This window comes from Culex pipiens, chromosome 1, assembly GCF_016801865.2.
Source record: "Culex pipiens pallens isolate TS chromosome 1, TS_CPP_V2, whole genome shotgun sequence".
In the NCBI taxonomy this organism is placed as follows: domain Eukaryota; kingdom Metazoa; phylum Arthropoda; class Insecta; order Diptera; family Culicidae; genus Culex; species Culex pipiens.
Genome location: NC_068937.1, coordinates 116,148,813 through 117,210,557, shown reverse-complemented (window position 1 = coordinate 117,210,557; position 1,061,745 = coordinate 116,148,813). Strand labels below are relative to the sequence as shown.

Genomic DNA, 1,061,745 nt, shown 5'->3' with positions numbered 1-1,061,745 from the left:
GTGTGTTCTGTTCAGAAGTACAGCCCGTTTGATGAGCACGATTAGCGCAGTGAGCTTCGTCGATTAACTCCCCTCCAACCGCCCTAGGGTACAAGTGGATCACCTTCGCTCGCTCGCGCAGTACTTCCTCCTTTCCCGCCAACGGCGACGAGTTGCTTTTCTTTGACTGCGCTCGATGACGCGCGATGGAAGACGCGCGACCGGGTTGCGGGAGCGAACCTGTTCGATGAGGGGAAGATATAGAAAATGGGACGAACGTATTAGAATTCAGGCTGCGCTGCGGTATTGGAATGGAATAGGTGCTGAATAGAGGAGAAATTTATGCAACTAGATCAGCAGGTGCGAACTGTGTGTGTGCTGTACAAGATAAAGTATAAGAAGAATCGAATCTCATGCTAATTATGTTCAACTATTTTACCACACTGCTGTAGATTGTAAGTTCTCTTGTAATTGATTTTGTTTTGTTATACGCAAAACTTGACCAACCAGTTTTTAAATCCAGATATTTTTAGCATCTGAGCAGTTCTCTCCGATTTCGGTCATTCGATTTTTTTTGTATTTTTAATTCGACTGAGACTTTTTTGGTGCCTTCGGTATGCCCTAAGAAGCCATTTTGCATCATTAGTTTGTCCATATAATTTTCCATATAAATTTGGCAGCTGGCCATACAAAAATGATATATGGAAATTCAAAAATCTGTATCTTTCGAAGGAATTTTTTGATCGACCCTTAGTTGCTGCGGTATTACCATGCAAAGGTTTGAAAACAGGAAAATTGATGTTTTCTAAATCTCACCCAAACAACCCACCATTTTCTAATGTCAATATCTCAGCAACGAATGGTCTGATTATCATTGTTATAATATGAAACATTCGTGAAATTTTCTGAGCTTTTCGAAAAAAATACTTTCAAAATTTTTAAACCAAGATTAACATTTCAAGAGGGCCAAACATTCAATATCATAACTCTGTTAAAGATGTTTTGCACAACCTGGAAATTTCTGAAAAGTTTGCATTAAAAACTTAATAAAAAATCACCAATTTTTTTTACTGTGCATCGTTTTTTTCCAGTGTGGTCCGTATCCATACCTACAACTTTGCCGAAGACACCAAAACGATCAAAAAATTCCTTCAAAAGATACAGATTTTTGAATTTTCACATATCATTTTTGTATGGACAGCTGCCAAATTTGTATGGAAAATTAAATGAACGAACTAATGATGCAAAATGGCTTCTTTGGGCATACCGAAGGCACCAAAAAAGTTTCAGTCGGATTAAAAAATAAAAAAATTAAAATTTATGAAAAAAGACCGATTTGGTAGAGAATTGCTCATCTTTTAAATTTAATAGCTTCCAATTTTTACAGATATTTACATAAACACAACAGCGTATCTGGATAACTAAAACACAAAACATTTAAAAAAAGACATATCGAAAGGGACTAATTTTAAAACGATTTTCAAATGATTGTTTAAATATTTGTAAAAAAATATCCAATTACCAGTAGAATAATTCTTTAAGGCTCGCAATTCTTTGATTTTTCTATATTTGAATAAAACTTTGTCCATGCATTCCTTTTATCAAAAGAAGCCAAATTCATACTAGGCCTTTTAAAATTTTGCGGATAAAACAGCTTGCAAAATTTTATAGTAACGAGGATGATAATATTTGAAAATTTGTATCCTGAGAAGGATTTGCATCGGTTTGTCAAGGATTTTATGTCAAGGCGGAACCATCTTTCTATTCACCAGAAAATGCAAGTATTGTAATCGATTATTCCACAAATGGTAAAAACAATATTTTATTTTTAGCCGTTTTTTTTTCAAGGATGCAAAAAAAAAGTTTTTTTTCTGAACAGAATATTTTACCTTAAAATGTGAATACCAAATCTTAAAGCTTTCGATCACACGCTGTTTTTAACCGACATCGCAGAATTCGACGCAGTTCTTCGTCACCCGTAAAAAAGAAAACCCTCTTTTACCTTTCGAAAGTTGCAAAACACATAATTATGGTTATAACACAGTTTATTTACCCATAAGGAAAAAGTCAGGCTTGTGCTTGGACATCCTCCTACTTTGTAGACGCAAACAAAATGGGATCATTTGAAAATCAAGTTGCGCATACTCACTTTTCATCGCCCAGTTTATGTTTAAAACTTTTAGAAAAAAAGGTATTATTTATGTTTAAAGGCATCTTTTAAGCAAGAGTTTAGGATGGTGCATGATCTGGTACTGAAAAAAAATTTTTTTTTCAAAAAAAAGATCATTGGAAAAACAACTTTACCTAATCTAAATCTAAAAATGTTTTATGAGTTTGAAAAAGTTGGAAGATCTTCAACCTTTTAAACTCGTTGGAAAGATCTTTTTCGATTACACATTCAACAATGGGTCGCTTGCTGTTATTTCATTTCAAAATATCTAAGATACTGTGATACTGCTTCAAAAAAGTGTGCTATCCACTGAGATTGGATTGTTGAGGATTAAATAGATGTTAGGCATTTTTTTGATTTAAACTTCATGATATTTAAAAAGATTTACTTAAAAAGATTTCGATGGAAAAGCACTCCCGCAAAAAAGTATGTTTGAAATGCTGAAAAAGTTTTCTATGCTTTTCTTGTTTGACTTTGTCAGCTTTGCAAACATATTTTTTGGATGTTTTCCTTCATAGAGCTTTTAAAATATGCAAAAAAACGAATACAATTACCTTAATATGCCTATAACTTGAAACCGTTAAACTTAAAAAAAAGGTTATGTTCGATTAAAACTTTTGCATTTAAAATAATTAGATAAGATTTTCAATTTTTTCCAACAATCACCACTAAACAATATTGTTTTTAGTTAAATGAACCTCTAAAACAACAAAAAAAAGAACCTCTAATTCAATTGAAATTATGAGGCTGCTTTAAACAAAATCTAAAATTGTCTGCAATTAACTAGCGCTGCAAAAAAAGACATACAATATTTTTTCAATCATAATCTTTCGATTGCCCACATTTTTTTTACCTATTTTTATTTTATTTTTTGAGTCTGATTGAGAAAATATAATTAAAAAAATGATTATTTAGAAAAGCCAGTCGACTTCCTGGCTGTCGATCTTCTCGATATCAATATTGTTCCATCTGTCAATTTAGTTTACCTTCCCTTCAAAAGCATGCTCTGATTTTTACGTTCAATAATGTTATACTTCCCGTTCTCGATGGTCCCTTCAATCTTCAATATCGACACAGAGAGAGTCCACTGTGATTGCATCGTGAAAACCGATTAAATTTTCAATTTTTAAATTTGGGTATTAACCTCTCAAGTTTGACTCACATTTGTCATGTCATGAAATTTCTTTATGGAGCACCGGATAATCTGTACTGTATTACATATCAAAAATGGTATAATATTCTAAATTCTATTCATGTACAAATCTTGCTAATCGCTCCTACAGCAAGTTACTATCGACCCATGTGATTACTCAATTATTAGTAGTAATTCGTCATCGAAGCCCCATCGCCATATTTCACATTTTCACACATGTAAGCCCAACAACAAACGCTACAACGATTACCTCACAAAACACAACAAAAATTTAGCGCCTCATGTGTATGTGCTATACATATGTGTGCAACTTCACACGATACGGCTCCCCGCCATTATCAACCTCGTCAAAACTCACTCAAAAAGCCATGAAAAAAGAAGCCATGGCATCGAAGAAGAAAAACGACAAAAAACGTACTGCCGCTCCTCCAACAGCATGTGTGTGTGTTTGTTTGTGTGTCATAATTCACCATTTTTCCAGGCCAAGCGCTAATCAGCTGCCAAATGTGCATTCATATGTTGTGGCCAGCAGGACTGGAACCTGGCCAGACGGCGAGAAGTATAACGAACCCCGAAGCGGATCAAATGGCAAGTTTCGCAACCACCCCCCGAATAAGTAGATTTTTTTTCGGGGCGGCTTAGGGTATAACCTGTGCAAAGCTGCGGCCATGTGGCGTGGCGTGGTGTTTCGCTGGTCGCTGGAGATGAATCGAGGCTCGACTAAGCCACCGACCGCAAGAAGGTGTCGACGGTCATAAGTCGTTAATTTCGGGCGACCTCGTGCGCATAACCCACGACCTCCGGATATTGGAGGAATCCGTACAGCGTTTTTTTTTTGCATTAGAGCGTTACGAGACGGTTGCAAGACACGGTTTTGTTTTTTTCACAAGCTTCCGTACAACAACTTTGCGAGCATGAGTTGTCCTATATTATCTTCAAAATTATTACTGAATAACGTTTGCACTGTACCGTCGACATGCCTTCCGAGCTGCGGTACTGTGTGAAGAGAAAATTTATTGGGTTGGCGTCGAGCGATTCAGGAAGAAATATTAACTTATCAACAAAAATGCTAACGACATCTTCCGTATAAAGTTTTTAGGGTACTTCGTCAAAACAGTCGAAATTCAACTACCTCAACCTACATGTTAAACTTTTACCAAGTACTCCAAACGGGTTCCCAAACAATTCCCACTCTGATGACGACGACATCAAACTAGGTCATCTTCGGAAGGCAGATCTCTTAATCCTCATCAGTCTCATCTGGTACCGCGTATACGACCTCTAGCGATCTTGACACTCTGTCACGACCCGCGGTGGTCATTTATCAAAGAAGGCTTTGTTCTCTCCTCCCCCTTGTACCTCTCTTGCAAGGAATGCAAATACGAAGATGGCCAGCTTCATGCTTTCGTTGAACATTATGTTAGGGTATATAGCGTGAATTACTTCTGTTTTGATACATATTGCGACGAACAGACCCAAAAAACATAACCATACCTTAAAAACACGTGGAAAGCAAAGTTCGACAAAAACAACAACAAATCATAACAACACGACAGCCGGCTTAAAGGTAACACGACCAACACACAATAACGCATACAAAAAAAGTAAGTTATGCGTATTTGAATAACTGTGCCTGACCCTCTCCAAGCTATCCCTACCTACACCAAGGTGGCGTTCGGTGCGGGCAGGTGAAGAAACATAAATATTTTTGCTTTTGCCATCCCTCCACCTCCACAAACAAAGCCAACCCGGGGGTCTCCGAGGTCAATCCGTACCCATAATCCTTAATCAATCAACGGATCATCTTGCACTCTTCAACAAATTCTCGCATCTTTTTTTTTGGGTTACGTCCTTTTTACCTCACATCGCCCCTTTGCCGAAGCCGCACCACCCAATCCGCCATCAGGACCAGGCCTGCGGACGCCAAGTTTGTGTCCACAAGCCGACACAACACTTTCTAATTTCTATGAAGCTGGTTGGCTGCCGGTTGTGGGTACTTCGGAGCCGGCGAGCGATTTTTTTATTAATTTTATTTTTAGGACCACTTTTCTGGTTTTGCCCCTCAACCGAGTACTGAGTACACCCCGTTTCGTTGTCTGGCGTATACATCGCGAGTGCGAGTGTGGTTGTTCGAAAACGTGTTTTGCATTAAGCACATTTTACGCCATTACCGCACTGTTTTCTGGGTTGAGGTTGGCGGCAGGGCTGCCAGATGATGGACGCGCAGCGAAGACGATTCCAACTTTGTTTCATTTTCAGGACGACATAACCTCAAACTCAATTCAACTTCTGATTTTTTTTATGTGATTGTGTAATAACCACGCACTATCAAGTGGTTGGCAACACTTAAGTTATATCCTCATTTGAGTGAGTGGTGCCGAAGTCTCAATCACACCTGATGGGATGAGATGTTATTTCTAGCAATTGAATCTCGGAAGTAGGTGCTGGGCTGTCTAATTTAGTGTTTTCGTCTTCCTTTTATAGCACTATCGGCTTAATTCATGCTCAATAGATTGATCCACGGGTGTATGAAGAAAAAGCAATACTGATTTCAAACTGAATTGCACTGTTCTTAAAACCCAGAAGCTTATCTGGAAGTTTGAATTTATTTGGTAAAAATGGAACTTGTTAGGGAAAAATCACAAAATCTTCTCAAGCGCACTTATTACACGTTCCGAGAAAAACGAGTTTTAATGTTTGACCTTGAATAAACAAAAACTACAGCACGCAATGTAACAAAAAACAAAACGTTTTGTTTGGCTGACCATTCTGTAGATTGTCTCGAAGTCCGGTTAAATTTGGTCGCACGGAGTTTTTACGGTTTTTGTTGAATATCAGATGAGATGAGATACTCATGATTGAAATCGAATTTTGGGAATCTGTCAAGGTCAAAAATTGAGGCATTCAAAGCTGCACAAAATCGTTTTCTCAACTCAATTTGACCCAAAATCGAAGTGCGACAAGATAGCATAATCACGACAAATTCTAATAGAGCTACCACAAATTTTTTCCTCCGATCAAAATCTGGTGAGAACCTTAAGCGTGAGGTCATTTGGTAATGTTTCGTTTTTTTTTCGTCCCATGCTAAATATTTCAACCAGGGACGCAACCAATTCAGAGATAGGATCATCCTTACACTATAAAATATCCCAACTTGCTCTGGAAAGATGAGCAATCTGATTATTGCAAAAAGAGAAGACATTGCCAAATTGTCTATCTCGTTGCCAGCGATCATGCTCGTGCAGAACGTGCTGTCCTGCGTTGTCGCTCTGCTTTGGGTACCCGTCAGGGATGGAATAATCACAAAAAAGGTTCTTTTTCGCTTCCAAACTTTCTCCAAAGAAAATCAATCGTTTGATGATTATTTGTGAATCATATTGTTAGCGCCACTTGAACTGATTCATTTTGTTTTGTTTACAAACATAGTTCATCTACGAAAAGTGACAGGTCATGTGTACCTAGTAGTAAAATTGGTGTTCCGCAGAATAGACCAGATCGACGTCGTCGTGCTATCGTTGTCGTAGTCCCGAGTTATAATTACAAATGTTTACGGTAGTCTAACTTGTACGTGCGCCAAACGCGCTCTGACCTGAAATCCCTTTGGCTAGTTGTCACACTTGCATCCATTTTTTAGGGAGTGACAAGATAGCACGACAAGACTGAAGCTACTTCCATATGTAAAGTGGCAAAAATTTCGTTGGATATCTCAGAATTGAAATCGAATTTTGGGGATCTGTGAAGTTCAAAAGGTGAGGCATTGCGAGCTGCACAAAATCTTGATTCAATTTGGCCCAAAATGCACGTGCGACAAGTTAGCATCTCGTGATCTACACTCACACTAAATCTATCATCTGACAAACTTGGTAGACAGGAGTTTTAATATCGAGTTAAGCAATTATTTGTACAGTATTTTAGGTTCTTTTCAATGTTCGAATTTTGGGGTCTCATGCCCTATTAGGATCTTCCTACAACGAAACAATTTGTATCGGGCAACTCCAAACGTCCCATTAAAGTTGCTTCGAGAAATATTTCAACACCGATTTCGGCGTCGAAATCAGTGCCATTACCCTTCACGCCAGATGATGCAAATCGGCAACAATTATCCGACATGGCCGATTATGGTTCCAGCACCGGAGAGTTCACGCCAAAATCCCTTCAACGGCCCAACATCCGTCTAATTGCTCTTCCATAGAGTAGCGAGCACAACGCAGCTTTTTAAGAACGACCAATTTGTAGGCCGGCGCACGCAAATGAGGCATAAACGGTCGTCTCCTCGGCCAAGACCCTAATTGGCCTCTACCTGCACCGGTCGCTTTGTTGTGTAGAAATCCTAGTTTTTCTTTGTCAGAACTTGCCGCCCGCTTTCAAAATCGGTCGTTCAAACTCGATGAAATTGCTGCACTTTTTACGCATAATGTCATGTGCTCTGGCATTACTTTTGATGTCACTGTGTGTATGCGTGCGAATGTGGAAATGTAAGTGTATTAATGGCATGTACGCTAATTTTATGATCGTTTAACGATGGCTGTCGTTCATCATTCATCGACTGCTACCTGGGTTAGCGGCTGAATGTTGCCGCAACAGGTAGCTGGTCAACGCTGAACAGTGGGAAAATGTCTTCAAACACTAGTCAAAATCCAATGTGATCAACTCGATCAGAGCGTTTTCCTCTGTCATTCCATGTCAAATGTACTGACAATCTTATCAGTAAAGCCAAACATCCCACCCTACCCCCTCGGTCGTAGGGGTGTTCCAATTCCTCGTCTAATTTGGTACCACTTAAACTACACCATCGTCGTTAAACGCCTACCCGAAGGGGCCTTCATACTCTAAACAAACAAGTTCGGGGGCCCGCTATGCCGTGCATCATGCAATGCTGCAAACACTGCCGGACCCGGAGGGGACGACCAGGGAATTCCACGTCACGCAAACCGGAAGTATGCAAAGCATGTTGCGCAATGAACACCCCGGCCGGACGACGCCATGCCAATTGCATGGACCGGTGGCCAAAAAAGCTCGATCGTCGTTGAACTCTCGCATGTGTGTTCAAAAAAAGCACACTTTTTTTACACATACAAATGTGAGCAAGTGTGCTGCTCTGAAAACGCATGTTCATTCGATCGAGGCTAAATTTAATTGCATCTCGGTGAACCACGTATTTTGTCTACACCAACAGTAAAACTTATTTGATTGGATTATTTTTAATTTGCGCTTTAAAACAAATCAACGCAAATATACTAAAATTCTGAGCACAAAATAGTTACTAAAAAAAAGTGACCACCTTCGATTGGCTTCCACCGTTGTCAAACCATCGACCTCCTACCGTACTGCAGTTACCGCCGTCGTGCAAGTCAGCAGTTCAGCACGCGGACAGCATCGGAGATCACCTGTGGCGAGGTTTTGGCACAGGAGGGTGAAACGCGTTGTGCGAGAAAAAAAAGATATATAAACGAGATCATCGACGGAAGAAGGCTGCGCGTTGGCCTGTGAATGAATCTGCAACAAAACTTTGTTGTCCAGAATGGGTGGAATTTTATTGTGGTCATAGCTATTAAACGGTGTGCCCTTCAGCTATTCTTTTGAGAGCAGCAATGAGTATAAAAATACTTTGTCAATGTGTTGAACATTCCGTTACTCGACTGTAAATTTTTTTGGAACATGTCATTTTATGGGAAATTTAATGTTCTTTTCGAATCTACATTGACTCAGAAGGGTCTTGTTTTCATTTAGAACAAAAATTTTCATTTTAAAATTTCAGGGTTATTTTTCAGAGTGTAACAATTTCTACAAAGTTGTAGAGCAAACAATTACAAAAATTTAGATATATAGACATAAGGGGTTTGCTTATAAACATCACGAGTTATCGCGATTTTACGAAAAAGTTTTGAAAAAGTTGGTCGTCATCGATCATGGCCGTTCATGGTCACCCGCGACAGACACGGACGACGAAACAAAGAGAAACGCAAAAAGTAACTTTTTCAAAACTTTTTTTTCGTAAAATCGCTATAACTCGTGATGTTTATAAGCAAACCCCTTATGTCTATATACCGTCAGTGAGGGTGACATTGGGTCTGGGGGGTGAGATTGGGTCAAAGTGATTTTTTACGGATTTTACCATTTCTCAGATTCTTCTCAATGAAACTGAATTCTGTTAAAAGGATTGTGTAGGGGACATCTTAAGATGACTTCGCTGAAAAAAAATCGTTCCTAGAACATATCCTGTTATTTTGGCAGATGTCTAAAGTTGGGGTACGTTTTTGGCCAAAAATGACCTCTCGAAAAATCATTTTTCTAATATTATTGTTAGAATTGCTCGAAAACTACCCAAATATTTGAAAATCTCCACTTCAAACATTGTAGCGTGTCAATACGATTCCCTCGAACAAGAAACGCTGTTGGATGACTTGTTTTTACCATATCTTTGTATTTCAGCATCATTTTAGTTTCATTTGACCCAATGTCACCCCCTCTAAGGGGTGAGATTGGGTCAATTTTCAAACAATTGGCATTTGAGGTAGTGTTCATCAAAATCGACCATATTTTGGGAAAATGTTAGTAAACTATCTAAGAACAAATCTACGTTAAAAGATTTTCGATGTTATTTAAACTGTTTTTGTTATTAAGAAATTTCGAGAGGTGTTTCGTTTTTTGACCCATAGTCACCCCCACTGACGGTATTAATTTTTTTTTGTAATTGCCTGCTCTACAACTTTGTAGAACATTGCTACACTCTAAAAAATAACCCTGCAAAGTTAAAAAAAACACAAAATTTTAAATGAAAAATTTTGTTCTAAATGAAAAAATGACCCTTCTAGGTCAATGTAGATTCGAAAAGTACATTAAATTTCCCATAAAATGACATGTTCCAAAAAAATTTACAGTCGAGTAACGGAAAATGGGAGATTTTTTAAAACTTTTTTAGTGTTTTTTCGATGAAAAATACGTTTTTTTGGAATTTTGAGTACGCCATCAAATCGGGCGTCTAATTTTACATAAAAGTCCCTTTAACACCAAATTTCTATCTCATCACCGTTTCAGGCTGCAAATTATTGAAAAACACCTCTTTTTTCGCATGTTCAAACATTTAAGGGGTCGTACCGCCCATCCGTCACGAGATATCAAAAAACGGACCTCGGATTCGTGATCAGAGACCAAAGTTACCCCTTAGGACAAAGTTTCACGCAAATCGAAGAGGGGTCGGGGCAACTTTTCCCGATTTCGTGTGAGTTGGTAGTGAATTACCCTAATAAAAAAGGTAATGGCAATATAAATAGGAGGTTGTAGGCCAAAAACTATCAAAAACAAACATAAACTAAACAAGACAAATGCCAATTTAAATAAAAAAATGAAACAAAAAACATAAATCTAGCGATATAAATGGTGCGTCCATCCCGGGAATTCCCGGGACAAAATTCCCGAGATTTTTCCAAAACCGAGAATTCCAGAATCCCGGAATTTTTTATTTTGTCCCGGGAATTTGGTATGCAAATTCAGATTTAGTTGTGGAAATAGATGACAAAGTAAACATTTAGTACTCTATAAGAGTATAAGATTTTTTAAAGCATTAAAATTTGTATCGACTTATATCTGGATTTTTTTTTAAAGTTCATATAAACGAAATTTTCAATTTTAGATTTTTGAGTGTTTTTGAATATCCATGACTTGAAACGGTTTTAAAAAAAACAAAAAAGCAAAAAATAAAATTTTGTTTATACGGCCTTTAAAAAAAATCAGATCCTCAAAATGCTAAGTGCTTTCAATATTTTCCATTTGATTTTTATTTTTAAAAGACTAGGGAGTTATATTTACGAATATTTCTGATTTTACATTCCAAAAAATATATCATATACTCATTTTATTTTCTATCAAACGCCGAAATCTGGAACAAATCAGGACACATGAAATGAATTTAGACAGCTATTTTAGATTTTTTAGAATAATGTTTTGAACGACTTCGGTTAAAACAGAACATAACAAAACAATTAGTAAACCGATTTCCAAATTTATTGCTCTAAAAACTCCTGTACCTATTCAGTCTGTAGTCCCGATTTTTCCAGCTGGCAATAGTTACTTATAGATAATTTGTAAAATATGTTTTATTTAAAACATAAATTCAAAAAATATTTTAGTAAATATTTTTACTAATATTATTTTGTTGGATTTTGACATTTTCGAGGAAATTTTTCAAGCTTTTAATCCATGTCATTTTAAAAAATATATAAAAGAGCTATATTTTTATACAGCAATTCCATTTGAAAAGAGCCTAAACCGAAAAAAAGTTCTCCGATCGGGCTCAAAAATTTTCTGGGCCCGGCTTTTTTTCAAAAAATCATATCGCCGCGTCATTTCATCCGATTTCAGCTGTCTTAGACGCAAAAGAAAGGTGATTAGTTTGGCTATTGGAGAAAAATAGTAAGAAGTTTCAAAAATCTAGCTTAACATTTGAAAAAATCGTATGAAAACTTAAAATGGCGTTTTGGCCGTGTCTGGACCAAAAAACCTACGTCTGAAAATATTTTTACCGGATTCCTAGGAAAATTTCACATAATATATCAAAAAATTGGCGATGTCGAACCGTACGTTTCCGAGATATGACCCAAACTAATCACCTTTCTTTCGCGTCTAAGACAGCGTGAGTTTTTATCAGGTAACTCGTGCTCGCTCACGCTCACCGGAGCGTTTTGCGCTCACGTGAGCTGGTGAGCCAAAGTAGGTAGTTGTTTTTCCCTGTTGAAGCATCTGCCTGTTTGAAACGAAGTTTCTAGAACTATCTCAGCACAGGCAGCAAAAACAAACAAGAAAGTGGTCAAACAAACAAAAGTAAGCAATGAAATGGACAAACCGAAATATACGTTCTATTTTAAATTCAGAATTATCCAAGGGACAGAATGATTCACTCTTGAGTGAGCTAACAAAGAGCTAACTCATTCTTAATGTGAAAATTCATTGATGCGAAGCACTGATATGTACAAATAATTAATTTACAAATTGTGTTTATTTCAAGTTTTTAGAATCCGGATTCAAAGCGGTTTAAAAAAACACAAAAAAGGAAAAAGCGGAAAGGTAGTCAACAAACAGGTACATAAAACAGTTTAATGTTATATTTTAATCAACCAATCACATAACATTGAATCGAACTTACCACAGCATAAATCTTCTTGAATTTATACATTGTTTTGTAAGTTTTTATAAGGTTTTCAGTCATTTTTGTTTACGCGCTCATACCCTTCCCCCACCAATTGTCTCTGCATACCTTAACTATTGTTGAGGTAAGGCCGATTAATTCGAAAATATTTATATTTTTAACTCTGACTGTAGGTCTCCAATATGAGTTGACCCTTGCAAATCCAAATTTATTATTCAAAAACATAGTTAATGAAAATAATCTATTCCAATTAATATATAAAAAATGTTCCTAAGTGATGTTTTCACTGACATGCTGCGCCTTAAGTAAAAAATCTAACTAGGGTTGAAAAACAAAAACTTTCTCAAAAATGAAAAAAATCGCGATTCGTTTCGCGATACTTCCAAAGTGAGCGCTCCGTGAGCGAAAAATGAGCGCGAGCGCGAGCTTGGGGCAAACGCGAGCTGAAAAAATCGGAGCAAACGTGAGCGCGGGCAAACGTGAGCTAGCTCGCGCAGCGCTCCTCCTCACGAATGAGTGAAAAATGAGCGCTCACGAGCGCGTGAGGATCGCAACACTGCTTCTATGCCCGTTTTACCCCACTTCCCTTTGTCGTAAAGGGCTCATATTTATCTTTACTTAACTTCATGTAAAGACAACCAAATATTGAAAGCTTATTATCTTCTAATACTGCCCCTTCAGTAAACAATTGTGAGTTTCAATAAATAAATCATTCGCAAAATATATTTGAACATTTTTTAAGGCACTCACTAAACAGTAGCAAGACTACCAACTCCAACCCCAATCAGAGTCTGTCCGTCCGGATGTTGCGAAAGAGCCTCGAAATACCTCCTCTATAGCTGTCAACGCTGCGCGTTGCGCACCACCGCCACACCATAAATAGCCAGTACAACATTGCACACACGGGTCGAAGGTTCCTTCAACTTTTAATGTCATCGACGACAACGCGGCGTCAACAAAATATCGACATTACACTACCGATCATTACCGCAGCAATGACTTCTTTTTTTTGCGATCGCCTAATTGATCGGTCTTACCTGTGGGTCTAAAGATTCGGTTTTTGCAGTAGCACTTCCTTCCTATGACCCGTAATAGCTGACGACATCGGCAGCTACGGAGTCACAAAGCCTGATGACTGACACATGAGTCCGCGCAAAGTTTTTCGACAAAATCTAGCAAAAAACGTTCGTATCCTTCACAGCGGGTTTGGCATTGACATTATATAGAAAATTCACATGTTATAGGTCTCTCTAGAAGATCCGCCGCGGCACGGTTCACACGGACTCCTCGCGTTGACGGCCTAGCTGGTTGAGCCGTTCAAGCTGTTATCTCACCAATTTGTGTTCGAGCCGCAACTCCACGCAGCAATCGGTTGTCGATTGTATGTATGTCTATAATCTAATCACGTTCCTCTGCGAGCCTCTCGAAGGCAATAACTTGCATACACTTGTAAATGTACACCAATCCAGCCGCTCGAGTATGATCTCTTTCACTAGTTTGGCACTAGCTTAGCTTCACGTCACTTCGGTGCATCCAACACACCAGCACTGAACTGCACAAACACACAAATAGCTGGTTAAACTGCCCACAAACACAGTCGTGTAAAAGCTATGCGTTTATGTTGTTGTTGTTTATTTCAATTATTTTCCTTTATTTCAAATCTGTTTACACATTGCATTAGTTGCTGGACGTCGGTTGCACTTGCTACTGTTATGGACGCTGCCGTACGGCCGTTGATGAGCCACTCCACACTTTGTGTTATCATCGCCATCAAATTAGACCAAATCGGCCTCCGTGGTGCGATGATAGCGATGAGTTTGCTCAACATGGTCAACGTTTACTGACCAATTCGGACCGACTACTGTCACCGTCGTACAGCGGCGGCTACAGCTATAGCAGGTTCTCGCGGTGGAGCGACGGACGTGATTGAATTTGAATAACAACAATTAGAGCAAGAAGCGGTAATGAGCGGTGCATCGGGGAGCTACACCCCGACCTCTCGTGCAGAAGAACTGTATGCATAGGGGGTTGTACAATGACCGCGGGATTACCCCGGCTTCAACCTACTCCACCACAGTTCTGGCGAAACGTTTGACGCACGGTTTAGAACATGTGCCCGTTGGGTTAGGTTAGGGTAGATCATAACAAAAGGTAGCGGATATTTTGATTCTGTTTGAAAGTGTATTATATTAAAAAATATATTATCTACACCCACAGTAGACGCTTAGAAGTTACAGTATGTAAAAAAAGTATTTACACCCTTGGGCACTTTGCACATTTTGTGATGAAACATGTAAATAATTTTAAGTTTGTCAGAAACCTAGTACTTCTTTTTGTTCAGGAACTCATGCCGAACATTTTGCTACAAAAAAGCTCATGAAAGGATGATTTCTATAAATAGTTCTAAAACGAATACTATTACAGAAATCAAAAAAGGTGCAAAAAAAGTTTGGACACGTTTCGAAAAATTAACATAAATAAAGTTATTTTTTGACAAATCACCATAAATCCAGGCTCCGAACTCCAAATAGGCATCCTTTACTAATTAAAAAAATAATTTGGATTGAATATAAAGTTTACTAAATACTTAGTATAAATGTTTATATAACTCTGGAAATTCTAAATAAAACTTATCCAAACTTAATTTTGCAAACTTTTAATTTAACTAAATGTCAATATATTACCATAGTCCACGATTCACAAGTCAACCTAAGTGGCATCGGAAAGGGCATAACATTTCCGATCTTTTGACACCCAGACATCTAGGTTTTCTATAAAACCCACGTTTTTAAATACCTGAGCAATAAGTAAGTTTGATCCACGAGAACAAAAATTACGAGAGTACGTACATTTTTGGCAGGTTGCACAAATGAACCCATAACAACCTTTTTACCTAGGTAAACGTGGGTTTTATAGAAAACCTAGATGTCTGGGTATCAAAAGCTCGGAAATTTTATGCCCTTTCCGAAGCACTTAGGTTGACTTGTGACTTCAAAATCTATGGCAATTATTCAAAACAAACAGTGGCAAATTGACTGCTCACTTTGTTCACACAAGAATATAATGTTATTTGGTATGAAAACAAATTAACGTAATTAAAACAATTTTTAGAATAACTTATGATAATTAAAGTTTCAAGTTGGCAAAAATGCTCCTACATGTCCACAAAAGTTCGCATATAATGGAACAACACAAAAACAAGACGTTTTTCCAGAAGAGTACAGATTTTAGTTGAGTGTATCATTAGTTCCCATCTGTTTCATTGTTTCTGCCAGGTGTGTTTACAATGAAATTTTGAATAACTCTAGACGAAGAGGTTGGATCGATCTCATATTTTAGTCCTTGCTAGAAAAATTTAAAAAAAAATGTAACAAAAAGCTCGCTACAAAATGCTGACAAAAAATCATTGAAAGTTTAAAACCAGAAGTATCTCATTGATAAATACTCCATCCCTACTAACAGAAGCTCGAAGTATTGAAATAAACTTTGTAAATATTGCTAGTAAGTATTTACAAAACATACGGAGACAAAGCAAAAGGAAAATTAGAATCTAAAAATTTGATTATTTAGATTCTTTATTCCTCTAAACTTTCAAACATCAACAAACCTTTATATATGTTTTGACTTTCCTCGACCAAACCCACTGCTAATTCATTGAAATTGTTTACGAGAAAAGGCTGCAGGCGAAACACGCAGAAGAAAATCACTCCCGAACCGGAGAAAACCAATCAGTTGAAGATTTTTTTGTGAATCTCATATGTTAGCACAACTTATATAAATGAACTACCGAACTAGGAATACAATGTAGAAAAAAGCAAAAACTGCTCGAATTGAAGTGTTCCATTGATTTCGCTTTGTTTACATACATTGGTCATCTACGAAAATTTCAAGATCATTTCTTGACGTGTGCCGTTACACCTGTAAGTGTGTTCCACAGAATAATCCAGATGATGATTTTTTGAGTTTCATTTTACCGATCTTTCGTGCGCGAGAGAAGAGAGTTATTTTTTGTGGTCGTCAAAAAAATTTCTTTTGGTGATTTTTTTTCCATCGCAAATGACCCCCAAATGATCATCATTTGACAGACGCTTCTGATATACTCTCAGTCGCGCTGAGTAATCAAGTATTCGTGAATGGATAAACCTGGACAATCTTGTAGGATCTCACAAACTCTACAAATGCTTGACAAATGCTTCGAATAATAATTACTGAAAAATATAACTGGAGTTTACTACAATGATTTGAATATCAGTAAACTTTCCATAAATTAAAAATTAAAATACTATAAATTATTTATTATTATTTTTTTGTAGTAATTTGGGGGTGAAATTGACAAATTGTTGATTTCGATTTCGTAAAATGAAAAATACGAATTAAATACGAACGGAATGATATGGAATCATACTGAGCTTGTTAGAGAAGAGTTCATAGAACCTCTAGAAGGAGTATTCATTACATTTTAAAACATTCTAATAGTTAGTAATGAAATAATTATGAAAACACTACGAAATTGTCATATTTTTCGATAATTTGATACCTCCCACATTCGACGGTCCTTTCAATATCGACACAGATAGAGTCAACTGTTAATAATAAATATTTCAAAAATTTATAAAGTTATAAAATTACTTGAACAGATTATTTTTGAAAATGTGTTTGCCATAATATACTGAGTGGTTTTTGGTCAATTAATAATTATTCATTAAAATAACCGAACTGTAAAGTTATTCTTTTTTATAAAAAGAAAATATTACCAGAAAAATGTTTTTTTTTATGAACAAATAAAATTCTTGGACTACATTTTAAAATAGAAAACATGAATTTATTCGGTTTTCATCATTGTGTTTGTTATATTAAAAAATATATACAACAAAAATCATATGGTTGTGTAAATTTGATTCTACGCAAAATTCATTTTTACTTTCTTGTCCTGATTTTATGAAACCTAACAAAACAACTTTCAAGGAATAGCCACGTCACAAGTCGCTTAAGTCTTCAATAAGTATCTGCTTCAAGTGTGCTTTTCAAAGTGCTTTGTCAACATTAAAAGTGAATAGCATTATTGAAAAACCGAGTGAATAGATTGGGTAAGCATTTTATAGCTGAAAGTATTTTGAAAATTGCCATATAATTTTTGAGCTGGGGAAGCCCAATTGTTGTTTATACTCAAAATTTTATTAAAAAGTTATATATAGCCTAGGAAGTTTTGAAAACAGTTCCAACAGCTTCCAACTTCAAAAACCGCGCCTGTCCAATGTCCAACCACAAACAACTTTTTCATCCGATCATCTTCCAGATAGTTCCTCAACTTTGTACCCCTTACACCAGCGTTGGGCGAGTGTGTCTTTCTTGCAGAAGTTAGCCGTCATCACCACCCGTCGTATGATTAACCAGGTGATGCAAGTCATTCATCTAGTTCGGTTCAACGACGGTGGCCACTTTCAACGTCCGTTCCAGCGTGTGTGTCGTCGTACGTATCACTGCTACGCGGCTGACAACTTTCAAATTGTGTTCCACCACCTGTTTCGCCCGCATATCAACAGGTCGCCACACCAGCAAACACTTCGGGTGATCCCAATTTCGCCAGTCAGTACGAAAAACCAAAACAAAACCTCGTCCATTCATGCGCTCTTTTTACGCATACCACTTCAACAGGTATTCGTGTTGGTCCAAGGCAGGGTATGTTTGCATGCGAAATCCCTGGGGGTTCGATTCTTCCTACGAGAGTGATAGTCACTCGATGCAGACTGGACGACTGGACACGTTTTAATCTATTCCGTTACGCCGCCAAACAGTCAGCGTGTCCGCGTGACAGTGTAACACTAAAGCAAACACAACACACACACACACTCGGCAGCACACCTGTGTGTACGAGGAAGAAAACACTTACACCAACACAGGGAACCGCGCACGCACCGAAAAATTGCGCCCAAGAACGACGACTACATGCGCGAAGGCTCCTTCAACGACCACACGATCGAACCGCGATCGAATCACTTGGTGGGGCACCAAACAAAACCAAAAATACGAAAAACTCAACCGAGCCGAACTCAAAAAACCGGGTCTCGCGAAAATGTTAATCCATTGAAGGCTTGTCAAACACTGAAGCAGGCTCAAAAGCAAAATTATGTTTAAAGCGAAGCGAGCAACAACTCTCGGCAGCCGGGTCTGAGTCAAGCCAGCCAAGCAGTCGCAGTCTCTCCTCCTCGTCGTCGTCGTCTCCGTTGACGAAGTCGTCGAGTTCGATTGGACGCGGCAGAGGCTATAAAAGCCAGTGGTACTCATCCGAGATGAACCTCCGTCACCTGTGTGCGTCAGCTGATGAGGCCACTTGAAGAAATTGTGGTACTGATAGAAGATAATCTTAAAGACTAGCAGAACACAAGATCCTCTGTAATTATTAAGTCAAATGTAATTACAAAAGCCGACTCGGTCCTAACCAGGTCCCAGTACCGAAAAGGACCTAATAAAAATAATTTTATGAAAAAAAGACTAGCAGAAAATACCGCAACAGTCACCCCCACATAAATCCTCTGACACGACTGATTGCAAAAATTGTGTTTTCATTTCATAGAAAACATAAATTCTTAACGGAGACTTACGCACCACGAAAGCCTACATATTTGAGCAAAAAAAAAATGAACTTAAATTCTACCCTCTTTTTATTTCATCATCATCCCTAATTACTCTGTATCCGTCGTTACTCAATGCACTTAGTCTCTGGGATCGCATTGAGCACAGGAAATTCAAAATCCAAAAGTTCACCCGTTTATCATAAGTTTTCGGAGATGGGATTCGATCCGAAGATCTTTGATTCACCGATACAGTGCCTTAACAGTATCAGTCATCACACTAAGACAGGCCTGCCCAACGTCCGGCCCGTGAAGCCATTTCATCCGGCCCGCGACGGCTTTTTAAAATATTTCTATGACCAGCCCTTAAGGCTGTTCATGAAGTATTAAATAAATAAAATTATTGTCTGAATTAAAGCTTGAGCTAAAAAATAAGCTTGAGATCAAATTTTAAGATATTATAAGAACATTCTTCATGATTGAATTTAGTTCTTATAATTTTTTTAATGCTATTTTTTAACAGAAAAATTGTGCAGGAAAACAAAATAATCCATTTCGTAAAATTGTGAAATTTATGAAAAATCTTGGATTGTTGTCTTAAAATTTACTAAAGGAGACTAAATGTTATTTCTTAAGCTTTTTTTTAAAAAAAAAAAGCTTAAAAATCAAATTATTCATAATGAAAATAGATCGCTGGAAATATTTTTAAAACTTCAAAAAATTACAACGATCATTGAAATTTGGTATTTAAATGCAATCGTCAAAAACAATATCATTACAATTTTAAACATGCAAAAATTAAAATAAGTCAAATAAACACATTTTTTAATGTAATCTTTATTTTTCATTTTTAAAATCAAGAAATATGAATCATATTTGCAACACTATTTGCAACACGTTTACTTTTTCAGCTTTTATCAAATATTAATTCCAGTCCGCCACTGCTTCAGAAAAATCAGATCTGGCCCGCAGGGCCAAAAGGTTGGGCACCCCTGCACTAAGAACTAAGATAAATCTGGGATCTTTCAAGGCAAGTCTAATTGCTTTTTTTTTTTCAAAAAACAGGGCCATTTGAAAATATTGTCCCAAGCATGAACATAATCGCCAAAATGTCCCAATGCAACCAACTAACCCTCAAATGTCCAATTCTGTCCAATTCGAACATTTTAATTTTCCCCGTGTTCAGGAGGTCATTTTGAGCTACTGCAGTTCTGGAGTTTTTTTAAAGGTCCAATAAACCAAATTATCAGTTTTTGCTATTTGAGTGTTTTTGAAACCGCCTTGAGTCAGGGGTATAAAAAACACCCAAAAAGCAAAAACTGAAAATTTGGTTTATTGGACCTTTTAAAAAAAAAACTCCAGAGTTGTTCTGCGAAAAACTTTACTTCTCTTGTAAAAAAATTTTGTTGTTTCATTGTTAGTATTTCTATTGACATGTATCTCGTTCTACCACCTGTAATCATTCTGCTTTTAAGTTGTTTCATATTTTACAGTAAATTTTTCATTCATGCTTGTTTTTCACATGTTCTGCTGCTGGAGAAAAAAAGTACAGTCTGGGACATTAGCAAAATGACTGCATACTTGGGTTACATTGAAAAAAAATCGACATCTGGGATACCATCTGACTCGATTCCTTAGGCAAAAAAAAGTGATTGGGCCAATTTTAAGCCAAATCTGTAAAGATTTAATAATTGCTATAGATTGTAAAATCGCTGAAATCTGTTCATACAAAAACGCCTTCTACAAATCGCCCATAACTCGTCAGGGTTACCTCGGATCGTTTTGCGGTCTTCGACAAAGTTGAATAAGAATATCACACTTGACACATCACATCCGACTCATATAACGCCCTCTTTTGAGGGAATTAGGGGTTATGTATGGAAACAATGCTACTATACGAATAAAAACCCCAAATATATTTTTTTCAGTTGCATAAAAATCTATGATGAGGATAATTAACTCTTCATCGTTTTGGAATAATTGTAATCTATATATATAAAAAATTTCGACGGTTTTGTTCGAACGCGAATCAATTCAACACGGAATGTCGGATCGAGGTGCTTTTTGTTGCGTTGGGTTCGTAAAAGTCTAAGGAAGGTTCTTACGCCAAAAATGACAACTTTGGCCACTCTGAAACCAATTCCGGAAAATCTGCAGATTGTATGGGAAAAGCTGCGTGAAATCAAATTTTGATCACAGGAGGCTGAATTAGCAAAAAAAGCAAGAAACGTCAGGAACCAAAAAAGGGCAGGACGAAGTTAGCCGGGAAGAGCTTGTTTATTACATATAATCAATTTCGTCAAATTTTATGTCATCAAGAGTCGAAAATCATTAGCCGATGTTAATAAATGATTATATCAGTTATAGAATTCATTCACAACCCGAATGAGCACCTCTGGCCTGCCATAGGCCAAACCAAACCTAGCACGATCGTCACACAAGCTGATGATGGAGGTGCGGTGCAAGTGATGGCCAAAACACACAAACACACGTGCTCGAAGCCAAACATCATGCGCCCCGCTCAAAAGTTCCCAAGAGAGAAAACCAACTTCAGCAAAAGAAATGAAAGGAGCGCTTCCAAACAACAAACCATGCAGCAGCAAAAGAGCCCCAAAAGAGAAATTGAGTAAAAACACTGCCAACCTCTCTCTGCCTCCCCACCATGCGCTGCTTTACGATCGCGATCGCCGGCGATCGGTCCGGGTCTCAAAGAGCAAGAGCATCTCACTGCACGAAAGCTAGTCGGGCCGAACTTTGGTGAGAGCGCACGTGAGAGAGAGGGTGGAAAACCAGAGAAAAAGCCGAACTTTCGTTGGATGCTGCGCTGCCGCGTCACATGCGGATGTTTCGCTCTCTTGGCGAAATTTGCAACGAAAAAGACTAGGATCATTGTTGATAAACTTGAGCGAGTAATTTTTGACAAAACAGACTTACAATCAAGCATTTTGTAAAGCCTTATAAAAAAAGCTAATAAAGTCAGAAGACGGGAGCATTAGGTGTAATGTTTTAAAATTGCTTTAATTTAAACTTAAAAATGTAATATTTATTAAATGAATTACCCAAAATAAAAATAAATTAAAAAAATGCTTTGGGAGTTTTCCCATACGTTTAACAACGTCGTTTGATTACTTGAAAAAAAATATCTGAATTTCAAATATCATTTTGCTTCAATTTAAAAAAAAAAAAGTTCTTTGATCAAAGTCTAGTTATGGCCACCTTTTCAAGTTTTGAGAGTAAACTATATCAAACATATAAAATTTGTCAATGTAATCGAACTCCAATGCCATGCCAATATGGTTCCTAACATTTATGTCGACAGAACCGGCTGTTAAGCTGTCCAAAGAATTATTTCAAGCCGAAAAATTAATGCGAACCAAAGGCCACCGACATTTCCAATCTTCGCCAGCCGAAATCGCCGGACATCTTTGAAGGCTGCAGGCAGTCTACTGAAAGTAACCGCGCCATCAGGGATGCTGATAGCCACGCGGTCCAAAAAGTGAAAGGCTCAAATTCCATAATTGCACTCCTATACCGAACCCAGCCAGCCAGATTCCGAGAACCATTCGAGACTCTTCTGCGTCTAGGTCAGCAGCCACCTAATGAAGGGCTATCAATTCATTCGGAAATTCGAAACCACCACAATAATTGACCTCGAAGGTTTCAATATTTGGAAGTTTGGAAAAGCAAAGCTTAATTCCGCGACCCTTGTAGTCTCGCGCACGCAGAGGGCACGCATCACTTGCCTCCAATTAGGCAACATTTTCCATGCGACAGGCTTCGGTAGTTAAGTTATTGTTCACTTTTTGCCACATACGCCGGTTTCAAGGTCGTCCGAAACTAGATCTGCGCGGAGAAGGCACTAAACGGTTGGTCGCTACGAAAAATGAATTAAACAATTAAGACTTAACAAATTACGAAGAAACATTTTTGTATTTATTTTTTATTATGTGGTTAATATGATACAAAACATTCAAAAAAAAGAAAAATTGATTAGAACTGAAGCAAAAGATTACGATTATCAACTTTTAAAACATTCAAAACTAGATTTTGGTGTAGTTAAACATCAAAATCTTGAATGACAATAAATCAAACTGAAATGACTTCAATACAAAACATAACATAAAACCTTTTAAAAAAAAGTCCAATTTTTAACAAGCTTCTATAAACCAAGTAAACTCCACAGCAAGCGCAATCAACCAGAGTCACGACACGCGGTAGGTAGCCAAATGTAACCCTCTATAACACAGTATTTTTTATTCTTTTAAATTATCGAGTGTTTTGTTTTACGTTCTACATTGATCAGTTTTACAACGCGTTAACTTGTTTATTTTCAATTTTTTTTTCAGAACTATTTTTTAACTTTTTTCTTTCAGTTTAAACTCTATCGATTGTGAAGTGTCTATAAAACATGTTTTGAAAAGGATTTTAGAATATTTGAGATAACAATTCATTTATCTAAATGCCTTAAGTAGTCTGAAAAATATTTCAACCCTAAAACTGAAGAGCGTGAGGGTTAAGAATCAATTCGAGCACGACAGACATAAAGTCGTAAACGCCGCCTGATCCAGAAGAAGGAAGTTCATTTTTCAGCGAATCACTCCCCTTGTGTGTATAAAGGAACCACCCGAACAGCTTATTACTCTTATGAGCAGTAATTATGGCACTAAAATCTGCCTGGTTGTAAATCGATACCAACGCCACCGGAATAGTTGCATTATTAACGGACGTTGCCCGGACGACATCGCGATCGGTACAGATTCCACGCCCGGAAAAGGTCAATGAATTACACCGGACAGCGGCGGCGTCGGCAATCGCCAAAGGACGCAGCTTGAACGTCGTTTAAAGTCAACCCCAACGACATTATTACCGGACCAGTTCATATTTCTCCAGGTTGGAAGCAATAACATCTCAATGAAGCACATTCAACATTCATATAGTTCACAGCAGTCTTGTCACCACAGCCATGCCGCTGTTGTGCGACAAGTTAATTGTAAAGTTATTCAACTTTTGCTAAAAAAAAAACTTGGTGACGTACATTAACGCTCAGCACCGCAGTTCCTGTCAGCTTATTTCAGATGTCCTCAATCCCTAACCACCGCTGACTGATCTAACGAAGAAAAGTATTGTTTCAATCTGATTTTGTATACTTTAAATATAAAAAAAAAATATTTTGAGGCGTATTTTTGTTCAAAACTTAATGTTACAACTTTAACAATCAACACCTGCTTTATAATCGTTTTTTTTATATTTTGATCAACTCAACCTTACTATTTACTAATAATTCCACAACACTTAACAAAAGTCAACAATATTATTATAACTGATGGAACTCATCAACGACTCTTGGAAGTATAAAGTTTTCATAAAGCTCACTGCCTACTAGACAAGCTCAATCCTGCGACGCGACAACTCAATTACAAAGTTATTCAATTCGTTAAAATACCTAGTGACGTAAATTGCAGTTCCGACGCCCCTCAGCCAACGCTGGTTTGTTTCCACCTGCACCCAAACCGGAGCGAGTGAAAATAACATGAATGTTCCAAATTATGGTCCTACCTCGCCAGGCTTAACCCAAGTGCAAGGGCATAATATGCCCTTGTAAAGGGACCTGTGTGGGCCCGTATAGCGCCCCCTGTCTATGGTTCGCAATATGCGTGCACGGGCATCAACCCCCTGTCTCCGCCCGTCTACACACACAGCTGTCAGCGCACGGCAGCACGGCCTCAGTCCCTGTTCAGCAGTCATCCAGTCTGGTGGCATCTCGGCCACGCTCGGAGTCCTGACCCGTGGGAGCTAGGGTTTACACAATGGCGAATCCTGCCAGGAAAACGTTTTTTTTTTTTTGTTTTCGCTTAGCTCTAGTGTTTTGTTTTTCGTTATCGGTGCACGCCAAGCGCGTTAAGTTGAGTGAAGTAAAAAAAAGGAAATCGGTGAGTTGATTTTCGGTTGTGGAGGAGGATCGGCCGGATGCTGCTCAAAATCGAAATTTGGTTTCCTGTCGCGCCGAGAGCGGGACTTTTGGCTGAAAATTTTTGAATTTCTGCACCATTAGCAAGTTGTTTTGCGTGTGTGAGAACAAGACGGAGACTGAAAAAAAAGTGAACTGCGAGAAAGTGAAAGAAAATTTATGTTTGACACTTTGAATGATGCCAGATTGTTCAATATCTGTACAATATCTGTGACTTTTGTCTGCAGGTCCCAATTTAGTAATTTCCTTACGTTTGCTCATAATTGTGAAAAAGTTTGTCGTAGCGTATCCATAATTTAAAGTTAAGGAAAAATCAAGAACAAGATGTTCCTTCTGCTTAGTAATTTAAGCTCTCGCTAACTAAATACCGTTAAATACAGAAGATGGGAATGTGGGCTGTGTAAACAGCGGTCGAAGTTTTTTTTTATCTTTTTCGGGGAAAAGAAGGAAATGGCCTTGGTAAAATGTCACACAGTCCAGAGGTTAAGATTGCCTCACTGGAAGCCCATGAAGAGAGAGGTTTGTGAAGTTCTATCATGTCTGGCGTAGACTGGCTTGTAATACTTCATAAGACCTGTGGGGGAAGGATTTTGTAAGTGCATGTCTAGAGAACGAGTTTGGTGAAGAAAGCAACGCTTGTGGAGCTCTCACTGAAAGGCCCTTCCGCTTGTGAAAAACTCACAGAAATAGCCCAACGAACTTCAACAACGGCTTTGTGACTCTCACTGAAAGGCCCTTCCGGCTTGTGAACTCACTGAATAGGCCGCAACGATTCAGCAACGCTTGTGAGCTCTCACTGAAAGGCCCTTCGCTGTGAACTCCACTATAGGCCGCAACGATTCTACAACGCTTGTGACTCTCACTGAAAGGCCCTCCGGCTTTAACTCACTGATAGGCCGCAACGATTCTACAACGGCTTGTGAGCTCTCACTGAAGGCCCTTCCGGCTTGTGCACTCACTGCCTAGGCCGCAATCGATTCAGCAACAGGCTTGGTGAGCTCTCACTGAAAGGCCCTTCCTGCTTGTGAACTCACTGAATAGGCCGCAACGATTCCAGCAGACGGCTTGAGCTCACCCTGAAAGGCCCTTCCGCTTGTGAACTCACTGAATAGGCCGCAACCGATTCAGCAACGCTTGGTGAGCTCTCACTGTAAGGCCCATCCGCTTGTGAATCTCACTGCACTGAATAGGCCGCAAACGCATTCAACAACGGCTTGTGAGCTCTCACTGAAAGGCCCTTCCGGCTTTGAACTCACTGAAAGGCCCGCAACATTCTACAACGGCTTGTGATCTCTCACTGAGAGGCCCTTCCGGCTGTGAACACTGAATCGGCCCCAACGATTCAGCAACGGCTTTGACTCTCACTGAAAAGGGCCCTTCCCGGCTTGTAACTCACTGAATAGGCCGCAATCGATTTCAGCTACGTCTTGTGAGCCTCTCACTGAAAGGCCCTTCCGGCGTGTGAACTCACTGAATAGGCCACAACGACTGGTGAAAACCACTGAAAGGCCTGTCGCTTTGTGACTCAACGGAACACCATCAACGGCTTGTGGATCTCTCACTGAAAGGCCTTTCTGCTTGTGATTCCTCCACTGAAAAGGCCGCAACGCTGGTGAACACTCGCTGGCTCATGCCTGGGTAAAAGTAAGGAAAGAAGTTAAAGTAGAAAAAGTGGGGAAGGTACAAATAAGGATGGTCCAATAGCAACAAAGTGAAAAAAAAGAGAGAAGAAAGAAATGGTTTTGTAAAAATATGTTGGGAAATACATCAAAAGAAAGGATAATCGATAATAATCGAAATAAAAAAACAATTCGCGAGCAGCTTCTTCCTCTTTCATCGGACGGTCGTCGTCGAGGCGTGTTCATCGTGGTGGCTGCAAGGGTGTCGGCAACAATTTAGCGTCTCCACAATGATTTGAATATTATATCCTTGTCCCGAATCTAAAGCTTAGAGGAAGGTGCATGTCAGTTTTCAACAGGAAGGTGCCCTCAAATGAGAAACACCAGCGTTGCTATATTTTTTTCTAGAGAAGGGGGGAGATGTGTGGGCCCGTATAGCGCCCCCTGTCTATGGTTCGCAATATGCGTTGCACGGGCATACAACCCCCTTCTCCGGCCCTCCTACAACACACACTGTCACGCACGGCACCGGCCTCAGTCCCCTGTCTCAGCGTACATCCAGTCTGGTGGCATCTCGGCCACGCTCGGAGTCCTGACCCGTGGGAGCTAGGGTCTACACAGGACCATCCATAAAGCACGTGGACACCTTTGGGGAGGAGGGCTCAGCGATTGTTCAAGCTCCATACAAAATAAGTATTGACAACGAGGGGCAGGGAGTCTCCGGAGGAGGGTCTGAAATTTAAAAAAAGTATCCACGTAGTTTATGGATGGTCCCAAAGCAAGGGAAAAGATTTAATATATACAATGACATGAAAATTATCAAACTAATGGATTAAATTTATGAAATTATATATGTATTTTATTTTGATATAATTTTAAAATTTTTAAAAATAAAAATAGAAACCTTTAGTGATTCCTTTTAAGAGCATCTATTTAATCGTTATTTAAATTAAAAAAATGTTATTTTACTGAGCTAATAAAATTGTTGTTTTTTTTATCACAAACCTGTGATTTTTTCTGCAAACCCTTATAGTATCGGTGTGCCTAACAACTAATTTCCCAAATAGTGAAAAAAAAATGTGGTATTGTTCACTATACCAAATTTAACTTTTACTATATGGGGAATTAGTTGTTAAGCACAATGATTTATTCGAGAAGCCATAAGTACCATTTAACAGTAAATTGAGTGACGATTTCTAAACGTAGTACATTACACATTAGAGTGTAACAAAATAGACTTTTTGGTGGGCATTCAGGGGTTTGTTCCGGTGGACATACTGAGCCCAAATCCCAAATATGAGCTTGATTGGACGTAACAGAAGCTGGCGCTCCGCCCTTCAATTTTAAATGGGATTCAACCCGTAAAAATACTTTTTTTTCAAAAATGACTGTTTTTGAGGCACTTTGGCCACGAATGCGTTTACCAAAAATATCAATATAGGCCAGATCCTTGCGCATCTTTTGGTATATATAACATTGAAGTTTGGAGCATCCTGGAGCTCGGTGCAGACCTTCAAAGTTTTGCATTTTTTTTCGAAAAATCGGCCCCGGCAAAAAAGATATAGGAGAAATATACCCATTTTAATCACACTAAACCGTTCGACCAATTCTCATCACTTTTGCCGTTTCCGCTATTAAATCAAAATTTTCAGATGAATCAACAATGATAAGTTGCTTACTCACTTTCATTTGAGCTATTTATTACTTTGGAACAGTCAAAAACACTTTATTTAAGCTGTAATTCATGATCAAAGTGCTGATAGGCCGATAATAGAAATAGGCTGAGAAAGGGTATAGTTCCCCTACGTCTCACCTCACGACGCCCGAGACGTCATTTGATTTTACCTTTTTGAAAAAAAAAGTATTTTTACAGGTTAAATCCCATTTAAAATTGAAGGGCGGAGCGCCAGCTCCTGTTACGTCCAATCAAGCTCATATTTGGGATTTGGGCTCAAAATGCCCACCGGAACAAACCCCTGAATGCCCGCCAAAAAGTCATTTTTGTTACATCCTAGTACATATTCATCTCGGCTCAAGAGTTCCTGTCCAATGCTTGAAAGACCAGCATAAGTGTTGTATACCAACATATTTTTTGTACGTACTAAACAAATATTTTAAAAAATATTTCTTTTCACTGAATAAAAAACAAACAATTTGTAAAAAAAAGATACGATTTTTACCTGTCAAAATTTAATTTATGTTTGCATATACTCAAAAACGACAAATTCTGTAAACAATATTAAATATGTAATAATGTTTGATTTTCCTATTATTATTTTTTGTGAAATTACACATACACATAAAAATAAATAAAAATTTACGTTTAAATTCTGATACTGTTCAATATATCGAAAGAACCTAAGAAAAAAATGGCGTTTAGCCATAGAATGTTTAAATATTTGTTTGAAATGAAAAAATAATTTTTGAATCTTTGAGGCAATTATAAATATTGTTTAAAACAGTCTTGCTTTTGAACGGGTTCTCCGTTCGTTCAAGTTCACACAGCAACACGGAAAATAACAGCTCTGAGAACGCACGCTCGTCTCTAAGAAAAGTTCGTTCAGTAGGCTTTTTTGAAACGAACGGAGAACCCAGTTCAGAACTCGAGCTTTTTCCTTTGATGGGGCCTCAGTAGACTAGGTAAACTTCATTCAATTTTAATCACCCCTTGACATATTAGCCCAGCTAGCTCAGTGGTAACATATACGTTTAGTAATCAAAGGTAGTGAGTTAGAAAATTCGAATGATTTGTTTTTGTTTTTTGTGTAGTTCGAATCATTTTTTTTTTCCTAAACCGGTGGTCATAAGGTTTCGTTTATTTCTTATTTGAAAGCCTCAGATGAATTGTTGAATGTAAATCGTTTAGGTTTAGTTTTCCTAGCCTCTCCACCTGGATTTTCCTTTAAAATGTATGTCCCTTGAATCAGACCAATAATGAGGAGGAGAGCTGAGTGGTTATAAAATTTTTGATTTTTTTTTTTTAAGAGATAAAATAATTGCAAAAAAGCTTCATTAGGTGACAAAAAATTATACAAATTATGTATTATTATTCTGTTGAAAGTAAAAAAACAAATCTTCTTTCAAAGTTCTGTTCTTAATAAATGATTACTGCCATTGCCTAGGACAGTTGAAAACGCGATTGTTGCGCAAACCCAAACCCAATTACATGTTATTCTACCCGTAGTGACGTAAATTTAAACAAATTGCTACATCCTTCGGAAGTATCAACTTTCAACTTTAAAATTCGGTCAACACAAAACTGCTTGTTGCTTCTGAACCTTGAAATTTACGAATGTCTCGCTACGCCGAAGGTTGAGGTACGCGCGAGTTATTTAATACCGCACCGAAAAAGGGATTTGCTAAGTACGCCAAAGTTCGTGTTATGAATATCTGTTGCTGTTCCGCTTTCCCTATGTCATTGTTCCACTTCCTCTGAGCGATTCATATTAGCGGGATCATTGGCAGGTGATGGACAACGACGCGGAGGAGGTGTCAAGTGTCCCGGCGGCAAAATTCACGGCAGCACACTGGCAAAGAGGATTATCACTGCGTTAATAATTATCCTACCGCAATGTGTAACCCATCCAAGCGAGACCTAGAAACGCGTTTGTTCGGAGAAATTCTAATCGAATTAGGCGAAGGAACGCCATAAATATGGACGACTCCGTTCGTTGTTGAGCAAGTTCCAGCCAGGACCTGCCAGAACCAACAGTTAGTGACTAAGGGTGTTTGTCCGGAGTACCACAAGAGTGTAATAGTTGTGTGGTGCTAGCGTTCAGAAAACAACAGTCAGAATGTCGTACTACGGTCCACCACCCAGCATCTGGGGCCATCCGATCAGCAACATGACCGTTGTTGATAAGGTTCCCCCGGAGATCCTGCATTTGGTGGACCCTCACTGGTATCAGTTCCCGCCGATGAACCCGTTGTGGCACTCGATCATTGGATTCGCGATCTTCGTGCTTGGTATCATATCGGTCATCGGCAACGGAATGGTCATCTACATCTTCTCGACGGCCAAGGGCCTACGAACACCGTCCAATCTGTTCGTGGTGAACCTTGCCATGTCTGACTTCCTGATGATGATGACCAACGCGTTCACCATGGTATACAACTGTTGGTACGAGACCTGGCAGCTGGGAGTGCTTATGTGCGATCTTTACGCCTTTACTGGATCCTTATTCGGATGTTGCTCGATCTGGACTATGACGATGATCGCCCTGGACCGATACAACGTCATCGTAAAAGGTTTGGCCGGTAAACCGCTGACCAACGCCGGAGCAGTTCTACGCATCCTCGTCTGCTGGATGATCGGAGTAGTCTGGGGAATTCTGCCGATGCTGGGCTGGAATCGATACGTCCCAGAAGGAAACATGACCGCGTGTGGAACAGATTACCTAACCGAAGATTGGTTCCACAAGTCCTACATCCTTGCCTACTCCTTCTTCGTCTACTACGTTCCCCTGTTCACGATCATCTACTCCTACGTCTACATCGTTAAGGTAAGTCCCAACAACCCCCAAACCGACAACCCTGACTAAAACCAAATATTAATCCACAAACAGGCCGTTTCCGAGCACGAGAAGAGCATGCGCGATCAGGCCAAACGGATGAACATGCAATCGCTGAGACAGGGAGATGACGGCAAGGCCGCCGAAATGAAGCTGGCCAAGATCGCCCTCGTTACGATCTCGCTTTGGTTCATGGCCTGGACACCGTACACCATCATCAACTACACCGGTGTGTTCAAGACGGCCAACATCTCACCCCTGGCCACGATTTGGGGTTCGGTCTTTGCCAAAGCAAACGCCGTCTACAACCCGATCGTGTACGGCATCAGTCATCCCAAGTATCGGGCGGCGTTGTACAAGCGGTTCCCGTCACTGTCCTGCCAGGATGTGGTCGCCGCCGACGACAAGTCTCTCGCCTCGGAAGCATCAGCCGTTACTACGTCAAATTCCGGCGATACGGCGAGTGCTTAGAATGATAAAAGGAGCCTAAACCCGTTGACCTGTTACATCCTGACGAAGTAGAGTGTATAAAGTTGTAAAGCATTACCACTTCATTGTTTAAATTATGTTGGAAAGAAACTCCACGAAAAAGAGAATCCTCGTTGCTAACCTTTTGAACCATTTATTGACCTGCTATTAGAGGGTGACGATTCTCGAGATTTTCAATTTCGCGGGATTCGAGAGTTGAATAATAACGACTAGTTGATAAATAACGACTCAAAACAACAATTTAAACTTGTTTTTTTCTCCTTAAGAGCGAGTTTTTCACCAATGAGTAACAGGTCGTATCAAGGTGCTCCGATTTGGATGAAACTTTCAGCGTTTGTTTGTCTATACATGAGATGAACTAATGCCAAATATGAGACCTCTAAAACAAAGGGAAGTGGGGTAAAACGGGCATTGAAATTTGAGGTCCAAAAAACAGGAAAAATCATAACATTGTTCGCAATTTCGTAAAACTTCATCAATTCCAACTCTCTTAGATGCATTCGAAAGGTCTTTTTAAGCCAGGGGTGACCAAAACATGGCCCGCGGGCCAAACGTGGCCAAGAAGTGATTTTTTGTGGCCCGCGGACCCATTTTTGATTCTGGGTTCGATTCCCAGCAACCTTCCATCGGATGAGGAAGTAAAATGTCGGTCCCGGCCTTGGTTGTTAGGCCGTTAAGTCATTCCAGGTATAGGAGTTGTCTCCATGCCATAAGTACAAACAACACACTAAACCAAACCTACTCCGGTGGTATCGCTGGCGGCGGTTGGACTCGCAATCCAAAGGTCGTCAGTTCAAACACTGGGGTGGAAGGTTCTTTGGAGTAGAAAGAGGTTTGGGTGCTCTCCCCATTCAAGCCTTCGGACTCCTAGGTTCGAGCAGAAACTTGCAATAGAGACCACAAAAGACCCGGGGGTCGTTAATGTGGATGGTTTTTTTTTTTAATTTTGAATGATCATGTAAAATGGCCCGTTGACCACAGGTTAAGTGATTTATGCTGTTCAAAGTTTATCTATTTTTTAGTTAGTAAAAATTAATGATGTACTAATATTTGGATCCCCATTTTACGACATCAATATTTTGTTCAATAATATTAATAATCAAAACAATTTCAAACGTTTCAATGTGAGTAAAACTTTAAAATATCGTCAAAACCTTCATCAACAATTTTTGCCTTCCTCACTTTACTAAGGAAAGGCTATAAAATCACTCGAAAAATGAACTTCTCAATTAGACCTCCTAGACCCACCTTCATGTATACCTATCGACTCAGAATCAAATTCTGAGCAAATGTCTGTGTGTGTGGTGGGATGTTGATAAAAAAAAATTTGCACTGGATTATCTCGGCACTGGCTGAACCGATTTTGTCCGTTTTGGCGTCATTCGATCCGTCTTGGGGTCCCATAAGTCGCTATTAAAAATTATGCAGTTTAGTTAAGTACTTCAAAAGTTATGCTGAAAAAACGCTTTTAACAAAAGTCCGGAAGATTGTAAAAAGGGTGGTTTTTGTAAGAAAACCCGTCATACTATACATTTTCAGAAAGGTATTTAAAAGACCTTTCCAACGCGTCCAAGACATTGCAGATCTGACAAATCTATCAAAAGTTATAAGCACTTAAGTGTAGTTTATACGCTTTTTGGAGGCCGGATCACAGATATGTTGATGAAAACGTTGTCTGGATCTATCATGCGACCTAAACATTGAAGATCTGACAACCCTATCAATCAAAAAATATAAGCACAGTGTTATTTACGCACTTTTTGCATTTTGGATAGTACCCTTTAAATGTGAGGAAGGCACTAACCACCTAAGGGTGGATTAAGTAACGTTTTTTTATAAAACGTTCAAGTTTGACTTAGGTAGAAATCTGTGACAATTTTTTTTCAAAAACTTCAAAATGTCATTGGAAATTTTAGTGCAATTAGTTGAAATCGATTAAAAATGCATGCCTCAGCTTTAATAATAATTTTGAGCATATTCGGGTGTATTAAAATATAATGTGGTTTTAGTGAATATTCGATAAATACGTGTTTATCGCTAAGTTTTTTTTCCATCGAATCTTATTTTTATTGGAAATAATGATTACAATATTAGAATAATATATTACATATATTGTTCACATTACATGCCACCATTTTCAAAATATACAAAATATGATAATGAAATTAAAAATATATTCAACTATTTTTTTTTTTCCTTAAGGCCGTTGCAAATATTTTTCACAGTTCAAAGTTGGCCTGAAAAATCAGGAGGCAAAAAAAAATATTTTTTCGAAAAACTTCAAAATTTTAATGAAAATTAAAGTTTAACCAACTGAAAACCAGTTAAAATGCATTTCCCGCGTTTATAATCATATTAAGCATGTTTGAACTCCTTTGAAAACATTTTAAATTTTCATAAAATACCAATGTACAGTCCAACAAAAAAATTTTTTTTGGGGAAGTCAAAAGATAGGTAATTACATGGACTATAATAATAAGCCTACGGAATTAACTTTTTGGCCAAACGCTGTTTTTCTCATAGGTTTACAATTTTTCAAAATACATAAAAATAGTTACGTTAAAAATTCGTAGTTCAAATTCCGGGGTGACTTTGAGAGTTATAACTTTTCTTTTAAAAATCAGATTTAAGGTGTTCAAATTACATTTTTACGGCAAATTTACCATCACTAAGGTGGCTGATATAGTAAAAATGTGGACCTCAAACATTTTTTTCGCTTCTCTCAATTATAGGTTTTTCGAGGCTGATTGTTGTAAATTTGGCGTTGGAAAGGTGTTAAGGCTCTGGAAGGCATCATTCCAGAGCAACCATTTTACGATAAAAAGTTCATAGCAAGGCGAAGAAACTAAAATTAAAATTTCTTGGATCTCGATAGAGTCATGTAATAAGGTTTTGTATGCATCTTTGTTTAGCTCACTGTACAAGTCACATGTATCGAAAGAGCAACACAACTCGTCTAGATAATTTTATAATAACATCTGAATAATATACACTTAATACAAGCTTAGAATAAGCAAAACAAAACTAATACATCCAGAAGACCCATTCTGTATGCGTGTCAAACGTCAAAAACAAAAATAAAAACTACCCGTCAGGCAGACGTACCCGTACTCCACACCGCAGACAGACAGCCAGCCAGCGCAGGCAACCGGAGTGTGAAGGAATTATGATAAATACGCAATAATTTTGTTCCCTTTCTGCTACCAACGTCACCGCATTCGAGTGTAATTCAATCCGAAATACCAGATCTCGCCTCGGTTCCGCTAGGATGAGACGTTCCCAGCGATAGGAGAACGGAAAAAGGCAACCTCATCAGTTCAGATTTGAACGTCGTGTCGTCTCAGTCGCCGTAGATTTTCCAGACTGCAGAGCCGTAGAAATGGCGGCGCTGCCACCGCGTAAAAATCTTACGCCAACGAAAATCTCCAAGCAGCACCTGACGCCGCTGCAGATCCTGCTGCAGATGGGATTCCCGAAGCACCGGGCGTAAGTCTAAAGGGCGTGTGGGATCGGTTCATGTTCCGGGTGGACGAATCCTTAGGAAATGCATCAACCAATGCAATCACTTATAAACCGTAGAAGTATTAATAACGATATCTCCAGATATCCAAGTGACTCCGTTGAATGTGTTATACATAGATGACTTCATAACGATACTGATTTTTGCAGCGAGAAGGCGCTGGCCGCCACCGGAAACCGTGGCGTGCAGTTGGCCTCCGACTGGTTGCTGGCGCACGTCAACGATCCGTCGCTGGACGAGTGCTCGCCCCGGGAGTACATCCTGTATGCGTGTCCGACGGGATCGTTCCTCCAGCAGCTGGAGAGCTTCTGGGCTGAATCGCGGGAGGTGTGCGGCTGGAACGGAGCCCACAACTTTACGCCCCACATTACGCTGGTGTCGTTCTTCAAAGCGCCGGACGAGTGCGCTCCCCAGCTATCGAAAGCCTTGAAGGAGCTGATGAATCTGCCGGGAGCGCACATCGACCGGCCCATCGCTCTCGAACTGTACACCAGTCCCAACTTTATGGGGTTCTTCGTGGCCGAAGACGATGCCAACTACTTGAAACGGATAGCTCTGCAGTACGTTAAGGAAGTGTCCCATTCCAGTAAGTGCGCCGTATTCCAATAAGAACTAATCCTTGCATTCATACGGTAGTTAGACTAATCATTAGTACGGATATATCTAAGGATGGGATTCTATTATCTTTTTCTATTTCCCTATTTCCATGTATTTTTTTATCTGTCTATCTCACACAAACCATTCAGTAATCAGCGACACCTACGAGCAGTTAGACGCGCTAGTTACCTGTTTTCCATGGTGCGGGGGAGTAACATCAGCTCGTTGCATACCACGTAGCAGCCGATGTAAGCATACACGCTCGACATCCATCCCTACTACGGGTCATCCAGCTGGTGATGGAATCCGGGGTTTATGATTTCGCCGTTAACCGTATTGCGTAGAAAATCCATAGTTGAGTTCTGTTAGTATGATTTATTTTCTTTTACATTTCTCAAAAACAATCACACGTATTAGAACATTACGTAGTTTTGTTCAGTTTCACTTACTAAGTATTCCCCCCTAACAAGCTTCCCGACTAATACCGAGCTATTGTATTTTGTCCTGTCTGCGTAACCACCTTAGCGATTTCCCTAGAACCGCACGTCAAGTCGTTGCACCTGACGCTGGCCTACCAGTTTCCGTCGAGCCAGTTCAACGCGCTTAAGCAGCTCGTGGAAGGACTGGACACGTCCCACACCGGCGCCAACTGGGAGCTGCGGCTGTACTCGCGCGATTCCCGGTTGGCCACCAAGCAGGTCCACAAAGTGCTGTACCCGCACACGCCTCGCGAGCCGGACGAGCTGGAGCTGCGCATCGGCGACTATATCTACCTCAGCCCGGAAGCGATCCAAAACTCGTCCGACGGCTGGGTCGAGGGCATCTCCTGGCTGACCGGTACCAACGGGTACCTGCCGGAGAACTACACCGAGCGCACGGCCGAGTCCGACGCGTGGACCATGCACCGAACCGTTCCCCTGTGCGACGTCGTATCGCCCGACCTGGACCCGCCGTCGGACACGGTGGACGGTGCCGCTGGACTGCGGTTCGATCTGCCGGTGGCCAACAGCGAGCACGATATCGATTCGCAGGAAACTTGTAAGGATGACTCTTATATTTTTGCAGAATGCTTGGTCACCCTCGACGGTGATAAGATAACGTCGCTGTCGAAAGAGCCGCCATAAGAGTGAGACACGTTTTTGCTCTCGTTTCAGTATCGATAGGTCACGCCGAGGGACAACATCAGCAGTTGGTAGAAGACATGCAGCAGCAACCACAAGTGGACGGAAAGATGAAGGACGAAAACGTGCCGGCGGATAAGCTGTACGAGTTGATGAAGAAACGGACTGCCATGTCGGTAATCGGCGATCAGAGTGAGCAGGGTGTTCGGATGACGCAGGAACCGGACGGGGTTATTCCGAAGAGGCGGATCTACGTGCTGCGTCACGGCGAGCGGATTGACTTCACCTTCGGAACGTGGATTCCATACTGTTTCGACGAGGCAGGCAACTACATCCGGAAGGACTTGAACATGCCAAAGTGTTTACCTCACAGGTAAGAGTTTGATGTTCAGTGAGTTTCAAGAAGTGTGCAATGCTTCGGTTCCTTCTAGGAAAAGTACTCTCTGGCAGCGGGATTCTCCACTGACCAACATGGGTCGCTACCAGGCTCGGCTGACCGGGGAAGCAATGAAGGATGCAGGCGTTAAGATCGACCACGTGTACAGTTCGCCATCGTTTCGCTGTATTCAGACTACCACGTCGATTCTGGAAGGACTTGGACTCAAAGAGAGCCGCCCAATCAACGTTGAACCAGGGCTGTTCGAGTGGATGGCCTGGTACCAGGATGGCCTTCCGGAATGGATGTCCAAAGAAGAACTCACGGCAGCGGATTACAACATAACCATGGAGTACGAACCGTTATCCAAAGCGGAAGATCTGAAGGGAAAACAGCAGGAGGGACTCGAGGAGTTCTACCAGCGAAACTCGGACGTAACAGAGCATCTTATCAAGAGCACAAGTGAGTATCGACGAAGTAAAGACAAGTTACACCAAACTAATCAACAAACTCCACTTTCAGCTGGTAACATCCTCATCGTTGGCCACGCGACAACCCTGGATACCTGCACGAGGCACATCGTAGGCGAGAAGCTACGCTCGACGAACGACATGAGCAGGATCATGCAGAAAGTTCCTTACTGTAGCATGGCTGTGATCGAGTCGGCGGACGGTCTCACCGGGTGGCGACTGGTGGAACCCCCGTGCGATCCCATTACCCACACCAATAATAACCGGTTTGATTGGAAGATTCTGACCTGAGACGCTCCCGAGCGATTAAATTAATACGTATTCGATGCAATTGGAAAGCTCTGCAAAACAACTCTTGTTTTTAACTGCAAAATTCCCATCGCTAAACTAAAGGAACTTCATTAAAATAAATGCGCATGTGACAGTTTATATAGTTATATACACAACTATTTATATTATGGCGTAAACAAATACTCAAATATATATATATTACTTATTAAAACTATTTAGGCAAGCTTTAAAAGTGTACTTTACTCTTGTATTTGCATATTTTGCAACGTATATATGTTGATATCGCTTACAAGTTTGGACGCTTACACTGGCAATACAAGAACAATAACAAACAAACAAACAACAAAAAGATTTACACTAAACACGCATGAAATAACACTTGTTACATCATCCAAATTAGCTCGCGACAGAAAAAAAATATATGTCGAACGTCTATGTAATCGTTGTTCGATTTTAATTCTAACATTTTAACTATGTGTAACATTTTGCTTAAACAATTTTTTTTTCGCAGGATATCAAAACAGTTCATGAAAATTATTCAATCAGTTAAAAAATGATGTTATTCTCAAAACAAATACAAACAATTTGTTCGACGTTATTAAACGTAGAAAGCAAAAGTAACTAGCTGTCCAATATAGCATAAAATTACTCAAAAGCTCTTCCCACGCAACCGGTTGCGGCTATTACCCGCAAGATGTCTCCACTGACCATTTTTGTACTCACATCTCTAATCCGTATTGTTACCAAAGCCCAATAGTGACTCAACCCACAATATATTCAATAGATTACTACTCCGTAAACCTCCTTATAATTATAAAATAAAAAAGTTTCAGTAATTGTTATAATTGAATGTGTTTACAGGACGTATAATAAGTAACCAAGTTCGAAACTGTCTCTCTCTCTCTCACACACTATGTTCCACATAACGAAGATTTGTTTAGTTTTACGTAGCCAAATCAGGAAGCTCATCATCAAATTACAAATATTTGACCATTTGGAAACACACACACACAAAACAACTAAAAGGCAAAATAAAGCATTCCCCCTCACACCTCGAATTGATTTTGTTCAGTGGTTTCTCTTTGTCCCAGCCATCGACCTGATAAGATAATGATTGACACCTACTACTAGTCAGTCGGTCGAGCCGGCCACATGGAAACTACCATGACTATCTCGGAACGTGCACGTATGTGCGAAAAAAAAATGGTTAGAATTGCCCTTGAACTCGATTCTACAGATTGTGCTTGTTGGAAATTGAACAAGTTAAAAAGTTGGTTTTTGACGGATTTCGGTTGACACCTGGCACTACGTTTGGTTAACCTCAAAATTTCAAATAATTTTTTTTGAGAAAAAATACCTTTCAGCATTCGTCAACAAATGCCCATCAGAATGCCAGACACTATTTTCATCAAATTGAAGAATACTAGCCAGGCCTATTGTGTAGAGTTAACCGGGAAACTGATTCGTTGAAGTGGCATGAAACTTAAGCAGTAGAGCACAAACAACAACAAAAAGCCTAGAAAAAAAGTTTTTTTATTTGTTAAAAATAATTCAGTAACTTTTCCAAATTATTTTAATCACAGCATCAGATTCATGTTAAATCAATGTCCAACTTGTTAAAATATCAATTTTAAGAGGCACTCACGAGCTCATTCTGGTAGTGGTTACTAGTAATGCCAACACTTTGTTCCCGCTTACAACTCTCTCTTTCTATTAGTATATGTCTGTCGAAGATGGCTTATCACGAACCAGCAACAAACGGTTCCAGACTTGTACCACGATAAAACCATGAAATCATTCCACTCTGCCATGTCGCAATTTGTCGCAGAAATAATGGTTGTCTGATAGCGTATCGCAACCATTTGCGACGTGGTAATAATGATAACACCATCCATCAACCAGCCCAGCCAGTCAACAAAGAGCTTGGTCATGTTTGCCCGGAGAATGACCACTTTTTCCGCCATTTTTTTTTTTTTTTTTTTAATGTGCTAAGTGAATGACTTTTATCCGCCGGCGGATGGTTTTTTGTGGTTGACAAATATTCGATTCTCCCAAAACTAACAGGATTTATCCAACTGGTTCAATGATCTCATATTTGATTCAGACAAATCTATTAGAAAAATTGACGTAAATTTACTCAGGTGGTAAACACTCGATGAAAGTGGTTCTTTTCCATGCAGTATTCAAATGTCAAACACGTGTAAAAACTAGAGAGTTGATTGTGCGCTAAAATATGATAATTTAGCAGAAAGAGGATTTTGTTAATATCGGCCGCCTCAAATTATTATTTTGAAACCATTTTTGAACTGGTGGAGTAAACAATCAATGATGCCCTAGTGATTGAGCTTTTAGCACCTTCATATTATATGACACGTTTTGTAACCCATATGATAAAAAATAATAATTGAATATATTGACACAAGCTCTTCCCGACAACCTTCGTCATGCCCTTTTTTGGTTTTCTGACGTTTCTTGCTTGTTTGATAATTCAGCCTCCTGTGATCAAAATTTGATTTAACGCAGCTTTTCCCATACAATCTGCAGATTTTCCGGAATCGGTTTCAGAGTGACCAAAGTTGTCACTGTTTGGCGTAAGAACCTTCCTTGGACTTTTACGAACCCAACGCAACAAAAAGCACCTCGACACGACGCTCCGTATTGAACTGATTCGCGTTCGAACAAAACCGTCGAAATCTATATATAAAAAAATTTCGACGGTTTTGTTCGAACGCGAATCAGTTCAACTTTTACTCGCGAAGAATTGAAGATCCCCGGTCCTAACCTGGTCTAAGCACCTAATAGGTCCTGATAAAAATAAGTTTACTCGCTAAAGAAATTGTTGTTGTTATTGAAAAATGTTTATCTGTCCAAAAACAAAATCCTCTATTTTGTAGAATACGGCTAGAACCAGCGCTGTGGATACAGAAAAAAATAACTGAGCAACTCTCTACGAAATCGGCAGATTTCGACCATTTTAATTTTGTGTATTTTTTTATTTGGCTCAAACTTTGTGGGGGCCTTCCCTATGACCAAAGAAATTTAATTTTCAATCGAAAAGTACTTTACACATTTTTTGATAAAGGGCTCCGTTTTCAAGATATAGTAACCGAAAATTTAATTTAAGCGAAATATTTGCAGTTTTCTGATTTAAAAAAAAAGTGATCATGAGTGACCATTTCTAAAAATATTTTTTTTTTTGAAAAGTTTAGATCTTTTTAAAAAAAAACATTATGAAATTTTTTAAGTCAAAACTAACATTTTAAATGGCATAATATTCAATGTTTGGCCCTTTTAAAATGTTAATCTTGATAATTTCAAAATATTTACTTCAAAGAGATCGAAATTTTACGAATGATTCATGTTTTAACATTGAAAATCGGACAATTAGTTGCTGAGAAATCGACATTAGAAAATGGTGAGCTGTTAGGGTGAGACTTCGAAAACTTCAATTTTCCTGTTCCTATTTCTTTAAGCCGCTGTATCTCAGCAACCAGAGGTCCAATCTTCAATTACTCTTAGACAATTTTATAGCAAATTTTCTGAACTTGAAAAAAAATATTTTTAGAAATGGTCACTCATGGTCACTATTTTTAAATATCGAAAAACTGCAAATATTTCGATAAAATCAAACCTTTGGTGGCTATATCTTGAAAACAGTACTTTTCGATTGAAAATTAAAATTTACAAAAAAAATGAAATTTATTTTTTTTCCAAAAATTACTATTTTTTAAAAATTTAGAACTCTGCGGCAGATTTTTTGACAATGTTTCTCTATAGCTCAAAAGTTGCGGATTTTTGTCCCCTAAAACATAGCAAAAAATCTCGAAATTCAAAAAATACGTATTTTGGAAAATTGAGTTCCTGTAAAAAAAAAGTTGATAAAAAAATCTGCAAATTTTTTTCCGTGTGCCTATTTTTTTCTCAATAGTCCTCAACAATACCTACAACTTTGCCGAAGACACCAAATCGATCAGAAAATTCACTCAAAAGTTACAGCTGTTTGAATATTTACGTACCATTTTTGTATGGACAGCAACCAAAATTGTATGGAGACTTGTATGGGTGAACCAATGACACAAAATAGCTTCTTTGGTCATAGGGAAGGGGCCCACAAAGTTTGGACCAAATAAAAAAAATACGAATAAAATCCATTTCCGATTTTGATAGAGAATTGCTCAACTTTCTTTTATGGAAACATACCAATACCATATCAATTTGAGTTATAAAGCTGTTTATTTAAGTCCATGAATAAAGGGGAGGGGGGCTTTTAGGTTAAAACTGCAGCAAAAAATGTGTAAACAGCAACGGTCAAAAAGAGAGATGTGCATAACAATCACTTGTAATAGAATATCTGAATGATTTTTTATCATGCATTAAGGCCGATGCAAATGTGTTTTTCAATGTTCATATCGTTATTTTTTTTATTTTTTTTTAAGTTAAACGGTAAATTCTATTTCACATGTTTTTCCTTAGCCTTTCGGAAGTCACGTGTTTTGGCGTTTCATACAAGAGCCCTTACAAAGTGTGTATAAAGTAAACGTATGTGACTGCGGTGGGTTAAAACGCAAACGAGTTAACAATCACGTTTCTTGGCGAGTCATGTTAGTTAATAATTTCTATAAATTTCATCATATACAAATATGCAAAAAAAATATCGTTATCCAATTATTCGCATAATTTAACGAATATTCAAATCTGAACGAAACCATTAATTTCCAAACAATTTAGCCAGGTACGATGTAGAAAGAAGAGGCATGGTATTCAAAAATTGAAGTCATAAAACATTCATGGGTAATTCTCCGCCAACTCACACAGCAGTTGCCCCGACCCCTCTTCGATTTGCGTGAAACTTTGTCCTAAGGGGTAACTTTTGTCCCTGATCACGAATCCGAGGTCCGTTTTTTGATATCTCGTGACGGAGGGGCGGTACGACCCCTTCCATTTTTGAACATGCGAAAAAAGAGGTGTTTTTCAATAATTTGCAGCCTGAAACGGTGATGAGATAGAAATTTGGTGTCAAAGGGACTTTTATGTAAAATTAGACGCCCGATTTGATGGCGTATTCAGAATTCCGAAAAAACGTATTTTTCATCGAAAAAAACACTAAAAAAGTTTTAAAAAATCTCCCATTTTCCGTTACTCGACTGTAAAAATTTTTGGAACATGTCATTTTATGGGAAATTTAATGTACTTTTCGAATCTACATTGACCCAGAAGGGTCATTTTTTCATTTAGAACAAAAATTTTCATTTTAAAATTTCGTGTTTTTTCTAACTATGCAGGGTTATTTTTTAGAGTGTAACAGTGTTCTGCAAAGTTGTAGAGCAGACAATTACAAAAATTTTGATATATAGACATAAGGGGTTTGCTTATAAACATCACGAGTTATCGCGATTTTACGAAAAAAAGTTTTGAAAAAGTTGGTCGTCATCGATCATGGCCGTTCATGGTCACCCGCGACAGACACGGACGACGAAACAAAGAGAAACGCAAAAAGTAACTTTTTCAAAACTTTTTTTCGTAAAATCGCGATAACTTGTGATGTTTATAAGCAAACCCCTTATGTCTATATATCAAAATTTTTGTAATTGTCTGTTCTACAACTTTGTAGAACATTGTTACACTCTAAAAAATAACCCTGCAAAGTTAGAAAAAACACGAAATTTTAAAATGAAAAATTTTGTTCTAAACGAAAAAATGACCCTTCTGGGTCAATATAGATTCGAAAAGTACATTAAATTTCCCATAAAATGACATGTTCCAAAAATTTTTACAGTCGAGTAACGGAAAATGGGAGATTTTTTAAAACTTTTTTAGTGTTTTTTTCGATGAAAAATACGTTTTTTCGGAATTCTGAATACGCCATCAAATCGGGCGTCTAATTTTACATAAAAGTCCCTTTGACACCAAATTTCTATCTCATCACCGTTTCAGGCTGCAAATTATTGAAAAACACCTCTTTTTTCGCATGTTCAAAAATGGAAGGGGTCGTACCGCCCCTCCGTCACGAGATATCAAAAAACGGACCTCGGATTCGTGATCAGGGACAAAAGTTACCCCTTAGGACAAAGTTTCACGCAAATCGAAGAGGGGTCGGGGCAACTTTTCCCGATTTCGTGTGAGTTGGTAGAGAATTACCCTCATTTAATTACGAAATTTTCGTCAATATATAAAAAGGAAATTCTAGAATGTTCCCTTGAAGCAAAGTATCCTTTGTCTTTTGTATGATTCATATCTTTTCAAAACCATGAAAAACCATGAAAGAAAATAATCGATCGAAATTATGACCAGTCATGGTGCGACAGCAAATCTCTCCGCTCATCAACCAACCATTCACCCACACAACCTCAACAACCTCAAGTGGTTTTTCAACCATCGGCAAAACCATTTCGCGACACACAACCCCATTTCAGAGCTCAGAGAGATGGTTTTGCTCTGACGTCATGGAAAAATCCTAACCAATCAAATGGTTTTACGTTGCACTTTGTCAGAAGACGAAAACCATTCGTGGTTTTGCGCCGCCAGTCCGGGTCGGTTCGGGTGCAAAACGGCCAGCAAAAAACAAAAACAACAAACCCTCCTTACAGAGTGAGAGAACATGGTTGGGACAGTGCTGTATTGGTGGGACAAACTGGTTTGGTCGAGTGTAGAGGTGCGATAACAGCTGACAATCATGGCAGAATGAGTGCCTTGCCGCTGTCTTGGGAGCTGGTGAATGAGAGTAAACAAGCCTTGAATGAATGTGTGCGGTGAGCCTGTGTTTGTGAGGAACTCTCGGCGACTAGAGGCGGATTTGAATGAGTCCATTCATATCAATAAGCAAATGAAATAGAACTTGATTCAGCAAACCATTCGAAGAAAGTGAACTACATTTATTTTCATTCTAAAATAGTTTCTTGAATAGCGTTGAATGTGCCAGGACAATACAACATGGGAGAAAATTTGCGTTAGACGTTGTTTATTTTATTTTTGACACTATGACGCATTATATTTTTAATCTCAGTACAATTTTAGAAACAAATAGAAAAAATATTGTACATTTTGATTAGATAGATTTTTTGCTGAATTCGTTTAATAAATATTTGAAAAACCCGTCAAGTTAAAATTGATAAATTATCTGTCAAAATGAAGAATATCGTACCAAAAATTAGTTGTACAATGAATAACCATAATGAACTTAAGGAGTTACATACATGTAAATCGACAAAAAAAGGTCAGAGCATTAAAAAATACATTTTTATCTATTATCACTGGAACGCCCAACGCATGTCCAGCTTACACGGACGCCCAAGCCTCCCAAAAAAGGTGGAACGGCAACTTCAACTCGCTGGTTCTCGAGCATAACTCAACCGGAAAACGGAATCGACGTAACACCTTATAATGTGGCCCTCTTAAACCTTGCGGTTTCGTCAACGGTTCCACAGGTGTGTATCGTTCTTTTTGCGACAAGACTCCGCCTCCCGGGTCTCCTAAGTGTGAAGGTATGGCACGGGGAGAGGGCACCGAATACCTATATTTACACTTAGAATTTTTTGCGTCCGCCTCGGGATTCGAACCAGCGACATCTGGATTGTGAGTCCAGTGCGCGGTCCGATTGATCCACACAGGCCAACCAATCGGGACGATTCTTGTTTCCAGTGATTTGTAAGAATGTCTAGATGATCCTAAAATTTTGCAGAACTTGATTTGAAGAATTCTGTGATTTCTGCGACCGAAAACATCGTTCTACCTTTTTTCAAAACGACTGCCTCCGCGGAATTTTTGGCGATTTTTTTTTACACGCGAAAAAAAAGCTGGAACGATGTTTTTGCTCGCAAAAATTACAGATTTGATCTAATTAAGTTTTGCAAAGTTCTAGAATCATCTAGACATCAGATGTCAGATTCTTAACAAAATCACTGGAAAGAAGAATCATCTTGATTGGTTGAGTTATGCCCGAGAACCATTGAGTTGAAGTTACCGTTCCAACTTTTTTGGAGCCTTGGGCGTTGGAATGTTATCAAAACAAATTAGAAGACATTTGGTTGCAGCATTGCCGAGATATAGCTATTTGAAGTTAGCAGTTTCAAAAAACGGGTGCCACGATATCTTAAAACTGCCTTGACCAAACCGGTTCAAAATTTTGGCGAAGACTCGTTAAACCGGCCATGTGTGCATGATGAAGGCCGATTTTCAAAAAAAAATTTCAAAGAGATAAAAATATTTTCTGTTTTTCATATAAAAAAAACGTCAGTTTTTGATTTTTTGTATTTAAAAAAAATCAAAATTTCAAAAGGGACCATCCATAAACCACGTGGACACTTTGGGGGTGGGGGGGGGGGGGGTGATGGCGATTGTCCACGCTCCATACAATTTTTTTTTGTATGGACAATTGTCCAGGAGGGGGGGGGGATTTACAAAAAAAGTGTCCACGTGGTTTGTGGATGGTCCCAAATCGTCATGCACACGGGATATGTCTCCAGAGTCTTCAACCCGAATTTCAACCAATTTGGTCCATCCCATCTCGAGATATCGTGGCACCCGTAAATCAACTCGGTGTTTAGAGAAATACGTTCACAAAGTTTGACAGTTCACTTTGCGCATGGCAAAATGTTGAGCTTAAATCGTCTCCAACTCAGTTTAATCATGCAATATTTTCATGAAACTTTCAGGAGTGATTGAAAATCATCTTTTTACTGGATTCAATAAATTTTCTGTAATATGAAATTTTGTGATTTTCTACATGTATGTTACCCCTTAATTACTGAATTAAGCTAAGTTTTAATTTATCAAATTCGGTTAACTAAAATCTAAATTTGTAGAAAACTACAATTGGATTTTTCCCAATATTAGCTCACCTCGAAAAACATTACAATTATCTGAACATATGTTAATACTTTAAAACGCGTTAGAAACGATTAAATTCAATGTCATTTCTATGTAGTAAATAATACCATTTCTAAATATTTTTTCTGACTGATAACAATTTGTGTCTGTTTTCGCTGAATTTTCTTTACAAGAGTTTTAGGAAATCCAAATCAACTAGCTTATTAAGTTTTAAACATGACAACATTCTTAGAATAAAGTTTATTTTCAAAATTTCCCGATCACTTTCGTCCAGAAAAAAAGTTTATCGATCTATTATTTTTGATGTTTGAGCTTAAGTTTGAGCTTAACCTTAAAACTACGATAAAGTGATAAAGCACTTATAGCACCAACGGGATCAAAACTTACGCGAAACACAAAGGGGGTTAAAAAAGTTGGAAATGCAACTTCATCTGGCTGTTTCTCGGCGAAAACTCAACCGATTTGGATTATTCTTGTTGCATTCGATCCGGAAGGATGAATCGCCTACAACAAGGTAAATCCAAAACAGATGCGTCTACCCCAAGTTAAAATAAAAAGGTATTTCCAACTTTTTTTTCCAAGTGTGCAAAGAGCCGGTGAAGTTGCATTTCCAGCTTTTTTGACCCCGTTGAGGCTACAAGTGTTAGAATTTTGAAATCTAAAATGGCATCCAAAATCTTTAAAAGCTTTTTTAAGTTTGTCGTGAATGTTTTCAAAATTTGGGTTGGTTGTAATTGGGTCTTAAAATGAAGCTAAGATTGCTGATATTATTGTTTATAGCGATAAGTACAATGACCCTTCGTACGACCAAAAAGAGTTTAAAATGGATTTTTTAAATCAATTTTGAAAAATTAACCTCGCGGTCCAGCCAGCTCTTTTCAAGGGGACCCTAGTTGATCGATCGAAAAAATGTTGTCTTGTCAACTTTTTTTTTTTTTTTTGCATTAAAATAACAAAAAGTAATCAGAGTGTTATAATGAACTTTCTAGCACACTTTTTGGGCCAATACGTCACTTCAGAAGGGCAGTTAAAGTTAGGAATTCCCCGCACTTTGAATTTGGATTTGAACAAGCGTTTAAAACTTATGTCATGTGATAAAATAGTCTTAAACTGACAAACTTAAATGTTTTTTCACTATTCGGTAGTTTTATAATCAGAAAAATACCTCAACCCAGTCAGTCACACACGCACACACCTTCAGGGACTTAACATTTCTGATTGTTTATTATGATAAGCCCAGATTCACGTACGGCTGATAATTTTGAACAAGTCATACTGTAGTCTTCTCGTCTTATCATCATTGATGCAATTCTCAGACATGGTTTTACAACAAGTTCAGCACTTTAAACAACTCTCCTATTACGAGGCGGAAAACTGCAACAGCTGAACTTTCTCTGCCGTCAAACTGTACACGATTGTTGGAGAACAAAGTTCAACTCGGGGGGAATGCGTCATCAGTTGTACAAGTCTACAATCTTTATCCGTTTAATTTTCTTTATTGATATACAAGTGATCACTTCTTAGGAATACAACGTGCTCTCTACTCGGCGATTACTAAGCCTTGGCCAAGTATTCGTCAAACATGTGCAGACCCAGATCGCGGGTCGACTCGCCCAGGATGGCCTGCAGGTTGTGGATGTGTCCGGTCAGGTCACGGATCACACCGCTCTGGTACTCGATGATCTTCTCGTCCAGGTAGTGGGCTACATCGGGATCGTACACCTGACCTTCACCGTGGGCGTGCGAGATCTTCTTGTGGATGCGGTGACTCTCCGAGGCGAGCGCCTTCTCGTACGCCAGAGCCAGCTTGAGCGAGCCCATCTCGTCGGTGTTCAGCAGGACGCCACGGTTCATGGTCTTGAGGGTGCGCGTTTCGAGCACATTGTCGGTAGCGTTCTGGAGCCCGTTCAGCTCGACGACCAGACCACGCTTGCTGCGGTACTTGATGAGTCCCTGGGTGTCTTCCCAGGCCTTGTCCGACAGCGTACGGTACAGCTTCTCGAAGCCGGGACGGTCCAGCTTGTACTGGTCGAAGACGTACGAGAGCAGCAGGAAGTCGAACGATTTCTCCAGCTGTTGGTTGGTGAAGATCTCCAGATCGCGCTCGGCGTGGGACACCGAGGAGAAGAGGGCGTTGCAGTTGACGGCGTTGGTTTCTACAGGGGAAATAAGCAAGTTTTACGTCACTCAGTGGATGCTGTACCCCAATGTGAGTTCCGGACTCAAGGACTTACCGCAGCCGTCGTCAGCTTGAGCAAGGCAAATGCCAGCCACTAGGGCAACAGCGAGCAGGGTGTACTTCATGATGTTGAACGCTGTTTTTTTGTTACTACACACGGAAAAGGTAGTTGATTAGGACTCGACTCGAATATCCACTTGACTGGAATTCCTTAGGCGCACGATTTTGTGAATCTTCTCGATCCGACAAAATCAGCTTGCTGTGGAATATACGATGGAGGTAAGAAGCTGAAGCACAACACCACGGGACTACGTCCAACTTACTTGAATATCTGATCTGTTGTGACGGTACTCGTTGCAGCCGCTTATACTTTTGTGGCCGACCACACACGGCAACGAACGTTCGCTGTAGGTGTTGGTGAGAGTCGCTTTGTCCCCGCCGCGTACAGAGCAGCGTGTCCGGACACGTTTAGTCATCCAGACCGTCTATCCGTACACTGCCACGATATGGTTGGCCAGTACGAGTAGAAGAGGTTCGTGTGCAAAACCATATTTTCTGGAACAACCATGTCCTAAGCGCGTGAGAGCGTGGTTATCTCACCACTACCATCGAGCCGTTGTGAGTGCCAGACCTTGTCGATAAATGACCAGCCTGGTGAGTAGAGTCAAGTCATACCAGTACCGGACACCGAGAGAGGTGGAAGCAAAACAGTGAGTTTCCAACTATTCCGTCTTCGAGCCCGTCGTCACCTTCTGTGCCAGTGTGTATAAAGGTTGACCACATTGCTGTCGAAGGCTTGTTGAACCCTTAGAACAACCAGTGAGTGTGCTGTTCTCGAAGAATACGCAGCTTCTAACGCGTTTCGTGGGTTTCGTTGCAGATATACTTTCGGAAAGCCAACAAGACTACAAGTGTAACAAACAATGATGAAGTCGATTTTCGTCGGAATCGTAGCCATTGCCGTCGCCGTCCTGTCCTTCTACCAGGAACCGGCCATGGCCCAGCAAACTGGTAAGTTTCCCCTCATTTCTCTTGTCACATGAAAATCAGTGCAATTACGACGTAGTTTGTCCAAAGACGAAATTCTGTTGTTTTTTTTTTCCTCCCCATTTGTCGTAACATCGTCGCATCGATCGCGAGACATTGCTTTCCGATGAGTAGTAGTCGCTCACACTTATACGAGGAACAGAGAGTTCTTTGTCTGATAGCTTGAGTGTTGAGTTACCCTATACTCCCAGTTAGAAATGGGGTTCCCGGGGCAAAGTGTGAACCGGTGCCTAAGGTTGGCAGCACTCTCCGGTTGGGGACAAGTGTAATGAAAGCGAAACTTTCTGTGTGACAGCAGTGTGAGGAAGTTAAACGATGCGGACATTGTTCTATTGTTGGGCAATTTTGAGCAATGCTGAAGTAGTTTGCCAAATTGATGTCCGGTTAATCATTTGATGCTATAAGCTGCTCCATATAATGTTGTATAAAGTTTAGAATTTTTTTTTGGATATTTGTACACAATTTTCCTTTCCTATTTCTTCAATATCTAGGATCAGTATTGAAAGTTTTAGGACGCCAGTTGCAAATGAAGCCTTTTTTCGATCGGTTCTCGATCAATTTACGAAAAATCAAATACAAAAATGCAATAAACTATATCTGCACCAGTGCTGTTAAACGTTTAAATTAACGACGTTTAACTTAACGGAATCGTTAAAAGTTAACCTAAACGGGAACGCGAACGGAGCCTACGTTGATCTTAACGAGAACGCGAACGGAACACGTTAATTAACGCCGTTAATTAACGCGTTAATCCTTCTGAGGCCCCGACTTTGAAGGCCTGTATATCCCGAATGACAACATTTAGCGGGTTACTTCCAGTTGCATTTTACGGGCATTAACTGTGACTATGAGTTCCCGGTGAGGTTATTTGTCCAAAGTTACAACCGGTTCCGGCAACCCGGAACATCCGTCAAGCATGTTTTTTAAAGCTTTTGTCATTTAATCGACATTTGAGCCAATGTTATGAAACCTTGTTTGTAGTACATAGGTACACTGAATACCTTGGGTCAGTTCAGGGCATCTGTGGCCACTCCGGAACCGATTCCATGGTACCACGCAAATGGTTCCGATGATTGTGATGTTCAAAATGATGTTTGATATGTCGCATGAAAGGACTTTTCCTATACTCACTACACTTCCTCCGGTCACCGGTAACCGGTTCCGGATTGGTCCGATCGGGTCAAAGGACACTGACATGATAATAGCTGATTAATGAGTTTCATTTCACTAAATTTGATAAGCAACATGTCGACTTTTGAACATCACAATCATCGGAACCATTTGCGTGGTACCATGGAATCGGTTCCGGAGTGGCCACAGATGCCCTGAACTGACCCAAGGTATTCAGTGTACCTATGTACTACAAACAACGTTTCATAACATTGGCTCAAATGTCGATTGAATGACAAAAGCTTTAAAAAAACATGCTTGACGGATGTTCCGGGTTGCCGGAACCGGTGATAATTTTGGACAAATAACCTCACCGGGAACTCATAGTCACAGTTAATGCCCGTAAAATGCAACTGGAAGTAACCCGCTAAATGTTGTCATTCGGGATATACAGGCCTTCAAAGTCGGGGCCTCAGAAGGATTAACGCGTTAATTAACGACGTTAATTAACGGCGTTAATTAACGTGTTCCGTTCGCGTTCTCGTTAAGATCAACGTAGGCTCCGTTCGCGTTCACGTTAATTTTGAGCATGAGCATGAGCATGAGCATGGTTGACTGCCAATGAGCTGCTACTCCGTTATTGACAGATCAGCTGAAGTTAAACAATGAATCAAAAATGATCAGTGGGAGCCAACCATCCGTTCACTGTTTAACCTCTGAAGATCCCTACTTTATTAGTCAATACCGGCGCCCTCCCAAGAAGCCTGCAGTTCAACGAAAGGGAGGAATGTTAGTCCGATAGTTGAAGTTGCAGACTCATCAAGCACACAGTTTTTCGCTATATACTTGTTGATACCGCTTGAGACCGTTGAATCCACAGCATCTCCTTCAAGCATCACGTGATTATTTTTTTTTTTTGGTTAGTAGGATAAGGTATTGGCTTTTCGATGCCTCCCGAGCTACGATGCTATGGGGAGGACTTTCATAACAGACCCGTCGGCGAGCCTTCCGAGCAACGATGCTATGGGAAGGTCTTTTTGGTTAACACACAAAGTCACTCACACACAATTATTTCACTCCACTATTAATTAATCCAAAATGTCAGTGCGTCTTTCGATCATTATATAGAAATGGCTTTTTCACCATTAAAAATAAAACCTTATTCAAAACATTATACACAATTTACCCGACGCCGTGCCTTCCGATCAACGATGATATAGGAAGGGCTTTGAAAATCACAAAACAATTAATTAAGATCTCAAAAAAAAATCACAAAAAACACCAATTACTCAACGAAAATTACGCTCAAGACACAAATAATTCAGTAAGTCATGCTATTATTCGATCACCACAATCACTCACCCCTAACGTACAGCGACACAAAAGCACACACAAAAAATAACCTGCATAATCACGATTTCGCGTCCCCACTTCCAGCGCACCAATGATGCTATTATTCGATTAGCACAATCACTCATCCGATACGAACAGCGACACAAAAGCACACAAAAAAATAACCTGCATAATCACGATTTCGCGTCCCCACTTCCAGCGCACCAATGATGCTATTATTCGATTCACCGTTCGCGTTCACGTTAATTTTAACGATTAACGGACGCGTTAACGTTAATTAACGTTTAACAGCACTGATCTGCACGTCATTCAAATGCTCTTTACTGAAATGAAAATTTGATTTGTTTCAGAGCGAAAATCAAATAACCTTATAGGAATACGCGAAGACTGTAACGACGTGTTGCAAACTTATTAATTGTCATGCAATTTTGTCATTTGTCATTCAAAAGTTTTGAAACATGCACGAATAAAAATATTTGGAATTAATAGGGATCTGTTAGAAAGACTCGACTATCGAAGTTTCGATTATACGAAGTTCAATTTCTCCTAGGAAAATCTAATCTTGGAGAAAATGTTTGTTTATTTTGTAATTTTGATTTTTCACTTTTGACAATAGAAGTTAGAACACAGGAAGAATTTGAACAACAATGCAAACGGTCGTTACCATTCGCCTAGGGTGACTCCTAAGACCATTCACCTACCCAAAAACCGTCCAACTCCAAGCGAAACTTACTTGAGGATAGCGCGGAGACTTTCCCATATCCAGTTGAAAATTGGAGCATCAATAATAGTCCTATCCTGTCCTTGGGATAATCGGAGATTCAATCATTCGAAAAAAAAATATTCCAAGGACTTCGGATAATCGAGTCTAAACTGTAATGATCTAACTGTAAACAACGAATAAAAATGCTAAATCCACATTTTCCAGGCGTTGAGCTGGAGCGCGAATACGTGTGGGACGACCTGCACCGGAGCTGCGTGGACGCGCTGCACGGCCAGATCAAGAAGGAGTTTGACGCGTCGATCGTGTACCTCAAGTACGCCGCCTACTTTGCCCAGGAGAAGATCAACCTGCCCGGCTTCGAGAAGTTCTTCTTCCACGCCGCCGGCGAGGAGCGCGAGCACGGCATCAAGCTGATCGAGTACGCCCTGATGCGCGGAAAGGAACCGGTCAACAAGAACACCTTCCAGCTGGACTATGTGAGTTGAAGATCGCGATCGCGAGTCGAACGAATTCTAATGATTTTTTTTTATAAATTTTAGAGCTACAAGGTCCCGGCCGCCACCACCGGATTGTCTGCTCTGGAGGATGCCCTGAAGAAGGAGCAGGAAGTCACGCTCAGCATTCGTAACCTGATCAAGACCTGCGAGGGAGACAAGAACGACTACCACGTAAGATCAACCCATGCGTCTCAATCGAACTCTTCCAGAACTAATCCCGTAATTTCTCCCCGATACAGCTGGTTGACTACCTGACCGGAGAGTACCTGGACGAGCAGCACAAGGGACAGCGCGAACTGGCCGAAAAGATCGCCACCCTGCGAAAGATGACCGGCAGCGACGACGCCCCGAAGGAGGGCAGGAAGCTGGCCGAGTTCCTGTTCGACAAGAACCACATGTAAAGTCAAGACTCTCAATAGGCGCGCCGGAGTGGCACTGATTGGATTCCGAAATTCTTATGTTTGTGCTAAATCGAGAGAGATTAACGTGATATAAATAAGCTGAAATAAAACCAACATCTTGTACAATTAAAGAAGCCACTCCGATTAGACTCCGCTGAACCTTTTTTATGTTGTGTTCTACAAAAACCATTTCTCCTCGACTAATTTCCTGTTGATACTTAGTGGTGCCGCCGAACGTGTGCTCTCGGCTCAAGTGACGAATGTTTGGAAGAGCCCGAAGATTGTCGTGATAGTTCAAGACAGAAAAGTAAGCATAATCTTATGTAAGATAATTCAGTACACACAGTCAATAAAATGTTTGATTAGGAAGACGGAGCTTTCTTTTTTGTTGAGATCCGAACAAAGACCCCATCACTCTTATCTTTTTTGTTTTCAACACTCTACACTGGAGTAGTTTTCGAGAACTGTCAACCTTTGCTCATTATTGCGACGCTGATCCTTGGCTTATCTTCTTGGAGCGTTTATCAATAATTCCACTCTAATTCGATCTCGATGTCAACAAATCTTTCCTCCCCTGTTGCTTCTGTGGAATGTGAGCCTGTTCACAGAATCTGTTTTTATTCGAATACTTTAACGCAGTAGGCCTGACTGAACTAATGTTTGTCATCTATTTCGGATGTTCCCGCAAGTAATGGACAGGAAATTTAATAATTTATATGGTTGCCGATCCCAACAATACAGAATTTTCAAAAATGACTACCGTCAACTGGGGTGAATTGGGACACATGGGGCGAATTGGGACAGCAGTTTTAAACAAGTTAGACCACAGTATTTTGATTTTTCCATTTTCCATTTCCAAATTTAAAACATTTCAGTGCTCTAAACACTGCTGTCCCTATTCAGACTGTAGTCCCGATTCACCCCAGATGACGGTATCTTTAAAAATTTCAAGAAAATCAGTAATTAAATTGGGCTTCAATATGATAACAAACCATAACATTGCTGTTCAAAAGTGACTTCAATAAATGTTACATTAAAATATTAACAAAAGAAAACTTTTTTTTCCTGTATATTACAAAAATGCAATGTTTCTTGAGCTTTATGAGTGTTTCAATAGACTGTATACGCAAATCACAAATTACACTGCAAAAAAATGCAATTATGCAAAAAAAATACTAAATATTTTACAGTCTGGGTATTGTATAATCGGGAACCTTTCATACGTTTTGAGATGATACAATTTTTTTAAACACTCAAAATTTTCAAAACTACGCATTTTTTAAAAAATCCTCAATTTTTGCTGTTGTTGTAATATGATTTTCAAGTGGTAGGAAATAATTTCGAAAAAATACTCAATGTTTTTTATTGCAATATGCAATTGCAATGCAATTGATCTCGATTTATAATTTTATAATTTTATGAAAATACTAAAAATTTTCACCAAATTACGTACAAGGCTAACTTGTGGGAAATTGGACGAGCTTTCCGGTAAAAATATTTACGAGACTGAAAAACCAAGTCTGTCATAAAGAAATTGCCAAAAACTGCCAAAACCGTTTTTTCAACATTTTCATTTTTAAAACCGCTGTATCTTCCCAAGGATTGGACATAGGACAATGGTCAATATGGAGACTTTTATGTAAAATTGTCTGGAGAATCGATTCCCACAACCGGTTTTCAAAAATTTTGACGTTTAGACCACTTTTCAAAAAAACAGTTTTAGTAAATGATTTTTGTATTTTTTTAGGAGAGACATACCATCCTGCATTTTTCGTCAGTCTTTTGTTTATTTTTTAGGCTATTTCATCAAAAAATTTGAACGAAAAAAATCATGACATCACCTTTAAATTTAAGTTTTAGACTAAAAAATCCAAAAATCTCATAGATGTGGCGTGTATTTTTGTTTCAGTGTATTATTTTTTTTCAGAAAGCCCGTCCAATTTCCTACAAGTTTGTTTTTAACCACTTTTTGATACGACGCAACGGCTTCGTAATTTTTAAAAATACAAAAAAAAATAACTTACGCCCTTCTTAAATGTTATTTTCGAGTACTATTGGCTCCATATACACAAAAATGGCTTATATATGCCTAGGATAACATGTCTACAAAGTTTCATTGAAATCGGAGAGGGTCGGGTACAAAAGTACCAGAAAAATTCCTGATTTGAGCTGGAATTGCTCGTAATTTATCGTTTACATACCATTAAGATTTTTCTTGAAAATGAATTTAATGATCTTCAAATAGTGTATAACCTAAGGGTAAAAAAATACAATTTAATTCTATTTATAGCGCCTCACAAAAATCAACACGCGGCACACTCTCATGCTGCACGCGTATGCAGTTTCTATCGCACGTGGGCACGCGTAGCACGTGCGCCGGGAATCAAAATAAACCCTCCGAGGAGACTTATCCGCGCGAGAGCCCAAGCTTTATCCCAGACGACTCTCGCCGCGGAAAACGCAAATGTCCTTTCCACTGTCACTTTTCGTTATCCTGACAGATGATGATACAAAGAAGGGGGGCAAATTTTCACCAGCAACAAAGTACAAGTGAAAAGTGTAAAATATTTTGCTGGTGAAAAAGTCAATTTGCTGATAATTTTGCAAATTTTGACGAATTATCTTCCTGTAACTTGATTGTACTTCCCATGATGCCAACTTTGCAATATAATTAAAACTATTTTTAAGCAGTTATCGAAGAAAATTAAGGAATACTGTGCTGGGACCAAATACCGCAATAGTGCAAAATACTTCCAACTTAAATTTATTCTTGACAAAATATGCACCAAAAATAGCCAAATAACAAACTTCCAACAGATTGATAAAATTGTTGCCACACGATGAAGCGCCAAAATATTCGTACACTTTCGCTGGTGGTTTGCACGTTCACCTATCTGCTGATTGGGGCGGCCGTGTTTGATGCCCTCGAGTCGGAAACAGAAGCCCGGCGGTGGGAGTTTCTCAAAAGTAAGTATAAAGAGACAGGTCGCCAGTCATATAAAGCAAATGGCCAAATATGACAGCCCCGATTATCGGCTGTGAGTGTGGGATGTCACGCACGGTGATTATCATGACGTGATAGTGAAATTGTCGCCGTAAAAAGATAAAGTTCATGTACCCTCCAATTGCTCATCATTGCAACAGAATTTCTCGAATTGAGGCCATAACAATGGGATTTATTTCTTTTAAATTTCAATTCGCAACAAAATCTGTTTTCAGTTAAAACAATGAATGTTACACTTACCCATGGTTATCATTATTAACCATAAATGTATTTAATTAAAGTAAAGAAGAAGCAGGTGCAGAGAGATGCAAAGAGCTCGATAAAATTTAATTGAAATATTCGCAATTCGCAATTTTCAGTGTAAGAACGGGCCTTGACCGATCTTATGCACTAGGTTCCCGACGAACACGCACTGCCCTTACACCTACATCTCACCCTTGCTCTGAGTCAGTACGAGCAGCACGCTAGAACACGCTTTGAGTGTTCGTGCCAGGCATGCACACCTTCTTTTCCGGTTACGCATTTTAACTCGGCCGGGGGTGGTACATTACGTAGGGTTTGATGTAAGTATAAGCGCCTAACCATTCAAAGTGTGCCTATCAATTTTCATTAAAGCAAAAACTGTTTTATTTTTAGTTTGAATTCAAAAACTAGTTGTTATTTACTGTGTATTGTTTTCTCCTGAAATCTTCCCTATTGTTGAGTCTGTTTATCTGTTGCTATTTCTTTTGTCGCGGTGTTTTGTTACAATTTTTGGTCCTAAGCATGTTATAAAAGTTTACCAAAAATACAATAGTAATATTTGTGTTAATCCTTTAACCATTCCATAAATTGAGTAAGGGTTGAGCCCTTGTTTGAAAAAAAGGGTGAAGATTGAAAACAATTGACAGTAAAAGAGAATTTATTTTATAAAAATCAAGTATCAATAGTAAGAGAATGATGAGCGTATTTTGAAGAATAAAAATGAGAAGCTAGATGTATTAGATGTAAAATTAGACAAAAGTTAATAAGTAGAGATACAAAACAAGCTTAGATTATAGTAATTATAATTTATAGGACAGATAAAGAATTATTCAAATAAATAAATTCGCAATAAAATCAAAAAAGATTAGGCGAATGATAAATAGACTTGATATTACTAGTACATTAAGGAAAAGTATATTTTTAAGGAAAAAAAACAAAACAAAGTTTGTTACAGCAGTATCAATTGATAGAAAAGAGTGGAAAAGCTTTGAGAGATAAGAGAATCAAAAGTTAGTAAAATTAAAATCAAATGTTGGATATTAAATAGAAGAATCAGTGAAGAATTGGGAATCAGAAGAGCAAATTTAAAATAGGAGATAGGTGGTAGCTGAGAATGAAGAGAAGAGAAACCCCGTTGTGCGATGTTTCAGGTACATCCACAGCAGTTGACTCAACATACTGCGAATCAAAACAATACCGTCTACAATAACAAATTACTTCCCTTTCCCACATTGTCGCGCCCCTTTCTTTTAGCCGTCTCGACTCTGACCCGCGGTGGTCAAAGGTTTACGATCCGTTTCCACAGGCCACCAGCTAGGTCATCATGAAAACCAAGCCAACGTGGAGGTAAGAAAATAGGACACTCGCAAGGAACCAGAGCTATACTGTTCTGATCAAGATAATTCGGATGATCTAACAGAACTACGGATGTAGTTAGTTACGCTCCTTCCAGGATGTTCCTTACGTGGACGTCAACCGAAGAGCACGCAACAAGGCCAGTGCCATTGCATGCTCTTAGGTATCAATCCTTGGCCCGCAAAATTTAATTGAAATAGTTAACTAAATTTGCCGGGACCCGTGGTGTAGGGGTAAGCGTGGTTGCCTCTCACCCAGTCGGCCTGGGTTAGATCCCAGAAGGTCCCGGTGGCATTTTTCGAGACGAGATTTGTCTGATCACGCCTTCCGTCGGACGGGAAGTAAATGTTGGCCCCAGACTAACCTAAAAAGGTTAGGTCGCTAGCTCAATCCAGGTGTAGGTTTGCAATTGCCTCAACAATCAAGCCTTCGGACACTTAGTTTCGAGTAAGAATCTCGCAATCGAGAACGCCAAGGCTGTAGAACGAATAATTTGATTTTTTTTAGGATTATTCGTTGATATATCACCGTTACTCCAGTCAGTGTCCAAACTCCAAATCATCCGTCACTGATTAAAAAAATAATTTGGATTGAATATAAAGTAGTATAAATGTTTATAAAACGCTGGAAATTATATATAAAACTTATCTAAACTTAATGTTGAAACTTTTAATTCAGCTAAATGTCAATATTATGAACATTTTGGAGTGGAAATAACACCGTTTTGGGGGTCTTTAAATGAAACTCCCACTTGCACGCATTATTTATTAAAATGTCAAAATGTTAATGATTCACCATAGAATTTCATTTGAACTAACATTTAAACAACCAGAGTCTTTTTTTTAAAAAAAAAAAGGTCCCAAAGCTTTTGTGTTTCATATGTTTATAGGACCATTTCAAAAAAGCTCCGTAACTGTTTATTTATATTATTTTGTTTTTAATCAAAGTAGGCGTTTTTTGCAGCCAAACAAGGCCATGAAATCAGTGCAGATTTGGCGATTTTGCAGAATATATTTATGGGAACTGATCGGTATTGTATCTTCAGCAAAATTGTAGGTGATAATGAGAAGAATACAGTCCAAACCCAAGTCCTTGAAAAAGTTCACTTCAATTTAATTGAATCTTAATGGGCTTAAATGATCCCAAAAATGCTCTAAAGTGCTTTGAAAGTTTTAAATAGAAGATGTTGTCCAAAATGACAGTGATGAAAAAATGCATTTCGGAATGGCAATCTAGCACTCAAATTTGAAGAACTTTATGATTTATATGTTCTAACGGACCAAAAACGGCAACTTCTGACTTAATGAAAAGTGTGGACAATTAATTTTCGAGAGTACACCCAAAACTGCGCAACGACGTCCGAGAGAATAATGGCCTCGAGTCGAGAGAATAGTGGTACCATTCACGGACACGGAGAACAAAGCTCGAGATGGACAAAATAATTATTCCCTCGGAGGTCATTTGCAAAAAACAGTTCATCCGTCTAAACAAAAAAAAACCAAAAGTGTCGACTACGGGAATTGAACCAGAGACCTTTGACAGACTAACCCAAAACTTAACTGCCTCGGCCACCACAGCTTGGTGACTAATGAGTGATCAGGTGTTAATGTATGACACTTGTTGGAGATTTATATGATGGTGTGAGTTGGTAGCATTAGTCTTTCGATTTTGGCACTGAGCCCTCAATAAATTTTGAGGGAACGATTCTCTCGACTCTGAATTTTGGGTGTAGAATCCAAATTTGCAATCGAAAAATACTTTAAATTTTTAAATGAAATGTATAGCTATTTGACTTTTAGTTTCAAGAAAAAAACACTAGCCACACTCGTTTATCTTGAACCATGATTATCCGAAGTTTCTATTATCTGGAGTTCGATTATCCGATGGTTTCCGATGGACTTCGCAAACATTAAATCTGTGTTCTGCAGCTTCATTTAAACAAAAAAAATGAGTAATTATTGTCCGCCATTTTGGTTCAAAATATTCTAAATCACTTTAGAGCAGTGGTGGGGTCATATACGAGCTCGACAATCACAAATTAGGCAGCGAAAAAATATTCCGAATCAGACTCCAACAACAACTCCCATACAAATTTGTTCATAATTAGCCGACTCCGGTTGTTGGATGTTGAAATTTGCCTGCTACTTTAATCCATAACCATCCCACTTGCATTGCAGGCGTCAAAGCAAACTTCGTGGCCAAATACAACATAACACCGGAGGACTACCACATGATCGAGATCGTCATAACCGAGAACAAACCCCACAAGGCGGGCCCCCAGTGGAAGTTCGCCGGCGCTTTTTACTTCGCAACGGTGGTTCTGGCGATGATCGGTTACGGCCACTCGACCCCGGTCACGATCGGCGGCAAAGCGTTCTGCATGGCGTACGCAATGGTCGGCATTCCGCTGGGGCTGGTCATGTTCCAGAGTATCGGCGAGCGGTTGAACAAGTTCGCGTCGGTGGTGATTCGGCGGGCCAAAAAGTATCTGCGCTGCCAGCAGACCGAGGCCACCGAGATGAACTTGATGTTGGCCACGGGACTGCTGTCGTCGGTTATCATTACGACGGGGGCGGCGGTGTTTTCCAAGTACGAGGGATGGTCGTACTTTGATAGCTTCTACTACTGCTTCGTAACGCTGACCACGATCGGATTCGGAGACTACGTTGCGCTGCAGAACGACCAGGCCTTGATCAACAAACCTGGCTATGTGGCGCTGAGTTTGGTCTTTATCCTGTTTGGACTGGCCGTGGTCGCCGCCAGTATCAATTTGCTCGTGCTTCGGTTCATGACCATGTAAGGCCGACCCGTTTCATGCATTCTATAGAATACTCTCGTAAATGTTTCATTTTTGGCAGGAACGCGGAGGACATTCGCCGGGAGGAGGCCGAAATGCAGTCATCGGCGGACGGGCTAAACTACGAGTGCGAGTCCACCGGGAAGTTGCTGTCCTGCGGCAATCTGAACTACTGCTCGGAGATCGAGGAGGAGGACACGTCGGTTTGCTCGTGCACGTGTCTCGGTGGGAATAGCTTTACCACGCACGAGAACGAATTTCTGCTGGACCAGGGCTACCATCCGGCGGACATAATCACCAGTACAATCAGTTTGAAGCGGATGTCGATATAGGCGAGTGCAGGGTTTTTAATTCTTTCCCTGAACAGTCAACAACTTAGAGGTGATTTCTGACGAACAGAAATCACTATTATGACCATGAATTTCTACGTCAAATTAAATAAGTTTTAATATATTTTTTTTTAGTTTTTTTATATATATATGTATGTATATGTATATAAATTAGGGATTTCTCCTGATAAGCCAAGCAAACCTTCAATGAAACTTGAAATAACTGAATCAACATATATAAAAAAATAATTGACTTCTGCAATAACTTACTGATGTATTTTCAGTTGAAAGAAATAAAAAAAAAAAAACAAAGTTCAAATCCATATTTCCTTAATTTAAATATTAAATAGAATACAATAAAGACAACTTGGAGCACTAACCTTTGATAAGTCCATCATTGTGATCCGAAACAGCTCCAGTATACTGAATCGGATATATTTTTCTTTATATCCAGTTATTCTAACTTTTCACAATGTATGCAATAAATGCTTGCAATTAAATCACTTTTTCACTCCAAATACAACAAAAAATACACTTTCAGCGAAAAAAAAAACAGAAAAGTACATATTATCATGTATATTTTTATTTTACATTAAAGCAAAATATTCCAAAATCAAACAAAAACAAAACAGATTTCTGACAGCTTGGCCAGCTAAGAAAAATTAATGTTGTCAACCTAGTTGTCAACCGTTTTGTCAATTTTGTCAACCGGCCAGCGGATCGAGTCTGGCCCCGTTGACAATTTGGCAGATGAAAACGTCTTCAATCAGTCGACCAACGTGACCGTTTGTGATGAGCGCGCAAAAAGGCAACGTTGCGTGCCTTAAGGGCTGTTTGACGGATGGAGATGGAAGCGACCTCCGACATGGATGACTTTCATCTCATCCCCGGAAATCGGAAGCGGAAGAATTCCCCTGAGGTCACCAGTTCTGTCTTCGGAAAAGGAAAAGTGGAGCAGAATCTGCTCAACAACAACAAGTTCAGCCCGCTAGCGGAAAACAACAACATTGCCAGTCCAGCCCAGTCTGCAGGTAAACAAAAGCAACCACCTCTGGCGATGAAAAACACCACGACTGTTTTACAAGTTCTTGAAGGTAGGGGCAGGGGGGGGGGGGGGGGCAGAATGGACCATGGGGGCAGAATGGGCCACCCTTGGTTTTGGGCTTTAGAATGGATTTAGACCAACTGTAAGGCAAGGGTCTTATAAAGGACGTCAAATAACATCACCACACCGAAAACGACGTTTGAATTCATTGTATTTTTCGAATTATGAGCAAAAATGTAAATTCATTGACAAAACCACGCAAATGTTGTTTATTTCGAGGTTCTTAAATAAGCTTTCTCGAAAGTTAGATTGTTTGAAAAAGTTTGTTCAATGTTTATAATGTTACCAGGAGCTATTACGAAGGTAATCAAACAACAACGGAACCTTCAAATCATTTAGAGGCTTGGTAGTGGAAGTGTTAAATTAAAATCCACTTGGGGGCAGAATGGACCACCCTTTTTCTGCCTTATAAAAACAATCAAAAGTTATGAAATTTTGGTTAAATGGATTATGTTGCTCCTGGTAGGTTCACAAATAACGTTTAATGCAACATTTGTTGATCGTGTCTTATTTCAACATATTAAAACTATTTTCAACAATGTTTGTTTTGGTAAGTTACTATTTTCATAAAAGTGGTCTAACTTCATGGAAACTATGTTAGAAAGGTCCCTTAAGTCATTTATTATCTCCCTTCAACGTTTTATTAGACAAAATGGCTTGTTTTCTAAGGTGGCCCATTCTGCCCCGCACCCTGGAAAAGTAGTCGAAAAAACTTTTTTTTTAAGGTGGCTCAAAAATAGTGTTAAGCTAAAATTTCTAATCAACCAATTATACAACATTGAAGGGAACATTCCAAAGCATAAGCCTACTACACTGAATTCATATTTTTTTATGTTTTTCTATGGTTTTTGGTGCATTTTACTTAGGCGGACCATTCTACCCCCCCCCCCCCCCCCCCTGCCCCTAGTAGACGGATGGAAGCTTGGATTCGTGACGATTTACAAGCAAACCCGATTCGGAACCAAGATAACCTGCTTTTGTGTCGAAGAGTTTGACTAGAGGCAGGCTCACTAGAAGAAGTTCCAAGTGGAATTATACACCCACGGCCGAACAAGATCTCAAGCTGGACCGTGGACGAAACTCCGTTCATTGTGGTCTTCCCCAAGGAATACTCCAATCTTAAGAAGCTCTTTGCAATAAATGTTGTGCAAGCACTATCATCCGGTGGGAGGTCTACCTGGGACCAAGCGACCGAACTGCTTGCAGCTGAGTCATGGAATCAAGAACTGTCAAGGGCAGGTACAGCAACTGTGGGGGTCCCCACAAGACGGACGAGTGCAAAGTTTCAATTCAAGTTTTCGAAAAAAAATAAATAAAAAGAAACATATTTTTGTTCAGTATGTAATTTCATGAATTTTATTACTTCCTTCAGCTACAAGAACTACGGTCGGCTTAAAAGATAAATTATAGTTAATTAAACTTGTGTATAATATATTTGATTTGTTTAATGTTAATACATGCACTTCTTATCAGCTAGAATGTGTTCCAATTTAGTACAGCTTGTTGTGTTATCTCCTATCGACGTGTTGCCCCAAATATAGCACATCAGTTAGTTTTTGTTTTAATTTTTGCTAGCAATCTTGATAATTGATTTAATGCTGTTAGTACGTGCTGCGCTGCATTTTTATTTTAACTACCTGCTTGTTGTATTATTTTTTCATTTTTTGTCTTGTATATAAAACCACAGTACAAGTTGCGAATATTATCAGTGCTAGGTGCTTCCTGTTCTAAGTTTTGTTGGAATCAAAACAATTTCAAGAAACGATAAAATTGCTGAATCTTTTTAAAAATTAATCGTTACACAGAATGACACAGCAAAAAACCAATAACGCGTTAAACTTAGTATCACCTCGGTCGTAAACCTAAAATGCATTCTCGCCGCCCTCTCTACACATCGTCGAAGAACCCGCGCGGAGCTGGACCGCTCGAACGACCTCCCCGGCCTTCGTCCTCCTCGCCAAAGTCGCTGTACCCCTTGAAGCCAACGGTGACGTTCGTGCTGACCCCGAACCGCTCGTTGATTTCGTCCGACAGCGAACGACTAATATCGGCGGCGCGCGATCCGTTCGTGGCGTAATCCAGCCGGTCTCCGTGTCGCACCAGGTCGTCGCCTGGTCCAACCGGACTGCCGGCAGCGTCCAGATTGCGCGACTTGTACTTGCCGAGGATGTTTCCGCTGCCGCCACCGTTGCCGTTGCCGGATCCGCGCCCCTCGCCCGACGAGGAATCGCGACCCAGGGTGTTAAGGATGTTGTCCCGACGACGGGCGATCGCATCTTCGGCGCGTTGACGCTTGCGCTTTTCGCGTACGATGAGGTCTTTGCCCTCCTGGACCAGTTCCGTGGCGATGGTTTCGTTCAGCATGAACTGTTGGAAGCCGAGCGCGTTGAGGGCACGGGAGCCGAGCGAGAACCAGGTCGCGAGGCAGAACGCCAGCATGACCATCGGGAAGTAGATGTTGAAGCCGTTGGAGATTATTCCCAGGACGTCCATGTGTCCCATGATTTGCGTGTAGTGAGTTTCGAGGATGCGTTCTTTGATGATGTGCGAGTCCATGTGGATGAGGCCGAGGAAGTTCAGACACATGGGCGGCGTCAGTCGACAGAGTAGCATTCCGCTGAAGATCAAGCTGTACTCGTTGGTTTGGTGATGAGCTGCCAGGTAGTACAGGTTTAGAAATTTGATCCGGAACACCGTGGAGTACGCGCAGTAGCACAGGTAGCACAGGGTCATCATCGAAAATATCTCAATCGTTACAAAGTCGTAGTTGTGTTTGGCGAGATTCAGCACGCTGGCAAAGATGGAAAGCACGGGTTCGCGGTTGAAGAAGGTCAGTTCGCTCCAGACGACGATACACGAGAGAAAGCCGGTGATTACGGCCAGTACTTTGAGGAACGGAGCCTTCACAACACACTCCCAGTACCATTCCATGGTTGGGCTGTAGGTGGCTCGCGCAAAACCGGTCCGATGCTTGGGGAATTCCGTCTTGAAGCGATGATCCAACGAGACGGCATTCTTCGCGACGTCCTCTAGGTGCAGAACTTTGTTGACCTGAACGTTCCACAGTGCCTCGGTTCGCTGGAGAGTCTGTAGCGATTTAATCACCTGTCGGTGGAGCCGCACAAGCGCCTTCTCAGACGGAACCGCAACCGGAGATCCATCGTCACGGCTGACACGGCGGGCACGTTCCATCAACTCGGTTGGAACCTTGCGAATAATGGTTTCCAGTGCAGTTCGGAGTTCGTGCCGTGGTGGAATCGCTCGACTCGCCGACTGCAAACTCTCCAGAACGTCATCCACGTGCTCTTCGGCTTCAGCCTTTTCCGAGCTCAGCTTCGACAGCTTGAAGTAGGCGTACTGCAGCGTAAAACCGGGCTTGGAATTGTTCCACAAGCTGCGCGGAACCTCTACCAGTGCGTAACCCAACAGCAACACCAGCAAGAACAATCCCCACGTGTTCGATGCGGATGACGCGATCGCCTTCAACTTTTGCCAATCCAGCGAAACCCCCGGCTGCAGTGCGAGATAAATCAGCAAGATTCCACAGATAAACAGGTACGACCCATAGTAAATAGCGTTATCTACCAGCGCCGACTTGAGCTTCCCCTTAATGGTGAAGTCGCCTGCCTTCAGGTAGGACTGCATCAGCGGCATGATCAACCAGGTCAGGAACTGCGACGACCAGTAGATGATGCGCCAGAGATTCGGAAAAACTTCGTCCTCGACCATGCCCCACGGCCGCTGGCAGGTGCTGCCGTTGTGGCCGGTGGCAGCAGTCGACTTGGTTGAGTTCTGCTCCAGGATACATTGTCGGTAGACGGTCTGCAAAAAAAAAAACACAAAATTCCAAATTTACAAAACTGTTCAACAACTTGCGTAAAACGTAACCTACCGAAGTAACGTCCAGCGGAATGGTAAACACGATCAAAAACGAAAAGCTCCACGCCGTCAGCACCGAAAACGTCACGATCGGGTGCTGCCGCTGGATGCATCCGTACCGCCACAGCGAGATTGAGGCCAACAGCAGTGCCAAACAGACGGAAAACACCAACAGATAGGCCATTTCGACTACAGTTAAATCGTTCTACTTCACAAAATTCGTTTAGAAATTTTCGGCGGCGGCAGCGGTACGGGCACGGTTCTCCTGCAGCTGCCGATGGGCCTCCTTTTGCATCTTCTCCAGCTTCTCAAGGCTGAACGACTTCAGCGGCAGCAGCTGGGGCTTGCACAGCGCAAAGTCCTGCTTCTTTTCGTAGAAGAGCTTTCCGCTGGTGGGCAAGATTAGCGTAATCGGTTGTTGCGAGTTGTGCTGCACGTTATGGCTGTGGTGCTGAACGCTGGCACGCTTCTGCTGGTGCTGGATCTGGTGCAATAGCTGCTGTTCCTCGGCGGTGGTCGTTGCGTTCTCAGCTGCTGGCGTCAGGGACATTGCGAGACATTACGAGCAACTGGAAATGAAACAACAAGATTTAAAAAAACATTACTTAATCCACCCTAAAGTGGTTGAAGCCTTCTTCACATTGATTTCATCAAAATATCTAAGATCTAGCCTCTGATAAGTGTTAAATTAAGACTTAATTGCTTATAACTTTTGATAGGGTTGTCAGATCTTCAAAGTTTTGTACTCGTTAGAAAGGTCTTTTAAATACCTTTCTAAAACTGTATAATTTGACGGGGTTTCTTACAAAACCACCCTTTTTACAATCTTCCGGACTTTTGTTAAAATAGTTTTTTAGCATAACTTATGAAGTACTTTACAAAACTTCATAATATTAACTAGGGTTTTGTGGGACCTCAAGACGCATAGAATGAGACCAAAACGGTTCAAATCGGTTCAGCCAGTCTGGAGATAATCGAGTGCATTTTTTCGGTGCACGGACTTACAGACATACACACGCACAGACATTTGCTCAGAATTTGATTCTGAGTCGATAGGTATATGTGAAGGTGGGTCTGCGAGGTCCAATTAAGAAGTTCGTTTTTCGAGTGATTTTATAGCCTTTCCTCAGTAAGGTAAAGTAGGCAAAAAGAGAAGAAAAACCGAAAAAAATATTTTTCAAAGACTGAGAAAAATTTCTACTATTTTCTCTCTGGAACTTTGAAAATCTGGAGTTAGTTTCAAAGACACAGCCTCACAAATGATTCGAATAGATGAATATGATTTTTTTTTCTAAATGTCAGCTAAGAAATCTGTAACTTTGTAATTTCAAGTGACGGAAACTTTTGGTCCGACTTTTATTGTTAAGAAATGAAACTTTTGCGAAATTAACTGATCTTTTAAATACTGATTGGTAGAAATATATATATAATTTCATAGTTTTTTTGTCAAACACTCTTATTTTTGGAAATAAAAATTTGGCCGTTTCGGCATTCTAGAATGACAGAAAAGGTACCTAACTTTGCAAACATATTTATTGTAAGATTCTGATTTTTAAAAAACTTCAAAAGTATGGGACCATAGATAAGTCACGTAAACACTTTTTTGGAAATCTTTACCGAGAGTTTCACTAGCACACAATCATTTTAATAAATTTTAAACTTTCAGAATCAGAATAATTACATAAAAAAAATCATTTTAAGGATCCAAAAAAGAAAAATAATAGTTAAATAATTTTTATTTTATTTAAAAAAAAAGTGAACCTGAACATAATGCAATGAATTTTTGACAGATCTGCACAGCTTTCTAAAACAAACCATATTTTTATACCGAAACTCGTTCCCTCCAGAACCTCAAGCCAAATTCATTTCAAATAAGCTATAACGCGCAATTCGGTTATCTTAACAAATTTAGGATTTTTCATATTCCTTTTGAGCTTTTCATTTTCAATTCATTAGCATTATGGATTTACAAATTTTCTCCCGTGTTCTCTTAAAAAGTGATAATTTTCAAAAATAAATATAACTCAAGTTGAAAAAAACATGTGAGTTATTTTTCCATTTGAATACAACTCCTGGTGAATGAAAATTGTCTTTTTTTTCGACGTACCGTAAACTGGGGTGACTTTGATAGGTTTTGCAAATGCCCGTCAAATTAATATCTAAACATTTTTGAGAATTTTGAGTATGTTAGCATTAAGGGATAGCTTATTATCGAACATATATCCAAAAATGTGGCTGTTACAATGGATGTATCAAAATTAGTTGCCAAATCAAATTTCTATCAATGTCACCCCGGGCTATCAAAGTCACCCCAGTTTACGTTATTTGAGTTTCAAAATTCCATCTTTATCATACTTTAAAAATAATGTAACTTTTGGCCAATTATTCCAAATTCAATTATTCGAAAACGATATTTTTGAGCTCTTTGTGCTCCCAACATCACTTTTATCTAAATCTGAACCCTGAAATGATACACTGATTTTTTAGGGTTTGCATCTGATGCTTTCATATAATAAACTGTAGAAAGCTGTCCTGCACATTTTTTTCGGAACATCCTGTTTCCGCTTAATTTTAAGTTATGAAACAAGGCATAACTGAGATTAGTATCTACAAGATTAATCTTTTTTTTTTTTTTTTGATCAGGAGAATTAAATACTAACAACTTGACCGAATACACCAAATCGATCAAAATATTCCTTAACAAAAAACCGAATTCTTAATTGTAACATATCATATCTGTAAGGACTGTTGCCAAAATTGTATGAATACTAGTATGAACGATGCGATGGCTTCTTAGTCCGAGAAAAACCATGATAATACAAATGAAATCAATTTTCCGTTTTCGTTAGAATTGTCTACGTTTCAAACAGGATGGTTTCGAAAGTTATTTCCTAATTAAAAAAAAAACGTTTCTTAATCCACCATTAGGTGGGTGGTGCCTTCCTCGCATTTACAAAGTAATAATGAAAATAAGTTTATGAAAATAATATATAACTGATACAGACTTTTCCAGAAAACATGCAGACTCTCATTTGAAGCAATGTGGCAACCGGGCGTTTCTGGCGCGACTCTCGCACGTAAACAAAAAGATCCGGCCTTTGAGGTTATGCAAAAATCACCCTTTTTTGTAGCTACAAAAAAAACTTTTTCATGACATAACTTTAAAAGTACTTCATTGAACAGAATGAAATTTAATAGGGTCTTAGGGGACCCCAAAATGAACAGAATAAGGCGGATCCGGCCAAAATCGGTTCAGCCAGTTCTGAGATAATCGTGTGGAAAAAAATCATGTCTACACACATCCCCACAGACATTTGTTCAGAATTTGATTCTGAGTCGATAGGTATACGTGAAGGTATATCTAGGAGGTGTATTTAAGAAGTTCATTTTTCGAGTGATTTTATAGCCTTGCCTCAGTGAGGTGAAGAAGGCAAAAAATTGAATAGCATTGCCTACGATCAGTTCAAATTTTGAAAAAAAGGAAATTAATTAAACCATCGATTAAACTGTGTCGTCGTCGACTTAAAACTTCCAACAATCAAATTTTCTCATAGGTCTTCGCCCGATACGTCGGTCAAATAATCAGTCACAAAGCGACAGATTCAACCACCTCCGCCGGCTATCTTTTCTATGGGGTTACCCATTAAAGTCAACTTTTGCGTCACATACCCTGAAACCATTATTGATTTTTCTGATGACTAAAATCGCAATTTCTGGCACAAATTTGTAACGTCGATAACCACTTCAAAAACTAGTTGCAACAAAAGATTTAACTTTACTCCGATATAAAATCAAATCAACTATTGTATTTTTTAAAAAAGTACCACTAAACCCGACCAATTTTACCTGAAAATCACAATTTTTGCACAACAAATCGCCGCAGTCGAGATTTTTCTTTCTTCGCAACCCGACAAGTGTTTGACAGCTGTGGTGACGTTGTTGACAAGAAAAAAAAGTTTTTTGGGGAAATGTCACGGATAAACAAAAGTCAGTGGCGTCCGAGGCGAGCATATGCTGTCAAAGATGGGGGCAAAAGGAAGTTGTCACTTCCGATTGAGGGGGTAGGACATGGAGTTAATATTTCAAGCAAAACAATGTAAATGGGCCATAGCCGAAGGTAAACAAGCAATCCGTTCTGCGTGGTTGGCCACTTTTTCGTATTACACACTGTAACTGAAAATCGCACTTTGCTGAGTTCGTTTTCGCACTTTTTCATACGATTTTTTCAGTTCAACTACGATTACACTTTTTTGTGTTTTCGCAATCGAACTAAAAAAATCGTATGAAAAAGTGCGAAAACGAACTCAGCAAAGTGCAATTTTCAGTTACAGTGCACTATTTTAGTTTGTATTCCGTTGGTTGGTCAAAGTCAAACTATCACTTTTTATTGGGTTTTTGTCTTCCTCACCTTACTAAGGAAAGGCTATATTGCGCGTATTCCCGAAAAAGACACGCGGCATATCAGCCTCGAAACGACGCGCCACACTTTCGGCAAATGCTCGCTGTCAAATCTCATACTGCCGTGCATACTGCGCTTTTTGTTTTTGTTGATCTTCTTTTTGGAATCGATTGCCATTGTTGCCAGGTACGTTTTTTATTGCACTAAAAGTGCAGAAAATCGCTGGCAACAATGTCTATGGCACATTCTGAAATGCCGCGCGGCGTGTACCTTTTAAAGGAACGGACAATAAAATCACTCAAAAAATGAACTTTTTAATTAGACCTCCTAGACCTACCGTCATTTATACATATCGACTCAGAATCACCAGCTGAGCAAATGTCTGTGTGTTTGGCTGTATGTATACATGTGTACCGAATCAATGTCACTGGAAATCTCGTCACTGGCTGAGCCGATTTTGACCGTATTGGCCTCATTCGATTCGTCTTGGGGTCCCATAAGTCCCTATTGAAATTTATGAGATTTAGTTACACACAAAAAAATATTACGGTATTGACAAAAGCAACTTACTTTTGAATTAAAAAGTTGTTAAAATTTGCTGCATTAAAGTTTTTTCTTGTTTTGAAAGTAAAAACTTTTACTGCTACAGTTTTTGAAAATCTCATTGCTCACTGATTTAAAAGTTTTGCCTTCCTCACCTCACTGAGGCAAGGCTATAAAATCACTCAAAAATTGAACTTTTTAAATACCCAAGTAACCATCCAGCACTAAATGAAGTCACTGTTCAGCACTAACAGCGCATTTATAGCTGCGGGAAAAAGCTAAAATGTTTTGAAATCTGCACCAAATGCGCTTTTACAGCAGATTTGCAGCTGGTTTTGGACTTTATATTTCTGTTTTACAGCTGAGCCCCTACTGTTGTTGTTCCACCCTGCAAAATTTCAAAAAAAAAATGGAGAGGCAAAAATGTTGTTGTCCCTTTCTTTCTCTCTCCTCTGCTTCACTCAGTTCTATTTTTGCGTTGTTTACTACTTTGCCGACTCAGCTGATTGAGAGGGGAAGTTGAATTATTTGCTTGAACTCGCGGTGCTGTCGATATGATGCTGTTGTTGCTGATGATGCTGTTGATGTTCGATGAATCTGGAGCCCGTGTCCTCACGGCTATATGAGGTATGGATTCCCAGGATGGTTTTTAGAGCTACATAAACAGTGTTGTCGCTCAGTAAAATGCACGGACCCTACTTAATATGGACATAAACCAGTCGAATTTTCTCTGTGTATTTTGAAAGACATTTTTCTGTTGATTCTGGATAATTTATTATAATCTAAATACAATCATTTAACAGCCTCCATAACCAAATAACTGTGCCATAATTGCCTAAACCGTTGAATTTCACTTTTTCACCGCACCGAACCACCGCATCTCGCCGTTCCTCGGGATGTTCCCTTCAATCATTACTATCCTGGACAACTGGGAAATGCCCCGAAGCCGGATATTCCTGGTTTCACGAAATTTGCCACAATTCCTCCGTATCCGTAAGTCAGCTGCTGGAGGTCACTGTAACGGTAGTAGGAGAAAGCTAGGAGTTCTTTTAACGTTATGAATCTAAAATTAATAAAATTAAACTTACCAACATGATGAAAAGGTTTCAGTTGCAAACGTTTTTTTTCAATCGTAAAATGAAATTCTCAGCTGACTGCATTTTTCTCCCGCACGATTTGTTTTGGTTTAAAGTATGAGAGAGTAAGCAATATTTTTGGGTTTGTTTGTTGGTGCTCTCTCTTTCGCTCTTACACGGAACAAAATCGTGTTGCCAGTTTGATGAAATATTGTGTTGCAGTGTTGCTAGTAGCAGCATCAAATCAACACTATTCCGGCTATTACCAGAGCAGTTGTTTTAAAGCTAATTTGCTATCACCTTAGCTGTTTTATGACTGATTTGCTGGTGAATGCTGTTTAGCAGCTCATTTGTGATTTCTTTTAGTGCTGGATGGTTACTTGGGTAAGCCTCCCAGATATACCTTTACGTATACATATCGACTCAGAATCAAATTCTGAGCAAATGTCTGTGCGTGTGGATGGACGTAGAATTTTTTTTCTCACTCACTTTTCTCGGAACTGGCTCGACCGATTTTGTCCGGATCTATGTTTTTGGATTTGCCTTCTGGTTCTTTAAGTCTTTTTTAAATTTCATCCGGCTTGGTGCAGTACTTCAAAAGATATGTTCGAAAAACTGTTTTGGTTGATACTAAAAAGGGTCATTATTTACATAATTTAAAAGCTCCGGCGGATAGCTGTCGGAACTTTACGCTCAGTGCACGCACACAAACACTGCAGTGCTTTCAAATGGTTCATTAAATTTATCATACCTAGATGCCAGCACTCAGATGTATAGTGTCTTTACTAAGTAAGCGTTAGCCAAAGCTTTCGTAGTGTGTGGTTGCAAGGCTTTTAGGAGGAAGGCAGCAACCACCTTCCGGTGGATTAAGTAACGTTTTTACATTTAATTCGACTGTAAAATTTCTTTCATTTTGACGTTCTCGTGTAACCGTGTAGCAAATGTAAGTCGCAAATGTAAACAAACACTTTGGTGGGTCCGGTGGTGCTGGTGAGTCTAGGACGCAAAGCAAAGCCGACCGCGGCAGCAACCAGGACTCGGACGCGGAAACCTTCGTGAGCCAAACAGCAGCAGCGGAACGCCTTCGAAGGAGGGTGGTGCAGGAGCGGGACGAGATCGAGTGCTCAAAAAGGACAAGGCCAGCTTCCTGCAGGAACTGCAGCTGTTCCCGGACCGGAATGGGTAAGAAGGAAGCATGGGTGTTTGTGGGGTTTGTGATTGATTTTGTTTGTTTTTGTAGGATGGGAGGTAGGAATGTGGATTCGCACCGGTTGTATTGGGTGGTGGTGGCCCGGGATTGGTGGTTGAAGGTCAATTCGAGTGAGGACTGGGGCGAGATCATCGAGGAGATGGCGCTGCCGAAGCGTTGCGTGAACAACGAGATTGCGTTGAAGAAGATTAACTTCCGGTTTTTGGACAAGTACGCGAATGTTTATTTTCACGAAGGGCCTCCGACGAAGAGGAGGAAGACGAAAAGCTACATAATCGGAGGTGCTCAGCGCAGATGTTGCACTTGGTGCCGGCGGTTTACAGCACCGGTGAGCAGGCCTGCAAAATGTTTCCAACCCAGCGTACACATGAAGCAAACCAAAATGTCAGTTCACTGCTAGCATGTGACTGTAAGCCTACTGTGTCCGTTCAGCCACTGCCGCCTGACTCGTGCCGGTTGGCTGCTGGAGAATGAGAGACGTGAAAAAATGAGCTACACTCACTCAATTCGTGTCGTATGACTGACTCGTAAAATCCTCTCTAAACACTATTTTGACTATTTTTAAACAATTGAATGGTTCCAGACTGTGCAAAACACTTAAAACAACCATAACTTATATTCAAAATTACATTTCCACGCATAAATGCCAACTTTTTGTGTAAAAACTTGTTTCTTTATGTGTGTGCGTGCAACGTCGAATGAGCGTTGGTCGACTACTGCCTCGCATTGCAGCTGCTCAGTGAGCTAGGGCACTCACGACTGAGTCGGGTTTGTTTATGTCACAGTTTTGCGGTTCAGTGAATGGATCTGAAAAAATCGTGTATGCGTCGCCGATTTTCGCGTCAGGACCCCTGACATTTTCAGCTCTGCCGGTGAGTATTGAGAATGTTTGCAGTGGCTAGCCAACTCTAATTACTTTCCATCTCTTTTAGCAACTTCCCGCCCACAAACACTCACGTCGCGACGGCGCAGCTTCAGCCGAATGAATCTGGACAGTGACCCAAAAAAATCTGTGTCATTCTCGAAGTAGGATTACGTGCTCAAAATCGAACTCCGTTCCGAGGGCCTCATCAACTCCATGTTCCGCATGCGCTTCCAGCATCGGGAACTCCCCGTTCAGGCACTTTACTTTCCAGCCGGGAAACGTCGACCACCCTTCCCGAATCAATGGCCAACTCCTCCAAGACTGTCCTGATTGAGGCCGGAAACGTGTCCATCTTGTTTAAAAAAAAAACTTCATCATCCCGGTACGAGAATCGAACTCACGACCTCTGGATTGGAAACCCAGCACGCCGCTAGTCGAAACCCATCCCCTACCGGTCAGTATTCCCAGTGAGCAGATTTGCTCTTTTAAGGGATCTGACGTTGCCGAGCCAGACGGGCTGTCGCGCGTCGAAGCCTCCATCCGGAACCGGGGTATTCGGAAGTTACCGGTGGCGTACCGTATGAAGCAGAAGCTAGTGGAGAAGCGTTAAATACAAAAAAAGTGTTTTTCTAACATACTGTTTAATTTTTTTTAAATAAATGTAAAAAAACCAAGCGCATTTTTCTGAAATTATCCCTATAGTGCTAAATGTTGTGTATTCTTGCCATAAAAGGTTTCTTTTCCAATTAAAAGTAAAATACTTTTACCAATACAACGATTTTGTTCCATAAATGCATAGTAGTATCAAAAACTTTCCAACTTTTAAATTGAAATGTTTGAACTTTCTACGAATATTCACCAACGCAAACTTTTAATCCAACGAACGATCTTTTTAAATTTAGAGTATTTTTTCTTTGTGTGCACACAAAAAAATATTACGGTAATGGCAAAAGTAACTTACTTTTGAATTAAAAAGTTGTTAAAATTTGCTACATTAAAAGTTTTTTTCTTGTTTTGAAAATGAAAACTTTTACTGCTGCAGTTTTTGAAAATCTCATTGCTCACTGATTTAAAAGTTTTTAATTTTAATTCGACTGTAAAATTTCTTTCATTTTGACGTTCTCGTGTAACCGTGTACGCCTAAGTCGCAAATGTAAACAAATACTTTGGTGGGTCTGGTGGTGCTGGTGAGTCTAGGACGCAAAGCAAAGCCGCCCGCGACAGCAGCCAGGACTCGGACGCGGAAACCTTCGTGAGCCAAACAGCAGCAGCGGAACGCCTTCGAAGGAGGGTGGTGCAGGAGCGGGACGAGGTCGAGTGCTCGAAAAAGGACAAGGCCAGCTTCCTGCAGGAACTGCAGCTGTTCCATGGCCGGAATGCGTAAGAAGGAAGCTTGGGTGTTTTGTGGGGTTTGTGATTGGGGTGTATCCCATTTGGCATAAAGCCATTTGGCATAATGCCGTTTGGCATAATGGACGTTTGGCATAACGGTCATTTGGCATAATGGCCATTTGGCATAATGGTCATTTGGCATAATGATGTTAAAATTTCAAAATAAAGTTAATATTGGAATTTCTTTAAGAAGACCATATGAGGTTGTGATAACTGCCGGCGAAAGCTGATTTTTTATTTCTTTAAGAATTTTTTTTTTCTTGATTTGAAAACTGCTGGCTATGGGTGCCCAGAACTTGAAACTTTTGTTCAACACGTTGCTCCACTTGCTGAATATTGTTCCCAGGGCTATTTGCCATTGAGCCAAATATGTTCGACATTTACCCATCGATATTCCAGGTTAAGGGCTAGTACGGAGTTCGGAAGGAAAGGGGTCAAGAAACAGCTTTACGAACAGCATAACAAAGGAGAGGGAGCGATTTCTTGGGGCATTTCTTCACCCTCTTTGGCTTGCTCTCACCGCCGCTGCTGCTCATCTGCTTTTTTTCTTGACCGGTTCCTTCCGAAGTGCATACACTCAACCCCCGGTGGTTGGTCACTTTTTCGTTTGACACTTTTTTAGTTTGTACCCCGTTGGTTGGTCAAAGTCAAACTAAAAAGTGACGAACTGTCACTTTTTACACGGCGCTCACGCCCACTATCAAAACAAACGTTTGGTAGTGTGTGTGAACTCCGTGTAAAAGGGGTGTCAATCTAAAAAGTGACCCCGTTCGTTAGACAACAGTTGGTGTCAAACCATCGGGGTTTGAGTGTATATGCACAGTCTTACATTGGCCTATTTACGTTGTTGTGCTTGAAAAATAGTCCATCGCAATGCTGCCAGTTTACGTCAGCAACATTCCTACCCCCAGGCACGCGGTGTTGACACAAAATTGTCCCACCTCGCCGTCTCGAAGCAACCTTGCTGCCAGGGCTGCTGACAGCTTGTCACATTTTTAGCCTTCTTTCCTTCCGACATCTTGAACGACGTGAAACACGCGTTTTTCGGGTGTAGAAAATATTAATTGTAAGTTTGCGATAATTTGTGACTAAATTGTGTCTAACGTGTGGGGGAGTGGTAGAAATAAGCCAAATTTGCGAGATACTAATGAAAGTTTCCGGTTTTGTTTCGTTTTTAGCGCGATGAAGCTGAACAAGAACGTTTCCTCTTCGCGTCGCAAGAGCCGCAGGCGCCATTTCCAGGCCCCGTCGCACATCCGAAGGAAGTTGATGTCGGCGCCCCTGTCGAAGGAGCTGAAGCAGAAGTACACCGTCCGCTCGATGCCAATCCGCAAGGACGACGAGGTTCAGGTTGTGCGCGGCCACTACAAGGGAAACCAGGTCGGCAAGGTCGTCCAGGTTTACCGTAAGAAGTTTGTCGTTTACATCGAGCGGATCCAGCGTGAGAAGGCCAACGGAACGAACGTGTACGTCGGTGTGCACCCGTCCAAGTGTCTGATCGTCAAGCTGAAGATGGACAAGGATCGCAAGAAGATCCTGGATCGCCGTGCCGCTGGACGCCGGGCGGCGCTGTCCAAGGAGAAGGGCAAGTACACCGAGGAATCGGCCGCGGCCTCCGCGATGGAGACCAGCTCTTAAGCTCTCCCCCTACAAAATTCAGACTCCGCGATCCGTTATTTTTGTACAATGCAACGGGAGTTACCCCTTCTCTGATGGGCTGTTTTGTTGCATTCTAAGAAAGTAAACAAATCCAATAAACTTAAGAAAGAGGAAAAAACACCTGAAAGCTTTGGTTTGTTTGCTGGATTTATTAAATCTATGAGAAATTCCCTTCCCGGAGGACAGCGGCGTTGGCGAGGACAAGCAGCGGATTTCAGGTTTACGAATTGTTCTAGATCACCGGCGGTTTTGTGATAAGGGAATGTCGTTACATATCACTAATGACTGACCCACTTCTTCAGCATTCAACACTTTGTGAATTGCGAATGAATCATGTACCGAGGAGATACAGATTAACAAAATTACAGCATCGATTTCCAAATTTAAAGCATTAAAGTTCTTTACAAAAGGCTGTCTCTATTCAGACTGTAGTCCCGATTCACCCCAGTTGACGGTACATCAACATAAACACTCAATACTAAAAGTGAGCAGGCAAGTTTCAAACCCCGTGACGAAGCCATAAGACGAAGTTCTTCTTCAAAACAAACTCATCAAATCAATCCATCCACTTTAACGACCCCCAGGTTTTTTTGTGTTTTTGCCTTCCTCACCTTACTGAGGAAAGCTGTAGGGGAAATATGCCCATTTCATCACTTTTGCCTTTTCCGCTATAAAATCAACATTTTCAGATGTATCAACAATGGAGAGTTGCTTGCTCACTTTTGTTTGAGCTATTCATTACTTTGGTACAGTCAAAAACACTTTATGAAAGCTGTAATTCATGATCAAATTGCTGATAGGCCGATAATAGAAATAGGCTGAGAAAGGGTATAGTTCCCCTATATGCACTTCGGAAGGAACCGGTCAAGAAAAAATTCAAATGGGCAGCAACGGCGGCGAGAGCAAGCCAGAGAGGGTGAAGAAATGCGCCAAGGAATCGCTCCCTCTCCTTTGTTCTGCTGTTCTCAAAGCTGTTTCTTGACCCCTTTCCTTCCGAACTCCGTACTAGCCCGAAAGGCTATAAAATCACTCGAAAAACGAAATTTGACCTGCTAGACCCACCTTCATGTATACATATCGACTCAGAATCAAATTCTGAGCAAATGTCTGTGTGTGTGGTGGGATGTTGATCAAAAAAATGCACTGGATTATCTCGGCACTAGCTGAACTGATTTGGACCGATTTGGTCCCCTTCGATCCGTCCCAAGTCACTATCTATAAATTGTAAAGTTTAGTAATGTACTTTAAAAGTTATGCTAAAAAAATTCCGTCTAAAGTCCGGAAGATTGTAAAAAGGGTAATTTTTGTAAGAAACCCCGTCATGCTATAAATTTTTGGAAAGGTATTTAAAAGATCTTTCCAACGCGTCCAAAGGTTGAAGATCTGACAACCCTATCAAGAGTAATAAGCACCTAAGTGGCAATTATACACTTTTTTGAGGCCGGATCTCAGATATATTGAAGAAAACGTTGTCCAGATCTACTATGCGACCCATCGTTGGATGGGTAATCAAGAGACCTTTCCAACGGACCCAAATTATTTAAGATCTGACAACCCTATCAAAAGTTCTAAACACTCAAGTGTTATTTGCGACTTTTTTGAGGCCGTGTATTCACTTTATGAATGTGAGGAAGGCACCAACCACCAATAAGGTGGATTAAGTAACGTTTTGCCTTTCTTACTAAAAAAAGGTATAGGTTTTACTTTATGGCTGGACGTCATTTTCATCTTCGTAAATAAGACGATACAGCATGAATATTAATCGGAAAAATCGCCAAAACACTGCATTGATTTTCGACGCTCTATCGATTCATCTTGACAGAACTCGTCTATCTCCAACCCTCGAATTTTGAGAGAATAAATTCCGTGGAGATCGAGTGATGTTCGTATGTGGTAAAATTTTGCCAAATTTTGTGTCGCGCCGTTCTCAGCTCCCCTGAATCCGATTTTGATTCTTCTGAATGCAGATGAAAGCTAGTGTGCTGAACCTGGGTGAGTTGCCGCTCAAATTTCGAAATATCCATCTGTTTTCGGATGTGGACAGACTTTTCTACAAAATACACAGTTTTCAAATGAAAATATGGTCAAAATTTTTCATTTTCATATCTTTTATTTACCTCAAAAATTGTATTTTTCGAGCTCTACAACTTCCCAAATTTTCATCCAGATTCATAATATGGTTCTGGAGTTAGAGCCGTTTGATTAACCTATCATAAGAAAAAAAATCCCTAAAAAAAGGTAAAAGCCCGTATGGTGACCTTCGCCAACATTTTTCGTTTCTAATTTTATCTGAAATTTCTTCCTACATTCATAGTACAGACCATGAGTGAGCATCTAAAACAAATTTGACATCGATCGGCAATCCCGAACAACTTTTAGAACGATTTACTTTTTGCCTTTCTTACTAAAAAAAAGGTATAGGTTTTACTCTATGGCTGGACGTCATTTTCATCTTCGTAAATAAGACGATACAGCATGAATATTAATCGGAAAAATCGCCAAAAAATCACACTGCATTGATTTTCGACGCTTCGTCGTGTCAAGTTGAGCTTCGAATACTGGCGCTAGAATGCTGGCGCACATATGTTTTGGTTCGACTTATACTCGTTTGTAGTAGCTTGTCTACCGATGTTTCCTTCAACATGTAAGATATCGTAGCTTTTCGGTTTCTTTTGCTCTGTCCGTTTTTGCATAACTGTCCAATGTTTATGCAAAAACTTTTTTGACATAGGACATTCATCCGGGTACAAACAATTTGTTTCCCGTGTGCTCCTTAAATCGCTTTTAAGTAGGCTTCATTTGTCGTGTCGTTTTATTCAACAGAGTTCATTGTATTCCAATAGGAGCTTTCGAAGCTTCTTAGCTTTATATCGTTTTCAAAGTTTTCAATGCTCGCGACGCCAATGGCTATCTACCTAAGGTATTGCGATTGAGTGTGTAGTGGTGCAGTTGTAAAAATAGCTATCTCTGACTCTCTCACTTTCGTAGATGCTGAATGGCAAGCTTCCCACTGTGCGGTTAACTCGGTTTTGCTTTGCGCCTGCTTTGTTCGGTTTTTGGGCTCGTACCAAAACTAGAACACCAAAACCGCGGTGTGTGTCGTCACTTGCGCATTCGAAGCTATATTCTATTGGTGAAAATTGTGTTTTCAATTTTTTTTTAGAAAACATATCATTAATAATACCTTGCTTTCATCATAAGATTTTTTGTATCAAGTCAATGTTGTGAATTGAAAGAAGTAATATTCTTAAGTAAGAAAGGCTCTATCTCACCCCTGGTGGGATTAAATCGGGTTTTTTTTGGTTTTGGAGTCCAAAGGTATGAATGGCCAGGGCACCCAAACGTCTTTCTACTGCACCCCGAGGTTCGAACTGACGGCAGGATTTCAAGTGTGCAAATATTAGGTGTGCAGATATTATTTGCAAGGGTGCAGAATTTAGTGCAAAGTGTGCAATAACTATTTATCATAAGACCAAATTCGAGCTAGAACAGTGAAAAATACTAAAAAATAGTAATATATATACCTAACTCCGGTTTTGCGTGTAGGAGCATTGGGAATTGTTTGCCTCTGGTGGCCAGCACTGAATTTCATTTTAGCTAATCGCAGTTTTAGTACGGTTTAATTATGCTATAATGCTTCCAGTATTTAAAAAAAGGTGGGTGCCTTTACTCAACGCCTTTCAGTGAGCTTTTTGCATAACTCTCGGGCGCATTCGATTACACGCTAAAGAAATTTTTCAAATTTATTTCATGCATTACCCACAAACGAAATCAATGTATTCAAGACATTCAAGACTAAAATCAAGCCAAAAGTGTGCGCAACTTTTGTTGAGCGTGTAATCCGTTGAGAAATGTCAAAACATTGAAAGAATTTTGTAAATATTTTCCATTATTTTCCAGATTAAATTAAGTTTTTAAAACTTATATGGTTTGTTTTCGGTCTAAAAGGTATGTTTCAGTTATAACGCCCATGCGTTTTGATAAACAGCTAACATAAAAACTCTTCCAGCCAGCACTCATGGACGGAAAGCGCCCCGAACCAACGGCGACCCTTATAAACCCCGCCGGAAGTGGCAACAGCAGCCTGCTGACCAACGGCTTTGGTACGCAGTTCATGACGATTGCTCCGCCGCTGCTAAACTGCGAGGACGAGCTGATATGGCTGGATCTGACCAACCCGGCGTACCACAAACCGGTGTACAGTTCGAACGAGCCCAAATGCGCCGGGAAGGATGCGAAAAATCTGATCATGCAATCGTTCCGGCACGCGCTCAGCTTGCAGGAACAGAACGATTTGCTGCGGGAGCTCGAGAAGGATCCGGATTTGGTGTACCGCGTGGGGCTGACGCCGGAGAAGCTGCCGGATTTGGTGGAGTACAATCCGCTGATTGCGATTGAGATTTTGCTCAAGTTGATCCATTCGCCGCTGATTACGGAATATTTTAGCGTGTTGGTCAGCATGGAAATGTCGCTGCACTCAATGGAGGTCGTGAACCGGTTGACGACATCGGTCGAGCTGCCGACGGAGTTTGTCCATCTGTACATAAGCAACTGTATTTCGTCGTGTGAGGCGATCAAGGATCGCTATCTGCAGAATCGACTGGTGCGGTTGGTTTGTGTGTTTTTGCAGAGTTTGATCCGGAATCACATCATTGACACGAGCGAGCTGTGCATCGAGCTGGAGGCGTTCTGCGTCGAGTTCAGTAGAATACGGGAAGCGGCCGCGCTGTACAGGCTGCTGAAACAGCTGGAGTCGGACACAAGTGCGACGGCAAATAAACTCAAATGATGTGGATTAAGTAAAAACAACAATATTTATTTTATTTCGAGCCTTCGAAACTAGCCGACTACCCTTATCTTACACACCCCCAAGTGGACCACCCGATTGCGACGGAGTTTGTGCGGCTCCAGGTCGTGATCGACCTCAACCAGCGACCCTTTTCCCATCGTCTTCAGCTGCTTCTCGCCCGGATCGATGTAGATCACGTGTTCCACCTGCAGCGCCGGCTCGTCCGGATCCGATTCCTTGTAACTTATCGCCACTCGACCAAATATCCTCGTGATTGATTCCACCTTTACCGGCATCTTTCCCACTGCCAGTCCCGTTTGTCGCTCGTGCAGCCAAAAAGTTTGCCGCGAGGCTTTCTCAGACAGAACCGACTGCAGTCGGGAAACTGGACAACCCTTGCGCTTCTTCATCGAACCCTCCCTAGCGGGTTCGTAGTAACAACCGACCGTTTCCGGAACCGCAGCACCGCCACCCATCGGCACATTATCCGGAGTCGATTCCAAACTTTCAATTTCCGCCTCCGGACTCGCCTGAAACGTGTCCTCCAATGCCTTCCATCGGGGACTTTTCTTCTCCGTCGACCTCACCGCCGTCCCATTCGTTTTGAACGATTCGTCCAGCTTAAGCCAACTGGAGCGTTTCTTCGCCACGGGCGTCGTCCTAGTCACCACCGGCTTCATCCAAGCCTTGGACTTTTCCAACGTGACCGCTCGCGGCACAGCGGACGGCACCAGCAGCGTGTCGTCCGTAATCCGTCGGCCACAGCTGCCCGGGCTTTTGGCGATCCGATAGTCCAACGTGGCAACTCGTTTGGCGCGCTTGCACCGAATCGACTCGCAGTCCGAGTCGGAGGAGTCCGTCGTTTCGGAAATCACGTCCGCGGCTTCATCTTCGGACACTTCTTCGATGTCCGAGTCGAGCCGGGATGGTTCGGTGACTTCTAGCGAAGGTGCGGAACATGGCTCGATTGTGTACTCTTGCGGACTTGAGTGGGCGACAGCCGGGGCAGTGTTTTCTTCATCGGAAGCGTCTTCGATTTCTAGCTCAGCATCGGTTTCGGTACGATTCTGTAAATAAAAATCAAAATATCTTTTAGATTCAGTTAAACAAAACATAAACCCTCTTAATTCTATTACCGGAACCGTTTCGTATAAGCTTCGATTGGAGGACTTTTGAAACAACTGAGTAAGAGCTCGGGACGCCCTACCGTTTCTACGTGGATCCTTCCGGGTCGATTTGGTGAAGCATGGCGAGTTTACTAGCTGATCGAAAGTTTTCCACGATTTATTCATGTTTAAACATGGTTTGAGGATTTCCTGTAAATATCAAGAGTTTGTTTTATCTTTAAAATGATGATAACTGCCAGCAGTACCTACCTCAAATTTACATAAATAAAAACTTCATATCAAGCAATTAATAATCAAAACATAATGCCCTGATAAAAAGTCTGACTAACAGGATAAAGTTGCCAAATTTAATTACATTAATTCGAGCCAAACATTTCATTAGGGCACAAAACCAAAAAGTAAACATTCGGGATTATTCCACTATTCCACTCCATAGTACACTCCCTACATGCCCTCCAAGAATCAGATTGATAGCAAACAATTTCCTATTGAAAAAATCAAAAAAACAAAAGGGCACATAACAATGTTCACTCCAAACCAGAAAAAAAGTTCAATTGTGCCCTTTTCTTTTTCGTTAGTTTTTTGTGGTTAAGGAACTTTCTATGTTATAAAGTGAACTTTTCATACATTCTTAACACTAATTCTCTTCAAAACAAAGTTTGGTTAACGTTTCACCAAGGGATTCTGCAGAAAAAAAGTTCAAGATGGTATGTCAGAGACATAACCGAAAGACATAGGACCAAACAATTTTAATGAGATTGTTGATGTTTTTGGATTGCTAGTGAAATTTACAATAAGATTATTTTATTTTGTTTCATAGATTTGTCGGCAAAATTGTTAAAATGTGAAAAAAAGTGATTTTGAAAGAAGCTGGCCAGTCTCGCCGTTGCTCTTTGCGAGGCAAGGCCTGCTTCGATCGTGTTTCGCGCGGGAAAAAAGGAAGAAAACGTGTTTTTACCTAAATGCCACTTATTTATCACTATATACGCGCTGATCCCTGTTTTGCCTGATGGGATTGGAAGTTTAAAGATAGTTCGAGGATCCGTCTGGTTCTTGTTCTATGTTTAAGCGGGGCCAGACAATGCCCAATGACCTCGGAATTGGGCCGCTAGGATCTCTGCCATTCTGAAATGGGTCATTGGAAGCAGCGCGAGGGCTGTCACCACCTAATACCCGGGACTGAGATAAGCTGCATCAGCATAACCCAAGTCTGATACAAATTATACTTTCCCATAATTTCGCTGCCGGCCAGCGGGTATTGGATTGGACCACAGACACACACACACAATACTGCCACAACTCGTATGGTTCTGTAAATGTCCCCCCAGGCCCCGGGAGAACCTTATTTGAGTGCACCGGCCACTCCAGGTTTTGGCCACTACTGTCGAAATGGCAAATTTCATGTTCAGTATCAAAAACCATGAATTTTGATACCCATATTGCCACAACTCCTATGGTTCTGTAAAAGGCCCTCTAAGCCCTGGGGGAACCTGCTTTGAGAGCACCGGCCACTCCAGGTTTTGCCCACCACTGTCGAAATGGCCATTTTTCATGAGAACCGCCACATCATGGCGACTTCCACCGGTCCGCTTGGTGCGGCTTTGTACGAAGTTCCTCCTTCTGCTGCTGGTGGCTCTTCCTTCTTGTTGCTGGTCTTCTTCTTCTGTTGGCTGCTGCTGCTTTGTCCTCCGCGTCGGCCCGATGTGCACAGTTCGAGTGCTCGTTCCAAAGTGACTTGCGATTGCAAAATTTTCTGCTTAAATAGCGGCAGAGCCGGAGAACGGGGCAAAAGGGGCGTGGCCTCGAATGCATACGCTCGCTCTGATTGGTCAGTTGTCCGATTTGTAGTGAAAAATTACTCATTTTGCTTTAAATATGTTTAGTCAAACTTTCTTTGTAGTTAAACGATAGCTGAAGTCTTCCCCTTTCGATTGGTGGTTCAACCGTCTGGATTAATTCACAGGGAAAAAGGATATAAGCGTTCGAAATGTCCCCTTTTTTGAACGCTTAAAAGTGACGCTTTGGATCGAATTTCTGAACTGGCCCCCCAATATAGTAAGTAGAGACATAGTCCTATGTCAAAAAACTTCGTCGAAATACAATATTGAATACGGCCCGCGGCTGCTGTTCAGTACACTTTTGAAGAATTTTAATGTTTCACATACCTTTCTGCTCCATTCGATCATAAAACTTCACCAATTATCAAAATTTCCACTGAATTCCTCATTATTTCTAACTAAACAAAAGGGCCCATAAACAACAATCCGGTGACAGCGCTTTAGTGCCCTTTTAGTTCTCTTCGAAATTGCATTTAGAAAGGGCCCATTATGAACAGCAGTTGGAAAGCTAAAAGGGCCTAATAACGAGATTTTTTAAAATTATGAGTTTATTGCGAAAATCAACATAAATTAAGAAGCAGTAAAGCAGAGTTGAGGATAATGGTGTGTTTTATCGAATCATCAGTAAAAATACCATCAGTCATGCTTATTTTTTAAATAGGAATTGAAACAAGTTGTTCATTTTTTGCAAGCGATTTTCTCGAATCGCGGTTTTTGCTTTTGTGCCCTAATGAAATGTTTGGCTCGAATTATTAATGAAAATCAACAAAAAGAATTTTTGCGTCCCTTCGTCTCCTTTTTGTTTTGGTTTTACTTCGACAACGTTTAGCGAAAATTTGCTACAATTTTTTAACGTGTACAGATGACCAAATTTACCACACGCACATCCAAAATCACCCAGAATAGGTTAATATCAAGAATGAGTATACACTGTAACTGAAAATTGCACTTGACTGTGTTCGTTTCAAGGGGGTTGACAATCGATTATTCTGGAATAATTGGATACTAAAGCCCTATGTCAATTTTTATGTACAATGGTAAAAAACACGCTTAAAAAACATATCTGATCACTTTTTTTCATTTTAATGCAATATTTTTTTTTGACAAGACAACATTTTTTCGATGGATCAACTATGGTCCCCTTGGAACGAGCTGTCAAGTAGGAGCTTTTCTGTCAAGAAGGACCGCGAGGTAAATTTTTCAAAATTGATTTAAAAATCCATTTTAAACATTTTGTGGTCGTACAAAGGGTCATTGTACTCAGAAAAATAAGATTTATCGCTGTAAAAAATAATATCAGCAATCTAAGCTTCATTTTAGGACCCAATTGGTCAACGCATCGACATTTCGTTAATATATTGACGAAATCCCACCATGAGCTAAGAAGCGTGGCCAGTCAAAATTCGCAATTCGCAATTTTCAGTGTAAGAACGGGCCTTGACCGATCTTATGCACTAGGTTCCCGACGAACACGCACTGCCCTTACACCTACATCTCACCCTTGCTCTGAGTCAGTACGAGCAGCACGCTAGAACACGCTTTGAGTGTTCGTGCCAGGCATGCACACCTTCTTTTCTGGTTACGCATTTTAACTCGGCCGGGGGTGGTACATTAAGTAGGGTTTGATGTAAGTATAAGCGCCTAATCATCTATAGTGTACCTATCAACTTTCATTAAAGCAAAAACTGTTTTATTTTTAGTTTCAATTCAAAAACTTATTGTTATTTACTGTGTATTGTTTTCTCCTGAAATCTTCCCTATTGTTGAGTCTGTTTATCTGTTGCTATTTCTTTTGTCGCGGTGTTTTGTTACAATTTTTGGTCCTAAGCATGTTATAAAAGTTTACCAAAAATACAATTTTAATATTTGTGTTAATCCTTTAACCATTCCATAAATTGAGTAAGGGCTCAAACCTCACTTGTTTGAAAAAAAAGGTGAAGATTGAAAACAATAGACAGTAAAAGAGAATTTATTTTTTAAAAATCAAGTATCAATATTAAGAGAATGATGAGCGTATTTTGAAGAATAAAAATGAGAAGCTAGATGTATTAGATGTAAAATTAGATAATAGTTAATAAATAGAGAAACAAAACAAGCTTAGATTATAGTAATGATAATTTATAGGACAGATAAAGAATTATTCAAATAAATAAATTCGCAATAAAATCAAAAAAGATTAGGCGAATGATAAATAGACTAGATATTACTAGTACATTAAGGAAAAGTATATTTTTAAGGAAAAAAAAACAAAACAAAGTTTGTTACAGCAGTATCAATTGATAGAAAAGAGTGGAAAAGCTTTGAGAGATAAGAGAATCAAAAGTTAGTAAAATTAAAATCAAATGTTGGATATTAAATAGAAGAATCAGTGAAGAATTGGGAATCAGAAGAGCAAAATAAAATAGGAGATAGGTGGTAGCTGAGAATGAAGAGAAGAGAAACCCCGTTGTGCGATGTTTCAGGTACATCCACAGCAGTTGACTCAACATACTGCGAATCAAAACAATACCGTCTACAATCACAAATTACTTCCCTTTCTCACATTGTCGCGCCCCTTTCTTTTAGCCGTCTCGACTCTGACCCGCGGTGGTCAAAGGTTTACGATCCGTTTCCACAGGCCACCAGCTAGGTCATCATGAAAACCAAGGCAACGTGGAGGTAAGAAAATAGGACACTCGCAAGGAACCAGAGTTATACTGTTCTGATCAAGATAATTCGGATGATCTAACAGAACTACGGATGTAGTTAGTTACGCTCCTTCCAGGATGTTCCTTACGTGGACGTCAACCGAAGAGCACGCAACAAGGTCAGTGCCATTGCATGCTCTTAGGTATCAATCCTTGGCCTGCAAGAAGCGTGGCCAGTCAAAATGTCATCAAAATTAAAACAAAACAAGTTTGAAATGAAACAGAGAAACAATTTTCACCGGATTTTTGGTCGCAACGGTGGGTTCGATCCAGAATACGGCCAAAAAACTCACAGAACTGTTGGCTACATGGGTGACCGTCTTCTTTTCAGATCTGGGAATGTTCCGGACTCGGTTTTGTTGAACCGGGAGAAGGAGATTCGCTAGAGAGAAAGCAATAGCGGGTGATAATATAGTGGGTCCGGAATCTGGTACTCGAGGGCAAGCGATAATAGAGGGGATTACGTAAAACCTGTGATAGATTCGAGAAGAAGTGACACTTGCGAAGATTGAACATCAAGAAGAACACTTCTGGGCAAACTGCCTGTGCGTGTAGAACTCTTGCTGGACACCGGAGATCGGCATGCTGCTGGACGTTCTGTCAACGAGCAACGAGTTCTTCACTAACTTAGAGATGAAGGAAGTCGAGTGACGGCAACTGGTACTGTGTCAAGATAATTTCCCTTCAGGCACGAAGATTTGAAGGTCCTGAAGCCCAAGCTGGAGCTCGGAGATTGCCGAGCTGAGGGGCGAGCACTTCGTCCATCGCTTCCTTCGAGAAACCATGGCGCCAAGAGTTTCGATGCACTTGCCCAGTGAATGGAGAAGTTGGATTTTACGTCCAGAGATTCGCTCGCAGTTGTACGGACTCTGTCGTGGAAGTAGAACTTAAACATGGGCATCATTACACGGACCACCCTTTCGTCGTGGTTTGCAAAACCATTCTTTAGCTCACGGGCGTAGCAAATCAACATTTTGCAAGCCGACGCCTTGTTCTCGAGTCCGGCTGTGCGGCTTCCAAAGTTCTGCTGTTCACATTGCCCTGCACCTCGTCGTCATCTAGGCCGGTCATCATTTGTAGCACCAGCGGAACAAATGAGGGCACTTGCTTTTCCGCCAGCTTGCGCACCATCGCCAGGGCATTCTCCAAATGGCGCCAACCATCCTCCACGTCCGGCTCAAGCTGCATCTTCCTTGTTGTGCAACAGAATAAAAAGCGCATGTCCGGATCGAACGGCGGGTTCGCAGCGCCGATTCCTGCAGCTGGAAGGTCGGGGCACTCGCACACAGGAACAGAAACTGCAGAAAATCCGGCCAGTGGTTGTTGCCGTTGTCGTCGAACATGTTGCGTTGTTTTTGTTTATAAAATGTTTGCTGTCAAATTTAACCGAGGTCAAAATTACACGGTGGGAACGCCGGCTCAAATTTTCGTCAATAAATTAACTAGTATGTTGATTTCAGCGTCAATATATTGACGAACAGTAAATACTTTGACTCTGTACACCCCCTAGCTAAAACCCTATGTAAATTTTTATGTACAACGGTAAAAAAACAAGATTAAAAGCCATTTTTGATCACCTTTTTTTCATTTTAACCCAAAAAATTTTGACAGGACAACATTTTTTCGATGGATCAACTGTGGTCCCCTTGGAACGAACTGTCAAGTAGGACCTTTTCTGTCAAGAAGGGCCGTGAAGTAAATTTTTCAAAATTGAATTGCAAATCCATTTTAAATCCTTTGCGGTCGCTTAAAGGACCATTGTGCTCAGAAAAATAAGCTCTATCGCTGTAATCAAAAATATCAGCAATCTAAGCTGATTAAGGATTATCATAGGATTATCATAGGATTATCATAGGAAAAATCATATTTCTTCATAAAAATCAAATAATAACCTAAACAATCTCAAATCTGCAAAAAAAAAAACGATTGTATCAGCTAAATCAGAGTAGACACGTGATATTGGTTATTATCTTTTAATTAATGTTTGAAACATATTTTATTTCAGATTTATGTTTTTAATTTCTTAATAAAACATCATTTTCAAAATGTTTAGCGATTTGCAACCTTGTTTTCTTGTCTTATTGTGCACATTTGGTGAGTAAATGACACATAAAACACATAATTTGACACGTTTCACTAACTGCTATTTAAAAGTTTCTAATAAATAATGAAGGAATTTAGAACAAAAAAAAAAATAAAAAAATAGGTATCTCAGAAATTTCTCGATGAATCATTTCGCTCTTAAAACCATTGGAAAGCTAAGAAAATTTCCTATAAGACACATTTGAAAGTAGCGATGACTATTTTTCCTGAAAAGTTTGTTCTGTTGTGAGTCGTGTTTTGCACTTTTTCGAATAAAATATAAATCACTTCAATTACAATACTTCCCATCGATTGAACGCCAACTGAACTTTCTTTTGCTCGATTGGTACCTCCGTTTGACAGTTCTCGTGCATCGATTGGTACTTTTGTTTTGAGATGGTCGTTCTCTAATAAGCTCCAGGCTCTCTACTCAAAAATGGGTCTCATCCCAACGTGCACCAAGCACCTGGAAATACCTCGTGAATTTTGCCGGTGGAAAATTCGGTGTAAGATATCAACCAAATTTGCGATAAGATTGAGTAAATGAGAAGTTACTGTTTTTCTTTATTTCCGTTTTTTCATCCGTTTTATGAATGCAAACTGGTTTGACGGGTAAAAAATATGGGTAGAATTCTACCCAGATCTGTGTTGCTTTTATAAAATAACACAGATTTGGCAGTCAACGGCTGAACACAGTTTTGTGTTCAAGTCTTTTACACAGATTCTGTGTATCTCCGGTTATGGCCAATCTGTGTGCAATTTTACACAGATCTGTGTTATCTGATATTGTCGTGTTGTCGAAGTTTTTTTTCCTCAGAAACGAAATCCGTCACTTTGACGACTTTGACAGCCTTTTGTTATCCAAAGTGTTGCCACTTCGGCGATAACCACACAATCAAACTGCCTTCGCGGTAAACAATACTCGCACATGCGTCAAACTGCGTACAAAACAACCTTTCACTTGACAGTAGTGCAGGAAATGTTTTGACTTTTTCGCCCGCGTGACCCGTCAGTGCTACACGCAAAGCCGACATTAGTCTTTTAAGACTTAAAATTAGGCTTTATCGAACCTAACCGTGTTAAGTCTTTTTAAGCCTAATGATGGGTTAGTCTTTAAAAGACTAGTTTCGTTTTAGTACGAAAAAGCCTAAATTTTAGGCTTTATGTTATCGTCAAAAAGCCTAAATTTTAGTCTTTTTCGAGAATGCGAGGGGATCAGAGCGGACATAATCCAAGATGGCGGAACTTGATTAAGACTTATTTTTAGGCCTAAAAAGACTTATTTAAAGGTTTAAAAGACTAATTTTTAGGCTTTTGCAGGAAGTGGGAGGGGTCAAAGCGGACAAAATCCAAGATGGCGGAACTTGATTAAGACTTATTTTTAGGCTTAAAAAGACTTATTTAAAGGTTTAAAAGGCTAAATTTTAGGCTTTTGGAGGAAATGGGAGCGGTCAAAGCGGACAAAATCCAAGATGGCGGAACTTGATTAAGACTTATTTTTAGGCCTAAAAAGACTTATTTAAAGGTTTAAAAGACTAATTTTTAGGCTTTTGCAGGAAATGGGAGGGGTCAAAGCGGACATAATCCAAGATGGCGGAACTTGATTAAGACTTATTTTTAGGCCTAAAAAGACTTATTTAAAGGTTTAAAAGACTAATTTTTAGGCTTTTGCAGGAAATGGGAGGGGTCAAAGCGGACATAATCCAAGATGGCGGAACTTGATTAAGACTTATTTTTAGGCTTAAAAAGACTTATTTATAGGTTTAAAAGACTAATTTTTAGGCTTTTGCAGGAAATGGGAGCGGTCAAAGCGGACAAAATCCAAGATGGCGGAACTTGATTAAGACTTATTTTTAGGCCTAAAAAGACTTATTTAAAGGTTTAAAAGACTAATTTTTAGGCTTTTGCAGGAAATGGGAGGGGTCAAAGCGGACAAAATCCAAGATGGCGGAACTTGATTAAGACTTATTTTTAGGCCTAAAAAGACTTATTTATAGGTTTAAAAGACTAATTTTTAGGCTTTGCAGGAAATGGGAGGGGTCAAAGCGGACATAATCCAAGATGGCGGAACTTGAATAAGACTTATTTTTAGGCTTAAAAAGACTTATTTAAAGGTTTTAAAGACTTATTTTTAGGCTGTTGCAGAAAATGGGAGGGGTCAAAGCGGACAAAATCCAAGATGACGGAATTCTTATTTTATGGGATCAAAATAGCAGGAATAAATAGTAGAAAATGAAATATTGTTATATATTATTTAAATATATATCAAAATGTTTTTATTTGGTAATTCGGTAGTTTCGGAATACGACAGATTCACGGATGCGTTCAGCTTTAACCTGAAAATAAAAAAAATCAATATTTTGAAGATGAGTTGAGAGAGTTTGACAGTTATTTAAAAATTAGGCGATTTCATTTAAGAGTTTATCTCCGAACTGGATTTGCGTAGTTAGGCAAGAATTTAAGAATTTAAGAATTTAAGAATTTAAGAATTTAAGAATTTAAGAATTTAAGAATTTAAGAATTTAAGAATTTAAGAATTTAAGAATTTAAGAATTTAAGAATTTAAGAATTTAAGAATTTAAGAATTTAAGAATTTAAGAATTTAAGAATTTAAGAATTTAAGAATTTAAGAATTTAAGAATTTAAGAATTTAAGAATTTAAGAATTTAAGAATTTAAGAATTTTAGAATTTTAGAATTTTAGAATTTTAGAATTTTAGAATTTTAGAATTTTAGAATTTTAGAATTTAAGAATTTTAGAATTTTAGAATTTTAGAATTTTAGAATTTTAGAATTTTTAAATTTTAGAATTTTTAAATTTTAGAATTTTTAAATTTTAGAATTTTAGAATTTTGAATTTTTGGATTTTTGAATTTTTGATTTTTTGAATTTTTGAATTTCTGAATTTTTAAATTTGTAAATTTTTGAATTTTTGAATTTTTGAATTTTTGAATTTTTGAATTTTTGAATTTTTGAATTTTTGAATTTTTGAATTTTAGAATTTTAGAATTTTAGAATTTTAGAATTTTAGAATTTTAGAATTTTAGAATTTTAGAATTTTAGAATTTTAGAATTTTAGAATTTTAGAATTTTAGAATTTTAGAATTTTAGAATTATTGAATTTTTAAATTTTTGAATTTTTGAATTTTTGTCTTTTTGAATTTTAGAATTTTTGAATTTTAAAATTTTAAAATTTTTGAATTTTAGAATTTTAGAATTTTAGAATTTTAAAATTTTATAATTTTAGAATTTTAGAATTTTAGAATTTTAGAATTTTAGAATTTTAGAATTTTAGAATTTTAGAATTTTAGAATTTTAGAATTTCAGAATTTTAGAATTTTAGAATTTTAGAATTTCAGAATTTTTGAATTTTGTGAACTTTGAATTTTTAAATTTTTGAATTTTTGAACACACACACACACACACACCCACAAACAAACACACACACACACACAAATTTTCAATATTTCGCTCATAAACACACACACACACACACACACACACACACACACACACACACACACACACCACTTATTCACTAACACAAACACAACCACCACCACCATAATTTTCACCGCCACCGTCGGTTGTCCACTCCCGCTTCGTTGCCCTTTTTCGCTTCCACTTTGGATTTCAATCCCCGGCGGATTCATTCCGCGATTTTCTGTCCACACGTCCATTTTCTGTCCACACGTCCACGCCGTCCACAAAAAAAAAGTTGCTTCCCTCCTGCATCCGCAAAAAAATACGCCTTCCCGTCTTCCTCCACCGTACCGAGAACCAGAATTTGGGAACCCGGTAAACAGCAGACATTTCGTTCGTCCGCCGTCTCACTCCGGCCGAACCTTCCGGCAGGAAAAACACAAACTTACCTGCAAACTGGCCAAAATCCTGCCCCTGTCCGACGAACAGCAACCACCACCGGCAACTTCAACTTTTTCTGATTTGACATGTCAAATCGTGAACCAAAGTTTATAGTACAGAAAAGCCTTAAATTTAGTCTTTTTCTAAGTTTTGCACTAAGTTCTAAAAAAAGCCTAAAATTTAGGCCCAAAAAAAGACTAATTTTTAGGCCTTTTTCTGACAATACTGACCGAACTTCAAAAAAGGCTAAAAATAAGTCTTTAAAGACTAATGCCGGTTTTCCGTGTACGCCCAATAAAGTTGGTGTTGATTTGACGGCTGGAAGAGGAGCTGATCATCATTCGATGAAGGAAAAATAGAAGTACTTTTGCTCTCTCCTCGTCGCGATTACCCTGCGTATTTTTTTCGTCGTGTCGTGTCGTGTTATCGCGCGGGTGTGTATCCCTTTTTTGAGATTATCCACTTATCTGTGGAAGTTGGGAAGGACGGTTCGACAGCCCGTTCCGGATCGGCGTTAATTTTGGCCTCGGAAGTGGTTTGTGCTTTTTTTTCCAAGTGAGAATAAAAAGTCGAAAAAAGTGTACATCTCCCCCGATAAGAGACAACGGAAAGGGGAAGGAAAAAAAAAGTTTATCATATTTTCGAGTGAGTCATTTGATTCGGGTTTGTTTTGCTGAGAAATCTCTCCGGTTGCAGAAAGAAAAACCGATTTTGTAATTGCGACGAGTGAAAATGTTTTGGTGGTGGCCTGGAAGCAGAAGCAGCAATTGAACACGGAGTGCAAATCGTCGGGAAGAAAAAGAAGCCCGGTTGCACTTTTTTGCCACGGAACGACCGCACAAGATCGATCAGCAGTGTAAAGAAGAAGGTCAGCCACCACACAAACACGGGAGAAACTCCAAGAAGCGATGAAAAAGTTCATCTCCAAGTTCGAAACGAAGAATGAGGCCACTCCGAGCAAGGAAACCAACAGCTTTGTCGGAAAGACGTTTAAGCTGAGTCGGGACAATGTGGTCACGGTGGAGGAGGTTTTGGCCGAGGGTGGATTCGCCGTGGTGTTCCTCGTCAAGGGATCGAACGGGCAGCGATTCGCGTTGAAACGATTGTACGTAAACAACGAACATGACCTGGGGGTTTGCAACCGGGAGATAAAGATCGCCAGCAACCTCAGCGGCCACAAAAACATCATCGGATACATCGACCACAGTGTGAACCCCAAAGGGAATGGAGTGCACGAGATTCTTCTGCTGATGCCGTACTGCAAGACGAATCTTCTGACGCTGATGAATGCCCGGATACCGAACGGATTTAGCGAGCAGGACGTGCTGCAGATCTTCTGTGACGTCGCGGAAGCCGTGGCCCGATTGCACCAGTGTCAAACGCCAATCATCCATCGGGACTTGAAGGTGGAAAACATCCTCCAGAACGACATCGGCAACTTTGTCCTGTGCGATTTTGGTTCCGCAACGGCTCGTGTGCTCAATCCTGTGACTCACGGCCGGACCGTGGTCGAGGAGGAAATTCAAAAGTACACTACCCTCTCCTATCGGGCCCCGGAAATGATTGACCTGTTCTCCGGCCAGGACATTACGGTCAAAGCGGACATCTGGGCGCTCGGTTGTCTCCTCTACAAGTTGTGCTTTTTTACGCTTCCGTTTGGCGAGAGTGCCCTGGCCATCCAGAGTGGCCACTTTAGCATCCCGGATAATTCCAAGTATTCTCGCGAAATGCATCAGCTGATCCGATACATGCTGGAACCGGACATCGAGCGGCGGCCAAACATTTATCAAGTGTGCGAGGTTGCATTTAAAATCGCCGGCAAAACCAATCCGGTTCGCAACTTGACCAAATCGACCGTCCCAGCGCTGGAAACACTTCCGGTTCCGCCGCTCGAGAGTGAAACCAAACGCGTTCCATCTTCATCCGTCGGCGGAGGCGCCAAAACTCCAGCTAAAACGGTCACCCCGGTCATCGAGGGCACATCCGTCGCACCACGCCAGCGTCCCAAAGCCTCTCAAGCGAACGTTAGCAACAGCTTCACGCTGGGACTTCCGCCCAATCCGTCACCGAAGAACATCCTTTCGTCGCCGACTCCGGGTGCTACACCGACAACGATTCCCCAGGAACAGCAACCGCAACCGGCACCAGCACCCGCACAAGTGGAACCATTCGTGGCCAAGTTCACCGCCAACTTTCCACCACTCTCCGGACAGGAAGCCCAATCTGGCAACCTGTTCCAAACCACCTACCCGGATCCGTTCCGGGAAGTTGAAGCCGCCACGGAAGTCGTCGGAGACACCGCCGCAACGCGCGAATCGTCAACGTCGTCGATTCTGCAGTCCCCTAGTCACGGTAGCGGTAGTGGAACACCGCACGGAAGTGGTTCCAGCATGGCCGGTTCGTTGTTACCACCACCGAAACAACCGAGCGTCGCCGCAGCCGTCGTTGGCCACCGGCGCAACATGAGTGACACTTCGGCGTTCAACAAAGCGTACACCACGGAAACGTCCCAATTCCTAGCGCCATACGATGTCTCGTCCAACAACTACCAACCGGCCGCATCCGGTTCCGGAAATGGTTCCGAACAAAATCTGCACTCGATTCCGGCTTCGTTTGAATCGCGCTCGTCAAATCCTCAGCTGAACCCACCCGTGTCGGCCCAACAGCAACCGTGGAACCCGTTCGGAGATCCGACCCCGTTCAGTCAAATGACCGAAGATCACATCTTCGGCGAAGAGTTTGACAAAATCCGAAAGCAAGGTTCTCAGGGCAGCCTTAAAACACCTCCTGAATCGACCTCTCGTCATCCTTCGCTTCCGCAGGTTCAGCCGATCGTTCAACTCCAATCCGTTGCCCCTCCTCTACCTTTGCAGACCCAGTTTTCCCCGGAGAACATCCCGGACACGCTCGAGGACGACCCGTTCAGTTCGGCTCCGTTTTCGCTCCCGGTCAAGTCACGCTCGCTGAAGATGACCTCGAAGCGCATAATCGTCATCGACGGAGGTTTCTCCACGCAGCTGGCAACGCACGTTGGCCAAACTACGCTGGACAAGGATCCGCTGTGGAGTAGCCGTTACAACGCTACCAACCCGAACGCCGTCATCGAAACCCATCTGGACTTTCTCAAAGCCGGTGCCGATTGCATCCTGACAAACACCTACCAAGCCTCCATCGAGGGTTACATGGACTTCCTCAACCTGAGTGAAGAGGACAGCATCAAGCTGATCAAGACGACCGTCGAGTTGGCCAAACTGGCACGCACCCGTTACCTCGCGGAAAAGATCGAAAACAAAACCCACAAAATTCCGTGGGTCGTCGGATCGATTGGACCGTACGGTGCGCATCTGCACGACGGTTCCGAGTACACGGGTGCCTACGCGGACACGGTTCCGTACGCGCGCATCCAAAAGTGGCACCGTCAACGAATCAACGCCGTCCTGGAAGCTGGCGTCGACGCGCTCGCCATCGAAACCATCCCGTGTCGAAAGGAAGCGGAAGCCCTGCTGGAGCTGCTCACGACGGAACATCCGACGGTGCGTTTCTGGGTTTCGTTCCAGTGCAAAGACGGCGTCAACACTGCCCGCGGGGAAAATTTCGCCGAAACGTCCGCGGCCATCTGGAGCCAGGCACGTGCCCTCAAGAATCCGAACCTGCTGGCCATCGGCGTCAACTGTTTGCACCCGGTGCATGCCGTCCAGCTGCTGAAGACGGTCAACGAGCGGCGACCCGACGACGACAAGATCCCACTCATCGTGTACCCCAACTCGGGCGAAATCTGGGACAACGGCGTCTGGAAGGGCGAAGAGGACTGCGTGCCGCTGGAAACGTACGTGCCGCAATTTGTCGAGTACGGGGTCAAGTTTGTCGGCGGGTGTTGCCGAACTACGGCGCAGGACATCAAGCGGATCAAGAAGACGGTGATCAACCTGTGCGGCGGACGGAGCACATAGGACGAGGAGAACGAGGGCGACGAAAGCGAAGCCGCCGCCGCCGAGTCGCCCGAAGCTGCTGGAAAGCTGTGATGAATTGTTATTATTTGATAGACAGGTAGGTGGGGAAATTCTTGTTTTCTGATAATAAACGGGTTGGCGATTGTCTAAGTGCCATACAAAAAATATTTTAGTTGTATGGAAATTGTCCACTAGGGGGGTTAGATTTCTAAAGAAGTGTCCACGTGGTTTGTCGATGGTCCCTAAGGTGGTCTACGTAAATGAAAAGAAATGGATTAGTAGCAAAAAAAAAAAAAGGAAAATTGAACTGGCCCAGCGTTGGACGGACAATGTTGTTCCAGGCTTTAAGGACATCTTTTTTTTATCTGCGTAGACGGCTAAGCAAATTTATTGACCGAATCATGACTGAATTGTGTTTCATGTTCCGAGGGGCCATCCATTATACAGGGTTGTTACGGGAGAGTCGAAAAAAAAACCGCGCCAAATCCGCGCCGACATAAAATTCGAAACCGTGCGAAATCCACGCCATATAAAAAAATATCGCGACCAACATTTAGCAAATTTTATTTTATAATGAAAAAAAAAAAACTAATTCAGAAAGTAGGTATTTGATTAAAAAAAAACTCGTTTTATGTTTAAACGCTCCAAAAGAATGAAAGCAATAAATCCATTTAAAAAAATCCTCAAAAGACAAGACGGTCAAGGCAAGGGTCATGAAAAAAAAAACTTCAAAATAGAAAATACAATATTTAAAAACCTAAAAATTTAACTTCAAAAATATAACCTCAAAACAAAATCAAAATCTAACATTATAATATGATAAAATTTTAAATTTCGAAAGTCTAAATATTCAAAATCTAAAAATTTTTATACAGTTTGTAATGCATAATTTCAAAATCTCTTACATAAAATAGTAGAATTCAAGAATTTAAGAAATTAAGAACTAAGAATTTTAAAATAAAAACATTTAAGAATTTACGAATTTAAAAATTATAATTATAAACATTTAAGAATTTACGAATTTACGAATTTAGGAATTTAAGAATTTAAGAATTTAAGAATTTAAGAATTTTAGAATTTTAGAATTTAAGAATTTTAGAATTTTAGAATTTAAGAATTTAAGAATTTAAGAATTTAAGAATTTAAGAATTTAAGAATTTAAGAATTTTAGAATTTTAGAATTTAAGAATTTAAGAATTTAAGAATTTAAGAATTTAAGAATTTAAGAATTTAAGAATTTAAGAATTTCAGAATTTCAGAATTTCAGAATTTCAGAATTTAAGAATTTAAGAATTTAGGAATTTAGGAATTTTAGAATTTTAGAATTTTAGAATTTTAGAATTTTAGAATTTTAGAATTTAAGAATTTAAGAATTTAAGAATTTAAGAATTTAAGAATTTAAGAATTTAAGAACTTAAGAATTTAAGAATTTAAGAATTTAAGAATTTTAGAATTTTAGAATTTTAGAATTTAAGAATTTAAGAATTTAAGAATTTAAGAATTTAAGAATTTAAGAATTTAAGAATTTAAGAATTTAAGAATTTAAGAATTTAAGAATTTAAGAATTTAAGAATTTAAGAATTTAAGAATTTAAGAATTTAAGAAATTTTAGAATTTAAGAATTTAAGAATTTAAGAATTTAAGAATTTAAGAATTTAAGAATTTAAGAATTTAAGAATTTAAGAATTTAAGAATTTTAGAATTTTAGAATTTAAGAATTTAAGAATTTAAGAATTTAAGAATTTAAGAATTTCAGAATTTAAGAATTTAAGAATTTAAGAATTTAAGAATTTAAGAATTTAAGAATTTCAGAATTTCAGAATTTCAGAATTTCAGAATTTAAGAATTTAGGAATTTAGGAATTTTAGAATTTTAGAATTTTAGAATTTTAGAATTTTAGAATTTTAGAATTTTAGAATTTAAGAATTTAAGAATTTAAGAATTTAAGAATTTAAGAATTTAAGAATTTAAGAATTTAAGAATTTAAGAATTTAAGAATTTAAGAATTTAAGAATTTAAGAATTTAAGAATTTAAGAATTTAAGAATTTAAGAATTTAAGAATTTAAGAATTTAAGAATTTAAGAATTTAAGAATTTAAGAATTTAAGAATTTAAGAATTTAAGAATTTAAGAATTTAAGAATTTAAGAATTTAAGAATTTAAGAATTTAAGAATTTAAGAATTTAAGAATTTAAGAATTTAAGAATTTAAGAATTTAAGAATTTAAGAATTTAAGAATTTAAGAATTTAAGAATTTAAGAATTTAAGAATTTAAGAATTTAAGAATTTAAGAATTTTAGAATTTTAGAATTTTAGAATTTTAGAATTTTAGAATTTTAGAATTTTAGAATTTTAGAATTTTAGAATTTAAGAATTTAAGAATTTTAGAATTTTAGAATTTTAGAATTTTAGAATTTAAGAATGTAAGAATGTAAGAATTTAAGAATTTAAGAATTTAAGAATTTAAGAATTTAAGAATTTAAGAATTTAAGAATTTAAGAATTTAAGAATTTAAGAATTTAAGAATTTAAGAATTTAAGAATTTTAGAATTTAAGAATTTAAGAATTTTAGAATTTTAGAATTTAAGAATTTAAGAATTTAGGAATTTAAGAATTTAAGAATTTAAGAATCTAAGAATTTAAGTATTTAAGAAGTTAAGAATTTAAGAATTTAAGAACTTAAGAATTTTAGAATTTAAGAATTTATAAGCTTAAGAATACTAAAATTATCTTAGATTTGGGATTTTTTTTCTATATTGTTTTGAATTTGATATTTTTTAATTTTAAATTTTGACTCTTAAATTTTGATTTTTTTTAATCTTCAAATTTTCGATTACTCAAATTTTTGGTATTTTGAAATTCAGATTGTTGAAATTTTGAATTTCGAAATTTCAGATTTTTTAAATTACGATTTTAGAAATTTCGAAAAAAATATGTATTAACGTGGTCCATAAGTTATTAAAGGTCCTATAAACTGTTGTCTGTCATATGTTTATAGAACCTATTAAAAAAAAACTCTAGAATTGTTTGTTGAATTTGTATAGAAAAGTTCGGAACAATCTATAATCTGCCATCAAAATAAAGATTCAGTAAAGGTTGTATTAGACTATGACTAACAAATAAACGCGCTCCTTTTCGCGAAAACTCGCAAACAATACGAAATGTATGCAAGCTGGCAAACAAACAACGCAGACGAATTGGCAAACTATCAAAATGTGCGAGATTGTTTGTTTGTTTGTCGTAGTCAAATACCTGCTTAAGAAAATAAAAAGAAGTGTAGATGTCTCTAATTTTGGCCGTACTTTTGATTTGTTGTATTCTCAACGGCCAATGGTAACAGTTGAATTGGGTACTAAAGCCCTATGTCAATTTTTATGTACAACGGTAAAAAACACGATTGAAAGCCATTTTTGATCACTTTTTTTTTCATTTTAATGCAATTTTTTTTGACAAGACAACACAACATGGATCAACTATGGTCCTCTTGGAACGAGCTGTCAAGTTGGAGCTTTTCGGTCAACAAGGACCGCGAGGTTAATTTTCCCATTTTTCCAAATCCATTTTAAACTCGTTGTGGTCGTACAAAGGGAATGTACTCAGAAAAATAAGCTTTATCGCGTTTTCTATCAAACCCTTCTCTTCTTTTTACAGACAACATAACTAACACACCATTTAGGACGATAAAGCAACCTAAAGTCAGCAAACTATCGAAGCTATGCGCACGAATTGGTAAAGTATTGCATCGAGATAGTATCCGCAAAGTATCACAATTATTAGATGTTGCTCTGCAAAACGGAACTTAGTTAGAGACGCTTCTAGGTTCTTTTTTTTCCTGTTTGATTTTCGATTGAATTAAAAAGTAACTAACGACACCCTTTTCGGTCACCAACTGAAGCCTAATGAACAATAGTGCCGGTTGTTAGTTGTGCAGCATTTTTTTTCACGTGAGTTTAGTGACACATGTCGTCTAGTAGAAATGATGAAGAATATTATTTTTGTGAAATGAAACAGATGAAAGGGTACAGTATGTAAAAAAAGTATTTACACCCCTTGGGCACTATGCACATTTTGTGATGAAACATGTAAACAATTTAATGTTGACATAAACTTAGTACTACGTTTTGTTCAGAAACTCATGCCGAACATTTTGCTGCAAAAAGCTCATGAAAAGATGTTTTCTATAAAAAGTTATATAACAAATACTATTACAAAAATAAAAATGGTGCAAAAAAGTTTGTACACCTTTCGAAAAATTAACATAAATAAAGTTATTTGTTGACAAATCACCATAAATCCAGTCTCCCAACTCCAAATAGGCATCCTTGACTGATTAAAAATATAATTTGGATTGAATATAAAGTTTACTAATTACTTAGTATAAAAGTTTATATAACTCTGGAAATTCTAAATAAAACTTATCTAAACTTAATTTTGCAAACTTTCAATTTAACTAAATGTCAATATATTACCATAGAATTGCTAAATAAACATTCTGGAGTGGGTATAACACCGTTTTGGGGGTCTTTGTATCGCTAGAATAGATTTTTCGTTGGAATTTCGTACCAACCCGGAATTACGTCGTCGGAAAATCCGCCGACATTCGAACCGGTCCACAATTAACAAGTCAACCTATGTGGCATCGGAAAGGGCATAAAATTTCCGATCTTTTGATACCCAGACATCTAGGTTTTCTATAAAGCCCACGTTTTTAAATACCTAGGCAAAAACGTTGTTATGGTTTCGTTTGAGCAATCTGCCAATAATGTATGGAATTTCGTAATTTTTGTTCTCGTGGATCAAACTTACTTTTTGCCCAGGTATTTAAAAACGTGGGTTTTATAGAAAACCTAGATGTATGGGTATCAAAAGATCGGAAATTTTATGCCCTTTCCGATGCCACATAGGTTGACTTGTTAATTGTGGACCGGTTCGGATGCCGGCGGATTTTTCGACGACGTAATTCCGGGTTGGTACGAAATTCCAACGAAAAATCTATTCTAGCGATACAAAGACCCCCAAAATGGTGTTATACCCACTCCAAAATGTTTATTTAGCAATTCTATGGTAATATATTGACATTTAGTTAAATTGAAAGTTTGCAAAATAAAGTTTAGATAAGTTTTATATAGAATTTCCAGAGTTATATAAACTTTTATACTAAGTAATTAGTAAACTTTATAATCAATCCAAATTATTTTTTTAATCAGTCAAGGATGCCTATTTGGAGTTGGGAGACAGGATTTATGGTGATTTGTCAACAAATAACTTTAATTATGTTAATTTTTCGAAAGGTGTACAAACTTTTTTTGCACCATTTTTATTTTTGTAATAGTATTTGTTATATAACTTTTTATAGAAAACATCTTTTCATGAGCTTTTTGCAGCAAAATGTTCGGCATGAGTTTCTGAACAAAACGTAGTACTAGGTTTATGTCAACATTAAATTGTTTACATGTTTCATCACAAAATGTGCATAGTGCCCAAGGGGTGTAAATACTTTTTTTACATACTGTAAAAGGAAAAACAATATTTGTATATAAGTGAATGAGCATATATTACCAATTAAACCAAGAAGTGAATATTAATGCATATTTACACACAAACACAATTCAAGCATTTGTTGTTCCTGTTTTGTCCTCTCTCTCCGAATTATCAAAACTGTTAGTAGTGGAGTAAACACATTTGCCCAATATTTCATATCATATTAGGTGCAACAAACTCATCACGAATACTAGGTACACGCTACTATAATGTTTACAATGGATTTCATCGCGTCTTTCTTGAATGTTTTAGATAAGTCGGCAAACGAAAATCGTCCATCAAATTAGCTATTTTCAAACCAAATTTAAACAATATCATATTTTCCAACCTGCCCCACGCTTATCTTCTTCCAGTAGTCAGTCAGTCAGTCACACAGAAGAGAAGAGCAGATAGCTGAAATCAATCGAGGAACTGTGCAATGTTTTCGTAATCCACCTGTTCTGTCCCGCCACGACTTATCTTATCTTCCAACTACTTCTTATCTAGTCTGCATTAGAAAAAGAAACATGTGTTTGCCTTCAATATATATGTTCCCTTCAGAAGTATATTCCGTTGCCAAACCCCGGTTATCGGTTGATTGAATTAGTATTCCAAACGAAACCTTAACTTACTTCAAACTCCTCCTTATCACACACACAAGCCAGAGAGTGATCTACACGTTAGATATATATTTATAAACATGCAAACGCTGTTTGGGAATTCAATTTCAATTATTGCAAACACAAAAAAAAAACAAAAACTAAATAAATTTAGAAACCAAAACAATGAGCATTCAATCATTTTCGACATAAGCTTAAAACGATATCTTAAAATGAAACTATCTTGTGCTGTCAAAAATAAGACTTTATGCGTTCACATTTATTGCAAAAGAAAAAAAATCTGCATTAAAAGAACAACACATTCAAAAGTGTGCACCATAAGGGTTTTGAGAATGCATTTTAAACCTGAAGTGAGATTCAACTGTTCTATTATTACCGATCTACATAATTGGCTAATCCACCCTATTTAAATTGATAAACCTACAACATAAAATCATTCAAATATGTCGAGTATCCAAAACATTAAAAATTGAACAAAAATCCTTAAACAAGTTACAGCAAATAGTTTTAAGCTATTGTCTCGGCCATTATGAGACGCATATGGTTCCCCTATTACAGTTGCATGAGACCTAAAAAAAAGGCTAAACATAATTATAACACAACGCAACTGATAAAGGCTCCCATGATTTCGGAAAATAAAGACCGAGAAAACAGAGAATGCTAAGAAGGAAACCCAATGAACCAAATAAAAGTGCATGGATAATATACACAAGACACACATTACACAGAGAAGCAAAAGGTAGTGAACAAGATCGTACATAAACACACATTCACGAACCACAGAGACAGCAATTATGAAGCAACAAATGATATATATATATATATGAGGTAATAAATTATTTCAGCAAATTAAAAGAGGTGGTTGTCTTTTAAATGTCTTGAGCAGTCCGAAAAAAAAACTACCGTTAACCTAGAATGACTCCTTAGATTGTATTTTGGTTATTCCTTAGACTCCTTAGACCATGCATAAACTACGGGGTAATAAAATCACTAGCGTGCCCAGCTCTTTGAGGAAGGTGGGGCAATAATATGCACGTTTTGAAAAATACGTCATTTGTGGATACCCCCTGACCAAATTTAGAACAAATTTCTGTAGATGGTGGGGCAGTTGCCCCATGTTGCCCCACCCTGTGCACGCTAGTGAATTTAAAATCTAAAATAAAATTTTAACGTCCCACATCGATTTAATATGCTCTACAGAAGCCGGTGATTTTGAAAAAACATTTTTTTCAATTTTCAAAATATTTTAAATGTTTACATTTTCTATTTATTTTTTTCATAGGGATACATTTTAGCACTCTCTAAGGCTTTCTAGTCGAATCACACCTCTGAGTGACACGAAAGTTGGTTTGTTTGCATTAGATCTGCTTTCGCTTTCTAGCAAAAGTTTTGTTGTTGTCAAGCTTTGTCGCTTTCTAGCAAAAGTTTTGTTGTTGTCAAGCGACTTATGGCTGGTTTTTAAAGGCCTACCGCCCGATGACAGTTAACATATTTCGCAGGGACAGTGACAGCTCGAGCTCGATCTTTGTTTGCATCAGGACACTGTGACGAGGAGTTTTTTTTTTTTTTTTTTGTTTGATTGCCATGAGTCCACTGCGACCATTTATTTGATCTATTGTCGACCTGCTGATCTATTTTTAGATCTGCAGAGGCTGCCAATTTGCTGTTCTTGGGCATTTGGGGAACAAAGCACACGCGCTATTGTTGAGCAAGTGTGTTGATCTGTCCACACGCCGTAACATTTTTCCTTTCCTCTGTGCTGTTGTACTTTCCATATGTGTCGCTAGAACTGAAGTGCACTTTTTTATTACGCTACTTAGGATGTGTTCCCAGTGAAATCCCGAAAGACCGGGACTCTTGCTAAGCAGTTTTTTTTGTCCCTCCAAGCACATTTTGCGGTTGGGCCCAGCGCACTCCGCAGATGCAAATATACAGAGCACAGCCGGTCCTCGAAACATGTGAAAAGTACGAGGAAAGGTGGTGCCAAGCCATGTGGGTTTCAAACCACGACCTCCCGTTTATCAAACGAAACCTGTAACCAATAGACCACAGGAGCTCGGCGACGAGGAGTTAGTCATTTTTGAGTCCTTATCTATATCTCGTCAAACAAAGGTCGGGTCAACAATGCCCAAAGAGCAAATTGTAGAGAATTTTCTCATATTTTCGAATATAATTTTTCAAAGATGGACAAGGATTGTGAGTCCCGTGTAAAAAGTGACATTTCGTCACTTTTTAGTTTGACTTTGACCAACCAACGGGGTACAACCTAAAAAATTGTCAAAGAAAAAGTGACAAATCACCGGGGGTTGAGTGTAGCTCAAAAGTTGGCACTTTCTATTCGCATTCGCATTCGCATTCGCATGGAGATGGTGATCTTAGCGGGTTGCAGACTGGATTTCGTCATGTATGTGTGACAATTGTCCAGCCCAGGTTGCTTAGGAATTGATTAGTCAAAAGTCGGCACTACAAAAACTGAAAAAGAATCGAAGGAGTTAAAGTTTGTCAAATTCAAAATTTTGTAAAAAAAAAGTTATTTATAAAAAAGGTAAATATTTTTAGAGTGTTATTTTTCTGAATAGTCCTATTCATAATCTACAACTTTGCCGAAGACACCAAATCGGTCAGTCGATCGCTTCTCGAGATACAGATTTTCGAATGTTTTCACAACAATTTTCTATGGACAGCCTTCAAATGTGCATGGAAACTTGTATAAAGAAACTAATAATGCAAAATAGCTTATTTGGACATAAGTAATCAATGTACAAAGTTTCACACAAATATACAATTAAAAGTCGATTTACGAAATTCTTAAGAAATTATCCAGTGCACCATGGGTTTCCTATGTGCATAAGATCTTTTGACAAAATAAATGAGATACAGTACTTTTTCGGTGACTGAGCGTTGTTTAACTGGGCTGTAGCCCAGTTAAAAAGTAGACAAACGAAAAACAACGTAACTTAATCCACCTTTAGGTGGTTGGTGCCTTCCTCTCATTTATAGATTGATTACAATCCCCTAAAGTGTCCACATGGTTTATGGATCTCCCCTAACATGATCGCAGCACCTAAGAGGTCCTAATAAAAATAAAAATAAGTGACGAGTAAAAAAAAAACAGACTTCCTACAGACTTTTTGTCAAGATTATACAACACCCTCTTTCAGGAAAATGGCATCCCTCTACAAGGCTTTTTCGTGGCAATCAGACGGGACCATTTGAGGTTATGTAAATTCAGACCATTTTTTAAACTGCTTGTAATTTTAGATAGGTAAGTCAGATCTTGGAAATTCTTAACCCACAAGAAAGGTCTTCTCATATGCTTTATTTTTAATATATAACATGTGAGGGTTTCATGAACAAAAACACCCTTTTTACCATAATTTTAATTTAATGTGAAACAGTTTTTTTAACATAACTTTTTAAACACATGATAAAACTGCATGAATTTCAATAGCAACTTAGGGGACGTTAAGACGGATCGATTAAAACCAAATCGGTTGAGCCTGTGACAAGATATTCCAGTGACATTGATTTGGTACACATGTCTACATACAGCCAAACACACAGACATTTGCTCAGCTGGTGATTCTGAGTCGATATGTACTAAGGAAGGTATAGGAGGTTTAACTAAAAAGTTCGTTTTTCGAGTGATTTTATAGCCATCCCTCAGTAAAGTGAGGAAGGCAAAACAAAACAAATCGAAATTGCGAGGAATGGATGCAAAATCATGTTCAAAAAAAAAAAAAAAAAAACAAACAAACATTCATTTCGACGGTAACATTTCAAAAGGCATCATGTACATTTTGACACTTTCTGGGTTATTAAAAGTACTTCTAATAAGCTACCTCTCCACCAAAAATGAGCAAAAGTTACATCAGTAAAGTCTGTTTAATCATGATTTTAAATAAAGTAACATAAATAAAATCTCTGCCATCAGCAGTCCCTGTTTATATAGCCCTGTCAACCTGTCAAACAAAAGGCTACATAAACCTCGTGACGAAAAAAAAGCAACAAGAAAAAAGCGCCATGTACATTCGGCGAAGAAATACGAATCATAACAAAGCGCCCCCCTCAGTGACAGCAGGGTGATATCGACGTTGGTGATTTCAAAAGATGTTATGTTTGTTTTTCTCAAATAAAATTACGGAAATAATGTTTTATTGATTATAGATGATCAAGTATCAACAAAAGCAACTTTTTTCATCGTTTGTTATCATTAGAACATCTTATTTTGCTTTTATATAAAAATCGTAATTGAAAATGGATGCTCAACATTCAAATGCGTTTTACCCAAAACGCATGGTTTGTACATGATGCTTTTTGAAATGTTGGCATCGATTTGGGGTAAAACCGAGGGTAAATCTTTGTTACTCATTTCTAAATTAGTTTCGGATCCAATTACAAAAAAACTTGTTCAACCTCGATCGAACGTGTACAGCTGTCACAAGTCGACAAAACGCAAGAAAGGAAAACATTTTGCATCTGAAAGTCGACTTTTCGTGCCGCAACATAAACAGTGGACAGTTTTTGGAATAATTCGGTAAATTTTCATGTTTAAATTAACTTTTTAAGTAGATTTAACTGCATAATTTTAAAATTCAGCTGCAATTTTAAGCGAAATTTATGAAATAAGGCACTTTTATTGTTCGCTTAGCTTGAGAAACAGCGTTTTTCGATTTGCAAGGGAGGAGTGCGCAAAAAAAAAATCGCATAAACAATCATGGCCGAACCATCGAAGGAACAGCAGCAGCAGCAGCAATTGTCTCCGGTGCTCGGTTCCGGCGATAGTAAACCGCGCTGTGATGGGTCGGAACGGGAGGCCAGCTTCCTGTGCGGCGTGGTGGAAGGATTTTACGGGCGGCCGTGGACGACGGAGCAGCGCAAGGATCTGTTCCGGAAGATGAAGCAATGGGGCATGGACTCGTACATTTATGCCCCGAAGGATGACTACAAACACCGAGCTTACTGGCGGGAGCTGTACACCGTCGAGGAGGCGGACCATTTGACCGGGCTGATTAGTGCGGCCCACGAGCAGAATATTAATTTTTATTACGCGCTTTCGCCGGGGTTGGACATCACGTACAGCAGCAGTAAGGAGCTGGCCACTTTGAAGCGAAAGCTGGACCAGGTGTCACAGTTTGGGTGTAAAGCGTTCGCGTTGCTGTTCGATGACATCGAGCCGGAAATGAGCAAACCGGACAAGGAAGTGTTCCAGAGCTTTGCGTACGCGCAGGTGTCGGTGACGAACGAGGTTTACAACCACTTGAATTGTCCCCGGTTTCTGTTTTGTCCGACGCAGTACTGCAGTTCAAGGGCGGTTCCCACGGTGAAGCAGTCGGAATATCTCAACACGCTGGGAAGTAAGCTTATCGGCAACATTGACATTCTGTGGACCGGCGAGAAGGTCATTTCCAAGCTGCTTACGGTCGAGTGCATTCAGGAGATCACGGAAGTGCTCAAACGACCGCCCGTTATTTGGGACAATCTGCACGCCAACGATTACGACCAGAAGCGTGTCTTCCTGGGTCCGTACTCGGGCCGCTCGCCGGAGATTATTCCGCTGCTGCGCGGCGTGGTCACCAACCCGAACTGTGAGTTTCACGCCAATTCCATCGCCATTCAGACGCTTGCCTTTTGGAGCAAGTGCAGCTCAGACACGAAGATCAGTTCGTCCGTGTCGTCGGATATTAAGCTGGAAACGGAAAACGAGGACGGAATTTGCCAGGAGGATGCGCCAGCCTTTTTGTCGCAGAATGTGTACCATCCACGGCTGGCGCTTAAAAATGCCATCGCAAACTGGTTGCCGGAGTTTTATCAAGGTAGCATCTGCGATTCATGCGTTCGACTTGATTGATTCTAGTTTGATCTTCTTGCAGAAAAGGAAGCGTGGGGACCGATCAGCAAACCGCAACCGGCTGTAACTAGTGAGTATCGCTGGAATTTTAAAAGCTTTTCCCTTTCAACTCAAGTAATCGACTATTTTTCCCCCCTCGCACAGTGGTCATGCCCATCATTCCAATCATTCCATCGGTGAATACGTGCATGACGCTGACGAGCACCAGCACGACGACGACGACCACCGCGAACCCGATGCCCGTGCCCGAGGTCAACACGACGCAGCTGCAGCTTTTCGCGGACGTTTGCAGCACCGTAACGAGCGCCCCGGAAAGCGTGCCCGCGCCAATCATGAACTCGCTCGTGTCCGCCACCAAGGTCGTCACCAACGAATCACTGCCAAATCCGGTGGCCGCCGCCGTGACGAACCTTGCCATCCCGACGACCATCCCCATCTCGAGCATTCCCGGCCCGATCATGAGCATTAAAACGACGGACGCGTCAATCGACGACTGCAGCGGCGAGGACAAGGGCAACATGAGCGAACCGTTGGAGGACGACGCCGTGATTGAGAACGACCTGGAGCAGCAGCAGCTGGACGAATCGACGGAGAAGCGAAAATCACTAGAAATTCCACTGCTCGTAGACGAGGAACTCAAGACCGAGGAGGAGGTGCAAGCTAAGGTTGATCTGGACGAAAACGAGGTGAAAATGGTCGATGCGAGTGAGGAGAACATGACCGTCAACGATGAGGTGGTGATCAATCAGGTTAAAATCAACATTGAGGAGGACGACGGCGGCGTGAAGGCGGTGGAACCGATGGAGTGCGGAAGTAGTCTGACGTCGCCGAAGCACGTGATGAAGACCCACTTTGACGACGTGATGATGTCGGAGACGACATCGGTAAGGGTTAAGGGAATTTTGAGAGTCTAAAAGTGTTCTGAAATTGCCACTTCTTTTCTAGACCTGTTCCGGAAGCATGCAAGTTGAGAGTTCGGACACGTCGTTGGTATCGAACGCAGAGATGGCAGAGTTCAAGTAGGTGCTTCAAGTTGTTTCGCTTCCAGCAATCTTCAACCCTGCTCGTTTTCAGGAACGCCCACGAAAAGGAACTGACCTGCGCCGACATCATGCTGCTGTGCGACTTGTTCTATCTACCGTTCGAGCACGGCAGCAAGGCGCTCCAGCTGTTGGCCGAGTTCCACTGGCTCAAGATAAACGCCCAGGTGCTGTGCAAAAACCGGTCACGCAAGCCAAGCCTGGCGACGACTCCGACTGCGGGGGATTCGAAGAGTGCAGCCAGTGACGGTCACCACTTGAACAACGGAACGACGTCCGGTGAATCTAGCACCACCACCAAGGATGGCTGCAACAAGAGCGAGGTGCAGGAATGGATTCGCCGGTCGGAGACGTTCGAGAATCTTTGTCAGACGATTTTCCGAGTGACGCGCAAGATTGCCCGCTGTCCAAACAAGGAGCTGTGCTACGATCTGTTTTCGTACGTGTGGGACATTGCGGCCGTGCTGTCAATGCTGAGCGCTTACGTCAAGTGGCTCGCAATGGGGAACTTTCCGGCCAACATTAATTCTTACACCCAGGGCGGTTACACCTGTGAGTAGCTTAAATTAGTTCGTGTGAATGCTTGTAACTGATTGAAATTACACATTTCAGGGTTCAGCAAAGGTTGGAAGGAAACCTTCACTTCCGGTGATCAGGAGCCGTGGGTGTTTCGGGGTGGTTTGGTGGCAGACCTGCAGCGACTTATCCCGCTGGACGTCGGAAACGATTTGTTCCTGTACAAACTGCCGGAAACGTCCGCGGTCAACCTTTACACGATGCGACCCTACGTTTACACCGACGAGGCGATCCTGCTGGACGTATGCAACCGGACGGCGAATGACGGTGAACCCTTCAACCTCGGTTCGGACACTTTGAAGAACGTACTAGCCGATCGATACCTGGGACCGTTTCTGACAATCGCCCCGCAGCTCTGCATCGTGGCGGAGAACAATCGTTCCGAAGTTGTCGGATACGCGTGTGCCGCAATAGACACCAAGACCTTCCTGCGCAACATGGAACAGTGCTGGGTCCCGGAAATGTGTCTCAAGTATCCACTATCCATATTGGAAAACGGAGTCCCTCCACAAGAACCACCCAGCTCACCAACCGGCACCACCGCCCAAGCAAACCAGCTCGCTCGCGATTGTATTCTGTATTTCCATAACTTTAAGAACGATTATCCTGTCGCGGTCCTAAACACCCACCCGTCGATTCTGTCCACCCGCATCCTCAAACCCCATCTGCTGGAAGACGAAGCGCTAGGCAAACGTCTCGTAACCGTCCTGCTGGCAATGCTACGCTCAAACGGATCTTCCAGCGGTGTTCACGTGTGCATCGAGCAAACCGATCAGTTTATGTACCAATTCTACAGCAAGCTGGGCTTCGTCGAGCTGTACCGGGAGGACTGCGGCGACTCCGTGGTCTACTTGGGCCGGAACTTTTGATAGTGCACGCCGAACCCGCAATCTCAAAACTCTCGCAATGTTGACGACGACGACGCGCCATCCGGATGATTTTTTTTTCTAGATTTAGGAAGCACATTGAAGATTCGTGCAGGCGAGCTAGCTTGGCATTTACACAGAAGCGTGTTCGTTTGGCCAGCCAGTACTTCTGATACTGCGTTTTATAAGTTCTTTTTTTTTACTGTAATCCCGTAACTGTGTGCATGCGCAAATCTACATTTTGTGTTGGAAAAGCTCTCAGAACATGCTTAATAAAGACCGATCAGTTATTTATCCGAAAAAAAAGAAAATGCGAACTGTTTTCCCTGCTCGAAAGATAATCTCACAACTCTAGTGTTGATGCTACACTTTTTTAAGGGGACAAGGGAAAATCTCCACGGTGTTTCGATTGGTGTTAGACGGGACGTTTTTGGGAAGGTATAAGATCTAGGATACGCTTTAAGCAAGCGTTGCCACCATTGGCATGATATTTTAAATGGTACGCTTCAATTCTAAAGGCAAGCAATTGGATGCTGCTGTAGAGAAACTTCGCGTTTATTTCAAATGGAGGTTAGTATTTTATAAGAGAGCAATTCCAGCTCAAATCAGAAATTTTTCTGGTACTTTTGTACCCGACCCTATCCGAATTCAATGAAACCATTTAGACATGTTATCCGAGGCCTATATAAGCCATTTTTGTGTATATGGAGCCAATTGTACTCGAAAATAACATTTGAGCAGGGCGTAAGTTATTTAAATATTTTTGTATTTTGTAATTTAAAAATGTCTATATCTCGAAGCCGTTGCATCCTATCAAAAAGTGGACAAAGACAAACTTGTAGGAAATTGGACGGGCTTTCCGAAAAAAATACACTGAAATAAAAATACACGCCACTTCCATGAGATTTTTAAATTTTTTAGTTTAAAAGTTAAATGTGAAGGTGATGTCACGATTTTTTTTCGTTCAAATTTTTTGAGGAAATAGCCTAAAACGTTACAAAAAGACTCACGAAAAATGCAGGATGGCATGTCTCTCCTAAAAAAAACAAAAATCATTTACTAAAACTGTTTTTTTGAAAAGTGGTAAACCTCAAAATTTTCAAAAACCGATGGTGGGAATTGATTCCCCTGACAATTTTACATTAAAGTCTCCATATTGACCATTGTCCTATGTCCATTCCTTGTGAAGTTACAGCGCTTTTAAAAATTAAAATGTTGAAAAATTGGGTTTTTTATGGTTTTTTGCATTTTCTAAATGACAGACTTGCTTTCCGTGTCTCGAAAATATTTTTGCCGGAAAGCTCGTCCAATTTGCTATAAGTTTGCCTTTTACAATTTCCTACAAGTTTGTTTTTGACCATTTTTTGATGCGATGCAACGGCTTCGAGATATAGACATTTTTAAATTACAAAATACAAAAATATTTTAATAACTTACTGTTATTTTCGAGTATAATTGGCTCCATACACTGAAAGAAAGTCACATAGCAATATCACATGTTTCACAAGTGAATCTGCCCCATACGACTTTACATATGAATGTCATGTGCAAATCACTTCGAAAATATACATAGCGGAACACGGTAAAGTCAAATGCAAAACACGTTAACTTCACGTGATGACGCACATGAATTTGTAGTGCTTTTCACATGAATGTTAAATGATATTGTTGTGTCAATCAAATTATTTCTATTGGTATTCAGGTGAGTAAAAAGGGTGGTTTTTTTTCAATTTTAATTTATTGTTTGCACGGATGGAATCGACGTAACACCTTATAATGTGGCCCTCTTAAACCTTGCGGTTTCGTCAACGGATCCACAGGCGTGTATCGTTCTTTTTGCGACAAGACTCCGCCTCCCGGGTCTCCTAAGTGTGAAGGTATGGGCACGGGGAGAGGGCACCGAATACCTATATTTACACTTAGAATTTTTTTGCGTCCGCCCGGGATTCGAACCGGCGACCTCTGGATTGTGAGTCCAGTGCGCGGTCCGATTGATCCACACAGGCAGACAGTTTTTGCACAGTTTCCGTTATAAATATATCTTTATTTTTTCCTAATTTTTGCATTACAAAATAAAATTAAAATCACTTAAAAGAATAAATATTTCTTCTCTAACACAAAACAGTTAAATAGGGACCAGATTCTGTTTCCGCGTTGAATCCACCACAAACACTGGCCGTAATTTATTCATCTGAAAAAATAATGGAAATGTCTTACTGTATTAACTTTTAGAAGCAATACTTTTCTCTTGATTTTACTTACCCAAGAAATAGCCCGCCTTAGCCCTTTTTATTTAAATAATACAATAATTCTCTAAATAATCACGCAAAACCCGCGTTTAAACCATTTTTCAACCCAAAGAGCAATTTTTGCTCCATCACCGTTCGTAGCCATCTTACTTATGAAGAAATTTTCGCCAACCACATTCAAAAACCAAAACATTTCAATCTAACGTGTTTTCCACGTCAAAATCAAAGAAAATGTCGAATGGGGCAAATCTACGTGAAATTCATTTGAATCTCAAGTGAACATCATTGGAAAAAGGATGAAAGGTTTTTCGCTAACGATCAGCTGATTTCCAATGATTTTCACATCAATTTGGTATGGACAATATGTATGGGTCAAAGGAAAAGCATGTGAATGTATCGTGTTGATTTTTTGAGACACTCACGTGAAATAACACTTAAGATTACTATGTTGGATTCTTTCAGTGTATACACAAAAATGGCTTATTTAGGTCGGGTACAAAAATACCAGAAAAATTCCTGATTTGAGCTGGAATTGCTCAAGAGTGGTTTCAAGCCCAATTACAAACTAAAGGATCCATTACACTACGGCAAACTAACAAACTCGCACGTTTTGACAGTTTGCCTGGATTTGTTTGTACAAACGTCAACCTGCATACATTTTGCCTTGTTTGCGAGTTTGCCGCAAACTGTCAAACACGAAAAAGTGTAAGTTTGTTTGTTTTTTTTTTTTGCAGTAGTGTAGCTGCTTAACCCGATTTGGAACCAAGCTGACCTGCTTCTCTGTCAAAGATTTTGACAAGTTGAGAGAGCTACTGGAAAAGAACAATATACGAAATAATATAAATAGGTTACAATGGAGTACGGATAGTTTTAGACGAGGAAATCACCACGACCCAACTTTTGCTTCTAAGGATCTTCAGTTTTTTATGCGTCTGCATGTAGCACCAAATATTGACATAATTAATCAAGAGTTATAAATAGTTGTAATTCACTGTGTCGAAAATCCTAGCAAACATTCTTCTCCTTCTCTTTCCCATATCAGCAGCTTTCGCACAAGTCCAGCTTTTATGATCTGTGCTTTTCGCAATTACTACTCCTTGTTTTCAATTGCGCTGTTCAATGTTTAGTTTCCTTCTCTCGGTCGGTTGTACCCCCCTTCAAAAACAAACTGATGGCAACATTTACAAAATTGATTCAATGTTTTTGTTTTCCAAGTTTAGAAGGGATGCTGAAAGTTGCTCGTTCTTCTATCATTAGTCTCTAAAATCTTATGTACAAGAGCAGGTTGCCGGTAAAAGCTGTCTCGAGAGTAACGTTTTGCATTGCGTGTGTTTGTGTATGTGTGTGTGTTTGTGTGTAAGTTAAAACTTGTTTATCCCGTCCTGTTTGTGAAAATATGTACAATATGCCTGCATTTTTTGTTTCGCTCTTTCAGTTCATTTTCAGCATAATTCATTCCTCGTAGATGTCCATCTACGTCCAAGAGACAGTATGTTCTAATCCTAAAGTTCTAATCAATAATTTATTCTCGCAATCGGCTCTGCGTACTCACCGCGGGCTTTGCGACGCTTCCACGGGCAGTCGACGTCGTCGTCGTCGTTGTCTTTGAGGTAGTTCTAACGCGCAGTAGCCGTTATTGGCTGCTGGGCGCCGCACTGGGCGTACTGCTTGGGGCAGGTGCTGGTGTCACGCCGGGAACTACGGCCACCGAGGATCTGAGGAAGCGAAGAGTTGATTGATTAGTTGCTGTGGGTTTTGGATGGAAATTGAGTTGTACCTGTTGTGCCGCATGTGGCTTTTGACTAGATCGCTGTTGACCAGGGCGGCCATCAGGCTGAGCTCGCCGGCCATTACGGTGGCGCAGATGACGCGGGCCAGTTGTTTGGAGTTTTCGGCCGGATGGGTTGGGTGAGCGCCGCGCACGCCGAGCATGTCCAGACAGGCGCCCTGGCCGGGCAGACCAGTTCCGCCGCCCACGGTTCCCACCTCGAGCGATGGCATTGTGCAGGTCATGTACAGATCTTCGCCGTTGTCGCCGTACGGTTCCATGTTGGTCGAGCAGTTGCTGCTGGTCACGTTCTGGGCCGGATCCTGGCCGGTGGCAATGTAGATGGCCGTCACCATGTTGGCCGCGTGTGCGTTGTTTCCACCGATGCTGCCGGCAACCGCCGATCCGGTCATGTTCTTCAGCTTGTTACACTGGACCAATGTGCGGGCGTTTGTTTTCAGAATCGAACGCACCTTGTCCGCTGGAATGATGGCTTCGCAGACCACACGCTTGCCGCGTCCCTTGATCCAGTTGATGGCCGCCGGTTTCTTGTCTGCGCAAAAGTTCCCACTAAGGGAGATGATTTGCATTTCCGGGAACACTCGCTGAACCTCACGGAGAGCCATTTCCGAACCCTTGGAGACCATGTTCATTCCCATGGCGTCACCCGTCAGGGCACGGAAGCGAGCGTACAGTACCGGTCCGTCCATGGCAATGTGCACCTCCTGGAGTCGAGCGAATCGACTGGTGGAATCGAAGGCCTTCTTGATGACGGCAAAGTTTTCCGAAGTTTCCATCCACCGTTTGGCTTGTGCCGCCCGAAGGACGTTCGGGAATCGGATACACGGCGCACGGGTCATTCCAATATCCTCCACGTAGCTGGTTACTCCACGAACAGAAATCGCTTTGCAACCACGGTTGGTACTGGCAACCAACGCGCCCTCGGTCGTAGCCATCGGAACGTAAAAACGGCGACCGTCCAGTATCAAAGGACCAGCGTAACCAACGGGAATCTGCACGTAACCGAGGACATTTTCGCAGCATGCATTCATCACCTTCGAGTAGTCATAGTTCTTGTACGAAAGATGCTTGAACGCGTTGATCGGCAAATTGGCTTCCTTCTGGATCAACTCTCGTCGGATTTTAACACCCCGTTCAGCGTTTCCAATGACGGACTCTATTTTGTACAGCGGACAGTGCCCATTACCGGCCCTTACAATCATCTTGATTTCCTCGTCCGTCAGCTCAGCCGCTCCGTCCTTGCCGTCGTTCATGATCTCCAGACAAACGTCCAACGGCCGTGGTTCCCGCTCCACCAGCTCATCCTCCAAATCGTCCGAATCCAGCTCGTCTTCCGCTCCCATGCTCTTGGCCCGCGACCTCGCAATCAGGCTCAACTCGCTCTGGGTAGCTTTGTCCTCTACCGGAACCGCCTCCGCCAGCGTAAACGTGCTGGACGCGACGAGCTGCTGTTCCTCTAGCTTCTGCTTTTGCTGGGCGGCTGCGGCAGCTGCGGCCGCGGCCGCCGCTTCGTTCGCTACCGATAGCAGAATCTGGTCCGACAGATTGTGACGGTCGAAGAAGACGAATTTGACGCCCAACGCGATGATCAGGATGTACGTCACGATCTGCTCGGTGCTGATCGAGAGCCACCTAAAGGGGAGGAGAAACGCAAGGAAATATTAGTAATCGAGTTAAGTTCACTCCGTACCGCGGTTGCTCCAATCGCACGACGGTGAACCGGTTTGTCATAATTTTCGTTTTCTGGAGTTTTTTTTTTTTTTTAAATCCAATAAAAACAATCTTTTGCTTTTTGAGAGTTTGTAAATAGGTACCTCTGTCAAAATGCTGTTTCCAAAACACAAAATAGTAGTTTATGCAACAAGTTGCAAAAAGAGGATTTTTTCAGCACGAGTTGTACATTTATCCAACGAGGTTCACCGAGTTGGATAAATACGAAGAGTGCTGAAAAAATCAAGTTTTGCAACGTGTTCCATACAACATTTTTTGCAATTCCGAAAACACACATTGAGAGAAATTTTAAGTCAAATGTTTATGTATTTTGTCCATAAATGGTTTAAATTAAAAAAATGTTGAAAAGTGTTACTTTTCGAAACAAGTGCTGAAAAGTTCAACTTTTCAGCATTTATTTTGAAAAGTGTTACTATTCGATTCTGTTATTTTTGGAACAGAAAAGTAGGCTATTTCGTCGTTCAAGAATGACAGGAAAAGTAAGTAGTTTCACGACGGAATTGCAAAAAAAAAGATTTATTTGACCAGGATTTATTAAATAATGCGTAAAACATCAAACATAACACCAATCCCGTCATAGGAGCGTAATAAATTAAGTTATGACAAACTATCATACATTTAGCATCAACCTTGAACAACATCCTTCTTACCATAATGTTTCGCCCCAGGATGTCTCTGACGCATTTTATCACATGGATTGAAATTCCAGCCCCGAATGACGCAAAGTATCCCGAATCTACGTCAATCTTCACCTCATTCGAGGAAATTCCCATGTATCTTGCTACAAAATTGTGTTATCTTTCCGAATAACTCGCATCTCACTGCGATAACTAAGAACAGGTTTTGCCCGTGTTCTGATGACGTCACGCAGGCAAGCTCGTCCGCATAGTTTATTGAACTGTGGTTAGTTTAGCAAATATCGAACGAAGAGGTGCCGAAAACCGGAAAGCCAGACGCTGCTGTGACGAAAGCAGCTTTTAACCGGCTTTAATTGGCCCGCTGCAAACACGGTGTGAAGAAAAGCGATCCAGGAAATCAGCAAAAAAAAACGACTTACCTCATAATAAATTCGGAGATCTCGTTCGGTTCAGTCTTGTTGAGAGCGGCCAAATGTTCGTGGCTGTGCGAGGCGATAATTTGCTCGGCCGTGTCCGAGTCCTTTTCCGAGATCGCTAACCGGCTGAGCACGTGCACGATCATCAGCCCGCTGGACATGATCAGCTTGACGCGCTGCACCACCGGGTTCGGCTTCTGGTCCTCTTCGGTCAGGACGCGCGCAATCAGGTTCTCCTTCTTGTTCTTCTGGATCAGATTGCCGGCGTTGCGGGACAGGTCCAGGATCAGCGACAGACAGGCCGGGTAGAAGGTCATGAAGACGATGTAGTTGACGATCGCGGACAGCACCGCGAATCCACTCAGCAGCTCGAGCCGCTGGACTCCGGATAGCGTTCCGACGCCGATCACCAGCGTTTCCACCAGCGTGTCGAGCGAGATGGCCGGTCCGAGGATTTCCATCCCGCGCGCAATGTTCATCGTCACTTCCGACTGGCTCGATCCGCACAGGGCCAGCTGGGCTAGGATACCAGCTTTGCTCAGGTCGATCAGCAGCAGGAAGAAGAACAAGGCATCCCTGTAAAAGAGATACGAGTTGGAGTTATGTGTGTGTTTGCAACAGCATTAAATTTCATTAGTTAGACATAGAAAAATAGAACTTATTTATCGCAGGCTTCTTCAATTTCAAAAAACTTAACAATTTCAACGGAAGTAGAAGTCTTATCAACTGAAAACAATCTTAAATGCCTTTTTCTGCATTGATAATCATATTTATCACAGTTGAGCTCGTTCAAAACTTGTTTGAACTTTTTATGAAATTCCAATGTAGAGCCTCGCAAAAAATTTGCGTCAATACATACTTAAAAATTTCAAAAACTAATGATTGCCAATAGATGGACAGTAGGGTGGAATCTAGTTATATGGGAAAATTGAAAATGATAAAAATCCAATCAGCAACACATTTTTCGGGTCCCTTTTAGGGGTCCAAACAAGCTCTTAAAATTTGGATGCGATTGGTTAAGCCCACGATAGGCGCAAAGCGAATAAAATTTGTATGGAAATTACTGAGCATGAGCATGAGCATGAGCATGGTTGACTGCCAATGAGCTGCTACTCCGTTATTGACAGATCAGCTGAAGTTAAACAATGAATCAAAAATGATCAGTGGGAGCCAACCATCCGTTCACTGTTTAACCCCTGAAGACCCCGACTTTATTAGTCAATACCGGCGCCCTCCCAAGAAGCCTGCAGTTCAACAAAAGGGAGGAATGTTAGTCCGATAGTTGAAGTTGCAGACTCATCAAGCACATAGTTTTTCGCTATATACTTGTTGATACCGCTTGAGACCGTTGAATCCACAGCATCTCCTTCAAGCATCACGTGATTATTATTTTTTTGGGTTAGTAGGATAAGGTATTGGCTTTTCGATGCCTCCCGAGCTACGATGCTATGGGGAGGACTTTCAAAACAAACCCGTCGGCGAGCCTTCCGAGCAACGATGCTATGGGAAGGTCTTTCTAATTAGCACACCAAAACACTCGCGCACAGGTATTTAAATACTGAATAAATGTAATTTTTCATCACGATTACCCAGACGACATTGATGATATGGAAGAACTTTTTACAGTCATTTACAGTAAAACTTAAACTTATTTTAATGCAACGTGCCTCCCGATCAACGATGATGTAGGAAGGACTTGAGCAAACCAATCAGGATGAAACACGAAATAAAATTCTTTTCTTTTCACACACAATGCCACATAATTGACCGCGCGTCACCACCCAACTAATTGAACTGATTTTCTTCTGCTTGTGGGCAAGCCAACCAGGATGAAACACGAAATAAAATTCTCTTCTTTTCACACACAATGCCACATAATTGACCGCGCGTCACCACCCAACTAATTGAACTGATTTTCTTCTGCTTGTGGGCAAGCCAACCAGGATGAAACACGAAATAAAATTCTTTTCTTTTCACACACAATGCCACATAATTGACCGCGCGTCACCACCCAACTAATTGAACTGATTTTCTTCTGCTTGTGGGCAAGCCAACCAGGATGAAACACGAAATAAAATTCTTTTCTTTTCACACACAATGCCACATAATTGACCGCGCGTCACCACCCAACTAATTGAACTGATTTTCTTCTGCTTGTGGGCAAGCCAACCAGGATCAAACACGAAATAAAATTCTCTTCTTTTCACACACAATGCCACATAATTGACCGCGCGTCACCACCCAACTAATTGAACTGATTTTCTTCTGCTTGTGGGCAAGCCAACCAGGATGAAACACGAAATAAAATTCTTTTCTTTTCACACACAATGCCACATAATTGACCGCGCGTCACCACCCAACTAATTGAACTGATTTTCTTCTGCTTGTGGGCAAGCCAACCAGGATGAAACACGAAATAAAATTCTCTTCTTTTCACACACAATGCCACATAATTGACCGCGCGTCACCACCCAACTAATTGAACTGATTTTCTTCTGCTTGTGGGCAAGCCAACCAGGATGAAACACGAAATAAAATTCTTTTCTTTTCACACACAATGCCACATAATTGACCGCGCGTCACCACCCAACTAATTGAACTCAAAGCGAATAAAATTTGTATGGAAATTACTATGGGGAAACTAGCATTTTCACATTTTTCAATTTACAAAAAATATGTTTTATTATTTTTTGAATCCAACACCGCAGAAGTGTAGCCCTGGATGTCCTAAAAAACTCTCCCGAAGAAAGTATGGTGCTAAAGTGCGTCCTAAAAAAGATACAGAGTTTTCAAAAGTAGTGTGAAACTCAAATATTCTGCCAACATTGCAAAAGGAACCATGAAATACAAAACAGACTTGATTGTTCTGATATTTAAATAAACCTTACTTAAAGTCGATGTGAAGAAGTGTTCAGAAGACATTATTTGGTTAAGTTGCACCCCAAATCCTCAAATATATTATAGTTTTCGAAAGATTCCAAGATTTGCAATTTGGCAGTGTTGGGAAAAAGTATGATTTAAACCGAGTATTTCGAAATGTCTCTCTTGAACGTTCTGTAACTTTTGTTAGAAGAAATTTGGCACCATACTGTCTTTGAGAGAGTTGTTCAGGACATCCAGGGCTATACTTCTACGGTGTTAGTTTCATAAAATAATAAAACAAGAATTTTGTAAATTTGAAAATGTGAAAATTCAAGTTTTCCCAAAGTAATTTCCATACAAATTTCATTTGCTTTGCGCCAATCGTGGGCTTAACCAATCGCTCCCAAATTTTGGGAGGTTTTTTGGGACCCAAATAGGGACCCAAAAAATGTGTTGCTGAAAAAATCAATTTTCAATTCCACCCTAAACTGCCTTTTTACGGCGATATGATGTACACGCCATTTTGGACATTTTCAATTTTATTGTACAGTCTGATAAAGAATCTTAAAAGCTACCTCCTGACGATTTTTTTTTTCAAAAACTGCTCTGGGGCCCATTTTATTAAGCAAACAAATAATGATTTATACGCCAATTTTACCCATCATGATGTATGTATTCATTGAGAATTGATAGAAGTCAAATTCAATACTGTTTGAATGTTGATTTGAGGTTTTGGGACCAAATCAAGACTGGGCAATATTTTATTACATTATTTCGATTTAATTCTTAAGGCGACGTCCATTAGGCGTCATCCATAAAGTACGTCACGTTCTGAGGGAAGAGGGGGGTTTTGAGCAAGCGTGACATTGCGTGTTAAAAGCATAGAGAAATCGTGACAAAGGGGGGGGGGGGATGGGTGGAGTAAATGGCTGGCTGATTTTAATGTGACGTACTTAATGAATGACACCTTATCCACATCCACGTAGACAATTTTTTGAGAATTTTAGACACACCCACCTCCCTTGCGGACAATTGTTCATGCAAAAAATGTGTTTATGAAGCGTAGACAATCGCTAAGGGAGCGTTTTTTTATTACGTAACGCAAAACATCGGATTTTTAGCCACCTCCCCCCCCCCCCCCCCCCTCGTAACAAAATTTTCATACAAATTTTAAAAATGTTGTATGGAGCGTAAAACGGCCTCCGACCCCCAACTGCGTTACGTAATAATAGAACGCTCCCTTAATACCCTTCCCCCCCCCCCCCCCCCTCCCCACAAAGTATCCACGTGGACAATAGGTCTATTCCCGTACTGCAGAATTCTGCAATTCTGCACAAAAACGGCAGCAGAGCGTTCCCGTACTTTTCTGCAACAAAAGTAACTTTTCTCTCAGGCAGAACTTCTGCAGTGAGAGAGGTAGAAGTTGCAGCAAAACCGTTCCCGTACTTTTCTGCAAGCTCTCTCTTCTCTTTCTTGTTGAAAAGTTACTGCAATTTGGTGTGATGGATGTTGAGTACACGCTTACATAAAATTTGCAAGTTGGGTGAAATCAAGCATTTTATTATTAGTTGTAATAATAAATGATTTTGGGGTAGTTTTTTTTATGTCTGGTTTTATTGAGAACGATTTTTTTTATGTTAACGATTTCAGGCTTAGTTCATTCATGTAAATGATAAAGCGATTTTTTTAGCGTTAATATTTTTACCTGATAAAAAATTGAAAGCTTAAGCCATAGTATTACAGCACGGCTAGTATTACTATGTAATACACCTCAACTAAAAAAAGTACTATAAAAACAAATTGTTTTAAAAACTTTTAAAAGACACATTTCTTCTGAGTTTAATAAATTCAAATAAATATTTGTTTAGGAATAATTTTTGATCTTAAATTGATTTTGAATATACTAAATATATGTGTTAAAATAAATAATAGGTAAATTTAATTGGCAAATAATAAATTGTTCCTTTAACGGTGCTATCAATTTGTATTCTTATATGAACAAAAAAAAACTAATGTAATTTTGTCGAAATTAAAATTCTGAAACTCTGAAAATCTTGAATTCTTAAATTCTCAAATTCATAAATTCTCAAATTATTAAATTCTTAAGTTCCTAAATTCTTAAATTCTTCGCCATCTTGAATCATAATATGTTTTTTGAAAGTTTCTCAAGTTGAAAATATTAGATTTTTTTTTTAAATTTTATTTGATATAATTTTTTTTTTGTTTCAATTTTTTTGAGTTTTTGATTCATTTTTTTTAAATTTTGTCAATTTTGCTGCGTCACCGTTTTTCTTTCGTGTGACAAAACGGAATCGACGTAACACCTTATAATGTGGCCCTCTTAAACCTTGCGGTTTCGTCAACGGATCCACAGGCGTGTATCGTTCTTTTTGCGACAAGACTCCGCCTCCCGGGTCTCCTAAGTGTGAAGGTATGGGCACGGGGAGAGGGCACCAAATACCTACATTTACACTTAGAATATTTTGCGTCCGCCCCGGGATTCAAACCGGCGACCTCTGGATTGTGAGTCCAGTGCGCGGTCCGATTGATCCACACAGCTTTCGTGTGACATCCAGTCATAATTTATTTATGTTATTATGAATAATCTTTCAAACATTCTGCAATTAAAACATGTGTCCCCCCCTCTCATTTGTATTTTTTTTTACCTGATGAGAAAAATTTGAGTTGTTTCTAATATTAATTTCTACCTAAGCATAAATAAATTCTAGTTATTTAATAAATAAAACATCCTTGATTTTTTCAATAAAATGTTGTACTGCATACAAACTAATTTCCTCGTTATAGAGGTAAACTTAAATTAAGAATTCTTTTAATTACTTTTTTTGTGAACATTTTTTTTAATATTTTGAAATAATTAAACAACTTTAATACCCAATTTGAGTAAATCCACTCAGCTGTGTACAATATTGCAGAAAAAGAACTGGAACGCGCTACCCAGGCAAAAGCTTTGCGGTTTCTCTCCTTGCAGAACTTCTGCAAAAGAGAGAGATGAAGAGAGCGAGCTGAAAAGTACGGGAACGTGCTGCAAAAAAGTGACTTATGCTGGCTGCAGAATTCTGCAGAAGCTGCAGAAATTCTGCAATTCTGCAAGTACGGAAATAGACCTAATGCATTAAGGGATCCGCTCAGCTGTCAAAATAGCTGGCACAAAAAATATAGCCTGCTTTGGTCGAGCAATGTATACATACATCATTGGGAAGGAAGAGTAGTGATTTTTTATTGCTATTTTTTCGGCCAAATGATGTTTGTGGTTTAAAATCGTAGAGAACAGGCAAAAACACGAAATTTTGCAGGGGCCACATTTTAATTGTACTTTTTAACAGTTTCTACAGCGCAGACCTTAAATTAGTCATTTTAAATTGAAAAAATGAACAAAAACAGAAAATCGTGTCTACAGCAAAATCACCTCAATGGCGCGTGGTCGTAAAGACATATTCGGAGTGAAAAGTGATTTTTTTTTGTGCCTATTGTTTCGCATTTTTGTCGTGTATTGTGTGCTGCGAGGAGAAGATTACCCTCTGAAAATGCAGCGTCATCAGTGTCGTAAAAAAATATTCGGAGTGAAAAGTGATTTTTTGTGATTTTCAAAGCCCTTCCTATATCATCTTTGTTCGGAAGGCACGGCGTCGGGTGGATTGTTTTTAAATTTTTCGAATAAGGTTTAATTTTTTTGCGATGAAAAAGCCGTTTCTATATAATGATCGAAAGACGCACTGACATTTTGGAACGTCGAGATAATAGTGGAGTAAAATAACTGTGTGTGAGTGATTTTGTGTGTTAACCAGAAAGACCTTCCCATAGCATCGTTGCTCGGAAGGCTCGCCGACGGGTCTGTTATGAAAGTTCTCCCCATAGCGTCGTAGCTCGGGAGGCATCGAAAAGCCAATACCTTATCCTACTAACCCAAAAAAAATTAATCACGTGATGCTTGAAGGAGATGCTGTGGATTCAACGGTCTCAAGCGGTATCAACAAGTATATAGCGAAAAACTATGTGCTTGATGAGTCTGCAACTTCAACTATCGGACTAACATTCCTCCCTTTCGTTGAACTGCAGGCTTCTTGGGAGGGCGCCGGTATTGACTAATAAAATACGAATCTTCAGAGGTTAAACAGTGAACGGATGGTTGGCTCCCACTGATCATTTTTGATTCATTGTTTAACTTCAGCTGATCTGTCAATAAAGGAGTAGCAGCTCATTGGCAGTCAACCATGCTCATGCTCATGCTCATGCTCTACAGCAAAATCACCTCAATGGCGTATACATCATATCGCCGTAAAACGGCAGTGCAGGAGTATGTTGTACAGCTTTTGTCTGTTCGACAAAGTTGTGGAGCATAAAACTTTCTTTGAGAATCTTACTTTTGAGAATATTTGAATAAAAATAGCGCAACCTGCTGTTAAATCGTGAAAAAATAGTTTCTACATATGTTTTTAGATTGTTTTCCATACAAATTCCACCCTTGCGTATCAGTGACGAGTTCTACTCATATTTGGCTAAGAAGCTTAAAAAGTACAGAAATTATATTCACCTTGTGGAGCGAGATTTTGAAAAAAAAAAGTTCCATGCTCTGGGCCTCCTAATAATTCCTTATGCAAATGTTGAAGCAATAGCAAATTTTTATTTTTCTATAGGGTTTAAAAACTCAAAGTGAGATGAAATCAATTTTCACCGATAGAAGATTTTGAAAATCAATTTCCCTGGCAGTCTTGCCAGCTAGCTCCAGGATGATTTAGCGAGGCTCATAAAAAAATAAATTTTAGACTAGCCGTGGGGTAGCTCATGGAATAGAATGAAATAAAAAAAACATTTCAGATACACCCAAAGTTTAAGAACGAGAGAATAGTCCTCACGAAAAGAAACGTGAGGAAAGTGCTATTTTGCGAGAGTATAGTCCTCTCGCGTGTTCATTCGTTCATTGGAACAGTTCATCCTATTGGATGGCTTATGTGGACAAATTACTGCCACTTAATCACCGAACCATGGTGGCCCATACGGCAAAGGCACGGTTCAATATGCAGAAGGTCTTGGGTTCGAGTCTCGGTACCGGTACTTTTTTTTGATAGATGAAACGAAACTATTGGCACTACGCCCCCCGGGGCATGGCCTTCCTCTAACGTGGGATTTCTGCTCCAGCGCCTCTGACGAGACAGGAGAAACCGGGACCGACGTTTTACTTCACCATCCGATAGAAGCTCAGTGGATAAGGCGGGAATCGAACCCGCGTCTCATAGCATCATCGGGATCGGCAGCCGAAGCCGCTACCCCTACGCCACGAGACCCACTTGATAGATGAACTTTTTTTGAAGATGAACCCATGAGTAAAGTACTCTCGGTAATTTCGGGATTTATCCTCTCAGTCCGCACACAGTACCATTTTACTACAAAATCGTGCTCTTTATCCTCTCGTATGCCGATGTCCAGTTCTGGGAGTATGAAACCTAAAGAACGCGTATCAAAATCAAGGTTCAAGAGCCAGAAACAGTACCGTAAATTGGGTCAATCGGGACACATGGGGCGAATTGGGACAGCAGTTTTAACCATATTGGAGCACAACATTTGGATTTTTCTTGTTGGTTTCGGCTAGAACAGACCCAGACCAACAAAATGTGTACATCCACTTCCAAATTTAAAAGCTTTAAGTGCGCTAAAAACTGCTGTCCCTATTAAGACTGTAGTCCAGATTCGCCCCAGATTACGGTAAGTTTGTATAAACTAGGCCCAAAGTCACATTCAAGGGCGAACAAATACTCACTTGAGGTCGGAGACTTCACTGCCAAGGAAGTTGATCACGGTCGACGTGAAGATGAAGCTGGAGAACACGGTAAACAGTCCGGCAATACCTGTGTGTGTGTGTGTGAGTGTTTTTTTGTGAATGAAAAGAAAAAGAGAGAAATAGAGTTAGAAAAAAGAGCTCTAAGCGCGTATTTTTGTTTGGCGGTGGTGTGGAAGCAAAAAATAATCAAAACATGAATGAAAGACGAAAGAGTACCAATCAGTGCCGTCGAGGAGAAGCCGTTGGTTGCGGTGGAACACGATCGATCGACAGCACGTGTGTAAAGGCATGTTTGGTGTGCCGATTGAAGTTTAGTAGGTCAAGCTGCATGGAAGGTGGAGAACAAGAGAGACCGAGCTTAATTCAACCAACAGCCAAACTATTTTGCATATTCTGCATCTGCCGAGGAGCGACTTTCAGGTTAATTCATTCCAGTTTTGAAGGTGGCTCAAAATGTGCTAAAAAGATCGCACCGTGAAGATGTGAGAACAAGATTAGTGATTCAGCGCAAAAGTTTTCGAGAACGGCAAAGTTTGCTGCAACTGATGTTATTTATCGGAAAGCGAAAATCACGCATTTACATAACAACCAGTTTTGCTTAAGTGAAAAATGAGCCAAGCAGCGTGACCAGCATTTTTCGTCAACCTTTATCAGATAATTTTGAACTTTAAACTTAACGCAAACACCGGAAATGGGAGCATAAAGAATCTTTCAATTGCGAGTTTTTTTTGCGATAATGTTACCAACTCATATTTGAATTAAGCAGAGGTGTTCGTGTTGGATCGGGTTCAACGACTCAATTCAATAATAACGTAAAAACGCCGTTTGCAATTCTGTGGTGAGGCAGTTCCATTGATCAATGGTAGGATCAAACACATGCTTCTTGAGTTGCACAGAAAAAACAAGTTTTTTTTTTCTCCCCTACCGGGGTACTGTCATCAACCCAACTGTTCAAACAAGGTTCGTGTCTCTCAAGCCAAATCTGGTCTGGCCCAACCGCGCGCCACACAATTTGAAGCGAAATGGACATCGTCGTCAAATCCATTTCCTACTTCCTACTAAATACGTAAGTGCACAACACATGAATCTGGTTTTGATGCCAGATCACGTTTGATTCATTTTTTTTCGTAAGACATATCAACGGATTTGAATGGACTTGTTGGACTTTCACTGCTGTTCATAGCAGGTTAGTTAATAGTTTGCATCAGAAAGAAATTAATGAATGCGTAATAACATTCTGATAACTTTAAAAAAAATTTTAAAACATATTTAAGCAAATCTTTTTTTATGATTTACGTTAAAAACTAAATCAAATAGCTTGTCGTTGATCTCCAGAACCTATGAAAGCTGGTCAAACATTCTCGCAAAGCGTTATAAAACCCAAAAACAATAATTTTGCCACCTTTAAAAAAAAATGTTAGCGGTGCACATCGAATTGTTGTCTGTTTTGCAAATCATCATTCATAATAATCGTCTGCAAAGAATTACTTCGAGGCACCCTAGGCAGCATAGACTATAACTACTGTTAACTGGAGATAATAGGTATTAATGCTATTTGAAATGAAATTGATATGTTTTTACTTATTTTTTCTTATATCAAGGTTTTAGCATTGAAAATCAGCGAGTCTACTGTGTTTTGAAAACTATTAAAAACGTTATAACTCAACCACCTGCTGTCGCGTACGTGGGTTTCTATAAAACCCACGTTTTTAAATACCTAGGTAAAAATCTTGTTATGGTTTCGTTTGAGCAACCTGAGCAAGACTGGATTCATGGTGATTTGTCAGCAAATAACTTTATTTATGTTAATTTTTCGAAAGGTGTACAAACTTTTTTTGCACCTTTTTTGATTTTTGTGATAGTATTTGTTATGTAACTTTTTTTATAGAAATCATCTTTTCATGGGCTTCTTGTAGCAACATGTTCAGCATGAGTTTCGGAACAAAACGTAGTACTAGGTTTCTATTAAACTTTAAATTGTTTACATGTTTCATCACAAAATGTGCATTGTGCCCAAGGGGTGTAAATACTTTTTTTTACATACTGATAGGCAAGCAAAGTATAAGTGCCCCATCCACCAGGAGGGTGCTGTGTCCTATCCCTCGTCTAGACCAGACTAATATCCATGATAAAGCTATCAGACCAAATCTGTCAGACCAAAGAGTAAAAAGTAAAAAAGGTGCACACAAATGAAGAAAAGAAAATTTGAAAAAAATAATTTAATCTTTTCAATTCAATTACTGGAGTTGAGCTGCAAAATTAAAAGTACACCAGAAAATGATTAAACAATGCGGCGTCCTGTACACCGACAATTTTATAGGGTACGTTATCCATTAGTGGACCCCTTTCCTATAGTGGACCCTCTGAAGGGTTTTTGATGAAAAATTCAATAAAATCACAATTTCAAGCGTGTTTTTGTCTACAAATCTTTTATTTGGCAAGTTCAGCATCATTTAAAACAATGTTGGCTGACATTGACGTGTCCTTTCAGCCAAAATAAGTGTTTTGAGTTCGACATCTGAAATCAGCCATGGCCACTAGCATTTTCACAACAAAGCTGCATTTATATTTTATGATTGAATTAACTATCCAATCATGTTTTGACTGATTATTCAACTTCAGCAGGTCGAAATAATGTAAGTTTAAATAACTTTACTAAAATAAAACGAAGAACTGCTCATTTTCGAGCAAAAATTAGGGGGGTCCAATATAGGACAACGAAAATCCAAACTTTTCCAAAAGTGGACCCCTGTTAATTTAACTTACAAAAATAAAGAAAACTGTGTATTTAAGCAAAAGTTTCTCTTAAACATACAAAGAATGCTTGTTGTGATCAACTTAAACGCATATTTTTTCAATTATGAGTATAAATATAGTTGTTTTTATGTTAAAAGTACCAATATGCTGAAGCCGAAAGAATTTATAATTAATCAAAACTTTAGTTAATGGTACTTAACTAAAGCATCATAGTTGCAGTTTGAAATGATATTTTATAATAATAAATCAATAACAAAACATTATTTTTAAATAAACATGCGTGGTTTTATCAGCAACTGTAAACAAAACTATTTTTTAGTTTCGGTCAATCATTTATGTAATTAATATGGAAAAAATTGCATCAAAATTACTTTTTTAAACTATTTGTATGATTACAGTGGGTTTTCAAACGTTTTCTCGGATCTTTTTCGGAAATAAATGTGTTTAAATGTCTGTTAGGTTTTTTTGTAGTTTAAAGCCAAATTTGTTAACAAAACATATTTGTTCATGATGAAAAGTGAGCAAAATCCAACTTTTATTCATTATATCTAAGATTAGACCTACACCATGCATCAAAACATCAAATATCGGTTAAATTTGGTATAATAATAACAGTTTGCCTCTAGTGGACCCGGGTCCACAATCGGATTATGGACCTGGGTCCACTATAGGAAAAGGGGGTTCATAACAGGCAAAAAAAACTTTTTTTTCAAATGGCTATTTTTCTGCTCAAAAACAAAAAACTGATGAAACAAATACTCAAAATTGTTCAAAACACTCCAGATTCCATTATTTTGTACAAAGGGTTATGAAAAAGTGCTTAAAATATAGAAAATTTGTGAAATATGTGCTTCGGCTCTACTAGGGGGTCCACTAATGGTTAAAATACCCTAAGCAGTTAAGAGCCCTATTCGTCCTTTTTAATTTTTGATCGCGTTTTCGGTTTACACCTGAACAATCTTGAAATTATTTATGCGGATTTGTGATTTTTCTCGTTCAATCATTCCCTTACCATCCACACAGAAAAAAAAGTGATGGTAATATTCATCAGGAAATTATGACAGATGTTTTTTTTTGAGTAAAATCACATAAAGAGGTAATATTCAACCAACCAAATTTTCAACCTTCCAAATTATTAATCTTCTCATTGAAAAGTTCCGGCGACAAAATTGGGCGAAAAGTTCACCGCCCGGAGATCGCGAGTTGGCGCGAGCGAATGAACACCGCGAAAAAAGATTCAGGGGTGCATTGGGGTTAAATGATTATTTCGTCATTCGGATTAATTAGAAAATTATTATTTTTTCGTAAAGATCGCTTCTTTGATGCGATGTAATTAATTTTTACAGTAAATTAGGCATTGTTACATCAAATTTGACCTTTCAAGCGCACCAGAATGGCCAAATTTTAAAACAACAATGTTTGCCAATTTGACCGTTTTACCCCCAATTCCCCTTGTAGAACAAAAGAAAAGTTCATCCGCGGTCTGTCAGCAGCGCGCTGTTTTGTTTGCTAGATCAACATTTGGAAATGTCGAACGTTGAAGGAAATCGCTCAAAAAATGGAAATTAACCGATTTCAAATGTTTTGGCCGCAAATGAAAGGTAAACGTGGCTAATTTTTGATTTCGATCTGTAAAACTAGTTCTGGCGAGGGTTCTGGGCACTGTTGTTGTTGAGCATAAAAAACAAACTTAGACCAATCTTTCAAACATTCTTCTTGGATACCCAGATTTGAGGATGGCCCCTTATCAGTGTTTTGTGGATGACCCCTTATATAAATGTTTAGTTTAAAGTACATTAAAAAAGAAAATCCCGTCCCCCCGCCAAAACCCCGCAATAGCGCTCCCCCGATTTGCGCTCAAACCCCGAAATAACGCTCCCCAGAATTGCGCTCTTCCTCGGTTTGCGCCCCCCAAAAAGAGCGCACTTTAAGGATTTATTGTACTCAGTTACATTTAAAAAACTGGTTTGAAAGATTGGTCTAAGTTTATTTTTTTATGCTAACCACTGCAAATATGAAACTTACCGGAAGTTCCGGATTACCGAAACTGTTGCCCCCGAATAAACCCCTGGTGGATTGAAAAACATTCTCCTCAAATCAAATGCAACTGGAAGCAACCCGCCGGTAAAATCGATTGCCGCAGTGCCCAGAACCCTTGCCAGAACTAGTTTTACAGATCGGAATCAGAAATTAGCCACGCTTACCTTTCATTTGCGGCCAAAACATTAGAAATCGGTTAATTTCCATTTTTTGAGCGATTTTCTTCAACGTTCGACATTTCCAAATGTTGATCTAGAAAACAAAACAGCGCGCTGCTGACAGTCCGCGGATGAACTTTTCTTTTGTTCTACAAGGGGAATTGGGGGTAAAACGGTCAAATTGGCAAACATTGTTGTTTTAAAATTTGGCCATTCTGGTGCGCTTGAAAGGTCAAATTTGATGTAACAATGCCTAATTTACTGTAAAAATTAATTACATCGCATCAAAGAAGCGATCTTTACGAAAAAATAACAATTTTCTAATTAAACCGAATGACGAAATAATCATTTAACCCCAATGCACCCCTGAATCTTTTTTCGCGGTGTTCATTCGCTCGCGCCAACTCGCGATCTCCGGGCGGTGAACTTTTCGCCCATTTTTGTCGCCGGAACTTTTCAATGAGAAGATTAATACTTTTTTTCTGTGTTTCTTGGATTTGTTTTAATCGACGACATCTCTATATCTTTCTTTATAAATAAAAACCCGCGCCATGGGAAAACCATGGCACATTGGTTGTTTTAAATAGTACTCTCGAAATGAGCTACGTTTGGGTTGAATACATGTACTAGTGCCTATATAAGGATACTTGTATTATTTTGAGATTAAATTTCACATTCTTTAGAACATAATTCATATTATTTTGTTACGTCGTCATTTTTAAAGTAGATGTCAGTAAACGTTTGAGTTTCGTCATAGTATGATAAATTTAGGCTCTTTGAACTAACCCCAATCGACACAATTGATTTTTAAGTAAATTTGCTGGCAATAAATAAACATAGTGAATTTCGGGGTTAAATGTTGTGGAATCATGTTCCCAACTAGGAACGAATTACAAGGGAAATTCGTAGAATAACTTTCATTGGTATCAATTTTAAAGTTTTTGGTATTTTGGTGTTGAAAAAAAAAGCTATTAAAAACTGGTAATTTTTGGTATTGTTGTGATATTTCAGTCTTTTGCCAAATTCTTCTGAAAAAGAATCATGGTAATTTTGTTAAAGTTTCTGTTTTTTTTCTCTAGCTCTTTTTTTTTTCTTTGGCAGCGACACAAATTTGCCATTGGTTGCCCAGTAATAGATGGTAAAATGCCTCAAAGGTTCAAATTCACCTCAATTTAAGGTACTAACCTTAAATGGGATATCGAAGCGCGTTTCCACCAACAAAAACTTTTCCAACTATTAACCATCATTACTCTAAAACCGGCTAACCGAACACGGCCCGGCGAAGCTCGATGTGTAGTTGCATTATCTATTTAGTAATAGATTACGTAAACTCCTGACCATGCTTACGAGCACCCACCGCGCGCACATCTTTCATGTGCCACATCGACCAGGAGCAAACAGCAGCGATTTGGACTAGCGGCCGGTTTGTGCAATGATAGCACAAATGACCGCCATGGAGCTACTAAACTGCACGAAAAACAACATTGAAGCACAGACAAACAGAAATGTTGGATGTTAGAGAACTTGGCTGTTTTAGAGCAATTCACTCGAGAAAACGGACGGATTTATTCAATACCCACATCTAAAATCTAATTGGAGTTTAATTTCAGTTTGTCTTTGTCTAGCAACTAGACTTGACACCACAATTTGCCAGTACGTGAAAAGTTATTCTAAAAGAATAGCCTGTATTCGAATATTTGAATGTCGATGCTGGGAATGATTTGTTTACTCTTTAATTTTGAGCAAGTAAACTTTTGCTAATCTTTGACATGTTTACGTAGAATGGCTTAAAACTGGTGTTTAATGCATCATTTCGTATTAAATGTTTCAATTGATATATGATTGATATCCTGATTCTGATAAGTGTCGATGAAAGAACCAAAATAAAACCATTTACCCTACTTTTTCCTTCTCGTTCAACTCATTTATTTACGCTCCTTTCTTCGAGACGTAATAATGTTGAGGTTGGGAAAACATGTGCCGTACAAACAAATACACAAATGCCAGCGCCATGTCCGACGATTTGCAGCTGATAGCGATACAGCCATAGCATGCAAAAGTTACAGCAACAATTCAACTACTGATTTATATCTTCGATGACAAGCGCTTGCCACCGGGCTTGGGCAGCGCAGTGATATAATCCATGTGTCGTTTCGTTGGAAATTGGCCAGGCTTGGTTAGCAGAATCGTTGGCTTTGTATTATTCTATTTTAAAGAACTTATGATAAGAGATTTTCTCAGAAAAAAATCGCAACGAAAATATACACGTTATCTTTTCGAACAAATCAGTTGTTACAAAAATCAAAAGACTGCGATACTTAATTTCAAAAAACACTACTATTCCACAACGCATGTCGCTTACGGCACCTATGCAAGTGAGGCAACGAGTTACCATCTTCACAATGTGCACACATCGACCCCCTCAGTCCTCCAAGGATTGCAAAACAACCCGTTGCAGGCGGGGAGGCCCCCACAACAACATTATGACCTGGGCACGTTTCATGAATGAAAATCGTCTCATTACGCGCGAATAAACCCGTTGTTTGGAGGGTGGCGTCTAAATCCAGTTTGTTTTATACGTTATCGCGAAATCAAGTCACAAACGCCGAAAAAGCGCCAAACACCCGAGTGACTTCAACGCGAGGAGCTGAGGCGACACCTCATCACTATAAACGTAAAATGTGGTGAAGTAATGTTTACGCGCTTTCTCTGCACGCTTAAACTGTATACGCGTAATAAAAGATTTGAGCCCGTAAAAAGAGCTTTATTGCGTTTGTTGACTATTTTAGTAGCTTTCCTAAGTGCTACAGCAGGCCTGCCCAACCTTTTCGGCTCAATTTTCACATTTTTGATCGTCAAAATTACAATTGTTATTTTTTTCATGGTTTTTTTTTATGGAATCGGTTCTCAGATGACCAGTGAGCATAACTTTGATAAAAGTTTGAAAATAGTAGTTTATGCAACAAGTTGCAAAAAGAAATTTTTATCAACACGAGACGTACATTTATCCAACGAGGTTCACCGAGTTGGATAAATACGACGAGTGTTGAAAAATCAAGTTTTGCAACGAGTTTCATACAACAGTTTTTTCAATTCCGAAAACACCCTTTGAACAGAATTATGGGTCAAATGTCCTTGCATTTAGTCAATGAATCGTTTAAATCAAAAAAATGTTGAAAAGTATAACTATTCCAAACAAGTGCTGAAATGTTTATCTTTTCAGCATCCATTTTAGTGCTGAAAAGTTAAGGAGTTTGACGACGGAATTGCAAAAAAATATGTTTGCAGGTTGTTTTTAAGTAAGTTTTAAATGAAAAATTGGTCGGGCTCGCGGGCCGGATTGATTTTTGACGTAAAATGTAGATAAAAACGACTTTTTTAAATATTTTTTCAAACTTTTGGAAAAGTTATGTTCACTGGTCATCTGAGAACCGATTCCATCAAAGAAACCATGAAAAAATTAACAATTGTAATTTTGACGATCAAAAATGTGAAAATTGAGCCGAAAAGGTTGGGCAGGCCTAGCTGTGTTACAGAGTTTTCGGTTGGAGTCAGATTTATTGCAAAAATATCATTTTGAATTTAAATTGTTTTTTTTTTTTTTTTCACTATTATGAAATTATTTTTTTTTTCACTCTAATTTTGAACGCTGTGATTATTCTTGATAAAACAAAGTGCAGAGATTTTGAAGAGATTACAGAAGCAAACAAAACTTGTGAAAAAGTGCGTTAATATTTTACATTCCTGCAATTTTACATCAGCCCAAAAAGCATTTGAAAAAAAAACTGGCTTACTAGAGTCTTACTTTCTTTGAAAAAATAAAGAAAACGCGTTATAAGATTTATTCTATAAACAGTTTTAAATAAATTGCACAAGTTTAACAGAATTAAAAGAACAAGGCAAAGTTTTTTATTTACCATAATACATTTTTCGCTATCTGCTGTATCTTTCATTACACCTTTTTTTTAATTTGTCGCCCCGATAATTTTCGTTTTCATTTATGACGTTTGTTCGACCAATGCAAGCGCAGTAGAAAACAAAACCGAACAACAAACCAGACACGTGCTAGAAGCCTGTGCTGGAATGTGGGCGGTGAAAACTATTGAACGGGTATCGAAAGGATAATTTAAAACAGTTCAGTCGGTTTGAATTATTTGTATGGTAAGTGATTTTTTTTAGTTTTATAAAAATATTCGAACTTTTTGAAAAATCATATATTTTTACACAAAAATAAATAAAAATTATTTTTGCGAACAAATAAAAAAAAGTAGTTTTGTTCAGGGTTAGGCGATATGGATCATTATCATCTAAATTTATGACTTCCGGCTTCTTCTTCGAAACTTTAGTAGAGGAAATAAACCCATTTTAAGCCTAATAAGCGGTCGTGTTTGAATGATGCTGGATAATCTGGAGTGTTCCTTGAAATTTATTAAAACCAAGTTCACCAACGAGTAGAGCAACTTTTTGTGAACATTTCTGGTTATTTTCAATTTTACTAAAAGTAATTCTATTCCTTTTACAAGCATTTGAAAAAAATATTTCCAAAATGTATTCTAATCAGACGAGAGTTTTTTTTATTCCAGCGCTCTGCTTAGTGTTGCCATGATTGATGAAATTTTAAGCGAACACTCACGAAAAGCATTTATAGAGAAAATTTCCTGGCATCTCTGGCTCACACCAACAGGCGCTGCTGGTGGTGTTGGTAGCTACTACCCTTTGTTCTTTATTTGCCTACACAGAAAAAAAAAATCATGGTAAAATTACATCTGGGAAGGGGTACATCTTTTATGTCAGAAAAAATGTGTAATTTTACCTCTGAAAATGTGTAATTTTACCACTATTCTGTTGTAATGTCACTTTTTCAGTCTAAATTGAGGTAAAATTCCATCATAAAAGAGGTAATATTCAACCTTCCAAAATTACACCTTCCAAATTTACACAATTTTTTTCTGTGTACGCTTCTCGCTTGGCTCTCTTCAGCCTTCGATTGGAATGGGTCGTCAAAATTGAAACGTGAAAAGTTTTTTTTTTTGATGGCGCTTGCTATAGCATTTACATGTTTCGGGATTATTTTTCAAGTGAGTCACCAACTAATGTGCAAAAGAACATGTTGCCGAAAGTTGGGGGCAGTTTTGTATCGAAATCGCCGTGAAAAAGTAAACGAAACGTTGATTTTGGCGATATTTATTAAGCGTTTGAGGGTTTCTCTCGTGTGTCACTGTGTGTGCCAACAAAATGATGGTCTCGCAAAATAGAAATTATGATCAAAAGTGCATTCAATTTGATCTTTTTGGCCAGTAAGTGGCATATATTTGCGTGCTTACTCGAGGCGGTACTGTTGCTGGGTTATACACAGAAAAAAATAATGTAAATTTGGAAGCTGTAATTTTTGAAGGTTGAATATTACCTCTTTTAAGATGTAATTTTACCTCAATTTAGGCTGAAAAAGTGACATTACACCAGAAAAGTGGTAAAATTACACATTTCCAGATGTAAAATTACACCTTTTTTCTGACATAAAAGATGTACCCCTTCCCAGATGTAATATTACCATGATTTTTTTTCTGTGTCGCCTAAATAGTATTTTTGGAGCTTTAATCGAGCATCAAACTCTTCATATGACGAAGGTAGGTGTTTGATTGGTAGGGGTATATTTCCCCTACTGATAGTGATAACATCAGATACACCGCAAAAAATACGATGCTAAAATCGCATACAAAAGCATACTAATTAGGGTGTCCCAAAAAAAAACGCAATGTAGTAGAAATCTCCGGGCTCACCCGGATTTCAATAGGTTTTTGCTTCAGAGCAATAATTACATACAACGAAATTCCCAAATATCGATTACAACTCGCGATTTGAGGTATACTGAAAAATTGCCTGTTTTCATTGAAAACATCATAATTTTTTCTAAAACATGCAAAAATTAAATCAAATTGTTCTTATTTAACTTTTAATCATTGCTATTGCATATTTTTTACTACAGCAAGTGACATTAAAAATATATTTTCATTGATTTGAAAATATTGTCTTAGCTCCATTCAAAAGAAAAGCATTCTAAATTAACTGTATTTAATACAGCAAAATCACACTTTAGCTGAAACCGCTTTACCAAGATTTTTTTGTGTGGTTTATTTGGGGGAAAGTTACAGTGGCTTTGGATATGGACACTCCTTTGTAAAGTTATTCTTAAAAGTCCTATTCTTGGGTTTCAAGGCTGGTCTAAAACGTGTTATTTGCTCAAAAATCACGTTTTAGACCAGTTTTGAGGACGCTATATCAGCAAGTTAGCTACATACTCTCTTCGGAAAAGTTTTAGAGCACCTTCTGGAGCAATAGAATATGAATCCGGTTTTATTGTAGCGTTGAACGTGATTTTTTAAAATATCAAAATAAAAAAAAAAGTTTTCCCATAGAAATTCCCATAGAAAATTAAACCACTTTGCGCAAAGTGCGGACTTAACCCTCTACAACCCAACCCCGCCTCTAGGCGGGCTTCGATTTAAAAAATCGCCAAAAATTCATTTTTCAACCAATTTTTGATCTTCAAAAAGCATTGGAAAGAAGAACTTTCAAAATTTTGGAAAATTTTAGGGTTGGAAGTTTGACTTGTTTTATGTGACTTTGCCAATGTTTTTAAAAATGTAATTTTTTTAGGGGTCAACTTTGGCTGTGTTTTTTACTAATATTTCCTATATTTTAAGTAAAAAGAAGTATGCAGTAATTTTTCTAGTCTCCCAGACTATGTCTCTACGCATTTATCTACAATTTAAATAATAATGGTTCCATTTTATAGCAGAAAATGTGAAAAACATGCAAAAAATTGAGAAAGTTACTGTAAAAACATGAAAAAATTAGATAGGCAAAATGTAATGATAGGAGGTGGTAGAGTAGACCAAATACTACCAATAACAAACATAAACTAAACAAGATAAATGCAAATTAAAATACTAAAAATGAAACAAGAAAAATATAAAACAAGAGAAGTGAAGTTTTTCGTAGAACAAAAGTTGCTCAAAATGACCTCCTAAAAACGGGAAAAATAAAAATTTTCGAAAAAAAAATTTGGGTAGTAGAGGGTTTACCAATCGTTGCCAAACTTTTAGGAGTTGTTTATAACACCAAAAGGAACTGGAAAATTGCTTTGCTGGGAAATCGATTTTGTCATAACTCCCTTTATTAAATTAAAGATTTAAATTAATTTGTTTTTGGTAGGTTTGGTTTCTTTTCCGTATAAATTTGATATTTGACGTTCCAAATTGGCAAAACCATTTTAAAATATTTACGGGAAGTAATCAGCAATGAAACAATACAAAACAATATGTTATGGACCATCCACAAACCACGTGGACACTTTTAGAAACCCCCCCCCCCCCCCCTCGTGGACAATTGTCCATACAAAAAAAAAACTTTTTTGTATGGAGCGTGGACACACGAAAAAAAAATCAATTCTCGAAATCGTGAATTAAATTCACCATACTCATGAATAAATTCCTTCGTGGTTCTCACATTCGTGAACTTAATTCATGATTATGAGAATTGATTTTTTTCTGTGCAATCGGCATACCCCCCCAAAAGTGTCCACGTGGTTTATGGATGGTCCCTTACCCACCTGTCTCATTGTTCCTGCATCTTCAATGAGACAGTTTAATAACACTGACTGTAGAAGTCGGATCGATTTCATATTTTGGTCGATGTTAGAACACTTTATTGGAAAGAAATGTAACAAAAAGTTGATTATGAAATGCTGATTGAAAAAAAAAACACACAAAATCATTGAAAGTTGAAAACCAAAAGTGTCTTATTGATGACTAAAAAATATTTACAACGGCCTAAGCTCGTGTTAAAGTCAAAGACACTCATCAAGTTGACGCACCGTGAAGGCAATAACTAAGTGTCTTTATCTACGAAACTCTAGAGAATTCATACATTACATTATAATACAAAAAAACACCTTAAAGCTTCTTATGTAGCCTGCATATAGAAGAGCGCGTCGCACCCTCTTAACTATCCAATGGTTCGATACGTTAAGGTGTTTAAGGAAGTCCAATGGAGTCAAGGTCACCATGTGCCGCCAATTCCGTCAGACCAGCTGGCGGTGTACCTACCGATGCGCATCCTTTGGTTGACTTTTGTAAATAAGCTCTTCATAGAGCGATGGTTTCAGCAGAGTTACTCAACTGTTGATGATCTTCAAGCATTCTGAGATTAAGAGTGTCCTGATGATCACTAACAGATGTAAGTCATGTCAACCTTGTTTGCGATTGATTAGTTAGTCCTATTTCAAATTATTCGCACTCAATATAAAAGGTTATGTGATGTATTGTAGTTGCTTAATCTTCTAAAAATGTCAATGGTTACGACAAATTCGTTTGTCGACAATAGGGCAAACCCGTAGATGTAAACAAGCAGCCTATCCCTTTCTTACACAACGTGAACTGTCACTTTAGAAAGTGGGATAGACTTGAAGAGTTATTACGTTTCAAGCGACGGCTTACCACTGCCATCGCCGACACTTTTCAAGCAACACATATCAATCAAATTGCATTGCAAAAAAAAAAACACAACACTGCGCGTGACAGCAGCAATTCGTTGCAGTTCGTCAATGTTGACGACCTTGACTTTATTTTGCGGTTTATCCGGCAACAGCGTGGTGCTCGTAGCATGGAGTTTTGCCGGTAACATACTACTGGCTGGTACGACGTGTTCTAATGTAAAGACTTGAAAAGTAGGTCAACGATCTTGTGCAAAATTAGGGCGATACTTCTTGCTGCCACGATCGTGCTCAATTCTAGGGTTGATCCAAAAAGCTTTGCAAGTCATCGTCCCCTATTTCGCATGGTTACCAAAATAGGGTAGAGGACCCAGTTTTCGCCCTGCTCCAGTTTTCGCCCACCTACTGGATTAAATCTGTATTTAGCGAACTAATACCATTTTTTGTTTGAATTAATTATGCAGGTTTACATATTCATTCATTTCTAGTACTAATTGAAACTTTCCTAATGAATTTCTATTGTTTATCACGTTTTTATAAGCACGTCAAGAAAAGCCTTTTTACAGCCGCCATATTTTTGTCAATTTCGACTACAGCAGGTAATAATGTTAATGAGGGAAAACAACTCATTTTGTCCGAAAATAATGTAAATGAGTAATTCATTAGTTCACTGTATGTCTGAATTTCATGAAAATCTATCGATTTACCTGTTTTAAACGTTTATCAAAGGTTATTTCAATAAAATAAAGTGGGCGATTTCTGGGGTCATGAAAAAACATGAGATCCAATTTTCGCCCAGGGCGAAATCTAGTATTGTGTTTTCAGATTTTAACTAGAACCAGTTTTCGTTTACCATAAAAACTAATCTAATCGCAGCGAAATGTGCTTGAAAATATATTTGAACATTCTAGATTTTTTTAAAAGTTAAATAAACATTTTATTTTATTTCTTTCATTAGGGACCATCCATAAATCACGTGGACATTTTAGGGAGGGGGATATGGCGATTGTCCACGATCGATACAAAAATGTTTTTGTATGCACAATTTTCCACGAGGAGGGGGGAGGTAACAGATTCCCAAAACAGTGTCCACGTGGTTTATGGATGGTCCCTTAGTGTGTTTTGGTATAAACATATGTTCAAAATTTAACCTAAACTGAGATATGGGTCACCTATTTCAAATGTGGTAAAAGTTTACTGGTACATAGAAGAACAAATCAAGCAGAGGATGGAATAATAGTCACACAATATTCTTTAAAATAGCACATGTGCTTTAATATTTTTATTAGGAGGTACTTGAAGTTTGCTATTGAGTCAATTCGGGAGCGAATGAATCATAGGACTAAAGCTCCCCTAATAAAATCAACAACAACATGTAGCTAATTGTAACTGTGTGCTCTTATCCTGGGTGAATAGGGACAAATGAGTTCTATCAGGAATTTTGATTTAGTCATATTTTTTAGTGAGAGTACATGTTTTCGTTTTAGTTAGAATATACAGAGAACCTCAACATTAGTAGGATATCTGTTAAAAAAAACTCCCAGGGTTTTATAACCTTCAATTTATTTTACGACAAAATATGTGCACATCAATGAAATTGAGCTTTGGGAACATGTTGTGTACTAATGGGAGACCATATTTGCTTAGCTTTGTGCCATAATTTCATTTTATTTCTTGATTTTTGTCGTGGACGAAAACTGGTTCCAAGGGTGGGCGAAAATTGGATTTAGGGGGGCGAAAATAGGCACTTCAGAGCACTTTATTAAAACGCAAAATTTAAACAAAAATGAACTTGTTCATGATAAAAACCTTTTGGAAACTTAAAATCAAATAGTTTATCAACACTCTACAACAAATAGAACCGAAAAAAATAAATTGTCACTAATTTCTCGACAAATTTCCTGGCCTCCTACTATAAAGTGGGCGATTTCTGGGTCCTCTACCCTATGCGTTGCGAACATGCGTTGCAAATACGACACACGTGCCCCACAACTTCAGCATCATGCCGACGCCGGTCAATGATTCATCTGTAATGCAAAACTAGAGCGTTAGCAGCAGCAGCTTTATTGACATTGACTCACGGTGAAGGTAAAGCTCGCGCTTGTGTTTGTGCGATCGAAGTATTGTTTTTGCTGGGTTTCATGACCTTCAAGTTCATGTGGATACTGATGGATTTAAATGTCGGTAGATCACATTTTTGTTATACTAATTTTGCTAATCAACGTTCTCTGTATATTATGAATATTATGATTTGGATCTGGAGGATCTGGAAATCTGGAGGATCTCAAGAAGAGACTCTCCGATCGATGTGGCTAAAAAAATTAAAAAGACATGAGACATTTATGTGAACAGTTTGAGAACTTGACATTGAATTGTGTAAAAGCCTGAAATCCTGGTGCTTGTTTTTTCATGTTTCCCTCCCTAGTCAATCCAGCAAAACAATTACACCCCTGTCAAAGGGTGCTAATTTCCCGAGCAAACAAATCTGAATCCGTCACCTTTTCAACGCTCCCTCTCTGGCATTGCCCGTTACGCCGTTTACGTCATCACAGCTGAAACGGCATGCGGAGTCGCTCCGGCTGTTCCGGCCGGTCACGATTTGGTGCGTGTGCTTTCGCGGCGGTGGCGGCTCTAAATTTAGACAACCACTGGCACTGCAAGCCCCATGCTGCTGCAATCACGACCAGTTTCTTGGGACATGCTGGCGCAGAGAGCTTTCAACAACAGCCTTCCAAGACCAGACATTGTAGCTTGCTGGGTGGGGTCGTCCATAAACAACGTTGTAATCCTAGGATGAAGGATAATGTTTTGAAGAGACCTCATCGAATATCAGTAAACATTTAGATAAATTGAAGAAATGGCCACGTTCTTGATGGACAACCCTGCAGGTAGCAAATGGTAAAAGTGAGAAAGTGCTTTCCAAAAACGTTTCAACAAAAGGAAATGTTGTAAATCACACAAAGTTGAACTAATTGGACGTTTGATTTAAGATAAGTTTCCACCGTTTAGAAATGACGGCTAATCAACGAAACATTGCAATTTTAGTCAACTTGTCACTTAAGTTGCACAGTGGACCATGCCAACATACCGATCATTATCGCCAGCACGACTTGTAGTTGAACATATGGGCAATGACGTCAGGTTGGAATCTAGCTTGAGGCGAGATTCTACCCTTTGTCCAAGGTCGATCACCCATAATTTACTACGACCAACAGGCATGCTTCATCAATAATGCTCTTTGAGGTCCCTTCAGATAAGGCGATACGGACTTATGGAAAACCTGATTGTGGTCATAATAGGTTGAACGGCCCAGAGTGCAAATTGCCATCCTCTTCACCATTCTACTGGTCGTCCTTGAACGATCGTTTCCTTTGGAGTGGACTCGTACGATGCAGGTGTGTCTTCTGCGTAAGGGAAAACCCAACCCAACAGGATCATCAAGAAAGCATCAGATGTCGCGGTCGCGGTTTCATCTGTATAGTAATGCAAGCAAAAGCTGCATTTACCACTCGTGTTACTTGACCGATTCGATACCAATAGAGCAGTGCTCTACGAAATCGATCTTTTTTTTTGAATTTTAATTCTTGTGTTTTTTAATCCGGCTGAAACTTTTTTGGTGCCTTCCGTATGCCCAAAGAAGCCATTTTGCATCAATAGTTTGTCCATATAATTTTCCATACAATTTTGGCAGCTGTCCATACAAAAATGATACATGAAAATTCAAAAATCTTAATCTTTTGAAGGAATTTTTTGATCGATTTGGTGTCTTCGGCAAAGTTGTACACTGAAAAAAAAAATGGAAGACGGTAAAAAAAATTGGTGATTTTAAATTTAACCTTTTGTCACTAAAACTTGATTTGCAAAAAAAAACACTATTTTTAATTTTTTTATATGTTTTAGAGGACATAAAATACCAACATTTCAGAAATTTCCAGGTTGTGCAAAAAATCTTTGACCGAGTTATAAATTTTCGAATCAATACTATTTTTTCAAAAAATCGAAATATTGGTCGCAAAAATTTTTCAACTTCATTTTTCGATGTAAAATCAAATTTGCAATCAAAAAGTACTGTAGTGAAATTTTCATAAAGTGCACCGTTTTCAAGATATAACGTCATGATTCGAATTCCCGGACGCTTCGAAACCCGGACACTTTATCTTGTTTTATCAATTATTTGGATATAAGTTCGCTTTATGAGTGTCAAAACTGTGTTATTCACATCAACTTTCAATTAAAGTTTGTTAGAACGCTGTAGTTAATGCCAAAACAATTAAATACAATAAAATTATAAGTTTACCAAAAATGCGAAACATTTCACTTGAAATATTTCAAGGCGTTCGAAGCACCGGGAAGGCAAAGCAGAAATTTTTGTTTTCGATTTCCTTAAATTCTAGCAAATTTTCATATAAACTATCGATTGTTTTAATGTTATTATTTGAGACCTAAAGAATGCCACTCACTAACATTTCAGTCCAAATTTCTGCGATTCATAAGTAAAATCGAGTGTCCGGATTTCGAATCAGCTTTTATCAGTGTCCGGGATTCGAAGCACAACAAGTCATTTTAATTTTAAAATTCTGATGAAAAATTGTTAGAAAAGACCTATTTTGCATGCATTTTCTTGAAATTGACTGTTTATACTACGTCCTGATGATATTTCTATATTTCCAACTTATTACATGATTTTTTGAAAGCTATAACAAAAATGATATGCTACTAAGTGTCCGGATTTCGAATCATGACGTTAGCCATATTTAGGATTAAAAAAAATAGTCGCAGTTTTCCATTTTTTTAAATTAGTGCACATGTTTGCCCACCTTTGAAAAAAATATTTTTGAAAAGCTGAGAAAATTCTCTATATTTTGCTTTTTCGAACTTTGTTGATACGACTTATAGTTGCTGAGATATTGCCATGCAAAGGTTTAAAAAGCAGGAAAATTGATGTTTTTTATGTCTCACCCAAACAACCCACCATTTTCTAACGTCAATATCTCAGCAACTAATGGTCCGATTTTCAATGTTAAAATATGAAACATTCGTGAAATTTTCCGATCTTTCCGAAAACAATACTTTTAAAATTTTCAAATCAAGACTAACATTTCAAAAGGGCCAAAAATTCAATATTACGCCTTTTTGGAATGTTAGTCTTGATTTAAAAAATTTGAAAAATACGTACCCTAAATTCTGAATTTTAAAGTCCGAAATTTTGGAAAGTTAGGAGATAATAGTGGTACCATTCACGGACACAGAGAACACAACTCGAGATGGGCGGGAGAATTATTCTCTCGAGGTTCATCCGTTAAAACAAAAAAAAATCAAAGGTTGTCGACTACTGAAATTGAACCAGAGACCTTTGCCAGACTAACCCATTGACTTAACTGTCTCGGCCACCACAGCTTGGCGACTAAGACTGATTAGATGCCGATGTATGACACTTGTTGGAGATTTATTATTTCAACTAACGAACAAACACATTTGTTATGATGGTGTAAGTTGGTAGCACTATCTTTTAGAATAAATTTTGAGGGGAATGATTCTCTCAACTCTGAATTTTGGGTGTACCTAATAAGATTTTTAAAATTTAATTTCTTAAAATTAGCCACAATTTATATATTAAGGGTATCCAATTCTATTTGATGCGTTGGAATTTATATTCACGCTCTTCATAATGTATAGCAAAGGAATAACAAAAACGTTACTTAATCCACCCTTAGGTGGTTGGCGCCTTCCTCACATTTAAAGGGTGCTATCCAAAATGCAAAAAGTGCGTAAATAACACTTAAGTGCTTATAACTTTTGATAGGGTTGTCAGATCTTCAATGTTTTAGACGCATTAGAAAGCTCTTTTAAATACCTTTCCAACGATAGGTCGCATAAGAGACCCGGACAACGTTTTCATCAACATATCTGAGATCCGGCCTCCAAAAAGCGTATGAATAACACTTAAGTGCTTATAACTTTTGATAGATTTGTCAGATCTTCAATGTCTTGGACGCGTTGGAAAGGTCTTTTAAATACCTTTCTGAAAATGTATAGCATGACGGGGTTTCTTACAAAAACCACCCTTTTTACAATCTTCCGGACTTTTGCTAAAATTGTTTTTTTAGCATAACTTTTGAAGTATTTAACTAAACTGCATAATTTTTAATAGCGACTTATGGGACCTCAAGACGGATCGAATGACGCCAAAACGGACAAAATCGGTTCAGCCAATGTCGAGATAATCGAGTGACAATTTTTTGATCAACATCCCACCACACACACAGACATTTGCTCAGAATTTGATTCTGAGTCGATAGGTATACATGAAGGTGAGTCTAGGAGGTCTAATTGAGGAGTTCATTTTTCGAGTGATTTTATAGCCTTTCCTCAGTAACGCGAGGAAGGCAAAACCTATAGGTAAGATCTAAAAATAACATTTGTATCCATTAAAGTATTCATACCTATCAAATTTGTATTGAAAATGTGATGATTTTAAACCAGTAAAAAGTAAAAATTTGGCCGACCTTCACCGTAAATTTAACCGCAAAGATGAGTTATAGCGACAAAACTGGCTAATTTAGTGATATTAAGATGATTTAAAAAAATATTAATTGAATTCTCACTGATACAAGAAAAAACACATCAAAAATGCAAAGTTATAGAATTTTATCGACTGTTTTAAATTTTTTATAGAGTTCAAATTGTTGAGTCCTTAATTTGAGGAAAACATTTACAAACTGCAACTGAGTTCAAAGTAAAATATAATAAAAAGTGAATAAACTTTAAAGAAACTAACCCTGAAGACGAATGATAATTCAACTTTGCTGCCAATCTACGGCATCATTAACAAATATTGATCGCATTATCACCTTTTCGGAATGACCTTTTTAAAAGCCACGCTACCACCCCTAGATTGCACCGCATTGAACTCGACCCTCACCAGTCTCTAAGGACTCGTTAGCATCTCCCACTGACTGACTGATGAAAGAGATGGTAAAATTTACGTTCAAAATCAAGGTCGCCCCACCGGACCTCGCCAAGATTACTCATAGCAGCCTCAAAAGGCCAATTCGGCTGTATACTTTCTCGTCACGTGACCTACAACACCGCGTCAGACCGACGATGGCTGCTGCACCGCCTCCGCCGATATCTCCGCGTCTCACCAGCTGCTGCTGCTCTCTGGCCATTAATAAGACGGTGTTAATGAAAATTCGGTCAAACTGAAGCACACCGCAAGGAAAAAAAAAGGCGAAATCAGTTTCGAATTGAGGAAGGAGAAAACCAAGAGGCAGATCCGTTGGCCAGATCGCGAGCGCGGGCTACAGTGAATAGGTCAACGCTGATTAACAGATTGGAGTTTTCAAAAGAGTTTGTATACAAACTTTCCCAAAGCTTATGCTAATCGTGAGCCCTTGACGATGACTTTTTAGAATCCACGCCGTGACAACAATGCGGAAGGTGAACGAGAATGGTTTCTAGTTTCTAATCGCCACTCACCTAGGATGTACTTGGACCCGAGCTTCTGAAGGTTACAGAAATGGTAGTAACAGTAGAGGATCGCCGAGCACCGCACGATGGTCATCAGTATCACGTCGATACCGTTTTGTTCCAGCTGCTCGTCGCACCGGAAGTCCTCGTCGACCGTGCCAAACCGCCATGTCGGACAGGGTCGGCTGCCACCGCCGGAACTGGAGCGCGTACTCTGGAACGGATCGGCACTTCCCTTGTCGAACGTTATTATGCATGCCGTCAGCGTCACCAAGGCCACTATCACCTCCCAGGGGTGCGATGCACAAAACTCCCCGTGCGCACGAAATAACCGACCGACTCTCATTTTCACTCACTTCACTTTCAAACTTGCGTTTCTTCGACTTCGTCGTCGTCTTCTTCCTCTTCGTTGGCTTCAAGTCGGGGACAATTCGGAACGCACTTGCCGCAGCCACTAGCGCACATACGGATCACCGTGCACACGCCGTTGCGTTGAAATGGGAGGGAGAGAAGGGGCCACTTGGGATCGCAACCGCACCAGCAAGCACACGCCGAGCAAGCAAGCACTTCTTCACCGCAGCACTGCTCAGGTGATACTGAAAATGAAGACGCCCGCGCCGCCGCAGCGACGGTCGTCGTGGCCCGAAGATCTGCTGCTGCTGCTGCTGCTCGGGCCTCACCAGCGGTACGGTTCCGCCACAGCACCTGGGCACGATCACCTTTCCAACCAGCGGGAGCGACTTCGATGCGTGTGTTTCTGCGCGCGCTGGTTATCACTGTGGGAAGGAAGGAAAGAGAAAGAAGCGGCTTTAGTGTGATGTGAATGACAAAGTTGAGAGAGCGTCGTCGGCGTCGTGAGTGAGTTATGCGCGGCTGGCGAAGAAGATGCTAATCAGTTTTGGATAAAAGTCTGATTTAATCCTTATGCTGGTATCATAGAAGGTACAAAGAATTACATGAACCAAAGGTACAAATCTTAATTTCATTCTGAAAAGAACCAAATTGGGCCAAGCCTTCTTTTTTGCACCGCCCGAATGTTTTGCGATTTTAATTTTTTTTTTTTTTCAAAAAAACCTCTTTTTTATATTTCGGAATCAAAAAATTATAGAGCAAAACTCGACAGCTATTTTTAAAGGAAATTGGACGCTGAATCGAATGGCTTTATCAGATCTTTGATTGGAAGACGATTTACATAAGAATCATTTTTTCGAATGTTGGGCTAATTGAAATCTCTTAAGATAAAGATTTTATAAGCTTTCAGTTCGACGTCGTCGTGCTATCTTGTCGCACCCACCATTTTGACGTTCCGAGAAAAACGCGTTTTAATGTTTGACCTTGAATATACAAAAAACGAAAGCACGCAATGTAAACAATAACAAACACGTTTTGTTTGGCTGACCATTCTGTGCATTGTCCCAAAGTTTGGTTGAAGTTGGTTGCTGGAGTCCCGAGTTATAATTACAAATGTTTACGGTAGTCTAGCTTGTACGTGCGACAAACGCATCCTGACTTTCCTGGCCTGAAATCCCTTTGACCTTTTGTCGCACTTACATCAATTTTCATGGAGTGACAAGACAGCACGACAAGATTGAAACTACTTTCATATGTAAAGTGACAAAAATGCACGGAGTTTTTTCGGTTTTTGTTGAATATCTCAGGATTGAAATCGAATTTTTGGGATCTGTGAAGGTCAAAAGGTGAGGCATTGTGTGCTGCACAAAATGGCGTTCTTAACTCAATTTGGCCCAAAATGCACGTACGACAAGTTAGCACGATGGCGACGAGTTGCAGAATTTACCTGACACGCGATGGATTTTGCCTAAAAAACGAACAAGCACATCGTCCCATGTTTACCTTTCACCATGCGTCAGGTACGTTTTATTCTAGCTTATAAAATCGTTATCTCTAGAGATTTCATTCGGAAAAATTTGGGGCAGTGCCACAGACCACACCCGCTTAAAGCCGAATTTGAACTTCATAGATCAAAAAAAGTGTGACAAAACGATGCTAATAGGTAGGGTAGGGTAGTCATCAATGAGACACTTTTGGTTTTCAACTTTCAACGATTTTTCTAATTTTTTCATCAGCATGTTTTATTGAGCTTTTTGTTGCATTATCATTTTTTTAATGTGTTCTAACATTGACAAAAATATGAGATCGATCCGACATCTACAGCCAGAGTTATTCAACTGCCTCATTGTAGACGCACTTGGCAGGAACAATGAGACAGCTGGGGAACAATGAGACACTCTACGAAAATCAACATTTTTCTAGCAAAACATCATGTTTTTGTATTGTTCCATTGCAGGTGACTTGCCTTGAACATTTTAGAGCAATTTTGCCAACATGAAACTTTTAATAACAAAAGTTACACTAAAAAGTATTTCAATTTTGTAAAATCCATATATTAATACCAAATAACATTGTATTTTTGGTTAAATGAAGTTTAAACTCTATAAATATGCCAAAAATCACTTTAAATTCATGTTTTGAAAGATTTCCATCGATTTTGAAAAGTTTATTGAAGAAAAATCAAAGTGTCTCATTGTTACCCATGGGCTGAAATGAGTGGGGAACAATGAGACAGCCCTGGATTCTGAGTATATTTTAAATTTTGGCCAAATCTAATGAAAGGACATTGTAGCCCAACTTAATCCCTATAGAACGTCGAAAGAAATTTTAAGAAATATTAGTTTTGGTGTAAATGGCAGCCTACGAGCGAAAAAGTTTTTTTGTCCATAATTTACTTTTACACCCCAGAATCAAACATTTATGAATTACTTTTCAAGGGAGCGTCCATAACCAAAGCCACTAATATGGCAGAAGTGTATCTAGTAGACACATCTTTCCCCCAAATATGAGCCTGATTGGTTGAAACTACGACTTGTGAGAGCCATTTTATCATTGTTCCCCGTGTCTCATTGATGACTACTCTACCCTAATTGAAATCATTTTCGATAACTCTGTTTTGGTGGAGCTTGGACTGGTTCGACGACGCAGAATCGAGAAGAATGAAAACACGCCGGAAACTCTAACTAAAAATAAATCGTTTTTGTTACCGTCCGATCAGTTCTGTTGTTTGTTTGCGATTTAACTCCTGTCACGGCGCACGCCGGGAACTGTCAAATGCACATGGATGTGCATTGCCAGTTGCGAGAATAGGGATGGTCAACCGGAACAAACTCATTTTTCAATACACTCAAACCCCGATGGTTTGACACCAACTGTTGTCAAACGAACGGGGTCACTTTTTAGTTTGACACCCCTTTTACACGGAGTTCACACACACTACTAAACGTGTGTTTTGAAACTGTGCGTAAGCGCCGTGTAAAAAGTGACAGTTCGTCACTTTTTTAGTTTGACTTTGACCAACCAACTAAAAAAGTGTCAAACGAAAGAGTGACCAACCACCGGGGGTTGAGTGTAACAGCAAAAATAAGAAATAAAATATCAAAACAATAAAGAAGCGGATAGTACTACATTAAATAAAAAAACTGACGAATGAAAAATTTCTTTTATTGTTTATTTTGCGATAAATAAGTAGATATCATCATTAGGGGAGACTTTCGGTCTGGGGTGAGATTGGGTCATACAAATTTCAGCCTTTTTGTATGACCCAATCTCCCAATTTATAAAGACTCCACGCCATTTTAATGACGAAAGCGGGAAAATTAGTTTTTTTACTAAAACATTAATTTTGCGTCTTTCAATTACAAAAAATGGTACCCAAACATGTATAGGTCATCACAAATTTTAAAGTTATCGCAGTTTTAGTAAAAAAAAAGTCGTTTTTCCCCGTTTTCGTCATTTTCCCGTTTTTTCGCGCGGCGCGTCGAAAAACACGGTTTTTGTTTTGAAAAAAAATCTTATTAAAACATAACTTCCCCATTTTTTGATATGTTATGTAAAATTTTACGGGGAATCCGATAAAAATATTTTTAGACATAGGCCCTTTGGTCCCGAGATCTTCAAAACAGCACTTATGTTTTTATTTGACCTTTTCAAATGTTAGGCTAGCTATTTCAAACTTCCAAACTATTTTTGTCTTAAAAGCTTATCTAATACCCTTTCGTTTGCGCCAAAGACAGCTAAAATCGATAGAATTGGCGCGGGCAATCTCCCAATTTATAAAGACTCCACGCCATTTTAATGACGAAAGCGGGAAAATTAGTTTTTTTACTAAAACATTAATTTTGCGTCTTTCAATTACAAAAAATGGTACCCAAACATGTATAGGTCATCACAAATTTTAAAGTTATCGCAGTTTTAGTAAAAAAAAAGTCGTTTTTCCCCGTTTTCGTCATTTTCCCGTTTTTTCGCGCGGCGCGTCGAAAAACACGGTTTTTGTTTTGAAAAAAAATCTTATTAAAACATAACTTCCCCATTTTTTGATATGTTATGTAAAATTTTACGGGGAATCCGATAAAAATATTTTTAGACATAGGCCCTTTGGTCCCGAGATCTTCAAAACAGCACTTATGTTTTTATTTGACCTTTTCAAATGTTAGGCTAGCTATTTCAAACTTCCAAACTATTTTTGTCTTAAAAGCTTATCTAATACCCTTTCGTTTGCGCCAAAGACAGCTAAAATCGATAGAATTGGCGCGGGCAATCTCCCAATTTATAAAGACTCCACGCCATTTTAATGACGAAAGCGGGAAAATTAGTTTTTTTACTAAAACATTAATTTTGCGTCTTTCAATTACAAAAAATGGTACCCAAACATGTATAGGTCATCACAAATTTTAAAGTTATCGCAGTTTTAGTAAAAAAAAAGTCGTTTTTTCCCCGTTTTCGTCATTTTCCCGTTTTTTCGCGCGGCGCGTCGAAAAACACGGTTTTTGTTTTGAAAAAAAATCTTATTAAAACATAACTTCCCCATTTTTTGATATGTTATGTAAAATTTTACGGGGAATCCGATAAAAATATTTTTAGACATAGGCCCTTTGGTCCCGAGATCTTCAAAACAGCACTTATGTTTTTATTTGACCTTTTCAAATGTTAGGCTAGCTATTTCAAACTTCCAAACTATTTTTGTCTTAAAAGCTTATCTAATACCCTTTCGTTTGCGCCAAAGACAGCTAAAATCGATAGAATTGGCGCGGGCAATCTCCCAATTTATAAAGACTCCACGCCATTTTAATGACGAAAGCGGGAAAATTAGTTTTTTTACTAAAACATTAATTTTGCGTCTTTCAATTACAAAAAATGGTACCCAAACATGTATAGGTCATCACAAATTTTAAAGTTATCGCAGTTTTAGTAAAAAAAAAGTCGTTTTTTCCCCGTTTTCGTCATTTTCCCGTTTTTTCGCGCGGCGCGTCGAAAAACACGGTTTTTGTTTTGAAAAAAAATCTTATTAAAACATAACTTCCCCATTTTTTGATATGTTATGTAAAATTTTACGGGGAATCCGATAAAAATATTTTTAGACATAGGCCCTTTGGTCCCGAGATCTTCAAAACAGCACTTATGTTTTTATTTGACCTTTTCAAATGTTAGGCTAGCTATTTCAAACTTCCAAACTATTTTTGTCTTAAAAGCTTATCTAATACCCTTTCGTTTGCGCCAAAGACAGCTAAAATCGATAGAATTGGCGCGGGCAATCTCCCAATTTATAAAGACTCCACGCCATTTTAATGACGAAAGCGGGAAAATTAGTTTTTTTACTAAAACATTAATTTTGCGTCTTTCAATTACAAAAAATGGTACCCAAACATGTATAGGTCATCACTAATTTTAAAGTTATCGCAGTTTTAGTAAAAAAAAAGTCGATTTTTCCCGTTTTCGTCATTTTCCCGTTTTTTCGCGCGGCGCGTCGAAAAACACGGTTTTTGTTTTGAAAAAAAATCTTATTAAAACATAACTTCCCCATTTTTTGATATGTTATGTAAAATTTTACGGGGAATCCGATAAAAATATTTTTAGACATAGGCCCTTTGGTCCCGAGATCTTCAAAACAGCACTTATGTTTTTATTTGACCTTTTCAAATGTTAGGCTAGCTATTTCAAACTTCCAAACTATTTTTGTCTTAAAAGCTTATCTAATACCCTTTCGTTTGCGCCAAAGACAGCTAAAATCGATAGAATTGGCGCGGGCAATCTCCCAATTTATAAAGACTCCACGCCATTTTAATGACGAAAGCGGGAAAATTAGTTTTTTTACTAAAACATTAATTTTGCGTCTTTCAATTACAAAAAATGGTACCCAAACATGTATAGGTCATCACTAATTTTAAAGTTATCGCAGTTTTAGTAAAAAAAAAGTCGTTTTTCCCCGTTTTCGTCATTTTCCCGTTTTTTCGCGCGGCGCGTCGAAAAACACGGTTTTTGTTTTGAAAAAAAATCTTATTAAAACATAACTTCCCCATTTTTTGATATGTTATGTAAAATTTTACGGGGAATCCGATAAAAATATTTTTAGACATAGGCCCTTTGGTCCCGAGATCTTCAAAACAGCACTTATGTTTTTATTTGACCTTTTCAAATGTTAGGCTAGCTATTTCAAACTTCCAAACTATTTTTGTCTTAAAAGCTTATCTAATACCCTTTCGTTTGCGCCAAAGACAGCTAAAATCGATAGAATTGGCGCGGGCAATCTCCCAATTTATAAAGACTCCACGCCATTTTAATGACGAAAGCGGGAAAATTAGTTTTTTTACTAAAACATTAATTTTGCGTCTTTCAATTACAAAAAATGGTACCCAAACATGTATAGGTCATCACAAATTTTAAAGTTATCGCAGTTTTAGTAAAAAAAAAGTCGTTTTTTCCCCGTTTTCGTCATTTTCCCGTTTTTTCGCGCGGCGCGTCGAAAAACACGGTTTTTGTTTTGAAAAAAAATCTTATTAAAACATAACTTCCCCATTTTTTGATATGTTATGTAAAATTTTACGGGGAATCCGATAAAAATATTTTTAGACATAGGCCCTTTGGTCCCGAGATCTTCAAAACAGCACTTATGTTTTTATTTGACCTTTTCAAATGTTAGGCTAGCTATTTCAAACTTCCAAACTATTTTTGTCTTAAAAGCTTATCTAATACCCTTTCGTTTGCGCCAAAGACAGCTAAAATCGATAGAATTGGCGCGGGCAATCTCCCAATTTATAAAGACTCCACGCCATTTTAATGACGAAAGCGGGAAAATTAGTTTTTTTACTAAAACATTAATTTTGCGTCTTTCAATTACAAAAAATGGTACCCAAACATGTATAGGTCATCACAAATTTTAAAGTTATCGCAGTTTTAGTAAAAAAAAAGTCGTTTTTCCCCGTTTTCGTCATTTTCCCGTTTTTTCGCGCGGCGCGTCGAAAAACACGGTTTTTGTTTTGAAAAAAAATCTTATTAAAACATAACTTCCCCATTTTTTGATATGTTATGTAAAATTTTACGGGGAATCCGATAAAAATATTTTTAGACATAGGCCCTTTGGTCCCGAGATCTTCAAAACAGCACTTATGTTTTTATTTGACCTTTTCAAATGTTAGGCTAGCTATTTCAAACTTCCAAACTATTTTTGTCTTAAAAGCTTATCTAATACCCTTTCGTTTGCGCCAAAGACAGCTAAAATCGATAGAATTGGCGCGGGCAATCTCCCAATTTATAAAGACTCCACGCCATTTTAATGACGAAAGCGGGAAAATTAGTTTTTTTACTAAAACATTAATTTTGCGTCTTTCAATTACAAAAAATGGTACCCAAACATGTATAGGTCATCACTAATTTTAAAGTTATCGCAGTTTTAGTAAAAAAAAAGTCGTTTTTCCCCGTTTTCGTCATTTTCCCGTTTTTTCGCGCGGCGCGTCGAAAAACACGGTTTTTGTTTTGAAAAAAAATCTTATTAAAACATAACTTCCCCATTTTTTGATATGTTATGTAAAATTTTACGGGGAATCCGATAAAAATATTTTTAGACATAGGCCCTTTGGTCCCGAGATCTTCAAAACAGCACTTATGTTTTTATTTGACCTTTTCAAATGTTAGGCTAGCTATTTCAAACTTCCAAACTATTTTTGTCTTAAAAGCTTATCTAATACCCTTTCGTTTGCGCCAAAGACAGCTAAAATCGATAGAATTGGCGCGGGGTTATGATTTTTTGAAAAATGTGGTAATGGCCATACAATGGGAGCGGCCGCAGCTGACTGGTTACGGTGTTTGCTTTGTAAGAGAATGGTTCTGGGTTCGATACCCATCTGCTCCCAACGAGAAAGTATACGAAATATAAATCTTGAAACTCTGAACATGAACGAAAAATCAAAGTCGCTCGAGTCGGGGCTCGATGCCCCGTCCTTTGGATTGGTAAGCAAAAATGCTAACCACTAGGCCATCGCGACTTGGTGAGCTCTGACTGGAATTAGGAATACTGTTACTATCAACTATATACGCGCTGGGTCCTTGTCCATAGGGGGATGGCGTCGCTATTTTTAGACCACGTTTTCCACTTTTTCTCATCGAAACCGACTACTTTATCGACTTCATTTTGCTGGGCGAGATAGGACGCCGTCTATTTTTAGACGATGACTCAGCACTTTTTCACTCTTGCACTTAAAAAAACCAGGTGGCAGCACGATGTAACGCGATGTATTTGACAAGGATTCGAATGTTCTAAATAACGGTTGAATCCGATTTATGCAAACGTTCTTCAGGGCGGGGCTTGTCGATAAAGTCGATAATGGCCAAACAAAAAAAAATACGGGTCTTATTATTTCGGCCAAGAAACCCTCAGAAAAATGTTGAGTCCGATAGAACAACTTTTGTTTCGAATCATGCTGTATTCGTGGGGAATTGCTGTATAATAAAAATTCATTGAATTTCCATCAAATTTTAGTCTTAAATTTTCCTTTAGAGTTGAAAATGTAGATTCAAATTTTTCAATGCTTATATGAATTAATACTAAATTTTGCAAAAGTGGCCCACGGTGTACTTAGACGAGTTGGTACTTGAAGATTTTTTTGTGACAATGTTTAAACTGTAAAGCATTTGTTTATACTTTAAAATCATTTGAAAAAGATGTACAAAGAGTAAGTTTTTCGGTAAAAAAGCTTTGGGAAATTGTGCTTAACTCAGCCGTTCCAAACCGGATTCTTCCTAATGACCAAAACGAGGAGGGGACGCGGAACATCATCGTCTTAACTTTTCGCGCAGGTGTTCATTCCGGCCCGCGGGTTTTGGAGTTCATGTGTTTGCTAATTTGCATACGCCCAACCGGAACGGCTGACCAGCCAGCCAGCCTGTGACATATCTCGCAGGCGTGATTTTTCGAGCCAGACCATGCGACCAGAAAAAAGTGGTTTTTGGCTTAGCAACAGCAGCCTTGTGGCCCCACCCGAGCACGGGATGTGCAAATTCGGGAGAGATAACAGCGTTACCGCGGCGGGGAGGTCCGATTAACATTCACTATAAACGATTTTGAGGAGAAATTAGTGAGCCTCTATTTATGGGCGCGCAGAAAAAAAACGGTTCTGTGGCTAAAATTTGCATAGCTTATTAGGAGGATTTTTTTGCAAACTTGTTGTTATGGAAACCAGCATCAACCTTGGCGAGTTTGATTCTTCGTCCCAACGCGGAAGAAGATGCTAAATCGGTTCAAGTTTCCAAGAAATGCTGTCGGTATTGAGAACAAACTCTAGCAAAACAAAGCGAACATTCCTAGGAAAAGTTGGGTGGTTTTTCCACGTTGCTTGATAAAGTACAACCACTCGAGTCTCATTAGACCATTGACCGTGAAATCATCTGTTCATGTGATTACAAGGCAAGGTTGAAACACATACAACGTTGGGCGGCGATTGTGCGGTCAGTCAACACAATTCTATAATTAACCTTGCGAATGATTCAATGTTTCTGCTTAAAATTTTCCAAAAAGCTTCAATTTGGGTTCCGTAAACTCAAACAAATACACGCGGTATTGAGCCGGTCCATATTGCCCGGCATGAGTGTGTTGTTTATTTGCGTTTCGGACGAATTTAAATTGACCTGCTGAGCGAACGGTAACAACGTGGTTTCCCCCTCATGGTTATTCCAGTTCCAGAGATACTTCTTGACTCAAAGACTGAAAGTTTCAAAACTCGACTATGATGCAAACAATTTGCGAAGATTCATCACATGGACAGCGTTTCTGTATTGACGTAGCCATGATTGGCATTTAGCAAAATTCAGAACCTTGTCAACGAAGTGTGCAACGTGAATTTATTCTGTCAACATGGTTGTTGCGGCGATCATTTTTGTCACTGAATAATATTTTGTTCTGTTTGTTTAGCATCTTGTTCACTTCTCCATTTACTCTAACTTTTTCTCGCTTAAAACGTATTGTATCACAACCCAACCCGGAATTGTTTGCAAACTCACAGTGAAATCCCCGTCCAACTTTTAAAAAATCCATTCACGTTCGCAGCTTTTTGTACATTTTGCCAAGCCCATCGAAGAAACATCAATGGCACGTCGACGCGGTTGCTGTTACCAGCCTGTTGGCTGAAAACGAACGTTTTGCGCTAAATATGTGACGAAACTGTTAATTCGTGCTCACAAAACGCGGGTCCATCCCCAACAAGAGTGATCCACGCCCTAATAATATACACGGGGAGACAGCAGCACACCTCCCCGAGTAATTTTAAGAATTTCAGTTCCAAATTTTAAAATTGCTTTTGAAAAAAAACATACCCGGTATAAAAAAAAACAATTATAATTATTAATTTCTGGAGTTAAGTTAACTTTCTTTGAATTGAAAAGTAATACTTTTTGATACAAGAGCTGGAAATCTATAGACTTTTTTTTATTAGGTCCTACAAACAATGTAAACATTGAATGTATCCCGCTTACTGCGATAGACATTGATAGGTGAGAAAGTGATACACTAAATGTTTATATTTGTTTAAAGGACCTAATAAAAAAGGCGAGATTTGAACTTTTGCGCAATCAATTGAGTGCTAGAAAGGAAGTACATTCCATTACCTTTATTTTTGGCGATGAAAACTATGCCATTCCGACATTACAGATTATACAGAAAGCCATTTTGTATTAGAACAATTCTTCGACAGATTTTTAAGTGTTTATGTGGACTAGAGAGCCTATATGGAGAGGCGAAATGTTACTCTCAGGGTTCCAATCGAACTGTCAAATCGGGGTTCCAATCGAGCAACAAGACCATGCAAGAACAAGGTCAGAATCAATTTAAAATAATTTTAGGCAGAAAAATGAGATTAATAACATTTACAAACATTATAAAACTGTTGTTTTTATTAAAATGATAGTTTTTGTTAAGTTTGTGCTAGTTCGGTACAAGAAACGTGCCAGCACCAAAAAAATACTACAAGTTTTTCAACCTTAAATTTGAATGACTTTGGGTGTTTAGAATTTCTCCCAGAACACTTCATTTCCCTATGTAGGTCCCTAATGTGGACTATTCGTTAAAATATGTGCAAGGATTTGTCGATTTTTAAATTAACTATTAAAAAAAAACAAATGAAAAATACAACAAAAAATGCTCGAAAATTGGCTAATTGTTGTTTTTTTTTTACATGCAAGAGTCGATTCTAGTCCACCTCTGGTCACGGCGTGTTTTCTAGAACAAACTTTTCAGGAAAAAATAGTCATCGCTACTTTCAAATGTGTCTAATAGGAAATTTTCTCAGCTTTCCAATGATTCTAAGAGCGAAATGTTTCATCGGGAATTTTCTGAGATATCTCTATTTTAAGTTTTTTGGTTTTAAATTCCTTTATTATTTATTGAAAATTTTATACTACCTGTTCAGAAAACTTATTAAATGATGTGTTTCATATGTCGTTTACTCATCAAAATGTGCAAAATAAGACAGGAAACAACTTTGTAGAAAGTTACAAACTGCTAAAAAATTTTAAAATAATGTTTTAACCGAATTTTTGAATATGTGGGATTTATTCAGAAATTAAAATCATAAAACAGGGTAAAAATATATTTTTACAAGAATTATAAGATTATTACATATTTTTGTGTACAAATATCACGTGTTTGCTCTGATTTAGCTTGTTCAACCGAAACTTTGGCAGGTTTGTGATTGTTAATGGTATTATTGAATTTTAATGAATAAATTTGATATTTTCTTAAGCAAACATTAACCAGGAACATAAATACAAATATTATTTAAAATCTAAAATGTACTACATATTACTGTTGCTAGCTTCAAAAGTCATATTTTCATGAGTACAAAATAAAGATAAAATTTTATAAAATGTTTTCTGTTGAAAATGCACTTAAAAGTAGCAATAAAACTGGAGTTATCCAATTCAGAATGCTGAAAACACCATCACAATTTTTTTTTTAAATATTATTTTTTTTCTGCGTTTAAAATCATTTTTTGCATGTTTGGGTTTATAAAAAAATCTTAAGATTTTTTGAAAATTTTCGATGCAAAATCTTTTTTTTTCGATACAATTTTTGTTTTTGTCAGATCTTAGATTTTTTGAAAACTAATGATTGCAAAACAACTGAACTAGTGTAAAATTGTTATTTATTTGTTATTTAAATTTTTATATATTTTTTTTTTGCCCCCCCCCCCCCCTTGACCTCGGCCAGGGCCGAGGGACGAAAACTTTTTTAAATATTTGCGTTGGCCTAAACTTCTAAAATATTGGTAAATACTTGATCATTTAATACAAGAAAACTAAAACAATCATTTCATACTAACGAAAAGTATTTCTCCTAAAGCTTGCAAAGGTAGTTTGCAGTTTAATTTCGAGTATTAAACATGATACAACTGGGTAATGTTTGATTAAGGAAATATGATATTTATTCATAAAAATCTTTTAATATCCTATCAATTTCAATCCTGTAAAAATTTCGGTTGTAGCAGCTAATTACAAGCTGTATCAGAGCAGACCGGTGTTATTTGTACACAACAATCATGTAATAATCTATATGTTCTTGTTAATATAATATTTTAATGCGGTTTTATGATTTTAATTTCTGAATAAATCCCACATATTCAAAAATTCGGTTAAAACTTCATTTTCAAAATATTTAGCGGTTTGCAACCTTCTACAAAGTTGTTTCTTGTCTTATTTTGCACATTTTGATGAGTAAATGACACATGAAACACATCATTTGACAAGCTTCCTGGATTGATATTAAAAAGTTTCTAATAAATGATTAAGGATTTTAAAACAAATAACTTAAAATAGAGATATCTCAGAAATTTCCCGATGAAACATTTCGCTCTTAGAAGCATTGGAAAGCTGAGAAAATTTCCTATAATACACATTTGAAAGTAGCGATGACTATTTTTTCTCCTTAAGGTTGCCCAGAAAACACGCCGTGTGGTAAATACAGTAGTTGTTCGGTAACTGGACGTTGTTTAACTGGGCTGCTTTTTAACTGGGCGCTCGATAACTGGGCTGTAGCCCACTTAAAAAGCAGACAAACGTCAAAAAACCAAAACAAACCGAAATGACCGAGGGGTTAATGGATGCCAAGAGCCTGTTCAAGAAATAAAAAAACAGTTTTCAAACATTTATTTAATTTCAAGTCATAATTAAAGAAATATGAAAAGTAAGCATTGTAAATATATTTGAGAATTTTTTATGTTTATATTACATCAGGATAATACTATGCATCGGTGGTCCCCTCGTTATTTTACGTTCAGCCCAGTTAGCGAGCAGCATTCGGTGACTGGGCTACGTTCTCAGCCCAGTTACCGAACAACTACTGTATCATCAAATAGCTGAGAAAAGTTTTCTACACTTTTATTTTTTTGGCATTGTTGATTTGACCTTTGGTTGTTAAGATATAGCCTTGAATAAATATAATACTTAAAAAAGTATTATTTCAACCTGCTGATTCATCATTCATTCATTCAAAGGTTTGCGAAGGGTTTTTCGTTTTTAGCATGCTTTTTGTGTAGTTTCACTTTTTATTCCCTTTTTTTATTTTGTATAGGGTACGTTATCCATTAGTAGACCCCTTTCCTATAATGGACCCTCTGTAGGGTTTTTGATGAAAAAATCAATAAAATAACAATTTCAAGTGTGTTTTTGTCTGCAAATCTTTTATTTGGCATGTTCAGCATCATTTAAAACAATGTTGACTGACATTGAATTGTCCTTTTTGCCAAAATAAGTGTTTTGAGTTCGACATTTGAAATCAGACATGGCCACTAGCATTTTCATAACAAAACTACATTTATATTTTATGATTGAATTAGCTATCCAATTATTTTTTCACTGATTATTTAACTTCAGTAAGTCGAAATAATGTAAGTTTAAAAAACTATTACTAAAATAAAGCGAAAAACTGCTAATTTTCAAGCAAAAATTCGGGGGGTCCAAAATAGGACAACGGAAATCCAAACTTTTTCAAAAGTGGACCCCTGTTAATTTAACCTTCAAATATTAAGAAAACTGTGTATTTAAGCAAAAGTTTCTCTTAAACATACAATAAATGTTTATTGTAATCAACCGAATTGCATATTTTTCAATTATGGGCATAAATATAGCTGTTTTCATGTTAAAAGTATCAAAAATGCTGAAGCAGTAAGAATTCGTGATTAATTAAAAAAAAAACTATAGTTAATTGTACTTAACTGAAGCATCATAATTAAAGTTTGAAATGATATTTTATAAGTACAAATCAATAACAAAACATTTTTTGAAAATAAACATGCGAACTTTTATCGGCAACTGTAAACAAATCTATTGTTTTGTTTCGGTTAACTATTTATGTAATTAATATGGAAAATGTTCATCAAAATTACCCTTTTTTAATCATTTTAATGTTTACAGTTATTTTTGAAACGTTTTCTTTGATCTTTTTCGGAAATAAATATGTTTAAATGTCTGTTAGGTTTTTTGTTGTTTTAAGTCAAATTTGTTAACAAAACATATTTGTTTATGATGGAAAATCCATCTTTTATTCATTATATCTCTCATAAGACCTCCACCATGCATCAGAACACCAAATATCGGTTAAATTTGGTATAAAAATAACAGTTTTCCTATCCAGGGTCCACAATCGGATTATGGACCCGGGTCCACTATAGGAAAAGGGTGTCCTTAACAGGCAAAAAAAAAACTTTTTTATTTCAAATGGCTATTTTTCTGCTCAAAAACAAATTACTGATGAAACAAATAGTCAAAATTGTTCAAAAGACTTCAGATTTCATTGTTTTGTACAAAGTTTTATGGAAAAGTGCTTAAAATATTTAAAAAAAATGTGAAATATGCGCGTCGTTTCTACTATGGGGTCCACTAATGGTTAAAATACCCTACAACAGTGACGAACCACCCTTATTCTCCGTACAACCTTTGAGAAACCCTATTCGGCCCTGTCTAAATATTTTGAAAAATTCAAAGTACTAAGTACACCTGTTTCTAGAGACCCTAAACTTCATGCTTCCCCTCGAGTTGCGCGTGCACAGATTTTTTTTCCGACATTGGACTTTTTAGTGAATAACCCATATTGATAGGTTGATAAATATTTTAGCTTACATTTATTGACACCCAGTTTGTTTTTGCTGCAACGAATCTTGCAATCGCAAGATCTGGAGTGAATTAACCCGACAACTAAAAACAATCAGTCCGTTCGATGCCTCAGGGCACCACCACCAGTTACGCGGAGATAATTGTGTAAGACAACCAGCATGGTCCGGGTTGGTGGCCTACAATGCCACCACCACCACGTCACTGCGCACTGTGACTGGTTAATTTTTCCCCCCCAACACAAACAAATCAAGACTCCAAAGTGTCTGGCCCGGTAGCAACAGCAGGGCTGCGACGTGAACCTTAACGCGAACGCACATAATCCGCCCGACGAATACGCACCCTTGGGGCACCGCCGGTCGCTTGGCCTGATTAAACGGGACGGGTAATTACGTCATAAAACACATAAAAACCACAATTTCGCGAGCGCAACAAATTAGCGACGGATCATCGCTTAAGGGTAAGAATTTTTTTATTTTTAATAAAAATATCGATAAAATTAACCGACGCCCACCACGTTAAAAGGTAAAAAGTCGATGTGCCAGCCCGAGCTACGGTGCTAAAGATCATTTCTAGGGGAAATTTTTCCCAGTTCGATTTTCGGACCCAGCACCCTTGTAAACGTTACCGAAGTCCATTTCAGCCCAGCCCCCAAAGTGGTAAAAGTAAAAAAAGAAAAAAATTGCAGCCAGCATTTACAGCAAAATTGCGCGGGTTGTTTTTTTGCCAGTGCCAGCAATCAGTTGCATGAGTTTGATGTTCAAATGTTGCATAAACAGCTCAGTTGCACGAATTCGAAAACCCAACACCACGCTAGTTCTCGGTAGCGTGGCGCACACACTAGGAAGCACCGTTCTAATTAAGTCAATTATAAGATCATCAACCGTTTTAAGGCTCCTAAACAATGCGGTTGACACTTCCGGAAGTTGGGCTCCGGGCTCCGAAGCCGTTTTGCAGGTCAGCAAGAAATACGATTCTTTTCCTTCAGTATTTGACTGGTTTGGCTTTTTTGTCCACAGCCCATGAAGGCCATCCGATCAGGCTTAATTCAATATTAGCTTCAAGCCCAAACGCAGTGTGTGTGTGTTTTTTTGTTTGATTTGGTTCACCTTCGCCTTAACATTGGCCGCGGACGTCGACGGACACGGACGTTGTTTCAGGCACACCTGTGCGTCGTCGTCGTCTTTGTGGTTCTTTGGCCAATCTATGCAGCGCAAAAGTCAGCCAGTTTTGAGGAAAACCACTTCTTTACCGCTGGTTGATGCCCATTATCTTCGTAAAAAAACTAATATCTTAGTCGAGTCACAGACAAGAAGATTAATCGTCGAAGAAATTTTATCGATAGATTGAACTATTGCGTATGAATTTAAAAAAATACAACTCGTCTTTAATCTAAGATTTGTGAAAGTTTTGATTGAAAAATCAAAAAACAGACAACAATTTTAACGTCTGTTCCTCTGTGGTTAGGCAAAACAGTCGCGAAGCTCGTTCTTGGCTAGATCTGGCTTAAAACAGTGCCTATGTGTGAGATTTGTGCGCGTATACGCGCGCCGGCTGATCTTGATCACTGCGTCCATGGCCGTCAACTAAGTCATCGGCATTTTTTGTCGATGCGTTTTCGTTGACAAAGTTGATGCGTATTTCATAATTCGTACAAAAAAACACATCTCTATCAAACCTTCCATGTTTTTTGGTGGCTTTCAGCTGCCGATAAAATATGAATAAATGTTGTTAAGGTGAAGCCGTCCATAATTCGAGTGCAAATATCATTAGCACCAAAAAATGCTCTGTATTCAATTGAATTTATCAAATATCTGCACCAAAATGAGTTAGCTTGTGCAAAAATAAGTTTAATAAGTAGGTGGACTCAATCAATTGCTCCTAAGGGGCCTATATGGAGAGGCGAAATGTTACTCTTCAATCAATCTGTCAAAACAAGGTTCCAATCAAGCGACAAGACCTTGGCCAGGTCGGAATTACCTTAAAATATTGAAGAAACGAGTTTTTTTTTAGCATTTTCTGATAATGATTATTATTATAATAACGGTTTAACAAAAAAATACGCTTGAAATCTCGATTGTCGATAAAAACTATTTTAAAATAATTTCAAATTTAAACTTGCAACCGAAGAAACCATTTTCTGAAAATCGATCAATCAACGTGTCAACAAAAAAAAAGAATTCAAAAAATCTTTTTTTTTATCTTATAAAAAGCAAAAAACCTTTGACCAAGTTAAAAACAATGCGATTAAAAAACATTTTTAAAATATCTTGATGACTTTTTTCTTAAATGTAAAATTCTATTTGCACTCAAAAAGTACTAAAGTGATATTTTTCGATATTTTAAAATTATACCCATGTTAGCCTATTTTTGTAAAAAGCTGAGAAAATTCTCTCCATTTTGTCTTTTATGGTAGCAAAGATAAGACCATGCAAAGATTAAAAAAAAAACAGGAAAAAATAAAATTTCCCAGTGTTGCCCAATTAGCCCTAGACTTTTGTTCAACGATACTAGGGAACTAATGGTCCGATTTTCAATGTTAAATGACAATTTAAAACGTAACTGTTGAAATACATGTTACTTTCAACAGTAACTTAATCCACCCTAGGGTGGTTGGTGCCTTCCTCACATTTAAAGGGTTCTATCCAAAATAGAGACAAAAGGGCGATGTTTTTCAGTGTTTTATCAATTTGACTCATTATTCATACCACTAGATTGGATAGTCTTCATATTGCAGGGCACTTATATGCTTACACCTTATGATAGGGTAGCCAGATCCCCAATCCAATTTGTGCTTGTTGTAAAGGTCTTTTGATTACCTATCCAACGATATGTCGCATGAGAGATCCGGACAACGGTTTCATCAACATATCTGAGATCCGGCCTCCAAAAAGTGCATAAATAACACTTAAGTGCTTATAACTTTTGACAAGGTTGTCAGATCTTCAATGTCTTGGACGCGTTGGAAAGGTCTTTCAAATACATTTCTGAAAATGTATAACAAACCACCCTTTTTACAATCTTCCGAACTTTAGTCAAAATTGTTTTTTAACATAACTTTTGAAGTACTTAACTAAACTGCATAATTTTTAATAGCGACTTATGGGACCCCAAGACGGATCGAATGAGACCAAAACGGACAAAATCGGTTCAGCCAGTCTCGAGATAATCGAGTGACAAATTTTTGATCAACATCCCACCACACACACAGACATTTGCTCAAAATTTGATTCTGAGTTGATAGGTATACATGAAGGTGGGTCTAGGAGGTCTAAGTCAGTAAGGTGAGGAAGGCAAAAAAATGAAAAAATATTTCGAAATTGTATAAACCACCATAATTTTTTTAAGGGACTAATAACACTTATTTTTTACATCTAAAAGTGCTGGCTTAAGTTTTAAAATTTCGGTAACTTTTGTTAAAAAGAGCAGAAAATTTCACAAAAAAAAAAAAACATTTTTGCATTGGAAATCGGACCACTGGTTCCCGATTGATCAACAAAACGAGGGCTAGTTGGGCTTCACTGTGAAAATCATTTCGTCGTTTTTATCATTGCATGGCCATATTTCAGTAACCAAAGGTCACATCTGGATTTTTTTTTGAGGTTTTAAACCAAATTTTCAGTTTTTGCTTTTTGAGTGTTTTTTAATACCCCTCGCTCAAAGCGGTTTCAAAAACACCCAAAAAGCTAAAACTGGAAATTTGGTTTATTGGACCTTTTCAAAAAAAAAAAAAACTCCAGAATACAAAAAAAAAATAATTAAAAGCGAAATGTTGGGAATTTTCTCAGGATTTCGAAAAAAAAATTTTATGGCAATTGGCAAACATGGGCAATTTACAACAACAAAAACTGTGATTTTTGACTAATGACTAAAACATGAAAACAGTGCATTTTATCAAAATTTTACTAAAGTAGATTGCAAATTCAATTTAATTTCAATTTTAATTCATGTTTATTTCTTGTACTTACTTAGCATAATACGTTTCGTTTTACTTATTAACTAGTGTAGAGTTATGGTCACCCTTTCAGATACAGCATTATCAGCAATTATTGGATTAAATTAATTTGTTACACCATGTGAGATTTAACGAAAGCAGAAAAAATCAATTACAAAAAACTGCTACAAATTTCGAATTATTTTTTTTAATTAGGTAAAAAATACAGCGTGGTCAAAGATTCGCTGCCATTTCTGCCCTTCTCTTTTTTCTAATCTTCATTTTATATTATCTTCTGATAGTATTTGAGTTCTGCGACGCCATTTCAGTTAATTTTTTGTATTTAATTGTCTGTTAGCATATTAAATGCGTTTTCTCAATATTGTGTCCCCACCATTTTGCCACCATCTTGGATTTAATAAACCACTTTAGGGTATTGTTGGGGTCATTCTCGAATTCGACAATCAAAAATTAGACCACGAAAAAAATCGTGACTTGATTAAATATCTGAAGTGCAAATTTTCCGAGGCCTTCGGAAAATCGAGTCTGGACTGTAACAATTTTATTGCATAAATATTTTATTTATATTTCTTTTTGCTAATTTAAATCATATTTAGCTAACAGAAATAAAACCTATCGCGGAACAGTTTTCATATAATGGATTTTCGAATGCCAGCGCTTCAGTTTTAACCAATCGAATCAAGAGTGAATGTGTGTGTGTGCGCGCGCGTGTTTGTTTAAGTATGTGTGTTGTGTTGTGTGTGTGGAAAGAGGTAATGAATGTTGAACTTTCAACATGCACTTGGCAGAGCCCAACCTGCCAGCCAAGTAGCATCAACAGCGTTTTTCTTCACAATTCATTGAAGCTTAGCCGGTTCTCTGAAAACTTTCGGTGTCGACGACGGTTGTTTAGACGAGCGATCGTCATGGATGTTTTTATGAGCATTGCTGTGCGAGGCTGCCGAAACACTTCTGCTTTTCGATTAAGTGCAGATCACAGCATCAGAATACCTGTTTGACATTATTTCATGATTTTTTTTATTATAAATATATCAGTAACCTGGAAACTACCGATTTCTGTAAAATTTTGAATTAATTTTGTTCATTTGTTAATTTTGACAGTTTATCGATCTTACACGGAGAAAAAAGAGTTCCCAAAATCGTGAACAAGCGTTCATGAAAATGGGGACCACGAACAAAGTGTTCAAATCCCATGGTACGATTTCCAAAAACGTACCATGGGATTTGAACACTTTGTTCGTGGTTCCCATTTTCATGAACGCTAGTGATCAAACCAGTGAATTTTAGATTAGTCAACAATGTTTAAAAACACCGAAAAGAATTCATAACCGAATTCGGTAAAAAGTCTAAATGTGTAGAAACAAGAAGTAGACATATTTTATTTTAAATTTTTATATCATCAAATATATAACCAATCCTTATATAAGTAATGTTCCAGAATCATCGCTCAACCAAGTTAGCAAGAAACAAAAAGTAATCTCTTATAAAAACTGTGTCCATCAGTTTACCAACAGTGCCGTGTTGAAGTGGCCGGTGTATGTGACCAAGGCTCACATACATACATACATACGATAACCAGCCAGAGCCAAACGAGAGGGAGAGTGTTTCTCGATCGCCGGTGATGGTGGAGGTGACGGTCATCGTGCTCGATTCGAGATCGAGCCCCGGAATGGTTTTAGGACAACCCGTGTCAAGCTGAAACGAGTTTTTACACTTCAGTCGAATGCTTTGCATTCCAACAGAGCTGTAGCTTGGCATGACCCTCATTTAATCGCTTGACGAGGTTGTTGATTGTAAGATTGTATGATTATTGTTTTTTCACCCCTTTTTTCTACATCCTCTAATTTGGCCACCCTATTTCGGTTTCAAGTGCGTTCACGCTTAATTTGCCCCCGCGGCTCGCCGTGCCTGCTCGAAACTGGGCCAACAGTCAAGTCAGTGTAAAGTAGTTTTTGCTTTTTTACCCATTTTCGTCTCGAATTTCCCCTTTCCGATCGAACCAGACGACGACGGACGGGCAGACCGGTTGGCTGGCCAGCAAGTTTTCGTTTTTCGACTTGAACACACTCCGCACCACACGCGCAATTTCAGGTGCTCGCAAATCTGAAATCCAAGCTCGACGTGAGGACCAACTAGCTCTCTGTCAGAGATATTTTGTAAGTTCTGCGGCCAAGCCCCGGCCTTTGGTGCCCGTAAACTTGGTGCGGAATTGCGACAAATTGGCTGCTAAACTGGTAGGTAAGCCAAGTTGGCAATGGCTGGTATGTAGAGGATGGCGAAAAGAGTTGTTTCTGATTGCCAATGACGCGAGAGCATAGGTACATACTGTGCTGCATTAGGCGATTTCTGGTTTGGCAAATTGGAAATAGTCTTGATGGAAATGGCTTTGAAGGAAATCCGATCCGGCTGTGTCTTTGGATTGCAACCGAACGCAATTCCGCATCTGGTTTCGGATTATTTCGCAAAACAAACTTAGAATTTTCAACTGATTGTGTTGATTGCAACAGTTACATACGGAGAGCACATGACACCGTGATGTAAAGCGATATGTATACCTAAATCGAGAAAATATTACTGACATTTGTATGACCGACCCACTGCTTCACTTAGTCAAACTATCTGAAAATGCAATTACGTCTGCTGTGTGCTATCTTGTGACATAGACCATTTTGGTCGAAAATGAGTTCATGATGACGTTTTGCTGTATCGTAAAACGGGGTGACTTTGATAGCCGGGGCGACTTTGATAGGTTTGCGATTTTTCTGCAAAATGAAGAGTACAATTAAAATACGTAAGGAATGGTTCAGAAACATACTGACCGTGGTAGAGAAGTGTTCAAAGTACCTCATGAAGAACTTTTCATAAATTTTTGAAAAGTTTATAAAGTTAGTTAACTATAGTTAAGAAAATGTGGATGAAAGTCATTATTTTCAACTTCTCAAAGTGTCATGATTTTCTCAAAGAACATGATTTTTAATCGGAAAACGGAATGCATTTCCGGGTTCTTTCAGTGTTGAAAATCCGACGACTATGATTAAATAAGCGATTAATCGTTGGACAATTTTCCACTAGGAGAAAGTTAAATAAGTTTGTAAATAATAAATAATATGTGTTTTTGAAACACAATTAAAAAAAATCTCCAAATTTATAGGCAAATTCAGTTGAACAAATTTCATGTAAAATGTGAAAACTTGTGATTCGTGCTTCGAATTCAGTTTAAAATGCAATATAAATCGATAATTTTATAAACAAAACTATTTTTAACAAATTTCAGGCAAAATTCCGACTTTTAAACAATTTTACCTAAAATTTATATGTATTTTGTTAAAAAGCTTATAAACTTAGTTAACTTAATATAAACATTGATTTTTTTTCTTACAAACTATATCAGCTACTTTAGTGATGGTACATTTAACGTACAAATAAAGTTTGAACATCTTAAATATGATTTTTTTTTTTTTTTTGGAGGGTGATCCAGCCGCACATCGTTGATGTCGAAACCTCTAAACTGGGCCCTCGTCCTGTCACGTCCGTCAGTAGTCTTGTCGTACATTACAACTAGAATCAGATCTGCCAATGAATTAGTACACTTCGAAACTTGAATTGAATACAAGATTTAAAGCAACCTATCCGAAAGCTACTCTTATCTCAAATCCCCGACATTTTAATTAATAGCCAAAAAACGTTTCTTTTAAAACCTGTCTGACTTCTTTTAAAAACAACAAAAAGTAGATTAACAGTTCATATTTTACAAGTCGCTAATTGAAAAAGAGACGACCATTTGATCGTCAGAATTCCAGTTGATCCTCAATTCGCAACAATGGTCGATACAATCATAATCCGACAACCGTTAGTTCAACAGATCAACGAATTTAGTCCGATATCATTTCACTATTGATTGATCGAGACTCTATGGAAATTTTGACAAATCAGAATGGTTTTTATGCAACTTGAATGAAAATCACCGATTCTGATAGAATTACTAAATTCACTATCACTAATTTTGTCCCTAAATAACTAAATGCAAAGTATAAACAGTTGATATTTATAGTTAAAATCCTAAATTCTACAAAAACTGATTTTTTAAAAACCTGTATCCTAACCTGACACCCACATTAAGATAGGGAAAAATCACATATGTAGCGGTTCATTGTACAAATGTGATATTTCCACTATCGGAGAACCTCCTTGTCTCGATGACAGCTTACCGGTCATCGATTAAGCCCTGAGACTGCGTCAAAGTGGGTTCTCGTAGCATGAAGTGGTGTCCATGTGTAAAAATGGAAACTTCAGCAATATACTAAAAACTTCGATTTTAATTCCACATCGGATCAAATCATACTCCTTGCCAAATAAGCATCAAACCTATTATACTCATTATGACAAAGCCCAGGGAACATCTTAAATATGATTTTAACAAGAAAAACTATGACTATCAAAGTCACCCCGGAATTAAAACCAAGAATTTTTAACGTAACTATTTTTCTAAACACTATTGAAAAAACTTTTTTTTCCAAAATAGTGCATGGACTTTGTGTGGCCTACCCCAGTACATGTTTTAAAAAAAATAATCTTGAGAAAAACCTTACCTGTTGGAAAATATTCTAAAAACAAATTGAAATCCTATCAAAGTCACCCCGGTTTACGGTACTTAACAAACACTACAAGATGCTTTGACCCGATTTTGGGAACTCGCTTCCGTTTCCCGCAATGCACACTTGTGACATAGACCAATGTATCATCAAAATGATTGTGCACACTTGTGACACGTCATACATGTTGTAGGAAAATGTGGAAATTTTTTCTTGTTTTTCACAAATTTATGTTGATACACACTTTCTAAAGGCAATGCAACCTTTTGTTTATAAAAATATACTGATGAAGTCGATTAAACTATTGATTTAAGCATATTTTAGTTTGTATTGGAATTCTGTGCACACTTGTGACACGTAGTACAATTTTACTTTGTTTACATAATTTACTATATCTTTTAACTGGTGTAACCAAATTAGTTGAATCTTGGAGCGATTGTTAAGCGATAGTATACAATTTGATTGGTTCAAAATTTTTGGCTCTATCATTGAAAGTTTTGAAAAGATTAAATTTATTCATCAAACATTTTATCATCAAACATTAAAAATCGATTTTCTCGAAAGGTACTAAAAGGTCGTTGTCACAAGATAGCACACAACAGACGATTACTTAAACAATTTTTTCCTTCCTCACCTTACTGAGGAAAGGCTATAAAATCAATCGAAAAATGAATTTTTTAATTAGACCTCCTAGACCTACCGTCATTTATACATATCGACTCAGAATCACCAGCTGAGCAAATGTCTGTGTGTTTGGCTGTATGTAGACATGTGTACCGAATCAATGTCACTGGAATATCTCGTCACTGACTGAGCCGATTTTGACCGTATTGGCCTCATTCGATTCGTCTTGAGGTCCCATAAGTCCCTATTAAAATTTATAAGATTTAGTAAAGCACATCAAAAGTTATGCTTAAAAAATGCTGCATATACATTTCACAATTTGCTAAAAAGGGTGGTTTTTGCATGAAAATCTGCCATATTATATATTTGTAGAAAGGTTCTGAAAAGACTTTTCTTGTGGATTAACAATTTTCAAGATCTGACTTACCTATCTAAACTAACAAGCAGTTTAAAAATGGTCTCAATTTACATAACCTCAAATGGTCGGGTCTGATCGTCACGAAAGGCCGTGTAGAGGGATGCAATTTTCCTCAAAGGCGGGGTCTGTATAATCTTGACAAAAAGTCTGTAGGTAGTCTGTTTTTTCACCCATCACTTATTTTTATTAGGACCTGTTAGGTGCTGCGATACAAAAATGATGCATGAAAATTCAAAAATTTGTATCTTTTGAAGGAATTTTTTGATCGATTTTGGTGTCTTCGGCAAAGTTGTAGGTCGTCGCCGTCGTGCTAACTTGTCGTACGTGCATTTTGGGCCAAATTGAGTTAAGAACGCCATTTTGTGCATCTACACGGAGAAAAAAGAGTTCCAAAATCGTGAACACCCGTTCATGAAATTGGGAACCACGAGCAAAGTGTTATGCCATGGTACGATTTTCAAAAACGTACCATGGAATTTGAACACTTTGTTCGTGGTTCCCAATTTCATGAACGGGTGTTCATGATTTTGGAAACTCTTTTTTCTCTGTGTAACAATGTCACATCTTTTGACCTTCACAGATCCCCAAAATTCTATTTCAATCCTAAGATATTCAATGAAAACCAAAAAAGCTCCGAAAATTTTTGTCACTTTTCATATAAAAGTAGTTTCAATCTTGTCGTGCTATCTTGTCACTCCCTGAAAATGGATGTAAATGCGACAAAAGGCCAAAGGGATTTCAGGTCAGGATACGTTTGACGCACGTACAAGCTTAGAGCTGGGACTTCGGATATCCGGATAATTTAAATTTTTTTCCATATAAAATCAGATATCATCTTTTTAATAAAACCAAATCAAAAAAGATGTACGAAAATCGTATCAGAACTGAAAATTATTTGGTTAAAAAATATTTGAGGAACCCAAAATAGAATTAAGAATAAAAATGTAACAGATCGGATAGTTTTTCGGATAATAGTATTCGACCATAAACCATGATTAAAGGTCTTTTGAATATTTACTTGTAAAATGATTTTTTGTCGTCTTAATATCGCCCCACAGTCGTGAGACAAAGCTGACATGTATGAGTTAGTTTATTTTCTAGTAGGATTATCAATGGTACAAATTATCCGGATATCCAAAGTAGACTACCGTAAACATTTGTCATTATAACTCGGGGCTCCAGCAACCAACTTCGACCAAACTTCGGGACAATGCACAGAATGGTCAGCCAAACAAAACGTGTTTGTTATTGTTACATTGCGTGCTCTCGTTTTTGTTTATTCAAGGTCAAACATTAAAACGCGTTTTTCTCGGAACGTCAAAATGGCGGATGCGACAAGATAGCACGACGACGTCGAGATATGGAAACGGACTACACTGGAAAAAATGATACACGGTAAAAAAAATTGGTGATTTTTAATTTAACTTTTTTTTACTAAAACTTTATTTGCAAAAAAACACTATTTTTTTGAGGACATTAAATGCCAAATTTTCAGAAATTTCTAGGTTGTGCAAAAAATCTTTGACCGACTTATGAATTTTTGAATAAATACTGATTTAAAAAAAAATCGAAATATTGGTCGCAAACATTTTTCATTTTCATTTTTCGATGTAAAATCAAATTTTAAACCAAAAAGTACTTTAGTGAAATTTTGATAAAGTGCATCTTTTTCAAGTTAAATCCATTTTTGACGTAGACTTACGTCTTTGTCGAAGGTACTGGGGTGTCATTCCAAAAAACCCGGGCCGAAGGCCCTGGATTACTGCGTCATCCGTCAAACGCTTATATCTTCCTTCCCTCTAATCGAATCGACACGATTTATGTGCCATTCGATTCGAAAATTATTCAGCAATTTGCTATAAAACTTTCATTGTTGGCAAAATAGTTTAACTATTGAAACAATTGAATGTTTTAAAATGTTTTCAAAATGCAGAGATTTTGCAAGCAAAATGAGCGCTTCCCACTCACGGACGGGAATGTCAAGTACCTATTTTGAGGGGAAAATCATCCGAGCAACGCGACCGAGTGTCGGTCGCGAAAAAGGAGGGGAAGTAGCGGGCCGAAATCATACATAAGAACGCGCGCCAGAGCCCATTCCATCATTCACGTCTCAGACGTCGGACCGGCAGCAGCAGCAGCAGCAGCAGGAAAGCTCAGCCCAGAGCAGCAGCAGCAGGAGAGAGACCAGAGCAGCAGCAGCAGGAGAGAGGGACCAGAACTGGAAAAGAAGTGCGCATCGCCTTCTCGTCGTCACCGTCAGCCAGTTGCATCTCGATGGCCGGACCGTTAGGATCTTTCGTGGTTGCTGTGGTTCGGAGGTGCTTCAATCCCCATCCCTCGTCCCACCCGGGACGAGGCATCAACAAGATGAGGCGCGCGCCTGCTGCCTTCCGCCGAAAAGCCTCTCGTGGGTCAAGCCTTGGTTGTTAAACAATCGGGACATCCAACTAGCTCGTCGCATTCGTGGCGAGCGCTTCTGAAAGATTTACGTCTCATCAAATTCTAGTGTAGAAAGAGTTGCCCTCGTCCCACCCGGGACGAGGCAGCGAGTTAATTTGAATTTAAATTTCAGGAACAAATTTTGGTCTTCGGGGGCGACGGATTGCACAGCTTTCTGAGGCTGCTCTCGCCTCCAACTCTAATCGGTCCTTTTTAGGGCCACCAATTTTCTCACGAAAGAGTTCTTCTTGTTCATCATTCCCACCAAACACTACCACCCCGAAATAACGCCCTTAGCTGAATTCCATCTCCCATTCATGATCATATTCCGTAAATCTATTTAAAGAATATAGCTAATTCTTCAAATTAATATATGGAAAACCCACATGTCCACATATCTAAATTTTACGTAAGTCTACGCCATTCCGGTTATGTCTGTGACATAACTACTTTGACTTTTAGGAGAGTTTGCCCACTTTTGAAAAAAATATTTTTGAAAAGCTTTGAACTTTGTTGATACGACCCTTAGTTGCTGAGATATTGCCGTGCAAAAATTAAAAAAACTGTAAATTTGATGTTTTCTAAGTCTCACCCAAACAACCCACCATTTTCTAATGTCGATATCTCAGCAACTATTGGTCCGATTTACAATGTTAAAATATGAAACATTCGTAAAATTTTACGATCTTTTCGAAAAAAAATATTTTCAAAATTTTTAAACCAAGACTAACATTTTAAAAGGGCCTAATATTGAATGTTTGGCCCTTTGACTGGCGCTAGTATGGGGAGCAACTGCTTCTCTGCTCTTTCCGTAAAACAAAGCTGCTAGCCATGAGAAGGGATTTTGTATCTTCGGCAAAATTGTAAAATTTATGTGAAGAATTCTACAATGCTGCAATGATGATGACCTTTTCCTAATATTTTTTTTATTGAAAATTGTGCTTAACAATTAAAAAGAAAAAAAATACTGCAAAGATAAGCAAACTTAGAAAACTTTTTGATATATCATGTATTTCGTATTTTACAGTTGAAGGTTTCTTTAAAAAAAACTATTTCAAAGTACAGTTCAGACTCTCGGTTATCCGAAGTTCGATAATCCGAAGATTTGTATAGGACTTCAGATGATCAATTCATATTTTTGCATATTTTTTGCCTTTCTTACAAAAGAAAGGTTTAACGAAAATCCGTGCACGGATTAGGAATCGTTCCAGAATAAAATCCTATTATTCGCAATTTAGGACCGTAAAAGCTGTCAAAACAAAAATTCGACAAGTTCAAGCTTAAACGCGTGAAAGTCTTTCTGGCTTATTGTAATAGATCGACAAAGAGTATTATCGATACATATTTTTTAAGTTATAGACAAGCATTCAAGACTATCTCTAACAATATAAATCCAATATGCTTTTTCTTTATTAATTATAATCATCTAGCCATCATCATTAGCATTAGCATTAGCAATAAAGGTCGCACAATTCCGGATGGCTGCACAACGCTTATCTTGCTGTGTAACTGTAATTAAACGTATGATAGCACTAGACTCTCATCCGGTTACAATATTCCAACACGGGATATACCATGTTTTCCTCTTTAGATGAGCGTGTAATACTATCCAGTAAGATAAGGGGCTCCTGGCCGGTACCTTGCTAACCTCGGGGATTGGAAGGTATGTTAGTAAACATCTATCTAGAATGCGCAGAGATCTCTACGTCACCTAGTGGTATAGATGTTTGTAGGGAGGTTTTGGACTCAATGTTAGTAAATTGAACGTTTGTTTTTTTAACACCACCACCACCACCCCCAAAACCATACCATCACCACAAAAAGCCATGCTAGATTTTAATACAAATACATTACAAAACGAATACAACAATAAAACCATCTTCCTGGCCCTGCTGCCCACACGATACTGACCATAATCATCTAGCCATCATCATCACCGCAAATTTGGCCGTCATTTTGGATTTCAAATCACTAAAAGCATTTTTGGTTCATATTCAAGCTCAAAACCCCAGTTTCAAATTTCTAGAATCTTACGTTCAAACGAAAATGCCATGCTTTGCCTTTTTTTTAAACAAATTCCCCCAATTTACGCAGTCAGCACAAGTCAGGCACTTCCATTGCGTAAAAACGACCTTCAAAATTTTTAAGCAGCCGTTTTCGTCTGTTGCTCGCTGCTGAAGATCGAAACACCGAAACGCAACAACAAACACTGCTGCTGAGGCACCGTTTTCGCACCAACTTGAACAGGCTTCGACAGGCGGTGGCATTGACTGGTTTTCTGCATGAAATGTGTACCGTTGTTCTACCATGCACCATCCCGCGACGAGTGACCATTACCATTATTATTATGGGTAGGGTAATGGTCGTTGAAGAGGACGACCATCAACTTTTTTTTTCGGGGGATCGGCCGCCGTTGATGATCGCGATAATTTTCAGCTGTCAGGGTGGTCATGATTTAAAAAATATATTTGAGAATGAAAAACAGAGTTAATATCACAATCCTAAAAGCTTTAAAACGACTCAAGCTACAATTAAAGAAGACCACCCTAATGGGGCAACGCTAAATACCAGTAAATAAAGGTGGCGTAAGTGACTGAGCCTCAACTTGCGACCGCGCAGCAATGTTTTGTTAAGGCACAAGTGTATTTGTGTATGTAATGAATAATGACGTGCCTGGATTGCGTAATCTTTCCTCCGTATTCAAAGGCACGCGAAGATGAAAGCGAGAGTGCGACTTTTAATTTTACAGTTTCAGATATTATTGGCAACACAGCTAAGAGAGTTTTGTTTTTAAGGATAACACAATATTTCTCACATTTCCACCAGTTCGAAACATAAAACTTTAATTTGCTCAAATCTTTGAAAGCAAAAGGCAAAACAAACCCGAAAACAAGCTATAAAAGAGGTCCGTTCACCGACGGCCAAAACTCCTTAAGCTGGCTACCCGTAGAAAGTGCCAAAACCATAATAGATCCATCAACGATGGAAAGTTCAATTCTTCCCAAATTGATACTTTCTACCGAGCGCATAAATCGAAATGATTAGGCAACTTTTATTTTAGAAAGCGTTCGATCACCCTTTTGGGGTCAAATTAGACGCCATCGTGTCGTTTTGAGCGGAGATCTGGTTTTAATATAGACCTTCATTTCTCTTCTTTAAAAAAAGTTGAACTTTTAGATGCTGGCAAGTACTTTTTTCAGTACCATTGTTTAACGTAAAGTGAACCATTTCTTCATGCAAAAATGATAGAAAAAGTAAGTAATTTAACAACGAAATTGTAAAAAGAACTTTTACAAATTTACCCATTTTAATCACTCTAAGCCGTTCGACCAATTCTCATCACTTTTGCAGTTAAGCTGAGAAAGGGTATATTTCCCCTACAACTCCATTGAGCAACTCTCTACGAAATCGGCCGATTTCGTCCATTTTTATTTTTTGTATTTTTTGATTTGACTTAAACATTGTGGGGGCCTTCCCTATGACCAAATAAGCTATTTTGCGTCATTGGTTCACCCATACAAGTCTCCATACAATTTTGACTGCTGTCCATACAAAAATGGTATGTAAATATTCAAACAGCTGTAACTTTTGAGTGAATTTTCTGATCAATTTGGTGTCTTCGGCAAAGTTGTAGGTATTGTTGAGGACTTTTGAGAAAAAAATAGGTACACGGAAAAAAGCAGATTTTTTAATCAACTTTTTTTCACTTAAACTCAATTTCCCAAAATACGTATGTTTTTGATTTTCGAGATTTTTTGATATGTTTTAGGGGACAACAATCCGGAACTTTTGAGCCATAGAGAAACATGGTCAAAAAATCTACCGCCGAGCTATGAATTTTTGAAAAAAACATTGATTTTTGGAAAAAAAAAATCGAAGTTTCATGCAAAAACAAGTTTGACATTATTTTTTAATGCAAAATTGAATTTGCAATAGTAATGTACTTCACAGATTTTTTGATAAAGGGCTCCGTTTTCAAGATATAGCCACCGAAAGTTTGATTTTGGCAAAATATTTGCAGTTTTTCAATTTTTAAAAATAGTGACCATAAGTGACCATTTCTAAGAATATTTTTTAGAAGTTCAGAAAATTTGCTATAAAATTGTCTAAGAGACATTGAAGAGTGGACCTCGGGTTGCTGAGATAGAGCCGCTTTAAGAAAAAGAAACACGAAAATTGAAGTTTTCTTGATCTCACCAAAATAACCCACCATTTTCTAATGATGATATCTCAGCAACTAATGATCCGATTATCAATGTTAAAACATGAAACATTCGTGAAATTTTCCGATCTTTTTGAAAAAAAATATTTTGAAAATTTTTAAATCAAGACTAGCATTTTTAATGGGCGTAATATTCAATGTTTGGCCCTTTTAAAATGTTAGTCTTGATTTTAAAAATTTCAAAAAAAATTGGAAAGATCGGAAAATTTCCCGAATGTTTCATGTATTAACATTGAAAATCGGACCATAAGTTGCAGAGATATAGTCATTAGAAAATGGTGGGTTGTTTTGGTTAGATTTAGAAAACTTCAATTTTCGTGTTTCTTTTTCTTAAAGCGGCTCTATCTCCCCAGGCAGACGGTAATAACAAAATTAATAATATTTCAATAACAAATCCTGTTAAAATAACAAAAAGTGTTATTATTTTATTCTGAAGTTCAACTTCAAGGAGAAAAAATAATAACAGTTTCTGATAAAATAACAAAATTTGGTATTGAAGTGATATTCTATTGAAAATGTTTAATAACACGTTAATAAGAGGAAATGTTATACATTTCAAAAAAAAAATACAATAAATCGCACAAATAGAAAAGTTTCTAAGTGTCCATAACACAATCTGTTATTATTTTTTCTTTTGTTAAATATGTTCAGATCTTTGGGATAATTTTGTCTAATTTCGTCAGGGTCATTATTTTGGCCATGAAATGGGGTCCTTAAGCTATAATTATTCTAAAAAGTTGAAATTTTGAAAGTTGATTTTTTAAATTATTTGATATACCCCCAAAGGGAATTTGCTAAAGTTGGCTAGAACTATGGGATAATTTTGACCAATTTCGTCGGGGTCATTAATTTGGCCATGAAATGGGGTCCTTAAGCTAAAATTATTCTGAAAAGCTGAAATTTTGAAAGTTGATTTTTTTTAATTATTTGATATACCCCCAAGGGATTTTACTAAAATTGGTTAGAACTATGAAATGATTTTGACCAATTTCGTCAGGGTCATTATTTTGGCCATGAAATGGGGTCCTTAAGCTAAAATTATTCTTTAAAGTTGAAATTTTAAAAATTTGTTTTTTTTTTAATTATTTCATATACCCCCTAAGGGACTTTGCTAAAATTGACTAGAACTATGGGATAATTTTGACCAATTTCGTCAGGGTCATTATTTTGGCCATGAAATGGGGTCCTTAAGCTATAATTATTCTAGTAAGTTGAAATTTTGAAAGTTGATTTTTTTAATTATTTGATATACCCCCTAAGGGAATTTGCTAAAATTGGCTAGAACTATGGGATAATTTTGACCAATTTCGTCGGGGTCATTATTTTGGCCATAAAATGGGGTCCTTAAGCTAAAATTATTCTGAAAAGTTGAAATTTTGAAAGTTGATTTTTTTTATTTATTTGATATACCCCCTAAGGGATTTTACTAAAATTGGCTAGAATTATGACATTGAAACGAAGTTGACTTTATAGCGCTGTCGGCCACCATTGCTAGTACCAACCACTAGTGTCTTCCTTTTATCTACAAGGACTTCGCCGCCCTGGGCTCCTAAGTGTATGAAAGTATGGCACGGAGCGACGGCGCCGAATACCCATATTTACACAAAGAATTTTAGAGCGCCCGCCGCGGGATTCGAACCGGCGACCTCTGGATTGTAAGTCCAGTGCGCGGTCCGATTGATCCACACGGACGGGACCACATTATTTTGACCAATTTCATCGGGGTCTTTTTTTCAAATGGGGTTTCAAGCTAAAATTAATCCGATAAAATTAACTTTTGAGAGTTCATTTTTCTTAATTTTGTTATATTCCCTAACGGAATTGATTTATTTATTGAGAATTTTTAAAGTGTGACTGTTATTATTTTTACAGAGCCAGGAAGTCGGAGCTGACGTTGAAGTTCGAGCTTAAGTGAGACCTTGGAGACTGCATCGGATTCAGCTAATTTTCAGCAACTTTTACTTGGAGTCGGAATCTGTGAAGTCGGGTATTTTTGGAGAGCTGAAGTCGTCGTTGACGTCATATCCTGCATCCAGAGTCGGAGTTGTCTTCAAAGTATGGATTCAAAGTCGCTTGGAGGTACCCGACTCTGCAGCCCTGACTAGTACAGAGGAGTTATGGCAACTGCAGGTTTATTTGCAAATTACAAATAAACCAAAACAATAACTTTTTTTGTTATGGAGATATACCAGTTCAATAACATTTTTTGTTATTATGCTGCTCCACCTCTCCGCACAAAATAACAAATCTTGTTATTCCTTCATGATTCCTTCTGTGTTATTGGTTTGTTATTGCAATAACAACATAATAACAGTTTAAGTTATTCTTCGAACAAATCTTTGTTATTGATTTTTGTTATTTTAACAACTAATCCGATCATCCCAATAACATATTTCGATCTTCTCACAATATCAAAAACTGACCTTCCCAAGTTATTTCCGTCTGCTCGGGTCAGCAACCCGAGGTCCAATCTTCAATGTCTCTTAGACAATTTTAAAGCAAATTTTCTGAACTTTTCGAAAAAAAATATTTTTAGAAATGGTCACTCATGGTCACTATTTTTAAAAATTGAAAAACTGCAAATATTTCGCTAAAATCAAACTTTCGGTGGCTATATCTTGAAAACGGAGCCCTTTTTCAAAAAATCTGTAAAGTACTTTTCGATTGCAAATTCAATTTTGCGTTAAAACATAATGTCAAACTTGTTTTTGCATGAAACTTCGATTTTTTCCAAAAATCACTGTTTTTTTCAAAAATTCATAACTCGGCGGCAGATTTTTTGGACATGTTTCTCTATGGCTCAAAAGTTGCGGATTTTTGTCCCCTACAACATATCAAAAAATCTCGAAAATCAAACAAATACCTATTTTGAGAAATTGAGTTTTTGTGAAAAAAGTGTATAAAAAATCTGCAATTATTTTTTCCGTGTACCTATTTTTTCTCAATAGTCCTCACCAATACCTACAACTTTGCCCAAGACACCAAATTGATCAGAAAATTCACTCAAAAGTTACAGCTGTTTGAATATTTACATACCATTTTTGTATGGACAGCAGCCAAAATTGTATGGAGACTTGTATGGATGAACCAATCACACAAAATAGTTTATTTGGTCATAGGGAAGGCCCCCACAAAGTTTGAGCCAAATAAAAAAATACAAATAAAATCCATTTCCGGTTTTGGTAGAGAATTGCTCCATTGTGAAATAATTACTTTTCCTGTTCTAATCTAATCTAATCTAATCTAATCTAACACAAACGTAGCCAGTCCGATGAAAGCATGCTGGAAAGTCTTGTGATTAGATTACGCCCCAAGCACTTTTCTTGTCAATATTAATAATTGCAGTACATCCGAGAACACCCGAAAATGTAAAACAAAAATTAAAGCGGCCAGCCCTACTACGTTGTGTTTAACGCAGAGAGGATTCTGTGAACGGATCACATTTCACAGAATCTACAGGGGAGGAGGGATGCGTGGACATACCGTACCAAACGCTCCGATTTATAGTTGCATTGGTGTTGTGTAGGGTGTGTTTAGTGTAATGATATATAGTAAATATAATCAATGAATATAATCAATAGCATTATTTTATATAGTGAATTACCTTCATTATTAGCTGAAAAATAATACGTTATTAATTGAAATAAGGTAGAGCGTACAGCACAGCATTTTTTTTTATCAGAAGAAATGAAGAGAATGTAAAAAATAATAGTAAGAAAAACTGAGATAAGAGATTTAAAGAGATGTTTGATAGTTTCAGAAGAAATAACTATAAAGAGGAGAAGAATAAATGGAAATAAGAAACGTGGTAAAAAGATGAAAGATGAAACATATTTTTGAATTCTCTGAAAAGGATACAATCTGGAAGCACTGTTAGGGTTTGTTCACAAATTACGTACATGGAGGGAAGGGGGTTTGCAGATTGTAAAGCCCATGTTGACGATAGGAAAAGTGCGTGACAGGAGGGAGGGTGGTTCAGAAATCCCGAAAATCTCTGAATGTAATATTTGAATAACCCCTAAGGCAAGTTTTCAGGATGATGAAAAGTCAGGCATCGTTGAGAGATTGAGCTTTTTGAGCTATTCTCTCGCACGATCTTCGGTTTCCTGCGCTCCTCTGGCAGCAGTTCCCTTCTTCAAACTTCCCCTTAGCAGCAGGTGGAACAGCTTGGGCTCTGCTCTCGCCAGTTGCACTCTCCAGCCTGCGTCGTTGCCTCTCGCTCCCCGAGCCGATCGCGTCCAAAGAAGTCCACACCTTGCGTCCGCCAGGCAATTAACGAAAACACCCTCATTCTCATCCTCCAACACAACAACTCTGGAGTACGGTGGTAAGGGGGAGTCATCGGCTGACCAACACCATCTCACTCAACCGGAGCTGTCAACGCACTAATAACCTTGCAAAACACTTGCATGCAAGTAGAACACCTCGGTGTTTAGCTCAGGTCACACTAACACAACGCTTTCGCTCTCACTCACGACGGCGCAAGCAAGAAAGAAAATAAAAAATGGCCAGAAACGCCACCACCGACCGCAAAATAAACCGCTCAAAACACGACAATAATCCAGAAAACGCGTAAACTCCATCACTCTCGCGACAAACTTTTCACGGCCGACCGAATGCCGCCAAGAAATTCGAACCAATCCTTTAAATTCACACTTAAAATCGCAATCGAAACAAAGCCGCCCGACACACGACATTTCTCAAACACGCCCGTACCTCTCCTCCTTGTGAAATAATTACTTTTCCTGTTATTCAAAAATTACGAACCAGCCTACTTTTTTACGACACAAATAACAGAATCGAAAAGTAATACTTTCCGAAATTCCGATAGAAGGCCTGAAACGTTTTACTTTTCAGCACTCGAATGGGTGATATAAAGTTTGACTTTCAGCACTGCACTTTTTTGATGTTTTGATTGGGTTTCACATTTTCAGGTGTTTAAATCCTTGCTCCTATAATCATCATCCATAGCGATTGCAACTCAGCTGGAAACGCAAACACGGATTATCCAATGGTTTAACAAAGGAACATCGAGTAGTACAATTTGTTATGCGTTTGGACATCGTACAGTACACGCGTGCTAATTCACATCACCATCAATTAAAACCTGTTGATTTTTCGGACCGCCTCGTGTGTACTCATCGATTTTTTTTTCTATTTCTTTCAACTGTTTCGCTACAAATTCCACACCAATGTTCCAGTTATGGGGCCACGTTTCTCAGTTGTTTGCCGCCTTCAACCCATTTTCGAATGTCCGCCTTCGTAAGTCCCCCCTAAGCAATCGTCGTAAGCCGAGCTTTGTTAAAACATTTGGTGGACTTTGACCACCTAAACAGCAACAACAACAAAAAAAAAGCAGAATTCTCGTGGTAGAGTGCCTGCGAGGTGTTTGTTGTTGCTGACGAATGATGATGCTGTAACAGCTGCTGCTGGTGACTGGTAGCGGCCCAAAACAGTGTGCCGATGGCCTCGATAAACTTGTGTGCTCACGGGACGGGTTTAACATCCTATTCCCACTGCTGCTTGACTTGCGGTTAGTGACCGTGGTCATTCGTAGCGTTTGAGAAGTCACGTGATAAATATTAAGTAATTTATTTGGTTCTTAAAACAAGCGAACTGACAGCAACAGTTTACACCCAACCGGGAACGACATGAAATTCATGTAAATCAACATGTTTTAATTTTATTTTTTATAGGTATGAATACTGTTCTCAAAAAGGTTGAAAATCTTGATTGTTTTGCTAATTAATCATGGAAAATACACTTTGACACTTTTTTAGTTTGTACCCCGTTGGTTGGTCAAAGTCAAACTAAAAAGTGACGAACTGTCACTTTTTACACGGCGCTCACGCACACTATCAAAACAAACGTTTGATAGTGAGTGTGAACTCCATGTAAAAGGGGTGTCTAACTAAAACGTGACCCCGTTCGTTTGACAACAGTTGGTGTTAAACCATGGTCTCTATTATGCATTATTGTACAGAAATTTTGTCTTGATTTGATCTTATTGTTTTATTTTAAAACGACTTCTTTCACCTTTACACTTTGAATGGATATCATACACAGTAAAAAATAATGTAAATTTTGAATATTATCTCTTTTATGATGTAATTTTACCTCAATTTAGACTGAAAAAGTGACATTACACCACAAAAGAGGTAAAATTACACATTTCCAGAGGTAAAATTACACCTCTTTTTTCTGAAATAAAAGATGTACCCCTTCCCAGATGTAATATTACCATAATTTTTTTTTCTGTGTAGTTTTACAAAAGCCAAAGCCAAAATTGGAAAACAACCAAAACAAAACTGTTGGAAAGTTTACCCTGCTGACTTGTTTTGGTTCGCGCGGGAAGGAGATATTAACGAAGGGCAGCAGCAACAACAACAACAACCATCCCCCGGGTGGAGGCCATCAACACGACAACCCGTCCCGTGTGATCGTCGGTCGGTCGGTTGGCCGATTGTTTCGTCAGTTTAGTGGAAGGAGAAAGTGCAAATAAAAAAAAAATCCGGACAGACAGACGCAGACCACGCAGCAAACAAACTCTTGTTGTGGTGGCTTGTGAGTGGGGCAAGGTACTTACCTATAGGGGCCGATGGGGGGGGGGCGTGCGAATTGGACCAATTGGGGCGAATTGGGACAGCAGTTTAAGCAATGTTGCAGTCTAATATTTTGCTTTTTTAAGTGGTTTCGGTTAGACCAGCTTCAGAGCAACAAAATGTTTTCATTCATTCCCAAATTTTAAGTGTTCTAAAACATGCTCTCCCTATTCAGACTGTAGTACCGATTCGCCCCAGGTAACGGTACTTGGTTTATGAAAAAGACGACTTGAAACTATGTTTGAAGCACTTTAAAAAAATGTGTTTTTTCAACCAATTTTCCAGGGTGCGGGGCAGAACTAAAACAAACCATTTCGTCAAATACAACGTTGAAGGGTGATAACTTAAATAACCTTTCCAACATAGTTTCCATGAAGTTTGATCACTTTTATAAAAATAGTCACCTAACAAAACAAACATTTTTATAAGAAGTGTAAAGACACTATTTTTACAAATAAGCTTCAAAACAATTAAAAAATCAACTAATGTTGCATTAAAAGTGATTTATAAAGATACCAGAAGTAAAATAATTCATTTAATCCAAATTTCATACATTTTGATTGTTTTTATAAGGCATGATAAGGGTAGTCCATTCTGCCCCAAGTGGATTTTTATTTAACACTTCCACCACCAAACCCCTAAATGGAGTTGAGTTGGAGAATTTGAACGGTGTGCGTCGCGGTCCTCACGCAGGATTTTCGTCGCCGTTTCCGTCTTTGTTGTCCCCCCGATTGTGTGTGTATTTCGATCCGGGCGGTTTAGCGTTTTCGCATTTTAGTTGGTTTTATCTTTCCACAGCCGGCTGTTTAAGATTAAATCATCTATGCTAAACTCAACACCAAATAACCGGGAATAGTCTCATCCGCATACTCCGACTGATTGCCTTGAGAATGCATAATGCATCACAACATTAAACAAAATTTATTGATTATTGGGTCGCATCATCATCCTCTATGTTGAATCCAGGCCATTACCCCTACCCACTAACAAAATCCCAAGTAGAAGTTGTTTTCCGGCACACGCGGGGGTGTGGATATCGTATAGAACCCACCCTTGGTAGCAGCCTGTGCTAACTAACATTCCCGTCCCATTCCCTCGAGATCTACAAACTGACATGGCGGGCGCCGTTGGTGGCCAACGACTGTTTCTTATTCGCACCGGCTCTAGTTTTGATGATCGTGATGTTTTATCTTTTCAGCGCATTCATGCATGCTGTTGATAAGGGAAACATCATTTGATCGTTGAAGCGTGTGACCGGTTGTGCTGATGGGATATTATGGTCCTGTTCAGCAACGGAGAAGGACAACCATGGGTGGTCTCTCATGCTCATGCTCTGCTCATGCTCCACCACCAAACCCCTAAATGATTTGAACGTTCCGTTGTTGTTTGATTACCTTACATCTAGTAACATTCTAAGCATTGAAAATACTTTTTCAAACATTCCTACTATTCAGAATGCTTAAAAACCTCTAAATAAACAACATTTGTGTGGTTTTGTCAATAAAGTTACATTTTGCTCATAATTCGTAAAACAAAAAAAAAAACAATTAACTCAAACGTCGTTTTCGGTGTGGGAATATTATTTCTCGTCTTTTACATATAAGAGTCTTGCCTTATAGTGGATCTAAATCCATTCTAAAGCCCAAATCGAAGGGTGGCCTATTCTGCCCCCTGGTCCATTCGTAGTGGTGGTTGAAAAGTTTTTCTAAATTAAATGAAGATCTTAGTTCTGGGAATTATTAAGAATTTTTTTTATTTTTTTGGGAGGGTGATCCAGTCGCACATCATTGATGTCGAAACCTCTAAACTGGGCCCTCGTTCTGTCACGTCCGTCAGTAGTCCTGTCGTACATTACAACTAGAATCAGATCTGCCAATGAATTAGTACACTTCGACCAAATAAACACTGACGCTGTATGGATCTGACTCTAGAATAAATGCACAGTTGTGTGTTATTCATAAGTCCAAAAAAGTCCAATTATTTATATAAGTACAAATATTCATTTGCGGATAACTACCTAACTTAAATTGAATACAAGATTTAAAGTAACCTATCCGAAAGCTACTCTTATCTCAAATCGCCGTCAAATCATATAAAAAATCGTCAGTTCTTGATTTTTGTATTTTTTAAAAAAGGAAAATTTCGAAATCCGACTTCGTCATGCACACAGGATAAGTCTTGAGAGTCTTCACCCCGAATTTCAGCCATTTTGGTCCATTCCATCTCGAGATATCGTGGCACCCGTAAATCAACTTGGTGTTTCGAAAAAAAAAACGCTCAGAAAGTTAGATAGTCCACTTTGCGCACGGCAAAATGTTGATCTTAAAATCGTCTCTTACTCATTTAAATCATATAATATCTTCATGAAGCTTTCAGGGGAGATTGAAAATCATCTTTTGAGTGGATTCAATAAATTTTCTGTAATATAAAATTTTGTAATTTTCTACATGTATGTAATCAAAACTTTATTATCAACGATTTTATCAAAACATTAAAAAAAGTCCTTTTTGAACGCATGTTGCAAAATGTTTGAAGTGACTAATGGCAATGGAAGAGAAAAGTTATATTCCATGCATGATCGTTACCAACTTTAAGTGAAATTTGTTCATGTACATTGAGTGGTCCAAATCCAGGCTTTCTCGGGGCTACCCCATGAAATCAAAGATTAACCAACGACTAGCCAAAATTCCAAATTTGAGCTCATTCTGGCTACAGGAACTCCTTCCTCTAATCGCTTGATGTTTGTAAGGAAAAAAAAACCGTCAAAATGTTTCGTGTATTCTAAAAAGCTTTCCTAAATTAAATGAAGATCTAAGTTCTGGGAATTATTAAGAATTGAATAGTTATTGCGCCTTCCACAGGTAAAAACTGAAATACATACTTGCTTTTCTCCATATTCATTACAATAGGCTACGGGACTAAGCTTGTACATACTAAGCTTGCTGTGATTCCTATCTAGATAGAACAAGACAGCACACGTGCATCGATCTCTTAACTGTTAAAAGTAAGTCTTCCCATAACATGCAAGAACAAAGTTGTAGAATATGTCAAAGCACGAACATGGATATTTTGAGCTCTAATTCGTTTAGTTCGTAAAAAACAGTATCCAGTTTGCAAAGATATGCTGCATAATGAAAAATGTTTGTCTGATAATATTAAACTCATTTATTTTAAACTCCTTAAATTCTTAACAAGGTATTTTTTCGAGAATTTAGGCAGATTGTAAAATAAAAATATGAAATTTTCATATACAGCCATCCATTAAGTAATAACCAGCTGGCCTTGAGCAAAACTGCATGTGATAAGGGATGATGATGTAAACGCGAGGAAAGACTTTTCCTCGAAAGTTAAAATATGTCTAAAACCAATAACACACACCTACCTCAAACAGCTGATGATGCTTTTCTTTAACAAATCGAAATGTTCACCACGGGGTTCACGTTTACGGGTCTTGGCCAATTTTGGTGGTCACTGTGCGTGGTTTGGTGGGACTGATTACGACCGATTACGAAAATCCTCGCGAGCGAGAGCAGCTGTCTGGTCTGGGGAGCTGGTTTGTCCACACACAGAAATTTGTCACTATCCTGTCGCAACTTGACGTTTCGCACTGCAGCGCAGTTTTTTTCTTCCTTTGCCGAGCACACAAACAAAATTTCCAACAACAACGCACAATACTTTCAATCTAGTACTGCAGCGGACGCCTTTGACAGCCAGCTCACTTTTCCTTTCACCTGACGTAAGTTTTGTTTTGTTCTGATTTTCTGGATTTTTCCAACTTTTTGCAACACGCTAATTTCACCTTGAAGATGATTAATTCACACGAAATTCACAACGAAAAAGCTCCAGCCAAACTGGGCCGATTGGTAAACAGACACAACACAGCAACACTTTAGTCCTCTTGAGCAAACACAATTATGTAAAATAGAAACTCACTTCGCAGCGACCTGCGACTCGCTGCGAGATTGAACGACGTTTTTGCATGCACACTAAAAAATCTCCATCCACAAGTTCTTAAATTCTGTCTAGAACGCGCTGCTGTCACCCACTCCACACACACAGAACACGGTCAGCTGCTCTTGGGCAAAATTTGAAGAATTTCACCACTCGGACGAAAAGCTTCGAGAAACCAAAACCACACTCACGAAACGCTGGCCAAAGACTGAATTTGAAATGGCTGCTCACTTCGCACGAAACGTTCACCATGCATGCTGGGCATTTGGAGTTGGCTGAGAAGGCTCGTCGTGTATACGTTCAAGCTTCGTCGTGCCTTTTCGTACGATGAAAAAAAGGAAATCCTGAACATACGAGTTGATCTCGCTCAAAATGCCATTGTGTTTGCATCTGAATGGTACACGTGCGAGTACGAATGAAATGTTTTATTTTCAGTTAAGGATGACGTAGTCGCTCATTTCCTCAACAAATCATTACTGAAGAGTGCAGTCAAATTATACTGATTTATTGATGCTTCCTTTAGATGCAATCTCCATTAGCCCAGCTTTGCGTGGAATTGAAAATCATCTTGCGCAGCTTGGAATCTTCCAAATGTTTGCCCGATCTCTTGTGCGCTTGGGAACAGCGTGGTCAATAGCTTACGCGATTTGACTTCGTGCATACGCGATACGCGTAGAAATCGACGATACGAGCAGGAAAATGATGGCTCTGCAAAAGGGAGCGTTCATTTATTACGTAACGCAGTAAGAGGGGGGGGTCGTAGGCTGTGTTACGCTCCATACAATTTTTTTAACGAGGGGGAGGGGGGGTCAAAAATCCAATTTTTTTTGCGTTACGTAATAAAAGAACGCTCCCAAAACTGATACCATTCGAATTGACCGTTGAGAGAAAGCTCTCGCAACGGTAATTCTTTTATATTACAAAATGTATTTCACATCCACTAGAATCGATTGCATCTCCGTTTGACGTCGGTTAAGGAACGTGGAGCACGTGTCAAAAAAAAAAGTACAAGTAACACAATGTCTGTGGGTGACTTGTGTTATCGCCTGGAATCTTGCATTAACGCGCATTTCAATATATTCAAAGTTTGTTGAGAAAGGCCAGATCAGCGGACACGATCTCAAAATGTGCTATTTTTGGAAGCCCGCGCGTCCGAGTTTTGTTTGTCAATGAAAAATACGCTTGGGAAGTTTGAAAAGAAAATATTTGCTTGCAGATCAACATGCAAAGCAAACCATTGCATTTGTTGTTCTCGAACAAGATTGAAAAACTGCGATTTCTAAAAATAACAGAATATTAAACACTTGGAATACCACTATCGTATGAAAGTAATGTACATTGCAATTGGGTCCTAAAATTAAGCTTAAATTTGTGATATTATTAATCGCAACGCTAAAGCTAATTTTTCTGAGTACAGTGACTCTTTGAACGACCGCAAAGGATTTAAATTTTTTTATTATTCAATTTTTGAAAACTAACAAAGCTGCCATTCTTAAATGCAAAGGTTCAACTTGACAACGCGTTCCAAGGGGACCATAGTTGACCCATTGAAAATATGTTGTCTTGTCAATTTATTTTTTTGCATTAAAATTAAAACAAAATATCAGAAATTGATTTTAATCGTGTTTTTTACCGTTGTACATAAAAATTACCATGGGGCTTCAGGACCCAATTCATACCTGATTTTTTTTAAACAAAGAGCTAAAATAAGATATGTTCTGCCAACTGAGATTTTGTTAAATAAATTAACGAAAAAAAACTTTTGAATGATATTAAAATAATGCTTTTTTGCTAGATTTTATGACATGATTTTTTGCAATGAAAAATATTAAAAAAAATGCTGATTCCAAGTTTTTTTTCGGAATAATCAGAAAATTTTACAAATGTAAATTTTAAACATTGGAAATTAGACAAAAAAAAATTGCACAATTCGACAGCAACATTTCTAAAGGCATCATGTACATTTTGACACTTTCTGGGTTATTGCATATTCTGAAATTACTCCTAATAATCTACCTCTCCACCAAAAATGAACAAAAGTTACTTCAGTAGAGTCTGTTTAATAATGATTTTAAATAAAGTAACATAAACAAAATCTATGGCATAAGCAGTGCCTATTTATAAAGCCCTGCCAACCTGTCAAATAAAAGACTACATGAACCTCGTGACAAAAAAAAGCATCCTGAAAAAGACGCCATGTACATTTGCTGACGAAAAGCGAATCATAAAAAAATAGCCGATTCAGAGAAAATTGTCCGCAATCTGCTAAGAAATCAAGGGTTGGCTTGAGACATTTTTCTCTGTTATGGCAATACTTCCCCTCCGCTTGCAAAATGCGCTATGTACATTCGGCGAAGAACAACTAATCATAACAAAGAGTGATTTAGACGTTGGTGAGTTCAAAAGAAGTTATGTTTGTTTTTCTTAAATATAATTAAGAAAATAATGTTTTATTGAATATGGATGATCACGTATCAATAAAAGCAACGTTTTCCATCGTTTGTTATCATTGCTTTTATACTAAAATGGGAATTGAAAAATGATGCTTAACTTTCGAATGCGTTTTTCTCAATAAGCATGGTTTGCACATGATGCTTTTTGAAATGTTGGCGTCGAGTTTCTAAAAAAAGTCGTAACTCGAAGATACAGTAAAAAAGAAGAGAAAAATAAAAACAAAAATAACATAATAACATAATCAACATAATAGTAGTTTATGCAACAAGTTGCAAAAAGAGGATTTTTTCAGCACGAGTCGTACATTTATCCAACGAGGTTCACCGAGTTGTATAAATACGAAGAGTGCTGAAAAAATCAAGTTTTGCAACGAGTTCCATACAACATTTTTTGCAATTCCGAAAAACACCCATTGAGTGAAATTTTAAGTCAAATTTTCATGTATGTTGTCAATAAATCGTTTAAATCAAAAAAATGTTGAAAAGTGTTACTTTTCGAAACAAGTGCTGAAAAGTTCAACTTTTCAGCACCCATTTCAGTGCTGAAAAGTAGAACTTTTCAGCAATTATTTTGAAAAGTGTTGCTATTCGATTCTGTTATTTTTGGTACAGAAAAGTAGGCTATTTCGTCGTTCAAGAATGACAGGAAAAGTAAGTAGTTTCACGACGGAATTGCAAAAATAATATTCACATAACCTAGTCAACTCAATCGGAATTCTGAAACTCGATCTGAATCGGAATTCAATTCGAATCGGTTACGCGTTTATACACGCAGAAAAATGTTTTGTAGAATCAGCCTGTACGAGGTTTGAATCAACAAAATTTTTGTTGAATATAATGAACGCCGATTTTGCGTTGAAACAACCCTTGATTTTCTCAATTCCACAAAAATCTTTTGTTGTTTCGAAAAAGCTGCTTTGACGTTTAGCGTTGATTCAACAAAAATAATGATTTTCAAATCAACAAAACGTTTTGTTGATTCAAATATTTATGTAATCGGTACGTGCACTCAAATAGTAGTTTATGCAACAAGTTGCAAAAAGAGGATTTTTTTCAGCACGGGTCGTACATTTATCCAACGAGGTTCACCGAGTTGGATAAATACGAAGAGTGCTGAAAAAATCAAGTTTTGCAACGAGTTCCATACAACATTTTTTGCAATTCCAAAAAACACACACTGAGTGAAATTTTATGTCAAATTTTCATGTATTTTGTCAATAAATCGTTTAAATAAAAAAAATGTTGAAAAGTGTTACTTTTCAAAACAAGTGCTGAAAAGTTCCCCGTTTGAGTGCTGAAAAGTTGAACTTTTCAGCATTTATTTTGAAAAGTGTTGCTATTCGATTCTGTTATTTTTGGTACAGAAAAGTAGGCTATTTCGTCGTTCAAGAATGACAGGAAAAGTAAGTAGTTTCACGACGGAATTGCAAAAAGGATACTTTAAATCCGCCCTTTAACCCACCGTCACCCTTTCAAAAGGTATGTCAAAATCAGTACAATTTCGTTACCCTTTTAAAGGGTGGCGACGGGTAAACTTGAAAAAACGATACTTTTTACTTTGACGAAAACACCTATATGAGAAAAAAAACTCAATTTTTGTTCGACCACTGTTTACCCAAATCGGGGTAAATGAAAATCAACGTGCGATAACTGTTGTTCAGCCGAGGTTACACGAACCCTTTTTTGACAACTGCTGCAATCCGCGCGCACGTGTTTGTTTTCTGTTGTGGTGCTTTCAAAATAATTTCAAATCCGCACACGGTACCGTCGTCGTCGTTCCCGCGGCATGACATTCTGAATATCTAAAAAAAATAACAGTGAATAACCGGCTACAAATTCATCGAATACCATGCGCGGCAGTGTCATCTTCCAGCAGAACCGTGCCCTCGGCTACGTGAGCAACCACGTCCCGGCTACGGTGCGGTTCATCGAAAAGCGCAACGAAAACGTCGTGACGACCTGCGTGGGGAAGTCTTTCCATGTTTACGGCGCCAACAGCTTCCGGTTGATCCGGGTCGGCGGGTTGCACCCGGAGGAGATTTCGTGTGTGGCGGCGGATGGCTTCTTGACTTATGTTGGGTGTGGGAGTGTGATTTACGGGTGGCGTGCGAGTACGCAGTTGCGGAAGACGTACCGGGGACATGGGGCGCGGGTGCACCTGCTGTTGCCCTTCGGGAAGCATCTGCTGTCGGTGGACGAGGCTAGTTTGGTGAAGGTTTGGAATGTAAGCTTGGAGGAGGTTTATTTGGAGGTTCCGTTCAGTAATGATCAGTTTGAGATTTCGGCGTTGATGCATCCGGCTTCTTATAAGAACAAGATATTGTTTGGAAGTTCCCAAGGGGGTCTGCAGCTGTGGAATGTCAAGAACGGGAAGCTGGTGCACAGCTTTAAGGATTACGACAGTAAAATAGTTGTGTTGGAGCAGGCTCCGGCGCTGGATGTGGCCGCAATTGGGCTGCAGAATGGAAGAATTATTTTGCTGAATTTGAAATTTGAGGAATCCGTTATGGAGTTGACTCAGGATTGGGGTCCGGTAACAGGTATTACCTTCCGAACGGATGGTCATCCCATAATGGCAAGCGGGAGTACCAACGGACAGGTAACGTTCTGGAATTTGGAGGAACAGGTCATCGTCTCGACGTTGGCAGCCCACGACGAATCGGTAACAAGTTTGAAGTGCTTCGCGAATGAACCCCTGCTGTTGACCACCTCGCCGGACAATTCGATGAAGCTGTGGATATTTGACCTTCCGGACGGGGGCGCGCGTTTGCTTCGGATCAGAGAAGGTCACGGAGCGCCTCCAAAGTGCATCCGCTATCACGGATCTTCCGGGCGAAATATTCTGTCCGCCGGAGAGGACGCATCGCTGCGCATCTTCAGCACCATTTCGGAAACGCTGAACAAGAGCCTTGGCAAAGCAAGTTACAACCGGAAGGCGTCGAAGAAGCATCGCAAGGGAGAAGATCCCTTCCGGATGCCTCCGATTGAGCTGTTCACGTCGGAGGTCACGCGCGATAAGGAGTGGGACAGCGTTGCGGCCACCCACGAGGGACTGGTTCAGGTGACAACGTGGTCGTTCGACAAGTGCCGCATGGGTGAGCTGAAGCTGGTGCCGGAAGTGTTTCAGAACAAGAACCGGTCCGATTTTGGCGTGAGTGCCACTGCGCTTTGCTTGAGCCACTGCGGAAATTTTGTCACCATCGGGTACAGCAGTGGCCACCTGGAGCGGTTCAACATTCAGAGTGGAATTCATCGGGCGAGCTACGGGAAACCTCCGGCCCATGACGGAGTGGCCGTGCGGGGTATTTCGATTGACAATCTGAACCAGTTTGTGGTGTCGGGAGGTGCGGACGGAATCATGAAGTGGTGGCACTTTAAGCAAAATGGTAAGAGAACCTACAGCCTGTATTGAAGTTTTGCATATTGAACCACTTTTCTTTCAGTTAACAAGCCGGTCTTTAGCCTGAAACTTGACGAACCCATCGCACAGTTTGGAACGCATCGCGAAAGTGCCATGATTGCTGTTGCGCTGGAGGACTTTGCCGTTTTGATCGTGGACTCGGACAGCCGTGCCATCGTGCGTCGCTTTACCGGCCATCGCGGTCCAATTACCGATCTTTGCTTCTCGCCCGACAGTCGCTGGCTGCTGACGGCCAGCCAGGACTGCACGGTCAAAGTGTGGGACATACCGTCCGCCTATCTCGTGGACCACTTCCGGATGCCGCAGGTTTGCACCTCGCTGTCGATGTCTCCGACCGGCGATTTCCTGGCCACGTCGTACGTCGACAACCGGGGCATCTATCTGTGGGCCAACAAGACACTTTTCTCGCACATTTCACTGCGCGTCATCAACCCGGAGGCCGAAGCCCCTCTCATGGACCTGCCGGCGACCATTTGTGACGAGAACACGAACGTCCTGCTAAACGAAACCACCAACGTCGAGCTCGATGACCTGGAGGAAGCCTTCGAGGAAATCAGCCTCAACTACGAAAGTCCCCCTCAGCTGTCCCAAGACTTGGTCACAATGTCCAACGCAGCCGCCTCCCGATGGCAAAATCTGCTCAATCTGGACATTATCAAGAAGCGCAACCGACCGCGCCAGGCCCCGCAAAAGCCCAAATCAGCCCCCTTCTTCCTACCAACGGTCTCCGGGCTGGATTTCCAGTTTGACCTGAGCGAAGGCCAAAACGGACTAACCGAGGACGGTTCAAAAATCCTTCAACCAACCCAAGTCGAACAACTGACGAGCTTCGGAAAACTCCTGAAAGAAGCCGTTTCCACCGGAGACGCCGAGTTCCAGAAACCAATCGAATTCCTCTCCAACCTCGGCCCCTCAATGGTCGATTACGAGATTCGGAACCTGAGTCCGTTGGACGGTGGCAGCGGAAGCATTTCCGTGATGGCGGCCTTCATGCGCATGATTGCGGCGCTGCTGGAAGGGAATCGGGCCTTCGAGCTGGGTCAGAGCTGGCTGGGGGTGTTTTTGAAGAATCACGGCCGCGTCGTCGTGGACCACCAAGAGCTGAGCGCGCTGCTCGAGCAGGTTGAGCTGGCGCAATCGAAGGGTTGGGCCCTGCTGGAGGAACGTCTGCTGTACGGGATGGGGGTGGTGAGCAGTTTGAGGAACTTTAGCGCGTAGGAGTGTTGGAAAAATAAAAAGTTTACGGTGAACGCTTGTAATTGTAAAAGTTTTGTTTTTAGAAAAAGAAAACATCAAGGGAAACGCGATCCCCTTTCTGCCAAGAGCAAACCTGAGGATTTAAATGGTTTTTCTTTCTTTCTTTTCCAAGTACCGTCATCAGGGGTGACATTGGATCTGGGGGATGAGATTGGGTCATAAAAAAATGCTGAAATTACCCAATTTCACACTCCGACCAACTGTCACCCTTGATGCCGGTAATAATGTTTGGAGTCAAAAATGAGTGCACTTTACCATGGGCGTTAGAGAATTAATCGCCCGAACGATACGCAGCAGGTGAATTCACATGCATTTAGCATAGACACCCACCTACAGCCAAAAAGCTTTGAGTTTGGTCAGGTCTTGCCGCCATAAACATTTCAGCGAGTTTTTTAGTACTAAAGTTGCAGTGCTAGCCACCAGAGGTAAACGGAGGTCGGCTTTTTTAGATACACAACAAATTAATAATATACAAGTTGTTTTATTTTATTACTTGTTTCAACACTGATAATCAACATTACACACTGTTCAGTTCACTTTTACACACTTGTATGGGATTTTTCAGTTCAAGTATGATTACACGAAAGTGTGTAATCATACTTGAACTAAAAAATCCCATACAAGTGTGTAAAAGTGAACTGAAAAACGTTACTCAATCCACCTTAAGGTGGTTGGTGCCTTCCTTGCATTCATGTTGTATTTTAGATGGTATATATTTACAATATTTACAAATTAATTTAAGAGTTTTTTTTTATTTTTTTTTTCATTTGTTTTTTAATTATTGATAATTATTTTACTTGAACAGCAATTTTCAATTCTTTTTTTTTACCAACTCTTCAAAATAAAGGTGAAAAGTCTCATGAGTTATATTTTTCAGTAAAAAGTTCGTGTAAATCTTTGTCGAAACAAAATGATGCAGCAATATAATTAATACAGATTTTTCCAGAAGAGACGCAGACACTGCTTAAGCGATGTGGCAACCGGGCGATACGCATGCAAGGGGGTGTGGCTGCCAATCCCCCGCGTGGTCAAAAAGTCAAAAAAGCAAAAAGACCCGGCCTTTGAGGTTATGCAAAAATCACCCTTTTTTGTAGCTACAAAAAAACTTTTTCTTGGCATAACTTTAAAAGTACTTCACTAAACAAAATAAAATTTAATAGGGTCTTAGGGGACCCCAAAACGAACAAAATAAGGTGGATCCAGCCAAAATCGGTACAGTCAGTTCTGAGATAATCGTGTGAAAAAAAAATCATGTCTACACACATTACCACAGAAATTTGTTCAGAATTTGATTCTGAGTCGATAGGTATACGTGAAGGTATATCTAGGAGTCGTATTTAAGAAGTTCATTTTTCGAGTGATTTTATAGCCTTGCCTCAGTGAGGTGAGGAAGGCAAAAAGTGTAATGCTGTTTACCAGTGAAAAGAGCTTTATGAAGTTTCGCCAAATTTGGGCCTTTGAAACTTATAGGCAAGCGAGACAAGCTCAAAATTGAATAAAATATACTCGATCCACTCTACGTTGTTCAGCCCCAGCGTGCATCAGCCGTCAACTGACATTCAAGTGACAGTTGCCCCCTCGCCCCCATCGACTCCACCCCGTCCTGTGTGTCCTGCTGCCATCTCGTCACCACTGCGCGGCGCCAGATCTTTCTCTCTGTTCCAACACGGCACGCGCGACCTCGTGTATTTTCTGCCAGCTCTCCTCCAGCCTGGGCCACCGCCAGCGGAAAAATCAGTGATTTTTATTGATTTTTTACGTTCCGTGGACAATCCGTCTCTCTGTCGTCATACTTCCTGTTTGCTGCAGCTAAAAGCAAAGGTAAGTGTCCTCGGCGGGGGCGAGGGAATCTTCCTTTTCCAACGTGGGACAATGACCCGAGCTGGGCCGCATCGCGATAAAAATGTCGGAAGAAAGTTTGTGCAATTTTTGCGAGTCGAGTGAGCCAGAGTCAGCCAAGGGGAACCAAGTCGCGGAAGAGTGATATCGATTTGCTGCCGGTGCAAGCTTGGATTTTTCCTTTAACGCAATTTCGTTTGCCCTCTGCGAGGCCAGGGAAATTGCGTTTCCCTGCTCGGTTCAAGGTCGTCAAGACGTCCAAAAATATCCGCTTCCTCCCTTTCCTTTGTGAATAAATAGAAGAAGAAAAAAGTGCTCACAAAAGTTTGTGTCCTCTTTCCCTTTTCCCAAACAGATCAATACAGAGAAAATGGCTTCCCCACTGGCGTGCGAGAAATACTGGGCGGACAAGGCCAACATCGACGGGGCCGAGAAGAAATACTACGAGTGCCTGGCCCAGGTGAGTTTCGGGGGCTTTGAACGCCGTTTTATTCTGAAGTATCATGTCCACACTGCCCATTTAATCACTAATCCATAACTTTGATACCTATGCCGAAAACTTGTCCGGGAAAGTCCATGCGCGATTGCCATCACAATAGTTCGCCATTTGTTACCGTGATCGGTTTTACGTAGTTGCCCAGAAATCTGCTCTCTAGAACGATGTCCTCGTTTTCCCTAATTCCTCCCTGGCATTTTTAAAACGTCCAGAGAGAAATCCTTTTTTTTCTACTGACTGATCCTGATCAAAATTGATAACTAACAAGTTATCGTACCCAATAAATCAACAAATTGCGGACTTGCATTATTAGAATTGCCGAATAAACATGGTTTTTTCTTCTGATTTTACAAAAATAAATCGTACAATTTTGTTTTTGAGTTGAATTTTGATTGTAATTGTTCAGTTCAGCAGGGTGGCCACCCAAAAAGGAATAGTCGGGAATTGGACAATCCGTCCGCAAACAATCGTAAACAATCTGGTCATTTGGAGCTTAACATTTCAAAAGGGCACAAAACTTTTGTAAACAATAGTGTATCCCTTTCACTCCAGAACAGTATAGCTCTGGTTCCTTGCGAGTGTCCTATTTTCTTACCTCCAAGTTGGCTTGGTTTTCATGATGACCTAGCTGGTGGCCTGTGGAAACGGATCGTAAACCTTTGACCACCGCGGGTCAGAGTCGAGACGGCTAAAAGAAAGGGGCGCGACAATGTGGGAAAGGGAAATAATTTGTGATTGTAGACGGTATTGTTTTGATTCGCAGTATGTTGAGTCAAATGCTGTGGATGTACCTGAAACATCGCACAACGGGGTTTCTCTTCTCTTCATTCTCAGCTACCACCTATCTCCTATTTTTATTTTGCTCTTCTGATTCCCAATTCTTCACTGATTCTTCTATTGAATATCCAACATTTGATTTTAATTTTACTAACTTTTGATTCTCTTATCTCTCAAAGCTTTTCCACTCTTATTTATCAATTGATACTGCTGTAACAAACTTTGTTTTGTTTTTTTCCCCCTTAAAAATATACTTTTCCTTAATGTACTAGTAATATCAAGTCTATTTATCATTCGCCTAATCTTTTTTGATTTTATTGCGAATTTATTTATTTGAATAATTCTTTATCTGTCCTATAAATTATCATTACTATAATCTAAGCTTGTTTTGTATCTCTATTTATTAACTATTGTCTAATTTTACATCCAATACATCTAGCTTCTCATTTTTATTCTTTAAAATACGCTCATTATTCTCTTACTATTGATACTTGATTTTTATAAAATAAATTCTCTTTAACTGTCTATTGTTTTCAATCTTCACCCTTTTTTTCAAACACGTGAGATTTGAGCCCTTACTCAATTTATGGAATGATTAAAGGATTAACACAAACATTACTATTGTATTTTTGGTAAACTTTTATAACATGCTTAGGACCAAAACATTGTAACAAAACACCGCGACAAAAGAAATAGCAACAGATAAACAGACTCAACAATAGGGAAGATTTCAGGAGAAAACAATTCACAGTAAATAACAATAAGTTTTTGAATTCAAACTAAAAATAAAACAGTTTTTGCTTTAATGAAAGTTGATAGGCACACTATAAATGGTTAGGCGCTTATACTTACATCAAACCCTACGTAATGTACCACCCCCGGCCGAGTTAAAATGCGTAACCGGAAAAGAAGGTGTGCATGCCTGGCACGAACACTCAAAGCGTGTTCTAGCGTGTTGCTCGTACTGACTCAGAGCAAGGGTGAGATGTAGGTGTAAGGGCAGTGCGTGTTCGTCGGGAATCTAGTGCATAAGATCGGTCAAGGCCCGTTCTTACACTGAAAATTGCGAATTGCGAAAAATTACAAAATTAAAAAGGGAACTTATCAAAAACATTTTTTTTTTTTAATTCCTTGACATTTTTCTAAATCCTTTGAATGAATAATAACAGCAATTATGTTTCAATCATTCTTTGATTTAAAATGATGATGCAGTTTTGAAAAAATAGGAACGCTATCTTTAACTTTTTGTCACTTTCAGTTGAAACGAAGTATCAAAAACTATAAGTTTGTCAATTTAAAAAATAACATGGAAGTTATAAGTATTGTTGAACTTTCGATTATTTTTTCAAAGACTAATTGTTTGTGTTTCTACTCTGAATCATAATAATGAAATTCCATTTTTGAAGTGTTTTTTTATTTATTGTTTAGTTTTTGTATTTACAAAAAATACCTATATTTGGATTTTTTTTTTAATTCATTGTGATTTTTTTTTTCGCTGGTTAATATTGACTGTTCTTATAGAAAGTTTTTTGTTTGAAATCATTCTTTAGATAAGAAATGCCTATTATTTGAGCATTCTGGAAAAGTCTGGAAAAAAGTCGGGAAAAAGTCGGGAATTTGAAAATGGAATTTGAGTGGTCACCCTGGACCTTACATAACTAAAATAGTTTCCATGAAGTTATACCACTTTTATAAAAATAGTCACTTAACAAAACATTCATTTTGAAAATAGTGTTAATATGTTGTAATAAGACACTATTTTTCACAAATAAACGTAAAACAACTAAATAATCAACTAATGTTGCATTAAATGTGATTTGTGAAGCTACCAGAAGTGAAATAATCCATTTAATCCAAATTTCGTAACTCTTGTTTTTTTTATAAGGCAGGAAAAGCGTGATCCATTTTTCCCCCAAGTGGATTTTAATTTAACACTACCACCACCAAGCCCCTAAATGATTAAATCAGGTTCCGTTGTTGTTTGTTTACCTTGGTAGTAACATCTAGTAATGTTATAAGCATTGAACAAACTTATAAATATTGCCCTAGGGAACACTTTTCCAGCGAGCAGACATCTGGGTAACTTCCGGGTACAGAAATCCGTCACTCCCGCCACACACACACATCCCTGTTAAACGTGTCCGTCTCTATTGTCCCCTTGTGTTCTAACGCCGCAAGCAGCTTTCACTCAACGGGAACTCCAAACCCGTCGCCGCGGTCTGTCCGAAGGCTGCAACGCCGCAAAAGGCGCCCACTCAGGCCAAGCAGGAAAAGTCCCCTCCGGTTGCAGTCGCTCCCCAGCCGGAACCTGCCGCTGCCACCGCTGACCAAGCCAAGGTAAAGAAGGACAAAAAGCGAAACAAGAAAAACAAAAAGGACGCTTCCCATTCGCCTGACTCGAGCGTTGCCGCTGCTGCTGCTACCCCGGTGGCGACACCTCCGGAGGAACCGGCCTCCGCCACCGCAATCACCACTGCGGCCGGGGAACAAAACAAGAAGAAGGCCAAAAAGAACAAGAAGAACAACGCGAAGGCTGGCTCGCCGGAAGTGGTGGCCGCCGCCGCCGCCGGTTCCATCCCATCCCAAGCGACTAACACCAAGCAGTTACTAACCGACAGCAACAAGGTCCAGCAGGAGAATGCCAAGAACCTGAAGGAGAAGGAAAATCTGGCGCACAAGATGTGCGACAACATTACCGAGGAGTTGAGCAAGGTTAATGCCGTTGGCCCGAGTGTCCGCGCTGTTCGAAATTCTTCCGTTTTGTTGTAAACTTTTCTTTTATTTGTTGAAGGTGTGAACACTTCCGACGTTGCCGGAAAGACTCGAAAAAAAAAAAAAATGTCCCGAAGTGTTCACATTTGGATTGGATTTTAAATTGCTCTTCTTCTGTTGTTGGCTATCGCTCCTCGCGCAGGTTCCGACTCCGGCGGAGTCGGTTCCCTGGCAAATTGTGGATACTTTTTGTTGCAGAACTCTCTTTCTTTTGTTTTCGTGTGCGTGTGTGCAGAGTGTGGTTGCTTTGATGATTTTTTTTTTGGTAAAAGTAGATAAATTTGGTTATTGTTGTTTTTGTTTCTATGGGAGCGTTCTTTTATTACGTAACGCGAAAAATTGAACTTTTAGACCCCCCTCCCCCCCGTCGTAACAAAATTTCCATACAAATTTTAAAAATTTTGTATGGAGCGTAACACGGCCTCCGACCCCCCCTCCCCCCCTACTGCGTTACGTAATAAAAGAACGCTCCCTATGCCCATGTTGTACAGACACATTTCCTCTCAAGCTGGTCCGGATCTGGCCGAAAACTGACGGCGCGTTCAGATCCTCGCGAAACAGATCTTAGCTTTCTTTAGTTCACCCTGTCACATATCACGTGTTCCTTTTGTACTAGACTTTTTTGGCACCCCGTATGTTTTCTAGCAAACATAAGCAAAATTTAACGCCACCCACCACTAAATTAGCTTTCCTTTCGTGTCTTTTTGTTTTCTTCAACCAATCTAGATGGGTTCATTCCCGGCACAGTGCACCCTAGCGTCGGAGATCTCAAAGGCCAGACAGCACATTAAGAATTCCCTTGAGCGAGTATGTGTCGTGAAGCCGCGCTTCCCCCAGTTCTGTTCCGTGCGGACCCTTTCCAAACCCAAATCTCTCTAAAACTCGCCCTTTGCTGCCCCTCTTCCAGATGGACGGAATTGCTGCCCTGGCCGCGAGTCCCGGTGCCGAGCTGTTGGACCGCCTGTCCACGATCGAGAAGGAGAACGAAAAGATGCGCACCGTCATCGATGGGCTGAACAACCTGGTGATTGACCTGCACGCCCGCATCAAGACCCTGGAAGCGGGTGGCGCCAAACCAGCCCCAGCTGCCGCCGCCAAGTCTGCACCTGCCCCAGCGAAGAAGGCCGCCACCGCACCTGCCCCTGCCGCCGACGATGACGATGACGACGTGGATCTGTTCGGCTCGGAAGACGAGGACGAGGACAAGGCCGCTGCCGAGTTGCGCGAGAAGCGTCTGGCCGAGTACGCCGCCAAAAAGTCCAAGAAACCTGCCCTGATTGCCAAGTCGAACGTCATCCTGGACATTAAGCCGTGGGACGACGAAACCGACATGAAGCAGATGGAGCTGGAGGTGCGCAAGATCACCATGGACGGTCTGCTGCTGGGCGCGTCCAAGCTGGTCCCGCTCGCGTACGGAATCCACAAGCTGCAGATGTCCTGCGTCATCGAGGACGACAAGGTCTCCGTTGACGAGCTGCAGGAAAAGATCGAACTGATCGAGGACTACGTCCAGAGCGTGGACATTGCCGCGTTCAACAAGATCTAAGTCAGCCAGCCCGAAAGCAAACACAAAACAACAAAATGCTCGTATCAACAGTTTCCTTTCAAATTGAAAGTTTTTTAATAACCTAACACACTACAACATCCACACAAAACAAACTTAACAAACAACTACAACATTGTAATCTTGAAAGACTAAGCAAAAACAAAATTCGTACATGTTCAAAATGAGACAAACAAAAAATATGGAATTTATGAACTCAGCCATCCGACGCTTTTCAATGTGAGAAAATACCCTTTGCATCTTCGTCATTTTGTCAAAAATCAAATTATTCGCTCTACAGCATTGCCTTGGCGATCTCGATTGCGAGATTCCTACTCGAAACTAAGTGTCCGAAGGCTTGATTGTTGAGGTAATTACACCTTAGCTTCCATCCACCCCGGGATTCGACCATCGACTTCACCGAGACAGGCCCCAGGGAGACGACTCCTACACCTGGACTGAGCTAACGAAATATTTTCGAGGATTTTTCTGTTCTTTCAAATATGACCCAACAGTTCAAAATTCAATGAAAAAAACGTTACTTAATCCACCTTTAGGTGGTTGTTGCCTTCCTCATATTCATAAAGTCAATAAATTCAGTAAAAATAGCATCATTCCCTCTTAACATGTCTAACAAATCAACTTTATCACTCATTTCTTTTGATAGGGTTCGCAGACCTTCAATATTTCTGGCTCATCAGCAAGGTCTGATAAAAAACCTTTCCAACGATAGTTCACATGGAAGATTCAGACAATATTTCTATCACAATATCTGAAATCCGGCCTCCAAAAAGTGTATAAATAACACTTAAGTGCTGATAAGTTGTCAGATCCTCGATGTTTTAGGCTCATTTGAAAGGTCTTTTGATTATATAACTATCAATGTCACTGGAATATCTTGTCACAGGCTCAACCGATTTTGGCCGGAATGGTTTTAATCGATCCGTCTTAACTTCCCCTAAGTTGCTATTGAAATTCATGCAGTTTTATCATGTATTTAAAAAGTTATGTTAAAAAAACTGTTTCATATTAATTTAAAATTATGGTAAAAAGGGTGGTTTTTTCATGAAACCCTCACATGTTATATATTTTTAGAAAGCATATGAGAAGACCTTTCTTGTGGATTAAGAATTTTCAAGATCTGACTTACCTATCTAAAATTACAAGCAGTTTAAAAAATGGTCTGAATTTACATAACCTCAAATGGTCCCGTCTGATCGCCTCGTAAAAAGCCTTGTAAAGGATGCCATCACCGACACCGACGTAACACTCCTTGTAAAAAATCTGGTGAAATGTGTCCCAGCACGACTCACCCCAATCACTTCCTTGAAATCACCCCTTGCCGATAAAAATATATTTCGCAACACTGCTCGACCCATTGTTTGCAAACAAATCGTAGTTTATGAATGAATCAGCTGATTTGTGTTTACAAACAAAATAGAATCAGTGTTGCCTTGCTGATAAATTTTTCGAAAAACCGTTTGACAGCTCACCGGACTTACCGGAGGGGTGATGCAAAGAAGGGTCATCTTTTTTACTTGAGTGTTACGTCGGTGTCGGTGATGCCATTTTCCTGAAAGGCGGTGTCTGTATAATCTTGACCAAAAGTCTGTAGGAAGCCTTTTTTTTACTCGTCACTTATTTTTATTAGGACCTCTTAGGTGCTGCGATCACGTTAGGGGAGATCCATAAACCATGTGGACACTTTAGGGATTGTAATCACTCTATAAATGAGAGGAAGGCACCAAGCACCTAAAGGTGGATTAACCCTCTACTGCCCAAATTTTTTTTCGAAAATATTTATTTTTCCCTGTTTAGGAGGTCATTTTGAGCAACTTTTGTTCTACGAAAAACTTTACTTTTCTTGTTTTATGTTTTTCTTGTTTCATTTATAGTATTTTAATTTGCATTTATCTTATTTAGTTTATGTTTGTATTTGGTAGTATTTGGCCTACTCTACTACTAATATGATTACATTTCGCCTATCTAATTTTGTCATGTTTTTACAGTCACTTTTTCAATTTTTTGCATGTTTTTCACATTTTCTGCTATAGAATCGGGTCTCGTGGCGCAGGGGTAGCGGCTTCGGCTGCCGATCCCGATGATGCTATGAGACGCGGGTTCGATTCCCGCCTTATCCACTGAGCTTCTATCGGATGGTGAAGTAAAACGTCGGTCCCGGTTTCTCCTGTCTCGTCAGAGGCGCTGGAGCAGAAATCCCACGTTAGAGGAAGGCCATGCCCCGGGGGGCGTAGTGCCAATAGTTTCGCTATAGAATCGCACCATCATCATTTAAATTGCAAAAAAATGCGTAGAGGCATAGTCTGGGACACTACAAAAATTACTGCATACTTCTTTTTATTGAAAATATAGGAAATGTTAGTAAAAAACACTGCCAAAGTTGACCCCTAAAAAAATGACATTTTTAAAAACATTGGCAAAGTCACATAAAACAATGCTTTTTAAAGATCAAAAATCGGTTGGAAAATTGATTTTTGGCGATTTTTTAGATCGAAGCCCGTCTAAAGGCGGGGATAGGTTGTAGAGCAGCGGTTCTCAACCTGGGGTACATGTACCCCTTGGGGTACCACGAGCGGTCTCAGGGGGTACCGGAAGACATACCCCGTAATGGCGGACATTTGAATTTTTTTCCCAGACAAAATATTTGAGAGAGGAAAAAACAAACAAATTAGAAACAAAAAATTAACGCAACATTTTTTTTTGAACATTATTTAATTCAATATGTGTTTGCTAATCATTAAATTTGAAAAACAGCTATTTCGCATGATTGATTGATGCATACAAAATGGGGGCTGTCCATACATAAGTGCTATGAATATTTTCAAAAATCTGTACATTGAGATGGCATTTTCTGATCACAATTCGATAAGAGATTTCATTAATTTCAATAAAGTGTACCGTTTATTTAGTTTTTTGTTCATTTTTTTTCTTTAAATTTTTGTCTCAAATCTGGAAAGAAAGAAATAAACTACCATCTTTTAAAACAATTCAATAGGTTGGAAAAAGATTCTAAAGTTTCATTATTTATCATTATTTTTTCGACCTGTCTTTTAGTGTTGCCAAAAATTAAACTTAGGAAAAAAAGTTTTTATTGTAAATGTTACCCAATAAGGTACCTAATTTTTTAATTGATCTCATTTTCAATGCTACAAAAAAAAATGAAGTGATTTTTTTTAATAAATTTTTCTATTTTTATTTCAAGATCAAGACTTTTCTTCAAAATTATCAAACAAAACACTCTGTACGAGTAAGGACCGGTTGGACGGCCGGAAATGAAACACGACGGATTCAAACTAAAAACGTTACTTAATCCACCTTTCGGTGGTTGGTGCCTTCCTCAATTTCATATAGTGAATATATTTAATCAAAATAGTATCATTCCTCCTGATAGATGACAGATCCGAACAATATTCTTATGAACATATCTTAGATCCGGTCTCTAAAAAGTCTATAAATATCGTTTAAGCGCTTGTCATTTTTGATAGGGCTGTCAAATCTTCAATCTCAAAGACTCGTTGGAAAGTTCTTTAAAATACCTTTCTTAAAAATGTATAACATGACTGACTTTCCAACAAAAACCACCCTTTTTACAATCTTCTGGAAAAATCACAGAACAGAATTGGCATATTTTGACTCAATGTGAGAAAATTTAAACCGTCCTTTTTTGCTCTGTTCTACTACTCAACACTAGGTGTCGCTTTTAAATCGACTAAATTATTCGCTCATTTGGTGCCTTTCATTTCACAGTGCAGCAAACGTCAGTCATGTTGAATGTTTTGAATAATTATCGCGAATGTTGTTGTTGTTGTTAATTGCTTTATTTCCGGCAGCTTTAACCTCTCGGTAATTCGCTGCAAATGGGTCTAGTTAGAAATTTTTGAGAATTTTTTTAACTTTTGGCACTAAGTATTTAAGCTGAAAACAATATTAAATCAATGACTATGGTAAGTGTAATGAACTTTTGTTACAATATATAATTATACTTTTAAATCCTTAATTCTAGCAAGGAGGAGCTGTACCGTCCACCTTCGACTAGGAGCCGCATCGACATGCCAAAGGTGCTGTTCCGTGGCGCGCAACCGTTGACCGGTCTAGATGTGGAGCGGGGTCGGACCGACGAAGCCGACCTGAACGCGTACGTCGAGCCGGGTGGCAAGATCCAGTTTATTTGCGACACCCGGACGTTCCGGTGACGATGCATGGAGGAAAGAAGGAGAACACTCCGCTCATTGATACCTCGGTGGCGCAGATCTTCTTGAATCTTAACTGTCGAGCAGTCAAGCGCGGGTGATTGAAAGTTGGCTGTCTGCCCCGACGCCGCAGAAACACTTGTTTAAAAATAATCAAGAGGAAATAAATACTTATTTCAGCATGAATATGGTGTTTTTCTGCATCCAAAAATCCAATAAGAAAGTTTGATAATTATAAAGTTCTAAAAGGAATGCCATCCAATAAATTTGCGTTTATTGTAATTTTACACATTTTCCGGGGTATGCTACTACGGGCGAAAATGGGTGAAATCGTAAAAAAAAACATCACTCAAAACACGCGCCCCTGGAAAATGAACAGCAACAACTTTTTGGTTCCTTTGAGATCCGGCCTCGAAAAAGTGTGGAGATAATACTAAAGTGCTTATAACTTTTGACAGGATTATCAATTCTTCAATGTTTTAGGCTCATTCAAATGGTCTTTCAATTATCTAACTAACGACGGGTCGCATGATGGACCCGGACACCATTTTCATCGAAATATTTGAGATCCGGCCTCCCAAAAGTGTACAAATAACACTTAAGTGCTAATAACTTTTGATAGGGTTATCAGATCTTCAATGTTTTGGGGTCATTTTAAAGGTCTTTCAAATACCTTTCTAAAAATATATAGCATGGCCGGATTTCTTACAAAAACCACCCTTTTTACAATCTTCTGAACTTTAACCAAAATCGTTTTTTTAGCATAACTTTTGAAGTACTTAACTAAACTTAATGATATTCAAAAAAGACTTAGGGGACCTGAAGACGGATCTAACGACACAGATCCGGACAAAATCGGTCAAGCCAGTTCCGAGAAAAGTGAGTGAGAAAAAAAATTCTACGTCCATCCACACGCACAGACATTTGCTCAGAATTTGATTCTGAGTCGATATGTATACGTGAAGGTAGGTCTATGAGGCCTATTTAAGAAGTTCGATTTTCGAGTGATTTTATAGCCTTTCCTCAATAGGTGAGGAAGGCAAAACTCCTTTCTTTATTCGTCCGATCGCGTAGCGTCTTTCCAAAAGACTCCTATCGCGCGCTCAATCACGCGCCAACGAACTGTCAACCTGCCCAGGGGTGTTCGTCATCAAAGGGGAGAGTGGGGTCGGTTGACCGGAACACACTCTTTCGAAATATTATCGTGGTGTTGTTTAAAATGTTAAATGTTCAAAAAAGCAGTAAAGATTTGTTTTTAAGAAATGTAAAATATTTGATTATTTTTTGATTAAAAATAGTTACAACTCGAAAAATTCTTCTTTATCAAAAAGTTTTTCAGTAAAATTAACAATATTTTCATTGTATTTCAGAAGGAAAAAAAAGAATTGAAGAAAAGTACATGGGTATTGTGTGGCCTACCCAGTACTTTCTTTGAAACAATTCTAGATACAAGCCTCAACTTACTAAAAATATTTTTCGTTTTTTTAAATGTCCAATAAAATATTTTTTCACTTTTTAAGTGTTTTTGAAAAACCCTGACTCAATACGGTTTCAAAAACACCTAGGAAGCAAAAAAAAAGAAAATTAGGTCCAAAAAATTCCAGATTTAGTTTAAATTCTATCAATGTTCCCCGAGTTATAGTTGCAGAACATTTATAGTTTTTTTCTCCAAAATTTAATTTTCTTATGCAAAAAATCCGATATTTGGAATTTAAAAGAAACTCCTATAAACGAAAAATTTCATGTTTAAAAACTAAGGGGTACCAGCAGCTTAAGCAAAACGAAAAGGGGTACCTAGCCAAGAAAAGGTTGAGAACCGCTGTTGTAGAGGGTTAAGTAACGTTTTTTAGCATAACTTTTAAAGTACTTTGCTAAACTTGCTGATTTTAAATAGAGACCTATGGGACCCCAAGACGGATCGAATGAGACTAATACGGTCAAAATCCGTTCATCCAGTCCGGAGATAATCGAGTGACAATTTTTTGTCCACCCACCTACACACATCCACACAGACATTTGCTCAGAACATGATTCTGAGTCGATATGTATACGTGAAGGTGGGTCTAGGTTGTCAAATTAAGAAGTTCATTTTCGAGTGATTTTATAGCCTTTCCTCAGTAATGTGAGGAAGGCAAAACAAAATCTTTAAATATGTGGACCTAGCGTCGCGTTTTTTATTGAGTTGGCTTCCACAGTAGCATGAAGAACACATTTAGAAGCAAACGAATCTACAAAGTTGTCAAGAAACCATTAATGAGCTAATCATTGAATAGTTATTTTTAAGCAACCTAATGGTGTAACTTTAGGTGAAAATTAATTTTAAAGCGAGGATGGAAACATTTTGATGTACAAAAATTTTAAGTACAGCTTCAGTCGACTGGTAAGTCTATAACAATTTCTAGATTATTTAATTGCCGCTCTCATTACTGTAGAGTGACTCGTACTACTGGGAATGCCAGAGCCGAAACAAAACTAAGAAAAACGGGCAAGTTTTTCGATCTTTATGAAATATATGTGCGATCCGATTCTAGTAATAATTATAATGTTATCTTTTTAAACTAATTTGTTTTTCCTGTTCTTATCTACCATTAGCTTTAGAAAGATTGCAAAAATATTATTTTGCTTAAAAGTAAGGAGTATTTTTTATATGATCTGCAGTTTTTTTTTGTGACTATCTCAAATAATAAACCTCAGAGGATGGAATTCGGTACGCTTTAGAAAATTAAAAAAAGAAACAAACAAACTAAAGTGTGTTAATAATTACCGCTGTATTAAGTGTGCTTGTTCCAGACGTTATGTGGTTCCTGTAAAGCGCGCTTTTTTGAGTGGGCGTGTGATCAATCGACAAACACAATCAGAACGTTTAGAGAAGTTTGCATCGCGGTTTCATTACGAGCCTAGGTGTTAAGCTACAAAGCAAAACTGGGATGGTGTTTTTTGAGGGGGGAGGGGTACGTGTGCAACTGAATATGAGTGGAAGTTAGACGAAGCTTACGTGCTAGTGAATGGATACTGAGTGGGGTTTAACCGTCCAGTTCTCCGGCGGCGCACGCATCGCCGTAACTCTTGCCCTGCTTTTCCTCCGGGTTCAGCTTGATCATATCGTCGATGCGCAGGATGGTGATAGCGGCCTCCGTTGCGAACTTGAGCGATTTGATCTTGGACATGGCCGGTTCCAGCACGCCGGCCTTTTTGTTGTCCCGCACGACGCCCTCGATCAGATCCAGTCCGTACCACTTGAAGTTGGCATGCTCGACCTTGGTCTGGCTGGAATTGTGGTAGGCGCGCAGCTTGGCCACGAGATCGGTGGCGTCCTTGGCGGCGTTGACGGCGAGGGTTTTCGGAATCACGAGCAGCGATTTGGCAAACTCGGCGATGGCCAGCTGTTCCCGGGAGCTCAACGATGTAGCAAAGTTTTCGAGGTAGATTGAGAGGGCCGCCTCGACGCAGCCACCTCCGGCGACCACCTTTTTGCCTTCGAGCACTCGCTTGGCCACGCAGAGGGCGTCGTGGATGGAGCGTTCCATTTCGTCGCAGTAGAAATCGTTGGGGCCACGCAGAATGATCGACGCAGCCGTACGTGCCTTTGGTCCACGGATCAGGATCAGCTCGTCGTCGCAGATAAATTCCTGCACGACTTCGGCGGCCTCACCGACGTAGCTGGCCTCGAAGCTCTCCTCGCCTTCCATGTTGGTCAGCGACGTGAGGAACGACGCACCGGTGGCCTTGGCAATACGCTTCAGGTCCGACTTCTTGACGCGACGCACCGCCATGGCGCCGGCCTCGACAAAGTACTTCAGGCACAGATCATCGATTCCGCCGCTGCACAGCACAACGTTGACGCCCGTCGCCAGGATCTTCTCGATCTTCTCCTTTGTAATGTCCAACTCGCGGGCACGGATACCTTCCAGCTTCTCCGGGTCGGTGATCAGCACCTGCACGCCCATCTTCATTTTGGTCTTTTGCAGCGAAAAGTCCAGACAGGCAATCTTTGCGTTGGTGATCTTCTTGGGCATCTGCTGCGAGGCAATGGTGCAGTTCAGCGCGTAACCCTGGACCAGAACACTTTCGCGAGCCGACTTGCCGTGGGCCTTCAGCACGTTCACGGCCTTGATCGGGTACATCGGGTTACCCTTGGGGTCCAGGATCTTCACGGCAAGCGTGGCGTCGATGACCATCGCGGAGAAAAAGTCTGCGTCCGCGCCGATAATCTTCGAGCTCATCGAGGTCTTCGCCACGTTGATGAGCGTTTCACGGCCCAGCTCGTCGACGGGGGCGGTCAGGTGCTCGGAGATGTACTTGCACGCTTCTTTGCAGGCCAGCCGGTAGCCGGCGATGATCGACGTGGGGTGAATCTTCTGCTTCACCAAATCGTCCGCGTTCTTGAGCAGCTCGGCAGCGATGATCACAACGGATGTGGTGCCGTCGCCGACCTCCTCGTCCTGCAGCTGGGCCAACTCGCAGAGCACCTTCGCGGCCGGGTGTTCGACCTCCAGCAGGCGCAGGATGGTGGCACCGTCGTTCGTGATCGTCACGTCCCCGATGTCGTCCACCAGCATTTTGTCCAAGCCGACCGGGCCCAGCGAAGATTTGACAATGTTGGCAATCGACGAGGCGGCCATCACTGGAAGATTGGGGAGACATTTATTAGTTTTTGTAATTCCTTTGTGAAATTATCAACTATCCCTGTTTTTTTGGGAGAGATGAAACGGCCTGCTTTTGAATATTACTAATGGAACAGTGCTGAAAAGTGTTACTTTTCATCCCTTTTTTTGATTTCACGTGGTGTTATGTGATTTCCTGGTATTTAAACTCATTTATAGTTTTACTCTCATTAAATTTACCATTGTAGTACCCAAATGAATAGAGTCGTGAACTTCCTTAAAGAACTTGATAATCTGTTCCTTAGTGAGAAGTTTCGATTTGTTCGGGCGATAGCGATCCGGCTAGCAAGCACTTTTCGTCCCTGGCTTGAACCCGATTCTTGAAACTTCTTGTAGGCAGCTTCATACAGCGCCTTTGATTTGCCGGAATGTCTATGTGATAGTCAGAATCTGTTTCGAACTCACTCATCCTTCTTCAGATTTTGGGAAAAATCAACTTGACTTGACGATGGTTGAAAAAAATATGACAAAACAAATTTTCATTTTTTGCTTTTTGGGTGTTTTTTAATACCCAGAATTCAAAGGCTACTGAGTCGGCAAAAAACAAGACGTTAATACAATAGCAGGTACAACCACCCTAGTTTGCTTCCCCAAATCTAACCTCAAATAGCGGTTCGTGAGTCATCCAACAACTACAACCAGAACCTTCTGAACGGTAAATTAATTGAAAATGCAGGGAAAAGATGAATTTTCATTAAAATTTTAACGTTGGACGATCTTTTACACAGCATTTAATTAAACTTTACTATTAGGAGAACATTTTTTAAAAATCTGTCTTTGTTTTGTGTGGGTGTGAAACCCTTCCGCGACTTGTAAATGCTGTTTTTGGTGTTAATCATCGTTTGAAATTAAAGTTTCATTGTTGCAAAACACGTTTAATTGCTCAAAGTTTAAGTTTTTCATAATTTCTCAAGCTGTCTTTTGAAATCTCTTCCTAAAATTCAATTTAATCGCAGCATGTGATGATTTTCATATCCCCTCCCTCTGCTTCACCCAACCCTCCCGGCATCCATCAACACTCTCAAAAAGACTCGTTTTTTCACCGCATGTGCGAAGCCTGCCGAAGCGGAAAGCAAACACGAAAACTCACCGTTCTGGGTGCGAACCGGCGCACCGGATGTCCGCGAGCCCGCGAGGGACAGTGCACTGGCGACGGTGGACATGCTGGCTGCTGCTGGGTTACTTTGCGGACACTTTTTCACGAAAAAAAAACTAGGCGCCTGCGATTCGCGGATCTCGAGCTGAAGTGCTGGTCGCGGTGAAGGAGAACGAACGTTTGACAGCTGCTGACTGTCTCCTTTTGTAATGTTGAACTGCCAAAAGGGGAGGCGTTATGCACGGTTAAAATCTTTTGGCACTTTCAAGATTTGGATGAATTTTGAGTACTTTCAAGCAAGACTGCACGAAAACTAAAACAAAATTTTTAATGTGCAGTCGGGGCTGAACCCAACCGCCATCTTTTCAACAGCGGGTAGTTATTTTTGAAGAAACGTCACAACAAAAACAGCGTGTTCGTCGTTCCGATTGGTGTAGTTTGAAATTTCGGAACGCGTGTCGCGGTCGCTCCCAAAAAAGTTAGTTTTCAAGTAATTTTGCCTCACAAAGCAAGACAAAATGCGGAAAAAGGCCGGCCGCCGGAACAAGAAGAAGGGCGGCAGCCGCGTGAAGCTGGTCGCGCCCCAGATGGAGGAGGAACCGGCGGCGGTGAAGAACGCCCCGCACACCTTCGTGATTCACCGCGGCGAACGGTGCGCCTCGGTGGTGGCCCTTTCGCGCGACTTCCGGCACATGATGGAACCGTTCACGGCCAGTTCGCTGCGGGAGCGGCGCGTCAACAAGATCAAGGACTTTGTGAACCTGTCCGGGTTCTTTCACGTCTCGCACATGTGCCTGTTTTCGCTGTCCCCGCAGACACTGTCGCTGAAGATTGTCCGCATGCCGAAGGGACCGACGCTGACGTTCCGGGTGACGCAGTACACGCTGGCCAAGGACGTCATCAAGCTGTCCAAGAAGCAGTTTGTGGACGAGGAAAGCTTCAAACAGGCTCCGCTCGTCATCCTGAACAGCTTCAGCGGCGAGGGAAGACATCTCAAGCTGATGGCCTCCACCTTCCAGAACATGTTCCCCCCAATCAATCTGTCCACCGTGCAGTTGAGTTCGCTCAAGCGAGCCGTCCTGCTGTCGTACAATCCGGTGTCGAAGCTGATCGATCTGCGGCACTACGCCGTAACGGTCGTGCCGGTCAACCTGAACAAGGGCGTCAAGAAGGTCGTCACGCGCAACATCCCCAACATGGCCAAGTTCGACGACATTGCCGACTTTGTCGAGAAGGGCCACCTGTTGTCCGATTCGGAGTTTGACGACGAAGAAACGCACGTCGTCCTCCCACAAAATCTGCGCCGCGGAAACCTCGCCGACAACAAATCCTCGCTGCGCCTCCACGAAATCGGCCCCCGTGTCACGATGCGGCTGATGAAGATCGAGGACGACCTGCTGACCGGCGAAGTCCTTTACCACGACTACATCCAGAAGAACGCCATCGAAGTGGAGGAACTGCGCAAGAAACGGGCCGCCAAGAAGCGTCTCAAGGAGCAGCGCAAACTCAAGCAAGAAAAGGACCAAAAGAAGAAGGAAAAGGAAAAGGCCGAACACAAGGCCAAAACCGGAACCATCAACGAGCACGATCGTCAGCTGCTCAAGGACGCCGAAGAGGCCATCGCGGACGACTCGGACGAGGACGACACCCGTTACTACAAGGACGCCGTCGGTGTGGCGCCGGAAAAGGAACTGTTCGACGGGCAGAGTGGCAACCGGAAACGGCCGTACATCCCCAAGGGATCGAACTATTCGCTCAAGCCGAAGAAGCCCCGGCTGGACAAGCGCAAGGAGTTCGAGGAGGATGATCGCGAGGCGAGAAAGGGTGGCAAATTTAGAAAGGGTGGTGGGCGTGATGGTGGCAAGGGCAAGAAGGGTGGCGGCAAATTTACGGGGAAGAAAACGGGAGACGATTACAAGGGCAAGGCGAACTATACCGGGGGAAAGAAGGGAGGTGGGAAGGCCGGCGGGAATCGGGGAAAGTCGAACTTTAAGGGAGGCAAGAAGAAGTAAAGTTTATTGATTATGTTGAGCTACAAACATAGAATTATAATTGAAAATTTTACAGTTGTGTGTATTTTTTCTCTGATGTATCACTTTCCATTATGCAGTAATAATATCAAAAAGAAATGCTATTGCGGAAGGGTGTACCCCATTTGGCATAATGGACATTTGGCATAACGGGTTTTCAAGATGGACGTTTGGCATAATGGACGTTTGGCATAATTGGTCCAAGATATCAGGGACGTTTGGCATAATGGACATTTGGCATAATGGACGTTTGGCATAATTCGTTCAAAACCCATCAAGGACGTTTGGCATAATTTTTGCTAGCTTTTTTTGTTCAATTAGTATTTATTTTTTGTAAAGGATAATAGTTTATAGGTTTTTTTTTCCTTTTTTCTAAGCAGATAACTTTACTTTAAAAATGATTTTTGTTTTCAAGAAATCTTTGTCATTTTTTCCCAATAGATGTATTTTTTTTCCTTTTTTTTCTTACTAAAGCTTTAAAATGCAATTTTTCATAAATATAAAATGCTTTTTTTTTCATAAATATATAATAATGAGATTTGTCTTCTTTTGAAATATTTTGCAGCAAATTTTTTGTATTCAATTATTCCTTCTTTTATTTTAAAATCAACCTAACAAAGTGATGTAAGTTTTGCCAGTCTTTGAAATTTAGCAATAAAGATTTTATACTGTTTACCCTTTTCCCTCCTTTTTCAAATTCAACCTAAAGAATGTATGTACATTTTGCTCTTCTTTAACGAAATGCATTTAAATTTTTTAAAGCAATTTGCTCTTCTTTTATTTTAAAGCTAAAATAAGGTAAAATCTCTCAAAAAATGTGCAGTTTGTTTTTTTTTTCAAAATTTTGCAATTATTGTTTTTATGCAATTTTTTCTTCTTTAATATTCATCCTTAATAAGGGATGTACATTTTTTCTTTCTTCAAATATGTATTTGACAAATGAGTTATGAAATTTTCCCTTCTTTTATTTTAAATTCAACTTTTAGAAGGGAAAATCTCTAAAAACAATACTTTTCGAATATTTGACAATTAACTTCGATTATGAAATTTTTTATAAAATTTATATTTATTTATATAAAATTCAACTTATGGAAGGAAAAGTAAATTTAAAGATTCACATTTTGACACTCTTTAAATGTTTGACTATCGCAATATTTTTATGTTTTTCACCTACCTCTCTTAAAAATAACATTTAATCAACATTTATTATTTTTTGGGCAGTTGTCCCTTCTTTAAGATTAGTATTGAATAAATAAAAGAAGGGAAAATTCCATAAACAACTTTATTGCAAAAATTAAACCAACAGAGAAAAAATGTGCAGAAATTATATAAATGTTTAAAGACAACATCTATAAGAGAATTTCCCTTCTTCAAGTTAAATATAAAAAATGATGGGAAAATCGGAAAATTGAATAAAAAAACTTAATTGCAAAATATTTAAAGAAAAGCAACATCGACATCCATTCACCCAAAATACAGGATCGAGAGTATAATTCCATCAAAATTTATAGAGAGCTCAATGCTAAACTCGATAGAATAATGGTACCAACTCACACCTGCAAAACAATTAATTTAATTAATTAATTGAAACAGTAAATCTGCAACAAGAGTCATACATCGAAATCTGACTACTCTTGTGTCACCAAACTGCTGTGGCCAAGGCACTTTAGTCATTGAGTTAGTCTATTAAAGGTCTCTGGATCAGTTCCCGTAGAGAACACTTTTTGTTTTGAAGGATGAACTTTTTCTTGAAAATGGACTCGAGGGTATAATTCTCTCGGTCATCTAGAACTGTGTTCTCTGTGTCTGTGAATCTTTCCGCTAGTCTCGTGTCGGATGAGTGCTGCCCAGTTCTGGGATTTCTTTAGATTAAATTCGAAAAAAGGGAAAAATGTGAATTTATTTAGAGATTTCCTTCTTCAAGTAAAATTTTGATCAAAAGAAGGGAAAATTGCATTATAAAAGCTCAATTGTCGAAGATTTGAAGAGGTTTTTCTCATCATGAATTTCATATAAAAGAAGGGAAAATTTCATTTAAAAAATTACTGCTAATTATATTGAAAGGGGAAAAATCTTAAGCTAACAAGAGATATTTTCTTCTTAATACTAATTATTTATTAAAAATATCAAAATTTCATTGAAAAGATTTATTGTGAATTATTCAAAAAGGAAAGAATTTACTATTGGGGAAAAAATATAGAGATACCTAATCTTTTATAGAAAAAAATGATAATCTCTTAAAGTAATATAAAAAGGTAAAAAATATACATTTTCATTCGTGAAAATGACAAATACTTAACAAAAAAAACAAGCTAGTAATAATTATGCCAAACGTCCATTATGCCAAACGTCCTTGATGGTTTTTGAACGAATTATGCCAAACGTCCATTATGCCAAACGTCCATTATGCCAAATGTCCATTATGCCAAACGTCCCTGATGTCTTGGACCAATTATGCCAAACGTCCATTATGCCAAACGTCCATCTTGAAAACCCGTTATGCCAAATGTCCATTATGCCAAATGGGGTACACCCATTGCGGAACCAGTTTCAAGTCACGAAATATTCTATCAGAATTTGTTCTGCCAGAATCCTGCTATAACAGTGGACATTATTTCTGCTAGAATGCTGTTAGAAAATCCAGCTCTGTGAGAACGTCGTGACTGGGTTAAATTAAAATTGTATTCATCATTTTTTTTTTGCATACCTCTTGTGGCGAGCACTGTCAAAGCTGTGTACTTTTTCGATGCCATAAAAGCTTGATTTGTGGTGTGTACTAAAACAAAGTTTAAATGTTGAGGTAGTTTTGCCTACCCTCTGGGCGCATTCGTTAACACATGTGTTGCAGAGTTCGTTGATCATTGTACACGTTCAAATAAAATGCCTCATTTTTGAATTTATTCCATCTTCTATCTGGAACGTTTCGAACGTTCTTTTGTTACGTTACACAAAAAAATGTAATTGTAATTCTATTTGGCAACGTTATCCTGTTAGTCAGACTTTTTATCAGGGCAAGGAGGTGTACAAACTAGAGAGCCTATATGGAGAGGCGAAATGTCACTCTCAGGGTTCCAATCGAACTGTCAAATCGGGGTTCCAATCGAGCAACAAGATCATGCAAGAACAAGGTTGGAATTAATTTAAAATAGTTTTGGCAAAAAAAACGAGACTTATAACAATCACTGGTATTGTAAAACTGTTGTTGATAATAATCTGGTAGTTTTTGTTATGTTTGTGCTTGTTCGGCATAAGAGAAGAGCCAGCTCGAAAGAAAAACTACAAATTTTTCAAACCTTAAATTTGAATGACTTTGGTTGTTTGAAATTTCTCTCAGAACATTTCATTTCCCTATGTAGGTCCCTAGTACAAACCGGGAATTGGGTACTAAATCCCTATGTCAATTTGTATGTACAACGGTAAAAAAACACGATTAAAAAACCATTTCTGATCACTTTTTTTTTCATTTTAATGCAGACCTCGGACAAGACAACATTTTTTCGATGGATCAACTATGGTCCCCTTGGAACCAGCTGTCAAGTAGGAGCTTTTTTGTCAAGAAGGACCACGAGGTTAATTTTTCAAAATTGGTTTAAAAATCCAAATTAAAATCTTTGTGGTCGTACAAAAGGTCATTGTACTCAGAAAAATAAGCTTTATTTCTGTAAACAATAATATCAGCAATCTTAGCTTCATTTTAGGACCCAATTTAAATTAGGACAAATAATTTGTTGCATCCTAAATAAAAATCATGATTGGCTGAGTTCGATAACCCACTGTTTCATACGATTTTTTGGGTTTAGGAACTAGAACCAAAAAAAAGTTTTTAACAGTCACAGTGTCCTGATGCAAACATTGATCGAGCTCGAGCTGTCAAAGCCGTGGTCAAAGTACTGTGAAGTATGTTGACTGACATATCGAGTGTTCAATAAAAAAAAAACAGTTAGGCTAAGAACAAGATTGTCCGTTCGACGCAGTGGTGGACGCAGAACGCTGTGCCAGTTCGATTTTTCCATCAACTGTCAGTCGAACAATCTGCAGGGGTTGCTTTGTTCAATGGTCGATGACTGGCAGGCTATGATGACAGGCGCAAAATTTTGCGTTTGCGTTCAGGCCTGACGGACAATCTTGTTCTTACCTTTAGAAGTCGTTTGACAAAAAAAAAAAAAATACTAGAAAGAGATTGGCATTCATAAGCTAAACGACATGCGATACCTAGTGTTGAGTAGCAGAACAGAGCGAAGTATGTCGATTGAAATTTTTGCCCGTTGAGGTTATGTATGCGAATTCTGTTTCGTTAAATTCCAGCGTTCAAAACAACTTTTGAGCAAAAATTCGAGCTGATACTTTGTAAACTTTTGATGCTCTATCATTTTAAACAATATTTTTTCTCAATTTTTTTAAATTCTTTTCAAAATCATTTTTAATGCGTTAATTTATTTATAAAGGGCATATAGATTCGCCCTATTTAACTGTTAAATACTACGGCTTTCTTTGATGCTTTGCGCCATCTGTCGAAAGTATGGAGTTTTTAATCGCGAATAGGAAATCTGATGCTAACAAACGCCCAGCTGCCATGTAAACATACTAAGTATGTATGTGTTAGTAAATTTTTGACTACAAAGCCTTATAAGGCTTTCTAGTCAGAAATTTACCAACACATTCAAAGTATGTTTACATGACAGCTGGACGTTTGTTTGCATCAGGTTTCCTATCTCTTTCTAGCAAATTTTTTTTGTCAAGCGACTTCTAGCTGGTTTATTTGACTGACTGCCCGATATGTCAGCCAACATACTTCGCAGGGCTGTGACAGCTACAGCTCGATCATTGTTTGCATCAGGACACTGTGACGAGAAGTTCGTCATTTTTGAGTTAAATTATATTTTTGTCACTGGGCCTAGAAAGCCTTATTGGCCCTCCGCTTTTACCTTCGCGCAGAACGATCGAAAACAAACATTTCGTAAGTTTTCATAAATGTCAAGTTCGAAGTCAACTCTAAAGTGATTAAACTTTTTAGTTTAGTTTAACTTTCCAAAAAAAATCCCGAATTAGGCAGTTTCGAATAAGTGTGTAACTGTAAACTTATTTTGATAGATTTTGATAAACGTGTACGTCAAATGACAAGTGACAACCACGTCAAAAGACAGAAAAAGTTCCAACGTTCTGATTCTTTTTGCACTGGGGGAACAATCATGACTCACGTCCAGTGTTGCCAGTTATATTCTCAGTTTAGTTTGCAAAAGTTTTGAAAAACTTTGGACAGTAGTTTCAGGTTTTCATACAATTTGAGAATCATGTTTGATTTTTTTTAAATTTTATGTTGTTTTGACTAAAAATAAACTCAAAAATTAGATCAAAAATCAACGGATCCATTCAATGAAGCGTTTCAAAGATTAAAAATTTCCTGTTTATTCACAGCCCCACCGTCGTAATCTAATCTGGCCACCCTGCCCCATTTTGCCAAACAACCCCCATCATCAAGCAGCCAGCAGCAGAAAGAGTGTTCCGATGTGTGAGCAGACATTTTGTTTCTCATCGCAGCCGTGGCCACAGTGCAAGTTGTGCTGAGACTTTTCGTGGCCTGTCACCTCTCTGTTCCTGTTTCTTCGGGGATTGGTGTTGCCCAGCCGTTCCGGGATCCGTCGCGTGCCTAAATTCGGTCGAAAATCGCCCTGCTGAGCACGGGTTCGGACCGGAGTATCGTCGCGGAGAAGAAAGACACGATTGCGGAGCAGAATTTCCAGGATTTTACTTTGCTGCCCCCGAAAACCTTCCCTCGGATTAAGTGCCAGAAGCTCTGCCAGTTCAGTGCTATGTGGTAGAGAAGAATCGGGTCGTGGTTCCCTGAAGTAAAGAGAAAATTTTCCTCCCGGAATCGGAGAGTGTGTGTGTGTGCGGTTCGGTTGGAGATAAGGAGGAAAAAATAAGTGAGTGTCCTCGTTCTGTCCCGTCGATTCGACGGTGACCCGTAACGGTCCAGGTTCCGGAACAATCCAGACACTACCCCGGAGACGAGAAGCGCTGGCTGACTATTTGGTTGGCCAGAGAAGGAAAAATCGTCGTCATTCGTCATTCGTCACCGTCATCATCGTAATCGTCATCATTGTCCAATTTGCCAGCCAGCCAGCAGCAGCAGCCTACTACTTTGTCTTGTTCGTTGTCGTCGTCGTTGTATGTGTTTGCAATGGTTGCTTGTGTAGGTGTTTTGTTCTCTTTCAGCCTCCAGTCAGACCACCATTGAAGAGACAACAAACAATAGAGTTGGATGCTTTTGGGGAAAATTTGTGTGAAATTATATTTTTAAAATTATTAGTTTATTGTTGTTGTTTATTTTATTAACGTGACATGAACCTCGTAACTTTATAGTTTTAAAAAACTCATATTTATCTTGGGACAATTATTTTTGGTCAATTTTATCAAAAGTTATGGGCAAAAAACGACTTAAAAATGGTTATTTTGAAATTGAGATTGAATGAGTTAAACAAAAAAGACCTCCGAGATATTTTCAGCAAATGTACTCTAAAATGTGTACTTTCAGATGCTTCTAAGAGCGAGGTCAAACTCTACCACCTTTAAGTTAACAGGGCACAAGAAACCGAAAAGCTACGATATCTTACATGTTGAAGGAAACATCGGTAGACAAGCTACTACAAACGAGTATAAGTCGAGCCAAAACATATATGCGCCAGCATTCTCGCGCCAGTATTCGAAGCTCAACTTGACAACTTGGCGACGAAGCGTCGAAACGTCGAAAATCAATGCAGTGTGATTTTTTAGCGATTTTTCCGCTTAAAACTCATGCTGAATCGTCATATTTACGAACATGAAAATGACGTCCAGCCATAAAGTTTAGTAGTAGTTTAGTTTAGTAAAAAAGGCAAAAAGTAAATCGTTCTAAAAATTGTTCGGGATTGCCGATCGATGTCGAACTTGTTTGAGATGCCCACTCATGGTTTGTGCTATGATTGTAGAAAGATATTTCAGATAAAATTAGAAATGAAAAATGTTGGCGAAGGTCACCAGGTGGGCTTTTACATTTTTTAGGGATTATTTTTTCTTATGGTAGGTTGATCAAACGGCTCTAACTCCAGAACCATATTATGAATCTCGATGAAAATTTGGGAAGTTTTAGAGCTCGAAAATGCAATTTTTGAGATAAATAAATGATATGAAAATGAAAAATTTTGACCAAATTTTCATTTGAAAACTGTGTATTTTGTTGTAAAGTCTGGCCACATCCGAAAACAGATGGATATTTCGAAATTTGAGCGGCAACTCGCCCAGGTTCAGCACACTAGCTTTCATCTGCATTCAGAAGAATCAAAATCTGATTCAGGGGAGCTGAGAACGACGCGACACAAAATTTGGCAAAATTTTACCACACACGAACATCACTCGATCTCCACGGAATTTATTTTCTCAAAATTCGAGGGTTGGAGATAGACGAGTTCTGTCAAGATGAATCGATGAAGCGTAGAAAATCAATGCAGTGTGATTTTTTGGCGATTTTTCCGATTAAAATTCATGCTGAATCGTCATATTTACGAACATGAAAATGACGTCCAGCCATAAAGTAAAACCTACACCTTTCTTTATTAAGAAAGGCAAAACTAGTTGTGTACAATATCAGATAGTCGAACAGAATTAACTACTCCAAAAGCATTCAAATGCCAGTCCATCGACCCATTTCAGAATTAGCCCATCTGAACATGAAAGCAAGCATCAAAAGGATCCTCGATCTATATTGTGACTTCCAATTCCCTCGGGTAAATTATGGATCAGCGAGTTTATAATTGCAAAACTCGCGTTTTCGAAGGCAGAGAAACGCCGTATCTTAAAAATTTTCGTTTGGCAGCCGCTACATAAGTCGTAAGCAAACAATCTGTCGAGGGGATCGTACCACGACTCGGGGAACTTTGATTTTTCGTTCATGTTCAGAATTTCTTGAATTAAGTTTTGAAATTAGTATCAGATGTAAACTGAATCGCTTTCTTCTACCAGAAAAAGTCATGCTAAACAATCCTAGAATAATAGCAAAAATACCGTTGGACCCATCGGAACCGGTTCCACTGATCTCCGGTGGCCACATCTTGAACCGCAGTAGGAAACAGCGTAAACTAGTCATGCGACGTATCAAACTTCTTGATTTTGGCTGAAAAGTATCTTCAGGTTGTATTTTTGCCTCCTTGACCGGTTCCCGGGTTCGCCGGTGGCCACATCTGAAAACCATATTTGGCTAACACCTGAAACCATTCTTGCGACAGGAAGTTCCGATAGGTCCAACGGTTTTTAATATTATTCTAGGATTGTTTTGCATGACTTTTTCTGGTAGAAGAAAGCGATAGCCTGGACGAGGTATAAAAGTAATCTGATAAGAAAATGCAATGCTTTCAAATTAGAATTAAGAACACGGAAAGAGTTTGAACAGCAGTGTACACGGTCGTTAGCGCTCCTAAGACCATTCACCTTCCCAAAAACCGTTCAACTCAAAGCAAAACATATTCTGGGATACTGTGGAGAATTTTCCTTACCCCCTTAAAAAAGTGTAGCATCAACGCTTACTGTCTTTCAAAGGGTGTACCCCATTTGGCATAATGGACATTTGGCATAACGGGTTTTCATGAAGGACGTTTGGCATAATGGACGTTTGGCATAGTTGGTCCAAGACATCAGGGACGTTTAGCATAATGGACATTTGGCATAATGGACGTTTGGCATAACTCGTTCATAAAACATCAAGGACGTTTGGCATAATTATTGCTAGCTTTTTTGTGTTTTTTTTATATTTTTTCCTATTTTCTAACTAAACATATAATTTTACTTAAAAAGATGATTTTTTTTCAAGAAATCAAGTATATGTGTCAAAGCAAAGTAATCAACTTTAACGACCCCCGGGTCTTTTGTGTTGCAAGTTTCTGCTCATTTCTAGGCGTCCGAAGGTTATGAGTGGTGTGGTGAGTCACCCAAAACCTCTTTTACGCAAATGGACCGACGTTTTACTTCCACATCCGATAGAAGGCGTGGTCAGGCAAATCTCGTCTCGAAAAATGCAACCGGGTCCGTCTGGGATTGAACCCAGGCCATACTCGGGTTTAGAGACTACCACGCTAACCACTAAACCACCGGACCCGGCTGGTATGTTGTCATTTTCTCCCAATAGATGTAATTTTTCCCCTTTTTTGAATATTTCTTTAAAAAAAGCTTTAAAATGCAATTTTTCATAAATTTACTTTAAAATGTTTTCAAAAATAGTTTATATAATATCAAGATATTTCTCCTTTGAAATACTTTGCTGCTATTTTTTTGTATAAAATTTTTCCTTCTTTTATTTTAAATTCAACCTAACAAAGTGATGTAAGTTTTGCTAGTCTTTAAATATTTTGCAAAAAGGATTTTTTACTATTTTCCCTTTACCCTTCTTTTTTAAAATCAATCTAAATAATGTATCTGCATTTTGCTCTTCTTTAAAGAATTGCAATAAGTTTTTTAAAGCAATTTTCACTTCTTTTATTTTAAAACTTAAAGAAGGCAAAATCAATTATTGTTTTTTATGCAATTTTCTCTTCTTTTATATTCAACCTAATGGATGTCCTTTTTTTCTTTCTTTAACATTCCAACGCCCAAGGCTTCAAAAAAGTTGGAACGATAACTTCAACTCGCTGGTTCTCGGGCATAACTCAAACAATCAAGATGATTCTTCTTTCAAGTGATTTGTTAGGATGTCTAGATGATTCTAGAACTTTGCAGAACTTAATTTGATCAAATCTCTAATTTTTGCAATCAAAAATATCGTTCCAACTTTTTTTTTCGCGTGCAAAAAAAAATTCGACGAAAATACCGCGGAGGCAGTCTTTTTAAAAAAGGTGGAACGATGTTTTCGGTCGCAGAGATTAGGGACCATCCATAAACCACGTGGACACTTAAGGGGGGGGGGGGGGGTATGGCGATTGTCCACGATCCATACAAAAAAGTTTTGTTTTGTATGGACAATTGTCCACGAAAGGGGGGGGGGGGGGTAAAAGATTCCCAAAAAAGTGTCCACGTGGTTTATGGATGGTCCCTTACAGATTTGTTCAAATCAAGTTCTGCAAAATTTAAGAATCATCTAGAATTTCTTGCAAATCGCTGGAAACAAGAATCGGCCCGATTGGTTGAGTTATGCCCGAGAACCAGCGAGTTGAAGTTACCGTTCCACCTTTTTTTTGGAGGCTTGGGCGTCCGTGTAAGTTGGACATGCGTTGGGTGTTCCAGTGCTAAATAGTTGGCAAATGAGTTGCTATGAAATTTTCCCTTCTTTTATTTTAATTTCAACTTTTTGAACATCTCTGAAAAAAAAATTCTTTTTGAATATTTGAAAATTGAGTTTGATTATGAAACTTTCCCTTCTTTTATATAAAAATCAACTTATAGAAGGAAAAGTCTCTTTAAAGATTAACATTTTGCTACTCTTTAAATGTTTGACAATCGCATTATTTTTTATGTTTTTCACCTACATCTATTCAAAAAATCAATTTAATTATTATTATTTTTACATTGTCCCGTCTTTAAGATTGGTTTTGAATAAATAAAAGAAGGGAACTTGCGTAAACAATTGTATTGCGAAAAAAACCAACAGAGAAAAAAATGCTGAAGTGATAGACATGTTTAAAGAGAACATCTATAAGAGAATTTCCCTTCTTCAAGTTAAATATAAAAAAGATGGGAAAATTGCAACAAAAAAAACTTAATTGCAAAATATAAAGAAAAGCCATGTCTCCATTGTCGAAGATTTGAAGGGGTTTTTCTCATCTTTAAGTTGAAATTCATATTAAAGAAGGGAAAATTTCATTAAAAAAAATATAAATGCTAATTATATTGAAAGAGGAAAAATGTAAAGCTAACAAGAGATATTTCCTTCTTTAAACTAAATTTTAAATAAAGGTATGAAGACTTCATTGAAATGCTGTATTGTGAATTATTCAAAAAGGAAACAATTTACTATTGTGGAAAAAAAATATAGAGATACCTTATTTTTTCGAAACAAATGATAATCTCTTATAGTAATATAAAAAAGGTAAAAAACAATACATTTACATTTGTAAAAATGAAAAATACTTACAAAAAAAAAAAAAAACAAAAAAAACAGTAATAATCATGCCAAACGTCCTTAATGGTTTTTGAACGAGTTATGCCAAACGTCCTTCTTGAAAACCCGTTATGCCAAATGTCCATTATGCCAAATGGGGTACACCCCAACCTGGTCACAGCACCTTAAAGGACCTAATAAAAATAAGTTATGAATAAAAAACAACAGAAAAATAACAGAAAAATCAGGCATCGGATCCAGACTGTTATTTGAAAAACGGTTCATTTTCTTTATTTTCATTTTGTTAGCTTTTATGTGTTTTCAAAATTTACGTATTTATTTTGACTGGACTCGAATTTGTTCCCTGTATAAAAACTTTTCTCATCCTTGTACGTATACGCATGTGTGTGTATTTAAGCCATATGGCTCTAGCTGCGTTTGTTGTTCTATGTGTTCTCCTATATGGTTGTGGTAAGACGACGGAGGCCGCTCCCTTGAACAGAGCAGTTCAACATGCAACATTTGTACATGTATTAGCGACGACCCGGCAATGATTAAACGATAAAATCCACCCCAAGACAAGAACAAGAACCTTGAAAGTTGGCCAAACTACTAGCTGGCTGGCTTGACAAATGTGACCCGTTTTTCCTTCTCCCTGGTGGAGGACTTGCTCGTTTCTCCGATGGTGGTGTATGGGTGGAAAACGGAAGCCAAACAGCAGTGAAGAGTTGTAAACTCATGACGAATATTCCTCCCCCTTTTTTTCGGTTGCACACAGGGCCGGAACTAACGCATCGGATCTTGTTCGAGGACAAGGAGCAGCAGCAGCAGCAACAACAATGGGCACCCGTGACGACGAATACGATTATTTATTCAAAGGTAAGTTCCAGTCAAAAATATGCTCCCTCAAGGGGGGAAATCGCTCGCACTCGAATATTGCGCGGTCCGTTAATTGAATTAAACTGTTGTTATTGGGTCGAGGAGGGAAGAGGGGGCCTAATTCGATTGAGTTGGGCTGAAATTTGGCACTTTTTTTTGTTGCTACAGACTGATGTCGCACACACACACACGATTGGGGAGGCTGATTGTAAACTTGGGCATTCTGGGCGATTATTTACCCTATGAGCAGTTCTCTAGGATTTCGGTCATTCGATTTTTTTTGTATTTTTTAATCCGACTGAAACTTTTTTGGTGCCTTCGGTATGCCCAAAGAAGCCATTTTGCATCATTAGTTTGTCCATATAATTTTCCATACAAATTTGGCAGCTGTCCATACAAAAATGATGTATGAAAATTCAAAAATCTGTATCTTTTGAAGGAATTTTTTGATCGATTTGGTGTCTTCGGCAAAGTTGTAGGTATGGATACGGACTACACTAGAAAAAAATAATACACGGTAAAAAAAATTTGGTGATTTTTTTATTTAACTTTTTGTCACTAAAACTTGATTTACAAAAAAACACTATTTTTAATTTTTTTTATTTTTTGATATGTTTTAGAGGACATAAAATGCCAACTTTTCAGAAATTTCCAGGTTGTGCAAAAAATCATTGACCGAGTTATGAATTTTTTAATCAATACTGATTTTTTCAAAAAATCGAAATTTTGGTCGTAAAAATTTTTCAACTTCATTTTTCGATGTAAAATTAAATTTGCAATCAAAAAGTACTTTAGTGAAATTTTGATAAAGTGCACCGTTTTCAAGTTATAGCCATATTTAAGTGACTTTTTTGAAAATAGTCGCAGTTTTTCATTTTTTAAAATTAGTGCACATGTTTGCCCAGTTTTGAAAAAAATATTTTTGAAAAGCTGAGAAAATTCTCTATATTTTGCTTATTCGGACTTTGTTGATACGACCTTTAGTTGCTGAGATATTGCAATGCAAAGGTTTAAAAACAGGAAAATTGATGATTTCTAATAGGGCGTCCAAATTTCCCGGGTTTTGAATTTCCCGGGAAACGGGAAAAATATTTTTGGAATCCCGGGAATTCCCGGGATCCCGGGAATTTTTTTAAACAGTAATAAAATCTAAGTTTTCATTATATTTGTTATGTTTTCAAGCATAAAATCATAGAATTAGCTCAATCATATAAATTGCTGATAATCTACACTTCAATCTATACAAGGACGACAGTTTTTAAAAAGCCTACATAAAATTAAAATAAGTTTTTTTGTTCTTTGTTGTGCTTTGGATTTTAAATGAACTACAATGTGATTCAAATTAAATAAACTTATACAAATATATTTCTTTTTTATTTGACATGATCAGAGAAGCTTGAAAAATACCTTTGAAAATATCTTTAAAAAACAAGAGGCGATATCAAATTAAATGACACCAGCTAATGTAAAAGTTAAGATAAGTTTTGAATTTCATGTTTTACATATTAAAAATGTATGCAACAAGTGGCAAAAAGAAGATTTTTTCAGCACGAGTCGTACATTTATCGGATAAATCTCGATTACTTTTTCAAATACATAGGAAACTCTTGGCGCATTTGTTGTTTTGAAAAAGTTATTTGTCGTAGTTACGTTACGTTACGTTGTCGTATTTGTACGACAAGTGCAATTTTTAACTTTCACAAAAAAACATTTGCAAAAAACATATTTTACTAATTATTTTTAAGTTGCTTCCGCCAACTAGGAAAAAACAGTCTAAATAGGTAAGGAGATTTTAGAACAATAAATTAAAAAATCGGTGTTCTGTGAAATTGTTTTGTTCTGTTCCTGTTTTAACCAAAGTAATTCAAAACATCATGCAAAAAATATTAATAAATAGCTGTCATAATTCGTTTCATTTGTCCCGATTTGCCCCACATACCAGTGCTTGATGAAACATAATTTGATTTGATTTTTGTTCAACTTTTAAATCATAAATATAAGTAGATATATCAATCATTTAAAATTATATAAAATCAAATATGAAATATTTAAAGCGCTAGGCATTTTGCAGATCGGTAAACTAAAATTTAAACAGTTTGTCCTAGTAAACTAAATTAATGCTGATATATGCCTAATACATATTATAATGCTTTAAAATTATTATCGATTCTGAGGTATTCAACTGTTCATATATTTCCACAACCAAATCAGAATTCCCAGACCAAAATTTGTTTTTTTTTCGGGAATTCCCGGGACAAATTATAAAAAATCCCGGGATTCGGGAATTCCCGGTTCTGGAAAAATCCCGGGATTTTTGTCCCGGGAATTCCCGGGATGGACGCACTAATTTCTAAGTCTCACCCAAACAACCCACCATTTTCTATCGTCAATATCTTAGCAACTAATGGTCCGATTTTCAATGTTAATATATGAAACATTTGTGAAATTTTCCGATCTTTTCGAAAAAAATATTTTCAAAATTTTCAAATCAAGACTAACATTTCAAAAAGGCCAAACATTCAATATTACGCCCTTTTAAAATGTTAGTCTTGATTTGAAAATTTTGAAAATATTTTTTTCGAAAAGATCGGAAAATTTCACAATTGTTTCATATATTAACATTGAAAATCGGACCATTAGTTGCTGAGATATTGACGATAGAAAATGGTGGGTTGTTTGGGTGAAACTTAGAAAACATCAATTTTCCTGTTTTTAAACCTTTGCATTGCAATATCTCAGCAACTAAAGGTCGTATCAACAAAGTCCGAATAAGCAAAATATAGAGAATTTTCTCAGCTTTTCAAAAATATTTTTTTCAAAACTGGGCAAACATGTGCACTAATTTTAAAAAATAAAAAACTGCGACTATTTTCAAAAAAGTCACTTAAATATGGCTATAACTTGAAAACGGTGCACTTTATCAAAATTTCACTAAAGTACTTTTTGATTGCAAATTTGATTTTACATCGAAAAATGAAGTTGAAAAATTTTACGACCAAAATTTCGATTTTTTGAAAAAATCAGTATTGATTAAAAAATTCATAACTCGGTCAATGATTTTTTGCACAACCTGGAAATTTCTGAAAAGTTGGCATTTTATGTCCTCTAAAACATATCAAAAAATAAAAAAAATTAAAAATAGTGTTTTTTTGTAAATCAAGTTTTAGTGATAAAAAGTTAAATAAAAAAATCACCAAATTTTTTTTACCGTGTATTATTTTTTTTCCAGTGTAGTCCGTATCCATACCTACAAATTTGCCGAAGACACCAAATCGATCAAAAAATTCCTTCAAAAGATACAGATTTTTGAATTTTCATACATCATTTTTGTATGGACAGCTGCCAAATTTGTATGGAAAATTATATGGACAAACTAATGATGCAAAATGGCTTCTTTGGGCATACCGAAGGCACCAAAAAAGTTTCAGTCGGATTAAAAAATACAAAAATTAAAATTGAAGAAAAAAGACCGATTTCGTAGAGAATTGCTCCTATCCAAAGCGGCGGTGGTGTGACTAATTGCTGGAAAGAAGCGAGCGAAAAAAAAGAGCAGAATAAACCGCCCGAAATTGTCGGGCGTTGCCATTTATCGACATCTCGCAAAGTCGAAGTTACTCACGCACAACCATGTTTGCTGGTTTGGTTGGGTTTGTCGTTTTGGTGGGTGGAACAACAGCACACAGACTATACCTAGTATCTGGGCGTAACATGTGCGCGCGAACACTGTCCCTAGAGGGATGGGAGGGTTTCGTCGTATATTTTGCGCGCTGGTGACCTTGCCTTTAGGCCTTGTCGCGAAACAGCTGATTATATTTATCTACGATTTCGGAGTACTGAAGGTGGGATAACCTGGTAGATTATTTTTTTGCTTTTCTCATTCTATAGAATCACTCAAAAAATAAACTTTCTAATTAGAACTCCCAGACCAGGGTGGCCACAACGGGAAAAAAACGGGAAAAGCTGGGAATTTCAAAATCTGGCCAACACTAATTTTTTTTGCTGAAATTCAGTAAAGTTTTACTGAACTTTCATCTACTGAAATTTCAATAAACGATTCAGTAATTTTGATTTTACTGAATTCTCAGCTAACTGATATTTCGACGGTAACATTTCATAAGGCATCATGTACATCTTGACACTTTCTGAGTTATTGCATATTCTGAAAGTACTCCTAATAAGCTACCTATCCACCAAAAATGAGCAAAGGTTACTTCAGTAAAGTCTGTTTAATCATGATTTTAAATAAAGTAACATAAACAAAATCACTGCCGTCAGTAGTCCCTGTTTACATAGTCCTGTCAACCTGTCAAATAAAAGACTACATGAACCTCGTGACGAAAAAACAAGCATCATGAAAAATAAAGTGATTTTTTCTTTTTTTTACCCAAATGTATTCGATTAAATACAAAAATGTAAACCAATTTGAAATAAATGAATGAATGTGAACAGTTAATAATAAAACGAAAAATACAACAAAGATGAAGAGCATTTAGTTCAGTAAAGACATATTTTTTTTTCCCCGAGTAGGCCGCGGGTAATCGGCTCCCCTCCCACTAACATTTACACACAAGATCCTCTGTAATTATTAAGTTTTTTGTAATTACAAAAGCCGACTCGGTCCTAACCAGGTCCCAGTACCGAAAAGGACCTAATAAAAATAATTTTATGAAAAAAAAAAGACATATTTAATTTCAAAAAAAATCATCATGAAAAAAGCACCATGTGCATTCGACGAAGAAAAACGAATCATAACAAAGCGTCCCCCTCAATGACAGCAGGGTGATATAGACGTTGGTGATTTCAAAAGAAGTTATGTTTGTTTTTCTCAAATAAAATTACGGGAATAATGTTTTATTGAATTTGGATGATCAAGTATCAATAAAAGCAACGTTTTTCATCGTTTTTTATCATTAGAACAGCTTATTTTGTTTTTATATTAAAATGGGAATTGAGAATGGATGCTCAACATTCCAATGCGTTTTTCTCAAAAAGGATGGTGTGTACAAGATGCTTTTTGAAATGTTGGCATCGATTTGTCACATTGACAGATGATTTACTGAAATTTTAGAGCAATTCCAGCTCAAATCAGGAATTTTTCTGGTACTTTTGTACCCGACCCTCTCCGATTTCAATGAAACTTTGTAGACATGTTATCCTGGGCCTATATAAGCAATTTTTGTGTATTTGGAGCCAATAGTACTCGAAAATAACATTTAAGAAGGGCGTAAGGTATTTAAAAATTGTTGTATTTTGTAATTTAAATATTATTGTGTCTCGAATCCGTTGCGTTGCATCAAAAAGTGGTCAAAAACAAACTTGTAGGGAATTGGACGGCCTCTCTGAAAAAAATACACTGAAACAAAAATACACGCCACATCTATGAAATTTCTTGATTTTTAAGTCTAAAACTTAAATTTAAAGGTGATGTCACGATTTTGTTTTCCTTAAAAAATTTTGAGGAAATAGCCTATAATGTTACCAAAAGACTAACGAAAAATGCAGGATGGTATGTCTCTCCTAAAAAAATACAAAAATCATTTACCTAAACTGTTTTTTTGAAAAGTGGTCTAAACGTCAAAATTTTTAAAAACCAGTAGTGAAGATCGACTCTCCAGACAATTTTACATAAAAGTCTCCATATTGACCATTGTCCTATGTCCAGTCCTTGGGAAGATACAGCGGTTTTAAAAATAAAAATGTTGAAATAACGTTTTTTTTGTGGTTTTTGGCAATTTCTATATGACAGACTTGGTTTTTCAGTCTTGTAAATATTTTTACCGGAAAGCTCGTTCAATTTCCCATAAGTTTGCCTTTGACAGCATTTCAATTGGATGTAAGGCCCTTACATTGTAAGGGCTTTTAGATATAAGGCTAGTATGCAGATCGGAAGGAAAGGGGTCAAGAAACAGCTTTACGAACAGCGGAACAAAGGAGAGGGAGCGATTTCTTAGGGCTTTTCTTCACCCTCTCTGACTTGCTTGCGCTACCGCTGCTGCCCATTTGATTTTTTTCTTGACCGGTTCCTTCCGAAGTGCGTATACCGCTATAAGCTTAATTGCATTGCTAATAACGGAAAATAGCAATAGCAATTTCGGTGGGTCTCGTGGCGCAGGGGTAGCGGCTTCGGCTGCCGATCCCGATGATGCTATGAGACGCGGGTTCGATTCCCGCCTTATCCACTGAGCTTCTATCGGATGGTGAAGTAAAACGTCGGTCCCGGTTTCTCCTGTCTCGTCAGAGGCGCTGGAGCAGAAATCCCACGTTAGAGGAAGGCCATGCCCCGGGGGGCGTAGTGCCAATAGTTTCGTAGTTTCGTAGAATATTTTTTCAGTGTGGTAGAAACCAGGACAGTAAATTTGTTTACGTAAATATAAAAACTATATAAATCAAAATGCTGTCAAAGGCAAACTTATGGGAAATTGGACGAGCTTTCCGGTAAAAATATTTACGAGACTGAAAAACCAAGTCTGTCATATAGAAATTGCCAAAAACCACAAAAAAAACTCGTTTTTTAACATTTTTATTTTTAAAACCGCTGTATCTTTCCAAGGATTGGACATAGGACAATGGTCAATATGGAGACTTTTATGTAAAATTGTCTGGGAAATTGATCTCTACTACTGGTTTTTAAAAATTTTGACGTTAAGACCACTTTTTAAAAAAAAACTGTTTAGGTAAATGATTTTTGTATTTTTTTAGGAGAGACATATCATCCTACATTTTTCGTCAGTCTTTTTTTAACATTATAGGCTATTTCATCAAAAAATTTTGAACGAAAGAAAATCCTGACATCACCTTTTAATTTAAGTTTTAGACATAAAAATCAAAAAATCTCATTGATGTGGCGTGTATCTTTGTTTCAGTGTATTTTTTCAGGAAGGCCGTCCAATTTCCTACAAGTTTGTTTTTGACCACTTTTTGATACGACGCAACGGCTTCGAGATATAGACATTTTTAAATTACAAAATACTAAAATATTTAAATACCTTACGCCCTCTTCAAATGGTATTATCGAGTACTATTGGCTCCATATACACAAAAATGGCTCATATAGGACTAGGATAACATGTCTACAAAGTTTCATTGAAATCGGAGAGGGTCGAGTGCAAAAGTACCAGAAAAATTCCTGATTTGAGCTGGAATTGCTCTTTAGTAAAATGGTTGTCAAAACATCTGAAATTTCAGCAAAAGAAACGTCAGTAATTTTCTTGTGGCAGTTTGACAGAGCGTTTGCTGAAGATTCAGCAATCATTGCTGTTATTTCAATTATTTCAAAATATGTTTTTGCTTGTCATTAAAAATATTGTTATTAATTCATTCATTCCATCAATCGTCCAAACCTAAAAAACAGGTGGTTAGCACCGAGGCATTTGATATTAACATTTTTCTTACCTTTGTTTCTAAAGATCACAATAAACAATTAAAAAAAAACACCATTTGAAAGAAGATTTTCTCTCGGCAGCATCCAAACAATAAGTCAGAAATTACATTTCAGTTTGACAGATATGCAGTTACTGATTTTTCAGTAATGTTTTGTTTATTACCGAATTTCAGCAAATGTGATGGTTACAGAATCGCATTCAGTTATTTATTTTACTGAAATGGCGACCCAAAATTTGCTGTGCAGAAACACGTGCACCTTGATTTTTTTTAAAAATATTTATACCTTTTTTAGACTGGGCCGAATGGTTTTTCTCCAAAGTCTGAATGTAGAGTTGAGTTGAGCCTGCGCAGAAATTTTGCTGGCCGGTGTAATGAAAACTATGATCATATGTAATAGTGTGCACATCCCGAAAAAAAGAGATGATTAAGTTAACTTTTTCATTTAATTGTTTTTGATACATCTCAAAACTTAATCATTGAAACTTCTTCTGTTAGATTAGTTATTTAGGGAACATTTTGAACAATCTTTGCTAAAGAAAATCACGCTCTGAGAACAAATACTGTCAATTTAACAGCTCTAAAATACTTCTAAAAACAACATAAAAAACGCTTTTTTCCTTCATTCTGAGTCAAGAATTTCATGTTTGTGCCTTCCTTACTTGGGCTTCAATCCTACTCGAAAGATGAATAAGAACTTTGTAGATCCACCCAGTGCCCAAATCAACTATTGCAGTCTAACCTTGAGGTTAGGTCGTTAGCTCAATCCAGGTGTAGGAGTCTTCTCCCTGGGTCCTGTCTCGGTGGAGTCGCTGGTAGGCAGTTGGACTCACAATCCAAAGGTCGTCAGCTCGAATTCCGTGGTGGATGGAAGCATAGGTGTAAAAGGAGCTGTACAATTGCCTCAACGATCAAGCCTTCGGACACACCTACTTTCGAGTAGAAATCTCGCAATCGAGAGCGGCAAGGCAATGCTTTTTGCCTTCCTCACCTCAATTAGGAAAGGCTATAAAATCACTCGTAAAATGGACTTCTTTATTTGACCTCGTAGACCCACCTTCACGTATACCTATCGACTCAAAATAAAATTCTGAACAAATGTCTGTGCGTGTGTATGTCTGTAAGTCCGTGCACCGAAAAATATGCACACGATTATCTCCGGACCGGCTGAACCGATTTGGACCGTTTTGGTTTTATTCGATCCATCTTGAGGTCCCACAAGACCCTAGTTAATTTTATGAAGTTTAGAAAAGTACTTCAAAAGTTATGCTAAAAAAAACGATTTGGCTAGAGTTTGAAATATTGTAAAACGGGTGATTTTTGTAAGAAAACCCGTTATGTTAGAAAGGTATTTGAAAGACCTTTCCAACGCGTTCAAAAGATTGAAGATCTGACAACCCCATCAAAAGTTATGAGCACTTAAGTGGTACGTATACACTTTTTTTATGCCGGATCTCAAATTCTTTGATGAAAAAGTTGTCCGGATCTATCATGCAACCCATCGTTGGATAGGTAATCAAAAGACCTTTCCAACAAGCCCAAAAGTTTGAAGATCTGGCAACCCTATCAGAAGTTATAAGTACTTTAGTGTTTTAATGAACCTTTTTTGAGGCCGGATCTCAGATATTTTGATAAAAATATGAGAGGAAAGCACCAACCATGGATTAAGTAACTTTTTTTTCATAAAATTATTTTTATTAGGTCCTTTTTGGTACAGGGACCTGGTTAGAACCGAGTCGGCTTTTGTAATTACATTTTTCTTAAAGCTATAGGCAAGGCAATGCTGTAGAGTAAACAATTTATTTATTAATTTTAATATGGAATGCATAACGTAATTTACTGTAATTTTTCTAGTTTCGCACATAACAACGACAAGAAATACGACATAAGCTTTAAATTTCGCCTTCTTTATTGTATGTATCTTGCCATCATAGATTGAGGGTGGGTGAAGTCATAGATTCCTCGTCATCGTAGTCCAATAACAAAAACATTACCCTTCGGGCCTTCAGAGAGAGAGACCAACTGCAACTCTGACCTTGCTCTCATAAGCTTTACTCTACTCCACTTCATGATGTTAAACCAGGGTGGTCAAATTTGTAGTGCGGCCTTGTTGTCGCTGTCGTGGTAATCACACTGGTCTTGTGATATTGTGAGAGTTTCCTCCCCTTTCTCTATAGAGAAGAAAGGCAAGTTATAGCAGTTACTGCTTTTGCATTCTGATGATGGTCCTCCCTCCTTTCTCTTGACCACATGCCATCATCGTTATTCCTGGGGGTAATGGTGCTGCTGCTGCTGCTGCTGGTGGCCAACACAGCGACATCCAGTCGACCTTTCCCTTATTTCTACGACGAGGACCACTTAGTATTCGCGAACCAGGACTGGCGGAGCTTAACAGATGATCTCTCTTTGTGTATGTTGTTTATTTCCATTCGTTCCTTCGGACTCTGGCCACGATATATAGGGCGGGCACTTGCATTCTTTCTATACGTATGATGAAAACACGAGCACACAAATGGAGCATTGTGCCTGTCACTGATAGTCGGTTGCTACATATTGCCACTTGCTCGTATACACGACCCGCAGCAGATTCAGACGAATAGTCTTCTTGGATGTGCTTAACTTGAAGCGCTTCTTCGTGGAATGCACACATTGCACACTTGAAGTAAGATTCAATTGGCTGAAGAAATGAGAAACTAACGAATGGGGATTAATCGGTACGTTTCAGATGACAAATAAGGTAAATTGAAAGTTGTACAGTGAAACCTCTTTTTACGTGATGCGTTAAGAACGACGCAACATTTTTTTTTGTCATCTGTTGAAAGCAATTGTTGTAGGCTTTGTTCACATCTACAAAACACTTTTTGAAGCTTGCAAAAATACTGAGAAATCTACGAAACAAAAAGCTTAAAAAGAGGTGTTCAAAGTTTATTACTGGCGGGCCAAATTCAAATTTAAGTTAAGCATCGTGTCATATTTGAAGAAAGAATACATTGTATAATTTTTTAACCAAAGTTTGTTGATGTTAATTTATGCATTATTTTCATTATTTATACGGCCGTCCTACGCATAATTGCCCCATGTATTTTTTGAACGATTCTGACTATTCGACGGCAACATTCCAAAAGGCATCATGCACATTTTGACACTTTCTAGGTTATTGCATATTCTGAAAGTACTCCTAATAAGTCACCTCTCCACCAAAAATTAGCAAAAGTTACTTCAGTGAAGTACGTTTAATAATGATTTCAAATAAAGTAACATAAACAAAATCTCTGGCATCATCAGTGCCTGTCGAGGTGCCTGTTAATATAGCCCTGTCAACCTGTCAAATAAAAGACTACATGAACCTCGTGGCGAAAAAAAGCATCATGAAAAAGACGCCATGTACATTTGCCGACGAAAAACGAATCATAACAAAACTTCCCCTCCAATGACAGCAGGGTGATATAAACAGTGGTGATTTCAAAAGAAGTTATGTTTCTTTTTCTAAAATATAATGACGGAATCAATGTTTTATTGAATATGGATGATCAAGTATCAATAAAAGCAACGTTTTTCATCGTTTGTTATCATTAGAACACCTTCTTTTGCTTTTATATTAAAATGGGAATTGAAAAAAGATGCTCAACATTTAAATGCATTTTTCTCAAAACGCACGGTTTGTACATGATGCTTTCTGAAATGTTGCCGTCGTATTTAGCATTTTCAAGTTTAGTTTGACGTCGTAAACTTTTCGTTAAACCCATAAAATCGTTTATTTTGTTCTGAAATCATTGGAAACAACACCAAGTTTGTTTGTCCCATCGTTACACTTATTGTTATCGATCATTAAAAAATGTTTTTTCTTTCAAGAATTTCAAATCTTTAAAAAGTTGAAGGCGAGATCGTCATTTTTTCAAAATTATGAATGGAAGTTGTTTATGGAGTCGATGCGGTTGTATCCATCCAGAAGCTGTCTTAATCCTAATTTGATTCCGTTTAAAAACCTTCTGGTTTAGTGAGAATCTTCTCTGTTTGTTGGATGTAGGAAATTAGCGATGTTTTTCACTGGACCAGGAAGAACTGTAGGATTCCAAAATCAGTCAGGAAATTTGTCAAAAACTAACCAAAATGAAACACAAACAACTGATTATAAAACAGCCCATTTACCAGCAAGAAAAAAAGTCAAAGTGGGATTATTCGAGAATCATGTTACGCATTCGCTCTATTCTTCACCCAGGTTTTACGAACTGTTGTATCTAGTTCACCTGTTGTATAACAAGAGGAAAACAACTAAAGGAGGTATGAGACTACAGTCCAGACTAGGGCGACGATAAAAAAAATCGACATCAGAGATACCCTCTGACTCGATTCCTAATGAAAAATAAGTATCTGTGCCAATTTTGAGCCAAATCGGTTAAGGCTAAGGGGTCGCTTTTCATCGTTGATGTTTATATGGGGAAAATCACGAAATTGTATGGGGAATGTTGTAGGTAATTAAATTTCCTACAAGAATCTCACACTTGGACAATTTTGGGCGAGACCTGCGCCACCTGCTGCAAAAATCTTGAAGCGATGTTTTTCCTCATACATTTTTGCGATTTTCCCCATATAAACTTCAACGATAAAAAGCGACCCCTTATCCTTAACTGATTTGGCTCAAAATTGGCACAGTTACTTGTTTTTGGCTAAAGAATCGATTCAGGGGGTATCTCTTGCGATTTTCCGAAATTTTCAATTTTTCTTGTCACCCTAGTCCAGACTCGATTATCCGAAGGCCTCGGAAAAATTCCACTTCGGATAATCGAATCACAAAAAAAAAAATGTTTCGTTGCTTATTTTTTTTATTGTCGAGCTTAAGTCCCTAAACTACGTTAAATTATTATACTTTCAAACCCAAGATGGCGGTGTTGAAATATTGAAAAAAATGCATTTTATTATTTAATAGGCATTCAACTTCTCAAGTTTGACTAAAATGGGGTTGCAGAACTCGAATTTGATGTTTAAAACAAGAAAGAAAAAAAAATGTTCGTGATTCGATTATTCGAAGTCCCATACAAACCTTCGGATAATCGAACTTCGGATAATCGAGGCTTCGGATAATCGAGTCTGGTCTGTATATGGCAAACAAAAAATTTCGCGCTTTTTGTGTTTGACAGTGTTTGGGAAAACCGAATAGTTTTTGCTGTTTTTTTTTTTTAATCTTTGTATTGTACGATCAGTTCCTAGCTGGACTCGGAAACGACCGGCGACTCAATGACCGACGAAATAGGCGGCGGGCCAGATGCGGCCATAAAAATGTCAAAATCTCTTCCCCCCTCACTTCGTCTCACTATCCAGCTGCAGCTTTGTTGACAAACAAACGGAGAACGCGCTCGCATGATGGCGGCATCGAGCCAGAATTAGGGGTGATCATGTGATTAAAAATGAAAGTTTTTTCATGAAAAATGATATTTTTCCGACCGAATAAAAAAAATTGCGAGCATGTTCAAACAATTATTCCTGATGTCGGAGAAGTGATGAAAAGAAAAATTTTAATCCATAATTTTTCTACATATTGAATTTTTTCACTCCAACTGGGAACCCTTAGGTCTATTCACGACCGTTTTCAATGACCGCGAAAAGATGCCAGAACATCCAGCTACGAGCTAAATCCACAATATGGTCATATTTTAGCAACGCTGTATCAACAAGGTTCATAAACGCAAAATATAGGGAATTTTCCAGCTTTTCGTAAATGTTGTTTTCGAAAAATAGCAAACCTTGGGCACTATTTTTGAAAATTGAACAACTGCGTTTTGTTCCAAACAAGTTACTTAAAAATGGCTGCAACTCAAAAACGGTCCACTCGAAATTTTATTAAATTTATTTTAAAATTTAAAAAATTAAAATTGAAAAAGTTATAACCCGAAGAAACTGGGTTCTAAAGCTATCAAATTTATCTAATCTAATCTAACACAAACGCCGCCAGTCTGATGAAAGCATGCTGGAAAGTTTTGTGATTAGATTACGCCCCATGCACTTTTCCTGTCAATATTAATGATTGCAGTACATCCGGGAACACTCGAAAATGTAAAACAAAAATTATAGCGGCCAGCCCTACCGCGTTGTGTTTACCACAGAGAGGATCCTGTGAACGGATCACATTTCACAGAATCTACAGGGGAGAAAGGTTGCGTGGACATACCGTACCAAACGTTCCGAATTAGTTAGGTGTAGTGTGTTAGTGTACATTTGGCAGAGAATTATATAGTTTGTAATTGGTTAAATTGGAATTGGAGAATTGGGAAGTAGGGAAGGGGTAGGAGGGTTATTAAATTTAGAGTAGCAAATAATGATGGAAAATTACTAATTTTTAAAAACCAGCCAGATCAGAGGGAAGGGAAAATACTCTTTGACCAGATGGTGTCACAATCGTCAGCTTCACGTCCTTCTTAACAAGAGACAAACCGATCGAATAACGTGGAAGTGTTCCTTTTGCTATGATTTTTCCTATGTTTATAGGACCATTTCTAAAGAAAAGAAAAAAATAACTCCTGATATAAAAGAAATGAAATTCATGAAAGGGAATATTTGAAACGCAGCAGAAGTTTATCACCATTTTTGCCCAAAAATGATTGTTGAAAAAACCAAGTTAGCTATGAAAAAAACGACCGTCGGGTGGTTTTTGTAAATGTCAGACATTTTAATTCCAAATAATGAAAAGACATTTATTTGATCCCCGGTCCTAACCAGGTCTCTGTACTGAAGAGGACCTAATAAAAATAAATTAGAGAATAAAAAAAAGATAAAAAGAAATCTTGATTTTTTCTTAAAATGAAATTCAAAATATGGACAAACTGATGATGCAAAATGGTTTCTTTTGGGCATACGGAAAGAACTCATGGAAGGTTTTCTTTCTTTCAGTGTATTTTTTCCAGAAAGCCTGTAAAAGTTTCTCCAAGTTTGTCTTTGACCACTTTTCGATACGATACAGCAATATTGAAAGCCCTTCTCAAATGTCATTTTCGAATGCAAATGGTACCATTACACAAAAATGGCTTTAATAAGCGTAGCATAACATGTTAACAAAGATTCATTGAGATCGGAGAGGGTCAGGGTACAACCGATTCCTTATTTGGAATCGGTTGGCCACGGTTGGCTCTGTTCTCGGGTTAGTTTCTAAAAGGTCGTAAGCGCCACTTGTACACAAAACCAGTTTTTGGCACAGTTGCCTTTTTGTAATACATTACTAACGTTCAATCTCGTGAACAATGTTTGAAGAAGCAAAATACCTCCTAGTTAACTGTTTTCGCAAGAACGTGCCCAGCCAAAGGGAAACATTCCTTATCAGATCAGCCGTCTTCTTCACCAGTGCGTTGTTGTTGCGAATGCAAAATGTTATAGGAAAAAAATATTAGGAGAAAATTCCCAATCGTACCGCGTGTCACTAATAATGGTACCGTGTGTATTGTGTAAAAAAAAAACTCTAGACAAAACCTGACTCGAATACGTCGTGTTCCATTTCGGATTCAGCATAAGATCAACTTTTCCGTGATGGGCCGCGGACAGAACGGGTGAGAGGAGTGAAATGCAAATTATTTCATCTATACATAGTAGATTGGTAGTACATTCCAGTTCGCCGCCGATTAGATTGCCGCTTCGTGAAGCGAATCGCTTTACACTGAACTGATCTCTTTATGCTGAAAATGTGGTTCTGATCTCTTTATGCTGAAAATGTGGTTCGCGCAGTTCAAATTTCGAACAATTGTGATTACGTGGGGTTCGTCGTCCTTGGGAAGGGTTCTTGTCTGACGTTGTCATACGTAACGTAACCCTTCTGGTGGATCCAACTCGGTAGCTAATTTTCGAGTTGCCAGATGGCAAAGTAAGTGAATCATCATCGTTATCAACGAATGCCAGAATTACAATATTTCTTGAAAGAGATTATTCAATCACCCAAATTGTCCACGTTTCAGTTGAAAGCAAAAGTCAGCTTATTTGAACTCTGTTTTTATCTTATCACAAGTACTACGCGACCACCACCAGCGGCGAGCATGTACTCAGTGCAGCAAAAGTGTGTGCTGGAATGTACCACGTTGCACAGCAGCAGCTGATGACGACACCGTCGTCTGACTGATTCAGCAATCCTCCTCCTCCCCTCGATACCGTTAGTCATCGAATGTGGACAGACATCGTCGTGTGCATGATTAGGAAATCGTTTAGCGTGCAAATATTCTAATGCTTTCTTCGTTTTTGCTTCTTTCCCTCTTGCAGTTGTACTGATTGGAGATTCCGGCGTCGGTAAAAGTAATCTGCTATCGAGATTCACTAGGAATGAGTTCAACCTGGAATCGAAATCCACCATAGGAGTAGAGTTTGCTACTAGAAGTATAGAGGTAGGAGCGGGACACTTCTTATTTATTTCCAGTACTTATTATACGACTCATGAATTCTAGGTCGATGGCAAAACAATCAAAGCCCAGATCTGGGACACGGCCGGCCAGGAGCGCTACCGGGCGATCACGTCGGCCTACTACCGGGGCGCGGTCGGCGCCCTGCTCGTGTACGACATCGCCAAACATCTGACGTACGAGAACGTGGAGCGGTGGCTGCGCGAGCTGCGCGACCACGCCGACCAGAACATCGTGATCATGCTGGTCGGCAACAAGAGCGACCTGCGGCACCTGCGCGCGGTACCGACGGACGAGGCGAAGGGCTTCGCCGAACGGAACGGCCTCAGCTTCATCGAGACGTCGGCGCTCGACTCGACCAACGTTGAAACAGCATTCCAGAACATACTCACAGGTGAGTGCGGCTGTGCGCTGTGTTGGTTGTGATAGTATTTTAAGTTTTTGAAATTATTATACTTAATTTCATACAAATATTCTACTTAAGTCTGTCTATCACGGGACAGTGTTGCAAAAGCGAAAAATCTTCTTATCGGATAAATTCCTCTAAAAATGTTTCTGAAGTAATTTTGAACCATAAAATCCACATAACTACCAATCCACGCATAATTGTCTCGTGTTACTTTGAGTGCATGCATGCAACAAATCTCTGCTTGAACATTTCTTAAATTAATTAACTTCGAAGAATAACTTTTGATGAATATTCCTTTATAGCTACTTACCAGTTATTACAATATTGCCAGAGCTTCAGTGATGTTTTTGTGAAATTTTCCACTCTGTAAAATCATGTTTTTAAATTTCAAGATAACTTTTGTCTAGAAAACTTCAGTTCAATTTCTGCAAGATAATTTCAGTTTTGGGTAAATAATTGATCTAATATACTCATTTTCTGATACCCGACAAGTACCGGCAAGCAGGGCGCAAAGTTTACTATGCGTGTTTCGGAGATTTTTGGATGCCTTCTCTGGTTGGTGAGAGCATGAACAAAATTCAGAAATTCAAAAATTTAAAAATAAAAAGAACCAAAATTAAAAAATTAAAAAAATTATAGAGGATTTGCAGCAAAGCTAAAAGACACATGTCGCCACCTATGAACAAATAGCTTAAACCTATGTTTTTTTGAAAAAATGTGTTTTTTCCTCCATAATCAACATTTTTGCAAAACTTATGCCGGATTCGGACGAGAAAAATTATTTCCAACAATTTGGTGTACAACTTTCCAAAATTTGTTTGATTTTTCTATGAGAAAACTGTAAATTTATAAAAAAGATAGTAATTTGGATTATTAGGCAAGAAAGTCTGTCAAAAATCAATAAAGATTGTTGAATATACGTAAACACATCTGTTATCAACTATAAAACTGTATATTTCATTGATATATACGGGGAAACTAATTTTTTCTTGTTCCAAAACATGTTTTTTAAAGAAAAAGGTCAATAAATTTTGCGCGCCCAAAAATTGATGTTCATTATTTTAAAGCAAAAAAAATTTCTCGTCTTTTGCAACCAGTTTCATTATGATTGATGCAGGAAATCATGAGAAATAAGCGATTTTGTTCTTCAATCCAGCAGAAAGGAATGCGATTTTTGGCAAGTTACCTCATTTTGGCGCCACCTACATTTGAAACACAGTCGCGCTGCAAAACCTCAATACATTTTAAAATTTAAATTCAAAAATTTTGAAATTCAAAAATTCAAAATGCCAAAAATTTAAAAAAAATCAAAATGTCAAAAAATAAAAAATGAATTTACGAGCCACGGTTTTAACTCTTGAATGAAAAAATTTACTTAATACACCTTTAGGTGGTTAGTGCCTTCCTCTCATTTATAGAGTGATTACAATCCCCTAAAGTGTCCACATGGTTTATGGATCTCCCCTAACGTGATCGCAGCATAGACTTCCTACAGACTTTTGGTCAAGATTATACAGACACCGCCTTTCAGGAAAATGGCATCCTTTACAAGGCTTTTTACGTGGCGATCAGACGGGACCATTTGAGGTTATGTAAATTCAGACCATTTTTTGAAATGCTTTTAATTTTAGATAGGTAAGTCAGATCTTGAAAATTCTTAATCCACAAGAAAGTTTTTCTCATATGCTTTCTAAAAATATATAACATGTGAGGGTTTCATGAAAAAACCACCCTTTTTACCATAATTTTAATTTTATATGAAACAGTTTTTTTAGCATAACTTTTTAAATGCATGATAAAACTGCATGAATTCACTACTTAGGGGACGTTAAGACGGATCGATTAAAACCATTTCGGCCAAAATCGGTTGAGCCTGTGACAAGACATTCCAGTGACATTGATTTGGTACACATGTCTACATACAGCCAAACACACAGACATTTGCTCAGCTGGTGATTCTGAGTCGATATGTACAAATGAAGGTAGGTCTAGGAGGTCTAACTAAAAAGTTCGTTTTTCGAGTGATTTTATAGCCTTTCCTCAGTAAAGTGAGGAAGGCAAAAAGTGTTTAAAAATACATTATACACCTGTCCAGTTGTTTTGCAATCATTAGTCTCTAAAATTCCTAAGTATTTACGAAAATTTATTTTTGCCAAAAATAAAGTTTTTGCGATGCTGTACACTGGAATTTCATAAACATTCAAAATATTTTAAATCCAGCCCAAACATGCTAAATATGATTATCAATGCAGAGGAATGCGTTTTAGATTGTTGTCAGTTGATTTGACTTTTATATTCATTAAAATTTTGAAGTTTCTTAAAAAAAATTTGCCCCCTGATTTTTAAGACCAATTTTTAAGGGTCATTAACTTTGAAATATATTTGCAACGGCCATATTTTAAATTTTTTTTAAATTTTTTTAATTTTAATTTTTTTATTTTTTTTCTTTTTAATTTTTTTTTAAATAATTTTTTCATTTTTATACTTTTTTACTTTCTTTTTTTATAAATGTTTGTTGTAATGTTAATTTTTACGTTTTGTTTTCATTTTTTTTTTGTTTTTTTATATTTTTTTTAATATGGGTGGCCACTCAAGTCGGGAAATCGGGAAAGTCGGGAATTCGTCAAAATCCGCCAAAAATCGGGAAAAAGTTGGGAATTTACGATTTTATGTCAAAAAGTCGGGAAAAATCGGGAATTCTGAGCTATTTTAACTCTTGAATAAATTTTGTAATATTTTGTACATTTTTCAAATTGAATTCACTCATTTCTGCTTTAGTAACTTACTTAATTTAAGGTTATTTCCACTATTTCAATATATTGAGTATGGAAAAGCTGTTTAAGACCTTTATATCTTTATGAATATTGGAGTCTTTCACACAGATTTTCAAAATATTTTTTTATGAATCAAATGATCGCTTTTAATTTTTGTTCACAAAACAAGAGGTAACGTTGATGATAAACTAATATAAAAATAGAGCGTAATGGCCAGCTTAGAATTATGATTCTATTCCATGTTGTCACATAATTGAATATTTGAAACTGAATTCGAACTTGAGTTTGGCAATAGTTTTTTTTGGGTAAATATTTGTAATTGTTTAACTAAATTCATTGAGTAATTTAAAATGTGTTTTTTTTTCAAATGCTGCCCTTGAACTTTTTTTTTTGTGAGTATGGGTAAATTACCTACCATAGATAAAGCTTGAAAACTTAAATATCGAATAAAATCCAAAATTGAAAAGATTTTTACGTTTTGAAAACATAAAGAAAATAATGAAATTGCAAAAAAAAATAATCCAAGAAATGTTGAGTTCTTGCATAATTAGGGGAACTATACCCTTTTTCAGCCTATTTCTATTATCGGCCTATCAGCACTTTGATCATGGATTGCAGCTTTCATAATGTGTTTTTGACTGTTCCAAAGTAATAAATAGCTCAAATAAAAGTGAGCAAGCAACTCTCCATTGCTGATACATCTGAAAATGTTGATTTAACAAAGGAAAACGGCAAAAGTGATGAGAATTGGTCGAACGGCTTAGACTGATTAAAATGGGTATATTTCCCCTATTTTAAAAAAATGACTCTTCAAACAATTGCTTAAAATAAGTGGGAAAGTATAAAATCATATCAAACTGAATTTTCATTGAAAAAAAAATAGTTAAATACTGACCACTAGAAAAATTAACATTGATTAAAAAATTCAATATCAAAAATTACATAATTAAAAAAGGAACTTGGCAAAAAAAAATTCTTTTATGAATTCCTTGACATTTTTTTAAATCCTTTGAATGAATAATAACAGCAATTACGTTTTAATCATTCTTTGATTTAAAATGATGATGAAGTTAAAAAAAATATCAAAAACTATACGTTTGCCAGTTTAAAAAATACCATGGAAGTTATAAGTATTGTTGAACTTTCGATTATTTTTTCAAAGACTAATTGTTTGTGTTTCTACTCTGAATCATAGTAATGAAATTACATTTTTGAAGTTTTCTTAATTTTTGTTGTTTAGTTTCTGTATTTTAAAAAATGCCTATATTTGGATTTTTTTTTCATTGAGATTTTCTTTTCGGTGGTTAATATTGACTTTTCTTATAGAAAGTTTTTTGTTTTAATTAATCATTCTTTAGATAAGAAATGCCTATTATTTGAACATTCTGGAAAAGTCTGGAAAAAAGTCGGGAAAAGTCGGGAATTTGAAAATGGAATTAGAGTGGTCACCCTGTATAATGTTTTATTTTTATTTTTTCCGTGTTTCATTCGATTTTTCCTTGCATAATTCCATTTGATGCGGTAGCAAACAGGCTAAATATCGGGTAGCAAAGTGAAATCCCGAAGAACTGAGAGCAAATTTGCTACCGCGACAGGTACCGCGGTGGGGTTGACGTCGGGTGCAAATTTAATTTGCTTCGATGTTTGCCACCAGCGCTGGCGATGCACTTAACGTCGATTCCGTTTTAAATATTATCTTGTAGCCTGATTCTACACGCAGAAAAATAAGGCATATTTGAATCAACAAAACGTTTTGTTGATTTAAAAATCAAGATTTTTGTTGAATCAACGCTAAACGTCAAAACAACTTTTTCAAAACAACAAAAGATTTTTGTGGAATTGAGAAAATCAAGGTTTGTTTCAACGCAAAATCGGCGTTGATTATATTCAACAAAAATGTGTGGTGTATAAAACTAGCAGGAGTTATCTTGCTGGAAAGTAATTTTAGAACGGTTTTTTTTTTTTTAACAGTCTTAACATACTAGATCATAAAAATACTAAAAACAAAATCCAACCCTTCCATCCCGCGCGCAGAAATCTATCGAATTGTGTCGCAGAAGCAGATCCGGGACCCGCCGGAGGGCAGCGTAATCAGACCGAACCTGGAGAACATCGACGTGAAGCCGACCAATCCCACGACCGACTCGGTGCGAAAACAATGTTGCCAGTGACCGCCACAAGCAGAGACCACGACGCGATCTGTTCTTACTACTACTTCTGCTACCACAACAGCAACTTCAACAACAACAACAACAACTACTACTATTACTACGATTATTATTATTATTATGATTATTGCTGCAAAACCATCAATAGAAACAACAACAGCAACAGCTACAGTAATGAAGAACTTTCTCAATAGTAATAATAGTTACAGTAATATGCTTTTGATTTGAACGAAACGAAAAGAAGAAAACAAACAACAGAATTAAAATCAAGTGTTGTAACAAACAAGCATCCTTATCTCTACAAAATAAAGTAGTCAAATTGGAGAAAACAAAATAACAAAAAAGAAATACCAGCTAATCGATTAACATACTACTATTACCCCTCCTTAAAAAAATGATTCAAGATGACAAAAAACCACTTTTCAGCAGTACTAGATGTCAAGTTTTCGAACGCATAGTCGAATCTAATACAATACACAACACTCACACCCATATTAATTGTTGTTTGAAGGCGAACAGAGAGAAGAGAGTGCTAATCCTATTTCGTAATTCTGATTAAACGGCTGTTTCCGTAACGAGAAAAAAAAAAAAATCACACCAGAAAAAGAAAACATTTAAAAACACACACACGAGCACATCTGCAATTTACGTATTCATTTTGATTGATTGGAAAAATTGATGTACTCACAAATAGTTTTTGAAATTAAAAAAACAGCAAATATTAAAGGACTTGTACTCACCATCAAATTCAAACACACACACGCGCCCACGAGCATTGCATTCACACACCACGGCGGTGCACCCACGTACATCAAACTAGATACTCTCGATATGTGGCGCGCCATTGGCGAGCAGAATAATTCAAATAAACAGAAGGGAGTTGAAGGAGAGCAAACAAAAATCGCAAATCAGCTACAGTAGACAATTGCGCTTTAGAGTAAAGAAGGAATAAATAAAACAAGAGAAAAGAATAGAAAAAAAAACATACCGCTTGAACGCAATAAAAACAAGATAATTCGTCAAACAAGAGTACTACTAAAACAAACTTGCAAAATCATTTAATAAAAAAGATAAAACAACAACATAGGTGATATGCTGCGAAGGAAGAACTTTATTTTAATTAAATTATGATCAAAAGTTGAAAAGTAAAATGGAAAAATAAAAAGTTACTTGGGAAATAAACATTAAAAACAGTGAGCGGTGGCTAACACGGAGTTTCTTTCATTTCGCGTTTCCATTGTTTTTCACCTCACACAACCTCACAGAACAATCTTCGAAGGCTGGTCGTGTTGAATTTTAAGGTGAGTATATGTGCAGAATGTCTGCTTTTTTCAGTCAGTCGCAATTCCGCTGCGTGGGATTTTCAGTTGTTGTTTTCCTTGTTGTCCCTGCACCCGTCAGCTTGTTTGCTCCCAATCGATTTAATCCATTTTTGTCGCTTATTCTTTTCTGCTTGGTGGAAAGTTTAGATGCTTCTTCATGTACAGTGTGATGAAAACGTAAACACTAAAAGAGAACGATGCGAAGAACTGATGAGGGAAAAGTATTTATATAGGAAAAATGGAAAGTAGCAGAAAAGAAACGAAAAAATAAGATATATATTGAAAATAACGAAAAAAAACTAAATGGATTAAATTAAATTAAAGCTACATAGTAATTGTAACAATGAATAAAAAAATAAAAATAAAAAAAAACAGAAGAAAAACATTAAAAACTTTGCACCAATTTTATGTTGAATTACAATTGATTTGAACTTTACTATTATTGACTATTATAACTATTAAACAATATACTCTATTATTATTATAAACAAGGGTAATGGTGTCTGTAGTTTATACATGTGTAGCATAATATCGCATCCCTGCTTTGCCGTTGATTTTGTTCTCTGTCCGCTTTTCGCTGTATCCTTTTGTTAATGAATCGTTCAATATTTCTAAATATATATTTCAAATTTTAACTGTAAACTATTCCACGCCTCATAAGCTGATATGTTAAAAGCACCGTTTTTGCGCACTCGGCTCTAAGGGGCTACCTAGAAACAATTAATTTAAAACGTGCGCACTTGCCTGACTGCCTATACGTGTCAGTGCGCCTGTTATGTTGCCCCTTTGCGTCGGCCGCTCAAAAACTATCCTTTTCGGAAGCAAAAAGTTCTAAAAATATGGTGTCTCCGGGAAAGTTGTTCAAAATTTAATGATGGTTCTAGATAGATGAGAATTGATAAAGTTTGGACGACTATCAATTGCTCCTTCCACAGGTAAAAACAGTTTCTTTTCTCCATACATTTTGACGATTTTTCCCATAAAAACTTCAAGCAATTAGCGGGAGGGGTTCCCGTGGTCAGAAGGAGCTCAAATTATGAATTTAGCCTAGTGATGGGTCAATCTTCGATTTCAGAGGTAGCCCCGAGAAAGCCCGGATTTGGACCACCCTAATGAGGAGGAAGCTAAATTTTATGAACGACGGCCTCTACTGTATTTGTTGACGTTTAATTTTACCTCTTCTCTCTTTGCTGGCCTTTCTCCTTTCTCTCGGTTTGCGCTTGTGTTGATGGCATGATGCGCGTACATGAAAACATACGGTAAAAAGACCGTTACTTTTGTTCGATGGATTAAAGATCTTTTGCGATAAAGACAGGTAGAATTTTGTGTTGTTTTTGGAATGGATTTTTTGCCTTCCTGAGGAAAAGCTTTTAAATCACTCGAAAAATAAACTTCTTAATACGAGCTCCTAGACCCACCTTCACGTATACATAACGAACCAAAAACTGAACTAATGTTTGTGTGTGTGTGTGTGTGTTTTGATGGGTATGCGTGCACCGAAAAATTCGCACTCAATTATCTCAACAATGTCTGATCCGATTATAATCGTTTTGGTCTCATTCGATCCATGGCTTTCTACCTAAGGTACTCGCGATTGAGTGTGTAGTAGTGCGGTTGTCAAAATCGCTATCTCTGACTCTCTCACTCCACTGACATTGACATTGTTTATGTTTTGGTTTTCCTGGCACGGTCCTTTGTTCTTTTGTTATTGTTTTGGTTTTAGTGGCACGGAGTCATGCACTCACACTAATGCAAAGCAAGATGACGAGTACCTTTGATATACAGCCTTGCATTCGATCCGTCTTGGGGTCCCATAAATCCCTATAAGGCTTTCTAGTCACAAATTTACCAACACATTGAAAGTATGTTTACATGACAGCTGGACGTTTGTTTGCATCAGGTTTCCTATCTCTTTCTAGCAAAAGTTTTTTGTCAGGCGACTTCTAGCTGGTTTTTTTGACTGGCTGCCCAAAATGTCAGACAACATACTTCGCAGGGCTGTGACAGCTACAGTTCGATCATTGTTTGCATCAGGACACTGTGACGAGGAGTTCGTCATTTTTGAGTTTAATTATATTTTTTTCACTGGGCCTAGAAAGCCTTATTGAAAATTATAAAGTTTGGTAAAGTACATCAAAAGTTATGTTTAAAAAACAATTTAGAAGAAAGTCCGGAACATCGCAAAAAGGGTGATTGTCGTGAGAAACTCGTTCTGAAAAATATAATAATTTTTCAATATCCCCCCCCCCCCTCCCATCTCCCGAGCAAAAGCAGTTTTTATTTTTTAAGCATTGTTTCCGATTTGCCCAAGGATTTTCCCCATATCCCGTTGGCTTAAGGCTAGTCTGCAGATCGGAAGGAAAGGGGTCAAGAAACAGCTTTACGAACAGCAGAACAAAGGAGAGGGAGCGATTTCTTGGGGCTTTTCTTCACCCTCTCTGACTTGCTTGCGCTGCCGCTGCTTCCCATTTGAAATTTTTCTTGACCGGTTTCTTCCGAAGTGCATACCTTACATTAAGCGGTATACGCACTTCGGAAGGAATCGGTCAAGAAAAAAATCAAATGGACAGCAGCGGCAGCGCAAGCAAGTCAGAGAGGGTGAAGAAAAGCCCCAAGAAAACGCTCCCTCTCCCTTGTTCTGCTGTTCGTAAAGCTGTTTCTTGACCCCTTTCCTTCGGATCTGCATATTAGCCTTTAGAATGCTCATGTTTCGAGCCAAACATTTCATTAGGGCACAAAACCAAAACGTAAACATTCGGGATTATTCCACTATTCCATTCATTAGTACCTTCCCTATATGCCCTCCAAGAATCAGATTGATAACAAACAATTTCATATTGAAAAAATCAAAAACACAAAAGGGCACATAACCATGTTCACTGCAAGCCAAAAAAAAAAGTTCAAATGTGCCCTTTTATTTTTCGTTAGGTTCTCGTACTTGAGGAACTTTTTGTGTTACAAAGTGAACTTTTCATACATTCTTAACACTAATTTACTTCAAAAAAAAGTTCGGTTTACTTTACATTAAAGCAGAGTTAAGGATAATGATGTGTTTTATCGTATCATCAGTAAAAATACCATCAGTCAAGCTTCTTTTTTAAATGGGAATTGAAACAAGTTGTCCACTTTTTTTTTGGTTTTGTGCCCTAATGAAATGTTTGGCTCGATTTGGTCCAGATGTTAAGCTAAGAATAAGATTGTCCGTTCGACGCAGTGGTGAACGCAGAAAGCTGTGCCAGTTCGATTTTTCCAACAACTTTCAGTCGAACAATCTACAGGGGTTGCTTTGTTCAATGGTCGATGACTGGCAGGCTTTGGTGACAGGCGCAAAATTTTGCGTTTGCGTCCAGGTCTGACGGACAATCTTGTTCTTACCTTTAGTTATATATGTCAGATCGATGCGGAACGGGTATGCTATGCTCGTGGGATCGCTCTTATAATTTTGGGCGGCCCCTCCTCACTGATTTAAATACTTTACGTAGAAGACACTTTTTAGAATACTTTGTTGTTTGTTTACATTTTGAACATGTAATTTGTTACTCTAAACGTTTATCAAAGATGATTAAACAAGAGTTATAATAAAAAGTTCAAACTTTTTAACGAACAAAAAAGTGCAACATTTAAACTCTGAACAAAAAGCAGCTTGCGAAATTATTGGTCACTATAAGTATACCTTTATTCGAGCCTTTATTACAGCTTGTTTTTCCTAGGCTTTTGCTTACTTTTGCTATACAATTCTAGCATAAAAATACAATATTTTTAGTGTTAGAGTATTTTTGTGTGTGTGTTTTATTTCTACGAAATGTTTTTTTAAAGCTTGTCAACCTTGTTGTCAACCCAGTTTTCTATTAAAACCGAGATTAAAACTGTGGTTAACAAAGTTTAGAACATTTTAAAAAATAATAAATTAAATTATGCAAAGAAAATTATGTTAAAATTTTGATATACACTCAACCTCCGGTGGTTGGTCCCTTTTCGTTTGACAATTTTTTAATTTGTACCCCGTTGGTTGATCAAAGTCAAACTAAAAAGTGACGAACTGTCACTTCTATTTTTCTACCCAAAAAAATATCTACTAATTATTTTTACAACAACACCTAACTATTAATAAAAGTTAATAGTTCAAGCTGTTATTGTAAAAATAATTAGATTTTTTTTTTGGTAAAAAAATTGATTTGATTTTCCTATAAAAAAAAAATACTCCAACGACGTCAACCACTCTTTGCGAGGTAGGATCTTTAGAAAAATACCGCATCAAAACCGGGAGAGAATCCGTCAGCGCCGCCGCCGCCATCTTGGACGTTCGGTGAAAGGCAGCGAGAGAGAGAGAGCTCCTCAGCCAGTAGAGGAAAAAATTGAAGTGTTTTCGGATGAGCGCGCGACAGACGCGTACAAATTGCATCAAATTTCCAGTTAAAATCGCGCCGTTTAGTGTGAAAACAGTGTGAATCGTTGTACAATTGCATGCTGCACCGGTGGAAATAGTTTTCGTTTGGTTTTGTGTGCCTAAAATGGCAAAAATTGTGTTTCGATACGGTCGGGCGCCAAGCGTCCTACTTTCGGAGGAAAAGTGCTAAAAACAATCGAAATCGGATACGGACCCCGGGGGAAAGTGTGAATTGGGTGCGGATCGAGCCGGGATACAGTGATTCGGTGCAAACGGAAGCGAGAAAAGCAGGTAATTCCGGGTGGGAAAGATTCTGTCCCGTTGGCGTCATTGAAAAGGTTTCCGCTGTCTCGCCCCTGACTTTTTTTCACGAATAAACGGGAGAAGAGCGAGAGAGAGCGGCGGTTGACGGATGTGTGAGAGTGTGTGTGTTTGCGTGCGCGTGTGTTTTGAGAGAGGAATGATGGAGAGAACGAAAGAGATGCTCAAAATAGTGGAAAGCTAGTGATGATCAAAACAAAACAAAATTAGTAAATATTGTGGGGTTATTAAATATTTTCTGTGTTTTCTGCCTTGTCCTGGCGTTCTAACGGAATTTGGCATTAGTCCGTTATTTTTTATTTTTTTTAGATATAAAGTAGAGACTGATTCGTTTATCTACCTTCACTGTACCTGAAATTCGCATTTTCTGAGTTTGTTTTCGCAATATTTACGATTTGGTTCGATTCGACCACAATTAGGCCGTTGCAAATATTTTTTGAAGTTTATGTCCCTCGACTCTAATCAAAGTCAGAGAGGGGGGGGGGGGGGGGCTTGCCATGGTTTCAACATCTGGGTGTTCTTTACACCAATCCAGATGTGCAATCATTGGCGAAAAAAAAATGTTGCGGTACTGTACATCGGAATATAACAAACGTGCAACACATTTTTAAACGATCCAAAACATGCTAAATATGATTATCAACTCAGGGAAATGCACTACTGATCATAGGCTTCGACGATCTAGTGATGTTTCCTTTATCAACAGCAATGCGCCGAAAAAATAAAACACCATGATTGCTAAAACTAGATCAGTCGCGATTAGGTAACAGTCATTGGCCACCAACGGCGCCCGCCATGTCAGCTTGTAGATCTCGATTTTAAGGGAGGTTGCTACTAGGGCAGCTGGTTTGCCCTATGATTACACCCCACGAGCGCCAGGAACCTGAAAATGTGTTAGCAGGATTGGTTTTGATCAGGATTCATCATAGAAGATGATGATTCGACCCAAAATCAGATTCTATGACAATTTCCGGAATTCCATTTCCCGGAATGGACGTTTTCCGGAATGGACGTTATCCGGAATGAAATTTCCCGGAATGGACGTTTCCCGGAATTGACATTTCCCGGAAAAATGAGTTTTTTATGTTACCTGATTTGACAATGAATGGAATCTTGCCTACTCGCTTACTTGTGGTTAAGAATTATTTAGATTTGACCTAGTCACATTTAAGGAACTCGATATTTTGACAACAATATGAATGATAAATATATGAATGATAAAAAAAGAAAGCGAAATGTTCGGACACAAACAATACACAGCAAAAAAAGTAGTAATCCGGCTGCGTGTAAAAGGCCTGGGTGTAATGAAAATGTTGCATTATTTTATGAAATTATATGTAATATTACACCCCGAAATATGTATGGGAAACCTACTTGTCCGAAATGTCAAGCTTATATGAGCAACTCTCTACGAAATCGGCCGATTTCGATCATTTTTATTTTTTGTATTTTTTTATTTGACTCAAACTTTGTGGGGGCCTTCCCTATGACCAAATAAGCTCCCTGGGCTTTGTCATAATGAGTGTCATAGGTTTGATGCTTGTTTGGCAAAGAGTATGATTTGATTCGATGTGGAATTAAAATCGAAGTGTTCAGTATATTGCTGAAGCTTCCATTTTTACACATGGACACCACTTCATGCTGCGAGAACCCACTTTGGCGTAGTCTCAGGGCTTAATCGATGGCCGGTAAGCTGTCATCGAGACAAGGAGGTTCTCTGATAGTGGAAATATCACATTTGTAAATGAACCGCTACATATGTGATTTTTCCCTATCTTAATGTGGGTGTCAGGTTAGGATGCGGGTTTAAAAAAATAGTGTTTGTAGAATTTAGGATTTTAACTATAAATATCAACTTTTTATACTTTGAATTTAGTTATTTAGGGACAAAATTAGTAACAGTGAATTTAGTAATTCTATCAGAATCGGTGATCTTCATTCAAGTAGCATAAAAACCATTCTGATTTGTCAAAATTTCCATAGAGTCTCGATCAATCAATAGTGCAATGATATCGGACTAAATTCGTTGATCTGTTGAACTAACGGTTGTCGGATTATGATTGTATCGACCATTGTTGCGAATCGAGGATCTACTGGAATTCTGACGAACAAATGGTCGTCTCTTTTTCAATTCACGACTTGTAAAATATCAACTGTTAATTTGTTTTTGTTTTTTTTTTTTTTTTTTTTTTTTAAAGAAGCCAGACAAGTTTTAAAAGAATCGTTTTTTTTTGGTTAATAATTAAAATGTCGGGGATTTGAGATAAGAGTAGCTTTCGGATAGGTTGCTTTAAATCTTGTATTCAATTCAAGTTAGGTAGTTATCCGCAAATGAATATTTGGACTTATATGAATTATTGAACATTTTGGACTTATGAATAACACACAACTGTGCATTTATTCTAGAGTCAGATCCATACAGCGTCAGTGTTTATTTGGTCGAAGTGTACTAATTCATTGGCAGATCTGGTTCTAGTTGTAATGTACGACAAGACTACTGACGGACGTGACAGGACGAGGGCCCAGTTTAGAGGTTTCAACATCAACGATGTGCGGCTGGATCACCCTCCCAAAAAAAAAAAAAAAAAAAACTTTGTGGGGGCCTTCCCTATGACCAAATAAGCTATTTTGCGTCATTGGTTCACCCATACAAGTCTCCATACAATTTTGGCTGCTGTTCATACAAAAATGGTATGTAAATATTCAAACAGCTGTAACTTTTGAGTGAATTTTCTGATCAATTTGATGTCTTCGGCAAAGTTGTAGGTATTATTGAGGACTTTTGAGAAAAAAATAGGCACACGAAAAAAAAATTGCAGATTTTTGTATCAACATTTTTTTTACTAAAACTCAATTTCCCAAAATACGTATTTTTTTATTTTCGAGATTTTTTTATATGTTTTAGGGGACAAAAATCCGCAACTTTTGAGCCATAGAGAAACATGGTCAAAAAATCTGCCGCCGAGTTATGAATTTTTGAAAAAATAGTGATTTTTGGAAAAAATCGAAGTTTTATGCAAAAACAATTTTGACATTATTTTTTAATCCAAAATTGAATTTGCAATCGAAAAGTACTTTACAGATTTTTTGATAAAGGGCTCCGTTTTCAAGATATAGCCAACGAAAGTTTGATTTTAGCGAAATATTTGCTGTTTTTCGATTTTTAATAATAGTGACCACGAGTGACCATTTCTAAAAATATCTTTTTTGAAAAGTTCAGAAAATTTGCTATAAAATTGTCTAAGAGACATTGAAGATTGGACCTCGGGTTGCTGAGATAGAGCCGCTTTAAGAAAAAGAAACACGAAAATTGAAGTTTTCTAAATCTCACCAAAAAAACCCACCTTTTTCTAATGACGATATCTCAGCAAATAATGGTCCGATTTTCAATGTTAATATATCAGGGTGGCCACCTCGGGAAAAAACCGGGAAAACCGGGAAAAACCCGGGAATTCATTCCACCGGGAGAAAACCGGGAAAAACTCGGGAATTCGACTGAAAAACCGGGAAAATATTTTAAGTTTAGTTAAAATTCGACTTCAACGTATACTTTTCTCTATTACAATATTTTCCTAGTTATTCTAAATGAATAATTCGGGAAAATAATGTTTGAATTTGTGTAATAGACTCAAGCTACTAGGATTTGATTGTTTTTTTTTCTGTTGAGTATTCCTTGATATAATTCTTTGGCGAGGGGGGAGAAGCAACTACGATTACCACTACCTGCACCACCGGACCCGGTTTAAAAAACAAATGTTTGATAAGGCCGATGCAAATATTTAAAAAAGTTTTTGTCCCTCGGCCCTGGCCGAGGTCAAGGGGGGGGGGGCAAAAAAATAAAAAAATATAAAAATTTAAATAACAAGCCATAGTCTTCACATTTAAATGAAAAAAAGTGTTTTAAAATGCATTTTACACTAGTTCAGTTGTTTTACAATCATTAGTTTTCAAAAAAATCTAAGATCTGACAAAAACAAAAATTGTATCGAAAAAAAAGATTTTGCGTCGAAAATTTTCAAAAAATCTTAAGATTTTTTAATAAACCCAAACATGCTAAAAATGATTTTAAACGCAGAAGAATGTATTTTAATTTGATATCAGCTGTTTGCACTTGAATTTTCATTGAAATTTTGAAGTTTATTATAAAAATATTTCTATTGCCCCCTGATTTTTCGGGCCAATTTTGAAGGGGGGGTGACAAAAACTTTTAAAAATATTTGTACCAGCCTAAGCTGCAATTTTTCCGATCAAGTTCGCGGTTCAATAAAAAAAATACTCAGCGCTATGATTTTTGAAGTTTTATTTCAATAAGTATTGAATTTCATAAGCACAATAAGCAATTTATTTTTGTTTTATTATGTATTTCAATATCAACTTGAGGGTGCACAGGAGCTAAGGAAGTTGTTGTATTTTTATTCCAAAATTGTCAAACTTACCGATTTAACCCTTCAACAATATGATTGTTAAAAGAGGCAAAATCTGCTTTATTTTTTTTGTGGACAGTAAGTTTTGGGAATAAATAACCGATAGTTCCCATAATTTTGAAGATACTAAAATTTGCGTATCGAAAATCGTGGTGCAAAAAGCTTAGCTTGATGTGCGCCGTTAAAAATAAGAATACAGTTCAGACTCGATTATCCGAAGCCCTCGGAAAAAAAATTAAATATAAAAATTGAAATAAAAAGCCACAGTTACAACATTTGAATAGAAAAAGTGTTATTTTTGTACACTAGTTTAGTTGTTTTGCAATCATTAGTTTTCAAATAATGCAAAATTTGACAAAAACAAAAATATAAGCGAAAAAAAAAATAAACATCGAAAATTTTCAAAAATTCAAATGATTTTTAAATCAACCCAAACATGCTAAAAATGATTCTGAGCGCAGGTGAATGAATTTAAAATTGATTTCAGTTGATTCCACTTGATTTTTCATTATAATTTTGAAGTTAAAAAAAAATTGCCCCTTGATTTTTCGGACCAATTTTGAAGGGGGGAGACAAAAACTTTAAATAAAATGTGTACCAGCATAAACTATTTTGAAATGATTTAGAATAATGAAATCAAAGATGGCGGCCAAAATGGCTAAAAGGAAATATTGAAAAAAAAAATGCATTTTCAAAGGAGAATGGGCGAATTTGGTCCAAGGATGTACACGAACGGGACCAACTTTTTTCGAAAGATCTCGCCGAGACATGAAAAAAAGTCTTCTGGACCAACTCTCTAAACCCCGGGGTTCAAAAGTTACATGCTGTTGAAGTTTGAGAATTTTGAGTAAAAATGTACAAAAAATCGTATTTTTGCTTTTTCTAAAATCATTTATAAAATCTCTGTTTCATTATGGATTTCGATTTTCTTGACTTCATTCGACGCGTATCAGCAAAAACTATAAATTCTGATATGTCTTAGCATGATTGAAACATGATTTCTCTTGTTTTTATGCGTTTGAACCGTTTTTGCAAGAGTCATCCCATAGAAACAAGTCGAAACTTCAAGGTTTTGAAACCGGATCCGACCCAAACTGCTTCAGTGAGTATGGAAGGCTTCAGTGCAATGTTGTAACAACTTATTGGGATGGTCTGAGTCATCCGAGAACTCCTTGGAGTTAAGACCGGTGAGTCTACCGCCGTAACAAGCAAGATGTCGGCGGTTTTTGACCACTGATCATACCCGCATGGCTTCAGTGAGTATGGTAGACTACGATGCTGATGTGTTGGAGTGTCCTGGGTTCTCCTAGGACTCCCTGGAGTTAAGATCTGTGGGTCTACTACCGTAACAAGCAAAATGTCGACCGGTTTTGACAACGGAACATACCCGCATAGCTTCAGTGAGTGTGGTAGACTACTTTGCTAATGTGTTAGGATGTCCTGGGTCATCCAAGGACTCCCTGGAGTTATGAGCTGTGGAGCTACAGCCGTAACAAGCAAGAGGTCGATGGTTTTTGACCCCGGAACATACCCGGATAGCTTAAGTCAATATGGTAGACTGCTTTATTAATGTGTTGGGATGTCTTTGATCATCCTTGGATTCCCTGGAGTTATGACCTTTTTCTTGTTACAGTGACCCAAATATCTTAACTCCAGGAAGTCCTTGGATGACCCAGGACATCCTAACACATTAGCAAAGTAGTCTACCACACTCACTGAAGCTATGCGGGTATGTTCCGTTGTCAAAACCGGTCGACATTTTGCTTGTTACGGTAGTAGACCCACAGATCTTAACTCCAGGGAGTCCTAGGAGAACCCAGGACACTCCAACACATCAGCATCGTAGTCTACCATACTCACTGAAGCCATGCGGGTATGATCAGTGGTCAAAAACCGCCGACATCTTGCTTGTTACGGCGGTAGACTCACCGGTCTTAACTCCAAGGAGTTCTCGGATGACTCAGACCATCCCAATAAGTTGTTACAACATTGCACTGAAGCCTTCCATACTCACTGAAGCAGTTTGGGTCGGATCCGGTTTCAAAACCTTGAAGTTTCGACTTGTTTCTATGGGATGACTCTTGCAAAAACGGTTCAAACGCATAAAAACAAGAGAAATCATGTTTCAATCATGCTAAGACATATCAGAATTTATAGTTTTTGCTGATACGCGTCGAATGAAGTCAAGAAAATCGAAATCCATGATGAAACAGAGATTTTATAAATGATTTTAGAAAAAGCAAAAATACGATTTTTTGTACATTTTTACTCAAAATGCTCAAACTTCAACAGCATGTAACTTTTGAACCCCGGGGTTTAGAGAGTTGGTCCAGAAGACTTTTTTTTCGTGTCTCGGCGAGATCTTTCGAAAAAAGTTGGTCCCGTTCGTGTACATCCTTGCACCAGCTCCCATACAAATTTGCCCATTCTCCTTTAATAGGCAATCAACCACTCAACAGTGACTAAAATTAAGTAGCTGAACTCGAATTTGAAGTAAAAAAAAATTAAAAAATACGTATTGGTTTTTATTGTTCAAACCCTCGGATAATCGAGACGGACTGTTTACAATTTTCACTGTAAAACATTTGGTGGAATTTCAAAAATCTGTTTTCAGTAGTATTTTATAAGATAATTTTTGGCTTTCTCAGTCAAACCAATTATTAAAGACAAATTGCTTTGAAACTTTGTGCTTGTGTTTTTTAAATCAGATTTACGTATTTTTGTATAATTTTAAAATGCCGGAAATATTTGGTATTTAAGTTATTTTTATATCGTTGTTTGCGAACCTTTCAACAGTTAAATGCCTATCAAATTGTGTTCAAATTCATAACATTTGAAAAAATATCTTTGTTTTAAAATTTATTTTAAAGTTGTAATTTAAATTTTAAATAAAATTTTCAGATATTTTAAAATTACAATATTTTTAGAGTTCAACTTATTTAATTCTCATCTAAAAATTCCGTAAAAAAAAGATTAACTGATTTTTGACTGTTTCAGTTCTGTTGTTCAGAAAATCTCAGCACGGTCAATTGATTTTTTCAAATTCTATGGTACTCAAAAAATTAAAAACATCCAAACATGTTATTTTTTTTTTTCTTTTTTTGCAATAAATTCGGCACGGCTCATACAAAGGATGTATCGAGAATTATGTTTATATATGCGCGATCTAAAAGTCGCGATGAGGGGTTGAAGTACAGGCCAAGTCAGAGAGGTTTTCTTTGGAAAGTTACATTTTTCTAGAAATCATCTCATCAATTCCTAAATCCTTGCCAAAGATACTAAATCGATCAGCAAAAAATTTTTAAGTTACCGATTGTTTAAATATATGGCACATTTTCTGTGGAAGAATGTTCTTCTTGAATTTACAAAGCATTTTAAAAAGAAAACTGAAGATTATTTGCATAAATGTTGTTGTCTTTTGCAAACTTTTTCTACCCACTCTCATACCCAACATTGTAAATGCTATTTACTGCTTTCCAGTAATAATTTATGTAATTCTTAAATTTAATACAAAACTATTTTCTATTGATTTTAAGTTAAGAAAAATGGTGGAGCATGGAGATGAAAAATCACAAACATTATGGAAATTAAGGATTTGGACTAAAAACTGTTAAAAACGGCTTCTTACTTCTTGTACTCAATTTGAAAGCTTTCTTGAGAAATAAAAATATTGAACCAAATGTATACGTTGTGTACGCGTTCAAAAAGTATTTTGATGCTAACGTCAGTCTATAAAAAAAACATTGTAATTTGATTTAAAACTATACGGAAGAGTTCCATCAGGCCTCGGGAGAAAACCGGGAAAAAACCGGGAAATTGAAAATCCAAAACTGGTGGCCACCCTGTAATATATGAAACATCCGTGAAATTTTGCGATCTTTTCGAAAAAAAATATTTTGAAATTTTTTGAATTAAGACTAACATTTTAAAAGGGCCAAATATTGAATATTACGCCCATTTAAAATGCTAGTCTTGATTGCTCAAAAGTTGCGGATTTTTGTCCCCTAAAACATATAAAAAATCTCGAAAATCAAAAAATAACAAAAAAAATAATTTTTTTTCCGTGTATCTATTTTTTCTCAAAAGTCCTCAACAATACCTACAACTTTGCCGAAGACACCAAATTGATCAGAAAATTCACTCAAAAGTTACAGCTGTTTGAATATTTACATACCATTTTTGTATGGACAGCTGCCAAAATTGTATGGAGACTTGTATGGGTGAACCAATGACACAAAATAGCATATTTGGTCATAGGGAAGGCCCCCACAAAGTTTGAGCCAAATCAAAAAATACAAATAAAATCCATTTCCGGTTTTGGTAGAGAATTGCTCATATATGTGTTTAACCTTTCAATTCTTCATCGGTCTGATGGCCGAGTGGGCTAATGCGCCAGTCCGTACTGTTGGTGCTGGGTTTGAATCCCGTCGGTTGCAACTTTTGTGACTAAATTCTACCAAATTTGACTATAAAGCAGAATGATTATTTTCAAAGAAAGGAAAACCTCTAGAAAATAAAAAGCTTTCATAAGATCAAAGTATAATGTGTACTTTCTTGAGGTTTTCCCTTCTTTGAAAATTAACGATCTTTCATCAATGTGATGGGATTTTGTGTAAGAGATTTCCCTTCTTGTGGTAACCAGTTGACTTTTGTGACTAAATTCTACCAAATTTTATATAAAAAAAAAATGATTTGGAATGAGAAAAATGGTGAAACAGTTTTGGGGCTTCTCACTACGTTATCTCAGCACCTATTTTTTGTATACGGGACAAACGGATTAATTAGTTAAGTTTAGTCAATCGGAAAGTACTACAATTTCAAGTACTAGAATTTCAATAATGCACTGGTTGGCAGGTGGATTCACAATCCAAAGGTCGTCAGTTCGAATCCCGGGGTGTTATATGGGAGCTTATTTGTTAAAAGAGGTATGGATTGCCGCACTGTTTCCTGCTTTTGGATATCATGTAAAGAGTTGGTTGTTCAATTTCATTTTAGATTTTATGTGCTTTGAAATATTCAAAAACACTTTATAAAAGATGTAGTTTATGATCAATGTTCTTATAATCCGATAATAGAAATGGGCTGAAAATGGGTATATTTCCCCTAAAGGCTGAAATTGATAATATGTTCTACCAAATTTTGAAGAAAGTATTGTGCTTATTCACATGTTCCCACATGTCACATGTTGACCAGTCTTAAGTACGTTGTATCTTTTGTTAAAGAGTCCTCACGTGTCGTTTATTGGGAGAGAGACCCGAAGTTTAACATAATTTTCTCTAATCCTTTCCAGAAATTCCTTCGAGTTTTAATTGAAGTACTGACTACCAAGTGCAACCAGACACACCACCATGTTCTACGCCCACATCGTGCTGGCCAAGAAGGGCCCGCTGGCCCGGATCTGGTTGGCGGCCCATTGGGACAAGAAGATCACCAAGGCGCACGTCTTCGAGACGAACATCGAGCAGTCCGTCGACGGCATCATGCAGCCCAAGGTGAAGCTGGCCCTGCGAACGTCGGGCCACTTGCTGCTCGGTGTCGTGCGGATCTACGCCCGCAAGGCCAAGTACCTGCTGGCCGACTGTAACGAGGCGTTCGTCAAGATTAAGGTGGGTGGTTGAGTTTTAGGTGGTTTTTGTGTTTTAACGGGTTTTTGACTCTTTTTTTAGATGGCGTTCCGTCCGGGCATGGTCGATCTGCCGGAGGAGCATCGGGAGGCTGCGGTCAATGCGATTACGCTGCCGGAGGTGTTTCACGACTTTGACACGCCGCTGCCGGAGCTGAACGACGTGGACATTGAGGCGCACTTTTCGATCAATCAGTCGCGCGCGGACGAGATCACGATGCGCGAGGATTACGGCACGCTGCCGATGAACATCCACGACGACGGGTTCGGTGATATGGGATTTGACGACACGCCGGACATTGTGCGCGACCGGATCGAGGAACCGATGGAGGTAAGTGCCGTGTCCGACCGTTTCGTTTTGCCTCTCTTTCTCTCTGTGTCTGTGTTTGAGTCCACTCTTAGTCATGTAAGAACTTTAGTTTTATTTTCCGTTAAGTTTCGAAGAATAACGAAAAAATAAAAAAAACCATTTGGAAAATAAATTCGGAAAAGCGCCGCACAAACGAAGCACACACGCACACACTCACTCACTTCTGTCCCAAGTACTTTTGTTTCTATCTCGCTCTCGCTCTCTATCTCTGTATCTATCTCGGAAGACAGAACCATTTGGCCAAAAACTGACTTCGCATTTCGTGTATGTATTTGTTGTGTATACATTTTTGTTGTTTTGTCGCGGTTCCAAATCCAAACCAGCCAAAATTGTTTGCCAAAAGCACACAATTGTAGAGAAAATTGTACAGTTTCGAGTTGTTGTTCCCAATTTATTTTCCCTCGTAGAATTCCATTCAGCTTCCGTTATTAACCCTGCCCTGCCCCCTGCCGAACAATCGATTCCGGACGCCGCTGGAAGAGCTCTCTCATAATCGATTCCTTCTGTCTCTCTCTGTTGTTTATATCACTCTTCCTTTCACAAACCGAAACCAAAACCAAAATCATCATCATCATCGACCAACTTCCCCAAAAACCAAAACCCCAACACCGACCCAAATCGAAACAACTCCTGAATACACACTCTCCCCCGCCGCCGTCGTCGTCGTTGGCCGCCTGGCAGGAACTGGACATTGAGCCAGAGGTGCCCGATCCGGAGACGGGCGCGGCGGCCACCACCACCACCGGCAGGGAATCGCTAACACTGACCGAGAGCAGGGCCAGGACACCGGCGGAACTTCTGCCGGATGATTCGGTGGCGGAACCGGGTTCTCAGAAACCACAGGACCACAGGAGGGGTCATCCGCCGCTGCGGGGCCGGGCCAAAAGTCTGTACGAAGAGCTCGCCGAGCAGCCGGCGCAGGATACCCGGTGGAACGAGTATCTTGTAAGTAGAGGCAATTCCTGTTGGGTTGCGCCCCATCTTTGAGGAAGGAAGGAAAGGAAAGGCTTGAATAATTTCGTTTGCTTTCTGTTTCGGTTTTGACTGTGCTCTCCCTTCTTAGTTTTTAAGTTTTGTGGGTGGCCTCCTCCCGGAAGTGCGGCGCTCGCGGCTTGTTAATTTTGTGTTTATTGGTTACCCGCTGCTGCTTCTTCTTCTACTCACCCGTTTTCCGGTTTATTTACCTTCTCTTCTATCTATCCTCTATCTATCTGTCTATCATCACCTATTTATCTTACCATCCGGCATCGCGTGCTTTTCCTGAATTGTTTTTCCTAAATGGTTTGCGAATGAAGTGTATATCTGAAGAAATGATAGTATGACAAAAGTTCTAGTGGGTGGAAAAAATCACATGAATAAATAGAAAGTTGGATCAAATTGTGGAATTATGAACACATTATGAGTTACTACGATAACTCAGTTCAATAGAAAGCCATGCGGATTTCGTCTCTCAGCCCAACTTCGTCCATATATTTAAATTTTGCGTCATTGACTTTTCCATACAAGCCATTAAGGCTTTTTACATAAATAATTTGTAATTTGATTGTATATTTGTGACGACAGCCTGATATAGTTTACAACTTTTTATCAGGCTAAAAAATTGCTTTGAAGATATTCAAAAACTGCTCGCTTCGATGTTTGAAAATAACCTTTGAAATAGCTGATGAAGTGTAATAATATTTTTTGCTTAAATTGAAGTTGATAGGCACACTAGAAATTGCTGAACTTTTGAAAAAAAATTTATGGCAATAATTGGAAAAATACTCCAAAAATTTCCAAAATTATTTTTTGAATTTCAAATTATATAACATGCCGAAAAAATGTTTTGAAAAATCTCATCATATAAAAATCAGATGGCAGATTTTTTTCCTTCATTAAATTATGGTCGTAGATACACTCAACCCGCGGTGGTTGATCACTTTTTCGTTTGACACTTTTTTAGTTTGTTGTTTGTTTTTAGGTCAAAGTCAAACTAATAAGGGACGAACTGTCACTTTTTACACGGCGCTCACGCACACTATCAAAACAAACGTTTGGTAGTGTGTGTGAACTCCGTGTAAAAGCGGTGTCAAACTAAAACGCGACCCCGTTTTTTTATTTCCAGTGTTTTTGAATAATGTGTTGTTTTTGTAGCAGACTCAAAAAATAAAAAATAAAATACGCAATGCAGTCCAGACTCGATTATTCGAAGCCTCCATTCGATAGAGGAGACTGGGGACAATGTAACTGTCAAACTAGCAAAAATTGTTAAAGTCACTCACAAAATGAACTTTGAGTGATTTGAGTTCATTTGTGACGTCACGATTTACTCCTCTAATATGTAGGGCCCGGGTTTTGAAATTCCCGGGAAACGGGAAAAATATTTTTTTAAATCCCGGGAATTCCCGGGATCCCGGGAAATTTTTGAAACACATAAAATTTATGTTTTCACTATATTTGTTATGTTTTTCGAGCTTAAAATCATAGAATTAGTTCAATCATATTAATTGGTAATAATCTACACTTTAATCTAAACAAGGACGACAGTTTTTAAATAGCGTACGGGTGCACAGTAACTAAGGAAGTTGTTTTCTTCTTAATCCAAAATTGTGCAAGATTCTGATGGTAAAAATAGTAAAACTATGGAGACAGTAATTTAGGGGATGAATAAAAAATTATATCGATAGTCCCCGTTGTTTTGAAGATACTAAAATGTCTGTAACAGAAATCGTGGTGCAAAAGCTATGGTTGATGTGTACCGTTAAATGAAATTAAAATAAGTTTTTTTTTGTGATTTTTTTTTGTGATGTGATTCAAATTAAATAAACTTATATAAACCTATTTCTTTTTCATATGACATGATTAGAAAAGCATGAAAAATTTCTTTGAAAATATCTTTAAAAACGTTACTTAATCCACCTTTAGGTGGTTGGTGCCTTCCTTGCATTCATAAAAGTGAATACCCTACACAGCCTCAAAAAAGTGTATAAATAACACCTATTTTTTATCAAATTATCTGAGATCCAGCTTCATAAAAGTGTATCAAAGACACTAAAGTACTAATAACTTTTGATAGGGTTGTCAGATCTTCAATCTTTTGAGCTTGTTGGAAAGGTCTTTTGATTACCTATCCAACGATGGGTCGCATGATAGATCCGGACAACTTTTTCATCAAAATATTTGAGATCCAACCTCAAAAAAGTGTATAAATAACACTTAAGTGCTCATAACTTTTGATGGGGTTATCAGATCTTCAATCTTTTCAACGCGTTGGAAAGGTCTTTCCAATACCTTTCCAAAAATGTATAGCATGGCGGGTTTTCTTATAAAAAAACAGCCCTTTTACAATCTTCCGAAGTTTAGCTAAAATCGTTTTTTTAGCATAAGCGTTCATTCCACTTCTGACACTCGAACAAACAAGAAGCAATAAAATCAGCTCTCACGAAATACAACACATAACTTTTGAAGTACTTTTCTTAACTTCATACTATTAACTAGGGTCTTGTGGTACTGCAAGACGGATCAAATGAGACCAAAACGGTCCAAATCGGTTAAGCCAGTCCGGAGATAATCGTGTGCATATTTTTCGGTGCACGGACTCACATCCAGACACACGCACAGACATTTGTTCAGAATTTGATTCTGAATCGATAGGTATACGTGAAGGTGGGTCTACGAGGTCGAATAAAGAAGTTCATTTTTCGAGTGATTTTATAGCCTTTTCTCATTGAGGTGAGGAAGGCAAAAAACAAGAGGCGACAACAAATAAAATGACACCAGTCAATTTATGTTTTATAAAAGTTTTTGCAATTCCGCTGTGAAACTTTCAAGTTTTCCTGTTTTTTTGCCTTCCTCACTGAGGTAAGGCTATAATCCTGCTCTAAAAATGAACTTTGTATAAAAACGTCCTAGACCCACCTTCATGTATACATATCGACTCAGAATCGAAAACTGAACAAATGTCTGTGTGTATGTGTGTGTGTATGTGTGTGTGTATGTGTGTGTGTATGTATGTATGTGACCAGCAAACTAGCTCATGATTCTCGGCACTGGCTGAACCGATTTGACCTGAACCTGTTGCATTCGACTTGGTTTAGGGTCCCATAGATCAAGTTTTATACAGATTGAAGTTTCGATAAGTAGTTCAAAAGTTATGTATAAAAATGTGTTTTCTCATACATCCGGATCTCACTTAAATGTATGTAAACTATGTCCGGGTCCATCATCCGACCCATCGTTGGTTAGGTTATCAAAAGATCTTTCCAACGAGTCCAAAACATTGATGATCTGGCCACTATGTCTTGAGATATGTCCACTTAAGTGATATTTATGTACTTTTTTGTTCCGGATCTAAAAAATAGATGAAATTTTTGTACAATTCCATCATATCAGCCATTGTTAGTAATAAGTGAGGAAGGCTCCAACCACATAGGTGGATTAAGTTAGTTTTTTTCTGGAGAAACGAAACGGCCTACTTTTCCCTAAATAACTGAATGGAAAATTAATACCTTTCAATACCACTGCTGAGAAGTTCAACTTAAAAAAAATCAGCACGAGTCGTACATTTATCGGATTAATCTGGATTACTTTTTCAAAATGTCCTATGTACAGGAAACTCTTGTTGTTTTGTTTTGAAAAAAGTAATCTAGAAGTACGAAAAGTGCTGGAAAAAAACAAGTTTTTTCAACAAGTTGCTTACAACATTTTTTCAATCCAGAATAAACGCCTTTTGAATGAATTTTTGCAAACACCCATGTGTTGAATAAATTCACCGTTAAAATAAAAAAAAAACTTATTGATACTAGTGCTGAAAAGTTCAACTTTCACAAAAAAAACTTTAGCAAAAAACCTATTTTACAAATTATTTTCAATTTATTATACTACCGTCAACTGGAAAAAAAGAAATATATTTAAGAGCAATAAATTTAAAAATCGGTGTTCTGTGAAATTGTTTTGTTCTGTTCCTGTTTTAACCAAAGTCATTCAAAACAGCATGCAAAAAAAAAAAAAAATGTCTAAATAGCTGTCTTAATTCGTTTCATTTGTCCTGATTGTGGGGCCAGTGTTTGATGAAAAATAATTTGATTTGATTTTTTTTCGAAATTTTAAATCATTAATATACGTAGATATCTCAATCTTTTAAAAATTTATAAAATCGGATTGGAAATATTTATAGCGCCTAGCATTTTGCAGATCGGTACACTACACCAAATTAATTCTAATATATGCCGAATACAAATTACAATGCTTAAAAATTATTATCGATTGTGACATATTCAACTGTTCATCTATATCCACAACCAAAGCTGAATTTCCACACCAAAAATAGTTTTTTTTTATTTCGGGAATTCCCGGTTTTGGAAAAATCCCGGGATTTTTGTCCCGGGAATTCCCGGGATGGACGCACCACTATTTTGGGACTTCGGATAATCGAATCATAAACGAAAACATGTTTTTTCGTTTTTTTTTGCTTTTGCATAGAACTTACGACTACATTTCACTCAATTTTGAATAGTTCATCACCGCCATTTTGGGCGCCAACTAGGATTTAATTTTTTTATATCACTTTAGCGTAGTTATTAGGGTCATATTGAAGGTCATACTTAAGCTCGACAATCAAAAATAAGACAGCGAAACTTTATTTTGTAATTCTAATTTTCCAATGCCTTCGGATAATTGAGTCCTAGAACAGTGATGGATGAATCTTCAACAAAAGAAAATCTTTTGACGCTCATTGAAGAAAAAAAAAACGAAGGGAGCATGACTGTCCTTCACTGTGACCACCTGATGTTGACATGCTGCTTTCGTTCGTTTCACACACAAACGAATGAGTGCTACGTAAAGTCACGCACGCAGTAATTGACCTCCCTCTAGAAATACATTCGCTCAGAGCACGGTCGTTTGACATTTTACCGAGATTTCGATCATCTCTCCCATGATTGCATTCAAATGACTTCTGTCACCTCGCAGCAATCACAAGGAAGAGAGAGGCCAAACACGAGAGAAAGAGAATGAGCATGTTGTCTTCCACGTTGTCCATCCTTGGTCTGGACTGTATATTGTATATTAATTTTATGGGTCAAGAAACCAAAATGAGAGAACGTAATTTTTTTATGTGATTCGATTATCGGAAGATTCGATTATCCTAGGTGAAGTGTACTTTTGATAATCGAATCTAAACTGCACCATGTTTAAAATAAAAAAATATGTTAATTTGCAAACTGAACAATAAATTGAGAATTTGAAGATTAAAAATAATATCCGCTTTTAACTAAACTAACTTGCTTAGGAAAAAATACCCTAATAAATCAAAAAGACTAACACTTCACCGTTTTTTTTCCGCCACCCAGGACGACCTCTTCACCGATCCCGTCGCACCGCCGCCCGACCTCGAGCAGGAGAAGGAACCCCTGCCGGGGACGTCCCGCACGTCCGTGCTCGACTCGTTCGATCCCCATCATCCGCACGCGGTGGACAATGACGGATTCGGCGACGAGGGTGACTTTGGAGCGGAACCGGCTGCAGGGCTGTTCGAGGGCGATATCTTTGCGGACGCACCGTTGGCTCCGGAGCCGGAGCTGCCGGCCGCGCCAACCGGCCAGCAGAGCCAGGTGGACAGCGACGATGACGATGACGATCACTTTGACGTGGGAGGAGCGCCTTCGCCGGCACCGAGTTCGGACGGGTCGCGGCCACCGTCGCCGATTATGACGCAGCAGCTGTTGGACGATTTGGCCCAGCCCGGGACCAGCCAGGATGGGTTGGCGAAGGTGACTAGTGCTGCTGTTGCTGTGGGTGAAGAAGCTTCAATGGATGTTTCTGTGCCGATGGTGACGGACGTGGAACCGGAAGTTAGTGGAGAGCGAAGAGTGGAACGGACGGAAGAGGAACCGCCAGGGGAGGAAGGTTTCGGAGAGGAACTGGATGGCAATGCGGAGCAGACTACGCTGCTGCAGAACGAGGAGGAGAGTTTTGCGTTGGCGCCGGTTGATGCGAGTGCGTTGAAGGGCGTAACGAAGAGCAAACGCAAGCGGAAACTTATCGTGGACGAGGTGAAGAACATCAGCGGCGAGGAGATGAAGAGTCAGCTGGCGAACACGTCGGATATTGTGACGACGTTGGATTTGGCCCCGCCGACCAAGCGACTCATGTACTGGAAGGAAACCGGTGGCGTGGAGAAGTTGTTTGCCCTGCCATCGCGGGACATTCCGGCGCGGTGCATGTTCAAGAACTACCAGCGGCACTTGACTTCGAAGTCGATCGGAATCGAAGACTTCTCCGTGTTGGGTCCGTTGGACGTGTTGGGAGTTGAGCAGCAGCAGCCGGAACGACCGGAATCACCGGTTGCGCCCCGACGAGGCAGAAAGCGAAAGGTCGCACCGGAGTACTTTGCACCGGAAACGCCCGCCACTCCGATGATGCCGATGACACCCGCCACACCTGCCCATCTGGATCAGACTTCGGTGGATCAGATGCGAGAAGCGGCGGAGATGCCTCCGCCAACGCCGATGTCGATGGAACTGCGCGACCAGGAAATGTGCCCGGACGTGAGCCAGAGTTTCCACCATCCGGACGGAAGCATGATGCCACCACCGGCCACGCCTGGTCTGAGCCATATTGGCAGTCCCAATCAAACCCCGCTGAACATGGGAATGCACACGCCTCAGATGATGCCTCCTACCCCGGGAATGCCCAGCATACCAATGACGCCGGGAAATCTCGACCACGGTGGCCTCACTCCTGCCGGTTTGGCCCACGGTGGTCTAACACCTGGAGATCTCCACCACGGTGGAATGACCCCTGCCGGATTGCAGCACGGAGGAATGACCCCTGCCGGATTGCAGCATGGTGACTCGGGCCACGTCATGCCTGACCTGCCCGGTGCCATGACCCCGCACGGACTCGACCACGGCGGAATGACGCCGCACCACTCCAGCTTGGAAAACATCGACCAAATCCCCAACCTCCCCGCGGACCAGGTCTCGTCGATCCTCAACGAACCGGGCATGGAGAACTTCTCCAACATGGGCTTCGACGGCCACGCCGCCTCGCCGGCACGTGGCGTCCTCAACGAGGACGTGCAGAACGAGTGGAACCAGGACTACGAGTTCCCGGCGTCCGTTGAGGGGGTAAGTCGACCACTTCGAAAATCTTGAAGAATTTCAACTAATTCACAAACTTTAAATTTACAGCAACAAGCCACCGATGAGCAGCAGGTGGACGAAACGATCGAGCAGTTCGAGGAGCGCGTGCTGAACAAGCGCGCAGCCCAGCTGTTTGTGTCCGTGCGGTCACGACTCCTGAAGACCGACGAGATGGTTCTGTCCGACATGACGCATCGGAACAACAAGAAGCAGGTGCGTTTGAGCTTTTCTCCAGAGCGCCAAGACAACGCAAATATAACGTGACCTTTTTTTCGTTTCAGGCCGCCCAAAAGTTCTACTCGCTGCTGGTGCTGAAAAAGTTCAAAGCGCTCGAAATCACGCAGACGCAACCGTACGCGGACATTACCATCACGCGGGGTCCGCTGTTTGAGAATCCAAAGCTGTAAGACGACGGAACGGGAACGAGAGAAAGAGAGAGAGAGTTGCTGGTTGATTCTGTTTGACAGAGATTAGAAGTTAGGAATAAAACACAAACACACACACACGCGAGCGTCGCTGCTTGTGCATTTTATACATTGCATAATTTTTAAATCCCCTCCCTCGTTATTATCATTGAACTCTGAACAATTTGATTACGTGTAAATAGGACAAACTGGGGAAATCGCCGAGTTGGTCCATTTCTTTGAAATCTACCAACTCGGCGACACGGTTTAGTAAGCTTCATTGATTGTTGTTATTATGTGTAGAGAAAAAAGAGCTAATCTCACGAGCTCTAATTTATTACGATTCATTGACGAATGACGACGGATCAAGCAGAGAGCAAAACAGAATAAAAAATGTCCCTCTCAAACTTTTATGTAAATACACTATTTGCTTATAATTTTGCTGTGCCCAGCGAATGAAATTATGCGGTAGAAGTTGTACTAACAAACAAACAAAACAAAACAGTGTAGCCGGTAAGTATCAGTAAGTAATCCGTAATTAGAGAAAAACCTCATCGATCCGGCCAAGAAAGAACGTTTAGCACGGTTTGCGTCTTTATTTCAACATTCCGGAATAAAGACACAAACTGGTCAGTGCTTTCGCAGCTAGGAGTATTACGACAAGTGTTTCAAACGGAGCCTTGTTTCCGGGACAAAAAAAAGTAAGATTTTCAAGAGGCAGAAGAGATGCTGTGTTTTGTTTTTAATGATTATTTTTTTAAATGATCTTTACTTTGAAATCATTTTATTGCTTCAGGAATTTACTTTGGTTCAACACACGTTAAAAACACAAATTGTGGTAAAATAGAATAAGAATCTAGATGATAAAAAATGTAAAGAAATATAAAGTTGAAATAAAGACAAAATTACTAAAGTCGAATTGTATAATTATTTAACCCCTATAAAAGAAATCCATGCGAATCAATAGAACTGCGGTTAATTTCCCCGTGTTAAAACATCCCTGAGGGCTCCGGACTGTAGCAAACTCTATTTGTATTTTTGAACTTTTTAATTATTCAATTGCTTTATTTCCAATGTCTAATTTTTAATTATTAAATTTTAAAAATGTAACTTGTTCTGCAAACTGTTTAAATTTTTAGGCAGACCACAAAAAATATAAAATTTAAGCAAAAAGTTATGTTTGCAACACTTAAATAAAAAAAGTTCTATAAAATGAATTTTACCGCAGACCAGTTGTTTTGCAATTGGCGAAAATTTTACACAGGAAGTTGCATTTCAAATTGTTTAAAGCTGATTAGACTTGTGTTTTCGTTGAAATTTTGAGCATGAAAATGAGCATGAGTGACCCATGGTTGTCCTCCGTTGCTGAACAGGACCGTAATAACCTATCAGCACAACCGATTATATGCTTCAACGATCTGGTGATGTTTCTTCTATCAACAGCATGCATGAATGCGATGAAAAGATAAAACATCAGGATCATCAAAACTAGAACTGCTGCAGATAGGTAACAGTCGTTGGCCACCAACGGCGCCCGCCATGTCAGTTTGTAGATCACAAGGGGATGGTACGGGAATGTTAGTTAGCACAGGCTGCTACCGAGGGTGGGTTCTATACGATATTCACACCCCCGCGTGTGCCGGAAAACTACTTCTACTTGGGATTTTTGCCATATATTGATTTTTTTTAATTCAAGACTAGCATTTTAAATGGGCGTAATATTCAATGTTTGTTTCTTGAAAATGTTAGTCTTGATTAAAAAAAAATATTTTTTTTCGAAAAGATCGGAAAATTTCACGAATGTTTCATGTGTTAACATTGAAAATCGGACCAATAGTTGCTGAGATATCGTCATTAGAAAATGGTGGGTTGTTTCGGTGAGATTTAGAAAACTTAAATTTTCGTGTTTCTTTTTCTTAAGGCGGCTCTATCTCAGCAACCCGAGGTCCAATCTTAAATGTCTCTTAGACAATTTTCTAGCAAATTTTCTGAACTTTTCAAAAAAACATTTTTTTTAGAAATGGTCACTCATGGTCGCTATTTTTAACAATTGAAAAACTGCAAATATTTCTCTAAAATCAAACTTTCGGTGGCTATATCTTGAAAACGGAGTCCTTTATCAAAAAATCTGTAAAGTACTTTTCGATTGTACTTGTTTTTGCATGAAACTTCAATTTTTCCCAAAAATCACTATTTTTTCATAAGGCCGTTGCAAATATTTTTCAAAGTTTATGTCACCCCCCCCCACTTCAAAATTGGTTTAAAAAATCAGGGGGCAAAAAAAATATTTTTTCAAAAAAATATCAAAATTTAAATGGAATTAGAAGTCTAATCAACTGAGAGCAATCTTAAATGCCTTTTTCTGCATTGATAATCATATTTAACATGTTTGGACTCGTTTAAAAATATTTTGAACTTTTATGAAATTACAATGTACAGCACAGCAAAAACTTTTTTTTTCCGCAAAAATAAAATTTTCGTCAGCATTTTGGAAATCAATGATTGCAAAACAACTGGACAGGTGTATAATGCATTTTAAAACACTTTTTTCATTCAAATGTTAACACCGTGGCCTGTAATTTCAATTTTTTCGAAAATAAAAAATACGTATTTTGAGAAATTGAGTTTTAGTGAAAAAAATGATTTAAAAATCTGCAATTTTTTTTTTCCGTGTGCCTATTTTTTCTCAAAAGTCCTCAACAATACCTACAACTTTGCCGAAGACACCAAATTGATCAGAAAATTCAGTAAAAAGTTACAGCTGTTTGGATATTTACATACAATTTTTGTTTGGACAGCAGCCTAAATTGTATGGAGACTTGTATGGGTGAACCAATGACGCAAAATAGCTTATTTGGCCATAGGGAAGGCCCCCACAAAGTTTGAGTCAAATAAAAAAATACAAAAAATAAAAATGGTCGAAATCGGCCGATTTCGTAGAGAGTTGCTCAGGTATGATATTAAACTCTACGTAAAGTGTTTAGTTCGAGGGGATCATAGACGATTTCAACTTTTGAATAGTTATAACACAGAAGTATGTGATATAAGCATTATGAAATTTCGATAATTATGCTTGAAATTTTGAAATTTAGTATTTTTTTCTAAATTTATCTGCTTAATAATTAAATTATTTTTCTTGACTTTTAAAACTGGGTTACTCAAGCAGGGGTGCCCAACCTTTTGGCTCTGCGGGCCAGTTCTGATTTTTCTAAAACAGTGGCGGGCCGGATCTAATATAAAGTTAAACTTTATACTTTTAAAGTAAATAAATAAAAGAAATAGTATTGCTATATTAATATTTCTTGATTTTAGGAATTAAAAACAAAGATAACTTTCAAAATGTGTTTATTTCACTTATTTTAATTTTCGTTTGTTTGAAATTGTATAGTTATTGTATTTGACGATTGCAATTAATATTCAAATTTCAATGGTCGTTGCAAAAAAATAAGACATGATAAAATTTATTCAAACGAAATTTGGATATTCGATCCTTTACAAAAAAATACTTTTTGCATTGTTGTGCACCTATATTTAAACATTTTAGAAAAATACTTTAAAATGATTTAAAACACACACACACATAATTTCAATGTTTAAAAAATACATATTAAATCATTTTCATTTCGTTATTTTTCGAAATTTAAAGTTTCTGAAAATAAATATTTTTTGCTCCCTAATTTCTAATTTCTTGACTTATCTTGAGACATTTTTTGATATTTTTAATATATTTGCAGCGATCAGTATGAATAATTTGCTTTTTTACGCTTTTTTATTAAAAAAAAAGACTTTGTCACTGAAAATTTGTTCTGGAAAAATTAGTTTTTGCTTACTTATTTATTATAAAAAAATAGAAAAAAAATTTCAATGTGAAGTACACAGTTGAACAACTCAAAGAAATTTATACTTAGTGTCGTTTTGTTCATTTTTCCAGGTCCAGGTTTTTTTTTCATAAATTTCACAATTTTGTTAGATCGATAATTTTGTTTTCTTGCACCATTGAATAAAATCAGCAGGTTTATAATATAACAACATTCTTCACATTTGAATTTATTGATATTTTTCAACTCAAAAGTTTAAAAATATCAAGTTAGAAATTATAAGAATTAAATTCAAACATGAAGAATGTTGTTATAAAATGTTAAAATTTGATCTCAATCTTTTTTTTTAATCCAAGCAATCAATTTATTAATTTAATATTTCATGAACAGCCTCAAGTCATAGAACTATTTTGAAAATTTGTCTGCTTGATAATTAAATTATTTTTCTTGACTTTTAAAACTGGGTTACTCAAGCAGGGGTGCCCAACCTTTTGGTTCTGCGGGCCAGTTCTGATTTTTCTAAAACAGTGGCGGGCCGGATCTAATATAAAGTTAAACTTTATACTTTTAAAGTAAATAAATAAAAGAAATAGTATTGCTATATTAATATTTCTTGATTTTAGGAATTAAAAACAAAGATAACTTTCAAAATGTGTTTATTTCACTTATTTTAATTTTCGTTTGTTTGAAATTGTATAGTTATTGTATTTGACGATTGCAATTAATATTCAAATTTCAATGGTCGTTGAAAAAAAATAAGACATGATAAAATTTATTCAAACGAAATTTGGATATTCGATCCTTTACAAAAAAATACTTTTTGCATTGTTGTGCACCTATATTTAAACATTTTAGAAAAATACTTTAAAATGATTTAAAACACACACACACATAATTTCAATGTTTAAAAAATACATATTAAATCATTTTCATTGCATTATTTTTCGAAATTTAAAGTTTCTGAAAATAAATATTTTTTGCTCCCTAATTTCTAATTTCTTGACTTATCTTGAGACATTTTTTGATATTTTTAATATATTTGCAGCGATCAGTATGAATAATTTGCTTTTTTACGCTTTTTTTTTATTAAAAAAAAGACTTTGTCACTGAAAATTTGTTCTGGAAAAATTAGTTTTTGCTTACTTATTTATAGAAAAAAAAACTTCAATGTGAAGTACACAGTTGAACAACTCAAAGAAATTTATACTTAGTGTCGTTTTGTTCATTTTTCCAGGTCCAGGTTTTTTTTTTCATAAATTTCACAATTTTGTTAGATCGATAATTTTGTTTTCTTGCACCATTGAATAAAATCAGCAGGTTTATAATATAACAACATTCTTCACATTTGAATTTATTGATATTTTTCAACTTAAAAGTTTTAAAAATATCAAGTTAGAAATTATAAGAATAAAATTCAAACATGAAGAATGTTGTTATAAAATGTTAAAATTTGATCTCAATCTTTTTTTTTAATCCAAGCAATCAATTTATTAATTTAATATTTCATGAACAGCCTCAAGTCATAGAACTATTTTGAAAATTTGTCGCGGGCCGGATGAAACGGCTTCACGGGCCGGATCCGGCCCGCGGGTCGGACGTTGGGCAGGCCTGCTCAAGGGTTTACTTCAGTCTTAGCAAAACCTAAATTCTTTCGTTTGATTTACGGCTTTCCAGGATTCTTCTTTTTGAGATTTGGTCTTATGATGCAAATCGGGATTTTCAATATTATTAAATCGAATTCAAAATTAGTCAATGATGTTTTTGTTGGGGCAAAACTTGAAATAAAATTTGCTATGGCCTAAAAATATCTTTTTTTCCAAATAAAAATACCTGAAAATTGTATTCTTTCTTTAATGGTAAAAACGATTTTTTGTTAAATATTTATAAAAGAATATTTTCATTTTTTTTAAATTAACTTTATTAGATTTGCACCATCCCTAACCCCCTACCGACCAAATTCTTTTTACGAAAATTTTTATTTATCTCGTGTTCAGGAGGTCATTTTGAACAACTTTTGTTCTACAAAAAACTTCACTTCTCTTGTTTTATGTTTTTCTTGTTTCATTTTTAGTATTTTTATTTGCATTTATCTTGATTAGTTTATGTTTGTTTTTGCCTACTGTCAGCGGGGGTGACATTGGGTCTGGGGGGTGGGATTGAATCAAATTGATTTTTTTACGGATTTTACCATTTCTCTGATTCTTCTCAATGAAACTGAATTCTGTTAAAAGGGTTGTGTAGGGGACATCTTAAGATCACTTCGCTGAAAAAATCTCGTTCCTGGAACAAATCCTGTTATTTTGGCAGCTGTCTAAAGTTGAGGTACGGTTTTGGCCAAAAATGATCTCTAGAAAAATCATTTTTCTAATATTTTTGTTGGAATTGCTCGAAAACTACCCAAATGTTCGAAAATCTTCACTTCAAACAAGAATCTCCTCGAACAAGAAACACTGTTGCATGACTTGTTTTTAGTATATCGTTGTATTTGAGCATCATTTTAGTTTCATTTGACCCAATGTCACCCCCTCTAAGGGGTGAGATTGGGTCAATTTTCAAACTATTGGCATTTAAGGTAGTGTTCATCAAAATCCACCATTTTTTTTGAAAATGTTAGTAAACTATCTTAAAACAAATCTACGTTTAGAGATTTTCGATGTTATTTGAATTGTTTTTGTTATTAAGAAATTACGAGAGGTGTATCGTTTTTTGACCCATAGTCACCCCCACTGACGGTACCTTTTTGCCTTCCTCACCTTACTGAGGAAAGGCTATAAAATCAGTCGAAAAACGAAATTCTTAATTTGACCTCCTAGGCCCACCTTGATGTATACATATCGACTCAGAATCAAATTTTGAGCAAAGGTCTGTGTGTGTGGTGGGATGTTGATAAAAAAAATTGTACTGAGTTATCACAGCACTGGTGGACCCGATTTGGACCGTTTTTGGTCTCATTTGATCCGTCTTGGGGTCCCATAAGTCGCTATTGAAAATGATAAAGTTTAGTGAAATACTTCAAAAGTTATGCTAAAAAAACGATTTTAACAATAGCCCAGAAGATTTAAAAAGGGTGGTTTTTGTAAGAAACCTCGTCATGTTATACATTTTTAGAAAGGTATTCGAAAGACCTTTTCAACGAATTCAAAAGATTGAAGATCTGACAACCCTATCGAAAGTTATAAGCACTTAAGTGTTATTTATGATCTTTTTATAGGCCGGATCTCAGATATTTTGACAAAAACGTTGTTAGGATCTATCATGCGACTTGTCTTTGGAAAGGTAATTTAAAATACCTTTTCAACGAGGTCAATAGATTGCAGATCTGAACCCTATAAAAAGTTATAAGCACTTAAGTGTTATTTATGAACTTTGTGAAGGCCGGATCTCAGATATTTTGACAAAAACGTTGTCCGGATCCGGTCATGCGACCTATCGTTGGATAGTTATAAGCACATAAGTGCCCTGAATTAAGAAGATCTGACTACCCAATCTGATGGTATGAATAATGAATCAAGTTGATAGACCACTGAAAGGTCCGCCCTTTTGTATCTATTTTGGATAGCATTACTCTCTAAATGTAAGGAAGGGACCAACCACCTAATGGTGGATTAAGCTACGTTTTTTCATGTTTTTGCTTGTTTTTGCTCGAAGCCCGTCCAAAGGCGAGGTTGGATTGTAGAGGGTTAACTGTGGCACAAAAGATGTCTCTTTAGCTTTGTGGCAGTCACAAAAAATATGTTATTTTTTCCGAAAATAAAAATAAAATAAGTTTTGGAAATTCAAATTTCAGTAACAAAAAGGCAAGTGTAAAAATGGGAAAATTGGCATGTAAAGCATGTTTTCTATTTTAAACAAATATTTTATTCAAAACTCGTTTTAAGTTCCACCGTGTTTAGAACAATACTTATGATTGTCACGGCGTGTACTAACGAACGACGACAGTTGGACTAGCAAGGCATTGTTTGACCGATCGAGCTCGAGCTACCGTTGATCGTAGGTATATGCCGCATAATGTTCCACGTTCTATCACGCGCGCGTATGCCGATATCATGGATGTCACCGTGGGGTTGAATTGGGCCACAGACAGGTGGATGAAACTTTACATTTGCTGCCCTGGTTCATGTGTGGTTAAAAGTTTAAGTTCAATTTCAGAAATGATTTTTTCATACTTAAAAAACGAGATCTAGTTGGCTATGACTCCTCCAAAGGGGTACACCGGCTCAGGTTTAATTTTTAAACCGACCCGCTCAGCTGGCTGGCGGTTTAGTCCCGCGGCAACCGTTTCGGCGTACGGTACGATTTTTCGGGAACTCTAAAACCTCGCGGCGGTTCTGGAGCGGTGAAGAATTGGCCAATTTCGTGCGGTTAGCGCCTCTCGGCCAGGTTTCGGTGTCGATCCTCGTGGCACACAGTCTAGTTGATCAGGAAGGTTGGGTTGACAAATTTGAACACATTTGTTTGCCAGTGGCGGTAGCTCTGGTAAATTGGATTTACGAGAATGGCATTTCGGCTCGTTAGTCGGAAATCTTCCCTACTCTATCTACGCGAAGTGGATTATCTCGCGTGATAACGTGGTGTGGAGAGCAACGAAAGGAGGGGGATTTGAATTTGAATTTGAATTTATGTCCATTACCGTCCGGGATGCTCACATGAGGAAGATTGACGCGCTGCTCTGGTCGTTAAGTGTGTGTCAGTTTGCGAAAGAAATGTAGTTCAATGGCAATTACTGTTGGATTCCGGATGGCATTGCTGCAATTGTGAAGATTTCAGTGCAAATAGTGTTTTAAACCTAGGAAAATTGCGCATTTAACTGAAAATAACTGATCAAGTTAAAGAAAGTCTTTGATTTGATTTGAACATAAAAAATTGAATGTTACATAAAAAAAGTTGCTAAAATTTGTAACTATACATAAAAATAAATTTGAAATGCCACTATCTTGGCTAAATTCATTAACACCTTCAAATTGATACCCTGGTGACATTTTCATCTTGCCTTGTGGGGCCACCAAATGGTCAGCAAGTTTCGCATATGTTTGAGCAACTTTTAAATAACTCACCCCGAAGATCGTACGAGAAAGGGTGTGCAAAAATTGGCGAATCATCATGAAAGCTTGGATCATGGTGATTATCCAACTAGTTGCAAATCAACTATGGACCAAAGAGACTAAACGAATTGCAAATAGCAAACACAAAAAAAAAACGACAATTTGTTTCACCCCTGTGTACACCATCCTGTCCAAATGGGACAGTTTAGAAAGTTGCGATGAAGTTGCAAGGTTTCATGAAAATAATACTTCTATCATTTCAAAGCCGTGATAGAGACTCATTGCAAATCGATTTGTTTCGGCAAGTTAATTATCACCCAGTCTAATCAAAGAACCTGTCCAATGCGTCGCAAAAGTGTTTCTCGGACAATGTCGCTAATTTTTGGCTGATTTAGAGCGTGCGGTAATCCTCGTGATTGTCGTGTGATTTTGACTGAGTGTAAAAATTATACATTTTTACCGAATAATACGCTTTTAATGTAATTTTGGAACTCAAACTAAGTTATTTTTAGCTCATGTGAATTTTCATCATAAAAATATTGTCTCCTAAACTCATTAAAACAAACACAACTTATTTGTTCATCAGGAGGTTGAGATTGAGGACAGTCCAGATTCCATTATCCAAATATTCGTTTTGATTATCGAAGGTTTTTTTGGACTTCGGATAAACGAATGCTGACTAGTTATTTTTCCCGTTTCTTATTGTTTTACTTTTAACATCGTTAACGTTACTTAATCCACCTTCGTGAAAAATGTGAAAAAAGTCGATTTTTTCCCGTTTTCGTCATTTTCCCATTTTTGCGCGTGGCGCGTCGAAAAACTCAGTTTTTATTTTCAAAAAATCGTATCTCAGAGAAAACATAACTTCACCATTTTTGATGTATTATGTGAAATTTTCCGAGGAATCCGATAAAAATATTTTCAGACATAGGCTCTTTGGTCCCGAGACCTTCAAAACAGCATATTAAGTTTTCATACGACCTTTTCAAATGTTAAGCTAGATTTTTGAAACTTCTTACTATTTTTCCTAAATAGCCACAAACTAATCACGTTTCTTTTGCATCTAAGACAGCTAAAATCGGATGAAATGGCGCGGAGATACGATTTTTAAAAAAAAGTGGTTTTTGCGAAAATCGACGAAAATTGCCATTTTTCGGACCACCCTAACACGGCGTAGGTCACCGTAATGGCCAAACAAAAAAATACGGGTCTAATTATTTCGGCCAAGGAACCCTCGGAAAAATTTTGGGCCCGATCGGAGAACTTTTTTTTTCGAATCATGCTGTTTTCGTGGGGAATTGCTGCATATAAACAATGGGCAAAGTTTTTGAAAGATTTAAATATTTTACAATCAGTTTTTAACATAATATCAAAAAGACGATTTTATAGACGGCGTTTTCTAGCAAAAACGTACCTTAACAGAGCTTTTTTTTAAACCAAAACTAACTTTTTAAAAGGGCGTAATATTGAATGTTTGGCCCTTTTGGAATGCTAGTCTTGATTTAAAAATTTAAAAAAAAATCGAAAGGATCGGAAAATTTCACGAATGTTTCATATTTCAACATTGTAAATCGGACCATTAGTTGCTGAGATATCGACATTAGAAAATGGTGTGTTGTTTGGGTGGGACTTAGAAAACATCAATTTTCCTGTTTTTAAACCTTTGCATGGCAATATCTCAGCAACTTAGGGTCGTATCAACAAAGTTCATAAAAGCAAAATATAGAGAATTTTCACAGCTTCTCAAAAACATTTTTTTGCAAACATGTGCAGTTATTTAAAAAAATGAAAAACTGCGACTATTTTCAAAAAAGTCACCAAAAAATGAATTTAACTTACAAACGGTGCACTTTATCAAAATTTCAGTAAAGTACTTTTTGATTGCAAATTTGATTCACATCGAAAAATGAAGTTGAAAAATTTTTGCGACCAATTTTTTAAATCAGTATTAATTAAAAAAATCATAACTCGGTCAAAGATTTTTTACACAACCTGGAAATTTCTGAAAAGTTGACATTTGATGTCCTCTAAAACATATCAAAAAATTAAAAAAAAATAAAATAGTGTTTTTTTTGCAAATCAAGTTTTAGTGACAAAAAGTTAAATGAAAAATCACAAACATATTTTTACCGTGTATAATTTTTTTCCAGTGTAGTCCTACAACTTTGCCGAAGACACCAAATCGATGAAAAAAATCCTTCAAAAGATAAAGATTTTTGAATTTTCATACATCAGTTTTGTATGGACAGCTGGCGAATTTGTATGGAAAATTATATGAACAAACTAATGATGCAAAATGGCTTCTTTGGGCATACCGAAGGCACCCAAAAGGTTTCAGTCGGATTAAAAAATAAAAAAAAATCGAATGACTGAAATCTGAGAGAACTGCTCAGCTGTCGAATCGACACAATTTGTTCTCAAAAAACGAGATATTTTTAAAGAAGTTTGTCGATCATGTACCCAACATAACCTTATAAGCAGAATTTAATATCATAAATTTGATTCTTAAATATTGCCAAAACTTTTAAAAATAATTTTGAACTAGTGATTTGTCTACTAAAAAAATATTTGAATTTCACTTCTATTATTTCAACTAAAGTTAAATGCATACTTATGTAATTCGTAGTTACAATATTTTTCCTGAATTGTCCAAGAATTGTCTTTGTATTTTGTTGAATTCACCAAATTGACCAGATAATCTCTAATCAAATAGCTTCTTTTTAACACTGGAGGAAGGAGGGCGAAAGACACCAACTTTAAATGAAATTTTGATTGGATTCATTGAGTAACATAGCAAAATCGTTTAACAAAATTCCAATTTGCTTATCGTTGGATTTTTTTTTGCAAAATTTCGTTGATTCATGCTTCAAATCTATTTAAACACTTAATCGTGATTCTATCTCATAATCTATTGATGGAATAAAAAATAATTGTGTTCCTTGTTTAACGTCATGATTTGAAATCCGGACACTTAGTAGCATATGTTTTTTGTTATAGCTAGCAAAAAATCATGTAATATGTTCGAAATGTAGAAACATCATCAGGATATAGTATAAAAACGAAACTATTGGCACTACGCCCCCCGGGGCATGGCCTTCCTCTAACGTGGGATTTCTGCTCCAGCGCCTCTGACGAGACAGGAGAAACCGAGACCGACGTTTTACTTCACCATCCGATAGAAGCTCAGTGGATAAGGCGGGAATCGAACCCGCGTCTCATAGCATCATCGGGATCGGCAGCCGAAGCCGCTACCCCTGCGCCACGAGACCCATTGAAGTCGATATAGTATAAACAGTCAGTTTTAAGAGAATGTATGCAAATTATGCCTTTTCTAACCATTTTCCATCAGAACTTTAAAATTAAAATGACTTGCTTCGTGCTTCGAATCCCGGACACTGATAAAAGCTGATTCAAAATCCGGACACTCGATTTTGCTAATAAATCGCAACAATTTGGAATGAAATATTAGTGAATGGCATTCTTTAGGTCTTAAATAAGCTGTTAACATCAAAATAATCGATATTTTATATGAAAATTAGCTAGAATTTAAGGAAATCAAAACCATAAATTTCTGCATTGCCTTCCCGACGCTTATGAAATATTTCAGTGAAATGTTTCGCATGTTTGGTAAACTTATAATTTTATTTTATTTTATTGTTTTGACATTAACTACAGCGTTCAAACAAACTTTAAATTAATGTTGATGTTAGAATTCATCAAATTACCCGGTTTTGACATTCATAATGCGAACTTATATTTATTTAAATAACTGATAACAAAAGATGAGGTGTCCGGGTTTCCAAGCGTCCGGGAATTCGAATAATGACGTTATTTCTTAAAAAATAAGAAACTGGGACATGCAATTCAATTTTCATGCATTTTAAGTGTTTTGTGTTGCCTAAAGGCGTTAATTTCCAAAAGTATGGACAATGGCTGCAGAAGAAATTGGGCTTAAATTGTTATTAAATGATTTAAAAAAATACGTCATTCAAAGAAGCATGAAGTTATCATATAAATTTAGAGTTTCTTGTTATTTTGATGTACTGGGTATGTACTGGGCTCTTATCGATGCAAATTTTCCACCTATTTTCCGCGACACCTCGTACCACTGCTATCTTGCACTGTGTATCAGTAAACGTGTTCTAATACCACAAGCATTGACTGCACTTCACACACATAAATTACCGATTTGCATGTCACTTGGCGCAGCACTGATGATCCACGGGCGGAACAACCGACCAGCTGAAAAACTCCACACTCCGTCCGCTCATCATCACCGGTACCCACATATGCGATTTTATCGGTGTAATGCAATCAAGAACGTAAGGTGTCGTCTCTGCACGTTTACCCCTAATGTTTCGATAGTTATCATCGAAAAGCCCAGCCCTGAAAAGTGTTGAAATGTGAAGTGCAACTGCAATTGATCACTGTCGTTTTCCATTTTTTTTTCAAGGAAGTTATCTTTCCTTTCTTGAAGTTTTGATTTTGGAAAATATATTAGTGAGTTTGTAAGCACTCGCCACGAGAGCACTACAGTAACGAACGACATGTGCCTTTTGGGTGATGACTCGTCGGTTAGTCGCGTGCGTTTTTGGCGGAAATGCTCTCGCGCACGTCGTCTGGGATCGCGGGAAAATCGCCCGTCGAAGATCTTTACGACATTTCGCGTTACGCTGTACCTTTTTTTTGCACAGCTGTTTGCTCAAACACGTTTTGGGCTTTTAATGGCTCTGCTAATTAGACGTCAACGAAGGGCTGCTGCAGATCAGCTGTTGGAGATTGAGCGTCTGTGTCACGAGGGTTGATTTTCTTGACAACATTAGGGATTACACTAGGTTAATTATTGTTATCGAACACTGTTTGAACTCAGAACTCGATTGTATGGTCAGAGCTTAATAGCTTATTTTCGTTTGATTTGAGAATGTACTTGCAAATGAGGAATCAATTTTGTCTAAGCTATTACGTTTATTCTATGTATTGATATTGTTATTTTTTTATCTTTTTATAAAAAATAGCAAACTAATTTTTGAAATGAGCCTATAAAAATAAATTCATGCAGTAACACAACACAACTTAAAAAATATCCAATTTTGAAAACCTACGATATGCTTAAATTCAAAGATTGTAACGTACTTCATAAAATTAATAAAAATATCACTCAATTTTGCAAATGTTGCTCAAATGTGTTTATGGATAGTCCAACTGGGTGACAATGACGTGATAAAAAAAGAGTTTTAGAACAATATACATTGTCGGGCACTTTGCAACACCACACAGTAGCTATACAACAATGAGCCACGTTTCCTCCCATACCGGACACCACTCCAGACTGTCAGCCTGCGAGAGTCACGTTTTGTCAACTGCAAAAATTCCACGGCGCTCAGCGATGATGCACCTGGTGGCGATAGAACGATCGGACAGAAAGTGATTTTTCATCAACTTTGTTTTTCAAAGGCATCATTTTTTTGTTTTGAATAACAGTTTGATGATGATTATAGATGATTTACCTTTATTTGTCAACTTTACACTTATTTTCTCTATCTACAGTTTTTGTCTCTACACTTTTTAAAAGTGTTCTCTTTAAATCGCTCTGAATCGCTCTGATTATAAACTGTTAAGAACAGATTTTTATAACGTTAACAAATAAGCAAATTATAATAACTTGTAAACCTTCAGTAAGAACACAGATGAAAATTTCTAGTAAAACCTCGGAGCATAATTGAAAGCATGTATTAAGCTTTTTGAGAAAAAATCAAGCAAATCAAGCTTGATGTTTCAAAACAACAAGTTACAAAAAGAAGATTTTTCAGCACGAGTTAAACATTTAAGCATAAATAAGATGAGTGCTGAAAAATCGAGTTTGAAATAAGCTTATTTTGGGAAGTAAGCTTTTGAGAATATAAACGAAGCCAATAAGGCTTTTTAGCAATTCCGTCGTGAAATTACTTGCTTTTCCTGTCATTTTTGAACGATAAAAAGCCTATTTTCTGTACCAAAAAAATAACAAAATTCAAAATAAATGCTGTAAAGTTCTACTTTTCAGCACTGAAAAGTTGAATTTTTCAGCACTTGTTTCGAAAAGTAATAATTTTCAACTAGAGCGTCCAATTTCCCGGGGTTACAAAATTCCCGGGAAACGGGAAATTTTCAACAAATTTCCCGGGAAATCCCGGGAATTCCCGGGAAATTTGAAATTTAACGAAAATTATTCTGATCCTGTTTCTGATAAATCTTTTGCAACAAAATTGTATAGAACAGCAACTTTAATGGTCAAAATGAGTGTGAGGATCCATGAATGGCTTGACTGCTTGTCAAAAATCATGCAACTTTGAGAAAATATATAAACTTTCTAATTTGAATGCCGTCTTTCAAATCGTCCCTAATAAAAGAAAAAAATATTAGTATTTTTGTTGAAATGAAAATCTATGCTCCACAACCATAAAATTGCTTTGAAATTTGTCAAGTTAAAATGAAAAAAAAATCATGCAGAAATTTGGTTTCTCATGACAAATAATTTATCTCAGAACAAGTATTTTCAACTTGTGAATAGATAAATAATCATTGAATTTACCTTAAAAATCTTATTTCTAGCGCTTCTTAACTTGAAACACTATTTCATGAAATCACAACTCATAGTTTTCAAATATTTGGAGGGAGTTTTTTTAAAAATATAGTTGCATTCTTTGGATAAATTTCATATGATACGAAGTTGTTTTTTAATGGTTTTGCATGGTTTTATAATATGATTTTAGTTATATATGGTATTAAATATGGTAATAAATAATTTTGAGCATTTAAAAGTGGTTGAAATTTAACGACATTTTTTATATTTAACAGTTTATCAGTTCAATTTTCATCCTCAAATCTCAATGTTGATCTTGGCCGGAAGATGTTAATATCTTATTTTCAAATGATATTACAAAAAAACGTTTAAAAGGTTTTTACAACCTTTTACAAAATAGTTTATATTTATTCCGTAACAGCGTAATTTTTGTTGTCCAACATATAAGCAAACAATATTCCTAGTGGTGAATGCTTCAAAAATAAATATTATCTGAATTAAACCTTGACCATTTTATTTTACAGACAAACTGATTAGTTCAATATGAACAGTGTATTGAAATAAATAAAATCAAATAATTTCAAAACATTTGTGCCAAAAAGGTAGGAAAATGTATACTTCTGCTTGTATTTCGGGAATTCCCGGGAAATTTACAAATTTCCCGGGAAACGGGAAATATTTTTTTCCGGGAAATCCCGGGAATTCCCGGGATTTTTTTCCCGGGACGGGAAATTGGACGCTCTATTTTCAACGTTTTTTTTATTTCAACGATTCATTGACAAAATACATACACATTTGACCTATATCCACTCAAAGGGTGTTTTCGGAATTGCAAACAATGTTGTTTGGAACTCGTTGCAAAACCTCGTAGGATAAATGCACGACTCGTGCTGAAAAAATCTGGCGGTCTAAAAGGTCTAATAAACCAAATTTCCAGTTTTTGCTTTTTGGGTGTTTTTGAAACCGCCTTGAGTCAGGGGCATTAAAAAACACCCAAAAAGCAAAAACTGAAAATTTGGTTTATTGGACCTTAAAAAAACTCCAGAAGTCTTCTACTACTTTTTTTTTACAATTCTAATCGTTTTAAAATCTCCTAGTTTTGTTCTCAATTTGTTTTCCTTGTGATAATTTCTTATGACATAGAATTCAAACAAAATTTGGAGCAATTCCAGCCCAAAACAGTAATTTTTTAGGCACTTTTTTCTTGACCCTCTCCGATTTCAATGAAACTTTGTAGACATGTTATCCTAGGCATATATAAGCCATTTTTGTGTATATGGAGCCAGTTACACTCGATAATGACATTTGAGAAGGGCGTAAGTGTTTTAAATATTTTTGTATTTCGTAATTTAAATATTGCTATATCTTGAAGCCGTTGCATCGTATCAAAAAGTGGTCAAAGACAAACTTATAGGAAATTTGACGGGTTTTCCGAAAAAAATACACTGAAAATCAAAACACTCCACTTTTATGAGATTTTTTGATTTTAAAGTTTAAAAGTCAAATTTAAAGGTGAGCCCATGGTTTTTTTTCTTTCAAAATTTTTGTGAAAATAGCCTAAGATGTTACAAAAAGACTCACGAAAAACGCAGGATTGAGCAACTCACCTAACAAAATACAAAAATCATTTAAAGAAACTTTTTTTTTGAAAAGTACTCTAAACTTCAAAATTTTCAAAATTCGAATACGGGAATCGATTCTCCAGACAATTTTACATAAAAGTCTCCATATTGACCATTGTCCTTAGTCCAATCCTTGTGAAGTTACAGCGGTTTTAAAAATAAAAATGTAAAAACTACACTGAAAAAATATTATGTTTTCAGTTATGAGCAATGTTATTAGCTTATATCTGTAAGCCCATACATCCAATTGAAATGTGGTCAAAGACAAACTTATGGGAAATTGGACGAGCTTTCCGGTAATAATATTTTCGAGACTGAAAAATCAAGTTTGTCATATAGAAATTGCCAAAAACCATCAAAAAAATTTATTTTTTCAACATTTTTATTTTTAAAACCGCTGTAACTTCACAAGGATTGGACTGAGGACAATGGTTAATATGGAGACTTTAATGTAAAATTGTCTGGAGAATCGATTCCCGTATTCGGATTTTGAAAATTTTGACGTTTAGAGTACTTTTCAAAAAAAAAAAAAAAAAACAGTTTCAGTAAATGATTTTTGTATTTTTTTAGGGGAGTTGGTCATCCTGCATTTTTCGTTAGTCTTTTTGTAACATCTTAGGCTATTTTCACAAAAGTTTTGAACTTAAAAAAATCGTGGACTCACCTTCAAATTTGACCTTTAAACTTAAAAATCAAAAAATCTCATAAAAGTGGAATGTTTTTTTCTTTCAGAGTATTTTTTTCGGAAAGCCCGTCAAATTTCCTACAAGTTTGTCCTTGTCCATTTTTTGATACGATGCAATGGCTTTCTAGATATAGCAATATTTTAATTACGAAATACAAAAATATTTAAAACACTTACGCCCATCTCAAATGTCATTATCGAATGTAACTGTACTGTACACAAAAATGGCTTATATATGCCTAGGATAACATGACTACAAAGTTACATTGAAATTGGAGAGGGTCGGGTACAACCGATTCCCTATTTGACATGGAATTGCTCTTTGAGAAAATTATATGAAAAGTATTAGACACTCTAAAGGATGCTGAAAAGTACTGCTAATTTTTGTGTTATTTTTGTATCCTGTTTCGTCTTTGGAAATTATAGTTTCACAACGGAACTGCAAAAAAACGAAATTAAAACAAACATTATTAAAATATTAAACTATATATGAACACGTAAAAGTTGCATGAATGCAAAATTCTGTAAAATACTGTTAAATGTTAGTTTTTGATAAGGCTGCTGTAAATACTTTGAAGTTTTTTTCACCATGTTTTCTTCAAATATTCTTCTTATAGTAATGAATACAGTATTGTGACAAGACAGATAGTCGGATTACGTAGTTTGTGGTTAAGTTCTAGCAAAATATTAAGCTATTTCTTAATCGAAATGCGCCTCCGGACTTTTCTTGGCATTGCCCTATACTCACTGTGTTTATATTATATATTCAACAATCCAAACACCAAAATATCATTGCATCGGCCGGGAATCGAACCCGGGCCGCCCGCGTGGCAGGCGAGCATTCTACCACTGAACCACCGATGCTTGTTATAAGTAATGATCTTAAACATGATTGCAATGCTCATTCAAAGTTCAGGTTTAGAATATTTAGATTTTTTTCCCGATTTCTTTTTTCATTTGAATAAAAAATTACAATTATTATTTCATATACTTCATTCAGTCAAAATATTGTTGAGTGTCCAATCACAATCGGTGATTTTTCAGCTCAAACAGTAAAAAGATCTATGCATCGGCCGGGAATCGAACCCGGGCCGCCCGCGTGGCAGGCGAGCATTCTACCACTGAACCACCGATGCTTCTTAGATAATTGTGTGAAATCAATGCATCAAACTAAAACTTCCCGGCACCACGGGCACGCTAAACGGATTGGATTAACAGAACTTTCCGCGACAAATTGGACTTGAATGCTGCGATAAGCAATTCTAGCTTCTTCTTTGCAGTCATACTGATACGGCCGTTTGAAGAGTGCGGCTCAAATTGTACTAGCCAAAAAAAATGAATGGGTCATCTCTTGGTTGGGAATGCTTACATGTATGTGACGATTGGAGCGGATCCCTCCAAAGTGAAAGGGTGCTATTTTTAAAACAAAGTTGCTTTAAGCTTAGAGATGGCCATACGATGAGCATGTACACGAGTTCAGCGAGTTCAATGCTTAATGTTGGTACTCCAAGTATGGTCACGATTAAAGTTGTTCTACTGAATTAACGACATCGTGCGAATTGATTGGCTTAACTGATTGTTAGCATCGTTATTTGCGTGACGGTGTTAACAAGAATGATGATTCTAAATTAAGAACTAATTTGGCATTATCAATCACAATGTTGTGTCAACACATAACCGTGCATGCAGAAAATTACATCAGCCAAAAAACTTAAAGTTCTGGGTTATAATTTTCCGCTTCGATGATATCGTTCTAGGTTTCAATGTCAATTAGAGATGACACAAATACCGGCATTTTTCCGATTGGGGCCTGCAGTAAAGTCACCTGAGCAAGCAACCGTGACTTTGAGTGCCTTTGATTAAAAGTAGTTTGTACAACAAATTGCAAAAAGAAAATTTTTTCAGCATGAGTCGTACAAGTTTTGCAACGAGTTGCTTGCAACATTTTTTTGTGATCAATAACAATGCTTCTAGAATTGAATTTTATGTCAAACATTCATGTGTCAAGTAAATTCACCATTTAAAACAAAATATAAATAAATTAAAAATGTTACTTTTCGATACTAGTGGTGAAAAGTTCAACTTCAGCGCTCATTACAGAGGTATTGAAAGGTATTAATTTTACATTCTGTTATTTTTGGAAGGGAAAAGTAGTTCGTTTCTCCAGAAGGACAGCAAAAGTTGACAGTTTCACAGCGGAATTGCAAAAAAGTTATTTTAATATAAATAAATGTTATTGAAAGGTTTAATATTTCTAAAATATTAAAATTGATAAATCTATCAAAGTAACTTCATTCAACTGTGCTTTGATATACAGCTAAAGCTTCTGGCTAACGACAACAAAGCCCAGTCAAGCAGCCATTTTTCTCGTGTACAGGTGGGCTGATAAGAACAAATATTTAAATGATGCTACTGAAGCCGGTGGCGAAAGGGAGAGTTCTGCAAAATGTAAAGTATTGTGCTGAAATATGTTACTCAAATGAATGCAGTGTGGGCACACGTGTTAATGAAACAGCTGTAATTGATTGTTTTCGCTAGATTATGTACATGTCAAGACATCGCAAAATCAACTTATCTAAGTTCTAAGTCTCTTTTCGATCTATGATCCATAAACTTTGAAAAATATTTGCAAACGGTCTAACTTTGTTTTATACCTAATGTAGTCGAGCAATTCCAGATCAAAACAGGAATTTTTTAGGTGTTTTTTTTCTTCAAAGGCAATCTTATGGGAAATTGGACGAGCTTTCCGGTAAAAATATTTTCGAGACCGAAAAATCAAGTCTGTGATTTAGAAACTGCCAAAAACCATAAAAAAACCTACTTTTTCGACATTTTTATTTTTAAACCGCTGCAACTTCTCAAGAATTGGACCTAGGCCAATGGTCAATATGGAGACTTTTATGTAAAATTGTCTGGAAAATCGATTACCGTATTCGGTTTTTGAAAATTTTGACGTTTAGAGCACTTAAAAAAAAAACAGTTTCAGTTAATGATTTTTGTCCATCCTGCATTTTTCGTGAAAAAAAATGAACGAAATAAAATCGTGAACTCACCTCATCTTCACCTCATCTTCAAATCTGACTTTTAAACTTAAATATCAAAAAATCTCATAAAAGTGGCATATATTTTTTTCAGTGTATTTTTTCGGAAAGCCCGTCAAATTTCCTACAAGTCTGTCTTTGACCACTTTTTGATACGATGCTTCGAGATACAGCGATATTTAAATTACGGAATGCAAAAATATTCAAAACACTCACGCTCTTCTCAAATGTCATTAACGAGTGAAACTGGCTCCATATATACAGCGTACTTGAGCGTAGGATAACATGTCTACAAAGTTTCAATGAAATTTGAGAGGGTCCGGTACAACCGATTCCTTATTCGGCATGGAATTGCTCAGCCATATCTTCATTCTGATAAAAGTCATAGCACTAAATTTCTGTCAAACCCAGTTCTTTGAAATAACAACAATAATTTAAAACAGCTCCTGCTCAACAACCAAGTCAAATTATGTGATATTTATTGATAAGGAATCGATTTATTTGTATTTGAGTCGATAAATAATAATTTATAAATCTAATTTTTTTTTCAAAATAAAAGAAATTTATATCATTTTTCTAAACGCTATAGCAATGTGGATTTTATTTTAAGTCCAGACTCGATTATCCGAAGGCCTCGGTAAAATTTCACTTTGGATAAAAGAGTCTTTGTCATCTTTGTATTATTTATAATTGTTGAGCTAACGTATGAAATTCTAAACTACTCTAAAGTGATTTAGAATTTTTGTACCCAAAATGGCGGCCGAAAAAATTCAATTGGTAGTTTGTCAAAGCAAACAACAGAAATAGAATTTGACGTTAAAAGTAAGCAAATAAAAAAACTGTTTTTTTTCGTGATTCGCTTATCCGAAGTCCCATAAAAACCTTCGGATAATCGAACTTTTGATAAACTGTACTGTAGTATCTAATTTCTTACATATTCTTTTCAAACTTTTATTGATTTCTATGTTGTTGAGATATTATTTTTAAACTTGAAACAATTTTAGAACAAAATCAGCAGTTGTTTTTTAAAAATTAGAAATTAAAATTCACTTCATCTTCATACATTTTTTTTCATATCCACACAATAAAAAACCTTGTTGGAAACATCTGCATTCTCAAAGTTTGTTTTCATATAAATCATTGAATTTTCTTTTTTAATTTTTCTTACTCGCTCCATCCAATTTGCTGATTTAAACTTATATCACTCGATTTCAGTTGAATATTCTGTTTATGAGCTGCAATTGGTTGTTAAAGTGCTGATATGACGACATAAGAGGCACGCTGGAGTTAGATGCTGTTCCCCTACCAAATTTTTATAATTTTTAAAATCATTCGATGCTTCTTGTTTTTTTGCCATTTTTCTCTGATTAAAAAAAATTTTTTTTCAGGAAGAAATTTCGATAATTTTGCGCTGTTTTTGTTTTGCTTTACAGTAGTTTCATGATTTTTAAATTACTTTTAAAGCATAGTTGTTGTCCACTACACGCGAACATTTTTTGCTTCGACTTATTTACGGAAATTGTCAGAACTCTGAATAGAAAACAGTTAGAGTTCCACTTTTTGTATTAGGTCCTGTACAAATGTTATGCAAGACCTAAACTGATCTGATTGTTTCAATAGTTTCTTTAAAAAACAAAAAAAAAAGAAAAACTTGCGAAAATAGCTATTTTGGGACTTGGTTATGACAATTTCCGCAAAAAAGTCGAAGCAAAAATTGTTCGCGTGTAGAGGATCCTTAGGGTTTTTAAAAAGTGAAATCCGGAATTTCACGATATTTTTCTCCATAAGATTAAAATTCACTCCATTTAAATAAAAATTCGTTGTATCCATGATTCCTAAATCAACTTGTCCTGACAAAACCAAACAAAAAATCAGAATGCTTATTTTTTATTCAAAATGGACCCCCAACTTCGTTATATTCTGGGAGTTAAAGATTTATACAATTTAATGCTTTTCATTGAACTGAAATAATTTGAAAAGTTGAAACGCAGGGTTGTAGTGGGTTCGATCAACACATTTTGAATCTCTTTCTCTATAATAGCACAGAAATGATTACAGCAATACAACTAGTCTAACCAATGAGTGCACCAAAGTGACTGTGATAATACCGTAACGCACACAAGTTCAAGTAAAAATAGTTCCAAAAATGACAAAACAAGTCACAAAAATGCCTGAACCGGACCGGAAAGCCACGACCAGCACATTCATGGACAAGTGGCGCTACTTTAAGAAAAACATCACCGTCGAGCCCATCGTGGCGTGCTACATCATGCCGAGCGTGCTGGCCGGCCTGGCGACGCAGAATCTAAACCTGGAGAAGGCCTGCCGGGTAAATCTGGACTACGGTGACACGATCTGTGATGCGCTGACGCGGCGTGAAACGGCCAACTACACGCAGTGAGTTTGTCGAGGCAGCACGTGACTTTGGGGTCACAGTTGTAACGATTTTGGTTTTTCGCCCTCTTTCGACAGTGAGGAAGAAATGGTCCAGCAGATGGTGGCGCGGATGGCCGGTTGGAAGACGGTTCTCCAGAGTGCCCTGCCCTGCATGCTGATCCTGTTCTGGGGCTCGTGGAGTGACCGGCATGGCCGCCGGAAACCGTGCATTCTGATTCCGATCATCGGTGAGTTCACTACGGCCATCGGCCTGATTCTGTGTACGTACTTCGAGCGGACACCGATGGAGGTCGCCGCCGTTACGGAGGCTCTGTTTCCGGCCCTCACCGGGGGTTGGTTCACCATGTTTATGGGGGTGTTCAGTTACATTGCGGACGTGACGACCACCGAGGAGCGAACGCTGCGGATCGGTATCGTGAACCTGTGCTTTTCGCTGGGTGTCCCCATCGGGATGGCGTTCAGTGGAGTGTTGCTCAAGTAAGTTCTCTGATTAGTATTCAATCGGTGTCATTCGCATAAACGTGGGGGTAATTTTGTTTTCCGTGTCACGTGCGTAAGCGGTTTCCACCCGCCGAAAATCAATATTATTAATGGGTATCTATTATGAATAAATATTTGCGAGCAAAATTGATTTTATCTGGGGACAAACAATCAGTGACGAATACAAACGAGTGACCGTTGTCCTCGAATTTGATGAATAACCGGGAAATTGTAAATGAATCGTTCGAAAAAAGTTTTTTGACTGTAATTTTAATTGTGTTGTTTTCATTTAAGCTTCTAATCCCCATTGAAAGCTTTAGGTATATAAAGACAATCAGTGCTTTATTTTGATTAAAATGCTTTAGAATTGTTAAAGTCATGGCTAAAAATTTGCCATGCTCAAATGATTACAGGCCATTCTTTGTACCACATTACCTCATAGACGCGCCTCATTTGCGGTTTTCCCCTTTCAATTTTAACCTTCAATCTTGCCCGGCATACACAGTGTTCAATCTTTTTCCTCTACCCCTTAACCAACCCAGGAAAATCGGTTTCTACGGCATCTTTTCGATCTCGGCCAGCCTGTACCTGGTGGCGTTTTTCTACGGGGTGTTTTTCGTGCCGGAGGTCGACATCGTCAACGAGAAGGAACGGCTGAAGGCCCAGGAGAAGAGCGCACTGGCCGACTTCTTCGACAAGGAACACGTGATGGAGACGTTCCGCGTGGCGTTCAAGCAAGGCGAACGCCAACGCCGCCTCCGGGTGATCATGCTGATGATCGTGGTTATGGTTGTCATCGGGCCCCTGCACGGTTAGTAGAGTGTGCATTTAGTATAGCTGCATTAGCCTTGGCCTTAGACTGGGTAGCTCCGCGGAAGTGCGATATTATTATTTTAGCCGGTTATTAAACTCAATCTACGATAAGTACACCCGCTGGGCTGCCCTGTTTAAGAATCGTTTGTCACTTCATCCGATTAGGCACTAACCCCAGCAGCTAACCTGTCTTCCGTCGTGTTCTGTTCCAGGTGAGATGTCCGTGATCTACCTGTTCACCCGGTACCGGTTCAACTGGAGTGAGGTCGAGTTCAGCTTCTTCTCCACGTACGGCATGCTGACGGGGCTGATTGGGACGATCTTTTCGGTGGGGGTATTTTCCCACCTGTTGAAGATCGACGACGCCCTGATCGGGGTGATGTCCTCGATGTCGAAGATCCTGTCCAGCTTTGTGTACGCGTTTGCCGTTACCACGTGGCAGCTGTATTTGGGTATGTGAAATTTAAAGGCATAAAGTTTCATTGTTTTCAAGATTTTTGACAAAGAGTTTTGCTCTTAGGGCTTTATTTCGACCCTCTTAGATTTCAATGAGACTTTGTAGACATTTATAAGCCATTTTTGTGCATATCGAGCCATTTACTCACGAGAATGCATTTAGTCATGGTCAAAGACAAACATTACATTTAATTAATCGAACATAAAGCACCATGCTTCTCCATTGAAATAAGTCCCCAGTAGGTGGTGGCGCATGGTGCTTAATGTACAGAAACCCTTTTTTCAAAAATCGTATCCCTGAATTCTGTTAATGGATATTCATATTTTTTTTTTATATTTTATGTATAACTTAATAAAAATCTTAACAAAATATAATATTACAGTCCACAGTTTTTTCGTTGTCTGATTTTTTATTGTCGAGTTTAGGTATGACCCCTAAACTACTCTAAAATGAATTTTTAAATCCAAGATAGCGGCCAAAATGATGGTGATATACACAGAAAAAAAAATCATGGTAATATTACAAGGGGTACATCTTTTATGTTAGAAAAAAGGTGTAATTTTACCTCTGGAAATGTGTAATTTTACCACTTTTCTGGTGTAATGTCACTTTTTCAGTCTAAATTGAGGTAAAATTACATCATAAAAGAGGTAATATTCAACCTTCCAAAATTACAGCTTCCATATTTACATTATTTTTTTCTGTGTAATAGTGAAATCAACAACTCAAATTTGTCTAAAATGGGGTCGCAAAACTCGATTTTGTTTTTGTTAAAAACAAGAATTGCAAAATACTGCAAAAAAAATTTTGTTCGTGATTCGATTATCCGAAGTCCCTTACAAAACTTCGGATAATCGAGGCTTCGGATAATTCAGAGCAAGTTTTTCACCAATGTGTAACAGGTCGTATCGAGGTGCTCCGATTTGGATGAAACTTTCAGCGTTTTTTTGTCTATACATGAGATGAACTCATGCCAAATATGAGCCCTCTACGACAAAGGGAAGTGGGGTAAAACGGGCTTCGAAGTTTGAGGTTCAAAAACCCTAAAAAATCTTAAAATTGCTCGCATTTCCGTAAAACTTCATCAATTCCAACTCTCGTAGATGCATTTGAAAGGTCTTTCGAAGCACTTCAAAATGGGCCATAGACATCCAGGATCGGTTTGACTTTTTCTTATAGCTTTTGCAAATTACTGTTAAAAATTGTTTTTTTTTAAAACCTTAATATCTTTTTGCAACAGCCTCCAACACCCATACTACCATTGGTCAAAAGATAGGTAATTTCATGGACTATAAACCTACGGTATTAACTTTTTGGCCAATTGCAGTTTTTATCATAGTTTTTCAATTTTTCTACAACAAACATTTTACAACGTTAGTGTTTGCCCTGTAGGCCTCCATAGCGGCACTTTTTGGTCTCAATTTTGTCATATTTGGAATCCTCGGAAAATTTCACGCTAGTTATAAGTATTGGAGTTGTAAATTTGATTTAAAAAATAAACAAATAAAACATTTTTGAAAAAAGAAATTGATTTTATTTACGAAATAAACGAAAATCGATACGACCTCTAGAACAAACCGAGCAGAATTTACAAATACTGCCTCTTAAGTCTGGACTGTATAGACTCTTTCATTCCAAGACCTTCAAATCCGCACAGACAGTTGAGCAATTCTCTACGAAATCGGTCTTTTTTCTTCAATTTTAATTTTTGTATTTTTTATTGATCCTTGCACTGTAACTTGGATTTGGCCCGTACTTTTCTCTCGCACATTTGACAACAAAATTTCCAAAAACTAGGCAACCAGCAGTTGTTTATTTACATTTCCAGTCGCAGTTTCCACCAAACTGGCCATTCGCACTTTAAAATTGCGATTGATAGGTGAACAACATCGGCTCGCTTTGATCATTTTATTGAGAAAATTAAAATTTCCCAAGCCAGTTTGACAAGTCGCAATAGTGCGATCGATAGCAATAATTTAGTGCGAAGTCCAAGTTAGTGAGAATGGCGCAATAATCCGACTGAAACTTTTTTGGTGCCTTCGGTATGCCCAAAGAAGCCATTTTGCATCATTTGTTTGTCCATATATTTTCCATACAAATTTGGTAGCTGTCCATACAAAAATGATGTATGAAAATTTAAAAATCTGTATCTTTTGAATGAATTTTTTGACCGATGTGGTGTCTTCGGCAAAGTTGTAGGTATGGATATGGACTACACTGGAAAAAAATGATACACGGTAACAAAAATTTGATGATTTTTTTATTAAACTTTTTATCACTAAAACTTGATTTGCAAAAAAACACTATTTTTATTTTTTTTTTCATTTTTTGATATGTTTTAGAGGACATAAAATGCCAACTTTTCAGAAATTTCCAGGTTGTGCAAAAAATCTTTGAACGAGTTATACATTTTTTAATCAGTACTGATTTTTTTAAAAAATCGAAATATTGGTCGCAAAAATTTTTCAACTTCATTTTTTGATGTAAAATCAAATTTTCAATCAAAAAGTACTCTAGTGAAATTTTGATAAAGTGCACCGTTTTCAAGTTAAATCCATATTTAGGTGACTTTTTTAAAATAGTCGCAGTTTTTCATTTTTTTAAATTAGTGCACATGCTTGCACACTTCCGAAAAAAATATTTTTGATAAGCTGAGAAAATTCTCTATATTTTGCTTCTTCGGACTTTGTTGATACGACCTTTAGTTGCTGAGATATTGACATGCAAAGGTTTAAAAACAGGAAAATTTTTGTCTTACCCAAACAGCCCACCATTTTTTAATGTCGATATCTCAGCAACTTATGGTCCGATTTTCAATGTTAATACATGAAACATTTGTGAAATTTTCCGATCTTTTCGAAAACAATATTTTCAAAATTTTCAAATCAAGACAAATATTTCAAAAGGGCAAAACATTCAATATTACGTCCTTTTAAAAGATTAGTCTTGGTTAAAATTTTTTGAAAATATTGTTTTCGAAAAGATCGGAAAATTTCACAATTGTTTCATATATTAACATTGAAAATTGGACCATTAGTTGCTGAGATATCGACATTAAAAATTGGTGGGCTGTTTGGGTGAAACTTAGAAAACATCTAAGGTTTAAATTGCATGGCAATATCTCAGCAACTAAAGGTCGTATCAACAAAAACCGAAGAAGCAAAATATAGAGAATTTTCTCAGCTTTTCAAAAATATTTTTTCCAGAAGTGTGCAAGCATGTGCACTAATTTTAAAAAATGAAAAACTGCGACTATTTTCAAAAAAGTCACCTAAATATGGATTTAACTTGAAAACGGTGCACTTTATCAAAATTTCACTAGAGTACTTTTTGATTGCAAATTTGATTTTACATAAAAAAATGAAATTGAAAAATTTTTGCGACCAATATTTAAATTTTTGAAAAAATCAGTATTGATTAAAAAATTCATAACTCGTTCAAAGATTTTTTGCACAACCTGGAAATTTCTGAAAAGTTGGCATTTTATGTCCTCTAAAACATATCAAAAAATGAAAAAAAAAAATCAAAAAATTAAAAATAGTGTTTTTTTTGCAAATCAAGTTTTAGTGATAAAAAGTTTAATAAAAAAATCACCAAATTTTTTTTACCGTGTATCATTTTTTTCCAGTGTAGTCCATATCCATACCTACAACTTTGCCGAAGACACCAAATCGATCAAAAAATTCCTTCAAAAGATACAGATTTTTAAATTTTCATACATCATTTTTGTATGGACAGCTGCCAAATTTGTATGGAAAATTATATGGACAAACTAATGATGCAAAATGGCTTTTTTGGGCATACCGATAGCACCAAAAAAGTTTCAGTCGGATTAAAAAATACAAAAAAAATCGAATGACCGAAATCCTAGAGAACTGCTCAGTTGTCATTTGTTGTTTATAAGTATTCAGCTATGCTATTAAAATTCTTAGTATTTGTCTTAAAAAGTCAAGCTTACCATATTTCTTTAGAAACGTTTCGAGCTAAAATTGATATTTTTGACCATCTCATTTATCTAGGGATCGTGAAAAGTTTCTTTTTTCTAATCTCTAATTATTTTTGTTTGAAAATCTGAATTCTTTCCTGAAAAGCTAGAAAATTATATTTCTTTTTTTTTTTAATTTTTCCTAGGTCCAATCGTAGAAATGCTAAACGGCACTTCGTTCATCTCAATGCGTTCAATTGCTTCGAAGCTGGTAGCGTCAGACGAGCTGGGCAAAGTCAATTCCCTGTTTGGGGTAGCCGAAGCGTTGATGCCGCTCGTTTACGCCCCAATGTACACCACCATTTACGCGGCTACAATAAACGTGTTGCCGGGCGCGTTCTTCCTGCTCGGTGGCGCGCTAACTGCTCCGGCTGTGGTCATTTTCCTGTGAGTCAACGGTCGATTTTGAATGTTAGTTTATAAATGAAAATTAATTATGTGTAATTTTAGATGGATGTACCGAGTGCACAAACGCGAGGAAAAAGAGTTGGCAGAAGAGACCCGCCTTGAAGACAAGTACAAACATCTCACCGATGGAACGGAAAATGGCTCAAGCATTATGAACGGAACGACGATACTTGGTGATTCTTCCGGCTCGCCAGTGATGCCCGGACGGCTGGGATCGATCCGGAGGCCATCGGCTGTTCGGGGTTCCATATCGGGTGGCATTGCCAATGCAGGATTCGTTCCGGAAGACAGTGAAAAAGTGATTCACGAAACAATGGAAATTGTGAAAGATCTGCCCGTGCTGCACGTGGAACACTGCAAACTGTGATTGATTGTAAAAGGGAGACGAGTCCTCGCAAGTGCTATTTCGTTAGGTTTCGTTAGGGTACGCAGATCTGAAAGTATTACTTTAATGATAGAATGAATTTTATCGGTGCGTAGTTGATCGATTGAAGCATTGAAAATGTATTTATATTTGTTTAATAAAACATTACTTTCCAAAAATTGTTCGTTATTTAATTATGATAGCATGTAACAAAAGTCCCATAGAATAGGATGCTGAACTTGAAGTGACTGTTAGTCGAAGCCAGAAATAACTGTGTAAAGATGATTTTATCTTGTTTTGTGGCATACAGTTATCGTCTTGACTTCAAATGTTAATACATTTTGTTAAAATGCTATTCGGATGCCACTTTCTGCAAGTAAAAAGAATTCTTTAATATTATCCTATATTGTATTTAGTATTTGAGCAATTCTCTACCAAAACCGGAAATGGATTTTATTTGTATTTTTTTTTATTTGGCTCAAACTTTGTGGGGGCCTTCCCTATGACCAAATAAGCTATTTTGTGTCATTATTTCACCCATACAAGTTTCCATACAATTTTGACAAAAATGGTACGTACATTTTCAAGCAGCTGTAACTTTTGAGTGAATTTTTTGATCAATTTGGTGACTTCGGCAAAGTTGCAGGTATTGTTGAGGAGAACTATTGAGATAAAAATAGGCACACGGAAAAAAATGCAGATTTTTTCATCAACTTTTTTTCACAAAAACTCAATTTCGAATTTTTGATATGTTTTATGAGACAAAAATCTGCAACTTTTGAGCTATAGAGAAATATGGTCAAAAAATCTCCCGCCAAATTATGAATTTTTGAAAAAATAGTGATTTTTGGATAAAAAAAATCGAAATTTCATGCAAAAACAAATTTGATGTAATTTTTCAATGTAAAATTGAATTTCCAATCGAAAAGAACTTTACAGATTTTTTGATAAAAGACTCTGTTTTCAAGATATAGCCACCGAAAGTTTGATTTTAGCGAAATATTTGCGGTTTTTCGATTTTTTAAAAATAGTGACCATGAGTGACCACTTCTAAAAATATTGTTTTTGAAAATTTCAGAAAATTCGCTATGAAATTGTCTAAGAGACATTGAAGATTGGACTTCGGATTGCTGAGATACAGCCGCTTTAAGGAAAAGAAACAGGAAAATTAATGTTTTCTAAGTCTCACCGAAACAACCCTCCATTTTCTAATGTCGATATCTCAGCAACTAATGATCCGATTTTCAATGTTAAAACATGAAAAATTCGTGAAATTTTCCGATCTTTTCGAAAAAAAATATTTTGGAAATTTTTAAATCAAGACTAACATTTTAAAAGGGCCAAACATTGAATATTACCTCCATTTAAAATGTTAGTCTTGAATTAACAAAAAAAATCCGCGTACCTATTTTTTCCGTAGTCCTGAACAATACCTACAACTTTGCCGAAGACACCAAATTGATCAGAAAATTCACGCAAAAGTTACAGCTGTTTGAATATGTACGTACCATTTTTGTATGGACAACTGCCAAAATTGTATGGAGACTTGTATGGGTGAACCAATGACACAAAATAGCTTATTTGGTCATAGGGTAGGTCCCCACAAAATTTGAGCCAAATAAAAATTTCGTAGAGAGTTGCTCATTTCCATTTTACCTTTTACACAGTAAACACGAGCATGTTAAAAAGCAGTTTCTTATGAAATTTGCCAGAAAAGTATGGATGCAGGTCAGTGTCCAGTTTAAGAACATTCGTGTCATTGCCGTCGTCGTGCTATCTTGTCGCACCTGCCATTTTGACGTTCCGAGAAAAACGCGTTTTAATGTTTGACCTTGAAAAAACAAAAACGAAAGCACGCAACGAAAACAATAACAAACACGTTTTGTTTGGCTGACCATGATGTGCATTGTCCCGTAGTTTGGTTGAAGTTGGTTGCTGGAGTCCCGAGTTATTATTACAAATGTTTACGGAAGTCTGCTAACATGTACGTGTATCAAACGCGTTCTGGCCTGAAATCCCTTTGGCAAGTTGTCGCACTTACAGCAATTTTCAGGCTGTGTCAAGATAGCACGACAAGATTGAAACTACTTTCATATGTAAAGTGACAAAAATGCACGGAGTTTTTTTGGATTTCGTTGAATATCTCAGTATTGAAATCGAATTTTGGGGATCTGTGAGGGTCAAAAGGTGAGGCATTGTGAGCTGCACAAAATGGCGTTCTTAACTCAATTTGGCCCAAAATGCACGTACGACAAGTTGGCACGACGGCGACAATTTATATCATTTTTTAATCTTAAAATCATGCTGCCAATGCTAAATGATGACTTCCTAGATAAATATAAATGCAGAATATTATTGGTGGGATTTATAGCTATGATTTTAAATTATGCCTTCTTTATTTTCATTTCTCATTTTAATATTATGTATTAGTATTTTTAGTGAAAGTTTAGTTAAAAATGTGGATAGTCCGGGAAGTGGAGAGTCGGTTTTTGAATGCTGGATTGAAGAGGCACTAAGCGACGGAATATCAAATTGGTGGCGGAGAAAAGTGTAGTTTCCGACTGATGAGCGTCGTCTTTGGCGTTGGAATTACGGTGGCAGCTTTGGACACATCTTCGGTTTTCGGCTCGGAGTGTTTCTGGGGCTCAGGATTTTTGTGCTGGAACACATCTAGGTTCCATAAAAGTGGAAATTGTGATTTTGTGAATTAGAGTTCTTTGATGAAGCTCAACGCAAAGAAAACAGAAGAAAAGGACCTCTACTAAGAAGCAGAGCCTTTAGACGCTGTTGGTGGAAATTCCGGAGCGGTAGAACGGCTGTTTTGGTTCCTGTTGTCCTATACCGGTGAGCTCTTTCCATTTTGGGTACTTATTTAGTGTTCATGTATTAATTACATAACAGAAAAAAAATATTTGAAGTTGTTATTGTCAATGTCATGGCAACGTTCTTTTTCAAGAAACTTATAATTTCATGGCTACCTTGTTATTCATTGAAATAATTATTTCACTTTCCAGTGATTTTTTACGATCTCCGATCTAATTTGTGCAATAAATAGCTTAAGTTTGGTTATTATTTTTTTGTTTCATAGCCTGATGGATGTTTTGAAGTTCTTTTTCGTTTTTTTAGTTTTAGTTTGAGACCAATACTATGGTGTGAACAAAACATGTTTAAAACTTTCACTTCTGTTTTCTATAATTCATTCAAAATGTTAACTCAACAGTTTTTGGATCCATCTGGTGTCCATACGAATATTCTATGGAGCTTTGTTTAGTTTTAGATATAAATCATAACATTAAATTTTAGCCCCGCTTTTGGAACAATCTGGGAGATTACAAAAAAATAAATAAATAAAGATATATTTGTTGTTATTTTCCAACATTGGCATCAATAACGTTTTTGCTAAGTTGTTGTTGTTTGTTGATTTTATTTGAGAAACATTAACCCTGTGAGTCATTCGCTTCCGTTTTTTAGTGTTCCAAAATTAAACTCACACATTAAATGTATAGCGCTGTTAAAACATTTTCATCTTGACAATAGTAAAGTAGTTTGCCTTCAATTTTTATTCAATCTTTTTTTTCTTAACCAAAATTCAAAGTTAATGCTGCCAAGATTGGGACAGATTATAACATTATATTGAAATTTAGTCTTGACATCTGCCCTGATTGAAAAAAAAAACTATTATTTTTGTTTAATAATCCATTTAACCATTTAACCTTTCAGTTTTTGTATCCACCTGGTGGCTAAATTTAAAATGCATTTTATAAATAATCTTGGACAAGTAACAAGACATAATGTTTGCATTGATTTTCAGGAATACTTTCGGAACCATCTGGGAGACTTTCAAAATAAAATATTTAAGTATTTGTAATCTCTTGGTTTTGGAATCACTAATATTTTTGGATAGTATTTTCCAAGATATAATAAATCAATTGGATAAATTACCCTTTTTAAGCATTTTTGATAGTTATGTATTTTGTCAAGTTTTTTGTAATATTATTTTTGTTTTAAATGCCAATATAAAATTAGTGTTTCCAAAATTAAGGCAGTTGTTTAAACCCTAGGCACTGACAGATGTTTCGAAGCTTTTGTCATCTAGCCCCCATTGCCATCAGTTTTTTTTTGTATATTTTGTTCCACGAGCATCCATTTTTTTTCTTCTTTTTTATATTTTTGTATTTTGAATTTTAATAAGTTTTCCTCCCAAGATAAACTATTCCATATAACTTCTTTCTCCGAATTAAACAGATAGAAGCTTCGAAACAACTTGTTAAGCTTTTATTGATTTTGTTGATATTTGAACTATTACTTGTTATACATTATATAACCCCTCATTGTTTTCACTATATTCATTATAATTATTTTACCTTTATTGCCATACATTTCAAACGCCAAACATACCCCCAAAAAAATTACTAACCCCTCTCAAAAAATAAAATCCCAGGGCCTTCATATATTTTATGGACTGGATGAGGGAGTCGTGGGTCACCTGGCCCAAGTCACATGAATGTTATTGTCTTTTTAATCATATCATAACAAATGGTTGGATTGAGAATGATAATCTTTTAAGGTCCATAAGATATAAGTCGGTTACTAACCAAACCGTCTCAGTTGAAACATACTGTGGTCATGGCCAAGTCCTGCCAAGACGGGGGTACTAATACATACATACATACATACATGATTTTAAATTATGCCTTCATAGAAAATATAACAATTTGTTTTACAACATTCAAAAATTAGTTCAAATTGCTCAGTATTTGAACTAATTTTTGAATGAAAGCATTCCAATTTTCAGTAAAGTCCATAGCGCGAGAAGTATTTTTATTTTAAATGTTTCTGTGGCAAAAAACTAAAGGATTCCGCAGCATCAAGTTCTTTTCTGGAACACCCTATTAACACTTAAAAATCATAAAAAATCCATGCTAAAAGGTTCCTCAGGATCACGGAAGTTTAGTTTTTCAAAAGTATTATGAGACCTAACGGGTTTTCTCTAAAGTTTGTATAGAGTGGCGGATTATGATGGTCGAGCCGCACGAATTTTCCATACAAAGTTTGGGGAAAAACTTTTCGGCTCTATATTAATATTTTTTCTAGGGAACTTTTACTGTATGTTTAATTTGATTTGGAATGTGCAGACAAAATTTTGGACGGTGTAATGAATATTATTTTAAAAAGGACGCTTCTTAACATAGTTATCGTTCGAGTAACTATCATGCATTCCCATCGATTCAATGTTCAAACAACGATTTTTATGGGGCCACATCGTTGTTTGTGGAAAAGTCTGAGCAATGCTCGGTAATACACATTAGATCTCATCGAATTTCTAGAACTAAGTAAAATGGAAAGTCATTGTCGCCTTTCTTTATTACAAGTTGCAAAGATGTTGGAATGTCAAGATTACGCCTGATTATTTTACGACATTCATTTCGATACCATAAACAAATTATGCAACTCTATTTACATTGAAATCCCGTTACTATCTCCCAGTTCCGTCCAGCGTGCGTTTCGCAAGCCGCAAACAGTTTAATTACTCCGGCCGGCAATTACTAAACAGTTTCTTATACTATCGGCGTCGAGTAAAAACTGCATTGCGCGCACACAACTCACCAGCAATCGACCCAGTAGTATCAGAGCGACTTAATCACTATAGCTAGTTCGCAGATCTTCGTCGGCTCTGTTGACAACGCGCGCAACCAGCCGATTTAATCCCCGCTCGAGCTGAGTATACAACAAGTGCAATAAGCTCGCAGGGCTTAAGTGGGTGGTTGTTCTAAGCATCTTCTAAGCCGAGCTTTCGGGAGGGAGTATCTTATCTGGAGACTTCAGGCTTGGAGCAGCTCAGCAGCGTACTGGCTCTCTTGGAAGAGGGGCCTATTATTGACGAGGGTGTAAGCAGCGCTTATCTCTATACTTTTCGCGCGTACAGAGGAGGTTTGAAAAAACAACAAATAACACTGGAAGTTGAGAGTCATTAACCATCAGTCAATCGAAGCCCGTTGGAGCGGAAAGTTGGTGTGCAGAGCCCGAATTGGACGGATGGGCGGACGGCGGTAGTCAGCGAAACCAAGTGCGAATCAGCGGACGTATTTTTGAATAAGCCAGCAGTGAGCGCAGAAGTGACTGGAACAAACGGTTTTACCAAAATCGTGGAAGATTTGCTGGATGAAGCGTGTAATTTCGGCATGAAGGGGAGGAGTTGAAGGAGAAATTGTGTGATTGAAATACTTAATAGGACCATTGTTGGACGATTTGTTCGCGGTGTGGCCACTGTGCTGAGGGCAGACTGATTCTGAAAGGAAGTAAATTTCAGCGCAGCTTTGTCAGTTGAAGTGTTTTCGTGAGAGAAGACAGTACTGCTGCATACCAGATGAGTTGAACGTAACGCAGATTTCGGGAAGTTTGGTGAAGCATAACTAATCTGCACGATGAAGGTAAGTGTTGTGAGGACCGCTGAATTGCCCATGTTTGCATAAATGTCCCATATGCAAAAAACAGTTTTCGAGAAAAAATGTATTTCATCCTGATTTCTAGAACAAACTTCTGGATGTTGTTGGATTTTCTGTTAGATCACAAAGTTTTGAACCAAACTGTATTAAAAACACCAAAGCGATTAAAATGTGTATGCGATATTTATGCGATCAGGGGCAGTGAAGAACCTGTTTGTTTTGGGATTCAACCGGCGTGTAATTGAAAAGTTGAAAGTCATTTCGCAAATCTTTGGAAGATTCTAACGCATGGAAGCTCCCAATGTATCCTCTCTGAGCTACACTCAAACAAGAAATGTATAAATGTTTGTAACCAATCTCTTCAAAATTTGAAATGGACCACCTCGCCACGATCGCTTGAAGACATCCGAAGAAAGTTATGTGCATTGTGGTCTGAACGGCTGTCAAGCTGTGTTTGCATTTGATAGTCAGAATTCTTTGATTTGGGTGTAGATTTTTTTTTTATATTTTGTTTCATTTGGGCTATCGTCACATTTATTGGCATTGTTTATGGCGATTGTTGACTAACTAGCCGTTCAAACCATCAATCAATCAGACATGCTGATAAAGTACCCATAGAAAGTGAATTTTGGGTATACAGTATGGTGCGAGATTATCGCGAGTCTGCAGATCACCCGTACAAATTGGTTGATTGATGCTTCATAATTAATAGCCGAAGCTGATAAAATTTGCGTATCCTGGTTGGAATAATGAATAAGCAAAGAGCAATGAAAGTAACTAAAAACTGCGCAGCTGACGAACGTTAAATTTAGCAATAGAGTGCACTTGCACCGGCGAAACAGAAGCAGCTGGATTGAGGAGTTGCATTTCTCCTTGGGGGGTGATCGTAGGAGGGGGTGTAAATACAGACGATAAACAATGACGGTGACGGCGCGGTGTCTGATTGACATTGCCCTTAATTGATGGAGGCATATGCGGGGGAGCATTGTTTGGGGGAGTGAAAAATGTTTATCATGACTAAGTGTTTCAATAGTTAATTAGTGGAACTGGTGAATGTTTGGCTTTGATAAAAAAAATTGCATGTTCAAATTATCACTAATGTATAAACCTGATTTTTTTAATAAGTATAAACAGATGCAAAGAAAATATTTTGATAGCTAACGATGGTACATTTCACAGCGGCTCACAATTTAAAGTGTAAATTATTTTATTTTAACACTTGTAGCACCAACGGGGTCAAAACTTACGCGAAGCACCAAGGAGGTCAAAAAAGTTGGAAATGCAACTTATTCCGGCTGTATCGCGGCGAAAACACAACCGATTTGGATTATTCTTGTTGCATTCGATCCGGAAGGATGTCAAGAATCACCTACAACAAGGTAGATCCAAAACAGATGCGTTAACCTTAAGTCAAAATAAAAAAGGCATTTCCAACTTTTTTGACCCCGTTGGTGCTACAAGTGTTAAATCGTGGGGACGAATGCAATATAATGCAATATAACTTAGAGGAAAATGGGTGAACCGAATTTAAATATTTTTGAATCTTAATCTTACAGATATTTAATAGAGATTTGGTAATGTTTTAATAACATAAAATATGATTTTTTTTCGTGAAGTTCAGTACAGTTGCAATAGATTTGATAAAAATGTAATTTTCTCACTTCCTAGTTGAAATAATAATTAATCAAATATTAACCCTTTTCAGAATGCAACAATTCTGCTAGTATCACTAGCAGTTTTTGTCCAGCAACTAAACGCACTACCCCAGCAGGTGGTAGCTAACGATGTCCTGTCCGAAGAAGAAATGATCGCCACTTTGCAGGCATACGATCAGGAAGTTCGTCAGCACTGCAATCGGCAAGTGCAGGCCAACTGGAACGTCGCCACCGATACTGAGAACAAGGACTACGAGGTGGAGCAGGTTAGTATAAAGTACCATGAGCTCCGGTATCCAAAGTACAATAAATCAAATCAATCAATTTGTCGGATGGCAGGGTGAAAATAAAGGGAAAATTGAAATAATTGCCCACCCCACACATTTCGATGATTAATGGGAGTTTTATATCGCCTCCGTATCGATAGTGACAGGTCCATTTAGCGAGCTTTTTGATGAGCGAACACGGGTTTGCGTTGCACAAAATCAATAAGGCAATAAAGAGCGTTTTGATAAATTGATTTGGGCCGTTTAGTGCTGTAGACAGGCTTTGTCATGGATTTCTATTTTGCAGAATGCGGCCTCACTTGCCTACGCAGCGTTCCGGAATGATTACTACGAACGATTTTTCAAGGATGCGCCCGTGGAGAACTACAAGGATGAAAAGATCCGCAAGCAGTTGCGACTGTTGAAGGACCTCGGAACTGCAGCGCTGCCGACGAGCAAATTGGAGGACTACAACAGGGTCATGCGACGAATGGACGGTGCATACCAACTGGCTGAGATTTGTCCTTACGATAATCAGCAGTGCTCTGGGGATGCTGCCAAGTGGACACTGGATCCGGAGATGGAACACGTGCTTGCCACATCGAACGATTACAACGAACTGGCGTATGTTTGGAGACGTTGGCGTGAGGAATCGGGCAAGAAGATGCGCTCGGACTACAAGGAGTATGTGGATTACGTCAACGAAGCGGCCAAGTTGAATGGGTACGCCGACTATGGAGAGCTTTGGCGCTCGCGATACGACGACTCTGATTTGCGCGGCACTTTGGACAGATTGTGGAAGGAAGTGGAGCCGCTGTACAACGAACTGCATACCTACGTGCGGTACAAGCTGCTGGATCGTTATGGTAAGTGGAAGAAGTTAAAATAATACACACATGGTACTGAAATTTTCATTCCAGCTGATCACATGGATCGGGACAATAAGATGATTCCAGCTCACATACTCGGAAACATGTGGGCACAATCGTGGGTAAACTTGTACGACCGGATCAAACCTTTTCCGGAAGGTAGTTTAGTTGACGTTACGGCCAAGATGAAGGAATTGGGTTACAACGCAAGCGTCATGTTTGAGATGTCCGATGAGTTCTACAAAAGTATGGGACTGCCTAGCAGTGCGATGAGTTACGGTCCTAAGGCAGTGATTGAAAAGTTGCCCCACAAGATGGTTTGTCACGCCTCGGCTTGGGACTTTTGCGATGGTGAGGACTTCCGGATTAAGATGTGCACAAATGTCAATATGGAGGACTTTATAACTGTGCATCACGAAATGGGACACATCATGTACTACATTCTATACAAGGACCAACCACAGATGTTTAGAACCGGAGCAACTCCAGCGTTCCATGAAGCGGTTGGCGATACGATCGCCCTGTCCGTCTCAACTCCAAAGCATCTTCTGAAGGTTGGACTTTTGGAGGAGTATGCTGATTCTGAGGCGGACAACATCAACGCCCTGTTTGAGATGGCACTGGAACGCGTTGCGTTCCTTCCGTTCGGTTATCTGATCGACTTGTGGCGTTGGGATGTTTTCAGCGGAGCCGTAAATGAATCCGAGTGGAACAATCACTGGTGGATTCTTCGCGAGAAATACCAGAAAGTGTACGCTCCAGTGCAGCGCTCGGAAGAGGATTTCGATCCCGGTGCAAAATACCACATCCCGGCGAATTCTCAGTACATTGCTTATTTCCTGGCACACATCTTGGAGTTCCAGTTTTACCGATCACTCTGCATCGAAGCCGGTCAGTACAAACCGAACGATCCCACTTCGGAACCGTTGCACAAGTGTGACTTCTACAACAGTAAAGCGGCAGGTGACAAGCTGAGGGAAGGATTGCAACTGGGATACAGTGAAGACTGGACACTTGCACTGGAGAAACTAACCGGAGGTCGTGAAATCAGTGGTCAGGCGTTGTTGGAGTACTTTGCTCCACTGTATGAGTTTTTGCAGCGTGAAAATAAGAAACTTAAAAACGCAGAAATGGAGAAGATAATTGAGACGTACAATCAGCAATTTTCGGTTGCTTGTAACAAACAGGTCAAAGCGCAGTACGCAACTCAAGTTGACGTTGAAAACATTACTCTGCGACTGGAGTTGACGGAGATCCTGAACGAAAATACAAGATTTGTGCAGGAGAATTACAACAAATACTTTGTCGATATCAATATGGAGGACTATGAAAACAAGGAAGTTCAGCGTCAGCTGCAGTACTTGACACAGATATCCATCAATAGTTTGTCATCAAATGATTTCAATGCACTTAATACGGCACTTGGGAAAATGCAGGACATTTACAGTACGACAGTGATTTGTCCCTTTGGAAAGCCGGAATGTACAGAAGGTCAACTAAGTTTGGATCCCCATCTGTATGAAGTAATGGCCAAGTCGGAGAATTACGATGAGTTGCTCTATGTTTGGAAGGAGTGGCGTGACAAGACTGGGCGACTCATGAAGGACGATTATAATGATTACGTGCATCTGATGAATAAGGCCGCTGGACTCGCTGGGCACGACGATATGGGAGCACTCTGGAGGCAGTCATTTGAGCAGGAAAATTTCGTTGATAAGATGAAGGCTTTGTGGGAAGAATTGAAACCTTTCTATGGCGAGCTCCATAAGTATGTGCGTAGGGAGTTGATGAAAATATATGGTGATAAGATGGATGCAAAGAATCCAAACATTCCGGCTCATTTGTTGGGCAATATGTGGGCTCAGTCCTGGGTAAATCTGTACGATCGTATCAAGCCATTTAAGAATGCGGTTGATCTGGATATTACTAAAGCTTTGATTGATAAGAAGTACACCGTTAAGCAACTGTTTGATATATCCAACGATTTCTACGTTGGCTTAGGTCTTCCGGATAACAGTATGAGCTATGACGAAAGTCGTGGAGCTTTGATTGAGAAGCCAACGGATCGGGTGGTGACTTGTCACGCCTCTGCTTGGGATTTATGCGATCGACAGGACTTCCGCATCAAAATGTGCACCCGAATGAATATGGAGGACTTTGTCACGATTCATCATGAAATGGGCCACATCAACTACTACATTCTGTACAAGGATCAACCTGTTACGCTGCGCGCCGGAGCCAATCCTGGGTTCCACGAAGCGGTCGGTGATACGATTGCCCTGTCCGTCGCTACGCCGAAGCACTTTAAGAAGATTGGTCTGCTGGACGACTACGAAGATACGCACGAGAACGACATCAACGCTCTGTTCCAGAAGGCACTCGATCGTGTGGCCTTCCTGCCGTTTGGACTGCTGATTGATATGTGGCGCTGGGAGATCTTTGCGAACAAGGTTGAGTTTGCCGACTGGAACAAGCGCTGGTGGGAGCTGCGGGAGGAGTACCAGATGGTATCGGCTCCGGTAGATCGCGACGTAGACGCGTTCGATGCTGGTGCCAAGTATCACATTCCGTACGATAGCCAGTACATTTCGTAAGTTTCTTTTGGTTTCTTCAGATTAGAATGAAGAATTTAATTATCTTGCTCTTCACAGTTACTTCATCGCGCATATTTTGGATCTACAACTGCACAAAGCTCTCTGCAAAGAGGCAGGTGAATACGACCCTGAAGATCCGGCCAAGCCGTTGCACAAATGTGACATCGATGGTTCTACAAGAGCTGGCGATCTGCTGCGGGCAGGTCTTTCCCTGGGACGTTCCGTACACTGGTCCGAAGCGCTCAAAGCTATGACCGGTGAGACCGAACTGAAGACTGACGCTCTGCTGGAGTACTATGCACCGCTGCACGAGTTCCTGAAGAGAGAGAACGAAAAGGCAGACAAAGACGCCGGAGTGTCGCTGGTTTTGTCCAGCAGTCTGGTCATCGCGGTGACCGCGGTAAACTTTCTATTGAGATTGTTGTAAATTAGTCAATCGTAGAAACGAGGTTGTAAATAAACTATTGAACGCAATAAAAGTGCAATAAATAAGATTGATTGAGAATTGTCCGTGGTCAGTGAACTCCGCTCCAGAAATTCGCCTCTTCCCGCTATTCGCAAAGCTGACGCTAGTTTATGTAGTGCATCAAAACAAACACGCTAGTATACGTACTAACTTGAAGCACGTGTGAAGTTACTCTCACTTTCGTTCGGTTTTCCGAAAGTATGGGGTAACTCACGAGCGTAAAATAGCGCGCGCGTCTGCTAGATTCTCTGAGTGCACAGTTTGAGTTCCGCCTCGTGCTTGATGCCAAAAACTGGCGCGGCAATTAAAACGTGCTATCGGCGATCGCAAGAATATTTCACTTCATCTTCAATCGCGTGTCGATTTTGATTGTGATTGACAGGTTCCACAGGCGGCTGGAATGGCTTACCAGAGTCGTGGTTGATTGTTTGTTTTTGGAGAGCAGTGGGTGGGCACGTTGAGACAGTCTTATGGCTCAGTGGTGACTGTTTTTGGAGAGTCTAATTGCTGCAATAAAAAAGGGGAAGTTTGAACGAGTTAACAGTGAAGAGTTCAACTGACTGCGTTCAATCGTTTTTGTCGTACGTTATTTTAAACTTAGATTGGTCTATGTTGAATTGTATCAACTGACGCTTTGTACTTAACGTTCATTCTTAATAGAAATATCTTCAATTTATTATCTAAAACATGATATTTTTACAGTATTTTTATCAATAACTGAATTTTTCAAATGCTGTTACAAATATTTTTCATAGTTTTTTTAACCTCCTCTTTCAAAATCGGCCCAAAAATCAGGGGGCAAAAAAAAATCAAGCATGTTTGGTTTTATTCTAAAATCATTTGAATTTGAGTGAATTTCCGATTTCCGATCGGAGTTCTTTACATTTTTGTGCTGCTTTTTCGCTTTCCGTAAAATTTAACTTTTTTTGAAACTGATACTTTTGTAAAATGCATCTTAATCCAATGTTATCATTCAAATGTAAATGTTTGGCATGTAAATTAAATGATTATATTTTCTAAATTGTTTTGTTCTCCCCGACCTCGGCCAGTGTTGAATGACAAATTTTTTCAAAAATATTTGCATCGGTCTAATTGATTTAAAAAGAAACAAAATAAGTTTTACTGGAACTATGTAAGTAAACAAAGTTGTCTCAGAGTTAATTGACTCTGGTTATTTCAATGCCAATCAATAATTTAGACAACTCGAACTTGTTCGTATTTCGATAATATTAAATATTTCGAAGCTAAACTCATCGAAGCTTGTCAATTTTTCTTCCCCAAGTATTCCCAAATCACCCAAAATTAGGTCGTTCAGTGTGTAATTAATCGTCGATAAAGCACTAAATTTCTCACCCCCAAAAGCGAACCGATCCATCAATCGTCCTGAAAGTTCTGAAACAAAAGATCCCGTCCTTCTCATCCCTAATTACCCACTGGAGAGATTACAAAACATCATTCTGTTCGCACCAAACAAAAACCATCGTGCGGCTGGCAGGGTGCCACGCAAGCAGTTTCATGGCGTGGACTTTTGTTTAAGATTGAGTACGTGTTTAATGGGAAAAACGGTTCAACTATAATTTCTTAAATCACCTATAATATTAAAGGAAATTAATCTATCTAAAATTATGGGCCCTTAGGTAAAATTTAAATAAGTTCTAGGCAGGATGTCAGGAATTGGTATGCAAATTACGTCCAAAGTATTCTAAAAGTGCATCGATGACTTCGAAATCATCGAAGACTCCAGTCCTGTAAAAAACCTGTCCTGGATTATACAATCAAACGTGTTCAGATGTTTCCCCGATGGGACTGTTGTCAAACGAACGGGGTCACTTTTTAGTTTGACACCCCTTTAACAAGGAGTTCACACACACTACCAAACGTTTGTTTTGATAGTGTGCGTGAGCGCCGTATAAAAAGTGAGTTCACACACACTACCAAACGTTTGTTTTGATAGTGTGCGTGAGCGCCGTGTAAAAAGTGACAGTTCGTCACTTTTTAGTTTGACTTTGGCCAACCAACGTGGTACAAACTAAAAAAGTGTCAAACGATAAAGTGACCAACCACCGGGGGTTGAGTGTATCCACTTTAGATGGTTCATCAAACCATTTAAGGTCTTTCTGGACCTTATTCCTGTATATTGTAAAACATAACTAGAGTTTTAATTGAAAAGGACCTATAAACATAGGAAATCCCACAGCTTATTGTAAACTTTCAAATAAATCTCAAGATAAGATCATGTAATATTTACAGGAATTGAAATTGTATAAATTAAATTATAAATACTAGGAACCCTCTGATATAAAAATCGAACTTATTTCAGTCTTAAATGTTGCTCTATGCTTGACTGCTCATCCCGCCGCTAGCATTCATCGTTAATTAAGCCCTTCAATCGCGCGCTAGACCCACCAACATAACAGCAAGAATCCTTCAGCAGTCCTTGGCCGACAAACAACGGGAGGGACAATGATGGCAGGGTCCGTTTGGCTTAGTGGCACTTGGCAATCAATTGTCTTTCCTGATAAGGCGGATGTACCTATTTTGGACATATTGGCCAGCAATTGAGGTTAGGTTGCTTAGAACTCCCTCAGGTTGAGGAAGGACGAAGAAGGACAAACCGGAAAGCACTGTTTGCGTGCCGCGGCCAGTAAGGACATCTCGTGCCGGAAGTGGAGCCCCAATCCCCCTTTTTTCCATCACCCAACGACGAGAGGAAGAACAAGCTGAGTGGTATAAAAAACGCACTCACTTTGGGGTGCTCGTGTTAGTCGGCTTTGAGCAGCCGTCGCGAATGGACGTGTGCGGAAAACCTTCGGCGTCGTCGTTGTCGCAGAGTTGAACACTTGAAAGGGATTATTTCGGTTGGTTCTGGTGAAAGTTGGACGTTTGTTGGGCTTCTCGAGTGGGACGTCGTTAGAACTTTCGCTTTTCCCACAGTGGAGGTTTGTTCTTGTGGGGGTGGTCAAGGAGAAGGTCGCCTTGGCTAGGAGGTGAGCAAAGCAGAGCAGAGTGTGTGCTAGCATATTTTCGTATGCTGTTTGTTTGGTTGGGTTCGTCGTAAAGATTTATGTCGAAGAGCAGAGTGATATTTTTGTGTGATGAATACCCACCATTAGAATATGTGAGGAGGGGCAAAGCAAGCGCACGATCGAGAAAAATCAAGAGAAAAGTGCATAAATATTCATACGGATGGTGCTTGAGGGGAAAATGAAAAATCCACAGCAGTAATAAAGTTGCGCGGGAAAAACACAGCTCCAAAGTGTCCTAAGAAGTGAACAGTACAAACATCTGAACACGAGAAGTGGAAAAGGATTACTTTTGCCGACTGGGACTTACTGTCAGAATCACACGGTTCGTGGCTCCGGGAGCGAAAATCGCTGGGAAAACGCTGTCGAGCTCGATGAGCAGAGTTCCGCCGAGATGTATGGAAAGCATGTTGTCGTTGTTTTTCGGTTGGCATTTCCCAGCGTGTGATGAATGAGTGAAGGATACGCGATGTAACCGTTGACGCTTGGGATTGTGTTTTAATGTGATTTGATGGAGCATCGTCGTCGTAGTCGTCGTTGGTTAACTGAGCGTGACAGATGAACTTACTTTTTCGGGGTGTCGTAAAAAGGAAGCACGGTTTTCGGGGAGGAGGGTGGAAATTTTTGAGTACGCGTTGTTTGAATATGAGACGGTGTCGAACTAGATCTGTTGGAAGGGATAATGAGGTATTTTTAATGGAGCTTTATTGTATAATTGAAAATTTTTGTCGGATATAATATAATCAAAATTTAAAATAATACTTATTTAATGAAAATACTCAGACATTACCTACTAATTCTTGCATAATAAATTTTATCCAGTTCCAAGCATCCATCTCTAAAACATATTTTTTCTCTATGACCAATGAATTCATGTTGCCTAACTTGTTTTAAAGGATTTGTTTTAACTTTATTGCGAAGCTTGAAAGTTTTTCTTCGAATTGTCAGAAAATTACACCAAGGATTCAGTTTTTGACATTCAAAATTGAAGGAATAATTCCTGAGTTATTAGCTTAAAAAAAATAACAATTCCAGAGACACACAGATAATATTATTTTCCAATTTTTATATTAGCTTTCTGAGACTTTTTAGATCAGCAAATATATGTCCAGTCTTCTACCTTTCCAAGCAAATTGTGAGGAACTGTTTCATTTCTCTTATTTTTATATGGGTAATTCCCCGCCAACTCACACAGCAGTTGCCCCGACCCCTCTTGGATTTGCGAGAAACTTTGTCCTAAGGGGTAACTTTTGTCCCTGATCACGAATCCGAGGTCCGTTTTTTGATATCTCGTGACGGAGGGGCGGTACGACCCCTTTCATTTTTGAACATTCGAAAAAAGAGGGTTTTTTTTTCAATAATTTGCAGCCTGAAATGGTGATGAGATAGAAATTTAGTGTCAAAGGGACTTTTGTGTAAAATTGGAAGCCCGATTTGATGGCGTGTTTACAATTCCGAAGAAAACGTATTTTTCATCGAAAAAAACACAAAAAAAGTTTTTAAACTCACCCACTGAGCAGTTCTCTCAGATTTCGGTCATTCGATTTTTTTTTGTATTTTTTAATCCGACTGAAACTGTTTTGGTGCCTTCAGTATGCCCAAAGAAGCCATTTTGCATCATTAGTTTGTCCATATTATTTTCCATACAAATTTGGCAGCTGTCCATACAAAAATTAAGTATGAAAATTCAAAAATCTGTCTTCGGCAAAATTGTAGGTATGGATACGGACTACACTGGAAAAAATGATACACGGTAAAACAAAATTTTGGTGATTTTTAATTTAATTTTTTTACTCTAAAACTTGATTTGCAAATAAACGCTATTTTTTTATGTGTTTTAGAGGACATCAAATGCCAACTTTTCAGAAATTTCCAGGTTGTGCAAAAAATCTTTGACCGAGTTATGAATTTTTGAACCAACACTATTTTTTCAGAAAATTAAAATATTGGTCGCAAACATTTTTCTACTTCATTTTTCGATGTAAAATCAAATTTGCAATCAAAAAGTACTTTAGTGAAATTTTGATAAAGTGCACCGTTTTCAAGTTAAAGCCATTTTTAAGTAACTTTTTTGAAAATAGTCGCAGTTTTTCATTTTTTAAATTAGTGCACATGTTTGCCCACTTAAATTTTTTTTTGAGGAGCTGAGAAAATTCTCTATCTATTGCTTTTTTGAACTTTATTGATACGACCCTTAGTTGCTGAGAAAAGGTTTGAAAACAGGAAAATTGATGTTTCTAAGACCCACCCAAACAACCCACCATTTTCTAATGTCGATATCTCAGCAACTAATCGTCCGATTTTCAATGTTAAAATATTAAACATTCGTGAAATTTTCCGATCTTTTCGAAAAAAAAAAAACATTCTTATGCAAGCTTTTGAAAGCGGTATATTGTTTTACAGATTCTGTAGAAGTTTTTCATAATACGATTGAACTCATTCATTTAGTTTATGAAGCTTTGTTTAAAAAGAAAATCTCTTAAATTGATAAGGCTTTTGCAAATATTTCAATGAAATTTTGAGTAAAGACAGCACAAAAAGTTGTGTTGGAAAGTTTTATGTTGTTTCTAAGCAATATTTTATTTTATACAGTTTCGAATAAATACATTGTGTATGTGTGTGTCATGTTCACATTTAAAAAAATTGAAATGATATAATACATTTTAATTTTTTATGTCTAAGTTAATGTTATTTCAGACATCACAATAAAATAATATAAGAAAGATTGAAATTTAATCGTTACGTGGAAACATTTTTTGTTTTATTTTTCCATCAATCAGAATACACGCACGTGTCTCTGGAAAATCCAACGCATGGCCGGTGTGAGGGCCATATGACGGATGAACTTTGTGTTGTTCGGCGTGGGTTTTTATGAGAAACTTTTTTGGCTCGCCCAAACGCTTGCTCCAAGTGACCTGTGTAAACAACCCCAGATGGCGTACAGACGAAAATGTTGAATGCTGATAAAAAATCAACATTTTACAAACTGGAACGTCCATTTGCTTTGGCTCGTCGTTTGTATTCTGTCAAAATAACGAAACTTTTTGCTAACCTTCTGAAAAGCATATTTTCCCATCGGGTTTTACTCATCACTTTAGCTCGTCTTCCAGCGAAGTTGTTGCTTTCTATGTTTAACAAATTCGCTCCAAACCAGAGGCAATGAATTTACGGTGGGAACTTTTTGAAAGTCCTCCGACAACAAAGTCCGACTCGTCTGGTTTCCCAGAAACTTTCTTAATCATCCCCAAGAGATAACAGTCAACAACTGGATTTCGGTTTAATCCATTTGACCACAACAAAAAATCACACCAACAAAACTAATCGTCCAACTCACATTCAACATATATGTTCCTTCCCTCCCCCGCTACTTATGTCCTCAAATCAGACCCATAACGCAATCTTCCGGAATCATCGACAAACCGTTTTCATGCTTTTACTGATTTGCCACAAAGTATATGCTAAAAGCTGCTGGGAAAATCCCATTCCATCCTCGCCCTGCCGCTTGCGTACTCATAACAACTTCATCAGCATAAACTTTTGGCTGCGACGACGACGACGCCGGCAAGCGACAAGTAAAACCAGATTAAGGGACAACGATAAGCATGTCTCGCAGTCCTACTAAATGGGGAGAACGGGATTTGATCCCACAACATTGTCACGCGACGAGCAAGACGGTTGATGTCGATAGCTTAAGCAGCATGGTTAAGGGCCAAGAGATCAAACATGAAGTTGAAATTTAGACGTCAAGCGATAGAGTTGGTTGAATTGTTTGGGAAAAATACACAACTCGACATTTTTTGAGTTGATGACAGTAAATGCTTCAGTTTTGTCATGTTATTATAGATTTGAGTTCGTTGAATATGCTTCAATCGGTAGAATTTATGTTCAGTGAATTTTCTGCCAATTAATAAAACTGTGAATTTCGACCTTAAAATATTTTGAATAATCTCAAGCAACCATGCGCACCACTTGATTTGCCATAGTTTAACTCAAAGTTCTCAAAGTTTACAACAATAGGTTTTTATCATGCTTCTAAAAATATTTTAACTTGAATTTTCCTGATTTTTTTTTCTCATATCGCTTCTCAAAAACACTTACCGTCTGATTCCAAATTTATTCACCTTCACCCAAGTCATTCATATATACGGTCAAAGTTCTTCGTCATTCAGCAAAAATCTTCATTCAAGTTTCGCTATCAGACTGTGACGTGGTTTTTGCCGCAACCTAGGACGGACATCAAAGGCACGGACTTCACCCCCGCAAACAGACGACACTCGTGGAAAACGGACGAAAGAAAGAGCGATTTTCCGGATTTTCCCATCGTAGCCCAAGGTGGACCGACGACGACGTTGTGTGGAAGGAAAATTCTCGCAATAAAGTTTAATATGCCTAGTAGGGTGGGTACGTTTTTCAAAAAGTTCTCGGATCAAGTTTTAGTATGGTTCCCCTTGTAGGGCATGCCCATAGGGACTTTCATGCCAAATATCAGCTCATTTGGTTGTAAACTGGCTGCGCGCATCAGGGTTAAAGTTTAAATGGGAATTACTATGGGAAAATTGGAAATTTTGTTCAAACGCTCCTACAGGTCTGGAAAAACAACGCGCCAACTTCTGGTATGGTCAGGCCTATGAGGAATGGTCTGGAGACACTAGCGTGCCCAGGGTGGGGCAACATGGGGCAGTTGCCCCACCATCCTCGGAAATTTGTTCTAAAATTGGGCAGGGGGTGTCCATAAACGACGAAATTTTCAAAACTCTAATATTTTTGCCCCACCTTCCTTGAGAACCTGGGCACGCTAGTGTCTGGAGAACACTTTTCCCGAAGAGAGCAAATGGATTCGTTGTCCCTAGACCTGGCGCATCGGCAAACAATCCGATGTCTCCGAAATCAACGGTTTTCCCCCAAAAAGCATCAAATTTTCCTTAGCATGCTATGAAAGCTAGATGAACACCGCGACGCCATATGTCAGACAGCTACCATGTGGGTGAGAAACGGCTGGATTATTGAATTGCAAACCTTCTTTGAACTAGAAAATGATGATTTCGAGCAATCCTGATATTATTTAGTCGAATTCAGAATCTTTGCATAGCAAATTTGTATTTTTTTGCAAATATTTCAACCACGTGGTAGCTGCCTGACATATGGCGTCGTGGTGTTCTTCTAGCTTTCATAGCATGCTAAGGAAAAATTGATGCTTTTTGGGGGAAAACCGTTGATTTCGGAGACATCGGATTGTTTGCCGATGCGCCAGGTCTAGGGACAACGAATCCATTTGCTCTCTTCGGGAAAAGTGTTCTCCAGACCATTCCCCATAGGCCTGACCATACCAGAAGTTGGCGCGTTGTTTTCCCAGACCTGTAGGAGCGTTTGAACAAAATTTCCAATTTTCCCATAGTAATTCCCATTTAAACTTTAACCCTGATGCGCGCAGCCAGTTTACAACCAAATGAGCTGATATTTGGCATGAAAGTCCCTATGGGCATGCCCTACAAGGGGAACCATACTAAAACTTGATCCGAGAACTTTTTGAAAAACGTACCCACCCTAATGCCAAGTCTACTCAGATAGGCGAGACAAATTTTATGATTTGTGAGAGATTTTTTTTAAAGTTTGAATGGTTTCATTTTCAATAATGAACAGTTTAAAAATGTAAAAAATGTCTTATTGCATAGCGTCACAAAAATTTCTTTAAGAAGCTTAAAATGCGCGTAAAAATTCAAATTAAATTTTCCTTTTTTTCTAAATCATCCCCAAAGCGGAGAAAGTTTTTCCTCCTAACGATCTTTGAATTGTTTTTGTTCGTTCCGAAGAGATCATTGGGACGGAACTGGAATCTGTATTTGATTTTGCTTTTGTTTTGCCCAACAAACTTCTTTGGCTTGCCTCTCTAACAGAAATAACGAAATTTACCACCGTTCACCGTCCTTTTAGTTTCACGTTGTTTCGTGCTCTAATTAGATTAACACTTGCTCTTTGTTCGAGGGAGGGTAGAATGGCAACTGCCAAATTTGTGTTTTACCTGAGTTTTTTTTAACGTATAGGTACAGAGTGGAATTAGGGTGTATACACTTATTTTTGTCACCATATTTTTTGGGAATTTGTTAATAATTACATTTTTTTACAAAAATGGTCTTCAAAGTGTTTTCTCCTATCAAAATAGTTTAAAAAATTATCAAGTATACAGTATACGCCCTAATCCACTCTGGAAGCTTCCCGCAAGAGAAAATAAAATTTCGTTACTGTACTTGTAACATCATTTTATTACCTCAGCTGACTCGTTTGTTTACTTGTCTCTTTACCAACAAACAAAAAAAGTTTTTCTCTGCTGGAAAAAAACCACGTGGAACACTACCTGCACCAGGTGCTGCGATTGAGGGGTGCTCAAATTAGCAAACCGACAGGAGGAAGCCCCGGCTTGGAGATTGCGAAAAGATACGTTTTGGCTTCCACGTGCGTTTAAAAAAAAAGAAAAAGAAAAACATTTCACGAAAAGCTCGTATTTTGTGTGGCTTTACTGCGAGGAGAAACTTCAGCGTTGGAAAAAGTCTGTTCTAGAGAGGTAATTTTCATCTGACGAGAGAAAGTTTTTCCTTGTTTTGGGGTTTTGATGATGCGCAAGTTTTGTGCGTGAGTTGATGCCAAGTCACGATATTCACGAATATTCTAAATTGGAATGAAAAATAACAGTAAAATTGTTTGGATATGGCTAGAATTATTTATTTTATTTTTGAATTTATACATTGTTCGCTGAAGGAAAATATAATTTACGTTTTGCATAGAGCTTTAAGATTGCAGTGCAAAAACAATCTACCGCATTACTTTAAAGCTTCAGATTTGAAAACCTCATTTGAATTATGTTTGAGTTAAGTTATTTTGATTATTACAGTTAAGAATTTTGATAAGTAATGTCAGTTTAAATTTAAACCTATTGAAACATCAAAATACTGTGCAAAAACATGATTTAAACATGTGTTCGCCCTGACACAAAGAGGCTGGCCAAGATAAATTCAAAAATAGATTCGATATTCAATGAATAAATAAGCCAACTATTTCAAACGCACTTTTAAACAAATCAAAAATTTGAAGATTCACTTTTCACAAAACCGTATGCCCCTCCGTCACTGACCGCCACGGAATTCCCTTGGGGGCAAGGAAATGATTTATTATCGTTTTCATTACTGGAAAATTTCCCACAGGTATGCGGAAAACCGTCCACAGTTTATGCGCTTCGAGGAAAAGCTTCTTCCTTTTGAATGAATTTTCTTGACAAACTTTCTGTAATGTCGTATGGGAAATTAAAAAAATGACTTAGTGTAAAATTTGGCAAATTGCTGTTGGAAGATTTTTTTCTTTATAAACCTTAATAAAACTTTCGTGAGCTTTGGCTTCCTCCATTCAATGATTCTTAGATCTTGAAGAGAATGAATGTAAATACTTGCAAATTGAAAGTCCACCGGGCGTCTTCAGTAATGACTTTTGAAATGGATTTGTTTATCGAGACTTGAGAATTATCAGCTTTGCGAGTTGTTTTCGTTTCCTCTGAAATCAATATTACTGTGTGATGCGATTAAAACGAAAGATAAGGAAAGGTGCTGAAAATATGCTCGATTCTATTAAACTTCAATTTATAAGGCTGTTTACCAAGTTACTCAGTTTAACGTTCAGCCCAAACTTTGAACAGACTTTTCATGATCAATTGACGCAGTCAACAGGGGTTTGGATACAGTTTCGTAGTACGCGCTTAACTGGGTGGTTTCCCTTGAGTACTAGCACGAAGAAAAATTAGATTTCCGGTACGCAACTTTGGATGGCACAAGGTAAGCGGAGGACAAAATTTGAAAGGCAAAAATTTAATTAAATCCTCCAACTCCCAGACTGAAGGTCGGACTGGGAACGGAAATTTTTCGGTGGCCCATCTCTCGAGGGCAATGAGACGAGGTGACAAAAAGTTTCACTTACTTTCGGCATTCTCTTTGGTGCTTTTTGTGAGGGGTTAGATGTGATTTTAAAGTGGGACTAGGATCAAAAGCATGAAAATTTTATCGATTACAATTTATTATTTTAGGTAAGGCTGGTATAAATTTTATTTAAAGTTTTTTTGAACCAATTTAAAATTAGCCCAATAAATCAGAGGGGGAAAACTATATTTTTTCAAAAAAACATCAAAATTTCAATGCAACCAGCTGAAATCAATTTAAAATGCATTCCCCTGCGTTTAGAATCAATTTTAGCATGTTTGGGTATATTATTACTGGTTTATGCAACAAGTTGCGAAAACAAGATTTTTTTCAGCACGAGTCGTACATTTATTCAACGAGGTTTACCGAGTTGGATAAATAGTACGAGTGCTGAAAAAAATTAAGTTTTGCAACGAGTTGCTAACAACATTTTTTGCAATTCCGTCGTCGTTCTCGAACGACGAATCAGCCTACTTTTCTCTTCCAAAAATAACCGAATTGAATAGTAACCCATTTAAAAACAAATGCTGAAAAATTCTATTTTTCAGCACTAAAACAGATGCTGAAAAGTTGAACTTTTCAGCACTGTTTGGCAAAGTAATTCTCTTCAAAAAAATTTTGATTGAAATGATCCATTGATAAATATATTGACATTTGACTTATAATTCTGTGCAAAGGTTGTTTTTCGGAATTGTAAAACGTGTTGTATGGAACTCGTAGCAAAACTTGATGTTTTCATCACTCGTCGTATTTATCCAACTTGGTATACCTCGTTGGATAAAAGTTCGACTCGTGCTGAAAAAATCTTCTTTTTGCAACTAGTTGCATAATCTACTATTTTGCAATTCCAAAAAACGCATTTTGAGTGTAATTTTATGACAAACAGCCATGTATTAAGTACGTTCACCGTTCAAAACAAAACAATATTGAACAATGTTACTTTTTGAAAATTCAACTTTTCAGCACTTATTTCAGTGCTGAAAAGTAGAACTTTTCAACACTGGTATTGAAAGGTATTGATTTACAAATCTGTTGTTTTTGGTAGGGAAAGTAGATTCTCGTTTCTCCAGAAAACATGAAAAGTTGACAGTTTCACAGCGGAATTGCAAAAAAAAATTTTAGATTTTTGTTAAATTTTCGATGTTTAGCATCGCTAAAAGTTTTTCCTCGCTGAATTTTTTGTTTTCGTAAAATCTTATTACTAATGATTGCAGAAATATTTCTTCGGGGGCTCTAGAGCAATTTTTTTTGAAGATTTTTTTTTCGATTACATAGGGTTTTTCTTCAGAAAGTCGATGGAAAACGATGGATTCATGTTCATATTCATCAAATTTCATATAAATGTGCCTCAAGAAACTCTAAATTATATATTTGTCCTCAAATAAAACCCAAATTTACCAGATTTCTAGTTTTCTTTGAAATAATCCCAAAATCCAAGCTGGAAACCTCAAAACGGCCGAATAAAAATCGTTTTTTTTGGTACAATTTGTCATGAAAATACAGCAACAGATTGCCCGAATACAAATTCAAGCTTAAAACATTGCTAAGCTTACAGTATTTCATCTAAAAGCTTTTTATTACAAAAATATCCCAATATATTTTTTTTGGTAATCCTTTGCCATATAACACTATGACATTTTAAAACATTTTCGAATCAATTACATTGTAAAGAACAGTTTTCTGAACATTTTCCATAAAAAAATATTTATTTTGGTTCAATATAAGTAAAGATATACCCAATTTTTCAAAAAAAGCGACTTTCTTCAAAGTCCTGGATTTAATTCTCATTTAAACGATGAACACTGCCTACTAAGATTTTTTAAGGTTGAAAACATTTTGCAACATAAAACTTATACAAAATTTTGATGAAATTTATGGCGGTTTTCATCGTTTGAATAGAAATTAAATTCTGAAATTTTCAAGAAAGTTACTTTTTTATTTTACGTAATTGAGTATATCTCTGCTTATACTGAACCAAAATAAATATTTTTTTATGTAAATTGTTCAGAAAACTGTTCTCTACAATGTGATTGATTCGAAAATGTTTTAAAATGTGTTGATGTAATATGACAGAAGATTAAAAATTATATTGGGAATCTTTTGGGTAATAAATAGCTTTTAGATGAAATACCTTAAGTTTAGCAATGTTTTAAGCTCGAATTTGTACCCGTGCAATCTGTTGCTGTATTTTCATGACAAACTGTACAAAAAAACGATTGTTATTCGGTCGATTTGAAGTTTCCAACTTGGATTCTAGGATTATTTAAAAGAAAACAAGAAATCTGGTAAATTTGGGTTGGAACATTTTTATTAGAGGTCAAATATGTAATTTAGAGTCTCTTGAGGCACATTTATAGGAAATTTGATGGATTTAAAATGAATCGTTTTCCATCGACTTTTCTGAAGAAAAATCCTATGTAATCGAAAAAAAAATCTTCAAAAAAAGTTGCTCTAGTCCCCCGACTAGAGCGTCCAATTTCCCGTACCGGGAAAAATTTTCCCCGGAAATTCCCGGGATTTCCCGAAAAAAATAAATTTCCCATTTCCCGGGAAATATGTAAATTTCCCGGGAATTCCCGAAATTCAAGGGGAAACATACATTTTCTTAAATTTTTTAACTATTTTTTTTAAATGCTCTGAAAAAATAATAAATAAACAAACTCAACATGATTTTGTTCAATTGTTGTTTTGTTCAATTGTTGTTTTGTTTGGTGTTTGTATGATTTATCAAATTATCAGAAATTATGATATCAGAATTATTTCTGATAATATTAATTATTGAAGCAACTGGGAATAGGTTTTGCTTGATGAGTATTAAATTATAACAATTAGGTAAGCTTTTAACAGATGGATGTTATTTCATCAAAACAATTTTTGCAAAAAGAATTAATTCAATTAGTTGAATACCTAGTACTACAGAAATTACAATTTGAAGTAAAAGAATGTTGGAGCACTGGAATAACTACAGGTGTTAGAGGGTTAAATGTGAAAAAATAGATGATTTTTTGTGGAATGATGTTAATTTATCGTATAATTTAAATTATATTGCATGATAATACAAAAAAAAAATCATTGAAATATTACTTTCTATTGTTTGTTCTCAAAAAATGGAAAAATATATTCAAAGCTTGCTTCAAATATTTAAAAACATTGGGTTGTTTGAAATAAAACTAACACTAAAAAGCTTAACTGTTTAGCTGAAACCAGTATTTGTCATGAAATACATTATTTTAACCTTTTTTTTTTATTCTCATTTCAATAAACTGGCTACAGAGGCAATTTTAAAATTTGTCATCAAAAAATTCCAAAATCCATTTTCTTGTAGTTTAATGATTTTTTACTTGCAGTCAAGCTGTTAATTGATCATCTTACTTATTTAAACCATTAATGTTGATGTCCTATAACATAATATTAATTAAAACCAAGATCATAACAATTTTCAATAAATTTAAAATTTCCCGGGAAATTGACAGAAAATTTCCCGTTTCCCGGGAAATTTGTAACCCCGGGAAATTGGACGCTCTACCCCCGACGAAATATTTCGCCGGATCCCACAAAATGCCGGGAAAGAGCCCTTCTTTCATGATGCCAACTATCAGGCTTGCCGAATTTTTTATCTTAAGTTTGTTCTAGAAACACACCGTGTATTTACTGTTAATTGCAGATTGCAGAGAACTCCAACTTCTAAAAATTTAGTGACTCCTACTCCGACTTCGACTTCTTCAAAAAGACCCAACTCCGACTCCACAGTCCTGTATTCAAGTGTGTGTGTGTGTGTGTTTGTAGAATTAAAGATTTTCAAATATTCTCAAACCTTAAACCGGAAGTGCCTACTGTTTTGCGTGAGCCCCACCCGAATGAGATAAAGGATGTAAAATGCTTCACACTTTATCAGGGGCTTTGCCTTTTTTGTTTTGTTACTCAGGGTTTTTGTTCATCATTGCTCTCGGGGTGATAAATCTGGCTGGCTGGCGGAAGCATGCCAGTAAAAAGCGGAAGTGTGCTTTTTGTGCGTTTTCTCTCGGCTTGAAAAATGATGATTACGCCCTGGGACGTCAACCTTTGGGTGGTGGAGCGGAAAGGTGCCCAAAATACAAACGAAGCGCTCAAAAGGAACTTGCTTGAAGGACTTTGATGAGGTTTGGTTGCGGATCGTTTCCAGTCAGGGAGGCGATTAAATGAGGTGGGAAAATATTAAGGTTATTTGCTTTATATGGCAATGGAAAGGCGTCAAGTCAATCGATTGGAAGAATAGGATTGTGATAAATTATTTCTTTCTTTGCAAATAAATTCTTTAATTTAATTTCCTTTAACGAGGTGCCAACTCATATACCATTTTAAAATCAGAATCAGCTGTTAAAAGAATAGCACGTCTAAAAATAGCTTGAATCTCAACCGCTACACACATAGTTCTACATCATTAGTGTCATGAATGAAAAAATCATCTATCCCACTTCAGTCGGAACGCTTTGTTCACGTTTTTGAGAGTCGTGACGTATCAGTATAAATCTTGTTGAGTCTCACACCCCCTTGAACATTGGGTGAGTGTCAGGGTGTGATAGACGAGACTTTGCTTCTGATGAACACAATGAAAAGTCATAGCAAAAATAAGTATTTTTAGCATCAGACAAGTTTTGAGCATCGTTCTTTTTTTTCCAAAATTTTAGTTTTTTTTACTGTGCACCCACATTTATCCGAGAATAACATGGCAATTTGGTTTTGTTCCGAAATTTGATTGAATTGCCGCTTTTCTTATGCCACACTCGAACACAACTCTTCGCCCACACCATGTCTCGAATACTTTTGAGAATTTTCCTCTCAAAGAAAAACGAACGACTCACCAGGGTGAGACTATAGAAGAGATGACTCAGGGACGGTTCTACATTGTTAGCATTGCTGGTGCGGCTTCTGTGTGACAGACGATCACATACGCGCGATTGTTTATGCTAATGTAACCACCTGTGCTTGGCGAGCGTTTTGGGAATCCCCGCGAGGAATGTTCGAATGTGATAACCCTTGGCATTCCCGAGGTATCAGTTTTTTAAAGGTTCTATGAGCAGTTTAAACAAATTACAAGCAAGAAATCATAAGAAAGGTTTAAACCGTGTCTTCCGAGCAGCAGTGCGAGCTAGGTACCGGCGTGCCTTTCGAGTGGCACTGCTATGGAAAGGACTTATCCAAGCGGTACTTCCATCATTATTGATAGCAAAGTTGAATTATTGTAATGAAAATATCAAACTAAAGAAACAATCGTTTTCCATGCAAAACATCCTAAAGGAGCATTTTTGTTGCATTGCTTAAAGATGTCATGTACCCGGAGTGCGCTAAAGCAGTTTAAATATTTTCATATTAAAGTGTAGGACGTATTCCCTACGGAGATGAAGAATCGATTTTTCCTCCCATTCAAGGTTGGGTTGTACGTACTTTCATTGCCGAGGTTTGCTTGCTCGGGACGGCCACTTTATGATGTTACGCAGGGTTGAACCCTGATTGTAAATTATTTTCTTTTTAGTTCTAAGGTTTTGTCGAGAAGTTCTTGCTTGAGTCATCTAAGCCACATAAACAGATTTTGAAAGTCACTTATTTGAATACAACCTCTACCAAGAAAAAGTCCGTCTACTTGAAGCATCTCGTGCTGAAAATCATCCTTTATGCTTTGAGTCAATTGCCGCTGGAACATTAAATTTTCATCATTTCCCAACTCACTTTCATCACCTTCATATCATTATTGTTACTCAGTAGCAATTGGCTGCTGCGTTGGTTTTCTTTTGCTTCAAGTAGAATATGGTTTTGTTTGATGAGTAAATTCAAATTATCATTGCATTTTGGATGGTCTCTCCCATAGAAAGAGTGTGTCATCTACAAAACACGAGATAGAAATGATGTTAAATGTTAAATTTAAATTCCTCCCCGACAGATGTTCCGACTCGGCACGAGCTAGATTGCAGCAGTATCGTCATGCAAACTTCGATAAAGTGGTCGAAGAGGTGCTGCTGACAAGCTAAAAATAAGCACACAAAAAAGGTCGTTGAAGCTGAAATATCGGAAGGTATACACAACGAGAGATGACAAAAGATTTTTGATGCTGAGGAATTTGGGTTGTGAGCAGCCAAAATGATCCTATGAGACATTGAAAATCGGATTTTCAAAGTTACGGAATCAGGCCGACATCATGTACGGAATGTTACTGGAGAGTGTTCAGCACTTTGTGCAGGTAAGATCGTAAGATTTCACCCTTTGGTAAGTGATCCTATTTATTAATAAAATGTAAACACTTTTTCTAAACATAAAAAGAGACGATTCTCCAACGGGGGATTCTGTACTACATCAAGTATCAGTTTCAGCTGAATCCGTCAGTTGATTGTTTCGCAGAAACTGATAACGATATGGTACTCACAACAATTCCCATGTTGGAGAAGGTGTACTCATTGGCACAAGCCCTCCGTCAAGTGCTGGAAAGTTCGCCAAAGTAATATTCGAGCCTCCCCTCCTGGAACCCTTAAATAACAAGAGCGCCCAAATTGAACCGGGAGCCAGGAGGTGCGCGCAAGCGAATATTATTTTCGAACTTTATTGAGTTTCCCTGATTGATTGGATTGTGTATGTGCATTATGGCTACGCGTAATATATGTGTTTGTGTTCATGTTTTCGGAAAATTGGCTTTCAGCGCAACGAATGACGGTACGGAACGGCAACGCGGCGAGGTGGAAATTCAAGGTGGTGAACCTCTGATGAAGCTGGGAGGTTGAATTTTTCCTGAGGGAGAGTTATTAACTGGAAAGGAAAATTAAAAGTTGCATTAGCAGTTGATAAGCTTGGAGTGAAATGATACAAAACATACGTAGAAAATTTGTCTGAACAAATAGCTGTGAGTAATCTTGCATCATTTCAAGTATTTTTTTCACTAATTGTTTGTTTTGTTGTTGTTGATAAAAAAATAATGTCCTATATATTTTTTTCCAAAATATTCATACATTATCTTACATTTTTATTTTCATATTAAACTCTGGGATGTTGTTTCTTATACTAGTCTAACAACTGTTAAAATTTGAGAAAGATTTTTTTAATTGGCGATGAGTGATGAGCTCTTGAGCTAATAATAGTGTTTATAGATAAAGTTTAATTCTTTTTACATGTTAAAGATTTCAAATATATTCCAATAGTTTCGTGCGAAAACATTATTAAGTTTTTATAATATTTTGACATTATGAGTGACTATTTAACCTAACAGATTTTTTTTTCTTTTGTAAGGATTTTTTTCAACAATTATAATATTTGCATACTAAATCAATATTTATGACAGTAAAAAAACAAACAAATAGTTTTGAACATTTTGCAAATCAAGTTTACTGTTAGTTTAACAAACAATTAACACTGCATTTTAGAAATATTCCAAGTAACAAACACTGCCATATTCGGGAACATTATTACAAATTTTTAAGTGTTAATTTAAATTGTTAGGTAGATAAAAAAATCAGTGATCTGAGCTACTAAAAAATTACTTAGAAAAGGTTCCACCAAATTACATTTCAAAGATGTATGGCCTCATCATGCAGGGGGTGAAGGACGCCGTATTGGTAAGTAAAAGTACAAATCTTCAAGAGTGCGTGTGTCCCTTCTTGTTTGTCCCCATTGGAATCGTACATATTTTCCTGCGAAAAATGCAACAACATCACACCGTTGACATTGCAATTTTTCACGTGCACGTGTTCGTTTGGTTTTTTGGCGCCGTTTGTTTTATGTTACCTGTTGCGCTGAGTCCACCTCACACCGTTAACAGTTTGTTTTATTGTGAAGTACGTTTTTTAAAGGTGCGTGTGTGCGTGTGGTTTGTCTTTAAGTGTGGCGTGTGTGTGTGTGTGTGTGTTCTTTCTGGTGCACGTGTGCGTTGAACAGGTTCGCAAATCGCACCAGACAAACCCATTCTAACAATCAGGGAGGCAATTTTGATTTTCCACCCTCGAGGATGGGGAAACTGTGGAAAGAGAAGCCATGGAAAGTCAAAATTGTTTCGCGAGTTTGCTCCCCCCAGCTTGATAATTCTACTCAATCACATTCATTTCTTGCGGCGCGAGCTGGAAGAGCTTTTTGGCGAGCAAATTTCACTTGATAGCAGCGCAGAGTGTTAGCAGCAGTAGCACGGAAAATTGGCTTTCAGATTGAAACACGATGATGATACGTGACGATAGTGTTTCGAGCTGATTTGAGAAACTTTGGTTTTTTTTACCGGAGGAGATTGTCACTTTTTAAAATCATCATTGGCGAAATTTTGGAATATGAAATGACCCTTCAAAGTTGACGAAAGCGAGAAAACTGCAAAATTTACGATGAATGTTAAGGATTTAGATAGCAAAGTGACTGCCCCCGGGCAATCGAAGTCTAATTAACTCAAAACAATCTAAAAAGCCTTTTTTTTGCATTGGTTATAATATTTTCGTCTATACTCAGAAATTTTGGAAACCTATGATTGCAGGTTTACAGGTGTATACTGCCGTTCTACGCATAATTGTCCCATGTCAGTTTTGGACGATTTTGACTTTATGCCATTTTTAAATTCGGTAAGATGTGTACTTTAAGAAAAACACTTAAAATCTGGTACTTTGTTCGGAAACTCATCAAAAACAACACCAAGTCTGTTTGTCCCATCGTTGAACTTCTACGCATAATTGTCCCACCAAGTATTTTCTTACACGGAATCATTAGTTTTACTAAGCATTATGTCTTGTTTAGGGGAGAGTGAGGAGACTTGATCCCCTTTTTTTGTATCGCACATAACTCTGTCAATTTCTCACAAAACTATAAACTTTTTGCATGAATTGAAAGCTTAAACATTCATCTATGTTTGGCTTATAAGGGTATTTCATCAGATGAACTCTTCGAATCATGCCAAGCGATTTAAAAAAATATTTTAAACCGGCATTTTAAAAATGTAAGGGGTAACTTGATTCCGCTTTCAACATTTTGAAGAAATCTTAAGCAAAATTTTTTATTCATTCAAACTTTTAATTTTCTATAAGTTACAGCAATTTCACATAAAACCTGTACTTTTGTGTTCAAAATATAACAAGTTTAGTATGTAAAAATATTTAAAAACTTAAAATATTATTTTTTAGACCAAAATTAAGCATGTTTACAAAAGCTGGAAATTTTTGTTTACAAAACTTTTGAAAAAATGTTCAAACTGCAGTAAGTTATGTACAACTATACTAAAGGAAACTATGTATGAAAACCCAGCCCAATTAATTAATCTTGAGGCTGATTCCAGTGACTGTAAAAATGCAGGGATCAAGTCACCCTAAACGCACTTTTTTAAACAATTGATTGTAAAAATAGTATGACGATAAATTTAACATCAAATGCGTAAGGGTTTTGGAGTTGATAAGTTTATCAAACAATTCATTTATAAAAAATGTTTTTTAGAATAATTGTTGAGTGTTTTCTATACACATCAAAACAAAGAAAGAAAGATCTCTTGAAAGTTTTTTGCAGCTCGTTTTAGAAAAATGTGTGTAACTCATTCTAAACATTTTTAATTGTTCTCTACAGTGAGTTTTAGTTAATTTCGCACATCTTTCTAGAACAAAGCAAATTGTTTTACCCACATGCTGACGAGATATAGGCTTGGGATCAAGTCTCCCCACTCTCCCCTACCTGTTGTATAGCAAGAGAATCGCAAATAAGGGTGATAAACTGCTAACTGGGGTGATTAGGGACACATAGGGCGAATAGGAACCCACGGGACAATTATGCGTAGAAACACAGAAATCGGTCGAAAAATTTCAATCGCGTTTTTCTCAGTTGCACTTTTTTGAACATGGGACAATTATGCGTAGAACGGCAGTATAATGCACGTTAAAACACTTTTTTCATTCAAATGTTGAAACCGTGGCCTGTAATTACTTTTTTTTACTTTTTTTATGTTTTTCCCGCACCCCTCCCCCCCCCCTCAACTTTGGTCAGTGTCTAGGGACATAAACTTCAAAAAATATTTGCAACGGCCTTAAACGTTTTTGAAAAAGGATAAAGGTATTATTTATATATTATGTAGAAACTATTTGATCAATACTTTGATAGTTAAAGCAGTAGATTGTTCTCTATTAAGAGAAAAGTCTTTGCATCCATACATTGAAAACCATTTCTCAAATTCCAAAAAAAAAAAACGCTGATTAAATTCTCGTCAAATACCAACCATTCGTCAGCTCAAACTCGAACGACATTCCTTAACGATATTTGACCTTCCACCGAAGGTATACCGTTTCGACCTTTTACCCCAAACCACCCACACCCTCCCCGGAGGCCATCACCGGATATCGATATTGGCATTTGAACGCAACACTTGCCCGAGCAACGCAACAACAAAACGCAACATCGTTTTCTAAATGGCCTAGCCATTACGCCCCACCATGTACAGCGCCACGTGGCGGGCAGACACTTTGAGGGAGGACAATAACACACGATGGACGGCCGCATTTGGAAAGCTTTACGATTATTGTTTTGCCACTTTGGAAAATTGCGAACTTTTGGTCTTGACTTGTATTTAGAGACTTTTAGGAAATAATTAATTGCACGTTTGACCCCTAAGCAATACTTCTACCTGTTACATAAAGGTGTGAAGAATAAAAATTTAAACTCAATTTGAAACTCAAAGTCACATCATCTGCCAGAACTTGGAACTTTTGCAATAAAATCCAACCACCAAAAGAAGTTAATCCCAAATCCTCACACATTATGAAGGCCACAAATCGCCGCTTCTTCCCAAAGGCATAATGTAGAAACCGTAAAAAAAGGAACCCGGAACCCCATCTGGGCCAAAGAAAGGCCAGCCGAACTGCCTCCGGGAGGGTCAACGGAAGGATGGGAGTTCATTTCCAATCTTCCGTCTTAGGAAGGAGGAGGATTTGTTGTTTTATGATTGGAAATGGTCTCGCAGGGGGAAGGCTAAAAATTGGAACTGAAACCACATGGTCGATCCCATGGTCAATCAGAGCTGCCTGATATTGAGGGTGTTTTAGGCTTAATTTGAGTTTTTTTTTTCTAATTCTATTTAAAGCCTTGTTTCAACTTTGTTGTATTAGGGAGTTATGATTCCAGTAACTTTTCATTTGCTTTACAATAAATAAAGTTTGAGTTGTCATAAGTGTGTTGCAAACATTTTACAACACTTGAATAAAGACATTTAGAAGTCACCCGAATGATTAAGGTTATCCCTAATGATGTTACATTTTGAGTCAAATATAGATTTTGAACGTTACGTTTGAACCGAATTGAAATCAACAAATATACTGTAATATTGTTAAATATGTATTTTATATGTGTATTTAATAAAAAAAGGTAATAGATTTATGAATTTTAAATGTGAATTTACGCAATTAAAAAATAAATGTTTATGTACCCAGAAAAAGGAAAATTGGAATAACATCCAGAATGATATTGGTAATTACGACGGGAAGGAACCATTAAATATAAAAATCAATAAATACATCCAACAAAATAGTATCCAAATGACTTCCTCAATAAATATCATTTGTACGAAATCTATCTCGTGCTCAATAATTGTCACTTATAGCCCATTACGAGTGCCCTTTTTTATCTTCAGTGTAAATATGGCACCCCTTATTATCACTATTCCGATCAAACAACGCTCCATTTATCTCCTATCAGAAGTCGATTAATAACGACGCCAAACAAACTAATAATTGCCACCCTTGGTGTTTCTGTCCATCAGCCAAGAAACTGAGCTCCGATAAAAGTTATCCTTCCACCAGCAACGTTCTGTGGACGTTTCATGAAGACAACCAACTCGTTATCCTTCCCAGTAGTTCCTAATCGCCGGAAAGCATGCACATTTTTGGTGTCTTTACAATATGCTCTCATTGCTGGGTACGATGTGACTGTTCAAACCAAGCCACTAGTGACATCCTTTTTGATGAGCTTGGTAGGGTAATATGACCAATTTCTATCTTTTCATAATTTTAACAAGATATAACGGAAATTGAATTTCTCACTTAAAAACATGAAATTTAAAAATTGTCAATTTTCAATCTCAATTTTGGCACAAAACCTCTACTCCAAAATACAGAGAAAAAGAATGAACGGAACGTGCCCCAAGGGCCGCAATTCAATGATTGGTGTCCGGACGGGATCCGTGCTGGACGCCGCCGGCAACGATGGGATGAAAACGACAACAAACCCAAAGAAAACAAACGAGCAAAACCCTTTCCGTTTCCGTTCGACATCTATCCATCCGAAGGCAATTCGGGGGGACCAAACGTTGCCCTGTGGTGAAAGCAAACTGGTCCCATAAAGACAATCAATCAAATTTATGTCATTTTTAATGAGAAAAGCCATTTTGACGTCCGGGTGGCCCTTTTTGCGGCGCTGATCAGCCGTAACAAAACGGTCCATATTTTCAGTTCATTACGATGGAGATTTTACACGAGCATAATCTAGAGGAATCCCGCTACGTGGCCTCGAGGGTTGGATTTGCTGGACCGTGAATGCGCGCTCGAGGGTCAAAAGGATTCAATTTAGTGACCCTTTTTCAGCTAACTTGATTATTCTTTCTGGCTCCGATCACAAGTTCGTTTTTTTTGCTGCGTGGGAAACTTCTTTTAAACTTGGTTTGGGCAATCAGATACTGGATTTTATATTCCATTTAATTTGAATACTTTCCGGAGCTGGTTGAAATATTTTAAATCAAAGTTGGACTTTTAGTATTGTGCAGTTGAATCAACCTTATATTTTTATCAGTTTTATTTTTTTTGATTTCATTAATCTTAGATTTTTTAGTTGTGTACTTGTACAAACATTAAAACATAAAAACATAAAGACATAAAAACATAAAAACATAAAAACATAAAAACATAAAAACATAAAAACATAAAAACATAAAAACATAAAAACATAAAAACATAAAAACATAAAAACATAAAAACATAAAAACATAAAAACATAAAAACATAAAAACATAAAAACATAAAAACATAAAAACATAAAAACATAAAAACATAAAAACATAAAAACATAAAAACATAAAAACATAAAAACATAAAAACATAAAAACATAAAAACATAAAAACATAAAAACATAAAAACATAAAAACATAAAAACATAAAAACATAAAAACATAAAAACATAAAAACATAAAAACATAAAAACATAAAAACATAAAAACATAAAAACATAAAAACATAAAAACATAAAAACATAAAAACATAAAAACATAAAAACATAAAAACATAAAAACATAAAAACATAAAAACATAAAAACATAAAAACATAAAAACATAAAAACATAAAAACATAAAAACATAAAAACATAAAAACATAAAAACATAAAAACATAAAAACATAAAAACATAAAAACATAAAAACATAAAACATAAAAACATAAAAACATAAAAACATAAAAACATAAAAACATAAAAACATAAAAACATAAAAACATAAAAACATAAAAACATAAAAACATAAAAACATAAAAACATAAAACATAAAAACATAAAAACATAAAAACATAAAAACATAAAAACATAAAAACATAAAAACATAAAAACATAAAAACATAAAAACATAAAAACATAAAAACATAAAAACATAAAAACATAAAAACATAAAAACATAAAAACATAAAAACATAAAAACATAAAAACATAAAAACATAAAAACATAAAAACATAAAAACATAAAAACATTAAAACATAAAAACATAAAAACATAAAAACATAAAAACATAAAAACATAAAAACATAAAAACATAAAAACATAAAAACAAAAAAAAAACAAAAAAAAACATAAGCATAAGCATAAGCATAAGCAAAGGTGCCCACCCGCAGTTGCTACTCCGTTATTGACCAGGACCTCCAGAAGTTACATCCACGAGCCGTGGAAGATGAGTGGGTGCTATCTTTCCTCGCTTCGCAACTTCGCAAAGGCCCCTATCATGCTGATCAATACCGGCGCCGGCCACGACCAGTGGTAGAGTCACGGGGAAGTGGATGGAAATGTTAGTCCGATACTTGAGTGATAGAGACCGCCCAATCGACTGCTTCTCCGACAAAGTATCACATGAGTTTTGAGGGGGTTAGTAGAAGGGTATGAGGTCAGGATTCACGAATGGCAGTGATGTGACCATGAGCATTTTGTTTATCGGTTGATTTTTTTAAATCTTAGGCAGCCGGCTGCGGAAAGATAAATTAGTGATGATTTAGAAAGTTTTTTTAATCGAACGCGTGCCAACCGAGCATAAGTGCTATGGGCTGGACTTATCAGTATATTTTTACTGTTTCTACAATTTAAATAACGCGAGCAAATTTCAAATCTCTTCGCAGCACACAATACACGACAAAAAAGCGAAACAAAAGGCACACACAAAAAAAAATCACTTTTCACTCCGAATATTTTTTACGACCACGCGCTCCCTTTGTCAATTATGCACTCACAAAAAAAAACAAAAAAAAAAAACAAAAAAAAACATAAAAACATAAAAACATTAAAACATTAAAACATTAAAACATTAAAACATTAAAACATTAAAACATTAAAACATTAAAACATTAAAACATTAAAACATTAAAACATTAAAACATTAAAACATTAAAACATTAAAACATTAAAACATTAAAACATTAAAACATTAAAACATTAAAACATTAAAACATTAAAACATTAAAACATTAAAACATTAAAACATTAAAACATTTAAACATTAAAACATTTAAACATGAAAACATAAAAACATTAAAACATAAAAACATAAAAAGCTCATACTTTAAATACAATGGGATTTGCTAAATTGCCTTGAAAATATTGGAATTATTTTGCTCAGCATGCAAAACATCAAACCGAGTATAATTCTAAATAAAAAGTTGTCTGCTAGAAATTTCTAATATTTACAATTAGAAACTGTTCAGTCCCTGTTTAATTAGTTAGCTTTCAATGCATATATTTCATTCAAATTTTGCGTAGCCAACCCATTTCCTAAATCCAACGCGTAGCGTCCGCTTCATTTTCTGTGAAGATTAATCGTGGAGTACTCTTTGTTAACCCATCAAACCAAACGAACACGACGGCACCATGGCACTAAAAAAATCCCCATGTAAACCTAGTAGTTAGTTATGCAGGAGCAAAAAGGTTTTCAATCGGTCAGAATCTACCGTTCGTTCTACTATGTTATTCAAAAAAACAGTTTCACAAATTTCTTTGGCGTCCCTTAAGAAAGGAGCTTTCTTGTTCTTTGGTGTGGGGAAGTGAAATATGGTGATTCATCCGATTTCTCTGGCTTAAATCGGAGGGTCGTTCGACTTGATTTGGCCTGCCATAGATTAATATTTGAGACACAGCACTGTGAAAGTAATGTGGTTTGATAGATGTAGACAGCAGAGTTGCCAGTCAATGCAATTTCTGCAACTGGTGATAGATTGGAGTTTCTACAGTATTGTATTGATGATAGTCTATGGTTGATTCTTTTAACAAAAAACGGTTTGATAAGGAAGGGATCGGATGTGAAATTTTCCTCAAAATAGCTGGAAGGTTACCGTTCCAAGCATTGCTTTGTTTTTTAATCTCTTCCAATTGAATTCGTTCCAATCTATAGTAAATTATTCTTGTCACGTTGAATTTGCTCCTGGGATCCTCTTTCAAACTGGAACCTTATCGTACGTAAATTATAAATAAAAAGTATCAACTTCGGTACTGAAAGCCAATTTATCTCACAAACCACATATATTTTACTCACCACCACAGCTGTGCTTCACAACACCGGTCAGCAGCGAAATAGCTTCCAAGCACATCACCTAGTCGCACCTGGGGCTGTGAATGACCCCTGTTTGGTCCCAAATGTCCGTGTTCCTCCAACCCGCACACAGTTTATTGTGATTGCTAATTTATCTCTATCTATCCCATCTACACCGTGACATCTGATGCCCGGGGGTTGTCCATCTGGCGAATCCGATCATCTGGGAACAATGGCACCAACAAATACGAACAAAAAAAAGCTCGAGTACGGTGAGCATGTCTGGAAACAGGCGCTATTTACCGCCGGCTGTAAGCTGACCGTTTTCAACACGTACCAGGTGAGTTTTTTGGCTGGGTGGAAGAGGGGGAAGGCTTTGCATACCTTTCGGGCGGTTTTTAGGAACCGTTCGAAGCAGGTAAAGCGAAATAAGGTGAATAATTTCTGATGATGTGGTGATCGTCAAAGTAGCTCAATCGAGGATTGACTTTTGACGAGCGCCATATTTTGACCACCCTTTAGATTTTAGATGTGATTTAATTGTCGTACATCTCCAAAGGCGATAGACATTTAACGAAATATTACGATATTTCTCTAATGCAAATGTTCTACTATACTCATAACTCTCATCTCCCAGCAATATCCGGACAGTCTGATCCCGGATCTGGCGGCCGCCTTATCCGCCATCACGGGCAGAAGCATCGACGACTTTATGGTCTTCTTTGGGCGCTGTTTCGTGCGGTTCTTCAGTAACTTTGGCTACGATGAGCTGATCAAGTCCACGGGTCGATACTTTTGCGACTTTCTGCACTCCGTCGACAACATCCATCTGCAGATGCGCTTCACGTACCGCAAGATGAAGAGTCCCTCGATGCAGCTGATCGAGGTGGATGAAAAGGGGGCGGTGCTCGTGTACCGATCGACGCGATCCGGCTTTTCAAAGTATTTACGCGGTCAACTGATGGAGATCGCGAAGCAGCTCTACAACATGGACATCACGATCAAGGTGTTGGAGAGTCAGAACGATATTCCGGGAGGGACCACCGGACCGATATCCATTCAGGGTGGGTTGAAAACGGTCATCGTGAAGTATCGGTTGGATTTCGATAATCGGGAGTATGTAAGTTGGAGACAGTGGGTGCGGATAGAGACCATGTTGTAATTTTGCTTTTCCTAGATGGAGAAACGTGTCCATATAAAGGCTCATCCATCACAACTCACACTGCCATCGGTTAGCAGTAGTCTGCTGCTGGAACTGTTTCCCTTCGCACTGATATTGAACGAAAAGATGTGCATTACAGCTGCCGGCGAGAAGCTTATCGAGTCATGGATGCTGAACAATGTGACTAAATCGCCGAATGAGCTTATGGGGGCAAAGGTTACGGATCATTTCAAGTTGCGTCGACCCACGGGAATAACGTTTACGTGGGATAATGTAACTGCAGTCAACTGGTTTGGTGGGTGGTATAACAAAAGTTTTCCTTTCAGATGAAGCGTCTCCAAACGGTCAACTTTGAGATACAGCTGTTGAAGGGTCAGACTGTTCTAGAAGCGGAGGAAGCTTCCGCTTTGATGGATAATAAATCTGCTGTTCCGGAACTGGACGATCCGTCGAAACTGATGTCCGTTGCTAGGCGAGGTTCTCATGGACTTAAAAACATTCTGCTGAAGGGAGAAATGCGTTACATCAAAGATATTAACTCACTAGTGTTCCTTTGTAGTCCACTGTAGGCTAGACCGATTAGTGTAAGATATTTTTAATCATTGATGATCGTATTTTCACAGCATCAACAACTTGGAAGAGCTACGTGAGGTAGGACTATATTTGAACGATCTCAACACCCATGGACTAAGTAGAGAGATGGTGTTCTCTGGATTTTCGCACAACTCCCGGCTGGATCTGATGTGTGAGCGTGAGGAAAAGCGAGCTGAAGAGCTGGAAACGTCGTTAGCCTTGGCCGACTCCTGGAAGCGGCAGGGTGATGAGTTGTTGTACAGTATGATCCCTAGGTCGATAGCTGAAAGGCTGCGAGAAGGGCAGAATCCACTCGAGACATGCCAGACATTCGAGGAAGTGACTGTTCTGTTTGCAGAAATTCAGGAATCGCTTATGTCCGATGACTCCATAAAATACGCCATGACGACTGTAACCACGTTGAACGCGGCTTTTAGCGCGTTCGACTCTTTGGTACAGACGCCTATGGCCTATAAAGTGGAGACTGTTGGCAAGGTATACATGGCGGTGAGCGGGGCTCCTGACCCTAATCCTTGTCACGTCCAGCACACAGCCGATCTAGCGTTGGGAATGCTCCAGAGCATTCACGACCTGAAACTGCCGGGAGTTGGAGTGAAAATCGGAGTTCACACCGGTCCAATAGTTGCTGGCATTGTGGGCCTCAAGGTGCCCCGATATTGCCTGTTTGGAGACACGGTCAACACATCGTCCCGTATGGAAAGTAGCAGTGATATCAACAAGATCCAAGTATCAGGATATACAGCCAACAAGCTGAAAAAGTATGGCTACAAGCTAACATTCCGTGGAAAGGTAGCGGTAAAGGTAAGCCCAGGCAACAACAAAACGATGCCTCTGTGCTCTCTTGTATTAAGCTTGCTGGGATTCCTATCAAGTTACCACAACAGAGCAAAAAGGCATCGAAAATATGCTGACTTGCACGACCGTGCTTTTTTTTCTCCCCTCAAAGGGTAAAGGTGACATGGAAACTTTTTGGCTAGAAGGGGGACCAAGCGGAACTGCTACTACAGGTAGTAAAAAAGTGGAGAAAAAGAAATAAAACGATTGGTCATCAATACTTTGAAGACGGGCTCAGCCTCTTTCTAAGACAGCTTTTTTACTGTGCCTTCACTTCTGCAATTACAATTTAACGAATCTGAATCCTTTAGCTCACAAAGACTCGCACTTATAGTGAATCCAGTGTATTTTGCGAATAAATGTTTGTAATCTGCTGTGAAGAAGTTTTTTTATTAATAAATGAAAGAAATTCCTTGCTTAACACCCACACCCAATTCCGTTGTACAGGACAAAGTCGATGTAGTTTTGGACATTGGTGAATGCGGCCGGTTGGTTGTTGTTTCCACATCCTTCGCCAGCAGTCTCAATAGTGATTCCGATGAGTGTCAGCAAGGAAGGATCAACTCGGGATGGTGCCATCAATCCGGCTCCGTCATCACCCTAAAATGTAAGTTAGTCAATTAGTAGAATAGTTAAAACATTCAAAAATAAAATATCAACATTCTACCTCACACGTTGATTTCACCGAACCCGATTGAGCTGGTTGAACAACTCCACCGCACAGATTGTTAGTGGTGAGATTGTCGTTTGCCAGTTTGCACTCTGCCGAGGAGTATATCGGAATCGATACCTCGTGCGGAACCGGTGATGAATGACCCCCAATGCTGTCAGCACCCCATCCAGCGACCACAGCCTGCGTTCCGGCGTACGAGTCAAACGTCGTTGGCAAGCAGATGGGTTGGATGAACGTGGACATCGCGACGGGACTATCGAGGATCACTATGCCAATGTTGTTGTTGAGCGGGTTGTTCGTGTTGAACTTGGGATGGGGGATCACTCTGGCTAGGTTCTTGGAAAAGCGTTGCTCCGTTGTCGACAGGGTGTCGTACACGTTGAACAGTGCCGTTGCCTGCGAGTAGAGTGGCATTCCGATGACGGTGGTGGCGGTTGTTACGACGGCACGATCGTTTATCAGCGATCCCTGTCCGGCGTTGGAGTTGAAGTAGACAAAGCGTGTGGTCCAGGGGTACTTGTTCGCGGGGTCTACGACAGTTCCTCCGACGACACGTTGCTGGCGCAGTTTAACTGGAGAGTTCACCTTTCCACAGACCTCCTGGCAAACTGGACAGCTTAGCGTGGGCCTTGCGATGCTGACAGGTTTGTTGTTACTGTTTGTACCGATCCAGTTACTGATTATGGGTAGTTTGTTGATCGCGTTCCAGTTTAGGATGCCATTTGAATTGGCTTCTTGCTGTTGACTGGGTGCGACATCGTTCGAAGCTAGTGGATTACTTGCTTGCAGTTGTGACAGAATTCCACTCAGTTGTCCAGCGAGTACGGCAGGACTAAGCGCATTAGTCACCTGAGTGACTGTTTCGTTGCTTCCAACAGAACTTAATTGATTGTAAAGATTGTTTAGTGCGGGGTTGTATGCTCTGCTGAAATTAGTTTGAAAGATTGAGTTTATTGGCGCCGTAATGATGCTTGTTCCATTCGAAATGATTTGTGATAGGGCTCCTCCTAGCTGATTCGCGTCTGGAACAACAGTTCCATTTGCGTTGTTGGCACTAGTTCCATTAGAAGAAGCAGTTTGGTTCGCGATTTGTGCTCCAAGGTTTCCGATCGCGGCCGTGCCGTTTGATATAACTTCTGCTACGTTGCTAAATCCGGATGAAATTTGATTCCCAATGCTTTGCAAAGGATTAGTTCCAGAGTTGGTACTCTCCGTGGTGTTGGTGTTAGTGGCATTTGAAGCGCCTCCAGTGAAGTTTGAAGCTAATCCAGCTAGTTGATTGATGAATTGCCCGAAGGTATTGTTGGGTAGGCTGAATGACGGAATTCCAAAGTAGCTGTCGGATTGGACTTGTTGCGGGAAAATCGTCAACAGTGGATGCTTCTCTGTAACTGGTGGGCTTGGTTGAAGCTGTGCGGAATTGACGGGATTCGTCTGTGGTTTCGTCAGGATATCATCTAACTGGACGTTAGGGTTGTTGGGAAATGGAGCAGTCTCGTTATTAAGTTGAGATACTAAAACTGCAAGCTGGGATTGGAAGTTGGAAAGATCTGGGAGTGGCCTATAGACTGGTGGATTACCGGCGGTGTTTTGAAGTCCAGTGGTGAAAGGACCATCATTGCCAACAGGGACATCACCAAATGTTGGTATTTGAGGGATGTTGAAGCTTGGGATGGCAAAGTTGTTCAAGCCATTTGCAGTAGTATTAAAAATGGATGGAATATTGCTGCTGGCAAGAAGCTGTGATGCCGCATTTTGTGCTTGATTTATGGGATTGTTATTGTTAACGGTGCTGTTAAAAACGTTTACAGCTTCCGATGCCGCACTTTGAATTTGCACAAAAGGGCTGTCGTTGGTTATCGGAGCATTACCGAGGAAATACCCTCCGTAGGCATATGGAAAAGAATGTGCATTCAATCCACCAGCAGTTTTGTTAAAGATGCTGGAAGGATTCGAGTTAACTACAAGCTGAGAAGCAGCCGTTTGTAGCTGACTTACCGGAGTATCGCTTGCTACAGGCGCATCACCTAAGGTTGGAATCGCCGGGATACTGATTCCGGTGATATTGGGAAGTGAAGTAATCGCATTTAATCCAGTAGTTCCGTTGAATATGTTCGGAATATTACTGCTTGTTAATAATTGAGAAGCAGCAGTTTGAATTTCATTCAGAGGAGTGTCGTTAGCTACATAGACATCACTGAAGGTAGGAACTTGCGGAATTTGGATTCCAGCGTTGCTAACAATGCTGTTGATTCCAGCTGTAGTGCTATTGAAGATGCTCGGAACATTGCTGCTTGCTAACAATTCGGATGCAGTAGTTTGAAGTTGACTGATTGGGTTATCATTGGCTACAGGTGTGTCTCCGAGCGTTGGGAGCTGCGGAAGATTGATACCTGCATTACTAGGAATGGATGTTATAGCATTGAGTCCACCCGTTGTAGTGTTAAAAACATATGGAAAGCTACCACTGGCCAGAAGTTGAGCAGCAGTTGTTTGAATCTGCTCGATTGGACTGTCATTGGCTACGGGGGTCGGAATATTAATACCGTTAACATTGGGAAGTGAAGCAATGGCACTTAGTCCTCCAGCAGTACTGTTAAAAATACTAGGGATGTTACTGCTAGCTATCAGCTGCGCCGCAGCTCCTTGAATTTGGTCAAGCGGGCTGTCGTTGGCTGGAGCTGGATTACCCCCTATAGTCGGTAACAGTGCACTACCACTTGGTGGTGGGTTGAAACCAGGGAACAACTGAAACACGTGTGGTATTTGACCGACAATAGCCGCTGGAGCGACAGGGCTGGCCGTAGTGGAATCGGTAGAGGAACTTGGAGTAGAGTCTGTCGGAGGACTTGGCGTGTCAGATGGGGCTGGTGATGAACTTGGCCCCTGAGTTGTAGGTGTAGGATCAGACACCGCTGAAGGCGTGGTAGATGTTGGATCAGACACCACTGGAGATGACGAGTCCGTTGAAGAACTCGGACCTGCTGTTGTAGGTGTAGGATCAGACACTGCTGGAGAGGTTGCATCTGTCGGAGGACTTGGCGTGTCAGATGCAGTCGAAGCATCGGTAGACGATACAGGCGTGGTAGATGTGGGATCAGACACTGCTGGAGAGGTTGCTTCTGTCGGAGGACTCGGAGTGTCAGATACAGTCGAAGCATCGGTAGACGATACAGGCGTGGTAGATGTGGGATCAGACACCGCTGGAGATGACGAGTCCGTTGAAGAACTTGGAGTTTCTGTTGTAGGTGTAGGATCAGACACTGCTGGAGAGGTTGCTTCTGTCGGAGGACTCGGAGTGTCAGATACAGTCGAAGCATCGGTAGACGATAACGGCGTGGTAGATGTTGTATCAGATACTGCTGGAGTTGACGAGTCCGTTGAAGAACTTGGAGTTGCTGTCGTAGGCGATGATTCTGTCGGAGGACTCGGTGTTTCAGACGCTGTCGAAGCGTCTGTTGACGATACAGGCATGGTAGATGTTGAGCTTGGGGTAGTGGTTGTTGATGCCGTACTTGTTACAGTTGTTGGAGTTGTAAAAATAGGAGAATATGTGACAACAGGACGCACGGCATTAATATCCGGTTGAAGAGCAATCAATTCAATCAAACTCGGGAAACGTGGCGGATTCAAATTTGCTTCACCCGGTACATTCTCACTTGGTCCATCAGGTAGGCCGGAGGCACTTGACTCAGCGGATGGGCTGATTGTACTAGTAGAATCTTCGTAGGGAGTAGATTCTGTAGAGCTCGGATTCGGAAAGAGGGCTGACAATCCATTTAATGTAGGTTGAGGTAACGAAACCAAATTTGATGTGTTTATTACGTTTTGCAGAGAGTATGCCGGTTTTTTGACAGAGTGGAATGCATTGGAAGGATCGCGGCTATTTTTAAAAATTGAGGTTTCCAAGTTAGATAAGTTGGACTTTCCCAGACGAAACTGAAAAAAAAATTTCTGTAATCACTCACTTAAATTAAACACAATATAACTCACTGTTGAGCAATCACAAAAGTTACAAACAAAAGCACACCATAAAATCACTCCCAAGCTGCGTAAATGTACACTTGAACTCATGGTCCTTCCGTCCAGTTTCGCGGTCACCGTTCGAATGACTGCAAATTCTGGACACATGTCGGTTAAGGAAGATTTGGACCGTGAGCACTTTTTCCAGGAATTGAACGCAAAGAAGAATTGTTAAAGCATTTATCGCCCCACAAATATGCAGTGCCAAAAATAAATGTTGCACTCCGCAGCATGCACGCATGGGTCAAATTAAAAAAATACCGGTTTTCTCCTTAATTCAACAAGATTTCAGTTTTTTTCTTGCCTGCTTTTTTTGACTAACGGTTTTTATGCGCGATGCTGCTAAAGTTAAACACGAAAGAAGCATTGCAAATCTTAAGCTGATGGTCCCTTTTTTTCCTCTGCTTATGGGATGATTATTTGGAAAGTTTGGTGCATCAACATGGTGATATTGAGAACTTATTCTTTTTTTTTAAATGAGACAGAGCTTGAGCAGAGTGGAAAAAGAGTTTAAACGTGCGTATTGAATTAGTTCCCCCTTATTTTACCATCTAATTACAATGTTTGAGAACACAAAAAAAAATCCGCGATGGCAAGAAATAAATCCATTATATGACTAGAGTAAGCCTGTTGGCATCTTGAAATTTTTCAATCATCCTAGCTGGTGGACAGCACATGGAAGTTGTTGCTACCAATCCACAGTGGTCCGAAACCGAAATCTAGCGTGACAAAATTGATAGCGGCCACACGTTAAGATTTAGAGCTTTGGTGTCTTCGGGACAAATGATCAGGGTCAATAGGGGCATCTTTTGGTATGATGGGCATTAGGGTGGTCCAAATTTTAGGGTGGTTCAGAATTTTTATTTTAGCGGGATGACGAGATAGCGCTTTGGTGTCTTCAGAAAAGTTGTAGAGAACACCATTCTGAGCAACTTTGCTGAAGAGCACAAAGCTCTATCTTCAAACGGGAAGTTTCTAGTGCCATTTTTGTAATTTAGGTTGAAGTGTTTATGAAAAAAATGAGTTTTTTGAATTTATCAACTCAGGCTTGTGTCGTAGCGAGTTGGTGTCTTCTAGACATTTGTAGAGCTTATCAAAACACACATTTATCTTCCAAGAGAGTAAAAATCGGACCTTTAAAACGAAAGTTATAGCCAAAATACGACGAAAAAGATGCCATTTTGAAATGTGAATAACTCGAAAAGGTGGTGGAGTTTGACCTCGCTCTTAGAAGCATCTGAAAGTACACATTTTAGAGTACATTTGCTGAAAATATCTCGGGGGTCTTTTTTGTTTAACTTATTTAATCTCAATTTGAAAATGAGCATTTTTTTAATCGTTTTTTGCCCATAACTTTTGATAGAATTGACCAAAATTCATTTTTCAAGAATAAAAATGTTCATTTTGACAAGCTCTACAATTGTCTAGAAGGGCTCAAAAATGTACAAAATGATCTAGTGGTTGTAAAAGAAGAAACAAGTTTTGGCTGAAATATTTCAGGAATCAACAAAATAATTAAATTTATTCCTGAAATATTTCAGCCAAAACTTGTTTCTTCTTTTACAACCACTAGATCATTTTGTACATTTTTGAGCCCTTCTAGACAATTGTAGAGCTTGTCAAAATGAACATTTTTATTCTTGAAAAATGAATTTTGGTCAATTCTATCAAAAGTTATGGGCAGAAAACGATTAAAAAATGCTCATTTTCAAATTGAGATTAAATGAGTTAAACAAAAAAGACCCCCGAGATATTTTCAGCAAATATACTCTAAAATGTATACTTTCAGATGCTTCTAAGAGCGAGGTAAAACTCCACCACTTTTTCGAGTTATTCACATTTCAAAATGGCGTCTTTTTCGTCGTATTTTGGCTATAACTTTCGTTTTAAAGGTCCGATTTTTACTCTCTTGGAAGATAAATGTGTGTTTTGATAAGCTCTACAAATGTCTAGAAGACACCAACTCGCTACGACACAAGCCTGAGTTGATAAATTCAAAAAACTCATTTTTTCATAAACACTTCAACCTAAATTACAAAAATGGCTCTAGAAACTTCCCGTTTGAAGATAGAGCTTTGTGCTCTTCAGCAAAGTTGCTCAGAATGGTGTTCTCTACAACTTTTCTGAAGACACCAAAGCGCTATCTCGTCATCCCGCCAAAATAAAAATTCTGAACCACCCTAAAATTTGGACCACCCTAATGCCCACCATACCAAAAGATGCCCCTATTGACCCTGATCATTTGTCCCGAAGACACCAAAGCTCTAAATCTTAACGTGTGGCCGCTATCAATTTTGTCACGCTAGATTTCGGTTTCGGACCACTGTGCAATCGTAAAACTTTTGCCTTCCTCACTGAGGTAAGGCTATAATCCTGCTCTAAAAATGAACTTCATATAAAAACGTCGTAGACCCACCTTCATGTATACATATCGACTCAGAATCGAAAACTGAACAAATGTCTGTGTGTATGTGTGTGTGTATGTGTGTGTGTATGTGTGTGTGTATGTGTGTGTGTATGTATGTATGTGACCAACAAACTAGCTCATGTTTCTCGGCACTGGCTGAACCGATTTGACCCGAACTTGTTGCATTCGACTTGGTTTAGGGTCCCATAGATCGAGTTTAATACAGATTGAAGTTTCGATAAGTAGTTCAAAAGTTATGTATAAAAATGTGTTTTCACATATATTTGGATCTCACTTAACTGTATGTAAACTATGTCCGGGTCCATCATCCGACCCATCGTTGGTTAGGTTATCAAAATACCTTTCCAACGAGTCCACAACATTGAAGATCTGGCAACCCTGTCTCGAGATATGGCCCCTTAAGTGATATTGATATACTTTTTTGAAGCCGGATCTCACTTAAATGTATGTAAACTATGTCCGGGTCCATCATCGGACCCATCGTTGGTTAGGTTATCAAAAGACCTTTCCAAAGAGTCTAAAACATTGAAGATCTGGCAACCCTGTCTCGAGATATGGCCTCTTAAGTGATATTGATGTACTTTTTTGAAGCCGGATCTCACTTAAATATATGTAAACTATGTCCGGATCCACTATCCGACCCATTGTTGGTTAGCTTATCAAAATACCTTTCCAACGAGTCTAAAACATTGAAGATCTGGCAACCCTGTCTCGAGATATGGCCACTTAAGTGATATTGATGTACTTTTTTGAAGCCGGATCTCACTTAAATGTATGTATACTATGTCCGGATCCACCATCCGACCTATTGTTGGTTAGCTTATTAAAATACCTTTCCAACGAGTCTAAAACATTGAACATTTGGCAACCCTGTCTCGAGATATGGCCACTTAAGTGATATTGATATACTTTTTTGAAGCCGGATCTCACATAAATGTATGTAAACTATGTCCGGGTCCATCATCCGACTCAACGTTGGTTAGGTTATCAAAAGACCTTTCCAACGAGTCTAAAACATTGAAGATATGGCAACCCTGTCTCGAGATATGGCCTCTTAAGTGATATTGATGTACTTTTTTGAAGCCGGATCTCACTTAAATGTATGTAAACTATGTCTGGGTCCATCATTCGACCCAACGTTGGTTAGGTTATCAAAATACCTTTCCAACGAGTCTAAAATATTGAAGATCTGGCAACCCTGTCTCGAGATATGGCCACTTAAGTGATATTGAACATCTGGCAACCCTGTCTCGAGATATGGCCACTTAAGTGATATTGATGTACTTTTTGGAAGCCGGATCTAAAAAATAGATGAAACTTGTGTACAGCCATTGTTGTGAGGAAGGCTCCAACCACATAGGTGGATTAAGTTAGTTTTTAATATAAGAAAGCCTCTTTCGATGATTTTTGTCAGATAAGTAAAAAAGAAACTCAATGGATTTGAAACGGAATGACGACTTCATATATATTTTTTTTGTATGGGGTCTGAAAATTCGAAAATTTTTGTTAAGTAATATAAAGAACGCTTCCTTCTATATTTCACTTTGGATCATTGAATCACTAGTTAACAATGACCAACAATATTTCTGTGCTGGTCCCAATCGAGGGGAAGAATGAAGTTTGGGGTCCCAGAAACGCGTCTGAATTTTGTTCAAATACCCCTGACTCAAAGCAAACAATAGAAATGTTATTAGACATTTTAATGAAAAAAAAAAAAAAAATTAAAAACATCATGCTGGGCTGAATGGTTTTTCCCCAAAGTATGTAGGAGAATTTGTGCGGTTCACTCCTTGTACATATTGCATGCAATTTCTGGATTTTGTTTTGCAACGACGACGAACCACCCTAATTCTCCTTACAAACTTTGGAGAAAAACCATTCGACCCTGTCTAAATGATGTTGAACAATTCTTAGTGCTAAAACTATTTTCTCTTGATTTAACGTCAGCAAGGATATGGTGAAATGCGCACAATATGGTAAAGAAATTATTAAGAATAAAACGACTGTGTTGTGATTGGATTTGAAAGAAAACTGTGATGTTTATTGTTGCAAAATAAGTTTGTTTAAATGCTTGAAAAAAATCCCCGTTTTTTAACAATGACAACTAACCTATGAGCATTGATAGTTGGGGAACATTGATACCTGAAGTGTTTGGGATTGAAGTTAATGCGTTGAGACCACCCACTGTAGTGTTAAAGACATTTGGAATGTTTGCAATGGCTAAAAGTTGAGAAGCCGTTGTTTGTACCTGATCGACTGGACTATCATTGGCTACGGGGCTACCACCGTCTGCCGAGGCTGGATGGCTGCCAACTGTCGGTAACAGTGCACCACCACTTGATGGTGGTTTAAAACCAGGGAACAGCTGGAACACGTGTGGTTTTTGGCCGACAATAGCTGCCGGAGCGACAGTACTAGTTGGAGTGGGATCGGTAGAGGAACTTGGAGTAGAGTCAGTTGGAGGAGTTGGTGTGTCAGATGAGCTTGACCCTTCAGTCGTAGTTGTTGGATCAGACACCGCTGGAGATGACGAGTCCGTTGAAGAGCTTGGAGCTGTAGTTGGATCAGATACTGCTGGAGAAGAAGCTTCCGTTGGAGGACTCGGCGTGTCAGACACGGTTGAGGTATCGGTAGACGTCACAGGCGTGGTTGATGTTGAGTCCGATACAGCTGGAGATGAGTCCGTTGAAGAGCTTGCAGTTGTAGTTGGATCAGATACGGCTGGGGAAGAAGCTTCCGTTGGAGGACTCGGCGTGTCAGATACAGTCGAGGAATCGGTAGACGTTACAGGAGTGGTTGATGTTGAGTCCGATACAGCTGGGGATGAGTCCGTTGAAGAGCTTGGAGCTGTAGTTGGATCGGATACTGCTGGAGAAGAAGCTTCCGTTGGAGGACTCGGCGTGTCAGATACAGTCGAGGTATCGGTAGACGTTACAGGAGTGGTTGATGTTGAGTCTGCAGTTGTAGTTGGATCAGATACGGCTGGGGAAGAAGCTTCTGTCGGAAGACTCGATGTCTCCGTTGTAGAGTCAGACACAGCTGGTGATGATGAGTCCGTTGAGGAACTTGGCGCAGGAGTCGTAGGTGTTGTTTCTGTCACCGCTGGAGATGATGAGTCCGTTGAAGTACTTGGCATTTCGGTTGTTGGTGTTGAAACCGTCGAAGAACTTGAAGATTCAGGTGTAGTTGTAGTAGTTGTTGTTGTAGTTGGGTCCGTTACAGTTGGAGTTGTTGTCACAGGTGTTGTAGTTGAGAAAATCGGTTCAGCTGGTATTGGCGGCCTCGTAGCACTAGGGTCCGGGTGAAGAGCAATCAAATCGATTAAACTTGGCAAGTGTGCTAGGTTTGCATTTGTTTCTGCCGGAACATTTCCATTCAGTCCAGAAGATAGATTGGAGGCATCTAAATCATTTACAGCATTTTTGCCAGTTTCGCGACCACTTGATTTTTTCGAGCTCAACCATTTAGACCTTGCTAGTCGGTACTGTAAATAGAAAAAAATTGCACTTAAAGGCACACTTGTGAAAATTATGACAAAATTACTCACGGTAGATCCAACATCACATAAGTTACTAATAAAAGCACAGAATAAAATCACTTGCAAGCAGCGTAACTTCCCACTTGAACCCATGGCTCATCTGTTCAGCACCGCGGTCACCTCACGAATGATTGTAAGTTCTGGTCGCTGATCGGTTAAGGAAGATTCTGACCGCGAGCACTTTTCTTCCTAAGAATTTAACACAAAGGAGAAAAATAATGTTAATGCATTTGTCGTCTCAAAATGCAGTGCCGAAAATAAATGATGTACTTCGCAGCATGTATGCATGGACCAAATTTAAACAAAATACCGGTTTCTTAAATTTATCTTGATCGAAATATTTTCTTTTCCTTTTCTCGGGCTAACGGTTGGTTATACGCGTTCTTACACAAGACATCGACAATGACGATGCAATTTTTATTAACATAAATAAATGCATTTGGGCAGTTTTTCTTATTTTTTGTATATTGGCTGGGGAGTTCGAATCAGGAAATCGACGTCGTCGTGCTATCTTGTCGCACCCGCCATTTTGACGTTCCGAGAAAAACGCGTTTTAATGTTTGACCTTGAATATTCAAAAACGAGAGCACGCAATGTAAACAATAACAAACACGTTTTTTTTGGCTCACCATTCTGTGCATTGTCCCAAAGTTTGGTTGAAGTTGGTTGCTGGAGTCCCGAGTTATAATTACAAATGTTTACGGTAGTCTAGCTTGTACGTGCGACAAACGCATCCTGACTTTCCTGGCCTGAAATCCCTTTGGCCTTTTGTCGCACTTACATCAACTTTCATGGAGTGACAAGATAGCACGACAAGATTGAAACTACTTTCATATGTAAAGTGACAAAAATGCACGGAGTTTTTTCGGGTTTTGTTGAATATCTCAGGATTGAAATCGAATTTTGGGGATCTGTGAAGATCAAAAGGTGAGGCATTGTGAGCTGCACAAAATGGCGTTCTTAACTCAATTTGGCCCAAAATGCACGTACGACAAGTTAGCACGATGGCGACGAAATTGAAATAGCCGCTTAAAATTTTTATCTTTCAATATTTGATTTTTTTTATGACTTGATATTTAGATGAAACAACCCAAGTAACATTTTTTTCCAGGAGTTCTACAAGAGCTCTTCAAGATAGCTACAGCATAGCAGTTTGGACCACGGTAGGATAAAACTCTTTCAAGTACTCTTCCAAACTCCTGAAGAAGTTTTGAAGAGAATATTATCCTACCGCGGTCCAAACTGCTATGCTGTAGCTATCTTGAAGAGCTCTTGTAGAACTCCTGGAAAAAATGTTACTTGGGAATACACATCCATTAGGAATGTTATTCACAATTTTAAACTTCAGGTTCTTTTTTGAACTGGAGTCCATAGTCGTCTCAATTGGCGGCATCTATTTTGCTTGATGTATTTTTTAAATTGAAACAGTTTTTTGCTGCTTTTACCCGCAAATCTGTGACTTAGTTAGAATGTAATAAAATGATTGTGATATAAAATTGATTACTACTAATATTTATTTCAGATATCATGTATATTTGGAATGTATTTTGTGATAAATAAATAATTTTGCAAGTGTATGATGAGTTTACTGAGTACAGTAGCACCCATCAATAGTACTGTTCGAGATGAACGCCTCGAACCGATTTACTCTGCTGTACACTCCGGGATAGTCCGGCTTGGCACAACCCTCTCCCCAGGAAACAACGCCCGCGATCTGGTAGATGCTCTCGGCGGACTCCATTTCGCCGTCCATTGTCACATGCAGCGGACCTCCGCTGTCACCCTGGCACGAGTCCTTCATACCCTCGGGATAGCCGGCGCACAGCATGTTGTCAGTGATACGCCGCTCTCCGTACGCCGTCTTGCGACAATCTTCGTTCGACAGAATCGGTACGATCACTTCCTGCAGCGTGTTGGACACGTCACCCCCTTGCGAGGTCGTACCCCATCCGGTTACGGTTCCCTGCAGGGAGAGAACATTTGTGAAATGTGGAGGTTATGAGAGAAGTAAGCTTACATTTTCCCCGGCAAACGATTCTCCGGAAGTAGGTTGACACACCGGACGCAATCTATCGTTCATTTCAAGCACCTTGTCTAGCTTAAGGATTGCGACATCGTTATCGTAGTTGCCTGGATTGTACGCTGGGTGCCTGATGACACGCTCCACTCTGGCGGTAATGGTTTCCGATTCCGAATCCGTCGAGCGATCGTGGTCCAGAAGGGTGACGCTGATCCGCCTCGGGTTGAATCCAGTTACGCAGTGCGCGGCCGTCATGACGTGTCGATCAGTTATCAACGACCCGCCGCAGTAGAACGAGTCCCCATACTTAAGGATGGCCATCCACGGAAACTGGTTGACGCGCGTCTCCATTCCACCGACGATTCTCTTGATCTGGTTAGTGCGACCACACTCTGCGAAGAAAATTATTTTGGTATAGCTTATAATCATGTATTTAATAGAAAAGGTGAGATGTCGCAAGTCTTACTACACTCGGTACAGTTCTCAGCCGGTTTGAGGGGAGGTAAAGGGCGTTGAATTCCCGTAAGTAACTCTAACCATTCGAGGAACGCATTGTCCTTCTTCTCCACCGCAGGTTGACTTTCACTGGGAGGTTCCCGCAATACCTGAAATGTGGGCGAGAAAAAGCGGGCGAATACTAAGCGAATGAGGGTAATGAGATGAACGGGATCAATGAGATATGCATGAAATGAAAGCTGGTGGTTTCGAATAAACAGTAAAAAATACACACAAATTCCATCCCATTTTTATTTTCCCCGTGTATTAATCAGTCCTCCGAGCAGTAACAACCATCCACCGTGTTCGACATAAGCCACGTTCTGTACCGATTTACTCGGGTATAAACTCCAGGATAGTTGGGTTTTGCACAACCTTCACCCCAGGATACGATTCCGGCAATCTGGTGAATGTTTTCCGCCGCTTTCTCCTTGTTGATAATATGTAGTGGACCACCACTGTCACCTTGGCAAGAATCCTTCTTGCCTTCGGCAAATCCTGCGCACAGCATATTATCCGTGATTCGCTTATCTCCATATCCAGACTTTTTGCAATCAGCGTTGGACATGATCGGTACCATGACTTCCTGTAGATTCACCGAGACCTGACCGTTTTCCGAGGTTGCACCCCATCCCGTCACTAGTCCCTGTAAACAAATCCATTGTTTATAATCATCTCAACCAAGTTCCAATGCACATACATCGTATCCGGTAAAAGACTTCTTCATATCTGGCAAGCACACGGGTCTTAGTTTTTCGTTGAAGCTAACTGGCTTCTGCAAAACCAACACGGCAATATCACTGTTGTAGTTGTTCGAGTTGTATCCGTTGTGCTTAATCACGCGGGACACCTTACCCGTAATCGTTTCCGCTTCAGTCGTACTCGAGCGGTCGTGATCCAGCAGCACCACGCTGATCTTGGACGCGTTGAATCCGTGTACACAATGGGCCGCCGTCAGGACATGCCGATCGGATATCAACGACCCACCGCAGTAGAACGTCCCACCGTACTGTAACATCGTCATCCAGGGATACTGGTTGACAGCGGTTTCCGTTCCGCCCACGATTCGAGTCGCCTTGTTGGTACGACCACATTCTACAAGGCACTTTGATTAGGGCACATTTGGGATCCCATCTAGCAATACTTACTGCAGGAGGCACAGTTGGTGGCTGGTGTTAGTGGAGGGGCTGCAGTGGTCGTAGTGGTACCAATCAAACTTGCCAACCACTCGAGGAATGGATTTCGCTCAGTTGGGGCTTGTCTGGGTCGGGTATGGATTTCGCGTGCTGTCTGGAAGAGGAAGCATCGCCAAGAGGAATCATTAGGAATGTACCGGAATGGATAGGATGATGTTAGATGTTTAATGATGATGTTGGATTTGAATTTTGATGAAAAAGGATGATGATTACGAATAGGTTGATCATGGGGTTGATGAGGCGTGTTTCCACCGTACGACATTATTTTGTCTCAGAGATTAAAGTACGTGATCTAAGGACAAGTTTCCTAATAAACAAGCAAACTGCAACAATATGGTAACACATTTTTAAGGCTCTGGCCATTTCTCGGCCATGTTTGTTTAAGAAAAAAATCAAATCTTGTTTCAGAATGTGTAATTCAAAGCAAGATTTTCTTTGTGTTGTTTGTAGAAGTATTTTACATATCGTGATTAATTTTTCATTTAAATTTACTATTTCTGGTCCCTGAATTTAGAACCATCAATGACACCATCTGAAATCATCGAAGTAGGTCGCGTAATAGGAAGGTCGCAAAATTTTCGCTCGCGTCATTTTTGATGAAAAAAAATATTTTCAGTTAAAATTAATGAAGATATCTTTATACAAAGTCGTCGGTTACGTTCCGTCCCGTGGTCCCTCGCGTATCGTTAAATCTCCGATGAAGAGGAGGAATGTCCCCCATCAATTGAACTACTGTTTTCAATAGAGGAAAAGTTTGTGGATAAAAATCAGCTGGGTGCAGTGTAGCAAAAGCTTTAAAAAGAATTTTCCGTGTGTTTTACGCAGTGCCAGAACCGTTTTGGCACTAGTTCTAGAAAATGTAGTATTGTGGTCAGTAGCATCATGCATGGCATGTTCCGTGAAGTGAGGACAAACTCCGTTGGGAAATGGGGCCTGAGATGGATTCGGTGACATAATGGCATTCCGAGGGCCATGACCGGAGTGGGTTCTGAACTGAAGTAATTGCCTGGTTGTCCTCTAAAATATCAAGGATTTAGCTGAGGAGGCAAGTTTGCTGCGCAAATGATTTCGAGTCATGAAGACCAGTTCTAGAAGAAACGCAAGCCATCATCGAGGAATTCGGTGAGATCAGTCCATTTTAAATCCTTATCAGACCAAATCTTAACTGAACTCGCATTCACTTTCTCTGCCCTATACTTGCTCTCCATCTGCCATGACTTTTCCTTATTCCCTTTTCAGTTCTAATTTTGCTTCTTCCTACCATCTGTTTCTTTTATGTCATTGTGAGGGGATCATCGATCCATCCGCATTGACATACTATCTTTTCATTTTTCTTCTTGTCTTTCCTTACATTTTCTCTTTTTTCACACTTACTACCAGTCTTTGTGAGGGGATACTGAGCTCGATTTGCTCTCCATCCGCATTGACCTTTTCTCATCTATGATTTTCCTTTTTATCAGTAGTTAGAATCAAAGCCGGGGATCGGGGAGGGAGCATCAGGGCAGTGGACAGTATGCTGTAATGGCGGAGACTGGATGTGGATAGTGGAAGACCAGAACTACGTCACAAGGGGGAAATAGTTTATTAATTGTACAATTCTTAAGGATTGTCCAATTACTACATCTATTGACTTCTGTCAGTCTCCAGCTGTCTGCCGCGCCCTTTTAGGCCCCCAACAGGGTGCGAGCCCTGTTTTTCAGCTTTGTCAGACTTCTTTCGGAGTTATTGGAAGTTACTGTCGGAAGAAGATTCTTTCCCCTGAGGACACCGTGAGTGATTTTGCTTGTTCGCGTCCAACCACCCCCTTTTGGCCCTTCATACGACAGTAATTTGAAGATACTCCCTTTAAGTCTGAGCCACTGTAATTCTAGGCAACCGCTACATAGGTCATCCTTGTGGCCCTGTTGGTTATCACATCAAATCAAATCAAATCAAATCAAAATCAATGACACCATCTGAAATCAAACCACTATTTACGTGAGGTGTTTAAAAATCAAAACCGCAAGGTCCCTCCATGTTTTTGAAGAAATTATTTTTGGTTGTTCAAATTTATGCACCCTTTGGCTGACTGCTACACCGTCCAAAACATGAAATTGTCAAAAAATACCGTTTTAAACAAATTTAAAAATAATCAACTAAATGTTCTGAACCAAAGCTGGTCCAAGTACAAACTAATGCTTAAAATTATTCTCAAAACAAATAAAAAATCCAGCATTTCCTTAGTTATGCTGGTTTTTATGTTTCATGCAACAAATTGTGTAAAATTATAGTCTGAGCCACGTAGCCTAGTGGCAACGCTTCCGCCTCGAAAGCGGTAGATCGGGGTTCAAATCCCGGCTAGGACCAACACAACTGGTGGATTCTGGATTGCTTAGTAAAGGGAAGGTAGTGTATCGCCACAAACTGGACCTAATCAAGACACCGTATGAAGACAACCTATGGAATGTTAACATTAATCTTATCATGTTAACATAAAGTTAATTAATAAACTTCACTAAATCCGCTATGTAAATGCCGGCCCCGATACTCTTCACGGGTGTTCCCTCACCCGTTTCAGCATGCAGTGCTGAAAAGTTCAAATTTTCAGAACGTGAAAAAAACAAATTTTGCACTGAGTTCCATGCAAAAAAAGCAAAGCAATCCACTTAAACGACCCTCGGGTCTTTTGTGGCCTCTGTTGCAAGTTTTTGCTCATTTTTAGGCGTCCGAAGTTTATGCGTGGTGAGTCACCCAAAACCTCTTTTACGCAGATGGACCGACGTTTTACTTCCCCATCCGATAGAAGGCCAGGAGGATAAGGCGGGAATCAAACCCGCGCCCCATAGCATCTCAGGGATCGGCAGCCGAAGCCGTTAATCACCGCGCCACAAGGCCCTCCATGCAACTTTTTTTTGCATTACCAAAACTATGTTGTCTATAGAATGAAACGTATAAATTAGAGTGTAACAAAAATGACTTTTTGGCGGGCATTCAGGGGTTTGTTCAGGTGGGCATACTGAGCCTAAATCCCAAATATGAGCTTGATTGGACGTAACAGGAGCTGGCGCTCCGCCCTTCAATTTTAAATGGGAAAAATCGGCCCCGGCAAAAAAGATATGCGTCGCACCTCGCGACGCCCGAGACGCCATTTGATTTTGCTGGGACCGATTTTTCGAAAATATGCCAAACTTTGAAGGTCTGTACCGAGCTCCAGGATGCTCCAAACTTCAATGTTATATATACCAAAAGATGCGCAAGGATCTGGCCTACACGCCAGTGATGTTTTTGGTAAACGCATTGGTGGCCAAAATGCCTCAAAAAGTGACATTTTTGAAAAAATCTTTTTTTACGGATTAAATCCCATTTAAAATTGAAGGGCGGAGCGCCAGCCCCTGTTACGTCCAATCAAGCTCATATTTGGGATTCAGGCTCAGTATGCCCACCGGAACAAACCCCTGAATGCCCGCCAAAAAGTCATTTTTGTTACATGGGTAATTCTCTACCAACTCACACGAAATCGGGAAAAGTTGCCCCGACCCCTCTTCGATTTGCGTGAAACTTTGTCCTAAGGGGTAACTTTTGTCCCTGATCACGAATCCGAGGTCCGTTTTTTGATATCTCGTGACGGAGGGGCGGTACGACCCCTTCCATTTTTGAACATGCGAAAAAAGAGGTGTTTTTCAATAATTTGCAGCCTGAAACGGTGATGAGATAGAAATTTGGTGTCAAAGGGACTTTTATGTAAAATTAGACACCCGATTTGATGGCGTATTCAGAATTCCGAAAAAACGTATTTTTCATCGAAAAAAACACTAAAAAAGTTTTAAAAAATCTCCCATTTTCCGTTACTCGACTGTAAAAAATTTTGGAACATGTCATTTTATGGGAAATTTAATGTACTTTTCGAATCTACATTGACCCAGAAGGGTCATTTTTTCGTTTAGAACAAAATTTTTCATTTTAAAATTTCGTGTTTTTTCTAACTTTGCAGGGTTATTTTTTAGAGTGTAACAATGTTCTACAAAGTTGTAGAGCAGACAATTACAAAAATTTTAATATATATACATAAGGGGTTTGCTTATAAACATCACAAGTTATCGCGATTTTACGAAAAAAAGTTTTGAAAAAGTTACTTTTTGCGTTTCTCTTTGTTTCGTCGTCCGTGTCTGTCGCGGGTGACCATGAACGGCCATGATCGATGACGACCAACTTTTTCAAAACTTTTTTTCGTAAAATCGCGATAACTCGTGATGTTTATAAGCAAACCCCTTATGTCTATATATCAAAATTTTTGTAATTGTCTGCTCTACAACTTTGTAGAACACTGTTACACTCTAAAAAATAACCCTGCATAGTTAGAAAAAACACGAAATTTTAAAATGAAAAATTTTGTTCTAAATGAAAAAATGACCCTTCTGGGTCAATGTAGATTCGAAAAGTACATTAAATTTCCCATAAAATGACATGTTCCAAAAATTTTTACAGTCGAGTAACGGAAAATGGGAGATTTTTTAAAACTTTTTTAGTGTTTTTTTCGATGAAAAATACGTTTTTTCGGAATTCTGAATACGCCATCAAATCGGGCGTCTAATTTTACATAAAAGTCCCTTTGACACCAAATTTCTATCTCATCACCGTTTCAGGCTGCAAATTATTGAAAAACACCTCTTTTTTCGCATGTTCAAAAATGGAAGGGGTCGTACCGCCCCTCCGTCACGAGATATCAAAAAACGGACCTCGGATTCGTGATCAGGGACAAAAGTTACCCCTTAGGACAAAGTTTCACGCAAATCGAAGAGGGGTCGGGGCAACTGCTGTGTGAGTTGGCGGAGAATTACCCACATCCTAGTATAAATACAAAAAAAAAAACAATTTGTTTGCCATGCGTACATTCTACTCAACGAATGGTTCAACCTAGTAGTCATTGATTATTGCAATAACCCAGTCAAGTCAATCGGAATTCTGAAATGGAATTTAATTCGAATCGTTTACGTATACCGTTTCAAATGCAACAACCGATTCCGTGTACGTATCGGTTGTTGCGTTTGAAACGAAATACGTAATTGACGATAATACGATTCGAATTGAATTCCGTTTCAGAATTCCGATTGAGTTGACTGGGAATGTTTTTTTGTAACAAGTTTTTTAGGCGTCTTAATTTCAGGTCTCAAAATACGTTTGAAAAGTAAGGCGTCAGTTTTTACGTTCTAAAAACCAAACCGAAAAACCGACGCCTGTAAATCTAGTTAACATTCCCGCAATCTAGCTTTTTGTTTTGAAAAACAGGCTCTTTCGTCGTTAGAGAATGACAGGAAAAGTAAGTAAGTTGAAAACTTTAACTTTACAGTGCTTGTCACGAAAAGTAGAGAAAATTTGAGTTCAGCTGGGTAATAAATGCTGTATTAACAAAAATCAAATTATAAAGATGTTTTCCGGAATTGAAAAAAGGTTCAACTTGTTGCAAAACTTCATTTTTTCAGAATTCTTCGTATTCATTCACAACGATTAGAGCGACCAATTTCCCGGATGCTTTGAGGGTTTCTCGAGAATTCCTGGGAATTTTAACCTCGACGCTAGTCATTGTTTCATTCGTCAAACCAGTATGAGTTGAGTATTGTTGAGTTTTTCGTTGTTTATGCAATTCTTAGCGTGTAAGGGAATTAATTTGTGACTACCTTTTTTTTGTATTTCACTTTTGTTCCACGAATAATTTTTGAAAATATGTGATTTTTCTCGAGAAACGAGGAATGGGCGCTCTTACCTCTACATAGGCCAAAATTGATGATATTACTATTATTAAAAATCAATTAGGCTGGTACAAATTTTATTTAAAGTTTTTGTCTCCCCCGCTTTCAAAATTGGCCCGATAAAGAAATATTTTTATGACCGCAATAAGTTTTCTTTTTTCGTTGAAATTTTTGTATTCGTCAAATCTTACTTTTTTTTAAACTAATGATTGCAAAACACATGAACTAGTGTAAAATGCATTAAAAAATACTTTTTTGCAATTCCGTCGTGAAACTACTCACTTTTCCTGTCATTCTTGAACGACGAAATAGCCTACTTTTTTGTACCAAAAATAACAGAATCGAATAGCAACACTTTTCAAAATAAATGCTGAAAAGTTCTACTTTTCAGCAATCAAATGGGTGCTGAAAAGTTGAACTTTTCAGCACTTGTTTCGAAAAGTAACACTTTTCAACATTTTTTTTTATTTCAACGATTTATTGACAAAATACATGAAAATTTGACTTAAAATTTCACTCAGAGTGGGTTTTTTTTGGAATTGCAAAAAAATGTTGTATGGAACTCGTTGCAAAACTTGATTTTTTCAGCACTCTTCGTATTTATCCAACTCGGTGAACCTCGTTGGATAAATGCACGACTCGTACTGAAAAAATCCTCTTTTTGCAACTTGTTGCATAAACTACTATTTCCATGCAAATTTTGAAACTATGGCTTGTTATTGCAATATTTATATTTTTTATTTTTTAGTCCCTCTTGTTTTTGTATTCGTCACCAAATCTTCACCAAGCCAATTTTAAAGGGGAATGAGATATAAGTCGTTTGGTTTATGGCATCAGCAGCCAAAACTAATATTTTATTGAAATTTTAGTTTTGTAAGATGCGTTGGACCATCCTCTACCACCTGGAGCAAAAATCTCGATTCTGCCAGAAGTGGATAATAGCGTTTTCTTCGATAGGCAGTAAAAAACCCTTTGGATAAATGTACGACTTTAGCTGAAATAATCTGAAACATGTTGAATAAACTACTATTTAAATATTTAAAACAATTTTGTTTTTCAGACATTTTCAGATCTGATTATTTGAAATCACTTTTTTGGTCAAATTTTCGTTCTGAGACGCACGTACTACACCGTTCGCCTTTCTTGTGCATTCATTTTTAATCCTTCAAACCAGTTTTGAAAACAAAAAAAAAACAAAAAATCATGCAGCGAGAGCAGTATCAGAGAAATGGGATTCCATTTTTCAGAATTAAACAGGTTTACTGGTTTATCGAACTTGCATCTTCGAGGTGCTTTTCACAGTGCCGATTTTTTCTTCTTCTGACTTTCGAAACTTACATGGGCACTGATTCCAACCAGGATGCAGCCCAGAATAAGCAGCAGCGCTGAACTGATCGCCAGGTTCGAAGCTAAGAACTTCATTCTTCTTGAGTTGATTGCACTGCTCGGTATCACAAAGTATGTTACACTAACGCTCGGAATTTCACACCTGTACTGTTCAACCACCGGACTGAAATTAAAACATGGATTTTTTTCCACTTAATCACAGCACTTTCACCATTTTAATTGCACCGAAAATAGTGGTCACAACTGCCACTACGAATACTAATTCATTGTCTGGTGTCCAATTCGGGCACAAACTGACTCATAAGAATGTCGTTAAAAGTTTCGTTTTCACTTCGCGCAGGCTTAAATTTGGACGATTTCAAGCTAGAACGGTGACCGATGGCGGCCCGATTTAGTCCAGGTGGGGGTCCCCAGGTCTAGTCTCGTCGCAATGTGTCCCGCTACTAAATCGCAATCGGTAATTCTGAGCGCGCTGAACCACCGCGAGCGCGCGTCCGCGAATCGAGTCATCGCGGAAAGAAAGTCCGCCGCCGCCACCACCATGCTCATCTTCTACTCCGTCGGCTGGTTGACCATTTTTTCCCACCAAGTTGACTTAAATAGTAGTCGTCATTTGCCGGAGTTTCGTCCTCTGCTCTGATCTCTACTTGGAAGCAACGGGGACACATCTTCGAGGCCGATACGACACACTCGATCCTCGTTGAAGCAGAAGATCCAATTAACTGCCGCGAGCATAGGCTAGGAAAATTTGAATGCATCATATTCGTTAAAAAATATTTCTTCTTGAAAATCAAACTTAATTACTGAGATTTTGTTTGAAAATAGCATCATTTTAAAAATCCTGTTTTTTTCAATATTAAACATGAAGCGGCCCTGTTTAGAATGGACATTATTGATATTAATATTAATACATATAATGGACATGGATTTAACACTCAGAAATTACCTCAACTATCAATGACTTTGTTTAAACATTTTGTCAAAAACCAGAATTCAAAAAATTAGCAACATTGCTATTTTTTCACAGAGTAACTCAATGTGCTTTTTAAAAATGTTGTTTTGTGTAGTTTTCCCCCGATCAATACCTAATGCATTACATTTTTTGAGACTTGCATGGACAAACTTGAAATACAAATTCAAAATTCTTTGGTCTCATGGAAGTTTTCCACAATGAATTCTTTGGATTTATTGTTGAAAACTTTTTAAAAAAATGTGAGGAAAATAAGCATGTTTCATCAAGCTTTTGATAGGTAATGTTGTATGCGTAAAGTTTTTTTTTGTAAATTTGATCTGAAAAATTGCCATTTAGAATGAATTAAAATATTTATTAACAATTTGTTGGATTATGGGTAAAACAGGTTTTCGCCTACTTGATACAGCATTTGACGTATTGATCATACACGAAGAAAAAAGAGTTTCCAAAATCGTGAACAAGCGTTCATGAAATTGGGAACCACGATTTTGAAAAACGTACCATGGCATTTGAACACTTTGTTCGTGGTTCCCATTTTCATAAACGCTTGTTCACGATTTTGGGAACTCTTTTTTCTCCGTGTAGGGTAAATAAAATCTATTTTCAAAAATGTTTTATTTAATAAATTTTTTAATCAAAATTACAAAAGGGCCAAACATTGAATATTACGCCCATTTAAAATGCTAGTCTTGATTTAAAAATTTTCAAAATATTTTTTTCGAAAAGATCGGGAAATTTTATGAATGTTTCATGTATTAACATTGAAAATCGGACCATTAATTGCTGAGATATCGTCATTAGAAAATGGTGGGCTGTTTGGGTGAGACTTAGAAAACTTCAATTTTCGTGTTTCTTTTTCTTTAAGCTGCTGTATCTCAGCAACCAGAGGTCCAACCTTCAATGTCTCTTAGACAATTTTATAGCACTTTTCAAAAAAAATATTTTTAGAAATGGTCACTCATGGTCACTATTTTTAAAAATTGAAAAACTGCAAATATTTCGCTAAAATCAAACTTTCGGTGGCTATATCTTGAAAACGGAGCCCTTTATCAAAAAATCTGTAGAGTACTTTTGGATTGCAAATTCAATTTTGCATTAAAAAATAATGTCAAACTTGTTTTTGCATGACACTTCGATTTTTTCCAAAAATCTCTATTTTTTGAACAATTCATAAATCGGCGGCAGATTTTTTGACCATGTTTTTCTATGACTTTAAAGTTGCGGATTTTGTCCCCTGAAACATCTTAAAAAATCTCGAAAATCAAAAAATACGTATTTTGGAAAATTGAGTTTTAGTGCTAAAAAAGTTGAGAAAAAAATCTGCAATTTTTTTTCCGTGTACCTTTTTTTTCTCAAAAGTCCTCAACAATACCTACAACTTTGTCGAAGACACCAAATTGATCAGAAAATTCACTCAAAAGTTACAGCTGTTTGAATATTTACATACCATTTTTGTATGGACAGCTGCCAAAATAGTATGGAGACTTGTATGGGTGAACCAATGACACAAAATAGCTTATTTGGTCATAGGGAAGGCCCCCACAAAGTTTGAGTCAAATCCAAAAATACAAAAAATAAAAATGGTCGAAATCGGCCGATTTCGTAGAGAGTTGCTCACATGTCCAATTTTTGTCAACCTGTTCCATCTTATTTTCCTCTGGTACAAACTTCGAACAGCCGTTACGACCGGCTCAAGCAAACATTTTTATGGGTGGACTTCTTTCACGCCGGCTAGTCAACGTGCGAAAATCCGACTGTTGTTCCGCGCAGAAATATGGAGCCTTATAGGGTCGGAGAGGGCTCTGTTGGCCACGTCCTTTGCGATCTGCTCGAAAGTTGACCATGATCAAATCGTATGCTGCTGATATCTGGGCTTGAGCGGACCATCGATATACCCCATACTCCCTTATGAAAAAGCAGAGTAAGCAGCTGTCGATTGGATTGGCCAATAATCTTGAACTTGCTTGGGGACGGCTACCTTTAAAACAGGTACCGAGGGATGTTCTCTGCACATCGGCTCATCGTGCTTTGATAGGGTAACCGAATAAAAATAAGCAAATGTTTATACTTGTTTATCACTTTCAAAAAAAACTCATATTTAAAAAATCATTGAAATTTCTACTTTTCTAATTAATTTTGATCACCCTAAAGCACACCTTTCTTCTTTTGGTCGCTACTGTTGGAAGTAGTCAGCAGAGAAGACACTTGCCGAGGAACTTCGCGGACAGGCTTTTTAGTAGGTGGGTTGTACCGCTATCGGAATTGAAACGACGGAACGTGCATAAATTAGCGCACGGTTCGTTTTGGACCACGGTTCGCCTGGGTCATCATCGTAATCACCATGATCATCGTCGTCGTCGTCGGCGTCGCCAAATGGTGGGGACGCTCGGGACATACGACAACGGTAGGATAGTTAGTTCCAACTGCACACTGTACCTCTTAATACGCTCAGTCGTCGTGGTCATCGCCATGGGTGGAGCGTAGAATGGACTCAATTTGAACGGCGATCGTGGCATTCAGACACAAAGCAGGTAATCACACATAATTTGATAGTTGCACATGTTACTTCAGGTATCCAACGGCCATTGGAATTAGTTGCGAGATCCAGAGCGTATTGACAGTGCATTCCGGTCACGAAATGGTGCACTTTGAGCGGAAATGATGGTGCTCACTACAGTCACATAACATTACGATGGAATGAGGTTGACCTTAAGTGGTGAAATTAGGTGAAATGTTACGTCAGAAGGAAATAAAATCTCCTTTACGAAAATAAATCTCCAAATATTTGCATTCCAATTGAAGCCGCAGCTGAGTAGTTTGCATCTGGTTACTGTTTTTTTGAAGTGCAAGCAAATGCGTAGAAAGTGGTTGCCATGCAAATTAATCAGATAATAACCGGTATATTTGTGACGACAGTTGGGAGGATATCCCAAGTACCTTGCCACTGAAAATTGGCCGTCCCGGTAAGAGCCTGCAACCCGAGCAGACGGAAATAACTTGGGAATAACATTTTTTGATGTTTGAAAATACTAGACCAATAACATTTTATGTTATTTATAACAAGAATTGTTATTCGTCGTTATAGTATTTTTGTTATTGCACTGTTATTGTTATAACAGACTAATAACAATTTTAGTTTTTCTTCGAACAAATCTTTGATATTATTTTTTGTTATTTTAACAACTAATCCGATCATCCCAATAACAGTTGGAGGTATTCTTCCATAACAAAAAATGTTATTGCAAAGTTGTTTTGGCTGTCTACCAATATCAGACCAATGACAAATTTTGTTATGATAACATAAACTGTTATTAAACCCTTATGCAAAAATGGATTTTTCAAGAAGAATTCATAACATTTTTTGTTATTTTAACAGTATTTGTTATTGAAATGGCATGAATTTTGTTATTACCGTCTGCTCGGGAAGTGGTATCCGATATAATTGCATGTTGGCGTCAGTCTGGTTTGGATTAAACACTTTTTTTGCATTCATGAGCAGCTTTTCAGTGCGGCTCTTCAAGAAAGTACACTCGCTCATCCTTTGCCAATGCGAAATAGAGCACGTACTTTTGATTATAAATCAAATATTTAACTTTCAACTTCTTTTTTTTTTATTTTGTCGGTCAACTTATTATTGCATGTTGATATACATTGCATTTGAAAGTAAGGCCGATGCAAATATTTTTCACAGTTTTTGTCCCTTGGCTCTGGGTGGGATGGGGGGGGGAGCGGTTTCAAACGAAAAAAAATATATTAAAATAACAATCCATAGTTTCAGCATTTGCGTGGAAAAGTGTTTTAAAATGCATTTTACACTAGTTCAGTTATTTTGCAATCATTAATTTCAAAGGAAAGATTTGACGAAAACAAAAAAATTAGCAAATCAAAACTTAAACATCAAAAATTCCAATAATCAACTCAAGCATGCTAAAAGTGATTCAAAACGCAGGGAAACGCATTCTAAATTCATTTCAGCTGATTGTACTTTAACACTGGAACGCCCAACGCATGCCCAACTTACACGGACGCCCAAGCCTCCCAAAAAAGTTGGAACGGTAACTTCAACACGCCCGTTCTCGGGCATAACTCAACCAATCGGGACAATTCTTGTTCCCAGTGATTTGTAAGAATGTCTAGATGATCCTAAAATTTTGCAGAACTTGATTTGAACAAATCTGTAATTTCTGCGACCGAAAACATCGTTCCAACTTTTTTTAAACGACTGCCTCCGCGGAATTTTCGGCGAATTTTATTTTACACCCGAAAAAAAAGTTGGAACGATGTTTTTGATCGCAAAAATTACAGATTTGATCAAATTAAGTTCTGCAAAGGTCTAGAATCATCTAGACATCCTATCAAATCACTGGAAAGAAGAATCATCTTGATTGGTTGAGTTATGCCCGAGAACCATTGAGTTGAAGTTACCGTTCCAACTTTTTTGGAGCCTTGGGCGTTGGAATGTTAAACGTGTGTAACACCCCCTATTCCTCTTCCTCACTGAGATTATTATTATTTATTGATGACGATCTTCAGCTTCTGATTCGTCTGAAGTATGTTCGCCGAAGACAGTATCAACGTTCACGTGATCCTGCACTGAAGCGAATTCAAAAAGATTTGCAAAAGGTTATTGACCACAGATTCACTCTCCTGCGAAATGAAAAGTTCGCAAGAGATGTCGAACAAATTAAACCTTTTTGGAAACATTCAAAGGTTCTTAAGAAACCTCAATAACCAATCCCTTCTTTAAATGATGGTGATAATATTCTATTAACTAATGGGGAAAAAGCTCAAAAACTTGCTCAGCAGTTTGAAAATCCTATTGAAGATCAAATTTCAATAGAATTTCAAAATATTGTTGAACAAGAATTTTCATCAGATGAAGTTTTTAATACGGAATGAAATAAAATCTATTATCAAAAAAATTAAAAATATGAAAGCCCCTGGTGAGGATGGCATTTTTTACATTTTAATTAAAACATTACCTGAAGCAACTTTTAGTAGCTTGGTCAAAATTTGCAACAAATGTTTTGATTTGGCATATTTTCCCAGTAGTTGGAAAAATGCCAAAGTAGTTCCAATTTTGAAACCGGATAAAAATCCTGCTAAAGCCTCAAGCTATCGGCCCATTAGTTTCTTAATAGAATGATGACGCACATTAATGAAAATTCAATTTTCGCTGATGAGCAGTTTGGATTTCGCCTTGGGCATTCAACTACTCATCAGTTGTTGAGAGTTTCAAATTTGATTCGAAGCAACAAATCTGAGGGCTACTCTACTGGCGCTGCTCTTCTAGGTTTGATTGCGAAATTAAAAAGGTTTAATTTTCTGATTTATATCGTGAAAATTATTCAAAATTATTTGACGGATCGTACTCTGCAGGTATGTTATCAGAATAGCAAATCTGATCAACTACCGGTACGTGACGGCGTCCCTCAAGGAAACATTTTGGGTCCTATTTTATACAATATTTTTACTTCTGACTTGCCTGATTTGCCTCCGCCAAAGGCCTTCGTGTCATCACAAGAAGTTTACAAAAAAGCTTGGATATTTTCAATTCTTATTTGAAAGAATGGAAAATTACTCCAAATGTTGCAAAAACTCAACTTAGCCGAAGTTGACACTTTGGACGTTATGTCCAATAAGATAATTGATGCATTTCGACAAAAATCATTGCAGTCTTCAGCTGCATTGATCCACTCTTTATATTGTTTGTAAGTTAGTTTTAAGGTATCCCTTTTCCCTTTTGTACATGTAGGACCGCCTACATTTGTAATCACTGAATACCGAAAGCTACAATATTTCATGAATAAACGAATGTTGCTAGTATTTAAAATTGATGTGAAAAATGAAATGTGTGTGTGATTGGACACTCAATAATATTTTAACTGAATGAATGTACATGGAAGAGAAAATCTGAATGAATATAAATTAAAAAAAAGCTGAGATTATTAGTATAATGGTATTTGAAGATTCTTTCTGCTCGACGCTGTCGTGCTATCTTGTCGTACGTAGCTTTTTAACGTTTCGAGAAAAAACGCGTTTTGATGTCTGGCCTTGAATAAACAATAACAAACACGGTTTTGTTTGGTGCATTGCACCGAAGTTTGGTTGAATTTGGTTGCCGGAGTCTCGAGTTATACAGTGAATCCTATTTTTACGCGGAGCGTTACGTTTTTCTATATTGTCGATTTCTCTGAAACGATGCAACATTTTTGCAATATCGTAAAAGCAATTTGTAGGTTTTGTTCAGATCTACAAAACGTTTTTTGAAGCTTGCAAAGATATTTATGGTTTTAGAGAAATCAACGAAATAAAAAGCGTAACGCCACCGCGTAAACTAAAAATGTTTACGTTAGTCGAGCTCGTATTTGTGTCAAAAGCGTTCTGATCTGAAATTGCTTTGGCCAATTGTCACACTTACATCAATTTTCAGGCTGTGTCAAGATAGCACAATAAGATTGAAACTTCTTTAATATGAAAAGTGACAACAATGCGCGAAGTTTTTCCGGTTTTTGTTGAATATCTCAGGATTGAGATAGAGTTTTTATATTTCATTTTATGACCCCTTTCAGTGTTTTTATCCACAAAACACGGATTAGGGGCCATACACAAATCTGGGTATCCAAGAACATCCGGAAGCGATGACCTACCTACCTGATCAACGGGGGTCTATATAGGTGTATTTACCTTCTGTATAGCATCAGATGGCCTCAGTAAATATGGGTATTTGGCGCCGTCGCTCCGTGCCATACTTTCATACACTTAGGATCCCAGGGCGGCGAAGTCCTTGTAGATAAAAAGGAAGACACTAGTGGTTGGTACTAGCAATGGTGGCCGACAGCTATAAAGTCAACTTCTTTTTTCACTAAATCTGCATTTAATTCAGATTTTATGTAATTTGTATATTTATATTGCAAGCATCAACCTATCAGAGTCACCCCAGTTTTCGGTACATATCGAATCAAATTCTCAGCAAATTTTGTGCGTGTGTATGGTTAATCCAATAAATATCGAAGAAAAACGTTTCTTAATACACCATCAGGTGGTTGGTGCCTTACCCACATTTACAAAATAATTCAACTCCTAAGTTGTCCTAATCCAGATTTGCATTGATTACGGTCTAAAGGCTTATTGAGCCGACTTGGTCCTAATCAGGTTCCAGCACCGAAAAGGACCTGATAAAAATAAGTTTCTGGATAAAAAAATATACCTGATACAGACTTTTTCAGAAAACATGCAGACTCACGTAAATAAAAAGACCCGGCTTTTGAAGTTATGCCAAAAATCACATTTTTTAGTGTCTACAAAAAACTTTTAACTTTTAAAATACTTCACTAATCTTAATAATTTTGAATAGGGTTTTATTGGACCCCAAAGCGGTCATAAAAAGGCAAACCCGGCCAAAATCGATTCAGCCAGTTTTGAGATACGCGTGTGGAAAGAAAATCATGTCTACACACATCCCTACAGACATTTGCTCAGAAAATGATTCTGAGTCGATATGTATACGTGAAGGTATATCTAGGAGGTGCATTTAGGAAGTTCAATTTATGAGTGATTTTATAGCCAAAACCGCGTAAATTTTTAGTATTGAAATCAGCGAAAGACACAACACAACGTGTTTATTTAAAATATAAACATGCATACAAATATTACGGGTATCCAAACATGACACGATTCAAGACTGGGATGCAAAACTGATGATACATAGCGTGAGTGAGAGCAGACAATGTTATGCCATCGAAGTCTTTATCGGATTTCGCACTTTTTTGGGGTTTCAAGGTAAAAGTAAGTTTAGTTCCCAAGTTGGAACTTTCATATCAAGTTTCCATGTTTGTTACAAGTCAACACTTGATATTCGATCATGTAGAAGAATCGAAAGAAATCAAGCATTCGGCAAGTTCTTTTTCAACATGAAGTAATATGCAGGGGTTCCTCGCTTTAGGTATTGGTCTCGTACGTAACTTCGCGGACAATGTCTCGGGTCTGCTCCGCGATAGGCGTTGGAAGAAAACTGAAAGTTGGTCCGAGAACCAACCGGAACGATTCATGGAGGGAGCAAAATCGAGCAGATCGGTTACGGTGGTCAATAGCTAAAGTCATGATCGGAAGACTTAAATAATGGTTATAGCAGGGTAGCGAGCGTGCACGCGGCGCGTGTGGTTCGTTTCAATATTGCCGACTGACTTGTGGGGTTCCCAGCTGCTGTGGTTTGTGTGACGGATTTGGCGTCGTTCCGCACAGCTCGGTGGGACTTCATCATCGCGTGGTCGCGCAAAGTATCTGCATGCAACTTTAAATACACAGACACAGACTACGTTTAGCAGTGACTACCGAGTACCGTCGATTGGTGTGATTCCGTGTCATCTTGAGTGGTTCACCGAAAGAGAACCGATCATTCGATTCGACTAACAAAGAAGAAATTGACCTATTGCAGAACAAACATTTTTCCATTTCTTGCTCACCCTTTGAAACCGCGATTCAAGGAATCATCTTCAGGATCACGAGGAATCACCTTCAAATCGAGAGAATTGATTCAAGTTAACCCCACCAGACAGTCCGGATAGTTGTAGGAGGATCGATGCTGCCGTCAATACTCAAAGGGTGGCGGCTGCGGTCGGTGGCTGGGTGTCCGGTTGGGAGGCTCGTGGCGAATCGGTTTACTTTTTCTCCAATTATTTTTTTCATTTGTTGACTCAGTTACACAAAACCGATAAAGAGAAGCAAAAAAAAAAGGTGTCCCGACTTGGTGGTGGGTTCGCGTAAGTGGACGCCATCGTGGCCGTCGCAGTGAGCGCGAGGAAGCCGACACGAGGAAGTCGTTCCGAGGAAGAAGTCTGCCGAGAGTAGTCGATTCAGGTGAACCGTTCGCCTTGGGTGAAGTTACGGACGTCGGTTCCAGTGCACAATTCCGGAAGGAAGCCACGGATGTACACGGCAGACATCGAATTCGAAGAATGAGAATACTCGCGGGTGAAGTGACGGTGATCGTTTGCAAACTGGTTGTACTGTGGTCATTGCACGGCGGAGAAACCGTCGGTGGTGCGGCCACCAGTGAAAGTGAACCGGTGCACCGGGTGCTGGAACGGTTGGAGAAGCTTAACCGGGTCGGGACGTCGGCGTATCACGATGACTTCATCAACAGAATAAACTACGATGTTTACGTAACACCCGTGATGAGTCCGCAGCAGCGTGCGGAGACGTTACGGTCCAAGAACCCGTTACTGTCGTGGCTGGCCAACGTGCTGACCTTCGGAGGAGCTGCGACCCAGACCCAGACGACACGACCGGAAGTGGCGCTGGACGAGGAACCGGAAAAAGCATGCCCAAAGTGCAGTAAATATGCGATTCGGGTGGGAATGGAAGTGGTTCGATTGGCTAGTAGAGTAACTCTCGGATCCTGCTTCAGTGTGATTTGCATTTTTGCAGTTTTGACGTAATTCGTCGAACTTGAAAATGTTTTGTCGGTTACGGTGACAAATGCATGCATAAAAAAGAGGAAACGAAACGAGTAGATGAGCAAACGAAAGTCATGGTGGAAGGGTTGTGCGACCCAAATTCGCAGCCGGATGACACAGTCGTGTGTAATGGTTTTCACGACAGGTTTTTTTTTTTTTAAACCGGGGTTATGTGAATTGAAGATGATCATCGAAGATAAATAACAGGGTGTTAAGTGTTGACTGTCTATTGATGGTCAGTAGGGTAGATGGACTTCAGTTGAAATGGTTTGGAATATTTACAATAGATTTTGATAAAAGTCTGTATCATCTTCTTTCAAATCAACATGCTGCTTTCTTAGGTGTTTAAACCTATTTTTTATAGCTAAGTTATTTTTAATATCGTCAGTAGGGATGACATTGGTCCTGGGGGATGAGATTGGGTCATACAAAATTCTACATATTTATATGATCCCATCTCACCTCTCAGATTAAAGTTCACTCCTGTTGAAAGAAAATTTTAAAGTGAAAATCATGGTAAGATCTTGGTGGAAAATTACCCAGTTAAAAAAAATCAAATCTTGTGCATAAACCAGACAACGAAATATGTTGATGCTGAATATAAAAAAAACTTCTCTTGTATTTTTGATAAAGCAATTTGCTTTATTTAAAACTGAAAGAATGAATTATAATTATCTGGAGTTTTTATTTGAAAAGGTCAATTAACATTTTTTTGCTTATTGAGTGTTTTTGAATACCCCTGGCTCAAGGCGGGTTCAAACACACTCAAAAAGACATTTTTGCAATTCCGTCGTGAAACTACTTACTTTTCCTGTCATTCTTGAACGACGAAATAGCCTACTTTTCTGTACCAAAAATAACAGAATCGAACAGCAACACTTTTCAAAATAAATGCTGTAAAGTTCTACTTTTTATTTTAACGATTTATTGACAAAATACATGAAAATTTGACATAAAAATTTACTCAGTGTGTGTTTTTTGGAATTGCAAAAAATGTTGTATGGAACTCGTTGCAAAACTTGATTTTTTCAGCACTCTTCATATTTATCCAACTCGGTGAACCGCGTTGGATAAATGTACGACTCGTGCTGAAAAAATCCTATTTTTGCAACTTGTTGCATAAACTACTATTATTTGCTATTCTACTTATATATTGTATACTGCCCATGATTGCATAAATGTTCCATATACATTTTGGTTTATCTATAATAGGTCTAAGCAAAATTTTGACTTTCTTTGATTTTGATTAGTTTTCTTTCTTCCAGACCAAATCGAGTGACATGCACATGAACATTTTTGATTTTGAAAAACTTATCATTCAATTAGAAAGAAAGTCGAAAGAGAACAAATCGCTCTCCTCTTATGTGCAAATTATCGGTAAATCAAAGATGAAACAATCAGCTTAAAATTGTTGGTTATAAATCCCAATCTTACTTGTACATTTAGAAGTAAAAACTAACTTAATCCACCTATGTGGTTGATGCCTTCCTCACTTTTTACCAACAATGGGTAATATGAATGGTTTGGATACATATTTCAGCTATTTTTCTAGATCCAGAAAAATAAGTACACAGATAAAACTTAAGCGGCCATAACTCGGGTCAGGGTTGCCAGATTATCAATGTTGTGGACTCGTTGGAAAGGGTTTTCGATTACCTAACCAACGATGGGTCGGATGATGGATCCGGCCATCGTTTGCATACATTTAATTGAGATCCGGCTTCAAAAAAGTACATAAATATCACTCAAGTGGTCATAACTCGAGACAGAGTTGCCATATCTTCAATAATGAGGACTCGTTGGAAAGGTCTCTCGATTACCTAACCAACGATGGGTCGGATGCTGGATCCGGACATTGTTTGCATACATTTAATTGAGATCCGGCTTCAAAAAAGTACATAAATATCAATTAAGTGGTCATAACTCGAGAGAGGGTTGCCAGATCTTCAATGTTGTGGACTCGTTGGAAAATTCTCTTGATTACTTAACCAACGATGGGTCAGATGATGGACCCGGACATAGTTTTCATACGGATAAGTGAGATCCGGCTTAAAAAAGTTCATGTATATCACTTAAGTGGTCATAACTTGAGACAGGGTTGCCAGATCTTCAATGTTTTGGACTCATTGGAAAGGTCTTTTGATTACCTAACCAACGATGCGTTGGATGATGGATCCGGACATAGTTTTCATGCATATAAGTGAGATTAGGATATATGTATGTGAAAACACATTTTTATATATAACTTTTGAACAACTTATCGAAACTTCAAACAATTCAATAGCGATGTATGGGACCTAAAACAAGTCGAATGCAACCGGTTTGATCAAAATCGGTCCAGCCAGTGCTGAGAAAACTTGGCAAGAATTTTTAACACATACATACATACACACACACACACAGACATTTGTTCAGTTTTGGATTCTGAGTCGATAAGTTTACATGAAGGTGTGTCTCTGAGCTCTCAATAAAAAGTTCATTTTTAGAGCAGGATTATAGCCTTACCTCAGTGAGGAAGGCAAAATTCAGATGCTGAATATTGCTGCTGCTGCTTTTATTAAATATATTTAAAATTAAATATTTGTGAACCATGTGAAAAATAATTAAAACCAGGGAAATCCAACGTAGAGATATTCATGAAAACATATTCAGCAGTTCTTGACGTTAATCTCATACACATAATTTTTTTGTGAACATATCAACTGTATTTGTAACAAAAGTAAAAAGAAGTAAAATAGAAACAGATTACTTTGAAGTAAAAATGTACAATAATGTGCAGAAGTTTGCTAATTTATCGCATTCTCGATTTAATAGAAATGTATTTCTTTTTTTGATTGAACATGGACAACATTCAAAACAACTTTCGCCCTTCCAGCATGTGGCGTATCCCTCGTGACGTCCCGGATCGTTGGCGGTGTAAAAGCAGATATCCTCGAGTTTCCCTGGATGGTGATGTTGCTGTATAAGGGTACGTTCTACTGTGGCGGCTCGTTGGTTAGCGACCGTTACGTTCTGACGGCTTCGCACTGCGTGTTGAACTTCAAACCTAGCCAGATCACGGTGAAAATCTACGACCCCGCCAACTCCCGCATGGTTTCACGAACGGTGGAGAAACTCTACGGGAACGATCGGTTTAACTTGGATACGTTCAACAACGATATCGCCCTGGTTAGGCTACTGCAACCGGTGAACGTGGTTGATCAGTACGTGACCGTGTGCTTGCCAACGCCGGGGAAGAACTTTGCCGGAATGGACGGAACCGTGGCCGGATGGGGTAAGCTGTCTAACGGGACACTGTCACAGACGCTGCAGCAGGTCAAGGTGCCCATCATGACGAACCAACAGTGTAAAAAGAGTGCTTATCGAGCAACCAGAATTACGGACAATATGATGTGTGCCGGGTACTCGGAAGGAGGTCGTGACGCGTGTCAGGTGAGAATCTTTGCAATAGGTGCTTGAAGTTATGTTCTGACAGCATTCATATTTTTAGGGTGACAGTGGAGGACCACTTCTGGTTGGAGATGCAACTCTTCGGGAGATTGTCGGAATTGTATCGTGGGGTGAGGGTTGTGCCAAACCCAACTACCCAGGAGTGTACACCCGGGTGAATCGATACCTTCAATGGATCAAAACACACGCCAAAGATGGCTGCTTCTGTGATCCACCGGAATAGCTACAGCGAGCGCCGATTGTGGCTAGATTGTTTTTTTAGTTACTTTATCTACTGATAAGTTCTTTTGTAGCAGAGCGTAATGTGATGTCGCGAAATGGACCGTAATGGTCGAAGTACAATAGCTCATGGAATGCCAATAAATTATCTCGTATGAACACTTTTGCAATTGTTCATCATAATTTTATCACTTCCTAGGCTCAGTTGTTTTTTTTTTGCGATTTGGAGGCGTTATATTAGTTTGCTTACCGTTTATTTTCGATGACAAATACCCTATACTTTTTAAGGCATGTGCAGGTGGTGTGAAAAATGTTTAGAAAAGATTTACATTTTATTATGTTTATAACTTCTTTAGTTGTTTATATTATTGAAGTTTAAAGTCAACCTTTTTCCCGCTGGCCGGCAGCGAAATTATGGGAAAGTATAATTTGTATCAGGCTTTGTTTATGCTGATACAGCTTATCTCAGACCCGGGTATTAGGTGGTGATAGCCCTCGCGCTGCTTCCAATGACCCATTTCAGAATGACAGAGCTCCTTGCGGTTCAATTCCGAGGTCATTGGGCATTGTCTGGCCCCGCCTAAATATAGAAGTAATAATCAGAAGGACTCTCGATCTATCTTTAAACTTCCAATCCCATAATGCAAAACAGAGATTAACGTGAATTTAATAATGATCATAAAGTATGCAACAGTTGTAAGATTCAGTTTGGATAGATCTCACCAATTTTCTGGAACATCCTTTAGTCCAGGGGTGCCCAAAGTATGGCCCGCGGGCCAAACGTGGCCCGCGAGGTGATATTTTGTGGCCCGCGGACCCATTTTGAATGATCATGTAAAATGGCCCGATTTGTAAAGTGATTTAATTCTTTTTTTAATAAAGGTTTATTTGAAACTTTTATATACGAATCTTTTTAATTTTTTGTTAATATAAAAAAACTTATGATTTATCAATATGTTGATCCAAACACCCAAAGGAAAAATATATATCAAAATCTGCAACAGTGGATTTGCTGCAGAAAATGTTACATTTTCTAACAGTTTTTGCTGTAAGCTCATAGCTCATTTTTGCCCGTGTCAGCGATCTGCAGTTCTCACCAACACATATAATGCTGGCGCGTCCCCGAGCAACACTCCAGAGAGAAGATTATGTTGGTGCTCTGTCCCTCTCAATTCATAAAGTGTCCATGGCGCGGTGGTAGCGTGTTGGACCAACAACCAAGAAGTTGATGGTTCAATCCTCGTTCTGTTATGATTTTTTTTCTCCAATACAATCAATCAGCCGTCGGTAATGTCGATAATTGTCGGTAACGGGCAAAAATGTCATACCCCTATATCGTAAAAAATGCATGAGGACAGATTTTATGCAGATTCTGATATACTTTCATGCCGTCATGCATCACAATCATGCGACTGACAGTTGGGTGCACTTTAGGATACAAATAAATAGTTCAAAAAAAATTATAATTAAAAAAAAATCACACGTTTCAATCGTCAAAACTTTCATCAAACAGTTTTGGAAATATTTAAAAAACGTTCAAGTTTGACTTAGGTAAAATTCTGTAATAGTTGCAAAAATAGAAGTTTTCTTTATTAATTTGCAAGTCATAATGACCCTTTTATGAACTGACCCTCAAACTTACATTGTACTTCTTTCGGGATTCGAACTCATTACAGTTAGATGACGAATCTGGTTGACTACCAACTGATTCAGTCAGAAAAAAATATGGAAATCGGAGGATCAAGTTTATTGCAAATATTTTGCACAGCTTTCGTCGATCAACCCACCCCTTCCCTATTATTCGAAAATTGGCTCGAAAAACCAGAGCAAAAATATATTTTCAAAAAACTTCAAAACTTAAAAAATTAAGTGTAATCAGCAGAAATTAATTTAATATGCATTCCTTTGCATTTAGAATCATTTGAGCATGTTTGTATTTATTAAAAATAATTTGAATTTTAGTGTATTTCCGATGAAATAAATGTTGAAATTCTGGATCTCAACGATTTTTCATTAGCCATACTTAACTTATCGATAAAATTACGCCTTTAGATGAATTGTGTAATTGTAATGTCACCATTTTCGAAATACAAAAACATTTAATTTTTTATTGAAAACACAAGTACATTCAGCTAAAAACTTTTTTTTTCAAATATCTGAAACAATAAAATCAATACCGACAGAAAACCGTTATTTTGTGGTTTCTATCATTTTGAATTGACATTTTTTTAAATTACAGAAATGAAATCTATTAGGGTAATTCTCCGCCAACTCACACAGCAGTTGCCCCGACCCCTCTTCGATTTGCGTGAAACTTTGTCCTAAGGGGTAACTTTTGTCCCTGATCACGAATCCGAGGTCCGTTTTTTGATATCTCGTGACGGAGGGGCGGTACGACCCCTTCCATTTTTGAACATGTGAAAAAAGAGGTGTTTTTCAATAATTTGCAGCCTGAAACGGTGATGAGATAGAAATTTGGTGTCAAAGGGACTTTTGTGTAAAATTAGACGCCCGATTTGATGGCGTACTCAGAATTCCGAATAAACGTATTTTTCATCGAAAAAAACACTAAAAAAGTTTTAAAAATTATCCCATTTTCCGTTACTCGACTGTAAAAAATTTTGGAACATGTCATTTTATGGGAAATTTAATGTACTTTTCGAATCTACATTGTCCCAGAAGGGTCATTTTTTCATTTAGAACAAAATTTTTCATTTTAAAATTTCGTGTTTTTTCTAACTTTGCAGGGTTATTTTTTAGAGTGTAACAATGTTCTACAAAGTTGTAGAGCAGACAATTACAAAAATTTTGATATACAGACATAAGGGGTTTGCTTATAAACATCACGAGTTATCGCGATTTTACGAAAAAAAGTTTTGAAAAAGTTGGTCGTCATCGATCATGGCCATTCATGGTCACCCGTGACAGACACGGACGACGAAACAAAGAGAAACGCAAAAAGTAACTTTTTCAAAACTTTTTTTCGTAAAATCGCGATAACTCGTGATGTTTATAAGCAAACCCCTTATGTCTATATATCAAAATTTTTGTAATTGTCTGCTCTACAACTTTGTAGAACATTGTTACACTCTAAAAAATAACCCTGCAAAGTTAGAAAAAACACGAAATTTTAAAATGAAAAATTTTGTTCTAAATGAAAAAATGACCCTTCTGGGACAATGTAGATTCAAAAAGTACATTAAATTTCCCATAAAATGACATGTTCCAAAATTTTTTACAGTCGAGTAACGGAAAATGGGAGAATTTTTAAAACTTTTTTAGTGTTTTTTTCGATGAAAAATACGTTTATTCGGAATTCTTAGTACGCCATCAAATCGGGCGTCTAATTTTACATAAAAGTCCCTTTGACACCAAATTTCCATCTCATCACCGTTTCAGGCTGCAAATTGTTGAAAAACACCTCTTTTTTCGCATGTTCAAAAATGGAAGGGGTCGTACCGCCCCTCCGTCACGAGATATCAAAAAACGGACCTCGGATTCGTGATCAGGGACAAAAGTTACCCCTTAGGACAAAGTTTCACGCAAATCGAAGAGGGGTCGGGGCAACTTTTCCGGATTTCGTGTGAGTTGGTAGAGAATTACCCATTAAATTATAATAACGTTATTTATATTTTTAATAACTTTTTTTGTATATTTGGCCCGCAAGCTCATTTGAGCTTCAAATTTGGCCCGGCCTCCAAAAACTTTGAGCATCCCTGCTTTAGTCCTTTTTGCAGCTTCGGTCTTCCAGCTGCGGGTCCTCAATCACGTGCAGTTTGAGCTTCCTCATGCTGCTTCGGAACACATCCTGTCGTCCTAGTCATCTTGTGGTAAACAAGACCACGAACAAAAACTGGTTCGACCTCAAAACATACAAATTCAACCTTAAAACAAAATTATCGCGGCACGCACAAACCGTTGGAAAAGTCTGTGACCTAAACCTAACCGTTGCCAAATCTGATTTACAGATTCCTCTACCGTTTATATGGCAACCCGGCTTGAAAGCTCTCCTGCAACAACCGCCCGAGCGCGCGAGCTTTTTGACAGCACCCGTGGGAACAAAAAAATGAACGTCGCTTGGTGGGACCGCGCAAAAGCTCCCGTAGATGAAAAAAAAAAAAAAACAAAAACAAAACCATTGCTGGGCCGATACACAAAACTTTCTGTTTTCGACGAAATTCAAGGGAAATCCTTAGAACTCGATATTCTTCCACTACAATGCGTTGTTATTAATCATTATCGTCACTTTTATACATATTTTATGGACCGAAACAAGCAAAAAATACAAAAAAACGCGGAGCAAAAATAATGTTCGAACTCTCACGAGCAGTGCTACCAGCGCGTCAACTTTTTCCTGCCAACAAAATCTTGATTTTACAAAGCATTTGGCATAACAACTCTTAGGTTTTCATAATATTATGGGATTATTGGCTCAACTTGTTTCTTTGACTTTGTAGCAGATAACACCAAGGTTTTGAGTTTTGTTTTTTTTTCAAAAGGCATAACAAATTTTGCATTATATTGCCTCCTTGGATTCCCTTTCTAGCAGGTTTTCGTTTCAATATAACTTCATGTTTTTGGTTAAACCTTTGATGCAGTTTTTATTTTTAAATGAACAATCTATTCTTTTGGAGGGAAAAATAAATAAACCCGCTTTCGGTACTTTTATCAATTTTAATTCGCTCTTCAATTTTATTGGTTATATTGGTTAAACTTAAAAAATGGTTCTGCAAAATTTAAATTTATTTTAGATTATAGGTCATCCGCCAACTAACACAACGGTTGTCCCGACGCCTTCTTGAATTTGCGTGAAACTTTGTCCTAAGGGGTAACTTTTGTCCCTGATCAGGTATCCGAGCTTCTTTTTCGATATCTTGTGATGGAGGGATTTTATGTTTTTGATGTTTCGATAAAAGGTATGTTTTCAATAATTTGAAGCCAGAAATGGTGATGGTTTGGAAGTTTGCTGTCAAAGGGACTTTTATGTATAATTTGACGCCCGATTTGATGGCGTACTTAGAATTCCAAAAATAGTAGTTTATGCAACAAGTTGCAAAAAGAGGATTTTTTTCAGCACGAGTCGTACATTTATCCAACGAGGTTCACCGAGTTGAATAAATACGAAGAGTGCTGAAAAAATCAAGTTTTGCAACGAGTTCCATACAACATTTTTTGCAATTCCAAAAAACACACACTGAGTGAAATTCTATGTCAAATTTTCATGTATTTTGTCAATAAATCGTTTAGATCAAAAAAATGTTGAAAAGTGTTACTTTTCGAAACAAGTGTTGAAAAGTTCAACTTTTCAGCACCCATTTGAGTGCTGAAAAGTAGAACTTTTCAGCATTTATTTTGAAAAGTGTTGCTATTCGATTCTGTTATTTTTTGTACAGAAAAGTAGGCTATTTCATCGTTCAAGAATGACAGGAAAAATAAATAGTTTCACGACGGAATTGCAAAAAGGGTATTTTTGCAATTCCGATGTGAAACTGTCAACTTTTCCTGTCCTTCTGGAGAAACGAAACGGCCTACTTTTCCCTACCAAGAATAACAGAATGGAAAGTTAATACCTTTCTACACCAGTGCTGAAAAGTACTACTTTTCAGCACTGTAATGGGTGCTGAAAAGTTGAACTTTTCATCACTAGTATCGAAAAGTAACATTTTTCAATATTTTCTGGTTTGAACGGTGAATTTAATAAATACATGAATGTTTGACATAAAACTCCATTTTAGAAGCGTTTTTCGAAATGGCAAAAAATGTTGTAAGCAACTCGTTGCAAAACTTGATTTTTTCAGCAGTCGTCGTATTTATCCAACTCGGTAAACCTCGTTGGATAAATGTACGACTAGTGCTGAAAAAATCTTCTTTTTGCAACTTGATACATAAACTACTATTTTGAAACTATTTCTGTGTGTTTTTCGATGAAAAATACGTCTGCTGGACATTAGAAAGCAGCGTTATTACAGATAAATAATTTAATATCATGGATACAATTTTAAACTGAACAAACAGTTTTGTTCTCTACACAAAAACTTTTTTGGATATAGTGAAACGGTGCCTGAACCACATCATCTTTCTTTTCTATATTCAGTCAATGGAATTCCCCAAATTACTCTATCGAGGGTGAAATGATTGAAACCTCTACATCAGCAAATATAATGAGACTATTTTTGACCTAGAATTTGTCTATGCATCGGAAGCCTACTTTAAACTGCTGACGTCCCTCTTACTTCATGCTAATTGAACGGTGATAAACAAAAATTCTTCTGGTCTACGCAGCAACTCATCAGTGATAGTGTCATGATCGGACGACCAAGTCCCCCAGTAGAGAGCAAGAAAAAGCTGAGCGAGAAAAGCTTTGTAGTGTGAAAGTACAGTGGATGCTTGTGAGAAAAAACTGGTCAAAATTTGATAAACTTTGATGAAAATTTTATTTGCTTTCAAATGAATAAAACTCCCTTTTGTATCTTATTCTTTACCAACATAAATTTTGAAAATTTGGTTTAATCCACTGTTCCATCTGACAACTTTAGCCCAAAGAAATGGCTGATTAGTTTAGTGTGTTGTGTTTTTACTTTCCTTTCCGTGTCAGCCAAACTCGCTTACCTGATCTGTTATCGGGGTGCTGGTGGTGGGGAAGACCCGTGGGTCTACAGGGGAGGAACGTTGCAGCGAGTTGTATGATTTGGGTAAAATTTACCTCTGGTTTGGGGACCAGTCCACGTTCAGTCCAGGTCCAGCCCGTTGGTGGTCAGTTGTTGCGCAGAACAGTTGGAGGCTGGAGCACGATCCGTTCAAGTTTATTTACAAATGACTACGATAATTATAGCGGTTGCGCTGGTGGCGTCCCTGGTAGTGGCCACGGGAGTTCTGTTCAACGTGAAACCGGTCAATTCCGCATCATCGTCACGAGAGCTTTATGGCTGGAGCAGCTATCCGGCAGGGGGTCATGAAAATGTAAATATGTTGCAGTTTGAAGCGTTGTTCATGAAAGTGAAATCTAATTGTTTGTTTAAAAATTGGTGTACTTTTTCAGAATGTAACTGTGCTGGATCAGTACGCCGTAACCGCGAGCAGCCAAGAAGGAACACTGAAAGCACCCACGGCAAATCGGAACGTTTGGACATGGATTTCGTCCATTCTGGGGCTGCCCATTGCAAGTGTGTTCGCATGGCGGGCGACACCGACAAACTGTAAACTCTGCTGTAAGTGTGTTTTCAGTGAATTGATTAATTTTATAATGTTAGTAAGAATTGAGTGTTTGCATTCGGATAGAAGGAAACACTTGCAGGAAGCGTTAAAAATAAAATAAGGAAAACAAGAAAACTGCTAATCCACTCAACATTAAAAGTTACTTAAGAGCAAAGCGTAACTGTGTAACTAAGAGTAAGAGCCTTTGCTTTTTCAAGAAAACCTAAGGTGCTTCCTTAACACTGGAACGCCCAACGCATGTCCAACTTACACGGACGCCCAAGCCTCCCAAAAAAGGTGGAACGATAACTTCAACTCGCTGGTTCTCGGGCATTACTTAACCAATCGGGACGATTCTTGTTTCCAGTGATTTGTAAGAATGTCTAGATGGTTCTAAAATTTTGTAGAACTTGATTTGATCAAATCTGTAATTTCTGCTACCGAAAACATCGTTCCACCTTTTTTAAAACAACTGCCTCCGCGGAATTTTAGGCGAATTTTTTTTACACGCGAAAAAAAAAGTTGGAACGATGTTTTTGATAGCAAAAATCTATCAAAAATAAATCTATAGAATCATCTAGACATCCTAACAAATCACTGGTAAGAAGAATCATCTTGATTGGTTGAGTTATGCCCGAGAACCATTGAGTTCCATCTTTTTTGGAGCCTTGGGCGTTGGAATGTAAAAAAACGAGTTTTCCGTGCACTTAGCTTGCAACGAGTTATTTCTTTTATGTGACTGATTTTCGTTAGGATTGAAGTATGCATGGTGGATTAAGCTTTTTTTTTTTGAAAATCTGCTCCAGAATTGGTAATTAATCACCCTCTATATTTCCCAGCATGTGGTGCCCCCCAGAACACTTCCCGCATCGTCGGTGGCCAGGATGCCCCGGAGGGACGCTACACGTGGATGGTGGCGCTGTACTACAACAACAAGTTCATCTGCGGCGGATCGCTCATCAACGACCGGTACGTGCTGACGGCGGCCCACTGCGTGTTCAACACGGATCGGAGCCTGTTTTCGGTCAAGTTCCTGCTGTACGATCGGTCCATTCCGGCACCGGAATCCTTCGAACGGCGCGTGTCGTACATTATGACGAACTGGTTCGTGAACGCTTTGGTGTTCATAACGAACGATTTGGCCCTGTTGAAGCTGAACGAGACGGTTCCGATTGGCGATAGTTTGTACCCGGTTTGTTTGCCCCAGGAGGGACCGACGTTCGCCGGAATGGAGGTAAGTTCGGCTAATGTTCAGTTGTTTGGGGTTGTTCTTTGAAACCTTCGTTTCTTCGTAGGGTATCGTAACTGGTTGGGGAAAGCTGGGCAATCGGACGTTCCCGACGAAGCTGCAGGAAGTGCGGGTGCCCATTTTGTCCTACACTGACTGTGCCAACCAGAGTAGCTACCACAACTTCCAAATCAACGATCGGATGCTGTGCGCTGGAGTGCCAGAGGGTGGCATGGACTCCTGCCAAGGTGACAGCGGAGGTCCTATGCATATTCAGGACGCCGATACGGGAAAATACGTGATCGCAGGGGTTGTTTCGTACGGTTACGGTTGCGCTCAACCCTCGTATCCAGGAATCTACGCACGTGTCAACAGATTTCTCTCGTGGATCAAGTTCAACACCCGGGATGCCTGCTACTGCAGCTGATGACCGGACCGTACGTCGAAATTTGAATAAATAAACATTGTTCGCTACCTGTTGTTGTGGGAAGACGTAGAGTGTTTGACATCTCTCTTGAAGAAAGACCTTCGAACATTACTTTGAACTCATCTGACGCCCCTTCACACTGTGTCACGTACCGCAATCGTGCGTCAACAGCTACGAGAGGGCGTTTCGTAGTCGTAGCCGTCGTCGTCGTTCAAGTTCAATGTTAGTAAGGGTCATTGATGGATTCCACGCTCTTTCACGCGTACTTGAGTGAATCATTTAACGGTTTCGTCTCGCACAATTGAAACTGGCTGTGGTAGCAGTTGGTAGGGCCTTCCCCGAAAAGGGTGAAAGTACGCGCTCGGGGACGACAGTTTAATTCGACCGCTGCGCAGCGCTCAGAGTTCATGTTTATTTTGTTTTTTTTTAAGCTGAGGGAAAAAGTTTGAGATAAGATAGCAAGTTTGCTCGAAAACCGGTGAGAAATGCTGGTTGAGCTGTGATGAACTGGCTTGAACCTAGGTGATGTTTTGAATCAGCTTTTCGTGATGATGTGATTGACTCTTTTTGACATTGATAGCATTTAGAGATTCAAACGTCCGTCTTTGAAAGCTATTTTTCATGTTTTTCAAACTATTGCAATTAGTTGAGGGATAATATTTGCATAAATCTCAGGATTATTTCAAATATAATCATATAACACACTAAGGAGGGGAGGGGTGGAGGACTGAGCAACAGTTTTTAAATGTTGTCTGAAAATGTAAAATTTTGCGTTACGAATTTGTGACGAATCCGTGCCCAAGAATTGGGCGAGTTATTTCAGAGTGTTTCAAACATTTTCGCTCTTGCAAAAATATTTGTCTTGAAAAAAGTAAACCAAAAACTCGTATTTTGAACATAAAAGCTACAGAGAAAGTAAAGTCAAGATTTTTAAGGCCAAATCGAGACATTAATTTGTTTTATGGACCACATACCATCATTTTATGCAAAAGGGCATTTGGCAATTTTAGATTTTCTTTTATTTCTGAGTGGATTTTCTGATATTGTCGAAAAAACTGCATTGAAAAAAAACGCCCAGGTAGAGCGTCCAATTTCCCGTCCCGGGAAAAAAATTCCCGGGAATTCCCGGGATTTCCCGTTAAAAAATATTTCCCGTTTCCCGGGAAATTTTAAATTTCCCGGGAATTCCCGAAATTCAAGCGGAAGTATACATTTTCTTAATATTTTTGGATCCATATTTAAAAAAATGCTCTAGAAAATGGAGAAACGAAAAAAACGAAGTTGACTTTATAGCTGTCGGCCACCATTGCTAGTACCAACCGCTAGTGTCTTCCATTTATCTACAAGGACTTGGCCGCCCTGGGCTCCTAAGTGTATGAAAGTATGGCACGGAGCGACGGCGCCGAATACCCATATTTACACAAAGAATTTTAGAGCGCCCGCCGCGGGATTCGAACCGGCGACCTCTGGATTGTGAGTCCAGTGCGCGGTCCGATTGATCCACACGGGCAGGGCAGGGCAGAAAATGGAGAAACTAAATTTAATATCATGATTTATTTCTGATAATATTGGTTTCTGAAGCAACTGGAAATAGACCTAGCTTAATGAAAATAAACAATACAAATAGTTTACGTTTTTGTTTACCATGATTAAATTAGATGAAAATTGAATTGGTATCATTAAATATTTCAAATAGGTTTTTGCAAGAAGAAAAAAATTTCTATTATATAGCACTGGTGCTACAATGGGTGTTAGAAGGTTTAACCTGAAAAAAATAAAATCGAAGAGTGGTAGTGGGATGATGACAATTTATCGTATAATTGAAATTATGTTTTCGTTTTATAAAATTACAGAAGTCAATTATAAACCGGAAAACCAAAGGAAAAAAAAACATTAAAAAATCATTGAAAAACAACTTTGTATTGTTTAAGAGGTGCACGAAAAATGCAAACATGTTTTAAAAATTTGCTCCAAATATTTGAAAACATTAAGTTATTTGAAGTAAAACAAACACGAAAAGTTAGATTTTTAAGGAAAACTTAAAAGTTTAAACATTTTGTTCAAGAGCTGCTGACATCAGTATAACTTGGTTTAGAGAAGTTATATAAATAATTTCTTAATGATTTTATTCGTTTCAACTTAATGTGTCAAACCATACTTTCTCAAACTTGTCACAGAGGCAACTTTAAAGAAATTTAAGATTGCAGTATGGATTCATTTTACTTACTTTCCAAACACTTTGATAAAAAAATACTTTTCAACAAAAATACAAGAGATCATTTTTTGATTTATTGTACGATTTGAGCTTAAAAAAATAAAAAACTAACTTAATCCACCTATGTGGTTGATGCCTTCCTCACTTTTTACCAACAATGGGTAATATGCGTGGTTTGGACAAATATTTCAGCTATTTTTTTAGATCTAGAAAAATACTGGACTCGTTGGAAAGGTCTTTCAATTACCTAACCAACGATGGGTCGGATGTTGGATCCAGACATCGTTTACATACATTTAAGTGAGATCCGGCTTCAAAAAAGTACATAAATATCACATAAGTGGTCTTAAATCGAGACAGGGTTGCCAGATATTCAAAGTTGTGGACTCGTTGGAAAGGTCTTTCAATTACCTAACCAACGATGGGTCGGATGCTGGATCCGGACATCGTTTACATACATTTAAATGAGATCCGGCTTCAAAAAAGTACATAAATGTCACTTAAGTGGTCATAACTCGAGACAGGGTTGCCAGATCTTCAATGTTGTGGACTCGTTGGAAAGGACTTTCAATTACCTAACCAACGATGGGTTGGATGTTGGATCCAGACATCGTGTACATACATTTAAGTGAGATCCGGCTTCAAAAAAGTACATAAATATCTCTTAGGTGGTCATAACTCGAGACAGGGTTGCCAGATCTTCAATGTTGTGGACTCGTTGGAAAGGACTTTCAATTACCTAACCAACGATGGGTTGGATGATGAATCCGGATATCGTTTACATACATTTAAGTGAGATCCGGCTTCAAAAAAGTACATAAATATCACTTAAGTGGTCATAACTCGAGACAGGGTTGCCAGATCTTCAATGTTGTGGACTCGTTGGAAAGGTCTTTCAATTACCTAACCAACGATGGGTTGGAAGATGGATCCGGACATCGTTTACATACATTTAAGTGAGATCCGGCTTCAAAAAAGTACATAAATATCTCTTAAGTGGTCATAACTCGAGACAGGGTTGCCAGATCTTCAATGTTGTGGACTCGTTGGAAAGGTCTTTCAATTAACTAACCAACGATGGGTTGGAAGATGGATCCGGACATCGTTTACGTACATTCAAGTAAGATCCGGCTTCAAAAAAGTACATAAATATCTCTTAAGTGGTCATAACTCGAGACAGGGTTGCCAGATCTTCAATTTTGTGGACTCGTTGAAAAGGTCTTTCAATTTCCTAACCAACGATGGGTTGGATGATGGATCCGGACATCGTTTACATACATTTAAGTGAGATCCGGCTTCAAAAAAGTACATAAATATCACTTAAGTGGTCATAACTCGAGACAGTGTTGCCAGATCTTCAATGTTGTGGACTCGTTGGAAAGGTCTTTCAATTACCTAACTAACGATGGGTCGGATGCTGGATCCAGACATCGTGTACATACATTTAAGTGAGATCCGGCTTCAAAAAAGTACATAAATGTCACTTAAGTGGTCATAACTCGAGACAGGGTTGCCAGATCTTCAATGTTGTGGACTCGTTGGAAAGGACTTTCAATTACCTAACCAACGATGGGTTGGATGATGGATCCAGACATCGTGTACATACATTTAAGTGAGATCCGGCTTCAAAAAAGTACATAAATATCTCTTAGGTGGTCATAACTCGAGACAGGGTTGCCACATCTTCAATGTTGTGGACTCGTTGGAAAGGACTTTCAATTACCTAACCAACGATGGGTTGGATGATGGATCTGGACATCGTTTACATACATTTAAGTGAGATCCGGCTTCAAAAAAGTACATAAATATCACTTAAGTGGTCATAACTCGAGACAGGGTTGCCAGATCTTCAATGTTGTGGACTCGTTGGAAAGGTCTGTCAATAACCTAACCAACGATGGGTTGGAAGATGGATCCGGACATCGTTTACATACATTTAAGTGAGATCCGGCTTCAAAAAAGTACATAAATATCTCTTAAGTGGTCATAACTCGAGACAGGGTTGCCAGATCTTCAATGTTGTGGACTCGTTGGAAAGGTCTTTCAATTAACTAACCAACGATGGGTTGGAAGATGGATCCGAACATCGTTTACGTACATTTAAGTAAGATCCGGCTTCAAAAAAGTACATAAATATCACTTAAGTGGTCATAACTCGAGACAGGGTAGCCAGATCATCAATTTTGTGGACTCGTTGGAAAGGACTTTCAATTTCCTAACCAACGATGGGTTGGATGATGGATCCGGACATCGTGTACATACATTTAAGTGAGATCCGGCTTCAAAAAAGTACATAAATATCACTTAAGTGGTCATAACTCGAGACAGGGTTGCCAGATCTTCAATGTTGTGGACTCGTTGGAAAGGACTTTCAATTACCTAACCAACGATGGGTCGGATGATGGATCCGGACATCGTTTACATGCATTAAAATGAGATCCGGATATATGTGAAAACACATTTTTATACATAACTTTTGAACTAGTTATCGAAACTTCAAACAATTCAATAGCGATGTATGGGACCCTAAACCAAGTCGATTGCAACTGGTTTGATCAAAATCGGTTCAGCCAGTGCTGAGAAAACTCAGTGAGAATTTTAGTCACATACATACATACACACACATACACACACACATACACACACACATACACACACACACATACACACACACATACACACACACACATACACACACACATACACACACACATACACACACAGACATTTGTTCAGTTTTCGATTCTGAGTCGATATGTATACATGAAGGTGGGTCTTTGAGCTTTTAATAAAAAGTTCATTTTTTGAGCAGGATTATAGCCTTACCTCAGTGAGGAAGGCAAAAATATACATTTTCTTGTAGTTGTATGAATTTTTACATGCAGTCAAGCTATTAGTTGATTTGTACACTTATTTTAACAATTAAAGTCGCTGTCCTATTCAATTTTAGTGCAAAATATGATTCAGAACTAAGATTAGAGCAATTTTCAATAATTTTAAAATTTTCCGGGAATTCCCGGGATTTTCCGGGAATTCCCGGGATTTCCCGGGAAATCGGTTAAAAATTTCCCGTTTCCCGGGAAATTGGTAACCCCGGGAAATTGGACGCTCTACGCCCAGGGGACACGGTAAATGTGCATGGTAGAGTTGTTTCTAAAATGGTTATAATTTATCATTCGAGAACTGATCCTATTAACTTAGTGTTATTAGGGATACAAATACTAGATTTTTTGATTTTTTGATATCTCGTGACGGAGGGGCGGTACGACCCCTTCCATTTTTGAACATGCGAAAAAAGAGGTGTTTTTCAATAATTTGCAGCCTGAAACGGTGATGAGATAGAAATTTGGTGTCAAAGGGACTTTTATGTAAAATTAGACGCCCGATTTGATGGCGTACTCAGAATTCCGAAAAAAAAACGTATTTTTCATCAAAAAAAAAAAAAAAAAAACACTAAAAAAGTTTTAAAAATTCTCCCATTTTCCGTTAGTCGACTGTAAAATTTTTTGGAACATGTCATTTTATGGGAAATTTAATGTACTTTTCGAATCTACATTGACCCAGAAGGGTCATTTTTTCATTTAGAACAAAATTTTTCATTTTAAAATTTCGTGTTTTTTCTAACTTTGCAGGGTTATTTTTTAGAGTGTCACAATGTTCTACAAAATTGTAGAGCAGACAATTACAGAAATTTTGATATATAGACATAAGGGGTTTGCTTATAAACATCACGAGTTATCTCGATTTTACGAAAAAAAGTGATGGAGATTATATGGAGATGGAGATCAATATTTTTCGCTAAAATTAGAAATGTTCTCAAATTATCTAAAAAAAATCATTGTGGTATGGTATTATGAATAATTATTTTATTTGAATTTGTTGTCTATCCCTTAAAAATGACCATAAAAAATTGAAATAGCCTAATATGGACACACCTGTAGGTGATTGAAACATTGTGGGTTAGTTTAGTCAAATTTGGAAGAATGGTTAAACGTATGATTTTGTGAGACTTTCGAAAACCATTTTTTACCTTTGAAATATCTTTCATTACATTATCATTTGTTTGATTCATTTCTTGCTCACGACATTTCTTTGAGGAAAACAAAATTTTTGAACGATTTTGCCACATTTCAAAAAAGTTTCAGTTGGTTTGGGGAACCTATCAACTTAGATCAATCAAAGGCCTTTGGATTTTAGTTAAGAAATTTTTTATCCGTTTAAATCTCTCGTAGGGAAAAATAATTTAATGAAAAGCACTCCAAATTTAAAAAATCCAGCTTCCAAATTGCATCTGTTTACACATTAGCTACTGTGGCGCCTCGCTGATAATGATAAACTTTGTTGCTTCGAGGTAGGTGTGGTAAAAGTCTCTGCCCGATGACAGCCCACTAATTTAAGGTTTGTTTACATGCCCTAGGCCCTGAGACGAAAGATACTGACAGCGTGCAGCGGCACTACCGAGTATTGCGCAGTTTGGAAAGTCATCAAAACCAATATTCTGCGGGCATAGGAAAAAGCTTGATACGCAGACATTTCTGGAGGTATTCAGTTGAGGTTGGATTTTGAAACATGCAGATTTTATGACAATTTTATCGTTTTTCACCGATAAGAAGCGCATTTGCTTGTATTTGGTTGCAGTGCTAATTTTCCCATAAAATTTCAAAAAGTTCACCTTCCAGGGTTTAAGTCAACCAAAAAGTTGTTTAAAGTGTGCTCGCCATGATGATTCACTAGATTTGCCTGAAATTGTCCAAAAACCAGTTGATCCAACATTGGGCCGTGCTGACATAACACCCACCTAATGCAAACAAACACTCGCTTTTTCCGCCAGAGAATTCACCGTCAGCCCGAAAAGGCCTCCATTCAAGTTCAAGATAGTTTATCGTGTATCACCGGCGACGTTGAACTTGAAATAGTTCAAATAGCAGTTACGGATCGCGCTCGTCGTCGTCGTCGTCATCGTCTGGTTTGACACTTTAGGAAATGCAGATGTTGGCTGTTCTTGAGGGTGTCGAGTTCGTCTTCCTACAAACCTTGGGCCGGAACGTTGTCATTTTTGTTGGCAATTCTTCGAATTACTGTTTGCAAGTAGGAAAGCTCTTTGCCAAGGTTCACCTGAGACAAAATTGCTGCTAAATGACTACGTAGAAAAATGTTTACATTATAGCGAGTCAATAATTGGAGATCTGAAAAACTTCAATTTGATTTTCGAACTTGAACTAGATCTGGTTCTGCTAGTTTCGGATAGAATCTAGATCAGTGGTACAAGAGCACCGTTTAACTCTGCGAAAAGCTATAATTAGCTGCTATTTTTAACCCGTCAGAACTTCATTTAGCCAAATCTGAGGGTACATTGAGGGCAACTGTTGAGTGTGTGTGTGTGTGTTTGTACTGATGATAACGATAATTAGAACAAAGTATTGTTTATGCTCTTGAAAGAGATGTTAGTTCTGTGAAAAATGATAAATTTCAAGAAAATCAAGAAAGAAATATAGCGTTTACAGAAATTCATAAATCCTAATAAATTTAGGATACTCACAAATATTGAAGGGAAACAAGAACAATGCCATTGAAGAACCATTGGTCTTAGTTCAAATTAGTACAAACTTTGTATGTCGTAAAACTAATAAACAACAACTTTTATAAACCAAAACTGTCTTCCGATACTCAAAGAGTGCACTCCAGTACCGGTTCAATCCAGTATGGCCGTTGCAATGTCAAACAATTGCAAAACAAACCCTCGACACTTTGCAACGATTATTCAAGTGAACCCTCGCAAGTACATCCAATTGGTTGAATGGCTTGAAGTAACAATTTCATGATTAAGAACTTCGGTCGGAATAAAAATCGAACATAATATTAATAAAATCACCCAATTACGACATTTTAGAACCTTACCCCAGACGTGTGAGTCACGAAGCTCCTTCGTGTCGGGAACATCATCTGCGATGATCTCTCTCACCTTCCTTCGTGCACTTTCAGTACTCCAACTACTAAGGCGATCCATTGAAAAGTAGTCAATGGGGTGTCGTATAGTGAACACACACATACACACTATTCGCAGTATAGTTGTTACATAGTTGGGATGTGTGTTAGCAGAGCCAAGGACAACACCCATACCTCGTCGCCAACGCCACGCGGGGTTCACTCCTCTACCACAATGTTTTGTTTGTTTATTTTTTTTTACTTCTCTCCTTACAATTTGACCAGACATCGGAGAGCTTCTCTCTTCTGGGGGGTGTTTTGGGTTGTGTTTGGGGGGTGGTTGATTCTCTTTCGTCAATCCCACGGCTCTCGCGGAGATTCTCCCTCGCAGCAACGATCGGTTAAGCGGTGGATTCTCAAGAATTCTATCTTTTGCTTTAATAATAATTCTAATGTCCCAAAAAAGATGAATTTTCGATCAAACAATTTGGAAGATCATCTACTATTACAAAAAGATAAAACCAAAGGAACAAAAATTCATTCTGTCATTCTAAGTTTGCTTCAGAAAATGTCATCTAAAAAAAAATAAAATAAAATAAATATCTTCTCTGGGTTTCACAAATTTGAAACAGAATTGATTTTGGTGCTGATTAACCATTCAATTTGGGCAAGTTTCAATCAATAAATAAAATCCTTCCAGTGAATTAAATGTGATTTAAGAGCGAGTCCAGTTTTCATCCATTTTAACCCTTTAAAAAATAAAAGTTAAAAAAAATTAAGAATCTGCCTTTTTCTGGTGTCATCTAGTATCCTTGGAAACGAACTAGATTTTCAATAAATGTGAATCGAAGATTTTTTTTACTTTATTTTTTAAATGGTTGAAATTGATAAAAATAAAAAAAAATTATGCATGTTTCTTATGTGAAATTGTCTCAGGAACACGAATACCATGAAATTATCACCGGAAAATTTGATCCAAGCGGTTCCCCGAGCAAAAATTTACAACCAAAAAAATCACTTAAAGAAAAAGTGTTTATTTTTTAATACGTTAAACTGCCTTACCCAAAGCGTTCTCAATCTCAGATGGTAGTCTCAGATGTCCCCTTCAAGCTGCAGGTCGAAGCAAGTTGATATCTGGATGGAACATTTTTTTATTTGAGTTTGAAAATTATGCTATTTTTTCACTAAAATGCCAATAACTCCCTTTAGATTCAACCAATTGGGATGCTTTTTCCTGCATTTGGTTGCATTTTTTAAGCCCTTTCAGATGCATTTTGAATTTTGAAATTAAATTGGATTTTGCCTAAGTTATAGCCTTTTTAAGACGTTTTTGAACCACCAAACTTTGTGTCCCGATTTGCCCCACTTCCCGTTGACCTAGAGTGCTCATTTTTTGGCCAGATGCTAGTTTTATATGTACAAACAAACCCTGAAAATTTCAGGCAGATTGGTGAGGTGGGTATGCTTTGCTCGTGGACTCGCTCTTAAATCATTTCTGTGTGCGTTCTATCGAGAAAAAACTCTTTTTCTTCTTTTTTTTTGCAACACATTATAACAGAATAACAAATAATAATACAATTCTTACTCAAAATTTAATTTGTATGATAAAGTGACAAAAAATGAACTGAAAAAACTCAGCGACCTGCTAGTTTTCGATGTCCTAAGCAATATCTAAAGGCAGTGGGATTTTGATTCAATGAAACGGGGATAGTAAATCTGAGAATTGTAATTCATCAAAGCCCATATACATTTAAAAAAATAAAATCAAAGGGCATAACAGTTGCTTAAGAAACCTCGTACACTCGATTGTTTTTTGTATAACGTTTATTTTTTGCATTTATATTCATATAAGAATCTTTTGACTTTTGACAAATAGTGGTGTTGAGACCTTAGATCGGAAAACAAACTTTAAAAAATATTTTCTTGGATTCATAAAAATGTGTAAATTTTTGTCAGAACTGTTATGATGTTTCAAGCATTTAGAGATTCTTAAAAAAAGAAACAGTTGACCAAAAGAAATAAATAAAATAATTAAACAAAACATAAAGAGCCTTCCATTACATTTTTTTAATCCTCTAATTCATCAATTTACGAGCCACATAATAGGATAATTTTTATGCAATATTGTAGTGAAATTTCCGATAAAATACATTTGATAGCTCAACCTTTTTAGAAAAAAAACTGTTATTTTTGGTAGCAAAAATTAAAACTAATTAGTTTCAAGAAAAAATTGGAATCGAAATGTAAAAAAATAATCATTTTTTCATAAGCACTTTTTCGTAAAAGTTCGTTTGACGCCGAATTTCCATAAGTCGGTTTCTCAACAAATTACTTCCTTGCCCTAAAATACAGTTACAATAATAAAATATTTATGTAGTTTTTGTATTCTTACAAACATGACCAGTTGTTTGGACAATTAAAATACGATTTTATTGATTTCTGGGAGTTTTTGCATAAGTTAAAAAAAACACTCGTTCGATAACCAAAGGGTCGATGTATTCGTTTGAAAAAACATCTGATATTATTATTATTGTTTTCTAACATAACCACTGCCCCTGATCGCATAAATGTCCCATATGCATTTTCATCGATTACGAGTTATTGATGCAGTTTGGTTCAAAATTGTGTGCTCTTTCAAAAGAGCCTATAACATCTCCCCCTCTAGGTTTTGGTGAGAGCCGAGGGACATAAACATCAAAAAATATTTGCAACGGCCTAAATTGGCTTTGAAAAAAAAATTGTTTTATATTCTGTCAAACATGAGCTTGCTTCGCATTATTTTTTAACATGCTCAGTCTTTAAAAATAAATTGATTTTTCAAAACTAATTTCTCAATTTTTTGCCTTCTTCAAACTAAACCAGTCTTAGAAAACAAACAGTTTTTTGAAAACATTATTGGGTAATTCTCCGCCAACTCACACAGCAGTTGCCCCGACCCCTCTTCGATTTGCGTGAAACTTTGTCCTTAGGGGTAACTTTTGTCCCTGATCACGAATCCGAGGTCCGTTTTTTGATATCTCGTGACAGAGGGGCGGTACGAAATTTGGTGTCAAAGGGACTTTTATATAAAATTAGACGCCCGATTTGATGGCGTACTCAGAATTCCGAAAAAACGTATTTTTCATCGAAAAAAACAATAAAAACGTTTTTAAAATTTTTCCATTTTCCGTTACTTGACTGTAAAATTTTTTGGAACATGTCATTTTATGGGAAATTTACTGTGCTTTTCGAATCTTCATTGACCCAGAAGGGTCATTTTTTTCATTTAGAACAAAATTTTTCATTTTAAAATTTCGTGTTTTTTCTAACTTTGCAGGGTTATTTTTTAGAGTGTAACAATGTTCTACAAAGTTGTAGAGCAGACAATTACAAAAAATTTGATTTATAGACATAAGGGGTTTGCTTATAAACATCACGCTGGGTCTCGTGGCGCAGGGGTAGCGGCTTCGGCTGCCGATCCCGATGATGCTATGAGACGCGGGTTCGATTCCCGCCTTATCCACTGAGCTTCTATCGGATGGTGAAGTAAAACGTCGGTCCCGGTTTCTCCTGTCTCGTCAGAGGCGCTGGAGCAGAAATCCCACGTTAGAGGAAGGCCATGCCCCGGGGGGCGTAGTGCCAATAGTTTCGTTTTTATAAACATCACGAGTTATCGTGATTTTACGAAAAAAAGTTTTGAAAAAGTTGGTCGTCATCGATCATGGCCGTTCATGGTCACCCGCGACCACTAGCGTGCCCAGGTCCTCAAGGAAGGTGGGGCAAAAATATTAGAGTTTTAAAAATTTCGTCGTTTATGGACACCCCCTGCCCAATTTTAGAACAAATTTCCGAGGATGGTGGGGCAACTGCCCCATGTTGCCCCACCCTGGGCACGCTAGTGCCCGCGACAGACACGGAAGACGAAACAAAAAGAAACGCAAAAAGTAACTTTTTCAAAACTTTTTTTTCGTAAAATCGCGATAACTCATGATGTTTATAAGCAAACTCCTTATATCTATATATCAAAATTTTTGTAATTGTCTGCTCTACAACTTTGTAGAACATTGTTACACTCTAAAAAATAATCCTGCGAAGTTATAAAAAACACGAAATTTTAAAATGAAAAATTTTGTTCTAAATGAAAAAAATGACCCTTCTGGGTCAATGTAGATTCGAAAAGTACATTAAATTTCCCATAAAATGACATGTTCCAAAATTTTTTACAGTCGAGTAACGGAAAATGGGAGAATTTTTAAAACGTTTTTAGTGTTTTTTTCGATGAAAAATACGTTTATTCGGAATTCTGAGTACGCCATCAAATCGGGCGACTAATTTTACATATAAGTCCCTTTGACACCAAATTTCTATCTCATCACCGTTTCAGGCTGCAAATTATTGAAAAATACCTCTTTTTTCGCATGTTCAAAAATGGAAGGGGTCGTACCGCCCCTCCGTCACGAGATATCAAAAAACGGACCTCGGATTCGTGATCAGAGACAAAAGTTACCCCTTAGGACAAAGTTTCACGCAAATCGAAGAGGGGTCAGGGCAACTTTTCCCGATTTCGTGTGAATTGGTAGATAATTACCCAATTTCTATGAGTTTTTGCGTTATTTTGATCATGAAAAGCTCCATGAGAAAATTTGAAGATGCTTTTTAAATATATTTTTGAATGTTTTTACATTTGTTTGGCATGATAAATTCCTTGAAAAAATTAGCAGATTAAAACATGTTTAAAATATTTCTCAATTTTTCATTTTATAAAACATGAGCAGTTCTTTGAAAACATTTAGAATGAATATTTATCTAAAAAATATTTTTTTTAATGAATTTTGAAAAGGCAGTTTCAAGATTATAAATTTATTGTTGGGTAATTCTCCGCCAACTCACACAGCAGTTGCCCCGACCCCTCTTCGATTTGCGTGAAACTTTGTCCTAAGGAGTAACTTTTGTCCCTGATCACGAATCCGAGGTCCATTTTTCGATATCTCGTGACGGAGGGGTGGTACGACCCCTTCCATTTTTGAACATGCGAAAAAAGAGGTGTTTTTCAATAATTTGCAGCCTGAAACGGTGATGAGATAGAAATTTGGAGTCAAAAGGACTTTTATGTAAAATTAGACGCCCGATTTGATGGCGTACTCAGAATTCCGAAAAAACGTATTTTTCATCTAAAAAAACACTAAAAATGTTTTAAAAATTTTCCCATTTTCTGTTACTCGACTGTAAAAATTTTTGGAACATGTCATTTTATGGGAAATTAAATGTTCTTTTCGAATCTACATTGACCCAGAAGGGTCATTTTTTCATTTAGAACAAAATTTTTCATTTTAAAATTTCATGTTTTTTCAAACTTTGCAGGGTTATTTTTTAGAGTGTAACAATGTTCTACAAAGTTGTAGAGCAGACAATTACAAAAATTTTGATATATAGACATAAGGGGTTTGCTGATAAACATCACGAGTTATCGCGATTTTACGAAAAAAAACGTTTTGAAAAAGTTGGTCGTCATCGATCATGGCCGTTCATGGTCACCCGCGACAGACACGGACGACGAAACAAAGAGAATTGCAAATAGTAACTTTTTCAAAACTTTTTTTCGTAAAATCGCGATAACTCGTGATGTTAATCAGCAAACCCCTTATGTCTATACATCAAAATTTTTGTAATTGTCTGCTCTACAACTTTGTAGAACATTGTTACACTCTAAAAAATAACCCTGCAAAGTTAGAAAAAACACGAAATTTTAAAATGAAAAATTTTGTTCTAAATGAAAAATGACCCTTCTGGGTCAATGTAGATTCGAAAAGTACATTAAATTTCCCATAAAATGACATGTTCCAAAAATTTTTACAGTCGAGTAACGGAAAATGGGAGAATTTTCAAAACTTTTTCAGTGTTTTTTTCGATGAAAAATACGTTTTTTCGGAATTCTGAGTACGCCATCAAATCGGGCGTCTAATTTTACATAAAAGTCTCTTTGACACCAAATTTCTATCTCATCACCGTTTCAGGCTGCAAATTATTGAAAAACACCTCTTTTTTCGCATGTTCAAAAATGGAAGGGGTCGTACCACCCCTCCGTCACGAGATATCGAAAAATGGACCTCGGATTCGTGATCAGGGACAAAAGTTACCCCTTAGGACAAAGTTTCACGCAAATCGAAGAGGGGTCGGGGCAACTTTTCCCGATTTCGTGTGAGTTGGTAGAGAATTACCCTGTTTTTTTTTCATTTATTTCTGTGATACTTTGTTTTGGATACCGCAAAAACGGGGGCAGGTTAAATATTTTCAAATAAGTTATTTTGATGTTATATTCAGTAAAAAAAACTTTCGGCGAACTACTGTCTACTTTTTCCGATTTCGTGTGAGTTGGCGGACTAAAATCCTCTTTTATTTGGAGTTTATTATTACTGACCAAATTGAACAATTTGAACTGTAAAAATAATGGGTTCATTAGTTAGGCAATCAAAATGTCATTAAAAGCCAGTCAAACTTGAACTCAAATGTCATTCCTTCTCTCTAATCATCACCGGTTTTCTGAGAATTCCCAACGAGAGCGTGACCTTCACCACGCACTCTCTTTTCCACCCACTTCCGGGCGCTTCTCTCTCTCTCACTCTCTCACTCCTTAAAAACTGAGCTTTTGCTAAAGAGACTCATCGTCGCAAGGATGTGCGCCGAGAGCTTTACCGCGAAACACCAAACTTCGTCCTCTCTTCCTCTCTCCCTCTCCGCGTGTGTGTGCGTGCGTCTGTGTGTACTATAACACCTCTGGTGATGTACGTTTGCTGGATTTGTGTATTGTCGCGCCTTTTGCGGGTGCACAAAATGAACTTATGTATAAAAGACGATCGTGCTGAATTCCACAGCCACAGAACAATACTGACATCAGTGTCTTGTCACTGTTTGCCCGCCAACGACGACGCCAAGGCACGACACGCGCTTCGACACGGCGCGATCTCGTACAGTTATTTTGAGTGCGATCGTCAACAAATTCGGTGCGCGGCGCGCATTTTCGTGAGAAAAAAACAAGTGTCCCTCAGAATTTCCGTCTAGAACTTCCGGCAGAATGCAGCTATCGACGGTGGTGGCCAGTTTGCTCTGGTTGGTCCGGCTAACGGTGGCAGTTCCGGCCAACAAAAGTTTGGACAGCTCGTCGTGCAATTGTGGTAGGTCCAGAAGATCACGTGTGCGTGTGTGTGAAACATAACCTAGTTCGGGGATCGTCCCTTCCGATAAGATCGCGCATTCCAGTGAGGTTGCATTTTTTCGGGATTGGCTTCAGTTTCAGCTGCGTGTATGCGTTTGTGTGAAAAAAAGTGAAAGGTTAACAATGTAAACAACTGCAAAGTCCGACGTGCCGCGACGATGATGTGACATACTGTTAATTATGCAATAAACACAAGGTACACGATTGGGCCCAAGTGCAGCGCATCAGCGTGGACGTGGACGTTGATAGTTTTTGCTCTCTGTGCCAAGTTTACTCTGGAGCTGTCAAACGCGCCGCGACGACCGACGTTGTGTGCGTTGTGAAGGTTTCTGCGATGCGCTTTAATGTGGGCGAAGGATGGACGGTTCGTGCACGTGGCCCTGTTTTGGCGGCGCCGACTCGACCAGTGAAGTGCAGCGTGGCGAAATTGGGAAGAACTAGAAGCTAATATTTTTTGAAAATTTTCTGTCGTGATCAAAATGTATGCTTGACAAATTTAACTTCATTTTCACTAACTGAATGGTTATCGATTTTACATACAAATTCTTTGGAATTACATTAAGCAACCATTCTGTCGGTTGGAGCATGTCCACGGAGCCCAAGTCTGCTATACCTTGACAAAATTGAAGCGCTTACTGAGATCAACTTAGAAAAAAAGTTCAATAATTCGATTATTTCAAAGTAACTGCTGAAAATCTAATCATGAAATAGTAGTTTATGCAACTAGTTGCAAAATAGTAGTTTATGCAACAAGTTGCAAAAAGAGGATTTTTTCAGCACGAGTTGTACATTTATCCAACGAGGTTCACCGAGTTGGATAAATACGAAGATTGCTGAAAAAATCAAGTTTTGCAACGAGTTCCATACAACATTTTTTGCAATTCCAAAAAACACACACTGAGTGAAATTTTAAGTCAAATTTTCATGTATTTTGTCAATAAATCGTTTAAATCAAAAAAATGTTGAAAAGTGTTACGTTTCGAAACAAGTGCTGAAAAGTTCAACTTTTCAGCACCCGTTTGAGTGCTGAAAAGTAGAACTTTTCAGCATTTATTTTGAAAAGTGTTGCTATTCGATTCTGTTATTTTTGGTACAGAAAAGTAGGCTATTTCGTCGTTCAAGAATGACAGGAAAAGTAAATAGTTTCACGACGGAATTGTAAAAAGAAGATTTTCAGAACGAGTTGTACATTTATCCAACGAGGTTTACCGAGTTGGATAAATACGACAAGTGCTGAAAAAATCAAGTTTAGCAAAGAGTTGCTTACAACATTTTTTGTAATTCCGAAAAACGCTTCTTGAATGATTCTTTTTTGTCAAAAATGTGTTTAGTGAATTCACCGTTCAAAACAAAAACAAATATTGAAAAATGTTACGAAAAGTATAACACTGAGTATCTCAAAGACATAATTTGTTTATGTTTGGTGGACTGTTGAATAGTTATTGAGTAATTTTCTCCATCCTAAAAATTTTACGAAAAGTAACATTTTTCAATTTTTTTTTTGTTTTGAACGGTGAATTTACTGAACACATTTTTGAAAGTAATGTTGAAAAGTAGAACTTTTCAGCACTGGCCGTTTCGTTTCTCCAGAAGGACAGGAAAAGTTGATAGTTTCTCAGCGAAATTGCAGAAATAAATATTTATCTCTTGTTTTGTATTGCTAACTTCAAATTTTAGTTCAGCGACCTCATATCAGTCAAAACCGAGTGGTTGATTGCATTTTTCATGCATATTCCCAGTACTACATTACCACTATATCGGCCGCCATCTTGGATTACATAAATTAGATCATTGTAGAGCATTTTTTGGTCATATTTCCGAGGGCTTCAGGTAATCGAGTCTGGACTGTATAAATCTACACTTATTTGATGTATATTAATCTTTAATTACAATTTTGCGAACCAAATTACAATCCATACAAAATCTTTGAAGATGATTTAACCCTGTTCCAAAAACCCGGGAAATTGTAATCCAGAGGGTCACTGAACTCGAAAATATCTTGAACTATTTGGGAAATTTGTTGTGCGTTTTATAATTATCCAAAATCATTAATTTGATTGAATCTGGACGTTGTTTTGGATTCAGATGGTAAAATAACTCTAACATAACACTGAGTATCTCAGAGACATTATTTGTTTATGTTTGGTGGACTGTTGAATAGTTATTGAGTAATTTTCTCCATCCTAGATCTTTTTCCTAGAAAATTTCTACTTGCATATTGAAATAGATTGCACTTGGATATAATCGAAATAGTGTGTATAAATATGAGTTTATTATTGATCGCTTCAAATGTCTACTATTAAGTAAAAAACCCTCTTCAACCCAAACACACCTCTAGGCAGGCTTTGATCTACAAATTTAATACAATTTCAATGTTTATTTTTAAAAATCTTTCAAAAAATTAGCTTTTTTATTTTTTTGCAAATAACGAGTTTGGTTATTTCACAATGTTTTGAAAAAAAATAATCTTGGGATAGCTTTGGTTTTCAATATCATTCAAGTATGCAATAGTTTTTATTATTCCTTAAACATTGTCTAAACGCATTTTGTTGCAATTTGTATGCAAAATAAAAAAAAAACTTAATTTAAAATCTCAAGCATGACTTAAACACATTTTAGCTTCTACATAAAAATTACAAGATATCAATGAGGTTCAGAAAATATCTGTTTTTCTTTACTTTAAACTTCGACCGATCTCGTTCAAGATTCAAAATTTGTAAAAATGGTTGTGTTCTTTTTTTGTGTTTTCATTTGATTTAAAATGCATAAAAAAGCGTTTTACCATGTGAGAAATTTACAATCGACAAAACAAGTTTTTTCAATGAATATTAAAATACAGTCCAGACTCGATTATCCGAAACGTCGATTATCCGAAGTTTCGATTATCGGAAGTTCGATTATCCGAAGGTTTGTATGGGACTTCGGATAATCGAATCACGAACAAAAAAACTAGAAATAAAATTAAGAACAACATTAAACAAGAAAAGTAACATTTTTTGTGGAGCAAAAGTAGCTCAAAATGCGAATTTAGTAAAAGGTTAGATGAGGGTTAAGTGTTTCTTTATTTTTATTACTATAACACTCAGTCATTTAAAATGTAACATATAATATTGAAACACGCCCATGTTCATGACGTCCAAAAATAAAACTGCGTTGTTTACATTTTTATCGCGTCCGTAGCGCCAGATCAGCCACCAAACTGGATTGTTCCGGGGAGTGCATGTGGTGTGGAAAGGCAACTCCCCCACCAAAATTCACCACCATAACTTGATGACGCCTCGTTGCACTTGGCTGTTGGCTTTTCGGAATTAGGCCGATTTTCGTTCAAAAGTGCGCGCGCTATGCATGCATTTACTTTGCGACGAGAGTGCCAGGCCAGAGACTGGTTTTACTTTTGCTTTATAGTATGCAGTAAATTGAAGGTTTTTGTGTTGGATTTTGGCGGGAATAAGTTGGGTGGTATATCCGTTTTTAGCACAATTTGTATAGAAAAAAAGCCGTCATAATAGTTAAAATACTTTATCACATAATTTCATCAAAATCTAAAACAAAAGGTTTTTTTTTTATTTCGATTGAAATGAAACATTAAATTAATGAAAAATCAATACAAAGTTCATTCCCAAACATCTACACAAAATCTGTGATAGTAGTTGTACAATTGATGACGTACTTAAAGTTTCATGACTTTGTTTCAAGTGTTAGTTAACTTGAGGGAGTGTCTCACATTGCGTCAGCATTTTCGGGGGGAGACTGCACATAATTTAAATACCTTGTGCCAAAATAACAAAACTTTCTCGGCCCCGCATGGCACTTGGTTCAGCACAGTCAGTCGGTTCGATGAAGTCAAGGAAACAGCGCGCGTGGTTGTGCACAACGTGATCGAACCGGGCAAGAATTGATAAAGTGTCGTCCGGTTTGGTTGATTGTCCTCTGGATTGTATTGGTACGATATCGATGTGTCATAACAGACGGTTTACCTTGGGGTGCGTAATTGGCAATGGTCAGTGACATATGAGTGATTTGAAGACGAAAAAGGGCAACTGGAAGGTTAGGTGCGGTCTTGGTAGTGTTTGTGTGAACTGACCATTATGTTGAATGTCCATTGCTTGATTGTGGATTTATTATAATATTTGAGGTTCGCCACTGACTACAGTTGAAGTCTCCCCGAAAGGAACAGTTTTGATCAAACATTTCACATTTTCCAGTTTGTGGCGTCAACGGTCGATCAAACCGAATCGTCGGAGGTGCGGAGACGGTAGCCCACGAGTTCCCCTGGCTTGCCGGGCTGTTCCGCCAAGGAAAGCTGTACTGCGGCGCGTCTGTCCTGACCAAGAACTACCTCGTGACGGCAGCACACTGTGTCAACTCGTTCGAACCCAGCGAAATTCGGGTAAAATCGTTAAATTTCCACCAAGAACAGCACTTTGTTAACTGATCCGCAACCCTTTTCCTCCCTTTCCAAGGTATACCTCGGAGGTCACAACATTGCCAAAGATTTCACGGAACTTCGACGAGTTAAGCGAATAATCGATCACGAGGGATTCGACATCTTCACTTTCAACAACGATATCGCCCTGCTAGAGCTAGACAAACCGTTGCGCTACGGACCGACGATCCAGCCGGCTTGTCTGCCGAACGGAAGTAATGATCAACTCCATGAAGGATGACCGTGAAATCGTGAAAAATATAGCAACCAATCTTTGTATTATATTTCTTCAGATGAACGCGACTTCACCGGAATGCTGGGAATCGTTGCCGGCTGGGGACGAATCGAGGAGAAGCGCCCTCCGTCCAAGACGCTGCGATCGGTCGTCGTTCCCATTTGGTCCCAGGAGCAGTGCCTGGAAGCCGGTTACGGCAGCAAGAAGATCTCCGAGAACATGATGTGCGCCGGCTATCACGACGGAAAGAAGGATGCTTGCCAGGTAAGTATACGGCGAGATTCTTCCAGTTAATCTAAAAGAAACTAACGCAAATCTCTCTCTCCCACTCCCCTCAACCAGGGTGATAGCGGTGGCCCGATGCACAAGATGGGCAGCGAGGGCAGCATGGAGGTCATCGGAGTGGTGTCGTGGGGTCGCGGTTGTGCCCGGCCGAACCTGCCCGGAATCTACACCCGCATCGTCAACTACTTGCCGTGGATACACGAGAAGCTGCAGGGAGAGTGTCTGTGCGTGCCGAAGGATGTTGCCGCGCGGAATGTGTGATCTCAGGGGGAAAAAAAGGTGCAACGATTGAAGGAACTATTTATTTAATTTATTCTAGTCAGAAAGTGTAGGGTTAAGTGATTTTAGATGTGTAAGTTGAAAATTTGAGCTAGTTTTGTTACCAAAAAATTGATCCTGTGTTTTAAGATTAGAAATAAACATTATTCAACAAATTACACTTTCTTAATTTGATAGAATCCTGCCATCCAATGAGATAAAAAAAATTTAAAAAGTGTTGAAAAAATAATACGGCTTAAATTGATACAAAATTACTCCGTCATTCAATCATTCTAAACAGGACAAACCAGTTTCGCGAGTTAAAGTTTTTAATTTTCAGCAAAATTATGCATTTCAAGACTTTTTTATCATGTGCTCAAATTATTGCCTGAAAATTTCCAGATCCAAAATTGTGGGGTTTATTGTACCTCCCACAGTTATGAAACACCCTAATTCAGCTAATAATTCCACAAAAAAAATGCACCAAAATTGTAAGATAAACAACACGGCTCTAAACACTTAATTTTGGATGGCCATTTAAGCAAAATAAATAACAGTATGCGATTCAGTAATCATTGCTAAAAATCAGTAAACAGTAAACCTGTCAAACTTAATGGATGTTGCCGAGGAAAAATCAATTTTTAATGAGTTGTGTTGAAATATTTTATGGTGATCTTAAGCATAAAATAAGTAACTTATCTGGACTTTTTTTAAATAGGTCATAAACAAATGAAACCATTAAGTGTATCCCGCTAATCCAATGGACAATGACATAAGGGGTGAGAGGGATGCACTGAATGTTTACATTTGTTTAATCAAAAAAGTTCAGATATGAAAAACAAACCCCTCGATGCTAACCAGTAGTTGATTTTAAAATGGTTTGGCATAAAATGGCTTAAAAATCAAATCGTGATAACTGAAAAATCAGCAAAGATGGCTGAATCTGTCAAACAGACAATAGAATGACAAAACTGACTTTTCTTTTGCTGAAATTTCAGTCAACCATCTGTCAAAATGACTGAAATTTCAGTAAAACAGATTGGTTGCCGCAGATTCCCGAGTAACAATCATAAATGTATAGGGGGGAGTGGGGAGACTTGATTTCCTTTTTTTGGTATTGCTCTTTCAATTTATCACAAAACTATGAACTTTTTCCATGAGTTGAAAGCTTAAACAATCAACTATGTTTGGCTGATAAGGTAAGGGTCAGATGAGTTGTTTGAATCATGCCAAGCGTGAAGAAATCTTAAGCAACATGTTTCTTATTCATCCAAACTATTTATGTTCTGTAAGTTCAGCAATTTCACTTAAAACCTGTACATTTGTGTTCAAAATTCAACAAGTTTAGTATAAATAATATTCTTATGTGGACCACAATTGAGCATATTTACAAAAGCTGGTATTTTTTGTTAACAAAACATTTCAAAAATGATTCAAACTGCAGTAAGTAATCTTCAACTTTGTTAGAAGAATCTATGTACCGTCAGTGGGGGTGACTATGGGTCAAAAAACGATACACCAATTTCTTAAAAACAAAAACAATTTAAATAACATCGAAAGTCATTCAAAGTAGATTTGTTCTTAGATAGTTTACTAACATTTTCCCAAAATATGGTGGATTTTGATGAACACTACCTTATATGCCAATAGTTTGAAAATTGACCCAATCTCACCCCTTAGAGAGGGTGACATTGGGTCAAATGAAACTAGAATGATGCTCAAATACAACGATATGGTAAAAACAAGTCATCCAACAGCGTTTCTTGTTCGAGGGAATCGTATTGACACGCTACAATGTTTGAAATGGAGATTTTCAAACATTTGGGTAGTTTTCGAGCAATTCTAACAAAAATATTAGAAAAATGATTTTTCGAGAGGAGCAGTTCTCTACGGAATCGGTCTTTTTTCTTTAATTTTAATTTTTTTATTTTTTAATCCGGCTGAAACTTTTTTGGTGCCTTCGGTATGCCCAAAGAAGCCATTTTGCATCATTAGTTTGTCCATATAATTCCATACAAATTTAGCAGCTGTCCATACAAAAATGATTTGTGAGAATTCAAAAATCTGTATCTTTTGAAGGAATTTTTTGATCGATTTGGTGTCTTTGGCAAAGTTGTAGGTATGGATATGGACTACACTGAAAAAAAATGATACACGGTAAAAAAAAATTTGGTGATTTTTAATTTGACTTTTTGTCACTAAAACTTGATTTGCAAAAAAACACTATTTTTATTATTATTTTTTTTTATGTTTTAGAGGACATCAAATGCCAACTTTTCAGAAATTTCCAGAATGGGCAAAAAATCTTTGACCGAGTTATGATTTTTTGAATCAATACAGATTTTTTCAAAAAATCGAAATATTGGTCGCAAAAAATTTTCAACTTCATTTTTCGATTTAAAATCGAATTTGCAATCAAAAAGTACTAAAGTAAATTTTTGATAAAGTGCATCGTTTTCAAGTAATAACCATTTTTAGGTAACTTTTTTGAAAAAAGTCGCAGTTTTTCATTTTTTAAAAATAGTGCCCATGTTTGCCCACCATTGAAAAAAATATTTTTGAAAAGCTGAGAAAATTCTCTATATTTTGCTTTTTGGACTTTGTTGATGCGACCCTTAGTTACTGAGATATTGCCATGCAAAGGTTAAAAAACAGGAAAATTGATGTTTTCTAAGTCTCACCCAAACAACCCACCATTTTCTAATGTCGATATCTCAGCAACTATAGGTCCGATTTACAATGTTAACCCTGTACTGCCCAAATTTTTTTTTCGAAAATATTTATTTTTCCCATGTTCAGGAGGTCATTTTGAGCAACTTTTGTTCTACGAAAATTTTTACTTTTCTTGTTTTATGTTTTTCTTGTTTCATTTATAGTATTTTAATTTGCATTTATTTTATGTAGTTTATGTTTGTATTTAGTATTTGGCCTACTCTACCACCTAATATAATTACATTTCACCTATCTAATTTTTGCATGTTTTTACAGTCACTTTTTAAATTTTTTGCATGTTTTTCACATTTTCTGCTATAGAATCGCACCATCATCATTTAAATTGCAAAAAAATGCGTAGAGGCATAGTCTGGGACACTACAAAAATTACTGCATACTTCTTTTTATTGAAAATATAGGAAATGTTAGTAAAAAAACACTGCCAAAGTTGACCCCTAAAAAAATGACATTTTTAAAAACATTGGCAAAGTCACATAAAACAAGTTTAACTTCCAACAGTGAAATTTTCTAAAATTTGAAGAGTTCTTCTTTCCAATGCTTTTTAAAGTTCAAAAATCGGTTGGAAAATTGATTTTTGGCGATTTTTTATATCGAAGCCCGTCTAAAGGCGGGGTTAGGTTGTAGAGGGTTAAAACATGAAACATTCGTGAAATTTTCCGGTCTTTTTGAAAAAAATATTTTCAAAAAATTTAAATCAAGACTGACATTTCAAATGGGCGTAATATTGAATGTATTGTATTGTATTGTTGTTTTAATCAGATCAAGGAATTTCACCAAACATATTAATATTCAATAAATTATGATCTCTAATGTTTATTCAACAAGTTCGAGCACTAAGGCAGTAGCGCCACCACTGCCAGCGTGGTGTTCACTCTTTCACGTGTAGTCAACACTAACCGTCCAGCTGAACGCACAGTCGTCTCCATCGCGTCATCACGCGTAGAAAGTGAGTGGCGACTACGGGGTCGTTCGTTGGGCTGATAAACATACTCTCATGGGTCATCTGGCGTCGCGTCGTCGTCGTCGTCGTCGATCTTCGTTACGCTCACATGGTGTCTTCGGATGAAAATGAAAGTGAATCGCTCGTGGCTTATCGATTTGGGGGAGCGATTAGCAGGGTGAGAGCTCGTTCTTCTTAATTTATAGTTAAATCGATTTAAATCGAATTACTAATTTACAGTCTTTGAACTCAATTTTGGGTTTTAAAATAAAAAAATGGACTCGAATTCGCAACTAATCGAGCAGACACCATGTCGTCTGAGCCAGTCTCGCCTCAACGGAAAATGAAAGTGTTTCTCCGGCGAGAAGCGCGCGCAACGGATGAACCAGCTGAGCGATGTAACGCCCCAAGCTGAATTTGCAAACTCTCCGTGAGCGACCGACCAGAGTGGCCACGGGGCCACCGGGACGCGGACCCGGCTGCGTGCGCGCACCGACGATCAGTGCAGCGGAATTGGTCGCATTGTCAAGGTCTTTCCAAGACTCTCGGGGGTCCCGATTTTGACCCGTAGGTTGGCGCGAGTTTGAACCGCGAGGCTAGTGAGTTAGTGAGTGCTTAAGTGGCTTCTCGGGGACGGCACGGAGCGGAAGTGAGGAAGAAAGTGGCGGCCGTGATTTTTCAATCCGCGGTGCTTGGTGGAATAGTATTTATTGATGGTGGCGGTGGTGGAATTCGTCACGCCATCATAATGAAATTGGCTGGTTGTGCTAACTGCAAATCGAATTCGGAGTTGTACGCGGCGGTTACACGTTGCGAAATTGAGCTTTTAGTTTGCACCCGCAAAATTTACATAATCTTTTGGCGCGTGGACGTTTTTTTTTATTTAGCACGCTGTTTAGTAGCTTTTGCCGCCACAGTTAGTACATGGGTAGTGAAATTTTACCCTCTGATCATGGGCTGGACGGCTAGGTGCTGTTGCTGCTCAAGTGAAGCGGAAAGAAACGAAACAATTTTAATTTCAAAAGATGAAAAGTCGCGATTAAAAGGGTGCTGGGAAAACGTAAAGGGGTTACACCATAAATCTGGTTTTTGAATTTGAGTAGTTCTTAATGATATTTTGAGTGTTTTTTAAATGAATGACAGTTCAAAGATGGCCGAATGTTTACATATCAATTTTTTTGTAATTGTCTGCTCTACAATTGCTCTACAAAATTCTGACTACGCCATCAAATCGGGCGTCCAATTTTACATAAAACACCACTTTGACACCAAATTTCAAATCCTCCACCGTTTCAGGCTGCAAATTATTGAAAAAACACCTCTTTTTTCGAATGTTCAAAATTGAAGGAGTCGTACAGCCCCCCCCGTCAAGAGATATCGAAAAATGGAGCTCGGATTCGTGCTGAAAATCAATCAGTTTTAAAATTTGCTTATACAATTTAAAGATTTTGAAGGTTTTTGTTGTCTAGTTTGAAGAAAATCATTATTTTTTAAAAATTATTTTAGATTACTTTTGATTTTTTAGGGTGTTACCCCTTAAGCTGCGTGAAATGTTCGATCAACAACAGTAAATCACCCCCAGCATGAATCGATAGCCGTTGCGAGGGAAGTTCGCAACACAATAATTGCAGCACCCTAAACCACCGCGTATTAAAGTGTCTCCTAAACCACCGTAACGTGCCACATGAAATATGTCCGCTACCAACGATCACCGGGCAGCTGCTGGAACCCAGCTGAGAGTTGCAACGGCATTCCCACTCTTTCACACCAAAGTGGCCATGTGGCCGCAGCAGCCGCCGTTCGAGATCAAAAGCTGGCGAACGAGCGCAGTTCAAGTTGGGCCGCGAATTGTGACGGAAGCTGACTGTGGCCCCCTCGAAAATAAAAACCAAAACCAGGGGAAAAAGTCGTTGAATTGGAGAGGTGACCCAAATGAACAGTGATTCGGAAGGAGGTTCAGGTTTTCGAGATTGAATTAAAAGTGCGTATGTTTTGCGTGAAGATTCGGCAGATTCCAAGCAGTGGGGAACAGGTTCGCCACTAGCAGTGTGAAATTCGAGAAGAAGGAAAGCAGACTTTCCTGTTGAGTGATAATTGTACGGACACAAAATTCAGAAGATCGTGACTGGACCTGGACTGGGGCCGAGTGAGAGGTCCAATTTATTGCTTTGGATTTTCGACGGCTACAGTTTGAATGTAAATTTATGATGACACCGGTGAAGAGGATGACGCCGAGTTGGATTATCTAGGAACGCTTTTACTTTTTGTTTAACAATTTAAAAACCAAATTCAGAGTGTTGAATTATCTCTGACAACTCCAAATTTACAACTCCAATACTTCTAACATACGTGAAATTGTCCGAGGATTCCGAATATGACAAAATTGAGACCAATATGTGCCGCTATGACGGCCTACAGGGCAAAAACTAACGTTGTAAAATGTTTGTTATAGAAAAATCGAAAAACTATGAGAAAAACTGCGATTGGCCAAAAAGTTATTTCCGTAGGCTTATAGTCCATGAAATAACCTATCTTTTGACCTACGGGAGTATGGGTGTTGGAGGCTGTTGGAAAAAGATATTAAGGTTTTAAAAAAATCAATTTTTAACAGTTATTTGCAAAAGCTATGAGAAAAAATCAAGCCAATCCTGGATGTCTATAGCACATTTTGAAGTGCTTCAAAAAACCTTTCGAATGCATCTAAGAGAGTTGGAATTGATGAAGTTTTACGGAAATGCGAGCTGTTTTAAGATTTTTAATGTTTTTTCGACCTCAAACTTCAAAGCCCGTTTTAACCCACTTCCCTTTGTCGTAGAGGGCTCATATTTGGCATGAGTTCATCTCATGTATAGACAAACAAACGCTGAAAGTTTCATCCAAATCGGAGCACCTCGATACGACCTCTAGAACAAACCGAGCAATATTTACAAATACTGCCTCTTAATAATAATTTAAGTACAGTTGAATCTGGAATTTAAAATCAGCATGGTGAATTTAGGATTAAAAAAATGTAATCGCATTTATGATGAACTTTTCGTTTGAATTTGACACGAAACTTGTTTCCAATGAATGACCCACTCCGGGATTCCCAACCAATCTGAGCAGCCAATCAGTTGTCAGAGGTAGATAATCACACTACCAAGTCCGAACTATCCATTCAAATCCTGACCTTTTCTGACTGCTGCCAGGCCAGCAAAAATCCTCGCCAACAAATATATAGACGATTGTTGACCACCTTGGCTTAAATTTGGCTCGCAATCTTTGTGATGATGTTTCGCCATCCTCCCACGAATCTTTATAATTCAATTCAATGGCATTTTTTTCGGGGCGAAGACTTTCGAATATGTTTTTTATTGCCATTATTCCACCGAAATTGGGTCAATCGGTGCTTTTTTTTACCGCCACGCTCGAATGTAAATTTTGGAAGATTTAGCGTCGAAAAAATCAATTTAAATACCGGTTCGTTTCTGTCCGATACTTCCTAGAAAGGAAAAGCTCCTCTCTATTCATTGCCAGCCATGCTTGACGTTGGCTGGAGGTTTTACGCGTTTCCGGCAGGGTCCACCACACCGTGATGAAAGTCATCTTTTCTGCGATGTCACTTTTACCGGAATCTTGTAAGTCGTGTTGCCCGCCGCCGTCGCTCGTTTGCTTCTGGGCATAGTTTGGGGATGGAGATAACTAGCGGTCGTGTGGGGTAAAATGGGATTTCCATAATCTTGTACTAATTTTTGCCAAAGCAAATAAAAAACAATCAGCCAAAAAACCGTTACAAAATGTGAACAAATGTTCATCTAACCCCAATTCTACAAAAAGGTACAGGAAGGATGCTATTGAGCAACGAGTGTTGATGAAGCAGCGGTACCTTTTTTTCTGTTTCTTGTACAGGAATGTCAATTTTAGATAATCGGTATTGCGCCATCCCACCGTTGCATGCAGCTTTTCAAGATATGCTTTAACTAACTGGATGCGTGTGACAGTGCGCGAGAAATAACGAAGAAATATGTTGTTAGTTGAGTTTTTCTTCACGGCGAGGAACAGCTGTTGGGGGACGATGGGGTTTAATGTGTAAAAGTGCAATCGTAACATTATTTGTTTAGAGAATTTATTATTACTCATGAATCATTAGAGATACCCCCTGGATCGATTCATTAGGCAAAAACAAGTAACTGTGCCAATTTTGAGCCAAATCGGTTAAGGCTAAGGGGTCGCTTTTCATCGTTGAAGTTTATGTGGGGAAATTCGCAAAAATGTATGGGGAAAAACATCGCTTCAGGATTTTTGCAGTAGGTGGCGCAGGTCTCGCCCAAAATTGTCCAAGTGTGAGATTCTTGTAGGAAATTATATTACCTACAACTTTGTAGAAGGATGCAAGACGATCCGAGTTGATCCTGATGAGTTATTAGCAATGCGATGAAAAGAAATCGGCTTATATAATTGAAAGTTTACAAGGGGTATATAGGAAGTATATAAGAAAATATTTTTTTCTAGAAAAATCACCAAAAATCAGGATCAACTCGGATCGTTTTGGACCCATCGACAAAGTTGTAGGAAATTAAATTTCCTACAAGAATCTCACACTTGGACAATTTTGGGCGAGACCTGCGCCACCTAGCAGAAAATTACTAAAACGATGTTTTTCCCCATACATTTTCGTGATTTTCCCCATATAAACTTCAACGATGAAAAGCGACCCCTTAGCCTTAACCGATTTGGACCAAAATTGGCACAGATACTTATTTTTGCATTAGGAATCGAGTCAGAGGGAATCTCTGATGTCGATTTTTTATCGTCACCCTAATGCACGTAGAGTTTTAATCAACTCAAAACCATTTAATATGGATTTTCCTGCGCTTATAACCATAATTAGCATGTTTGAACTCTTTTAAAAAATATATTGAATTTTTATGAATGACCAATGTACAGTACCCCAAAAAGTACCCTTATCCCTCCCCCCGCCCCTCGTCATTGGTCAGGGTCTAGGGACATAGGGTATTTTAATCATTAGTGCACCCCCTAGTAGAACCGACGCGCATTTTTCACAATTTTCAATATATTTTAGGCACTTTTTCATAACCCTTTGTTCAAAACAATGAAATCTGAAGACTTCTGAATAATTTTGACTATTTGTTTCATCAGTAATTTGTTTTTGAGCAGAAAAATAGCCATTTGAAAAAAAAAAGTTTTTTTTGCCTGTTATGGACCATCTTTTCCTATAGTGGACCCGGGTCCATAATCCGATTGTGGACCCGGGTTCACTATAGGAAAACTGTTATTTTTATACCAAATTTAACCGATATTTGGTATTTTGATGCATGGTGGAGGTCTTATGATACATAATGAATAAAAGATGGATTTTCCACCATAAACAAATATGTTTTGTTAACAAATTTTGCTTAAAACAACAAAAAACCTAACAGACATTTAAAAGCATTTTTTTCCAAAAAAGATCAAAGAAAACGTTTCAAAAACAACTGTAGACATTAAAATGATTAAAACACGTGTTAAAACAAGTAATTTTGATGCCCTTTTTCCATATTAATTACATAAATAGTTGACCGAAACAAAACAATTGATTTGTTTACGATTGCTGATAAAACTACGCATGTTTATTTTCAAAAAATAGTTTGTTATTGATTTATACTTATAAAATAACATTTTAAACTTTAATTATAATGCTTCAATTAAGTAAAATTAACTATAGTTTTTTATTAATTATGAATTCTTACGGCTTCAGCATTTTTGATACTTTTAACATGAAAACAGCTTTATTTATACTCATAATTGAAAAAAATATGCAATTAGGTTGATTGCAACAAGCATTTATTGTATGTTTAAAAAATACTTTTGCTTAAATACACAGTTTTCTTCATTTTTGAAGGTTAAATTAACAAGAGTCCACTTTTGGAAAAGTTAGGATTTTCGTTGTCCTATACTGCACAGAAAAAAAAATCGTGGTAATATTACATCTGGGAAGGGGTACATCTTTTATGTCAGAAAAAAGGTGTAATTTTACCTCTGGAAATGTGTAATTTTACCACTTTTCTGGTGTAATGTCACTTTTTCAGTCTAAATTGAGGTAAAATTACATCATAAAAGAGGTAATATTCAACCTTACAAAATTAAAGCTTCCAAATTTACATTATTTTTTTCTGTGTGGACCCCCCTAATTTTTGCTTGAAAATGAGCTGCTCTTCGCTATATTTTAGTATAGCTCCTTAAACTTACATTATTTCGACTTACTGAAGTTAAATAACCAGTCAAAAAATGATTGAATAGTTAGTTCAATCATAAAATAGAAAAGCTGTTTTGTTGTGAAAATGCTAGTGGCCATGTCTGATTTCAGATGTCGAACTCAGAACACTTATTTTGGCAAAAAGGACAATTCAATGTCAGTCAACATTGTTTTAAATGATGCTGAACATGGCAAATAAATGATTTGCAGACAAAAACACGCTTGAAATTAGGATTTTATTGAATTTTTCATCAAAAACCCTTCAGAGGGTCCACTATAGGAAAGGGGTCCACTAATGGATAACGTACCCAAAACATCGAAAATTATTTACAACGGTCTTATAAATAGGATCTAGTACCCGTTTGTAAGAATGAATGAATGTGATTCCATCGATAAAAATTATTCCTAGAGATCGTTTGCTTGATGATGATGCTCTAGTTTTCAAAACCAGTCAGTTTTCGGCTAACTGTTCTTTAAAATAAGCCGGAATAAGTGGCTTCTTTATTTTGGACAGCTATTCATATCTTTGTTAACATTTTGCAGTTTGCTTGCATGGGAGGTTTTCGACAACCGGAGAGTCGACTGTATCTTCTAGTTCCATTTTTTCCTTGACGATCCCAATTCTGCAACAACATGATTGTATAAAATGTCAACTTTGTTATAAATCCTTCTGTTCTTCTAGGGAGATCAAAAATGATATCGACAGTTCCAACAGCTTTCAAGATACTTAAATGCTTGTTATAAAATTCTTGTTGCACCAGAATCTGGTAGATGTGCACCGTGGAATCGAATATCGTCCTAGTGAATGATCCCAGTTAACCCATGCCACCCCTCCGGTGCTATCCGTAATCCGGTTGGCACGTATTTAAGCAATTTGCTGACATCCCTCCGAGTGAAAAAAAATAACGCATTACCGCATTCATTTGCCATTTTTGAAGTCCAAGTTCTTCAATTATATCACTCAATCAGTCCAACCCTATGGGGAGGCCTCAGGAGGATGACGGGGGTTAGGTTGGAGTCCGCAATCCGGCGCCGCCGCACGACTACTGGAATTTGCAGTGCTGTGTTTGTTGAGCCTGTCTGCGCTCTCGAGCATATCTAGTCGGAGTCGGACACACCGTTTTCATCACATTCACCCCATCGTGAAGAAGATGGATGATGGTAACTCACCCGACAGTCTACTCTGCAGGTACTGCCGTGAATCACACCAGCCGACGAAGAAAAGTGAAAGAGTTTTTTGATCAAACGAGTAAACAAAACGGTGAGAGAAAGAAGGAGAAGTGAATAACTAGTAAAACAAGAAAAAGAAGAGGGAGTGAAAAAAAAACGAGAAGACTATGTGTGTTACAAAAGTGACGAATGTTGAATAATGTTGGAAAGGCCGCGAAGGCCGCCACCGGAGAAGAAAGTGAAATGAAGAAGTTATGAGTTAACTAGATAATAAAAACGATCAGCTGAGAAACAAGAGAAGCAAAAACATACAAAAACAGACAACTCAGAGACTGATATAACGGTTCGTTGGTCAGAGTTGAAGTTCAACTGAAACAGTGAAGAAAGAGATAAAGAAAGAAAACGACAACAATAACAACAATGAAGTTCAACTCGTCAGCTGTGATAGTTTCGGTGGTGGCGCTGCTCTTGACTGGAAAGTGCAGTGGAGCATCGTGGTACAACAACTTCAGCTTTAACAACAACAACAACCAGAGTAGAGCGCTGGACCATCGGAGTGGCCGGTTTTTGTTCGATGCGCTCTTTGGGCTGGATTCCAGTACATTCTCGCTGGACGATGACGGGCCCGATGCGACCAACCTGGTCAAGAGCTGCGATTGTGGTGAGTGTTAAGTAGGACGACTTGCTGAACTTGTGAAATACATTTTGTTTAACCAAAAATAATCATTAAACTCAGAATTGAAGTTGACCTCGGAATTTGGCAGCCAGGTCGGGTATTGAAGTGAAAACACATTCCCACCCCGTATTTTTGGCTTTATTTTGAAACCACTACACTTTCTTAAAAAATTGGACGCAGATTCAAATGAGATCGTGATCCAGTTCATAAGCAACTGTGTTGACGAATGTTGAATAATGTCGGATATAGTTTTTGTTTGCAATATTTTTTTAAACTTCCGCTCTTTCAAAGATGAGATCAGAAATGATCAATTTCGAGCGGTGTTCCTCTTGACATGGGTTGACCCATGTAGGGGAAAACCATAAATCACGTGGACACTTTTCACCATCAATTTTTTCATTAAAATGTTGAAATTTACGTTTTTCTTAAATCAGTATTCAATATTGAATAAATATTTATTTTAATTATCATTATTTACAATAACAGTTGTACTAATTTGTAACATTTTTTAAGTTACTGTTGTTCATAATTTCACAAATAAAGTCCTGACTCGATTATCCGAAGCCTCGATTATCCGAAGTTTCGAATATCCAAAGTTCGATTATCCGAAGGTTTGTATGGGACTTCTGATAATCGAATAATAAACAAAACATTTTTTTTCATATTTCTTTTATTATTTTTTTCAACATCAAATTCGAATTCTGCGACCCCACTTTAGTAAAATTTGAATGGTTGTTTGCCTTAAAAATTACTAAATGTTTACTTTTTCAATATTTCATCACCGCCGTTTTGGATTCAAAAATTCTACATCACTTTAGGGTGCAAGGGTCCTGATGATCAAAAATCACTCACTCAACACCGACCGAATCTTTGCCGACAGGAGCGCACAACCAGTCGCGAACGAACACGACACGATGGCTGCCAGCGTCTTGCTCAGTCGCTTCATCCAGTGACACAAATACTTCGAAAATTTCTTTGCCTACTCCGTCCATCGACCCGAGACACACACGAGTACGTTTAGAGAGGAGGGACCAGCTCGGCGCTCTTGTGGCCTGCACTATCACAGTTTGCCGTAAAATTGTATTTGGCATAATGGAAATTGCTTTTAAATGTGTCTTTGATGTTGTGTTATCAACAATACTGCAAAACATTTTTGATAACACCGATTTTAAGCAGTTTAATAAATGAGCAAAACAAACCCGATCGCAATCTATTTTGACTCAGCGACTGAGCGACTGTACTACCCGAATGGAGTGAGAGCGAGAGCAAAGAGAGAGAGTATTCTGTAGCGATCGGTTTGGAAGTGGCAAGCGGTAGGAAACGGCCAGAGCAGTGTTTCGTCGCATTCGATGTGCGGTCGCGAGTGAATCAGTCTTTTTGGAGCAATCAGGATCCTTGCTTTATAGTAGTTTAGGGGACATACTTGAGCTCAACAATCCAAAATAACACAACGATTTTTTTTCTTAGTTCAATTATTCGAACTGATTTTTTTACGAGGCCTTCGGATAATCGGGTCTGGACTGTACCATGTGTTATAAAAATTTCAAATAAATAAATTTTGTTTTTGAATTAAAAAACAAAATTGTAACATTTTTGTCTAATCTAAAACAATGCAATGTATCTTAATTTATATTTATTTCCTCTAGGCAGCTGTTATTTTGGTGAGGTATAAGCAAATTATTGACATATTTTTGAAAGCTATCATGACTACCATTTAGATTAGTTATGCATCAGACAAGATGGTTTAAGTATTATGAAAAAGGTAAATACTTTTCTTTTCTACTACATATGTATTTTTAACATTTTTTTTTATAAAAGGCCAATACAGATTTTAATTAAAAAGTTGTGTTTCCCGTCCTCATCTGTTGATGTACAGTAATTCCCTACGACAACAGTACCTAAATAGTATAGGTCATCTTTTAAATTTTAAAGTTATCACAGTTTAAGTGAAAAAGTAGATTTTTCCGTTTTCGCCATTATTCTGTTTTTGCGTTTTTGCGCGGAAACCCCCATTTTTTATTTAAAAAAAATCACATCTCGGAACCCTGAAGACGAAACATAACCTTGTTAAGATAAGTTTTGTGAAATTGTCCGAGGAATCCGATAACAATATTTTCAGGCATAGGCTTTTTGGTCCCAAGACCCGCCAAACCGCATTTCAAGTTCTCGTATGACCTTTTCAAATATATGGCTGTTTTGTAACTTCAAACAATTTTTTTTTCTGAAAGCCCAATGAAACCAACCTTTCATTTGCGTCCAAGACAACGAAAATCGGTTGAAATGACGTGGATATATGTTTTTTTGAAAAATGTGGTTTTTGCGATAATTGATGGAAATAACCATTTTTAGGAGCACCTTAACACGGCGTAGGTCACACTAAAGGCCAAACAAAAAAATATGGGTCAAATTATTTCGGACAAGGAACCTCTACTCCAATTTTGGGCCCCATTGGGAAACTTTTAATTCTAGACTGTGAATTATTCAAGGTTTTGTTTAGAGGGTTTAAAATACAAATTACAGCGTCTTTTTTGATTTTTTTCTTTTTTATATTTTTGATCGCCGAGTATTTTTACTTTCTTTGTTTAGAATGATATTTTTCGGCGAATAAGAACACATTTTTTAAACGTTTTTTCTTACGTTTCGGAATACTTTTCTCCTTTTGGCCATCCACAGAATCTTAAAACCCTTCTTCCAGCTGCTACTCCTCTTGCTGGGTTGCCTGGACTGCTAGTATTGTAATATTTTTAATTTGACACAAAGTAAAAAATTGCGTAAATTTGGAAGGTTTAATTTCGGAAGGTTGAATATTACTTCTTATATGATGTAATTTTACCTCAATTTAGACTGAAAAAGTGACTCCAGAGACTAAAAAAACTCCAGAGATGTACATTACACATTTTTCTGACATAATAGATTTACCCCTTCCCATATGTAATATTACCTTGATTTTTTTTACTGTGCACAGATCGCACGGAGAAAAATGAGTTCCATAAATCGTGAATGAGTGATCATGAAAATGGGAACCAGGAACAAAGTGTTCAAATGCCATGGGACGTTACCATGGATTTTGAACACTTTGTTCGTGGTTCCTAATTTCATGAACGCTTCTTCACGATTTTGAGAACTCTTTTTTCTCCGTGCGAAACAACACATTGAAACAAATATTTTCATGAATTCTTGTAAAGTTTGTCCAATTTTGTCAGTAGAAGTTTTGTTCACATGCCATACCGATTTTTACCGGTTCAGCACGCGTGTTCAAAAATGAAAAATCTTCCCAACAGCAGTATTCATCGACGTACATCCCGTCACATACCTCTCGGGCGCATTCACAAGAAAGCAGCTTACAAACTCTCTAACTTTGCTCGTTTTCCTCTCTTCCACATAACAGAATGCGGCACAGCCAACCAGGAGACTCGCATCGTTGGGGGACGACCCACCGGAGTCAACCAGTACCCCTGGCTTGCCCGGCTGGTTTACGACGGCCAGTTCCACTGCGGAGCCTCGCTGCTGACGCGGGACTACGTGCTGACGGCGGCTCATTGCGTTCGGAGGTTTGCTGTTGTAAAAAGCTCATGGGAATTTTAAAGTTATCGTCGGGGCGTTTGTTTTGCAGGTTGAAACGCAACAAGATTCGAGTCGTCTTGGGAGATCACGATCAGTTTATCGCTACGGAGACAACGGCAATCCAGCGGGCTGTAACGGCTATCATCCGGCACCGGAGCTTTGACCAGAACTCGTACAACCATGACATTGCACTGCTGAAGCTGCGCAAGCCGGTTGATTTCACGAAAACCATCAAACCGGTGTGCCTGCCCAAGGATCGCAGCGAACCGTCCGGTCAGATTGGTACCGTGGTCGGATGGGGTCGCACGTCCGAGGGTGGAACCCTGCCGGGGATCGTGCAGCACGTGGACGTCCCGATCTTGACGTTGGACCAGTGTCGGAACATGAAGTACCGGGCGTCGAGGATCACTTCGAATATGGTGAGATTGGTTTGAAGTTACGGAACCTACTCAAGACTAATTTGAATTATTGTTTTTTTTTAGTTATGCGCTGGCAAGGGCAAGCAGGACTCATGCCAGGGTGATTCGGGAGGTCCGCTACTGGTGCGGAAAGGGGACAAGCACGAGATCGTGGGCATCGTTTCGTGGGGCGTGGGTTGTGGCCGGGCCGGTTATCCGGGGGTGTACACACGAGTGGCCCGATATCTGCCTTGGATTCGGGCCAACATGGATGAGACGTGTTTGTGCAATAAGTAAGTCTGTGCGAAGACGATGACGACGGATCTTCGAGGAATCACAAGTGGACACAAAGAGATAACAACCAACTGGAGAGGATGACGACGAGTGATATTGGAGGTGTAAATAAATAGAACTTACGGAAATTGGGCAGCTTGTGAGAAATAGACAAAAAAGAAATGCACATAATATTTGAAAGGCTTTCCCATCTTTTTAACGTACTTGAAGTACAGATTAGGGTGGTTCAAATTTGTCTTTTCGCCTTCCATTGCACGGCTGTAATCCTATCTTTGATCAGGACTAGACGGAACGTTGTTTATTTTCTGTATAAATCTTAAATAAAGCTTCTTTAACCCTATTTACGACAAACATTATGCATTCAAAAACAAGCCTGAATGGACATTTTAATCATCAGATTACTAGCATTACATTTCCACTTTAATTCCTCCCTCCCCCATCAGCCACCCACAAAGTCCGGAATCACTTTGCCTCCGTCGTTGGCAGTCCCTAAGCACCTGTTGGACAATGAAACGTAAAAAGATTGAGATAAAGATTAATGTCCTATCCTATCGACCCCTGCAGCCTGCAGCCTTAATGTCTTAATTGCTGCTTAGGTTGATTTCAATGAGGGGGTGCGTTCTTTCTTGGAGCAGCTTTTTTGAGCTAATTCCGTCCCATGACCGCCCGTGGTAGGAAAGATGCTAACCCTGCAATCTTAATCTTTCTCTTCTCTTGGGGAGGCGTCGGACCCGAGCGCCATCGTTGCCCTTGATGTCGAGAATCGCGGAAGACCCCCCTTGGAAGAAATGTATTATGCTGTTTTTATCGCGACTTGCTTCGCGTTAATTAGGGTAAGACTGCTAGTTATCGCACAGAAATCATAGATTTGGAAAATTCTTAAACCTTTTTTAAACAGTAGGAACCTTTAAATCTCTAGTTAGAAACCTCGAATTTGGGACAGCATTTTAATTTAACGTGATCAAACGTGAGCACGAACATGAGATAAGTATAAGCCCTCCAGGGGGGAAACAACACACGACATCGAATTGCGTATAGCATGTAATTCCAACATATTTGTTATCTGGAGCAACTGCCACCAGCAGCAGCCGCAGTTATGCTCTCGATAGTTCTGATTCCGTTACGTTCAGTGAGTGCGCATCAACGCCGTTGTAGATCCTTATCACTGATGACTGTTGATGTTTTTATATGGAGCGGATATTTGTCGCGTGCAAGGCAATTGTAACTTACGATGTACTGTTTGTTTTCAGACTGATGAACTTGGCCCAGTTTCCGGAGATGGTAACCGGATCATTAATTTCTTTAAGATGATCAAATCATTAATATTCATATCAAATCTATGACAAGATTACCTTACTATCGTTTAACTCTTGGCTGTTTATATGCCCAGTTTTATGGCATACTATTCATTACTGCTGCTTGCCCAGGGTTAGAAACAGAAGCCCTAAATCACCTCGGCTAATGAACAAATTAGTGAAGGAGATACAGAAACAGCAGTAACCAGTTTAAATCATTGGAATACACTGGTTCGTTCTCAACCTTGCAACTCCCAACCTGGAAATGGGAACGAGCCACGCGCATTTATGGGTCCACAGCAAATAAAGTAGTAATCCAGCTGCGTGTAAAAGGCCTCGGTGTAAAATAAATTTTGCATTATTTTATGAAATTCTGTGTAATATTACACCCTGAAATATGTAGCCCATCAGTATGGAAAACCTACTTGACTGAAATGTCAAGCTCATATATGCGTTTATCCTTACAACGTTTCATCGGTCTGATGGCCGAGTGGGCTAAGGCGCCAGTCCTTACTGTTGGTGCAGGGTTTGAATTCCGTCGGTTGCAACTATTTTTTGTGTTTGCAAAAATTGTACATGCAGTGTGTAATATTAAGTGTTTATTTTGACGAAGGTGATGTGCATGCTTTTGCATGCGATTTTACCATCGGATTTTTTGCTGTGTCGTGAGATGTTTGTACAGCAGGCTTTTCCCCTCCGCAAGGTTCTCCAAGTCAGAAAGATGGAACTCATCGTTCCATCGTTGCTCGTTGCTCTCTCGGGGTAATTAGGTGCAGCCAAGGTTGGCACACTCAGCAAAAACTGTAATATCTGGTGCATGCATCTTTGGGAAATCCACGATTTTCAACTGTGAAGTTTATTAGAAGTTTATCTTTCAACAAAGGTGAGACAGATTTATGGCAGGCCAAGTTGTAGAAAGAAAGTGATTGAACGAACGCCTAAGAGCAATTCTCTACGAAATCGGTATTTTTTCTTAAATTTTATTTTTTGTATTTTTTAATCCGACTGAAACTTTTTTGGTGCCTTCGGTATGCCCAAAGAAGCCATTTTGCATCATTAGTTTGTCCATATAATTTTCCATACAAATTTCGCAGCTGTCCATACAAAAATGATATGTGAAAATTCAAAAATCTGTATCTTTTGAAGGTTTTTTTGATCGATTTGGTGTCTTCGGCAAAGTTGTAGGTATGGATATGGACTACACTGTAAAAAAAAATGATACAAGGTAAAAAAAATTGTTGATTTTTAATTTCACTTTTTGTCACTAAAACTTGATTTGCAAAAAAACACTATTTTTATTTTTTTATTTTTTGATATGTTTTAGAGGACATCAAATGCCAACTTTTCAGAAATTTCCAGGTTGTGCAAAAAATCTTTGAGCGAGTTATGAATTTTTGAATCAATACTGATTTTTTCAAAAAATCGAAAAATTGGTCGCAAAAACTTTTCAACCTTATTTTTCGATGTAAAATCAAATTTGCAATCAAAAAGTACCGTAGTGAAATTTTGATTAAGTGCACCGTTTTCAAGTTAAATCCATTTTAAGGTGACTTTTTTAAAAATAGTCGCAGTTTTTCATTTTTTAAAATAAGTGCACATGTTTGCCCACTTTTGAAAAAAATATTTTTGAAAAGCTGAGAAAATTCTCTATATTTTGCTTTTTTGAACTTTGTTGATACGACCCTTAGTTGCTGAGTTATTGCCATGCAAAGGTTTAAAAACAGGAAAATTGATGTTTTCTAAGTCTTACCCAAACAACACACCATTTTCTAACGTCGAAATCTCAGCAACTAATGGTCTGATTTTCAATGTTAAATATGAAACGTGCGTGAAATTTTTCGATCTTTTCGAAAAAAATATTTTCAAAATTTTTAAACCAAGACTAACATTTCAAAAGGGCCAAACATTCAATATTACGCCCTTTTAAAATGTTAGGATCGTACTAAGGGTCTACTAAGGATCGTATCAGGGTAATTCTCTACCAACTCACACGAAATCGGGAAAAGTTGCCCCGACCCCTCTTCGATTTGCGTGAAACTTTGTCCTAAGGGGTAACTTTTGTCCCTGATCACGAATCCGAGGTCCGTTTTTTGATATCTCGTGACGGAGGGGCGGTACGACCCCTTCCATTTTTGAACATGTGAAAAAAGAGGTGTTTTTCAATAATTTGCAGCCTGAAACGGTGATGAGATAGAAATTTGGTGTCAAAGGGACTTTTATGTAAAATTAGACGCCCGATTTGATGGCGTACTCAGAATTCCGAAAAAACGTATTTTTTATCGAAAAAAACACTAAAAAAGTTTTAAAAATTCTCCCATTTTCCGTTACTCGACTGTAAAAAATTTTGGAACATGTCATTTTATGGGAAATTTAATGTACTTTTCGAATCTACATTGTCCCAGAAGGGTCATTTTTTCATTTAGAACAAAATTTTTCATTTTAAAATTTCGTGTTTTTTCTAACTTTGCAGGGTTATTTTTTAGAGTGTAACAATGTTCTACAAAGTTGTAGAGCAGACAATTACAAAAATTTTGATGTATAGACATAAGGGGTTTGCTTATAAACATCACGAGTTATCGCAATTTTACGAAAAAAAGTTTTGAAAAAGTTAATTTTTGCGTTTCTCTTTGTTTCGTCGTCCGTGTCTGTCGCGGGTGACCATGAATGGCCATGATCGATGACGACCAACTTTTTCAAAACTTTTTTTCGTAAAATCACGATAACTCGTGATGGTTATAAGCAAACCCCTTATGTCTATATATCAAAAGTTTTGCAATTGTCTGCTCTACAACTTTGTGGAACATTGTTACACTCTAAAAAATAACCCTGCAAAGTTAGAAAAAACACGAAATTTTAAAATGAAAAATTTTGTTCTAAATGAAAAAATGACCCTTCTGGGACAATGTAGATTCGAAAAGTACATTAAATTTCCCATAAAATGACATGTTCCAAATTTTTTTACAGTCGAGTAATGGAAAATGGGAGAATTTTTAAAACTTTTTTAGTGTTTTTTTCGATAAAAAATACGTTTATTCGGAATTCTGAGTACGCCATCAAATCGGGCGTCTAATTTTACACAAAAGTCCCTTTGACACCAAATTTCTATCTCATCACCGTTTCAGGCTGCAAATTATTGAAAAACACCTCTTTTTTCACATGTTCAAAAATGGAAGGGGTCGTACCGCCCCTCCGTCACGAGATATCAAAAAACGGACCTCGGATTCGTGATCAGGGACAAAAGTTACCCCTTAGGACAAAGTTTCACGCAAATCGAAGAGGGGTCGGGGCAACTGCTGTGTGAGTTGGCGGAGAATTACCCATCAACAAATTCCGAAAAAGCAAAATATAGAGAATTTTCTCAGCTTTTCAAAAATATTTTTTTTCAAATGTGGGCAAACATGTGCACTAATTTAAAAAAAATGAAAAACTGCGACTATTTTCAAAAAAGTCACCTAAAAATGGATTTAACTTGAAAACGGTGCACTTTATCAAAATTTCACTTAAGTTCTTTTTGATTGCAAAATTGATTTTACTTCGAAAAATGAAGTTGAAAAATTTTTGCGACCAATATTTCGATTTTTTTTAAAAATCAGTATTGATTTAAAAATTCATAACTCACACAAAGATTTTTTGCACAGCCTGGAAATTTCTGAAAAGTTGGCATTTTATGTCTTTTAAAACATATCAAAAAATAAAAAAAATTAAAAATAGTATTTTTTTTGCAAATCAAGTTTTAGTGACAAAAAGTTAAATTAAAAATCACCAAAAAAATTTTCACCGTGTATCATTTTTTTTACAGTGTAGTCTATATCCATATCTACAACTTTGCCGAAGACACCAAATCGATCAAAAAATACCTTCAAAAGATGTAGATTTTTGAGTTTTCATACACCATTTTTGTATGGACAGCTGCCAAATTTGTATGGAAAATTAAATAGACAAACTAATGATGCAAAATGGTCGGATTAAAAAATACAAAAAAAAAATCGAATGACCGAAATCTGGGAGAACTGCTCCTAACCGAAATGAAATTCTAAACTATTCTTGTAATGAATGAAAAGTATAGTTACATACATAGAAAGACTGTTTAAGGCAAATTCATCAAACGATGGGTAAATTTTAGACTTGACCAATGATTTGTTTGAAATATCTAAAACATGAGCATGAGCATGAGCATGAGCATGGTTGACTGCCAATGAGCTGCTACTCCGTTATTGACGGATCAGCTGAAGTTAAACAATGAATCAAAAATGATCAGTGGGAGCCAACCATCCGTTCACTGTTTAACCTCTGAAGATCCCTACTTTATTAGTCAATACCGGCGCCCTCCCAAGAAGCCTGCAGTTCAACGAAAGGGAGGAATGTTAGTCCGATAGTTGAAGTTGCAGACTCATCAAGCACATAGTTTTTCGCTATATACTTGTTGATACCGCTTGAGACCGTTGAATCCACAGCATCTCCTTCAAGCATTACGTGATTTTTTTTTTTGGTTAGTAGGATAAGATATTGGCTTTTCGATGCCTCCCAAGCTACGACGCTATGGAGAGGACTTTCATAACAGACCCGTCGGCGAGCCTTCCGAGCAACGATGCTATGGGAAGGTCTTTCTGGTTAACACACAAAATCACACAGTTTTTTTGCTCCACTATTAACTCGACGATCCAAATTGTCAGAGCGTCTTTCGATCATTATATAGAAATAGCTTTTTCACCGCAAAAAATAAAACCTTATTCGAAAAATTTAAACACGGTCCACCCGACGCCGTGCCTTCCGATCAACGATGATGTAGGAAGGGCTTTGAAAAATCACAAAACATCACTTTTCACTCTGAATATTTTTTACGACCACGTGCTCCCTTTGCCAATTATGCACTGATGACGCTGCATTTTCAGAGGGTAATCTTCTCCTCGCAGCACACAATTCACGACAAAAATGCGAAACAAAAGGCACACACAATAAAAAAATCACTTTTCACTCCGAATATTTTTTTACGACCACGCGCTCCCTTTCCCAATATGCACTCACCCGAACAGCGACACAAAAGAGACGGAAAATAACACGAAAAAACAGGACTGCGCGTCCACACCGGCACCGCACTACTGATGCCATTCTTGTTTGAAATATCTAAAACATGGACTATTAAGTGATTCCAGCTTTTTTCTGGTACTTTTGTACCCGACCCTCTCCTATTTCTATGAAAATGTGTTGACATGTTATCCTAGGCTTATATAAAGCAATTTTGTGCCAGCCACTCGACATTTGAGACATTTGAGAAGGGTATAAGTTATTTTGTAATTCCAAAATTACAGTATCTCAAAGCCATTACCTCGTGTCAAAAAGTGCTCAAAGACAAACTTGTAGGAAATTGGACGGATTATCTGAAGAAAATACACTGAAAGAAAAATACACGCCACTTCTCCAAATTTTTTAAAGATTTTAGTTTAAAAGCTAAATTATTAGGTGATGTCACGATTTTTTTTCTTTCAAAATTTTCGAGGAAATAGAAGATGTTACCAGAAGACTCACGAAAAATGCAAATTTGTTGTCTCTCTTAAAAATTACAAAAATCATTTACTAAAACTGTTTTTTAGAAAAGTGGTATTAACGTCAAAAGTTTCAAAAACCAATACAGTCCAGACTCGATTATCCGAAGCCTCGATTATCCGTAGTTTCGATTATCTGAAGTTCGATTATCCGATGGGTTGTATGGGACTTCAAATAATCAAATCACGATCAAAAACTTTTTTTTCGTTTTTTTTTTTCATTTTCTTGTTTAACATAAAATTTGAGTTCTACGACCCCATTTTAGTCAAATATGAGTTGTTGATTGCCTTTTAAATTATAAAATGCATTTTTTCAACATTGCATCACCACCATTTTGGCCACCTTCATGGATTAAAAAATTCTAAATAATTTTAGCGTAGTTTAGGGGTCATACCTATGCTCAACAATCAAAAATTAGACAACAAAAAAACATTTTTTTTCGTGATTCGATTATCCGAATTTTCGATTATCCGAGGCCTTCGGATAATCGAGTCTGGACTGTGGTGGGAATCGATTCTTCAGACAACTTCACATAAATACCTGCATATTGACCATTATCCTATGTCCTTAGGAGAAATTGGACGAGTTTCAGATAAAAATCTTTACGAGACCGAAAAATCAAGTCTGTCACATAGAAATTTCAAAAAACAAAAAAAAAATATTGTTAAGGAATCGAAATCAAACCCCCTCCCCTCCTCGAGGACAATTTTCATACAAAACAAAACTTTTTTTTTGTATGGGGCGTGGACAATCGCTGACCCCCCCCCCCTCCAAGTGTCCACGAGGTTTATGGATGTATTTTAAAATATCCAGTATTTATTGAATAAACTTTTGCACTTTAATGTGTCAACATACTGATCATTATTATCACCACCAAACAAAAATGCCACTATCAACCAATCGTCATCATCACCAACAACAACATTCTCTACCAATCGTCATCAACATCACCATCATCGAAGAAAGTGCTCAAATGCGTGAGATTTCAAGAGCAAAGAGAGAGAAGGAGAAGATCCGGCGCCCGCACTCCGGGTTCGTTGGGAGCGCGCACGTTCAAGTCACTCGCCCGCGCGCGGAAGAAAGCCTTCGACGATCGCACCGCCGAATGGCATTGAACAGTTTGATCGTTGTCGGTCGGCCGGTGCAGACGTGTGCGGTACTCTTCCTGTCTCTACCAAGGGGGTGTGTATTGTTGGTTGCGGTCAAAAGGAGAGCGCGGGAAAGAAAGCAAAAAAGTCATTTACGCGCACAATAGTGAAAAGTGTGGTATTGAGGTGACAACTTCTTTTGACAGGGAGAAATTTGAGATTTTTTTTGTGTAGTGTCACGAAAAAGATGGTCAAAATCAGTGTTTTTGGGATTGTTACGGTGCGTTTGCCGTTCTGAGTGAATAATCCCGGAAAGAAAACTGTTATATCCGTTCAAAACGAGAACAAAAATTGGCAGATCAAAATAACGAGTGATCCAAGAAGAAACTAAAACATCCAGAAAACATGAGCCAGATGGCGTTGCTATCCAGGGGAAGAGTGCCTTCCCTGGTGGTGATGGTGGCGGTGATCTGCTGCTGGATGCTGGCCACCACCACCCTCGTCGTGGAAGCCAAATTGGCGGCTCGTGGCAAGTACGAGATGATGGCCACTCCAGCGTCCTCATCGGCGGGCTCCTCATCTTCCGGCAAGAACTCCGACGAGCACCGGGGCATCATCGACAACGTGAAGATGATGTTCGGTGGAGGAGCCTCCAACAGGGCACCGGCACACGATACGCCGGCCAGTGCCTGCAGTTGTCGTAAGTATAGCCTGCTTCTTGTAACAACCCGCGGTGGTGCTTCAATCCGTGGTAATCAGATTAAAGTAGAATAATGGATGATTGAGCTAACGCGATATGCTTGAATCTGACCGGGTTTGCTGGATAATTATTGAATGAAGAGGGATACCGTACGGGCACGGTTGTGCAGAATTATGTGTGTTACCTATGGCCAGGTTGGTTGGGTCTTTTTCCTCCGAGGTGACCTACAGAGAATCACTCGGTTAATGGAGGGAAAACTGGAAAAACATCTTCGTTGAGTTGCCTCTGGATGTGCTGGAAAAGTGAAACAATCAGGTGTATCATTGACCCAGATTAGTTGCCAAATTTGTTGATAATCGTCGAGGTCTAGATTAAGAAAATTAAATCGTTTATTAATAAGCCTGTATTTATCAGCCTTGTTTTCAATACATAAGATACACAGAAAAAAAAATCATGGTTTTATTATATCTGGGAAGGGTTACATTTTTTATGTCAGAACAAAGGTGTAATTTTACCTCTGAAAATGTGTAATTTTACCACTTTTCTGGTGTAAAAGAGTTAATGTTCAACCTTCCATAATTACGCCATCTAAATTTACACATTTTTTTCTGTGTAGTTGCAATACATTTTTTTATGTTTTCAAAGTCAAGGTTTCAAAAACCAAAATAATTAAAAAGACAATTATGTTGTCTTCAGAATGCAAATTATTGATAGTTTCATTAAAAAGTTCTTTTCACGTTTTTTTTTTTGCTTCAGAGCAATTCTCTACGTAATCGGCTAATTATGTGTTATGACCAAAGAAGCAATTTTTTACCATTGGCTAACCCCATATATGTCTCCATTCAATTTGAGATCCATATAAAATGATAATATTCGATATACGTTTTTAAAAGAATTTTCTCATAGAGTCTTCGGCAAAGTTGTAAGTATTAATGAGGACTATTGATGAAAAATGGGTACCGTAAAACGGGGTGACTTTGATAGCCGGGGTGACTTTGATAGGTTTGAGATTTTGCCGCAAAATGAAGAGTACAAATTGAACAGGTACACAGCAAAAAAATGTGCAAATTTGGAAGGTGTAATTTTAGAAGGTTGAATATTTCCTCTTTTATGGTGAAATTTTACCTAAATTTATACTGAAAAAGCGACATTACATCAGAATAGTGGTAAAATTACACATTTTCAGAGGTAAAATTACACATTTTTCTGACATAAAAGATGTATCCCTTCCCAGACGTAATATAACCATGATTTTTTTTTCTGTGTGCGGTAGAGAAATGTTCAAAGTACTTTAAGAGAAGTTTTCATAATATTTTGAAAAGTTTGAAAAGTTAGCTAACTTTAATTTAGAAAATGTTGATAATTAGCATTAAAGTGTCATGATTTTCTGAATGAACATGATTTTGAATCGGAAAACGGAATGAAATTTCTGATTTTTTGGGCAATTTTCCACTTGGAGAAGGTAACATATGTTTGTAAATGATAAACACTACGTGTTTTTGAAAAGTAATTCAAAAAAATCTTCAAATTTACCGGCATTTTCAGTAGAACAAATTTCATATTAAGTGTGAAAACTTTTGATTCGTGTTTCGAATTCAGTTTAAAATGCATTATGAATCGATTATTTTATAAACAAAACTATTTTTTACGAATTCTGGGCAAAATTGTAAGTTTAAACATTTTTGCCTAAAATTTATCTGTATTTTGTTGAAAAAGCTTATAACCTTATTTAGCTTATTATAAAAATTGATTTTTTTTTTTTAAATGTATCAGCAACCATAGTGATGGTACATTTGACCTAAAAATAAGATTGAAAAAACCTTAAATCTGATTTTATCAAGAAAAACGTTTCTTAATCCACCATTAGGTGGTTGGTGCCTTCCTTACATTTAAAAAGAAATAATGAAAATAAGTTTATGAAAAAATATATACCTGATACAGACTTTTCCAGTAAACATGCAGACTCTGATTTGAAGCAATGTGGCAACCGGGCGTTTCGCATCTGGCGCGACTCTTGCACGTAAACAAAAAGACCCGGCCTTTTGAGGTTATGCAAAAAAAAATTACCCTTTTTTGTAGATACAAGAATCTTTTTTTTAGCATAACTTTTTAAATACTTTACTAAACAGAATAAATTTTAATAGGGTCTTATGGGACCTCAAAACGAATCGAATAAGGCTGACCCGGCCAAAATCGGTTCAGCCAGTTCTGAGAAAATCGTGTGGAAAAAAAATCATGTCTACACACATCCCCACAGTTTGAATTTGATTCTGAGTCGATAGGTATACGTGAAGGTATATCTAGAAGGTATATTTAAGAAGTTCAATTTTCGAGTGATTTTAAAGCCTTGCCTCAATGAGGTGAGGAAGGCAAAACTATGATTATCAAAGTTACCCTGGAATTCAAAACAAGAATTTTCATCGCAACTACTTTTGTTTGACTAGTGTTTAACTATTGAAAAAACTTTTTCAAAAATAGTGTATGGACCCTGTGTGGTCTACCCCAGTACATGTTTTAAAAATATTAATCTTGAGAAAAACGTTAACAGTTGGAAATTATTTCAAAAATTAATGGAAATCCTATGAATGTCATTCCGGTTTAGAAATCTTACCCAAATTTTTTTAACGGTTTTAAAATTGAAATCGAATTTGCATGCGAAAATTGTTTTTACTTTTGATAAATGGCTCCGTTTTCGAAATATTTTCATGTTTTTTATAGTGTCTATGAGTGACAATTTCTGAAATTGTTAACTTTTCCGAAAATTCCTTCAATAAAAACATATCAATTAAAACTTCAAATATCAAGAGCTCGAAATTAGTTTTTATACGCATATTTGATGTGGTATTTGAGGAGTTAAAAGATAATATCTTCCATAATATCGAATTCAAAACACTAAGCTACTTTACATGAAATTGATATTTAAAATATATTTATCTGGTCCAAAATTCAAAAACCAGAATTCCGATAAAGGTCACCTGTTCACATTTGTGATTCCTGCTCCACAAAAATGGGATCAAATTTAAGCGAAGCAACAGGGATCGACGTGCCAAATAAATTATCACGCGAGTCTTCGTTCCCCCAGAATCACTTTCCAGCATTCAGATGGTGATAAATATTTTGGTTCTGCTTTTCATACTCTTCGTAAACATTTCCCCACTAGTGAGTGTGTGGATGAGTCTGTTTGTGGCTCCCAATTACAAAACGATTCGAACTTTGGAACGAATGTTTCCAAACAAAAGGAATTCCTTCGAAATGTCGAATCTCTTAATTTTTTGGCAAAATCTGAAGGCGGCCTGGTTTGTGCACATTAATGTCTTTATTCGAACCGGTTTTACCAGACAGCGGTTAATTAATGTCAGAGTACCTCCCCCTTCGTAGTTTTTTTGATACGGATCTTAAGTCGATCGAATTGATCGTGTCTCCCGGGTTGTCATTTCGGGTGAGCTAAAAATAACTTGCGGTCTTGTGGGACTCAGCGAAAAGAAACTGAATATAATAACCGAAAAGTTCATTGACATTTTGGTCGTTGTTTTTGATCCAGTTTACTGCAGAGCGCAGTTCGAAATTTTTCAAAGTGAGTGAACTTATTACAAGTCACTTCCGTTGAGCCTACAAACCCTTTCGTGGCGAGTGCATCCCGCCGTGAATGAGATCGATGAGAAAGTGATATTCGATCGTGATTTTTTACTTCTCATCCATCAATCACGAAATGATTGAATATAGGTACCGGGGGCATTTTCACTCTCGTTTATGCCGCCAGTTTCACTTTGATTTTGTTGTTTATTTGGGTGAGAACAAATGGAGTGCAAGTAACGTATCGGGGTTTTATCGATTTGTGGGTCAAAGCACAGCTGCTGTTTTATCTACGATGTTGATTGTTGTTTTGCTAGTTGGTTTTACTTTCTTATTTTTTTATCGTGGTTGAAAAAGAGCTTGCCTGAACTACGCAATTTTTTTCAAGCCAAATTGAGGAATACAAGCTTGAAATTTGTCAAATTATTAAAATATCCCTGAAATTTGAACTATTTGTAGGGACCATCCACAAACCACGTGGACACTTGGGAAGGGGGGGAGGTTGTCCAGTCCATGCTCCATAAAAAATATTTTATTTGTATGGAAATTGTCCACGATGGGAGAGGGGAGGGGGGGGGTGCGATTTCCAAAATGTGTCTTTTATTGCTTTTGTGTGTGGTTTTTGTTTCCTTTTTGAATTGATATGAAGATTGCTTACATTTTTGAGGTCTGTTTAAAATGTTATGTTCAGTTTTTATTTTTACCAAAAGTGTCTATAACTTGGAAATTTTTAAATTTTTGTTTTTTACAAATCGTTGGCAAATTTTATTTCAAGTTTTTCCCCCTCTTTGAATTTCTGGAAATTGAAATTTCCATTTAAAAGACTGAACCATTTTAGGATTGACATTGAATATTTTTTTTTTGTATTTTCTATCCGGAGCATTTTTAATCCTTTTCACAAATTAAAAATGTTGGGATCAAACATTTTAAATTGAACAAAAACAACATTTTCATGACTTATTGAAATTTTGAAAAAAATAAAAATAAAAAATGATAATAGTATGACTGTAACAATGTATAAAGCATCTTGTGATACTTTTTGTAAAAAATAGGCTGGAAATTTAGTTTACAATCATCTGTTTTCCATGTTTTCCCAAGATATGTTTTACAATTGTAGAGTTTTTTTTAAAGGTTCAATAAACAAAATTTTCAGTTTTTGCTTTTTGGGTGTTTTTTAATACCCCTGACTCAAGGCGGCTTCAGAACCACCCAAAAGTCAAAGCTGGAAATTTGGTTCATTAGACCTTTTATAAAAAAAACTCTAGATTTGTATTTTTATTTAATTACCAACTCTTGCTGAGCCAAAATCCGTATACTTTACCTATATGACACCATGGTATAACAAAAACTGTCAAGGAATTATTTAGATAAGTTTGGAATTTGGGAATTAAAAATATTTTTGTTAGTGTACGAAACGTCAAATTTGCTTTTACGAATAATATCGATGTCATTGTTTTCACGAAAACATTTCTAGAGTTTTTATTGGAAAGGTCCTATAAATATTGTGGTTTCGGAGATAAATCGAATTTTCGCGGCTACTTATCTGACACTACGTTTCACAAACTTATCAAGTCTAATTGTGAGTGTAACAAGTTGTGTTGAATGCGAGGATAAACGTCACTAAAAAAATATTTTGTCGCTCTGGCACCAAATCGAAACGAGCGATTTGCACTCTCGCCGCACTTTTTCTCTCCACCTTTTTCTGTCAAGCTAAATAGCATCAGCAAATAGATTTTGGATTATGATGTTGATCATTTCTGCAGTTAAAAATAGTGCATATTTGGTTTTTTTTTTATTAAATAAACAAAAAAAGTTGGTTCATCCACCGACATAAATTTTCGTCAATCAAAACAATATGGAGGAATCACAACAAAGTTGGCTTACACACTGATCGAGTAATACCAATTTAAGCTTGACAGAAAAAGGCGGAGAGAAATAGTGCGGCGAGAGTGGAAATCGCTCGATTCGGTTTAGTGCCAAAGTGACAATATAAGAACAACACAAGGTTTTCATAAGCGTACACCCAAAACTGGCAGCGCTAGTCCGAGAGAATGATGGTCTCGAGTCGAGAGAATAGTGGTACCATTCACGGACGCAGAGAACACAGCTCGAGATGGGCGATAGAACTATTCTCTCGAGGTTCATTTGCAAAAAAAGTTCATCCGTCAAACAAAAAACCAAAAGTGTCGACAACGGGAATCGAACCAGAGACCTTTGACAAACCAATCCAATGACTTAGCTGCCTCGGCCTTGGTGACCATGGAGAAGTCAGAAGTCGATGTATGACACTTGTTGGAGATTTATTGATTCAACTAACGAATGAACTCATTTGTTATGATGGTGTGAGTTGGTACCATTATTCTATCGATTTTGGCACTGAGCCCTCAATAAATTTTGAGAGAACGATTATCTCGATTCTGAATTTTAGGTGTAAATTTGATCTTTTATTTAATAAATATGTTTTGTAAGGAATTTGAAAAGAACAATAATTGACAATCAATTTTGAACTGAGAAAAACCCGGAAAATTATGCAAACGGAATCGACGTAACACCTTATAATGTGGCCCTCTTAAACCTTGCGGTTTCGTCAACGGTTCCACAGGCGTGTATCGTTCTTTTTGCGACAAGACTCCGCCTCCCGGGTCTCCTAATTGTGAAGGTATGGCACGGGGAGAGGGCACCAAATACCTATATTTACACTTAGAATTTTTTTGCGCCCGCCTCGGGATTCGAACCGGTGATCTCTGGATTGTAAGTCCAGCGCGCGGTCTGATTGATCCACATAGGCAGACGATTATGCAAGTTATCCCTTTAAAATCAAACTGACAGTTAAATAAAAATAATTAGAGAAAGCTTTGGCGCAATTAAAAAAGCAATTAAATTTTTAAAAAGTTGTTAAAATTCCGTACAAATCCGAAGTATGCGAAAAATTCCGTACAAAAATTCCGGCCTGTAAAAAATCCGCGGAGAAGGTCGAAAATCCGTACGGTAAGGAAAAAATCCGTACAGTTGGTAGCCTTACTTATGACCAAAACAGGAATTAAACAACATAGTTCCGTCCATAAAAGTCCTCATGCAATTTAAGCAGATTGTTTGTTCATATTCAAAAATCTGTCTCTTGGAAAGGAACTTTATTGGCTGATTTGTTGTCTTCAGCCAAGTTGTAAGTAATCTAGACAACAATTCAGAAAAAATAGTACAGATTAGCTATCGACATAAAAGCTCAAGAAAAAATATTTTCAGAAATATGTGATACTTTTTGCCTTAATTTTTGTTTAATGAAAATAAAGCTTGAAATTTAGCTCCAGCTGTCAAAATGCCTCTGCGCCTTTATCAAATGTTGCTGCAAAAGTTCAGCAATACGATGATTTATAAAAGGAAAAATATAGCTGGGGGGTTTGGCGATTGTCCACGCTCCATACAAAAAAGTTTTTTTATGTATGGGCAATTGTTCACGAGGGGGGGGGGGGGGGGGGTTTAGATTTCCAAAAAATGTCCTCGTGGCTTGTGGATAGTCGCTTAAGACTGTTGTCCCAATATATTCCAGTTGTCAAATAATATTGTTTTTGGTTGAACCTTTTTTCTGCAAAAAATGGTAACAATTTCCATAAGACAAAAAAAAAACTTTCACCTTAAGCTTCCCCGATTGCCTCACAATTGCCCACTTTTGTCCTGCTGTTCATCAGGATGAATAGCGCGAGTCATCAACGAAAATGCGCTTACTGAATGCTGAGTGATTGTAACCGATCCGCGTTCAACGCAAATTAGCACTTTTTTTCTGGCACGAAACCTTGCATAACTCTACCCACAACTTGTTGATGTTTCCATTTCACGGTTCCGGACTAAAAAAAGAGCACTAACCAAAAAAAAAAAAAAAAGTCCCCAGCCGAGTTTGCTCTCACTTTCCTTCGAAAGCTGCTTGCTTAGTTTTTGTCTGTTCAGTACCGTACATTAGCTAATCTTCTGTGTTCCCGCAAAACTCTTCTCGATTTCACCGAAAAGAAGCCCAGGTCATTAAACAAAGGCGTGAACAAGTGGCGCTGCTTCGGCTGAGATGAAAAAGTTGCTGATGATGATGATGGTTATGGGAAGTGGAAATCATTTTCTCGCAAAAGCAAATTAACTTCCCGATGAGCTGTCGAAGATGATTTCGAACAGCTTCTGGTTTAGTTCGACTAATGAGTATATTAGTCTTGGGACGTTTCTTTCTAAGGTGGAACAACAGGAACACGATGCAGCTCACCACATAATTAAGGTAATTGATTGCTTACTTGCTACTGTTATACGCACCTCCAGGTTGTACTCGAGTTCTGCTTGTTCCCTTACGCAACACCACTAGGCAGTATTGTTGTGCCTCAAAAGAAGTCGGAAAATCCATTTCATTTATTGTTTTCCCCCCGGGGCGTGGAGAGGCTTCTGCCGCACCATCTCCAATCGGGTCAATTGGGTTATTAAGTTGATTTCCCGGCTCATTCTTGGGCCCGCTGTTAGCTCCATTATCTGTGGAAACCAAAGAAAGCGCTCCTCTTTTGAGCCAAGATATCGTAAAGTACATCATAATGAACAAGTTTACGAGTTTGTTGTTGTTTGCGGTTCACCTTTCGCTCTTTTTCACCTCCCACCTATTTTCCCCCCCGACAGGTTGCGGAGAACGGAACGATGCGTCGAGAATCGTTGGCGGTCAGCCAACGGGCATCAACGAGTTCCCGTGGATGGCCCGGCTCAGCTACTTCAATCGGTTCTACTGCGGCGGCATGCTCATCAACGACCGATACGTGCTGACGGCGGCACATTGTGTCAAGGGGTGAGTTCAAAAATTTCAAAATTCAAATAAAAGCTATTACTCATTTAAAAAAATAGTTTTAAAATTGTTGCCATTTCCCGTTACTCAACTGTCAAAAATCGAGAGACAAGCCATTTTCAAGATTGTTAATCGATAAAATTATCGTCGATAGTATTAGCGTCAAACGATAACCACAATAAAAAAATGAGTTCGCGTAAACGTGAGCAGAGATCATGCCACCGGGAGCCAGGAAGAAAACTGTTCAACTTTTATAGTGCATTGCACCATGAAAGTGAACAGTTTTCTTCCTGTTTCCCGTTGGTATGAACTCTGTTCACGTTTACGCGAACTCATTTTTTTGAGTGCAATCGTTATCATTTTTTCGATAACGGACGATAACTCATTTTCAAATATTTAACAAAATACGAATAACCGTATTTTTTGAAAATACTCGAATTTTTATAATTTGCAATTAAATGTTGTTATGTAAGATTTTAAAATAACAACATTTAATAGGATGAAAATGCATACAAAATTTCACTTTGCTTGATATCAAACGATGGATTATTGTTATCGTAATCGAAACTCAATAATTATATCGTTAGGCCGTTGCAAATATTTTTCAAAGTTTTTGTCTTCTAGCTCTGGCCGGGGTCGAGGGAGAAGTAAAAAATAAATAAAATATAGAAATTGAAATGACAAGCCACAGTCTCAACATACGAATGATAAAAGTACATTAAAATGCATTTTTATCTAGTTTAGTTGTTTTTCAATCATTATTTTTGAATAAATCCAAACATGCTTAAATTGATCTAACCGCAGGGGAATTTTTAAATTGATTTCAGTTGATTGCAGTTAAATTTCCATTGAAATTTTGAAAGGGAAGAAGGTCCGAAAAATCAAGGGTCAAAACAATGTTTTATTCAATAAACATAAAAATATTAGTGGAAATAAAAGTTTTATAAGGCCGATGCAAATATTTAAAAAAAATAAAAATGTTTGTACCAGCCTAAGCTGAAAAAAACATTTTGATTTTTTTTTGCAAATAAAGTCGTCAATACTTAGATACCGTAAAACGGGGTGGCTTTGATAGCCGTTACTTTGATAGGTTTGAGATTTTTTTCGCAAAATGAAGAGTACAAATAAAATACGTACGGAATTGTATGGAATCATACTGACTGGGGTAGAGAAAGGTTCAAGGTACTTCTAGAAGGAGTTTTCATTAAATTTTGAAAAGTTCAATAGTTAGTTTACTATAATTATGAAAACGTTGATGAATACTATTATTTTCATTCACTTGTCATTATTTTCTCAATGAACATGATTTCAAATCGGAAAATGGAATGCATTTTTGGATTCTTCAAACAAATTTCCACTAGTAGTTGGTAAACGAAGTAAGTAAATAATAAAAATTATGAGTTTTTGAAACATAATTAAATAAAATTTCCAAATTTGAAGGCATTTTCCGTGGAACCAATTTTATGCAAAATGTTATAATTTTATAACCAAAACTATTTTTAACAAATTTCAGGCAAAATACTGATTTTCTAGCAATTTTACCTAAAATTTATATGTATTGTGTTAAAAAAGCTTAAAAACATAGTTAACTAAATATAAACATTGATATTTTGTGTTAAAAACTATATCAGCCACCTTACGATGGTACAGTATGTAAAAAAAGTATTTACACACCTTGGGCACTATGCACATTTTGTGATGAAACATGTAACAATTTAAAATTTGACAGAAACCTAGTACTACGTTTTGTTCAGAAACTCATGCCGAACATTTTGCTACAAAAAGCTCATGAAAAGATGATTTCTATAAAAATCCTGCTGTTTATTCGACCGTATCAATAAATTTTTTTAGGTTAGGTTTTGGCTTTCGGTCTGTTTGGGGAATCAAAACACTTGTATGTTCTCTTCATCCGACGTTTCGACCCGTTTTGGGCCTTTTTCAAGGAATCTAGGGGTAGATTTATTGGGTAAGGCACAAAAACATAAAAAATGTACACTTATGCTAGGCTTACCGAAATGGGAGTGTTTGTCGTTAGGGGATGCTCCGTCAAGCACAGAACTGTCTGGTAGCGGGGTAATCTGTAGTTTCAGATTTATCCGTGCCCCAAAAATTCTCGCGTTTCGTGTTGAAACGAACCCGTATGACGAGCGAATACCGGATAGCGGCCAGTTTCGCTGAAACGTGAGTGCACGGAGAGAAAAATATTTGTAGATTTAGAAATATTTATTTGTTTTCTGAAACTACAGATTACCCCGCTACCAGACAGTTCTGTGCTTGACGGAGCATCCCCTAACGACAAACACTCCCATTTCGGTAAGCCTAGCATAAGTGTACATTTTTTATGTTTTTGTGCCTTACCCAATAAATCTACCCCTAGATTCCTTGAAAAAGGCCCAAAACGGGTCGAAACGTCGGATGAAGAGAACATACAAGTGTTTTGATTCCCCAAACAGACCGAAAGCCAAAACCTAACCTAAAAAAATTTCTATAAAAAGTTATATAACAAATACTATTACTAAAATAAAAAAGGTGCAAAAAAAGTTTGTACACCTTTCGAAAAATTAACTTATATAAAGTTATTTGTTGACAAATCACCATAAATCCAGTCTCCCAACTCCAAATAGGCTTCCTTGACTGATTAAAAAAAATAATTTGGATTAAATATAAAGTTTACTAACTACTTAGTATAAAAGTTTATATAACTCTGGAAATTCTATATAAAACTTATCTAAACTTTGGCAAACTTTTAATTCAAATAAATGTCAATATATTACCATAGAATTGCTAAATAAACATTTTTGAGTGGGTATAACACCGTTTTGGGGGTATTTGTATCGATAGAATAGATTTTTCGTTGAAATTTCGTACCAACTCGGAATTACGTCGTCGGAAAATCCGCCGGCATCCGAACCTGCCCACAATTCACAAGTCAACCTATGTGGCATCGGAAAGGGCATAAAATTTCCGATCTTTTGATACCCATACATCCAGGTTTTCTATAAAACCCACGTTTTTAAATACATAGGCAAAAACGTTGTTATGGTTTCGTTTGAGCATTTGTGTTAGTAGTGTTAGTTAGTAAACTTTATATTTAATCCAAATTATTTTTTTAATCAGTCAAGGATGCCTATTTGGAGTTGGGAGACTGGATTTATGGTGATTTGTCAACAAATAACTTTATATAAGTTAATTTTTCGAAAGGTGTACAAACTTTTTTTGCACCTTTTTTATTTTAGTAATAGTATTTGTTATATAACTTTTTATAGAAATCATCTTTTCATGAGCTTTTTGTAGCAAAATGTTCGGCATGAGTTTCTGAACAAAACGTAGTACTAGGTTTCTGTCAAACTTTAAATTGTTACATGTTTCATCACAAAATGTGCATAGTGCCCAAGGGGTGTAAATACTTTTTTTACATACTGTACATTCGACGTAAAAATAAAATTTGAACACCTTTAACCTGATTTTAACAACCAAAACTATGACTATCAAAGTCACCCCGGTATTTAAAATAAGAATTTTCAATGCAGCTATTTTTTAAATACTATTGAAAAACTTTTTTTCAAAAATAGTGCATGAACCCTGTACATGTTTAAAAAATAATAGTCTTGAGAAAACCCTTAACAGTTGGAAAATATTTCAAAAATAAACATTTATCCAACGAGATTCCCCGAGTTGGATAAATACCAAGAGTGCTGAAAAAAATCAAATTTTGCAACGAGTTCCATACAACATTTTCTGCAATTCCAAAAAGCACACACTGAGTGAAATTTTATGTCAAATTTTCATGTGTTTTATCAATAAATCGTTTAAATAAAAAAAAAGTGTTACTTTTCGAAACAAGTGCTGAAAAGTAGAACTTTTCAGCATTTATTTTTAAAAGTGTTCCTATTCGATTCTGTTATTTTTGGTACAGAAAAGTAGGCTATTTCGTCGTTCAAGAATGACAGGAAAAGTAAATAGTTTTACGACGGAATTGCAAAAACCATTTTTAATACTTTTTCAAATGTTGAAACCGTGGCTTGTTCTTTAAATTTAACAACTATTTTTCTTGCCCCTTTCCTTTTTCGACTTTTGTTAGAGTCGAGGGACATAAAAAGAATATTTGCAACGGCCTTGGTCGGGTTACTTTTAAAAGAAGAAGAAAAAAAAATTACGATTTTTTAAGGTGATAGTTGTGACCATTTATGACCAGTTTTTCAAAATTTGAATCATAATCGTGTGCTTTAAAAAGTTTTTTTTCGGAAAGTTCAGCAAATTTTGCCTAAAAACAATTGTGTGGCTCCGAAAACTATATTAACATAAAAATCTCAAATATTAATAACTCAAAATTTGTGTTTTTGTCTGTTCTACAACTTTGTGTACCATTGAAACACTCTAAAAGTAACCCTGCCCTTATAGGATATTGCAAATTTGAAATGTACATAAAATTTATATAAAAAAAGTCATGTCTTTCGATTTTTGACAGTAGAGTAACGGAAAATGACAACAATTTTAAAAATATATTTTTATTTTTTTTCGATTTTAAATGTTTTTTTTTTTTTATTTCGAGTACACCATTAAATTGGGCGTCCAATTTTACACAAACGTTCCATTGACATCAAATTTCTATTATTTTATGGTTTCGAGCTACAAATCTTTTACTGTGTCTTAGTAAACATCCAGAGATATCGAAAAATGGATTCATGATCATGGACCAAAATTACATCTTAGAGCAAAGTTTCACGAAAAAATAGCATGCTGAAAAGCTTGGAGAAAAAGTTGGAGTGTCGAGAAGCAATGTTATAAATTCTGTAACATTCTTCGAGTGTACGAATCCCTTTAACACGCTTCGTCAAAGATGTTTCCTAGATTACCTACTACCTATAAGCTCAAGAGAAATCGTGAAGGACTCAAATAGGCCAGGATTTTTGAGATTTGAGTCCTGAAATTCAATTCAACATTGTTTTCCCTCCCCCTTTCGCAGCTTCATGTGGTTCATGATCAAGGTGACGTTCGGCGAGCACAACCGCTGCGACGACTCGGTCCGGCCCGAAACGCGCTTCGTGCTGCGTGCGATCGCGCAAAAGTTCAGCTTCCTCAACTTCGACAACGACATCGCCCTGCTGCGGCTCAACGACCGTGTCCCGATAACCGACTTCATTCGGCCGATCTGTCTGCCGTCCGACCCGTGTAAGTTCCACATTTCTTTACTCTTATTTGTTTCGTTTTGTTTTCTTGTCTTTGTTGTTCAGCCGTCGTCACTTACTGTTTTTGTTTCTTTTAACTTCATTAAAGCAGCACTCTACAGAGGAAACAATCAATTTCACTTCTTTTTTTGTATTGCACTTTTTTTTGCTACTCACTTTTCGCGAGCAAGTGCGAAAAGTAAACGCAAAGAAAGTGCGTCGGTTGGTGGCAACTTGTGCTTCGTCATTGGGCCGGCGCGCTCAATATTTTGATTTTTTTTTAAACATTTGGTATTTCGGTAACATATTCATTAGGCTTGAAGTTGCATTGGAAAAATTCAAAATGAACTGATTCGATCAGAACAGGCATTTTCAGTTCTATTTGGCCCCCAAAACCCCCAAAATTTGGAAGCGATTTGTTTTGATCCGACTTTCCGCAAAGAGCAATTCCAGCTCAAATCAGGAATTTTTCTGATACTTTTGTACCCGACCCTCTCCGATTTCAATGAAACTTTGTAGACATGTTATCCTAGGCCTATATAAGTCATTTTTGTGCATTTGGAGCCAATAGTACTCGAGAATAACATTTGAGAAGGGCGTAAGGTATTTAAATATTTTAGTATTTTGCAATTTAAAATTTACTGTATCTCGAAGCCGTTGCATCGTATCAAAAAAGTGGTCAAAGACAAACTTGTAGGAAATCGGACGGGCTTTCTGATAAAAATACACTGAAACAAAAATGCAAGCCACTTTTATGTCATTTTTAAATTTAAAAGTTAAATTTGAAGGTGATGTCACGATTTTTTTTTCGCTCAAAATTTTTGAGGAAATAGCCTAAGATGTTACCAAAAGACTGACGAAAAATGCAGGATGGTATGTCTCTCCTAAAAAAAAACAAAAATCATTTACTAAAACTGATTTTTTGAAAAGTGGTCTAAACGTAAAAATTTTTAAAAACCGGTAGTGGGAATCGATTCTCCAGACAATTTTACATAAAAGTCTCCGTAATGACCATTGTCCTATGTCCAAACCTTGGGAAGATACAGCGGTTTTAAAAATAAAAATGTTGAAAAAACGGGATTTTTGGTGGTTTTGACAATTTCTATATGACAGACTTAGTTTTTCAGTCTCGTAAATATTTTTACCGGAAAGCTCGTCCAATTTCCCATTAGTTTGCCCTTACTTACTTTTTACTTTTTACTTTTACTGCTCGTACAACCTCCGGGTCATGAGCTGTCTCCAGATGCGTTGCCATCTAACTCGGTCCTGGGCTGCTTCTCTCCAATTCCGCTGCGGAACTCCCACACTTTCCAGATCTTCCTCCACTTGGTTCAACCACCTTGCTCGTTGCGCCCCCCTCCGCCGCGTTCCAACCGGCTCCGAATTGAACACCAACTTCACCGGATTGATAGTCTGGTTCGGTTGGCGCGCATCCAGCGCGTCCGGCATTCTCGCGACGTGTCCGGCCCACCTGATCCGGCCAGCCTTGGCGACCTTCCGAATACTTGGCTTGCCGTAGAGTTGCGCCAGCTCGTGGTTCATCCTTCTCCTCCATACAGTGTTCTCACGCACGCCGCCAAAGATCGTCCTAAGCACTCGCCGTTCGAAAACTTCAAGCGCTTGCAAGTCCTCCTCGAGCATCGTCCACGTCTCGTGCCCGTAGAGAACGACCAGAGTGCCCACTTGAGCCGATATGAATCGCATCATAGAAGAAGAAAGCTACGAACAGTATCTGTCGCGCATAGAACGTTTTTTCAAAGTCAACAACATACCTCCCGAAAGGCAGGTTGCAGAATTTATAAGATTAAGTGGTCCAAGGTTATTTTGGACCTTGGTCAGAATTTACTCTTTTGAGGACATAAGAGCAGCGTCTTACGGTGAATTTAAAATAAGGCTGGAGCAGCATCTGACGACCCAACGGCGTTGCTTTCATCAGTGCATCCAGACTTCAAATCAACCCATGGAGGACTTTATTAACCAACTGGAGATCTATTCGCAGCGGTGCCATTTCGAGGAGCAGTTCCGACAGGATTGCCTTTTTGTTGAGCTTACCTGTGGAGTGTACAGTGATCAACTTCGAAAATTATTAATTGCCGAACCTAGGCTGAACTATACACTGGCCCGATTCATCGCGTTGAACTGGGATGGTGAAGTTGACAAATTCAATAAATCACCTGAAGCGCAAAAATAGGCTGCCAGTATCTAGTTCATCCGATCCTCTGGATTTACACGGCTTCCGTTATTGCAACATACTCAACCTGCTGAATTGTTTTACGAACAAGTGAAATGTTTAAATAAAAGATGTGTCAAAAATTACATTGAAAACAACTGTCCAAAAATAATAAAAGAAACGTAAATTATCGTTGTTTTTATTTTCGATCTAGAACAGAAAGATAAGCCGTGGTGATTCTAACAACTAGTGTTTGACTCGGTTTTATTCTATTGTTTTCATTGTTTTTTTTTTTTTAACTCCACATACCACAACTAAACTGATTGAATTAGAAGAAGTTATTATAAGTTTTTGTTTTTCGGCTTTGGCAAAGGTTAAGAGAGGAGGGAATAACATAAAATTAAACTTAACTTTTATATTTTAGGGCCCATTTATCAAAACTAAAAAGTTGAAAGTTTTGACCGCTTTTTTTTATTTTCTGTGAGACATAAACATATAATAATATTATCATAATGCTTTCTTCTCAGAAATTTACTAACACATTCAAAATACATGTATACGGCAGCTGCATCAGATTAGTTATCTCTTTCTAGAAAAAGTTTTTTGTCAGGCGACTTCTAGCTGCTGTAGCAGCTTGAACTCGATCATTGTTAACATCAGGACACTGCGGCGACAAAATCGTCATTTTTGGGTTGAATTACATTTTTTTTTCACTGGGCCCAGACACCTTTTTTCCTAAATTTACATATGTCAATGTGTAATTGTAACTAAAACGAGTTTTTTGCTCGTGTTTGTAATCAAAACATTATCAATGTATTTTTCATTAGAATGGAATAATAGTTTTCAAATTATTCAAATCGGCAGCTAATTTGAGTTCATCAGATTTAACAAAAATGCGATCAATTTCAAGATGACATTTGAGCAATTCTCGGAGATTTCGGTCATTCATTTTTTTTTGTATTTTTAAATCCGGCTGAAACTTTTTTGGTGCCTTCGGTATGCCCAAAGAAGCCATTTTGCATCAGTAGATTCTCCATATAATTTTCCATACAAATTTTACAAAAATGATATGTGAAAATTCAAAAACCTGTATTTTTTGAAGGATTTATTGATCGATTTGGTGTCTTCGGCAAAGTTGTAGGTATGGATATTGCCTATACTGAAAAAAATGATACACGGTAAAAAAAAAATTTGGTAATTTTTAATTTCACTTTTTGTCACTAGGGACCATCCATAAACCACGTGGACACTTTTTTTGGGATCTGTTACCCCCCCCCCCCCTTCGTGGACAATTGTCCATACAAAAAAAATCTTTTTTGTATGGATCGTGGACAATCGCCATACCCCCCCCCCCCCTAAAGTGTCCACGTGGTTTATGGATGGTCCCCTAAAACTTGATTTGCAAAAAACACCTATTTTTAATTTTTCTATATGTTTTAGAGGACATCAAATTCTTGAACGGGCAAAAAATTTTTGACTGAGTTATGATTTTTTGAATCAATACAATTTTTTCAAAAAATCGAAATATTGGTCGCAAACATTTTTCAATTTCATTTTTCGATGTATTTTTTCAAAAGTGGACAAACATGGGCACTATTTTAAAAAAAATCAATAACTGCGACTTTTTTGAAAAACGTAACTTAATCCACCCTAGGGTGGTTGGTGCCTTCCTCACATTTAAAGGGTGCTATCCAAAATAGACACAAAAGGTCGATGTTTTCAGTGTTTTATCAATTTGACTCATTATTCATACCACTAGATTGGATAGTCTTCATATTGCAGGGCACTTATATGCTTATACCTTATGATAGGGTAGCCAGATCCCCAATCCAATTCGTGCTTGATGAAAAGGTCTTTTGATTACCTATCCAACGATATGTCGCATGAGAGATCCGGACGACGGTTTCATCAAAATATCTGAGATCCGGCCTCCAAAAAGTGCATAAATGACACTTAAGTGCTTATAACAGATCTTCAATGTCTTGGACGTGTTGGAAAGGTCTTTCAAATACCTTTTTGAAAATGTATAACATGACAGGTTTTCTTACAAAAACCACCCTTTTAACAATCTTCCGAACTTGAGTCAAAATTGTTTTTTTAGCATAACTTTTGAAGTACTTAACAAAACTGCATAATTTTCAATAGCGACTTATGGGACCCCAAGACGGATCGAATGACGCCAAAACGGACAAAATCGGTTCAGCCAATGTCGAGATAATCGAGTGACAATTTTTTGATCAACATCCCACCACACACACAGACATTTGCTCAGAATTTGATTCTGAGTCGATAGGTATACATGAAGGTGGGTCTAGGAGGTCTAATTGAGAAGTTCATTTTTCGAGTGATTTTATAGCCTTTCCTCAGTAAGGTGAGGAAGGCAAAAAGTTACATAAAAATGGCTATAACTTCAAAACGGTGCACTTTATCATAATTTCACTAAAGTACTTTTTGATTGCAAATTAAATTTTAATACTTCGATTTTTTGAAAAAAATTGTATTGATTCAAAAAATCATAACTCGGTCAAGGATTTTTTGCCCATTCTGGAAATTTCTGAAAAGTTGCCATTTGATGTCCTCTAAAACATATCAAAAAATAAATAAAAATAGTGTTTTTTTTGCAATTCAAGTTTTCGAGACAAAAAGTGAAATTAAAAATCCCCAAAAAAAATTTACCGTGTATCATTTTTTTTTCAGTGTAGTTTGTATGGACAGCTGCCAAATTTGTATGGAAAATTATATGGACAAACTAATGATGCAAAATGGCTTCTTTGGGTATACCAAAGGCACCAAAAAAGTTTCAGCTGGATTAAAAAATACAAACATTAAAATTAAAGAAAAAAGACCGATTCTATAGAGAACTGCTCATATGGTAGGTTTGTAAACCTATAGGAGATAATATTGAGCAGTTATCCGTGAGCAACTTTTATTGATTTTTTTTTCGAAGAAATTACTAAATACATATAATAAAGAAAGCAAGTAATCTGTCTAGTTCAGAAATTGATTACAGTTGAACAAAACTTGTCAGAGAACTGGCGTCCAGTTTCACCTTAATGTCTGGAGTTTCTCTGTTTTAAACAAGAATCGAGTTTAAGTCATCAAACTCTTCATATCTGTCGATGATTTCGGCGTATTCTTAAAGTTTTTTTTAAAAACAACCCACATGACACACATTTGACAACATCTTTTTGCATTCCCAGCACGAATCCCACCCAGGTGACACATTATTGTTTCGGTTCCATTATTCACCGTTGCTTTAAACCTCTTTACGTTGTTTAACATTTTTGACAATTTTTACCCCTCTCTTGTGTTTTTTTCTGTTTTCTCCCTTCCAGCCAAGACGTACGTCGGCACGAACGGCACCGTGACCGGCTGGGGCACCCTCAAGGAGGACGGCAAACCGTCCTGCACGCTGCAGGAGGTTGAAGTCCCGGTCATCGCGAACCACGTGTGCAGCAGCGAAACCAACTACACCTCGTCGATGATTACGGACAACATGATGTGCGCGGGCTACCTGGGCGTCGGTGGCCGCGACTCGTGCCAGGGCGATTCCGGCGGTCCGCTGATTGCGGCCCGACCCGACAAGCGGTACGAGCTGATCGGAGTGGTCTCGTGGGGCAACGGGTGTGCCCGGCCGTACTACCCGGGAGTTTACACCCGAGTCACGCAGTATCTGGACTGGATCAAGGAGAACTCCAAGGATGGGTGCTTCTGCAGCGAATGAGTGACGCAGCGTGCGAGCGCGATGAGAGGATAAGTGACTGGAGTGTGAGTGCGAGAGTGCATGAGTTACATGATACGGGAGCGCATTGCTTCCCAACAGCATTTCTGTGAAACAGCAACGGGAGTTTAGTTAAGCCATTTAGCGCGTGTGAAATTTAATTCTGTTAACTCTAACGAATCCATGCAGACCTAGTCTCCGACGCCTGTTCCGGGAAACTGCTCTGCAATTCGGTGTAACCAATCGATAGGCGTAGATCAATTACGACCTAGTGAAACGAAACAAACGAAAAATGACGCGTAACAACAAAGCTAGATCGAATCTCGAAAGACTTGAGCAATAAATTACAGAGGAAGAAAAAAAAACAACAAAAAGAAGTGGTAACCTTAAGCTATAAGTAACCGAATTAATTTATAGAACCAATGTGTATGAATAAAAAAGCGCATCGAAATACTCTAAAACAAAGATCCATTTTCTTGTCCACACAAACACACGCTCGAAACTCCATGTATGGATGCCGATTCTCGGTGTGTCGAAAACAAACGAACCATTAACCGTTAAAGACATTGCTGCGAGTGCGAGACCTGAATAAATCGACCCAAAACACACAGACCGCGTGAAGAGAAAATGATATTATACTGCTTCGTAGTTTTTTTTTGTTATCTAGATTCTCTGTGTTTGGGCCCCTTGAAGCAGAAAAATAACAGAAGCTACTGATGTTGCTGCTGTTGTGGGTGCTGCTGCAGGCGCAAAAAGACACTCGGGATGAATATGATACTGATACCAAATGATTGTTTGTTATCCACCTTTGCAGGGTGACAACTCTTTAAAATCAGAACGACTTTTCAAGTTTTACGACTACTATCTACTTATCCTCTAAAACATGAGTAGGTAAATTGCGAATATGCTTCAGTTTTTGAGTTGTTTCTATCATAAACTGTTTTTAATTTCTCTGTCAGTTTTTTTTAGTTTTTTAAACATCAACAATTTGCAGGAGAATTGGTACAACACATATTTGTGTGGTTTTGCATTCATTAGTTTTTTAACGTTATCTTAATAAATTTCTGGGATTTTTTGCATACTTTGAAGCAATTTCGAGAAATACTAGAGCTTTAAAATAATTATTTTTTGTGATTTTTCTTTTAAACAACAAAAAATATATTCTTTAATTTTTTGTGCAACGATACAAATTAGTCAAAATTGAATGGGAGGAATGAAGTTAATAAAAATCATTCAAGGGGGGAATTTGACGAAAAAGGTTGAGAACCACTGGGGTTCTCGTGGTTAGAATGATTTCGGGGTTAGCCCCGAAGAAGTCCGGATATGCACCACCCTACCTCCATACAATTTTGGAGGCTGATCATATAGGTAAGTAATTTTATGAAATTCTGTATCTTGAAAAGGGATTTTCTGATCGAATGATGTCTTCAGCTAATTTGTTGGAATTTGGGGAAAAAATAGGTACACGGAGAAATCCATTATTTTAATTTTACTTTTTACCGCACATAGGTTTAAACTTTCGATTTTTTTATATGTTTTAGGTGACTAAAAATACATTTTCCGAGCCAAAGTGCATGATGGTGGAAAATATGGTTTAGGGGATATGTTGTTTTTTCAATCATGTTTCCCAAACTTTTTTTTTTTGATTTTTTAATTACAAACTTCAACGATCAATAGCGACCCTTAAACCTTAAGGGGTCACATACATGTAGAAAATCACAAAATTTCATATTACAAAAAATTATTTAATCCACTCAAAAGATGATTTTCAATCACTCCTGAAAGTTTCATGAAGATATTTCATGATCTAACTGAGTTAGAGCCGATTTAGGCTCAGAATTTTGCCATGCGCAAAGCCAACTGTCTAACATTCTGAGCGTTTTTCTCTGAACACCAAGTTGATTTACCGGTGCCACGATATCTCGAGATGGGACGGACCAAATTGGCTGAAATTTTGGGTGAAGACTCTCAAGACATATCTCGTGTGCATGACGAAGCCCGATTTTGAAATTTTGAATTATCAATAAGTACAAAAATCAAAAACTGGCGATTTTTTATGTGTAAAACAGAAAAATATTTCTATCTTCTTTAAAAATAAACTTTTTCAAAATCGACCTTCTTCATGCACACGGGACCGGTTCAACGAGTTTTCACCAAAATTTTGAGCCGATTTGGTCGAAGCAATGTTGAGATATCGTGGCACCCTTTTTTGAAACTGTTAACTTCAAATAGCTATATCTCGGCAACGGTACAACCAAATGGCTTCAAATTTGTTTTGTTAGTAGATGAAAATGTATATTTTAATGCCCTGAAAACAGATTTTGAAAAAAGTTTAAGTGTGTGCTCAAACCAACCTGTGACATTCAAGCCGATTTACATGTATGTAACCCCTTAACCGATTTGGCTCAAAATTGGCACAGTTACTTATGTTCACCTAAAGAATTGAGCCAGGTGGTTTCTTTTAAGATTTTCCAGAATTTTTCAAGTCATCCGACCCATCATGCTTTCCAACTATTCTAAGGGATTTACGATTTTAAAGGATCTATTTTTTAGAAGTGAATAAAGCTCCAACCACATAGGTGGATTAAGTTAGTTTTTTGACATTGAGAATGCTTGGAAAAGTCGATTTGCAGCACTTGATTACTTCATATCGATTGAAACAACATTTTATGAGCTGTGATCGTCAAAGTGCTGATGTGCCAATTTTTTAAATCTTATGTATGCTCTTTTTTCAAAATTATTTTTTAAAATTTTCCAGCATTTCATGCTGAATCTTGGAAAAAGGGTCAATATCTATTCTTTTTAGAACCAGATTTATTTTTGGTTCATGAAATTTGTGTATGAATTTCGGAGCTGACAAAATTTTATGGAGATTAAGGTCCTGAAGCCCCACATTTATTTTTTGTGAACAACACGATCAAACCCCATTTCTGAACACTTTTTTATTGTAATGCAAAAAAAAAGACAAGACTTCATATTACGATGGATCAACTGTGGTCCCCTTAGAAAGAGCTGTCGAGTTGGATTTTTCTGTCAAAAGAGCCTCTAAGTTAATTTTTTAATACTGATTTTAAAATCCATTTTAGATCCTTTGTGGTCGCACAAAGGGTCATAGTACTCCGAGAAAAAGCTTTATCGTTGTGAACAATAATATCACAAATTTAAGCATAATTTTAGGACCCAATTTTATAAACGATAGTCATAGGATAGGCTACCACAAGTTTGAAAAAAAAAAAACTGTAGGAAAATACAAGTTACCGGTTTTCGTAAATCAAATTTTTGTTTAAAGCCATGGAATCGAGCCAGGGTCACCCCATTGATTGCATTTTTGAAATAAAAATGGGGTCATCACCCTGCCAATCATCGACCTAGACCCCTTGGCAAAGACCCTTCGTGTCTCCTCCGGCCCACCCCACTTTGGATACTAATATGCAAATGTATGAATATTTATCGTCATCATACGCGCGCATTCACTCTCACACGAGATCGCATTGTTTGTGTTTTCGCTTTGTGCTTTTCTTCACCTTCTCAATTTCTTTTTACCGCAGCGCATTTTTGGACCTTGGAGCTTTGCGTTTCTTGGAGGCATTTTCCGTCGTAATTGTCTTTCTCTGCGTGAACTCAAAGTCCAGTTCCCATCGAGGGCGTATCAGATGGCTTGTTTTTGGAAGCTTTTGTTTTGACGTGGAACTTTCTGGATTGGCTAAACAAATCACCTGCCTACCACGCCTGATTTTTTTTTTCAATTTTTTTAAGTAGAGTTAAACATTTTGTGAAAGATTACAATATTTCAATAAAATCTCATTTGGCATCATCCTGTAACAAGTGATACAATTCGTTAGCTCAATGATGCAATCCTTCTCGAGGCAAATAAACCCGTCATCTTAATATTAAACCAGGGACGATTGATGACATTTCTTCCGAACCATTTTCAACTGCGCTGTCTGGCAAAAGTGAACCTCCTTCTGCAATGTCAAGACCATTACGAATGCACTTGGTCTGAGTCATCCTGTGGATTGTTTCAACCCGCTGCTGCTGCTCTTCGTTAAAACTGATTACTCATGGACCGTTGAATCTACACCACCAAGACGTTCAAGACGCTGTCGTCTTTTTGTCGTGGACACGACGTGAAACAGCAGGATATTACATAAAGTGTCATCTTGCTTGGCTATGGAACCAGTTGAACTGAAGTGATTTGATGGTTAGTGCCTTCTCACTGCGTTACAAAGCAGAATGTTTAGCAATGTGCAAGATATTCTAGTGCCATTTTTAACAATGACCGTGTCGTCAAGAATGAATGTATGTCATTTATTCCAATGATTATATTTATCGTTATGTTTTCTTACTGTATCAAGCATGCCTTATATTTTATTGATGGAAATAGCTCCCTTAAATGTTATCAATACTGTTGTTGTAGGTGATTTTTATTTGTCAAAGATAAAAATGGATAAAATTGTCATCAAACTGTTGATAATTTCATTGTCAATTTATGATATGAATATGTTTATCTTTGGTACACTGAGTTCTGATCACCTTAAGCAAAATGGTTTTGAATGTTCCTGGCTGGACAAGATCAAGTGAGGTTCATGAATTAGCAGAAGTTAAAATGTTGGATTAGAAGATTCAAGAAAAATGTCTGAAATTCAGAGAAAAATGTGCTATTTCTGAATACTCCTTGATTCAAGGATTGGTTTAGTTTATAGTTTATGGTTAGTTTAAGTTAGTTTTAGGTTAGATTATGTTTTCTATCATTTTTTTCCTCATTGTACCTAGTGTTACAAAAATGATAAATCATGTATGTATGTATGTATGTATGTATGTATGTATGTATGTATGATCCCCATACCCGCAGGCAACTTGGTCCCGAAACAAATGTGAGCGTTAGGTGAACAATTCGATCATCTTTTACTCCGTAATCTGTACACCTACGTGCATAAGTTTTTTGCACGAATTTTAATGCTACAAATACCGGCGCATAGATCAAAATTGTTACCCTCTTCCCTCCCCAAGCGCCAGAAATTTGTAGCGGGTGTAGGGACACTTCGCATAGACGCCCTTGCTCCCATCACGTCACTGAGGGTATGGAGCGACGAGAAATTAATAAGCATGCCCCCTCAGTCGAACCTTCATTAGAGAAGCAGGCAATCCACAACTCACAGCGAACGACCAAGGGAACACCCTACCGCGTATTGTTACAAAAATGATAAATCATATACTTTTAAAGTTATAAAAAGGATCAAAGTTTAAATCACGAAAAGAAAACTAAAGCTGAAGAGCAACAGCTGACCACTTATTATGAAACAAAATGTAATTATTATAAGAAAGATTCAATAAAGTATATTTAATTAAAAAAAAATGATCACCCTAAGCAATTGCTGTCAATGTGTGGGTGTGGGTTGAGTCCCACCTACACTTACCAAAACTATTTCATAAAATAAGATGACAAATAAAAATTCTAGCATTATTATTAACCTTATACATGGTAAATATGAAATAGCCGGGACCGTGGTGTAGGGGTAAGCGTGGTTGCCTCTCACCCAGTCGGCCTGGGTTTGATCCCAGAAGGTCCCGGTGGCAAATTTTGAGACGAGATTTGTCTCATCACGCCTTCCGTCGGACAGGGAAGTAAATGTTGGTCCCGGTCTAACCTAGTGGTTAGGTCGTTAGCTCAGTCCAGGTGCAGGAGTCGTCTCCTTGGGTCCTGCCTCGGTGGAGTCGCTGGTAGGCAGTTGGACTAACAATCCAAAGGCCGTCAGTTTGAATTCCGGGGTGGATGGAAGCTCAGGGGTAAAAAGAGGTTTGCTATTGCCTCAACAATCGAACCTTCGGACACCTAGTTTCGAGTAGGAATCTCGCAATCGAGAACGCCAAGGTAATGCTGTAGAGCGAATAATTTGAATTGATTTGATTTGACATGGTAAATATGGCATAATCAAGTCAATTTACACACTTTTAAGCTGACATTTGTTTCAAACACAGTGTCTATCAAAGTTACCCCAGATGTTAAGTTATAATTTTAAACGGAACTTTTTTTTAAAGCGCAATTGAAAAAGCCTTGATACAGAATTATTTGCAATCATATTTGGAGCAATTTACATTTAACTCTTATTTTTTTGTTTTCTAACATATTTCAAATTTTTCATGGCAATAATTTTCATCTTACTGTTCAGGCGGTTATTTGTCTTGAAATTTTATTTTTGTGATAATATACATTTTTAGTCAAAATGATTTTTTTTTCTCAATAACAATCATACCAAATTTCAAGTAAGTCATCTTCCGTCATTTTTCATTGTTCTTACTTATCTGTAAACAATGAAGCTCTCCGAAATTATTAAATGGTACACATATGATAGAGAGATAAGTAGAGTCTATCCTGTTATAACCTCTAGCCCCTTCCCCCTCCCCCTATGAATAAGCATTTTGGCTATGTCCTTGCTATCATTTTTTTTTAAATTAAATATGTCTTTATTGAACTTTCTTATAATAATTACATTTCATTTACATTCTAAGTGGTATGGCTAAATGCTCTTCATCTTTGTTTAATTTTTCGTTTTCTTATTAACTGTTCACATTCATTTATTTACATCAAATTGTTTTACATTTTTGCATTGAATCGAATACATTTGGGTAAAAAAAAATCACTTTAACAACTAATCCTAACTTAAAACTAAAAAAGCAAATTCATTGAAATATTCAAAATCATTAGAACGAGTAAACTACGAACTGTATTTTAAGATAAATCCTCCAAGCGTTCTTACTTGTTCCGCACGAGTTTTGCAACCACGCAGTGTTGTTGTCATCTCGATGAAAATGTTCATAAGTTCTTGTGGTGAAAACAGGTCACTGCTGCCTTCATCCGTTGATGCTGGTTGGTTTTCCCTCGGATGCTGGCTGAAGCCAGGAGGTGTTGTATTCTCTGCAACTTTTTGCCGCTGATTCAACGGCAATGGCTGCAGATTTGGAACCACTCGAACAGATCCCGCTCCAGGTGACGCCAAAGCAGGAAAATCCACGTCCGTGAAAGTTGGTGATGTTTTGCGTCGATTTGGTTGGTGCCTCGTCGTCGCTTGCTGCCGAATTTTCACAAACTCAGCACGTTTTGGGCAGCTTCGATTCTTGGTCGAATGGTCGCCGCCGCAATTGAAGCATTTCGCTTCGATGTTCTCGTTGATTGTTTCGCAAGCTTGAGTTTTGTGCTCACCTCCGCAGGTTGCACAACGACTCTTGATGAAACAGTTCCTTCCACCATGTCCAAACTGCAAGCAGTTCGAACATTGTGTCACGTCACGGTGCACTGGACGATAACGTTCCCAAGACACGATGATGTTGAAAATTGCCCGAACTGCTTTCAGCTCAGACGGCGTTGTCGATCCTTTCTCGAGATGAACCAGGTACAGTTGATCACGATACTTGATGTCCTTGTTGTGTCTCGTCATCTTGAAGACTTCGATCACGTTCAACTTCAGAGATTTGAGCTCTTCTTTCAGCACATTCACATCCATGTCGTACTGACCTCGGAGGACCTGTTTCATGGGGCGTTTACCTGGATCGTCATGGCTGTAGTATTCAATCTTTGTGTTGTTCAGGAAATCCCGAACGTAGTTGTAATCCTTTCTGGTAGGTAGCAGAATTTTGAGTCCATCAGCACACAAGCGAATGGAAGCTCGCAAAGCACCAGATTTGATAAACCCGGTCAGCCACTTTCGCACCGAATCTGATGACGATTTTTTCACAAAAATGGGTGGCAACTTTTCCCGTCGTTCAAATTCTTCCTTCTCGCTCACGTCCACAGGGAGGGTAGCGAACTGGTTTCTAGACGAATTTTGAGCGTCCTTGCTCAAACTGCCTGGTTTTGCAGGTAGCGCTTCGGCATTCTTTAGCTTCTTCAAATCTGCCGATCCTGCTGGTGAGGACCGCCTCTTTTTCTTGCCGTGAGGCATTTTTTGCACTTTTTAGCACTTTTTTGGTGTGTGAGGGACGCACGTCTGACTCGCTTCTCTGCTGATCGCAGACTGTCCTTGCTATCATTGAATAGGTAATCCAAATGAGTCTGAAATTTTAAAATTTAGCTATTCTGTCTCAAGTCTTCCAAAAAATTGATTATTCAGATAAAATTTAATTGCAGTTTTTTTGTGATCCAGTTTTAGTTAGTACACAGTTTCAGTTTCAGTTTTTGATGAATATTCATCAGGTTGACATTTTACAATTTTTTGAGTAATATTACTAAAAAAATAGGTAATATTAAACCAACCAAATTCCAAAATTCAACTTTTTTTTTTGCTGTGTAGTGGGGAAGGCATCAACCGCATAGGTGGACAAAAGTTTTTGTAAGTACACAGAAATGGTAAAAGATTGTGTGTCAAAAAATGTCTGGAGTTTTTTTTTAAAAAAAAGGTCCAATAAACCAAATGTTCAGTTTTTACTTTTTAGGTGTTTTTTTCTACCACTGACTCAAGGCAGTTTCAAAAACACCCAATAAGCAAAAAAACTCCACATGTGTAATATATTAATTTTCATCAGTTTGTGATAAATACTCATCAGGTTCATATTTTTACAAATTTTTTGAGTAATACAGTATGGCCACGGGTATGAATCTTCAAGCAATTTCAATATAGCGACTTGTATCAGAAGATTGTGAGGCATTTTCGCTAGTTCTCACTGTTCTGTGTTCTGCGTGCACATCCGCAAATATCGACTACACACATACTAACACAAAGCGCCACCAAGAGGCAAAAGGTAGTTACGAATATTTTTGGCAAAATATCTGGAGTTTTTTTTTGAAAAGGTTCAATAAACCAAATTTCCAGTTTTTGCTTTTTGAGTGTTTTCAAAACCGCCTTGAGTCAAGGTATGAAAAAACACCCAAAAAGCAAGAACTTAAAATTTGGTTTATTGGTCCTTTAAAAAAAAACTCCAGATATGCGGTTTTGCAAAAACAAATAACAAAACCAACTTTTAAGGGTAGTTCGACTATCAAACTTGTAATTCGTTGCTGATTTGTTAGGATTTTTTTTTAATAAAAAGCAGCACCCCTTTTGGGTGGACATTTCTGTTATCACCTTTTGGTTCCTTGGATTAGCCATGGATAATTTCACAGTGTAATAAACAGGGCAGCTACCACCACGCGGCGCCACCGTTTTGATTGAGAAAATGATACAGATTTTTCAGACGAGTTTCAATTCTGTGGTATGGCGCATAAAAAATGCGAAATGTGCATTTTTTCACAGAAAAGTGGTTCCATTCTAAAATGAATTTAACAAACTGATTTTTTTATGTATCATAGTGTTAGTTTAGTATGTTTTGAAGATATTTTCATGACAGTTTTTTGCATTTCGCCAAAATTGGGTATTGGTGGGCTTCGATAATGGATGTATTTTTGATACAAAATTTACCTTAATTTCATACCTTACACCCAAAACTGGCCAGCGGTTGTCCGAGAGAATAATGGCATCGAGACGAAAGAATAGTGTTACCATTTACGGACACAGAGAACACAGCTCGAGATGGGTGAAAGAATTATCCTCTCGAGGTTCATTTGCAAAAAAAGTTCATCCGTCAAAACAAAAAACCAAAAGTGTCGACTACGGGAATCGAACCGTAGACCTTTGACATACTAACCCATGGTCTTTACTGCCTCGGCCACCACAGCTTGGTGGCTAAGAAGTGGTCAGATGTCGATGTATGACACTTGTTGGAGATTTATTGCATCAATTAACGAATGAACTCATTTGTTATGGTGGTGTGAGTTGATAAAATTATTCTCTCGATTTTGGCTCTGAGCCCTCAATAAATTTTGAGGTAACGATTCTCTCGACTCGGAATTTTGGGTGTATATCTTAAAAACGGAATAGTTAAAAAAAACGAAGTTGACTTTATAGCTGTCGGCCACCATTGCTAGTACCAACCACTAGTGTCTTCCTTTTATCTACAAGGACTTCGCCGCCCTGGGCTCCTAAGTGTATGAAAGTATGGAACGGAGCGACGGCGCCGAATACCCATATTTACACGAAGAATTTAAGAGCGCCCGCCGCGGGATTCAAATCGGCGACCTCTGGATTGTGAGTCCAGTGCGCGGTCCGATTGATCCACACGGGCGGGACAGTTTAAAATATGGGTAATTCTCTACCAAGATGTTGCCCCGACCCCTCTTCGATTTGCATGAAACTTTGCCCTAAGGGGTAACTTTTGTCCCTGATCACGAATCCGAGGTCCGTTTTTTGATATCTCGTGACGGAGGGGCGGTACGACCTCTTCCATTTTTGAACATGCGAAAAAAGAGATATTTTTCAATAATTTGCAGCCTGATAGAAATTTGGTTTCAAAGGGTCTTTTATGTAAAATTAGACGCCCGATTTGATGGCGTACTCAGAATTCCGAAAAAACGTATTTTTCATCGAAAAAAACACTAAAAACGTTTTAAAAATTTTCCCATTTTCCGTTACTCGACTGTAAAAAAATTTGGAACATGTCATTTTATAAGAAATTTAATGTGCTTTTCGAATCTACATTGACCCAGAAGGGTCATTTTATCATTTAGAACAAAATTTTACATTTTAAAATTTCGTGTTTTTTCTAACTTTGCAGGGTTATTTTTTAGAGTGTAACAATGTTCTACAAAGTTGTAGAGCAGATAATTACAAAAATTTTGATATGTAGACAAAAGGGGTTTGCTTAATAACATCACGAGCACTTTTCAAAATAAATGCTGAAAAGTTTTACTTTTCAGCACTCAAATGGGTGCTGAAAAGTTGAACTTTTCAGCATTTGTTTCGAAAAGTAACACTTTTCAACATTTTTTTGATTTAAACGATTTTTTGACAAAATACATGAAAATTTGACATAAAATTTCACTCAGTGTGTGTTTTTTGAAATTGCAAAAAATGTTGTATGGAACTCGTTGCAAAACTTGATTTTTTCAGCACTCTTCGTATTTATCCAACTCGGTGAACCTCGTTGGATAAATGTACGACTCGTGCTGAAAAAATCCTCTTTTTGCAACTTGTTGCATAAACTACTATTTTAAAATGAAATTTTTAAACAATTCTTACTCACAATTCAATCTCATGGACCCCCTGTCTTCCCCTTGTCAAATTTTGTCACGCTTGCGATAATTCCCGTGACGTTTTTATGGATGACGCCATAGATCAACTTAATGATGTTGTGAAATTAATTTAAGGAAATTGATTTCAAACTGTGTTAATCTCGGTGTTAATATTGAATAAAAATAAAACTAATATCTATTACATATGGTTTTGTCAGATTATGAGTGAAAATAACACTGAAATTAGCAATTTTGAAAGGTTTGTTTAATAACTTATGTAGACAAGCGTAAAATTTTCTTGACTGATCTTTATTTTTAAGTGTTAAAATTAGTGATACAAGAGCACCATTTTGCACGGTCGTGCCGTGCTGAAACTTCCACAAACATTGATTTCTGCCGATGGACTTCCAAATTAGACGCTAAAAATAGTTCCACGTCAACAGGGGAGCCCCTTTCACCTTAATCATTTTCACCGTTTTGATTTTCGCACAAGATTTGCGACGCTAATTTCGCGTGCCATTGTGCAGTTCATTCGACTTGGCCGTCAGCTGGTCGCGGTGCCAAATCTGGGTCATCCCTCGGGAACACACTGCTCGGTGTATATAGAAAACTGCGTGTTGAATCGAAACGAGGCAAAGCGACTAACCAGAGGCGACAAGCGCGACGGGGACCGGGTGTGGCGTGGCGTGGTCATGGTCATGGTCTCGGGGTAGTCGTGATGCAGTGTGGCATGCCACCGTCGATGGTCTTGGGAGGTGTTCCAGGCCACACCACCAGCTTCAATCACTTTATCTGGTAATCCCGGTACGGTAGAGGGGAGTGACTTTAAGATTTCGAGCAAAATGTCTTTGTTCTGTAAATATTCGTGGTTTAAACTCTAATTATTTTTAACTATTCAAACCTGAAAAAAAAGTCAAAACACACTCCTGATTACGGTTCCCACTACCTTGGCGTGAGAAGAGCCTCCGTTTACAGCTGTTTCTTTGGTTTTAGGATAGAAATTGGCAAACTGGCCTAACCTAGGTCCAAGCCGGGACTCGCATGGCGGTGGTGGTCCATTCGATATGCGGCATTTGCTAGAACTGAAGCGGAAACCAGTCCCCATTAAACGGTTTTCCTGTTCGAGAGGGTACAGAGGGAGACCCCTTCGGGAGGGGACATTAGGGGACAAAACAACTTCTTCCGAATAGGTTAGTCTTTTGAGTGTGCGGCTTTAGGAGGGAGAAAAACGGGGGAATTTACCGTTTTATTCATCTGCACGACATGGCCATAAGGCCGCCCGGTGTGGAAGGTGTCCAGAGAGAACAAGTGTGAGGATTTCTAGGTCACGCGGTTAGTCAGTCACGGGCGGGATCGGGAAGCTGTTGACTGGCTGAGGGTACCTTTACCTGGTCCATTGTGTGTAGAATCAGATGCAGGTTTGTTAGAAAGGAAAAGGAGAAAAACCTGTGTGATGGTGTTGACTGGGATAGTCAAATGATCGTGGAAGTGGATCCTGAAGAGACTTATTAAAAAAATGGGTCATTGCCTAACATACAATGACCCAATTAAGAATCGAAAAATCTTGTTAAAAACTTATAGACAAAGATTTGTGACTTCTTCATGGAAAATTCTCTACATTTATTTTTTTTAAATTGTTTTACAGAATTAGGAGACTGAGACTGTGACTGTGTGGCAAGGTTTCCTAAACCCAACTCTACTATCAGAATTATATTTTACTGTTTAAACTCAAAGATATTGTCAAAAGCGTGAATCAAATTTAGCAATATACACAAAAAAACGGTTGAATAATCTGAAAAAATATAAATACTGACTGTACTTTCCCACAGCAAAAGCCATAAAACAACCTTAACAAGCGCGAAATAGTCCCTCACCATCATTTCTTTCACGCTCAGTAACAGTAGAAACCCAATAATGTTAACAATTCAGCTAATAATGACAAGCTCCCCCCTCTGGAAGAGACAAAAGTATCAGGTGCTAATTTATGTTTCGGTCCCATACTTTTCCCAGCCATCATTATCGGGGTGAGAAAGTATCGTAACTCTTCGCCTGGAAGAAGAGAAAAAAACGGGCCAGGTGAACGCAACAAAAAAAAAACAAGAATCTGGAGCAAATCTGTACCGCGTGTAGCCTGGCGGAGGTTGGATTGGATGGATGGCACGATACATTTTAGATCTCGTTTCGCGCTAGATTCCGGGCCTGGCGTTGTCGCGTGTTATTTATGCGAACGACACAGCCAGAAGATGAGCTGCCACCGTTTCCTGCACGGTTGATCCATGAGATTGCGGCTCAACGAGGTGAACGCAAGGCACCAGTTATAAATTTAGTGAAATTTTAGCAAAAATGACATAATTTTCATGAGTAATTCTTCCCTAATTTGTAAAGAGATAAATCGTAAATGAATTTTAGTTTCTTTTTAAGCAGATTTAATTATTCAATCAGAAATCTGAAACTTGTTTTACATTTTTTTTCTCACTGTGCCCTCACCTTTAAGCAGTGGCGCTTCCCTTCCAGCATCTTAGACCAGTTTTACAACCGGTACCGCATAAAAGCATAAAAAAGTAAATCTGTTTGCTTAAGGCTTCTCTCGCGTGCGATAATTTGTGTGGCAAATTTGTCGCGTGTGTTACCTGCAAGCGAGCGGATGATGCCTAATTTACGGTATTTCTGCTACACGGAGAAAAAAGAGTTCCCAAAATCGTGAACAAGCGTTCGTGAAAATGGGAACCACGAACAAAGTGTTCAAATTTCATGGTACGTTTTTCAAAATCGTACCATGGGATTTGAACACTTTGTTCGAGGTTCTCATTTTCAAGAATGCTTGTTCACAATTTTGGGAACTCTTTTTTCTCCGTGTTGAATTATGCTATCTTGATTATGTCGGTTTTCATTGCTGTCACGGGATTTTGTTTTTGTTTTACTGATCCCGTTTTTAAATCAATAATTTTCTTAATGCGACCTGATGTAGGTCATGGTTTGAATGGTTTTGATCACTTAATTGAGTAAAAACTATTGAAAGCCAGAATTGATTAGAAAATTATTTTCTTTGTCAAAAGTTATCTAGTTATTAAGCATTTTGCTCTTTTAAATATTATTGGAATGTTTCAATATATTTTTTAATATTATTGGATTTTTTTTCATTTTTTTTGCTATTAAAATTTTTATATGAATTATCACAACATAATATAAGACGGGACCGTGGTGTAGGGGTAAGCGTGATTGCCTTTCACTCAGTCGGCCTGGGTTCGATCCCAGACGGTCCCGTTGGCATTTTTCGAGACGAGATTTGTCTGAACACGCCTTCCAAGGTCGTCAGTTCGAATCCCGGGGTGGATGGAAGCTAAGGTGTAAAAAGAGGTTTGCAATTGCCTCAACAATCAAGCCTTCGAACACCTAGTTTCGAGTAGGAATCTCGCAATCGAGAACGCCAAGGCAATGCTGTAGAGCAAATAATTTGTTTTTTTTTTATTTTTATTTGACATGAATTTGTAAAATTGTCAAGTTTTTTTGTGTAATTCTTAGTTTAAAATTTTGTGCGTTCTAAAGCTTTTTTAAAACTTTGGATCATCTTAAACTTAACATGAAATTTAATATGAGTTTATCAGAACAATTATTCTTATTTGAGCAATGATTAAGCAATTATTAAGATTATTGATTTAATATATATTAAATAAAAATATGAAATAACACATTTCATAAGAATGTATTTTGAACATTGCATAACAATATAGCAAACACGTTGAAGAAAAATTCTTAAATTATGACTCGAAATCAAAATTTTGTATGGTAATTGTCCATCATTTCTCTCTTAAGGTTTGAAATTGTTATAGGCTTATCTTCCAAAAACCAACCCACCTCTAGACGAGATTCTACTTGCAAATTCATTAAAAATCAATGGTAAAAGCAATTTTGAATGCATGCATTTGGCAAGAGAACTCTTTTTTTTACATTTGAAGTATATATTGTTATGTGTATGTAAATCTGAAAACGTTCTGAAAAAAATATTTTTGTCGGCTTTGGCTGTACTTTTTAACTGATATCCCCTATTTTATGTGTCTGAATAAGCATGGAATAATAGTTTGTATGACTCAAACTACACAGAAAAAATATGTAAATTTACACAGCAGTCCAGCGTTATTCCACTTGGCCGTCGACGAGAAAGCGTCCCCTACCTGTGAAACAACTTTTTAAAATCAGAATTTTCCTTTGCTGCTCGCTTCAATCATTTTAAAATAGAACATAGGCCACACCCTTTTTCTACTGCAATCCAAGTCGAGCTTCTCACTCCCATTGGCCAATCAGAATTAGTTGATTTGAACTACTGTAAATTTCAAAACTAATGTAAATTCCAAAACTAATGTAAATTTTCAAAACTAATGTAAAATTCCAATGAATCTAATGTAAATTTCCAATAAAACTAATGTAAATATACATCATTTATCATGATACCTTTTGGTACATGATAAATAATGTAAATTTACAGGATTTTTTTTCTGTGTATGTATTAACGCAGTTTGTGATCAGGAAATATGAAAACACCAAATATGTAGAAAAATATTATTGGAAATGGTAAAACAGGCAACACACTACCAAGAAAAAGCAAAAACTAATAACCATCATAAATATAAAATATTAATACTTGACTGGCTCGTCGTTATATGGAAAATTATAAAAAATGAGCAAATCAAACCAGAACAAAGCTTTTTTGGTGCCTTTTAGGCCTCGAAACAACCCCCTGAAATTTGGAACCGATTGGGTGCGTCCACACTTTGTGCTTTAATTTTTATTTTGTCTGGAAATTTGTATAGAAACCCTACTATTTTGTATTTTGAATTTTCATGTAACAAACTGTGATTAAGTTTTAAGCTTTTTTCTATTTCTATCCTTTTCCTTAGCAAATCACGAAAGGTTTTTTTTTTATTTTTTCCTTCTCTTGCTAAATCCATTGTTAGAATATCCAATTACAATTAAATTTTCAAAACAACGTATCCGTCATAAGTTTCCTTTGTAGATAGGACCTTTTGAAAATATAATCTAGAATTATAGTGTAAACCATAGTTGAAAGGAACTCCAAAACTCTATTAGGTTATAAGAAACACGAAATTGTAATTTGATTCGTCACTTATAACAACGAATCGAATTGAATTGTTTTTTTTTTCATGTTATTAATTTTTATTTTTAATTGATTTTTTTTACTAAAACAAAAGCGTGAAAATTTAGAAAATTATCAAAAACTTTCCCGAAAAAAAGTATCGTGTGAGATTGTGAGATACAAAAATGTTTGCAATATAAATGTCAGTGGACCACACTCTAATTGATGCTAATGCTAATTGATGTGCACAGCAAAGTAGCTCAAAGGTTCCTCCTGAAATGAGGAAATTTTGAAACATAAATTAAGCAGTGGATTTTTACTTATTTTTCAAAAAAAAAAAAGAATTAAAATGATTCCAAAAATATAAACGTGATCGTTAGAAAATCCATTTTGTTCAGAATTAACATCCATTTTGTCAATCAACAACTATCAGCCCTGGGCAAAATCAACATTCAATTCAAACGATTTTTGTGGTGCTTTTCGAAACGTGAAATCGTCTCTTGAGAGGGATTTGACATAATAAAATTGTAGCAAACCTCATTCGCCATTTCGTCTACTGATCTTTAATATTTTTAATGTTATATCATTTCTGTAATACAAACAGAACCAAAATCGAGAAATAAAAATAATTCCAAAGCGAGTGTTGCAAAAAACGGAAAGTAATTTTATTTTTGAGTTTCTGTCAAATTTCAAACCCTGATTCTGATGTTGTTCAACGGAAACTCTTGGCCTAAAGCTGGCTCCAGTACCTTGTGATAATTTATTCTATCCGTAATTATGCTTTAATGCCGCTGGCTTACTGTCCAACCAGTAGCAGTAGCCGACTTTCCACTGATGGCGAGCAATTTGTTCCAATGGCCATTGCCCTCGCACCAACAGGCCACAGATCAGTTCTAAATCCCTTCCTTGATGTGTCTTCTTCCTGCCCCCTCTTTTTCTTCTAGAATCTAGAAGATGGAGCCGTCACATAAAACTGTCCACTTGGACAGCTCCTCATCCATCTTGGCCGTGGTCATGGTCCAACCCAGAGAAGAAAAAAAAAGCGCGTAATTATTTTCGCTCGGTTTGGATTATAATTAAATCCCAGTGCCAGCGCCCAGAAGAGAAAGGTGAATTGGTAGCCACTAGCGTGCCCAGGGTGGGGCAACATGGGGCAGTTGCCCCACCATCCTCGGAAATGTGTTCTAAAATTGGGCAGGGGGTGTCCATAAACGACGAAATTTTCAAAACTCTAATATTTTTGCCCCACCTTCCTTGAGGACCTGGGCACGCTAGTGCTGGTAGCACTAATGACGGATGGCCGGCCGTTGGGGAAGAAGAATGCTGTTGCTCATCTTCACCTCTAGGATGGGTGGTGTGTAACAGTCTTGTTTTACGATGAAAAAAAAACAACATTCCGGAACAGCAGCGCGTTCTGTGACATAACCGAAGGGGAAGATGGACCGCTATCTTTGGTCATGGCGGCTAACCGGCTGCTGCCTGCATTTAATGACTTGGTAAACATGAAGTGGTTTGTTTTTGCTTTCTAGAGAGTGGTAGAATGTAACGCTTCAAAAGCAACAAATGGAGATTTCCCTCCACTGGCTGAGTGATTCCATAATTGCTGCTTTCGTTTTATTTATATCCGGGATGTTTTATTGTGGTTGGAAATTAAGCTGTGCAGTCTTGAAATATATTTTTTATATAAATTAATAATAAATCAACTCTCAAGTTCAATTCCAAAACTGTTCACAAAAAAGTGTCGTAATTGGAAGCGAAAACGTTCTCAGCAATGATTACTTACAAATAATCTAACTATAATTATGTTATTAAAAATTTTCACTCAAAGGTTTTTATTGAATTTAATATAAATGCATTTAATCAGCTTAATTTTCACAATAAAATTTAATTTCAAAAAATAAAAATTAATAAATAAGACATGAATCCGGGAAATTTCATGAAACAGCATCTTATGCTATAAAACGCACGTTCAATTCCAAGCAGTGAGCTTTTCGGGGCGAAATCATTGCTACGTAAGCTTTTAAAGCAAAAGCTTTCGACAAGCGGCAGTGCTTCATGCGGTTGCTTCTAGAGGTCTCGTCAAGTAGTGTGTTCCATGAGCGTTCCATGCAAAAATAATCAAAAATGAAAGGAATGAATTTAATTGCATAGAATAAAAAAAACAAATTTTATATTTTTTGTAAAAAACATAGTTATTTTAATTAAAAATTTATAGTATTTTTTTAAGATAAGTGTCAATAAAAGAACAGTAAATTTAAACTGCAAAAATTCTGATCAATACAAATAGAAGATTTAGCCATAATAAAGTTAGATTCCATTTGAAAAGAGCCTAAACCGAAAAAAAGTTCTCCGATCGGGGTTATGTTATGTTAAATTCTTCGAGGAATCCGATACAGATATTTTCAGACATAGGTTATTTGGTCCAGGACACGGTCAAAACACCATGTTAAGTTTTCATAGTTTGGCTGTTTTTCGGATCTCAAAATATTTTTCCTTGAAAGGCAAGACAGCTTAAATCGGTTGAAACGGCGTTATGATCTTTTGAAAAAAAAAAGTGGTTTTGCGAAAATTTACGAATGTTTCCGTTTTTGGGACCACCCTAGCACGGTACAGGAAACTCTAACGATCAAACAAAAAAAAAACGGGTCCAATTATTTCGGCAAGGGAACCCCCAGAAAAATTTGGAGCCCGGTTGGAGAACATTTTTTTGGTAGGCTCTTTTCAAATGGAATAGCTGTATTTACATTTTGTTTGCAGTTTATATTTCTTAATATTTTTTGCCCAAGTTCTGTGTGATGATCCAATGTTTCTTGCAAGTATCATCAATAAAACAAAAAAAATATTGACACGTCTCAACTTTTTTTTTGTGCGCGATATACCCACAATAGACCCCATATTTTGCGCTCTTAGATACTTTTGGACTGTTGATCGTTACCAGAACAAACCGGACTGCAGCGTCCAATCTGCGCTGAATCGTTTCGTAACCTTAGTCAAGTTGGGGTGATATCTCCAACAGAAAAGAGTCTAGACACGATTTGGTGAGTCCTTTAAGCAACATCGATAAAAAAGCGATTTGAAATAAATTTCGGGTAGGCAAAAAAACAATAACGGCAAAAGAATTTTCATAATTTAGAATACTCTTTAAGAATTTTACGATTTGATTGAATGTTTTAGAATAACATTTACTTTACTGTTTTTTTATAGTCTCCAACCAGAATTTTAAAAAGTTTTACAACCCTACATAGGGACGCTTAGCTGCCTGGATCGGTGGTGTAGTGGTGAGCGTGGTTGCCTCTCACTTCAGCTGGCCTGGGTCCAATCTCAGTCAACCCCGGAAACGGGAAATGTTCGATGATGCGTTTGGTTGAGGTGGCAAGTAGATGTATGTCCTGGCTTGAGTTAAAAGTTGGTTAGGGATCTGTAACAAGAGGTTCGGGTGCTTTTTCCTTTCGTGCCTTAGAACTCCTAGAGCTAAGAACAAATCTTGCAATGGAGACCGTCAAGACGTGTGAGTTGTCGAGCGAAATCGTTTCATTTTTTACGAGCTGCCTAATTCGATTCCGAATATTTGACACACCTGCTTGTTTGGGTTTTCCTCGTTCAGACACGGTGGAGTCACAGTTTAAAGCAGTGAAAGGCCGTTTATTGACTGATTTGATGACTGCGACTAGGGCAGTTTGTTGAACACATTTTGAAGGTCTAAAACAGGTTCCTAAACAAACGACGTGAATTTGGTTAAAATAAAAGCAATTTTTTGTAAACCGGCCCCCAAACCTACCCTTTCTGTGATAGAAAAGTCAGCAACGGCCAAATTTCATCTGACACATGGCGAGCAGTCCAAAGTTTTGGCTCAGACCTTGAAGGCATTGTCGTCGTCGTCGTCGTCGTCTCATGTGGTGGATGTTACAACTATAGGTTTTGCCATTCGATTTGAATGTTGCTGCCATGCTCGCATGCGACTTTAAGCCGAACCCGCTGAACAAAGTTCCGAGCTAACAAAAGGCTTTTCTAGTCTGCTCTTTTTGAAATTAGCTCAGTATTGCGGACGTTGTTGCTCGCTTGATGAGTGTCTGCAAACGTGAATGGGTGACAAAATCACATTCGACCTCCGGAATGGCATGTTAATTATTTATCATATGATTTTTATTATTATTATTTTTTTAAATTATTATTGTTTAGAGTTGCTGTTTGGGCTACGAAAAACTTATAAATAATAGAAGAGAAAATTAAAAAAGCTAAATTCAATTAAAGAAAAACAATATGTAATAAAGTAGTCATCGATAAAGTTCGTTACGATTAAGGGAGTAGGGGTGAGGGTGTTTGAGCAAGCGTGGCATTACGTGTGAAAAGTATAGGAGAAGCGTACTAAATGGATTTCGATCTTTTTAAGAAATCTCTAAAAGAGCAATTCTCTGATATTTCGGTCATTCGTTTTTTTTTTGTATTTTTCAATGCGACTGAAACTTTTTTGGAGCCTTCGGTATGCAAAAGGGGGGTTCGATTCCCATCTGCTGCAACCTTCCATCGGATGAGGAAGTAAAATGTCGGTCCCGGCCTTGGTTGTTAGGCCGTTAAGTCATTCCAGGTGTAGGAGTCGTCTCCATGCCATAAGAACAAACAACACACCAAACCAAGCCCACTCCGGTGGAATCGCTGGCGGCGGTTGGACTCACAATCCAAAGGTCGTCAGTTCAAACACTGGGGTGGAAGGTTCCTCGGAGTAAAAGAGGTTTGGGTGCTCTCCCCATTCAAGCCTTCGGACTCCTAGGTTCGAGCAGAAACTTGCAATAGAGACCACAAAAGACCCGGGGGTCGTTAATGTGGATGGTTTGATTTTTTTTGGTATGCAAAAGGAGGCCATTTTGCATTATTAGTTTTTCCATAATAATATATAATAATTTTAATATATATATATATAATTTTCAATACAAAATTTTCAGCTGTCCATACAAAAATGATAAGTGAAAATTCAAAAATCTGTATCTTTTGAAGGATTTTTTTGATCGATTTGGTGTCTTGGGCAAAGTTGTAGGTATGGATAAGGACTACATTGAAAAAAAATGATACACGGTAAAAAAAATTGGTGATTTATAATTTAACTTTTTGTCACTAAAACTTGATTTGCAAAAACACTATTTTTATTTTTATTTTATTTTTTGATATGTTTTAGGGGACATAAAATGCCAACTTTTCAGAAATTTCCAGGTTGTGCAAAAAATCTTTGACCGAGTTATGAATTTTCGAAACAACACAATTTTTTTTCAAAAAAAATTTTTCAACTTCATTTTTCGATGTGAAATCAAATTTGCAATCAAAAAGAACCTCAAATTTTCATAAAGTGCACCGTTTGCAAGTTATAGCCATTTTTAGGTAACTTTTTTGTAAATAGTCGCAGTTTTCCATTTTTTTAAATTAGTGCACATGTTTGCCCACTATTGAAAAAAATATTTTTGAGAAGCTGAGAAAATTCTCTATATTTTGCTTTTTTGAACTTTGTTGATACGATCCTTCGTTGCTGAGATATTGCCATACAATGGTTTAAAAACAGGAAAATTGATGTTTTCTAACAACCCACCATTTTCTAACGTTGATATCTCAGCAACTAATTGTCCGATTTTCAATGTTAAAATATGAAACATTCGTGAAATTTTCCGATCTTTCGGAAAAAAATACTTTTTAAATCAAGACTAACATTTCAAAAAGGCATAATATTGAATGTTTTGCCCTTTTGAAATGTTAGTCTTGATTTGAAAATTTTAAAAGTATTGTTTTCGGAAAGATCGGAAAATTTCACGAATGTTTCATGTTTTAACATTCAAAATCGGACCATTAGTTGCTGGGATATCGACGTTAGAAAATGGTGGGTTGTTTGGGTGAGACTTAGAAAACATCAATTTCCCTGTTTTTAAACCATTGTATGGCAATATCTCAGCAACGAAGGATCGTATCAAAAAAGTTCAAAAAAGCAAAATATAGAGAATTTTCTCAGCTTTTCAAAAATATTTTTTTTTTTAAGTGGGCAAACATGTGAACTAATTTAAAAAAATGAAAAACTGCGACTATTTTCTAAAAAGTCACCTAAAATTGGATTTAACTTGAAAACGGTGCACTTTATCAAAATTTTACTTATGTACTTTTTGATTGCAAATTTGATTTTACATCGAAAAATTAAGTTAAAAAATTTTTGCGACCAATATTTCGATGTTCTGAAAAAAAATAGTTTTGATTCGAAAATTCATATCTCGGTCAAAGATTTTTTGCACAACCTGGAAATTTCTGAAAAGTTGGCATTTTATGTCCCCTAAAACATATAAAAAAATAAAAAAAATTAAAAATAGTGTTTTTGCAAATCATGTTTTAGTGACAAAAAGTTAAATTAAAAATCATCAATTTTTTTTACCGTGTATCATTTTTTTTTCAGTGTAGTCCTTATCCATACCTACAACTTTGCCGAAGACACCAAATCGATCAAAAATTCCTTCAAAAGATACAGGTTTTTGAATTTTCATACATCATTTTTGTATGGACAGCTGAAAAATTTGTATGGAAAATTATATGGACAAACTAATGATGCAAAATGGTTTCTTTGAGCATACCGAAGGCACCAAAAAAGTTTCAGCTGGATTAAAAAATACAAAAATTAAAATTAAAAAAAAAGATCGATTTTGTAGAGAACATAGGGGTGAATATGTTTACTGTTGCCAAAATTTTCAATATTCAAAGTTAAAAAAAAACAATATTATTTTTTCTAAAATTATCATCTTTTTATAATAATATTAAGTTGATTTTAAATATTTTCACTTTTGAAAAATGAAAAAATAATAAAAAAAAATGTTTCGAAGACGTATGGTTTTGTGTAATGCTTTGTGCGTCATTTTGATAGTCATTTTCGGCCATTTTTCAAACTGGACGAGCTATTCTCAGTGGAAGCTTTTATACGCTTTAACCAAATCTCACCATGTATCTGGCTCAAACAGTCATTTCATCTGAGTATTAAAAATATTGAATTTTCAAAAGGTCCTATCTGCATAGGAAACCCATGAGGGATAGGTTGTTTTGAAAATTTAATCTAGAAATAATAAATAATTCTATTATTTTTGTAGACGTTATGGACACTTTTTGTATGATCTTTTGATCAATTTTTGATAAGTAGTGAAAAAGATGTTTTCTGGTTCTTTTATTCGAGGTGAAATTTTTATATAAAAAAAAAAATTACCATTAAGTCAAAAAAAATTAAATACTTTCCAAAAATACATAAACTTTGGTCATTTGACAAGATTTCTTAGTACGCTTAAGATTCAACAATATCAGGCATGAGTACTTCGCGATTTGTATTCATTAGATAGCAACAACAACAAAAAAATCATGGCGTTTTAAGTCATTAAATAATTACTACATTACAGCATTAATATTTTAATGCTACACTTATTATATTGCACTTTTCAATTTGTCATTACACTGTGAAGAAATATGAAGTTAAAAATAAGTTAGCGCGTGAATGAGTCGTCGAAGAAACTGATTTATCAAACCAATATTTAAAAAATTAAACATTTACTAATAAATAGCAAATTAACTTTTACAACCCAACCCCGCCTCTTCGATCTAAAAATCATTTTTTCAATCAATGTTTGATATTTAAAATGCATTGCAATGCATTGGAAAGAAGAACTGCTTAAATTTAAGAATTTTTTTCCGGGGTCAACTTTGGCTGTGTTTTTCACTAATGTGAATCCATTATTGAGGTGGAAGAATTAACTAAATACTATCAGAAACAACCATAAACTAAACAAGATACAGAGAAACCTCTTTTACGCGGTGCCGTTACGCTTTTTATTTCATCAAATTCTGTTAAACCATACAATATGTTTGCATGCTTCAAAAAGCGTTTTGTAGATCTGAAAAAAAAATCTAAAAACTGCTTTTGAAATATTGTAAAAGTATTACGTCGTTCCAGAGAAATCGACAAATTAGAAAAACGTAACGCATCGCGAAAAAAAAGGTTTCTGTGTAAATGCCGTGACCTAGAAATTCATATGACGCACTTGGCCAAGTAAAGAAAAACCCAATTTATTTACAACTTTTCCTAATTACATTCTGGGAAGCAAAACATCGGTATAATGGAACTTACTTTGACCTTCTGAGTAAATCTTTTTGTCCTAAAATTGGGGACCAATTCGCAGGTGTCATGTGGTGAACTACTACGTATTCCCACCAAGTTTAATGGGCTCGGTTGGAAATGTAATGACCAATTCAGAGTACGTCAGAAAATGAAAAAAGAAACTGCTTTGAGGATCCCGGCAATTTTCAGTTTTTGCCACTGTATAAATTATTTATACTTTTAAACAAGTAATATTTTGATTCAACTGATAGATTGATGACTTTAATGATTTCTGGAACTGCAAACAGAAATATAAAAAAAAAAACATGAGGAGTCGATTCGCTGAAATGATTGATTGTAAACGAATCATTAGATTGAGTAGCTCCAAACAGGCACTCAATGTTCCACCACATTTAATTAAAGTTTGTGTTCTGTCTTGCTTAATGTTGTGTTGTATTTACTGCATATGTCCAATGACTTTCCTTGCTGCGGCTGAGACCACCATTCATCAATTATTTCCATTTAAAATGTTATAACAATTCTCGATCGGCCTTTGTTCGGACTTCCAAAACATTTGTCACCGGAGGCGATCGTTTCTCCGTCGCTTGTAGACCACTTTAAACGGTTCAGCCACCCATACTTTCCGCAACATTAAGTCCAAACATCAGCTGTCCCAAAATCTATTGCCCAGTATCAAACGAGAAGAAACTCGTATCTTGATAGCGACCTTGAAATTGGCCATCAGCAGCCATCAGACTACACGCATTTACCTGCCAGTGCACTCTCCATCGCAGGCAAGACCTCCACAATCGGTTCCATGTCCGCGCCCAACCGCTTGACCGCCAAACAGGCCGAGTCCATTTTTCACTTGTTTTGGGGGCTGAAAAGTGTTTTGTCGAGTGCTGTGCCTCTATTAGCAGAGCTACCTTGGCCGTCACTACTCACTGACAATTTGAAGATCTCGCGCGGCCGATGATAGATTAAACCGCACCAGATCGTGTTTATTAACGACCTTTGCGTGCGGTTTGCTCAGTTCAGTCAATTGGAGAAGGTAATTGTCCTGATTTTGATATTGAATAAATAAGTATCCTTCTGGTAAACTTAAATGAAGAGCAAAGCAAGTGGTAATTTGTGTCTTTTTTGGTTTTTGAAAATCTCACTGAAATTTCTCAATAAGGCCGTTGCAAATATTTTTTGAAGTAGTCGAGGGGGGGGGGGGGGTGGCCAAAAAAATAACAATCCTAGGTTTAAACATTTGGTTGAAAAAAGTGTTTTAAAATGCATTATATACGCGTCCAGTTGCTTTCCATTTTTTTTTTTGTAGGACTGTACATTGGTATTTCATGAAAATTTAAAATGTCTTCAAGGAGTTCAATCACGGTAAATATGATTATAAACGCAGGAAAATGCATTTTAACTGGTTGTCGGTTGTTTAAACTTAATTTTTCATTAAAATTTTGAAGTTTTTCGAAAAATATTTTTTGCCCCCTGATTATTGAAAAATATTTGCAACGACCTAAATAACAAAACAAAAAAGTACCATAATTTCAAGTTTAACTTTCCATTCTTATTTTCGAAATGGAGAAAAGAATGTTTGATCTTATTTTGATTTAACTAAAAACCAAGCTTAACTTTGAAAATTTCACGAAATTCTTCAAATATTACTGTCAGGAAATAGCTAAATTTGCAAGAATAAAAATGTGATGAAAAATGATTCTTTTCTCTTTAGTTTGACGTCATTTTCAGATTTAGGATGGCAAAAAGTATGTAAATCTCTGGCCAAAAATAGGAATGTATGTTTTATTTACTCCTGATGTTTTTGAATAGATTTTTAAGTGGTGAGAGGAGAGGAAAACTTAAAATGAATGGTCTCATTGTATTTTAATTGAAATAAAACGGGAAAGATAAAACTTTTTTGAAAAAAGTGTTAACATTCAGTTAAGGGTTGAGATGGTTTGATGCCCTACAACGGTTCTTTGCCCTTGAATTGAATTTAAACTCTTAAAAATGTAAATAAACTCGTACGCTCTCATACAATTGTCATCGAACTGGTTGTACACACAGCTCAATAAGTTTTACTGACGCCACTAGGATGCTGCCTTGCTACAGCAGAAACCTCGCTCAAACGGCGATTGTTGCTCCAAAGTGGCCACTTCAAACTATGGCAGCTCCGCAGATTGGTCCGTTCTGTCCAAGACCTTCACTTCCGATCACCACCGTCTTTGTTGCTGTCTATCGCTGGATGGTAGATCTCAAGCTGCAGTCAGCAGGTTCCCCGCTTTTTTTTTGTTGCTGTTTTCCAATGAGCAGTACCTTGAAAGCAATTGAGCTTTTGGCCCAATGCTGAGCGTCCATCGCTAGATTTTTTTTCTTCCTTTTCCAAAGCTGCTACCCGTTAATTTCAATAAAAACGAATTATCGATCTTCGCCCGTGTGCTCATCAAGAACACACACAAGTGAAATCTTTTGTCTCGGATGTCGGTATGAAGCCCGATCGGTTTGGACTCTTCTTGAACAAACACCAAGTTTAATGCGTCCTTGCTGCGATGCCGATACACTCTACTATACTCCACTCTGAGTGGAACATTGATCAGCGGGGGTAAGGATAATTCTAATTTCGAGCTACCTTTCGCTGGCTAGTTGGTAGTGTACTCTCAAGGAGAGCTTCAACTGCGTCAAATGCTGTAGCAGTTCAATAGTTTGACAAAGATTGCTTATAAACGCTGAGACATGAAGTCGTATTTATAATCAGACTGGTGGTATTGGACTGCTTTTGAACACATGATCACTGAGTAATAAATATTAATAGGATCATATGAAGGTGTAATCACCCACTCAACTAATAACAGACAAACATTTTTGGAAGAGTTGTGGAGTCAGATTCAGAACATACCTAATAAAAATTACTCACTTTTCTGCTTTATGCAATTTAAGTAAACTGAATGTTTATGTGTTGTTTCTAATTAAAATTTTTATTCCTTTTGTTTTAACTCCTTGGGTTGTTTTTTCATTCATAAAAATGAAATTTAACCCAATTTTAAAACCAAATGCATTTTTTAATTGCACAAGTCGAAATCCTTCAATGGGTGCCAAATTTACCCTGCGTCAAAGAAGTATACAAAACTGAAAAAGTTTCACGACTGCCAGCCGCAACTGGTTGTATGCAAAAATACAACTGTGAGAGCTTTGTCAAGAGGCTATTACACTGCTGCAAACAAACAAACTCGCACTTTTTCGTGTTTGACAGTTTGCCAAACTCGCAAACAAGGCAAAATGTATGCAGGCTGAAGTTTGTACAAACAAATCCAGGCAAACAAACAAAGCAGGCAAACTGTCAAAAAGGGGTCTAGCTCATTTCCCCGAATGACATTTCCCCGAATGTCATTTCCCCGAAAATCATTTCCCCTAAATGGCCACATCCCCGAATACCACCCCCCCTAATCAGCTACATCCCCGAATGCCATTTCCCCGAATATCATTTCCCCTAATCGGCTATATCCCCGAATATCATTTCCCCTAATCGGCCATTTTCCCGAATGCCATTTCCCCGAAGTGACACTTACGCCAATTGCCGTTTATTTAAATTTAAATTTTCATATCCCCTAATCATCATTTTCGCTAAAGTCTTTTCCATGACTAACAGTTATTTTCTTTCTCAATTTTACCGAACAAACAGCTTTTTGGGTATGCTGTTGATTAAATGTTGTAAATTGGGTAGTAAAGCTTTTTGTCAATTTTTATGAACAACGGTAAAAAACATAATTAAAAACCATTTCTGATAACTTTTTTTTTCATTTTTATGCAAATAAAAAATTATTGACAAGACAACATTTTTTCGATGGATCAACTTTGGTCCCCTTGGAACGAGCTGTCAAGTAGAAGCTTTTATGCCAAGAAGGGCCGTGAAGTGATTTTTTAAAAATTGAATTAAAAATCCATTTTAAATCCTTTGCGGTCGTTCAAAGGGTCATTGTACTTAGGAATATAAGCCTTATCGTTGTGAACAATAATATCACAAATTATAGCGGAATTAAAAGGAACAACTCGTCTCTTTGTATTCATAGTAATGCATTCTGCTAAAACGCTCAACCAAACCACAACAAATTCAAGCTTAATTTTAGGACCCAATTACAGTCCAGACTCGATTATCCGAAGTTTCGATTATCCGAAGTTCGATTATCCGAAGGTTTGTATGGGACTTCGAATAATCGAATCAAAAACAAAATTTTGTTTTCGTTTTTTTCTTCTTTTTCTTGTTTTAAACATCAAATTTGAGTTTTGCAACCCCATTTTAGTAAAATTTGAATAGTTGATTGCCTATTAAATAATAAAATGCTTTTTTTTCAATATTTCAACACCGCCATATTGGCCTTGGATTTAAAAGTTCTAAATCACTTTAACGTAGTTTAGGGGACATACGCTCGACAATAAAAAATAGGCATAACAATTTTTTTTTTCGTGATTCGATTATCCGAAGTTTCGATTCTACGAAGTGAAATTTTTCCGAAGCCTTCGGATAATCAAGTCTGAACTGTACTAGATTTTTTTTGTTCAATTAACATTTGTATTCAACCGCATAATTAGATGTTGTTTTTGAGAAATTTGCAAGGAAATTTGTCTTTTTTCGAATTTTGTCAAAGAACCCAAAAATAGGACAAATAGGTACATAAGACTGGTTCAAATTTTATTTAAAGTTTTTGTTGATTATACTTTTCGCCAAATCCCAAACCAGCAATGTGAATAAAATGATCAGTGTGTACGGGGTTCTGTACTACGAAAATCGCAGGGTATGTTTTTTGAATCATAAAAAATAACAAAACTTCTATTGCATTATTATTATCATGTCTATAAGAAAAAAGTATTTGTTATGAGAATATATGTATTAAAAAAGGTCTGTAACAATATTCATTGTATTTGAATTTGTATTGAATCCCCCCTAAAATGCTACGTCTGTTCTGAATGAAGCCTAAAAGAAAGTTGATCATTCAAGGCCAATGCGAACCTTTAAATATGTTGTTTGATGTTATAAAAATTGTCATCATTTTTTTTCTTTTAAAATGCCATTTCCCCGAACGCGGTCAAGCGGAAATGCCCGGTGCCCAGGAGCACGCGCGCTCCGGGGCACCGGGCATTTCCGCTTGACCGCGTTCGGGGAAATGGCATTCAGGGAAATGACTATTCAAGGATATGACTAAACGGGTAAGTGGCATTCGGGATTGTGGTCCATTCGGGAAAATGGCATTCGGGGATGTGGACGATTAGGGGAAATGGGAAATTCGGGTAAATGGAATTCGGGGAAATGACTATTAGGGGAAGTGTCTTTTCGGGGAAGTGGCATTCGGGGAAATGTCCCTTTGGTAATACGGGTTTCGGGGAAATGTCATAGATTCGTCAAAAAGTGCGAGTTTGTTTTTGTGTTTGCCGTAGTGTAATAGCTCCTTCAGTAAAAGAGGAAAAAAAAGATGAATTAATTAGGGTTTAGGTTAGGCAGTGATCAAACATTTTTTATTTTCGTCATATTTAATCTGTCATCTGTTTCCAGTCTTTTAACTTCTGTCTATGTCGTCTGTCATCTGTATTCTGCTTTCTATCATTTGCCTATCATTTTGTTGTCAACTGTCTTTTGTATTCCGTCTTGTGTTTTTAATTGTTTTGTTTTGATCTAATTTCTGTTCATTTTTTTTCTCTTCTAGCATTCGTTTGCTTTGCCAAAATAATTGAACCTGCTCGTGGGAAATTCTCCTCAACTCGGTGACCATTCTATTTTCAAAGGTTGCTGACCATGTCTTAACAAAGCTAATTGACGAACTTACCTCGTCCTAAACTCACCATCAAAGCTTTGATACGGATCATTTGGTGACTGTTATGCATTTTTCACACCACTAGGGGCTAACCATAAAAAAATGGCAACAGATGTTTTGAACAAATCGACCAACACTAAACAGTAACGTTAGCCTCAGGGGATAATTTATCACTTGGGTACAGTTTAAGTGTTTTTTGGCCTCTGGGTTGCAAATTTTCCGGTCATGCCGGCGGTAGAAAAGGTTAAGGACAAAACATGATTATATTGAAAAGTTTGCAAACTTACTTTACAGAACGGTTTGCATCAATAGAATATGATTTTCAAATTCAACCTTTGTTACTTATTTTTTGGAGGCTTCCTAAAACCAAAGAAGCTATATTTCATTGGCCATTGTTAAAAAAACATACAAGTTACTTAACAAGTTCGTCAGAAAAAATAATAATTTTAAGCCCAACCTTCACATTTTGAAGCAAAAAGTGTACAAAAATTCCTTATTTCTATGCTACTGCTGAAAATTAGCAAAATAAGAAGATATTTTGTTTAAAGTTGAATTCTTTTTCTGATCTGTGCATAAAAATAAAAAAAAAGTGCAAAAAGTCCGAAAAGAAATCGGTTTTATTAAAATACAAAAAATATCGTTATATAAGGTTTTTTTTTTAAATAGTTTACAATCCATTGTTCAATGACAATATACAATGCTCATGTATTTTCAACGAAAATTTTAATTTTTAGCAACACTGAAGGGGTTATGGCTTACTCACAAAAAGTAGATTTCATCCAAAAAGTATAAAAATATTCAGCAGTACCAAGTTTTTAACAAAATTTAAGGAAAATATAGACTAGAAAATTGAATAACAATTGATCCTATTTATAAAAGTACCTTGACTTTCAATTGAAATGGATTTGAGAAAAAATTAATAAAGGGCACAGTTTTCAACTTTTGAAATAAAGCTCTTCATTCACAAAAATGTAAGAAAATTTAAGTTTTAAAAATTGTCAAAGAAAATTAAAAAAGACTACACTTCTGGTCGTAGAAAAAGAAAAAAAAAAGTTACAGGTAAATCTAGATTTCCGTAGTAACAGTTCACTAGGGCGAATCTGCGTTTGTTAACAAGCAGTCTATCCCTTTTGCTCAAGTGACAGTTCACGTAAAGACAGTTCACGTTGAGCAAAAGGGATAGACTGCTTGTTAACAAACGCAGATTCGCCCTAGTGAACTGTTACTACGGAAATCTAGATTTACCTGTAACTTTTTTTTTCTTTTTCTACGACCAGAAGTGTAGTCTTTTTTAATTTTCTTTGACAATTTTTAAAACTAAATTTTTCTTACATTTTTGTGAATGAAGAGCTTTATTTCAAAAGTTGAAAACTGTGCCCTTTATTATTACTACGGATTTTATAGAGTTGCACTCAAAAAGCACCATCATTGCGAATACCGGCAAAAATTATTGGTCCAATATTAAATTTCATCGCTTTTAACTCTTGCCAAACCAGGACTTACCAGGACAAAAAATTGATCTTTGTGCCATAGTAAAGGTAAAACGTTGATAGGAAATTATCAAATATTTTTTATGGATACCCAAGAAACACACTACAAATGTTCAGCAATATTATAATAACTCGTTAGCTGAAATTCTGGAAGTCAGAAGTTAAAATTCAAGATCCGGTTGCCAAATGCGTTCAAATTTTCAACTCATTATTTTGAAGTGATTTTTTTGTTTCCTTGAAATGATAAGTTGTTTTCTTAACCTAATTACAATTATTCAATAATAAAATAAGTGTTGTTATCTTGATGACTCAATAACTCTTACTCAAATTGAATCCCTAATTAAAAGATCAGTCAAGATCCTCATCCAAAAGCTTCCAGGTAATTCTTCACTTTCAATTAAATTGAATCCCCGTCGAATGACGCATTCGATTCCTCTCTCGTCTCAGTCCAAAGTTAATTAATTTCCATCCAAAACCCGAATCCAATCATGGTTCCACACGGGCTAGAAGCAAACGAACGGGGGAAAATCCATCAAATCACGACTCCGGCCCAGTAAAGTTCTTTGCACCATCCGCATGGATCGATCGATCGGCGCGCCGACAAATATTGTCGAGTTCGCGCGCAGCGTTGGTGAGATTTACATTGGAATTAGAGTGCTCGAAAGCGTTACGACCCGCGAAGGTCGTCACACCATAAACAAAGCACGACCCGAAGTTCTTGGCGAACCCTCGCGGAACAACCGGTAACCTTCACAGAACTTACGATAATGGCCGGTGTTCAATATTTGTCCGGCCTAGATCAACAGTTCAGAGGGGTCCGGCTGTAGCAGAGGTGGCAAACAAGCGGTGTTCTTGGGGGGCGTCAGTGTTGGTGGTTTGTCACACTTTGGCTCTAAGATGTAACCCAACTAATCCGTTGACAATTCGTTTAACGACATCGTCGTCGCACTTAAATCACCACAACCATAAAACAAGATGCACTTCTTCCGTTACAATGCGACGCTTTGTACTAGACCGCGAGTTGATCTGTTGTCTCCTCAGAAGTGTGTTGCAAACCATAAACATAAGCAAACATTGCACAAACGTACCGTCGCGGCGAGTGGCTTTGGAAACGGTTTCGGATGGCATCTCTGGATAAACCAACTTTGTTCAAAATAATTGGGTTGAGTAATGGATGATAATTGCCAAAGTCACTCATTTGGCAGATCTTCTGCATCAGTTCATCAACAAGTTTTATTTTTTCTGTATTGATTCGATTGAACAGAATACACAATTGAGGATGTGCGTCGCATCACGTGGGTTTGACATTGAAATGTGCCAAATTGCGGTGCAATTGCTACGCAATTCGTACGCCATTCAACATTTTCTATTTCGAGGTACATAGGTCGGTGCGATTCGCTGGTTTTCCAATTGTTGACACGTGAGGTTTGACCAAAGAGGTACAGTCATCCCTCATATTCGGAACGGTTTACAGATCGGCCAATGTTAAAAAAATCATAGAAAATGAAAACATTTCTTGTGGTCTAACGGTTGATGTATCGACCCATTGTAAATGTTTACGTTTTAAATAATTTTTTTTAAAGAAAAATATTGAATTTGTGAATGTTTCGAATATCTGAGATGATTGTCAACAGTAAAAAACCTCAAATTACGTGGAATATGCAAAATCGCAAAAAAACTAATGTACTGTAAAACGGGGTGACTTTGACAGGTTTGAGATTTGTTCGCAAAATGAAGAGTTTACTATAATTTAGAAAAAGTTGAAGAATAGCGTTATTTCATATTCTCAAAGTGTCATGATTTTCTCAATGAACATGATTTCAAATCGGAAAACGGAGGAAACTGGGATAAGGTTGGGATAAGGTTTACAAAGTTGATAAATAATAACAAAAAACTAAAAAAAAATAAAAGCATAATCTTAAAAAAAACTAATTTGAAGGCATTTTAGTACAACAAATTTTATACAAAATGTGAAAACTTTTGATTCGTGCTTTGAATTCAGTTTAAAATACAATATTAATCGATAATTTTATAACCAAAACTATTTTTATCAAATTTCAGGCAAATTCTGAACATTTAGCAATTTTATCTAAAATGTATATGTATTTTGTTAAAAAGTTTATAAACTTAGTTAATAAAGTATAAACATTGATTTTTTGGTTTATAGCTATACCAACAACCTTAGTGATGGTACACTTGTTTGATACCAAATTTCTATGACATCACGGATGCTTTGTGAGTTGGCAGAGAAAAAAACACTCATCAGAGTCTGAGTAAAATTTAAAAAAAAAGTAAAATTTGCACCTTTTTCTATGTAATTTCATAAGTAACCCATTAATATACAGCTATTCCATTTGAAAACAGCCTAAACCGAAAAAAATAAGATCCGAATTTTTTTGTTTGGCCATTAGGTTGACCTACATCGTGCTAGGGTGGTTCGAAAAATGGCAATTTTCGTCATTTTTCGCCAAAACCTCTTTTTTTCGAAAAATCATATCTCCGCGCCATTTCATCCGATTTTAGCTGTCTTAGACGCAAAAGAAAGGTGATGAGTTTAGCTGTTTGGGAAAAATAGTAAGAAGTTTCAAAAATCCAGCTAAACATTTGAAAAAGTCGCATGAAAACTTAAAATGGCGTTTCGACCATGTCTGGAATCCGATAACAATATTTTCAGACATAGGCTCTTTGGTCCAGACACGATCAAAACGCCGAAAAAAGAGGTTTTTGCGAAAAATTACGAAAATTGCCATTTTTCGAACCACCCTAGCATGATGTAGGTCACCCTAATGGTCAAACAAAAAAAAATACGGATCGAATTATTTTGGCCAAGGAACCCCCAGAAAAATTTTGAGCCCGATCGGAGAACTTTTTTTCGGTTTAGGCTCTTTTCAAATGGAATTGCTGTACAAAAAATCTGATTTTTTTTAAAGAATGCAACACAAATAAAATGTACAGAAGACATTTAACGATGAATCAGCAATGAATCTCAATAGAAAAAAAAAACTATCATAGAAGCTGTTGTCAAGAATGGCCACGATACTCATTTTAAAAAAATGATTTAAAATTCCATTTTGAACTCCTTTTAGTTGCTCAAAGAGCCATTGCACTCAGTAAAAAAATAGAACCCAATTGACGAAAAGTACATCATTTAATTTTTTACTGTATCATTGATAGAAGAGTAGAGGGTGACGAGCGGGAATTCTCGGGAAAAATTTCCCGGGAAATCGACCATTTTTGGACCTCTCGATTCCCGGGAAATTCGGTCGAGACTCCCGGGAAATTTTATACTTATAAATATCGAAGCAAAATTATACAACTCTTAATTGTATAGAACATTGGAAGTTCAATGTTCGATGTCCAAGTTCGAATAAACCAATGCTTCTCTGATCTTCTTATTCAAAAAGTTAAAAATTTAACTTGTCAAAAATACCAATGACTATAATTGAGAGAAGCCAAAAAATTAATAAATTGGACCCCAAAATTTATCTTGAAGCATACTTAGCAGTTACACCCCAGAAATGAAATCTAAAGTTTTTTTTAAAATTATATTTATTAATTAATTCTTAGAGGTCAATAAGTCATTTTGTGTTTCATGTCAACCTCAATATTCAATTATATTTTAGAAAAACAATTGTGAACATTCGGGGTTTCCTGATAACTGTAAATATTTCTTCAATTTATATTTACAGTTAACTTTCAAAAGAAAAAAAAATTAAATTGTTGTTTTTAATCCGTTGTTTTTTATATTCAAATATCCCGATACTGGGAAATTATATATTAGCTATTAGTTTTTACTTCACAAAAATCATGCGACAAGCTTGTGAAACTTTTTAAAAATCACTCAGTGCGAATAAAGATTCGTTAACATTGAAACGATCTTGTATTTGCAGATTCAGAAAAAAAATCAAAGGGTAGATATAGTTCCTCAGATAAAGAGGATACTGAAGTTACCGTTTCTTAGAATGAGTATGAATTAAATGTAACTTAATAGATTGAAAAAAAAACAATATTATTACATTGTCTATTAAATTATTGCCACTGTTGGCATAGAAAAAAAAAACTCCCGGGTCCCGGGAATTCCCGGGAAATGGCCAAATTCAACTCTCGATTCCCGGGAAATTGAAAATCTCGAGAATTGTCACCCTCTATAGAAGAGGCAAAGCAGTAACCACCGTGCAACACTATTTTGCGCTTCAACACGAGTAATGTGAAAGCATGAGGTATAAAAAATGTCCGATTTTAAGACCAGGTGTTTTACTTTTATGATCATGTTTATGATCAGTGGTAATCCAAGAATAAATTTCACAATGAATTTAAAATAGTCCAGAAATCGTCTATATTTTGATCAACATCGCAACTCTCAGTTTAATATTAAAATAATAGAATAAATGGTAATATCCTATATTATTCAGAGCCGTACCTTGGGTCCACGGCGCCCTTGGCGAAGCATCAATTTGGCGCCCCTCCCAAATTTACAAGAAATTTGAAATTGAGGTTAATTTTCAATGATTGCTTCAATGAGTTTTGATTTTATAATTGCACTTGGAGACCTTAATATGGTTAAATTCATAAACACAGTTATTTATTAATTTTTATGTTTAATTTTTAAATAATATTAGACAGGTTGATTTGAAAATTCATTGTGGGAATTGCGTTGGCTGAATCTTTCTCAGATTTCATAACACGATAATGAAAGCTAGGTTTTGTTTTTTATTAATTTATTTTTCAGATAAATGCACAGAATTGAACTATAAATGTTGCTTTAATTTGTTGGCAAATTTGATATTTTTTTCTAAGCCTGTATAAATCTGATCTAGTATTAAATTTATTGTATAAGCAAAGAACTTTACCGGATTCGTAAAATAATTAGTTGATTTGGCTTTGGATTTCATTTTGGTGCAATTAGAAAAAAGAAAAAAATCTTTCTTCAAAATAAAAAAATAATTAGTCGATGCCCGTGTCCTCTTTTGTTTTATCTAGATAGGAATCCCAGCAAGCTTAGTACAAAAGAGCAAACCGGCATCGAAGTATAATTTTCAACATGCAGCGGCAGAACCATATTTCGTCAAAATCAATTAAAGATCATTCAAAATCCAGCGCAATTCATGATGAAACTTATTGTATTATTTGGGCAAAAATTCAAGATAAGAAATTTTTGTTCATTTTAAGTGATTCGCCCATACGAGGCTTGAGAATATTTATCATAAGTTTATATTTATAATTATATTTTGCATTGATTTTTTTGATCGGTATATTTTTAATTCGTGATATTAAATTTTATGTTTCAGAAAAAAATTTTTTAAGCAAAGCTATATCAATGTTTTCAAACCTTGAAAAAATATATTTTTTTTGTTTTTAACTGAAAAAAAAGGTTTGAATCGTTTCTCATTACCAAAGCTTTTTAGACGATTAAAAAAGTAAACAACACCGGTTAAGCTAAAACTGAAAAAGTGATGTTTAGATCATTTTGTGTGCTCTGAAAAATATTTTTTTTCTTGAAAAAATAATGTTGGTCTTATTAGTGAAAATTTAAAGCAGTTTTCCTATTTCAAAACACTCAGGGCCGTAGCCAGGATTTTTGTTGGGGGGGCTTGGGTGCAAAAATTCAAGGAGTATAAAAATCAGCAAATCATTTATACCATCACTTGGTTTGTGGTATAATTATTGAGATGAATTGTAAAAAGTTTTCGAAGATTTTCATATTAAGTTATCAATGTATTAGTTAAAGAAACTCGTTCGTCATTTTTTTTCTTTATTTTAACAGCTAGTTTGTATTAAAGGAGTAGAGAAAGTGTTTTTTTAACATTTTCTTGAATTGTTTAATTGTAATCCAATTTCGTGATAAACGTTGCTAAATTTAAAATATACTTAACTTGAATCAATTTTTTGAAAGCATAAATTTTTTTTTTAAAGAAATATCGCTTTATCTAACCATAAGTATTATGTTTTCTGTATTTTATACTGAGATAAATTTTAAACCGTCTGGATTTACATTTTCAGCTGTGTGATAATTGTGATGGTTTATCTAACATTTTTCATTTTTTCTAGCACAACATAAAACTCATAACTGGAATATTTGTTTTTCTTAAAATTTTATAAACAGACTTAAATAAACAATGTTTTATTTTAATTGTTCTAAGCTATTGAAGCCATTTCATATTTTGCGAAGCTCCTGGTGCTCTCAAAAATAAATAATTTTAATGAAATACAAAAAAATATAATCGTTGAAATTTCAGCTTCTGAAGTGTCTCCATGGCAACAAAAAAAAATTACGTCGAATCTCAAGTTTACATCAACTGAGTTTACATGTGATTCATTTTTTCCGTGTCGAGTAAATTCACATTTTTTTTCTGTGTAGGCCTATAATAAATATATATTTGAAGAAAAAAAATCAGTGCCTGTGTTTAATTTTAATGTGTTAAAAAATTTAGATAAAATGTATTAAATTAATTTTTAACGCCAAAATATTCACTGGAAGAGTTGTTAATAATGCATATGTAACCATTTTTAAATGCATATGTAACCGTTAAAATTTTCCTCGATTGCATCAAACATCAAAACGAATCATGTTTAACTTTAATATTCCGACTAAACGCCATTTTCAAATTCATTACTCATTGTATTCTGAAAATTGGTCCAGAATTTGAGCAAAAATAAAATTTTAAAACATGACAAAAAAATTTAATCAGATCTCAATTCTAAAGATAATTTTTTAATAAAATTTTAATCTATATACATGTTTAATAATTTAGGATTGTAACTTTTTATTAAAATCGATGTTTGTTCAAGCAATATCTTGACTCTAGGAACAAAATCCTGCACATTTTATGGTTTAGAAATTTTATATTTACGAAACGTTGCTAAATTAAAAATAAAGAAAACTTTATGTAAGAATTCATAAATTGATTAGTTTTATCCTGTAAATCTAATCTTAGTCTGCACTTGAATTCAAACATACCAATATTCGAAGCATCAAAAAAATAAGATTATTAAAACATAATTTATTGAAATGATTGAAAATTATTTTTTGAATATCTTTATTTAAAAATGATAAAAAATTTTTTTTTTATAATTTAAGGATTTTTTTAGTTGTAATTATTTTATATTTTTTATGTATTTGATTTTTTTCATTTTTGGAATTTCTGATTTTTTTGAAATTATCATGTGTAATTATTATTTTAAATTTTTGTTTTAAAAGTAAAAAATACTATATGTAAGAATTCTTAAATCAATTACATTTTTCCTGTAAATCAAATCTTAGTCTGAATTTTGCTACAAGAACTGTATTTTACTTTCAAACGAAAATTTTAAAAAATGTCCTGTAGTACGGAGACTCTTAAAACTCCATACAAAAAAATCTCAAGGAACGGTCAAGAAAAGGTTTACGAAAAGACTTCTCTTAAGCGGTACGCAGCTGAAAAGGAACAGAAACAAAAAGCGTCGTTTGATATTTCTTCGGGAGCAATATGTGTTGATGAGATTTTGATTTGTTTATTTGGATGCGACTGAAAATAACGTTTGAAAATAATGTATTCGCTTAAATAATATTGAAGAATTGCCTCATGAAGCTGACTATCAAAACGCTGAATCGTAAAATGCTGAAATAAGGGAAAAGCCATTACAAAAATCACTTAATTTTCTGGTAAATATAAATTAATTTAGGAATACTAGAATTCAAACATAAAAATATTTAAAGCATCCAAAAATTAAGATTGAAAAAACATAATTTATTGGATTTTGAATTACTTAATTTTAAAATGATATTTTTTTAGTTTAGGATTTCTTAAGTATCAATTATTTTATTAATTTTTCAGTTTTAGATTTTTTAATTTTTGGAATTTCAGATTTTTCGATATTATTCTGTTGAATTGCTATCTTAAATTTTTTATGTTTTTAATATTTTTATTTTTGATTTCTGGCATTTCTTTGTCTTATACCAAAAAAATTTAAATCAAAAATTATGAAAATTTAGAAATTTGAAAGTGATATTTTTTTAAATCTTCAATTAGCCGTTGCGAATATTATTCTGAAGTTTATGTCACTAAACTCTGATCAAAGTTGAGAGGGTTACAAATCAAAACTACACGCTATGGTTTTATTATTTTAAAAGTGTTCAAAACACACTTTAAATCAGTACAGTTGTTTTGCATCATTAGTTTTCAAAATATCTAGCTGATGGCGAAATCCTTTTTTCGTGAGAAAAAACTTTCCGCGGTTCCGCGACATGTTACAAAAATTCTAAATATTTTTTAACGAGCCCAAACATGTCGTATATGATTGTCAAAGCAGGAAAAATATTTCAAATTTGTTTTCCGGACCGACCTGGTCGCTGGTACTAAAAAGACTTAATCGAAATAAGTTATTTCCTTTAAAATTGTGAAGCTATTTTTTTTTTAATATTGTATTTGCTCTCTGTTTTTGGTCCATTTTGAAAAGGTGGCAACATAAATTTTGGAAAATATTTACAATTGATATTCAGAAATAAGAAATTATAAAAAAAATAATAAAGAAATTTTAAAATTTTCAAAATGCAAATTCTAATCTGTAAAATCCAAAAAATAGAAATTAAATAGTTTAAAAATGAATTATTGATCAGAAATTATATAATTTGAAAGTGATGTTTAATTAATTTAATTTCAGAGTTTTTGAATCCAAGCTTAATTTTTTTTAACGTTTTGAATATTTTTATCATTTTATTTCTTCCTTTAAAAATCGCAAGCACAAAGTGAAAATTAGTTGATAATAAGTATTCACTTAGTTGATCTTCCGATTTTTGATATATTAAATAAAAATTGGAGATTGGCCACGGTGGAAACTAAAAAATGTGACCAAAAGAAAGCATTTTGGACGAGTGGTTTCGGAAAAAAGGTTTACGAAAAAGTAATAAAAAAATACACAGAGATATTTCTCAAGCATTTTTCTCTGAGGTCTTAGATATGTAACTTACCATATTCTTAAAACCAAAACGATAAAATTAGAATTGTATTTCTGATAATAGTCAAAATTCACTCAAATGTTTTTCATATTAAATGCTTTCGTTTTTGAAAACAAAATCTGAATATTTTTGAGAAATTACGATAAATTTTGAAAAATGTAGAGAAAAAACATGTATTAACAGTTTAAAGGTTTAAATGCAAATAAAGGAGGGCTATTAATTTTACAATCCAAATTCGACTAGCCGAAGCCTCGATTATCCAAAGTTTCGATTATCCGAAGTTCGAAGGACTTCGGATAACCAAATTAGGAACAAATGAAATCGGCATGTTTTATTTGCTTGTTTTTAACATCAAATTCGGCATCTGTTTTTTTAATGGTCCAATACACCAAGTTTTTGCTTTTTGGGTGTTTTTTAATACCCCTGACGGTTTCAAAAGCACCCAAAAAGCAAAATCTGGAAATTTGGTTTATTAGACCTTTAAAACCTTTTGACCGCCACATTGAATCCAAAAATTCTAAATTATTTTATGGTTCTTCAGGGGTCATACTTAAGTTCTACAATCAAAAATAAGACAACAAGATCTAAGGATTTTTGCTGTCCCTATTCAGACTGTAGTCTCGATTCGCCCCAGATGACGGTAATTATTTCTATGTAGCCCCTTAGATCAGTCCGCTCGGAAATTGCTATTTTCGAAGGTTAATAACTTTTTAGCAAAAAACCCAAAAAAATAAGGTGTCTTCGAGAAAGTTTTTTCCAAATTTAAAGAAGATATTAGTTCTGAAAATTGATAAGAACTGGATAGTTATTGCGCCTTCCATTGGTCAAAAACTGAAACAGTTGCTTTTCTCCATACAATTTGACGATTTTGCCCAAACTTGGTGGTCAGTGGTCAGAAAAAGCTCAAATTTTGGAACTTAGGCTAGTGATGCGTAAATCTTTGATTTCAGGGGATAGCCCCAAGTAAGCCCAGATTTGGACCATCCTAACCAATGTAATGCTAAAACTACAAGATAAATGAGATGTTACTGAATGGAACAATGTTCAAATCTGCAGCTCAATTTTTAAGTATCCAAATTTTGGATCCATAATCTACAAAAACTGAGCCCGGCAATGGACAGGCAAATTACTTAGTTTGATCAATCAATTCTTGATTCTCTATCTTACAAATTATTTCTGGGAAGAGAACACACAATCATTGATTTAATATTTTTTTAAGGTAGTTCAATTTAAAAAAAAATGGAAAAAATTTCGGGGGGGGCTGCAGCCCGGAAGCCCCCCCCCTGGCTACGGGCCTGAAAACACTAGTATTTTGAAAAAAGCGTAGGCAAATTTCAATGCACGAATTTGCATTTAAAAGCGGTGTGTGCACTTCGGAAGGAAAGAAAATTTTTAAATGGGCAGCAGCGGCAGCGAAAGCAAGCCAGAGAGGGTGAATAAACATTGAAAAATATTTGCAACGGCCTAAAATGTAAAAATAATTCCAATTTCAAAGAAGCTCGAAATATGACCATAATTTTTGGCTGATTGTGATTTACATCCAAATTAAAATAACATATAGTTGTAAATTTTTGTAGTCTGGAAGGTATTACTTAAACTTCTTTATACAATGTTCCAAACTTTAATGCTGTATTCATTTTGAGAAGCTCTTTTAGAACTCCTTGAACTTTCTGCCACTTGAGCGCCCCTTCTTTGATAAAAAAAAAAAATCAAAAACACTTCGGTAGAAATATTCATATAATTGATTTTAACGCACCCAAATCATATTTTTTTATATTTTAAACCAAATTATCTAGTTATTTATAGTTCTACTTTATAATTTGGCACCCATTCTTTTGCAAATACCTAATGAGAATGTTATAACTGACATGAAAATTTTGTACTATCATCGATTTCGGCGCCCCCCAAGGGCTGGCGCCCTTGGCGGTCGCCAACTGCGCTTACCCCTTGGTACGGCGCTGATTATTATGTACCTTCTCCTAGGGAGAAATGCACTTTGAACTTTTTTTCATAATTGGATAGTATTTTCGAGTCTTAATCATCAAAATTATGCACAAATATGTTTGTAATTTAAATCATCTTTTTTTTCAAATTTAGCTGTCCCATATGATTCTGCCAAAAAAATCAATGTAATGTAACGAAAATATCGTATCAAACTGGACCAACAATTCATTGTAGAAATGCTTTAAAGTGGAGTTTTAATCATTTACAAATTGAGCAAATGAGTTGAGTTGCTGCATCATTTCTCAACCAAGCCAGTTTGCTCACTCAAAAAGAACGACCGTCGAGGAGTCAAGTTCACCGAAAAGAACAATCACACAATCGTCACCCGAATGCAACATGCAATTGCACACATCACAAACATACATCGCATAATTGAAGCCATTTGTTCAACCACTAATTGTCGAGCCGTCATGTCACACCCAAAAAACCTGGCCTAAAACGATCTCGAGCGAGCGCGCGCGCCCAACAACCGTGGCAAGCACGTGTTTGCATCGTTCAGCGTCAAAGTGAACACCACCAAGTTCAGCATTGTACGCACCCGGTTCATCCAGCGCCGGCTTGCGGTGGTCATCTTGTGACGATCAAGCTGGTAGAAGTGTCTATAAAAGCCCCCGGCCGATCCTCAGCTCCGATTCATTCGGTGAACGCCGCTTTTCCGATCCTGACGTGTGCGTCGCGTGGCGTGGGTCTAACGAACTTTTTTTGGGAGTTGTTTTGGTGGTTGCTGTTCGATGCCGACCTGGGGCCAGCAGGCTCGATCAGATCTTCAGTAGCTGTTCAGCTGTGCAGCTCGGCGGAAGCTGGAAACTCTCATCGGTTTTGGGGTTTAAAGTGTTGAAGCAGGTGCTAGTGCAATCGAACGAGAAGAAAAGTTTGGAGATATCTGTGAAGTGAGCATACGTGCTTGGAAAAGTGAAACATTCTTGCCACAAGTACCAGTGAAGATGCAAGGCAGTTGAGCTGGTGAGGGAAAGATCAAGAAAAACGCCATTGAAGACTAAAGTTTTGGTGAAATATTCAAAGAAGGTTACAGCGAAGAATTTTAAGCAAGTGAGTAATTAAACGAAACAAAATAATAAGAATTCAAAAAATGCGGCAATCAGAGGAAACAGATTATTAATGGGGATATGAAGAAATTAAAATACAAAACTGTGTTGAGTTCGAAAACAGAACACGGAAAGTTGCAAAAGAAGACTGTTGGTGAATTAACGAGTTGTTCCAGTGCATTAAATAATTGGAATCTATTGGAACGAGTAAAAAAATACTGAAGAGACTGTTGTACCGTTTGTAGCAGAGAAAGTGTTATAGATTTACAAAAAAATAAAAGTGATATTTTAATTAAATGCTCATCATCTTTAATAAACTGTAGGGGAGAGTGGGGAGACTTGATCCCCTTTTTTTGTATCGCACATAACTCTGTCAATTTCTCACAAAACTATAAACTTTTTGCATGAATTGAAAGCTTAAACATTCATCTATGTTTGGCTAATAAGGATATTTCATCAGATGAACTTTTCGAATCATGCCAAGCGTTTTAAAAAAATATTTTTAACCGACATTTTAAAAATGTTAGGGGTAACTTGATCCCCCTTTCAACATTTTGAAGAAATCTTAAGCAAAATGTTTCTTATTCATCCAAACTTTTAATTTTCTATAAGTTACAGCAATTTTACTTAAAACCTGTACGTTTGTGTTCAAAATATAACAAGTTTAGAATGTAAAATATTTAAAAACTTAAAATTTTCTTTTTTAGACCAAAATTGAGCATGTTTACAAAAGCTGGTCATTTTTTTTACAAAAGTTTTGAAAAATGGTTCAAACTGCAGTAAGTTATGTACAACTATACTAAAGGAAACTATGTATGAAAACCCAGCTCAATTAATTAATGTTGAGGCTGATTCCAGTGACTGTAAAAAGGCAGGGATCAAGTCTCCCTAAACGCACTTTTTTAAACAATTGATTGTAAAAATAGTATGACGATAAATTTAGCATCAAATGCGTAAGGGTTTTGGAGTTGATAAGTTTATCAAACAATTCATGTATAAAAAATATTTTTTTGAATAATTTTTGAGTGTTTTCTATACATATCAATACAAAGAAAAAAAGATCTCTTGGAAGTTTTTTGCAGCTCGTTTTAGAAAAATGTGTGTAACTGAATCTAAACATTTTTTAATTTTTTTCTTTGTTTTCTACAATGAGTTTTAGTTAATTTCGCACAACTTTCTAGAACAAAGCTAATTGTTTTACCCACATGCTGACGAGATACAGGCTTGGGATCAAGTGTCCCCGGGGATCAAGTCTCCCCACTCTCCCCTATAAACTAGTTTATGTAGTTTCACCTTTTTTCCAATCATCCAGCTGTGTTAACACTGCACAGTTTGGAAAATAGATTTTCCGAAAAAAATACTGTTCTGGAGCTTAGAGTTGATGCAAATGGGAAAAGACTATTGGTTTGATTGTAAATAAGGGTGGCTCACAATTAGGGTGTTTTTGTTCAAATTCTAACTTTTCAGGAATATTTTGAGATTATTTTTGTCTTCTAGAATGTTGTTGGACATGACAATTATATGACCAAAGTGTCCCAAACATAACTTTTATATGCCATCTTCGGCTAAGTTGCTTGGCTTGACAAGCCCAACAACTTTCTCGAAGAAAAAAAAAAACTCAAAAATATTCTTGCAAAGTTCACGGAAAAAATCTATTCTCGAAATCGTGAATTAAATTCACGAATACGAGAACCACGAAGGAATATATTCACGTGAATAGTGCAAAAACTCATGAATAAATTTCTTCCTGGGTCTCACATTCGTGAACATAATTCACGATTACGAAAATTGATTTTTGTCTGTGTTAGAGTTTAAAAAACCCCTAAAGATACCCCTTCCCCTCATATCCACCAAATTGTGTGATCTGGATCACAAAACTGGCTGTGCACTGGCTGGTTTGTTTTGTCGATTCATATTTGTCCTATGAAACTTATATCAAAACACGAAAGTTTGTTTTTTTGTCTGAATCATCGCTGTCGTGCTAACTTGTCGCACGTGTGTTTTGGGCCAAATTGAGTTAAAAACGCCATTTTGTGCAGCTCTCAATGCCTCACCTTTTGACCTTCACAGATCACCAAAATTCGATTTCAATTCTGTGATATTCAATAAAAACCTTAAATACCGTGCATTGTTGTCGCTCTTCATATGAAAGAAGTTTCAATTATGTCGTGCTAATTTGACACACCCTGAGAATTGTGTTAGAGCGCCAAATGGATAATGGGATTTCAGGTCAGAACGCGTTTCACACAAGTACGAGCTCGACTACCGTAAAAATTTGTAATTATATTTCGGAACCTTGTCAACCAAATTTAACCAAACTTCGGGGCAATGCACATTAGGGTGGTCAAAATCCGGACTTTTTTGGGGCTACCCCCTGAAATCAAAGATTGACCCATCACTAGGCTAAATTCCAAATTTGAGCTCATTCTGACCACGGGAACCCCTCCCTCCAATCGCTTAAAGTTTGTATGGGAAATATCGTCAAAATGTATGGAGAAAAGCAACTGTTTTACTTTTTTACCTGTGGAAGGCGCCATAATTATCCGATTCTTACCATTTCTCAAATGTAGAACCTTCATTAAATTTAGAACAACTTTCCCGAAGACACAATATTTTTAGGATTTTTCCCGCGAAGTTATTAGCGCCCAAAACTGACCCTTTTTGCGCGACCAGCTATAAGGGGCTACCTAACAACGATGTTTATTTCCAATTCGTACACGCACGTGCTCTCTCTCAGGTTCAAACTCTCTCACGAGCTTGCTTGCCTGCCTGCCTGCGTGTTTACCTACAAGCGCGCGCTGTTTCTCTGCTTGGACTTTTGTCGCCGTCGTCGTTTTCGTTTGCTATCCGCTGCGCTGCGTTTCTGGCATGTTTATTATAATTTTCAACTAAAATAGCAGGATTGTTTTGAGATATATTTAGCATATAAATTCTTAAATTATGTCAAAAATAAAAAATAAACTGCGCTGAAAAAAATAGTTTAAAGAAAAGACAGCTTAGGCTCGATTAAAAAAGTACAGCAAATGTCATGAGAACAGGGTTTGTTTGTTTTTCCAAGCATTACACGCAGTTTTTCGTATATGCTAAAGAAACATGATAATGATTCAATTATTTAAAAAAAAATCTTCAGGTAATACAAATGTTGTTCCATTAGGTAGTTTGCTTTAACAAAAATATACTTTAGTACAAATCAAGGCAATTTTACAATTATTGCTGAAAATTTTTATTCATACTCTCTAAAATTATTTTTTTATTCTTTCTGGAAATTTCTTTCTGTGATCCTAGACCACCTGCAACAAATTTTGCAACAGTTTTTCATGTTTTGTTAGTTTACCTGTAAATTTTTCGATTCAGGAAACATCTCTTTCTGCACAATCGTTAACTACCTTCAGATCTTGCAGTTGCGGCCTTCTTTTAAGATACTCATTTGGATTCAGTTTAAAAAAAATCTAAAGAAAATTCCTTCCTTTTTATCTAAAAAAACTGCATGGTATTTCTTGTATCCAAAGCAGATAAATTAAAATCCAAAACGTTTGTTAGGTTTGGATCAGAACAGATGACGATTCATGGATGAACTAATTCATCAAATTTGTATTCTCTCTCACACGCTAGTTTAACATTATAATAAACATGTCTAGAGTTTTTTTTGATAAGGTCCTATAAACATATGAAAGACAATAGTTTATTGGTCCTATTCAAAAAAAACTCTGGATGTCAAGAACGCAGCGCAGCGGATAGCAAACGAAAACGACGACGACGACAAAAGTCCAAGCAGAGAAACAGCGCGCGCTTGTTGGTAAACAGGCAGGCAGGCGAGCAAGCTCGTGAGAGAGTTTGAACCTGAGAGAGAGCACGTGCGTGTACGAATTGGAAATAAACATCGTTGTTAGGTAGCCCCTTATAGCTGGTCGCGCAAAAAGGGTCAGTTTTGGGCGCTAATAACTTCGCGGGAAAAATCCTAAAAATATTGTGTCTTCGGGAAAGTTGTTCTAAATTTAATGAAGGTTCTACATTTGAGAAATGGTAAGAATCGGATAATTATGGCGCCTTCCACAGGTAAAAAAGTAAAACAGTTGCTTTTCTCCATACATTTTGACGATATTTCCCATACAAACTTTAAGCGATTGGAGGGAGGGGTTCCCGTGGTCAGAATGAGCTCAAATTTGGAATTTAGCCTAGTGATGGGTCAATCTTTGATTTCAGGGGGTAGCCCCAAAAAAGTCCGGATTTGGACCACCCTAATGCACATAATGGTTAACCAAACAAATTTGTTTGTTATTGTTTATATGGCGTGCTCTCGTTTTTGTTTATTCAAGGTCAAACATTAAAACGCGTTTTTTCTCGGAATGTCAAAAAGCGAGAAACGACAAGATAGTATGACAGCGTCGAAATGCTAAATAAACATGTTCATAACTGTACGAGCTGGTGGCTCGCTTCAAAGTTGTCTCCGGAAGCCCCGGAGTCCCGTGGATGGATCCTACCGTGAATTCAGCGGCTAGCGGCAATGGTGAAGTCCTCAGCGATGGCGGCTTTCGGAGGCACACAGAAACTCGCGAATCGCGATGGCGCGGAGTAAATTTGCAGGAGCAAAAAAGTAGTGCGACTGCACTGTTGCGCGATAAGTTTTCAATTCCCGTTTATTTATGCAAAATAACACTTACGAACTACTATTTACATTCTTACGAGCTAGGTGTGAGTGTAGTAGTGTATTATGTTGTGTTTGATGTGTCTTGGCCAAGACGTAGAATAAGAGGTGTGTACATTAATGTTTTGTGTTAGTGTGCGTGAATGTGACTTAAGATTAGGGTGGTTCAATTACATGTCATTTTGTTTCACTTTTCACTTTCTTCATGTAATTTTGTTTGTTTGATATTTCTTCAGTTTTGTCATAAGTCGTTACTCGTGCTGTCGTCTGGTGTCGTGAAGAGCTGCGCTCGTACATGCCGCCCCCCTTGAAACGTTGAGTTTCAACGATGTCGCTGATTGGATGGGGCAATATGTGCCTCGCTCCCTCGTTGCGACTCAGCCCTAGTGAGCCGTTGAAGTCATCTTCTCGTTCTGATGTCACTCCGGCTTCGAACGGAGGGTACAGGAACAAGGTTCGTTGTTGGCCGCATTTGGCGGAATGCTTGAGGAGGTGGAAGGTTGTGGAGCAGCAACCGTTTCAACACCTGAGTGGCTTATGTGCGAGCAGGGCCGGAGGAGTCACGGCGTGCTTGTGGCGTAGAACTGGGGACGAGTCAGTTCGTTTGCGACGCAGAACTGGAGGCGGGACAGTTCGATTGTGGCGCTAAAGTGTCGGAGGTGGCACGACTTGTGTGTGGGCTTGTGTTTGGGCATGTGTTGTCGGAGGAGGCTTTCGGATATTTGGGCAGAGGGCAAAGTCTGTGAATTCCGCGACGATACGTGTTCTCGTCGGTGAGGACATCCACAACTCTGATCTTCCCGTCTGCACCAGGTATCGTCTTAATGACGCGAGCAATTGGCCATTTGTAAGGTGGCAGGTTGTCGTCCTGGAGGAGGACCATATCTCCAACCGACAAATTTGGTTGAGGACCGGGCCATTTGTACCGTTTTTGGAGTGTGGGGAGGTACTCCTTTTGCCATCGAGACCAGAAGTCTTGAACGACTCGTTGCATTCTCTGCCATCGTGACAGACGGTTGCAGGGGATGTTTTGGAGGTCAGGTTCTGGGATAGCTTCGAGGGGACCGCCAATTATGAAATGGCCAGGAGTGAGAGGAGCGAGGTCGTTTGGATCGTTGGACAGTGGAGTTAGAGGGCGTGAGTTTAGGCAGGCTTCTACTTGCGCTACTGTTGTGAGCATCTCTTCGTAGGTGAGTGCTAGATCCATCGTCACTTTGAGCAGGACGGCTTTTGCGGACTTGACGCAAGCTTCCCACAGTCCTCCAAACGATGGTGATCGTGGGGGAATAAAGTGGAATTGGATTCCCAGTCGAGTGGACACATCGACAACGGCGGACTTGTGCTGCTGTGTCTCGAACTGCCGCTGGAGTCGCTGAAGCTCGCGATCGGCTCCGACGAAGTTGGTGGCGTTGTCACAGTAGATGTTCTGTGGATAGCCACGCTTGGCCCAGAACCGCTTCAACGCTGCGATGAAGGCTTCCGTGGTAAGGTCTGTGACCAGCTCGAGGTGTGCTGCTTTGGTCGCCATGCACACGAAGATGCAGATGTAGCACTTGATCGGCGGCTGATTTCTTCTGCCTTTGATGTGGAACGGACCGCAGTAGTCAATCCCCACGTTGCGGAAAACTCTCTCTTGGTTGACACGGACAGATGGTAGGTCGGCCATCATCTGCTGGGCGAGAGTGGGACGGTAGCGGACACAGGTGATGCACTCCTTGATGACGCTGCGTGCCTTGTTTCGACCGTCGATTGGCCAGTACCGTCGGCGAACTGCTGCCAGCAGATGCGACGGACCAGCGTGGAGAGTTTGCGTGTGAGCATCGAGGAACACTAAGTTCGTTACCGGGTGTCCTTTCGGCAGGAGGATCGGGTGCTTCTGATCGTACGGAATCTCTGCGTTCGTTAGTCGACCACCAACACGGATCAGCTTGTCTGGTCCCAGGAACGGCGCGAGGTGGAACAGGGGCGAACGTCGCGGAACTTGTTCTTCTCTGGACATTAGACGAAGTTCTTCCGGAAATGACAAAGCTTGAACGTGGCGGAGGAGCGCTGCTTCAGCCGAGCGGAACTCAGCAACCGTCAGGTATCCTGTCTGCTTTGGGTTACCTAGTTGTTTGTTGTTCACGTTCGCGACGAATCGTCTACAAAAACCAAGAACTCGAACGACATCGAACAGCGAATCGTAATCCTCGAAAGCGTGCTGGAACCAATCTTTCTGCTGAGTCGTTGGGTTGGCAACTAAAGCGGGCACAGGCGGTGGCTGACGGGGTTCGAGATCGGCTTGGTTGATCCGAAGATCTCTCCATCTGAGCCTGGATGCAGGCCAGACGTTGACAGTACGCATCATCCAGCGTGGACATCGCCACCAAACTTCACAGCGCAGAAGCTCTGGAGCGTCAAGACCACGCGAGATGTGGTCAGCTGGATTGTCGGCTGTCGAAATGTAGTTCCAAACTGCACCTTTCGTCAGCTGCTGGATCTCTGCAACGCGGTTGGCGACGAACGTCTTCCATCTCGATGGTTCGGAGGACAACCAGTGCAGCGTGATCGTTGAGTCACACCAAAACGTGCGTTCACACTCGAGGCCGGTGCTGTCCAGGAATTCCTTCTGCAGAACGGCGAGACGGAAAGCTCCGCAAAGCTCTAACCGAGGAAGTAGAGGCCGCTTCCGTTCCAGAGGTGCAACGCGAGACTTGCCAGCAACCGGCTGGATTACAACTTTACCGTAGCTTGATGTTGAGCGCAGGTAAAGGCACCCTCCATACGCTTGTAGAGAAGCGTCACAGAATCCGTGAAGTTGAACCGATGCTGCATTGTCCGTCAGTGCGAAACGCGGAACGTGCAGCTCGCAAAGCGCTGGCAGTGTCAGGACGAAAGTCAACCAATAACTGCTGAGCTCGTCCGGCAGTGGATCGTCCCAGCCCAGCTTCAACTCCCAAATGTGTTGGATGAAAATCTTCGCTTTAACAATCACTGGACCCAGGAGTCCGTATGGATCGAAAAGGCTAGCTGTCTGTGAGAGGACACTCCGCTTGGTTGGAGGCTTGTCGTGCGACCACTCCGGCACCTTGAAGCGAAGATCATCCGAGTTTGGCTCCCACAGAAGTCCGAGTGCTTGGATCGGAGCTGAATTGTCGAGCTCCAAAAGTTTTTGGGTTTCCCGGTACTCCACTGGGATGTCTTCGAGGATCTGGCGGCGGTTAGATGACCATTTCCGTAGCGAAAGACCAGCGGACGCCAGCATCGGGATAATTTGCTTGGTCGCTGCCATAGCTTCGTCGAGCGAGTCGAACCCAGCCAGGAGGTCGTCGACGTAGAAGCTACTATTAACAACGGGAGCTGCAGCGGGATAGTTGGCAGCCTCGTCGATCGAGAGCTGCTCGAGGCATCGCGTAGCTAGGTACGGTGCCGTCTTTGTACCGTAAGTGACGGTTTTGAGCTGGTAGGTTTGGAGCGGATCGGTGGGAGAGCTGCGGTAAACAATCCTCTGGAACGCTTGATCGCTTTCTGCTACCAGCACCTGGCGGTACATCTTTTCGATGTCACCTTTGATGACGACCGGCTTCATGCGAAAACGGAACAACTGCGACAGCAAAGTGTCCTGGATTGTGGGTCCCTTCAGCAGAATGTCGTTGAGGGCGAATCCGGATGTCGTTTTGCACGAACCGTCGAACACAACACGGAGCTTCGTTGTCGTGCTGTCTGGCCTGACCACAGCGTGGTGTGGCAGGTAGTAGTGCTGACCGGGAATGTCTACCACTGGATCGACGAGCTTCATGTGGCCAAGAGACAGATACTCGGCCATGAAAGCGTCGTACTGGCGTTGCAGTTCCGGTTCTCGTTGCAGGCGGCGTTCAATCGCGTAAAACCGTCGGACAGCAATAGAGCGAGAGTCACCAAGTTGACTCATCAGCTCTAAATGCTTCGGCAGTTCCACGACGTAACGACCAGTCTTGTCCCTGCTTGTAGTAGTCGTATAGATTTCCTCGCAGAGTTTTTCCTCCGGCGACCAAATCGAATTGGTTCCGCAAGATTCGATTTCCCAAAACCGTGCGACTTGCTGCTCGAGACTTTCCATGGTGGTAACGTGACTGACGAGTCGACTGGATACGCTGGTACCACGGAACGCGCCGGAGACGAGCCAACCGAATACGGAATTTTGGAGCATTGGCTTGTCGTCGTCGATGCGCATGCGTCCCTTGCGCAGTAGTTCGAAGAATACTTCGCTGCCGATGACCATGTCGATTGGGTTCGATGTCGCAAAAGTCGGATCCGCTAGCTGGACGTGACTTGGAATGTCCCAATCGTCGGTTTCGACGGAAGTGGTCGGGAGGTTGGTTGTGACCTTTTGGAGGACGAGAAACTCGAGGACCGTTCGGTATTTGTTGAATCGGGAACACACGGTGGCGACCACCGAGTAGGCAACTGATTTGCGTTCAGCTCCAACTCCGTACAGCTCCGTGCTGACTGGTGTTTTCCGCAGATTCAGGATGCGACGGAAGCGCTCCGTCATGAGGTTGGGTTGAGAAGCATTGTCGAGAAGAACTCTAGCTACTGCGGTTTTACCCTTTGGCCCGACGACTTTGACGAGTGCAGTCGAGAGGAAAACTTGGCGCGTGGGAGACCGGTTAGATCGAGACGTCACGAGAGTTTGGACAGAAGAGGTTGATGTGCTTGGTAGAACTTGTTCATCTTGACCGGAAGTTGACGATTGCTGATCTGGACGGCTGGTTTGAGTTGACGGAACTTCCCTGCGAGCCGCACTGTTGAACTGCTTCTTCGCTTGATCAGGAACGTTTCGATGTAGGAGAGTGTTGTGTCTTCTTCCGCAGAATTTGCAGGAACGTTGCTTGCAACTTGCCAGACTGTGCTTGTCCGCCATGCAGTTGATGCAGAGCTTGTTCCTTGCAACGATGCCAGCTCGTTCAGCCACAGTGAAACTCCGGAACTTGTCGCAGTAGAACAGCTGATGGTTTCCACCGCAAACTACGCACGAACATCTCGCTGACGACGTTGTAGTGTGGACCGCTCTCGATGAAGGCTTGGAATTCCGTGGAATCGAGTCGATTTCAGCCGACTGCAGCTGGGAAATCCGCTTCTTCAGGAAATCGACCAGCTGAGTGTACGTCGGCACCTTCTTCAGCTCTCCTTCACGCTCCCATTCCCGCTTGGTATCTGCATCCAGACGCGCCGACATCATGTGCATGAGAATCGTACTCCATCCATCGGTTTTCTCACCAAGCTTCTTCAGCACACCAATATCCTTCTGGAAACTGTCCACTAAACTTGACAAAGAATCAACAGACTGAGCTTCTATCTTGGGGATCGCGAAAAGAGAGTTCAGGTGACACTTGACAAGAACTTTCGGATTCTGGTACCGATCCGTCAGAATCTCCATCGCGATGCCGTAGGTGTCAGCAGAAACCTTGAGGTTCGCGATGTGTTCGGCAGCTTTTCCCACGAGCGCGTGCTTCAGGTAGTGGAACTTCTGAATGTCAGACAGTTCCGGGTTCGAGTCGATAAGCGAGGAATAAATGTCGTAGAACGAGACCCACTTCAAAATATCCCCGTCAAAGTCCGGAATGGAGATGCTCGGGAGCCGAAGAGCACCGTAGGCTATGCCAGAACTAATGCTGGACGCCGAAGAGTGATGAGGTGGTTGGACAGCACAGATGGCCTGCAACTTCGCCTTCAATTCATAGAAATTGTCCTCAAAATCCCCCATTTCCTTCTCCAAATCGAACTGCAACAGTGGGTCAAGGCTGTCGTTCACCAGTTCCAAGGCTTGAATGTGTGACACGAACACGTTGTACGTTTCGTCCATTTTCTCCAAGCGCAGCTGCGCTTGTCCCAGTTTGGACGCATCGTAACCCTCCAAAAACTTTCGAACGCGCTCGAGAAAGGCGTTCCCATGATCGCACCCGATTACGTGCAGCTTTATATCAGGCGGAAGCTCCGCCTTCAAGAGAGGGTTCGGAGACGGCGGATTCGACATCGGGATGGTCGGAAAATCCACCAAAGTTCGGCAAACTAACGAACTGCTGTCAAAACAGTCGAAAGTTGCAGGCCCGGACGTTCAAAAACGGGCAAAAGTTCGTATTTGTGTGAGGTAAGTAAGAAAATGGCGACTTACTTGAGCTGCTCCCTCAACTTACGAACGACGCTGGAGTCGATCCGTCGAAATCCGCTTCCGTAATCCGTTGACCAGGCACGCTGCAGGATCCGGAACGCTGGTACGCCTTCGTACGGTGACCTCCAACTGATCGCAGCCTTCGACAGGAACAGCTTGAACCGCTTCGCTCACCTTCGCACTGCAAATCCGTCGAAGTTCGCAGCAAACGCCTTGCTGCTTGCCTTCCGTCCACGAAATCCACCGAAAAATCGCACCACCAACCTCTTCCGTGACGCTAGAGTTGACCTCGAAATCCAGTCTCCCCTTCGATGCAGGCCACGGCGTCGCCAGCTGGAGCAAAATGGTGCCGAAAATCCACCGAAATCGCCGCACGAAAAACTTCCACTTCTTCCACTAGTCCACTATCGGTCCGCTGACGGTAGTTTTCTGCTGCTGCTTCTGATGCTCGAAGGACCATGTACGAGCTGGTGGCTCGCTTCAAAGTTGTCTCCGGAAGCCCCGGAGTCCCGTGGATGGATCCTACCGTGAATTCAGCGGCTAGCGGCAATGGTGAAGTCCTCAGCGATGGCGGCTTTCGGAGGCACACAGAAACTCGCGAATCGCGATGGCGCGGAGTAAATTTGCAGGAGCAAAAAAGTAGTGCGACTGCACTGTTGCGCGATAAGTTTTCAATTCCCGTTTATTTATGCAAAATAACACTTACGAACTACTATTTACATTCTTACGAGCTAGGTGTGAGTGTAGTAGTGTATTATGTTGTGTTTGATGTGTCTTGGCCAAGACGTAGAATAAGAGGTGTGTACATTAATGTTTTGTGTTAGTGTGCGTGAATGTGACTTAAGATTAGGGTGGTTCAATTACATGTCATTTTGTTTCACTTTTCACTTTCTTCATGTAATTTTGTTTGTTTGATATTTCTTCAGTTTTGTCATAAGTCGTTACTCGTGCTGTCGTCTGGTGTCGTGAAGAGCTGCGCTCGTACAATAACGTCATGATTCGAATTCCCGGACGCTTCGAAACCCGGACACTTCATTTTGTTTTATCAATTATTTGAATATATGTTCGCATTATGAATGCCAAAACTGTGTTATATGATGAACTCCAACATCAATTTTCATTTAAAGTTTGTTTGAACGCTGTAGTTAATGCCAAAACAATTAAATACAATAAAATTATAAGTTTACCAAAAATGCGAAACATTTCACTTGAAATATTTCATAGGCATTCGAAGCACCGGGAAGGCAAAGCAGAAATTTATGGTTACGATTTCCTTAAATTCTAGCAAATGTTTATATAAACTATCGATTGTTTTGATGTTATCAGCTTATTTGAGACCTAAAGAATGCCATTCATTAACATTTCAGTCCAAATTTGTGCGATTCATAAGTAAAATCGAGTGTCCGGAATTCGAAGCAAAAGTGTCCGGATTTCGAATCAGCTTTTATCAGTGTCCGGGATTCGAAGCACAACAAGTCATCTTAATTTTGAAATTCTGATGAAAAATTGTTTGAAAAGACATATTTTGCATGCATTTTCTTGAAACTGACTGTTTATACTACATCCTGATGATATTTCTACATTTCCATCTTATTTCATGATTTTTTGCCAGCTATAACAAAAATGATATGCTACTAAGTGTCCGGATTTCGAATCATGACGTTAGTTCTATCTCTTTCTTAAAGTTGCTTCATGCTAGCAGGAATAGTTATGCTTTCCTTATCAATACAAGCCAATGAACGTGTTCAATGTTATGAGAATCTTCTCTAGTTCAAATTCACACCCTGAAATGTGGCAACATGTGTGCTTTATTTATAATGAGCTATTAAATCTCAGTAAACAGTCAAACAAACACAAACTTCAATTTGAATATTTTGTTGTTCACAAAATTCCAACGAGAGTTCATTCTCAACCAGCAATTCATTCACAACACGGGTGAACAAGCCCCAATATCGCGTGGAGTCTCTCTCCATTCAACGCGGAGATGCACGCCGGCTATAAGGGTATGAATTACTAAAGATGAGGTAATAAACGGCTTAACTGCAACAACTCCGCCAACAACGGGTGGAACCTATTAACCTTGTCGTGGGGGAAGAGAAATTCTACGGACAAGAGGGTCGGAGAGACGGCGTGAGGGAGCACTTAAGGGAGGAACCTGTTTGCACTTGACATTTGTCCTGCGACATTGCAACGCCTTGAAGTCTGACGGGACCATCCGATTGAAGGGGGGGCATCAGACTGAGTTGAATGCATTAGTGCATAATTTTTGAGACACTGTTTTCTTATTCTTCGTGGTCGAATTTCTTTTAAAAATATATACAAAAAAATATTCAGGGTAACTTTTGAAATCGATCACTCATAAATCTGTTTTCCCCTTTTGCACCTCTGATTTCACAATCAGTTTAACGAAAGCCAAAGCACTTTGCCACGGAACAATTCACACCGGCTGGAGTTTGACATAATGCACTTTTTTCTATGAAGTCTTTCGTTGCGTTGTGTGTAAACCGTGCACAACTTATTGCCAAGCGACAGCTCAAGATCAAGATGATCAGCCAAGATCATTCTTCGGAGAAAAAAAAAAATATGATGAACAATTCTGCCCGACCTGTCAGGGTCACCCGGGCTGCACACGGCAATTGAGGACCCCCCGCCTCGATCACTGCAGCTCTAGAAATGGTCCTTTTCTCAACGGGTCACGTCACGTGGCACTGCAACGCTTCAAGGTTCTGAAGCCCAAGTGATTTATGCAGGCGCGCACTACTCATTGGGACAACAAAAGAACACACACACACACGAGTAAATCACCACGTGGTCCTTGGATCGGCACTTTTGTAAGGGAGCACCAGACTGAAGACGCTGATGAAGTTTTCACACCTGCCAAGAGTGCAAAGCTGACACGCTTGCAGCCTAATAATTAGCGTTTTTATGCATTTAACCCGCAACCGGACGGAGCAATCCGTCAAAATGGTTTATGCCTAATGCCAGCTCGCGACATTTCAACTACAGTATGATTGCCAAGAGATTGAAATGTCCTGAATTTAAATTTATTTTTGATCCACATATCATCCAAAATTTACAAGAAGGATGTTTTTAATAGAAATCAATACCACCGTACTGCCCGATGTAACACTGTGCTGCAGTCAACCTTTCCAGCAACTGGTCATAAACCGCGGATGAGCATGACTTTGTGCAGTGATGCGGTTTCTGACGTACAATTCAGAATCGTTAGAAATTCGCAAAGGGCGGGCGGGCGTCACGTTGGTGGATCGCAAAAATCAGATTTATTGGTGATTGCTAGTTTTTTTTCTAACTAAAAACAGTTATAGATCGTCGTGCTATTTTGACGCACCCGCCATTTAGACGTTCCGAGAAAAACGCGTTTTTATGTTTGACCTTGAATAAACAAAAACGAAAGCACGCAATGTAAACAATAACACACAGGTTTTGTTAGGTTGGCCATTTTGTGCATTGTCCCAAAGTTTGGTTGAAGTTGGTTGCTGGAGTCCCGATTTATAATGTTTACGGTAGTCTTACTTGTACGTGCGTCAAACGCGTTCTGACCTGAAATCCCTTTGGCCAGTTGTCACACTTACATCAATTTTCAGGGAGTGACAAGATAGCACGACAAGATTGAAACTACTTTTATATGTAAAGTGACTAAAATGCGCGGATTTTTGTTTTTGGGTTTCGTTGAATATCTCAGGATTGAAATCGAATTTGAAGATCTGTGAAGATTAAAAGGTAAGGCATTGTTAGCTGCACAAAATGGGCGTTCTTAACTCAATTTGGCCCAAAATACACGTGCGACAAATTAGGACGACGTTCGTGGATAGGCCTAGGGGTTCCCAATTGGTGTGGAATAGTTCAACTCAAGAAAAATTATGGATGAAAATATTGATCTGAAATCACTTTTCCAACATCAAGAATAATTGTTAAAACTTTATGAAAGATAAAATGCAGCTGATTTTTTTTAAAAAGCAAAATTGTTAAAATTATAAACATCCCTAGGACTGGCTCGATCATTTGTTTGTCAACAAAGCATTCCAAAATCATGTTTTATTTCCAAAATTTGGCAATACACCTAAACATTTTGGCTTTTGATGCTGGGTCATAACCAGGGTTGCCACATAAAGCTGAGAATGCCTGAATATTTAATTGCCCGGCAGAATCGATCGATCATCTTTTCCAGATTCCAACAGATTTAGGATTTCAGTTTTCAGCACATTTTGAATAATTTTTTACCCAAAATGGACTTTCAAATTAAAAAAAAACTTCAATTTGTGTTTTGATTATGTTTATAAACGTTCAATATTTTTAAAAAGCAAATTAAACCATTTCTGAACACAAGAATGAATTCAAGTTGACGCGTCTCATAAACTCTTCAAACCAAATCTGCACCTTTCTCCCCTCTCTCATCCGTCACTGGTGCATTTTTACATGCCGGATTTGTCCTGTTTTTTATACGACTCTTGGTCAAATTATTTAAATTTTGACCTGGCAACCCTTGCCACAGCTCAATGTTGAGCAATGGTTTTACGAAAATCGTTTTTTTGTGTTTAACCCTCTACAGCCCAATTTTTTTTTTCGAAAATTTGTATTTTTCCTGTGTTCAAGAGGTCATTTTGAGCAACTTTGGTTCTACGAAAAACTTTACTTCTCTTGTTTTATGTTTTTCTTATTTCATTTTTAGAATTTTAATTTGCATTTATATTGTTTAGTTTATGTTTACATTTTGCCTGTCTAATTTGTTCATGTTTTTACAGTAACTTTTTCAATTTTTTGCTTGTTTTTCACATTTTCTGCTATAAAATGGCACTATTATCATTTAAATCGTACAAAAAATGCATCGAGGCATAGTATGAGACACTAGAAAAATTACTGCATACTTCTTTTTACTTCAAATATAGGAAATGCTAGTAAAAAACAAAGTCAAAGTTGACCCCTAAAAATGGCATTTTTAAATACATCGACAAAGTCACATAAAATAAGTTTAACTTCCAACCCATAATTTTTCTAAAATTTTAGGAGTTCTTCATTCCAATGCTTTTAAATGATCAAAAATTGGTTGAAAATGGATTTTTGGCGATTTTTTAAACAAAGGCGGGGTTGGGTTGTAGAGGGTTCACAGGATTATAAAAATAGAGCAGTTTTTTTAGACTGTTGGTTTTCCCCAAATTGTCCTTACCTACAGTTTTATCGAAGCCATCAAGATTCTTGAATTTTTGAATAGCATTTTTGTAAGAGATACTGTCATTTTTAAACCAATAAATAAACCAATAACTCTAAATTTGGCTTATTTGCTAATCTAATCTAACCTAATCAGATCTTCCAAAGGAATCCTGGAAAGTGCCTTAGGTTAGTTTACGCCTAGCACTCTTCTTGTCATTTATCAGAGCCTCGGCCCGAAACTTCAAACACGAACAAAAGCAGCGAACCAAAGATGACGTTTTGGAATTTTGACAGTTTGGAACGCATGAATTACCCCATTATCGGTTTCCCACATGGGTGATGTGGAAATTGTAGCACATGGTTGAAGTTGAGAATTTTGAAACTTATTTTAATTTATGCTAAATTTCAAAATTTAAACACGAATCTACAGCGAATCGATGTGAAAACTAAAGATACATTAAAGGCTGGATGATTTGATGAGCAATCTTAATCAGAATCGCGATAAAAGAGGTTTAAATTGAAAAATAATAATAAAACAAATCCGTATAAATAATTTCAAGATTGTTGAGGTGTAAACCGAAAACGCGATCCAAAATTAAATTGGAAGAATAAGGCTTTTAACTGCTTATTTAATTGTCGGTGTACAGGCCGCCGCACGGTTTAATCATTTTCTGACGTACATTCAATTTTGCGGTCCAAACCCAGTCACTGAAATGAAAAAATAAAATTCTTTTTCAAATTTTCTTTTCTCGATTTGTGTACACCTACGTCGAAAACCAACATTGTTTACTTTTTGCTCTTTGGTCTGACAGTCTTGGTCTGACAGATTTGATCTGACAGCTTTATCATGGATTTTGGTCTGGTCTAGGCGAGGGATAGGACACAGCATCTTCCTGTAGCTCATATCAGGCCATCGCCGGGGCCCTGTCATTTATTAACAACTGTAGTGCCCCATATGACCATTTTTATGGTTGTAGTACCTGAACTCAAAAAATCGCATGAAAAGTGGGATTTGGAACTCAAAAAATCGTGATTTTTGGTAAGGGTGTAGAATGCATTGAAACATCACAGACGTAAAAGCGGCCAGGTCTACTGCGTAAAGTTGTATCACAAAGACATAATTCGTTGAAGCGAGTTGAGTTTGAACACGGAGTGTTCATACAACAACACATTTCTGATTCCACGAGATGCGTTACGTTTTTCTATTTTGTTGATATCTCTGGAACGACGCAACATTTTTGCAATCTTTTAAAAGCAGTGTGTAGGTTTTGTTCAGACCTACAAAACGCTTTTGAAGCATGCAAAAATATTGTATGACTAAAAGAGAAATCGACGACAACGTTAAAAATATGACAAAATTGTGTGGGTAAAAATAAAATAGAGAAAGTCTCTCATTGATTGTTCATAAACATAACCCGCATGCATTGTATCAAGTTTATCTGTAATTATGACAACTAAAGAAGCTTGAAAGATCGCGCGTTAAATCCTTGCCGAGCAAAGCATAAGTCGTTTGTCAGCGTACATACCCCGAAAAAAACCTTCTTTAGCCCGGAAATTAAACTCATCCCATCAACCCTTTTGACGTTCTCCCCCTTATCCAGCCATGGGTGCCGACTCGCACACGAAAACGATCACATGTTCCAAGACGGCCGAACTGATCGACGCGACCATGCCCCCGCAGAACAAAGGCCAGTCCAGCTCCGCCGTCACCACCACCTCTTCCACTGGAATCCTACCCAGTCTGACCGAACTGCGCGAAGAGCTGGTCAGCAACGATTCCACGCTAGACGCCCAGCAGTTCCAGAAGCAGTTCCTGTCCAACTGCAACGGCATCGCGCACGAAACCGAGGTGGACAAGAAGCTGCGCCAAATCGGTTCCCACACGCCGATCCTGCCGTCGGAAATCGGCACGGACTTTAACTTTAAGCGGGGGATTGTCTGGAAGAATGTGATAGGCTTCGCGGCGTTGCACGTGTGCGGCGTCATCGGACTGCATCTGGCCTTCTGGCAGTACTGCGACTGGCGGACGACGCTGTACAGTGAGTAGAATCCGACTGCAGATCTTCATGAAGACCCGACTCAGTTTCCCATGATTTGTTGACTCCAGGAACTCTGACCTAAAAATCTAATAATCACAAAAATCCCGTTACAACAATTCCACTTAGGTATCTGGCTCATGTACATGTCCGGCCAGGGCGTCACCATGGGCGCCCATCGCCTGTGGGCCCACAAGGCGTTCAAGGCGAAGCTGTGGCTCCGGGTGGTGCTCCTCTGGCTGCACACCCTCGCCGGCCAGAACTGCCTGTACGTGTGGGTCCGCGACCACCGGCAGCACCACAAGTACTCCGACACGGACGCCGATCCGCACAACGCCAACCGGGGCTTTTTCTTCTCCCACATCGGCTGGTTGCTGTCCCGAAAGCACCCGAAGGTAAGATCATTTCAAGGTTAAAGGTTAAAGGTTAACGACTTTGCTGACGGATGAATTGTTTTTTGGTTCCATCTTTCTAACAGGTCATCGAGTACGGAAAGAAGATCGACATGTCCGACCTTGAAGCTGACCCGTGGATTATGTTCCAGAAAAGGTGAGTGTCATTTTTCTTGGTGCAAACTGTAGTAACTGTGGAGGAAAAAGTTCCATAAACCACTTAAAGCGTCACGTTAATAACTTTATATGCTGTTTATGAAGCTGTTCAGTTTTTGTTTTGTCTTGTTTAAGTTTAATACGGAAATACCTATTATAACTTGTTTTACAACTCACAGCAGCGCTTCTTTCGGTAAGGTAATTAGTCCCAACTACTTTTGAGTGCATTAAGAACGTTATTGTGGGAAAATGTAGCTTTTTTTCAGTCACCTAAAGTGAGTCGACAACATTCACATCAAAAAAAAATCAAATCAAATTATTCGCTCTACAGCATTGCCTTGGCGTTCTCGATTGCGAGATTCCTACTCGAAACTAGGTGTCCGTAGGCTTGATTGTTGAGGCAATTGCAAACCTCTTTTTACACCTTAGCTTCCATCCACCCCGGGATTCGAACTGACGACCTTTGGATTGTTAGTCCAACTGCCTACCAGCGACTCCACCGAAGCAGGACCCAGGGAGACGACTCCTACACCTGGACTGAGCTAACGACCTAACCTTTTTTAGGTTAGTCCGGGACCAACATTTACTTCCCTTCCGACGGAAGGCGTGATCAGACAAATCTCGTCTCGAAAAATGCCACAGGGACCATCTGGGATCGAACCCAGGTCGACTGGGTGAGAGGCAATCACGCTTACCCCTACACCACGGTCACATAAATTCTTTAATTGCTTTTTTTTTGCCTATTTTCAAGTTTAAGTATCTGGCAGTTTTTTTTTATTTTTTTTAAAGAAAAATGCACGGCAAAAACAATGAGATTCAGATCTGATCATACAAAATACTGAAATTTGTATGACCCAATATCATCCCAGACCAAATGTCACTCCAGCCGGACCCCCGGATGACGCTAGTGAAAACAAAAATGAGCATGCTCAACAGTGGAAAAAACAAATAAAATTCATTATATCGCTTAGGGACCATCCATAAACCACGTGGACGCTTTAGGGAGGGGGGGGGGGGGTTACGATTGTCCACGATCTATACAAGTCCATGAAGGGGGGGGGGGATTCCTTTATGAATGGTCCTTTAGGAAATGAATGGAATCTTCAAAGTTTTTTTCTTAATGAATATTTTCGAATTGACAACACTGTAAGATTTTATGCCAGATCGACGTCGTCGTGCTATCTTGTCGCACCCGCCATTTTGACGTTCCGAGAAAAACGCGTTTTAATGTTTGACCTTGAATAAACAAAAACGAGAGCACGCAATGTAAACAATAACAAACACGTTTTGTTTGGCTGACCATTCTGTGCATTGTCCCGAAGTTTGGTTGAAGTTGATTGCTGGAGTTCCGAGTTATAATTACAAATGTTTAGGGTAGTCTAGCTTGTACGTGCGTCAAACGCATCCTGACCTGAGATCCCTTTGGCCTTTTGTCACACTTACATCAATTTTCAGGGAGTGACTACATAGCACGACAAGATTGAAACTACTTTTATATGAAAAGTGACAAAAAATTTCGGAGCTTTTTTGGTTTTCATTGAATATCTTAGGATTGAAATCGAATTTTGGGGATCTGTGAAGGTCAAAAGATGTGGCATTGTGAGATGCACAAAATGGCGTTCTTAACTCAATTTGGCCCAAAATGTACGTACGACAAGTAAGCACGACGGCGACGAGATGCTGTACATTTTGATGGAAATGTATTCTAGAACAAGATATCTTGATCGTTGGACAAAAGCCTGTCCCATTTTGAGGTCATGTCAGTGAATGATTTTTTTTGAATCGATTAGAATCAGCCAGGGATGGAATAATCGCGAAAAAATCAATTTCGCTGGCGAAATTTCTTCACCTTCGAAAGAGAGAGTAGGCAAATCACGCAAAAGAAAATCGCTCCCGAAATTCTCCAAGAAAATCAATCTGCTGATGATTTTTTGTGATTTTCCTTGTCAGCGCCACTCAAATATGGAGCCTAACATTTCAAAAGGGCACATAACTTTTGTAAACAATTGTGTATCCCTTACACGAACATTTTTCTTTCACTTTTCAAAATTTCCTACATTTCGCAGGCAATTCCTACTAATTACACAACGTTGCAAGCATATGTCTTAAAGGTCTATCTTGAAGCATATGTCTTCTTGTAGTAATTTTGGCCGTTGAAACCGAATCTGAATTCTAATTTCATGTAAACTTTGAACGTTTAGAGGAACGCCCGTTTTGGAATGATAATTGGGGTTATCAGCAGCAATTACAATCGCTAGCAAGATCGGTGGAGAAATTTTGCAAAAAAGACTCTTTTTTCTCACTAAAACTCATATATCTTGGGTCTGGAGTGTCAAAATTGCATTTTCTTTCAGAGAAAAATGTGTGTTTTCCTACAAGTTACATGGGGTCTAGCTCATTTCCCCGAATGACATTTCCCCGAATGCCATTTCCCCGAAAATCATTTCCCCTAATTGGTCACATCCCCGATTACCACTTCCCCTAATCAGCCACATCCCCGAATGCCATTTCCCCGAATATCATTTCCCCTAATCGGCTATTACCCGAATTTGCATATCCCCTAATCATCATTTTCGCTAAAGCCTTTTTCCATGACTAACAGTTAATTTCTTCCTCAATTTTACCGAACAAACAGCTTTTTCGGGTATGCTGTTGATTAAATGTTGTAAATTGGGTAGTAAAGCCCTTTGTCAATTTTTATGAACAACGGTAAGAAACACGATTAAAAACCATTTTTGATAATTTTTTTATGCAAAAAAAAAGTTATTGACAAGACAACATTTTTTCGATGGATCAACTATGGCCCCCCTGGATCGAGCTGTCAAGTAGGAGCTTTTCTGCCAAAAAGGACCGTGAAGTTAATTTTTAGAAATTGAATTAAAAATCCATTTTAAATCCTTTGCGTACGTTCAAAGGGTCATTGTACTTGGTAAAGCTTATTTTTCTTGTGAACAATAATATCACAAATTTAAGCTTAATTTTAGGACCCAATTACTAGATTTTTTGTTGTTCAATTAACATTTGTATTCAACCGCATGATTAGATGTTGTTTTTGAAAAATTTTCGAGGAATTTTTTTTTTGAATTTTGTTCAAGAACGCAAAAATCGAACAAATAGGTACATAAGGCTAATACAAATTTTAATTGAAGTTTTTGTTGATTATACTTTTCGCCAAATCCCAAACCAGCAATGTGAATAAAATGATCAGTGTGAACGGGGTTCTACTGATACGGGGTACTACGAAAATCGCACGGTATGTTTTTGGATCATAAAATATAACAAAACTTCTATAAGGAGCGGCCGTGGCTGACTGGTTACGGTGTTCGCTTTGAAAGCGAATGGTCCTGGGTTCGATTCCCATCTGCTCCCAACGAGGAAAGTATAGGAAATATAAATCTTGAAACTCTGAACATGTACGAAAAATCAAAGTCGCTCGAGTCGGGGTTTGATCCCCCGTCCTTTGGATTGGTAAGCAAAAATGCTAACCACTAGGCCATCGCGACTTGGTGAGCTATGACTGGAATTAGGAATACTGTTACCACCATCAACTATATACGCGCTGGGTCCTTGTCCATTTGACAAGGGTTCGGAAGTTCTAATCCGATCCGATTGGTCCAAACGTTCTTCAGGGCGGGGCTTGTCGACAAAGCTGAAGTATTGTCCGTTTCTCTCGAAGGTACACGCCGCGCGGCATTTCAGAATGTGCCGCAGACACTGCGGCCAGCGATTTTCTGCACTTATGGTGCAATAATAAATATTCCCGGCAACAATGCCATGCAATTCGAAGAAGAAGATCAACAAAAACAAAACGCACAGTATGGGATTTGACAGCGCGCATTTGCCGAAAGTGCGGCGCGTCGTTTCGAGGCTGGTATGCCGCTTGTCCTTTTCGGGAATACGCGCAATACCTCGCGCTTATCTAGCCAGCGTAGAAATGGGTCACCGAAGCTCGGCAGAGCTAACACCTTCCAAATGCCTATGCGAGTTATTTGCATGTATAGAATGAGAGCTTAAAATACATGGAAACAACTCAATTTGTAAGAAGCGACCGCGTGGTCCCGTTTGGTTGGTTGCACACACACACCACACACACACATAAAATATAACAAAACTTCTATTGCATAATTATTATCATGTCTATAAGAACAAGGTATTTGCTTTGAGAATATATAAAAAAAAGTCTGTAACAATATTCATTGTATTTGAATGAATAGTACCAAACCTTCCAACACCCCTTCCCCCCTAAAATGCTACGTCTGTTCTGAGTGAAGCCAAAAAGAAAGTTGATCATTCAAGGCCAATACGAACCTTTCAAGAAATATTATATGTAGTTTGATGTGATAAAAATTGCCATCTTTTTTTTTCTTATACATAAAATGCTATTTCCCCGAACGCGGTCAAGCCGAAATGCCCGGTGCCCAGGAGCGCGCGCGCTCCGGGGCACCGGGCATTTCGGCTTGACCGCGTTTGGGGAATTGGCGTTCAGGGAAATGACTATTCAGGGATATGACTAATCGGGTAAGTGGCATTCGGGATTGTGGCCCATTCGGGAAAATGGCATTCGGGGATGTGGACGATTAGGGGAAATGGGAAATTCGGGTAAATGGAATTCGGGGAAATGACTATTAGGGGAAGTGTCTTTTCGGGGAAGTGGCATTCGGGGAAATGTCCCTTCGGTAATATGGGTTTCGGGGAAATGTCATAGATTCTCTACATGCATTGGTTTTGGTGGGAAAAATGAGCTACTTTAAATTTATTGAGCATTTATTAAAAATGTTTGAAAACATGTTATTATTTCGACATAAACCCTGGGAGAGGAGAAATACTTAAAAATGGTCCAAAAGCCATTCATTCAATGCCACTGTGGCCAAATCTGTCAGACCAAGACTGTCAGATCAAAGAGTAAAAGGTAAACAATCTTGGTCTTTGACGTAGGTGCACACAAATCAAGAAAAGACAATTTAGAACAACATTTTATTTTTTCAAAAATTGACATTTTTCAGTAAATCGAAGATGGAAGCAGCTCGACTAGTCTCGTTGGATAAATGGGCTGAAATTTTTAATCAGTAAACAATCGAATTAATCAAGGTCTAATGGTTACTTGTATTCGATTTCAATATTTAAAACTAAAAAAACCGTTAGCCATCAGCGTCATCACAAAGGTCATCCAATTTGACGTTCAAGTTCAAGCGTCCAATTTCATGCGCAAACGTTCACTCGTGCGACACTCGTTCATCAGCTTCACACCCGTCACACGTGCATCATCGCGTGAACCTTGGAAGCATCTCTTTTTTGTCGAAGCTTTTCCTCTTCGGTGCCGGTTGCCGCACGCATAATTTTACCATGCTTTCAACCGCTGATCTCTAAAAACAGTGTGAGGGGTGTTGGGTGGGCCGGCTTACAACTGACCCTGGCTCAAACAGCTCAGCACCACACTCATGAATGAAGTTGAGCATTAGTCGAGTAAAAGCATCTCGCGTACTTGGAGTATGCACAACACAAAGAGTAGACGAAAAAAGCTCGTCAATGAACGTGTCGCCGCGTGGAGTACAAGAAGTGGTGGTCATCAACAAACCATCATGGGGCCGGCCGGTAGTTATTTATACGGTTGAGATTTGGCAAGGTCTAGGTTACGGCTAGTACACTTTCGTTCTGTCTGCACTTGGTGGAGCACATGCAGAGCACTGGACATTGACTTTAGACTCGAATTTCGGCGATTTACGTTTCAAAGTCATGGTTCCGCAGGAGGGGTCTCTAATGGAGTTTAATTTGTGTATTGATCGGAAGCGTTGGAATGCTTTAGAGGTCAGTGGAGCGTTCTACTTGAACTTGATCGATTCAGTGCTTGTGGTTGAGCGCTGACTTCTACGTCATGACGTTACAATATTGATGCACAACTATGGTTGTAGATGTCCTTGTCCCGAGTCCAAATGAATAACTGACCAGCAAAGAACGGGCTAATGGTTTGACGAGTGTTCAGCAGAGCGCGTCCAGAACTCAAACATGATCGCAAAGATCGTCGTTCTTTAATTTGTACATTCGTGGTCATTATGGATCTCAATTTGGTACGTATTGAAACTGATTTTTTTACGGTATACAGGAAGCAAATTATTTAAGGCTACACTTTGAGTTTTTTTGTCTTTATATGTACACCCAAACCAAACTTCAGTGGGATTAAGCTACATATTACCAAACTAATGACATCCGTTAGATGAAGTTTAAGGAAGAACATTCATGTAATCCTTCAAAATCCTGTTGTATTCATTTGAACCCAAAATGTCTTCTTTAATAAGTTTTTTTTTAATATTTTTAACTTCCTAAAATTCAAATTTGATGACATTTGGTAAAAAACTGGTTCAGAAAACTGGTTCTACGAAATCGGCCGATTTCGACCATTTTTAATTTTTGTATTTCTTGAGTTGACTTAAACTTTGTGGGGGCCTTCCCTATGACCAAATAAGCTATTTTGCGTCATTGGTTCACCCATACAAGTCTCCATACAATTTTGGCTGCTGTCCATACAAAAATGGTATGTAAGTATTCAAACAGCTGTAACTTTTGAGTGAATTTTCTGATCAATTTGGTGTCTTGGGCAAAGTTGTAGGTATTGTTGAGGACTTTTGAGAAAATATAGGTACACGGGAAAAAAATTAGCAGATTTTTTTAACAACTTTTTTTCACTAAAACTCAATTTTCCAAAATACGTATTTTTTTATTTTCGAGATTTTTTGATATGCTTTAGGGGACAAAAATCCGCAACTTTTGAGCCATAGAGAAACATGGTCAAAAAATCCGCCGCTGAGTTATGAATTTTTGAAAAAAACAGTGATTTTTTGAAAAAAAAAAATCGAAGTTTCATGCAAAAACAAGTTTGACATTATTTTATAATGCAAAATTGAATTTGCAATCGAAAAGTACTTTACAGATTTTTTGATAAAGGGCTCCGTTTTCAAGAAATAGCCACCGAAAGTTTGATTTTATTCGAAATATTTGCAGTTTTTCAATTTTTAAAAATAGTGACCATGAATGACCGTTTCTAAAGATTTTTGAGAAGTTCAGAAAATTTGCTATAAAATTGTCTAAGAGACATTGAAGATTGGACCGCGGGTTGCTGAGATAGAGCCGCTTTAAGAAAAAGAAACACGAAAATTGAAGTATTCTTAATCTCACCAAAATAACTTACCATTTTCAAATGACGATATCTCAGCAACTAATGGTCCGATTATCAATGTTAATATATGAAATATTCTGATCTTTTCGAAAAAAATATTTTGATTTTTTGCCTTCCTCACCTTACTGAGGAAAGGCTATAAAATCACTCGAAAAATGAACTTCTTAATTCGACCTCGTAGACCCACCTTCACGTATACCTATCGACTCAGAATCATGTTCTGAGCAAATGTCTGTGTGGATGTGTGTAGGTGGGTGGACAAAAAAATTGTCACTCGATTATCTCCGGACTGGATGAACGGATTTTGACCGTATTAGTCTCATTCGATCCGTCTTGGGGTCCCATAGGTCTCTATTTAAAATCAGCAAGTAACTATTAACTATTAACTAAATACTTCAAAAGTTATGCTAAAAAAACGATTTTGCCGTATGTCCGGAAGATTGTAAAAAGGGTGGTTTTTGCAAGAAACCCTATCATGTTATACATTTTTAGAAAGGTATTAAAAAGACCTTTCCAATGAGCCCAAAACATTGAAGATCTGACAACCCTATCAAAAGTTATTAGCACTTAAGTGTTATTTATACACTTTTTGGAGGCCGGATCTCAGATATTTCAGTAAAAATTATGTCCGGGTCCATCATGCGACCCATCGTTAGTTAGATAATTGAAAGACCTTTCAAATGAGCCAAGGATCAAGGATCTGACAACCCTATCAAAAGTTAGTGGCACTTAAGTGTTATTTATATACTTTCATGAGGTCGGATCTGAGATATTGTGATAAAAAATATTGTCTGAATCTTCCATGTGAACTTTCGTTGGATAGGTTTTTTTTATCAGACCTTGCCGATGAGCCAGAAAAATTGAAGGTCTGCGAACCCTATCAAAAGAAATCAGTAATAAAATTGATTTGTTAAACATGTTAAGGGATTGTTGCTATTTTTACTGAATGTATCCAGGTTTTTAAGCGAAGATGGCATTCGAAATGGTGAACGTCCGAAATGTCAAAATCACGCAGTAGCACCAACATAAGAAAAAAATGTGGCTGTCATGCCATAGTACACTTTTTCGTAATGTTGGTATCACCCCGTGATTTTGACATTTCAAGTGTTCATCATTCGAACGCCATTTTCGTTTAAAAACCTGGATTGACTTTATGAATGTGAGGAAGGCACCAACCACCTGAAGGTGGATTAAGTATCGTTTTTTAAATCAAGACTTACAAAAGGGCCAAACATTGAATATTACGCCCATTTAAAGTGCTAGTCTTGATTTAAAAAAAATCAAAATATTTTTTTCGAAAAGATCAGAATATTTCATATATTAACATTGATAATCGGACCATTAGTTGCTGAGATATCGTCATTTGAAAATGGTGGGTTGTTTTGATGAGATTAAGAAAACTTCAATTTTCGTGTTTCTTTTTCTTAAAGCGGCTCTATCTCAGCAACCCGAGGTCCAATCTTCAATGTCTCTTAGACAATTTTATAGCAAATTTTCTGAATCTTTCGGTGGCTATATCTTGAAAACGGAGCCCTTTATCAAAAAATCTGTAAAGTACTTTTCGATTGCAAATTCAATTTTGCATTAAAAACTAATTTCAAACTTGTTTTTGCATGAAACTTCGATTTTTTTTTCCAAAAATCACTGTTTTTTCAAAAAATCATAACTCGGCGGCAGATTTTTTGACCATGTTTCTCTATGGCTCAAAAGTTGCGGATTTTTGTCCCCTAAAACATATCAAAAAATCTCGAAAATCTAAAAATACGTATTTTGGGAAATTGAGTTTTAGTGAAAAAAAAAGTTGATTAAATAATCTGCAATTCTTTTTCCGTGTACCTATTTTTTTCTCAAAAGTCCTCAACAATACCTACAACTTTGCCGAAGACTTGTTAGATGAACCAATCACACAAAATAGTTCATTTGGTCATAGGGAAGGCCCCCACAAAGTTTGAGCCAAATCAAAAAAATACAAATTAAATCCATTTCCGGTTTTGGTAGAGAATTGCTCATATGATAATTTGAAGTCTTATTGTTGAAAAAACGGCTCATGTTTGAGACGATGACAGGTGCATCACAAATGCCGCTGGTTAAATTTAAATTTAAAAAAATATAATAGATGCTGCCTTCACAGATTCTGTTATTTTAAACCTTCTTCATAAAACGGATTTTCATGTGTTTGCAACATACACTCAAACCCCGATGGTTTGACACCAACTGTTGTCAAACGAACGGGGTCACTTTTTAGTTTGACACTCCTTTTACACGGAGTTCACACACACTACTGAACATTTGTTTAGATAGTGTGTGTGAGCGCCGTGTGAAAAGTGACAGTTCGTCACTTTTTAGTTTGACTTTGACCAACCAACGGGGTACAAACTAAAAAAGTGTCAAACGAAAAAGTGACCAACCACCGGGGGTTGAGTGTAATTGGTTGTTGCGTGAATTTCCTGCGAACCAGAGAATAACATGTATGATTCCAAACGCTTCTATTTCCAACATTCAAATTGAAATGGTACATTTTTTGCAAAATTCCATTAGAAATTTATTAAGCATTTTTTTCTCCAACTTTCAACAACGGAAAAAATTTTTTTTTTGCAAACTCCATTGTGAAACTAACTACTTTTCCTGACATTCTCATTAGAAATATTAAACTTTCACATCTCAACGACTACAATTATCATGCCCAAAATCTCATCTCTCAACATTCAATACTCTTCTTTTCGTCGCGAGATTCTCAGCACCAAGAATTGCCGGTATCTCGTGTTTACACAATCCCGTTCGACATTATCTTTTTCTTTAAAAATAATGATTATTAAAAACACACAAAAAAAACAAAAACAATTGGAGTACACAAATTTATTCTTTTTTTGTGAATTGTTTTGTTTGAAAGTTAGAAAGTAGCTTGTTATTTAACCCAGGATAAAGATTAGCAATGTTAGAGTTTAAGTTTAATTGCACCCCGATATATCAGCTCCCACCAAATCACAGCCACCGGCAGTAAAAGTGTTACCCAATGTCGTGTGCCAAATTTCAAACTTCTTTCACATAAAAAAAACACGCCTGATCAGCATCCTACTACTAGTGGTGAAGGCACGACTGATGACATTTTTCGAGTTTCGAGGCTAGTAGCTGCTGCTATTGGTCAGTCAATTTTCTCTTCTTTTTCGCCAAGGTGGTTCGTTACACATCAAAGTATAGGTTTGTCTTTGAATATACAATGCTCTGTCTGTTGTTTAAACCGCAACGACAAAACGCGAGATAAAACGATCGACTAGCCCCTTAGCTGCTCGCTAAGCCACAACGTGTGACTTAGTGACTGTCTCTAATTTCGGACGCCGAAACTGGAAATGTGCGTGTTGCATAACTTTTGAAATGCGACCACCAATCAACCACCGGTCCGGGCCGCCTCGTTTCCTATGCAAACGGGTCAAGGTGGTCCCAATTTTTGACGGTTTTCTGATCACCAACCGACCACTCTAGTGACGTCACACGAGCGCGCTGTCCAATAAAACTTTTGGTTTGATGAAAGACACGTTCAGATCAAGTGACGAAAAGACGAAGGTTTCTAAGCTCTTCTCCGGCGCAGATTTGAATGCACGAGCAAAACTAAAGTTTGAGGCCTCACGCTGACTTTCCGATTTAATCTGGTGGAAATAATTTTCCAATCGCGATCCAAATCGCGCGATGACGGTGCAAAGAGTGGCTGCTTTTCGATGTAATATCAATGGATTTCCACATTTGGAAGTTGCTATGTATTTTGAAAGGTGAACCGATGGAAAATTGTTTTTTAATGAAGATTTTAAAGACACTTTTAGGTTTCAATCATTTTAAAAGCTTTACAAATTAAAAATACAAGTCAATAAGTCCCAAGATCATATGTAACACATTTGATCGCGTCACTCGGTCAAATGTTGAAGCTTCATAACACATCCTTTAATTAAACCCACCAAATGAGTGATCATTTCGTCACTAAACTGACGGATTTACGATCACCATGTAGAATCGAGCTAATGACATAGAATCACTGGTACTACGGGAGGAAGAGGCAATTTTTATTTCTAAGCAGAACCACCATAAATAAAGCGACCCTGCTTCAAGGGTTAACTATTGATTTAATTTGCCGGCACGGACGACGGAAACCATCGAAGCCTGATGATGACGACCAGATCTCACATTTGGGTAATTTTCCTACGGTTTTGTGTCGTCTTTTAATTTCCGGTGGCGTAATTTGACGTCAGCAGAAGACGAATTAAACAAGTGTTATTTTAATGATTTCTTTGTTTGCGTTCTACTGGATTATTGTGTGCTTGGTAGTTCGACTTGATTTATGCAATTTTGACAACGTTTGTAAAATTCCAAAAACATGGAAAACAAATCTCGTTTGGTATCATGTTTGTGAAGGGGAATATGGTTTTGTGACTTTAAGGTGAAACGGAATGGCAACGCCATATTAACAACACGACTTGTGTATTTTAAAGCACCTTTAAGCTAAATGGGGTAACTTATGAAGTTCTGCTTTTTGCAGATGCTCAATAGATCGATAGCAAACAATCTTTCAAGTTCAGAAATCGATTTGAGTTGAACAGTTGTCCAAGAAACGGCGCCCGTTTCACCTTAATAACCACTTCAATAAGTGGTTTGCAGCAAAAGTAAAATACACGTGACGCCATCTGTGAAGGGATAGCGCAAACTTCTCTTTTGAGTATCGTTTTCAGTATTTGTTTGTTTTTACATAATGTATGGATAGTATGAGATAACTAATTTTCAACAGTACAGTATTAAAACATAACACAACTGGACATTTTTTTAGTTGATCTCAGTAAACGCCTCAGTTTCGTCAAGGTATGATAGATTTGACCTCCCTGAACACGCTCCAATCAACAGAATTGAATTTTAGTTAATTTTCTGTAAATTTGGGTTTATTATCTAGGATTCATTGCGTTCCTTCATACAGTCGACTCTCTGGCTGTCGATCTTCTCGATATCAATATTGCTCCATCTATCGATGAATTCTTTAGTCCCTTCAAACTGCATACTTCGATTGGCTTTATTCCTCGATATTTTCTCTTGCTTGAAGGATCTCTTCCTCGACGGTCTTTTGGATTCTGTTTGCTTTAAAAATCTCTTCCGGTTTTCAATATTGTCACTATCTCATGGCTTGCATAGACATTTTTCTTTGCGAAACGAAGCTTTGAAGGGTGTTTGACATTAGTTTGTTTTTGTTTGCTGGACGTTGCTATGATTCTCTCCTTGTCTCCTGTCAAAAAAGTTCATTCGGTTGTTTACCTTTGAGGTTAAGTTCCGAGCTTTTCTCCTTTATGAAAAAAGAAAAGCTCGGAACTTAACCTCAAAGGTAAACAACCGAATGAACTTTTTTGCAGGTGTCAGTTCCGGGACTTAGCAATTAAAATTATAATTTTGCTCCGGTTGTTCCGTTTCGCATGGACACAAACACGACCAGGAACACGGAGCAAGGACACGGCCACGGGAATACCCAGGAACAGACACCTACACGGCCAGGGACACGAAAACGGTCAGAAGCACGGACACTAACACGATCAGGAGTCCGGACAAGGACACGGCCTAGAGCACGGCCACAGGAACGACCAGAAACAGGCACCTACGTGGTCAGGTGCACGTACACGAAGACGGCCAGAAGCACGGACAAGCACACGGGCAATAATACTGGAAAAAAAAACTCGGGTTATGACGTTTCGCGCAATCGGAAGCAAATTCAAATTCAAAAAATGCTAAGTCCCGATTTGACACCTGTCAAACCACTCAAATGGCACTCACAAAATGAATACTGAGTTCTTTGAATTCATTTGCTACGTCACGGTTTTCTTGCCTATAGCTGGGTACCAAGAAAAACATATTTTCAATCGAGTCTTCATTTTGCATCGTTCTGTAAACTGATGATTCTCTTCCTCGACGGTCCCTTGGATATTGACAACCAGAGAGTTGACTGTATAAGCAACCAAGCGCACCCCCTTATTTTTGCTACCCCCATAGATAAACGTGGGTGCGCAATGGCTGTTTTAGATAATTCCATAGAATTTGCTCCCGAATTTATAATTTTATTTATTGCCAGGGAATCAACTAAAATGTAATTCTAACAATTGGAGCGTGTTTAGGGAGCCCAAATCTATCATACTTTGATGAAACTGAGGTGTTTACTGACATCAACTTTAAGACAAAATTAATTTCACAAATAATTGTAAATTGCATTAATAGATTGATTAAAATATTTTCAATTGAAAGGCATTTATTTCTATCGTACACCGAATGTCGACTTATCAACATTTTCATTTTAAAAAACAATACATTTCATGAACTGACGATTCTTTTGCCCATTTAAAACTATTGTTATTTTTTTGCGCGTTACATAGAAATGTCATCTAGATTGAACAATATTAAACCTGTGCTTCCCGTGAAATTAAAATGTTGCGTGAAGAAACAACATCGTAGAACTGGATTTAAAAAGATTTATTAACTTTCTTTGCGTAACGGGACAACGACAGGAGTAGATTTATAGATAAGAACAAACTTCCCCTCCCATTTAATGACTTGCAGGCTTTTTAGGATTTTATTTAGATGGAAGTAAGAAAACGCATATTGCCTTTTTCAAATCCAAATGAAAATTAAAAATCTTTCATATAAAAAAACACATTAAAAATTGAAGAAGTGAACACTCAGGATTCTCCACCCACGTCCAACCGCAAATTTTAACAGCCAAATTAAAAAAAAACCTGCGAGGAAAAACTTAACAACATTTCAACCAAAGAAAAAGTCATCCGCATGCTTGTGCACTGAGTTGAAAACATCATCAAGAAAATTTGAATTGTCAAGCTATCTGAATCACAGATTGTTTGATATTTGTATTCGAACACGAATTTTCTTGCAAAAAAACAGAAGAAGAATACAAAAGTAAACATTCAAAAAGAAGACTCTATCCAGCCGTCCCGTCCCAGGTCGACAGCTCCCTTTTGTTCTGGTGCCAAAGTTGACAGCTAGATGTCGCCCCCCCCTGTGATCTCTTAATGCAATACACTCAACCCCCGGTGGTTGGTCACTTTTTAGTTTGTACCCCGTTGGTTTTACAAAGTCAAACTAAAAAATGACGAACAGTCACTTTTTACACGGCGCTCACGCATACTATCAAAATAAACGTTTGATAGTGTGTGTGAACTCCGTGTAAAAGGGGTGTCAAACTAAAACGAAAACGGAATCGACGTAACACCTTATAGGGGAACAGCATCTAATTCCAGCGTGCCTCTAATGTTGGCAGGTCAGAACTTTGACATTCAATTAAAGCTAATTAAAAGCGTTTTCAACTGAACTCGAGTGATAAATAGCTCAATAAAAAGTGAGCAAGTAAGTTTCTACCAAAAGTTTTGCAAAATTAGTTGTTTAAATAGTGAAAATCAGCAAATTGGATGGAGTTAGGAGCGAGTGCTTAACCTGCCAAACATAAGAGAATTTCCCCTAATGTGGCCCTCTTAAACCTTGCGGTTTCGTCAACGGATCCACAGGCGTGTATCGTTCTTCTTGCGACAAGAGTCCGCCTCCCGGGTCTCCTAAGTGTGAAGGTATGGCACGGGGAGAGGGCACCGAATACTTATATTAACACTTAGAATTTTTGCGTCTGCCTCGAGATTCGAACCAGCAACCTCTGGATTGTGAATCAATCCAGTGCGCGGTCCGATTGATCCACACAGGCAGACAAACTAAAAAGGGACCCCGTTCGTTTGACAACAGTTGGTGTCAAACCATCGGGGTTTGAGTGTAAACATTTAATAGTTGGAAGAATCCTCCTACCAAGAAACCTTATTTAATGTTTTATTCCAGGAAAACATGATGATAAATCACTTTAAAATTTCTGAAATATTTGAAGTAAAAACCAGAAAATTTTACCAGTTATCGTTCGGTGTATTTTGTAGCTTTTAATTTATTTGAAACATAAAAAAACATATGACAATTAAGGAAGATCCCGATCAATTTTTAATTCGTAACAAAAGATAAAAAAAATGAGGATAGTTTTCAATAAAATGACAATTGCCACAAAAGAGAACACGGTCGTGACCTTTCTGATGCATACAATTTTTGCCCTGTGTCCATTGATGGACGCGGTTGACCGTGAATTTACACCGAATAGCGCCACCACAGCCTGATGGCTTCTGTAACTTCTCATCACTACCTACCGCGACCCCGCTGGAAGCTGCGGATGATCTTGAAAAAGCCACACCACCATCCAACCAACCAACTGGTCGAACAATTACACGCGCGAATGAATGATCGGGGGGAGTTGATGGGAAAATGACTCCTCGTCTCGCTGGCCCGGTCGGTGGTAATGAATTGTTGATTTTAGATGGTTACGCGCGGCAGTGGTCACTGGGGCCGGTAATTAAGTTAGGCCGGTAATGAACCTTTTTTTTTTGTGTCGAGATTTAATCAAGTTAGAACTTTGATGCCGATCTCGCACAGATCAATCTGATGACTCACAATTCTAATGTTTCTGGTACTTGGGAGAATCATAACGCTATCTAATTATTGTTTTTTAATCAAAGGTGTGTTCATTTCAGTCAGTCTAGCATTCATTTGAAACGCCGACGTACAAACAAAGATTAGTTTCATCGCAAGTGATAGTGGTTGGTGATTATGTAAATGCTGAACGTCTAGACTTCGATATTCTCATAAAAGTGTTATCCAGCATACCTGTTGCATAAGCTACCAGGTGTTACCACGATGATCTATATAGTACAGATCAAGTATTTATTAAAGCAAAATTCCTTTAAAATAGGCATCGACGATAAACTTATATGTTTGATCGAAAAATCATGCCATTGATGGAAGTCTTCACGTTAAAGTGGACAAAAAAGCTTCACAAAAATATCAGTAACCTTTTTGCCTTCCTCGCTGAGGAGAGCTATAAAATCACTCGAAAAATAAAGTTGTATGAAAGTTGTAATGAAATACAATTTAGAGCAGCGATTCTCAACGGGGGTACCGGGCCTACTTGATTTACATGGAAGGAGGTACCGGCATAGAAGAAGGTTGAGAATCACTGATTTAGAGGACTACAAAAAGGATGATTTTCAACATAATATTAAATGGCCGGGTCTGATCTCCCCGACAGAGCCGTATAGAGTGTTGCCAATTTCTTTAGAGACGGTTTTTGTTTTCTGGACTTAATATTTACTAATACTACATAAATGAAAGAATAAATGAAACACTTAGTGGTGGAATAAATAATGTTTTTTGTTTTGTTTCATTTCAGACACTACAAACTCCTCTACACCATCTTCGCCCTGTTCGGGCCAACATCGATCCCGGTGCTGTTCTGGGGTGAGAGCCCCTGGTACGCCCTGTTTGTGGCCTTCTTCTTCCGTACCATTCTCAGCCTGAACGGCACGTGGTCGGTCAACAGCGCGGCGCACATGTTCGGAACGCGACCCTACGACAAGTGAGTATCGGGTGTTCTCGAGTGGGGGGTTTCCAGTTCTGTATTTGCGTTGCTTTCTACTTTGCAGGACGATCTGGCCGGTTGAGAACATGTTCGTGTCGTTTGTGGCGATGGGCGAGGGCTGGCACAACTACCATCACGCCTTCCCGTGGGACTACCGAGCGTCGGAGTACGGCACGCCACTCAACCTGACCGGAGTGCTGATCGACTTCCTCGCCAAGCACGGACACATCTGGGACCGCAAGACTGCGACGTCCAACATGGTGAGCTTTTGTTCTGGATTGAGAAATGAGTTACGTTGAATTCTTTTTTTTTTGCTTTCTTCCAGGTCAAAACCCGTCTGCTGCGCACCGGCGACAAATCCCACCACACGTACGGAACGGACGAGGGCCGAAAGGCGTTCAAAACGCTGTGGAACATCTGGCGCCATCCGACCAACCCCACGTACACCTCGATCTACACGCCCAAGCCGAAGATCATCCAGAGCGAAGGCTACGCGCTGGTCGAGGACGAGCTCAAAAAGTCCGAGATGGACGATGACATCCTGAAGCGGGAAGCGGACGAGCTGCTGCGGCGCCAGAAGGAGGAGGAAAGCCAGAAGACTGAAGCGAACAAAATCTACACCAAACTGTCGCAGTACATCAAGGAGCAGCAGCAGGAGCTGCCCGAGGATCTGGCGCAGCAGGCCAACAACAATCAGGCCGTCAACGGCAAGGCCAAGCTGAACATTGACGGAAACCAGAATGTGATACAGCGAAAGATCACCGTCCAGTAAGGTAGAACGAAAGGTGCAGGGAGAATGATAGTAGATCTAGGATCCTTTTACAGGCCGAACTGATGGCCAATATCATCGACATCATTGCATTGGATTCTAATATGTTTTTTGTTAGAAAGATCTAAACCATTAACAAACAAACTATTTCTCTCGATAACTGTCTAGGATTAAGCTCTTTCTAGTATAAACTGAAAAGCCTGGTTTGCTCAAAAGGGCTGGTTTGAATCAGCATTTCTGTATCAATGTGATTATTAATGTTAGTGGAAGATACTGTAGATTCAAAATTTCCAATTCTGTGCAGTTTGGTGCAAAGCTTTCCCATTCTATGATTCACAATCCTATGTAATTTAAAATTAGTTGTGGTAGAGCAATCTTGCTTTAGCCCTGTGACAAATTGGAGTTAGGAAAGATACCTCTGCAGCGAGACTTGCTGAAAGTTTTCGTTTATTTTATGTCGAAACCAGATTGGGAATGTAACAAACAGCCAAATAAATTTGCTTTTTATGTAAACGATAAGTTTTTTCTCATGATAGATGACGCCCATTAAAATAATAAAGATGATTAAATGGTAATTCCAAAATTTCCAAAATTTTCATATATTTTCTTGGCACCCTAATGCACACACCATAGACTAATTAGTCTATGCACACACTATCACACACACTTGGAACACTCGATATAGTCAGAGAGGGTGAAGAAAAGCCCCAAGAAATCGCTCCCTCTCCTTTGTTCTGCTGTTCGTAAAGCTGTTTCTTGACCTCTATCCTTCCAATCTGCGTACTAGCCTTTAATACCTAAACTCCCAAGCTCGAGAAAAAGAGGGAATTTGTATGGAAATTCTTCCTTTTTCTCGAGCTTGTGAGTTTAGGTGTTAATGTGAAACGAGGCAAGAAATAGCGTTAATCTCCCAATCAGGCTTTTTTTAGACTTTTCGTAACATTTTCATTCCAACTCTTATCCGCCAGGGTTCAAACCGCCGGTGGTTGGTCACTTTTTCGTTCGACACTTTTTTAGTTTGTGACGAACTGTCATTTTTTACACGGCGCTCACGGACATTATCAAAACAATCGATTGGTAGTGTGTGTGAACTCCGTGTAAAAAGGGTGTCAAACTAAAAAGTGACCCCGTGCGTTTGACAACAGTTGGTGTCAAGCCGATCAACCCGATGTTTGAGTGTATGGGAAATTACTTTTTAGGCACACTGATTTATTAGGGATATTATTAGAAACACGTCTTTAGTGTAGTAGGTTAAGACAAGTAATGATCTTTATTGTATCTTTTAAAATCGTGGCTTACTATAATGCCAACATCCCCCCTTAAGCTAGATTTTATTAACTCCCAAACATCTTCTAGCTTCAATCAATTTCGAGCCGGACACCGTTCTCGTCAAAACATTCGCCGCTCCTCGATCCACGAACCCGCGCTTTCTGGTGCCCTCGCACCGACGCTGAATGCTGAGTTGCCCGTCGTCTTCAGGTGCCCCGAGTTCGAGCTTTCTACTGGTCCCGGTGACTGGCATTCTGAAGCAAAATGGCCCATTTGCTTGCACTTGAAGCACTTGACCTTCGTTTTGTCCTTCGCCGGCCTTCTCTGGTGACTCACAAAAGCTCCTTCGGTTACTGATGACATCACGTAATCATCTTTCTTCACGTCCTGCAGGATCTTCGTCTTGATCAAGTCTGCTGTCAATTTCGCTCCTGATGCTTCCAACCCCATCAACATTGGTCCGTAACTCTCCGGCAGCCCCATGAGTAGAATACTTGCCAACTAGTCGTCATCGACCTTAAAGTTGATCTGGTCCAACTGGTACTTCGTCGACATTATCTCGTTCACGTATTCCTCGACGGTCCTGCACTCTGTCAGCCGCAACGAAGTCAGCTTTCGCAGCAACCCCATCCCCCAAGTCAGCTTTCGCAGCAACCCCATCCTCCGGGTCAATCCGCTGTCCGAAAACGCATTCTTCAACTTCGTCCAGGCTTCACGTGCCGTCTCAACGTCCTGTACGTGACTGTAGTTGGCAGGCGTAATCCCGAGGCAGATCGTCGTTAGAGCTCGCTCCGACAGTGCTGGATCTACTGCAGTACCTTCTTTTACGTCAACGGCCGCTTTCCACGTTCCTTCCCGTATCAACGTCCATTTCATCGCCAAGGCCCACGATCGATAGTTTTCTCGTCCACGTAGCCTCGTCTTTAGTGTAGTAGGTTAAGACAAGTAATGATCTTTATTGTATCTTTTAAAATCGTGGCTTACTATAATGCCAACAGATACGAATAACTTTTGGTAAATGGCAAATGAAACAGAAATACATATTCACAATTGCTGCTCTACTGATTGGTGTACTTGGTTTTAGTAAATTTTAAATAAGGAATACTCCAGATTATCTACAGTAGCGATTCTCAACCTTCTTCTAGGCTGGTACCCCCTACCATGTAAATCAAGTAGGCCCGGTACCCCCGTTGAGAATCGCTGATCTACAGCATCATTCAGACACGGCCGTTTAGTATGACGGAAATAACTTGAGTATATTTCTCCTTAAGTCGAATAAAAAAAGATATTTTGTTAAAGAATTAACATTTTTTTCTGGATATTCCTTAGCAATTCAGTAGGTACTTGTTCGACAACTTGTTGTTTAACTGGGCGCTCAATAGCTGAGATGTAGCCCAGTTAAAAAGCTAAGAAATAACAAAGCAAAATCATCGATGGGTCAGTTGACGCAAAAATGAATATCCACACAAACATGCTTGTAAATTTAAACCGAAGTAAGGATTTTCCTCCGACTGAAAGTAACAAACGCAGAATTTCATTTCACTTATTTGTGAGTTTATTTGCGTTTCATTGCGTAATTATTACTAATGTTTAATACAATTTAGGTGGTGTTTTCTCGCAGGAAAGCCCACTTTCAATATTACACAGCACATAACATTCTCTTACGTTACCACGATGCTTCCCTATTTCTCAAACATGCGGCGTAGAATCTTCGAAGACCATTTTTTTCCGTTCACTACACACTAAATTGGGTTGGTGCCAGCAAGACAAAACCCGGACGTGTCTGAACATATTTACAAAACAGGATTAAACATTTATTCTCAAAGAGCGGCAAACGTAAACGAGGGATGAGAGGGGAAAACTCTAAATGTATTAGGGAGTTAGTCAAAATGTGTTACTCTAAGTCACAATTTGCGCTGGTGGCGGCCTCGCCTAAGAGCGCAACGCTTGCAGCCGACTCTGCATGTCCTCCATGTCGTCTTCCTGGTCCTCGTCGACATCCGCCGATACCGCCTCGCGCGACGATTCCCCGGCGGGAGCTGCAAGCGGTGCCGCCGGGGCCTCACCCAACTTGCCGGCCGTAATCTCCCACAGCACCTTGTCGATTTCCTTCTGCGCTTCCTCCTCCATCTCCTCGACGTCCTCCATCGATTCCATCGTTTCGTCGATCATCTCCTCGATGATGCCGGCCTTCATCATCTCTTTGGACATTTCCCGCATCGAGGCGGCCACTTCCGGCAGCTTCACGAGCGCCTGCATGGCCGTCATCACTTCGGTGGATTTGGCCAACGAGCCGGCCACCCGAACCGTCGCCAGCTGGTTCTTCATCTGCAGCTGGACCGAGTTGATGTGGGCCTTGCTGGTGTAGATCTTGTTGATGGCCTTCCGCGACCGGATCAGCTCCTTCGCCAGGATCGTGCAAACTTCCTTGTCGTTCTTCTTGGCGGCCTCCTTCAGCGTTCGCTTCAGCTTGTCCTCTTCCCGCTGGATCGAACGGATCTGTCTGTCTAGCGCGTACGATTCCTTCCGCAATTTGGACGTCCACTCTTGGACCTGACCGAAAATGAAAATTGATTTTAATTGCTTCGGCCCGTCCAAGGTCAATTTGGGAACTAATTCGCTATTACCTGCTCCTTTGGGTTGCGTTCCTGTGATTTACCGAAAAGTCCCATGGCCAATCGATTTCTGCGCACAGCACTTGTTTGAAGATTGGAAAAACTTCCCAGTAATTACGGGGCACGATAAACTATAAAAAATAAAACCCAAAAACACGAAATTCCCTTGCACCACAGCAGGAATGATTCACACGCAAAAATGTACACAAATAGACGGAATGACAGCTCGCTGCTGCAGCGCAACAAAATTGTCAAAACCAGGGGGGTAACATCATGAGTCCGTTTTTATTTGTTACATATTTATATTTGTTATTAAGGCCGTTGCCAGGGATGCCAGATACACAGATTTGTCTGTGTTTCACAGACTTTTGAGCTTGTTTCAGACATTTTTTGAGGTGCACAGACTTTTAAAAAACTTCATTAAATTAATATTTTGTAATCTTTTTTGTCGAAACTTATTTCGTTAGACTTCAAATGCTTAAAAACGCAATTTTTGATGGATTTCAATGACCGTGAATTGATATATTTGAATTTTAGACAAATGCACAGACATACACAGACTTTTTTACAGACATTTTAAAAAACCAAGTGGCATCCCTGGCCGTTGCAAACATTAAATTTTATTGAAATTTATATCCCTCGAGTCTGGACAAAGCAGAGATGAGGTATGCTAAAATGCTGACATAAACTTTGAAAAATATTTGCAACTGCTTAAATTAAAAAATAAATATATTCCTTATTTACTAACCATCAGTAAGGATTTTTTTGTTTAAAGTGCCATCGTTATGTTTCTGAAGGGAACCTGAATAGGGATGGCAACAAATTTTCATTCGTTCGAATTATTTATTTTTATTAAATTTTAAAGAAAATAATAGTTTGATGGAACCAAAAAAAAAAAACACCAGCATTTAACATAGGCTATTAAAATCCCTTTATTCAACGACCGCCATCGTTCCTCACTTTGGTTTCCTCGTCTTCCGACGGCCCTTTTTCCCTCCCAGATCGTCATCATCTCCGCCCTTCGACGGTTGCGCCTGGTCCCACTCGGCCTTCAACTCCTGCAGCATGGCCGGCGTGAGCAGTCCTTGCGCCAACAGTCGCTCCGTCAGTTTCCCCCGCGGGGCATTCTCGCGGTAGTATTTGCTCTTCTTCTGGCGCATCACGAACGAGTCCTCGTCGGGGGTGTTGGTCGAGACGGCCGTTTCGGAGTTTTTCAGCAGCTTGGTGATCTGGAACACGCCCTGCTGGATGATGTCGTCGAGCTCCTTCTGGATGTCTCGGACGAGCTTTTCGTCGGGGAAGAGATCCGGGAAGCGATAGCTAAGCCAGAGATACAGGTCGAGCACGTCGAACACGGCTTCCAGGTGGACGAGGTCGATGATGGTGCGCGGGAGTTGGAACGGCCAGCCGCACTGGTTGCACAGCCAGTCGAAGGTGACGGGTTCGTTTTTGCTGTAGCGTCGGGCGTATTTGAGGAACATTGAGCAGACGAACGGCATTTGGCGGTTGATTGGGGCGCAGCAGAAGATGTACCGCGCTCGGAGCGGAAGTGGCACGTGCTGAATGGTTTCGGCGAGGAACTTGAAGTCTTCGGTGTTGCACATAAAGTACAGCGAATCGTCGACGATGCTGAGCGAAACGAAAATCTCCATCAGATTGCTGAGCGTCGCGTTTGGCAGATGGTACGCGTACAGTTCGATCATGTCCGCAGTCGGATGGAGTCCCGCTTGGGTCAGCGGATCGGGCGTTTGCCCGAGAATGTTTTTCAGCGTGGGCAAGTCTTCCGGCTTGAACGTGGTCACGTATCCTTCGTCCCACTTCATTCCGTACCGCCCAGCTCGTCCGGCAATCTGCAATGCTTGCGACACTGAAATCGTGTCCATTTCCTTCTCCCCCTTCTGATTCACCGTCGGTTTGATCATCGAGTAGAAAATCACCCGCCGAATGCTCAAATTAAGGCCCATCCCGATCGCATCGGTTGCCACCAGCACCTTGCAGCTATTGTCCGGATCGTTGAACTTGGCCGCCTGCGCCAGCTTCGTCCCCGGCGGCAACCCACCGTAAATGACCGCCACTTCCCGTCCTCTCGCCTCGATTTCCCTCGACACCGTGTAGATATCGTTCTTGCTGAAGCAAACGATACAATCCCCCGGCCGAACGTTGTCCAGCGTTTGCAGTGCGTGATCTTCGATGTGCAGTGCCGTCAACCGTTTGTAGTTGCGCACCTCGAGCGTTTCGTGCGTCGTGTCGCACATCTTTTGCAGCAGATCGAGCGTGCCCGGCTCGCCGCACACGTGAATTTCCTCCGCCATCAGGCCGAGCAGGGCACGCGTCCAGGCCCAACCCCGGCCCACGTCCTTAAGCAGCTGGATTTCGTCGATGACGGCCACTTCGTCTGGAGAATCAAAAACAAAACGTAGTTAAAAAAAAAATCAAAACAGATATTCAACTAAACTCACAAGGCGTCGTAATCGACGTCATCTCCACCGTGCAGGCCACGTGCTTCGAGGGATTCCCGAGCGGATCGGCAAACTTGCGCTCCTCGCCGGTCACCAGATCGCACGGCGTCCCCCGCTGGTTGCTTTTGTTGTACACCTCGCTGGCCAGCAGCTTCAGCGGACCGCAGTAAACGCCCGACTTTGCCGTCAGAAAACGCTTCATTGCGTGGTACGTCTTGCCCGAGTTGGTCGGTCCCGAGTGGAAGATGATCTTTCGATTGATGCCGCGAGCGCTCGGATACCAGTTCGCCGGTTGGCGCAGGTCCGAAATCTTCTTCAAATCGTCCATACACTCCAGATGGGGGAAGATTTGCTTGACGTGGCGCAAAAAGTACGGGAAAATGTCGTCCACGTGCCCAGCGCCCTGCAATATATCACTCAACACCACGTGCAGATCCGCCGGCAGGGCGTCCGTCTCCAGGCAGTACCGCCGGAAGCTGGTGAACGCCTGCGACTGCAGATTCGAGTCGATCCCGTTTTCCAAACACAAGAATCGAATCTCTCGCCTGTTGCTGAACTGCAGAATCATTTTGAGCATTTCGGCCTTGTCCAGGACGCCACCGGTCAGCTCCGCTCCGACGTTGATATCGTCCGGGTTCGGTCGAATCGGGACCGGCGTAAACAGCCGGCTGCTGCTGTCATCTTTCTTGCCCCGGAACGAAACGGCTGTGATTCGAGCGGACCGAGAACTTTGGAAGGGGAAAATACGTCGCGAGTTGTGCAACGTCGAGAAGCAGCGCCGCGACAGTCTTTGGCTCAAACTGAGCATTGTAAGCACTTGATTTTCCGTCAGATTAAGCGACACCGATTAACCAGGCGTAATTTTTTAAATTTAAAACAAAGTTATGAAATTAAAATCACGCATAATACTTTTTCTTGCACTTTCCGAAGTTACTTTGGATGTTGCATGATAAGACGTTTGTTTTGATTCGTTCGGGCACGCACGTGAGAGTTGCAAACTGTCATAACAAACCCCTTCAGGAACGAACCGACAGTACACGTGCGAGGAATATTACTCAAGTTAGCACTGAAATTAACACACATATCAACACACTACAGTCAACCCCCAGTGGTTGGTCACTTTTTCGTTTGAAAACTTTTTTAGTTGGTCAAAGTCAAATTAAAAATTGACGAACAAACGTTTGATAGTGTGTGTGTGAACTCCGTGTAAAAAGGGTGTCAAACTAAATAGTGATCCCGTCCGTTTTGGTGTAAAACCATTGGAATCAAAACTTAATTTAAAATCCTTTGCAGTCGTACGATCAATGTACTCAGAAAAGTAAGCTTTATTTTGTTAACAATAATATTGCGCAATTTCCACTAACTTGGACTTCGCACTAAATTATTGCTATCGATCGCACTATTGCGACTTGTCAAACTGTCGCTTGTTTTTAAGCTGGCACTGGCACAATTTTGAAGTGCGTAAGTTCAGTTTGGTGGAAACTGCGAATGGAAATGTAAATAAACAACTAGTGGTTGCCTAGATTAATGAATTTTTGTTGTCAAAAGTGCGAGAGAAACATGGAGCAATATAAATATCACAAATTAAAGTTTAAGAGCGAGTCCACGAGCAAAGCATATCCATCTTGCATCGACCTCGGCAATCTGCGATAAAAACGTTACTTAATCCACCCTTAGGTGGTTGTTGCCTTCCTCACATTTAGAGAGTAATGCTATCCAAAATAGATACACAAGGGCGGACCTTTCCGTGTTCTATCAACTTGATTCATTATTCATTCCATCAGATTGGGTAGTTAGATCTTCATAATTCAGGGCACTTATGTGCTTATAACTTTTGATAGGGTTGTCAGATCTGCAATCTACTGAGCTCGTTGGAAAGGTCTTTTGATCACCTGTCCAACAACAGGGCGCATTAAAGATCCAGACAACGTTTTCATCGAAATATCTGAGATCCGGCCTCTAAAAAGTTCATAAATATTACTTAGGTGCTCAAACTTTTGATAGGGTCGTCAGATCTTCAATCTTTTGAACTCGTTGGAAAGGTCTTTTGATCACCTATCCATCGACAGGTCGCATGATAGATCCGGACAACGTTTTCATCGAAATATATGAGATCCGGTCCCATAAAAGTTCATAAATAACACTTAGGTTCTTATAACTTTTGATAGGGCCGTCACATCTTCAATCTTTTGAACTCATTTGAAAGGTCTTTTGAATACCTTTCTAAAAATGTATAGCATGACAGGGTTTCTTACAAAAACCACCCTTTTTACAATCTTCCGGACTTTTGTTAGAATCGTTTTTTTAGCATAACTTTTAAAGTACTTTACTAAACTTTATAATTTTCAATAGCGACTTATGGGACACATGGGACGGATCGAATGAGACCAATACGGTCCAAATCGGTTCAGCCAGTGCCCAAATTTTTTTGATCAACATCCCACCACACACACAGACATTTGCTCAGAATGTGATTCTGAGTCGATAAGTATACATGAAGGTGGGTCTAGGAGGTCAAATTAAGAATTTCGTTTTTCGAGTGATTTTATAGCCTTTACTCAGTAAAGTGAGGAAGGCCAAAAGGCCTGTTTCGCATTCATAAGCCTGATAAACAAATTGCTAGCTTGAGACGAACGGCTAGCACTGACGTTTATTCTCGCGCCATAGAGGGGAGAGGCAACCACGCTTACCCCTACACCACGGGTCTGCTGACGAAAAGTAACTACGAAAAGTTTTTTAGAAGATATTCAAAACGAAACCAAAATAATAATATGTAATAATTTAGAACCATCAAGCAACTTTTACAACATTTTGTTTTATTTTGGTGACATGCTTTAAAAATAACTCATTTTTCTCAATTTGTAAGCAGGCCTGCAAAAACTTTCCAACCCAGCGTGAAGCAAACCAAAAAAGCCAACTGTCTCTGTTCAACCATTGCCGCCTGACTCGTGCCGGTCGGCTGCTGGAGAATGAGAGACGTGAAAAGAAGAGATACAGTCACTCAATTCGTGTCATATGACTGGCTCGTAAAATCGTCTTTAAACATTATGTTTAAGCAATTGAATGATTCTAGACTGTGCAAAACACTTAAAACAACTTCATAACTTTAATTCAAAATTACATTGCCACGCATAAATACAAACTTATGGTGTAAAAACTTGTTTCTTTATGTGTGTGCGTGCAACGTCGAATGAGCGTTGGTCGACTACTGCCTCACAGTGTAGTTCTGCTCAGTGAGATAACGCGCTCACGACTGCGCCGGGTTTGTTTATGTCGCGGTTTTGTGATTTGGTGAATGGAGATGAAAAATTCGTGTCAGCGTCGCCGATTTTCGCGTCATGACCCCTGACATTTTCAGCACTGTTGGTAAGTAGATCAAAACTCATATTAATCAATAATACAAAAAAAATATTATTTTTAGCTGCGGGTGTGTAAAATTGCCTAAACGATTTTTGGAATTTCGGATGCAATAATTGTTGACAATTTTCATGCCTTTGTTGTTTTTTTTCCTTATTTTTCTACTACTACTCGATGCGGCAAACCACACTGGGCGCGCCAATAATATGCAGAGATGTTTACCGTTGGAATCAATTTTATTAGTCAAGTAGTACTATATGTAGAAAGTTGTGGTACAATATAATGCGTTTACGGTTTGGGCATGGTCATTCAGATGGATTGGTTTATTGATTTTTCTGTTTTGGAGGTTGATAGAATGTAAACAGCTTTTACGAAACATTTTCTGACCTTGATCTAAGGTTCACGTTCTTTCGTCTTGTTTTTTTTTATTGATGGTGTATATAGAGAAGTTTTAAATGTTTTTTTTTGAGTTCAATGATGTCTATCAATAATATTTGATCTTAGTATAAGAGCATTTAGATGTATATTTTTTAAGATTTGAATGTTTAGAGAAACTTCTCACCCAATACTTTCTAAAATCTTGAGAGCTTCGTGCTGCCTGTATATGGAGTAATAGCCTAACTGTAGGATGTGGTGTCACCAAACTTAGCTCGCCTGAAGCTATACCATCAAGTGGGTGTGTTGATTTTCAAGAGATAAAGAGTAACGAGAACAACAACCAGTAACAACATCGACAGTGTTGATTAAGTCGCGGGGGGTGGGATCGTTTCGAACACCTACCTAAACTGAGGCGACATCTGGGTTGGGGCGTTTGTGAGTGGTTGCATACTGATAGGCGCAATCACCGTACACGCCCGCACGCAGGCTGAAGCGGGGTTATGCACCAAGATGGCGTCCCATTTGGTGGCAAAACCGCCGACCAGACTGCGCCCAGATGTCTGCGATGAAAATGTTTGGAATTCGGTTTTGTCTGTTGACGTTTCGGTCTGCCTGCGTCGGTCGGCTTCGTCAGGGGTAGTTTCAATGATTTTATTCTGTATTGTTGCATATTGTTTGCCTCCAGACGATCAACAATCACATTGACGAGGTTGTAGTTGCGGTTGGTTTGCTCTCAGTTTTTCTGTTTAAGTTTATCATTCAATGCCTGTGATGTGTCTGCCTGTGTAAGATTTCCTGTCCAACGCTTCTGCATGAGGTTATATATTTTGTCTAAACCCTATTGTAATGTATATATTTTGTTTATGCACTGTAACGGTACAGATTTAAATTCGCAATACACACGAGTTAATCTTGTTTTTTTTTGTAATTTCTCTAGCTGCATTCGACTACCCTCCGGTCGGTTGTGAAAGATCAATTATTCAGCCTATGGTGCCCACTCTTTTATGTTTTTCTTGTCTAATCTAGTCGTTGTATTTTAACACTTCTACTTCTTAAGAGGTGTGCCTTTTGTAATAATCCTTTTGTTTCTTATTATCAGTGGCTTCCAATTTCAGGTATGTGATATTCATATTTTTACTCATTTTCGCCAGAACAGACGTAAGTTTCTACGGGAGCGTGCCTTGAAACCAGAAGCTTTGCATTTTGCTCTTTCTAAGCCGTTTTGTGAGAAAAATATTAACCATTCCATGGATTTCAAAGACATTTTATCGTCTCCACACTTGTCAGGTGATTTCCAGCCGGGAAAATGCTCATTTCCGTGAAAGACTTGATAATTTAACGCTAAAAATGTGGTTTTCCTTGAGGTTTTCAGGAAGGGGAACTACTACAGGGTAACGCTACAAAACGTTTCTACATACTACGTATAACGGTTCAGTTTCTCATCAAATCAAGAAATGTTTAAACTGGGTTGTCTTTTTTCTTAATTTGTTTTTTAGATTAGGTTACATTGCTTTTGATTTGTGTTTCTCATTTTTTCAATACTATAAGCTTTTTTTTGTCTTGTTTTTTTTTTTGGTTTTAAAAACGTGTTCAACTCTTACGAATAAAATATCAGACCTTGATTGGGTTTTCATCAACTTTTTCGCTTCCATCTATAGTATTTGTGTATATTCAAGGGGTTGCATTTTGGAAGTGCTTCGGTGCAATTACAGGTTGACGTGATTTATTTAAAGTTAATATAGATTGTTTTATTTTTGCTTGCAGCTGCCGCGCCGCAATCAGAAAGCATGGCTTTGAGAGTGAATGTTTTAGGTTGAAATAAATAAACAACTGGCGACGAAGTTTCAGTGTGATTTGGACACGTTCATCCAAATTCCCTTTACATCAATAAGGAAGTAAAACATCGATTGTAATATTGAAAACATTTATTCAGTGACATAGATCTGACTTTTTTTTTTTTTATTTATCATACTTACTTTTGCCTGTTTGAACAATTCTACGAAACCTGAAATAGTAAAGTTTCAAATAAAATTGAAAACAGTCGAAAAAACACCTGCTTCTAACGAAATGAATTCTAAAATGTTCAAAATCAAGACGTAGTAGGATCCTTTGGATTAGTTAGCAAAAATGCTTTTTAAGCGAAAATGGCGTTCGAATGGTGAACGCCCGAAATGTCAAAATCACGCAGTGGTACCAACATTACGAAAAAAGTTTGCCATGGCATGACAGCCGCATTTTTTTTTCTAATGTTGGTGCTACTGCGCGATTTTGACATTTCGGACGTTCAAAATTCGAACGCCATCTTCGCTTAAAAAGCTGGACTCCAAGCACGGGATTGAAACTCGTCTGAAAAACCTGCATCATTTTCTCATTCGAAACAGTGGCGCCACGTGGTGGTCCAAGGAACCAGAAGGTGACAACAAAAATATCCGTCCAAAAGCAGTGCTGCAAAAAAAAAATTAATATTTTTAACAAATTTTCGAACAAATCAGCAACGAATTACAAGTTTGACAGTCGAACTACACTTAAAAGTTGGTTTTGTTATTTGTTTTTGCAAAACCGCACATTTTGTAACAAAATTGCCAAAAATATTCGTAATCACCTTTTGCCTCTTGGTGGCGCTTTGTGTTAGTATGTGCGTGGTCGATGTTTGCGGACGTGCACGCAGAACACAGAACAGTGAGAACTAGCGAAAATGCCTCACTTTCTTCTGATACAAGTCGCCATATTGAAATTGCTTGAAGATTCATACCCATGCTCCAAGCGAAACTTACTCGGCGATACCGGTGATAACTTCCCTTATCCCCTTAATAAAGTGGAGCACCAAAATGTTCGCCTAAAGATCCCCCTACCATTATTCTGGTGGTTTTATTCCAATTTTCAATTTTTTGGCTAGCCATGACGAAAATTACATAGTTTGCACTTCGTTTTATCATTTCTTGGACCCTTTTTTCTTCCAACTTCCAAGTTTAAAGAGTTAACGTCCACCTTTTCAGTTGACTATTCATGTAACCTTACTGAGTTTGACAGTTCGATGCCTCTGTGGGTGCACTCTCCCACTGAGAATTTTGGCTCGAGCCTCGAGTCAATCTGGCTCGAAATCGAGCCTGAATCGAGTCGAGGCTCGAGCCAAAATTCTCAGTGGGCTTATGCCTAGGCTTATGCTCAGGATTTCAATTCATACACACTAAATCAGGAGTTCGTAAGTCGGTAATTTTTGTACTGAGATTGCTCAGTAAGTCATATTTATGTCGAAATTTCATTCAGCTGATTAACTTAGTAAATTCATGTGTTCGGTTATTTTTAACGGCTCGGTAGATGAAGAACTGATTGCTCAGTAAATTTCGATGAATTTTACCTCGAGTCAATCTGGCTCGAAATCGAGCCTGAATCGAGTCGAGGCTCGAGCCAAAATTCTCAGTGGGCTTATGCCTAGGCTTATGCTCAGGATTTCAATTCATACACACTAAATCAGGAGTTCGTAAGTCGGTAATTTTTGTACTGAGATTGCTCAGTAAGTCATATTTATGTCGAAATTTCATTCAGCTGATTAACTTAGTAAATTCATGTGTTCGGTTATTTTTAACGGCTCGGTAGATGAAGAACTGATTGCTCAGTAAATTTCGATGAATTTTACTGTGGACTCAGTAAATATTACTGAGCTCTACTGTTGAAACTCAGCTGTCATTTAATGTGTTTTGCTGACGCTTAGGAAAAATATTGAAGGTGTGATTGAAAAATTGCCTAAATAGTTATAAAAAACAGCACATTTATGAGAAACTTTGGCTATTATTAAAGGGGTAAGGTTATTTTAATTTTAAAACATGTTGATATTCTGATTAAATATAAACTTTCTTTCAAGCAAGATAAAATGCACAGATATTCCTCAGGCGATATGATTCTGTTAAAAACAAGGGGTTGGAAACTCTTAGAGCTATACTTATTATGTTAACCAGTATATTAAAATATATGTTAGTATACTAATTATTTCCTTTACATACCGCCAGTATACTTACCAATATACTGAGAGTATCTTAATATACTAACAGTTTATTGCTTTTCGGTTAGTATACTAACAAGCAAGGGGTAGGACAGTGAGTGGTTTTGAGAAATTTTGAATAAAATTGTGTAAAATTGAGCCACTCACGTTACTCAGAATTTCTCGTTTTCCACAACCGACGTAACGAGTTTTGACACTGACATTTTAAAGCGATGACACTGACAAACTGTCAATCACACAACAACAAAAAAAAACATCGAGCGAGAATTTTCACAAACGCGATGGAATCGATGGAACAAATTAAAACTGATTCCTAGTGGCAATTCCGTCCAAGATTCTGTGCCTTTGGTTACGGCGGATAACTAGGTGGGTCCTTCGTTGAAGCTGAGGTAAACAGGTCTGAAAATATATGTTTTCTGATGATGCTGGCAGAACAAATAAAGCGAACCAGAAAACGGAAGTCGATAGAGGTGAACGGGAGAAAGTGGAACCTTCGGCAAACTCTAGGACATTCAAAGCCAAAAAGAAATGGTAGGTACTCCTGAACAATCGCAGTCAAAACAATGCGAATTTCTGCCTATTTCAAAAGTTAAAAAAAATCTTCAAATTTTCTACCCTTAACAGAGGTGTCTTGAAAATACTGGACTGGCGGTGCTGGCCACGATCGGATCGAGGAGGGCGATGATGGTGCGGATTAGATTGTGTGGAACCGTTTTCCGAAAGGAAGGCCATTACGAACAACTTCCCGGTTCCATCAACGATCAAGGCCAGCAAAAAACTTTCTGGACTTAGCTCCTGACCCCGCCAAAGGAAACGTGACGTCACAATGGAGAACACTGACCTGTACGCATTGCAACCCCTGGAAAAGTCGTCCTGAATCAGCTCCGTGGTAACGCCGGAGCAAATTCGCTAAGTAAACAGTGTGATCCAGAGGAAGAACTGAAAATACCGGGAAATCGAGAACGACTATAAGAAGCTGAGCCAAGAGGACTTTTGACGACGGCTCAAACCAGCGATGACCGTTCTACTGCAGCTTTACCCAATCATCAACCCCCACTAGCAAATTTGTTTGATCATTCATCAATAAAGTGCTATTTAGTTTCTTTCTTTTTTCATACGGCTATTCCCTCCGACTTAGGCCACCGGGGAACTTACTGGCAGAATGTTTAATTCTTTCGGCAACCCTCGGCAGGTCCTGGCCCCCATGGTAAGAACGCGAACGACATAAGAAAACAGCTCCTAGACTCATCCAGGCGGGTGAGGGAGCACTTTCCAAATGATTGCCACTTCGATATCCGGAAGCACGGCATCCACCGCGGAACCATCGCTGTATTCGAGTCGTAGTAAGGGGATTCCCAGGGTCTTCCTCTCCCGCCCATTCTGGAGGATTATTTAAAAATAAATTCTGTTTAGATCAAGATTTGCGTTACCGATTTTACGGGGACAATCGGTACCGCTTGGTTCACGCAGCTGGTGCGACCAGATGTGAAGCGTGGTTTGGAAAGATCCGCCTAAAATGCCAACAGCCTATGACAATCTTCTGGATAGGAAGGGTTTCGCTACGGGGTTGATGACGTGTTTGATTCGTTGGAGCAGCAAATAGCTGTGCTGTTGGACAAGATCTAGATGCCGTACTGCCGGGTAGCTCTTGCCTCGAATGAAAATCGAAAGCTTTTTTGAAATTCTTCCGATAAACTATGGAAATGTCCAACCCGATCGCCGGGAGGAAGCTATTTCTAAAAGCAAATCCTTGAGCCAGCAAACTTCCAAAAATGTAGCGTGCTAGGTCACTTTGGCAGGACGAGGTCAGCAGCTTGACGGAACGGTCGAACGGTGACATTCAAAGAGCGTGAAGCTTGGCTAGCCCAGCAAACCAAAACCCACTACGTTGTAAATGATCACGTGCGGCATCGGAGGAATCTTCCATCTTCCGCATCAATATCCCGAACAATTTTTTGCAACAAAAACCAAATCGAAAAAAATATTGCGGCAGCCTCTTGGGATGAAATAATTTCTTGCAATCACGCCGATCTGTCAAAACATCTATCCACAAATTCCGTAACCTGGCTTCAATTACTCAGGAGAAAAATTGAGTAACATTGAGTAAGATTGAGTGACTTTGAGAAATTGAGTCACTCAGTTTCTCTCTGTCCTACCCCTTGCTAACAAGTATACTGGAATATCCTTAGTATACTCAGTATTCCTAAGTAATATTAGAGTTTCCAGCCCCTTGGTTAAAAAGTAATGTTAATTAAGAACCTGGCTCAGGACTAACTTCGAAACAATAATTTTGTATCTTGGAAACAAGCGTGCCTTTAAATTTGCGGAGTATTCATTAATTGGGTCCTAAAATGAAGCTTAGATTGCTGATATTATTGTTTCCAGCGATATAGCTTATTTTTCTGAGTACAATGACCCTTTGTACGACCACAAAAAGTTTAAAATGGATTTTTAAATCAATATTGAAAAATTAACCTCGCGATCCTTCTTGACAGGAAAGCTCCTACTTGACAGTTCGTTCCAAGGGGACCATAGTTGATCCATCGAAAAAATGTTGTCTTGTAAAAAAAAAATTAGCTTTAAAATGAAAAAAAGTGATCAGAAATGGTTTTTAATCGTGTTTTTTACCGTTGTACATAAAAATTGACTTAGGGCTTTAGTACCCAATTTTATTGTAAATAAATGTTTTTTTTTTGTGGTACAGATTTTCCGGAGCTGGCAAAATCAGGTTGACTGAGTAAAAATTTTACCGAGTGCGGTAAAAAATCAGAGTGTGTACAGTAAAATCTCGATGTATAGAGTTATCTACGTGCGCATGTATTGCGTGTACGTACACGAAAAAAAGTGAGGTTAAATTTTGTACCGTCCAGCAAAACAAATGGCGTGCTAGTGTGCGTGAGAGCGGGCTTAGATAACTCTATAGAGGTTTCTACGTGCGCATGTATTGCGAGTACGTACACAAAAAAGATTGAGGTTTGAGTAAAATGACAAAAATCAAAACAATTATTAAAACAATTAAGGCAATACTGTTTTGTTTTTCTCTACTTACCCGTACAATTCACTGATAATATCAGTGAACAGAATAATAACGCATTTGAAAGAAAGATGAAAAGCAACACCAACCCACAGATAAACCACAAACATCAAACACCAAGAAGAAAGACACCAAAGCGTAGGAGTGTTAGCGCGCTAGAGTGAGAGACATCGAAAGGCAGAGAGAGCAGGGGATAGAGCACACAAACTGCGCATCATACACACACTCATCAGCGCACAGTCATGCTCACATTCATACATGTTAGGAAGCGTTCTTTTAAAATGTAACGTAAAAAAAAAAAGATTTTTAGATCTCCCCTCCCTCGTAACAAAATTTCCATGCAAATTTAAAAAAAAAATGTATGGAGCGTAACACGGCCTCGAACCTCCCTCCCCTCAACCACGTTACGTAATAAAAGAACGCTCCCTTACACAAATACAAAAACACGCACACACAGAGATAGTCACATAAAGAAAACACAGAAAACAACATCAAAGTGGGCTTTTGGTTTATTTTCTTCTGGCTGTCATTTTGTTCTTCTTTCCTTTTTTTTCTTATACTTCTTCTCATTGATAGATACGTTTTGTTTTAGCTCTGTTCTTCGTTTGCTTGTTACTCGGTACTTTCTACTTGTTATTTTTTGTTATCTTCTGGTTGTCATTTTATACTGCTTTGTTTACTGATTATTGACGTAACTATTGTTTGTTTATTTGCGATTTGATTCAACAAAGTTAATACCTCAAATATAGATGTGGATGTTGAGCCTGTGGCGTTTGCTTTTTTTTTTGGGAAGAAACAGAATTTTTGCTTGTAAACAAAAAAATGTTGGGAGGAAAAAAATTGTACGATGATTTTGGAATGATTTTCCACGTTATGTTTTCGCTTTAATGTTTGTGTGCTAGTATGTTTAATTCTGTTAGTTGTTTTTATCAAGTAACTATTTGGTTTACTATAGTTAAGTCTAAGGTTAAATATGCAACTAGTTTGCTGTATAGAATTTGTTAGAATATAGCAAGTTTTTTGGTTTTTTAGGTAAGAATATGGAAACAGGGAAAGTAAACAACAATAGTGCAAAACTGGTAAAATTTCGAACGATTGTGCAAAAATGGAGCTATTGCCACGTTTGCATTTTCGGCTGAGAATCTTAATAGAATTGAACAGGCACATTGCACAATAACCTGGATAAAACTTAAAAAGTAAGGTGAAATGATTGATGATCTCCGTCAAATTTTGACTGTTGAAGAAAATTTATTGTTTTCCTTTTCAGCTGTCAAAACATGACTGATTTAAAATACTGTTAATTTCGGTTTCCCTCTCTTTTCAATTGTTTTTATTTCGTTATTTTCTTGTTTCAGCTAAATTTAAATACGATCCTTGATTACTATTGTATATGATTTTTCAACTGCTAAACTTGTATGTTCAATAATGGCTACTAAATGGCACCATCATTTCCTTCCCTTTAAACTTGTTAAATGTCTAAAACGAGTATGTTTTTGTATTTGTTTTGTTTTGCGAATGCATGTTTGACGCCGAGTGTGTAAGTGTTTTTGTTTACATATAACATGTCTGATTTTGTTTTGTTTGTCAAACCCAAGCTTGCTATGATGTGTCTACCGTCGCTGTCACCGCCATCTTGGCTGCCATCGTTTCGTTCAACTCTGGCAGCGCCTCTACTGTCGTCGGCAATGAAACGTGTTGTTAAATATAGATGGCAGATCGGTCGGCTTAAAATTCTACAGGCTCTTCTAGGCAACTTTTGCGCTAAAATTCCTTTCTTTTTTTTTGTTTGTCCGTCTTGTTCACTACCGTGCTTTACACTTGACGTCGTCCAGTTTTTGCATTCTACTTTGTTTACTCGTTAAATATATTTGCTTCTGTGTTGGTTTTGTTTTGTATTTCTCATATGGTAATAATTGACACATATATTGTATTTGACTGTTCATTGTTTCTTTTATTACTTTCTTTTATCGTCGTTCGCTGTGAGATGAGTTGTGGGATATGGGGCTGCATGAGTCAAGTGCGGTGGTGTGATAGTAGGCGTACGCACTTCTGTCAACGACAAAGCCTATTGTTCTCCTCTACACACTCACGTGCGCTAAACGGGCGGTGAACAATAGAGTTATCTACGTGCGCATGTATTGCGTATACGGACACGAAAAGATTGAGGTTAAATTTTGTACCCACCAGCAAAACAAATGGTGTGCAAGTGTGCGTGAGAGCGGGCTTAGATAACTCTATGAGCATGATGTATGCGTGTGTGGGTGCTTGAAATGTTGGGTGGAAACAAATAAAACAGAGTTTTTCAACAGGTTTTTTGTGTTTTATTTTTAATGTGTAACTTTTCAGTAATTCTCTTCAACAATTATAAACAAACGTTGTTTTTTTTTAGTTTTTTTCCTTGTATTCACACTTGAATTATTATTTTTGTTTTCGTTTCGGTTTCAATCGCAAATTTCCAACTGGGGGGAGGTCGTTGCACACACACTTGAACTCATTCGCACACACTTGGATCGTGTTTGTTCTTCGCTCTAGCTCTTGCCGAGTGTGCGGGTGTGTGTGGTGTAAGTGTTTGTGAGTGTATGATTTTTTTGACGTTGTGTGTGTGTGTGTGTGACGCCGCCGTCAAAGCATGCTGTGTGGAGTTGCTACGGAAACCAGCTGAGGCTGCGACACGTGTACTGCCTACTGTTCCAGGGAAAGAGATGTTAGCTTGCGAAGGTCGATTGCCGAGAAGGCCGAAACGTAAGGTTTATTGTGTTTGCTTTTGACGTTTCTTTCTGCTGAACGTTGCCAATTGTGTTTTTGCGAATATTTGTTTTGTTTGTTGTAGTTGTTGTTGTTGTGTTATCAATAGTAAAGAGAATTCTTAGTGTTTTTGAGGGGAAATGTTATAAGATTATGATGTTTGTTTGTTTTTTTAGTTTTCGCTAAGTTCATTCAATGTTTTGTTTCGTTTTTTGCTTGCTTTTCACTAATCAATGGATTTTAACGATAGGATAGAGAGATAAACATGTTTGCTTTGTTTATGTTTTCTTTGTCAGCAGGGGTGTTGTTATGTTGGTTTGCTATTTGAGACTCTATTGCAGCACACTTCGTAGAACAGGTGAAACAATTTGACATTTTGCGGCGTTTGTCAGTAGATTGTTGTTTTTGTTTGTTTTTATTGAATACATTTACTACTAGCGACACGACATCTATGAGCGCGACATTAACATTGAACAGAATATCAGTGAAATCAGTGAAGAGGAAAAAAGAGAGTTGTTTGTTTGGGTGTGAGTGTTGAATGGTATTAGTTTATCGCGGGTCTTTAGTTAAACAATCGCTGAAAAGTGGTGTTAAAAGATTTTAAGTGTCATGCAATTTTCGTTTGATTGTTGGCATAGCCGAAAGTGATGATTCTTGTCAGAATGACAGCACGTCATGTGATACTGACGCGCTGTCGTTTTGACAACTATTGCTCACGTTTATCAACTAGCTTTGAATAATGAACTGAAATGCTGCAATCGTTACGGAAATTTTCTTAGCACGTATGAGAAAATAGTAGTAATTTGAGTGACATTTAAATTTGACAGGGATTGAAGCAGAAAAGAACCGGAGCGTTGAGATCACAACCGATCATCTGTCAAATTTACATGTTTGACAGATGAGCAATCAGTGTTACGGTTCCTACTTCTTTCTGACAAATAAAGCCAAGTAGTAGAACGATAGAGTTGAAAAATATTTTGATTTGAAATTACTTTCAAAGTGCACTTGAAAGAACGGAAAACATGAAATTCACACCACTTTTTCTCTCCTCGGTTGGGACTGTCGGGAATTTGGATGAACAATTGCTTTTCTGTGATACACGCTTCTGTCCACGTGGCACTTTCTCGCTCGGTGCCTTCAAAATAGACCAACGGAAAGTAACAGCAAATATGCGTAAACAACAACCAAATTTCAACATTCTTCGAATACCTTGGCTCTGACTCAAAAACGAGTAATTCACCTAATGTTTTAGATACAATTTAGTTTTTTTTTATGCCGAAGGCGTTAATTTTTACAACATTATTTCTCTCCAAATTGTCAACAAATTTCAAGCTAAATATTTGAATTGTTCTAAACGCTACAGATTTGCTTTGTAATTTTCGACCTTTTGTTAAGTTTTGCTCTAAAATGCATTGCAGTTTTCTAAATCTTCGTTTTCTTTCGATCACTTCATCTAGCGCGGCAACTTGGCAAGGTTACATAACGCGTCTAACGTCGTTTAAAAACCGGCACAAATCCGAAAACGGAACGCAAATTTAAAGCAAAACCTATTTTCCATTTTCCGCCTGCTACTTTCACAATCTTTCACTTGTTTTTGTTTTTGCTCGTTTCGTCGTCCATAAACCTCTCCACACACGTGTTTGTTTACATTTTCGTTTTCTTTTTTTCACCAAGTGCTTTTTGACGGCTTATCACAATACTAGTCACTGATTTTCTGACCCTTTCACTGCCAGTTTCTCGATTTCATTTCTTGCTGTCTTTCTGAACAAAACGTTGCAAACTTAAATGTTTTTTTATCTTATTATTTCTCGCTCTTTTCTTTGGAAACATCGAGTGAACAATGGATGCTTTGTTCAGTTTTTAATAATAATCACATGTTGTTTTTTGTTTTTGTTTTTATTTCTGTCAATATAATCAGTTGATTCACCTGGGTGTCCCTATTTAACAATGTACTCCTTTCTATTTTCTTGTTCTTGTTTTCAGTGATTTGACATGAGCGTGTTTCTGTTCTAAATGATTCACTAAACGGAGGCTGTGCTGCACATGTGTGAGTGTGTGGGTGTTTTTCGTATGTGTGTGTCGCGCGCTATCAGTGGTGTGGGTTTTGCGTTGTTTTTTTGTTTACTACATTTGTTTTTCTTTGTTTTACTTTTTGCTATGCTTTATTTACGGTGCATGTCTCCTGTATTTGGTTGGGTAAGTTTCCTGTGTTTACATGATGTTGCTGTCGTTGGTTTGGTGGTGGTCGTGATGGTGATTAATGCAGGCTTAAACTGTATGTTTTTTTTCTGTTCTCTCCATTCTTGTTCTCTTATGTTTTCCTTGTTTTGAAGTTTAATTTAAAACTTTACATTTAAATATGTGTTCTTTTAAGTACTTATTTTTCATGTTTTTCATTAAATAATTACTATTTTTGTTTTTTTTTCTTCTATAATATTTGCATTCTGCTGTTTTCTTATTCCTTTTTCACTTGGTTTTAAATTAAGTTTAATATTATTGAATATACTGCTGAATACGGATGATGGATAATCACTGTAAGGAGCATTTTCCCTCGATCTGCGTTTTGATCTCGTTCACCTGCGTTTCTATGGAGTTTTTCAACTCTGTTGATGGTGGTTGTCGGTTGTTGTTGTTGATGTTATTGTTGGTTGACAGAAGCGTTGTTGTTAGTCGGCGCAGGCAGTTTTGGTTTTTTTGTTCGGAGGTAGAAGGTAGATAAAAAGAGAAAGAAACACAACAAACACTATTGTTAGTCACATTTGTTAGTATAGGGTTACGGCGAGATATGCTAGAAATTGATTTCGGTCGTAAATATGTATATATGCAGCTATCAATATAATTAGTAGAAAGTTAGAGATTAGTAAGTTCAAGAAATATGAATAATGCGAACTGAGGTGACAACATCGTGTTTTGGCTGTTAAATGTGTATTTTGTATTGTAGTTGAATGTGTTTTATTTGATTGGCCACTCCTAAAATTTAATCCAAACAAAATGAATGCTGATGAAATGCTCACATTTCAAATGTTTCGAACATGTTACATTGTATCTAATTTGAAAAAGTTGTCAACATACAGTGAACAGTCGCTAATTCGAATGGAACCGGAATAGACTGGAATAGACTAATCTTAATACAAACAGATGAAGATATATTTGTAAATTTTGTATAGAAGCTTGAATTGGCGTCGGAGTTTATGCTTCCAAATAGTATTTTCAAGCAACACAAGATTGTTTTACGTTATGTGTTAAAATTCTAAAAATTACTAATCTGAAATTTTTGATGATATTTTTACAACAACAATCGTAATCTGAAGTCAATAATTGAATAAATAAATGAATAAAATGTTGATTTAAACTTTAATTTAATTTAAACTTTAAACTTTAAATGCATTTTACTGAAAGTCCGCGGACAACTCAGCGTTCCCTCCTGGGCGATTGTTTGCCAGCGTGGTCGCTGCCGGTAGTGGTAATGCGGCCTAGCAAGAAGTTACCGGGGAAGATCTCTTTACCCTGCCAGAGTTCTTTGCTCTCGCAGAGGAGATAATGACGCGGTTTCGGACCTGCCGTAACAAGGCGGAGCAATTCCTGGCCCTTGGGGAGCTGATGATCAAGCACATCTATAAAGGATGAAAAACTGTGATCTAGTTATAAGCTTTCTCTATTTCTATCCCGTTTCCCTTGCAATTTTAGTAAGTTTTTTTTTTAAATTTTTCTTGCTCTAGGTGACACCTTTATTAACAAGTAATAATTGTTCCAAAATGTATTACGATGTAACACACAGCTGTAAGGAACTCCAAAACTCTGTTATGTACCTCAAAAGAACTTATTGTATCTTGACTATCCACCAAGAAAACAGAATTGAATTGAAATTGAATTGAATTTTACTGAAAGTTTAGTTTTAATTTGAATACTACAAAAAAATTATTGTAATATTCATCAGGAAATGGTGACAGATTTTGTGGCAAAAAAATGATTAATTTTACCCCAAAAAATGATGAATTTTCATCAGTTTCTGGTGATTATACATCAGGTTCACATTTTTACACATTTTTTATGTAATATTACTCAAAAAAAGAGCTAATATTCAACCTACCAAATTTTTAACACTCCAAAACTCATTTTTTTCTGTGTACAGTCTTTTTAATTCTCAAACTCAGAAAAAATTGTCATGCTGACAAATCCACAAGCCTCTTTTTCGTGATAAAATTATCGCAGGTACTTGAAATAAGCTTACAATTTGGCAATCAAACACAGAAAAAATGATGGTAATATTCATCAGGAAATGGTGACAGATGTTGTGTCAAAGAAATGTGTAATATTACATGATGAATTTTGATCAGTTTCTGGTGAATATACATCAGGTTCACATTTTTACCCATTTTTAGGCAATATTACTCAAAAAAGTGGTAATATTCAACCTATCAAATTTTCAACATTCCAAAATTCAACTTTTTTTTACTGTGAATTGGCCATACAAAAATAATATTCTACCTACTTTGCAGAAGAGCGCGAGCGCATGCGATGAGCAGGAGTTAAGTCAAGTCCACATAGGGGAAGGTGGGGCAAGACGACCATATGGGGCAAGAGGAACAATCGCTCGTACGGCCGTAATTTTTACAATTTTGATTATATCCAGTATGAGGAATTGTTGCTAGCAATGCAATTAGCTGGTTCTACTACCACATAACCGCCAAAACGACGTAAACGCCACGGGGCATAAGATTTAATGAAGTTTTTTTCAAAACCTTTGTTTTCTTATAATATTTGGAAAGTACAAAATAAGGCTTAGGGTTCATTTTAAGGTTCATTTTATCAAAATAATAGTTTTCCTAGATCAGTAGTGTCCCTACCAATGACATGCACTTATTACAAAAATAACCAAAAGTTAAAGGTTATTTTTGTTGAGGGCTTTTAAAAACTCTTTTTCAGGTGGGGCAAGTGTACCATATGGATTTTTAGTACGGAAAAAAATACGAATTGCTGCAACAATATATTTTATTGGGAAATAAATACATGAAAGTACTTAAAAACTGATAAACAATTGTTAAAAAAAATGTCCATACAAAATATAGTGATATTATGAAAATTTACTATTTATCATCTAAGTAATATTTTTTTTCGTAAAAACGATAAAATTTAAAGTAAAATATTATTATTTAATCTAAAAATGGAAGAAACCTTTCAAATACATTATAATCTGATGTATCTAAATGATAACAGTTCGATTGTTAGCAAATTCACATGTTTTTTCATGCATTGTTCCTCTTGCCCCAACGGGTTGTTCGTCTTGCCCCACTAGTTGAGTAGAACGTACGGAAAATCAAAAATTTTAAAATCATTTTTTTACATTAAAAAACAGGATTTTTGAAAACCTCTTCTAACAAAGTCTTAGTCAAGACCTAGAATAAGATGATTATAATAAAATCCGACAGATTTTTTAACTTTTTAATGGATTATAACGAGCATTTCCTTAGCTTGTTACACTTGCCCCACTTTCCCCTACTCAAGAATGAGCGAGCACAGCTTCGGGCTCGCTCGCTCATTCGCAATCCTGGTGTCACCTAATATGCACTCATTTTCAACTATCGATATCTCGGTAACTGTAGGTTAGATTTTCAATTTTAAGATATAAAACTTTTGTGAAATTTTGTGCTCTTTTTTGATTAAAATAATTTTGCACTGTGAAAATGAAACCATTTTTTTCACTTCAAAATAATTTATGAATTCATTTGGAAATTTTAAATTACATATTATTGAATGGAACAGAACATTATTGAATGGAACAGAAAATATTGATCAAGTATTGAATCTCGAACCGAAATCAGTGACAAATATCAAAATATTTTGCATAAAATGCTGTCGCAACTGGCCGATAGGTCGGTACATCAATCTCAAAATTTTGAGCTTAAGGTGTCTTCTAAAAACCTCTCTATTCAGACTGAAAAACAATAAAAATGCATAAAATCTGGTATAAAGAACTCAAAAATTATCAATTTCTGTCAGTGTTGCATGATGATCATGGTTTCTGAAAGTAAAATTCGTTGAGACTTGAAAAGTTTTTGAACTTATAGGTGTTAATATATCGTGTCAGTGTTCCCAGTTCATTAATCGATAAATAATTTAAAGAACGGAGATTTAGATTTCACAACAGGATTGTAGTCTTATTCATATTTATGGAAAAGATTTCCAACATTTGGCATATTTTTTTATTTCGATTATTTAACTTTATAGAAATTGATTCCCCTTGCGTTGAGCATGCGCAGTTATATTTGTTAATTTTTTGTAGGTTATGCGAAGTTCCTTCGAAACCTTCGAATAATCGAAACTTCGAATAATCAATGCTTCGGACAATAGAGTCTGCACTGTTCCTTTGAAATGCACTACCCATTGCCTACAGTCAGGCACCCATACCCCACATGTCTTTTCCCCTTCAAGCGAGTGGCTCAATCGTGGCGTTTTCGATCACGTGTGAGTGTGTACTTTTGTGTGTGTAGTGGCCATGCACATATTGTTTGTGATGGATGGTGTGGCTTTGTTCCGGCTGAAGAGGACAGACACAGAGACAGAGACAGAGACAGTGAGACAGCTAGGGGTGGTGGAAGGGGGTTGTTTCGTGTTTGACAAACATTAGAAGGGGTTATGGGGTTGGGAAGTGGTGTGAAACAGGTAGATAAGTGGTGGAGAGTCTATTTTTAGGCGTATGGAAAAAAAACGAGCTTCTGTGCAAGAACTGTCAACGGCTTTGTTGTGAGTGGTGGACGGGAGGGGAGGAATGGTGAACATGGTAAATTGAAATAGTAGCAGTAGGAGCACGTGATATTGAGAGGAACGACCACTTTCAAAGAAAGTGCTGCCATCTGACGGCGCAAAAGAACGCGCGCGCGCCTAAAGTTATACTTTGACAAGTCGGACTCTAAACGGAGGACTCTCTTTCTCTTTCATTCGGTTGCGTTGCCCAAGTTTGAAGGTTAGATTTATGTTTCAGCTAGTTTTCGACTAAATCAAAATGCTACACAGGGAAAGCACACACTAATCGCGAGTTATGTAAAACAGCAGCGAGAGAAAACGAAAAACTAAGGTTCAGGATAGCTTTTGGAGTGAACTGAAACAGTCAAGAAAAAGGCTTGCAAAACTGCTTGGTTGCGTGATCCAGCGGAGTTAGTAAATCGTTCATTTTGGAAGCGTAATTTATCTTGCGCTGAAAGAGTGGTGAGTGAGAAGGCCGCACTTTCTTTGAGCTTTTGTTGGTATTTAGATTTGTTTTTTCTTCTTCTTCATCTTTTACTGTTTGTTTGGTTTAGTTTGGCTTTGTATATAAGCATTTGAAGGAAAGACAGGATGTTCAGCACACTACTGCTAACGAGTGTTGATGGGAGCAAAATGAGCGAGAAGTAAATCATTTTGAGCTGTTTATTTTAAGAGTGTTTTATTTAGTTATTAAATTCAGCTGTCGGTGTTTGGCAACACTGTTGGGTGGCGAGTAGTGGAGGTGGTATCAGTTAGTTTTCAAGTAGGGTGGGAGTATTAGTAGTTTGAACGGTTGGCGTTTTGAATAGCTTTTGATTTGCTGGAGAAGAGTGGTGATGTGTGTATCGTTTTGTTCTGAAACATCGAGTACACCATTGAATGTTTTTTTTGTAGTATTTTTGTTTGTTTTATAAATACTGCAAACAGCTATACATAACACAGACAGAGATAGAGGTTCGAGAATTTGAAAGAGAAAGAGAGATGTAGAGAAAAATAAGTATCCTATCAAATCGAATGAATATATATTTGTTTAATCATAATCATACAAACAACAATTGCACAATTGGCACTGAAAAGTAAACAACTAACACTGGGTAATGAGACAAGAAAGAAGTGGTTGAACAACGGCATTAGAAAAACACCAGAGGCAGCACGAATCTATATTTATCCGAAACAGCATTGTTTTTTTTATATTCTTGTTGCAAAAAGCATTGTTTTCAAACGAAAAACGAGATTTCGTTCAAACTTGTCATTTGCTTGTCACAAGAGAGAAAGAGATAGGAACCATTTAACATTTACGATTTACAAGAAAACGTTTAACTTTAGCACGACTAGAGAAATCTTATTAGCTGTTTCGTTTTTTTTTTTGTTTGTTTTGCTTGCTGTTAATGCGATTTAACTTTTAATTGTTGAATTTTAATTTTAATTTGAATAAAGGTGGGGTAGATTCGTTTGAAAGTGATGCACTACACAATATCTTGCTACTTACTTCCTTTACCGGCTGACGGATCGCCATCTACAAGACAAGGTGAGGGGGGAGGTTGGTTTAAGTTTCGAGATGATGGATTTGCGCGAAAAAATGTGTGAGGTACACGAAGATTTTGCCAACAGATGTACGAGAGCGGAGAAAAATAAAAACGAAATTTTGTAGGAAAATTCACATTCTGTACTGGATAAGCATGTGTTTGATAAATTAATTTTGAATAGAAAAAATGAGAAAATATTTTATATTCAAATTTGAAAAGGAGCATCCATGGCATGTAATATATCTGAGCGTTTCTCTAAAAATCCAAATTGTAATTTTTGTAGTATTTTCTTCATACAAGTTTACATACAAATTTGGGGCCTGTGATATAGAAAAAAGCTATAAATATTGCTAACAAAAATCTGTAACTCTAGAAAGGATTTTCTGATCGATTTGGTGTCTTCGTAAAAGTTTTTTGGTTATGTTGAAAACTAATTAAAAAATAGTCACTATCTAAGCAAAATACCCATTTTTTAAATAACTAAATGCATGATTTTGACAATCTTTACTCCCTTTCGATTTTAATATATTTTAGTAAACAAAATGTGCAAACTTTTGAGCTATAGTGTTTGGTGGACATTTTTATTAGGCAGGTTATTAATTTTTGATAATAATTGTTTTTTTTTGGAAAATATTACAAAAGCCGAAAAATTCTAAATGTACGAAAAGATTCTCAATCGCAAATTACTTTTGATTTTTTTCAATAAAGTACTCCGTTTTTAAGTTATACCAATTTTTAGGTCGAATTATTCAACAATATTGTATTTTTTTCAATTGAATTTGCCAGAAAAAAAATGATCTTCGCAAAATGTAGTCGGCCAAATAAAAAAGTACGCGTTTAATTGATTGGGTAAAAGAACTATTGCTATTTATTAGTTTGTATAGAACCACTTAAGGAACTTTTCGCTAAATATTTATTATTTGTATTTTCTCAAAACCATTAATTCTTTTCAAAACCAGATTCAACATAAATCTTGGAATACAGTCCAGATTCGATTATCCGAAGGCCTTTGCGAAATTTCACAAAAAAATATGTTTTCGTTGTCTTGTTTATGATTGTTGAGCTTAAATATGACCTTTAAGTTTTGCTTAAACTACTCTGAAGTGATTTAGAATGTTGGAATCCAAAATGGTAGTGATGCAATATTGAAAAAATAGGCCGTAACATCAATCTTTGATGTTTAAAGCAAGAAAATATATATAAAAAAGATTTTTTTTCATGATTCGTTTATCCGATACAAATTTTCAGATAATCGAAGGTCGGATAATTGAGTCTGGACTGTATATAATTTAAACGTTATTTTAAGGGCTAGTGATTTTTCGCGATTTCACGGAAGCCGTGTAATCCGTGAAATTCGCCCCTGGCCGCGAAATTCGGGAAATTTCGTGAAATGCCGCGAATTTTTAAATATTCAATTGATTAATTGTTACTCAGTTCATATAAGTTTATTTTTTTTAATTCAAACATTTTAAAAGATTTTTAACAAGCAAAAAAGTATTTCATATCAGATCTAAAACTATTTTTAAAGATTTTGCTCATTAGAATTTTCAACAAAAAGCAGATAGTTTCTTTATTCCTCAAAATTCCACAAAGATTAATCAAAACTTCTTTGAAAGAAAACGCTTTAAAAAAAGCTTTTATATTTTAAATTTTATTGTAAAATTTATATTAATTAATTGACGATGTTAAACAACGATGAACAAATTTCATCAAAATATTTTGAATATAAATTATGTTTTTTAATTCAATTGATTAGTACAATAATACATCTTAAAACAATATTTTTAACCATTTTTCAATGTATTATATTTTTTCTTAAATTATCATTAAATGTAAAAACTGCTTTTAATGAAGTTTTGCCTGAACTTTATTAAAAATTTAAAAAAAAAAAATGCTATTGCTGTAATTAAGGAAAGCAAAACAAATATTTATTGCACTTATTTTAATGATTCTAGTTTTGATGAATTAGAGGTTCAGAACGTGCTTCGTGTTAGAGGTATTTAAGCAGATTAATATTATAAAAACTTAATAAAATTAAAACAGCTGAATCATTAATTCTTGACTATTTATTAGGTCCTATAAACAAATGTTAACATTGAGCGTATCCTTTTCACACCTTATGTCAATGTGCTTTCTAGTATGCGGTTTACACCCAATGTTTAGGGAAGAGTGGGGAGACTTGATCCCCGGGGACACTTGATCTCAAGCCTGTATCTCGTCAGCATGTGGGTAAAACATTTAGCTTTGTTCTAGAAAGTTGTGCGAAATTGACTTTTCTAAAAAGTGCTGCAAAAAACTTCTAAGAGATATTTTTTCTTTGTTTTGATAAGTCTGGAAAACACTCAAAAATTATTCAAAAAAATATTTTTTGTACATGAATTGTTTGATAAACATATCAACTCCAAAACCCTTACGCATTTGACGTTAAATTTATCGTCAATTGTTTAAAAAAAATGCGTTTAGGGAGACTAGATCCCTGCATTTTTAAAGTCACTGGAATCAGCCTCAAGATTAAATAATTGGGCTGGGTTTTCGTACATAGTTTCCTTTAGTATAGTTGTACATAACTTACTGCAGTTTGAACCATTTTTCAAAAGTTTTGTAAACAAAAATTACCAGCTTTTGTAAACATGCTCAATTTTGGTCTAAAAAAGAAAATTTCAAGTTTTTAAATATTTTGCATGCTAAACTTGTTATATTTTGAACAGGTTTAATGTGAAATTGCTGTAACTTATAAAAAAATAAAAGTTTGGATGAATAAGAAACATTTTCCTTAAGATTTCTTCAAAATGTTGAAAGGGGGATCAAATTACCCCCAACATTTTGAAAACGCCGGTTTAAAATATTATTTTAAAACGCTTGGCATGATTCGAAGAGTGTATCTGATGAAATACCCTTATCAGCCAAACATAGTTGAATGTTTAAGCTTTCAATTCATGCAAAAAGTTCATAGTTTTGTGAGAAATTGACAGAGTTTTGTGCGATACAAAAAAGGGGATCAAGTCTCCCCACTCTCCCCTACATTTGTTTGTAAGACCTAATAAAAAAATCTAGAATTCAACTGACGGAAATTCTTAAAAAATTCCCAAGATTAATCCAATACGTGTTTTTTCAAATAAATAATGGGTCAGGGGCTTTTATTTCGTATCAAGAATTACTGTTAACTTTAAAGACACGTTTCTATTAGTAATTTTGCTAAAAGAATACATTTTTACGTTTATTTTTAGCAGTTTTTAGAGTACCGTGAAATTTCCGCGAAATTTCAATGTTTTGTAATTGGCATGTCACGTAATTTGGATTTTTTTTTGCCGTGAAAAATCACTAGCCCTAGTAATTTTGTATTCGAAAATGACCTAAAATCTTTTTCAAACGGAAGTTCTCAAAATGTTTTAGCCAAATCAATAATATTTTAATGCATATTGTATTTCATTCATACAAATTGTTTTGGCTGATATGCAAATTTAGAAGAATCATTTTGAAGAGACCAGACGTCTCCACAGACTTATTATAAGAAAGGGAAATTTAATGGAGGTACCTGGTGTCTTGTAATGCGTTTTTCCTAAATTTGAGTTGTTATATTTCGACTTTTTTTATTTATTACAATGCCAACGTTACAGGGTACAGCCAAATGGATGCTCCCTCTTTGATCATACATGAACACATGAATCGATTAGCATGATTTGAGATGATTTCATTAATGATGACAATTCCTTTCAAAGCATTTCTCGATACATTTTCTAACTGTTTGAAAAATGTGAAGACACATTTTAGCTTTCCATTTATGCTACGCTACTGATTTTGGGTGTAAATATCATTTGCTATGTTCGACTACGCATATGTTGGATACCGTTTGGTTGTAAATATGAAGCTGTTGATCTACTGTTTCATTTCTCTATTTTTTTCTGGATGTTCTACGGTGAGAATCGGGACGTTCTACTTATTTGGTCGGGACAGATAAGGGAAGGGAGTTTTCAAATAATAAAAAAAAGATGCCAACATAAGAAAGATGGTTGCGATTTATTCGACGGATGATTTCCTTAAAAAGTTTGATTATTTAGGTGGGCTGCAAAACAGCCCATCATGGAGAAAAGGCTCTCAGGTTTTCTTCAAGATTTTTTTATGTGAAAAGAGTTTGAGAGTATTGTCATTGAATTCCATCGTGGGAGGTATGTTTTTCTCTTGTCACACACACACGCACTTGCTCCTTCCGGGGTGTGACTGGTCTTCTTCCGGGCGAGGTGCCGTGTTCAAAATTTACTTCCAGCACGCCATCCGACGCACCCAGCCGAAATACTTACTCGTGAAGTCGTCCAGATCCTCCTGTTCCGCCTCGGCCGCCAGCTCCTCGGGCGTTTTCTTTTTCCGCATCAGCGGGTTCGGTTCTTCCTGCGGTGCCTGTTCGACCACTTCCTCCTTTTTCATTATTTTATACTGCAAATAGACAAGAAGGAAAAAATGGACCGTTAATTAATTTGACAAAGCACGCACACGGAGATCATCGGAGGAATAAGTTTTAATTATCTAACTTTTTCTCCTCTAATAGGCGAAGAAGCGTTTAAGAAAAACGACCAAGTTCCCAGCTTCGGCGATGACCGGAAGTGCTCATAGAGAGAGAGAGAGAGGTCTGTTTGGTATTTTATCGACCAAACCCCTAAAATTAGACCGTGAACAGCGGACACATTAGCACTCGCTGCTGCTGCTGCGATTGCATACTGTTGGGCGCTTTGCACTCAACCTGTGAAATGGCCATCAGCGCAGAGGAGCTAGGCTGGTGCCATTAGCATTATCCTAAATTGTAATTACGCAGAGGACGTCGATTATGCCACGTGTGGGCGAATTAGCATTAGGATTAGTTAGTTAGGAGAGAGTGTGGGATGCTAGGACTAGTTTCTTTAAAGTTCCTTCTTCGTTGCGAAATGTTTTTTTTTAAAAGAAATCTTGAAAAAAGCCGAGTTGGATAAATACGACGAGTGCTGAAAAAAAAACCAAGCTAATACAGCTTTTGTTCAAATTTTCTTGAGGTTCAAAATCCCTAGTCCTGTCCATTCCACAATCACACAATCTGTGCCCCCTTCCAACGTAGTCGTACGAAAATGTCCGTCCAGAGCTCCCCTTAATTCGGGCCAAATTGCCACCGAGGCAGCTAATTGAACAGTCGTGTTCAATTTGCACTCTCGTCGCTGCAACTCTAGGCCAAGTCACGTCGTCTCCCGGTCCCCGGTTCCCAGGTGGGATGACCAAAATCGATTCGCCGAACGGACGAACGGAACGAAAACTGCGGCGAGAAAGGTGATGTACGATAATTATTGCTTCCGTCAATTTGCGCTGGCGATTCCATTTCGCTTGGCCTTCTTTTTGCTTGGTTTGGTTTTTCCAGGTGGTCAAGGATTTGCGTGATTCGAGGACGTTATCTCTACGAAAAAAAAGCAGATTTGGGTCGAGATTTTGTGGTTGAGGTCAGGTCATTTCGGGGATTGGAATCGATTCCGGGTGATGTCTTATTGGGGTAAATTTTTGGGTGTGGGAGTAGAATTGGTGTTTGAGTTGTCGTGGAATGTGACAGTCGATTTTGAAATTTGACCTAAGAATACATTTTACGAAGTAAATTATACAACTCAACATTTATACTATTATCTGTTGGGATTTAATAGCATTGTCACCCAATTTTGTTTATTGGCAGGGAATTCACTAAAATTCAATTCTGCCAATTGAAGCGTGTTCAGGAAGCCCAAATTTATCATACCATGTTGAAACTGAAGCGTTCACTAACATAACCTTAAAAAATTAGGAGTTGAGTTATAGAAAATTGATATAAATCGTTCCCAAAATCGTGAACAAGCGTTCATGAAAATGGGAACCCCAAACAAAGTGTTCAAATCCCATGGTACGATTTTGAAAAACGTACCATGAAATTTAAACACTTTGTTCGTGGTTCCCATTTTCATGAACGCTTGTTCACGATTTTGGGAACTCTTTTTTCTCCGTGTAGACGATTTATTTCAATTTTCTATAACTCAACTCCTAATTTTTTAAGGTGATGTCAGTGAAGGCTTCAGTTTAAACATGGTATGATAGATTTGGGCTTCCTGAACACGCTCGAATTGGCAGAATTGAATTTTAGTAAATTCCCTGCTAATAAACAACTTCCCTTCTGAACGGGCTTAACCTTCCCTTGGTATTAAAAAAATCACACATAAGGTATTGGGGTCCTTTCCTTTCCCCAAACTTTAAAAAATCTTCGAAAATCCAGTTTTTGACCGATTCTTGTTCTTTTGGTCACAAATGAAAGCTTAGGACGTCCCCTTTCCATCAATTCCATGAAGTTTGATTTGTCGGATGATAGGGTTTATCTCATATTCCGGAAGTGTCACCAAGGGGCTACCGGTTATCGTTTCCAGATTGTCCAGAATGGGTCAGCGAACAACGGCATGACCGTAAATTGACATATCATTCAATTCCATGAAGTTTGATACGTCGGAAGATAGGGTTTCTCTCATATTCCGGAGGTGTCCCCAAGGGACCACCGTTAACCGGTTCCATATTGGCCAGAATGGTTCAGCGAACAACGGCATGACCGTAGATAGACATATCTTTCAATTCCATGAAGTTTGATACGTCGGAAGATAGGGTTTCTCTCATATTCCGGAGGTGTCCCCAAGGGACCACCGTTAACCGGTTCCAGATTGGCCAGAATGGGTCAGCGAACAACGGCATGACCGTAGATAGACATATCTTTCAAATTCCATGAAGTTTGATACGTCAGAAGATAGGGTTTCTCTCGTATTCCGGAAGTGTCCCTAAGGAGCCACCGGTAACCGGTTCCAGATTGGCCAGGCTGGCTCGGTGAATAACGGCATTATCATATCTTTCAATTTCATGGAGTTTGATGTGCAACATGATGGGTTTTCACCAAAAAAAAATCAAGGTGACCATTCATCGGGTACCCGGGAACCGGTTCCAGGTTACCCGGAAGTGGCCGCTAACACTCCAGAGTGGTTCTGGCAATCGTGTATTGTGTTTTTAGTAAGTTTTATGGATCAATTTCAATTATCATGAGAGTATTGGTATCACATATATGTGAAAAACAGTAAAACATGAACTTTTCGGATGTTCCGGATTTCCGGAACCGGTAGGTCACCTGGCCCTGATATTAATATTTGTGGTCAAAGTACAGGTAAATACCTGTCGAATGCAACCCGGAGAAGCATCCTGATTGGTTGAAATTTGCCGGAGATACAGGTCGTCAAAGTTAGGGTCTCAAAACGGTCCTTTTCCGGTTGTAGCCGATTCCCGGTGACCAAATCAGATTTTCCAGGTCAGTTTTGGAAAGGGGACGTCCTAAGCTTTCATTTGTGACCAAAAACACCAGAATAGGTCAAAAACTGGATTTTTGACGATTTTTTAAAGTTTGGGATCGAAAAGGACCCCAATACCTTTAAGTAACTTTTTTAATGGACGCTCCCCTAGGGATCATCTGTGGTTTATTTGTTTTGTGAAATGTGTATTTATACTATAAATTTAATGTCACGTGGCGTCGCGGTGTTCATCAAGCATTCATAGCATGCTAAGGAAAATTTGATGCTTTTCTGGGGAAAACCGTTGGTTCCGAAAACTCCGGTTGTATTGCCGTTGAGCTCGATGGGGGTTGAACGAATCGACCTGGTCTTTTAGGAAAAGTTGTTCTCCAGACGATTCCGCTCATTTCTGGCCATCCTAGAAGTTTCTACATGTTTCCCCAGGCCTGTAGGAGCGAATGAATGAAAATTCAAAATTTCCCATAGTAATTTCCATGTAAACTTGAACCCGCTTGAGACAAGCCAGTTTTCAACCAAATGAGCTGAAATTTGGCGTGAGAGTCCCTTTGGGTATGCCCTATAAGGGGAACCACACCAGAACTTGATCTGAGAACTTTTCAAAATCCGTACCCACCCTAATAGTTATGGCAAAGTTATGGCAAATTTAAATTTCAAAAGGCCGAAAAGGACCCCAATACCGTAGGAATGTTAATTTTTTGATGTTCGATTAGTATTGGAATTGGAAAGAAAATTACGAATTTTGTGATTTGTTTTGAGTGACTTACCCAATGTTTTGAAAAATTGCCTTTATTTTGGAGTCAAATTTAACCATTCAATTCATAATTTGTAAGCAGTAATTTTATTATCTCCCAGATTGATACGCTTTGTTGCGACTCAAAAACTAATGGTTTAAGTTTACATAAAAAACGTGAAAAATACTATAAAATTCGAAAAAATTCTGGAAAATTATGAAAAAAACGAAATAGTGTAACTCAGACATAAAAACTAAACAAGACAAATGCATATAAGTTTACTTGAAAATAAATTCAAAAAAATATAACAGGAAAAATTGCTCAAAATTATCTCCTAATTATGGGAAAACCCAAAAAGCTTGGCTGCAGAGCATTGAAAAAATGTTGAAAATTTAGTGGAGTCTCCATCCAGTTACTCAAGTGCCAAGAAGTTTGTTTTCAAGTTCAATCAAATAACAAGTTCCGTCAATAATGCATGTTCAATCAAATACAAGTCATTGCAAATAATTCTGAAAAAATCGTAATTTTTTGAATTCAAGTTTCAAAGAGTTTATTGAAATATCAAAAGGATTCGTTAAGTTTTTTAGTTGTACCAAGTACGCAGCTATTTTTGTAATCACTATTGAAAAAACCTTTTTTTTCAAAAATAGTGCATGGACCTTATGTGGCCTACCCTAGTATATGTTTGAAAAATAAAAGTCTTGAGAAAACCCTTACCAGTTGGAAAATATTCCAAAAATAAATTAAAATCCTATCAATGTCACCCCGATTTACGGTACCACATTTTTTTTCAAATTTCGTAGTAACTTTTCAAACGGTGAAACCTTGGAACCTATTAGAAATTTACCACGGAATTATTCTTTATGTTCTATTTAGGTAAATAAAACCACGTCAAACCACTTTTCTTTAAGTTGCATCGAGTTTTTTGTTGGTTTCGTCTAGGTTCTTTAAGTTCCATATCATTACGTTTGTTTCTAACATATTACCTAAACTAAACAAAATCTAACCGGCTCAAATTTTTTTTCTGGTTTTGTAAAATTTTGTCACATTAATGCCAATTTTAAAAATTACATCCCTTTTTCAAAGCATCCTTGTCTCACTTGATTGGATCCAAAATGAGGTTAAATCCTTTTCACCCTCCTAAACCATTCATATTTTCCTTGTAGTCCCTTGTTTTTTGCTCTTTCCCCCTTGAACAGAGAATCCTTCTTCTTTTTTCAACATGACGCTTTTTGCGTAGGATGTTTTTTTATTTATTTTTACGTTCCCATCTGCCAGTAAAGGGATTTCCCGCCGGTTTTTGCCGCCAAGACAGTTATCCTTTGATGCTCGCTTCCCCTTCTTGGGATCGGTCAGCGCGTTGGAAACTTAGCCGAAAATTGGGATCAGTCGGGATTTGTTGTTGTTTCAAGAAAAAACAGGGCAGCGTTTCGCCTAACGAGAGCAACTTCAAGGCATATTATCCGGGTCCGGCCGGTGCGTCTTCCAGCTCGTTAATTTTGATGGTCTCAGGAAACGCGGACTCGCCGTCGAAGGAAATCAAAATAAAGTATGAGTTGCACAGGAGAGATGAGCTCGGACCTCGGCCGGTCTGGTAGGGAAATTAAATTTCCTTTTTCCCGCGGGGGAAAACGCGCGATACACGCTTTGTTTACGACACGTGTGAGACGACCCGAAGGGGCTATTAAAAGGTTCGACGCTTCGCGTTTTGATTGGAAAGGAAAAGAGTGTTTTTTTTTTTAGTTTGGACGAGCTTGCTGAAAGAGGGTCCAAGAGCTGGTTCAATATTAAAGATCTTTGCTACAAAAAATTCAAAAAGTTAAGACAATTAAACCAACACAAGTTGATGTTGAAGTCGTTGAAGTCAGTTAATCAGTAAAGTTTAGTACAGATAGGCAGAAGTTAGTCGAAATCAGTTGAAGTTAGTCGAAGCCAGTTGGATTCAATCGAAGTCATTTAAAGTCAGCTGAAGTCAATCGAAGTCAGTTCAAATCAGGAAAAGTCAGTTCAAGAGTTATCGAAGTCAGGCGAAGTCAGTTGAAGTATGTTGTATTAAGATGAAGTAAATCGAAGTCAATTTAAGTAAGTCAGAAATTAATCGTAGTAGGTCAAGTTCAGTCACAGTTAGATAAAATCCATCAAATTTAGTTGAAGTCTTTCGGAGTCAGTTAAAATAAATCGAAGTCACTTGAAGTGGCTAGAGTCAGCTCAAGCCAGTTGAGTTCAATCGAAGTCAAAGAAAGCATAGCATAGCATAGCATTGGTGTCTACCCGTAGCTGCTACTTCGTTATTGACCAGGACCCCCAAACATTGCTCCGTGGACCACAGATGAAAAGTAGGAACCAATCATCACCCCTTCGGAATTTTCAAAGGTCCCTATCGTGCTGATCAATACCGACGCCGGCCACGACCAGAGGTAAGACACGGGGAAGTGGATGGGAATGTTAGTCCGATACTTGAGTGATGGGACCGCCAAATCGACTGCGTCTCCGACAAAGTATCACATGAGTTTTGAGGGGTTAGTAAGATGGGTATGAGGTCAGGATTCACTGTGGTAGGTGATGCGACCATAAGCAATTTGTTTATCGGTTGAAATTTTAAAAATCTTAGGCAGCCGGCTGCGGAAAGATAGCCATCTAGTATCAATTCAACCGCGATTCTCCAGAAATTCTCCGTCGGCGTGCCTTCCGATCAACGGTGATGTAGGAAGGGCTTCATTTATTGAAATGATTATTGAAATGATATAGAAAGGGCTTAATCCAGCATTACGACTTGCTAGTCTCAAAAAAAAAAATAGGTACGTTTTTATAGAAAACTATAAATAGAGAACAACACAAAAAAAAACATCGGCCAACGAACGCGAATGGAAAAAAAACAATGAAAAAAAAAAAGAAGGTAAAAAAAACGAACTGCGCGTCCCGAAAAGCACCACACTACTGATGCCATTATTTAATTATAATAGCCAATCACCCCATGCTCTCGAACAGCGACACAAAAGAGACGGAAAATAACACGAAAAAACAGGACTGCGCGTCCACACAGGCACCGCACTACTGATCAGTTCAATCGAAGTCAAAGAAAGTCCATAAAAGTCAGTTAAAGTCAATTGAAGTCAGCTGAAATCAGTTCAAGTTCAGCAAAAGTCAGTTCAAGCCAATGAAATAAGGCAAAATTAGTTGAAGTCAAGTCATTAGTAGTCAAACGAAGCCGGTAAAAGTTAAAGTCAATTGGAGTCAGTCGAAATCAGTTGAAGTAAGTCAAAGTTTGTTGAAGTCAGTTGAAGTCCGTCGAGGTCAGTTGAAGTCAATCGAGTCAACTGACGTTAGTCGAGCTCAATTGAAGTCAGTTGAAGTCAGTCAAAATCAGTTAAAGTTAGTCAAAGTCTGCTGAAGTCAAACGAAGTCAGTACACTCAACCCCCGGTGGTTGGTCACTTTTTCGTTTGACACTTTTTTAGTTTGTACCCCGTTGGTTGGTCAAAGTCAAACAAAAAAGTGACGAACTGTCACTTTTTACTCGGCGCTCACGCACACTATCAAATGTTTGGTAGTGTGTGTGAACTCTGTGTAGAAGGGGTGTCAAACTAAAAAGTGACCCCGTTCAATCCATCGGGGTTTGAGTGTATAGGTCAGTTGCAGCCAATAAATCAGCTGAATTCAGTTGAAGTCAATTGAAGTCAATCGATATCAGTTGGAGTAAAGGTAAGAACAAGATTGTCCGTCAGGCCTGAACGCAAACGCAAAATTTTGCGCCTGTCATCATAGCCTGTCAGTAATCGACCATTGAACAAAGCAACCCCTGCAGATTGTTCGACTGACAGTTGATGGAAAAATCGAACTGGCACAGCGTTCTGCGTTCACCACTGCGTTGAACGGACAATCTTGTTCTTAGCTTAAGTCAAAGTTTGTTGAAGTCAAACGAAGTCAGCTAAAGTCAGTCGAGTTCAGTTGAAGTTAATCAAAGTAAACCGTTATCAGTCGAGATCAGTTGAAGTAACCAGCTGAATTCAATTGAGATCATTGGAAGTCAACAAAATTCAAACGAAGTTAGTTAGCTGAAGTCAATCGAAGCCAGTCAAAATCAGTTGAAGTATGTCAAAGTTAGTCGAGGTCAGTTGGAGACAATCGAGTCGACCAAGGTTAGTCGAGGTCAGTTATAGTCAGCTGAATTTAGTTAAGATCAGTTGAAGTCAAACGAAGTCAGTCGAAATCAGTTAGAGTAAGTCGTTGTTTAAGTCAAACGAAGCCAGCTAAAGTCAGTCGAGGTCAGTTGAAGTCAGTTGAAATAACTCAAACCCAGTTGAAGTCAGTTGAAATCGATTGAAGTCAGTTGAAGTAAGCCAAAAGTAGTTGATGTCGAATTCTTCAACTTTATTTTTCATTCCACAAACTCACAAATGTTTAAACAACGAGTAAAAATCCCATTAACTTCTGACAACGTCCCAACCAATCCGCACAATCGTGGTCATGTTCGTTGGGACCAAAAAAATCCCCCTCGCTCACACAAAACACCATATTTACATGTCAGAAAATCCAATTTTGCTCTTTTCAACACAAATCACGACAAACAAAAAAGCAGGGTCTTTTTTTTTCGCGAGGGGCACCAGCATCCATCATGGTCCTCGACGGCACGGCCATGCTAATAACGAGCTTTAATTTCACACTTCACCGAGTGAAAAATTGCAAAAATCAACAAACGCTTCGCTGGGCTATGATGATTGCAGGATGTGCGTATGCGGTTCACAGGGACGTGCGGTCACATGTTCGGGGGTTTTTTTTTTTTGTGGGATCGTTTTCCCCGGATCTACCCTCGAGGGTTCGCACTTTTTATTGGGTAGCGAAAATTGCGTTGAGCTACGAGGTTTGCTGGAAATATGCATGTGCTTATTTCCACAACGCATTTTGTATCGATTTTCTCTGAAAAAAAATTTGGAGAAAAAGTGCCTTAACACGACCTTCTTGATACCTTCAAAATAAATCATTACAAGTCGAGATTGCAGATATCATCAATCGTTCCGTACAAACAAAGGCACTTAATTCTTCTCACCTCGGGACAAGAATTCAAAAACACCCTCTTCGCCACGTGGCATCCGGTCCCACTTTAATGGGGACACGTTCGTCTTCGAAACCTTTTTTATTGCCACTCCAGCTGATGTGCGCCCCAATCACGCTGTCTCGTCACGATCAATCATTGTTTATGGATTCAGAGGAGGAGGAGGCTGATCAAGTTTCACTTTCGCAACACATTGCAGTTTACAGTGGTCAGAATTTCTAAATTTTAAAAATAACGGAACTTACTTCAACTTTTTGTCATTCTGTCAATCACTTTGTTATCTGATCAAATGGTCAAAAGGTCAATAGGTCCAAAGGTCAATAGGTCCAAAGGTCAATAGGTCAATAGGTCAATAGGTCAATAGGTCAGTGAGTCAATAGGTCTATAGGTCAATAAGTCAATAGGTCAATAGGTCAATAGGTCAATAGGTCAATAGGTCAATAGGTCAATAGGTCAACAGGTCACTAGGTCAATAGGTCTATAAATCAAGCCAAGTAAATCTGCCGAAAAATGCGTTATGACCAACCCCAAGTGAAAATATTCCCACTGTCCGCAAATCATTCGACTTCCGGCCAATCCCCGTTGGTTCCGCTTCAAAAATCTTACCCAGCGTGAAATTCCCGAACGCCGTAGTAGGTATCGAAATAAATTGTTGGCTTACCGTTTCCCACACCTACACAGAGAGACACGCTAGCAAACTGTGTCGAGTATAAAGGTAGGCGCGCAAAAAAAAAAAAAAAAAAACGCGCCTAAATTGAGTCAATAATCTGTTCCTGCACGGTTATTTTTTCCGGATGTTTGGATTTTCAAGGCGCGAAACCTCACGTGGATGTGGAGGACGGGGGGAGGGGCTCGGGAGAGTGATTTATAGGATTTTGTCTTTGCAGTGACACTGCAGCAAGTTGGAAGGGGGAGACACGTGCTCCGGAAGGGATATGTCAGCGTGCTTATTTGGCTTGATTTTGAGATTTTTTCGGGGGAGCTCAAGGGAGAATAACACGTTTGATTTTTTGGGGTGGAGGAAATAATTGAATTTGTTGGCAAATTTTGACAATGATTCTGATAAAGATTATAATTTGGGAAATGTATGAGTTTATTAAATTTTTAAGCGTGATAAAAATTGATGAAGGCTCACACGGAAAACCATGTTATATTGGACATTTCCCAAAAGACCCAATGCATGGTTGCCCAAACATCCTCATCATAGTGTCTTTGTTAGCTGCGGCCAGACTCTATCGTGCTAGTACCAGCAAGCAATGTACGTCGTCCCAGACTATCCCGCCGGGGACTTCCAAAAGGAACAAGTTTTCCACCAGCGCCGGGAAGAGCTGGTCGTCTCACTCGTCTGTTTTCGCATGTTAAATATACACGAAACGTAATTACACATATCCTTCATAATTAAATTAGTGTATGTTGGTGTTGGAAAGATGAGTAGAGTGCGGAGCCAGCTGTGCACGAGCACAAACAAAAAGGAGGAAATAAGAACAAATATATCATCATCAGCTCACCCGGCATGGTGAATAGTTCTGAGGAGGAGATCCGACGAGGGTGCTCAAACTGCAAACATTAGATAATGATGATGTTCGCCATGTCCCGTTGGTTCCCGTTGGCTGGTTCAGGAACTTTGCATAGAGCAGCTATAGCAAGAGTGACATATCCGTCTGCTTTTAATTGACATCCGACCACATAGTGAATCTGCCGGGATAGAGACGCAGTTGGTTTACTGTGGTAATTTGACACGTATCGTACTTGCTTTGCCATTTTGAGCACCGTGTTTAGCACGCGAAGTGTGCAAACTGCATGGGTAACCGTGTAGCGTACTTTCACGAGTGTTGCTTCAAATTAAATCTCTATTCAGGACTTCGTCATTAAGATCTGTCAATCTGTCAATCTGTCAATCTGTCAATCTGTCAATCTGTCAATCTGTCAATCTGTCAATCTGTCAATCTGTCAATCTGTCAATCTGTCAATCTGTCAATCTGTCAATCTGTCAATCTGTCAATCTGTCAATCTGTCAATCTGTCAATCTGTCAACCTGTCAACCTGTCAACCTGTCAATCTGTCAATCTGTCAATCTGTCAGTCTGCCAGTCTGCCATTCTGTCAATCCCCCCGTACTGAATCAAAGTTCTGCATCACTTTCCGTGTCCGTGACCGCAGTGCCCGACCAGGTGTCAACAAATAGTCGGCCATCAATCGTAGCTGCATGACCCCTCACGGATAGATTCCAGGGCTGTGTGCGCACATTTGCGTCTGTGTTTGCCCCCGCAGTTTACATTCCGTTGACGGTGCGGTTGTAATTAAAATAATCAACGAGACCTCACCGCCCCGGTATGGAACACTATTTCGCTGAACTTTTTCCCTTTAATCAAATAGCGAACTCCCGCCTCCCTTCCTTAAAACTGCGTTGATTGGATTACAGTTCCATCTGGATGGCGCGCAAAAAGTTCCCATTTGGTGTTTGAACTTTACAATAAATAAAGTTAATACTTTTTTCTCCCCTGTTGGAGTTACAATTTGATTGTAAACAATTAAAAATGTGTGCAGAATGCTTATACACCCTGGCTTAACAGCATTAGTAACAATGTAAAATATATTTACCCTTTTGTGTGGAAGATCAATTAACACTTTCAATGGGTGCTAATTAATTGTGGGCACTCGTTGCAGTTGGTTTAACAAAGCATAGGGCTTTTGTTTTAATTCGATTATATCCCAGCTGTAACAGATTAATTAGAGGTCATGTTGGTTGGTTCAATGTCTAAAACTCACCGCAGTAAAATTAAGTTTACCACAACTAATACACACGCTTGGAGGTCTCGAACTTTATTTTGTTGCAAAAATCATAATAACACAGACAACAGACATAGCAATTTCAAAAAAAGTGAGTAAAAACATGGCGGGTGATACACTAACGCCATCTCGTAGTCACTTGCAAGAATAAGCCTGAATGTAGACTGCAGTGCACCACAGATTTAGCTGGAGCCGCATTCTGATTCTCACCTTTTTTTTGTTTAAATTAAATTTGATTTTTTTGCTCTGAAATTGACTAATAATTATCTGAAGCGATACTTAAAATAATTATTTTTGACATTTCACAACTATTGTTTACACACACTTCAATTTTCTCGATGAACTTTTTGATGAGAATGAGAATACACTTAACCCCGGTGGTTGGTATAATAATATTGAGAAAAATATCACAAAACTGTTCCAAATTTGTTGGATGCTTGGTTTTTGAATATCTGGCAGCATTGAACAGTGCTGCCAGATATATATTTAACAAATAAAGTCAGGGCTGCATGTAATGGACATTTGGATAATAATGAAATGTGTCCTTTTTGAACAACGTTGCATTGATATTTGAAATAAATTTTTCATGTGTCATAAATTAAGATGATCTGGTAACCCGGTTTTTAAGAAGGATCGATAATTGTTTTTTTTCCAGTTTTGGGATGTTTACAATGTAGTTTCTTCGTAATTTGATTAAAATTTTGTCTGCAAAAGCTTTTCAAAATGACAAAACCTAATTTTTCAAAATCAAGTTACTCTGACAAACTGAGTAGAACCAATATTGCCACCAAATTGGCCCTCCATCAAAGATCAATTAGTCCCGACCAACCAAGCCAGCGTCCCTTTAGCGCAGTCCAATCTCCCGGAACACAGACTTCATTATCGACCTCGAGCAGGCGGACAACTTGGTTCCATCCATCTGTCCGGCTGCTGCTCAATATGGCTTTAATTGGTAATTAAAAGGCAGGACCAAACTCAATTATCGCTTTTTGATGAAGAACGGCACTCTTGACCCTGCGTGCAACCAGTCTACCCTGCTACAAATAAGTGTCACAATGTGACGTTATATGTAATTTGCTTTTGAGAGCGACAAAAAAAAGCTCCAATTGATTGCACGAGCGCAATTAGTGCGCGCATTTCGAGCTTTTCAGCAGTGGTCACAAAAGGTCCTTTGAAGAAGTAGAATGAACAAAAAAAGGTGAATGAAAAATGGTCCGGAAGTAGCAAGGGGTTAATTATGAAGCGACACCCAAGCTGGGCACACTGCTGCCCCCGGTAAACTAGGGAAAATGAACTGAAAGTTGAAAGAAGAAGAAAAAACCGACGACGACTGGCGAAAGAGTTGTGTATACACTTTCTGGGGGGTTCTGAAATTGCAAGTGCACGCAAGCGTGTACTGTTGAAAGAAATAACACTAATTACACCGGAAAATGTCCAGGAGGGGACGAAAAGTTTGGAGTGGAATTGCAGCGAGCAAAGGATTTCTGTAATTAAAATCTAGAAGCTCTTCGCGTTCGCTTGTCGGCAGCGGTTCTGCAAAGGATATTTTTTTATATACGGAAGCTCTGCAAACAATTGCGTCTGGACTTGATTGTGAGTCATTAGTTGAAGCACGAGGGATGAAAAAGCCCACATTACAGCAAAAATAGGAATATTCTTGACTCGTAGAAGAGTGGGCTAGGTTCATGGAATCTGAAAAAATAATTTATCAACTCATAAATTAAGAAAAAGGAGCATCAAATTTTCATTTGTAACCAAGATAATTAGGGCTTAGAATTCTATCATCTAGGATCAAATTAATTAATGCATTTCTTCTGTATGTTTTGCATGTAAAAACGTTACTTAATCCACCTTTAGGTGGTTGGTGCCTTCCTCACATTCATAAAGTAAAGACACTACACATCCTCAAAAAAGTGTATAAATAACACTTTTTTTTATCAAATTATCTGAGATCCAGCCTCAAAAAAGTGTATCAAAAACACTAAAGTACTTATAACTTTTGATAGGGTTGTCAGATCTTCAATCTTTTGGGCTTGTTAGAAAGGTCTTTTGATTACCTATCCAACGATGGGTCGCATGATAGATCCGAACAACTTTTCATCAAAATATTTGAGATCCAGCTTTAAAAAAGTCTATAAATAACACTTAAGTGCTCATAAATTTTGATGGAGTTGTCAGATCTTCAATCTTTTTGACGCGTTGGAAAGGTGTTTCAAATACCTTTTTAATAATATATAGCATGACGGGTTTTCTTACAAAAACCACCCTTCTTACAATCTTCCGGACTTTTGTTAAAATCGTTTTTTAGCATAACTTTTGAAGTACTTTTCTAAACTTCATAATATTAACTAGGGTCTTGTGAGACCCCAAGACGGATCGAATGAGACCAAAACGGTTTAAATCAGTTCAGCCAGTCCGGAGATAATCGAGTGCATGTTTTCGGTGCACGGACTCACATCCAGACACACGCACAGACATTTGTTCAGAATTTGATTCTGAGTCGATAGGTATACGTGAAGGTGGCTACCAGGTCAAATAAAGAAGTTCATTTTTCGAGTGATTTTAAAGCCTTTCCTCATTGAGGTGAGGAAGGCAAAAAGCAAGGAAATTTGACATATTCTAGATTTTATAATAATTCTTGATGTTTTATTTTGCATTGCAAGTTTATTTCATCAAATAGTAAACTATTCATCAACTATTTTTTTTGAAAGACTATACATTAAAATTAATGATAATATTGCTTCTGGGAATGGTGACACATTTTGTGTGAGAAAAAGAAATTTTATTTAACAGATGAAAATTATTTTTTTGTTGAATTTAGCTATTTGAAACTCATTGTTCTAGGTGAAATTACTCGAAAAAGAGTTTCAACCTTACAAAATATAACTTTTTCTTACTGAGTTTAATTGTTTTGGCAATATTTCCTTTGAAAAATCCTAAATTGTAGTGAAAATAAATGTGCAGAAATTTACCAACACATTCAAAGTATGTTTACATTACAGCTGGACGTTTGTTTGCATCAGGTTTCCTATCTCTTTCTAGCAAAAGTTTTTTGTCAGGCGACTTCTAGCTGGTTTTTTTGACTGGCCGCCCGATATGTCAGCCAACATATCTCGCAGGGCTGTGACAAATCGAGGTCGATCATTGTTTGCATCAGGACACTGTGACGAGAAGTTCGTCATTTTCCGTCATTTTCATTTTCTCGCGTTAATTTTATTTTAAACAGAAATTTGAGCTGATTTTAAACATATTTTGATTTGTATATGATTTTTGAAGTACTCAAAATAATGTTTAATTTTTTCGAAACGTTGATTTTGGAATGCTAGCAAATTAATGTAGCCATCTTTTCCATTTCTTATTAATTTTAGAAAACTCGATTAAAATTTGCCGAACCCTAAGATGACAGTTTTCGTGAGTTGCGCGTATTCACCGACAGATGGCAATTGGGCCTCGTCGGAGTGCGCCCATCAAATACGCAACTCAAAATTTACATAGGAAACTTTTTTTTCGTGACGGCTTTTGCGGCACGCTCACTTCAACTGTTCTAGACTAATATTTGAACGTGGCGTATCTCTAAACATGTTTATAAAGAAAATTATTACAGGATGCTTATTTTGTCGTTTAAAACCAAAACAAGGCAAAAACTAGTTTGGCTAGATAATATCGAAGGCCGCCATCTTAGGCCCACTGGGCCCACAAAACGGGGTACGCTCAGTTTGTATGGGAGCTGTCAACATGTTACCGGGCTGATTAAAATGCCATTAACTACAAATAATAATTGTAAATGGTTTTTTTTTCAAATAATTCCTCTCTGGCCTTTTTATCTTAACATTTTTTTTCAAAGCTGCTGAACTATATTTATGTATTTTTAGAATAAAATTATTTTTCTTTTATTTCATACATTTCTCACTGTTTTCGAAATCAGGAAGTTTGATTGTGTAGAAATATTTTTTTTATGAAGCAAGTTGTTTTTAAAAGTCTAAAAATGTTTTTTGTTTAAATAATAATATGATCTGATCTTTTTATTTTACAAAAAAATAATGTTTTCACATTTCACATTTCAGGATTCAGGACAATCTTTAGACATTTAAGATTAGATGTTTTTGGAAAAGCCATTAAGACCGTCGTGATTCACAATTTCTCTTTCATGAAATATCATCAAGTGAATCTTAGCCCTAGGGATAACGATAATAATTTTCAGCTAAAAGAACGGCTAAATTTCCCAAAAGCCAGTGCCTTCTCCAGAAAGCTCCCCAGAGGTTTATCTATCCGCAGTAGAGTGTAAACTTTACAAGAAAACAAATTGCCATTTTCGCCTTTCGTAGGCAAACTGGCTGGGAAGTAAGCAGTAGCAGTAGCTACGTTCAGGTGCTACCAACCGTCCAACTGGTTTAATATTATAAAAGGGAGAGACCGTTTAAAGGGATTAGGAAGAGCAAGGAGAATCCTCTGGTTGGAGGGCGGTGTTGGTCTTATCCCTGGATTCGTTCGTTTTGCACCAGATCCAGTGCTCCAGTCCATAAACAGCTAATTTAATTTTAAATTTAAACTTATGCTTCCCGGATGAAGCAGGAGCACTTTCTCGGAGGAACCAGATCTTGTGGATAATTGTTTTATGTTGGCTTGGATGGAGCAGGAGAGGGGGGATTAAGCTGAATTGTTGCCCCGGAGCAGCGGCAAAATATTTTAGCATAATCGTATTATAAACGTTCTCGGATGTTCCTAGCAGCAGTGCTGCTTCCGAAAGGGGTGAACATTCTTGTAATACTTTGCCCTTGTTTCATGCTGCTTTACACGAAAAGTTCGATACGGCTATTGAATCGTGAAACATGTGCCCCCTTCCCTCTTCCCAAACCCACGTGGCATTCCTCAAAAGTGGAAAACCTCGACGAACAAAGCGAACATTTTTGCTTGTTTCATTATTCAAAGTATCCGCCAAATTCCGCAAGTGCCGTTATTCTTCTCCCCACCCACCCCTTTTTCGCGCTGGAAAAACAATCTCGGCATGATACAGATTGTCTAAATACTCGCGTGTAAACTTCCATACCCGCCATCATCACCAGCATCATCATCATCATCATCAGCACTGAGTGGGAGGGAGGGGGGAAACAACAATGCTGCACAAACATGAAATATTTTCATTAAAAGTCTGCCCGCGGAAAGTGAAACCGTCTCATCCTTCTAAGCCTTATAACAAGAAGGCTGGTGGTGGAAAAGTTAGAAAACCCGTGGAGGTTTGCTCTAATTTTGCACCGAACGTGAACAATGGCAGTGCTTGTTTTGGAAGCATTGGGTTTGTGGATGAAAGAATTATTTTTCACATATTTTCTAGCATGTTTATTTTTGTTCAAAATTTCTGCTATATTACATTTGCTTTTTTTTTAAGGAAAAATTATGTTTCGGATCAGCACGTATTTCCATACAACACTTTTTGTTTGCATATTGGGCGTTTTATTACAGCTGAATTCGAGTAAAAAATATCTCAGAAGTAAATGAGCAAGCATTTTCCGTAAACATTTTGGCACAACATTTTGCAAAATATTTTGCATTAGAGCAATTCCAGCTCAAATCAGGAATTTTTCTAGTAGGGGAGAGTGGGGAGACTTGATCCCCTTTTTTGTATCGCACATAACTCTGTCAATTTCTCACAAAACTATGAACTTTTTGCATGGATTGAAAGCTTAAACATTCAACTATGTTTGGCTGATAAGGGTATTTCACCAGATAAACTCTTCGAATCATGCCAAGCGTTTTAAAAAAATATTTTAAATTTTTTTAATTTTTTTTTATTTTATTTTATTTATTTTTTTTTTCATTTGATCCCCCTTTCAACATTTTGAAGAAATCTTAAGCACAATGTTTCTTATTCATCCAAACTTTTAATTTTCTATAAGTTACAGCAATTTTACATTAAACCTGTACGTTTGTGTTTAAAATATAACAAGTTTAGCATGCAAAATATTTAAAAACACCGAAATTGAGCATGTTTACAAAAGCTGGTAATTTTTGTTTACAAAACTTTTGAAAAATGGTTCAAACTGCAGTAAGTTATGTACAACTATACTAAAGGAATCTAAGTACGAAAACCCAGCCCAATTATTTAATCTTGAGGCTGATTCCAGTGACTGTAAAAATGCAGGGATCAAGTCTCCCTAAACGTACTTTTTTAAACAATTGATTGTAAAAATAGTATGACGATAAATTTAACGTCAAATGCGTAAGGGTTTCGGAGTTAATATGTTTATCAAACAATTCATGTATAAAAAATATTTTTTTGAATCAGCTTTGAGTGTTTTCAATACTTATCAAAACAAAGAAAAAAGATCTCTTGGAAGTTTTTTGGAGCACTTTTTAGGAATATGTGTGTAACTCAATCCAAACATTTTTTAATTTTTTTCTTTGTTTTCTACAATGAACTTTAGTCAATTCCGCACTTTCTAGAACAAAGCTAATTGTTTTACCCACATGCTGACGAGATACAGGCTTGGGATCAAGTGTCCCCGGGGATCAAGTCTCCCCACTCTCCCCTACTTTTGTACCCGACCCTCTCCGATTTCAATGAAACTTTGTAGACTTGTTTTTCTAGGCCTATATAAGCAATTTTTGTGTATATGGAGCCAATTGTACTCGAAAATGATGTAAAACTTTTGCACATTATTAAACATTGAAATTTAAATGCAATTTGATGTAAATTTGCTACAAATTCTACGTAAAAACATGATTCCTAGATTAAATTTTCAAAAGGTCTTATCTGCATAGGAAACCCAGGAGGGATAGGTTGTTTTGAAAATTTAATTTAAATTTTACGTATGATTCAACCATTTACGTCGAATCTGAAGTAAACACCAACTGAGTTTACATGTGTTTCATTTTTTCCGTGTCGAGTAAATTCACATATTTTTTTCTGTGTAGTTTTTATTTTTTTTTATTATGTAATTTAAAATTTACTGAAAAAAAAAATCATGGAAGTGTATTTTTCTTCCAGTGTTTTTTTTTCAGAAAGCCCGTCCAATTTCCTACATGTTTGTCTTTGACCACTGCACTTTTTGGTACGATGCAACGGCTTTGAGTTACAGTAATTTTTAAATTACAAAATCTAAAAACATTTAAATGGCCTACTCAGCAAAAAATCCGATGGTAAAATCGCATGCAAAAGCATGCACATCACCTTCGTCAAAATGAACATTTAATATTACACACTGCATGTACAATTTTTGCAAACACAAAAAAAAAGTTGCAACCGACGGGATTCAAACCCAGCACCAACAGTAAGGGCTGGTGCCTTACCCCACTAGGCCATCAGACCGATGATAAGCTGAAAGGATAAACGCATATATGAGCTTGACATTTCGGTCAAGTAGCTTTCCCATACTGATGGGCTACATATTTCAGGGTGTAAAATCACATAAAATTATATAACATAATGCAATATTTATTTTACACCCAGGCCTTTTACTCGCAGCTGTATTACTACTTTTTTAGCTGTGTATGCCCTTCTCAAATGTCATTTTCGAATACACTTGGCTCCATATACACAAAAATGGCTCATATAGGTCTGATTTGAGCTGTAATTGCTCATTATTAGTGATTAATTTGCCTTTCTTTCTTATGGAAAGTTTAGGATTTGCTTTTGGATTTAACAGTGGATCAATTTTCATTAACCGACTATTTCTTCAAGAAAAACTATTCGCAAAATAAAAAAAATATATGGATAAGAATAATAAGACCATCGCAAATTTTATGCAAGTTTTTGTAACTTCAAAAAATAAAAAATAAAAATAAACAAAATATTTTCATTTGAAATACTTGTACAAATAGTTTTAATCCTCCCCCCCCCCCCCCGCTTTCCCTCCACCATTCCAAGAGCTGAGGTTAAATTTCTCTAAATAATATTCTGTCCATTCAATATTTTTAAAAAATTGGGCCAAACATGTTTTCTTTTATAATTTTTTCAGAATATTAGAAAATTTGTAAAACTGCTGTCCTTTTTTTAGGCTGCGATTTCGATTCACCCCAGCTGACGTTATTTTTTTGCATTGACAGTTTTAATTTCGATAAAGATATGAAAAATTGACATAAAGGAAGTTATGTTATAAATAAAAACAAGAATATAAAAAATTCTTTTGTAAACATGGTATAAAAAAAATTTAGAGTCACTAAAGATTTTGAAATAAACAGTTACTTTTAGTCAGTGTTGCAAATGAGTGATTAAAAAGCTATCAAATGATTATCTCTGCACCAAAAACATCCGAGAGTATAGCGACCGTCACTATAGCTTGTGAGATCTCTTCTTGTGTCTCGTGATTCCTAGCGATGGCATTCTCTCTCTATCACTCCTTCCCTTTTCATCGACTTTGCGCTCTCACCGCTGAGTCTCTCAATCTCTCCAAAAACTGCAATAAAAGAACGCGAGATAGCGATTAGGAGCCGACCACGCATGACGTCCCGTTAAACTGCGTTTGCGAAATTGGTTTTGTTACGGCTTTTGTGGTTAAACGCTGTTGCGGTAGCATGATCGTGGAAGCGGGAATGAGAGAGAAAAGGAAAATGTCAATCGCGAGCGTGTAAACACGAAAACGTGTTCGGTTATGTTCGGCGCTGAGAGTTTCAATGATGAGAAAAGAGCAGTTGTATTTGAGGCAAGAATATTCAGGCGGGATAATTGTAGTTGCTGAGAGCTGATATTTTGATATTTTAACAACCCTGCTTTTAGTTAACAATTACTTTTAGTTAACCCCAAACTCCCCGAATGCTCCTCTGCCACAACAGTGTCAAAGTTCTTTAGTGCCAACGTGGGGCCCATATTTGGCCCCACGAATCAACGCAACGTGCATACCGCAGCCAACTCGCGCACAAAAGAGAGCTTCCCAGGTAATACACACAAGGACTTTATGTTTTCCGACAGCCAACTTGACAACACAACTTTTCCGACTTGGGTGTGGGTGGGTGCGTGCCGGCATGATTATATGTTTGACGATGGGTGGGATTATGCTGGTGCCATTTGTGTTTGGTACAAGAGAGAGAGAGAGAGAAAGAGTATTTTTTCCATGTTTTCTTGGGAATGTAGAAGAAAAAAAAGCTTTTCTACGTCAGACTGGGAAAAAAAGTTGAAAGTATCATTTCCATTATGGCTTCCCGGCATTGTTGGTAAGAAAAGCCAACACTGTCGTAATTACTTTGCGACGACAGTGCTGCAAACAGAGAGTGAAAGGGGTTAAGAGTTTCTGTAATTAGAGACTGTGTCGCGTGTTTGTTCTTCCCCTCCCAACCGTCACGGTCATCAAAAGTGACGCAGAGTGCGAAGAGTCACTTGAGAGTTATTTGAACTTTTTCGTTGGCGGAAAACCTTTTTTTTGTGATGTCAAGTATCATGAAAATTTATCTGCACTTGAAGTGTTTTTCGCGGAAAATGACACATTTCACGAGATCGACTTTGCTTGCAGCAAAACAAAAAAATCTGATCCCATCAATAAAAAGCCATCACCACAAAAATGGTTGGCGATTCCGGAGGCACTTAACGCGAACCGTCAATAAATGTAATGATGCCTCTCGAAGTGCTTGACGTCGTTAAAAATAATGCAATATTTATCATCGAATAAAATATAAATGTAGGAAAAATCTAAAACGAAAAACGCACAAAAATCAAGAAAAACAACACAAGTTAAAGGCCACTTCTCACAACGATGAACCAAAAAAAGTAAGGAAAAATCAAACAAAAGTCGATTTCACACTGCACAAAGCTCCCACTGAAGTTCCAGCAGAACGACGATCCTTGCTCCTAGCGGGCTCAATCTGACTCCGTTAGGGAGTCACTCGTACACAAGGACTCCCTACTAGAGTCAATTTGGGCCAGTCGTAGGCACGATTTCCCCGGTGTCACACGGAATCACGTACACACTTTCACTTGTTTGTCACTTTTTTTGTTAGCAAAGAAACAAAAGTGAGAAACAATAAATTAATTTGAAACGAACAGAAAATTAATTTCAAACGAGCAAAAATCAACTCAATCAACGCAAAAAGTCACGGGGGGAAGTTGAAAACAATTGCAGGAAAACTAACTGAAAGATTGCTCGCTAACTTTAGTAATTGTGTAAATAATTGAGATAAAAGTGGCACTGTCAAGAGAGAGACAGAGAGGGCGAGCAAGAAGGAAAAGTTTCAACGCAGCTGCGCCCTGAAATAGTGGAAATGGCGAGGTGCGAGTAAGAAAAAATATGTTGACTCAGAGTTGCCAGTAAGTATTTTAAAATTTTAATTATTTTTCACGAATAATTGAATTGTGGTTTGTGTTGAATATTTCATAGACATACGTGACGTGACGCTTTTACAATCCAGATAATTGTGTGATGCCCTTGAAATGTCACTCACCTGAAAGCAAAAAGAAAATAAAATATGGATTAGTCATGGAAAAAGATTGTAAGAATTCAATTTATTGTTGTTTTTCTCTTTTTTTCGAATTATATATTTTTTTTCATTTTGAAGAGATCTTTTTGATTTTTTTCACAGAATAAATACTTGATTTTGCTGTAATATTTTTTTTTATGTTTAACTGCATTAAACCTTTGAATAATTTCTATGGTTTTTGCTGTTCAATAAAGCATAATGTTTCAGAAAGCTTTAGTTTCGACTGTTTCGTTAATTTCTCCATTTGGAAAAAGGATGCAATAGAAATTATATTTTTATGAACGTTTTTGCTAAAAACAATACATTTTTCTCGCTTACAATAAATTTTCATAATTTTTATAAAATTTTTGAATTTTTTTATTCAGTTAAAACTGTTTTTTTTTCTAACAGATATAAGGTCGTTGCAAATATTTTTTGAAGTTTATGTCCCTCGGATCTGACCACAATCGAGGGGGGGGGCAAAAAAAATAAAAAATATAAAAATTTAAATTACCTAGGCTCACCTAATTAGTTTTCACAATATCGAGGTATTGACCGAATTTTTTTTCGCAAAAAAAAAACTTTTCGTGGGTATTTCATGAAAATTTTAAATGTTTTTAAAGGAGTTCAAACATGCTAATTATTATAATAAACGCGGGAAAATGCATTTTAACTTAATTAAATCTCGAAAAAATATTTTGCCCCCTGATTATTCAGGCAAATTTTGAAGGCGGGGGCGACATAAACTTTGAAAAATATTTGCAACGGCCTAACTGGCAAAAACTAAAAATGTATGAATGTTTTTTGAAGAAATTTGTTGAACGTTGCAGAAAACAAATTGGAAAAAACCATTATTTTTATTATTAAAATATTTAGTGAGCAGTTCTTTTTTTAAAAAAACGCTCACCTTTAAGCATTACCAGTACTTTCTGAAAAATATTATATATTTATTATTTTTTATGAGTTCACTCTCTCTAACACTTGCAATTTGTAAAAAAATGAGTTTCTTTAAGCATCTTTTTCTGGATGGTCATATTATTTGAAACATGAGCAGGTACTGAATTTTTCTTTTGATTTTCAAAATGAGCTTTTTTTTTGTTATTCAGAATTCATTGAAGTTGTCACAATCATTCAAACTTGCGCAAAGCTTGATTTTTTAAATAATTTCCTTAAATGCTGAGATTTTTTCAATCAGGAGCTGTTTTTATTTTTTTAAGAGTTAAAAAAAAGATTTCTGGTTGTTTATATTTTTTAATATCTAATAAATAAAAAATATCTTGTGAACTATTGTATCCTCTTTAATAATTGATTTCTGTGACGTTTCGTTAAATATCCTTTTAAATATGTAACAACAGTAATTCTGTTGAGTTGGTTTGCATGAAATAAAACTGAGAGATTTTTCATTTCTTTCATATATGACCAGTTATTAAAAGATTATTTAAAATATATTTTCATGATATTTTGTAAACCATTTATCATGATCAGATAATTAAAAAAATCGATGCCTCTGTGCTCTCTTATTCCAAGCCTGCTGATTTTCCTATCTAGTTGCATTAAAAAGCACAAAGGCATCGAATTGTTAAAACAAGTCTTTAAGGATTTGTAATTTTGTGCCAGAATAGATATAATTTGAAAAAAATAATCTTTCTAGGTAATTTTCAGCTAAAATTATGATTTTTAAATAATTATACAAGTACTTATGAGTTAAAAATTAAAGAGGGAATGAAGTTTTCGAAACTAAGCCAAAGGAAGGAATGGATTGAGAAAAGTTGAATATTCTGCAATATCTGAAATATATCCGAAGGCACTAAATCGATCCGTTCTGAAATTACACTGTTTTGAATATTTTTATAGCTTTTTGTATGGACACTGCCAACATTGCATTGAGACTTGTATGAACGAAATTTCGTCATAGGGAAAATACCCATGAAGTTTTAGCCAAATATAGCCTAAAATAAAGCAAATTATGCTGGAAGTTTCAGAGTCCTGCTCAACATAACTCATTTTATAAAATTTATAAAAATTAAAAAAAAAACAGTTTTGCTATTATTAAAAGACCAGTTTAATTTGAGCACAAGTTTTGAAGATTGTTTATTTTTCTAGTAACATTTTTACACCTTTAAAAGATATTTTTTTTTCCATTTATTTTCCAATCATTTCACAGAACATTTTAAAATTTTGACTAAAACCTTCTGCAGTACACCATTTTTTCTTTCGAAACCCCGTTTAAAGGTTTAATACAGTTTTTTACAAAACATGAAAGTTTACTTTTTACAAACATAGGTTTTCAAAACAAAGAGTTTTTTTTTCAATTTGTATCAAGATTTCTTTATGCACAACAGATTGGAATTATTTTATCATAAAACTTTGGAATATGAAAGTGAATCTTCAATCTTTGGGTCCCGGGCAGACGGTAATAACAAAATTAATAATATTTCAATAACAAATCCTGTTAAAATAACAAAATGTGTTATTATTTTATCCTGAAGTTCAACTTCAAGAAGAAAAATTAATAACAGTTTCTGATAAAATAACAAAATTTGGTATTGAAGTGATATTATATTGAAAATGTTTAATAACACGCTAATAAGAGGAAATGTTATACATTTCAAAAACTCTCCTAATAACAAAATTTGTTATTCGTTCGGTATACTGACTTACCATAAATCGCACAAATGGAAAAGTTTCCAAGTGTCCATAACACAATCTGTTATTATTTTTTCTTTTGTTAAATATGTTTAGATCTTTGGGATAATTTTGTCTAATTTCGTCGGGTCATTATTTTGGCCATGAAATGGGGTATTCTGAAAAGTTGAAATTTTGAAAGTTGATTTTTTTTTTAATTATTTGATATGACTTTGTTTAAAATGGTTAGAACTATGAGATAATTTTGACCAATTTCGTCAGAGTCATTATTTGGCCATGAAATGGGGTCCTTAAGCTAAAATTATTCCAAAAAGTTGAAATTTTAAAAGTTGTTTTTTTTTATTATTTGATATACCCCCTAAGGGATTTTACTAAAATTGGCTAGAACTATGAAATAATTTTGACCAATTTCATCGGGGTCATTTATTTCACCATGAAAACCCCATTTCTAAAATTAAAATTAAATCCGATAAAATTAACTTTTGAGAGTTCATTTTTTTAAATTTTGTTATATTCCCTAACGGAATTGATTTATTTATTGAGAATTTTTGAAGTGTGAGTGAGACCTCGGAGACTGCATCGGATTCAGCAAATTTTCAGCAACTTTTACTTGGAGTCGGAATCTGTGAAGTCGGGTATTTTTGGAGAGCAGAAGTCGACGTTGACGTCATATCCAGCATCCAGAGTCGCAGTTGTCTTCAAAGTATGGATTCAAACTCGCTTGGAGGTACCCGACTCTGCAGCCCTGACTAGTACAGAGGAGTTATGGCAACTGCAGGTTTATTTGCAAATTACAAATAAACCAAAACAATAACTTTTTTTTGTTATGGAGACATACCAGTTCAATAACATTTTTTGTTATTATGCTGCTCCACCTCTCCGCACATAATAACAAATCTTGTTATTCCTCCATGATTCCTTCTGTGTTATTGGTTTGTTATTGCAATAACAACATAATAACAGTTTAAGTTATTCTTCGAACAAATCTTTGTTATTGATTTTTGTTATTTTAACAACTAATCCGATCATACCAATAACATATTTCGATCTTCTCACAATATCAAAAACTGACCTTCCCAAGTTATTTCCGTCTGCTCGAGTATTGGAAAATCTTAAGAGTATTCAAACATTTTTGTTGATTATATGTTTTTGTTCGTTTATAGAAAGTTTTAATATATTTGGTATTAAAAGTACAAGGATTTATTCATCACAATTTAATTTTTCTATAGCATTTTTTTACAGACAAGACTATTCAAAAACGAAGTAAGACACCATACTTGTGCCTTCAAGTTGTCACTCTACAAACTTGTTCAAAAATGCAACTTCCAACGCTGCAACTCTGAAGCTCTCCCTCCGGGAGGGGAAGGTGATCCCACTTCCTGTCCCGCACATCCGGTCGAGATGGGAGGGCAGCACCATCATTGTGTGACACGATGAAATGGAGCCACTTGGAGGAAGAGCAAAAAAAAAAAAAAAAAGAAAAAGCTTGGACTAACTTTGTGACACAACAACAACAGTTGAGAGCCCCCGGGATCAGAACGCTTTTCTTTCCACGGCGACCTTCCTCGTGAATAAAGATGAATGAAAAGGGTTTTTCTACCCTCTTCTTCTTCTTCTTTTTGGGTTATTGTCACACCGGAAGATTCCGCGGGTGCATTTTCCTTCTGTGGTCCACGAGGATGACGGAAAGTTTCTTATCGCGTCGCGTGGAAGTTCCACGTGGTGGTGTGGGGTTACGGTTTGTTTGCAGCGGCACCCAAAGTTGAAAGTTTTCTAATTTATGTTACTTTATGGTGTGTCTTTTATGATTATTACTGCATTATTATCACGGCATAATGGAGGGGTTCTCACTCTCTTCCCAGCAAAAAGGTTGAGGTAAAACCGGACTTGAAGCATTACGCAAAAGGTGCGATGTTAACGGTAGTAATTTATGGTAGTTTTGCTGCGCTCTTTTTTACGACGACGACGACCTGGTTGCAAAAGTTTTCCGAAAAAAAAAATAGAAGTTTCCGACATTTCCAGTGGTGTGAACTTTGCTGTAAAACGTACTCCTCCAACACAACTTTCGCAAGTTTAATGGATCGAGTGAGTGATTAATGGCGGAGGTCGAAACGAGCTGAGTAAATCATTGACACCTTTTAAAAAATAAGTAAAATGGACTTATCTTTGCCTAAGCAAGAGTACACGGTGTAATGTCGCGGCAAATCTTTCGCTTTCAATTATAGTTTCAAAGATTGGCTTGATATTGGGGCGTAATAACCTGCGGGCTTTTGAAGACTCTCGCAAAAGGAAAAACTTTTCCCATCGCTCGACTTTATCTTCGAAGCTTTTTGACATGATTAAACTTTAATCAGATTTCGCCAATTTGGGCGACGGGCATTTTGCTGAAGGTATGTATTACATTGTTTATTTGATTTGATAAGGGGAGAGAGCTTAATACAGCTGGAACAAATAATTAAAAAGTGTGATTAACATGAATGCTGACTGAATCTGGCGTGTGATTCATCTGAATGCATTGAAAAAATCTTTTTATAATTCTATGATAGGTTTGAAAAATGCAAAAACTGAATACCCATGTATTCAAACACATAAACGCTCGGAAAGCAGCGTGTCGTGATGCCATTTCTAATCTGATAAAATGTCACCCCGCGGGTTCGTGACACCAAATTGGCTGTCTGTCACATACGTAAACTCACACTCACACAAACGAAGCCGTGAAATTTAGCACGTTTGTTTTTTGCAAGGGGTGAAGATTGTGAAAAGTGTATCATGATTGGATTTTTGGCCTGTATCTTGCTCCGGTGTGTTTTATTTAAATAGAGAGTTTTTGTTAAAGGTCCTATAAATTAAGCGTTAAAATTTTAAAATTGAATTATCTTGTTTTGTTTATCGTGAGGTTCAAGCGTGGCCATGACTTAAAAAAAATCAAATTATTCGCTCTACAGCATTACCTTGGCGTTCTCGATTGTGAGATTCCTACTCGAAACTAGGTGTCCGAAGGCTTGATTGTTGAGGCAATTGCAAACCTCTTTTTACACCTCAGCTTCCATCCACCCCGGGTTTCGAACTGACGACCTTTGGATTGTGAGTCCAACTGCCTACCAGTGACTCCATCGAGTCAGGACCCAGGGAGACGACACCTATACCTGGATTGAGCTAACAACCTAACCCTCTAGGTTAGACCGGGGCCAACATTTACTTCCCCGTTCGACGGAAGGCGTGGTCAGACAAATCTCGTCTCGAAAAATGCCACCGGAACCGTCTGGGATCGAACCCAAGCCGGCTGGATGAGAGGCAACCACGCTTTCATAGGTGTGAAAATAGTGTCAAAAAATCCTTTTAGGTGGTATAATTTTGATACGCTGAATGGCACACAAAGGCATATTTGTTCAATGTGCATTTTAAACAAATAAACGCATACTCGTCTCTCCAATCGCAGTTTTCGAAAATGTTTTTTAATACGACACTTTGATTTCATTGTCTCAAATGTCGTTTTTATTTAGATTTCAGAAAATAAAAACGATAAATGAAATATTTTGGTGCAAATAACCCAAAACATGTTAAAATTTCAAGTGAGACAACTTTGATCTTCATAAAAAACGTTATAGAGTGATCAGATTTGCTCACAGGATTTCTATCCGTGTTCCATATGAAAAAAGAAAAAAAAAACATTTGCATAATTGTCCTTTTGAATATAAACAAACTACTGAAATAGCTTTATAAGAAGTATTTCGAGCACTGGAAAAGTATTTTGAAGTGATATTGATATTTAAAAGGATTTCATAAACATACAGATTGTAACAATTTGTTAAGGCAAAGTTTTTTGATCGAAAATCACGTTTTAGACGAGTTTTGAGGACGCTGCATCTTCTTTCAGGAGCATGTTAGCACCATACTCTTTCGGGGAAAGTTGTAGAGCACCTTCCAAAGCATCCGAATATGAATCCGGTTTTAGTACAGCGTGAAACGTGGGTTTTATAAATATCAAAATCCAAAAAAATGGTTTTTCCCATACAAATTTATATGGAAAATTGAATCGCTTTGCACAAAGCGAGGACTAAACCAATCGTTCCCAAACTTTGGGGAGTTGTTTAGGACCCCAAAAGGAACTGAAAAATTGCTGTGCTGGAAAATCGATTTTGATATTACACCCTAATGGGTCATTCCATGTCAACTGAGTACACATTTGGACTCGACCTCCACCAATTTGGACCAAACTTGGAGGGAACGTTCATCTATCGATAGTTAACAGAAATCCCAAGTTTGGTGCTGATTCGACCATCCCTCTTATTTTGGCACCACCCTCTTTTTTGAAAATTTTCTGAAAAGTTTTTTTTTCTTTAAATCATATCTTTGCAACTATTTGAGCAAACGACTTACTAGAGGTTGCATTTTATAGAAAATTGTCCAAGGAATTTGATAAAAATAAAATTTCAACCCGTAAGTGCCCTCGTTTATTATATTTTAACGTTTAAAACTTATCAAAATTCAGTTTTGATCATTTCCTTATATTTTTATTAGTTTTATTTTATCACCATCGTATTCCCCGGACAATTTTACATAAAAATCAATGTAAACATCAAACTAAAATGAAGTATTGGCGAGATACAGCGATTTTACTGAAAAAAGTTTGATTTTGCGCAGCACTCAGTCCTATGCATTCAAATCGGAAATAAGTTTCTCACATATAAAAACCGAACTTTGCGGGATTGATACCATTTTGTTGAAAAGTACACCAGAGCAATTCTCTACCAAAACCGGAAATGGATTTTATTTGTATTTTTTTTTATTTGGCTCAAACTTTGTGGGGGCCTTCCCTATGACCAAATAAGCTTTTTTGCGTCATTGGTTCACCCATACAAGTCTCCATACAGAAAGAAATAAATAGTTGACACAGGAGTAACTGATAGAAGAAATCTATATATATATATACAGCAATTCCCCACGAAAACAGCATGGATAAAAACAAAAGTGCTCGGATCGGGCTCAAAATTTTTCTGGGCGTTTGGCCATTAGGGTGACCTACGCCGTGTTAGGGTGGTCTGAAAAATGGCCATTTTCGTCGATTTTCGCAAAAACCACTTTTTTCAAAAAATTATATCTCCGCGTCATTTCATCCGATTTTAGCTGTCTTAGACGCAAAAGAAAGGTGATAAGTTGGTCTTTCAAAGAAAAATAATAAGAAGTTTCAAAAATCTAGCCTAACATATGAAAAGGGCGTATGAAACATTAAAATGCTGTTTTGACGGTGTCTGGACCAAAGCGCTTATGTCTGGAAATATTTTTATCGGATTCCCCGGACATTAGCGTGGTTCACGTTTCTATGAAAAAGACAAAAGTAGTTATTTTGTCTTGCATCAACCGGAATTTCGTTCTTTTATGTCCTCAGAAGCACTCCTGAAAATTTGAGCCCATTTGGTAAGGTCTAGGAGCTCCAGTTTTAATTTGAAATTTATATGGGATTTTGATTTATTTTCCATGGGAAACTATCTTTTTTTACATTGTATTAGGATTATTTTTTTATAAATCGATGAAATAACTTGATTCTTATAGTAGGAGATAGGTTTTGAACTGGGGAACAACTTTGTAGAACATACCAACATGCTAGGAAGTGACCCTTTAAAGATACAGATACTTTTAGATGGTGGCCCACACAGTAAAGCCCCTTCAAAAGCCACCATCTAAAAGTATCTGTATCTTTAAAGGGTCACTTCCTAGCATGTTGGTATGTTCTACAAAGTTGTTCCCCAGTTCAAAACCTATCTCCTACTATAAAAATCAAGTCATTTCATCAATTTATAAAAAAATAATCCTAATACAATGTAAAAAAAGATAGTTTCCCATGGAAAATAAATCAAAATCCCATATAAATTTCAAATTAAAACTGGAGCTCCTAGACCTTACCAAATGGGCTCAAATTTTCAGGAGTGCTTCTGGGGACATAAAAGAACGAAATTCCGGTTGATGCAAGACAAAATAACAACTTTTGTCTTTTTCATAGAAACGTGAACCACGCTACCGGACATTTTTACATAACATACTAAAAAATGGGAGGAGTTCATTAACAGGATTCCGAGATATGATTTTTTGAAAATAAAATCCGTGTTTTTCGACGCGCCGCGCGCAAAAACCGGAAAATGACGAAATCGGCAAAATATATTTTTTCATTAAAACTGCGATAACTTTAAAATTTCAGCGATGACCTATAGATGTTTGGGTACCAAAATTTTTGTTATTAAAAGACGCAACTTTTGATACCCAGACATGTATAGGTCATCGCTGAAATTTTAAAGTTATCGCAGTTTTAATGAGAAGATAAAAAAAATAAGTACAAATGTATTTTAAAGCCTCTTACAGTATTGCTATTGCAGTTTAGCGAAATAACATTATTGTTGCAAAATGAGAACGAATTATGAGAAAAACAATGAAGCAAGACTTGTTTATGTTTGTGTTTGTTAAAAATCTCAGGAATTGATTGGAAATGCAAAAAAAAAAAAAAATACCAAAAGAGTGAGTGAGATTATTAAGATGTTCGAAACTGTAGCAAAAAGAGTTCATGAACAGTTGAGTCGGGTTTAGCCCAAGGCCAACTGCAACAAAAAGTGTTCCTGATAGGATTGAGTCGGGTTTAGCCCAAGGCCAATCGTACTACAAAGTTGAGTCGGGTTTAGCCCAAGGCCAACTGTAGTGAAAAGAGTTCCTGAAAAGATTGAGTCGGGTTTAGCCCAAGGCCAACTGTAGTAAAAAGAGTTCCTGAAAAGATTGAGTTGGGTTTAGCCCAGTGTCAACTGCAGTAATAGAGTTCCTGAAGTTTATTCTAAGAACAACTGCTGCAAAAAGAGTTGTTGAGAAATATTGTCGAATTTGGTCCGAGGGTTGTTGCAGTTACCGGAGTAGTCAAGTCGAGTTATTTTATTGAAAAGGACATTTATACTGTGAAGACAGAAGTCTGTAAAAGAATGGATTATAACATGAAAATATTATTTAAAAAAAATCCAATAGAAGAACTGTAATCTTTGACCATTTAAATTGAAACTGACGCAATCTGTCCAAAGAAAGTTGTGGAAAAGTCTCAGGATCACACTCCAATGTAATGAGTCAATATGAATGATAATAGTGCATTCTAAAACTCACGGAAATTTATCGCAAAAATTTAAGTGGCCAGCCTTACTGCATAATGTTTACAGCAAATAGAATTCTCTGAACAGTTAACATTTCACAGAGTTTACAGAAATACATAAATTAAGGAAAGATGGGGCAGTGAAGAGATCCGCTAGGGGAAAAGGTTCTAAAGCCAAATATATTATCCAAACAATGGTTCATTATATTTAGATTTTAAGTAGAGATCTATGTAGTCAACAATGTTTGACGAATAAATAAATAAACCACAAATATAATCTACTACTATACTTAAACACACATATAAAAATATAAAAAGAGAATTACAAGATACCAACAATTAGATAGCGGGCCACAAAAGTTAAAATTGTGATCAATCAAATTGAATATGATTAACATTACGCACGTACGTCAGTCAACATACCATGTATTTATGTTTCTCTCTAAATCGAGGAATATATACATAATACGGAATAAATACAAAAAGCCAACCGCGGTATGAATTGTTAAATTAATTATAACTATAGTGTAACTACCACGACATAGTTGGTTGGGGCTCTTCGTGAAACTCATTTTTTTGTTGAAGGTAAAGCAGTGAATCACTCTCTGAATTTTGGCTGCTGTCCATACAAAAATGGTATGTAAATATTCAAACAGCTGTAACTTTTGAGTGAATTTTCTGATCAATTTGGTGTCTTGTATTGTTGAGGGCTTTTGAGAAAAAATAGGTACACGGAAAAAAAATTGCAGATTTTTTTATCAACTTTTTTTTTCACTAAAACTCAATTTCCCAAAATACTATTTTTTGATTTTCGAGATTTTTTGATATGTTTTAGGGGACAAAAATCCGCAACTTTTGAGCCATAGAGAAACATGGTCAAAAAATCTGCCGCCGAGTTATGAATTTAAAAAAAAAAAATAGTGATTTTTGGACAAAAAGTCGAAGTTCCACTCAAAAACAAGTTTGACATTATTTTTTAATGCAAAATTGAATTTGCAATCGAAAAGACATAGCCACCGAAAGTTTGATTTTAGCGAAATATTTGCAGTTTTTCAATTTTTAAAAATAGTGACCATGAGTGACCATTTCTAAAAATATTTTTTTGTGAAAAGTTCAGAAAATTTGCTATAAAATTGTCTAAGAGATATTAAAGATTGGACCTCGGGTTGCTGAGATAGAGCCGCTTTAAGAAAAAGAAACACGAAAATTGAAGTTTTCTTAGTATCACCAAAACAACCCAGCATTTTCTAATGACCATATCTCAGCAGCTAATGGTCCGATTTTCAATGTTAATACATGAAAAATTCGTGAAATTTTCCGATCTTTTCAAAAAAAATATTTTGAAAATTTTAAAATCAAGACTAGCATTTGAAATGGGTGTAATATTCAATGTTTGGCCCTTTTAAAATGTTAGTCTTGATTTAAAAATTTTCAAAATATTTTTTTCGAAAAGATCGAAAAATTTCACGAATGTTTCTTGTATTTTTCTAAAAATCACTATTTTTTCAAAAATTCATAACTCGGTGGCAGATTTTTTGACCATGTTTCTCTATGGCTCAAAAGTTGCGGATTTTTGTCCCCTAAAACATATCAAAAAATTTCGAAAATCAAAAAATACGTATTTTGGGAAATTGAGTTTTAGTGAAAAAAATTGTTGATTAAAAAAAATCTGCAATTTTTTTTCCGTGTACCTATTTTTTCTCAAAAGCCCTCAACAATACCTACAACTTTGCCGAAGACACCAAATTGATCAGAAAATTCACTCAAAAGTTACAGCTGTTTGAATGTTTAAATACCATTTTTGTATGGACAGCAGCCAAAATTGTATGGAGACTTGTATGGGTGAACCAATGACGCAAAATAGCTTATTTGGCCAAAGGGAAGGCCCCCACAAAGTTTAAGTCAAATCAAAAAATACAAAAAATAAAAATGGTCGAAATCGGCCGATTTCGTATAGAGTAGCTCACCATGTACTTCCGAGTGCTGCGCAAAATCAAACTTTTTGCAGTAAAATCGTTGTATCTCGCCAATAGTTTATTTAAGTTTGAGGTTTACATTGATTATTATGTGAAACTGTCTGAGGAACACGATGGTGATCAAATAAAAAAAAGGAATCGGTCAAAACTGAATTTTAATGCTTGAAACTTTTGTTCAAATAGTTGCAAAGATATGATTAAAAGAAAAAAAAGTTTTTTAGAAAATCGATAAAAAAGAGGGTGGGGCCAAAAATAGAGGGATGGTCCAATCAGCACCAAACTTAAGATTTCTGTTACCTATCGATAGATGAACGTTCCCTCCAAGTTTGGTCCAAATCGGTGAAGGTCGAGTCCAAAAGTGTACTCAGTTGACATGGAATGACCCATATTCAAATCAAATTTCTTTATGACATTCAACGAATGATCAGATCAGCCGTGAAATTCCATAAAATCGTAATATATCTTTGAATTTCGCTAGGAAATTTGATAGTTTCCGGAAAATTATTATATTTTTTTTGTTTTATTATTTTTATTTTGCGACATCAACTCATCAAAAAATTGCTGTCAAAGCTGCAACTTTACAGCTTCTTAGCGTCAAAGCACTTCCTCTTTTTGGTTCGCACAAGTTCTGTTGATGTTGCTTCTTTTGTGGAAAACAGCAAAATTAAGCTCTTGTGTTCGCGTGCCATATTTATGGTAATTCGGGACAAACATGCAGCATGATTATGTGTGTGTTTGTATGTGTGGGTGAGTGTTTTTGCTAGGAGGAGGAAAAGTTTTCCCCATTTTTCGTTACGTTACTGGGAAAGCTTTTTTGTCAAGTTTCTTGACTCGGTAGGAGAGGGGCAAAATCGTATAATCCAATTACTTCTTGTTGGAAGGAAATTTCAACTGGGTTGGCAAAAGAGGGAACGAGACGCAGCAATTTGACATGATGGTGTGGGAAATGTGATGAATTTGGATTTATTTTTCAGGATTGAAATGAGTGTCATAAAAAATGTAGATGAAATCTAGAGATTCTTTTTAAAAGATCCGATAAACATATGAAACAAAATAGCTTATAGGACCTTTAAAAAACTCTAGAAATGTCCCATGCACGTTTTTGTTTCGTGAATATTTAACTTAAACATTTTTTTCAACCTACAATTACTGTCCAACATCACGTGACACTGCTCATGCTGCCAACTAGTCAATAAATCATTTCCACAAAAATGAAGCACTGCAATTGAAAATCACTCCCGATAAACAATGTTCAAGAGTGACATGCGATGGAAAAAAAAATCCCAGCTATAATTGCCATGTCCCCAGAACGGGGTCAAACTCAAACAAACGATCATGACAGATTGAAAGGCCCTTCCGGTCCGGATATTTCGTTTTTTTCGTGCGACTTTGGCAGGATGAGGAAATCATATTTTTTTATTCAATCTGTATTGTTCCCAAACGGGATGTACACTTTTTTCGCGACTCATTAAAAAATATTGGCATCGAAAAATCTATAAAATTGATTGCACCATCCGGTTGTTATCCGGGATATTGGGGCGATTTCCGTGTCGTTTTTTTTTTGTCGGCACTCGATGACGCACGAAACATTGTTTTTGTTTCGCTGTACTGACCTCCAGTTTGAGTAGGGTGCGTTCGTGGATGACGAAACTAGCAGGTTTTGCAAGTTTTTGAATGTTGCCGCTTTTTGAACAAGAAATACTGATTGTTGTGTGCAATCTTGAATGCAATTGCATGTAATTTGACTACTTTTGAAGTTAAACAATATCGTTACGTATTTTACGGACAGGTCGTTTGTTACAAAGTTCGATGATGATTAAATTTTTGAAATGTATGATGGATCGTTTTGTCGGTAGCAAACAGTAAGCATATAGAACGAGAGCAAATAGTTTCCTGCTTGTTTCTGGACCTCCTCGCCCGGAATGTATGCAACTGACAGGGCAACTCTCTCGAAAAATGATTGATTGAAACGATCCTCACATACTGCGCTGCATTCCGAGTTCAAGTGGAGCTGCATGAAACTGCACTTACTGGAGCTTTCGTCTGCACCGTACACATCACTCAATCAAGAATTTAATTTTGCAGCTCAGTTTTCCTCTAACCTCCACTGCTCAACATTCGCCATTGGAAACACGTTCCTTCGAGCTCGGTTGCTAAATATGATGGTTCGATTTCGAAAATTGGTTTCCACACGCCTGCAGGGGATAGGCAACGGCTCAATCGCCATCCAATTTGCGCGCACAGGGCTGAAAATTTCGAAATCGGCTTAATTCACGGCCCATTTGACACCCACCCTCGCCAATCAGTCGCGGCTGAAATGCGCACAAATTGGCATATGTATTTGGCGTTAATTTTTTGTGTCGTGTTTCTGCGGCAGATGGCTATTCGATTGGCGGGTTGCCTACCATGCAGGGGCACGCTCTAAATTAAATAAATGTTCGCTCGACTAGCCACGATTCGCTTCAGAAGGGTTGCGGGAGCTTTTTGCGACTTGAACAGCATTGTATTGGGCATGGCTTTGCATGCAATGTTGGATGCAAAGTCTGGAAAAATGCCGATACAAGCGTTGTTCAACGAGTCCCAATAGCTCTGTCCCAACCACCCGCTGCAGACATTGGCCGAATCAGTGATTCGTCCCGAAACGAAACGGCAACCACTCAACCAAATAAATCAACAATTTACGCTGCCAACATGGCCCCCCATCCGATCCGTGCTCCATCTGGTGGTCGGTACCGGCAACTATCCCCCTTTCCCGCTCACAGATGTTGTGTTTTCGCTGAGGCAATCTGTTTTCTGGTAAACCGTACTCCACGCGCTGCTCCCTATATCGAGGGAGATCAGCGAGACGGAAATTTACGGGTTGTCCCAAAAGGACACCACCCTAGCCGCCACGTCAAACCAAGCCAAGCCAGCTGCACTTGTGGTGCTGGTGTTTGCAAAATCGGTGAGGCATTTCGTAATTTAGAAGGCAAACATGATGGGGTATGTTCGGACTTGCTTCACCAAAGTCTCCCTGGTGTCGTCCTTTGGATCGGGCTGGTTTCGACGACGACGACGGTTAACTGCGAGTACCAGACAAATTTTCAGGACGAAAACATTTTTTTTTCTTGGAGGGGAACTCGTCCGTTGTTGTAATTTATAGGTGGATACAGGTTGTTTTTCTGAGAGTTGATTGAAATGCATGGCAAGTGACAGGATGATTTTTGCCGGGAATTGGGTCCAAAGTGGAGCTTGCTGATGAACAGCTGGGAACTTGGCTATCTTCATCAAATTGAGCTGGAAAAAACGTGCTTGAACATATTTTTCTCAGATGAATGTTTTGTGTCGTATTGAGTTCAATGTTTATTTTTTGAAATATTAACTAGACTGCAATGAGATACGACTGACATTTAGGTCATAGACAGTGCCATCCCATTTTTGACAACACAACTTTTTGAAACATTTCCTCGCTTCAAAAATGTCTAATGAATGAGACTAACTTCAGTTTTCTTCTGAGTTGTTGACTTGGAAACAATCTGAAACTTCGCACAATAATGAACAATTAAAAACTTGACGTTGATTTTTGGCAAGCAGAAATGTTTAAAAAATAGTGTTACCAAAAACCGAAAGGCGCTGTAATTGTTGTTCTTGTCCAAAGCGAGACTGTGAACAAGTGATATTGAATAATCTTACTTCCATTTGTTATTGTAAATTATGACCAAATTAATAAACTTGTCTCATTTTCATTTTTTCCTTGGACAATTGCATGACCAAATACACAAATATGTCCAATTCTCGGGTGAGTTTTCAAAAAACCGTATGAGCCACCGTGACCTTTTACACTAATTTTCGTTTTTCTCGAAAATGAGACAAAATTTCATTTATTTTTAGTTTGGGGCACTTGAAGGACGTGTAGATGACCAATCTCGAGCGTTTTTGATATTAATTTTTCATAAGTAGGTCGAATACCGATGTAAAAAGGACTTTTTTTTACCAATGGCTCTTACGACTTTTTGAAAACTAATCCGAGAATTAGACTAACTTGTCTCAAATGACCACAGCTGTATGTCCGAATTCATATTCTTTTTTCAAGTGTTTATTACATTTTTTTCACGTGACCAAGTAGACAACCTTGTCTCAAATGGCCTTTATGACCAAATAAACAAACCTGTCTCATTTCAGTTTTGTGTAATTGTGTGAACAAACTAGACAAAAAAGACATCATTGTCTCAAATGACCTTTTTGATCAAATTAACAAACTTGTCTCATTTTATTTTTTCTCTGGATAAAATGACCAATTGCGTGACCAATTAGATAAATTTGTCCAATCAGAATCCTGTCTCATATTCTTTTCTTTATGAATCAAAGTGACCAAAGTGTTTATTAATTTTTTTTCACGTGTCCAATAAGACAATGGCCAAACTTGTCTCACTTTTTTTTCATGGACAAAATGACGTGACCAATTAGACAAACTTGCTCAAATAGACAATCTTGTCTCAAATGTTCTCTTTGTGCAAATGAGCAAACTTGTCTCATTTTTTCCCATGGATAAAGTAACCAATGTTATTATCGTAATCGTAGATGCGTGGCCAATTAGACAAACTTACTCAAATAGACAATCTTGTCTCAAATGGCTTCTGTGTCCAAATGAACAAACTTGTCTCACTTTATTTTTTTTTCCATGGACAAAATAACCAATGTTATTATCGTAATCGTAGATGCGTGACCAAAAAGACAAACTTGCCCAAGCAGATAACCTTTGTCTCAAATGTTCTCTATGTCCAAATGAACAATTTTGTCTCACTTTATTTTTTTCTATGGATAAAGTAACCAATGTTACTATCGTAATCGTAGATGCGTGACCAAAAAGACAAAATTGCCCAAACAGATAACCTTTGTCTCAAATGGCCTCTATGTCCAAATGAGCAAACTTGTCTCACTTTATTTTTTCCAAGGACAAAATAACCAATATTATTATCGTAATCGTAGCTGCGTGACCAATTAGACAAACTTGCACAAATAGTCAATCTTGTCTCAAATGGCTTCTGTGTCCAATTTAACAAACTTGTCTCACTTTATTTTTTTTCCATGGACAAAATAACCAATGTTATTATCGTAATCGAAGATGCGTGACCAATTAGACAAACTTGCCCAAATAGACAATCTTGTCTCAAATGGCTTCTGTGTCCAAATGAACAAACTTGTCTCACTTTATTTTTTTTTTCATGGACAAAATAACCAATCTTATTATCGTGATCGTAGATGCGTGACCAATAAGGTCAACTTGTTCAATAAGCTAGCTTATTTTAAGCTGTATGACCAATTAGACAAACATGTCTCATTTTCTTTTCTATGACCCAATATGACTGTAATATTTATTACATTTTTTTCACGTGACCAAGTGGACAACCTTGTCTCCAATGGCCTTAAAACTATCTTGTCTCAATTGATTTTTAAGACCAAATAGACAAATCTGTCCCATATCCTAGTCAGACTAGCCTGTCTCAAGTTACCTTATGATAACCCGAACAAAATTGTTCCATTAATAAAATTTGTCAAATTTATGTATTAATTCAAAAAGCTATATGAATTTATAGTACAATCGTGTCTCAGAAAAATAAACCGCCTCCAGTAAACCCAGGGCAAAAATCACCCGAAAAAAAATCACATTTTCCACGTGACTTTTCCTCCCCCTAATTGTGTCCCTGCACGACATCGCACTGCACTCTTTTTCTTTGCGCCGTTATCCTCAACAAAAAGAGAGGTGGGTTGGCAGGAAAGAAAATCGCAAATCTACGATTATTTCCATTACGTGAGTTGATTAGCTTTCGTACGCCTCTTTCCCACAGCTCCAACATCTTGCAAGAAAATGTTCTTGTACGGAGTAGAAAAGGGCGAAAAATTGGCCCTGTCCCTCCGATATCGGTAATGTATTCTTGCCACATCGACAATACTTTGGCTGGTGCGATCTGTGTTTACGAGGATAGGAAAAAATAACGCAGGACGGTTCCAGGCACGAACTGGAGTAGCATTTTTCCAGCTCTTTGGAGTCACAGTGAACGCGTTCGGGTGGAAAATAGCGACGGGGAAAACCAAAGGAAAATGGAAAATGTGTTTATTATACAGTTGGGGTTTGGTTTTGTTTCTTCTTGTTCGATTATTCTTACTGTCACAATAAAGGACATTGTAGATTTGGTGGTGTGGATTTTTTGCTGGCGACAAAGTTTGGTTGTACTTGGCAAGCAAAGTTGGATAATTTTGACGCGTTATAATTATAAGTAAGAAAAATGTTATAAACTTGTCTCGGATCATGAGACAATCTGACCAAAGCTACTATTGTAATTGTTGAAAATAACCAATCAGACAAACTTGTCTCATTCTACCACAGCTAACTGACTTGCTGACAGCTAACACACTTGTCTCAGGTTCTCTTCTCAATTCTGTAATGTGGCTAAAAATGTCAGCTTGTCTCAAATGACCAACTGCACAAACTTGTCTCATGTCCTTTTCTTCTTGGTTCAAGAGAACCAATGTTGCTAATGTACTTTTAAAGCAAAACAATAAAACTTACTTTTCTCAATCTACAAGATTAATATCAACAACTTTTATAACCTGTCTTTAATTTCATGATGAATCAAGATAACTATTTTTTTTTGTATTTGTTTATCGGTGAGACAAATTAGACAAGCTTGTCTCAATAGCAATACTTCAGATTGACAAACTAGACAATCCTGTCTCATGTCATATTATTAATGAGTCGAATCGACCACTTAATTATTGTGCTTGTTCAATGGGACCAATAAGACTTGCTTGTCTTAATATACCCAACTTCAAGACCAACAGGACAAGCTTGTCTCATGGCTTTTTTTTCATGGGACTAAGAAATATTTCTTTTCAATACAACTTACATTAGTTCCATGACTGGGTTTGCCAGCGAAATTTCACTTACCTGAAAGAAAAAGAAAAAAGATTAGTTTATTTAATTACAGGAAACAATATTTGGAAACAGGAAAAATCTTTGTTTGTGTCTTTTTCTTGCATGACAACTCAATCAAAAATAAAAGACAAACTTCCTCACTTTTCACTCGACGTGAAAATGAAGGAAAACATTGTTCAAACAGCAGTCATCGATAAATAAATCTGTCGGATTTAATAGCCCAACAGTCTTTACGTCGAGCAGCCGCTTTTTCCTGTTGCGATTTCCCACGACCGACCAACAAATCTTCGACAGTCTGACCAGCCGGTCCAAAAGTTTGCTCAAACACGATTTGTCCATATTTCATCTCTTCGAGTGCCTTGGTCACGCCGCATGGTCTTGTGAACAACTTGAAAGCTTAACTGTGTACCCACTGCACAGGAGTGGAGCAGCAGACGAACGGACAGACTTCGATTCTGGCCCACTGGGCTGGAAAATGTCTGGGGAGGAAAAATTGACGGAAAACACTTTGGCAATTTCGTGCCCCAAGTGGGAAGTGGCCAATCAGTGGGAGACATGGACAAGTTGGATGGTTTTAAAACAGCTCGAAAAAAAAAAAAAGATTTCTATTCAATTCAACTCAACTTGATAGCAAATGATAACAATAAAATGAACAAAAACAAAACTAAACAGCAGATTACTGAACAAGAAAAAAATGTTGACTGAACAACTGAAGACAAAACAACTAAAAATTGAACAAATGAACAACACAGAACAGAATAACTCAAACTAGAATGAATGAAAATAGAGCCATAGAAAATATAACAACATAAAATGAAATAACTAAGCATCTAAACACATATCAACTGAAAATAGAATATCTGAAAATAGATCATCTGGATGTTGAAAAACTGAAAATTGAACAAATGAACAACTGATAACAGAATAACTGAAAACAGAATAACTGAAAAGTGAACAACAGAATAACTGAAAATTTAACAGCTGAAAACAGAATAACTAAAAACGGACGAATCGAAAACAGAACAATTGAAAACAGAGCAACTGAAAACAGAATTACTGAAAACAGAACAACTGAATACAGAACAACTGAATATAGAACAACTGAAAAAAGGACAACTGTTTTACAGAACAATTGAAAACAGAATTATTGAAAAAGAGCAACTGAAAACAGAACAAATGAAACCAGAACAACTGAAAACAGAATATTTGAAAACAGTACAACTGAAAACTTAACAAATGAACAATTGACAACAAAATAACTGAAAATTAAGTAACTGGAAACAGAACAACGGAAAACAGAACAACTGAAAACAGAACAATTGAAAACAGAGCAACTGAAAACAGACCAACTGAAAGCAGGACAACTGTTTTACAGAACAACTGAAAACAGAATAATTGAAAACAGAGCAACTGAAAACAGAATAACTAAAAACAGAACAACTGAAACCAGAACAACTGAAAACAGAATAATTGAAAACAGAGCAACTGAAAACAGACCAACTGAAAACAGAACAACTGAAAACAGAACAACTAAAAACGGAACAAATTAAGTTTCAACCCAGCAAACTGAAAGGAAAAAAATGAACAATAACGAGCAACTGAATTCTGAAAACTGAACATCTAAAACTTAAACAAAAAACTGAACGCTAAACATCTGTATGCAGAAAACTATACCTCAATCAAAGTTAAACATATGAACCCTTTTAATGCCGCTTTGATGCTAAACCTGGCAGATTACGCTGCCATTTCACTCTGAATCCCTTTTATTCCCCCCACTCCGTCAAGTTGGCCCACCCACCATTCTGCATAACATGTCATTTAGAACACATGAGAGAAAATAATTTCCGCTTACCATCCAGAAAGGAAAAAGCACCAGTTTTAAGCACCAGCCAACAACCACAGAGGGCTACGGCTTTTAGTGCTGGCTCGGAAAAAAAATACGCCCAAAGTACCGTAAAGCAGCCCGCCGTACTCTGTAATTCTATTTGATGGTGGTATTTTCATTCGCCGTAAAGTATGCTTTCGCGCGGACGCAAAACGCACATCTTGTACCAGCACATACACATTCCTGGGGTAATGTGGTGGTGGCTTTACGTAATGCACTCGGCGGTTGTTGTTTTTCCACCTTCACCACATTGTTTAAAGAGAAAAAGAATAAAAAAGCAGCGCCATCTTTTAGTGCATTTATCATACGCGCCCGCAAGTAGACTATAGACTGTGGGCTGCGCCCACACGCTGGATGATTATCATAAAAATGCCATGAAAATAACGGCTGATAATGGTGCGAGTTCCGGCCGACGTTTTCCGCGCAGGGCCACCATACAATGGCGGTACGCAAGGAAGGTATAACTTCAGGCGAAAAAATTCCACGCAGCTTCGCGAAATTAACCAAACGACAGCTTTCACAACACACAGATCCCAGCTGTCACCACAATTCCCCCACGAACCATCGGGGGATGTGATTGGATTTTAAACTTCGTAACAACATTATGGGGCACGTTGGCTGCACATTGCGTGCACGAGGCGAAAGTAGTTAGGGGGACAGGGGGTAATATGCACCCCCTAAGGGAAACCTGTGATTTCTCAACCATAACAGCATTTCTGTAAAAGAATTTCGTTAGATGTTCGTAAATAACTATTAGTTAACGTCATCCAAGTGAAAAAAGTCATTAAAAACCTCAAAATTGTTTAAAAATAACAGATTTCTAAAAATATTTTTGATTACTTTCAAACAACCATGCGGGGCAATATGCACCGCAACATTGGGGCAAAATGCACTACAACAACGGGGCAAAATGCACCGCAACAATGGGGCAAAATGCACCGGGTAAAAGCAGTTTTCACTAGTCACCACTAGATGACACCGCTGTTTTTGCAAAGGAGCTTCACAGCAGTGCATTTTGCCCCGACCCCGCTTTTTGCAGAAAATTTAATTAAAAATGCATTTTTTGATGTTTTTGGACTCAGCTATCTTCAGAATAATGAAGATTATGGCAAAAAATATATACCTCAACACTTAGAATAACAATAAATGCTTTTTTATTGCCCAAAAATCATAATGAAAGTTCAATGAAAATTAGATGAAAACACAACATTTTACAGTTTTGCAAATAACTTAAGCTGTTTTTATACCACGATGCTCAAATTTGTCCAGCATGGTTTAGCAGTGTTAAGCTCCCAATTTCAATGATTTTTCCCCCGGAAAATTCTTCCAAATACCGAGAAAAGCAAGGGGTGCATTTTGCCCCGGGGGTGCATATTACCCCCTCTCCCCTTACTTTGTTCCAGCGAGAGGACGACGCAGCAGGGACATCACAGAACAAAACAAAAAACCTGGATGGCTCCCGTCATGCTGTCGCTTGAAGGGAGGAAGTTTTTCATATACCTCGTGCAGCAATATGTGCACCTCTAGAAACGGTCGTTAAAATTTGCATAATTAATAGGTACTCTCTGGCAGTTAGTGCGTGGAAAAGTCCATGCCGGGGGAGCGCAATGAGCTACAAGGGGACATAGTTTGTAGTGGATTGTGGGTAAGAAATAAGAAAAATTTTGTTTTAGTTTGCAATTCAATTTTAAATTTAAACTTAATTGCCGAATTTTTCAATTTTTGTTGATTAAATTTTCACAGTTTCTACAATTTAAAATTATCAAACATTAGTTGGTTCCAAAAAATTGTTAGTTGTTATGAAGTTTGCTGGTATTTCTAAATGTCCAAATGAGCAATTCTCTACCAAAACCGGAAATGGATTTTATTCGTATATTTTTATTTGGCTCAAACTTTGTGGGGGCCTTCCCTATGACCAAATATGCTATTTTGTGTCATTGGTTCACCCATACAAGTCTCCATACAATTTTGGCTGCTGTCCATACAAAAATGGTATGTAAATATTCAAACAGCTGTAACTTTTGAGTGCATTTTCTGATCAATTTGGTGTCTTCGGCAAAGTTGCACGTATTGTTGAGGACTTTTGAAAAAAAAAAATAGGTACACGCAAAAAAAAAATTGCAGATTTTTTTATCAACTTTTTTTTTCACTAAAACTCAATTTCCCAAAATACGTATTTTTTGATTTTCGTGATTTTTTGATATGATTTTGGGGACAAAAATCCGCAACTTTTGAGCCATAGAGAAACATGGTCAAAAAATCTGCCGCCGAGTTATGAATTTTTGAAAAAATAGTGATTTTTGGAAAAAATCGAAGTTTCATGCAAAAACAAGTTTGACATTATTTTTTAATGCAAAATTGAATTTGCAATCGAAAAGTACTTAACAGATTTTTTAATAAAGGGCTCAGTTTTCAAGATACAGCCACCGAAAGTTTGATTTTAGCGAAATATTTGCAGTTTTTCAGTTTTTAAAAATAGTGACCATGAGTGACCATTTCTAAAAATATATTTTTTTGAAAAGTTCAGAAAATTTGCTATAAAATTGTCTAAGAGAAATTGAAGATTGGACCTCTGGTTGCTGAAATACAGCGGCTTAAAGGAAAAGAAACACGAAAATTGAAGTTTTCTAAGTCTCACCCAAACAGCCCACCATTTTCTAATGTCGTCATTTTAAAAGGGCCAAACATTAAATATTACGCCCATTTAAAATGCTAGTCTTCATTTAAAAAATTTCAAAGTATTTTTTTCGAAAAGATCGAAAATTTTTACGAATGTTTCATGTATTAACATTGAAAATCTGGCCATTAGTTGCTGAGATATCGTCATTAGAAAATGGTGTGTTTTTTTGGCAATATTAAGAAAACTTCAATTTTCGTCTCTTAGACAATTTTATAGCAAATTTTCTGAACTTTTCAAAAAAATATTTTTAGAAATGGTCACTCATGGTCACTATTTTTAAAAATGTAAAAACTTAAAATATTTCGCTAAAATCGAACTTTCGGTGGCTATATCTTGAAAACGGAGCCCTTTATCAAAAAATCTTTAAAGTACTTTTCGATTGCAAATTCAATTTTGCATTAAAAAATAATGTCAAACTTGTTTTTGCATGAAACTTCGATTTTTTCCAAAAATCACAATTTTTTCAAAAATTCATAACTCGGCGGCAGATTTTTTGACCATGTTTCTCTATGGCTCAAAAGTTGCGGATTTTTGTTCGCTAAAACATACCAAAAAATCTCGAAAATCAAAAAATACGTATTTTGGGAAATTGAGTTTTAGTGAAAAAAAGTTGATAAAAAAATCTGCAAATTTTTTTTCCGTGTATCTGTTTTTTTCTCAAAAGTCCTCAACAATACCTACAACTTTGCCCAAGACACCAAATTGATCAGAAAATGCACTCAAAAGTTACAGCTGTTTGAATATTTACATACCATTTTTGTATGGACAGCTGCCAAAATTGTATGGAGACTTGTATGGGTGAACCAATGACGCAAAATAGCTTATTTGGTCATAGGGAAAGCCCCCACAAAGTTTGAGTCAAATAAAAAAATACAAAAAATAAAAATGGTCGAAATCGGCCGATTTCGTAGAGAGTTGCTCAAATCATGTCATCAAACAAAACTGCTTTTTACAAACTTTGTAATTTTGCTGATACAAGTAACAATCAAGCAACATTCTTCAGAAGCGTTAAACAACTTATAAGGTGTTCTTTTTTGATAAAGTCACCGTTTATCGCAGTGAAGAGTGATATGTATTGTCGGTCTCTATCTCGTGTTTACACAATCCCGCTTGATATTCTCTTTTTCTCTCTCATTCCCGCATTTCCACAAAACAAAATTTGACAGCTCATTGTAATGATGCATGATCCTTGGAAGAACCTTCATCAAAAGAAAATCTTTTGACGCTCATCAAGAGAAAAATAATCGGAAGGGAACTTTGCTCTTCTCTCTCCAGCCCGAAAAATCGGTAAAAGGAAACTGAAAAAATCATCATCGGAGTTATTCGGCGAAACACCGATTTCACTACTACACTAGCAGGTGTAATGTCACACGTCCAAAAATGACCTGACACTCTTCGTAGATGAACAATATTCTAATATTTCGGTGCAGGAATCATAAAGTGATATTTTTTCTATCACTCATGAGTCAAAAACTAGACAAATGTCTGTGTGTATATGTGACGAATAAAGGCACTTGGGTTTCTTAGCAAGCGTTAGTAAAATAAAATAATAATTCCTTTCTGATTTCGACGTAGTCTTGTCGCACGTCACTTTTTAACGTTCCGTGAAAAACGCGTTTTGTTTGGCTGACCGATCTAAGCATTGTCTCGAAGTTTGGTTGAATTTGGTTGTTGGAGTCGCGAGCTATGATTCAAAATGATTACAGTAGCCAGGCATGTACGTGTGTCAAACGCGTTCGGACCTGAAATCCTCTTTGGCTAGTTGTCGCACTTACAGTAATTTTAAGGGTGTGTCAAGATAGCACGACAAAATTGAAACTTCGTTTTATTTCAAAATTGACACAATGCACGGAGTTTTCTTTTAGATTATCATTAAATATCTCAGAATTGAAATCGAATTTTTGGTATTTGTTAAGCTCCAAATGGGAGCCCACCAAAGCTGCACAAAATTGTGTTTTTAACTCAATTTAAGCCAAAATGCGCGTGCGACAAGTTAGCACGACACCGACGATTTGATTACTGAAGGCTGGATTATCCAAATTTATGATGTTTTAAAGAGGCCATTGAGGTTAATGTAATAAATAAAGTGAGCCATTTCGAAAAATGATATTATTTTTAGCGTAATAAAAAATCAATTTGAAAAAAGTGCTTCACTTTTGTACCACTATGCAAAGTGGCGCCCCCTAGCTTTGAATACACGTTACTAATCGTGGTAGTCCTCAAAATGAATATGTATTTGTGAATAACTGTGTGTGCCTGTGTAGGGAGAGTATTCGCTTATCAAGCTGTGCCACAAATGGGTGGTAATTATTAGCATATCAGGCAGCGATAAGTACTGAAAAAAAACTATAACCCATGATTGACGGTACGAGCCATCGTCCAGTGTGATAAAATCAAAGTGGAACTTTTGTATACCTCCCCCACTTTGAGGCAGCACACAAACACACTGTAATTAATGACGTAATGATGAGACTCTTTCATGTTGCTCAAAGCGTTTTTTTTTGCAATCACAAACATTTCAACTATCGTGCGGTTCAATAAATACGGTAATGATAATCCGAATCCAATCGAACTGCAATTAGTTTTTGGTGGTATGTGACCAATCAATTTACAATTACCACGGGCTGCGATTTTAAGTATGGTTGAATAGCAAAAGGTTACAGCTTAAAAGCTTAACCACACCATTAAATAATAATTAATGTTAGCGTTGATGGGTCACATCCGGTGGAATTTGTTCTGGCCAACTAACGACTAACCGTTAAATAATTATGTACTTTTTATGAACACATTATGGGACGTTCAATTGAAAGCACTGTAAAATCAAACGTTGCAAAAAACATGTTTTATATGCTAATTTAGTGCTTTGCTAATGCTATCAAAGTGCTAATTTCTTCCCTTTTTTTGAGGCGCTGCAAAGTGCACATCGAATAAAAAATGTGTGTCCCGAGATTAAGAGGGATTTGGGTTGCTCGGTTTTCCTTCGTCTCTTTGCAAGAAAAGCAAAAAAAAAAAATGAAGATCAGCCATAAATTCCTCCCCAAGCTTTTCCCCCTCCTGACCCCGTCACGACGCGGGATGCTGGCGATAAAATTTACGAGCATATTTTTTGCTCGCTGAGAATCGTAACCCCCGCTCGCTTAAGGGGTGGGGGTGTTATTTTTATGCACCAATACAGTACTCGGGAGCCACCCAAAAGCAAAAAAAAAAACAGGAAAAATGTTGAAATTTATGGCATACGAAAGGTTTTATGTTCGTCTCTCTGTAATATGTTTTCGCAATTAGGGATATGTGTGCGGCGCACGGTGGGTTATGGCACTTCCGGCGAAGCCGGAACGGTGCGCGCAATTCCTGACGGGATAAAATTTATGCCCCACGGGGTCATGGACACGCGGCAGGGAGAGGGGCAAAATCCAGCTTTTCCCACCGGAGATTTGGATAACAGATGCGATTTCTTATTTGTGGGTTGAAGCCAATTTGGTGATTTAGTGGGTTTACCTGAAGGTGAGGAATTTTGCATGCAAATTGAAGGTAATTTGCTCAATTGTTGGAAGCGTTTTGGTAAATGGATTTATGGCTAAGTTAGATATTTGATTCGATGGTTGACGGTGCACATCAACCAGAGTCTTGGGCACCCAAAATTTTTGTTACACTCAAACCCCGATGGTTTGGCACCTACTGTTGTCAAACGAACAGGGTCACTTTTTAGTTTGACACCCATTTTAAATGGAGTTCACACACACTACCAAACGTTAGTTTTGATAGTGTGCGTGAGCGCCGTGTAAAAAGTGACAGTTCATCACTTTTTAGTTTGACTTTGACCAACCAACGGGGTACAAACTAAACAAGTGTCAAACGAAAAAGTGACCAACCACCGGGGGTTGAGTGTACATACATTTCTGCATTTTTACTACGACGAAGCTATCATTATAGTTATACAAATTTAGACACAAATTCCCTCAAGCTCCCAAAAAACCAAAAAATTAACACAAAATGCTACAGAGGTTCCTATAAATTCTTATCAGTTTTCGCAAACTCACAAATTCACATTAAAATCACAAAATCTCAGAAAATTGTTGAATCTTCAAAACAACAGGACCAGTTGATATAAACTTACAAATTCCCACAAGTGTTAACGAATTCACACAAATTTGCACATAATCCGTTAAATTAGCACAAATTTACAAGCTCCCGAAGTTTAATAAAAAATGTTACATTTTCAAACACAAATCCCTTGAAGTTCCCACATATTCCCACAATTTTCAAAGAAGAATCTTCAAAACAACGGGAGGCATCGATATTAATTTAAAATTTCACACACAAAATCCTCAAAATTCTCACAAAATTTGTAAACGATAAAATTCATCAAAATCACACAAAATGCCACATATTTCTACAAGTTCAGATACATTTCAAACAGTTCACAAAAGTTTTAACGCATTCCCACAAAATTATAAACAATACAACTACCTATAAATTTAAAAATTTAATAAAAAAAATCCAAAAAGTTTACTAGAATTCCCACAATGTCACTTACAAAATCCCTCAAATTTCTATAAATTTGCACAAAATCACAAAAGAATCCTACAAAATTTTGTAATGTTGCCACAAATTAAAAAAAATCAATAGACAAATTTAAACAAGTGCCAAAGGTGTTATCCCTTATCCCCGAATCCCACTTTCCCGAATCCCATATCCCCGAAAATCATTTCCCCGAAAATTCGACATCCCCGAAAATCATTTCCCTGAAAGTGCCACTTCCCCGAAAATCATTTTTTTCGAAAATTCCACATCCCCGAATGTCATTTACCTGAATTTACCGAACTGTCGTTTGCCCGAATTTACATATGCCCGAATGGTTACTTCACCGAAAAATCAATTTTCCCGAATGATAACCTTGATATAAACTAAATTGTTATTTTGGGATTTTTTTTTATAAAAGTATGACGTTAATATTAAATTCTCCTACGTGTTTTTTAAGATTAAAACCGTAGAAGGCCATCCATAAACCACGCGGACGCTTCAAGAGTGCGGGGTATTGAGATCATCCACGTTCCATAAAACAAAAGATTTTTTTTGTAGCGGCGATTTTCAGCAAAGGACAATTTTCCAAAACAATTTTTTTGCGGTAGTCGGGCCTGAACGTGTGTCAAACACGTTCTGACCTGAAATCCCTCTGGCCAGTTGTCGCACTTACATCAATTTGAATATTCAAAATTCAAATGAAGCTCGGAATTTTTTGAACCTTCAATTGTGGACATGATACTTGATTGATCCCTACTTCCCCGAACCCGGTCAGGCGGGTTTGGCCGTTGCCCAGGACCGCGGTTCGGGGATGTGGCCGTTCGGGGAAATGGCCGTTCGGGGATATGGTCATTCGGGAAAATGATTTTCAGGGATGTGGAAAATTAGGGGAAGTGGCCATTCGGGAAAATGGTTTTTAGGGGAAGTCGCCATTCGGGGATGTGGCCGTTCGGGGAAATGGATTTTTCGGGGAAATGATTTTCGGGTAAATGACATTTCGGGGAAGTGTCTTTTCGGAAATGTGGAATTCGGGGAAATGTCTCTTCGGGAATGTGGGTTTCGGGGAAATGTCATAGATTCGCAGATTTCGTCGCTGTCGTGCTAACTTGTTGCACGTGCATTTTGGGTCAAATTGAGTTCTGAACGGCATTTTGGTTTGGAATTGTATTCGCTCACGAATTCTGTCAGGTTTGACGATTATTGATGATTCGATCGACAATGAGTGAGTGATTCGCTGATCGGCGCTCACTTTTGAAAAGAAGAGTTACGGTGAATCAAGATGATTTTTTGATTTGAATTTTGTTCGCTAAAAAAACTTTGGATCAACTTGAATCATTCCAAACTGCCAGAAAACCCCCTCAGGAAGGCTTCAGCTTTAAATGTAGCGAAAAAAGAGCTCCCAGCGTGGCTCGTTATTGGCATGCCAGCGAAGACAATCGCTCGGAACAAGCACCCCAAGGTTCAACGGAGACCGACAAAAAAAAACAGGAAAAGGAGAAAAACTAATGGCCAAGAACACATAATTCGGGTCAAGTGTAGCCCAGGCCCGTCCTTTTCCGTGGAGAGAAAAGCTGGAGTGGAAAAACGAGGGTCTTCCAGTGTGACGGGGGGAAAAGGGACCAATAAATCAGCCATCGATCGGGGGGGAAATATGGCGAAAATGGCGAACCTGTCAACGTGGGGATTAGGACGAAAGAATAATATTCGTTGGATTTTTTTTTTTGTGTTGGAAAAAGAGAAGGAGGGGAAAATGGTCAGCAACAGAAATGGTTTGGTTTGAATGGTTTGAAATCTTATAATTTAACATTATTAAAGTATTACAGTCTTGAAGATCAAAATTATACTGCCACTTAATTACGTAAACTTCACCAGCACTTAGTGAATCGTAACGTAATCACGTAACAATTTATCAACTGCGACTAACAACTGATCGATACCGAAACTTTCTCGCAAAGTTGTTAATACGTGATTGAGAGCCACAATCCTCCATAGAACGGGGAAACCAGCTACAGGGGCTTCCCCAGAAGAAATAAAAATCCATTAACTAATCGCTGATTTCATTCGGAAAAGTTGAAACACTTGGTGTGCTCACAAGTTGGAATAAAGAAAATAAACTAATCCCTTTTTTCGGGAAAAACTTTTCTCCACAAAGCCCCATAACCAACGCAGGGTGCAGCCACTGAGCAAAGAATAATCTAGGGTTAATCCTGATTCGATGTGGGATGTCCGGAGAAAACCGCAAAAGTGGTCTGCTTCTCGAGAGGTTAGTGCCCCCCCCCTTAATTATGCAGTAATTAAGAGCTCGTTTCGAGTTTGAGCGATCGAATTTGAGGGGGCGGGGGGACTTCGAACCCCCGTGCAATCAATTTCGGTTTTCAGAAGCAGAAGGTGCAAGCAATATCTTTTCCAAACATATAAACACAAACTTCCGGGACGTCGGACTGGAAGAGCACCCACAACACACTATCGTACGGGAAAATCGGATGAGATCAAAGGATTTTCACCTCTTTCGACGTCGACGTTCGGTCCTGGCGAGTGGTCTTTGCAGGAAGGTTCCCACAGCAACATTCTCCTAAAGGTAGACTGCCAGCAAGGTCCGTTTGTAATGGCAGCTATCGTTTGCGTGCATTTCTCCAGAAGCGTAGATGCTGGGATTGTCGATAGACGCAGAAGTACAGTGCGGGACAAATTTTGTTGGACAGGTGGGAAAAATGGAATTTTTTTTTGGAATGTAACAATATAAGATTGCAAAATTGTGAGATTGTAAAATTGTAAGATTGTTGAACTGGCAGACTTCAAAATGTTGATATTGCAGTATGTGTATCAGTTAAAACTAGATTGATTCTGAATGTTTTAGATTTGATGGTCGAATATTGCTCTTTTTCGAAGTAATTTTAAATCAATTCATATGTAACATGTAAAATCACACATAAAAGATGTAAATTTACACTTTCTTAGAGATAAGAAAATAAATCAGTCTAAGATATCTTCGGATAATCAAGGATTTGGATGACACTCTGAAATCACAGATTGATTCATCACTACATTCCGAATTTAAGCTTACTCTCTTACCCATCCCTGTAAGCCCTTGAAGTTTGTATGGCGAAAAAATCGTCAAAATGTATGTAAAAACGTTACTTAATCCACCCTTAGGTGGTTGGCGCCTTCCTCACATTTAAAGGGTGCTATCCAAAATGCAAAAAGTGCGTAAATAACACTTAAGTGCTTATAACTTTTGATTGGGTTGTCAGATCTTCAATGTTTTAGACGCATGGGAAAGCTCTTTTAAATACCTATCCAACGATATGTCGCATGAGAGATCCGGACAACGTTTTCATCAACATATCTGAGATCCGGCCTCCAAAAAGCGTATAAATAACACTTAACTGCTTATAACTTTTGATGGATTTGTCAGATCTTTAATGTCTTGGACGTGTTGGAAAGGTCTTTTAAATACCTTTCTAAAAATGTATAGCATGACGGGTTTTCTTACAAAAACCACCCTTTTTACAATCTTCCGGACTTTTGTTAAAATCGTTTTTTAGCATAAGTTTTGAAGTACTTAACTAAACTGCATAATTTTTAATAGTGACTTATGGGACCCCAAGACGGATCGAATGACGTCAAAACGGACAAAATCGACCAAATGCCAATGTCGAGATAATCGAGTGACAATTTTTTGATCAACATCCCACCACACACACAGACATTTGCTCAGAATTTGATTCTGAGTCGATAGGTAAACATGAAGGTGGGTCTAGGAGGTCTAATTGAGAAGTTCATTTTTCGAGTGATTTTATAGCCTTTCCTCAGTAACGTGAAGAAGGCAAAAAGTAGGGCGTCCAAATTCCTGGGTTTTGAATTTCCCGGGAAACGGGAAAAATATTTTTGGAATCCCGGGAATTCCCTGGATCCCAAAAAATTATGAAACAGTAACAAAATCTATGTTTTTATTATATTTGTTATGTTTTTTAAGCTTTAAATCAAAAAATTATCTCAATCATATTAATTGGTGATAATCTACACTTTAATCTAAACAAGGACGACAAGTTTTAAATTTCTTAAAGAGAATTAAAATAAGATTTTTTGTTCTTTGATGTAATTTGAATTTGAAATGAACTACAAAGTGAAGCAAATTCAATAAACATACATACCTAAATATATTTCATGACATGATCAGAAAAGCCTAAAAAAATTGTTTGAAAATATCTTTAAAAAACAAGAGACGAAAACAAATAAAATGAAAACAGTCGATGTAAAATTCTATATAAGTTTGATAAGTTTTTAATTTGAATAAACGACTCTTGAATTGATTTTTTTCCATGTTTTAAATAAATTCACCGTTAAAATTAAAAAAAATATATATACCAAGGGAATGATTGAACGAGAGGAATCACAAATCCGCATAAATAATTTCAAGATTGTTCAGGTGTAAACCGAAAACGCGATCAAAAATTAAAGTGAAAGAATAAAGCGTCTAACTGCTTATTTAATTGTCGGTGTACAGGACGCCGCACTGTTTTAACATTTTCTGGCGTACATTAAATTTTGCAGCCCAAAACCAGTAATTGAATTGGAAAATTAAAATTCTTTTTCAAATTTTCTTTTCTTGATTTGTGTGCACCTACGTCGAAGACCAAGATTGTTTACTTTTTGCTCTTTGGTCTGACAGTCTTGGTCTGACAGATTTGGTCTGACAGCTTTATCATGGATTTTGGTCTGGTCTAGGCGAGGGATAGGACACAGCACCTTCCTGATATATACAGCAATTCCATTTGAAAAGAGCCTAAACCAAAAAAAAAGTTCTCCGATCGGGCTCAAAATTTTTCTGGGGGTTCCTTGGCCAAAATAATTAGACCCGTATTTTTTTGTTTGGCCATTAGGGTGGCCTACATCGTGCTAGGGTGGTTCAAAAAATGGCAATTTTCGTCATTTTTCGCAAAAACCACTTTTTTCTAAAAATCATATCTCCGCGCCATTTCATCCGATTTTAGCTGTCTTAGACGCAAAAGAAAGGTGATGAGTTTGGCTATTTGGGAAAAATAGTAAAAAGTTCCAAAAATCTAGCTTAACTATTGAAAAAGTCGTATGAAAACTTAAAATGGCGTTTTGACCGTGTCTGGACCAAAGAGCCTATGTCTGAAAATATTTTTATCGGATTCCTCGGAAAATTTCACATAACATATCAAAAAATTGGCGATGTCGAACCGTACGTTTCCGAGATATGATTTTTTGAAAAAAAAAACTGCGTTTTTCGACGCGCCACGCGCAAAAACGGGAAAATGACGAAATCGGCAAAAAATCAACTTTTTCCACTAAAACTGCGATAACTTTAAAATTTCAGCGATGACCTATAGATGTTATGGTACCAAAAGTTGCGTCTCTCAATTACGAAAATTTTGGTACCCAGACATGTATAGGTCATCGCTGAAATTTTAAAGTTATCGCAGTTTTAGTGAAAAAAGTTGATTTTTTGCCGATTTCGTCATTTTCCCGTTTTTGCGCGTGGCGCGTCGAAAAACGCAGTTTTTATTTTCAAAAAATCGTATCTCCAAAACGTACGGTTCGACATCGCCAATTTTTTGAAATGTTATGTGAAATTTTCCGAGGAATCCGATAAAAATATTTTCAGACATAGGCTCTTTGGTCCAGACACGGTCAAAACGCCATTTTAAGTTTTCATACGACTTTTTCAATAGTTAAGCTAGATTTTTGGAACTTTTTACTATTTTTCCCAAATAGCCAAACTCATCACCTTTCTTTTGCGTCTAAGACAGCTAAAATCGGATGAAATGGCGCGGAGATATGATTTTTAGAAAAAAGTGGTTTTTGCGAAAAATGACGAAAATTGCCATTTTTTGAACCACCCTAGCACGATGTAGGCCACCCTAATGGCCAAACAAAAAAATACGGGTCTAATTATTTTGGCCAAGGAACCCCCAGAAAAATTTTGAGCCCGATCGGAGAACTTTTTTTTTGGTTTAGGCTCTTTTCAAATGGAATTGCTGATATATATTTTTTATAATTTTACTTATTGATACTTGTTGGAGGAAGATCGTAGTAGTCGGGGCGTGCAGGCGCGTTCATTTTTCGAGCTGTCACGTTTTTTTCAAAAAAATCTCATTCATTGAATAACTATAAATATATATATTTTTTTAAGTTCAACCAAATTCATCAGAAAAAAATGTTTGAAAAGCTATGAAATCAAAATGGCTTCAGCAGTGAAAGACCAAGTTTTGAAAGTGCTCCTGCAGATATTTTCATGGACGACGTCGGTGGTTTGTGGATGCCGGATTGTGATGGCGTCAACAGCGTCAACTGCTGACCTAACTGGGGGAGGCTACGTGGCCTACGGAAGAGGTTTACATCGGAGTTAGGAGCTGGTTGGATGATCCCAGAATTGAATTTGGTGAGGGCGTTCTAATTTCTTCCTTATTATATTATTCCATTCCAATTTTCTCATTATTTATCAACGCCAACTACTTCATTCGTCGGTGAAGTATCCCATCAAACCCTTTCCCCTTCCAAATCCGGATATCTTGGAGGTTGTCTAAGTTCTTAGGCATCTCTATAGGATATCCAATCATCAAATCCCTCCCCACCTCCCCCGTTGATCGTGAGGAGCCGACCAAAAGGACAAATGAATGGTGATGTGTCATTCGGCACATTCCTGGCGCATTTATTTTCCTTACCGGCGCCAACCTAGCTATTGCGAGCTTAACGCTCGGCTAGAGTACGGTCAACCAAGCTAAGCTAAGCTAAGCTAATTTTACTTATTGATACTTGTATTGAAAAGTTCAACTGCCACAAAAAGGACTTTTGCAAAAAACATATTTTACAAATCATCTTTAAGCTACTACCGCCAACTAGGCAAACAACAGGAATACAGTCTGAAAAGGTAAGTAGATTTTAGAGCAAAAAAATAGGTGTTCTGTGAAATTGTTTTGTTCTGTTCCTGTTTTAACCAATAACCAAAACATCATGCAAACAATGGCTAAATAGGTGTCTTAATTTGTTTCATTTGTTCTGATTTGCCCCTCACGGCAGTGTTTGATGAAAAAATAATTTGATTTGATTTTTATTTTAAATCATAAACAACCTTTTTTTAAAGCGCTAGGCATTGTGCAGATCGGTAAACAAAAATTTCAACAGTTTTCCCTAATACACCAAATCATGCTGATATATGCCGATTACAAATAATAATGTTTTAAAATTATTATCTGTTCTGAAGTATTCAACTGTTCATCTATTTCCACAACCAAACAAAAATTTCCGGACTAATTTTTTTTAATTCGGAATTCCCGGGACAAACTATTAAAAATCCCGGTATTCGGGAATTCCCGGTTTTGGAAAAATCCCGGGATGGACGCACTATAAAAAAGCAACTGTTTCAGTATTTCACCTGCAGAGGGTACAATAATTGTCTGATCCTAACCAATTCTTGGATGAAGGATTTTCATTAAATTTGGGACAACTCTCCTAAGACACCAGATTTTTTGATTTTCTTCCTTTCGAAAATGATTGAATTTTGACATTATTGAAGAAAATTGCAAGATTGTAAGGTTGAATAAAATTTTCCCCTCACTGTAATTACTCCAATGACTAGCAAAGACTAGCACTGTTGGAGGTACGTGCGGCGTTCCGTTGACTGTCAATCATGTCCATTTCGAAAGGGAAGGATTCTGCCAGAAGGAGTGTGCGCCCCCCTCTCTGGTCAATATTGACACAGAGAACTGATTCGGAGAAATAATCCGGTAGATTGAAGTACATTGGCAGGAGTGGAAGTCTGCAGACGGGAGATGTTGTTTTTTTTTGTTGCATCGACACAGACCGGATCTCTGATCGGGTCAATGGAATGAAATATTAATTTTTCATCTACCTGATGGGAAATAACACTTGAAGCGAGTAACCGGGTTCGATGGATGGATGGATGGGTTGATCAATAAAAGTTCAGTCTGTCGGAAGTAATTTGGTCTGAGCAGATTTTTGTTTGAGCTACTGTTTTGGAGTAACGTTTCAAGGGAAGGTATTTTTTGAGTAAACAGCAAATTGAATGATTGCTATTTTAATTGAGATCAGCCATTGAAGGATTGAAGGTTGAAGAGAAAAACATAATTCATTTAAATTAACTTTTTTTCTACTGCTACATTATGTTGCATTAATAGAGTTTCTGGAGATTTTCTCAACATATTTTTTTCAAATTTCTGAACATATTGCAATTTTCTTGTTTTAGGTAGAGCAAAAAATGTTAAATTCAGTTGAAAATTAATGATTTCACATAGGTCGTAGATAACAACAATAAACTGTTCAAATTTCTTTGACTGGAATAACAATCTTACAATAATTAAAAAAAAATCAAAAATTTAACGTGTAATAATAAAACGGGCATAGGCAAATATTGGTGTAAGTGAGAGTTCTGCTTGATAGGTCCAAATTATAGACATATGCCCCTAACATGAAACCATTTCAACATCTCACAAACCTGTCTCAATATTTACGTCCCGACAGTTGACACTTTGCCCTAACGAGCTTATCATTTGGGGAGCCCATTTCCGGCCTAATCATCACAATTTTAGCAGAAGTCGGTCCAAACTCGAAACAAATTAGGACAAGCCCTCAACCTTCACACTGTGGAGAGAGCTCTATAATGGCCTTGGCCATAACGACCTCCCCCCTTAGAACGGCTCCTGCCGTGCCACATCAACATTAATGGGGCCGAAAACTGTAAATTTCACTTTATTTTATTGAGAGAGGTGGGAGAGGCTAAACTGTAAAGTTTAACGAGCTTTCCGGAAACTATACACCGACACCGGAACGCGTGTGCATCAAATTCCCACAAACATTTGGGAAAATGTATCGCCGAGTTGGGGCCAACCATCGATTATTTTTTTCGGTTTTTGGAACAAGGGGTCCAACGATTGGTGGCGCCATCTATTCGCGCGGATTTCATTAGAATTTCTAATTCGAGGGGAGAGATGTTTATCGTGCGGAACGAAATCGTTTGTAAGACGCGAAAATATTGTGAAATAAGCTAGTTTTTTTTGCTGGATGGTGCCGTGAAAACAAATGAGCCGGAAAATATTTGAAAATAATTAGAACTCAAAGCCATCCCACTAGATTGCATCTATTTTTTTTTTCATAAAATTATTTTTATTAGGTCCTTTTCGGTACTGGGACCTGGTTAGGACCGAGTCGGCTTTTGTAATTACATTTGACTTAATAATTACAGAGGATCTTGTGTGTAAATGTTAGTGGGAGGGGAGCCGATTACCCGCGGCCTACTCGGGGTTAGTAGGGAAGGGATTGATGTTAAAGACAAGGCGTGGGATGGGAAGGGGGATTGTGTAGGGGTCTTGGTTGGCTCTGCTGGCCTTTGCTTGTGTCCTCAGCCGCAACTCGGTGTCCAGCTGCTGGGGCGTTCTTGCTTTGCTTCCGGTGCAATCCAGAAACGACGGCTTTGTGTGAAGGCGAGTTATACTAACTGAAGGAAAACTAACTGAAGGAAAACTAACTGGAAGAAAACTAAATGGATATTTTGGAATCTACGAGGAACTGATAGATCGGATAGAGAACATCAAGGTCTAGTTGAGATAACGCGTCTCGCATCGGGATTTCTGGTGGTCTTCCTCGGGCCCTGAGGGTATCTTTCAACTTAATTCTGTGAGCCTGGTGATCTGGACACGCCCATACGAGATGGTCGATGTCCTGATAACCCTGCCCACAGTCGCATAAGTTTGTATCACTCATGTTGATACGGTAAAGATGAGCCTTGGACGAGTAATGGTTCGACATAAGGCGGGACATCGTTCTGATGAATCCACGCGTCAAGTCCATTCCCTTGAACCAGGCTTTTCTTTGCACCTTAGGTCGTATGGAATACATCCAACGTCCCTTGGTGTCGTCGTCCCATTGTTTTTGCCAATCCAGGAGCGCACGCTGCCTCGGCAAATCGTAGCATTCTTGTAGGCTAATTGGCCTTTCAAAAATGTTCCCACTCTCAGCACCCTTCTTGGCGAGCAAGTCCGCTTTCTCATTACCCGGAATCGAGCAATGAGCGCGGACCCACACCACCGTGATGCTGAAGGACTGAGCCGCCAGGTTGTTTAAAGTCTTGCGTATTTCCGTGAGGAAAAACGTAGACTCCCTGGTCGGCTTCAGAGACCGGATAGCCTCAACAGAGCTAAAGCTATCGGTGAAGATGAAGTAGTGGTCAGGTGGCATGGTCTCGATGATTCGCAGTGCGCAGTAAACCGCGGCTAACTCTGCGACGTAAACCGAACTCGGGTCCTTCAGCTTAAAGAACAGCTGATAAGATTCATGATATACACCGAAGCCCGTACAGCTATCGAGCTTGGAGCCATCGGTGAAGAATCTGTTGTTTGGAGGAACATGGTTGTACTTTGATGCGAAGATCGACGGTACAACTCCCCGCAGAAGATGGTTTGGGATACCGCGAGTATCGGCTTTCATGGACGTGTCGAAGCCAATCAGGGTGCTGCTGGTTAACGGAGGCGTGCGCTGTACCGTTGTGCTCGGGCTCCGCTCCCACGATGACATAAAGTCATAATATAGAAGCATGCGCCGAGACTCAACGTGAAGGTTCAGCAACGTTTCAAAGTTGTCAATTACCAGTTTATTCCTGTAATCACACCGGATCAGGAACCGGTAAGACAGTTCGTAGTAACGGGTTCGCAGAGGCAACACTCCCGCCAAAACCTCGAGGGTCATGTTGTGAGTTGAGTGCATGCATCCCAAGACAATGCGAAGACTTCGGTACTGTATCCGCTGGAGAACCAACAAGCGTGATTTCGCAGCTGACTGGAAGCAGAAACTGCCATATTCCAGCACCGAGAGTATCGTTGTCTTGTACAGTCGAAGCAGGTCAGAAGGATGAGCACCCCACCGGTTGCCAGAGACACTGCGCAGAAAATTAGTTCTTTGCAGGCACTTTTGCAGATTGCATCTATGCTTGTAGGAACAAAGAATAAAAAAAAGTCAAACTTGGAAAAAAGTACACTTTCAAAAATAATGAGATGACACTAGTGGCCCAACAATGAGAAAGAGAGAGAGAATGAGAAAAAAAATGAGAGAAAGTGCGCCCAGGCGGCACTTTATGCTAAATTAATGTTCATAAAACTTTTTAATTGCATGTAAATAAAGAGAGTGTTGCGACGACGGTTGGGGGAGGCGTTAGAATGAAAATATTTTCCCCGGACAACAATTGGCGACGGCTTGGTCGGAAATAGGCGGGTGGCCGAGCGGGCGAAAGTTTTCCATTTGCTTCATTGTGGACACGATGGGAAAAAAGGATGGCTTTGTAGCACATGAACAGGGCACTGTAAATATCACTCCAAAATTACTTCATTTAGAATTAAAATTAAAATTAATCATTTCCAGAAAAATATCTTTAAAAGAAAATAAATAAATCACAAAATTATTTTTAACAGTACAAAGAGTACAAACAATGTGGCCAGAATATACCTTTTTTACGTTTTGCCGGTCGACCTTTTTCTGAGCAAATAAAAGAGCTTTCCAGACAGCTTTTTTTTCCTTCTCACTCTCTCCCCTCACTTTTCTCGTTTCAGTATATAATCTCTTTGCCGTCGCTGCAAACAATTATGGCAAAACAGTTAGCTCATAATGATAAAAGCATCATGAATACTAATGATTGGAACTAACAAGCTGAGCAGAAAAAAAAGTTTAAAGGGATTGATCTTAACTTTGTGTCTTTTTGCCAATTTCTTATTTTTTTTTTATTTACAGGTTGCATAATATAAACAAAGAAAAACGCTTTCAAATTTTTACACTCGATCAACATTTTTAAATCAATTTCAATTTCAAAATTTCAAGCAAAACAATGTAAAAGGAACGAAGGATTAGTGCGCTGACCACGGGGACGCGTTTTCTTGTTTTTGCATGCTCATTTTCATTTCTTTTGTGTCGCTGTTTGAGTACTTGGGTGCGTGGTTATTATAATTAATTAATGGCATCATTAGTGCGCTGACCACGGGGACGCGTTGTCTTGTTTTTGCATGCTCATTTTCATTTCTTTTGTGTCGCTGTTTGTGTGCTTGGGTGCGTGGTTATTATATATAGGTGATGGGATTTTATTAAATGATCATTATATTGCATTATTATAATTAATTGATTATATAACCACACTATATTTTACACTTAACACATAATACAAAACACATATGAAACTGTAAACAGGAGCGTTTGGTACGGTATGTCCACGCTTCCTTCCTCCCCTGTAGGTTCTGTGAAATGTGATCCGTTCTCAGAATCCTCTCTGCGGTAAACACAACGTAGTAGGGCTGGCCGCTTTAATTTTTGCAATGCATTTTCGGGTGTTCTCGGATGTACTGCAATTATTAATAATGACAAGAAAAGTGCTTGGGGCGTAATCTAATCACAAGACTTTCCAGCATGCTTTCATCGGACTGGCTGCGTTTGTGTTAGATTAGATTAGATAGATTAGAAACAATGTAAAAGGAACGAAGCCGTAGTGTAAACAAAGAGTATATCCTGCTCACGTTAGTTGACGTACATTAAGAACGAGCAGGATTTTGTTTACACTTCGGCTTCGGTCCTATTACAATGTTTTGCTAGATTTGTCAGTCAAGAAATTCTTCAAAAATCTTTAAAAGTATCTGATAAATATAATATTAAAGATCTGGCAACACTGTCCAATGTTAACACTTGAGTGAAGTGAAGTTTGACATGCTGGACGCCTTGAATGATGAAAATCACTTCCACTAATAAATGAGTAGGGCTTCCACTAATAAATTACCGTAAAACGGGGTGACTTTGATAGCCGGGGTGACTTTGATAGGTTTGCGATTTTTCCGCAAAATGAAGAGTACAATTAAAATACGTAAGGAATGGTTCAGATACATACTGACCGTGGTAGAGAATTGTTCGAAGTACCTCAAGAAGAACTTTTCATAAATTTTTGAAAGGTTTATAAAGTTAGTTAACTGTAGTTAAGAAAATGTTGATGGAAGTCATTATTTTAAACTTCTCAAAGTGTCAAGATTTTCTCAATGAACATGATTTTTAATCGGAAAACGGAATGCATTTTTGGATTCTTTGGACAATTTTCCACTAGGAGAAGGTTAAATAAGTTTGTAAATAATAGATAATATGTGTTTTTGAAACACAATTAAAAAAAAATCTCCAAATTTATAGGCAATTTCAGTTGAACAAATTTCATGTAAAATGTGAAAACTTGTGATTCGTGCTTCGAATTCAGTATAAAATGCAATATAAATCGATAATTTTATAAACAAAACTAGTTTTAACAAATTTTAGGCAAAATTTCGACAGTTTAACAATTTTACCTAAAATTTATATGTATTTTGTTAAAAAGCTTATAAACTTAGTTAACTTAACATAAACATTGATTTTTTTGCTTACAAACTATATCAGCTACTTTAGTGATGGTACATTTAACGTACAAATAAAGTTTGAACATCTTAAATATGATTTTAACAAGAAAAACTATGACTATCAAAGTCACCCCGGAACTAAAACTAAGAATTTTTAACGTAACTATTTTTCTAAACACTATTGAAAAAACTTTTTTTTCCAATATAGTGCATGGACTTTGTGTGGCCTACCCCAGTACATGTTTTAAAAATAATAATATTGAGAAAAACCTTACCTGTTGGAAAATATTCTAAAAACAAATTGAAATCCTATCAAAGTCACCCCGGTTTACGGTACTCAGGGCAAAAAATTGCTATAATTCAAGACCTGGGTGCTGAATAGTGGTTCACAAAATGGCCTAAATCTTGAACTGTCAAAGTGGAACTAATTTACTGTTCGCCAAAAGTTGTGAGTATTGTTATCGATCAGAGCAATTCTCTACGAAATCGGTCTTTTTTTTTAGAATTTTAATTTTTGTATTTTTTAATCCGACTGAAACTTTTTTGGTGCCTTCGGTATGCCCAAAGAAGCCATTTTGCATCATTAGTTTGTCCATATAATTTTCCATACAAATTTGGCAGCTGTCCATACAAAAATGATGTATGAAAATTCAAAAAGCTGTATCTTTTGAAGGAATTTTTCGATCAATTTGGTGTCTTCGGCAAAGTTGTAGGTATGGATACGGACTACACTGGAATAATAATGATGCACGGTAAAAAAATTGGTGATTTTTTTATTTAACTTTTTATCACTAAAACATGATTTGCAAAAAAACACTATTTTTAATGTTTTTTTTTAATTTTTTGATATGTTTTAGAGGACATAAAATGACAACTTTTCAGAAATTTCCAGGTTGTGCAAAAAATCATTGACCGAGTTATGATTTTTTTTAATCAATACTGATTTTTTCAAAAAATCGAAATATTGGTCGCAAAAATTTTTCAACTTCATTTTTCGATGTAAAATCGAATTTTCAATCAAAAAGTGCTTTAGTGAATTTTTGATAAAGTGCACCGTTTTCAAGTTATAACCATTTTTAGGTAACTTTTTTAAAAATAGTCGCAGTTTTTATTTTTTTAAAATTAGTGCCCATATTTGCCCACCTTTGAAAAAAATATTTTTGAAAAATTCAATATTACGCCCTTTTGATATGTTATTCTTGATTTAAAATTTTTGAAAATATTTTTTCGAAAAGATCGGAAAATTTCACGAATGTTTTATGTTTTTTTTTGTAAGTCGGACCATTAGTTGCTGAGATATCGACATTAGAAACTGGTGGGTTTGTTTGGGTGAGACTTAGAAAACATCAATTTTCTTGTTTTTAAACCTTTGCATGGCAATATCTCAGCAACTAAGGGTCGTATAAACAAAGCCCGAAAAAGCAAAATATAGAGAATTTTCTCTGCTTTTCAAAATTTTTTTTTTTTCAAAAGTGGGTAAACATGGGCACTATTTTTAAGATATCAATAACTGCGACTATTTTGAAAAAAGTTACATAAAAATGGCTATAACTTGAAACGGTGTCTTTTATCAAAATTTCACTATAGTAGTTTATGCAACAAGTTACAAAAAGAGGATTTTTTCAGCAAGAGTCGTACATTTATCCAACGAGGTTCACCGAGTTGGATAAATACGAAGAGTGCTGAAAAAATCAAGTTTTGCAACGAGTTCCATACAACATTTTTTGCAATTCCAAAAAACACACACTGAGTGAAATTTTATGTCAAATTTCCATGTATTTTGTCAATAAATCGTTTAAATCAAAATGTTGAAAAGTGTAACTTTTCAAAACAATTGCTGAAAAGTTCAACTTTTCAGCACCCATTTGAATGCTGAAAAGTAAAAAAAATAAAAAAATAATAAAAATGGTGTTTTTTTTGCAAATCAAGATTTAGGGACAAAAATTCAAATAAAAAATCACAAATTTTTTTTTTACCGTGTATCATTTTTTCCAGTGTAGTCCATATCCATACCTACAACTTTGCCCAAGACACCAAATCGATCAAAAAAATCCTTCAAAAGATACAGATTTTTGAATTTTCACTTATCATTTTTGTATGGACAGCTGCCAAATTTGTATGGAAAATTATATGTACAAACTAATGATGCAAAATGGCTTCTTTGGGCATACCGAAGGCACCAAAAAAGTTTCAGCCGAATTAAAAAATACAGAAAAAATCGAATGACCGAAATCTCAGAAAATTGCTAATGAGCTAAGTTAAGTGAAATTTAACAGAATTCTCGTCGTCTGAATTTAAAATTAAAAGATAAAAGATAAAAAAATCATAGTAATAAAATAATCCTTCAGAACGTAGCACCTTTTTAACCAAACGTAAAATCAGTATAACGAGTAAAATAAAATGTGTCTGTAGTAAGTTGAGGTAAGTTTTTGTATCATTTGGTGCTGTAATTCCATAGAATTATTTAACATGAATTTTCCATGTAACAACTTGTGGTTGATGAAAATAAAGTTTGGAAACATGATGGTTACGATGATTAGTTATATGATGACCTTGTCGTTTAATATATCCGTAATAACTTTTCAAATAGGCAAAACCTTGATTGTAAACAAGCAGTCTATTCCACTTGCTCTAGTGACAGTTATTGTTGAGCAAGGTAAAGGATAGGCTATTGTTTACATCCAAGGTTTCGCCCTATTGAAGATTTACTAGTTAAATATTTTACGGCAATAAAATTTTATTATGAAAATATTTCAAAAAAATACAGGAAAATATTATAAAAAAAAACAAAAAAAACTTATTATTTTCAAATTGAAAAGAATATATTTTTGCGAAAAAAAGCCAAATGCTTAAACATCGGAAAAGATACTTTCATAAAAAATTCACGTAAATGCGGTTTAACGCAAAGAAAAGCCTCTTTAAGATGATCTTTTCACAGTCTCTCAACACTCAACATCATTAACTGTCACCAAATTTTGTCAAGTGCCCCAAACAGTTCTCAAAAGCTCCATTTTCAACCCAACAATAAGATCCCCTTCCAAGGCCTCGAAAATGAAAACCGATTTCCCGAAGCAGTTAATCCGTTCCGACAACAAAGCCAATCCTGCTGGCCAACAAAAGGGGAAATTAATTGAACACTGCGAAGATGCCTCCATCCCCCCCCCCTCTCCATTGCTTTCATTTCGCAGAAAAACTCAGCCTTCATCATCCAACACAACAGCGAAACCAGTCAAAAGCTCGAGAGAGGCCGGGGAGGGTGGGCGTTTGTATTTGTTGCTGATTTTCACGGAAAACATAACTTTGTCCGTGGCGCTTCGACGACGACGGCAAGCCAGTGTCAGAAAGCCATTTTCGTGGCGTGATTAGTGCACGGTCGGAATAATCTATCGACGGAATCGATGCCAGAGATGGACAGACTGTGACTGGTGGTGGAGGTACGGTGCGATAACATCCGGAGGCTAATAGGATTCAGCTAGGTGAATAGACTTCGCTTCCGACGGGGGGGCGTGAAATTGCTTGGAGCGGCTTTTCTGCTTAAAGTGCCGATATAAAGCCGACGTAGAGCTCGAAAGCACTGAATCCGCTTTAAAGGCGCATATAGGGCTATTTAAAAAAACTAGGATAACGTGCTCGTATGTACGAAAAGGGAAGTTTTAACACAAATTTCCCACAAACAGGCGATTACCGTGACGGCACTTGCAGTTTTCAACGATATCGATTTATCTTCAAACAAAAATATAAAATAAAAAAAAAACTCTTAAGGTCTACCTCGTCCATCACTTTACACCTGAGCAAACACCAACTATATAAACACACCGCTGCGAGCATTGCTGTTCTTCTTCCAGGGGGTGGAAACTTTATTGATGTTATTTCAGACAGCTTTATTTTTTCTCGTGCTGTTTTTTGCGCTACAAAGTTGGGATGCAGAACGGCAGACGGCAAAAAAGGTGGGGCGGTTCTTTTTTTTTTGTTCGCACCCTGCTCAGGATGGATGGCTCTGGGTGTTTGGGTGTGGTGGGGGGTGGTTCTTGTTGTTGTGTTGTTTCGCGCCTTTGTTTTGTTTTCTTTTTCTTCTGTCGCTTTATGGCAAACCAGGTGAAAGGCAGGTGTTAGTTTTGCTAGAAGCTATGGAAGAGATTTTTTTTCTCTTCATTTTTGCTCGTTTCATCCACTTTGACTTGAATGATGATCAGATTTGGTTGATTGGGATCAAGTTGGAAGATAATGGTTTTTTTTTTGTTATAAAGTAGAAAATCGCTTCTGTTCCATATTTTGATATGAGAAATAAGAAAAAATATCTTTACAGTTATCAATTGATTAACTTTTAATGACACTATAAATTTCAACTCAATTCGGTTTTATTGGTGAATAACCAAGATACAATAAGTTCTTTTGAGGTACATAACAGAGTTTTGGAGTTCCTTACAGCTGTGTGTTACATCATAACCCATGTTGGAACAGTTATTGCTTGTAAATAAATGTGTCACCAAGAGTAAGAAAAAAATTACTAAAATTGCAAAGGAACGGGGATAGAAATAGAAAAAGCTTCAAACTAGATCACAGTTTTTTATCCTTTATAGATGTGCTTGATCATCAGCTCCCCAAGGGCCAGGAATTGCTCCGCCTTGTTACGGCAGGTCCGAAACCGCGTCATCATCTCCTCTGCGAGAGCAAAGAACTCTGGCAGGGTAAAGAGATCTTCCCCGGTAACTTCTTGCTGGGCCGTATTGCCACTGCACTGCCGGCAGCGACCACGCTAGACACTATGAATAAGTGGTTCAATGTTGCCCTATTGAATTTGTTTAAGGTATTCAGGATTAAGATACATTTTTGGCTTATTTCTAGCCTTAAATTTACTAATACAAAGTATTGACAGCTTGGGCATTTATGAAGGCAAAGCCATAATCAAATTATTTGAAAGAATTGGTATACTCTTTAAATTTTTACATGATTATCGGGTGGCACGGCCCCAAAGTTTTGCGATTTTTGTCAATTTACCAAAAAACCTCTTTTTTCAAATGACTAATAGTTTTTCAAATAGCCAAAAGTCGTGGGAGGGGGGATATAACAAAGTTAAAAAAAATGAAATCACCCAGATTATGGGTGATAATGATATTATGGCTTCCAATTTGGCCACATGGCGTCGGCTTATCAAAAGATCTTATTTAAAATGTTTGGAACCCAGAATTAATTAAAGCATGGTCCTTACATGAAATGGAAGGTCCCTTACAAAATCGATTTTTAGTCGCACGAACCATAAATCTGTGCAAATTCAGAAGAAAGATCTGTTTTCGGATGTAATTAGACAGTCAGTCACACCTTAAACTTTTGACTTTGCGCCGTCTGCAAAGTTGACAAGACGTGACATTTCCTTCTCTTGTTTCTTAATTATTCACAACATCCATAAAACTTGTGTGAACAAAAAAAAAAAAAAAGAAGAGAGGTACATTTCAAAAACTCAAACAACCAAAGTTGGTTCATTCTTTCTTTCGATTCTTGCTCCTCTCCTTCAAGTAGGTACTCACTTTGTCTCGGATTTCCTGTCGCATCTTTTCCCGCTCCTCCTCCATCTTGCGGTGCTTCTCCTTTCGTCGCTCCTCGGCCTCGCGGATTGCCTCCTGGCGCTCGCGCTCGGCCTCCTCCTCCTTCTCTTTGTCGGTCTCATCGTCGCCGCCATCTCCACCAACAGCGCCTGCAAGTTATAGCACACATTACAAACGGGGGACAGACAAGGAGCACGGGGGGTTCGGGGGGGCGGGGCGTTTAAGGGGAACCGCCCACGCTTTTGTCACACGCTATCTCAGTCAGACGAGGGGCGAGGGGGAGGGGTGATTATTAAACATTGATTTAATTAATACTCAATTGTTTGACAAGGATCTGTCAAGTTTTTAATTGAATGACATTCGAATAAAATTTTGACACATCATGTTCCGGATAATTTGTCATCTTAATCAATAGTGACATCTGGCAACCCTTCGGCCATTCAAAATAAATCCATCAATCACGAAAATTCAAATTGTTGTCTTCCCACGACAACTGGCAACACTGTCTCTCTCTCTTGTCTTAGACTCCTTCCAACCCTGTTGTTGTTTCCTGCTGTTGTCAAACCAACCAGCATGACTGCAACTAACAACATGAAAAGCAGCTTTCTTTGTGAGGCTGCACACTCCACGTGGCATCCGTCCGCCCTCCTGCCAAGGGACAATCCAATTATCCCTTGGCGGGAGGGGGTTTCCCGGCTCACTCTCGACAGGCAACCCTGTTTCAGCAAAAGAAAGTACCCCGTGACATGAATCTTCCATTTGGTATAATTAACTCTAATGTACCCCTCGTTGACGTTGGGAATTATTTTTTTTGCGGAGCCCTCAACCCTCACTTTCCTGTTTTGGTTGGACGCGAAGGGTCCTAATGTTTACTGACAGGAACGCTAAGTGCACTCTGTCTGGAGGACCCCTGGGTCGTTGGGGGAAGAAACTAGGGGTCACTCGTATTTTTTTATTGTTTGGTGCGCGTAATTTTTTTTAACACTTTTTAAAGTTTTCGTTTTGCCTTTCCTTTGATTTGTAAAAATCAACGTGCTCGTGCTCGATAAAAACGACTTTTAATTGTTGACCTTTAGGAAACAAAAACTAGAGCTCGCCATGTAAACAACAACAAACTCGTTCACAAAATCCTCTGTAATTACTCTTAGCTTTAAGAAAAAAAAGTAATTACAAAAGCCGATTCGGTCCTTACTAGGTCCCGGTACCGAAAATGACATTTTAAAAATAATTTCATGAAAATAAAAACAACAACAAACTCGTTCCGTTTGACAAACCACATATCACACAAGTATTGTCCAGAAGTTTGGTAGAATTTGGTTGCCGGAGTCAAGAGTTAAAAATGGATTTTATTTGTAATTTTTGATTTGGCTCAAACTTTGTGGGGTACCCTAAAAACCTTTTTAACACCTAAACTCCCATGCTCGAGGAAAAGGTGGAACTCCAACTTTGAACAGCTATATCTCGGCTCCCTGTGGACGGATTTTCGATATCTAAACAACAAAAGATGCGGATTTCTAGATAATGTTGCTTTTTTGAAAAGTCAAAAATAGAGGCATTTACCCTAAGTAATTCCCGAAACCATAAAGGAGCAACTTTTTTTCAGCCCTCTTTTTACTACATGTTTTACATGCAGTTATAAATATTCAATGATCATCTATGTCAAATCCATGCCAGAATGATAGATAATGCTCATTTGTTATATTCAAGACCATTTTTGGTCCACTTTGGAACCGGTCCCAGGTACTTCGGTGAAACCTGGATTACGCTCTATTGTGGAGCATTATTGGGAATATTTTGGTCAAGGCAACATGCATATTAAAATTAATTATTTTCAAAATCAAGCTCATTGGTAATTCCCAAGTCCATTTTTGGACCAATCTGGCCACTTTGAAACCGGTCCCGGAGTCTTCGGTGAAACCCGGAATATGGCAAATTACGGGATTATTTCTGAATAATTTTTGAAAAGGCAATATGGATCTCAAAGATCATCATTTGCAAAGTCGAGCTCATCCATGATTCCCAAAACCACTTTTGGACTGATTTGGCCACTATGGAATCGGTTTCCGGTACTCCATTCGTAAAATTTTCCGATTTTTTCGAAAAAAGAACTCTAAATATTTTTAAATAATCTCTAACAGGTTAAAAATTATTGTTTATACATGGAAATGCAGGGGAAGAAAAATTTGTCAACATTCTATTTAAAATAATTGATATGTTTAAGAATATTTTACTTCAATTTTTACTACTTTAGTTCAAATTATTCGATTATTCAAATATTAAAGTTTGCTTTGACTTTAGAACAATGTTAAATTTATATAGGCATGAATCTATTACAAATAAACCTAAATTGTCAATTTAACAACTGAATAAAACATGGAAACGATAAACTGGCAACCCTGTTCAAACTTACAGGTTTTAAAGTAGGCTGTGGTTTTACTAAGTAATTTGTGATGGAATTTGATGTAAATGACATCCAGAACCGAAATTTAGCACATCGAGTCATCAAATTTTAAAATGCTTTGTATTTTGAATGCTATTTTTTTTTTTATCTCTGACTTTTTGTTGTGGCTTCCGTGGCCGTGAGATTACGGATTTCGCCTTGTAAGTGGAAGGTGATGGGTTCGATTGCCGTCTGGCTCGGCAAAGTCAGATCCCTTCAAAGATTAAATCTCCAATCCAGAGGTCGTGAGTTCGATTCTCGTACCGGGATGCCGAAGTTTTTAATAAATCAAAGTTATACTTTGTATATCACCATGCAAACTGTATCCAACTTTTCCATCCAAAAACGGAACACGTTCTTCACTGCAACTATTCCAAGCCCAATCGATAATCCAATATTTGACGGAATGACAGGATTAAGTTCTTTTCAACTTTCTTCGTTTTCCTTCGATTGCTCCCCCTTTCTATCTCCCTGCTGCAAAGTGCACTAAACACGACTATACCAACTTGAACCGTATTTGTACGGAGAAAAAAAAAGCGAAAAATCAATCGCCAAAACGATAAAATAATAGCCTGACGTGTGTCGTGTTCGAACGAGACTTGTCACAGTGTGAGAAGGCAAGGAAATTGTGACATAGCGACTCGTTGCTGCTGCTGAGAGGAAAATCTCGTTAGGTTGTTTATCTGACATGCTTCGCCCCTGCAAAGTATGCAACGTGCCGTACACCACACACTCACACTAGATTAGCCAAACAGGCCAACACTGGGGTGAGTTGTTGGAGGAGATCGAGAAGAAGTAGAGGCAACGTGTGTAAAACGAGGGCGTACATTTTCCATTTTTATGATCGCTCAGTGCAAGATGTTGTGCGGCTAGTCTACCATCAAGGCGAAAGCCATCTCCTCTGGGCGCAGAGGAATCCGATGTCACCGGGAGAAACCCATCATAACGACGACGTCGTCGACGACGACGGTGATGGTGATTATGATGATGACACATTTTTCCCGCGAGGAAAAAGAAGATGACGTTTGATATTTTGAGCTCGGGTTGCCGCCTTACAGGCGCGCAATCGATGAGATGACAGAAGTCGCTTGTTTTGCGCGCGACTAATTGGGTGCTACCAATTGATGGGATCGATTTCTGGCGAGATTATACATCGCTAACGGAACTTGATGGGGTGCTGAGTGCGCCACCAGTGATTTTTTTCGCGTTTGTTAGCCTACATTCGGGTGTATTTGCAGACCGACTAAAAGCTTCTCTCGTTACGTGACCAAAGTGAACCTCAAACAGCGGCAGCGGATATAATGGCGTTCCATTAAAAATGTATGCTTTGCAGGTCATGCAAGTTTCATTGCAATTAACTGCGTGCCATTCATTCCCGGTAAATACGCCCACCAAGGTGGCCATTATGTGTGGTGCTGAATTTTTGATGAAGAAGATGACTCCATTGTGTGCGGTAGGTTGCATACCATGCAGGGGCCGGGGACCGCTGGACGTCGCAAGGAAGCTCAAATCAATAATCGCTCAAACGTCACGAGTCACACGTGACAGCGCCGGAGTATCGATTCCGGCTCCAGAAAAAAATGTTGTATTTTTCCTCACACAGAACAAACACCAACAATTGGACGAAAATAGAACTTCGGGCTCGGCGGTGGCTTGCGATGAATAATTTCTGACAGTGACGGACGGCGCTGGGACTGCTGACTGACGTTTCCCGTTTTCGATTCGGAAGCGTGAGTTGAAAAGTTTTCTTATTTCTGTCGGGTGAACAATACGGTGGAAAAATCGATTTTTCTGACGTTGAAGATGCGCTTGAATTAGATGGATAGAGATTGATAGATAATTATTTTACCAAAATCTGTAAATTGTTTGATGATATTTTTCATTCGGATGATATTTTTTGGAACTTTCTAAACCATCTATTTGTCATCATATTTAGGGTTAGTGAAATTTCACGATTTCGCGGGCAGCGTGAAATCCGCGTAATTTGGCTTTTTCCGCGAAATCCCGTGAAATTTTATGTTTGTGTGAAAATGAAACGATTTTTCTCAAAATAATTGATCAAACTCAAATAGGAATAAACATTATTTTATGAAATACTGTAGAATTAAGCGAGTGAATACCCTGGTTTAATTACTAATATAGGGTAAGTGATTTTTGACGATTTCGTGGACGGCGTGAAATTCTTAAATTTCATAAATATTTCATCAATGAAGACTATTCAATTACATTTAATTAGTTTTCAATTAAAGAGCTTGAATATATATGTATGTCAAGTTGATATAAACCATTCTCAGATTTCTGAGTTTTTTTAGAAACTAGCTAAATTTAGTTATATTTTTATTCGCTGTAATGAAAAATTTTACTGCCTTTTTAATTTGAAAGGAATAATTGCGAAAAGCTTAACTTTGTTTTATTCAAAATAAAAGGAAGAGTTTTTTTATATTTCTGAAATCACATATTGAAACATTTAAATTTTTTCTGAGTTCTGTTTAAGTTTAACGATATTTGTTTACTTGGGTGCAGGGATGCCACATGATTTTTTAAAATGTCTGTGAAAAAGGCTGTGTATGTCTGTGTCTTTGTCTGAAATTCAAATAAATCAATTTACAGTCATAGAAATCTATCAGAAATTGTGTTTTTAAGCATTTGAAGACTAACGAAATAAGTTTCGATTGATATTTTAACAAAATAACAATTTAATGAAGTTTTTAAAAAGTCTGTGTACCTCAAAAAATGTCTGACACGAGCTCAAAATGTCTGTGAAACACAGACAAATCTGTGTATCTGGCATCCCTGCTTGGGTGGATGATTCCCGTGAAAGTTAAAAAATAATACTTTTTCTGTTTTCTTTTCTCAAAAAAAGAATAGGCTATTTATGCACCAATTAAAACTTGATTTGCAGAAAGTTGTCGCAGTTTGTTTTGCTGTTAGCTATATTTTCAATATCTTTTTAAGGTTCAGGTAGCTTTTAACATAGAAACATATCTTTGTTTTGATGGGTTGTGAGTATTATGCTTTTATCTATTTTTCGAGTATCATCGCTCAGTCTATGAAAGCTTTTACTCTTTTTATGCTTAGCGTGCATTCCGAATGGTATTACAATTTATCTGAATCATAATATCTCGAGCTCTTATTGTTAAGATCTGTGAAGTTTGTGAGACGAAGACTATTTTTAGAAGTCTTCATTATCTCCGAACAAAAAAAAAAGCATTTCAAATGCAACCAACATCAAAGCTGAAGTCCTCCATCCCAAACCTGAAAACCATTCTTGCACCTGTCCATCAACCAACAAAACTCTTTGTGAAAAGTGTTTTTTCTCCTCTTTTTATTACAAAGCCGAATTCCTCTTCAGAGCCAGAGACCGAAGACATCCTTCAAAAAAGTGAACTGTCAAGGACCAAGAACAGCACACTGACTGGCAGTCAGGCCGGAGACATCCCCGGTACACAGAAAAAAATATCATGGTAATAGTACATCTGGGAAATGTGCAATTTTACCACTTTTCTGTTGTAATGTCGCTTTTTCAGTCTAAACTGAGGTAAAATTACATCCTAAAAGAGGTAATATTCAACCTTCCAAAATTACACCATCCAAGTTTACACATTTTTTTACTGTGTAGCTGTGAAGTTGGGATCCGAGAGCACAAAGACTTTCTTTTATTTCCAGAATATCATGCGGATCTTTTTTGGGGACCCCACGCCTGCAGGGTAGATTGCCGGCGTGACATGAGACGACCACGCAGAAGCATCTGTTTTGGGCGCGTGTAATTTTCGTTTTAAATCCAGTGAAAAATTTTTCCTCGATCTGTGAACGCAGCAACAGCACTTTTCGCAAATTGAGTCATCCTTCTTGCTTGATGGACGGGGCGGAACGGACCTAATGGAGTATGGCCATTTTCTCACCTGAGGTCCTTGCTCCGAGGAGTTGGGTTTTCCCCGGAAGGACCTGGGATTATCCCCGGTTAGACATGGCAGGAGCACATACCGCTGCGTACGAGGATTTGGGACCGTTGAAGGAGGATGAGTATGGTTGGGTGAAGGGGGTAAAATGGGCTTGGGATTTGTTTTTTCAAAATGCTTGAAATATTTTTTTTACCATTTGCCAAGTGTTTATTAATAAAAACATAAAGTTCTGCTTTAAAAAAACATTCCAAATGCTCTTTTGACCCCTCGTGACCCTACTCAACGACTAGACAACATTCCTTTTTCACATCCTAGCTTATAGCACGGTAGTATGGTTCACGGCGGGGCAAGGAGGGCACACGATGGGTTGATTGAAAGCTCTTACCCAGAATCCGACATCCACAGACCAATCATCGGAATGCTAATCCGCTTGATCGGGGTTTTTTCCCAGCTTTTCGGGTTCTGCTCCGTCCCAAGAAGACGCACACCTGGGCGTGGAAGATTCAAAGGGATCCCTTAAGGGCGGGAGGGCGGATCCCTCTTCGTTAGGATCAATCAGGATTGATTCGATTCCTCTCTTTTTTTTTGTGCGCCCATCAGCCTCTTGACGAGCAAATAAATTTAATTTTCGACGCGCAACGGCATATGTCACCCCGACGAAAAAAAAAAATCCCTTGAAAGAGGGAGAAGAGTAAGGGAAGTTCCGACGTCACGGCAGATGCCGATTGGTCCAATGTCTTGTTTTGACAGCAAGTGGAAAGGGGGTCCGGGGAGTGGGGAATGCTGATTGTGGCACAAATTTGAATGGGACTCAATCAGATTTTCCGTTTCTTGCTTGAATACCTGCTTGACTCGGGTCTGCCGTTACGGCGTTGAAATTGGGCGTTAAGAGGGTGGTCGACAGCTGGGAGATACTAAAAAAAATGTAGAAAAATCGTCGAGCTCAATTGACCGAGTGGAATTGATTGTTCGAAGGGATCAATTGGGCTCAATGTGGATGGTTGATTGTTCATTCCAAGTAGGGATTAAAAGGTTGGCCTGATGGGTGGAAGTCTTGTACTAGAATTGTTGCTGAATTTTGTTGCTTCTATTCTGTTGATTAAAGGCAATTTAATAAAAATATTTCACAACTCGACATTTATAAAATATTTTTTTCTCTAATTGTACTAACTGTAAGAATAAGGCAAGCGAAAATTCATGCATTTGATGTCATATAATGATTGAGTTGCATTTTTGTTTATCCTATTATTTATTTTTGAAGAAAAATAATAAAACTAAATTTTGTCGATGCTCAGGGTAAAAATCGGCAAAAAGTCAGTTTTGAATTTAAAATTTTTATGAAAATTTTCAGGATATATATTTTTAAATTAGACCGACTCAAATATTTTTCAATGTTTTTGTTTGGCCGATGTCAAAAAGAAGAATTTCAAAATCTTTTTTAAAAATCTACGAATTTACTTAAATTGTTAAGCGAATCAAAATTTCATTGAGAATTGTGATGTTGTTAGGAAAAAAAATCTCCCCCGGATTTTATGAATAAAAATTTGAGCACAATTCTGCTGAGTTTTGATAAAGTTATTTTTGATATAATGCTCACAATACCAAAAGGTCAACAACTATTGGACCACCTTTCTTTTTATAACTTATTATAAATTTTTCTGAGGTGTTCAATACCAGCAACTTTGTCAAGGACATCAAATCGATCAAAAGATCCATTTTTATGCCACAGAATTTTGGATAATCATAACGACTGTCAAAATTGGGAACCTTACGTGAAGTTTAAATGATACAAAAAACAACTCTCCTAAAATCCATATTTTAAAGCATTGCATTGCATTGCAATATTAGTTAAAAAAAACTCACAGAAAAGCTGTTTTGAAATTTTGGTGAAATTTCTTCAACCATCTTACAAAGGGAGTATTATTCAGTTTGATTTTTAATTAGAAAAAAAAGAATCAGGGAGCAATTGTAAATTGTCGAGATTGATGTTATAGATAATGCTTTTCTGACATATCTTTTTCATTTAGATTTGTTAAAACTTTAATACATTTATTGATATTGATTATTGAATCTTAATTTTCATTTCAGAGTAATTCTCTTCGTTTTTGCCAATCTAATTTGTTACGTGATATTTTTTACTTTAAATGAAGTTTTGTCCAAAAGAAGCCATTTTTATGTTGCAATCAAAAATAACTTTACACATTTTTTGCACTATTCAAACTACATACAAGCATTTTGAGCATTTTGAAAAGTACCCCAGAAAATTTCACAAAAAAAAAATAAATTTAGATTGGCAGTTATTCATATTATATTCCAAAAATCATCAACCGAAAAATGCCTTTTTCAGTACTCTGAAAATTATCAAAAAACAATAAAAGTTTTACAAATATGATTTTTTGGTAATTCAGCTTTAGGCAATAAAAAATCAAATAAAAAAGCGATAGTTTTTATTTCGTGTACCCATTTTTTCTGAAGAGACTTGAATGGAAAAACTAATAAAGCAAAATGGCTTCGTTTGACATAAGAAATGCATAAACAATGTTTCATCCAAATAAAAATAATCACAATTAAAATTATTGGAAAAAAAAAAATGAAATTGTAGAAAATTTGCAGTTTTTTTTTTGTATTTGTTGATAAATTTCTATTACCATGTAAAAAAGAATAATTAAAGTTTGCCAATTGAAAAAGTTTGAAAAATAATTGTTTGAAAAATTAAAACCTGAAAGGTTCGATTGAAGCTATATGATGACTACTAGTTGCAAGTTGTCCCAAGCATTTGAAATTGTAAGTTGAACAAGGTTCAAAAATCAAATATTTATCAAATCAATGTTTCACTTTGTATCAGTAAAAAGTTTGTTCACTCTCCGATTCGGGTTTCTTCATTTGTCAAGCAATTTTTGTGGTTCAGTATACAAAATATTGAATAGCTTTCTATTGGTTTAAATTATGCCAAGTTATTTGCTCACACAAAAAAATTAATAAATTGAACAAAAAAACTTCATTCCAAGACTAATTTGTCCAGAGCAGCAAAACACTGCCTCCAAATGGCCTGTTTAATAATTGTGGGATATTATTGTGCCTCCCACAATTGTGGAACAACTGAATTTAACTGACATTTTCACAAAAAAAGTTATCAATCTTTGTATAAAACACCACTAAGCTTGAGTTTCAGTGGTTTCAGTGTGCGAAGTCATTATTTGGAGGGATCCAAATTTTGTTTACATTCGTACGAAAAAAGTGTTCCGAATTTGTGGATTTCAAAAACTTCATATAAAAGTTGAAATTTGCAGATGTTCGATACAGCATTCGAAATATCGCAAGAAAATCATTCAAAGGAAGGTAAAAGCGAATCATTAAGTTCAATTATCGATTTGCTATGATTTTTTGAACATTGGTCGATCTGGAAACCGTTCCAAATATGTGGGATGACTGTACTTCAGGTATGTTGATATATATTTGAGTTTGAAAACAGTATTTTTATCACTTTTCATTTTTTTAAAACAAGCCTGGTTCATCGATGAGAGTTTTTCAAGAGGCCAGACACTATTTTCCTTTCCAAACATTGAACATCTACGAGCATCAATCTGAATCTGCTTTAAATTTTGTTTGTTCTCTCAAACAATTCACACCGATTTCAACGGAACAGTAAATCACCACAATTTCTACAGATTTACCAATGTTCATCCAATCAATCACCAATCAAGCCCATCTTAAGTATTCGATTTATGACTTTCCAATCGCACATATATCAATTTAATATACAGCCTACCGACTTACCGTCCGAGACACAATCAGCCAAGAGTGACACCAAGCTCCACCTTTTCTGATTCCAATCAACTGGGGAATTTTATCGTCACCATTATTGCACGATTGCGGCAGACAGTCAGCCCTCAGTAGCAGCAGCTGTGACAGCGATGTGACAGCTTTTGCCTTCTGAATTCATAGTCTGCCAACAATCGGCCAATAAAACCATTCCGCTTAACAGACCACCGACTCAACGACGAGTCGACGGATAGACGGACAGCGGAGGGTGACTTACTGTGTGTCTGTGGTGACGGCTGTGTCCACCCTCCCACCAAGACGACAGGTGACGGTGGACAAGATCTACGCGGGTTGACATTGTGGACAAGCTTTTACGAACTGTTTGTTTGGAATGCAGGGATGGGAAAATTGTCCCAATCATATTTATTAATTTTTTGTGTGAGGAAAATTTACAAGAAATGTATATTTTGAAGCAAAATCAAAACTTCCCATCACTGTCTAAAATTCTACACGGCGTACCAAGTGCGTCATTGAGTCCCGATTTGCAGCATTCCTTTGCGATGTGATTGCTTCGTCCTCCATTCCCTGCGGGAGCATTAGAATCCTTCGCAGGACATTCGGACAATCGCCGTGCTGTGCTGGCTATCGATGTCGTCTCAGCTTGACATGAAATATTCATTAGAGTGAAGATTTCCTCCTGACATTGCCCTGTGGGAAAAGCTGTGGGATCCTCGTTACACAGGAAGGGACCATCAAACTAACAATAGCCGTCCTCGTCCTCGACGTCGTTCCGTGCCGGGCCGGGAAACGTTTTACTAGATTACATGAAAATTATTTTGTTTTCTAATTTACATCTTCTCTGAAGGCAGGAAGTTCTGGAAGATGGATTTCCTAACCCTCCAAAGAGGGATTCTTTGTGATGTGTGAAAGTTCATGCATATTCATGGTGGTGGGATGATCATCGGCTCTGAATCCGTGGTATCCGCTGCTGGACCTATTGAAATCTACATAATTTGGTTGGGATGGCACGATGATGGGCTGGCAGGATGTTGTCCCAGGTTCAACTCATCGCGATGAGTTTAGAGAGTGTTAGAGTCATCGGAATATATTGACTATGTGGGATTTAGTGGATAATAAATTACATTTTGTCAAACTGCTGAAGTCATGAAAAATTATACAGCTATTATCATAAGAAGAAGAATGGTCCCTTTAACCTATGAATTGTTTCTGAAAATTAGAAGATTAAAACGGCATAGAATCCAAACGTAGGTGGTTATTGCTGACAGTGCTCCCAAATTTCCTAATGGTTTTTCATTTATTTATCTTACAACATTGAATTCCTCTTTAGTAGAGATATTTCCAGATAAAATTGTCAAAGTTCACATTTTATTTCACATCGGAATGTCATTGAAATGATAAACAGTAAGACAGTTTGTTAAATTATTTTTAAATTTAGATTAACCTTCCGACTTTAAAATCTATAACTGCACCATCAAAAACCTGTTTTCAAAAACCTATCCTACAACAAAACGATTTGGTCAAAGAACTATCTAGTATAAATCTATTCAATGAAGTGAAATTTAATCACACGGAGAAAAATCAGTCCGCGAAATCGTGAACAAGCTTCCATGAAAATGTGAACCACGAACAAAATTCAAATACCATGTAGGGGAGCTGGGGGTAAGACGGCCAGGCGGGGTAAGACGGCCACCCTACTGTTTTAATAAGTATACTAATGAATATTACTAAAATGTTTAGCAATACTGTTCCTCATGCTAAATAATGCATATGGAGTCACCTTTGTCAAAAATATTGTTTGAAATAGTATAAAAATAGCTCAAAATGAAGAAATAATTTTTGAACTTGAAACTGGATGTAATTTTCATGAATTACAACTTAGGCATTTTTGTTAAATAACAATATGTTTTCCTGTCTTCAAATATTTTTTCATGTTAAATTGAAGTTTTCCCTAGATTATGTCCCTCGAAAAAGTTCAAAAAATGCAATGAACTGTTTACAAAAAATGTTTAAAAAAATAATTTATTTGGGGGCAAGACGGCCACCTCCTCCGGGGGTAAGACGGCCACCCGTAATTTGTAGATTTTATTTGATATAGGTTATATTTTTGACGGTTTTTGACTATTAAGACATATTTGTAGATAAAGGAAAAGCATTTTCAATAAAACTATCCATTTTTAATCAAAATGCTGTTAACTACCGTTTCGACAACATTCTTTACTGTGATAAAGCAAAACTCATTGAATAGTATGAAATCCTAGCAAACTTTTCACAAAAAGCGCTTATTTAATATAGTTTACATAATTTTGATTTACTTATTCTAATCGAAATACACAAACTATTTTTATTGTACCAAATTGTGTTTGTTTTGTAGTAAAAATTCATAGTTTTTCATAAAATGTGGTCGCAATAATATGAAATTCACTGAGCCAAAATATGAAATTTTTTAAACAGCATTTTTCTTCACATTTGAAACCTGATTTTTTCCAACCAAAATAGTTATGATGTTCAGAGAAGTCTGTTGAACCAACCATGTAGGTGTTTGGGTGGATTTAGCAAAGTTATTAAGTTAATTTATAGCACTGGCCGTCTTACCCCACATGGGTGGCCGTCTTACCCCGCGTATTTCATATATATACGATTTCAATTATTTTTTTAAAATTGCTGAAAAGTATTGAAAATTGGTTTTTAGACCAACTAATTTATGTCATTTCTATAATAAACTAGTAGTAGAACAATATGTACGTAATTTGAGATCAAAATAATCTGTTGTGTAAATTTTATTAGACTTCTCCCTTAGGGTGGCCGTCTTACCCCCAACTCCCCTAACGTTTTTTAATGCTACTGCCATACAACTTGAACACTTCGTTCGTGGGTCCGAATTTCATGAGCGCTTGTTTACGATTTGGCGAACTGATTTTTCTCCGTGTACAGAGTTGCCAAATATTAGGGTAATTCTCCGCCAACTCACACAGCCGTTGCTCCGACCCCTCTTCAATTTGCGTGAAACTTTGTTCTAAGGGATAACTTTTGTCCCTGAACACGAACCCGAGGTCCGTTTTTTGATATCTCGTGACGGAGGGGCGGTACGACCCCTTTCATTTATGAACATTCGAAAAAGAGGTGCCATTTTCCGTTACTCGACTGTAAATTTTTTTGGAACATGTCATTTTAAGGGAAATTTAATGTACTTTTTGAATCAACATTGACCCAGAAGGGTCATTTTTTCATCTGGAACAAAATTTTTCATTTTAATATTTCGTGTTTTTTTCTAACTTTGCAGGGTTATTTGTTAGAGTGTAATAATGTTCAACAAAGTTGTAGAAGTGATGTTTATAAGCAAATCCCATATGTTTATTTATCAAAATTTAATTAATTGTCTGCTCTAAAACTTTGTAGAACATTGTTACACTCTAAAAAATAACCTTAAAAAGTAAAAAAACACGAAATTTTAAAATGAAAAAATTTGTTCTAAATGAAAAAAATGTCAATGTAGATCGAAAAGTACAATAAATTTCCCTTAAAACGACATGTTATAAAAAATTTTACAGACAAGTAACGGTAAATGGGAGAATTTTTCAAACTTTTTTAGTGTTTTTTCGATGAAAATACCTTTTTTTTTGAATTCCGAGTACGCAATCAAATCGGGCATCTAATTTTACATGAAAGTCTCTTTGACAAAAAAATTCCCTCTTTTTTCGTATGTTCAAAAATGTACCGCCCCTCCGTCGTGAGATATCAAAAAACGGACCTTGGATTCGTGATCAGGGACAAAAGTTACCCATTAAGACAAAGTTGCATGCAAATCGAAGAGGGGTCGGGGAAACTTTCCCCGATTTTTGAGTTGGTAAAGAATAGAGTAGAGAATTACCCATTAATTATTTAGACTCATGAAAAACCCTTTTTAAAGATAAAAATATGCAATTTCAGAAGTCATTTTCAAAAAAAATCACAACTTTTAGCAATAGAAAGGTATGTAATGTTAACTTGAAGACTATTAACTGTACATACTAGGTTGCCAAACTTGGATATTTTTGCTTGATTTTTTAAAGTTTATTGTGAAAATTGAGAATTGATATCAGTAGAACTATAACTTCATAAGATAACCCATTTTTCAACCAACTTTAATTCACCATAGCCAAAAAAAAACCTTCCATTGTTCATAAAGTGCCCCGTCGTTAAGTGAACAAATGCCGCCACATTCTTCAAGTCCTTTCCCTAATTCGATGATTGGAACGTGAATCCCACACATCAACCAACCACTCACCCGCCATCAAAAAGCAATTAATTTTTATGACCGTGTAAGCCACGTGGCACGGGAAGCTTTTCCCACAACCAATTCGGCCTCTGCTAATGGTTTTTCCCATTTCTCCGATTTTTTTTTTACTTGGCGCCCTTCCTCTTTCACATTTCAAGAATACATTCTCCGGGACATTCCTTCCTCCACCCCTCACCGAAATCGAACGAAACGTGCCATGAATGTTCTTCGGCAGGAAGGAAGTTTGCTGCGTTTGGCAATCCTTACGCACCGTTTCGGATTATTTTTTTCTGGTAGGGGTTAAAAATAAATTCCTTCTTGCCATTTATAGGACACGTTCAATACATTCCTCAACAGTCATTTGAATTTAGGGTGGGTGATGCTAGTTTGGAATAAGTCGGCAAGCTGATTTGATTTTTTTTATTCCCAATAATGTTAAAAAATAAAAAAAAGCATAATTATCTTATACGAAGAACGTTAGCAAGAAATAAGTTCAAACTTTGAACTATTTACCCAGCTTTAATTCCATCACGTTTCAGCCCAAATGTATGCACCACACAAAGCCTCCATCAAATGAACCCTCACATCATTCCAAATTTGTAACCCCAGCCACCAGCCTCGTATTTTCGTATTTTCGATTTTCGACAACCCATAATAATAAAAAAAAAACTGTCAGCCGATCTTGAAATTCATTGATCGAAAATTTTCACCATCTGCTGTGACTCCAATCTAATTTCAGCAGCGGCTGCTGAACGCCTTCAAGCGAGAAAGGTTCTCACTCACTGGGAATTGCATAAATTTCGGGTGGGAAGAGCAGTGGCGTTCAAAATATTCTAGTTGATGGTCAATTTGCTAACAATATAAAATTGACTAAAAGTCAATTCCTTAGATATCTGTTTACAGATTTCCAGAGTGGTGCCATTTTCAGAGTTATTGAAAAAAGTACCCTTTAAAAAAATCAATCTTATAGACTCCAACTTGGGAAAATTGCGTAAATTCCCGTACACATCTATGTTCTTAGTACTGTTTACAAGGATAGCAGGTTTTCGGCATCTCATTATAAATTGTGTGTAAAACCTTAAGGCTTGTTTCAAATTTAGCATAAGGCTTTTGGATAGTTTAAAAATCATACACACACACACACACACTTGTTCTGTTTTCGGTTAAGATTTTATGAAGTTCGCACAGAGGTCCAGATCGCAAAATTATGTGGAAAATGGATTTTCCAAAAAATGTTGAAGTATTGGATCTTTGGGGAGTTGTCGAAAAAAGAAAAGAGCAACTTTTGGTTTAGTTGAAACTATGGATGGTTCGCGATTAGGGTGATTTCAAAATTCTAGCTTTTCATGAATAATTTTGCGGTTTTTTTTATGTTCTAAAAATGGACTTGCGAACTCAAGCAACTTTGTCGCCTTCTACGACCAAATTTAAAGAAAGCTTCTGAGCAAACCTACAAAATAATAGAGGATTTTTTCAACAAAAGAGGATTTTTTCAGCACGAGTCGTATAATCATCCAACGAGATGCACCGAATTGGATAAATACGACGAGTCATGAAAAAATCATGTTTTGAAACGAGTTCCATACAACGTTTTTTTTTTCAATTCCGAAAAACACCATTTGAGCAGAATTATAGGACAAATGTCCATGCATTGAGTCAATGAATCGATTAAATAAAAAAAAATAATTGAAAAGTATAACTTATCCTAACAAGTGTTGAAAAGTTCAACTTTTCATTATCCATTTCATTGCTGGAAAATAGAACTTTTCGGTTACTATTCGATTCTGTGATTTTTGGTACAGAAAAGTAGGCTGTTTAGTAGGGTGCCCAGAATATGGGACTTTTTCAAAACCTCGCTTCACAAGCTGAATATTGTTCCTTGACCTATTTTAGGACTCTGGACCAAATATGAGCAAAATCGGTCATCATTTACCCATTGATACTCGGAGGTGAAGTTTGTGTGGGAAAAATTGAAAAATGTATGGAAAACCCAAGTTTCTTACGGTTTGGTCTGCACGGTGCGCTACTTCCATCCAAATATTCCCAAAAGTGAGACTCTTATTGAAAATTTAATGCTCTACAACTTTGTAGAACATACAAAAACTGTAAAACTCGATACTGAAATGTTATTAGCGATTTAAGAAAGTCATTTTTGTATGAAAAACATTTTTTTCACCAACTTTAGGCTCGAGTATCAATGCGTTAATCTCATCCACACAGCAAATAAAGTAGTAATCCAGCTGCTTGTAAAAGGCACGGGTGTAAAATAAATATTGCATTATTTTATGCAATTTTATGTGATTTTACACCCCGAAATATGTAGCTCATCAGTATGGGAAACCTACTTGACCGAAATGTCAAGCTCATATATGCGTTTATCCTTACAGATTTTCATCGGTCTGATGGCCGACTGGGCTAAGGCGCCAGTCCTTACTGTTGGTGCTTGGTTTGAATCCCATCGGTTGCAATTTTTTTTTTGTGTTTGCAAAAAATGTACATGCAGTGTGTAATATTATGTGTTTATTTTGACGAAGGTGATGTGCATGCTTTTGCATGCGATTTTACCATCGGATTTTATGCTGTGCAATGTCGCTCAAAATTTACACAGTTGCTTAAAATAATCCAAAAAACCGTTTTCCACTTGTGGAGCAGGGGGTCATTTTTTCTGGGCACCCTACTGTTTAGTCGTTCAAGAATGGCAGGAAAAGGAAGAAGTTTAACGACGGAATCGCACAATTTTTTTAAGGGTCAAGTTTTAGAGAAATTTATTTTCGGGGTACCTTTAGAGCTCTAAAAAACAAACATTTTTACTTTTTCAAAAGTCAATTCGGACTCTTGGGTAAAAATTACCATTTTAAGGTAAAAAATATGCAGATTTAAAACCTAAATATCTCCAACTAACATATAAGCGGTATTTTTCTTTAAAATACACAGCTAAAAAAGTAGTAATCCAGCTGCGTGTAAAAGGCTTGGGTGTAAAATAAATATTGCATTATTTTATGCAATTTTATGTGATTTTACACTCTGAAATATGTAGCCCATCAGTATGGGAAACCAACTTGACCGAATTGTCAAGAGCATATATGTGTTTATCCTTTCCATTCTTCATCGGTCTGATGGCCGAGTGGGCTAAGGCGCCAGTCCTTACTGTTGGTGCTGGGTTTGAATCCCGTCGGTGGCAACTTTTTTTTTGTGTTTGCAAAAATTGTACATGCAGTGTGTAATATTAAGTGTTTATTTTGACGAAGGTGATGTGTAGGGTTAGTGAAATTTCACGATTTCGCGGACAGCGTGAAATCCGCGAAATTTGGCTTTTTTCCGCGAAATCCCGTGAAATTTTATGTTTGTGGGGATTTGTAACGATATTTCTTAAAATAATTTATCGGACTCAAATAGGAATGAATTACTGTATGATTAAGCAAATGAATACCTTGGTTCAATTACTAATACAGGGTTAGTGATTTTTGACGATTTCGTTGACGGCGAGAAATTCGTGAAATTTATCAATTTCCTCAAATAATTTTTTTAAATAACAACAAAATAAATATATCATCCATAAAGACTGTTTAAGTTAATTTTATAAGTTTTCAATTGAAAACCATGAAATGTATCATTTGAAGAATTGTTCAGTTTCTTTTAGAAACTAACTAAATTTAGTAATATCTTCGTTCACTGCAATAAAAATTTTACTGTTATTTTATTTGAAACAAAAAAAAAATAAAATAAATAAAAATGAAGAGTATTTATTTAAAACTGTTTAAAACATTTCAGATTCTTTCTGAGTCCTAACGATATTTGCTTATTTGGGTTGATGATTTCCGTGAAAGTTAAAAAATACTACTTTTTATGTTTTCTGTTCTCATTTACAATAATAATGTTGCATTTGTTACAGATTACATTATTTTTGCCTTTTGATTTTAAATTCAGTTTTTGATAAGTGAGATGAAAACCTCAAAAAATATTTTTTTTTATGTGCTAAACTGCCGTTCTAGGCATAATTGTCCCATGTCATTTTTGGACGATTCTGACTTTTTATCATTTTTAAGCTTAATTTTACGTATATTTAATAATCAGACCCTAGCGCAGCCAATCTTTCGAAGGGATCCTGGAGAGTGCCTTAGGTTAGATGACGCCTAGCACTCTTCTTGTCATTTATTAACATTTGCAGTGCGCCATTGCATCGGAATGCATTGAAACATCACAAGTAATAATTTTACGTATATTTTCAGAAAAAAAAACACATAAAATCTAATACTTTGTTCAGAAAATCATTGTAAACAACACCAAGTCTGTTTATCCCACCGTTGAACTTCTACGCATAAGTGTCCCACCAAGTATTTTCTATCACGAAATCATGAGTTTAAGAAGCATTTCATCTTGTGTACCTGTTTAGCTCTAAGAGGATTATAAATAAGGGTGATAAAATGTTACCCGGGGTGATTAGGGACAAACAGGGCGAATAGGGACTCACGGGACAATTATGCGTAGAAACACAAAAATCGATCGAAAAATTTCAATCGCGTTTTTCTCAGTTGCCCTTTTTTGAACATGGGAAAATTATGCGTAGAACGACAGTAAATGTCGCAGAAAATTCAAATTATTTTACTCATTTTGGCTGGACAAGATTGTCAAATCTTGCTTTGATATGAAATTAAATAAAATGATAAAACAGAAGCAAATGCGCGAAAACTTTTTAGCAGTGAAGCAGTTCTGTAAATGAGAATACGAATGCCCTACATATTGTTTCAAAAAATATATAGAGCTCATCCATAAAACAGGTTGAAACTTTTTTGAAAATTTGAAGGATTTTTTGTCACGCTCAAATTTAGTGTGGATTTTTTTAGTTTATCGAAGAATAACATATAATTACGCATAAAAAGTAGTTTTCGTGATTTAAACATAAAATTTTCAGAGTTATTTTAACTTTTTTCACGTTCCGCGAAATTTGCGTGAAATTCGGTGTTTTGAAATTGAGGTCCCCGTGAAATTTGCAATTTTCGAGCGTGAAAAATCACTAAGCCTAGTGATGTGCATGCTTTGCATGCGATTTTACCATCGTATTTTTTGCTGTGTAGAGATATCTTTATTTGAAAATGCCTAATTTCCAAGGGAAGAATGTACGAGACCACGCTAACGAAATTCGAAAAATGTTTTGTTAAATAGTTACCTGTTGTCTCGGAATTTGCAAAACAGTTCCAGCTGTAAAAATGCTTATGCGCACTTTTTAAATGTTGTTTCAGATATGTTGTTCCATGTAATTTGCCCGCTGCATCTGAATCTTGGATCTAAATAAGTATTGTCAAAGGTATTTTTGTAGGATTTTTTCATGTAATTGAAGTTTAAAAAACTCATTTCTGTCAGTGAACTTTGCAATCATTAAAATGTTGAAAACAAGCTAAAAAATAGTTTTGTGAGTGTTAGAAATTGCAAAATTGTTTACTATCTTTAAAATAGATTATGGATGGTTATAACTGTTTGTTTATTTGCAGTGTCAAGTTTATTTTGCGAGGTGCATAAATTTTCAAATTAATGATATTTTTGCATTGATGCCTATTTGAAAATAAGTCAAGGGGTGAATTAAATGACAAAGTTTTGATGTCAAGTGTTTCATTCATCTTTAAAATATTACCTTTTAATTCTTTATAACTTTTATACGAAATTATAGCCCAAAGATAGAAATATTTTGAGCATGAGCATGTAAAGTGGCACATTTGGGTACCCTTAAAATATTGAGATTGATTTTAAATTTTCAAATGATCAACACTAATTATTCTCTTAAAAGGTCATCGAAAATGAAATATTTTATTATCATTCCATAATTCGTAATTTATGGTCCCCAACATATCAGCAAGCGTCCAGTTTGTAATGCTGCAGAGATTAAGATTCTATGAAATAAACCTTGTGATGAAACTTTTGGAAGAGCTTAGTTTAATAAGAATATTGAATTATATCAAACTAAGTTCTTTTGTTCTAGTGTTTGTACGCAACGGGATTTTTTAACGGAAAATCCCTTGAATTCCCGAGAAAAAAGCATCAGTTTGATGGAACCTTAAAAAATTTGAATTTTCAGGGCGTTATGAATCTCTGTACAGTCATCCCACATATTCGGAACACCCACAAATTCGGAACACTTTTGTGATAATTTGTCAATAGCATGCCAAATACATCTTTTCTGTCGACCCTACTATTTTTAGGACCTTCATTTGGCATTCTCTCCAGAGCAGCAAAACGCTGCCTCCAAATTTATCTGGTCCATAATTGTGGGATGTAGAGGGAGAGGGGGTAATATGCACCCCCGGGGCAAAATGCACCCCCTGCTTTTCTCGGTATTTGGAAGAATTTTCCGGGAAAAAAATCATAGAAATTGGAAGCTTAATACTGCTAAACTATGCTGGAAAAATTTGAGCGTCGTAGTGTTAAAACAGCTTTAGTTATTTGCAAAACTTTAAAATGTTGTGTTTTCATCTAATTTTCATTGAAGTTTCTTTATGATTTTTGGACAATATAAAAAACATTTATTGTTATTGTAAATGTTGAGGTGTATAGTTTTTGCCATAAGCTTCACTATTCTGTAGATATATGAGTCCAAAAACATCAAAAAATGCATTTTTAATTAAATTTTCTGCAAAAAGCGTGGTCGGGGCAAAATGCACCGCTTTGAAGCTCCTTTGTAAAAACAGCGGTGTCATCTAGTGGTGACTAGTGAAAACTGCTTTTACCCGGTGCATTTTGCCCCATGTTGTGGTGCATTTTGCCCCGTTGTTGTAGTGCATTTTGCCCCAATGTTGCGGTGCGTATTGCCCCGCATGGTTGTTTGAAATGAATCAGAAATGTTTTTAAAAATTTGATATTTTCGAACAATTTTGAGGTTTTTTAAGACTTTTTTCACATGGATGACGAAGAATAATAGTTGTTTAAGAACATCGAACAAAATTCTTCCACAGTAATGCTGTAATGGTTGAGAAATCACAGTTTTCCCTTAGGGGGTGCATATTACCCCCTCTCCCCCTAATTGTGCCTCCCACAATTGGGTGCTAAAGCGCTATGTCAATTTTTATGAACAACGGTAAAAAACACGATTAAAAACCATTTCTGGTCACTTTTTTCATTTTAATGCAATTTTTTTTACTAGACAGCATTTTTTCGATGGATCAACTATGGTACCCTTGGAACGAGTTGTCAAGTAGGAGCTTTTCCGTCAAGAAGGACCGCGAGGTTAATTTTTCAAAATTGATTTAAAAATCCATTTTAAACTCTTTGTGGTCGTACAAAGGGTCATTGTACTCAGGAAAATAAGCTTTATCGCTGTGAACAATAATATCAGCAATCTAAGCTTCATTTTAAGACCCAATTGTGGAACACCCGAATTTAACTGATATTTTTACAAAAAATGTTATCGGACCATTCGTGGAGAGAACCAAAGTTTGTTTACATCCGTAAGAAAAAAGTGTTCCGATTTTTGGATTTCAAAAACTTGATATAAAAGTTAAAATTTGCAGTTGTTCGATACAACATTTTAAATTTCGCAAGAAAAACATTCAAATGAAGATAAAAGCGAATCATTAAGTTCAACTATCGATTTTTTATGATTTTTTTTTAAACATTGACCGATCGTAAACTGTTCCGAATATGAGGGATGACTGTAGCAAAGATAAATTTCATTCTCCACCCATGGCCTCCCACAAACAGCTTCTTCAGCAGTTCCACGTGCGGTTTATGAAATTCTCACGATGCTCCATCATCTTCACCGAATTATGCAAAATGCCCATCAGCGTCGTCTTCTCCGTCGTGCAGCGGTGACCACACGTGGTCGTCCGAGCACAATTTATGACGTGTCCGGTCAGTCACCGTTAGGACGTCTACGGAGGCGTCTTCGGCAGTGCCAAGGCACGGACCGTCGGTCGGTAGTGACTTCGTGGTAATTGATAAGGAAATTAATATAATTTTGATTAATTGAATTGTGTGTGCGGCATGTGAGAGACCCTCAGGGTTGTGACACATGGTCCAGCGCTAATGGTGCGTCCGGTTGGACGCACTCGATGTGCCGGGTTTGATAGAGGGACACTGAAGGTTCTGATTTTGACCACTGTATGTCATGTTGCTTCGAAATGTAAGTCACTGAAAGGCTGAGAAACAATATTGTCCTAGACTGAAAGTTGTTCCGACTTCACGGTGTAGAGTTTCAGGCTTTTGAAGATTAGGGGAGATGGGGGTAAGACGGCCACCCTAAGGGAGAAGTCTAATAAAATTTACACAACAGATTATTTTGATCTCAAATTACGTACATATTGTTCTACTACTAGACCATTATAGAAATGACATAAATTAGTTGGTCTAAAAACCAATTTTCAATACTTTTCAGCAATTCTAAAAAAATAATTGAATTCGTATATATATGAAATACGCGGGGTAAGACGGCCACCCATGTGGGGTAAGACGGCCAATGCTATGAATTAACTTAATAACTTTGCTGAATCCACCCAAACACCTAAATGGTTGGTTCAACAGACTTCTCTGAACATCATAACTATTTTGGTTGAAAAAAATCAGGTTTCAAATGTGAAGAAAAATGCTGTTTAAAAAATTTCATATTTTGGCTCAGTGAATTTCATATTATTGCGACCACATTTTATAAAAAACTATGAATTTTTACTAGAAAACAAACACAATTTGATACAAAAAAAATTAGTTTGTGTATTTCGATTAGAATAAGTAAATCAAAATAATGTAAACAATATTAAATTAGCGATTTTTATGAAAAGTTTGATAGGATTTCATACTATTCAATGAGTTTTGCTATATCACAGTAAAGAATGTTGTCAAAACGGTAGTTAACAGCATTTTGATTAAAAATGGACAGTTTTATTGAAAATGCTTTTCCTTTATCTACCAATATGTCCTAATAGTCAAAAACCGTCAAAAATATAACCTATATCAAATAAAATCTACAAATTACGGGTGGCCGTCTTACCCCCGGAGGAGGTGGCCGTCTTGCCCTCAAATAAATTATTTTTTTTAACATTTTTTTGTAAACAGTTCATCGCATTTTTTGAACTTTTTCGAGAAACATAATCTAGGGAAAACTTCATTTTAACATGAAAAAATATTTGAAGACAGAAAAACATATTTTTATTTAACAAAAATGCCTAAGTTGTAATTCATGAAAATTACATCCAGTTTCAAGTTCAAAAATTATTTGTTTATTTTGAGCTATTTTTATACTATTTCAAACAATATTTCTGGCAAAGGTGACTCCATATGCATTATTTAGCATGAGAAACAGTATTGCTGAACATTTTAGTAATATTCATTAGTATACTTATTAAAACAGTGGGGTGGCCGTCTTACCCCGCCTGGCCGTCTTACCCCCAGCTCCCCTACTTTTTTTGTGAAGAATTTATCGTGGGGTAAGACGGGCTGTCTTATGATATTTTGAAATTAATTTAGTTTCTGATTTGTAAATGAACTTCAAATTATTATTTTATAGAAACCAAGAATAAAATTCACATCTTCACATAGGAATTGCATGAGTTAAACATGCCGTTTAACCCTAAAAGTGATTGTCCCACTAAAATAGTCAAACGATCTTTACTTATCTGGATAAAGTCCTATCGCTTTACAGTCTTCGACAAATTTGTTCGATTAATTCCAACGAAGCTACATTCATCATGTTTATAGAACAGCCCTCTAGTGGCAAAAATGGATATTATTTTAATTTCCCCCTCTTGTTACCATCGAGAGTCAACCGCGGATGCCACAACAACCGGTCAAATTAATTCCAAATTGAGTTACCATTCCCGCACGACGAGCCGGGCGGCCCACGTCAACGTGTCGCCCCATGATGATGATGAAAATCGAGTCAACTGGCCGGAATTTCACTTTCCGTGGAAAATTTCATTTCCGCCACCATCGGAACGCACATTTTCGCGGTCTGCTCTAATTTAAATAATTTCATTTGCAAGCGCAACCATGGAATGATGTAATGAAGAATATCTAGAGTGAAATTGCCTACTCCCCCTCTCCCCTCTCGGAGTAAATGTAATAAATTCCGGCCGGTTTTCTGTTTTGGCCCGCATTTTCTGGAAAGTTTCCAGTCTAGGCGTGGGGAAAATTTCCAACCCCTGCTGGGTGGGGGACGAGGAAAATTTCCCAAGTTTACTCGCCCGCGGTGGTCCAACGCAAGATTCCTCTACCGCGCTCGCCAAGAATGGTAAAGTTCGAGCTGGTTCGGGAAATGGAAAGTCTCTGGCTCGAGCATTTTCCAGCCAAAACGTAGTCTGCGCCGAATAGTTGGCATTTCTTTGGGGGAGAGGATTTCAGCTTTACTCGGCGAAGTAGACGCGAAGAACTCTTTTTGTTTTGTTTTCGGGGATATTTGTGGCAAAGTTTTGTCAACAATTTTGTCGCAGTTGTTAGTTTATCGAGGAAAACTTTCCCAACCGAGCAGAGGTTGTTGGCGGTGTCAAATTCAGTGGAAGTCAGCTTTGGTGATACTGAGAAGAGAATTCATATTTTTCGAGCACTTGAAATGAAACCAGCTCACCAGGACCTGGTCAGTTTCGGTGCAAATTTGAATAATTGATCCAAGACGGCATACTTGCGTGACTTGGGCGGCATCAAGAAAGCAATCTGCTGTTGAATAATTCAAGCCGAAGAATATTAAATTGGAAGTTATTTTACTGCACGATAGGAGGGGTCAACAAATAACACTGGAAATTAACATATCAAATGCTAAAAACAGTATGATGCGATTGAAGTTTGTTTTTTTATTGGTTTGATTTGAGGTGATCCGTAAATATTTTATAGAAGCAAGCCTTTCGTTTAGTTGTTTATCTTTAAAAGGAAAACATGGATTTAAAAAATGTTACACGAAATCTAAACTAATATTTCTGTCATTTGGATTTGGTGTCCTAGAAATTGAATTTAGTTATAAAGCTGACTTAGTGAGTAATACCAGCTACCACTTCTAGAAATATCATACACGGAAAGACTGTGCCCAGAAATTTTAACAATTAAAATTGTTGATTTACTTTCGCAAATTTTAACAAAAACGTACTTGTCACTGCCAATTTTCAGTTAAATTAACCAAAATTCAGTATTAATTTAATAACCTGTTTGTTGAAAATGCTAAAGGAAAAAAAGCTAACAGATTTCCCGAACTCGAATGAACGTGCTCGACTGTTAGCTTTGGATTTAGGATAATCAAAAATTTTGTTGGTTGAATATAATTAACAATTGGTTGAATATTTAAAAGATGAACTTGGGTTTGTTTACGTCTGTCATTTGAAGTCAGGATCTGAACGAGAGCGGTCGATTTGTTGAGTTTATGTTGTTAATTATGAAGTGAGAGAATGTGAAAGGAGAAATTTACACTATTTGGCTAATGTTGAAGTGGCAAATGGCAAAGTGTCGCAACTGGGGAGGTGGAATTGGTGAGTAGATTTGTTGATGATTTCTTTGCGAATGATAAACTATGAAGTGCAAGAGGACGACCTTCGCCATGAGGACCTCTAATGCGAGTGAGTTGAACCATTAAGAATGTTTGATGGAAAGAGAGGGCAGTAGAAGGGAGATGCGGGCCAACTCTTAACGGATGGAGCAGCCCGGGCAAATTTTACAAAATGTTGGTTAATCCAAGTAAGTATGGGTTTATTTTTGCAAAATAATTTATCTAATGTGATTCTTATTAGGGTAATTCTCTACCAACTCACACGAAATCGGGAAAAGTTGCCCCGACCCCTCTTCGATTTGCGTGAAACTTTGTCCTAAGGGGTAACTTTTGTCCCTGATCACGAATCCGAGGTCCGTTTTTTGATATCTCGTGACGGAGGGGCAGTACGACCCCTTCCATTTTTGAACATGCGAAAAAAGAGGTGTTTTTCAATAATTTGCAGCCTGAAACGGTGATGAGATAGAAATTTGGTGTCAAAGGGACTTTTATGTAAAATTAGACGCCCGATTTGATGGCGTACTCAGAATTCCGAAAAAACGTATTTTTCATCGAAAAAAACACTAAAAAAGTTTTAAAAATTCTCCCATTTTCCGTTACTCGACTGTAAAAAATTTTGGAACATGTCATTTTATGGGAAATTTAATGTACTTTTCGAATCTACATTGACCCAGAAGGGTCATTTTTTCATTTAGAACATAAATTTTCATTTTAAAATTTCGTGTTTTTTCTAACTTTGCAGGGTTATTTTTGAGAGTGTAACAATGTTGTACAAAGTTGTAGAGCAGACAATTACAAAAATTTTGATATATAGACATAAGGGGTTTGCTTATAAACATCACGAGTTATCGTGATTTTACGAAAAAAAGTTTTGAAAAAGTTACTTTTTGCGTTTCTCTTTATTTCGTCGTCCGTGTCTGTCGCGGGTGACCATGAACGGCCATGATCGATGACGACCAACAACAACGACGGATAAAATCTTAATGAACCATTATTTTTTTTCAGAATCATCAATTATGAAATGCGTACACATAACAATAACAACATAAAAATAGAGATGAAGTAAAATAACAAAAAATAAAAATATATAAAATATATAAAAGAAGATAATTATTATCTTGAAAGTTTTGTTGCAATACGACTGCTCAATAAACTGGTACGTTAAACTCAAAATATTTTTTTCAGGAATCGGAGTACGTTGTATAAATTGAATCAAATGCAGTGAAAGTGTGTTGCCAAAAGTAATTGTTGAATTAACGCAAGCTTGGTAAGTAGCATTATTGATATTTCTTCTTTCCTCACTATAATTACATTTATTTACGTTCCTTTTTTCAGTTTATAGCCGAAATTAAGAATTTTGTATTAAATTACTAATAAATTCCAAATATCTATTTGCAGCAAAAGGTTCACTTTGGTGAAAATTCTGTGTCCTGAGACCGTTGTAGGTGATGATGACTTATCGGATGTTTTCACAGTGATGGTAAGTGAATACAACACTTAATTTTATACAACATAATAAAAGTATAAGCTTAAAACTTGGTGAAAATTTTGCTCGGTTTCTATTTTTAAGGAATTCACGAGAAATTTGTAATATGGGTCATTCCAGGTCAACTGAGTACACTTTTGGACTCGACCTTCACCGATTTGGACCAAACTTGGAGGGAACGTTTATCTATCGATAGTTAACAGAAATCCCAAGTTTGGTGCTGATTGGACCATCCCTCTATTTTTGGCACCGCCCTCTTTTTTGGCGATTTTCTAAAAAACTTTTTTTTCTTTTAATCATAACTTTGCAACTATTTGAGCAAAAGACTTTCTACAGAATGCATTTTATAGAATTTTTTCCAAGGAATTCGATAAAAATAAAATGTTAACCCTTAAATGCCCACTAATATTATATTTTAACGTTTTAAGTATAAAAATTCAGTTTTGACCAATTGATAATATTTTTATTTTTTTTTATTTTATCGCCATCGTGTTCCCCGGACAATTTTACATTATAATCAATGTAGACTTCAAACTAAAATGAACTATTGAAGAGATACAGCGATTTTACTGGAAAAAGTTTGATTTTGCACTGCACTCTGTCCTATGAATTCAAATCCGAAATAAGTTTCTCACATATTAAAACCGAATTATGCGAGATTCATTCCTTTTTGTTGAAAAGTACACCATGAACTTCCGAGTGCTGCGCAAAATCAAACTTTTTTCTGTAAAATTGCTGTATCTCTTCAATAGTTCATTTTAGTTTGAAGTCTACATTGATTATAATGTAAAATTGTCCGGGGAACACGATGGCGATAAAATAAAAAAAAAAATAAAAATATTATCAATTGGTCAAAACTGAATTTTTATACTTAAAACGTTAAAATATAATATTAGTGGGCATTTAAGGGTTAACATTTTATTTTTATCGAATTCCTTGGAAAAAATTCTATAAAATGCATTCTGTAGAAAGTCTTTTGCTCAAATAGTTGCAAAGTTATGATTAAAAGAAAAAAAAGTTTTTTAGAAAATCGCCAAAAAAGAGGGCGGTGCCAAAAATAGAGGGATGGTCCAATCAGCACCAAACTTGGGATTTCTGTTAGCTATCGATAGATAAACGTTCCCTCCAAGTTTGGTCCAAATCGGTGAAGGTCGAGTCCAAAAGTGTACTCAGTTGACCTGGAATGACCCATATGCTTTTTTATTATTTTTTTAGATTAATGCAATGTAATTTTTTTAAACATTAGAAAAACTTTACATGTTTTATAACAACAGTTAAAAAAAATTGTTTTGATGCTTTTTAACAGTATTTTAACAACCTGATGCAAAAAAAAAAAAAACAAATTAGTACAAAACGTTAGATTTTAAGGCAGAATAAATGCGAAAATGAAAAAAAACTCAGCATTAATTTGTGAGGCATTATTATAAAATTTACTGCAAATGCAATAAAAATATTGCTAACAACAGCTAATTATTGACTACATGTACGAATATATTTTTTTGTATTCAAGTAAGACAGTTGGTAAAAATATAGCTAGAAATTCAGCCTAACCTATACCGTTAGATAATTAAAGAAAATATATATCAACACTTACATAAATTTTGTCTAATTCAGAAATGTTTATACCACTAATAATTTGCAGCATGCAAAAATATTTCTGTTTATACAACGAAAAAAATTGTTTCTACTATTTAGAAACATATGTTCCAGCCAGTTTTTAACAGAATATCTCACAATATTTCAGCTGAAAACAAGAAACTTTTAGTTAATTTTCTGAAAAAAATATTCTAGCAGTCGACTGCTAGAATTTTTTTCGGCCATTTAACCAACAAAAAATGCAGTTCCAACTATTTTTTTAGTTAATTTTAGTTACTGGCGGTCAGCAATTTCGTGTTAACAAAATCAACAATCGATTGTTGAAAAAAAGCTGTGTAAAAAAATAATCCATACCTTTAGTTAAATTAACCAAGATTTTCTTAGATTTGCCCCGGCCGGTCTCTCCGTGTATGTTCATAAAATGTCCAAAGCAATTGCTTCGACATCGTCCGGCCCAAAACTTCGGTCAACCTCAATCGACCAGCTCTAGCACCGGCAAGTTCGTGAGGGCAAAGGCATGATTTGTGTCTGTATTTTTATTTTGCCCACCCAAGAAGTATAATTCTTTTTTTTTATGACCGGACCCATATTTTCTACCCAAGTCTCCGGACGGTCAAATCTCATGAAATACATTGGGGCTGCTGCGTTGGCAAAAAATCGAATCTTTGGCAAAAAAAAAGACAACAAACAACTGTCTTTATTTAAGGGCAGGCTCCACTGCCGAGGGGATCGTCGAAAAATGATGTCATCTTAGGCCTTCGAGCTTCTGTGGCGCCATGTTTTATTATTGAGTAAATTGGATTATGCTAAATTTGTCCCCCCGCTTGAAGATTTCCCTTATTTTGGGGTGGAAATTTCAAATTCGCACCGCTCGAAGCACATGCTTTGGGGACACATTTGCGACCGACCAACAAAAAACAAAGTCATTTCGTGGCACGAGATTTACTCCTCGGGGTCCAATGTGAGCCCCCCCTCGGGGAAGGACAGTGAGTGTGGCGAGCCAGTGCTCATTTCAAATTAATTAAATTCAATTTACCATTTAGGGGACGGAGCCGGCGACACTCGACGCGCCGTTGGATCGCACGGATAAGAGGACAAATTTCCGGTTTCGGTAATGGCTTTCCAGGGAAATTCACACCGGGTGGGTGGTGGGGGGCAAGAGGTGCCACTTCCGACACGTGCTGCGACAGGTGTGTGAAGTGCGATTTTGTGGCGATGTTTTGGGAGTGTTTGATGTGATGTTCACGGAAATTGGAGCAAATCGAAGTCATGATAGAGCAATCATCAGATTTGTTTTATCAATTGAACAGATTGATTTAGTGTCAGTTCAATTCAATCCTGGTTTTTTTTTGTCGAACATATTGAAAATTATTCTTCGTTGACAATGTTGGTCCTAATCAATTTAAGTGTTTTCATATCAAAACATGACACATGTTCTTGTAACAAATGAATGAATTAATGACATAAATTTATTTGACTTAGATTGAAATGTTGAGCTTGCTTGAAAGTAAGTTCAAAATTGATAAGTGCCAATAATTCCATTGAAAAGTTTTTGTTCGATTTATTGAAGATGTGTTTTGTAGAACATAAGTTTCCAAAAAGATCTTGATTACTTCTATTCTTTTCTTATTACGAGTAACTCCAGCTCAAATCAGGAATTTTTCTGGTACTTTTGTACCCGACCCTCTCCGATTTCAATGAAACTTTGTAGACTTGTTATCCTAGGCATATATAAGCCATTTTTGTGTATATGGAGCCAATAGTACTCGAAAAAACATTTGAGAAGGGCGTAAGGTATTTAAATATTTTTGTATTTTGAAGTTTAAAAATTTCTGTATCTCGAAGCCGTTGCGTCGTATCAAAGAGTGGTCAAAGACAAACTTGTAGGAAATTGGACGGGCTTTCTAAAAAAAAAAAAATACACTGAAACAAAAATACACGCCCTATCTATGAGATTTTTTGGTTTTTAGGTGATGTCACCATTTTTTTTTTCGTTCAAAATTTTTGAGGAAACAGCCTAAAATATAACCAAAAGACTGACGAAAAATGCAGGATGGTATGTCTCTCCTAAAAAAAATACAAAAATCATTTACTGAAACTGTGTTTTTGAAAAGTGGTCTAAACCTCAAAATTTTTAAAACCCGATAGTGGGAATCGATTCGCCAGACAATTATACATAAAAGTCTCCATATTGGCCATTGTCCTATGTCCAATCCTTGGGAAGATGCTGCGGTTTAAAAAATTTAAATGTCGAAAAAATGATTTTTTGGTGGTTTTTGGCAATTTCTATATGACAGACTTGATTTTTCTGTCTCGGTAATATTTTTACCAGAAAGCTCGTCCAATTTCCCATAAGTTTGCCTTTGACAGCTTTTTCCCACAATCGGTTTTTAAAAATGTTGACGTTTAGACCACTTAAAAAAACAGTTTTAGTAAATGATTTTATATTTTTTTAGGAGAGACATACCATCCTTAATGCCTCTATGCCTAATTCCTCAAAAATTGTATTGTTTCAGAAAGTCCGTCCAATTTCCTGCAAGTTTGTCTTCGACCACTTTTTGATACGATGCAACGACTTCGAGATACAGTAATTTTTAAATTGCAAAATACAGTCATATTTCAATAACTTACGCCCTTCTCAAATATTGTTTCCGAGTACAATTGGCTACATATGAACAAAAATGGCTTAATAGGCCTAGGATAACATGTCTACAAAGTTTCATTGAAATCGGAGAGGGTCGGGTACAAAAGTACCAGAAAAATGTCTGATTTGAGCTGAAATTGCTCTTACAAAATATTCACATTCAGATCATATAAATCTAGTTTAGAAAAGTTTTTCTGAAAGAAAAATGTTTATGTACATTTTATGAGTTATGTATCATTTTTTTTTTAAATTAATGAGTTGTTTTCTACGGCTTTACATTTCTTTTCACTACCTTTAAGGGGAGATTAACTTTGCCACATAGGGTTATTTTTTTCACTGTTTGATTTTTTTATAATTTTTGTATTTAAGATATCGTAAAACCCTTTCAATCAATTGTTGTACACATCATGGAGAATGTTTGGTGAAAATATGAACATTTTTGGGGGTCATCCATAGAAACTGGGTGGTCGATAAACGACGTACTTTTGGTATTTTGATATTAACTCGTATCCAATCCGTTCAAATATAGGCAATATGGGTATCAAACTTCATGATTTTGAATGGCCCATTCAGACAAGATAATTTGAGGTCAATTTTTGGACCATGGCCACTTCGGAACCGTTTCTGGGTTCCCCCGGGGAACCTATGAAGTGGCCAATATCATATCAAAGCAAAACCCATCAATATGGGTATCAAAATTCTTCATTTTGTCAATACATCTCAAAAATGGTCTTCCAAAATATTTTTCTGGCCACTCAATATGGGTATCAAAATTCTTCATTTTGTCAATACATCTCAAAAATGGTCTTCCAGAATATTTTTCTGGCCACTGGCCACTCCGGAACCGGTTCCGGATTTCCCCCCGGGTAAATATTCGGAGTGGCCAATATCATATCAGAGCAAAGCCCATCAATATGGGTATCAAAATTCTTCATTTTGTCAATACATCTCAAAAATGGTCTTCCAAAATATTTTTCTGGCCACTGGCCACTCCGGAACCGGTTCCGGATTTCCCCCCGGGTAAATATTCGGAGTGGCCAATATCATATCAGAGCAAAGCCCATCAATATGGGTATCAAAATTCTTCATTTTGTCAATACATATCAAAAATGGTCTTCCAGAATATTTTTCTGGCCATTGGCCACTCCGGAAACGGTTTCGGATTTTCCCCCGGGTAAATCTTCGGAGTGGCCAATATCATATCAGAGCAAAGCCCATCAATATGGGTATCAAAATTCTTCATTTTGTCAATACATCTCAAAAATGGTCTTCCAAAATATTTTTCTGGCCACTGGCCACTCCGGAACCGGTTCCGGATTTCCCCCCGGGTAAATATTCGAAGTGGCCAATATCATATCAGAGCAAAGCCCATCAATATGGGTATCAAAATTCTTCATTTTGTCAATACATATCAAAAATGGTCTTCCAGAATATTTTTCTGGCCATTGGCCACTCCGGAAACGGTTCCGGATTTTCCCCCGGGTAAATCTTCGGAGTGGCCAATATCATATCAGAGCAAAGCCCATCAATATGGGTATCAAAATTCTTCATTTTGTCAATACATCTCAAAAATGGTCTTCCAAAATATTTTTCTGGCCACTGGCCACTCCGGAACCGGTTCCGGATTTCCCCCCGGGTAAATATTCGGAGTGGCCAATATCATATCAGAGCAAAGCCCATCAATATGGGTGTCAAAATTCTTCATTTTGTCAATACATCTCAAACCGGTTCCGGATTTCCCCCCGGGTAAATCTTCGGAGTGGCCAATATCATATCAGAGCAAAGCCCATCAATATGGGTATCAAAATTCTTCATTTTGTCAATACATCTCAAAAATGGTCTTCCAAAATATTTTTCTGGCCACTGGCCACTCCGGAACCGGTTCCGGATTTCTCCCCGGGTAAATCTTCGGAGTGGCCAATATCATATCAGAGCAAAACCCATCAATATGGGTATCAAAATTCTTCATTTTGTCAATACATCTCAAAAATGGTCTTCCAAAATATTTTTCTGGCCACTGGCCACTCCGGAACCGGTTCCGGATTTCTCCCCGGGTAAATCTTCGGAGTGGCCAATATCATATCAGAGCAAAGCCCATCAATATGGGTATCAAAATTCTTCATTTTGTCAATACATCTCAAAAATGGTCTTCCAAAATATTTTTCTGGCCACTGGCCACTCCGGAACCGGTTCCGGATTTCCCCCCGGGTAAATATTCGGAGTGGCCAATATCATATCAGAGCAAAGCCCATCAATATGGGTGTCAAAATTCTTCATTTTGTCAATACATCTCAAACCGGTTCCGGATTTCCCCCCGGGTAAATCTTCGGAGTGGCCAATATCATATCAGAGCAAAGCCCATCAATATGGGTATCAAAATTCTTCATTTTGTCAATACATCTCAAAAATGGTCTTCCAAAATATTTTTCTGGCCACTGGCCACTCCGGAACCGGTTCCGGATTTCTCCCCGGGTAAATCTTCGGAGTGGCCAATATCATATCAGAGCAAAACCCATCAATATGGGTATCAAAATTCTTCATTTTGTCAATACATCTCAAAAATGGTCTTCCAAAATATTTTTCTGGCCACTGGCCACTCCGGAACCGGTTCCGGATTTCTCCCCGGGTAAATCTTCGGAGTGGCCAATATCATATCAGAGCAAAGCCCATCAATATGGGTATCAAAATTCTTCATTTTGTCAATACATCTCAAAAATGGTCTTCCAAAATATTTTTCTGGCCACTGGCCACTCCGGAACCGGTTCCGGATTTCTCCCCGGGTAAATCTTCGGAGTGGCCAATATCATATCTGAGCAAAGCCCATCAATATGGGTATCAAAATTCTTCATTTTGTCAATACATCTCAAAAATGGTCTTCCAAAATATTTTTCTGGCCACTGGTCACTCCGGAACCGGTTCCGGATTTCCCCCCGGGGAAATCTTCGAAGTGGCCAATATCATATCAGAGCAAAGCCCATCAATATGGGTATCAAAATTCTTCATTTTGTCAATACATCTCAAACCGGTTCCGGATTTCCCCCCGGGTAAATCTTAGAAGTGGCCAATATCATATCAGAGCAAAGCCCATCAATAAAGGTATCAAAATTCTTCATTTTGTCAATAAATCTCAAAAATGGTCTTCCAGAATATTTTTCTGGCCACTGGCCACTTCGGAACCGGTTCCGGATTTCCCCCCGGGTAAATCTTAGAAGTGGCCAATATCATATCTGAGCAAAGCCCATCAATATGGGTATCAAAATTCTTCATTTTGTCAATACATCTCAAAAATGGTCTTCCAAAATATTTTTCTGGCCACTGGTCACTCCGGAACCGGTTCCGGATTTCCCCCCGGGGAAATCTTCGAAGTGGCCAATATCATATCAGAGCAAAGCCCATCAATATGGGTATCAAAATTCTTCATTTTGTTAATACATCTCAAAAATGGTCTTCCAAAATATTTTTCTGGCCACTGGCCACTCCGGAACCGGTTCCGGATTTCCCCCCGGGTAAATCTTAGAAGTGGCCAATATCATATCAAAGCAAAACCCATCAATATGGGTATCAAAATTCTTCATTTTGTCAATACATCTCAAAAATGGTTTTCCAAAATATTTTTCTGGCCATTGGCCACTCCGGAAACGGTTCCGGATTTTCCCCCGGGTAAATCTTCGGAGTGGCCAATATCATATCAGAGCAAAGCCCATCAATATGGGTATCAAAATTCTTCATTTTGTTAATACATCTCAAAAATGGTCTTCCAAAATATTTTTCTGGCCACTGGCCACTCCGGAACCGGTTCCGGATTTCTCCCCGGGTAAATCTTCGGAGTGGCCAATATCATATCAGAGCAAAGCCCATCAATATGGGTATCAAAATTCTTCATTTTGTCAAAACATCTCAAAAATGGTCTTCCAAAATATTTTTCTGGCCGCTGGCCACTCCGGAACCGGTTCCGGATTTCCCCCCGGGGAAATCTTAGAAGTGGCCAATATCATATCAGAGCAAAGCCCATCAGTATGGGTATCAAAATTCTTCATTTTGTCAATACATCTCAAAAATGGTCTTCCAAAATATTTTTCTGGCCACTGGCCACTCCGGAACCGGTTCCGGATTTCCCCCCGGGTAAATATTCGGAGTGGCCAATATCATATCAGAGCAAAGCCCATCAATATGGGTATCAAAATTCTTCATTTTGTTAATACATCTCAAAAATGGTCTTCCAAAATATTTTTCTGGCCACTGGCCACTCCGGAACCGGTTCCGGATTTCTCCCCGGGTAAATCTTCGGAGTGGCCAATATCATATCAGAGCAAAGCCCATCAATATGGGTATCAAAATTCTTCATTTTGTCAAAACATCTCAAAAATGGTCTTCCAAAATATTTTTCTGGCCGCTGGCCACTCCGGAACCGGTTCCGGATTTCCCCCCGGGGAAATCTTAGAAGTGGCCAATATCATATCAGAGCAAAGCCCATCAATATGGGTATCAAAATTCTTCATTTTGTTAATACATCTCAAAAATGGTCTTCCAAAATATTTTTCTGGCCACTGGCCACTCCGGAACCGGTTCCGGATTTCTCCCCGGGTAAATCTTCGGAGTGGCCAATATCATATCAGAGCAAAGCCCATCAATATGTGTATCAAAATTCTTCATTTTGTCAAAACATCTCAAAAATGGTCTTCCAAAATATTTTTCTGGCCGCTGGCCACTCCGGAACCGGTTCCGGATTTCCCCCCGGGGAAATCTTAGAAGTGGCCAATATCATATCAGAGCAAAGCCCATCAGTATGGGTATCAAAATTCTTCATTTTGTCAATAAATCTCAAAAATGGTCTTCCAGAATATTTTTCTGGCCACTGGCCACTCCGGAACCGGTTCCTGATTTCCCCCCGGGTAAATATTCGGAGTGGCCAATATCATATCAGAGCAAAGCCCATCAATATGGGTATCAAAATTCTTCATGTTGTCAATACATCTCAAAAATGGTCTTCCAAAATATTTTTCGGGCCACTGGCCACTTCGAAGATTTCCCTCCGGATTTTGGAAGACCATTTTTGAGATGTATTGACAAAATGAAGAATTTTGATACCCATATTGATGGGCTTTGCTCTGATAAGATATTGGCCACTCCGAAGATTTACCCGGGGGGAAATGCGGAACCGGTTCCGGAGTGGCCAATGGCCAGAAAAATATTTTGGAAGACCATTTTTGAGATGTATTGACAAAATGAAGAATTTTGATACCCATATTGATGGGCTTTGCTCTGATATGATATTGGCCACTCCGAATATTTACCCGGGGGGAAATCCGGAACCGGTTCCGGAGTGGCCAGTGGCCAGAAAAATATTTTGGAAGACCATTTTTGAGATGTATTGACAAAATGAAGAATTTTGATACCCATATTGATGGCCAATGGGGGGAAATCCGGAACCGGTTCCGGAGTGGCCAGTGGCCAGAAAAATATTTTGGAAGACCATTTTTGAGATGTATTGACAAAATGAAGAATTTTGATACCCATATTGATGGGCTTTGCTCTGATATGATATTGGCCACTCCGAATATTTACCCGGGGGGAAATCCGGAACCGGTTTCGGAGTGGCCAATGGCCAGAAAAATATTCTGGAAGACCATTTTTGAGATGTATTGACAAAATGAAGAATTTTGATACCCATATTGATGGGCTTTGCTCTGATATGATATTGGCCACTCCGAAGATTTACCCGGGGGGAAATCCGGAACCGGTTCCGGAGTGGCCAGTGGCCAGAAAAATATTTTGGAAGACCATTTTTGAGATGTATTGACAAAATGAAGAATTTTGATACCCATATTGATGGCCAATGGGGGGAAATCCGGAACCGGTTCCGGAGTGGCCAGTGGCCAGAAAAATATTTTGGAAGACCATTTTTGAGATGTATTGACAAAATGAAGAATTTTGATACCCATATTGATGGGCTTTGCTCTGATATGATATTGGCCACTCCGAATATTTACCCGGGGGGAAATCCGGAACCGGTTTCGGAGTGGCCAATGGCCAGAAAAATATTCTGGAAGACCATTTTTGAGATGTATTGACAAAATGAAGAATTTTGATACCCATATTGATGGGCTTTGCTCTGATATGATATTGGCCACTCCGAATATTTACCCGGGGGGAAATCCGGAACCGGTTCCGGAGTGGCCAGTGGCCAGAAAAATATTTTGGAAGACCATTTTTGAGATGTATTGACAAAATGAAGAATTTTGATACCCATATTGATGGCCAATGGGGGGAAATCCGGAACCGGTTCCGGAGTGGCCAGTGGCCAGAAAAATATTTTGGAAGACCATTTTTGAGATGTATTGACAAAATGAAGAATTTTGATACCCATATTGATGGGCTTTGCTCTGATATGATATTGGCCACTCCGAATATTTACCCGGGGGGAAATCCGGAACCGGTTCCGGAGTGGCCAGTGGCCAGAAAAATATTTTGGAAGACCATTTTTGAGATGTATTGACAAAATGAAGAATTTTGATACCCATATTGATGGCCAATGGGGGGAAATCCGGAACCGGTTCCGGAGTGGCCAGTGGCCAGAAAAATATTTTGGAAGACCATTTTTGAGATGTATTGACAAAATGAAGAATTTTGATACCCATATTGATGGGCTTTGCTCTGATATGATATTGGCCACTCCGAATATTTACCCGGGGGGAAATCCGGAACCGGTTCCGGAGTGGCCAGTGGCCAGAAAAATATTTTGGAAGACCATTTTTGAGATGTATTGACAAAATGAAGAATTTTGATACCCATATTGATGGGCTTTGCTCTGATATGATATTGGCCACTCCGAAGATTTACCCGGGGGAAAATCCGGAACCGTTTCCGGAGTGGCCAATGGCCAGAAAAATATTCTGGAAGACCATTTTTGATATGTATTGACAAAATGAAGAATTTTGATACCCATATTGATGGGCTTTGCTCTGATATGATATTGGCCACTCCGAATATTTACCCGGGGGTAAATCCGGAACCGGTTCCGGAGTGGCCAGTGGCCAGAAAAATATTCTGGAAGACCATTTTTGAGATGTATTGACAAAATGAAGAATTTTGATACCCATATTGATGGGCTTTGCTCTGATATGATATTGGCCACTCCGAAGATTTACCCGGGGGAAAATCCGGAACCGTTTCCGGAGTGGCCAATGGCCAGAAAAATATTTTGGAAAACCATTTTTGAGATGTATTGACAAAATGAAGAATTTTGATACCCATATTGATGGGTTTTGCTTTGATATGATATTGGCCACTTCATAGGTTCCCCGGGGGAACCCAGAAACGGTTCCGAAGTGGCCATGGTCCAAAAATTGACCTCAAATTATCTTGTCTGAATGGGCCATTCAAAATCATGAAGTTTGATACCCATATTGCCTATATTTGAACGGATTGGATACGAGTTAATATCAAAATACCAAAAGTACGTCGTTTATCGACCACCCAGTTTCTATGGATGACCCCCAAAAATGTTCATATTTTCACCAAACATTCTCCATGATGTGTACAACAATTGATTGAAAGGGTTTTACGATATCTTAAATACAAAAATTATAAAAAATCAAACAGTGAAAAAAATAACCCTATGTGGCAAAGTTAATCTCCCCTTAAGTTTTCGTGTTTTTGATTTGGATGATGATGCATCATGACTTTTTCCATAGAAGTCTCTATAAAATGTTGGAGCTGGTCATACAGAAGGAGTACCGCAAATCGGGGTGACTTTGATAGGTTTGAAATTTTTCCGCAAAATGAAGAGTACAAATTAAATACGTACGGAATGGTATGAAATCAAACTGAATGTGGTAGAGAAATGTCAAAGTAATTGTAGGAAAAGTTTTCATAAAATTTTGAAAAATTGAAAAAAGTTTGTTAACTGTATTTATTAAAATAATTATAAATTGTATTGTTTTAATATACTTAAAGTGTAATTTTTTTTGTATTGCCGGATTATTTGGACAATTTTTCTTTAGAAGAAGGTAACATTAATTTGGAAATAACAAATATTATGTGTTTTTGAAACATAATTAAAAAAAATCTCCAAATTGTATTCGTATTTTTAAGAGAACAAATTTGATATAAAATGTGAATTTTTTGATTCGTGCTTCGAATTTAGTCTTAAATGCAATATGATTCGATAATATTATAAAGAAATCTGGTTTCAACAAATTTCAGGCAAAATTCTGACTTTTTAACAATTTTTCCTTATACTTATATGTATTTTTTAAAGCTTATAAACTTAGTTAACGAAATAAACACTAAAAACTAAAAAAAAATCCTACAATTTTCATTCTGGAACTTTGAAAAACTGGTAATTGGTTTCACAAAGAATTTGATTTTTTTATTAGAGCTGTCTGCCTTTGATTCTGAGAAGCATCTCATGCTTGAAACAAAAAAAAAATGTATAAAAGTAATTCCAATTGCCCTTTAAAAAATGATCAAAAAATCTTTGATAAGTAGATTCCAAGAACTACTCATCTTTTACCTTAAAAAAAAAGCATACATCCATTTTTTTTTAAATCCGCTCTTTTATGTCCATGTTGCTATCAAAACATTAAAGGTGCACATTAACCAGAGCTTTGGAACCCAGATTTTTGTTATAGACATTTTAGTATTTTCAAAACTACGGATACTATAGAAATATGTTTTTATTCATCCCATAAAGTATCGTCCACAAAGTAATTTATAACAAAGTTTGACTATTTTAACAATCACATTGTTGCAGGATTGGGTCCGTAAGTTTGACATTTTTGGAATGAGAAGACACCAACTTCCTTCGTTGCTGTGCACCCTTAAGTAATAAATTACACAGTAGAAATGGGTGTAAATTTGGAAGGTGTTAGTTTGGGAGGTTGAATATTAAATCTTTTATGATGAAATTTTACCTCAATTTAGACTGAAAAAGCGACATTACAGCCAGAAAAGTGGTAAAATTTCATTTTTTCTAACTTTAAAGTCCATCCCTTCCCAGATGTAATATTACCATGAACATTTTTACTGTGTAGGAATCAGAAGTTTAAATAGTTTTATTAATAATAAAAAAGGTCATGTATTTTCCTTGATTTTTTTGTCGCGTTTTGGTTTAAAGTTGTTTTTTGTTTATCACTCACATTATAAAATAAAAGTTGTTAAAAGCATTATTTTATTCCGCCAGTTACGAAAATCTTCAACTAAATCCATCTAATCTGTAAGGTAATTATAAATCTTAAGAAAGGCTTAGTTCAACACCTCAAAGAACCGCCATTACTGTTCAGTACCACCTTTACACCACGAGTAAATGCAAATGCACTTTTCCGCTTCTCTAGCCGAACTTGTTGCAAAAAGCGCTTCACAATTACAGGTGAACTAATTCATTCTGTCCTCGCATCAAGTCTCGTTTAGTCCGCCAGGTGGAAAAAACACAGAAAATGTTAATTTCCTTACCATTCCGTCTCTCGTGGTAGCGGTGTCACAATCATTTCTCTGTTTAAATCCTGACATTCTGACCATCACGGTCCCTACTTCCCGAGGGCAGATTTGAGAAAGAAAAAAAAGCAACCCTGCCACTAGGTTCAAGCTCAGCGGGATAATCTTTGCTCGCCAGGTTTGCTATTTTAATTAATTTTTAATTACTTTCATTAGAGTGTGTAAATGGTTAGGAGAGCCCTTCTGGGGATGTCCGTGTTATGTTTCTTCCCCCCATCCCGACTGGGTTGGGATGGGAAGGTAGACTTCTCGGTGAGATAAGCACTTGGACCTGGCAGAGCTTTGGAGTGAAAATAATCCCAAATTTATGGCCCTTGTGCAATTTATGAATTATTATCGGTAATTGGTATCTTGTTTCCCTTTTGCTCTCGGAACTGCCAGATTTATGCTCGTTTCAGTCGAGAAACAAAGGACCTTCTCTTTAGGAGAGTAGTGTGTCAAGAGTCCTAACCAGCAGCTTCCACTTTCAGCCAGAAGCATTTAATCTAATCGAAAAGCACACTTTCCATTAATCTTTGCCTGCTCTGGCTCTCTCATTACCTTGAACGACCTGGAACAGGGGGCTCAGGAGGGCACAGGCCGAGGTCGAGCCAGGCTTGAACCGGTGAGATTGAGTGATAAATGGTACCCCCCCGACGTGGTTTCGGGGGTGGTTCTGAGAAGCCTTTATCTTTATGGTTGGCTAAAGTTATGGGAGTCATTTGCAACTGATTAGGGCAGGCAGGAGAATTTTGTTGACAAGTTTGTTTCGTGATTGTTTTGATAACGATGTTTATCTGATGACGCGAAATATGGAAGTAAATTGTTCGAACATTATTGAGCCATCAAAAATTAAAGTCTAATTTTGAGAAAATTTCACTGGATTCATATCAAATCTAGGGCTTGATTTCTCAAGTCAAAATAGTATTATGAAACAAAATTCATTTTATCACGTTTATATTCTTATCTTTGTATTTCCACCATAAAAATAAAATGGTAGTCAAATTGTTACTGAAGCGAATGTAAATATAATTGAATTAAGTAAGTTTTCGAAGAAAAGCTGATAAAATTCTATTTATGCTCTAAATCTGATATCTCTACATTTTTCTCTATTCCAAAGATTCAGTCCTATCACACATTATTTCAATTGTTTAATTCTGTATCTTGTCTTGATTGCTTCTTCCAAGCACGGACCCTGTTATATCGATTCAGAGAAATTGAACTGAAATTTACTGTACTTGAATATTACAAGAATGTTTGCTATCATTTAGTCATCAAAAATTAATCAATCAAATTGAAACATAAAATATAAGCAATCATTTGAAAACTAATCAATTAAAATAAATCTTGAAAAACTTGAAATGTTTAATATTTATGTAATTTGTTATATAACATAAATATTAAACATGTTATTCAAAATATGCGAACAGAAAAAAAACCGAAACCATCCTACACTTTGCTTTCTGTGATTACTTGAAAATTTCAAAGATATTTTTTTGCAATTCCGTCGTAAAACTACTTACTTTTCCTGTCATTCTTGAACGACGAAATAGCCTTTTTTCTGTACCAAAAATAACAGAATCGAATAGCAACACTTTTCAAAATAAATGCTGAAAAGTTCTACTTTTCAGCACTCAAATGGGTGCTGAAAAGTTGAACTTTTCAGCACTTGTTTCGAAAAGTAACACTTTTCAACATTTTTTTGATTTAAACGATTTATTGACAAAATACATGAAAATTTGACATACAATTTCACTCAGTGTGTGTTTTTTGGAATTGCAAAAAATGTTGTATGGAACTCGTTGCAAAACTTGATTTTTTCTGCACTCTTCGTATTTATCCAACTCGGTGAACCTCGTTGGATAAATGTACGACTCGTGCTGAAAAAATCCTCTTTTTGCAACTAGTTGCATAAACTACTATTTTCAAATAGTTCTTACAACGCTTTTCAAGTGTAATCTAATATTTTTTAATAAAATAGACTTTGTGGATAAAAAATTGTTAAATGTAAATATATCTAAGTATTGATTTGAAACATTGTTAAATTTCATGGGTTTTTGTGATATCTGAAGTATTTGTGATATAGCAATAATTTGTAATTTTAATAATGGCTTAAATTGAAACTCTTCTCTCACTAAGATCTGTCACTAAAGTTAGCTGCGCTAACAGAAAAATCAACAACAGTATAACGTCTATACGTGTGACAGAGAAGACAACAAAACGTGGAGAGAGAGAGAGAGAGAAGAGGTTTGCGCAACCATAAGAGAGGCACAACAACGACGATGGTCACACAGAAACACACAGACCGGCTAGAGGTGAAGAAAACGAAGAGCACTTACCTCCGGCAGCTCCTAGAAAATCAAACAAGTAAAAACAATAACAAACAATAAATAAACGGGTGAAAAACATAAAGAATAAAAGGTGGGAGGAAGATTAAATCAGTTAAATACACACATAAAAGCACGTGTGAAGGTGGATAAACAAAAAAAAAACAGTCGAAGAAAACGACGACATCAAGAAAGACAACAAAGGAACGAAAACATCGAAAACAAAACGGGTAAAAGGGTTGAGAAAGAGACAAACAAAACATAGAACAGAAATCGGATAGGGAGAGAGGACAACGAAAGGAGAAACATCGAACGGAAAATTAGAGAAAGAAGGAAGAGAAGAGAAGAAAAGATTGGTTAGTATTTGAAGATACACGGTTAGATTTGAGAGTTGAGTTTATTTTTGAGGTTAACAAACTGTGACAATGTTTTGTTTTGTTTTGAAAGTAGTTGTAAGTTTTTTTTTTCATTTTTGTGTATTGCGTGTAGCTTTTTGAGCAATTTCGGTGATGTTTGTGGTGGCCAAAGTTAGAGGCGGCGCTAGAAAGCGAATGTTATTGTGACGAATTCAAATCCAGGTGGCAGCACTAAAGTGGTGGAGGAGCGTGGTGGTGGTGAGTTTGTTGGTTACTATTTTGATGTGTGAGAGTGAGCAGTGTATGGCTTTGCTGGCAGAAACTAGTGGCAGATGTGTTAATTAGTAAAACGGGGGAGTAGGAAAAGTTGGCGAAATATAGTTTTGAAAGTTGTAATTGAATGATGGAAGTTGAAAAGTGATGAAACAGCTACTTTCGAAAGCGGCAGAAAATTTTCGGAAACTAAACTAAGAGAGAGGGGGGTTGGAGGAGATCTAATCAAATCAATGGCAGAGTTTCGATAGCAGGTTCGGCGAAACCGGGAACGAAGGAGCATTCTCTATGTGAGTTGAGATGGCGTTGCGTGGAACTAACTAACTTATATTAAACTATAAATATATGGCTGGAATAGTCGGGACGGCAAGAGGCAAGCGAAAAAACGGAGCGAAAACTAGTGAAAATATTAGTGACACATATCTTACCTTCGAGCGTTAGCAAATTTACAGTACTGGGTATTTTGGGAGAAAATTTACAGAGGTTGTTGCAGGAGAAATATGTAGTTTATTTATAAGATTGCTTTTTTGCTGTTATTACATGTACTAAGTGTTGACTAAAATACGCTCTATTTTTTCGACCCAACTAAAAGCGTTTGAGCCTTCAATTGTCGAAACGAAGCTATTATTCACAGCGATAGTTTAAGCACGTGTTGGTTGCTTTTTTTGATCTTGAACCTCATGTTAATATTTCTTAGAAATGACACATAATGTAAGAATCCCATAAACATATTTTTTCTTCAAATGAATATTCATTTGCTGTTTTTTATTAATTTTATCATTCTTATGTTCAAAAACAAGTGTTTGGCAGCACTTCCATTACAATGACAATTGACGTGTCATCCTTGGTAACTCACCACGGCATGTTTGAATTCACCACATCTTATTTACACGAGTTTGACAGTAGGACGTGTATATGCTATCTTGTCGCACATCGCTTTTGATGTTTCGAGAAAAACGTGTTTTAATATTTAACCTTGTATAAACATAAATAAGAAAACGCAATGTAAACAACAACCAGCTCGTTTTGTTTGGCTGACAATTTTGTGCGTTTTTGCAAAAATCGGTTGCTGGAATTCCGAGTTGCAATCAAAAGTGTATACAGTAGTCGGGCATTCAAGTGTGACAAAACGTCCTCTGCGCAATTTCTCTTTGTCCAGCTGTCATACAACTGGTCCCTCATTTTATGCAGTGTAATGTTGTCACTCTACTGTATCGCGTTTAGAGTGAAAACATTGCACGGGGTGTTTAATGATTTATGTTACATATCTCAGGATTGAAATCGAATTTTGAGTTTCTGTGAAGGTCAAAAGGTGAGGTAATGTGCACTAGAGTGGTTAAAATTTATCTTTTCATCTTCCACTCCAGTGGTGATTTGTATTGGTGTATCACAGGTAAACGGACGCATTTTTTTTTCTAGATTTAATCAACCAGTAATCTAACGGCAAATTTGAAATATTTTTCAGGAACAAATCAATTTGCTCTTAAGATAAACTTATTTTTACAACGATATTTACATACGTTCATAGAGTAGAATACCTTTAATGCAATAAAATGTAAGAGTTTCTATTTGAAAATCTTAAAGCATCCCACATAAAAACCCCATCGTTTGAAAATAGAAATCATTCGGCCAAGATTTATCGCCGATCGTTTGTTGTACGCCAGACCACAACACCCATACTAACACCAGTTCCCAGTATAGAGTATTGCAACGTTTGGCGAAACTAAGCACAAACTAACCAACTTTCTAGCTTCCGTCCCCGGTCGGTACGGTTGCCAGGTAGAACATGTCTTCCTGCTTCGCCCGTACAAAGCCAGGATGTGTGGTGCTGATGGCAGAAACAAATGGTCGGGGAAATTTATTGATGTTCCACACACACACACACACCCATGTTGTACTTCGAGCAGGATGCAACCTTCCCTGACGTGAAGGGAACAACAGCAGCAAGAAAAATGGCGCAAATTCTCACGCTTCGCTAACTTTTGAGCTGCGCTGGCAACACTGCCGGGGGGTACAAATGGGCCGCCATTGTTTATTGTCAGCAGCGCGTGACGCGTCCTCCGGTGACGGTCGGGTTCCGTTAATTAAATCCAGATGTCACGCTTGTTAAATTTAATTTTCTTATCAGCGCACTCTTCCGGCAGCGGGACTGCCGAGTTTGTGGGGGTTTTTTTCCTGTTGTGACCGGAAGCCATGATGACAAAATCACGACGGCACACGACATTCGCATATCATCGTCGTAAACACGGTAATCAACATCGTGTCGACAAGTTGGCGCTTTTTTTGGGTTTCAGGGTTTGAGTGGTCACAGAGAAACGGATGATTGTTGGAGGCGATCCGGTGAAAACGCCATCGAAACAGTTTTAAAACTAAAATATGGATGGCTTCACATTTGCTAGATTCAACTCAAAGGTCAATTTGATTGAACTTTGAATTCACCACAACTCATGTAAACGCGTTTGACAGTTGTCTAAAACAATGGCGTTTTCAAACAAAGATGGCAGCACCACGAAATGTCAGAATGTCAATTCGTTTTCGTGACTGATTTTCAAGTGATTTTTCAAACCAAAGCCCATCCGATTGTCTGTGCCACCGTGCACTGATTCGCAAACACACCCGAATGCTTGCCTAACGTAAGGCGCTTACGTTTGCTGTTTTACGGGCTCCACCATTCGCAATGGAGAAAGTCGACAAAAGTCGGTTCGTAAAAAAAAAACGGAAACATTTTCTTCCGTTAGTTTTTATTACAAAATGGTACACAGGAAAGCAGGCAGCAGCTTTTTGATAGCGTAGAATTGCAACAAACTTTCTGTCGTCGTCGTTTTGTGGACGGGCATGTGTGAACGCCCTGGTAGCGTCATCTGGCTGTAAGTGCGATGTGCGCCCGAATGGCTGCAATTTTTGGATTTTGAGAAGCGGACGGCTTTTCAGAGTTGTTCAGGACGTACCGGCCATCACATCTCGGCTCTTGGGTATTCAGTAAAGAGTCGGACGAAGCTTGCCTTTCGTAATTAATTTTTGAGCTTGTTAGGAACAGATGTCAGTTGGGATATTTTGTTTTGTTTTTGGCTTTAATTTAGTTTCCAAGCTCTGCTTCAAGCATTTAGAAAGAAAACTGATTTACAATTATTACTATTTCGATTAAAAAAATTTAACCAACTATCGAAGAAAATACAAGCTGTAAATGTTCAAGCTTTTTCAAACTCACTCCCTAGAAAAAGCAGGAAAAACGAAAAACGTGCGTCGCAAAAAAAAAACTCAATTACCCCGAATGAAAACTCAATTAAATCATTGCACCCCCGGGAACCATCGCCGGTAAGCTTTGATTTCATAATTAAGTGCAAAATTGGCGTGCGCCCGTGTTGTACGGCGCCTAGGGCTATGCAACCGTCTAGCGGTGCCATCTAGCGGCACTCTCCAAGGAAAGCTAATTGATTGTGGAGGGTGATGAGTGTGTGTGCACACCAACTATCCAAGACGTGCTGTGAACAGCGGAAAGCTTTTAGCGTTGCGCTCCCGAACATTTCCTCCCAATCATTTTCTCGCTATCAATTTTCCCCACATTTTTTTTTCTGGTGGAGTGGGTGATTGTCACCAAAGAAGGAAGTGTCTTTTAGGAAGTTGCTCGCAAGATTCTTTTTTTATTTTTTCGTAACATTTTTTTTCTGTTGATGATTTTGAGAAAGATTTTTCAATTCAACTTTTGATTATCCGCTTTAGTTTGACGTCCGTGTGTTTGGTCAACTCAAAAACCAATTCGGTGTCGAAAAGTAACTTTTTGCAATTCCGTCGTGAAACTACTTACTCTTTCTGTCATTCTCGAACGACAAAACAGCCTACTTTTCCTACCAAAAATAACAGAATCTAATAGTAACCCTTTTCAAATCAATTGCTGAAAATTTCTACTTTTCAGCACTAAAATGGATGCTGAAAAGTTGAACTTTTCAGCACACGTTTTGAAAAGTAATACTTTTCAAAAAAAAAAATTATTTGAGCGATTCATTGACTACACAGATAAAAATCCGATGGTAAAATCGCATGCAAAAGCATGCACACCACCTTCGTCAAAATAAACACTTAATATTACACACGGCATGTACATTTTTTGCAAACACTAAAAAAAGTTGCAACCGACGGGATTCAAACCCAGCACCAACAGTAAGGACTGGCGCCTTAGCCCACTCGGCCATCAGACCGATGAAAAGCTGTAAGGATAAACGCATATATCAGCTTGACATTTCGGTTAAGTAGGTTTCCCATACTGATGGGCTACATATTTCAGGGTGTAATATTACACAGAATTTCATAAAATAATGCAAAGTTTATTTTACACCAAGGCCTTTTACACGCAGCTGGATTACTACTTTTTTAGCTGTGTACATGCATGGACATTTGACCTATAATTCTGTTCAAAGGGTGTTTGTCGTAATTGCAAAAAAAGTTGTTTGGAACTTGTTTTTTTCGGTAAACCCCGTTGGATAAATGTACGACTCGTGCTGAAAAAAACCTCTTTTTGCAACTTGTTGCATAAACTATTATTTTGCAATTCCGTTGTGAAACTACAAACTTTTCCTGTCGATCTCGAGCGATGAAACGGCCTACTTTTATCTACCAAAAATAACAAAATTGAAAATCAATACCTTTCAAAACCAGTGCCGTTATACTTTTCAGCACTGGAATGTGTGTTGAAAAGTTGAACATTTCAGCACTAGTTTCGAAAAGAATTCTCAGATTACAAAAATGTTGTAAGCAACTCGTTGAAAAACTTGATTTTTTCAGCTCTCGCACTCGTGCTGAAAAAATCTTCTTTTTGCAACTCAATTGATTGCTGAAATAAACATAAAGGTTACCCTTTAATTGCAGGAAAAACGGAATTTCAAAAATGAAATTGTTACCTAATGATTTTTTTATAACACTTTTTAGAGATTTTTTAATTGGTCCTATAATCTATGGAATTTCCTTTTTCCTTTGTTTATAGGACCATTTCAAATAAAATCTAGATTTCTCATTTGAAAATATAAATCAGACACAGACTAGAATAGTCCGTAAAACTTCTATCTAGGGTTGGATATATCTCTTAAGGGGTTACATACATGTTACTCGGTAAAAAAGTGAGAGGTTAGAGTGAGCAAATACTTAATTTTATTTAAAATTTGTTTTCAGGGCATTAAAATATACATTTTCATCTATCATCAGCACAAATTTGAAGACATTTGACGGTATCATTGCGGAGATATAGCAATTTGAAGTTAGCAGTTTCAAAAAACGGATGCCACGGGGCTCAAAATTTTGTTGAAGACTCGTCAAAAAAACTTATTTTAAAAAAAGATAAAAATATTTTGTGTTTTTCATATAAAAAAATCGTCAGTTTTTGATTTTTGTGATTTAAAAACAAAAATTCAAAATCGGGTTTCGTTGGAATAAGTCTTGAAAGTCTTCACCACAAATTTTAGCCAATTTAGTCCATCCCATCTCGAGATATCGTGGCACCCGTAAATCAACTCGGTGTTTCGAGAAAAATGCTCAGAAAGTTTGATAGTCCACTTTGCTCACGGCAAAATGTTGAGCTAAAAATCGTCTCTAACTCAGTTTAATCATGTAATATCTTCATGAAACTTTCAGGAGTGATTGCAAATCATATTTTTTGAGGATTCAATAAATTTTCTGTAATATGACATTTTGTGATTTTCTACATGTATGTACACAGCAAAAAATTTCTGTGTAAAATCGCATGCAAAATCATGCACATCAACCTTTGTAAGAAAAAGCATGTAAAATTGTTTGAGAAAACGTGTACACAAAAAGCATGTACCGAAGAAAAAAAATCAGGTCTGCTCACCCCAAAAATAACATCAATCCGACGAGAGTCATAATCAGATTACCAAATCCGCGCCCCAACCCACTCGGCTATCTCTCCGCTATTAAAATAGTTGGATCAATGCCAATGTAAGAGTAGGTTTTCCGTACGTAATATACTGTGTTAACTACGTACAATGTATGGGGAACCTACAGCTACATCGATGAAGATCCACCTATTTACGTAGCGGTGAGATAGCCGAGTGGGTTGGGGCGCGGATTTGGTAATCTGATTATGACTCTCGTCGGATTGATGTTATTTTTGGGGTGAGCAGACCTGATTTTTTTTCTTCGGTACATGCTTTTTGTGTACACGTTTTCTCATACAATATTACATGCTTTTTCTCACAAAGGTGATGTGCATGCTTTTGCATGCGATTTTACAAAGAAATTTTTTGATTGTTGAGGCAATTGCAAACATCTTTTTACACCATAGCTTCCATCCACCCCAGGATTCGAACTGACGACCTTTGGATTGTGAGTCCATTGAGCTTACCACCTAACCTCTAGGTTAGACCAGGGCCAACATTTACTTCCCCGTCCGACGGAAGGCGTCGGACAAATCTCGTCTCCAAAGATAACTCGAAAAATTATCTTTTTAATTAGATCTCCTAGATAAACCTTCATTTATAGATATCGATTCAGAATTCAATTCTGCACCAACAGTTGGGCAACGCCATCCGAGTGTTTTTTGGTAACAGATTCTGGAGTGGGATTTGGGATGGGCGTAGTGCGTGTGAGGTGGTGTCGGGTGCCACGGGGGGGGGTGAGCTATGTTGGAGGGCATTGGGCGCTCAATATTTCGTTGATACTGGTTGGGACCATGATAGTGTTTGATTGGTCTCTGCTCGTGGGGTGGCGGTGTAGGGGTGGGCAGGTGAGTAATCTTTCGAATTATGCCATTGGACGTTTTGTAATTTTAGTTTGGTTTACAGGCTGGTGGAAATTGGGTGTGGGCTTTTGATTCACCATGTTATTAATGGTGGATGATAATGCGTTTGACACACTAAAGGTTTCTAGTTGATGCAATTTCGTGGTTGGGTGATTGATGGTCTGCTTGGGTTACTTGGTTTACGGGTAGGGGGGGTGCATTTTGTGTATCTTGTGTTGCTGGATTTTGTGTGGTTATTTAGGTTTTTGGGAGTGGGGTGTAATTTTGGGTGCTGGGGGTCTTTTGCTGGTTTGGGGAGGGGGTCATTATCTGGGGTTTTTTTGGGGGATTGAGGATGGTTGGGTGGGTACTTTACGTTTCAGTTTGGTTAAGTGGGTCGTTTTCCAAAGACAACTCATTTGGGTGATGGTGGGGTGGAAGTGTGTGGGGTATTTGGATGGGTGATTGGGGCGCACGTTAACGCAAGTTTTTGATATCATATGGTATGGGGGATTTTCGAGGTTGGTCGATAAAGTGTATACGTCAAAGGCCGTTAGGGTTGTGAGGGTGGGGTCTTCTAAAAATGCTTGTTTTTCTTTTTTTTTGGGTTTGTATTTATTTTTGAGTGTTTTCAATACTTATCAAAACAAAGATAAAAGATCTCTTGGAAGTTTTTTGCAACACTTTTTAGAAAAATTTGTGTAACTCAATCTAAACATTTTTTAATTTTTTTTTTGTTTTCTACAATGAGTTTTAGTCAATTTCACACAACTTTCTAGAACAAAGCTAATTGTTTTACCCACATGCTTACGAGATACAGGCTTGGGATCAAGTGTCCCCGGGGATCAAGTCTCCCCACTCTCCCCTACTGTGAACGGTCACAGAGGATGAATCCCGAGATTGACGAGAGCGTTATTTCCATGGGTTCATTTTCAAAACAGTTAATTAACCAAAAAGAAATGTCGATATCGAGACTCGAACCCAAGACCTTTGACTTATCGAAGCCACTCAATGGGATGAACTGTTTCAATGAAAAAATGAACAAAATTTCGTGGTGGTTCACCCGCGAGAGGTTTATTATTCAATGTAATTTTGGTAGAGCTATTCTCTCGGCTTTCTTCTGTGGGTGTGAGCAAATGTCAGTACGTGTGTGGTGATGTTCATCAAAATATACCCTTAATTTTCTCGACTTTGTGTGATCGAGTTTAGTACGGATCTTGGTATTTAAAATAATAAAGCTTTATAAAGTTGTTTAAGAGTAACGGTAGAAAAACGATGGTTTTCATCATAACCTCAAAATTTCGGGGTCTTTAGTGAGGGTTTTTTTTATAAGTTTGAAAAAGTTTGAAGAAGAAAAAAAAATGAGCCGTCACCCTGCACTAGTTTCCCAACATGCACTGCACGTGCACCTAACTTAAATTGCTTTCTTATAAAAGTTTCCTCCCCCTCGCTCATTCACTGTCAAAGTGGCAAGTAAAGCTCAGTTCTTTCAGAGTGAAGTGGAGTGGTTTGTTGAAAATTGCTTCTTCACCGGAAAACGACATGGGTAGTTTGAATAAAGGAAGAGCCCGCACACATACCCACAATTGAACGGTTTGGCTTGTGGAAAGTGGCGAAGTATTGCCTTTTCTCGCTACATGCTGTTTTGTGTGCAGCTGACAGGCCCAAGTGTTTGACGATTCGACAATGGGCTGCAACGAATTTGAATGGGAAAGTTTTGAGTGAAATTGCCTTGTATTGTGGGCTTTTTGTACTATGTGATAAAGCCTTCCTTGAAATGGCTTTGAATAAATCAAAAAAATCATTAGTTATTAACTGACAATCTGAAACTTGCAACGTTATACACAAAAAACAACTGAAATACCAAATATAAACAGAATTGATTCCATTGAAGCTCAAAACCCTGAAGCCTTCGATTGTATTCCAAAGTCGTAACAATATAACCCAACACACCCTCGATGCAGCGCTCCCGTTTTCGCAAACAACATAACAACATCAATAACGAGAGTTGCCAATCAGCAGCCATGACTTAATTGGAATCGATCCGATTGTTTCATAAATTGATTATGATACCATTTCCGCCTCCGCCGCCGGCTGGTCGACAACCTTGGCCAGAGTGGGAACGGGAGGTCACGTGGGTGTCGGTGTGACGACGGAGTGTACGGGACTTCCGACAATCGTTTCCTCGTTCACACGAGCAAACAAATGGGTGGTGGACTGTGCAGCCACATGTGAGCCTCCAGAAATCAATAATCCGGCAAATTTTATCGCCCAATAAGCCTTCCCCTGTTTGCGCTTTTGTGGGGATGGTTTTGAGAGTTTTCGGGAAAATTTATCTTCAATAATATTTATTTATTGGGGCCATTACGGTTTTGTATACTCGCCTTCAAAGTACATGGTCAAAATATTGTAATTTGATATGAAATTACTTTGCTAATAACAATGACTATTTTCGTGATTTTGCTCGAAAAATCTCAGTTAAAAAAGCTTGGAAAAATAAATTAATCAATTCATTCAGAACATAACAGTAATAATAACGTTTTTTTTAAATCAAGCAGTATTTCGAAAAAAATGTGATGTTTAGTTACAAAACGATTCTTATGGACTTATGGAGAAAACAAATAAATTGATATTGAAGGGATAGAAAGGTTCGACAAAGCCCAAAATTTTTTTTGTTTTTGTTTTTTGATGCCCTCAGAATTATTTTTTGCTTCTGTAGAATACAAAATTAAACAAGTTTTTTTTTTTAAATTAGGAAATCAGATGTTTCTAAAAAGCTAAATTTTAAAGTTTTGCTTATAAAACTGAACTAAAAAAAATACACAAAAACGTTGCCGATGAGCTTTAATTTTTTTTTGTTAAACAAAAATTTGTTTTTTTAGGTTCCTGAAACAACCTGTGGTTGCTGGAATCCAGCGAAAAAAATAGAAAGAAACAAGAAAATTAATGTTTTTTATGTGGGTAATTCTCCGCCAACTCACACAGCAGTTGCCCCGACCCCTCTTCGATTGGCGTGAAACTTTGTCCTAAGGGGTAACATTTGTCCCTGATCACGAATCTGAGGTCCGTTTTTTGATATCTCGTGACGGAGGGGCGGTACGACCCCTTCCATTTTTTAACATGTGAAAAAAGAGGTGTTTTTCAATAATTTGCAGCCTGAAACGGTGATGAGATAGAAATTTGGTGTCAAAGGGACTTTTGTGTAAAATTAGATGCCCGATTTGATGGCGTACTCAGAATTCCGAATAAACGTATTTTTCATCGAAAAAAACACTAAAAAAGTTTAAAAAATTCTCCCATTTTCCGTTACTCGACTGTAAAAAAATTTGGAACATGTCATTTTATGGGAAATTTAATGTACTTTTCGAATCTACATTGTCCCAGAAGGGTCATTTTTTCATTTAGAACAAAATTTTTCATTTTAAAATTTCGTGTTTTTTCTAACTTTGCAGGGTTATTTTTTAGAGTGTAACAATGTTCTACAAAGTTGTAGAGCAGACAATTACAAAATTTTTGATATATAGACATAAGGGGTTTGCTTATAAACATCACGAGTTATCGCGATTTTACGAAAAAAAGTTTTGAAAAAGTTGGTCGTCATCGATCATGGCCATTCATGGTCACCCGCGACAGACACGGACGACGAAACAAAGAGAAACGCAAAAAGTAACTTTTTCAAAACTTTTTTTCGTAAAATCGCGATAACTCGTGATGTTTATAAGCAAACCCCTTATGTCTATATATCAAAATTTTTGTAATTGTCTGCTCTACAACTTTGTAGAACATTGTTACACTCTAAAAAATAACCCTGCAAAGTTAGAAAAAACACGAAATTTTAAAATGAAAAATTTTGTTCTAAATGAAAAAATGACCCTTCTGGGACAATGTAGATTCGAAAAGTACATTAAATTTCCCATAAAATGACATGTTTCAACATTTTTTACAGTCGAGTAACGGAAAATGGGAGAATCTTTAAAACTTTTTTAGTGTTTTTTTCGATGAAAAATACGTTTATTCGGAATTCTGGGTACGCCATCAAATCGGGCGTCTAATTTTACATAAAAGTTCTTTTGACACCAAATTTCTATCTCATCACCGTTTCAGGCTGCAAATTGTTGAAAAACACCTCTTTTTTCGCATGTTCAAAAATGCAAGGGGTCGTACCGCCCCTCCGTCACGAGATATCAAAAAACGGACCTCGGTTTCGTGATCAAGGACAAAAGTTACCCCTTAGGACAAAGTTTCACGCAAATCGAAGAGGGGTCGGGGCAACTTTTCCCGATTTCGTGTGAGTTGGTAGAGAATTACCCATGTATCATCCAAACAGCCTTTTATTTCTAGTACCAATTGGTCTAATTTTCATTATAAAAAAATGAAACATAAGAGCAGTTCTCTAGGATTTCGGTCATTCGATTTTTTTTGTATTTTTTAATCCAACTGAAACTTTTTTGGTGCCTTCGGTATGCCCAAAGAAGCCATTTTGCATCATTAGTTTTTCCATATAATTTTCCATACAAATTTGGCAGCTGTCCATACAAAAATGATGTATGAAAATTCAAAAATCTGTATCTTTTGAAGGAATTTTTTGATCGATTTGGTGTCTTCGGCAAAGTTGTATGTATGGATACGGACTACGCTGGAAAAAAATGATACACGGTAAAAAAAATTGGTGATTATTTTTTAACATTTTATCACTAAAACATGATTTGCAAAAAAAACACTATTTTTATTTTTTTTTATTTTTTGATACGTTTTAGAGGACATAAAATGCCAACTTTTCAGAAATTTCTAGGTTGAGCAATAAATCATTGACCGAGTTATGATTTTTTTAATCAATACTGATTTTAAAAAAAAATCGAAATTTTGGTCGCAAAAATTTTTCAACCTCATTTTTCGATGTAAAATCAAATTTGCAATCAAAAAGTACTTAAGTGAAATTATTATAAAGTGCACCGTTTTCAAGTTAAATCCATTTTTAAGTGACTTTTTTAAAAAAAATTTCACAGTTTTTTATTTTTTACATTTGTGCACATGTTTGCCCACTTTTAAAAAAAATATTTTTGAAAAGTTGAGAAAATTCTCTATATTTTGCTTCTTCGGACTTTGTTGATACGACCATTAGTTGCTGAGATATTGCAATGCAAAGGTTTAAAAACAGGAAAATTGATGTTTTCTAAGTCTCACCCAAACAGCCCACCATTTTTCAATGTCGATATCTCAGCAACTAATGGTCCGATTTTCTATGTTAAAATTTGAAACATTTGTGAAATTTTTCGATCTTTTCGAAAACAATATTTTAAAAATTGCAAATAAAGAATAACATTTCAAAAAGGCCAAAAATTCAATATAACGCCCTTTTAAAATGTTAGTCTTGATTTGAAAATTTTGAAAACAATTGTTTTATATTTTAACATTGTAAATCGGACCATTAGTTGCTGAACATGTGCACAAATGTAAAAAAATGAAAAACTGCGACTATTTTCAAAAAAAAAGTTACATAAAAATGGCTATAACTTGAAAACGGTGCACTTTATCAAAATTTCACTGAAGTACTTTTTGATTGCAAATTTGATTTTACATCGAAAAATGAAGTTGAAAAATTTTTGCGATCAAAATTTCGATTTTTTGAAAAAATCAGTATTGATTAAAAATTTATAACTCGGTCATAATTTTTTGCACAACCTGGAAATTTCTGAAAAGTAGGCATTTTATGTCCCTTTAAACGTATCAAAAAATAAAAAAAATTAAAAATAGTGTTTTTTTGCAAATCATGTTTAAGTGATAAAAGTTTAAATAAAAAAACGCCAAATTTTTTTACCGTGTATCATTTTTTTCCAGTGTAGTCCGTATCTATACCTACAACTTTGCCGAAGACACCAAATCGATCAAAAAAATCCTTCAAAAGATACAGATTTTTGAATTTTCATACATCATTTTTGTATGGACAGCTGCCAAATTTGTATGGAAAATTATATGGACAAACTAATGATGCAAAATGGCTTCTTTTGGCATACCGAAGGCACCAAAAAAGTTTCAGTCGGATAAAAAAAAAACAAAAATTAAAATTGAAGAAAAAAGACCGATTTCGTAGAGAATTTCTTTTCTGATCTTTTCAAAAACAAATATTTTGAAAATTCTAGAATCACCTTTTACATTTCAAATAAGCAAAATATTGATTATTTGATCAAATAAGGTTTAATCAAATAAGGCATACTTAATCGGGAGAAAATAAAATCATGAATTTATATTTTGCAATTATTGCACAGTAGCATAACTAGAACAAAAAATCTGCTTGAACATAATCTTCAAACTTTATTTTTTTTCATTTTGGTGGAATATTACCTTGTTTTCGATGTAATTGAACTAAATTTATATAAGAATTTTGAAAAACGTTTTTCTGGCACAACCTAGTCACATTCTCATATTTCAATTTCACATATTATATTTTCACATCATGTTTTTTTAAAAGAGATATATCGAAAAACATTGTTTTGAATTAGTAATTAAGTTTAAATAATTACAAATAAAATATCTATATGGTTTGCAAATTTGAACTTAGCTCCAGTAAATTGAAAGTATCTTTGATGATATTATCAGATTTTGAGGAAATCCTTTCATTTACAATGCTTTGTGCAAGACAGGCATTATTACCCAACACTACTATTTCCGTCACTCTGCCAAAGCTTCCAACAACTCCATATTAATTGCAACCTTAATCCGTCCCCACACGCTCCCACGACTACTCCATCCTTCCCCTCCCCCCCCAGCTCTTCGTCTGCCATAAATTTATGGTGCATTTCTGGCAAGGACGAGAACGACTGCTTGCACCTGCATAAGCCAGTTTGCAATTTCTCACAAATGAAATCTCGTAAATTAGAGCTCTCACTCGCAGCAGCACTTGCACTTAGTCGCTGCTACTAAGCCGGTAAGCTTTGGGAATGGGAAAGACAAGCTTCTGCTTAACTCGGCACGGGAAGTCGTCTTCGGGAAGAGAAAGTACAAAATTAAATGTACAAGTTGTTCGATGTAAAGAGGATTCTTTTTTCCTTTTTGCAAGTCCCAGCTGGGTGTTTTTCCCGCGAGGGAAATCGGAAAAGAAAAACTTCAACGTTTTTTCCTCGTCTTTTCCCCCTTCCCGGTAGCCGTTTGATGTCTTTCATTACGAATCAATCAATATAGATGATTGAAAAGTGAGAAAAGGAAAAACTTTTCCTTCCATTTCCATCCCCTTTTTTGTTGTTGTTATTTCACCCATCAATTTTTTGTTGTGCCTTCCGCAAGAGGACCAATTTGGTGGGGCGCGAAAACGGTGGAAATATCCCGCGGGATAAACTTTCGTAAATTGTAGACAGGAGCGGAATTGTAGCGAGGTGGTGGGGAAATGCTTTCGCTCCAGGAAATGAGAAAATAGATAAAGTTTTTATTGCGATCGCAACTCGTTTTTACGGTGAGGTGAGGCAGCACCGGAGTGGAGGTTGGTTTTCCCGGAAGTGTTCCTTGAGGATCTTGAACTTGAAAGTGTTGATTTTTTTCAGAGGCTTCTGCATCCTGTTTAAATAGTTTCTTTCATGAAAACATTTGAATTTCTGTAAAAAACTCAATTTTATAGAACAAAGTAGGGCGTCCAATTTTCCCGGGTTTTGAATTTCCCGGGAAACGGGAAAAATATTTTTCAAATCCCGGGAAATTTTTTAAACAGTCAAAAAATCTATCTATTATGTTTTTCAAGCTTACAATCACAGAATTAGCTCAATACTGTTAATTGGTGATAATCTTTACTTCAATCTGAACAAGAACAGCAGTTTTTAGTAAGTTTCAAAATATTAAAAATTGTTGTTTTTTGTTCTTTGTTATGCTTCGGATTTTTAATGAATCTTAATTTCTAATCCAATGTGATTCAAATTATTTCATGTTAATAATCATACAATTCTTATAAACATATTTCTTTTATATTTTTATATGAAATGACTACAAAAGCTATTGAAGCACTGAAACTGTAAAAAAAAACAAAAAACGAAAACAGATAGAACGAAACCATTGATTGTAAAATTTTTGAAAAGTTCAGAATTTCATGTTTTATATAAAACATATTTTACAAACTATCTTTAAGTCATTACCGCCAACTGGGGGAAATCGGGACTGCAGTCTGAAACGGTACAGGATATTTTTGAGCAATAAATTTGAAAATTGGTGCACTAATTGTTTTGTTAATTAAGAAAATATCAGAACATTATGCTGTCTTAATTCGTTACTATTGTCCCAATTTGCTCCAGATGCCGATGTCTGATGAAAAATAATTAAATATGTTTTTTTTCAAGTTTAAAATCATCATTAAACGTAAATATTTCAAAAAATAAAAATAAAATTTATGGAAAATATTCAAAGCGCTAGGCATTTTGCGGATCCGTTAACTATAATTTTAATAATTTTCCCTTGTAAGCCAAATGAATATTGATATATGCCGAATACAAATTTGCTAATGCTTTAAAATTGTTATCGATTACTAAGTATTCAACTGTTCATCTATTTCCACAACCAAATCTGAGTTTTCAGACCAAAAAATGATTATTTTTTTCAATTTCGGGAATTCCCGGGACAAAATATGAAAAATACCGGGATTCGGGAATTCCCGGTTTAAGAAAAATCCCGGGATTTTTGTCCCGGGAATTCCCGGGATGGACGCACTAGAACAAAGCTAAAATATTTTTTTCAAATACAGAAATTATAATAAATTATTTTACTACTCGAAATCTTACTTAATAGTAGTTTATGCAACAAGTTGCAAAAAGAAGATTTTTTCAGCACGAGTTGTACATTTATCCAACGAGGTTTACCGAGTTGGATAAATACGACGAGTGCTGAAAAAATCAAGTTTTGCAACGAGTTGCTTACAACATTTTTTGCAATTCCAAAAAACGCTTATTTAATGGAATTTTATGTCAAACATTCATGTGTTTAGTGAATTCATCGTTCAAAACAAAACAATATTGAAAAATGTTACTTTTCGATACTAGTGCTGAAAAGTTCAACTTTTCAGCACCCATTTCAATGCTGAAAAGTAGAACTTTTCAGCACTGTTATTGAAAGGTATTAATTTTCCATTCTGTTATTTTTGGTAGGGAAAAGTAGGCCATTTCATTTCTCCAGAAATGCAGGAAAAGTTGACAGTTTCACAGTGGAATTGCAAAAATAATCTTTATTATTTTGTCGATTGGTGGTCAAGATATAGATTATGAAGCATTTTTGTATGTGCAGTTGTTAAACTTGTATGAACGAACTTATCGTGCAAAAAACGCTTATTTAATGGAATTTTATGTCAAACATTCATGTGTTTAGTGAATTCATCGTTCAAAACAAAACAATATTGAAAAATGTTACTTTTCGATACTAGTAGATACTAGTAGAACTTTTCAGCACTGTTATTGAAAGGTATTAATTTTCCATTCTGTTATTTTTGGTAGGGAAAAGTAGGCCATTTCATTTCTCCAGAAATGCAGGAAAAGTTGACAGTTTCACAGTGGAATTGCAAAAATAATTTTTATTATTTTGTCGATTGGTGGTCAAGATATAGATTATGAAGCATTTTTGTATGTGCAGTTGTTAAACTTGTATGAACGAACTTATCGTGCAAAAAACGCTTATTTAATGGAATTTTATGTCAAACATTCATGTGTTTAGTGAATTCATCGTTCAAAACAAAACAATATTGAAAAATGTTACTTTTCGATACTAGTAGATACTAGTAGAACTTTTCAGCACTGTTATTGAAAGGTATTAATTTTCCATTCTGTTATTTTTGGTAGGGAAAAGTAGGCCATTTCATTTCTCCAGAAATGCAGGAAAAGTTGACAGTTTCACAGTGGAATTGCAAAAATAATTTTTATTATTTTGTCGATTGGTGGTCAAGATATAGATTATGAAGCATTTTTGTATGTGCAGTTGTTAAACTTGTATGAACGAACTTATCGTGCAAATAGCATCTTTGAAATCAATAAATGGCCATACCAAGTTTCAGCCATATAAAAACAAAAAAAAAAATCGTTGGTCGTTGGTCGTGTTTTTCAACAGTGATTCAAAAGTATCTACAATTAGATAGTTTATTTGATTTCAGTTCTTTATTAATTTGTATTAAAAGCAATGCAAATCAATATCATTTCATGATTCGTTTTCATGAATTTTATCTTATTAACAAAAAATAATGAGTATTTTAGATAAAGTTAATTATTATAACTATACAAACATTTAGTCCTGATTTTTTTGATCAAAAAATGTATAAACCATAGTCATAAATCTATTTAGTAACTTTTTGTCTGAAAGTTCTAACAATCAGTCATCCAGAAGTTTTTTGAAATACAAATTTCCCACTCAACCATTTTTTTAACTGTTTTGAAACACACGTTTTAAAAATTCTTACTTTTCCTGTTGATGTTTAATGACGAAATGGCCTGTTTATCATCACAAAAAATACAGTGCAGCAGTTTATGCTACAAGTTGCAAAAAGTTAATGTTTTCAGCACGAGTTGTGCATTTATCCAACGAGGTTCATCGAGATGAATAAATACGAAAAGTGCTGAACAATTCATGCATTTTGTCAACTAACCGGTTAAAACAAACAAGTGTTGAAAAGTTCAACTTTTCAGCATTCTTTTAAATGCTGAAAAGTCGAACTTTTTAGCATTTATTTTGAAAAGTGTAACAATTCGATTCTGTTATTTTTAGTACAGAAAAACTGTATTTTTCGTCGTTTAAGAATGACAGGTAAGGTAAGTAGTTTCATGACGGAATTCCAGGAAGTTTATTAGAGAACTCATGTTCGTGATGAATGGTTAAAATTTTCAGCACTCGTATCGAAAAGTAATTCTTTTCGACACTATTTGACACTATTTATGAGTTGTTAAAACACACTGAATTGAATGAAATCGATTGATTTTATTCAAAAATAACGTTTGAAAATATGTTACAATTTTAAGTCAAGCTGACAAGGAAATTCACAAAAATCATCAACAGATTGATTTTCTTGAATAAGTTTGGGAGCAATTTTCTTTTGCGTGATTTGCCTCCTCTGTCTTTTGCGGGTGAAGAAAGCTTGCAAGCGAAAATGGTTTGTTTGCGATTATTCCACCCCAGATCTTAAGTTAAGCCTCACTAGTCGAAAAATATTGCAAAAATAAACTGATGTTTTGTCAAAGTCAGTTTGTGATAAAATATAGTTTTGTAAAAAATCTTAGAACTCAATCAAAAAAATATCTTCAGCCAACCTACCAGCCTACCATCAAACCAAAAATCGCTTTAATTTAGTTAGGGAATTTATCCTTTCATGTTCAGAGGAAATTTAGATTATACCTTTTTTCAAATAAACCATAACTTGATCTAGAAAATTGGATGAAATTTTACTGGTAAAAACTTAACATTCGATATGAATCGATGTAGGTTGAACCAGGTTGACAATATGTATGGTTTTAGAGAAATTTAATTTTAAAGACAAAAAAATCGTTGAAAATAAAAAAAAAAACCCATCCAATATATTTTGATATGGATTCTATCCAAATTTAAACATTTTCAAACTAAAGAAACCGAAAATTCGACCATTCGCACCATTCACAGTCTACAACATAAAAATAAAGCATCCCCCAGCTGAAAACCAAAGAAAAAAGTTTCACCCCCGCGTTTTCTGGTTGTGCACCGTTTAAAAAGTTGATTACGATTTTATTTTTTCCGAAAACTACTCCCCCCCCCCACGAAGGAGTGAAAAGCGAACAACCGACGAGGGTGGTCGGGTGGCTAGTGTGGTTCGCCGCACTATTTCTCGCATCAGCCCTTTTCACGCTCTCAGTTTGGGAGTTTTGCCGAAATTTTCCCACCCTCCCACGGGTGGTAATGTTGTTTGGCAATGTATTTTGGGAACGACGTCGTCTCAGCTGGGGGGGAAAAAGTTTTCCTCGCCGCCGTCTTTGGTGGAAAACTATTGCGGAGCGGGTGCAAAAATAAAACTCACACACAAATCCTGGCAGCTCCATTCTCTTTTTGGGGTAACGAATTGCCAAATAGGGTTGCCAGCGTCAGGCAGTTGGTGCCTCGGGGACTGTGTTAATCGAGCTGTAGATTTTATTGCTGGACTTTTTTTTTGTTTTTGGTAGAAGAACAACTTTCAGATATATAGAGAACCACGGAGTTTGCACTTGAAAACGAGTTTTCCCGGTGGCGGTAGCGATGGAAAGTTTGCTGGTGGTTGATTTGGGGGAACAAATTTGCTGGAAAACTTTGCGCCAAGAGCACAGAGTTAAATGCGAAAAATTGCAGAAATTTTGGGTGAAAAATAAAAAATTACACAGCAATTAGCAAAATGTCAATTTTGTTGAACTTTTCGAGTGCTGTAATTTTATTAAGGTCGGTTTTTTGGGGATGATAAGTAGGCTATTTCACCACTATAGAATTAAATTAAAATAAAATTGTAATCAATCAACGTATTGAATACGGATTTCTAAATTAGGGGCATCCTAAGATCTTTACTTCAAAGTTTATACAGTGTTTCTCAACCTTTATTGATCCATTCCCCCCCTAGGCTGAATTTAAGAACTTCATTCTCACCCCCCCCCCCCCCTTAGTGGCTTTGTGATTTTTCACACTCAAAAATTGCAAATTTCACGGGGACCTTAATTTCAAAACACCAAATTTCACGGAAATTTCGCGGAACGTGAAAAATATTAAAATAACTGCTGCTTTTTTAATATTCGACTCGAATATAGCTAAACAGTTTTCGCTGATTTGCTACTATTTTATCCTTCACATTTTATTGAATGTCATATCAAATCCAAATTCAACAAAACAAACTAATAATTAAAATAACTTTTTTTGCGACATTTTGCCAAGTTGAAAATATTTTTTGAGTTTTCAATGAACTTTTCATCTCACTTTTCAAAAACTAAATTTAAAATCAATAGGCAAAAATAATTTAATCTGTAACGAAATCTTCAAAATATTATTAAAAATCCGAACAGAAAACAAACATTTTGTTTTAATTTCCACGGGAGCCATTCACGCAAATAATGAAATATCGTGAAAATTAAACAGGTAAAATGTTCTTAAGAGGTGACATTAAAGATAAAAAAACTAAAACGAAAAAATAACTAACAAATAAATATTAATTTAATGTTGAATAAACCAAGCAGAGCAATTCTCTACGAAATCGGTCTTTTTTCTTCAATTTTAATTTTTGTATTTTTTAATCCGACTGAAACTTTTTTGGTGCCTTCGGTATGCCCAAAGAAGCCATTTTGCATCATTAGTTTGTCCATATAATTTTCCATACAAATTCGGCAGCTGTCCATACAAAAATGATGTATGAAAACTCAAAAATCTGTATCTTTTGAAGGAATTTTTTGATCGATTTGGTGTCTTCGGCAAAGTTGTAGGTATGGATACGGACTACACTGGAAAAAATAATACACGGTAAAAAAAAAATTTGGTGATTTTTTTATTTAACTTTTTATCACTAAAACTTGATTTACAAAAAAACACTATTTTTAATTTTTTTTTATTTTTTGATATGTTTTAGAAGACATAAAATGCCAACTTTTCAGAAATTTCCAGGTTGTGCAAAAAATCACTGACCGAGTTATGAATTTTTTAATCAATACTGATTTTTTCAAAAAATCGAAATTTTGGTCGTAAAAATTTTTCAACTTCATTTTTCGATGTAAAATCAAATTTGCAATCAAAAAGTACTTTACTAAAATTTTGATAAAGTGCACCGTTTTCAAGTTATAGCCATATTTAAGTGACTTTTTTGAAAATAGTCGCAGTTTTTCATTTTTTTAAATTAGTGCACATGTTTGCCCAGTTTTGAAAAAAATATTTTTGAAAAGCTGAGAAAATTCTCTATATTTTGCTTATTCGGACTATGTTGATACGACCTTTAGTTGCTGAGATATTGCAATGCAAAGGTTTAAAAACAGGAAAATTGATGTTTTCTAAGTTTCACCCAAACAACCCACCATTTTCTATCGTCAATATCTCAGCAACTAATGGTCCGATTTTCAATGTTAATATATGAAACAATTGTGAAATTTTCCGATCTTTTCGAAAAAAATATTTTTGGAATTTTCAAATCAAGACAAACATTTTAAAAGGGCGTAATATTGAATGTTTGGCCTTTGTGAAATGTTAGTCTTGATTTGAAAATTCCAAAAATATTTTTTTCGAAGAGATCGGAAAATTTCACAAATGTTTCATATATTAACATTGAAAATCGGACCATTAGTTGCTGAGATATTGACGATAGAAAATGGTGGGTTGTTTGGGTGAAACTTAGAAAACATCAATTTTCCTGTTTTTAAACCTTTGCATTGCAATATCTCAGCAACTAAAGGTCGTATCAACAAAGTCCAAATAAGCAAAATATAGAGAATTTTCTCAGCTTTTCAAAAATATTTTTTTCAAAACTGGGCAAACATGTGCACTAATTTAAAAAAATGAAAAACTGCGACTATTTTCAAAAAAGTCACTTAAATATGGCTATAACTTGAAAACGGTGCACTTTATCAAAATTTCAGTAAAGTACTTTTTGATTGCAAATTTGATTTTACATCGAAAAATGAAGTTGAAAAATTTTTACGACCAAAATTTCGATTTTTTGAAAAAATCAGTATTGATTAAAAAATTCATAACTCGGTCAGTGATTTTTTGCACAACCTGGAAATTTCTGAAAAGTTGGCATTTTATGCCTTCTAAAACATATCAAAAAATAAAAAAAATTAAAAATAGTGTTTTTTTGTAAATCAAGTTTTAGTGATAAAAAGTTAAATAAAAAAATCACCAAATTTTTTTTACCGTGTATTATTTTTTTCCAGTGTAGTCCGTATCCATACCTACAACTTTGCCGAAGACACCAAATCGATCAAAAAATTCCTTCAAAAGATACAGATTTTTGAATTTTCATACATCATTTTTGTATGGACAGCTGCCAAATTTGTATGGAAAATTATATGGACAAACTAATGATGCAAAATGGCTTCTTTGGGCATACCGAAGGCACCAAAAAAGTTTCAGTCGGATTAAAAAATACAAAAAAAATCGAATGACCGAAATCCTAGAGAACTGCTCAGCATGACTCTTTGAATTTCTTATAAAATTATATGTTTCAATTATCAAATTAAACAATGATTAAATTGTTATTAGGGATCATGAAAATTTTACTAAATTAAGTTAGTTCTAAGTAATATTGATAAACTTTTTAAGATTATCTAGTAAATAGCAATCTATTTACTTAATATTTTTTTTACACTGATGAAATTCAATTTGTCAATTTTTTTTTTGCTCCTCTGGTTAGATCATGGAGGAAAAGGGAAAGGCGACTTTTTCCACTTGATGTTACTTTTACAAAAATCAAAAAAATATCACTTTTTAACAAGTTTCGGTTGAAAAATTCAGAATTTATAAAAAAAATGCGAGATGATTTTTTTTTCTTTTATTGATTTTTGTTAACATCATTTTAGTTTTCGCTGCATTCACTTCTTAGTAAATGTTCTATCAATTTCATGTTAATGTAGGTTTTTCTAACAATTTTTCAAATGGTTCATATCACACTTTTCAATTGAAAACTAATAACATTTACTTTAAAAGTCATTAATGAAAGAAATATTGATTATGTTATTATTTTATAGAAATAATTTGAGAAAATTGACAAATTTCACGGGATTTCACGGAAATCTTCAAATTTCACGAATTTCACGCTGTCCGCAAAATCGTGAAAATTCACTAACCCTAGCAATAATGTTTGTAAAAAGTTTAAATATTTACAGCAATGATTTGTTTTTCTTCGCTCGCAACAATTTACAAATACTTGCAGCATTTTTATGAATTTTCTTTACCTGCTTATATTCAATGGAATGCAAAACCTTATGAAAAATCTTGACTGATATTTTTTATATTAATTGATACTTGATTATTTTTCAAAATAATTGGAATTTACTCAAAAAGATGCAAAAACTCCCATAAATTAATGTAAATAATTTTCGCAAAAAACCGTATCATCGCCAAACTTTACAAATATATTTATTTCAAAAACTGCCCGGTTAAAAAATAAGGTGTAGTTTTATTTACACAAAATTAGGCGGATGCAAATATTTTTCAAACTTGTTGTCCCTCGACTCTAGCCGGAGTCGAGGGGAACGCAAAAAAATGAAATAACAAGTAATAGTCTCAACGTAGCCTAAAAAACTATTTGCGATACTAAACATGGAAAATTTTCGAAATATTTTTTTTAAATCAATCAAAAACATTAAAGAAATGATTTTAAACGCAGGAAAATGCATTGTTTATTAATTTCAGCTGATTACACATAAACTTTCATTGAAATTTAGAAGTTTCTTTTGAAAAAAAAAAATTCCCCCTGATTTTTCGAACCAACTTTGAAGCGGGGAGTGACAAAAACTTTAAATTAATTTGTACCAGCCTTATGGCATTATTAAAACAAAATCACGGAATTTTTCATTCTTTTCGATCAACATTTTTGAGTTCTTGTTTTAGTCAGCTATCTGTAAAAAAAAACCCTGCAAAATGAATGATGTTTTAATTTACCAAAGAAATTCACATATATTTCAAATATATTGTAAGCTTTAAAGGTTTAAAATTACGAAATAAAGATATATATTTTTACAAATACGCAGGATTTCTATTGCATCGTCATTCCCCCCAAGAAAGGTACCCTCGCCTCCCCCCAGGGGGAAATTCTTCTCCTGTTGAGAAACACTGCTTTAAAGTGAATAACGTTATGCTTATGCTCGAAATAGTATATGTACACGCAGAAAAATGTTTTGTAGAATCAGCCTGAGCGTGGTTTGATTAAACAAATTTTTTTTGAATATAATCAACACCGATTTTGCGTTAAAACAAAGGTTGATTTTCTAAATTCCACAAAAATCATTTGTTGTTTTGAAAAAGTTGCTTTGACGTTTAGCGCTGATTCAACAAAAATCTTGATTTTCAAATCAACAAAACGTTTTGTTGAATCAAATATGCCTTATTTTTCTGCGTGTACACAGACAATCATTTTAAAATAGAATATAGGCCACACCCTTTTCCTACTGCAATCTAAGTCGAGCTTCTCATTCCCATTACACAGTGGTCCAGATCGCAAAATTAAGTGGAAAATTAATTTTCCGAAAAATAGTGGAGTTTTGGAGCTTTGGTGTCTTCAGAAAAGTTGTTGTAAATAAAAAGGGCAACTTTTGGCTTTGTTGAAAATCAGGGTGGTTCACGATTAGGGTGATTTTGAAAATCTAACTTTTCAGGATTATTTTTGGGAATTTTTTGTCTTCTAAAAAATTGTTGAGCTTGCCAATCGAAGCAACTTTGTCGAAGACACCAAAATTTCATCTCGTAATCTACGCCTTCTACAACCAAATTTATAGAAAGCATCTGAGCAAACCTTAAAAAATCTTGCGCCTTTTCGAAATATTTGAGTTTTAAATTTGCATCTTTTTTACCTTAAAATGGCTGTAACTTTTGACCCTTGAGTCTAAATTGACTTGTCAAAAAATAAAAATGTGTGTTTTTCAGAGCTCTAAAAGTGCCCCGAATAACACTTTTCTCTAAAACTTAACCCTGAATTGCCACGTTCAAAAAACTGATTTTTTAAGGTTTGCTCAGATGCTTTCTATAAATTTGGTCGTAGAAGGCGTAGATTACGAGATAAAATTTTGGTGTCTTCGACAAAGTTGCTTGGATTGGCAACAACTTTTTTGAAGACGAAAAAATTCCCAAAAATAATTCTGAAAAGTTAGATTTTCAAAATCACCCTAATCGTGAACCACTCTAATTTGAAACCAAGCCAAAAGATGCCCTTTTTTATTTACAACAACTCTTTTGAAGTCACCAAAGCTCCAAAACTTCACCAATTTTCGGAAAATCCGTTTTCCACTAAATTTCGCGATCTGGACCACTGTGCATTGGCCAATCAGAATTAGTTGATTTGAACCAATGTTCCAAAACTAATGTAAATTCCAAAAATAATGTAAATTTTTAAAACTAATGTAAATTTCCAATGAATCTAATGTAAATATACATCATTTATCATGATACCTTTTGGTACATGATAAATAATGTAAATTTACAGGAATATTTTTTTCTGTGTAATTAAAAAAAGTTCTTTTTAAAATGTTTGGAACGTATTTTTTACAAAAAAAAAAAATGTCAAAAGTAAAGTTGACATTATAGCTGCATGCCACTACATTCCTTTTGAGATTTTTAATCATACATTCATAAAAGCAGAGACTCAGAAGTCGTTATTTCTTAAAAGAAAACAAAACTTCAAAGTTTTCAAACTAGCAAGAACAAAGATTACAGCTTACATATTACTCTGTACCCCGAATATCGCTAAAAACTTTCCAAAAATATTATTTCCGTCCCGAACCTTTGATCGATAACTTTATAACGCAAATATTTTCGCATACCCCAACACAAACAAATTCCCACACTGAAGGGCATAAACAATCCCAAAGTGGATTAGACGGCGCCAAGAAAAACATCTCAATCAAAGAGGGGTCCGTTTCCCGAAAGTCAGCCCAAAAACGAATCCTCCTCGTTAGCAGTTTCGGCTGCCCGAAAAGTGGCCATCATTAAAAACTTTTCAATTTTTAGACCCGGAGTCCTTCAAATTTGGACGCTTCCAGGAAGCAAAACAAGAAAGTTTCACAATTACTCACAAACACACGAAAACCACAAGAAAAAAGTATAAGATGACGTCGGAAGTTGGAAGATGACAGACGGATGTGTTCTCCGGGAACACTGCCCAAGATTCGCCGGATTTTGGTCCGGTTTCAATTAATTTCCGTCGGTCCGACCGACGGTGGAGACGCAAAATTAGAAGTACAAATTGAAAAAGTTTACTTCCTAACGGTTACGCTTCGTTCGGTCTTGACTGCCCGTCGACCGGGACGCTTGGTTCTTCCAGGGATCGGCACCGGCCCCAAAAAAAACTTTGACGCCGCTGAACCCATGGATGGCGGGAGTAAAATATCATAACTTGCAACTTCTTGATTACATTTCGAGCTTGAACTATGAGCAAGGGGGGAGGACTTGAGAATTTGAACCTTTTTTTCCAAGGGGCGAACGGATGGTTCTGCTGGGAAAATTTTGAAGTAGTTGAGATTATCTTACAAATTAGCCAGAATTAGGGGGAAGTTTTTCACTTTGTATAGGTACTTGAGATATTGTTGATGAAAAGAGCTTGGATGAATGTTCGCTCAGTGCTGGAAGTGGATGGATACTTCAAAGTTATCTTAATTTTTGCTGCTGTAATGAAACCTTTTGATAATTTCAAAGCAAACCGTGATACAGCACCGAAATTTGGTTGCACGGTTTTGCAAAAAGTTGCTTGATTATTTTTGATGTTTTTCTTCTACACAGCAAAAATGCACATTACCTTCGTCAAAATAAACACTTAATATTACACACTGCATGTACAATTTTTGCAAACACATAAAAAAAAACTTGCAACCGACGGGATTCAAACCCTGCACCGACAGTAAGGACAGGCGCCTCAGCCCACTCGGCCATCAGACCGATGCAAAGATGTTCGAACAAACGCAATATGAGCTTGACATTTCGGTCAAGTAGGTTTCCCATACTGACGGGCTACATATTTCAGGGTGTAAAATTACATAAAAATGCACAAATAATGCAATATTTATTTTACACCCAGGCCTTTTACCCGCAGCTGGATTACTACTTTTTTAGCTGTGTAGCGTTTTTTTTAAATGGTTTGAAAATATTTGTAACGTTGAATTTAATCTTAAAAAGTTTCCTTCATATCTCTTTAAAACTTATAAAACCTGTTTAAGAAAAAACTGTTTTAAAATTGATTGAGATTGCCGGTGAACCCTCGGGTTAACGTCTCAGACTATAGTCCACTGGTGCGAATTTAAACTCCTCCTGTTTTAATTCGTTTTAAGTAATTATTCTACGTCTAACTCCTATTTTCATATTATTCCACGGAGTCATATATATTAGAAAGAATGAAATTTGTACAGAAAATCTCATGGTTCATCCATTCTAGCAATATCTCGCTGAAGAGAGAAGAGAGGCTCGTTCTCTTTCGAAATTTTTCTCTCTTAGTGAGTGCGTTCATTGATGAATTCGTGTTTGACAGTTTGCCAAACTCGTAAACTTGATTGTGGCAAACTCGCAAACAAAACTAACTGACGTTTCTGCAAGCAAATGCAGGCAAATAAACAAAACAGGAAAATTGTCAAAAAGTGCGAGTATGTTGGTTTGTCTGTCGTAGTCTAATACCTCCTTAAGTAAATTAATCCCGCTGAATGAAAAATCTGTTCAGTTTTGCCCAAAATGTATCAAAATTTTTGTAGGACGACGTCTACACACGACGTAAAATTTTTTTAAAGATTTTTTTCAGTATCTTGGTTCTCGATGATCATCCATTGATGAACTTTCATCAACAGTTCAAGTTATCTTATCCTTCTTTATAGGTTTATGTAAATTTATATTTACTGCTAATATTATTCATAAGCAAAGGGTGACTTCAACCAAAAAGTTATTTCCATGACCATCACGTGGCCTCATCAAACTCCTACCTCTCAAGTTGACGCACAATCAACAGGTGTCCCGCCCCCTACTCCCTCCCTCCAACAGATCAGCTGACAAACATCACGTGGTGACGTCAGCCGCTCAACAGGTGCGCGCACCTCAATCTGTCAAATCTGACAGTTCTTTCTTCTTCTCTCGCTCCGCTTCCCAACTTCAAAAGGGACAAAACCCTTTCGGGCTATTTGATCGATTTTCGTCCGGCCGACGGACGGCCGGGAAGAAACGTTCCGCGTTCGGGTTCACCCGAACCCGGGCCCGCCCGTTAGTATTTGTGTGGTGGCGAAATTATGCCGCATTGAAGTACAATTTTTCGTGCCCTGCCCCGCCGGAGGAAGCCCTTCCGCGCGGCCACTTGGCCGCTGCAGTAGAAAATCGTCAATAATTGGTTTGATTTAAGGGGTTTTTTTTGTGGGGTTAGGTTTTGTGTGACTGAGATATAGCGAGTTCCGAAGGGGCGGTTCAATCGACGAGCAATAGTAATCAAGGACTGCGTCCTCTGACGTGGACAAGGGTGAAGCGTTGGAGTTTGCCCTACCGTACCCAGAAAGTTCATCGTTTCTTAAGGCGCTGCTGGTGGTGCACTAACCGCTAGCTGCAGTCGGTGATGTTGACGCTGTCCAAGTCGCCGCTGGAGGACGCCGTTTTGGCCACTACGAAACCTGCCCCGGAACCACCTGCGCGGGTATCGACATCGACAAAGATCGGAACTGGGTTGCCGCTTGGGACTGTTCTTTGGCTTGTTTTCTTTGGTTGTTGGTTAGGTTTTGCTTAGAAGGTTGATACTCACTCGCTAAACTTTCGAAACTACTACACTCTAAAACACTAACGGGTCAACAACGGGTTTCCTCGACAACTTCGCGACGCGACTTCTATCACAAGTTCACAGCTCACAGTGGTGCAGTGTGGTCACGAGGTTCCTCACGTGGGGGGGCCGTGCCTTCACTTCCTCCTCCTAACCTTCCTGACGCGTCTTCTTCCACGTCGGAACGGCCCTTCTTCCAGCGGGAGCAGGTCTCACGTCCCTGCTGGTCTGTTATTTACTGACGCACCGTGTGCACTGAACTAAAATTCTACGGCTTACCGCCGACCCGACGAGCGCTGGCCAGCTGCCAAGTTCGGGCCCGACACAGAACCGAGAGCGTGCGCGCTTTCGGCCGTATCCGTACACGCGACTCACCAACACCACCAAATACGCTTTTCGCTCTCTCTTGTACGCGCCTTCGTAACGGCGCAACGGCGCATGCTCGGCGCAGCGGCTGCCGAAGTGAAAGCTTCGGCTCCCATTGGAACTTCCAGGCACACTTTCCAGTACTCGGGAACGAAGGGCGCTGTTGACGTTGAACAGCAGGTCGGTCGTCGTCGCCGCCGCTGACAGGACTGGAAGGGCATGATAAACTACTAAACACTTGCTTATCACCCCCTCGTCCGCTTGAACCCGGCCCCCCGTTCCTGGAACCCCCGGAGCCTTTGTCCACCGGAAAAGGGCATAGGACTCGCCGGATTGAAGGGTGTGTAAATTAGCATTACAGTTCAAGCCGTGGTGGTGTGAGGTGGAAGTGACCTCCCCGCATGTGGATTGGGAAATGGGTTTTCCCGGTTTTTTTTTTTGTGTGTGCGTTTCTATTGTTTGGCAATCCTATTTTGTTAAGAGGGGACAAGCACAAACACACACACGCGAACAATGGATGTGTACTTGGCCGCTTGGAGGCAATCGAGTGTGAGAGAGTAGGAGGGGCAGCTGGTAAGGGTTTTGATGGAGAGCAGTGTGTCAATATGTTTTTGGGATTTGGGATTTTGGAGGACCACGTGCGATGAAGGCTGATGGGTATTGGAGTATGCACTTTAATTTATTTGAATGATTTGGTTGTTTAATTTTGAGTTTAATGTTATTTAGTGAATTCATTAAAATGAAACGGTAATTTGTGTTTTGTTTTAATATTTAAATAAAGGTTTATTCAACAACAAAGATTTTATCAGCACGAGTTGTAAAATTAAGCTGAAAAATCAAGTTTTGCAAAGATCATTTCTGTATTAGGTTTTTCAGTGAAACGTAGAATGTTGTTAGGATAATTGAGCAATTCTCTACGAAAACAGCCGATTTCGACCATTATTATTGTTTGTATTTTTTTTATTTGGCTCAAACTTTGTGGGGGCCTTCCGTATGACCAAGTCCCCATACAATTTAGGCAGCTGTCCATACAAAAATGGTACGTAAATATTCAAACAGATGTAGCTTTTGAGTGAAATTTCTGATTAATTTAGTGACTTAGGCAAAGTTGTAGGTATTGTTGGGGACTATTGAGAAAAAAATATTTTTTCACAAAAACTACATTTCCCAAAAAAAAAATTATTTTTTTTCGAGATTTTTTATATGTTTTAGGGAACAACAATCCGCAACTTTTGAGCCATACAGAAAAATGGTCAATCTGCCGCCGAGTTGATATTTTTTAAAAACAATGTAATTTTTGAAAAAAATCTAAATTTTATATAAACAAAGTTTTGACTTTATTTTTAATTGTAAAATTGAATTTGCAACCGAAAAGTACCTAACAGATTTTTTTGATAAAGGGCTCCGTTTTCAAGAGAGAGCCACCGAAATTTTGATTTTAGCGAAATATTTGCAGTTTTTCGATTTTTTTAAATAGTGACCATGACTATCTCTGAAAATATTTTTTTTGAAAAGTTCAGAAAATTTGCTATAAAGTTGTCTAGGAGACATTGAATTGTTTTTTTTTAGTTTTTTGAGTCTCACCCAAATAACACAACATTTTCTAATGTCGATATCTCAGCAACTCAAATGGTCCGATTTTCAATGTGAAAACATGAAACATTCATAAAATTTTCCGATCTTTTCGAAAATAATATTTTTTACGTTTTTTGAATCAAGACTAACATTTCAAAAAGGCGTCATATTGAATGTTTAGCCATATGGCTCAAAAGTTGCGGATTTTCGTCCCTTAAAACATATGAGCAATTCTTTAGCAAAACCGGAAATGGATTTTATTTGTATTTTTTGATTTGGCTCAAACTTTGTGGGGGCCTTTCCTATGACCTAAGAAGCTATTTTGCGTCATTGGTTCACCACAATTTTGGCTGCTGTCCACACAAAAATGGTACGTAAATATTCAAACAGCTGTAACTTCTGAGTGAATTTTCTGATCAATTTGGTGTCTTCGATAAAGTTGTAGGTATTCTTGAAGACTATTGAGAAAAAAATTGGTACCCGGAAAAAAAATGCAGATTCTTTAATCATTTTTTTTTTTTCAAAAAAAAACTTAATTTCCCAAAATATTTATTTTTTGATTTTCGAGATTTTTAGGGGACAAAATCCGCAACTTTTGAGCTATAGAGAAACATGGTCAAAAAATCTGCGCCCGAGTTATTTTTTGAAAAATAGTGATTTTTACAAAAAATCGTAATTTCATGTAAAAAAATTTACGAAATTTTGATAAAAGGTTTTGTTTTGAAGATATAGCCACCAAAAGTTTGTTTTTAGTGAAATATTTGCAGTTTTTTGATTTTTCAAAAATAGTGACCATGTGTGACCATTTCCAAAAATATTTTTTTTAAAGTTCAGAAAAATTACTATAAAATTGTCTAAGAGACATTGAACATTGGACCTCTGGTTGCTGAGATACAGCGGCTCAAAAAAATAGAAAAAGGAAAATTGAAGTTTTCGAAGTCTCACCCAAACAGCCCACCATTCTCAGCAACTAATGGTCCGATTTTCAATGTTAAAACATGAAACATTCGGGAAATTTTGCGATCTTTTGAAAAAAATATTTTGATTTTTTTTAAATCAAGACTAACATTTTAAAAGGGCCAAACAGTGAATATTACGCCCATTTAAAATGCTAGTCTTGATTAAACAAATTTGAAATATTTTTTTTAGAAAAGATCAGAAAATTACGACTGTTTCATGTTTTATCATTAAAAACCGGACCATTAGTTGCTGAGATATCGTCATTAGAAAATGGTGGGCTATTTGGGTGAGACTTCGAAAACTTCAATTTTTATGTTTCTATTTCTTTGAGACGCTGTATCTCAGCAACCAGAGGTCCAATCTTCAATGTCTCTTACACAGTTTTATAGTAAATTTTATATACTTAAAAAAAAATATTTTTAGAAATGGTCACTCATGGTCACTCTTTTAAAAAATCAGAAAACTGCAAACATTTAGCTAAAATCAAACTTTCGATGGCTTTATCTTGAAAACAGAGCCCTTAATCAAAAAATCTGTAAAGTACTTTTCGATTGCAAATTCAATTTTGCATTAAATTTTTTTGACCATATTTCTCTATGGCTCAAAATTTGCAATTCAAAAGCATTTGAATCTGATAATTTATTTTCCTTGAAAGTGATGGCTCAATTGGGTGGAATCTAGTTATATGGGAAAATTGAAAATGATTAAAATCCAATCAGCAACACATTTTTTGGGTCCCTTTTAGGGTCCCAAACAACCCCCCAAAATTTGGTAGCGATTGGTTAAGCCCACGATTGGCGCAAAGCGAATGAAATTTGTATGGAAATTACTATGGGGAAACTAGCATTTTCACATTTTTGAATTTACAAAATAAATGTTTTATTTTTTTATGAATCCAACACCTTAGCAGTGCAGCCTTGGATGTCCTAAACAACTCTCCCGAAGACAGTATGGTGCTAAAGTGCGTCATAAAAAAGATATAGAGTTTTCAAAAGTAGTGTATTGAAATAATAATTTTAACTCAAATATTCTGCCAACATTGCCTAAGGAACCATGAAACACAAAACAGACATGACTGTTCTTATATTTTGATGAACCTTACTTAAAATCGACGTGAAGAAGTGTTCAGAAGTCATTATTTTGTTAAGTTGCACCCCAAATCCGCAAATATATTATAGTTTTTGAAAGATTCCGCTTGATTTGGCAGTGTTGGCAAAAAGTATGATTTTTACCGAGTATTTCGAAATGTCTCTCTTGAACGCTCAGTAACTTTTGTTAGAAGCAATTTGACACCATACTGTCTTCGGAAGAGTTGTTCAAGACATTCAAAGCTGTTTCATAAAATAATAAAACATGAATTTTGCAAATTGAAAAATGTGAAAATGCAAGTTTTCCCTTAGTAATTTCCATACCAATTTCATTCGCTTTGCGCCAATCGTGAGCTTAGCCAATCGCTACCAAATTTTGGGAGGTTGTTTGGGACCCTAAAAGGGAAAAAAACAATTTTCGATTCCACTCTAATGGCTCAACCAAAATCATCGTACTACTGGATGGGAAAAATCATTTTTGCAGATTGTTTGTTTTTTCAAAACACCATAAATGATGGATTTTCTTGAATATGCCAAATATTGCTTTAAGTAAAATAACAATTATTTAAAAAACGGTCTTTTGGTCGGATTTTTAAATTTTCTCGAAGACGATGTAAAATGTCTAAATATCTTAGTAAAAAAGTTCATAGAAAGGAACAATCTTCACCTGGTAGACTTTAACCAAACGATCTAAAATTTTAAGAAAAAAGTTTATTTAGGTATACAACTTTTACTTCAGTAATAATTATTTGCTAATTTTTTTGATCTACAGACATGACCGAATAACACTATTAGCTACATGAATTATCTGGGAAATTATGCTGAACGCAAATTTCCCAAATTCTCTCCAAACCCGTAAAACCATACACGTTTCAATCGAAATCCATCACGCCCATTCCGAACAATGCAGCCCTGGATTTGCATAAACATTTTCGGAAACCTTTTACCGAAAGGGCACATCACAACACGTCGTTTCAAATCCGAGATATCCCAGTCTATGATGCTATCATCGTCCGATAGAGTCAGATTTTGCGGCCAACTGAGCATTTTCACCACCGTAGTTCGATTTGGGTTCGAGGCTGGGAGGGGGGGCAAAACAATTTCAATTAATCACAAGTATTCCGAGATGTGACGGAAGGAAATGTTCCGTCAAGAAGGCAAAAAAAGAGGAAAGAAGCCGGTTTTCCACTTGGTTTGGCAGCAGACTTTTCGACGCACAATTTTCCCCAGAGGTGACGGCATTCCGACCAGAGAAAGAGAGATAGAGTCAGAACCATGTTGAAAGGATCATCTCCATCATCATCATCGTCTTCGTCGTTTTCTATTTCACCGCAAGATATGCATAGAAACGTTTTGCAGGTCACCACCTCCACCCACCCGTCTTGCTTCCTGACCAACCATATGGTTGGTGTGGGGAGGGAGGGGCTAGTTGCTTCCGATTCGATGCTATTATGATTCACGGCGACGAGTGACTTTGTGTGCCTGGCGGAAAATAGCACCGACTTTCTGGGACACTTTTCCTCGGAAGTGGCGAGATGATGGGGGCAAAGAAAGTGCGCAGTGGGAAAGAGTTTTGGTGAGAGTCAAGTCAGGAACGTAGATACTTGATTGAATGGAATGTACAAAATCATTAGACAATTGAATACATTCTCAATTTTCTTTAAAATAAATTAATTATTACTGAAATAATTAATTCGACCCTTAAAGCGAAAAAACGAAATTTGATGATAGTGTTGTGACATAAACTTTATCTTTTAAAGATTATGTTTGAGGAATTTTTAGTTCATTTTTAAACAAATTGTTGAAATTCTTTTAATATATTTAAAGAATTTTGATAACTTGAAATGAAAAAAAAAAAAAAACTACTGCTACTACTACGTCTATTCGAAAAAATACTCAAAATTTCATTTTTTACAATATGGGTATCAAACGATCGGGATTATTTCATAAAATTTGAATGTAATAACAACATTTTTAGAAAATACTGAAAATTTTCACAAAACCACGTATTTTTGAAAAAAAAAATGATTATTTGAAATTATTTGATTATTTGATACTTATTTTGTAGAAACTAAAATTTTGAAAAGTTTTACAAAAATACGAAGTTTTGTGAAAATTTAGAGTATTTTCAAAAAATATTTTTATTACATTAGAAATGTATGAAAAAATCCCGATCGTTTGATACCCACAATGTTAAACTGAAATTTTGAGAAGTTTTTCAAAATTACGTAGTTTTGTGAAAATTTTGAGCAATTTCTAACAGTGATGTTATTGCATTCGAATTGTATGAAAAAATCCCGATCGTTTGATACCCACGTTGTAAAAACGGAAATTTTGAGTATTTTTTTTCGAAAATACGTAGTTTTGTGAAAATTTTAAGTATTTCCAAAAAATGTTGGTTTTACATTCGAAATGTATGAAAAAATGCCGATTATTTGATACCCATAATGTTAAAACTGAAATTTTGAGAAATGTATCAAAAATACATATTTTTGTGAAATTTTGAGTATTTTCAAAGAATATTGTTATAACATTCGAAATTTATGAAAAATCCCAATCGTTTGATACCCACATTGTAAAAACGGAAATTTTGAGTATTTTTTTCAAAAATACGTAGTTTTGTGAAAATTTTGAGTACTTTCTAAAAACGTTGTTATTACATTCCATATGCATGAAAAAATTCCGATCGTTTTATACCCATATTGTACATATTGAAATTTATTTTTGTAAAAATTTTCATGAACTAATAATTTTAATGGATAACTGACATCATCCCGATTCCAAAACACTATAATTTTTTGATTTTTGCATGATTTTTCATACGATCAAAGCCAATGTCTCCCATATAGCCAAAAATCCATAAGCTATGTGCTTCAGTTAAGCACTGGGCCATGCTTAAACGAGGCAGCTGAACGGTGCAAAACCGGGGCAGTGCAAAACCGAGGCATGACTGTACTCAGAAAGAAACAGTTACACTGAATGAAAATAAGGTGTATAAAATTTTGATATAATTATTTGTACTGTTTTGAAATTTAATTTTCACATAGCAACAATTGGTCAATTTCAAAAAGGTTTATTTCTTGTTCACAACCCCAAAGAACAAATGTTTTTATTTTGTAAACAGCTAATTCTGATTAATTTCCCGAGAAACAAAGGGTAATCGAGTAGTAAGGGTATAACTAATCCAATCAGTCTTAACCCTCTACTGCCCAAATTTTTTTTTTCGAAAATATTTATTTTTCCCGTGTTCAGGAGGTCATTTTGAGCAGCTTTTGTTCTACGAAAAACTTTACTTTTCTTGTTTTATGTTTTTCTTGTTTCATTTATAGTATTTTAATTTGCATTTATCTTATTTAGTTTATGTTTGTATTTGGTAGTATTTGGCCTACTCTACCACCTAATATAATTACATTTCGCCTATCTAATTTTTTCATGTTTTTACAGTCACTTTTTCAATTTTTTGCATGTTTTTCACATTTTCTGCTATAGAATCGCACCATCATCATTTAAATTGCAAAAAAATGCGTAGAGGCATAGTCTGGGACACTACAAAAATTACTGCATACTTCTTTTTATTGAAAATATAGGAAATGTTAGTAAAAAACACTGCCAAAGTTGACCCCTAAAAAAATGACATTTTTAAAAACATTGGCAAAGTCACATAAAACAAGTTTAACTTCCAACCCTGAAATTTTCTAAAATTTGAAGAGTTCTTCTTTCCAATGCTTTTTAAAGATCAAAAATCGGTTGGAAAATTGATTTTTGGCGATTTTTTAGATCGAAGCCCGTCTAAAGGCGGGGTTAGGTTGTAGAGGGTTAATCTTCCCAAGTATTATTCAACTGGTTAATACTTTTTTAAAGATTAATCCAGAAATATTTTACAAATTACAAATTCTTAAATTCTTAGAACGCTTTCTCTTCCGCCTGTATTTAACTCGTTTTTCAGTTAAAAATATCATAAACATGTCAATATCACCGTGATTAACGGTAGTTTTTGTTTGTTACTACTGACCGAATGAAGTGTCAGGTACTTGTATTTTTGAATATGAATATCTATGAAGTATTTTATATCGCTTTTACTTATCTACAGATAAAATTTCCTTTAAAAATATGCTTATGTTTTTTTTAAATTAAGAAAATTATTTTTTATTTTGTTAACTATGCAAAAAATCGTTTCATTTCATGAAAGAGTCGGGAAGTAAATTTATTCTACGTTACTTTTTAAATTGTGTTTCAGCTTAGGAAATCCATAATAGCTAGGATCTTTTGAAAAGAACACATAAATTTATATAAAGGGGTTACAAACATTTTAGAAATCACAAAATTTCATTAAACAAAAGAAAATGAATTCACTAAAACGATTATTTTTTATCACTCCTGAAAGTTTCATGAAGATATTTCTTGAAACTGAGTTAGAGGCGATTTAAACTCAAAAATTTTCCATGCGCTAAGCGGACTGTCAAACTTTGTGAGTTAATTTACGGGTGCCACGATATCTCGAGTTGTTATGGACCAAATTGGCTGAAATCAGAGGTGAAGACTCTCAAGACATATCCCGCGTGCATGACGAAGCCCGATTTTTAAATTTTGCTTAAACAAATACAAAAATCCAAAAATGACAATTTTTCATATGAAAAACATAACAAATATTTTTATCTTTTTTTTAAATAAAGTTTTTAAAAATCGGCTTTCGTCATGCACACGGGACTGGTTCAATAAGTCTTCACCAAAATTTTGAGCTGATTTGGTCAACGCAGTGTTGAGATATCGTGGCACCCGTTTTTTGAAACTGCCAACTTCAAATAGCTAAATCTCAGCAATGATTTCAAAATTATTTTGTTAACAGATGAAAATGTATATGTCAATGCCATGAAAACAGATTTCGATAAAAGTTAAAATGTGTGCTCATAGCAACCTCTGAATTTTTTGCCGATTAACATGTATGTAACCCCTTAAATTTTTTTTTGTTATTGTTAGTTTTCCCTCTGATTGAAAACTAAAAAATGTGGCTTAAAGTAAAATTGAATATATTCAAACCGTTATTGTTTTTTTTTTTATTTTCTTAATTTCTGCCAGATTTTAAGCATAGTTTTATTTAAAAAAATGATTTCAGAAAATAAATCATTTTTTAGTTTTTACAAATTAAAATCATTTTTTTAAGCGATTGAAGTTTTGGTGGTTTAATGTCTCTTCATTTTTGATAATTTTTACCTCAATGTTAAGCTGGACGTAGCGAGATACAATTTTACACTTTTTCAAAGGCCGTTGCAAATGTTTTTTTGAAGTTTATGTCCCTTCCTCGACTCGGGCCAAAGTCAAGGTAAAAAAAAACAGAAAAATATAAAAAAATGAAACTTTAAGCCGAGGTGTCAACATTTGGTTGAAAAAAGTGTTTTCAAATGTATTTTACACGCGTCCAAAAATTTTTGTTTAATTAATTTTATTTACAAAATAAAAAAATTACAACTTGTGTGAATGGCTGGTTCAAAGAAATTTTGTGTTTATTGCAACTATTTCCTTTTCACTAACCGCCTGGTAACAGAAGGTTCTTCAAATGCAATTACATAAATAAAAACTAGGGAAAATTTGACCAAAAACCCTGGTGGGGGGCTGTACATTGGTATTTCATATTAATTCAAAATGTTTTTAAAGGAGTTCAAACATGATTAATATGATTATAAACGCAGGAAAATGCATTTTAGCTGGTTTTCAGTTGATTAAACTACTATTTTTATTAAATATTTGAAGTTTTTCGAAAAAATATTTTTTTTCCCCCAAGATTTTTTGGGCTAACTTTGAAAGGGAATGTTTAAACTAGGAATTGATAAAAAAAATATAATTTTACAACTGCTCAGCGATGGCATAATCATCATCAAAAGAAAATCTTTGGACGTTCATCAAGAGAAAAATCCGAAGGGAGCATGGCTCTCCTCTCTCGCGCACGAGAGATCGGTAAAAAGAATCGAAAAAAATCATCATCTTGCAAGTGTAACGTCACACGTCGAAAAATTACCTGTCACATTTTGTGGATGGGCAATGTGTGTAAATAAATTGAAATAAATATTATTAAGTGGTGCGACAAGGAAATTCACAAAAAATCATCAGCAGATTGATTTTCTTGGAGATTTTCGGGAGCGATTTTCTTCTACGTGATTTGCCTCCTCTCTCTTTCGCGGGTGAAGAAAGTTCGCAAGCGAAATTGATTTTTTTTGCGATTATTCCATCCCTGCTACTGCTCTATGATAAAGTACGTCTGACGATTTTTATTACAGAAAATCGTTATAAAAATCATTTTCTTATTTGAAAATTTAAACTAGAAAAGCATTCAGAAGCAAGGTTCCTTTGGGCGTCCACTGCCCCAGACTACGTCCCTGCCCACAACCGGAAAACTAGGAACGGGAGCACCCGTTTCCTTCTCCGCTGCGTCGTCGTCGTCGCCATCGCCGAGAATGATGATGCTGATGACGATGAAGAAAAAGAAGGCAAATTCCTCATCGTGTCACACCACCAAGGAGCCACAACTACTTTTTGCTGTACACACTTTTCGAATAATGATCCCAATAAAGACATTGCTGCCAGGAGTTTGAAGGAACGTGGGAGAGGGGTTTTGGGACGGCATCTGCTTCCAGAAGTATAGTTGACGGTTGGTTTGCACGTCGATGTCCCTTTGTCTCCTGGCTCCCTGGTGGCGCTTGGTGACGCCGGAACGACGACGACGGTGCCGGACTAATGTCCCCCAGACGTAAGCTGCTTACGATCAAGCCGAGCGCGCTGAAGACTGGAGACTGCCGTTGACGGGTTCTTTCCTTCGCCCCTTTTAGAAGTTGGCCGCTGTTAGTAAGTAATTGGAATCTGTTCCGGATTCAGGGTGCGCCCGAGGGGACGCACTTTTCTCCGTGACTTTACTTTTACTTTGCATTTTTTTTTGTGGGATGCGTGAGATATCGAGAAAAACTGGCTTGGCAAGCGGTCCTGACAGGTCATAGTTAGATCCTATTAGTGGTGAAGTTTTAGTTGAGGGGATTCACTTTAGTTCTGGACAGCTTGAATGATATGGTCGATGAATAGAGAAAGTCACGTCCGAAGGTTTATGGTTTTGTCCAGCCCAACAAAATTTGATTTTTGTTTACTGACAGGCAGCAAAATTATGGAAATGTATAATTTGTATCAGATTTGCAATATTTTGATAATGCTTATCGCACTGACAGGTAGGAAGTGGTGTTCGGTTACGTGCTGCCAATGTCCAATTTCAGAATGAAAGAGCTCCTTGCGGTCCAATTTCGAGGTCGTTAGGTATTGTCTGGCAGGGCCTTAACATACACGGAAAAAAAATCAATTCACGAATTCGTGAATTGTGTTAATAATCTACATCTGAGAATTGATATAAAGATTTTTTTTTGCGCAGATGGCTCTGGTTCGCAAATTGATGAACACAATTCACGATTACAAGAATTGATTTTTTTTTCTGAGTAGAAACTAAACCTTCCACCAAGTTTTGTTTTCCTTAAAGCATCAAAATATTGTATTCATTAGCTGATGCTCCCCGCCAGCGCCAAACCGATGAGTTATGATTCATCATAAAACGATAGACTAATCTCCCAGCGGCGAACATACCGCCATAGCCACTATCGACAACATTCTTGTCCAGCTTTCAGGTCCGGCCACAGATGGCCGTGTCGGTGTTCACGGAAGGAAACCGAAAGCCCGAGCAAACGTCGAAACGTTCCCCCGAGAGGGAGAACACGGGCGCGCTCAATTATGCAGCAAAATAATTCCTCCGGAAGGCGGATTTGCGGTCATTAGCGTGCGCCGAGACCGGACCGGACCCGGGGATCGACATGCCAGTGACCAGAGGGATCCGGAGTTGGAGCTCCGTTCAGCAGAAGAAACTAATGAGAGACCAGATGATGGCGTTGCTGTCCGCCGGCGATGGTCTTATAATGGGAAACACACAGAGCTGACGCGGATACGGAAGACATGGGGCGGAAGTTGCGGGGCAGAAATAAAAAAATTGAGGGGAGGGGAAAAATGTTTCCCAGAGCAAATACCTTCCGAAACAGAAGAAAGCACTTTGGGAGAGATTTTTTTTTGCGAAAGATTTGTCGAATTATGAGTTGAAAATGTCTTTTTTTTTATAACGTTTCAACTTTGTCCATGCATTACCTATATAAAAAATGAAATTTTTCATCACTGGTTTCTCTATAATAGCGGAAGCGAAAATCGCTGTTTTTTTATATCTTATGTTATAATATTAGTATAAATTCAAGGATGGAGAAAATTATAATAAACTGTGATGATTGGACTAAGGGATATACTTTTTTAACATTCTGTTCTTTATTCCTTAGTCCAATCATCACAATTTTAATGATTTGCATCATCCTTGAAATTATACTTATATTTTAATATATTAAATTAGAAAAAAACAGCTATTTTCGTTTCCGTGCTTCTTTTTTTCGTGAAAATACTTTCAAAGTTTAAAACTGATCAATGGCGTAATTTGCGATAGAAGTCAGGGTTGCTAATGAGCGAGCGAGCCAGAATCCGTGCTCGCTCATTCATGAGCATGACTACTTAACAAGTAGCTCGTGCTCGCTCATGCTCAACGCATGCGCTCGCGCTCAATGAGCGCTCATCAGCAAATCAGGTAGATTTTTAGTAATGTTTATGAATCTGGCACAGGCCAATTGGATTGCCACTTTTGAAGATAATTTCATCGCGAAAAAGATCCATGAACTCAACAAAATTGCATTGGTAATTTAATGTTGGTTAACCGCGGTAAATTCATCAAATTATTCGTTGGCCTCGAACTGTCAAAAATTGATCGCGGTGGATTGCGGGGGATACTTTTCTACCCAAGTTTTTTGAGTGATCAATGTGGTAATGGTAAATTTATGAAACTTTAATGTTGTCAGCCTATATATATTTTTCAGAGTTTGATAATTTAGAAAACTAGTTTTGATTAATTTCCCGATAAATGAAAAATGGCTGACACGCAAGTAAAGTGCCTTAATTTGCTAAGAATCCCAGACACTCTTTTTAACTTATTTCACTTTCAAATTTAGAGTAAACTGTCAAGGAACGGAATTTTTAGGTCTTAAATAAGCTGTAAATAGGATGGCAATCGATTTTTTTTATATTAAAACATGTTTTTACTTGTGAGCAGTGAGCACGCTCATTTCTCATTTGTTTATTTGGATCGACTCCAGCATATAAATAAGATAATTGATGTGAAAATTATCTAAGACACAGATTTGACATTTATTATGCAAAATTCTGCCGATCCCGATGCCCAAGTAACATTTTTAAACCAACTAGCCACCACCAAATTTTATTAAAGGTTTATTGCAACATCTTGATTGCCTAATAGTTTTATTTGGGCATTCACCGCAACCAACAAGCAAGAGCTAATTAATAGGTTCTAACAGGGTTTTATGCCTCGGACATAAAACCGGGTGGAAATAAAAGCCGACTGGCTTTCAATAAGGTTTTATGAAAGTTTTAATAGAGGCTTGAAAACCAGATGGCAATGCCATGCCAAACGGTTTTATCGCATGCTTTGTTAAAACTTAGGGTGTTGTAGCTGTCAAGTGCCAGTAGGCATGTAAAAAGCTCACTTAAAACCATAAGCTCCTTAAAGAGCATTTATCGCGGCCAAATAGCAGTGCATAAATATGGCACTAAACGCGTGCTCTGATTGAATATGATTGACCGCCATCTTGATTGAAAAAATAGAAAACTGAAAAATTTGATTTAAATTTGATGGAAACACACATTTATGCTGAATTTCTGGTATGATTTATATAGCGATAGATGTTTGAAAATATTTTGAACATTTTTTTCAAAGAATTGCAATAAAAAAAATTTTAACATTAAACACTATGATTACAAAATATTGATTTTTGGTGAAGCGAGTTGAATTTTTTGGCTCTATCTCCCCTACATTTATCAATAAAATTTCAACCGCAGCTGAATTTGAGCCATCAATTGTGAGAAATAAGCTTTCAAATTATTTGGATTACCTCTAATATCTATTATTTATCATCGCCATTTTTGACAACCATCTCCATAATTTCATTTGGCAAGACGAAGACTTATTTTTGCCAAAATAAAACCTATTTGGCATAAGACGTTTGAAGACGTATGAAATATCATTTTTCCATAACTCCTGACTAGGTTTTAATAAAGGTTTTATCAAGGCTTTGAGGATGTTGTTAGGATTCAGTTGTAAAGCCTTGAACTCCTATGTAGGTTTTATAAATAGGCCGTAACAACCTTTTGCGGAGGTCCTTTTGGGTTTTAAGTGGGGTTTATCAAGGTTCTGGGGAGTTTGTTACGACTAAGGGGTTTTAATGTTGGTTTTGGCTGATAGGTTTTATAGCGGTTGTGACAGCTTTGATAAAGCCTAAAATGTTACTTGGGTGATGCTATGAGACGCGGGTTCGATTCCCGCCTTATCCACTGAGCTTCTATCGGATGGTGAAGTAAAACGTCGGTCCCGGTTTCTCCTGTCTCGTCAGAGGCGCTGGAGCAGAAATCCCACGTTAGAGGAAGGCCATGCCCCGGGGGGCGTAGTGCCAATAGTTTCGTTTTTATGCAAAATTATTTACAAATAATAGACTAAACAAGATGAGGTGCCCAGGAATTAGAACATAACTAAACGTATTAACAAGAAAACATATTTGTATTCCTTAGAAGATACTTTTCAGCTTTATTAAATAGTTCACTTTCACGTGTCACTCTATTATCAACTTTTTTTATCGAATTATTTCTACACAGTAAAAAAGTGTACATTTGGAAGTTGTAATTTTATAAGGTTGAATATTACCTCTTGAATAATATAATTGTACCTCGATTAAGACTGAAAAAGTTGCATTACACCAGAAAAGTGACAAAATTACACATTTTCAGAAGTAAAATTACGCATTTTTCTAACATAAAAGATGTACTTCCCAGATGTAATATTTCTATGGTTTTTTTTACTGTGTACAGATCTTAATGTAACATCTTAACCCAGGCCTGCCCAACGTCCGGCCCGCGGGTCGGATCCGGCCCGTGAAGCCATTTCATCCGGCCCGCGACGGTTTTTCAAAAATGTTATTAAATAAATAAATTGATTGTCTAAAAAAAACAAAATAGGCTTCAGATCAAATGTAAACATTAGGGTGGGTACGTTTTTCAAAAAGTTCTCGGATCAAGTTTTAGTATGGTTTCCCTTGTAGGGCATGCCCATAGGGACTTTCATGCCAAATATCAGCTCATTTGGTTGTAAACTGGCTGCGCGCATCAGGGTTAAAGTTTGAATGGGAATTACTATGGGAAAATTGGAAATTTTGTTCAAACGCTCCTACAGGTCTGGGAAAATAATGCGCCAACTTCTGGTATGGTCAGGCCTATGGGGAATCGTCTGGAGAACACTTTTCCCGAAGAGAGCATATGGATTCGTTGTCCCTAGACCTGGCGCATCGGCAAACAATCCGATGTCTCCGAAATCAACGGTTTTCCCCCAAAAAGCATCAAATTTTCCTTAGCATGCTATGAAAGCATGATGAACACCGCGACGCCATACGTCAGGCAGCTACCACGTGGTTGAAATATTTGCAAAAAAATACATACTTGCTATGCAAAGATTCTGAATTCGACTAAAGAATAACAGGATTGCTCGAAATGATCATTTTCTAGTTAAAAGAAGGTTTGCAATTGAATATTCCAGCCGTTTCTCACCCACATGGTAGCTGTCTGACATATGGCGTCGCGGTGTTCATCAAGCTTCTCCAGACGATTCCCCATAGGCCTGACCATACCAGAAGTTGGCGCATTATTTTCCCAGACCTGTAGGAGCGTTTGAACAAAATTTCCAATTTTCCCATAGTAATTCCCATTCAAACTTTAACCCTGATGCGCGCAGCCAGTTTACAACCAAATGAGCTGATATTTGGCATGAAAGTCCCTATGGGCATGCCCTACAAGGGAAACCATACTAAAACTTGATCCGAGAACTTTTTGAAAAACGTACCCACCCTAGTAAACATATTTATACAACATTCTTCATGTTTGAATTTAATTCTTATATTTTCTTGGTTGATATTTTTAAACTGAAAAATGGTATAAGAAAACAGAATTGTCCATTGCGTGAAATTGTGAAATTTATGAAAAAACTTTGATTGTTGTCTAAAAATGTACAAAAAGACACTAAATTTCGATATTTTTCAGTTTTAACTGTGTTAACTAAAATTGAAGTTGTTTTCTATTTTCTATTTTTTTAATAAATAAGTAAGCAAAAACCAATGTATTTTTCTAGAAGAACTTTTTAGTGATTAAGTTCTTTTTTTGAAAAAAAAAAGCTTTAAAAAGCAAGTTATTCATACTGAAAATAGATCGCTGCAAATATTTTAAAAGTATTAAAAAATGTCTAAAAATGAGTCAAGAAATAAGGGTTCGAAAAAAGTATTTTTAAAATGCTTTAAATTTCGAAGATTAACGAATTGAAAATGATTTCAAATATATTTTATTTTTTTTAAATTTGTGTGTTTTTAAAATCAGTTTAAAATATTTTTATTTAATATTTCAATAAAGGTGCACAACAACGCAAAAAGTTTTTTTTGTAAAGGACATTCGATTCCAAATTTCGTTTGAATAATTTTATCATGTCTCATTGATTTTTTTATATTGTAGTGTTGAGGAAATCAAACTTAAAAATTTTTCAACGACCATTGATATTTGAAGGTTTTTTTTAAATAAAATATTATATCAAAGTATTTGATTGTATTATACAATTTTAAACAAACAAAAATTGAATTAAGTCAAATAAAGACAATTTTGAAACTAATCTTTGATTTTTATTCTTAAAATCAAGATAGGGTATATGACCCTATTTTGGACCTAGTACCTATTTTGTACCTATTTTTATTAATCGAGGTAGTTCAGGCTTTTAAAGAACGAATTCACTGAATCCAACCAACTGAAAGTGTAAGCAGGATCGTTTTGTAGCTTACCTCTTCCAAAAATGTTAACATTTTTGATTATTTCCGCTTTTTCAGCCACTTTTCCAATGCCATTCGTATTTCCTACCATTTTCCTAGCACATAGATTAGGTCCAAAAATTCCAGCCTCGTTGCTTATCAGATTTGGCTCGCGACACCTTGATGATTTTTTCTGTTTTGCACTGACACCAAGCAATTTCGTCCGGTTTCCGAGCCATGTAACTGTTATTTATTCAATTCTTTTATGTTTTTCATCAATAAACCATTGAAATAACTATTCTATTATCGAAAAAAACTCAATTCAAAATATTTTTTCAAATCAGTCGCGTTGGATCAGTTTTTGGACTTACTTTGCCGTCGGTTCAAGGCTATCACCAACACATGTATAACAAGGTGTTGCCAGTTTTGTTTATCAATTTATTTCGATATTTCATTGAAACTAATTGATAATTTTTAATTTAATTTTTTGAATAGAATTTCTTTACTGTAATTATTTGAAAGAAATCTAAGTTTTAAAAAGCAAATGATTAACAGCAACAACGAAAATATGTTTTTTAAACGATAAAATTTCAAATTGATGATGGAGATTTAGATGATTGTTAGAACCGATTGCAAAGTATCCCAAAATTTAAACTTATGTTGATTTATTTTTGTCATAACATCATTATCACCAATTTAGCTGCGTGTATTTTTAATTGTTGCTTCAAAAAATGCAAACTGGCTACCCTGTTGGAATTGAAGGGGAAACGATTGAAAAACCTAAAGGGTCTAGTTCATTTAATCGTCAGCTGTCACCGTGACAGGAGCTGTCAACATTGCTTACGAGTGGTTTTTGAAAAAGTCGTATGAATTAATTTTAAAAAATCTTGAGTAAGTTTTAAAAAGATCCTAAGCGCTTGTTATAAACAAATCAATTTTTCGATCAGTTCTCGATCAATTTACAAATTATAAATAAAAAATGCTTTGAATTGTCAACTGCACGTCTTTTAAATGCTCTTTGCTGGAAAACAAACAAAATTTGGTTTGATTCAGAGAAAAAAAATCAAATAAGTGTCGGAGATCGTGATGGCTGTAACGACGTATTGCAAACTAATCAGAAAAATATTCATATGGAATCATGTTAGAAACACAATTGAACCATCGATTGAACCAGCTAGAAGAATAAAAATCATCGAAAAAAAAATTGCAAATGAGGTGCGATGTTAACTTTATGAATTTTATGATTTGAGACATATCTGATTACCGTAAATCTGAGTGACTTTGACAGGTTTGAGATTTTTCCGCAAAATGAAGAGTACAAATTAAATACGTACGGAATGATACGGAATCATACTGACCGTTTTAGAGAAGTGCTCAAAGTACTTCATGAAGAACTTTTCATGAGATTTTTAAAGGTTTATAAAGTTAGTTAACAATAATTAATAAAATGTTGATAAATAGCATTATTTTAATCTTCTCAAAGTGTCATGATTTTCTCAATGAACATAATTTTGAATCATAAAACGGAATGCATTTTTGGATTCTTCAGACAATCTTGTACTAGGAAAAGGTAAAATATGTTTGTGAATAATAAGTCTTATTAAATATTATTTGTTTTTGAAACATAATTTAAAAAAATCTCCTAATTTAAAGGCATTTTCAATAAAACAAATTTCATATGAAATGTGAAGACTTTTGATTCGTTCTTTGAATTCAGTTACGAACGAAGTTGACTTTATAGCTGTCGGCCACCATTGCTAGTACCAACCACTAGTGTCTTCCTTTTTATCTACAAGGACTTCGCCGCCCTGGGCTCCTAAGTGTATGAAAGTATGGCACGGAGCGACGGCGCCGAATACCCATATTTACACAAAGATTTTTAGAGCGCCCGCCGCGGGATTCGAACCGGCGACCTCTGGATTGTGAGTCCAGTGCGCGGTCCGATTGATCCACACGGGCGGGACAATTGAATTCAGTTAAACATGTAATATAAATCTATAATTTAATAAACAAAACTAGTTTCAACGAATTTCAGGCAAAGTTCTGAATTTTCAACAATTTCACCTAAAACTTATATGTATAAGGTTAAAAAGCTTATAAACTTAATTAACTAAATATAATAAACATAAACAATTTTCTTAAAAATTATATCAGCAACCTAAGTGATGGTAAGTTCGAAGTAAATATAATGTTTGAACACCTCAAATCTGCTTTTAACAAAACAAACTATGACTATCAAAGGCACCCTGGTATTCAAACAAAGATTTTTTCAAATATTACATTGTTTTTAAAAGTGCAACATGTAGTTAAACTTTTTGTCAAGCAACTGTAAAGTTTAACATGACAGATGAGAAAGTTTCACTCCAAGTTACAAGCTATTATCTCCCTTTAAACTTTCTTGATTGTTTAGCTCTGCGTAAAATTTGGAACCTTTTTTCATTGAAACTTGTTATGTATTGTGAATGTATCTCTGTCATTCATTTAATTTTAAGTTAAGGTGTTTTTATTGCGACTAATAACGGGTTGTCTTTTATGTTCTAATGCTTGAACAATTAGGTCGTAAGAATACGCAAATTGTAAATAGGACAGAGACCTGCTAAAGATGCGCGAGTTTCCATTCAATATAATTAAAACACGTTTTCAAATTCAAATCCATTGTTTTATCATAATTATTTAATTTCTGAAATAAATATTTTCCAAATTATAATCGTGGATAGGCCCTTTGGTTTATCAAACCGAGTTTCCACCGCACGCCGCAATTCGAGTTGTCAAAACTTCAACCAATCAGAGTGTAGGTCCAAAAAAGGTTCAGCGATGTCTCCAAAATACATTCAATAAGTCCAAAAAGCATCCGAAAAATGTTTTACTTGAAATGCTTATTACAATGAAATGGTTAAATTATTTCCAAATTTCAATTGTACACTTTGTTAAGCATAAATTAAGGCACAAAACAATCCTGAAACAAGCCAAATTAGTTAGAACAATGCGAAATATGTTGACGCTTTGCATAGTAGGTCCAAAATAGGGCCATATACCCTATATGAATCTTATTTGCAACACAAGTTCTTTTATTTACTTACCTTAAAAAAAATAATGTTTTTACTTTTTCAACTTTTATAAAATATTAGTTCCGGCCCGCCACTGCTTCAGACCAATCAGATCTGGCCCACAGAGCTTAAAGGTTGGGCACCCCTGCCTTAACCCGTTAACTCTGACTCCAAAACAAGTTTCAAAACAAAAAAAAAATATGACAAATAACTTCATCCAGTATTGTTAAGATTAGACTATTCAAGCCTACATTTAAAAAAAACAACCTCGAAGCTCCGCTGAAAAAAAAAAACTTATTATCGTTTACCCGTTACAGGTAAAAAAATACCGCTCATTTTGCTCAATGAGCAAAAATGAGCGCGAGCGCGAGCAATAAGCATTTTCGCTCAAAAAATAAATGAACAAACACGAGCACGAGCAAACGTGAGCTAGCTCGCGTCGCGCTCCTCCTCACGAATGAGCGAAAAATGCTCGCACATGAGCGGATGAGCGCTCAAAATCGCAACACTGGATAGAAGGCATTTCACCAAAAGAGTTTTACTTAGAACTCTGATTTTTGAATTCAGATTTTTAATATTATTTATTATTGGGCATTAAATTTACATCGACAAAAGCTCTACACAGTCCTTCCCAGTCCCACTGTTTTCCATCTATTCTTCCACCCACTCGCGAACAAGAGGCCCCTCGAGGGCGCGTTCGCATTTTCCACGTTCCTCTGAAAGGCAAAAATCAAACATTTCCTGGCCATAATTTGCAAAGCCTCTATTTCTCCTTCACCCTCTTAAAAAAATGTCCTCCTCGTCTATCGAGTCGCGAAAGAAATACCAATCAATTTCCGCCCGGGAACACCATCGTCCAGAGTTTCCCGTTTGATCCGCGCCGGCGATATCAATATTCCGGAATGGCGTGAGAATAGGGACATTTTCCCGCAGGTTATGAATGGAGAGTCTGTGAATGTCATTTCAGTCGTTTGGGAGTGGTATTTGTTCCTGTTTCTGGAAGGTAACCTGAGGGTGGATTTTATTGATGAGGTGGGTACAATTTGGCATTTTTGTTGAACCTTTGTAATTTGAACTTTTTACTTTCTAATTACCTCAAATAACGTCGCTTTCATCCATTACTGTAATAGAAATCTGTACGCAAGCAAAAGTGGGAAAATGAAGCCATCCATGGAGCTTTGTATAGAATTGTTTGAGTTAAAAAAAGAAAGATACAAAAAAAAAATCATTCATTCACACTAAAGCTACACAAACAGAAAAAAATGAATCAAAAATCAAAGAGTAACATTCAAAAAATGGATTCAAACAAGAGCTTTTATCAACTGCTGGCAAGTGATGCATTTTTTTCTGCGTTGGATACGTTGGGCACACTAAATCTAAAGGGCGGAAAAATGCGCGAGCAAAAATGAATGCAAATTTATTGCAAGTGCACGCGCTGTACTCGAGTGGGTTGCATCGGTGAGGGATTTTTATTCGGTTTCGCGAGCAATGCATTGTTAGCTTTTAGGCAATGTTTGTTTGATTTTTTTTTGAGTTGCAAATGGGCGATGCATTCGGGGAAAGAATGGTTGATTTTTTTGGTTGTGGTTTCGAAAAAAATCGCAAAGAGTAGCGGATTTAACAGCTGACTGTGGATTGCTAACTCTACTTTACCATGTGGACTACGAGTTGAACGGAGGTTGGCTCATACCTGGAATGAAAAACGGGGAAAAGAGAAGAAAATTTTAGTGAAAAAGTTAAAATCAAGTTTATGTACATTTATTTGCATTAATTGAAAAAAATAATCATTTTTTACAATAAAAATATTGTTTAATGCTCGTAAAATTATAGCTGGTAAGGTAATAGAAAGACCTTTCCAGTGAGTCCAAACATTGATGATCTAGCAACCCTATCTCGAGTTATGACCACTTAAGTGATATTTATATAGTTGTTTGAAGTCGAATCTCACTTAAATGTATATAAACAATGGCCGGATCCATTATACGACCCATCGTTGGTTAGGTGATTGAAAGACCTTTCCAATTTGTCGAGTCAATGACCACTTCAGTGATATTTGTGTACTTTTTTATTCCGGATCTAAAAAAAAGATGAAATTTGTGTTCAACTGTGTGTGTCCCATCATGTCACCCACTGTTTGTAAAGAGTGAGGAAGGCACCAACCATATAGGTGGATTAAGTTAGTTTTCTCAATTAAAATGAGCTCAAATCAAAAAACGAAATATATTTTCGGATTCTCTGGACAATTTTCCACTTAGAGAAGATATTTTTTTCTCCATCCGAAGTCTTCAAAATTATAGGTATTTTTAATTTCATATAATATGTGAAAACTTTTGATTTGTGCTTCGAATTCAGTTTTATATGCAATATGAATCTATACCTGAAAAAAAAAAACAAACGCTGGTTTTAAATAATTATTGCAAATTTCTGGCTTTTTAGCAAGAAACCGAAATTTAAAAAAAAGTTTAAACATTGAATTTACGAGCCATGCCTTCAGTATTTGAATGAACAGTGTTTAAAAATGCATTTTACACTTGCCCAGATGTTTTGCAATAATTAGTTTCCAAAATACCTAAGTATTGGGGTAATTCTCCGCCAACTCACACAGCAGTTGCCCCGACCCCTCTTCGATTTGCGTGAAACTTTGTCCTAAGGGGTAACTTTTGTCCCTGATCACGAATCCGAGGTCCGTACGACCCCTTCCATTTTTGAACATGTGAAAAAGAGGTGTTTTTCAATAATTTGCAGCCTGAAACGATGATGAGATAGAAATTTGGTGTCAAAAGGACTTTTGTGTAAAATTAGACGCCCGATTTGATGGGGTACTCAGAATTCTGAATATACGTTTTTTTCATCGAAAAAAACACTAAAAAAGTTTTAAAAATTCTCCCATTTTCCGTTACTCGACTGTAAAAAATTTTGGAACATGTCATTTTATGGGAAATTTAATGTACTTTTCGAATCTACATTGTCCTAGAAGGGTCATTTTTTCATTTAGAACAATTTTTTTCGTTTTAAAATTTCATGTTTTTTTCTAACTTTGCAGGGTTATTTTTTAGAGTGTAACAATGTTCTACAAAGTTGTAGAGCAGACAATTACAAAAATTTTGATATATAGGGGTTTGCTTATAAACATCACGAGATATCGCGATTTTACGAAAAAAAGTTTTGAAAAAGTTGGTCGTCATCGATCATGGCCATTCATGGTAACCCGCGACAGACACGGACGACGAAACAAAGAGAAACGCAAAAAGTAACTTTTTCAAAACTTTTTTTCGTAAAATCGCGATAACTCGTGATGTTCATAAGCAAACCTCTTATGTCTATATATCAAAATTTTTGTAATTGTCTGCTCTACAACTTTGTAGAACATTGTTACACTCTAAAAAATAACCCTGCAAAGTAAGAAAAAACACAAAATTTTAAAATGAAAATTTTTGTTCTAAATGAAAAAATGACCCTTCTGGGACAATGCAGATTCGAAAAGTACATTAAATTTCCCATAAAATGACATGTTCCAAAAATTTTTACAGTCGAGTAACGGAAAATGGGAGAATTTTTAAAATTTTTTTAGTGTTTTTTTCGATGAAAAATACGTTTATTCGGAATTCTGAGTACACCATCAAATCGGGCGTCTAATTTTACATAAAAGTCCCTTTGACACCAAATTTCTATCTCATCACCGTTTCAGGCTGCAAATTATTGAAAAACACCTCTTTTTCGCATGTTCAAAAATGGAAGGGGTCGTCCCGCCCTTCCGTCACGAGATATCGAAAAACGGACCTCGGTTTCGTGATCAGGGACAAAAGTTACCCCTTAAGACAAAGTTTCACGCAAATCGAAGAGGGGTCGGGGCAACTTTTCCCGATTTCGTATGAGTTGGTAGAGAATTACCCATTGACGAAAATTTATTTTTTTGCAAAAAAACAAAAAAATTTTTGCGGTGCTGTACAATGGAATTTCATAATAATTAAAAATACTTTTAATCCAGCCCAAACATTCTAAATGTGATTATAAATGCAGAAAACTGCGTTTTAGATTTTTTTAATTTGATTTGACTTGATTGACTATTTTCATTAAAATTTTGGAGCTTAAAAAAATGTTTTTTGCCCCCTGATTTTTCGAACCAATTTTGAAAGGGGGGCTACATAAACTTTGAAAAATATTTGCAACGGCCTAATTTTTTATGGGTCAACTTTTTATTACTAACATTTTTTATATTTTAAGTAAAAAGAAGTATGCAATAATTTTTGTAGTGTCCCAGACTATGCCTCTGCGCATTTTTTTACAATTTTATTGATAATGGTGCCATTCTATCCAGGGTTTTAAGCGAAAATGGCGTTCGAATTGTGAACGCCCGAATTGTCAAAATCGCGCAGTAGCACCAACATTAGAAAAAAAAGTATGGCTGTCATGCCATGGCACACTTTTTTCGTAATGTTGGTACCACTGCGTGATTTTGACATTTCGGGCGTTCACCATTCGAACGCCATCTTCGCTTAAAAATCTGGATAGCAGAAAATGTGAAAACAAACAAACAAGCCAAAAATTGAAAAAGTGGCTGAAAACATCAAAAATTAGATAGGGGTCATTCTACGCCAACTCACACAGCAGTTGCCCCGACCCCTCTTCGATTTGCGTGAAACTTTGCTCTAAGGAGTAAATTTGGTCTCTGATCACGAATCCAAAATTCCGAGAAAAAACTTATTTTTCATAAAAAAAAAGTTCAAAAATAGTTTTAAAATCGCTGCCATTTTCCGTTACTCAACTGTCAAAAATCGTGAGACATGTCATTTAATGGGACATTTAATGTACTTTTCGAATCTGAAATAACCCAGATGAGTATTTATTTCATTATAACAAAAATTTTCATTTTAGAATTACGTGTTTTTTTCTAACTTTGCAGGGTTACATTTTAGAGTGTATTAATGTTGTAAAGAAGACAAAAACAAAAATTTTGATGTACAGACAAATAGGGGTTTGCATGTATTCTTTACGAGTTTTACAAAAAAGTTTTTTGAAGAAGTTATGATTTTGACCATTTTTGACCAGTTTTTCGAATTTTTAACCCCGTGTGCTTTTGAAAGTATTTTTTACGGAATGTTCAGCTAATTTTGTATATGAATGATTTTTTTTGTAAAATTCTGATAACTCGTGAAGAATACAAGGGGTCCAAGGGGTCATTCTTGTGCAAAATTAGCTGAACACTCCGAAAAAAATACTTTCAAAGGCACACGATTGAGTTTTTGGGATTAAAAATTCGAAAAACTGGTCAAAAATGGTCAAAATCATAACTTTTTCAAAAAACATTTTTGTAAAATTCTGTCTGCTCTACAATTTTGTGGAACATTGTTACACTCTAAAATGTAACCCTGCAAAGTTAGAAAAAACACGAAATTTTAAAATGAAAATTTTTGTTCTAAATCAAAAAATGACCCTTCTGGGTTCTTTCGGATTCGAAAAGTACATTAAATTTCCCATAAAATGGCATATCTCACGATTCTTGACAGTTGAGTAACGGGAAACTATTTTTTTTTACTTTTTGCCTTCCTCACTGAGGTAAGGCTATAATCCTGCTTGAAAAATGAACTTTTGAAAAACAGCTCGTAGACCTATATTCATGTATACCTATCGACTCAGAATCGAAAACTGAACAAATGTCTGTGTGTGTGTGTGTGTATGTGTGTGCGTATTCCCCTTGGTGCTCAAAATTCTTGCCAAGTTTTCTCGGCACTGGCTGATCCGATTTGAGTCAAAAAAGTTGCATTCGATCCGGTTTGGTGCCCCATACTGCACTATTGAATTGTTTGAAGATCCGATAAGTAGTTCAAAAGTTACGTATAAAAAAGTGTCAGAAATGCTAATCGGATTTCACATAAATGCATGTAAACTATGTCCAGACCCATCACCCGACCCATCGTTGGTTAGGTTATCAAAAAACCTTACCAACGAGTCTAAAACTCCAGCTTTTTCGAAAACAATGTCATTTTTCAAATTTATGCTTTCTATCCTTTGTAGAGCGAACTATTGTAGCGCTCAGACAGCAAACAAAGTACTGGCTCCTAAACAATAATAAAAGCCAAACATGTTCATGAACAACGCTAAAAAAAACCCTCCATATTTATTCATCTAACCACGTACATGGCAGCAAGACAAAAACTAGTCCACACCCAGTGAAGACCCACAGCGTATAAACCGTAAACTAATTCAACCCGACAAGCTTTTACACTTTAACCCTTGTTGGTCGGTTTTTATTCTTTTCTTTTTCACAGTTTTATTCTACCGTTGTTGTTCTGTAGTTGTCCTTACTGCATCATCCCCCAATGGCCAGAAATGACCCCCGCTGATGTTCTCAACTGGGGCAACCACATCCATTGAGGAAAACTATGGGGGTTTTGAAATATGGTACACGGAGAAAAATATCAAACTAATTGAGACCAACTATCTAACAATCATCCGAAGAGTTTTCTTTCCGTGTCCCCACTGCAAAAATCCAGAAAGGACGTCTGCATTATTTCCCCGTTCAACTCCGTGTTTGTATTTCCGACCATTATTTGTTGTTGTACTCTCACCGGATCGTTACATGAATAAACAACAAACCGAACCTCGCTCCACCCTCCCTATCGTCTCCTGTTCGCCTCAACCCAAGCGTCAGACGACAACACATCCGCTCTGGGGTTGAAAGTTGAATTTTGAGCAGAAAACTTCGCGGGCAGGAAAAAAAAGCTTCCGGGACGGATGGCACTGGGGGAACCGAAAAAAAAGCTCCAAATGCATCTCTTTTCCAATATTTTTCTTTACTTTTTTTATTTTTCGCCAGACGATCTCGGTTCAAGTTGGAGATCCACCATCAGACAGATGACAAAAAGGGGGTCACTGGAGCGATTCCATTTTGTATGGGGAGGAAAAGTTGGGAAAATTTTGCGTCCTGCTGTGTGGCATTCCGACCGACGACGACCGGCTGTGGAAATGGTGCCAAAGTGGAAAAAAAGAACTCGGTAAAAAGTAAAACTTTTCCCACGGTTCAAAACAGGTAGGACTGGGATAAAGGTACTCACATATTCAGTTTAGGATCATTTTTTTGTGCGGTTTCGGGATGCAGTGCAGTTTGATGATGCATATTTTACGCGGTTTTTTTTTGAGTGAATCCTTGTGAGCATTTGCAGTGCCAGCGCAGGATCGATTCACTTTGATGCTTTTTGTTTTCAGCTGTGAAATTTCGTCAATTATGAATATGCAACGGTGCAAAACATCAATTGCGAAATTGGGAGCTGCTAAACTGGGCAAGCGAGCCATAATTTCAATTAAGAACTAATCCATTTATAATTGCATTTCAAAAATGGATTTTGCAGAATCTAATTTCGGATGCCGAAAATTGACCCACTTTCACAAGTCGCCAGCTATGTGAAAATGAAATTTTGTCAATCGATCAACCGAGCTCGTTGGTGTAATGACATTGACGCCACTGTGATTTGGAAATTTTATTCAATTCGATTAGGATTAACAGCGGAAAGCATTGTTGCATGGTTTGTGGGATTTGTGTGGTCTGCTAGATTTTTTTGTGATTTTTTTTTTGTTATTTTTCACAATATAATAAATAGCAATACCTTAGCCGGGGAACGTTGGTAGCCCTGTGACATTAATATCCGAGGTGACATTGACTGATTAAAGATTCTCTTGAAAAAATAAAAAAAATAAAATACGAATGGAATGCCATGAACTCATTCTGAACTTGATAGAAAACTGGTCAAAATATACCAAGAAGTAATTTTAATTTTTTTAGAAATAATAATTATGAAAGCATTAGGAAAAATAATCATTTAAAAGTTATTATTTTCAACAACAAAAATTAGTTCGAATTGGAAAACAAATGACATTATCAGATACTGTGGACTATTTGTACAAAGGGTAGTAAAATACAGTTATTTTCTGTTTTGCAAGTTTTAGGTGTTATTGTCAAAGATTTCAAATATATCATAAGAATTATAGGCATTTTCAGCAACACAAATTTCTTTCTGCGGAAAATTTTCGATTCACGGTTTCCTACACAACAAATTAAATGTTTTGGTAAAAGCCAATTTGGTTTTGGTTTTTGTGTACAGATCCGATATCGGTTAAATGAGAATGCAGTAACATTTTCTGACTCTATTCAGATTGTAGTCCCGGTTTGCCCAGTTGATAGTAGAAAAATAAATGAAGGTAAAAGAAAATTTGAAATAAGCTTAACTTTTGAAAACTTCAACACTAGCTGAATTCATTCTGTTTATATTTGTTTGTTTTATTTAAAGCGATTTTTAGACATTATCAATCTTTCAAGCATTTCTAGCCATACGCAAAATAAAATAAAATTAAATTAAAGATTTTTTTCTATCCGAATAATCTTTGGTAAAGTATTGTGGTTGATTCATAATCCACAAAACAATGAACATAACTTTTCCACAAATCAAACTTCAAACTTTAAAAAACGTAACAAACTTCTTGAAACGATATTCGTCGCCATTTCATGAATATTACGATCTCGCTGGAATTCTCGAAATTTGATAAGTAGTTTTCGCGTTTCCCGGACAATTCGGAATGTAACCAAACATTTTTATCACAAAATGCTAATCAAAAGATTATTCCTACTAAAAGTTTACAAAACAAATATCTTTAAAAACCTTTAATGCACACTGTTCAGCTTCCAAAATATCAATCAAAATGACTTAGTTGCTAGGAAACTACACATTTGTATTTTCTCAACAAGTTAAGAATGATTTTTTTGGGTTGGAACACTCAAATATATTAATTTATTTTTAAGCTTTTTATAGACATCATCTCTTCATGAACTTTTCGTGAGTTACTGAATGAAACATATGAGCAGTTCTCTACGAAATCGTTTTTTTTTTAATTTTAAATTTTTGTATTTTTTTTATCCGGCTGAAACTTTTTTGGTGCCTTCAGTATGCCCAAAGAAGCCATTTTGCATCAGTAGTTTTTCCATATAATTTTCCATACAAATTTGGCAGCTGTCTATACAAAAACCATATATGAATATTCAAAAATCTGTATCTTTTGAAGGATTTTTTTGATCGATTTGGTGTCTTCGGCAAAGTTGTAGGTATGGATAAGGACTACTCTGAAAAAAAATGATACACGGTTAAAATAAATTTGGTGATTTTTTATTTAACTTTTTGTCACTAAAACTTGATTTGCAAAAAAACAATATTTTTATTTTTTTAAATGTTTTAGGGGACATCAAATGCCTACTTTTCAGAAATTTCCAGATTGTGCAAAAAATCTTTGACCGAGTTATGAATTTTCGAATCAACACTAATTTTTTCAAAAAATCGAAATGCTGATCGCAAAAAATTTTCAACTTCATTTTTCGATGTAAAATCAAATTTGCAATCAAAAAGTACTTAATTGAAATTTTCATAAAGTGCACCGTTTTTAAAATATACCGTCAGTGGGGGTGAGTATGGGTCAAAAAACGATACACCTCTCGTATTTTCTTAATAACAAAAACAATTTAAATAACCTCGAAAATCTTTCAACGTAGATTTGTTCTTAGATTGTTTACTAACATTTTCCCAAAATATGGTTGATTTTGATGAACACTACCTTAAATGCCTATTGTTTGAAAATTGACCCAATCTAACCCCTTAGAGGGGGTGACATTGGGTCAAATGAAACTAAAATGATGCTCAAATACAACGATATGGTAAAAACAAGTCATCCAACAGTGTTTCTTGTTCGAGGGAATCGTATTGACACGCTACAATGTTTGAAGTGAAGATTTTCAAACATTTGGGTAGTTTTCGAGCAATTCTAACAAAAATATTAGAAAAATGATTTTTCGAGAGGTCATTTTTGGCCAAAAATGTACCCCAACTTTAGACAGCTGCCAAAATAACAGGATTTGTTCTAGGAACGAGATTTTTTCAGTGAAGTCATCTTAAGATGTCCCCTACACAACCCATTCAACAGAATTCATTTGCATTGAAAAGAACCTGAGAATTTGTAAAATCCGTCAAAAATCACTTTGACCCAATCTCACCCCCCAGACCCAATGTCACCCCCACTGACGGTAGCCATACTTAGGTTTTTTTTTTAAATAGTCGTCGTTTTTCATTTTTTTTAATTAGTGCACATGTTTGCCCACTTTTGAAAAAAATATTTTTGAAAGGCTGAGAAAATTCTTTATATTTTGCTATTTCGGACATTGCTGATACGACCCTTAGTTGCTGAGATATTGCAATGCAAAGGTCTAAAAACAGGAAAATTGATGTTTTCTAAGTTTCACCCAAACAGCCCACCATTTTTCAATGTCGATATCTCAGCAACTAATGGTCCGATTTTCAATGTTAAAATATGAAACATTTGTGAAATTTTCCTATCTTTTCAAAAACAATATTTCCAAAATTTTCAAATCAAGACTAACATTTCAAAAGGGCCAAACATTCAATATTACGACCTTTTAAAATGTTGGTCTTGATTTAAAAATTATGAAAATATTGTTTTCGAAAAGATCGGAAAATTTCACAAATGTTCATATTTTAACATTGAAAATCGGACCATTAGTTGCTGAGATATCGACATTGTAAAATGGTGGGCTGTTTGGGTGAGACTTAGAAAACATCAATTTTCCTGTTTTTAAACCTTTGCATTGCAATATCTCAACAACTAAAGGTCGTATCAACAAAGTCCGAAGAAGCAAAATATAGAGATTTTCTCAGCTTTTCAAAAATATTTTTTCAAAAGTGGGCAAACATGTGCATTTATTTAAAAAAAAATAAAAAACTGCGACTTTTTTCAAAAAAGTTATTTAAATATGGATTTTACTTGAAAACGGTGCACTTTATCAAAATTTTACTTAAGTATTTTTTGATTGCAAATTTGATTTTACATCAAAAAATTAAGTTTAAAAATGTTTGCGACCAAAATTTCGATTTTTTGAAAAAATCAGTATTGATTAAAAAATTTATAACTCGGTCAATGATTTTTTGCACAACCTGGAAATTTCTGAAAAGTTGGCATTTTATGTCGTCTAAAACATATCAAAAAATAAAAAAAATTAAAAAAAGTGTTTTTTTTGCAAATCAAGTTTTAGTGACAAAAAGTTAAATTAAAAATAACCAAATTTTTTTTACCGTGTATCTTTTTTTTCAAGGTAGTCCTTATCCATACCTACAACTTTGCCGAAGACACCAAATCGATCAAAAAATTCATTCAAAAGATACAGATTTTTGAATTTTCATACATCATTTTTGTATGGACAGCTGCCAAAATTGTATGGAAAATTATATGGACAAACTAAAGATGCAACATGGCTTCTTTGGGCATACCGAAAGCACTAAAAAAGTTTCAGTCGGATTAAAAAATACAAAAATTAAAATTGAAGAAAAAAGACCGATTTCGTAGAGAATTGCTCCTGTGTTTTACATCGTAATTCAATCGAAAAATTATTACTTATAACTATGGAATAGACAAGAGTAAGAAAAAGTTTTCAAAGAACTTACAGAAAGTTGAAACTTTTATAGACATCATCTTTTCATGAACTTTTCGCAACTAAATGTTCGGCATGAGTTACTGAATGGAATATATTGTAAAAACCAGCTTATTTCGTGTCACTCAAAAAACGTTTTTAAACTAAAAAAAAATCTTCAAATGACCTTGAAAAATGTAACCTTTGTCCAAGACGATTCAATTTCGCAATTTCTCCACACTCGCGGTGACCAAATTTGAAAGGTACCCGTAAAAGAGATGGTGGACACGCTCGAACGGTTTATGGCTGAACTCGCCCAATAGCGGATCGCAGCACTGCTGGTGAACCATCTCCGACCAGTAGCTGCCGAAAGGTGTGATAACCTTTGAATTGCTTATCATGGTTCACTGCGAAAAGTTGGGAAAAACAAGAAAACCGGTACGGTATAAAACTTGGCAGTTTGCGGAGAGCAATCATCAGTCAGTTGTGATCGGTTGTACGAGTTTCATCGAGGAAAGGCAATCATGAAGGTGAGTTAGATCAAATGTATTGAATTTGTTCCCATTTTAATTTGGAATCATTTGTCGTAGGTGTTCGTTGTGTTCTCCATGGCCGTGGCCATCGCCAGCTGCGTGGCAGTCGACCACTCCAACCAGCACAACCACGGAAACTGGGAAGATGAGCAGAAGCACATCTACGACTTTTCCGAGCATCAGGACCAGTACGATCATCACCAGCACCATCACGACGTGTACGATCAACGCCAGAACCATTACGGACATGACGAGCATGACCACCACTACCAGCACGAGAACAGTCACGACTGGAACGTCAAAAAGGACGAGAAGCACATCATCACCAAGAAGATCCCCGTCCCGTACCCGGTTGAGGTGGAAAAGCACGTCCCAGTGCACGTGAATGTCCCATACCCGGTGCACAAGGAAACCAAGGTCCCCGTGGTCGTCGAGAAGAAGTACCCGGTGTACGTGGAGAAGAAGTATCCCGTCCAGGTTGATCGCCCGGTGCCGTACCCGGTGGAGGTGAAGGTGCCCGTGTACAAGAAGGAATACGTCGAGGTCCCGAAGCCGTACACAGTTCATGTCGAGAAGCCTTATCCGGTGTACGTGAAGCAGCCGGTCTACATCGAGAAGCCAGTGCCGTACACCCTGATCATCAAGAAGACCCAGAAGAAGCCAATGTGGGGTTAAGCTTGGTGGTCTACATTTCGACACAAGACTGTACTTTAAAAAGTGTATTATTAGTGAATCGTTACATAGTTTATTATTAGCAACTTGTTGAAAAATGAATTAAAAACATAATTACAAACCAATCCAACTTTATTTTGTTGCTTCTCAATCCAATTGATATATTTGATACGATTAAAAGCAACATTGGGCTCTTAAACAATTGAATCGCAAACATTAATCAGTAATTTAATGCTTGTTCAAAAAATATTAGTTGTAGGTATTTGTTTCGGTGAATTGCCCGCGTAACTTTTTTTTCCAAAAAAAGATCTTTGTTTAATATTTTGAAAACCCCTGGGGAAAAATGTTTATCGCCTTTTTAAGAAGGTTGCGAGCAATAAAACAGATTTTAATTTCTCAAAAATTTCATAAAAGGAGATTTAAAAATTGATTCCAAGTTTTCAAAATATTTCAAAAATAGAACACATTTAGTAAATCATAAACAAATATGTATTACTTTTTCATTATATTACATTTGCCAATTTGATCAAAATTTCTTTTTTGCAGCACCATTCCGCATCACTTTGATTGCACACACTTTCACAAACAAGATGAGAGCACATTATTTGAAATGACGTTTAACAGCGCGTAAGGTGTTAAATTACTACCAACTTTTGGCAATATCTGGAGTTTTTTTAAAAGGTTCTATAAACCAAATTTTCATTTTTTGCTTTTTGGGTGTTTTTGAATACCTCTGACTCAAGGCGGTTCTAAAAACACCGAAAAAAAAATTAAAATTTGGTTTATAGGACGTCCCGGGCAGACGGTAATAACAAAATTAATAATATTTCAATAACAAATCCTGTTAAAATAACAAAAAGTGTTATTATTTTATCCTGAAGTTCAACTTCAAGAAGAAAAAATAATAACAGATTCTGATAAAATAACAAAATTTGGTATTGAAGTGATATTATATTGAAAATGTTTAATAACACGCTAATAAGAGGAAATGTTATACATGTCAAAAACTCTCCTAATAACAAAATTTGTTATTCGTTCGGTATACTGACTTAGAAATAAAATTACCATAAATCGCACAAATGGAAAAGTTTCTAAGTGTCCATAACACAATCTGTTATTATTTTTTCTTTTGTTAAATATGTTTAGATCTTTGGGATAATTTTGTCTAATTTCGTCGGGGTCATTATTTTGGCCATGAAATGGGGTCCTTAAGCTAAAATTATTCTAAAAAGTTAAAATTTTGAAAGTTGATTTTTTTAATTATTTGATATACCCCCTAAGGGACTTTGCTAAAAATGGCTAGAACTATGGGATAATTTTGACCAATTTCATCGGGGTCATTATTTTGGCCATGAAATGGGGTTTCAAGCTAAAATTAATCCGATAAAATTAACTTTTGAGAGTTCTTTTTTTTTAAATTTTGTTATATTCTCTAGCGGAATTGATTTATTTATTGAGAATTTTTGAAGTGTGAATAACAAAAACTGTTATTATTTTCACAGAGCCAGGAAGATGACGGAGGTGACGTTGAAGTTCGAGCTGGAGTGAGACCTCGGAGACTGTATTGGATTCATCAAATTTCCAGCAATTTTTACTTGGAGTCGGAATCGGTGAAGTCGGGTATTTTTGGAGAGCTGAAGTCGTCGTTGGCGTCATATCCTGCATCCAGAGTCGGAGTTGTCTTCAAAGTATGGATTCAAAGTCGCTTGGAGGTACCCGGCTCTGCAGCCCTGACTAGTTTAGAGGAGTTATGGCAACTGCAGGTTTATTTGTAAATTACAATTAAACCAAAACAATAACTTTTCTTGTTATGGAGACATACCAGTTCAATAACACTTTTTGTTATTATACAGCTCCACCTCTCCGCACAAAATAACAAATCTTGTTATTCCTTCATGATTCCTTCTGTGTTATTGGTTTGTTATTGCAATAACAACATAATAACAGTTTAAGTTATTCTTCTAACAAATCTTTGTTATTGATTTTTGTTATTTTAACAACTAATCCGATCATACCAATAACATATTTCGATCTTCTCACAATATCAAAAACTGACCTTCCCAAGTTATTTCCGTCTGCTCGGGACCTTTTCAAAAAAAAAAAACTCCAGATATGTTCTATTGGACATGGTTTAGACACTCATTTGAAGAAAAAAATCCCGCAAAATATACTTAGTTAGCAAGCTCTATAAAAAACAAACTCCCTGAGTAATTTTATGGACGACAGGGCATTCTCGTCAGACGAGAATAGATTTTGAAAATATGTCTGTTGAATGCTTGTGAATGAAATAGAATAACTTATGGTAAAAGACAAATTGATCAGAAATGTTCACAAAAGACTGCTCTACTGGTTGATGTATTTGATTTTAGTAAATTTCAAGGAAAACCCCGGATTATCGAGCATAATTTAGATACCACCGCTTAGAGTGATGGGAATGAGTATATCTCCCCTATTATAACAAGCTTCTGAAAACAAAGCTATGGACAATATGAGCTTTGACCTAGTGCAGTCGGACATAATTTGGCACTGCTTTAGCACGATTTTAGTACCGTTTAATTCATCAAACTAATCTACCGCGTTCAACCGATTCAAAATTCAACTAATTCGTATTGCGCATTAGCTCTGCTGAATGTAGAGACAAAAATCAGCCAAATCGGATGCTGCAATTAGCTTGATTGCACTGGCCAGCAACGTTCGCAAAATTGAACCAACGTTCAATATTGAAACATTCTCAGCTTGAAATTGCGTTCACTTCACAATTAATTAGTCAAACGATAATTCACTGCCGACAGCTTCCCGGGATCTTGTCCGTCCGGAGAGGGTGCTGCTTTCACACTGGTAACTAATTTCAAACGAATTCTACCAATTAGCAGTGACTTTATTTTTGCCACCCCGTGCCTTTGGCTGCTTCAGTAAGTAAGTGACTGGCTGATGGAAAGCACAATTAACTCAATTCTTGGACCGTTTCAGCTTTCACCACTCTACCCCTTCGGGGGAAGGTTATGCTTCCAGGATCTTGCTAGGGGTTGTCCGGCTGGTAATTGATGAGTCTTAGCAAGGTAACCCTCCACTGTATTCATATTTGATCGAATTTGTATATTTTTCTTTTGAATTATTTCATAAAACTATGTTTTGAAAACTAAGACAAATGCAATATAAAATTTAGCAGAGGTCCATCAAGGGTTAATTTACTAATAACTCGGAAAAGGCTTTCGCTGTTGGCTGACAATTTACGTAGATCGATTCCCTAGAAGAAAGTAGTTTCTTCTCTTAGCATTCCTTGATGTGATTGACTTGGACCCGACAGAAAAAAGAAACCCGCGAAGAAATCTGCTTTCAATCAACCCCGGCTGACCACTTCCCCGAGGGACTGTTTATTACCGGCTGCTGCTGCCGCCGGAGTAGTCAGATTAGACTGAGTGGACATAATTGGCCAGAGTCAACCGAACCTCGAGTGCGGACGAAGAGGCGTCTTCATCCCTACACTGGTATCGCATTTCAACCCCTTGGTCGTGCTTTTTTTTCCTGACTTGTTACAAGTTGTCTTCCTCTCTTGGGTTACAGGGCTGGCTTGTGGCTGTAATGGGAACCACCCTCCCAAAGGGCACACTTATTTATGGGAGCCTGCAGGCTTAGCGACAGACGTCCTGGTAAGTTGAGGCACTACATTCAAGAGTGCGGGGAAAGATCCAATTTATATCAAATTAATCTAAAATAATTACACTTCCACGATGAGTCTTTTGATTAACAGACTTTACATAAACATTATTGAAAAGGTTAATTTTTCAAGGTTGTCTCTTCTGTACATTTCCAATAATTTCTGGTTGAGGTTGAAGGGAGGGGCGAACAAATAAAAAAAACTAAAATTAAAATTTGAAGCCAAACTATGCTCCTGACACAAATAAAATAACTAAAGATTTTTTCTTTTCTAGAGTTTTACGTTTTATCCGATTTTTGCTCAAAATTTGTAAAAAGATTTAAAAAAAATATTTATCTGATTAGAAATGCATTAAACGTTAAGCAATGTATTATGAATAGTTTGTAATAGATAATAAATATTTTTAAAGAACTTGCATCTGCCCTCATTTTCACAAAAGGACAGGTACCGCGAGTTGAATCAGAGCAACCTTTTGCAAGGTCTAGAAAGAGCTTTATAAATTTTAAAATGTTTGGCTTGATTTGAATTTCAAAATTATTTTTACTGAATAAAGCAGCAAATTTGACAAAAGGTGAAACCTCTCTCTTTATTTCTCCTTTTGGGATTTTTTCTGTGTTTTCAATCTATGCAAAAAAAAAAAATGTTTGATTTAACTCCCGATATTTTTCCTTCCTTCTTAAGGAATTCTTAAGGAATAATTTCAAAATTAAAATCAAGCCTAAAATTTCAAATCAAGAGTTTTTTTTAATAGGTCCTGTTGTTTATTCGACCGTATCAATAAATTTTTAGGTAAGGTTTGGCTTTCGGTCTGTTTGGGGAATCAAAACACAGACAGTTCTTTGCTTGACGGAGCATCCCCTAACGACAAACTCTCCCATTTCGGTAAGCCTAGAAAAAGTGTACAATTTTTTATGTTTTTGTGCCTTACCCTATAAATCTACCCCTAGATTCCTTGAAAAAGGCCCAAAACGGGTCGAAACGTCGGATGAAGAGAACATACAAGTGTTTTGATTCCCCAAACAGACCGAAAGCCAAACCTAACCTAAAAATTTAATAGGTCCTATAAACAAAGAAAAGACAATACATTATAGGACCTCTTCATAAAAAAAACTCAAGAAGTATAAAAAAGCGTTTTGCAATCCTTGCAAAACGTGTCCTTGATCTTAAATTGCTATATTTTTTTATTGAATAGAGAAAAAATCCGAAAATTTTACAAAAGTATCATTTTTATGCATCAAGATTCCTAGATATCGTAAAATATTAGAGAGATGTTGAAAAATGAGTGTTTATATGATGACTCTAATCTAATCTAATCTAATCTAATCTAATCTAATCTAATCTAATCTAATCTAATCTAATCTAATCTAATCTAATCTAATCTAATCTAATCTAATCTAATCTAATCTAATCTAATCTAATCTAATCTAATCTAATCTAATCTAATCTAATCTAATCTAATCTAATCTAATCTAATCTAATCTAATCTAATCTAATCTAATCTAATCTAATCTAATCTAATCTAACATTTTACTAACATTTTAAAAGGGCGTAATATTGAATATTTGGCCCTTTTGAAATGTTAGTCTTGACTTGAAAATTTTGAAAATAATGTTTTCGAAAAGATCGGAAAATTTCACAAATGTTTCATATATTAACATTGAAAATCGGACCATTAGTTGCTGAGATATCGACATTAAAAAATGGTGGGCTGTTAGGGTGAGACTTAGAAAACATCAATTTTCCTGTTTTTAAACCTTTGCATTGCAATATCTCAGCAACTAAAGGTCGTATCAACAAAGTTTGAAGAAGCAAAATATAGAGAATTTTCTCAGCTTTTCAAAAGTATTTTTTCCAAAAGTGTGCAAACATGTGCACTAATTTTAAAAAGTGAAAAACTGCGACTATTTTCAAAAAAGTCACCTAAATATGGATTTAACTTGAAAACGGTGACCTTTATCAAAATTTCCCTAAAGTACTTTTTGATTGCAAATTTGATTTTACATCGAAAAATGAAGTTGAAAAAAATATGCGACCAATATTTCGATTTTTTGAAAAAAACAGTATTGATTAAAAATTAATAACTCGGTCAATACTTTTTTGCACAACCTGGAAATTTCTGAAAAGTTGGCATTTTATGTCCTCTAAAACATATAAAAAAAAATTAAAAATATTGCTTATTTGCAAATCAAATTTTAGTGATAAAAAATTAAATAAAAAAAACCAACAAATTTATCAAAAAATAAAAAAAAATAAAAATATTGTTTATTTGCAAATCAAATTTTTTTATCGTGTATCATTATTTTCCAGTGTAGTCCGTATCCATACCTACAACTTTGTCGAAGACACCAAATCGATCAAAAAATTCCTTCAAAAGATACAGATTTTTGAATTTTCATACATCATTTTGATATGGACAGCTTCGAAATTTGTATGGAAAATTATATGGACAAACTAATGATGCAAAATGGCTTCTTTGGGCATACCGAAGGCACCAAAAATGTTTCAGTAGAATTAAAAAATACAAAAAAAATCGAATGACCGAAATCCTAGAGACCTGCTCTTCAATTATATTACTAACGACGTGTCCCGTGGTGGACACGAACTTCATTTTAATTGAATTATCTGAGATCCGACCTCAAAAAGTGTATAAATAACACTCAAGTTCTGATAACTTTTGATAGAGTTGTCAGATCTTCGATGTTTTAGACTAATTGGAAAGGTATTTTGAATACATTTCTAAAAATGTATAACATAACGTTATTTTACAAAAAAAAACACCCTTTTTACAATCTTCCGGACATTTAATAAAATCATTTTTTTAGAATAACTTTTAAAGTACTTTACAAAACTTCATAATATTAAATAGGGTCTTGTGGGACCCCGAGACGAGTTGAATGAGGCCAGAAAGGTCTAGATCGGTTCAGCCAGTCCGAAGATAAACGAGTGCATTTTTTTCGCTGCACGGACTCACATCCAGGCATTTGTTCAGAATTTGATTATGAGTCGATAGGTATACGTGAAGGTGGGTCTACGAGGTCGAATCAGGAAGTTCATTTTTCGAGTGATTTTATAGCCTTGGCTCAGTAAGGTCAAGAAGGCAAAATTGATAAAAGCCTCAGAGTCCAGAATCAAACTCAGCTGTAATTTTATTTTAGAAAAAAACTACTATACTATACTTAGCCTTCTCTTGCATAAAATCTGTACATGTGAAGCTCCTTACCTGAAAAGAAAAGAAAGAAATAGGTTAGCTGATTAAAATAATTTTTAAATATCGAAGTAATTAAATATTGCATCTGCTGAATTCTGAATAAACCCTTTTGATTGATCGCAGAACTGCCCTTAAGTCAATACCGTACTATAAGAATCACACCCAACTTTCCCTCAACTTGTCATCACACAAGGACATCTACCCCGAGAGGACCCGGAGAAGCCATCCTGCGCATTTAAAGTCCAGCGAGACCAGATGATGAGGTCCACTTTCGAGCGCAGCAGTCACCAGACAGCTGGAACTCCGAGTGAAGCTCGTGTAGCGTAATTAAATTCCCGCCCGTAAGCAGCTTAAATTGGCTTATAATTAAAAATTAATAACCAGAAGGAACGAGCAGGATTAAACCGGGTGGAACCGGTTTCGAGGAGTTTCTCTGAGGAATCTTGTGAAAGGGAGAAAGTTTTAAAACAGTTTGTCACTATTTTGTTCAGTGAAGTGCTGTGTTTCTTTTATCTGATTTCAAAATAAAGACGGATCTACTAAAAAAGTACAAATCTTGAAAACATACTAAGCCAAGCAATTTCCCAAATAGTTCAATTTATATTCACTCATCGTAACGCTTCCATCGGAAATCTCCATAAAACGTTCGTTTTTTGGCAAATAAAGCAAAAAGCAACTGGGAAAATACGGCAACAAAATAATGAAGGTCACTTTCGGAAATCCCCAAATCATGGTATTTCCAACCCCTTGTCCTGAAGATCCAGGGAGGCGCGGAGCCAGTCACAAAATTAACATAATTTGTTCGTGATTTACAACGATTTCGTTGGCCAAGGGTTTCGAAAAAAAAGCAAGAGCTATCATCCTTTGTCGAGGTGGATTTGAAAAATTTAGTACTTTCAGTCCTCTCGGCAAAGCGGGGGATTTCTTTCTTGCAGCAAAGTTTTGCTGTGACTCTTGAGTGCAAAACGGGGCGGATAATTTTCGTGAGAACGACTTGGGGAAAAAATAGCATTTTTGGCGCGTAAAATTAAAAACTCGAACGAAAGAGTCGTGTCGTGTTGACATCATTTGGGAGGGGTTTTTTTTTGCTGGAATCCTCGTGCCAATCATAAAGACATGACACTTACAAGTTTGCTGATTACGAGAAGAGCTGAAGTTATGTTAGAGACTTTGGAAGAATATTTAGAGCTTTCTTAAGGTTATTACTTGAAAACTGCTTCAAAAAAATCTAATTATTCATTCTTAGATTTTAAAATTTTGACAATCCTTTATATACATTCCTACAATCTTGCAACCTTGCAGTTTAAAATTAACACATTCTTTTTATTTGAAATTCTGGTTTTTTTTATTTTTAAGTACGCGAACAGAAGGTAGACGACAATCACTGTCCCATAAATACTGGCAGCAATCTGGCAGCCAGCAGCAGCGATTAAGTATGAGTTATGGCACCACTTAAGCTGTCACTGCAAATATGGGAGATGTACACGTGTGTGAGTGTGTGCTGTTGAGGAGTGACGGTACATTTCCGCTCTCTTGGTTAAGAGCAGTGACATTTTAGTTTTTCTCTAGCTTTCTACACAGTAACAAGAACAAATGTAATTTTGGAAGGTGCAATTTGGGAAGGTCGAATATTACCTCTTTTGTGATGTAATTTTACTTCAATTAGACTGAAAAAAGTGACATTAAATCAAAAATGTGACATAAAAGATGTACCTCTTCCCAGATGTGTTTTTCACAAGATGTTATGCCTCAAGATGCCTTTGAATTTAAACCTCAAAGTTGGTCGAAAAATTGACCCTGGTTACAAATCAAGATGACCATTTCGCCAAATTCCCACAATCACACACAAAAGGGACATCGTAGACAATGTCCCGACAAGAAAACAATCTTCTTCTTGCTCTGCCTCGAGAGTGCGACCTCTCCCTTTTATCAGTTCTGGTCCATTCAGCTAAATTTAATTAAATCCTTGTCCATTCCGGAAACTCTTCGGGACGGTTCAAGGGGCTCGTTGACGGTGGAGAACAGTGCTACCAACAAAGACGTCGAATACGACGCTGTCGAAGGCATGGAAACTATCTTGAACCTATAAAATGTAATTGAAATTGTTCACCATAAAAGAGCTTTTTGTTCGGCTCAACTATTACTACACTTTCCTAGATCTGCTCACAAAGAACGTTTCTTCGTTGGGCCGTAGGCTTCGCAAGAATGCCGCAAATAATTTACATGTGCAAATTCTGCGAGAACTAAGGGCAGTGTAACCTCAATAGTTTGACAACGATTGTTATCAAGGAAGTTTTTTGAAGAGATGTAATCTCTCTTCTTACGTTCTTGAGATATCAGATGAAATCAAAACTTTTTTATTACAAATCTTATTATTGTACAGGGGAATGTCAAACGCACTTATATATTCAGGACTTTTTTGTTATTGGCACTGCTGTTTTGCCATTTTTCAGCCAAGTATTAAAAACTTTTTGGTTGTATTCAGTTAGAACAAACACAGAACAATAAAATAAAATAATTTCATCGATTTTCAAACGTGATGTTTTGAAGTACCTCAAAAATTGTCCCAGCTTATGGTTAAGAAATTTGAACAATAACACCGACCAACAAAATTTCTGCTCAACTCGAGGGAAAGCATGATTTTTTGCTTGTATTCAACAGCGATGAACCGCCCTAATTCTCCATACAAACTTTGGAGAAAAACCATGTGGCAAAATGATCACGTGTTTCTGGGGACCCCAAACTTCATGCTTCCCCACGAGTTAAGCCTACGCAATCATTTTGACATTTTTTGAAGGTTAGTATAACTTTTATTAGGGCGTAGGTTTTGAATTTCCCGGGAAACGAGAAAAACATATATTACAATTCTGGTGAAGGTAATTTCCGGGATCCAGGGATATTTTCAAAGCTATTGTAAAAACGGAACGGGAAAATTTCAACAATTTTCCTGGAATATTGAAGTTTATCAAACATTATTGTATACCTGCTTCTGATTAATATTTTGCAACAAAACTGTATAGAAAAGCTACTTTAATAGTCAAAAGGAGTGTAAGGATCAATTAATGGCATGACTGCTTGTTAAAAATCATGGTTTTCAAATCGTACCAAATCAAAATATGATCAATAGTGTTTATGTTGCGAAGTATTTTTTAATCAAAGTGTTTAGACAGTGAGTAAAATCCATGCTTCACAACTATAAACCAACCATTGCTATTAAATGTGTCTCTGTGACCAGTTCGAGAGAATATGTTTCAGAAAAACATTGACACATTGACAACATTGAAATTATGTTTTCCATGGCAATTTACTTTTTACCTCTTACGTTCTCCAAACGTTTATTTCTAGAAAACTATTAAATAAATTCTTCTTGCACAATGATATCAATTCAATTTTCATCCAATTTGGTCATGGTAAACAAAAACGTTATACAAACCTCAATCTTGATCTTGGTTGGAAGGGGTTGATATGTTATTTTTAAATGATATAACAACATTTTTAGCTTTAAAAGGTTACCAAAAAAAGTTTAAATTCATTTCTTAATAGCGTAATTTGGTTTTGCCTCACAAATGAGCAAGAATTATTTCTTGTTGTAAATGCTTCAGAATTGAATATTATCTGAAATAAATAAATCTCGGCATGAAATTTACAGACGAGGTGATTAGTTCAATATGAAAACTAGATTGTTTTTAATAAAATCACATTAGTTCCCTTGAGCAATTCCATGTCAAATAGGGAATCGGTTGTACCCGACCCTCTACGATTTCAATGAAACTTTGTAGACATGCTAAAAAAAAAAAAAAAAAAATATGATCCATTTTTGTGTATATGGAGCCAGTTTCACTCGATAATGACATTTGAGAAGGGCGTAAGTGTTTTAAATATTGTTGTATTTCGTAATTTAAATATTGCTGTAACTCGAAGCCGTTGCATCGTACCAAAAAGTGGTCAAACACAAACTTGTAAGAAATTGGACGGCCTTTCTGAAAAAAATACACTGAAAGAAAAATACTCGCCACTTCTATGGGATTTTTGAATTTTTATATTAAAAAGTTAAATTTTAAGGTGAAGCCACGATTATTTTTCGTTCAAAATTTTTGAGGAAATAGCCTAAAATGTAATAAAAAGACTCACGAAAAATGCAGGATGGTATGTCTCTCTTAAAAAAATACAAACATCATTACAAACCTGTTTTTTTGAAAAGTGGTCTAAACGTCGAAATTTCCAAACACCGATAGTGAGAATCGATTCTCCAGACAATTTTACATAAAAGTCTCTATGTTGACCATTGTCCTAAGTCCAATCCTTGCAAAGTTACAGCGGTTTTAAAAATAAAAATGTCGAAAAAACAGCTTTTTGGTGGTTTTTGGCATTTTTTATATGACAGGCTTGATTTTTCAGTCTCAAAAATATTTTTACCGGAAAGCTCGTCCAATTTCCCATAAGTTTGCCTTGGACAGCTTTTCAATTGGATGCATAGGCTTACAGATGAGCAGTTCTCTAGGATTTCGGTCATTCGATTTTTTTTGTATTTTTTAATCCGACTGAAACTTTTTTGGTGCCTTCGGTATGCCCAAAGAAGCCATTTTGCATCATTAGTTTGTCCATATAATTTTCCATACAAATTCGGCAGCTGTCCATACAAAAATGATGTATGAAAATTCAAAAATCTGTATCTTTTGAAGGAATTTTTTGATCGATTTGGTGTCTTCGGCAAAGTTGTAGGTATGGATACGGACTACACTGGAAAAAAATAATACACGGTAAAAAAAATTTGGTGATTTTTTTATTTAACTTTTTATCACTAAAACTTGATTTACAAAAAAACACTATTTTTAATTTTTTTTATTTTTTGATATGTTTTAGAAGGCATAAAATGCCAACTTTTCAGAAATTTCCAGGTTGTGCAAAAAATCACTGACCGAGTTATGAATTTTTTAATCAATACTGATTTTTTCAAAAAATCGAAATTTTGGTCGTAAAAATTTTTCAACTTCATTTTTCGATGTAAAATCAAATTTGCAATCAAAAAGTACTTTACTGAAATTTTGATAAAGTGCACCGTTTTCAAGTTATAGCCATATTTAAGTGACTTTTTTGAAAATAGTCGCAGTTTTTCATTTTTTTAAATTAGTGCACATGTTTGCCCAGTTTTGAAAAAAATATTTTTGAAAAGCTGAGAAAATTCTCTATATTTTGCTTATTTGGACTTTGTTGATACGACCTTTTGTTGCTGAGATATTGCAATGCAAAGGTTTAAAAACAGGAAAATTGATGTTTTCTAAGTTTCACCCAAACAACCCACCATTTTCTATCGTCAATATCTCAGCAACTAATGGTCCGATTTTCAATGTTAATATATGAAACATTTGTGAAATTTTCCGATCTCTTCGAAAAAAATATTTTTGGAATTTTCAAATCAAGACTAACATTTCACAAAGGCCAAACATTCAATATTACGCCCTTTTAAAATGTTTGTCTTGATTTGAAAATTCCAAAAATATTTTTTTCGAAAAGATCGGAAAATTTCACAATTGTTTCATATATTAACATTGAAAATCGGACCATTAGTTGCTGAGATATTGACGATAGAAAATGGTGGGTTGTTTGGGTGAAACTTAGAAAACATCAATTTTCCTGTTTTTAAACCTTTGCATTGCAATATCTCAGCAACTATGGGTCGCATCAACAAAGTTCAATAAAGCAAAATATAGAGAATTTTCTCAGCTTTTCAAAAATATTTTTTTCAAAGGTGGGCAAACATGTGCACTAATTTAAAAAAAATGAAAAACTGCGACTATTTTCAAAAAAGTCACTTAAATATGGCTATAACTTGAAAACGGTGCACTTTATCAAAATTTTAGTAAAGTACTTTTTGATTGCAAGTTTGATTTTACATCGAAAAATGAAGTTGAAAAATTTTTACGACCAAAATTTCGATTTTTTTAAAAAATCAGTATTGATTAAAAAATTCATAACTCGGTCAGTGATTTTTTGCACAACCTGGAAATTTCTGAAAAGTTGGCATTTTATGTCTTCTAAAACATATCAAAAAATAAAAAAAATTAAAAATAGTGTTTTTTTGTAAATCAAGTTTTAGTGATAAAAAGTTAAATAAAAAAATCACCAAATTTTTTTTTAACGTGTATTATTTTTTCCAGTGTAGTCCGTATCCATACCTACAACTTTGCCGAAGACACCAAATCGATCAAAAAATTCCTTCAAAAGATACAGATTTTTGAATTTTCATACATCATTTTTTTATGGACAGCTGCCGAATTTGTATGGAAAATTATATGGACAAACTAATGATGCAAAATGGCTTCTTTGGGCATACCGAAGGCACCAAAAAAGTTTCAGCCGGATTAAAAAATACAAAAATTAAAATTGAAGAAAAAAGACCGATTTCGTAGAGAATTGCTCAGATATAAGCTTCATTACATTGCTCATAACAGAAAAAACAGAATATTTTTTCCAGTGTGGTAGAAATCTGGATAGTAAATCATCTTACGTAAATATTAAAACAAGTCAAATTGAAAAGCTGTCAAAGGCAAACTTATGGCAAACTCTCCGGTTAAAATATTTTCGAGACTGAAAAATCAAGTCTGTCATATAGAAATTGCCAAAACCACCAAAAACCCTTTTTCAATATTTTTATTTTTAAAACCGCTGTAACTTCACAAGGATTGGACTTAGGACAATGGTAAATATGGAGACTTTTATGTAAATTTGTCGGGAGAATCGACTCTCGTGTTCGGATTTTGAAAATTTTGATGTTTAGAGCACTTTTGCAAAAAACAGTTTCAGTAAATGATTTTTGTATTTTTTTAGGTGAGTTGCTCCATCCTGCATTTTTCGTGAGTCTTTTTGTAACACCTTAGGCTATTTTTATAAAAATTTTGAACGAAAAAAAATCGTTTTTTTGTAAATTTGTAAAGCATTGGTGCCAAAAAGTTAGCATAATGTATAAGTTTACAAATTTCCCGGGAAACGTGAAATATTTTTTTTGGGAATTTCCGGAACAGGAAATTGGACGCTCAAAGTGAAATATGTAAAACCATTATTTAAAAAAAATGTCTTCTAAATTTCCAAGGAACCATCAAATTTCATGAAAATTTCTGGGACTCAGAAAAAATACTTAAATACCGTTAACCGGGGTGACTTTGATAGGATTTCAATTTGTTTTTGGAATATTTTCTAACAGGTAAGGGGTTTCTCAAGATTATTATTTTAAAAACATGTACTGGGGTAGGCCACACAAAGTCCATGCACTATTTTGGAATAAAAGTTTTTTCAAAAGTGTTTAAACAAATAGTTACGTCAAAAATTCTTAGTTTAAATTCCGGGGTGACTTTGATAGTCTTAGTTTTTTTTGTTAAAATCATATTTAAGATTTTCAAACTTTATTTGTACGTTAAATGTACCATTAGGGTGTAATATCAAAATAGATTTTCCAGCACAGCACTTTTTCAGTTCCTTTTGGGTCCCTAAACAACTCCCCAAAGTTTGGGACCGATTGGTTTAGTCCTCACTTTGCGCAAAGCGATTCAATTTTCCATATAAATTTGTATAGAGAAAACCATTTTTTTGGATATTGATATTTATCAAATCCACGTTTCATGCTATATCAAAACCGGACTTATTTTTGGATGCTCTGGAATGTCCTTTACAACTTTCCGCAAGAGAGTATGATGCTAGCTTGCCCCTATAAAAAGATACAACGTGTTCAAAACTCGTCTAAAACGTGTTTTTGCTCTAAAATCACGTTTTAGACGAGTTTTGAGGACGTTTATAAATTATAAATTGGGAGATTTCTTTTAATTGTATTTCAAAAATACATATAATTTATTATTAGCAAACTTTGTGGAGAATTGCCCAAAGAATCCGAAAATGCATTCCGTTTTCCGATTCAAAATCATGTTCGTTGAGAAAATCACGACTCTTTGAGAAGTTTTAAATAATGACTATCATCAACATTTTCTTAACTATAGTAAACTATTTTTTTAAACATTTCAAAATTTTATGAAAAGTTCTTTTTAGGGTTCTTTGAACACTTCTCAACCACGGTCAGTATGATTCTAAATAATTCCTTACGTATTTTAATTGTACTCTTTATTTAGCCGAAAAATCGCAAACCTATCAAGTCACCCCGGATAAACAATTTTTTTGCGAAAAAGATAAATTTCATCATAATTTTGGATGCTTTAAAAACCAATCAATTCAAATTAACTGGACTGGTGTTGAATGCATTTTTAAACCCTTTTTACATCCAAATGTTCAAAACATGGCAAGTAATTTTAATTTTCATTTAAATTAATTTTATGCGGTTTGTGCAAGGGCGAAGTAAAAATTAAAAACTTCGGTTTGTCAATCTAACAGGGTTGAAACAGCATTCCGTGTCAAACTAGTAGCGATCTACCGTACTTACACTCACACTCACCCAGGGGCAAGAATCGGCGTAGTGAAAGCAATCTTCTACCCGCCATTATCGAGAGTGGTGCTGTGAATGTAGAGCGTTCGAGGGGCCGTGTTGTTTTCCAACCCCCTCTCTACTCTTTTTGTTAGAATGGACCCCCTCCCCCTCCCCCTTTCCTCGTAATATAGGCCATTGTTTGTGTTCGGTTCAGCGAGCTTACAAGGTCCGGGGTCGTCTCCCCAAGTGTGTGTGTGTGAGTGTTTGCGAATTCGCGCGCCTCCACCAGCCTCCATTGTGCTACGCTGAGCGTTGTGTGTGTGTGTTTGTGACTAAGTACTACGGAATTAGGGCACACGGTCGAGTGAATAACATCGACACACACAAACACACACTCTGCGAATATCTCTGCGGCCATGTTTGGTGATCGTAATTACATTCGTTTCGATTATAACCCTCACTCGCATCCCCCGGACGGACGGAAGTGTAGTGGGCAATGCACAAACAATCACTCACACACACCCACACAAACTTATGTTGCACAATCTGGGCTTGCGGAGTTGTCAGTCTTGTCAAGGGTTCCGGACTTGTTTGGATTGCGAAGGAGACAAATGTTGACATCCCGTCTCCTTTTGATGCTTGATCCTTTCGGTCAACACTGCACGTGTGTTGGAATATTGACATGTGATTGTTCGGATTAAGGGTTGTTTGAAGTGTTTGAACAGGTACGGGATTGGGAATTGATTTGGATATGAGGAATAGAAAATCTTGAATTAACAACAAAATTATAAAACAAAAAAAAAACACTTCACATTCTGCGAAACGAGCCCTTCAACAGGTAATCGCAAACCTTGTTCATAGCAACTAACCCATGGGTTTGCATTTCCATGGTGCAAATTCACCACCAAATCCCCACCAGCATCAGAGCCATCATCACAGTTCGTTCCTCTATTTTCTCTATAGTATGTCCACTTTTCGTTGGAAAATTGGACGTCGTCCACTGTTTTGCGTTCCCCTGACGCAGGCACCAGAGTGGTACAGTTTCACGAACCTCGCTCGCAAAGCCACATTTAAACAAATTATAACCTTTTCCCGATTCAATTGACTCCGTCGTTTCCGCGGTCAAAACCTGCACCGCACGCGGGTTTCGCGACTCGGGAATTTGCTCTGCGGGGAAGTCCCGGAATTCCTGACGCTAGAGAAATTGAATAACCCAGGATTTTCGAGGCTTTCCGGAATTTCGCCTTCAGGGGTCAACGTGGCACACGACCCCAACCTCAACCTGACGGACTGAACCGGTTGTTTAATCAGAGGAAAATCAATACACTTTTTATGCGGTACGGAACGGTTGCGGTTGTATAGAGCACCGGCACCGGCCTGGTTGGCCACCAGGTCATCCACAGGCAGCGGGGCAAATTGATTACGCCCGGTCTGGCCGTCCATCGGAACAACACGCACACACACAGTGCAGTCGTAAAATAACTTAACGCCTTGGCCTAATGCAGAGGCCAAAACAGCCGAATATAGCGTAGAATCGTTGCAGCTTTTTCGAAGGTATTTTATGTGGCTAATCTAGCCGTGGGGCATAAAGTGAGAATAGAATCGTGGGTGGAAATCTTGCTTTTGCAAAAAGAGCTTTGCATTGCTATTGTGCTTTGAAGACGATCTAGAAATTTCGAAAATGGACAGCCAAATAACTTTTCTATACTTAAGAGAGAATGTTCAGTATTCTGACAAAACTGTTAGGCATAGAATAAAAAAACAATACAAAACAAGAAAAACGTATTTTATTAAGTTTAATATTATGAATTTAGCCTGAATTGATCTTAAAATTACTTCATTTAGTGTTGTATGATTTTGTTTTTTAAAGGATATAAAACCAGCAGTGTTTTGTTTTGTTGCAATATATTTACAATTTATATATATTTAATACTACAATATCATCTCTAAAAATATGTTGAACGTAAATAAATAGTTGATAGGAACAATCAAATCTGTACATTCATCTGTAACATTTTCATTTTAATAAATAATTTAAAATATTAAATACTTTGCTTTTGCTAATGCTTTTACTACTAAACTCAACCCCCGGTGGTTGGTCACTTTTTCGTTTGACACTTTTTTACTTTGTACCCCGTTGGATGGTCAAAGTAAAACTAAAAGGTGACGAACTGTCACTTTTTACACGGTGCTCACGTACACTATCAAAACTGTGTGAACTCCGTGTAAAAGGAGTGTCAAACTAAAAAGTGACCCCGTTCGTTTGACAACAGTTGGTGTCAAACCATCGGGGATCGAGTGTAGAGCAATTCCAGCTCAAATCAGGTATTTTTCTGATACTTTTGTACCCGACCCTCTCCATTTTCAAAACTTTGTAGACATGTTATCCTAAGCCTATATAAGCCATTTTTGTGTATATGGAGCTAACAGTACTCGAAAATAACATTTGAGAAGGGCGTAAGGTATTTAAATATTTTAGTATTTTGCCATTTAAAAATTACTGTTTCTCGAAGCCGTTGCGTCGTATCAAAAAGTGGTCAAAACAAACTTGAAAAAATACACTGAAACAAAAATACACGCCACATCTATGAGAGTTTTTGATTTTTAAGTCTAAAACTTAAATTTAAAGGTGATGTCACGATTTTTTTCGTTCAAAATTTTTGAGAAAATAGTCTAAAATGTTACCAAAAGACTGACGAAAAATGCAGAATGGTATGTCTCTAGTAAAAAAAAAATCATTTAATAAAAGTGTTTTTTTGAAAAGTGGTCTAAACATCAAAATTTTTGAAAACCGGTAGTAGGAATCGATGTTATAGACAATTTTACATGAAAGTCTCCATATTGACCATTGTCTTATGTCCAATCCTTGGAAAGATATAGATGTTAAAAAACGGGGTTTTTGGTGGTTTTTGGCAATTTCTATATGACAGACTTGGTTTTTCAGTCTCGTAAATATTCATATCGGAAAGCTCGTCCAATTTCCCATAAGTTTGCCTTTGATAGCTTTTCGATTTATATCGTTTTTGTATTTACGTAATCAAATTTACTATCCTGGTTTTTACCACACTGAAATAAATTTTCTATTTTCAGTTATAAGCAATTTAATTAAGCATAAATCTGTAAGCCCTTACATCCAATTGAAATGATGTCAAAGACAAACTTATAGGAAATTGGACGAGCTTTCCGGTAATAGTAGTTTATGCAACAAGTTGCAAAAAGAGGATTTTTTCAGCACGAGTCGTACATTTATCCAACGAGGTTCACCGAGTTGGATAAATAGGAAGAGTGCTGAAAAAATCAAGTTTTGCAACGAGTTCCATACAACATTTTTTGCAATTCCGAAAAACACCCATTGAGTGAAATTTTATGTCAAATTTTCATATATTTTGTCAATTAATCGTTTGAATCAAAAAAATGTTGAAAAGTGTTACTTTTCGAAACAAGTGCTGAAAAGTTCAACTTTTCAGCACCCATTTCAGTGCTGAAAAGTAGAACTTTTCAGCATTTATTTTGAAAAGTGTTGCTATTCGATTCAGTTATTTTTGGTACAGAAAAGTAGGCTATTTCGTCGTTCAAGAATGACAGGAAAATTAAGTAGTTTCACGACGGAATTGCAAAAAAATATTTACGAGACTGAAAAACCAAGTCTGTCATATATAAATTGCCAAAAACCACCAAAAATCCCGTTTTTTAATATTTTTATTTTTAAAACCGCTGTATCTTCCCAAGGATTGGACATAGGACAATGGTCAATACGGAGACTTTTATGTAAAATTGTCTATTAAATCGATTGTTACTACCGGTTTTCAAAATTTTTGACGTGTAGACCACTATTCAAAAAAACACTTTTATTAAAAGATTTTTGTTTTTTTTTTTTTAAGGAGAGACATACCATCCTGCATTTTTCGTTTATCTTTTGATAACATTTTGGGCTTTTTCCTCAAAAATTTTGAACGAAAAAAATCGTGACATCACCTTTAAATTTAAGTTTTAGACTTAAAAATCAAAAAATCTCATAGATGTGGCGTGTATTTTTGTTTCAGTGTATTTTTTCAAGTTTGTTTTGACCACTTTTTGATACGACGCAACGGCTTCGAGAAATAGTAATTTTTAAATTGCAAAATACTAAAATATTTAAATACCTTACGCCCTTCTCAAATGTTATTTTCGAGTACTGTTAGCTCCATATACACAAAAATGGCTTATATAGGCTTAGGATAACATGTCTACAAAGTTTTGAAAATTGAGACGAGATTTATCTGATCAGAAATCTTGCAATCGAGAACGCCAAAGCAATGCTGCAGATCGAATAATTTGATTTTGCAGCAATTGCATTTGAAAAGGGCATAAAACGAAAAAAAAGTTTTTCGATCGGGCTCAAAATTATTCTAAGAGCTCCATTGCCAAAATAATTAGACCCTTATTTTTTGTTTGGCCATTAGGGTGACCTACTCCATGCTAGGGTGGTCTCAAAAGTTTCCATTTTCGTCAATTTTGCTGCCTTGGATGCAAATAAAAGGTGGTTAGTTGGCCTTTCAAGGAAATTAAGTTGAGGATCGAAAAAACTAGCCAAACATTTCAAAAAGTCGTATGACAACCTAAAATGGCGTTTTGACCGTGTCTGGACCAAAGTGTCTATGTCTAAAAATATTTGTATCGGATTCCTCGGAAAATTTGAAGTAACTTACTCAAAAACAGGAAAAAAAAATTGAGTCCGATCAAGGAACTTTTTTTCGGTATGTGCCCTTTTCAAATGGAATTGCTGTTTGATACATTTTTAAGGAATGTTTTTTTAAACCAAATCGTCGCCATCGTGCTAACTTGTCGTACGTGCATTTTGGGCCAAATTGAGTTAAGAACGCCATTTTGTGCAGCTCACAATGCCTCACTTTTTGACCTTCACAGATCCCCAAAATTCGATTTCAATCCTGAGATATTCAACAAAAACCGAAAAAACTCCGTGCATTTTTGTCACTTTACATATGAAAGTAGTTTCAATCTTGTCGTGCTATCTTGTCACTCCATGAAAATTGATGTAAGTGCGACAAAAGGCCAAAGGGATTTCAGGCCAGGAAAGTCAGGATGCGTTTGTCGCACGTACAAGCTAGACTACCGTAAACATTTGTAATTATAACTCGGGACTCCAGCAACCAACTTCAACCAAACTTTGGGACAATGCACAGAATGGTGAGCCAAACAAAACGTGTTTGTTATTGTTTACATTGCGTGCTCACGTTTTTGAATATTCAAGGTCAAACATTAAAATGCGTTTTTCTCGGAACGTCAAAATGGCGGGTGCGACAAGATAGCACGACGACGTCGAAATAATTACATTAAGAAATATATCAAAATCATTTTTTTTTTGCTACAATGCAATGCTACAGACTCAGTTTGTTAAATAGAGTTTTATATTAACAAATAAAATAAAAAATCAGGAATTTCTAATAATTTTCTTAAAAGTTCTAAACATAACCTACAACTTTGCCGAAGAAATCAAATCGTTAATAAAATCCCTTCTCAAGATAAAAGGTTTTCGAACGTTTCAATAGCACTTTTGTATGGACAGTCTCAAGTTTGAGACTTGGGTTGAAAAACCAATGACGCAAAATGATTTATTTGGACATAAGAAATCGATGGAAAATGTTTCAGGCATTTTTAATTTTTATGATTTAAATACAGAAATTGCATTGACACTTTTAAACATCAGCTAAATTTTCACTTTAATCGATGAAAGTTGCATAACGAGCCCCATTTACCTGTGCACACGTGGTTGCACCGTATTTAAATGCATGCTCATTTATCTTCCCATAAAGTCGCACATCCGCACCAACTCGAACATTAATGAAACGTCAACGCCAGGTAGTGAAAATGAGGAAGCTTTCAACAAACCAGGACCACCATCACTGCACCACAGAAGCTCACTCACATGATTAACGAGCCAACCAGCAAATTTTCATCCCGAAACGTGACTTTCAAAATATGGTTTCTGGTTCATTAACTGGTTTTGGTTTGGCGAACTATTTTGAAGTGCAACATGTGCTGCAACTTCAGGCATTTAAAATAAACAAATTAAATTGTCAAATTATGTACGATTAAATTGAATTACGGCAACCGCTCCAAAATTGAGTTTTCAACCAACCAGACAAAAATAATCTTAACACATGTCCATTTTTGGTCTCTGTCGTAAATAAACAACCCCAACGCACTTTTGGCGTACCGCAGCCGGGATCAAAAATCCCAATCCATAGGATCAAATATTTATTTCGTGCCCGACATGACAGCCCGGTGCGGGTTTAGCTCATGTAGCGCTTGCGGTAGCAGAGCACGCAAAAAAAAGTTATAAATTACTAACGAGAAAAATATTTTCTGCTCGCTTGCGAGTGCGAGAGAGAAAGGAAGCTGGCCACACTGTTTTTATCGACTTTGTGGTAAATAAATCGATGAACTTGTGGCACTTTGGTGGAAGCTTTTTGTCCGATTTTTTTTCGATTCGATCACAGTGGGAGAAATGAGAAAAAAATGTTGAAATTTTGCGTGGCAAGCATTAAAAAAATATATAAAAGAGTTATCTAGTTTTTTTTAAATCAACATTCTTTTGCATCGACTTTTTTGCCACAACCATGCATACGAACCAATATTTCAAATCCAGCAATCAGAAATTTAACGGTAAATTTAAATGATTTCAAACTCACCACGGCAATAATAAATTCACCACAGCACGTTTCCACGCGTTTGACAACTACTTCAAACAGTATGCCTGCACTATTTGATCAAAATATCAAAAGTTAAAAATGACAAAAATAACAAAAAAAAAATTGGGTAGGCAAATTAAAGTTCATTAAACTTTGATTTTTTTTTCAGATTTGATCCACCGTCCACGCCGTCCTACCTCTCCTCTGCTGAAGCCTGATTGAGTAAGACTTGTGTATCCTGGGAGCCCGGGATGATGGCAATCACCGTAAGTGAAATTTAATGTTTCACTGAGTTTGGGATTCCGAGATGTCAGGAGGAGGAGTGAGTGTGTGTTTTTCGTGAGTGTGCTTGGTCACGGGTCGTAACTATGGTATTCCCATCACCAGCTAAAGTTTTTATTAAAGCTCTGCTGCTAACTGGAATTATCGGTTAAAGTGGTTGTAAAAATGAGTTTACGGGTAATTTTAGGAGCATTTTTTTAAAGATGAAAAAGAGGTTTAAAGCTGAAATAATCTGCATTTGAATCAATCTTTTACAAAAAAAAAAATCAGCAAAATACAAATTTATTTTAAAAAAAGTAATGACAATAATTTCATGGCAAACCTCAACAACTCTGTTTTTAGCAAAACATTTGCTTGGCATCAACCGAAATTAACTTTCGCTGTCGGACTGTAACAAACAAGCTTCACCCCTTCCTCAACCGACCTAACCCTCATCTGTCAACCTCATCATCGTGACAGATTTGCAGCCTCTAATTGAACAAAAGTGTCGTACGGGACTGCCGCGGGCTCAGACCCACATTTCGAGCATTATGTGACAGCGCGTTGCTTCTGCTGAGTTGCTACGGTTGAACCGTGCTAGTTTGACACCTTTCAGAAGTTTGTCGAGTGAGTGAAACGCAATCTCCAAATGGTCGCAATACCAGGGTTTCACTGTACCGGTTGACTGGTTGACGGATGGCTTTGCAAGGTTCTCGACGCTGGCGCGACATTTGGGCAAGAATCAGTCGACAAATACTCCAAACTTACAAAAGGATGTTCGCAAGAGGCTGCTCGCTTGGGTTGGGGGGTCTATTTATGTTTCAAATTAACTCCTCCATTGGCAGGTCTAAACAGAAGTTGAGTTGACTTTGCATCGCTGACGGCAAAGTGATCAACATTGGGCTTCCGCTGTAGCAAGTGACAGTTGTCTAACAGAGTTTGGGGATATTTTTCTTAACGTGTAAATTTGCTAGTTTCTCAATGATTTTATTCCGAAAAATGCATTTTTGCTATAAAATTACATCTTTGTAATCTTCGTCCTGGCGTACCAAACAACCCTTATGCTTTTGAAAAAACTGTAAACTGTTCAAGTGTCATACAGATGGCAACCGCTTTAGGAAGAATTTTCACAATCCACCAACCAGTTTAGCAGTGCAATTTTACAGCCAATTCCAGCCGAAGACGGTTTTATGGTCACAAAGCGGTAGAACGGTCACAAAAGAGCTTCAGCCATAAACGTCGCCACCTGAACTTTCCGCTTTCCCAGAACAATTGCTTCCTGAACAGTAAAAAAACCATATATAAAACCCAAAAATTAAGAGATTCGACCTGTATCTAAACGAAATACAAATGCAAATAAAGGTAGTTGAAGAAATTAACAAAACTTTTGAATTGTGCACATTTAAACTCTGCACACACGTACAAAAGTGGTTTAAGGAGGCCACATAACTATTTTGCCCACTTTTTCGAGGAAAAGCTCGGCTAGCACAACCACACCTGGAATGTGCCTAAGCGGTGCAGTAAATTTCAGAAATGGATAGTGTTTTTGACGGGTGTGAGCACTGCATTACGAAAATTGAATTTTTCCGGTTTCGGCGATTCGCAAAATCACCGTTCCTAAGTAACAACACTGTATCACTGAAACGGAGCCGAGCTTCAGTGACAGATTTTCATTGCAGTTTCACAAACCAGCACCAAGCTCAATTGCGCAAAATTCTGGTTTGGCATTCTTAAAAAGATATAATTGATACAATGACATTTGTTGGTTCTCATAGTTTTTTTAATCTTTGATTTGTACTTTGAATTCAATAATAAATGCAATATGAATCGATAATTTTATAAACAAAACTAGTTTGAACAAATTTCAGTCAACAGTGTGATTTTTTAACAATTTTACCTGAATTTTTTTTTTTGTGATTCAATTATACGAAGTGAAATTTTGCCAAAGCCTTCGGATGATCGAGTATGGACTGTATGTTTTTTTTATTTAAAAGTTTCTAACTTAGTTGTCTAAGTATAAACATTGCTTTTTTTTTCTTAGAAACTATATCACCAATCTTGGTGATGGTACATTTGACGTAAAAAATTTTGAAACAGTCTGATTTTAACAAGAAAAAACTATGACTATCAAAGTCAACCCAGACTTCAAAATAAGAGTTTTCAATGCAGCTAATTTTTAAGCACAATGAGCCATTTTCTACCAAATCGGTATTTTTTCTTCAGAGCAGTTCTCTACGGAATCGGTTTTTCTTTAATTTTATTTTTTGTATTTTTTAATTCGGCTGAAACTTTTTTGGTGCCTTCGGTATGCCCAAAGAAGTCATTTTGCATCATTAGTTTGTCCATATAATTTTCCATACAAATTTGGCAGCTGTCCATACAAAAATGATATGTGAAATTACAAAAATCTGCATCTTTTGATGGAATTTTTTGATCAATTTGGTGTCTTCGCCAAAGGATTACACTGAAAAAAATGATACACGGTAACCAAAATTTTTGGTGAATTTCAATTTCACTTTTTGTCACTAAAACTTGATTTGCAAAAAAACACTATTTTTATTCGATGTAAAATTGAATTTTCAATCAAAAAGTGCTTTAGTGCAATTTTGATAAAGTGCCCCGTTTTCAAGTTATAACCAATTTTTGGTAACTTTTTTCAAAATAGTCGCAGTTTTTCATTTTTATAAATCAGTGCCCATGTTTGCCAACTTTTGAAAAAATCTTTTTGAAAAGTTGAGAAAATTCTCTATATTTTGCTTTTTCGGACCTTCTTGATACGACACTTAGTTGCTGAGATATTGCCATGCAAAGATTAAAAAAACAGGAAAATTTATATTTTCTAGGTCTCACTCAAACAACCCACCATTTTCTAATGTCGATATCTTAGCAACTAATGGTCCGATTTACAATGTTAAAATATTAAACATCCGTGAAATTTTCCGATCCTTTCGAAAAAAATATTTTCAAAACTAAGACTAACATTAAAAAAGAGCGTAATATTGAATGTTAGGCCCTTTTAAAATGTTAGTCTTGAAATTTGAAAATATTGTTTTCGAAAAGATCGGAAATTTCACGAATGTTTCGTATTTTAAAATTGTAGGAAATCGAACCATTAGTTGGTGAGATATCGACGTTAGAAAATGGTGGGTTGTTTGGGTGAGACCTAGAAAATAACAATTTTCCTGTTTTTTAGATCTTTGCATGGCAATATCTCAGCAACTAAGGGTCGTATCAACAAAGCTCAAAAAAGCAAAATAAAGAGAAATTTCCCAGATTTTCAAAACTATTTTTTAGAAGTGGGCAAACATGTGCACTTATTTCAAAAAAAAAACTGCGGCTGTTTTCAAAACAGTTACCTGAAAATTGCTATAACTTGAAAACGGTGCACTTTATCAACATTTCACTGAATTACTTTTTGATTGCAAATTTGACTTTACATCGAAAAATGAAGTTGGAAAATTTTTGCGATCAATATTTTGATTTTTTGAAAACAAAAAATCAGTATTGATTAAAACAATCAACTCGGTCAAATATTTTTTGCACGATTGGAAATTTCTGAAAAGTTCGCATTTGATGTCCTCTAAAACGTATCAGAAAATGTTTTTTTTTTGCAAATTAAGTTTGAATGACAAAAAAATTAAATAAAAAATCACCAACAAATTTTTTACCGTCTACCATTTTTTCCCAGTGTAGTCCTTATTCATACCCACAACTTTGCCGAAGACACCAAATCGATAAAAAATTTCTTCAAAAGATACAGATTTTTGAATTTTCATACAACATATTTGTAAGGACCGCTGCCAAATTCGTATGGAAATTTATATGGACAAACTAATGATGCAAAATGGCTTCTTTGGGCATACCGAAGGCGCCAAAAAAGTTTCAGTAGGATTAAAAAATACAAAAAAAAAACGAATGACCGAAATTTGGGAGAACTGCTCCAATTGAAAAAAAAAACTTTTTTTTTCATAAATAGTGCATGGAACTTGTGTGGCCTTGTGTCTTGAGAAGAACTTGAACAGTTAGAAAATATTCCAAAACCTAATTGAAATCCTCTCAATGTAACCCCGGTTTACGGTATCTATGGGTAAAATCCAACTACGGAAAATAAGTATACTTAAAATGTGTAATCGATCGTAATCGTGAAAATTCCTTTATAAACGTTTCAAATAAAGTTTTCAATTTAATAGAAAAAAAATTAAGTTTTGTTTATATTTGAAATTTTTGGACTACAGACGTATACACTACCCATGTTCGCATAAATGTTCCATATGAAAAAACAGCATGCTGAGAAAAACGCATTTGAAGTTTGTCCCACATATAAGGCTACGTGTTAAGTTTTCGCGAAAAAACAGAATTTCTTCCTGATTTCTAGAACAAAGTACTGGATGTTATAGGCTTTTCTGAAACAGCACACAATTTTGAACCAAACTGCATCATTTACTCAAAAACGATGAAAATGCATATGGGACATTTATGTGATCATGGGCAGTACAGTGGACTCTCTCGTTAACGAAAGCAGGAGGTATCAAATTTAAAACGAAAAATCGGAGCATGCTGCTTGAAGGGACTGACAATTTAATTGACAGCTGGAGCAATATTGATTACGAGAAGATCGAAAGCCAGAGAGTCGACGGTATTTTCACGGGTGTTTAGATATTTCCCACTGTTGCCATTTTTTAAGAGGTTTCAATCGATCACAGTCGACTCACTGGTTGTCGAGCTTCTCGTTCTCAATATTGCTCCATTTACCGATGAATTCTTATGTCCTTTCAAACAGCATTCTTCGATTATCTTCATTAATCGACATTTTCTCTAACTCGAAGGGTAGAATTTTATGCGGAACGAAGTTATTTGGGTATTTGACATTTGATTGTTTATGTTTGCTGGACGTTGCCATGATTCTCTCTCATGGTAAGGGAAATAGGGGAAGTATACCCATTTTAATCACTCTAAGCCGTTCGACCAATTCTCATCACTTTTGCTGTTTTCCGCCATTAAATAAACATTTTCAGATGTATCAACAATGGAGACTTGCTTGCTCGCTCTTATTTGAGCTTTTTGTTACTTTGGAACAGTCAAAAACACTTTATTTAAGCTGTAATTCATGATCAAAGTGCTGATAAGCTTATAATAGAAATAGGCTGAAAAAGGGTATAGTTCCCTTACATATTTTCAATCAAGTGCGAGTCTTCATTTTGCATCGTTCAGTGAACTGCTGTTTCTCTTCTTCGATGGTTCCTTGAATATTGACAATTGGAGATAAAAGCACAAAATCCATCAAAGTTCGCAGACTACTGAGAGCCTGAATTTACATGTTATTGTTTTAAAATCTTCAAAACAGCTAACACTCAAATGTTTCTTAAGTGCACATCTCTACAAACATTTGATGTTGATCCCTGATATTTTTGTTGAAAAAATGGATGATATGGGATGGCAAAAATGTTTCTCAAAAAATCAACAAAACAAAATCCACAAAAACATAATAATAAAAGATTTTCTCTACGTGCATCCGCTTGTTTGTAATTCAGAAAATATGAAGAAAATGACAGAAATTTCCGATTATTATATTTTGGTTCCTGTTTAGTTTCATATAGATATCTGGAGTTTTTTTTTAAAAGGTCCAATAAACCAAATTTCCAGTTTTTGCTTTTTGGGTGTTTTTGAATTTCTGACGTCACAATTTTCTCCTCTAAGGGACTTACATTTTTTTTATCAAATCATCAACAACGTCAAATAACAGTTAAATGGTCGGGTCAACTTTTTCCGATTTTATGAAAGTTGGCGAAGAATTACCCATATAAAACATTCATCCATTCATCCTATAAAAAAATTAAAAGAGATCTTATTGTATTCAACTTTTAAAACATATTTTCAGATAAATAAATGAAAGGTTGTTGAAACGATAGAATGCTACAATACAGTGCAAAGATTTCTAGATACCTTGTCAAAATCCACAGAAAAAAAACAACAATTTTTACAGCTTGAAATCGGACGACATTTCCATAAACTCAAACTGACAGGACGTACGTGACTTTTGGTTGCACACAGCACCAAGCTGGCTGTCTCCGGACCATATCGATGGCGTCATAAAATTGTCGACATGTTCGTTGGACAACTTTAAATTCCAAACAACGGTCGACATGCAGTGCATCGCCACTCCAACTATCAAATCTCACTCTTTGCACACAGACAATAAGTGTAGTGCTGGGTGCAAATAAAAACGTTTTCGTGTGTGCGTGTTTCACGTGTCTGTGTGTGTGTGTGTTTTTGTGCACACTGAAATATGTTGAAAATTTGCATATTGTCTCCGTCCTCCGTCGTCCTAGTATTACAGGGATGAAAATGTCAAACGGCAAAAATATATGCGACAACTTATTGCACTTTGCTGGAATGGCAGCAAGTTTTTCTGTTTTATTTATCAAAGAAGAGTTTTATTATCGCATGCTTTAAATTTATCACACCGGACTGTGGAAGGGAGAAAGGGGGGTTGGAAACAGAACCCCGGTTATGAGATATCGTCATATTTCAGGATATTGGAGTCCTTTTCACCACACACCGGCTCGGGAGGGGAAAGAAAGGAAAGCAGGATCATTTCACACTAATCCTCGACCATTTCCAGCGAGCTCTGCTCTGTCAGGATGGCCAAGAAATTGTTTCCTTTTCATCATTTTTTTTCCTCGTTTTCGCAAAAGGATCACATCTTGATAAGACTACGGGTTCTGGCAAAAAAAAGGGACCCACCGACCCCGAACATTTCCTGTTTATCTTCCAGCATTTTATTGTAGCTTTTGCAACTGGCTTTTTTCTTTCGTGAAAATGGTGGTAGGGGAGGGGGGAGTGGATTTTCACACGACCAACCTGATTGCGAGGCTCGCTAGGTTGGAAAATTGTCACTAAGCTGAAATATATGAGCGTTTTTTGAGGTTCCTTACAGGGTTGTCTCTGGGACGTCTTTTTAACTCCTCTCCCTTTTTTGGGTTGCAGTAGCATTGGACTGTGAAGTGAAGAAGCTGCTAATCCGTTGCAAAGAGGTTTTTTTAGATTTCTAGCTGACATGGTGTTGATTTATCGAGGACTTGATTGGAAATTCATGAGTTGATAAAAATATTGCCATTTTTTTTGTTGTTATTCATAATCTTACTTCACAATTGCAGTTATTTTGTTTCCTTGAATTGTGAACGAATAATTTAAGTCAACAAATGTGACCGCTGACCTTTCGAAATAGTATGTGAATGTTCGAAAATCTTGTGCATTTAATTTTCATCAAAGTTATACTTGATCGTTGATAACCTCCGCATCTGGTTACACCCGATGACGGCGGTGGGCGCCCTAATATCCCTGAACGGAGGTGGCCTTTCAACACCACGTCAGGTTGATGTGAGCTTTTACAAGCTTTCACTCTTTTTTTTTTACACCCACGCCTAATGTGGCTCAGAAAAAGAAACCGATTTATCAAACGCGTGCTCCCAACTGCCGGGCCGGGAAATGTTCCGTAAATAACTCTAGAAAAGAAACGGCGAAATGCGAAGGGTTTGGGTTCGGAACGAAACACAGCTTTTCCATTGGTCTATTCTTACGGTGGAAATTGATGGGGGAAGCCCTCGACCTAACGAGCGCACATCACTCGGGGGCTGTTTCCGCCGAGGACGATTCCAATCATCGTGACCAATGGGCACTAATTTCTGCATCAATGGGCTGTGATTAACACAAAGCAAGCTACGGTAAATTGTGTTTATTGGTTCTAACGTAAACCTGAAGGTAGTTCTTGCTTGCAAGAAACGATTGATTGTATGCAAGTTCTAGTATAGTATGTAACGCTTTGCAATCTTTAAGCTACCGTAGCATTTGGGTATCGTGTAAGACATTCATCCAACAGAGCGTGAGTTCAATCCCTGCAGAAGTGTTATTTTCATTCGCTCACTGTGTTGATTCATTTTTTCCTACTTTCTTGCAATGAACTAGTGACTTCATCAGTCTTCGACATTAACTTCGACGAATCTTCCCCATTCTTCAGAGCAAGTAACGCCCATCTGTGCGGAGGTGTAAGCCGTGAAGAGTTGCGTCTTCTTCTTCGTCATTTTTTTTTTTCCTGGGAACTGAACCGCAATAACCAGATGATAGATTGGCAAAATCTTCATGGAATCTGTAGGTGCGGATACGCGCAGTAATGGTATCCGACGCCATCAGACATCGCAGTAATGGCGTACCGTACGCAGTAGCTTGTAATCCCGTGGCCAAATCTCTCCGGAATCCAGTCACATGCCAGAACACGTATGACGGGAAGGGAAGCTAGCGTAAGATGATGAATCCTTAGGTGTTTGTGAAATGATGGATTCATATTAGTATTTTTTTACGGTGAGGTATTTTCAAGTAGATTTTTCAATCGCCAAAAGTTTATACCAGCCTAAAGTTATATCATCATTTTTGCAAGTGACATGACAGAAACAATAACGTTTGAGCTGATTGTTATGAACAGGAATTTTCATTTGCTGTCGATTCCTTTCAACGTGCTGTGAATACTACCAGTGAAGAATCTGGTGAGGGAACCATAAATCTTTGAACCGGTGACTTCCGGTAGGCCCAATTGGACCTTTCTTCTTACGTGTCCACACGACGAACGCCAAGGGAGCAAACGTGGAAGATTTATATTTCAATCAATTCTGGTGCCCTTTTTCCCCAGATAGAAAGAATACACCATATCATTACGTCATGATTTCCACAAAGAGAGGAGAAGCTGAAAAAATGATGTTCGGTTGAATGAAAAGGCACACACAACAGCACAAGGGGAATCCCCTTTTGACGAAAAATAAAGCTCACAGGAGTCAACTCAACTCGTAAGACAATTCCATTTTTCGTTTGCTCCCCCGAAAAAACGAAAAGGGCAAGCTGATTTAGTGTAAACAAGTGGCATCATTTGCCTCTTTGTCTGTGAGAAAAAGGGCAGATTTTGAATTCAAGTGGGGGCGCACGCAAAGATGAATTGCGATGCTGAGCAGATTTTACATGGCGAGATATTTGTTTCTGACATACACAATCAAAGGAATCACTTTAGCAAAGACATTTTTTATTAGAATTGAAATTTTGCAGATCTGAATGACTGTGAGTACAGAAAAGCTATTTCTTTGTTTACCACACTAAGAAATACGTCTGTTACAACTCTATGTGTTTTGATAAACTTTTCAAAATTGATTTTTTCCCAATTGTGTTACAGATTTTGACAGACATCTAAAAGAGTTAATGATAAGTTAATGAAACAGCCCATCAAAGGATTTCCAGCATCGTGTCAGACTGGTCACTAATCCGGAATTATTTAGAATTTGAGCAAGTAATTCTGTAATTCCGGATTTACTGAGTTATTCCAGGGTAATCCTGGTAATTCTTAATAATCGCAGTAATCCTGGTAATACCATGATTCTTGTTTGTGAAAATATACCCCGGAAAATAATAAAACAATAGAAAATAACAGTTAAAAAGATAATTTCGATAAACCTTTTCAGATTCTATTTGATGCCTATCAATTTCATGTAAGAAACCATAGTTATAGCTAGTACGAGATCATTTGGATTTTGAGTAAGTAATTCAGTAATTTCAGAATTACTTCACAATTCTGCAGAAATTCCTGTAATTCTGGAATTACCTAGTAATTCCGTAGTCATTCGTGCAATTCCATAGTTACTCAGTAATTCGTGTATTTCCCATCAATTCAACACAGAAAAAAGTTGAATTTTGGAATGTTGAAAATTTGGTAAGTTGAATATTACCTCTTTTTTGAGTAATTACATTAAAAATGTGTAAAAATGTAAACCTTATGAATATTCATCAAAAACAGATGAAAATTCAAGTGAAAATTCATCATTTTCTGAGGTAATATTAATCATTTTTTTGTTTGACACAAGACCTGTCACCATTTCCTGATGAATATGACTATTTTTTTCTGTGAAGTAACTACTAGTAATTCTTTAAAGGTAAATCGGCAGAATGCATTTTGCTTTTCCTTGATGCCTTTATGGTTGTAAGAAGTACAGAGCGGATTCGGAATGTCCGCAAATTCGGATGTAATTCAAATGTATTCGGATGAAAAAGCACTCAAACGTCAAAATCAGTTGTCAAACGTCAAAATTAGGTGTCAAACTGATGTTGATGTTTACCCAATTGTTCGATGATTTCCAAGCAGGACGTCAAATTTTCCCAGGGAAAATCCGGGAAAATGAGAAAAATATTTATATATTCCCGGAAGTTTTTGAAAAAGTCATAAAATCTATGGTTTCATAATATTTGTTATGTTTTTAAAGCTTTAAATTTATAGAATTAGCTCAATACTATTAATATCAATCTAAACAAGGATAGCAGATTTTAGATAACTTAAACAAATTTTTGTTGTTCTCTGTTTTGCTTTAAATTTTATATGCACCACATTTCTAATTCAAGTTAAATAAGTATCTTATAAATATTTTTTTTTTAATTATTTCTATATGACATGACTAAAACAGCTCAAAAAATTGGTTTAAGATAACTTAAAAACAAAATGACAACAAATAAAATGGTACCAATTAATGTAAAATTTTAGAAAAGTTCAAACTTATAAATTGTAATACTAATGTAATTTCCAGGCCAAATAAAGAAATTTGTTTGATTCCTGGAATTCCCCGTACAACACATAAAAATCCCGGGAATTTTATGCCGGGAATACCCGGGTTGGACGCACTATTACCAAGCACGTGGTTTTGTGCGTTTGACAGCTGTCATTCGATCCAATTCCAAAGACTTTTCTCAATATGCTGGAAGCTAGGCAGTAATTGCAAGTTATTTTTTTTAAATTTGAGCAATTCTGCGTGGTTTCTGGAAATCCCAAGTAATTCTGGGAAATCCTAGTAATTCGTGACATATTGCCAGTAATTCTGGTAATTCAATTTAGACTGGTCAGTAATCCTTGATGCTGGAAACCCCTTACAGCCCATAATGTTTTCTACGGATTGAACACTTTATGTTTGAAAGTCTTTTTTCATTCAATTGGACACAGAAAGTGGAAAACAAAGCTTCATGAAACAAAAAAATCTGCACTTTTGTGTGTCACAAGCGTGATGAACTGTCTTGATTTTCCTCCATCTTTCCTAGAAAATTTCCCATGCTTTGCCAAACTTTACACCAAAACCCACACTCTCACATCCTATCTCATTCATACCCATCCTACCGCACCACAACCACCTTCTCACGCTGCATAATTGATGCAATCAAAGCCCCTTCAATTCTTCTGCTGTACAAGTGCTACTGGTTATAAAGTTTAACCCTTTTTACACCCACCCACCCAGAGCGTTCCTTCTGTTTTAAAGTTCGTCACAGCTCGTCGCACCCAAAATTCATAAAATATTCAACCCTTTTCGGGGCACAAACTTTTTGTTTGGTCGGAAAAATAAAGGAACACTGTGAAATCCCGTGAACAAGACGGATAACGTCGCAATTTTGGGCAGGTATTGTTCGTTTGTAATTACGGACAAAGTAACAAAAAAACGTTACTGAATCCACCATTAGGTGGTTGGTGCCTTCCTCTCATTTATAGAGTGATTCTAACCCACCTAAAGTGTCCACATGGTTTATGGAACGTGATCGCAGCACCTAAGAGGTCCTAATAATAAAAAGTGATGAGTAAAAAAACAGACTACCTACAGACTTTTTGTCAAGATTATACAGACTCCGCCTTTGAGGAAAATGGCATCCCTCTACACGCCTTTTCGTGGCGGTCCCGACCATTTGAGGTTATGTAAATTCAGATAATTTTTTAAACTGCTTGTAATTTTAGAGAGGTAAGTCAGATCTTGAAAATTCTTAGTCCACAAGAAAGGTCATCTCAGAACCTTTCTAAAAATATATAATATGGCAGATTTCCATGCAAAAACCACCCTTTTTGCAAATTGTGATATTTATATGCAGCAGCTTTTTAAGCATAACTTTTGTTGTGCTTTACCGAATCTTATAAATTTCAATAGGGACTTATGGGACCCCAAGAGGAATCGAATGAGGCCAATACAGTCAAAATCGGTTCAGCCAGTGACGAGATATTCCAGTGACATTGATTTGGTACACATGTCTACATAAAGCCAAACACACTGACATTTGCTCAGCTGGTGATTCTAAGTCGATATGTACAAATGAAGGTAGGTCTAGGAGGTCTAATTAAAACAGGGGTGACCAAAGTATGGCCCGCGGGCCAAACGTGGCCCGCGAGTTGATACTTTGTGGCCCGCGGACCCATTTTGAATGATTATGTAAAATGGCTCGTTGACCACTTGTAAAATGATTTTATACTTTTTAAAAATTAAGGTTTATTTAAAACTGTTATGTGCTAATCTTTTTTATTTTTTGTTAATAAAAAAACGTGGCGCAGGGGTAGCGGCTTCGGCTGCCGATCCCGATGATGCTATGAGACGCGGGTTCGATTCCCGCCTTATCCACTGAGCTTCTATCGGATGGTGAAGTAAAACGTCGGTCCCGGTTTCTCCTGTCTCGTCAGAGGCGCTGGAGCAGAAATCCCACGTTAGAGGAAGGCCATGCCCCGGGGGGCGTAGTGCCAATAGTTTCGTTTTATAATAAAAAAACTTATGATTTATCAAGATGTTGATGCCTACTTTAGGATACAAATAATTTATTCAAAAAATCTTCTAATTAAAACAATTTTACACGTTTCAATGTGAGTTAAACTAGTAAATATCGTCAAAACTTTCATCAAATATTTTTGGAAAAATTTTAAAAAAATGTTCAAGTTTGACTTAGGTAGAATTCTGTAATAGTTGCAAAAATATAAGTTTTCTTTATTAATTTGCAAGTCATAACGACCCTTTTATAAACTGACCCACAAACTTACATACTTCCTTCGGGATTCGAACTCGTTACAGTTAGATAACGAATCTGATTGACTACCAACTAATTCAGGCAGACAAAATGTGGAAATCAGAGGATCAAGTTTGTTGCAAATATTTTACAAAGCTTTTGTCGATCAACCCACCCCTCTCCCATTATTAAAAAATTGGCTCGAAAAACCAGGAGCAAAATTATATTTTCAAAAAACTTCAAAACCTCAAACAATTAAATTTAAGTGCAATCAGCAGAAATTAATTAAATATGCATTCCTTTGCATTTAGAATCATTTTAGCATGTTTGAGTTTATGAAAAATAATTTGAATTTTAGTGAATTTTCAATTAAATATACAAATGTTTTTTTCGCTAAAATGTTTTTTTTTTGTCAAATTTTATTTTTAATTATATTTATATATATTATAATATTTTTGAAAATATTAATTGCAGTTAAACTATACGGAAGCTTTATACATTTTCTTACATTTTTTTTTCATTGAAATGTTAAGATGAATTGTTTAACATGTAATGTCACCATTTTCGAAATATAAAAACAAAACTTTATTGAAAACACAAGTACATTCAGCTTAAATTTTTTTTCTTCAAATACCTCAAACAATAAAATCAATAATACCGATAGAAAACCGTTATTTTGTTGTTTCTATTATTCTGAATTGACTTTTTTTTTTCAAATAACAGAAATTAAAACATTTAAATTAAAATAACGATATTGCATTTTTTTAAATATTTAATTTTTCTGTAAATTTGGCCCGCAAGCTCATTTGAGCTTCAAATTTGGCCCGGCCTCCAACAACTTTGAGCACCCCTGAATTAAAAAGTTCATTTTCCGAGTGATTGTATAGCCTTTTCTCACTAAGATGAGGAAGGCAAAAAGATACCCGAAAATGTGACAAAATTTATGGTGACAAACCGGAAAGCTTTCCCATTCATTGGTTTGTTTGCGTGATTCATGGGATGTGGATTAAGAAGAAGGATTTCATTCAGTGGAAAAGGTTTACCTTCGCCGTTTTTTGTTTGCTTTCTGTGAAAAGTGTCGGATGTTCTTCCGCGAAGCCATTCAATTAATTTTGGAGAATGGCGAAGGAGAACCAACATTCCATTGAAGCAGCTGTTTTCGTGTTAAAAATAATTATATCTTTGAGGTTATTTTGAGAAAGTTTTCAAAATAACCAAATTCGATCAGCTTTATTTGATATTAATTAGTCCATTCCTCACTATAGTTCATGGTACATTACACACCTTAAAATTTAATTTGAAAATCCCCTAAAGCGAATCTAGGCGACAACCTGTAGACCGAACTTTGCCCAGAATTAAATTTTCAATGTTGTGCTGGTTTTCCACCGAATTTCCATGGAAAGTTACCTCCAAAAGACAGGTCTCAGTCTACAGCCTTGGAAAATTATTTCAAGGGCTAACTTTTGCGTCATCCGTTGCGTGCCCGAGGCTCAATCGCGAGTAAACTAATTAAGTAAATTTGACGCAGACTTGGGTAGACGCAGTAGGATCGGGTTGGTGCTTCTTGTTTGAAGCGCTTTAGGTATTGGACAACCAAAAGGGTAATTCTCCGCCAACTCACGCGACGCCGGAAAAAGTTGTCTCTTCGATTCACGTGGAACTTTGTCCTCGGGCGTAACTTTTGTCCCTGTTTCGCGTAAATCGAAGAGAGGTCGGGCAACTGCTGTGTGACTTGGCGGAGAATGACCCATAACTGGTGGGATTTAAAAAGGGTATATGGTCATACAAAATGAGCATGTCTGGAGTTTTTTTTTGAAAAGGTCCTATAAACCAAATTTTGAATTTTTGCTTTTTGGGTGATTTTAGAACCGCCTTGAGTCAGGGGTATTCAAAAACACTCAAAAAGCAAAAAATGAAAATTTGGTTTGTAGGACCTTTTCAAAAAAAAACTCCAGATGTGAATATTTGAAAATTTGCAATTATAATTGTAATTTATAATGTAATTGCAATGATCACATCACTTGCTTAGGACTTATTCAATATCCTTTCAAAAGCATATGTCAGTAAGACTCTGTTTCAAAAATGATTAATGGACAAATAAAATTTTGCGAAATCATTCTTGCAACCATGACGGAACGGCAAAAATGCATCCATTTGCAAGTCGTCCATCATAGATCATCCCGAAGCAACAGCAGCAGTTGCATTATTGCATATTCAGCACGCTTATCAATTATTCTTTGTCGCCAGATGGCGTGCAACATGGCACGACTGGTGTCTCTAGATTCGCCTTACGGCAACACCGACCGACCAGCAGCAGCAGTAGCAAATACTAACGATCTGATAAAAGGATTGTACATCTGAACGGTTTGTGCAGGAAGAATCGTCCAGGATAGCAATCAGGACGAGTCAATAGTTTTGTTTTCTTGGAACAAACGAACGGAAGCTGCTCCGCACCGGGTTTCTCCCCTCCCGGTCTGCCGTAAATTGAAGGCGACGAAGATATGGCATCATATTTGGGAATTTCTTGAGAGAAAGCATGTCTAGCTGGACGAGATGAACAGCAGTATCGAGAAATGGGAGCAGTTCCATTTGAAATCACAACGGTTTACCAAAAGTATAACTTCAGGCGATTTTTTAGTAGGTAAGCAATGCAAAGTGCCTATCTTTAGGCTCCCTTCAATGATTTTTTTTAACTTACTACTATGATGGTGATTAGAATATATTTGCTTTTGACTGACTATCACGTGTTCCTAAAAATTATAATTCCCATTTTGAGCTGGACTCGCTTGATAGATATCCTGGACCTCACGCACTATCCCGACTCCACCGGAAGTTTACGTGTCTTGGAAAACAATCCTGCGTGTAGAAACAATGCATGTCATGTCGGGCCGCAGCAGCATCTCCTGGACCGGAAATGACACAAAAGTTTGTAATCAGCGTACGTGACTTGGTTGCGATGGAAGCAATCTACCGCGTGGATGAGACTCCGTTGAAGGTTCCTCCCAATTCGACAGAGAGCCTTCCGGCAGGCGTTTGTTTACCAACTTCCGGAGGTTCACCGCCGTTGAAATTGATAGCAGTGAATTGTAAATTATTTGCTGGAATAACGACGTCTATCGCCCTCTCCACAAGAGCAGTGTTGCCAAATTCAAATAGATGACACTGTGCATTAATTTCGAGCTATCGTAACTTTCTGAATCCGGCGAACGTCACTCTTTGTTCTCTAAACGTAATTCAACGTCGTTACATTTGCCCTCACCTGGCCGTGACTTGCCCCACGATAGTTGAAACCTTCTTGCCAAGTGTTCTTCAGAATCCCCACCCATTCCCCGTCCATTACTGGCAACGACTTCAAGTGCCCTCCTTAACCCGCGCGTTCCCAGCGCTCGATCCGCGCGGCAGTCTTGTCAAATGAATAATTCAACGTCACTGCGCCCAGGACGCTCGCCATGTTCGTCATTCATTTCCTTCTTCTTGTTGTTCTGCTAGGAGTGTTAGACGAGGAGTCAAGTGGCTTGGTGCACACCAGCTCATCAACGCTTGTTGGAATTCTTTGCTCTAAACTACATCACCCAGTAGTGCACATTCACGATGGTGTTTCTAGCAGGGGGTTTTCTTCCGCGTCAAAACTCTTGAGTAGATGTGAGTGTGTGAGTTTCATTATGTTCATTTTTGCAGCCATGACGGTGCTTGAGTGGAATTTTCTAGTTGGCAAGTATTTTTAATTTAATGTTCAGCCTTTTTTTTGTTGCTCTACAAATATAAAAGTATACCCATGCATTGAATAACGATTCGTCGCATTCATATTCATAACTCTTTACTCTTTACTCTTTACTCTTTACTCTTTACTCTTTACTCTTTACTCTTTACTCTTTACTCTTTACTCTTTACTCTTTACTCTTTACTCTTTACTCTTTACTCTTTACTCTTTACTCTTTACTCTTTACTCTTTACTCTTTACTCTTTACTCTTTACTCTTTACTCTTTACTCTTTACTCTTTATTCTTTACTCTTTACTCTTTACTCTTTACTCTTTACTCTTTACTCTTTACTCTTTACTCTTTACTCTTTACTCTTTACTCTTTACTCTTTACTCTTTACTCTTTACTCTTTACTCTTTACTCTTTACTCTTTACTCTTTACTCTTTACTCTTTACTCTTTACTCTTTACTCTTTACTCTTTACTCTTTACTCTTTACTCTTTACTCTTTACTCTTTACTCTTTACTCTTTACTCTTTACTCTTTACTCTTTACTCTTTACTCTTTACTCTTTACTCTTTACTCTTTACTCTTTACTCTTTACTCTTTACTCTTTACTCTTTACTCTTTACTCTTTACTCTTTACTCTTTACTCTTTACTCTTTACTCTTTACTCTTTACTTTTTACTCTTTACTCTTTACTCTTTACTCTTTACTCTTTACTCTTTACTCTTTACTCTTTACTCTTTACTCTTTACTCTTTACTCTTTACTCTTTACTCTTTACTCTTTACTCTTTACTCTTTACTCTTTACTCTTTACTCTTTACTCTTTACAAGATATTTCATATCAAAAATCCAGTTTTTTTATATTTTCCTCTTCATTTCTTCTTGAAACTTCTTTTCCTTGGTATTTTGTTGATCTCTATTAATGAATGATTCAGTTTCATTGATAACGATTCTAAAATATCATCTTTGAATAGTGATCGTTGGCATTCACAATTTTATTATAGAGCAATTCTTTGAGATTTTGGTCATTCATTTTTTTTTTGTATTTTTTAATCCGGCTGAAACTTTTTTGGTGCCTTCGGTCTGCCCAAAGAAGCCATTTTGCATCATTAGTTTGTTCATATAGTTTTCCATACAAATTTGGCAGCTGTCCATACAAAAATGATATGTGAAAATACAAAAATCTGTATCTTTTGAAGGAATGTTTTGATTGATTTGGTATTTTCGGCAAAGTTGTAGATAAGGATATGGACTACACTGGAAAAAAAAATATACACGGTAAAAAATAGGTGATTTTTAATTTCACTTTTTGTCACTGAAACTTGATTTGCAAAAAAAAACACTATATTTAATTTTTTTATTTTCTGATATGTTTTAGAAGACATAAAATGCCAACTTTTAAGAAATTTCCAGAATGGGCAAAAAATCTTTGACCGAGTTATGATTTTTTGAATCAAAACAGTTTTTTTTTTAAATCGAATAGTAATAATACTTGCAAAAATTTTTCAATTAAAATTTTTGTTGTAAAATCAAATTTGCAATCAAAAAGTACTGTAGTGAAATTTTGAAAAAGTGCACCGTTTTCAAATTAAGGTCATTTTTAGGTATTTTTTTCGAAATAGTCGCAGTTTTTCATTTTTTAAAATAAGTACACAAATATTTTTGAAAAACTGAGAAAATTCTCTATATTTTGCTTTTTTGAACTTTGTTGATACGACCCTTAACTTTAAAAACAGGAAAATTGATGTTTTCTAAGTCTCACCCAAACAACCCACCATTTTCTAATTTCGATATCTCAGCAACTAATGGTCCGATTTACAATGTTAAAATATGAAACATTCGTGAAACTTTCCGATCTTTTCGAAAAAAATATTTTCAAATAATTTAAATCAAGACCAACATTTCTAAAAAGAACAAGATTCAGTATTACGCCCTTTTCAAATGTTAGATCGGAAAGTTTCACGAATGTTTTATATTTTAACATTGTTAATCAGGCCATTAGTTGTCCAGATATCGACATTAGAAAATTGTGGGTTGTTTGGTTGAGACTTAGAAAACATCAATTTTCCTGTTTTTAAAGTTAAGGGTCGTATCAACAAAGTTCAAAAAAGCAAAATATAGAGAATTTTCTCAGCTTTTCAAAAATATTTTAATCCTAAGTAGCCAAAATGAGCACTAATTTAAAAAAAAATGAATTACTGCGATTATTAAAAAAAGTTATCAAAATGGCTACAATTTGAAAACGGTGCACTTCATCCAAATTTCGCTGAAGTACTTTTTGATTGCTAATTTGATTTTAAATCAAAAAATTAAATTAAAAATGTTTACGAACGCCATTTCGATTTTTTCTAAAGCTTTGTATTGATTCAAAAAATCATAACTCGGTCAAAGATTTTTTGCCCATACAAGAAATTTCTGAAAAGTTGGCAATTGATTTCCTCTAAAACATATCAGAAAACAAAAAAAAAATAAAAAATAATATTTTTTTGCATATCAACTTTTAATTAAAAAGTAAAATAAATAATCACCAAAAAAAAATTTACCGTGTATATATTTTCTTTTTTCAGTGTAATCCATATCAATACCTACAACTTTGTCGAAGACACAAATTGATCAAAAAATTCCTTCAAAAGATACAGTTTTTGAATTTTCACATATCATTTTTGTATTGACAGCTGCCAAATTTGTATGGAAAATTATATGAACGAACAAATGATGCAAAATGGCTTCTTTGGGCATACCTAAGGCTACCAACTCTTGCTGAGAAAAAATCCGTACACTTTGCCGATATGACACCATGGTGTAACAAAAACTGTCAATGAATTATTTAGATAAATTAAATGTAATATATTTGAGAATTAAAAATATAAAACTGTGTCGTTTTTACAGCTAGCAAATTTCACAAAATGTTATCAAAGTGCTTATAACTTGCTCGTTTAAAAGTATTCATTAAATAAACCGTGATTTGAATCAAATCATCATGTTCTTCATTTTTTTTTTTGTTAATCGTTTAAATGTTTACGAAATGTCAAGTTTGCTTTTACGAATAATATCATTCTTAGTGTTTTCACGAACACTTTTCCAGAGTTTTTTTTATTGAAAAGGTCCTATAACATGTGAAACACAACATTTTATAGGACCTTTAAAAAACTCTAGATTTGTTAATTCAAATGTTCGGATGTTTTCACAAGTTTAAGAAAGCCTTTGGAAATGGATAAATATATTTAGTAAGGAATTTCTAAAAAACAATTCTTGGGGTTTTTTTAAAGGTCCTATCAACATATGAAAGACAATAGTTCAAAAACTCTAGAATTATTGATAATCAAGTTTGAATTGAGGAAACCCCGGAAAACTCTCCCTTTTTAAATCAAACTCACAGAAAAATAAAAAAAATCTAGTTAACAAAAGCTTCGACCAAATCAAAAAGCAATTCAATGATTTAAAAGTTGTTAAAATTCCGTACAAATCCGTATTATGCGTAAAATTCCCTACAAAAATTCCGGCCTGTTAAAAATCCGCGAAGAGGTTCGAAAATCCGTATGGTAAGGAAAAAATCCATACAGTTGGTAGCCTTAGGCATACCGAAGGCACCAAAAAAGTTTCAGCCGGATTAAAAAATACAAAAATTAAAATTAAAGAAAAAAGACCGATTCCGTAGAGAACTGCTCATAGTGAAAATTGAAAAAATAATAATGGACGTTTGCTTACTCTAACTTCATCATCACATAAGTACCTTTAGAATTCCCATGAACATTCTCGTATTGAATTTCAATTCATCCGACAAATCATTGAAATTTTCTTCCAAAAAGATGAATTCCTACGCGCTTACCTGTAGAAGAAAAAGATAGAAGAAGGAAAAACGTACACGATTAGAATTTTCAAGATGTTTTTGGCATGAGGGGGATATTTTGGTATAATGTTTTTTTTTTTTTTTCGTATATCCTTAGAATTCTTTAAGTAATTTCAATAAATTTCTTGTATCAATCTTGCAAATTTCTACTGTACCGTCAAAGAGTTTCTTAAATCACGGTCCCTCAAATTTCCCTTCCGGGGTTGTCAGACACCCCCACTTGAAGAGTTTAGAAACCCCCTTTCCGCTCTCCATTTCCACGGAAAAGAAAAACCGAAGGTAACCCTCGATTGAGATTGAAATTGAAAATTTATTTAAGTGACGACGCTCCATCAGAACAAGGTGAGGTTAAGGAGCAGGGTGCGGAAAAGCTCTCGTCTCGAGTGGAATTTGTACCTGCAAAATTCAGTGTTTGCGGGGAAGGGGGTATGAAAACTGACACACGTGAACATTTATATACAGCACGATTTGAGTTGAGGAAAATGCTTCGCTTCATGAATGCAAGATTCGAGCGCACATACGAGATAAATGTTTCGACATTTTTCCGGAATTTCCTCGATGTGGCTTCGGTGAGCGCAGATTTTGCGGGGTTTTCTAAGGTTCAAGCGGAAAGTGGCACAACAGAATGAATTCGTTTTTTGAAGGTTGAGAGAGGAGGGAGGATTATTTCCATCATTTGCCAATGCAGGAAACTTTTCACTTTAACCTGTGTTGGATTAAAAAAAAAGGCTCCGGAATCCATACGTTGGAAATGAGCAAAATTTATCGGCAGGAGGCAACTTTGCTAAACTCCAAAGACAAACAAAAGCTGTGCACCGTGTGTGTTGAGAGTACTGCATGAAAGCTGCCAAAAGTCGGAAGCCCCGCTAACCAAGCGCTTTTCCTTCGACCGGACGTGGAAAGGGGCACACACTCACACGTGTGTTGATCTTGGAGGGTTGAACATTTGTTTGACTTTGGAAAAGCTTTGCGAAATTTGTTTTTGTTTTGCTGCAAGGATGCAAAATATTGGTTCCTCTCATTTTTTTCTGTTATGCTTTGTAAAGAATCCAAAGTTTAATTTGTGAAGTATTTAAAAAAAATATAAATATTATAATCTGCTGAAGTGAAATTTTACAAACATGGAAAAAAATGTTACAGTTGTTGTTTTCAAGTCGGTAAAAAACTCTTTTCCAACACAGAAATCCAAGATATAATAAAATACACTCTTTACCACTTAAAAGGCGCTTTTCCAAGTGAAACTACAAAAGCAACATCTGCGCCAGCTGTTCACGCGAGATTTTTTTTTTTCAAAGAAAGCACTGCAGCATCCTCAGTATCATAACATTTACTTTTTCCTGCACTGCTTGGGATTGCATTCATTTTTTCCCTTTCTTCGGGCAAGACTCTTATCCTGCGACTTCGTTTTCCTCATTTACCGCAAAAATTGACTTAATATAGAAGGGAACGCCAAGGAGAGCCACTTTTAACCAGCTGGATAAAGAGGGATCCCTTCTGGAGAGAAGGGCAAAAAATGGATCCATTTTCTCAGCAAAGTTTTTTCTTTTCTTTTCAACTACAAAAGACATTACAGAACGGATCGAAGTTGCTAACCAAGCAAAACTGATGCAGTTCCAATTACAAGTCCCAAGTTGAACACCAAGGAGCTGCTTCGTTTTCGCACAAGAAGTCGATCCTCATTCCATTATAATTTCATTTCAGTTGAAATTGCTGATTGTTTGCTTTCGATGTTGGCACAACAACTCTTGCTGAAGCAAGTACACGTTTGATGGAATGAATTGTCCCTCCTCAAGCTCGACCTCTTCAAGCAACCAGGACTGACTTCCCCGTTGCGAACAATCGACTGTTTTTGTTTGCCAATAGCTTAGCTTTCTTCTGGGTAAGCTTTCGCCCATTTCCCAGGAGAACTTGCCAACTTGACAAGAGTGCAGTTTTCAGCTTGGGACGGCGCACAAAGGGAACACTGGACAGGAACTGCTGATGCTGTTTGCTGGAATTGATGGGCACACGATTATCGGGCGTAACACGGGTTGTGTACCTTATTGGTGGCAATGTTTGCGCAAGCGAATTATATCAGGCAGCCGTTGGCGGTAAGGTGCCTGTGAGCAAACAGGCCGGAAGTCGTCAGGAAGGTTCTAAGAAAGGTATTGTTATGGAGTTCAATTACATTTTTAAGGTAATGCACACAGTTCGATTGAGACATCTTAAAGTTTATAAATATCAAAAAAGCTCTAAAAGCAAAATGTTATAATTAGCAATAAGTGTTATAATTTTATTTTTTGTGTTTTTCCATCCGGCTGACATTTTTTTTTTATGCGTTCGGTATGCCCAAAACAGCCATTTTTCATCATTAGTTTATCCATATTATTTTCCATGCAAATTTGGCAGCTGCCCAAACAAAAATGATATACGAAAATTCAAAAATCTGTACCTATGAAGGAATTGTTTGATCGATTTGGTGTCTTAGAATAATTTGTAGTTATGGATAAGAACCACACTGAAAACAAATTATACACGGTAAAACAAATTTTGTTGATTTTTAATTTCACTTTTTGTCACTAAAACTTGATTTGCTTTTTTTTTTAATTTTGATGTGGTTTAGGGGACATAAAATGCCAACTTTTCAGAAATTTCTGAATTGTGCAAAAAATCTTGAACCGAGTTATGAAGTTTTGAGTCAATACTGATTTTTTTCAAAAAATCGAAATATTGGTCGCAAAAATTTTTCAAATTAAAAACAAAAAAATGATGTTTTCTAAGTCTCACAAAAACAACCCATCATTTCTCATGTCGATATCTCAACAACTAATGGTTCGGTTTTCAATGTTAAAAGATGAAACATTTGTAAAATTTTCCAATCTTTTCGAAAACAATATTTTTTTAGATCAAGGCTAACATTTCAAAGGGGTGAAATTTCGAATGATTGGAACTATTAAACTGTTTGTCTTGATTTTAAATATTTTGTAACAAAAAAAATAAAACATTTTTTTGTCATTTTTATAGGTAAGCTTCTAACAAAAAAATGTGGTTTATATCGATCATTAAAAAAACATTTTATTTGAAAAGAGCTAACTTTATCATAAAATTTCGCTTCTAGCAATTCGATAAATTTAAAAAAACTTCCCTAAATCGACGTCGTCGTGCTATCTTGTCGCACCCACCATTTCGACGTTTCGAGAAAAAAGCGTTTTGATGTTTGCCCGAGCAGACGGAAATAACTAGGGAATAACATTTTTTGATATTTTAAAATACTAGGCCAATAACATTTTATGTTATTTATAACAAGATTTGTTATTCGCTGTTATGATTTTTTTGTTATTGGATGTAATAATAGACAAATAACATTTTTAGTTATTCTTCGAACAAATCTTTGTTATTATTTTTTGTTATTTTAACAACTAATCCGATCATCCCAATAACAGTTGGAGTTATTCTTCCATAACAAAAAATGTTATTTCGAAGTTGTTTGGCTTTCAACCAATATCAGACCAATAACAATTTTTGTTATGATAGCATAAACTGTTATTAAGGGGTTACATACATGTAGAAAATCACAAAATTTTATATTACAGAATATTTGTTAAATCCACTCAGAAAATGATTATTAATCATTCCTGAAAGTTTTATGAAGATATATCATGATTAAACAGAGTAAGAGACGATTTATGTTCAAAATTTTGCCATGCGCAAAGCGGGCTGTCAAACTTTGTTGGCGTTTTTCTCTAAACCCCGAGTTGATTTACGGGTACCACGATATCTCGAGATGGGATGGACCAAATTGGCTGAAATTTGAGGTGAAGACTCTCAAGATGTATCCCGTGTGCATGACGAAGCCCAATTTTTAAAATTTGCTTTTTAAAAAAATACAAAAATCAAAAACTAGCGGTTTTTCATATGAAAAACACAAAAATATTTTTATCTTTTTTTAAAATAAACTTTTTGAAAAACGGACTTCGTCTTGCACACGGAGTCGGTTTAACGAGTCTTCACCAAAATTTTGAGCCAATTTGGTCAAGACAATGTTGAGATATCGTGGCATCCGTTTTTTGAAACTGCTCACTTGAAATTGCTATATCTCGCCAACGATGCAACCAAATATCTTCAAATTTGTTTTGAAAGTAGGCGAAAATGTATATTTTAATGCCATGAAAAAAGAATTAAAAATAAGTTGATGTGTGTGCTCATACTAACCTTTGACTTTTTTGCCGATATACATGTATATAACCCCTTAAACGATTATGCAAAAATCGATTTTGCAAGAATATTCCATAACAGTTTTTGTTATTTTAACAGTGATTGTTATTGAAATGGCATGAATTTTGTTATTACCGTCTGCCCGGGTGACCTTGATTAAACGAAAACAAGAGCACGCAATGTAAACAATAACAATAACAAAATTCCCGGGAAACGGGAAATTTTCAACATATTTCCCAGGAAATCCCGGGAATTCCCGGGAAATTTGAAATCAAACGAAAATTATTCTGATCCTGTTTATGATGAATATCTTGAGACAGAATTGTATAAAACAGCAGCTTTAAAGGTCAAAATGAGTGGGAGGATCAATTAATGGCTTGAATGCTTGTAAAAAAAATCATGCAACTTTGAGAAAATGTTTTCTAATTTTTTAAGCTGTCATTCAAATCGTGCCAAATCGAATAAAAATATTAGTGGATTTTTGGTTGAGAAGTATTTTTTTAATCAAAGTGTTTCAACATTGAAAATCTATGCTCCACAACAATAAATTTGCTTTTAAATTTGAAAAAAAAAATCATGCACAAATGCTGTTTTTCATGGCAAATTAGTATTTTTAACTTGTGAATAAATAGATAATTGTTGAATTTGCGTTAAAAATCTTATTTCTAGCGTTATTTAACTTGAAACACTTTTTCATGAAATCACAACTCAAAGTTTTACAATATTTTAAGTGAGTTTTTGAAAAATGGTTAAATTCTTTAGGTGAATTTCATGTGATACGAAGTTAGATGTTCTTATATTTTAATTAATTAGATAAAAATAATTTTCACAGTGTTAAAGTGGTTGAAATTAAACGATATTTTTCATATTTAAAATTTATAACTTCAAACAGTTATTTCTCGAATACTTTTAAACAAATTCTTCTCGAACAACCCTTTTTTTAAATTTGATTATGTCAATTCAATGTTTCAACCAATTTGATCAATGGAAACAAAAATGGTGAATTTCTTATTTTCAAATGGTATAACAAAAAAAAATAGTTTAAATAGGTTGTCAAAAATAAAATTGGTAATCTTCATTCCATAATAGCGTTATTTTTATTGGCCAACATATAAGCCAACAATATTCCTAGCTGTGCATGCTTCAGAAATAAATATTATCTGAATTAAACCTTGACATGAAATTTACAGACAAGCTGATTATTTCAATATGAACAATAGATTGAAATGAATAAAATCAAATAAGGTTCTCTAATTATTATTTTTTGTATGATTTCAAAACATTGGTGCCAAAAAGGTAGGAAAATGTATACTTCCGCTTGTATTTCGGGAATTCCCGGGAAATTTACAAATTTCCCGGGAAACGGGATATATTTTTATCCGGGAAATCCCGGAACGGGAAATTGGACGCTCTAGACACTTTTTTATAATAACAAATGTTTACGGTAGTCTAACTTGTACGTGCGTCAAACGCGTTCTGGCCTGAAATCCCTTTGAACAATTGTCGCACTTACATCAATTTTCAGGGAGTGACAAGACAGCACGACAAGATTGAAACTACTTACATATGTAAAGTGACAAAAATGCACGGAGTTTTTTCGGTTTTTGTTGAATATCTCAGGATTGAAATCGAATTTTGGGGATCTGTGAAGGTCAAAAGGTGAGGCATTGTGAGATGCACAAAATGGCGTTCTTAACACAATTTGGCCCAAAATGCACGTACGACAAGTGAGCACGATGGCGACGAAATGTAAATTTCCCTCCCAGAAACGCCATAAGTCCATAAAAGCTTGTTGACAAAAATTTTCACCCATAAGTCATTCCCCTGCGTGCACCAACAAGGAGGAAAAATTTTAATTTCAAATGTGGAACTTCAGCTCGTTTCAGCGCACCCAGAAAAAAATATATTCTTCGAAATTCTCATTCCTCCTCTTTCCCTACCCTACATTTCACTCCAAAAGTCCACCAGTCAGTGTGGTGATTAATGGCCATTTTCCCGCGCGGCGTGGCTCGACCCTCAGCTTCAACGGCTCTGCAGGGGCGAATGAAAAAAAAATCAAGCGAGTTCAACCTCGTTGACCAGGCCTTCTCCCGATATTTTGACAGGCCAAAAAATGGGGAAGCGAAAATAAGTCTGAATATTAAGTTTTTTTTGTTGATGTTGGGGGAAGACTCGAGTGGGGGTTGGCCAAAATCAAGATAATGAATTTCCCTTTGGTCTTCCAGGAACGCATTTCCCCCTTGCGGGGTGCTGACAAGTTTGTGGCCTGGTGATGGCGTGGTGACTTTGAGGTTTGTCAGGCGGCGTGCCGAGATAGAGCCAAATTAAATGATAAATCATTAGTGAGATTATTTCTGGTTGGTGAGGTACTGAATTGAAGGGATGCGGACAATTACAGGGGGAATGCGATATTGAAAATAATGTAGTATTTGAAAATAACATAAAAATCATCTGTGGAAAGTTAAATCTTTCATGTTAACCAAGCAAGAGCATCTCAAATTCAAGAGAAACTCCAAATTGCACGACTGGAAAACACTTTCGAGGAATTATAGCCAAAACAAAAACTTTCAACAGTGGAAAACTCACTTTTCCACAGAAAATCAACCCCCTCCCGAAAATTGTTTCCAAGGCAAGAAAAAGCACGAGACACCATTTGTTTGCGTTGTAAACCGATAAGTCCTCTTTCCCACCCCGACCGAGCCCTCCCAGCGAGTACGCGATAGTCTTAATTACAGATTCCGTTGGTCGTTCCGGCTGTCGTCGTCTTCCAGGGAGGGGCGGTGATGGTTTTAGGGGTGGAACCGTGGGAAAAATCGCTTCAGCGCAGTTGTTGACGGTATTCGCTAGCTTCTTAAAGACTGTCTGGAAAGTTGGGAAAAGTTAGCTTGAAGGCCAAATGGAATAATACTATTAAGATTGAGTCATTGAGTCACAAAGTCTCTGCGTGAATGACTCAGTTAATATCTCAAAAAATCAAATCCCAAAGAGACCAATCCTTCTCGTCAATCTCAATGTATAACTATGTTCGTTTACAAGCTTTAAAGCAATAAGTATTGAATCCCCAAAAAAAATCCAGCTTTTAAAACAAAATTTTATAAGATTCGTTCATTAAATAAAATAAGTGATAAAATATTTTTCTAGAATTTTAATTTTTGTATTTTTCAATCCGGCTGAAACTTTTGTAGTGCTTTCGGAATGCCCAAAGAAGCCATTTTGCATCCTTAGTTTGTCCATATAATTTTCCTTACAAATTTGGCAGTTGTCCATACAAAAATGATGTGTGAAAATTCAAAAATCTGTATCTTTTGAAGGACTTTTTTGATCGATTTGGTGTCTAAACATTCAATGTTACGCCCTTTTCAAATGTTAGTCTTGGTTTAAAAATTTTGAAAATATTTTTTTCGAAGAGATCGGAAAATTTTAATATTGTCAATCGGACCATTAGTTGCTGAGATATCGACATTAGAAAATGGTGGGTTGTTTGAGTGAGACTTAGAAAACATTAACTATCCTGTTTTAAAACCTTTGCATGACAATATCTCAGCAACTAAAGGTCGTATCAACAAAGCTCAAAAAAGCAAACACGTGCACTAATTAAAAAACATGAAAAACTGCGACAATTTCAAAAAAGTTACCTAAAATTGATTATAACGTGAAAACGGTGCAAACCGCCTACTAAGTTTTTTTTAATGATTCTTACAAAATAATTTAAATAAATTTCATCAAAATTTATATAAGTTTTATGTTTTAGCAAATTTTTTTCGTCCTTAAAAATATCATAGTTGGCAGTGTTCATCGTTTGAATGGGAATTTAATCCAGAATTTTTGGAGAAAGTCACTTTTTATTTTACGTATATCTCTGCTTATATTGATCCAAAATTGATAATTTTTATGGGAATTGTTCAGAAAATGGTTCTCTACAATGTGATTGATTCGAAAATGTTTTTAATCATTTTAGTGTTGTATGGCAGAGGATTGAAAAAATAATTTTGGGAAGCTTTTGGGTAATAAATAGCTTTTAACAGAAATACTCAAAGTTTAGCAATGGTTTAAGCTTGAATTTGTTTCCGGACAATCTGTTACCGTAGTTGTATGACAAATTATACAAAGAAAAGATTTTTATTTGGTCATATTGAGGTTTCCAAAAGAGCGTCCAATTTCCCGTCCCGGGAAAAAAAATCCCGCGAATTCCCGAGATTTCCCGGAAAAAAATATTTCCCGTTTCCCGGGAAATTTGTAAATTTCCCGGGAATTCCCGAAATACAAGCAGAAGTATACATTTTCCTACCTTTTTGACACAAATGTTTTGAAATTATTTGATTTTATTTATTTCAACACACTGTTCATATTGAACTAATCAGCTTGTCTGTAAAATGAAATTGAGTACTAAAGCCATATGTAAATTTTTATGTACAACGGTAAAAAACGCGATTAAAAACCATTTCTGATCACTTTTTTTCATTTTAATGCAAAAAAAAAAAAATTTACAATACAACATTTTTTCGATGGATCAACTATGGTCCCCTTGGAACGAGCTGTCAAGTAGGAACTTTTCTGTCAAGAAGGACCGCGAGGTTAATTTTTCCAAATTGATTTTTAAAATCCATTTTAAACTCTTTGTGGTTTCAAAAGGGTCATTGTACTCAGAAAAATAAGCTTTATCGCTGTAAACAATAATATCAGCAATTTAAGCTTCATTTTAGGACCCAATTGTCAAGGTTTGATTGGGACCATCCATAAACCACGTGGACACTTAGGGGGGGGGGGGTTAAGCGATTGTCCACGCTCCATACAAAAAAGTTTTTTTTGTATGGACAATTGTCCACGAAGGGGGGGGGGGTTGAGATTCCCAAAAAAGTGTCCACGTGGTTTATGGATGGTCCCATTCAGATAATATTTATTTCTGAAGCATTCACCACTAGGAATATTGTTTGCTTATATTGTGGATTTAGCTCGTAGCTGGATTTTCTGGCATCTTCTCACGGTCATTGGAAAAGGTCGTGGATAGACTTAGGGATTCCCAGTTGAAGTGAAAAAAATCAATTTGTAGAAAAATTATGGATTAAAATTTTGCTTTTTTATCACTTCTCCGACATCAGGAATAATTGTTTAAACATGCTCGCAATTTTTTTATTCGGTCGGAAAAATAGTATTTTTCTTGAAAAAACTTTCATTTTTAATCACATGATCACCCCTAATTCTGGCTCGATGCCGCCATCATGCGACCGCGTGCTCCGTTTGTTTGTCAACAAAGCTGCAGCTGGATGGTGAGACGAAGTGAGGGGGGAAGAGATTTTGACATTTTTATGCCCGCATCTGGCCCGCCGGCTATTTCGTCGGTCGTTGAGTCGCCGGTCGTTTCGAGCGACCGAGTCCAGCTAGGAACAGATCGTACAATATGTTGGACAACAAAAATTACGGTGTTACGGAATAAATATAAACTATTTTATTTTTACAACCTTTTAAACGTTGTTTTTTGTAATATCATTTGAAAATAAGATACTTACATCTTCCGGCCAAGATCAACATTGAGATTGGAACATGAAAATTGAACTGATAAATTGATAAATATGACAAAATATCGTTTAACACAATTGCTCAAAATTATTTTATTCCAATAAATTTATTAGGCTGAATACCATATATAATACCATATATTACTAAATTCATATTATAAAACCATGAAAAACCATTAAAAAACAACTTCGTATCATATAAAATTTACCCAAAGAATGCAACTATATTTAAAAAAAAAACTCGCTCCAAATATTTGAATACTATGAGTTGTGATTTCATGAAAAAGTGTTTCAAATTAAGAAGTGCTATAAATAAGATTGTTAAGGTAAATTCAATGATTTTTTATTTAATTACAAGTTGAAAGTACTTGTTCTGCGATAAATTGTTTGTCATGACAAACAAAATTTCTGCATGATTTTTTTTTTTTCATTTTAACTTGACAAATTTAAAAGCAATTTTAAGGTTCTGGAGCATAGATTTTTTTAATTACAGCAAAAATACTAATATTTTTTTTTCTTTTATTATGGACGATTTGAAAGACGGCATACAAAATAGAAAGTTTATATATTTTCTCAAAGTTGCATGATTTTTGAAAAGCAGTCAAGCCATTAATTGATCCTCACACTCATTTTGACCATTAAAGTTGCTGTTCAATACAATTTTGTCGCAAAAGATTTATCAGAAACAGGATCAGGATAATTTTCGTTAAGTTTCAAATTTCCCGGGAATTCCCGAAATTTCCCGGGAAATTTGTTGAAAATTTCCCGTTTCCCGGGAATTTTGTAACCCCGGAAAATTGAACGCTCTAGTTTCCAACATGGATGTTGAGGTTATTTCAAAGAAAGCTACACCCAGAACTGGGCATCTGCATACGAGAGAATAAAGAGCACGATTCGGTAGTAAAATGGTACTGTGTGCGGACTGAGAGAATAAATCCCGAAATTGCCGAGAGTACTTTACTCATGGGTTCATCTTCAAAAAAAGTTCATCTATCAAAAAAAAGTACCGGCACCGAGACACGAACCCGAGACCTCCGGCATATTGAACCGTGCCTTTGCCGTATGGACCACCATGGTTAGGTGACAAAGTGGCGGTCATGTGTCCATATAAGCCACTCAATAGGATGAACTGTTCCAATGAACGAATGAACACGCGAGAGGACTATACTCTCGCAAAATAGCACTTTCCTCACGTTTCATTTCGTGAGGACTATCCCCTCGTTCTTTAACTTTGGGTGTAGAAATCTGGTAAATTCTGGTTGGAAAAATTTGATTTCAGGTCAAATATGTAATTAAGAGTCACTTGAGGCACATTCATAAGAAATTTGATGGCTATTTACATGAACCCATCGATTTCTATCGATTTTTCTGAAGAAAAATCCTCAAATCAAAATCAAAATCAAACCATCCACATTAACGACCCCCGGGTCTTTTGTGGTCTCTATTGCAAGTTTCTGCTCGAACCTAGGAGTCCGAAGGCTTGAATGGGGAGAGCACTCAAACCTCTTTCTACTCCAAGGAACCTTTCCAACAATTCCACTAGAGTAGATTTGGTTTGGTGTGTTGTTTGTACTTATGGCATGGAGACGACTCCTACACCTGGAATGACTTAACGGCCTAACAACAACCAAGGCCGGGACCGACATTTTACTTCCTCATCCGATGAAAGGTTGGAGCAGATGGGAATCGAACCCAGAATCATCCGCTTACAAAGCGGACAGCGTAACCATTCGGCCACGCACACTGAAGAAAAATCCTATAAAATCGAAAAAAAATCTTAAAAAAAAAGTTGCTCTAGACCCCCCGACGAAATATTTCGCCGGACCCCGCAATATGTCGGGAAAGAGCCCTTCTTTCATGGTGCCAAATATAAGACATTGCCGAATTTTTTATCTTAATGTTCTCGGAAAAATACACCGTGAAAGCATTCGATTTAAAACAATCTCCCAACTTTTCCCTCAATCGCCTCAAAAAAGAAACCTTAAATAGGATAATTTAACAATCCCAACAAACAGTGATTGATAGCGCTATCTGGTATCGTCTGTGCCTCAAGTCAGTATTGAAAAAGACGAGAATTTAACTTTCACCACTACAAACGAAACCACGTCTTTTGGGAAGACATTTTGCTTCCCTAAATCCCACCGCTCGACCCAGTTTAGAGCGCTTCCGGTCCAACTTATTCCAAGATTAGCAGCCTCCGTACGGCAGACAACCTGGCAAAACTTGGCCTCGTCAGCAAAATCTCCCCGTATAATTGCGCCGATTATATAACGTTCAACGCTAATACGAAAGCCAAACAGTGTGTGTGTGGGTCTTATAATAAATTCTAAGCCTGGCTTCACTGGTCTTATTTTTTTTTTTTTTTTCTCGAGGACAAAAACCGAGGACATCCTCTGAGGCAAGGCTGAATATCGACCGGCAGGCCGGAGGTCGATTATCTGCAGCCATTTATCTCCTCTCATGCCGTCATGGTTTCGGGCAAGATTTAGGCCACCACGTGGAAGCCAAAAGGATTTGGTTTGTCATACGCGCGGTGTTGTCGTTGTCGTGCGGGTAGCCTACTTTCGGGCGTTAGCTCGTAGCAAAACCACATCCACTGGCTTGTTGTCGCTCTTCTTCTTTTTGATTAGGATCATCCTCATTTTCGCGACGAAAATCAGGCAAGACTACACGCTCAATTAAAGTCCCGCAAAATTGATGGAAGGAGGATCATAAATCTTGATTGTTATTTGACAATTTGGTGAACGTGTGTGATTTTCCAGCGGGGGACGCGCCCCGTGGTTTCAAATTTTCGCGCAAATATTTGAGCTAATTAAATTCCGTGATGAATGGAGCGCTTACCTCATCGTGGCGTACACACACGTGTGTCAGCTGCGGTGGGGGTTTGATGAATGTAAAGTGCGTGATATTTCCGGGCAAAGATTGGCTGAGAAGATGAAGACTTTTTGAGGGGGTGATTTTGATGTGATTTGATCAAGTTTACAAAGCTGATGAGCTCATGAATTTTTGATGATAAATAAATCATTATTACAGAAAATGGATCAATTCAGATGTCCTCAAAATTCTGCAAACTCTTTCTACGAAAAAAGCTGAGCCACCGTAATGCCAAATGGCAACACTGTTCCCGGCTCGATTTCATTCTTCTCCCAAAACAATGCACCTATTATTGAATTTATCATTCTCACGGAAACCGACAATCAGAATCGCCCACATTCAGCAGAACCAAAAAAAAAACGCTACCCAGTTGTTTCAAAGTTCTCGTTGTTCTGGCAGACAAAAAAAAAGATCTTTTTTCCACCTCACCCACATCACGTGAGGAACGCCGGCATCGGACAGGAACAATGGAACCTGAGATATGCGAAGAATGTTCATTAAATACCACTGGGAAACATTTTTCCCCGAAACTACGTCGTTCACTTTTCGATGGGTGGGTGTGTTTTACGTTTGGCTGTTTTAGAGGATGCTGGGAAATTTCGACTTTGTTTACATTTTTTAACATTTTTTAAATGTCAATTGACTCCATTTTGGCTCCACTTTAGTAGTTCGACGTAGTCGTGCTATCTTGTCGCACCCGCCGTTTTGACGTTCCGAGAAAAACGCGTTTTAATGTTTGACCTTGAATAAACCAAAATGAAAACACGTAATGTAAACAATAACAAACACGTTTTGTTTGACTGACCATTATGTGCATTGTCCCAAAGTTTGGTTGAAATTGGTTGCTGGAGTCCCAAGTTATTATAATTACAAATGTTTACGGTAGTCTAACTTGTACGTGGGTCAAACGCGTTCTGAACTGAAATCCCTTTTGCCAGTTGTCACAATTGCATCAATTTTCAGGCTGTGTCAAGATAGCATGACAAGATTGAAACTACTTACATATGTAAAGTGACAAAAATGGACGGAGATTTTTTTTCGGATTTCGTTGAATATCTCAGGATCGAAATCGAATTTTGGGGATCTATGAAGGTCAAAAGATGAGACATTGTGAGCTGCACAAAATGGCGTTCTTAACTCAATTTGGCCCAAAATGCACGTACGACAAGTTAGCACGACGGTGACGAGTTGCTTTATAAACCTTCAGGAAGAATCATATACATAAGTTGAGAGCACGGTCTCAAGTGACTACCTCAGTTCAAGTTACCGTAAACCGTGGTGACATTGATAGGATTTCAGTTTATTTTTGGAATATTTTGCAACTGAAAATGCCTATCTATTTGAAGATATTTTTGAATTATATTTCAAAGACACATAATATTCATTTTTTACAAACGTATTTTTCCTTCTTCTAGTGGAAAATTGTCTAAAGAATCCTAAAATGCATTCCGTTTTCCGATTCGAAATCATATTTGTTGAGAAAATCATGACACTTTGGGAATATTAAAATAATGTGATTCATCAACATTGTCTTAATTATAGTTGACTAACATACCTATCAAAGTCACCTCGGCTATCAAAGTCATCCCGTTTTACGGTACTCGTGGGTTAAGATTTTTTCCATTTTCACCAGAAAATAAATTTCTTATTTGACTCCATTGATGCTTGTTGACTCCACGGAATAATGTAGATTGTATGGACTCAAGTTGACTTATTTGACTCAAATTAACTACACGAACTTAAATTGATTTTTTTTTACTCTGGTTGACTGCATGGATTCAAGTGATTTAATATTCTCTTGTTGACTCCATTAAATTTTGTTGATTCCGCGAACATATAACCGATGGTCTCTTGCTGATTTTATGGATTCATGTTGACTCCACAAATTGTTGTTGACTCCATGAACTTAAATTAGTTCCCTGGTCACTAGTTGACTCCATTAGTCCTTGTTGACTCCATGGACTCTAGTTGCTTCTAAGAATCTTGTTGACCCGATAGATCATTTTTGACTTCCAAACACAAGTTTTTAAAATGCTTATTGGCTCTATAGACTCAAGTTGACTCCATAAATCGCCATGACTCCAAAAACTCAAGTTGTTTAGAACTCTTGTTGACTCTATGGTTCAGGCTGACTTCATAAATTGCTGTAGACTCCACCTACTCAAATTGGTTCCCTGGTCTCTAGTGGACTCCATTAATCTTTGTTGATTTCATGGACTCTTGTTGACTCTATGGACTCAAGCTGACTATATAAATTGCAGCTGACTCCACACACTAAAATAGATTCTTTCGACTCCAGTTGATTCCAAAACTCGCGGTTGATGCCATGAAATCAAATTGGTTTCTAGTTGACTCCATAAATCTTCGTTGACTGCACGGAATCAAATCGATTCTTTGGACTCAGAATACACCATTAGTCATTGCTAACCCCACGGCTATGTTAATTCTATGGACTCTAGATGAGTCCATAAATCTTCGTTGAATACACGGAATCAAATTGGTTTCTGGTTGACTCCAATAATCTTTGTTGACTCCATGGACTCAAGTTGATCCCATGGACTCTAGACGATTCTTTGGGCCTTAGTTGATTCCATAAATCTTCATTTACTGTATGAAATCAAATTGATTCTTAGGGCTCAAGATGACTTCATTGGACTTTGTTGAAATTGATTCTTTGGATTCATGTTGACTTGATCCCATGGATTCTTGTTAATTCTGTGGTCTTTAGTTGACTCTATGAATTGCGTGTAGACTTTTTGAAATCAAGTTGATTCTTTTGATTCTAGTTGACCCCATAATCTTTGTTGACTCCATGGACCCAAGTTGATTCTAAGACTTTTGTTGACTTCATACAGTTTTGTTGACGCCATGGACTATGTTGACTCCATGGACTCAAGTTGACTCCACGAACTCAAAATGGTGCCTAGGTCTTTAATTGACTCCATTAATCTTTGTTGACTCCATGGACTCAAGTTGATTCTTTGGACTCTAGGTGACTCCATATATCTTTATTGAATCTAGGACTCACGTTGACTCAAGAACTGTTACGACTGGATAGATTGTTGTTGAATACACGGGCACAAGTTGCCTAGAAGTCATTCAAGATGAATCCATAAACTCAAACTGATTACAAAGATTCTAGTTGAACCCATAATCTGTGGTGACTCCATGGACCCGAGCTAATTCTAGGACTTGTGTTGACTTCATAGATCTTTATTGACCCCATGGACTTTGTTGATTGCATGGACTCAAGTTGACTCCTTACATCTTTCTGACTACATTGAATTTTTAAGAAAAAAATTACGCTTTATTCAAACTGGTTCCATAGCTCGTAATCCTTTGTCGATTCCTTGAACTTTAAGTTTTCATCAAATTCCAGTTGACTTCATGGTCAACTCCATCAACTCTAATTTACTCCTCGGAATAATTTTGCATTTTTTGGTTTCTTGTTTACTCTTTGCACTTAAGTTGACTCCATAAATCACCATTTTGACAACTTTGTAAATTTGACCCCATTATCCCCTAAAGTCCCAAATATTCCACACCATGTCTGCCGCAAGAGGGGCGAGTTGGAAAAGCTCTCCCATCGACATCGAGTCCAAGTGCCGCGCCAGTTGGGAACTATTTCCTCATAATTTCTGACGGCGACGTTAGAAACAAGAGTGCACCAGGAATCCCACTCTGGGTGTGGGTGGAGGGAGCTGCCGCGGCAGGTGAACTGAACATCCAACCTGAATGCCAACGTGCCGATGATGATGCTGATGGTGGTGCCTTTCCGCTATTGAATGTAAGATATTCTTTTCTAACTCCGCAAGCACAAATTAAATTCTTCGCTATTATATGCAAGATTCTTGGGTGTTTCTTCCCGGTCCCGTTGCCCTTTGGAACTCCCTCGTTTCGGAATAGCAGAGTCGAGTCTCATTCTTTAAGGCCCTGGCGGTGAGATTTAAAGTAAGATTAGTAGTTAAGATAGTGATAGTGGGTCTCGTGGCGCAGGGGTAGCGGCTTCGGCTGCCGATCCCGATGATGCTATGAGACGCGGGTTCGATTCCCGCCTTATCCACTGAGCTTCTATCGGATGGTGAAGTAAAACGTCGGTCCCGGTTTCTCCTGTCTCGTCAGAGGCGCTGGAGCAGAAATCCCACGTTAGAGGAAGGCCATGCCCCGGGGGGCGTAGTGCCAATAGTTTCGTTTTTTTTTAGTTTCGTTTTCGTAGTTAAGATTAATAGTAACTTTCATTTAAAATAAACTTTTGTTGAACTTTTCTATTAGAACTTTCCAAACTTTGGGCAATAATCACATGCTCCGAGCAGATCCTAGATATCAAATCTTGTGTTTCTTTTAACCCTTTTTTGATTTTGTCATAATTTTAGATAATTCTAAATTATTAATCACTAAGTTAAAATGAATTGCAAACTTCCACAATTTGAACCCACCGGCAACAATGCCATGAAACTCAACTCTCCCGCTTCCCTCACCTGCTCCAAATCACGCGTGGAAAGTCACGTGCTGGCGAAGCATTCTTCCGGCCCGCCCCCACCAGGATCGATGAATGCTTTCCAGCAGCCCACGCAGTCGTCGGGGTCCGGCATTCCTGCCGGGAAGTGGCATTTGCAGTAGAATTCGACGAACTACTTTCGTTTCGGTTTGCGTTGGCGGTCTGCAAAATGAAATTTTCTGGTGCAAGGTATCTCTCTATCCAGAACTCGACCGCAGAAACTATCGAGACCGGCGCAAATTGGCAACGAAAGTTGGTCTGGGAAGGGGGGGCACTAATTGGTATGTTAGTGAATGAGACTTAAGGCGCTGGAAGGCATCATTCCAAATCGGCCATTTGGCGGCCATGTTTGTTTTAGAAAAAACATTGAAATCTTGATTCAGAATGTATCAATTGAAAAATGGTTTGCTTTGTGTTGTTTGTAGAATCAATTTGTAGAAATTTGGAATCATCTTTGACAGTCATTGCCTCAAAAGTGAAAGACACCATCTACCACCTTAAGACTAAAGGCTGACGACTAAATATTCAAGACTGGAAACTAGAAGACTACAGACTAGAGAAGACTAGAGAAGACTATAGAGAATACTACAGAAGACTACAGAAGACTAAAGAAGACTAGAGAAGACTAATGAAGAAGATTCTTTTTCAACCTTGAAGAATAGAGAAGAATAAAGAAGACTAAAGAAGACTAGAGAAGACTAGAAGACTACAGACTACAGACCAAAACTTGAAGACTTGAAATTGAAACTGGAAACTGATACTATTAGTCAAACACTAGCAAAGAAGTTTTCCGTTAAAGTCAACACAAATCTGATAACCTGAACAAATATTAATTCGCGATAGCGAGACCTCTCAACCAAAGCAAATCCATTAATCATCGCTTTGATTCTATCATCACCAAACAACACACTGAAGTCCCCGTCGTAATGTGTACACAAATTCCAAAGCCTAAGCACTAGAAATTCAATTCCGCGTCAATATTGTCAAAACTAATTAATTTTACCTGGCGCCGCTTGTGTCAACAGCGAACGCCAAAGAATGTGAAGTTTACAAACGCTTGCGCCTACCAGTTATGCAACGTGCACGGCCGCGAGCTAAGTCAACATCACTCACGCGCTATCACACCAATACACACAATCTGATTCTGACATGTGTGCGTGCGCTCTCGTTGGAGCTCGCCTAATGAAAATTTGCTCGCCAAAAACGTTTTCTTTTGATGTAAAATTGATTTCCCTTCGCCGCAACTCGATTTTTCGGTTTGGGGGTTCAGTACGGGGCTCGAGCGCGCCTTGTTTCGACTCGTTGGCAGGTAAATGTACAACCAGAGCGTGACTAACATGTGAAGTCGAGTGGGAATAAATTTGCGTACCCATTGCCTCTTTGTCTGTGTGTGTGTGTTTTATGAACAGAGAAAAGTCTGAGCTTTAAGTCGGCCGAAAGGTTTCGAGGGGGGGTTGGCTTTTCCTATGCTGGAAAAGAGAATTTCCCCGGTTTGTGGAAAAGGTTCACGAACAAGGTTAGGCTTTTAAACGAGGTGGAATAAATTAGGTTTGAACACACCAACACCGTGAGGGCATGCAGCACGTCTGTGGGACTTCCATTATCAGTTAGTACCAGCTTTAATTACTATGTTGAAACAATTTAGCAAATGAACCAACATATCTTACGTTAAAACCAGCATCCGTCCAAAACATCGAACAGCGCTCGTAATTGGACCCCTTCCAATAGTTCCAATAGGTCCCCCCCCCCCTTCAAAACACGAAAACGACTGTTTACTTTGGCTCAAATTGGATTTCCATTCGTTCTTCAAGGAAAGAGCTCCCAAAACTAACGAACCCATCAAACTGGAAAACAAAATCCAATCCCATCTTCACAAGTGTTTGTTTGTGGGAAAGCGGAAGCATTTTTGCTGCACTTGGCCCTACGGAAAGTCTTTCAGAGTCCATTTCTTTGGGGGGGTACTACAATCCCAGGGGGAATCGCTTCTCACCCACAGAAGGGAGAAGATTGATTCCGTTGTGTCCGATTGTCCAACCTTGTCCATCACACACAGTTTGACGAAGCAAAATAAGATGAATCTGAATGCTTTAAAATCCAACAGTTTGTGATTCTGAGCTTTGTGGTAAGAAAAAATGTGGAAAAAAAAAATTGCGGAAAGAAATCCATAAAAAAATGGCGAGAAAACTATGTTCTGCTTAATTTACTAAAAAATCAGAAACATTTTTCAATGTGGATGCCTCTAAATAACTGATAAATGATTACAGGTATTTAGAATATTTAAGGCATTTGTAATTATTGATCTATTTGACGAAGTATTTCATATTTGAGAAGTTTGATAATATTATGGGGATTCTGTGATTCTGTGTGATTTCAGGTATTTTTTTATTATTTTAAGATATTTTTTTTGTATTTAAAGCATTTCAAATATTTCAAGAATTTAAAGCATTTTAAGTATTTTAAATATTTTAAGTATATAAAGTATTTTAAGTATATTAAGAACCGTAAAACGGGGTGATTTTGATAGCCGGGGTGACTTTGATAGGTTTGAGATTTTTCCGTAAAATGAAGAGTATAAATTAAATACGTACGGAATGGCTTGGATTCATACTGACCGTGGATGAGAAGTACTCAAAGTACCTCAAGAAGAACTTTTCATAACAAATTGAAAAGTTTAAAAAGTTAGTTAACTATTAATAAGAAAATATTGATGAAAGGCATAATTCCAAACTTCTCAAAGTGTCATGATTTACTCAATGAACATGATTTTGAATCGGAAAATGGAATGCATTGTCGGATTTCTTGGCCAATTTTCCACTAGGAGAAGGTAAAATAATTTCGTAAATATTCAATAACATATGTTTTTGAAACATAATATAAAAAATCTCCAAATTTATGAGCAATTTCAGTTGAACAAATTTCATATAAAATGTGAAAACTTGTGATTCGTGCTTTGACTTCAGTTTAAACGGAAATTTTAATCGATAATTTTATAAAAAATACTAGATTTAAGATAATTCAGGCAAAATTTCGACTTTTTAACAATTTTACCTAAAATTTATATGAATTTGGCTAAAAAGTTTATAAACATAGTTAACTAAATAAAACATTGATTTAAAAAAAAACTATGTTAGCGACCTTAGAGATGGTACATTTAACGTAAAAATAAAGTCACCCCGGAATTTAAAATGCGAATTTTTAAAGTAACTATTTTTCTAAACATTATAGAAAAAAACTTATTTTCAGAAATAGTACATGGACTTTGTGTGACCTACTCCAGTACATGTTTTTAAAATAATAATCTTGAGAAAAACTTTTCCAGTTGGGAAATATTCCAAAAATAACTTGAAATCCTATCAAAGTCACCCCGGTTTACGGTACTTAAAGTATTTTCAGTTTTTTAGTATTTAAAGTATTTTAAGTATTTAAAGGATTGAAAGTACTTTAAGTATTTTAAGTATGTATTTTATGTATTTAAAGTAATTTACAAATTTTAAGTATGTTAAGTATTTTAAGTATTTCATGTATTTTAAGTTTTTAAGTTTTTTAAGTATTTTTAGTTTTTTTTTAGTATTTTAAGTATTTAAGTATTTTTTATAGTTTTGTAAGTATTTTAAGTTTTTTAAGAATTTTAAGAATTTTAAGTATTTTAAGTATTTTAAGTATTTTAAGTATTTTAAGTATTTTAAGTATTTTAAGTATTTTAAGTAATTTAAGTATTTTAAGTATTTTAAGTATTTTAAGTATTTTAATTATTTTAAGTTTTTAAAGTATTTTAAGTAATTTACGTATTTTAAGTTTTTTAAGTTTTTTAAGTATTTTAAGTATTTTAAGTATTTTAAGTATTTTAAGTATTTTAAGTTTTTTAAAGTTTTTTAAGTATTTTAAGTATTTTAAGTATTTTAAGTATTTTAAGTTTTTTAAGTATTTTAAGTATTTTAAGTATTTTAAGTATTTTAAGTATTTTAAGTATTTTAAGTATTTTAAGTATTTTAAGTGTTTTAAGTATTTTAAGTATTTTAAGTATTTTAAGTATTTTAAGTATTTTAAGTATTTTAAGTATTTTAAGTATTTTAAGTATTTTAAGTAATTTAAGTAATTTAAGTATTTTAAGTATTTTAAGTATTTTAAGTTTTTAAAGTATTTTAAGTAATTTACGTATTTTAAGTATTTTAAGTATTTTAAGTATTTTAAGTATTTTAAGTATTTTAAGTATTTTAAGTATTTTAAGTATTTTAAGTATTTTAAGTATTTTAAGTATTTTAAGTATTTTAAGTATTTTAAGTATTTTAAGTATTTTAAGTTTTTAAAGTATTTTAATTATTTTAAGTATTTGAAGTATTTTAAGTTTTTTAAGTATTTTAAGTATTTTAAGTATTTTAAGTATTTTAAGTATTTTAAGTATTTTAAGTATTTTAAGTATTTTAAGTATTTTAAGTATTTTAAGTATTTTAAGTATTTTAAGTATTTTAAGTATTTTAAGTATTTTAAGTATTTTAAGTATTTTAAGTATTTTAAGTATTTTAAGTATTTTAAGTTTTTAAAGTATTTTAATTATTTTAAGTATTTGAAGTATTTTAAGTTTTTTAAGTATTTTAAGTATTTTAAGTATTTTAAGTATTTTAAGTATTTTAAGTATTTTAAGTATTTTAAGTATTTTAAGTATTTTAAGTATTTTAAGTATTTTAAGTATTTTAAGTATTTTAAGTATTTTAAGTATTTTAAGTATTTTAAGTATTTTAAGTATTTTAAGTATTTTAAGTATTTGAAGTATTTGAAGTATTTTAAGTATTTTAAGTATTTTAAGTATTTTAAGTATTTTATGTATTTTAGATATTTTAAGTATTTTAAGTATTTTAAGTATTTTAAGTATTTTAAGTATTAAGAGTTATAACATAGAGTTTAAGTATTTTAAGTATTTTAAGTATTTTAAGTATTTTAAGTATTTTAAGTATTTTAAGTATTTTAAGTATTTTAAGTATTTTAAGTATTTTAAGTATTTTAAGTATTTTAAGTATTTTATGTATTTTAGATATTTTAAGTATTTTAAGTATTTTAAGTATTTTAAGTATTTTAAGTATTTTAAGTATTTGTAGAATTTTATTTATTTTAAATGTTTTTATTATTTTAAGAATTTTAAGTATTTTAATTCGTTATTATATTTACTTTCTTATTTTTTCTTTTTGAGTATATTAAGAATTTTAAGTATTTTAAGTATTTTTATTTGTTTTTATATTTTCTTTCTTTTTACACCAAATTCGAGTTCTGCAATCCGATTTTTGTCAAGTTTAAATTACATTGCCAATTATATTAAAAAATGTATCATTTTTTTTCAATAATTAATCATTGCCCTTTTGACCACCACCTTGGATTTAAAAATCTTGGAACAATTTAGCCTTAGTTAGAGCTCAACAGTTATAAATAAGACAACGAAATTTTTCCAGAGCCTTCATATCATCAAGTCTTGTCTGTATTTTAATTAAATGGTTGAAATGGCACGAAGTTATGGCTTTGATTTGTTGGCGAATCTCGTCCATCGATTTAAGAACGAGGACTTGGTCCAACACATTTTACCATCCCAACATCTACAACATCGGTCACCCTGTTGGCGTGAATCGAGTAGCTGCAGGTCACTCGGTAATAACCAGAAATAAATCAAACCGAACCTGCAGGTTCCACACATAATGACCTTTCAAACGTCCGAAACCCCAACCCCACCCCACGCCCCCTCAATAGGACCATGTAGAACAAGAATCCCACGTACTCACATATTGGCTCCGAATCCTCTCGGGAGGGGGTTTCTGGACAAGGTGAACCTTTAGGGGAGTGCGGGGAACGATGTTTTGCTTTCGCAGTCCTGTGGCCGTCAATGGGTAATTGCTTCTCGGAACAAGTGAAGCAGGGAGTGGGGGGTGACCAATAAATCAAAAGAAGCTGCCCCCCACAATACCTTCCTGTGGGTGTCAGACCAAATCGTTGTGAAAATGGTATCGTGCCAAAATGGGCTCTTTAATCATAACAAGTTGAATTGATCGTCGAGGTGCCACCCACCCGTGTTGCTAAATAATTGGCTAGAATTTGAAGGCATTTTTGGTTCAAATAAATATGTGGCAACATAGCACTACGGCAACAAGGATGAGAAACCGCGACTAAGAGCTTCCTGTTTTCTGCCGTGTGGAAATAACTGAAATTATGACTGGACGATGAGTTATGGCTTTTCGTTGATTGTTTCTTGCGTCTCGCGAGAAACGGATTTCAGACCACATGACATGAAGCAGCATTACATACTGTACGGCCATGGACATGAAATCGATCGTTCAGCATTCACGACGTATCCGGCGTTCTGAAACTGGCGGTGACATGGTCTCTAACTGAAGAGGGCCGCTTCGCCGAGTTGTTGAGTTGGTGTGCCAATTTTGAGGACAGCAAATGTACTGCTGCTCGATACTTGCGCCGCAGAACATCATTGCCTTTGTCATCTGCCAAGCCGGTGTTGCTGCTGGTTGGCGTGTTTTGACAGTTCGTAATTAGTGGGTGGCAGCTAAATTGTCTAGGAAATCATGGCGGGAAATCGAGTTTCTTTGTGGATGTTATAAGTGCAGTTAATTAGCGTTAAAATAATGACGAAAGAACGCTCCCTTACTATAAATCATCAGGGAGAATGTCTGGATAAGTATTTAAGTAGTTTCACAACGAAATTGCAAACGTTACAAATCAATGTTAAAGTATTTAGAACAATGCAAGAAATCTCCATCTACAGAAGGTTTGTTTTTGGAGCATTTTTAATATCACTAAATTAATCGTTCAACTCACTTTTCCTGAAAGTATGATTGACAGCTCTTAGGAAATTCTGCACATCAGATCCGGATAGGACCCCCTCCTCTCCTAATTACTTTCAATGAAGATCGCATCTCTTGAGATACTCCCTGCTTTCAAAGTTCAATTATTGGGCAAGCCAAGAGTTTCGCTCCCCCCGGAACCATTGTTCCCGAAGGGCAAAATAATCACTGCCATGGAAATGAAGCTCCCGCCGGAAATCAAGATATTAGTTTCCGGTCCGGTTGGCTGACTTTTTCGTCTGATTTTTTGGTGGTTGCGCCCTTTGAAGAAAGCGCCGGAGCGAGGGAATTCCGCCTTTTGTGATGGAAATTGATAGCAAACTCCGCCTTGGAAAATCTGGCGCAGGATGCTGGTTGATGTAAAGACTAAGCGAGCTGCTGCCGGTGACAGGCTGATTATTTCCATATCCTTTCTAAGGGACGGGTTCTGTTTTTGAGAACTTTCGGTGATCAAGCATGTGGAAAAAATTTTTCCGATGTCGGCCAAAATTGGCTTGAGCTATCAAGTCAGCGTGATTCAACCCAAATTGGCTACACATAACACCGTTTTACTAGCTATCCCTTAACAGTTTCGCAACAAACATCGCTCTAATTCCTCAGGAGTCTCCACCGTCGCAGTGTCTTTTGAGCTTAGTTAGTTGTTTTACGGCGGTCCACATTAACGGTGCGATGTTATGATTCTGGGGAAAAACATAACCTGACGTCAATAAATTTTGTTTGCTCGCGTTGTCTCTTCTCACCCCAACGGCGGGGAACTTTGCTGGGTGTTATTTAGCGAGCTTGAGCTTTCGGTGGAAGAGTAAACAAACAAACAAGTAACAGAAAGCGAAACAACAGCAGCAACAGCAACAATAACAGTAACAACTAAAAGCGGGCGATGATATTGCTTTGAAGCTTTGGGAAGCGTTGTTTAGTTAGGGTTTAGCAAGAGAACCGCTATTTTGGCGCGAGCTTTGCGCAGTCGTAAATTTTTTGACGGGAAAGTGACGACCAGGGAACTGTTTTTTTTTGCTCTGTGAGTTTTGTTTTCCGCAGAACTGAAGTGCCATAAATGAAAAGTTGGCCCATGTGAAATTTTGTTATTTTTTAGTTATTCGGACCAAGAATTTCTACTATTACAAAGTTTTGATTTAACAAATCAGCATATACTTTTTGTTCAGTTTTTTATCCAATTTGAGTAAAATAATAGCAAATGGGTAATTCTCCCCACTGCAGTTGCCCCGACCCCTCTTCGATTTGCCTGAAACATTGTCCTTAGAGGTAACTCTTGTCCCTGATCACTAATTCGAGGTCCATTTTTTTATATCTTGTGACAAAGGGGCGGTACGACCTCTTTCATTTTTTAACATGCAAAAAAGTGGTGTTTTTCAATGTTTGTACATTTTTTTTTGTAATTGTCTGCTCTACAACTTAGTAGAACATTGTTACACTCAAAAAAATAACTCTGCCAAGTTAGAAAAAAACACGAAATTTTAAAATGAAAATTTGTGTTTTAAATGAAAAAAAAATGATCCTTCTGCTTTAGTGTAGATTCCAAAAGTACAGTCAAACCTCTTTTTACGCGACCTCCGTTTGCGCGAAATTTTTTTTACGCAGTTTTTTTTACGCGAAAAATTCAAAATAACGCGATCCGATTTTAAACTGTCGGAAGTCTTAACCATTATGGTCATATCTTCCTGTTCAACGGGGACCACAATCAGGGTTTTTACAATCTGTAGCTTCAGTGACCTACGGATACTCTGCATCATATTGGGATGTTCTGGACAACTAAGAACATCCAGAAGTCACGAATAGAATATCTATCTGTTCAACGGTTGTTTGTACCGGTGTATTCACCATCGATATAGCTTCAGGTAGCTTCAGTGAGCCACGATGGACTCTCTGCGATCTATTAGAATATACGAGGTCATTCAGGAACTCCCGGAAGTCATGGCCTGGATATCTACCTGATCAACGGGAGTCTATATGGCTATATTAACCATCGGTATAGCTTCAGATAGCTTCAGTGAGCCACGATGGATTCTATGCGATCTGTTAGAATGTACGAGGTCATCCAGGAACTCCCGGATGTCATGGCCTGGATGTCTAACTGATCAACGGGGGTCTATATGGGTGAATTAACCATCGGTATAGCTTCAGATAGCTTCAGTGGACCACGATGGACATCCTGTGGCATGTTGGATTGTTTTGGGTCATCCAAGAACACCCGGAAGTCATGGGCAGGATATCTACCTGATCAACGGGGGTCTATATGGGTGAATTAACCAACCCAAAAAAATCCAACATGCCACAGAATGTCCATCGTGGTCTACTGAAGCTACCTGAAGCTATACCGATGGTTAATTCACCCATCCCGTTGACACCCGTTGATCCGGTAGATATCCAGGCCATGACTTCCGGGTGTTCTTGGATGACCCAAAACAATCCAACATTCCGCAGAGTGTCCATCGTGGTCTACTGAAGCTACCTGAAGCTATACCGATGGTTGATATAACCATACAGACCCCCGTTGATCAGTTAGATATCCAGGCCATGACTTCCGGGAGTTCCTGGATGACCCAAAATAATCCAACATGCCGCAGAGTGTCCATCGTGGTCCACTGAAGCTATCTGAAGCTAAACCGATGGTTAATATAGTCATATAGACCCCCGTTGACCAGGTAGATATCCAGCCTATAACTTCCGGGAGTTCTTGGACGACCTAGTAAATTCTAACAGATCACAAGGTAACCATCGTAGGTCACGGAAGCTACCTGCAATTATTACGATGGTAGATAATCAGTTCTTTACTTCCGGAAGTTCTTGGATAACCCAGAACATCCCAACCTGCTGTAGAATATACAGCGTAGGTCACTGAAGCTATTTTGAATAACCTGGAATTACATTATTTTTATTAAAAAAATACAATACTTTATAAAACTAAAAAATACTAAACACTCTTTTTACGCGAGCTATTCAAAATAGCGCGAACTTTTTTTACGCGATTTTTTTTACGCGAGAACCAAAATTCGCGTTAAAAGAGGTTTGACTGTACATTAAATTTTCCATAAAATGATATGTTTCAATTTTTTTACAGCTGAGTAACGAAAAATTGCAGAGTTTATAAAACTTTTTTAGTATTTTATCGATGACAAATGCGTTTTTTTTTCGAAATTTTGAGTAGGCCATCAAATTGGGCTTTCAATTTTACATAAAAGTCCCTTTGACATTAAATTTCTATCTTATCACCGTTTCAGGCTGAAAAATTATTGAAAAAACCTCTTTTTTGCATGTTAAAAAATGAAAGAGATCGTACCGCCATTCATAATTTTTTGATATGTTAGATAAAATTTTCCGAGGAATAAAGTAAAAATATTTCCAGACATAGGCTCTTTGGTGCAGAGGCCTTCAAAACAGCATTTTAAGTTTTCATTCAACCTTTTCAAAGGTTTAGCTAGATTTTTGAAACTTCTTACTATTTTTCCCAAAGATCCGAACTTATCACCTTTTTTTGCGTCTAAGACAGCTAAAATCGGATTGAATGGCGCGGAGATATGATTTAAATAAAAAAGTGGTTTTTGCGAAAAATGACGAGAATGGCCATTTTTCAGACCACCCTAACACGGCGTAGGTCACCCTGATTGCCAAACAAAAAAATACGAGTCTAATTATTTTGGCCAAGGAACCCCCAGAAAAATGTTGAGCCCGATCGGAGAACTTTTTTTCGAATCATGCTATTTTCGTGGGGAATTGCTGTATAGTATTTCTACAGAAAAAATGCAATCATTTTGCAATTGCAAACATCAATTTATACAGAAATTTTACATTAAGAAGCTTTTTCTCAGCAACCTGTAGTTTAGTCAACAAAGTTAAAAAGGAAAATAGTTCGTAATTGTCTACCTTTTAAAAAGTATATTTTTGCAGGGAAACTCAAATGTTGTTTTTTCCCGAACTGTTACGTCGCAAAACTCAAAAAAATATGAGCAGTCCCTGTTTGACTTAATAACAAAAACAAAAAAAATTACACTTCACTTAACAAACGATTTGAATCGTTTTTTAAACCCACCGTAAGTCACATACATGTAGGGGAGAGTGGGGAGACTTGATCCCCGGGGACACTTGATCCCATGCCTGTATCTCGTCAGCATATGGGTAAAACAATAAGCTTTGTTCTAGAAAGTTGTGCGAAATTAACTAAAACACATTGTAGAAAACAAAGAAAAAAATTAAAAAATGTTTAAATTAAGTTACACACATTTTTCTAAAAAGTGCTGCAAAAAACCTCCAAGAATTTTTTTTCTTTGTTTTGATAAGTATAGAAAACACTCAAAAATTATTCAAAATAATATTTTTTATACATTAGTTGTTTGATAAACATATCAACTCCAAAACCCTTACGCATATGACGTTAAATTTATCGTCATGCAATTTTTACAATCAATTGTTTAAACAAGTGCGTTTAGGGAGATTTGATCCCAGCATTTTTACAGTCACTGGAATCAGCCTCAAGATTAAATTATTGGGCTGGGTTTTCGTACATAGTTTCCTTTAGTATAGTTGTACATAACTTACTGCAGTTTGAACCATTTTTCAAAAGTTTTGTAAACAAAAATTACCAGCTTTTGTAAACATGCTCAATTTCGGTCTAAAAAAGAAAATTTTATGTTTTTAAATATTTTGCATGCTAAACTTGTTATATTTTGAACTCAAACGCACAGGTTTAATGTAAAATTGCTGTAACTTATAGAAAATTAAAAGTTTGGGTGAATAAGAAACATTTTGCTTAAGATTTCTTCAAAATGTTGAAAGGGGGATCAAATTACCCCCAACATTTTGAAAATGCCGGTTTAAATTTTTTTTTAACGCTTGGCATGATTCGAAGAGTTTATCTGATGAAATATTCTTATTACCCAAATATAGTTGAATGTTTAAGCTTTCAATTCATGCAAAAAGTTCATTGTTTTGTAAGAAATTGACAGAGTTATGGGCGATACAAAAAAAGAGGATCAAGTCCCCCCACTCTCCCCTACTTTGTACAAACTTTGTGAAGGCACTTGTATGAAGGCCAAACACGCGACTTCCGAAAAGTGAAAATTTAAATTTTAGCAATTTGTTTTTTAAGCCAAAACTTTTGAAATTAAAATATGCTTTGGCTTTACTTGAATACAACAAAAGGGGCAAATTATTCGTCACTTTACATACATTGTTGGGCTTTGTGATTATTTTGAGAATATTAAAAAAATTAATATTCTTCAATCATTTGCATACAATCCAAAACTGCAACAACATTTTCAACAGTCAAAAACATCATAATAAAACCCCACGCAAAACATCCCAAATCCACGTATAATCAGCTCAGCTGGTTTACACAAGAGCAACTCTCTACGAAATCGGCCGATTTCGACCATTTTTATTTTTTGTATTTTTTGATTAGACTCAAACTTTGTGGGGGCCTTCCTTATGACCAAATATGCTATTTTGTGTCATTGGTTCACCCATACAAGTCTCCATACAATTTTGGCAGCTGTCCATACAAAACTGGTATGTAAATATTCAAACAGCTGTAACTTTTGAGTGAATTTTCTGATCAATTTGGTGTCTTCGGCAAAGTTGTAGGTATTGTTGAGGACTATTGAGGAAAAAAATAGGTACACGGAAAAAAATTTTTGAGGATTTTTTTATCAACTTTTTTTTCACTAAAACTCAATTTCCCAAAATACGTATTTTTTGATTTTCGAGATTTTTTGATATGTTTTAGGGGACAAAAATCCGCAACTTTTGAGCCATAGAGAAACATGGTCAAAAAATCTGCCGCCGAGTTATGAATTTTTGAAAAATAGTGATTTTTGGAAAAATCGAAGTTTCATGCAAAAACAAGTTTGACATTATTTTTTAATGCAAAATTGAATTTACAATCGAAAAGTACTTTACATATTTTTTGATAAAGGGCTCCGTTTTCTAGATATAGCCACCGAAAGTTTGATTTTAGCGAAATATTTGCAGTTTTTCAATTTTTATAAATAATGACCATGAGTGACCATTTCTAAAAATATATTTTTTGAAAAGTTCAGATAATTTGCTATAAAATTGTCTAAGAGACATTGAAGATTGGACCTTTGGTTGCTGAGATACAGCGGCTTAAAGAAAAAGAAACACGAAAATTGAAGTTTTCTATGTCTCACCCAAACAGCACACCATTTTCTAATGACGATATCTCAACAACTAATGGTCCGATTTTCAATGTTAATATATGAAACATTCATGAAATTTTCCGATCTTTTCGAAAAAAATATTTTCAAAATTTTTAAATCAAGACTAGCATTTTAAATGGGCGTAATATTCAATGTTGGCCCTTTTAAAATGTTAGTCTTGATTTTAAAATTTTTAAAATATTTTTTTCGAAAAGATCGGAAAATTTCACGAATGTTTCATATATTAACATTGAAAATCGGACCATTGGTTGTTGAGATATCGTCATTAGAAAATGGTGTGCTGTTTGGGTGAGACTTAGAAAACTTCAATTTTCGTGTTTCTTTTTCTTTAAGCCGCTGTATCTCAGCAACCAGAGGTCCAATCTTCAATGTCTCTTAGACAATTTTATAGCAAATTATCTGAACTTTTCAAAAAATATATTTTTAGAAATGGTCACTCATGGTCATTATTTTTAAAAATTGAAAAACTGCAAATATTTCGCTAAAATCAAACTTTCGGTGGCTATATCTAGAAAACGGAGCCCTTTATCAAAAAATATGTAAAGTACAGTCATCCCACATATTCGGAACACCCACAAATTCGGAACAGTTTTGTGATAATTTGTCAATAGCATGCCAAATGAATCTTTTCTGGCGACCTTTCTATTTTTAAGACCTTCATTTGGACATTCTCTTGCTATTTCACTAGCAAAAGGAGTTCTTTTTGAATAAAAACCTGCATTTCGAGACTGTTTTGTTCAGAGCTGCATAACACTGCCTCCAAATTGCCTGTTCCATATTTGTGGGATGTTATTGTGCCTCCCACAATTGTGGAACACCTGAATTTAACTGATATTTTCACAAAAAAGTTATCAGACCATTTATAAAACATTATTAAGCTTTAGTTTCATTGTTTCCAGTGTGTGAAGTCATTATTATGTAGAAAATATGTACTCCTGGAGAGAATCAAAGTTTGTTTACATCCGTAAGAAAAAGGTGTTCCAAATGTGTGGATTTCAAGGGTCAAAGTTTTTCTTCAAAAACTTGATATAAAAGTTAAAATTTGCCGTTGTTCGATACAGCATTCGAAAGATCGCAAGAAAAGCTTTCAAATGAAGGTAAAAGCGAATCATTAAGTTCAATTATCGATTTTCTATGATTTTTGGAACATTGGCCGATCTGTAAACTGTTCCGAATATGAGGGATGGCTGTACTTTTCGAATGTAAATTCAATTTTGCATTAAAAAATAATGTCAAACTTGTTTTTGCATGAAACTTCGATTTTTTCCAAAAATCACTATTTTTTTCAAAAATTCATAACTCGGCGGCAGATTTTTTGACCATGTTTCTCTATGGCTCAAAAGTTGCGGATTTTTGTCCCCTAAAACATATCAAAAAATCTCGAAAATCAAAAAATACGTATTTTGGGAAATTGATTTTTAGTGAAAAAAAAGTTGATAAAAAAATCCTCAAAATTTTTTTCCGTGTACCTATTTTTTTCTCAAAAGTCCTCAACAATACCTACAACTTTGCCGAAGACACCAAATTGATCAAAAAATTCACTCAAAAGTTACAGCTGTTTGAATATTTACATACCATTTTTGTATGGACAGCTGCCAAAATTGTATGGAGACTTGTATGGGTGAACCAAGGACGCAAATAGCTTATTTGGTCATAGGGAAGGCCCCCACAAAGTTTGAGCCAAATCAATAAATACAAATAAAATCCATTTCCGGTTTTTGTAGAGAATTGCTCACAATCGAAAACATTTCCACCTCCTCAAAAACACTGCCCCTACAGGCGTTTCCAAGAAGGAATCGGGCAGCTAGAACTTGTCCCTTTTGTCCTTTGCTACATATTTGTCGCATTTGTTATGTTAAACTTGACCGTTTTCAATGTCCAAACCGTGCGCCCCAAAGTTTGTGTGTCAGGCCCCTCCCAAAACTATGCAAAGTATTTTGTTTCTACAAGAGATTAGAGCCACACACACACACACACAATGCCGGTCAAAAACTTTAGTCCTTCCAGAAAGTGTAGTAAAGGCAGGGTCAGGTGCGAATCTTTTCCAGGGATAATGGAGCAGCTCTTTGGGTGCTTACAATGATGTCGAGTTGATTCCTGGAATTTTTTTCCCAAAATTGCAGTCCGTTTTTGGGCCAGAAGTACCAACCTGAAACGAGAAGCGGAGAAACAAATACCAACCATTAACATGATGAATGACTTCACATTTCCCCATAATTTAACAACCCATTTATATTGAATCTCCCACAAATTCAACGGTCTGGTATCGCACGAGCACAATGAAATTGGAACGTTTCGGCAGTAAATTTCATCCAATAACGCACTCCAAAATTATATATGAAGGAAATGTGGCCGGGACCACTGTTCAATGTAGTGACTTTTGCCTACTTTTGGGCGCATTCCTCCTGGAAGGCATAGAAGCACACTGCATACAATCGGGCGCATTGCAAAGTCACGTCATCTGCCGGTATTTACCCAGCAAAGTGGTGAAATAAAGCATGAAATTTTCATAATAAATACTCAACCCATAAATTGGAACCAGCAGCAGCAGTTGTGATACCCGTTCCATTCATGGTTGCATTAACACAAGTTAACAATTGCCAAAAGGGTTGAAACTTTTAGTCAATTCGAGTTCACCGGAAAAAACCGAAACAGCTGGAAAGCCCATTTTGGGTTGAAAGGAAATTGTGAGCAGGAAAAACTGGCCGAACACGCAAGGTCCATTAATAATTGCCGCCAGATGTGTGTGTGTGTGGAGTGGTAGATTTGTTGAATTATAAATTTTCGAGTGGCAAGGCTTATTATAAAGGTTAAATCGTGATGAAAGTGTTTAAGTGTGCAATTTCAAGTTGAAACATCTGTTGTATTTATCTAAAAAAAAAGATGAATTAAATTTTTCAACCATACATTTTTAACAGAAAGAGGGGGCAAGCAGGTGAGGCAGTATTAAAAGATTTTGTGGAATTATGGAAGACTCATTAAAGTTTTTTTAAGTATAACAACAGTGTACTTAATAAAGCGAGTAGAAAATTCAAAATAAATTATAAAAGCATTGTGAATTTTTTTTAAGAGTTACTTTTTTAAGATTTATTGATTCGTGTTTATGTTCCACTTAAACGCAACTAAAACCTATAATTACACGGTCCTCAGTAAACTCTTCAAAGCGGCAATAATCCTCCAAATTAATCGTCAACTACTACCCCGTAACCACTGGAAAAGTCTTGTTCACACTTCCAGCACCCAACTCATGAAAAGACGAATCATGTCTCTCGTTTCCGACACTGCCAGCATTTTCTCTCTCACCCACAAAAGAACCGGATCAGAGAGGGGGTGGGCGAGAAAGACACACATAAATTCAAACGCTAAAAGCATTGTCCCTTCAAACACCTCCTCCAACCCAGCATCCCTCTTAACCCACTTTCTTTCCAAAATGAAATGAAACGAAAGGATCGCTGCGATGTTCCCACGGATTTCATCCTCATCCTGCTTCCCCTTAAAAGCGAGCAAGGAAACCCGTGATAGATATAGATTCCAACTATCACATTTGAAATTGAAATTTATATCCTTCGTGCCGTTCGCGTCGTCGCAGGGATAACTCCCACCCCTTCGCCATCACTTACAGGACATTTCCTAAAGGACGGAAGGGACTTGAGCACATACACACGAAACGAATCTGCAACTGTCGGGAGAGCTCTTCCTGTTCGGGTGTCCTCTGCTAACGTATACAGACAGCAGGATTTTAGCAATGTGACACTCACTCCCACACCATGTTACAAAAGTGCATTCATACAGACACACACACACACGAACATGCCTTCATTCGCAGAGATTCGTTCTTATTAAAAACTTGCTGAATGCCACTACAAACTCCTGTAATTACATGGAATGTTGAGGGTTGGGATGCGGGGCTGAGTGGGGCAAGGTGGAACGAAGTGAGTTTGAATACTGCACAAATTAATTCTTAGAGCTATGGAAAGTTTACAATTTTATTTGAAAAGGTCCTATGAACATTGGAAACAGCTAATAGAACCTTTGTTTTAAATGTTCTTGTTTCAAATGAAAGATAGTTTGAGCGTTAAATATACAGATGTTTCTTTTTACTATCTTTTCCAGGATTTAGTTTATTTTTTGAAATTTATTGATAAAACTTTCATCTCACTTAAAGCGAAAAAATCAAACAGCATTGAATTGGATGTAGTGGTGGGCAATACCGCTCTATTTTAGGAGCCGCTCATCTTCGTTCGCTCATTAAAAAGAGACGCTCTTTTGAATGGCTCTTTCGCTCTTTCTCAAAATTTGGATGAAAAGGTTTTTTTTAATCGTGTGATTTTATTAATCAATAAAATCTATTAACGCTAATGTTTGATCAGACAAAAATCTCTTAACTATTCAGTAGATTTTTTGAAATTTTGTAATGCTCTAATTTGTATTCCGGTAAAACTTTAATGTACTTTAAGTTGTACAATGAAAAGTTTTGTTCCATTTTGTTTAGAAAATCATTTACTTTTGAGCAATTCTCGGTCAGTCGATTTTTTTGTATTTTTTAATCCGGCTGAAACTTCCAAAGAAGCCATTTTGCATCATTAGTTTGTCCATTTAATTTTCCATACAAATTTGGCAGCTGTCCATACAAAAAAAAATTTGATCGATTCGGTGTCTTCGGGAAAGTTGAAGGTATGGATAAGGACTACACTGAAAAAAATAATTCACGGTGAAAAAAATTGGTGATTTTTAATTTGACTTTTTGTCACTAAAACGTGATTTGCAAAAAAAACACTTTTTTTTATATGTTTTAGGGGACATAAAATGCCAACTTTTCAGAAATTTCCAGGTTGTGCAAAAAATCTTTGACCGAGTTTTAAATTTTCGAATCAACACAAATTTAAAAAAAAACGAAATATTGGTCGCTAAAACTTTTCAACTTCATTTTTCGATGTAAAATCAAATTTGTAATCAAAAAGTACTTTAGTGAAATTTTCATAAAGTGCACCGTTTTCAAGTAATAGCCATTTTCAGGTCACTTTTTAGAAAATAGTCACAGTTTTATTTTTTTTTAAATTAGTGCACTCGTTGGCCTATTTATAAATATTTTTGAAAGGCTGAGAAAATTCTCTATATTTTGCTTCTTCGGACTTTGTTGATATGACCTTTAATTGCTGAGATATTGCAATGCAAAGATCTAAAAACAGAAAAATTGATGTTTTCTAAGTCTCACCCAAACAGCCCACCATTTTTCAATGTCGATATCTCAGCAACTAATGGTCCGATTTTCAATGTTAAAATGTGAAATATTTGTGAAATTTTCCGATCTTTTCGAAAACAATATTTTCAAAATTTTCAAATCAAGATTAACATTTTAAAAGGGCGTAATATTGAATGTTTGGCCCCTTTGAAATGTTAGTCTTGATTTGAAAATTTTGAAAATATTGTTTTCGAAAAGATCGGAAAATTTCATAAATATTTCACATTTTAACATTGAAAATCGGACCATTAGTTGCTGAGATATCGACATTGAAAAATGGTGGGCTGTTTGGGTGAGACTTAGAAAACATCAAATTTTCTGTTTTTAAGATGTTTGCATTGCAATATCTCAGCAACTAAAGGTCGTATCAACAAAGTCCGAATAAGCAAAATATAGAGAATTTTCTCAGCCTTTCAAAAATATTTTTTCCAAAAGTGGGCAAACATGTGCACTTATTTTAATGAATGAAAAACTGCGACTATTTTTCAAAAAATCACCTAAATATGGATTTATCTTGAAAACGGTGCACTTTATCAAAATTTCAGTAAAGTACTTTTTGATTGCAAATTGGATTTTACATCGAAAATGAAGTTGAAAAATTTTTGCGCCAAAAATTCCATTTTTTGAAAAAATCAGTATTGATTAAAAAATTCATTACTCGGTCAATGATTTTTTGCACAACCTGGAAATTTCTGAAAAGTTGGCATTTTATGTCTTCTAAAACATATCAAAAAAAAAAATTAAAAATAGTGTTTTTTTGCAAATCCAGTTTTAATGATAAAAAGTTAAATAAAAAAATTAGCATTTTTTTCTTACCGTGTATAATTTTTTTCCAGTGTAGTCCGTATCCATACCTACAACTTTGCCGAAGACACCAAATCGATCAAAAAATTCCTTCAAAAGATACAGATTTTTGAAATTTCATACATCATTTTTGTATGGACAGCTGCCAAATTTGTATGGAAAATTATATGGACAAACTAATGATGCAAAATGGCTTCTTTGGCAGGGGTGTGTTTGATGGGCTTGAGCTAGGTAGATGCGCATTTGGCTGAGGGCGCCTACAGTGCATATATGATTTTTAGGGCGCTGACAGTCACTAACTGATATGTGAGGCGCTTATAGTGGAAACGTATTTTTAAACTTAAAAATAAAACAAAATCCTAAAGTACCTAAACATACACATGGTTCTTGATGGTTGATAAACAAAGCGTAGATTAAATTAAAAATTAAAAAAAAATTATGGTAAATTTACCTATTTTAACAAAGTAGTACATATATAACTTAAGTTTAATTTTTGGGATTAAAGATTACTATTTTTGCATAAATTTTATTTTTGGTACGATTTCTGCTGATATTTTTTTTCTGTGATTTTGAATCAATATTATTAGAAATTAAAAAAAGTCTTGTCGCAAAAAGAACGATACACGCCTGTGAATCCGTTGCCGAAACCGCAAGGTTTAAGAGGGCTAGATTATAAGGTGTTACGTCGATTCAACATTATCAGAAATAAAAGTTATTTTATGTTTTTGATTTTTTTTTTTTCATTCAAAAATGTAAGCACCTTCCCGCAAATTTATTTTAGGAAAACATAATAAAAAGAATTTCAAAAATTCTTTAACGGTTAGTAAGGTAATTCGCTTGGCTAAACACTTGCTTGAAAGTGTCAAAGATTTCAAGAACCTATAGGTTTGAAAACATTATTTAGTAAACTTCAAATATAAGATCAAAACAGACAAACAGTGACTTTTGCCCTTAACATACACAAACTTCACATTATTTTTGAAAATTCATAAAATTGACTCTAAACCTAGTCGTAAACCCTTTCTTTGTCCCGTCCTACTCGATAATGAAAATGCCCATCCCCCAACAAATAAAAATGTTTTGTCTGCAGCGTGGAAAAACGCAACCCATTGCAATGAAACAATAGAATCTTTTAGTTATTTAAAATTTTTAAGGTCGCACCTATCATAAAAGATAACTCTATCTACACATAATTAAATTTGATCCATTTTGGAATTGATAATAAAAACTGACTCTCACGTATTCAATCGAGAAGTCAGAATTATATATTAACAGGGTATCCAGATCCACGGTAAGTTTCGGAGAACAAATCTAAGATAAAAGTGAATATTTTTATCGATTTTAATGTATATTTCTATGGAAAAATCACATGAAATTGATAGAAACACGTACATTCATATTTATCAAATTTGTCATGAACATGCCTGGAATGACTTGAACGGGACCATCCATAAACCACGTGGTCACTTTAGGAGGGTATGGTGATTGTCCACGATCCATACAAAAAAGTTTTTTTTGTATGGACAATTGTCCACAAGGGGAGGGGGGAGGGTGGTGGAGGTAACAGATTCCCAAAAAAGTGTCCACGTGGTTTATGGATGGTCCCAACTTGAAAATAACATATAAAAAATCCTTATTCAGCTATCCGAAAAACACAATTACTTAATAAGGAAAGGAGGCAGAATTCTTAAAATAAAGGAATTTCGTACTTTTTTTTTATTTCAGTGTATGGCTTTTGAACTTTAACTTTGCAATCAAATCGGAGAAAAAAGATTGACTAGCTCTCAATAGAATAATCTGATGCGATTTAGTATTACATAAAGCGTCCAATTTCCCAGGGTTACAAAATTCCCGGGAAACGGTAAATTTTAAATTTATCCAAAATTGTTCTTATATTGGTTCTGGTTAATATTCTTTAACAAAATTGTATAAAATAGCAACATAAATGATCAAATTAAGTGCGAGGGTCAATTAATGTCTTAACTTCTTGCAAAAACATTTTCAAGAAAATATATTGATATTCTAAATCTAAAGACTATTTCTAAATTTACTAGTATTTTTTTTTTTTGCAGTGATATTTTTCCAATCACAGTCTTTTGACGGCGAGTAAAATGAATCCATGCTTCAAAACCATAACATTGCTATACATTATGGTTCTGTGAACAGTTTGAGAGAATATGATAAAGAATAATATTGAGCCGACGTTGAAATGAAAATAAAAAATAATGAAGAAAATATGGATTTGTTGGCAAATCTTTTTTCTTGAACAAATCTTACTTCTTTGAGCTCATAAATAAATAGATAAGCATTGGATTCACCTTAAATATCAGCTTTTTCACTTGAAATATCATTTTCATAAAATCACCTTCTACATAATACGGAGTAGTTTTTTTTAATGATTCAGCTTAATAAATGATTTCGTCTAAAAGAATTTTCATAGCAATAAAAGAAGTTCAGTTCATATTAAATCTCTTACGCCCTTGTTAGCTCAAGTTTTTTTTCTTGATATTAAACTGTTAACACTTTTTAACAAATTTGCCAATTTTTTTTTATTTGGAATGACCCTCTCTGAGACATCAATTGATATTTTTTTCAATTTTCATCCAATTTGGCCATGGTAAACAAAACCGTAAAAAAACATAATTTGATCTTGGCAGAACAGGATACCTAAGTTTCAAAGGATATAACAACAATTTTTGTTTAAAAAGCTAACCAATTAATTTTCATTTCATAATATCGTAATTTTTGTTGCTCAACGAATAAACAAGATCCCAGTTGTGAAAGCTTCAGAAACTAATATTTTTTGAAATATTTATACTTTGATATGAAATTTTCAGGCGAACTGAATGGTTATAAGAACAATAAATCGAAATGAATAAAATAAAATTAAGTTTTTCATTACTATTTTTTTGAAAATTTAAAAAATGTGCCAAAAAGTTAAGAAAATTATGAAACTATATTATGTGCAATTATCGTTACTATTAACGGCATTGCTTTATTGAGACAAAAAATTGATATCAAAATTTTATTTAATTTCTTTAAAAAAATAAATATGAGCATTCAAAATGTCTCAGTTAACGCTTCCTATTGTGTAACTAAGCGAAATTCGCATATCTCAGCTAGTAACGAACAAATACTGATATTTTATTATGAGAACTTGTTCCGAAAATTGTTCTTAGAGATCTAATTGATAAAGTCTAGATTATACAAAGTGGAATCAAATTAGATAATTTAGAAGAATATGTGCAATTTGCATAGATTATGTATATGTATTAGGATGTAACAAAAATTACATTTTGGCGGACATTCAGAGGTTTGTTCCGGTGGTCATACTGAGCTCAAATTCCAAATATGAGCTTGATTGGATGTAACAGGAGCTGGTGCTTTGCATTTGAATTTTAAATGGGATTTAACCCGTAAAAAGATTTTTTTTTTCAAAAATGTAATTTTTTAAGGCACTTGGTCACTGAAGCGCTTATTTTCAACATCACTGGCGTGTAGGCCCGATTCTTGCACATCTTTTGGTATATATAACATTGATTTTTGGGGCACCCCGGAGCTCGGTACAGACCTTAAAAGTTTGGCATTTTTTCGAAAAATCGATCCCAGTATAATCAAATAGTATCTCGGACGCCGCGAGATGCGACGTATATCTTTTTTACGATTCAGTAGCCAAAGTGCTTAAAAAATATAATAAGTATATTGTTTCAATCAATTTTCAGTGACTTTCCAAAGAAAAATCTTATAAGATCGTTATAAAATTCTGAGATTCTTAGAAGAAGTTGCACTTGGCGCTAAATATTATATTTCAATTTAACCCTCAAAATTTCGGGAAATAGACTTTCTTACAAGGTGCAAAATATCAGACCTACCTTATTTATCTAGGAGAACTCTAAATAATCACACCGTGTACATTGTACACTGTATGACTTAATAAAAATCAAACTATGTTTCATTTCCCATATCAGTTCTCGATCTATAAAGTAAACGAAATCATTTAGTAAAGTCCTCTACTAGAATAAAGTTGCCACATAGAGCGATTTATTTTGAGTCCCTATCACTTCAAAAAAACTTTAACCAGAAGCGAAGATCTCTTTCATCAAAAAATAAAACAGCAATAAAAAAATTAATATTAATGGTACTGATTTCAAAAGTATTCTTTTTTTCAAAGCTTCGGGGTAAATGTTCCGAAAAACTCTACCCGTCAAAAATCATCCTCTGTTAGAGGATTCAAAGAGTAAGTCAGCCTACACAAGTCATCTGTTGGAAACATGTTGACAAAGCGATGCATAAAGTTTGCATGCCCTGTGAGGCTGTTGCTGCGAAGTGGTTGTTCAAGAATGCTACACCGTTAAATACTGTAAGCACAGAATTAAAGGATGAATAGCACGTATTTACAATATGAAAGATGATAATGTTCTCATAAACATTGATGATCGTGCCAAAAAAATAAAACGCATTACGCAAATGAATGACGAATTAGATTTTGCGCACTTCCAAACAAATAAAAAATAAATCAATGCGATTGTGCTTTTTAAAACGAGCTCCAACATTTTTACCAATTCGGAGTATCGAATCACCTGAAGGGTAGGCTTACTCCTTCAATCTGAGAAAGTCATTTGAAATCATTGGTCTAAATTTGATACATTTTGGTGAGCGAGTCGGCTTCTCTCGCTCTTGGGGAAACATATAGTTGCGTGCGCACAACAACCAAAAATCATTTAGTCAAATAAAAAAAAAACAACCAAACCACAAAAAGAAACTTATGCATCGCAAGAGTGACAAAGCTAAATTTAAATAAAACAAACAACAAACCATCGCGCAGCGATCGCGCATCGACTTAGCGACTTTGCGACTGACTGCGACAGCACTACCTTGGAACATTGAAATGTTTGGTTGACTTTCCAGAAAGAGTGCATATGACTTGAAAAAAAGAAAAGGGCGCTTCAAAATTGAGCCAAGAAATTGGTGAAACTTGGTGCAAGCCCTTTTATGGTCAAAAATATCGTTTAACTTGAATATTTTTCCTTAAAAAATAATTAAATTTAAGCAAACAGCTAAGTAGATGTCATCTACTCAAATCTACCCATAAGCACACCCCTGTTCATTTTTTTTCAGCCATAAGGGCGCCTCCAGTCAAATTTTCATATTGAGAAGTTTAATAATTCTTTTTAAGTCGTAGGGGCGCCTCCAGTCAAATTTTCATATTGAGAATTTCAATACAATTTTTTAAGTCGTAGGGGCGCCTCCAGTCAAATTTTCATATTGAGAATTTCAATACATTTTTTTAAGTCGTAGGGGCGCCTCCAGTCAAATTTTCATATTGAGAAGTTTAATAATTCTTTTTAAGTCGTAGGGGCGCCTCCAGTCAAATTTTCATATTGAGAAGTTCAATACATTTTTTTAAGTCGTAGGGGCGCCTCCAGTCAAATTTTCATATTGAGAATTTCAATACATTTTTTTAAGTCGTAGGGGCGCCTCCAGTCAAATTTTCATATTGAGAATTTCAATACATTTTTTTAAGTCGTAGGGGCGCCTCCAGTCAAATTTTCATATTGAGAATTTCAATACATTTTTTAGTTCGTAGGGGCGCCTCCAGTCAAATTTTCATATTGAGAAGTTCAATACATTTCTTTAAGTCGTAGGGGCGCCTCCAGTCAAATTTTCATATTGAGAAGTTCAATACATTTTTTTAAGTCGTAGGGGCGCCTCCAGTCAAATTTTCATATTGAGAATTTCAATACAATTTTTTAAGTCGTAGGGGCGCCTCCAGTCAAATTTTCATATTGAGAATTTCAATACAATTTTTTAAGTCGTAGGGGCGCCTCCAGTCAAATTTTCATATTGAGAATTTCAATACAATTTTTTAAATCCTAGGGGTGCCTTCAGACAAACTTAATTTAAAAATATCGCTCCTCGACTTGGCGACTTTGCGACTGACTGCGACAGCACTACCTTGGAACATTGAAATGTTTGGTTGACTTTCCAGAAAGAGTGCATATGACTTGAAAAAAAGAAAAGGGCGCTTCAAAATTGAGCCAAGAAATTGGTGAAACTTGGTGCAAGCCCTTTTATGGTCAAAAATATCGTTTAACTTGAATATTTTTCCTTAAAAAATAATTAAATTTAAGCAAACAGCTAAGTAGATGTCATCTACTCAAATCTACCCATAAGCACACCCCTGTTCAATTTTTTTCAGCCATAAGGGCGCCTCCAGTCAAATTTTCATATTGAGAAGTTTAATAATTTTTTTTAAGTCGTAGGGGCGCCTCCAGTCAAATTTTCATATTGAGAATTTCAATACATTTTTTTAAGTCGTAGGGGCGCCTCCAGTCAAATTTTCATATTGAGAATTTCAATACATTTTTTTAAGTCGTAGGGGCGCCTCCAGTCAAATTTTCATATTGAGAAGTTTAATAATTTTTTTTAAGTCGTAGGGGCGCCTCCAGTCAAATTTTCATATTGAGAATTTCAATACATTTTTTTAAGTCGTAGGGGCGCCTCCAGTCAAATTTTCATATTGAGAAGTTTAATAATTCTTTTTAAGTCGTAGGGGCGCCTCCAGTCAAATTTTCATATTGAGAATTTCAATACATTTTTTTATGTCGTAGGGGCGCCTCCAGTCAAATTTTCATATTGAGAAGTTCAATACATTTTTTTAAGTCGTAGGGGCGCCTCCAGTCAAATTTTCATATTGAGAATTTCAATACAATTTTTTAAGTCGTAGGGGCGCCTCCAGTCAAATTTTCATATTGAGAAGTTCAATACATTTTTTTAAGTCGTAGGGGCGCCTCCAGTCAAATTTTCATATTGAGAATTTCAATACATTTTTTTAAGTCGTAGGGGCGCCTCCAGTCAAATTTTCATATTGAGAATTTCAATACATTTTTTTAAGTCGTAGGGGCGCCTCCAGTCAAATTTTCATATTGAGAATTTCAATACATTTTTTTAGTTCGTAGGGGCGCCTCCAGTCAAATTTTCATATTGAGAAGTTCAATACATTTTTTTAAGTCGTAGGGGCGCCTCCAGTCAAATTTTCATATTGAGAAGTTCAATACATTTTTTTAAGTCGTAGGGGCGCCTCCAGTCAAATTTTCATATTGAGAATTTCAATACAATTTTTTAAGTCGTAGGGGCGCCTCCAGTCAAATTTTCATATTGAGAATTTCAATACAATTTTTTAAGTCGTAGGGGCGCCTCCAGTCAAATTTTCATATTGAGAATTTCAATACAATTTTTTAAATCCTAGGGGTGCCTTCAGACAAACTTAATTTAAAAATATCGCTCCTCGACTTGGCGACTTTGCGACTGACTGCGACAGCACTACCTTGGAACATTGAAATGTTTGGTTGACTTTCCAGAAAGAGTGCATATGACTTGAAAAAAAGAAAAGGGCGCTTCAAAATTGAGCCAAGAAATTGGTGAAACTTGGTGCAAGCCCTTTTATGGTCAAAAATATCGTTTAACTTGAATATTTTTCCTTAAAAAATAATTAAATTTAAGCAAACAGCTAAGTAGATGTCATCTACTCAAATCTACCCATAAGCACACCCCTGTTCAATTTTTTTCAGCCATAAGGGCGCCTCCAGTCAAATTTTCATATTGAGAAGTTTAATAATTTTTTTTAAGTCGTAGGGGCGCCTCCAGTCAAATTTTCATATTGAGAATTTCAATACATTTTTTTAAGTCGTAGGGGCGCCTCCAGTCAAATTTTCATATTGAGAATTTCAATACATTTTTTTAAGTCGTAGGGGCGCCTCCAGTCAAATTTTCATATTGAGAATTTCAATACAATTTTTTAAGTCGTAGGGGCGCCTCCAGTCAAATTTTCATATTGAGAATTTCAATACAATTTTTTAAGTCGTAGGGGCGCCTCCAGTCAAATTTTCATATTGAGAATTTCAATACAATTTTTTAAATCCTAGGGGTGCCTTCAGACAAACTTAATTTAAAAATATCGCTCCTCGACTTGGCGACTTTGCGACTGACTGCGACAGCACTACCTTGGAACATTGAAATGTTTGGTTGACTTTCCAGAAAGAGTGCATATGACTTGAAAAAAAGAAAAGGGCGCTTCAAAATTGAGCCAAGAAATTGGTGAAACTTGGTGCAAGCCCTTTTATGGTCAAAAATATCGTTTAACTTGAATATTTTTCCTTAAAAAATAATTAAATTTAAGCAAACAGCTAAGTAGATGTCATCTACTCAAATCTACCCATAAGCACACCCCTGTTCAATTTTTTTCAGCCATAAGGGCGCCTCCAGTCAAATTTTCATATTGAGAAGTTTAATAATTTTTTTTAAGTCGTAGGGGCGCCTCCAGTCAAATTTTCATATTGAGAATTTCAATACATTTTTTTAAGTCGTAGGGGCGCCTCCAGTCAAATTTTCATATTGAGAATTTCAATACATTTTTTTAAGTCGTAGGGGCGCCTCCAGTCAAATTTTCATATTGAGAAGTTTAATAATTTTTTTTAAGTCGTAGGGGCGCCTCCAGTCAAATTTTCATATTGAGAATTTCAATACATTTTATTAAGTCGTAGGGGCGCCTCCAGTCAAATTTTCATATTGAGAATTTCAATACATTTTTTTAAGTCGTAGGGGCGCCTCCAGTCAAATTTTCATATTGAGAAGTTCAATACATTTTTTTAAGTCGTAGGGGCGCCTCCAGTCAAATTTTCATATTGAGAATTTCAATACATTTTTTTAAGTCGTAAGGGCGCCTCCAGTCAAATTTTCATATTGAGAATTTCAATACATTTTTTTAAGTCGTAGGGGCGCCTCCAGTCAAATTTTCATATTGAGAAGTTTAATAATTCTTTTTAAGTCGTAGGGGCGCCTCCAGTCAAATTTTCATATTGAGAATTTCAATACATTTTTTTATGTCGTAGGGGCGCCTCCAGTCAAATTTTCATATTGAGAATTTCAATACATTTTTTTAAGTCGTAGGGGCGCCTCCAGTCAAATTTTCATATTGAGAATTTCAATACATTTTTTTAAGTCGTAGGGGCGCCTCCAGTCAAATTTTCATATTGAGAAGTTCAATACATTTTTTTAAGTCGTAGGGGCGCCTCCAGTCAAATTTTCATATTGAGAATTTCAATACATTTTATTAAGTCGTAGGGGCGCCTCCAGTCAAATTTTCATATTGAGAATTTCAATACATTTTTTTAAGTCGTAGGGGCGCCTCCAGTCAAATTTTCATATTGAGAAGTTCAATACATTTTTTTAAGTCGTAGGGGCGCCTCCAGTCAAATTTTCATATTGAGAATTTCAATACATTTTTTTAAGTCGTAGGGGCGCCTCCAGTCAAATTTTCATATTGAGAATTTCAATACATTTTTTTAAGTCGTAGGGGCGCCTCCAGTCAAATTTTCATATTGAGAAGTTTAATAATTCTTTTTAAGTCGTAGGGGCGCCTCCAGTCAAATTTTCATATTGAGAATTTCAATACATTTTTTTATGTCGTAGGGGCGCCTCCAGTCAAATTTTCATATTGAGAATTTCAATACATTTTTTTAAGTCGTAGGGGCGCCTCCAGTCAAATTTTCATATTGAGAATTTCAATACATTTTTTTAAGTCGTAGGGGCGCCTCCAGTCAAATTTTCATATTGAGAAGTTCAATACATTTTTTTAAGTCGTAGGGGCGCCTCCAGTCAAATTTTCATATTGAGAATTTCAATACATTTTTTTAAGTCGTAGGGGCGCCTCCAGTCAAATTTTCATATTGAGAATTTCAATACATTTTTTTAAGTCGTAGGGGCGCCTCCAGTCAAATTTTCATATTGAGAATTTCAATACATTTTTTTAGTTCGTAGGGGCGCCTCCAGTCAAATTTTCATATTGAGAAGTTCAATACATTTTTTTAAGTCGTAGGGGCGCCTCCAGTCAAATTTTCATATTGAGAAGTTCAATACATTTTTTTAAGTCGTAGGGGCGCCTCCAGTCAAATTTTCATATTGAGAATTTCAATACAATTTTTTAAGTCGTAGGGGCGCCTCCAGTCAAATTTTCATATTGAGAATTTCAATACAATTTTTTAAGTCGTAGGGGCGCCTCCAGTCAAATTTTCATATTGAGAATTTCAATACAATTTTTTAAATCCTAGGGGTGCCTTCAGACAAACTTAATTTAAAAATATCGCTCCTCGACTTGGCGACTTTGCGACTGACTGCGACAGCACTACCTTGGAACATTGAAATGTTTGGTTGACTTTCCAGAAAGAGTGCATATGACTTGAAAAAAAAAAGGGCGCTTCAAAATTGAGCCAAGAAATTGGTAAAACTTGGTGCAAGCCCTTTTATGGTCAAAAATATCGTTTAACTTGAATATTTTTCCTTAAAAAATAATTAAATTTAAGCAAACAGCTAAGTAGATGTCATCTACTCAAATCTACCCATAAGCACACCCCTGTTCTTTGGGCATACCGAAGGCACCAAAAAAGTTTCAGTCAAATTAAAAAATACAAAAAAAATCGAATGACCGAAATCTGGGAGAACTGCTCCTCTTTTATGATGTAATGTTACATAAATTTAGACTGAAAAAGCGACATCACAACAAAAAGTGGTAAAATACACATTTTCAGAGGTAAAATGACACATTTTTTTCTGTCATAAAATATGTACCCCTTCCCAGATGTAATATTACCATGATTTTTTTCTGCACAGTAAATAATAATTTAAATTTTGAAGCTTTAATTTTGGAAGTTTGAATATTACCTCTTTTATGATGTAATTTTACCTCAATTTAGACTGAAAAAGTGACATAACACCAGAAAAGTGGTAAAATTACACATTTCCAGAGGTAAAATTACACCTTTTTTCTGACATAATAGATGTACCCCTTCCCAGATGTAATATTACCATGATTTTTTTTTTTCTGTTTAATTGAAAAAAAAAAACAAATCAAATATGGAATATTCTAAAATAATATGTATTATTGTTTCTCTAAATTTTCTGTGAAATTTTCCATTATATCAACAAGCAGTTAAAAAAATCAACTTATTTATAAGTAATTAGTGAGCTTTTAATATAATTTATTCTTGATTTGTAAAAGTTTTTGTAAGTTTATTTCTATTTATGAGTAATTCTCCGCCAACTCACACAAAATTGATTTATCGAAATAAATTTTAGTGAAACCTTGCTTTACGGGGTAATTTTGATCGCTGAACACGAGCCCGAGGTCCATTTCAAGTGACGGTGGGGCGGTACGACCCCTTCCTTTTTTTATTTTTATTAAGACATGTTTTTCGGTGATTTGTAACTCAAAACCGTAAAGAGATAGAAATTTGGTTTCAAAGGGACTTCCCGCCAGTTAACTGGCCAAAATCGTGAGACATGTCATTTTATGAGAAGAAGGATATTTTTTTCATTTTGAATAATTTTTTTTATTTTAAAATTAAGTGTTTTTTCCTAACCTTACAGGGTTGTTTTTAAGAGTGTAAGAATGTTTTATAAAGTTGTAGAACCAACAAAAACAAAAATTTTGATATATAAACGTTTGGGGTTTGTATGAAATCTTGATTTTGAAGAAGTGATGATTCTTGCCACAGGAATTGAATTTATTCTATCTGAATATTTTTTTTTAAATTTAATTGTTTCCAGTTTCTTTGAGCTATGTCGAGTTACATTCTTGAATGTTATTGCATTCATTCAAACATGATTTTAAATGATTTATGAAAAAATGTTCGAATTCGTATTTATTTTGAAGTATCTTAAATATTATTTACATAATTTGGTACCACCTTTTTTAATTTATGATATATTTTTGAATTTCTTACCTAAGTATTTTTGTTCGTTTTGTTTAAAAACAGATGATCTTGAATCGATTTATTAGAGGAAAAATAATTTGAAATTCAACCCAATTTTTTTTATTTAAAAATAAACATGTGAATTCAGTATCAGACAACTACAACATGTTAACAATGTTGAATTTTGAAAATTAAATAGAGTTAGTATAACGTGCCCCAAAGAACCCATTCACCACAAAAAAAAAACACAACCCTACCAACCAAGTGAGGAGCAAGTTTATCTCCCTTCGGAGCATGTTTTCTGGCAGGGAAAAATGAGTTCGTTCTCTGCAACTGCATCACAACCCTTTTGCATCTGCTTGTGCTGTCGTTGAACACTAAAACCCAAAAGTCTTCTTCTTCTTCATCTTGTTTGGGACGCGTGTGAAAAGTTACAGTTGTAATTTGCGACACTCTTTCGGTTTGGGGTTGCAAAAATTTCATCATGGAACAATGGCAGAGTGTGTTCTTAAATGACTTTCAAAGAGGATTATTTTTGTTCAGTGGGGAAAAAAAAACTTTAAACGCAGATATGCAGCAGGTTTTCAATTAGCAAAATAACAAATAAATAATTAACAAGCCTTCCATATCTGCCTAGCTGGGACCGGCGATGAGTGGTACGCATTAATTTGACCATAAATTATCAAATTACATGGGCCCATAAATTAATGTTGATTTTAATGGCGTTGATGAGGGCCCCTCGGCGTCCAAAAATGCATTTGCGACCAAATCGGATTGATAAATTATTGCGCAAAAATTTGCGTTACAAATGTGGTTGCGAGCGATTTTTGACTGTTTGAAAATGTGTTCTTTCAACAAGTAGCATTCATTAACAAATTCGAATTTAAATTATTAGAATTCCCAAAGGGAAAATAAATGGGTTTTTAATTATGATGATTTATGTTGTTCTAGCTTGATGGAATTTTGTAGTCCAAGGAAAATACACCAGAAACCGTCCAATCCAATCAAAATCATTTCAAAACCCGGCCGTGATGTACTCCATAACTGGGTTGCACTTCGATTCCCCGAGGCTGTTTGGTCCCACCCTGAGATCCACTTCCATTCATTTCCCAAGAGCCATTCCAGCTCGTTTTCCTTTTGAGATGCTATCGTGGTTGCATCGAAAGACACTTTTCCCCAAAGTGCCTGCACTTTGCAGGATGTATCTCGCATGTGAATTTATTTACAAAATAGGAACTAAAAGCACTCTCTCCGGTATTTACAGAGTGGTAAAAAGTTGAAAAAGTAGCGTCGAAACGAAATCAAACTCAAATATCATCAAGAATCCTGGAAAATAAGCTTGAAATGCCAATTGAGTTCGGAAGGGAATAAATTCTGCGCACAGACTGAAAAAAATACATAAATTTTCCGTTTTGTTCTATAAAATCTTGCACGAAACTGATCTAGCAGCGCCCCAAAACGTTCTTGCCGCAGTCACGTTCTGGGGCAGGATTTTTCGGAACAACCCAAGCCCGGTGGCGCCTTCTGTTGTGGGAAAATGCGCAACCCCTGAAGGTATGCTATTATGGTGCTATAGTTTCCGACAACAGGAATCGATTTCTTTGAAGTGGTAGAAGGAAAAAAAATCCCACAAGAATGTGCTCTCTTTATCCACAAGAGTCGTCTTGGAGGGGAAGAAATTGCATTTTCTCGCTTCTTTTGCAAAAGCCGAGCTGCTCAACCAGCGCGCCTTGAGAAGGCAAACACCAAGGACAACTCTCGATTGAACCATTAATGGGTATCGTGAACGAGGAGTGCTGCTCGACGAGAGTGCAGCAGTTCATCGCGGACGGAAGACGTGATTGCGCTCTTCATGGAGGGAGGAAAAACGCAGAAAAAAGTAGCGAAATTTACGATGAGAACGTGTTCTTTTAATTGAATGAGACATTGAAGTGCTGTTCCTGATGGAGGATGAATAGACGAGATTAAATCGTGACCTCCAACGAAACACTATTTTCTTTAGTTCAAAAGGTCCTTTGTCTTTCAATAGTGTTGAAAGTCAAAAGAAGTCAAGAAATGAACAGTCAAGCGGTTCAACAGTCAAACAGTCCACCAACCAAAAAGCATTCAAAATGTCAAACAGTCAACAGTCAACAGTCGCACAAATTTTAACTGAAATGTTAGTGAATAACATTCTTTATGTCTCAAATAAGCTGTTTACATCAAAACAATCGATAGTTTATATAAAAAATGGCTATAATTTAAGAAAATCAAAACCATAAATTTCTGCTTTGCCTTCCTGGTGCTTCGGATGCCTATGAAATATTTCCGTTGAAATGTTTCGCAATTTTAGTAAACTTATAATTTTATTTTACTTAATTGTTTTGGCATTTACTACAGCGTTCAAACAAACTTTAAATGAAAGTCGATGTTAGAATTCATCAAATAAAACAGTTTTGACATTCATAATGCGAACTTATACCGTCATGATTCGAATTCCCGGACGCTTCGAAACCCGGACACTTCAACTTGTTTTATCAATTGTTTGGATATAAGTTCGCGTTATGAATGTCAAAACTGTGTTATTTGATGAATTCTAACATCTACTTTCATTTAAAGTTTGTTTGAACGCTGTTGTTAATGCCAAAAGAATAAAATAAAATAAAATTATAAGTTTACAAAAAATGCGAAACATTTCAACGGAAATATTTCATAGCTGTCCGAAGCACCCGAAAGACAAAGCAGAAATTTATGTTTTTGATTTTCTTGAATTCTAGCCATTTTTTATTTAACCTATCGATTGTTTTGATGTTAACAGCTTATTTGAGACCTAAAGAATGCCATTCACTAACATTTAAGTCCAAATTTGTGCGATTCATAAGCAAAATTGAGTGTCCGGAATTCGAAGCAAAAGTGTCCGGATTTCGAATCAGTTTTAACAGTGTCCGGGATTCGAAGCACAACAAGTCATTTTAATTTTCAAATTCTGGTGAAAAATTGTTAGAAAATTCATATTTTGCATGCATTCTCTTAAAACTGACAGTTTATACTAAATCCTGATGATATTTCTACATTTCCAGCTTATTACATGAGTTTTTGCCAGCAATAACAAAAATAATATGGTACTAGGTGTCCGGATTTCGAATCATGACGTTATCCAAATAATTGATAAAACAAGTTGAAGTGTCCGGGTTTCGAAGCGTCCGGGAATTAGAATCATGACGTTAGTCAACTAACCAAACAGCCGTCAAAAAGTCAAACAGACAACCTGTCAAATAGTCAAACGTCAAACAGTGTTGCGATTTTGAGCGCTCATCCGCTCATGAGCGAGCATTTTTCGTTCATTCGTGAGGAGGAGCGCTACACGAGCTTGCCCACGTTTGCTCCTGCTCATGTACTGAAAAGCACTTGCACTGAAAAGTATCTTTAACCTTCCTGGGGTGTTAAGAAAAACTTACGTTAAACGTGTTAAGGGGTCTATATGACCCCGGAATTGAAAACGCTGGCAAAAATCCATTTTGCAACCGATTTTCGTTCTTTTGGACGCAAATGAAAGGTATGGATGTTTAGAAAGGCATCTGTGCTATGCGGACCCGATTTGGCCACTTTGGTTCCTGGGAATCGATTCCAAAGGAACAAATTTTCCAGCAAACCGGCTCTCCGGAGTTTTATTATATTTAGCTATGGGTTAATGCATAATAAACTATATATAACATCTAAAAATACGATGCGTACGTCCCGGAACAGGTTGCATGCCATTTGGATCATATCTGGCTACTCTGGAACCGGTTCCGGATACCCTGGATGTGGCCAAATGGCTATTTTGGTAAAAGCCTATCGTGCGACATATCAAACTTCATAGAATTACAAGCCATGCACACTAGAACCAGCGAAAAGCCAATTGGACCATATCTGGCCACTCCGGAACCGGTTCCGGATACCCTGGAAGTGGCCAAATGGCTATTTTGGTAAAAGCCTATCGTGCGACACATCAAACTTCATAGAATTACAAGCCATGCACACAGGAACCAGCAAAAAGTCAAATGGACCATATCTGGCCACTCCGGAACCGGTTCCAGATACCCTGAAAGTGGCCAGATTGCTATTTTGGTAAAAGCCTATCGTGCGACATAGCAAACTTCATAGAATTACAAGCCATGCACACTGGAATCAGCAAAAAGCCAAATGAACCATATCTGGCCACTCCGGAACCGGTTCCAGATACCCTGAAAGTGGCCAGATTGCTATTTTGGTAAAAGCCTATCGTGCGACATATCAAACTTCATATAATTCCAAGCCGTGCACACTGGAACCATTACAAAGCCAACTGGACCATATCTGGCCACTCCGGAATCGGTTCCAGATACCATGAAAGTGGCCAGATTGCAATTTTGGTAAAACCCCAACGTGCGGAATATCAAACTTCATGGAATTACATGCCATACACGCTGGAACAAGTAAAAAGCCAACTGAACCATATCTGGCCACTCCGGAACCGATTCCGGATACCCTGGAAGTGGCCAAATGACTATTTTGATAAAAGCCTAAGGTGCGACATATCAAACTTCATAGAATTACAAGCCATATACACTGAAACCAACAAAAAGCAAACTGGACCATGTCTGGCCACTCCAGAACCGGTTCCGGAGTGGCCAGATTGCAGATTGTGTCGCACGATAGGCTTTTACAAAAATATCAATCTGGCCACTTCCAGGGTATCCGTAACTCGTTCCGGAGTGGCCAGATATGGTCCAGTTGGCTTTTTGCTGGTTGCAGTGTGCATGGCATGTAATTTCATGACGTTTGATATGTCGCACGATAGGCTTTTACCAAAATAGCCATTTGGCCACTTCCAGGGTATCCGGAACCGGTTCCGGAGTGGCCAGATATGGTCCAATTGGCTTTTTGCTGGTTCCAGTGTGCATGGCTTGTAATTCCATGAAGTTTGATATGTCACACGATAGGCTTTTACCAAAATAGCCATTTGGCCACTTCCAGGGTATCCGGATCCGGTTCCGGAGTGGCCAGATATGATTCAAATGGCATGCAAACTGTTCTGGAGCGTATGACTTGTAGTTTTAGATATTATTTGTAGTTTATTATGCATTAATCCATAGCTAAATCTAATAAAACTCCGGAGAGCCAGTTTGCTGGAAAATTTGTTCCTTTGGAATCGATTCCCAGGAACCAAAGATACCAGAAAGTTTCAAGTCTGTAAGTTTGAATGAATAAAAGTTACAGCACATTTTATAAGCCGTCTGGGTCATATAGACCCTAACACCTTAGGAAGGTTGGAACACCAAAAAGTTTTCTTGGAAATACATTGCGTCATTTTTTTAAATCGTGATCGTTTTGAACTCTGGGCACCTCATGTTGTTTAATCAATTATTTGTAAATAATTTAGCATGTTGAATGTCAAATCTGTGTCTTAGATGAATTTCAATAAACTATCTTATCTATAAATGAGTGCCCACAAGTGAAATTATGTTTTAATATAAAAATCAAGCAGCTTATTTAAGACTTAACAATGCCGTTCCTTGAGAGATTTGTTTAATTTTAATAGTTAAAATAAGGAGTGTCTGGAATTCTAACCAATAGTTTCTTGATGGCAATTCAGGATTTTTTTATTGATCGTAAATTTAATAAAAACTTGTATTTTAATTATAATTTCTGAAAAAATACAATGCAACATTATATGAGTACATGTTCCTTTTTCGTGGTGAAAATATCTCAGGAATATAAAATGACCTCCAACATTGGCAATCCAATTAGCCTGTGCGAGATTCATCAAAATTTTCTGGCAGAAAATTTCCTGGCATCTGGCTGGCTCACTCCAACGGCGCTGCTGGTGGTGTTCGTGGTCACCCTTTGTTTTTTATTTGCTTTCGCTTCTCGCTCGGGTTTCTTCAGCCTTCGATTGGAATGGGTCGTCAAAATTAAAACGTCAAAAGACTTGGCGCGTTTGTTTTTTTTTATGAAGCTTGCTAATTATAAACATGTTTCGGGATTATTTTTCAAGTGAGTGACCAACTAATGTGCAAAAGAACATGTTGCCAAAAGTTGGGGGCAGTTTAGTATTGAAAGCGTCGTGAAAAAGCAAGCGAAAGTGAAAATTTGATTTTGGCGATATTCATTAAGCGTTTGATGGTTTCTCGCGTGTGTCGCTGTGTGTCGCTGTGTGTCGCTGTGTGTGCCAACAAAATGAAGAGAAATGGTCTCGCAAAATAGAAATTATGATCAAAATTTGGAGCTTTAATCTAGCATCAAACTCTTCATATGACGAAGATAGGTGTTTGATTGGAAATGTTATATTTCCCCTAGTCAAACTGTAAAACATTTAAAAAATTGAAAGCAGTAAAGCAGTTTTTATTTCTTGCCTTTTATGCAAAGTTTACAAATGCCAATTTCATTACAACTTCTCCGTTCCTTCTTCTTCAACAAAAAAAAAGCTTGTCAAAAGCGTTCTAAATTGAATTTAACCTTTCGTTACCCCCATTCTACACAGGCCACATCGATATTGTTAATTCCTGTCCCAACAAAGCGCGCAGAAAAAATGCGTGAAAATTTCAAGCAAAAACAAGAGGGCACAAACCAAATCTCAAATGCAATCAATGTTTTGTCGGGACCGCCTGCGAGGATAGCACAAAAAAAATAAAAGCACTTATCGAACCGTCTTCGACTCTAGAGACAGCGGCAAACAAAACGTTCCTTTATTTTTCCGTTTTTTTTTGTTCTTCCGGTTCAGGACTCAAGGGTGTCGCGGCGTTTCAAAACGGAATCAAACGAAAACCGAACCCCAAAGGTAATAAGCCGACAAATTGAAGGCACTTTGAGCCAGAAGTAGGAACTCCGGAAAGCTTGGGTAGTTTATGGAAAATAGGGCCTTATTTAGGGGTGGACTTTTGGCAAAAACCAAATCACAATGGGGTCTACGGTCTATGGTTTAAGGTTTATGGTTTAGGACCGGTATGCTAATCAAAAGAAAGGGGGTCAAGAAACAGCTTTACGAACGGCAGAACAAAGGAGAGGGAACGTTATTTTTTGGTGCTTTTCTTCACCCTCTCTAGCTTGCTTTCGCTACTGCTGCTGTCCATTTGAAATTTTTCTTGACCGATTTCTTCAGAAGTGCATACCTTACATTATGGTTTAGGGTTTAAGGATTAAGGTTTAAGGTTTAAGGTTTAAGGTTTAAGGTTTAAGGTTTAAGGTTTAAGGTTTAAGGTTTAAGGTTTAAGGTTTAAGGTTTAAGGTTTAAGGTTTAAGGTTTAAGGTTTAAGGTTTAAGGTTTAAGGTTTAAGGTTTAAGGTTTAAGGTTTAAGGTTTAAGGTTTAAGGTTTAAGGTTTAAGGTTTAAGGTTTAAGGTTAAAGGTTTAAGGTTTAAGGTTTATGGTTTAAGGTTTAAGGTTTAAGGTTTATGGTTTAAGGTTTATGGTTTAAGGTTTAAGGTTTAAGGTTTAAGGTTTAAGGTTTAAGGTTTAAGGTTTAAGGTTTAAGGTTTAAGGTTTAAGGTTTAAGGTTTAAGGTTTAAGGTTTAAGGTTTAAGGTTTAAGGTTTAAGGTTTAAGGTTTAAGGTTTAAGGTTTAAGGTTTAAGGTTTAAGGTTTAAGGTTTAAGGTTTAAGGTTTAAGGTTTAAGGTTTAAGGTTTAAGGTTTAAGGTTTAAGGTTTAAGGTTTAAGGTTTAAGGTTTAAGGTTTAAGGTTTAAGGTTTAAGGTTTAAGGTTTAAGGTTTAAGGTTTAAGGTTTAAGGTTTAAGGTTTAAGGTTTAAGGTTTAAGGTTTAAGGTTTAAGGTTTAAGGTTTAAGGTTTAAGGTTTAAGGTTTAAGGTTTAAGGTTTAAGGTTTAAGGTTTAAGGTTTAAGACTCTAGTTTTAAGGCCTTAGTTCTAAAGTTAAATATCTATGTTTTCAGTTTAGAAGTGCTATTTTTTTCAAGTTTTGCACTTCTAGTGGAATCTATCCCTGAATTGTCATTTTTTTCAATTGTCAACGATGGCTCACTCAAGACTCAACCCTCCCACGGGGATTCGGCACAAAAGAGAGGAAGGCTTCTCAAAAAGTGCCATTTGAGTCATGGGTCCGTTTTTGTTTCCGGAAAATTAGCAACCGATTGCCGGAGGCCCCTCTTCAATCGACTGACTTTTGCTGGTTAATGACCAGAAGTGACTTCTTCGGTGGTCAAGAAAAAGATAAATAAAAACTTTCTTGGAAAGCAGAGCTGTGTTAAAGGGGTAATGAAATTGGACTTCTCTGGATACACAAAGTTCTGGATTGTCATTCTGAATTCAGCAGCAATATTCCTCAAAACAGAAACCATAGTCCCTCAAAATTGAAACCATGGTTTCATCTCATAGTTCCCCAGACTCGTATCGATTTTCCGCACTCTGTCACGTTCGGCTCATTTCGGTTTTTACTGGAAAAGCAGTTTCACCCCTCACAAAAAGCACTTTCACACTCATAACGCACCACTCCCGCGCACCATGTCACGAAGCCCAGGACCCCCAATGTGACAGGAAACTTTTTGCATTAACCCGTCACACCCCATCGTTCGCTGCTCCCTACCCTTTTGCATCACGTAAAATATATTTTCAGAAATTATTATTTGATAACGTGATGTCATGCCATCCGAGAGTGGCGTCACCTCACACCATTGCCGCTTTTAGCCCTGGCCTAGGAGGTACCCGCCCCCCATGATATCATAAATTTCACTTCCAACTGAGCATCGGTTGCCGATCCGGTATCCAGAATCCGGGGAGTACGGGGAGGGCCAAAAGTTGCCCGAGAGTTGAACACAATTTTCTAATTTGGGAAGTATCGGACCGAACGAGCTGCAGGCAGTCCGCTGGCTAGAATTGGTTTCCACTTGGCTGCAACCCCCTGCAGCCCCAGCGAACTTTGAAGTCTTGTTTTTTGGCTGAATTCGGGGTCGGCAACGTGAAAAAAGGGTCATCGTTTCATTTTGGGATCGTTTGAACCTCGGTTTTACAGGCAAGTATTGTTCACTTAAAAAAAAAAACTCATTGTGTCTTTTGAACTGCAAGTTTTTCTATCGATGTGTAGACTACACCACGTTGTTATGCTCAAGTATGCATCCAGGCGCAATAAGTTGAATGCATAAATTACGGCACATTACCTCACCATTAGGTGAATTGAGTTTTGGACGGTGCCATTTCGACAGTCATTCCCATCACCGTTATCGTCGCTGCAAGTGTCACTATTGTTGCATACATTCAGGGGACAAACAGCAAATGCTTCGCTCGAAATGGCACAATCGTAACCGAAAAGTCAAATGCTGCTTCTGGACAGCACCACCAGTGGCAACGATGGTTCGCCCCAAAAGTGGTATTTTGCTGGTGTTACCAGGACATAATAACCAGGTCGAGCGGTACTTACAACGAACAATTGAACAGTGGTGCGGTAAACGGGGGTGATAAAACTCAAGTGTCCGAAAGGGAAGATTATTTTGACATTTTTGTTCTGTTTTGCTGTCATTTTACTTGGTTTGGTTGAATTTCTATAATTTTACATTTCATTATTCACGTATCACGTATCACGTCTCACGCATTGAGACATTGATAGAATTACTTATAAATGCCTAACATTCGATTGAAGAAAAATCCTGTTAGGAAATAATTCCAAGTCATTTGACTTGTTCGTTGACCAGCTCTCTCCCCTTTCTATTACATCACTCAATTAAGGGCCCCCCGTTCTCGCAAGCCATTATCCCACCGGCTCCCAGGAATGCGGGGGACATTCCTTGGCATCATTATTTAAATCCAACCTTGCGTCCGACATGATCCGGTTCGGGTCCGGTCAATCTAATAATAAGAAATACCAAAGCGCCAAAGACGTTCCTTCACGTTCCATGGAAATTTCTTCGAGAAAGGATGCTTTCACGGGAGGTCGGGAAATGGAATTTCGTGTAGGAGTGAAAGGGTGCTTTCCCTGTAAATGTTGGCGAGAATTGGACAGCAAAAGGGTGTGAGGAATCATCATTTTCCAACGTTCCGAACGAAAAAGACCAAAAATTCAGTTGTACTTGATTAATGAGGAAAAAAGCTTATGACTTTGCTTGAAATTTCACAGAATCAGGGTTCGTTTGCAGAATTTGTAACACCAAATTCCAACTTTAATCTTTTATCGTCTAACGTCTAACGTCTAACGTCTAACGTCTAACGTCTAACGTCTAACGTCTAACGTCTAACGTCTAATGTCTAACGTCTAACGTCTAACGTCTAACGTCTAACGTCTAACGTCTAACGTCTAACGTCTAACGTCTAACGTCTAACGTCTAACGTCTAACGTCTAACGTCTAACGTCAAACGTCTAACATCTAACATCTAACGTCTAACGTTTAACGGCTTACTTTAAACGTTTTGTTTGTATCGAATTGTTCCCTTCACATCAAAATTGAAATTATTTTTTACTGAGCACATTTCTTCTAGCAATTTTCAGAGTTTTATCAATAAATGAGCCCGTTCACAACCCGTCACCAACAGTCCCACATAATGAAATTATCAACAAAGTTGCCGATCGTATCAGAGGCAAAAGTTTCTCTTTTCCCAGAGTCAGTTTTTTTTTCCGTTCATCCCATCTCGATAATACTTTCCCATTATTTTTTCAACCAGCAGTGGCCCACATTTTCCGTCTGTGTAATTTTGGTGGCACCGCTTCCCCCTCTCGCTCACAAAAATCGTCTCACTTTTCAACAATCTCTCAACACACACTCACTCACGTGAGCTTCCTTACAATGAAATTAAAAAAAAATCTCAACTCATCATCATCGTTTCTGGGTGTTCCATTTTTGCTCTCTCCCTCATTCTCTACATGAAGTGACTTCATTTTCACGAATCTGCCCTTTTTTACCGTCACTAACAAGCATTTTGAATAGGGACAATACATGGGGGAGGGGTGAGAAGTGAGCGCGGGGGTCCTCTCATTCACTTCCCATTATAGGCACAGCCTTCGGAAGCGCGCTCGCGCTGTTCTATTCTATCTATTAATATTGAATTATGTTCGGGTAAAAGAGCTTGATGTCACCCGCTTGCCTTTCCCTTGAGATGAAATTGATGGAGGAAGAACAACTTTTCCATTTACAATTTTGCCGGCGATACACACTCACATGCACGAAGAGAGGGAGTTGCAAATCACTTTTGCAGTCATAAATTACTTCATTCTGGGATGACTTTCCGGATAGTTTCCACCAGTTTTGTGCATGCTGCAACAAACGAGCGCTTGATTGAAAAGCAATTTTAATGCCATGCGAATTTAATAAGAGTTTTGAAGCTCACTTTCAGTAAATCGCATGTAGTGACTCTCTTTCAGTAACATTTTTTAGGGACTAACTTTCAGTGATTCACTTTCAGTAACTCACTTATAGTAACTCACTTTAAGTGACTGAGTTCCAATAACTCACTTTGAGTGACTAACTTTCAATAAATCACTTTAAGTAACTCACTTTTCGTGACTCACTTACAGTTACTCACTTATAGTGACTCACTTTTAGTAAATTACTTTAAGTTGCTCACTTTCAGTAACTCAATTTTAGCAACTATTTTTATGTCCAGTAAATCACTTTCAGTAATTCTTTTTTTGTGACTCACTTTCAGTAATTAACTTTTCAGTGATGATTTTTATGTGATTCACTCGTGGCGAATTTATTTCAGTACCTCACTTTTAGCACAAACAACAGACGTAGCAACTAGAACAAAAAAAATTGAAAATCGCGTGTAAAAACATGGCGTGTGATACACTAACGCCACTTCGTAGTCAATTGCCACTTGCAAGAATAATCCTGAATGTAGACTTCAGTGCAACACAGGCTTTGCAAGAGTCGCATTCTGATTCTCACCATTTTGATTTTGATGATGCTATTTTTTTGAATAAATTTGAATTTTTGCTCTGAAATTTACTAAAAGTATCTGAAACGATACTCAAAATAATTACTTTCGCCATTTCAAAACTATTTTTGATTTACACATAAATTTTCTCGACGAAAGGAGGCATACAACTTTTGATGAGAATGAGATTACGACCAACCACGTGCTTTTCAATATTGTTGTTTACACTTGAGAGCAGCGTGGGAGAGTTGTCAAATCACCTTTGCGACGACAGCGCCGCAATGGCTTGCTATTCTCGGTAAAAAACGTTCACTTTCAGTAACTGATTTTTAGCTACTCACTTCCAGTATATCACTTTCAGTAATTCTTTTTAAGTGGCTCACTTTCAGTAACTAACTTTTAAAGTGAGCTTTGAGTGATTCACTCCTAGTGAATTTATTTCAGTAACTCACTTTTAGTGGCTCAATTTTAGCAACTCACTTTTTTTGGCTTACTTTTAGTGGCTCACTTTCAGTAAATCACTTTCAGTAACTCATTTTTAGCTACTCACTTCCAGTGAATCTCTTTCAGTGATTCTTTTTTAGTGACTCACTTCCAGTAACTAACTTTTTAGTGACTCATTTACAGTTACTCACTTTAAGTGACTCATTTCAGTAACTCATTTTTAGTGACTCACTTTTAGTGAATTACTTTAAGTGCCTCACTTTCAGTAACTGAATTTCAGCAACTAATTTTAAGTTACTCACTTCCAGTAAATCACTTCCAGTAATTGTTTTTTAATGACTCACTTTCATTAACTAACTTTTCAGTTCACTTTCAGTAACTCACTTAATTGTGGCACACTTTTAGTGACTCACTTTTAGTGACTCACTTTCAGTAACTCATTTTTAGCTACTCACTTCCAGTATATCACTTTCAGTACTTCTTTTTAAGTGACTCACTTTCAGTAACTAACTTTTAAAGTGAGCTTTAAGTGATTCACTTCTAGTGAATTTATTTCAGTAACTCACTTTTAGTGGCTCAATTTCAGCAAGTCACTTTTTTTGGCTTACTTTTAGTGGCTGACTTTCAGTAAATCACTTTCAGTAACTCATTTTTAGCTACTCACTTCCAGTAAATCACTTTCAGTAATTCTTTTTTAGTGACTCACTTTCAGTAACTAACTTTTATAGTGAGCTTTAAGTGATTCACTCCTAGTGAATTTATTTCAGTAACTCACATTTAGTAGCTCAATTTTAGTAAATTACTTTAAGTGCCTCACTTTCAGTAACTGAATTTCAGCAAATAATTTTAAGTTACTCACTTCCAGTAAATCACTTCCAGTAATTCTTTTTTAATGACTCACTTTCAGTAACTAACTTTTCAGTTCACTTTCAGTAACTCACTTAATTGAGGCACACTTTTAGTGACTCACTTTCAGTAACTCATTTTTAGCTATTAACTTCCAGTAAATCACTTTCAGTAATTCATTTTAAGTGACTCACTTTCAGTAACTAACTTTTAAAGTGAGCTTCAAGCGATTCACTCCTAGTGAATTTATTTCAGTAACTCACTTTTAGTGGCTCAATTTTAGTGAATTACTTTAAGTGCCTCACTTTCAGTTGCTCACTTTCAGTAAATCACTTTCAGTAACTAATTTTTAGCTACTCACTTCCAGTAAATCACTTTCAGTAACTCATTTTTAGCTACTCACTTCCAGTAAATCACTTTCAGTAATTCTTTTTTAAGTGACTCACTTTCAGTAACTAACTTTTCAGTTCACTTTCAGCAACTCACTTTTTTGTGGCTCACTTTTAGTGACTCACTTTTAGTGACTCACTTTTAGTGACTCACTTTCAGTAACTCATTTTTAGTTACTCACTTTCAGTAACTCACTTTTTAATGAGCTTTAAGTGATTCACTCCTAGCGAATCACTTTCAGTAACTCAAATTTAGTGACTTACTTCAAGTTACTCACAGGTGACTTATTTTGAGTATCTCACTTTAGCAACTCGCATTGAATGAGTCAAGTCTAGTAACTAACCTTTGCCTACTCACTTCTAGAAACACACTTTGATGAAGTCACTTTCAGTAATCCCTTCATGACAACTCGCATTTGATGCTTTTCTGAAAAAAAGCTTTGCGTTCAAAATCTCGCTGATCCCTATTCTGAAAAATTTAAATTTTTCGTCAAACCAAATTTTAAAACCCTTCAAAACGCTCGTAAAACAGCGTCTATCACCAAAATTTTACAGCAAAAGCTCTTTTTTTCGCTTCCAGACCACTCATTTTATGTGTACCGTGAAGTGCTGGAAAGTTTGCCAAGTGCTTCAGCCATGCGACACAATGCTTGTACACAACTCGTGAGTTGCAACTGCCTAGTACTTAATCGCTCCATGAAAAAAAAGGTACGGTAGTCCACCACCCCCCTCGCCAAAGTTATGCTGGCTAAGCATTCGCCCGCGCGAACCCTTTTAAGCTTTGCAAAAATATTTACACTAGTCTGGGCCACGGTGACGACGACGGCACACCAAAGGGCCCGTGAGACGAGAAAAACCTAGTGGAAAAGCATTTATTTTGTGTTTCGTCCCCTTGACGTCAAGCGGGAGTCCATGCGAAATTGTGGAAATTTCGATTACAAGATTTGGCTCACTTCCCAAAAATACACAAAGCTGATGAATCACGATTCATGTCTCACAAATCATGCCTCACGACTCACTGCTCACAGCTCACGGCAGACATTTCCATCAGCTCGTTAAGCTCACGTCTCAGTAAAACTCATTTTTATCCTCATTTCGCAGTTCCGGCTGGAACGCTCGACACTTTTTACTGCAGAGCAGTAGTAAAAGCACCGAGCAAACATCAGCAGGCGCTCGGAATTCATGCTCACGCTGGAAGAAGGTCCCCAAATGACAACAAAATCCTTCCGGCAAATATTTACTCATCTGCTTGCCCCCCTCTCGCCTCCACTATTTGGGGGTTGTGTGATGAGAAGGAGTTTCGGTAGTCACCAAAAAAATTGCCACTCCTTGCAGGTTTGATGCTTCCGGGAAAAGTGATCCTCAGCTTTTATTTTCTCTATGTTTGGATATCGTGTGAAGGGGAGATTCACTCTTTTGCCAACATCTAGGTGGGGCAGGCAGACTTTTTCATGAGCGAAATTTCGGTAAGAGGCACGAAAGTGTGTCCACTTGTCGAAATCAGTCAGGCCAACCAAGTACTGGCAGAAGGGTTCACGGTTGCGAAACTGAAGGCAGACAAATTGGAGTGGCAGAGTAGTTCAGTTCAGCAGAGAAAAAGTCTAATTAAGTTATGCAAGAAGGTCTATGAAATGGGGACTAATTAGTGAGGGGTTCTTGTGATGAGTATGATTCTGGTGGTGATTTTTCAGAGGTTTTTTTTAGTGGAACACTTGAATTTTATTCATGCAAGCATGATGATTTGGTAGCCTTTTAAATCAATTCAATTAGTGTTTTTACCTACAACTTTGCCGAAGACACCATTTTGGTATGGACAGCTGCCAAATTTGTATGGAAAATTATATGGACGAACTAATGATGCAAAATGTCTTTTTTGGGCATACCGAAGGCACCAAAAAAGTTTCAGCCGGGTTAAAAAAATACAAAAAAAAATCGAATGACCGAAATCTCAGAGAATTGTTCTTAGGGAGATTATTGTTGACATTATTTTTGTTGAAATACCGAAACAATTAATTTATTTCAAATTTTCATAGTTTTATGTTAATGATAAATTTTAAGCTGAACGCTGATCAAAAAAAAAATATAAAACAAGCTTCCTTCGACTTTTCAAGCACTGGAAATTGAATGCCTTGAACTAGAGAATCGCTAAATAATAGGACGGTTCTTGAGTACAAACTTCAAAATTTAATCGATGTCACAAGAAATGAAATGATACGTAAAATGACGCAAACCATGGTTTACCAGTAATGTCAGATACAGTAGACTAGCTAAATTTCAAAATAATAGAATTTATACAAAACAAAAGTTTTATTTATACATCTTGGGCCAATTGTCGAATTCACGACGTTTTTTGCTTTGCAAGGTTATAACATAATTCTTTTTAAAGCTTTATCATAACCATGTGTCAGATAATATTATAAAAAGGAAATTGCAGGAGATTTTTTCAGTTTTTCAAATATATGGATAGAATTTGAATATGAAAAACATTTTTTTCGGAAAATTTAAACTTAAAATTGACTTTTACTCAAAAACGTTGTTTGTTATCAAAAATTGAAAAAAATAATTCCAAAATATTTTTTGGAAGCTTTTTCGAATAAAAAAATATAACTTTCAAAAATCAAAAAATCAAAGTCTAAGTTTTCCTCTCCCACCTGGTCAAATCAGGAGGCAATTTTTTTTTAATCAAAATTTTTATTGAAATAGAATTTAATTATCTGAGAACAATCTAAAATGCCTTTATCTGAATTGATAATCATATTAAGCATGTTTGGGCTCTCTTTAAAATATTTTGAACTTTTTTGAAATTACAATGTACTGCCGCTCTAATCTAGTCCGTCCCATATGAGCAGTTCTCTACGAAATCGGTCTTTTTTCTTCAATATTAGTTTTTGTATTTTTTAATCCGACTGAAACTTTTTTGGTGCCTTCGGTATGCCTAAAGAAGCCATTTTGCATCATTAGTTTGTCCATAAAATTTTCCATACAAATTTGGCAGCTGGCCATACAAAAATGATGCAAGAAAATTCAAAAATCTGTATCTTTTGAAGGAATTTTTTGATCGATTTGGTGTCTTCGGCAAAGTTGTAGGTATGGATACAGACTACACTGAAAAAAAAATTGGTGATTTTTTTATTTAACTTTTTATCACTAAAACTTGATTTGCAAAAAAACACTATTTTTAATTTTTTTTATTTTTTGATATGTTTTAGAGGACATAAAATGCCAACTTTTCAGAAATTTCCAGGTTGTGCAAAAAATCTTTGACCGAGTTATGAATTTTTTAATCAATACTGATTTTTTCAAAAAATCGAAATATTGGTCGCAAAAAAAATATTTCATCTTCATTTTTCGATGTAAAATCAAATTTGCAATCAAAAAATACTTCAGTGAAATTTTGATAAAGTGCACCGTTTTCAAGATAAATCCATTTTTAAGTTTTTTTAAAATAGTGCACATGTTTGCACACTTTTGAAAAAAATATTTTTGAAAAGCTAAGAAAATCTCTATATTTTGCTTCTTCGGACTTTGTTGATACGACCTTTAGTTGCTGAGATGTCGATAAATATCTCAGCAAGTAATGGTCCGATTTTCAATATTAATATATGAAACATTTGTGAAATTTTCCGATCTTTTCGAAAACAATATTTTCAAAATTTTAAAATCAAGACTAACATTTCAAAAGGGCCAAACATTCAATATTACGCCTTTCTCAGCTTTTCAAAAATATTTTTTTCCAAAAGTGTGCAAACATGTGCACTATTTAAAAAAATTAAAAACTGCGACAATTTTCAAAAAAGTTACCTAAAAATGGCTATAACTTGAAAACGGTGCACTTTATCAAAATTTCACTGAAGTACTTTTTGATTGCAAATTTGATTTTACATCGAAAAATGAAGTTGAAATTTTTTTGCGACCAATATTTCGATTTTTTGAAAAAATCAGTATTGATAAAAAAAATCATAACTCGGTCAAAGATTTTTTGCACAACCTGGAAATTTCTGAAAAGTTGGCATTTTATGTCCTCTAAAACATATCAAAAAATAAAAAAAATTAAAAATAGTGTTTTTTTTGCAAATCAAGTTTTAGTGATAAAAAGTTAAATAAAAAAATCACCAAATTTTTTTTACAGTGTATCATTTTTTTCAGTGTATTCTGTATCCATACCTACAACTTTGCCGAAGACACCAAATCGATCAAAAAATTCCTTCAAAAGATACAGATTTTTGAATTTTCATACATCATTTTTGTATGGACAGCTGCCAAATTTGTATGGAAAATTTTATGGACAAACTAATGATGCAAAATGGCTTCTTTAGGCATACCGAAGGCACCAAAAAAGTTTCAGTCGGATTAAAAAATACAAAAAAAAATCGAATGACCGAAATCCTAGAGAACTGCTCATATGTAAAAAGTGGGTGCTAAGATAACACCGTGGGAAGCCCAAATAATGTTTCACCATTTTTCACAATTCTAATCAACTATTTTTTGATAAATTTTTATACAATTATTTCAATATCAGTTCAACAAATATCCCCAACATAAAATTTCATAAAACTTATAATTTGGAGGTAAATTTGTGTTATTTTCATAATGGAACTGACTTGCCTTTATTAGTCGATAGATAAAGGCAAGTCAGTCGAGGTATTAAGGTAGACTTCAACATATACACCAAAAGTTAAACTGTCATTTCAAGGTTGGTTTGGTTATTTCCAAGTTAATTTAATAAAATTATATAAAATGTTTGTTTATTTAATGTTTATTTCAGATGAATTTAATTTATAGAAAATTTCACAACTTTTCAATTCAAACTATAAACGAGACTGAATGACTAGAGAGGCAAGTTATATAAGAACTATGTCTCAACATATGGACCGTTGATCTTGAGTGATCCTCAAAACCGGAATATGGACCTTTTCCAGAAACAGGACTACGATATTGCATTCAAGCTGGAATAAAATTTTACGAAATACTACCCATAATGGTGTTTAGTATCTTTTGTAATCGTGATTGCCAATTGTTTAAAAACAGCATGGTTTAAAACAGGGGTGACCAAAGTATGGCCCGCGGGCCAAACGTGGCCCGCGAGATGATATTTTGTGGCCCGCGAACCCTTTTTGAGTGATCAAGTAAAATGGCCCGTTGACCATCTGTAAAATGATTTTAAACTTTTTAAAAAATAAACCTTATTTTAAACTTAAAAAGCTGATCTGTTTTTGTTAATATTAAAATAATGATCTATTCTTTTATCCTTATTTTACAAATATGTTGTTCAAAAATCTTTCTAATTGAAACTTTTTTCACACATTTCAATGTGAGTGAAACTCGTGGTGAAACTAGTAAATATTGTCAAAATATTTATCAAATATTTTTGGAAATGTTAATGAAAAGTTCAAATTTGACTTAGGTATAAAACTGGGAGAGCCTCGTGGCGCGGTGGTTAGCGGCTTCAGCTGCCGATCCCTAAGTTGCTAAGGGGCGCGGGTTCGATTCCCGCCTTATCCTCCTGGTCTTCTATCGGATGGGGAAGTAAAACGTCGGTCCATTTGCGTATTAGAGGTTTTGTGTAACTCACCACACATAACCTTTTTGATTGTTTTGCTTTTTTATAAAACTGTAATAATAGCAAAAATATAAGCATTACATATTAATTTAAAAGTCATTATGACCATTTCAATAAACTGAGCCTCAAACTTACTTTGCACTTAGAAACATTCCACCTCGGGATTCGAACTCATGACAGTTGGATATCGATACTGATTGACTACCATCTGATTCAGACAGACAAAATGTTTAAATCGGAGGAATAAGGCGGTTGCAAATATTTTTCAAAGCTTTTGTTTTTTAAGTGCAATCAGCTGAAATCCATTTAAAATGCATTCCTCTGCGTTTAGAATCATTTTGGGCATGCTCGGGTTTTTTCAAAAATAATTTGAATTTTAGTGAACTTTCGATGAACTTTTTGTTGGTTTTTTTTTTTGCAAAAATGTTGTTTTTTCGTCGAATCTTACATATTTTGAAAATTATGATTGCGAATCTAAGTGTGTTTTTCTAACATTTTCCAACATTTTTTTCATTGAAATGTTGAATATTCTGGCTTGTATTTTCAATTTTCATAATTCTTTTAATTTTTTTGCCTTCCCTCGACCATGATTTAGATTAATTTTTTAGTCTTTTACATTTATGTAACGTAATTTCTTTAAATAAATAACCTATTTTATACATATGGCCCGCGAGCTCATTTAAGCTTCAAAATTGGCCCGGCATCCAAAAACTTTGAGCACCCCTGGTTTAAAACATTACGTATAATAATTTATAAATACTCAAGTAAACACTTCCATTAAATCGATTCATGAGATTTTTTTTTAAGAAGGAACTAACTTGCCTTTGTTTTACATACGAGACAGCACGAAAGTTATTTTTGTTTTGGAATTTCTAGAACAAACATAACTTTTTTATTAAATAGCCTCAAAGTACATGTAAAAACAAGCTTTTTGTTATGTTTATCTCAAAAATGATAAAAATACATATGGGATGGACTAGATTAGAGCGGCAGTGTACTGTAGGGAAAAAATATTTTTTTTTTCTCGCAAAAATAACATTTTTTAGAAATTTTGGAAATTAATGATTGCAAAACAACTGGACAGTTGTATAATGCATTTTAAAACACTTTTTTCATTTAAATGTCGAAACCGTGGCCTATAATTTAAAAGTTTTATATTCCCCCCCCCCCCCCTTCTTCTCCCGACTTTAAAAGACTTTGAAAAATATTTGCAACGGCCTAACTTGGCGAACAATTAAACATCCATAATAACCTACATAGAAAAAATGATGGTAATATTTATCAGCGCAGCGCAGAATGATGACAGATTCTGTGTCGAAATAAATGTGTATTATTACATTAGGAACTGGAGAATTTTCTTCAGTTTCTGGAGAATTTAAACCAGATTCACAATTTTACACATTTTTAAGTAAAATTAATCAAAAAGTGGTAATAGTTAACTAACAAATTTTTCAACCATCCAAAAATCAACTTTTTCCTGTGTATTCTTAGTCTATTTATCACAAAAAATGTCAATAAATAAAAAATCAAAGGGGTTAAAAGTTGTCAAAATCCTTTTTTTTTTGATGAATATTCATCAGGTTCACATTTTTACACATTTTTTATGAAATATTACGCAACATTCAACATTCCAAAATTCAACTTTTTTTCTGTGTACGTTTTAAAACAAATATTTCATTCTATAGTTCTCTGAATACTCACTGCAAAGAAATAAGACAATGAAGTTGATGGCGTAATTTCAAGTGGAATATCAATGGAATAATTTTAATCGGACATTTTCCCAGAACAAAAAAAAATCAATAATAAAAAACACATAACAGTATGCAAATGCATCAGTCCAAACAAAGACCAACAAATTTGTGAAATTATTCTGCAGAATTTATCATTTGCATTCCCGGTTGTCACCAATCCGGAAATGGACGTTAATTAAAAATGATACCCGTTAGGCACAGCTTGCGCTGCCGAAAAAGTAAAAATGCATTCCAATTTATTTGTCTGATTTATTGGAGTGCTCGTTTTAATTGCAGATCATGTTTAATGAAAAATTTAATCACAACTCACCTTTAACTGCACTCAGCTGGTTGCCAACCATTTGCTTCGCGATGAAGGCCGCCATCTTGCTTTTTGTTAGCTTAGTTTTTGTTTTCTTACTTAAAACTTAACAACTTTTTTCTTCACACCTCCTTCTCGTAACTCACAACACTGCTGCCTGTAAATGGAGCACTCACTCACTACCACGTCGTCGTACGCCGGTTGTCACTCGTTGGGCTTTTAGTTGCTTCTTCTTTGCAGTGAGAGTATACAGATAACGGAAAAACACTGACTTACGGCGGGAAAATAAAGCACAACTCACGCGCGCGCTCGGCCCACTCACGGAGCTTTTCAGTACACTTTTGTGAGGAAGGTTGAAGAAAAGTTTTCCCGAGGCGGGGGGGAAGCAAAAAGTTGCTTAAAATTTATGAACACACAGCAGTTTTTCACTGTTCACTGGAACAAAAAGAGACGGGAAAAATGTGTAAGTAAATGGACGAAAAATGTACTTAAAAAATGAGAGCGAAAAAAACGGCACAAGAAAATATTCGCAAAAGTTTAGTGTTTGTCTTTTTTTTTTGTTATAGGGACAAAAAAGTTCACATGAGCCGCACAAAAAAAAAGTTGGGTTGGTAATGGATGGCAAGGGCAGTCACAAGTTTTTTTTTTGCTTCTTCTGATTCTAGGAAGATTTCTTCTAGTTCTGAGAGTTTTTTTTTTGTATTCCGGATCTGCCCCCGTCCGCTGGTAATGGCCACCGCAGGGCTAGTTGATTTCGATGTTTATTCTTTAAAGTTTTGTCTTGATGGATATCCAAGAATTTTGCCGCTAAAATCTGTAATGAAAAAAAAAAAAAGTTTAGTCTTCTGATTTACGAAACTTTCAACATTATTAAGATTTGATTTTATGTATCTAATCAGCATTTTTCGTTAACTGTATAGTACAATGCACAGTAGGCCATCCCAAAAAAATGAAAAGTTGTCAAATATTCGGTGCTCACCCCTAGAATGATAGATTAGGATGTCAGGAACAATGTTTTCATACAAAAAAAAAATCCCAAAAATGGTTTACAACTCGCGCGCGGAGCTTGAATGAAAAAAGTGCATTTTCCGAGTATTTTTCAGAAATGCGCGTAACAATCATACTAAAGTCATTCAAATTTGGTCGCCTTGGGCTTCAAGTGATAGTTTAATGTCCCCTGAACAAATTCCTGTATAGACATAGTCCATAAAAGCTTGTGTTTGGGCATGGCAGGGCGTTTTAGGGAGAAAAATTTGTATTTTTTAGACAAAAAAATCAAAATCACTCCCCAAAACCAGCCAAAACATTTTCCTGCCAAAACTAATGCATTCAGCTTATAGGAAATTTTACGGAGATCATTTTGTTTTTTTTTAACATTCAATTTATGTCCACGCAAAGCCGAGATATTTGCATTTCAGTGAACAAAAAGTGACGAATTTTCAAAATTCTTGGTATATAAGCGTTTTTAGCATAAAACATTGGCTACTATGATTACAAACGAGAAGGCATATATTTTGGATATATTTATTTTGTTCGCTCAAAAACGATATTTGTTAATAAAATTTCATGAAAAAACATGAGATTTTCTCACAATTTGACGTAAACGACATATTTAAAAGTACTGCTATGTGCTCTTCTCGATATGAACAAATAAAGCTCTAATGGGTAACTTTTTTTTTGAAAAAATAATTTTTTTTTCATAAATGAATTTTTTTTATTCGAATGTACATACATAAAAAAATCACGTTCACAGTTCGGAGATATGAACTTTAATAAAATTAATTTTGATTTATGATTATGTGTCGTTTTTTTTTATGTTCGTTTTTTTTTCATGCATCATGAATTTTTTAATACAAGTCTCAATACAATTTTGGGGGCTGGTCATACTAAATTAGTAAGTAAATGTATGAAATTCTGCACCCAGAACTGGACATCGTCATTCGAGAGGGTAAAGAGCACGATTCGGTAGTAAAATGGTACTGTATGCGGACTGAGAGGATAAGTCCCGAAACTACCGAGAGTACTTTACTCATGGGTTCATCTTCAAAAAAAGTTCATCTATCAACAATAAAAGTACCTGTACCGAGACTCGAACCCAAGACCTTTGGCATATTGAACCGTGCCTTTGCCGTATGGGCCACCATGGTTCGGTAACTAAGTGGCGGTCATTTGTCCATATAAGCCACTCAATATGATGAACTGTTCCAATGAACGAATGAACACGCGAGAGGACTATACTCTCGCAAAATAGCACTTTCCTCACGTTTCTTTTCAGGAGGACTATCCCCTCGTTCTTTTACTTTGGGTGTGTATCTTGAGAAAGGATTTTCTGATTTTGTGTTTTCGGCAAAGTTGTAGATTATGATTAGGAAATGAAAATATAGGAATGCAAAAAATCTGATATTTTATTCATTTTTTTAATCACAGATAGTTAAGTTCCCAACACTTATATTTTTTCCTTTAGATTTTTATTGATATGTTTTAGGGGACTACAAAAGACATCATCTGAACGCTTGAGTAATGGTACAAAATCTTGATCAGAAGATATGATTTGACAGTTGAAAAACAATATGTTCATCGATTCGAAATCTTTGTGAGGTTGTATCTCAGAAACTGGTCCAAAGAAAAAATTGGAGGAAATTTTCGCAGCATTTTTGAAATACAAAATAAAAAAAAACGAAAGGAAATCGAAAATCTATACTTAAAGTAGGTAGCTATAACTTGATGACTGCATATTTCATAAAAATAACGATTTTGCTTCTACAAAGGATTTTTAATAATGTTTTTGTTCGGGTATCCGGTATGTTCCCTAAATATTTTTATGTAAATTCATATCTTCTTAACCAGATTTTGCACCATTACACAGTAAAAAAAATGTAAATTTGGAAGCTGTAATTTTGGAAGGTTGAATATTACCTCTTTTATGATGTAATTTTACCTCAATTTAGACTGAAAAAGTTAACACCAGAAAAGTGGTAAAATTACACATTTCCAGAGGTAGAATTTCAGACATAAAATATGTACCCCTTCCCAGATGTAATATTACTATGATTTTTTTCGTGTACGCTATGGCTGAGAAGATTCAACGATTCACACACTCAGAAAATTAAAAAATAAATAAATACATTTTTTGGAAATAAAACTTTTAATGAAGAAAAGTTGAATATAAAAAAACCATGCTTGGTCCTGTGTAAAATTTCCGGTGCTACACCCCATTCAAGCCAGCAGGACCAGCTGCTGGGCCAACTATTTTCAAACTTTCATTAGTTTCAGCGTCACGTTCGCCAAACTATGCCTCCCTTACGTTTTTGAACGAGAAATTTGGACGAAGGGTGCTTCAGGGAAAACCCATAACATTCACAATACACAGTCCACCTGCATCGTCCAGATTTCGGTCCCTTTTTTTTTTGTTACCCTTCTACCCCACGAATTTCCCGTAAAGCATCAGCAGTTTGTCGAGCTGGGGTATTTTTTCCCCCCATTTCCCATTCACCAGCTGGACCTGCTCTGAAAAATCCATGAGCTGTTGGAAGTTTGCGAGAATGGGAGGCGGAGAAAAAGTTGCAGAAGAAAAAATGCAAATATAATGTACGAACCTTGGCCAGTTGCCAAAAAATTGCTCCCCCCGAGGGACCAGGTAAGTAGGTCGGACTCGTGGACCAGAACCTAGTCCAGAAGCGAAAACGATTCTGAATGGCACCGGCAATCGATAAATTCTGCGCTGAAGGTTGTGTACACAGTTTGTGCTGAGGATGGAAGAATTTAATTCGAGCTGACACGGTTGTAGAGAAGTTTGTGGAATTTCAATTTATTTTATGCATGATTTACTTTTATTCTACCAAACAGCAAAGTTTGCCTAACATGTTTCTTTTAGCTGCTGTTGAAAAGCGGTCTTCAAGCACTTTCATATGCCCCAGCTTCCACTAATGGGGCAATTTGTGCTCCCCCACCCACTCAGATCTGACCATAAAACCCTGCATTATGCCAACATCGGAGATCATTAGTTTGCGCAGAGCTGCCCCACTCAGGTTTGTCCTTCTTCGGACGCCAGTTTGCTGTCATCTTTCCTCAGTTCAGGACTCTTGAGTTCAGCTTTTTTTTCTGCCCTCTTGTGATGTTCAAAGCTGCATGCACTATGGATAGTGAAGTCATCCTGCTTGCTTTCCATCCCCCTCCCACACACTTGAGCAACTTTGTTCAAGCATTGCTGGCTGGTCAGAACTTGAGACCTGGAAACTGATGATGTAATCAAGTTTAGCACGAGTCAACTGCAGGTTGGGTGTGCGGGTGTGAGTGTTTGCTCTAGTGCTTTATATCAAAAGACACACTAGGCTGCAAAGGATGCTGTGTTTAGTTTTCAACTGGATTAGCTATGTTTTAGTTAATCTATTTGGGTTTAGAACACAAAATTAGGTAATTCTTTTGATTTTTAAGAACAACATGATTCTTTGCTGGCCAAAAGATCGCTCCTTTTTCCATCCAAATTAGCATTTAAAAAAAATTAAACTATTTATCTTACTAACATTTTTAGAGAGCGCAAGCTATCTTTTTTCACTTCCGGGCTGTTTTTTCGAACTAAAAATCTTCCATTCTTCCATTGTGATTTATCATTTAAAAATGTACTTGATAATGAGTTACCATTACCACTTGAAAATCTAGTTTAACCCTATACAACCCAGCCCCGCCTTTAGCCAATTTTTGATCTTTAGAAAACATTGGAAAAAAGAACTCTTTAAATTTTAGAAAATTTATGGGTTGGAAGTTTTTTTTTGTGACTTTGCCAATGTTTAAAAAAAAGTCATTTTTAGGAGTCAACTTTGGCTGGGTTTTTAAGTAATACTTCCAATATTTTAAGTAAAAAGAAGTATGCAGTAATTTTGCTAGTGTTTCAGACTATGCCTCTACGATGCTTTTACAATTTAAATGATAATGGTGCCATTTTAAGGCAGAAAATGTGAAAAACAAGCAAAAAATTGAAAAAGTGGCTGAAAAAACATGAAAAATTAGATAGGCAATATGTAATGATAGAAGGTGGTTAAATAGGCCAAATACTACCAAAAACAAAAATTAACCAAACAAGATAAATGCAAATGAAGAAAAAAAATTAAACATGAAAAACATAAAACAAGAGAAGTAAAGTTTTTCGTAGAACAAAAGTTGCTCAAAATGACCTCCTGAACAAGGAAAAAATAAAAATTTTCGAAAAAAAATAATTGGGCAGTAGAGAGTTAACAAAATGAAAAAAACAAAAGTGTTCGGATCGGGCTCAATTTTTTTCTGGGGGTTCCCTGGCCCAAATAATTAGACCCGTTTTTTTTGGCCATTAGGGTGACCTACGCCGTGTAAGGGTGGTCTTAAAAATTGCCGTTTGAAGTGTTCTGGACTTGCGCGAATGAAGAACTCAGTTGGTTTAGAAGCCCACTTTATTGTTACTTGTAGGTTAGGTTAGACACGACTGCACCTCCACGGTCCGTGGATGAAAGGGAACGACATGTGAACGCATGGTCCTTTTATAGACCTTGACCATGTTGGTAGCACTTCTCAGACTGACAGTTTTACCATGACACATTGGTAGACCGGCTCTAATAACATAATAGAATTAGATACTCTACATCCTTCCGGCTTTACAATTGTTTTGCTTCTACTGTGCGCACTGACTTACTGACTGACTTTACTGCTTCAAAATTACGTGATTGATTGAAAGCTTGGCTTTCACGAGTTAATTCTTCGGCTTAGGAAGCTGACTACAAAGAATTTTGACAAACTCGCACTGACTTTGGCTTCTTCGACTGACGACTGGTCTAACTGCATGGCAGTTGTGATGCACTTTTCGTGACTCATTCACTGTTCGACCTTGACTAATGGACTATTTGCACTGACTAATAGACTGACTGACTCGACTTGACGGCCATAATCGACTGACATGACCTTGACTGCTGGAATCTGAGTTGGAGGTTAGGATTTCCTTTGACACGTGCTTTTATGTTCTTCAACCTTAGACCGACTGCGAACGTTACCGACACCAAAAACATGCTTTTTACGTCAGCTAAGGGGGCACATTGATGATCTTACAAACACGAGCATGCAGCAGGAAATCAAGATGACCTTACCGTGACGTTGACCTGGGCAGCTGAGGCAGATTCCACACCAGACATTCTGATAACCTCTGCTTACCTCTCTCACCTCCACAATTTGATTCTGCTTCAAAATCACTCTTCAGAACTAACCTTAAAAACATCCATGTTCGACTCACTTCGACCACGTGACATCTGACCAACATTCTCACTTTGTGTTAACCAACCGAACTTAAACTTTGTGATCTTTTGCACTCGCGCCGACTTACGACTACACGCGTTACCGTTGCACCTCGTCGCCAACTTGAAGTGTTCTGGACTTGCGCGAATGAAGAACTCAGTTGGTTTAGAAGCACACTTACGACTTCTAGGTTAGGTTAGACACGACTGCACCTCCACGGTCCGTGGATGAAAGGGAACGACATGTGAACGCATGGTCCTTTTATAGACCTTGACCATGTTGGTAGCACTTCTCAGACTGACAGTTTTACCATGACACATTGGTAGACCGGCTCTAATAACATAATAGAATTAGATACTCTACACCGTTTTCGTCGATTTTCGCAAAAAAAAAAACACTTTTTTATCTTATACGCAAAAAACGGTGATAAGTTGACATCTCAAAGAAAAATAGTGAAAAGTTTCCAAAATCTAGCCTGACATATGAAAAACGCGTATGAAACATTAAAATGCCGTTTTAACGGTGTCTGGACCAAAGAGCCTATGTCTGGAAATATTTTTATCGGATTCCCCGGGCATTTTTACGTAACATACTAAAAATGGGAGGAGTTCATTAACAGGATTCCGAGATATGTTTTTTTGAAAATAAAAACCGTGTTTTTTGACGCACCGCGCGTAAAAACGAGAAAATGACAAAATCGGCAAAAAAACAACTCTCTCTACTAAAACTGCGAAAACTTTAAAATTTCAGCGATGACCTATACATGTCTGGGGACCAAAAGTTGCGTCATTCGCTCCAAGCACTTTTTTTTCATGCTATTTTCGTGGGGAATTGCTGAATAATTCAGGTGGGTAATTCTCTACCAACTCACACGAAATCGGGAAAAGTTGCCCCGACCCCTCTTCGATTTGCGTGAAACTTTGTCCTAAGGGGTAACTTTTGTCCCTGATCACGAATCCGAGGTCCGTTTTTTGATATCTCGTGACGGAGGGGCGGTACGACCCCTTCCATTTTTGAACATGCGAAAAAAGAGGTGTTTTTCAATAATTTGCAGCCTGAAACGGTGATGAGATAGAAATTTGGTGTCAAAGGGACTTTTATGTAAAATTAGACGCCCGATTTGATGGCGTACTCAGAATTCCGAAAAAACGTATTTTTCATCGAAAAAAACACTAAAAAAGTTTTAAAAATTCTCCCATTTTCCGTTACTCGACTGTAAAAAATTTTGAAACATGTCATTTTATGGGAAATTTAATGTACTTTTCGAATCTACATTGTCCCAGAAGGGTCATTTTTTCATTTAGAACAAAATTTTTCATTTTAAAATTTCGTGTTTTTTCTAACTTTGCAGGGTTATTTTTTAGAGTGTAACAATGTTCTACAAAGTTGTAGAGCAGACAATTACAAAAAATTTGATATATAGACATAAGGGGTTTGCTTATAAACATCACAAGTTATCGCGATTTTACGAAAAAAAGTTTTGAAAAAGTTACTTTTTGCGTTTCTCTTTGTTTCGTCGTCCGTGTCTGTCGCGGGTGACCATGAACGGCCATGATCGATGACGACCAACTTTTTTAAAACTTTTTTTCGTAAAATCGTGATAACTTGTGATGTTTATAAGCAAAACCCTTATGTATATATATTAAAATTTTTGTAATTGTCTGCTCTACAACTTTGTACAACATTGTTACACTCTAAAAAATAACCCTGCAAAGTTAGAAAAAACACGAAATTTTAAAATGAAAAATTTTGTTCTAAATGAAAAAATGACCCTTCTGGGACAATGTAGATTCGAAAAGTACATTAAATTTCCCATAAAATGACATGTTCCAAAATTTTTTACAGTCGAGTAACGGAAAATGGGAGAATTTTTAAAACTTTTTTAGTGTTTTTTTCGATGAAAAATACGTTTTTTCGGAATTCTGAGTACGCCATCAAATCGGGCGTCTAATTTTACATAAAAGTCCCTTTGACACCAAATTTCTATCTCATCACCGTTTCAGGCTGCAAATTATTGAAAAACACCTCTTTTTTCGCATGTTCAAAAATGGAAGGGGTCGTACCGCCCCTCCGTCACGAGATATCAAAAAACGGACCTCGGATTCGTGATCAGGGACAAAAGTTACCCCTTAGGACAAATTTTCACGCAAATCGAAGAGGGGTCGGGGCAACTGCTGTGTGAGTTGGCGGAGAATTACCCAGGTATTATACATTATTTGTTATTATTTACATTCAAAATTTGCTAAGAGACACAGAATGCTACGTTTTTTAAAATAAATTGGAATCAAGCTATATCTTCAAAAAAAAATTACTGTCATCCTTAATTTTACAACAGTTCATTTGAGCAACTCTCTACGAAATCGGCCGATTTCGACCATTTTTATTTTTGTATTTTTTGAATTGGCTCAAACTTTGTGGGGGCCTTCCCAATGACCAAAGAAGCTATTTTGTGTCATTGGTTCATACATACAAGTCTGCATAAAATTTTGGAAGCTGTCCATACAAAAATAGTTCGTAAATATTCAAACAGCTGTAACTTTTGAGTGAATTTTCTGATCAAAGATGATGTCTTCTGCAAAGTTGTCGGTATTGTTGAGGACTATTGAGAAAAAATAGGTGCACGAAAAAAATTGAAGATTTTTTAATCAATTTTTTTTCACAATAACTCAATTTCCCAAAATACATATTTTTTATTTTCGAGATTTTTTTATATGTTTTAGTGGACAGAAAACCTCAACTATTGAGGCATAGAGAAACATGGTCAAAAAATGTAGTGATTTTTGGAAAAAACCAAATTTCATGCAAAAAAAAATTTGACTTATTTTTTTAATCTAAAGTTGAATTTACAATCGACAAGTACTTTACAGATATTTTGATTAAGGGCTCTATTTTCAAAATATAGTCACCAAAAGTTTGATTTTAGCGAAATATTTGCAGTTTTTCCTTTTTTTTAAAATAGTGACTATGAGTGACCATTTCTAAAAATGTTTTTTTTTATTAAATTTTAGAAAATTTGCTATAAAATTGTCTAAGAGGGTAATTCTCCGCCAACTCACACAGCAGTTGCCACGACCCCTCTTCGATTTGCGTGAAACTTTGTCCTAAGAGGTAACTTTTGTCCCTGATCACGAATCCGAGGTCCGTTTTTTGATATCTCATGACGGAGGGGCGGTACGACCCCTTCCATTTTTGAACATGCGAAAAAAGAGGTGTTTTTCAACAATTTGCAGCCTGAAACGGTGATGAGATAGAAATTTTGTGTCAAAGGGACTTTTATGTCAAATTAGACGCCCGCTTTGATGGCGTACTCAGAATTCCGAAAAAACGTATTTTTCATCGAAAAAAACACTACAAAAGTTTCAAAAATTCTCCCATTTTCCGTTTCCGTGTCGGGGCAACTTTTCCCGATTTCGTGTGAGTTGGTAGAGAATTACCCAAGAGACATTGAAGATTGGACCTCGGGTTGCTGAAATACAGCGGCTTTAAGAAAAAGAAACACGAAAATTAAAGTTTTCAAAGTCTCACCCAAACAACCTATCGTTTTCTAATGTCGATATCTCAGCAACTAATGGTCCGATTTTTAATGTTAAAATATGAAACATTCGTGAAATTTTCTGATCTCGCTTAGTTGGTAATAGGTAAGGCCCCCACAAGGTTATGGTAGAGAATTGCTCATTTGGTAAAACAAATTAGTATTTCACAATAGCTTACAAAACAATATAAAATTAATTCTAAATTAATTCTACATTAAAGTAAACTTGAAAAAATAAAGCTTTCTTTTGTCAAGGTAACGCTTATGTTTTTGTTTTATGATCGTAATTAAACAAAGAACTTCGTTTGATTAAATGAAAATATATCATCAAACAGAAGTAAAATAATCCGGATTTTTAAATTGAGCGCTCAAAATAAATTGAGCATAATTAATTTAAAAAATTAATTAATTTAAAAAGACTTTTTTTAAGGACTAAACATTAACCAAGTTTTATGACGAACTGTTGTTTTTTCAGATTTCCAGCTTTTCCCCGAAATGTCCGATCTCCCTGCGTGAGTAGCTCAATTTATTTTGGGCACTTAACTTGAAATTTCGAATCTTAGTAATTCTGCTTACTTCTGAACATTGCACACATCTTCATCATACTTTGGTAGAATCGTGCTGTTATGGCGGTATACTTCAAATTACTAGGTGCCAGTACACAAAACACCAACGAAATAGTAATTTTAATTGATGATTTTACTTTTTCTTGAATTTATTTATTTCTTAATTTGCCTTTCTCCAAGAAGAAAGTTTATACAATCACTTAAAACAATAATTTGTTTCATTCAGTTCAGTTTTGTGTCATATATTTTGGTTTTAAAAATTATAATGTTTAACAAAACTGCTTGAGAGTATCGATAAAAAAAACTATTTAAACCAATAAGTCAGTAGAACTGCTATACACAGAAAAAAAAATTTATGGTAATATTACATCTGGGAATGGGTCAACGATGCTAGATCATTTTATAGGAAATCTGTATTTTATCTGTATCATCCCAAATTCGAAGCCATAGAACATTGTTTGAATTTTTAACAGCAGATTTAAGCTTTTTAATCATATTTTAGCATAATTCAATAACTATATTGTTGAAATTTTGAAATTAAATTATTCAAAATAAAATGTGTATATACAATTTTTTGATTTTTGGAATCGAAAAATCTGTATAATACAGATTTATCTGTATATCTGGCATGGCTGGAAGGGGTACATCTTTTATGTCAGAAAAAATGTGTAATTTTACCACAATTCTGTTGTAATGTCACTTTTTCAGTCTGAATTGAGGTAAAATTACACCTTCCAAATTTACACAACTTTTTGCTGTGAACGGGAGATTCAAATTTACATCGCATCACAAAAGAATTCATTTTGGTCAACAGTGGGGCATCCACTGCGGGACAGCACCAAGAATATTGTACTATCGTTGACAAGGTCCTTCAGAGATAAAGGACCTCCAAAGGAAACCAGCTGATCCACCAGATGGCACTAGTTTGCATTTGACGAGACAGCTTTGCTTCCATGTTTTGCTGCTGTTGTTTACCTTGTTGGTGCTGGTGAGGTTTTCAGTGGGGTGGCAAGAGTCCCTGTGTCTAACAGAAAAAAGTTTAAAGTTTGTTCACCGTGGGTGGTAGAAAGCGTTTGGGGGGTGGTCGTTGAAGAGTTCTTGTACAATGGCACAGGTTGAGTGATACCGATCTGTATGCAAATTAGTTTTGCTCGGTTTCGGGCAGCAAGAAAATTGCAGATGTGGAAAAGTCAGTCAAGTCAGGCTAGCCAACAAGGCAAGCTGTGATGATGTGGTCGTCGTCGTGGTTTCTGTGGTGCCAGTGTCGGTGACAGGATCAGTTTTTCCATGTCAGACCACTTGTGCGTGTGTTTGTGTGCAATGGCTGCAGGGCTGGCTGGTGAAAAACATGACAATGTTCGAGATGTTATCGATGATGTTAAGGGAATGGTTGAAAAAACACACAGATTGACAGCGGGACGGGAGGTGTCTTTGGATAATTGTGTTTTCTAAGGAATTGTTATATAAATAGTGAAATTGTTCAATTATCTTGAAACATTGAAATAATAACAGGTGTTATTTTTTCATAAAGCTATTCAATGTTTAAAAAAATTTAGAAATACATTTTTATTCGTTTCTCTTTAATTTGGAATATAGAAGACTGAGCGTAATCTATAAATTGCCAAAAGTAGCTTCAAACTCTGTTCAATATTCATATCCTGCCAGAAAACCACACAAAAAAGTGCACCGTTGTGGCACTATTCCAGGTAGCATCGTAATAATTCATAGTGCAACTGTTATGCTTTATGCCCCCTCCAGAAAAAAAGCAACATTCCCTTCCGACATAATATTCATGATGTGCTCCCCTTTCAGACTCGTTTTCCTTTGCTTCGGCACCAATAATAAATGTAACGACGCCCCGACGAACTCTACTTTTTTTCGAAGAAAATGGCAATAAAAGCAGCAGCAGTCTTGTCTCTGAAACCCCGAAGGCAAGACCGAATAAAATGAAAATTCTTTCACTCTTCTAGGGGGGGAAACTGTACGAAAAAGTGATGCTCGTTTTTCTTCGCAAAACAAAAATTCTCGAATTGAGCGGCAAGAAAAAGGAGACTCTCTATGATAAAGAAGCATTCTTTTAATATTCTGGCTTTTTTCACATTTCCATAACTTTCATGTTGCTCAAAGTACAGGGACGCGATCTGTGCTGCTTCGTTGTGCTTCTTTTATTACTTCTGCCCAGGGTTTGAAAATACAGTGTATTAGAGGAAAAAAAAGTCAATTCTTTTTTGTACATCCTTATCAAAGATCGCAACAGTGAATGAGAACAAGCATCAAAGTTCGACAAACTACTAGCGAGCAAGAAAGATAGCACGAATCCTATAAAAAATATACACAGAAAAATGATGGTAATATTACATCTGGTTTTTTTTTCTAAAATGTGGTTAAATTACATCATAAAAGTGGTAATCTTCAACCTTACAAAATAACACCTTCCAAATTCACACAATTTTTTACTGTGTATGTAAATACAGTATTCACACCCCTTGGGTCCTGTACACATTTTGTGATGAAACATACAAACAATTTTAAATTAATTAGAATATTAGTACAAAGTACAACCTTTTTGATTTGAAACGCATGCCGATATTTTAGTTCAAAAAGTTCATGAAAAGATTAATTCTATTAAAACTTCAAAAACAAAAACTATTTAAAATAAAAAAAAACTAACCTAATCCACCTATGTGGTTGATGCCTTCCTCACTTTATACAAACAATGGGTAATATTGGTTTGGACACATATTTCAGCTATGTTTTTAGGTCCAGAAAAATAAGTACACAGATATAACTTAAGTTGTCATCGAGACAGGGTTGCCAGATTTTCAATTATGGTGACTCGTTGGAAAGGTCTCTTGATAACCTAACCAACGATGGGTCGGATGATGGATCCGGACATCGTTTACATGCATTTAAGTGAGATCCGGCTTCAAAAAAGTACACAGATATAACTTAAGTTGTCATCGAGACAGGGTTGCCAGATTTTCAATTATGGTGACTCGTTGGAAAGGTCTCTTGATAACCTAACCAACGATGGGTCGGATGATGGATCCGGACATCGTTTACATGCATTTAAGTGAGATCCGGCTTCAAAAAAGTACACAGATATAACTTAAGTTGTCATCGAGACAGGGTTGCCAGATTTTCAATTATGGTGACTCGTTGGAAAGGTATCTTGATTACCTAACCAACGATGGGTCGGATGATGGATCCGGACATCGTTTACATGCATTTAAGTGAGATCCGGCTTCAAAAAAGTACATAAATATCACTTAAGTGGTCATAACTCGAGACAGGGTTGCCAGATCTTCGATGTTGTGGACTCGTTGGAAAGGTATCTTGATAACCTAACCAACGATGGGTCGGATGATGGATCCGGACATCGTTTACATGCATTTAAGTGAGATCCGGCTTCAAAAAAGTACACAGATATAACTTAAGTTGTCATCGAGACAGGGTTGCCAGATTTTCAATTTTGGTGACTCGTTGGAAAGGTCTCTTGATAACCTAACCAACGATGGGTCGGATGATGGATCCGGACATCGTTTACATGCATTTAAGTGAGATCCGGCTTCAAAAAAGTACACAGATATAACTTAAGTTGTCATCGAGACAGGGTTGCCAGATTTTCAATTATGGTGACTCGTTGGAAAGGTATCTTGATTACCTAACCAACGATGGGTCGGATGATGGTTCCGGACATCGTTTACATACATTTAAGTGAGATCCGGCTTCAAAAAAGTACATAAATATCACTTAAGTGGTCATAACTCGAGACAGGGTTGCCACATCTTCGATGTTGAGGACTCGTTGGAAAGGTATCTTTATTATCTAACCAACGATGGGTCTGATGAGGGTTCCGGACATCGTTTACATGCATATAATTGAGATCCGGATATATGTGAAAACACATTTTTATACATAACTTTTGAACTACTTATCGAAACTTCAAACAATTCAATAGCGATGTATGGGACCCTAAACCAAGTCGAATGCAACTGGTTCGATCAAAATCGGTTCAGCCAGTGCTGAGAAAACTTGGCAAGATTTTTGAACACATACATACATACACACACACACACACATACACACACACATACACACACACACATACACACACACACATACACACACACACAGACATTTGTTCAGTTTTCGATTCTGAGTCGATATGTATACATGAAGGTGGGTCTTTGAGCTTTTAATAAAAAGTTCATTTTTAGAGCAGGATTATAGCCTTACCTCAGTGAGGAAGGCAAAACGTTCAAAAAAAGTTAGTTCACTTTTCGAAATATTAACATAAATAAAGCTATTTGTTGATAAATCACAATAAATCCAGTTTCTCAACCCTAATAGGCATCCTCGACTGATTAAAAAATGATTCGGATTAAATGTAATGTTACATGAGTTAAATATACGAGACTTGTGAGCCAAATTATACAAATTACTAGACATATTTCACGCAGAAAAATGCAATTTAAACGGGGATCACAATCTAAAAACAAAAATTTTCACGGAAATGTCACGGAGCGTACAGCCAAAGGAAACATATATCTCAAAATCTGCAACATTGGATTTGCTGCAGAAAATTTCATATTTTATAATATTTTTTGCAGCAAGCCCGTAGATCATTTTTGCCCGCGTGTGAAAATTTCAGCGATCTGCAGTTCTCACCAACACATATAAAGCTGGCCCGTCCCCGAGCAACACTCCAAAGAGAAGCATATGTTGGTGCTCTTTCACTCACTTTTCATCAAGCGTCCATGGCACGGTGGTAGCGTGTCGTATCAATAACCAAGAAGTTGGTGATTCAAGTGTTTTTTTTTTTGTGAAATACAACCAAAAAGCCGTCGGTAATGTCGATAATTGTCGGTAACGGGCAAAAATGTCATACTCCTATATCGCAAAAAATGCATGAGGACAGATTTCATGCAGATTCTGATATACTTTCATGCCGCCATGCATCACAATCATGCGACTGCCAGTTGGGTGTAGGAGAGAATCATGGCAACGTCCAGCAAACAAAAACAAATAAATGTCAAAGACCCTTCAAAGCTTCGTTTCTCAAAGAAAAATGTCTATGCAAGCCATGAGAAAGTAAAATAATTGACAACCGGAATAGATATTTTAAGCAAATAGAATCCAAGGGACCGTCGAGGAAGAGATCCTTCAAGCAAGAGAAAATATCGAGGAATAAAGACAATCGAAGCATGCAGTTTGAAGGGACTGAAGAATTCATCGGTACATGGAGCATTATTGATATCGAGAAGATCGACAGCCAGAGAGTCGACTGTATTTTAACAACTAATCTGATCATCCCAATAACAGTTGGAGGTATTCTTCCATAACAAAAAATGTTATTCCTAAGTTGTTTTGGCTTTCAACCAATATCAGACCAATAACAAATTGTGTTATGATAACATGAAATGTTTTTAAAACCTTATGCAAAAATGGATTTTTCAAGAAGTTTCCACAACACTTTTTGTTATTTTAACAGGTTATTGAAGTGGCATGAATTTTGTTATTACCGGCTGCCCGGGATCTGTATGGGAAACCTCCTTTCAGCTTTACATCGGTCTGATGGCCGAGTGGGCTAAGGCGCCAGTCCTTATTGATGGTACTGGGTTTGAATCCTGTCGATTGTAACTTTTTTTTGTGTTTGCAAAAATTGTACATGCAGAGTGTAATTTTAAGTGTTTATTTTGACGAATGTGATGTGCATGCTTTTGCATGCGATTTTACCATCGGATTTTTTGTTGTGTACATCTGGTGTAAAATTGACACAGATAATACTCAATAGAAACACATTAGACAATAGGGTGGAATCTAGTTGTATGGGAAAATTGAAAATGATAAACATCAGATCAGTCCGGGACCGTGGTGTAGGGATGAGCGTGGTTGCCTCTCACCCAGTCGGCTTGGGTTCCATCCCAGATGGTCCCGGTGGCATTTTTCGAGACAAGATTTGTTTGTTGACGCCTTCCGTCGGACGGGGAAGTAAATGTTGGCCCCGGTCTAACCTAAAAGAGTTAGATCGTTAGCTCAATCCAGGTGTAGGAGTCGTCTCCCTGGGTTCTGTCTCGGTGGAGTCGCTTGTAGGCAGCTGGATTAATAATCCAAAGGTCGCCTGTTCGAAACCTGGAGTGGAAGCTAAGGTATAAAAAGAGGTTTGCAATTGCCTCAACAATCAAGCCTTCGGACACCTAGTTTCGAGTAGGAATCTCGCAATCGAGAATGCCAAGGCAATGCTGTACACCCAAAATTCAGAGTCGAGATAATCGTTCTCTCAAAATTTATTGAGGGCTCAGTGCCAAAATCCATAGAATAATGGTACCAACTCACACCATCATAACAAATGAGTTCATTCGTTAGTTGAATCAATAAATCTCCAACAAGTGTCATACATCGACTTCTGACTTCTCCTTGGTCACCAAGCTGTGGTGGCCGAGGCAGCTAAGTCATTGGATTGGTTTGTCAAAGGTCTCTGGTTCGATTCCCGTTGTCGACACTTTTGGTTTTTTGTTTGACGGATGAACTTTTTTTTGCAAATGAACCTCGAGAGAATAGTTCTATCGCCCATCTCGAGCTGTGTTCTCTGCGTCCGTGAAATGGTACCACTATTCTCTCGACTCGAGACCATCATTCTCTCGGACTAGCGCTGCCAGTTTTGGGTGTAGAGCGAATAATTTGATTTGATTTTTTTTTTAAACATCCAATCAGCAACACATTTTTTGATCTTATTGAAACAGTCCTAACAAACTAGACCTGTGAAATACATGAGACAAGTACTGTTATCAAGTCTTGAGAAACTAGACTACTGAGGCAAATGAAACAAATGGGAAAGATTAAACAAATTTGAGATTTAAAATCAAAGCTTAAAGAGAAAATAAGAAAAGTAAAACATATGGAAAATATGTGACAAATTACTTGATTTTCAAAAAAAAAAAAAAAAAATGACGGAATTGAAAAATCTTTCTACCTATCTTAAGTCAAAAGAGAATGATTAGAAGAATTATCCCACAACCCTTTTAACATCAACATCTCCAACCATCTACAATATCTACCACAAAACCTCTTCAAATCATAAACACCCCCTACATATCCATTTCCCATATTTATCCAATTACTCCCCATACTTCCAACTCCTTCCAAAACCTACCACATCTTTAACTCCCCATCACCCTCACATCCACCCCTACACAACCCAACATAATACCCCCCAACAAAACAACAACCTCATCAATCACACTCTCCCCCCACCACAAAACCCAACCAACAGATCTCATTACCCCCACACCCTGCTTTTCTACCTCTCACACTAACCATAAACCACCCTCACCATTACTAAATATCATAATCTCAAATCCCAAAATCACAACACCACATATTCTCCCCCCCAACACACCTTTACATCCCACACCCCATTACCACCCCCCAATACACTACACCCCCTCATTAAATATTTACCCCCCTCTCTAATCCACTAAAACCAATCATAACCATCATACCACATAATATCCCTCATACTACAAGCTCCACCCTATAACACCCAACAATCCATTCCACATTTTAATTCTAACTTCACATAGTAGCTTCCTCTATATATCACACAACTTTTCACCCACAAACAACTAAACAACACAACCCTCCCCCAATACACTCACCCCACACAATCATATATTATTTCCTCTCAACCACCCTTCAATCTTCATAACTGATTTTTTATTTCCCACTATTTCTATTTAAACTTCCTCTCCAGACCATTTACTCTTCATCTTAATACCCACTACACCAAACCATTAAAAAACATTGCTCTATATTTAATCCATATAATAATCCTTTCCTCACAGTTTAATAATATTTATCAAAACCTTACCCACAAACCCCACTGTACACACACACAAAAATACACAAATTCCAAACAATCCATAATAAAAAAAATTTATGTATATCAGTCTAATCTTACACAAATATACCAAACCCTCTCTACTTCCAACAAATTTAATTACACTAAATTAAAAATTATATAATCACTAAAAAATAAATCGTGTGATGATCGGATTAGTTGTTAAAATAACAAAGATCAATAACAAAGATTTGTTCGAAGAATAACTTAAACTGTTATTATGTTGTTATTGCAATAACAAACCAATAACACAGAAGGAATCATGAAGGAATAACAAGATTTGTTATTTTGTGCGGAGAGGTGGAGCAGCATAATAACAAAAAATGTTATTGAACTGGTATTTCTCCATAACAAAAAAAGTTATTTTTTTGGGTTATTTGTAATTTGCAAATAAACCTGCAATTGCCATAACTCCTCTGTACTAGTCAGGGCTGCAGAGTCGGGTACCTCCAAGCGACTTTGAATCCATACTTTGAAGACAATTCCGACTCTGGATGCAGGATATGACGTCAACGACGACTTCAGCTCTCCAAAAATACCCGACTTCACAGATTCCGACTCCAATTAAAAGTTGCTGAAAATTTGCTGAATCCGATGCAGTCTCCGAGGTCTCACTCCAGCTAGAACTTCAAGTCAGCTCTGACTTCCTGACTCTGTGAAAATAATAACAGTTTTTGTTATTCACACTTCAAAGATTCTCAATAAATAAATCAATTCCGTTAGGGAATATAACAAAATTTAAAAAAATGAACTCTCTAAAGTTAATTTTATCGGATTAATTTTAGCTTGAAACCCCATTTCATGGTAAAATAAATGACCCTGATAAAATTGGTCAAAATTATTTCATAGTTCTAGCCAATTTTAGTAAATTCCCTTAGGGGATATATCAAATAATTAAAAAAAAGTAAATTTTCAAAATTTCAACTTTTTAGAATAATTTTAGCTTAAGGACCCCATTTCATGGCCAAATAATAACCCTGACGAAATTGGTCAAAATTATCCTATAGTTCTAACCATTTTAAACAAAGTCCCTTAGGGGGTATATCAAATAATTAAAAAAGTCAACTTTCAAAATTTCAACTTTTCAGAATAATTTTAGCTTAAAATAATGACCCCGACGAAATTGGTCAAAATTATCCCATAGTTCTAGCCAATTTTAGCAAAGTTATTATATCTCAAACGTTCGGCACTACGAGGCGTAAGAACCGCGGGGAAACCTGCAGGGACTTTCTTTGCATTAAGAGCTATCCAAGGTGTGGTAGACTGCGAGGAGCAGTAACCAGCTCGGAGCTCGAAATAAAGTAGACAAGTCGCCTTGATGTTCCAGCCGAAAAGACTCCTTTTTGTTTATTTGAACTCGGGTATTTATACTAGTCAAATTTGTTGCATCACATGTAATTTGAGTGGTGACACTTACGTGCTACAGTATAGACTTCTGGAGTTGGCTTGTACTGGGTTGAACCCTTGCGCTGGCTCAGCAGGAGTCAGCGTCCCGGCCAATTGTCGATGAACCGAAATATGGTTCGAAAAAGGCTATACGCAAGCATCAGCAATTATGCTTGCGCCAAGTGGTTCTAACTGTGTGTGGGCTCTACAGCCAGGCAGGGTTTGTGTTTTGAAAGACAAAACCTGGTCTTGTTGTGCGAGGTCCGGGCATGGTAATACAAATGGAAAATAAGTGTGAATGGGTATGTTGGGAATGCAGTGGTGTTCAGACTATTACAAAGTCCCTTAGGGGGTATATCAAATAATTTAAAAAAATCAATTTTCAAAATTTCAACTTTTTATAATAATTTTATCTTAAGGACCTAATTTTATGGCCAAAATAATGACCCTGACGAAATTGGTCAAAATTATCCCATAGTTCTAGCCAATTTCAGCAAAGTCTTTTAGGGGGTATATCAAATAATTAAAAAAAAAAGGTGCAGGTGGTTATGTTCTACATGACCAATATGACAAAGAACTTTGTACAAAACTCCTAAAAAATATTCTATTTTTTTTTTATATTTTTAAAACATTGCCTATGTATTTAATCCTAAATAATTTATTCCTATAAAATGTTTTCAATCTTTGGCACCTCTGTGGAAATAAATTGCAAAACAAGTATGGTTCGGAAAATGTCCAATCAAAATGGTAATTTTCATGTCCAGTATCAAAAACCATGAATTTTGGTACCCATATTGCCCCAAGTCGAATAGTTCGATTAATGTCCCCCCGGTAGAACCTTCCCGAGGGCAATTGCCACTCCGGGTGTGGCCAATCCAGTCAAAATGCCCATTTTCATTACCAGTTTCAATAACCATGAATTTTGATACCCATATTGCCCCAAGTCGTATGGTTCGATTAATGTCCCCCCGGTAGAACCATCCCCAGGGTACTGGCCACTCCGGGTGTGGCCAATATCCTATAAATGTGGTCCCAAGCCCATTGCCCCAAATCATTCTGGTCCGGTGACCGTCCTTACAATCTTCATAAGAACAGAATTCCTTCCAATTTAGTGCACAAACTGTGTCTTTCAATGTGTGCGTGTGTGTGTGTGAGCAATAAAATTACCACCGTGGATCCGCTTTTGTCGAAACCTCGTAAGGCACTGAATTTTTCTGAGGCTATCTGTTAGCTTAAATAGTTCGCATGAAATATGGCAACATGGTGCAAATTTTGCCTCCTCTCCTGTTTACGTGGAACTGTCACGCGAGAATGTTGCACCACTGTTGCCACATTTCATGCGAACTATTTAAGCTAACAGATAGCCTCAGAAAAATTCAGTGCCTTACGAGGTTTCGACAAAAGCGGATCCACGGTGGTAATTTTATTGCTCACACACACACACGCACACATTGAAAGACACAGTTTGTGCACTAAATTGGGAGGAATTCTGTTCTTATGAAGATTGTAAGGACGGTCACCGGACCAGAATGATTTGGGGCAATGGGCTTGGGACCACATTTATAGGATATTGGCCACACCCGGAGTGGCCAGTGCCCTGGGGAAGGTTCTACCGGGGGGACATTAATCGAACCATACGACTTGGGGCAATATGGGTATCAAAATTCATGGTTTTTGAAACTGATAATGAAAATGGGCATTTTGACTGGATTGGCCACACCCGGAGTGGCCAGTGCCCTCGGGAAGGTTCTACCGGGGGGACATTAATCGAACCATACGACTTGGGGCAATATGGGTATCAAAATTCATGGTTTTTTAAACTGGTAATGAAAATGGCCATTTTGACCGGATTGGCCACACCCGTAGTGGCCAAACCATGAATTTTGATACCCATATTGCCCTAAGTCGTATGGTTCGATTAATGTCCCCCCGGTAGAACCTTCCCGAGGGCACTGGCCACTCCGGGTGTGGCCAATCCAGTCAAAATGCCCATTTTCATTACCAGTTTCAAAAACCATGAATTTTGATACCCATATTGGCCCAAGTCGTATGGTTCGAATAATATCCCCCCGGTAGAACCTTCCCGAGGGCACTGGCCACTCCGGGTGTGGCCAATCCAGTCAAAATGCCCATTTCCATTGCCAGTTTCAAAAACCATGAATTTTGATACCCATATTGGCCCAAGTCGTATGGTTCGATTAATGTCCCCCTGGTAGAACCTTCCCGAGGGCACTGGCCACTCCGGGTGTGGCCAATCCAGTCAAAATGGCCATTTTCATTACCAGTATCAAAAACCATGAATTTTGATACCCATATTGCCCAAATTTGTATGGTTCCGTAAATGTCCTCCCGGTAGAACCTTCCCTCAGGGCACTGGCCACTCCGGGTGTGGCCAATATCCTATAAATGTGGTCCCAAGCCCATTGCCCCAAATCATTCTGGTCCGGTGACCGTCCTTACAATCTTCATAAGAACAGAATTCCTCCCAATTTAGTGCACAAACTGTGTCTTTCAATGTGTACGTGTGTGTGTGTGAGCAATAAAATTACCACCGTGGATCCGCTTTTGTCGAAACCTCGTAAGGCACTGAATTTTTCTGAGGCTATCTGTTAGCTTAAATAGTTCACATGAAATGTGGCAACATGGGGCAACATTCTCGCGTGATAGTTCCACGTATACAGGAGAGGAGGCAAAATTTGCACCATGTTGCCACATTTCATGCGAACTATTTAAGCTAACAGATAGCCTCAGAAAAATTCAGTGCCTTACGAGGTTTCGACAAAAGCGGATCCACGGTGGTAATTTTATTGCTCACACACACACACACGCACACATTGAAAAACACAGTTTGTGCACTAAATTGGGAGGAATTCTGTTCTTATGAAGATTGTAAGGACGGTCACCGGACCAGAATGATTTGGGGCAATGGGCTTGGGACCACATTTATAGGATATTGGCCACACCCGGAGTGGCCAGTGCCCTGGGGAAGGTTCTACTGGGGGGACATTAATCGAACCATACGACTTGGGGCAATATGGGTATCAAAATTCATGGTTATTGAAACTGGTAATGAAAATGGGCATTTTGACTGGATTGGCCACACCCGGAGTGGCCAGTGCCCTCGGGAAGGTTCTACTGGTGGGACATTAATCGAACCATACGACTTGAGGCAATATGGGTATCAAAATTCATGGTTATTGAAACTGGTAATGAAAATGGGCATTTTGACTGGATTGGCCACACCCGGAGTGGCCAGTGCCCTCGGGAAGGTTCTACCGGGGGGACATTAATCGAACCATACGACTTGGGGCAATTTAGGTATCAAAATTCATGGTTATTGAAACTGATAATGAAAATGGCCATTATGACTGGATTGGCCACACCCGGAGTGGCCAGTGCCCTCGGGAAGGTTCTACCGGGGGGACATTAATCGAACCATACGACTTGGGGCAATATGGGAATCCACATTTATGGTTTTTGAAACTGGTAATGAAAATGACAATTTTGACCGGATTGGCCACACCCGTAGTGGCCAAACCATGAATTTTGATACCCATATTGCCCTAAGTCGTATGGTTCGATTAATGTCCCCCCGGTAGAACCTTCCCGAGGGCACTGGCCACTCCGGGTGTGGCCAATCCGGTCAAAATGGCCATTTTCATTACCAGTATCAAAAACCATGAATGTTGATACCCATATTGCCCCAAGTCGTATGGTTCTATTAATGTCCCCCCGGTAGAACCTTCTCGAGGGCACTGGCCACTCCGGGTGTGGCCAATCCGGTCTAAATGGCCATTTTCATTACCAGTTTAAAAAACCATGAATTTTGATACCCATATTGGCCCAAGACGTATGGTTCGAATAATGTCCCCCCGGTAGAACCTTCCCGAGGGCACTGGCCACTCCGGGTGTGGCCAATCCAGTCAAAATGGCCATTTTCATTACCAGTTTCAAAAACCATGAATTTTGATACCCATATTGCCCAAATTTGTATGGTTCCGTAAATGTCCTCCCGGTAGAACCTTCCCGAGGGCACTGGCCACTCCGGGTGTGGCCAATCCTGCCAAAATGGCCATTTTTATCACCAGTATCAAAAACCATGAATTTTGATACCCATATTGCCCAAATTTGTATGGTTCCGTAAATGTCCTCCCGGTAGAACCTTCCCTCAGGGCACTGGCCACTCCGGGTGTGGCCAATCCGGTCAAAATGGCCATTTTCATTACCAGTTTAAAAAACCATGAATTTTGATACCCATATTGCCCAAATTTGTATGGTTCCGTAAATGTCCTCCCGGTAGAACCTTCCCTCAGAGCACTGGCCACTCCGGGTGTGGCCAATTCTGCCAAAATGGCCATTTTCATCACCAGTATCAAAAACCATGAATTTTGATACGCATATTGCCCCAAGTCGTATGGTTCTATTAATGTCCCCCCGGTAGAACCTTCTCGAGGGCACTGGCCACTCCGGGTGTGGCCAATCCAGTCAAAATGGCCATTTTCATTACCAGTATCAAAAACCATGAATTTTGATACCCATATTGGCCCAAGTCGTATGGTTCGAATAATGTCCCCCCGGTAGAACCTTCCCGAGGGCACTGGCCACTCCGGGTGTGGCCAATCCAGTCAAAATGGCCATTTTCATTACCAGTATCAAAAACCATGAATTTTGATACCCATATTGCCCAAATTTGTATGGTTCCGTAAATGTCCTCCCGGTAGAATCTTCCCTCAGAGCACTGGCCACTCCGGGTGTGGCCAATTCTGCCAAAATGGCCATTTTCATCACCAGTATCAAAAACCATGAATTTTGATACGCATATTGCCCCAAGACGTATGGTTCCGTAAATGTCCTCCCGGTAGAACCTTCCCTCAGGGCAATGGCCACTCCGGGTGTGGCCAATCCTGCCAAAATGGCCATTTTCATCACTAGTATCAAAAACCATGAATTTTGATACCCATATTGCCCAAATTTGTATGGTTCCGTAAATGTCCTCCCGGGAGAACCTTCCCTCAGGGCAATGGCCACTCCGGGTGTGGCCAATCCTGCCAAAATGGTCATTTTCATTACCAGTATCAAAAACCATGAATTTTGATACCCATATTGCCCAAATTTGTATGGTTCCGTAAATGTCCTCCCGGTAGAACCTTCCCTCAGGGCAACGGCCACTCCGGGTGTGGCCAATCCTGCCAAAATGGCCATTTTCATTACCAGTATCAAAAACCATGAATTTTGATACCCATATTGCCCAAATTTGTATGGTTCCGTAAATGTCCTCCCGGTAGAACCTTCCCTCAGGGCAATGGCCACTCCGGGTGTGGCCAATCCTGCCAAAATGGTAATTTTCATTACCAGTATCAAAAACCATGAGTTTTGATACCCATATTGCCCAAATTTGTATGGTTCCGTAAATGTCCTCCCGGTAGAACCTTCCCTCAGGGCAATGGCCACTCCGGGTGTGGCCAATCCTGCCAAAATGGTAATTTTCATTACCAGTATCAAAAACCATGAATTTTGATACCCATATTGCCCAAATTTGTATGGTTCCGTAAATGTCCTCCCGGGAGAACCTTCCCTCAGGGCAATGGCCACTCCGGGTGTGGCCAATCCTGCCAAAATGGTCATTTTCATTACCAGTATCAAAAACCATGAATTTTGATACCCATATTGCCCAAATTTGTATGGTTCCGTAAATGTCCTCCCGGTAGAACCTTCCCTCAGGGCAACGGCCACTCCGGGTGTGGCCAATCCTGCCAAAATGGCCATTTTCATTACCAGTATCAAAAACCATGAATTTTGATACCCATATTGCCCAAATTTGTATGGTTCCGTAAATGTCCTCCCGGTAGAACCTTCCCTCAGGGCACTGGCCACACCGGGTGTGGCCGATATCCTACCAAATTGTTCCCAATAATTTCGGTATTCCGGTGACCATTCTGGCTACCGTCAATAACTTCTTGGACCTCCTCTCAAGTTCGTGCACCACCTGCGTGTGTGTGTGTGAGCAATAAAATTCCCAACGTAAGGTCCGCTTTGATGAAAGTCTGATGGACACTAAATCCTCCAGAGGCTAACTTTTAGCTTAAATAGTTTTCACGGCATCTACGCAACAGAAACAGAATGTCACGCCGAGGGCTTGCGACGGTAATGCTACATTTTCGAAAAATTTTGCATTGACACCGCAGATAGAGCTTTAAGACAAAGTCCTTTGTCAAAAATCAATTTTCAAAATTTCAACTTTTTAGAATAATTTTAGCTTAAGGACCCCATTTCATGGCCAAAATAATCACCCTGACGAAACTGGTCAAAATTATCCCATAGTTCTAACCATTTTAAACAAAGTCTTTTAGGGGGTATATCAAATAATTAAAAAAAATCAGCTTCCAAAATTTCAACTTTTTAGAATAACTTTAGCTTAAGGACCCCATTTCATGGCCAAAATAATGACCCCGACAAAATTAGACAAAATTATTCCAAAGATCTAAACATATTTAACAAAAAAAAAATAATAACAGATTGTGTTATGGACACTTAGAAACTTTTCCATTTGTGCGATTTATGGTAATTTTATTTCTTAGTCAGTATACCGAACGAATAACAAATTTTGTTATTAGGAGAGTTTTTGAAATGTATAACATTTCCTCTTATTAGCGTGTTATTAAACATTTTCAATATAATATCACTTCAATACCAAATTTTGTTATTTTATCAGAAACTGTTATTATTTTTTCTTCTTGAAGTTGAACTTCAGGATAAAATAATAACACGTTTTGTTATTTTAACAGGATTTGTTATTGAAATATTATTAATTTTGTTATTACCGTCTGCCTGGGTTGTCTCACTTATTTTCCATCAAACAATACTTGTCCCTCGTCAGTTTGTTCCCAAAACATATAAACGAACAACCAAAGTTAAATTGAATTTTAAAATTTATTACGCTACACAACACACGGAAGCAACTTTTATCGCCACGCAACAACAACAAAAAAACTACACTCGAAATGTTTCCCAAAACCGGAACAGATCGGTTTCACAGCTGAAGTGACCCCCGGCGGGACGGCTATGTTGGGAACAAACTTCGAAGCTCGACATGAAGCGTTAGATGTGTTGAGTGGAACTAGTTTTTTTAAGCTAGTGGGGCGCCACTAGAAAACAGTTGTTTGAATTGAGGGATCAACTGTTTCAACATGGCTCAACGTTGGTGTTTTCAAATGTGGGACAAAAATGCCATTTGGACACTAGATCCCGGGCAGACGGTAATAACTAAATTCATGCCATTTCAATAACAAATACTGTTAAAATAACAGAAATTGTTATGGAATCTTCTTGAAAAATCCATTTTTGCATAAGAGTTCAATAACAGTTTATGTTATCATAACAATATTTGTTACTGGTCTGATATTGGTTGAAATCCAAAACAACTTTGGAATAACATTTCTTGTTGTAGAAGAATATCTTCAAATGTTATTGGGATGATCGGATTAGTAGTTAAAATAACAAAAAATAATAACAAAAAATTGTTCGAAGAATAACTAAAAATGTTATTAATCTGTTATTACAATAACAATCCAATAACAAAAAATTCATCGCGATGAATAACAAATCTTGTTATAAATAACATATAATGTTATTGGGTTAGTATTTTCAAATAACAAAAAATGTTATTCCCAAGTTATTTCCGTCTGCTCGGGATGAATAATCGCGTGTGTGGCACAAATTCAGAAATTTTCAAGCATTGAAGTTGAAAAGGGACTCAAAACATCATATTCTTTGAATTGATTGAGACAAAATTGACCATTTGGACACACTGCAACTAGTGAAAAATATTTATTTGATTCATTTACAAATGAGAAAAAGTCATTTTAGAAATTAAGTCGATGGTTAAACGAAAATACAAACGAATGAAATGTGAACATCGATCAGCAGATTGACCCAATTTCAGATAACAGAAACTTGTCCGACACATAAATTAAGCGTCGTTTTCTCTACAAACAATCAATCCCATTTCAAACGATCTTCTGTTCCAATTGTCATGATTTCGAAGGGATTACTGGCAAGGATTGAAGAATCGCTCCACCCTAAAATGAACCCATTTCCAACCAATCACACGTGTCCCATCTCTAAAGCTGAACTTGTCCAAACGATGTTATCAAATTTGTACCATCCCGACTAACCCTGCCCAATATCAGTGGTTTCTTGGCTTCGTCAAACATGGTTGCAACCGAGCTCCACAATTTCAAACTCCAGCAAAGGATAGCCCTTGTCCGGCGGAGGGAGAGAAAACCTCGGACAAACCTTCCGATACGGTCAAGCTGTTTTTTTCTTGTTCCTTTTTCGGGAACCGCCCCAGGACGTTGCTGTAGTTGACTAGCAAGACAACGATAAATAATGTAAACTACCCTTTCGACCATTTCGGATCCAAAGGGAAGAAATGCACCGAATTGGGACACTTTGTCACGACGTTGCACTGGTTTTGTCCCACTTGGACCTGTCTTTCTCCTCTCTGGACTGGTCGTTGATAAATGGTGCTCATTTTCGCAACCAGCACCATCGAGAGTTCGTCAGCTCGGAAAGGGTGTCAACGACAGGCAGTTGCAGCCAGCGTGGTCTATTGAACCATGGAGCTGCTGTGAAGTGGTGTTGGTGTCGAAAGGTGCTAATTTGCACGCAGACAAGAGCTGCCAACAGCAGCAGCAGCAGCAGGCGAATTCCGGTGTGGTCCATCGAGGGTAGTACGTTTTTGGACAGGGATAATTTGTTTGCCAGAGTGTTGAGGTCCCAGAGTGGATGTCGAGGGTTTTTTTTGAACGAGATTGTTGGTTTAGTAAACAAACTAGTTTTAGAATTACAAGTTTCAGTTTAGTTCAATCAGTTTCATAGTTTTTGAAGTGTACAGACTAGAACTAAATAAATGCACGCGTTTACTATTAACTAAAACTTTATTAATATTAAGAAGGGTTTACAAGTAACGACTTTACACGACGACGGTCGGCAAGGAAAGAGATCGACTCGAGATCTGCTCGTGCTCTCCAGGCCTTGTTCTATAAAGGCTATTCTCAGTACCTACAATAATGATACCTACTGACAATTAGGATTCAACTATTGTCAATACTTTTATAGTATACGAGGGATACTACAGTTTTATGATCTAGGTGCAAGGATCTTGGCATAAGAGATTAAGGAGCTAAGAGCTAGGAGCATGGATCTATGATCTAGAAGCTAGGAGCTAAGAGCTAAGAATTAGGAGTTAGGAGCTAGAAGCTAGGAGAGCAATTCTTTACGAAATCAGTCTTTTTTCTTAAATTTTAATTTTTGTATTTTTTAATCCGACTTCCATGCAAATTTGGCAGCTAATTTGTAAAAAAAACATTTTTTTATTTTTTTTTATTTTTTGATATGTTTTAGAGGACATCAAATGCATACTTTTCAGAAATTTCCAGGTTGTGCAAAAAAATCTTTGAGCGAGTTATGAATTTTTGAATCAATACTGATTTTTTTGCAATTGCAATCAAAAAGTACTTTAGTGAAATTTTGATAAAGTGCACCATTTTCAAGTTAAATTCATTTTTAGGTGACTTTTTTCAAAAATAGTCGAAGTTTTTCACTTTTTAAAATAAGTGCACATGTTTGCCCACCTTTGAAAAAAATATTTTTGAAAAGCTGAGAAAATTCTCTATATTTTGCTTATTCGGACTTTGTTGATACGACCCTTAGTTGCTGAGATATTTCCATGCAAAGGTTTAAAAACAGGAAAATTAATGTTTTTTTAAGTCCCACCCAAACAACACGCCATTTTCTAATGTCGATATCTCAGCAACTAACGATCCGATTTTCAATGCTAAAATATGAAACAGTCGTGAAATTTTCCGATCTTTTCAAAAAAAAAACTATTTTCAAATTTTTTGAACCAAGACTAACATTTTAAAAGGGCCAAACATTCAATATTATTGTTTTGAAACCTTTGTATGGCAATATCTCAGCAACTAAGGGTCGTATCAACAAATTTGATTTTACATCGAAAAATGAAGTTCAAAAATATTTGCGACCGATTTTTCGAATTTTTGAAAAAATCAGTATTGATTCAAAAATTCATAACTCGCTCAAAGATTTTTTGCACAACCTGGAAATTTCTGAAAAGTATGCATTTGATGTCCTCTAAAACATATCAAAAAATAAAAAAAATAAAAATAGTGTTTTTTTGCAAATCAAGTTTTAGTGACAAAAATATAAATAAAAAATCACCAAATTTTTTTTTACCATGTATCATTTTTTTCAGTGTAGTCCATATCCATACCTACAACTTTGCCGAAGACACCAAATCGATCAAAAAATTCCTTCAAAAGATACAGTTTTTTGAATTTTCATACATCATTTTTGTATGGCCAGCTGCCAAATTTGTATGGAAAATTATATGGACAAACTAATGTCGGATTAAAAAATACAAAAAAAAATCGAATGGCCGAAATCTGAGAGAACTGCTCAGGAGCTAGGAGCTAAGACCTAGGAGCTAAGAGCTAAGAGTTAGATTTATGATATATGATTTATGATTTATGATTTATGATTTATGATTTATGATTTATGATTTATGATTTATGATTTATGATTTATGATTTATGATTTATGATTTATGATTTATGATTTTTGATTTATGATTTATGATTTATGATTTATGATTTATGATTTATGATTTATGATTTATGATTTATGATTTATGATTTATGATTTATGATTTATGATTTATGATTTATGATTTATGATTTATGATTTATGATTTATGATTTATGATTTATGATTTATGATTTATGATTTATGATTTATGATTTATGATTTATGATTTATGATTTATGATTTATGATTTATGATTTATGATTTATGATTTATGATTTATGATTTATGATTTATGATTTATGATTTATGATTTATGATTTATGGTTTATGATTTATGATTTATGATTTATGATTTATGATTTATGATTTATGATTTATGATTTATGATTTATGATTTATGATTTATGATTTATGATTTATGATTTATGATTTATGATTTATGATTTATGATTTATGATTTATGATTTATGATTTATGATTTATGATTTATGATTTATGATTTATGATTTATGATTTATGATTTATGATTTATGATTTATGATTTATGATTTATGATTTATGATTTATGATTTATGATTTATGATTTATGATTTATGAAAAAAATCTTGTTTTAATTACCTGTTTTGAAAGAAATATTAAAAGCTTCTTGTCTTTCGATGCTCCTAGTTGCGATGCACTAGCTCGAATGAAACCAAAACCTCCACCACCACAGTGTCGATAGCATTCTGGGACCCATCAAACAAAGCAATTATGTTTTCATTTTCTAGTTTTTAATCAAATTACAGGCCACTTTCCGGAGTTTTGAACCATCAACCTTTGCGAACATGTACGCTCAACAGACAAAGTACCGTCCCAGTTCGAACTTGTTCAACTTTTTTTTCCCCGGCATCTCTCTGTACTCTGTCCACAATCTCAACGACCTACACGCATCGTAACACCCTCTAATGGACCATCGGAACGACATAACGGTAGATACTCGGAAGGATCGATTCACTGGTTACGTGTGTGGGGCCTCGAGTTGGGAACTCGTCGGTGCAAATTGTTTTGGAATGCTGGGGTTAAACGAGCAATTCTGTGAAAGAATTTCGTTGGTTTTTGTGTAACGTCTGATGTCACGTTTTATTGTAAATTTCAGACATTCAATATCAATTTGAAACGTCTGATTCAGACGATTAATACTTCACCCCAAACTCCCCGTTCAACACGTTCCCATCTGCAACGTTCCCGGTGCACTTCCGCTCGAACAAGTTTACCGACCTCGGCACACAACCCGGTGACAACAAACCCGTTTGTGTTCCGATGTAAGCACACACACACTCACCCGCTCGAGTTGAGCTATTTTTCCCAAGTTCCCGCTTTGATCATGGTTTGATTACTGGTCAATGCGTTTTTTTTATCCTTCCCTGAACTCCACCGGGGCTGGTCATCGATTCCCCCCTCCTGGGACAGGCCTGTCCCACACCGAGGACGTTGCGGGATTTAATTGATTTTTATCAGCTTTTGCTGACTTCGTCGGGTGCAATTTGTTGCGAGACTGCATCGCCACATGGACCACATGGGAGCCGAGCTTAATCCAGGGCCCATGTGGGGGGATTGGAAATTGCCACTTCGACAGGCTGAGCTTTTCCGGAAAGGGTGGATGTTTTATGAGCCACTTTTTTTTTGTCCCAATCCAATTTCAGCCTACGGTCCCATAAAAAAGGCAACCGTACTAGAGTTTGCTCGGGTTCCGTACATGTGAGTAAGCTTCCGAAAGGCCAATTCAACAGCTGCTGCTGCCGATGATAAAGGGGTGCGGACGAGTGTGTAAGCCCCGTGTAGCAGATTCCGAGATCGGAATCCGGTCGGCGCCGCTGAAATCAATCATCAAAAGTTTGCCATGTCAGCGGCAATAGAGAGGGAGAGATGGGGATGGACTATAGTTGGGATAGCTTTTATTGCAGTTTTTGTAGAAGCGGATTTACGACGGTGTAGCGGATATTGGATTCTAGATTGTATGGATCATGGGGAACATAGAGTTTTATGTTGGTGTTTGTAAATGGATCCTGTAAAAGTTCGTGTTCAAAGATCAAAATTTGTCCCGATTTTGCAAAACATTCTTCCCCGGCCATGTCCAATCGACCAACGTTTTCCCACAATTGAACTCAAGCTTTAATACTGTCTACAAATTCCAATCTATGCCGGAACAAGCCCCTCCAACTCAAATCGCACGTAATTAAAGACGACCCTGCTCGAAATAATTCGTTCCAAGCTGTCATAAAATTAACAACGTGATTACACATAAAGCTGATCTAAAATAAACTTTGCTCGTCCTCCTTTTTTGCGGACCACGAGCGCCAAAGTGATATAATATTCCAAAGTGAGCGTCAAGTCAAGCCTGAAGGGGTTGGCCGACCTTTCTGGTTATGAAAATTACACGCCCTCAAGATAATCATCTCACCATCACCGCCCGTCGGCGGACTTGCCAATGGCCAAGCAACGGTTTGAGGGACTGATAATGGCAGCTTTGGGCGAGGGGTTGTAAATTTTAATTTTCCCAGGCTCGCACAAGCCAGCCGGGATTACATCGCCAAGCAAATGACCGCATTTCTGGGCGGCGTTTGGTTGGCTTACTTCCGGACGGTTGACCATTGAAGGGGGTAGTTGGTTCAGCACAGGAAATTATTTGATGCTATTTGATGTTGGCTGTACGATGTAATGATTCAAATCTTCGAGTCATTTACGACTTAATATTTTGTCATCATCCAACCTGTAATTGGTTCTGGGAACCCTGTCTCGATAGATATGGCAACCATGTCTCATGTTTTGACCACTTAAGTGATATTTATGTATCTTTTGAAGCCAGATCTCACTTAAATGAATGTAATCGATTTCCAGATCCATCATCCAATCCATCGTTGGTAAGGTAATCGAACGACCTTTTCAATGAGTCCAAAATTATGAAGATCTGGCAACCCTGTCTCAAGTTATGACCACTTAAGTTATATCTATGTACCGTAAACCGGGGTGACTTTGATAGGATGTCAATTTATTTTTGAAATATTTTCCAACTGGTAAGGTTTTTTTTTCAAGATTATTATTTTTATACACCCAAACGGCGGTCGCATGATTTTGATGCATGGCGGCATGAAAGTATATCAGAATCTGCATGAAAACTGTCCTCATGCATTTTTTGCGGTATAGGGGTATGACATTTTTGCCCGTTACCGACAATTATCGACATTACCGACGGCTTTTTGGTTGTATTTCACAAAAAAAACCTTAACAGAACGAGGATTGAACTACCAACTTCTTGGTTATTAATCCGACACGCTACCACCGCGCCATGGACGATTGATGAAAAGAGAGTGAAAGAGCACCAACATATTTTTCTCTTTGGATTGTTGCTCGGGGACCGGCCAGCTGTATATGGGTAATTCTCTACCAACTCACACGAAATCGGGAAAAGTTGCCCCGACCCCTCTTCGATTTGCGTGAAACTTTGTCCTAAGGGGTAACTTTTGTCCCTGATCACGAATCCGAGGTCCGTTTTTTGATATCTCGTGACGGAGGGGCGGTACGACCCCTTCCATTTTTGAACATGCGAAAAAAGAGGTGTTTTTCAATCATTTGCAGCCTGAAACGGTGATGATATAGAAATTTGGTGTCAAAGGGACTTTTATGTAAAATTAGACGCCCGATTTGATGGCGTACTCAGAATTCCGAAAAAACGTATTTTTCATCGAAAAAAACACTAAAAAAGTTTAAAAAATTCTCCCATTTTCCGTTACTCGACTGTAAAAAATTTTGGAACATGTCATTTTATGGGAAATTTAATGTACTTTTCGAATCTACATTGTGTCAGAAGGGTCATTTTTTCATTTAGAACAAAATTTTTCATTTTAAAATTTCGTGTTTTTTCTAACTTTGCAGGGTTATTTTTTAGAGTGTAACAATGTTCTACAAAGTTGTAGAACAGACAATTACAAAAATTTTGATATATAGACATAAGGGGTTTGCTTATAAACATCACGAGTTATCGCGATTTTACGAAAAAAAGTTTTGAAAAAGTTACTTTTTGCGTTTCTCTTTGTTTCGTCGTCCGTGTCTGTCGCGGGTGACCATGAACGGCCATGATCGATGACGACCAACTTTTCAAAACTTTTTTTTCGTAAAATCGCGATAACTCGTGATGTTTATAAGCAAACCCCTTATGTCTATATATCAAAATTTTTGTAATTGTCTGTTCTACAACTTTGTAGAACATTGTTACACTCTAAAAAATAACCCTGCAAAGTTAGAAAAAACACGAAATTTTAAAATGAAAAATTTTGTTCTAAATGAAAAAATGACCCTTCTGGGACAATGTAGATTCGAAAAGTACATTAAATTTCCCATAAAATGACATGTTCCAAAATTTTTTACAGTCGAGTAACGAAAAATGGGAGAATTTTTAAAACTTTTTTAGTGTTTTTTTCGATGAAAAATACGTTTTTTCGGAATTCTGAGTACGCCATCAAATCGGGCGTCTAATTTTACATAAAAGTCCCTTTGACACCAAATTTCTATCTCATCACCGTTTCAGGCTGCAAATTATTGAAAAACACCTCTTTTTTCGCATGTTCAAAAATGGAAGGGGTCGTACCGCCCCTCCGTCACGAGATATCAAAAAACGGACCTCGGATTCGTGATCAGGGACAAAAGTTACCCCTTAGGACAAAGTTTCACGCAAATCGAAGAGGGGTCGGGGCAACTGCTGTGTGAGTTGGCGGAGAATTACCCATATGTTAGAGCAACACAGCTTTATATGTGTTGGTGAGAACTGCAAATCGCTGAAATATTTATACGCGGGCAAAAATGATCTAGGGGCTTGCTGCAAAAAATGTTATAAAATGTGACATTTTCTGCAGCAAATCCACTGTTGCAGATTTTGAGATATATTTTTCCTTTGGGTGTATCATTTCCTTTGGTACATAGTATCCAAAAGTCCATTCACTATTTATGAAAACAAGTTTTTTCAATAGTGTTTAGAAAAAAATGACGTTAAAATTCTTATTTTAAATTCCGGGTTGAAAAAAAATTCAGATTTAAGGTGTTCAAATTTCATTTTTACGTCAAATGCAAGGTCAATGATATAGTTTTTAAGAAAATAGTTTATGTTTATCTCCACGCCATTTCATCCGATTTTAGCTCTCTTAGGCACAAAAGAAAGGTGATTAGTTTGGCTAATTGTGAAAAATAGTAAGAAATTCCAAATATCTAGCTTAACATTTGAAAAGTTTGTATGAAAACTTAAAATGCTGTTTTGAAGGGACCAAAGAGCCTATGTCAGAAAATATTTTTATCAGATTCCTCGGAAAGTTTTACATGACATATCAAAAAATGGTGGTTTATGTTTTCAATACTCTGAGATACGATTTTTTAATAATAAAAACTGGGTTTTTCGACGCGCCACGCGCAAAAATGGGAAAATTACGAAAACGGGAAAAATCGACTTTTTTCACTAAAACTGCGATAACTTCAAAATTTCAGCGATGACAGGGTACCAAAATTTTCATAATTGAAATACGCAACTTTTGGTCATTTTTATTTTTAAAACCGCTGTATCTTCACAAGGATTGGACTTAGGAAAATGGTCAATATGAAGACTTTTATGTAAAATTGTCTGAGAAATCGATTCCCACTATCGGTTTTTGAAAATTTTGACGTTTAAACCACTTTTCAAAAAAAACAGTTTTAGCAAATAATTTTTGTATTTTTTTAGGAGAGACCTACCATCCTGCATTTTTCGTGAGTCTTTTTTTTAAATTTTAGGCTATTTTCACACAAAAATTGATGCGAGAAAAAATCGTTACATCACCTTTAACTATAACTTTTAAACTTAAAAATTTAAAAATCTCATGGAATTGGCATGTATTTTTCTTTCAGTGTATTTTTTAAAAAAAGCCCGTCTAATTTCCTACAAATTTGTCTTTGACCACTTTTTGATGCGATGTAACGGCTTAGAGTTACAGTAATTTTTAAATTGCAAAATACAAAAATATTTAAATAACTTGCGCCCTTCTCAAATGTTATTTTCGAGTACCATTGGCTCCATATACACAAAAATGGCTTATATAGGCCTAGGATAACATGTCTAAAAAGTTTCGTTGAATTCGGAGAAGGTTATTCACATTTTACATAAAATTTGTGAAAACATTGAATATTACGCTCTTCTAAAATGTTAGTCTTGGTTTAAAAATTTTAAAAATATTTTTTTCGAAAAGATCGGAACATTTCACGAATGTTTCATATTTTAACATTGAAAATCGGACTATTAGTTGCTGAGATATCGTCATTGGAAAATGGTATGTTGTTTGGGTGGGACTTAGAAAACATCAATTTTCCTGTTTTTAAACCTTTGCATGGCAATATCTCAGCAACTGAGAGTCGTATCAACAAAGTTCAAAAATGCAAAATATAGAGAATTTTCTCAGTTTTTCAAAAATATTTTTTTCAAAAATGGGCAAACATGTGCACTAATTTCAAAAAAAGAAAAACTGCGACTATTTTCAAAAAAGTCACCTAAAAATGGATTTAACTTGAAAACGGTGCACTTTATCAAAATTTCACTAAAGTACTTTTTGATTGCAAATTCTATTTTTCATAAAAAAATGAAGTTGAAAAATTTTTGCGACCAATTTTTCGATTTTTTGAAAAAATCAGTTTTGATTCAAAAATTCATAATTCGCTCAAAGATTTTTTGCACAACCTGGAAATTTCTGAAAAGTTGGCATTTAATGTCCTCTAAAACACATAAAAAAATAAAAAAAATAAAAATAGTGTTTTTTAGCAAATCAAGTTTTAGTGACAAAAAGTTAAATAAAAAATCGCCAATTTTTTTTAACCGTGCATCATTTTTTTCAGTGTAGTCCATATCCATACCTACAACTTTGCCGAAGACACCAAATCGATCAAAAATTACTTCAAAAGATACAGATTTTTGAATTTTCATACATCATTTTTGTATAGCCAGCTGCCAAATTTTTATGGAAAATTATATGGACAAACTAATGATGCAAAATGGCTTTGGGCATTCCGAAAGCACCACAAATGTTTCAGTCGGCTTAAAAAAATACAAACATTAAAATTCTAAAAAAATACCGATTTCGTAGAGAATTGCTCTTTATCAAAATTAACTAACTTTTTAAAATTTTCAAAATTTTATTAAAGGTTCTTCAGTATGATTTTAACCATTGCGTACGTATTTAATTTGTACTCTTCATTTTGCGAAAAAAATATGAGACCTATCAAAACCGAAACTTTTTTCTGGATCTAAAAAAAATGCTGAAATTTGTGTCCAAACAACTCATATTACCCATTGTTGGTAAAAAGTGAGGAAGGCTGATGCCACACCACATAGGTGGATTAAGTTAGTTTTTGCTCTGATTTCTTCTATCTATAAAATTATAATTTAGAACCTCCCTACACTGAAAAAAAATAAAAGTACCAAATTCCTAAATTCTAGGAATTTTAGCTCCTTTTCTTATTAAGTAATCCAAAAAACCCGATTACTAAATAAGGAAAAGAGGCAAAATTCCTAGAATACATGAATTTGGTACTATTTTTTTATTTTAGTGTATTACACAGAAAAAAAATCAATTTTCGAAATTGTGAATTGTGTTCATGAATTTAAGAACCACGAAGGAATTTATTCATGAGTATGGTGCATTTGCACTGTAAACGTGGTACGCAAATTCATGAACATAATTCACGATTTTGGGAATCAACTTTTTTCCGTGTAGGGAAAGTGAATTTACACGATATCTCGATATGCCAAAAAGTAAAAAAAGGTTCACATTTCTGCTTAAATTTCGAAAATTCCCTTTTGTTTGCTAAATTCCATGTTATAAAAATTGACTATCGTTATATTTTAATGGTAAAATATAATACCAAAAATACATGGTTTATCCAAAGTAAAGGCCTAGATCAATAATATAAAATTGGTTGTACTTAAATCTTTCTGTTAGTTTACATAAGTTTTTATAGGCTATTTTATCATTGTTTACACGCCGTAAAATTTCAATAAAATTTTGTGTTTACATTGTGCTTGGTTCAGTCTCGTCCACGACCAGAACTTTATTTAGCAATATTTGTAACAGCATATTCCCGTTACGCCGCGAGCAATTTTATTCCTGCCAATGGAACAAAAAAAAAAGTAATTTTCGCTCCAACAACTTCATCAATTTGAGCGCTTCGGCGAACGGAAAAAGCCTTCGATACATTGATATTCCATTCCAGTTTCAACGGCAGCGCGTGTAATTGATTGATGCCCGCAGAGAATAATTCCAAATTGACTGTGACTGGCAGCAAACGGTGGGTTTGGCACGAAACATCAAATTGAGAACCGAAATTTCGTGCAACTTTGTTGCCAAACAACCAACCATTCCTCGTACATAGCGTCACACATCGAGTGCGATTTTTCGACTTAATATTTACTTCAGAACGTTACCGGGGTTTCACTTTCCACAAGCGCAGCTTTATGGTGCAGAAAATGGGCACTTTGCCTCAATTGCTCCTTAATGGGAGACGAATAACTTAAGGGGAAGTTGGTGGTGGCCCGCCCAGAAGTGTTCGGGATTGGGGCGAGGGAGGTGACTTTCGCACTTTTGGATCGAGAAATTGTCTGTTTGGAATTACCAGACCATGTGATAATGGCGTACAATGTTGGTGTGATGGAGAAAGATGATTCTTATTAGAGGGACTTTTGAGGAAAATTGTTGAAGTGTTCAACCTTCTGGTTTTAGTTCTTCAAATGATTGGTTTTGGTTGCTTTTGCTTTTGAACAATCCATTCTTTTTTTCTTTCATCTTCATAACCTGTATTTCTCTTCCGGAACGTCTGTGTTTTATTTTAATGATCACAATTTTCTGCAGCCTTCACAGCTCAAGCCACGTGCAGCCTTGGCCTGGGCAATGGGCATCATTTCTAGGAATCACGTTCTGCTAGGAGTTTATTTCTCAAATCCTTTCTTGGGGCTGCTGTTAGAATGCTCAAGTTGCTTCCTTTATGTGCTCTAGTTTGTTTCTCTTTCAGTTGCACAAGTGAGGCCTTTCACAGTTGTTTTTTTTCATTGACTTTTTGGCATTCCATTTTTTTTAATTCATCAAGAGATCTAGATTCGACCCGATTTAACCACTCCAAAATTTATGGCTCTAATTAGCACCGAATCAAACCCCAATTTGACCTCCATCAGGGCAGTGCATCTTTTACTCCGAATGGCATAAGTAATTAGTCGGGGAAAACTTTTGACCATACGAAAACAAAAGAGGGCGCGGAACTTGCCGGAACTAGTCAGATTCGAGCAAAGTTTTAATGATTTTCCCCTTTTGTGAGCAGGTGCCAAAAAGTTTCCGACTCTGTTCGGATTGCGCTCACCTGGATTGTTCAAGACTAGTTTGTGTTGGAACTAATTGTAACTGAGATTTGAAAAGGAAGAATCTATTGAATTCAAATTAGTAGTTCAGATCAAGCTTGTGAAATTAACTGTTTGACCGATTTGATTACATTCTGGAATTTCAAGTGCCAAAGTTGGGCACAGTTGTTATATTATATATTTTACTAAAATGACCTTTTTATTTTTATTTGGCATGCTCTTTGTCATGATGGTCATGTCTGTAACATAACTACATGCACCTTTCTTTACCTATTTCAAAACATTTTAAATATAGTTTTATGCCAATGATTACCAAAATGTATTCCATTTTTATTTAACTCATCCGTAAAAAACACTTTTCATAAACATAGTTCGAATCAGTTTAAACCAAAGTTCAAAGTAATGATTCACAGAAAACAAAAAAAAAATACTCATATCTGTCCATTTCAAAAAATACCTTCGTCATCCCTCTTTTCCATTCAGTGTCACCAGACCACAGCGTGTAAGTTTTCATGAATGAAGGAAATTGACTCGGCTCCCTCTTCCCTTAGAGTTTTCCCAGAGATACAAATCAACACAATGTGATATTTTGCTCGGCTGCGCTCTCGGGCCTTCTTCGAAACATTTGACGTGGCATTTCCACCACCCTGTCCCAAAGTTTCCCTAAACGGGGTCGAAAGGGGATGGGGGGGGGAGGAAGCAACCCCATTACGTAACCAAACTAATATCAAGCCCCAGTGGAAAACACGCACAGTTTTTTTTCCTACTGCCTTGGTTGAAGGAGTTGTGGATGGGGAGGAAACTAACCACTTTGTAGTGTTTCTTTCAGTGGGGGGAAAGATCTCATCATGATGACTTTCTTATCGCCAGCCAGTCTAGACTTTTGACGCCAGATAGCAGCACCAGGAAAGAACTTCATCCCCCCCAGCTTTGGAAGGAGCGCAGTTTTTCCATCAATTTTCCTTGTGGGGGGGGAGGGGGGTGTTGACTCTGATAGTGGGCTCCTCTATAGTTTTCTGCAAGTGAGTGACATGAAATCGAGAAGAACGCCACCTATGAAGATTTTGTTTGGGTAATTTGTAATACTTAACCTCAAATTTTCAAATTTGCTAAGGCTCTGCGAAAATATTTGAAGCTAGTCAAATTCAGATAAATGAGCAGTTCTCTAGGATTTCGGTCATTCGATTTTTTTAGTATTTTTTATTCCGACTGAAACTTTGTTGGTGCCTTCAGTATGCCCAAAGAAGCCATTTTTTCCATCATTAGTTTGTCCATATAATTTTCCATACAAATTTGGCAGCTGTCCATACAAAAATGATGTATGAAAATTCAAAAATCTGTATCTTTTGAAGGATTTTTTTGATCGATTTGGTGTCTTGGGCAAAGTTGTAGGTATGGATGCGGATTACACTGAAAAAAAATTATACACGGTAAAAAAATTTGGTGATTTTTTTATTTAACTTTTTAACACTAAAACTTGATTTTCAAAAAAACACTATTTTTATTTTTATTGTTTTTTTTATATGTTTTAGAGGACATAAAATGCCAACTTTTCAGAAATTTCCAGGTTGTGCAAAAAATCATTGACCGAGTTATGAATTTTTTAATCAATACTGATTTTTTCCAAAAAAATGAAATTTTGGTCGCAAAAATTTTTCAACTTCATTTTTCGATGTAAAATTGAATTTGCAATCAAAAAGTACTTTAGTGAAATTTTGATGAAGTGCACCGTTTTCAAGTTATAGCCATTTTTATGTAACTTTTTTCAAAATAGTCGCAGTTTTTCTTTTTTTAAAATTAGTGCACATGTTTGCCCTCTTTTGAAAAAAAATATTTTTGAAAAGCTGAGAAAATTCTCTATATTTTGCTTCTTCGGACTTTGTAGATACGACCTTTAGTTGCTGAGATATTGCAATGCAAAGGTTTAAAAACAGAAAAATTGATGTTTTCTAAGTCTCACCCAAACAGCCCACCATTTTTTAATGTCGATATCTCAGCAACTAATGGTCCGATTTTCAATGTTAAAATATGAAACATTTGTGAAATTTTCCGATCTTTTCGAAAACAATATTTTCAAAACTTTCAAATCAAGACTAACATTTCAAAATAGCCAAACTTTGAATATTACGCCCTTTTAAAACGTTAGTCTTGATTTGAAAATTTTGAAAATATTTTTTTTGAGAAGATCGGAAAATTTCACAAATGTTTCACCCAAAATTCAGAAACGAGATAATCGTTCTCTCAAAATTTATTGAGGGCTCAGTGCCCAAATCGATAGAATAATGGTACCAACTCACACCATCATAACAAATAAGTTCATTCGTTAGTTGAATCAATAAATCTCCAACAAGTGTCATACATCGACTTCTGACTTCTCCATAGTCACCAAGCTGTGGTGGCCGAGGCAGCTAAGTCATTGGATTGGTTTGTCAAAGGTCTCTGGTTCGATTCCCGTTGTCGACACTTTTGGTTTTTTGTTTGACGGATGAACTTTTTTTGCAAATGAACCTCGAGAGAATAGTTCTATCACCCATCTCGAGCTGTGTTCTCTGCGTCCGTGAATGGTACCACTATTCTCTCGACTCGAGACCATCATTCTCTCGGACTAGCGCTGCCAGTTTTGGGTGTAGAAAACATCACTTTTCCTGTTTTTAAACCTTTGCATTGCAATATCTCAGCAACTAAAGGTCGTATCAACAAAGTCCGAAGAATCAAAAATATTTTTTTCAAAAGTGGGCATACATGTGCACTAATTTTAAAAAATTAAAAACTGCGACTATTTTGAAAAAAGTTACATAAAAATTGCTATAACTTAAAAACGGTGCACTTTATCAAAATTTCACTCATTACTTTTTGATTGCAAATTCAATTTTACATCGAGAGTTGGGTGGTGACGCGCGGTCAATTATGTGGCATTGTGTGTGAAAAGAAAAGAATTTTATTTCGTGTTTCATCCTGATTGGCTTGCTCAAGTCCTTCCTACATCATCGTTGATCGGGAGGCACGACGTCGTGTGAATTGTTGCATTAAAATAAGTTTAAGTATTACTGTAAATGACTGTAAAATAGTCCTTCCTATATCATCAATGTCGTCTGGGTAATCGTGATGAAAAATTACATTTATTCAGTATTTAAATACCTGTGCGCGAGTGTTTTGGTGTACTAATTAGAAAGACCTTCCCATAGCATCGTTGCTCGGAAGGCTCGCCGACGGGTTTGTTATGAAAGTCCTCCCCATAGCATCGTAGCTCGGGAGGCATCGAAAAGCCAATACCTTATCCTACTAACCCAAAAAAATAATAATCACGTGATGCTTGAAGGAGATGCTGTGGATTCAACGGTCTCAAGCGGTATCAACAAGTATATAGCGAAAAACTGTGTGCTTGATGAGTCTGCAACTTCAACTATCGGACTAACATTCCTCCCTTTTGTTGAACTGCAGGCTTCTTGGGAGGGCGCCGGTATTGACTAATAAAGTCGGGGTCTTCAGGGGTTAAACAGTGAACGGATGGTTGGCTCCCACTGATCATTTTTGATTCATTGTTTAACTTCAGCTGATCTGTCAATAACGGAGTAGCAGCTCATTGGCAGTCAACCATGCTCATGCTCATGCTCATGCTCAAATTCAATTTTACATCGAAAAATGGAGTTGAAACATTTTTGTGACCAAAATTTCGATTTTTTGAAAAAATCAGTATTGATTCAAAAATTTATAACTCGGTCAAAGATTTTTTGCACAACCTGGAAATTTCTGAAAAGTTGGCAATTTATGTCCTCTAAAACATATCAAAAAATAAAAAAAAATAAAAATAGTGTTTTTTTGCAAATCAAGTTTTAGTGATAAAAAGTTGAATAAAAAAATCACCAAATTTTTTTTACCGTGTATAATTTTTTTCCAGTGTAATCCGTATCCATACCTACAACTTTGCCTAAGACACCAAATCGATCAAAAAATTCCTTCAAAAGATACAGATTTTTGAATTTTCATACATCATTTTTGTATGGACAGCTGCCAAATTTGTATGGAAAATTATATGGACAAACTTATGATGCAAAATGGCTTCTTTGGGCATACCGAAGGCACCAAAAAAGTTTCAGTCGGATTAAAAAATACAAATATTAAAATTGAAGAAAAAAGACCGATTTCGTAGAGAATTGCTCAAATAATGCATGACTTAAATAAAAAAATTCCAAAACTTCTTTTTCACCTCTAGCGCCAATCAAGCTGCAAAAGCTCACGCAATAATAATGTAATGGGACTGTTTTTCCCTAGTCGAGCCACGTCAACGAAGTTTTCTCTTGCGGTGATGGTGTGCGTGCGTGGGAGTCTTAAGTGTGTTCGAACTCTGCCCTCGATGATGATGGCAAACGGTCGCCCCGATAACATCGTGTTTACGACTATTGCCAGGTTCTCCTCTTCTGCTACACTGTACCCGATTTTGGGAAGCGTCGTCAAATGATTTGGTAATGGTGCGTTGAAAATTTCAAAAATGGGTTCCTTAAAGTTTGCCTGCCATAATTTAAAGACTACAATTTTTTTCTCTTTCTTTTAAAAAGCTGAAATAAACGTACAGCAAAAATACCGCAACCTAGTTAGGATGGACGAAATTTTCTATATTCATAAACAACCAACCCCAAATTACCTCTAATAAAATCATTGGACGACTGAAGCTCCAATTTTCCCACCCTCCAGGAAAAACTTTGTTTTCCGGACAAAAGCACAACATCGTTCAAAGAGGGGCAAAAATACTCGATACCTGCCTCCAAACCCTTCCCAAACATGGATGTTTACGCTGTCTCGAGGGTGTAAGAAGACGGAGGGGTTCGAGCAAGGGCGCCATAATGCCCTTTTGGCGTGCAAGGAAGGAAACTTTGTAACGAGAAAATCTATTTTTGTATCGTGTTGTGAGATGATTTTAATGCTTGCGTGAATTCTGATTTTGAAATTGTATGAGTTGAATATTTTTGTCAAGAAATCTCTAAAAAATTACGCTAATTCTAAATTTATTGACGTGAGCAAGATAGACTGTTTATTTACAAATCAACATTGTCAACAATTGTCCCAAATGGTTAAAATGGCAAAAAATTCAAGGGAGAATTCAATCAAAAATTTAAATGAAAAGACTGTTATAACAGAAAAAATAGTAGTTAATGCAACAAATCACAAAAAGAAGGTTTTTCAGTGCGAGTAGAACATATTTCCAACAAGGTTTACAAAATTTAACTTTTCATCACTGGTATTGAAAGGTATTATTTTCCATTCTGTAATCTTTTGGTAGAGAAAATTGATCGTTTCTTCTTTCTAGAATGAATGGAAAAGCAAGGAAATGTGAAATGTTCATCACAACCGTTAATCTTTATAAAAATTAAATCTTCAACCATTTGAAAAAATCACTTTAAAAAAATTGCCATCCACCTCTTGGATTTACGAGGGTCGTCGATTCAAACATACGATTTTTTTGCTTCTAAATTCTTGTTTATTCTTATTATACTTATTTATACTTTGAACATTAAAAAAATCATTCTGATTTTTTTTGAGTTTTTTTTTTAAGATATTGCGATTAGTACTAACTTCATTAAACCTTCTCATGTTTAAAAACTTGGATGTTTAAAAAGTGAGTTGGATTTCGTTCGGATTTCAACCATAAAAACAGAAAAAAGAATCAAAACTTTTTTTTAACTTTGAAAAAAATTAAGCAAGTTTTTTTCCTATTTTTTTATTATTTTCCCATTAAATATGTTTTGTTTGAATACTGGGTTGTGTTCTGATTTTTTTTACTTGCTTGATGACATCAAAACAACTGTTAACGCAGTTTATCCCGAGCAGACGAAAATAACTTGTGAATAACATTTTTGATGTTTGAAAATACTAGGCCAGTAACATTTTCTGTTATTTATAACAAAAATTTTTATTCGTCGTTATGATTATTTCGTTATTTGATGGTTATTGTAATAACAGACTAATATTTTTTGTAACAATGACAACTAATCCGATCATCCCAATAACAGTTGGAGGTATTCCATTCCATATAAAAAATGTTATTCCAAAATTGTTTTGGCTTTGAACCAATATCAGACCAATAACAAATGTTGTAATGATCACATGTTATTAAACTCTTATGCAAAAATTGATTTTGCAAGAATATTCCATAACACTTTCTGTTATTTTAACAGTATTTGTTATTGAAATGGCATGAATTTAGTTATTACCGTCTGTTCGGGATACCCAATTTAATGTAGATTTAATTTAATTTCACTAAGAATTAAGATAATTTATTTTGATGCAAAGATGTCAAACAGACTGAATTGTTTTATTTTTATATGAACCATTATTTATATTTGGGTATTTCAATTTTTTTATCATTTCTTTGCGATTAAGCTCGTGCAAAATTTACTTGATTTTTTATGTCTTCGACCACCCTTTCATATTTTTCCCAAAATAATATGTATTGCTAAGTATAGAAATTTTCAAAAATCAAAAGTATGCAATCGATTGTAAAATATTAAGAAAACATTGTTTGGCTTTGATTGCTCTTATTAACCCTCTACTGCCCAATTTTTTTTTCGAAAATATTTATTTTTCCCGTGTTCAGGAGGTCATTTTCAGCAACTTTTGTTCTACGAAAAACTTTACTTCACTTGTTTTATGTTTTTCTTGTTTCATTTTTAGTATTTTAATTTGCATTTATCTTGTTTAGTTTATGCTTGTTTTTGGTAGTATTTGGCCTACTCTACCACCTAATATAATTACATTTCGCCTATCTAATTTTTTCATGTTTTTACAGTCACTTTTTTCAATTTTTTGCATGTTTTTCACATTTTCTGCTATAGAATCGCACCATCATCATTTAAATTGCAAAAAAATGCGTAGAGGCATAGTCTGGAACACTAAAGTGCATTTTACACTAGTTCAGTTGTTTTGCAATCATTAGTTTTCAAAAAATCTAAGATCTGACAAAAACAAAAATTGTATCGAAAAAAAATGATATTGCATCGAAAATTTTCAAAAAATCTTAAGATTTTTTAATAAACCCAAACATACTAAAAATGATTTTAAACGCAGGAGAATGTATTTTAATTTGATTTCAGCTGGTTGCCCTTGAATTTTCATTGAAATTTTGAAGTTTATTGCAAAAATATTTTTTTTGCCCCTTGATTTTTCGGGCCACAAAAACTTTTAAAAATATTTGTACCAGCCTTATTTTTACTAAAAATATAGGAAATGTTAGTAAAAAACACAGCCAAAGTTGAACCCTAAAAAAAATGACATTTTTAAAAACATTGGCAAAATCACATAAAATAAGTTAAACTTCCAACCCTGAAATTTTCTAAAATTTTAAGAGTTCTTCTTTCCAATGCTTTTTAAAGATCAAAAATTGGTTGGAAAATTGATTTTTGGCGATTTTTGAGATCGAAGCCCGTCTAAAGGCGGGGTTAGGTTGTAGAGGGTTAACAGAAAAATTAGTCCTTTTGGATTTTCGGAACAAGACGCAAAACTGTGAGTCTAAAATAAACCACTTATGAATAAAGTATATCGTGGTACATTGTGTTTCATTATTTTGAATATTTAAAATATTCATATTTACACAAATTTGATACTTTCCAGGGACGAGGAACAAAAACATTAAAACCTATTTGTGCATTATTAAATGATCATTTAAAAACTAATTCGCAGAACTGATATTAAAAAATTCCACCGTGAAAACTTTTTTTATTGAAAATAAATACTCAAAAATAACACATTTTTGGGATGGTAAAAACAGTTTTTAAAGTGCCGTGAAATTTGGTTGTTTTGTGATTGGCATGCCGTGAAATTGAGTTTTTTTTGCCGTGGAAAATCGCTAGCCCTAATAATGAAAAAAAGCTTACAATTTTCATTCCAAAGGAACGTAACCAGCTCGACTTTTACTGCATCTTAGTTTCAAAGTGATTTGCCTTATTTGCGTGACAAGCTATCGTTAAACTCCAAATGTCACGCAAAGCAATCCAAATTAATTATTGGCTTTTTGCCTTCCACAGTTTTTTTTTTAATTTTTTAGTTTAGTGTAGAATATCCCAAAAGACAAAACAAAGAGTGCATAATTGACAGAGGGAGCGAGTGGTCGTAAAAAATATTCGAAGTGAAAAGTGTTTTTTTTTTTTGTGTGTGCCTTTTGTTTCGCATTTTTGTCGTGTATTATGTGCTGCGAGGAAAAGATTACCCTCTGAAAATGCAGCGTCATCAGTGCATAATTGGTAAAGGAAGCGCGTGGTCGTAAAAAATATTCGGAGTGAAAAGTGAATTCTTTTGTGATTTTCAAAGCCCTTCTTATATCATCGTTGATCGGAAGGCACGGCGTCGGGTGGATTGTGTTTAAATTTTTCGAATAAGGTTTTATTTTTTTGCGCTGAAAAAGCTATTTCTATATAATGATCGAATGACGCAATGACAATTTGGATCGTCGAGTTAATAGTGGAGCAAAATAACTGTGTGTGAGTGATTTTGTGTGTTAACCAGAAAGACCTTCCCATAGCATCGTTGCTTAGAAGGCTCGCCGACGGGTCTGTTATGAAAGTCCTCCCCATAGCGTCGTAGCTCGGGAGACATCGAAAAGGCAATACCTTATCCTACTAACCCAAAAAAAAAATAATCACGTGATGCTTGAAGGAGATGCTGTGGATTCAACGATCTCAAGCGGTATCAACAAGTATATAGCGAAAAACTATGTGCTTGATGAGTCGGCAACTTCAACTATCATACTAACATTCCTCCCTTTTGTTGAACTGCAGGCTTCATGGGAGGGCGCCGGTATTGACTAATAAAGTAGGGATCTTCAGAGGTTAAACAGTGAACGGATGGTTGGCTCCCACTGATTGTTTTCATTCATTGTTCAACTTCAGCTGATCTGTCAATAACGGAGTAGCAGCTCATTGGCAGTCAACCATGCTCATGCTCATGCTCATGCTCAATATCCCAAAAGATAAAACAAACTTTATAAAGTTGTTTCCCTAGCTCTATTTCAGGATTAGGGGTTTTCTTGTTCGTTTTATTAAAATGTTAAAAAATACAGCAATTACCAAAACATTTGAGGCCCACCACCATCACTGCCACTGAACTAGCGCGTATGTTTCAAAGTGAAGACAACGACGACTGAATTTCAAGCCTAACATTATTCAAAACAAAGCAGAAAACGAATAAAATCTACATATTTTGATTAAAAACCATCGCTTGGGAGACTGTGGCAGCGTGGTGGCATTTACACGCCCTTTGGCTTGTACTTTAATGCTGATGCCACGAGGGTCAAAGATTTAAAAGTTTAAATGTGGAAAAAAAAATTCGTCATATATGCAGAATTATATTGATCTTTTTAAGACTTGAAAAATTAACATTTTATTTAAAAATATTTCTTTTGGATTAACAATTTTGTTTGATATTTAGTAGTGATTATTGCGGTTAAATAAATCTATTAGAAAAATCATAAACTGAAAAAAAATCAAATCATTCGACGCCGTCGTGCTAACTTGTCATACGTCGCTCTTTAAGGTTCCGAGGTTCCGAGAAAATGCATTTTAATGTTTGACCTTGAATAAACAAAAAGCACGTGAGCACGCAATATAAACAATAACAAACACGGTTTGTGTGGTTGATCATTATGTGCATCGTCCTGAAGTTTGGTTGAAGTTTGTTGCAGGAGTCCCGAGTTATAATTACAAATGTTTACGGTAGTCAAACTTGTACGTGCGTCAAACGCGTTCTGACCTGAAGTCCCTTTGACCAACTGTCGCACTTGCATTAATTTTCAGGCTGTGTCAAGATAGCACGACAAGATTGAAACTTCTTCCATATGAAAAGAGACAAAAATTCACGGAGTTTTTTTGGTTTATATTGAATATCTCAGGTTGAATTCGGATTTCGGGGATCTGAGAGCATTAAGCATTGTGACTTGCACAAAATGACGTTTTCAATTCAATTTGGTCCAAAATGCACGTGCGACAAGTAAGCACGACAGCGACGAACTAATGATTAGGGTTAAAGAAAGATTCTGGAACCCAGATTAAGTATTGTAACAAGCTGCAAACTTTTTCGCTGACACCCCTCAATTCACTGACGTTGCATTTCTTCCCCAAACAATCCCCGTCCAACGCCGATCGAGGAAAGTTTAAACCAAGCCATCATCTAGTCGAACAAGAAGAGGTTAGCAAACAACTACCTCCGCCTTCCACCTCCCCCAACACGAACACAAACTTTCCACGTGTGCAAGGAAAAGTTCGCCCTGCCCACTTACGGCGAACTCGAGACTTGAATCCGCTTTTCTCACCTGGGTGCAAGGTTTCGATTTGTAAGTTCGACGATTCGACACCTGGTGTTTGCGTGTGTGTGAAATCGAACAGCTTACGTCCGATTTAGAGGAGCATGTTGGCCTGGACTCCCCCGAGGGGATTTGCAATCCGTCCTAAGTAGAACTTGTAGAACACACCAGCCGGTTTGGTTGGTTGAGAGTTGAACCAAGGCTCGCTCTTATCGGTTGTTGTGTGGAGTTTGGAAGCATTCTAATCGATACTAAGGTTCTCACATAGTTTTCGGTTTAGTTGTTTGTTGCTTGTACGTTTGCAGGACTAGAAATCTGAAATTTTTGAAATTTTGCGGAAAAAACAAAGCATTTTTTTAAAGTAGAATTTTTCCATCGTATAATTTGTTCCAGCTTTAATATTTGGTTGCATATAAATGTGTGCTCATTTCCCTAGATAACATCACCAAATCCCAAACCTAGCGAATTTCGGCAGATTTTCCTTCGGTTTATCTAAGATTTCGTCTTTCCGGGCATCCCTTCCTTCGCTAAACTTCACCTATGACGAAGGAGCAGGGTTGGTTGGAATTCCTCCCGCTTTTCCTGCCAAACAAACCAAACTCGGGCGCGCCCGTTTGCATTTGCTTTTTTTTCCGCGCGTGAGAAGAAAAACGAAACATCCCCGAAAAGATCGCTAAACCAAGATTAGACCTTTGCAGAAGCGTTGTTCCTGGTACGTAAATTTGTTTATACCAGTTTTTCCCCCTCCTCGACTCGAATCCCTTTTTGTCGACTGCAAAAGACCGGAAAACGGTTCCCTTTTCCCTTTGGCCTTTTCGACCGATTCCATTTTTCCACCAGCGAGAGAGATTTCGCGGCCTTCCTCCTCCAGCAAGAAAGGTGTAAAACATCGATTTTACCTTTGCTTTTCCCCAACCTTTGTTTGAACGCGTGGGCGTTTGTGGCCGGAAAAGTGAAAAGGAGCAAATTTAAAATTCAAATTTGACCCTCTCACCCCTTTGCCACCCTGGACTTTCCGCGCTATTTTTGTCCACCTCTAAAATCGTCTGTCGCGTTCCGTTCGCGCTCAAAACAGATGGTGCGCCGGAAAAGCTTCAAGCTGGTTGGTTTTTGCAGATCTTTTTCAAGCTTTCCCTGACCTTAAGGACTTGGACGGTGGATCTGTGTGTTTACACTGCAAATGTGTCCCCCCTTGGGCAAGTGGCTGAAATTCACTGAATTGGTCACTTGAGTCACTGGAATGTTGTTAAATTTTAGATGTTGTTGTTAGTAGTGTGGGGAAATGCCAATTTTGTTAATCAATTCTTGAGTAAATTATCATTTTTTATTACCTCCTTCGGATTTTTTTAAATTTCTAATCAATTTAATTAACCTGCAAGCTCAACAACAACAAAAAGCACCCAGCAATGCGTAAAATGTGATTTATCTTCACCGCAATCCACCGCGTGAAAACCCGCCCCTTAAATTTTCCGCTGGAAAATTATCTGCACCAGCCTCAGACAAACAGCATCCCGAATATTTCGCCAGCCCTGGTGTCACGTGAGGCTTATCATTTTTGGGTAGTGGGTTTCTTTTTTTTTGCTTCCCGGACAGACGGTTATAACAAAATTAATAATATTTCAATAACAAATCCTGTTTAAATAACAAAATGTGTTATTATTTTATCCTGAAGTTCAACTTCAAGAAGAAAAAATAGTAACAGTTTCTGATAAAATAACAAAATTTGGTATTGGAGTGATATTATATTGAAAATGTTTAATAACACGCTAATAAGAGGAAATTTTATACATTTCAAAAACTCTCCTAATAACAAAATTTGTTATTCGTTCGGTATACTGACTTAGAAATAAAATTACCATAAATCGCACAAATGGAAAAGTTTCTAAGTGTCCATAACACAATCTGTTATTATTTTTCTTTTGTTAAATATGTTTAGATCTTTGAGATAATTTTGTCTAATTTCGTCGGGATCATTATTTTGGCCATGAAATGGGGTCCTTAAGCTAAAATTATTCTGAAAAGTTGATTTTTTTAATTATTTGATATACCCCTTAAGGGATTTTACTAAAATTGGCTAGAATTATGGGATAATTTTGACCAACTTCGTCGGAGTCATTTATTTCACCATGAAATGGGGTTTCAAGCTAAAATTAATCCGATAAAATTAACTTTTGAGAGTTCATTTTTTTTTCTAATTTTGTTATATTCCCTAAAGCAGTGTTTCTCAACCTTTTGCGATCCATTCCCCCCTTGACTGATTTGCAAGAACTTCATTCCCCCCTCCCCCACCCCCCTTATTTTCAATTTACTGGTATCAATGCACAAACATAATAATTTTTTTTGGGTTTGCAAAAAGATTACAGTTTTCATAACAAAAAAAAAGTGTACAAGGTATTTGAAAACGTTTTATTTTAATTTAAAAAAAAAATGAAAAGTCACTATTCTGAGCTTCTTTTCGTTTAAATTAAAATAAAAAAATATAATTATAAAATATGTACACCCAAAACTGGCAGCGCTAGTACGAGAGAATGATGGTCTCGAGTCGAGAGAATAGTGGTACCATTCACGGACACAGAGAACACAGCTCGAGATGGGCGATAGAACTATTCTCTCGAGGTTCATTTGCAAAAAAAGTTCATCCGTCAAACAAAAACCAAAAGTGTTTACAACGGGAATCGAACCAGAGACCTTTGACAAACCAATCCAATGACTTAGCTGCCTCGGCCACCACAGCTAGGTGACCATGGAGAAGTCAGAAGTCGATGTATGACACTTGTTGGAGATTTATTGATTCAACTAACGAATGAACTCGTTTGTTATGGTGGTGTGAGTTGGTACCATTATTCTATCGATTTTGGCACTGAGCCCTCAATAAATTTTGAGAGAACGATTATCTCGATTCTCAATTTTGGGTGTACAAATATTAAATAAAATTAATAATTATCTGCGGCAAAAGACAGATTACTCTAGTGGTGGGCAAAACCGCTCATTTTCGTTCGCTCATTTAAATGAGCGGCTCTTTTGAACGGCACATCCACTCATTTCGCTCAAAGTCAGAAAATAGACTGGAATGAACTGAAGCATCTGCTCAAGATATTTAGATTTTTTTCAAGCGACCAATGGAGTGTCCATGAGTGTCACGCTTCGTATGATTTTTGTTGATTGTAATTAAGAAATATATGTTTTCATCGCACTTATTCTGAACAGATTGGAGATCGTCCATAAACATAGAAAATCGACGATTTGCTTTATACTTTTTGGAAAGCATCTCAAATATAAACGTTTTATATGAAAACGGAGAAAAACATTGATCTCTGAAATCCACAAATATCGAAAAAAAAATCATAGAGAGGTAAACAAAGTTTGTTTGTTTAACAAACTTGAGTTTTCTTCAAAAGGGAACATTTTCAATCAAATTATTGCTTTCAATCGTTAAAAGTTATTAAAAGTAGGCTGAATTATCGTTTTGATAATTATCTTTCCATTATTTTGTGAAACAATAGATTTAAGTTGGTGTTCAGTAACAAACATATTTGAGGTAGCCTTTTGCTGCACTTGATAAAATAGTCTTGAAATGCAGTTTTTTGTTTAATAAGAACAACTTTTATTAATGACAGCAAATGAATGATCAAAAAAAAAGCGTAAAAAAAAGATCAGAAAAAAATCATAAAAAACTATTGAACAGTCCAATACATGGATTATAACCGCAAACTAGCATACGAACTATGTTCGAATGCGTGTAACAACTTCATATACATAACATTTGAGAAATGTATCAATATATTCATAATGAGATCGTGCAACATCGGGCGACAGTCAGTTGATTCAAAATTACAGGCACCCCGACACGGGCTAGCAACAAGCATAAAGTGCGCCATAATGTTGGAACATGAGGCGACCGGTGAGAACCTAGTTTCCCCTCTTTTCTCCACAGCACCGTCACCACCAGCGCGTGGAAGAACGAACCGAACGAGAGCGAATGAGCGAGAGCGAAAGAACGAAAGAGTGAGCGAAAACGAGCGACGCTAATCAAGCGCTCCGTTCGTTCTTTCCGTTCATTCGCTCTCGCTCATTCGCTCTCGTTCGGTTCGTTCTTCGACTCGCTCTTTGATTTGACTGTTCTTTGAAAAGAACCGGTTCACAAAATGAACCGCCGCTCATTTTTCTGAGCGGTCGCTCATTCGTTCTTTAGCTTGAGCCGGTTCATAAGAACGGTTCGCTCAAATAAACCCATCTCTAGATTACTCTAAAAAATGTGAAGAATTCAAACAAACTTAAATAATATTTGAAAAACTTTTTGTCAACTGCCAACTATTTTATAAAGCATTCTTGTTAAAAAGTGTACAAAAATCTCACAGAAACCAACAAATCTGTCACAAAAAAATCTGCTTGAGTCCAAAAAAATACAAATGCCTCAGAAATATTTAAAAAAATCATTTTATTGTTTTAAGAAATGTCAAAATTCACAGAAATTGAAACTTTAATAACTATTTTTTGGGAAAAAAACAAATGTTGTTATTACTATTCAAAGAAACTGAAAGTTGCAAAGAATGATTTAAATAATGATTCAAGGCATTGAATTTCTATTGAACCCTCATTCCCCCCCTAGAATGGCCAAATTCCTCCCCAGGGGGGAATTCCTCACCGGTTGAGAAACACTGCCCTAAAGGAATTGATTTATTTATTGAGAATTTTTGAAGTGTGAATAACAAAAACTGTTATTATTTTCACAGAGCCAGGAAGTCGGAGCTGACGTTGATGTTCGAGCTGGAGTGAGACCTCGGAGACTGCATCGGATTCAGCAAATTTTCAGCAACTTTTACTTGTAGTCGGAATCTCTGAAGTCGGGTATTTTTGGAGAGCTGAAATCGTCGTTGACGTCATATCCTGCATCCAGAGTCGGAGTTGTCTTCAAAGTATGGATTCAAAGTCGCTTAGAGGTACCCGACTCTGCAGTCCTGACTAGTACAGAGGAGTTATGGCAACTGCAGGTTCATTTGCAAATTACAAATAAACCAAAACAATAACTTTTTTTGTTATGGAGACATACCAGTTCAATAACATTTTTTGTTATTATGCTGCTCCACCTCTCCGCATAAAAAAACAAATCTTGTTATTCCTTCATGATTCCTTCTGTGTTATTGGTTTGTTATTGCAATAACAACATAATAACAGTTTAAGTTATTCTTCGAACAAATCTTTGTTATTGATTTTTGTTATTTTAACAACTAATCCGATCATCCCAATAACATATTTCGATCTTCTCACAATATCAAAAACGGACCTTCCCAAGTTATTTCCGTCTGCTCGGGTTTGGCTGGGCAGGCTCGTAAATTTTCGCTGCGATTCTACGCGCTCACATTCTGCGCCGTGTCACCTAATCTGTTTAACGACATCTGCTGAATTAATTATGGCGATTTTTGGCGAACGACGACCGTTGGGCTCCACTCCGTTTTGGGTTGGGCGAATTTGGAGTATGAACCAGGATGGTTTCGAAATTGGCCACATTTGAGAGGATTTAATGTGTGTTTCATATTTTTCAAACCAGTAAAAAGAAGAAAACATCATCTTTAAAACTGGCAACACTTTGGAGTCCCTTTTGTCTGCATTATGCATGATTGTGCGGATAACCATGAATGATTAACCGATTGACTTGTATATTGGAATCGCTGGTTTGACGTTGAAGTGAAAATTCAACTTCCTGGTTTTTGATACTTTGTTGTTTTGTTGTTTTGATGTTTTGTTGTTTTGTTGTTTTGTTGTTTTGTTGTTTTGTTGTTTTGTTGTTTTGTTGTTTTGTTGTTTTGTTGTTTTGTTGTTTTGTTGTTTTCTTGTTTTGTTGTTTTGTTGTTTTGTTGTTTTGTTGTTTTGTTGTTTTGTTGTTTTGTTGTTTTGTTGTTTTGTTGTTTTGTTGTTTTGTTGTTTTGTTGTTTTGTTGTTTTGTTGTTTTGTTGTTTTGTTGTTTTGTTGTTTTGTTGTTTTGTTGTTTTGTTGTTTTGTTGTTTTGTTGTTTTGTTGTTTTGTTGTTTTGTTGTTTTGTTGTTTTGTTGTTTTGTTGTTTTGTTGTTTTGTTGTTTTGTTGTTTTGTTGTTTTGTTGTTTTGTTGTTTTGTTGTTTTGTTGTTTTGTTGTCTTGTTGTTTTGTTGATTTGCTGTTTTGTTTTTTTTATTTTGTATTTTGTTTTTTTTTTATAAATTACGAGTTTTGAACTTAAAGTTAAAAGCAAATTTAAAGGTTTGCATTCTTCGAATTACAAAGGAAAATTTCATCACAACCCTTCTCTTCCGCTATCAAATTACTGTCAAGCGACCACTTGAATCACTTCCGAAATCCACTTTCGGAAAACGCCCTCATAACTCATCTTCATTACCATTATCCACCCAAAATGAGGGCGCCCACTTTTCGAGCCACTCCACAGGACAAAACCTTTTGTGTGTGTGTCTCAACCCGTTTTCCAGGAAGTAACCCGAATGGCAACCCATAATTGAAGGCTCTTCTGCTCACCTGGCCTAGGAAAAAGCTCTCTTTCGTGGGACTTGGCCCAAGCCCGCCGCGTTGATCTCAATAATTTAGCTGTCGTAATTCGGTATTCATGACTATGCAAATTCAAAACGCTATGGGAAAAAGAGGACCCTCCAGCGATGTTACGTTACTGCGAACGGCTTGTTGGTGGTGGTGTTGAGAGGAAGTCATGTGTTTGCCGGGGAACTGAAGATCAAATTGGAAAAATCAGGAAAAACTTGAGAAAATTTGAAACAACCTGTTTTAAAATTGAAATTTTTCAGACCCAGTCACGTTCACCTTTTAGACAAGAAATAAAACATCTCACCCGGAAATTTTCACCCCCTTTCTTCTCAAAACTGTGAAACCACTGAGAGCTCACGCAGTTTTCAATTCTTCAAAATATTTCGACCTGATTAAATTCCCCCCTCTCCCAAGTCGAGGGAAAATTTCCCCCGCCCACGCGTTGACGACGACGTTTCGCCAGATCTCCACAATCTTTATGGATGGTGGTGCTTGGGGGTGGGGAAATACGCCCTTGTTAGGTTTCCTGCGACGGGCCAAATTCAGCGTGGAAAATATTAATTTAAATTTATTCAACCGGCAACGAAACTGAAACTGAGATAAAACCAGCAGGCATCCAAACCAGATTTGGGCGAGTTTGAATCCAGCTCCCGGGAGTTGCCCTTTCGGATAGGGTGGCCAGATAAGAAAGAGAGCAGATGCAGTGGGACTGATAAAAAGGGGAAGGGTGCCCTGTAATTGCGTGACTTAAAAAAATACTTTCTGATTAAATCTGTGTTAATGATAATATTAAAACCAAATCAATGTTACAAACAATATTCCAAATAACTGTACATTGTACTGTACATACATATTTATTTATGAAAAAAAAATATTGGCGAAAGGTTATGTCACGCATGACCAATATGACAAAGAAATTTTCAAAAAACTTTAGTCTCAGTCATGTATCCCTCGCGTTGGTAACTACAGCTTTCTATGGTCACCCTGCCAAGCGAAAACTGTTTTCGTAACAGCTTCCGTGGCAACTAATTCCAAACAAAAACAACTGCAAGATTAAGATTTATTCGCTTAATCAAACACACACAGCCTTGCGCGAACATGGGCAGACTATCTCTCGCCTCAAGTTTGTTCATTTGTGAGTCAATTTCTCCCAAAAACACACGCACAATACCGCACGATTTAGCCACACAAAAGGACCTCTCAAAATTGTTGTTGTTGTTATTGTAATTATGGCAAACAGGATTAGAAAAGATCAGCCGGCACTAATTGTACAATGAGCTTCGCGGTCTGAAACATCAGCTCAATTGTCAGCTGTCATGAGTGTTTCGCTGCTGGCAAGTCTGACAAGTTTGTTGTTGTTTGACAAATTTAGTCCAATAGACTTAGTACAACGTTCACGTTTAGTTAAGCTTATGATTTGGTTCCTTGAATATAATTCTTACGTTTTACAAATTTTCAATATTCTTTATTTTTCAATTTAAAAAGTAGTTGATTGCAATATTCTAAGAAGCCAAGAACACACAAAAAGTCAACCCTTTTCACGATCGCTAGAAAAAAGTTTACCACCTTCTGCCACAAAAAAAAAATCTTCACCAACTTCCATTATGTTGATGCCATCTATATAGCGAAGAGGAAAGTCACACACATTTTAATGAGCGAACTTTTCCGACTTTTTCAACAGACGACGACGACACTTTGTAATTACGACCTGCACTCGTTCCTGGCGAGGGGGGAAATTTTTAATTTTTACTTGCCAAGCGCAGAGGAGCTTTCAGCGTGAAATTTTTCCTTTCTATTTTACAATTTTGATTGTTTCGTTAATTCCAAAGCTAACTGGTTGTAACGAGTTTGCTTTTTGTTTGGTTGAAAATTGTGTTGGAAAAATGATAAAAAAAATCCGGTGAAAAACCAATGGAATTAGTGGAGCTTTTTACCAGAGCTTTTTCATCCTATGCATTATATTCAATTCATTTTTTCACTGTCATTCTTCTTTACTGCCGTCAGTAACGGTGATAAATTATTAAATTAGTTTTTTCTCAGAATTTTTTGCTACCTTGATGAAAACTCTGTTGAACAAAAAAAATCATACCGACATCGCGTCCCTTTTATAATCGACTCAAAATGAAATTGGAAGAACATTAATTTTCGCTTGTCACTGATGCGAGTAAAATTACTTATCAATCATAAATCATAAATCATAAATCATAAATCATAAATCATAAATCATAAATCATAAATCATAAATCATAAATCATAAATCATAAATCATAAATCATAAATCATAAATCATAAATCATAAATCATTAATCATAAATCATAAATCATAAATCATAAATCATAAATCATAAATCATAAATCATAAATCATAAATCATAAATCATAAATCATAAATCATAAATCATAAATCATAAATCATAAATCATAAATCATAAATCATAAATCATAAATCATAAATCATAAATCATAAATCATAAATCATAAATCATAAATCATAAATCATAAATCATAAATCATAAATCATAAATCATAAATCATAAATCATAAATCATAAATCATAAATCATAAATCATAAATCATAAATCATAAATCATAAATCATAAATCATAAATCATAAATCATTAATCATTAATCATAAATCATAAATCATAAATCATAAATCATAAATCATTAATCATAAATCATAAATCATAAATCATAAATCATAAATCATTAATCATAAATCATAAATCATAAATCATAAATCATAAATCATAAATCATAAATCATAAATCATAAATCATAAATCATAAATCATAAATCATAAATCATAAATCATAAATCATAAATCATAAATCATAAATCATAAATCATAAATCATAAATCATAAATCATAAATCATAAATCATAAATCATAAATCATAAATCATAAATCATAAATCATAAATCATAAATCATAAATCATAAATCATAAATCATAAATCATAAATCATAAATCATAAATCATAAATCATAAATCATAAATCATAAATCATAAATCATAAATCATAAATCATAAATCATAAATCATAAATCATAAATCATAAATCATAAATCATAAATCATAAATCATAAATCATAAATCATAAATCATAAATCATAAATCATAAATCATAAATCATAAATCATAAATCATAAATCATAAATCATAAATCATAAATCATTAATCATTAATCATAAATCATAAATCATAAATCATAAATCATAAATCATAAATCATTAAATCATAAATCATAAATCATAAATCATAAATCATAAATCATAAATCATAAATCATAAATCATAAATCATTAATCATTAATCATTAATCATTAATCTCGTGGCGCAGGGGTAGCGGCTTCGGCTGCCGATCCCGATGATGCTATGAGACGCGGGTTCGATTCCCGCCTTATCCACTGAGCTTCTATCGGATGGTGAAGTAAAACGTCGGTCCCGGTTTCTCCTGTCTCGTCAGAGGCGCTGGAGCAGAAATCCCACGTTAGAGGAAGGCCATGCCCCGGGGGGCGTAGTGCCAATAGTTTCGTTTTTTATAGTTTCGTAATCATAAATCATAAACTACAAATGAGTCAAAATGAATCAAAATTCAAGATTCTAACAATCTCTACCACCGTTGAACAACCCAACTCCAATCAGCAGTTAGCATCTCCAATCCTGAATCGTCCACGGCGTAAAAACCGTCATTAATTTTCAGGCAGGAGCTTTTAACCATCCTTTTTTCTGTGGATGAAATCCTTCAGGATTTCGGATACAATTCTGAAACAAGCTCACGTCCTCAGAAACGTCTCATTAGGTTTGGAAACGACAGTAATGACTAGTGAAAGGGTTGGAAATGGTTAATTTCGCTGGGACGTGTTTAATTTTTTGGGGAAATGCTACCAATCAAATGAAATGGCTTAGTCATTAGGACGATTCCGAAACCACCTAGAATGGCTCAATTTTCTGATTTGATGATAACTCGGTTTGTCTTTTGCATATAAATTGCTGAACAGTGCAAAATCGAGTATCTTTTTTGCAATTTTCCCTTTTACTGAAGACACTCAAATGTGCCCTTCCACGTGGTGCCACGTGCCAAGGAATCCCCGCAAGCAAAAGATGTCAGAAAAAAAACGAAGCTTTGCTAAATGATAAATTATGGCCAAGCCAGCTCTGATAGTATCTATTCATTTTTCCATTACCAGACACAGTACCATAGCAGACTTGAACTGTACGGTGCCACAATCCGTTTGTGGTTTGGTAACTGATCTGTAACGGCACGGAAGGGGTTGTGGTGGTGCAAGCTCCAACTGTGATTACATAATAACGTCGTCCTTCGGTCAGGACAAATGGTTTTGTCCAGGTGTAAGCAATGTTCGATTTTTAGAAGGAAAAAATGTGGAATTATGAAAACATTAAAAGGCACTTTTTCGTTATTCGAATCAGTTCTAAGTTTAGTATTTAGATACAATTAAAAACAAAAAAAAAAACAAATAGTAGTTTATGCAACAAGTTGCAAAAAGAGGATTTTTCCAGAACGAGTCGTACATTTATCCAACGAGGTTCACCGAGAATACGAAGAGTGCTGAAAAAATCAAGTTTTGCAACGAGTGCCATACAACATTTTTTGCAATTCCAATTATTTTTGATGATGAATCCGTTTTGTCATTCGAGAATGACAGTTAGAGATAGTAGTTTCAATTAACAGTACAGAAATATTAGTTTATGCAACAAGTTGCAAAAAGAAGATATTTTTCAACACGAATCGTCCATTTATCTAAAGAGGTTACCGAGTTGAATAAATACGAAGTGTGCTAAAAAAAATCAAGTTTTGCAATTTTTTTAACAATTCTGAGAAACGCATTTTGAATGGAATTTAATGTAAAATACCCGTGTGCTAATTAAATTCACCGTTCAAATATTTAAAAAATATTGAAAAAACTGGTGCTGAAAAGTTCAACTTTTCAGCATCCATTTGAGTGCTTAAAAGTTCAATTGTAACAAAAAAATTGTGATTATTCTCTGTGATCAAAATTGTTTAATAATAGTATAAATAGAAAAATAAATCTTTTCAATGAAAATTGTAGAAGATCTAATAGATATAAAATGTTGAATTATGCCCAAAAATCACAGTTCAATTCATTAAACGTAAGGAAATTGAAAATAACTTCTTGGCTCAATGGCTCGAATCAGAAAAAAATTTAAAATATTCAATATCAATATTTTCGGGAAGAATTCTATAATAATTAACGGCTACAAGAAATTTCTAAATATTTAAAAAACTTGTTTTTCCTCGTTCTTCGAAAATCCAATAAATAAATTTGCAAATTATTGTAGCTTTTCTTGCTTTTCTAACCAAATTCCACATTTCTGGATACAACATCAATCTTCTGAAGGCAATACAATCTTGCCATTTCCTGTCAAGATTGATTACATCCTAGGCAACAACAAAAAAGGAAACAAAATTTGTCACCACCCCAATTCCACCACCCCACAATATTAAAAATAACATTCCAAACTTCCGAACCGAACGCTGCATATTTCATGCCGGTGCGGCCAGCAGAGGCTGCATAAATTTTAAATTTAATCGATATTATCCGCCACCCTCCAAAATTCCACCAGTACGGGACAACATTCGTCAGCAGTTCCCGACCTTTTGGCGGGGGGATGAAGCGATCCCCATCCCTCTGGAAGTAGACAAATTCCCTCCCTTTCCCCCCCTCCCAGAAACGCCTCGGCGCACGCGATCGTCGTTAGTTTCCTATTAAGACTGCCCGGGAAGCTTTACGACTCGGGACGACCTGATTTCGTATGCAGTCACAATTCAACTTGGACCGGCCTGGTCGGAAGCACACAAAAAGCTCGGGGAAATTTATTTCCCTTTTACTGGACTCTTTTTTTTTTTTGCTTCTATTTCTTTACTTTTGTGCGCTTTCGTTTCGTTTGCTTACTGGGAGGGCACTGTGAAAAAAAAATACTTTTTTTTAGTTTAATTTTATTTTTATTTTAAATTTATGATTTGTTGCAATTGTAATGAACTGATTTTTAATTTCATGATTTTAAAAGTGATTTTTTTTAGAGTGCCACCCCGTAGTAACAGGAAGTGGCAAGTGGCCGGAACTGGAGCCCCCCCAGCCAGCTGGTGTAATAAATAAGCGATAGTAATTCAATCGAGGCTTCGCCCCCCCGCACCGGCTCTTCTCAGTTTTCCATTGCTCCAGGCAGCTTAGATGGAAATTGATATGGAAAGTTCCAAGGCGCGAGCAGGGATCATTAAAAGTGAGGGAGATTTGTGCGGGATTCGTTTTTTTTTTTTTGTTGCAAAGTGAAAGCTACTTTTTGGAGCTTCCTGAGTGAGCGGGGTGTTTCCATGGTTAGTAGAAGTTTATGGGAAAGTTTTAGTTCCGAGAGGGAATTTTTAACGATGTTAGAAGTAGAATGGTAGTTGCTATACGAAAAAGTGTGCAGAGAAATTTATTGCCTAAATCAGCTGTATAAGAAGTTTCAAAAGTTACAGAAAAGTAGTCTTTTGATGATTTGAAAAGAAACAATGAATAATATGAATGAATTCAGATAATTTACATTAGGGTAAATTTATTTATTTATTTAATTATTGTTCGAAAGACAAAACATCATGTTAGCTTTTGTTGCTTATTTTTTAATGTTTTAATTTTTTTATTATTTTTCACAAATCGTCGCCATCGTGCTAACTTGTCGTACGTGCATTTTGGGCCAAATTGAGTTAAGAACGCCATTTTGTGCAGCTCACAATGCCTCACCTTTTGACCTTCACAGATCCCCAAAATTCGATTTCAATCCTGAGATATTCAACAAAAACCGAAAAAACTCCGTGCATTTTTGTCACTTTACATATGAAAGTAGTTTCAATCTTGTCGTGCTATCTTGTCACTCCATGAAAATTGATGTAAGTGCGACAAAAGGCCAAAGGGATTTCAGGCCAGGAAAGTCAGGATGCGTTTGTCGCACGTACAAGCTAGACTACCGTAAACATTTGTAATTATAACTCGGGACTCCAGCAACCAACTTCAACCAAACTTTGGGACAATGCACAGAATGGTGAGCCAAACAAAACGTGTTTGTTATTGTTTACATTGCGTGCTCTCGTTTTTGAATATTCAAGGTCAAACATTAAAACGCGTTTTTCTCGGAACGTCAAAATGGCGGGTGCGACAAGATAGCACGACGACGTCGAAATACTTAAACGAAAACACGTATTTTTTTGTTACGTAAGCTTTTTTTTTTTTAGATATAAAAATTTCAATGATTAATTGTTTAATTAAAGCTACTTAAAAATGTTGGTTACTATGTTTATGAAACTCAATGGTTTTGAAAAATAGGAAAGACATTTTGAAATATAATAACATTATTTTTTAAAAAACGAACAATCACCTAACCTTAGTCTAGTGCTCACAGAGGTACCCAACCTTTTGGCCTAGCGGGCCAGATCTGATTTATCTGGATCTCCGGGCCGGAACTAATATATGATAAGAGTTGAAAAATTAAACGAGCAATTCCATGTCAAATAGGGAATCGGTTGTACCCGACCCTCTCCGATTTCAATGAAACTTTGTAGACAAGTTATCCTACGCTTATATAAGCCATTTTTGTGTATATGGAGCCAGTTACACTCGAGAATTACATTTGAGAAGGGCGTAAGTGTTTTTAATATTTTGGTATTTCGTAATTTAAATATTGCTGTATCTTGAAGCCGTTGCATCGTATCAAAAAGTGGCCAAAGACAAACTTGTAGGAAATTTGACGGGCTTTCCGAAAAAATACACTGAAAGAAAAAACACGCTACTTTCATGAGATTTTTTGATTTTTAAGTTTAAAAGTCAAATTTGAAGGTGAGCTCACGATTTTTTTTCGTTCAAAATATTTGTGAAAATAGCCTAAGATGTTACAAAAAGACTCACAAAAAATGCAGGATGGAGCAACTCACCTGAGCATGAGCATGAGAGACCACCCATGGTTGTCCTTCTCCGTTGCTGAACAGGACCGTAATATCCTATCAATACAACCGGTCATACGCTTTAACGATCTAATGGTGTTTCCCTTATCAACAGCATGTATGAATGCGCTGAAAAGATAAAACATCAAGATCATCAAAACTAGATCTGGAGCAAATAGGTAACAGTCGTTGGCCACCAACGGCGCCCGCCATGTCAGTTTGTAGATCTCGGGAGATTGGGACGGGAATGTTAGTTAGCACAGGTTGCTACCAAGGGTGGGTTCTATACGATATCCACACCCCCACGTGTGCCGGAAAAACTACTTCTACTTGGGATTTTGTTAGTGGGTAAAGGTAATGGCAAGGATTCATCATAGAGGATGATGATGCGACCCAATAATCAATAAATTTTGTTTAATGGTGTGATGGATTATGAATTCTCAAGGCAAACAGTCGGATGATGCGGATGAGACTATTCCTGGTTATTTGGTGTTGATTTAGAATAAATGATTCAATCTTAGACAGCCGGCTGTGGAAAGATAAAACCAAATAATATTCGAAAACGCGAAACCGCCCGGATCGAAAAACACACACAATCGGGGGGACAACAAAAACGGAAACGGCTACGAAAATCTTGCGTGATGACCGCGACGTGCACCGTTCAACTTCACGAACGCAACTCAAAATCGATAGTTTGATGAGTTTAAGCATAAGCATAAGCATAAGCATAAGCATAGGTGCCCACCCGCAGTTGCTACTCCGTTATTGACCAGGACCTCCAGAAGTTACATCCACGAGCCGTGGAAGATAAGTGGGAGCTATCTTTCCTCGCTTCGCAACTTCTCAAAGGCCCCTATCATGCTGATCAATACCGGCGCCGGCCACGACCAGTGGTAGGGTCACGGGGAAGTGGATGGGAATGTTAGTCCGATACTTGAGTGATAGAGACCGCCCAATCGACTGCATCTCCGACAAAGTATCACATGAGTTTTGAGGGGGTTAGTAGATGGGTATGAGGTCAGGATTCACGAGTGGCAGTGATGTGACCATGAGCATTTTGTTTATCGGTTGAAAATTTTAAATCTTAGGCAGCCGGCTGCGGAAAGATAGATAATTGATCATTTAAAAAGTTTTTTTTTTTATCGAACGCGTGCCAGCCGAGCAGTAGTGCTATGGGCTGGACTTATCAGTATATTTTTACAATTTAGATAACGCGAGCAAATTTCAAAAATAGTAAATAAATGACGCTTTACTCTTCATAAAATCGATCGATGCCAGTTGGAATAAATTTTTACGATCATTTACGATAAAAATTATCGCGAAAAGAACAGGACTGCGCGTCCCCTGAAGCACTGCACTTATGATGTCCAATAAGTTATAATAACCAATCACCCCATGCACACAAACAGCGACATAAAAGAAATGAAAATGAGCATGCAAAAACAAGACAGCGCGTCCGCGTGGTCAGCGCACTAATCAAATCGATAGTTTGATGAGTTTATACTTAAACTGCCAGTTGGAATAAATTATTGCGATCAATGAATATAAACGAAAAGAAAACAGGACGCCACGTAAACGTTTGCAATGAAATTAAAACAATAACTTAAATGAACTAAACCGGCGGCGTGCCTTCCAGTCAACGATGATAAAAGAAGGACTTATTTTTTTCGTTTTTATGAAAAATAAAATATCAAATAAAAGGCTATGACAAACACGTTGCAGAGTACCCGTGAGGAGCCGCTACTCACAATCGAATTAAAAAATTCAAAAACGCGCGCTAATGTTCTATCCTAAATGTCAGCGCGGCTCTCGATAAACGATTCTATAGAAATGAGTTTTTCTACAGGTACAGTTGACAAACTAACGAAACGACAGCAAAATGATCAAAAACGCGTATAAATAATTATTTAAGAATGACCCCATAACGATTATTTTCAATGAGTTTTGATTTGGATTTATCGACCGATTCTGGAGATTTTACGCGGTTTCAAATATTTATTGAGCTGAAAAAAGAACAGAAAAACTCATTCACACTCTCATACACACATATACTAATTTACATTTTTAGACTTCAACATTATAGTGAGAAAGATTTTTAAATTAGACTTCAAATTATTTTTGAAAGGCATCAATGTAATGGAAACAGCCTGTACTGCAAAAATAATAAATAACAAATTACCCTAAATTGGGTAGAATTGCTCTAACACAATTTTTTGTTCAATTTTATCTATGATTGGGTTCTTTTTATTTAAATAACTGAAAGAGCTAGTATTGCAAATAATACTCATACATCTTGATTTTAAGAATGAAAAAAAAAAAACAGATAACTTTCAAATATTTGTTTATTTGACTTATTTTATTTTTGGTTTGTTCAAAATTGTATAGGGTAATTCTCTGCCAACTCACACAGCAGTTGCCCCGACCCCTCTTCGATTTGCGTGAAACTTTGTCCTAAGGGGTAACTTTTGTCCCTGATCACGAATCCGAGGTCCGTTTTTTGATATCTCGTGACGGAGGGGCGGTACGACCCCTTCCATTTTTGCACATGCGAAAAAAGAGGTGTTTTTCAATAATTTGCAGCCTGAAACGGTGATGAGATAGAAATTTGGTGTCAAAGGGACTTTTATGTAAAATTAGACGCCCGATTTGATGGCGTACTCAGAATTCCGAAAAAACGTATTTTTCATCGAAAAAAACACTAAAAAAGTTTTAAAAATTCTCCCATTTTCCGTTACTCGACTGTAAAAAATTTTGGAACATGTCATTTTATGGGAAATTTAATGTACTTTTCGAATCTACATTGTCCCAGAAGGGTCATTTTTTCATTTAGAACAAAATTTTTCATTTTAAAATTTCGTGTTTTTTCTAACTTTGCAGGGTTATTTTTTAGAGTGTAACAATGTTCTACAAAGTTGTAGAGCAGACAATTACAAAAATTTTGATATACATACATAAGGGGTTTGCTTATAAACATCACAAATTATCACGATTTTACGAAAAAAAGTTTTAAAAAAGTTGGTCGTCATCGATCATGGCCGTTCATGGTCACCCGCGACAGACACGGACGACGAAACAAAGAGAAACGCAAAAAGTAACTTTTTCAAAACTTTTTTTCGTAAAATCGCGATAACTTGTGATGTTTATAAGCAAACCCCTTATGTCTATATATCAAATTTTTTGTAATTGTCTGCTCTACAACTTTGTAGAACATTGTTACACTCTAAAAAATAACCCTGCAAAGTTAGAAAAAACACGAAATTTTAAAATGAAAAATTTTGTTCTAAATGAAAAAATGACCCTTCTGGGACAATGTAGATTCGAAAAGTACATTAAATTTCCCATAAAATGACATGTTCCAAAATTTTTTACAGTCGAGTAACGGAAAATGGGAGAATTTTTAAAACTTTTTTAATGTTTTTTTCGATGAAAAATACGTTTTTTCGGAATTCTGAGTACGCCATCAAATCGGGCGTCTAATTTTACATAAAAGTCCCTTTGACACCAAATTTCTATCTCATCACCGTTTCAGGCTGCAAATTATTGAAAAACACCTCTTTTTTCGCATGTTCAAAAATGGAAGGGGTCGTACCGCCCCTCCGTCACGAGATATCAAAAAACGGACCTCGGATTCGTGATCAGGGACAAAAGTTACCCCTTAGGACAAAGTTTCACGCAAATCGAAGAGGGGTCGGGGCAACTTTTCCCGATTTCGTGTGAGTTGGTAGAGAATTACCCATAGTCATTGTTTTTGACGATTGCAATTAAATACCTTGATATATTTAAAAAAAAAAACATTCTAATTTCAATGGTGGTTGCAATTTTTTAAAGTTTTATTTCCTCAACACTACAATATAAAAAAAAAATCAATGAGACATGATAAAATTAATTTAAAAGAAATTTGGATTCGTATATTCTTTACAAAAAACACTTTTTGCGTTGTAGTTATTGAAATATTTCTAAAAATATAAAAAAATAAGAACTTTTTTCAAAATTATAATGATAAATATTTTTCAATTCGTTATTCTCCAAAATTCAAAATGATTTATGATTTGCTCCCTGATTTCTTGATTTTTTTGCCTTTCTTACTATTTTTAGTATGAGTAATTTGCTTTTTCAAGCTCTTTTTCAAAGAAATTATATTACTGAAAAGTTTATTTACTCATTTATACAGTAAAAACTGAAAGAAATTTAAATTAAGTGTTTTTTGTTTACATTTTTAGACAACAATACAAGTTTAAACAATTGATTTCTTTCATTTTTTATTTGTTTCCCAATACATTTCCGGAATAACGTTGTCAAAAAATTAAGAAAATGTTGACTTTCGCTTAAATTTCTTGAAACGGGAAATATTTTCTTTGAAAAGAATCCGGGATATCTTTCATAAGAGATATCTCGGGAATTTCCTTGATTTTTTTTCCTCCAGACGGGAAATCAGACGCTCGAAACAAAATACGACGAACAAAAGAAAATATTTGTAAGTTTTGCAGGTTGAACATTATTTCAAGAAAATCAATTTCTTTGTCAATTTTTTGAATTTTTGTTTGCTCTTATAAGGCTATTTCCGAGAGATTTTTAGATTTTTTTGAACCCAAATTTGTAAATAAGCTAATTTGCTATTTTTTTGAAAAATTATTATTAAAAATATCGCTAAAAATAAAATACACAAATTATTTAATTAAATCCCAAGTTGGAAATCTGAACGTCAACATGTTGTTTGTCAGTCTGGTTCAATTTTCCATAAGTTTTACATTTTCCAACGAATTTTAAAGTCGGACTGCATGTTGAAATATTTAAATGATTAATTAGGGGAATAAGGAGCGAGTGCTTAACCTGCCAAACAAACGAAAATTTCCCCTATTAAATTAAAAAAAAATAGCTGACCACTTACTAATTGCTGTCTCGGATTTCAAATAAGTCAATTTGTGATTTACCTGCAATAAAAAAAAAAGAAAAGAGTTTTTATTAGAATTTTATTTAAAATAATATCAATAGATTTCGTTGACGGACAAAAATCTTAAATTTATATTTTAAAAAGTTCTTTTAGCTATGAGACTCCCTATATGTAAAGGACTTTTTTAACAAATAAAACCCAAGAAACTCAACAAATAAAAACATTTACATTTGGGTCTCGTGGCGCAGGGGTAGCGGCTTCGGCTGCCGATCTCGATGATGCTATGAGACGCGGGTTCGATTCCCGCCTTATCCACTGAGCTTCTATCGGATGGTGAAGTAAAACGTCGGTCCCGGTTTCTCCTGTCTCGTCAGAGGCGCTGGAGCAGAAATCCCACGTTAGAGGAAGGCCATGCCCCGGGGGGCGTAGTGCCAATAGTTTCGTTTTTACATTTGCAACAATATCTCCTCCATCAGCAACTGCTTTGGTGAAATGTATTTTTACGACTGTTGTGATCCCAATAATCAAAACTCTGATTTTCCTGGCACAGCAAAACAAAAACAAGGCAGCTTTTTTATTTATAAGGTATGGACAGCGACGGGAGGTTCTATTTTTGTAAGCTATAAAGGTTACTCAGCTGTGATGGAAGCTGATACGATATGCTCACGACGACAACATCACCACTATGAGGTGTGGGGGAGGACGAAACAGTTTTGTTGTGTCTTGCTACCGTTTGACAATGATGTTTTGATTTGGAAGCAGTTTTGGAAGGTATAGTGACAGCTGTCATGTTGACATCTGTTGGAGAAGGATGTTATTTTTTTATCGCACCTAACAAATTTTGACAAATCAACTGTCAAAATCATGTAAATAAGATAGTTTAAATAGTTGTGGTGAGTTTGAAAAGTATTGAAAGTTTTTTTTTGTCCATAAATTTCAAGGATAACAATTATCAACTTAACCAACAATGTTCACCGGTACCTCGACAAGACCGACCAGCTGCCAGCCTGGTGATCATTTGTCATTTTTCAACACTTTACATCGCATATCAGGGCTGCAGGCTGCCGCTGCTGCTGCCACTGACTTTCAGCTGATAAAATGGAATAACAAATGAAGCCAGCCACGGACACTGTCAGTCGTCGTTCTGTGACCCGTGCGCGGTCCTCATCGTCGGCATCATTGTGACGAGAAAAACAGATAACGGCCGCGTGTTCCGTGCACGCCATGTTGGAAAAAGATGGCGACCGGTGACAGTTCGGTGGTGCCACAGACAAACAGATTAATTGCTTTTCGAAAAATCTTGGAAACGGTACTCAAGCGACGCCGCGCGGTTGATTTCTGTACCAAAAGTTGCATGCAAACTTTTGTGCAAATAAAGTTTTTCGTTCGAACATTCGAGGTTTTTTGAATAGCTCCGAAAATCTAAGTCCCCAACCTTTCCGTGGGATTCCGACTGTCAACGCCGGCTAGGCTGTCTGGACGCGGACATATCAGTTTGGACAGACAGAAGCCGGAATCATTTCTGCTGCAGTCAGGTTGGCAGCCTTGCTGGGCCTCGCGAGATAAGCCAACAACGAGGCTAATGTGTGGAAGACGTGGGAAGAAAAAACCTCGGGAAAAAACCCCAATGAAAACAAAACTTGGGCCCGAAGATCTGGCGTGAATGATTGCCGCCGGTGCCGCCGGCTGACGACTCTATCAATCAAAAGGGTGGACGTGCGTGTGGGAGCCGTACCGGAATCGGCTCCAGGTATCGGTGGCCACTCCCAGCGATGAAGGCTCATCACAGCCATCTATCAATGTTGCGCTGGGTAGGCAAGAGTTGGAGCTGACAAGCTTGACAGAAAAGAATAGACAGAGTGATGTGTGTCATAAACTGAAGCTTTGGTTGGCAGTTTGCAAAAAAATAGAAAATTCTATTGAAATTTCTTAATCATTTAATAATAGCTTGAAAAACTGAATCACTTGTCACAAAATGTGTCGTGCATGCAGTTACATGCAACTGTCAAAAGCTTGCAAATGAGCAGTGGTGAATTGAAAATGGGTGTGGTGAGTATCTTTTCATTCAAATTGACCGTTAAAGTATTGATTGATGGATTTAGAAATGTTGTTTATTACACCATTTTCGAATTAATCGCACAGACAGATCAGTTTACGTCTGTTTGTCTATGATTTAATCTCATCTAACAAATCGCAGTAGACTTCAAAAATTCAGTTTATCTTTCTCTGAAAACAAAAGACTTTTTTTGGCAATTTTGCAACAATTAAAAAAATCTTCAACAAGGTTGTTTATACATTTCTGCAACCCTTCCAAGAACCAATCTGCGATGTGGAGCAAATCGAAAAGCATCCGCATTAAACTTTGCGAAATTGAACGTATAATTTAATAAAAACACATTTCCAAAGCAACCGAAGCGAATCGGAGGTTCGTCGTCTTCTACAACGTGAAGGGCGGCGAGGCAAGGACCTCTCACTCTTATCACGGTGGTCTCGTTGAAACGTGATCGGTTTGACTTAACCCTTAGCCGTTTGCTGCGTACAATTGCAAAGTTCAAAGAATTTCGAATAAAACAAATAAATTAATTTAAAAAAAATAAATAAAATCATTCGCAAATTTTGATAAAATAAATTACAAACAAATAAATACTGCATACCTTCTTCCAGGTCCTCAAGTGGGTCAATCCAAATCAATTTTATTTCCCAGTATGCACAAACTGTATAATGGAACTGCCACCGAGAGAGCGTCCTCCCCGTCTCAAACCGACCAAATTCAATTTCTTTTTCAATTTTCATTTTGATTAGTTTCTTTTCCACGTGTCCTCTTGCTCTGATCTCGAAATAAATGTACATAAACCAGCACCCCTCCACCACAATCCTGCATACATTTGGAAAAAAAAGCGGAAAAAATATTTGAAAAATTGCTGGGCTTGGGCACAAAAAAAAAATACAGCCATACTAGCTAAGCCTTTGGTGGACCGGCCAGCTGGTGTCCTCGTCGCTGGTGAGGTTTGCAAAATGAATCAAAAAGAAATCCTGGCGGTGCAATTTCTGGGGGAGCTAAAAAAGAACCCCGACAGAGGGAAAGGAAGAAGAAGGCATTTGGACCCAGAATTGCTGCATTATTTATAAGCACGAGAGGTTGCACAGCGCGCCGGATGTCCACCTTGGGATTGAGGTTTGGTCATGTAACAGGGTGGAAGAATATGTTGTAATTTTTGAAAACTATTTTTTTTTGGTTCTCTGTTTGATCAACACACATTTTAAGCCCTAATCAATAGTTTAAAACATGTTTTATTGTCAAAAAATTGAAAAAATAGATATTTTTTAAATAATTAAAAAACGTCAAATTTAACTGAAGAATTTAGAAAGCCTTCAAAGCATTGTTTAAATAAGGAAATATTTTGATTCACATCGTAAAATGTTGAGAAAGAGCAACAAAATCGAGCTTGCCATAAGCTTGACAAAAACTTTGAAAAATGTAAGCAACGTCCTTAAAAAGAAAAAAAAATGAAAGTTTGACAGTTTTATAAATTAAACGCCTTCGTACAAAAACTTGAGTTTTCTTGTATTATACATTCAAAATTGAAAAAAAAAATCTTTAAAACATAAAAACAAAAAAATAATCGTTTTAGAATTTATTTTTTAAATAACACAATGCTCAAAAAAACTAATTAATTTTGTTTTTTGCAATTTGACAAATCTCGCTTTTTTCCAAAATGTCCTTTGTACCTATGGCACATTGGTTGTTTTGAAAAAAAAATCCTGCAAAATAATCCAGTAAACTTTCTTTTCAACCCGCCTGCACAGAAAATCTATAGCAGATTTCTGTCGAATAAAAGTATAACGAATGCAAAAATAAAAAAATATTATTTTCATAAAACCGGAATTGAATAAATTTGAAGAGTTTTTCTAAGTTTTCATTTTTGACCTAGGAATATATCCTGAACATAATAAATTGTAAAAAGATACCCAAAAAATTACATTTTTGTTAATGAATTTTGGTTTGGCAATATTTTAGATTTTATCTAAACGCCATTATTCTTAAACACCATCTCTCTTTTACCAGATTTTGCACTTCTTCCCCAAAATATGCCTTTAAGCCTCCTCAAAATTTCAAGATAACAAAAATATAAATTTTGGAAATCCAACTTTAAGTAATGGGTAATTCTCAACCAACTCACACGAAATCAGGAAAAGTTGCCCGGACCCCTCTTCGATTTGCGTGAAACTTTGTCCTAAGGGGTAACTTTTGTCCCTGATCACAAATCCGAGGCTCGTTTTTTGATATCTCGTGACGGAGGGGCGGTACGATTCCTTCCATTTTTGAACATGCGATAAAAGAGGTGTTTTTCAATAATTTGCAGCCTGAAACGGTGATGAGATAGAATTTTGGTGTCAAAGGGACTTTTATGTAAAATTAGACGCCCGATTTGATGGCGTACTCAGAATTCGGAAAATTCGTATTTTTCATCAAAAAAACACTTAAAAAGTTTTAAAAATTCTCCCATTTTCCGTTACTCGACTGTAATTTTTTTTGGAACATATCATTTTATGGGAAATTTAATGGACTTTTCGACTTTTCCCAGAAGGGTCATTTTTTCATTTAGAACAAAATTTTTCATTTTAAAATTTCGTATTTGTTCTAACTTTGCAGGGTTATTTTTTAGAGTGTAACAATGGTCTACAAAGTTGTAGAGCAGACAATTACAAAAAATTGATATATAGACATAAGGGGTTTGCTTATAAAACATCACGAGTTATCGCGATTTTACGAAAAAAAGTTTTGAAGAAGATACTTTTTGCGTTTCTCTTTGTTCCGTCGTCCTTGGCTGTTGCGGGTGACCATGAACGGCCATGATCAACGACGACCAACTTTTTCAAAACTTTTTTTTGTAAAATCGCGATAACTCGTGATCTTTATAAGCAAAACCCTTATGTCTACAAATCAAAATTTTTGTCTGCTCTACAACTTTGTAGAACATTTTTACACTCTAAAAAATAACCCTGCAAAGTTAGAAAAAAAACGAAATTCTAAAATGAAAATTTTTGTTCTAAATGAAAAAATGACCCTTCTGGAATAATGTAGATTCAAAAAGAACATTAATTTTCCCATAAAATGACATGTTCCAAAAAATTTTAAGGTTGAGTAACGGAAAATAGCAGAGTTTTTAAAACTTTTTTAGTGTTTTTTTTTTTTTCGATGAAAAATACGTTTTTTTCGGATATCTGAGTACGCCATCAAATTGGGCGTTTAATTTTACATAAAAGTCTCTTTGACACCAAATTTTTATCTCTTCACCGTTTCAGGCTGCAAATTATTGAAAAACACCTCTTTTTTCGCTTGTTCAAAAATAGGAGGGCTCGTACCGCCCTTCCATCACGAGATATCATAAAACGGACCTCGGATTTGTGATCAGGGACAAAGTTACCCCTTAGGACAAAGTTTCACGCAAATTGAAGAGGAGTCGGGGCAACTTTTCCCGATTTCGTGTGAGTTGGTAGAGAATTACCCATTACAGTTTTGATTTTGCATTCACAAATTAATTTAGAATTTTGGTTGGGTAATATTTTAGATTTACCAGATTTTGCACTTCTACCACAAAATATGCCTTTTAGCCTCCTAAAAATTTCAAAACATCAAAAATACAAATGTTGGAAATCAAACATTAAGTAATAAAAAGTCAAATACAAAAATCGGGAATTGTTTCTCTCCCGCATAATTATTTTTTCTGAAGAGATCTTATCAAAACCTACAGATATGTTCTAGACAGCAACTAGATCAGAAAATTCTTTCTCATGATACAAATTTTCGAATTTTCACATACCCATTTTGTTAAACCAGAGAATGAATAGACAAATTTCATCCAAATCAAAAATATAAAATAATAAATCTTGAAAAAATGGGAAGTTTCCATAAAATCGTTCAATTTAAAATTTAAACATTTCATTTGTTTTTTGGTCAACCTGTAACATGTGATGAATTAAATTTCAAATAAATCACATTTTTAAGGCCTTTAAAAATATGACTTTGCTCTGCTTTCGATTGATTACAATGTTTTGTTTTCAAATAAAAGAATACTTTCAATAAGTAAATTCAAAGTAAGATGTTCACTCCACCGATTTAAAAAAATAAAAAATAAAAACAAAAAAAGTTCGCAAACCATTCAAACCAACTTCTGTCCAAAGATAAAAAGCAAAAAAAAAAGAAGAAGATTGTTTTCATTAAATTAAATGTACATGCTCGAGTGCATCCTCAGTCGGCCGGGCGTCGCGGCGCCTGCTGGGAATTGCGTCACAGTTTGATGGGTCGGATAAGAGGCGTCTTTCGTCAGAATTTGCCACTGCCTCGCGCGGCACGGACTAACTTTGAACGTGAAGATTTTTGTCATTCAGCAGCATCCCATTGGCATGCCCGAAAAAGTCTGAATGAGCAGTGATAACATAAAATTCATCTTTTTTTTGCTCCTTCTTCTGAGAAAAATAAAACAAGCGCGAAACTCGAAAGGAGCTTTAAGAAATAGAGCGACGTTGGTTCTTTTTTTTGCTCAGAAGCGAAATTAAACGCGAAAAAAATAAGGAAAACTGATGCGAATAAAATCTTGGGAGTGGTCCCCAGTTTGACGAGAGCCAAAGTTTTCCACCACGGCGCGCTGGCAAAGCCGTTTTACCACGTTTCGATGTTTATTGTTATTGCGAGGATTTTTTCGCGGGACTTGGTCGTAACATTTTTTCGTACACTAGCGCCCGACAGAAAAAAAGGAGAGCGGTTCCCTCCTCCACATTCGCAGCGAATGCGAGCAACCGAGCTTCTTCAGCTGTTCCAGTAACAGAGCTGAATGGAATTAATTCTGCGAGGATTTTTAATGTATTTTTAAGAGCTCACTGCCAGTAACAGCGGAGATCTACGGCACTTATTACTTTGGCTGGGGAAAATTGTTTTTATTTTTGTGGCTTTTCGTTGATAATTCAGCGAGTCGTTTGTCATGATTGTTTTTGGTTTAGGTCTTTTATTTCAAAAGAAATTAACTTTTTTATTTCAAGTACCTTCTTGATACAGTTTTTTTCTCTCCGGAAATTTAAAATCGGTTTCAATTTAATATTTTTGGCCATTTAAAATGCCAGAATAGACTGTACACTAGCTTAACACTCAAACGCTCGGGTAGTCATTTGACCCCTATTTTTTTTTCTTAAAAATCTCATAACTTTTGGTAGAATTGATCAAATTAGATGCTTCCAGTTGCAAAAGATCCAGATTTGTCTATATTTTGAACTGTCAGATGGGGGACAAATATGGTCCACTTTTACCGGAGATATTCCGGATTCCGTTGGGGTACCTCGGCCCTCCTATTTGGGGTTTTGGTCAAAAAAATAAAAACCATTGCACAGAACAATGCCGGAAATGATGCAAAACGCCAAGGCATCATTCTAATACATCATCCTGCATAGATACATGGCATGGCCAAGACCTTCGGTCACCGAAACAGGTTCCAACCGGAAACGGTTTACTGAGCTGATGTCGATTGGTGCCCAAATGAAACCGGTTCCGGTGCCCCGTAGGACTTTACCATGTACATTATTTTTGCTAGATGATGTATTAGAATTATGCCTTGAAGTTTTGCATCATTTCCGGCATTGTTCTGTGCAATGGTTTTTGTTCTATTGACCAAAACCCCAAATAAGAGGGCCGAGGTACCCCAATGGAATCCGGAATATCTCCGGTAAAAGTGGACCATATTTGTCCCCCATCTGACAGTTCAAAATATAGACAAATCTGGATCTTTTGCAACCGGAAGCATCTAATTTGGTCAATTCTACCAAAAGTTATGAGATTTTTAAGAAAAAAAATAAGGGTCAAATGACTACCCGAGCGTTTGAGTGTTAAGGTCGTCAGTTCAAATCCCGCGACGGACCACGCATGCGACCACCACGCAATCTTAGCCGAATAGTTACGCTTTTTGTGTTGAAAGCGGATAATCATGGGTCAAATTCTGATCCAACCTTTCATCGGATGGGGAAGTAAAACGTCGGTCCCGGCCTTAGTCGTTGTTAGGCCGTTAGTTCATTTAAAAAGTGCATAAATAACACTTAAGTGCGCATAACTTTTGATAGGGTTGTCAGACTTTCAATCTTTTGAACTCGTTGCAAAGGTCTTTTGATCACCTATCCAACGACAGGTCGCATGATAGATCCGGATAACGTTTTCATCAAAATAACTGAGATCCGGCCTATAAAAAGAGCATAAATAACACTTAAGTGCGTATAACTTTTGATAGGGTTGTCAGATCTGAAATCTATTGAACTCATTGGTAAGGTCTTTCAATTACCTATAGAACGACAAGTCGCGCGATGGATCCGGACAACGTTTTGATCGAAATAAATGAGATCCGGCCTCTAAAAAGTTCATAAATAAAACTAAAGTGCTTATAACTTTTGAAAGGGTCGTCAGAGCTTCAATCTTTTGAACTCGTTGGAAAAATCTTTCAGTACACCCAAAGGAAAAATATATCTCAAATTCTGCAACATTGGATTTGCTGCAGAAAATGTCATATTTTATAACATTTTTTGCAGCAAGCCCGTAGATCATTTTTGCCCGCTTTAAAAATTTCAGCGATCTGCAGTTCTTACCAACACATATAATGCTGGCCCGTCCCCGAGCAACACTCCAACGAGAAGCATATGTTGGTGCTCTTTCACTCACTTTTCATCAAGCGTCCATGGCGCGGTGGTAGCGTGTCGGATCAATAACCAAGAAGTTGGTGGTTCAATCCTCGATCTACTAGGTGTTTTTTTATGAAATACAACCAAAAAGCCGTCGGTAATGTCGATAATTGTCGGTAACGGGCAAAACTGTCATACTCCTATATCGCAAAAAATTCATGAGGACAGATTTCATGCAGATTCTGATATACTTTCATGCCGCCATGCATCACAATCATGCGACTGCCAGTTGGGTGTACCTTTCTTAAAATGTATAATTTGACAGGGTTTCTTACAAAAACCACCCTTTTTACAATATTCCGGACTTTTGATAAAATTGTTTTCTTAGCAAAAGTTTTAAAGTACTTAACTAAACTTTATAATTTTCAACAGCGACTTATGGGACCCCAAGACGGATTGAATGAGACCAAAACGGTCTAAATCGGTTCAGCCAGTGCCAACCCGGGCAGACGGTAATAACAAAATTAATAATATTTCAATAACAAATCCTGTTAAATAACAAAAAGTGTTATTATTTTATACTGAACTTCAACTTCCAGAAGAAAAAATAATAACAGTTTCTGATAAAATAACAAGATTTGGTATTATACTGAAAATGTTTAATAACACGCTAATAAGAGGAAATGTTATACATTTTAAAAACTCTCCTAATAACAAGATTTGTTATTCGTTTGGTATTCTGACTTAGAAATAAAATTACCATAAATCGCACAAATGGAAAAGTTTTTAAGTGTCCAAAACACAATCTGTTATTTTTTTTTCTTTTGTTAAATATGTTTAGATCTGTGGGATAATTTTCTCCAATTTCGTCGGGGTCATTATTTTGGCCATGAAATGGGGTTCTTAAGCTGAAATTATTCTGAAAAGTTGAAATTTTGCAAGTTGATTTTTTTAATTATTTGATATACCCCTTAAAGGACTTTGCTAAAATTGGCTAGAACTACGGGATAATTTTGACCATTTTCGTCGGGGTCAATATTTTGGATATGAAATGGGGTCCTTAAGCTAAAATTATTCTAAAAATTTGGAATTTTGAGAGTTGATTTTTTTATTATTTTATATACCCCCTAAGGGACTTTACTACAATTGGCTAGAACTATGGAATAATTTTGACCAATTTCATCGGGGTCATTTATTTGACCATGAAATGGGGTCTTTAAGCTAAAATTAATCTGATAAAATTAATTTTGAGAGTTGATTTTTTGGGAATTGATTCATTTATTGAGAATTTTTGAAAGGTTAATAACAAAAACTGTTATTATTTTCACAGAGCGAGGAAGTTGGAGCTGACGTTGAAGTTCGAGCTGGAGTAAGACCTCGGAGACGGCATCGGATTCAGTTGATTTTCAGCAACTTTCACTTGGAGTCGGAATCTGTGAAGTAGGGTATTTTTGGAGAGCTGAAGTCGGCGTTGACGTCATATCCTGCATCCAGAGTCGGAGTTGTCTTCAAAGTATGGATTCAAAGTCGCTTGAAGGAACCCGACTCTGCAGCCCTGACTAGTACAGAAGAGTTATGGCAACTGCATGTTTATTTGCAAATGACAAATAAACCAAAACAATAACTTGTTTTGTTACGGAGACATACCAGTTCAATAACATTTTTTGTTATTATGCTGCTCCACCTCTCCGCACAAAATAACAAATCTTGTTATTCCTTCATGATTCCTTCTGTGTTATTGGTTTGTTATTGCGATAACAACATAATAACAGTTTAAGTTATTCTTCAAACAAATCTTTGCTATTGATTTTTGTTATTTTAACAACTAATCCGATCATCCCAATAACATATTTCGATCTTCTCACAATATCAAAAACTGACCTTCCCAAGTTATTTCCGTTTGCTCGGGAAGATAATCCAGTGCAAAAAATGATTGTTTTCCAATAAGCCTTAATTTTTCAACCGACCATTAGTCCGATTTTCTATGTTGAATTATGAATTGTTTTTGAAATTTTCTAATCCTTCGAATATCCTTTTTTTAATTTCTAAATCAAGCCAAACATTTCAAATGGTACAAAATATATAGAAATGCACCTTAAACATAAAAAAAGAATCACAAAATGCAATCACAACCAAATGTCAAAGCACTGATGACCCAAAATAAGGTGTCCAATGTCCAACGCACATTTTCCCCTTGTAGAAGGTCACGAACAAGGACCTCAAACTAGCTTTCCCTACACAAGCAAGGCCAGCCTATTTCTAGCGCATCGCATCACGTGCCTCCGTAGCAAAATGTAAATAATATTACTGCGGAACTAATGCAACGTTCAACCGCAGACAACTTACAAGTGATCCTGGTGGCTGTCAGTGTCCTCGTTGGAAGCGTGCGTGCACTTTGCTGGATGCTGGAGCTTTTCACCGTTGTTTATGGGTTTATTTTTCCTCTTCCCTTGCAGGCATACAAACCTCTTACACATTCAAATGAGAAGGAAAACCCGACAAGGAAAAGCCGGCGAAAAGCCACGATCTCGAACATGAAAGTTATCTACGCGAATATAGCCGGATTTCTTCTTTTGCACACGTCACAGGGTTTTGAGTGTGAAATTGCACGGAGGGAAATTTTGTTGATGAGTTTTTTTGAATGAATTTTGATCCATAATATTTTGAATAGAAATTGACTATTACTGTCAAATTTTTTTCTGGATAACATTAAAATGTATTATTTTGTCGTATTTTTTTAAGTCTTCCATAAAAACTTCACACCACGCAAGTCTGTGAAAAAGCATTATACACCGACCCCACAACATGAAAAAAGAGAGCAACATTCCCGGTTGTTGTTATCATGTCCTTTCGGGGGGAGTGCGACGAGGTCGTAAAACCGCGTGTGCCGAAAACGGAAGCGGATGTTGCAACTCTAGAACCTCCACGTCGCTGTCGTCATCATCATCAACGCTAACATCGAGTCGACTCGTTTTTATCGCCCTAAAGTTACATTGAGCGGAGAAAGTGGTCATGGTTCTTTTTGTTTTTTTGTTCAGCTGGAGGTTTTTTTTTTTGCATGCTCCTCTTTTGTTCGGGGAGGAACCGGAAAATTGCGTGTCTTGTTTTTGGGAAGGTTTACCTCTCGGGGGCAACTTTATGCTAGAGTTGACTTGGTCGTTTTTGTTTATTTTCACGCGAACGAGTTGTGCCGGTTATTGTGAACAACGGTTTATCGCACCTTTACGGTGGCACTTGAATTGTGCAGAACGGGACGTTCTGGAAGCAACGTGCCAGCGAGTGTTTGCTGGCGAAGAATAAATCACCCTTTTTGAAAACAAAAAAAGTCATATTAAGCTCTTTTTCAAGGATTTTTTTTTATAAATTTGTATTTGTTCAGTTTTTTTTCATGTACATTCATTCATTTCAAATAATATTGAGTGTCTGGTCGGTGATTTTTCACCTCAATTTTAAAATAGTAGCAACTTTCATTTATTCATGAAATATTGTAGGAGGTCCTACATGTACAAAAGGGAAAAGGGATACCTTAAAACTAACTTATAAACTTTATAAAGAGCGGATCAATGTAGCTGAAGACTGCAATGATTTTTGTCGAAATGCATCAATTATCTTATTGGACATAACATCCAAAGTGTCAACTTCGGCTAATTGATGAAGTTCACTGATGCTGAACCAAGGAGGAAGTTTCAGAATCATTTTCAGAATTTTGTTCTGGATCCTCTGAAGTTTTTTCTTCCTGGTTAAGCAACAGCTTGTCCAGATCGGCACAGCATAACCCGAGCATGGGTAAATAACAAGGGAAATGCGTAATAATACCTTTCTCTGGTATCAACACCAAATTTTGGTATTCCTGGACCCTTTAAAATTTGTCTTAAGGATTATGCAAGAGCAAAATGTGGTATCATACCAATTTAAGGTATTGTTTTGGTATTGCAAAATTGCAGAATTTGTCGATGATCGAACACCACATTTTGGTATTCTTTTGGTATTACAGTATTTTATCAAATTCCTCTGCAACTATGGGAAAATTTTGACCAATTTTGACAAAATAATTAATTTTGCGCTATAATGATGTCTCAAAGCGAATGCTTTCATTCAAAACCGGAAATTTCAAACTTGATTTTATACATTTTTGATATACCCCCTATAGAAATAACTTGAAATTGTGGAAAATATTCTAAGTCCGGATGGCGCATTTTGGTATTATTTGAATATTGAAAGGTTTCATCAATTTTCTCTGAAACTATGGGAAATTTGTTAAAAAAATTTTACGAGTTAATTAATTTTGCGCTAAAATGACTTGAAACCCAAAAATGTTAAAGATGATTTCAAACATTAGTGTGATATACCCACTAATATTTTTTTCAAAAACGTTGAAATATCTCTAAGTCGGGATAACCAAATACTTTGAAAAACGAGTCAATCGACACATTAATGAATTTTGGTGAATTTCAATTCAGCTTCATTTTAATAATACTTATTTTTCAATCTTGTTATTTTTCAGAAGCTTCAAGAACTTCAAGCACAGGCCGTTCATCAATGACAAATGCATTCGGTGTGGTGAAGAATATCACTAAAAACAACATGGAATCATCAGGTGAGTAGATTTGGCTGTTGCATATGAATAATTTCCGTTTTTTAACTAACTGCAACTGCTGCACTAAAAATGGTATGAAAATACCAAATTTTGATATTACTTGTTCAAATACCAGCGACCATAATGTGCTCTTGGTTGCCCAGTAATAGATGGTAAAATACCATGAAATCATACCAAAATCATGTATGTGAAAGACCACAGAAATACCAAAATATGATTTTCCAAGGGCGCGGGAATACCTAAAAATAAAACCATGCAATACCAAGTTTTGGTATTCAAGCAATGTTCAAAAATCCAGAAGACCTCAACTTGGTATTGAAATGGTTTTATTTTGAGGTATTATTTTACCCTTGGAATAACATGGTTTGGTATTGTTGTGACCTTACACATACAAGATTTTGGTATGATTTCATGGTATTTTACCATCTATTACTGGGCAACCAAGGACACATTTTGGTCGCTGGTATTTGCCCAAGTAATACCAAAATTTGGTATTCCCGTGTTATTTACCCCTGCTCGGGAAAGCATGGCAGGTCTGAAAATTTGTTTATAAATCAAAAGTTTATTCTTGAGACAAAGTCTTCAATTCCTGTTTATAAGGGGATACAAACATTTAATATATTTGTTACATTTAACCTGTATACTTTCAATGTGATCCTTGTAAGTAAGGTTTTTGTCAAAAGCAAGTCCAAGATATTCCACTTGATCCTCCCACTCTAAATTTACCTCATCCATCTTTATAATATGATGACTTTTTGGTTTGAGAAAATCAGCCCTTGGTTTGTGAGGGAAAATAATAAGTTGAGTTTTTGCAGTATTTGGAGTAATTTTTCATTCTTTCAAATAAGCATTGAAAATATCCAAGCTTTTTTGTAATCATCTTGTGATGACACGAAGGCTTCTGCCTTTGGCGGAGAAGCTTGTGTCATCAGCAAAAAGTGATTTCTGACATCCTGGGGGCAAATCAGGCAAGTCAGAAGTAAAAATATTGTATAAAATTGGACCCAAAATGCTTCCTTGAGGGACGCCAGCACGTACAGGTAGTTGATCAGATTTGCTATTCTGATAACATACCTGCAGAGTACGATCCGTCAAATAATTTTGAATAATTTTCACGATATAAATCGTAAAATTAAACCTTTTTCAATTTAGCAATCAAACCTTTATGCCAAACACTGTCAAATGCTTTTTCTATTCTAGACGCGCAGCGAAAGTAGAATAGCACTCAGATTTGTTGCTCCAAATCAAATTTGAAACTCTCAACAACTGATGAGTAGTTGAATGCCAAAGCGAAATCCAAACTGCTCATCAGTGAAAATTGAACTTTCATTAATGTGCGTCATCATTTTATTAAGAATAACTCTTTCTAATAATTTACTAATAGATGAAAGCAAACTAATGGGCCAATAGTTTGAGGCTTCAGCAGGATTTTTATCCGGTTTCAAAATCGGAATTACTTTGGCATTTTTCCAACTAGGGAAAATCTCGTATGTTTGGCAGGTTAAGCACTCGCTCCTAACTCCATCCAATTTGTTGATTTTCACTATTGAAACAACTAATTTTGCAAAACTTTTGATAGAAACTAGCTTGCTCACTTTTTACTGAGCTATTTATGACTCGAGTTCAGTTGAAAACTCTTTTAATTAGCTTTAATTCAGGCCTGCCCAACTTCTAGCCGGTGAAGCCATTTCATCCGGCCCACGACGGCTTTTCAAAATAGTTCTTTGACCGGCCCTTAAAGCTGATCATGAAATATTCAATAAATAAATTGAGTGTCAAAATTTTAAAAATAATCTTAAAATGTTGCCAATTCAATGTTTTGTTTAGATTTTGCCTTTGTATTTTTTTAAGTGATTTTATTTCACATTTAAACATTCTTTGAATTTTATTCTTGTCATCCTCACAAAAAAGATAGCAAAAAAACTTTATTATTTTTATAAAGTTTAGGCTGATTTTACTTCTAATTAAATTATTACTTTGTGAGGATTTTGATTTAAATTGATTTTTCAAAAATGGATAATCTAAAATAATTTAATTTTTCAGAACAACGTTACAGTGATAAAGTTTTGGTGGAAAAAAAATACTTAAAAAAGCAAATTAATCATATTGAAAATAAAAATCGATTCGAACATTTTTCAGTTGTAAAAACCATCTCAAAATCAGTCAAAACACCAAAGAGTAAAAAAAATATTTTCAAAAACTTCTTTAATTCTGAAAAAACGAAGAAATATTGACGTGTCTTTAAAATTATCAATCGTAAAACATTTAAATTTTGTAAAATATTCGAACAAAGGTGCACTTAGGAATCTATGACATTTTCCCGAAACCCATATTACCGAAGGGACATTTCCCCGAATGCCACTTCCCCGAAAAGACACTTCCCCTAATAGTCATTTCCCCGAATTCCATTTACCCGAATTTCCCATTTCCCCTAATCGTCCACATTCCCGAATGCCATTTTCCCGAATGGGCCACAATCCCGAATGCCATTTACCCGATTAGTCATATCCCTGAATAGTCATTTCCCTGAATAGTCATTTCCCTGAACGCCATTTCCCCGAACGCGGTCAAGCCGAAATGCCCGGTGCCCCGGAGCGCGCGCGCTCCTGGGCACCGGGCATTTCGGCTTGACCGCGTTCGGGGAAATAGCATTTTACAGTCGACTCTCTGCTTGTCAATATCCAAGGGACCGTCGAGGAAGAGAATCATCAGATTACAGAACGATGCAAAATGAAGACTCGATTGAAAATATTTTTTTCTTGATACCCAGCTATGGGAGAGAATCATGGCAACGTCCATCAAACAAAACCAAACTAATGTCAAACACCCTTTAAAGCTTCGTTTCGCCAAGAAAAATGTCTATGCAAGCCATGAAAACTGAAATTATTGACAACCGGAAGAGATTTTTAAAGCAAACAGGGACTGAAGAATTCATCGATAGACCAGAGAGTCGACTGTGTAAGAAAAAAATGATGGCAATTTTTATCACATCAAACTACATATAATATTTCTTGAAAGGTTCGTATTGGCCTTGAATGATCAACTTTCTTTTTGGCTTCACTCAGAACAGACGTAGCATTTTAGGGGGGAAGGGGTGTTGTAAGGTTTGGTACTATTCATTCAAATACAATGAATATTGTTACAGACTATTTTTTATACATTCTCAAAACAAATACCTTTTTCTTATAGACATGATAATAATAATGCAATAGAAATTTTGTTATTTTTTATGATTCAGAAAACAAACCGTGCGATTTTCGTAGTACAGAACCCCGTTCACACTGATCATTTTATTCGCATTGCTGGTTTGGGATTTGGCGAAAAGTATAATCAACAAAAATTTATACCAGCCTTATGTACCTATTTGTTCGATTTTTGCGTTCTTGAACAAAATTCGAAAAAAAAAATTCCTTGCAAATTTCTCAAAAACAACATTTAATCATGCGGTTGAATACAAATGTTAATTGAACAACAAAAAATCTAGTAATTGGGTCCTAAAATTAAGCTTAAATTTGTGATATTATTGTTCACAAGAAAAATAAGCTTTACTAAGTACAATGACCCTTTGTACGACCGCAAAGGATTTAAAAGGGATTTTTAATTCAATTTCTAAAAATTCACTTCACGGCCCTTCTTGGCAGAAAAGCTCCTACTTGACAGCTCGATCCAGGGGGGGCATAGTTGATCCATCGGAAAAATGTTGTCTTGTCAAAAACTTTTTTTTGCATAAAAATGAATAAAAAAAAGTTATCAGAAATGGTTTTCAATCGTGTTTTTTACCGTTGTTCATAAAAATTGACAAAGGGCTTTACTACCCAATTTACAACATTTAATCAACAGTGAGATCATCAGCATACCCGAAAAAGCTGTTTGTTCGGTAAAATTGAGAAAGAAAATAACTGTTAGTCATGGAAAAAGGCTTTAGCGAAAATGATGATTAGGGGATATGCAAATTCGAGTAATTTTAAATTTAAATAAACGGCAATTGGCGTAAGTGTCATTTCGGGGAAACGGCATTCGGGGAAATGGCCGATTAGGGGAAATGGCATTCGGGGATATAGCCGATTAGGGGAAATGATATTCGGGGAAATGGCATTCGGGGATGTGGCTGATTAGGGGAAGTGGTATTCGGGGATGTGGCCAATTAGGGGAAATGATTTTCGGGGAAATGGCATTCGGGGAAATGTCATTCGGGGAAATGAGCTAGACCCGCACTTAGAGGGTGACGAGCGGGAATTCCCGGGAAAAATTTCCCGGGAAATCGACCATTTTTGGACTTCTCGATTCCCGGGAAATTTGGTCGAGACTCCCGGGAAATTTTAATTTTATAAATATTGAAACAAAATTATATAAACTAATCAGAAAAATGTTTGTAAAATTCGAAATTATTTAGAACATTGCATGTTCAACGTAAGATGTCCAAGTTCGAATAAACCATATGCATCTTTTAATTTTAACTTAATCAACAACTCCAATAACTATAGTTGAGAGAACCCAAAATAATGTGGACCCCAAAACATACCTTAAAGCATACTTAGCAGTTTTACATTTAATGTATTGTTTATTTATTTATTTATTATTTTTAAGAGAAAACCCTAGAAACATTTTTAAACTTACAGGTTTTATCATGGTTCTGGAAACTCTCATACGGCCTAAATAGGCTTTTATGGCCTACTTAAAACCTAAAATGTTACTTGGGAAAGCCTTTCAAGATAAGTATAATTTCCATATCTTCTTCAAGCATAGCAATCCACATAATCTAGTTATTTAAATTCTTAGTAAGGTAATTTCATTTTTTGATGTCAACAAGTCATTATGTGTTTCGCTTCAACCTCAATATAAAATTATATTTTGGAAGAAAAATCTTATGGCAATCTTTGTAAAGCTGAGGTCTGCCAAATATGAACATTGGGGTTTTCCTGATTACTATTTCTTCAATGAATATTAACAGTTGACCTTGAAAAGGAAAAAAAACAACTTTAAATTGTTGTTTTGAGTGGTTATTTATCATATGGCAAAAGTCCCGATACTGGGAAATTATACATTAGCTAACTTTTTTAACTTGACAACTTTTGAAAAATCATTCAGTGCGAATTAAGATTCGTAATCATTTTAAAATACAATTTTGATTCTCAAAAAGCTCAAGAAACGATCTTGTATTTGCAGATTCAGAAAAAAATAGAATGGTAGATCATTGTTCCAAAACAAAAAAATGAGTTGTTTCATTGAATAAGTATGAATGAATTTTAACTGAATGCATTGAAAAGAAACACATTTATAACTTTTTTATATACATTATTGACACTATTGGCATATTAAAAAAAAACTCCCGGGTCCCGGGAATTCCCGGGAAATTGCCGAATTCAACTCTCGATTCCCGGGAAATTGAAAATCTCGAGAATCGTCACCCTCTAGGTGCACTACAACGTAAAAAAGTTTTTATTTGTAAAGAAGATTTGAATCCAAAGTTCGTTTCAATAAATTTTATCTTGTCTAGTTGATTTTTCAAACAAAAAAAATTAAAGCTTGCAATATAAATGTTTATTTAGTTAATAATGGATAATTCTCTACCAACTCACACGAAATCGGGAAAAGTTGCCCCGACCCCTCTTCGATTTGCGTGAAACTTTGTCCTAAGGGGTAACTTTTGTCCCTGATCACGAAACCGAGGTCCGTTTTTTGATATCTCGTGACGGAGGTGCGGTACGACCCCTTCCATTTTTGAACATGCGAAAAAAGAGGTGTTTTTCAACAATTTACAGCCTGAAACGGTGATGAGATAGAAATTTTGTGTCAAAGGGACTTTTATGTAAAATTAGACGCCCGATTTGATGGCGTACTCAGAATTCCGAATAAACGTATTTTTCATCGAAAAAAACACTAAAAAAGTTTTAAAAATTCTCTCATTTTCCGTTACTCGACTGTAAAAAATTTTGGAACATGTCATTTTATGAGAAATTTAATGTACTTTTTGAATCTGCATTGTCCCAGAAGGGTCATTTTTTCATTTAGAACAAAATTTTTCATTTTAAAATTTCGTGGTTTTTTCTAACATTGCAGGGTTATTTTTTAGAGTGTAACAATGTTCTACAAAGTTGTAGAGCAGACAATTACAAAATTTTTGATATATAGACATAAGGGGTTTGCTTATAAACATGACGAGTTATCGCGATTTTACGAAAAAAAAAGTTTTGAAAAAGTTACTTTTTGCGTTTCTCTTTGTTTCGTCGACACGTGTCTGTCGCGGGTGACCATGAATGGCCATGATCGACGACGACCAACTTTTTCAAAACTTTTTTTCGTAAAATCGCGATAACTCGTGATGTTTATAAGCAAACCCCATATGTCTACACATCAAAATTTTTGTAATTGTCTGCTCTACAACTTTGTAGAACATTTTTACACTCTAAAAAATAACCCTGCAAAGTTACAAAAAACACGAAATTTTAAAATGAAAACTTTTGTTCTAAATGAAAAAATGACCCTTCTGGGTCAATGTAGATTCGAAAAGTACATTAAATTTCCCATAAAATGACATGCTCCAAAAAATTTTACAGTCGAGTAACGGAAAATGGGAGAATTTTTAAAACTTTTTTAGTGTTTTTTTTCGATGAAAAATACGTTTTTTCGAAATTTTGAGTACGCCATCAAATCGGGCGTCTAATTTTACATAAAAGTCCCTTTGACACCAAATTTCTATCTCATCACCGTTTCAGGCTGCAAATTATTGGAAAACACCTCTTTTTTCGCATGTTCAAAAATGGATGGGGTCGTACAGCCCCTCCGTCACGAGATATCAAAAAACGGACCTCGGATTCGTAATCAGGGACAAAAGTTACCCCTTAGGACAAAGTTTCACGCAAATCGAAGAGGGGTCGGGGCAACTGTTGTGTGAGTTGGCGGAGAATTACCCTAATACAGAGAAACCTATTTTTACGCGGTGACGTTACGCTTTTTATTTCATTGATTTCTCTAGAACCATGCAATATTTTTTGCAAGCTTTAAGAAGCGTTTTGTACATCTGAACAAAATCTTCAAATTGCTTTCAAAATATTGCAAAAATATTCCGTCGTTCCAGAAAAATCGACAAATTAGGAAAACGTAACGCACCGCGTAAAAAGAAATTTCTCTGTATCAGGGTATTTAATTTCAATCGACAAAAACAATTACAATACAATCTTACCCAAAACAAAATAAAAAAAATCCAACAAACACATCTATTAAAGTTATCTTTGTGTTTTCTTTCTTAAATTTAAGATATATGAATCATATTTGCAACACGTGTTAGTTTATTTGTTTACTTAAAGTAATCTTATTAATAAAAGTTTTATTAAAAAAATTGGAATTAGATGCTGTTCCCCTACTGGAAAATATGCCAAATTAAAACATTTGTTGAAAATTTTGACCAAGTTACTCAAGCTTGCTTCTAGTAATTTTTCAATTAAAATGTAAAAAAATGCCATCCTCACCAGGGGCTTTCATATTTTTAATTTTTTTGATAATAGATTTTATTTCATTCAGACCCATTGCAGCATCCATTTCAGTGCTAAAAAGCAGAACATTTCAGCATTCATTTTGAAAAGGGTTACTATTCGATTCTGTTATTTTTGGTACAGAAAAGTAGGCTATTTCGTCGTTCAAGAATGACAGGAAAGTAAGTAGTTTCACGACGGAATCGCCAAAAAATAAATGTTTGCAATTCCGTCGTGAAACTACTTACTTTTCCTGTCATTCTTGAACGACGAAATAGCCTACTTTTCTGTACCAAAAAAAAAACAGAATCGAATAGCAACACTTTTCAAAATAAATGCTGAAAAGTTCTACTTTTCAGCACTCAAATGGGTGCTGAAAAGTTGTTTCGAAAAGTAACACTTTTCAACATTTTTTTTTGATTTAAACGATTTATTAATAAAATACATGAAAATTTGACATAAAATTTCACTCAGTGTGTGTTTTTTGGAATTGTAAAAAAATGTTGTATGGAACTCGTTGCAAAACTTGTTTTTTCAGCACTCTTCGTATTTATCCAACTCGGTGAACCTCGTTGGATAAATGTACGACTCGTGCTGAAAAAACCCTCTTTTTGCAACTTGTTGCATAAACTACTATTTCCCGCTGTGGAACTGTCATCTTTTCCTGTCCTTCTGGAGAAACGAAACGGCCTACTTTTTACTACCAAAAATAACAGATTTGAAAATTAATACCTTTCAATACCAGTGCTGAAAAGACCTACTTTTCAGCACTGAAATGGGTGCTGAAAAGTCGAACTTTTCAACACTAAAAAATCTTACACAAAAATAGAACAAACAAGTGTGACACCAGCAAGGAGGAACCATTATTGACTTACCGTTTGTTTTGCATGGGATTGTAAATCTGAAGGATTGAATCGGAAGTGGGTCTGGACATACGACGGGAGTGTACAACTTCTGCATACATTCCAACGTACACAGGCCAGAGAAAGGACGAGCCTCACAAAGGCCGGTTGGCTTGCGCCCCTCCCAGGGGGGAAGATATATTGCCACTCCGGATATCCGCTATGATGCTTCATCCATCATGCTTGCTTCCTTTTTTTCATGAAGTTGTATGTATAGTAGCAGAAGATGCAGAGATGTAGGTCAAGATGAGTATTCTTGGAAGAAAGAGACAGGCCTCCGGAGGGGGGGGGGGGTTTGTCATCTTGGAAATATCAAATAGCAAGCCTTTTGAGTTTATTGAATGTTTCCAGTTTGGAATATTTACTTCTGCACAGTTCTGCTCGGGGACATGAATTCACCCGTATTATGTTGTGCAGGTAAAGCAATTTAATCTGGAGAATCTGTGAAGAACGGGATTGTCCGAGAGATTCCAGCAACTGATTGAATAAGACGTAAATGGGTGGTTTTCAAAGGAAACCAATCTATGAATTGCAATGGTTTGATCCATTCAGATTTGTTGTCCATGACGTTGTCTAAAGTGAAAATGTGTCGACCAACAGTTTAAACTAGACGATTGAGAAGGGCTAACTAATCGATCGAATTCTCTGATATTGATTCAGCCTTAGAATCTTTAACTAATGCAATTTTGGATGCTAGGAATATTGCTATTCCTAAAGTCCAAGTCAAATTTGATTCTCCCATTATTGATGACGATCTTCAGCTTCTGATTCGTCTGAAAAATGTTCGCCGAAGACAGTATCAACGTTCTCGTGATCCTGCACTGAAGCGAATTCAAAAAGATTTGCAAAAGGTTATTGACCACAGATTCACTCTCCTGCGAAATGAAAAGTTCGCAAGAGATGTCGAACAAATTAAACCTTATTCCAAACCTTTTTGGAAACTTTCAAAGGTTCTTAAGAAACCTCAAAAACCCATCCCTTCTTTAAAAGATGGTGATAATATTCTATTAACTAATGGGGAAAAAGCTCAAAAACTTGCTCAGCAGTTTGAGAGTGCTCATAATTTCAACTTGAATGTTTTGAGTCCTATTGAAAATCAAATTTCAATAGAATTTCAGAATATTGTTGAACAAGAATTTTCATCAGATGAAGTTTTTAATACGGATCTGAATGAAATAAAATCTATTATCAAAAAATTTAAAAATATGAAAGCCCCTGGTGAGGATGGCATTTTTTACATTTTAATTAAAAAATTACCAGAAGTAACTTTAAGTTGCTTGGTCAAAATTTTCAACAAATGTTTTGATTTGGCATATTTTCCCAGTAGTTGGAAAAATGCCAAAGTAATTCCGATTTTGAAACCGGATAAAAATCCTGCTGAAGCCTCAAGCTATCGGCCCATTAGTTTGCTTTCATCTATTAGTAAATTATTCGAAAGAATAATTCTTAATAGAATGATGACGCACATTAATGAAAATTCAATTTTCGCTGATGAGCAGTTTGGATTTCGCCTTGGGCATTCAACTACTCATCAGTTGTTGAGAGTTTCAAATTTAATTCGAAGCAACAAATCTGAGGGCTATTCTACTGGCGCTGCTCTTCTAGACATAGAAAAAGCATTTGACAGTGTTTGGCATAAAGGTTTGATTGCGAAATTGAAAAGGTTTAATTTTCCGATTTATATCGTGAAAATTATTCAAAATTATTTGACGGATCGTACTCTGCAGGTATGTTATCAGAATAGCAAATCTGATCAACTACCTGTACGTGCTGGCGTCCCTCAAGGAAGCATTTTGGGTCCAATTTTATACAATATTTTTACTTCTGACTTGCCTGATTTGCCCCCAGGATGTCAGAAATCACTTTTTGCTGATGACACAAGCATCTCCGCCAAAGGCAGAAGCCTTCGTGTCATCACAAGAAGATTACAAAAAAGCTTGGATATTTTCAATTCTTATTTTAAAGAATGGAAAATTACTCCAAATGCTGCAAAAACTCAACTTATTATTTTCCCTCACAAACCAAGGGCTGATTTTCTCAAACCAAAAAGTCATCACATTATAAAGATGAATGAGGTAAATTTAAAGTGGGAGGATCAAGTGAAATATCTTGGACTTGGTTTTGACAAAAACCTTACTTACAAGGATCACATTGAAAGTATCCAGGTTAAATGTAACAAATATATTAAATGTTTGTATCCACTTATAAACAGGAATTCTAGACTTTGTCTCAAGAATAAACTGTTAATTTATAAACAAATTTTCAGACCTGCCATGCTTTATGCTGTGCCGATCTGGACAAGCTGTTGCTTAACCAGGAAGAAAAAACTTCAGAGGATTCAGAACAAAATTCTGAAAATGATTCTGAAACTTCCTCCCTGGTTCAGCACCAGTGAACTTCATCAATTAGCCGAAGTTGACACTTTGGATGTTATGTCCAATAAGATAATTGATGCATTTCGACAAAAATCATTGCAGTCTTCAGCTGCATTGATCCGCTCTTTATATAGTTTATAAGTTAGTTTTAAGGTATCCCTTTTCCCTTTTGTACATGTAGGACCTCCTACATTTGAAATCACTGAATAGCGAAAGCTACAATATTTCATGAATAAATGAAAGTTGCTAGTATTTAAAATTGAGGTGAAAAGTCATCGTTTGTGATTGGACACTCAATAATATTTTAACTGAATGAATGTACATGGAAAAGAAATTTGAATAAATATAAATTAAAAAAAAAAAAAAAAAATCGATCGAATTCTGGTGCTTATTTTGGCAAAATTTCTTTCATCCAAATCTTCAAAAATCTCAAAACTCTCAAGTTATTGCCCAAGTGGTTCGAACAAGTTCAAGATCTACTCGAGCTTTCATGGGACAAATTTAATAAAACCCACTTCAAACAAATGGCTCTTCTATTGAACACCACCTAAATCTTCTCCTTAACTACCCTAACCACCCCAAAAGCCCCTTTCCCTTCATCGGAAGAGAAAGGGTGGGGGGACACCCAACGTTGAAAGAAGCCAGATACCAGCACACTGGGCAAACAATCTGTGGAAGGTTGAAGAGTTGAAAGCACGTCGCACGGTTCGTCCGTCCGGGAATGATTTGTTCATCAACCCCCCAAGACCCTGGCTGGCAGGTGTGGAATCTCGGCTGCAAAAACAATCGTGACGACCTTCCTGATGGTGGCAGTCCTGGCGCGCGGACAGCACAAGACCCCGACGGGTCAGGACGATTTTCTAAATTCATTATTTATCATTAAGCTCGAACGGCGACGGACGGCTGGCGCTGGACGGTTGTGACAGCAAAATAGTGGGGGATAGTGGGAAAAAGATTATGAAAAATGGTCGAAATTTGAAATATTAGACAAGGTTTGAAACTAAATCTTGAAGAATTGTTTAACATTATCGGTACTACCGAAATGAATTAATTTTAGATTTTTTTTAAATTTGACCTTATTTTATTCACTTTTAGTTATACTATCCACCGACAATGTAGTGTGAACCAGACAGACGACCTGACGAAAGCAACATCATGGAAAGAAAAAAAAAAGCCAACACTTTCCGGAAAATCTGGACCTGCTGAAGTGAAATATGACCCCGGTTGCAATCTCGGTGGCCACGGTTGACACAACCGACGATGACCTGGACCGGGATGCCAGCGCAAGGTCCGGCGCTCTTTTGGCACGAGCTGTGAATGCTGCAAATTTAATGAGGCAATAAATTTGACAAACGTGAACACTAACCAGACAAGCGCTGCCCCGCCTGGTGCCAGTGGACAGGTTTCTGGGTCAACAAGGTCGATCGATTGATCGGTCAATTGCCGAAACGGGCTTAGTTTAAGTTGGCTCGGGAAGGTATTCAATAAGCTTTGTCTTAACCTCTGAAGTTCAATCAGGATTAAAATTAACGATGTCAATTCCGGAAGACTTTGTCCTTCCCCGGAAAAGAGACTTGCTGATGACATCGATTTCTCACCGAAAGCAATCACTTTTAGTGGTGTCTCTGAAACGAACGATTTCCTTCCAAAAGTCAGAAAATTTAGCTCACAGAAAGCACAAAATTGGAAAACTTTTTTCCGGCACTGCTGCAACATACTGCGTGCCACTAACTAGGGACTGTCCGTCCGGGAAAATGGCACCCGGTAACAATTCCAATCAATAAGGGATGGCTCAATGCATGTGCGTACCAAGTATTTTGGGGACGACGGCGAAAAGTTCATATACGCTCCAAAAGTTTCGCAAACTATAGACAAAACTAACTTCTTCGCTTCGTGGCCCAAGTGATTCCTGGATGGGTGAAAAGTTTTTGTTGCGAACCAAACCGACTGCTTCCGGGTTCATTTCCACAGAGAGAGGAAGTTTGAACGAATTGTGTCCGGAAAATGAAATTAATAGCAGATTGTTGCAACTTGGATTGGACTAAATAGAAATGGAATGTTTTTGTTAATATTTTAGGATCAAATCCTAATTAAATTCTATAAATCTTTGTGAAAGCTACAAAATCCAAAATATTTATTTGATATAATTTAAAAAATATAGATGTTTGACTGAACTGAACTTTCGTTCAACTTGGTTTAGATAAGATTGATGTAGAAAACGTCTTGAATAATACGTAAGCTTCAATAAATACTTAGTTGTCATTACAATTTATGTTCGAACCAAATATGTATGATGAGGAAGGAAACAAATATTTTTAAAATTTTACAACTAATATCACCTCGTTTCCTTAAACACTTCGTAGGGTATAACAACTTTTTTGACCGCTTCAAGTTTCAGCAATCTGAAAATATTTAATTGACTTTTTATTGTTGATAATAACAATATCGGCGATAACCTTAACCAACAACATTTTTTTTTTCAAATTATAGAACTGAAATAAACTTATTGAAATCAAATCCTGTTAAAGTCGAAGCATTCTATAAGATGACTATTTCTTAGTGTAGTATGTTTCAAAGTAATAAGTACTCATAAATATGCCAATTTTTTAAAAAGTGTTCAAATTTTCATGAATTTCAAAATTGATATCAAGCGATGCGAAATTTTTAATGCATTTTCACTTCATTAGATTTTATTTTGAATACGGGTCATTCCAGGTCAATTGAATACACTTTTGGACTCGACCTTCACCGATTTGGACCAAACTTGGAGGGAACGTTCATCTATCGATAGTTAACAGAAATCCCAAGTTTGGTGCTGATCTGACCATCCCTCTTTATTTGGCACCGCCCTCTTTTTTGACGATTTTCTAAAAAACTTTTTTTTCTTTTAATCATAACGTTGCAACTATTTGAGCAAAAGACTCTCTACAGGTTGCATTTTATAGAAAATTGTCAAAGAAACTCGATAAAAATAAAATTTTAACCTTTAAATGCCCACTAATATTATATTTTAACGTTTTAAGTATTGAAAATCAGTATTGACCAATTCCTTATGTTTTTATTTGTTTTATTTTATCACCATCGTGTTCCCCGGACAATTTTACATAGTAATCAACGTAAACCTCAAACTAAAATGAACTATTGGCGAGATACAGCGATTTCACTGAAAAAAGATTGATTTTGCGCTGCACTCTATCCTATGAATTCAAATCCGAAATAAGTTTCTCACATATAAAAACCGAACTATGCGGGATTCATCCCTTTTTTTTTGAAAAGTACACCATGTACTTCCAAGTGCTGCGCAAAATCATACTTTTTCAGTAAAATCGCTGTATCTCGCCAATAGTTCATTTTATTTTGAGGTCTACATTGATTGTTATGTAAAATTTTCCGGGGAACACGATGGTGATAAAATAAATCAAATCAAAATATAAGGAATATGTCAAAACAGAATGTTAATACTTAAAAAGTTAAAATATGATGTCGCTGACGGTGTCAGAATTAGTTGAAGTTGAGCTAACCGAAATGGTTTTAATCATAAGAAAAAACTTACTCGCCTAATTTAAGGAACCATATAATGTAACCGAAAATTTTAATAAAGCAGTCACTTTTTATTCACCAGTTTGTTAGTTTATACCTTCGAACTTACGCCGGGTTAATTTACAAATAATCCGAAATTCATGTTATTGAAGTAATGCTTTGCACATTACATATAATATTAGTGAGCATTTAAGGGTTAAAATTTTATTTTTATCAAATTCCTTGGCCAATTTTCTTGAAAAGGCAACCTGTAGAAAGTCTTTTGCTCAAGTATTTGAAAAGTTATGATTAAAAGATTTTTTTTTTTAGAAAACCGCCAAAAAAGAGGGCGGTGCCAAAAATAGAGGGATGGTCAGATCAGCACCAAACATGGGATTTCTGTTAACTATCGATAGATGAACGTTCCCTCCAAGTTTGGTCCAAATCGGTGAAGGTCGAGTCCAAAAGTGTACTCAGTTGAATGACCTATACTCATTTGTTTTGCATAATACAGTCATCCCACATATTCGGAACACCCACAAATTCGGAACACTTTGATGATAATTTGTCAATAGCATGCCAAAAGTAGCTTTTCTGTCGACCTTACTATTTTTAGAACCTTTATTTGGACATTATCTTACTATTTCACTAGTAAAAGTAGGACTTTTTGAACAAAAAACTATAAACCAAGACTATTTTGTGCAGAGCAGCAAAACACTGCCTCCAAATGGCCTGTTTCATAATTGTGGGATGTTATTGTGCCTCCCACAATTGTGGAACACTTGAATTTAACTGATATTTTCACAAAAAAAGTTATCAAACCATGTATGAAACATCACTAAGCTTGAGTTTCATTGGTTTCAGTGTGTGAAGTCATTATTTGGTAATAAATATGTACTCCTGGAGAGATCCAAAGTTTGTTTACATTCGTAAGAAAAAATTGTTCCGAATTTGTGGAATTCAAGGGTCAAAGTAATTCTTCAAAAACTTCATATAAAAGTTAAAATTTGCAGATGTTCGATACAGCATTCGAAAAATCGCATGAAAAGCTTTCAAATGAAGGTAAAAGCGAATCAATAAGTTCAATTATCGATTTGCTATGATTTTTTGAACATTGGCCGATCTGGAAACCGTTCCGAATATGTGGGATGACTGTACCGTAACTAATGAAAATACAAAACATTTTTCACTGCATTTTTTTTTAATTTTCAATACATGTTTCAAACGGAACAAAATTCTGTATACATTTTCACTTTAGTAAACTTGGTCAATACTCAATTATTTACTAAATACCGTATTTCACGATTGTAAGCAAGTGCGACGAACCGCCCTTATTTTGTTTTTTGCAAATCAGTGTTGTCGAATCACAAAAAAAATATTTTGATGGTTGAGTCCTGAAACTAAGCTAAAGTGATTTAAAATTTTAAATCAAGGATGGTGGCCAAAATGAATAAGATGAAAATTGAAAAATGCTTATCAACCATTGAAATTTGATAAAGGTAGTGTAGTAAAATTTGAATTTGAAGTTGAAAAAAGAAACCTAAAAAAATAATTAAAACTATTTAAACCATCGGAACATCGTTCTTCTTATAATCGAAACTTTTGATAATCGAGTCCGGACTTCACTCAAATTTTCTAAATTTTCAATGTGAGTATTTCACAATTCATTTTTTTACATTTTCATTGCCTCCAAATGATTGAAACCCAATTTTTTACAAAACATCGTATTTCACGAAAAAAAGCAAACAAACAAAACACTCAAATAAGGCGCAAATGCACACCAAATTTCGCATACCTCGGTTCAGCACCGCATATTGGGGCTATGGGATTTTTGCTATATGAGAGTCATTCGCTATAATCGAATGAAAAATCATACAAACATCAAAAAAAATATAGTGTTTTTGAATCGGGATGATGGCAGCTATACATTGTAATAATAGTGACATGAAAATTTACACAAAAATACATATTTTTCTTGTATTTTGAACATGCAATCTTTTACTCTAAACAAAACCTCAAAATATTTGTTATTGCAATATGGGTATCAAATGATCGTGTTTTTGTCATACATTTTTGAATGTCATACATTTTTTTAACAGAAGAATTACGTTTTTTCAAAGATACTCAGATTTTTGAAATATTTGAATCAAATGATTGGAATTTTTCATGCATTTCAAATGTAATAACAACAGTTTTTGAAAATACTCAACATTTTCACAAAACTACGTATTTTCGAAAAAAAATATCTCGATCATTTGGTACCCAAATTGTGAAAAAACTGAAATTTTGAGCATTTTTTTTTTTTTGTTTCAAAAATACACAGCAAAAAATCCGATGGTAAAATCGCATGCAAAAGCATGCACATCACCTTCGTCAAAATAAACACTTAATATTACACACTGCATGTAAAATTTTTGTAAACACAAAAAAAAAGTTGCAACCGACGGGATTCAAACCCAGCACCAACGGTACGGACTGGCGCCTTAGCCCGCTCGGCCATCAGACCGATGAAGAATGGAACGGATAAACGCATATATGAGCTTGACATTTTGGTCAAGTAGGTTTCCCATACTGATAGGCTACATATTTCAGGGTGTAAAATCACATAAAACTGCATAAAATAATGCAATATATATTTTACACCCAGGCTTTTTACACGCAGCTGGATTACTATTTTTTTAGCTGTGTACGTAGTTTTGTGATTTTTTTATGATTTCGAAAAAAAATCAATAAAAAAATCCCGATCGTTTGTTATCAATATTACTAAAAACTGAAATCAGATGAGATCGATTAGGAAATAAGACAAATAGCAATTTTTAAGAACCAAACAAAATGAAACATAAAAAGCTTAAAAAAGAAGACGTTTGTCGTACACAAGTACACAGCTAAAAAAATAGTAATCCAGCTGCGTGTAAAAAGCCTGGGTGTAAAATATATATTGCATTATTTTATGCAGTTTTATGTGATTTTACACCCTGAAATATGTAGCCTATCAGTATGGGAAACCTACTTGACCAAAATGTCAAGCTCATATATGCGTTTATCCGTTCCATTCTTCATCGGTCTGATGGCCGAGCGGGCTAAGGCGCCAGTCCGTACCGTTGGTGCTGGGTTTGAATCCCGTCGGTTGCAACTTTTTTTTGTGTTTACAAAAATTTTACATGCAGTGTGTAATATTAAGTGTTTATTTTGACGAAGGTGATGTGCATGCTTTTGCATGCGATTTTACCATCGGATTTTTTGCTGTGTAGTTTGCCCTTTTTGCTGACAGCGTCGGTGATCGTTCAGTCAAAGTGGATCCAATATTGTCACTTCGCATCTTCTGCACATGCACACATACAGAACAAACACAAAACCATTATTTTTTTTAAGTTTGAAAATTATCTGTTTTAACGTTTTGAACTTATAAGACACTTTTGAATGAAGTTTTGATTTGGTTCAATTTCTTCAAACATTACAATTTTTCCCCAATATTTTTTCACCGTGCACCCAACTTCAGATATACACGCCAACGGTGGCTTGGTTGAGTTGTGGCGTAAAATGCACCCAACCAAGCAAGCAAAAAAAAAAAGAAGTAAGTCAGAGTGTAAATGGCAAACAAAAAATCGCTGGTGAACGCTCTTTTGTGTTTCGTCGCCGAGAGCTTATCTTCTGGTGGTTGTGTGCTTTTTCAGCAAACTTTTTCCTTTGAAGACTCTTTTTCGGTGGTAGGTGTGGGTTCTGTCATGTTACCAGCGTTGTTTGTATTTGAGGGAAGTACTTTGCTCACTTCAAGAAGAAGAATCACTTTGAAGATTTTCTAAAAAATGAGATCGTCGATTTTCAGTGCTGACATGTTTCACAAAATTGCAAAAAAACCTTATTTTCACTTTTTTTTTTATTGTGTTAGGTTACACAAACACTAATCAATGACGGTTTTCAAATTTTTAAAATTGTTTACAGTTTTCTGAATGAAAAACAAATACCCTTCCTCCTTTTAATCAAATTGATTACATCGTGGGCCTTAGCTCAGTCTATAAAAGAAAAACATCGATTTTTTCTTATCAACATCTGTATTTTGACTTCCATCCGAATGGAAAGGCAAAAGCCAAAAGTTGATTGCAAAGAAACTGGAAGGCGGTGTTCGATTTCAATGGAAATTTCATCCCTTTATGATCCAATTTTATGGCAGTTGCTCCTCCGGCAGTCTGTACTGATAGAGTCGCTTGCCTTCTTGCAGTTGCGCGCCATATGGCACACTTCTTTTACGGCCTCAACCAGTCGGCAGTAGCAGCAGTAGTGTGCTGGTTGCATAACTTGGAAAACCCTCGGATCCGGGGGGGGTCTCCGGATATTTGTTTTGTCCTGCTGCAGGGAAAACGATCGGAGCAGCAGGTCGGCGGGAAAATCGAGCTGGAAAACGCGGTATTCATATCGAAATAACGAACCAAAAAAAAAAGAGAGGAAACATTTCGACGTGAACCAGCAGCAAACAAACAGGCGGATTTCATGTTTTTTTTTTCTGTTGAGTTTACCCAGCAAAAGTGAAGCTTTTTAATATTCATTTATAGAAATACAACTTTTATTACGTTTGCGTTTCCTCCTCTTGGTGAGCCGTGTAAGTTCGTTTCCCGAAACGCGCGATGTCTCTTTGGTGGTTAGTGACAGGTTTTAGGGAGAATTTTTTTTCAGATCCAAATTGGAATGTGAATGTGAAAAAATGCAATTTAGAAAGTTTCGACATCAAAGTGGGGCTCAAACCGGGCTGTTCAAACAGGAGCTAGACAATGAATGTTTTATTCATTTTTTTAATGGATTTAATTATTGATAAGCATCGCGAGCGGTTTCCTGCTAAACCGTACAAATAAACTTTCAATTGAGATAAATTTCTAACAGATGCAATACACAGCAAAAAATCCGATGGTAAAATCGCATGCAAAAGCATGCACATCACCTTCGTCAAAATAAACACTTAATATTACACACTGCATGTACAATTTTTGCAAACACAAAAAAAAGTTGCGACCGACGGGATTCAAACCCAGCACCAACTGTAAGGACTGGCGCCTTAGCCCACTCGGCCATCAAACCGATGAAAAGCTGTAAGGATAAACGCATATATGAGCTTGATATTTCGGTCAAGTAGGTTTCCCATACTGATGGGCTACATATTTCAGGGTGTAAAATCACATAAAATTGCATAAAATAATGCAATATTTATTTTACACCCAGGCCTTTTACACGCAGCTGGATTACTACTTTTTAGCTGTGTATGCTACTGCACCAAACTGCATGAACAATTGAAGTTTAGAGTAAATTAGAATTTCAATAAATATCATTTAAAATGAAACAAAGAGGAATACCCAATGCACCATAGTAAATTTCGATGAGACAACAATATGACCTCTTTTCCAAAAATTATCAGGAAAAAACTTTTTGAAATACTTGTTCAACCGATTCCAAACTATGTAGATCACATCGTAGATTATTGTTTATCAGGGATTATTTTTTTATCATGAATTCATTGTTATACTGATTTTTTATTGGCAGTAGCATAAGTACAATTACTGCATAAGGTATTCAGGAATAGTTTTTAAAAATATTTTTTAAAAGCATTTTTTTTGTATTTGTTGCGAAACAGCTTTTTAAATTGAGTTTAACACTTTTCAAATGTTAGAGTTGACTAAAAAAAAAACAAAAAATCATATTAACTTCATTTTCCTTGTATGCTTTTTTTCTGAGGCAACCAGTGCTGCAATCCCCGGTGTCAATACAATTTCCTATAATTGGTCGCAGTGATTTCAGTGATTAAGAAAATTTGATGAAAATTTTCTCGCCTGCTTGATTTTATTTTTCAGAAGTGGTCAATCTTGGTCATGATTTGCACAAGTGAAAAAATAAAATATATGGCTAAAACATGGAAACAGAGCTCGATATTAAAAACAAAACATATAATAAAAAAGTTTTTTTTCAAAAATGATGTTTTAAAAGTGTTTCTTTTTTTTTCAGGGGTCTCAAACAATAAACTACTTTGAACAAGACACCAAATTGATCAGAAACTTTGTTTTTAAAATACAGATTCATGATTTTTTAATGGACAATTTCCAAAACTGTACTGAGAGTTCTTTTAAACTTATGATGCAAAACTTGTCTTTGCTTATAGAAAGTTAGAAAAAAAAGATTCAACCAAAAAAACAAAGTGCAGAATATAAATTGGAAAAAAATTGCTAATTATTTGAGCAATTCTCTACCAAAACCGAAGTTCATAAAATTTGCCACAAAATTGTCTAAGAGACATTGAAGATTGGACCTCGGGTTGCTGAGATAGAGCCGCTTTAAGAAAAAGAAACACGAAAATTGAAGTTTTCTAAATCTCACCAAAATAACCCACCATTTTCTAATGACGATATCTCAGCAAATAATGGTCCGATTTTCAATGTTAATAAATGAAACATTCGTTTCCGATCTTTTCGAAAAAAATATTTTGATTTTTTTTAAATCAAGACTAACATTTCAAAAGGGCCAAAAATTGAATATTACGCCCATTTAAAAAAAAAGTCTTGATTTAAAAAAATTCAAAATATTTTTTTCGAAAAGATCGGAAAATTTCACGAATGTTTTATATTTAACATTGAAAATCGGACCATTAATTGCTGAGATATGGTCATTAGAAAATGGTGGGTTGTTTTGGTGAGATTAAGAAAACTTCAATTTTCGTGTTTCTTTTTCTTAAAGCGGCTCTATCTCAGCAACCCGAGGTCCAATCTTCAATGTCTCTTAGACAATTTTATAGCAAATTTTCTGAACTTCTCAAAAAAATATTTTTAGAAATGGTCACTTATGATTACTATTTTTAAAAATTGAAAAACTGTAAATATTTCGCTAAAATCAAACTTTCGGTGGCTATCTCTTGAAAACGGAGCCCTTTTTCAAAAAATCTGTAAAGTACTTTTCGATTGCAAATTCAATTTTGCATTAAAAAATAATGTCAAACTTGTTTTTGCATGATACTTCATTTTTTTCCAAAAATCACTATTTTTTCAAAAAATCATAACTCGGCGGCAGATTTTTTAACCATGATTCTCTATGGCTCAAAAGTTGCGGATTTTTGTCCCCTAAAACATATCAAAAAATCTTAAAAATAAAAAAAAATACGTATTTTGGGAAGTTTTAGTGAAAAAAAAAGTTGATAAAAAAATCTGCAATTTTTTTTCCGTGTACCTATTTTTTTCTCAAAAGTTTTCAACAATACCTACAACTTTGCCGAAGACGCCAAATTGATCAGAAAATTTATTCAAAAGTTACAGCTGTTTGAATATTTACATATCATTTTTGTATGGACAGCAGCCAAAATTGTATGGAGACTTGTATGGATGAACCAATGACGCAAAATAGCTTATTTGGTCATAGGGAAGGCCCCCACAAAGTTTAAGTCAAATAAAAAAATACAAAAAATAAAAATAGTGGAAATCGGCCGATTTCGTAGAGAGTTGCTCATTTGGAGATTTTTTTTCCGCGATAGATTTTTTTCCAGAAACTTAAAAATGCCACGAAAACCAGATAAAATTATTTTGATAATTGAGAAGCTTACATTAATAGAAGAGTCTAAATTAAGGTTTTTGTTTTGCACCGAGAGAAGCACATTCACCTGGCCTTAAACACAGTAAGCACAAAAAAATAACAAAATCAGTCGAGTTATTCCATAGTTTCAAATTGATGTTAACTTTTCAGAATCATCAACTTCAAGCTGGGTGACCGCAAGTTGTACTGCCATAAACTAGAACCCAAAATTATTCTCCCATTTATAAGGACCAAACTTTCTCTCAAGAAACGCGAAACAGCAGTCCGTTCTAATTCCAGTTGGAAGTAAAGTTTGTGCCAGTTTGCGGGGGTGTTTATGGACGTTTATACGCACGCACGCACGCACCAAAACTTTAGTAATTAAAGGATTAATTCGCACTTTTGGTCGCCCTTTGTCAGTGTTGGTACAACAACCCGAATCCCTTGGGCTCATTAGACGGGATGCTTTCTCCGTGAGGGCAAACTATCGCTAGTGCTATCTTTAGGCAAGGTTTGGGCCAGTGATGGAAATTTCAAGACAAAACGACTTTTTCTTAACACGATTTAAGGAAGAATATTGGTTTGAGATTTTGAAGCTTTCAACCAAATGAGTTCTTAGCTTTACATTGAGAGTGTTTCACACGATTGACTTTAATTTAAAACTTAAATAAAAGTTTTTTTAGGCAGACATTTCCACACCACTGGTACAGCTTTGTTCAAAGATCCTTAGTTTTCATAGGCGACACGAAACTCAAGTAAGTAGTTTCACGAGTAAACAAACTCAAAACCTACCCCACCACGCACTAATAAGGGTGCCGGAAGGATGCTGATGATAAGTTTTAATTTTCGTTTACTTAATTTTAATAACAGCACAACTAGTGCGCAACCGAAGCGGAAGCTCGCGCCACACTGTTTGCCGAGATGGAGTTTCGTCTTGGAGGGGGCAAGATTTTACCAAGATTGGACGCCGGTGCTAATTAGAGGCCTAAACCCTTGGCGCTTTCAAGGGACCCCTTTTGTCTTTGAAGGGATGGCGTGCGCTTGAGGAAGAACAGGAGCAAGGCACTAATTTAGATAAATAAACAGTTTCTTGTGGGATTAACAACAAGTAAGAAGAAGATGCCTGGAGAAATTTTCAGCAGTGTTACTGTCTTGTTATGCATACATTTAAAACTCAAAATATTATTACGCAAATGTTGGGCCAGATCAATTGTTTTTTTTTGTCTTTTTACAAAAAAAATAGGACAATATTACAAAAGAAGAGACAGGGTTGCCAAATCTGCGCAATTAACGATCTGACATCACTGTCTGGAATTTTTTGACAAAAATCCTTCTGCAAGTACCATACTCATCTTGATTCTTTTTAATTGTTTTTATCACAATTGTTGACTATGATGTCAACCTTTGCCACAGAAAAGTTATTAAAAATTATGATACAGAATAGTGAAGAACAAAACCATTTCTTTGTTACCTCCATCCAGCACTAGCTGATTTATTTTGGTGAAGATATTCAGTACATTAGATTAAATTCAAACTCAAACTCATGTTAACTACATTGCGAGATCGTGTGAAGTTATAAATAAAGTCGCCATCATCATCGTGATTGTTTCGCAAGATCCTCTGTAATTATTAAGTAAAATGTAATTACAAAAGCCGACTCGGTTCTAACCAGGTCCCAGTACCAAAAAGGACCTAATAAAAATAATTTTATGAAAAAAAAATCTTGATTGTTTGATCTCACCAATTTGATAACGACATCGATTACCGTCATAAAATTGTCTGCTTAAATCTCTTGACGCAAATGCGACCAAGATTATTTCGTCGAAAACAAAAATGCTGGAACTGTCAAACAAAATAACGCAAAAAACATTACTAATACCATTCTAAGGTGGTTGAAGCCTTCCTCACATAGCAATTCCATCATATCAAAAAATTGACGATGTCGAACCGTACGTTTCAGAGATATGATTTTTTGAAAATAAAAACTGAGTTTTTCGACGCGTTTAGTGCGCTGACCACGGGGACGCGTTGTCTTGTTTTTGCATGCTCATTTTCATTTCTATTGTTTCGCTGTTTGTGTGCTTGGGTGCTTGGTTATTATATATAGGTGAAGGGATTTTATTAAATGATCATTATATTGCATTATTATATTTATTTGATTATATAACCACACTATATTTTACACTTAACACATCATACAAAACACATATGAAACTGTAAACATGAGCGTTTGGTACGGTATGTCCACGCATCCTTCCTTCCCTGTAGATTCTGTGAAATGTGATCCGTTCTCAGAATCCTCTCTGCGGTAAACACAACGTAGTAGGGCTGGCCGCTTTAATTTTTGCAATACATTTTTGGGTGTTCTCGGATGTACTGCAATTATTAATAATGACAAGAAAAGTGCTTGGGGGGTAATCTAATCACAAGACTTTCCAGCATGCTTTCATCGGACTGGCTGCGTTTGTGTTAGATTAGATTAGATTAGATTAGATAAAAACTGAGTTTTTCGACGCACCACGCGCAAAAACGGAAAAATGACGAAATCGGCAAAAAAAACATTTTTTTTTTCACTAAAACAGCGATTACTTTCAAATTTCAGCGATGGCCTATAGATGTTAAGAAACCAAAAGTTGCGTCTTTCGATTACGAAAATATTGATACCCAAACATCTATAGGTCATTGCTGAAATTTTAAAGTTATCGTAGTTTTAGTGAAAAAAGTTGATTATTTGCCGATTTTGTCGATTTTCCGTTTTTGCGCGTGGCGCGTCGAAAAACTCAGTTTTTATTTTCAAAAAATCATATCTCTGAAACACACGGTTCAACATCGCCAATTTTTTTAATGTTATGTGAAATTTTCCGAGGAATCCGATAAAAATATTTTCAGACAAAGGCTCTTTGGTCCAGACACGGTCAAAACGCCATATTAAGTTTTTATGTGACTTTTTGAAATGTTAAGCTAGATTTTTATTTTTCCCAAAAAGCCAAACTCATACGCTTTCTTTTGCGTCTCAGACAACTAAAATCAGATGAAATGGCGCGGAGATATGATTTGTTGAAAAAAAGAGGTTTTTGTGAATAATTTTGACACATTTTGTTGCTACATAAAAGCAAATGGTTTAACCCTCTACTGCCCACTTTTTGTTCGAAAATTTCTATTTCTACCTTGCTTAGGACGTCTTTCTGCGCAACTTTTGTTCTACGAAAAACTTAACTTCACTTGTTTTACATATCTCTTGTTAAATTTTAAGTATTTTAATTTGCATTTATCTTGTTTAGTTTCTGTTTGTCTCTGATAGTATTCTTCGTCAATTCACACAGCAGTTTAGTATCCCTCGGTACTATAAAATAGTACCAACTTGCAGAAGTGTAATCTGAAGTAGGTAGTCGAAATTGTAGTGCTATATTATAGCAAAGAGCTCAGTCGAACAACCCAAGTGAAGAGTCGCTCTCTTCTGTCGTCGTCCGTCGTCGAGTCAAGACGTCCATTGTAAACTTATACCTAGATTTAATAAAGTTTTAACCTAGTACTAAACGCGTGTTTAATTAGTCGTATCGGACACTTCAAGCAGTTGCCCAGACCCCTCTTGGATTTGCGTTAAACTTTGTCCTAAGGGATAACTTTGGTCCCTAATAATGAATCCGAGGTCCGTTTTTTGATACCTCGTGACGGAGGGGCGGTACGACCCCTTCAGTTTTTGAACATGCGAAAAAAATAGGTGTTTTTCAATAATTTGCAGCCTGTAACGGTGATGAGATAGAAATTTGGTGTCAAAGGGACTTTTATGTAAAATTCGACACCCGATTTGATGGCGTACTCAGAATTCCGAAAAAAACGTATTTTTCATCGAAAAAAACACTAAAAAAGTTTTAAAAATTCTCCCATTTTTCGTTACTCGACTGTAAATTTTTCTGGAATATGTCATTTTATGGGAAATTTAATGTACTTTTCAAATCTACATTGACCCAGAAGGGTCATTTTTTCATTTAGATCAAAATTTTTCATTTTAAAATTTCGTGTTTTTTCTAACTTTTCAGGGTTATTTTTTAGAGTGTAACAATGTTTTACAAAGTTGTAGAGCAGACAATTACAAAAATTTTGATTTATTGACATAAGGGGTCTGCTCATAAACATCACGAGTTATCGCGATTTTACGAAAAAAAGTTTTGAAAAAGTTGGTCGTCATTGATTATGGCCGTTCATGGTCACCCGCGACAGACACGGACGACGAAACAAATAGAAACGCAAAAAGTAACTTTTTCAAAACATTTTTTTCGTAAAATCGCGATAACTCGTGATGTTTATAAGCAAACCCCTTATGTTTACATATCAAAATGTTTGTAATTGTCTGCTCTACAACTTTGTACAACAATCTTACACTCTAAAAAATAACCCTGAAAAGTTAGAATAAAACACGAAATTTTAAAATGAAAAATTTTGTTCTAAATGAAAAAATGACCCTTCTGGGTCAATATAGATTCCAAAATACATTAAATTTTATAGATTCCAAAAGTACATTTATAGTGTTTTTTTCGATGAAAAATACGTTTATTCGGAATTCTGAGTACGCCATCAAATCGGGCGTCTAATTTTACATAAAAGTCCCTTTGACACCAAATTTCTACCTCATCACCGTTTCAAGCTGCAAATTATTGAAAAACACCTCTTTTTTCGCATGTTCAAAAATGGAAGGGGTCATACTGCCCCTCCGTCACTAGATATCAAAAAACGGACCTCGGAATCGTGATCAGGAACAAAAGTTATCCCTTAGGACAAAGTTTCACGCAAATCGAAAAGGGGTCGGGGCAACTTTTCCCGATTTCGTGTGAGTTAGTAGAGAATTACCATAGGCTGAACTGAAAAATTTGAAATTTTTAGTACAAAAGTTGTTCGAAAAAAACTCCTTGACTCAAGAATAAAGAAAACATGATTTTGCATGGCTAAACACAATAAATTTCTCAAGCCGACATTACTCCAGAAGAGTATGACAGCGGCGTTATGACACTATCGGCTATTGTTTGGCCCGCGGTTTTCAGCCACACGCGGCAGCAGTGGTTAGGTGCGTTGACAATGTTGTTGTCCAACAATAGCCCGTCATCAGCAGCAGCGCACACGTACGCGACGTCAGTGTGTATGTGCGCGTCCAACTTTGCATAAATTTAGGTGCCAAGTGGTAAACATATAAACATTTGGGTTGGTGTATGTTTGCATTGTTGGTGTTTGTGTGAGGGGTGCTAGTGCTAAATATTAATTATACAGGAATTTTGCGGGTTGCATACCATTAAGGCGCAGTTTTGGGAACGAGCTTCTGTCAGTTGCATGAATTTTACAGTTTTACAAGTGCCGAAATTGGCATACAATTAACGGTATGTCTAATTTGGCGTTGGATTCAACTGCAGCAATTCAAATTTACATTTTTGTCGCTCAAAATGCTTGCCAATGTTTCTATTGTCTACAAAAACTTTCATGTTATTCAAAAACTGTCAAAACTTCCCACCTCTTTCCCACAACCTTGACTCAGTTTGCTGGCGCAAAACAGAACAATTTATTCCAGATCCAAGCACTGCAGTGCACTGTTTGTCACCGGTGTTACGATTCCAGCTAATCGTCGTCTAACCTGACAGTTGTCGGTTGCTTTCATTGCCGGTCAGTCTCGGAAGCGGAATGACTAAACCAGCGGCGCGGTGTGGCGCGAACTTTGCAAACCATGATTAATTGTTGTCTAAGTCGGCAGCTGCGCCTCAACGCGCCCGGGCTAAAAGCTTCAAGCTTACCTGTAAGTAGAGAAGAAGAAAAGAACAAAAAAAAATGTGAGCAAAATGTTTAAACTGTTGGAGGTGTTTGATGGTGCTTTGGCGATTTTTAATTAATTCATCAAGCTAGGTGCTACTACCGACTGTTTGGAAGCAAGTCACTGTAGTTTGGTTTAGGGCGGAACGATTCTTCAAATTTATTGATTTATTGAAGCTTTTTTTCACGCTAGCAATATTGAGCGATGAGATGAGTTTTAATACAGCTTTTTTGCCAATGAACTAGTAAATGTTTGATCTAGACCTCTAAAACTATGCAAATAGGAGTAAAAGAAATAGATTTTAAGTTCTTCAAGTGCTGAATGAGAAGCATAAAAAGAATTAATTTTCGGAAAGTTGTGACCAGGGATGGAATAATCGCAAAAAAAATCAATTTCGCTTGCGAACATTCTTCACCCGCGAAAGAGAGAGGAGGCAAATCACGGAGAAGAAAATCGCTCCCGAACTTCTCAAAAAAAAATCAATCTGCTGATGATTTTTTGTGAATTTCCTTGTCAGCGCCACTTAAAAATATTTATTTCACTTTGTTTACATACATTGCCCATCTACAAAATGTGACAGGTCATATTTCGACGTGTGACGTTACACTAGCTAGTGTAGTAGTGAAAAAGATATTCCGCCGAATAATCAAGATGATGATTTTTTTAGATTTACAAATATTGACATAAAAACAATCAAGCTTCTGAGTTTTGCTGTTAGACTGGTTCATCGTCAAATGAACTTGAAATAGTCAAGTCTTTTTTAAACCAAATCTTTCAAAATTGCATATCTTCACCGCTCCCGAATATTCGCTCACCTGGTCCACCTTCACAATTCGAATAAAATTGCTAAAATTATCACCAGGCACCGGTATTTCCAGCAGTATTAATAAACTTCTTCCGCAAAAGATCGCTCCCAAAACCCGTTCCTCGACACGGGTCGATCACGAGACGACACCGGTTTTTTTTGCGATACCTAATAAATATTCATTGTGGTAGGTTTGCAGCTTCAGATGCTGGATTCGTTTCAAAATTTTGCCAAAATTTCTCGACCCGCCGCTCCACTCTGCGCGCCACCACCATGAGAACTTCCTCTGAGTTTTGCCTCACGATTCGCAACGGTGAGAACTTGGGTCTTTTTTTGCACCACAGTCCGAATCGAAAGCTCGTCGCGACCGGATCGTTTGCAAAACTTTGGCGTGATCAACGGATATATTAAGGTGCTAAAACTTTAAGGTCTGACGGTGCGGTGGGCACAAGCCCCTCCTCCCAGGACGTGACCTTTTTGCCGAGAGATGGTTCGTTGGCGTACCGTTTGGATGCTGCAGCTGGCAGCACTGATGCGGTGGGGAATTTTGGCGGTGAAAAGTGACCGGTTTATCGATCGTAAGATTTGCGAAATCTGTTTGGGGATGCGTTGTGATGGTGATCTAATTTCCTCTGGGGTTTTTTTTTTTTGCAGCTGAAGAGTATCAAAAGTTCCCGAAGTTGTTCCAGTACGATGAATACGAGGATTGTCGGATGACGTACCGGGAGCAGTACGTGTACTGTGTGGTTCGGGCCAGGATTCGGCCGGACGATGGTTCGGAGTTGTGGCGGAATATCAGTGTGAGTGGTGGGTGGGGCTTGCCAGGGAGAATCGGGAGCCCTGGACTAAACTCGAATTAAACCAGTTTGTATGCAAATCAGCTTGCTGGTAAAATTATGACCCGATTCAAACCGTTCAACCACAGTGGCCCGACATTCCATGCAGCCTAAATTATGGATTGCATCATTTGTGCTGCCCTTCTATCCATCAGCTCAAGCCAGGGTTCAACTTTTTTGAAATCCTGTTTTAAGCATTAGTCTGCTTTTTCTACTCATGTTTCGTGCTTTGTTCTCTCCTCTTTCTCAATGTTCAATTTGCTTATCTAGTTATTTTCTTTAGATCTACCTTCTCATGTGATATCGACTTTTAGTAAATTTTATCAACCTATTATTAGACTTTTAACACGTTATCATTAGCTCCAAACATAGACTTTTTATAATCCAGCATGTTCGTAAGAGTCTGGGCAACAAATTGGTATTGTTTGAATTATTTACACAAATTTCTAATGTGATCTATTTTTTAGCTGTTTTAAAATGTTTGAAACGATAAAACCACAAACTTTTGGACGAATACTCAACAATTTGCAGTACTTTAAACGTACTCAAAAGCAAGTTTAATTAGTATCTTATCTTGCTATAACCCTTCGACAAACTTGTTTGTTTAGATAGTATCGACAACCAGACATGCATCGGCACTAGGAGCTCTCTATTAACTGTCAAAAATTCATTCTTAAAAATGATTTTTTTGATGCACAAATTTCAACAAAATGCAAATTATCAATTCTGGACAAGCTGACTGCTCATTGCTGTAGTTATTAACGAGATTGCCCAGGTTTGCTCAAGAATAATTGAATACTGATCAAATGATGATCATTTGTGAATCATCTTGTAGGGTTCCACAAACTCAACGAATGCATCAAAAATAATTTCTGGAAAATGTAACTGGAATTTACTCAGCGATGAGCAACCAGCATTGTTTGAATCCCTGGCTATGGCAATGCAGAACATTTTGAACCACTCTGATTTGGTGCGATAACCTCATCACTAATTTGCAGTAGAGCTGCAATTCAATGTCATCCCCATGAGATTACATCGCTTTTCACCAATCACAGATTTGGGTGCACAGAACCAAAATCAATAACAATATTCATCAAGAGTCAATGAATACATTCTAGCTGCTAATTAACTCACGGCAAAGAGAATCGAAAGCTCAATGCCGCTTGATTCATAAAATGCATCCTTCACATCAGAGCCGTTGCATTCAAACTCAACGATCACAAACAATACGATGCTAAGCGGCTTTGCCAAACTTTGACTGCGTCATCGTGACTCATAAAAGCAGCTTCGTGATTTGATTTTCTCCTTCTCCCGATTGGTGTGTCATTGCTAATTTAGCGATACTGTTTAGATTGGCATTAACCTTGAGGGAACAACCTGTTCTGAACCCTTTCCTTCCGAATCCGAAACCGATTGATTTTATTTTTTGCGCTCTTTGCTTCCAGCTATTCTCCGAGGACACCCGCCACTACGACCATCGAATGGTGGAGCGCGGCATTTGCGTCCAAAACTGCGAAAAGTTCCTGTACGCAGGGGAGTCCCACCACGAGGGGGATCACTCGTACGCCGAACTGTTCCGGGCCTGCATAGGGCAACAGCTGAAAGATGGTTACGACCTGCAGATTGAACCGGATGTTCAGGTGTACTACTGTTACAACAAGACCAATGAGACACCGCCTTTAGGTAGGATGATCTAGATTTGATGCCTTCCACGATTCAACCAAGTTTGTTGTTCCAGATGTTCTCGGGGTAATCTTCATCCTAGTCGTAATCATTATCGCCATCCTGGTGATCTACTCCACCGCGTACGATCTGACGCTGCAAACGGCTCAAAAGTTTCCCCAAAATTACTTCTCAACGCCACACAAAACTAGTCAAGATAACTTAAGGACGGCCTTCTCCTTCCCACGGAACATCCGTCGACTACGAGAACCCTTGAACACGGAAATCCGTCAAGATCTAAGCTTCCTTGAGTCGTTCCGCTTCATCCAGATGATGCGGGTCGTCCTGCTTCACATCGTGCTAGCGCTGGCCAAGATGCCCAAGGTCAACCCGGACGCTACCGAACACATACTGCACCGGCCGCCGGTCATGCTGTACGTGGCCGAGTTCCAGAATTACGTCCAGACGTTCTTCTCGATCTCGGGCATGCTGCTGACGATCAACTTCCTCGAGCACACCCGCAAGAACCCCCACTTTGAGGCCCGGTACTGGCTGGACCGGTTGCGGGCCCGGTTGTACCGGATCGTGCCAGCGTACGCGTTCATCCTGCTGCTGGAGGTGTCCATTACGCGACGCTTTATGGTCGGCCCGCTGGCCCAGCAGATGATTGGCGAGTCGCAGACCCAGTGCCGCAAGTGGTGGTGGAACAATCTGCTGTTTGTCAACAACTACGTCGCGCCGGAGCAACCGGTGAGTGACCCAACCAAAAAAAAAGTCGTCATAACTTAACACCCCCCCCCCCCCTCCTTTCAGTGCCTCCTCCAAACGTGGTACCTCTCGGCGGACATGCAGCTCTTCCTGCTCGGAATCACCACCCTCACGCTCATCTGGCGCTGGCCACCGCTAAAAAAGTACCTCCTCACCGCCGGCATCCTCTGGGGCATCTGCTGCGTCGCCATTGTCACCTACGCCAAGAACCTCCCCCCGCTCATGTCCAAAAACCTCAAACTATACAACGACTACAACTTTGGCCACGGCTACTTCCAGCTGTACATCCCGTTCCACATGAACATCACCGTGTACTTTGCCGGAATGTGGGCCGGATTTCTGTACTACCGCTTCCGAGAGGCCCGGTCCTCCTTCTTCAAGCTCCAACTCCAATGGACGGTCCTGTGGATCCTCATCGTGCTGTACTTCCTGTCACTCTTCACCGGGGCGTGGGTAGTCCAGAACCAAGCGACGCTGCCGGCGCTCTTCCTGGCCCTGTACGCCACCTGGTTCAAGCACGCTTGGGGTCTACTCAGCACGATCATGCAGCTGCGGACGGCCCTGTCCATCGCACGGTCCCGCTTCCGAACCTTCTTCAGCCATCCGATCTTCGCGGTACTCGGAAAGCTTTGCTACAGCTTCTACCTGATCCACGTGACCGTGATCATGCAGGTGCTCGGATCCGCCAAGCAACCGATCTACTTCAGCATACGGGGTATTGTAAGTACCAATTTGTCTTCAAATGTCGCCAACGAGTGTCTAACCTCAATCTCCCATCTTAGTTCGACTTCTTCCTAACGATTTGGATGAGGACGTTTCTGTACGGTGCATTGCTGTGCCTGCTGATCGAACTTCCGGCGAATGTGGCATTGAAGGAGTTGTTCGAGAGTAAATCTAGCAAAAAGAGTCCAGTGCCGACTAGTGAAAAGTAACACAGAGTGAAGGATGACTGAAGTAGCAAATTTAAATATGGAAATATACGTAAAATTTTAATTATGTTTGTTTCACTTTGTGCTTACATGTGTACTTAAGGGTGACAAGAAAAATTGAAAATTTTGGTCAATCTCTAGAGATACCCTCTGGTTCTATTCTTTAGGCAAAAATAATTGACTGTGCCAATTTTGAGAAAAATCTGTTAAGGTTTTGGCAGAGTTACAAGGTTTGGACAGAAAAAAATACTGGAAAAACCGGCCAATCTCTTTTTCCTCAAATCAATGAGCAACATTGTCTTCAAAAATGTTGTATTTTCACTATGTATACATCATTAGGGTGTAATATCAACATCGATTTTCCAGCACAGCATTTTTTCAGTTCCTTTTGGGGTCCTAAACAACTCCCCAAAGTTTGGGAATGATTGGTTTAGTCCTCACTTTGCGCAAAGCGATTCAATTTTCCATATAAATTTGTATGGGAAAAATCATTTTTTTGAATTTTAATATTTAAAAAATCCAAGTTTCACGCTGTACTACAACCGGATTCGTATTCCGATGCTCTGGAAGGTGCTCTACAACTTTCCCGAAGAGAGTATGATGCTAACTTGCCCATGAAAGAAGATACAGCGTCCTCAAAACTCGTCTAAAACGTGATTTTCGAGCAATAAACACATTTTAGACGAGTTTTGAACACGCTGTATCTTTTTATAGGAGCAAGTTAGCACCATACTCTCTTCGGGAAAGTTGTAGAGCATCTTTCAGAGTATTCGAATATGAATCCGGTTCAAGTACAGCGTGATGCGTGAAATTTATAAATATCAAAATCCAATAAAATGGGTTTCCCCATACAACTTCCCATAGAAAATTGAATCGCTTTGCGCAAAGTGAGGACTAAACCAATCGTTCCCAAACTTTGGGGAGTTGTTTAGGACCCCAAAAGGAACTAAAAAGTTGCTGTGCTCATTAGATTTGGACAATTTTATTTTTTTCCATACAACCATATTACACCCTGATACATCATAGCTTCACAAAATAAACAACCTACGTAAATTTAACAATGTCTGGAAGAAATATAAAATTGTCACTAAATTTACTACTCACAGATTAATCTAGCAACCTGGTATCCCTGAGTTTAGGGGTCGCTTTTGATCGTTGAAGTTTTCATGGCAAAATTCTTAAAAATTGATGGGGAAAAACATCATTTCAGAATTTTGTTAGCAAGTGGCGCAGGTCTTGCCCAAAATTGTCCATGTGTGAGATTCTTGTAGGAAATTCAGTTCTCTACAACTTTGTCGATGGGTGCATGAAGATCCGAGTTGATTTGCTAAAAAAGAGGAGAAAATTCTCAATTTTTACCCTGCATAAATTTAACATGAAAAATGCGATTCCATCATTTTCATCTTCTTAACTATCATTCCGGTTTTCAATGTAAAACCATTGAATTATTCGAATACGATCTTTGGTCTCTCAAGCTGAAGCTTAAAAGATAAAATTAATTAATTAAAAATACCTTGAACTTACAAAACGAACACAAGCATCTGAAACGGGGTAAAATTTGTAATATGAACCCTTTTCAAATAGAAAAAGTGACCGTAAAAAATTATAGATGGTGGTCAACTGAGCCAAATCCTATAAAAATGAATAAACAAGATCAAGGCAAATAAGAATACTAAAAATAGTACAGGAAAAACATAAAGAAAAACAAGAGAAATAAAGTTATTCGTAAAACAAAGTTGCTCAAAATGACCTCCTTAACACTGGAAAAACAAAAAAAAAATACGAATCTCAGCTAAGATAATAGTTTACATTTGAGGCATTGATGAGCAAAAAAGATCCGATTATCCGAAAATTTGTATGATTTTGCCTTCCTCGCCTTACTGAGGAAAGGCTATAAAATCACTCGAAAAACAAAATTCTTAATTTGACCTCCTAGACCCACCTTCATGTATACATATCGACTCAGAATCAAATTTTGAGCAAATCTCTGTGTGTGTGGTGGGATGTTGATCAAAAAAATTTACACTGAGTTATCTCGGCACTGGCTGACCCGGTTTGGACCGTTTTGGTCTCATTTGATCCATAAGTCGCTATTGAAAATGATAAAGTTTAGTCAAGTACTTCAAAAGTTATGCAAATAAAAAATGATTTTAACAAAAGTCCGGAAGATAGTAAAAAGGGTGTTTTTTGTAAGAAACCTCGTCATGTTAAACTTTTTAAGAAAGGTATTCGAAAGACCTTTTCAACAAGTTCAGTAGATTGAAGATCTGACGACCCTATCAAAAGTTATAAGCACTTAAGTGTGAACTTTTTAAAGGCCGGATCTCATATATTTCGATGAAAACGTTGTTCGGATCTATCATGTGACTTGTCGTTGGGTAGGTAATCAAAAAAACTTTTCAACGAGTTCAATAGATTGAAGATCTGACAACCCTAACAAAAGTTATAAGCAGTTAAGTGTTATTTATGAACTTTGTGGAGGCCGTATCTCAGATATTACCAAGCATTACACTCTAGATGTGAAGAAGGCACCAACCACCTAATAATTGTGGATTAAGTAACGTTTTTCGGATAATCGAATCCTGAAAAAAATCTTCCTTTGATCTTGATGTTCGAAATCTGTGTTCCGATTTGTTTATTTATTTATTTGCACCGTCTTCGACTGAGGTCGCACAGACTGAATAACTTAAAACTAACATAAAAATAAACATGTTCTAACACAGGAATACATAAAATACGTCACAGTTGAAGGGTACGAATTCTACATTTAAAACGTTCTCTAGCCATTCCAGGTTCAAACTCGTTCGAAACACTGTTGAAGATGCGACAGCAACGGTCGATGGGTCGGTTGTAACCATAGAGCGTACGGTGGAAGGGAATCCTTAGTAGGGGCTGGTTCCTCAGCACTCGTACTGGCCTGTGCACGTTGATTTCTTCTCGCAGCTGGGAGCAATCGATGCGGCCCGTCAGAAGATCGAAAACAAACATCCGTTGATGGAAAGTTCGTCGCTGTTCGAGAGACTCCATGCCGAGCAGAGCACACCTGTCACTGTAGCTTGTTTGCCATACACCGTTCCTCCAGGGTAGACGGCGCAGGGCGTACAGAGTAAAGCGACGCTGAACTTTCTCAATCCGGTCCCGTTGATTAGCATGGTGAGGTGCCCATACCTGCACTGCATACTCCAGGGTGCTTCTGACCAAACTGACGAAGAGAGTTTTGAGGGCGTGGATATTCTCGAAGTCAGCAGTGTTGCGTCGAAGAAACCCCAGCATCGCAAATGCTTTGGCTGTAGTAGCGGCGACGTGTTCCGAGAAGTTTAGTTTCCGGTCAATCAGCAGGCCGAGGTCCCTGATTGAAGAAACCCTGTCAAGGTCAATGGAGCTGAATGAATACGCGTACACGGTTGGGACAGCTGATCTGGTGAAACTTATGCATTTGCATTTGGCGGGGTTCACTTTCATCCCGTTGAGGTCGCACCATTCGCGGATGGCTTCGATGTCCTGTTGGAGGGCGACGCAGTCGATGACGGAATTAATCTCACGAAAAACCTTCAAATCATCCGCATATAACAGCTTCTGGGACTGGAGACGTTGACAGATGTCGTTAACAAACAAGATAAATATTAGCGGCCCTAGATGGCTCCCTTGCGGCACACCGGATGTGATGGAGAACCTCCTGGAGACAACAGCACCGAGACGCACGTAACCTTGTCTTCCACATAAATACGACGAGAGCCACACAGTCAGCCAGCTAGGAAAACCCAAACGATTAAGTTTTGTTACAGCTAACACATGAGGAACGGTGTCGAACGCCTTGGAAAAATCAAAGTAGATCGTGTCGGTCTGCTTTCGCTTTTCCAGGTTAGCATTCAGCGCGCTGACGTACGCCATCAGGTTCGTAACCGTTGACCGTTTTTTTACGAAACCATGCTGGAAAGTAGACACAATTTCTTGGGCGGCCGAGTACATCCCCTTGTGTATTAGCACTTCGAAGACCTTGGGCAGGCAGGACAGGATGGAGATTGGCCTATAATTCTCCGCATTCAGTGTACTGCCTGATTTATGAATGGGAGTTATTGCTGCCAGCTTCCATTCGTCGGGGAAAACGCCTTCGGACAGGGAGCGGTTGAAGATAGTGCTGATAGGTCTGGCGAATGAACTGGAGAGCTCCTTGATGAACGCAGGCGGAAGTCGATCAGGCCCGGCACCCTTCGCAGGATCGATGGCGTTCAAAGCCGTTTCTACCTCAGCTTGAGTGAAATCTGGCCGAGGGAGGTCGATGTCAAACGTCCGGAGCGTGTCTAGGTAAGTGGCACTAGCAGTAGGCGTCACGGTATCATAAACACTGCTGAAGAAGTCGGCGAAGAAGTTTGCTGCGTCAACTGGATTATCCGCAGAACGGCCGTTGTGCGAGATCTTCGTGGGATGTACACTGGAACGTTTCCTTCCTTTTATGTAGCTCCAGAAAGATGATGGATTGTCCTCAACGTCTGCTTCAACCCGGCTCAGATACTCTCGGTATCGCAAATCTTGCAGTGCTTCGTACTCGGCTTCCAATGTTTCCACAATTGCGTTATTTTCGGGCGTACTGGCTCGAAATAACCTTTTCCGAGCTTTCCGCAGTATGTTCCGACTGTGTCGAAGGTCGGCAGTCCACCAAGGAAGCTTTCCAGTGCGATTACAAGAAATTCGCCTCATTGGTACAAATTGCTGTATGAGGTTGTAAACAACATCGTAAAACGTCGCAGTCGAACCGTTTGTGTCTTGATCGCGTAGAAGAGTATCCCAGTCTACGGAGTTGAGCGCTTCAGACACTCGTACGTAGTCGCAATTACTAAAGTCTGGTTCGAAACCGGGCAGCGGACTTGACTCACTGGTGCCAGCATAGAAGACGGCCTTCAAAACGAACGCTTTGTGGTGTCGGTCAGTTTTCAGAATAGGAGTAGGAGGTTCGATGAGCTCAACGGAGTTCACGTCGTTGACAAAGGCCAGGTCAAGAGTCCTTCCGTTAACATTCGTGAGCGAGCAGACTTGTTGGAGTCCGGTTGAGATGACATTTTCAGTCAGCGCTAACTCTTGCTCAGATGACGCGTTCAGTGGGATCAGGCAGTTCAAGTCGTCGTCAAAGTACCACGAAAGATGAGGCAGGTTGTAGTCACCGGTGACGATGACTGAGTCATCATGCGTAGAAAGGTCCAATAGTTCCTGAACAGCGGCTCCGTGCGAGACATATATGTCAGGGTCACTGTTTGGTCTGATATAGATACAGCAGACGAGGATGTGATGGTTATGGACCTTGACGCGAACCGCGACTTGTTCCAAGTGTTCGTATCCTTCCGAAACCACACGTGTACACGCGTGTACAGGTGAGTTCCTAACGGCGATAAGTACGCCACCTCCTCTTCTACGGTCGCTAGTCCGAGCACTACGATCTTGCCGGAAGATGGTGTAGTTCGGTGATAGCTCAGCATCCACTATGTCGTCACTCAGCCACGTTTCCGTTAACGCGATCACATCGTAGTCACTGCTGGCAAGGGCTAGGAAAAACTGCTTGCTTTTTGAACGCATTCCGCCAGCATTCTGGTAGTAGACAGTGGCGAAACTGGACGATCTGGTACGATTGCCAACCGAGACGTTTTGCTGCAATTGATTGAGATTCAGTGCGGGGCCACATGAACTAGCACTAGAGTACTCGCCTGAGAGTTGAGGTCGGAAGTCCCCGCTACCGTGTCCGTTCACAGGGCCGGGACGTCTCTGTTGGCTCGTTCTTAAACCGATGCTGGAACAGTTGGGTGGCTCGACTGTGTACGGCGGGCGGGGACATTCCTCATTACTTTGCAGCGTGCGTCCCGGCGTCATCGTGTGCGGCATTCTGGAACCGGATGGATTGTCGCGAAGATTTGCTGGGTCTTGATGAAAATGTGGGGGCGTACGTCTCGAGGTCTCGGCGCCGTCAGCTCGATGTGACGACATGGTTTCGTGGATGAGGTTGGTAGCTGAACTGTAGGATGGTTCGAGCTCTGCGTTGGCCGCCGTTAGCGTCAAAATTCTGGAAACCGGGAGATTATCAGGAGGAGAGACGGTTCTTGACGAGATTGTGTACTTGCCTGGTTGAGAGGCCTGGAAGATCCCGCTGTTGACACCGACCACAGGGCCGGGACGACTCAGCCAACAGGAACAGATAGTACGGCAGCATAACGAAGATGGCACACCTGTGGCGGGGCAGCGGGGATCTTCCAAAAGGCCGTAGTACATGCGTCCCGTGGTTGTCAATTCGATGTCATGCTGGGATGATACAGGATCACTGACGAAATCTCGGAGCACGAACCTGGTCAAAATCGAACTCGCGAACCGCAACACCGGTAGGCCAGGTTTCCGCTTGGAGAGCCACATCTCTTGTTTCATCGGGCAGAAGAACTCGGAACGACACGAACGGCAGCTTGGTCACATCCACATCTTTCTTGACCAGCCTTATCACTTTGGGGGCCACTTCAAGCCCAAGGCACTCCTGAGTCATTTCTGCGATGTCGTCGACGGAATGACTGTGGTGAAGACGGCCCAGGTACATCCAAAACTGCTCACGTTCATCAACCACTGTTTTGATTTCACGTTGAACAGTACGCGTCCCACAGATGGTCTTCACTTTCTCCCGTGGTGGCTGATGTTGTTCGTACTGTTCATCTTCTCGGAGACGTTTGGAACCCGGCTCATAAGATTGTGACCCCGAGCCAACTATCCCAGCGTAACTGCTCTTCGGACGGTTGTCCAACCGCTTGGATAGCTCAGACACTATGCCGCTTAATTTGTCCACGACCTCAACGAGCTTCGCAGACTCACCTGCGGGGGCAGTGACCTCGTCTGTTTCCATTGCCTGCAGCAGGTTATCGAAACGTCCATTGCAATTGTCGCACAACCAGAACAAGTTGCTGGTGTTTTTCACAATGGCATCGAAAGTCGGTCGATTCAGGCCAGAGATGCAGGACCTGTGGAAGTCCGATTTGCAACAGCGACACGCGATCCTCTCGATCCCGGTGATCTCAGCCTCGCACTTTTTGCAGCTGGGAGCCATCTCGCGAGTGCTACTGGAGCAGGTGTTCTTTCTCCAACAAACGGGTCCGACGGTCACTAATTAACTGCACTCCAACGAATTGTAACGACGGGTACTTTCCGACACGGTTTGAGTGCGGTTAATTTTAGTAAAAAGTAGTGAAAAATAGTAAAAATTGCAAAAAACTATGCACAGCACAGATACTTGATGTAAACAAACGTTAGGGTGATAATACTTGATTTGTGTTTAAATTTAAGTGAGTGATTGCTTGTAAACGAGTATTAGCCACTTTGGGTAGTATGTATTGGGATAAGGACCTTTTTCACCGACCCCCCTCCCCACACGCCCCCTCCCAAATGCCCTTCTTACTCAGTCACAAGTCGGCGCCGATGATTGTGGTCATTTTGTAAATCGACAATAAAAAATATAAAAAGCTTTTTTTGTGTGATTCAATTATTTAAAGATTTTACTATCCAAATAGAAATTTTCCCAAGGCTTTTACATTTTCAGTTCATGCCAGTTAAAATTGCAACGGGAGAAGCAATAGATAATTGTATAATTTTATTGCAACAATTTTTCAATAAAAAGAAAACCTACTGATGGATTATCTTCGTCATTTTGGGACGTCCCTTCGAAGAGCAATTCGGCAGGCTATATTTAAAACATCACCCAGCAATTATCAAAGAAGTTCGGTAGCAAAACAAACCAACAAACCGCGATCCGCACGTGGCACCCGAACGCATTCGTGTTAGAATTGGCAAATGCTTCAAAAAAGAGCAATGAGCATAAGCTTGCTGTGTCCGCTCTCTCACTAAAGAGAGCCGTCATAGCTGGTGCTAGCGGTCGCCGAACCGCTTGTTTACTTTCTCGCTTTTTGATCACTTTCTTGCATTAGATGCTCGTTAGGGAGAGAGAGAGCCAAAGCTTGCCGTGAGAAAACGAGAGAATCGTGAGCGCATGGATACACGATTCAAAGCGATCGCTGAACACCGAACGACGGATCATTCGGCGATCGACGCTGAATCGGAAAGATGTGCGTGGTGGGTTAGGAAGGCGTTTTTTTTTTTGTTTGTTTTTGTTTTCATGTTTTTTTGTTTCGCAATGACGAACAATAGCGAGTGCGTGTTTTGTTCAATATCATTAAATATGATTGCCGTCATCTGGGATTTCATGCGTATAATCTTGAGAATATGTTTGATGTTGCGTGTCTTTTTGTTCAAAATTTTTGCAAGTTGCACGTCTATGGTCATTTTTGGGTTGGACTATCAAAAGAAGCTTAATTTGGAAGTTACAAGAGCTTATGTTTGCTGAAAACAAAAATTGGGCTCAAAACAAGATAACCTTAAACCTTTATCTTTGTTTGTTTGAGTTACTGTAACTTCCTTGATCTTATAAATGTACATTTTTATTAAGGTGTGCCGAGAGTCAGTTTGCTTAACGTCGCTATTACCTCATCAACGATTGATCAAAAGTGGTATTTCCCCGTTTTAAGTTTCTTTTTGCTGTCTTCTTCAAATGTGACAATTTGTCATTTGCCTTTGAAAAATTGATTATCACCAAACTCTTGAAGCAGCCGCCATCATAGACAATCCGACATTTTAATTCAAAATCCATCGATCATCTTCACTGGATGCTGTCAAACATGACTTAACAAGCAGTGGTGAATTCAAGTTTGCCGTGGTAAGTATTCAAGTTGATGGTTTAAAAGTCCATCGATGGATGTCAAAGGAGATTTACGTATGCTTGTCTGTTGTTCCTGTGACAGAGTATCCATCACCATGACCAGTGAAGAAAAGTTTCGCTACCTTAAGGACAATTCCGTCTATAATTTGCTAACAAAGCATCTATTTTTATCTCACAAGAGTAATGTTCCACCTGGAATGTCTTAATTATCTGGACAAAAAGCCATGAAATGAACAGTTTCCATAATTGGCAAAGCATGATTACTCATTTTTCTATCAGCGCACGTCAAATCGGTTGGATGTTTGATGACTTTGCTTAAAATTGAGGTTATTTAAAAATACACCGGAACAAGAGGAACCAACAACAAAGTTTCTCTTCGGTAGGCCTACACGTGTAACGTCAAGGTCCACGCCGCACCAGCAGCGGCACGTGTAGCCGATTCCGGCCAAAGGTGGATCAAATTTGAATAAATCCATCAAAACGAGATGCTGGCTTCGCCCTAGCAACAACGTAATTAAAAATTACGCCTAGAGGCTTTGTTGATTCTGCCCATTGTGGAGTTGGGCCGTTGATCTACCGCTCGAGTGCGTTGCTCATCGCGCGGAATCCCACACTTTACAGGTTGCCGATCATCGCAGCTTACACTTTTCAGTGACGTAAACAACAAATTGCTTATTTTTGGCATGATTCAACTTGAGCTAAAGACGATTGGGATGATCGATAGACTGGTTCCATTGAAGAAATAGTCAGCCAAAAAGTTTGAGAAACGGTTTTAAAATACCGTTGTGTGATGATCAGGTAAAAATAAATTCAACGCGATAGTTCAAAGAGTAGACTGCTGAACTAATGTTCCATCACAATTTGGACCAGTCTAAACTCAACCCTGATTCTGCGGCGTCCCTACACCGCGCAGATCATGCTGGTTGTTGTTGTTGCTAGCTTTGATCAATGATACGCGAGTTAATTTTTTTTCTGTCTCTAACTCGGTCTTAAAAGGATGGGCCTGGTTTGGCCCCGGAATAGACATTACTATCGGTGCCAAAGTCACGTACGCCGCGAACTTACCTTGCCCAACGGGCAGGTAATAACGGTGAAATGACGTAGGTTCGCAATCAATGAACCAATTGGTTCGGATGAAAGTGCTGTTTTTGTGTGTTTTCGTCGGCTTTGATTAGGTTGAAGCAAAAAATCTATACGTAATTGCATGACGTACAATACTATTGATTTGTGCATTAATGCTCTTAAATTAAATCTCACATCAAATTAACCCCTTAAAATTAACCTAATCACCCCCGCCTTTTTTCGAACTTTATGATTACACTTCCAGGTATTGCACCGCCATGTCACTTCCGTAGTAACAGTTCAATAGGGAGAATCTGCGGTTGTAAACAAGCAGTCTATCCCTTTTACGCAAGTGACAGTTCACGTAAAGTAAGATTCACCCTATTGAACTGTTACTAGGGGAGATGGGGGTAAGACGGCCACCCTAAGGGAGAAGTCTAATAAAATTTACACAACAGATTATTTTGATCTCAAATTACGTACATATTGTCCTACTACTAGTCCATTATAGAAATGACATAAATTAGTTGGTGTAAAAACCAATTTTCAATACTTTTCAGCAATTTTAAAAAAAAATAATTGAAATCGTTTATATATGAAATACGCGGGGTAAGACGGCCACCCATGTGGGGTAAGACGGCCAGTGCTATAAATTAACTTAATAACTTTGCTAAATCCACCCAAATACCTACATGGTTGGTTTAACAGACTTCTTTGAACATCATAACTATTTTGGTTGAAAAAAATCAGGTTTTAAATGTGAAGAAAAATGCGGTTTAAAAAATTTCATATTTTGGCTCAGTGAATTTCATATTATTGCAACCACATTTTATGAAAAACTGTGAATTTTTACTACAAAACAAACACAATTTGATGCAAAATAATTAGTTTGTGTATTTCGATTAGAATAAGTAAATCAAAATTATGTAAACAATATTAAATTAGTGATTTTTATGAAAAGTTTGATAGGATTTCATACTATTCAATGAGTTTTGCTATATCACAGTAAATAATGTTGTCGAAACGGTAGTTAATAGCATTTTGATTAAAAATTGATAGTTTTGCTGAAAATGCTTCTCCTTATCTACAAATATGTCTTAACAGTCAAAAACCGTCAAAAATATAACCTATATCAAATAAAATTTACAAATTACGGGTGGCCGTCTTACCCCCGGAGGAGGTGGCCGTCTTGCCCCCAAATAAATTATTTTTTTAAACATTTTTTGTAAATAGCTCATCGCATTTTTTAAACTTTTTCGAGGGACATAATCTAGGGAAAACTTCAATTTAACAAGAAAAAATATTTGAAGACAGGAAAATATATTGCTATCTAACAAAAATGCCTGAGTTGTAATTCATGAAAATTACATCCAGTTTCAAGTTCAAAAATTATTTGTTTATTTTGAGCTATTTTTATACTATTTCAAACAATATTTTTAGCAAAGGTGACTCCATATGCATTTTTTAGCATGACGAACAGTATTGCTGAACATTTTAGTAATATTCATTAGTATACTTATTAAAACAGTGGGGTGGCCGTCTTACCCCGCCTGGCCGTCTTACCCCCAGCTCCCCTACGGACTTGGTGTTCACTGGAGCGTTTCTTGCCAGAAGTGCGTCATACCATGGTCTGCTGGCTTAAGCAAAGATGTATAGCGGTTGTATTTAAACCGTAGGCTTCTTTTGAAAATTGTCTTCAATAAGGAAGCAAATGGAGGTGCTAGTCAGAACGATTTTTTGTTTTGCTTTTTTACAAGGCTGGCTATTTTTGCGAAAATGCACATACTTTTGCGTTTTTAAAATGCGTTACATGCACTTTGAGTGCACTAAATCCATTCAAAACTATTACAATAATTAAACTTGTAACCTAAGCGATGTGAAATAAGCGCAATTCCAATTCAAAACAGGAGAAATTTTTGAAATATTTTAAATTTTTCCACATTTTTAGATGCAATTTATGAAAAAAAATACAATGACAGCAATTCCCCATGAGATCAGCATGATTCGAAAAAAAAGTTGTCCGATCGGGCTCATATTTTTTCTGGTGGTTCCTTTTCCGAAATAATAAGACCCGTATTTTTTGCCTTCCTAACTGAGGTAAAGCTATAATCCTGCTCGAAAAATGAACTTTTGAAAAACAGCTCGCAGACCTATATTCATGTATACCTATCGACTCAGAATCGAAAACTGAACAAATGTCTGTGTGTGTGTATGTATGTATGTGTCCAAAATTCTTGCCAAGTTTTCTCAGCACTGGCTGAACCGATTTTGATCCAACCGGTTGCATTCGACTTGGTTTAGGGTCTCATACATCGCTATTGAATTGTTTGAAGTTTCGATAAGTAGTTCAAAAGTTATATATAAAAATGTAAAACGAAACTATTGGCACTACGCCCCCCGGGGCATGGCCTTCCTCTAACGTGGGATTTCTGCTCCAGCGCCTCTGACGAGACAGGAGAAAACGGGACCGACGTTTTACTTCACCATCCGATAGAAGCTCAGTGGATAAGGCGGGAATCGAACCCGCGTCTCATAGCATCATCGGGATCGGCAGCCGAAGCCGCTACCCCTGCGCCACGAGACCCATAAAAATGTATTTTCACATATATCCGGATCTCACTTATATGCATAAAAACTTTGTCCGGATCCATTATCTAACCCATCGTTGGTTAGGTAATCAAAATACCTTTCCAATGAGTCCAAAACATTGAAGATCTGGCAACCCTGTCTCGAGATATGTCCACTTAAGAGTTATTTATGTACTTTTTGGAAGCCGGATCTCACTTAAATGTATGTAAACTATGTCCGGATCCACCATACGACCCATCGTTGATTAGGTTATCAAAAGACCTTTCTAACGAGTCCAAAACATTGAAGATCTAGCAACCCTGTCTCGAGATATGTCCACTTAGGAGTTATTTACGTACTTTTTGGAAGCCGGATCTCACTTCAATGTATGTAAACTATGTCCGGATCCACCATGCGACCCATCGTTGGTTAGGTTATCAAAAGACCTTTCCAACGAGTCCAAAACATTGAAGATCTGGCAACCCTGTCTCGAGATATGTCCACTTAAGAGTTATTTATGTACTTTTTGGAAGCCGGATCTCACTTAAATGTATGTAAACTATGTCCGGATCCACCATACGACCCATCGTTGATTAGGTTATCAAAAGACCTTTCCAACGAGTCCAAGACATAGAAGATCTGACAACCCTGTCTCGAGATATGTCCACTTAGGAGTTATTTCCGTACTTTTTGGAAGCCGGATTTCACTTAAATGTATGTAAACTATGTCCGGATCCACCATCCGAACCATCGTTGGTTAGGTTATCAAAAGACCTTTCCAATGAGTCCAAAACATTGAAGATCTGGCAACCCTGTCTCGAGATATGTCCACCTAAGAGTTATTTATGTACTTTTTGGAAGCCGGATCTCACTTAAATGTATGTAAACTATGTCCGGATCCACCATACGACCCATCGTTGATTAGGTTATCAAAAGACCTTCCTAACGAGTCCAAAACATTGAAGATATGGCAACCCTGTCTCGAGATATGTCCACTTAGGAGTTATTTACGTACTTTTTGGAAGCCGGATTTCACTTAAATGTATGTAAACTATGTCCGGATCCACCATCCGACCCACCGTTGGTTAGGTAATCAAAAGACCTTTCCAATGAGTCCAAAACATTGAAGATCTGGCAACCCTGTCTCGAGATATGTCCACCTAAGAGTTATTTATGTACTTTTTGGAAGCCGGATCTCACTTAAATGTATGTAAACTATGTCCGGATCCACCATACGACCCATCGTTGATTAGGTTATCAAAAGACCTTTCTAACGAGTCCAAAACATTGAAGATCTGGCAACCCTGTCTCGAGATATGTCCACCAAAGAGTTATTTATGTACTTTTTGGAAGCCGAATCTCACTTAAAAGAAAAAAAATTAAAAGTTTCAAATATCTATCCTAACATTTGAAAATACCGAATGAAAAGTTATAATGCTGTTTTGAAGGTTTCGGGACCAAAGAGTCTATGTCTGAACATATTTTTATCGGATTATCGGAATTTTACATTATATATCAAAAAATAAAGTTTTCAATATTCCAAAAATTTTAGCTCGATTGAACAACTTTTTATTCGAATCATGCTGTTATCGTGGGGAATTGCTGTTTTTGAAATTAAGGTTTTTTTTTTGTATTTGCAGTTATTTTTCAAGCATGTTTATAAACAATTCTTTACGAAATCGGCCACTCGGCCTATCCTTTCTATATATTTTTTTAAATTTTTCTTAAAGTTCATAAAAAATGGTTGACTTCAGTTTTAATAAATAATAAAGTTTGCAAACGAAAAGTATTTTACAGTTTTTTTTATTTCATAAAGTTCATTGTTTTCAATATATAGCCACATACAACAGACGTTTTGGCTCGATCACCACCTTGTGTAAAAGTTTGCAACGGTTTTATTAAGATTTTTTTTTTACTTATTAAGCCGTTTGTGGCGCTGCCGTCGCAGAGGAGATTTGACATCTCTCTCGCGCTGCTCTCAAGTGTAAACAACAACATTGAAAAGCACGTGGTTGGGTGCATTCTCATCAAAATGTCAAGCCTCTTTTTCGTCGAGAAAATTGATGTGTAGACTAAAAATAGTTTTGAAATGTCGAAGGTAATTATTTGGATAATCGCTTTAAATAACTTTAAGTTAAATTCAGAGCAAAAAAGTCCTGCAAAAGATGCGGTGCACTGCCGTCTACATTCAGGCTTATTCTTGCAAGTGGCAATAGACTATGAGATGGCGTTATTCGCGATATTCAAATTATTTTTTTCTAGCTGCTACTTCTGTTGTCTGTGATATAGCCACTTAGAATTTAATTTAACTTAAAAAAAAACTGGTATTTCTTCGTTTTTTTTAAACAGTGTCCACGATTGTCGATTCCCGAAAATATTCTTTTCCAAAAAAATGAGGATATTTCCAATAAGAGACACTGAAGAAGACACTCTTGATGCTTAAAGACGATTTCGAATTTGAATAGTTTATTGCAGTCTCTAAAAGATTCATAAAGATTTCATTTCCGCCATTTTGGAATCATACTTTAGCTGGACATTAAAAAGACAGCGAAAAATCCTAAGAGTTGATTATCCGTATTGGCGAGTCTGGGCCGATACTAGAATAATTCTTTTGAAAAGCATTATTTCCTTAATGAAGGACAAAATTAACCAAAAAACCTTATTTGAATATTTGAATAAGAATATTGGTAAGACTAATTTCCCTTTATCAATGAGCTAACTGGCGGTGGTTGGTTCAGCTCTTGGTAGAGAGAAGATCCTTATTAGTTTAACGTATACATCTGCACGCAGATCGACACATCCTCCTTCCTTTGAACTGACGGCGCAATTGTGACTGCACAGTGGGATATTGCTCATGGTGAATGTGGTCAAAATATATTTTTTTTTGCATTTGGAAAAATAAGAGCCAACTTTGATTTCAACATCTTTGTGCTTTCATGAACTAAGCTTGCGTGTTTTCCGAACTAGTTAGCTTAAGAGAGCACAGAATCCATCGATTTGTTATTTAAAATTAAACATGAATTCAACTAGATTTATGAATAAACATTTAAGGGTCAAAAAAGCGCCGAAACAGCCACCGTGGGGTCAGGCCACCTCTGCCAGCAGCAGAACGGCGATGGTTCGACCTGATGGTCACCGGGGGCCTCCCCACCCGATCTTGAACGGGGATTGACGTCAATCCGCTGAGGTTGTTGTTAAGTGTTGGGGTGGTTCAAACCACTCACTCGATCGGTTCTGAGCGTGCCACGGGCGCGCGGGCATCGATTTTACAACCGCGAACTTTCAGTGATGGCCCCAATTTGGCAGGGGCTTCTTTTTTGATACAATAAAATGCAAGGTTAGAAATTTGGAGTGATTTCAATTTGATAGGTAACATTCATCGATTGCAGAGGATTGTCTTCTCAAATGAAGTTTCAGTACAAGATCGAGCCCCCAAAGCTGGTAGACCTTGTCGTACCACTCGACGAGTAACAATTAAAGCTGGCATGAATTGGGCTTTGCCTAATGGACAAAAATCGATAATAACATGTCACGACCCGGGAGAACGACAATGTTTTGCTTTTGAAATTTCCGAAATCTGATTGACGTCTCGTTTTTGTTTTTGTTTTATTACCTCCCTAATTAGCTCAAGCACAGATCTTGTCTCCAACGATTCTTCGAATGCATCAACTTTAAACATGCGCAGTTAATTAAAAAATCGACGAAAGACTTCTCCAAAAAAGCAGCTTGATTTGGTAATTAAAAAGCCTCGGATGAACCGTAATGACTGTGAGGTCAAACGTGGGAGTTCCCCGAGAAGAGGGTTTTCCTTCATGAAGAAAATTTGCCTTCCATTGTGATTCTCATCACACAATGACTCATTTCATCATAAACTCGTGCATTTGAATTATGCTGAAGGTCTATGTTTACATTCAAACTCACTAAAAGTTAGCGTGATTGTTGAAGGTCAAAAGATCAACTTCTTCTCCGAAGTAACAACACACAATTCGACGTCCCCCGGGGTTCCTCGACTTGGCAGGGAGCTCGCCTACGATTAAGTTACAACTCGCAGTTCAATACACTACGATATTGTTCGACTTTTAGAAGAAATGGTCCCGCAGATTTAGCAGCAGCTCGGGAGATCCCCCGTGGCGCCGTAAATCGAATTTTCCCACGAGGGTCCACTTAAGGTAAGGGTAATTATCAAAACAAAAAAAAAGCCCCCACACCAAATTGGCAGATCATGTTTGCCGAGAAACACACCTCCAAAACGAAACCGCAAACGGCGCAATTTGACGTGACGAATTGTGATTGTTTTTTTTTCTCCTAATGTTTTACTACTTCTCCGAGCATCCGGAGTTGGTTAGGTCGGCACGTGTTGTAGAGCTTTTTCTGTTTGACATGTATATTTTTTTTGGGTGGTTGGTAACACAGTGAAAAAAAAAAATACATTGAAAATTAAGGAAAGATCTTATAAAGATTTTTTCAATATCTTTATTTTATTCATAACCCACTGGGGTACAATTAAAACTGATTGAGGTCAATTTAAACCTTCAGATTCACACTTTTTTGTACTGTGAAGATTTGCGGCATTCCGTGCGTCACTCGTTGATGAGCTTAAGCCAACTTTGATTGTCTCAGGATCGGTGAGATGTGGGCTTGAATGGAAAGCTGTGCGAGAGTTTGAGCTTTTGCATGTTTATGAGACACAGTTCTAGAAGCGTCACAAAAACTCCGAAAGCTTTACGAATAATACAGCGGTGAGCCAATGTGATTTCAAAGGAAGTTTTTTTTTTTTCAATATCGATACAATAATTGAACAATTTTTCAAATAGCCATTAATATTTAATTTAACATTCCCTTGAAAAACCTTTTCCATTTATTTTAATCAAGTTGAAACCAGTTAAAATCCTTGAATTACACCACAAAAAGGACGTGTGCTTACAAGTCGGAATAATAAACTGTACTTGCCGAAATTCAATTACGCTAGTCGATACGCTCCAAAGCGTTTGCAAGTTTAAATAAAGTAAACGTCAAATGAAAACCTCGGCCAAAAGGGTGCAATGTATGGTTTTTGTTTTCGCGCATTGGCGATACATCCTCTCTGCAATTGGGAAAGATTGTTTACAATGTAACAGCCGTGGTGAAGGGTGAACTGAATTGTAATGAATCTTTGTTTTATTTATAGGGTGATTACATTCAATGTTGTCAAGAGTTATTTCTTGAAAATCAATAATTTGTTTCACTTTAAAAGCCAGATCTTGTAAAATAAAACAATGAAAAGGCTTTATAAATTCTTAATCAACTTTGACGCTGGGGAATCCCATCTATATATTACAAAATGTGTGTGTTCGAATAATTTTATTTGTTTAGATGGATAGAATTGATATTAAACGCTTCGTAGCAAGCAGCAAGAACAACTGTGTTTTTATATATATTTTGCGCGGAAACTGCCAACTCACACAGCACTCCAAAAAATAACCCTGCAAAGTTACAAAAAAACACGAAAAAAAACATTGTAAAAAAAAAACAAATCTGAATGAGAAAATTACCCATTAGGGTTTTTGCAAAAGCATATTGAATTTCTCATAAAATGACATGTCCCAAACATTTTTATCTCATTTTCGATGAAAAATACGTTTTTTCGGAATTTCAAGTACGCCATCAAATCAGGCGTCTAATGTTTTACAGCAAATTTGTAAATCAGCTGCAAATTATTGAAAACACGTCTTTTTCGAATGTTTAAAAATGAAAGGGGTCGTACTACCCTCCTTTACGAGATATCGAAGAATGCACCTCAGATTCGTGATCAAGTACCAAAACTATGCATCTAAATAGAGTTTTACATTTGCCTGTCATTTTTAGCTGACGATATCTCGATAACTTTTGGTTCGATTTTCAATGTTAAAAAATGAATATTTTGAAAAAAATTAACGATGTTTTTAATTAAAATAATTTTAAATTATCTATTAGTAAACCTTTTCAAAAATTATGCTTGATTAATTTGAAGGTTATGATTGAAATTGAATTGTTCAAAGTTTCGATAAGTAGTTCAAAATTACACCCAAAGGAAAAATATATCTCAAAATCTGCAACATTGGATTTGCTGCAGAAAATGTCATATTTTATAACATTTTTTGCAGCAAGCCCGTAGATCATTTTTGCCCGCGTGTAAAAATTTCAGCGATCTGCAGTTCTTACCAACACATGTAATGCTGGCCCGTCCCCGAGCAACACTCCAAAGAGAAGCATATGTTGGTGCTCTTTCACTCACTTTTCATCAAGCGTCCATGGCGCGGTGGTAGCGTGTCGGATCAATAACCAAGAAGTTGGTGGTTCAATCCTCGTTCTGTAAAGGGGTTTTTTTTGTGAAATACAACCAAAAAGCCGTCGGTAATGTCGATAATTGTCGGTAACGGGCAAAAATGTCATACTCCTATATCGCAAAAAATGTATGAGGACAGATTTCATGCAGATTCTGATATACTTTCATGCCGCCATGCATCACAATCATGCGACTGCCAGTTGGGTGTAGTGTTTGAAAATGTGTCAGCGCATGTATCTGGAATTTAGACAAGTGACCGGAAGTCTTCATGTTTTGCATCTTTAACTCCTTCCCGCCCACAGAAAAATCGAGATTTTTTACGGGTTTCCTTGCCTTTTTTACAGAATTGTTCATATTGGATGGAATTTGAATTGGAGGCAGTCAACATCTTTAATAACACTCTGCAGGAAGAATGAGATCATTTCCTTCATTAGTTTTCGAGAAATTTTAATTTGAAGTGAAAAATGAGTGGTTAGGGTGGTGGTTAGAGGTTTAAATAAATAATTTTGAGACCTTTTCGATGAGTCTTACAGGAGAATGTGCCGATTTTGTCCAAGGATGTACACGAACGGGATCAAATTTTTTCGAAAGATCTCGCCGAGACATGGAAAAGAAGTCTTCTGGACCAACTCTCTAAACCCCGGGGTTCAAAAGTTACAATTTGTCGAATTTTGAGCATTTCGGGTAAAAATGTACGAAAAATCGTATTTTTGCTACTTTCAAAATCACGCATAAAACCTCTATTTAATTATGGATTTCGATCATCTTAGCTTCACTCGAAGCGTATCAGCAAAAACTATGAGTTCTGATATGTCTGAGCATGATTGAAACATTCATTCCCTTGTTTTTATTCGTTTTAATCGTTTGTGAAAGAGGCTTACCATAGAGACAAGTCGAAACTTCAAGATTTTGAAAACGGATCCTACCCAGACTGCTTCAGTGAGTATGGAAGGCTACAGTGCATTGTTGTAACAACTTATTGAGATGTTCTTGGTCATCCAAGAACTCCTTAGAGCTAAAGCCGGTGAGTCTACCACCGTAACCAGCAAGAGGCCAGTGATTTTAGACCACTGATCATACCCGAATAGCTTCAGTGAGCATGGTAGACTGCTTTATTAATGTTTTGAAATATTCTAGGTCATCCTAGGACTCCCTAGAGTTCAGTTCTTTAGGGTAACAAACAAGAGGCCAGTGATTTTTGACCACGAATCATACCCGCATAGCTCCAATCAGTATGGTTTGTTAACCCTCTACTGCCCAAATTTTATTTTTTCGAAAATTTTTATTTTTCACTTGTTTAGGAGGTAATTTTGAGCAACTTTTGTTCTACAAAAAAACTTACTTCTATTGTTTTATGTTTTTCTTGTTTTAATTTTAGTATTTTAATTTGCATTTATCTTGTTTAGTTTATGTTTGATTTTGGAAGTAGGGGAAAGTGGGGCAAGTGTAACAAGCTAAGGAAATGCTCGTTATAACCCATCAAAAACGTTAAAAAATCTGTCGGATTTTTTTTATAATCATGTTATTGCAGGTCTTAACTAAGACTTTGATAGAACAAGTTTTTAAAAAAATCCTGTTTTTCAATGTAAAAAGTTGATCTAAAAAAAATTAATTTTCCGTACGTTCTTCTCAACTAGTGGGGCAAGACGAACAACCCGTTGGGGCAAGAGGAACAATGCATGAAACAACATGTTAATTTGCTAACAATTGAACTATTATCACTTAGATACATCAGATTGGAATGTATTTGAAACGTTTCTTTAATTTTTATATTCAATCATAATATTTTACTAAAAAATTGATCGTTTTTACGAAAAAAAATTATTACATAGATGAAAAAAAGGAAATTTTCATAATATCACTATATTTTGCATGGACAATTTTTTTTAACAATTGTTTTTCAATTTGTAAGTACTTTTATGTATTTATTTCCCAATAAAATATGTTGTTGCTGCAATTCGGATTTTTTTCCATACTAAAAATCGATATGGTACACTTGCTCCTCCTGAACAAGATTTTTTAAACGCTCTCAACAAAAATAACCAAAAGTTAAATCATACTTTATAATACGTGCAAGTCATTGGTAGGGACACTACTGATCTAGGAAAAATAGCATTTTGATAAAATGAGCCTTAAAACGAACCTTAAGCCTTATTTTGTACTATCCAAATATTATAAGAAAACAAAGGTTTTGAAAAAAACTTCATTAAATCTCACGCCCCGTGGCGTTTACGTCGTTTTGGCGGTTACGTGGTAGTAGAATCAGTTAATTGCATTGCTAGCAACAATTCCTCATATTGGAAATAATAAAAATTGTAAAAATTACGGCCGTACGAGCGATTGTTCCTCTTGCCCCATATGGTCGTCTTGCCCCACCTTCCCCTATTTGGCATATTCTCAGCCCGGGAGCATGTTGACAGCTCCCATACAAACTGAGCGTACCTCTTTTTGTGGGCCCAGTGGGCCTAAGATGGCGGCCTTTGATGTTATCTAGACAAATTTTTGAAAATGGTGAATAGTTTTAATAAAAATTATGTTTGCTTTGTTTCGGTTTAAAACGACAAAATAAGCAGTTTGGAATCATTTTTGTAAAAAACTTGTTTAGCGATACGCCTCGTCCAAATATTAGTCTAGAACAGTTGAAAGGAGCGTGCCGCGAAAGCCGTCACGAAAAAAAAGTTTCCCATGCAAATTTTGAGTTGCGTAATTAATGGGCGGATCCGACGAGGCCCACTGGCCATCTGTCGGTGAATACGCGTAATTCGCGAAAACTGTCAGCTTAGGGTCCGGCTGCATATTCTACCACCTAACATAATAACTGAGTGCATAATTGACAAAGGGAGCGCGTGGTCGTAAAAATATTCGGAGTGAAAGGTGATTTCTTTTGTGATTTTCAAAGCCCTTCCTATATCATCGTTGATCGGAAGGCACGGCGTCGGGTGGATTGTGTTTAAATTTTTCGAATAAGGTTTTATTTTTTTTGCGGTGAAAAAGCCATTTCTATATAATGATCGAAAGACGCACTGACAATTTGGATCGTTGAGTTAATGTAGAGCAAAATAACTGTGTGTGAGTGATTTTGTGTGTTAACCAGAAAGACCTTCCCATAGCATCGTTGCTCGGAAGGCTCACCGACGGGTCTGTTATGAAAGTCCTCCCCATAGCGTTGTAGCTCGGGAGGCATCAAAAAGCCAATACCTTATCCTACTAACAAAAAAAAAAATAATAATCACGTGATGCTTGAAGGAGATGCTGTGGATTCAACGGTCTCAAGCGGTATCAACAAGTATATAGCGAAAAACTATGTGCTTGATGAGTCTGCAACTTCAACTATCGGACTAACATTCCTCCCTTTCGTTGAACTGCAGGCTTCTTGGGAGGGCGCCGGTATTGACCAATAAAGTAGAGATCTTCAGAGGTTAACCAGTGAACGGATGGTTGGCTCCCACTGATCATTTTTGATCCATTTTTTAACTTCAGCTGATCTGTCAATAACGGAGTAGCAGCTCATTGGCAGTCAACCATGCTCATGCTCATGCTATTCTACCACCTAACATAATAACTTCTTGCCTATCTATTTTTTTTTTCACGTTTTTACAGCCATTTTTTAATTTTTTTGCATGTTTTTCGCATTTTCTGCTATAGAATGGCACCATCATCACTTAAATTGCAAAAAAATACGTAGTGGCATAATATGGGACACTACAAAAATTTCTGCATACTTCTTTTTACAGAAAATATAGGAAATGTTATTAAAAAACACAACCAACGTTGACCCCTAGAAATGACATATTCAAAAACTTGGCAAAGTCACATAAAACAAGTTAAATTTCCAACCCTAAAATTTTCTAAAATTTTAAGAGTTCTTTTTTACAATGCTTTTTAATGATCCAAAATCGGTTGTAAAATTGATTTTTGGCGATTTTTTTTAAATCGAAACCCGTCTAAAGGCGGGGTTAGGTTGTCGAGGGTAAATGTTTTGGGAGGTCTTGGGTCATTCTAGGACTCCCTTAAGAGAGATCTATGGGTCTACGGCTCTTACACCTACTTTTATGAAGTCAGATCTCACTTATCTAAATAAAAATTAAATCCGGACCCCTATAATTGGTTATGGTTATTGGTTATCCAAGAATCTTCCAAACAAGTTTAACAACTTGAAGATCTGGCAACCCTTGCTCAAGTTATGACCACTTAAGTGAAATTTAAGTACTTTTTTTAAACCAGGATAATCCTTTATGGACCAAGTTTTTTTTTTAAATTTTTTTATTCACATGAAAATTATTTCCGAATCTTTTGAGTGACCTTTTTTGGGTTAAAATGAGGAAAGCTCCAACCAAATATTCTGCTCTCTCAAATGTTTACATTTTAATGATCCAAATATATATTGTTTAATGCTAGAAGTAGATAACGTGAACCACCCTTTTAAACTGCATCAATGCAAGTGGCACAAAGTGACCCTCTTAGCAAAAAAAAAAATTATAAATTAAATAAATTAAACAGCACAAATCCAAGAAACGGATGCTCTGACCCGGAAAGTAACCGCTCACGCGCACATGGTAGCTACAAATTCGCGCCAAGCGACGAACCTTTGGACCAACCTATGACGCACTAGACCCAAGCCAGCCGACGCCGCCGGTGAATTTGTGGAAAACTACCCTCCTCCCACCACCCCTCCCACTTCTTCATTTTCTCCTCACGAAAAATGGGTGGATCATCAGCGTGCGTCGGCGACGTTCCGATCGTGTGACGACAACGGCGATCCGCACTACACCACCCTGGATGGCGGCGCGGCCTCAAAACCGATCAGTCTCGTTCGGACAGCCGCCAGACGCGGTCGCGCGGTACTTACAAGCTCTTCGGCAAGCAAACGCGACGGGTCAGTTTACTTAAGAACTTTGCAGAGGGGTTGCTTTTTTTTTTTTTGAATATTTTTATTTTCGCAATAAGTGTTTTTCGTCAAGTGAAATCAAAGAGAGAGAGAGAAAAACCGGTGTGCCACCAGCCCGGACGTTTCTGTTGACCCATGCCATTAGTGTTTAGAGGAAGATTTTACGGAATTTAACCGAATTGTAAAGTTTGGTGGAGTCAGAGATCAGGCTCAACGAAGAGATCGCATGTAATGAGGAAAAGGTGCGTTGCGCACGAATCCCAAAATTGTGTGTGCAAAAGTGAGTGAACGCGGGAAAACTGGGAAAATGGTGAAAATTTGGCGCTGTTGGAAGTTTTGTGGAACGGCGAATGATCGGCTAAGTGATTGAAGGAAAATGAACGAGTTTAATAAAAACAAGCAAAAAGAAAAAGTGGATTAAAGTTTTAATTCAATGTAAACTAGAATATCAAAACAACCCAGCATTTCCAGTACTCGATAAAGATTATCAATTTTAAGTTTCAACTAAAAAACGATTTTTTTTTTTTAAATTTTGTTGTTACCGTTGGCAATGATCAAGAAGAAGCAAAAACAAGACTTACAACAATAATAGATAATAACAAAAACATAAAACTCCAATCTACCTACTCAAGACTCAATTTTATGAGAATTGAAAGTTTTTGATAGCTTCAGCGTTTGTTTTCTTATTACTTTGAATATTTTTGGACGCGAAATTCCTAGATAAAGAAAATAAGCTCCAACAAAAATGTCTACAGTTCGCAAAATATTTGTTTTTGTGCATTCTTGCTGGAAATGGTCAACATTTCTTCATTTTTTACTTAAATCAATTGGATTCTGCGGCACTGTCAATGTGACCCTATTATTATTTTTTCAAAATAATATTTAAAAAATATTAGTAAGCACCGAAAAGATCACATTTTAAAATTCACCGGAAAATAAGTGTTGATGTAATTTAAATTTGGAGTTAAAAAGTTCTACTGATAAAAGATATTACAAAATATAAAAATAAAATTTCAAAATTATCATTATTTGATAATTTTTGCAAAAAAAAAACAAACGATTGTTAATTCAGGAAATGCCAATTGTTTTCAAGCGACAGCTAGAATAAAGATTAATATATTATCTGTGCCGGATTATGACAGATTTTTTCCAGTTTCGAACATGATTTTGCGAACGATTTTATTCAAAAATTAAACAATTTTGTAAATGGGTATTTCTTCCCCAACTCTTGCCAACTTTGTCCTAAGGGGTAACTTTTGTCCCTGATCACGAATCCGAGGTCCGTTTTTAGATATCTCGTGACGAAGGGGCGGTATGACCCCTTCCATTTTTGAACATGCGAAAAGAGAGGTGTTTTTGAATAATTTGCAGCCTGAAACGGTGATGAGATAGAATGGTGTTAAAGTGACTTTTAAGAAAAATTAGACGCCCGATTTGATGGCGTACTCAGAATTCCGGAAAAAACGTATTTTTCATCGATAAAAACACTAAAAAAGTTTTAAAAACTCTGCCGATTTCCATTATTCGACTGTAATTTTTTTTGGAACAAGTCAATTTAAGGGAAATTTAATTTACTTTTCGAATCTACATTGACCCAGAAGAGTCATTTTTTCATTTAGAACAAAATTTTTCGTTTAAAAATTTCGTGTTTTTTTCTAATTTTGCTGGGTTATTTTTTTATAGTGTAAGTAAGTGTAAGTGTTCTAAAAATTGTAGAGCAAAAAATCATAAAAATTTTGATATATTGAAAAAGTTGGTCGTCGTTGATCATGGCCGTTCATCGTCACCTGCGACAGACATGAACGACGAAACAAACAGAAACACAAAAAGTAACTTTTTCAAACATTTTTTTTCGTAAAATCGCGACTCGTGATGTTTTTAAGCAAGCCTATTACGTTTACATATCAAAATTTTTGTAATTGTCTGCTCTACAACTTTGTAGAATATTGTTACACTCTAAAAAATTACCCTGCAAAGTTATTAAAAAAAACAAAATTTTATAATGAATTTTTTTGTTCTAAATGAAGAAATGACCCTTCTGGGTCAATGTAGATTCCAAAAGAACATTGAAGTTCCCATAGAATGATAATTTCCAAAAAAAAATACAGACGAGCAACGAAAAATTGCAGAGTTTTCTAAACTTTTAAGTGTTTTTTTTAATGAAAAATACGTTAAGGAATTCTGAGTATGTCATCAAATCAGGCGTCTAATTTTACATAAAAGTCACTTTGACACCAAATCTCTATCTTATCACCGTTTCAGGCTGCAAACTATTGAAAAACACCTCTTTTTTTGCATGTTCAAAAATGAAAGGGGTTGTACCGCCCCTCCGTCACGAAATATCAAAAAACGGACCTCAGATTCGTGATCAGGGACAAAAGTTACCCCTTAGAACAAAGTTTCACGCAAATCGAAAAGGGGTCGGGGCAACTTTTCTCGATTTCGTGTGAGTTGGTAAAGAATTACCCAAATATTTATGTAAATCAAAACTTAAATTAAACTTTTTGAGGCCATCTGAATTCTACATCTTTAGACTAAATTTAAATCCTCCTCCCTTGTCCTTATTCAGAAGTGCTTGATTTTTGCCTGCTAGATTTTTCCAAATTTTTTAAAATTTTGACCGGGCAAACCTTTTTTCTTCAAAATGGTTTAAATTTTATTTTTGCAATTCCGCTGTGAAACCATCAATTTTTTTTTGTCTTTCTAGAGAAATGAAATTTCTTACTTTTCCCTACCAATAATAGCAGAATGGAAAATTAATACTTTTCAATACCAGTGCTGAAAAGTTCTACTTTTTAGCACTGAATTGGGTGCTGAAAAGTTGAACATTTCAACACTAGTATTGGATAGTAGCATTTATTAACATTTTTTGTTTTGAACGTTGAATTAACTTAACACATGGATGTTTGACATAAAATTACATTCAAAAGGCGTTTTTCGAAATTGCGAAAAATGTTGTAAGCAACTCGTTGCAAAACATGATTTTTTAGCACTCGTTGTATTTATCCAACTCGGTAAACCTAGTTGGAAAAAATGTACGACTCGTGCTGAAAAAAACTTCCCTTTCCAACTACAATTTCAATAATACAGCAATTCCCCACGAAAACAGCATGATTCGAAAAAAAAGTTCTCCGATCGGGCTCAAAATTTTTCTGGGGGATCCTTGGCCAAAATAATTCGTCCCGTATTTTTTTGTTTGGCCATTACGGTGACCTACGCCGTGTTAGGGTGGTTCGAAAAATGGCAATTTTCGTCGATTTTCGCAAAAAACACTTTTTTTCAAAAAATCATATCTCCGCGTCATTTCATCCGATTTTAGCTGTCCTAGACGCAAAAGAAAGGTGATTAGTATGGCTTTATGAGAAAAATAGTAAGAAGTTTCAAAAATCTAGCTTAACATTTAAAAAGGTCGTATGAAAAACTAAAATGCTGTTTTGAAGGTCTCGGGACGAAAGAGCCTATGTCTAAAAATATTTTTATCAGATTCCTCGGAAAATTTAACATAACATATAAAAAAATGGTGAAGTTATGTCATCGATACTCTGAGATACGATCTTTTGAAAATAAAAACTGGATTTTTCGACGCGCCACGCCACTTTAAAATTTCAGCGATGACCCATACATGTTAAGAAACAAAAATTTTCGTAATTAAAAGACGCAACTTTTGGTACCATAACATCTATAGGTCATCGCTGAAATTTTAAAGTTATCGCAGTTTTAGTGAAAAAAGTTGATTTTTTCCCGTTTTCGTCATTTTCCCATTTTTGTGCGTGGCGCGTCGAAAAATCCAGTTTTTATTTTCAAAAAATCTTATCTCAGAGTATCGATGACATAACTTCACCATTTTTTGATATTTTATGTAAAATTTTCCGAAGAATCCGTTAAAAATATTTTCAGACATAGGCTCTTTCGTCCCGAGACCTTCAAAACAGCATTTTGAGTTTTCATACGACCTTTTCAAATGTTAAGCTAGGTTTTTGAAACTTCTTACTATTTTTCCCAAATAGCCAAACTCATCACCTTTCTTTTGCGTCTAGGACAGCTAAAATCGGATGAAATGGCGCGGAGATATGATTTTTTGAAAAAAGTGGTTTTTGCGAAAATCGACGAACCACCCTACCCTGTCATTTTTTGAACCACCCTAACATGGCGTAGGTCACCGTAATGGCCAAACAAAAAAATACGGGTCTAATTATTTCGGTCAAGGATCCCCCAGAAAAAAATTGAGCTCGATCGGATATCCTTATTCTGGATGATAGTTGAAAGATCTGGCATTCCAAGATTTATACGGCAACCTGGCAACTCTGGTCTTGATTTATACTTTTGCTTGATTACAATCATTTCTTCATTTGTATGGTAACTATAAAACATGTCTAAAAAGTATAAGCTCATTTTAATATTTATATTTATAATTTATATTTTTCAATTTGAATATTTTGATATTTAAAAAAAACAAATATTTTTAAAATTACTCTGAACAGTGTCACAAATAAATTTCATTCAAAATCATATCCATACAAAATTTCACATGTGGCGCTAAAGAAAAGTTTTTCAATGCATTATTTGTTTGTTTGCAACCTATTTAACATGCACACATGCTACATAGATCGTAAATAGTCAAAACAGACCCGATTTCCACCTAATAACATCGTCGCATTTTTCAGGTTCAGGAATTTTGGATTTCCCATTGACTTGTTCCAGGTCTGCATGTGGAAAGTCCATCTTTTGCAGCTTTATTTGGTTGGACAACATGACAACACATATTTTGCCGATTGGCGTCAAACGCATAAGCCATTTAGGTGCGAAATCAACACAGTTTATGTTTAGTTAACAATATCTCTTGAACGGATATGTCTTACTCATCAAAATTTAGCATTAAGTACAGTAACAAAGCCTTTTTCAACCACGACAAGTCAAACATCCACATTCCAGTTTAACTCACATTTGCTTGCCAAACATTTGTCTATTGACCGATCTTGCCGACGATTTGTAGACGAGCCAAACAGTCTGGCCGTTATCCACTTTGGGCTGTGTTTCCTTCAGTCATCATCTGCCTCAAAACTTCTCAGCCACCGAAAAAAAAAACCAGTTCGTGATTCGATCTCTTATCTATTTTACGTCCATCAGGCCCTTGAAGTTGGAACCCTGCGTTACGCTAGCATAATCAAGACCTTGCCTACACGGGTTGGCGGCGGCGGCGGTGAGGATGACGAGCCAAATGGCACTACAATGGCCACTGGTAGTGCTGCTGGTTCTGCCGTTAGTGGCCCACCTACCAACGGTGGTCGAGGCCAGCCGCAACGGCTTTATTGAACGTAAGTCGGCGCCCTTTTTGAATTCAACTGGGTCATTTCACCGAAATTTGCTCCCCTTCTATAAGGTAGGGTTTGAATCCAGTTGGGACATTTTTCAAAGAAACTAGATATTCTTATTTTTTCTAAACTTCACTAAACAAAAAAAACTACCAGAACAACCTCATAATCATATTCTCCACATATTTTTCCTCCACTTCCATCGCACAGTATCCGAGTACCTCAAGTTCCCGAAGGTGTTTGAGTACGATGACTATGAGGAGTGCCGGCGGGAGCATCGGGATGAGTACGCGTTCTGCGTGGTGCACGCGACCATCAGCCTGGATGAGTCGTCGGAACTGTACCGCAATTTGACGGTGAGTTTTTTTTTTTTTGGTTTGCCTTCTTTAAAAAAGGGCGGTTAATTCGACTGATTGGCTTAATTCGGTAATTTGCACTGTTTTGCAAACGCTGTTAAAACAATGCTTTCTGCAATTAGGAGCAATTCGGCGCGGTTATTTGCGATTTTTTTTTGCTGAGGAGATAATTGTTGCTTTTATCAGTCAAATTAAACCAATTGGAGGACGGTTAGCAGATTTTAGATATATCATTTAATCTCAAGCAAAAAAACAAAATTTGTGATTTGTTAAGTTGGAATGATTGAACACAAACTCCAGTCATGTCTGTATGTTATTCTTTATTGGTGCACATCAACTAGAGCTTTAGCGCTTAGATTTTTGTTGCACTAATTTTAGTATCTTCAAAACTACGGGAACCTTATGTACTCTTCACAAAATTATTTAAACCCCAATTTTGAAACAATACAGGATTCAAAAAGGTAATTTTCAAGAAATGGTAATTTTAACAAAACAACGCAAATATTAAAGAACAATTTGTTAAGTAAGCTTTTAAAAATTTCATTTTTGAATATCCTAAACTTATGAAACTGAAATGTTATGAAAAAAAACCAGATATATTTGAGAAAAATATTTTTTCCTTTTTTCCTTTTATTCTTTTGGAGCATCCCAAAATTTGCAATCATTCATTCTTTTTTTGCTTAGCGAGAAATTGAACAGAAATTTTAAATAAAATAAGTTTTGCAAACAAAACAACTTCTAGAGGTACTGTACATAACATTTATCTATTTCATATTCAAAAAATGTCTGAATCAAAGCCACCAAATCTACTGAAACACAGGAATATAATTTTAAATTATATTCCATTAAGTCATGATGATTGTAATCAAATAATCTCTACTTTCTTAGAAAACATGAGGTAACAAATTTTCATGTCAAAATTTTACGTAAAACGTGTTTCATTTTTAAATTTAAAATTATTTTCTGTCAGCGTTACTTTCAAAGTAATCCATGTAAAAAGTAATGGCTCATCACTTTTAATTTTGACTTTGTTGACTTTTACAAACAATTTGCCACTAACTTACAATTTGGCTTATGGTAAAAATCAAAATCTCACAAAAAATAAAACACCGTTAATAAATTATATTATAGGTTATTGTCCATCAGCACTTGTCACAAAAAGGAAGAAATGTAAAAAAAATCAAATTCTGAGCCTTATTTTTTCATCATCAGTTGCTTCAATCATTATTGCATTGTGCTCTTATCACAAAATTGCTTAATTTCTTTATATTTGTTTCTGAAGTTAAACGTCTTTTTCTGAGCTGTGCTCCAAAAATTAAAAAATAAATAAAATTATATTAGAAATTAATTGATAAACGTTATACCGTGAACTCGACATTGCCTGCAAATATTTTACTTATTGAATTCTACTCCGGTTTTCTGCCCCTGATCGCATAAATGTCCCATATGCATTTTCATCATTTTGCCTTCCTCACTGAGGTAAGGCTATAATCCTGCTCGAAAATTGAACTTTAGAAAAACAGCTCGTAGACCTATATTCATGTATACCTATCGACTCAGAATCGAAAACTGAACAAATGTCTGTGTGTGTGTATGTGTGTGTGTGTATGTGTGTGTGTATGTGTGTGTGTGTGTGTATGTGTGTGTGTGTGTATGTGTGTGTGTGTGTGTATGTGTGTGTGTGTGTATGTATGTATGTGTTCAAAATTCTTGCCAAGTTTTCTCAGCACTGGCTGGACCGATTTTGATCAAACCGGTTGCATTCGACTTGGTTTAGGGTCCCATACATCGCTATTGAATTGTTTGAAGTTTCGATAAGTAGTTCAAAAGTTATATATAAAAATGTGTTTTCACATTTATCCGGATCTCACTTATATGCATGAAAACTATGTCCGGATCCATCATCCAACCCATCGTTGGTTAGGTAATCAAAAGACCTTTCCAACGAATCCAAAACATTGAAGATCTGGCAACCCTGTCGCGAGATATAGCCACTTAAGTAATATTTATGTACTTTTTGGAAGCCTGATCTCACTTAAATGTATGTAAGCTATGTCCGGATCCACCATCATACCCATCGTTGGTTAGATAATCGAAAAACCTTTCCAACGAGTCCAATACATTGAAGATCTGGCAACCCTGTCTCGAGATATAGCCACTTAAGTAATATTTATGTACTTGTTGGGAGCCGGATCTCACTTATATGCATGAAAACTATGTCCGGATCCATCATCCAACCCATCGTTGGTTAGGTAATCAAAAGACCTTTCCAACGAGTCCAAAACATTGAAGATCTGGCAACCCTGTCTCGAGATATAGCCACTTAAGTAATATTTATGTACTTTTTTGAAGCCGGATCTCACTTAAATGTATGTAAACTATGTCCGGATCCACCATCCAACCCATCGTTTGTTAGGTAATCGAAAAACCTTTCCAACGAGTCCAATACATTGAAGAACTGGCAACCCTGTCTCGAGATATGTCCACTTAAGTAATATTATGTACTTGTTGGGAGCCGGATCTCACTTAAATGTATGTAAACTATGTCCGGATCCACCATCTGACCCATCGTTGATAAGGTTTTCAAAAAACCTTTCCAACGAGTCTGAAACATTGAAGATCTGGCAACCTTGTCTCGAGATATGGCCACATAAGTGTTATTGATGCACTTTTTTGAAGCCGGATCCCACTTAAATGTATGTAAACTGTGTCCGAATCCACCATCCGACCCATCGTTTGTTAGGTTATCAAAAAACCTTTCCAACGAGTCCAAAACATTGAAGATCTGGCAACCCTGTCTCGAGATATGATTACTTAAGTTTTATATGTGTACGTGTTTTTCTGGATCTAAAAAAAAAAATAGCTGGAATATATGTCCAAACCACTCATATTACGGGCAGCGAATGACCGAAAGGTTAAAGCTGCCGGGAATAAAGAAATTAACAACAACAACAACAACACTCATATTACCCATTGTTGGTAAAAAGTGAGGAAGGCATCAACCACGTAGGTGGATTAAGTTTTTTAGTTATTGATGCAGTTTGGTTGAAAATCGTGAAAAAAATCCGCCTTTTTCGTGAAAACTTGCCACGTAGCCTTATGTGTGAGACAAATTTGTTTTGAGTTTTTCTTAGCTTGCCGTTTAGGCCATTGTACGATCAGTTCCTAGCTGGACTCGGTCGCTGAAAACAACCGGCGACTCAACGACCGACGAAATAGGCGGCGGGCCAGATGCGGGCATAAAAGTGTCAAAATCTCTTCCCCCCTCACTTCGTCTCACCATCCAGCTGCAGCTTTGTTGACAAACAAACGGAGCACGCGGTCGCATAATGGCGGCATCGAGCCAGAATTAGGGGTGATCATGTGATTAAAAATGAAAGTTTTTTCAAGAAAAATAATACTTTTCCGACAGAATAAAAAAATTGCGAGCATGTTCAAACAATTATTCAAAATGTCGGAGAAGTCATTAAAAAGCTAAATTTTAATCCATAATTTTTCTACAAATTGATTTTTTTTCACTCCAACTGGGAACCCCTAGGTCTATCCACGACCGTTTCCAATGACCGTGAGAAGATGCCAGAAAATCCAGCTACGAACTAAATCCACAATATTGTTCTAAATTTGTGTTTCCCCCTACCCTTGTACAAAGGCTGGGAATTCTTTTTTTTTCAAAATATTTCAAAATTGTAATGGAAATAGAAGGGCAATCACCTGCAAACCATTTAAAATGCATTTTCCTGAGTTGATATTACGAAAACAAAAACAAATCAACTCAAATTACTAAAATCTATCCATCATTAGGCTATATATAAGCTCAATTACCGATAGTTTACCCAAATGACGGCTCCACCTGAAAATATAATTTCAATAACAGAAAGCTCCACCACTGCGTCACATATTGATGTTTGTCGAGCAAACAATTCAAATCATTCGGTGCCACGCATTACCATTTCGAACCAGTGTGACATCTTTTGGATCAAAATTAACTAGTTATTGGAAATAAAAGCTATTTTAAATATGCGGATAGTTTTCAGTTAATGAAATTGATGAAATATTCACAACAATAAAAAATAATTGTTTTGTTTTGACACTTCTATGTGAACAAGCCTGACCAAATTTACAAAGCATAATTTGAACGGACAAAAATATCGCACGTGCCAAATTTCCCACAACCGCAGGATGTCAACGGCTTATGCGACCCTGTAAGGGTGGATTTTCATGGATTTTTCGATGACCGACATCGAAAGCGGCTTTCGATGCTCGTGGTCAAATTTGGTCGAAAACTCATATTTTTCGACCAAGTTAAGTGGTAAAATAGTTTAGATTGATTGTTCATGGCAGTACGAACAATAAAAACAAATACTAATTGCCGGAAAGCCCCGAAAATGTGATTTTCCGACTTTTGATTTTCGATGCACGAGCATCGTAAGATGACCGACATCGAAAGCATAGTCACTACCATGCTTTGCTAAAATGTCAGTACATCGTAGTTCGATGCCTGTCCTGTCAGCCATATTGCTGCCGCGACACCATGGACACAAACCAAATAACGCTGTGAAATATTTCCGTGAATATTTCAAGCAGGCAAGCGTTTCAAGCGTTTTGTGGCAAACACATGAGATTTTTCCGATGCCAAAATGGCAACAATGGAATCGGCTGATGTTGATGTCGACAAAGTTTTGAAAAGAGGCGATAGGCTACCTCAAATTATTTTAAAGTGGGTTTTTACGTTTTCAAATAACAAGAAAGAATTTTGATTTTATTTCACAGCATGAAATGTATGTCATTCAAGGAAAATGTTGATTGCCACCTATGATACGAGTGTTTCCCATAAACATAGAACATTTTTAAACAGTACGCTAGATCAAAGTGTGTACGGTTTACCATGCACGGAAAGTTGAAAACATGGAAAAAATTAGATTTTTTTTCATATTTATTTTTATGGAATAAATATTTGATAATTGCATCATAGTTCTGGCTGAAGGTTAGAAGAGTGGGAGAAATTAAGAAGAAAAGCAAGTAAAGAAAAAAAATAAAGAAATAAAGAAATAAAGCAATAAAGAAATAAAGAAATAAAGAAATAAAGAAATAAAGAAATAAAGAAATAAAGAAATAAAGAAATAAAGAAATAAAGAAATAAAGAAATAAAGAAATAAAGAAATAAAGAAATAAAGAAATAAAGAAAAAAAGAAATAAAGAAATAAAGAAATAAAGAAATAAAGAAATAAAGAAATAAAGAAATAATGAAATAATGAAATAAAGAAATTAAGAAATTAAGAAATTAAGAAATTAAGAAATTAAGAAATTAAGAAATTAAGAAATTAAGAAATTAAGAAATTATGAAATTAAGAAATTAAAAAATTAAGAAATTAAGAAATTAAGAAATTAAGAAATTAAGAAATTAAGAAATTAAGAAATTAAGAAATTAAGAAATTAAGAAATTAAGAAATTAAGAAATTAAGAAATTAAGAAATTTAGAAATTAAGAAATTAAGATATTAAGAAATTAAGAAATTAAGAAATTAAGAAATTAAGAAATTAAGAAATTAAGAAATTAAGAAATTAAGAAATTAAGAAATTAAGAAATTAAGAAATTAAGAAATTAAGAAATTAAGAAATTAAGAAATTAAGAAATTAAGAAATTAAGAAATTAAGAAATTAAGAAATTAAGAAATTAAGAAATTAAGAAATTAAGAAATTAAGAAATTAAGAAATTAAGAAATTAAGAAATTAAGAAATTAAGAAATTAAGAAATTAAGAAATTAAGAAATTAAGAAATTGAGAAATTAAGAAATTAAGAAATTAAGAAATTAAGAAATTAAGAAATTAAGAAATTAAGAAATTAAGAAATTAAGAAATTAAGAAATTAAGAAATTAAGAAATTAAGAAATTAAGAAATTAAGAAATTAAGAAATTAAGAAATCAAGAAATTCAGAAATTCAGAAATTCAGAAATTCAGAAATTCAGAAATTAAGAAATTCCGAAATTAAGAAAGAATTTCAGAATTTCTCAATTTCTAAATTTCTCAATTTCATATTTTCAGAATTTCTTAATTTCATAATTAAAGAAATTCAGAATTTCAGAATTTCAGTATTTCAGTATTTCAGAATTTCAGGATTTCTGAATTTCTGAAATTCTGAATTTCTGAATGTCTGAATTTCTAAATTTCTGAATTTCTGAATTTCTGAATTTCTGAATTTCTGAATTTCTGAATTTCTGAATTTCTGAATTTCTGAATTTCTGAATTTCTGAATGTCTGAATTTCTGAATTTCTGCATTTCTGAATTCCTGAATTTCTGAATTTCTGAATTTCTGAATTTCTGAATTTCTGAATTTCAGAATTTCAGAATTTCAGAATTTCAGAATTTCAGAATTTCAGAATTTCAGAATTTCAGAATTTCAGAATTTCAGAATTTCAGAATTTCAGAATTTCAGAATTTCAGAATTTCAGAATTTCAGAATTTCAGAATTTCAGAATTTCAGAATTTCAGAATTTCAGAATTTCAGAATTTCAGAATTTCAGAATTTCAGAATTTCAGAATTTCATAATTTCATAATTTCATAATTTCAGAATTTCTGAATTTCAGAATTTCAGAATTTCAGAATTTCAGAATTTCAGAATTTCAGAATTTCAGAATTTCAGAATTTCAGAATTTCAGAATTTCAGAATTTCAGAATTTCAGAATTTCAGAATTTCAGAATTTCTTAATTTCTGAATTTCTGAATTTCTGAATTTCTGAATTTCTGAATTTCTGAATTTCTGAATTTCTGAATTTCTGAATTTCTGAATTTCTGAATTTCTGAATTTCTAAATTTCTGAATTTCTGAATTTCTGAATTTCTGAATTTCTGAATTTCTGAATTTCTGAATTTCTGAATTTCTGAATTTCTGAATTTCTGAATTTCTGAATTTCTGAATTTCTAAATTTCTGAATTTCTGAATTTCTGAATTTCTGAATTTCTGAATTTCTGAATTTCTGAATTTCTGAATTTCTGAATTTCTGAATTTCTGAATTTCTGAATTTCTGAATTTCTGAATTTCTGAATTTCTGAATTTCTGAATTTCTGAATTTCTGAATTTCTGAATTTCTGAATTTCTTAATTTCTGAATTTCTGAATTTCTGAATTTCTGAATTTCTGAATTTCTGAATTTCTGAATTTCTGAATTTCTGAATTTCTAAATTTCTGAATTTCTGAATTTCTGAATTTCTGAATTTCTGAATTTCTGAATTTCTGAATTTCTGAATTTCTGAATTTCTGAATTTCTGAATTTCTGAATTTCTGAATTTCTGAATTTCTGAATTTTTTTGTTGTGCTCTTCTAAATGCTGCCAAACATTGTTAATATTAATATTATTTTGTTCTATCCGGAAATAAATTTTGAATGGTTCTAAATTAAAAGTTCTCCTGCATTTGTCTAAAATTTTTATCTTTGGTTTTTCCGTGCACGTGTTGCTTTGTGTTGACGTTTCCCAAGCGTTTCTCTCCCATTTTCTACCGTTCCTTCTTGAAACGCTTGCGGGAAAAATGGCGGTCTGCCCGTTATTTAGGTTTGAGTCATAGCTAAGTCATAACGCCATCCAAGAGCATCGTAAAAATTTCGATGCTCGTGCTTACGATGTCGTTGCATGATCCATGAAAATCCAGCCTAACTCGCGAAGGTCACCTACGCACAGTGCTAAATTATGCAACACATCTCAAATCACAAATATTGGCCTCTAGTTTGGGAGAAAAAAAGAGCCATCCAAGAGAAATCCGCCTTGACGGCGCTCAATCATCATAATTGAGCAAGCAGTCGGCTGCACAAACCACGAGCATCATCAGCAATATCTCCAGCTTCACTTCTTAAAAGATGTACACGTCTGGCAAACCACTGCCGGCAGCTGACGTGCAGAGTGCTTCGCTAGGAAGTGAAAACCGAAGGAATAGCTTTCACTTCCATTGACGGTTGGCGATTCGCAACAGTCAAACATTTTTTACAGTGGGTTGTTAGGGGAAGACAGAGCCATTTAAACTGAATGGGTTGTACTTTCATTCACAAGCCACTTTCAATGTGTGTTCAACAAATCTATCATGAACTAGTGTATTACTACAGAGTAAATGTGTTTAAGCTTAAGAAACATTACACCCACAAACTACAAGACACAACCGTCAATTCTTTAAAAGTCAATCTATTCAGAACTTCAATTGAGTCTAAAATCTGTGACAGCGTGAGCTCACACTTCAATCGTTTACCCACTGATTCACGCTCGATTCCGGATTCGCAAGCTTTGTCAAACAAATTACATCGCTGCTTGACACTTCACTGCCCAAACAAACATGTAACGATCATCTCGTTTTTTATTCCCATCCATTCGTTCCCAATCCTGTAGACATTTTCGCAAGACACCCTCCACTACGACCACACCCGGCTGGAGCGTGGCGTGTGCATCCAGGAGTGCAAACAGTTCCTCCACTCGATCGGCGGCTATTCGACGCAACTCGACGCGCTGCCCAACGATGAGCAATCTTACGCCCGACTTGCCCAGGCCTGCATCAACGAGAAGATCAGCCGACGGTACCATCTGCAGGTTCAGTCGCAAGTTCAAATCTACCACTGCTACACGAAGCAGAACGCTGTGCAGCCTGTTGACGCGCTGGAGGTACTGTTCTACGTGGTATCGTTGCTGCTGGTGCTGACGGTGGTAGGATCTACGGTGTACGACCTGCGGATGCGACCCGGAAAGAACGCCCCAGCGAATTACTTCATGCAATCGCCGAAATCCGGCCGCGATAAGCTGTTGGTGTCGTTCTCGATACCGAGGAACATCTACCGCTTGAAGGATTCTACAGATGGGCGGATTCGTCAAGATCTGCAGTTCCTCGAGGCGTTCCGCATGATCCAGATGTGCCGGGTGGTGTTTCTGCACATTACGACCGCCCACGGCAAGGCGCCGTCCACGAACACGGACTACATGGAGGGCATCCAGCACAAACCGGTCACCGTGATCTACATAGCCGAGTTCCAGAACTACGTGCAGACGTTCCTGTCGATCTCGGGCATGCTGCTGACCATCAACTTCCTCGAGCACATCCGCAAGAATCCGGACTTTACGGTCAAGATCTTCTGGGAGAAGCTGCGGGGACGGCTCTGCCGAATTATACCGTCGTATGCGTTCATCATACTGCTGCAGGTCGGCTTTATGAAGCGACTGATGGACGGCCCAATGGGGCAGCAGTTCATCGGGGAGTCCCAGGAGAACTGTCGGCGCTGGTGGTGGGCGAACCTGCTGTTTTTCAACAACTACGTCCGCACGAATCAACCGGTAAGATTCGAGTCGGTGCTCTGTATTGCTGTGACTAACATAAGCTTTCATTTCTCCAACAGTGTCTCATCCAGTCCTGGTACCTGGCGGCAGACATGCAGCTCTTCATCTACGGAATGGTCGTCATGATGCTGATCTGGCGCTGGCCAACGCTCAAGAACTACATCTTCTCCGCGGCGTTCGTGTGCGCGGCCGTCATACCGACCTACACCAACTACGTGCACCGCATCACGCCGGCCATGACTACCCAGATGAAGGAGCTGTACCGGTACAATCGGGAGCACCTGTACCACTACGACATGTACTTCCCGTTCGAGCAGAACATCGGCGCGTACTCGTTCGGGATGTTCGCCGGCTTCATCTACCACCGGTACCGCGAGTCCCGCAAGACCGTCCTCAACTCCGGTCTGTTCCGGGTGATGTTTGTCGTGGCGACCGCACTGTACGTCTTCTCGCTGGCGTCCGTCTACTGGGTGGTGGCATACAACAGCCAGGTTCCGCCGCTGCTGTCCGCGATGTACGCGACCCTGTTCCGCCAGATTTGGCCCGTTCTGACGACCCTGATCCAGCTGGCGTTGGCGCTGACGGCGACCGGTACGCTGCTCAAGAGCTTCTTCAGCCACCCGATCTTCGGCGTCGGCGGCAAGCTCAGCTACAGCGTGTACCTGATACACTTTACCGTGATCGAGCTGGTGTACGGAGCGGTCAAGGGGCCGGTCTTCTCCAGCGAGCGGGTAATTGTGAGTGTATATCTAGTTACATAGAATTTTAATTTTAACCCCAATATATCGATAGTAACTTGGCTCAAATGGCTGAATTCGAATCAGATCAGGGATTATTAATAATACTGGATCAATCGAACTTCCGGATAAGGAATTTCAACACGGGCCAATCAATTATCCCATTTCTTATAAAAGCTACAACCATTTTCACTTTTCCTTTCCCCTCCTCAGTCAACCTTCGTGGCCCAGATCTACCTGTGGACGGTGCTCTTCGGAGCCGGGCTGGCCGTGCTGGTCGAACTGCCCTCGGCGGCGGCCCTGAAGGAGCTGCTGGACCGACGAAAACCCAGCTCGGCCAGCGCACCCGTGCAGCACACAACGCAACTTTCCGTACGGAACATGGACCAGTGATTCTACAGTATTAGCATCTAAAGCATAACGTGTACAAAGAAACTTGTAAATAGAGAGCGTGATCGGGAGCTGTGTAATTTTACAAGCTTGTTTTGGTGATGTTGTGATATTTTGGAAAGAAATGCCTTGAAACCATCAAATCCACTCAACTTACTCAAATCTGATCAATGGGAGATGCTTACCTGAAAGAAATAAAGGAAAAAATGCTTCTATTAGATGTGAACAGTTCAATCAAGTTGGCAGCTATTGTGACTGGATGAAAAGCTTTTTGTGCTGTAATTAAATCGCAAAGAAGGAGTTTACCACTCATTATCAAAACATGCGAATCAACGACCTAAGCGTTTTTTGCCTAAAGTTCGATATCGTGCCGACATCCAACCTCATTCGAACGCGGCGGCGCGGTCTGCTCACTTTGTTGATTTTGGGTTTCGTTTACATCTTGTCTTTTTTTTGTGTGTGTCGCTTTTTGGGCAATCCGTTGACGTCAAAAGGGGCCTTCACCGCCGCAGAGCTTTCGACTAATGGAACCAGTTCACCGGGCTTTTCTCACCACCTCAGAATTGAAGGGGAGGTGTGAGCTTTTTCCAACAAAAATAAACTGAACTCAATCGAAACCAGTTGATCGCGAAGAAGTGGGTGCTACTCAGCCGCTGTAGAACATAACTTAACACTGCTGAAGTTCGAAGGTCGAATCGTAGCTGTGACGGCACGTGTTGGCAATTATGTTTGAGGTGCCCTTTTTCCCACGCTCAAATTTATGCGAGAGAACGGAATAAATTTTGAAACCACTTCCTGATCTAAATTGGTTCAACGTTTACACCTGACTGATTCGAATGAATCTATTTTTAACCTAGTTTGAAGATGCTAAAGCCTTTTCAATTTTTCAGGAAATTGAACATTGGTGGAATTTCTATTTGAGATTTAACGAGCATCCTGCTGTTGCTAAACTTGTCGCACGTGCATTTTGGGCCGAATTGAGTGAGAACGCCATTTTGTGTGGTTCATAATGGCTCACCTTCACAGCCTTTTGACCTTCACAGATCACCAAAATTCGTTTCCAATCCTGAGATATTCAATAAACCACGACAAATTTTCATGCATTTTTGTAACTTTTCATATGGAAAAAAAAGCTTGTCGTGCTATCTTGACACAGCCTGAAAATTGATGTAAGTGCGGCAATTTACCGAAGGGATGACAGGTCAGAACGCTTTTGACACAAATGCGTCGAGCTCGACTACCGTAAACATTTGTAATTATAACTCAGGACTCCGGCAACCAAATTCAATCAAACTTCAGCACAATGCACAAAATGGTCAACACTCAGTCGCCAGCCAGCGACAAGTAAAGACGTGTTTTGCTCGTGTTGTCATCTCGCGTGCTTGAAAGTTTTTGACAGATGGAGGTGGAAGAATCCTCCGAGGAGGAAGATTTTCGTCCCGTCCGCGGGAATCGGAAGCGGAAGAAGTCCAGCGAGGTCACTGGAATCGGCATCGAAGGAGAAAAAGTTGAGAAGACCCTGCTCAACAACAACAAGTTCAGCCCGCTTGCGGATAACAAAAACAACAACAATGCCAGCCCAGCAGGAGGAGGGGACGCCCCGGCGGTTCCACCACCCGGCCAGTCGGCAGGTAAACAAAAGCAACCACCTTTGGTGGTGAAGAACACCACGGATTTTTACAAGCTCGTGGCGATAGTGGAAAGTTGTAAATTTGGTTTTAAACCGATTTACAAACTAACCCGATTTGGAACCAAGGTGACCTGCTTCTCTGTCAAAGATTTTGACAAGTTGCAAGAGCTACTCAAGAAGAAGAAAGTGGAATTCTACACCCACGATCGGCGGAGCGAACGAAATCATCGGGTAGTTCTTCGTGGTTTTCCTGATGAACTGAAACCGGACGAGGTCAAGTATCTCCTGAAGAGGGATCTCAAGCTGGACGCGCTGGAGGTGCATGCCATCAAGCGGAAGGAAAAGTCCACCGTGGACGAAATTCCGTACATTGTGGTCTTCCCCAAGGGATACACCAATCTTAAGAAGCTCTCTGCAATGAAGATTGTGGCAAGCACTATCATCCGGTGGGAGGCCTACCGGAACAAGCGGCCGAACGTGACCCAGTGCAGGAACTGCTTGCAGCTGGGTCATGGAACCAGGAACTGTCACCTGAACGGCAGGTGCAACAACTGTGGGGGTCCCCACAAGACGGACGAGTGCAAAGTCCAAGAAGCCGAGCCGAAGCGGTGTGCTAACTGCTCTGGAGCCCACGAAGCCACGGACCGCAGCTGCCCTAAGCGTGCGGACTTCATCCGGAGGCGCCAGCAAGCGTCGAAACCGAAACCGCCGGCAAGGAAGGCGGAGAAGCAGAGTCCAGCAGTTCCGGCGTTTACTCCGGCGGAGTTCCCTCCGCTGCCCGGCGCAGTTCCGGACGGAAAATCCAAGGATCGCCCTCGTCCCGCAGGAAGCAGCCAAGGTGGCCCCCGAGACGGTGGAGCCACGGAGAAGGAAGCCGGGGAGGTACTCTACAGTTCGGCTGAACTGTGGGGGATTTTCTCCGAGTACATCGGCAGGTTTAAGACCTGCAAGACCCGCTTGGACCAAGTAACCCTCGTCAGTTACATGATCTCCACGTATGGAAATTAAGGAGTTTTTTTTTGTTATTATATATTGTTTTACTGATCCTCGGTCCCAACCTGGTCACAGCACCTAAAAGGACCTAATAAAAATAAGTTAAGAAAAAAAAAACTAAATGGTCAACCAAACAAAACGTGTTTGTTATTGTTTACGTTGAGTGCTTTCGTTTTTGTTTTTTTTTTTTTTAGCCAAACATTAAACTGCGTTTTCTATTTTCGGAACGTCAAAAGCGACGTGTGACAAGTCAGCACGATAGCGTCGATGTGTTTCCCAAATATGTGCTGTTTGAAGTCATTCGGTTTGCTGTCTTCGCTAAAGTTTTTCAACAGATCTTCAGCAACCTACTGATTCTTCAAGGTCTATTTTATAAAGATTTTGGAAATAAGCATTTCAGCACATATAAATCAACCATTTATTTAACCTACAAATGTTCACAAGAATCAACTGTCAAACGGCTGAGTATTAATCGTGCATGGCACTTAGCCGGTAGAGGAAGTTATCTCAGCCTGACGAGGCCACCGGATGTCAACAAAGATCAAACTAGTCATTCCTTCAGCGATTGACAGGAATTCGCTGCCATGCGATAACGATTTGATTGACTTTTATTAGACGTGTTCGTCTATTTTTTTTTAAGGGCTCAAAGCTAAGCATCAACAAATCAAAACAGCAAGCCCATTAAACGCCCGCATTGAAATGTGTTTGGTAAGGAAAAGACGTGAGTCAACCTTAAGGAAAGACCTTGCGGACCTGCGAGCGTTAGTAGTGACTAGCTTTGTTTGAACTAGATTTGAACGGGCAGGCTGTGCCAGGAAATCGCTATAAAGCTCACTCAAACGATTTAAAACGGTAAGTAAAAATCATGTTCAAGAACATGACGCACGAGGTTTCAAGTAGGGATAGCACAATTTTGAGTGCTGTAGTAAAAATCAGTTAGTATTTGATGCTACACAAACCAAGTCAGCTTTAAGAGTCAAAATTAGGCCGTTGGATATATGTTTCAAAGTTCACGTCTTGTTATGGCTAAAAGTCGTTTGACAATTGGTATAAATACTGTTGTTCATCAAGTTTGTTTGGGGGGGGGGGGGGGGCGATGTCTAGTTGTAGGTCTAGGTCATAACTCGGCGGCAAATTTCTGCCCCTACTTCTCTATGGCTCAAAATAGCGGGTTATACAACTTTGTATTTACATGAACCAAACATTCTTCGAGTCCTCACCAGTGCCAACATGTCTCACCGTACTCAATCGGGCTAATTGTTCTAATTTTCGGCATCAGTCAAACAAGATCGCTTCGATATGCGTCGAAATTGTTTGAAAATAATGACCAAAGTGCTAATGGTTGATTTTAGAGCCTCGCAATCATTCGTCAATTTCATCAGAAAATAAATCAGACTGGCTGGAAACTTAGTAAATTGTGTTAATCGACAGATATTAGAACACATTATCAGGCTTGAATTTTGGCAACGGATTGTTTTATCTGTTAAATATAATGATTTCAGAGTGAATAAGAAATAGTATAATTAAAAATAATATCTCTACGCAAATCAATCTTCAACTAAAACGAACAGTTCATCACCCATTAAACCCTTTCCGCGTCAATGCAACCCGACACGTGTGCAGGCTTCGATCACGACTCGAAGGTCAATGGTGTCTCATAAATAAGCTTGACACTCGCGACGTGACTCTGCGTTTTTGTCTCGGCATTTTTGTGACTTATCACTGATCAAAGGAACTAAAAATACCGTCAATTTGTCACAACAAAGATCGCCATTTGTTTTATTTTCGGACGGCCATTTGACTTAGGAAAAAAATCTCTGTAAATAATACCTGTCATTAAGACTTTTTAAAGTTTTGGCTAAAAATTTCCATACCTACCAAATGCTAGGATTCCCAATAACTTTCAAAAGAATTTTCACTAAAAATTTGAGCTAGCAAAATAAATTAGATTTTATTTTATTACATTGGCAATTTAGTTATTAAACATGTATTTACTTCGAAAATATATTGCTGATCTCCAGAGAAGTTGCAGAGTTGAAAAATATCAGACATTTTTCATCTTAGATCCTGCATAAAATCCCAATCAAAAATTCCCAGCACTAAAACTTAATGTATCGTGCTATAGTCACTAACAAAAACAATGCAAACATGCAAAGGTTAGCTGTTGCGTCACAAGCCAAAACCAACCTGTTTTTCATTAAACCTTTGTCGAAGAACGCAACTGAAAGGGAGTCTTGGACAATTAAGACCAATAAAAGTAAGAGGTTCTGGGAATCAGTAATTAAAACATTCTAGAATTGAAGGGTAAAAAATTTCACTAATGGTTATCTTAGTTAATTATTTACGTTTTGGTTTAACTAATTTCATGAGTTATTCAGAATTTTGAAAACAACAATAAACACAAAAAAACCCAATCAATTTAACATTGTACTAAAAACAAAACATTGATAAAACTGCCCTCCCGAACCGTGGGTTAGTTAAAATATCTCAACCTTGATCGACCACCTCAACACAAGATCGTTTACCTAAATCTGCACCACGTGGGGCACGTGCCATGGTTTTGAAGGCAATATGTTAATTGGAATAATTTTAGGTTACAGGTCATCCGGCAAAACGACAAGCATAAATATGATATATGAGTGGCCCTTTATTTTTGACACATTTTTTGTGCGGGTTATTTCCGCCATAGATGAATGATCAGCATGGGTTATCTTAGCTAAACCTGCAAGTTTAAAAACAAAAGGTCACTCATGAATTAGGTATACTTGATGCTCGACTTTTTTTCCCAGTGACTTCTTTCCGGTAACTATAATAGTTGTAAAACAACTTATCTCACAGCTTCACCAATTTTCACAGTCTCATTTGAAATGTCAAGATCATTTCAAGCGTCATAATATAAAAATTTCAATATTGAGGGATCGCTCAATCAGGTTAAGTTTGAAATATTTAAGCCGTTTTTTTTTTTCTCCAACAAAAATCGCCATTGTTCTTCTGAAAGTCCCTCCCCTCATTTTGACAATAATGACGCAAATTTTAACCTCAACACGCGAATCAAAAGTAAATGTTGAAATTGGTTTGGAGGGCGGATCGACGGTTCCCAATTTGGGCAGCATTGCGTGTGGCATAAGATTGCAACATCTTAGGCAGCAGCAAGGACATTTGGCGCAGCCCAAAATTTATCGAATGCAAAACACGAAATGACGTCAATGGAAAATGCGGTGATCATTCCCCTCTTCAAAACAGGGGTTCCCAAACTTTTCCCGGAATCTTGGATGAGAATGAATTATAATTTGTGTTTTATTTATCTATTGTTGTTTTTAAACATATTTGGACAACTAATATGCCTAATCTGTTTTTTAAATAAGCTTGCAACAAAAGTTTTAATTTCAACTTTATAAAAACAAAATGTTTGCTGATTTAAAGGACTCGGGACCAAAAAGCTCACAGCTGAAAACATGTTCTATGATTTTTCAAGATGTTTTACGTTACATATTTAACAATCATTTAACCAAAAGTACCATGCTTCTCCATCGAAATGAATTTCCAGTACATTTGCATGGAGACGCATGGTGCTTTATCTTCAATTAAGGCTGTTGCATAGGACCGAAAAATCATTTTTTTATATGTACTTCAATATTTCAGGAAATGTTGAGTGCCATCAGCTGAAACCATTTGAAATGCATTTGACCTGCGTTTATCAGCATTTTTTACGTGTTTTAGCCAGGGGGGCGACATCTATATCTCACTACAGGCAGCTCGCCCGCAGCCAACACAAGTTGTCAACTTCGGCACCAGAACAAAAGGGCAATGTCAACTTCGGCTCCAGCACAAAAGAACAGCTGTTCGTTACGGAACCAAAACAAAGCAACTGCGCACTGTAAAAAAAAGTACAAAAACTGCAGGCATAAAATGGAAATAAAGTAATTATTGTTTCTATGTAAAATTTTACCGCAATGTACGTTTAAGAGTTAGTGTATGTTTGTGAGGTGATTTTTATCATTTTTTTTTGCAAAATAAACTACTAAAGTTGGGATTATTAAGCACACATCGGGCCGATGACCTCATTTAAAGTTGTACTTTTATCACATGAAACGTTTAACTTAACTACTGTGTAATTAGATTTTTACTAAAGTAATTCTTATAACAAAAATTGAATTATTAAAAAAAGAAATATTTTTGTTTTCACTGTGCGCAGTTTTCGCGCGTTATCAATCTCAATCACCCAAGATGGCTGCCGTTAGCATCCCCCTGGTTTTAGCTCGTTCAAAAATATATTTTTTCTCTTATATTTTTATTTATAGTTTTTTCACAAAAAAAAACACTTTTCGCTAAAAAAAAATTTTCCGTCAAATCTTAGAAGGCATTTGCTAACTTTGCATCGTAAACAAATAAATTTTGTTAAAAGATATTGCTCAAAACAACATAAGAAACATGATCAAAAATCGATTTTTCGATACTTTGGCTCAATTTCTGAGGGCAGATTTAGAATCAGCGGGCAAAATTACATGGAAAAACATATATTTGGACAATTTTCGAATTCTGTTAGGGTGGTCCCATATGGTTTTCCCTTGAAAAGTAGACTTTGTCAAATGAAGATATCTCGAGTTTAAAGAAAAACATCCATGAGATTTTTTCAGCGTTTGTAGTGCTAGATCTCCTCTTTCAAATGCAACCTGGTGCTTAAAATTTGGCTTGCGCCTTTTTGAGATATTTAAGTTTTAAATTTGCATCTTTTTGACCTTAAAATGGCTGTAACTTTTGACCCTTGAGTCCAAATTGACATGGGTAATTCTCCGCCAACTCACACGAAATCGGGAAAAGTTGCCCCGACCCCTCTTCGATTTGCGTGAAACTTTGTCCTAAGGGGTAACTTTTGTCCCTGATCACGAATTCGAGGTCCGTTTTTTGATATCTCGTGACGGAGGGGCGGTACGACCCCTTCCATTTTTGAACATGCAAAAAAAGAGGTGTTTTTCAATAATTTGCAGCCTGATACGGTGGTGAGATAGAAATTTGGTGTGAAAGGGACTTTTATGTAAAATTAGACGCCCGATTTGATGGCGTACTCAGCATTCCGAAAAAAAAACGTATTTTTCATCGAAAAAAAACACTAAAAAAGTTTAAAAAATTCTCCCATTTTCCGTTACTCGACTGTAAAAATTTTGGAACATGTTTTTTTATGGGAAATTTAATGTACTTTTCGAATCTTCATTGACCCAGAAGGGACATTTTTTCATTTAGAACAAAAATTTTCATTTTAAAATTTCGTGTTTTTTCTAACTTTGCAGGGTTATTTTTTAGAGTATAACAATGTTCTACAAAGTTGTAGAACAGACAATTACAAAGATTTTGATGTATATACATAAGGGGTTTGCTAATAATCATCACGAGTTATCGCGATTTTACGAAAAAAAAGTTTTGAAAATGTTGGTCGTCGTTGATCATGGCCGTTCATGGTCATCCGCGACAGACACGGACGGCGAAACCAAGAGAAACGCAAAAAGAAACTTTTTCAAAACTTTTTTTCGTAAAATCGCGATAACTCGTGATGTTTATAAGCAAACCCCTTATGTCTATATATTAAAATTTTTGTTATTGTCTGCTCTACAACTTTGTAGAACATTGTTACACTCTAAAAAATAACCCTGCAAAGTTAGAAGAAACACGAAATTTTAAAATGAAAAATTTTGTTCTAAATGAAAAAATGACCCTTCTGGGTCAATGAAGATTCGAAAAGTACATTAAATTTCCCTTTAAATGACATGTTCCCTTTGACACCAAATTTCTATCTCATCACCGTTTCAGGCTGCAAATTATAATTATAATTATTGAAAAACACCTCTTTTTTAGCATGTTCAAAAATGGAAAGGGTCGTACCGCCCCTCCGTCACGAGATATCAAAAAACGGACCTCGGATTCGTGATCAGGGACAAAAGTTACCCCTTAAGACAAAGTTTCACGCAAATCGAAGAGGGGTCGGGGCAACTTTTCCCGATTTCGTGTGAGTTGGTAGAGAATTACCCACATGCCAAAAAATAAAAATGTTCATTTTTTAGAGCTTCAAAGGTGCTCCGAATACCACTTTTCTCTAGAACTTTACCCTAAATTGCCACGTCCAAAAAACTGATTTTTGACTGATTTTGCTTTCTTTAAATTTGGTCATAGAAGTCGTAGATAACGAGATAAAATGTTGATGTCTTCGACAATGTTGCTTGAATTAGCAAGCCCAACAACTTTCTAGAAGACGAAAAAAATTCCAAAAATATTCCTGTAAAGTTAGATTTTCAAAATCACCCTAATCGTGAACCACCCTAATTTTCAACCAAACTAAAAGTTTCCCCTTTGCAACAACTCTTCTGAAGACACCAATGCTCCAAAACTGCACCATTTTTCGGAAAATCAATTTTCCACTTAATTTTGCGATCTGGACCATTGTGCATTGCTTATTTCAGATGTTGAACTCAATACACCAATTTTGACGAAAAGGACAATTCAATGTTAGTCAACATTATTTCAATTTATGCTGACAAAAACACTTTTGAAATTGAGACTACATTGAATTTTCATCAAAAATTCTTTAGAAGGTGCACTTTTGGATAACGTTACCTATAAACTTTTTATATTTTTTATTTTCTATCAAACATTAATATTTTTTTAGAAATGTTTCCAGAGGAATTTTTTGCCAAAATTTTTAGACGTAGGCTCTTTGGTCCCGAGACCTTCAAAACAGCATTTTAAGTTTTCATATGACCTTTTCAAATCTCAGACTAGATTGTTGAAACTTTAAACAATTTTTCATCAAAAGCCTATCTAATCACCTTTGATTTGTGAGACTGCTAAAATGGCGCGAAGTTATGTTTTTTTTGAAAAAATGGTTTTTTTCGCAAACATCGATAATAATTGTCATTTTTTGAACCACCCTAACACGGTGAAGGGCTCCCTTTAAAGCTCAAAAAGTCGTTGTTATAAATACATAAATAAGCATTGTACAAATAATTGTGAGTAGTTTACAAACTATTTAACAATGATAATTTTTATTTCATGCTCAAGATCGGGACTGATTGTAAAATTACCCAATTTTTTATCACCTTAAATTAAATTTAATTTTACGAAAATATCGGTATCGGTAATTTTGTCTTAAAATAAATTTATAGATAAATTTCACCGAAAAAGTACTCATAAGCCCGTAAAATGCAATTTTAATTTAACTGCTACCTTTCAAATTAGATTGAAGTTCTAACATTTTCAAACGTTATGAGTACTGCAGAATTTGCTAAACTTTGTTTTTGGGCCGGATCTAAAATATTTTAAAGAAAATAATTTCCATATCTACTTTGTGACCTACCGATTGATAGGTAAACAAAATATGTTCGACTCTAGTATTAAACTTTGGATCAGTGCAGTTCAAAAAGGGTTAGAAAGAGATTAATCATGTATTATCGGTTGAGAATCACTGTCCTAAAGGATTAAGTTGATCATGTTTGCTAAATATATAAAATTAGCATATCGCTGGCGGAAATCGCATCTTCAGGACGTCTGGTTTATTTATATGAGAAAACCTTGAACTCTATATTTTGCTCCAACGTTAACAGCACGTGGCACTCGTTTGAACGCGGAAGGTTTTCGTCAACTCGTAAAACAAGATGAAGTCAGTCTTTAAATATCGTTAACTAATAAGTTTTTTGAAAATTCGCTAAAATTCTTAACAAATGAAAATTGTTAAGGTAATTTTCAGAAGTTTAGGATACAAGTGAATGATTCAGGTAGCTTTTTTTTAATTTCATAATACCGTAAACCGGGGTGACTTTGATAGGATTTCAATTTGTTTTTAGAATATTTTCCAACAGGTAAGGTTTTTCTCAAGATTATTATTTTTAAAACATGTACTGGGGTAGGCCACACAAAGTCCATGCACTATTTTGGAAAAAAAAGTTTTTTCAATAGTGTTTAGAAAAATAGTTACGTTAAAAATTCTTGGTTTTAATTCCGGGGTGACTTTGATAGTCATAGTTTTTCTTGTTAAAATCATATTTAAGATGTTCAAACTTTATTTGTACGTTAAATGTACCATCACTTAAGTAGCCGATATAGTTTGTAAGAAAAAAATCAATGTTTATATTAAGTTAACTAAGTTTATAAGCTTTTTAACAAAATACATATAAATTTTAGGTAAAATTGTTAAAAGTCGGAATTTTGCCTGAAATTTGTTAAAAATAGTTTTGTTTATAAAATTATCGATTTATATTGCATTTTAAACTGAATTCGAAGCACGAATCACAAGTTTTCACATTTTACATGAAATTTGTTCAACTGAATTTGCCTATAAATTTGGAGATTTTTTTTAATTGTGTTTCAAAAACACATATTATTTATTATTTACAAACTTATTTAACCTTCTCCTAATGAAAAAATGTCCAAAGAATCCGAAAATGCATTCCGTTTTCCGATTAAAAATCATGTTCATTGAGAAAATCATGACACTTTGAGAAGTTTAAAATAATGACTTTCATCCACATTTTCTTAACTATAGTTAACTAACTTTATAAACTTTTCAAAAATTTATGAAAAGTTCTTCATGAGGTACTTTGAACACTTCTCTACCACGGTCAGTATGTTTCTGAACCATTCCTTACGTATTTTAATTGTACTCTTCATTTTGCGGAAAAATCGCAAACCTATCAAAGTCACCCCGTTTTACGGTATTTAAAAATGTTTAAAATTATTTGTCCATAAATTATTATGATGGCCCTTTTTTAATTTGAAAAGGACAAATAATAAAAAAAAACTTTACAAATGGTTAGCCTTAAAAACAGTGAACCTTATCAGTAAGTTCCACAAAAGTTCTTTTCGTCTGTAAATAACACTTAATCTAGAAATAATTTTCGAAAAATATTTTTAGGTATTTTCAAAAATGACATGACTGAAACAAAAACGTCCGTTTTGCACTTTAGCTTTAATCATGGCAATTTAAAAATAAAGCTTTTTTCAATTAGGTACTATGTTTATTAGAAAATATTGCCATCAGAGTTTTGGTAGTCTGAGTAGGGTGGTTAAATGGTTGAATTTTGTTTTGTATAATCACAGCAAAAAAAAGTTGAATTTGGGAAGGTTGGAAATTTGGTGAGTTGAATTTTACCTCTTTTTGAGAAATATTACATAAAAATGTGCAAAAATGTGAACCTGATGAACTTTCATCAGGTTCTGATGAATATTCACCAATTCCTGATGTAATATTACACATTTTTTTCGACACAAAATCTGTCACCATTGTCTTATGAATATTACCATCATTTTTTTTGTGATGTTAACATATTCGTAAACCCAGGGAATTACTCGACGGTTGGTCGCTTGTAGATATTTCTGCTGATGATTCCCATATTATGTGTTGAAAGTGGAACCCTCAAGATGAGATTATTTTGCCGAAAAAATCAATCTCGAATTCCTCAACGAAAATGCTTTCTACAGGACGCCACCGCCGAGACTCGGACCCATTAATTATTTATTGGCTTCAATTTTGGCGCTCTACATTGAGTTCTAAAAGTGCCCTTCGCCGTCGGTGGTATCAGCTTTCTTTCGATACCCTCTTGGAAAGTTTCCCCTCCCTCTCCCTTCTCTTACATCTAGAAGAAAAGTCAGCATTTTCCTTCGAATTTTAACTTTTCCCAACCACACCGACGACAGCCGCTCCAGCTGTGACCAAGAGTTGGGCGACGACGCCCAGCTGTGACTTTGAACAATGACAACAACTCGGGTTTGGCTTTAAGATTCGTCCCGGGGGGTTCCCCTCCCCCCCCCTTCTTCACCCCCACAAACAGTCGTTGCTGGTGTGAACCTGTGAGTTTGTAGAGATCTTAAACGACATTAGTCACATTCTAATGGATTTCCTTATTGGGATAGTTTAGCACATTCAAAGTATTTGACGTGAAGAACGGCGGCGGACGTCAAAGTGCTAATCAGGGGGTTTTGCAGTTTCTTGTTCTGGCAGGCAAATCCAGCTGCAAGTGAAGTCCCGTAACGGTGTAATTGGTGGTAATTTCATAAGTTTTGCAAAGCCGTACGTCATTTGGTTAGAAATGATGACTTGTGTGATGATACGATGAAAGATCATTGTTTTAAAGTGGTTGGTAGTTAACAGAATTTGAAATAATTTGAAACAAATTTAATTTAAATGATTACAATTAAATTTGCAATAAAAATTTCAAATTTCTAGCGCTGACTTTTTTGAACACATGACATTTTTAAATGTAAATCGTTCCATTTTCTAAGTAACGGTACGAGCTTTTACTTCTATTAATCTAACTTGAAACGATTCACTCAAGTCTGTTACATTCGTAGTTAAGCTCTCAGCTAATAAACCATTGAAATTCGAAATTGGAACGCTTCAACGTCTTTCCGCAACACATTCTATCCCTCTACTTCTGCAGATTAGTTCTTCTGGTACAATTCATCCCAGCATCTGGCTTGACGTGATGAACACGATTTTCAATCTCGTCGTCGTCGTCGTCGCCGTCTCTTGTCAGATGCACATTGTTCCATCTTGAACATGTCACCCAGTCTCAGGACCTGGAAACGTACAAGGCTTACAGCGGAGCTCTGCTCTCTTCAAAGACCGACGACACGAGATTCTGGAGCTTTCAGACTGTGTCGAGTATGTGTGAGCTGAGCCTTTTGCATTCACGCGAATCTGTCTCGTAATGAAGAGGTATTATTCTAACGTGGCTGGGATTCCGGGACCGTGGTGTCACTTTGAGATTTTGTCTAGGGTGGCGCGAAAAGTTTGGTCTTTATGGGTCCGGTGAACTCACAGCACAGTATGATCCAATGCCTTAAACCTTCCTGGACACCCTTTCCGGCTCAAATATGAATTTTCGCAGTCACCTCTTCTTCCTCCATCAATGTGTCAGCGATTCCTCACAGAAGGTTTCCGGCTTTCCGGGACTCCCGTCAGAAAGGGCTTTCATTTGACATACTTTGAAACTGTAGTCGAGCTGGGCGACCTACAACGAGGATGGATATGAAATGAAATAGTCACTGTTTCAGCTCCTCTGTGTGAGCAATAGTCAACTCTGAGGATTCGTTCTGTAGAAATGCAATTTCTACAGGAGTTTTGGAACAAAAAAAGGCAGACATTCTCTACATGACGATGCGCATTCTATACATGTAGTTTGATGGAAGACACTGCCGTACTGACAGCCGGATCAGGGTTATTGAATATCTACAGTCAGCAGTCGTCACTAGTATTCGTCAATCGCACGCCGCAGGATTTGGAAGGGCTTATGCACTTTATGTTGCACAACTTTCACCGCGCTGTGTCACACAGTGGCCGTTCTGTTTTATAATCTTTGACTGAGTTTGGCGCAAATTTCAATTTGAATTCGTGTTTATCTGAGACAAAAAAAACTATTTAATGCCATGAATGATTCTGAACACAAACCGATGCCTCTGTGCTCTCTTGTACTAAGCTTGCTGGTTTTCCTATCTAGAGTTCTAAGTTTCCAAAAATCTTTAATAGGGAGCTCAATACCACGGTAGAATCGTGCAAGGATAATTCAAACAAAATTTGAAAATCTTCAGGTTATTAGTAGAGGGTGACGAGCGGTAATTCCCGGGAAATGGCCATTTTTGAGCCACTCGATTCCCGGGAAATTTGGTCAAGACTCCCGGGAATTTTGATGCTTATAAATATTGAGGCAAAATATTAAAAGTCTTATCAGCGACAAATGAAGAGTTGAATTCCATACATAAAAGACAAACATAAAGCCGTGTTAAAATTCCATTCTAGCAATGTTATTTTGATTAGCAAATTCAGAAATTGATAATAAAAATTGAAAAAAATTCCAACATTTGAAATTGATGACGCGACCACTAAGTTGGGGAGCTCAAATTAACCTTAAAATAAATTTGCAGTCACAGCTCAGAAATTAAAATTCAAGAAATTTAAAATAAGTAGGCTTCTTTTTTGCAAGGTTATTTTCAAATTTGGAGGCATGTTTCGAAAAGGTACCAAAATCAATAATTATTTAAGTAAAACTATAGCATACAGTTCATATTCAGTTCAGTTTTCCTTAAATTGTAAATATTCCTTTACTGCTTAAAAACAGTCGAAACGGAAACACACACTACTTTGAAATGCTTAAAATTCTTATTGTCTTATAGCAATAATCCTGATCTAGTAAATTGATGTTTAAACTTTTGTTTCTGTTTAAAAAAAATGTATTGAAAAGTTTTTCTTCAAACTAGGGAGAATTTAGAGTTGAAAAAAAAAACAAAACATTGAATTGAACTTATACCAGCATATTTAGGAAGATTTCCACAAAGTAATTCAAATGTCGATATTTAACTTTTGTTGTGTTGAAAAACTATTTCTCAATAATATTTAATTTATACAAGTGTTTTTTATTTGTTTCAGTTTTTTTGAATAATCCTTTTCAATTTAATCCTGTCTTTAGACGAGCTTCGATTTAAAAAATCGCCAAAAATCAATTTTTCAACCAATTTTTGATCTTTCAAAAGCATTGGTAAAAAGAACTCTTTTATCGGACTTTGAAAATGTTTTTGAAAATGTAATATTTAGAGGTCAACTTTGGCTGTGTATTTTACTAACATTTGCTTTATTTTAAGTAAAAAGAAGTATGCAGTATTTTTTCTAGTGTCCCAGACTATGCTTCTAGGCATTTTGTTAGCAGAAAATGTAAAAACAGGCCAAAAATTGAAAAGTGAATTTATATAAAGTATATTTAAAACAATATGGTTAGCTAAAACTAGATGAATTTCAACAATTTAAAAAGATGGGAGAAAGAGTGAAATATCTCAATGCGATAGAACAAACTTCAATTCTCATTGGGACACATCTAAATGAGTGCATCAGCAATTCTAACAATTCACTTGATAGTCATCAACGAAGGATCAACTTAAACAGAAGGAAAAAAAAAGAAACTAAAACAAACGTGGTTCAATTATTGGTTGTTTATCTAATAAAGAGTCCCATCGTCGTCGCAGTTGTTGTTGTTGTTCTGGCGTCCTCGGTATAAGTTGGATCCGCTGGATTCCAGCAGCTTATCGTTTGCATTTATCCTGCCGCACGTCAGACTAGACTATACTGGGGGACATTATTGGTGCCATAAGGTTATTGTCCACAAGCGGACTGTTATGACTCCCTGCCGGGCCACTGTGAGTGTGCCACCGGCTCGAAGTATCCAGGATAGTGACATTAGTGGGACCGTTGCGTTGTGTGACTTTTGCATCGATTTTGAAAAAAGTATGTAAAAGAAATTAGAACAAAATTGATAACAACAATTTCAAATTTACACAATCGAACGGTATCCTGCAACGGAAACAAACGGTCAGCTTGTGACGACAATTGTTGTGTTACTTATACTTTTATTGACACCCCTGTCTCCATCTTTTTCTCTCTCTCAGTATGTTTTGCAGTGGAGGATTTTCTTTCTCCAACTTTTTTTCTCACTCCCTAGCACATTCATGACCCCACAGCCTTATAAGCTCGTTATCTATTATTGTTGGTGTTTGGTTCGCTTCTTTTTATATGCAAGTTGGAATAGGAATGGAAATGTCATTGTTTGGTGTAGTTATGGGCTAGCTCGCTTTTGTTGTTGACTTCCGTGTGTTTTACATTAGTTTATGGTCGAAACTTATATTAGAAAGTAAAAATCAAATTATATTCAATTAAAAAGTTTTAACAGCCTAGTTTTTTTAGAATCGCGTGGATTTCTGAAATCGATGCCAAACATGTGGTTTGAGTCAGACATGCATCGGCACTAAGAGCTCTTCTTAACGGCACTCAGCTTGTTCCACATGGCATTTTCGTTTAAAGTAATGCTATGCTTGTTACCAGGCAAAAACCACTTGTTTTTGGCATGAATAATGTGTAGAAAACATTGGTTCATTCGGAAAAACGATTTAGCGATATTTTCATGGTTATGTTCTCTTAAGCTCTTTAAAAGAACTTCTTAAAAGCTCTTTGAGTGCGCTTAAAGGTTCTTACGCTATATCTCACTTGGTTTTCAAAATTAATTCTCAGGGTCTTCGGGAGCCTTAAAGATTAGCGTAATTAGTGTACTCTAATCACTGGCACAACATGCTGGGCATCATCTACGCGAAATGCCAAACAAGTTCTTCTAAAAGAGGAGTTAGAGCGGATGCATGTCTCGTTTGAGTACTAATCATGTATTATATTAAAAAAACCAAACATAAAAATTCAAATGAGGCAATTCTACGCTCATGATTAACTCTCTGCACATAAATGAAAAAAAAACGATAATTACCATTCAATGATGATTTCCACTTTGCCTAGATAAAATATTTGATTGTAGCATTGCTTTCGGGTCCACGTTCAAGGATGACTCAATCAATCAAACTTTTTTTCAAGTGTTTCGCCGTTTTCGTCGCATATGGTGCTCTGTCCTTGGCGCCAGCCGTTTTAGGCTGCAGTCCAACTTTTAATGTAATTGTTTAATTTTTTAAGTATATGACCCGTACTTGTCAAAGGTCAAGAGGTTCACTCTTTGTTTAACTCTTTCGGATTCGCACTCGCATAAAAATCCTCGCCCTCTTCAAGTGCTGAACCGTAAAGCCATTGTGATTCGCGAGCAACGCTTTCCCCTCTGTTAGCTGTGAAGTACACATGCACGCACTTTAAAAGCTTTACACAAAAAAGAGGCTTTCAGTTCAGAGCACATGTCCCTGCACTTCAACCTGATGCCGCCACCATTTATAGGCTCTGTGCGCAATCGTCACAATTGTGCACTGTTGGACTGTTTTTTTTTTGTTGCAAAATTCAGTGATTTTTTGGACTGAGCAAGTTGCTAACAATTTTCACAATTAGTGATCAATTCAAGATAATCAATTCAATAATATTTTTTTAAGTTATTCAAAAAGTAGTTAATCCCTAGATCAAGAGAGCACGTCGTCGACAATATCAAGTGTACTTTCAACGCCATTCTCTAGCATTACATCACCGTGAAGAGAGTTTTCCACCTTTTCCGCCATAGTTGCCATGATATTATATACGAGTGTGTGAGTGAGTGTACGATTCGCCTAAACTTATGCAACCGCTCCGTCTCAGGGTGGTTTATTATTTCTCCCGTCGGGAAGTTCTGGTACTCTGTCGCGTACTTGAATGGAGTGCCAGCCAGCTAGTCCTTTTAGAAATCCTGAAAAGACCCCTGGAGAGCAAAAATACGCTTTTGTAAACGCTGGATGTTTGCTCACGTTTGCGTAGAGTTTAACGCAGCGTGCAATTTGTTTTAATTAATTACTGCGGCAAGGAATCGACTTTTTTTACTTCAACTTACATGATTAAAAAAGGCTTATTGATCCTTGCACTGTAACTTGGATTTGGCCCGCACTTTTATCTCGCACTTTTGACAACAGAATTTCTAAAAACTAAGCAACCAGCTGTTGTTTATTTACATTTCCAGTCGCAGTTTCCACCAAACTAGACATTCGCACTTTAAAATTGCGATTGACAGGTGAGCAACATTGGCTCGCTTTGATCATTTTTTGAGAAAATTAAAATTTCCCAAGCCAGCTTGACAAGTCGCAATAGTGCGATCGATAGCAATAATTCAGTGCGAAGTCCAAGTTAGTGAGAATTGCGCATTGCGCAATTCCCACTAACTTGGACTTCGCACTAATTTATTGCTATCGATCGCACTATTGCGACTTCTAGCAAAACATTGTAATAGGGCCGAAGCCGAAGTGTAAACAAAGAGTCTATCCTGCTCGTTCCTAATGTAAACATCAGATGACGTGAGCAGGATAGACTCTTTGTTTACACTTTGGCTTCGGCCCTTTTACATTGTTTTGCTTGTCAAACTGGCTTGGAAAATTTCAAATTTCCTAGAAAATGATCAAAGCGAGCCGAGGTTACCCGCTTGTTTTTCAGCTGTCAATCGCAATTTTGAAGTGCGGAAGTCTAGTTTGGTGGAAAATGCGACTGGAAATGTAAATAAACAACCGCTGGTTGCCTAGTTTTTCAAACTCTTGTTGCCAAAAGTGCGAGAGAAAAGTGCAGGCTAAATCCAAGTTACAGTGCAAGGATCAATAAGCATTTTTTTTCTTTTTCATTGCCGATCTGATCTTGGAGACACGAGGCATAGAGAATATTCTTATAATCCTTATTTTCAATCAACTATATCATTCAAAGTAATGACCTAAACAAATTGACAAATATGACTACGCAGACCCAACTCAAGGAGAAGCATGAAGTTTTTCAAAAATATTTAGACAGGGCCGAATGGCTTTTCTCCATAATTGGCATTGAGAATAAGGGCTGTTCGTCAGTGTTGCATACAAGCAAAAATTGCATGCAATATGTGGTAGTAGTGAACAGCACTAGTCTAATTAAGCGAAGACGAACATATTTAGTTTAGAGCTATCAAGATGTTAAAAACACAACTTTTCTCTTAAACATAACCGTAAATACGATTCTAAAACTGGTTTTTGAGGGTTCGCTCTCATGATTTTGATAAAATGTGTCGGAAAAAGCGTGAATTGCGAAATAAAAAATCTAATGATTTACAAACACTCTTACAAATCACTGGAAACAAGAATCGTCCCAATTGGTTGAGTTATCCCCGAAAACCAGAAAGTTGATGTTACCGTTCCAACTTTTTTGGGAGGCTTGAGCGTCCGTGTAAGTTGGAATGCATTGGTGTAAAAAGAAGAAAAATAAATTTTGAGCATTTCTAGATTTATTTTACTTCATTTTCCTTGAAATTTAAAATGTTATACTTAAAATTAAACTTAGGTTGTTACCTGATTTTTGGACCTATTTTAAAAAGTGTACCGAGGTGACATAGTTTTTACAAATATTTGCAACGGTCTCATCATTTTATTTACCTCAAATATATTTCCTGAGTTTTCCTAATCATTAGGGTTAGTGGAATTTCAAGATTTCGTGGGCAGCGTGAAATCCGCGAAATTTGGCTTATAATTTATCAAACTCAGAAAGGAATAAAATTAATCTTATGGATTGGTTTGGCTTTTTCACATAGCTTTTGCAAATTACTGATAAAAAATGATTTTTTTTAAACCTTAATAACTTTTTGCAACAGTCTCCAACACCCATACTCCCATAGGTCAAAAGTTAGGGAATTTCATGGACTTTAAGCCAATGGAATTAACTTTTTGGCCAATCGCAGTTTTTCTAATAGTTTTTCGATTTTTCTAAAACAAACTTTTTACAACGTTAGTTTTTGCCCTGTATGCTTCCATAGCGGCACTTTTTGGTCTTAATTTTGCCATATTCGGAATCCTCGGAAAATTTCACGTTAGTTAGAAGTATTTGAGTTGTAAATTTGATTTAAAAAATAATTAAATTAAACATTTTCGTAAAAAAGTAATATCTTATTTACCCTGTGGTTAAAACGTCAAATGCTGTATCAAGTAGGCCAGCCATTCTCAACCTTCTTCTACGCTGGTACCCCCTGCCATGGAAATCAAGTAGGCCCGGTACCTCCGTTGAGAATCGCTGAAGTAGGCGAAAACCTGTTTTACCCCTTATCCGACAAATTGTTAAAAAATATTTCAATTCAATCTAAATGGCATTTTTTTCAATCAAATTTACTTATCTAATACTTCTAACTAACGTGAAATTTTCCGAGAAATCCAATTATGACAAAATTTAGACCAAAAAGTGTCGCTATGGAAGCAAACACTAACGTTGTTAAATGTTTGTTATACAAAAATTGAAAAACTATGAGCAAAACTGCAATTGGCCAAAAAGATAATCCCATAGGCTTATAGTCCATGAAATTCCCTAACTTTTGACTTATGGGAGTATGGGTGTTGGAGGCTGATGCAAAAAGTTATTAAGGTTTAAAAAAAATCAATTTTTAACAGTAGTTTGCAAAAGCTATGAGAAAAAGTCAAACCAATCCTGGATGTCTATGGCGCATTTTGAAGGGCTTCAAAAGAACTTCCGAATGCATCTAAGAGAGTTTGAATTGATGAAGTTTTACGAAAATGCGAGCAAATTTAAGGTTTTTCATGTTTTTTGGACCTCAAATTTCGATGCTCGTTTTACCCCACTTTCTGTTGTCGTAGAAGGCTCATATTTGGCATGGGTTCATCTCATGTATAGACGAACAAACGCTGAAAGTTTCATTCAAATCGGACCACCTCAATACGACCTCTAGAACAAACCGAGCAAAATCTACAAATACTGCCTCTTAAGCGAGTGAATACCCTGGTTTAATCACTATTATAGGGTAAGTGATTTTTGAGGATTTCATGGACGGCGTAAGTTAGTGAAATTTATCAATTTTCTCAAATCAAACGTCGGAGGTTCGTCATTTTGTAAGAAAGGCTCTATTTCACCTCTGGTGATATTAAATCGGATTTTTTTAAAGTAAAATTTAAAAATCGGGCTTCGTCATGCACACGAAATTTGTCTTTACACAGAAAAAAAATAATGTAAATTTGGAAGCTGTAATTTTTGAAGGTTGAATATTACCTCTTTTATGATGTAATTTCACCTCAATTTAGACTGAAAAAGTGACATTACACCAGAAAAGTTGTAAAATTACACATTTCCAAAGGTAAAATTACACCTTTTTTCTGACATAAAAGATGTACCCCTTCCCAGATGTAATATTATCATGATTTTTTTTTCTGTGTAGAGTCTTCAACTTAAATTTCAGCCAATTTGGTCCATCCCGTCTCGAGATACCGTGGCACCGGTAAACCAACTCGATTTTTAGAGAAAATCGCTCAGGAAGTTTGACAGTTCACTTTGCGCATGGCAAAATTTTAATCCTAAATCGTATTTTACTCAGTTTAATCATGTGAATTTAATAAATTTTCTGTAACATGAAATTTTGTGATTCCTTAATAAATATTTCACCTAACAAGACTATTTAATTAAATTTTATTTGTTTTCTATTAAAAAAAGCATGATTTTTTTTCATTATGCCTGGACAAGATTGTTAAATCTTGCTTTGATATTAAATTTAATAAAATGTAAAATGATATAACATTTTAGCTTTATTAGTTGAATATTAAAAGAGCAGTTCAGTAAATGAGAATAGGCGTGCTCTACATTTTTTTTTTTTTCAAAATATATGTAGAGTTCATCCAGAAGGTTTTTTTTAAATAGGAGAATTTGCTACTGAGCAGTTCTCTAGGATTTCGGTCATTCGATTTTTTTTTGTATTTTTTAATCCGACTGAAACTTTTTTGGTGCCTTCGGTATGCCCAAAGAAGCCATTTTGCATCATTAGTTTGTCCATATAATTTTCCATACAAATTCGGCAGCTGTCCATACAAAAATGATGTATGAAAATTCAAAAATCTGTATCTTTTGAAGGAATTTTTTGATCGATTTGGTGTCTTCGGCAAAGTTGTAGGTATGGATACGGACTACACTGGAAAAAAATAATACACGGTAAAAAAAATTTGGTGATTTTTTTATTTAACTTTTTATCACTAAAACTTGATTTACAAAAAAACACTATTTTTAATTTTTTTTATTTTTTGATATGTTTTAGAAGGCATAAAATGCCAACTTTTCAGAAATTTCCAGGTTGTGCAAAAAATCACTGACCGAGTTATGAATTTTTTAATCAATACTGATTTTTTCAAAAAATCGAAATTTTGGTCGTAAAAATTTTTCAACTTCATTTTTCGATGTAAAATCAAATTTGCAATCAAAAAGTACTTTACTGAAATTTTGATAAAGTGCACCGTTTTCAAGTTATAACCATATTTAAGTGACTTTTTTGAAAATAGTCGCAGTTTTTCATTTTTTTAAATTAGTGCACATGTTTGCCCAGTTTTGAAAAAAATATTTTTGAAAAGCTGAGAAAATTCTCTATATTTTGCTTATTTGGACTTTGTTGATACGACCTTTAGTTGCTGAGATATTGCAATGCAAAGGTTTAAAAACAGGAAAATTGATGTTTTCTAAGTTTCACCCAAACAACCCACCATTTTCTATCGTCAATATCTCAGCAACTAATGGTCCGATTTTCAATGTTAATATATGAAACATTTGTGAAATTTTCCGATCTCTTCGAAAAAAATATTTTTGGAATTTTCAAATCAAGACTAACATTTCACAAAGGCCAAACATTCAATATTACGCCCTTTTAAAATGTTTGTCTTGATTTGAAAATTCCAAAAATATTTTTTTCGAAAAGATCGGAAAATTTCACAATTGTTTCATATATTAACATTGAAAATCGGACCATTAGTTGCTGAGATATTGACGATAGAAAATGGTGGGTTGTTTGGGTGAAACTTAGAAAACATCAATTTTCCTGTTTTTAAACCTTTGCATTGCAATATCTCAGCAACTAAAGGTCGTATCAGCAAAGTCCAAATAAGCAAAATATAGAGAATTTTCTCAGCTTTTCAAAAATATTTTTTTCAAAACTGGGCAAACATGTGCACTAATTTAAAAAAATGAAAAACTGCGACTATTTTCAAAAAAGTCACTTAAATATGGCTATAACTTGAAAACGGTGCACTTTATCAAAATTTTAGTAAAGTACTTTTTGATTGCAAATTTGATTTTACATCGAAAAATGAAGTTGAAAAATTTTTACGACCAAAATTTCGATTTTTTGAAAAAATCAGTATTGATTAAAAAATTCATAACTCGGTCAGTGATTTTTTGCACAACCTGGAAATTTCTGAAAAGTTGGCATTTTATGTCTTCTAAAACATATCAAAAAATAAAAAAAATTAAAAATAGTGTTTTTTTGTAAATCAAGTTTTAGTGATAAAAAGTTAAATAAAAAAATCACCAAATTTTTTTTTACCGTGTATTATTTTTTTCCAGTGTAGTCCGTATCCATACCTACAGCTTTGCCGAAGACACCAAATCGATCAAAAAATTCCTTCAAAAGATACAGATTTTTGAATTTTCATACATCATTTTTGTATGGACAGCTGCCGAATTTGTATGGAAAATTATATGGACAAACTAATGATGCAAAATGGCTTCTTTGGGCATACCGAAGGCACCAAAAAAGTTTCAGCCGGATTAAAAAATACAAAAATTAAAATTGAAGAAAAAAGACCGATTTCGTAGAGAATTGCTCTACTGTGTCGCATTCAAATTTAGTGAAGATGTTTTTAGTTTATTGGAGCATAAAAAGTAGTTTGTGTGATTTAAACATAGGATTTTCAGAGTTTTTTTTAACATTTTTCAAGTTCCGCGAAATTTGCGTGAAATTTGGTGTTTTAAAATTGAGGTCCCCGGGAAATTTGTAATTTTTTAGCGTGAAAAATCACTAAGCCTACTAATCATTAATAATCGACAGTTGTTCGCATGATGCGAATTATTAAATATTCAAGAAAATTTAAGCTTCGTAAATATGCCACCCTAACATCATGTTTGACCAACTTCCCAAGTCCATAAAAAAGCACTTTTCCAGACTCAGTTTCCTGGTGGCGGTGCAATTGAAAACTCCGAGCACTGATTTCCAGCAGCAGCGACTCGACTCGCAGTGCGCTGGTAAATGCTAATTAGAACACCATTCTTTCTGGTGCACACCGTCCAGAGCATGAGGGTGATTATGGAAATCTCAACGCGCCCCTCAGGACATTCCGTCCGATTTGAATAATTTTCCCGTTGAAAGCTGCAATACACCCGCAAACGACGACCGGTGACTGCGGGCTGATGTGGTGGACTGCACGTGTAACACAAATTAGTGCGAGTGTGATTAGGTTTTGAACAATGTGGTTCATTGTCGGATTGGTTCGATTTAGTTTATAATTTAAATTTTTGAAATTTTTTCAGAGTATATTTTTGATCGTAGAATAATATAGTGCTACAAATCTACTCTCAATCGGCATCCAACGAAATTTTCACCTCAGCAAAATCAAATTAACCTATATATTTTCGAATCCGTGTTCCGCCAAACCACCAATTGGAACTGATTTCAACGGTAGAAAAATAAAACAACATGAGAAAAAAAACACAGTTCAGCACATTTGAAGCCAATAAACACACATGGTTGAAAGGGGTGCAAAATCCGCATTTTCCGTAGAAATAGACGGAAGACTCGAAAAAACGTGACACTCTGGTAAAACCCCGGCGTAGGCCGTCGGACCCGGCCACAGAGAACCGTCACACATACAGGTAAATCGATAAAGCCCTTCAAGCCTCCCCCCTCTTATGTTATATTTTAGAGCTTGTTGTGGAGGCGCCAGGTAAGGGGTAGTCTGTAGGAGGGTGCCCTCCATTTTCAGGATTAAAGAGGAACAAAACAGTATAAAGGGAAGTAAGGGGGGTGGGTGATTCAAAGCTTTAGCTAGTAGACAGTCGGTCAATATTTTGTCAGTGCTTGTCAAAGCAACTTTGGGCCATACTGGAGAAAGGACAAGGGATGATAATACAGTGTGTGAATTATTTAGTACTGCAACTCGTTTATTTCAGAGCGATTTAACTTTTAAAGATTTTTTTTTAAATATTGAGAAAAAACTGACAGACCTCAGTGTTAAATGAGTTTTGCATTATTATACACAGCAAAACAAAATCTGTTTAAAATCGCATGCAAAAGCATGCACACCACCTTTGTGAACAAAAGCATGTAATATTGTATGAGAAAACGTGTACAAAGAAAGCGTGTACCGAAGAAAAAAATCAGGTCCGCGCCCTAACCATCTCGGCTAACTGATATAATTTGTATGGAAATTCAAATTACTCTGGGGAAACTTCTTGGAAAACTTGCACTTTTGCGTTTACAAAATTCCTGTTATATTATTTAATAAAACTAACGCAGTTGAAGTATGAAAAATGTGAAAATGGAATTTCCCCATAGTAATTTCCATTCGTGGACTTCCCAAATTTTGGGAGGTTGGTTGTGACTAGATGGTGACGACTCTCGAGATTTTCAATTTCCCGGGAATCGAGAGTTGATTCCCGGGACCCGGGAATTTTTTTTTAACCAGCCAATTGTGTCAATAATTTAAGAAGATAAGTAAAAAAACGTTTCTTTTTAATGAATTCAGAAACAATTAATTCATACTAATCCTATAAAACGTAAATTTAAGTAACGTCGTTATTTTGAGGAACTATTTCTTCATTTTTCTATTTTTTCCCTCAATCTACAAATAGAAAATCGTTTCTTGAGCCTTTTAGGGACTCAAAATTGAAGTATAAAATGTTTACGAATCTTCATTCGCACTGAGTGATTTTTTAAAAGTTGCACAAATTTGTTGTTGAACTTGTTATTAGTTTTTTTAAGGTAAAAAATAACTAATATGAGCAATTCTCTACCAAAACCGGAAATGGATTTTATTTGTATTTTTTGATTTGGCTCAAACTTTATGGGGGCCTTCCCTATGACCAAATAAGCTTTTTTGCGTCATTGGTTCACCCATACAAGTCTCCATACAATTTTGGCAGCTGTCCATACAAAAATGGTATGTAAATATTCAAACAGCTGTAACTTTTGAGTGAATTTTCTGATCAATTTGGTGTCTTCGGCAAAGTTGTAGGTATTGTTAAGGACTTTTGAGAAAAAAATAGGTACACGGAAAAAAATTTGCAGATTTTTTTATCAGCTTTTTTTTCACTAAAACTCAATTTCCCAAAATACGTATTTTTTGTTTTTCGAGATTTTTTGATATGTTTTAGGGGACAAAAATCCGCAACTTTTCCGCAAATTTTCTGAACTTTTCAAAAAAAATATTTTTGGAAATGGTCACTCATGGTCACTATTTTTAAAAATCGAAAAACTGCAAATATTTCGCTAAAATCAAACTTTCGGTGGCTATATCTTGAAAACGGAGCATTTTATCAAAAAATCTGTAAAGTACTTTTTGATTGCAAATTCAATTTATCATTAAAAAATGATGTCAAACTTGTTTTTGCATGAAATTTCGAATTTTCCAAAAATCACTGTTTTTTTTTCAAAAAATCATAACTCGGCGGCAGGTTTTTTGACCATGTTTCACTATGGCTCAAAAGTTGCGGATTTTGTCCCCTAAAACATATCAAAAAATCTCGAAAATCAAAAAATACGTATTTTGGGAAATTGAGTTTTAGTGAAAAAAAAGTTGATAAAAAAATCTGCAATTTTTTTTCCGTGTACCTATTTTTTTCTCAAAAGTCCTTAACAATACCTACAACTTTGCCGAAGACACCAAATTGATCAGAAAATTCACTCAAAAGTTACAGCTGTTTGAATATTTACATACCATTTTTGTATGGACAGCAGCCAACATTGTATGGAGACTTGTATGGGTGAACCAATGACGCAAAAATGCTTATTTGGTCATAGGGAAGACCCCCACAAAGTTTGAGCCAAATAAAAAAATACAAAAAATAAAAATGGTCGAAATCGGCCGATTTCGTAGAGAGTTGCTCATATATAATTTCCAATTATGCAATATCATATTTTTGCATTATGATAAATAACGACACAATACAATAACTTTAGGTTGATTTTTTCCTTCTTAAGGTCAACTGTAAATGTTCATAATTAGCGGACACTAAGTTTACAACGAATGCCTGATTTTTATTCCCAAAATATAATTTAATACGCAAAACACAAAATGACTTATTGACATAAAAAAAGAAAATTAAATCGATACAGCGAAATTGACTTACTTAGAATTAAAAAAAACACAAAATTATGAGTTTTGCTATGCTTGAGAGGGGATATGAAAATTAAACTTATCTTGAAAAGGTTTTCCCTCATAGAAATGATGAATATTTCATTCCTGGTTTGTATTTGCTTAGAATGTTTCAAGGTTGATTTTTGGGTCCACATTTTTTGGTTACCGTCAGTGGGGGTGACATTGGGTCTGGGGGGTGAGATTGGGTCAAAGTGATTTTTTACGGATTTTACCATTTCTCAGGTTATTCTCAACGAAACTGAATTTTGTTAAAAGGGTTATGTAGGGGACATCTTAAGATGACTGCGCTGAAAAAATCTCGTTCCTAGAACAAATCCTGTTATTTTGGCAGATGTCCAAATTTGGGGTACGTTTTTGGCCAAAAATGACCTCTCAAAAAATCATTTTTCTAATATTTTTGCTAGAATTGCTCGAAAACTACTCAAATGTTTCAAAATCTCCACTTCAAACATTGTAGCGTGTCAATACGATTCCCTCGAACAAGAAACACTGTTGGATGACTTGTTTTTACCATATCGTTGTATTTGAGCATCATTTTAGTTTCATTTGACCCAATGTCACCCCCTCTAACGGGTGAGATTGGGTCATTTTTCAAGCTTTTGGCATTTAAGGTAGTGTTTATCAAAATCGACCATATTTTGGGAAAATGTTAGTAAACTATCTAAGAATAAATCTACGTTTAAAGATTTTCGATGTTCTTTAAATTGTTTTTGTTACTAAGAAATTACTAGAGGTGTATCATTTTTAGACCCATAGTCACACCCACTGACGGTACTCTCAATTATAGTTATTGGAATTTTGAAAAGTTAAAATTCACACTTTTAGAATAAGAAGATTAGAGAAGCATTGGTTTATGCAAACTTGAAAATCGAACATTGAACATCTAATGTTTTAAACAATTTCGAATGTTTCAATTGTTTATCTGATTAAATTATTAATTTTGGTTAGATATTTATAAGTAAATATAAAATTTCTCGGGAGTCTCGACCAATTTCCCGGGAATCGAGAGGTCCAAAAATGGCCGATTTCCCGGGAATTCCCGCTCGTCACCCTCTATTTGTGACCATAAAAGATACCCAAACCTGTGTTGCTGGAGAAATCAATTTTCGATTACACCTTAGTAGCCCACCTGTAGGGTAAACAATTTTAGGGTCAACTTTTTCATTTCTTGGGCATTTACTACGTTTTCAATAATAGTGATATATTATAAATGTAAAATAATATAAATTAATACATTGCATGGATTGATTTCATACAACGGCACAAAACTAAAAAAAAAAAAAAAAGAAAATGGTAATAATTTATGACGTTTAAAAAATCATACACAAAGAATTTGTAACAAAAACAAAACTAGCCAAAAAAAATTGCCCCTCACTGTACGACGTTCAAGCTTTTTGCGTGGGAGGAGAAAATCGGACAAAAGCAAAACAGACGGAGAAAATGCCACCACATCGAGCGAATGGTGGTCAATTGCGGGTGGCCGGAGAAGAGGAGGGTGGAGGGGAACTGGGAGACAAATTGGCCCGGCTCAAAGAAATACAAAATGAACAAAAACAACAAGAAGAAAAGGTAAAACAAACCACCGATAGTGTGTGTGTGTGTGTGCTTGTTCGAACTTTCAATGACCACCGAACAGGTGGAGTGAGTGAAACGCAAAGAAAACAACTCACCGATGGGGTGGTTGTCGGTGTGTGTATGTATGGTTTGAGAGCTTTACGGGTTGTGTGTTTTGTTTTACACTCACACGAGAGGGGAGGTAAAATCGATGATAGTAGAGGATTAGTGAGTTTATATGAATAAGATAACTAGTAAAAACAAACACACAAACAAATTTAGTTATGTGTTAGTTGCTTGAATGCAGTAAACGACTTAAGTTGTTTAAACAGTGTGACCAGTTCATGACTAAAAAACTAACCTAATCCACCTATGTGGTTGATGCCTTCCTCACTTTATACCAACAATGGGTAATATTGGTTTGGACACATATTTCAGCTATGTTTTTAGGTCCAGAAAAATAAGTACACAGATATAACTTAAGTTGTCATCGAGACAGGGTTGCCAGATTTTCAATTATGTGGACTCATTGGAAAGGTCTCTTGATTATCTAACCAACGATGGGTCGGATGATGGTTCCGGACATCGTTTACATACATTTAAGTGAGATCCAGCTTCAAAAAAGTACATAAATATCACTTAAGTGGTCATAACTCGAGACAGGGTTGCCAGATCTTCGATGTTGTGGACTCGTTGGAAAGGTATCGATGGGTCTGATGATGGATCCGGACATCGTTTACATACATTTAAGTGAGATTCGGCTTCAAAAAAGTACATAAATATCACTTAAGTGGTCATAACTCGAGATAGGGTTGCCAGATCTTCAATATTGTGGACTCGTTGGAAAGGTCTCTTGATTATCTAACCAACGATGGGTCTGATGATGGTTCCGGACATCTTTTACATACATTTAAGTGAGATCCGGCTTAAAAAAAGTACATAAATATCACTTAAGTGGTCATAACTCGAGACAGGGTTGCCAGATCTTCAATATTGTGGACTCGTTGGAAAGGTCTCTTGATTACCTAACCAACGATGGGTCGGATGATGGATCCGGACATCGTTTACATGCATTTAAGTGAGATCCGGCTTCAAAAAAGTAAATAAATATCTCTTAAGTGGTCATAACTCGAGACAGGGTTGCCAGATCTTCAATATTGTGGACTCGTTGGAAAGGTCTCTTGATTACCTAACCAACGATGGGTCGGATGATGGATCCGGACATCGTTTACATGCATTTAAGTGAGATCCGGCTTCAAAAAAGTACATGAATATCTCTTAAGTGGTCATAACTCGAGACAGGGTTGCCAGATCTTCAATATTGTGGACTCGTTGGAAAGGTCTCTTGATTACCTAACCAACGATGGGTCGGATGATGGATCCGGACATCGTTTACATGCATTTAAGTGAGATCCGGCTTCAAAAAAGTACATAAATATCACTTAAGTGGTCATAACTCGAGACAGGGTTGCCAGATCTTCGATGTTGTGGACTCGTTGAAAAGGTCTCTTCATTACCTAACCAACGATGGGTTAGATGATGGATCCGGACATCGTTTACATGCATATAATTGAGATCCGGATATATGTGAAAACACATTTTTATACATAACTTTTGAACTACTTATCTTCAACTTCAAACAATTCAATAGCGATGTATGGGACCCTAAACCAAGTCGAATGCAGCTGGTTGGATCAAAATCGGTTCAGTCAGTGCTGAGAAAACTTGGCAAGATTTTTGAACACATACATACATACACACACACACAGACATTTGTTCAGTTTTCGATTCTGAGTCGATATGTATGTATGAAGGTGGGTCTTCGAGCTTTTAACAAAAAGTTCATTTTTAGAGCAGGATTATAGCCTTACCTCAGTGAGGAAGGCAAAAATACTCTTTTTTCGAGATATAAAATACAATTTGCAATCTGATTTTCTAAGTGCGTGACTTTTTTTTTACATGACCTAGCTTGAAAATATTTTCCTTTATGACAAATTGATAAAGTGAGATGCACAAATCTGGAGTTTTTTTTTTTTTTTTTTTGAAAAGGTCCAATAAACCAAATTTTCAGTTTTTGCTTTCTGGGTGTTAATACCCCTGACTCAAGGCGGTTTCAAAAACACCCAAAAAGCAAAATCTAACTATTTGGTTTATTGGACCTTTTCAAAAAAAACTCCAGAAATAAACGATTATTGTTAAAGGACCATCCATACACCACGTGGACACTTTTTCGAAATCTCAGGCCTCTCAGAATCAGTTATTTTTCTAGAAAACTATATTTTTGAAATCTTTGCACTTAGAGCAAAGCTTTTTCAAAAAGTCCTATAAACGAGGAAACCTATGGCGCATTGGTTGTTTGAAGAGGTAAACTTGAAAATTTAATTAATGATTGTCTATACACCGGGTTAAACCTACGAGTCCATGGTCTGAAATGTTTTATAACCCTTGTATCGAAAAGTAATACTTTTTATACTGTTTAAGAGCGTTGCGAAACACTTTAAAAAATCCGTTTCGTTTCAACCAATTCACAAACATGATTTATTTCAACACGAATTCATTCAACTCAAAAAAATGCAGCTTGTTTCATAAACCACTATTTAATATATTTTTTATCAAATACAATACAGTCCAGGCTCGAAGTTCGATTATCCGAAGACAGAAGGACTTCGGATAATCGAATAACGAACCATTTTTTTTTCATTTTCATATTTTCTTTTTCAAACATTAAATTCGAGTTATGCAACCACAATTTAGTTAAAAGTGAGTGGTTGTTTGCTTATTTAATTACCAAACCATTTAAAACTTAATTTTAAAACCATTTTATTAACCGTATTATTTCTTTCAAAATTCGTGCAAAACTAAAAATTAAAATGTTCAGATACAAAAAATGCTTTAAATAATATTGAATAAGCAAATCCATCAAATATATTTTCAAAGCAGGCAAAGCATTCGAGCCTATTGCAATCAACGTTCTCTGATAAATTTTCAAACAAAATCGATGGCAAATGCTTTACCATGACTAACTATCCCCAGTACAGCACACACACACACACACGCTTCACAAACCTCATCCCTTCAAAAGCACAGCACTCCAAAGCGCCCACGTGTACTGCACGGGAAAAAGCCCAATACCCACGTGCCCACGTCAATCTTCCCCGTCTACCTTGCCCCATCAATCCCGCTGGGAAATTCGTCAACCAACAGCGGCAATCGAAGGCAGTGAATCAATCAAACAGCTCCCCCAAACAGTGCAGCAACATCAAAAACATAACCTCATTCTTCTTAGGGCTGGGCACACTGGCTGACTGTTTTGTTGATTACACACTCACAAAGGTTCATCGATCAAAGCCAAAACAGCAAAGAGGAACAAAAAATCACACAACTTGAACAAAAAAACCCAAGCAGAATCGCTGGTTGTGTGAATTTGTGAGGTAAGAGAATCAGTGTGTGTGTGTGTGTTTTTGTGGTTTATTTACAGTTTTCATCTCATGTCACATCGTGCAGAAGTGTTTTGTTTTCGATGAGTTCATCATTGGGTGCTGTCAGAACCCGTCTGTATCACACTCCGAGTCGTGGTAATTCATGGTAATTCAATTAGGAGAAAGGTTAAGTTCGGCAGGTCACAATAGCCCACTGTGTGTGGTTTGAGTTGGTTTGCGTGGTGTGTTCTGGTGTGTGGAATGTCAGGTTGTATAATTGATCTAAATCAAAGCAGGTCACATACCGTTCTAGTTGCGGATCATCGAGTCGAAGTAGGCGCCGCCTCCCTCCTTCTGTTCCACGCCCAGATAAGGGAGGTGAAGAGCAGTAGGCGGTGGCTAGTCAGCGGAGGCAGATCCGGATCCGCGTACAGTCCAGAACCGATTGTGGTCCGTCGTAAACACCAACCAACCAACCTCGGTAGGATCGGTAGCTGGCGTGTGGTGATCTTCACCGTGCGACGTGGAGCGGACAGAAACACCGCAACAACAACAACGAAACGACGCACTCGAGAACTACACAGCTCCACAAACGAAACGACGAAACCTTGCTCTCAACACACACAGCACCGAAACTCAGACCGAACTGTCCGACACGGAGTGGCCTCGCAGGTTCCGTAGGGGTTCCCCACCGCCGCTCGTCGCCCTCGGCCCCTCGGTCGGGGCGTCGTGCGAATGTCGTCGGTGGAGCCGACCACACTCACACAGATAACGGGTCGACCGAGAGAGAGTGCGAGAGAGTTTGGGGGATTCGGACTCGGATCGCAGGGTCGAAGCTAGGAAACATCGGAGTCGGTCGGTTTTTTGGAGCTGTGTGTTGAGAGATCCAAGTAGCCCACGTGGTGGTAGTTGTTCTGGCATTGCTCACATACGCACAGTTTACTCTGCTAGTCTGCTAATGGGGTATGTGGTGGTGAAACGTAAAAGCTCTTCAATTTCGTACACGCTGAGAATTATGACTACTTTTCCGGGCAGCGTTGCCAAGTTACCGACAAATTTGTTGAATTGTGTCTATTCTAACCGAAACCAATCAAAAATATTAAACGCAAAATCAGCACTTTGAAGTTCAATTGCAGTATCTGAAAAGCTGTTACATCTGAAATCAAGTCATTTTAAATTTAGAATTTTGATTAAAAAAAAAACATTTTTTAGAAAAGATATATTTTGCATGCAAGCTTCTAAACTGACTGTTCTTAGTAAAATTTAATGATTACAAAATTGTTTCGCATCTATAGAAAAATATATCCTGCCAAGTGTCTGACGTTACATTATTTACATAAAACACATAAAAATCCTGTCATACAATAAAAACCGTTTATTGTCTTTCATATAATTTTTAAGTAATGTTTATTTGTTTTCAAGTAAGTTTTGCGCTTTTTTTTCATTTATTGTTTAACTTAAAATTAACGAAATGTTTTTTCAACGCTTCGATTTGTAATAATTCGACAGTAGCATAAGCTGTATCTTCTATTTCTGATGTTAAAAATTGAAATGCTGATTTATTAAAATTTAACAGCTCGATATTTTTGAAGTTGACGTCAGTAAACGCGTCGGTTTGTTCAAGGTATGAATTTGGCCATTCTAGGGGAGGAATAAGGATTCAATAGAAATTCAATGACTTTAAACGAGTTTGCAAAACAAAAAACATAAATCATTATTTGACAATTCTATGCAACATTCAGTTTTTTTGAATAGTAAGAACGACATCAGTTTTTTCCTAAAATTTCATTTTTCAAAGCTCTAATTTATGTGAAGTTTGACATTTCGATGCCTCTGTACTCTCTTATGCTAACAAGAAAACCAGTAAGCTTAGTACAAGAGTGCTCGATTTACTGAAACAATACAAAATGATTTTTTCAATAAATCTTTCTCTGCCATTTGTAGGTTTTTGGACACAAGCAATAATTTGACAGTTCGGTTTTCAATTCATTTTTGGGATTACTATTTATAAAAACCGCTGTGAATTGTTGCAACCTTCAAGCTTATAAAAAAACTTAATTTTTAAGTAATATTTTTTGTGAGTTTTTGTCTTATTCGAAACATTCCAAGTATTTTTTTTTTTCATTTTTTTATAATGGATCAGAGTATAAGCAGAACGCTGAATTGTATATTAAACAACAGTAGTTTAGTGAAAATAAACAGAACCAAATTTAATAAAACTGTCATAAGATAATTATTGTGAGGTTTATTTAATTAAATATGAGCAGTTAAATACAAAATATCAAAAAAAATCTGCAAGTTTTAATTCATTGAAATAAAAAAAAGTAAAATTTTATTAATCAACTTAATGTTAACATGTTAAGGTTAATGTTAACATTCCATAGGTTGTCTTCCTAAGGTGTGATAAAGTCCGGTTTGTGACGATACACTACCTTCCTACTAAGCAATCGAATCCAGAAAGGAAAAGATCGCCGGGATTTGAACCCCAATCTACCGCTTGCGAGGCGGAAGCGTTACCACTGGGCTACGTGGCTCGGTCAAAATGAATTTAAAAAAATGTATGTCTATTAATCTAAAGATTAGAAATCTTTTTGCGTTCAATTAAAAATGGACAGCAAATGTAAATTATAGCGCATTTTAAAAATTAAACTTGTGTTGTCTGTACTTCAGTTTATTTCGAAGTATAAACTTTAATTTGTTATGAAAATTGCAATTTTTATGTAAACACCTAAAATGTATGGTTATATTTGTGCATTGAAACCAATAACTTCAAAATAAATGTGAGGGGGGAAGGGAATTAAGTTCTTCAATATCAGCCAAAGGGGGAATGGAGCACAAAAGGTTGAGAAGCACTGGTTTAGATGGTCCAATGGTGTTTCCATGTACATGTTGAAATTCTGGCTTTTAATTACAATTATTGCATTGAAAAATAAATATTTGCATCGGTCTTAACTATTTTGAAAACCAATGATTGAAAAAACGAATGGGCAGGTGTAAAATTTTTATAAAACTTTTTTCGCATTCCAATGTTAATACTATGGTTTGTAATTTATTTATTTTTTTTGGTTGACCCTTCAGCCAGAGTCGAGGGACATAAACTTCAAAAAATTCAATTCAATAGGGCGAATCTACTTGACGTGAACTGTCACTTGAGCAAAAGGGATAGACTGCTTGTTTATAAATGCAGATTTGCCCTATTGACCTGTTACTACGGAACTGAAGCATTTTCGCAAAGCGCAATATTTTCGTATGTCCGCATCAAAAATAGAGAACAAAATGAACTGTCAAAATTAAAAATAGTCCCATAAGATATAATCGCCAAATATTATTCAAGAACTGGCAACGCTGCCCGCTGAAAGCTCTCCATTCCAATACACTCCGAGAACCGGCCACTTCAAGTTCCGCAAACTGTAATCAACGTTTTCCACCACACCGAGAAAAGTTTTTCCTCAGCATACCACCAGGCCGCTGTCAAACCGAACTTGTGACGTAATCTTTGCGCATGTGCCGTCTCTCTCTAGTCTCTTTCAGCGGCAGCCTTCTTCACGTGTTTGACTGGTGAAAACTCCACTGTTATCTAACTTCTTGTTCCGACGTCGAGGGGGGGCGCCACCTAGCCTCAGCCTCACCCCTCCTCTTTGTCCACCGTGTGCCGTGCACATAAATCAATAACACTCTCCCCGTCTGACAGGCCACCCTGACCAAGAACTCTACTAACCCTGTAGTAAACACACGCACCGATGAAAGCTCGATACTCGAAAGCCAGCCCAATTTGGAGGTTAGAACAATAGAACAATTATGTCGACACTCGGACTGCGGATCGACTCGAATTGGCGTGAAACTGGTTCCGTCTCGGAGCACTGAGCTGGCTTGAAAAGGGTCAACGTCGGAGAAAATCCACCACCAAAAAACGACCGCGTCGCGACGCCCAAACCGGGGACAGATCTCGCACAACGTAACAATAGCACACCGACAAAACTAGACACAACGGCTAGAGAACAATTGCACACTTTTGCACCATCGAACAGAACACCGAAAACGGAAAATCGCGAACCACAAATTACAGAAGTTACAGACGACGACGACGATACGAGATATATTTTGTAGGACACCAAACTTTTTTTTTGGGCTTACGCGAGTCGACCAGACGACGTCCTGCTGCTGCTGTCCCGCTCTCGAAAGCTTTCCCTCCTCGAAAGCTCACCAACACAGTGAAAAACCCCCGCTTCCGTGAACAACTTTCCAGCAGTGACTGAAACAGCAACCATTTTCCCCTCGCGAAATCCTGGAAGCATTTCCCCATTTCCCCCAGAGCGACAGAAAGAGACGGCGCGAAAAGCTCGGCTGGAAAAAACTGCGCAAAGCTCTCGCTCTCGGGGAAAGCTCGCGGCTCTAGCTTCGTCACCAATACACGCTTGGCAAAATGATGTGAGAGAGCGAACGAAATCGATCCGGTTTTGCGTGTATAAATTCCAGCGGATTCGCGGTCGAGCAACGAAGGATTGTTTTGGCCGTCGTCGGCGAGACCATGTGACTCACGGGGAAAGGAAAAGAAAAGACGGGATTTTCCTTCGTTTGGTGGTGGAATGTGGAAGGCGAGGGTTGGGGGGAATGTCAAAAATATGGAACTTTTATAGCTTATCTAGATAAAACGGTATAAGTCTGAGAGGATATGAAAAAGGGTAAGAAAAAAAGAGTGTTTAATTCAGACGTTGAATAAAGCAAATAGAAAACTCAAAATAAAATAAATCGGCATGCTTGCTCAGGGAATCTATTGGATTAATTTACAATTTAATCAAACGCATTTACGGTAAATAAATCTACGGACGAATTTCTTCATAAAACTATACCTTTATTATTTTGTTATTGTTATTCTTTTTATCTTTTGAATTATTTTTAGGTGGTATCATATTCCAGGTTTGTAAATTCTTCTTAAGCTCAATTCACCATTTTGCTTTTAAATAATACAATTGCAAATCATATCAATTCTTCCGCCTTCCGCCTTCTCAAAATCATCTAAAAAATCAAGGGACAAAAAATACCAAACATAACATTTCTTATTAGAAGAACAAGAATAATTGAAAGTCAACCGTTTAAAAAAATCTGTTTTTGAATATAGATAAGTTTCAGAATCTTTGAAATCTTTTGTGTGTCTTCGATTACTTTAAAACGACATTCATTGAAACTTTTTGAACTATAGTTTCAAATGATTTATTTTTCAATGATTTCAAGTAAAGCCGATAAAAATAATCCAATCTTCAACACATTTTTGAGACCCTTTCCAACAATTTGGGAACGATTGGTTAAGCTCACGATTGGCGCAAAGCGAATGAAATTTATATGGAAAATACTGAGCAGTTCTCTAGGATTTCGGTCATTCGATTTTTTTTTTGTATTTTTTAATCCGACTGAACCTTTTTTGGAGCCTTCGGTATGCCCAAAGAAGCCATTTTGCATCATTAGTTTGTCCATATAATTTTCCATACAAATTTGGCAGCTGTCCATACAAAAATGATGTATGAAAATTCAAAAATCTGTATCTTTGGAAGGAATTTATTGATCGATTTGGTGTCTTCGGCAAAGTTGTAGGTATGGATACGGACTACACTGGAAAAAAATAATACACGGTAAAAAGAATTTGGTGATTTTTTTATTTAACTTTTTATCACTAAAACTTGATTTACAAAAAAACACAATTTTTGATTTTTTTTATTTTTTGATATAGTTTAGAGAACATAAAATGCTAACATTTCAGAATTTTCCAGGTTGTCTTAAAAATCATTAACCGAGATATGAATTTTTTAATCATTACTGATTTTTTCAAAAAATCGAAACTTTGGTAGTAAAAATTTTTAAACTTCATTTTTCGACGTAAAATTAAATTTGCAATCAAAAAGTACTTTAGTGGAATTTTGATAAAGTACACAGTTTTCAAGTTATAGCCATATTTAAGTAACTTTTTTGAAAATACGACCCTTAGTTGCTGAGAAATTGCCATGCAAAGGTTTAAAAACAGGAAAATTTATGTTTTCTAAGTCTCACCCAAACAACCCACCATTTTCTAATGTCGATATCTCAGCAACTAATGGTCGATTTACAATGTTAATATATGAAACATTCGTGAAAATTTACGATCTTTTTGAAAACAATGTTTTCAAAAATTTTAAATCAAGACTAACATCTCAAAAGGGCGTAATACTGAATGTTTGGTCTTTTTGAAATGTTAGTCTTGATTTGAAAATTTTGAAAAGATTTTTTCGAAAAGATCGGAAAATTTCACAAATGTTTCATATATTAACATTGAAAATCGGATCATTAGTTGCTGAGATATTGACGATAGAAAATGGTGGGTTGTTTGGGTGAGACTTAAAAACATCAATTTTCCTGTTTTTAAACCTTTGCATTGCAAAATCTCAGCAATAAAGGTCGTATCAACAAAGTACAAAACAGCAAAATATAGAGAATTTTCTCAGCTTTTCAAAAATATTTTTTTCAAAACTGGGTAAACATGTGCACTAATTTAAAAAAATGAAAAACTGCGACTATTTTTAAAAAAGTCACTTAAATATGGCTATAACTTGAAATATGGCTATAACTTGAAAACGGTATGGCTATAACTTGAAAACTTTATCAAAATTTCACTAAAGTACTTTTTGATTGCAAATTTGATTTTACATCGAAAAATGAAGTTGAAAAATTTTTACGACCAAAATTTTGATTTTCTAATCTAATCTAACCCTAGCGCAGCCAGTCTTTCGAGGGCATCCTGGAAAATGCCTTAGGTTGATTAACGCCTAGCATCCTCTTGTCATTATTGACATTCGCAGTGCCCCAATGCAATAAATTGCTTTGAAACATCACAAACGTTAAAGCGGCCAGGCCAACTGCGTAAAGTTAACAGCAAAGATGATTCGTTGAAATGGATTGAGTATGAGCACGAGTGTTCAAACAGCAATACATTTCTGAATCTACAGGGGTGGAAGAAACGTGCGGATCCCCCGCTCACGTTCCAAAATTTCGATTTTTTGAAAAAATCAGTATTGATTAAAAAATTCATTACTCGGTCAATGATTTTTTGCACAACCTGGAAATTTCTGAAAAGTTGGCATTTTATGTCCTCTAAAACATATCAAAAAATAAAAAATAAATAAAATAGTGTTTTTTTGTAAATCAAGTTTTAGTGATAAAAAGTTAAATAAAAAAATCACCAAATTTTTTTACCGTGCATTATTTTTTTCCAGTGTAGTCCATATCCATACCTACAACTTTGCTCAAGACACCAAATCGATCAATGGACATCTGCCAAATTTGTATGGAAAATTATATGGACAAACTAATGATGCAAAATGGATTCTTTGGGCATACCGAAGGCACCAGAAAAGTTTCAGTCGGATTAAAAAATACAAAAATTAAAATTGAAGAAAAAATACCGATTTCGTAGAGAATTGCTCTACTGTTAGAAAACCTGCGCTTTCACAATTTTTAATTTACAAAATTCTTGTTTCATTATTTTATGAAACTAACACCGTAGAAGTAAAAAACTTGCATAGCAAAGGTTTGGTACTAAAGTGCGTCACACAAAAAGATACAGAGTTTTTAAAAGTTATTTATTGAAATAATGAGTGAAACTCATATTTCCATACAAATTTCATTCGCAATCGTAGGTTTAACCAATCGCTTCAATTTTTTTTTTTTGCAAAATTAATAATTTTTATTGATTTTGAGAGCCTAATTGACAAAGGAAGCGCGTGGTCGTAAAAAAATATTCGGAGTGAAAAGTGATTTTTTGTGATTTTCAAAGCCCTTCCTAAATCATCGTTGTTCGGAAGGCACGGCGTCGGGTGGATTGTGATTAAATTTTTTGAATCAGGTTTTATTTTTTTTGCTGTGAAAAAGACATTTCTATATAATGATCGAAAGACGCATTGACATTTTGGAACGTCAAGATTATAGTGGAGCAAAATAACTGTGCGTGAGTGATTTAGTGTTTTAACCAGAAAGAACTTCCCATAGCATCATTGCTCGGAAGGCTCGCCGACGGGTCTGTTATGAAAGTTCTCCCCATAGCGTCGTAGCTCGGGAGGCATCGAAAAGCCAATACCTTATCCTACTGACCCAAAAAAAAATTAATCACGTGATGCTTGAAGGAGATGCTGTGGATTCAACGGCCTCAAGCGGTATCAACAAGTATAAAGCGAAAAACTGCAACTTCAACCATCGGACTAACATTCCTCCCTTTCGTTGAACTGCAGGCTTCTTGGGAGGTTAAACAGTGAACGGATGGTTGGCTCCCACTGATCATTTTTGATTCAATGTTTAACTTCAGCTGATCTGTCAATAACGGAGTAGCAGCTCATTGGCAGTCAACCATGCTCATGCTCATGCTCATGCTCATGCTCATGCTCATGCTCATGCTCATGCTCATGCTCATGCTCATGCTCATGCTCATGCTCATGCTCATGCTCATGCTCATGCTCATGCTCATGCTCATGCTCATGCTCATGCTCATGCTCATGCTCATGCTCATGCTCATGCTCATGCTCATGCTGCTCATGCTCATGCTAAATCAATAATTTTCATTGATTTTATTATATGACGTAAGCGCCATTACAATGAAAGTCATTTTTTATTAACCACCAATAGTACATCGAAATCACATCTCGTTCAAATTTTTGCTGAAAACCACTTTTTTAACAATACAATTAACACGTGTATTTATATTAATAATGTTTCACTAGTTTTCTACAAAATTGCCTTTTCTGGGACACACTAAAATTCATTTGAGACACACTTAGATCATTTTGATAAAATGCTTCCTACATTTTAAGAATTTCTTATGCCAAAAAGTGTAATTAGTTCAGATAATTTTTTGAGCATTTAATGTACATAAAATAATCCAGAAAGGTGATTTTTCATAGAGAACAAAATTTACATTTTAAATTACGTGTTGTTTGTAACATTTTTATGCGAAATTTGCTGAACTTTCAGAATAAAATACTTTCAGAACATACGATTCAGTTTTAAGAGGCAGTATTTGTAGATTCTGCTCGGTTTGTTCTAGAGGTCGTATCGAGGTGCTCCAGGGTTTGTTTGTCTATACATGAGATGAACTCATGTCAATTATGAGCCCTCTACGACAAAGGGAAGTGGGGTAAAACGGGCATTGAAGTTTGAGGTTCAAAAAACATGAAAAATCTTAAAATTGCTCGCATTTCCGTAAAACTTCATCAATTCCAACTCTCTTAGATGCATTCGAATGGTCTTTTGAAGCCCTTCAAAATGTGTTATAGACATCCAGGATTGGTTTGACTTTTTCTCATAGCTTTTGCAAATAACTGTTAAAAATGGATTTTTTTAAAACCCTAATAACTTTTGCCAACAGCCTCCAACACCCATACTTCCATACGTCAAAAGTTAGGGAATTTCATGGACTATAAGCCTACGGTATTAACTTTTTGGCCAATCGCAGTTTTTCTCATAGTTTTACGATTTTTCTAGAACAAACATTTTACAACGTTAGTTTTTTCCCTGTAGACCAAGAAGACGGCACTTTTTGGTCTCAATTTTGTCATATTCGGAATCCTCGGACAATTTCACGTAAGTTAGAAGTATTGGAGTTGTAATATTGATTTAAAAAATAATTAAATAAAACATTTTTGAAAAAAGAAATAGATCTTTTTTGCCCTATGATCAATACGTCAAATGCTGTATCAAGTAGGCGAAAACTTGTTTTACCCCTAATCCGACAAAATGCTAAATAATATTTTAATTAATTCTAAATGGCATTTTTTACAATCAAATTCAAAATTACAACACCTCAATCTAATGTAAAATTTTCTGAGGATTCCGATTATGTCAAAGTTGAGACCAAAAAGTGCCGCTATGGAGGCCTACAGGGCAAAAACTAACGTTGTAAAATGTTTGTTCTAGAAAAATCGTAAAACTATGAGAAAAACTGCGATTGGCCAAAAAGTTAATACCGTAGGCTTATAGTCCATGAAATTCTCTAACTTTTGACCTACGGGAGTATGGGTGTTGGAGGCTGTTGGCAAAAGTTATTAAGGTTTTAAAAAAATCAATTTTTAACAGTAATTTGCAAAAGCTATGAGAAAAAGTCAAACCAATCCTGGATGTCTATAGCACATTTTGAAGGGCTTCAAAAGACCATTCGAATGCATCTAAGAAAGTTGGAATTTATCAAACTTTACGCAAATGGGAGCAATTTTTTTAATTTTTCATGTTTTTGGAAAAAAAAGGGTTAAAACATTGACAAACTTTTAAAACTATATTACAACTCCCATAAGATGACAAGCTTCTTGATTTTTCACAGTTGAGTAACGATAAATTACAGCGAGTTTCAATCTATAATTTCTTCTTTTTTGTTAAATAAAGTTTGTTTTAGAACTTTGCACCATCGAATCGGGCGTCCCATTTTACATAAAAGTTCATTTGACTCAAAATTTTTATCCCTTCATGGTTTTGAGCCAGATCTAGAAAAAGAAAAAATCATTTGAATAAAATGATAATAGATATAGTGCACATTAGCACTAACATTATTTTTGAAACTGAGCTACTGATTGAACATTGACTTTAAAAATTCGTGTATCAGAATCGTTACGATCCCTTTCTTTAAAAAAATACTATTATCGATTTGACAAAACATGTTTGAGAAGTTTACATTGACCAATAATCCCACCCAACCAATAATCACACTTAATGTTTTTAAAGTCAAGTTTACGCTAAACCATGTTAAAATTTCCCTCCCCGCCATCACCAATGCATTTACGCCTTAATCTGCAATCAGTGACAGCCCCCAAAAAAAATGCAAAACTTTGCGCTGTGTCACTGCAATTGCAGCTGGTTATCTTCTCACTTTCCATTACCACTGCTGACTGATGCAATTTCGGTTCCCTCCTACCCCCATCAGGCAGCCACCCAAGTTGCTTGAAAATTCGATTGTCAACTCAATGGACACTGGAATTTGCGGTTTTTTATTGGTCTTAATTATTTATCATAAACTCGAATTGTTTCTTGATTCGATTCTGATACTTTTTAAAACAAAATATTTTTTTGCTTTAAAATTTACTGAAATTTATAAAATAGTGTAAAGGAATTTTAATTCACTGTCCGCAGGACTTCGCGAGCGGTGCTACAATCAGATCAAAACCAACAAAGTGGTAAATGAGATCAGAGCATGGCGATGATACTTACTTTTTTCCACAGCGCTATCTGTCCACCGCCCGGATGGCGGACCCGGCCAAAGCTTACCGGGGAACCAGGAAGGAACACGAAGTAGCCCTCCGGGGAAAACCGTCCCAGTCATCCCGAGCCAACCAGCCAACCAAGCCTGAGATGGACAGAATCGCTTTTTCCTCATCACTTCTCCTCGCAAGACTGACTAGTTAAGCTGCTGGTGGGAAAAAGATAATGCTCTCTCTCTCTCTCTCTCTCTATCTCCTGTACTAGCGAAGAGCTTTAGTAGAAGGTACTATTTTGCCCGAGCTGAGATGGTTGTCACCGTTGGTTAAACTGTCTCACAATTATCTAAATAAATAATCCGTGAAATTGCGAGTGCCGTTGCACTTTAGAGTGGCGTGTGACACCTCGTCTTTTTTTTCTCCTTGCAATGAAGTGATGAACAGTGATGGAATCATTTTCAGCAGATGTATCGAAAAGTAATACTTTTCTTTACTGCTTGGAAGTTTGACACTTATCTTGACGTCAAATAACATTCAAGAGGTGAAAGAAACGTTTCATTAAAATAACAATACTTGTACTATTTTTTCATTTGAATATCAGGAAATTCTACTATCTTTTAAACTTTTTGATCTTCACTTGGCTCTGACAGCTCCGAGAGTGTAGACGTGTGTGACGTGAGCGCTAAAGGCATCGTGCCTCGAGTTGTTGGACGGATGGAGTTGGAAGAGACCTCCGAGAAGGATGATTTTCAACTCATCCCCGGAAATCGGAAGCGGAAGAAGACCCCTGAGATCACCGGAGCTGTCGTCGGAGAAGGAAAAGTGGAGCAGAATGTGCTCAATAACAACAAGTTCATCCCGCTAGCGGAAAACAAAAACAACAACAATGCCTGCTCAGCAGGAGGAGGAGACGCCCCGGCGGTTTCATCACCCGGCCAGTCGGCAGGTAAACAAAAGCAACCACTTTTGGTGGTGAAGAGCACCACTGATTTTTACAAGCTCGTGTTAATAGTGGAAAGTTGTAAATTTGGTTTCAACCCGATTTACAAACTAATCCGATTTGGAACCAAGGTGACCTGCTTCTCTGTCAAAGATTTTGACAAGTTGCAAGAGCTCTTCAAGAAGATAAAAGTGGAATTCTACACCCACGTACGGCGGAGCGAACGAAATCATGTAGTTCTTCGTGGTTTACCAGATGAACTGAAACCGGACGCATGTCAAGTACCTTCTGAAGAGGGATCTCAAGCTGGACGCGCTGGAGGTGCATATCATCAAGCGGAAGGAAAAGTCCACCGTGGACGAAACTCCGTACATTGTGGTCTTCCCCAAGGGATACACCAATCTGAAAAAGCTCTCTGCAGTGAAAGTTGTAGCAAGCACTATCATCCGGTGGGAGGCCTACCGGAACAAGCGGCCGAACGTGACCCAGTGCAGGAACTGTTTGCAGCTGGGCCATGGGACCAGAAACTGCCACCTCAAGGGGAGGTGCAACAACTGTGGGGGTCCCCGCAAGACGGACGAGTGCAAAGTCCAAGAAGCCGAGCCGAAGCGGTGTGCCAACTGCTCTGGAGCCCACGAAGCCACGGACCGCAGCTGCCCCAAGCGTGCGGACTTTATCCGGAGGCGCCAGCAGGCGTCGAAACCGAAACCGCCGGCAAGGAAGGCGGAGAAGCAGAGTCCAGCAGTTCCGGCGTTTACTGCCGGGCGCAGTTCCGGACGGAAAATCCAAGGATCGCCCTCGTCCCGCAGGAAGCAGCCAAGGTGGCCCCCGAGACGGTGGAGCCACGGAGAAGGAAGCCGGGACTGAGCTGTTTTCTCCGAGTACATCGGCAGGTTCAAGACCTGCAAGACCCGCTTGGACCAAGTAACCCTCGTCAGTTACATGATCTCCAAGTATGGAATTTAAGGAGTTTTTTTGTTATTATATATTGTTTTACTGATCCTTGGTCCCAACCTGGTCACAGCATCTAAAAGGACCTAATAAAAATAAGTTAAGAAAAAAAAACATTTTGATCTTTGTGAACTGTTGATAAACGTTTCCTTTGGTTTCTATTCATTATTTTTAGGGCAAGTTATTAAACTTCATAAAAAAAACTCAGAAGTACTTTACTAAATATGTAAATATATGTTTTTTTGAAGTTGAGCTTGAAATCTGGTTAATAGTGTTACTATTTTAATGTTTTATTTTGTCACACCTTATTCTACCATATTCCAGAACTGTTTGCCTTTTTTACAGAAAAAAAATCCTCGCTGAAATTAATAGCTCTCCCTGCGAACCACAGCGGCACCTGATACCCAGCTAACATGAATTTTTAACTATTGCAGCTGTCTGTGGCAGACGCTTTTTCTAGGGTTTGAAGGAGGATATCTCTCGGATTTTGCGGGAATAGAATCGGGGTTTACTACATGGATCTGCGCTCAACTTTCTGAACAGATAGTTTTCCTATGGAAATTTCAGTGTGTGCCGTCCCCAAGGGGCACTCGTTTTGTCCGATGTACTGATCGTGGAAAATTCTGGGAGAATTTTTAAGGTGAATTGAAAATAAATTTAGCTGGCATCCTTTTTAGAAATACCATAAACTGCTTATGTTTAAAAAAAGAAATCTTTAATAAATCACTTCTTCCTGAAGATATTTTTTCCAGTAAAATATAAGAAATGACTGTTTTCCAAAAAATTGTTTGATTTGGATACATCAAATTAACAAAAGAAAAAAAATCACAGCGCAAGTCATCACAGGAATAAAGAAAAGCGTTTTTCTTCCTAGTATGTGTTGCAACTACGCTCAATTAGTGCCCTTCTGAGAATCTATGACTTTGAGAAAAATATTTACTTTTCAACTTTTACCCTGCAACTCAGATGCGAGAAAGCAGAGCAAAGCAACACCCTCGTCTGAAATGGAAATTAACGGAAAACACTCGATACGATTTTTTTTGCTATTTTTATGCTGTAGTCATTAAATACGCTACTTTCCATCATTTAAATTTATGTGGGTCAACCAATTTTTGAAAAAAATAAAATAATGAAGTTGACAGAGTGTGTAAACTTCATTTAGAGTTTACAACTCGTTCACAACAAGAGAAGTTCGATCAGTTTGATTAATGAATCTGTTTAATGGAATGTGTGCTCAATCTGATTGATGGCAAGCTTTTCAGAAGTGCATTTCAGAACCAAAAAAACTTCTTCCAGCACAAAATGCTGTTCGATTTTCCAGATTTTTCCCAGCTACATCTCGTGTTCCCTTTTCGAAGCAAGCTAAATTTCAAAACACTCGACAATGCTATCGGTCAATTGTGTGTCCAAAACATTGCTCCAAACTGCACCACTTGCCGGGGCGATCAGGTGCAATTGCACCAACGCAGCTGTCAGCGATAAATTAGATACTGATTGAACCAAAACACACGCGGTCCAGCATCGTTTGTCTGGTTTAGGGATGAAAGTCAAACCGACGAATCCTGCTGCGTACGGGAAAACTCAAACCCCCCGCAATATAACCACCGACGTGACAACTTCAAGCTTGCTGTTATAGGGTGGATCTAGCTAAATTATCTAGGGAAACTACATTTCAAATTCAAACGTTAAATCAGTCGTAGAAAATCGTTTAAAACAAAATTCAAATTCAAAACTTAAATCGGAAAATTTCTTGATCACCCTGATTAGCTCACATGACCACAACTCAACCGGCAATCTACAACCGAAATGTATCCGTTTGCAAACCGCCCCGTCGAATCGTGGTTTGGAAACAGCTGATGATGCAATGAAATGTGGAAGCTGTCTTTTTCGATGGCACTGATCTCGCCACTATCAGCACTTAGTCACTGCGCTGCTCACCGATGATTAGACCAATGAAAGGTTTAAGAAAATTGAAATGCTAATTGTTTTCCAATAAATTGAAATGAAAATTTTTATTTTTTTTATTTTTTACCGTAAAGTTGTGTTAATAAAAACCAAACCATCCACTTTAACGACCCTGGGGGTCATTTGTGATCTCTATTGCTCTCTATTGTTTTTTCTCGAACCTAGAAGTCCAAAGGTTTGAATAGGGACGTGGTGTTACATCGTGCTGCCACCTGTTTTGGCGTCCTATCTCGCCCAGCAAAATGAAGTCGATGAAGAAGGCGGTTTCGATGGAGAAAAAGTGAAAAACGTGGTCTAAAAATAGCGACTCCATCCCCCTAAGGGGAGAGCACCCAAACCTCTTTCTACTCAAAGGAACCTTCCACCACAGGATTCGAACTGATGACCTTTGGATTGCGGGTCCATCCGTCGCCAGCGATTCCACCAGAGCAGGCTTGGTTTGGAGTGTTGTTTGTACTTATAAGGGGAGATGCCTCCAACACATGGAATGACTTAACAGCCTAACAACAACTAAGGTCGAGACCGACGTTTTACTTCCCCATCCGATGGAAGGCTGGAGAATCAAGCTTGACAATAGCGTTTAGATCCATCACAATATAGGATTCAAACAACGTACGTACTCACCATAACAAAACGTCAATCTTTTGTTTGCTGAATGGATGAAATCGTCGCTGTCGTGCTAACTTGTCGCACGTGCATTATAGGGCAAATTGAGTTATGAATGCAGCTCACAATGCCTCACCTTTTGACCTTCATAGATTCCCAAAATTCGATTTCAATCCTGAGATATTTAATTAAAACCCAAAAACTCCGTGCAATGTTGTCGTTCTTCATATGAAAGAAGTTTCAATCTTGTCGTGCTAACTTGACACACTCTGAAAATTGATGTAAGTGCGACAACTGACCAAAGGGGTCAGTACGCGTTTGACACATGCCCGACTACCGTAAACATGTGTTATTATAACTTGGGACCTCGGCAATCAAATTCAACCAAACTTTGGAAAAATGTATTGTTTACATTTTTTTTACTTATTTTTATTAGGTCCTTTTAGGTGCTGTGACCAGGTTGGGACCGAGGATCAGTAAAACAATATATAATAACAAAAAAAACAGCTCCTTAAACTCCATACTTGGAGATCATGTAACTGACCAGGGTTACTTGGTTCAAGCGGGTCTTACAGGTCTTGAACTTGCCGATGTACTCGGAGAAAATGCCCCACAGCTCAGCAGAACTGTAGAGCACCTCTCTGGCTTCCTCCTTCGTGGCACCACCGACTCGGGAGCCACTGCTTCCTTGGCTTTTTCCTGCGGGGCGAGGGCGATCCTTCGATTTTCCGTCCGGAACTGCGCCCGGCAGCGGAGGGAACTCCGCCGGCGTAAACGCCGGAACTGCTGGACTCTGCTTCTCCGCCTTCCTTGCCGGCGGTTTCGGTTTCGACGCCTGCTGGCGTATCCGGATGAAGTCCGCACGCTTGGGGCAGCTGCGGTCCGTGGCTTCGTGGGCTCCAGAGCAGTTGACACACCACTTCGGCTCGTTTTCTTGGACTTTGCACTCGTCCGTCTTGTGGGGACCCCCACAGTTGTTGCACCTCCCCTTGAGGTGGCAGTTTCTGGTCTCATGGCCCAGCTGCAAGCAGTTCCTGCACTGGGTCACGTTCGGCCGCTTGTTCCGGTAGGCCTCCCACCGGATGATAGTGCTTGCTACAACTTTCACTGCAGAGAGCTTTTTCAGATTGGTGTATCCCTTGGGGAAGACCACAATGTACGGAGTTTCGTCCACGGTGGACTTTTCCTTCCGCTTGATGACATGCACCTCCAGCGCGTCCAGCTTAAGATCCCTCTTTAGCAGGTACTTGACCTCATCCGGTTGCAGTTGATCAGGTAAACCACGAACAACGACCCGGTGAAATCGTTCGCTCCGCCGTTCGTGAGTGTAGAATTCCACTTTCTTCTTCTTGAGGAGCTCTTGCAACTTGTCAAAATCTTTGACAAGAAGCATGTCACCTTGGTTCCAAATCGGGTTAGTTTGTAAATCGGGTTGAAACCAAATTTACAACTTTCCACTATTGCCACGAGCTTGTTAAAACCCGTGGTGCTCTTCACCACCACAGGTGGTTGCTTTTGTTTACCTGCCGACTGGCCGGGTGGTGAAACCGCCGGGGCGTCTCCTCCTCCTGCTGGGCTGGCATTGTTGTTGTTTTCGTTTTCCACTAGCGGGCTGAACTTGTTGTTATTGAGCACATTTTGCTCCACTTTTCCTTCTCCGACGACAGCTCCGGTGATCTCAGGGGTCTTCTTCCGCTTCCGATTTCCGGGGATGAGTTGGAAATCATCCGTCTCGGAGGTCTCTTCCACCTTCATCCGTCAAACAACTCGAGGCACGATGCCTTTAGCGCGCACGTCACACACGTCTACTCTGTCGGAGCTGTCAGAGCCAAGTGTATTGTTTACATTGCATGCTCTTGTTTTTGTTTATTCAAGGTCAAATATTAAAATGTGTTTTTCTTAGAACGTCAAAAACTGGGAGGGCGAAGCGAAGAGGTCTTCTTATTCTTATTCATTTTCTTGTTGTTGTTTTTGTTTTTTTGTGCAAGATAATTTATCTTCCCATTTAAATTTCCAGTCAGTCGTCATCTGCCCTTCTTGACAATACAAATTTTCTTGCAGCACATTTCAAAATAGTGCTCAAGATCGTGCATGACTCATGTGATGCAATTTTCTCCGCCAATTTTTTTTTATTCATAACTTATTTTTATTAGGTCCTCTTCGGTGCCGAGACGAGGGTAGGACCGGAAATCATGAAAGTAACATAAAAAATAATGATTTTTTTTAGCTGGGTGCTGAACTCGTTGAAGATCCTCCACAGCTCAGCCGAACTGTAGAGTACCTCCTTGCCTTGTTCCTTCGTGACTCCAAAGGCGTGAGGGGCCAGTATTTTGTTTGCTGCTTCCTGCTTGTCGAAGGCGATCCTTCTGTTTTTATCCGGAACCGCACCCGACAGCGCAGGAAACTACAGCGTCGTAAGCGCCGGTACTGCCGGACTTTGTTTTCTGTCATTTTCCATTCTGGTTGCAATAAAATGCAAAACCCGAGCTGTGGAGGAAGTGAAGTGAATTCGCTGTGACATGATCATTCTTCCGAGATGCCGGCTTTGCAGAGCGATTGTTTGAAAAACGGTGGTGAAAGGTAATTTTTAGGCAAATTTTACCAACGATAATTTTTTTTCAAAAAAAAAAATGAAAACGTTCTGCTTCTTTTTTATTTATGTCAACCTCCAGCTCGCCGTTTTTCCTTCTTTGTTCCTATATTCGTTCAAAGAATTTGCTTCACTTCCTCCACAGCTCGGGTTGTACTGAACGATTTATATATTTAAACACATTGACTAACTACTACTAACTAAATAAGTCTTAGTTTAAGTACATGTATGTAAGACATAACATTGATTGATTTATGGTCATATTGGAAATATATCTCATGAATACATATTTTCAACTAAATCTTATCAAAAATTAGCAAAAATTGACATATAAATAAAGTTAATTATTTTATTTCATTTTATCCTCTTTTGTATTTAATGAATTGTCTCAGTCTGAAAAAACATTTGCAAATTTAAAAACTTTTTTAAATTTATTTTCCTTCAAACACAATACTGCTCTAGCCAAATAAGAACAGTAACAAAAATTGAAGGCGGCTCTCACTGACAGTTCGCAAGTGGCTGACACTGACAACTAGGTGTATTCTTCTCCGCCCGACTCAGGTCAAAAAGCGACAAACGACAAAATAGCACAACAGCATCGAAATAGTAGTATTTCACGCTATGATACAATGCACGAATTCCAGTGGTTGTGCTTTGTGGGATCATTTTAGCAGATTTTTTTCAGTTGAGTGAATCAAAATGTGCGCTTTGTGATTCGGAAAATTATCCTCGAAAAGTGCGTAGGCTTTATGCTGAATGTTTAATTGAAATATATTTTTTCATACTTTGGAAGAATCCATAATCATTGAAAGCTTTTGATTTTCTTCGTCAAACATTTCATTTTATCAGCATAATTTGACAAACACTCGATATCTCCCCTCTACCTTCTTACCTGCTCCAACGTTATGCAATCGCTTCCCCTACCTCAAACTATGTAAGCTGCCTTCGAAACTACAACACGGCACGTGTCTGGCCTGGTAACGACCCCCGAGGCCTCACGTAAAGCAGCTTATCCCACTCCGCGTCCTGGCGGAGGCCACTTTGTACAGCCGCGGCAGCAGCACATTCGATCAGGGTATCGATTTGACATTATGCGCTGCCTAGCTATGCTGCAGGAAGAAAGAAAGGTCCTGGTGATGGGGTGGTTCAGCACCAGTCGAATCTGTGTTGTAGTTCGGACGGGCGAGCGAGCGTTCAGTTTTGTTTGGGCTGACGAATCAGAATAAAAACTGAATTTCGATGCCGGTGAGCACGTCAACATTACTAACCGGCTTTATGACTTTGCGAGCGGGTTCTGATTTTATGCTTAAGGCTTCAATGTTGTACTGTTTATTGGGTAGAACAAATTGAAGTTGCAGGTTTTTCATTTTATCTTTATTTGAGAACTATCATCAAGGGTGGAGTCTTGCCTTTGGTGATATTGAAGATTTTAAACAATTAAATTAGTTATAAAGGATGTCTACAAATGTTTAAAAAAAAAATTAATAAGAGGCAAAACCTTTTGTCCATCATTGAAGAAATATTTTTTCTGTTTTAAGTAATGACTGCTCAGTAATGGAGTGGTGCTGAATGTGAGTGACGGCGCGTTGCAAAAGTGCTTCCATTATTTCTCTCACTAATAGCATCCCACGCCCCAATCAGCCAAACCGATGCTGCAGCATAATGGATTCCTTGCGCCAACCTCCGCCCCCCTAACACCATCTCGCCTCAATTAGATTCGATATTGGAGCTCAAGTGCAAAAAGTGAACAAGGACAAAAAAAGAAGAACCAAAAGACTGAATGACATACCACCGAAGACTGCTGCTACTGCTGCTGGGCGGGTTCATTATCTACCACTTACCCCTTATCAGACATCCCCTCACAAATCACCTTCCCTTTCCCCCCCCCCTCATCCTTCAATGCTTCTAAATTATCAGCTCTCAACCCACCGCTGCTGCCCGGCCAGCCATTGCTGCTTATTTTCTAAAACGGTCTTTTGTGATTTTGAGTCCTTTTCTTGGCTTTTCTTCGGCGTAAAAAAAGGACTTCCCCTCCAAGGTGGCGGTGGCTTTGTTAATGACGTGCTCTTTTCTCCGGCTCTTCTCGGTTCGGGGTGTGAAAAAGATGAATATTTCTTGGGAAACCCCCAACCCCTCCTGTTTTGACACGCTGGAAGTGTTTGGGGGAGTTTGAGAATTATTGGACAGTTTGATACCTTTAGTTGTTCATAATCAACAATTGTAGACCTGAAAATTGTGGTATTTTCAATTGCAAAATAAACCTCTAAAAGTCAAAATAATTTAATTCAGATGATATCGAATCATAAATGACAAAACTGTGCAATGACTCCCATATTACCCTACCCAGTTTTTTTTTCCAAAATGCGTGAAAAAGAACCATTTGCCGACATGAGGGTTGATGGCGATGGTTGGATCGACAGTTTAATTCCTATCAATGGCTTTTCTTTTCCACACTGCTGCTGATTGCTTCAATCTTGGTGAATGCTTGCTCGTCTTCAAGTGAGCAGCTCTATGCGGTTATTGCGAACGCCACCACCAAAGATGACACTTGGTGACACGGAAACTAAAACTAAAACCAAAACTATAAATAATAAAAAAAACTGAAAAAGGAAAAAAATAAAAACACTGAACTAAAACTTCATTTTGGATACAAAGTAAAATGAGCAGTTCTCTCAGATTTCGGTCATTCGATTTTTTTGTATTTTTTAATCCGACCGAATCGTTTTTTGTGTATTCGGTATGCCCTAAAGAAGCCATTTTGCATCATTAGTTTGTCCATATAATTTTCCATATAAATTTGGCAGCTGTCCATACAAATATGATGTATGAAAATTCAAATATCTGTATCTTTTGATGGAATTTTTTGATCGATTTGGTGTCTTCGGCAAAGTTGTAGGTATGGATACGGACCACACTGAGAAAAAATAATACACGGTGAAAAAAAATTGAGATTTTTATTTCACTTTTTGTCACTGAAACTTAATTTGCAAAAAACACCACTGAGCAACTCTCTACGAAATCGGCTGATTTCGACCATTTTTATTTTTTTGTATTTTTTCATTTGACTTAAACATGATGGGGGCCTTCCATATGACCAAATAAACTATTTTGTGTGATTGGTTCATCCATACAAGTTTCCATACAATTTTGGCTGCTGTCCATACAAAAATGGTATGTAAATATTCAAACAGCTGTAACTTTTGAGTGAATTTTCTGTTCAATTTGGTGTTTTCGGCAAAGTTGTAGGTATTGTTAAGGACGTTTG

At 37.2% G+C, this 1,061,745-nt stretch overlaps 36 protein-coding genes and 2 non-coding genes across 69 annotated transcripts; 23 read left to right on the top strand and 15 right to left on the bottom strand.

The window, feature by feature from the left end:
* Positions 1-30,273: 30,273 nt before the first annotated feature.
* On the top strand, positions 30,274-31,663 carry LOC120416995 (opsin-1-like). The gene is made up of 2 exons (XM_039578934.2): positions 30,274-31,108; positions 31,172-31,663. The coding sequence occupies exons 1-2, from the start codon at positions 30,401-30,403 to the stop codon at positions 31,586-31,588; spliced, it is 1,125 nt and encodes a 374-aa protein (XP_039434868.1). The 5' UTR covers positions 30,274-30,400; the 3' UTR covers positions 31,589-31,663.
* Positions 31,664-34,707: 3,044 nt separating this feature from the next.
* On the top strand, positions 34,708-38,195 carry LOC120416981 (protein UBASH3A homolog). Of its 3 annotated transcripts, XM_039578907.2 has the most exons (7): positions 34,708-35,092; positions 35,276-35,712; positions 35,873-35,971; positions 36,249-36,761; positions 36,878-37,217; positions 37,276-37,682; positions 37,743-38,195. In XM_039578907.2, exons 1-7 carry the CDS (start codon positions 34,986-34,988, stop codon positions 37,979-37,981), a joined length of 2,142 nt encoding a protein of 713 aa, XP_039434841.1. In that variant the 5' UTR covers positions 34,708-34,985; the 3' UTR covers positions 37,982-38,195. The 3 variants fall into 3 exon arrangements, with proteins under 3 accessions (XP_039434841.1, XP_039434857.1, XP_039434848.1); XM_039578923.2 differs by lacking the exon at positions 35,873-35,971 and having other exon boundaries at positions 34,709-35,092; positions 36,261-36,761; XM_039578914.2 differs by lacking the exon at positions 35,873-35,971 and having other exon boundaries at positions 34,709-35,092.
* Positions 38,196-48,283: 10,088 nt separating this feature from the next.
* Positions 48,284-49,439, bottom strand: LOC120417038 (soma ferritin). Of its 2 annotated transcripts, XM_039578997.2 has the most exons (3): positions 49,310-49,439; positions 49,042-49,245; positions 48,284-48,963 (listed from the first exon to the last, which is right to left on the bottom strand). In XM_039578997.2, the coding sequence occupies exons 2-3, from the start codon at positions 49,109-49,111 to the stop codon at positions 48,362-48,364; spliced, it is 672 nt and encodes a 223-aa protein (XP_039434931.1). In that variant the 5' UTR covers positions 49,112-49,245; positions 49,310-49,439; the 3' UTR covers positions 48,284-48,361. The 2 variants fall into 2 exon arrangements, with proteins under 2 accessions (XP_039434931.1, XP_039434922.1); XM_039578988.2 differs by having other exon boundaries at positions 49,042-49,315.
* A 118-nt stretch (positions 49,440-49,557) lies between these two features.
* LOC120417052 (ferritin subunit-like) lies at positions 49,558-54,487 on the top strand. 2 transcript variants are annotated; one of them, XM_039579017.2, is made up of 5 exons: positions 49,558-49,696; positions 49,867-49,997; positions 53,425-53,696; positions 53,760-53,888; positions 53,957-54,487. In XM_039579017.2, the coding sequence occupies exons 2-5, from the start codon at positions 49,910-49,912 to the stop codon at positions 54,116-54,118; spliced, it is 651 nt and encodes a 216-aa protein (XP_039434951.1). In that variant the 5' UTR covers positions 49,558-49,696; positions 49,867-49,909; the 3' UTR covers positions 54,119-54,487. The 2 variants fall into 2 exon arrangements, with proteins under 2 accessions (XP_039434951.1, XP_039434943.1); XM_039579009.2 differs by having other exon boundaries at positions 49,645-49,805.
* A 2,148-nt stretch (positions 54,488-56,635) lies between these two features.
* Positions 56,636-62,163, top strand: LOC120417002 (potassium channel subfamily K member 9). Its single transcript, XM_039578945.2, has 3 exons — positions 56,636-57,085; positions 60,899-61,517; positions 61,580-62,163. Exons 1-3 carry the CDS (start codon positions 56,959-56,961, stop codon positions 61,848-61,850), a joined length of 1,017 nt encoding a protein of 338 aa, XP_039434879.1. The 5' UTR covers positions 56,636-56,958; the 3' UTR covers positions 61,851-62,163.
* Positions 62,164-64,505: 2,342 nt separating this feature from the next.
* LOC120415982 (LMBR1 domain-containing protein 2 homolog) lies at positions 64,506-67,015 on the bottom strand. Its single transcript, XM_039577641.2, has 2 exons — positions 66,845-67,015; positions 64,506-66,774 (listed from the first exon to the last, which is right to left on the bottom strand). The coding sequence occupies exons 1-2, from the start codon at positions 67,013-67,015 to the stop codon at positions 64,840-64,842; spliced, it is 2,106 nt and encodes a 701-aa protein (XP_039433575.1). The 3' UTR covers positions 64,506-64,839.
* Positions 67,016-67,054: 39 nt separating this feature from the next.
* Positions 67,055-70,772, bottom strand: LOC120415992 (uncharacterized). Of its 2 annotated transcripts, none has more exons than XM_039577649.2 (2): positions 70,678-70,772; positions 67,055-67,400 (listed from the first exon to the last, which is right to left on the bottom strand). In XM_039577649.2, exon 2 carries the CDS (start codon positions 67,379-67,381, stop codon positions 67,055-67,057), a length of 327 nt encoding a protein of 108 aa, XP_039433583.1. In that variant the 5' UTR covers positions 67,382-67,400; positions 70,678-70,772. The 2 variants fall into 2 exon arrangements, with proteins under 2 accessions (XP_039433583.1, XP_039433590.1); XM_039577656.2 differs by lacking the exon at positions 70,678-70,772 and adding an exon at positions 70,501-70,656.
* Positions 70,773-73,804: 3,032 nt separating this feature from the next.
* LOC120416639 (AT-rich interactive domain-containing protein 2-like) lies at positions 73,805-75,264 on the top strand. The gene is made up of 3 exons (XM_052706910.1): positions 73,805-74,031; positions 74,090-74,387; positions 74,992-75,264. The coding sequence occupies exons 2-3, from the start codon at positions 74,091-74,093 to the stop codon at positions 75,043-75,045; spliced, it is 351 nt and encodes a 116-aa protein (XP_052562870.1). The 5' UTR covers positions 73,805-74,031; position 74,090; the 3' UTR covers positions 75,046-75,264.
* Positions 75,265-77,237: 1,973 nt separating this feature from the next.
* On the top strand, positions 77,238-78,093 carry LOC120416902 (60S ribosomal protein L26). The gene is made up of 2 exons (XM_039578802.2): positions 77,238-77,382; positions 77,495-78,093. The coding sequence occupies exon 2, from the start codon at positions 77,499-77,501 to the stop codon at positions 77,952-77,954; it is 456 nt and encodes a 151-aa protein (XP_039434736.1). The 5' UTR covers positions 77,238-77,382; positions 77,495-77,498; the 3' UTR covers positions 77,955-78,093.
* A 3,721-nt stretch (positions 78,094-81,814) lies between these two features.
* On the top strand, positions 81,815-82,791 carry LOC120416600 (CCR4-NOT transcription complex subunit 11). Its single transcript, XM_039578394.2, has 2 exons — positions 81,815-81,923; positions 81,985-82,791. Exon 2 carries the CDS (start codon positions 81,994-81,996, stop codon positions 82,762-82,764), a length of 771 nt encoding a protein of 256 aa, XP_039434328.1. The 5' UTR covers positions 81,815-81,923; positions 81,985-81,993; the 3' UTR covers positions 82,765-82,791.
* On the bottom strand, positions 82,765-84,503 carry LOC120416597 (uncharacterized). Its single transcript, XM_039578380.2, has 3 exons — positions 84,141-84,503; positions 83,901-84,080; positions 82,765-83,831 (listed from the first exon to the last, which is right to left on the bottom strand). Exons 2-3 carry the CDS (start codon positions 84,054-84,056, stop codon positions 82,815-82,817), a joined length of 1,173 nt encoding a protein of 390 aa, XP_039434314.1. The 5' UTR covers positions 84,057-84,080; positions 84,141-84,503; the 3' UTR covers positions 82,765-82,814.
* Positions 84,504-94,682: 10,179 nt separating this feature from the next.
* On the top strand, positions 94,683-104,635 carry LOC120415949 (uncharacterized). Of its 5 annotated transcripts, none has more exons than XM_039577608.2 (3): positions 94,683-94,795; positions 97,235-98,408; positions 101,963-104,635. In XM_039577608.2, exon 2 carries the CDS (start codon positions 97,331-97,333, stop codon positions 98,309-98,311), a length of 981 nt encoding a protein of 326 aa, XP_039433542.1. In that variant the 5' UTR covers positions 94,683-94,795; positions 97,235-97,330; the 3' UTR covers positions 98,312-98,408; positions 101,963-104,635. The 5 variants fall into 5 exon arrangements, with proteins under 5 accessions (XP_039433542.1, XP_039433550.1, XP_039433536.1 ...); XM_039577616.2 differs by having other exon boundaries at positions 94,775-94,896; XM_039577602.2 differs by lacking the exon at positions 94,683-94,795 and adding an exon at positions 94,870-95,006.
* A 4,213-nt stretch (positions 104,636-108,848) lies between these two features.
* Positions 108,849-113,084, top strand: LOC120416025 (protein O-GlcNAcase). 3 transcript variants are annotated; one of them, XM_039577694.2, is made up of 7 exons: positions 108,849-108,988; positions 109,103-110,267; positions 110,325-110,372; positions 110,447-111,186; positions 111,248-111,321; positions 111,377-111,894; positions 111,955-113,084. In XM_039577694.2, exons 2-7 carry the CDS (start codon positions 109,169-109,171, stop codon positions 112,785-112,787), a joined length of 3,312 nt encoding a protein of 1,103 aa, XP_039433628.1. In that variant the 5' UTR covers positions 108,849-108,988; positions 109,103-109,168; the 3' UTR covers positions 112,788-113,084. The 3 variants fall into 3 exon arrangements, with proteins under 3 accessions (XP_039433628.1, XP_039433624.1, XP_039433636.1); XM_039577690.2 differs by having other exon boundaries at positions 108,895-108,988; positions 109,051-110,267; XM_039577702.2 differs by having other exon boundaries at positions 108,941-110,267.
* A 2,847-nt stretch (positions 113,085-115,931) lies between these two features.
* Positions 115,932-191,387, bottom strand: LOC120415604 (3-hydroxy-3-methylglutaryl-coenzyme A reductase). 2 transcript variants are annotated; one of them, XM_039577207.2, is made up of 6 exons: positions 190,860-191,387; positions 149,195-149,961; positions 128,246-128,333; positions 119,611-120,183; positions 116,811-118,454; positions 115,932-116,748 (listed from the first exon to the last, which is right to left on the bottom strand). In XM_039577207.2, exons 2-6 carry the CDS (start codon positions 149,529-149,531, stop codon positions 116,667-116,669), a joined length of 2,724 nt encoding a protein of 907 aa, XP_039433141.1. In that variant the 5' UTR covers positions 149,532-149,961; positions 190,860-191,387; the 3' UTR covers positions 115,932-116,666. The 2 variants fall into 2 exon arrangements, with proteins under 2 accessions (XP_039433141.1, XP_039433134.1); XM_039577200.2 differs by having other exon boundaries at positions 190,864-191,387.
* Positions 191,388-195,653: 4,266 nt separating this feature from the next.
* LOC120416347 (WD repeat-containing protein 36) lies at positions 195,654-198,565 on the top strand. Its single transcript, XM_039578080.2, has 2 exons — positions 195,654-197,271; positions 197,329-198,565. Exons 1-2 carry the CDS (start codon positions 195,735-195,737, stop codon positions 198,522-198,524), a joined length of 2,733 nt encoding a protein of 910 aa, XP_039434014.1. The 5' UTR covers positions 195,654-195,734; the 3' UTR covers positions 198,525-198,565.
* A 1,613-nt stretch (positions 198,566-200,178) lies between these two features.
* On the top strand, positions 200,179-206,210 carry LOC120416386 (probable elongation factor 1-delta). 4 transcript variants are annotated; one of them, XM_039578126.2, is made up of 5 exons: positions 200,181-200,384; positions 200,758-200,862; positions 203,857-204,387; positions 205,174-205,254; positions 205,355-206,210. In XM_039578126.2, the coding sequence occupies exons 2-5, from the start codon at positions 200,773-200,775 to the stop codon at positions 205,991-205,993; spliced, it is 1,341 nt and encodes a 446-aa protein (XP_039434060.1). In that variant the 5' UTR covers positions 200,181-200,384; positions 200,758-200,772; the 3' UTR covers positions 205,994-206,210. The 4 variants fall into 4 exon arrangements, with proteins under 4 accessions (XP_039434066.1, XP_039434060.1, XP_039434075.1 ...); XM_039578141.2 differs by having other exon boundaries at positions 200,189-200,384; positions 203,857-204,012; XM_039578132.2 differs by lacking the exon at positions 205,174-205,254 and having other exon boundaries at positions 200,179-200,384.
* Positions 206,211-212,945: 6,735 nt separating this feature from the next.
* On the bottom strand, positions 212,946-216,146 carry LOC120416088 (T-complex protein 1 subunit alpha). The gene is made up of 2 exons (XM_039577775.2): positions 215,956-216,146; positions 212,946-214,825 (listed from the first exon to the last, which is right to left on the bottom strand). The coding sequence occupies exons 1-2, from the start codon at positions 216,026-216,028 to the stop codon at positions 213,225-213,227; spliced, it is 1,674 nt and encodes a 557-aa protein (XP_039433709.1). The 5' UTR covers positions 216,029-216,146; the 3' UTR covers positions 212,946-213,224.
* A 218-nt stretch (positions 216,147-216,364) lies between these two features.
* Positions 216,365-218,025, top strand: LOC120416649 (protein Peter pan). Its single transcript, XM_039578462.2, has one exon. The coding sequence runs from the start codon at positions 216,480-216,482 to the stop codon at positions 217,971-217,973; it is 1,494 nt and encodes a 497-aa protein (XP_039434396.1). The 5' UTR covers positions 216,365-216,479; the 3' UTR covers positions 217,974-218,025.
* Positions 218,026-223,478: 5,453 nt separating this feature from the next.
* On the top strand, positions 223,479-252,249 carry LOC120415975 (ras-related protein Rab-11A). The gene is made up of 5 exons (XM_039577629.2): positions 223,479-223,915; positions 229,832-229,932; positions 245,548-245,669; positions 245,730-246,078; positions 250,902-252,249. The coding sequence occupies exons 2-5, from the start codon at positions 229,893-229,895 to the stop codon at positions 251,036-251,038; spliced, it is 648 nt and encodes a 215-aa protein (XP_039433563.1). The 5' UTR covers positions 223,479-223,915; positions 229,832-229,892; the 3' UTR covers positions 251,039-252,249.
* Positions 252,250-256,681: 4,432 nt separating this feature from the next.
* On the top strand, positions 256,682-276,922 carry LOC120415681 (double-strand-break repair protein rad21 homolog). 2 transcript variants are annotated; one of them, XM_039577270.2, is made up of 7 exons: positions 256,682-257,035; positions 266,780-267,095; positions 267,156-267,443; positions 268,164-268,427; positions 273,812-275,590; positions 275,654-275,818; positions 275,887-276,922. In XM_039577270.2, the coding sequence occupies exons 2-7, from the start codon at positions 266,838-266,840 to the stop codon at positions 276,010-276,012; spliced, it is 2,880 nt and encodes a 959-aa protein (XP_039433204.1). In that variant the 5' UTR covers positions 256,682-257,035; positions 266,780-266,837; the 3' UTR covers positions 276,013-276,922. The 2 variants fall into 2 exon arrangements, with proteins under 2 accessions (XP_039433204.1, XP_039433214.1); XM_039577280.2 differs by lacking the exon at positions 268,164-268,427 and having other exon boundaries at positions 256,684-257,035.
* Positions 276,923-284,079: 7,157 nt separating this feature from the next.
* On the top strand, positions 284,080-305,875 carry LOC120416615 (solute carrier family 46 member 3). 4 transcript variants are annotated; one of them, XM_052706103.1, is made up of 7 exons: positions 284,080-284,253; positions 298,838-299,176; positions 299,252-299,653; positions 300,199-300,467; positions 300,682-300,921; positions 305,058-305,298; positions 305,362-305,875. In XM_052706103.1, the coding sequence occupies exons 2-7, from the start codon at positions 298,926-298,928 to the stop codon at positions 305,684-305,686; spliced, it is 1,728 nt and encodes a 575-aa protein (XP_052562063.1). In that variant the 5' UTR covers positions 284,080-284,253; positions 298,838-298,925; the 3' UTR covers positions 305,687-305,875. The 4 variants fall into 4 exon arrangements, with proteins under 4 accessions (XP_052562063.1, XP_039434359.1, XP_039434376.1 ...); XM_039578425.2 differs by having other exon boundaries at positions 298,826-299,176; XM_039578442.2 differs by having other exon boundaries at positions 298,821-299,176.
* Trnag-gcc (transfer RNA glycine (anticodon GCC)) lies at positions 294,532-294,602 on the bottom strand. Its single transcript has one exon. It is a non-coding gene; the product is annotated as a tRNA-Gly (tRNA).
* Positions 294,804-294,874, bottom strand: Trnag-gcc (transfer RNA glycine (anticodon GCC)). The gene has a single exon. It is a non-coding gene; the product is annotated as a tRNA-Gly (tRNA).
* A 5,872-nt stretch (positions 305,876-311,747) lies between the features above and the next one.
* On the top strand, positions 311,748-318,007 carry LOC120416008 (angiotensin-converting enzyme-like). Its single transcript, XM_039577667.2, has 5 exons — positions 311,748-312,114; positions 313,835-314,050; positions 314,358-314,916; positions 314,971-317,509; positions 317,571-318,007. The coding sequence occupies exons 1-5, from the start codon at positions 312,109-312,111 to the stop codon at positions 317,938-317,940; spliced, it is 3,690 nt and encodes a 1,229-aa protein (XP_039433601.1). The 5' UTR covers positions 311,748-312,108; the 3' UTR covers positions 317,941-318,007.
* Positions 318,008-320,749: 2,742 nt separating this feature from the next.
* Positions 320,750-347,628, top strand: LOC120415569 (soluble guanylate cyclase 89Db-like). Of its 2 annotated transcripts, XM_039577151.2 has the most exons (8): positions 320,750-320,966; positions 334,878-335,174; positions 344,957-345,034; positions 345,332-345,814; positions 345,872-346,129; positions 346,183-346,421; positions 346,480-347,251; positions 347,397-347,628. In XM_039577151.2, exons 2-8 carry the CDS (start codon positions 335,133-335,135, stop codon positions 347,484-347,486), a joined length of 1,962 nt encoding a protein of 653 aa, XP_039433085.1. In that variant the 5' UTR covers positions 320,750-320,966; positions 334,878-335,132; the 3' UTR covers positions 347,487-347,628. The 2 variants fall into 2 exon arrangements, with proteins under 2 accessions (XP_039433085.1, XP_039433093.1); XM_039577159.2 differs by lacking the exons at positions 320,750-320,966; positions 334,878-335,174 and adding an exon at positions 336,469-336,537.
* A 25-nt stretch (positions 347,629-347,653) lies between these two features.
* On the bottom strand, positions 347,654-352,097 carry LOC120415563 (mucin-17-like). The gene is made up of 3 exons (XM_039577139.2): positions 351,951-352,097; positions 347,952-351,896; positions 347,654-347,884 (listed from the first exon to the last, which is right to left on the bottom strand). The coding sequence occupies exons 1-3, from the start codon at positions 352,086-352,088 to the stop codon at positions 347,702-347,704; spliced, it is 4,266 nt and encodes a 1,421-aa protein (XP_039433073.2). The 5' UTR covers positions 352,089-352,097; the 3' UTR covers positions 347,654-347,701.
* A 4,319-nt stretch (positions 352,098-356,416) lies between these two features.
* LOC120415582 (uncharacterized) lies at positions 356,417-358,114 on the bottom strand. Its single transcript, XM_039577171.2, has 2 exons — positions 357,956-358,114; positions 356,417-357,892 (listed from the first exon to the last, which is right to left on the bottom strand). Exons 1-2 carry the CDS (start codon positions 358,037-358,039, stop codon positions 356,513-356,515), a joined length of 1,464 nt encoding a protein of 487 aa, XP_039433105.1. The 5' UTR covers positions 358,040-358,114; the 3' UTR covers positions 356,417-356,512.
* Positions 358,115-359,464: 1,350 nt separating this feature from the next.
* On the bottom strand, positions 359,465-361,993 carry LOC120415595 (venom serine protease 34-like). The gene is made up of 5 exons (XM_039577190.2): positions 361,610-361,993; positions 361,162-361,556; positions 360,843-361,107; positions 359,964-360,358; positions 359,465-359,909 (listed from the first exon to the last, which is right to left on the bottom strand). The coding sequence occupies exons 1-5, from the start codon at positions 361,917-361,919 to the stop codon at positions 359,532-359,534; spliced, it is 1,743 nt and encodes a 580-aa protein (XP_039433124.1). The 5' UTR covers positions 361,920-361,993; the 3' UTR covers positions 359,465-359,531.
* Positions 361,994-378,280: 16,287 nt separating this feature from the next.
* Positions 378,281-456,657, top strand: LOC120415828 (uncharacterized). The gene is made up of 21 exons (XM_052706028.1): positions 378,281-379,039; positions 382,037-382,593; positions 382,652-382,833; positions 382,905-382,910; positions 389,526-389,790; positions 389,870-390,038; positions 390,864-391,258; positions 391,320-391,677; positions 411,217-411,401; positions 411,475-411,652; positions 411,731-411,936; positions 412,015-412,212; positions 423,693-423,954; positions 427,358-427,520; positions 427,583-427,952; positions 428,016-428,224; positions 429,476-429,506; positions 436,567-436,852; positions 445,067-445,229; positions 450,193-450,398; positions 455,900-456,657. The coding sequence occupies exons 1-21, from the start codon at positions 378,661-378,663 to the stop codon at positions 456,286-456,288; spliced, it is 5,157 nt and encodes a 1,718-aa protein (XP_052561988.1). The 5' UTR covers positions 378,281-378,660; the 3' UTR covers positions 456,289-456,657.
* LOC120415587 (trypsin 3A1-like) lies at positions 406,661-412,392 on the top strand. The gene is made up of 5 exons (XM_039577182.2): positions 406,661-406,970; positions 411,217-411,401; positions 411,475-411,652; positions 411,731-411,936; positions 412,015-412,392. Exons 1-5 carry the CDS (start codon positions 406,871-406,873, stop codon positions 412,216-412,218), a joined length of 873 nt encoding a protein of 290 aa, XP_039433116.1. The 5' UTR covers positions 406,661-406,870; the 3' UTR covers positions 412,219-412,392.
* A 42,712-nt stretch (positions 456,658-499,369) lies between the features above and the next one.
* On the top strand, positions 499,370-536,239 carry LOC120416481 (acyl-CoA Delta-9 desaturase-like). Its single transcript, XM_039578205.2, has 7 exons — positions 499,370-499,796; positions 517,338-517,775; positions 517,902-518,167; positions 518,251-518,321; positions 534,769-534,954; positions 535,022-535,217; positions 535,283-536,239. The coding sequence occupies exons 2-7, from the start codon at positions 517,340-517,342 to the stop codon at positions 535,727-535,729; spliced, it is 1,602 nt and encodes a 533-aa protein (XP_039434139.1). The 5' UTR covers positions 499,370-499,796; positions 517,338-517,339; the 3' UTR covers positions 535,730-536,239.
* Positions 505,033-510,432, bottom strand: LOC120415834 (uncharacterized). Its single transcript, XM_039577473.1, has one exon. It carries the CDS (start codon positions 510,430-510,432, stop codon positions 505,033-505,035), a length of 5,400 nt encoding a protein of 1,799 aa, XP_039433407.1.
* A 2,288-nt stretch (positions 536,240-538,527) lies between the features above and the next one.
* LOC120416851 (charged multivesicular body protein 3) lies at positions 538,528-539,821 on the bottom strand. The gene is made up of 2 exons (XM_039578745.2): positions 539,623-539,821; positions 538,528-539,548 (listed from the first exon to the last, which is right to left on the bottom strand). Exons 1-2 carry the CDS (start codon positions 539,665-539,667, stop codon positions 538,928-538,930), a joined length of 666 nt encoding a protein of 221 aa, XP_039434679.1. The 5' UTR covers positions 539,668-539,821; the 3' UTR covers positions 538,528-538,927.
* A 696-nt stretch (positions 539,822-540,517) lies between these two features.
* Positions 540,518-543,040, bottom strand: LOC120416607 (ATP-dependent RNA helicase SUV3 homolog, mitochondrial). Its single transcript, XM_039578408.2, has 2 exons — positions 542,070-543,040; positions 540,518-542,005 (listed from the first exon to the last, which is right to left on the bottom strand). The coding sequence occupies exons 1-2, from the start codon at positions 542,875-542,877 to the stop codon at positions 540,567-540,569; spliced, it is 2,247 nt and encodes a 748-aa protein (XP_039434342.1). The 5' UTR covers positions 542,878-543,040; the 3' UTR covers positions 540,518-540,566.
* A 12,702-nt stretch (positions 543,041-555,742) lies between these two features.
* LOC120415460 (complexin) lies at positions 555,743-1,044,578 on the bottom strand. 10 transcript variants are annotated; one of them, XM_039577042.2, is made up of 7 exons: positions 1,043,949-1,044,578; positions 853,215-853,640; positions 680,171-680,182; positions 636,785-636,951; positions 568,152-568,284; positions 563,817-563,843; positions 555,743-558,186 (listed from the first exon to the last, which is right to left on the bottom strand). In XM_039577042.2, exons 2-7 carry the CDS (start codon positions 853,267-853,269, stop codon positions 558,113-558,115), a joined length of 468 nt encoding a protein of 155 aa, XP_039432976.1. In that variant the 5' UTR covers positions 853,270-853,640; positions 1,043,949-1,044,578; the 3' UTR covers positions 555,743-558,112. The 10 variants fall into 10 exon arrangements, with proteins under 10 accessions (XP_039432976.1, XP_039432967.1, XP_039432950.1 ...); XM_039577033.2 differs by lacking the exon at positions 1,043,949-1,044,578 and adding an exon at positions 1,040,700-1,041,352; XM_039577016.2 differs by lacking the exon at positions 1,043,949-1,044,578 and adding an exon at positions 1,040,708-1,041,352.
* Positions 740,797-741,657, top strand: LOC120415456 (uncharacterized). Its single transcript, XM_039577004.2, has 2 exons — positions 740,797-740,906; positions 740,967-741,657. The coding sequence occupies exons 1-2, from the start codon at positions 740,901-740,903 to the stop codon at positions 741,582-741,584; spliced, it is 624 nt and encodes a 207-aa protein (XP_039432938.1). The 5' UTR covers positions 740,797-740,900; the 3' UTR covers positions 741,585-741,657.
* Positions 962,528-968,433, top strand: LOC120415844 (nose resistant to fluoxetine protein 6-like). 3 transcript variants are annotated; one of them, XM_052710001.1, is made up of 5 exons: positions 964,350-964,752; positions 964,829-964,974; positions 966,456-966,693; positions 966,749-967,422; positions 967,720-968,433. In XM_052710001.1, the coding sequence occupies exons 1-5, from the start codon at positions 964,662-964,664 to the stop codon at positions 968,236-968,238; spliced, it is 1,668 nt and encodes a 555-aa protein (XP_052565961.1). In that variant the 5' UTR covers positions 964,350-964,661; the 3' UTR covers positions 968,239-968,433. The 3 variants fall into 3 exon arrangements, with proteins under 3 accessions (XP_052565960.1, XP_052565961.1, XP_052565956.1); XM_052709996.1 differs by having other exon boundaries at positions 964,358-964,752; positions 967,486-968,433; XM_052710000.1 differs by lacking the exons at positions 964,350-964,752; positions 964,829-964,974 and adding an exon at positions 962,528-963,354 and having other exon boundaries at positions 967,486-968,433.
* Positions 991,829-1,008,108, top strand: LOC120415445 (nose resistant to fluoxetine protein 6-like). Its single transcript, XM_039576996.2, has 6 exons — positions 991,829-992,202; positions 997,050-997,237; positions 997,445-997,590; positions 1,005,960-1,006,892; positions 1,006,955-1,007,632; positions 1,007,846-1,008,108. The coding sequence occupies exons 2-6, from the start codon at positions 997,129-997,131 to the stop codon at positions 1,008,023-1,008,025; spliced, it is 2,046 nt and encodes a 681-aa protein (XP_039432930.1). The 5' UTR covers positions 991,829-992,202; positions 997,050-997,128; the 3' UTR covers positions 1,008,026-1,008,108.
* Positions 1,044,579-1,061,745: the final 17,167 nt, after the last annotated feature.

Excerpts from the sequence above, each read along its gene's own strand:
- LOC120416995 (XM_039578934.2), top strand. The coding sequence starts at position 30,401 with ATGTCGTACTACGGTCCACCACCCAGCATCTGGGGCCATCCGATCAGC. Across the intron at positions 31,109-31,171 it reads CCTACGTCTACATCGTTAAG|GCCGTTTCCGAGCACGAGAA; the intron begins GTAAGTCCCAAC and ends ATCCACAAACAG.
- LOC120416981 (XM_039578907.2), top strand. The coding sequence starts at position 34,986 with ATGGCGGCGCTGCCACCGCGTAAAAATCTTACGCCAACGAAAATCTCC. Across the intron at positions 35,713-35,872 it reads TAAGGAAGTGTCCCATTCCA|TAATCAGCGACACCTACGAG; the intron begins GTAAGTGCGCCG and ends CAAACCATTCAG. Across the intron at positions 35,972-36,248 it reads CATACCACGTAGCAGCCGAT|CGATTTCCCTAGAACCGCAC; the intron begins GTAAGCATACAC and ends TAACCACCTTAG.
- LOC120417038 (XM_039578997.2), bottom strand. The coding sequence starts at position 49,111 with ATGAAGTACACCCTGCTCGCTGTTGCCCTAGTGGCTGGCATTTGCCTT. Across the intron at positions 48,964-49,041 it reads TCAAGCTGACGACGGCTGCG|AAACCAACGCCGTCAACTGC; the intron begins GTAAGTCCTTGA and ends TTTCCCCTGTAG.
- LOC120417052 (XM_039579017.2), top strand. The coding sequence starts at position 49,910 with ATGATGAAGTCGATTTTCGTCGGAATCGTAGCCATTGCCGTCGCCGTC. Across the intron at positions 53,697-53,759 it reads ACACCTTCCAGCTGGACTAT|AGCTACAAGGTCCCGGCCGC; the intron begins GTGAGTTGAAGA and ends TATAAATTTTAG. Across the intron at positions 53,889-53,956 it reads GAGACAAGAACGACTACCAC|CTGGTTGACTACCTGACCGG; the intron begins GTAAGATCAACC and ends TCCCCGATACAG.
- LOC120417002 (XM_039578945.2), top strand. The coding sequence starts at position 56,959 with ATGAAGCGCCAAAATATTCGTACACTTTCGCTGGTGGTTTGCACGTTC. Across the intron at positions 57,086-60,898 it reads GCGGTGGGAGTTTCTCAAAA|GCGTCAAAGCAAACTTCGTG; the intron begins GTAAGTATAAAG and ends CTTGCATTGCAG. Across the intron at positions 61,518-61,579 it reads GTGCTTCGGTTCATGACCAT|GAACGCGGAGGACATTCGCC; the intron begins GTAAGGCCGACC and ends CATTTTTGGCAG.
- LOC120415982 (XM_039577641.2), bottom strand. The coding sequence starts at position 67,015 with ATGGCCTATCTGTTGGTGTTTTCCGTCTGTTTGGCACTGCTGTTGGCC. Across the intron at positions 66,775-66,844 it reads TTCCGCTGGACGTTACTTCG|ACCGTCTACCGACAATGTAT; the intron begins GTAGGTTACGTT and ends TTTTTTTTGCAG.
- LOC120415992 (XM_039577649.2), bottom strand. The coding sequence starts at position 67,381 with ATGTCCCTGACGCCAGCAGCTGAGAACGCAACGACCACCGCCGAGGAA.
- LOC120416639 (XM_052706910.1), top strand. The coding sequence starts at position 74,091 with ATGGGAGGTAGGAATGTGGATTCGCACCGGTTGTATTGGGTGGTGGTG. Across the intron at positions 74,388-74,991 it reads GCCGGCGGTTTACAGCACCG|CAACTTCCCGCCCACAAACA; the intron begins GTGAGCAGGCCT and ends CATCTCTTTTAG.
- LOC120416902 (XM_039578802.2), top strand. The coding sequence starts at position 77,499 with ATGAAGCTGAACAAGAACGTTTCCTCTTCGCGTCGCAAGAGCCGCAGG.
- LOC120416600 (XM_039578394.2), top strand. The coding sequence starts at position 81,994 with ATGGACGGAAAGCGCCCCGAACCAACGGCGACCCTTATAAACCCCGCC.
- LOC120416597 (XM_039578380.2), bottom strand. The coding sequence starts at position 84,056 with ATGAATAAATCGTGGAAAACTTTCGATCAGCTAGTAAACTCGCCATGC. Across the intron at positions 83,832-83,900 it reads GCTTATACGAAACGGTTCCG|AATCGTACCGAAACCGATGC; the intron begins GTAATAGAATTA and ends TTTTATTTACAG.
- LOC120415949 (XM_039577596.2), top strand. The coding sequence starts at position 95,270 with ATGAAAAAGTTCATCTCCAAGTTCGAAACGAAGAATGAGGCCACTCCG.
- LOC120416025 (XM_039577694.2), top strand. The coding sequence starts at position 109,169 with ATGGCCGAACCATCGAAGGAACAGCAGCAGCAGCAGCAATTGTCTCCG. Across the intron at positions 110,268-110,324 it reads GTTGCCGGAGTTTTATCAAG|AAAAGGAAGCGTGGGGACCG; the intron begins GTAGCATCTGCG and ends ATCTTCTTGCAG. Across the intron at positions 111,895-111,954 it reads CACCCAGGGCGGTTACACCT|GGTTCAGCAAAGGTTGGAAG; the intron begins GTGAGTAGCTTA and ends TACACATTTCAG.
- LOC120415604 (XM_039577207.2), bottom strand. The coding sequence starts at position 149,531 with ATGAGAGTCGGTCGGTTATTTCGTGCGCACGGGGAGTTTTGTGCATCG. Across the intron at positions 128,334-149,194 it reads CGGGTCCAAGTACATCCTAG|GTATTGCCGGACTGTTTACC; the intron begins GTGAGTGGCGAT and ends ACACACACACAG. Across the intron at positions 118,455-119,610 it reads ATCTCCGAATTTATTATGAG|GTGGCTCTCGATCAGCACCG; the intron begins GTAAGTCGTTTT and ends CCTCCCCTTTAG.
- LOC120416347 (XM_039578080.2), top strand. The coding sequence starts at position 195,735 with ATGCGCGGCAGTGTCATCTTCCAGCAGAACCGTGCCCTCGGCTACGTG. Across the intron at positions 197,272-197,328 it reads GTGGCACTTTAAGCAAAATG|TTAACAAGCCGGTCTTTAGC; the intron begins GTAAGAGAACCT and ends CTTTTCTTTCAG.
- LOC120416386 (XM_039578126.2), top strand. The coding sequence starts at position 200,773 with ATGGCTTCCCCACTGGCGTGCGAGAAATACTGGGCGGACAAGGCCAAC. Across the intron at positions 204,388-205,173 it reads TTACCGAGGAGTTGAGCAAG|ATGGGTTCATTCCCGGCACA; the intron begins GTTAATGCCGTT and ends CAACCAATCTAG. Across the intron at positions 205,255-205,354 it reads TTAAGAATTCCCTTGAGCGA|ATGGACGGAATTGCTGCCCT; the intron begins GTATGTGTCGTG and ends CCCCTCTTCCAG.
- LOC120416088 (XM_039577775.2), bottom strand. The coding sequence starts at position 216,028 with ATGTCCACCGTCGCCAGTGCACTGTCCCTCGCGGGCTCGCGGACATCC. Across the intron at positions 214,826-215,955 it reads GCCGGTTCGCACCCAGAACG|TGATGGCCGCCTCGTCGATT; the intron begins GTGAGTTTTCGT and ends CCAATCTTCCAG.
- LOC120416649 (XM_039578462.2), top strand. The coding sequence starts at position 216,480 with ATGCGGAAAAAGGCCGGCCGCCGGAACAAGAAGAAGGGCGGCAGCCGC.
- LOC120415975 (XM_039577629.2), top strand. The coding sequence starts at position 229,893 with ATGGGCACCCGTGACGACGAATACGATTATTTATTCAAAG. Across the intron at positions 229,933-245,547 it reads ATACGATTATTTATTCAAAG|TTGTACTGATTGGAGATTCC; the intron begins GTAAGTTCCAGT and ends TCCCTCTTGCAG. Across the intron at positions 245,670-245,729 it reads TTGCTACTAGAAGTATAGAG|GTCGATGGCAAAACAATCAA; the intron begins GTAGGAGCGGGA and ends CATGAATTCTAG.
- LOC120415681 (XM_039577270.2), top strand. The coding sequence starts at position 266,838 with ATGTTCTACGCCCACATCGTGCTGGCCAAGAAGGGCCCGCTGGCCCGG. Across the intron at positions 267,096-267,155 it reads AGGCGTTCGTCAAGATTAAG|ATGGCGTTCCGTCCGGGCAT; the intron begins GTGGGTGGTTGA and ends CTCTTTTTTTAG. Across the intron at positions 275,591-275,653 it reads TCCCGGCGTCCGTTGAGGGG|CAACAAGCCACCGATGAGCA; the intron begins GTAAGTCGACCA and ends TTAAATTTACAG.
- LOC120416615 (XM_052706103.1), top strand. The coding sequence starts at position 298,926 with ATGACAAAACAAGTCACAAAAATGCCTGAACCGGACCGGAAAGCCACG. Across the intron at positions 299,177-299,251 it reads GAAACGGCCAACTACACGCA|TGAGGAAGAAATGGTCCAGC; the intron begins GTGAGTTTGTCG and ends CTCTTTCGACAG. Across the intron at positions 299,654-300,198 it reads TTCAGTGGAGTGTTGCTCAA|GAAAATCGGTTTCTACGGCA; the intron begins GTAAGTTCTCTG and ends TAACCAACCCAG.
- LOC120416008 (XM_039577667.2), top strand. Across the intron at positions 314,051-314,357 it reads AGGACTACGAGGTGGAGCAG|AATGCGGCCTCACTTGCCTA; the intron begins GTTAGTATAAAG and ends TCTATTTTGCAG. Across the intron at positions 317,510-317,570 it reads TACGATAGCCAGTACATTTC|TTACTTCATCGCGCATATTT; the intron begins GTAAGTTTCTTT and ends TGCTCTTCACAG.
- LOC120415569 (XM_039577151.2), top strand. The coding sequence starts at position 335,133 with ATGTACGGAATGTTACTGGAGAGTGTTCAGCACTTTGTGCAG. Across the intron at positions 335,175-344,956 it reads GTGTTCAGCACTTTGTGCAG|CTCGAGTACGGTGAGCATGT; the intron begins GTAAGATCGTAA and ends AACAAAAAAAAG. Across the intron at positions 345,815-345,871 it reads ATTTCGATAATCGGGAGTAT|ATGGAGAAACGTGTCCATAT; the intron begins GTAAGTTGGAGA and ends TGCTTTTCCTAG.
- LOC120415563 (XM_039577139.2), bottom strand. The coding sequence starts at position 352,088 with ATGTGTCCAGAATTTGCAGTCATTCGAACGGTGACCGCGAAACTGGAC. Across the intron at positions 351,897-351,950 it reads ACTTTTGTGATTGCTCAACA|TTTCGTCTGGGAAAGTCCAA; the intron begins GTGAGTTATATT and ends TTTTTTTTTCAG. Across the intron at positions 347,885-347,951 it reads CGGTGAAATCAACGTGTGAG|GGTGATGACGGAGCCGGATT; the intron begins GTAGAATGTTGA and ends CTTACATTTTAG.
- LOC120415582 (XM_039577171.2), bottom strand. The coding sequence starts at position 358,039 with ATGGGTTCAAGTGGGAAGTTACGCTGCTTGCAAGTGATTTTATTCTGT. Across the intron at positions 357,893-357,955 it reads TATGTGATGTTGGATCTACC|TACCGACTAGCAAGGTCTAA; the intron begins GTGAGTAATTTT and ends TTCTATTTACAG.
- LOC120415595 (XM_039577190.2), bottom strand. The coding sequence starts at position 361,919 with ATGTCGTACGGTGGAAACACGCCTCATCAACCCCATGATCAACCTATT. Across the intron at positions 361,557-361,609 it reads CACCAACTGTGCCTCCTGCA|AATGTGGTCGTACCAACAAG; the intron begins GTAAGTATTGCT and ends AGTGCCTTGTAG. Across the intron at positions 361,108-361,161 it reads AGTCTTTTACCGGATACGAT|GGACTAGTGACGGGATGGGG; the intron begins GTATGTGCATTG and ends ATTTGTTTACAG.
- LOC120415828 (XM_052706028.1), top strand. The coding sequence starts at position 378,661 with ATGAGAATACTCGCGGGTGAAGTGACGGTGATCGTTTGCAAACTGGTT. Across the intron at positions 382,594-382,651 it reads GAGGTCGTGACGCGTGTCAG|GGTGACAGTGGAGGACCACT; the intron begins GTGAGAATCTTT and ends TCATATTTTTAG. Across the intron at positions 427,521-427,582 it reads GCGGCTCATTGCGTTCGGAG|GTTGAAACGCAACAAGATTC; the intron begins GTTTGCTGTTGT and ends TTTGTTTTGCAG.
- LOC120415587 (XM_039577182.2), top strand. The coding sequence starts at position 406,871 with ATGCAGCTATCGACGGTGGTGGCCAGTTTGCTCTGGTTGGTCCGGCTA. Across the intron at positions 406,971-411,216 it reads CAGCTCGTCGTGCAATTGTG|TTTGTGGCGTCAACGGTCGA; the intron begins GTAGGTCCAGAA and ends CACATTTTCCAG. Across the intron at positions 411,402-411,474 it reads TCGAACCCAGCGAAATTCGG|GTATACCTCGGAGGTCACAA; the intron begins GTAAAATCGTTA and ends TCCCTTTCCAAG.
- LOC120415834 (XM_039577473.1), bottom strand. The coding sequence starts at position 510,432 with ATGTCGAATCCGCCGTCTCCGAACCCTCTCTTGAAGGCGGAGCTTCCG.
- LOC120416481 (XM_039578205.2), top strand. The coding sequence starts at position 517,340 with ATGGGTGCCGACTCGCACACGAAAACGATCACATGTTCCAAGACGGCC. Across the intron at positions 518,322-534,768 it reads TGGATTATGTTCCAGAAAAG|ACACTACAAACTCCTCTACA; the intron begins GTGAGTGTCATT and ends GTTTCATTTCAG. Across the intron at positions 535,218-535,282 it reads AGACTGCGACGTCCAACATG|GTCAAAACCCGTCTGCTGCG; the intron begins GTGAGCTTTTGT and ends GCTTTCTTCCAG.
- LOC120416851 (XM_039578745.2), bottom strand. The coding sequence starts at position 539,667 with ATGGGACTTTTCGGTAAATCACAGGAACGCAACCCAAAGGAGCAG. Across the intron at positions 539,549-539,622 it reads AACGCAACCCAAAGGAGCAG|GTCCAAGAGTGGACGTCCAA; the intron begins GTAATAGCGAAT and ends ATTTTCGGTCAG.
- LOC120416607 (XM_039578408.2), bottom strand. The coding sequence starts at position 542,877 with ATGCTCAGTTTGAGCCAAAGACTGTCGCGGCGCTGCTTCTCGACGTTG. Across the intron at positions 542,006-542,069 it reads GACGTCGATTACGACGCCTT|ACGAAGTGGCCGTCATCGAC; the intron begins GTGAGTTTAGTT and ends TTGATTCTCCAG.
- LOC120415460 (XM_039577042.2), bottom strand. The coding sequence starts at position 853,269 with ATGGCGGCCTTCATCGCGAAGCAAATGGTTGGCAACCAGCTGAGTGCA. Across the intron at positions 563,844-568,151 it reads GGATCTGGACGACTTCACGA|ATGGCGATCCGTCAGCCGGT; the intron begins GTAAGTATTTCG and ends CTTGTCTTGTAG. Across the intron at positions 558,187-563,816 it reads TCCGTCAGCCGGTAAAGGAA|AGTTGAAAAACTCCATAGAA; the intron begins GTAAGTAGCAAG and ends CACCATCAACAG.
- LOC120415844 (XM_052709996.1), top strand. The coding sequence starts at position 964,662 with ATGGTTCGTTGGCGTACCGTTTGGATGCTGCAGCTGGCAGCACTGATG. Across the intron at positions 964,975-966,455 it reads AGTTGTGGCGGAATATCAGT|CTATTCTCCGAGGACACCCG; the intron begins GTGAGTGGTGGG and ends CTTTGCTTCCAG. Across the intron at positions 967,423-967,485 it reads ACGTCGCGCCGGAGCAACCG|TGCCTCCTCCAAACGTGGTA; the intron begins GTGAGTGACCCA and ends CCCTCCTTTCAG.
- LOC120415445 (XM_039576996.2), top strand. The coding sequence starts at position 997,129 with ATGACGAGCCAAATGGCACTACAATGGCCACTGGTAGTGCTGCTGGTT. Across the intron at positions 997,591-1,005,959 it reads AACTGTACCGCAATTTGACG|ACATTTTCGCAAGACACCCT; the intron begins GTGAGTTTTTTT and ends CCAATCCTGTAG. Across the intron at positions 1,007,633-1,007,845 it reads TCTCCAGCGAGCGGGTAATT|TCAACCTTCGTGGCCCAGAT; the intron begins GTGAGTGTATAT and ends TCCCCTCCTCAG.